The sequence below is a fragment of the Neovison vison genome, chromosome 11, assembly GCF_020171115.1.
Source record: "Neovison vison isolate M4711 chromosome 11, ASM_NN_V1, whole genome shotgun sequence".
Classification (NCBI taxonomy): Eukaryota; Metazoa; Chordata; class Mammalia; order Carnivora; family Mustelidae; genus Neogale; species Neogale vison.
The window spans coordinates 171,490,464-172,643,896 of record NC_058101.1 but is presented as its reverse complement, the minus strand read 5'-3'; the positions used below and the strand labels follow the sequence as shown (position 1 = coordinate 172,643,896).

The window sequence follows — 1,153,433 nt, the reverse complement described above, 5'->3', positions numbered from 1 at the left end:
ATTAGGGGTGCTTGGGTGGCTCAGGTAGTCAGGACTCTGACTTTTCTCAGGGTCCTGAGTTCAAGGCCCGTATTAGTCCCCATGCCCAGCCTACTTGGAAAAAACAAAAACAAAAACAATAATCAACCAAAAACCTTAATTAGATCTGTTGTCTGTTTTATATCCATAATATTTAGGGTTTCTCCCCAGGGTCCCCTTTCCTACCCAATAAATAATACTCACCTTGAAAAGTTCATCTGAAAGTTCTCTGGTCTTTCTAACCAGAGCAGTCTGTCTCTGCTCTGAACTACAGCGACATTTGTTCCTTCTATACATTGCTCACAGAGCCCTAGTATCTCAGTTATTTTTATATCTGTCCCTCCCAGGGGACTATTACCCTTGTGAGGACAATTGAGCCTCCTCTTTTTTTTTTTTTTTTATTTTTTTTATTTTTTAAAGATTTTATTTTATTTATTTGAGAGAGAGAGACAGTGAGAGAGAGAATGAGCAAGGAGAAGGTCAGAGAGCGAAGCAGACTCCCCATGGAGCTGGGAGCCTGATGTGGGACTCGATCCCGGGACTCCAGGATCACGCCCTGAGCCGGAGGCAGTCGTCCAACCAACTGCGCCACCCAGGCGTCCCGAGCCTCCTCTTTATGGCCTACCATAGTTGACATGGTACCTTTCACACAGTAAACATTCTATATGTATTTGATGAGTGAGTGGATAAAATTCATATGAATAGGAACATCAGTGAAGAATTTCAGAAAACTAATTTTTTGTGTTCATGACATAATTTGCTTCCTACAAGAGTCCCATACTCCTTTGTGGTAACGCAGGGAGGACTGAGTGTGCAGACTTTCAGGGTGGGGGTTTATCTTCCACCAGCATAGCCTGGAATGAAACGGTGTATGTTTTTCTCCTTTGACATTATGTAGCACAGTTGTAGAAACTGTAGCAATTGTTACAGATTCTCCTAAGTCATCAAAAGGATAATATTCCAATTTATCTTTCAGGAAGAGGGATTTTTTGCCCATTGCCCATCTTGGGCAGCTTTGAACTGAGAGCTGTTGTGTATCAGGATAATGAAGTACAGTCAAAAGAGGGAATCCAGGAACTCTTCTCACCAGAGACATTGTGAAGCCTTATTTTGGGAAGCAGCTTCTCTTGGTGTCTGAAGTTTTCTGTTGAACCCCAGGAATATCTCTAGTGCCAGCAGGTGAAATCAGAACACTAGTGTATTGTCCCATATCCTTTGGAGCTACTGGAGAATTGCATTTCAGAAGTATCCGCGGAAGTTCTGAGAGTTCTCCCAAACAGAACCTGCCAGGCTTTTGATAGTGACTCGGTGGGGCTAACCGCTGAGTTGTGCCCGGGGTCCAAGCGGTCCGTTCTCTGGTCAGAGAAGTTTGCTTGTGGCTTGTGCTCTCATGTCCATAGCTCTGAAATCTCTTGTACTGAGGCCCAAGCTGTGTTGAAGAAGCCCAAGAAAACTACCCTTTTCCCTTCCACTCTGCCCAGAGATGCAGCCAACTAAGCTCGTTGATGTCATTGCCCTTTCATACCCCCAGCAGCCTGGCGAGCTTTCTACCACTTGGTGTAAATGGCAGTTTGGGGAGAACTTTTCAGATTCACTACCATTTTCTTTTTCTTTTCCTTTCCTTTCTTTTTTTTTTCAAACTGGGCTTTAGGGGCACAATAGGGATGTGAAAGAGTTACTTCGATCGGAAATCTTGGGAGTGTAGTTCAGAGGCAAGAGACCAGGAGTCTGGAGCCCTAGGTCCTAGTTCCACCTGCTTCACAACAACGCCGTAAATTTGTGTAAACATCAGCTATTCCTCCTTGGTTGATTTTTCTGAGCTGTGAAATGACATCAGTGCCAGGCTTGTACCTGGGGGGTTTGAGCCTTATTTTGGCTTGCGCGGATTACGTGTGAGCTTCGTGCCGGGCTCTGTGCCCAGCGCCTCACATGCACCGTCTCCTTTGCTCTCAGGAGGACCTGAGGCCCCCGTGCTCCCGTGTTTGGGAAACAAAGGCCAAGAGAAGCCAAGTAACTATAGGACTCAACTAGTCTGCACCCTAGAACCTGTCCTCTCAGCCACTGAACCATACTGATAGGCTGGAAGGGGATATGAGATCGTGCTTCAGAGAGTCAAAACAAATAAAAGTGTGAAGTCTCGTCGAGGTGCAGGAATTGGCAGAACCGGTATTTGCCAGTTCTGGTCATTCAAAGAAGGCAGGCAGAGGCTGCCTAACACAGGCCCCCCAACCCCACACCTGACATTCCACAAGCTGTGCCAGGTCCACAGGTCCAAAACCAAGCTTGTCTTTCTGCTAAATCTCCTCTTGTGTGTGCTGGTTTCTTCAATGGTGGCCCTATCCTGTGAGTCTCTCAAGCTAAACCCTAGGCCTCACTCTTGGTGGACACTTCCTTCTCCCTCTCATCTGATTGGTGTCTACATCCTGGAGATGGTACCCAAGGAAAACTTCTGGAATCCACCCTCCTGCCATATTTACTGCTGCTGCTTCCACATGCCTTCGTTGGAACACCGAGGTGGTGGGCTGGCTTCTTACCTGGCCTCTCTAATGCCGGTCTCTCCCTCTCCAGCCCGTCTCAGCACTGTGCATTTGCTAGAATTCAGTTCTGCTCCTGTGACCCTCTTATCTGAAAACTTAAATGGCTGGCTAACCATCACCTGTAGGGTAAAGTTTACCTCCGCTGTCATGATATAAGGGCTGGCTGTAATCTGTGTGGGCTCCTGTTATAAGATACCATACACTAGTGGTGTAACAAATGAGCGTTGATTTCTCACAGTTCCGAAAGCCAGAAGTGTGAGATAAGGGTGCCAGTATGGTTGGGTTCTGGTGAGAACTCTGTTCTACACCGGACTCTTTGCTATAAAACTTTTCCCAGCTCCTCTCCTACCTCCTTACAGCCCAGCACTGTGCCTCATGCATTGGCACGCCAGCCTTCTCTCTACTTTTCCCTGTTACTGTGAACAGGTCTCTGTTAAGCATGTAGTAAGCTCTAGAGAAGCCTTGTTGCATAGTGTTCAAGAGCAAAGACAACAGAGACATACAGCCTGGATGAGAAACCCAGTTCTGCCGTTTCATTGCCAGTTGACACGTGCAAATGACTAACCCCTGCCTAGATGTCCTTATCTGCAAAATGGGTATGATATTAATAGAACCTCCATCATAGGAGATATCAGAGAAATTGGATGAAGATGCAGATAGAGTGGGATCATAGACAGAAAGGCAAAAGTTTGCAGAAAGAGCGTGGACTATGTTTGTTTGTTTTTGTTTTGTTTTTAAAGATTTTATTTATTTATTTGACAGAGAGAGATCACAAGTAGGCAGAGAGGCAGGCAGAGAGAGAGGAGGAAGCAGGCTCCCTGCTGAGCAGAGAGTCCGATGTGGGGCTCGATCCCAGGACCCTGAGATCATTACCTGAGCCGAAGGCAGCGGCTTAACCCACTGAGCCACCCAGGTGCCCCAAGAGCGTGGACTATGTTAAGAGTGACGGAGACATCATGTTTGTGGAATGTTACGTAGTATTAAACTATAAAACGAACTTGGATTAAGTAAGTACTCCATGCTGTTTAGCTTCTGTAGAAGTAGGATAGCATCTTGTGTGGATAAATTTCTTGATAGGAGCAATGTCTTGAAATATTTTTAGGCAGAACCGTAATAATAGTTAACCCTCTGTCAGGGACAGTTGACTACAAGATAGACTTGGCACGGGCTACCGGGAGTGGCAGCCGAAGAAGGGGTAGGTAAGGCTGGAACAGGTGCTCATAGGCGCAGTGGGCTGGAGCAGAATCCACCTGCAGTCAGTGCAAGGTTTTATTTTTGTGAAAAATAAAATACATCTTGTGTTTATGTAATATTGGACTTCTTCCTATTAATTTTTTCTCTATTATTGGTTCTATTTCCAGATTGAGATAGATGTCACAGAGAGAGAAGGATTTGCTGATCTCGCTTTTGGGGTTTCTAAAATAATTCTGCACAATCCGTGCTTTCTCTAGTCCTGTTATATAATAACCACTTGCTAAAAGAAAGCCCCTCATTTGTGTGCTGCTGTCTGCCTTGTAGGTGGGGAGGGAGGAGGAGAACCAAAAGGTGGTAGGCTGTTTATTTCATCTTGACTAAAAGTAGCAGTTATCTTCTTAACCCTTCTTACTCCAAACATGCCAGCAGAACACTTCAGGTGACTCATGAGAACCGCTGTCAGCAGCTTTTCGATTCAGGATGTTTCCAGCAGTTGCTCCTTCCAGCGTCTGATGGGGGCAGAGAGCCGGCACGGCCCTTTCTTCACAAGATGGGAGGCGGCCCAGACTCACGCCCGGCATCGTGCTGACCGATGCCCAGGACTGGGGAGCAGGGGCAAGAATGACAGCCCAGGGAGAAGGCAGCACACACCAGTCGTGAGAAGACTACATATGCCAGAGAGAACAGGCTTCTCGGTCATCGCTCTTTGGCCATTGCTCTTTGCACTCAAGCACAGAGTCCCACCTAGGGGAGCCCGAGATGGAGAGGGCACACTGTCCTGTCTGTGTTCCCCCAACTCTTGCCTTCAGGTCGGAGTGCCATTTTGCACTCTGAGAGACTGGTATCTATGGACCGCTTCTCTTCAGAGGCCTCTTTTGTCCTGTTTCTAGGGCTCTCCCTGCTGTGTGTGTTCTCAGCTTCTGGCTCTTTGTCTGCGGCCCTGCTGGTAGGCATTGCCTCCCTTTGCTGGTTTTCTCTAATTCTGCATATTTGTCTATGCCCCACAGCATCAGCTTGATGGAAGCAGGTGACTGTGGTCGTGTTTGGGGATGTGAAGACCCACTAGCTGCGTGGGAAGGTCACTGGCCTCCCCGGTTCCCAGTTTCCTCGTCTCAGAGAACAGGGATCAACGACTCACACATGGTTTAGGGGAGACAGCAGATAATGCATGGGGCCTAGTGGTTCTGCTGGGCTCTTCACTGGTGCCCCTCCTTGTCCCAAAGCTGCCTGAACAGACAACCCAGGGGAGCACTTTTATCTTACTCTGGGAGCTTTATGTCTACAAATGTTGTAAAGCCATTGGGTGGTACACAATAAAGGCATTTGGTAAACATTTTTAAATTAAATTAAATTATTTGAGAGAGAGAGGGGTAGTCCATGAGTGAGGGAGGAGCTGAGGGGGAGCAGGAGGGGAAGAGAGAATCTTAAGCCGGTTCTATCCTCAGTGTGGAACTCCACACAGGGCTGATTGATCCCATGATCCTGAGATCATGACCTGAGCAGAAACCAAGGTTTGGGCTCTTAACCGACTATGCCACACTTGTTCCCCAGTAAACCTCTTTTCTCATCTCCTCTTCCTTTTCCTGTCTGCTGATAGGGTGCATGGATCGTGTTAGCGGAAAGGAGAGAAGTCCAGTTTCCCTCTCTGTGCTGTTCTCACCATAACTGACGTGGGGCCCATCTCACCGTAGAGCCACCTTGGCCTTCCCGGCCTGGTGTGATGTGGTTCATTCCTCTGACCTCACCTCAAAGCTGATACTTACCACTCAGCAGCTCTGCCTGACATCTGCTCAGGGCTCTGTGCTTGTTACTCAGCCAGAAGTTCCTTGGCTGTGAGCATTGCTCACTCTCAATTAGTCCCCTCCTTGTTAATTAACAGCATGCTTTTCCCTGGAAGCTGTGCTGTGTGACCTTGGGAATGTGGTCTCCTTGGGATGGGGGGCAGGGGAGGGCATACTTTTGCTTGAGTCTCCACGGATGTCGGGGCTGACTCTGGCCTGCACATGAGGGTATTAGTTGACACACGGTAAATGGCCATGGCATGGGCGTCTCCTTTGCCATGCTTTGGGTGGAAAGAAGTGAGAAATCAGTGTCGGCAGGAAAGAATTCCATAGCAATGTCAGCCAGCATCTTACCCATCTGAGAGATGTTCTCTTTTTCTCCTTTCAAAGAAGAACATCTCTCAGTTGATTGAAAATTCGACTTGCTAGGGTGCTTTTTATTGGAGCTGTCTTCAACTTGATATGTGGGCAGAAGCCCTTGGCATCTGCTCAGAGGCACTTGAATGTTGCCGATGTCTTCTTTTCTGGCTCCCCCATGGGGTCAGGGCAGCACTCATACTGGCCATGGCCATGACCGGTGTTATTTCTAGGGATAGCATGAGTTTGCAGAGCTGGTAAGTGATGTGGAAGTGCAAACCACAGCTAAATGGGGAGCCAAAAAATTATATGGAAAGGAACCATGCTTACTGCCACAGCCAAAGGGCTGGACAAGCTCATAAATAGGAAGGTTCATAATGAGATCAGAAGCAAGAAAGATTGGACACAATGGGGGCACGATGAGGAACGGGTCTCAGCAAGCAGCCCGGGATTATTAAGGGTGCTGAACAGGATAGCCCAGTGGGTAAGAGCAAGGTTTTAGCATCATCAAATCCAGACAAAGCTGGATTTGAAACCGGGCTTGGCCGCTTGCCAGCTTGGGCAAATGACTTCACTGCTCTAAGCTTCGGTTTCCTTATCTTTAATGGGGTTAATAGGACTTAGCTCATAAGATTGTTTTAAGGATTAAATGAGAAAATGTTTATAAAGTGCTTAGTGTGATGTCTGGCCCAAAATAAATGCTCAGTAAGTGGCTGTAATTATGAGCACTGAAGGGTATTGGAAGCCTGGTTTCCTGGGGTTCTCATTTTGTGGGGCTGGGCAGCTCCACCAGCCACAGAGAGCCCCGTGGGACTGAGGGGGAGACGGAGACCCAGGCAGATCAGTCTGTGGTGTTTCAGCAGCTGACTCAGCATATGTGCACAGACACCTTCCTGCTGGGAAAAGGTTCTTTATTAGACTTATTCTTAGTTCCCTGAGTAATGCCTTCTTGTGCTATGACCCTTCTCTCTTTTCACTCTGTGGGCTTCACGGTGGCTCCTTGTGCTCACTGACCCCATAGGACCCTTCTTGAAACAGGTTGGAGGTAGCAAGGTAGGGGGAGGGTGCAGGGCAAGTAGTAAATGTATGCACACTCAGGAAACCCCCCCCCACATCAGTTCTTCCCTTTGAAGTTTCACCAGCAAATTAAAAACCAAAATCAAAACAAGAGAGAAGAACAAAAATGGTTTAGACCTGTTCCCTGATTTTGGGGCATGTGTGGTTGTGATTAAACTCTGTACCTTCACTTTATGATGAGCAGACCCTAATTTCTTCTACCACATTTCTTTTTTTCCTGCTTTGAAGTAGGGAAAACGAAATCAGAATGATTCTCTCAGGAGACCACTGTGGAGTCGAGGGGATGGAAGTGTATCTCTCACCTACGAAGTTGTCGACAGAGGTCATTAGCCCCATTCCTCTGAGCCACTCCTTGGTGGTCCCTTGAGAACCTGCTCTGAGAGCCAGGTTATAGGGAGGACCTCATAGAACAGACTGGCCGAGAGTCTGAGTGCTCTAGGAAGGCAGGGGAGTGTGTGTCTGGCAGTGCTTTGGGTACGTGGCCTGGCGGCAGGCGTTGCACACCCTGCAATGCAGCCAGTGTGGTCCAGAGGCAGGAAAGTCACCCTGAGAAGGGGACAGCAAGGCAGGCGCCCTGGGCCGTGGAATTCGCTATTGACTGGGGGCCATGGAAACAAAGGATGATCAGGTCAGTAACACCCTGAAGTAAGGTCCCTGGGAGTGCCCAGGAAGGTTCATCAGGGTGAGAAAACAAAACAAATGTTCTACTGCTTTGTTTTAAGAGTGCTGTTTTGTGAGCACATAACACAACAATACTATAAAACGTGTATATAACTTATAAATGAGTAGGTTTGCATCCTTCTCTATCATCTATAGGTCACCTATCATCTATCACCTGGAGTGTGCCTTCATTTTGCTAAGTTTGGAGATGGCTGATCCTGAGGGCCAAGGTCAGAGGAAGAAAGCGGCAGAACTGCTGGCGTGCCGGAGGCCACAGCCCACGTAGACCCCTGTCTGTGTGAGGGCAGAGCCTCGGGCCCAGCCCAGGTAGCTGGTGTCAGGGCTGGACGAAGTCAGGGGGAATGCTTCAGACTCCTCATGGCCAGTTGGATGCTGCTCTGAGTGTTGGACTGTTGATGTCGCTTGGAAGCCCTGTCCCCATCTGGGACTTGGCTGCGGCCCTCCTCCATCTTTGGACGATGATACTGACCCTCTGGCCTCCTTGCTTTAGCTCTTCACTTGCTCTCAGGGTCATGGCTGAGGATAAAGCATTTGGCACTAGAGTCAACGCTGACTAGATTCATGGGGGAAAGGAAACCCAGGTCCAGACAGCGCTGTGACACCTGGGAACCCCTGCTTGCACACTTCCAGGTGGATGTGGTTTAGGGAGATTATGAGCTCTTGTGCTCCTTTTCAGGCCATTTTCCCTTCTTTTCAAGTACCTCGACCCTCCACGAACTGTGAACAAGGGCCTGATGATTATGGATTCAACAAAGCAGTTGCAGGAATTGGTTGTACATGCTCATTTCCTTTAAGAGAAGGCAGATGGGAAAAACTTAGGCAAGTCTGTAAACAGAATGCACTGAGAGTAGGCACTGTGAGCTTCGGGCTTTTCCAGTGCTCAGTATGGCTTTTAGCTGTTTTCTGTTGAATTTTGCAGAATTGTGCTCCACTTTTGCCTATGCTACCGGCCACTGACCTCAGATCCCCAGGACAGTATGGGAGGTGAACACATGGTGGGATGAAAGCCCACAGGCGACGACACTGAGGGTCAGATTGGAAGCCCGCTACCATAGGCTGTATGGAGAGTCAGCCCCAGGTGGAAGGAGTTCTAAAGGGAGCCACATGCTTGAGTAAAGGTTGCCGTGTCACATACATTTATATCACATATACATTTTTGAGAGTATTTGGAAGTTCTTTGAATAAGAATCTTTGCATGATGCCTTTTCCATGCACATCCAGGATGATATATTTATCCAAGAGATAGAACTTCCATTTACATTCTGTTAGTATAGCTAATCCTTTGGCTGAAGGTTACTTTATGGCCTGGCCATCCAAGAGCTGACCGTGTGGGCCAGGGTGGACCAGACTCTCATGGCTATCCTGGGGCTTTGGTCTACCACTTCCTGGTCCGGGAGACCCTGCTTGTTTTTCCCCCATCAACCCTCTTGCCTGCACATAGGTTGGAGATGCCTTACAGAATTCATGGCCACTCCTTGAATGGTTTTCTTTTCTTTCTTTCTTTTTTTTTTTTTAAAGATTTTATTTATTTATTTTACAGAGAGAAATCACAAGTAGATGGAGAGGCAGGCAGAGAGAGAGGGAAGCAGGCCCCCCGCCGAGCAGAGAGCCTGACGCAGGACTCGATCCCAGGACCCTGAGATCATGACCTGAGCCGAAAGCAGCGGCTCAACCCACTGAGCCACCCAGGCGCCCCTTGAATGGTTTTCTTTATCACTCACAAGGCCTATCATTGTGACATGTAGAGCTGCCAGACCTGGTCTCGAGGTGAAGCCACACTGTCTTTCTGCCCACTGCTGATGCTGACAATGCTGCTTCTGTGGGACTTGTCCTAGAATCCTTAGTGATTTATGAGGATCTTGTGGCCATTAATAGACACATCTAGGCAGGCCTCTCTCATGGTACACAGATTTCATGACCAGAATATTCACTGGGATCTGTAGAGCAAAATGCCTACACCCATCCTTGTACTTCTCAGAATAGGTACTTTTGTCCTAGTCATAGAACTTCTAACTTCCACTGTCCCCATTTGGGGTAAAATGTTGGACTCTGAACCAGACTTGGGCTTGTCTTGGTTTTATCCTCTAAGATCTTCCACTCTAAGATGAAATGATGCCTATAGCCACTCATCTATCTTATCATAACTAATGTTGATTCCTACCATTTATTTTAACCTTTGACATTTTAAAATGTATTCATTTATACTTCTCAACACCCCTGCTTTCCACATACATTTGGTAAGCATTAACATTTTGTGTCTGTTTTAATGATGTTTGCCTGTAGAGGGCTAATATTACTGTCATTTGAGATGGCCTTATGCACTCTATAAGCTTATAAACGTGCTGATACTGGAGTTTGTGCATGGTTTGTCTTCTCCTGTAACTTCTTACAGGAGTGCACTCAACATAGTGGTGCTTGGTAACTATTTGTTTTAAGTGTGATAATGGTATCCTAGATGGAGCTGACTGTGCTTCTGACCCACTGTTGGGTCCCTGCTGGGTCATTTGGAGATCTGGCTGGTTGGTGTTCTGGATGCTCCCCGAGCCCAGCAGGATGTCGGAGCTGTCAGACAACTTCCACCTAGCATCTGAGAAACCCATCCATTGTCAGACCCTTTGGCAGAGGTCCACCGTGTCTTTCAGACTTTCTGCCTTGTGTGTTCAGAAATTGTTACAGATTCCTTAAACAACCCCCTATCTAGATACCCTAGGGAAGACGTTCTTAGGGTTATTCTGGCCCATTGATGCCAGTCTGCACTGAGAATGCTTTTCCATTCTGAGATTTTGGAGAATAACATTGCTTTACATGGGCTCAAACCTGGGTGGGTAGGTACTAGAAAGCATTGCTCTTCAGCACTGTCTTGCCTTTATAGACTAGGAAAAAGCCTTTACACTGTGGTTTTGTTGCTCAGAGATAGCAAGAATGGCAGCAGAACCATTGTGCTTGGATAGTCCCTCCACTCTAATCAATCAATCCAGTGTTTGGGGCAAGATGTGTCACAGAGCCATCCGTGGGAGGTTGGGCCAGGGACAGGAAAGTACTTAGTAGACAGGAGAGCAATTAGTAAGGATGGACATTTAGAAAGTAAGTGGCAAAAGGGGCGCGTGGTTGGCTCGGTAGAGCACATGACTCTTGATGTTGGGGTGTGAGTTTAAAGCCCACGTTGGGTAGAGATTACCTAAGAGAATAAAATCTTAAAAGAAATTTAAAAAATGAAATTGAAAATGGCAAGAAATCTGATGAACACAAGGATTTTCTATAATTAAAAAAAAATAGGAATATGCATCTCTCTTCTCCCAAAGGTTCTAAAATTGGTTATTGACAGGCCTCCAAGCTTGCTCTCTACACCTCCCCTGTTCCCAGCCACCCCCAAAGACTGAACTAGTCTAAAATCTGGGTGTCTTTTCTACGTTTTTAAAATAGTAGCACTATGCTGCTTTGAGCACATAAAGCTATATTTTCACTGTCACCTCTAACTTGTAGTAGTCCTTGGTAATTACATGGTGCTTTCCTTCTGTAAGTCTATGAACACATGATAAATGTTAACTCTTACTTCTCCCAGCACCTCTGTAGAGAGAGGGGGAGACTGCATGGTGTCTGTTATCCCTGCGCTTGGTCTCATTTACCTACAGGTTTCACTCCATGTTTGGTCTGGTTACATCTCCTTGAGGTGTTCTTTCCTGTGTGTGGAAGAGCTGGTGAAGTACTAGGTGCTCTTAAGAATGATGTTCTGGGGGCGTCTGGGTGGCTCAGTAGGTTAAAGCCTCTGCCTTCGGCTCAGGTCATGATCTCAGGGTCCTGGGATCGAGCTCCGCATCGGGCTCTCTGCTCAGCGGGGAGCCTGCTTCCTCCTGCCTCTCTGCCTACTTGTGATCTCTGTCTGTCAAATAAAAAAAATAAAATCTTTAAAAAAAAAAAAAAAAAAAGAATGATGTTCTGTGCTGCCAAGTGGAAACCCTAAAGTCTCCATAGAAGCAAGAAGCCAGAGGACAGGCCTCCTGGCTTTAGGAAGCAGATAGTCCTAGCCTCTACAGTTTAACCATTTTTTACTGTTTTGTTTACAGAGGAGATTGCTAGATCAGTTAGAAAGCATTCTGTCTATCAAAGAAAGTATCTGCTCCTGACATGTAAAAGGAGAAATCCTTCATTGCCTCTTTGGTTGTAATTTTTACAGCTTTTTCTTAGTTCTTGTAAAGAGTCGTTTCTTCCTAAGATCTGTTTTTTTCTCTTTTTACATCCCGAAGAATGGAATATCAAGTAACTTTGAAATTTATACTAGTAAATTGCAAAAGCTGGATGAGATGTTGAAGAGACTTACGGAACAGAACAAAATAATTACAGTTTTAAATTTCTTTAGCCATCCATAGCTTTAATATATTGCTTCATTAAACAACATGATTTTAATTTATTATGCAAATGTAACAATTATTCCGTTAAACAAAATCTGTTAGAAAGATCACACACTTTGTTTCTGTGGCGCAATAAGTAATGTTGAATGTTCCATTTTTGTTTTTGATTTGCTTATTTTGTCTTTAATGACAACCCATTTAAAGTAAAAGTCTTTAAAATGGTAGAATAACGTGATAACATGTTTTCACTGGTAATTTAATACTTGGATATAATGAGTTCATCCGAGAGATTTCATTAAAAACAGCAAGGTGCCTGAATACCAAAGCTGAGATGTTTTTAATCACAGAATTATAGTAATTACACAAATCCCAAGATTTTCATCAGACAGAACGGGCTTCCAGAGCTAAACATGTACTTTAAACTTAGCACTAATAACTATGTATTGTTCTAAATTATAGCAGAGAGACTCCTTGGGCTAAGGGGAATATTGGAATTGAATTTTTAAGGAAAATTGAGAAATAAACTATTTTGGTAATGGTATCTGTAAGAGGCACATCACCAGCATAATGGAAGAGGATCTCTGTATGCTTTAGACATAGCAGGTGCATATCAGATAAAGTCAATGAGCCCATTATTGTTGACTATATTTTCAACATAAAGAGAATGCTAGAAGGAGCACCTCTTTCTTCTCCCAGGGGTCCTGAAGTTGCTAGTTGACAGGAGTCCTCCTTCCAGTCAGTAAATGAGATAGCAGACCACCAGTTAGTGAGATGATTATTGGCCCAGAATCTGGATTTTCTGGGTTGGATGAAGACTCATCCATCCAAGAAATCCAAATTGTTCTTTGGATCCAAATTTGGATCCAAATCCAAATTCTTCCATCCAAATTGTTCTTTAAAATTTGGTTATTGTGGGAATTATTTAAAATGTCAAATTTTTATAAAATGGTCAGGACATAGTACCCTCAGGGAGCTTGCTTTAAGAGAAGTAATATAAAAAATCTCCCTAAGCAAGAAACTTTGCTCTGTTTTCCATTTATTGTTAATTCTTTCTGTTTTCTGGCTCAGAAGGGTAGGGGGAGACAAGAAGGGGGAGTGAGGGGGAAGGGAGGACATTGAAGGAGCATGCTCTGAGGTGTCCATGGTGGGTGGAGGAGGGAGGAAGGAACCTGGGGCAAATGAAGAAGGCGGGTTAGGTTGGCTTCTCGTGTGTTACAAGGGGTTTGGAGTTTGAATGAAAGGCTCTGCGATCCATCTGGGTATTCCTGATGATCAGGCAGGACCCAGGAGACAGAGACATGCCTGGGATTAGGGTCCTGACAAAACAAGTATTTCTGGTCTCCATTCTCCCAACCCCATCCCTTTCTGTGGTAAACTCATCATTCCTGGTTTTCAAGTTCCAACTGCCTCTGGACTCCATCTGATTATGTTATCGTCCATGTGTGTTATTTGCATATTTGAAGTTACCCCCCCTGCCTCATTAGAAAGTTCGAAGACCATTCTGAGTCATGTCCCAGCCCTGCCCTCAGTGAGGGTGCACAGGTGAGCTCACGTAAGCCTCCGCTTTCTCATCGCTTGCTGCTGGGTGGGACTGGCTGGAGAAGCCCCTTCCTGCAGTGTCAGCTTCCTTGAGGTTTTGCTTTTTCCCTTCTAACCATCAAAATAACATGTGCCGTTGTGGAAAATTTATAAGACAGAGAAAGATGTAGAGAAGCCGGGAAGTCACCATTAATGCTTGCAGAGGAAACTCCCATTTTGCCATCTTTCGTTCGACTCTTTTTCCTGTATCCTTTGTTTTTTATGTGCACAGCCCTGCACGAACATATGGGTGTCCTGATTTAGAAATGGGTAACAGTATTTAATCCCCTGTCATAAACATTTTCTGTAAGCCTCCCAGGAGGCCTATTGAATATCCCTTGCCACCGTGAACGTAAGGGTGTTACTGTCTTGATTAAGTGTCATTGCCGTTTGGTGTCTTCCCAGGTCCCTTGTTTGTGGTCTGCTGCACCTCTGGAAGGCTATGATGGGAATGAAGGTGGCTGCCTGCAGGTTTCACCGGACCGGCTGCTTCTGCCTAGAAAGTCATCCTTTCCAAGCAGGAAAAGTGCTCCCCGTGGTGGTCGACCTCAAGGGACCAGACACACTGTAGAGAGAAATGGATGAAAGCAGCCTGGGGGGCCCCAGACGTGTGCTCCCCGTGGTCTAGTCCAGGGACGCCCTTTGGCGGGGCCCTGGCCTTCTGGAATGTGGCCGGCTGCGGCTGCATGGCTGATTGCTGAGTGACGATGCTTCGCCGGGGGCTGCTGGCGTGGGTCTCTCGCGTGGTGGTTTTGCTCGTGCTGCTCTGCTGTGCCGTGTCCGTGCTCTACATGCTGGCCTGCACCCCGAAGGGGGACGAGGAGCGGCTGGGGCTGCCCCGGGCCAACGGCCCCACGGGGAAGGAGGGGTACCAGGCCGCCCTGCAGGAGCGGGAGGAGCAGCACCGCCACTACATCAGCAGCCTCAAGCGGCAGGTCGCACAGCTCAAGCAGGAGCTGCAGGAGCGCGGCGAGCGGCTCAGGAGCGCGCAGTCTCACCCCAGCGACGCGGCGGGCGTGCGGCTGGAGCCGGGGCCTCCCGAGAAAACCCAGGCGGACTTGCTGGCCTTCCTGCGCTCGCAGGTGGACAGGGCGGAGGTGCACGCCGGCGTCAAGCTGGCAACGGAGTACGCCGCCGTGCCTTTCGACAGCTTCACGCTGCAGAAGGTGTACCAGCTGGAGACCGGTCTGACTCGGCACCCCGAGGAGAAGCCCGTGAGGAAGGACAAGCGGGATGAGCTGGTGGAAGCCGTGGAGTCGGCCCTGGAGACCCTGAACAGCCCTGCGGAGGGCAGCCCGAATCGGCGCCCCTACTCGGCCTCGGATTTCATAGAAGGTTGGCGACTGAGAGAATGGGGGTGGGGAGGCACCAGGGTCCAGGTGCCCTGGCCAGTCCCCGCCGCAGCAAGCTAGCAGCTGGCTTTGGGCATGGCGGGTAGAAAGTGTTATGGGAGTGACCGCAAAGGTATATGGCATGGAGTCTTATTTCTCAGAAATATCCGTTCTACTTACTTCTTCATGAAAATCACGCTTATTTAAAGGTCAGGTTCATTGCTCCCTGGTAGGAAAAGGCAGAAGTTATTGCTTTCATTAAAGAAAAAAAAAAAAAAGAAAGAAAGAAAGAAAGAGGGGCACCTGGGTGGCTCAGTGGGTTAAGCCTCTGCCTTCCGCTCAGGTCATGATCCCAGAGTCCTGGGATCGAGCCCCACATCAGGCTCTCTGCTCGGCAGGGAGCCTGCTTCCTCCTCTCTCTCTGCCTGCCTTTCCACCTACTTGTGATCTCTGCCTGTCAAACAAATTAAAAAAATATATTTTTTAAAAAAGAAAGAAAAGTAAACCAAACATAGACAAAACCCATTGAAACTCCAATGGAGGTTGATAGGCGGTTTTAACAGATCTCTTCCCTGGGCCCTTCTCCTAAGGGTCAGGCCTGGTTATCAGCCCATGAACACCAGAGCGGTTGTGAACATGTGGTCTGCGGCACTCATCATCTGCCAGACACTGTTGGAGGAACTGTATACTTATGATTCCCTTTTCCTCCTTAATGACCCTATTAGGGGATGAGGAAACTGAGGTTCAGGTTAATCGCGTAAATGACCTAAGGTCACTCAGTTAGCGAGTGACCGAGCCAGGATTTGAACCTGTGAAGTCTGATTCCAGAGTCCACATCCTTAACCACTAGGTTACATTGTACAGGCTGCCAGATGGCATGAACACTAGTAAGATGAACAGATCAGCTTCTTTCATGGGCACAGAAACTATTAGTTTGTGTTTGTGTCTAATTTTGGAAGAAAGTGGCCTCGTCTCATTCCTTGGAAGATGAATTAGTATCCTCTTACCGGCTTTTCCCTTGTTACCGGGGCAAAAATCAACTAATAATTTGGGAGTGGAAGTAATGTTCGAGGGCAGCCAGCTCTTCCGCCTCTTTCTGGAGAGAATCTACTTCAACTTCCCAGACGTGTGGCTGTGTCCTTGTCACCCTGCTCTCAACTTCGGCTATATAACCGCCCTCTCATCAGCCTACAGGCCAGATGGACTCTGTTTAGTCCTATCAAAAAGCTCTTACCGCCATTTATGCCTCTTCTCTTTGGACACTTCCCCATCTTCCAATTTTTTTCCACTTTATATGTGAACCATACCTCATACAATTTTGGTAGAGAATTATTTTTCATATGCCTCGAGCCAGGCAAAGAAATCTTTTACAAGATCAAACTTTTGGTTGTCGAGATTTGTTGTTCCTCATGTATATGAGGTATTAAAGATACCCAGCATATCGGCAGCTCGCAACTGTAAGCACATGGTCAGCACTTAGGGGAGCTCGAAACATCATGATGCTGCTGCGTCCCATTTTATTGTGCTTCAGAGTTTATGAAACCTTTCCACATAGAGTATCTTATATAATAGCTGACCCACGGGGAAGGCCATTAAACATCCTTAAAAAACGAATCCTGGCTACCACTCACCCTGGATATGCTATGGGAATTGCCCCCACACAAAGCGATTTCAAAAGAACTTGATTACAAATCAAAGCCTGCAATTTGGAATGTCTGCCCTTGTGATTTTTTTCATCTGCATTCATGTTTGAAATCTGTCTGCTTTCCTGCGTAGATTTTCTTAGTACACCAGGCCTGTTTTCCTCACTCAGCAGTGACACAGGCCTTTGGGGCCTGTGTTCCTTTGCTCGGAGAGGTGGCTGGTTTTCTGTCAGAGACGCTGCTCTCCTGGCTACCCCGGGCTGCTTCCGAGTGCGGCCCACAGCCTCTGGTAGCAGGCAGATCCAGCCTTCTCCCAGCGTTGGTGAAAGTCTAGTCAGCTGTTTTCCTGGAATGGCAACTGATTGGCTGAACCTGGAGTGAGTATGGGGATTCTTTGTGTTTCAGGAAATAATAATAAAAGCACATGGAATGCTTCCAGGTGATAATAGTTCCACAAAGCTTAAAGCTGACTGTGAGGCAGGTGGCATGACGACATGGGCACAGGGAGCTGTGTGACTCTGACCAAGACCCTGAAGCCCCACGGAGACTCGGTTTCCTCATCTGTCCTCAGAGGCTTGACTTAATGTCCTCCGAGGCCTTATCCCTCACCCCCCAACCCTCTGCAAAAAGCAAAGCACATCTTCAGCGTCTTCTTATCTTTGCCAAGCAGCCATCGCGGAACGGTACTCTGCCACCTGCTCTGCTGGGTGACCAGGACATGCCACCAACCCTTTGGGATCTTCCTCTATAAACAGGAGAAGTTACGGTAGATTATCACGTGTGGACTGACTGTGGCCACTTCCTCGGGTGGCATGAAGCTTGCAGAGGGAGAACACCACATCGATGACAATCTATTATCTATATTAATGTAGTTATTTTCTGTCTCTAAGACAGAGGGAATGGCACAAGCCTCCCTCTTCCCTTCCCTCGATGTTCTGTTGGCATCGATTTTTGCTTTGGCTTCTTACATAAGAGCATGATTTTTTTCTCTTTAATTTTTCCAGCTATCTGGGAAAAGAATTTAAAGTAGAAAAATGGGATCAAATCCTGTACTGTAGGATGCCTAAATGTTTATCTCCTCAAGTGAACAGAAAATCTTTATGTTTGTGGTTTAGCTCTTCCTTCAGTATTTACCTCCAAGTGGCATAACTTTTGGCTTTGGTTTCCTATTTTTCAGTAGACTCTTGGACATAAATTTGACATGGTTCCATGAGACAATTTCGCCTTCCAAATCATTCCTCTTTTACAATCCAAGTATCCGAGAACATGAATCTACATGAGGCATTTGTGTCTCCTGTCTCCACGGGGTTGCTTCTGTGCTGCCCTCCTCCAGCTTCTGCACCTTAGCGGTGGCCAGAGTGGATCAGATACTAACAGAGTTGCTTTGGGGGTGGGGGTGGACCCAAGCCATGATTCGCAAGAAAGTGAAGGTCTTGAGGGCACCCTGAGATGCATTTAAAGCTAGGGGCATAGAAATCGTTATAAGACCTTAGTAGCTCTTCTATCGTAATTCCTGACCTATGCTCAATGACCAGCACCTCATGCTTTCTGGGAGAGAAAACTAAGGCAAGAAGTGAAGACTGAGTTTTAGACTTCCATTGTGTCTCACTGTAACCTCTAAGGGATGTCCTGTGACCCCTTTGCTAACGCTCTTTTGGACAAGTCAAATCCATTTCCAGGTCCTGGGTACTTGGAGAGCAAGGGGCTTGGGGCCGTGAGGACAGGAAGTGGGTTATTTCCTCAGCACACATGTCAGTGATATGCTTCTTTGCTGGCATAGACTGGGGGGTTGAAAAGGGAAGGCGGGCATTTGGATGCATTTCTGGCCACTTCTGGGGATCTTGGTGCAGAACTAGGGGAGAGCTGGCGTGGGAGTGGGAGGTGGATTCTGCACAGTGGGTGGCTCTGACCTGTTTTGGGGTGTGGGGAGAGGGGCTGGCAGGTGGGACAGCAGGACTTTAGGTCGTGAGTTGGGCCTTGGTTCTCGGCCAGCATCTCCAGGGCAGTGAGGGTGTTGGAACTTATGACCACATCTCACCCTACGGTGTGCTGGAGTGACCTCGTTGGCTCCCTTCTAAGTTCTGAGTAGGCCTGCAGAATATTGGGTTCCTCTGTCATCACCCTGTCCCTTCTATCCCACTTCCTACCTCAGATCTCCTCCGCCTTTGTTTGCTGATGCATTAAGGTCCTTTAAGGAGGGAGAAATGCTTTTTATTCTGAAATCAGAGATAAAAGGCTTAAGTGCACATAAATGTTTTGAGGCTACCCTTTGAAGAGGGAATTCTCCCTGCGGTGATGGTGGGAGAGAAGGTGACCCAGCTTAGAACTCAGCTGGTGGGCAGGAGTCCAGCTCTCCACCAGGGCGAATGGGAGAGCCCCAATGTAGAGTGAATGCTCTGCTGCTGTTGTAGAACATTTTGAAATTCTCAGTAATTTTGAAATGGGGGAACTTATATTTTCATTTGGCGTGGAGACCTACAAACTAGGTAGTAAGTCCCACCTCCAAGGCTGAGAGGACAGGAGGGAAAGGTGAAGGGGGAGGGCGGCAGAATGAGGGGGTGAGCTGTGCAGTCCGGCACCTTTGCTGAGGGTCAGCTCAGTTGACCTTCGGTGTGCTGAGACTAATGGAACCTGTGTTTGACATACATCTTGTGTGTACAGGGTATTTTGTCACAACACTGCAGAAGCTGGCAAGTCTGCCTTTTTGGTGTATTTTCATTGTGCTCGTGCAAAGCAGTTTTGTTCCCAGGGGATTTTTTCAAAAATTGAGGTTGTCACTGTTCTCCTGCCTTGTTTCCTGTTAAGAACAGGCTATAGCAGGAGAGGGTGCAAAGGCTCAGTGATGAGAGGGTCTGAACAGGGGCCTCACACAAAGTGAAAGGATGTCGGGGGTGATGGGGACGGGGAGACCCAGGCTGGAGCCCTTTCACAGGAATGTGTGGCCACGGCTGTTGCTCAGACTTTGGCCTGCTCAGCCCCTTCGGGAAGGAAGCGGTGTTTGCAGAAAGGATCTGTAGTTTTTGTTGCTTTTTAACCAGACCTCTAGTTTATCCCTGTTAGAGTCATGGGTGAGGTCTTGCACCAAGGCATAATCAACATGCATGGACAGGACCCCTGTTATTTGTGTAGGGTGTCCCCACCTGTTTTGGGGGTTGGGAAAGGAGGCTAGTGCTAGGTCTCAGGCTTGAAGGACCTGATTATGTACATGGGCAGACACAACTCTGGGTGACTGAGAGTTCAGTGGGGGGTACTTTTCGTGCTGTGGGCTTCGGAATTGGTGGCTGGGTGCAAGCCAGATGGTCAGGAAGTTGTCAGAGGAGGCTGGACCTGAGCTGGTCTCTAAAGCTGAGAAGGGGTTCCTGGAGAGGGAAGGAGGCAGCAAGGACGGGGGTACCAGAAAGCCGAATGCCTCCAGAATAGGAGTGGGGTATAGGCTTAGCATGGAGACCAGCCTGGTCAACGTGTAGGATCTGAGAATCGCTAGGAGTGGACTTTGCAAGGGCCCTGAGGGCTGAGCCTAGGAGTTTAGCTCTGCAAGGATCATCTGGATCTGGAGTTAGGAGGTGGGTCCCTCCCAGGAGGCAGTGAGCTCAGCTCTTGGGTCTCAAAGAGCCCTCTTCCTCCTTCTGCTTGCAGTGGTTCCCAAGTGCTCAAACAATTCAATGTCTTGGGGGTCCTGTGGTCAGAGATGGGGATTGCCATGGCTTATCCCAGCTGTTCTTCCGTCTGTGTGCTGGGCACTATTTCTGACAGTTCACACACATCGGTTTATTAATACCCTCTCCTACCAGACAGATAGATATGCTCATTATCTCTCTCACATCAAGGTCACCCCTCTGGTGGGTGTCAGGGCCAAGAATCCAGCGCTTCCTGTCTTGGCTCCGCACCATGCCATGTCTCACCGCTGATGGTCTCTGACCCAACGCACACGCGCCTTAGGTCCGGGAATGAGGTGGGGACACCTTTTAAAAACATGTCCAAAGGTGTGCGGATACCCTTGTGGGGAGGTCCTACACTAGTGAAGAAGTTTTAACAGGAAGAGAGGAAAAACATGAGCTCCTAGGGGAGACGAGCAGACGGAGACCCAGGCAGAAGCTGCCAAAGACAAATCCTTCACCCAGCTGAGGGCAAAACCGACAGCGTCTAGGAGCCTTGAGCACAAAAAGCTTTATTTAAACTGCTCAGACATGCGTTTCTTCTCAGAATCATTACAGCTTTATGGAAAAGGGTTTGAGAGAGGAGTGAATATTCAGTTCAAAACAGCTCGCTGAAAGCTGTTGAGCTGTATCGACATGCTTGTCTGTTCTTTAAAAGACAGGGTTTACTTTTTTTTTTTTTTAAGGTTATTTATTTGAGAGAGAGAAAGAGAGTGAGTGAGCAGGTGAGCAGGGGGAGGTGCAGGGGTGGGGGGAAGGAGAGACAATCTCCAGCATAGTCCCTGCAGAGCCGAGAGCCCGACACAGGGCTTGATCCTGGGTCCCCCAGATCATGACCAGAGTTGAAATCAAGGGTGGGACACTTCAACTGACAGAGCCAACCAGGTGCCTTTTGCCTTTTTACTGCTGTCTCCAGCACATATTGCCTTGCCTAGGTAGTCTTGGAGGACGCCACAATCAGATCCCAGCTTATCTTTTCAACTTCACTTCCTCCTGCTCTCTCCTGCCCTTCTCACCCTGTCCCTGGATCCTCATTCTCTTGCGCCTGCCCTGACACAGCTTCCCTGTGCCTGTTCCTTCGCCAGAAAAACCCAGGTTCCCAACCTCTCCACCCAGTGTCTCCCATCTCGTAAGATATTCTTCTCTGAAACCTGTTCTCATTCTTTCGACTGAAGTTCTGCTCATTCTGCCCAGCGTGGTGTCCCGCATGTGCCCTCTCCATCCGGTTTTATAGCTCTTCCTTTAGACTCAGCCCATGTTCACTCACAACTTCTAGCAACGGTTGCAGCTGCCAGAGCGATCTTTCCTGTTAGAGAGCCAGCTGCAGGAGCCTAAAAGTCTGACTACACCAGATCCAACCCCATCCCCTCTCTGCATGCACGGTGAGGGGTGGGGAGGTAGACCCGGCCTCCTGACTCTCTTTTCCCCCTTATGTGCAGTGAACCCCCAGAGGGCCAGAACCACGCCCCATTCAGCTTTCAGCTCCCTTCTAGTTGTAGACACTTCACAATTAGTATGTATCAAAGAAATTGCTTTACCTTTTGGAATACATGTGTATTTAAAATCCTAGGTACGCAGGGCACCTGGGTGGCTCACTTCATTAAGCATCTGCCTTCTGCTTGGGGCATGATCCCAGGGTCCCCCATCCTGCTTCCTGCTCTGCAGGGAGTTCTGCTTCTCCCTCTGCCCTTCCTCCCATTCGTTCTCTCGATCTCTCTTTTTCTCCTTCTCTCTGTCTCAAATAAATAAATAAGATCTTTAAAAAAAATCATCACCTTACAAATCTCCTCTCGTCTTGAAGTTCCATTGTAAATTAGGTGTTTGGATTAGAGGAGATGTTCCATAAAGTAATACAGTAAATATTACTTGGGTTCCTGGGACAGACTGCAAATCTGATTTAAACTCCAAGTGCTTGCTAGAGGGGAAGTTGGTGTGTGTGTGTTTTGGGTCGGGGGGCATGGTGGTGGGAAAATCAGTAAAGGGGAGTGGGAGGTACAGGCTTCCAGTTATGGAATGAGTAAGTCCTGGGGATGAAAGGTATGGCATAGGGAATATCATCAATGCTATTTTAATAGCATCGTATGGTGACAGATGGAAGCTACACTTGTGAGGATAGGGTAATGTATAGACTTGTTGAATCACAATGATGTACCTGAAACTAACAACATTTCGTGTCTATTATACTTCAATAAGAAAAGGGATGTTACCCTCCCCCAATTTTTAAAATAAATTAGTAAAAGCAAAACAAAAGCTAAATAAACATTCCATTCTAGGCATTACAAGTACATTCTCAATGTAGTACCTGACAGTAAAGCCATTTTCAAAACCTTTTATTTTGAAATACTTTAGAATTACCAGAGAGTTGCAAAAATAGCACAGGGTTCCGCTATAAACCCTTTCCCCAGCTTCCCCTAATGTCAACAATGTCAACATTTTATAAAACCAGGGTACAATTATCAAAATGAGGAAGATAACATTGGTACAGAACTATTAGCTAAATTATCCCTGGGTTTTTTTGTTTGTTTGTTTGTTTGTTTGTTTTTATTTCTCCTACTTGGTGTTCTTTGAGTTTCTTAGATCTGTGGTTTGGTGTCTGTCATTCATTTTGGGAAATTCTGAGCCAGTAGTTCTTCAGATATTTCTTCAAACATGTCTTCTCTCTTCTGGAATTCCAGTTATGTGTATATCCCACTGCTTGATATTGTCTCACAGCTCTTGGATGTTCTGTTCCTTTGTTTTCACTTTTTTACTTTTTGTGTTTCAGTTTGGGTAACTTTTAGTGACCTACCTCCAGTTAACTGACTCTTCCCTCAGCAGAGAGAGGGTTACTCATGAGACCAGCATCCCGAGCATTTTTTATCTCTGTTACCGTATTTTTAAATTTCTACATTTCCATTTGGCTCTTAGAGCTTCCATCTCCCTGCTGAAATGACCTGATTGCCCATGTTGTCCACTTTTTCTGCTAGAGCCTTTAATATATTGGTCATAGCTACTTTAAATTCCTCGTCAGAGGATTCCAGCATCCCTGTCCTATCTGAGTCTGGTTCTGATGATCACTTTGTGTCTTGGAATTTTTCTGCCTCATAATTTTTGTTGAAAGCCAGACATGTTGTGTAGTTCATAGAGACTGAGGTGGTGTTTATCCCTGGAGATGGCACACCTTCTTCTCCTAGGTCGTGTGTGTGTGTGTGTGTGTGTGTGTGTGTGTAGGGGGAGTTCATCTAGTCAGCAGTGGGGCTGGATTTGAGGTTTGTTGTTGCTATGGTTACCCTCAGAGCACCACAGTCTTCAAATTCCTCTTGTGATACCTTGTGTTAAGAGTCGAGGTTTCTTTCTCTGTCCAGCCCTGCAATTTAGGTCTTCCCTTCTTGCCTCAGAGAAAGTCATCTGGTACTTCTCTCCTGTCCCTCTCAGAAGTTCTGTTACTTGTTATTCAGGCCTGTACGTTTCACCCTGCAGGAGAGTGGGGAAGTCCCTGGTGATCCACTGTGTCACTAGGCCTCATGGTGTTCTGATCCGCCTCCAGCAATAAGGCTTTTGTACTTCTCCCTTCCCCTAGTTGCAGTGAGTTTCACCAGTTCCTTGAGGGTAAGAATGTTCTTTGCCTAAGCTTTTTGTTCCTGGGAGAGGAGGCAGGGGAGACTGAAACAGGAAGGATTTCTTGCCTTCTCGCACATGGCTGCTGTCCTCGCCCCTGGCCCGAACCTCATAGGTATTTTCTTTTTCTTTTTTAAAATTGAAGTGTAATTGACATACAATATCCTATTAGTTTCAGGTGCACATCCATTACAAAATGAGCCCCATCTGTCACCATACAAGTTATTACAATATTATTGTCTGTATTCTCTATTCTGTGTGTTACATCCCTGTGATTTATTTACTTTATAATTGGAAGTTTATAACTCTTAATCCCGTTCATCTATTTTGCTACCCTCAGTCTTCTGGGAGCCAACAGTTTGTTTCCTATGTCAATGAATATTTCTGTTTTGTTTATTTGTCTAGTTTTTCAGATTCCACATATAAGTATAATTGCATGGTATTTATCCTTTCTCTGTTTGACATTTCATTTAGCATCATACCCTTTGGGTCCATACATATTGTCAAAATCAGCAAGATTTCATTCTCTCCGTATATCTATCTATTTGTGTGATTTTCTTGATCCATTCACCTACTGATAGACACTTAGGTTGCTTCCATATCTCGGCTCTTGTAAATAATGTTGCTGTGAACGTGGGGGTGTATGTACCTCTTTCACTGGTGGTTTTATTTCCTTCATTTCATCTCTTTCAATTCAGGAGGATTGCTGGATTGGATGGCAGTTCTATTTTTAATTTTTGGGGGAGTCTCCATACTGTTTTCCATAGTGGCTGCACTCATTTATGTTCTTACCAGCAGAGTACCAGGGTTCCCTTTTCTTGTCATCCTCACCAACACTTACTTTTGTTTTTTTGATAATTGCCAATCTGACAGATGTGAGGCGATACCTCATTTTGGTTTTAATTTGCACTTCCCTGATGATGGGTGCCACTGAAAAATCTTTTCATGGGCCTAATGGCCGTCTGCATGTCTTTATTTTATTTTAGTTATTATTATTATGTCTTTGGAAAAGTATCTGTCAGGTTCTCTGCCTATTGTTTAATCAGAATTTTTGGTTTTTGGGACGCCTGGGTGGCTCAGTTGGTTAAGCAGCTGCCTTCGGCTCAGGTCATGATCCCAGAGTCGGGATCGAGTCCCGCATCGGGCTCCTTGCTCAGCGGGGAGCCTGCTTCTCTCTCTGCCTCTGCCTGTGCTCTCTCGCTCTCCTTCTCTCTCTCTGATAAAGAAATAAAATCTTTAAAAAAAAAAATTTTTGGTTTTTGATAGTAAGTTGTATGAATTATTTATATATTTTGCATATTACTTCTTATTAGATATATGATTTGCAAATAACCTCTACCATTTAGTCGCTTGCCTTTTTGTTTTGTTGGTGGTTTTCCTTCACTGTACAAAACCTTTTTGGTTTGATATCATCACATTTGTAGCTTTTGTACTTTTCACATTTGTACTTACCTGAGAAGACTGGTCCAAAAAAAATATTGTGTGAGGCTAACATCAAAGAGTTTACTGCCTGTGTTTTCTTCGAGGAGTTTCATGGTTTCAGGTTTTACATTCAGGTCTTTAATCTGTTTTGAATTTAATTTTGTACAGGGTATAAGATAATGGTCCAGTTTCATTCTTCTGCATATAGATGTCCAGTCTTCCCAATACCAGTGTCTTTTCCACATTGTATATTCTTGCCTCCTTTGCCATAGCTAAACTGGCCATATAATTGTAGGTTTATTTCTGGGTTCTCTATTCTGTTCCATTGATCTATGTGTTTGTTTTTATGCCAGTACCATACTGTTTTTATTACAATAAATTTGTAGTATAGTTTGTAGTCAGGAACTGTGATGCTTCTAACTTTGTTCTTCTTTCTCAAGATTGCTTTGGTGGTTGGGGTCTTTCATGGTTCCATACAGATTTTAGGATTATTTATTCTGATTCTGTGAAAAATGCTATTGGTATTTTGATGGAGATTGCATTGACTTGGTAGATCTCTTTGGGTATTATGGACATTTTAACATTAATTCTTCCAATCTTTGAATATAAGATATGTTTCTATTTATTTGTGTGATCTTTAATTTCTTTCATCACTGTCTTCTAGTTTTCAGAGTACAGGTTTTTCACCTCATTGGTTACACTTATTCCTAAATATTTAATTCTTTTTGATGCCATTGTATATGAGATTGTTTTCTTAATTTCTCTTTCTGAAAGCTCCTTATTAATGTCTAGAAATACAACTGATCTTTCTGAAAGCTCCTCCTGTTCTTAATTTCTCTTTCTGAAAGCAACTAATTTATGTATGTTAAATTTGTAACCTGTAACTTTACTGAATTCATTTATTAGTTCTAATAGTTTTTTTGATGGAGTCTCTAGAGTTTTCTATGTGAAGAATCTTGTCATCTGCAAATAGTGACAATTTTACTTCTTCCTTTCCAATTTCGATGCCTTTAATCAATCTTTCTTTCTTTCACCCTTTTTATATTTTTCTTGCCTAATTGTTATTGCTAGGACTTCCAGTGTGATATTGAAAAAAGTGGTGAGAGTGGTTTTCTTTGTCTTTTTCCTGGTCTTAGAAGAAAAGCTTTCCATTTTTTACCATTGAGTATGATGTTAGCTATGGGTTTGTCATATATGGTCTTTCTTATGTTGAAGCATGTTCCTTTTATACCCATTTTACTGAGAGCTATTTTTCATAAGTGGATGTTGATTTTTATCAGATTTTTTTTGCATCTGCTGAGATGATCATATGATTTTTATCCTTCATTTTCTTAATGCAGTATATCATGTTGATTGATTTGCAGGTATTGAATCTTCCCTGGACTAAATCCCACTTGACTATGGTGTATGATCCTTTTAATGTATTAATGAATTTGCTAATATTTTGTTGCAGATTTTTGCATCTATGTTCATCAAGGATATGGCTTGTAATTTTCTTTTTTTTAATGATGTTCTTGTTTGGTTTTGGAATCAGTATTGCTGGCCTCACAAAATGAGTTTGGAAGCATTCCTTCCTCTTCATTTTTTTTTGGAATAATTTGAGATGGATAGGTACTAATTCTTCTTTATATGTTTGGTGTAATCCATTTGTGAAGCCATTTGGTCCTGGACTTGTGTTTTTAGTGAGTTTTTAAATTACTGATTCAATTTCATTACTTGTAATTGGTCTATTCAGATTTTCTCTTTCTTCGTGATTCAGTTTTGGGAGGTTGTGTGTTTCTAGGAATTTGTCCATTTTTTTTCCCTAGGTTTTTCAGTTTGTTGGCATATATCAATTTGTTGGTGGTGGTCTCTTATGATCCTTTGTATTTCTGTGGGTTTGATTGTAACCTTCTCTTTCATTTCTGACTTTATTTATTTGGGCTCTCTGTTTATCTTCATGAGTCTGACTAGATATTTATTAATTTTATCATTACGAATAATCAACTTTTAGTTTCATTAATGTTTTCTCTTGCTTTTTAGACTCTATTTCACTTATTTCTTCTCTGATATTTATTACATCCTTCTACTGACTTTGGGCTTTGTTTATGCTTCATATGAATACTTCAAGGCTTTACAATTTTTCTTTGGTTACTTAATGAAGTTCCTGGAGAAAAACCCTGTAAGGGAGTACAGAGTTCTCTACTTTTTTGAACCCCAGGAGCTTCCCTTTTTGCCAGCTTTCTCTTAGCCTCCATCATTCTGTTAATTACTTCTTACCAGTGTCCAGTTGCATGTATCCCAATAAATGAGTGCTTTTCTATATGTGGGCTACTGCCTCTCCTCAGATTTTAGGCCAGCTCTTTGTTCTGTGGACTTTGCTGTCCACTAAGTCAAAAGAAGTGATGCTTCTCCAAACTCATTATATACTGGAGTGGAAACAGAAATGTGAAACCACTTCTTAAAATAATAATTTAAAAGCTACTGATTATTTTGTCTACTTCTGTTTCCTTATTAATCAATAATCTCTTCTCAAATGTAGTTTCAACCATCATACACAATCCAGCAGTTTGAAAGAACTTAGTTATATTAAATATAAATATTTAATTTAAATATAGATATTTAAATAAATTTAAAACATTTAAATAAATATTTAAAATAAATAAAATTTAAATATAATGAAATTAAATATATTGATTGATTTTATTGAGTAAGGATGCTATGGTAATATCCCAAATCTGGAAGTCTGAATGAAAACCTCAAATTCCATCATCTCTTTTCTGTGACCAACAATCAAAGGAATGGCATTGTTGATTAATACCCTATCATGTACTATAACTCCGTTCTTTATTTGAATTTAAATATTAAATATTGAACACCTGGGTTTTTTCTCAACTGTTGTATAATCTTATGAAATAAAATTATTTTTATTGTGACAATTTATAATTTACAAATACACTTCCCAAAATTGGTGGTGTTGAGCCATCCCTATCTTCTTCATTGCGAGAATTTGGGATTATTATTTTCCATCTATGTCTTCCTTTCCCCTTCTAGGATCCCTATTATCCTCATGCCAGTGTTGATATCAGTCCTAAGTCAACCGCATTGGAGGAGTTAAAAGGGTAGTAGAGGGAAGGGAAAACGTAATTATCTTGTTCCCAATAAATATCCACCTTTTTGCTGCAGTACTCCTCTCCCCTCCCCGCAGGCCTGGAGACATACACAAACCCTTAGTTAGGAAATAAGCCAAGACTTTAAAGCCCAGGAGGCTATTCATTACCTCTGATCCTTTCTCTGGGGGCTTAATCCCAGGCAGTCACCTCTGCTTCCTTGCTTTCCTGCACCTGTCCTCCTGATCGGGAGCTTGTGCCCTAACCCACCATCAGCAGTGCCATCAAGTTCCCTCATCTCCAGTCCCCCACCTGTCCTATTCAAAGTGTTTTTCTACCTTTTGAAATCTAAATGTGAACGGAATTCACAGTTACACGCTTGGGTTGATTTATATAGCACGACAAATGCTATATCACAGGCACGTAAGGGGTTGAAGAGGTTTCTGTGAGCTGGTGTGAGGACTTCACCACAACAGATCATATTGTTTCTGTGCCTTCTGAGTGACTTACAAATACACTTTGAACATAACCAGTTTGTAAATAGATTACCCCCAGTATTTCGTTTCCATTGTGAATATTGCTGCCAGTGACAGCCAGTGTTTTTCCTGCGCTGCAAGTCAGAGTCTCTCTGATTTAGCCAAGAAAAGGGAGCATATGGATGGCAGGGATGACACTATTTTGACTGTAAGCAAGAGACGGGGGTCTATGACGTGCCTTTCCTTTCTCCATCTGTTTCCATTAAGGTTGCTGATCAGAAGTCAGTATCCACAGAGAGATACGGTCTTGTTCTTCTTCAGTGTGAAAGGTCTGCTAAGCCTTCTCCCCAGATGACTTTACTCTCATTATAGGACCTGTAGGAGCTGAGGTGGGAGAGAGGTAAACACCAATGAAAGTGTCTCCATCGTGGAAATGCTTGCTTAAATCCTACATGATTCTCCTTCTGCCCTCAGCCTCCTGTTTTTACCGAGGACACAGATGAAGGGGAGGACCTTTCCAGCCTTGGAGGGTTCCATTGGATTCCATTATCAATGGGTATGGAAAATGCAATTCTGAGAGATGGCTTCATCTGAAGATGTTTATAGGGAAGATAGTGATAGTAGAGAACAGAGCCAAAAAGAAATTAAATTGCAAGAGGAGGCAATTAGGTCAAGCACTGCTTAAAACTTAACAGCTTGTTAAATGCAGGAACAGACGGGTAATGGGAGACAGTGGATTTATGCTTTGAGATTTTTAAAGACTTGGTTATTCAGTGGTCTTTTCATTCATTGGTTATGCCCTACACATGAGACATTGTCAGTGCTATGTATAGACAAAGTTACACATAGAGTCCCTGCCCCCTCAAAAGCCCAGGGCCCAGTGTGAGGGATACCCCCGTGCACAGATGACAGCAGCATCACACCTTAAACAAGTGATACAGGGGAGAGGAAATTAGCCTCAGGTTGACACAGTCAGAAGGCATCAAAAGGAAGGCTGCCCTTAAATAGGGTTTTTTTTTTTCCAATTTATTTATTTTCAGAAAAACATTATTCATTATTTTTTCACCATACCCAGTGCTCCATGCAAGCCATGCCCTCTATAGTACCCACCACCTGGTACCCCAACCTCCCACCCCCCCGCCACTTCAAACCCCTCAGATTGTTTTTCAGAGTCCATAGTCTCTCATGGTTCACCTCCCCTTCCAATTTACCCAAATTCCCTTCTCCTCTCTAACGCCCCTTGTCCTCCATGCTATTTGTTAAATAGGGTTTTGAAATAAAAGTAAGAATCAGTTTAGGTGGGTATGTGCTGTAGGGAAGAAAGAGTTTTAGGCATCAGGAATAAGTAACATGCTCAAAACATGGAAGCAAGTAAGGGTTGGTGGATTCAGGGAATCTGATAATGCTGGAGAGTTAAGCAGAAGCATGATAGGTCTGGGTGGTAGGAGAGGTTGTGGTGAGAAGACAACCCTGAAGAATTAGGCAGGGCGTCTATCAAGGCTTTTCTACACTGAGGGTTTAGAGTTTACCCTACAGGGCAGATGGCGCTATTGGCTTTTAAATTATGTGTACATTTATTTTTTGGCTGGGTTGTGATAGCAGTTTAGGGGTTATATTTGAGTGGGTTAAGAGTAGAGGCAGGTTTGGAAAATAGATTGGTAGTTCCTCAAAATGTTAAACATAGAGTAACTATAAACCCAACAATTCTACTTCTAGTTATAGGCCCAAAAGAAATGAGAACTTACATTCACACAAAAAGTTGTCCACAAATATTCATAGTAGCCAAGTGGTAGAAACAACCCAAATGTCCATCAGTGAATGGATTGATAAAATAGGATTATCCATACGACAGAAAAGTATTCTCCATAAAATGCAATGAAGTCCTGATACATGCTACCACATGGATGTCCCTTGAAAACATTTTAAGTGAAAGAATCCATATGCAAAAGATGACATACTGTATAATCCTATTTATGTGAAATGTCCAGAGCAGGTTAATCTGTGGAGACAGAAAGTAGATTATTGGTGCCTAGAACTCTGGGTGGGTGGGGATGAGGAGTGCCTTCTAAGAGCTACAGGGTTTCTCTTTTAGGGAGATGAAATGCTCTAAAATTAGATTGTGTTGGTGGTTGCACAACTCTGTGAATATAGTAAAAAAAACTGACTTGGATACTTTAAATGGCGCATTGTTTGGCATGTGAGCTATATTTCAATAAAGCCACTTATAAGTAAATAAAAATAAATATAACACTTTCTGTGTCCTAAAAAAAATAGCAAAGGCTGGTTGACTAATGAGAAGGCTCTAAAATTAACTGAGGGGACGAGGCTTCCTGGACTGAGGCTGCTGCAGGGTAGGAGGGTGGGAAGAATCCTCAGGATGCCCAGGAGAAGGCAATTCTATAGGCGTAATCATAGCTTCCTAGGCTTTTCCATAGACCTTCCTTAAGAGTGTTTGATGAATAAGTTACTATGAACGTATTTATTTTTACCACAGCTTTTTCAAAAAAAGATTTAAGGCAGCTAAAATATTTATTGATGTCAAAGCTCTTTCTTACGTATACCAGTGCTAAATTATATCCTTCTTATACAAGACACAAATATGGGCAGACACTGGGCAGGGGAGGTGGGGCAGAGGCTGACAGAAGGAAGACCCAAATCCTAGTTGAACTTATAAGGTTCATTCACCAGGCAGAAATATGAAAAACCTCTGTCAACAGATTGTCTTGACAATGAATTTCCAATTTGTCAGCAGTCTTCCAAACATGTCATCATTGGTGGGAGGCTAAACATTCAAGCATGGACGCCATCACTGGGTGGGTGCCTGTCAGCAGGGAGGCCCAGGAGCCAGATTGGCAGGATGGAACAACTGGACCAGAACACAGCTGGGCCTCCAGCTGCTGTGGAAGTGGAAGACACCATTATCTCGAAAAGCCTTTAGGGCAAAACCAAGTCAGACAGAGGCCTCAGGCCTGACACAGGCAAGGCTTGGCCCTAGTTGGCGGGCGGGCCCAAGTAGGGTACATGGCACAAGATTCAAGGGACTGGACACAGAGAGAAGTTTGGGGTTCCACTACATGCCAAGAAACAGTCCAGAAATGTGGGCCAAATCAGGAGATCAGGAGCCACTAGTGTGCTGGAACCTGTGTACCACTAGTGAGTACTAGTGGGATGATTATTCAGCAAACATTTATTGAATGTCTACCACACGTCAGACATAGCTCAGGGGTATGTTGGTAGATCTCAGGATGAGGGCTGTGTGCTTCTCTGAAAAGGAGCCTTCATGGTTCTTATGTAGATAATATTCTGTTACTTAAATCCTATACATTTCTAAACATTTTCTAAGGGATTCTCACTATTTACTGATGTTCCTGTAAGACTATAGTTTAAACACGTTATTCATTTTCAAGTTCATGGCTGAACCTCTTTGAATTATGAATATGTTTATGGTCAATAAGCAAAGAGAATTTATTAATAGTACAGAATGTTCTATGGCCTTCCTTCCATGTTTAATGAAATCATTAATCTCTGTAACCTCTACCCACAAACTAAATTGCACTGGAATTCATGAAAAATAGCACTATATGACCTCATATAGAGTGTATGGATATAAAAATTATGTCTTAGTACCCTTCAATTATGTACCACATTTATGCAGAATCAGTCTTGCCCTTTGCAGATTATTGGACAATAGAGAGACACACATGAACTGCTAAGAGTGAAGTCTAAAAATACCTTTATTTCAATAAAGATACACATGAATGTGACACAAGTTCTTGTTTAAACTTAAGTCCAGATGAAAATCATGAAAGAAAAATGGGCAAAAGATATGAACAGACCACAAGAAAGAGATACATGTGTCTGTTATACCCATGAAAATGTGAGATAGAGATAAAAATGAAAACAAGAGTAGCATGTCAAATTGCCATAATTTAAAAAATGACAGTATGTGGCAGTGGTGAGGGTGGGGTAAAATGAACATTTCCGGAGTAATGCAAGTATAAATTGCTATAACCATTCCGTAAGGTGATTTGTACAAGACCCTGTGAACGTTCATACCTTTGCCCAGTATTTTCTCCTGAAAACTTACTCTCAGAAATGCCCCTGAATATTTATATCAAGAATGTTCATCAAAGAAGTATTTGTAGTAGTTAAAAAACAGAAACAAGCCAAATGTCTGACAACAGGAGATGAATAAAATCGTGTTGTATCTATATAGTGGAATATCACACAACAACTAAAAACCACTTATTCAGTAAAATGGGGCTCAGCCTATGCCATGAGAAAAAAACTATAATTTTAAATATGAAAATAATTACAAAGTTACGTCTCTCTGTGTATCTGTGGAAAGGAAAATGATTGAAGGGCGCCTGGTGGCTCAGTTGTTTAAGCAGTTGCCTTCGGCCAAGTCATGATCTTGGGGTCCTGGGATCAAGCCCCATATCGGGCTCCCTGCTCAGGGGGGAGTCCCCTTCTCCCTCTCCCTTCTGTTCCCCCTGTCCGTGTTCTCTTTCTCTCAAATAAATAAATAAAATCTTTCAAAAATGAGAGGATAAAAATACCATATCAAAGCATTTTTGGTTTTGTGCCTGAGTGATACAAGGAGAGGTGATGCTGTGTTTTCCAGCCATTCTGCTTTGAACATCTGCTAGTTTTACAGTTGCACAAAGATGTACCAATGCTTGAATCATGTTGGCATCCTTAAGAAAGAAACTAGTGTTTGACCTCCTAAAGGCGATAAAATCTGTTGTTTGAAACAGACACAGACTTCAGGGTGGTGTTATGAGTGTACTTCCTGCTTCCTTAGTCTGACTGGAGAATGAAAAAGAGAAAAGAAAAATTGTAGGTCACTTTCTCAGTCTTACCCTAAATACCAAGACTGGAGGAAGCAGCCACCCTGCAGGGGTGAGGGTTGTTTTAGGAAAGGTGTGACTATCAGACTCTTGGAAGACATTTGAATACAGCTTCTTTTTTGTGCCCTCTGTTCCATTTCTGCCTTCTTCATGATGGATCCTGGGTACCCACGCTGCAGGGATCAGCTAAGCAGAAAGCTCCCCATGGGTGCAGACTTAGCTCTGACAGGTGGTGGCTCCAGGTCCTCATGGTCCCCGGACAGGTTTGGCAGAACCTGCTTCCCACTGCCACTGCCCAGCTGCTGTGGTGCTGTCGCCGAGTCCCTGTCCTCATCTCATGGCCTCTTCTATTACTCTCTAACTTCTTTTTAAACCCTCCTAGTGCTCCCGTGAGCAGAATGGGAATTTTAAATGGCAAGAGGAAAGAGAACAAAACACCTCTTCCTCCTATTCCAGAAAGACCCTACTGTCGATGGCACCTTTTTTTTTTTTTAAGCCTGTCTCTCCCTTTTTCCTTCTTTCCCAAAAATATGTTTCACAGTCAGTTTGTGAAAACTAGTGTGAGCTGCGGCAGCCTCCCATCCTTGGCCTTCCATCTGTAGCTCAGTCTGTGTTACGTGCCGTATATTTAGAACGCCTAAATTTGTAGAGCTACGTGTGCTATTTCAGGAGGAGCTGGAAAGTCAGATGGAAGAGTAAGGCTATTGATCAGGAACGGCTCTTGAACGGATTGGCTCTTAGCCTCGAGTCCCAGAAGTTAGAGATATTTTGGGGGCATCGAGACAACAGATGGTCTGCAAAGGCAGCTGGCCCATGTGGTAATGAGTCCATGGAGGCAACTGGTCATTTTCTGAGCTTGGAGCAGACTTTCCACTAATGTTTGTGCCATTCAAGTTGTGGCCAGAGGCTTTGGTTAGAACTCGTAGGCCCCGGACATGTGTATAAATGAATCATCAGAAATGGATAGACAGCCGCTCAGCCTCGCTTCCCAAGTGAAAGGTTCCTAGCAAAAAGATGGAGAGAGTTTTTGTTTTGTTTTGTTTTTAAAGTAGGAGATGCTCAGCTGTGTTTCATAGGGTTAGGGAGGGATGTCATTGTCAAGGGAGCCAGCGAAAATACAAGACAGGACTCTTGATGGTGCAGATCCCGCACACTCTTCTTTCATAGCCATCGTTTCCCATGATTGCAAAGCTTTCTGGGTCCCCCCATTAGATTGAGATGAGGGACCATTTCTCATATCACTTTGTAGCCCTAACACGAAACAGTGTGCCTGATACACACATGATAAATGTTTGTCAAATGAATACATGAATTCACAGAGGCTGTAGGGACAAGAGCACAGGTAGAGAGATTGATCTTTCCCAGGAGGAAAGAGAAGGATTCCTTTGAGACCTAAAGAAAGAATAGCTCTGCAGAATGATGGGTAAATTTTTGTTGAGTTGATTTTTCCTCAGAGAGAGAAAGACTAGGAATTTAAGGTCTAAACATACAAAAATAACCCCTGTCTAGTGAATAAGTGTTTGACAGTGATGATTTGATATGACACTTTTATTCTTCCATGTCTCTGTTTCTCGATTTGAGTCTTTAAGGTAGAAAGCTATCTTAATTGTGCATTTGCCATTCCTATTTTAGTAATACCCTGTTCCCTCTCACTTGGTCTATCTTCCTTCCAAGGACACCATCTTCCCACTGCAGTTCACACCACGCTCTGCCGTTCACCTGTCTTTGGTGACCTGGCTTTTCCATCTCTCATCTCCATACTGTACCTGTAGGCGATACATCTCCTGCCCTTTACAGGGAGGCCATTATTTCTTCCTGGCCATGCACAATCATAACTGCTTATCATAATTTTTCAACAATCTCAGCTCTGTGTAAAATGAGAACCTTCCAGTTCTGCTGTGACTTGTGGGCAAGTAAAAGGTTCTCAACCCAATGCCACTGTGTTACGTGGGGGTTTCGCACACATCCAACAAGTAATTCTCTGACACCAGCTGGGTCTCCTAAGTTCCGCCACACTCTGCCTACAGTTAGCATCAGCTCTCACAGGGTACGTTCTCAGTCCCACAAGACTGTCCTCCCCACCATTTCAGGATGTCGGGCGCAAGCTCCCATTGTCTACTGTGCTTCTCACTGACCAGCTATAGATTGGAGAACCTGTCCTTTGGTCTGATTAATTTGCGAGTAGCTCACAGAACTCAGAAAAACATTGTATTTGCTGGATTGTGGGGTTACTATGAAAGGATAAAGTATAAAGTATATGGATGAACATCAGATAGAAGAGATGCACAGGGTGAGGTGTGTGGGAAGGAGGGTGGAGCTTCCTTGCCCTCTCTGAGCACGCCACTTTCCCTGCATCTCCCAACCCGGAAGCGCCCTGACCACCACGCATACTTTGGGAATTGTTATGGAGGCTTCTTTGCGTAGACACAATCATTCACTAGTACATTTTCAGCCTTTCTCTCTTCTCAAGACAGTGGAGGCAAGTTGAAAATTCCAACTTTCTAATCATGGCTTGGTCTTCCGTGACCAGCTCTCATCCAGGAGCTCATCCAGAGTCACCTCATTAAAACAGAAGACTCTCCTATCACCTAGGAATTTAAGAGACTTTCAGGAGCGCTGGGTCAGGAAGATCAAAGACCAAGACCAATTAGTAAAACAAAAGATGCTCCCAGTGCTGTTCTCACTTAGGGAATAATAAAGACCTTAGGGGCTCTGTGCCAGGAACCAGGGACTGAGACCAATACAATACATAGATTTTTCTATTATCTAACCATTTATCAGACAATCCCATCCCATCTCTTGTAAGTTTGGCTTTGAAGTCAAGCTACTTGATTTCAATCTCAGCAGAAGAATTTTTTAAAAATTTAATTTAATTTTTTTCAGTGCTCTAAGATTCACTATTTATGCACCACACCCAGTGCTCCATGCAGTACATGCCCTCCTTAACACCCACCACCAGGCTCACTCATCTCCCCCACCCCCGCCCAAACCCCTCAGTTTGCTACTCAGAGTCCACAGTGTCTCATGGTTCGTCCCCTCCTCCGATTTCCCCCATCTCACTTCTCTCCATCTCCCAATGTCCTCCGTGTTATCCCTTATGCTCCACAAGTAAGTGAAACCATATGATAATGGACTCTGCTTGACTTATTTCACTCAGCATAATCTCCTTCAGCCCTGTCCATGCTGATACAAATGTTGGGTATTCATCTTTTCTGATGGAGGCATAATATTCCATATATGGACCATATCTTCTTTATCCATTCGTCTGTTGAAAGGCGTCTTGGCTCTTTCCACAGTTTGGCGACTGTGGAGGTATTTAATTGTGTCATGTAGATAGGGTGCTTAGCCCCTCCACGTCTCAACTTCTCTCATCTGTGAAATAAACATTATTAATACCTCCTGGGGTTTTGCAAGGAATATAAGGATTAACACACATAATACACTCATTTTAGAACAGGGCCTGGCACAGTGATGTTCATAATTATGGCTCCTCTTTTTGTTATTTCTTGGTAGGCCTCCAGAAAGCATTTTTATAGCCCCAGAAATTTTTTACACTCTTTCCCTGTATCCTCATACCCTTTTGAGTTGTAGTTGATTTTCTCTAAGACAGCAGTGGGTTCATTTCCCTTTCTTGATTCATCTCCAAAGTCTCATGTGATGTCAACAAAATTTAAAGTTTCTCAGTGAAGACATTTTGAGCCGTTCTCTTCACAAAGTTAGAATTCTGATCTAACCCAGTACTCGTGTTCTGGGTATCGGGAGTCATACTGGAGATGTCTGTAGGACGTTAATCATAGTTTCTGCGCAGACAGTATCTGTTGACGTGAGAAACTGTCTCTAGGGAAGTGTATGATAGGGAGAATTTTGGATCTAGGGTGTATATTAATGTATGCTCACATTTATTTCAGCATATCTTGAAATGTGAGTTTTCTTCTTTATCCTTTCTTTCTCTGAGTTGCTGTGTTCCAGTCTAAAACATGAAGCCTGCTTTGGCTAGAAAGCTCAGTGATTTCAGGGTCCCTCCAGTGTTTTTCTAATTAGAATCTTATTAGGGGATGGATAGCATGGGACGGATGCCGCAGCTGGTGTGTACAGACACGTTCTGTGTGGAGAGCTGCTCTGAACGCAGGCATGTACCGGGCCCCTTAGCCGAAGCTACAGACACACTTGTTTGGGCTGTGACTTCTCGTCTGTTGGGGTGTGTGAACAGCTGAGTCTTTCAAAGCCTGACCATTTTTCTTGTCTGGTTTTCACCCATTGTTTTTATTGACTTTTCGTTCATCATGTTAATTGCTATTAAATTCTAGTTTCTTTAACCCAGAGCTTGTTTTGCCCTCTGCACCCGGTGCTAAGACTCCACCACAGTCCTGGCACATGATGGCCTCTTCCTTGACTGTGGGCTGCACTGTTTCGATTTGGAATCAGCTTGACTAAGCCAGAGCAGCAGTAAGCAAAGGAAGTCATCCTTTTACTTCCGGATACAGTAGCTACAGTTGGGAGGTGAAATGGTCCTCTCTTCTGGGTATTGGTTGGAGTGAAATCATTTGTCTTTTTAAACAATACTCTATTTTAAGATATAGTTTCTTCATAGTGCTTTTCAAATATTAACATGATAGATGAGTCTCTGGGGCAGAACATGAGTAAATGTTAAAGCATAAGCTTTCAGGAATAAAATTTAAGTTCTTTAGAGTTGTCAGCCTGAGAAAGAATTGAGGTAATTCTTCAGAAGGAAAACATCACATGAAAGCACGAGTTAACATCTGAATGTGGGTTAACTTTCTTCCCCAAATATAGTAGTTTAAGGTGTACTCTTTGCCTTGGCTTCCTAAGAGGGTGTATAGTAGATCCCAAGACCCATTCCCATAGACATTAACTAATAGATAGTCTTTTTAGTTCCCATTCATTCAACAACCACATGGAATGTCCACCACGTGTCAGGTGTGCCCCTGGCATTGGAGATCCAGAAGTGAACACCCAGACGAAAAGCGAGGCTCATGGAGTTTACGTTCCAGTTGGAGAAGAGACATAATCCTACATAAGCAAATTATATAGTAGAAGAAAAGATAATTTCCTTTATATGGGAAAAATAAAGGAGTTTAAGGACAGCGGGGGCTGCTGGGGAGAATTCTACCATCGTAAGATAAATTCACCCTTGTTGAGAAGGCGACATCTGAATAGAGACCTGAAGAAGGTGAGGGAGCAAGTCATTCATGCATCTGGAGAAAGAGAATTCCAGAGGGAAGCGGCAGCTGGTGCACTGGCTCTGGGCAGCGCCCTCCTTGTGTGCCGGAGGAACATACGAGAGGTGTGGGATAAGGGGGAGGGAGGGGAAGAGGTGCAGTTGGGGGCAGGGGTGGGGGCAAATCATGTGGGCCATTTACCATCAGTGAAATGGGAAGAACCTGATTAGTTTTTTTTTTAAATTAACTTATAATATATTATTTGTTTCAGGGGTACAGGCCTGTGATTCATCAGTCTTACATAATTCATAGCACTCACCTTAGCACATACCCTCCCCAATATCCATAACCCAGCCACCCCATCTCTCTCACCCTCCCCTCCAGCAACCCTCAGTTTGTTTCCTGAGATTGAGTCTCTTACAGTTTCTCTCCCTCTCTGGTTTCATCTTGTTTCATTTTCCCCTCCCTTCCCCTATGATACTCTGTCTTGTTTCTCAAATTCCTCATATCAGTGAGGTCATATGATATTTGTATTTCTCTCATTGACTTCTTTCAGTTAGCATAGTACCCTCTAGTTCCAACCGTGTTGTTGCAAATGGCAAGATTTCTTTTTTTATGACTGCATAATGTTCCATTGTATATATAGACCACATCTTCTTTATCCATTCATCTGTTGATGGACGACTAGGCTCTTTCCATAGTTTGGCTATTGTGGACATTGCTGCTAAACATTGAGACCCTGGCTAGTTTTAAGCAGAAAGGTCACATGATCTGACTTAAATTTTAAAGGGATTATTTTGGATGCTGTGTTGAGAGTAAGCTGTGGGGAGGCAGGGTGGAAACAAGGGAACCTTTAGGTGTTCTCACAGTACCAGGCAGCAACCAGGATGGTTGTGGCTTGGCCCAGGGTAGTGATAATGGAGGTGATCAGCAGTGATCAGATTCTGGGCATATGTTGAAGGTAGAACCATTATGGTTGCCAGTGGATTGATGAGAGAAAGAGAGGAGTCAGAGATGACTGGGAATTTAGCCTGAGCAATTAGAAGGGGGCATTGCTTTAAATGGAGATGGGAAGTCTCTGAGCGGAGCATGTGCATGTGTGCCTGTGTCTGTGTGTGCATGCGTGTGTTTTTGTGTGTGGGGGAAGTTGTAGATGTCTAAATTGCACGAAAATTATTTAAAAAGTACACTGACAATAGATTCTTAAAAAACATATATATAATACATTGAAAAAATATATATATATTCATTTCATTCACTCAGTAATTGATAAGTACTTATGAGTTAGGCACTGACACAAGAATGAAAGAGTTTCCCTAGTCTAGGTGGGCAGCTGAGTGAGCAGGTGATCAGTGACAGTGGTGAGGTGCTATTTTGGATCACAGAGTTTATGCATGTACCACGTGGGAGCGAGCACTTAGGAAGGAAAGACATCAAGCCCACTCTTGTAGATTGTAGAGAGGATTGGTTCCCAGGGGAGGTTACTCTATGCTGAAGTCTTCAGGGAGGAGAGGGAGCTGGAAAAGGAGGGGAACAGGCAGGATGGAGATGGGGGTTTGGGCCCAGAGTGGCAGTGTGCAAAGTCCTAATAAGGGCACCAGAGCCTGGTGAATTGGGACTGCTATCTGTTTTGACTGGGGCTTTGAGTTCAAGGTCAAGGTGTCTTTGAGGAGGCTGGGGATATCACTGAAAACCAGATGACAAATTGTTTTCGTTTTCCATGCCCTGGATGCCACCAGGGAACCACTGAAGGGTGCCAGGTAGAAGGGTGATACTATCAGAATGGGGAAATGCTGCTTTGGCTGCTCTGTGGTGAATGAGGTGTAGGAACTCTGCCCAGAGGTCAGAGATCTATTGTAGTGATTTGGGGCTGCAATGACACTAGCCTGATCTGTAGTAGCAGAAGTAGGGATCAGAGAACTGGGCGGTTCCAGAGATAATAGCTGACATTTGTATAAAGCTCATCATGTACCAGCCATGGCGTGGAGAAGGATGGAAGGATGAACCTCGGATTCAGGCAGCTCATTTAACACTGGTTTCATCACTGCTCCTCTGGAGGGGATGAGCAGGATGAAGGGGAGATGATCACATCAGTTCTGATGGGTAATCGTGAGGTGTCTCTGGGATGCAGAAGGGGAGAGGCTGAGACCATTAGAATATGCATTTGGAGTCAAGACAGAAATCAAGTGTAGAGTTGGAGCTGGGACTTGTTAGGAGTTGATGCAAATTTAAACTGGAGAAATGGATGAGGTCTCTGGTGGTGATGTTTGAGTAGAGAGAGACCTGAAATCAAAACTCTGGGGACCACCCACAGTTGCATGATGGGCAGAGGAATGATGCTTTGTGGGACTAAAGAGGAAGTTGGCAGGGAAATAGGCAGGATACCAAAAGAATGTGGTACCATGAAAACCAAGGGAAGAAAATTTCAGATGGAGAGAGTGAGTATTCGCATTGAATACTGGTGAGAGGGAGAGCAGTATAAAGGCTTGGAGTTTCTGTTGGATTTAGCTGTAAAGGAGTCATCGATGACCTCTGTTGGTGAGAACATTTTTAGTGGTATATCAGGGCAGAAATCCGATAGGAAAGGAAGTGGGTTGAGGAAAAAGAAGGAGAGGAAGCGGAGTCCTTGGGTATAGACTCTGGGTATAGACTATTGCTCTGTACAAGAGGATAGCCACTCATCATATATGGCTACTTAAAATTAAAATTATATGAAATTTAAAATTCAGTTCCTCACTTTCACTAGCCACATTTCATGTGCCCAGTAACCATTTGACAGCATAGATTAAGAACATTTGTGTCATCACAGCAAAGTCTGACAGTGCTGCTCTAGATGCTGAGCGTGGGGGCTCCTGGGTGGCCCATTTGGCTCCGCATCTGTCTTCAGCTCAGGTCATGATTCCAGGGTCCTGGGATCAAGCCCCACATGGAGTTCCCTGCTCCACGGAGAACCTGCTTCTCTGTCTCCCTCTGCCTGTCTCTCTGCCTACTTGTGCTCTATCTCTCTGTCAAATAAATAAATAAAATCTTTTTAAAAACACTATTAAAAAATAGATGCTGAGCAGTGAAGGAGAGAAAGAAATAGAAAAGTAATTATTCTGAGTGTGCACATGTCTGTGTATACAGGGGTACGTGTGTGTTTATGAGTATGTGTGTGCATGTGTATTTAATATAAACATAAAATACATTACATGAGAAGAGCTCATGTAAGATCCCATCCACTCCCACCAGCATTTTTTTTTACCCTTAAAGGATTATTTTGAATACTTCTAGGTGTGTTAAAAAAAATTTACCTAGGAAGAAAAAATATTGTTTGGTTCCTGTATCTCCATAATTTTTAGCTTTGCACATAAAGTGGGGTTGATACATGTTTGCTGATAAATTCTGGGTTGCTATTGGAGCACCAGTGTTCTAGTGATGTAATACATCCTATAATCACATAGCAGACCCGAGCTGAGTGCTTTCTGTGCTCCAGCAACTGTGCTGGGTTTGCAGACATAGAAATGAATTTTGACTAAGAATGTACTTGTGTCCCCAGTTGTGTACTCTCTTTCCCCAGAGGGGTTCTGAAGCCCACTTGTGCGCTGCCCTGTGCTGTTATTTGGAAGTTGGGGGCGGGGGGAGGTTAAGATAGTCCTGCTGAAGTCCTTGGGCTGGGTAGTTAGCTAGAGGTCTGTGACTTGGCATCCCCTGCTGCATTGCAAACCTCAAGGTCACACCTGTCCACATATGTTTACTGAGCTCCTGCTAATGCCCTCCTCATTTGTTAGGCTGGGGATGTAGCAAAAATTTTAAAATAAGATTAAATCCCTATTCTCGTTGGGGAAGTGAGACACTCTAACCACAAAAAGCTAAAAACAGAACAGTGTGATCAGTAGGGTGGCTGCAGATCAGGAGGGTGAACGTCCAGAGTGCAAAGGGGCCCTTCAGCCTGGAGCAGTGGTCAGCAAGGCTGCGTAGGAGTGAGAGGTGATTGTAAGAGTCATTGTGATTTTATGAGCCACAGAATATGCCGCATTATAAGACTACTGTCTGGTTAATGACAGCCTTTCAGATTTGGAAGAAGTTTACCTTGTTCCCAGCCATGGGAACCAGGTGAGGGCCTTGTGCAGGGAAATGACCCAACGTTAGTGGAACCTGCCAGGTGCGCGGACCAGGAATGTGTCACTAACGAGCACGCGAGACCCAGAGCAGCAGAACGTGCGGGTGGGAGGCACTGCTCCTGCCTGCACTTGACTCTGTGTGAAAACTTCCATGCAGTCGTTGAGGAGAAATAAAAATTCTTCCTTTTCCCTACCAGTGCGATCAGCATCTCTCCTGGTCGCACAGTTAAGCCACTGCTGGGGTAGCCTTGGTGGGAATGGGACACAAGAAGAGAGAAGAGCCCTTGTTGATACTCATTCTTCTCCTCAGTGCTGGACGCCAGACCTCTACTCACTCAGAGAGTCCAAGATGCCCATTGATGCTATGACGTCTGTGCTGTTGGCTGGGTTTGTATAAAATACACTACTTGTTCACTTACCAGAATTTCAGGAGGAATTTCACCTGAAATAGGCATTGCTGTAGTTATTTATAACTCAAACTTAGGAAAAGAAGCCTACCAGATTGAGAAATGGGCCTTGAAGGCTCTGCCACAAAGAGGTATCGCATCCCATTGTTTCTGTCACACCTGTCCTTTTTGAGTCCCTGTGCGCAAGGAGGATCCTGAGGAGAGGCCTCAGTGTGATTCATGGAGAGGAATCTTTTTGCTTAGTTAGAACAGCACTTCTTATGCCTTTGAGCTGTATTTTGTGGGGCACCAGATTTCTTTCTAAGCCTCAGTTACTAGAGTTAAGATGTCATAAGCTTGTGATAGAGAATAAGAGAGAATTCATGAGAAAAACGAGAAGGAAGAAGTGTCCAGATTTTATAATACAATAATAACGGAGGAAAAAGAAGAAGAAATCCAGCTGTTTCAAATTATTGACATTGACAAAACCATAGACCAGCCTGCATGGCTCCTGGACTACTGGTCTCCAAATGACACTTTGAGAATCCTGGCTCTCAGTGTGGGTTGAGTCTACCAGTCCTTAGAGACTTTCATCATGGTCTACTCGGAGAATAAACTCTTAAACAAAGGAGGACAGTCTAGAGTCCTTTATAGCTGTGGCACCCGAGGTGCCTTGTACTGTGTCAGTGACAGCTGTGATGACTGCTATATTTTGTGGAATGGATGGGGCCCTGGACCTAGAAGACAGTTTTTACACAAGTTGTACAGACAGGACCCTGTCCTGAAGTGTATTTTCACTTATCTCTTCCTAGTTTTATCTGCACATCATAACAACCCCAAACCCCATCTTATGAAGCAGTCATTCCTCAGAGCACTTACCCTTTAGTCTACATTTTGTGTTCTGTTCTTTAACACCATCAAATAAGCCATTCTCCACGAAATATTGTGCTGCCAATATTTCCTCTCCACATTCTCCTCATAGAAGCGTCCACCATCCAAACACTAGTGACCTAAAATGGATTTTATTTTATTAAGATTTTATTTATTTGACAGAGAAAGATACAGCAAGAGAGGGAATACAAATGGGGAGTGGGAGAGGGAGAAGCAGGCTTCCCGCTGAGCAGGGAGCCTGATGTGGGGCTTGATCCCAGGACACTGGGATCATGACCTGAGCTGAAGGCAGACGCTTAACAAATGAACCACCCAGGTGGCCCTAAAATGCATTTTATATAACAGGAGAACCAGGGCTTCTCAAGATCATCATGGGTCCTCTCGTGGCAAAGATGCACAATGGACTTGAAGGTCCCTTTAAGGAGAGGCAGGTGCAGAGGGCTGGAAGCTCTTCTTGATTTGTGTGTTGTTTTCTGCTGTTTCATTTGACTATTAAGCCTTCGAGTGATAAAAACCTCTATCACGTTAGGTCTCCGCAACATTAACACTCCTTTACTGATGCAGTTTAGAGTACTAGAGCAGTTCAGTGGTGGAGAAAAGGGAGGCATTATTTCTGTCATTACTCAGTTCCTAGAATCACTCTGAAGAGTACCAGTGCCCCGTGACTGCTTGAGGTTGACTTTGCCTCCATTTGGGAATCACGAGATTGGGGAAGCATTAAAGTTCTGTTCCCTAAAGCAGTGTTTTTTAACCTTGGCTGCACATTACAATCTCTTGGTGGGAAGAGGGGGGGCTGCACTGCAGACTCGTTCAGAGTCTCTTGAGGGGGGACCCGGGCAACAGTATTTTTAAAGCTCCCCGGGTGATTCCAGTGTGCCACCCAAGTTGGGAGTCCCTGATTTAAAGGCCTCACCAGATCTAGAGCTGGAGGCACCTGGCTCTGGAGCCTGTCCTCCCGGCTTGTGCCTCCCAGTCCCCACAGCAAGAAAGTCAACACTGATTCATTAAACAGATATTTGCTGAGCACCCAGAATGTGCCAGGCGCTACTCTAGGGTGTCCAAGCACACTGACTCGTACTTTCACCGTTATGAATGAGGGATGTAATAGACCTGTGTATCATGCTCAGAAAAATACCTTAAAATTGACTGTCTCCAAATAATTATTCTTGATAGATGTTCTGGAATACCATCTCTTCTGTATCTAACTCGTGCTTATACAACAAGTTAACTATTTAGCTGAATTTTTTTTTTTAATTTTCTTTGAGATTCCCTTTTTGACCCATGGATTATTTAGATGCATGTTATTTAATTTCCAAGTGTTTAAAGATTTTCTTGTCTTTCTGTTACTGATTTCTACTTTGAATCCATTATGAACAGAGAGTGTACTCTGTATAATTTCAATTCTTTTCACATTGTTGGTTTGTCTTATGGTTCACGATATAGTCTGTCTTGTTGGATGTCCCATGGGGGCTTGAAAAATTATGTGTACTATTGGGTGGAAGATTCAATCTAAGGGAATGAGATCCTGTTGGTTGATTGTGCCGGTCACATCTTCTGTTTCTTCCAGATTTTATGTCCAGTATTTTTATTTGTTGCTGACAAGGGGATTGCAGTTCCCAGCTCTAACTGTAGAATTGTCTGTTTCTCCTTTCGGCTTTATCGGTTTTTCTTCTCTACCTTTTGAGGCTCTGTTGTTCGGGGCATACACATTTGGCTCCTCCTGTCTTCGTGGTGAATTGAATTTTTTATCATTTTGTGAGGTCCTTCTTTGTCTCTGTAATTTTCTTCATTCTAAAGTCTACCTTATCTTACACAGCCACTCCTTTTTTTATTAATGTTTGTAGGATATATCTTTCCCCATCCTTTTTCCTTCAAGTTACTGAATTTGAAGTGAGTTTTTTGTAAAAAGCCTATAGTTGTGCTGTATTTGTTTCTTAACCCCTCTGCCAGTCTCCTCTTGTAACTGGTATATTTAAACTACTTACACTAAAGGCAATTAATTGATATGTTAGAGTTTATATCTCTCAAGTTAACAATTTACATAACCAGCCATGGTTTTATGTTAGAGAGTTCACTAAGAGATTAAATTCAAAATAGCTATCAGAGAGTATTTAACTAAGAGGCCTATTCTTATTTGTGTGATTTAATAGCCAAAGTAAGAGCTGATAGTCACTTGAAAGGCTTTCTCAACTAAAATACTGTGGCCATGCTGCAGTGCATGGGGCTTGGGGATCTCAACTGCCCATTTGTCCACATATTTCGTGGCCCCAGAACTTTCTTCTGCAGAAAATTTTAGTCCTACGTGGGGGACTCCGTCTGTCCAGCTCCATGCTGAGGTTGGGTGGCCTTCTGCTCTGGTGCTTGCCTGGTGAGTCATAAGAGGGTGTCCGTAGAACCAAGAGCACAGGCACTGAGAATGTCTGCATTGGCCCTTAATGAACAGCAAAGCCCATTTGCATATTTACGTGATGTGATCAGTTACTCAGTTACTTAGTTCCAGGGGTAATGTGTATTACCGCTGCAATACACATTACCCCACAGTTTACTGGCTGGAGGTCATCGTTTCCATGTCCCGACAGACTGTGTGGGTCAGGGATTCAGAGAGGACATGGGGATGGCTTGTTCTGTCCCAGCATGTTTGGGGCCCCGTCTGGGAAGGCTGGAAGGCTGGGGCTGACAGGGAGGGACTCAAATCATCTGGATGCTCATCCAGTCACAGATGTGGCAGTGGGGCTGTGATGACAGGAGGAGCAGGACTGCTACCTGGATTGCATGGCTTGTCCCTGCCACGTGGCTTCTTCACAGGGTGGCGACCTCAGGGTAGTTTCACTTCTCACGTGGCTGTCTGGGCTCCCAGAGAAAGTGTTCCAGCAAAGTTGAGACCATATCATTTCACTGTGCTCTCTTAGGCAAAGCAGTCACCCACTCCTATTTAAGGCAGTGAGATAGGGGAGCAGAGACCAGCAGATAACTTGGGGGTCATGACTTACTTGAGGAAAATATTTAAGAAGTACTCCCCATATAGGTTATTATCTATTTTTATAGTTTCTCTAAGTTAAAAAAATTCCTTATATTAAACCATCCTATCACCTGAAAACTGCGTACCTAATAGACCACATATTTTGCTTTCCTCCATAGGAAGGTTGTTTTAGAGAGAGAGAACACACATGTGCAAGCAAACAAGGGGGGAGGGGCAGAGGGAGAGGGAGAGAGAGAATCTTAGCATGGTGGGGCTCGGTCTCATGACCCTGAGATCATGACCTGAGGTGAAACCAAGAGATGGACACTTAACGGACTGAGCCACCCAGGTGCCTCCGCTATGCAGTTGTTCCTGTGCTTCAATAAATAATACATCATTGGTCTTACGATGTCACTAAATTTGCTATAGGAATTTCATAGAAGCAGTAGCTCTCTTAATCCTAAGGTTATAATTGTGTTTCTTCTACTTTTTTGTTATTTCATGGGCACAGTGAATCGTGTATTATTTAGCGCCTGTGTTGCATAGTTGGGGAAACTGAAGCTTTGAGAACTGACCTTATCCAAAGTCATAGGGAAAGTTAATGGTTGAATGGAATTAAAATTCAGGTCTGTCTCTCTCCTGGGCCAGATTATCTCTGTAGAACTTTTCCCTGGCTTTGTTATCAAGTGTCACTTTACAACTTGCTACCTCACAGGGCTCTCACATGACCACAATGTGGCTTGGCATTCTGAGCAGATAGTTATATTAAAAAGGATGGCTCTCTTGGGTTGACGTACCTCATAGCTCCCAATAGTCGATATTAAAGTTGTTTCTTAATGTGCTTTTCATCCAACGAAAAAACACTTTTTTTACTCTCTCAACATGTTGATTTTACTCTCTCATTACATGTGTTCATCCCTTGGTGATCAAATTGAGGTGTGTGTCTGAGTGATGTGGAGGAAAGTGAGACTGAAGCTAATCTCAAGGGGTCGGAGGCGTTTCTTCTGAACTTTATACTGGTTAGAACATACTTTTCTGTTTGATTCAGATTGTTATATTTTTGTTATAGTAATTGTCCAAAAAAAATAAAAGAAAATCCACAAACCAATAGCAACACAAAACCCAAAAATCTGTGTCGGTGGCAAACAGGAAGTCCTCCTGAGCATGACTCACAAGGCCACCGTGATTTGGAACCTGCCTGGCCCTTGAGCTTCCTGTCTTGCCGTGTTCTTCACCGAGCCCCTTTCTTAGCCTTACTGAACTTGGGTCCTTTTCTGAATGGACCATATCCTTCCCCTGTACTGCCGCACACTATTGTATATGCTGGTCAGGCTGCCCACAGAGTCCACATGCACCCCATACCGAGTCCGCCCCCGCCACAGCTCCCTCCCCCACATTGCTCAGATACCTGCCTCTGGGCAGCTCTCCCCAAGTCCCCCCCCAGTAGAAGCTGAGGTCTCTCACCAGCACCCCTGGCCCTAGCCACAGTGCTACAGCTACTCATGCCTGTTTTGGTGCTCTCTGGGGGCAGATCCATGTTTTATTCATCAGTTTTGGTTTTACTCATCTGGTCTATTACCAAAAACTGCAGGTGCTTTTTGAGGGATTGTTGAGTGAATGAGTGACTGGATTAATGGGTTCACAGTAGCATATCCTATTATTCACTGTCATCTTAGCTTTACTTACTGTCCTTGTGGCCCTGGAATGTTTTCAGGAAATGATCCATTTTGTAGATTTCCTTTAAAATATTGCCAAGGTTTGGGCCATAGCTCCAAACTTTGTATTATGAAGTAGATGTTCTAAGACCAAAAAAAAAGGATTAAGGTTTAAGATTGTGCTTTTTATGCTGATTCTTTAGGTGGGCATGGGGATCGGTTCCTCTTCCTTTTTGTTACCAGCCTAGAAGCATCAGAGATAAGGATCCGTCCTTGTCATAGGATGTGTTTAGTGGAGCATTTGGTCATAGCTCTTCTCCCATCAGAAACTCCATTGACTGGAACTGTCATTATTTATAATAATGGCTAATTCTTCATTTTTTACTCTCTAACTTTTGTCCTGGTTTGGGGTACAACAGTGGTTCTTAAAAGCCCTCAGACCTAATTTAACAGGTCTGGTGTGGGGCCCAAGGATCTGTCTTTTCTAAAGGTTACCAGCTCCTGCTTGCAAAGAGATATACAAGTCAATTAATGTCTCTTATGGTGGAAAATTATGACCTATATTCTGGGTTTTCTGATTCTTTCCTAGCTCTTCAGCTTGGTGTGGTTTATATGTAGATCAGAGGTTCCACAGAAATATACATATTTTCCCTCAGATGGCCAGTGATTTGCTCTTCTAGCCTATTTGTAAAGCCAAGATGAGTTTTTACCACTAATTACATGAGTTAGTCAAATAAAATAAATGCTTTTATGTAAGATCCAACTAATGATTTTCCTTGAAGCACAAAGCAGTTGTTGTTGATGATTTGAGCATAGCCTGTGGTTCAATTTTAAGAGGTAGGAACCCTGTGTCATTATAAATACCTTGTTTAAAGTGGCACAAAGTGTGCAGTGAACTCAGAGTTGGGCCGCAAGTCTCTGGCGTAGGTCTTGGCCAAGTGCAGAAGCTGTCAACAAAGCCAGAAGACTGGGTGTGTCTGGCAGAGGGAGGGAGGCTGTTCTGATTATGTCAGTGTTGGGCGGGGATGCCAGTGTGATATGGTGCAGGGTTTGTTAACCAGTACGGTTATGAGGGGATGGTATAGTCAGACAGAAGGTCATGATATCTGATAAAGGGCTATTTGGGATCAATGGTTTGAAAATTCCAGCTGAGACAATGAATTAGAAATGGAGTTCTCAAGCAACATCTAAAAAAAAATTCTACTGCAATATTGCTCAAAATCTCCTGGACTTAAATATTATATATGCTAATTTGCATATTACCAGGCTTTTTACCAGAGTATTCGAGAATCCTCATATCTCTGGATCCACAATGATGACTTTTAAAAATGAGGGTCTGGGTTCAGCTTCCAAACATACGGAATGCCGGTGTAGTGCAACAAGAGGAAGGCCTGTCCCAGAGCTCTGACCTGTTGGACTAAGGGCAGGAGTTCATTAAATGGCTAATGGAGCAAGCTAGGATGACATAATAATTACAGAAGTAATAACAGTTACTAGGGTTATTGCTATTGCTGACATCGCTGAGGACTTCCCATGTACCAGGCATGTACTAATTTATGTAATCTTTACAATAGCCCTGTGAAGACGTAACTATTACTTTTAATCCCTTTTCTTAAAGATGAAGAAGTTGTTGTCCATGAAAGAATTGATAATATATTAAGTTTCAACTATGAGTTTTAAGATCGACTTTCCTGATACACTTTGAAAAGTTAATGATGAGCTTTCTGAAGTGATCTCTGTTGATGTTTTTCTGTCCTTGAAAGTCTGTCTTGAGAAGAAAGGAAGAGCAAAGGAGAAAGAACTACAAACATCCTTTTGATGGTCAAGTTAAGTTACCTGTAAAGAGATTTACCATGACAGGCTCTGAAATGCAGTCGTCTCGCCCATCATCAGCCAGCATACCATTTGTAACCTTGAGCATGTTCCTCATTTAACTGCTATGAAGGTCTCAGTTCACCCATCTGTAAATCGAAATGGGTAACTGGCTTACCTCGCTGAAAGACTGTTTTAGCTTAAGAGGAAGGTTCTGAGAGTGGTTTGAGAGAGACACCTGCAGTTATGTCCTCTATTTGGGCAGTATGTTGCGTAAGTCGTTCTGTTCTGTGCAGACAAGCACAGTGGTTGGCTAGAGACAACAAGGTCACACATTCCCTGCCCTTTGACCTTGTAACTCCTGCTCCTTGCTGCTCCCTGGATCTGAAGTGATCTGCTTTCAGCTGCATTCTGGTTTTACTGTCCCACCGTGTGTTAAGAGGAAGTTCCTCACGGTGGCCACTCTGACCACCGCCCCCACCCCAGGTGTTTCTTCTGGAATCCCTACACAGCTCCCCACTGCTGCATTGAGCCCTTTAAACTCCCTTTATCCCAGGTAGGCATCTAGGCTGTCATTTTTCACCATTGGTTTCTTGAAGTTATGGGAAGAGGTGGATCTACCACATCTTCATGAGCCAGCCCACAGTCCTGGGGCGCCTGGGAGGCTCAGTGGGTTAAAGCCTCTGCCTTCAGCTCAGGTCATGATCCCAGGGTCCTGGGATCGAGCCCCGCATTGGGCTCTCTGCTCAGCAGGGAGCCTGCTTCCCTTCCTCTCTCTGCCTGCCTCTCTGCCTACTTGTGATCTCTGTCTGTCAAATAAATAAATAAAATCTTTAAAACAAAAAAAAAAAAAAAGAAGAAGAAGATGAACCATGAGAGACTATGGACTCTGAAAAACAATCTGAGGGGTTTGAAGTGGCGGGGGGGTGGGAGGTTGGGGTACCAGGTGGTGGGTATTATAGAGGGCACAGCTTGCATGGAGCACTGGGAGTGGTGAAAAAATAATGAATACTGTTTTTCTGAAAATAAATAAATTGGAAAAAAAAAAGAAAGAAAGAAGGAAAGAAAAAGAAAGAAAGAAGGAAAGAAAGAAGTCCATAGTCCTTGGAGAATAAGAGCTCAGGGCGACCATGAGGTGTGTGAGGTCGGGGCTCTCGAGTGGCACACTGTGTGGTCTGACCCGCTCAAGGGCACGGAGGGAGCCGACATGTGGCGGCTGGTTTCCAGGGTAGCGTGGGCCTCGTCCTCTCCTGCAAGAGCCCTACTTCTTCATTAAACGTACGCATCATCAGAAATCCATTTCCCCCCAGGACTTCTGTTATTACTTCTGACCTTGGTCTTTCCTTTGCTTATTTGCACTCTGACCCATTCCGTGTCTTTGACCTGCCTCTCCCTAGGCTTGATGCCTCCCTCTCCAGCCTGGACTCTGTCATGTAGTCCTTCAGTCACTTGCTTCCCAGCGCCCTGACCTCCTTGCCCTGCAGAGCCTGGTCCTAGATCAGTCACTCACCGTCTTTTCCCCTCCTTTGCCTGCTCTTCATGCTGTTGGAGGAAAGCCACTGAAGGTCCATACAAGCTGATAACCGTGCAAATTTATATCTCCAGCCCAGCTGTGTTCTCTGGCCCCCCTCCCAACCCTCCCAGCCCCCCTCACGAAGACTGTATCCACCCTTAATCCCCTTGTCCTCAGCCTGACCTTCCTCCCACTTCACCAAGAAGTTAAAGATATTTGTTCTCATGGATTCCTTTGGCTCCTTGCCCTGAATCTGCACCCCTGGCACCCTCGCTCTCCTGTGTCTGCCCTGTTTTGGAGAACAGGTGATGCTGCTTTGTCCAAAACTGTGTCTTTTCTGGGTGGTGATTCCCACCCACCTCTCACTTCGTCATTCCATCCGTGCATCCTCATTGCCTGGTTCCGTTTGTTCCTTCCTCTTGACATATGAAAGGTTGTTTCTTCTTCCTATTTTTTAAAGATTTACTTATTTATTTATTTGAGAGAGAAAGAGAGAGCGCGCGCATGAGCAGGAGGGAGAGAATCTCGAGCAGACTTGGCGTTGAGCACAGAGCCTGACATGGGGCTCGATCTCATGACCTTGAGATCATGACCTGAGCTAAAACCAAGAGTTGGACGCTTAACCAGCTGTGCCACTCAGGTCCCCCTTTCCTATTTTTAAAAAATATTTTATTTATTTTTTTGAAAGAGACACAGATAGTAAGAGAGAGCATGAGTGAAAAGGAGGGGGGAAGCAGGCTCCCCGCTGAGCAGTGAGCCCAGTGTGGGGCTCAATCCCAGGATCCCGGGATCATGACCTGAACCGAGCGCAGATGCTTAACCAACTGAGCCACCCAGGCACCCCCCGCTCCCTGCCCCATATATATATTTTTTTATTTTTTTTTTTCAAGAGGCACTGTCAAGTCTAAGTTCCTCTGGCTGCTACTCTGTTGTATTTATTCCCTTCTAATTAAGCACCTTCCTACCTTTCCTCGGTGTGCGCGTTAGGGTTGCCGAAACATTTCTGGTTTTCATGGTGGTGGAAATAGTACTGAATAGACGGTAAGTAGTCACATTCACATAGTGTGTGATGCAAACACTCAAACAAACGGGTAATGCGAAAGCGATGACAGAGTGATAGGGCCGGTGGGGGTTGGGAGTGAGACCAGAGAAGGCCTCTTGAGGAGGTGGCTTTGGGCTGAGAGTCACCGACAAGAGGATCCAGCCATGTCCAGACCTGAGGGAAAGCATCCCAGGCAGAGGGGAGAGAAAAGGCAACGGTCCTGAGGCAGCGGTCGTCACTCCACAACTTCAAGGAAATGAAAATTCTCAACTCTGTCAACCGCGTGCTGCCGCTTCAGCTCTCGCCATCCTTCACATCTGGCCTGCAGCCCTGACTCTTCTCTGAAACCCACACTGGTCAGGTCACCAGTTATCTCCTGCTTGCCCTCCAGGGGGCCAGTTTCATCCTTGTTGTACTTAACCTTGGTGTCACACCTGGCACGGCTGCCATCCCTCGCTGGCTCTCACGGGCTGTTCCTGCCTTCTGGGTCCTGCTCTCCTTGCTCCGGGCCTCTCAGCCTCCTTTGTTGATCCACACACATGGCTCTTGCAGGGTTGGGAAACCCCAGGCCTGAGTCCTGGCCTCCCTCTTCTCTGCTCACAGACTTTCTGGCTGCTTGGACCTTCCACATGCTGGGGACATGTACCTCTGTGTGTCAGAGGGAGGCCCGAGATCGCCTGAGCATCCATCCTCATACAGCTCTGGAAATCAGCACATCCAATGCTCAGCTCAAAACCCTTTTCTCTGAAACCCCCAGATTGTTTCTCGGGGTCCATAGTTTCTCATGGTTCGTCTCCCTCTCTGACTCCCCTGCTTTGGATTTCCCTCCCTTCCCCTACAGTCCTCCGTGCTTTTGCTTATGCTCCACCTACGAGTGAGACCGTATGATGATTGTCTTTCTCTGCTTGACTTACTGTGTTGAGGAGGGCACGTGCTGTGATGAGCTCTGGGTGTTAGACTTCACTAATGAATCATTGAACACTGCATCAAGGACTGATTATGTACTATATAGTGGCTAACAAAAAAAAAAAGAAAAGAAAAGAAATCCTTGTGGTATTAAAAAAAACATTGAAATTGCTTGGGATATGAGCCGTCAAAGGTCCTCAGGCATTTTTAAAAAGAAGAGTAAGTGTTGGATCAATTTTGTAAGATAAGAAGACCTAAAATAAAATAATACAAACAAACAAACCCTTTCCTCACCTGTGACCAGAGTCACACTATGTTTCTCCCCCTCCACTACCTGCTGTCCCATTTCCTAACCACGTTTTCTTGAGTTCTTTGTGCTTCTCACCCTCTCCATGAGTGCTATCGCAGTTTAGACCTTTGTCCTTTCTTGCTGAATCATCGTAGTTCTCTCCTCATGGCAGTCAGATCTCAGTCCCGTGGTCCCTCCACACTCCCGCCACTGGGAGATGGTGGCCCTGACCTGGTCTCCCGGCTCCCCTGTGAACTGCCTGCTGCACTCCCCTGAGCTCTGGGTCACCGTTTGCTCCCACGAGGATGAGCTTACAGGCCAGCATGGTGTGCCCTACCTGACTCTCCAGCTTCGTCTCCCATCTCTGTCCCAGACCTGGCTTTGGTACCCCCAGCTTCCCTGAATTGCCTCAAGTTTTCCAAACACAACACCGTGGTTTTTATTTTATTTATTTCTTTTCTTTTTTTCCCCTAGTATCTTAGCTTATGCAGCTGTCTTTCCATAGCATGCCCTCTCTGATTATGCAGTCTTGGCAAACACCCACTCAGTGTTCAGTTCTGGTGAAAAACCTTCAATCAGACTGTTCATACCCTCCTCTAGGTAGAAGACTCCCTCCTCCCTGTTCCCTCACAGCTCAGACAGACTCTCTTAGGGGCTTATCATGTCTTTACTCCAGTGTTGCTTACCTATCTACCTTTCTCTCTGAGAACACAGTGATTTTATTATGTTTATTTTTGTATTTCTAATATAAAACACAATCCACAGTAAATAATAACGCATAACAAAAGTCAATGAGTATGAGAGTAACTGTGTCACATGAATACAAAGTGTGTCAGGCTGGCGGGTCCCTGGTGAGGATCCCAGCTCACTGTTGTGCTAGAATCACAACGTGGCTTAGCTTCCTCTTTATTGTCAAGTACCTGATAGCCTTCCTGAAGTGCTAGGTGGGTTGTAGTTTTGTGTGTGTGTTGGGGGGGCGGGTAACGCCTCTGAAAAGAAAGTCAACTGTTAAGAGTAGTGATGAAATAAGAACGAGCTCTAAGTAAAGTGAAGGTCTTAGAAATTTCTGATAGATTAAGGTGATAAAGTTGTCTGCATGGGTATGTAACAAGAACAGATACACACAAAATGCAATAAATAAAAGTAAGAAAAGGCAATTCATGAATTGTTTCAGCAAGGACACTGGTCAGGGCAACCATTTCTTATCAAACAAAAGAAATGTTGGGTGAAGGTTAAAAACGGTGATAAACATGTCCAGAAGCTGCTAGGGGCTGACGCACCATGATGAGAGGAAAACAAGGGGTGTACAGACATTTCCCTACCCTGGCAGTTGAGGAAAAGCCTGAGAGTGGTTACTTTTTATTGTTTTTTTGTGGGGAGAATTACTTCCATGAACATCTGAAGATTCATGGAAGTCTCAGGAGTGCCTCTTTCTCAAATGTCAAATGTCTACCATTTTCCCTGAGAAAACAGAGCTGACAACAGATGGCACTGTAATAATGTCCCATTTATCTCACAGGGTCTGGGAGTGGGATATTCCTTCTGAGCAGGGTTTTCTAACTGAAAACCACTGAAGCACCAAAATAGTTAAAAATTACTGTCGGGAGTAAAATCTTTCTCAGGCGTTTCTCTGTTTCTCTTCTTGAAGAGTAAGGGGGCTCTGCTCTTACAGTGATGTCTTCAAAGATGATTTACATGGGTAGAGTGTTTTTATAGTCAGTGTCTCAGACATTTAAGTTAAAAGCAAACCATGTTCTGCCTCTCACTCACCCTGCTGTCAGAAGGCCACTGGGTACCTCTGCCAACATTTCTTCCTGTTCTTGATTTCTCTTTTCCCATATACTCTTTTTTTGTGGTTAGAAATTTTTTTCATGAAAATCCCCTCTTAAAATTGACTACTTTGAATGCACTGTAGACTCTGCATTTAGGGGATTGTTATTTAATAACTGTTACAATTGTGTGTCAGCGGAAAAGAAAGGTTCTAAGGGTGGGTGTAAAGACTATCCGTGGGTACATGAACCAAACTTTTTTTTATGACTGACTTTCTGTTGTTTATTCTGACTTCTGTTTTTCATGCTTCTGCATCTTTGCCCTGCTCTGAGCAGTTCATGTTGCGTATGAGAAGTGATTCCTAGGGAGTAAACCCTTGCACAGGGTACGTTCCAGTCAGTCCAGGGTGGCTCAGTGGGTTAAGCCGCTGCCTTCGGCTCAGGTCATGATCCCAGGGTTCTGGGATCGAGTCCCACTTCGGGCTCCTTGCTCGGCAGGGAGCCTGCTTCTCCCTCTGCCTCTGCCTGCCTCTCTGTCTGCCTGTGCTCACTCGCTCTCTCTCCCTCTGTCTCTGACAAATAAATAAATAAAATCTTTTAAAAAAAAAAGAGTTTTGTGGGGGCACCTAGGTAGCTCATTTGGTTAAGCGACTGCCTCTGGCTCAGGTTATGATCTTGGAGTCCTGGGATGGAGTCCCACATCAGGCTCCCTGCTTGGCAGGGAGTCTGCTTCTCCCACTGACCTCTTTCCTCTCCTGCTCTCTCTCTCTCTCTCTCTAATAAATAAATAAAATATTTTAAAAAGAGAAAAGAAAAAGAGTTTCGTGAACACTGGCAGATCACAACTGACCTGTGACTCAGTGCGTTCACCTGTAAAGTGACAAGGCTGGACTAGATGATCTCCAAAGTCCATACAAGCTGAAAAGATAGTTCAGCAAAGAAAAGTTTAAAATCTGAAAACCAGAGTGTCCGGAGGATTGAATGCCCAACTTTGGGTTATGGACATCTTGGGAATCTTCCCAGAGGAGGAGATCAACTTTGGAAGGGACATAAGGTAGACTGGTGGGGAAGTGTGTCTTGAGAAAGTACAAGCCCTTTTCAGAGGAGACCAGTTATTGTGGTAAAGTATATGTAACATAAATTTTACCATTTTAACTATTTTTTTAAGTCCAATTCAGTGCCATTAACCCGATTCACACTGTTGTGTAACCATCACACTACCCATTTCTAGAACTTTTTCATCATGTCAGACTGAAACTCTATGCCCATTAAATACCAACTCCCCATTCCCTGCTCCCCCGACCCCAGGTAACCACATCTGGGGTCAGTGGTCTACTTTCTGTCTTTAGGAATTTGACTAGTCTAGCAACCACACAGTTTTTGTCCTTTTGTGTCTGGCTTATTTCACATGGCACATGTCTTTAAGATTCATTCCTGTTGTGGCATGTGTCAGAATTTCCTTCCTTTTCAAGGTTGAGTAATAATCCATTGTATGCATCTACCCAGTTTCATCCATTCATCTTTTATTGGAGTTTTGGGTTTTGCCTTCTTTTGGTATTATAAACAATGTGGGTATGAACATGTGTGTACAAGTATCTGATTGAGTCTCTGTTCTCATTTCTTTGGGTACATACCTAAAGGAAGAACTGCTAAATCATGTGATAACTCTATGGTTAACTTTTTGAAGAATTGCCAAACTGTTTTCCATACCACACTTCTGCCGCATTGCAGGAAGTTTCCAGTTTCTCCAAGAGGAAGAGGAGTAGTTGTATATGCACATTATGAACCAACTTGACTGGAGCCCATCTTTCTTATGAGGCAGGGGCAAGGTCTACAGTTAGGATAATAGATTGAGGCCATAGTATGGAGAGTCTTGAAAGCCTGGCCGTGGTGTGTTGGTACTTTAGATGCTAAGGAGCTGGTGAGGGAAAAGCAGGATTAGAATGGTGCTCTCTGAAGGTGAAGGGCCAAAGGATATCCTTTGCAGGATGGATTAGGCCTTGGAAGTGGGACGTGGATTGGCAGAGGATTGTAGTTATCCTGCTGAGACACCGGACCTAGGCTCTTTGTGGAAAGGCAGGAATGAGAGTGGAGACACTTCTGCGATCAGCAGGCAGCATTGGCCACAACCTGTGGACACTCATATTGAGTGAGGGTAAGTAAGAGCGTGAGGGTAAGGAGTGGTACCTTCTTGACATTTGGCATCTTCATTTCTGAGGTCCTATGTGGATGACAGGATGTAGAGAGGGGGCCTGTGTCTGGTTCGTTCCTCGCCTGGTGAAGGAACAGACACTTGTAGCGGACCGTGGAGCTATATCTTGGCTGCCTGGGGGTGTCCCCACCTAGTGGGTCATCCCAGAGTAGCATAAGGTACCCTAGGATGCTTGCACAGGAAGCAGAAACACCAAACTCAGAGTAAACTTAGTGTCAGTGGAGAGAAAGAGGGCAGTTAGGGTATCTAACCCAAAATCTAAGCTAGCTCCAAAGTTTTTATTTTGATCTTTAATTTACATAATGCCTAAAAATGATGTTATCCCATGTAGAGCTGGTTTGCATCTGCTGGTGTGCATGCCAGCATTGGCTGAAAGGCCATTTCTTTCTCAGAAGGCTTCTGCCTGCCCCCTTTCTCTCAGGCTCTTTGTGTTTCCAGCACTGCAGATTTCCAGGAGGCACAGGGATCTGCAGAGGTGTTATCCTTTGTGTTACAAGCAGACCAAGAGTGCCAGTGTGCAGGTGTGGGAGGGCGTGCCTGCGGGTGTGGTGGGTGGATGGCTGGGTGTGGGTTTCAGTGGACACAGGTTGCAAGAGAGTTTTAAATAACTCACTTGAAGTGGCATTAAGAGATCTAAATCAGATTTATAAGACATAATTAACTTAATTAGGTAGAGTATGGGGAAATATGCTAAAATGTTGATGCAATAACTATTTCGAGGCATGGGATGTGGAAGATGGTAAAAAAGCAGCCGATATTGTGGTATGCAAGCTCGGCCTGGGCACGGTGGCCTCCACAGGGATTGATGCCATGACTGGAGACCACGACCACAGTTGCCGCCTGTCCCGGTGGGCTGACCACAGAAGCAGCTCCTCGGCATGCTTGCAAGGATCACCGTGATGAGAATTCTCACATTCCCTGGGCTTTCTCTGAGTAGATGCCCATCTCTTCAGTTGGTTTCGTGTATCTTTCTACCTATATTTTCAAATCTGTTGATTCAGATTTTTAAAAGTTAATGATTCTTAGCCTGGTGCTGAGAAAGAAAATGACTCAGTTAAAAAAAAACAGTCTCTGGCCTACATACGTTTTTATCTGCCCATGAAACTGTCAGCAGCCTTTCCCACATTGGACTGCTATGTGGAGAAGGTTTGCTTGCTGACACCAGACACCAGGAGCTTGACAAGGCCCAGCCACCGGCCCCTGGCAGGCCACTCTCCGCTGTGCGGCCTCTGTTAGCAGAAGCGACTCCTTCCTCCCTCGTCCAGCCTTATTTGGACCCTGGAAGTTGGTGGTGTCCCCAGCTGCTGCAGACAGCATGAGAGGTGGCCCAGAGCCTCTTTCCTCAGTGAGTACTAATTGCCCGAAAGAACTAACAGACTTTGAAGGGAACCACTTCCCATTTTCAAAGAAGTCCTTTGAGCTTCCTAAGATGTGAACCTTCTTTCTTCCATGAATGGCCCCCACAGGGACTCTGAATTCTGTTCCAACATGAATGCAGCACAACGTTTTTTGGCTTCCGTGGCTCTGAGGGCCGTTGAGCATTGGTTACCCCAGGGATCGACGGAGGCTTTAGGAGAGACCTCAGGCCTTGTCACTATGAGCTTGAGGCCTTAAATCACCGTGCTGGCTGCCAGTGCATTGCGCAGTTCAATTCTCGAGCCAGGCCCTTGGGACCGCTGTGAGGAACGAGACTGCCTTGTGAATCCACGGTACCAGACTCCTCCCTCGGGCTCCTGAAGGGGATCCAAACTTTGAAAAGGATCAGAGAAGCCGTGAAGCAGGCTATGAGCATGAAATGCTCCTGTATGGTGCAGAGCGGAGCAGAGAGCCTGGCGGTGTTTGTGAAGGAGACCTGGAGTGTCCGCAGAAGCAGAAGGAGTGAGGAGGAGAGGAGAGCCGTGGTGGGGCCCTGAGAACTGTACCTCCCGTGGGCGGGCATTTCCCTGGAGACGCACTTTCGAAGCGACTCCAAGACAGGGGTGCTTGCCAGCTAACGTGGGGATCAGGAGGGGGGAAGAGGGCTGCGATAGAAAACATGGCGAGTCAGAGGTAAAAGATGAAGGAGTTGTCTGGAGATTTGTTGGATTCTTCCAGGAGTTTTTTTGGACTGTAGGAAAAAACACCCACAATACCGGCAATGTCGGGAAGGCAGTGGGAACCGAGGCACTGGGAATTGTTTGCTTATTTGATAGAAAATTTCTGTCGGGTTGGGCTTTTGGGAGGCTCATCCTGAGAGTTGGCAGGTCACAACTTCAACCTGACAGGTGTGACTGTGGAGTTTCAGTACCGGTGACGTGTGGTAGAGCATAGTCTGTGGGGCCTTAAATAGATATCCCAGGTAGTCTGGCCCAGGAGCCCTGAGCTGTGCTGCTTCTCAGAGGTAGGAAGGACAATATGGAATTAAAGAAGACGTGCACCTGCAACTGTGCTGGATATTTTATGTGTTGTGCCCTTTAACGCTTCCAGAAGCTTCCAGAGGGCTACCCTGAAATTCCCCGAATGGGTCGCTATGGTCAGTCCATCTGAAATAGCTGTAATTTCTGAGAATTTTAACATTCTTTTACAATTAAGTAAGTACAATAACTATAGTATTTATCTAATCGTACTGCAGAAAGTGTGGATAACAGCAGAAAAGAAAAGAAAAAAAAAAAAAGCACAACCCCAGTCCTCATCATAGCCAATTTTATTTTGGCATATTTCCTTACTATCCTTTTTTTAATGCCTGTGTACAGTATAAATACAGTTTTGTATCCAACATTACAGACTTCCTTTTGTGTTTATAGGAAGTCTTCAAAACATGATTTTTAAATTGATGGTATTTTGATTTCTTTGAGGATTTTAAATGTGGGTTTTCTAATACTTATTACATGTAGAGATTTAATCTTAATGTTTTAAAAGGCATTCTGTGCTAGATCTCAGGTATTAAAAAAATATTCAGCAGCCACAGTTAATTTTTAACACTGTCTTTGTGTCTCCATTGACAGGGATCTACCGCACAGAAAAGGATAAAGGCACTCTGTATGAGCTCACGTTCAAAGGGGAGCAGAAGCACGAATTCAGACGACTCGTCTTGTTTCGACCGTTTGGCCCCATCATGAAAGTAAAACAAGAAAAGCTCAACATGGCCAACACACTCATCAACGTTATCGTGCCACTGGCAAAGCGGGTAGACAAGTTCCGGCAGTTCATGCAGAATTTCAGGTTTGCTCGTTTGTACGTGCTTACCTTCTTCTGTGGGGCGGGCTTTAAAATACTGGTATCATTTCCCGCCATCTCCCTCGTTTCCCCAGGCCATGTACAAAGGCCCCTTTCTCTTCTTGTTCAGCTGTTTTCTTCATGTCAAGTTTACCATCTGTATTTGCCTTTCCCTAAAGCAATTAGAAAACTGCCAGGCAAGCAGGTTTACCTTCGGAAGGGGAAATTCTGTGGGGTGACTTTTCATTAGGACCTGCAGAGATGGCCTAATGCTTCCTCCTGCAGAGATGGCCTAATGCCTCCTGTGTCCAGAGATGGCCTAATGCCTCCTCCAGGTCTAGCTGGAGTCTGGGCTCAGGTCTGGGGATGACACGGGCCATGCTGTCTCATCAGTGGAGTGAGGCTTCTACCAGACACTCCAAGGACAGGGGCCTGCAGCACCTGGGATGGACAGAATCAGAATCCAGTTTTTTATTCTAACCTACATCTCCTCAGAGATTAAATTTAGAATTATACCCAGAAGTTTCCGAGCACTCACTTTTGTAGCTACTCAGGAAGAGTAAGCAGGGATTGGTTTTTAGAGGCAGTAATGTAGTTTTTACATACGTGTCTTGAAGCTCTTTATTGTGCAGTGTTGGTTCTTGTAAGCTATCATGGCTAACATTCATATATTGGTTCACCTGTATTAGCTAACTTACCCAGCCAGCTTATTGGATAGATGAAAGTTGTATGTGTCTAATGATAATTCTTGGAATAGCTTATAAATAAATAAACTTATTTTTGTTTATTTATTTTTTTAAAGATTTTATTTATTTGAAAGAGAGGGAGTGAGCATGAACGGGGAGAGGGGCAGAGGAAGATGGAGAAGGAGCAGACTTCCTGCTGATTAGGGGACCCAATGCAGAACTCGGTCCTAAGACCCTGGGATCATGACCCGAGCTGAAGACAGACACTTAACTGACTGAGTCACCCAGGTGCCCCTCAAACTTCTTTTTATTCATTTATTTGTTTTTTTAGAGAGAGAGTAGGGGGAGGGGCAGAGGAAGAGGAAGAGAGAATCTTAAGCAGGCTCCGTGTCTGCGGGGAGCGCAGTGCTCGGCTCCATCTCACAACCCTGAGATCATTCAAGAGCCAGACCTTTAACCAACTGAGCCCCTCCAACTTAATTTTAATCTTTTATCATTAAATTCACATTATTAAAAGCCAGTAATCTTCAGTGTAAGGGCGTGGTTGATACTTCTCAAAATTCTCGATAACGAGTGCAGTCTTTTAAAAATTTTTACATTTGAAGGCTGACCCTTATCTAAATAAGTTTTATGGTGAGAATCCCATAGTCTTAAAAGAGGCCTTTGAAGGTTACCTGGTTGAGTCTTCCCTTAGCTCAGAATGCCTCCAGAGCATCCCCACCATTTGGTGGTCTGTGCAGCGTGCGTGTCTGTGCATATGTGCACATGTGCGGATGTACATGCACACGCCTCCATCCCCGGGCAGGCTACTCTGAGTTGAACAGCTCCGGTAGGAAGCTCGCCATTATTTGGACCTGCCATCTGCTTCTTGTGATTTCTACCCAGCGGGTCTAGTTCTAGTCTCTGAGGAAATGGCTGAACAAATCCATTTCCTCTTAGATATCAGAGCCTTTCAGATCTTTCAAGACAGCTGTCACAAGGCCCACTGTCTTTCTTTTCCTGGTTCAGGAGTTGTGCCTTCAGTAGTGCCACCATGCAGAGGGACGGTGGGCCGATCTTGTCATCTGTTCCCAATTTGTAGAGACGCTGTGGCCCCCGTCCCCTGAGTGTTGGCAGTGCCCTCTGGCGCCAGTAGTGAAGTGAATGTGGGACTTCACTTCTGGCAGCTTTCCTTTGGTGTTTCTGTGCCCTCTGCCTTCTCCCTGGAATGCCAGAGGCTGCCGGTTGATTCAGCATGATTTCCCGAGAAGGACTAAACCCGTGGTTGGTGCTAGACATTAAGTCCAGTCATTGCTTCCGGCGGCTGGTGTGTCCATTTCTAGGACGAGCTGATAATAAATTTCTCTGGCTGGGAAGCTGCCTAGAGCGTGCCAGGTGAAGGGCCCCGAGATCTGCAGCTGCCCGTCCTCAATGCCCGTCACGGAGCGTGCTGGATTAGCGAGGCGGCATTCAACGCTAAAGCCACGTCTGCCGCATCCTCTGCATAGGACTCCGGGCCTGGAGCCGCAGGAAATATTGTTGAAAAAGGTAAAAGGACTAGCTTGCCAGTCTCCAGAATTGAGATGGGGAAATGAGTTGTAATTCTAGTTAATGTTTTAAAAACAAATAAAATGCCCGCTGTGGCACAGAGGCAGGAGCAGGTGGGTGGGAAGGCTTAGGGCTTGGGGAGTATATTTGGAAGGCCTGTGTGTGCCAGACACTCGACCAGATGCTGGGGTAGGGAGATGAGTTGCTGGTGCCTGCTTCATGCGGACCAGAAGCCACTCAAACGGAGCTAGGAGCTGCAGCAGAAACAGAGACAAGGGGCAGTGGGCCATGAGAAAGGCTTCCCAGGGCAGAGGAAGCTGAGTGGGGAGTTTGCTCTGTCCTCTAGGGGTTTCTGAATGTGTTGGGTCTCTGAAAAAAATGAGATAAGGAAGGCTACTCAAACCTGAGAGTATCTGATTATGTGTCAGAACTTAGTATAGGTGCCATTTCAAATCAGCCAGCAGAGAACGGATTGTTTAGTGTATGGCTTTAGGACAACTAATCAAACGTAGCAGAAAATATTTAATTCTTACTGCATACTAAAACTCTGGTATGTAAATGCTGGTCAGTTAAATATTTGAATAGCAGTAATACAAACATTAAAGTATTGGAAAAATATAAGGAGCTATTTATTAAATAACGTCTTTATGAAATCCCTTCTATCATAAGATTAGCAGATTATTAACTCTGGCTGGAACTGAAGCTGGCATTATGAGTGACTTGTTTTCTTCCCTTGAATTCTGTTTTATAAATTTTTGTGTAGTTATCGTGTGTTTGATGTTTTGTTTAAAAATTCAACAAAAAATTTTTTTGGCTGTTATAATTTAAACATGGTTTTGGGGCACTGGGGTGGCTCAGTCCTTAAGCATCTGCCTTTGTCTCAGGTCTTAATCCCAGGGTTCTGGGATCGAGTCCTACATCAGGCTCCCTGCTTGGCAGGAAGCCTGCTTCTCCCTCTTCCACTCCCCCTGCTTGTAGTCCCTCTCTCTCTGTCTCGCTGTCAAATAAATAATAAATAAAAATCTTTAAAAAATGGATTTTTAGTTTGTAAAAGTGATATATACTTTATTTATATATTTTATTTATACTATATTTAAGTAATATAGAACACAAGTAATGAATTATTTAAAAATCCACTCCTGGCCCTGCCTCCCCAAATTAACCATTTTTAACATTAATTGAACTCTATTGTAGGTACTTTTATTTGCATATATGCGGATAGGAAAATAACTTGTTAGCTAGAAATAATTTAATACAGCATGAGATGTGCTATATATTGTTTTTAATTAAAGAATTGCATTTTGCCTGACTCAATTTATAGAAGCAAATCCAAAGTATAAATTCAGAATCTGAGATATAATCTGAAGGAATTGCTGATCTTTAAGAAAATGTTTCTCTGCTGTGAGAGATATTATTAGCTCTGAAGAGATCCCTCTAAAATTACCTTTTTTTTTTTTTTTGAGAGAGAGAGAGAGAATGGAGGAGAGAGCAGAGGGAGAGTGAGAGAGAAAAATCTTAAGCAGGCTCCACGGCCTCCATGGAGCCCCATGGGGGTATCAAGCTCACGACCCTGAGGTCATGAACTAAGCCTAAATCAAGAATTGGACACTTAACCCACTGAGCCACCCAGGCACCACTGAGATCCCTCTAAAATTTAAAAAAGAGAGAAAAAAGGTTTTGCATAACAGAAAAGATTGGAATTATTATATATTTTTTGTTGCATATTCTCACTTTAGAAGGGGTTGACTGAAAAATCACCATAAGTAGAGGAAATCAGCACAGTCCTACTTTCTCCCTTTTCTACATATCTTCTTCCAGTGCTGGCCATCTATTATTTTCACCTTGTCGGGGGTGGCAGCCTTTGTGTTCTGTTTTGTAGTCGCAGAGCCTGTGTGGACCCATCAGCAGCCCTCTGACAACGGCAGCTGCAGTCCCGAGGTCTTGGTTAGCTAGATTTCATGGGCGAGACATTTTTTCAAAAAGTGTCCCAAGTGCTGAGTGGAATGTCTACCTACGGTCATTTCAGTTTAAGGATAACTTGGTTGGACTTAAAATTCTTGGGACACACTTTCCTCTGGAGTTTGTAGACATTCTTTTGGCATCTGATGATCCCACAGAGAAATGTCGGGACAACTTTATTTCATCTCTCTTGAGAATGACTTACTTTTGCCCGAGTGCCTGAAGAATTCCTTCTTGAATCTTGAATCATAATAGCTTCATCATGGGGCACCTGGGTGGCTCAGGAGGTTAAGCCTCTGCCTTCTGCTCAGGTCATGATCTCAGGGTCCTGGGATCGAGCCCTACGTCGGGCTCTCTGCTCAGCGGGGAGCCTGCTTCCTCCTCCCTCTCTGCCTGCCTCTGTGCCTGCTTATGATCTCTCTCTCTGTCCAATAAATAAATAAATAACTTTAAAAAAAATAGTAGCTTCATCAGGGTATGTCTCATCTCAGTGTCTTTTTCTAACTCAAGTTTTCCTGTACTTAATTGAGTTTTCTTTGTCATTTTATGGATTTTTTCATATCAGGAAAATTTTGGTGCTTAATTCTGTATTAGTTTCTATTTCTCAATGCCTCAGTCTTTTAGCTGCTTTCACATAAGGCTTTCCTCAAGATGAGCAATCTGATTCTCAGATGCATCCATTCTGTCCCTCGCTGTGTTTATTACTTTTGTGTGTTTGGGCTGCCACCTTATTTTCTCAGCACAGAATGCGCCTTTTAATCTGTTGTTTATCATTTCTTCTTTGAACTTTTTTTTTTATTGAATTCACATTTTTATTTAAGAAAGTGTGAAACGCATAAGATATTTTCTTCTGTTTGAATTGTATCTTCTTTTAGACTAGGTTTTTCATTTTGAACACTATTGCTTTCTTTTTTCTCTCTTTCTTTCTTCCTTTAATTTTGATACTGTTCTTGAAACATGGTTGCTGGGAGGTGGCCTTTCACCTTCCTCCTGCCTGGCATGCAGGGGGCCACCTGGACTGTTTGCTCTGACCATGTGGTGGGGGGCAGTTCTCCTTGGCTACCTCCCTGTCTCGATGGAGACAGGAGATGCCTCTCCTGGCTGTATTCTGAGGGCAGGGTATTTATTTTTCTATTCACTTTTTTTGTAGCCTCCAAGAACAGGGGGAGGAGAGAAAACTCAGTGGAGGCTTTGTGCGGCCTTTGTTGGAGGTTTCCAAGTCCCGTGGCTCTTCTGTGTCCTGGGGTGGGTGTGAGCTGTGCTAGGCTCACTCTGTCTAGTGGTGGATGGATCTTTGTCCTCAGGCGACGATGATTTGGCTCCCAGAATGGGACCTCAAAGGGGCCTGGAACATCAGCCCCATGAGTTTCCTTCTCATCTCCACCTGTTGTCTTCAGCAGCTCTTTCCACCCCCACAAATCAGAAAGAGGAAAGAAGATAAAGTTTGCGCCTTCTGTTTACGATTGGCTCTGTGTGTGTGTGTGTGTGTGTGTGTTGTGGAGGGTGTATAAAAGATGTTTCATCTGACTGTCAGCATCTCCCATCCCTTCTTTTTCTGCTTATAGGAAGGATCATGACTGTAGTCCTCTTTTTTCCTTTGCTTTCTGCCCACCTCACCTTTTTTGCAGGGGTTAGTTCACAAAGTGTAATGAAGATGGCCCTACTGTCCTTCTCTACTTTCCACGCGAGGTGGAGAGATTGTGTATGCCATTGTGGCTCTTCCTTCTCAGAGATCCTGAATTGGGATTTGGGCCCTGTCCCTCCCTGGACCAGCCATTCCCCTTGGCCACCTTCTCCCCATCTCGCTGCCACTCCAGCTCTTCTGGAGAGAGTGGCTGGAGCCAGGAGCCAGGAGCCACAGGACAGGAACGTCAATCTTCAGTTTCTTCACTGTCTTCTTGTTGTCCGTATGGAGATTACATCCCATTCATTGGTTATTGATTAGTAGCAAGATTTGCCATTTGCCACTATTTTTGGTACAGGGTTTGCAATGATCATTGTGAGATTAATATGTTTGAAAGATTACTTTCCATGGCATGTCTTTTAAAATGTAGATACCCTTTGTTCTGACACCATTTGAATGAAGAATCTTGTACAAGTAGCTTTATATATCTGGCTTTACTATCTTCTGTAAAATCAAAGTATGTCCAGATGGGTCCCCTTGTAGCACTGACACTGGTTATTACTGATAGATTTAGGGTTTTGTTTTGTTTCTCACTTCAGCATCAGTTTGCTAACTGTTCACCTGGAAAAGAGCCAGATGGCTAAGAATTATTTAAAAAGAGCCCAGAATTCACCCAGAGAGAATGGCCCCTAGGGAAGACTGGGTCTGAGAAATCAGCTTACTTGGGGTGAAGGCCAAGCATTGGGTGCAATCAGCTGGGAACCAAAGACCACGTTTGCATGTTGCAGAACTGTGTTGGGGATGGGCCTTCGGGACAAAATTGATTCCTGGGTGCATGGAGCATATGGACTAAAATATTTATTCCTATTACTATTTTATCCTCATTCTTATTTGAGTCATGTCAACTAACTCAAAAACTATTTGTGTTTACAAAAATTACCAATTTAATAAAACCATTTTTATAGAGGTCATTAACAAAGACTGAATAACAATGTGGGATGGAGGATAGGTGTGCCTGGAACCCAGGACCAGGGGAAAGAGTTACAGATTGTCAAAAATGCCAGCTCTGAACTTTCTGTCAGACAAAGGGACAAGGGGGAAGCTAAGCCTAGTTTACTTCAGCCCTCAGTAGTTAATGAAAAGCTGGCTGCTATTTGTTGGGGGCGAAAAGCTTTCTCCTGGCACTAGACCCTAAAGGCCTTTATTGAAGAAGTGGTAGGCATTAAATGAGAGCTATTCCTGGGATTTACAAGAAATTACAAAGCTAAAGCTCCAGTATTGTCATCTCTGTGAGTAGGAATGCAGCTGGAAGCAGCAACATGGACCACTCTGATCTGGCTACTGGGGCTGCTTTGTGGTGCCATTGTTCATGGAGATGAGATGGCTTCTTACTATGGCTGGTTGATTCTCTGTTGCTGTTGTCATAGTCCTGGCCTGTGGGGGATCTTCACAGTCTCCAGGTGCTGTTCCCTTTTCCATGAATGCCCCCAGATGACTCCCTTGGGGTCTGGAGGACTCCATCATTAGTGCCCCACATGACTCCCTTGGAGTCTGGGGGACTTCATCGTTAAGGACCCCTTTACCTGTGGCCAGAAATAGAGGGAGTGTATCCAGGAGAACTTGCTTCACATCTAGCCATGTTTTCATGTTTCCCCTTTGCCCTACAGTGTATTAACTTAAACCTACCTCCTCCTACTCTTCTTCTTTTTTTTTTTTAAATCACCTGATTTGCCTTTGAAACTATTCTAGCCTTTGCTTTGTGGCTCTTTAGTTTCCTTTGGCTTCTGGGTTATAGGTCTCAAGCTCAGTTATTTCAAGGTGTAGTTCGTGATAGGAGGAAGAAACTCATAATAACAAAGCTATAGATTGTCTTTGTATTCTTATCTCTGAGCCTCTCCCAGGGGGGAAAAAAGATTTTTATGCAAATGATTTTTTAATGATTTCTAAAAATCTTTCCCAGTTCATTTCAAGTTTGCTTGATTTTTATTTTGACTACTTCCAGCTGGTCTGAGAACCCTTTTTCATGTTGCTATGATTCTCCTCAGACTTTGGTAGTTAATTTTGTTTTAACGTACTTTCTCTCCCTCTTCTGACTCTTCTCTCATCCCTCTCAAGGCATTTATGGTATTTTCAGGCAGTATCAGGGACATGTTTTACTTCAATTTTCTGTAGTGGTATTTTAATCCTTTTTTTGCCTAGAACTGTGAACTTGTTTCTGGAGATTTCTGGATCTTTAAAAAACAATGAGTATACACTTTCCAGGCCAAAATGAGCCTTGAAGGTAGGGCTAGCTAAGCTAGTGTAATTTAGAGTGTAACAGAAAGGCTTCTGGTCATCATAACATTGTTGATTGTGGTTGAGATAGGTCCCTTATCGTCTTTATTGTTCAGAAGGAAAACTAATGTAGTTTCCATTACCGTATCATCCTTCCTCCCACTCCCTCTGCCTCTCCTGCGGGCCCTTTCTCTCTTCATGTACCAGTGTTGCACCCAGGAAAGTTTTACGGTTCATGTGTTGGAGAAACTTTAATTTACAACATTCACCTTATTTGGAGAAAAGTTTCTATTTTGGGACCTAACTGAAGTTGTTTCTTATTTCATTTGAGCCACAGAATATGTGAAAACATCTACCCAACAGTAGAAAATGGTCAGTAGGAAACAATTCCATTTGCTCTTCTGAAATGGGCAAACAAGAAAGTGGGTCCTGATTGCTTGGTCGAGACTCAAAAATCAGGCTCATTTCTTAAACACTGACCAGACTACTCAAAAAATGGAATCCAGGAATTGTGTATTAATGTAGCTTGGCATATGGGGTGGGGAGAGGACCCACCAAACCAAAAGAAGAATATTATTTTTTTTAAGCCAGATTTCAGGAGGCCCAGTTACTGCCTCTTCCCTCTTCAGGGTAGTACTTAGTCCTTTTTTCTAATGCCTTTTGGCTAAGCAGTTTCTTCCCATTGGCTGTGCAGACCATAGGTAGCATTTGGAGACTAATGAACTGTTATGTATTTATCTTATTTGCACAGGACATAATTAAAGGTAAATCATAGATTTTCTTTTCATACTTGATATATTTGAGTAGAAAACTGACTTAGAAAAGAATAGTGATATAATTTCTTTGCAGCTGTGCCTCCTGAACCAAGAAAACCCTTTTTCTCCTCTTCTCCACCTGCATGGAGCCTGTCAGGACTCACTTTAAATTCTCCCTCTTCTTTGAGACCCCTTCTCCAGTCCCTAAAAGAAATTAATCACATTCTTCTCAGTCCCCTGGCTCCTTTTACCTCCAAACCATGGCTGTAGATAGTCCATCCTGCCTCATACTCATTTGCCATCCCTTCCTTCCAAGACGCTGGAAGATCGCTGAGGCAGGTAGGGTGACCAGTTGTACCATTTTGCTGGGACTGAGGCATTTGCCAGGACATAAGTGCTAAAACCTGGAGAATCCCAGGCACACCTTGGTGGTTGGTCCCCCTGCAAGGCACCATCAAAGATTACATTCTAAAATCTTATTCTACTGAGAATAGTGCATTGCACCACAAAGTTACTCAGTGAATATTCTTGAATCCCTGTTTCCACAGGCCACTTAGCCCGAGGTTTAAAAACAACTACACCTAATTATATAAAAACACAATTTTCCTTCTCTCTCTCTCTCTCTGTCACCTTCTGTAGTAAAATGTCCAGCCTGTTGTGCCCTCCCAGGCTTTCTGGGAATCTGCAGGGATGTTTCGCATATGCTCAAATACAATTTCAGCTTCCAGACTGCTCAGGCGTCGGCTCTGTGATGCCAATGCACAGCTTCTGACAACAGCCAAAGTTGTTGACACTTGTTAATGCCACAGAGGCTGCTGGTGCAGCCACCACTGTGCCAACACTGCCACATTCATTCCCCAGGAGCCCTGGCTGGAGCTCCCAATGCCCCCTCATAATCGTATTTTCTGTAAAGAGAGCCTTTTGGCTCTTTCTGCAGCTCCATCTCTCTCTGGGACTTACCTGGGAGTCCACAGAAACCAGCTGGAGAGCAGGACAAACCCTGGAGACACACACTGTTTTCACAGCCATGCACCCCTCTGACAACTCCTATGTTCAATTGAAACTGCTTCTTCCTTATAAGAATGGTTCTGACCAGGGGGGCTATTTTGTACCTTCTACCCTGGCATTTCGGTAAAATCTGTAGATGTTTTTGGTTGTCACAACTGAGGTGAGAGCTTGGGGGTGCTACTGACACCCAGTGATTAGAGGCCAGAGATGCTGCTAGACGTCTTACAATGCACAGGACAGCTCCTTCCACAATAAAGAATTCTTTGGTCCCAAATGTCGATGGCGTGAGGTTGAGAAGCCCTAATTCAGGATGCATTTTCTCCCTAGGAGTACAGCGCTTCCTCCAAATAGACCTTGGGCTCCCCTGTCCCTCTTTCCACCAGATTGCTCAGTCATATCTGACTGGTCCCAGCAAGAATGCAAGTTGAACAGTCATTTCTGTGGCCAGTTTACACTTGGAGTTTTGTTGAGGCTTCTTCCAGTCTCCTGGCCCACAGACCCATTCTGCTTTGTGGCTGAGTCCTGGATGGGTCAGACCAAAGCTGTGAGATTTCAGAAGTAAAGCCTTCATCCTGCTCAGGTCTTAAACACCAGGCTGGTCCTGGATTGCATGCCTGGCTTGGGCAGGTCACTGGAACTCCCTTCCTTATCTCTGTACTGAGGGTGGAAATGATGATCAAGTAGTTCTCTCCGCTGTGCGTGGTTCAGATGAGTAACAGAACTCCAAGACCGTGATGTGCTTTCAGCCCCTTGAGAAATAAAAATATAGCTGTAAAGGTGACTGTGATACATGTTTTCTGATTGAAAATTTATCTTAATTAGTCCCTGTATTTCTATGGCACAATATCCTCAGGGAGAAGGAACTGTTGTTTTCCAGAAAAAAAAAAAAAGTCTTAAAAAGACAAGGTCTTCTGGAGCCTGGGTGGCTCCGTGAGTGGAAGCCTCTGACTTCAGCTCAGGTCATGATTCCAGGATCCTGGGATCCAGCCCCATATTGGGCCCTCTGCTCAGCAGGGAGCCTGCTTCCCTTCCTCTCTCTGCCTGTCTCTCTGCCTACTTGTGATCTCTGTCAAATAAATTTAAAAAAAAAAAAAAAAGGTCTTTGTGGGCTGCCTTTTTGTTTTGTTGATGTTTTCCTTTGCTGCACAAGAGCTTTTCATTTTGGTGTGGTCCCAATAGTTTCATTTTGCTTTTGTTTCCCCTGCCTCGGGAGACATATCTAGAAAAATGTTTCTATGGTCAGTGTCAAAGAAATTACCACCTATGTTTTCTCCTGGGAGTTTTATGGTTTTATGATTTCAGGTCTCACATCCTCAGGTCTTTCATCCATTTTGAGTTTATTTTTTTTTTATTTTTTATTTTTCAAAGATTTTATTTATTTATCAATGAGCGAGAGCACGCGAGAGCACGTGCACAAGCAGGCAGAGTGGCAGGCAGAAGCGGAGAGAGAAGCAGGCTCCCTGCTGAGCAAGGAGTCTGATGCGGGGCTAGATCCCAGGACCCTGGAATCATGACTTGAGCCAAAGGCAGTGGCTTAACTGACTGAGCCACCCACGCACCCCTTGAGTTTATTTTTATATATGGTATAAGACAGTGGTCCAGCTTCATTCATCTACATGTTGCTGTCCAGTTTTCCCAACACCATTTGTTGAAGAGACTGTCTTTTTTCCATTGGACATCCTTTCCTACTTGGTTGAAGATTAACGGACCCTGTAGTTGTAGGTTCATTCTGGGCTCTATTCTGTTTCAGTGATCTGTGTGTCTGTTTTTGTGCCAGGACCACACAGTTCTGATTACTACAGCTTTGAAGTATATCTTGAAATCTGAGACTGTTATACTTCCAGCTTTGTTGTTCTTTCTTGAGATTGCTTTGGCTATTTGTGTGGTTCTATCCAGATTTTAATATCATTTGTTCTAGTGCTGTGGAAAATGCTGCTGGTGTTTTGATAAGGATTGCATTAAATATATAAATTGCTTTGGGTAGTACAGACATTTTAAGAGTAGTGGTTCTTCCAATCAATGAGCATAGAATATCTCCATTTGTTTGTATTGTGTTCAATTTATTTCATCAGTGTTTTATAGTTTTGGGAGTACAGTTCTTTCACCATCTTGGTTAAGTTTATTCCTAGGTATTTAATTATTTTTGGTACAATTGTAAATGGGATTGTTAATTTCTCTTTCTGCTGCTTCATAATATTAATATATAATATAAGATAATATATAATATTATTACAGATTTCTGTATATTAACTTTGTATCCTGTGGCTTTACTGAATTCATTTATTAGAAGATATTTGTCAAAGATGTAATTGATAAGGGGTTAATATCCAAAATATATAAGGAACTTTTGCAACTCAACACCAAACAACAACAACAACAGCAAAAACAGCAAATAATCTGACCAAAAAAAATGGACAGAGGACCTGAATAGATATTTTTTCCAAAGAAGGCATCCAGATGGCCAGCAGACACCTGAAAAGATGCTCAGCATCACTCATCATTAGGGAAATGTAAATCAAAAGCTCAATGATATAATCAGCTTACAACTATCAGAATGACTAGAATAAAAAGCACAAGAAACAATAAGTATCGGTGAGGGTGTGAAAAAAAAGAATCCTCGTACACTGAGGGAACAGTATGGAGGTTCCTCTAAAAGTTAAAAGTAGAATTAACCATATGACATGGTAATTCCGCTTCTGGGCATTAACCCAAAGAAAATGAAAACAATAATTGAAAAAGATATATGCACCCTTACATTTATTGCAACATGATTTATGATAACCAAATGATGGAAGCAACCAAATGTCCATCCATAAGTGAATGGATAAAGAAGATGAGGTATATTTATACAATGGAATATCACTCGGCCGTTAAAAAAGAGTGAGATCTTGCCATTTGCAACAACACGGATGGACCTCAAGGGTATAATGCTAAGTGAAACAAGTCAGAGAAAGACAAATACCCTATGATTTCACTCTTATGCATAAGAAACAAAAACAAATGAACAAAGAAAAATGAGACAAGCAAAAGAACCCCAGTGGACTCTTAAATACAGAGAACAAACTGGTGGTCACCAGAGGGGAGGTTGGGGGAGATGGGGGAAATAGGCGGAAGGGAGCAAGAGTACACTTATCGGGGCGCCTGGGTGGCTCATTCGATTAAGCATCTGCCTTCGGCTCAGGTCATGATCCCAGAGTCCTGAGACTGAGTTTCACATCAGGCTTCCTGCTCAGCGGAGAGCCTGCTTCTCCCTCTGCCCCATTCCCCACTTGTGCTTGTACTTTCTTTCTCTTTCTCTCTCCTCTCTCTCTCTCAAATAAATTTTTTTTTAAAAGTACACTTACCATGATGAGCACTGAGTACTGTACAGAATTGTTGAATTACTAAATTATTGTACACTTGAAATTAATACAACACTGTATGCTAACTATATTTCAATTGAAAAAAGAAGGGAAAAAAAAGATGAGGTCTTTGTGAAGAAGAAACAATTCTGAGGTTCTAGATCGAGACAGAAAAATGACCACCTAGGATTGTGGAGCTAATATAATACAAAGCACCCATGTGAAATGCAGAGCTTTCCTGAAGGGTTCTTAGGGAGTTGGGGTGCCCTGAGATTCATTCCATGCGCCTCGCCACAGCCCTGCTATGGGTCCAGGCGCAAATAATCACCCCAAACACAGACATCTCCATGTGCATAGTCACCCACATGTGCACTCTTTTCCCACAGACATTGTTCCAGGGCATGGAGTCTAGTAAGACTTGTTCGGAAAACTAAAAATCACAAGATCCATCTGACAGATTGGTGGTGGTGTTTCCATAGTTCTTGTTCTCCCTCCCTCGTGGGGCATTTGTTTATTGCGTCTCAGGGAGTTTTAGTTACGTAGAGTGGACTGAGAAGTTCTCAAGGGCAGAATGGTTGAGTTCTTGGAGAGAGCATCTGGTACCTGGTAGGTTGCTTGCGTGGTTATTGTTTGTTGAAGGAAAGAAGAAGAAATGAGCATGAGCAGTGGAACTGTGGAGGAGAATCTCAGAACCGAGTCTGCTTTGCCTTTTTGGGAAACCTCAGCTGGGGAATGAAGGGTGAAGGTCCAAGGGATCTCTGTTTTAGTTCTTGAAAACAGAAAGTGCTTCGGATGGATTTTAAAATGCCAGCAAAGATATTACTAGAAACATAAGAATGCTTTTTGTCCAGGGTCAGCAGTGACCCTCTCCTGATTCTGGGATACATTTTTTCCCACTACACGTGCAATTTTAAAGCACCATTTTTGGGTGCTCGGCCCTGTGTGTGTGCTTTTATCCTACCCTAGCAAAGGAAGTTAAAGCATTGTCTGGCAGGTTTGCAAAAGAGCTCTTTTATGGGCAGAGAATTTTGTTGTCAGTGGGTGATGGTTCCGTCTGCAGGGACTGGTTTGTGAGGGGGCTCTCGGTTTGAAGCACATTGTCCCACGCTGGGCTTCTGTTCCTGATCTCTTGTCTGTGTCTAAGTGCTACACCATCAGACTGAGTTTCAGAGTCCGCCATCAGACTGGATTTCAGAGGCAGCCCTTATCTTTCTTCTATGGGAGAGAAACAGATTCTCAGAACCAAGACAGGATGACTCCTGCATGTCTCTAGCCTCAGGTCACTATCATCTTCCTTGATAGTTCTTAAGTCTGGAATTCTCTTCTTCCTCCTCTCTTCCTCTCACCTTTCCATCCTTCCGGCCCTTGCCATTCCAGCTGATAGGATTTGCTGTGCTTTCTGAATTCTGTGTACTTGTTATCTGTGCCACAAGGTGTCATGATTTTATTTGAGCTCATTTTATTTCCCAAGTTTTTCAAGCACAGGAAACTATCTCCTACATCTTTGGATTTCTCCCAGCAACCCCAGCTAGGTCATCGCTCCTTTAGGATGGCATTATAAAAAGCATTGAATAAATGGGCCTCTGCAGTTAGAGCTCAGGGACTTGCGGAAAGCCATGGTTGTGTGTTTTTCGGAGGTTAAAGAAAGTAATGAATGAAGAGACAAAAGGAATAAAAAAAGGAAGGACATGCAAAATGTCAAAATATCACAAAATGTCACCCCACCAGTAGAATCTTTCATTAACTTGCTTCCAGAAAACTCCTGTTTAAACTCCGCACACACACACACACACACACACACACACGTATATATACATGTGCACACACAAACACATATTTACATGCATACACACCTGTCTATACAGAATTTACATACATATTACATACATGCAGTAAACCCTCAGCAGAATATCTTACCAGATTAGCTTAGGTGTTACCATTAGAGCACGGGACATGGACAAATAAATCAGCTTTGTTGGAGAAAGCGGGTCTGGCCCAGTCCAGAGCTGGAGGCCTGTCCCTTAGAGGGCTGTCGGGGCCCTAGAGCGTGTAGGACAATCTGTCACAGAGAGGAAAAAAGGGGAAGCCGTGAAGGTGATTGTGTCTGCATGGGAAAGGCGAGAAAGCCTAACTGGGCTTCTGCCTTGTCATTCTCTTCGGTGTTAAGAAGGGTTTGGGGAGCCCTACATGAAAGAATGTCTTTTGCCTTTGTTGATTCAGTCTTTAAGACTGTTTGTGTTTGGCACACGCAGGAAAAGTCAGACACAAGGATTCTAGTCTCACCCTCCCTGGACTTTAGCTTTCTTATCTGTAAAATGGAATTTATGTCTTCTGTCCTTCATAGACTCCTTCTGGCAAAGAGGGGGAAGGACCCAGTGCCGGTCCCATGACACTAGGTGCCCCGTGGGCTAAGCCGGTGGTAGTTTGGACCGTGGCCTTGTGCATCTGAGTTTTCATTCACCACATCTGCATATTTACATTTCATTGTTTTCTTGGGAGGATAAAGACAAATGTAGGTAATTGTGATGACCAACCAGAAATGTCCTGGTGTCCCATCTCTGCTTTTTTGGCAGTTCACTCAGTTTACTTCAAGAACATTTTGCACTGGGGCACCTGGGTGGCTCAGTTGGTTAAGCATTTGCTTTCGGCTCAGGTCATGATCTCCAGGTCCTGGGATAGAGCCCAACATTGGGCTCCCTGCCCGGCGGGGAGTCTGCCTCCCCCTCTTCTTTTGCTTCTTCCTCCAGCTCGTGAATTCGAAAGAAAGAAAGAACGAACGAACAAAGGAACATTTTGTACTTGACAAAACAGGTGTTTGTTTGGACCTTGCCTGTCACTGTGAAAACAGACCAGACATACGTGTGTTTTGTTTTCTAGGGAGATGTGCATCCAACAGGATGGGAGAATTCATCTCACCGTTGTTTACTTTGGGAAGGAAGAAATGAATGAGGTCAAAGGAATACTTGAAAACACTTCCAAGTAAGTATGACTTGGAGTTGTAGTGAGGAGTCATAGCAACTGACATCAGGAGTCTATATCCAAGGCTGGAACTTCTGCTTCAGTTTTATTTTCCTTAACACCCTGGGTCAGCCGGGAGATGGACTGGTCGCTGGGTGTTCTGGGGGAATTGTGCATCCTCCCGTCCCTGGGAGAGCTCCCTAGCTGACACTGGTCCTCACTGTGTGGGTTGTTGGCTTTGGCAGTGATGAGATGAAGGGCCCTGAGCTGCAAGAATGGCGGGGGGGGGGGGGGACACTGGCTCCTTTGGACTTCTGCGTGACTGGGTGTCATCTCAGTGCTGCCGATTTGGGGACTTGGCATCCCAGATTGGGAATTAGGGACCACACATCTGTGCACTGAGCTCCAGCTTATCAATGACCATCCTGGAGTTTCCTTCCCTTAGCAAATGGTCTAATCCTTTTGACTTTCATTCAGTATGCATTTTGAAAGATTAGGGGAAGCCAGAAGTGATGGCTAGGACAGGATCCTGGATGAAACTTACTCAGTTAAACAGAAGTGATTTAACCGAAAACCTTAGACTTCGGGTTGTACGTATAGACATATACATACGTGTACAGGTCAGCTGTATGGGAGAATACATGAAAGCAGCACAGACGGGTTTTCTCCCCTCCCCAGATAAATGAGTATTGTTGTAATAAATATCTATGGCATTTTCTACTAGTGAGGAAGCCAGAATGGTGCCCCTGCCACCGAGTTCTGATTTTCCAGGGAGGTTTGCGGGCCTCCACTTGAGTAATCGGGTTGGTGGTCTCTCCATAAGTGAAGCTTGGCAGGGTGGGGGGGTCGGTAGTTCTCAGTGGCAGAAATAGCCTCACGAGATCCATATGGACAGGGGCCCCCTGTTTGCATTTCGTGTAAATGGTAATAGGATGAGAGTCGAAGGATAAGATTAGAGGAGTGAGTGTACCTTTTGTGTTTATGTTCACACGTTGTTACTAATTTGGTATTAATGGGCACAAATCAGAATGCTTGTTCTAATTACTCAAATGCTTGTTCTAATTACTCATATGTTCTAAAGCAGTCTTATTTTCATGAAAAAAGAAAAAAAAAGTTGGATTGGAAGGCAGGCTTCTTCATTTGTTTACATATTATTTATGTCTGCCTTTGTGCTGTAACAGAGTTGAGTTGCTGTGACCAAAACTGTATGACTTGCAAAGCCTGAGCTCTCTACTGTCTGGTCCTTTACAGAAAAAGTTTGCTGACCTCTTCCAAAGCAATACGGAATTCGGAGTTTGAAACTAGTAACAGCTTAAAAGCTAGGCCCCTACTGAAGGGAGATCAGAGAGAAGAGAATAACTGAACAGCCTAATTGTCAGTGAACTAGAACCCTCTCGGCTCCAGCGCTCTGTGATATCCTTGTCGTCTCCACTTAGGCATGAGGTGCAGGAATTATTAGAGCTCATGTCCTCTGCCCAATGGATAGGTTTCAGCATCTCTGGAAGTTTCCATTGTTGGGCATGGATCTTTTTTTTTTTAAGCTTCCCAGCTGATTCTGACCTGCAGCCAGGACTGAGAGTCACTGTCTAAGACGGCTGTGGTCTACCCCGGGAGCAGCCCGTGTGAGGCCTCCAGCACAGCCAGCTGCCGCCTCCTGAGGTGTTTCTCAATAGCTATCCAGGTGACTCTGAAGTGCAGTCAGGACTGAGAAATCCAATCCTATTGGGTCTGGCACCCTCTGAGGACTTTAAAGGACATTTGCTGATAGATACATATAACCAACTTGACATGAGTCTGATGGGTAAGTGGAAGGCCAGTTTCAATGTTGTTATGGGAAATATCCATTTTAGTGACTGGAAGGCTTAAGGGCTTTTACTATCAAGACTTTCTTCTCTGTATCAAATGACCTGGCAAGAGGAATTCTCAAGCAGGAGGTTGCTTGGTGAGCAAAGAACAAATAGAATCCAAGCACGAGAAGTAGAATTATTTCAGTGGCAGGGATGGTGTACTTAAAATTTTGGAGAATTTCCAGAGATCAGCCTATCCATAACCAAGAACTGAGGGACTGAGCCCATCAGTGCTTTAAAAAGCATTTGCAGCACTGGGGAAACTCTGGTGATATGAATTGGAACCCCATTTTCCTGTGTCACTGCTCTCCTTCTGTTAACTGGGGAAATCTGCAGTGTTAAGGTCTCTCATGCCTTGGGGGTGTCCTCCCCCCTCCCTGGTATTGCTCTGACAGGACCACCTCCTGCAGGAATGCCCCGCCCTCTGCAGGCAGGCCTGAGCTGACCAGACACTGCAGCACTGCCTGCCACTCCACCTTCCAGATCAGTCTTCCTTGTCACCTACTGCCAGAGTCTCCTACCCAGACCTGCTCTGACTTGTAACCTCGCTTCAATGACTTCTTGTCTCCATCCACACTGGAAGGGTGTGGTCTGCCCCTTCGTCCTCGCTCCCATTATCGTCTTCTACTTGGTATTCTCTCCGTCCTCCTTTCTATGTTCTCAGACCACCACCCTTCCGTACCCTACCTCTCTTGAGTGCCCACCTCGGGAGCTCTTTCCAACCTCCAGTCCTCTCTCTGATCTCCAAGTACTCCCTGCTCGCATCTCGTCTGCTTGGCACTTGGTGTATGATTTGGCTATTCCTAACTAGGTTATAGGCTGCTTAGTAAGTAGAACCATATCACGTGGCTCTTTGTAACTCCAGCGTGGTGCCTCATTCAGAAAACGTCCCGTGTTTGCTCATCAAGAGAAGGATGGGGTGCCTGAGTGTTGCAGTCAGTTAAGCATCCAACTCTTGGTTTTGGCTCAAGTCATGATCTCAGGGTCCTGGGATTGAGCCCTACATTGGGCTCTGTGCTTAGCGTGGAGTCTGGTTGACATTCTCTCTCCCTCTCCCTCTGCCCCTCCTATTCATGCTGTATCTCTCGCTCTCTCTCTCAAATAAATAAAATCTTTTTTTAAAAAAAGAGGAAAATCCCACATACACAGTATATTTATACTCCTAGTAATCCATATGAACATTTATATAATAAACCCTATTCAAATGTCATTTTTTATTATCTTTTAAGGTAGCAAATCTTTTGTTCAGATGCATCCTTAAATAATGATAATAACCATGAATCATCTTATTGAATATTCACAGCAACTTATGAGATAGATGCTGTTATTAGCCCCATTCATAGACGAAGAAACTGAGTCTCGGAGAGGTTGTTACTCAGGCTGTCATCCCTACCACATGGGAGAGCCAGGATCTGAGCCTCAGCTGTTAACTTGGGATAGTCCAGGTCTTCCCATGACACCACATTTTCTCTTAGAATATTCCCTTGCTCACTCCTGAAACTCATAATTGTCAGTTGAAAGTAATAAGATTTGAAATCAGCCTGAATGATATTTATTTCATTAGGATACCAGCATCGTGATTAAACTGTTCTAAATGCAGCTAAATGCATATATGTTAAGAATAGCTTTTTAAAATCTAGTTTGGCTCATGAGCAGTGTTTTCCTCTCTCTGTCTCTAGATTTATGCTTACTCAGTTGAGCTGTACATTTCAGTTGATGGCTATAGATTAGTGCTTTGGAAACAGCAATTTGTGATTCATTACAGGGTTGTGTAATAGCTTCAGTGGGTTCTGTCCAGTGTTTTTAAAACATTGAAATAGGATAGGATAGAAGATATCAGAGTGCATCACAAGTAGTAAGGGTAAATATTGTTTTGTAAAACTTTAGTGTGTGCGTGTGTGTATCTACTATGTCATGATGTAGAATATTTTCCTTTGTATGGGTGGCAGCCAGAATATTTAGAAACCACTGCCATGGATAATAGTACAAATCAGTTCTCAGTATCTGATTCTTATTCCATAGTTTTCCATATTAAGCTGCAGTTAATCTCAGTTTAAAGCCTCGCTTGGTGATTCTCAGAAATAAATGTGCTTGGGAGTAACATGGCATGCTTTTTAAAAAAATATTTTATTCATTTATTTGAGAGAGACAGAGATAGCGAGAGAGTGCATAAGCAGGAAGGAGGGGAAGAACAGACTCCCCGCTGAGCAGGGAGCCTGATGTGGGGCTCCATCCCAGGACCCTGGGATCATAACCTGAGCCAAAGGCAGAAATTTAACTGACTGATCCACCCAGGTGCCCCCAGGGTGCTTTTTAAAATGCAGATTCTTGGTATCCAGCTCCAGAAATTCAAAGTCAGTAGGCCTGAGATGAAGAAGTTTGGTCACTGATACCTAGAACAAGTCCCACATGTCATGGTGACATGGGTGACCCATAGTGAAAAATGCTGGCCTAGGTAGACATTTGCTTGGAGCTATGTATTGGGAAATTTTTAAAAATTGTAACAGGTAGGCAGATTGGCATGAGTTAACATTTACTACATCGCAGCTTCATCTTTGTCCAATCATAAGGATACAAAGGCGTCTTTCAGAGGTATTATCTGTGAGATCAAAGTACTAGAGATGAGACACTGCCCTGTCATTGCAAGTATGTGACCTAAGAGAGGGGTTTTTCTGTATGTCTTCTCGGGGACCTGTCTTGCTTGCGGGTATGTCATCATTTCATGCCTCTTTGAAAGGATTTTTTTTTTAAAGATTTTATTTATTTATTTGAGAGGAACAGAGAACGAGCACAAGCAGGGGAAGAGGCAGAAGGAAAGAGACACAGACTCCCCACCGAGCAGGGAGCCCAATGCAGGGCTCTATCCCAGAACCCTGGGATCATGGCCTGAGCCAAAGGCAGACACTTAACCAACGGAGCCACCCAGGTGCCCCTGGAAGGATTTGTTTGACGTGTACCCTCAGAAAGATTTATCAGGACATCACTGAAGAAAATTGGGGAGGAAGGTTTTATTCTGGTTTGCGATTTCTTAGATTTGAGCAGAATTGTTGCTTTGTTTTAATTTTTTTCTTAAGCAATTTTAGATACTATCTCATTCACTGAAATAAAAAAATCAACACAGCAAATCCCTCCCAAGGAGATAAGAAATCTTGGGCCCTGGGAGGCACCTCACAGATGAAGCATCTCAGGCCTGTGGCCATCCCACCTGGCATTTGCAAGAGGGGCTAAGTATGATTCTGCTTAGTGGAGATTCTACTCTTTGTGGAGATGTGCCTGTAGTCAGTATTCTGGATTGTTCTCTGGGGGATTGGAACATAACATATAGGTTATAGTATTGTAATAATTTTAAATTTCCTGGGTGTGATTATATTATTATAATGTTATATGGGAGAATGCCCTGGTTCTTGGGAGATACTTCTCTTCAAGGGTAAAGTTGTCATGATGTGTGCAGCTAACTCTCAAATAGTTGAAAGCAAGCAAGCAGGCAGAACATTAACACTTCCTAAATCTAAGTGAAAGATATATGGATACTTACATTATTCTTACATTTTTGAACATTTGAAATTTTTCCAGATGAAATATTGGGAAAATATATTATGAAAAAAATGAATTTTTTTCATATCTTATGGAAAAAAATGATCTATTTATATAATGGCAGGCGAGAATTCTACCACTGAACCACCAATGCTATTTATATAATGGAATATAATTCAACTGTTAAAGAAAGGTAATATCAGCAAAATGGTAAAATAAAGACCTCTGTAAATACTCCTAATAAAGCAATGAGAAAATTGCTAAAAATGGTCAGAATCAACTTTTTGAAGAACTCTGGAAATTAAACAAAGCTTGCAATAATCTGAAAAATGTTTATCCAAGAAAAATGACTGAATTTTTGCTCAGCTTTAACCTTCCTTGTTCCCACCTTCTCCTTAGCTCTTCTGTAGCTTTGAAATCCAGTAGCCCACGAGCACAGCAAGAGCCACATCCTGGCAGCAATTGGGGGCCAACATGGGGCAGGAGCTCCTCTACAGTTTCAGAAAAATGTTGTGATGTGACCTGTCTGGGGTTTTCTGGAAGACTCCACTCAGAAAGTTGTCTTTATTTAATTGACTCAGATCTCTCCCAGCGGAAAAAACCTTCCCTCTAAAAAACAATTATAGGAAGTCTGTAACTTTGTAGCTGCCTGAGGTAGTAGATAAGAGTTGGGGCAAACAACAGACTAACCAAAATGCTTAAAAAGTGAGGCTGAGGAGCAAGATCTCCACTGGGTTTTGAAAAGCTTGAATACCTTCCTGGGGATGTAGAAGGCCATGCTCACATTTAGGGCTATGGTCATCCTTAGGAAAAAGGTGAGCAGGCCCTAACTTTTCACCTCTGGCTGACCTTGAGGCTTTATGCAACAAGTAAGTAAAGGCTAAGGTAAGCAGTCAACTACCTGGTTGAGTGTTGATGGCAGGCCCCAATAGATACACAAAATCCCTTGACAAAGATTTGGAGACTTATTGGTTCTAGACACTTAAAGAAATGTCTTCTAATCGTTAACTTACCACTAAGTTGTCACACTCAACAAAGAATACAGATTTTACAGAATTAGTTCAAGAAAGTCACTCTGAGAAACAAACTGAGGGTTTTGGAGGGGAGGGAGTGGGGGGATGCATGAGCCTGGTGGTGGGTATTAAGGAGGGCACGTATTGCATGGAGCACTAGGTGTGGTGCATAAACAATGAATTTTGGAACACTGAAAAGAAATTTAAAAAAAAAGAAAAAAAGTCATTAAACAAGCAAACAACAACAAAAAAGAGGAACAACAATAAACCTGGGGATTGGGGGGGAGTTGATTCTCATTTCTAGGATTGCCGTATTATATTATTTAAAATGTCAAGTTTTAAACAAAAAGTCAGAGATATACAAAGAAACAAAGTATGGCCCATGCACAGGAAACAAATCAATGATTAGAAATTATCCCTCACAGCGGTGCCTGGGCAGCTGATTCAGTTAAGTCATGATCCTGGAGTCATGGGATTGAGCCCTGCACTGGGCTTCCTGCTCAGTGGGGAGTCTGCTTCTCCCTCTCTCTCTGCTTCTCTTCGCACTTGTACTCTCTCTCTCTCTCTCTTGCTCATTCTCTCTCAAAGAAGTAAATAAACTCTTTAAAAAAAATTGTCCCTGAGGAAGCCCAGGTTTTGGACTTACTAGACAAAGACTTTAAATCAACTGTATTAAATATGTTGGAAGAATTAAAAGAAACCATGTTTAAAGACTAATGAAAAGTATGAGAACCAAGTCTTGGCAAATAGGACCATGTCTTACCAAATAGAAGCAGAAGTTATAAGAAAAGAGCCAAATGGAAATTCTGGGGTTGAAAAGTACAGTAACTAAAATGAAAAATTCACTAAGGTGTGCTGAATATCTGGTTTGAACCAGCAGAGGAAAGGCTCTGTGAACTTTAAGGTAGGTCAGTTGATGTGATGAGATTCAAGAAACAAAAATGCATAAACATATGAATGCATAAACTATGAATATTGGAACACTGGAAAAATAAGATAAAATTTAAAAAAATAAAGAGGAACAAAGAAAATGAACAAACCTCAGAGACTGGCAGGATAGCATCAAGCATGCCAATATAGACATTAGTGGGAGTTCCAGAGGAGAGGAGAGAAAGGGGCAGACAAAAATTTGAAGAAATAATGGCTCCAAACTTCCCAAATTTGTTGAAAAACCTGAATCTACACATCTAAAAAGCTCAACAAACTCTGAACAGGGAAATTCAAAGAAATCCACAGTAAACATGTGATAACCAAATAGTTGAAAGACGAAGACAAAGACAAAGACAGAATCTTGTGAATGGTAGGAGTAAAGCACTCATTGGGTACAAAGGAATCTTAATAAAATTGGTAGCTGATTTCTCATCAGAAATAATGGAGGCCAGAAAGTGGGATGATATATTCAAAGTGCTGGAAGAAAAACATTCAACCAAGAATTCTATATTCAGCAAAACCATCCATCAGAAATGAAGGGGAAATTAAGACATGCCCAGATAAGTAAGAACTGAGAGACTTCATCACTAGCCTGCCCGCCCCACAAGAAGTACGAAAAGAAGCTTTTGAGGCTGAAATGAAATGGTACTACACAAGCTCCAATTCTTTTGAAGAAACCCAACAGCTGAAGTAAAAGTAACTATTTCCCTATTTATAGGGTATAAATGTATTTTTTGTTTATAACTCTTTTTCTCTTATCTGCTTGAAAAAATAACTGCATAAAACAAGATTCATAAATCTGTATTGGTAGACACAGTGCCTATAGATATCATTTTAATATGATAACAGCACAAAGAAGGGGAGAGAGAATGGAGGACCATATTTTGTACAATGTCAAAAATAGGCATTTCTTCAAAAAGAAATGGAAAATCTGAGTAGATCTATAACAAGTAAATGGATAGAAACAGTAATCAGAAAACTTCCCCTAAAGGGGTGCCTGGGTGGCTCAGTGGGTTAGGCCTCTGCCTTTGGCTCAGGTCATGATCCCAGGGTCCTGGGATCGAGCGTCGCGTTGGGCTCTCTGCTCAGTGGGGAGCCTGCTTCCTCCTCTGTCTCTCTGCCTGCCTCTCTGCCTACTTGTAATCTCTGCCTGTCAAATAAATAAATAAAATCTTAAAAAAAAAAAAAAAAAGAAAGAGAGAAAACTTCCCCTAAAGAAAAGACCAGGCTCAAATGGCTTCACTGCTGATTTCCACCAGTCATTAAAGACGAATTAATGCTGGTGCTTCACGAACTTTCACAATTTAGAATAGGAGGGAATACGTCCCAACTCGTTCTATGAGGGCAATATTATCCTGATACCTTAACCAGGTAAAGACCAAGAAAAGAAAACAGATGTAGAAATCCTCAACAAAATACTAGCAAACTATATCTAGCACTATGTAAAAATGATTTTATACCTTGACTAAGTAAAACTTATCCTAGGAATGCAGGGTTGACGCAATACACGAGATTCAATCAATGTACTATGCAAAACTGCATGACCATCTCTGTCCATGCAGAAAAAGCATTTGGAAAAAAAAGGGGGTTTACTGTATTCTGGATATTTCAGATAAGTGGACTCATGTAGTATATGATGTTTTGTGTCTGGCTTCTTAACTTAAAATAATGATTTCAAGGTCATCCACACTGTAACATGTGTTAGTCATTCACTACTTTTTATTTTATTGTTTTTGATACGACTATAAATGGGATTATTTTCTTAATTTCTCTTTCACTGTATGTAGAAACACAACTGATTTTACATGTTATTTTGTATTCTGACACTACTGAATTCATTTATTGATTCTAACAGATTTTTGGTGAAGTCTTTAGGTTCTCCTATATGTAAGATCATTCCATCCAAAGAGATAATTTTACATCTTTCTTTCTGATTTTGTCATACATGGCCTTTATTATGTTGAGGTGCATTCCTTCTATATCTGATTTGTTAAGGGTTTTTATCATGAAAGGATGTTGAAGCTTGTCAAATGTTTTTTCTGTGTCTTTTGAAATGATCATGTGATTTTCATCTTTCATTCTGTTAATGTTGTGTATCATGTTTATTAATCTGCAGCTGTTGAACCGTCCTTGCATCTCAGGGATGAATCCCACTTGCTAATGGTGTATGTTCCTTTTATTTATTTACTTATTTGTTTGTTTGACAGACAGAGATCGCAAGCAGGCAGAGAGGCAGGCAGAGAGAGAGGAGGAAGCAGGCTTCCTGCTGAGCAGAGAGCCCGATGTGGGACTTGATCCCAGGACCCTGGGATCATGACCTGAGCCGAAGGCAGAGGCTTTAACCCACTGAGCCACCCAGGTGCCCCGTGTATGTTCCTTTTAATGTATTAAATTTGGTTTGCCAATATTTTGTTGAGGATTTTTGCATCTGTGTTCGTCAGGGAGATTGGCCTATAGTTTTCCTTTCTTTTTAATTTTTTATAAACATATATTTTTATCCCCAGGGGTACAGGTCTGTGAATCGCCAGGTTTACACACTTCACAGCACTCACCAAAGTACATACCCTCCCCAATGTCCATAACCCCACTCCCCTTCTCCCAACCCCCCTCCCCCCAGCAACCCTCAGTTTGTTTTGTGAGATTAAGAGTCACTTATGGTTTGTCTCCCGCCCAATCCCATCTTGTTTCATTTATTATTCTCCTACCCACTTAAGCCCCCATGTTGCATCACCACTTCCTCATATCAGGGAGATCATATGATAGTTGTCTTTCTCCACTTGACTTATTTCGCTGAGCATGATACGCTCTAGTTCCATCCATGTTGTCACAAATGGCAAGATTTCGTTTCTTTTGATGGCTGCATAGTATTCCACTGTGTATATATACCACATCTTCTTTATCCATTCATCTGTTGATGGACATCTAGGTTCTTTCCATAGTTTGGCTATTGTGGACATTACTGCTATAAACATTCGGGTGCACGTGCCCCTTTGGATCACTACGTTTGAATCTTTAGGGTAAATACCCAGTAGTGCAATTGCTGGGTTATAGGGCAGTTCTATTTTCAACATTTTGAGGAACCTCCATGCTGTTTTCCAGAGTGGTTGCACCAGCTTGCATTCCCACCAACAGTGTAGGAGGGTTCCCCTTTCTCCGCATCCTCGCCAGCATCTGTCATTTCCTGACTTGTTGATTTTAGCCATTCTGGCTGGTGTGAGGTGATATCTCATTGTGGTTTTGATTTGTATTTCCCTGATGCCGAGTGATATGGAGCACTTTTTCATGTGTCTGTTGGCCATCTGGATGTCTTCTTTGCAGAAATGTCTGTTCATGTCCTCTGCCCATTTCTTGATTGGATTATTTGTTCTTTGGGTGTTGAGTTTGCTAAGTTCTTTATAGATTTTGGACACTAGTCCTTTATCTGATATGTCGTTTGCAAATATCTTCTCCCATTCTGTCAGTTGTCTTTTGATTTTGTTAACTGTTTACTTTGCTGTGCAAAAGCTTTTGATCGGGATGAAATCCCAATAGTTCATTTTTGCCCTTGTTTCCCTTGCCTTTGGCGATGTTCCTAGGAAGATGTTGCTGCGGCTGAGGTCGAAGAGGTTGCTGCCTGTGTTCTCCTCAAGGATTTTGATGGATTCCTTTCTCACATTGAGGTCCTTCATCCATTTTGAGTCTATTTTCGTGTGTGGTGTAAGGAAATGGTCCAATTTCATTTTTCTGCATGTGGCTGTCCAATTTTCCCAACACCATTTATTGAAGAGGCTGTCTTTTTTCCATTGGACATTCTTTCCTGCTTTGTCGAAGATTAGTTGACCATAGAGTTGAGTGTCTATTTCTGGGCTCTCTATTCTGTTCCATTGATCTATGTGTCTGTTTTTGTGCCAATACCATGCTGTCTTGATGATGACAGCTTTGTAATAGAGCTTGAAGTCCGGAATTGTGATGCCACCAACTTTGGCTTTCTTTTTCAATAACCCTTTGGCGATTCGAGGTCTTTTCTGGTTCCATATAAATTTTAGGATTATTTGTTCCATTTCTTTGAAAAAGATGGATGGTACTTTGATAGGAATTGCATTGAATGTGTAGATTGCTTTAGGTAGCATAGACATTTTCACAATATTTATTCTTCCAATCCAGGAGCATGGAACATTTTTCCATTTCTTTGTGACTTCCTCAATTTCTTTCATGAGTACTTTATAGTTTTCTGAGTATAGATTCTTAGCCTCTTTGGTTAGGTTTATTCCTAGGTATCTTATGGTTTGGGGTGCAATTGTAAATGGAATTGACTCCTTAATTTCTCTTTCTTCTGTCTTGTTGTTGGTGTAGAGAAATGCAACTGATTTCTGTGCATTGATTTTATATCCTGACACTTTACTGAATTCCTGTACAAGTTCTAGCAGTTTTGGAGTGGAGTCTTTTGGGTTTTCCACATAGAGTATCATATCATCTGCAAAGAGTGATAGTTTGACTTCTTCTTTGCCGATTTGGATGCCTTTAATTTCCTTTTGTTGTCTGATTGCTGAGGCTAGGACTTCTAGTACTATGTTGAATAGCAGTGGTGATAATGGACATCCCTGCCGTGTTCCTGACCTTAGCGGAAAAGCTTTCAGTTTTCCTCCATTGAGAATGATATTTGCGGTGGGTTTTTCATAGATGGCTTTGATGATATTGAGGTCTGTGCCCTCTATCCCTACACTTTGAAGAGTTTTGATCAGGAAGGGATGCTGTACTTTGTCAAATGCTTTTTCAGCATCTGTTGAGAGTATCATATGGTTCTTGTTCTTTCTTTTATTGATGTGTTGTATCACATTGACTGATTTGCGTATGTTGAACCAACCTTGCAGCCCTGGAATAAATCCCACTTGGTCGTGGTGAATAATCCTTTTAATGTACTGTTGAATCCTATTGGCTAGTATTTTGGTGAAAATTTTCGCATCTCTGTTCATCAAAGATATTGGTCTATAGCTCTCTTTTTTGATGGGATCCTTGTCTGGTTTTGGGATTATAGTTTTCTTTTCTTATAGTGTCTTTATCTGGCTTCAGTATCAGATAATGCTGGCCTTGTAAAATGAGTTTAGAACTATTCCTTTCTCTTCAGTAATTTGGCAGAGTTTGAGAAGGATTGGTATTAATTCATCTTTAGATGTTTGGTACAATTCACTCATGAAGCCGTGTGGTCCTGAGGCTTTTATTTGTGGGAGAGGTTTGATTATGGATTCAGTGTCCTTGCTCATTATTTGTCTATTTAGATTTTCTATTATTTTATGATCTGCTCTTGGGAAGTTGTATATTTCTAGGAATGTATCCATTTCTCTTAAGTTATTCAATTTGTTGGCATATAATTGTTCATAGCAATCTCATGAGATTTTGTATTTCTGTGGTATTAGTTGTGATGTCTTCTCTTTTGTTTATAATTTTATTAATACCTCTTAAATCTGTCTTAGGTAGTCTGGCTAAAGTTTTATTCATTTTGGTTATCATTTCAAAAGAAACTTGCTGAAACAGAGTTGTATAAGCTGGCTTGTTAAGCTCAGAATCTATAAAATTCTAAATTATTTAAGGTGCCATCTATCAAAAGCTGCCTGAGAATACGTTTAATTTTAAATTCTTGATCCTATTCAAGTGTTTTCAGTAAGTAGAACTCATAAGCAATTTCAATATTTAGAGCTGTTAGATTTAGATTTTTAAATTATACATTGAATGTAATATGGATTTGTATGTAAATTTTTAAAGTACTTTTAATGAAGGATTATTGTGGGAAGTGCCACATTAAGGGAATTTCCTTATAATGGTGGAAAGAAGTCTGTATGAGAATAAATCACATTAGACAACAAGATCTTTTATCATTTTCAATCCGGCAATTCTGGGAAATAAAGTCAATTAGAGAAATTAAATCTCCAGTAGAAACAGTAGCTTTCTGAGGTCATTATAACCTCTAGCAGAATAATTGTATATAACTTGGAGGAGTCCCTATGCACTAGCCTTATTATATAAAAAAGGGGAATTGAATGAGAAACTTGAGAGTTTCATCAGTCAGTAACAATTCAAGAAGAAAAGAAGAATAGTGAGTACTCATGGGGCCTTTTGGAACTACATATTCTGGAGTCCTAGTTGGAAATTGCATAGTATAGAATCTAGTGCCCTCACTCTACCATGAAGAAGGCCCATTTTCCTTACCAGGCCGTTACTTTAGATGTGCCACTAAATGTTACAGTTCTTTGTATGGGATAAATTAAATATTTCAAACTAAATTGTATCTCCTTTTTCTTAGCTCTCATTTCTTCTGTTATTCCGTATTTGCCATCTTTCTAAAAGCGTGGGTTTGTTTCTATCCCTAGAAATCTGTAGGTTGGGGACACTTTCTGCTGATGTATGAGGGGTTCCCCAATACCCCCCGAGGGAAGAAGGAGGAATCGTGGGCAGTCCCCCCAACAGTGAAGGTCTGAGATACACCTCAGCTTTTCCTGTGGTTTTATCCTCCATTCATCCAATGCTTACTGATCACCCACTATATCCCTGTGTGTGTCACTTACTATATATTGTGCCAGATAATCTCTGGAGATTACAAAAAGGGGGGAGTCACCCCTGCCCCCCCAGGATTTATAGCCTATAAGTCAGCCAGTACATACCTGTACAGGCAAAGGCACAAGAAGGCACCAGGCACGGGAGGATAGAGGGAGGACTGGGCAAAGTGCTAGGGACCCCAACTAGACCCTTCAGTTTGCAGCAAGACCTAAGAGGTGGTGATGCTTGTCTCGGGTTGTCAAGACTGAGTGAGGTTTTTGTGGGAGAGGGTGGAGAAAGCATATTCCAGGAAGGGACCCTGGGGCCGAGACAGGAGGCACATGGCATACCATCCATGATCATTGCCTGGATGGTCCCTGGGGGTTGTCCAGGACAGAGGACAAAACAGTGTCCTTGCCTGGGCACCTCTATGGCACATTCCCAAACCCACCACCACAACTCCTTGGGGGCAAATCAGGGTTTTGTGTTGAAGCGGTCCTTGCTTTTACGTGGCTCTGCTGCCCCTTCCTCCACTGTTTCCTACACAGGGGAGCAGGACTGCTCCGGCCAGTGAGCGAATCCCCTGCCCAGCGAGTGAGCAGCATTTCTGAGTGAAGCCAGCAAACATGTGGAGGGAGGGGCCCGGCCATCCTGCCGAAGCCAGTTTCTCTTCATCCTTTTGTGCCCTATGCTCCGGGGCTGGTGCTGATGAGTCTGAAGAGGGAGGAAGATGTCCACTTGCCAGGCCCAGATGTTTGACAGTGTATTAATCTCTCTGTTCTGGAAAAGAGAGAAAGGGAAGTAGTTCCCATTGTTTTTCTGCTGTTTCCAGCTCAGCTCTCTGTCATAATAGAAAATATCTGCTAATTATCTGAGGCCCTTGCTGACAGCAGAGAGGAGAGCATGGGGTTCGTCCAGAGACTGGTCAGTTCTAAGAAGTGCCTAGGCTGAGTGATGGAGAAGGAGGGCGGTACTATTACCCTCTGCAGACAGACTCACAGCTGAGCCCAGGGACCTGGCAGGCACCCTGGGAACCACAGACGGATGACGAAGTTAGGCCTGGGCCTTCTCCAACACCTATTGAGTGGTGAATGGTGCCTCCCAGACCAGCCACGACTCTGTCCCCACCCCGCCCCGCCTCTGCTGTGCCCTCACGTCCAGCTCTGTGAATCAGGCCTTCGGCGCAGAGCCGTCATGTGTATGTCTGCTGGGAGGCCGGCAGGAGCAACGCGTGTCTCCTGCTGGCCGGTGCTGGTCGTGGTGGATGAGCTGGGTGCGGGAGCCTTCTTTGCATGAGCCTGGGCCCACACTGGGCCACGGGGCAGCTGGGCAGACAGCCGAGTTGGGTGCCCACCCTGCCCCTTTCTGCTTGGCCTGTGGGTGCCCTGAGAGGGGCCTGGAAGCACCCATTTGGAGATTGGGTAGCGCCTTGACAGAACGTGGATTGTCTCATCCTTGTAGAGAGCTTCGCTGAAGAGAGAGGAAGCAGATCGCCTTTCACTTTAGGGCCACAGGGAGGGTCCATCGGCGTCCGTGCTCCTAAATTCCCTTTCTCTAGAGGCAATATGTTGAAGCCTAGAAATTATGTTTTAAGATTTTCTTAAAAAGTTCTTCCAGATTAAGGTCATCTCAAGCACTAGGCACAGTGTCCTCCTCACTCCTTTCCTTTCCCTGGGGGCTCGGAGTGATGGATGAGCCCCACCCCCCAGCTTACTCCGCCCCCTGCCCTTTGCTGCCAAAAAGCAGCTCAAGCCAGGGTTGGGGAAATTTAGAGACAGAACAAATTTGATTAACTTACACATTGGGTAAGTGTAGACATCAAATTACCACTGTCCCCTCTGAGTTTGTAGTACTCAACTGTCTTTCCACCATTCACACCATGGTCTCTAATGCTGTTACCTTAATTTCTGGTGCTGCCTTGTGTTCTTAAATATTCAACATGACTTAACTTTTGTAAAAATTTGATATATGTGCACAAAGGACCGTAGGCTGTTCCAGGAGGGAAACTGGGCTGTTCCTTTAAGAGGAACTGGATTCCTCTTCCTCTGGTGAAAGTTGCTTGCTGTTCTTCAAATATAGAGCATTTTTATATTTGAACTCTCTAATGGTAGAACCTGGAAAACCTGGAAAATGGTGATCCTGAAGAAGGAAGGCCTTCCTGCTCTGCCAACTAGCTAATGCAGATATCCCTGCCTTCTAGGAGGGTCTCCAGAACATATGAGCCTTGAGACAAGTCAAGAAAGAGAACCATGACTGGCTGTTAGAAAAGATGAGCCCCAGGAATGTGGCTAAGTCCTATGAGACCTGGCAAGAGGCTTCCTTAGATGAAGAGGGGAGAATCCAGGTGCTTCCCAAGGGTGAAACTATCCTGAAAACTGCCCAGAGAAGTGGGCTGAGCTTGACTTGCAGGAGCGGAGCTGTGGAAGCCTCCAGCAGGTGTGGACATGGCTGCAGAGGCCACACTCCACCTGCACGTGTCTTTGCAGCAGGGAGGTGGCCTGGTCCTCGTCAGGGCCAGGCCAAGCATGAGGAGGCCCCAGAGCATGACTTCAGTGCCACTCACAGAAACTATGACCCGGGGGCCGCCTCCCTGGGGCACGCAGGAAGGGGCGGATCCCTCCACAGGTAGAGCCCTGCCTAACCAAATGCAGAATCCCAGAGAAACAGAATTTGAGGGTGGAAAGGGCCCTTTGGGCAATGAGGAACCTGAGGCAAGAGAAGTGAAATGACTTTCCCCAAATAGATGAGAGAGCTGGGATGAGAGCCATTTGTCTGCTGACGTGTTTCCTCACAGACATCTGCTGAGCACCTGGTGGGTGCGGGCGTGGCTCTGGGCCCCGGATCCAGGTTTGCTGACGCAGACGCCCGTGCTCTCCCAGTCACCAGCCCTCCTGCCCTGATCTAAATCTGAAAAGCCTGTCTAGCACTAGATTCAGACAAGGCTGGGCCCACAGATTCCAGGAAAAAAAAAACCCACCCCAGTCCCAGATTTGAAAGAAGATGTTGCGTCAGGAAAGGGGTAGCGGAACTAGTTCCACTCAGCTGATTAAATGACCAGGTGTAAGCACAACCTCACATTTGAAAAGTTTCTGCCTCTGTTTTTGTGTTGACTTTCACCCAGGAGAGTTCCTTGGCATACAAACTTTGAAACGGAAGTGGGTTTTTATGTTTTGAATACCTCAAGATTAGAGAGGCATTAGGAGTGGGCAGTGGGTGGAGGGGAGAGTCCAGGCTGTGGAAACAGAGGAACCATGATGAAAAGACAGGGGCATGAGCCAGAAAACGAGATTTGTCAAAGGCCAAGACCGCCTGCTCCACAGGCAGGGTTAGGAGCTGAACCAGGACTCAGAGTCATTCCCTAGTTCCGTCTGGCAGAAGACAACTCCTGTACCACTAGGTACCACATGAATTCCTGGAACTTCTGCTCAAGACATGCCCCATTTCAGAAGGTTCTGGTGTCCCTGGGAAAGAAGAGCCAAATGAAGCCCAGTAGTTTCATTCAGGTGGCTTGGGAGGCATGGAGATTGTCCTGGGTTCTGTTCAGCCAGTCTCCACTGGTTCAAGTTTCTCTATCATAGATAATGTCCATTAGCTACAACAGTACACTTTTCACTGTCGGGATATTGCTAGAGAAAGAAGAAATAAGTTGGTGCTAAAACTTTCCTGAGTGTTCTTGGTACCTTTAATCTCAGGGAGTTTCCAGTGAGTCTGGGTCATTTTGTATCTTCTTGGTAATCTCAGTGTCTTCATGGTTACAACGCCTACGTGGCAAGATGTGGATGGGCCCTGGTCTTGTTTTTCCCAGGGGAATCTCTCCGCCTGGGCATGTGAACACATGAGTGACTGTATCTGGTCTTCCCTTTCAGAGCTGCCAACTTCAGGAATTTTACCTTCATCCAACTGAACGGAGAATTTTCTCGGGGAAAGGGCCTTGATGTGGGAGCCCGCTTCTGGAAAGGAAGCAACGTCCTTCTCTTTTTCTGTGACGTCGACATCTACTTCACCTCCGAATTCCTCAATACGTGCAGACTGAACACACAGCCAGGTAAGGGTCTCTGGAGTTGGTGCTTCCCTTTCTCTCCCCCATGGTGGTGTTAGCTCTGTCACACTCACATGCGTTCCTTCACAGCTCCCTCAGCTCTCTTGCTTCTGCACTGGCGCCATTTTGCCCCAAAGGGAGGGAAAATCATCTGGTTTGATTTCTCCTTTGATGTCCGTGTGGGCCTGTCAGCCTCTATAAGTCTGAGGCTCTTCGTCCTAAGTTCAAGTCTATAACCCATTTTCCATTTTCAGCAGGGAGGTCGGCCCACACAGGAGAAAGTTTTGGGGGGAGGACAGGGGCTGGAAAGCTGTCTGAAACTAAAGGGAGAGGAGGGGCTGTAGGCATGCACTGAAGGATATCAGAGAGTCTGTCTGTCTGGTCTAGGTGCGCAGAACTTCTAAGATGTGTTTTAGGGTTGAATGATAAGAAAAGGAAAAGTGGATGGAAATACCTGGGATATTTCGGAGGGCTGAATAGAAGCCAACCAGCCTAATAGTTCCGTCTGTTGCTTTAGGGGAATGTTTGTTTCCTGGTTTGCAGGGAAGAAGGTATTTTATCCGGTCCTTTTCAGTCAGTACAATCCCGGCATAATATACGGCCATCCGGATGCAGTGCCTCCCTTAGAACAGCAGCTGGTGAGTAATGACCCGCAGGGGCCCTTGTGTGGCTCTGTGTCCTCTCTTTCATTACCAGGGGCACCTGACCATGAGTAAAGGTGAGTGGAAATCTGTGGATTGATTCCCATAGTAATTTTTAAGTTTGGCATATGTTCTGGCCTTTGCTCCCAGCACCTTGTTCATTAAAAGTACTTGCAATATTTAAAAGCGGAAAATAAATAGGAACAGTACCTCATGGAAAGGTAATTTCACACCTTCGTAGTTTTCTTACATGGGTTTGGGAAACTAGGATTATTGCATTACGGATGCAGCACATTTTCTCTTTGTTATTACAAATGCTCCCAGGTAAGGAAGGTAACGGATGGCAAACGGAAGCCAGAAGGGGGTGACTCGCCCCAGGTCACATGGTGAGTGAGTCAGTGGGGGAGTGAGGACCAGATCCAGTGCCCGCCCCTCATGCCACCATTCCCACAGATCACAGTCCCTCTGGGGCTTGGTCACCAGCAAGGTGGCTCTTAAAGGAAAGCCTGAGGGGCTTCTCTGCTAAGATCATAGCTGCACAGGTCACGGAGAGTGGAACCACACGGCCACCAAGGAGCTCTGTAGGCTGAGTGGTCTTGGTGGCGGTGGTGGTGGCAGCAGTGAACCCGTTTAGCAGAGAAGCCGTGCGGGCCATAGGAGAGAGTCTCTGGAACGCATGTAGACATGCCCTTCTGAGATCAAAGTCCCCATTATTGTGTGTCACCCCCAACTCGGATGGTGGCCTTTTCCGGCAGAGAGATGAGCTGAGTGTGTCTAAGGCTGCCTTCCCGCTCAGGCTGAGTACCAGGAGACCGCTGACCTTGGGCTGTCGGTTCTTCACCGCCTTGAGCGTTTTTTCTGTTTCCGCTGGAGGCAAAGCCGTGTCTCTTCCCATGAAGTGCAACTTAGGGTGGGGAAGGGAGATCTGCTGTGTGAACGTGAAGGTAGGAAGGAACCAAGTCTCTCATGCTTCTGTGCAATGGGAGAGTAAATTGATTTTCATTGAAAACATCCGTTCTTTGAAATTCTCTTGGAGGACCAATTCTGTCCTGAAGCTTCCAGAGTAGCAAAACCTATTATCTCTAGCTCCATCCTCCAGTAAACCTCTGGCAACTGGTACAGTGATCTTTTCCAGAAGATTTCAGCTTGGGTTCCCTGAGGCTGGATGGGGTTTACTCCTCACCCATCCAGCATGGTTTCCCTTCGGGCCCATGTTGCACGGCACGGTAATAATGTAGTTCTCTCCCCTGCTCAGTGGAATTCCAACACCAGATAACGCTGAGTATCTGTTGACGTAACTGTGTGTATGTGTGCTGTGTATGTCTCCACGGTAAGTGTTTTCCATTCCCCAAGAATCAGTTTTTATCTGCTTGAGGGTGATATCGCTTCTGTTGAGACACGAATCTTCTTGTTTCCCTTCCATGAGTTCTGAGCTTAAAATAGGGTTTCGGGGGGGAAATGGGATACAGGATTTATTTTCTTTCAACCTATTAGAATTCCTTTGGTTTTAAATAAAGTGCTTCTTTATGTTTGACATCAAATGTGATTAATGTTTTCAACTTCAAACTCATAAAGGTCTTATTTGCTTGCAAAGAATTCTTTTCATTTCACACTTTAAAAGTTTTATCCTTGTGTTAGCATTCCTGCAGAGAAGCAGGTGCAGCGGGAAATGAGAGGTGTGATACGGTTCAACCAGTTTCTTGGATCCCTAGAATTAATGGACAAGCAGAAGCAGAACTCAGATCGCCGTGTCCATAGCTAGAGCCTTGGAATTATCCCGCAACCGGAGACCTTTACTTCCAAATAGACCTTAGAGCTTTCCTAGAGCACATATATCTGCTATGTTAGGATTCAGTGTTCATGAGGATTCAGTCCAGAGAAACACAGGGAAAGTGTTGATTATGTTTGTTATTGGATGAGCCATTTCTGGAACCCTTGCTACCTGCAGAGAACTAGACTGGACATTCTGGAGGAGTCAGAGGAACTGAAACAGTTTCAGATGCTCGGCAGTGACTTTACTCTGACTTTAGAGGTCACTTTACTCTCTCGTTTTCGTAGACTTGCCCAAGATCCCACAACCAGCTAGTAGCAGAGCTCAGGCCCAGAGCAGGATCTCCTTACCCTAGTGCACTGAAAGCAGATTGACTTTGGAGCTAGATGAGGGCTGAAATATAAAGGAAATGGGCTGACAAAATTTCCAAGGGAGAACATTAAGCTACAGAAATTCATATAATGGAGACAGAATGTGTAAGTCCTGAGAAGGTACAAAATAAAAAGAGATGGTTAGGAACGGTGAATTAGGAGAGACTCCCTAGCAAGGGTTCATTTTGTCTCCGTTGTGAAAGATCTGAGATCTACAGATACTCTGGAGAGCCACCCTTGGAGTACAGCTGTCTCAGGGTGGAGGGAGGATGCAGGTCCAGAAGGGAGCTATGACAAAAAGGACTCACGGATGTAAACACAAGACGAGTGCTCAAGCAGCCCCGTAAATATGACCTCCTCAGTGCCCCGTGCTGGTCACTGCTGTTTGATAACACTTTGTCTTCAGACTAAAGCTGGAAGCCACATTCCTGGTGTGTATGTGTATATGTGTGTGTGTGTTTGTGTATTTAGACTACTTGTTTCTTTACTTTTGAGTACAGACCATTAATAATTAGAAGTATGTGAAATCATGGGATTTTATGCTAACATTTAATTTCTTGAGTTGTAAACCTGAGATAAAACTTGCTCATGCTTTAATGAAGAAACAGCTCAGAGATCAAGGAATGACTCCAATTTAAATAATTATTGGGGCTCCTGGGTGGCTCAATGGGTTAAAGCCTCTGCTTTCAGCTCAGGTCCTGGTCTCACGGTCATGGGATCAAGTCCCGCATCGGGCTCTCTGCTCAGCGAGGAGCTTGCTTTCTTCTCTCTCTCTGCTTGCCACTCTGCCTACTTGTGATCTCTGTCAAATAAATAAATAAAATCTTTAAATAAATAAATATATATATATATATATATATATATATATTTTTTTTTTTTTTTTTTAACTGTAGACATTCCACTTTCCTGGTTCAAGCCTTTACTCATACTGAGGCCACCGTGGGAGCCTCCTGCCACCTCCCCCTGTAGACCCTCTCTCTCCCCTGTCATCCGGTCTTTCCTTCACCCTCTGCCAGAGATACATTTGCAAAACACAGATTAATCCCATTTTAAATCATCTTTTGTGGCCCAAAGCCAGTGGTGTGCTAGTAAATGTGTAACAACCCACTCCCGGAAAGGAGGGGGAGAAAAAGCCCTGATTCATCTTGTTGGCCATTTTCTGTGCCATCATGCCCCCTCCGCAGCCTGGGGTGGGGGGTGGCGGTCTCCAGAGTGATGTCACTGAGCCGCTGAGGCAGGCAGAGACTCACATGGTCCTGGGGAGCTGGGTGGACCCGCACAGTGCTGCGGCCTTGATGCCTTCTGGGGACTAAGTACTCCCCACGCTGACTCTGACACTGATGACCGAGGAAAAGGCTGCAAACCGCAGCAGCAGGTGCGTGGTCCCCAGCTTGACAGATGCCCTCCTCAGCTGCTCTGCCAGGCGAGCATCCCGCCCCCACACTGGCTTCCTCCTCGGGCCCTCTCCTCACCGGGAGACGTCCTCAGTGCTGGAACCCCCAGTCCACCCTGCATCATTGAAACCCAGCGACTTGGTGCTACTCTGTCCAGTGTGTGAGAGGCACTCCCGTCCTCTCCGATTCTGTCTCCTCCCTGTCTCCCCTCTTCTGAGAAGTACTGCACCACCAACCTGCTCAAATGTCTGAAGTTTGCTGACTGGAACAGTCCATGCTTTTAGTCTGTTTTTATATATTTGGGAAGCAGGCGCCCACTGAGGACCGAGACTAGTGTGAACAGATGCCATCTGCAGGCTTTCGGAAGCCAGCTCGGTGCCCGTTTTATTTCGTGGGATAGCCAGGAAGGTGAAGAGGCCTTATTCTGCTCACTTCTCCGAGGAAAACCTGCAGCTCAGAGGCATAAGTCTTTGCCTGGATTGCTGAGTGGGAGGGTTGGGAACTCGAGGCATGCCCTGTGTGATGGGGACAGGGCCGAGGGTGCTGAGTGGCCTTGCTTCCAGAAGGGCGTAGTCTAGCTTTCCATGTAGATTCCTAGACCAGAGAACCTTATCCAGTACGATACCCTTCAGAAGACACTTTATTCTTTTCAAGCAGGCACCAGTGAAAGACTTGTGGGGAAATGTGGGTTAATACAAATCTTGGAGGATGTGGCCTTTGACCCGTTCTGTGAAAGCTGTGCCTCCAGAACAGTGTATTTCTCAAGAAATGGAAAGGCTCCCAGCAGTCCTGGTGTCGGTCTGGGCTCAGCCACCATTGGCTGACTTAGCTCGGACAGGCCAGGCTACCTCCACACTGTAAGGCCCACGCGTGCCCCACGCAGCCTCTCTCTGGGCCCACATAATGAGGAATGTACGGTGCGGGGGCAGGCGACACCCAGCCCAGCCCCTGAAGCTCAGGGTGCCGGCTGCTCACAGGCAGGACGGGCTGTGTAATCGGTGTGGCCCAGTACACAGTGAAAATGCAGGGCCCTGGCTCAGGACTTAGCAAGAATTTCAAAAGCACGAAAGCAGGCAGGACGCCCTCTGAGCGCCGGGCCTGCGGGCTGCACGGGGTGTGTACCGCGGGCACTGTGCGTGAATGCGAGCCTGGGCAAACACGGCCTCGCTGCTTCAGGGGCTCTCTTTGATTTAGAGGAAATACTCGGCCTGAGTATTTGTTATTTATTTTATTTCAGGGCCCAGATTGCTTCGCAGGCAGTTGTCCAAGTCAGCACCATTAAACCAACAGGCGCGGACTGCCTCCCAGCTCCCCACGCAGCTGCGGGACGCCGCCTTCCCACATCTCTGGGGAGAGACACCGATTTGTGCTTTGTGCTCTGGTCCCTATAGAAAATAATCACCCCCGTCATGTGAATTGCCCACAGAGCTGTGGGTCTGGAAGCTTCCTGTGGGAGAGTGGGCTTGACAACTGTCCTTTGTGGTGTGTTTCTGGCCTGCAGTGCTCTGCTGAGATCTAACTAAGGTGGGGGGAGAAAGGGGGCTGCAGGGAGTTGAGAGGAAGCCAGCCCTTGAGAGAGATTTTTTTAAGTGAGGATAGCACTTGAAAACCGATAGGTGAAATTCGGGACGGATGTTTTTCTTTTAACATACAATCTTTATCTGAGGGTTTCTTCCTCCTCTGTTGTAGTAAACATCATTGGTGTCTGTCTGAAATTTCAAAGTTCGAACAGAGCAGGGGAGCTTCTTGTGCCTGGGGTCGAGGCTCTAAGCAGGAGAGCCGTCTGCTCGGAGCCCAGGAAGGTGAAAACGTTTTAGTCTGTTCCTCCAAAGCCCCACAGTTCTTTTCCCACTGGAATTCCTAGCCTTTGCTGACCCACTAAAGAATTCTCTGCTGGAACCCTGTCTGTTTCCACTGGCATGGAGCCCTCTCTGCCCTAGGAGGGCTCCTCATTCTCTATTGGAGGAGCATTTATGGAGCACCTCTGTGTGCTGGACCTTGATCTGGGGGTTGTGAAGGAGTCCAGGGCCCTGGGCTGACCTTCACCAGCAGTGGTAGGAAAGACAGAAAAGAGAGGAACAAATGCCTCAGCAGGACAATTTCAGAGAGCTGTGAGTGTTACAGAGAAAAGAAACCAGGTGACCGGTTAGAGTGACGTGGTGGTGACAGAGGTGGGGGGGCTGTGCTGACACTGGCTGGGAGGGTCAGGATGACTGCTCTAGGCAAGTGACATGGGAGCAGAGCCCAGTGGTGAGCAGGGAAAAGGTGACCCAGGCCAGGGGTCTGCAAGTGTTTGGCATCGGGGATCTGGGAGCCTGGTGTGTTCGAGGGGTGGACTAGGAGGAAATTCTGCACGAGGGGGCGAGGTGGACGAGGCAGGCAGGGATCGGGTCACGTAGGACCCTTGCAGGCTAGAGGTTTTCTCTGGGTTTTATTCTAATTGCATTAGTGAGAATGCAATTAAAGCGCCTCAGGGTTTTAAATTGGAGCGTGCTGTGATCCGATACACGTTTGAGAGGACTCAATCCCAGCAAGGCCAAGGGCATGGTGCCAGGGACTCGGCACAGCTGTGTGTCACAGAGCCTGTCAGACACAAACCCCCTCTCGTTCTGATGTCCTAGGCCGTGGATAGGGTGCGAGCCAACCCGTGTCCACCAAGGGCTCAGTTTCAAGGAGCATTTCAGATAGTGGCTTTTTCTTTCTTTCTTTCTTTCTTTTTTTTTTTTAATATTTAATTTATTTATTTGACAGAGATCACAAGCAGGCAGAGAGGCAGGCAAAGAGAGAGGAGGAAGAAGGCTCCCCGCTGAGCAGAGAGCCCGATGTGGGACTCGATCCTGGGACCCTGGGATCATGACCTGAGCTGAAGGCAGAGGCTTCAACCCACTGAGCCACCCAGGCACCCCAAGATAGTGGCTTTTTCTGGCTTGCCAACTTTAAAGCCAACATTAATGAGTGTTTACAGAGTGCATTCCCCAGCTCATATATCAGTTTGTGTCTGTCCCACGGTCCCCAGGTGTGAGGGTCCGTCTTGACCTTGTTCAGCCTTGCCGGGCACCGCATGCACAGCCCATGTCTGGGGTGACCACCTCTTGCAATCCTTCTTGTCTTTCCTCCCAAGCCCTGGCCCATTGTTCTTCCTGTTTGGGGCATCCCTGCTTGGAGTCCAGGTACACCTCAGCCAAATGCTTGATGTTTGGTTACTGGCCCTTGTCTTTGACTCCATTTTTATCCAGAAGCTTAGAGGACTCGTCTGTTTGTGTCCTTGCCAGCAGAAAGGATATTAAGCCATTAGCTGCACCAGAAACTGTGTACCTGGTATGAAACAGAAACTGTTTTTTAAAAAATGACTCAGTGGAGATTTCCCCAAACTTTCCTTCCCTGCAAAATCTTTCCAGTTGATACTAATGAAATTGCCTTGTCACTTGGGAGATATTGTATAACGGGCCTTTGTTCCAGTTGGAGCACATCTGCGGGGACCACACCGACTGACCAAACCTCTCTCAGTTCTTGTTTCCCCCCGGCAGCCCTGATGTGTGTGTGTTCCCTCAGCCCAGGCCATGTCTATGCAGAGGCTGTGGCGGAGATAAGATGGTTTCATGGATCACAGAGCCAAAGAACTTTTGAGTTCACAGTCCTTCCACGAGCCATATATGGAATATAATTGAGGCTTTGGGGGACATAACCTGGAACTTCGGGAAGGTGGAAGGGCAGTGAGGATAGATGTTTGGATGGTGGAGCTGGAAGAGACCTTAGCGGAGATTTAGCTCCACCTCCTATTTTATTTTACTTCATTGTAAAAGATTTTATTTATTTGAGAGAAAGAGAGAAATAGCGAGAGAGCACAAGCGGGGGGAGGGGCAGAGGGAGAGGGAGCAGCAGGCTCCCCGCTGAGCCTGGAGCCTGATGTGGGGCTCGATTCCAGGACCCTGAGATCATGACCTGAGCTGAAGGCAGACGGTTAACCGACTGAGCCACCCAGGTGCCCCTTACTTATTTTTTTTATTTTGGGGGTGGCGCAGAAGGAGGGAGAGAGAATCTTAGGCAGACTCCATGCCCAGCATGTGGCCCCATGTGGGGCTTAATCCCAGGACCCTGAGATCATGACCTGAGGTAAAATCAGGAGTTGGATGCTTAACAGACTGAGCCATCCAGGCACCCCTTAACCTCCTCGTTTATAGGAAAGGAAATAGAGGCTCAAAGAAGTGAGGGACCTGCCTGCGGCAGAGAAGCTAGCCAGTGGTCAAGCTGGAAGGAGACACTAGGTCTCCTCCCCTGCTATACACTGTCTCTGATGAGCAGCGAAGGGAGCCAGACCTGGGGCGGGCAGAAAATGCAGAAATCCCAGTGGAGGGGGACCTGGTTCAGCCTGGCCTCCCTTTCCCTTCCCCAGGAGGGGACTTTCTCCCCTAAGCACCTATGTTAATCTCAAGAATGAAAAAGAACTATTAAGCTCTCAAAACAAGCCCTGGAATTACCTCAGCCAAAAATTTAAACCAACGTTTTAAAAAGTCTTGCTGTTTTAGCAGATACACTGGAAATTTCCCTGCAGAGTGAGAGACTGAGTGGGACCTGGTCCTGCTCTTTGGAGACGGTCACCGCTTGGATGGCCTCTCGGTAGCCCTGCTGCTTGGCACTGCCACAGATGTTTTGGGAGCAGTTTGGTTTTAAAATAGTTTAAAGATGAATGGACAGAGTCTCTCTTCAGAACCTGGACTCTTGGTGCCCTTTACCTCGGCAAGGGAGAGTTAGCAGAGCTGAAGCAACCCAGCAACTTCTCGGGTTTTCTTTTTATTCCCCGAGGGAGTCCTGTGTGTGCCCTGTGCCAGAGCAGCTGAATTCCGAGTTGTTCTCTCTCCCTTTTCTCCACTTCCTGAGCCCTTTGCTGGCTCCCTGCCCGGCCCTGTGTGAGGGGCCGAGGCCTCCAGTTCTCTCTGGCACTGGTGTCGGGCCAGACACGTAGGTGGCTTTTCCATGGCACCGCTCAAAAACTGGCTCTCCTGGTTTGTTTTTGAGAGAGAGAGAGAGAGAGAGAGAGAGAGAGAGAGAGAGAGAGAGAAAGTGTGTGTGTGTGTGTGTGTGTGTGTGTGTGTGTGTGTGTGTGTGTGTGTTTTCATGCCTACACCCTAGAAACATTCCAGCCAGAGGTGCCAAAAATCACAAGGCCCATTTGGGAACCCGTGAGTTCAGTGTATCCCTAACCATCTGCAGGGACTCAGATCCATCTGCATTTCCCACAGGAGGTCGTGGCGCGGCTTCTCGTCAGATGGGCTGGGCTCCCGGTTGAACTGTGCTTACACTAGTGTGGGACTGCTCTCTACCTCTGTCCACTCGGTCCTCCCCTCTCAAATGACAGTGCTCTCCCTGCAGGTGATAAAGAAGGAGACTGGATTTTGGAGAGACTTTGGATTTGGGATGACCTGTCAGTACCGGTCAGACTTCATCAATATAGGTAAGAGGCACCGACTGGCGGCAAGTCTGGCCTCTGCTGCCACCCAGAGGCCACGAGCAGCCCGGGAGGGAGTCGGGGCAGCTCCCCAGGAGTCTGAGGGCAGAGGTAGTGCCATTTCTTAAGAAGAGGCCCTTCCTTCTGTCAGGGCCTTGGAGGCTGGACCAGGATGAGGCTTGGGCATGCGTCGACACACGAGCCCCTCTGATCTCCACTAGACCCTCTCAGTTATCCCAAATGTGGCACACAGTCTGAGAAAAAGACTGTTGTCGCAGAAAGGTGGCTTCAAAGCAAGTCTCCCCACCCTCCCCACCCCCCAACCCCCAATGCCTCCTTCCTACCTGATTCTGGCTCTGGTCCCTCTCAAGCAGAACATTCTGGGCCTCCATGGTAGTAGCGGAATTCACTGAAAAAAAAATAATAATAAGGACAACACGGGGAATTTGGGATAATCACATACCGGAAAGGGTTGAAATTTCTCTCTGCTGAACCTTCGAAAATTCTAGGTACTACTACAAGCTCCAAATGAGTGTATAGTTCCTGTCAACACACACACACACACACACACGCAGAGGTTCCCAGAGCACTGAGAGGAAAGGCCCTTAGGTTGCAGCTGAAAAGGGCAAAGGGACCACACAGCAAGTGAGGGATGTAGGATGAGAACAGAGCGTTTCCTGTTCCCCTTGGAAATACTACCCCACTTCCCACAGCAGTACCTCCTCCTGTGCCCCGAAACAGAACAAAATTATGGATCATACGTGACTAGGATATGAATGAATAAGGCAGAAACTTTGATTTTGTGCTCAGGGGGTCAAAGTGGACCTGGCTTGGGGTCAGGGTAGCCCTGCCCTCACAGAGCATGGAGATTTCCATCCCCACTCCCCACCCCCATATGCCCTTTCTAAAGCAGGTTTCCATTTCGAGAAACTCTGTTTCCTTGTTCTTTATACAAGGAAAGATTATTTTGTGATGATGTATATTTATCAAATTTGAATGGGAATGGTGGGAATGGTAGGCTGGTGAGGACGCGCTTCCTCCATGAGCCACTGATGTGACTTCAGAATCTCTGGGTCACATCTGGACCCCGATCTTTCTTTGCCATCTTGTATTTATTTGCAAGCATCTTACTTTTTCACCTTCTATTTAATAAGTTGTGATGATGTCGATGATAATAAATCAGTTACAGCTAAGCAAGCACTGCCCCTCACATAACTATGTCATTTGGTTTTGACATCTAGTTCATTTCAGGATAAAGAAACCACAACTCAAGAGAGGTGAAGTGGCCAACCCCAGGCTCCAATTCCAGACCCCTGAGTCAGTATCACACCTGCCCACCATGGGGGGAGCACAGATCACTTGCATACAGAGCCCAGCTGTGGGCAGGCTGCGGGTTTCCCCCACAGATGACCCCTCCGGGCCCAGTGATGGCCTTGATCAGAACAGCACAGCTTGGGGGCTGCGTGGTGGCTCTGATGAAAGGTGTTGAGGATGATGTCATTGTTTCTCTAGGAGTTAAATAAATCTCCTAGGTGAGAGAGGAACAATGACAAAAAAGGTCAAGTCTTCTCTGGTTCTCTTTGGTTCGCGGTGAGCTTCAGGTTAAGAAAAGACATGGGGCATCTCTGTTTACAAAGATGAGTGTGGAGGGCATAGAGTCCACTCTGAAGTGAGGCCAGATTTTCAGAGTAGAAACTCTGCACAGCGAGGCAAGTCCCTTAAACATGACTCCATCACTGGCCTGGGGTGGACAGAGCTTTTGGGACCATTTCGGTCCATGAGAGGCAGAGTGTTTTGTGGGACATCATTTTGTTCACTTAAATCCCGCTACCTTTTCAGGGGGCGAGCCCCTGCTTCCCTGTCTGAATGACAGGAGGCCACATGCAAACAGAAACCAGAATTTTCATCGGAAGGTTTCAAGTAGAAAAGGCAGGCGGCTGCCATTCCTCATGGGGTGGCTCAGGGGGCTCGTTCTAGAAAGCAGGCAGGTGCGGGAATGAATGCCCTTTGCAGCATTGGGAGCTCCGGGAGCTGGTGCTCGTGGCTGCCACTGCCGCGAAGTCCTGCGTTCAGGATTTCTGAATCCTCTTTCCCCAACGGCCCTGCTCTGCATTTGGAGGAGTAGGCAGCGAGACGTCTCCCCTAAATGATGCTTCTCTCCACGCACAGTGCAGGCTGGTGCAGAGGAGGGCGGCGAATCTAGATGGGGAGGGGCTGTGCAGCTGGCTTCAGCGCTGTGCTCTCTCCTGACAGGCGGCTTTGATTTGGACATCAAGGGCTGGGGCGGAGAGGACGTGCACCTTTACCGCAAGTACCTCCACAGCAACCTCATCGTGGTGCGGACGCCGGTGCGCGGGCTCTTCCACCTGTGGCACGAGAAGCACTGTGCGGACGAACTGACCCCCGAGCAGTACAAGATGTGCATGCAGTCCAAGGCCATGAACGAGGCGTCCCACGGGCAGCTGGGCATGCTGGTGTTCAGGCACGAGATAGAGGCTCACCTTCGCAAGCAGAAACAGAAGACGAGCAGCAAAAAAACATGAACTCCCAGGCTTAGACCTGGGGAGATGCTTTCGTTTTTCCCTTTCATGATTACCAAACATGGGGCTGTGACAAGGAAGAGGTTTCCCTAAAGGGAAAAGAAAAAAAAAAAAAAAAAGAATTTGACTGATTAGTAAAACAGAGGATGGGAGAGAGCCTCTGATTTCTCTCTGCTTATTTGGCTGGACTTAACAGGAATTAAAATCTCCCACTTTGCGTGCAAAAGTGGCCCAAAAGCATCCCGTTCCGGTGTCAGACAAAGCCAGAATGATTGTGAGGTTATGAACCCAAAGGCGTGGAGATTTTGATTGTGTTCACAACAGTGAGAACTGTTGTCTTTTGTGCTCATTGAAATAGTTATGAATTAAGACCAGTTTTATAAAAAAAGTTCTTTGGAATGAGAGGCAAGCACGTGTCTCCCCATAGGAATGATGACAGGGGTAGGGCTCTAGGGCCGGGGAGTGCTGGTGAGATTCGGAGATACACTCATGGCTGTCCTTGTGAGTGTATTAAGCAAAACCAAATGGACTCAAAAAGAAAAAAAAAAGAAACTATTGCATTATTTTTATCCAAGATTAACCAAAAATAATCTGCTCATCCTTTTTATTATAGTTTTAACCATCCCCACTTCTTAATTTTATTTTAAAAATGCACTTTTTTTGGCTTATGAGTTATATTCTGCTTATTTAATTAGCAATTTTCAAGCCTTACTAAGAGAGCACAAGTTAGCATAAATTTTTATATCTTTTAAGAAGATACTCGTAGGTGTATTATGAGAACTTATAGTTCAGATCGAGCCCCAGATCCAAGGACACGCCGAATGCTGATCCCATCAGACACCGAATGTCAGACCTCGGTCGTGTGGAAGTCACGGTGTGGGGCTACTGGTACATTGAGACAGAGATACGTTATCCGAAGACTATTTCCCAAGAGGAGAAACTGAACACTGGAGGGAAAGAAAGATCTACTTCTTCCCTTAACAGAAAAGGAAACTCATTCAGACTGGTTATATTTTGATTTATTCAAAAGTCAGAAAACACATTTTCTCCTCAGGAGAACTGGGGACCACTTTCTTACCTGTTTAAATAAACCAAAGTATACTGTGTGAGCCAAACTATCTTTTTTCAAAGCAGGGTGCTCTTCCTGGCGGCTGACTTTTATGAAAAGAAGTGCAGAAAAACGTATTTTGTGGAAGATCACTCCATCTGCCAGAGTCAAGTGGGAGGGAAGATTTTGCTACAAGTTCACCCACCCCAGTCTAGGGGAAAGTAACTTAACTATTTTTTAAATGAAACAGTTCTACTTAGTTGCCAAGATGCTTCTGAAAATGGCATTTTATTACAGTTTCCAACTATTAAAAAAATACAGTTAATAACATTGAGTGGTTTCTATGTTCATGTGAAAATTATTTATTTATTAGCCAGCACCAGATGCATGAGCTAATTATCTGTGATTCCTTGCCTTCTGTTTGCCCACAGTCAACTCATTGTTTAAAAGCTTCAAGAACATTCAAGCTGTTGGTGTGTTAAAAAAAAAAAAATGCATTGTATTGATTTGCACTGGTAGTTCATAAAATTTAATTAAAACACAGGACATGAATGGAAGGTGGCATTGGACAGCTAATAAAATATGATTTGTGGATATGATTCCTTCTTGGAGCAAGAATGCCATGGCTTTAGTTTGGGGGAAAACTTTTTTAATGTGCAGAGACCAGGGTTTCTGCTACAGACATTTTGGGCAAGATCATTCTTTGTTGCGGACGGGGGCTGTCCTGTGCACTGTAGGATATTTAGTGACATCTTTGGCCTTCACTCACTGGGACCAGGATGTCTACTACAGACATTTTGGGCTAGAACATTCTTTGTTGTTGGGTGTGTGTGGAGGGGGTAGGCTGTCCTGGGCACTGTAGGATGTTTAACGACACCTTTGGCTTTCACCCACTGGATCCCAGGAGCATCTCTCACCTTGGTTGATGACCGAAATGTCTCCAGTCATTACCAAATGTCCCCTGGAGGGAGGGTACCAAACCACTCCCCTGCTGAGGACCACTGGTCTAGAAGGACAGAACCAGGAGGAAAAACCTGGCTCTTAATACATTTTACTTGTCCTTTCTGGTGAGAAGAAATTGAGAAATGATTTCTAACTGGGTCTCATATTTTCCCAGGCAGTGGCGGTACTAGACATTTGGGGCCCGTGCGGCCTCTCTTGCCAGCGGTTCTGATGGCTGTGAGGGTCTGACCGTGCACTCCTGCTTATCTTCTCCCGAGTAGGAGCATGCACCCGCAGTGAGGCTGGCAGCAGGGAGCAAGTGTTGTGACCATGGAGATAGTCAGGTCTGAGCGTCCTGCAGACTGTAGGGTCCCTGCTGCACCCTGTGGGCTAACCAGCCATCTGCGCGTGTTTCAGCGGCAAATCCCAGATGCCTGAGGCCGTGACGAAGACTGGAGTTTGAGCAGCTGGTGAAGAACTGCGATGGGTAGCTGAAGAGGAACAGAAACAGCATCAGGTTAAACTATCTCTCTTTTTGGAACTTAGGTAAAGCAGTTTTATCAAAAAGGAGGAGCCCTCATCAAGCGCACATAAGAGGGGAATTTGTCTTCGTTTAGGGTGTTGGTGGCTTAAACAGTGAGCGATGATTCAGGTCAGGAAGGCTGAGAATTCCAGGATCAAGTCGTGGGCAGATGCAATGTCTGGTGAGGCCCCATCTGCTGGTATCGTCACAGGGCGGAGACCAGGCGGAGGGCTAGCGCTCTTCCTGTCTCAAAAGGACGCTAATCCCGTCATGGAGGCTCCCCACCTCAGAACCTAATTACCTCCCAAAGGCCTCACTTCCAGACACCACTGCGTAAGGGTTTCAATATGGGAATTTTGTGCGGACACAAACATTCAGTCCGAAGCGGGACCTATCCTATCCTATACACAGAAGGGTTGGTGAAGGCCCCACCAAAACAGGACACTGAGGGCCTTGGAATTCAACCTCAGACAGCAAAGGGAGGCCGTAATGAACTCTGGCTCCAAGGACCCTGTCCCATGATGTCTTCTTTTTTTTTTTTTTTAAGATTTTATTTATTTATCAGAGAGAGAGAGGGAGAGAGCAAGCACAGGCAGACAGAATGGCAGGCAGAGGCAGAGGGAGAAGCAGGCTTCCTGCTGAGCAAGGAGCCTGATGTGGGACTCGATCCCAGGACGCTGGGATCATGACCTGAGCCAAAGGCAGCTGCTTAACCAACTGAGCCACCCAGGCGTCCCCCCATGATGTCTTCTAAAGGAAGGATCCTGTCAAGAAAGCACTGAGTCTTAGTCTCATCTGAGGTCCCTTCCCACTCTCTGCAACCCTCCTCTATTCTTACGGAATGTAAGTCCCCTAGCAACCAGCCCAGGCGTCTCCCTGGAGCTGTGTCTCTGACACACACCTGGGTCTTCTCCGAGCCTCGGTGAGCCGACGCAGCCCGGGGGAGCTGCTCGTTTGCACCTCTTGCCCCTCCTTGCTCAGTAACGGCAGGATAGTAGCTTGAAGTCCACAAGGACGGCAGTATTTACACCAGGGAGATGGGCAATTGGCCGAGGCTGCGGAACAGGACTCCTTTTCCCCTCCTGCTCCACCACCATGCCTCCTCCCAGCTCGTTGTTAATTATGGACCGGCACACCCGTGCCCCCAAGTGACACACCTGTTCTCGTCACCTGCTTTGTAGTCTTTTGTAGTCATCAGTGTGACCAACTGGCCTCTCTCCACATATCACTGAGGAGAGAATCAGGCCTAGGAATTTGCAACAGGTAAACAGAACTTCTCACAGCCCTCCTCTGAAGATTCTGTCCGACTCAAGTAGGCACTGTTAGGGTCCGTGATCAAAGGAGTGAGACTGATACAAAGCGAAGGTCAACAGCATGGAGGTTCCTCAAAATGTTGAAAATAGAACTGCCCTATGACCCAGCAATTGCACTACTGGGAATTTACCCTAAAGATACAAACGTAGTGATCCAAAGGGGCACGTGCACCCGAATGTTTATAGCAGCAGTGTCCACAATAGCCAAACTATGGAAAGAACCTAGATGTCCATCAACAGATGAATGGATCAAGAAGATGTGGTATATATACACAATGGAATACTATGCAGCCATCAAAAGAAACGAAATCTTGCCATTTGCGACAACATGGATGGAACTAGAGCGTATCATGCTTAGCGAAATAAGTCAAGCGGAGAAAGACAACTATCATATGATCTCCCTGATATGAGGGAGTGGTGATGCAACATGGGGGCTTAAGTGGGTAGGAGAAGAATCCATGAAACAAGATGGGATAGGGAGGGAGACAAACCATAAGTGACTCTTAATCTCACGAAACAAACTGTGGGTTGCTGGGGGGAGGGGGGTTGGGAGAAGGGGGGAAGGTTATGGACATTGGGGAGGGTATGTGCTTTTGGGTAAATTGGAAGGGGAGATGAACCATGAGAGACTATGGACTCTGAAAAACAGTCTGAGGGGTTTGAAGTGGCGGGGGGGTGGGAGGTTGGGGTACCAGGTGGTGGGTATTATAGAGGACACAGCTTGCATGGAGCACTGGGTGTGGTGAAAAAATAATGAATACTGTTTTTCTGAAAATAAATAAATTGGAAAAAAAAAAAAAAAAAGAACAAAGCAAAGGTCAAGCAAAGCTTTATTTCGTGCCAAGCATCGAGAATCAAACTGTTCGGGGTGGCCTCTTACAGAGAGAGCGACGACCCCCAGCCTCACAGATTAACTTTTATAGAGCAAAGGCCATGTGATTGAGCCTGGCCACACGGAGGTGGCCAATGAGATTGCAGCACACAGAGAAAGCCGCACAGTCATGCTAGGTCACACACGGGGGGCCAATTGAATTACAATTCACCCCATAGTAGCTATTTGAACTAGCCTATCACCTTGGTCAGAATTGGCGCCCAAAAGGCGGGGCCCACACTCCTTGGTAGCTAGGGAGACAGTATGCGCGCCCCACTGATTGGATGTCTCCACCTCGCCCGACTCATCCCTGCATTCAGGCTGTTACCTCCACCTGACCTGACCTGACCTGACCTGACCCGCCCTTGTATTTGGGCTCTGTTATTAGGGACTGGTCGACCACTTTTTTTTTTTTAAGATTTTATTTATTTATTTGACAGAAATCACAAGTAGGCAGAGAGGCAGGCAGAGAGAGATAGGAGGAAGCAGGCTCCCTGCTGGGCAGAGAGCCCGATGCAGGGCTTGATCCCAGGACCCTGAGATCATGACCTGAGCCAAGGGCAGAGGCTTTAACCCACTGAGCCACCCAGGTGCCCCTGGTCGACCACATTTTACTGGTTTCCTGGACTTGCTTTTAAGTAAGTTCCCCTGGCGGGGGGTGGGGGGTGGTGCACAGGGTCAGTTTAAGTTTTACTGCATAAACAACAAAATCACTGTTTAACTGAGATGAAATCGCTCTGGCTAAATAGGCCCTTACAGGCACCATACACAATTCTTTTTCTTTCTTTCTTTTTTTTTTTAAAGATTTTATTTATTTATTTGACAGACACAGAGCATAAGGAGGCAGAGAGGCAGGCAGAGAGAGAGAGGAGGAAGCAGGCTCCCTGTTGAGCAGAGAGCCCGATGCGGGGCTTGATCCCAGGACCCTGGGATCATGACCTGAGCCGAAGGCAGAGGCTTTAACCCACTGAGCCACTCAGGCGCCCCCACCATACACAATTCTGAAAATTAAGAAAATGGCTTCCCAGAACCTAATTTTTATAAAGATTTATTTATTTATTTGACAGAGATCACAAGTAGTCAGAGAGGCAGGCAGAGAGAGAGAGGAAGGGAAGCAGGCTTCCCGCTGAGCAGAGAGCCCAATGTGGGGCTCTATCCCAGGACCCTGGGATCATGACCTGAGCCAAAGGTAGAGGCTTTAACCCACTGAGCCACCCAGGCACCCCAAAATTTTAATACATTTTGTTTCTGGGGAAAATCTAATGTCATCTAATTGTATCTAATCTTATCAGTGGTCAGTGTGGTGTGGTAGTTAATCGCAAAACTTCCCCAGCCAGAGGGCCGGGGCTCAAATTCCAGCTCTTTCACTGGCCATCTACACGTTCTTAAGCTGGGCACTCGGCATCTCCGTATCCGTTTCCTTGTTCAGGGTCATGAATGCAGTCTATCTACCATGTCCTAGGCATGTCGTTTTGGAATGTTGGTGAGGTCCAGAGCTGACAGCCAACCCATCTTTGGTGCAAAAAAGGGTAGTTTTATTAAAGCACAGGAACAGGACCCATGGGCAGAAAGAGCTGCTGCCCCAGGATTGTAAGAGGCAACTGATTATATACTTTGGGGTTGGGGGAAGTAAAGACTAGGGAATAACAATGAAACCTAGTGATGTACTGTACGTTGGTTAATTGAATTTAAGTTAAATTTAAAAAAAGAAAAAGGCTCACAGGATCCCAGAGGACTTGCTATTGTCAAGCCAAGGCTGTTTTTCCCTCTAGCAAGGCATTACCATTAAGACAGCTGGGAGCTTCCTGGGGGAATGTTACACTCTCCGTGCCCCCAAGAGTTTGTCAATGAGCTGCAGATTCTAAGGACATTTGTTTGTCAATGAGCTGCAGATTCTAAGGACATTTAATGTGCATTTCCTTCTGCCTTTGTATGCACATCCCGCAGTTAGGATTCACCACCAGGTCCACACTCACAGCTGTCTGGCTGTCCTTTATTTCTGTCTTTCTGAAAACAAGTTCGGTCTATCTGAATGAGGGTAACTAGGAATGTAAAATATAATGGATAATTTCTTCCTTAAATTCTGTGCTCAGGAATTTGGTGTCAGTGACCCCCTAGGCAGCTGAGGAGCTTTAGAGGTTTCTGAGGTCAGGGGCAGAGCCAGGCACCTTCTGTATGGAAGCCACCCTGCTGAAGCAGATCATGATCTTTTTCCAGGTGCGGAAACTGTGAGGGGCTTGCTCAGAGGGCGGGGACAGACAGTGGCTGGCTTCAGGCTCTCCGGTTCTCACAGCCAGCTCAGGAGGGCTTGAAGGTAGAGAAGGGAGTTTGGCCTCCAGCAAGTCCAGAGTCTTCTCTTGTGCCTCGATTTCCCACCGCTGTTCTGCCCTTCAGCCCACCTGAGAATCCCCTGGTGGTGAATGAAAACACCGTGATCCAGGAACTCGGAAAGCACAGAGCAGCCTCCCTCTAGCTGCTCTGTGAGCCCCTGAAGGTTTTCCTGGGCTCTGCAGCTTCAGACGCAGCCCTCCAGCCCTCTGTTTGCCCTCTGTAGGCCCAAGGCCTTGGACTGAAAGGTTGCCTTGAATGGGACAGGAGAGCAGGTGGGAATACTTGCCTTTTGAAAAAGATTTGACATTGTTTCCGAGAATTGCAGATCAGAGATAATGCCCTTGGGCGGTCCCTGAAAGGGTGGGTGTGTTTTACTCCCAAGACCCATCAAAGAGCCTGCAGCTTTGTGTGATGCATATTCCGATTAGCCTTCTATTTGAATTCAAAGCTGTTTCTCCAGGCAGGACCCAGTCAGTGCTGCCAGAAACTGTGGTGACTGTGCCAGCTGCTGGGGCAGGATGGGGTGGGGGTGGTTTTTTCAACACACAGAAAATGTTCTCTCAGCAGAGGTGCCTTTCAGAATGCCTCTGGGATACTATACTGATCCTTTGCGTGTGCCCTCTGCAGTGGTCACTCCCTGTGCCCTGTGGCTGTGTATGCCTTGACTGCTCTTCCAAAGGAGGGCACAAATGACAGCCTAGGGACAGCGGGCATGGCGTCTGGGCTGTCTCTGCCCATCACCCAGTCACCCAGAGGCTCAGGGAGGGCCAGGCCACCTTCAGTGACCTGTGCCCAAGACTCTCCAAATGTCCTTTGGTGGCTGACGGCGCGGCTAGCCTGCCCGCTACATGCAGCACCCAAGCGGGACTGGACAGGGCTTACTCCTCATGGACCTGAGCAGCAAGACCTCAGCTGGCTCCTCCCTCCTCCCCAGGGGTTAATCCCCTGTAAGGACCTATTTAGAAACTGTCCCTTCTCCCCTTCCCCCAGGGGATTTACTTGGAGACAATCCCGGAAACCAGCTTCAGGTAACAAAGCCCAGATACAAAGGTGGGTCAGGCCAGGTGGAGACTTCGATCAGTGGGGGGATGCATACTGATTCCCTGGTTACCAAGGAGTATATGGGCCCCGCCCTTTGGGAGCCTTTTTGGCGCCAATCCCAATCATGGTGTAATCCCAACCAAGGCTGGTTCAAATGTCTACTAGGGTAAATTGTAACTCAGTTGGTCACCTAGCAGCACTGTGGAGTTTCCTGTGTGTGTTACAATCTCTTTGGTCACCTGTGCGTGGCCAGGCCTGACCGCATGGCCTTTGCCCTTAAAACCTAGTCTGTGAAAAAGAGAAGGGTCACTCACCCTCTCTTGTAAGAGGTGCGGCCCTGATGTTTCGGTTAGATTCTTGATGCTTGGCGCGAAATAAAGCTCTGCTTGGCCTTCGCTTTGTATCAGTCTCGCTTTTTTAATCACGGGCCCATTATTAGGGCATAACATCCCCCCGACTCCGTTTCAAACCCCACTCCAATCTGCTCCCAGACAATCCCCCTCCAACCCCAGTGTTGAAAGAACCACAACATTCACCATCGCCTGGACTGCTACGTTGCGGAACCCCATTTGAAACAGTTAAGAAAAATAAATAAAATGGAAAACAAACAGCAAAACCCTCAAGTTACATTCAAGGGGAGACTGAAGAGAGAATGTATTTAAGTACTTGTTCTTTCTTCCAGTCATTAGTTCAAAGAGAGCTGGGTAGAAGTCACCCCTACAGCGTGGGGGGCTATCCCGAACAGCAGAGTGGTGGGTTTGGGAAGCCCTGTCCAGAGCTCCACCACACCACCCAGAGCTCCTGCACGAGATAGGTACAGCACGTGCTGTTTGGTGTGGTTGTTGAGGGGCCCTGTGGTGTTGCCTACCAGGATCTTGACCCAGCTGGAAGGAACATCCTTTTAGCTGAAGGAAAAGAAAAGCTGGGGGCGCCTGGGTGGCTCAGTGGGTTAAAGCCTCTGCCTCGGGCTCAGGTCATGATCTCAGGGTCCTGAGTCATCGGGCTCTCTGCTCAGCAGGGGGCCTGCTTCCCTTCCTCTCTATCTGCCTGCTTCTCTGCCTACCTGTGATCTCTGTCTGTCAAATAAATAAATAAAATCTTAAAAAAAAAAAAAAAGAAAAGAAAATGCCCTCTCTCTGCCATTTCTAATCCAGACTAAGGTAGCGGTCTCTCTGCAAGCCATTTCAACTGGCTAATCTACTGTGTAATTCCCTAGTATAACCTCTACAAGCTTCCCTTGCTCCCTGAAGATTCATCCCAGAAGCTCTAGCAAATGGGCCATTGGCATGCACAGTCCATAGGTTGTACAAGCTGAGCTCATGAGGGGAGCACAGAGTGCATGAATCCTGGCTTTGTTGGACCCAAGAGACTTTATGTGTTTCTTTTCTAAGCCTTGGAATCCAATGGGTGACTTGAGTCACTCCTGTTTGAGAGCTGAAGCTCAGACAAGCTTAGTATTGTTCTTCTTTTAAGATTCCACACAGCTAGGGGGCACCTGGGTGGCTCAGATAGTTAAACGTCTGCCTTCAGCTCCAGTTATGATCCTGGGGTCCTGGGATGGAGCCCTGCGTGGATAGCCTTGCTCAGCGGGAATCTGCTTCTCCCTCTCCCTCTGACTCGTGCTCTCTCTCTCTCAAATGAATAAATAAATAACCTTTTTAAAAAAATAACTACACTGCTGGTTAGTGATATAGCCAGGATCCAAACCCAGACCTGGTAGACTTTCTACTACGCTGAGCTCACTCACGACCCAACAGTTTGTTTTTACCACACAGTAAAAAGCACTATTGTCCTGTCAGGCTCCGGAGCATTTTCAATCTGGGGCAGTGGTAGGAAGCATGAGGATGAGGCAGAGGACAGAAGGAAGCATGGCAAGTGCACTGGAAATAGGTCCACAGTGGGGGCCGTGAGAGAAGAATTAACACAGAATGTTGAGTCTGTGATGCGGAAGGGAAGGCGATGAGAAGCTCTCGGAGAATACGGCAGAAAGGGAGGGAGAGAGGAAAAGGATGGGGAGGAGATTACACAAATGGAAAGCAGAGGGGAGATGTGCAACTCAGATTTGTGGCCACTCCTGAGGAAGGGAAAGCGCAAGTCGTCGGGATGAAGTTCTAGAACCTAGGTGAGGTTCGGTGGGGTGAGGTCTGGAGCCGATGACCAAGAAAGAATTCTTGAGACATCTTTGGCGCAAAAATGGTGGTTTATTAAAGCACGGGGACAGGACCCATGGGCAGGAAGAGCTGTTGCCCCGGGTTGTGAGGGGGTGGCAGGTTATGTACCCTACGGTTGGGGGAAGGTGAGGAAAAGTGAGGTTTCAATGGAGCTTTCGTATGCTAAAGAGGGCCTACAAGGTGCCGGGATACTGAGGTCTTTCCTTTTTAGAGCAAGCCATTAACAACAAGATAGTTCGGAGAGTCCTAAAGAATGTCACGTTTGTCCCACCCAGGAGTGGTGCCAACGAGGGGGAGATTGCGAGGTGTCAGCCAGGCTTTGCTCCCTCAGCCAGGCTTCTGTTCCCTCATCAGTGGGACAGGTGTATTCTTTAAAGACACAATTTTAGAGACTTGCCTTCTGAAAGGGAGACCCCCAGGGTGCAGTGTGAACATTCTTACCACACTCTGGGCAAGAAGGAAAGCCCAGAGGATGTATCTAATAGCTGAGCTAGGATGAGAATTCAGGCTTCCTCAACCCCATTTGGTTTTAATCACTTTCTGAATTCTGTACCCTTTTCCCTCCCTAAGAATTTCAGGTAGCACTGCTGGATGTCATATCATCAAACAGTACAGAACTCAGATCTGCTCCCCTTGTTAATTCAGTCAGGTCTTTTCCTGCTTACTAAGTCATCCCACAGTAGGATGTTACTTAGTGTCATTACGTCATTACGTTACTTAGTGTCATTAAAGTAAGTACAGGACTGTACTTACTTCCTCCAAAATCGTTTTAGGCAGGGGGAGATGCTGGAATCATACATCTTCATAATGATGAGTGACTATAGAGTACTTTTCTATTTATTTCAGAATCTTAAGATTACAGAACTGGATGAAATTAATAAAAATCAGCTAGTAAAAGCACCTCTTTTAATTAAAATAGAACTACCATGTGACCCGGCAACTCTCCATTCCAAAGAAAATGGAAATACCAATTCGAAGAGATACATGCACCCCTAGGTCCACTGCAGCATTATTTACAGTAGCCAAGATGACAGAAGCCACCTCAGTGTCCATCAGTAGATGAGCGGATAGAAAGAGGCGGTGTGTGTACACGATAGAATATTACTTGGCCACAGAAAAGAATGAGGTCTTGCCATTTGCAACGCAGATGGACCTTGATGGTGTTATGCTAAGTGAAACAAGTCAGAGAGAGGCAAATACCCTATGGTTTCACTTATACGTGCAATCAAAACAATAAGTGGATACGGAGAATGGATTGGTGACTGCCAGAGGGAAGGAGGGTTGGGGAGGGGAGCTAAGTGGGTGATGGGAGTGAAGAGGTACAGACTTCCAGTTACAAAATCAGTAAGTCATGGGTATGTACAGCGTGATAACTACGGTGGATAATGCTAGAATGCATAGTCAAAAGCTGCTAAGAAAGCAGAGCTTAAAAGTTATCATAAGAAAAAAATCTCATGACTTTGAAAGATGGTGGATGATCATTAGGCTTACAATGGTGATCACTCGACAGTTCACACGTCAAGTCGTTATGTTGTACCTGAAACTAAGCTTAAATGTCAAGGACACCTCAATTAGAAAAAAATACCTTTTTTATTAGAAGTGAAAACCTAAGCTTAGAGAGGGAATGGTGGGAAGACGTGGGTCCTGTGTGGTCTCTGCAATTCTAAAATGTCATGGCCGTTGAATCACAGTTAGAAATGACAGCTGAAGACAGGTCCTCTTGGACAAATGTCTCATTGATAGGTGTCTTTTGGACTACAGAAACACACAGGATATTTCAGGAATCACTTCACCATGATAGGTGTTTAAAAACTCTCTCATGAAAGCGCACACACGCACCCATACACACTCCCACATACATACGCACACCGCCCTCTTCTCCTGTTAACGTTCTACACAGCCCGCGAGGGCTACACAACCAGCAACCTCATGAACAAACTGCCACAATGTCTGCTTCCTTTGAGAAAGGAAGTTTTTCCTTTGAAAAAACAAGGTGTCAGCTGCGGCAGGGAGTAGGCCAGGGTACAAGCGAACCTCCACCTTCCCAGAAGACGATTTTGAGTCATAGCACCCTGGGGCGCTGCCCACAGACGACCCCCTGGCTGGGCCGGTCCGAGAGTTGCTGGGAGTTGGCGGCGCAGACGCAGAGGGCATAGGATTCCTGACCGAGCAAACCTGCATCCCAGAGCGGAACCGAGCCGGCGGGAGCTTCCTCTCCTCTCCCCTCTTCCTTTACTCTCAGGAGGGCCGGCTGTGCAGCCACACACGGTATGTAGCACCATCAGGTTCTGTAAGGATCCTCTGTGTGAGTTTCCGAGAGCCGCTGTAACAAATTACCATAAACTCAGTGTCTTAAGACAATAGACATTTATTCTTATAGATCTGGAGGCTCGAGGTCCGAAACCAAGGTGTCTGCAAAGCCACATCCCCCTCTAAGGCTCCAGGGAGGATCCTGGCTTGTGGGGGCGGCCAGCACGCCTTGGCTTTCCCTGGCTCGAAGCCGCATCACCTGTCTCTGCCTCTGCGGTCCCACGGCCGCCTCGCCCCTGTGGGTCTCTGGCTCCCAATCCCGCTCTCCTTGTTAAGGACGCCAGATGCTGGAGGAGCGTCCGCCTGATCCAGCAGGAGCTCATCTTCACTTGATCATATCGGCAAAGACCCTATTCCCAGCTAAGGTCACATTCGCAGTTGCCAGGGTTGGGGACTTCAGCCTGTCTTCCTGGCGACACCATCCACCCCAGAACAAGGTGGGCATAGGTGGGAACCCATGGGGGTTAGGTGGCTTCTGAGTCCGGTAGGACCCTTTACAGGTGTCCTGTGCTGGGGCGTGAGCACTGATGGACAGCACCTCGGGTGTGCGCGGCTTCACCTCGCGGTGCGCTCCCCGACGGAGCCAGAGTACACAAGGCCAGCACTGTCCCCGCTCTCCAGCCTCGAAAACGTGCTCTCTCCCCTAGAGTCCGCAGTATTTCGTGACGCGTGAAGCCTCTCCTCCTACAGTTTTAACTCCTCATTCAATCTGCATTCCCAACTTTTGTTTTTCTATGTCTCTTCCTTACATCCTGGCTCCAACACGCATGATAAATGAAGTGTGTTTGCAGGCTACCCGTGAAGGCTCTTCTGCCAGCTCCCCAAAGCCAACATGGAACTTAATATAAACACAGTCCTGAGACATTTCGAAATGATGCAAAGAGGGAATGTAGAGGTCATAAAATAGTTCACGGGAGGTACTGGTTTTTGAAGTTATGTCTTAATTCCTAAAAGGTTTCCATTTCTCCTTTGTTCATTTTATATACATCATTAAGGTTGTATCCTTCACGTTAGGTAGTTGCTGAAATTGGGGATCATCTCCCTTTACTTTTGGAGTGAATATGATGCAGCGTTGGTTTTCTCCTAACGTTAAACTCCAGCATCTGCACAGAAGAGAGATTTCCACGGGGCTCCAAGGACACTTGCCCGTTGGTCAGTGCTGGCTCTGCTGCAGGCTGACTTTGGCCTCACACACACAGGTCTGTTTGAGCAGTGTTAACCCAGAGGAAAGCCCAGCTGGAGGGCGCAGGGCACCACGGGGCACGCGGTCACTCGAAGAGCTCCAGGTAGTCCGGCGGCTCGCCCTGCTGACCACATGGGTAGAGGAGGAGCTCCTTCCCCAGGGAGGTTATGGGCTCCACCTGTGAGTCAGAAGGCAGAGATCAGGCTGCGCTGTGATGGGCAGGTTGTCGAGACAGTAGAAATAAGGAGGTCATGCCCTTCCCTGCCTCCTCGGAGCACACAACTTCTTGTTTGCCCTTGATTTACAGGAAGCTTTATCAGTTTATGGCAATCTTAGAAGAGATTTTTCTCATCTGCAAATTGCCATGTACCCTTTTTCCCTCCCAGGCTTGAGTTCTAAGTGTGGCCTCAGTTGCGAGCAGCGTGTGCACAGGCTTTTAGCATCTCCTGCATTCTGGGCCCCAGTGCATTCTCCCTGAGTATCTGAGGAAGAACTAGGTTCACCGATAAAGGAATTGTAATTAAGAATCCTGATTATCCGGAAGAATTATCAGACACTAATCCCCCATTACTCATCTCAATCTCTTTTCTGATAATTGCCTTTCACTGCTAGAGCTGCTGTGGGACAACAATTCACAGAGCAAGTCAAGCCTGTACACCGGGTCACCTTGTGGTAGTCCACCAGCGCGGCCAGGGTGGCGTGCTGCAGCCGGTCCACGCCCAGGAAGCTGTAGGAGTCCGTGGAGGCATCTATGAGGAAATGCTTACAGCCATCCTCGGACAGATAGGACAGGGCATAGCCTTTGATCCTTTCACTGACGCGGACCAGAAAACTGCCCGGCTCGCAAGTGCTCAGAAGCTCATTTGCTCTCTTTAATGTCAGGATCCCTGCGGGAAAGAAAAGCAGGTATTTTAGCCAAATAATTTCCAGAACTGTTTTCAGTTCATATAGCTGCATGCATAAAGTTTAGGAAAAAGTAAGAGCAACTTCAAGTCCATTTTGGACTTCTTAAGAATATACTACAGTATCATTCATCTCCTGGTATTGGGTAACTGGGTGAGCAGGGTGGCTGACAGCGGCCAATTGATAGCATCAAGATTTAGCCTTCAGAATATGTTCCCACCTATGCCCCCGGTTATAACACCACAGGTGTTAGGTGGCTTCTAAGTCTGGTAGGACCCTTTATAGGTGTCCTGGAAGCATTCCATCTGGAAGGGGACTGGAAAGTGTCTTCCTCGGTTTATTTCTGGGGACTCTGTGGCCTGGAGCATCTTCCTATATGGTCTTAGATGGTTGTTCTCCACCAGGACAACGTCTGGAAATCTGAGAGACATTTTTGGTTGTCATGGGCAGAGGAGGCTACGGGCACCCAGAGAGGCCAGAGATGCTGCTAAACATCCAATAGCGCAAGGTCAGCTTCACCTACAAAGAATCCTCCAACCCAAATATCAGTTGTGCTAAGCTCAGGGGCCTGGTCTAGGAGTCAGCAAGTTAGTAACAGAACCGGGAGGGACCCAGGTCTACAAGTCTTTCTACTTGGGTTACTTTCTACTGGATTACTCCTAAATGATGCTTCAGTGGCATGTAAAAGAATTAAAAATATGTACATGTATGTATATATGGATACACATGTGCTCATATATTTATATCTTCATATATGTTTGTCTTCATATATATTCAAAATGAAACTTCATTTACATGAAGTTTTGTGTGTGTGTGTGTATACACACACTTTATTTATTTATTTTTTTATTTTTATATATTTTTTACAGATTTTATTTATTTCTTTGTCAGAGAGAGAGGGAGAGAGAGCGAGCACAGGCAGACAGAGAGGCAGGCAGAGGCAGAGGGAGAAGCAGGCTCCCTGCCGAGCAAGGAGCCCGATGTGGGACTCGATCCCAGGACGCTGGGATCATGACCTGAGCCGAAGGCAGCTGCTTAACCAACTGAGCCACCCAGGCGTCCCGACACACTTTAGAAGCCTCATGAATTCACACTAATTCAGACCAGCCTTCCCCCCAACTAGTCCAAACTCATGAGGTTTCACTCCTATTCCCAATTTCCCTTCTTAGTCCTGTTGCTGTTCACCAGATGAATCAGTGACATGGGGAGACCTACAGTGAGTGCACATCTCAGAGAGATGGTGAAGTCATCCACTTAATCAGCGGGTTTGGATCTGGGAGGAGGAACAGAATTCTCCCCATGATCCCTTTCACCACAGCAGACAGAAGCTCTTACTTCTGTTTCAGGGTTAGCTCCATACTGATTTTCTGTATCTTAGTAAAAGAATCTCCTGGTGAAAAGGCAATGGATGGACCATTATAGCCCTTTAGTCTTGTTATTAGTAAAGTTAATTGAGAATTGAACCCTAATTATCCAGAGTATGACATCAGATGAAAGCATCGCTGCTTTCTGGGGCACCTGGGTAATGTAGTCAGTTGAGCATCTGATTCTTTTTTTTTTTTTTTTAAAGATTTTATTTATTTATTTGACAGAGACAGATCACAAGTAGGCAGAGAGGCAGGCAGAGAGAGAGAGGAGGAAGCAGGCTCCCTGCTGAGCAGAGAGCCCGATGCGGGACTCGATCCCAGGACCCTGAGATCATGACCTGAGCCGAAGGCAGCGGCTTAACCCACTGAGCCACCCAGGCGCCCCGAGCATCTGATTCTTAATCTTGGCTCGGGTTGTGATTTCAGGATCACGAGATCAAGCCCTACATTGGGCTCTGTGCTTAGTGTGGAGTTTGCTTAAGATTCTTTCTCCCTCTCCCCTTTCCCCCTGCTCTCATATCTGCTCTCCCTCTCTCTCAATACATTAAAAAAAAAAATCTCTATTTTGTTTTTTCTAAGTAGACCTTTAATAAAGAGGGGATTAAAAAATCACCCGATCTCTCCTAGGCAAGACCTATCAACCAGCTCTTCTGCCTTCTCTTCTCCCATGTACATTTCAGGAGGCCCCAGGGCCTGCACCTCAAACCCAACTCTGTGTAGCTCAACTCCAGTGAAACACAGGGATGAGAACTGGGGGGTGTTGCACAGATGGGGAATGTCCCTGAAACAGAAGAGCCATGGCCTCTCTTCTAGGGCCTCCAGGTCTACTGATCCAAGCCCAGCAAGGCTACCGTGATGCCCATGCATTATCTCCATCACCACCTGCTACCTTTCTGCCCTTTCCCTGATGAGACTTGAGCCAGTGGAAACTGCAGGCACCACTGATAGTGAGTGAGTGAGTCTTTTGGGTCAGCTTCTGTACCGTCCACTTCAGGTGCTCAAATGATGCCCATCTAAGATCCAACAGATACAGACCGCTGCTTCTGTTGGCCCATTTTACCTTTCTAATCACACCTGACCCTATTGATAAATGACAGATGACAACCATAATCTGAAGCAAGGCAACAGGTAAGCAGCCTACCCAGGGACTAAACGTGACTGAAGTTTCAAGACTCTGTATTTGTCTATAAAGGCAGGGATATTTTTCACTGACACTGAAAACTGCCCTTCAGAGATGAGTGAAGGAGCAGCAGCATTCTGGAAGAAAGATTTCTCTCTTCTTCCAGACTTACCGACAGCCTAACTCTGAAATTCCAAGTTGCTTCAACAGATGGGATAGATGTTATAACCTTAGCATGTTATCCAGATGGATTTAGATTCCTAAAACGAAAGCTATTCTGGAAAATTATAACCGAACCTGGGTTGTTAGGTTAAATTCTTCCTAAAATTGGACCAGACAGTAGCTGTAATCAAACTTCCCGAAAGCTTCTCAAACTATAATTATTACCCATTACACATAGATCTGGGCACTGCGTAATTTCCAGAGACACCAGAACACAATAAAATGATTTTGTGGCAAATCCTAAGTCCTAATGGAGGCTCGAATACTGAGGTTCTGAAGGCAGGTTCAGAGGTGAAGTGCTGTGGAGACCACGCTTCGCTCTTTCTGCTTTACATCAGGATTATCATTCCTGAAGAGAATGCTCGTCTGGCTCATCTGATACTTGTCCACGCACAATCACGATTCCATTGAAGGAGGGAGGCTTGGCTAAGATTGCTGCCAAACAGTGAGCTTTGTCTGCCTGCAAAGAGTTCTTGACCGCAAGGCCAAAATCCAGTGTCAAATATTAATCGTGAGCAGTCTCCTTACCCGGGTGCGTGGCTGCGTGACTCTTAAGAATTCTGAAGCAGTGGCCTTCATCCAGCCCCCTAAAGGCAGTGATGCCTCCAGGCAACTTCCCTCTGACCAGCTCTCTGCACGCATATTCTAAGAACCAAGCCTCTGTGAGTTCACAGGAGGATTTATGTGCCAGTGATGAAGGGTAAATAAAAAGTTTTCTTTGACTTCATTTCATTTCAATTACTTTGAAAAGACAGATCTTCCCCCAGCACTGCTCCATTTGAATCTGGGCAGGGGGTGCCAGAACCACCCCAGATGTCGCTGAAGAAAGCAGATGTCGCTGCACGAGGTCTTACCGGGCAGCTTCTGACTCTTAAAGAGCCTGGACAGAGCTGCCTACCACCCCCGAGAGCCTGAGCACCCAGCCTGGAGGTTCCCAACAGAGGAGCTGGGAGGGAGAGACAGTAATGTCCCATTCCTTTCTCTGTGTGATGCCAGGGCACGCTTGCGGACAGTGCTATTCAACAAATTTTTGTGGCAATGCAATGCCTGCGCTGGCCCTGCGGTACTGAGGACCTGAAATGTAGCTAGTATGATAGAGGGACTCAACCCTTAATTTTAATTAATTTTGGTGTAAAGAGCCACATATGTGGAGTGGCTGCCGTGTTGGACAGCAGAGCTTTAAACCCCACTGCAGTGAAGGGAGAGCTGCATGGTAGGCTCTATGTTTTGCACAAAAGAGGGTGAATAGATCCCAAGAGACTTGAAATAACTCAGAAACCCTACCATGGCCCTTGTTGGAAATCCACGTGGCAGCAACCCCCTTACAGAAGGAGGACAGGTCAGTGGGCTGCCCTTCTCCACAGCCTCCTTCTGGAAAACGCCTACACATTCTCTAAGATGCAACTTAATAGCATGAAGCTTTCTGACTTCCCCCTGAGCAGTAAGTCAAGGTTCCTCTGCACCTGCTGAGCACCTGTTCCCACCTCCACCTGAGACTCCCCTGGTCTATCCAGGGCCCCCCGCCCCAACCATGTACTATCCACAGCTCCATTGGAGTACTCACAGAACATTCTATTGTCTCTCCCTGCCCCACATCCTTGTGATCTCCTAGAGGCCAACCACCACATCTTATTTTCACACTCTCAGCACCTGCCACTTACAAGATGCCCAGAAAAGGTCTAATGAGTAATTCTGTCTTATAATCAGGCCAGAAACGTTCCTCTCTGGGACGCTTCTATGCAGCCATTGCCTCGAGTCTGATCACTTATGGACAGGGACAAGGGATGCATTTCAGGTTTTTCTGAAGCACTACTAACTTTGTTTATACATCTGTAGCACCTGTGTCCAGAGTCTGGAAAATGTGTTTAAAAACCAAATGGAAGGTAACCAAATAATAGTAGCATACAGAGACCTTCACGTCTGCCTGGCGCTCCTCAAATGGCGCCTTACTTCACTTATTCCTTAAAGCAGCCTGACAAACAAGCACTATTCCTTCTCTCAAATCTCAGATGAGCAAAACCTGCACCAGAGAGAGTTCCTAATGTGCTGCAGGTCATGTGGTTAGGCCAGGGGACGCACTGGTCTTGCACCCGGGCAGTCTCAGAGTCCAGGCTCTCACCCAACTAGAATACTCCCCTGAGCTAGCAGTTCACATTGCTCAACATGTTTTCATGGGTTATTTCACTTAATTCCCAAACAACTCAAAACAAACAGAACTGGTATTATTACCATCGCCATACAAAAGGGGAAGCGGAAGGAGAGCAGGTATATGACCAGGGTATAGGATTAGTTAGTGATGGTTTCAGGTCTCTTGTCTATCACTCAAGTATTTTGCTTTTTAAACCCCCCCCCCCCGAGCTCATGAAATTTTCCTGAAATTGGCTGAAAATAAACTATGAATATTTATTTCACAAAGAGGTATTCATTTCTAAGCTGGGCAACATAGAGTCGGGGGGCACTGGGGGAGAAAGAGAATCCCCAAGCATACTCCCAGTTGAGTGCAGAGCCTGATGCAGGGCTTGATTCTAGGACCCCAAGATCATGACATGAGCTGAGATCACGACCTGAGATGAGATCAAGAGCTGGATGCTCGACCAACTGAGCCACTCAGGTGCCCCTGACCCAAGCAACGTAAAGAAGATGCATTTATCGTGAAGACTTACGTACAGTCACTTGGGTGTAGAATTGAGGCATTAGTGACTCTGCCACCTTCCCTAAGCTCAGGATTCCTGTTGCCAGAGACTGAAAAGGCCCAGAGCACGGCAGGCTTTAGCATTCCCCTTGACCCACTTCGGGTCTGCTGAGAGCTGCCTCAGGGCTATCCTTCCAGAGCTCTGCCAAGGAACTCTTATTCCTCCTTTTGTCACCTGTCCTGATTCTCTGCTTCTTGGGCTGCCCAGAATACCCTGAAGGGAGGAGATGGCACCAAGATAACTTTCATGGAGGAACTCATCTCTGCTGTTAAGGTGACCTCAAAGTCCCACACTGCAAAGTGCCTAGATTAGGGGTGAATAAAAGAAAAAACTGAGTTTCAGAAGAACTTCTTCCCACGTAGCAACCATGCCAAATGCAAACTGCACACGTTATCCATAGGACGTCTCAAACTTGGACAAGAGCTCTATATTTTCGCACTGTAGCTCCCTTCTACTTTATACTTTCTTTAACCTGGTCAGTATGTAAAGGAAGTACTTTTGAAGGGGTCCTGGGATCGGCCTAGATCCTCTATCTAGAGGGACATACACTGTGATCCCAAGCTTTCAGCCTTCAGGTTTCAGGCCCCTTGGGATAAGGAAGACTAGAGCTCTCAAAATATTATTCTTAATGTTTCCATAATAATTCAAGAATTAAAATCACATCATTTGTTCTTTCTTCATTACCATAATGGCTAATACTTATTAATTAGGGCTTCCTTTGTGTCACATTCAGCGCTAAGTACTTCACATATAGTAACTCGTGAATCTTTCAAATGACTCTGTGAGACAGGTGATGTCGGTGTCTGCATGATACAGATGAGAGACAGAAATTCAGAACTCACGTGACCTGCCTAAGGCCACACAGCTTGTTGGTGGAGGCTGGGATCTGGCCCCAGAGACGTGCTCTTAACCACTATACTCTACTGCCTCCTTTGCCAACATAAAGGAGTGTCCAAATTTTATAATCAGACCATGCAATGACAAAGAAAACTCTGGTGATGAAAGCACAGATTAAAAGTTCTTCTCTAAATATCAAAATCCCTCTTTCCATAAAAAATCTGAAGTCGACCCCCCAAAGCAGGTCACTCTCTTTGTCCCTCACCCACCCAGGCTCCCCTTCCCTTGCCTGCAAGGTCCTTCTAGGTCTCTCCAAGAACACAGTGTAAACGACAAGACTCGAGCCCAGGGCATCAGTAATGGCAATCATGGGGCTCCCGGGCACATGTGGGCCATGACACTCAGTGACTGGCAGCATTAGGGGGAAGACTCAAGTGCATCCACTGAAAAACTCAAGTAAGCAAGGCCTTTGGGGTTAATGGACTATTCCCAACATTAGTGGAAATACATACATTTTTGCAGCCAGTTTGCTGCACTGGGTAGTTTATTGGAAAAGTCAGAGTCTTCAAAAAAACCCCCACAATAATGCATGGTATGTGCTGCAGAAACACTAGCTCTTCTCAAGATTGAATAGATGGACATAGCTTTACCCTCTTTATGTTTCCTCTTCAGTTACTCTGGCCATCTGAACTAATACTAGGCAGTCAGATGGGAGAACTCCAGAGAATAATTCAAAGTGCTTTGATGCTTAGTGTCGATGAAGGCTTCATGCCAAAATGCAGGTGAAGTCCTAGGGCTTGGGGCTAATGCTGGGCTAGTCCCTCTTTAGGGTGGGACAGTGACTGCCAGGGGAGGCACTTGTGGTCCTTCCCTGCCACACGCAGATATGACAGATTCTTGCTGCTGGCCACAGCCCACCCCACTCTACCAAGTATATGAATCATATATGTCAATGAGACAGGATGTGCTTAGTAAAGATGGAAGCTTGAAAGTCTCTCTGGGAGAGGGGGGCAGAAGTCTAATGGCCCCACAATGAAGAAATCACCGCTTCTCAGCAAAATAGTTGAAGGGCACATTGTCACTTATGAGTGCTGATTCCCAGGTTCATTAAGGTTTTAGCCTGAAAGAAATCTTGGGTGGGCTCCTTGAGACTGTCTGTGGGATCCCTCCCACTGTGGGCACGCAGCCTCAGGGACTGCGGGGCAGGGGCTGTGGGTGGGCACACGCCTGAGGAGTGGGACACAGGATTCTACCAGGAGGCTCGGCTCTGGGGACCTGGAGTCCCAGGGAACAGCTGCAGACAGAGAAATGGATGGGACTTGCTCTCCAAGCAGAAGGGAACTTGGGAGGCATGTGTCAAAAATGGAAGCAATCAAAATAGCTGCAATGTGAACTGTACTGAAATCCCACAGATGTGAAAGGGATTTGCGTTTTAAGTAGCTTAAAATATTGGAACTAAAGCATTGAGAGGCAGGTTCAATTATAAACCATGACAGCAAAAGACATCCACAAGAAACCGGTCAGGATGGAAACATCTCACCAGCGGGCTAATTATATCCATATTTGAATAAGGACGTGTGCGTTGCATTTCAGAGGCATAATGATCAGCTCTTGATGCGTAAGCAGATATATGAATTCTCTAACAGAAGCAGTCAGAAAATTCCTAAATCAGAAATTTGTTTATACACTTATTGTCAGCCTTCCCCTACCTTCCTACTCCCAGGCCCTGCTGAATTCTGAGCTCCTGAACACTGTCGCATATTAACAGGAGACGGGATATGCCAACGGAGAGAATGAAGAGAGGAGTCTGGGGGTTTCTGAACAGACTTTCAAACTTCAGTTTTATTTATTTGTTGACCCTCTCTTTGAAGAGGAGTTAGTGAGTATAGCTAATTATGTATCCACACACTTTGGATACTTAGAATCAGAAATCAGAATAAATAAAATGACTTTGCAGAACCCAGGAGGGCTCTCCAACACTAATCTCCAACTTTATAAACATTCTAGACCATAGTGTGTGTCTTAAAGACTGCTATAATGTGGTGACCAGATGCAAGAAGAAAATGAATAAAAACAAGGACTGTATTTCAGGGTCAAGACAGTCCGACAGGATGAGAGGAGGGTGATAAAGAGGAAATAAAACCAAACAGAGCGTATAACAGTATTCAGAAGATTTTTTTTTTTAAGATTTTATCTATTTATTTGGTAGACAGAGATCACAAGTAGGCAGAGAGGCAGGCAGAGAAAGAGAGGAGGAAGCAGGCTCTCCACTGAGCGGAGACTCCGACTCAGGCCTTGATCCCAGGACCCTGAGATCATGACCCGAGCCGAAGGCAGAGGCTTAACCCACACCCACCCAGGTGTGCCCCCAGAAGATTTTAAATCTAGAAAATAAAATGTTATTTTAGCAAATCTAGGAGTCATTCCCATCTTGCCACACCTTTCCTCCCAACCCCATGCTCAACCTCAACTGGCAATATTCTGCTCAACTTTTCCAAGCAACTTTACTCCCTGTTTTGCCAGTTGTCCTTCTGTCCTTCCAAATTCCTGTTGCCTTCTGGGGAGACCTCCTGGGTTCTGGGATTTTTAAGGACAGACCCTAAATAAATACTTATCAAATCACATAGGACAGTTTAGTAGTAATTAAGATCTATTTTACTGAAATCCTGCTTATCCCTCATATATGATGCTGTTACAGCAATATTTTGTGGCAAGATTAGGATTATAATGAAGAGAAAGGCAGAGAGAACAGGAATGGCACATTTACTTTTAAGCTCTTCAGTTCTGGTTGGCCATGATAACAGAAACACTACGTGTCAGGCACTGTTCTAAGTATGTTACATTATTAGATGATACACTTAAAAAAAAACACTACTCTACAGTGTAGATATTATTAAGCCCATTTTAAAGAGGAAAAGAACATAACTCAAACCTAGGTGATCTGGTCTTGGAGTCTTCTGCCAAGCCTACACTATACAGTTGACCCTCAAACAACACAGGTTTGAACTGCATACGTCCACTTATATGTGGATTTTTTTCAATAAATGTGGTACTATAAATGTATTTTCTCTCTCTTATGAATTTCTTAATAATGTTTTCTTTTCTCTATTAAAAGATTACAGTATATAATAGATATAACATACAAGATATCCATTAATCAACTGTTTATATGATCAGTAAGTCTTTGGTCAACAGTAGTCAGTTCATAGTTAAGTTTCTGGGAAGTCCAGATTTATCTGTGGGTTTTCAACTGTGCAAGGGGTTGGCACCCCAACCCCTGCATTGTTCAAGGGCCAACTGTACTATCTTTCCAAGCTAAGAGCTAAGAAAACTGTGCTTATTGGACTTCGCATTTTTTAAAATTCAGCTTGAGATATAATTTATATACAATAAAATTCACCAATTTTAAGTACGCAATTGATTGATTTTGACAAATGTATATAGTTAGGTAACCATTACCACAAAAAATATAGATTCCACTTCTATTACTCTAAACTCTCCCAGCCTTGGGGCATTGCATTGTATGGGAATGGGGCAAAACTTATGCTGAATGAAGTTTCATTGACACTTTTACTTCACCACTGGCTGTGAGATTTAGTGAACTCACTCATGTACTGGAGTAACAAATCTCTGCGGTATTACTGTTCACTGATTCAAATTTCCAACTTATATAAAAAGCATGGGTGTTCCCACTTGTATTAGTGCTCAGATATGCTGGGACTTAGAAGTTAAGTAGATCTGGCTCTGAATATTGCCACTGATGGTAGAAGCCTGAAAAGAACTTAACATCTTAGTTCCTAGGTTCTTACTCTATAAAGTGGGAATAAAATTTACTTCCTTTAAAGTGCTCATGTAATACTTGGAACATATTAGACCCTCAAAAAATTACAGCTCCAACAGAATATAATCTGTATCTTATAACATACTGCATCACAGGTAAAACAAATGAGCCAAAGAAAAATCTAGATGACATAATGTTGGGAGAAAACTCAAGCTGCAGAAAAATACCTATAACATGATACCATGTAAATATTAAACACAATATTGCATGTTTTATAGAAGCATATATATGTGTATAAATATATGTTTTATATATATCTTAATATAGTTTATAAAAATGCACACACATATACATATATAAAAATATGGATGAAAAGGATAACTTCAAAGAGTGATTTACCTATTGGAGAGAAGTAAATAAATAGAGTCACTAAGGGAGTAAAAGAGAGGGCCTTTATTCTCTCAGGCTTTATTTCTTAGTAAGAGAAACAGATATGAGATAAATATGGCTTTTAACATTCATTGTATCCTAGAAAGTAGATACAACATTTATTATATCATTGGTGTTACTTACAGTTTTCTTTTTTTGTTTGAAATATTTCCTAATTAAAAAAAAGTAATTTTTGAATGAGGGAAGGGAGAAAAATTCTCTGCAATATGGGTGGGCCTCATCCAATCAGTTGAAGGCATCAAAAGAGCAAAGACCTTCCCTGAGCAAGAAGGGATTCTGCCAGTGGACTTTGGACTTAAGCTGCCAGTTTTCCCTGAGTCTCCAGCCTGTTAGTCTGCCCAGCAGATTTGGGGAGCCCACCAAGCCTCCAAACAGGTGAGCCAGCTCCTTAAGACGTTGGCCACAGAGGGATCTTCAGGAAGAACAACTGCAAAGGCCCTAGAAAAGGGGTGAGTGTGGTGTGTCAGGGACAGACAGGAAACATGTGGTGGAAAGTCATGATCAAGGCAGGTTTCTGTGAGGACCGCGGTTTGAGATGGAGCTGGAGTGATATTCAGATCAAGCGTGAAAGTTGAGACCTGATGGCCTCTGTGAGAAGAGCTTGCTGAGAGAGGAGCAGAAGTGGGGAGACTACATATCTACATGTGCTTGAGATCAAGATGCTCACAAAGTAGAGTTTAGTACTGCATTTCTGGATCTCTCTTGCACTTGGGATTTTCCAAGTTCTTATATCTAGGAGATCAGAGGCAATACCCTACTTTACTGCCCATGGCCAGATATCTGCCTCATCATGACGCTGAGTGGGAAAGGAAACCTGAGACAAAGATGTGGGGCCTCTGCTCCTCTTTGCCATCGCACTGAGTATTAGTGCTCCCTGGGGTCTTGTCCTTGGTCTTCTCTTACCTTTCTTTTCAATTCACTCGGGAAAATGTCATCGCCCCTCCCCTGCTTTTCATTGTGTGCTGAGGACTCCGATCCATTATAGCTAGCACTGATCTGTTAATCCAATTACCAAATGAATATTTTCACATGACTGCCCCAAAGACATTTCAACCTCATCATATCCCAAATAAATTCATTTTCACCCCTCTCTTTTAATCCTGGTAATCTCCTGATCCTCCTGTATTCCTTCTCCCAACTGAGAACATGAGTTTCCACGCAGCTCCACAAGCCAGAGATCCACTGGTCTTCGTTTCCCTGTCCTCTCCTATCCACTTCCATCCTGTCTAAAGCTAACAAAAAGAAAAGGGCCAAAGGGGGCGCCTGGGTGGCTCAGTGGGTTAAGCCGCTGCCTTCGGCTCAGGTCATGGTCTCAGGGTCCTGGGATCGAGTCCCGCATCGGGCTCTCTGCTCAGCAGGGAGCCTGCTTCCCTCTCTCTCTCTGCCTGCCTACCTCTCCGACTGCTTGTGATTTCTCTCTGTCAAATAAATAAATAAAATCTTAAAAAAAAAAAAAAAAAAAGAAAAGGGCCAAAGTGTGAACTTCTATGGGGAAAAATAAGCTGACCAAAACAGTAATATAAGAAAGGCAACTTATAGAGTGTATGATAACAAAAGGAAGATGGTAAACCAGTACAGGAGAGCTACCATCCCATTATTTCAAACAGGGCTCATGATCAATAAACAATTATATTTCAAAAATATAAGATATGATCCATCTTCTCTTTATCATAGAAACGTGAAATTTTGTCTTCTTAAAACAGAAGACTATGGCTTACATTGAGGACATAACTGTGTATTATTTCATTATATTTTATCATATTATTTATTTTGCTTATGACTATGATAAATATCTATATAAGTGAAATTAAATGCATAACAATAGCAACTAATAAGTTATTTATATAAAACTCAAAAACTTATTTTTTTAACCAAAGCTCCAACTGGATTTTTAGTCCCACTTTATCTTCCTAGCTTTTAGCAACTGTTTCAAGTGGAATTGCCTGTTAAAGTACCACGATTTTTAAACATTAACCAACACTTTCAATTTCTTATTTCCTGTTATAAAATGAACTACCACCCTTGTAATCAGGAATGACACCATCTGCCCAATTACACAGAAACTATAAAGTACTGATTTCATCAGTGCTTATCTTAAAAAGAAAAAAAAAAGGCAACATGAAACACTCATCTCTTGATACTGATGTCACTATTTCTTCCAATGTCTTATGAACAGAATGGAAAGGAAGTAGACTTATGACCCAGTCCTAAGAGGGAGAGGAGCTCCTCAGGGAGTGGACAATTACTAAAGCCTGAATCACCAAAGAATATGTGTTTTCCAAGGAAAGCTAGATGGTGCCATAATGATCTGACTGTGAAAGCAGCCCTTTAGCAGAAGGCCTACAAAAAAGAAATTTTTTTATTTATATTTTTAAATGTTTAAATTTTTTTAAAAGATTTTATTTATTTGATAGAGATCACAAGTAGGCAGAGAGGCAGGCAGAGAGAGAGGGAGAAGCAGGCTCCCTGCTGAGCAGAGAGCCTGATGTAGGACTCGATCCCAGAACTCTGAGATCATGACCTAAGCCAAAGGCAGAGGCTTTAACCACTGAGCCACCCAGGCGCCCCTAATGTTTTTCTTTTTAGAAGTTCACCATGTTATTTGTTTGGGACCCTATTTTTGTGGCTATGTTTGTGTGTGACATGATTCTAATTAAAAGAGAGAAGCCTTCGGGGCACCTGGGTGGCTCAGTTGGTTAAGCATCTGCCTTCAGCTCCAGTCATGATCCCAGGGCGATTCAGACTGGCCTTGAGCCTTACACTGGGCTCCCTGCTCAGCAGGGAGTCTGCTCCTCCCTCTGCCCCTCCCCCCTGCTCGTGCTCGTGCACTGTCTCTCTCTCTCTTAAATGAAATCTTTAAAAAATTTTTAAAAATAAAAAAGACTTCAACATGATTCAAACCAAGGTTTAGTCCTTTAGGACAAGCGTGCTCTGTGAGAGAACCTTATTTTTTTTAGCGCTTCTGTTGTACATAGAGGCAATTAATCCAGTTCCACCACTGACCCTAAAGAAGCCAACTGAGGCAAGAAACCACTTCTTTCCCTGAAGTCCAAGAAACTGAGAGGACAGTGAAATATGTGCTAGCTAGACAGAAGGCTTGAATTAATCAAGTTTCTAGGGTCAAATTAAGAAATGGTTTATTAGGTAATATCTGCTTTGGTCTAACAAATCCACCTGGCAGCTTCAACTACTTAATGGAAACACAGATCAAAGTAACAGAATTTTTAGGTTAAAGATCATAAAGTTCAACTCCTTCATTAAATAGGTGAGGAAAATGAGGCTCAGATAACTTGACTTGTTATAGAGAAAGGGTTTGCTCAGTCACTCAACTGTTAATGGAGAGCTGCCCATCTGACTGCTACACCAGTGCCCTGCCCACCACACCCAAGGGCATACTGGACTCTCCCCACTGTGCACGGTGGATGAAAGGCATTGCCATTTGAAGGAAATCACAGTCCAGTGCCCTAGGGTAGGCGAGCAGGAGCCATCGCTTTCCCTGCCCACGCAGCGGTGTTTTATTTGTGGTGACAAATGAACGCTCACGGCACCTGCAGAGAACCCAACTGCTGACTGTTTTCTAAATCCATCATGAGCCTGCAACTCATGAGAAACCTTTGAAAAACTGCTGTGTGAAAATAATTTCAAAGACTCTTCTTGGACAGCACAAATAAAAGGAAGCCTTTATTCCTTCTGCCCTCCTGGTGGATTAACAGATGAACACAGCCTCATCTGTCGTCTGATGAGGCTCCATCGAGGGCAGCTGTGTACTCACCGTGGAACCAGGGAGCTATGGTGTCTGAGGTTGTCTGGTAGCCTGCTCGCAGTGGTAGCTGCTCCTCTTTAAACCACCGAATGATGTCCTCCTGGGCAGAGTTGGACGCTGTCCTCGTCACTCCCTGGTTTCTGAGATTTAGAGAATAGTTCCTCAAGTTAGATTGAACTAACTTGAAAACAATGCCTTCGAAAATCATATATATCCTGTATATATAAATCATGTATAAAGGGAGAGAGAATTATTTATACCTGGAGATCTAATTACATGGGCTGAGCTAATGGGAAGTTGGACCCCTAATTACTGCCATTATATACCTAACTCCTCAAGGGTTAATCAAAAAAATAGGAAGGAACATAAATCTGTCACTTGTCCTTCCAGTCCTTTAGGGCTAGTCACGGATATGAGCTTCTGCTGTGTTAATACAAAGATTTTAATTCATTTTTAATATGAACAAAAGCTCCATTAACTTCCAATTAAAATTTGAGAAAATAAGCATTAAAAAGTGAAATACATGGGAGGTTGGGGTACCAGGTGGTGGGTATTATAGAGGCCACGGCTTGCATGGAGCACTGGGTGTGGTGAAAAAATAATGAATACTGTTTTTCTGAAAATAAATAAATTGGGAAAAAAAACAAAAAACAAAACAAAACAAAAAAAACAAAAACAAACAAACAAACAAAAAAGTGAAATACACCCCCAACACTATTTTACTTGGAAGCATGTTTTTGCAAACAAAACAAATGCAATAAAAAAAAAAATCTCTTTCCTAACATTTTCAGTATTAAATTTTTTCTTCTTTTTGTTTCCAACATCCCTGACTTGCTTTCTTCTCTCCCATACTTTGAAGAGGATTGGTTCTGCTAAAGACAGTCTCAGAAATATGAAGTCAAAGAAAGAAGAGTGTTTGAAGATCGATAAGAAAAAGATACAAGCGGTAGAATCATTTTGAAATACATTCAGTCACAGAACTAAAGTTCTGGGATGTAAGTTGATTTCCACTACAAAAAGTAACACTGCAATGTAATAAACACATTTCCAAGTCTCACACAATAACCCACTAATTTTGAGCAGAACTCAGTATAAAGACAAGGATGAGTTTGGATGAACTGCCAGGACGCCTGTCATGTAAATTAACTTATGACCCTGTGTTCTATGGTAACATGTCCTCACGAGTTACATGTGACATGTATGCCAGATGTACATGTTAAGTATGTACTATTCATGTGCATGCATACATAGAATTTTGGAGAAGATTGACTATAATATTTGACTTTCTTGGGAATCAGATCCTATACACACACGAGATTATATGACGAGTGCTCTTACTAGCTTTCAAATTAGGTTCTTTTTCTTTGGAAAGTCTTTGGAGGTTAAGCAAAAACTCTAAGGACAGCCAGTCTCTGTCTTTTCTTGGGCTGGCTCCAAGCTGACCTTGGTCATACACTGTTGTCCCAGAGCAAAAACCATCCAGTCTGGCTGCCTCACAAGAAGCATTTCATGCAAGTGTGTTACGTTGGAAAAACTTAGCTCACAGCTCGAAACAAAAATTGCCCTTCTTAAGGCCACCTCCACATACACCGCACACTAAAAATAGTGTGGGACAGGGCATGTTACACGTCATAGTCACCCCCTTGGAACAGCCTGGAGAACAGGGGCAGGTACACAAACAGCCCTGCTGGGTATCTGGGGGGCCAATGCACAGGCCAGCTCAGGCACTGAAGAGGACCCTGGGCAGGAGCTCACACCTTTGTGATGTGTTCACAAAACTGCGAGGATACCTGTTTCTGATTACTTTTCTTAGGTTTTTGTCTGTAAGAAAATCATTCCCCAAACTGTCACTTTATAGAACATGAACTTTTAGTTCTGGCCCCCACATCCCAAAATGGAAGCTTTCAGTTGAGTAAGTAGAAATAATTATAGTAAAGGAAAAGGTCCACCTTCCTGTTTCCTCTGAGGTCATAATCCCCATTAGGAAAGGCCTTGAAGATCAGTAGTGACTCCAAGCAAAGAAAGATTGGTTTGCTTTCTATTTCTCCGTACGTGTAACAGAGAAGTATTTTTGGTTTTCATTTCAGAAGGCAAGGCTTCTGTTTTGTTTAATGACTATTTGATTCTTCTGGTATATTTTACATAATGTCTTCCTACATATTAGAATATGAAAAAATCCTAATATCCAGGAGAAAATAATTTTATGAACAGTTAACTAACATAAGGGTAAGGGGGTTTCTGCTACGATACCATCATATTTCTCTTCAGGGAGTTTACAAAGCAAACTGTTCTACCTAAGTTCCTATAGCTGACAAGGCAAAGGCACCATCATGACCAAAAAAGTGTTCATTCAAAGAAAGAACAGTTCCAGACTCAACATATGAACTTGGCTCTGTGTCCCAGAATGAGGATTGCCATCAAATCTTCAATCCTGAGCAATGAAAACACAACTCTATGATGCTGTCAAAGTCAGCAAGCCCTTAGGTTCCTCCTCTGATATCGTTTCGGACTAACAGCGATACTAAGCGCTGATGAGACCCCCTGCCTCTCTCTGCTCCTCCCCTCGCCGGCCCGCTTACCACCACGAGGTGGGGTCGGGGTTGGATGCATTAGCGGCGCAGGAAGGCACTGAACTCGATGCACACCTTCTCTAAGTTACTGGGAATCTTATTATAACAAACTGTGGATATTTTATAGATAAGAAGAGGATGAATCCAGACCAGGTGTCTCCAGAAGACAGGCTGAGGTGAGGCAGAACTGAATTACCAGGCAACCAGCCGGTCTTCCCCTCCCAACGGCCCTCACACTATTTGTCTTTTTTTTTTTTTTTAAAGATTTTATTTATTTATTTGACAGAGAGAGAGAGATCACAAGCAGGCGGAGAGTCAGGCAGAGAGAGAGAGAGAGAAGCAGGCTCCCGCCAAGCAAAGAGCCCGATGCGGGGCTCGATCCCAGGACACTGAGATCATGACCTGAGCTGAAGGCAGCGGCTTAATCCACCGAGCCACCCAGGCGCCCCACACTATTTGTCTTTAATCAGCCAGTTTCAACCGCTATGTTTAAAGCCATCTGTGTGGCTTCTTACCTAAGAGGCTTTGGAGGGTATCCCGCCGGGTTTAGGAAGTGAGGCTTGGGTGGAAGGGGGGGTCTTTTTGGTTTCTGTAGAACTCCTGGGAGGCTTTGTGGTCCCTCACCGCTTCCTTTCTCAGCCGCAAGAGAAAACCTCTTATAGTCTTCCCGCGCTTGTTTAGCCAAAGAGCGTCTCTTCTCATCAGCGGCTTTGGATTTTCGCACTAGAAAAACAAGGAGGTTTGAGAAAGGCCCTGGTCAGCCCACAGAGATGGTGAGCGGAGTCAGCTGGCGATGAGCGCCGTCTCTCAGGAGACTCTGTCTCCTCTGCTGATAACGAACAATCGCTATCAGCGCCTAGGACGCACATAGCTCAGGCCTGCACACTCACAGCTGCCCAGCGCTCCCTGCAGAATTCCTGCCTTTCTAAGGGGGTTTTAGGACATCCTAAGAGGGAGAAGGAGGAGAAAGAGGAAGGAAGGAGAGAGAAATGGAGAACCACGTGTTTGAGAATTTCCTGCATTTGGCAAGACTAAGTGATGAGTCGCAGCCCGAGTTCGAATTCCATGTGGCCGGGAGCCTCTGAATAAGAAGAGGTGGTATCTTCCCTCCCGTGCTCAGCTCAGGACATCACTAGCAAAGATCAGGCTCTCAGGAACTCCTCAGTGCAGTGGCTGGGGACGGGGCAAGAGGTTGGCGAGGCTGGCCCCAGGTCACACTCAGAGCCCCTGAGAGCTGAACCAAGTGTGAACAGGCCTGCTAGACCAAAACCACAAAATGATTCTCTCCACAATCAGAGAATGTGCTGGTACACATAAAAAGTACCCCAAGGCCACCTTTTAATGTTGCTTTGTAAAACAGAGTGTTTTTTGGTTTTGTTTTTGTTTTAGCAACACAGCAGTAAAGGGCTCTAATGCAGGATGCTAAGACTAATTTTCCTTGAGTGTGTTTGCACTTCAGGTGTTCTCAGTCAAGCCCCGTTATATCTGACTTCAGAGAGAAGCCAAAAATGTTCCATTACACGAGAATGTCACCGCATGGAAGTGACTGGGTCTTGCAAATATTTTCGCTTCACAAAACTGTCATGTTAATAGTGTTCGTTGTAATGGAACTGAAGACCAGTTCTCCGCATCCTGCAAACACTGTCACTCCCATTCTCCTGTTTCTCCCTCAAGTGGCCTCAAGGGATAACCTGGCTGGTAAACCTCTTTCTGAGTCAGCTGGAAACCCTCATCATGTCTCAAACCTGCCACTTCCCCTAGAGTTGCTGAGCACGCTTGGCTCTGGCTTAGCTTGCACTGACCTCTTCCTGAGAGGGTTTATCTCTGGCACTGCTAACTCAAAAAGGAGTCAGGGTCAGGTCATAGGTATGGGAGGGTGCTGATATATCCAATCGGTTATTCCTGGGTTCTTCTATCAAAAAGTTAAGGTGAGTTCACTGTTGAAGGGTCAGGTCATAGGTATGGGAGGGTGCTGATATATCCAATCGGTTATTCCTGGGTTCTTCTATCAAAAAGTTAAGGTGAGTTCACTGTTGAAAATTTGGAAAAGTACAGAATAACAAGAAGAAAAATTCAAATAAAGCTCAAATCCCATCGCTCCAAATAAAAAAAAAAATAATGTTAACATGTTAATAACCTTAGTTTTTTTACTTCTTATACTAAGGCATTTAAAAATAGGAATATTTTTCATACTATTTTATAATTTTTCTTCTTCCAGTGAAAAAACGATATAAACACATCTCAATGTCATTAAACCCTCTTCCAAAACGTGTTTTTTCAGAGCTATATACCATTCCATCAAACAGCTATATCACAACTGTGATGGTGGAAAGATGAGTGAAGAACGTTTCTACTCTTCTGCTATTCAAGAAGTGACTCCTAAGCCTCTCAACAACCATTTTAAGCGCTTCTTAGATTGACTAAGAGAAGGAACTGGCCTGGAGAGTCTAAGGTGTTATGGAGGCCTCTGGGTACTCACGAGATGCCTGCCACTCTGAGTCTTCTTTCCAGCTTTTATAAATCTGCTTGGCTTTCTCCTCATCTATTTGTTTTAGTTCTTCATCTTGTGTTTTCTTCACAGGCTCTTTCTTCTGTTAAAAAAAAAAACAAAACCCACACAAAAAACCAGAAACAAACACTAGTGAGTAACTCTGGCAGTTTTCTGCCAAGAGGAAGAAGAGGAGTGGGGAGGGGAGGAGTCAGGGGCACTGAGGAGCTGGTTTCTATGTAACTCCCTCTGGCCCCCTGGCTAGGGAATTTGTTGTTATGGGAAAAGCTTAGAGTGGGTGAGACCTGAAGCTAACTCTATCATGGCCTAGCTGTGCAACCACGTGGCCCGTTACCAAACCTCTCTTGGGCTGTCTTTGCTTAAGTAGAATTAGAAAACTACAAATATTTCATAGGGTTACAGTCAGGGTTAACCCATATTTAAAAAGTGTCTCCCATAGGGCGCCTGGGTGGCTCAGTGGGTTAAGCCGCTGCCTTTGGCTCAGGTCATGATCTCAGGGTCCTGGGATCGAGTCCCGCATCCGGCTCTCTGCTCAGCAGGGATCCTGCTTCCCTATCTCTCTCTCTCTGGCTGCCTCTCCATCTACTTGTGATTTCTCTCTGTCAAAATTAATAAATAAAATCTTAAAAAAAAAGTGTCTCCCATAGTCTGTAACACATAATAAAACTCAATAAATATCCATTTTCCTCAAACATCACTTAACTGTTTTAAAGTGAAATCCCTCAAATACTGTGTAAACACGGCTTCATGGCACCAGTCTAAACACTGCAGTATCCAACAGGCTCCATAAAAATAACAGCACATTTCTAGAGCAATCTCAGCCGTACCTCCACGTGCCCTCAAACCAGTGTCTAAAAATGTGGTACTGGGGGCACCTGGGTGGTTCAGTTGGTTAAGGGTCATCATGTCATGATCTCAGGTCCTGGGATCCAGCCCCCACATTGGGCTTTACGCTCATCGGGGAGTCTGCTTCTCCCTCTGCCTTTGCCCCTCCCCACTGCTCATACTCCTGCTCTCTCTCTCTTTCTCAAATAAATAAAATCTTTAAAAGAATTATTTAAAAATGTGGTACTTACACATTTTAGGTGACCCAAAAAGGAATATTTTTTTGTTTTGTTTTTTAAATTTTTACAAAGCATCCTCTTAGAGAAAATATAAAATAAGAAACACAAGTCTTCCTTAAAAAGGGAATTTGTTTTTCAAGTTGTAAATATACAGAACACAAAAATTATCATTTTAACTTTTTTAAACATTGTGGAAAAATACACATAACATAAAAACCATGTTAGCCATTTTGAAGTGAACAGCTCTGTGGCATTAAGTACACTGAAGGGAATTAGTTTTTAACTAAAGAAAAACACACACCAAATCACTTAGACCTAAAAAAGTACTTTATTTGGGTATTGCTTTCTGAGCGCTTACTAGAAAACTGAATTTAGTACTTGGTGAACCAAATAAAAGCCACGGTCACTTATAATAACGAAGGAAGCTGAGAGGGTCAGAAAAGACTGACCATGCTTAATTTTGCATCTCAGAATCGACAGGTATTTTTTTTTGTGTGTGTGTTTTCCTATAAAAAGATAAAGACATTAAGTTACATTATCTCACCCCAACTAAAATACAAACCTTGATGTTGTGAAACCCATTTTTGATCACTGTGGGAAGTCATAGATCACAGTTAATATAGGAGGTGATCATTCATTCACTCTTTCATCTCAGATGTAACTAAACTTTCATGTATTTATTATCTTCATTTTTTTCCTTACTTTCTTTTCCTGCCTAGAGATAAGCCCCTTTTGTTTCCTCTTATTATAAAAAACAAACAAAAAAACCCCACCAAGCTTTTGGTGTTTTAAATGACTGTTAAAATTTGTTATCACCTTACTGAAGCCATGTATAAACCTGAAATACCTAAAAAGTACTGCTAGCAATTTCTAAACTTAAACAGAAAAAAAAAAACCTTGAAAGTGGAACTTTGTTCATCTTCCACATGCATATTTTAAAATGATTTATTTTTATTTTTTATTTTATTTTTAAAAAAAGATTTTATGTATTTATTTGACAGAGAGAAATCACAAGTAGATGGAGAGGCAGGCAGAGAGAGAGAGGGAAGCAGGCTCCCTGCTGAGCAGAGAGCCCGATGCGGGACTCGATCCCAGGACCCTGAGATCATGACCTGAGCCGAAGGCAGCGGCTTAATCCACTGAGCCACCCAGGCGCCCCCATATTTTAAAATGATTTAAAATGATTAGAAAAGACCTACAACATTAAACCATGATAACGTATATGGGTGCTTAGGAAAAGCAAAAGGTTTACAAAGTAAGTCTACTTAAGGAGAAATATTCACTAATAATGCAGGTGGTATGTGGTTGATGACAATCAAATGTTGGGGAGTGCTGTAGCTAGTAAATCATATTTCTCTTTAACGTGTAGCATCACTATGTTTGGGGCACAGAGGGAAAGGAGACAAATTAACGAGTTTCGCAGAGTAAAGGATGAGATGAGCCCCGACCACTCTATTCATTCCAAAGCAGCTAGAAAACTTAAGTACTTGTCCTGATTCTCTAAGAATTCCTTCAGAAAATTTACTTTTAGCCAAATCTTTACAGGTTGGTCTTTATGTCCTCTACTTAGGAAACCAAACCATTATTCCATTTTTAGAAGTTTTTGCAAGAAGCATGTAGGTCCAGGATGGGGATGGTGAGCCAAGCACGGGAAAGTCAGGTAGAGGCTGAGGGGTGAAGGGGCAACAGGGGTGAGGCTGGACACTGGTCCAAACTCCCACAGGCTGAGGTTTATATACATGAGGGTGGGCAGTTCAATGTCAAAATATCTCCCACGGAAAGCCTCTTATCCCAGCTTGTTAATGGAAATACTTACCACCAGTTTCCTCATTAGACCCTCTCCATTGCCTCCTAAGTCGAAAAGCTCTGTTTTACTATCTTTGTTCTCCAGAGAAGTTGGGTAAGTGATCTATCTGCTCATTCTCTTGAGTTCCCATATAATTTCTTAAGTTAGAGAAGGAATGCATTGGCCCATGGCTTCACGCATTCTCATGAGAGAGTGTGAAGACTAAAAATCTGGCTGTCTCACATCTAAAAATGCTTGAGAACCTTCTAGGCTATCCTCCTTATTTTGGAGCCAAGAAAGCTTAGCTCTCTCTTTTCCATCTAGACTCACCCTCTAGATGGTCTCATCTTTCATCATGAGATGAAAGATATCAGATTCCTTACAAAGGTCTACATGTTTCTCAACCCTAATCTCTCTTCTCATTCACTGACCTTTCCTGCTGTTCTTGACTATGTCAAGTGTGCTCTTGCTTTTGTGCCTTCATACTCGGTGTTGCCTCTGCCTGGGACATAAGGTCCCCCAGTCTCCACATGGCTCCCTCCCTCATTACGTCAGGTCTCTCTTCCAGTAGTGCCTTCTCAGACTATCTCTATAAAAAGTCAGTCCCCACCCTCCCAGCATTCCTCAGCTCCCTTATCCTGCATTATTTTTCTCCACAGAACTTATGACTTCATAGATGTGTTTGTTGTCTGTCTCCCTCATCCAGAATATAAGCTTCCTGAGGGCAGGGATTTTATCTGTTCTGCTTATAGTGCTTTCAATGCCTATAACAGAGCCTAGCACACAGAGAAACTCCATGGACATTGGTTAAATAAATACAAAGATCCTTTGTTTTTCTATCATTTAAAATGAAACAATGTAATCCAGGCAGTGTTACTGAAATTTTCCTTTAGATGCTCTATTGCTACTGTTTTAGAAAGGTACATATTATACCAACAAGATTCATACCGGGACTACACTGCAAAAATTCATCATAGTTTCTTGAAGGCTATCCCAGTTCACACATGTCCCTACAGATCACACGGTCCACTGGAACCAGGGCCTCCGCCATGGCTCCGCCTCAGGCCTGTGGTCACACAGAAACTTCTCTTTACAGCTTCACATCTTACATTACTTTTTCAAACTTTCTGCAGGTCAGATCTACTATGGTTTCCAACTGCCCATCTATGCTCCATTTTTTGTGAGGAATGTATGATGGGATACAGTCTAGCACAATGGAGGAAAGAGGCTCTGCCTGTAGGGAGAATCACATCTGGAAGGGCATGTGAGAGATCTGAGTGCCCAAAGGAGCTCCTGGCACAGTGGGCATGGATGGTTCATCGAACAGGATCCAGCTCACAGAAACAACGAACACATAAGGAACCTAATTTGAATTCAAGATTTCTGCCAAGTTAAATGCTTCATTTATCGCTCCCTGAGATCAGTCTTCCCTTAGTGTTTGCTGCAGCCCAAGATGTTGTCTCTGTGTTAGATCTTCCGTGAGGAGTTTAGCAGATATGTCTTGGCATCTATTCTTTCCGAGATACTCAAGACTTTCCCAACTCCAGATAAATAGGTAAAAATGAAGAGCTATCTTCACAAGCTTTTAAAGACAGATTTCACATCTGCTGCTTTCATTTCTGCATAATATACCAATTTGTGAAACATTAGTGCCAATGGCTATGCATTTAGCCCCCTGAAGACAGAACATTAAGTCTTTACCTGGTGAAATCCATATGCCTTCATACGATTGATAGAATCTGCCAACATTTGTTGAATATTTCTTGAGGAACTGGAGAGTGACTAAAAATTAAATGAAACACGTTTTTATACCATTTAGAACTACAATGCAATTTCAGCAGATAATCTGTTCATGCTTCCCTTGTTTCAATGTCCCCTAACGTGCTGCACCCCCACAGGTGGATGCACCAAAGCTTCCCACCAGCACCTGAGTTCCTGAGTCATTAACGACGGAGGCAGCAGGTGTGCGAAGCTTTAGCCTGCCCACTCAATAGGGCTTAGAAATGAATTATGGCTCGAGATCCTGGAGCTGGTGGTTTACTCATGACAAGTGAGTTTCTGTATTTTGTTCCCAGCTGGCCCCAGGGCCCCTGAATAACTTCTAGACATCACCCTTATTCCTTAATTTAAATTCTCGTCTTCTCTTAATCCCTGCTCGACCTCATCCCCTGTTTTTGGTTAGACCAGAAAAATGCTTAGTCTCTGCCATTTAACTGCATGTGCCTTTCTCTCTCTCTAGGTAGGAGCAGAAGCAGGAATGGAGTATCAGTTCCATGCCTGGGAGCCCTGCCCACTTTCCCTGCCTGATCGCACTCCTTTCCCACCTCTCCCACCCCTGTTACCCAGCCCAGTGTCTGGGTTCATGCCATTCCAGACAGATTTCCCAGGAGGCAACTCCTGCCAGTGGGGTTCCCAGATCCATTGCCTGGATTCCCTGGTGTATCTCCTGCCTGCCACATGTCAACTGCTCAGGCATCATGACTGAGCTGGCATATCACACTGAGTGCCTCTTTAGACCAGGTCAGTTATACAGGCCCCTGTCACCGTGTCCCTGGCCTGAATGTAGAGTCTGGACCAAGTCCCAGCGTGAAAAGCCACACATAGTTTACAGCTTAATAGAGCCACCTGCAGCCCATATTACCAGGATTTATGTGTCTTGTGCCTGAGAATTCACTCCTGAATTTTGATATTGATCAGAAAGAAACTGTCAGAAAATTTTCAGAAAAATGGTACCAAAATTCAGTGTGGAGCACAGGGGATACTTTGGGGTCATTACTAAGCCATGTAATAAACCAGTGTGGATATTCAATTTTGCCCCCTTCGTAACAGTAGCTACACTGCATTTCCCAGCTGCCCTAGCAGTTAGGTGTGCCCGTGGGAATAAGCCATCTCCACTATAATGTAGGTGATAACTGGTATCTGCCGCTTCTATTCTAGTCCTTAAAGTCTCCTTCCCACATGCCTCTAGGCCACTTCCCCCTTCCTAGGCTTACTGCTAAAAACTGGAGGACCATCAAAAGCCTGAGTCCCTAACTGACTGAGCGGACCTGGGCTCTCCTGAATCAGAACCCATCCTGGATGTTTTAAGAGAGAAAGATGAACTTCTGTTCTGTTTTGACCATTGCGGTTTTGGTCTGTTTGTTACAAAAGTTTCATCTATGTTAGTTGATAAAACTGGCCATGGCAGTTGCTGGTGGCACTCTTCAAGCCTTCTGCTGTTTTTTTTTTTTTTTGTTTTGTTTTTTTTTTTTTACTAATCATGGGGAGTGCTATTAGGGCTAATTCCACTGGTGGCTACTAGTCATGGAAGGACCATTACGACCAGGCACAGTGACTTAGTCAGTCTTATTTTTATTACTCACAACACCTCTAATGGATGGGCAACACAATGCCCAATTATCAGAGGAAGAAACTGAGTCGCAGAGGAGTTGTGTATCTTGCTGGCATCACACAGCTGACTTGTGCCAGAGTTTATAGTTTTTCCACTATGTTGACACTGTAACGACAGGAAATAAACTCTAGGTCAAAAGTTTCTTTATGCCTATTACTTGGCAAAAAAATGAATCCTATAGGTTTCAAAATTACTACTTACTTAAAATATTCTGTCTTGTTTTTTATTTTAATATTATAAAAGAATACATAGCTTCTTTGCATCCAAAATAGCACAGTAACCAGTTCTTATTTATGAACAGGTTAGGACTGTTTCAGCAGGTTTTGTGTATGTCTGCTCAAAAGTCCACAGCAATTTTGAAGGGTTTGGGCTTGCAGTCTCTGAATAAATGTCTACCATAAGGAATGTGAGTTTTTTTTTTTAAAGATTTTATTTATTTATTTGACAGAGAGAGATCACAGTAGACAGAGAGGCAGGCAGAGAGAGGGAAGCAGGCTCCCTGCTGAGCAGAGAGCCCGATGCAGGACTCGATCCCATGACCCCGAGATCATGACCTGAGCCGAAGGCAGCGGCTTAACCCACTGAGCCACCCAGGCGCCCCAAGGAATGTGAGTTTTAAAAACAGGCTCACTCTCCCTTTCTTCAATGCAGTAAGATCTGTGGGGCATCATTTTGCAAAAAGGATCAGTTTCGAGGCAGGTAACCACCCTCCCTTGCCTCCTCATGCGCAGTAGATAAGGTTCCAGTTTTGGTGTCTACACCCCTGGCCTCCCCATTGGTTTGTCACAGGACCTGGACGGATGCAGCCAGCACAGCTTTGGACCCAGGATTTGTCGGTGGCACCTCCACCAGGCTCAGCCTTTAAGCTCTCCAACAAACTCTCAATTGTTTCCTGAATTAGCATCAGGCTAACAGGCAATTGACATGACATGTCTCTTTTAACATATATTCTACTTTGTCAAATATTTTTCGCCCCATCACTTGCCAATTACTGTTACGGGTATAATACCTTAAGCATACTGTGTGAGTTATTCTTTATCCCTTAGAATTATTTGTTCAACTGAATGATTCATCTTATATACACATACAACACTATTTTTTCAACACTTGCTTTTTGCTTTATTATCTTAATTTTTTTCCATCATCTATCTATCACCAAAGGCAAACTACCCCGAGATGGACCACTTTGGCATGCAGATTGTTTTTTAACTAAAAGCAATCAAAACACAGCACATTCAGGAAAATCTCTTTACCTCCCCATCTCAACTGCCTAAAAGAATTTAGATAAAGGACCTGCTCCAGGAAGAGAACTATGCTATAGGTAACTACATTATACTATGAACTAGATACAAGGCCTGTCTGATCAAAGTCCTCTATGTCCCATTCTTTCTGAGTGACCAGGCAAACATTTGTTCCCCAAACATTTACTCCTCTTCATCTTCCTGTGAATTACATTCATTCCCTTTAAGTCCCAGGCCCTTAGCCTCTTTCTCTTAGTTCAGGATGATATATATACCTCATTTTGCTTGACTCTCTTTGGAATTTCCAAAGAAATTCCACACAGACCATGGGGCGTTCCCATACAAATGAAATTAAATTTGATTTTCTCCTGTTAATCTATCTCATGTCAATCTGATTCTTAGTCTGGCCAGAAGGACCTTGACAGGCAGAGGAAATTCTTCCTCCCTGACACCAGCATTTTGACACTCTAACTGCTTTTGCACTTATCAGAAATGATGAGGTTATTCATATTCTTAAGATAATGCAAAACTTAAGCACAGACACACGAACCAGACAATGGAACGTTTTGTGATGCTGGGGATTGAAGGGACCAGTGTAACCAGCAGCACCACCTGCTGGGGCCAGTCAGAGTTGCCGGCCTTTCTTTGTCGGAAGGTTTAGGTTGAGTCTTCAGTGGACCAAAGCTCAAAGTTGGCTCTTGAGTAGAAGAGTCTGAGCATAAATAATTTTCATTACTTTAACAACCACCCAGTTAACAATGACATGATACTTCTACTGAAGTACTTCTATATGCCTAAAATATACTGTAAACTCCAAAATTATTCACATATACTAAGAACCACATGTATAAAAATTCTAATTTTCAATGTGAATCAAGATTTGCCACTATTCCAAAGTGCTAAAATAATATGAATAATTAATCAAGACTTGTGTACAGCACATTCGTTCAGATACACTTACATGTTCTACAAATCCATGGAATACAAGTTCAATGTAATAGACTAAAAATAGTATGGTCCAAAAAAGATTTCCTTTATTAAAAAACAAAACCAGATTACTGGCTCAAAGGTGATGAATAATGATGCTAACACCAGATGGACACAATCTGAGGAATACCGCTGCCGCTCTGAGCATTCTCAGAGTGAAGGTAAAGGGGCTTCTAAGAGAGGGAACCACCCCTCTGAAGCTTCCATATGATGCTGTGTTCCAGGGAATATACTCTTTAGTTATTCCTATTTGTAACACAAGAAAGAGATGAAAGCTACCACCCACCTGCATAATTTTTCTTTCAAAGCACTTTCAAGTCCAATACATCATTTGACCTTCATTATCAACCCCAAAAGGGTGTCAAAGCAGGTACTGTCCCCTTTACCGAAGAGGTAAACTGACCTGTTAATAGGTAGGAAAGCAGAGATAGAAACCCATGTCCTCTCGATGACTACAGCTTGCTCCTTCCATGGGGTGTCCCAGAGAGAACATATGTTTGTTCTCATGCATGCAAGGAAGCCTCTGCAGCCCCCTCCCATTTGCTGCATTAAAGATGTGTCTGTAGCTGCTGAAACTATGGGCAGAGTTAAAGCAATCTCATATTTCCTTTATTAAAAAAAAAAAACATTGCCACTGAATATTTATGCAAAACTCCACAAAATAAAGTGAAAAATTGAAAGCTAGTGACATCAGGAGCTAGACCGAGTCAGAATGGTCCTCTCTAGTCAGTGTAGGCCCGATTAGATCTGGAAGTGGAGCCCATCTGTACTGACCAAAGGGTGGCATGAATGTGTATGTATATGTATATCTTGACTACCATTAAACTTAAAAGCATGGGAATTCAAATCTATATAATTTAAATTATAGCAATTGGATTATCAATTGCTATATTATCAAAAGATGCTATAGCAACATCAGTAGTACATGGTTACAAATTATATTTCCCCCAGAGATTATGTGTCTTATGAGGATTATTCTAATTATATTCACTTTTAAAATGTGATCTGAGGGACGCCTGGGTGGCGCAGTTGGTTAAACGACTGCCTCCGGCTCAGGGCGTGATCCTGGAGTCCCGGGATCGAGTCCCACATCAGGCTCCCAGCTCCATGGGGAGTCTGCTTCGCTCTCTGACCTTCTCCTCGCTCATTCTCTCTCTCACTGTCTCTCTCTCTCTCAAATAAATAAAATAAAATCATAAAAAAAAAATGTGATCTGAAAAATAGTTCATTCTGGTTTTTAACCTAACATGCACTCTGTTTAAAAGTAGGGTTATGCAATTTATTAACTCCACATAAACCAGAAAGCGCCAATAAACAGAAAATTTTTAGCATTCAACTTTAATGGTAAAGATGAAAATGACGAGTTAACAGGCTAAAACCAAGAGTTTACTTCTGAAAACAAGCTGCTCATTTAAGTATTTAGCTATCTTGTTCTTACACCTCTTGAATCCATGGTATTCCTCATGGACCACAGGTTAGAATAATAACCTCCATGAAGGCAAAAGACCATATCTGCTTAATTCACTGTTATCTGGGGGCCCAGCAAACAGAACAGTGACTGGCACTTAGTAAAGGCCTCAGTAAGTATTTGGTGCATGAATGAACTCACCATAAATTCTGAAGTACTTTCTTAATCATTCAAAAATATTCCGTCTAGTTTTAATATTAATCAAAAGAGACAAACAAAATTCTCTGAAAATTGATGGCCTGTAACTCACCTAGTTTGCTAACCAGGTTACTGGAATAATCAGATCATCCTATTACCAACAATTTAAAATAACACTTCCCAATGATGACTATAATAGGAAGCATTTGAGCATACTGGGATTTAGCTTTTTTCTTTCTAAAATAATAAGAGAGGCAGAATAATGAGACTGCCTTGATAAAGTTACAAAGGAGAATAATGTAGGGTGGAGATACCTTCCAAAGGCCAACTAGACTAACAAGATGAAAAATGGGACAACCAATTTTACTCGTGAAAATATGGTACATGGTCCCTATGGGATGATTTTTCTGAAACATGAATTAGGACAACAGAGACCCTAGGGAATCTTTCTCCTACTTTGCTAACATTGTACCTAATAAAATCTATGCAGGGGGACTACTGAATGGCTTTACTTAAAAGTACAGCAGACTCTAATACGGTGTGTAGTTTTATGGCGCATCTTTAAATAACACACTGAGTTGATTTTGCACATATTAGAGCATCAGACTGTCATAGTGGATGAACATCTGTCCATTTCCATTGCACCTTCCTCCTACAACCCTCAAAGCAATGTGCAAACAGCAGAACTAGGCAGGGATATGTTCAGAAAATACAATAATGCAGAACTGGTAAGGGCTGTTAGGGCAAAGCATTTCAGATATGAGAGAGTTCCAAAGGCCACTCTCACCGTCCCACCAAGGACACACATGATATATGTTCCATGAAAAATGAAAAGAAGACAAGCAAGTGTAAGTATAAAGTAATAAAGGATAGCTAAGAGAATATACAGAGTCTTAAAAGTATGATGGCTATGGGAAGTCTTGACACAGTGGAATATAAGAACTGAACTATAAATGATAGAAAATAATGTTTATGTCATACATAATACTATAAAAAACATTTCAGTATAAAGGACCTCACGTTTCCAGACTCAGTATTCCATAATTTCTTCCTGGCACACTACTTTTAGTGAGCTGGATAAGCGAATTACTGTAAATATTATGCAAAATAAAGTGTTACCGACTTCATAATGTGCAATTCTCAAGACTAGAAATGTTTTTCTCTTTTGTCATTTACTTTATAGTAAGCATTTTATACAACAAACTGCTTTTAAAAACACAGCAGCTTAAATGGTTTCTAAAGCCCTAGGATTTTGTAGTTCTACTTTATATAAAATGTTATTCTACAGACTACCTTGAAATTCCATTACAGTTACATGGAAACTACCTGGGTAATTGTGTAACTTTCTGATTATGGCTCTACTTTTTAATTAATAAAATGAGAACAAATCCCTTGTCTGTTTTTGCCTAGTTCACCCAACACTTTATCTCTCACAAAAACAATACTGAAATGCTTCCTGCAGGTGTACTAGAAGGGAATATATATCAAGGCAAACAGTTACTGTTTGGGGATTATCCCTCTTTTTATTTCACATCTGTTGAGAAGAAATCTACAGGCCCCAAATGGTGGCACTTAGGCTGAAGCTCCAAATCAGTAAACCAAGACTTAATACCTAACCTAACTGCAGTTTCAACCCCCCAGAAACTGACCTTCCAGCAGTCAACATGGGAATTTCCTGGTCAGCACTAGGAATTTTACTGATAGACCCCTTCCGTTCCCTTAGGAGGGTGACCTTGCCTAAAACAATGGATTCTTTGCTAATAATTTCCTTCTCTCCACTCCCTCTCTACTTTTCCTTCTCTGTAGCCCTTTGGAGCTCCCCTCTACTCGCTAGACAGATGCTACCCAATTCATGAACCAATTAATAAGCCAGTTAGATCTTTAAAATTTGCTCAATTTAATTTTTGTTATTTAACACACTCAATTTAGTCCTCAAAATTCTAGCCTGCATTTCAGGAATATATTTTCCCATTCTGTTGACATTGGGGTTCCTTATTATAAATGTGAACCCAACTCCCTTCAGGGCTTGATGATATAACTGTGTGCAGATAAGACTCAGTCACCACCAGCGTGGTTCCACCACCCCCAGGTACAAGGGCAGCTCCTAGACTTCACCCTGCCTACTCACAAAGCTTTAGCACTCCTCTCCAAGGCACCATGATCTAAGACTACTTTACTAATACACTAATTTACACTATTTACAAAAAGCACAAGCCACATATAACCCAAAACTTTGGTCGCTCTACAAGTAGCACCTGGAGAAAAGTAAGGGTCCAAAAACCCCAATTCTTTTCTATTCTTTCAAAGAAGTGGTCCTCATCTTAGTATCTTGCTTTGGAATCTCTCCCTTATAGAGGCAAACAACCAAAATGCAGATTTAGACAGCTGCTGGTTTCTGAGCAGAGCGCAAGCTTAACTTTTGGTTCGGAAGGGATGTATGGAAGAAGGAAAACCCAAGTGGAAGTCTTTCATCATGTCTGAAAATAGTTTCACAGGGTGCTCCTTCACTGCTGTCTACTGATGGGAACACAAAGCTATGAGTTAGAATAGCACTTAAAAATATAACTGAATACCACCATGGTGTCAAGGTCAAGGTTACAATAAAAATTTACAGTTTAGTAGCTTTTTTTTTTTAAACCATTCTGTTATAGTAAAATGACAGATTTAAAAACATACCAGAGCCTTGGGACAGTGCATGCAAACACATGCATGTGCACAAAGTAGGGGTAGAGACGTGTCATCTCTAACTCTCGTTCTTTAAAGATATGAAGAGTAGGACTCTTGCTCAAGGCATTTTTTTTTTTTTTTAAACGGTCTACTCAGCTTTATTAAACATACTAGATCTACATCAAGGCGTTTTCATCTATGAGCCTCAAGCCTCAAGGTTTTTTGTTTGTTTGTTTGTTTTGTTTTTTTAAGAATGCTTTGAATCCTGGATGTTTGTGTTCTAATTTTTTTAGTCTTCTGTTTTGCAGTATGGTCCACTCTGAAGGCCATTTGTACAAAAATAACAAGTAATTCTCTGGAGATAAAATCTACAAGTGGACAGATCTAGTTTTATTCAAGGTCCCCTTTGGGGCAAGGACAATCAGTCTACTGATTAATGAGTTCCCAGCCTACAGATTACATATAAACAGAGAAACACAAAGGGGCTTAGCTTTGAATTAGCATGCTCTGCTTGTCTCCCAGGCACACCTAGAACCGTTCTGTTCTCCCCTCAATATTCTGGCACAAGAGTGGGGAAAACACTGACAGCATCCAGAGGACTGTCTACACCCTGGTCCCTAAGATCTCCACTTAGCTGTGGGAGATACTCAAACACCCAAACTCCCCAGGAGGGGATGCTTCACACAGGCATCATCTGTCATTTTCTCTGGCTCCTATTAACTCCCCCTTGCACATGCGTTTGCCTGGGAATGGCATCTGCTTCCTGACCTGCAGGTCTCAGACCCTGGCTGGGTGACAGCTAAATCCTGGTATTTACTATCACCTCTGGTTCAGTAACAGCACCCAGGATAACTAAGTGTTCAACCGTGATCCACTGAGAACCACAACACTCCCACTGAATGTTAAGCTAAGCATCATTTCTGTTCTCCATGTACTATCACCACTGCCAAAAACAAGGACAGGGTAGGTATTTTGCAAAGGGCAATAGCTTTTCAGGATAAGAACCATACTCTCAGCTCTAATCCAGGCATCGCTTCCGCCTCCTACTCAGACTGCACAAACCATGGAGCCTACGGGCCCCCTCTAGCTCTTCATCTGAACAGTGAAAAGGACCAAGGTTGGGCTTATTATAAAAACAGCATCTTATAACTGAAGAACTTCAGGGAATAATTCCTATGGTTTCTATCAGATGATGCTGGGCAAGCACCCTCATGTTTATAAAATTTCTCAGCTTCCTTTGTAAAGAAACAGAGTTGCTAATTTAATCTCTATGTTATAGAAGGAATTGATTCCTTATAGGATACTGCCTGGAGTCACAGAGCTGCCTGGGAGGACTGAAGCCTCCATTCCCAGACAAGAGGTCTTGCCCTGTGTCAATGGTACAGTTTTACAGTATCTGGTACTTAATCGGGGAGTCTTACCTTTGGCTATCTATTTGTTAAAATGAAAATTTTAAATCACTGTAAGTATATTCTTTAAAAAATTTTTTCATAAAGATTATCTTTGTGAAGAAAATTGTTCTGAGACTGGATCCCAAGTTTTCTAAACCCTGAAGTGGGGATCCAACAACTCTTCTCAAAACTCCTCGATTTGCTTCTTATGGCTCTAAGGGTGAAATAGAAATTCTTCAACCTTGGACTTGGGGCAAATCTTTCATTATTCTACAACAGATCTCCTTGGATGAATTCATCTGCTAATGAAGATACAAAATAAATCATTATTATATTGGTATAAAATAATCCAAAGGCAAACCTATAGATTGGGCCATTTCGTGTTCTGGTTCTGTTAGGTGTTAGACAGTTTGGTAGTCAGGGCTGGGGTCCCCAACAAGAAGATATGGAGTCAGGACAACTAACACAAAACACCACTGACATCCCATTTTGTAGCTTAGACAGGACCACACTAACATTCTGCTTTGGTCTTTGCAAAAGTGACTTTTGTAAAATATCCTAAAGTAAAAGAATTAACCACAAAACATTTGTCACCATCATGGGCAAGGGGCAGTTAAGACACAAGCCCCCAGATGTCAGCAAAATAGACCACCCACACATGGACATTAACCTAAATACGTAGACAGATACGTGACCAGAGCCCTGATTGGCAGGACTCTGCGTACCCTGATTGCTGAAGACGGTTCGGCAAAACAGCTCCCCCAAATCCCTAAACTTAGAAACTCCAAGGGCATCACTCTTGGGCCCCCTCCCTCTCTGGGAGCTTTATACTCTTGCTCAATAAACTGCTTTGTGGGTGTACTGATCTCTTCCCGTGAAGCTGGCTGCGGCATTCATTCAGGCTGATTTCATCTTATTCAAAATACTACTAGTAGGGCACCTGGGTGGCTCAGTGGGTTAAGCCACTGCCTTCGGCTCAGGTCATGATCTCAGGGTCCTGGGATCGAGTCCCGCGTCAGGCTCTCTGCTCAGCAGGGAACCTTCTTCTTCCTCTCTCTCTCTCTCTCTGCCTGCCTCTCTGCCTACTTGTGATCTCTCTCTGTCAAAAAAAAAAAAAAAAAAAATACTACTGGTAAATAGGGAGGACAGTGAAAGAATAAGTGTTGAATTTACCCCGAGTCCTACACAGACCCAGTGGGGTCCCTGACTACATTTGCCTTGACCCTTTCATAAGATAATCAGAGCAGAACTTAGAAACACTGGCTGACACAAATGCAGAAATACAGTCTACGCTGATGCTTCAGTGCAAATACAAGGGGTCACTATTCACCGGAAGAATGACTTCCCGTAACTAAATGACTCTGCACAAGAGCTTCTACAGTGCTGAATGCACATCAATGTTTGGGTTGAATTTAACTTTCCCCTACTATACACAGCCCTTCAAAGAACTGAGGTAAGACCAGTAAGGGGTGCTTTGGGTCTGGAGTTCTCTGATGATGATCTATCATGTGAAACTTATTACAAATCTAGCAAGGCCATTCTACTTTAGTAAATCTATAGTGGGTTTTCCGTGAATTTCGCTCATGATTCTGGAAGACTGACTGCTCTTAAACCTGCCCATGGGTATTCAGATAACCTTCATGATCACTAACTTCAATAAAAACTGCTTAACAATTTTTCTTTTTATAATAAATTTTAGGCCATGTGCAGACAATGAACGTTCAAAGAAAAGACTTCCTTCTAGATATTTTACTTATTATACTTATAGTCTATAATATATATGTTATATATATTATACTTATATTATACTTAAAATAGATTACAGATGAAATGTGGAACTCTTTACTGTGCAAGCCTGAACCGCAATTTGGAAACATAATCGGATGACTTCCAAAGATCTAGTCTTGGTTTCTCACCAGAGTTCTCATCTGAAGGTACAGATAGGGGGAATATGATGAATTCTATTTTAAATACCCCAGGGCTATGATGAGAATGAAAGTAGATAAACAAAAAGGAGAGCTTTCTAGCTGATTTTTGGGTTATCTCTTTGAGCATTAGTCTGCATCTGTATAAAAGAAATACTTGCATTTTCCATTTCACAGGAATATTATGAAATGAAATAACTATATGAGAAAAAGTTTTGCAAACTCTAAGTCAGCTTGTATATAATTTATTATCATGTGTAAAATCAACTTATATCTACCACCTAAAGTGGCATGCAGAATCCTTGGTATCTCTAAACTAGACTCTGCTCCTTTATTTTATTTTTTTTTTTTTTTAAAGATTTTATTTATTTATTTGACAGAGAGAAATCACAAGTAGACGGAGAGGCAGGCAGAGAGAGAGAGAGGGAAGCAGGCTCCCTGCTGAGCAGAGAGCCCGATGTGGGACTCGATCCCAGGACCCTGAGATCATGACCTGAGCCGAAGGCAGCGGCTTAACCCACTGAGCCACCCAGGCGCCCCAAGACTCTGCTCCTTTAAAACCAGCTTCTCCCCCAGAGGTTCCTGTCCATGCTCACATCATCCACATCATCCTAGGCGTCTCAGCTTAGAAACTTGGGTTGTACTAGGAAGCTTGCCCCAACACCCACTCTGATCCATGAATAATCAGCTCAAATTTAAAAATTTCAAAAAATAAATCTGACCAGGTCAAATCTTTGTTCAAAAATCTTTGGCAATAACCAGTTGTTCTTGAAAAAAGAGGCCAAAACACAAAGTTGTCCCCAAGACCCTGTCCTGTCTGGCGTTGCCCTCCCTCTCACTCAATCGTATGCTCTCCTCTGTCCCTTCTGCATTGCAGCCACACAGCCTAATTTGGGCTCTCCAAAGCCCCCTGTTCTTCTAGCTACACAGCCTTTGTCCATGCTGTCCCTTTGTTGGAACCACTGGCCCCGGTCATCCTCTGTCATCATCTCCAGCTCCATGTCCTCTGCAAAGCCACCCTGCACTTCCTGCCATTGCTCAAATTCTAGTGTAATAGGGGTGCACAGAAACATATCCTTTTCTTGAGATCACTCATTATCTTTTGAAATGACGGGTTATATGAAGTCTCTCTCTGCTTTCTAAACTGTAAAGTTCATTCAGCAGTTCTTTCCTTCAATTTATTCTAAAGTTCAGCAGTGATTCTGTCCTTACTCCTCCCTATAATCTCAATGCCTAGCACATAATGGGTACTTCTTAAATGAATGAGTAAATCAGCCAATCTTGAGATCTTCTCCTCTCACTGTGTGTTTGTCTGTGTGTGTGTGTATTATATGTGTGTGTATATAAAATATAATTCCTATAATATTTATGGTATAGTAGAACAATAATAACCATGGTATTTAATTTCTATTTTAATCTTCTGTCCTGCTTTTGGAAAAAAACTTTTTTCTATGAAACTATTGTAATTCAGGCACAAAGATAAGCATGCATACATAATGCTTTGAAGAAGGGTTTTTTTGTTCTTGTTGTTGTTATTCTTCATTTTAGGGGTGCTAGAAAAGAAGTCTGCTATTTGGAGGGAGTTTGGTATTAAATGTGGAATACAAAGCAGCCCTGGGAGGGACTGAATGCTTTACTGCACATGTGGGGAAAGGATCCAGGTCTGACCCTGGTATATAAACCAAATTTTAGAATTTTGTACCTGTAAATATTTTGAGCCTTATATTTGCAGCTCTTCGCATTCCTCATATTAATAAGACAATCAAATGCAATAGTTACGGAATGACCCAGGGGTCCTACAGAGATCCCTGTTTCTGTTTGAATCCTGAGTCAGTCTTTTGTCAACTCTAAGTCCTTGGGCAGATCAAATACCTGTATCAAACCTCAGTTTCCTTACCTGTAAAATGGACAAATACAGAAACAGTCCCTAGGTCATAAAGTCATTGTAAGAATGATAAGAGACATTCAGCAGTGTGCTTTGCTCCATCACAACCCCATGAAGCAAGCAGGATAGATAACCACAGCCCCGTGCAGCTGCCTCAATAGGTCAAGAACACATGCAACTAATGTCACAAAGCTGGGGACCTGAGCCAAAGTCAAACAATTGCAAATCCTCTGTTAATTCTCAGTTTAATTAAATTCCTGGCAGAAGAAGGTACTTCATAATACAGTTTTATTGTCCTTCCAAACTATAATCCAAGCAGCAAATGATGTCTGAGCTCCTTAAACCAACTGAAACATGAGAGAGTGCATACCAATTCTGATTATAAAATTCTATCATGTTGAGGAAATCATGGTCCCCGCAGGCACAGGCAGAATCTATGAAGCCAGAGAGGCATGGAGGTGTAGTCCTCAAAAAACAGGGAAGACTCCACAGAACGTAATCTACTTCACAGATACACCAGCGTCCTAGGACTGGGGTCAGTCAGCGGCAGCCTCGGTGCCAAACAGGCTCTGTCTTGGTAAGTAAGGTTTACTGCACCGGAGCCACACCTGTTCATTTGAGTACAGTTGTGACAGTGTGTGGTCCACGAAGCCTCAAGTATTTACCCTCAGGCCCCTCACAAAAACAGATATCAACCTCTGTTATGGAAGACATATAACAGGGGGAAATAAACCCTGAAAATATCTTAAAATGCACAACTCTGTTCCTAGTTCTTTCTTCACACCTTCGGTCCCATGAAAAAGGAGTGTTTTACCCTTTCTTGTGAAGCAGCAGGTGACCCAAATTCCCCAAAATGAAATGAACATCAGTGCCTTCAAGTTCGGAGGGATTTTTCCCAGAAAAGTTTGTGATCCTGATGTTTGACTACATTCATCTCATGATTAAAATATAAATCTCATCACATTAAATATAAATAAAATAAAATATAAATCTCATCACATTAAAATATAAATTTCCCAATTCTTTAATTTCCCTAGCTATTAAATTCTGCGTATTTATACATATGAAAGACTCACTGGAATTTTCTCTTCTTCAAGGAGTGGTGCTGGTCTAGAGCCCTTCCCCAGTTTTTCCTTTTCTGTTGCTGCTTTCTTGCAGATATTCTGAGTCTCCTGGGTATCTGGTGCTTGCAGATCATAATATTGTGATTTCATTTTCAAGTTATTGGCGAATTCTTTGGACTGGGTTTTTCTGAAGAGAAACAAATGTGGAATTATCAAAAACATTTTCCAACATGGATAGCTTTTCCAAAGCAGATGCCTACATTCAAATCATGTGAAAAACAGTAACAGATACCATTTACCGAGTTCTTACAATATGCTAAGCCCTGTGCAAGTATTTAAAGACACTAGCTTAGAGGCACCTGGGTGGCTCAGTTGGCTAAGCATCTGTCTCTTGGTTTCGACTCCTCTTGTGAGACTGAGCCCAGCGCCGGACTCTGTGCTCAGTGCGGAGTCCGCTATCCCTCTGCTTGGGCACACTCTATTGTCCTCACTCTCAAATTAATAACACCTTAAAAAAAGAAAAGACATTAACTTATTCCTCATCACAACCCCATAAGAAGGGCTTGTTATCCTTGCTTACTTGCAAGAGGCTCAAAATAGTTATATTATTTATCCAAGGCCACACTGTGGCGCAGCTAGGATTTGAACCCGTGTCTGCCCGACTCCCGTCCAGAAGCTAAACTGCTGGGGCATGCTGCCTTCCTAGGATGCACCGCGCACACTTCCTTTATCTCTGTACTCCCGTTTACGGTTTGAGTTACTGGAGGGGGTCACAGGAGCGTCAGCGGCCCTCGGGACCTGAACCCAGGTCTGCTTCTATCTCATCAGCTCAGAGAGGGCTGTCCCTACTCCCGGGGTGACAGCCTTCACAGAAATCACCCTGGGCCCCCAACAGAGGGGATCCATCACCTGCCTCACTGCGACCAGCCAAATTACCTTCCTATTTTTGCAGGCGATCATGTCACTTCCTTATTCAAACCTCTAGCGTCCACAGATCAAGGTCCAAAGTCCTAAATCTGGCTTTCAAGGCACTTGAGAGCACGGCCCCCTCTCTCCTGCTACTTGCCCACGTATACCTCAAACATTCTGAAGTCATCATCACCCAAAGAACGAGACGGATTCGGAACTAGGGGTCTTGATCATGCCTCTGCTGGCAATTTCCTTCCTGATATTCTGCAGCTGGAAAACTCTACTTATCTTTCAAGGTCGAATTCAGATTTTACCTCTTTTTTGGATCAGAATATTGGGCTCAGTTAATGCTCTGTTTGTGACTTAGCTGTAGCATGTATCGCAGCCTACATCAGCAGAAGTTAGCTGTGTACCTGCCTGTTTCTCCTCCTCCTCCTAGAAGCTTCTTGTTCATCTTTGAATTCCCTCCACCTAGCATGGTGGAAGTACCTGGAAGGCCTGCTCACTCAGTGGCCCCCTGTGAGCAATCTTGCTGGAAGGCCTAAAGCTTAAACAGTCATTGCATTTCTCACTTATATTCCTGATGCTCTGCTGTGTCAGCTTCGGCACTTTGGCACGACTCTAGGGAAGCCAGGGACCACACAGGAAACCTCATCCAGACCAAATCAGATGACAAGTGAGGAAGTGAAACAGCTGATCCTATCGCATTGCGGGAAGGAAGGGAACCCCAAAAGTGTAAAGTAACTTGCCGGAGAGATCTACAGTGACTTTTGTAACTCTCAGATCCACCCCACTCTCCCACCAGATGCTCTGAAAAAGAGGCATCTTTGCATCATTTTATAATCCCGCCAGCCTCTCACTGGCTTGCAGATGGCATACCTGAGCTCTTCCGCTTCCCGCTCTGCTTTCAGCTGGGCCCTCTCAGCAATAATCTCATTACAGAGCACATCGTAGGGTTTATCAAGATGGTGTTCGCCCATCACCCAGACCCAGACTTCCTTATCGGCTCCCAGTTTCCAGTGAACAGATTTGCTGTTCTCTGTAAGCGAAACAGAATTTGGATTGGACAAATATCTTCAGTCATGGGTTATGATGTTTGCCATCATTAAAGTATTTAGGGTCTTCAAGAAAAAAAGATTAGATGAGACAAAGCACTTCCAGTCTCCTCAGGAACCAGCAGCAGTCCCAGGGAGCAATGGAGGTGGTAGCAGAGGATGGCGGCTACAGCAATGTTTGTTTTAAAATATAAATATGAGGGCGCCTGGGTGGCTGAGCGTCTACCTTCAGCTCTAGTCATTTCCAGGGTCCTGGGATTGAGCCCCTTGTTGGGTTCCCTGTTCAGCGGGGAGTCTGCTTCTCTCTCTCCCTCTCTCTCTACCCCTCTCCCCGACCGTGCATTCTCTCTCTCTCGCTCATGCTCTCTCTCAAGTAAATAAAATCTTTAAAAAATATGAATATGGTTTTTGAATGTATCCATTTTATAAAGTAGGAGAGATCGGGAGAAAGCATGCAGCTTATGCTAACATCTGATATCAGAATCTCTAAGGTCTGAGAATCTTCTTGAACCCCAGAAATACACAGCTTCTCCAGGGTTTGGTACTTCCATTTTATTTATTTTATTTATTTTTTTAAAAATATTTTACTTATTTATTTGACAGAGAGAGATCACAAGTAGGCAGAGAGGCAGGCAGAGAGAGAGAGGAGGAAGCAGGCTCCCTGCTGAGCAGAGAGCCCGATGTGGGACTCGATCCCAGGACCCTGAGATCATGACCTGAGCCGAAGGCAGCGGCTTAACCCACTGAGCCACCCAGGCGCCCCGGTACTTCCATTTTAGAATCGGACTGGCTTTAGTTTAAACCCTAGTCCTACCACTTACTAGCTGTGTGACTTGGACAAATTAATTTTTCTGAGCCTCAGTTTCCTCATCTGCAAAATGGGAATATGACCGACCACCAAAAATGCAGGACTGCCATCGGGAGCAGGCTACACCAGCTCTTTCCCCCAGTGCCTGCCACATAATAGGAGTTCATGAGAGGTTAATTGTTACCATCACCCTATTTACTTCTAGGGCTCCTCAGAGATTCACACCAACTTGTGAGAAGATAATACTACTCGTAGTGTGATACTTAGTGAAGCTACTTAAACGATCCTTGTTTACAATTGGTCACAGGGGTTGTATTACATTCTAGTACCTGGACTCCAGAGACAGCCACACAGGTCATGCTCCCTGAACCCAGGGTTATGTGGAACACACCCAGGAGAAGCCAAGAGGGGCAGTCCCTAAATCTAAAAGCCCCCAGGCAGATCTACCGAGGGCCATTATGGTCCATATTGTGTCAAGATCCCTGGGCCCTAAGAACCCCAAACTGGCCAGTAGTGTTGAGTGTGGGTAAGAGGGCACCTGATGGAACACATGTGCTTAGAGGTTAGAAATCCACACTGGGATTGTGTCTCGTCTTTGTACCTTAAGTAGAAGGTTTCCAATTAAAGCATCTTCTGTCCAGTGAATTGTTAACCTACTTCCTACTGTTGCCCCAGGATACATTAAAAAAGCAGGCTGCTCAAATTCAGATGTGTTCTTTGGTTTGGCACTTTCCACCCTTCTTGGGGCAATGAAGACTTCTTACAGCATGAAAAACTTCTAACTAGGATACTATGGCAGTGGAAGAGGGGGACAGAATCTTCACTCTAAGAGGAGTCAAATGTATCATCCAGAAAGCAGCTGACCTCGTACTGTTTTCCCAAACAGAAACAGTGAATGTGGCACCAGGTATGAAGAGAAGATCAATCCCAAGCGTGCTCTAGTGGGGATGGGCCCTGGCCAGCTCTGGCTCGCATGAGGAGATGCCAAATGGCTCATTAACTGTAGAAAGCTGTCATACCTCATCAAACTCCCTTTATTACACTCGCTCAGGGCAACTAATAGTATTTTTTACTATGTCCATCTCTCAACCTTCACCTAAGTAACTCTCTACCAATATTTTTTTTTTAAAGATTTTATTTATTTATTTGACAGACAGAGATCACAAGCAGACAGAGAGGCAGGCAGAGAGAGGGAGAGGAGGAAGCAGGCTCCCTGCAGAGCAGAGAGCCCGATGCGGGACTCGATCCCAAGACCCTGAGATCATGACCTGAGCCGAAGGCAGCGGCTTAACCCACTGAGCCACCCAGGCGCCCCTCTACCAATATTTTTGATAGCAGGAGACAGTCGCCCTGACAGGAGAGTGGCAGAGGGCCAGGGGAGGTGGAGAGGGAGGACCCAGGGAGCCTGCAGCATTGCTCAGTGTGGCAGGACACATTCTTTGGGGAGCCCAGCGGGCTGCAGGCCGGGGCGTCACTCTTAGGGGAAGAAGGTGCTGCCTTGAAGGGTGAGGTGGGGGAGAAACCCCAGGATCGCCTGTGAACAGAGGAGGGGGTTATGAGTAGAAAAGACGGCCAAACAAGAGCCTTGACGTTTTAAAAGCAAGGGAGTGGTGAGAGTACGGTGGAGGTAAAGAAGCCATGGTTTGGAGGCAAGTAAAAAAGAGAATATCACATTCAGCCAGATGCCGAAAGAAGGGTTCTTGACAGAATGGCACTGACGATAACGTCTGTGCTGAGCGCTTCTCACCTTCAGGAGCTCCTCAGTGCACCTGAGAGCAAAGAGGTTGGAGGGCCTTCAGGGGTTCCCCCACAATGCCCTAAAACCTTAGCGGAGGCTGCTGGAGAAGTTATTCTAGTAAATGAGTGTTAGCTCCGACACCCTCAATTTTACACCAAGATGGGGGAAGACTATTCAGGCCTGTTAAGTTCACGCCACAAAAACGTACTGAGTTTCTAACTCTGAGCATGATGCGGACGAGCTAAATGCTGCAGGTGCTACGGAGATCAAACAGATGTGGCCATTTTCCTGCAAGTCACCTAGCATCTTCGAGAGAAAGAGCAAGGCATTAGGCTGCTTATTTGATGAATTTTATTGCATATCTACTATGTGTGAGGCACTGAGGTAGAAGTGCATAAGCACTTATGAACAAGACAGACCAGCTCCTGCCCTCGGGGAACTTATATCCTAGCTGGAGACAGGAATCGAACACGTAATTAATTATAAAAGTAATACAACTTAGGGAAGGGGGTGTGAGAGGGTGCTAAGGCAATGCGTAAGAAGAACTAATCAATTTGAAGGACCAGGGGAACATACACCAAAACCACAACAGATTTTAAGATCAGTGAGGATTTGCAAGATGGAGAAATTGTTTTGGAAGCATACAGAAGAAAAAAGAAGTTCTTTGAATTGAGTTTTGGAGCATGTAAGTTTGGTGACCCGCACAAAGATGGTGTGATCGAAGATCAGAGAAGGAAATCAGGGAAGGGCTGTAGGGAATCAGGGTCTCAGTGAGAGCTGAAGAGAGCTTTGGATGTCGTCTGGCTCTGCACTGAGGATCATGCAGGGGGCGAACGGCACAAGGCATAAGGCACAATTCCCAGACACCTGGCTAAATGATTTAAACTTAGGTCCTGTACTGCATAAAGCCAAAAAGTGGTGTTAAAATCCCAGAGTTTACACCAACTCTTTATGTGACCATGTATAGGATACCTTACCTCTCTGAGCCTGAGCTCCCTCTCTGATAAAACAGAAGTAGTGAGTCGGACTTCACAAGCCTGTCATGTGATAAATGCTCAAAAATATTAGTTCCATGTTTCTTGATTAAATGACCAGTGAAGAGTCCATGACTGTTGCTGTGCAGATGGTGCCAGGGTCAGAAAAGGGATTTAGGAAGTGCTTGGCCACATCAGCATGTGGGGTGGGTCAGGGAAGTAGGAGAGGCCGTCCAGTGGCTGAGCGAAGACAGAACTGGGGAGACGTGCGGGTGAAAGACCAGGAGTGAGGTACCCGGGGCCCGAATGAGGGAAAGGTCAGTTAGATTCCGGTGGCTGGAAAGGAAGGATTCCAAGATGATGCCAATATTAATAATAAGCAGAAACAGTAATATCAAGAAAATAAATTTGTTTGAGCTGTTTTGGAAATGAAGAATAAATTTTTAATTTCACTAACCATCTACACGGAGAGCTGCCATAGATACCTGAACTATGTTTGGCACTGGAGTTCAGAAATGTTGTCGAGACGGACAGTGTGAATTTGGGAATTCCTTTATAGTTGCCATTGTTGAAGTCATTGGTGTAGAAAAATTACAAAGGGAATGAAGCCTAGTGAGAACCTTGGAAAAGCATGTGCTTTTGGGAGGCAAAAGGGAAGAGAAAGAACATTCTGATTTAAACAGCAAAAAAAAAAAAAAAAAAAAAAAAGAACTTCTGATTTCTAAACATGACTTAACATAGGAGCCTGAGGAGAATGCACTGCCATGCGGCCCAGAGAGAGGATGCTTCCATGCCCTGGAGACACAGAAAGGGGGATGGGGAGCCTTGTGGTGGGTTCTCAGCAGTCTCTGACTTTGGAGAGTATTTTTAGGGAGACAGGTGGGGGATAGGCTACAAAAGCAGGACAGAAAGGATGGTAAAAGGTGGAGGCTGTAAGTATGTGCTCTGGGGAAGTTTATTAGCAAGGAAGTAAAAAAGGATTCAGTTATTTGTTCAACAAATATTTACTGAGCATCTGCTATGTTCCAGGCACTATATTATAGGCCTTTGAGACAGAAAGGGCAGCTTAGGAGTAAGGATGGTTGAAAGATTTCTTTAAATAGAAGAAACAGGAACAAGTTTGACACTTAGGGTTTTGGGAGGGGAGAGCAGAAGGATTCCAGGGAACAGGTCAGGGGAATGATGGCAGGAGGAGTGTGCAAAGAACAGGTAAGGAAGAAAAAGTTGACAAGAAGAGAAGAAAAGCTCCTGTCTGCCAAGAGCTGAAAACTGATAGACTTACCCACATTTCTGGCCCCAGTGTCCTTCCTCAAAGTAAATGTATACACTGAAGAGATCCTACTCGGGCAGGCACTGCATCTTATTATAACTTAATGCTATCCACATATTCTGGATTTTTTTGTCTACTTCACCTTGACATTATATGCACTCTAGTCAGAGGACAGTGAGAGAGGGACCTTTTCATAGCACTTCCATTTAATTATAAGGTTTGCTCCCATAGTACTTGAATCACGTTTGTGTGCTGCAGCACTCTTCATATTTGCTAGCTTAGGGATTCTTGAGAACTTCTAAAACCTAGTTTTCTAGGACAGTAGAGCAGTCCTGCTTCATACCACATCACAAAGCAGTTCGTAAGCAGGTCTGGACTCTCATCCATACCTCGTTCACCATATACAGTCTCTGACGAGGCAATGTTGTGAAATATCACATAAAAATGGGGCGACACTTGGCATGGGAATGGCCAGGCTTATCAGCCTTTCATTAGTTAGTGACACTGCTCACATTGTGTCTGACTTCTCCTCACATGGTGGGCCCAGCAGATGTGTGGCGGGAGAGACTAGAAGTGTCCATGTGGATCATCTCACGTTCAGGTCAGTGCAAACCCCAGGGCTCTCCCCAAACTAAGACTCATTCAGAGGGTCGGAAACTGGTCTCCACTCCAACTAGATCCAACTCAGAAGGACAGCCATAGTAACAGGCGAGGACGAGAAATGGAGAAAGAAGAAATATATACCATGTCCCTACAAAGAGAAGACCAAAAACTGAACAGAAGTCAGAGCATCAACACCAGGGGCCTCCTAACAAATTTACGTATTAAACAAATTGGGAGTATCATCAGGATTGACAGCAGCACCGACCAATACCCAGGTTGCTGAAATATGATATATTTGCCTAAACTCCCAACCTCTCAACTATTTCCCGCCAGTCTGGCATCTCCTCTAGGGACCCCCACCCCCGCATCAGAAACCAAAAGATCCAGGCTGGTGGGCACCTCTAGGATGCAAGCGGTACAGCCATGTCCCTTCTAAGTGATGGCCATGCCATGTCTGCCATTAAATATTTAGAGTATCACCCAAGGCCATTACTAACCCCATCTTATAATGAGGAAGCTGAGGTTCAGGGAGGGTATGTAACTTGCCCAAGATCACAGTTAGTGAAATTGGAACCAGAATTCAAAGCCAGTCTGTGAAATTGCAAAGCCTGTGTTTAAGACAGCCTCATAATGCACCGTCCAAACTGAAACACTTCTGAGAGCAAAAGGGAAACCCACCAGAAGGTACGCCAGGACAATGAATGTAGATAGGGCTCTGACACACAAGCTTGGGCGTGGGGCCTCGATCACGCTTCCTCCTGGCCCTGAAGAGCAGGACAGGCCAGGAGAAGGTGAGACCCAGCCCCAGGTGCTCGCAGAGTCCCACTGGGACTTCCTGAAATTACTTACAACTGTTGCTTTCTCCATCGTTTGCTAGACTTGTTAACCTGGGTTCATAATCTTATAGTCGCTAATATTAAAGTCCCTCTTTCAAATTTTAAATAATTGTTATGCTTATATTAGAGACAAAAGGACAGAAAGGAAGCTGGAGAACCTGCATGGTGCTTGGGCTATAGCCCAGGAAAGCAGGTGGTGCTACGGACAAGTGAGAACTTGAGTCAGGAGAGGAGACCAGCTTACAGGGGCCCAGGGAGGTGAATGGGAAGAAGAGATCCACAATTATCCACATGCAGGTGCTCACCAGGGAAGAAGATAAGCCCAGGTAAGCTATCAAGCTCAGAGTTAGGGGAGGGCAGGAGACAAGGCCAGAACCAGTGGTTCAGAACAGACTTGGAGTAGATCTGGGTGGTGATAAATAACTGGGTTCAAATAACAGTAACCATATAAGTGACTTTCCCCGTTTGTTTCCTTATTTATAAGAAGAAAGGCAACAACACGTACCATCCCAGATTCTTGTGAAGTTTAAATGAAATAGCATAAATATAATGCTTATGTCTGGCACATCCTAACAGACCAGAACCATGGTAAGGGAAAAGCTCTAGGCAAAGGAACAAATGACATAAAATCTATGGGTTTGGTGACTAGCTGTGTGGCTTCCAGGTTTCTGGCTTTAGTGACAAGGGGAAAAAAGCAGTGCCACTGATTATAACAGAGAATGAGAGGCAGGGTCAGGCGTGGGGGTGGTGAGGAGGACGGAGGTGACACTGACGAGCTTATGGGTCATATGAATGGGAACACTCATTAACGGAATGGACACTGAGGCCGAAGCGGGTGAGAGGCCTGGCTTGGCAGTATGGCTTTGAGCATGGCTGGCATATAGGTGGTGTTTGACCCTAAAAAGTAGAAGCAGAAGTCTCCGGGCTGGCTCAGTTGGTTGGGTGTCTGACTCCTGATTTTGGCTCAGGTGGTGATCTCAGGGTCAGGGTCATAGAATTGTGTTTGGGTCCACACTGAGCACAGAGCTTGCTTGGGATTCTCCCATCTTCTTCCTCTGTCCACTGCAACCCTCATCCCCTGCTGCCCACCACCACTCATGCGCTCTCTCTAAAAACAAAAACAAAAACAAAAACAAAAACAAAAACAAAAAACGTGGAAGTGGTACCGCAGAAAGATAACACAGGGACCTTAACCTAGGATCTGTGAACCTGAGAGTCTGTGAACAAGATTTAGGGAGACTGGGAACATTGTGAAACTATACACAAAATGTTGTCAGTGTAGCGTGCATTTTCCCTGATCCAAGCTCTCGCTAAATTTTCAAAGGAGTCTCTGAGCCTCTCAACCCCACCTCCAGGTTACAAACCACCACTGCAGAGTGAGGCACCCTGCGGAAATATGGACATTTGGGGGTCAGGCGGAGGTGAAAAAGAGACTCAGAGTGGCCACTCCAGAGTCCAATGATGCTGAGGAATTGATGAGATCAGAGCCGAGTCCTTCCATGGAGTCACTGCCCTGGCTTTAGCAGAGAAGGGGAGAAGTGCCACTGCCAGTGGAACACACCGGTGGTCTACGGCCATTTCACGAGAAAGGGAAAGCTCTGCATAAGTTCACTTAGTAGCAACGAGAATGCAGCAAATGAAGTTTCATGAATCCAAGTCCATTTCAAGGGCACACATAGCCCCTCCCGCACCACACACAGCGACCAGATCCCAGCCTCCTGCTTAGGTTTCTGTCGGCTTGCAGGCCCCATGAGACAAGTGCTGGGCTGTCCTCTATGGAGTGAAGGCCTCTACTGTTCGTGTTACCAGAAAGAAATCACACAGAACAAAGGCAGGGCCCTGAGGCAAGCACACATCTTGGATGTGTGCAAGGCACCTGCAGACAAGAGCAGCATCTTAAGCTCCAGGTAAGCTGGACATGTAGCAGATTCGTCAACAGCGCCCGCTTTGGGAGAGTCAGACTCAGGGTCTGTTGCAGCTCTGCCCTTACTAGCTGTTGCCCTGGGCAAGCTAGTTAATGTCCCAGCCTCACTTTCTTCCATCCGTAAAATGTGAACGGTAATTCAGCTTCAGGCGTGGCTGTGATGATTTAATGAGATAATAAATTTAAGACTGAGCTCAGGTCTGATCCATCATCAGCTCAGTGGTGCTACTTTTACAGTCTAAAGCAGCACTGTCCAAATGTGAGCTACCTCTGTAATTACACATTTTCTAGCAGCCCCATTACCAGAGCAAAAGAAATAGTACAAAATCATTAATGTGGTTATTTTATATCATTCTTCCAATCGAGTCTTTGAAATCTGGTAATTTACACTTTTGCCAATCCAGACTACTCTCATTTCATTGCGCTCAGTAGCCACACACAGCTAGGGGATACCCTCCTGGATACCAAGCTCTAGACCTCCGGGTATGTGTCCTCCAGCAGCAGAGGAGATGCAGAATTCTTCCCCTCTCTAAAAATCACATTTCCCCATTACATTCTGAAATGATTTTTCTGCTCTATTACTAAGTTAAATCCATACTTCCAATTGCTTTTCAGACCTTTCTCCTGTAGCCGTAAGACTGCTAAAAGGTTCCTGGTATACACAATATGCAAACATTTTAGTGATGTTCTTTGAAAACTCACCATAGTGGATAGTATAGAGAAGAAAGTGACCAGATGACAATGAAACAACTGCCAAGTGATGAGCTAAAATGGCGCAAAGGAATGAGGGAGAGGGAGGGCACAAGATATATTTAAAGAGCCAAGAAAAGGACAATCTCTAAAGCTGCGGCCTGGCTAAGAACTGCTATGAAAAAGCAGCACTAAAGTCAGCTGGGTACAAGCTGGGTGGGGTGGGAGAGGCCGGGAGCACAGGCCCGAAAGGAGCAGAAGCACACAGTAGGTCTGCAGTACAGATACACTCCTGGGGAGCACCAGCCGTAACACTCCCTTGTACTATCTGTGGCTTTATCTTCAAGGGCGGAAGAAGATGAAAGATGGAAAAGTGCTGTCTTTTAGGGAAAGTTGGGAAGGAATCTCAAAACTTTTCTTTTTCTGTAGTCACAAGAGAGAACTAATTTAGTGTAAAATGTATTTTTCCAAGTGTTAAGTTTAAAGGAGTAATAAACTTTTGGCATGAAATTCAGATAGAATGTTCACTGCATATACTAACATAATTTTTAATTGATCATTTAATAAAGTAATACAGATTTTCTAAGAGGTAGAGTCAAAGTCTTCAAAAAGATTATTTAAGCAAAGAAATGAAATTGCTGTCTTAAGTAGTCACAAGGAGACCACTTCAGCAAATGTGAGAACCCCAAAGTCTTACAAAGTGTTTGGGCCACTGACATTAGGGGCAAGAACCCTTCAGCTCTCACCAGCCCCAAAGTTACCCAACACATCAATGTATTCTCTTCACAATGAACAATGGTGCCCAGAGAGGTCAAGCTCTATCCGATAAACTCTGGCTCAACAATGCAGGGAGATGTATAAGTCAGTTAAGAAAGATAAAAGGGGGGACGCCTGGGTGGCTCAGTTGGTTGAGCAGCTGCCTTCGGCTCGGGTCATGATCCCAGCGTCCTGGGATCAAGTCCCGCATGGGGCTCCTTGCTTGGCGGGGAGCCTGCTTCTCCCTCTGCCTCTGCCTGCCTCTCTGTCTGCCTGTGCTCGCTCTCTCTCCCTCTCTCTGACAAATAAATAAAATCTTAAAAAAAAAAAAAAGAAAGATAAAAGGGCCGTGCTTCCATTTGGACATGTTACTTACTGAAATAAAAAGTCTATTTCAGGTCTGTGAAATCCAGTAAATCTGGGTACCTACTGGTGGTGTGACTTTGCATATATTACTTAACTTTTCTAAGTTTCACCACCTATAAAACAGACAATACCAACTTTGCAGATGTTTTGAGAAGATAAGACCTACTGTATATAAAAGTGCTTTGCGTAGTGTCTGACAAAACACGTTTCTAATAAATAGCTATTATTGATAACAATAAATGCAATAGTCATATTTATTTCTATATCATTATAAAGGCTTAATTGGAAAGGTTTCAAATAAAGGGAGTATAAGGTAAAGGTCACTAAACTGACTTCCTTTTTGAGTCTGTGTATACCAGCATGCAAGTGAAATTCATTTTCTCCATCTCCAAAACCCTGAATGGTTTTATCACATTTTATTTTTCCTGGCTTAATGAAAAATGAGGAGAAATTAGTCTTGAATGCCTCTGCAAGTGACCCTGAAAAACTGTTTTTTTTTTCAAAACAACTTAGGTATTCACCCATGACAGAATTTGTCCTAGAGGAGGGCGAAGAGCAGAGGTGGTTACTGTGTGCTTTTCTACGTCTGCATGTGTATATGCTTCAAGTCTTGACGTACGAGAATTCCTCGCTCATGGTTTCAAAAGGATCTCTCAAGCTACCAGGGGTTCCTTGGGTCAGGAAGAAAGACAGCTGAAAACTTAACTCACATTAAAAAATGTGTGGTATGGAGGTGCCTGGCTAGCCCAGTCAGTGGAGCCCGTTGACTCCTGACATCAGTGCCTCGAGTTTGAGCCCCATGCTGGGCACAGAGATTACTTAAAAAAAAAAAAAATGTGTAGTATGACTTCCCCTCCCCCCACAGCAGTATTTACATTTTAAGAGGGAGTTTTCCTAAGAAAAGATAACGCAAAGAAAAATCTCTGAAAGTCTAAGAAATGTAAACATAATTGCTATAAGAATCCTGATATAATGCCTTCGTATGCTGCTAATAGGATACAGACCCCAGTGACCATAAGTGGGAGAGAAGCCCTTCCTTAGAACCCCTCAGATCAAACCGTACAGGTGACTTTTTACTTCAGCTTAAGGTCAGTCTGGTTTCAAGTAGGAGATCTGCTTACAGCTACACAAGTTCATGACAAATGCTGTGCACGTGTGGGTATGTGCATGTGGGTATAAACTTCAAGCTGATAAATTACACTGTTAGAACCTCAACAACATTTAGGGTCCTTCTACCAAACTGGAACTTGCCCCTGACTTGTTTCTGACGAGTGAGAACTGTTAAAACAAGCCAGGAGCCATGTTACTAACACATTCACACAAGAGACTCGGTAAGTTTACCTTTCTTTGGCCTGGATGTCACTGGCAAGGACTCCTTTTTTTCCATTGCTGCTTCTCTTTCTTTCCATCGGCGGATCTGTTCCTCCCTCATCTTGAAGAACAGGATCTGTTTCTGTTCTTCGCTGAGCTCTGCCAGCAGATCGGGATCTATGTACATCTCTGATAGTATCTGTTTCAGCATCTTTGCAGGCCTGGAGTCTTTTACACCTGTGGCAAAAGTTCTTGAAAATGCTGTCCACGTGTGCCTCCCCTGGCCTGGCACCTGGACGCACCCACAGGCCTTCCCAGAGACTCGCAGCAATCCTAGTGACTGGGACGACAATTCCGAGAACTGGCTCTTGGTTCCTGGCACCAAAGATACTGTTCACAACGCTGTTCGTGAACCTGCAAAGGGGAACCGGCAGAAAGCAGGCAGCGTTAAAATGTGTAGATGCCAGGCAGGGGCAGGCTCGTGAATTAAGCTTGGAGGAAATACAGTATCGCTTTGCATTTCAGGTGAAAGGAGAAGAAAGCTGAGGCACGCTTTGTTAAGAGTTTGTGTAACCCCTATCCCATAATTTCCAGACACTTTATCAACAAAACAAAACAAACCCTAACTTTTACAGGTCAGTCTCAGGGAAACAAAAAAAATTAACAGAGGTTTGGCCTTCTCCCAACTAAGCAAACATATTATTACCTCAGAGCCTAACCACCAACTGTATGGCTGAGAAAAGAATAAAAGAAAAAAGAGGCACAGGAAGAAATTAAGAAATTAAAAGGTTCTCTCCAAACAACTTATTTCAAAAGAAAATACTGTTTTTGAGATTTCACAGAATTACCTACCCCAAACCTAACCAAAATGGGGCCATCCTCAAGGAAGGAAAAAGAAGAAATAGAAATTAGACCACAAGGCAGTTTTCCCATTTCCCCTTAAAAGCAGCACTAAATAAACACAATCATGTACTTCATCTTCACAGGACAAGGAAATTTCCAGATGACCTACCAGAACCATGAGAACAGTGTAAGTTCAGGAGAAAACATCCGTGTACACTCTGGAAAGTCACCAGGTTTTAAATGTACCTGTTCTATCTAATTTAATAAAAACTAAATTTACATACCAGAAAAATTGGGGGAATAAAGAGGCAACTAGGTTTGTTACAAAAGATCCCTGCTTTACAAAGGAGTTCCTTAGAGGACCCCTTTAATAAGAAGCCACAGACTCATGCACTCACAAGTGGGTTCACAGTGGTTGGGCGAGGGGGACAATTCCACTGGGGTTTCCTCTAATTTGCGCATTTCTGTTTGGTTGATTGGTTTTAAAACTTTTAAATTTTTTTCAATACACAAAGGCGCTTGTTTACTGAGACTTTTCAGGATCACCTATGTTTAAGAAGTTGACTAGTAAATTGGTGCTCACATGCCTCAAATAATCTCACCACCTGGCCATACCTCTCAAATACCTGTTTGGCCAAGCTCAGTGCAAACACTCATAAACTTCAGACTATCACTTAGTCATACCATGGCTGCTTTTAGTTCCTTTACTCTGTCATTCCCATGGGTCAGATGGTAAAGCTCCCTGGGAGTCAGCTTCCCCTCTTCTTCTTCTTCCCTGCAAAGCTGTTCCTTCATTTACACAAGCATGTTGAACAGTTGGGGTCCCCCAGAATGTCTGCATACACAGCGCATAGTTAAGCTCACTATCCATCGTGTAGCTGGGACGTTTATTGAGGCTACAACTATTCTTACTAATTGCATCCTATAATCTCCCGCAGCATTCAAACTACTGGAACTCAAATGGAACACAGTATTTAGAGAAAAATTTTAGAGGCGCCTGGGTGGCTCTGTTGGTTAAGTGTTGGACTCTTGATTTCTGCTCAGGTCATGATCTCAGGATTGTGAGACTGAGCCTGACATAGGGCTCCGCACTGAAGATGGAGCCTGCTTAAGATTCTCTCTCTCCCTTTCCCTTTGCCCCTCCCCAATCTAAAACAATTAAAAGAAAAAAAGAGAAAAGTTTTAAAAACAATTAAAAGTAGATTTGACTCTAACTCAGTCATGTCCCTCCTACACTCCCTTCCAACTTTTATATTTGAAAGATGACCCTCAAAGGCTATACCAGCCAAAGAACTGATGTCCTGTAATGCTTTTTTTTCACTCCTGGGTTCCAGCAAGCTTCTTGAGGGGCAGGGTCGACTAAATCTACACCAGAGGAGAGTCTGCTAGACTCCTGTCTTCACAGGAACCACAGCGAGGATGTGGTTCCTCTGCACACTAGACTCCAGTGGTCTGAGATGAAGTGGTAAAAAACCAAGGTGAATGACTCCTTGATGTTCCAGTAAATGTCCTTATGTTGGCACATTCCATGCCACCAGTGATTGACTTGAACAAAAATAAAACATGGTAGAAAAGGAGGAACTCAGTGAAGCCTGAGGCTTTGTGTTCTGTTCCCCCTTTTGAGTGGGGTGAATCTTAGCAACAGTGATGGTGTGGCCTAAACACTGAAAGCCCAAGAGTGCCGAATTCCCATTGTTCCCCTTTTCTCCACCCCGAGTACTGACTATGAGAGCTTACCCACGCTGTGCCAGCCGCTACCTTCAGTACCTTGTGTGTTTTAACTCATTTACTTTTCACAATCCCTCTTAGGATTCAGTTCCTCCCTACCCATCTCACAGAAGAAGACGGAAAGTAGCTGAGCTGGGCAGTCTGGCTCTAAGTCGGCTCTCCTATACTCCACTAGTACAGGGGGGTTTCTTTGTAAGCCCGGAATCAGCACATCATGAGGATGCCGTACCACAGGTGAAATTTCAGAAAGAAGACCTGCACATTTTGGCAGCAACATCAATGCTGACTGGAAGGTGCATGACATAATGCCTCTGAGCGGCAGAAGCCTCATCTAGGGAACTGCAGGAAAGCTGAGAGGAGGCCAGGTCATTGAAAAAACCTTCCCCAGGAAGGGCAGCAGGGAACTGTCATGGCGGCCCAGGCATGGATGTTGTTTGCCCACTTTATTCATCAGGCAATTCGCGTTCTCAGTTTCCCTTCTCAGAGCTGCTAGGAGTTGCATGAATGGTACAGCCTCTCACAGATGTGAACGGTTCCATGGCACCTCTGTGATGAGATACTCAAGCTCATTCACAATTTTAATTTGGGTTTGTTTTGCCTTTTCAACAAACATGGATCTTTAGCATTACATTAACTACTGGATCTTGAAGGAAAGACACTGGCTTCCCTGTGTCCTCAGAGAGTACCTGGGGCCTCAGCTGGCAACTACTCTGAGGTCAGGTGGCTGAATAGTGTGCATGCCATTCTAAGGCTGTTGATGCCCAGGGCGGGGGGGGGGGGATTAACTCCTTCTTCGGGCTCTCAGACAGAAAACTCAAATAGCACAGGGTGCTGCTCACAGGACACCCAGCAAGGACCCCAGCGCAGGCTTCTCAAGAGCTGTATGACTTTCAGCTGTCACTTCACTACTCTGTTTTCCTGTCTATGAAATGAGGGACTGCACTGTACATCTTTGTAATTTGAAGGCTATGTCACTATAGCCTTTGTGAAGGTGCAGAGACAAGTGCAGCAAGGGTAGAGGAAATAGAAATAAGGAAACGAACTTGGGTTTTTCCCACTTTCACTCCCTGACAGGACAGCTGCTGACCCTGACTCAAACTTGGAATGACTTTCCCTATCTAACAAACTGAGTGCTGCAAAATTTCATTTATTCAAGATCCAAAAAAAAAAAAAAGAAAAGAAAAGAAAAGAAAAAGAAAAGCTAAGCTAACTCAGTTTTCTTGTTGTGTATAGCAGCTTACTCGAAAAAGAGAAATGACAAAAAAGCCCACATCTGCTATTTATTCCAAAAATGAATTTCTAAAGGGTGATAGGATCAGTTGTTTTCCAGAATACCATAGATCTGGCCTCTCACATCTTCCATGGCCCTGTTCAACAAAATAAAAATTGTGCTTTTAGTGATTCTGAGACCCTGGACAGGGGGAGGCAGAGATAAAGCCTAAATCATAGCAGTAACATAGTATAGACAGTAAGACTTTATAATGTTAAGAATATAGTTTGGAGATGCTTGGGTGCCTCAGTTGGTTAAGCATCCCACTCTTCGTTTGGCTCAGGTCAGGATCTCAAGGTGGTGGGATGGAGCCCTGCCTCTGGCTCCTCACTGACCTTGGAGTCCGATTGTCCCCCTCCATCTGCTCCTTACCCCCACTGGCTTGCTCTCTCCCAAATAAAAGAATAAATAAATAAATAATCTTAAAATCTTAAAATAAATAATCTTTAAAAATCTTAATAATCTTATAAAGTTTATCTGCAAAAGGACTACTTTTGAGGATAAAATGAATTACCAGAAGTGACAGCAATTTGGTACTAAGTTTTGTACATATATATACGATTCTTCAGAAATTTGAAGTTACTGCACATTCGGATTTATCTAGAAAACTCCACTCATGTGCCAAATCTATGCCCACATATGACTTTCACTGATTTAAATCCACTAAATGATTATTCCCTTTTAAAAGCTCCAAGTCTCTTCTATTAAGCAGGCAATCAGAAGCCTTTTAGAGGGGTGCCTGGCCGGCCCAGTCCGGAGAGCGCTCAGCTCTTGATCTCCGTCCTGAGTTAGAGCGGACCTGGGGGTAGAGTTTTACTTTAAAAAAACAAAACAGGGGCGCCTGGGTGGCTCAGTGGGTGAAGCAACTGCTTTCGGCTCAGGTCGTGATCCCAGATCGAGTCCACGTCAGGCTCCCAGCGCCGTGGGGAGTCCGCTTCTCCCTCTGATCTTCTCCCCTCTCATGCTCTCTCTCTCAAAGAAATAAAATCTTTAAAACAAAACAAAAAGCTTTAGGAGCCGAGGAGCCCAAGTTTAGAGAGAGGTGCCACTGCTTCTGCCCTGTGACCCCTGAGGAGGGAATGAGAACAAGAAAACCCACGAACTGGCATCTCCACGCCCACCCCTTTCGGCGCCCGCGTGAACCCCGAGGGCAGGGGCGGACAAGAAGACGACCGTCGCCGGGGGACCAGGGGCTACCGTGTGTCCGCCGTCTGGCGCGCGGGAGGGCGCGACGCGCGGCCCCGAAGCCGGCCCCGCCCGCGGCGCCCGAACCCCACAGGGCAGCCCTGGCGGCCGCGCGCTGGGAAACCGGCTCCCGGGCCTCCCCGGCAGGTCTGGGGCAGGGGAGGTCGGCACGGCCCTACCCCACGTGTGTGCGAGCGCCGGTCCGCGGCTGCCGTCGGGCAGGGTACAGGCCGGGGCACCCGTCGCGGGCCGGCGAGGGGCGGGCGTGCGGGCGCGGGAGGCCGCGACAGACGCGAGACCCGCGGGGCGCCGGGGCAGTCCTGCCGGAGCTCGGAAGTCTTGGGCCAGCCCCACCGCCCCACACGGCCGCCTCTGGCCCATCCCGGCTCAGCGACGCGCGCGCCCCACAGGCACACGGGGGCCCGCCCGGCGCCCCACAATTACCCCCGGACCTCCCGAGTGCGCCGCGCCCTCCTTCCGGGGACCCCTGCCGCTCACCCGCCGCGGCTCAGACACCGGATACCGACACCGGACACCGGCCGCCCGCCGGGCCGCGGCGGAGAGGACGCTGGGGGGGCGCGTGCAGGCCGGGGTGGGCTCGTGGCGGCCTCTCCCAGCCCCCCTCACCAACGCGCCTTCCGCGCGCCCCCTCCAGCAACCCCCGACACCCTGTGTTCTGCCCCCGCTCACTGTCCCCTGTCCCCTCCCCAGGCACCTACCCGTGCAGGGCCCTGCGCTCCCCTCCGAGGGGGACCGAAGCAGCACCACGTCCACTTGGGCCGCCAGAAGCTGTCGGGGAAGGAGGGGCGGGCGGGCCAGGCAGAGGCGCCGGCGAGCGGCACGGGCCGGCGGACAAACACCCCGGCCGAGATGTTGGCCAACAGTGTCCCTCAGCCCCGGCCCGCCCGCGCCGCCCCGCCCGCGGCCCGCATGCCGGAGTGGCTGACTGGGCGCTCGCGGCCCCACCCGGGCACCTGGAGACGCTCCAGGGCCAGACGGCGGCGAGGCGGTGCGGCCTGCTGCGTCCCGCCGCGGCCCGGCCGGGCTGTCCGAGCGCCCGCCGCCCCGGGCCTCGGGTGGTCCGAGTCCGCGAGGCCACTGCGGGTCTGCAGTTTGGGAAGGCCTGTCGCGCCATCTCGGGGCCCGCGGAGCTTATTAATATCAGCGGCCCGGCCCCTTCACTTGAGAGCTCCAGGTATCCTGCAAGGGGGGAGCCTGCGCGGGCGGGGAGGCCCTTCTCGGTTACACGGAGTCCCCGCGCGCCGAGGCAGCTCACCTCTCGGGTATCTGGGGCTCACTTTTTTCCTTTTGTTGACATTAATTTAGCAGGCACTCAGGCACTTGTCAGTACAGGTGTGGCTTTGGAGGACAGGGCCTAGGAGGCAAAGGGCTGGAAAGATGGAGACTGAGAACAAGAGACCCAGGGAAAAATGAAAGGAAGGTAAAGGGATCTTGTGACTTGCAGCAAGAACAGGTTGGGGTGGTGCCTGAGGGGAGGAGCTGACCGAGAAGCAGAGTAGAAACATTGGAGGGTGTTTTCTGTTGTGGAGGAACATTCAGAATGTGTGCAGAAAAACAGCCTGCTCTGGGGAACCCCCAGGTTGCACATGTTGGGGACAAATGTAATGAAGAGTGAGCATTCGGTATTGCTCTCCACAGTCTGCTTCATAAATTCAGGGGTCTGATTTGCTTCCTTCAAGAATGAAACTTTCTTATTCTTAACCTCTCCAGACTGCACAAGCAACTCAAAAGTTAGAAAGAGCCTTGGGGGCAGAGATGAGTCCCTGAGACCAAGCTATTTAGGAGCCATTCTGGGAATCTTATCAGGGGAGAATTTCTGGTTTAGGTTGTTCCCAGTGCTTATTAAATGAATGGCCTGTGGTCGTTTGGCTGGATTGCCATTTCCCTGGGTAGCTGCTGTGGCCCCCGATAATACTTCCTAACACTGCATGGATTGAGCTCATTGGAGAACTATAAAAGGTGGTTCATCAGCCAGTAAAATTTCCATATGACACTGGTCACAGCCAATTACCTTCCTCCACACTCAAATTCTGTTCATGTCTTGGTAAGTCCTTCTTCATAGCAGTGTTCCCACTTTGCTGCTAACCTCTGGTACTTCAGTTTTCCCTTCTGGATAATAACAATGAAGTTGTTTTGAGGATTAAATGAGATAATACATGTAAAGAGCTGAGAATAATTCCTGGATATGGTGAGTGTTCAAACATATTAGCTTATATTATTCACATCACATGCTGTAATTCCCAAGTTACAACTTCACACTCAGACCTTGGGGTTTGCTTTCTATGGCACCTAGACTCCAACTTAACCTCAGTGATTCATCCCTACTCCTCATATGTCACTTCCGAGATTAGCTTATAAAAGAACCTGTAAGTTCATGCCAGGCTGGGCCTCCAGCACAGGTCTTTGAGGCGCTACTGGGGGACCACCAGCCTCAGACTTGCAGCACGTGTTGCCTGGTGACTGCTAAATGTTCTCCAGGTAGGCGGTGGGCAGAGCTGTTGACTGTGTGAGCTAAATGGGAGATGCTGAAGCAGACAAAAAGATCTTTATTTAAAAATGTGCTCAGTGCCACACAGTGGAAAAAAGTAGAAAGCACAGGACTGGTCCAAATCTCTGGGGTCTTTCTGGGTGAAAAATAGGACAAACACCAGGATTTTCTTATCCTATGATAACAAAAACAAAGGTGTTGTCTAGGGAGAGGAAACCAAAGAACTTCTTTTGGGAATTTCCAAAGTAACCAAAGAATTTCTCTCACAGAACCCAAAGAAATATAATCCTGGTCTTTGCTGGCCTTAAAAAAAAAAAAAAAAAAAAAAAAAGAGCGAGAGAGGGATGCCTGGGTGGCATAGTCAGTTAATCAACTCCCTTCAGCTCAGGTCATGATCCCAGGTTCCTGGGATCCAGTCCCATCAAGTTCTGAATCTGGCTCCTTGCTCAGCAGGGAGTCTGCAGCTCCCTCTACTTGTGTGTGGCCTCTCTCTCTCTGTCTCTCTCTCAAATAAATAAATAAAATCTTAAGGAAAAAAAGAGCGAGAGAGAAGATCTTATTCAATATTTGAAATGGTCAACATCTTCATGAAATGTTTTTGCAACTTAAAAAATACTAGTTTTAAGCCAGAATTTTCTAATTTCAAAAATTGCATGTTTAAAGAAATCATACTTGATCTTTCTTGATCAGTCTGTAGTAAGTTTAACATTTAAAAATAAAACTTGATTATGCACCACCACCGGGCTTACCCACCCCCCCCACCTCCCTCCTCTCCAAAACCCTCAGTTTGTTTCTCAGAGTCCACAGTCTCTCATGGTTCATCTCCCCCTCCAATTTTCCCCAACTCACTTCTCCTCTCCATCTCCCAATGTCTTCTGTGTTATTCCTTATGCTCCACAAGTGAGTGAAACCATATGATAACTGACTCTTTCTGCTTGACTTATTTCACTCAGCATAATCTCTTCCAGTCCTGTCCATGTTGCTACAAAAGTTGGGTATTCATCCTTTCTGATGGAGGCATAATACTCCATAGTGTATATGGACCACATCTTCCTTATCCATTCATCTGTTGAAGGGCATCTTGGTTCTTTCCACAGTTTGGTGACTGTGGCCATTGCTGCTATGAACATTGGGGTACAGATGGCCCTTCTTTTCACTACATCTGTATCTTTGGGGTAAATACCCACTAGTGCAATTGCAGGGTCGTAGGGTAGCTCTACTTTTGCTTACTTTTTTTTTTTTTTAAGATTTTATTTATTTATTAGACAGACAGAGACCACAAGTAGGCAGAGAAGCAGGCAGAAAGAGAAAGCAGGCTCCCCGCTGAGCAGAGAGCTCAACGCAAGGCTCGATCCCACGACCTTGGGATCATGACCTGAACTGAAAGCAGAGGCTTTAACCCACTGAGCACCCAGACACCCTTATTTTTACTTTCTTAAGGAATCTCCACACTGTTTTCCAAAGTGACTGCACCAACTTGATTCCCATCAACAGTGTAAGAGGGTTCTCCTTTCCCCACACCCTCTCCAACACTTGTTGTTTCTTGCCTTGTTAATTTTGGCCATTCTAACTGGTGTAATTTGGTATCTCAATGTGGTTTTGATTTGAATCTCTCCGATGGCTAATGATGATGGACATTTTTCCATGTGTCTGTTAGCCATTTGTATGTCTTTTTTGGAGATGTGTCTGTTCATGTCTTCTGTCCATTTTTTGGGCATGATTATCTTTTTTCTGAGGGTTGAGTTTGAGGAGTTCTTTATAGATCTTGGATATTAGGCCTTTGTCTGTAGTGTCATTTGTGAATATCTTCTCCCATTCTGTGGGTTGCCTCTTTGTTTTGTTGACTGTTTCCTTTGCTGTGTAGAAGCTTTTGATCTTGATGAAGTCCCAAAAGTTCATTTTTGGTTTTGTTTCCTTTGCCTTTGGAGACATATCTTGAAAGAAGTTGCTGTGGCCAGTGTCAAAGAGATTACTGCCTGTGTTCTCTTCTAGGATTTTGATAGATTCCTGCCTCACATTGAGGTCTTTTATCCATTTCAAATGCTGAAACACTGAAAAGAAATAAAATAAAATGGAAAAAAATTAAAGTTGAAATTTAAAAAATAAAATGAAATAATAATTTTTAAAAAGACCTTATAGTGGGGCGTCTGGGTGGCTCAGTGGGTTAAGCCGCTGCCTTCGGCTCAGGTCATGATCTCAGGGTCCTGGGATTAAGTCCTGCATCAGGCTCTCTGCTCAGCAGGGAGCCTGCTTCCCTCTCTCTCTCTCTGCCTGCCTCTCTGTCTACTTGTGATCTCTGTCTGTCAAATCAACAAATAAAATCTTTAAAAAAAAAAAAAAAGACCTTATAGCTTATTTTTGTCTGTCTTTCTCTCTCTTTCTTTCTCTCTCTCAGAACTTTCACTCTGAAGGAAGCCAACTGCTACATCATGAGCAAACGTTTGGGGAGGAGCTGAGGACTCCTGCCAACAGGCCCAGAATGAATTTGGAAGTGAATCCTCCAGCCCTAGTCAAGCCTTTGGATGACTGCTACATTGGCTTATAGCTTCAGCGCAAACTCATGCAACCACCTAATTAAGCCACTCTCCAATTTTTGACCTACAACATTGAGATACTAAATGTGTGTTGCATTAAGCTACTAAACTTGAAGAAATCTGTTACATGGCAATGGATAACTAATATACCTCCTCATTGGTCTTGTCTCTAAGCCAGTTTTAGATAGCTTTTGTGTACAGAAAATTTCATGTACTGGATAATTTATTTCATGTTGCTCCAGGACCTCACCCCAGAGCTGGGGAATGTAATGTCCGTGAGGCCCAGGCAGAAAACACTCCAAGTGATTAGATCAAAGATGGGGTTACAGATCATGCTTTCAGAAATTCTGCTCCAGGCTCTCCAACTCAGAGATTTCTGAATGCAGTTGTCAGATTCATCTTTTTTAAAACATTAACTTTAATTCTTCATATTTGGTTGCTAAAAACTCTCCTTCTTGTCTCAAGTAAGACTAAACCTCTTGTCAACTTTCAAGGACCAGGACAATCTAGCATTAATCTTCCTCAGTTTTATCATCTTCCTAATACAAACCCTGCATTCAGATAATCTGGCATTTTCCAGGCTTTTAAAACTACACAGGCTCTGCAGCTTCACATTGTGGACTTTGTCTAAAATGTCTTGCCCCAGGGGCACCAGAGTGACTCAGTGGGTTAAGCATTCGACTCCTGATTTCAGCTTGGGTCTTCATCTCATGGTCATGAGTTCGAGCCTTGTATTGGGTTCCATTGCTGGGTGTGGAGCCTATTTAGATTGATTAATTAAAATGTCTTGCCCTATAACGTGGCTTATAAAAAATCCTACCTATTCTTTGAGGGTGAATCTTTAGGAATGCTTTCCTGTCTACTCTCTCCTCAGCCAGAAGCAATCCCTGCCTCTTCTATGTTTATAGCACTTGTATCACAAGTTAGCATTTAACACATCCAAGAACCAGGTAATGAGCACTTGCTAAGTGCTGGGCCCTGTGGCAGGGGGTTGGGGAATGGCAGAGAGCAGACAGCCAGGCCTCCTGTTGCCATCCTTGGCATACATAGCTGTATGTATGTTTTATGCTTCTTTGAAATCATAAATGTCTTGATTGCAAGGAGTAATCTCATGCAGGTTTGAATCTGACCCAACACCCAGGCACATGATAGGTATTCAGTGTGTGTTAGTGCAAGGATGTTTTGACAGCCCAAATGAATGTTGATTGCACACAAATACTATAATTGTTCACTCAGTATGGGGCCCGGCATCTCTTCTTTTTTCTCTCCTTGTTTCCCTCCCCACCCCTCTTGTCCTGTGCCCCTTTCCTGTATTTGTAAATATCTCCCTTCCCCTTCTCTATTACTGTAGTTCTTTTTCCATCTTTACTGTGTCCCCCTTATCCTTTAGCACCTTCCTTTTTGTTTCCTCTCTCCTATTTCTCAGTATTTTGTCTTTCAATTGGCATAATCTGAAGCAGAAAATATATTACTTCCCTTAATTTTTTTAATAAAAATTTTATTTATTTGACAGAGCGAGCACACAAACAGGGGGAGCAGCAGGCTGAGGTAGAGGGAGAGGGAGAAACAGGTTCCCTGCTGAGCAGGAAGCCCACAGCGGAGCTCAGTTCCAGGACCCTGGTCTGATGACCCAAGCCAAAGGCAGACACTTAACTGACTGAGCCACCCAGGTGCCCCCCTCCTTAATTTCAAAAGTAGACAATTAAAATGTTTCAGATTGCTCTAAAAAACATCATGTGGCTCTGTTATTTACTCATTAGGCCCTCAATTACTTTTACCCTTTTAGACCAGTGCTCTGAATAAATACATTTCCCCCATTCTGTGACCTTGGATGCACTATGGGGAGGACTGCAACTTTTGTGTGCAGGCAACACTCCCGGTAGATGGGAGGTCTGGACGACCAGGCATTGGCAGGGGACTGGTGCTGAGCATCTACTGCTGGATGGCCATTGGCACGTCAGAGACATGCACTGTGCGTGTCCCCAGCACGTGTTCAGGAATGTCCCAAGGCCCATCCATGGCCAGTGTTCCGAGAGACATGCTAAATATCTATTTTCTATATGCTAAATTTTAAAATTTGTCATTTATTTGTAGTAATGGATACTGTGAAACAAAGAGCCTACATTTTAATAGCCATTAACTGGCATTCCTTTTAGAACATTGTTCATGAACCCTGCTACCCAGGCGAGGCACCGTACCATTGGAGGGGTGCCAAGGGTGCCAAGGGGTGCCAAAGTGTGAGGCACCCCTTGGAGATGTGCAACGCAGCCTTCCTGTGCTGCCAGAAAGACGAGACGTTTCACTTTCCATAAGTAAAGGTCAATTTAGGTTCCACAGAAATGGAAGTTATCTTCAGATATTTTCTTTGTAAAAATAAAATAGGTTAAATACCAATAACCATTTTCCTGTCATATTTTATCATCAATAGCAGAAACCCCAACCACATTTTTTAAAAGATATTTATTTATTTTTTTAATTGACAGAGAAAGAGAGAGAGAGCGTGAGCAGGGGAAGAAGCAGGCAGAGGAAGAGGAAGAGGAAAAATCCAGCTCCTGGCTGAACAGAACCCTGGGATCATGACCCAGATCCAAATTGACTGAGACACTCAGGCACCCCCTTCCCTACCATGTTTTTAATTCTTTTTTTTTTTTAATTTAATTTCTTTCCAGTGTAACAGATTTCATTGTCCCATGTTTTTAATTCTTAAAAAAGTTATACATTTGTCCTGTGAAGGGCATGTGAAGTATATGTGAAAGAAAAAGACTAAAATGGCTGAACTTTACTAAAATTGGTCACATCTCAAAATAAATCTTGGTTAAGTGATCAGTCATAAAGAAATGTATTGAAGGTAAACTGTGATTTCAGTTTTCTGCTAGAAGTTAGGTTTGGTTTTGAACTATTTTCATTTCTTTATGACTTTCTGTGGATTTTTTATTTTTTCATTCTCATAAATATCAAGATAAATTATTGGTCTTTACACTCATCTTTCTTTCTTTCTTTCTTTCTTTCTTTTTTTTTTTTTTTTTTGACAGAATGAGAGAGATCACAAGTAGGCAGAGAGGCAGGCAGAGAGAGGGGGAAGCAGGCTTACTGCTGAGCAGAGAGCCTGATGCAGGGCTCGATCCCAGGACCCTGAGATCATGACCTGAGCTGAAGGCAAAGGCTTAACCCATTGAGCCACCCAGGTACCCCTACATTCATCTTTGAAATATTCTAATTTTAGTGTTTTTCCCTGAATTACCTTTTATGAACGTGTTTCCTCAAAATCCATGTTCTGAGTTGATGATAAGACATTCTGTTTCTTATATTTCTGTAATGCTGTGTTAAGCAGCCTCATAGTGGCCCAGAGGAACAGCTGACTGGAGGCTTGTGGATGGAATTGAATAACTTCTACCCCAAGTAATATGGGACATCTGTGAACAGTCTATGTTAACCAAAGCTTCCCCCTGCCCCCCAGCCCCCCCACAGCTTGAAGCTCTGAGAAAGGAGCAGAAACAAGCTTTTACAAGTACTGTAGCATTCCTGGACCTTCCCAGGTAGCTCTGAGTAGGTCTCTTAATCCTAACAAAACCAAATTCCTCCTTGGAGATCTCCTCCTTGGACCAGATTCAGATCAGATTTTGATTTTCTAACATTTGTCTTCCTGCAATCTTTGCAAAAAGTATATAAATTCGCTTTAGTTTTATAGGGGTTCACTGCCAGTGAGCACAGAAGGAGTCTCAAACACATATGAAAATAACCTGGGGAGATTGACTATTTGTCCCTTTGCTGACTCTCCCAAGTGGTTCTTAAGTGATTGGAATGGGATGGCACACAGACATCAACAGTTTTTTCAAAGCATCCCAGGCAACCCTAATGTGTGGCCAAGGTTGAGAACAACTAAAATATATGGTGAAAAAAATAATGAATACTGTTTTTCTGAAAATAAATAAATTGAAAAAAAAATTTAAAAAAATATATGGAAACAAACTTAATTGGTTATGGATTTTGAAGGAGTAGGAATGGCAATCCCTAGACTTTCCTAAAACAAACATGAAGATAGATATTCATCTGTCAATGTTCATCTGTCAGAGATATTCATCTGTCAGATTCTGATCCTAAAGTAAGCCCCACGACTTGTCCGGAAATGGATGGTCCACCAAACCCAGCTTGTTATTTAAATGCGATACAACAGGTGTCAGAGTCTGGCTCCTTGTGGTTGCCTCAATATATCTAACTTTCACTTCTTTCCTTCCTTTCACTGTTTCCTGGTTATGAAACCCAGATGTTGCCTCCTGCCATCTTGTTGAGGAAAGCACTTCCCTCTCTAGTCCAAACACTCCTACCCACACGAGGGCTCCAGGTGTACTCAGTCACTTCCTTATCTTTCCTGGAGGGAGCTTGAGTTCTGTCCCCTAGCAAGTCTTGGTCTCTCCACCTAACGATTTCCTCCATTATACTGTTTGCCTGAAGACTGTTCTCTAATTGGAAAGTGGAACTCATTCTACCCTTGGGTAAGGGGGCACACTTTGCCTTTTCCTAAAGTATGTTTAGATAAGAGCCAGCTTATGGCCAAAGTGGTGAGTGCCATTGTTTAGTTTATGACCGAAAGTTGGTTTTTATTGGCATGTTAGTATTTTAATAAAAAGGAAATTTGTACAATATCTAGTATAGTAGAAAATTATGGTCAATAAATGACAGATCATGCTATACAAATAAAGATATGTGAAAGGGGGCAGACTTTCCCTTATGGAGTCTATACCCATATAGAATGTGTATAACCACATTTGCCAACCCTTATTGGGATTTAACACTAAGCCTTTGTAAGTTCTCTTTGAAAGACAATAAATAATACAATGTCCAGAACTAGATGGAATCTGGATAATATCTGGTCCCCATTCTGCAGCTGAAATAAATGAGGCAAAAATAAGGTTAAAAAACACAGAGCTAGCTAATCAGTGGCATATTCAGAATTTAAAAATACCATTTCTGACACATAATCTTTAGTTATTAAACCATGTTGAATTACCTAGCTCATTTTCCTAACTAAATTCAGGAAGGCGTAAAGGGAACCACCATCTGTGTTTCTCTCCTAACATAAAGCACCTTTGTGCCTTGATGAAGAGATATATAGGAACTGCCCTCAAGGCTGTACTACCTTGGGGCCAGCTATTGGTGTAAAGGACACCACTCCAGTCTCTACAGCCCTGGGCTCACAGTATAAGACCTGCAGAAACCACATTAAACCTTCAAGCCCCCTCTGGAGGAAACAAAGCTGAGGTTGAGACCCTTTTAAGTATAATAAGGAGGTATTGATGAAACAACAAATCAATTCTGAGGGTTAGGTTCTGACCAAAGGAGGAGGTATAAGGAGAAGGAAGGGAAAAATGAGAAGGAATAAAGGAATCAATACCAAAAGAATAAGGTGAATGTAGATAAATTTAAAAATGAGTACATAATTTATTTCTTAAGTGAGCTTTCCTTTGGTGCTTTCCTGTGGAGCCTCAAATCCACACTCCTTTCTTGTAGGGGAGTGGTGCACACGACAGGGGAAGGAAGAGTGCATCTGGCATCCAGACATGATTTTGAAGAGCGTTTAATGAAGGAAGAAGAACTCTTGGCCAGTACTGGATGACGTGCGCGCGTGCGTGTGTGTGTGTGTTTATCCGGCATTTATTGAGTGCTTTTCATGGCCTGATTATTTTTTTAATTGAAGTATAATTGACATATAACATTATGTTTGTTTCAGATACACAACATAATGATTCAACATATGTATACATTATAAAGTAATCCTCATAAATCTAGTTTCCATCCAGCCTTATATAGTTATACAAACTTTTTTTCTTAAGATAGAAACTGTCAAGGTTACTCCTACCAACCTTCAAATATGTGATACAATATTATTGACTAGTCGTCACACTGTACATTCCATCTCCATGACTTTGTTTTATAATTGGACGTTTGTACTCCTTGATCTCCTTCGGCCATTTTACCTACCTCCCCAAATCTCCTCCCCTCTGGCAACCACCAGTCTGTTCTCTGTTATCTATGAGTTTTGTTTTAATAGATCACACATATAAGTGAAATCATATGGTATTTAGCTATCTCTGTATGACTTGTTTTGCTTAGCATAATACCCTCAAAGTCCTTCCATGTTTCAAAAGGCAAGATTTTAATCTTTTTCATTACTGAGTAATATTCCACTGTGGATAGACAGAGGGCTGAACAGACCAACCACAATTTCTTTATCCATTCATCCATTGGTGGACACTTACATTGTTTTTGTAACTTGGCACTGCGAGGAACCTGGAAGTCCAGATATCTTTTTGATCTAGTGTTTTTATTTTCTTTAGATAAATACCCAGAAGTGGAATTGGCGAATCATATGGCAGTCAATTTTTAAGTTTTTGAGGAAGTTCCATATTGTTTTCCATAGTGATTTCACCAATTCACATTCCCACTGAGAGTACACAAGAGTACTCCCTTCTCCATGTCCTTGATACTTGTTATTTCTTATCTTTTTGATAATAGGTATTATGACAGGTGTGAGATAGTCATGGTTTTAATTTACATTTCTCTGATAATTAGTGAAGTTGAGCATCTCTTCATGTGCCTGTTGGCCATTTATATATCTTCTTTGGAAAATGTCTATTTGGATCCTCTGCTCATTTATTAGTTGAAATGTTTTTGTTGTTGCTGTTATTGAGTTGTATTTGTTCTTATTGTATTTTGGATTTTAACCCTTTGTCAGATACATAATTTACAAGATCTCCCATTCAGTAGATTGTCCTTTAATTTTGTCGATAATTTCTTTCACTGTGCAGAAGTTTTAAATTTGATGTAGTCCCATTTACTTATTTTTGTTTTTGTTGCCATTGTCTTTGGAGTCAGATAAAAAAAAGTGTTGCCAAGAGTCATGTCAGAGAGCTTACTATTTTTTTTCTTCTAGGAGTTTTATGGTTTCTGGTCTTTTATTCAGATTTTTGATCTATATTGAGTGAATTTTTGTGTATGATATAAGAAAGTGATCAATTCTTTTGCATATGGATGTCCAGTTTTCCCAATACCATTTATTGAAGAGACTCTCCTTTCCCTCAGTGTGTATTTTTGGCCTCCTATGCATAATTTAATTGACCATATACATATGGGCTCTCTATTTCATTGATCTGCTGTGTCTGTTTTTATGTCAATACCATATTGTTTTCATTATTATAGCTTTGTAATACAGTTTGAGATCCAGGAGTGTAATGTCTCATGCTTTGTTCTTCTTTCTCAAGATGACTTGGTTATTCAGGATCTTTTTTTGTTCCATACAAATTTTAGAATTATTCTGTTTCTGTAAAAAATGACATTGGAATTTTATTAAAATTTCCAACCAATTTGTAGATTGTTTTGCTTAATATGGAGATTTTAACGATATTGATTTAAACATTATTGGTTCTTCTAATTCATGGAATATCTATTTATGTCTTCTTCAATTTCTTTCATCAGTGTCTTATATTTTTCAGTGTATAGGTCTTTTGACTTCCTTGGCTAAATTTATCTGTAGGTATTTTATTCTTATGATATAATTGTTAATGAGATTGTTTTCTTAATTTCTCTTTCTGAGGGATGCCTGGGTGGCTAAGTCTAAGTGTCTGCCTTTGGCTCAGGTTATGATCCCAGGGTCCTGGGATAGAGTCCTGCATTGGGCTCCTTGCTCACTGGGTAGGGATTCTGCTTCTCCCTTTGCCTGCCACTCACCTTGCCTGTGCTCTCTTTCTCTTTCTGACACACAAATAAATAAAATCTAAAAAATTTTTTTTCTCTTTCTGATAGTTCATTGTTAGTGTATAAAAACTCAACATATTTTTATATAAGCATACTTCACAGATATTACAGACCAGTTTCAGACCACCACAATAAAATAAATATCAAATAAAGCAATTCAATTTTTTTTGTTTTCTAGTGCATATATAAAGTTCTATTTACACTATACTATACTCTATTAAGTTTGAAATAACATCATGCTTAAAAACAATGTACACACCTTAATCAAAAATACTTTATTGATAAAATATGCTATCATTCGAACTTTCAGTGAATTGAAATCTTTTTGATGATAGAAGGTTTTGCCTTGGTGTTGATGGCTCCTGCATGATCAGGGTGGTCGTTGCTAAAAGTTGGGGTGGCGATGCCAATTGAAAATAAGACAATAATGTAGTTTGCCACATGATTGATTCTTCCTTTCACTTGAACATTTAGAGGCCATTCTAGGGTTATTAACTGGTCTAATTTTGGTATTGTTGTGCCTGTGGGAATAGAGGCATAAGGAAAGAGAGAGAGGCAGAACAGTCAGTTGATGAAGCAGTCAAAACACACATTTATTGATTAAGTTTGCTATTTTATATAGGTGTAGTTCATAGTGCTCCTGAATAATTACAGTAGTAACATCAAATATCACTGATCACAGATCACCACAACAAATATAATAAAAATGATGAAGTTTGGAATATTGTAAGAATTACCAAAGTGTGACAGAGATAGGAAATGAGCAAATGTTGTTAAAAGATGGTGCCAATAGACTTGTTTGATATAGGCCTGCCACAGAACTTAGGTTTGTACAAAACACGATGTATCTGTGAAGTACAATAAAACAAGGTATGCCTGTATATTGATTTTATACTCTGCAAATTTACTGAATTTGTTTGTTAGTTCTAGGAGTGTTTTGGTAAATCTTTAGGATTTTCTCTATATAAAACCATATCCATGAATAATGACAGTTTCACTTCTTTCTTCCCAATTTGGATAACTTTTATTTCATTTTCCTGCCTAATTTCTCTGGCTTGGATTTCCAATACTATGTTGAATAAAATTGGCTAGTGTGGGCATCCTTATCTTACTCCTGATCTTACAGAAATGCTTTCAGCTATTTGCTATTGAATATGCTGTTGACTGAAGGCTTCCCCACAGATGGCCTTTATTATGTCGAGGTACATTCTTTTTATACCCACTTTGCTGAGAGTTCTTACACGTGTATGTTGAATTTTGTCAAATGTTTTTCCTGCATATGCTGGGACGATTATATGATTTTGAATCTTCATTTCATTAATATGGTATATCATGTTGATTGACATATAATGATCTATTTTAAGTTGACAGCAAGTAAAATTTATAAACATTCCAAAGCTTTGCTCTTTTTTTCTGGGGTGTTATCATGTTTTTTCACTTGGAACATATTCCTCTGTCTCCTTGTTTTGCTGACTATCTGTGCTTGTTTCTATGTATTAAGTGAAACAGCTATCTCTGTTAGTCTTGAAGGACTAGCCCTGTGTGGGAGATGAACCTTATCTTAACCTTGCCCTAGCTCTTGATTGTCTCTCACACGGTCTCTCTAATTGTTTCAGACCTGCTGAGTCTAGCAGCAGCTACAGGAGCAATAGGCTATGGCAGGGCACCAGCCTGTGGAGGAGCAGGACACTTGCTCAGCAGGTCATACAGTGGGTTGGGGCCAGCGAGGTAGAGATAGAGTGTAAAGATGCTGCCTGCCTTTGTTGGGATAGAAGGTAGAAGGAGAGTGCCAAAAATAGCATCTACTAGTGCCTTTGTCCCCAGAGAGTCCCTGAAGGCTTTTGGCCTGTTGGCAGATGTCTTAATGTTAGCAAATGAATCTTCCTCACATATGATCTAGGTGCTTTTCAATCTGCTATTTTTGTGCTGGGTCCTGGATCAAAAGAGTCTGTGTATGAGCCCTCCAAGAACAGAATTTCCATCTCCTATAACCCTATGTTTCTCTTGGATGTAAGCTTTATTGGTTTTTGGAGGTAGATGTTCTGGGATCTTATCTCTCAGGTTAGGACCCAAGGACTGGGGTGCTGAGTGTGGGGCACAAACCCTTTGCTTCTCAGAGAGAAGCTCTGTGTGTATGAGATCCCTCCCAACTCTTCCTGGTGTGGGTCACAGGTTGTGGGTGGGGTTTTTGGAGAGACTGTGTCTCTGTTTTTCTTACACATCTGGATGTGGCCTTTTAATTCCTGGTTATGGAAGACCTGTTGACCTAGTTTTTAGGGGTTTTTTAGAGGAAACTGTTGTATATGTAGCTATATGCTTGTTTTATCCATGGGAGGAGGTAAGTTTAGGATTTTCCTAAGCTTCCATCTTGAAATGCCTCCTCTAAAAGCATAAAATTTATTGTTTGTTTTGCTACATGGTGAGCAGCTCTCCTAAATTGGCTGAATAAAAAGTCTAGTTAAATGCTCAGGAACAAAAGATTCAAATCATCTGTTTTTAAAAATAGTATTTCCTAGGTACACTTCAGGAGATAACACATGCCACTAAAGAGATGACACTTAACAGATAGAAATAGTTTTTAGTCCTCTGTGTGTGCTGTAAATGGTAATGGCATCATAAATCTGTAGAGATTAACATGTCAGAACACTTTCAAACTATTTTATTCAGTGTTCACAACATGTTAGGTGAGACAGGCCTTTGATCTTAATTGACAAATGAAGACACTTAGTTACAGGCCAGTTCAATGACTTGCCTAGTTTACACAGTAAACAAGGTTCACTGTACCGTTATATAGTAAACTGGTAGTGGTGGGGCAAAGGCTGGGATTCAGGACTTCTAACATTCAGTCGAAGGCTCTTTCCCCTATGCTCTACTGTCTCTGTCATTTCCCCCGCATGATGGTAAAGCTGGAACTTTGTCTTCGTATATTTGCATACCCAGAGTCTATCTATCCCAGTACATGATATGAGGTAGGTCCTTAATACATGTTTGTTGAATAAATGAATGAATCTAAATTTGGGTTTGCCCAGGAAGAATCAGTACCCCTCTAAATAGTCAGGGTAAGCTCAATTTAGGCTTTGTAGCCTGAGAAATTATCAACATATTTTATGGAATTATCTTAATCCTAAGACTGGCTCATTTAACTTGAATGTTTTGAGATGAGATGCTATTCTGTAGGAAAGGAGGGGATAATTTATGGGGATTATATTATTATCTTGCCAGAGAATAATATACTTCTATATTTATTTTCCCTTGAATTTTTACTATTTTTCAAATGATCTTTCATTACATACAATGATATAAGTCTTTTATCCTTAGGATGTGAATGACACACATATAAGTAACTAGTGTTTTGAAATACATAGCATTTCTAGGACTCTGGCCCAGAAGGATTATTATTATGCTTGGTATTGCAATTTTAGTCATGTACCCTCTCAAATTATTATTCAATAGTTTTATTGTCCTTGGTTATCCAACTAGATTATAAACTCCTTTGGATCAACTCATGCATTTTATTCATTTCATATCTCCCTCCTGCCTAATAAAAGAACTGAAGGCTCAACAAAGTCGGATTTCTGAGCCCACAAATCAGGGCAAAGAATGTAGTACTCTCCTGAGAGAGCTCTTAGTGAGGTCTGAAAACGTTGTGAGAAAATACTTGTTTTAATTTTTTTTAAATTTTCATCTTGATCCAAATTAACAGATATTGTAGTTAGAATGGAATTCTGTTCTATTAAACTCCTCACAGTATTTCCTAAAAGTAAATATTTTTTTATAATGAAACTTTTTGTTGGTAGGGCAAAATATATAGACAGAATCAAGAAGGCTACTTCTAGGGTATTTGAAAGAAAAGAAGCCACACATGGGTCTCCTTTTCTTCTTTCTTTTCCTTCTCTTCCTGCTTTTCCTTCTTTTCCTACTCACTCAACATGTTTAAAATCTGCAGGTGTGTACTTTCCATTGCTAGAGTGAAAAGGAAATGATTGATTTCTTCTGCTTCTCTGTCAAACATGTAGTAAATGCCTATTATTGCTGGGGAGGGAGGTAACAAGAAACAGTCTCTATGGCAATAAGCATGATATCTAAAAAGGAGAAATACTATAAATAAAAACAATTGTAATAACTTTACTAGAGGGGTAGAAAGTATAAATACCATGAAGACCACTGAGACAAAGCCGTGAGCATTCAGAAGACAGATTACCTCAACCTGGAAGGATCTACATCTTGTGTATGGCAAACTAATGGTCATTGACGGGGTAGGGGTTCTCCAAATGTACAACTTTGGCATATTGACTTTTAAAAATTAAAGTTACTTAAGCAACAGTTACTGCAAAAAGACACTTATCCTCCTTTGTACTCCTGAAAGCAGAAAACAAATCTCGCATGTGAAAGGCACCCTCCCTGTACCAGGAAGTAAAGAGAGAATTCAGGGCTGAAAAGACTATCTAAACAAGTCTTGTTACTTCACTAATGTACTATCCTAAGCTCAAAATTCTCTATCCTGTTAATTTTTCACAAATTTATTGTTTCTAAAAGATAGAAAAGCTGCCTGCTTCGGTCACTTCTTTGAATATTATGTTTTGATGAGCATATGAAATTAAATTTATTTTTCTCCTGTTAATCTATCTTACATCAATTTAATTATTAGACCATTGAAGAAACCTGAAGTGAAGAAAAGTTATCCTCCTTTACATTATCATAAAGTTTATCTTACATTCCCTCCCTCTTTTTTATAGCTTGTTGGCAAAGGATTGGTAAGAATTCGTGGGGCAGTCACAGAGGCAGTTGGGGTTCTCAGTGAGGCTGAACACATAGTAGGGTTTTAAGGCTCTAGGATTTTAGGAATGTTTCTTAATTAGAAGACTTTAGTTCTCTGGTTTGATCTTTCCAGCTTGTATCAGTTATCTTTAATGACAGGCTGGAACCCCTGGACCTATCCCTGACTGTAGCCTCTTACTTTCAGGGAGTCTTCACGTGGCAGTAGTAGCATTCCATGGGGCCAAGTTCCAGTGTGTTGGAGCACACGTGCGAACCACACTCTCAGCTGAGGAAAGCTACAGGGCCACACCCAGAGTCAACACTGGAGGAGCTACACAAGGGAAGAGACACTGGGAGGTGTGGCTCACTGGAACCATTAGTGTAAGGATCAACCCTACAGTCTAATACGGAACTCTCTGGAATATGAACAGTATGCCTGAAGAAGCTCAGAGTTGTATAGCGATTTATTCTATGGTGTTCTGGGTTGGTTTATTTGTGCAGATTTCTGATGTAGAGTGACTAGACAACTCATAAATTATAATAAACCCCTGTGGTACTTCCTATAAGGGCCTTTCTTCCTCCTTCCCTGCCTCCTATCTCTCTTTCCCTCCCTCCCTCCCCCCTGCCTCCCACTCTAGCTTTTTTCCTTCCTCCCAGGAGGGTGATTACTTATGCTTATGCTAAATCAGGGAGCTAAACACTAGATCTCAATCTAATGATCTTAGCACAACCTTCCTCCCCATGGGTCTGCTGTGGATATGTAGTCTTCAGTTTCATTTACTCTAATTATATGTTGGAGGACTTCTTGTCTAACATTTTATGTGATTTTCAAAGTTTATATTTAATGTATTTGGTATTTCTTTTACTTTTTAATGCCAAGAATGACCCTTATTTACTTCATAATTAATTTATCATTAATTTTGTTTTTATGATGCTTAACATTAACTAGTAGAGCCAGTAAAAAAGGAGTGGCCCCAAGCCAGATCTTATAGCACTGAACCCTACATTCCCCAACTAAATTTCCTCCTGTTTATTATTAATGTTGATTTAGCAGGTAATCTGACTACGAGGCCATGGTCTGATATATGATAACTTGGGTTGCTTTTCAGAAAAGAGGTGATCATTCCGCATCAAACAAACTGAGGTTTGTAACTCAGTGAATTCAAAGTATATCTATCTTTTTTTTTTTTTTTTTAAAAGGTGATTTTATTTAAAGCACAGGGTCTTAAGATTTTATTTATTTATTTGAGAGAGACAGTGAGAGAGAGCATGAGCGAGGAGAAGGTCAGAGAGCGAAGCAGACTCCCCATGGAGCTGGGAGCCCGATGTGGGACTCGATCCCGGGACTCCAGGATCACGCCCTGAGCCGAAGGCAGTCGTCCAACCAACTACGCCACCCAGGCGTCCCTCAAAGTATATCTATCTTAAAATAGATTTTAGTTTTCATTAAGCCTAAAGATATAATTTAACAAACAATAGAGTCCCAGATTGGAGCAGGATGTTGAGTACTCCTTTCTGTGGTGCCTCTTGTATAAGTCAGAATTTCCCAGTGTGTAAGGCCATTATGTGGGGGATAAGTGAGGCCCCTCTAGAAGCCACATGACTACTCTGAGCTTGCACTACCTGATTTAAACCAGGAAGTAACCTGGGCATTAGAACTGCAGGTCCTTGAGCAACTCACATTCTTTGTCTTATATATAAGGTTCAGGTTAAACAAACAAACAAAAAACCCCCCATTCATTGCCAACCTCATGAGTGCTAATGTGAGTTCTGTGAGATCTCTATCACCCATGGATTGCCCTGAGTTTCATCATTTTATCATCATCATTATTTTTTTTTTTTAAGATTTTATTTATTTATTTGACAGGGAGAAATCACAAGTAGGCAGAGAGGCAGAGAGAGAGAGAGGAGGAAGCAGGCTCCCCGCCGAGCAGAGGGCCCGATGCGGGACTCGATCCCAGGACCCTGAGATCATGACCTGAGCCGAAGGCAGCGGCTTAACCCACTGAGCCACCCAGGCACCCCTATCATCATCGTTATTATTCATATTGTTCTCCTTACTTATCATCAATGAACAAATTTTTGTTCAGGCCTGTGTTCATTTAAAGGAAGTGAAGAAAGGAAGGGGAGCAACAAAGAAAATGTCAGGGTCTTTCTTTGTCTCAGTGAAGCAATTTTAGGGTGTACGGAGAAAAGTTTAGATAGTTTCACCCTATTCTCCTTTGTTTAGATCACCTTTAGAATATTTGTTTGGTAGGGGCACCTGGGTGGCCCAATGGGTTAAGCCTCTGTCTTTGGCCCAGGTCATGATCTCAGGGTCCTGGGATCAAGCCCGCATCTGGTGCTCTGCTCAGCAGGGGGCCTGCTTCCCTCTCTCTCTCTGCCTGCCTCTCTGCCTACTTATGATCTCTCTCTCTCTCTGTGTCAAATAAATAAATAAATAAAAACTTAAAAAATTAAAAAAAAAAAAAGAATATTTGTTTGGTATTGAGATAAAATCAATCACAACCAAGTGCAATTCTCCAGAGAAGAATGTATATGTTAAGTGAAGGATAGTTAAAGGAATTGGGGATAGTTAGTCTGAATAAAAGAAGACTTGGGGGTATATGGAAACATCTTCAAATATTCGAAGAAGTCCCCTGTGGTTTCAGTTGTGGCTTAGTTATTTCTAGTAATAGAATTGCTTTGGATGAAATCAGGGCATTTGAAATTTGAGACCAGCAATTGCTTGCCAGACATCTCATCTCTTCTAATAATCATCATTTATCAAATGAAGGCCAACCAGAACTTACCGCCATATTCAACCTCTCCTGGTCCATTTTTTTATGTATTGATACACTGGGTTTCATAATCCTTAGTTCTGGCTCTGACTTCTTTCTAAATGTTTTCACCCTCCACTACTGTTTCTAGTTTATCACATTTCTTTTTTTTTTTTTTTAATTTTATTTATTTATTTGACAGACAGAAATCACAAGTAGGCAGAGAGGCAGAGAGAGAGAGGAAGGGAAGCAAGCTCCCCGCCGAGCAGAGAGCCCGATGCAGGGGTCGATCCCAGGGTCCTGGGATCATGACCAGAGCTGAAGGCAGAGGCTTAACCCACTGAGCCACCCAGGTGCCCCTAGTTTATCACATTTCTTATATTAAAACTCATTTCATGGTTTAGAAAACCACAGGCCCAAAATGGCATCGCTTAGATTAAGTCCCCAAATTAGTCGACCAAGACTTAATATCTTAACTTAACTTCAGTTTCAACCCTGGGAATATAAACTTTAAGCAGTCAACATTTATTTGCTGGTGAAACCAAGGAATATTACTGATAGACCCCTTCCATTCCCCTCAGGAGGGTAACATTTCCTAAACAATCATTCCTTGTTAATGTCTTCTTTTCTTTTTCTCTTCAAGCTCTCTCTCTCTCTTTTATTTATTTATTTATTTATTTATTTATTTATGTGAGACAGTGGGGCGGGGGTGGGCAGTATAGGGGGAGTGACAACCAGAGGAAGAGAGAGAATCCTAAGGTGGCTCCATACCTATTACAGAGCCCTATGCAGGGCTCAACCTAATGAGCCTGAGATCATGACTGGAGCTGAAATCAAGAGGTGGATGCTTAACCTACTGAGCCACCCAGGTACCCCACTAATATATTCTTTTCTTCCTTTTTTTAATTTCCCCTTTTGCTTTTGAAAACTTTTGCTTTGTTTAGCTCAGTGGAGTTTCCTTCTACTTGACAGACAATATGCTGCTTGATTCACAAATCATTTGATAAAACCAATTAGATCTTCAAACTTACTTGGCTGCATTTTGTTTTTTTAACAGATTTGGAGACAGTGTTAGGATCTGAAAGGAACTTCTGATGGCATTTGGGGAAAATGAAAAGCACAGGAATGATGTTTCATGAAGCCCTTTGAGCAGTTTCCTAGGGCTGTTGATAAGTTCCTCTAGTTTTGAGCTTTGCTCTTTTTGCATTTGAGATACTGACCTTAATTGGCTTTCTAGTCCAGGGTTAATGGGTCAGTCTAGACTAACAGGAGGCTCTAACATAGTACCAGTTCTCAGTCCTTGGTTCAGTCTGTGATTTCACATGGGAGTCCTTTCCCAATTTCCAGTCCCCAGTCCCTGTTTACTGTAGTTTACTGGTTTGGTCCTTTACCCATTTCCCATCCCAGTCTCCATTTACTGGTTTAAATTGCTGAGGGTACACATGGCCTTTTCTTGGCCAGTGCACAGTAACTTTTTTTGTTTACTGCTGGTATGTTAAGGTGCACAGATTCATTTGTCTTATTTTGTGTAAATAAAACTTAGCTAATAGGATGCTTAAAATCCAAAGTAGTAAGAGCATCAACTTCTGGCACACCTGCTTATCTAAAGGCTAAAAACTATGGTGCTAGGAGCTGTGAGTATCTACAGAAATGGCAAAATTCTAGAATTCCAATGGCCACTGTAGGGAATGTTTCAATTAGATAAGATCATTTAAGATGTGCACTTGACAGTAAGGATTCCTAAATTAAACAGAATGGGAAACAGGCAATTAAAGCAGGCAATCAGAAGACTCTGAAAAGGTTTCAAAATCCCCAAATAATTTCACTGAAAGGTTCATTGCAAAAGCTAAAGAAAAATTGAAGATCTAAGAGGTATCTAAGACAAGAACTTTAAGACTCATATTGAGTCAAGGAAATTAAAGGGATCCTATGAAAAAAAGTGGGTTTTTTTCCTGGCTCCTTCTGCTTCTCTTCTGCTAGGATTTGCACCCCCACCTTACACATACCTTAATGTGTGTCCTCCTCATAAAGATCAAGGAGTTCATGATTTCTTTGGAGTCTTCCAGCTCACTAGATAATATCTAAAGAGTAACTACTGAAGTTGTCATATATGTTTTCAGACCACTGACTCATCAACGCCCCTGGCTCCGGGGCATAAGCAATTTAGGCAGAACACCCTACACTTGCTCTTGTCCAACCAGCTCCTAGATGCCTGCAAGGACATGTACACTGGACCACCATCCTCAGTAAAAACTACAGATGCCAAGCAAAGATGAGACTCATGCTCCTTTTCTTTTCTGAGTCTCCCAGATGCTCTGTCTGTAACTGCTCTCCTCATGTGTCTAATAAACTTTGCTCTTACTTCCTCTCAACTCCTGTTTAATTTCCATCTTGTACAAAGCCAAGGGCTCCCTTGACGGTCCTATAGGAACCACTCTGGGTCCTTGGTCCCAGCCTGCCTGCATCAGTATCACTCCTACTGCTCCCTTTTATCCTCCTTTGAGTAATCATTCTATTAGTGAAGCCCATCTGAATTGTTTTTCCATTCTGAAAAGATGACACAACCGAAAACAAAAGTCCACCAAGTTAATGGCCTTATAGACACTCCCACACCTATCTTCAAAGGAGGGCTCCCAGATGGGCCCCTCTTAGAGTTGACAAAACTGAGGGATTTTCCGGTAAATTGCTACACTATTCACTTAAACAGCTAAGGGGAAACTCTGATAGCTACCAGATCTGCCGAGGGGATCCTATAAAAAATGGCAGAAGAAAGCAAAGGTTAAAAATTCTTACAAGAATAATTTCTTCTAAATCTCTGTCTGTAATGTTCACTAGAGATTGAAAAATAAAATTTCACCTTGCCATTTCCTTTACAAATCCAAACTCGTTGTTTATTGATTCTTCCTCTCCAGAGATAACCTCTCCAGAAATAACCATTTCCTTCTTACTCGTCTCATCTTGCATAACTGGGTTTGGCTTTCTGACTGTCTGGGACATTCAGGTTTTGCCCCTTTCTTTTGGTTATTTTGGGAGTGACTCTGGATTTGGGAAAGACAATATCCTTTCCCTCTCTTTGGCAGCCCAGCCTATACATAAGAGGGATTATTCAGTACTGTCAGAAATATTTAAGACTATGTACCTAGAGGGAAAGAAGAGTATGTAGGATAATATAGTTTGATATATAGATCAGCCTATGAAGTCATTTAATTTACAGCCTAATTCTTTGAGGAATTGAGAACAACTGTCTTAAAAATCTTCTGCAAAGCAAAAGTCAGCTCTGGAGGCAATTCAAAGTTTACCCATTCCTTTATCAATCTGTTTATCTCAAAAGGCTTGTAAATTTTTGGTTTTAGAAAACCGAAATCCTTCTTGAACAAATTTCCTTTCTTTCTCTGTTTCTTAAAGCTATATATACTAATTATAATGTTTTTGAAAGGTAAACACAGTTTACAGTGTACCTGAGACTAAAGGGAAAAAGAGAGGGGAAAAGAAGACTAACTAAAATATAAACTGCTAAAAAAGACTTTTGTGCCTCAAAAGATTAAATCCAGGGACAAATATGAATCTTAAGGGAAATTAGAAGGGAAGATGAACCATGACAGACTATGGACTCTGAAAAACAATCTGAGGGTTTTGAAGGGGCGGGGGGTGGGAGGTTGGGGGAACCAGGTGGTGGGTATCAGAGAGGGCACGGATTGCATGGAGCACTGGATGTGGTGCAAAAACAATGAATATTGTTACGCTGAAAATAAATAAAAATTCAAATAAATAAATAAATAAAACAGTGTTTCCTAAAAAAAAAAAAAAAATCCTTTCCACAAAGACCCCAAATAGCCAAAGTAATCTTGGGAATGATTGACAAAGCTAGAGGTATCACAATTCTGTGTTTCAAGATATATTATAAAGCTGTAATAATGAAAACAGAATAGCCCAGGCACAAAAATAGACATAGAGACATAAAGACCAGTAAAAGAGAATAGAAAACCCAGAAACAAGCCCATGCTAGTATGATCAATTATATGTCATAGAGGAATATCTATGACAAGAAGGCAAAAATATACAATGGAAAAGACAGTCACTTCCACAAATGGTGCTGGGAAAACTGGACAGCTATACGCAAAAGAATAAAACTGGAACACTTTCTTATACCATACAATATATAAACTCAAAATTGATTAAAGACTTAAATGTTAGACTTAAAACCATTAAGCTGCTAGGAAAAAAACATAGACAGTAATTTCTTTGACATTGGCCATAGAAATATTTTTTAGATATGCCTCCTAAGGCAAGGGATGCAAAAATAAAATTGAACTATTGGGACTACACTGAAATAAAAAAGTGTTTGCATAGTGAAGGAAACCATCAACAAAATGACAAGGCAATATACTAAATAGGAGAAGTTATTTGTAAATGATACATCCATGAGGACTTAATATCAAAAATATGTGAAGAACTTAGAACAAAATAATCCAATTAAAAAAATAGGCAGAGGACCTGAACAAATATTTTTCTAAAGATGACATCTAGATGGCCAACAAACACGTGAAAGGATGCTCAACATCACTCATTATCAGGAAAATGCAAATGAAAACCACATTGAGCTAACATCTCACACCTGTCAGAATGGCTAGAATTGAAAGGACAAGAAATAATACATGTTGGTGAGGCTGTGGAGAAATAGGAATCTTTGTGCACTGTTGGTGGGAAAGCAAATCGGTGCAGCCACTGTGGAAAACAGTGTGGAGGTTCCTCAAAAAGTTAAAAATAGAATTACCATATGATCCAGTATTCCACTACTGGTTACCTTCCCAAAGAAAATGAAAACACTAATTCAAAAAGATACATGTACCCCTATATTTGTTACAGCACTATTTACAACAGCCAAGATATGGAAATAACCCAAGTGTCCATCAATAGTTGAAAAGATAAAGAAGATCGGTACATACATACAGTATATACAGACACACACATCATATACGATGGAATATTACTCAGCCATAAACAAGCATGAACTTGCCATTTATGTCAACATGGGTGGACTAGAGGGTATAAAGCTAAGTGAAATAAGTCAGACAGAGAAAGATAAATACCATATAATTTCATTCATATGTGGAAGTGAAGAAACAAAACAAATGTGCAAACAAAGAAAAATTAGATAAACAAAAAAAAAAACCCATATACAGAGAACAAACTGGTGGTTACCAGAAGGAAGGTGAGGGAAGAATGGGTGAGATAGATAAAGGGAACTAAGGACACACTTATGATAAGCAATGAGTAATATATAGAATTTTTGAGTCATTATATTATATACCTACAATTAATATAATATTGTATGTTAATTATGTTTCCATAAAAAATAAGTGAAAGTAAAATAAAGTATTTTAATAATCTGGATAAGAACTTGGAAACCTCAGTTACTAGTTTCACCATTCAAATACACCTGAAATCCCAGATTGAAGTCATTCTTATAAAAGAACTTTTATTCACTTTTCTGTTCTTGTGATACCCTTCCTCCTTTGAAAAACAAAATAATTTCACCAATTTTTTTCAGCCAAAGAAATTTTTAAAGCATGTGCTCAGTTTCAGTTAACATGAAATATCTAATTTTTTGAAGAAAATCCTCTTCACAAATATTAGTAACTATAAGGTCTTTGCATCTATCTATCTACTGTATTTTTCCTAACCTCTGGGTGGTATTGCTAAAGTAATTTGTAAAAGAGCTCAACTGGTTTAAAGGAAGTACTTTTAAGGACTGGGCATTCTACAGCTCTCAGAAAGACAGAAACTAACCCAAATGTTTTTCCAAGTCCATATGACCTGGGAAAATTTCGATATAAAAGTTAGTTTAAAGTTGTTGTTTTAATTAAAATAGACATATCTTAAGAGTTACTGGCAGTAAAATTGAAATTGCTTTTTTCTGCGTGACTTTAAGTCAAATAAATGAATGTTATCTGTCATAAAAATGTTTTTAAATAGCTTGGGAGATTGACTGACTTTGGTGTCCCATTAAGTTTTTATGGGCAATCTCAGCATAATTGTTAAGAGCAAATACATTGAATAGATGTCAGTAATTTTTTTTAATTAGGTAGATTTTAAAAATAGAGTCCCAAAGGCACCTGAATGACTCAGTCAGTTAGGTGTCTAACTTGATTTCAGCTCAGGTCATGATCTCAGAGTCGTGAGACTGATCCCCAGGCTGGGCTCCCCAATGAGTGTAGAGCCTGCTTAGTAGTTTCCTTCTCTCTCTCTCTCTCTCTCTCCCTCTGCCCCTACCCCTCCACTCTCTCTCTCCAATTAAAGTAATGATTTTAAATAAATAAATAAATAGTCTCCTAAATCTTTCTGATAACCTAAAAACTTAAAGTTTTGCTGAGTTAGGTGAAATAATTAATTCAGTTAAATTTATTTAAAGTTCAGATCATTTCCATGTAAGACAAAATATTAAAACATTACTAAACAGGTTCGTCTACTTTCAGCTTCATGTTACAGAAAAACTAAAAGATATTTAAGTGTGTTAATGCTACACTGGAAAATTTTCAAAGGCATATGTTTCTTAAAACTATGAAATGTATTCATAAATTTGCAAATCTGAAGTATGCTGGGGTGCCTGCGTGGCTCAACCAGTTAATCATCTGACTCTTGACATGATCTCAGGACATGAGCTCAGGACATGATCTCAGACTTGTGAGAACAAGCCCCAAGTTGGGCTCGCACAGGTGTGGAACCTGCTTCAGATTCTTTCTCTTCCTCTCCCTCTGCCGCTTTCCCGCTCCTCTCTCTCCCTCTCTAAATGAAAAAACAAAACAAACAAACAAAAATAATGCTGGTGTAACAGTTCACAATTGCTTGCTATTTAATTTTACTTAGTTAAGGTTGCTAAGGATTAAACATTGTACTTAATATGCAACTTAATGCAACTAAAGCTACTGGAAATAGTAAGGGAAAACATATCCATAGGCCAGGAAAGTAGTATGTGTTTTCTATGACAGAAGGGTTAAGAAATGGAGATACATTTTTTTGTTGAGGATAAAGAAAATAATTTTGTCCGAAAGTAAGGCTGGCTGTTTAAAGAAAATCAAACAAACAAACACCAGAATATAAAAAGGAAAGTTATAGAAGGTTTATGAAAAGGGAATCTTAAGCAGGCTCCATGCCCAGTATGGAGCTTGACTTGGGCTTGATCTCACAACCCTGAGATCATGACATTAGCTTAAATCAAGAGTTAGATACTGGGATGCCTTGGTGGCTCAGAGGATTAAGCCTCTGCCTTTGACTCAGGTCATGATCTCAGGATCCTAGGATCGAGACCCACATTGGGCTCTTTGCTCAGTGGGGAGTCTGCCCCATCTCTCTCTGCCTACTTGTGATCTCTCTCTCTCTCTCTATCAAATAAATAAATAAGATCTTTTTTTTAAAAAAAGGAGAGAGTTGGATACTTTAACCCACTGAGCCACTCAGGTACTCCAAAAAGGGAATCTTTGAAAGCAAATTTTAAAGGGTGGCCAAATTGACTAAAATGAATTTATTTAAAAATCAGTTTTAATATCAAAAGTAAGCTGGAGCAAAATTAGAATTTGGTTTTCTCTTAGTTAAAAGGACTTTTTTTTTTTGACTTTTGATCTGCTTAAGTCTTTTTAACTTGGAACATTCCAAAAGATTTGCTAAACTATTAGGCTTATTTGCTCTGTTAAATTATATGGGAAGCATTGTTAAATAAGAAGTAGTACTAAGCCTTCTTTATGTTGTAGTTGTAAGACTGTGGTACAGGTGGATAGAGTCCATTCTGTCTCCACAAAAATGGCTCCTCATTGCCAGACTTTTGCCATCCTGACATCCTTGCAACATGGCCACAGTCTGCTCCTAAATAAAAACATTAACACTGACTGTAAATCAAGCAAATGGGGCTTTAGAAAACCCAAAACAGCTGCTTGGTTTTTCCACACTTCCTGACAAGCCCCATTTTTAAAAAAATGTCTGCATTCCTTCATTGACCATAGTGCATTTAAGATGACCCCTAATATTATAAATATTAGTGGGAAAACTTCTATAAAATTACAAAAACAGTCTATTAGCAATGTCTGACTTGTCAGATCCATTGTTCTGGAAAAACCATTTTCTCTGCCCAGAGGCCTCAGGGCTCTTCTCCCTACACTCTTTGAGTACTTGCTGATGGACTTCATTCACCTGCTGCTTAGTATGGATGACCAGTATGTTCCTGTAATTGTATGTATGTCAGAGGAGTTAAAGCCTTTCCTTGTTGCAAGACTGATGCCCTCAAAGTAGCAAAGACACTGTTGGAAAGTGTGTTACCCATTTGAAGTATACCTTCCACAATCTTCAGTGATTAAAGCACCCACTTCTCTGGACCAATCACATGAGCCTTATACAAAAACCTTGCAAACTTCTTGGAATTCTGTTGCATACAATCTTCTGCCAATCCCTTGTTGACTTCATGCTTGTATGACCAGTTAACAGCAACTGCTGTCAGTTGCTTTTAATCTTGTTAGATTAAAAGAGCCTTTCTAGATCCCAATTCAAAGGATACTGCCGGTCACAGTTTACAGCCTTGTGACTAGATATTTTGAAAACACCATCAGAGTAAAACCGCTCTTGAGCCCGTTTGGAAAAGACTTTAGCAAATGATTCTGACCACTGACATTGCTATAAAACTAAAAGGTATTAAGACTCAGGTACAAATCACACAGCTAGAAAAATGGCTCCACACGACCTCTGGTCTTGTGCAGATGTTGGGGACCTCCAAATCAAAGTGACAAGAAGGAGAAGGAGCTGATATCAACTAGACTGTGCCCACCCAAGACAACAAATCAAGACTTCATGCTTTAATCGACCATGAGGCCCTTTCTTGTTCCCTTTCCTTTACTCTGGCACACCCTTATCTTTATCTCCCAGACCATTGCTGAGGGGAGTAACCTTTGGAATTTAGAACAAACTTCTGTTTCAGGCTAGGAAAAAGATTTAACTATGCCCTTAATGTTTCGTAAATGAAATAAGATATCTCTCAATTCTCATAAATTTACATTGTGAGGTTATAAAAGATGTAACAAGAGGCTTTCATGATTCTGGATTTATTCTTTTTGACAGATCCCTATTTCCCTAGTTAGAAATAAATGTAATAAGTCTAACTTCTTTTCTTTCTTTATTTTTTCCTTTTTTTTTTTTTTTTTTGATACAGAGAAAGAGAAGAGAGAGAGGGAGAGGGATGGGGAGTGGAAAGGGCAAAGGGAGAGGGAGAGAAAGAATCTTAACCTGGCTCCACACCCTGCACAGAGCCCAGCAGGGGATTTCACAACCTTAGGATCATGACCTCAGCCAAAATCAAGAGTTGGATGCTTAACCTGAGCCATGAGTTAATTAAAAATTAACTTCTTAATTTTTAAAATTATTACAGGATCTGCTGTTAAAGCAATAACTGCACAACAAAGATCCTTAGACTTCCTGGCCAAAGTTCTTCTTGATAATAAAGTAGCTCTTGGTTATCTTTTACGTGGGCAGAGCCATGCCTATGCTATGACCGATAACACCTGCTGTGCCTGGATTAACACTTGATTACAGAAGATCACAAATCAAGCCCTTGCCTTAAAAAGTGACTCTTTCCATGGGGTGTTTCTTTGATTTACTTGACTTTTATTGGTTTGGGTTTGGGGACCATGGATCTTGAAGTGTGCTCCAAACATTGGGAATTATTCTGTGTATAGTAATCATAGTAACTTCCCTGGTGCATTATATTCGTGTGGTGAGCATGGCATAATGTATAAACTTGTCAAATCCCTAAGCTGTACACCTAACACTAATGTAACTTTGTGTATCAACTATACTCAAAGGTTCTTAAAAAGCTTTAAATGAGTGTTCATTTAGCCACTAATCACCACACAAATGATCTTACTAAGACTCGAATGTCAGAAAAGGAACAGAGGATAATCGACATAAAGAATGTAAAACTACAGTCGTAACTTATAAATATCACAGAGATAAAGCAAAAATATCATGACCTGACTGCGTATTAATCCCTAACTCACATATGGCTTTGACCCTGGAGATGTTTCCTCCTTCTCGAAACTTGCTATTCCTTTGGCTTCTGTGAACGCTCACTCTCCTGGTCTTCCTTGTCTTTGTAATCAACTCTTCTCTTCTTCTTCAAGCGCTGTTCACCTTCCAATTTAAATGTGAAGGTTCCTAAGTCAACAACACCTCTGAATCTAACAACTCTAATGGACTTTGCTTGCATGATTTCATCTACTTACATTTTTTGATCCTCCTCGAAGTGGATGCCTCCTAAATCTGTACCGGAGCCTGGACATCTTTCCTGAAATTTAGACTTGGGTAACACAATGCCTGATGGACATGTTCACTTGAACACCATCCCGGAATGCCAAGTCAATAAAGCACAGACAGAATTAACCTTTTATTCTTTATTTTATTTTATTTATTTTTTTAAATATTTTATTTATTTTATTTGACAGATAGAGATCACAAGTAGGCAGAGAGGCAGGCAGAGAGAGAGGGAGGAAGAAGCAGGCTCCCTGCTGAGCAGAGAGCACAATGCGGGGCTCGATCCCAGGACCCTGGGATCATGACCTGAGCCAAAGGCAGAGGCTTTAACCCACTGAGCCACCCAGGTGCCCCTTCTTCTTTATTTTAATCTCTTTTAGTTGGTTATGTCAATCAGTCCCTGAAGTTATTCTTGGCTTTTCCCTTTTCTTTACTATTCCTCCTCCCATGTTAATTTTAATCTTACTATCAATTCTAATGCTTAAATATTTCTCAAATTCATCACAGGCCTTCCAGTTGTGCTATCACTGGCCCAGTGTTTCATCCTATCTTTTTGAATTTCTAACTGATCTAAACTCCTAACTGGTCTCCCTTCTTCCCATTTTGTTCTCTCCAAATCCATTTTCTATACAGCAACAAAAAAGAACATAAATTTTAAACCAACTATATTATTACCTCTTAAAATCCATCACTGAGAGGGTAGAGCCAATGCTTCCTACCCCCAAGGAGGGCTCCTGCCTCCCTCTTTGGGAGGGAGACAACCCTTACACTGTCTCACATGTTTGACCTCAACAACACAATAACTTACCTAGTTTCTTGCACCACCATGCTATTTTTGGCTTCTCCATCTTTGTATATGCCATCTCCTTTTCTGGAATGCTCTTCCCTTTCTTCCCTCTATATTGCCTCCAACCTATCCCCTCCACCAAAACAAAACAAAACAACCCTCCCCCCCAAGCCTGGTTAACTCCTCCTCATCCTTCCATCTTTATCCTTGCAGGCTCCTCCACAGAGCTTATCCTGATCTCCTTTCTCCTCCAATACAGAGTGAGGTACCCCTTTTGACCTCTGGCTGAGGTGACTCCTTGGTGAGGAAACAAAGACCCGGGAAACCAGCTGAACGGATCTGGCCTGGAAAGGTGAGGGATTTCCCCTATTGCCCTTTGGAGGGATCCTTTCCCCCTCTCCTTTCTCTTTTAGCTTTTCTGCAACCTAAACTTAGAATTTCCCAGACAACTGAAGAGCTCTGACCAGAGCAGCTCCCTGGTGTGGTCTGAAGGTCTGAGAGCAAACAGGTTAGACTGTCTGTGCCTGTGAGGGTGAAGGACCCCTTTCCTCTGCTTTCTCACTCCATCCCCCAATGTACTGTTCACACCATCCCCCAAGGTGTGGTGCTGCTGGCAGAGGCAGCTCGACCAGGGTGAATCCACACATGTATGGATTTGGTTGGGACTTTTCTTGTTGCTGGCTGACTTTCAGCTGCCTACTTCTTTTGGGTCCCTTCTCTTTTTCCTTTGTTTCCATAGATCCAGACCCCATCTTTGTAAACACGTTCCTATGCATCTGAGTGGTGAGTCCTACCCCGATTTTTCTGACCTGGTTCAGTTGCCCAGTGCCTGGCTCTCCCTGTTCGAGGGGACACCCAATAGAAAGTACCACCGCTATCTGCTGTGACCCTCTTCTTGCCCTAAAAGACATGTGACATGCCCTAAAAGAGTTAATCAACCATCCATGGGATGCCCTGACTGAAATCGTGACCACTAATCAGAGCTCCATCACTTTTGGTGGGATTCCCTTTTGGGAATTGGTAGCGAGTCTTCAAACCCCCTCTATGCCTTCGGACTCACTCTTGGGTGGGGGGGTTGTATTCTTAAAAACTGGAACAAATCAACCCTCGAGGCCTGAGGGAAAAAAATTTCTCATCTTTTTATGTAATGTTTCCTGGCCTCAATACAAACCTCCAGATCAAGAGGTATGGGCTCTCCTCAAGACTCCTTCTTATAATATTATTTTCCAGCTTGACCTCTTTTGCCAGAACTCCTCCAAATGGTCAGAGTTCTCATATGTGCAAGACTTTATGACATTGTCCCAAAACACTGGCCTCCTTAAAAACTGTAGAATGAGTCTTGCTCAGTTTCATGGCCCATCTCATCCTGTGAATAGCTATTAAACCTCAAACTCTGAAGTTTTGCTAAGTTAAATGATAGGTTGGATTGAATTCTTTGGTTATTGAAGTTTTTTCCAAATAAGATAAAATACTGAAACATAAATGACTAAATATAAGGTTTGTCCGCTTTAAGCTTCTTATTGCAGAGAAACTAAAGATACTTCGGTCTATTGGAAGACATGCTTTATGCTTAATTGATTAATACATTTGTCATCTAAAGAATTCTGGTGTAACAGTTCACAATTGGTTACACTTAGGTTTCACTAGAGACTCAGTGTTAAAATGCTGTTAAATGTAACGAAGACTGATGGCGATAAGGAAAGCAGCTCTGTGTGTGGGAAAGCAGGAGATGTGTAAGAAAAATACAAGGAATGGGAATACATTTTTGTTGAAGGAAAAAGAAAGTCATTTTATCCTAAGAGATTGGTTGTTTGGAGAGAAAAGTCTTCGAACAAAATCTCAATGTAAAAGAAAATTGTAGAAGATTTGTGAAAACTTTAATGTGGCCAGGATGGACTAAGGTTGAAAGGAATGGTTTTGAAACCACACTGGTATAAGATCGACTCTGTTAAAAGACAAAATTTTCGTGATTTTTGGTCTATTCTTCATTTTAAAAAAAATGTAAACAAAAGGTTATTTTTCTCTTTTGTCTGTCCAGAAGACCAAAGTTTCTGTTTTGTTTTTATCAGGTCTTTGATGATCCCTAATCCTGTTTAGGCACATGCTCCATAACCTTCTGAGGTTTTAACAAAATTATCTGAGAATTGAATTGTAAATGAAATCTTTTTGATTAATTAAGGCTTTTTATTTAGTTTGTTCAGTTAGTCTGGAAGCACTGTTCAGCAAATAATGTCATGCCTTAGGTTGTGCTGTTTGGGTAAATGCTATAGCTATTCTAAAGACTATGTGCAATTCCTAAAGTTTTCATATGTTTTGGTAATGCTCATATCAGATTTTAACCATGTCGATTTTTTTTTAGTCTTCTGTAATCTATAGCTATTGTTCTCTTGCAAAATGAGTTTCATCTTCAAGGAGATCCATAAAAAGGACTTTTGACAATTACAGGCATATGATATCTTTAAGATCATAAAACTAAAATGGGTGAGAAATTCCAGAAGTAACTAAAAGCTGTATTCAAATTGAACAAGAAAATTAGTAACACAGGACTAAATGAATTAAGGAAGATGAGTATAGTTTTTGTGACTCTTCTTTGAAACATTACTGGTTCTCTAATGTATGTCCTTCTAAATTAAGGAAACTTTCTCTTAAGATATCCATGATCTACAGAAATAGGATTAAATATTTCTTTGTGAACAAATTGAAGCATTAACTTTTCTCTCTACTTGAACCCTCCAGAATTAAAAAAAGTCTCAGTGACTATTCTTTCCTTCATGGCAATTATAGCTATATGCATAAGTTTAATAAGAATCTGTTTTCCTTATAACAGGACACCATTGGAAACACTGGTTATATTACCAAGGCTTTGACTGGAATGTCATATTTAGAGACTTTCATAGACTCGAGATGTGATGAGACAGCTTATAGGAACTAAGTCTGACTTTATGAAACCTGGAGCCATAAAGCCCCTTGGAAATGCTGGACTGATACTTTGCATACAGCGTTACCAGGTGAATAAGGAATGTCACTTCCTGGCAGGTGCAAGAACCTCAGGATACTTTGGGAACCTCAAGAAGAATTTGCCCAAACCTATAGGTATTGCAGGCATATCTGATGGCAATTACTTGGCTTGGCTTCTGGCCTAAAGATGCTATTAAAAGTTCAACCTAGAGATTCTTATAAAAAGTTCCAGCAAAGCAGATGCTGAAAGATCTATTTGATCAATCACTATCCTTGTTGAACTTATGTAAACAACTAGGCCAAGTTTGTTAAAAATGGATTTTAAACAAATTAGTCTTGATTTGGCTATCTTTGATAAAAATGAGGGCAATTATAGAGAAAATTTTTCACTAACAGCTTTGCAGGTATTGGATTTTTATACTATTTATCATAAACTAGACTAAATTCTGAATTCTTCTAGTTTCCCCAAATATCTAGCTATGGCTTTCCAAACCAAGGTTTCCAATCTTCTTCCATCTCTCAAAGTCACTGCAAACTAAAACTGCCCTTGTGCCTGGACTGACCATTGTACTTCTATAGAAAATTACCTGAGCTTTTTGCAATAATTAGAGGTTGTTGATCTTATTTATTTAGCACATCAGACTTAAAAAATTCTCCTATTGATAAGGCAGATGACAGTGAGTTTATTGATAGCAAGAGTTTCATGGAAAGGAGATAAAAAAAGCTGGGTATGTTATAGTCAAACTCAGACTATTTAGGCCACAGACCTCCCAGCAAATATGTCTGCCAAAAGTGGAGTTAATATTCATAAATTTCTAAATAGATATGCAGACCATATTCTCCCTAAACCTTATCTGATAGTTACTAGCAACACACCCCATACAAATCCGGGACACATGGTTTATTTGAAGGTATGGAAGTCTAATACAGCAGGGGATTTGATTTAACACCCAAGTGGAAGGGCCACCACTGGGTCATATTATGTATTCCCATAGCCATAAGCTTGGGACATTCCTCATGGACTCATATATCAAGAATTGAACTTGTATCTTCCCTACAGGAATCCAGGGTGCCTGTTAATGCATCTTCTTACTCCTGTGAACCTGTGAAAGACCTCAAACTTCTTCAAATCACAATGATGGCTGTACAATTCTTTTTCATTCTCTTTTCCCCAATTCATACTGACGATTTCTTCTTACAATGGGCACGACATTATGCTGAACTTCAAAATCTAACAGCTTGCTGGGATTCTACCTGTCTCAAGCACATCTGGTCTGCTTTGATGGGTTCCCTATTTAGGGCAGAGATTGGCATTCCTTATGTAATTATGCCTTAGATATGATCTATGACCCAAATACTGCTCTATTTTGTGATATTTCTTTTTTTTAAAAAAGATTTTATTTATTTGACAGAGGGAGATCACAAGCAGGCAGAGAGAGAGGGGGAAGCAGGCTCCCTGCTGAGCAGAGAGCTTGATGCGGGACTCGATCCCAGAACCCCGGGATCATGAACTGAGCTGAAGGCAGAGACTTTGACCCACTGAGCCACCCAGGTGCCCCTTTTTAGTGATATTTCTATAACAAAACTAAACCTTACCCCCTGGTCTGTGGTCAACACCACCTGGAATCTCTCAGGCCACAGTCAGACCTTTTCATACTCTTAAACCATTAAGGTTCTGACTGAATGCACTCACCCGCAAATAAATGGGGACCAACTCATACTGACTAAGTTACAAGCCCAACTTCTCAGTATACATTGAATGGAACATATGAAATCTAAGATGAATATTTATGGCTTACCCACCAATGGGACAGTTAAGCCGAAAGGCAATTCTATGCCAGGAATAAAGAAACCATACTTACGATACATGGGCAAATAGCACAGAGTAGTTAGATGGCTGTCATCAGAAATACACTCACAAATCATTGTTCTTCTGGTCACTAATTGGTTGCTACTGACTGGACAAGGAGGCCCAGAATGAGATGGCTGGCTCCTAATGGGACCCAGTGGCTCCGCAGCTCTAACCAGCAGCCACAGCTTCCTCCAAGCTGGATAGGCCGCCGTACTCTGTGGTTTGCCTGGATGCACAGATGCATTAAGACCATTACCAACCCAGCCAATCCTTCAAATTTAAAATGACAGTGGACATGTTCCATATTTCATTGCTATGGCCACCTAACACCTTCTTTATTTCCTCTTTAGGACTGGAGGATGTCACTTGGCACATGGACACACTTAGTAAGTACACAGTTGAAGCCCTAAATGACACTCAAAATAGTATTTCCTTATTAAATACCGAAGTAACACACAAATGTGTAAAGCAGTTTTACAAAGTAGAATGGCATTGGATGTTTTAACTGCTGCACAAGGTGCAACATGTATTATCACAAAAACAGAGTGCTGTGTATACATTCTAGATTACCACAATTATTTCTGGGTTTTTAACTGACATGAGTACTCAAATTGGTACTCTAAAGGATCTTTCCCTTTCTTTCACTGACTGGTTAAAATCCTAGATAGGGGGAGGGCTTTTGCCAATTATCAAAGGACTCTTATTTGGGCTTCTTTTCCTTCTTGTTATTCTAATCATGTTTTGCTGTTTTCTCCCATGCTTTTCCTCCTGGTGCCAAGCGTCCTTCAGCACCACATCGTCAAGCTGACAGGATCCTCTCTGCTCAAGGGAGACTCCCATAGGTCATCCACTCTAGACACAGCTGTCTCGGCCTTCTCTATACCCCTCATTCAGCATGAAGCAGTTACAGAAGACAAGACCTTCTACCCTCAGCAATCTTAAAGATTTCAGGGTCAAAATTGTTCAAGGGGAATGTAAAGGCTGTTTTGGGGCAACCAGCTTGAACAATGGGAAGCTGAGTAAGGTAGAAGGTCCCACACTGACCTGGCTGAATACCAACAGGCCCATCAGACAACCCACCTCAAAATACACATAAGGCCTAGCTGACCAATGGGTTACTTACATCTAACCCAAAAGGAAAATTCCATATGTTCCCATACCTCCTCATACTCCCCTTTAACTATAGTCCCCCACCCCTGCCTCATAGCAGGCAATCTCTACCTCACTGTCCTGTCTATCTCTCCCTTGCAGTGTATTCAATAAACTTCTATCTCCTTGGTCTGCCTTGGGTGAATTCTTTCACTGCCAGCCTCCACCCACCCAGGTTGCCCCACATTTGGTGGCCTGTACAGAGACCCTTGGTGGCCCCCCACTTAACAGATTACCTTTACAAACCTGGGTCATGTTTTGGTGCCAAGATGCGAACCATCTCATTATTCCCTATTACCACCATGACTGCATATGAAAAATGGCTCTACCGCCTAACAATCTTATGGTTAAGATTTGCAATTCTACCATAATACTCTTCTAATAGCACTTTAAAAGCTAAGTTTGACAGCTCACCCATCCGTATCACAAGTGTGACAGAATCAGGACTATCCTCTGTCTAAAAGTAAGAAAGCAACTCTATGGTCATTGATACATGAATGGATAAAGAAGATGTGGTGTATACACACACACACACACACACACACATACACACACAATAGAATATTACTCAGCCATTAGAAAAAATGAATATTTATCATTTGCATCCACCTAGATGGAGCTGAAGAGTATTATGCTGAACAAAATAAATCAATCAGAGGAAGACAATTATATCATTTCACTTATGTGGACTATAGGAAACAGCACAAAGCATCATAGGGGAAGGGAGGGAAAACTGAAAGGGAAGTCCTCAAAGAGGGAGAAAAACTGTGAGATATTCTTAATGACAGGAAACAAACTGAGGGTTGTGAAAGGGGAGGTGGGTGGAGGGATGGGGTAATTGGGTGATGGGCATTAAGGAGGGCATGTGATGTAATGATTACTGGGTTTTATATGCAACTGATAAATTGTTGAACACTACCTCTGAGACTAATGATGTACTATATGTTGGCTAATTGAGTTTAAAAAAGAAAAAGGAAAAGAAAAAAGAAAAGAAAGCAACTCTAATACTGACCTGTGAACTCACTGGATAATCAGAGAATGTCCAAGATAAGAAGGAAGACTAAACCACATGAAAGTGAAGTATCCAACATGTTGCAATCTTTGGGATGAAATTAGAGCAGGTGAGAATTGAAAAGACCGGTTGTTAAACTACAGGATAGATGAGTCATGAGAAAGGGAGAGTGGAATAGAAGTACTGTGTGGTAAATATGTGTGGTTTAAACACTCAAAAAAGAAGGGCGTTCTTAACACATGCAATGGCAATGGCTCAACTTTCAAAGTTTTTTTTAGGTTTCCTGAAATCATATGCTCCATCCTTAAGTGGTCTAACCCTTATTCAAGGCTATTTTGAAATTCTCCTCAGGGTAATCATGAAGCAGAGCTAAAGACCACTTTATATGTTGCCAGAATGCTAGTCTACTAAGTAGGATTCACAGAGTCTCAAATACTCCATCCCTCTCTGTGAAAATGGAATAAAAGCCACTTCACTTACCAATGTGCAAAATGATGTTGGACCTTTGGAATGGCCAAATATCTAGAAAGACAAATTTTAGAAACATTTCTTTTCATGTTTCATTTTAATTAAAGAAAATATTGTATTTTTAATTTTTCATTAATCATCTGTATTAATATGGGTCCTTCGAGGAAATACCTCTATTGGTGGAATCTGGGCTCTCAGAACAAATGTGAGCAGATAAAAAGACTTTTTCTCTTTTCTTAATATACTGCTGCCTTCTATGGGTTATATAGCCTGTAAATTTTATAGTATAATGAAGAGGACAAAATGTGTTATAGTGTCATAATCTAATGTTTTTAGACATGAATGTTATATTTGAATTGCCAACATATAATTGGCTTTTGCCAAGGTAACTTGAAAAGATTGGTGGGTGGGCATCTGCATGTCTCAGTTGGCTCAGTGTTCTGCCTTCAGCTGGGGTCATGGTCTTGGGGTCCTGGGATCTAGCCAGGTGTTGGGCTCTCTGCTCAGCGGGGAGTCTGTTTGTCCTTCCCCTCTTTGCTCCCCCCTGCTCTTGCTCACTTTCTTCCTCTCTCTCTATCAAATAAATAAATAAAAAATATTTTTAAAGATTTTATTTACTTATTTGAGAGAGAGCAAGGGCAAGCAAGTGAGAAAGAGTCCGAGCAGGAGGGAGGGGTAGATAAGGCCCAAGTAAATAAAATCTAAAAAAAAAAGGAAGAAAGAGAGAAAGAACTGGTGGGCTGATTTTACCCGGGAGCTGTATGGCTCATGCTTAATTGGTCATTCTCAATGAGAGCCATGACAATTAGCCTCATGATTGTTGGAGTCCTTTTGTCTGTCTTAGCCTGTGGAATGACATATACTCTGGTTCCCATTGCTCTGTTAAACTCTGGTATCCCCAACAGAACCACTTCCTTCTGCTCCCTGGGGATATGCCTGCTGTTGGACTTAGGCCACGGTCTCCTCCCTCCCACACTGGCACCAGGTGCTACCCTCTGCCTAGAATGGTGGAAGTTGTATCCACTGCAGTTAGGAGTATCTCCTTATCCAAATGCCTATCAGCGTGACAATAAATAGCACTGGTTGGCTTCGGTTTCCCCATATCTAAGTGTGTTTATGCTCTTTGGCAGGGAACTACTTTCACTGGAGGACAAAAGGAACTTTTTGCAGTTCCACTTTTGGAAGCAGTGAGTTAGCTATTAGCTAAAACACCTATGCTCCTGGAACTGAGTCCCTACAACCTGAACACTACTCGTTTGTAGAAATAGCCTATGGTTGAAAGAGAGATGAGTGTTTGGAGTGGAATAAAGACCAGATGAAGAATGGAAAGAGGAGTGGGGATATCTGGAGGCTTATCTTGGCTCCTACAGAACAAATAAGGGGTCCAGGGCTCAGCCACTCCTCCCTCCAACCTCAGTTTTCCCAAGTTTGTAATGAAGGATTGAGAAAGAGAGGACTCTAAAAGTTTAAAATTCTATAGTTTTATAAATCTTAAAAAGTAGACAACTAATGTAAGTTAAATGTAATTAAGGGCATATGCAATCTATTTGCAAGTTTCTATCACTATTCTATACATATTGTCATAAAGAATAAATAGAGAAGATTTTGAAAATGCCAATAGTCTGGTTTTTTTCTGAGGCCATGACAAGATCTCTCCAGTTGTCAATTTCTTTTTCCTTTCAAAAATCAGTCAGCTAGTGGTTTGAGCTTTAAATATGGAATGACTCAAGACTAGAAATTCTGGTTGCATCAATAGAAAAAGATGTGTTCCTATAGCCATTCAATTTTTTTTTCATTCTTAAAGAATAACGTGAAATCCAAAACTAGGCCAGTTAAATTTAGTGTTTATGTGTCAAACATTTATCAGCAATAGCAGTTTGCTAGAGCTTCTCTGCAAGGGTCTGAGGGGATATAAATGTCCTTCCACTGTTTCTTTTACCATGCACTTAGATGGATTTCAAAACTACTTTGCCATCTATCAAAGGTCATGTTATGTCAGATTTGGACCCTGTCATATAATGATTAGTGAGTGGCTAGTGATATATAAGGCTTTGGAGACTAGAACCCCTGATAGGTTTCCAATGCTTGAATATTTCCCAGCATGTCCCTCTGCACTTACAAAGGGAGTGGTACAAATGCATGGGTGCCCACGTGGAGCAGAACTGTTTGAATTACTCTCAGTGACAAGTTTCTAGGATCTGATCCAATAGTCAGAAAATATGTGCTGAGTGCCAGTATGTTCTAAGCACAGGGCTAGGTGGGAGAGTATGTGGGAAAAAAAAAAAAAAGGCAAGATAGACTAGGTTTTTGCCCTCAGGTTTTCAGTCCAGTAGGAAAGGATAACATTCCACAGATTGACGTAATAAAGATTCCAACCAGATTCCTGTGGCAGAAGACCAGGATTATTTGGAAAAAAATACCATTCAAACTAAATAGTCTTGATTACCACCTACACAACTAAAAGGCCCATTGACCACAGAAAAGTCACAGGACTGATTTAAGTACTCGAAACACTGATGAGGAAGAATCTTTTCTTATCTCTCTAGGAGAATTATCTTGTTCATGCTTCTGTGTTCTCTCTTCTCTCTTTGTCTAGCTCTATTTTTGTCCTCTGCCTAATGTATACTTTAGAATGGAAAAATTAATCAAGTGACCTAAGTTTACTACCTCAGTCCTGGAGCCTATTTATTTTGAGAGTTGCATAGTTCTAGATCACATAGCATGGATAGACAACAGAATGTAGGCACACATGCAGACATAAATGATATGTAAAGTGGATGCAGCAAATTTCCCATGGACTTTGTCATTCCTCACCTCTTCTGTTCCCCAGGTGATTTAACAACAGGATGTTGTCCTAAGGAGAAGCATCCAGAGAACCCTGCCCTCTGTGGACTGGTGTATTGTTTAAGAAATAATTCAAATAGTCTTCAGTTAAAACAAAAAACAAACTTACATTATTTACCGTGTGCCAGGCAGCACGAGTTTTCCATGCTTTAATTCATTTAACCATCACAGTAAACCTTTCATTACCTCCATGTTACAGATGAGTAAACTGAGGCAGAGAAGTTAGTTGTCCAAGTTACAAAGAATGGTAGAGCTGGGATACCAACCCAGACCGTTGGACTCCCAAGTTTGTGTCCGTAACTAGTACACATTCTGTCGTCCTAGAGTGAAAAACTGACTGGGAATCTTCTCTGTCACATTTCCCTCATTCCTCTTGAATTTGTGTCAACCCAGGGGCAATCGTGAAGTATGCCTGGCATCCACAGAAGCTAATCTATCTTTCGTGCTAGCCTCCACCACCAAAAGCCAGCAAGCATGATCCTGAGTCACTCGTGACGTGAGCATGGGGTTGGAGCTTGCGCCTTCTGCACCAGCATGCCTATCTGGAAGTGAAGTTGTCTAGCTGGCTTTTCCACTGACATCACACAGAGAAACACATTATTAAGGCATCTCTGTACCTCTCTAACTTCCTTGGAAATGGTGTTATTTAAGTGGTTATGAAAAATGCCTTGAAACGATTCTCTTTGGTTTAAATAGTTAAAGATGTACTTAAGGAAGTATGTCCATTTTTAGAGTCATTGCATAATGTTTTTCCCCTTAAGTGTGCTTCATAATTTTGATGGTTGAGTAGTCAATTGGGTATAATGCTTTTGAAAGAGAAATTATTCTCTGAAAATCATAAACATATTTATATAATCATCTCCTGCTTTCTGACCTCCACGGGGTGCAAATCTTTTCTGGCTTATGATATTATTTAAACTGTTTTATATGTGTAAGACTTGCCTTTACATTTAGCTATTAAACTCCTTAAAGACACATCAAGACATCTGGGGACACAGTAAGTACAATACCTAATAAATATAGCTGCTGAACTGAAGTGAAAATGCATTAGGTATAAAAATTAGGTATAAAAATCAAGCCATAGATAACAAATAAAACTTCAGAATTAATTTTGAAAACTAAAGGTCTCCGTTATTCCACAAGGGACTGCAAGTCTCCTTTTTCATTTCTGTTTTAAAGTTAAAATTAAATGGCCCATCACTGTGAATATAATGGAGTAGTTATTGTAAAAAGGCTTTAAAAAAATCAAAGAATAATGTGAGCTTCTGAAAGATGTTAAATCCCATAATCAAATATGCTAGCTTTTCTCACAGTAGAATTTAAAATTAATAAAACATTCAGATATTCTATTCTATTCTGTTCTGTTTTAATCTTTATAAGGAGGACAGTTTCTCTTCCCATTCCTATTGCACCCTAGCTTCCCAACCTCCTAAGTATCGGCAGCATTGAAAGTGGCCTGTAAAGGAAGGCTGTCTGAACACAATCCAGTTCCTTGTCCATGGCTTTACAAAGAAGCAGAGTTGAGCTGGTAGTGTCAGCTCTTACCGTCTCTTGTTATGGAAACAAGAACTTGGGTTTTAACTCTTTGGGCTGGTAAAACATGCACATTACTGATGGAGTCTTGTTATTAAATAGTCCTTTTTGCATTACTGGATCTCCACTTAGAAGCTAGTAAACAAATGGCCTTGATAGATGACCAGTGATGGACGACTGTGCAGAGAGGGATGGCAAGAAGGCCCTAAAGATAGCTTCTCATGAAATATGGCCGCGCAGTTTTGGAGAGGAGAGAGCTGGAACATACTTTGCATATGGTAAGGAGTGCATTTTCCCCTTATGCAAGCACAGGCATGGGACAGGGACAGGCAAGTGGGATACGGGTGTGGAAGGGGACAACAAAAAGGTGAATGACAAGCTAGTGGAAGAAAAAAGAACAGACATGTGCAAAAAGGCCTGAAGGAAGGTATTTCCAGACTTCAAGTTTTCTTATCTTTTAAAATGAGAAGATTGAATTTTGTCTTGCTTTGATAGCCATTCGTAGAAGCTAACTCTAGCTGGCTAATGCAAAAGCAAGAATATACTGGAAAGATGCGGGTGTGGTATCCAAAGAAGAGCTAAGACCCAGGCCCCAGAACAACAGGCACCGGAAACCTAGGTGGATTAGTGAATTTTCTTTCTAGAATGTTGCTTCGCACAGGCCCTCTCCCCAACGCCCTCCTCCCCCCAAAAAAGCTCTGTGTCTCTCAACTCAAAAGTCCCAATTTTTGGAAGAGACCTCCAATTAGCTTAGGTTGGGTCAGTGGTTCACACCTGGATTATTCATCTATGACTAGAGAGATGGGATCCTAACAGTACAAACATAGCCGTAGGATCCCACTCCAGAGGGAACTAATTTCTGGAGAATGGCGAATAGATGAGAGTCGAGGGACCATACTATACCCTTCAGTTCCACCTGAAGTTCTACATAAACTACCATAACTCACAAGAATATATAAATAAAATAAATCTTTAATGATGCAATTAAAGCTGGGTAAGATTGATCAGGAAGGAGTTCTTAGAAAGGAGACAGTTTGAATGGTGCTTTCAAAGGGCCTGGTTTGGTGAGGCCTATTTCAGAGAGTGAGCAGAGCACGCACAGAGGCTCAAGACAAGCGTAGACAAGCCATATTTCAGGAAGAAAGAGCTTGGCTAGTCAAAGAAAAATTAAAGACCAAAGTTAAAGGGCATTTAAGCAAATTAGGTTAAAGGTGAGCTGATTTGTCAGGAGCATGGGGTTGGGAGACAGCCTGGAGGAGAGGAAAAGCAACATGTTGTCATGGAAAGAACCAGAGTGGGAGCCTGGGAGCCAGCTTCTGCCACAAATCAGCATTTTCTCCATGGGTAATGAGGTTCTCTTGGCCTTAGTGGACTCACCTATAAAGGGAGTCTATGATTCTATCACTGGCAATTGGGTTTTACTTATTCATTCAAAAAATATTTATTGAGGGGTGCCTGGGTGGCTCAGTGGGTTAAAGCCTCTGCCTTTAGCTCAGGTCATGATCCCATGGTCCTGGGATTGAGTGCTGATCAGGCTCTCTGCTCAGCAGGGAACCCGCTTCCCCCTCTCTATCTGCCTGCCTTTCTGCCTACTTGTGATCTCTGTCTGTCAAATAAATAAATAAAAAGTCTTAAAAAAAACAACAACTTGCTATTTAAAAAAAAATTTATTGAGGAACTACTGTGTTCTGGGAAGAACTTTAAGTGCTGGCGGTTCAGCAATGAACAAGACAAAGTGTCTTCCCTGATGGAGCTACCACCAGCTGATAAAGCAACCATCAAAACAGTGTTTGATTCAGACTTGTAATAATGATAAGCCTTGCAGTGTTTCCTTGCTCCTGCATTTCCTGCACATACTTCCCTTCCCAGAGCCACTTCTTGGGGTTACATTGTTCCTTTGCTAGCTCTCCCTGCCATATCAGATGGTATTGTCATTATCACAAAACACTTGCCAGACTTATAAATGGAGTGTTTGAAGCATCCCAATAATAACCCTACTCTTTCCTTTTCCAAGTTGTGAACCATTTAAGAAATAAGACAAGAGTAAAGCAGATGGGAGTCCTCTGTGATTCCTTAGTTACTGGCAAATGTTAGGTCATGGCTTATATTTGCTGTGAAGAAATCCTTTTGACAGTAAGCCCTAGAACTAGACACATTGGGTCAGTTCAGGCCCTCCTCCTGGTGGCCTGCCCTGTGTGGTGTCGTGATGGAGGAGAGAGCAGAATGCATGCTTCTTACTGGCAGCCGGTTCCCAGGCAATGGAGAACCCTGACTTACACACATCCAGTTCCTCTCCCAACTCACAGCCAGTAAGTTGCTCCTCCTCCATGAACTTATTGATTGATATATTGTTACCTATTTTCTGACTTCTCTTCTATCTGGATAAAGGAAGAAAATTTTATTCCACCTCCCCATCAGAAACAGGAGGGGACAGGGAGCCCATGAAACATTCCTTGTGTGGCACTGTTACACCCACACCTGACTACAGGTAGTCCTGGTGTCCCATGTTTAACACTCGTAACTACCATTGCATGTCCCACTTTTGCAAGTTGTCTAGGCTCTTTGTATACTGTTTTTGTAAGGCCTGGGGGTCTCTGGTGAGTTTTCTACCAAACACTTAGAAATTAGGAAGATTGCTACCATAAGAGATCAGATATAGGCATATCATTTGAAAGACAAAAAATTACTAAGCCAGCAGTACTTGCTGACTGAGTACTGACTGAGTAAGTGGCTAGGCCTGGGCTTTCAAATATGAGATGACTATATGTGGTGATTTCAATTTAAATTAATGAAAATGAAATAAAATAAACAATTCCATTCCTCAGTCTCATTAGTCACTTTTCAAGTGCTCAACAGACAATGTGGTTAATGGCTATCATGTTGGACAGTGCGGATGGAGGACACTTCATCATCACAGAGAGCTTTACTGCATGGGATTCATCTAGAAAAGCCCCATTAGTTGATTGAAGAGTTAGTTGGTCCTTGATTAACCTTTGAAGTGCAGACAATGGAGAGCTGTCCAGTCGAACTTGGGTGGTGAGATTACATCAATCTGGGTCCTGGGAGAAGACAGATGGCGCACTTAAGGGTTAATTGAAGAGAGTTCAATAAACAGATCTTTTACAAAGTTGTGGATTGGGCTGAGTGAACCAACAAAAGATGGTGAAGCTTCTGGAAGCTTTGCACAGGGAGGAGCCATCAACTGCCCTGGTGATGAAAGGTCTGAGAAGAATGACATCCCTGGACCTGACAGGCACTGCCAAACTGATGGCCCTCCAGTGGGCTGCTGGGGAACTGCCCTCTTTCTCTTCCTGTTCTTCAGCTGTCCTGCAGGTGTCTCCGCTGGCCTCCAACTGGAAGAGCAAAGAGCACTTGGGGATGCAGTCTGCCAAGGCAGACACATGAGACACAGAACAGGACAGACAGAGAAAATGGAAACAGAAAGACAAAGGAGAGGGATCAGTTCACCTTGCAATTGTTGCCCAGCACAGAGGGAGATTTGGTCTGGCTAAGAGTGGTGTGAATTTCCCATGTGGCAGTCCTACTGAGGAGATGGATTGCCAGATGGTGGCAGTGATGCTACCCATGGTTTATCTTGGTATCTTCTTGGTTTATCTTCTCTCTAGAAGAATACCCAATGCATGTGGTGCCTGTATCTGTTCATGCGGCAGGTTTCCCTCTCTCTGTAATGACTGTATTGGTGGTTTTGAACACTTGACCAGGTGTTTCTGAGCCTTGGACCAGTTGGGGAGATAGCACATCTCCTTGGTTTGACTTACAAAGAGTGTGTATGCAGTCTGACCTGTACTTTGCAGTGGCCACTTGGAGACATTTGCTGTCATTTAATGAGACTGGTTTCCAAGACATGCCTAAAACATTCAAGAAACATTTTTTTTTTCTTTTTTAGCACTATTTGCACTTAAGAAAAAAAATTAACAAGTGAATAAAGACAGGGGTATCTGAATGGCTCAGTGGGTCAAGAGTCTGACTTGATTTCTGCTCAGGTAGCGATCTCAGGGTCATGGGATTGAGCCCCCCATCAGGCTCTGAACTCAGCAGGGAGCCTCAGCAACTTGAGATTCTCTCACTCTTCCTCTGCCACTTCCCCTGCACACACACATACTCTCTCTCTCTCAAATAAATAAATAAATCTTTAAAAAAAAGTGAACAGTGACAGGCCAAAACTTCTTGACATTTAATACGTTTAGTTGAATCACGATAAACTACACTTTTATAACTCAACTATGCTTTGGCTTTACTTTCCTTTTATTATAGCAGGAAAATTGTAGAACAGTTACTAAGGAGAAAGTCACCTACTATCCTAACTTGAAAAGTGTAATTTTTTTAAACATTTGCTTCTCAACTTTTTACTAGGTGTACCAATAAAGGCTTATATTGTACTCTGTTCCTTAATGTGATTTCCTGTGCAGTAATTTTACTATCTGCATAATATTCCTTCTATGATATACCATAATCTTTCTCCATTAGTTAGCATCTAATAGCTTCCATTTTTTATCATTGAAATTACTGCAGTGAACATCTATGAGCATGTGGTCCTTTTATAGTTTAGATTATTTCCTTAAAATAGATTCCCAGAGATAGAATTATGCACCAAAGGGCTTTAATATTTTTATGATTCTTCATACCTATTGCCAAGATGCTTTCCAAAGGATTGATTGTACAGCTTCACAAAGTCACCACTGATAAAGGCGATAGTCTGATTCCCCAGAGCTCTGCCAGAAGGGAAATTGTATCAACTATACAAATTAAAATTATGTTATTAAATTCAGTCTTGCATTCAAGAAGTATATCTATTAATGGGGAACCTGGGTGGCTCAGTGGGGTAAACCTCTGCTTTTGGCTTAGGTCATGATCTCAGGGTCCTGGAATTGAGCCCCACATTGGGCTTTCTGCTCAACGGGGAGCATGCTTCCCCCCAACCCTCTGCCTGCCTCTCTGCCTACTTGCGATCTCTGTCAAATAAATAAATAAAATCTTAAAAAAAGTATATCTATTGTTATATTTGTTATTGTGCAATATATATATATTATATATTTATAATATTCTGCATACATCTAGCTTGAGGAGAATTGGTAACTCTAGGGGCAGGAAATCTTGGCAGCCCTGTATACTCCCCAGAAATCCCCACATGTGGCATGGCCTATCCCTACAAGGCCAAGATTTGGGGACTAGCTTCAGAGAGCAAGAACGCTTAGTTTCATGGCCTGTACATGCAAATTCACTCCTATAACCTGCCTAAGGCATCTAAGACCTCCAGACTACCCAACCCCAGCAGGTCGGCTTCCTAGAGCTAGGGATTCCCCCAATTGTAATTCTGCTGCTGTGTGGGGAAGGTCATTTGAGTCAGAGACCTTACAGAACCAATGCTGGGAGGATACATGAGCCTTGGTGGAAGTCAGGTCTTATAGGTGTCCCTCAGCAGAATTCCTGGCCATGCCAGGAATGCAAGGCTAACAAGTTCCTTGAAATATGGTTTTTGGGGAAAAAGCAAGTGTATTTTACAATGGGATGGATTTCACACATCACTGTGAGCCCCTAGATGCCCCTGTGGGGGCCCAGTCCATCTCCACAAGTCCCAGATATAGAAAACCACCCCAGGATGCCTGCACGTGGAGTCATAGTAAGTTTCCCACATACAGTTTGCTCCAGGTATCAGAACCTCTTGGCCCTTTAGACAGTGCCTGTCCTTGCTGACCAAGCCATCTTCTAGAAACAGTCTTTCTCAGAACTGCACCACTGGTGAAGACACTTGAATTGTTGCTATCTTCAGACCCTTAGGGCCCTTATGGGACCAGGGTCCTGTCTGGCAAATGTGTCTCCCATACCACATAGCCCTGATCAGGCCCAGAATGGCTTCTGAGATCCTATGAAATCTGGCATCAGAGGAAAGGGCTACTCTGTTGTAGAGTAGAGTGGAGCCTGGCAGCCCAGCAGTCCCTACCTATGGCTCAGCCTGTACCTCCATGGCCTTGAACCAGGGACTGATCCTAGAGAGCCTGGCTGTAGAATGGGAGCCACAGGAGCATGTGCACTATGATCCCTGCCCAAATCCCACCCTCGTGTATCCAGGCCTGAGTGAACAGCCTCCCCACCCCAGCCTTGTAGGCTATCTTCCTAGAGTTGTGGTTCCCTGCACTACACTCCTGATGCAGAGTGGGGAAGGTCTGTGAGTCAGACTCTATTGACCTGTGCTGGCAGGATATATGGGGGGTCAGTTTCCCCAGGTGTCTCTATCAGTAGAATTCCCAGTGGTACCCAGCATGGCAAGGCTAAGGAGTTCCTTGAGATCAGGGCACAGGGAACTGAATTTTGGAGACGGGTGAACCTTGGCATTGCTATGAATCCTGCAAAAGTCCCCAGGGGAGGCCAGGTCTATCCCTGTCAGTGCTGGATCCAGGGTGCATGGATGCTGAGTCACCAGGGCTGGCATGTGCACAAACACTCTGCCAACCTACCTCCAGGCATCTGGACCCCTTGGTCTTCAGATAGAGCCTTCCCTCACCCACCAGGCCATTTTCCTAGGGTAGACTTTCCCATGTGTCATTGATGAGGACATTTGAATTGTAGTCACTATCAGACCCTATATGGCCCTACTGTTCTGGCAGTCATAATTCCCAGATGCTTTGTTTTAGTGGCAAGTTATAGTCAGCGAAGTGTTCATCGTTCCTAGCAATTTATTTAATACGGGTTCACTGTGGGAATTTCACAAACCAGTAACAAACAGGATAATGTCTTTTACTAAGCCAGTAAAGAAATGACAAGTCCAAATCAATCACAGATTAATTATACTATTGTTCCAGGCAAGGAAAAACTTAAAGATTAAAGTCCAAATTTAGCAAGATGTACCTTTATATGATTTGGGAGAGATAGGTTAGTCAACCAAGGCCTGATGTCCAGGGGCCAGTGTCAAAGGAAAAGTCCCCTGTTGCAAGAGCATGTTGTTAGCAAATGATGCCACGGGGATTGACAGGAAAGATGATATTCTTCAAAGGGCCACTGTATAGCTTTTGCTGATAAAACAGTTGTCTCTCCTGTTGCGGAAGCTAATTGTCCCAACATCTCCCCACACCCCACCCTCCTCCTGCAAAAACAAAAACAAAACAAAACAAAACCCTAAATGTCCCAGATCATTCTCCGGAGTGGATAGAGCCCGAGAGCAGCTTCAATAATCCAAATTCGTCTGTTATAGAGCCATCACAAGCATGCCTTGCTTTTAAACAAAAAACAAAAAACAGCAAAAATTTTTTTGAAACAACAAAACAAAAACTAGTACTAATTACTTTTCTGACAATACACAAGTACTCAAATTAACTAGTACTGAGAGAGGGAAGGGGACCATAACTATGGACCTTGTCTCACACGAGTGCATATGGGTAGGTACAGGGCATTTGTCATTATTGCAAAAACGAATTTTTATCTTTAATCTTTAGTTTGATTTAACATTGCTTTTAGTATGACGCTGACACCAGCTGTGTGGAAAGGGCTCTGGAGAGATTTTCACAGCAGCACACACCTGCGGCTGTACTCTGGTCCTGCGGGCTGCAGGGCAGCCAATACTGCTTCGTCAAATACATCCTTGAGGCCTTTCTGTGAGAGTGCAGTACACTCCACGTACTTGACCGCCCTCAGGTCATGGGCTTTTCAGCAGTCTCTGGAATGATAGGCTTCAGTTTGTTCTTGGCAAGTTTCTCAGTCGTAGAGGGGTCATCTTGGAGATCAGTTTGGGTCCCAACAAACAAGAAAGGAGTCTTTGGACAATGATGAGTTATCTCAGCTTCACATTTTCAAATGAGGATGGAGAGACGACTGAAAAACAGACTAGAAATACATCTGTTTGTGGATAACTCAGCGGTTGTAATCTGTCATAATCCTCTTGCCCTGCAGTATCAAAAGGTCCAAGAGTATATGACTCTCCACCAATCAAAACTGTCAATGCATAGTTATCAAAAACAGTCGGTACATAGTCAGATGGAAATTTGTTTGTTGTGTAGGATATCAGGAGACATGTCTTACCAACAGCATCATCGCCCACAACAACACACTTAATTGTCTGCATTGCTGGAACAGTTTTGTTTCCACTTAAAATACTTCAAATTCAATGATGACCTCAGCTTCTCCGCCAGGGCGTTGGCAGCACTCAGTTTTGTGTTTCTTTTTCAAGATTTCCATCTATTCAGGGTCTTTCATGGTTCCATACAAATTTTAAAATTATTTTTTCTAGTTCTATGAAAAATGCTGTTTGTATTTTGATAGGGATTGCTTTAAATCTGTAGATTGCTTTGGATAGTATGGATAGATTTTAACAATCTTTGTTCTTGCAGTCCATGACCATGGAATATCTTTCCATTTGTTTGTGTCATCTTCAACTACTTTCATCAGTGTTTTATTGTTTTCAGAGTATGGGTCTTTCCCCTCTCTTGTTAATTCATAGGTATTTATTTTTGGTGCAGTTGTAAATGGGGTTGTTCTATTAATTTCTCATTCTTCTACTTCATTATTAGTGTATAGATATGCAGTGGATGTTTTTGTATTGACTTTGTATCCTCACTGAATCATACTGAATTCATTTATCAGCTCTAATCGTATTTTGGTGGAGTTAGGGTTTTCTATATAAAATATCATGTCATCTGCAAATAGTGAAACTTTTGTTTCTTTCTTACAAATTTGGGTGCATTTTATTTCTTATTTTTAAAAAATTATTTATTTATTTGACAGAGAGAGAGAGAGACAGCAAGAGAGGGAACACAAGCAGGGGGAGTGGAAGAGGGAGAACAGGCTTCCTGTTGAGCAGGGATCCCGATTCAGGGCTCAATCTCCAGGACCCTGGGATTGTGACCTGAGCTGAAGGCAGAGGCTTTAACCTACTGAGCCACCAGGTGCCCCCGGGTGAATTTTATTTCTTTTTCTTGTCTGATTGCTGTGGCTGGGACTTCCAGTTCTATGAGGAATAAAAGTGGTAAGAGTGGACACCCTTGTCTTATTCCTGACCCTAGGGGAAAAGCTCTGTTTTTTCCCTTTGAGTATCATGGTTGCAGTGAGTTTTTCATATATGGCCTTATTATGTTGAGGTATGCTTTCTCTAAACTTAATTGGTTGAAGTTTTTTTTTTTTTTATCATGAATGGATGTTGTACTTTGTCAGATGCTTTTCTGCATCTAATGAAATGATCATATGGCTTTTATCCTTTCTTTAGCTGATGCAGTGTATCATGTTGAATATTAAACTGCACGGGTATCCCAGGAATAAACCCCACTGTACTGTGGAGAATTACTTCTAATATATTTTTGGATTTAATTTTCTAATTTTTTGATAATTTTTTCCTCTATATATTTGTCAGGAATATTGGTCTGTTGTTCTCTTTTTTTTGTAGTGTCTTTATCTGGTTTTGGTATCAGGATAATGCCTTGAACCAGGGACTGATCCTAGAGAGCCTCATAAAATGAATTTGGAAGCTTTCCTTCCTCATCTATTTTTTGGAATGGTATGAGAAAACTAGGTATTAACTCTTCTTTGAATGTTTGGTAGAATTGCGGTGCCTGGCTCACTCAGCCCATAGAGTATGAGACTCTTGATCTCAAGGTCATGAGTTCAAGCCCCACAGTGGACATGGAGACTAGTTGAACAAACAACAAACAAACAAACAAACAAACAAATGTTTGGTTTAATTCACTTGTGAAGCCTTTTGGTCCCAGACTTTGGTTTGTTGATTATTGATTCCATTTCATTGCTGCTTGTCAGTCTGTTCAAATTTTATATTTCTTCCCAAATCAGTTTTGGGAGTTTTTGTTGTTTCTAGGAATTGATTCATTTCTTCTAGATTTTTCAATTTGTTGGCATACAATCTTTCATAATACTCTCCTATAATCCTTTGTGTTTCTGTGGTGTTAGTTGTTTTTGCTCCTCTTTCATTTCTGATTTTGCTTATTTGAGACCTCTCTTCTTTCTTTCTCCATTCTTCCTTCCTTCTTTTTTTTTATAAGTCTGACTATAAATTTCTCGATTTTGTTGATCTTTTCAAAGAACTAACTCCTGATTTTATTGATCTGTTCTATTACTTTTTAGTTTTTCTTTCATTTATTTCTGCTCTAATCCTGATTATTTTCTTCCTTTTACTGGTTTGGGGTTTTGTTTGGTCTTCTTTTTCTAGCAGCCATTAGGTTGGGTTGTATATTTGAGATTTTTCTTGCTTCGGGTAGGCCTATATTGCTATATACATCCCTCTTAGAACAGCTTTGCTACATCAAAGATTTTAGAATATTGTATTTTCATTTCCATCTGTCTCCATATATTTTTTTAAAATTTCCTTTTGATTTCTTGGTTGACCCATTCATTGTTTAGTAGCATGTTATTTAACTTTCATTTGTGTTCTTTCCAGATTTTTTCTTGTGGCTGATTTTTAGTTTCATAGTGTTGTTTTCAGAAAAGATAGATGGTATGACTTTAGTATTTTAGAATTTCTTGAGACTTGTTTTGTGGCCTAACATGTGATCTATTCTGGAGAATGTTTCATGTGCATTTGGAATGAATGTGTATTCTGCTATTTCAGGGTGGAATGTTTTTAATAAATCTGTTAGATCCATGTGTCCAATGTGTCATTCAAAGCCACTGTTTTCTTGTTGATTTTCTTTTCAGATGATCTATCCATTGATGTAAGGAGGGGGGTGTTCATGTCCCCTACTATTATTGTATTTCTATCAATTTATGTTTGTTAATAGCAACTTTATGTATTTGGGTGTTCTCATGTAGGGTGCATAAATAGTTTAATTTTTATATTTCTTGTTGAATTGTTCCTTTTATGATTATGTAGTGTCCTTCTCTGTTCTTCTTACAGCTTTCATTTTATAGTCTATTTTGTCTGATATAAGTATTGCTACCCTGTCTTTCTTTTCACTTCTTTTTTTTTTTAAGATTTTATTTATTTATTTGACACAGAGAGATCACAAGTAGGCAGAGAGGCAGACAGAGAGAGAGAGGAGGAAGCAGGCTCCCTGCTGAGCAGAGAGCCTGATGCGGGACTCGATCCCAGGACCCTGAGATCATGACCTGAGCCGAAGGCAGCGGCTTAACCCACTGAGCCACCCAGGCGCCCCTTCACTTCCGTTTTAATGATAAATACTTCTCCACCCCTTTATTTTCAATTTGTATATATCTTTAAGTCTGAAATGAGTCTCTTGTAGGCAGCATAGAGATGGGTCTTGCTTGTTTATTTATTCAGTCATCCTTTGTCTTTTGATTGGAGCATTTAGTCTGTTTACCTTCATTGTAATTATTTGGGTATGCATTTATTGTTATTTTTTTATTTGTTTTATGGTTGCTTTTTGTAGTTCTTCTCTGTTCCTTACTCTCTCTTCTCTGTTGCTTGCTCTCCTTTCTCAGGGTTGATTGGCTTTCTTTAGTGATATACTTGGATTCCTTTCTCTTTTTGCAGTACTAGTCCCAGTTTTTGATTTGTGGTTACCATTAGGTTTATATGTATCATCTTATGAGTGTAGTAGTCTAAATTAAGTTGATGGTTGCTTAAGTTTGAACGCACTATAAAAGCTCTAGATGTTGACTTCTCATTCCCCCCCTTATATGTATGTGCTGTCATACTTTACATCTATTTATTTTGTGAATACCTTGACTGATTTTTATAGATATTCTTAATTTTACTGCTTTTGTGCTTCCTGCTTTTCTTACTCTTGCTTATGGTCTTTCCTTTCCACTCTAAGAATCCCCTTTAACATTTCCTGGAAGACTGGTTTAGTGGTGATTAATTCCTTTAATTTTTGTTTATCATAAAAACTATTTATCTCTTCTTCTGTTCTGAAGGATAACCTTGCTGGATAAAATATTCTTGGTTGCAGGTTTTCTTCTTTCAGCACCTTGAATATGTCATGCCATTCCCTTCTGGTCTGCAAAATTTTGGCTAAAAAAATCAACTGATACACTTAAGGCATGGCCCTCCTTGCATTAACTGCTTTCTTTTCCCATGCTGCTTTAAAAATGATCTCTTTATCACTAATTTTTGCCATTTTAATTACTATGTGTCTTGGTGTGGATCTCCTTGGGTTGATTTTCTTCGGGGCCTTCTGTGCCTCCTGGATCTGGATTTCTGTCCTTCCCCAGATTCAAGAAGTTTTCAGCTATTATTTCTTCAGATAAATGTTCTCCCCCCCCTTTTTTTTCTGTTTCTTTCTGGACTTCCTATATTGCAAATATTATTATGCTTGATCCTGTTGCTGAGTTCCCTTAATCTATTCTCAGTTTTTAATATTCTTTTTTTCTTTCTCCTCTTCAGGTTGATTGGTTTCCATTACTCTGTCTCTCAGGTTGCTAATCCATTCTCATGCTTCCTGTAGTCTATTCTTTATAAATCCTTTGGTTTATTTTTAATAAATAATTTTTATTGACCTCTTCATCTCTGATTGGTTCTTTTTTTTTGTCTTCTATGTCATTGTTGAAGGCCCACTAAATTCTTCCACTCTTTCCTCACATCCAGTGAACAGCTTTATGATCACTTCATTAAATTCTCTATCAGTATACTACTTATCTTTAGTTCATTTAGCTCTCTTGTTGTGATTCTGTCCTGTTCTTTCATTGGGAGGTATTATCCTTATTTTGTCCAACTCTCCAAGTCTCTTTCTAGGTGATAGGAAAGTCAAGTCAGCTGCATACTGCTCTTGAAAGTAGTGGACTTATGAAGAAGAGGTTCTGTAGTGCCCTACAGGGCAATGTCTCCTGTTCACCAGAAAATGGTGTGTTAGGGGTATCTCTGATGTGTGTTGCATGCACCCTACAGTTGTGGTAGTGCCACATTTGCCCTCAGCTTAGTCATCCACAATGGTTCACTTTGCCCGTTGTGGACAGGGTTTGGTTCCTCTGTTGTTAGTGGGTCAGTCTGGAGTCACTTTGTGCTTGAGTTGGATCAGACCAGGCACTTGCCAGAGCTGCAGTGGCACCAAACTGCAGGGCACTGTCACTCTGTTGTCTCCTGAGAGGCTTTCATTGATGGGTAAAGCCAGCAATCAGACCAGATGCTTTCCTCTCCCTTATCCCAGCGCTAGGGTAGCAGTCCAACTGCTGTGTGTGGTTATCTTTCCCTCTCCCTGGGGCAGGAGACCCTCTAGAGTGTTGGTGGCCCCTGTCAGGGCTGCTTGCACAATTCCATGCTTGTGGCACTGCTTTAAATGGACTCCTGCCTGTGGCAGTTTGAAGGGGACAGGTCTGCAGAACAATGTGGGGAAGGTGTATACTGTTAGCAAGTGAGGTAGACAATGTTTAAGCTGTACTGGTTCCATCAGGTGTCTGTGTATCTAGGCTGGGAGACAGGGAAGGAAAATGGCAGCCACCAGCTCTTTTATTCTTGGGGAAGTGTCCTAATGATCCCTGCCCTTCCATCATACATTCTGTAATTATTAAATAAATTTCCTTTTCCCATGATTTTCAAACCACTGCTTATGTTGTTATCAGTGAGACTGTTTCTTTTGTTGACTCTTTAAAGGTGGGGACTCAGTTTCCTATCCCTTCCCACTCCCCTGGAGCCCACTGATTTTTAAAGTTCAGGTATTAAGCCTGACTGATTATAAGAACTCATGAAGTTAAGCCCCTGTGGTTTTCAAAGCCAAGTGATATGGAGATTCATCTTCCCAGTGGAGGTCCATGGTGCCTGGAGTGTCTGAGGTGGGGCCTGTTTCTCCTCCTTCTCCATGTTTATGGTTTCCCTCCCTCTTGGGGAGAGTCTAGGGTGTCAGTTCGCAACCAAATCTCAACTGTTCCTGCTCTTTACGATGTGACCTCTTCTCTACATGTAGCTATGGCAAGTGTTCTGCCAGGCTTTGGGCTATTTTCTGAATTATTTACACAGATGTGGGTGTTATCTACTTGTATTCATTGGAAAAAGTAAACTTAGGATTCTCCTAGTCTGCCATCTTCCCTGGAAATGCTCATCTTTTCCTCCATTTTAAAACCTGACAAAAGCTGGAGGCCTCAGAAGTTCCACACAAGCCGCTGTATGGGGCCAACCATGGCCTACTTGTGCCTTACCTGGGAACTGAGCCCATGTAGCTTGGCTGCAAGGTTTGGAGAACCTGGCACATGTACAATCTGCTCTCTGCCTACCTCCTGCCTTCAGGTTTCCAGCACTTCTAGGCTTAGGAAAATAGGGCTGTCTTATCCCAGAAGGTTGCCTTCCCTTAGCTTGTGCTGTGCTAGAGGCATACCTGTAGCCAAGAGGGGAAGCCCATGTGAATGAGATCTGTTGTGACCCTTTGACCAAGATGGACTCAAGGTGTCTCTCCAGTGTTTGGCAGGGGAGGTAGTCTGGTACCCCAGAAATCTGTTAGGAGCCAACATGACCCCTTGATGATAGAGAGGTTTGAATGGTCATTCTGGTACACCCCATCAGGCCCACCTGTCCTTATTGGACAAGGGGCCTGTTTGGCAATGGTGATTTCCAGGTGTCTACCATCCCACCTAGTACTGCTGGGATCTCGCTTCAGAGGGACCAGCTGTTCTGGATGGGTGCAGGGTGGACCCTTTTGCCCCCAAGGGAACTCCATAAACCCTAAATGTGGCCCAAACCATCCCTACCTGGCCCTGACAATGGGGCTGAAGCCAGGGAACCTGGCTCCCACCTCAGGATTACCAATGCAAGAGTGATGCCCTCCACATGCACTTTCTGGCCTCAGACATCCCAGATGGACTGAGGTCCACACTCAGTTGTGGGCACAGGGGAGAGGCCAGCCTTGCCTATTACCTTCCCTGGAGCCAGGCATCCTGTTACTGCACTCCTGGGGCTGCTGGGAAAAGGCCATCCGAGTAAGAGCCCTGGTAGCCCAGTGCTGGTGGGGTAGCTAGGACCTCTGAGGGAATCAAGTCTCTCGGGTGTGTCTCTCCACATACTTCCTGGCCCCACCTGATGGAGGCAAGGTTCAGGATTGCCATGCATCTGTCTTGGGTGGAGTACAAAAATGGGTCTCAAAGCAGTGTGGAATTGGACATAGCTATGAGTGCTCTGGAAGTCCCAAGAGGTGACTTAGTTTACCCCATATCCCATAATTAGGGTGGAATACCAGGTGCCAGAATGCTGCTCACAGATGCAGAGTTAACTTAAGCATGCTTATCTTTTGGCATTAGGCTCTTTTGGCTTATTCAGTAGGACTTGCCTTCCTGCCAAGCATCCCCACTGTGGGCTGCATCCCCACTGTAACCAAGGCTATTCCTACACATCCCTGAGCTGGGACCAGTCTCAGCATGCGTGGATGCTGAGTCACACTGCCTTTTGCATGGATCATTCCCTTCTGTGCACCTGCCCTCAGATATCCTGTACCTGTTTTCATGGATAGGGGCTGCCCTTCACCTAATGAGACCATTCTCACATTTAACTCTTGGTGGGGAAGCTGGAAAAGTCCTTTACCCCCTTGGTCCTTGTGAATGTTTGGGAATAGGGGTCATTCTAAGTAGCCATGCCTCTCTGGATCTGTTGTGCTACCTTTCTGTCTTGCTGGCATGGCATGGCTCCTGACATCCCACAAGATATGTCTGTAGGGTAACTGGCATCTCTGGTTTAGAGCAGGTTGGACTTTGACGGTGTGATGGGTCCCCCAGACCTCTCTGCCGGCCATCTTCCCTATCCCTTCCCATCCTAGACTCAGGGACAGATTCCAGGGAGACTGTGCATGGAGTTGCACCGTATCTCTTTATGGAGTTCATTCTCGGGCACCTATGCTCTGGCTCTTAGATCTGGCCTAAGCTCTCTCACATGGACATACATACATAATCAGATGCAGGAACTAAGAGGGTGCTTGGACCATGCACTGTTTCCTGTCTGCTTGCCTTCCATGTGCTTCCTTACTATTCGCCTCTCTTCTTCCTGCCCAGCACACCCTTATACTTGCTCAGCTCGCAAGCCAACACGAAGTTGTAACACTTCACAAAGGCAGATAATTAAAGCTCAATAACCCAATGGCAGAACTTCCTATTGCATCCAGGCATGGTGAAACTTTATGCTAGAGACCGAGTGCCTGGATCATGTGTGTGTTGATTAGGTCACACACACAATGGAATCAGACTGTGGGGAGCCTCAAACTTACAGCACAGTGTTTGGTGGTCAGAACTGTGGAACATCCAAAATGAGTGTCACATAGTATGTGAAAAGAATCTTGGTACTTTTGTTGTGTGTGTGTGTGTGTGTGTGTGTGTGTGTGTAGGTGTACATAGACTCACATATCCACAAATATTAACTAATAAATCTGAGTTCTAAGCATGTTTACTTAGCATCATTCTCCAGTTTTAGGGGCAAACTGCGTTATTTTTGCAGGATGGTGCTTTGCTGCTCTGGGGCCAAATGAAGGAGTTGGTGTTTGTGATGTTCCACACTTGCCCTTACTTCTGCTTTGCTACTTCCTGACCCTTCTCTCTTGTTCCTAGCCCACGTTAATGTGCATCTGCACATGGCTCCAAGGTCCGATTTGTAGAATCCCAGAACAAAACAGCACCTTAAAAAATCACTTGGTCCAACCCTTTCCTTTTGAATAGATGAGAAAACTGAGTCCAAGAGAAGTAAAGTGACTTGACCCAGGTTAGTCTAGGGCAAAGCCAGCCCTAGAACCAAGGTGTCCAAGAAGAAAGCTTTTAGATAAAGGGTCAAAAGATAGGGGTAAGTCCTAGCTCTTATAGGAGGTGCATGGCTTAGGATAAAAGTCACATGCCCTTGCTCATTTCCGTAATTGTTTAGCTACTTCTGCTTATCCAAAAGGCTGTTGCAAAGACCAAATTAAAAATGGATATGAGACAGGGCTTTAGATACTGTTAAACTTCCTATCAACGTATTTTTACTATGTCCAGCCAATGATGTACCAAGGTCAGCCTTGTGTGTAGACAATAAGAAGACATATTTGTCTGTAGAGAATTTTAAAGTAATTATAAAACTGACTAAAAGTTAGGTTGCTTTTTGTTTTTGACATGTTTGGCAATTCTAAATAATGTCGGTAATAAGATATTCTTCCTTGAATTTTTTTTTCATTTTGGAGCAGGTTTCTGGCTTATCCTAAGATCAAAACTTTCCTAGGTATAAAATAGCTATGTCTTTACTTGCCAGGCCACCCCTGGGAAATAGAGGCTTTCCTCTTTCCCTCCTCAAAACCTTTTAAGCCCACCATTTTTTGTTTTTATATGGATTAGTTCCTAGAGCAGGATAACTTCCTTGTACTTATTTTAAACAAGACTTATTGATCAGAGAGCTTGGCTTAGAGTCTCTTGTTGGCCTACAATATAATATTTATTCATTGTGAAGTGGGCCTGTGGGTTCTATCATCTCACTTTTGCTGTTTCTGTTTAATGGGCATATATTTTCCATAAAATACTTGTACTACTATTCCTAGCTGTGTAATAAAGCTGCATAGCTGTGCACTGGCTTTAGAGATAATATGTATAGAACAGTTAACTTAGTGGTACCTAGATGGAGAGCAATAATCCATTTTCCTGCCTTCCTACCTCCCTCTCTTCACTCCTTTCTTCTTTTGGCAGAATTTTTTTTATAGGCTGACCTCCCATTTGCCTACTATATGTAGGCAAGAGAATGGGGTTGGCCAATGTCTTTTGTATATTTGTTTTTGCAAGGTCACCACATTCAATTTATTAAAGTTGCATAAAATAAAAAGTTCTTCCAGCAGGCGGCACTGTAGTCTTCCAGAGGATCTGGAAGCCACAGGCTCCAGAAATAGGTGCCCATCCTACAGTCAGAAGAGAAGTCTTACTTTCTCAGTCTGTTCGGACAGAGTCACATGCTCAGGATTTCATCCTGGAATCCAACAGTGTTGTCATGTCAGCCTGTTATAGACAGGACAGTCAGTACCTACAGCCTTCCTGAAGTACTACAATCCTGAAGAAACAGAAGGACAAGTTGGCCGAAGTGTACATGGAAAATAATCCTGGTGAAACACCGTAACGTTAGCTTTATATATGCTGTGTAGCAGAAACTGGACTGACTTAAAGGGCAAACAAACACATGAACCAAGGAAACCAAGTAACTTAAGTTTGAATAAAGTGTATGATAATGCACTGGTTCTTAAGCAGAGGTACTCATCAGAATCTCCTCACAGCTTACAACAAAACAAAAATTCTTTGCTCCCACTCCTGAATGCTCCAACTGGATAAATCTGGGTAGGATCTGGGCCTCTGTGTTTTCTTAAGTTTCATAGATGATTCCAAAGAATGATCCCAGTATTAGTACATGCTACAAAGGTCATCTATATTATTCTTTACCCTTCAGTTAGTGTGATATAATGGGAAGAACATATTACATCTAGTGTGCTTTCAGTTTTCTGAATTAGCTTGTTCATCTGTGAAAAGGGTTAAGTTGCAGAACTGGACTAGCTCCTCAAACTGAATCCAGATATTAGCTATGACTGGGTGCCTAGATCAGATCTCACATCACTCCTTTCCCCAGAAAAGCCATGGACACACTGCTGAATGGAGAGACGTCACTGTCAAGATTCTTGTTCTCCTTAGTAATCAATTACAATATAGAGATGTCTTTTCTCTAGGGCTGGTAAGTATTAGGAAATTGGGCCTTTGTCATGATATAGTCTAGGAAGTAGCAAATGAGTCTTAAATCAGTGCTCCTTTGGTCACTAATTATTTAATGATTTGGGACTCAGAGACCTCTCAAAGAAATAATTAAATCAGCTTACAGTAGGAGGAAAGTAATATATGGTCACTAATGATTTGGTTTACCCTTTTAGAGAGAAGAGTCTAGAAGAAAAACTCCCTGAAAAGATATTGAACCTGAACACTGGAGCAGACAGTCTCCTTGGGAAACTTCCATCTGATATCTGATGAAACAACAGCCAGAGCTTCTGTTAAAACTTGTCACCTTGTAAAATCCTCTAGCTCCCACCTTTTCTCAACTTCTCCCACTTGACACCCTCTTTTACATCCTTCAAGAGGGAGACAAAGGTGGGCTCCTCTGTGAGGCCTTCTGTCTCTCTTGGGCATTTTGGTCCTACTTCCCATGGTCATGTATGTTGTAAATATGTCTGTCCCTTAGACTTCAAGTTCCCTGAGCACAGGAACTCTGAGCCCTTCAAAGTAGAATTAACTAATTGATGATGGAAGATTAATGGATAAGTAAGGTTTTCCTTATGTGCAGGGAATATGGGTGGCAATTTATGGAGTATGTCTGAAATAAACATAACCCCATCACTCCTTACCTCCCAGTATCTTGTGTATCAGCCAAACAGGTATATAATTTTTCCAATGATTTATTTGGGTTAAAATTTGCCCATGCCTGATGGCCTTTTAACAAGCTAAGTGTCCTTAGGAAGGATGAGACCACTCCCTTGGAGGAAGTGTGATTACCAAATATATATATATATTTTTTAATCAGGCAGAAGGTAGGATTCAGGCTGGTTCAGTGACAATGACCTGGGAGTGCAGGATTTGAAAGAGAGGTGTCACCTCAGGATTCTGAAAAGGACCAGCTCTGGGCAAAAGGATGTCCTAACAATGGAGGACATGTTTTGGTACAAGGGAGTATTGCAGCTGGATTATGAACAAGTAGAATGTCCAAGCTGGAAGAGAATCCAATCTTTCATTTCATATAAGCAGCAGCTGAGGCCCAGGGAGAGGAAGAATTTTGCCCAAGCTCAGCAAGAGGACTTCACAATCCACATGCAAAGTATCTTTAGTAGTGATATAAGCAATGCCCTTGTGCAATCCTTGGTGCCAGTGGCAAGGCAACATTTTCAATGCCAGAGCTCTGCTCCACCTTCTACCAGCTGCTCATCAGAACTCTCCAGGACTCTTTCTTTAAAAACCAAGGGATGAGGGGCGCCTGGGTGGCTCAGTGGGTTAAGCTGCTGCCTTCAGCTCAGGTCATGATCTCAGGGTCCTGGGATTGAGTCCCGCATCGGGCTCTCTGCTCAGCAGGGAGCCTGCTTCCCTCTCTCTCTCTGCCTGCCTCTCCATCTACTTGTGATTTCTCTCTGTCAAAATAAATACATAAAATCTTAAAAAAAAAACCCAAGGGATGATATTTTAACATAAATCTGCATTTTTAACAAATGCTCTCAAGTGAATCCTATGCATAGCAGGTTTTGGAACTACTTGTCTATGTTATTAGACTTTTTATACAGCTAATCGTGGGTATTTTTGTTGTTTGTTTGGTTTTTGGTTTTTTATTTTTTGTTTGTGTGTGTGTGTGTGTGTATGCTTAAAAGAACCTTAGACATAGCATTAATCCTCTTGTTTTTTTCCTTTTAGTTATAGAAAAACTACACATTACTAACCACAGTCCACTTTCATGAAAAGAAATACAGAAATTTAAAAAAAGACAGACTAAGAAGTCAGAGAAAAAATAAACTTACTAATATAATGTAAATAATGTAATTACTAATGTAATTTCTTTCTTGACCAACACAAAAAGAAAGAGATTACTATAGAGACAGGTGTAATTTACTGTGATATCATGAAGAGATAGAATGGTAGGTGTGTAATGGGATGGGAAGAAATACTTTTGAAACTCAAGCATTCACTAGGATGCCTCTGGATTCCTATATGTCTAGTGCTATAAACAAAGAAATAAATGGACAAATGTAACAGCCATTCCCATGGAAAAGGCATGATAGAGTCTCAGATTCCTCACAGATGAAGTTCTGATTTATCCTATTAGGCAAGCAACCTAGACCAGAGGAATAGTTGGCCAAGGATGAGAGAAGTCTACAGTGGGTGTTAAAGAAAAGATGAAGTATTGCTTTAGCACCAGCCAAACTGCAGAGTCTGTAGCATGTCCAACTAACTCTCCTATTATACTTTGAAAAACATTATATATATGTTTGAATACTATGACTGGCCACCACCTTGAAGAATCAATGATAGAGTAGAGTGAACTTAATGTGGGATACAAATGGGTCTGAGTGGGGCAGAAGACACACCGTAATCCATTCATATCCCCTGGGCATTCATCATCTCAATCCTCAATGACTCAATTGCTTCTTTTTTTTTTTTTTAACTTTTTTTTCCCAATTTATTTATTTTCAGAAAAACATTATTCATTATTTTTTCACCACACCCAGTGCTCCATGCAAGCTGTGCCCTCTATAATACCCACCACCTGGTACCCCAACCTCCCACCCCCGCACCACTTCAAACCCCTCAGATTGTTTTTCAGAGTCCATAGTCTCTCATGGTTCACCTCCCCTTCCAATTTACCCAAATTCCCTTCTCCTCTCTAACGCCCCTTGTCCTCCATGCTATTTGTTATGCTCCACAAATAAGTGAAATCATATGATAATTGACTCTCTCTGCTTGACTTATTTCACTCAGCATAATCTCTTCCAGTCCCGTCCATGTTGCTACAAAAGTTGGGTATTCATCCTTTCTGATGTAGGCATAATACTCCATAGTGTATCTGGACCACATCTTCCTTATCCATTTATCCATTGAAGGGCATCTTGGTTCTTTCCATAGTTTGGCGACTGTGGCCATTGCTGCTATAAACATTGGGGTACAGATGGACCTTCTTTTCACGACATCTGTGTCTTTGGGGTAAATACCCAGGAGTGCAATTGCAGGGTCATAGGGAAGCTCTATTTTTAATTTCTTGAGGAATCTCCACACTGTTCTCCAAAGAGGCTGCACCAACTTGCATTCCCACCAACAGTGTAAGAGGGTTCCCCTTTCTCCACATCCTCTCCAACACATGTTGTTTCCTGTTTTGTTAATTTTGGCCATTCTAACTGGTGTAAGGTGATATCTCAATGTGGTTTTAATTTGAAACTCCCTGAGGGCTAATGATGATGAGCATTTTTTCATGTGTCTGATAGCCATTTGTATGTCTTGATTGGAGAAGTGTCTGTTCATATCTTCTGCCCATTTTTTGATGTGTTTGTCTGTTTTGTGTGGGTTGAGTTTGAGGAGTTCATTATAGATCCTGGATATCAACCTTTTGTCTGTACGGTCACTTGCAAATATCTTCTCCCATTCCGTGGGTTGCCTCTTTGTTTCATTGACTGTTTCCTTTGCTGTGCAGAAGCTTTTGATTTTGATGAAGTCCTAGAAGTTTATTTTCACTTTTGTTTCCTTTGCCTTTGGAGACGTATCTTGAAAGAAGTTGCTGTGGCTGATATCAAAGAGATTACTGCCTATGTTCTCCTCTAAGATTCTGATGGATTCCTGTCTCACGTTGAGTTCTTTTATCCATTTTGAGTTGATCTTTGTGTACGGTGTAAGAGAATGGTCGAGTTTCATTCTTCTACATATAGCTGTCCAGTTTTCCCAGCACCATTTATTGAAGAGACTGTCTTTTTTCCACTGTATATTTTTTCCTGTTTTGTCAAACATTAATTGACCATAGAGTTGAGGGTCCATATCTGGGCTCTCTACTCTGTTCCACTGGTCTATGTGTCTGTTTTTATGCCAGTACCATGCTGTCTTGGTGATCACAGCTTTGTAATAAAGCTTGAAATCAGGTAAGGTGATGCCGCCAGCTTTATTTTTGTTTTTCAACATTTCCTTAGCAATTCGGGGTCTCTTCTGATTCCATACAAATTTTAGGATTATTTGCTCGAGCTCTTTGAAGAATGCCGGTGGAATTTTGATTGGAATGGCATTAAAAGTATAGATTGCTCTAGGCAGTATAGATATTTTAACAATGTTTATTCTTCCGATCCAAGAGCATGGAAAGTCTTCCATCTATTTGTGTCTTCTTCAATTCTTTCATGAGTGTTCTGTAGTTCCTCAAGTACAGATCCTTTACCTCTTTAGTTAGTTTTATTCCCAGGTATCTTATGGTTCTTGGTGCTATAGTAAATGGAATTGATTCTCTAATTTTCCTTTCTGTATTTTCATTGTTAGTGTATAAGAAAGCCACTGATTTCTGCACATTGCCTTTGTATCCTGCCATGTTGCTGAATTGCTGTATGAGTTCTAGTAGTTTGGGGGTGGAGTCTTCTGGGTTTTCCATATAAAGAATCATGTCATCTGCGAAGAGAGAGAGTTTGACTTCTTCATTACCAATTTGGATACCTTTTATTTCTCTCTGTTGTCTGATTGCTGTTGCTAGGACTTCTAATACTATGTTGAACAAGAGTGGTGAAAGTGGGCATCCTTGCCTTGTTCCTGATCTCAATGGGAAGGCTGCAAGCTTTTTCCCATTGAGGATGATATTTGTTGTGGGTCTTTCATAGATAGATTTGATGAGTTTCAGGAATGTTCCCTCTATCCCTATACTTTGAAGCGTTTTAATCAGGAACGGATGCTGGATTTTGTCAAATGCTTTTTCTGCATCAATTGAGAGGACCATGTGGTTCTTCTCTCTTCTCATATTAATTTGTTGTATCACATTGATTGATTTGCGAATGTTGAACCATCCTTGTAGTCCAGGGATGAATCCCACCTGATCATGGTGGATAATCTTTTTAATGTGCTGTTGGATCCTGTTGGCTAGGATCTTGTTGAGAATCTTAGCATCCATATTCATAAGTGATATTGGTCTAAAATTCTCCTTTTTGGTAGGGTCCTTGCCTGGTTTGGGGATCAGGGTAATGCTGGCTTCATAGAAAGAGTCTGGAAGTTTTCTTTCTGCTTCAATTTTTTGAAACAGCTTCAGGAGAATAAGTGTTATTTCTTCTTTGAAGGTTTGGTAGAATTCCCCAGGGAATCCGTCAGGTCCTGGGCTCTTGTTTTTTGGGAGGTTTTTGATCACTGATTCAATCTCGTTATTAGATATTGGTCTATTCAGGTTGTCTATTTCTTCCTGGTTCAATGTTGGTAGTTTATATTTTTCCAGGAATGCATCCATTTCATCTAGGTTGCTAAGCTTATTGGCATATAACTGTTGATAATAACTTCTGATGATTGTTTCTACTTCCTTGGTGTTAGTTGTGATCTCTCCCTTTTCATTCATAATTTTATGAATTTGGGCTTTCTCTCTTTTCTTTTGGATTAGTGTGGCCAGTGGCTTATCGATCTTATTGATTCTTTCAAAAAACCAGCTTCTAGTTTCATTGATACGCAGGAAATATTAAGGGGGGTTCTATAAAAGAGGAAAAATCCCAGGAATAGCATTGAACAGAAATATAGAGACAGTCTACAGAAAGAAAGACTTCAAAGGTAACTCGATGTCAATAAAAACGTATCTATCAATAATCACTCTCAATGTGAATGGCCTAAATGCACCCATAAAACAGCACAGGGTTGCAGATTGGATAAAACGACAGGACCCATCCATATGTTGTCTACAAGAGACCCATTTTGAACCTAAAGATATACGCAGACTGAAAGTGAAGGGATGGAGAAGCATCTTTCATGCCAATGGGCCTCAAAAGTAGGCTGGGGTAGCGATTCTCATCAGATTAATTGGACTTCAAACTAAAGACTGTAGTCAGAGATACAGAAAGACACTACATAATCCTTAAAGGGACTATCCACCAAGATGATCTAACAATTGTAAATATCTATGCTCCCAATATGGGAGCAGCCAATTACTTAAGAAAACTGTTAATCAAGATAAAGAGTCATATTGATATGAATACACTAATCGTAGGAGATCTTAACACGCCTCTTTCAGAATTAGACAGATCATCGAAGCAGAAAATCAATAAAGAAACAAGAGCATTGAATGACACATTGGACCAGATGGACCTCATAGATATATACAGAACATTCCACCCTAAAACAACAGAATACTCATTCTTCTCAAGTGCACACGGAACCTTCTCCAGAATAGACCACATACTGGGTCACAAATCAGGACTCAACCGATACCAAAAGACTGAGATTATTCCCTGCATATTCTCAGATCACAATGCTTTGAAACTGGAGCTCAATCACAAGGAAAAGTTCCGAAGGAACTCAAACACCTGGAAGCTAAAGACCACCTTGCTTAAGAATGCTTGGATCAACCAGGAGATCAAAGAAGAACTGAAACAATTCATGGAAACGAGTGAGAATGAAGACACTTCGGTCCAAAACCCATGGGATACAGCAAAGGCGGTCCTAAGGGGAAAATACATAGCCATCCAAGCCTCCCTCAAAAAAATTGAAAAATCTAGAACACACCAGCTGTCTCTACACCTTAAAGAATTGGAGAATCAACAACAAATCAAACCAACTCCACACATAAGAAGGGAAATCATCAAGATTAGAGCTGAGATCAATGAGGTAGAAACCAGAGATACAGTAGAACATATCAATGAAACTAGAAGCTGGTTTTTTGAAAGACTCAATTGCTTCTAATAGCAAGCACCATGACTTTTTGCCTTAGGTGCTTCTGACTGTTGGAGCATAACTGATCTGCATGAATTTAGGCCTAAATGTTGCAGGAATTAATGTCTCCTAGGATCAGCACTGAACAAATATCTGATGGAAGTTAGTGGATACCTGAGTATACAGAGAGTCCTTTCCCTTTTGTTAGGTTATCTGAGGTGGGTTTTTCAGGAATGAGCCCCAATTTCCCACAGCAGTGAATGTCCTGTTAACTTTGTTTGCTTCCCTCTTTCACCTCCCCTTTCTTGGTATTTCCTGTGGATTACCTCCCAGATTAATTATTTGCATTCACAACTTTGTCTCAGGTTCTGCCCTGGAATACCCAATTTAAGAAAAGTTCCTTGATACTCTCCTTTGGGCTTCCAATTATGTCTGTGTGTGTGTGTGTGTGTGTGTGTGTGTTTATCATTATTTGGGTGGATTTCTGTTTTCACAACAAACAATCCCCATTCAAGCTAGTTTTTGACCTAAATATCACCCCATTCAAGAAGCCTCCTCAGATATCCCCAGCAGACCATGTAAGAAACTTTGCAATGCACTTGGATAGACTTTGTAATTTTTGGTTCATAAAACTTAACTGTACCACATGTAATCTCTTATTTGTCTCTGTCTACTACTACACTGATAATCCAATGAGGCCAGGAACAATTGTTTTCTTTCTTTTTTTTTATTATATTCAAGTACCCTACCCAGCAGAATTTCTCCTAAAATAAGTCTTTAAGAAAGTAATTAAATAAAGGAGAATAAGCCTTGAGTGAGAGAAAAGGATGGCTTTAGTTTAGGACATATAGATATGAAGGGTATGGCAGCTCTTCTTTGAAGACAGAATTGGGTATATGAGTGTGAAACTCAGGTGAGAAGTGAGGACTGAAGGTGCAGATTTTGACTTGTGAGATGTTATTTATATGATGGTTGAAAGAAAAGAATAGGAACAGTGAAAAAATTGTTGACTTAGCACAAAACCCACAGAACTCTGTCAATTAAGGGATTAATGGAGATAATGGAGATAAAGGGATAATGGAGATTTTAAGAAGTAGAAAGTGATTGGTAGCATTCACTCTGGCAGAAAGGTCAATTAAATTGAGGACCAAAAAAAAAAAAAAAGGTCTACTTGATTTAATAAGGTCATTAATGATCATGGAGAGAATAATTCTTTTCTTCAGTAAATATTTTTTAAGATATTTGTTTGTTTATTTATTTATTTATTTACTGGAGGGGCGGAGAGAGACCATGAGGGCCTGTGAGAGGGGAGGAGCGGGGGGAGAGGGAAAAGCACACTCCATGCAAAGCATGGAGTATGCCATATATGGGACTTGATCTTAGGCTCCTGAGCTAAAACCAAGAGTTGGACACTTAGCCAACTGAGACACCCAGGTGCCCCTTCAGTAAATATTTTATTTAAAACATACCATGTGCCAAGCACTGGTGTAGGCACAGAGAAAACAGCAAAATTCTGTGAAATGTACTGATGAATAAAATAAAATCCAGACTGCAGTGGTCTAAGGAGAAGCTATGAGATAAGGAAGTAGAAACAGAGAATGGAGAAAAAATTTTTTTTTTGAATTTTGGAAAGGAAGAAGAGAGAGTAAGTAGTCACCATACCATATAATAAAGACTTTCTGTTTACTTATTTTCTTCTCTTGCCTGCTGATCTGTGAGTGATTGGTATTTTTAAAATTTATAATTCATTGTAATATCTAGAAGGACAGCAGTTTTAATGGTGGTATTTGCCTATTTGGCATTAAAATAGATGTGTCTACAATACCTCAAGAAAAAGGCTTCCAGGGGCGCCTGGGTGGCTCAGTGGGTTAAGCCGCTGCCTTCTGCTCAGGTCATGATCTCAGGGTCCTGGGATCGAGCCCCGCATCGGGCTCTCTCCTCTGCAGGGAGCCTGCTTCCTCCTCTCCCTCTCTCTGCTTGCCTGTCTGCCTGCTTGTGATCTCTGTCTGTCAAATAAAATAAATAAAATCTTAAAAAAAAAAAAAAGAAAGAAAAAGGCTTCCAGGTCAGGGGAAATTAATACAATAGTCATAGATCAACGAGGCCAACCCAACTGCCATAGAACAGGTAGGCCAACCCAAAGCTTGGAATGGCTCCAAGTGCCAAATATTGAGGGGAATCTGGACTTGCATTTCCACTGGATGGCATAACTTAGAAACAAGAATCGTATTACCAAAACATGTAACTCTAAGAAACAGGTAATTCTAAGAAATTAGTATTTTTTTCCTTGCAATGAGAACTCTTAGGATTTACTTTCAGTGACTTCCCTATCTATCCTACAGCAGTGTTAGCTGTAGTCATTATGTTGTACATTAATTCCTAGTACTTATTTATCTTGTAACTGGAAATTTGTACTTTCTGGCTTTCTCTAATTCATCCTCCCCTCCCCCAACCCCTTTCTAAAAATCTGAACTCTTTTTTTAAAAAATGAGTTTGGGTTTTTTTGTTTTAAAAACACATATCTAAACTTGATATCATATACTATTTGTATTTCTCTGTCTTATTTCATTTAGTATAATGTCTTCAGGATCCATTCACATTGTCACAAACGGCAAGGTTTCCTCCTTTTTATGGGTGAATAATACTCCTCTGAGTGTGTGTGTGTGTGTGTGTGTTTAAGTTCTTTATCAATTCTTTTTTTATTTTTTAAGATTTTATTTATTTTATTTGACAGAGAGAGAGAGATCACAAGTAGGCAGAGAGGCAGGCAGAGACAGAGGGGGAAGCAAGCTCCCTGCTGAGCAGAGAGCCCGATGCGGGGCTCGATCCCAGGACACTGAGATCATGACCTGAGCTGAAGGCAGCGGCTTAATCCACTGAGTCACCCAGGCGCCCTTCTTTATCAATTCTTTATCAGTTCATCCATTGATAGGATACTTAGGTTGTTTCCATATCTTGGCTATTTTAAATATATATATGTATATATATATACATATATAATGAATATATATATTATATAATATATATTATATCAAATACTGTATTAAATACTGTATCAAAGTGCAGATATCCTTTTAAGTTAGTGTTTTCATTTCCTTTGAATATATTCCCAGAAGCAGAATTGCTGAATCATATGGTAGTTCTATTTTTAATTTTTTGACAATCCTCCATACTGTTTTCTATAGTAGCTGTATCTGTTTGGAATCTCACTAACAGTGCCCAAGGGTTCCCCTTCTCTCCACATGCTCACCAGCATTTGCTATCTGTTGTCTTTTTGATGATGGCTGTTCTAACAGGCATGAGGTGATAGCTTATTGTGTTTTTTTTTTTTTCTGATTTGCATTTCCCTAATGACTAGGCATGTCATGCATCTTTTTATGTACCTATTAGCCTTTTGTATGTTATCTTTGGAGAAATGTCTATTCATGTATTTTGCTCATTTTTAAACCAGAGTTTTTGTTTGTTTGCTATTGAGTGGTATGAGTTTTTAAAATGTATTTTGGATATTAACCTCTTATTAGATAAATGGCTTACAAATATTTTTTTCCCACTCCATATGTTGTCTTTTCACTTTGTTGGTTATTATTTTCTGTGCAAAAGCTTTTAATTTTGATGTCGTCTCACTTGCCTGTTTTTTATTTTGTTGCTTGTGCTTTAGTTGTCATACTCCAAAAATCATTACCAAGATTCATGTTAAGGAGTTTTTTCCTGTATTTTTATCTTAGAGTTTCATGGTTTCAAGTCTTTAAGTCTTTAATCCATTTTGAATTAATTTTTGTGAGTTGTGTAAGACAGTGGTCTAGTTTCATGCTTTTACATGTGAAAATTCAATTTTTCTAGCACCATTTATTGAAGAAATTGTCTTTTCTTTATTGAGTATTCTTAGCTCCCTTGTCAAGTATTAGTTGACCATATATGCAGAGCTTATTTCACAGCTCTATTCTGTTCTATTGATCTATTTGTCTGTTTTCATGTCAGTACCATGCTGTTTTGATTACTATATCTTTATAATAAAGCTTGAAATCAGGAAGTGTAATGCTTCTCACTTTGTTCTTTCTTGGGATTGCTTAGGTTATTAGGGTTTTGGGGTGTGTGTGTGTGTGTGTGTGTGTGTGTGTATTGTTCTGTATAAACTTTAGGATTGTTTTTTATACTTCTGTATAAAGTGCCATTGGAATCTTGATAAGGTTTGCACTGAATCTATAGATGGTTTTTGGCATTCTTAAATCCATGACCATGAGATATATTTCCAATTATTTGTGTCTTCCTCAATTTCTTTCATCAGTGTCTTATACTTCAGAGTAGAGATCTTTCACTTCCTTGGTCAGATTTATTCCTAAGCATTTTATTGTTTTTGATGCTATTGTCAATGGGATGGTTTTCTTTCTTTCTTTCTTTTTTCCTTTTAGAGAATTTGTTGTTATTCTGTAAAAACACTAGTGATTTTTGTATGTTAATTTTGTGTCCTGTAACTTTATTGAATTTGTTTATTAGATCTAACACTTTTTGTTGGAGTCCTTGGGATTTTCTTTATATAAAATCATGTTATTTGCAATAGAAGCAATTTTGCTTCTTCCTTTCCAGTTCTGATGTTTTCTTTCTTTCTCTTACCCGATTGCTCTGTCTAGGACTTCCAGCACTATGTTAAATAGAAATGGTGAAGGTGGGCAACTTGTATTGTTCCATCTTAGAGGGAAAGTATGAACCTTTAACTTTTAATGATATTAGATGTGGGCTTATTATACATGGCCTTTACTATGTTCCTTCTACCTAATTTGTTTAATCATAAATAAATATTGAATTCTGTTAATGCTTTTCCTGCATTTTTTGAAATGATATAATTATTCTTTCATTATTACATCCCAGATATAAACCCCACTTGATCATGGTGAGTGATTCTTTTAATGTACTGCTTAATTTATTTTGATAGTATTTTATTGAGAATTTTTTTAATCTCTATTCATCAGGGATATTGACCAGTAATTTCTTTTCTTATAGTTTTTTTTTTCTGGGTTTGGTATCAAGGTTATGCTGGCCTCATAAAATAAATTTGGGAGTGTTCCTTTTCAATTTTTTTTTTGAAGAATTTGAGAAGGATTGGCAATAATTCATTTTAAATATGTGGTAAAATTCACTAGTGAAGCCATTTGGTTCTGGGCTTTTCTTCATTGGGAGATTTTTTTTCTTATTAGTGATTCAGTCTCCTTACATTTTATATTCTTCCTGATTTGGTCTTGGTAATGTGTATATTTCTAAGAATTTTACATCTTTTCTGGAGTGTCCAGTTTGTTGGCATGTAGTGGTCCATAGTACCCTCTTACAATTTTTTATATTCCTGTGGCATCAGTTGTAATGTCTCCTTTTTCATTTATAATTGATTTGGGTCCTCTTTATTTTTTTCCCCCTTGGTTCATCATTTTTATTTATCTTTTCAAAGAAGCAACTCTTGGTTTGGCCAATCTTTTCTATTATTTTCCTCTTCTGTAGTTCATTTGTTTTTGCTCTGATCTTTATTTCCTTTCTTTAGCCTACTTTGGGCTCAGTTTTTTTCTAGTTCCTTAAAGTGTAGAGTTAGGTTGTTCATTTGGGATCCTTCTAGCTTCACTTTGTAGGTGTTTACTGCTATGGACTTCCCTCTTAAAACCATTTTTGTTGCATCTCATAAATTTTGATACATTGTATTTCCAGTTTAGTTTGTCTCAAGATTCTTTTCAACTTCCCCTTTAATTTCTTTTTGGATTCATCAGTTGTTCAGGAGCGTCTTGTTTGATTTCCATGTATTTGTGGATTTTCCAGGGTTTTTTTCCTTGTTATTGATTTCTGGTTTCATACCATTTTTGTCAAATAAGATACTTCAACATACAAATGGCTATCAGACACATGAAAAAATGTTCATCATCATTAGCCATCAGGGAGATTCAAATTAAAACCACATGAGATACCACCTTACACCAGTTAGAATGGCCAAAATTAGCAAGACAGGAAACAACATGTGTTGGAGAGGATGTGGAGAAAGGGGAACCCTCTTACACTGTTGGTAGGAATGCAAGTTAGTGCAGCCAATTTGGAGAATAGTGTGGAGATTCCTTAAGAAATTTTAAATAGAGCTTCCCTATGACCCTGCAATTGCACTACTGGGTATTTACCCCAAAGATACAGATGTAGTGAAAAGAAGGGCCATCTGTACCCCAATGTTTATAGCAGCAATGGTCATTGTTGCCAAACTGTGGAAAGAACCAAGATGCCCTTCAACTGACGAATGGATAAATAAGATGTGGTCTATATACACTATGGAGTATTATGCCTCCATCAGAAAGGATGAATACCCAATTTTTGTATCAACATGGATGGGACTGGAAGAGATTATGCTGAGTGAAATAAGTCAAGCAGAGAGAGTCAATTATCATATGGTTTCACTTATTTGTGGAGCATAAGAAATAACACGGAGGACATGGGGAGATGGAGAGGAGAAGGGAGTTGAGGGAAGTTGGAGGGGGAGATGAATCATGAGAGACTATGGACTCTGAAAAACAATCTGAGGGTTTTGAAGGGTCAGATGGTCGGAAGTTGGGGGAGCGTGGTGGTGGGTATTAGAGAGGGCATGGATTGCATGGAACACTGGGTGTGGTACGTAAACAATGAATTCTTGTTACACTGAAAAGAAATTAAATTAAAATAAATAAGATACTTCATATGATTTCAGTATTCTTGAATTTACTAAGATTTGTTTTGTGGCCTTAGATATGGTCTATCCTAGAAAATGTTCTGTGTTCACATAAGAACACAGATTATCTTGAGTTTTCTTGATATATATTTGCATTGATCAAATTTCCCAGCTGCAAAAAACAAGGCCAACTCTTTCTAGCAGAAAAGGAATTTTTAAAAACTTGTTACACAGGTATCACAGTCTCTTTCCAAGTGGGCTCAGGTTTGGAGGATATTTAACCATAAATACTATTTGACTGTTTAGATGCAAAACTTCACAGACTCTCAACACTGACCCTTTTAATGCAGACCGTGGGACTCTGCTACCAACATCTTAGCAACTACTTTCTCTGAAATTTGTATATCACTTCACCACACTGTGAAGCTCTTTCCAAAAAGGGCTTCCATGCTGTGCTTGCTTCCTTATAAACATCTATTTCAAATAAAAATATTGCACAGGTTCATTTGAAGTTAGAGTTTGAGTCATGTGCCTGTATTATTGCTGCAGTGAAACTAAGGAAATTGAGTTCTAGTTTCTATCTTGAGGAAACAAGACTCAACATTACAGAGTTCCTAAAGATGCAGAGTGATCACAATATGACAAATAGATATTACAATATTCATATTAATTATGATTAAGAATAATTCTGTATTTTTATTTTAAATATTATACCACTTATTTTATTTTATTGTCTTATTGCATTAGCTAGGACTATCAAACAATGTTTAATAACTCTTGGAGAGAAGGCATTATTCTTTGATTCAGAGTGTATTTACTGAGTGTCAATAAAATCATCAGTGAACTACATAGGAAAAATCCCTACTGTCATGAAAATTATGACCTATTGCTTTCTTAGGGGTTGAGGAGATTATAAATAAAATAAAAGTAAATTTTATATACTTCTATATTAAAAGGAGAGTAGGTTATAGAGCATAATAAAATAAGAATGCCAAGAGTAGGATGGAAGATATGCAATTCTAAATAGGATGGTTAGTGTTGGCTTTGCTGAGAAAGTGACATTGGAGCAGACTAGAAGTAAGTGAGGGGTGTGCCATGGAAATATCTCGAGCAAGAACATTCTAAACAGAAAAACAAAACAAAACAAAAACAAAAACAAAAAACCCCAGTCAATGTAAAGGCTCTGAGACAGGAGTATATTTAATGGACTGTAAGAATGCCTGTGTGGTTGGAACAGAGCACAAAACGGAGAAAGTGGTAGAAAGTTAAGAAGGCTCGTTACATGGAGAACCAGAAGTGCAGAAGTACGTATGCCATAATAAGAATATAATTTTTACTCTAACCAAAATATGTAACTATTGAAGTTTTTTTAAACTTATATCTTACATGGGTCACTTTGGCTGTTATGTTGAGACTAGATAGTAGAAGTACGTATGCCATAATAAGAATATAATTTTTACTCTAACCAAAATATGTAACTATTGAAGTTTTTTTAAACTTATATGTTACATGGGTCACTTTGGCTGTTATGTTGAGACTAGACTCTAGAGGGAAAAAATGAAAGCAAGAGCTCAAATTGGAGGTTATTGCAAACATGTAGACCCAGCATGTTGATGGCTTGGACCTGAGCAAAGATAACAGTAGTGTGGGTATCAAAAGTGGTCACATTCTAAGTAACAGCAAAAGAGGCAAGATTTGTAGACAGCTTGTGAGGGTATAAGAGAAAAGGAGGAAGTAAGGATGAATCTAAGGCTTTTGGCTAGAACTGAATAGGTGGAGTTGCCATTCACCGAGATGGAAAAGAACATGGGGAGAGAGATTTGTGGAAAGGAAAAGATCAGGAGTCTCGTTTTGGACATGTTACATTTGACATATGTCTATATTTGGCATCTAAGTAGAGATGGCCATAGGCAGTTGGACATATTAGTTCACGATTGAGGGCTGAGGTCTAGCCTAGAGATAGAAATATGTCAATAAATAATGATGATATTCAAAGTTATGAATATCAAGTAAATGTGAATATCAAGTAAACTGTGAATATCAAGTAAATGTGCAGAGAGAATAGAATAGAGGTTAAGACCTGAGTCAAACGAGATTCCAAAGTTTAGGACATCAGGAAGAAATAAAAGAGCCAGCAAAGAAGACTAAGGAAAGACCTTTGAGTTCAAAGAATCTTTTAAATTCCTGTCCTAGAGCACATGGAGGCTCTAGAGGGATCAAGACTTCTTACAGACATGCTTTATAAGGTACTTCATCTCCAAATCAATTCTGAATACAAAAATGAAAAAAAAAGGGCAACATTTGTTGGAAGTCAAGAGAGGAAAGTATTTATTTTAATAATAATGGCTTTTATATTTCACCCTCAAGTACAATGTTTGCTCTTGGTTTTTGATAAGCATATAAATTTTATTTATTTTTCTTTTGTCCCTATTTTACTTAGAGTTTCTGTTTGAAATAGCTACCAAATGCTTTCCTGGAATATGTCAGCGTGGGTTTTGTTTCTTTTTTTTTGAAATAATTTTCACATTGATAATTTCCTCATACGAGAATTTTGGAATAAACTTTTCCTGGTCAGAATTTTAAAATCATTTTAATATACTATTATATTTATTTGTCTAATATTTGTTTATAATTTTTGTACATATATTCTTTTTTAAAAAAGATTTTATTTGTTTATTTGCCATAAAGAGAGAGAGAGTGTAAAAGCAGGGGCGTGAGGCAGGCAGAGGAGAAGCAAGGGCCTGAATTCAGGACTCGATCCCAGGATTCTGGAATCAATGATCTGAGCTGAAGACAAAAACTTAACTGAGCCAACCAGGAATCCCTGTACCTATATTCTTAAGTCAATTCCAATTACAGGTTTTTTTTTTTTTTATTTATCAGGTTTTGATATTAATCGTTAACTTTTAAAATAAACTAGAAGCTTTCTTTTTTATGAACTGAAATAGTTTCAACAATGTTGGAGTGAGTATTGCAAAACCAACTGAATCAGGTGGCTTTAATTTTGGTGGTATTTGTTTAAGTTTCCTATGCCTTTTTCAGTCAATTTTATGACTTCTTATATTCTTGTGTTTTCATAAAGTTTTCCATTTCTTTGAGGTTTCTATTTATATTACCAGAGAATAGTATACAATAATTTCTCATAATTTTTCTAATTTCTAATCTTCTCTCTCTCTGTGGGTATATTATTTCTCTTTCTTGGTGTTGATATATTTGTATTTGCTCTTTCTGTTTTTTCAACACTCAGGCTTTATGGAAGTTATCTATTTATGCAAATAATGGAGAACTTGATTCTGTTGTTACATCTGCTATTTTTATTTTTAAAAATTTTTAATTATTTAAAACTTTTATTTTTTTTAATGGGCTGCACTAACTGTATTAATGTTTACCTTTGGGTGTTTTCCAGTTTTCGCAAGAGGCATTCTTTTTTTTTTTTAAAAGATTTTATTTATTTATTTGACAGAGAGAAATCACAAGTAGATGGAGAGGCAGGCAGAGAGAGAGAGGGAAGCAGGCTCCCTGCTGAGCAGAGAGCCCAATGCGGGACTCGATCCCAGGACCCTGAGATCATGACCTGAGCCGAAGGCAGCGGCTTAACCCACTGAGCCACCCAGGTGCCCCTTCAAGAGGCATTCTTAATTAACTTATTTTTAAATTATTTTATTTAAATTGAAGTTAGTTAGCATGCAGTGTAGTATTGGTTTCAAGAGCATAATTTAGTGATTTATCCCTTATATATAAGATCCAGTGCTCAGCCCAACAAGTGCCATCTTTAATTCCTATCACCCATTTAGCACATTGCCCCTACCTACCTCCCCTCCAACAACAATCAGTTGTTGTTGTTAAGTTAACTCTTAACTATAGAGTTTCTTATGTTTGCCTCCCACTCTGCTTTTATCTTATTTTATTTTTCCTTCCCTTCCCCTATGTTCATCTGTTTTGTTTTTAATTTCCACATGTGACTGAAATCATATGGTATTTGTCTTTCTCTGGCTGACTTACTTTGCTTCACCTAAAACTCTCTAGATCCATCCATGTTGTTCCATTCATTTGTTGATAGACATCTGGGCTCTTTCCATAGTTTGGCTATTGTGGACATTGCTGCTATGAACTTTGTGGTGTAGGTATCCCATAGGATCACTACATTTGTATCTTTGGGGTAAATAACCAGTAATGTAAATGCTGGGTCATAAGTAGCTCTATTTTCAACTTTTTAAGGAGCTTCCATACTGTTTTCCAGAGTGGCTGCACCAGCTTGCACTCCCACCAACTGTGTAGGAGGAACGGTTCCCCTATCTTTGCATCCTCATCAACATCTGTCATTTCCTGACTTGTTAATTTTAGTGGTTCTGACTGGTGTGAGGTGGTATTACATTGCGGTTTTGATTTGTATTTCCTTGATGCAGAGTTATGTTGGACATTTTTTCATGTGTCTGTTGGCATTTGTATGCCTTCTTTGGAGAAATGTCTGTTCATCTGCCCATATCTTGTTTGGATTATTTGTTCTTTGAATGCTGAGTTTGATAAGTTCTTTATAGATTTTGGATATTATCCCTTTACCTGGTAAGACATTTGCAAGTATCTTCTCACATTCCATAGGTTGCCTTTTAGTTTTGTTGACTGTTTCCTTTGCTGTGCAAAAGCTTTTTATCTTGATGAAGTCCCAATAGTTCATTTTTGCCTTTGTTTCCCTTGCCTTTGGAAACATATCTAGCAAGAAATTGCTGCAGCCAAAGTCAAAGATGTTGCTGACTGTATTCTCTCTAGGATTTTGATGGATACCTCTCTCACATTGAGGTCTTTCATCCATTTTGTGTCTATTTTTCTGTGCGGTGTAACGGAATGGTCCGGTTTCATTCTTCTGCATGTGGCTGTCCAATTTTCCCAACACCATTTGTTGAAGACTCTATCTTTTTTCCATTATTTATTCTTTCATGCTTTGTCTAAGATTAGTTGACCATAGAGTTGAGGGTACACATCTTGGTTCTCTATTCTGCTCCATTGATCTATGTGTCTGTTTTGTGTTATCACCATACTGTCTTGCTGATTACAGTTTTGTAATAGAGCTTGAAGTTCAGAATTGTGATGCCACCAGCTTTGGTTTTCTTTTTCAACATTCCTTTGGCTATTCAGGGTCTTTTCTCCCACCATACAAATTTTTGGATTATTGTTCCCGCTCTGTAATAAAAGTAGATGGTATTTTGACAAGGATTGCATTGAATGTATATATTTCTCTGGTAAGTATAGACATTTTAACAATATTTGTTTTTCCAGTCTATGAGCATGGAACATTTTTCCATCTTGCTGTGTCTTCCTCAATTTCTTTAATGAGTATTTTATAGTTTTCTGAGTCCAGTTACTTTGCCTCTTTGGTTAGGTTTATTCCTAGGTATCTTGTGGTTTTGGGTGCAGTCGTAAATGGTATGGATTCCTTGATTTCTCTTTTTTCCGTCCCATTGTTAGTGTATAGAAATGCAACTGACATCTCTCCACTGATTTTATATCCTGCAACTTTGGTGAATTCCTGTATCAGTTCTAGAAACTTTTGGGTGGAGTCTTTGGGTTTTCTTTGAGTATCATGTCATCTGCGAAGAATTGAAGTTTGACTTCTTCTTTGCCTAGTTAGTTGCATTTTATTTCTTTTTGTTATCTGATTGCTGAGGCTGGGACTTCCAGTACTATGTTGAACAACAGTTGTGAGAGTCGACATCCCTGTCATGCTCCTGACCTTAGGGGAAAAGCTCTCAATCTTTCCCCATTGAGGATGATATTCACAGTGGGTCTTTCACATGTGGTTTTTATGATTTGGAGGTATGCTCCCTCTATCCTTACATGTGGAGTTTTTAATCAAGAAAGGATGCTGTATTTTGTCAAATGCTTTCTCTTTGTATCTATTAAGAGGATCATATGTTCTTGTCTTATCTTTTATTAAGATACTGTATCATATTGATTGATTTGCAGATGTTGAATCACCCTTGCAGCCTAGCAATAAATTCTACTTTGTCTTGGTGTATAATCCTTTTAATGTACCGTTGGATCCTATTAGCTAAAATCTTGGTGAAAATTTTTGTGTCCATGATCATCAGGGATAGTAGACTATGATTCTCTTCAGTGGTGTCTTGATCTGGTTGTAGGATCAAGGTAATGCTGGCCTCATAGGATGAGTTTGGTAGTTTTTCCTTCCATTTCTAATTTTTGAGACAGTTTCAGAATAATAAGTATTAATTCATTTTTTAAAAGATTTTATTTATTTATTTGAGAGAGAGACAGTGAGAGAGAGCATGAGCGAGGAGAAGGTCAGATGGAGAAGCAGACTCCCTCTGGAGCTGGGAGCCCCATGCGGGACTTGATCCCTGGACTCCAGGATCATGACCTGAGCTGAAGGCAGTCGTCCAACCAATTGAGCCACCCAGGCATCCCTAATTCATTTTTTTAAAAAGATTTTATTTATTTGACAGAGATCATAAGCAGGCAGAGAGGCAGGCAGAGAGAAGGGGGAAGCAGGCTCCCTGCTGAGCAGAGAGCCTGATGCGGGGCTCGATTCCAGGACCCTGGGATCATGACCTGAGCTGAAGGCAGAGGCTTTAACCCACTGAGCCACCCAGGCACCCAATAAGTATTAATTCTTTAAATGTTTGGTAGCATTCTCCTGGGAAGCCATCCAGCTCTGGACTCTTATTTGTTGGGTGATTTTGGTTACTTCTTCAATTTCCTTGCTAGTTCATAACGGGTTTTCTAATTCTTCTTTGTTCAGTTTTGTAGTTTATGTATTTTTAGGAATGTATTAATTTTGTCCAGATTGCTTAATTTGTTGGCATATAATTACTCATTATATGTTCTTATACTTTTTATTTCTTCAATGTTGGTGTGATCTTTCCTCTTTCATTTGTGATCTCATTTATTTGGGTCCTTTTTCTTTTCTTTTTGATAAATCTGGTCAGGGGTTTATCAATTTTATGAATTATTTCAAAAAGCCATCTCCTAGTCTCATTGATCTGTCCTACTGTTTTTAAAAATTTCTATATCATTGATTTCTGCTCTAATCTTTATTATTTTTTCTTCTCCTGCTGGATTTAAGCTTTATTTGCTCTTCTTTAGGTGTAATCTTAGTTTGTATATTTGAGACTTTTCTTGCTTCTTGAAGAAGGCTTGTAGTGCTATATACTTTCCTCTTAAGGTAGTCTGTGTTGCATCCCAAGGATTTTAGACCATCATGTTTTTAGTTTCATTTGCTTTCACATATATATTTTTTAATTATTCTGTAATTTCCTGGTTGACACATTCATTCTTTAGTAGAATGTTTTTTAACCTCCATGCATTTGTAGTTCTTCCAAATTTTTTCTTGTGGTTGACTTCCAGTTTTAAAACATTGTGGTTTGAAAATAAGCATGGTATGATATCAATCTTTTCATATCAGTTGAGTTCTGATTTGTGACCCATTATGTGACCTATTCTGGAGAATGTTCCATGTGCATTTGAGAAGAGTGTGTATTCTGTTGCTTTAGGATGAAATACTTTGAATGCCTTTGTTTCCTTTTGATCTTCTGCTTAGATGATCTGTCTGTTGCTGTGAATAGGGTGTTATAGTTCCCTACTATTACTATATTATTATAAATAGGTTTCTTTAAATTTGTTAGTAATTGTTTTATATATTTGGCTGGTCTCAAGTTAGGAGCACAAATATTTATAATTATTAGCTTTTTTTTGTTGAATAGACCCTTTTATTATGACAGAATGTCCTTCTTCAACTCTTATTACAGTCTTTGGTTTAAAATATAGTTTGTCTGATATCAGGATGGCTACTCCAGCTTTCTTTTGATGTCATTGGCATGATAAATGTTTCTCCACTCCTCATTTTCAATCTGGAGGTGTATTTGGTTCCAAAATAAGTCTCTTGTAAGCAGTGTATCTATGGGTCTTGTCTTCTTTCTTTCTTTCATCTATTCTGATACCCTATGTCTTTTTATTCAAGCTTTTCCATTTATTCAGAGTAATTTTTAAAAGATAAGAATTTAGTGCCATTTTATTATTTGTCATGTCACTCTTCCTGTGGAATGTCTCTGTTCCTCTCTGGTCTTTGTTACTTTTGAGCTTTCTCTCCACTCAAAGGATCCCCTTTAATATTTCTTGCAGGGCTGGTTTAGTGTTCAGAAATTCTTTCAGTTTTTGTTTGTCCTGGAAACTCTTTATCTCTACTTTTATTCTGAATGATAGCCTAGCTGGATATATTTAGCACGCTAAATGAATATATCATGCCAGTGCTTTCTGGCCTGCCAGCCTTATGTGTCTACCCTTGTAAGTTAAGGACCTCTTGTCCTGAGCTGCTTTCAGGATTTTCTCTTTATCTTTGAAATTTGCAAACTTCACTCTTATATGTCAAAGTGTTGACTTATTTTTACCAACTTTTGAGGGGGATTCTTTGTGCCTCCTGGATGCCTGTTTCTTTCCTTAGATTAGGGAAGTTCTCCCCTATGATTTGTTCAAATAAACCTTCTGCCCCTCTCACACTCCTGGGAGCCCTATTGTCCAGGTATTATTTTATTTTATGGAATCGCTGAATTCTTTAAGTTTCCCTTAGTGATATAATAGTTTTTTTTTCCAGCTTCCTTATTTTCCATCATTTTATCTTCTATATCATTGACTTGCTCTTCTGCCTCACTCATACTCTTTTTTATAGTCTCCATTTGGGACTATATTTCTGTAATGGCATTTTTTATTTCAACCTGACTAGATTTTAGTTCTTCTACTTCTACAGGAAGGAATTCTCTAGTGACTTCTGTGCTTTTTTGAAGACCAGCTACTATATTTATAATAATTTTAGGTTCAAGTTCAGACATCTTACTTATATCCATATTGATTAAATACATAGGAGTACTATCTCCTGATCTTTCTTTTGGGGCGAATTTCTCCATCTAGTCATTTTGGTCAGGAAAAAAAAAAAGGAAGAAGGAAAAATAAAACAACAACAACAATGACAAAAACTTAAGGAAGTGTTTCTGGTGTAGGCTGTGTACACGCCTCTGTTGCACTTTGGCTGCTCTTTCCCACTGATCTGTCCTCTACAGAGTTCCTCCTTGTTTATAATGGGGACTGTTTGGACCTTTAACTGGGTGTACTTTGATTTGTTTGTCAAGATAAGCCTGTAAAAGCAAAGAGAAAATAAAAGAAAAGATGTTAAAAAAAATAAACCTGATCCAAGACAAGAAGCATGAAGGGCTAACTCATAAACTGACTTGCCCTTGTAGGGATGTCCCTGCCAGGTGGGGGGGTGGGGGGTGGGTTCAGATTTAGTGTACAGGGCTTCAGCATGCACTGGAGGTACTGTGTTTCTCTCTGAAATCGGATTGTACTATTGGACTGGGGGAGGGGCATAGAAGGGTGACGGAGGAGGAAGAATTTGGTGTCACTTTTCCCTCTTATCCCTGTGGAGTAGAACCCCTGACCACCACTGTTCAGGAGGTTCTCTGAGAAAAGAGAACAATCTCCTGTGCCCCAGCTTTTCATCAGTTCCCTGTCCTTAACCTGTCTGTTCCCAGACTGTGGGTGCACATAGAGTCGCCAATTTCCCGTGTTTGATCTCTGGCTGGTGGCTGGGATTCAAAACACCAAGTTTTCAAGGGCCTGGCACAGTGTGGGCCCACTCCCCTCCCCCAGAGGAAAGACTTTCTTCAAGCACCATCTAGTCCTGAAAAAGCACAGTGTGCTTGCTGAGGGTAGAGTTTATTATAATGCTCAGCAAAAAGTTGGAACCAGGTTATCTGCCCTCTGCACACGATTCAGCCCCCTACTCTGCTGTGTCCCAGAAAAGTGGTCATACAGAGGCATACAGTGAAAAACAGCAGCCAGCTTAACTGCAGTTTGCCCAGGTCTCTGCTCTCTGGTCAGTTCTGCAGCAGAAAAGCAGCTGCTCTGAGTGCACACAGAGGTTTAAGACTACTGTGGCTCACAGTGTAAAGTTGTTAAGAGGTTTTTCTGCCCTCTGTGCGTACCTCTGACCCCGCTATTGAGCACCACTCAGTGGCTCCCACTTGGACTTTTGTCCTTGGAGAGGGCAAATACACTCTTCTAAATGTACTCCAAGAAGGGGAATGATCTCTTCCTGTGTAACACAGTGGATCTCACACCATGGCTTATTGTGCAATCCCTACCCACTGTGTTCTCTCCCACTTTCTCCCTCTCCCTGACTTTGCTCCTCAAAAAGGGTTCCCTCACCTTCATTGTGGGTGGTTTTCCTGTCCCCCAGTTCATGGTTCCAGAGCTCACAACTGCCACATTCTCTCCCACCAACTGTGCGGATTGTTTTCTTAGCCCTCAGATCATATTCCTAGTTGTTCAAAATGATTGGATGTTGATCTAGCTGTGTTCAAAGGACAAAAGAAGCCCAGAGTCCCTCTATTTTCTCTGCACCTTAAATTTCTCACTGATGTCATTTATGTTTTTCCCAGATTGATGAATGGACTCATGGTTTTAAATATAAAATGATGTTGTCTACAAAGACAAAAGAATACAGTTACATTTTGCAATGTCACTAACATTTTAAAAATATATTCTCTGTATTTCCAGTTCTTATATTTCTTCCTTGAATTCCTAACTATACAAATGACACTTGGATGTATAGTTGTCATCTCAAACTTAAGTTGGTCAAAACAGAACTACTTATTTCTCCACTTCCATTTTTTATGTTTAACCTATCTCAGAAAATGGCACATTATCTACTCATTCACTTGGTAAAGCAAATGTGCAACATCTTTGATTCTTCTCTTTTATAGCCCTTATTGGTTTCACTTCCAAAATATGTACAACCCAAGTCTAAACCACTCTATGTTCCTTGGACTCTTGAAGCAGCCTCTTAACTAGTGTCTGCCAACACTCTTCCCTCTTAGAGCCCATCTGTTCCATCCTCTGCACTTTAACCAGTGACTTAAAAAATTTTTATTTATTTTTTTATTAACATAAAATGTATTATTAGCTCCAGGGGTACAGGTCTGTGACTTGCCAGGTTTACACACTTTACAGCACTCACCATAGCACATACCTTCCCCAATGTCCATAACCTCACCGCCTTCTCCTTACCCACCTCCCCTGGCAACCCTCAGTTTTTTGTGTGAGATTAAGAGTCTTTGGGGCACGTGGGTGTCTCGGTTGGTTAAGCGGCTGCCTTCGGCTCAGGTCATGATTCCAGGGTCCTGGGATTGAGCCCCGAGTTGGGCTCCCTGCTTAGCGAAGAGCCTGCTTCTCTCTTTCCCTCTGCCTGCCTCTCCACTTACTTGTGCTCTCTCTCTATCTCTCTGTCAAATAAATAAATAAATAAAAATCTTAAAAAAAAAGAGTTTTTTATGGTTTGTCTCCCTACCAATCCCATCTTGTTTCACTTATTCCTTTCCTACCCCCCAAATCCCCCACGTTGCCTCTCAACTTTCTCATATCAGGGAGATCATATGATAATTGTCTTTCTCTGATTGACTTATTTCGCTAAGCACAATACCCTCTAGTTCCATCCATGTCGTTGAAAATGGCAAGATTTCATTTCTTTTGATGGCTGCATAGTAATACCACATCTTCTTTATCCATTCATCTGTTGATGGACATCTAGGTTCTTTCCGTAGTTTGGCTATTGTGGACATCAAACTAGTGATTTTTATTTATTTATTTATTTGACAGAGAGAGAGAGAGAGATATCACAAGTAGGCAGAGAGGCAGGCAGAGTGAGGGGGAAGCAGGCTCCCCTCTGAGCAGAGAACCCAATGTGGGGCTCGATCCCAGGACCCTGAGATCATGACCCCGCCGAAGGCAGAGGCCTTAACCCACTGAGCCACCCAGGTGCCCCAAACCAGTGACTTTTTGAAACTTAAATCACATCAGGTCAACTTCGTGCTTAAAACACTGAACTGACTTTCATTACACTTAGAATTAAACCCATCTTGTTTCTTGCCTTTGCATTCACTTCTTCCTGAGAAAGTACTTCACTAGATATTTATATAGCTTCCTTCTGAATGCCCCTGACACACTCAGTTACTGTACTTTGTTTTCTTCATCATAATTAACAGCACTCATATGAAGCTATTTATTTGTTTCCATATTTGTTGTTTGACTTGCTAACCTCTCCCTTGCCCACATATTAAAATGTAAGTTCCTGGAGAGCAGGGACTTTGTTCTCTTCACTAGCATATCCTAGAGGCTTGTATAAGGCCAGACACAGCAGGCATTCAACAAAGGTTTGCTCACCAACTGACTTCCTCTCCATTCTTTTCTCCTCACATATACAGACAAGAGAAACCATACTAACATGTACATCATGCTGTTTTTCCTCCTCGGATGTTCTTTTCTTGTTTCTTCTTTTGGTGTTAAGATTTTTCTAGACTCAAATCCTCAAAAATGAGGATTTTTCTAGATGCATCTCAACATCCTTACACTAGAGGATTCTCAATTCAGACAGTAGTAACCTTAATGGGCTTATGTTTGCTGAGTTGCATTTGTGCAATATCCTTGGCTTTTATCAATGAACGTTTAATAAAATGCCATATAAAATCTATTACCTTTGTTATAAGAGTGTTGTAGGAAACATGGTTTCTACTATAGTTCTCAGTGACGCTAATAAAACTCCCACTTGAAAACTTTGTTTGAGAAAATAGTTCTAAGACTTGTTTTCCCCTTTATGAACTGGTTGGTATTTTCCTTTATGACAATAAATATTATGCAATTGACCATGATTTCCTTTTCTCTTTGACCACCAGAGAGCTCATACATGTCAAAGTATGGTGTGACTAAACTCTTATCTTTCTTCTCATTATTCTCCTTCTCTTACTCCTTCTTCTTGTTCTTATTTCTCTCCTTCTCCTTTTCTTCTTCTCCTTCTTGTTGTTCTTCTCCTTCTCCACCTCCTCCTTTGCTTCCTCTTTGTCTTCTTTTTTCTTCTCCTTCTCTTTCTCCTTCTTTATGTATAGTTAACATTAAGCTGCTATTTTTGGACTAAATTTATTTTTCCTCTGATCTTGATTTTTCTTACAATATTTACATTTTCCAAACAAAATTCACTTGAGTAAATTTGAAAATCTAATTTGTTTTATTAGGTGATTCATGAATCAGGCACCATCTCATCCAGCAAGTAGAAAGATTCTGCTTAGAGGTAGTGTACAGAATGGAAGATTTTTATGAGGAGGATAGCGAGGGGTGTGTGGGTGGCTTAGTTTCTGCTCAGGTCAGGATCTTGTGGTTGTGGGAGGGAGACCCATGAAGGGCTCTCAACTCAGCATAGTGTTTGCTTCAGATTCTCTTTCCCTCTGTTCCTTTCTGCATGTGCATGCTCTCTCTCTCTTTCAAATAAATAAATAAAAATTTTTAACAAATCTTAAAAATAAAATCCTAAAAAATCTTTAAAAACCTTTAAAAAGTTTTTTAAAAAAGAAGGTGGGTAAAAAGAGTGATTAGCAAAAGAAAAGAAAGAATAATTTGGGGCCAGAACATTTTTTCTTGGGGGGGGGGAGAAGGGCTAACAGGGTTTTCATCATGCAGATTACCTCACTAGGACTAATCAGAAAATTTTAGATCAACTTTTAAAAAAGGTCACATCAGAGGGAGAGGTTAAAACTGTGATTAAGTCTTGATTGGCTGTTGTGGGGAGGTAAATTATTCCATTTGGGGATTGGTTTTTCTCTTTCAACAGTTGTGAGGATTAGAGGAGTGGATATACAGTGGTTAAAATGATGCCTGGACTATATAAAGTGCTCAGAAAAGTTTGTGATTATTATTATTACTATTGTATTATATTTACTTAATGTGATTGATTCTCCTGATTTGTTCTGAGCTCCATTAAGGCAGAAACTTTGTCTCATTTACTCCTAGTGCATAGTAAAGTGTCTGCAATCAACTAGGCATTCAATGAATATTATGGAAATTGTTTAGATTAAAATAACAATCTGTTTCATGATCATAGAATATTAGGAAGCAAATTTAGAGAGGCAGGGTGGGATGGATTTTGGAAGGCTTTAAAAGCCAAGTCACATTTTCATTTAATGTCAATTAAGTAAGATTAATAATGAAGTGCAGATCTCATTGTATATGGGGTGGGATAGGGTCACGAGGCTAATGAGCTATATCTCTCTTTGTCAAAGGCCCCATCAGTAATCGCTCCATGTTTCTAAGGCTCTAAGATTTCTGTTGTGTTAAACTTATTCACCAGGACTTGGCTGCAGTGAACTGAAAGTGATGCAAATTCTTTTGCCAGCAGGAGCCAGCAGAGCTTGTCCCAGAGCTGGAAGATGTAGGTCAGGGGCAAGGAAGGGGGAGCAGGGATATGAATAAAGGCAAGACACAAGTCCTCTCCCTCAAGAGAATTGAATGCTTGTGAATTAATCAGATTGAAATAATCTCCTATGACAATCCTGAGGATTGGCAGGGGGCTGTGGGCGGGGGATGACACACAAAAAAAGTTAAACGTCAACCAGTGCTAATAGAGGACAGTCCCATTCTCTCTGTGGCCATGAAGACTGCTGCCCTGTGGACATGAGCCAAAGTCTTCCTTTAGCACAAGCTGAGACTCTTCTGCCATGCAACTAGTTTTTTATTACCAGGCCATGAGGGATTTGATTCCTGCCCCTTGAAGGTGAGGAGAGATGTGGGCCGATGAGCCAAGGGGTTATGGACTTTGCAGATTAACTTCTCTGTTCTAGAAAGCTGTTGATGGAGAGGGATTCTCCTTTCTGGTGGTAGACTCCAGACTGTTTAGAGAAGGAAGGGAAGAAGTGAGAGTTAGAACGAGAAGCCCTCCCTCCCTCCTCAGGAGTATAATCTGTTAGCAATCTCTCTGATACAAGGACAAATATTTAAGAAGCATGATTACTGCTAATATCACCCTTTTATTTTTTTTTTCAGAATGCGAACAGCTGTAATGTTTTATAAAGTTTTCTAAAAGTTTATTTTCTAAGTCAATCATTTCATTCATTCATTTTACAATTCATTTAATTCATAATGCAGAAAAATAGTAGCAAATATGTTATATAGTAACCAGAAACAAATAATGACTCTTGGATTTAACTACTCCCTACATTATAGCATACCCCATTACATGGTATCTGAAGGTTAGCCATTCTCAAAAACTTGCAAATAGAAGCTCCATTAACACATTAATTTGTTAAAAATTCACTGATTATTTTAAATGTGTTAATCACAAAAATCAGCAAATGGATTTTTAAAAATCCCTTGATTTTGTATAGAGGCACTCTAATAATCCAGAAAAGAAAATTTTCCTTTTTTTTTTTTTTTTGTTAAAATACATAAAGGAAACCTCATTTAAAATGGAGTCAGGTAGCCCAGAAGGGGGAGCTCTCATGCATGTTCCACACATTGCTGTTGAGCAAACCAGGAGGAAGAAGGAAAACAAGAATCATTTCAACAAAGTGAGAGCACTTTTCTTTTCTTTTTTAAAAATATTTTATTTATGTATTTGACAGACAGAGTTCACAAGTAGGCAGAGAGGAAGGCAGGGGCTGGGGGAAGCAGGCTCCCTGTTGAGCAGAGAGTCCAAAGCAGGGCTCCATCCCAAGACCCTGAGATGATGACCTGAGCTGATGGCTGTCAATCTCGACCCGCAAGAACGACACGTAGCCTGGTCTCTTGTTAATGTTGCTTTCGCTTTATTCTCATACCACACTTGCTTATATGCAGTAGGGCACCCTATCAGAAGACAGATATTCTCAAGACATCCAATCACAGACCTGCTGTTAGGCTTCCCCTAATTAGTCTATCCAATGTCTGCTTTTCCTCCCTGACATGGGCTGCCACCGATATTGACTTGTTTACGTGGAGGTCTGTTTTGGCACCTGGCCAGGCACCATCTTGTAATGGTGGGGACCTCCTTGGCCACAGGCGGTCCCCAACATCTCCCCCTTTTTTGTTTTATAGCAGGGATCGTGCCTGTCTTAGGTTGTCAGTAGCAGAAAACATCCTTACCCGTCATCAGACACAAGATATCAATGATCTCTGTCCTGTCTTAGGTTGGTATGTTTCTCTACTGATCTTACCCATCTTTGACTACCGATCCAGCAAGCTTAACTATATTTGGGGGGATGTTCCAGCTTCGATCGCCAGCAGAGCTTATACTAGGTCTCGCTTTTGCTACTGATGTTGTCGTCTCCACTGACATATTTTCTTAGTGAGAAGTAGCATGCCAATGAGGAGAAGGACAAGCAGACCGATCGTTCCAGCCCATTGTTTAGTAAAGTTAAAAACATTGCCGAGTGCATTTAGTATGTCTGGAAATGATGCGGGCCGTACACAAGTACTATTAACCTTAGTGATCTCAGCAAGAAGGCTCCGTGTAAAATTTTGAAAGTCTTCAGACCAGGTGCCTTGTAAATATCAGGAGAGCAGTCGGGAGGAATTGCTAATCTGACTAAGGTTAGAGAATTTTACAGGGGTAAAACAGAGCGCAGAAAAAGGAACAATGCAACCAACACTCAGTATTTCAGCTAAGCCTAGGGTTTGATTGGTGGTAAAGAACGGGGGGAAGATAAAGGAAGAATTAGTTAAAGGTAAAGGATAGGGCCAAGCTTTCAGAATAACCCATAATTCACGTGTCGCCATCGGAGGAATTAGGAATATCAGAGTCCCCCACGACAGTAGGAGGATCACGGCTTCCTCTGTCCTCATCTTCGTTCTCAGGGGCTTTCCAGACCAATCTCTCTGGAATCCTAATCGGCACTTCTTTGTCCTGTGGGAAAACACAAACGAAGCCTCTGCTCCAGATTAATACAGGATCCAGGCCTTTATCCAGATTCCATTGTGGATTGCCTGCCGCGGCATTATGCCGTGCAACATCCTGGGAATACTCTTGCCATGCTGTCTTCCAGATCAAATATTGCCCTCCAGAGAGGGCTGCCCTTGCTAAATTCCCCCAATCTTCGGGGATTAAATTCATGCCTGCTATGGACTCCACTAGAGAAATAGTAAATGCTGTCTGAGGGCCATACTGCATGACCGCTTCCTTTAATTGTTTAACTAATTTAAAGTCCAAGGGCTGGTGATATCGTTGATGATTTTGGTCCTCTAGAACTGGGAACATTGAGCTGCTATTGGCCCCCCTCCATGCGGTCTTCCAATCCTCATTGGCAGAGGGATGACATTTACATGTCATCTCCTCCGCCAGGGGATTGTAGGGAGGCGGAGCATTAGGGGTCACTGCTGAACAGGGAGGGCCTAGTTTTAATTTGAACTTCTGCTCTAGCTCCTCCCCCAACATTTCTTCTTCCCCTTCACTAGAACTGCTCCTTTCCAAAGCACGAAATGAGCATTCTTCTTTCACTTCCTCGAGTGCCTCAGCACCCTCCTGAATAGCTGAGTCACATCTCAGCTTACGTCCTCCCAGGCACCTTCTGACTAGAGTCCATATAACTATGGACTCCCGGTGGCAATGGTTTGTTCTTATCCCTCTTCTTAAAATCCTCGCCTAAATGGTCCCATTGGGGGATATTTAGCAAGCCCTCGTCCAGAAATCAAGGCGCCACGGTCTCAATTGTATTCAAGAATATCCTAGCAGTTCTCGTTTTTAACGGCGTGCCATTGGCCTTTAGAAGGTCCTTTAGGGCACCCTCTAACCTCGACTTTGACAGTTCAGATCCCATAATTAGAATCCCAACCTAATGGTTGTTCAGCGTATACTCACTGCTAAATCCGGCTCTAAGGCCGCCCCGCTTCTTATTGTGGACTTGTGAAATCCCAGCTCTATGGCCACCCCGCTTCTTATTGCGGACTTGTACAAGTTTCCCACCACCTTTGTCGTGGTTTTACCCCGCTTACCTGCAGACTTCTCCCTTGCAAGGTTTTTCTATTTTTCTTAATATTTCCCGGGTTTCGGCACCATTTGTAGTTCTCGACCCGCAAGAACGAGACGTAGCCTGGTCTCTTGTTAATGTTGCTTTCGCTTTATTCTCATACCACACTTGCTTATATGCAGTAGGGCACCCTATCAGAAGACAGATATTCTCAAGACATCCAATCACAGACCTGCTGCTAGGCTTCCCCTAATTAGTCTATCCAGTGTCTGCTTTTCCTCCCCTATATGGGCCGCTACCGCTATTGACTTGTTTACATGGAGGTCTGTTTTGGCACCTGGCCAGGCACCATCTTGTAATGGCGGGGACCTCCTTGGCCACAGGCAGTCCCCAACAGATGGCAGAGGCTTAACCCACTGAGCCACCCAGGAGGACCAGGAGAGAACTTTTCACAAAGAAATTAATCTGCCTTTAAGGAAAGGAGACCCCCTCCCTTGCCTCAACAACAATGGGTTAGCCACAACCCCCCTCAAACTCCTATTCTCCCATACAGTTTTGTTCAAAACAACCCTTCTCAATTACCTTTTTAAAAAGCCTTTTAAAATATTTTAATTCTAGTATAGTTAACATGCAGTGTTATATTAGTTTCAGTTGTACAATATAGTGATTCAACAACTCCCTACATTACTCAGTGCTCCTTGTGATAAGTGTATGCTTAATCCCCTTTACTTATTTCACACACACCCTCAACACACACACCCTCACACACACAATTGCTTTTTAAAATGTGATAAAAGCTGACCTACCCTGTGTACATTCAGACTTGCCTATGATTCATCATGACTTACTTGTTTGGAATTGCAATTCCTCTGTTATTCTCAAATAAACTCATGTCTTTTCTTTTCTTTCTTTTTTAACTTAAAAAAGTGTCCTTTTTTCTGTTTAAAGGTAACGTGTCCTAAGTTAAAATCAAAGTGCACAGTTTCTTAGGAGCCTTTGCGTTTGGGTTCTACGACTAGACTTGCTTAGATGGTTCTTGTCATGATGTGTCCAAGAATACAAATCACGGCCATCATGATGAGAGGATATTCTATCCTTTGTAGGAAATAGCAATATCCATTAGTAAAATGCTGGGTTTTACAAGGTCAGAAGTAAAATAAGTTTGTTTTAGTTTGGGCCACCTTCATTCTCACAGGATTCTCTAGCACATGTGAGGTCATCAGCTGTGGATTCAGAAGTTCTGTGGGTTCTTTGATATGTAAAATTAGCCTTTATTGACCCGTATACATGCTCTGCGAAGTTTGCTTTTTACAGAAGTTGCCAGAAGAAAAGAAGCATTTATCTGTTCTCTGTAACACTTTAAAATATTTAGAACAATGCTGTCCACACTGGGGCTTTCAGCAAATTATTGATTTACTGAAAAAATCTACATAGATAAGAAGGCAAAGCACTAATAGTGCCAAATTCCTTGACTCATTGTATTTAGGTAATATGCCCTAGATTTTGATATCATTTCAAATTTGCTATGCAGAACAACCAAACAGAAATGAAAAAAGGGATAGATTCAATTGCTCTCTGGTAGTAGATAATTAAGTGTGAAGTTTCTGGGGTTTGGTGACAAACCAGAACATGAAACTCTCTGGTTATAATCTTTAGACACCAGACAAAGGTGTCTAAAGTAAAAAGTGAAGCAATTTCAGTAATCACATTTATCACATAAGCAAAAAGTTAATTGTTTAATTGTTTTCCTTACTTTATTCCCACTAATTGTTTACCTTACCTTACTTCCAGTAATTCTCTTAACCCTGTACTTTGGTTTTTTTACAGGGTTTTGGTCACATTTCAAACACATGGCAAGGACCAGCTACAGTGGTAATTTGGGTCAGATGACAAATAGAGAAAATATTGTTGGCATTTTTAGTTTTTCTACTTTTCTTTAATAACAGTAAAGATGTAATGATAAATACATAAATACATAAAGTACAAAATACAATACAAAATACAAAAGTACAAATTACTTCAAAGCCCATGACATTAGATTACTACCATCTGTATTTTTAGAAAGCACTCATGTTACCTGTGTTCTTAAAATAATATATATTGCTTATATATGGTAAATTTAAAATAAATACACTTTCAAAGAAGATACATGGCTTTTTTGTTTTGTTTCGAGTTTTTTTTTAAATTTCTTTTTTTAGTTTCTTTTTTATTGTGTTATGTTAGTCACCATAAAATACATTATTAGTTTTTGATGCAGTTTTCCAAGATTCATTGTTTATGTATAACACCCAGTGCTCCATGCAATCAAGTTTTTTTTTTTAAAGATTTATTTTTTAAAGATTATTTATTTATTTATTTATTTAAAGGTTTAATTTATTTATTTGACAGACAGGAACTACAAGTAGGCAGAGAAGCAGGCAGAGAGAGGAGGAATCAGGTTCCCTGCTGAGCAGAGAGCCCAACGTGGGGCTCGATCCCAGGACCCTGGGATCATGACCTGAGCGGAAGGCAGAGGCTTTAACCCACTGAGCCACTCAGGCGCCCCTAAGATTTTATTTATTTATTTGAGAGAGGGCAAGAATGAGAGAGAGAGAGAGCATGAGAAGGGGGAGGGTCGAGAAGCAGACTCCCTGCCGAGCAGGGAGCCCGATGTGGGATTCGATCCTGGGACTCCAGGATCATGACCTGAGCCAAAGGCAGTCGCTTACCCAACTGAGCCACCCAGGCACCCCGCAATCAAGTTCTTATTTTAATTCCAGTCAGTTAACATATAGTGTCAGGAGTAGAGTCAGCAGTAACTACACAGTAGTGACACTAACTGACACAGGAGTGTCAGTAGTAACATATTAGTTTCAGGAGTAGAATTTAGCGATTCATCACTTCCATGTAACACCCAGTGCTCACCACAACAGGTGTCCTCCTTGATACCCATCACTCATTTAGCCCATTCCCTGCCCACCTCCCCTCCAGCAACTCTCAGTTTGTTCACTATAGTTAACAGTCTCTTTTGGTTTGCCTACCTCTTTTTTTCCTCTTCCCCATGTTTATCTGTTTTATTTCTTAAATTCCACATATGGTATTTGTCTTTCACTAACTAACTTATTTTGCTTAGCATAATACACTCTAGCTCCATCCACATTGTTGCAAAAGATAAAATTTCATGCTTTTTGATGACTGAGTAATATTTCATTGTATGTGTATATATCCCACAACTTCTTTATCCATTCATCAGTCGGTAGACATTTGTGCTCTTTCCATAACTGGCTATGGTTGATAATGCTGCTATAAACATTGGGGTGCATGTTCCTCTTTGAATCAGTATTTCTGTATCCTTTGGATAAATACCTAGTAGTGCAACTGCTGGATCATAAGGTAGTTCTATTTTTAACTTTTTGAGGAATCTCCAAACTGTTTTCCAAAGTAGCTTCACCAGTTTGCATTCCCACCAATAAGGTACACGGCCTTTTGAATATGTCTTTATTTTGTATAGTATAGAATATGGATATTTATTTATAAAACATATTCATACATTATTTAATTAATAATTTTGCCCTTGGAACTCTAATAAAAAAATCATAGGAAGTACAATAGTTAAAATTTCTTATATCTATGTTTTAGTTATAAATAACTGTCATATTACCTCTCTAAAACATAACTTTGTCTAAAATATTCACCACTCTCAATAGCCTTAAAATGTAGCATTGAGGATAACTCAAATTACATGCTTATTATAAAAACAATATTTTAGAAAAAGGATAAAATGGATCTTTGCTTTTAACTTTAGATTCTGACTCCTGAACTTTGTTAGTAAGTTTACTCTTTTCCTTCAATGAATATCTTATAATAAGCACCACACAATCATTTGAAATTGTAATTATGAATTGCACTACACTGGGGTACCAAGGTGGCTCAGTTGTTAAATGTCTGCCTTTGGCTCAGGTCATGATCCTAGGGTCCTGGGATCAAGCCCCATATTGGGCTTTCCGCTTGGCGGGAAGCCTGCTTCTCCCTCTCCCAGTACCCCTGCTTGTGCTCCCCCACCTTGCTGTGTCTTTCTCTGTTAAATAAATAAACAAAATATATATTAAAAAAAAAGAGAGAGAGAGAATTGTGCTACATTAAAACAGGTACTCCTAGAAAAATGCATTGTAACCAGGTGTCTGGACTAAGATTTGTGCAGCTGAACCCTTGTCTCCCATCGCACAATGCAAAATTGTACATGATGCATGCCCCTGACGATTAGGCAAAAGATACTATTACTGAATGTCTCTCAAATATATTTATTTTTTCATGAAGCTTCCTGGTATTAATTTAATTAAAAAGTTACATCATAGAAGTATTAAATATCATTGCATAACAGGGAGGAGGAGGAGCATATAGAACAATGTTTCTTCCACTATCAAAATTAAAAAAGATTTCACCAACAAAAATGAGACTAAAAGTGACTATGAACTCATCAACTTTGTGATAGAAATGAACAAGTCCGATTCCCATTCCATAAGGCTTAAGAAGCAAAGGTGACTCCATAGGCTTTTCACCTGTGCGCAAAGAAAGCAAAAGCATCCACTATGAGATGCACCCGAAGATTAGGTACAGCTTCAAGAGGAGGTTCCTGGACAACACATGCTTCTATGAAGGCTACAATTGTGGCTACAACATTGACAGTCAATTAAAATCGAAAGCATATAGAGATGCTGTCATAAACATTCTTACTCCCACTTGACAACTTTAGTTACATTTGTGTGATTGTCATTTTTAAGAATGATATTGGTAGGATATGACATCATCTGTTAAGTGATAGTCCTAGGCTCCTTTGATGAACAATGGAAACCTCCATCAGGCAGTTTCAAGGCTGTAGTCATGGATTTCTTCTCTGAGTAGAAGGTATATACTTTTATAGACTCTCATGTTTGCTTTCCCTCTCCTTCTTTCCTTCCATCCATCCTTCCTTCCTATTTCTTTTTTTTCCCTTTCTTTCTCATAGTTCATTTAAAAATGCAGAATAAACCCTAACAACACATATTTTGTTTTATTTCCAGTCTGTTGTGGTAGACCCCTGATATCTTAAAAAAAAGAAAGTTTGAATTATAAGAAAAACTAACACAATATTTGTTAAAAAGATATTCCAAAATGGGTCTGGAACAGACTTAGATCTAGGAATTGTTTTATAATGATCTCACCAATGTAAGCCTGGACTATCATTCTGTTAATGGTCAATGTTCTTATTTTATCCAAGCAAATGATTACTGCATTTCCTGTGGTTTCAAAAGCTTCCAAGTATCTTAGTAAGTTATCTTTTGTTATTTTCTTTACAGAATAAGCCAAGAAAAGAGGGATTGCAAATGGAAGGTTTTCTAGGATAGCCATCACCAGCACCGTTATTCCAATAGTGAAAAACTGAGCAACATATTCTATGTAAACTGCAGTGCAATCTAAAGTCCATTCGTTCTCCCCAGCTCCAAAAGCCCAAGGTACAAAGTTAGTCCTTAGGAAGACAAAGTGAGAAAAGCCATTAGCAAACCGTACTTGCCAGGTGCCTTATGGATAACCTAGAGGCTGTCTTACAGGATCAACTACTCTTCGGTGTTATTAGTGTCTCAGCCTGCCGCATTTGTCTTTGCTTTCCTGGATTGTTTTGCCCTCTCTGGTCCTATGAAAATCTGTTTTCTTTACATCATCTTTGCTTTTTGTTTCATAAGTCAGCAAAGACAGGAGGAGGCTACTTTGGAGCCAAGGCCAGCTGTGGTCACCTAGGACCCAGAAGCAACATGGGGTCTCAAGTCAGTGTCTTCTTCACCATTTCCTACTGTGTGTTGAGGATGCTCTCCTCCATCTTGAGCTGGTGCTGGAGGATCTGCAGCTGGTCCACTGCAGACTATTGTTCTAGTGAATCTGCACCATGTCTCCCACCGCTAGGTCCATCATGAGGGCCTCCTCCACCTGGAGTCCAGCTGCACAGCAAATCTCTTGTGGGCCTTGTTGATGCACTTCTCCAGGCTGAAGAACGGTCCCTCTTTGCTCTCTGGTCATTGTAGATGTCACTGGCCCCACATGCACCACCCTTTTCCACTTCCACGTTCTAGAGTGTCTGGCAAGCGCGGCTGTCAACCCAAGCCACATGCGGCCTATCTTCATGTGTCTGCTCACTCCTGGCCGTTTTTCTTCGTTTCCTTTCCCTTTTCTCCAGTGCACCCTCAGGCCCTGGCTGGAAGGGACCCCTGTGCCCTTTTTCTGCATCCCCAGCTACTTCCAATAAAGTTGAAAGTACCCCTCTTCCAGTTCCAGATCTCACCCTCGCTGCCCTCAACTTCCCCACCTCCACCCCCACTGCAATGCCAAGTCCTTCTGTCACACATGGCAGGCTCTCAGAATGCTTCAAAGACCACAAATGCCCAAAAGGGAACAAGCAGAGACTGTTGATTCAGAGCTTGCTTTGGCTGGGAAGTTAGTCACTGTCATGCCTAAGACAGACTCAAGGGTAGGCAAGGAGGGGGAAGACTTTATAGTGGAAAACAAGGAAGGCTTCAGGTAGGCCCCAGTTAGTCTGTTGACCTGGGTAAAGAAGACAAGTGATCAGTTGGGAAGCATATTTGGCTTTCTCTGGAAGCTTTGCACAGACAGGGAAACATTAGGAGAGCTTGCTTTTATTAATCAAATCTTGACCTTTTTGGTCTGGCTGGTGCAGAGATCGTGGGTCAGTGTTCTATTTTTATATGGTCTGACCATGATCCCTTTGAATATTGTCACCCACCAGTCATCCCCTCGCTTTCTTTGGCCACCTTCCCAAGTAAGGTGTCATTGGGAGTTTCGATAGGAACTCACCTTCCAAGGTGCTGGGGTTTAGCATTTTTTTCTGAGAGAAAAAGCTCCAGATGGTACACCTGGTCCATGTAGCCTGTGCCCAGGGCTGTGTCTTTTAGGCCTTCAGCTCTGTGATGCAGAAGGGTAGTGGACCTCTTTGAGTTTTAGAACTGTGAAACTAGCCCAGCTCTCTTAGTTCTATTGCAGGGCAGTCAGTGCTTACCCCAAACCAAATATTGTCTGTATATGCATTACATTCTCAGGAACAGTAACTAAAAAAACTGAGTACACACCACAGGCAAGATCCACCACATTGGATGAAGTAGGGTGTGGTGGACATTCTGTGGCCACAGATTTGGTATTTATCCAGTTTCTGTATTCACACAGCTCCAAATTCACTTTTGTTATGGTCTTTTTTCTGTGTCTGAATGACCACCAGGGTATAGGAAAATATGTTACACTTTGTTACCCGGAGCCTTGGAACATCTTACACAACCTTGCATCCTTGAGGAATGATGTTTCGTCTTCATCTTTCCTCTCTCTCCCTGCATCTGGTTAGCAGCAACTGACAGTCCACTGGTGATTCACTGGATGCTATTTCGTTTGTTCAGTCAGCTGTTTATTAATCTGTAACTTCCTGTTAAGATGCAGGGTGTGCTTTTTAAAGAAACCTTACACAGCACAAGTTTTATTTTGGGACTGGCTGTACTAATATAAAAAGAGGATCTGGGAGAGGTACTTAGTCTTGGAAACTATTTTTTTTCAGCAAAATTTTATGGGCACTTACCATGTGCCTGGCACTGTTCAGGAATGAATGAGATTCCTGCACTACAGTGCAGGAATGAATGAGATAGCTCAGCTTCCAGAAGTTTACCATTTACTCCAGGGAGACAAGCATAAGAAAGTGTGGTAAGTACAACCATAGACATGCAAGGTATGGCGTGAAGCAAAGGAGGAACTGGAAAATTCCCGGGAAACAGAAGGGTGAGAAAGTTTTTGTAGTAGAAGCTCTAGAAGGCAATCTAGGAAAAATGTCCAACAAAGATGTCAAAGATGTCACCAAAATGGTGACAGTATAAAAGGACAGATTGGACAAGGAAGAGCTGGAAACTAGGCAAATTATTTGAAGTTTATTTAGATGGCTGTTAAAATGATTTAGGCAAAAGATGATAAGGGCCCAACTGAAGACTGAAAGAGAGGTTGCAGAAAAGATTTGAGAGAATTTTTTACAATGGTGTGGGACAGTGGGAGGTGAGGAAAAAAAAGATTTGAGCAATGGTTTTTATTTTGGTATTTAATGTTGCCTTTAAATAGAATGGAAAAGAAGGAGAGCAGGTGAGTTGGGTGATGGCCATGGAAACAATGGGTTCACTTTTGGACCTGTTGATATTCAGGTACCATGTGAGGACATCATTTGTTCATAGCAGATCATCAGCAGACCATCTTTAATAATGTACCATGATTAGGTAACCCAAGCTTTCTGTTAAAGATGGCCAAGGGTCTAGCTATTGTTCCTGGATGTCTACAGTACATACTTGTTTCTGCTCTCTGATTTCAGACTGTGTATTTTACATTTACTTAAAAGTTGCTGTAAAAATTTGGTGAATATCTGTGAAAGGCAGGGTCCAAATTAAGAGTACATTTTCATAGACCTCACAAAGGTGTATGCTAACCTTGCTCCCAGTCTTCTAGAACTCCCCAAAGTATAAGACTATACTACTCCAGAAGACTTACAGAAAGCTGGGGCTCTTTAATTTATATCTAAATCCTGAAGTGACCCATAGCCAGACATGACCAGCTATAACCCATGTCTGTTAGACTAGCAGTCATTAACATGCAGTTTTAGACTATGGGGATTATAGAAGTAATATATTGTATTCATTCAGAGACTTTATGGCCAAGCTGAGGAAGAAATGATTAACAAAATTAAACAATGAGAGAGTATGATAGGACAGAATGTAATTCAGTGCTATATTATGGGTTAGAGACTTGGATACTGAACAGTTTTAAAGTATGCACAATACCTTCTCTTATCTTATAACACTCAGCAGCTTACCAAATCTTTGTAACACACATTCAATCTTTCTTAGGATCCTGGGATGTTGATAGAAGGCAGATATTAGTATAAATGTTCACATTTCCATATGTAGAAATAGGCTCATAGGAGTTAATTATATTTCCCAATTCTCCCAGCAAAAGCAGCAAAGAAGAGTTTTGAACGCAAGTTGGCCAACCTAAAATCCAATGGGAAGGCAAGTTCGTCAAATCCAATGGGAAGCTCGTGTTATTTCATGGAGTAAATGAGACTTGAACTGGGCGTTGGAGGATTGAATAAAATTTGAAGAAATGGAAAGGAAATGAGAGTATTTTGAATGGGATAAATACTGTAAGGAGAAGACAAGAAGTCAAGAAGGCGATAGGGAAAAAAACAGAGGGGAGTGGATGAAGTCAGATTGATGGGGCTTTAAGAAAATGGTGCTTTGAGAGCCAGACCAGGAGTTTATATTCTATGTAGGGTTTCACTAGAAGTCAGTGAGCTGGATCGTGGCATAAGGGAAGATCCATATAACAGTGTGCAGTTGTACAGGGAGGATTAAAACGAGGAGGTCCCAGAGGTGGGAAGGCCATTTGGGGGGCTTCGTGGTGTGGCTACAAGGAAGGGCCTGGAATGGGGTAGCAAGAGTTCGTGTAAAATGAAAATAAAGGGGTTAAAAAGAGAGAGTTCAAAAAGATGACATAGTGCTTGTTGAACATGAGAGATGGAGAAAGTGAAAAAAATGGAAGAATTCCAAATTTCAAATAACTAGTTTCGTGGCCTCAGACAAGTCACAGGATCTATCTGAAGACAATGTGATGGCCAAAGTTGACGGCAACCCCTACCTCACAGGCGACTGAAACTTGTGTGTGTGTAGAACTATTGGATTAATCAGCTGTTTTAATGATGAGAGGCAATTCTTAAATGTCTAGAAAGATGCTCTCAATAATATTACTGAAAATAATGAAAAATTGAGAAATATCTACATGTTCTATAATGGAGGAAGAAGTAAATAAACTATGATGGTTATGTGGAAATTAAAATCACGTTTGTCCAACATGAGGACAAAACTATTCCAAATATAAAGGTAGGTAGAGAAAACAGAACACAATACTATCTGAACATTATTAAAAAATAAGTATTTGGGGCGCCTGGGTGGCTCAGTGGGTTAAAGTCTCTGCCTTCGGCTCAGGTCATGATCCCAGTGTCCCGAGCCCCGCATCAGGCTCTCTGCTCAGCAGGGAGCCTGCTTCCTCCTCTCTCCCTGCCTGCTTCTCTGCCTACTTGTGATCTGTCTGTCAAATAAATAAATAAAATATTTTTTAAAAAGTAAGTATTTAATAGAAAAAAGGACTGAAAGGAAATATTAAGAGTGATTTTATTTGGCTAATGGTAATGTGGCTGATTTGTATAATCACTTTTGTACTTTGTACTTTTCTGAAATTTCCAAATTTTGTATAATGAAGCTTTTTCTTTTCTAATAAGAAAAAATATTTAGGAAAAAAGAAAAAAATGAGATCTGTCACTACTGCTTAAAATCTTTAGATGTGTTGTGTCCCTTCTGTTTAAAAATAAATTATAGGGACACCTGGCTGGTTCAGTGGGTTAATCATCTGCCTTTAGCAGATGATTAGTCATGATCCCAAGGTCCTGGGATCCAGTCCCATATCCGTCTCCTTGCTCAGCAGGGTGCCTGCTTCTGCCTCTGCCTGCTGTTCTCCCTGCTTGTGCTTGATCTCTTGATCTCTCTCTCTGACAAATAAATAAATAAAATCTCTATCTATCTATCTATCTATCTACCTATCTATCTATCTATCTATCTAGAATAGGTACAACCTTCTCTATCAGACTTGGAAAATATCAGTGGAGTGGAATAGCTTTGAAGGAGGGCCAGAGATAGAGACGTGACCTTCATGGGAAACTGGGAAAAGAGCTGAAAAAGATTCTAGTACTCCGCTCACAGAGCAAAGATGTGTGCCTTTAAGGAAAGAATATCAGAATCTCTCTCTGTAAGGTAGTTTGATTTTTGGAAAATGCTTACAGCTCAGATAAATACAAAACCAGCTCCAGAAGTAGAAAAGAACAAGTTATTTCACATTTGCAAACAATGCTTCATCATGCAAAGTATTTCATTAGGTTTGCAACCTGAAGGAGACCTTGGCCAGGACTCCTCTTAGTTTTCCACTAGGACTGCAAAATGTTTTTATTACGGTGCATTCAGACACAAGTGGAAATTGACTATCTTGTGCGTTATAGAACACGTGTTAAGAGTTTTTAATATGCATTTGTATAACTAAACAAAATACTTCTAGGAAATAAGACCACAAATGTGCCCTCGAGAAACATAATTGAAGACCAGTAGAATAATTCTTAGAATCTTGATATTGGTAGGAATCCGTGAGAGTTCCTAGCTTCGTGCTCAGTAAACAGATAACATGACAGGACAGGGCTATTTATCTGAAGCAATATGAAATGTTACCAGGTTATTTCACATGACCTTGTACTATCACTTCAGTCAACCCATGGAATTATCTGTGGTAGGCAGAGAAATTTCTGGCAGGTATGCTCCTGACACTTGGAGCCGTCCTTTGGTTTATCTAGGAATTTACTTCATATTTACCTTGGTGGTATTGTTTTCACTAAATATATGCTAGATCAGGGAACTCTTCTCAAATAGTTTTTTCTCCTTCCTACGTTTCTATTGGCCTTGCTGTGTTTCCCATCGCTGTCTGTTCTGGATGTCTCTCTGCCACGTAAGAGGCAAAGCACACTAAGGTCTGCAGAGAGAGGTCAGAGTTCTCTAAATACAAAGGTCCCTGAACCCCCAAAACGCCAAATCTGCAAAGATTCAGGGTACAACCTGTCTGTCTGGTTTTTCTTTAGGATCAGCTTGTTACTAGACTTCGGGTAGACTCAGCTATGCTAATTTTCTTGGCTGTGCTCACGTGCTCACATTTGTAAAAACGGCATAAAAGAAAAGAAACAAGCGTAGCAAACAGTGGAACAACTTTCCCACTACCACTTGCCATCTCCCAGTGTTTGTGAATTTTGCCTGCATTTTATGCTGCCAAGTGGACAAAACTGCTTCATGCAGAGTTGGAGGTTTTTTCCCAGTTGTATGATATTTGTCTATATAGGTTGTCAAGTTAAATACTGTAAGACCGTTTGCTTATGATATCACCGTAGATGATGCCAGAAACCTTAGGAAAATAAAAATTCGCAAGTCAATGGTAATTTTTTAAAAGTTAGACCTCAGGAGAGTATATTTGCTCCTTTAAAAATGTCTCACAGGAGGCAATTAAACACTGCTGGGAAGGAAGGGGATGGTGACAGAACAGGAACATTATGACCTTACTTGCAAAAATAATATAATTAGGCCTGAGATGGCTTTTCTATTGTCGTTCTGTCACCCTGTAGTTTTATTTGAATGACTGTCAAAACAATGACAAGTTATCACACTGTATATAATCAGTGTGACATCTGGGGCTCCATAAGAGGCCACTGTTTCTCTAACTTTAGCTAACCAGTGCACTTCCTGTAGTGTACTTCGGCTTAATTGTCAGAGCCAAAGGATCTGATTACCCTTGGATTGTTTTAGAATCTCTCTCTCTTTCTCTCTCACAGCTAGCAGAAGTGTCTCTTGCTGCACTTACCTCATTCCAGCATTGAAAAAGCCTATTCTTTTGACAAATATATACAAGCAAAGAGCTAATGGGGTAGCTCCATCTATTTGAAGAAACGTTTAAATTCTTTTGTAATTGATTCCTAGTTTGCTTGGTACGTGTATATTTTACACCTTTTCCTTGACAAGTAAGCCAAGATTGTGTGGTGGTTTCATCGTGGCCTGAAGTGTAGAAGAGGAGAATGAGGAAGAAAATATTTTTCAGATTTTACAGAGAGAAGGGCTGAGATTTTCAATCTGTTGTGGAATCCACCGGAATAAGCGAAGTCGCTCATGCCAGGCAGCTTCACTGAACGCATTTTATACTTTAGGTTTCTGACACAACCTCAGAGCAAAGAGGAACCTCTCCAAGGACCTAACCAGATGCAAGCCTGGTAAGTCACTTACTAGCACGGAAATTTTCATGCGGAGCAAAACACAACGAGTAAGAATATGTTTTAGGAGCAAACGTTGGGTCCTTAAAAAAATACTGTCCTTTTTACAATCAGGAGTGTGTAAGAATAGGAATTCTTTCATTGGGATGAGGTGATTTGAGGTATTTTGCAAGGTTACTTTGTACTATGCTTTCCTTGGAAGGAAGGAGACAGAAAAAGATTCTTAGTTTTACCATCAGAATCTGCTCTATCAAATCAGATGGCCAGTGGCTGGGTGTTTGAGGCTCCAGGCAGGTTGATGACCTGTGAATCATGCTTTTATTTCAGTATGCTTTGAAATACTGACTGATTAGATAAATAGAGTTTTCGTGAACATAAACTGAAGGAAATTTTATTGGAAAACTCAAGTTATATCTTGATTTTAGATCTAGTTCCGTGTGTTTAAAAAACCTTGCTTTCTGTCCTGTTTTTAATAATATCTTAGGTGTTGAAGAGGTAAAATCATAACCAAAGCATTGAGTTGATGACAAAGAAGTTATAAAAAAAACTGTAACAGCAAAAATATTAGAATAAGATATGTATTTCCACAGAAAAGCCAGACCCTTAAACTTAAAAAAACTGAGGAAAGACAAATTTTTACTTTCCATTTATCCTAGATATTGCCTTTATTTTTGTAATGAGACACACTAGGCTGGCCTTCATATGGTCCTTTGCCCTCAAGAAGCAAATACTGATCTGTGAAATGATTACAGTTCATTAAATGTCAAAGAGAAACTTGTTAACCAGATAACCAATTGCCATGCCAAGCTGTTGCCCAGCACAGGAAGTGTCAGTCTTCCCTTTAAGGACAACTGGTGGCTACACAAAATGCATAGTTTATAAATAATTAGAAAAAAAGATTACAAAGCATGCCGCTCACGTGGCATTTCTTCTAAAAAGAAGAAATATTACCAGCAGTGTCATTCATACAAATGATTAAGTAACAGTGTGTTAGAAAACTGTGAATGCAGGCAATTTCAGCCTAACTCCATAATCTCAGATAGATGCATAGGAGTGAACTTTCAAGGACAAGAGTTAGGGGAAGGGAGTCGAGGTTTGAAATAATTTTTGAAGGTGTGGATTGAAAAGACCAGTTTTCCAGAAAGAACTCCTGCAGTGATGAGATGGGATTCTTCACCCCCGCACCACTCCCCCACCCCTACCCCCGTCTCTGTCCTGAGAATTTCTTTCTCTTCCCTGAGATGAGGGAAGGAATGGAGGCCTCTGTGTCTCTTCTCTGGATGTTCTTTTTCTTTGAAAAGGAGGAAATTAAATTGCCAGACCAAGTTAGAGAAGCCCTTAGGGGTTTTGAAGACTCTAGTGGAAAATCAGAATACTAGAAGACTTGGATCACAGGAAGGGAGGGATGTGGTTCTGATGATCAAGGCAAAGAGAGAAATTGGGAGCTTAAAGTAAAGTCGGTGCTGACTTAAAAGCAGAATGGGGCAGCTTGAAAGGAAGGAATCACGAAGGAATCAAGACTCTGAGTTGATGCGCTGTGGGTGCTGGCCATGGCCATGGTGGACTAAAGGGTCTGTAGCAAATCGGACAAACTCTCTTTCCAAAACTGCGGGTAGGCGAACTCTAGCTAAAATATTATGTTGTGGATTAAAAGTTATCTTAAGAAACCTTCTATTCTGACTCCCTTGTTCCATGCACACAGAAAGGAAAGCTTGTGGCACAATAAACCCAGAGCCATACAAGGAAAGAAACTGGAGAAATTAGCTAAATTGACACAGTTCAGAGTCAGCAGAGATGTCTAATGGCCTTGTCACACTTGACATGTCCCGAACTCTATCCCTACATCTTTGTCTGAAACTTTCTCCACTAATGACATCTTCATCTTTCCCGGAACTTCAAGGTCACTCTTAAGTGCTTTTTCTCTCACACCATACATTCAACCCTTCAGGAAGTTTAGTCAGCTCTTCCATCAGAAATATTCTGAACCTGACCATTTGGTTCGAGCCTCTGTGGCTTCCCACCTGGACGATTGTGGTAGGTGCTCTCTCTCCTTATCACGTGGCCCCTCCCTGTCTGTTTTCAACACAACAGCCAGAATAACCATGTTGAAGCCCAAGTCAGATCACATTACCCTGCTGCACTCGACAAACAAAAAAACAAAGTGAATGAAAAAAATCTCTCCTTGATTAGTATTAGGAAGGCAAGAGCCATTATTTATATGATATGTGTCATTCACCTGGGAAAGGGAAGGAGGAAGAGAAGGAAACCGGCATTTTTTGAGAGTCTACAGTGGAATTTGTGTAAAGGAACTTGTATAGTGCTTCTTGCACACCTGGCACTCATTACGAGATAGCTATTTTTATTTTATTTAATGTTTACTGACTTCATGAGGTGGATATTATAGCCCCTTTTTGTCAGGTAAGGAAACTTTGGCTCAGAGAGAGGTAGAGACTGTAGGGTCACTTAACTAGTATTGGGGGAGCAAGGATTCAATCCCAAGGCCACACCCTTTCCTCAATCCTATTGCTCCTCTGTGATCTTTAGAAAGGACCCCCAGGACCTACAGCAGGTATAAATATGCATACAGGTATGCATTATTCACCACAGACATGGGTGGGAAGGAAACTGGCAAAAACTCCCCCCCAGTGCCTCTTAATGTCTTTTTATAACTCAACTGCCAAGTCCTTTGCCTCACTCCCGGACTCCCATTCAGTGCCTCATATTTTCAGATGTCCTTAACCTCAGTAGTCATCATTCCACTGTTCAACCTGCCTGAGCGTCAATCTTCTCATCTGTAAAGCTGAAATGATTATATCCCCTCCTGGATTCATTATGAAGATTAATTAAGCAAGAATAAAAGTCAGCATTTATTGAGTGCCTGCTCTATTCCAGACTATTTTATTACTATTTTAAGCACCTTTTGTGGATTACTTTATTAATCCTCACAACTACCCTATGAAGTAACTATACTTACTATCATTGTGATCATTTAATGAGTGAAGAAGCTGAATATCAGAGATTAAATGACCTGCCCAAGGTTACCCAGTTAACAGCAAAGATTCAGACCAGGGCAGTCTGACTCTGTGGACCTTTTGAGCTATTTCCCCTATGCTTCTTATTCGTAAAACAAAGATAATCTCTAAATCATAAACAATATTAAAATAATCATAAGACAATAATAAAGAATAGCTATAATTTACTAAATGCCAATTGTGTAAAACAGTGTGCTTGCTCCCCTGCACTGGACCCTCTGTAGGCTTCCTGCATCGCACAGAGTTATTACAAGGATAAATGACATGACAAGTGCTTGCACATTATAGAGGATGAATAAATATTGTCTGCTTTCCACCCAGAGGTAACCAGTATTAATACTTTGACACAGAAACGTCTAGACATTTTTCTATAGTTATTTATAAATAAATAAGTAAATATGGATTACATTGTACATCCAAAATATGAACATTTTACATGTCAATAAATATCCATCAACAACATGCTTTCTCAGTGAATTTCATATCATCCCAAGTCAGCAAATAGTCTTGGGGGTCTTGGGGCAGGAAAAAAATCTAGATATTGCAATGGTTTGTGACTCTCTCTGTCTTTCTCAATATATTTTATTTTTTGTTTTTAAGGAAGGTTCTGCATCATGTGTTGTTAAATTGCAGAGGGTTATTTCATATTTTTCTCTCAAGAACTGAATCTTTTTAAATTTACATGAAGTCTTTAGTTGGTTTCTTTTCAAACACTTGGCATGTACTGAGTAGACCCTCATGGGGGAAAAATCCCCACTATTAGAGTGACAGACCATAGGCCTGGCCTGGGCTTCTGAATCTGCTTGGTTTCTTCACGGTGTGCTCCTGGAGTTGGCCGGTAGTTTGACTGAAATGTACACTTACTCTATACCATGCCGTCCCCACTGATGAAAGCTTTCATTTTCAAGACCTGAATATCAAGACTGTATAATGAGCACAGTGTGATAAAATGTTACAGTATTTTACAATTTTTATAAAATGTTGCATTTTGCAACTATTACCAAGAAAGCAGACTGTGACTCACACAGTTTTACTGGAGGCGAGTTCATGAATAATATGATCTCAACAATATTTCGTTGGATGAAGTATCAGCAGAAACTGATAATCTAGAGTTTGAGAAATCTGTTTAGGAGACACTCATAAACATAAAGTCCCTGTACAGTTTATGTCTCGTGTTTAGCCTTGAGGTTTGTTCTATCCCATATACATACATACGTCTGAAGTTTTGATAAGGAGATTTTAGGTCACCACAATCCCTCCTCAGTTTTTTTTTTTTTAAAGATTTTATTTATTTATTTGAGAGACAGACAAAGATAATGACAGAGAGCACGAGTGAGAGAGACAAGCATGCAGGAATGGGGAAGAGGGGAAGAAGCAGGCTCCCTGCCGAGCAGGGACCCAGATATGGTGCTCCATCCTGGGACCCTTGGATCATCCCTGTTCAGTTTTAAACAGGAGTACATTTTTAACTTTCAAATGACTTCTCAGGAAGCACACACATACACACACACACACGCACACACACACACTCATAGATTTCTTAGGCAGAAAATACAGACCAACCATCACAACAGATAATCAATATTTTCTTAATCAATCTTGAAATGATAGTAAGAGCAGTTAACATTTTTTTAGTGCTTGTTTACTTATGGTCACTTCTTTAAGGGCTTTATGTTACATGTAATTAATTTATATGGATCCTAGTTTTCACAAATAACTTATGAGGTAGGGACTTAATGATTGGAAATAAGAAGGAATTTATCTCAAATAAATGCATTTTGAGAAGAATAAAATTGTTTTAATGTACTCATGTGTGAAAATGGGCATAGTCAACAAATCTAATGCATAGAAAATAATGGAATGGATAACAAAGTAGCTTAAATTATTTTTTCCAAAAATATAATTTAAGAAGTCATTGGATAGCTGAGCTAAAAACACTTTTTGGATATTGTTTGATCTTAAAATTTTCAGGAAAAAGCTTGACCCATTTAAGAAGTCTTTTAACCATTTCATGATCTATGTCAGTCAAATTATAATGCTGTCTGCCTTAAACTTATACAGTATTGTATATCAATTGTTAGCTCCATAAAACTGGAAAAGAAAAAAGAAGTCTCTTAGGAGTAAGAGTCTCAAGGTTAAGCAAAGAAATATTTGATGCAGCATAAATTTGAAAATAAAGAAGGAATGCATTCCTAGGAGGTTAGTAACTTAGTTGCCAGGGCAACTCTTTTATGATAAAACAAAAGAAAGACAAAGGAAAATGTAGTGTATGCTATGGGTTTTGTTCTTGTTCCCTACTTTGTTCTGCTAGACATAAGGAAGAGAACACTTAGGGTTTTCAAGCAGAGGGGAAAAAAAGTAGCTTTCTCCTAGAAAAGAAGATTCAGGGATTTTAGAGTCCTTGAATAATTAAGACTTCGATACAGATAAAGTTCTACTAATTAGAATAAAGAACAATTAGAGAGCTGATAGAGCAATAAGCTTTCTTGCCCAGCAAGATTGTTGCATATATGTAATATACATAACAGACAATTGCCCATGTCTTGGGCAATTTCTGATCTTAAGAAAAGGCTCAGTGAGTCCTTCTTAAAGTCAGAACTAAACTTGAATTCTAGTTCAGAGTACCCAAATATACCTGGATGTTTGAGTTTCTTTAAATCTTGCTCTGTATCAGGTTATGTACTTATGCAAGAGTTAATAAATATTCTCCCCTCTCCCACTCTATTTTCTAGAAAAGAATAATTGTCTGGATTGTAACTAAGTGTATTACTTCTTGGCTGTAAAATCGGTATCGCTCACCTGCGTATCCAGACATCGTCACTTTTCACCTGGGGCAGCTTGGCTTCCCTTTTGGAAACATAATTAGTGTTCTGTGATAACATGTGTATACTCAAACCTTTTGGGATAGCACACATTTTAGGTATAATATTTTATAAAGGATTGTATACATATTGGGTCAGTGTCTACGTGGTAACCTGAATAATGTCCCATTTCTACTAAAACCCTAGTTCAGCACTTCCTGTTTTCTGAGCTTTGTAGGAAGCAGCCAGAAAGCAATGTATGCTACCTGAGACGTGTTTGTTTCATTTGGCTTTCAATGTAGTTTGGCATCGTCTTCCTTTTTCCTTGGCAGAAACTGGAAATTAGAGCCTTGAAGGGGATTTAAATGCAGCACTCGGGGCAGGAGCCTGCCTAGCAAGCTGCCATTGACATTGACACCCGAAGTAAGGTTATGACAAGGTTTCTCAACACTTGGGACTGGAAGAGTCCAAGAGTGAAGATTAACATTCACCTTGCTTTGGACTGATGTTACTTTTAGTCCCCTCTGAAACTGAGATGACCGTGTCCATGTTCAGATGGTCTCAATTAGCTGTGGTTTCTCTTTCAGGCAAAAATGGTGCCAATTAACATTATTTCTTCCCCAGCCTGAATAGCCCTTTTTTCTTTCTTTTAAAGTGCCATTTTACGAGGAGATATAATGAGGGGAGAAAGAAGCTTACGTAAATAAGCTTTTTCTTTCTTCTTTAAGCTTTGCTCCAGGGCCGAGGCAGGGTGGGGGGGCAGTGTCCATAACATCTCTATGTAAACTCACTTTATTTCTATTTCATCGCCAATAGCCATGCTTGCTCTTAGAGAGAGATGGCTTCCTAGCTTATTCAGAAAAGAAGCCATGAAGGACCTTCATGCCTTAGTTTCCCTCTTGTCTGCTTCCAAAGTAACCATATGTTTACCCATCTTATTCTCCTTCCTATCTTAGAGGAAAAGAAAGCCTTCATTTCCTTCCAAAGCCAATTCTTTTCATCTTTGCTAATGACCTTTCTCTTTTCCCCTCCTTTCCTGGGATTTAATTTCTAATTTTTCTACTCTCTCTCTTCTAGATTTTCTTTCTCCCTGCCTATAAATGTATATGAGTCTCAACCTTGCACAAAAACCTTCTCTAAGGTCACACATTCCATCCAGTTATCCCCCCTTTCCTCTGCTTGGTTTCATTGCCAACTTCTTCTTTTTTTTTTAAGATTTTTTTTTTTTTTCCAGAGAGAGAGACAGTGAGAGTGAGAGAGAAAGAGAGTGAGAGAGAAGTGAGAGATAGTAAAAGCACAAGTGAGGTGAGGGGAGAGGGAGAAGCAGACTTCCCACTGAGCAGGGAGCCTGATGCAGGACTCAGTCCCAGTACTCCAGGATCATGACCTGAGATGAAAGCAGATGCTTAACCAACTGAACCACCCAGATGCCCCTCATTGCCAACTTCTTCACAGAGTTTTCTACAATTACTACTTTCTCATCTCACATGTACTTTTCAACCTGGTTTCCATTCTCTTGACTCAATCGAACTTGTCACAGCGAAAGTCATCCCTGGTTTCATATCCAGTGTCCTTCTGGGTTGTCATGTAATTGGACCTCAGCACAACTCTCCCTTCTGACACTCCTCCCCTGGGTTTGTGAAGCAGCTCTCTTCTCCCTAACTAATCTCACCATTAAATGTCCCCCATGGTTCAGTCCTGGCATTGATATTAATTGAGGCTGAGGAGGTGGGCTTGGCAATGGCTCCTACCATGTTCTGTCCAGTGACACTTTAAGGCATAGATTAGTTTTGGGTTCCACTTTCTATTCTTCCTTACAGTATTACAGAAATTAGAATGTTTCAAAAATATTTAACAATTAAATCCCAAAGTTGCTCTTTTTGTTTTTCTTCTGTCTCACCCTAAGAAAGGAAGGAAGTTACCTTTGTTGACAAAGGCCTTGGTCATTCTCTTTGTCATATACTAGCTAATTGAAACGGTGAATCAGAACCAAAGAGTGTCTTTATGAAGATATGTGAAAACTTAGATAGTTCTTGTGTCTGGGTTCCTTGGATTAAGTCAAAATGACAGTTTGCTCTACATGGTGCTGTGGCGAGTCCATGTGCCTCTGAGTCTGATGTCTCAGTGGAAGATATGGCAGCACAGGCCATTCTAATGGAGGGTCAATGAGTCAAGGTTTTTTTGTTGTTGTTGTTGTTTTTATTTTAAGTTATTATTTGTTTGGGGCACCTGGGTGGCTCAGTCAGTTAAGTTGCTGCCTTTAGCTCAGGTCATGATCCCAGGGTCTTGGGATCAAGCCCCATATCGGACTCCCTGATCAACAGGGAGCCTGCTTCTCCCTCTCTTCCCGGCTCATGCTCTCTCTCGCTATCTCTGTCATCTCTGTCTCTCCTTCTCTCAAATAAATAAAATCTTAACAAAATAAAACAAACCTTCAGGTGCTGTGGTATATTGTGGATTTTTAAAAAATGTTTTATTTATTTATTTGAGAGAGAGCAAGAGCAAGCTATAGTTGGGGGGGGGTGAGGAGCAGAGGGAGAGGGAGCAGCAGGTTTCCCACTGAGCAGGGAGCCTGACATGGGGCTCCATTCCAAGACCCTGGGATCATGACCTGAGCTGAAGGCAGAGGCCTAACCCACTGAGCCACCCAGGTGCCCCTGCATAAAGCATTTTTTTTTAAGATTTTATTTATTTATTTGACACAGAGAGAGAGAGATCACAGGTAGGCAGAGAGGCAGACAGAGAGAGAGGGGAAAGCAGGCTCCCTGCTGAGCAGAGAGCTCCATTCGGGACTTGATCCCAGGACCCTGAGACCATGACCTGAGCTGAAGGCAGAGGCTTAACCCACTGAGCCACCCAGGCGCCCCTTATGATGAGTAAGTACTATATCTTTTATTTAGAAAATGGTGGTTACTTATTATGCGATATCTCTTTGTCATGGCATTGAGAAATGTCTGGGAAATCACCCAGTGAAGCTTTCCTATAGTTTCTGGGTATATTCCCTTGAAGATTTCTCCAAAGTTAGGTGATTCACTTATGCTACAGATTTGTTTGTGGAGGCTGCTGTAGTTACTTGCTTACTTCTCATTTCAACAAAGTCTTTCTTTTCTCCTGTTTAAATTTTCTACTCTTCCTTCTTGCTCATGAGAATATTTTGCTGGAAACTATTAATAACCCTCCCAAAACTGCATGTTCAACCTTCTTCTAAAGAACAGAGGAAACAGACAACAGAAGTTGTCCACATACCAAACTGAAAGAGAAAAACTCAGAAAGTAGCAAAGAAGCCTGAAATAAAGCGTAAGACATATCTCACAGCAGTATAGGAAGGCGAGCAGAGAACCTATCACAGAAGCTCTAGGAATTTCAAAGACCCTCTCCGGCACTGTGGTACCAGTAAAGAGGGAAACTAATCGCCCCGGATAGGTAGTTGGGAGTTTTAGAGTTTCAAAATTCATTTAATATTGCACCATTCACAGGTGTAATAGGTGAAATAAAGCTTATTTCTAGCACTTATTAAAAGCCCAGTGTACTGGAGTGGTTTTTTGTGTGTGTGTGTGTGTGTGTGTGTGTGTGTTTGTTTTTGGAGGAACTAAATGTATTGATTTTCTCAGGCTCAAACAGTCCTTCAGTTTTCCTTTTTTTCAGACATAACTTTTAGAGGAATGTGAACACTTCTGATAATTTTCTGAAGAGCATTTATTTACAGTCACCCTTCTAGGTTGTAAAGAATTATCTGGAGACTCTAATCTTTTTTTTTTTTTAAGATTTTATTTATTTGTTTGAGAGAGAGACAGTAAGAGACAACATGAATGAGGAGAAGGTCAGAGGGAGAAGCAGACTCCCCATGGTGCTGGGAGCCTGATGCGGGACTCGATCCTGGGACTCCAGGATCATGACCTGAGCTGAAGGCAGTCACTTAACCAACTGAGCCACCCAGGCGCCCCTGGAGACTCTTATCTTTACCTTACTTTGTAGTTTTGTATATTCTAAACAGTCCAAGGGTTTACGCCAGAATAAAACCGCTTGAATTTAGAGTGGAAGTGCTTGGGTGGGAAAGGATTGATCATGCTAATGATATTGTACATTGTTTGTTCTTTTCTTCCAGATCCCAAATATTTCCATCCATCTATACCCAAACAAAAAAGTTGCTTGTTTATTTTTGTTTAGTTTTTCTTCACATTTCTTTTTAATCAGAGTACTCACTAATTACTGTGGGAGTTTAAGTTACTCTTCTAATAAAATATCATCCAGAGTCTGAAACTATGTAACATCCACCCTTCTGAATAATCTACAATGTTTGCAACTCAGAAGCAAAGTTTTTCCAGGATCTAATGTTTCTTCAGAAGTTGAATGGCAAACAGCAGGGGATCTATCATTTCAGAATTCTCTTTCCAGTGGAATGAATCTAGGATTTATGCTTTAGATACATGTGAACACAGTTCCAAAATTATCCAACTCGCCAAAGAGCAGATGTGAGACCAGACAAAAGAATGTACAGTACAGTGGTTTCCTTTTGCTCAATTTATAATGATTTCTCTGTAAGCAGTAATAAAGAATGACAATGTTTCTCTCAGACTTTGCCTTGAGTCAGAATCAGAGAGCTGGTTGCATACAGATTGCTGGGCCTCACCTCCAGAGTTTCTGATTCAGTGGTCCTGGGGAAGCCTGAGAATTTGCATTCTTAATGAGTTCCCAGGTGACACTGATGCTACTTGTATAGAGACTGCACTTTGGGAACCGCTGCTCTAATTATAATGTTACAGCATGATAATTATACACGGTAATTTAAATGAGTTTCTATTTTCATCTCTGCATATGCAAAAGAACCTGAAAGATTAATGTAGGAATTTCAATTTTTGGTGAAGAATACACACTGAGAAAAATGATACTTTATTCCCTTTATTCCTTCCTTTTATTCCGTATAACCTCAAAAGTATAACGTAATATGTATAAAACACCTGAGACAAACCAAGCCATCTTTTTCTCAGTGATTTGGTGCTATGGAGCAACTCTCTGGTTTTGCCTTTGCAAACAGACCATGAGATTGACGTCAGATGACTCTTGCTGAGGCTGGATGCATTTATATACAAAACCTGTGTCATCAGCAGTCCGGTTGCATTTTCAGTTCAGTTGGCCTGTTCGACACCACAATATTTAACTAATGGTCATACGCCCTGGTGACAGGATTAAATCAGTACATGCCCCTACAGCCAAAGCAAGTGTCTGTGGAAATTTTACCTTTGGAATTCAAATGCAAATCAAATTCCCTGACTCGTTATTCAAAGAATAAGTACAAGCGTGCCCCACAATGTGTTTTTATTGGTTTTGCCTCACTTTTTAAACAAGTTTAAGTATTTACGGTTTTTGAAGACAGCCAGTCTTTTCTTTAAATATTCCTTATGTGGTATTTCAACTTTTTTAAAGAGCAAAGAAAGAAGAGCTCGAGGGCTCTGGCAAACACAACTCACACACTATTAAAAAAAGCAAGCGAAGATGGCATCACCATAATTGAGCCATGGCTGTGGCTGTGGATGCCTGTCCATGGGTGCTGGTAGTCACGTGCCGCAGGAGGAGAAAAAGCCCCACGGTGCAAGAGGACTGTGCTCCTGTGGGACTGTTAGCTCTGGCGACTGCTGTACAGATGCTGAGGAAGAGCAACGGGGCGGCTTCTAGTATTAAATGTGCATGGTAGCAAGGGTGCTTAAATATTTTTCTTTCCAAACAGTTGGTGTCCTACAACACGCAGCCTGAGTCTAAAAGAGCTATGCAATCCACTCTTATTTAGACCCGGGTCTATTTTAGCCAAGTGATGTTAAGGAAAAACACGGGGAAATGTATCAACGACATTGCATTGGGTTATGATTGTCAAGCATGTTCTTTCTTTGGTCTGCTCCATTCTGGGTTGCTCCCCTTCACCTTTCGGTGTAACAGCTGCTACCAGGGAGAGGCAAAGAGAGTCAAGGAAGTGCTTGTAGCCTTTGCCTCTTTCATGCTCTTCATTTTTTATCCCTTTTGTCATACCCCTTCTATTGCTCTCCTTTATCCCCCTTCCTCTTCTAATATAGAAAATGGCTATAAAGTCATAGACGGGTTACCCCACCGCACATGAGAAACAATTCTTTTATTTTATTTTTAAGATTTTATTTAATTTGAGAAATAGAACTTGAGCAGGGAGAAGAGCAGAGGGAGAGGGACAAGTGGACTCGGTGCTGAGCACGGAGCCCAGCAAGGAGCTCCATCCCTTGACCTTGGGGTCATGACATGAGCTGAAACCAAGTGTCAGATGCTTAGTGGACTGAGCCATGCAGGCACCCCACAGTCCTTTTATTTTATAGGTATTACTAGAATAGATCTAGTCTCAGTTATATTTTCTAGCTTATTCAATCTCACTTTTCTTCATTTCTTTCTTTATTCTTTTTTCTTGGTCTCAAATTTGAAGTGTCCTCTGGTTTTCTCACAGATTCTTAAGTTACTTTCTTTATTACCAAGTGGTGTGTGCTCAATACTAGTTTTTTCAAAATATAACCAAAAAATAGTGATCTGCAAACATCACAGGTAAAAGCCAATAAATATATAATTTTTAATATTATCTGTGATTTTGGATTCTGAGACTGTTCTCCATAATAACAGATAACACAGTATATTGCCTCATACTTTTAATAGGCATTAGATTATTGACTGATTGATTGTCCTTCTGTCCTGTGAGTTTAATGATGCAAAAACTGAAAGACTGTGAGTGTGTATTTTTATAGTTGTTCTCAACCCAGTGGTTTATTTAGTAAACTGAATTATAGCAAAGTTTCTTAAGCTTGACAAAAGGATAAATTGTTTTTCTTTACAATCTCCTAAGGCTATAGTTTTATCATTATTTTTTTAAAAAGATTTTATTTATTTATTTTGACTGAGAGAGAGAGAGACATCACAAGTAGACATAGAGGCAGGCAAAGAGAGAGGGAGAGAGCAGAGAGCTCAATGTGGCACTCAATCCCAGGACCCTGAGATCATGACCTGAGTTGAAGGCAGAGGCTTAACCCACTGAGCCACCCAGGTGCCCTCTAGTTATTACTATATTTTTTTAAAGATTTTATTTATTTGAGAGAGAGAGAGAGCAGGAGCAGGAGATGGGGCAGAAGGAGAGAGAGAAGCAGACGCCCCCACTGAGCAGAGAGCCTCATGGGGTTTGAGTGGAGGATCCTGGGATCACGACCTGAGCTTAGAGCAGGTGCTTACCTGAATGATCCACCCAGGAGCCCTTATAGTTGTTTTAAAACTATATCTTTTGAGAATACTAAGACTAAAGACCAGTAAGCAAACCAGTAAGTTGACAACTGAAATACATGGATTCAATCTATTAATGAGTTATTAACGAATAGCCAGTACAGCCACTAAACTCATATGCTTGAGCTTGAGGTTAAAAAAAAAAAAAAGTGTTCTCTTTCTTTCCTAAGCATTCATATTTGGAACCACATAAACATCCCATAACAAATTCAACTTATCTTCACACAATTTGTTACCTTGTTCTGGCTTGACATCATGTCTAAACAGAAACTGAAAAAGTAATGGCTCAGAAAAATGACCAGCCATGGAGTTCTATTGTGTTCTGAAACTAAAGCTAAGCAAATCCTGAAGAGTGGAATGTCCCTCCTGAGACACCTTCTCGGGGACTGTTTAGATCTACCTCCCATACTCCCTGCTTGGGAAGGACGTGTCTCATGCCCTTCTGTGGAAAGGAGGCTCTAATTTAGGTACAGAGATTCAGACTAAGACTCTTTTCAGTAAAATCCCGTAAGCCCTAAGAGCTCTCAGAGGTGGAGGAGGGAAGAGTCAGAATAGGCTGGAATTCTAACAGAAAAGATATTTTAGAGAATTGGGCTTCAGGTAAAGACTCAGGGATAAGGTCTTTGGGGCCAGGCTTCTCAAGCCAGTCTGACTTAATTTGGAAGATAATGCCTATGGTACCAGCCTTTCAGAATTGTGGCTTGGGATGTTCATAACTTTGACTATGACTTGGCAGAATGAGGTAGGATGGCAGTAATATATCAATACATGTTTTCCAGTAGAAAAGAAGTGAAAGAAGCATGAAATCTTGAGTGTTTGGGGTTGGTGGAACACTTAAGACACTCAACAACTCCTTATTGATTGATTAAAGTGTACCTTTTCAATCCAGAAAAAAAAAAAATCTGGTCTTCACTGTTAGATGGCCACTCCAGGAAGGGGAAATTAGAAAATCTATCGTTTTTTTCCTCTGGGCTCTAGAATAGGAAAAGACGGGGGCAGGCTGGTGGTGTCAGAGAAGGAAAGGAAAGCTTAATCCTTCAAAGCATTTGTATCATATTTTTATTTACTGAAGATGCTGTTAATGACAGCTGAGGAACGGTGAGGGTGGAGAGGAAAGAGCAGATTGTATAAGTTTGTTATGAAAGAATGCCACCAACACAGGAGCTATGGTGCCAATCTTACAAAGGAAAGTAGCTGAAGATGCGGACTCTACAGGGAGACAAGTGAGGCACTCTCCTTGGTACTTAGTTCATTGGGATGCCAAAACCTCAATCATCAAGATAAATAATGTAGAAGACACAAACTACTTAAATTTTGTGCCTGAAGCAAGTGCCTCACTGCCCTTATCTAGCTTCACTGATAGACTCTCTAAATGCGTTGGACTAATCTGCTGTGAAAAGGGTTATAGAGGTAGATTTCTCAGGGCAGGGGCCAGGGAGGCAATCTTCAGTTGGCTTTCAACTTGTCATGGGGACATCTTAGATATACATACCATTGTGTAATGTGTAAGGAATTCAACAGGATCTTTGAAAATGGAACCCAGAAATCCCCTACTTTAAAAAATATAAAGTTAGGAAATGTAAGCTTAACTTTATTATGAATGGTAGGGTGAATGGTGGCCCTCAAAAACTTCTGTCCATGTCATAATCCCTGAAACCTATGAATGTGACCTTGTTTGAAAACCAAAAACCAAAAACCAAAAAAAGTCTTTGCAGATGTAATTTGGAGATAAACAGATCATCCTTTGTTATCCTGGTGGGACCTAGATCTAATGACAAATCTCTGCTAAGGGGGAGACACGGGGAGGCTATGCAGACAGGAGAGACAATAGGGAAGTGATGAGGCTGCAGTCCTGGAAGGAACCAGGGGAAGATGAAAGGGGCAAAGCACGGATTCTCCCCTCAGGCCTTCCAGAGAGTGCATCCAGACCTGCACCTTGATTCTGGACTTGTAGCTTCCAGAACTGTGAGGGAGTAAGTGTCTGCTAAGTTAAGCCATCAGGTTTGTAGGGATGTGTTACAGCAGCCACAGGAAATTAACACAATACAGCAATGAACTGCCCAAAGATAGCATAGGTATCACAACTGTAGCATTACAGAGGTGTTCCTGGAGGAAGGCTGTCATCTTGAAGATTAGACTGGGGTGGGGGGGCTTTAAGTAGCATGACAACATAATTTATTGGCCATTGAGAGTGCTTTTGAGAAAGGAAGGGGTACTATTAATTATACCTGGACAATGAGCACAAATCCTGGAACGACCACCCTATGTGACTAAGGGATTACATTGTTAATTTCCAGCCAATCAGTGGTCAATGGTAGTTTGGTATTGGAGCCACAGCCTCACTTCATTAATTAGAGATATTCAAGGAGTTCTAGCATATGATGTTAGCTAGATCAATTAGAGAAATGAGTACTGAGTGGCCTTTAAAGCAAGGTTTTTTGTTTTGTTTTGAGATATTTATTTTGAGAGAGAATGAGAGAGTGGGGGGAGGGGCAGAGGGAAAGCCCCTCAAGCAGACTCTCCACTGACCAGGGAGCTGAAGCTGGGTTTGGTCTCAGGACCTTGAGATCATGATGTGAGCAGAAATCAAGAGTCAGATGCTTAAGGGACTGAGCCCCCCAGGTGACCTTGATGTAAGGGTTTTAATGTTGCAAAAATCACCAAGCATACATATTTATAAAGCAGGGAATATGACTTTGGAAAGCTGGAGGGCCGGGAGTGCCTGTTTTGGAATGTTCATTAGCAGGCACTGCGGAGAGCTCCTGGGCAGGTGCACCAGCGTCTTCAAGGCAGCATAACCGATACATTTCTGTGTGTTTATCATTAGCTGCAGCACTTGCCATCAGCCTGAGTTTCATGGTGTTTTAATTATTAAACAGCCAGAGGAGCTTCAGTATTTGGGCAAGAAAAGTAGAACAAAAAAATCCATTTTTCTAATATGAAGGGGCCATATAAGATCTTTAACTGAATCCACCTAGGGAAGAATTAGAGCTTTAAAATCATGGAACACTATACCTTGGCTATGACATTCTTAAACCAACTAGTTTTATGTTTTGGTTTAGGAATTTAATTTCATTACGACAACCTAACACTCTAAACTTTGATACTATACAGTTTAAACTCTGTTCAATATGCTATGCAGAGTTAAAAAATGTTTCCTATATTTCTAGGATATATCAATGAGCAATATCTAAGATTCTGAAATTCAAAAAAAAAATTCTGGGCACCAACTATATGCTAGGCACTTTGCCACCTGCTGGGGATGCAAAGATGTGAGCACATTTTCCATCTGTCCCCCTTCCTGCCCTCCCCTCCCATTCTGTGCCCTGGGAGACTGACCCTCACGGACCACGGCTCCCTTGCCTTCTGGCTTCCAGTGGGTGTGGGTCACACCTGTGAGGTGGTGCTCATCTGTCAGCAGCTGTGTCCATATTGTTTTTCTGGTTCTGACTCCAAAATGATTCCAGTAACTGGTCTGCGTTAGTGCTGGTAAAAAAAAAAAAGGCGGTAAGGGAGATGGTAAGAGAACGGAAGGGAGGATATTGTATGATTTCTTTCATTTTTCCAAACCCTATTCACACTTTTGTAAATAGTCCCTTTGTTAAACTGACTTTGGATTACTAATTTGAGAGGCCAAGATCCTAACTGATGAAAATATGGACTCAAAGGAGCACACTTCTAGCTAGAGAAACAGACGTATCACAGCTAACTAAACCATAAGGTGAAAACTTTACAGTGAAGGCCTGTGCAGAGAGATATCAGGGTCCCGAATGAGGACGTGCTCCCAGGAAAGGTAGGGGTGAAGAGAGAGAGAGTAGTCTTCACCCAGAGCACAACATTTGGGCTGCGGAGGATTTAGAGGTGATGGATTTTCTGATATCTTTATGGACCTCAGGTCTCAGAGATCTTGGGCTAGTTAGATAATGATGGTGGCACGGGCTCAGGAAGGAAGAGGAAACTCCTGGAAATCCCGTTATGCTGGGTTTTTCACTATTATTATTTTAGAATAGTGATATGTGGTGAGATGAGCAATGAGCCCAAGCCAGAAAGCCTTTGGGTCCTAAAGTTGTCGCTAGCTAACTGTATGAACAAAGGAACATTTCCTAACCTTATCTCTGTCTCAACTGCTTCGTCTACTCAATAAAGACAATAATTCCTGCCCTTTCTCTTATAGGATTTCTGTAAGGCTCAAAATGAAGTAGTGTTTGTAAAAATGTTATAGGACTAAAGCACTATACAAAAGTGGAACACATAGGTGTAGGTAAGGATGGAACAAGGTTAGACGTGAGTTGGTAATAATTGAAGCCAGATGATAAGCACCTCAGAGTTTATTATATTTGTTCTACTTGCGTTGTGTAAAACATTGTATTTAAAAATAATTGACTTAATAAAAAATTGCCAAAATAATACAAAACATTTTTGTATACACTCTACCAGATTCCCCAAATGTTGATAACATACTTCTTGTGCTTTATTATTTTCTGTATGTATATGTGTATGAATATATATGTATTTTTTATTATACCATTTGAGAATAAGTCATAGACATGATGCCATTTATGCCTATGAATGTGTATTTCCTACAAACAAATTCATCCTCTTTCATACCCATACTGCCATCAAAATCAGGAAATTAATACCTGTCATAAGTATTATAAGTGTATAATGCTTACACATCATTATCTACACTTCATACCTCATTCAAACGTCACCAAATGTTCACAAATATCTTTTATAGCTAAAGAAGAATAACTTTTGCTTTCTACACTTGCATTTAGCAGGTGTTTGTTTAATATCTTTAGTCTCTTTAAATCTGCATCAGTTTCTGCCTTGTCACATTTTGTTTATCACCTCACACTTAAAAAATATATAGGCCCTTTATTTTGTAAAATGTCCCTCAATCTAGGTTTGTCAGATGTTTCCTTATGATTAGGTCAAGTTATACATTTTTGACTGGAAAACCATGTTACGGAAGCCCAAGTTCAGCTGCCCGTTGCTCTAAAGGCCAATACTCAAGAGACAGGTCTTGATTGAAAAGGAATATGAGCTTTATTCAGGAGGCCGGCCACCTGGGGAGAGGGCCTATCCTATCCTCGGTCTCTGCCTGGCCCAGGGATGTTTAAAGGGGTTTAATCAGTTAAGGGAGTACAGTGGTCTGTGACATTTCTTGATTACGGGCAGACTCAATGATGTCAGCTGCAGGATTATCTCCATGCTTGGAGATTTTGCAAGAAGGTCTGGTTCATTGGTACCCAGGGGTTGTGCAAGAGTACTCTGTTCTTTCTGCAAAGGAGGACAAGGTCTACAGATGTGCAAAGGAAGGCCAATGAAGTCATTTGTGTGACCTTAAAAAAGAAAAACATTTTTATAAAAGATTGCTGGGCTAATCAGAAAGCTAAGGGAGCTTTGAAGAGACTTGTTGCCCTCTATGGCCTGGGAAACTTCTGGTCCTTCATTCCCCAAGACCAACAATCTGCAAATCTCAAAGAAAGTAAATTAGCTCTCGTGAAGGGCCTTAAGTCAGCAAGCAAGGAGTGTGTTAATTTGACACAAGATAACCCTTAAGACCAGCTGGAGTACTGTGACAACCACAGAAGTAATATATCCTCTCACAGTGTCCTATCAAGAGTTGCACAAGAGGGAGGAGTCAAGATGGCGGAGAAGTAGCAGGCTGAGACTACCTCAGCTAGCAGGAGATCAGCTAGAGAGCTTATCTAAAGATTGCAAACACCTGCAAATCCATCGGCAGATCGAAGAGAAGAAGAACAGCAATTCTAGAAACAGAAAAACAACCACTTTCTGAAAGGTAGGACTGGCGGAGAAGTGAATCCAAAGCGACGGGAAGATAGACCCCCGGGGGAGGGGCCGGCTCCCGGCAAGCGGCGGAGCAACGGAGCACAAAATCAGGACTTTTAAAAGTCTGTTCCGCTGAGGGACATCGCTCCGGAGGCTAAACCGGGGCGAAGCCCACACGGGGTCGGCGTGACCTCAGGTCCTGCGGGGTCACAGAAGGATCGGGGGTGTCTGAGTGTCGCAGAGCTTGCGGATATTGGAACGGGAAAGCCGGCTGCAGAGACAGAGCCGACAGTAAGCTCACAGCTCGGAGTTGCCTTGAACCGGTCGCAAGCTCGGTGAGCTCGGAGCGCGGCCAGAGGTTAGGCAGACGCGAGTTACTGGGAGCTGTTCGCTGAGGGCGCACAGGGGAGTGGGGCCCTGGGCTCTCGGCTCCTCCGGGCCGGAGACCAGGAGGCCGCCATTTGTATTCCCGTCCTCCGGAACTCTATGGAAAGCGCTCAGGGAACAAAAGCTCCTGAAAGCAAAGCCGAGCAGATCACTCAGCCTGGCCCCTGGTAAGGGCGGTGTAATTCCGCCTGGGGCAAAGACACTTGAGAATCACTACACCAGGCCCCTCCCCCAGAAGATCAACAAGAAATCCAGGCAAGACCAAGTTCACCTACCAAGGAGTGCAGTTTCAATACCAAGGAGAGAGCAGCAGAATTCCAGAGGAGGAGAAAACAAACCACGGAACTCATGGCTTTCTGCCTGTGATTTTTTAGTCTTGCAGTTAATTTAATTTTTTTCTTTTTCATTTTTTTTCTCTTCTTCTGCTAAAATTTTTTATAACTTTTACCCTTTTCTTTTTTAACGTTTTTTAACTAGATTATCTAATATATATATATTTTTCTTTTTTATACTATTGTTTATTCATTTTCTTTTTTTTAATTCTTTTTTTTCTTTTTTTCTTTCTTTCTTTTTTTTTGAACCTCTTTTTATCCCCAAATCAGAAGAGATCCTAATCTCTTCAATTTTTTTTTCTTAATTCTTTTTTAAATTCTTGATTGAATTTTTAATTCAATCTCTTTTTTTTAATTCTTTTTTTCTTTTTTTTCTTTCTTTCTTTTTGAACCTCTTTTTATCCCCAAATCAGAAGAGATCCTAATCAGAAGAGATTGGGAGATCCCAATCAGAAGAGATTGGGAGATCCCAATCAAAGGAGATCCCAATCAGAGGAGATCCCTCACCCAATCGTGAGGGGGGAAAAAATCCCCCCTCACGAGTTGGGATCTCTTCTGATTTGGTTAAAGCATATTTTCCTGGGATTGTTGCCGCCCTTTTAGTATTTTACTTGCTCCTTCATATACTCTTAGCTGGACAAAATGACAAGGCGGAAAAATTCACAACAAAAAAAAGAACAAGAGGCAGTACCGAAGGCTAGGGACCTAATCAATACAGACATTGGTAATATGTCAGATCTAGAGTTCACAATGACAATTCTCAAGGTTATAGCCGGGCTTGAAAAAGGCATGGAAGATATTAGAGAAACCCTCTCCAGAGATATAAAAGCCCTTTCTGGAGAAATAAAAGAACTAAAATCTAACCAAGTTGAAATAAAAAAAGCTATTAATGAAGTTCAATCAAAAATGGAGGCTCTCACTGCTAGGATAAATGAGGCAGAAGAAAGAATTAGCGATATAGAAGACCAAATGACAGAGAATAAAGAAGCTGAGCAAAAGAGGGACAAACAGCTACTGGACCATGAGGGGAGAATTTGAGAGATAAGTGACACCATAAGACGAAACAACATTAGAATAATTGGGATTCCAGAAGAAGAAGAAAGAGAGAGGGGAGCAGAAGGTATACTGGAGAGAATTATTGGGGAGAATTTCCCCAATATGGCAAAGGGAACGAGCATCAAAATTCAGGAGGTTCAGAGAACGCCCCTCAAAATCAATAAGAATAGGCCCACACCCCGTCACCTAATAGTAAAATTTACAAGCCTTAGTGACAAAGAGAAAATCCTGAAAGCAGCCCGGGAAAAGAAGTCTGTAACATACAATGGTAAAAGTATTCGATTGGCAGCTGACTTATCCACAGAGACATGGCAGGCCAGAAAGAGCTGGCATGATATTTTCAGAGCACTAAATGAGAAAAACATGCAGCCAAGAATACTATATCCAGCTAGGCTATCATTGAAAATAGAAGGAGAGATTAAAAGCTTCCAGGACAAACAAAAACTGAAAGAATTTGCAAACACCAAACCAGCTCTACAGGAAATACTGAAAGGGGTCCTCTAAGCAAAGAGAGAGCCTACAAGTGGTAGATCAGAAAGGAACAGAGACAATATATAGTAACAGTCACCTTACAGGCAATACAATGGCACTAAAATCATATCTCTCAATAGTTACCCTGAATGTTAATGGGCTAAATGCCCCAATCAAAAGACACAGGGTATCAGAATGGATAAAAAAACAAAACCCATCTATATGTTGCCTCCAAGAAACTCATTTTAAACCCGAAGACACCTCCAGACTTAAAGTGAGGGGGTGGAAAAGAATTTACCATGCTAATGGACATCAGAAAAAAGCAGGAGTGGCAATCCTTATATCAGATCAATTAGATTTTAAGCCAAAGACTATAATAAGAGATGAGGAAGGACACTATATCATACTCAAAGGGTCTGTCCAACAAGAAGATCTAACAATTTTAAATATCTATGCCCCCAACGTGGGTGCAGCAAACTATATAAACCAATTAATAACAAAATCAAAGAAACACATCAACAATAATACAATAATAGTAGGAGACTTTAACACTCCCCTCACTGAAATGGACAGATCATCCAAGCAAAAGATCAACAGGGAAATAAAGGCCTTAAATGACACACTGGAAGAGATGGACATCACAGATATATTCAGAACATTTCATCCCAAAGCAACAGAATACACATTCTTCTCTAGTGCACATGGAACATTCTCCAGAATAGATCACATCCTCGGTCCTAAATCAGGACTCAACCGGTATCAAAAGATTGGGATCATTCCCTGCATATTTTCAGACCACAATGCTCTGAAGCTAGAACTCAACCACAAGAGGAAGTTTGGAAAGAACACAAATACATGGAGACTAAACAGCATCCTTCTAAAGAATGAATGGGTCAACCGGGAAATTAAAGAAGAATTGAAAAAAATCATGGAAACAAATGATAATGAAAATACAACGGTTCAAAATCTGTGGGACACAACAAAGGCAGTCCTGAGAGGAAAATATATAGCGGTACAAGCTTTTCTCAAGAAACAAGAAAGGTCTCAGGTACACAACTTAACGCTACACCTAAAGGAGCTGGAGAAAGAACAAGAAAGAAACCCTAAGCCCATCAGGAGAAGAGAAATCATAAAGATCAGAGCAGAAATCAATGAAATAGAAACCAAAAAAACAATAGAACAAATCAACCAAACTAGGAGCTGGTTCTTTGAAAGAATTAATAAAATTGATAAACCCTTGGCCAGACTTATCAAAAAGAAAAGAGAAAGGACCCAAATAAATAAAATCATGAATGAAAGAGGAGAGATCACAACTAACACCAAAGAAATACAAACTATTATAAGAACATACTATGAGCAACTCTACGCCAACAAATTTGACAATCTGGAAGAAATGGATGCATTCCCAGAAACATATAAACTACCAAAATTGAACCAGGAAGAAATAGAAAGCCTGAACAGACCCATAACCAGTAAGGAGATTGAAACAGTCATTAAAAATCTCCAAACAAACAAAAGCCCAGGGCCAGATGGCTTCCCGGGGGAATTCTACCAAACATTTAAAGAAGAACTAATTCCTATTCTCCTGAAACTGTTCCAAAAAATAGAAATGGAAGGAAAACTCCCAAACTCATTTTATGAGGCCAGCATCACCTTGATCCCCAAACCAGACAAGGATCCCATCAAAAAAGAGAGCTATAGACCAATATCCTTGATGAACACAGATGCAAAAATTCTCACCAAAATACTAGCCAATAGGATTCAACAGTACATTAAAAGGATTATTCACCACGACCAAGTGGGATTTATCCCAGGGCTGCAAGGTTGGTTCAACATCCGCAAATCAGTCAATGTGATACAACACATCAATAAAAGAAAGAACAAGAACCATATGATACTCTCAATAGATGCTGAAAAAGCATTTGACAAAGTACAGCATCCCTTCCTGATCAAAACCCTTCAAAGTGTAGGGATAGAGGGCACATACCTCAATATCATCAAAGCCATCTATGAAAAACCCACTGCAAATATCATTCTCAATGGAGAAAAACTGAAAGCTTTTCCACTAAGGTCAGGAACACGGCAGGGATGTCCATTATCACCACTGCTATTCAACATAGTACTAGAAGTCCTAGCCTCAGCAATCAGACAACAAAAGGAAATTAAAGGCATCCAAATCGGCAAAGAAGAAGTCAAATTATCACTCTTCGCAGATGATATGATACTCTATGTGGAAAACCCAAAAGACTCCACTCCAAAACTGCTAGAACTTATACAGGAATTCAGTAAAGTGTCAGGATATAAGATCAATGCACAGAAATCAGTTGCATTTCTCTACACCAACAACAAGACAGAAGAAAGAGAAATTAAGGAGTCAATCCCATTCACAATTGCACCCCAAACCATAAGATACCTAGGAATAAACCTAACCAAAGAGGCTAAGAATCTATACTCAGAAAACTATAAAGTACTCATGAAAGAAATTGAGGAAGACACAAAGAAATGGAAAAATGTTCCATGCTCCTGGATTGGAAGAATAAATATTGTGAAAATGTCTATGCTACCTAAAGCAATCTACACATTTAATGCAATTCCTATCAAAGTACCATCCATCTTTTTCAAAGAAATGGAACAAATAATTTTAAAATTTATATGGAACCAGAAAAGACCTCGAATAGCCAAAGGGATATTGAAAAACAAAGCCAAAGTTGGTGGCATCACAATTCCGGACTTCAAGCTTTATTACAAAGCTGTCATCATCAAGACAGCATGGTACTGGCACAAAAACAGACACATAGACCAATGGAACAGAATAGAGAGCCCAGAAATAGACCCTCAACTCTATGGTCAACTAATCTTCGACAAAGCAGGAAAGAATGTCCAATGGAAAAAAGACAGCCTCTTCAATAAATGGTGTTGGGAAAATTGGACAGCCACGTGCAGAAAAATGAAATTGGACCATTTCCTTACACCACACACAAAAATAGATTCAAAATGGATCAAGGACCTCAATGTGAGAAAGGAATCCATCAAAACCCTTGAGGAGAACACAGGCAGCAACCTCTTCGACCTCAGCCGCAGCAACATCTTCCTAGGAACATCGCCAAAGGCAAGGGAAGCAAGGGCAAAAATGAACTTTTGGGATTTCATCAAAATCAAAAGCTTTTGCACAGCAAAGGAAACAGTTAACAAAACCAAAAGACAACTGACACAATGGGAGAAGATATTTGCAAATGACATATCAGATAAAGGACTAGTGTCCAAAATCTATAAAGAACTTAACAAACTCAACACCCAAAGAACAAATAATCCAATCAAGAAATGGGCAGAGGACATGAACAGACGTTTCTGCAAAGAAGACATCCAGATGGCCAACAGACACATGAAAAAGTGCTCCATATCACTCGGCATCAGGGAAATACAAATCAAAACCACAATGAGATATCACCTCATCAGAATATCACCCAGTCAGAATGGCTAAAATCAACAAGTCAGGAAATGACAGATGCTGGCGAGGATGCGGAGAAAGGGGAACCCTCCTACACTGTTGGTGGGAATGCAAGCTGGTGCAACCACTCTGGAAAACAGCATGGAGGTTCCTCAAAATGTTGAAAATAGAACTGCCCTATGACCCAGCAATTGCACTACTGGGAATTTACCCTAAAGATACAAACGTAGTGATCCAAAGGGGCACGTGCACCCGAATGTTTATAGCAGCAATGTCCACAATAGCCAAACTATGGAAAGAACCTAGATGTCCATCAACAGATGAATGGATCAAGATGTGGTATATATATACAATGGAATACTATGCAGCCATCAAAAGAAACGAAATCTTGCCATTTGCGACAACATGGATGGAACTAGAGCATATCATGCTTAGCGAAATAAGTCAAGCGGAGAAAGACAACTATCATATGATCTCCCTGATATGAGGGAGTGGTAATGCAACATGGGGGCTTAAGTGGGTAGGAGAAGAACCCATGAAACAAGATGGGATAGGGAGGGAGACAAACCATAAGTGACTCTTAATCTCACAAAACAAACTGTGGGTTGCTGGGGGAGGGGTTTTGGGAGAAGGGAGGTAGGGTTATGGACATTGGGGAGGGTATGTGCTTTTGGGTAAATTGGAAGGGGAGATGAACCATGAGAGACTATGGACTCTGAAAAACAATCTGAGGGGTTTGAAGTGGCGGGGGGGTGGGAGGTTGGGGTACCAGGTGGTGGGTATTATAGAGGGCACAGCTTGCATGGAGCACTGGGTGTGGTGAAAAAATAATGAATACTGTTTTTCTGAAAATAAATAAATTGGAAAAAAAAAAAGAGTTGCACAATATCCATTTGTCACATTATTGATGATTAGCTTTACTTGATTAAGGTTATTTGTGTCAGTAAAGTTACATTTTCTCTTTGTCATTAATAAACAGCATCTAAAGAGATAATTAACTTTCATATATTTTTTACATTTTTATAATAAAAATGGGGGTAGTGGAGGATCAAGAGTTTGGTTTTAGGGAAGTTAAATTTGAGATATCAACTAGGAAATCAAATATATGAATATGAAGCTCAGAGTACTGTTTTAAGGTAGTGTGGTATAATACAGATGAAACATTGAGTGGACTGAAGAGAAAATAGTAGGTAAGGAAGTCAAGAGCCTTTGTAGAATTTTTTATAAGTTCTGATTGTGAGAAAGAGCAAAAGAATGGGGTTGGTAGCTGATAGGGAATTTAAGGTCAAGGAAGGATTATTTTTTAATGTTGGAAAATAGAAGAACATTATATATGCCAATAGGAATGATGCAGCTGGCACGGAGGGGATTGAGGGTGGGGGGTGTAAAATGGTGCCACAGAGAGAGGGGATATTAGAAGCTGTGGAGTCCCTGAGGATAGTTATCCTCAAGTCGGGAAGCTGGCTTCCCATCCCATTTCTGCCACTCTTGAGCTGTGAAGCTTTGGTAAGTAAACCAATCTCTTAGTACCTCAATTAACCCATTTGAAAAATAGGAAAAATTCTTATTATGAGAATTAAGTAAGATTATATTTATAAAGAACACAGTACAGTGCCTGCTGAGGTAAATGCTATATAAATGTAAAGTTAAACATGATCTTGAACTCACAGTCATTTAATATCTTAGAATTGTTTTATCTCTGAGCTGAAATCTGAGATATTTCCTCAGTTCTTTTTTACTCTTTAATTACATCTGTTTTGTTATTTTAACCTATACTTTGAGTTTTTAACTTCAATAGCTATATCTTGGATTTTTAGTTCTGTATAGATTCTCCTTTATTTAAATAGTGTCTTGATATTTCATATGGTTTCTATTTCCTGTTTTAACTTTTAAATGATATAAACATAGTTATTATATTGTCCCTTTCTAATATTTCAATTTGGGGGGAGCACATGTTTTCCTGTATATTTCTATCTGCTGACTTTCCCTTATGGTGATTCATTTTCCTTTGTGGTTTGTAACTTCTACTGTGAGTTCGTTCTCAACTGTAGTTGTTTGTCTCTCTGGATGTCTCATGAGACCTGTTTTGCGTTTTCTCTTGCCAAATGTTCTATGAGTTTCACTGGTCTGGAAACCACTTTTGTATTAATTTTGCAATTTATTATCCCACAGATTAGAACTCTATACTTGCAAATGGTGTAGGACTGGGATTCCATTTCTCATAGGAGGATTTGTTGTTGTTGTTGATTTATTTGATTTTTATTTTTTTAAATTGGAACCTTTTCCAGAACAGCTAATATTAGAGTTTTTTTTTTTTTTAACATTTCTTTCCAGGGACTTAGCTATATAAAACATTTCCCAATTTCAGTGCCCTATTTTGCAGAGGCTTGAGACCACATAAAAATGCCCTCTTTTTTTTTTTTTTAAGATTTTATTTTTATTTATTTGAGAGAGAGAGACAGTGAGAGAGAGCATGAGCGAGGAGAAGGTCAGAGGGAGAAGCAGACTCATGGAGCTGGGAGCCTGATGTGGGACTCGATCCCGGGACTCCAGGATCACGCCCTGAGCCGGAGGCAGTCGTTTAACCAACTGCGCCACCCAGGTGTCCCTAAAAATGCCCTCTTTGGGACATTAAAACCTCAGACTTTTGGACCCATATCCAGGTATGATGTGTCCCTAGCCCACCAGAGGAGCTTGTAAGCCTATCACTCTGCCTGAGATGTTTCTTGCTTATTGCCAATAACAGAAGAAAGTCCATTTGTTCTTTCAATCTTCACTATGTGTTTACAAATTTTTGTTATGTTTTATGTGTTTGTAGAAGGGATAGAATTTATTTTAGTCTAAATGACCCTGTTGTAGGAACCAGAACTCTGCTGCTTAATATAAATAGATATAGCTATATAAATGTTTAAAGAGACCCAGCATGAAGATTTTCCTGAAGAATATGCAAGCCATCTTTTTCTCTATGTATACATTCTTTAAACTCATCTCCTGGAGTAAGCTAGATCAAAGATCAAGAGCTATGTTCCAGGAATACATCTCCTCTGCCCTCCTGAAGAAGCTTTTTTTGAATTGTAGTTTGGCATGATACCCTCACCTTATATAGGCAGATTTTTAACAGAAACAGCCTTGTGAAACCCCTCACTGCCTTCACTATAAAGATATTGTTGAAAAGAACACATTATGCCTTTCTGTACTCTTCCTGAGGAACTGGATTGTTTTTCTTTTAATGAAAACTCTCAATTGAGTAACTACTAGTGTTCTCCTCTCTGAATGGACTATTAGAAAGCCTAGAGCCAACTTTGTAGCCAACTTCTATAAGGGTATAAGGTTGTTGGCATGCATTAATGGATCCTAACCTTACTCCTGACTCCATCTTATTTTACTACGCTTATTTTTTCTTTTAGTCTCATATATTTGGAAATGTACTTTACCTCACTATATTTTATTTATCTCTGTAAACTATTTTACATCTTTGATAGGGTGAGGTGAATGATGTGTCTATGAAAGAATAATATTAATGTGCAAGGTATGAAGCTAGTTGAATGACACAGTAAATTAACTTCTATGAGTTTCTGTTAAGGGAAGAAAATAATTTATAATCCAAGTGCAAGGGAGTTAAAATACCACAAAATAATAGACAACCATTAAAAATTAAAGTTGAAGAATGTTTAAAGAAATGGGGCACACACAACAACAAAGTATTTAGCTAAGGTTCCCCTTCTCATTTATACCAATGGGGGCAATGCAAAAATAGGTCAATAATGATTATCTCTTTTAGTAGGATTCTGGTTGGTTTTATTTGACTATTTATGTATTCTTTATTTTTAAAAATTTTGATTATAAACATATATTCCTATTATAATTATTAAATAGAAAAGCAGATGAATACCACTGTATCTATCAGAGCTGTAAGGAAACAGCTTTCACCCCAAATGTTAAACCATTTGAAGAAAATTGAATGCTGGATATTCCACAGAGGGGTGTATTGGGCTGAAAGGATGAGCAAAGATTGTTCAGGCTCCCCAAAACTAGTAACCCAGGGAGATATTACCAACCTCCCAGGGGGATTGGAAGGGTATGAGAGGAAATAAATAGAACAGTAGCCTTGGGGCTGGGAGGTTATTCCACCAGAACTGTAGTCACAGAGAAACGCAGACACTTACAGAGACACGGTGCCAAAACAGGGAGGTAGCAGGAAAGAAATATTCAGGACTTTTTCCCCTTTATCTGCTGTGACGGTCAGTTTTGTGTCAACTTGACTGAACCACAGTGTGCCCAGATATGTGATCAAAGATTATTCTGGGTGTTTCTGAGGATGTTTTGGAATGAGAATAACCTTGGAATTGGTGGATGGAGTAGATTATCCTCCATAATGCGGGTGAGCCTCATCCAAACAATTGAAGGTCTGAAGAGAACAAAAAGCTGCTTCTCCCCCAAGTTAAGAGAGAATCTTTCCTGTCTTTGAATTAGAACACTGGCTTCTTCCTACTTCTATTTCCTACTTTTCCTGTGTCTCAAGCATGCCAACTCTTGGGATGGAGCCCTACACCGTTGGTTCTCCTGGGTCTCCAGCTACCGAGCAAGCCTACAGATCTTGGGACTCGGAAGCCTCCATATTCATGTGAGCCAATTCATTATAATATAAATTACGCACACATGCACACACATCCAGTTGGTTCTGTTTATCTGGAGAACCCCAATACCTGACTAATACATACTCTGATCTCCTGTTGGTGCTTTCCATTGGCCAAATACAGCAGAGGACCTGGGTGATGTCCTGGGGCTCAGAGCAATGCAGCGGATGGTGGGTGATTCCCAGGGTTGTGCATGTTGATGATGTGATGGAGGTTGGGGGTGAGAACAAATGCAGACAAATAAAATGTGGTGGTGGTTCAGAGAAAAGATGGATTGGGACCAATGAGGAAAATTTTATGTAGAGGTAGATTTTACTATTTATCTGTGGATAAAATGGAATTATGACTGAAAATTATTTAATACCTATGAAGTTCTATAATACTCTAGTTCTTATGAAGATTAAGCTGCATAGTACTACATACCATAGGATGATACTATCTGCATAATAAAAGTTATAATAGCATTGGGGCACCTGGGTGGTTCAGTTGGTTGATTGAGCGTCTGACTCTTTGTTTCAGCTCAGGTCATGATCTCATGGGTCATGGAATTAGGCCACATGGGGCTCTTTGCTCAGTAGGGCGTCTACTTGAAGATTCTCTCCCTCTGTCCCTCCTTCGACACACCCATATGTTTGTGTGTGTGTGTGTGTGTGTGTGTGTGTGTGCATGTGTGCATGTGGGCGCACATTCTCTCTCCCAAATAAATGAGTAAATATTTTAAAAAATCATAATAGCTATGTGCCAGGCACAGGCACTATGCTAAATGCTTTACATAAGAAATTGGAATATTTCCATTTTTAATGTTAAATAATGAGGCAGAAATATGAACCCCTTCACAGAGACCTAGATATGTAAAACCAGCAGGTGGTTGGAGGAATTACTGCAGTTTGCTCAGGCACTCGGCAAATAAGAAGTCCCATGGTTTGAAGAGACAATAATACCACTTTGGGTTTCATGTTCATTCAGTGAAGCCCTAGTTACTTCTAGAAAAACACTGACCTTCTGGTCCAAAACCTCACATCAGGAACCGTTTATGTCTTGGCATGAGGAAAGAAAGCTCTTCCTATTCAGATACCCTGCAGATAATCCCCCCTGGCTGTGGCACATGACCAAACCTAGAAAGTAATAAAACAAAGAAGAAAACTCAGAAGGGCATATGAGTAAACATGTCAGTTGTGGAAAGGAGTCAGGAGGCACTCAGCTTTCTGCTGATATGAAATTTTATTTCTTCTGTTTTGTCTGTGACTTGCCTACTTTGGAAGAATGAAGCTGGGGGTCATCATGCTGTCAGATAACTGTAGGTCCCTTGATAGAAAGAGAAAAAAACACAAGTGAAAGGAAGCCAAGTGAAATGGGTCAGATCATTCTGGGCAGAGTAATAAGGTCCATGGCAAGGCAGGGTAAGGTTCTCCTCATTGTCCCTAAGACTTTTCTAGGCAGAGCATGTTGAAGGTCAGATAAGGCAGAGTTGACATCAAGTCTGACTCATATCTACCCTGAGTTGCTTCTTGTCACTAACAGACCAGACAGGAATGTTGGGACTTGTTCAGGGTTCTGAAAAAGGTTAAAAACAGGTTAAGAACATCCAGTTTCAGGGTGCCTGCATGGTTCAGGTGGTTAAGCATTTGCCTTTAGCTTGGTCATAATCTCAAGTTCCTGGGTTTGAGCCCCACATCAGGCTCCCTATTCCGTGGGTGGTCTGCTTCTCCCTCTCCCTCAGCTGCTTTCCCTGCTTTCTCTCAAATAAATAAATAAACTCTGTAAAAAAAAATCCAGTTTCATTGCTTACATGATAAAAGACACTGTATTCAAGTCTGAGCTTTGGACATTTTAGGAGCCAAAGTTATTGACATCTCCTGAAGTTAAGTGCACAGTGAGTGACTAGATCTTGAAGAACAAGAGGTCAAACCTGTGACACCAAAATGGAACAACCTAGGAAGGAAAAGGGTCAACAGTCCAGAGACTGACAAATCCCTCACAGCTTTAAGAGTCATCTATTATGGCCAGCCGGGACCTGAGAACAGTGCTGCAGGCTGGCAGTAGGGGAGGGGCCTTCCATTCCCAAAAAACTTCAGCTCACAGGTCTGGGAACCAGGGAGTGTGGGTTCTGGTCCTAACCCTGCCTCTGAGTTATCCTATGTCTTATGGTGCAATAGCTTCTCTGGCTTCAGCCTCTTCATAATTAAAATGATACAGTTGTGCAAAAGGCTTCTAAGGACTTTCCCTGGCGGGTGTATAGCTCAATAGTATACCCATGAGTTCCAGAACCTAAGTAGTGGTGCCTAAAACATAGGTCTAGTCTTTTTTGCAGTTGCTGATAAACTTCAAAGGAAGATCAATCTCAGTTCCAGAACCCTGGTACAGGATATCCACACTGCCAGGGGTATCATGGATTCTGACCTCTGTCTGGGATCTAAGAGGGCTTGGCAAATGGTAGACAAGTTGTTACTAGCTTCTCTTATGCCATGGAAGACTCATTAATGGATCATATTATTTTCCTAAAACCCTTCTCAACTCAGAGCTTCGGGCAACACTACTAACAAACTGGAGTCGGCTTGCTAGATGAAACTTATTTGCCATCCCCATTCTCATCTTTCTTTCCAGTTTGACATTCTTCATTGGATAACATCAAATTAATTGGCTTGCATGGAAAATCCAGCTATTGTATGAGGTCGTGACTACATTTTAATTAGGGCTTTAAGTAATTGAACTCTTTAGGCAACAGTCTTCGTATTTAAGTATTACATTAGTAAAGACATTTGTTCTCATAATTTAGTGGTGTGTAAACAAAGATGCAGTTACCATAGTATCATGGCATGTGGAGAAAAGAAATAGTAAACATGTGTCTGGACATCCCTTTAGTCTCCTGGAAGAAACACAGTGCAGTTACTCATAACACATTCAGTGATAATATTGTTTTCTCTATGTTGAGTAATAGTATTACGTGTATCTCCTCTGGGAGATTTTCATAACCTAATGGAGTTTCAGACCATTTGGCCCTAATCATCTTTTACTTAATTTAATTCATTTGATTTAATTTAGATTGCTTTCTACTAAGCTAAGTTTTTCATTCTTTTCCTTGTAAATATACACAGCAATTATTAGAAGGTAGCTAACACATCTATTCCCAAATGTCACAACTGGGTTACAGATTCTTTTGGTTTTGCATTACATCATCTACTCTGATGTTTGATGCTCTTCCCAGGATAATTTTCAAGGTATCTACAATATGATAAATAACATCATGTGCTTGGGAAATTTTTTCTTTTGTATGTTGTCAACATACAAAGTTGTGTATGTTCTTTGAATTTGTCTGATAAAACTTGTGTCTAACTTCTCATGTTCTTCACTCATTTCAAGATAATTTCTTCCATAACTCAGAGCAGGCAAGAAGACCAGAAGTAAGGAGCTTAGCTGAGGAAGCCTGAGTTATCAGAACATGCCAGGAGGAGACATGTTTGCACTGAGATGCAACAGACCATCTAGGGGAAATTGAGACCACTAAGACATATGATAGCAGAGCTTCTCCACGCTGATTAACACTTCTGAATAAAAGGGAAGCAAATGGTGCCTATATCTGGAGAAAGAGCACAGTGGATGAGCATGGAAAGTGCTTTAACCAACCAGAGAGCTGAGGTATCTGTCCATGTCCTGGAACACTGGGTCAAAGCTTACATAGGCATAGAAGGTGACTTACAGAGAAGCTAATAAAGTTATGCTTTAGGGCCCTGGCTTCCTTTTTTTTTTTTTTTTTAAGATTTTATTTATTTATTTGACAAGTAGGCAGAGAGATATGAGGAAGCAGGCTCCCTGCTGAGCAGAGATCCCAGGACCCTGGGATCATGACCTGAGCTGAAGGCAGAGGCTTTAACCCATGGAGCCACCCAGGTGCCCCAGGGCCCTGGCTTCTATGGACTTCCAAGAACCTCAGGAGGGGCCTTAACAATGTGTTCACATTGTCAGATATTCTTTTAAAATATGCCTCTGAAAAGGAAAAGAAAAGAGATTTTATTTTTAAAGATTTATTTATTTGAGAGGGGAGGCAGTCAGAGGAAGAAGAGAATCTTAAGCGGACTGTGGGCTGAGCACAGAACCTGATAAATGACCCTGAGATCACATCCTGAGCTGAAACCAAAAGACAGATGCTTAACTGACTGTGCCATGCCGGGGCCTTAAGAAAAGATATTTTAAACACTGTTGGTCAAGGTTTCTGTCTCTGTCCACTTTGTCCTTTTTCTCATATTGAGTATGTATAAGAGCTCATGAAGTTTTGAGGCTCCATCTAACGGGAAGTTCACTGGGGATACATTTAGCTGGGTTGGTGGGGATAGATCCATGAGGTTTACAGTAGCTTCTGTTCAGGTTTTAGTGACCATGAGCTACCCCAGTATGAGGGGCCTGTGCCCCCATACCTATATGTTTTCTGGGATCTGATTATACAGGGCCGGAGGTCATCCTGTGATAATGATGTGCCCTGTAACACCTGCACTGGTGTAGCTGGATAGTGGAGGAAAAGTGAGGATTTAAACATAGGGAGACAGAACCTGGTCTGTGGAAATTTTTCCATTATGAGACATATGAAATGATAGGTAGAGGAGTCTATTGTCAATAATATCTAGTCAAAATGGAAGTAATCTTCTCCCAGGAATTGACTCAATAATCCAGTGTATAAAATAATAAAATACCTGTATAATTTTTTTCTTTGCTGATAGAAATCAGTGGAATGAACTGATGGGACTTCTTGTGCACGAAGAGCACAAACTTCTATCAGCACTCATTATAGAGGAAATGTCTCTGTGTGAAGTTATGTGCTGTATACCTCTTAACATAGTACCACACTGAGAGTATCTCAATCTATTTTCTAACAAAGTCTGGTGGCTCCAGAAGAAATGATGTGCCAGATAATTACTGACACTAGCAATCCAGGAACAAAATCCCAGAATTCATCATCAAAAGCTCAATGTAGGGATGCCTGGGTGGCTCAGTTGGTTAGGCCGCTACCTTTGGCTCAGGTCATGATCCCGGGGTCTTGGGATCGAGTCCTGCATTGGGCTCCTTGCCTGGCAGGGAGCCTGCTTCTCTCTCCTCCTCTGCCTGTCTCTCTGCCTGCTTGTGCACTATCATGCTCTCTCTCTCTCTCTCTGACAAATAAATAAATAAATAAATAAAATCTTAAAAAAAAAAAAAACACCTCAATGTATGGCTGTACAGAGCAGAATGGTTTAATGGCAATGCAGCTAATACAACAAGGCAGCCTCAAAACCACCTAAAATTGCCTTTGAATTGCTCAATGTATGCCTCAGTTTCAAATTAATTTGATATATTTCTTCATATTTATTGTTCATGCTAAAATTCAAATACAGTAAGAAAGAAGTAGCCTAGTGGAACGCCTAATTGGTAAGCTAAAGGACTGACAGAGCTTAAAATGTCAAAATCTCTCCTGTATATAATAATAGAAACTAAAAATTAAAAAAAAAATACTGATGGTTAAAACTCATGAAGGCTAAGATGAGTTGAAAAAGCCCAGAAAATAAGGATAATGAAAATGATACAGAATAATTTTTTAAAATTTAATTTAATTTAATTTTTTTTTTTTTTTCCAGAGAGGGAGAGACAAAGCACGCAAGGGCTAGGGGCAGAGGGTGAGGGAGGAAGAGAATCTTAAGCAGGCTCCACGCCCGGTGTGGAGCCCAATGTGGGGCTCAATCACACCACCCTGAGATCATGACCTGAGCCTAAATCAAGAGTCTCAATCTTAATTACTGAGAGATCCAGGAGCCCCGACATAGAAGAATTTTAGAAGATAATGAAGGTCTGGCTACTTTTAAGTGGAAAAAAATGCAGGAGAATTAATATAAGAATGAACTAAAATAATTTGTGTAGTCAAATAGTACATAAGACTAATAGCTTCACTTAGATGTATTCACAGACTTGAATAATACTGTGACCTCTCTTTTTAGCTTGTTACAATGAGCAGTCATTTTATTTGACACCATTTAATGAATATATAGTTTTCTTTTTTTCTCAAAATAGTTGCCCCAATAATATTTACAGAAAATCAAACATAACACACAAGTGCACACACAAAAATAATATGTTCAGAAAACAGAAACTCTGGAAAAAACTTTCAGTGATCCATCCATCATGAGAATCTGGCTGGCCTGTTCCCACACTGCATGCATCATTTTATTTGTAAACTATCATCATAAACAGTCATTGCTTCTATCAGGTCAGTTTTTAGACTGGACGAGTATTTTGAGAACCTTCAAAAGTCATATTCTACAGAGCACTAGGAGGTTATGTTTACTTGGATCACATATTGGTCAAATAAAAATGTACTATATTTCAAAGAACAAAGAAATAGTATTATTTTGATTCCTAAAAAGAGTTGCATTTATTTTTTTTTCTTTTTTTTTTCCAATTTATTTATTTTCAGAAAAACAGTATTCATTATTTTTTCACCACACCCAGTGCTCCATGCAAGCTGTGCCCTCTATAATACCCACCACCTGGTACCCCAACCTCCCACCCCCCCCGCCACTTCAAACCCCTCAGATTGTTTTTCAGAGTCCATAGTCTCTCATGGTTCATCTCCCCTTCCAATTTACCCAAAAGCACATACCCTCCCCAATGTCCATAAGCCTACCCCACTTCCCCCAACCCCCTCCCCCCCGCAACCCACAGTTTGTTTCGTGAGATTAAGAGTCACTTATGGTTTGTCTCCCTCCCTATCCCATCTTGTTTCATGGATTCTTCTCCTACCCACTTAAGCCCCCATGTTGCATCACCACTCCCTCATATCAGGGAGATCATATGATAGTTGTCTTTCTCCGCTTGACTTATTTCGCTAAGCATGATACGCTCTAGTTCCATCCATGTTGTCGCAAATGGCAAGATTTCGTTTCTTTTGATGGCTGCATAGTATTCCATTGTGTATATATACCACATCTTCTTTATCCATTCATCTGTTGATGGACATCTAGGTTCTTTCCATAGTTTGGCTATTGTGGACATTGCTGCTATAAACATTCGGGTGCACGTGCCCCTTTGGATCACTACGTTTGTATCTTTAGGGTAAATACCCAGTAGGGCAATTGCTGGGTCATAGGGCAGATCTATTATCAACATTTTGAGGAACCTCCATGCCGTTTTCCAGAGTGGTTGCACCAGCTTGCATTCCCACCAACAGTGTAGGAGGGTTCCCCTTTCTCCGCATCCTCGCCAGCATCTGTCATTTCCTGACTTGTTGATTTTAGCCATTCTGACTGGTGTGAGGTGATATCTCATTGTGGTTTTGATTTGTATTTCCCTGATGCCGAGTGATATGGAGCACTTTTTCATGTGTCTGTTGGCCATCTGGATGTCTTCTTTGCAGAAACGTCTGTTCATGTCCTCTGCCCATTTCTTGATTGGATTATTTGTTCTTTGGGTGTTGAGTTTGTTAAGTTCTTTATAGATTTTGGACACTAGTCCTTTATCTGATATGTCGTTTGCAAATGTCTTCTCCCATTCTGTCAGTTGTCTTTTGGTTTTGTTAACTGTTTCCTTTGCTGTACAAAAGCTTTTGATTTTGATGAAATCCCAAAAGTTCATTTTTGCCTTTGCTTCCCTTGCCTTTGGCGATGTTCCTAGGAAGATGTTGCTGCGGCTGAGGTTGAAGAGGTTGCTGCCTGTGTTCTCCTCAAGGATTTTGATGGATTCCTTTCTCACATTGAGGTCCTTAATCCATTTTGAATCTATTTTTGTGTGTGGTGTAAGGAAATGGTCCAATTTCATTTTTCTGCACGTGGCTGTCCAATTTTCCCAACACCATTTATTGAAGAGGCTGTCTTTTTTCCATTGGACATTCTTTCCTGCTTTGTCGAAGATTAGTTGACCATAGAGTTGAGGGTCTATTTCTGGGCTCTCTATTCTATTCCATTGGTCTATGTGTCTGTTTTTGTGCCAGTACCATGCTGTCTTGATGATGACAGCTTTGTAATAAAGCTTGAAGTCCGGAATTGTGATGCCACCAACTTTGGCTTTGTTTTTCAATATCCCTTTGGCTATTCGAGGTCTTTTCTGGTTCCATATAAATTTTAAAATTATTTGTTTCATTTCTTTGAAAAAGATGGATGGTACTTTGATAGGAATTGCATTAAATGTGTAGATTGCTTTAGGTAGCATAGACATTTTCACAATATTTATTCTTCCAATCCAGGAGCATGGAACATTTTTCCATTTCTTTGTGTCTTCCTCAATTTCTTTCATGAGTACTTTATAGTTTTCTGAGTATAGATTCTTAGCCTCTTTGGTTAGGTTTATTCCTAGGTATCTTATGGTTTGGGGTGCAATTGTAAATGGGATTGACTCCTTAATTTCTCTTTCTGCTGTCTTGTTGTTGGTGTAGAGAAATGCAACTGATTTCTGTGCATTGATCTTATATCCTGACACTTTACTGAATTCCTGTATAAGTTCTAGCAGTTTTGGAGTGGAGTCTTTTGGGTTTTCCACATAGAGTATCATATCATCTGCGAAGAGTGATAATTTGACTTCTTCTTTGCCGATTTGGATGCCTTTAATTTCCTTTTGTTGTCTGATTGCTGAGGCTAGGACTTCTAGTACTATGTTGAATAGCAGTGGTGATAATGGACATCCCTGCCGTGTTCCTGACCTTAGTGGAAAAGCTTTCCCAAACTCATTTTATGAGGCCAGCATCACCTTGATCCCAAAACCAGACAAGGATCCCATCAAAAAAGAGAGCTATAGACCAATATCCTTGATGAACACAGATGCAAAAATTCTCACCAAAATACTAGCCAATAGGATTCAACAGTACATTAAAAGGATTATTCAGCACGACCAAGTGGGATTTATCCCAGTGCTGCAAGGTTGGTTCAACATCCGCAAATCAGTCAACGTGATACAACACATCAATAAAAGAAAGAACAAGAACCATATGATACTCTCAATAGATGCTGAAAAAGCATTTGACAAAGTACAGCATCCCTTCCTGATCAAAACCCTTCAAAGTGTAGGGATAGAGGGCACATACCTCAATATCATCAAAGCCATCTATGAAAAACCCACTGCAAATATCACTCTCAATGGAGTTGCATTTATTTTTTAATAGTATTGAAGTATAATTGATACATATATTTGTTTCAGATGTACAACATATTGATTCAACAATTCTATACATTACACATTGCTCACCATGGTAAGTGTAGTCACCATCTGTCATCATATAACATCATACAACATTATTACAAATTTATTAAATATATTCTCTGTGTATTTTATAACTGGAAGTTGTACCTCTTGGTCCTCTCTATTTTTCCCATTCTACCATGTACCTCTCCTCTGGCAACCACCAGTTTTTTCTCTGTATTTGATTTTGATATTTTGTTTGTTTGTTAATTTATTTTATTTTTTAGATTCCACATATAAGTGCATCATATGATATTTGCCCTTTTTTGTCTAAATTATTTCACTTAGCATTATATTCGGTAGGTCCTTCCATAAAGCCACAAGTGGCAAGATCTCATGCTCTTTTATGGTTGAGTAATATTTCATGGCATAGCTATACCATATTATTTATTCATTCATCTATCAATAGACACCTGGGTTGCTTCCCTATCTGGGCTATTATAAATATTACTGCAGTAAACATAGGGGTGCTATATCTTTTCAAATTAGTGTTTTCATTTTCTTTGGGTAAATACCCAGTGGTGGAATTATTGGATCATATGGTATTTTTATTTTTATTTTTTTTTGAGGAGTCTCCATCCTGGTTCCCACAGTGGTTGCACCAGTTTACATTCCCACCAACAGTGTGTGAGCATTCCCTTTTCCCCCGCATCTTCACCAACATTTGTTATTCCTTGTCTTTTTGGTGATAGTCATTTTGACTAGTGTAAGGTGATTTCTCATAGTGGTTTTGATTTGCATGTCCCTGATGATGAATGATGTTGAACATCTCCTCCTGTGTCTGTTGGCCACCTGTATGTCTTTGGAAAAATGTCTATTCAGGTCTTTTGCCTGTTTTTTAATCTAATCATTTGGTTTTTGGTGTTGAGTTGTATAAGTTCTTTATATATTTAGGATATTAATACCTTATCAGATATATCATTTGTAAATATTTTCTCCCACTTGGTAGGTTGGCTTTTTGTTTTGTTGATGGTTTCCTTTGTTGTGTAAAAGCTTTTTATTTTGTTTAGTCCCAAGAGTCTATTTTTACTTTTGTTTCCTTTGCCTGAGGAGACACATCCATGAATATGCTATTAAGGCCAATGTCCAAAACATTATTGACTATGTTTTCTTTTAGGAGTTTTATGATTTCAGGTGTTACATTTAGGTCTTCAATCAATTTTGAATTTATTTTTATGTATGGTGTAAGAAAGTTATTCAGTTTCATTCTTTTCATGTAGTTGTCCAATTTTTCTGACATCATTTATTGAAAAGACTGTCTTCTCCATTATATATTCTTGCCTCCTTTGTCATAGATTAATTAACATAGGTTTATTTCTGGGTCTTATCCTGTTCTATGGATCTGTTTTTGTGCTAGGACCTTATTGTTTTGATCCCTACAGCTTTGTAATATAACTTAAAATCCAGAATTGTGAAACCACCAGCTTTGTTCCTTTGACTATATGGGGTCTTTTGTGGTTCCATATCCATTTTATTTATTATTTTGTTACAGTTCTATGAAAAATATTATTGGTATTTTGATGGAGATTGTATTGAATACGTGGATTGCTTTGGGTAGCATGGACATTTTAACAACATTAAATCTCTCAATCCATGAGCAGAGTATACCTTTCCACTTGTTTGTGTCTTCTTCAATTTCTTTCACTAATGCCTTATAGTTTTCAGAGTATAGGTTAAATTTATTCTGAAGTATCTTAGGCTTTATAGTGTAATTGTAAATTGGATTGTTTTCCTACTTTCTCCTTCTGCTGCTTCATTATTAGTGTAGAAATGCATCTGATTTCTGTAGATTAATTTTTTATCTTACAACTAAATTCATTTATTAGTTCTAAACTTTTTGATGGAGTCTTTAATGTTTTCTGCATATAGTATCATGTCATCTGCCAATAGTGACAGTTTTATTTCTTCTTTACCAATTTGGATGCCTTTTATTCCTTTTTCTTGACTAATTGATGCAGGTAGGACTTCTACCACCTGGGCTGAAGAAAAGTAGTGAGAGTGAACAGCCTTATCTTTTTCCTTATCTTAGAGGAAAAGCTTTCAGGTTTTTACTACTAAGTATTATATTAACTGTGGGTTTTTCATGAATGGCCTTTATTTTGTTGAAGTGTATTAACTTTGAATCCACTTTGTTGAGAGTTTTTGTCATGAACATATGCTGTATTTTATCAAATGCTTTTTCTTTATCTATTGAGATAATTGTGTGTTTTTTAACCTTCCTCTTGTTAATGTGACATATCACATTGATTGATTTGTGAATACTGAACCATCCTTACATCCTTGGAATAAATCCCACTTGATGAATGACCCTGTAATATATTGTTGAATTTGGTTTGCTAATATTTTGTTGAGAATTTTGTGTTTATATGCATTAGAGATGTTTGCCTGTAGTTTCCTATTTTTGTAATGTCTTTGGTTTTGGTATTGGGGTAATGCTTGGCTTCAATGAATGGATTTGGAAGTTTTTCTTCCTCTACTATTTTTTGGAATAGTTTGATAATAGGTATTAACTCTTTTAAAAATATTTGGTAGAATTCACTTGTGAAGCCATCTGGTCCTGGATATTTGATTTTGGAAGATTGTATATTTCTAGAAATTTATCCATTTCTTCTAGATTGTCCAATTTATTGGCGTATAATTTTCATAATATTTTCTTATAACTATTTGTATTTCTGTGGCATTGGGTATTAATTCTCCTCCCTCAATTCTGGTCATTTTATTTATTTGAGTGTTCTTTCTTTTTTTCTTTTTTTGAAGATTTTCTTTATGTAGTTGACAGAAAGAAAGAAAGTGAGAGAGTGAGAGAGCACAAGCAGGGGGAGCAGCAGAGAGAGAGGGAGAAGCAGGCTCCTGCTGAGCAGAGATCCCAATGTGGGGTTTGATCCCAGGATTCTGGGGTCAAGGGCTGAGCTGAAGGCAGACACTTAACCAACTAAGCCACCCAGGTGCGGCCTCTCTTTTTTTCTTGATGAGTCTGGCTAAAGGATACCATTTTTGTTTATCTTTCCAAACATTTAAAAAAAAATAAAAAAGATCTTGGTTTCATTGATAGAAATTGTTATTTTAATTTCTATTTAGTTTCTGCTCTAATCTTTATTATTTCTTTTTTTCTATCAGTTTTGGGATTTGTTTATTCTCCTTTTTCTAGCTCTTTTATGTGTAAGGTTAGGTTACTTATTTCAGATTATTCTTATTTCTTAAGGTAGGCTTATGTATCCATAAACTTTTTTCTTAGAACTGCTTTTGCTGTGTCCCAAAGAATTTGGACCATAATGTTCTCATTTTCATTTGTCACCATGTATTTTTCAATTTCCTCTTTGATTTCTTCATTGGCCCATTTTGTTTACTTTTTTTAGGTGAAAAATTATCCTTGTGCTGCAATGAGAAGTGGTTTTCTTCAAATACTGGAACTTTCATGGGAATCATTAAGCTGATTGTTGAATTTGATGCATTTTTGTGTGATCAACTGACAGTTTTTGAAAAGCGACTAGCTTATTCAAAATAGTTTACATTATATTAATCAAAATAACTGGAAATACTTTATAAAATGTGTTAAATGATCAAATAAACAAACCAGGAAACAAATACTACTCCACAACTGTAAATTCTTCATGGGATATAACAAATGTTTTATCAGTTGGTGATTAAACCTATGCATAATTTTAACTTTTTTATGAAATGAAAACCATGTATCTGTGACTTTATTCTAAAAATTAAAAGAAATGGTAATTGTATGACAGTATATGAAGCGTATGAAGACAGCATATGAAGCATATCATATGACAGTATATAAGGCAGCAAACACCCCTTCAAATATTAGTAATTGCATAGGGCATGGGACATACACAACTCATTCCCTAATTACTTTAGAGACAAAGCTGCCCCAATAGTACTGAAGGTGTTGGATACTGTAATATTTTCACAATAGTTAATAAGTTTGCTTTTCTTGCCTAGTACAGTGCTACCCAATAGGAATATAATCTGAGCCATGTTAAAATTTTCTAGTAATTACATTTAAACAAGTAAAAAGACATAGTTGAAATATATTTTAATGATGTTTTATTTAACCCTATAGATCTTGACATGCAATCAATAAAAACATATTTAAACATTAAAAAAATTTGTGTCCTAAGTCTGAAATATTTTGTGTACTTTATGTCACACCACCCATATGACTGGCCACATTTCAAGTGTTCCATAGTCACATGTGGCTAGTGGTTACCAAATTGGACAGTGTAGATATAGTTGTTGGTTTGTCTATAAGAAAGTGTTCAAGCCTTGCAAGAGGGGTGTAAACCAATAACAAGCTGAAGTTAACTGCGGGGCTAGAACAGATAAGGCTGACTTCTTTGACCGAACCTCTCCCAGGTGATGAACACTTTAAAGTGCACATCAGTCGGGCTCTCTCAAGAGTAGCCAGGCAAGTACAGCAACAGCTGGGCCACCACTGAGAGCTGGTGACCAAGCAGCTGAGCCACAGGACCTCAGCAGGGTATCTCGAGCAAAGCTTACAGGCTGTGGAGGAGACACCCAAGGCTCAAGGGTGACAGCAGGGGACCCTAGGGAAATAACAAATGAGCAACCTTCTCAAATGCCGGTGTGGGCGTGCCAGGGCCCTGGAACTTTGTATAAATATGACAACAATGAGCCTCAGAACAATCTACAGTTAGGCAATATTACCCTGAATTTACAGGTAACACCAGTAGGGCTGAGAAAGATGGACAGTTTGACATCACACAGTACTCCAAAAGGAGGAATCAAAAACACAAACATGACTCTTACACCTTGAGGACTTTAACCCCCCTTCTAGCATTGCCTAAGAAGTCCAGAGTTTTCTTACTATTACCACAGTGTCGTTCATCAAAAGTGGCCTGAGAATATAAAGATTATCCACTGGCCAGATGTAAGCCAGTGCAACAGCAGCTGCTTAGAGGGCTTTCTAAAGATGTCTCTTGTATTGTGGTTTCTAGAAATACTTTATGTCGTAGGAGCAGAGACCTCCTATGTTGTTCAGTATTTCTAAATTCCATTTGAACTGGTACAACTCTTACTTCCCTCTGACTTTTTGTTTCCCACAGCTCTTCTTCTGAAAAATTAAATGGATAGAGTTTACACTTTCTTACCTTTTCTCTCATAGACATAACTTTTAAGCAGGAAAATTCTTCTAAAGGAAGAGAGAGTAAAAGCATATGAAGTGAATCTCAGGCTGAATGAACATCCTCCAAGTAATTAAAAGCTGATTGTCTCCTCTTAAACCTTTTAGTTTCTGGTTTCTGCCTAAGGAGTGCAAGGTTTAAGTGTGAATTGAGGGCTAAAATGTCTTGAAGAGCAACCTAGATAACTCTTGACTTATTCAGTGTATGTCTGTTGGGAGAGGCATGAATAACCTTGGAGCAGCCTCGTGCTTAACCACTGATACAAACATTAAAAACTAAAGGCATGGGGCACCTGGGTGGCTCAGTCATTAAGCCTCTGCCTTTGGCTCTCAGGTCATTATCCCAGGATCCTGGGATCGAGCCCTGTATCAGGCTCCTTGCTCAGTGGGAAGCCTGCTTCTTTCTCTCCCACTCCCCCTACTTGTGTTCCGTCTCTCCCTGTGTCTCTCTCCGTCAAAGAAATAAATAAAATCTTAAAACAAAAACAAAAACAAAAACACCAACTATAGGCGTTTGTTCTGCCTTAGCTATAAATTTTGAGAAGGTGGGTAACTGCTTAGCCTCGGTTCTTTCTCTGTAAAATGAGAAGAGATCGCTGTCTTGAGGACATTATAAAGACTCACACACGAGTTGTGTCCTTCCGCAATGTCAGCTTTATCCAATCCCAAAGCAAAGTAAAATCACAACTAGAAGCAGGTTCAGGATTCCAAACTCAGTGACAGCTCACCATGTGATGTGATTCTTACTCAGCACCCACAGCAGGAGAGAAGACAAGCCACGCAAGGAACAAGATAACAGAAGGACACAGGCAGTGCATGAACCAACTGGAAGTCAGTCTGTGGGCCTGTCGTCGAGATAAGGCCTTGGTCTGCGGGTCAGCTCTGCGCACTCGCCGCTTCTTAGGTTTAAGCAGTGAAGGATCTCGGTTCTGTTCAGAGATCAGAGAGATCAAACCCGCAGAGCCTTCAGTGGAAGTTACCATTTTTAGTGGTCAGACATAGAGGGGTCACGTCCAAAGAGTTTGACAGATTGTTGCCAAAATCCTTCCCGTTTTAAAGGGGCTTAATCGGTCCTAGGGTCCCTGCAGCCTTCTTCTGGTTCTGCTTATTATTAGTTCTGGGGTGTCAGCTGACAGGCAATACTTTGTAGCTACAGTACCCTTAACTGCTTCCATCATTGCTTGACACAGGCTCTTGCTTGACATGAGCGACTCCACTTTGCTCTGTACAATTGACCATTTCATGGGATTAGTGGGCAGATTGAATGAGATTGAGACAGTATGTGAAACGAGACAATATGTGAAAGTGACTTGCACAGCTCCTGAGTCATGGTAAATAAAATGTTGAATGAATGAACAAATGAACATTTTAAGCTTTTTAAAAAAAAATCATTTACAGAATAATTATGCCAATTTATCATAGAAAATATTAAGTCCATTTCTCAGATAGCATTCATTCTTATAATTCGTGGTTTGTTTTCCTCAGTAGACTACACATGACTATACATCTTTTTTATTTAATTAATTAATTTTTTTTCCAATGTATTTAATTTCAGAAAAACAGTATTCATTATTTTTTCACCACACCCAGTGCTCCATGCAGGCCGTGCCCTCTATAATACCCACCACCTGGTACCCCAACCTCCCACCCCCCCCGCCACTTCAAACCCCTCAGATTGTTTTTCAGAGTCCATAGTCTCTCATGGTTCACCTCCCCTTCCAATTTACCCAAATTCCCTACTCCTCTCTAACGCCCCTTGTCCTCCATGCTATTGGTTATGCTCCACAAATAAGTGAAACCATATGATAATTGACTCTCTCTGCTTGACTTATTTCACTCAGCATAATCTCTTCCAGTCCCGCCCATGTTGCTACAAAAGTTGGGTATTCATCCTTTCTGATGGAGGCATAATACTCCATAGTGTATATGGACCACATCTTCCTTATCCATTCATCCGTTGAAGGGCATCTTGGTTCTTTCCATAGTTTGGCGACTGTGGCCATTGCTGCTATAAACATTGGGGTACAGATGGCCCTTCTTTTCACGACATCTGTATCTTTGGGGTAAATACCCAGGAGTGCAATTGCAGGGTGTAGGGAAGCTCTATTTTTAATTTCTTGAGGAATCTCCACACTGTTCTCCAAAGAGGCTGCACCAACTTGCATTCCCACCAACAGTGTAAGAGGGTTCCCCTTTCTCCACATCCTCTCCAACACATGTTGTTTCCTGTTTTGTTAATTTTGGCCATTCTAACTGGTGTAAGGTGATATCTCAATGTGGTTTAATTTGAATCTCCCTGAGGGCTAATGATGATGAGCATTTTTTCATGTGTCTGATAGCCATTTGTATGTCTTGATTGGAGAAGTGTCTGTTCATATCTTCTGCCCATTTTTTGATGTGTTTGTTTCGTGTGGGTTGAGTTTGAGGAGTTCATTAAAGATCCTGGATATCAACCTTTTGTCTGTACTGTCATTTGCAAATATCTTCTCCCATTCCGTGGGTTGCCTCTTTGTTTCGTTGACTGTTTCCTTTGCTGTGCAGAAGCTTTTGATTTTGATGAAGTCCTAGAAGTTTATTTTCGCTTTTGTTTCCTTTGCCTTTGGAGACGTATCTTGAAAGTTGCTGTGGCTGATATCAAAGAGATGACTGCCTATGTTCTCCTCTAAGATTCTGATGGATTCCTGTCTCACGTTGAGGTCTTTTATCCATTTTGAGTTTATCTTTGTGTACGGTGTAAGAGAATGGTCGAGTTTCATTCTTCTACATATAGCTGTCCAGTTTTCCCAGCACCATTTATTGAAGAGACTGTCTTTTTTCCACTGTATATTTTTTCCTGTTTTGTCAAAGATTAATTGACCATAGAGTTGAGGGTCCATATCTGGGCTCTCTACTCTGTTCCACTAGTCTATGTGTCTGTTTTTATGCCAGTACCATGCTGTCTTGGTGATCACAGCTTTGTAATAAAGCTTGAAATCAGGTAAGGTGATGCCGCCAGCTTTTTTTTTTTTGTTTTTCAACATTTCCTTAGCGATTCGGGGTCTCTTCTGATTCCATACAAATTTTAGGATTATTTGCTCCAGCTCTTTGAAGAATGCCGGTGGAATTTTGATCGGAATGGCATTAAAAGTATAGATTGCTCTAGGCAGTATAGACATTTTAACATTGTTTATTCTTCCGATCCAAGAGCATGGAATGGTCTTCCATCTTTTTGTGTCTTCTTCAATTTCTTTCATGAGTGTTCTATAGTTCCTCAAGTACAGATCCTTTACCTCTTTAGTTAGGTTTATTCCCAGGTATCTTATGGTTCTTGGTGCTATAGTAAATGGAATCGATTCTCTAATTTCCCTTTCTGTATTTTCATTGTTAGTGTATAAGAAAGCCACTGATTTCTGCACATTGACTTTGTATCCTGCCACGCTGCTGAACTGCTGTATGAGTTCTAGTAGTTTGGGGGTGGAGTCTTTTGGGTTTTCCATATAAAGAATCATGTCATCTGCGAAGAGAGAGAGTTTGACTTCTTCATTACCAATTTGGATACCTTTTATTTCTCTCTGTTGTCTGATTGCTGTTGCTAGGACTTCTAATACTATGTTGAACAAGAGTGGTGAAAGTGGGCATCCTTGTCTTGTTCCTGATCTCAATGGGAAGGCTGCAAGCTTTTTCCCATTGAGGATGATATTTGCTGTGGGTCTTTCATAGATAGATTTGATGAGGTTCAGGAATGTTCCCTCTATCCCTATACTTTGAAGCGTTTTAATCAGGAACGGATGCTGGATTTTGTTGAATGCTTTTTCTGCATCAATTGAGAGGACCATGTGGTTCTTCTCTCTTCTCATATTAATTTGTTGTATCACATTGATTGATTTGCGAATGTTGAACCATCCTTGTAGCCCAGGGATGAATCCCACCTGATCATGGTGGATAATCTTTTTAACGTGCTGTTGGATCCTGTTGCCTAGGATCTTGTTGAGAATCTTAGCATCCATATTCATCAGTGATATTGGTCTAAAATTCTCCTTTTTGGTAGGGTCCTTGCCTGGTTTGGGGATCAGGGTAATGCTGGCTTCATAGAAAGAGTCTGGAAGTTTTCGTTCTGCTTCAATTTTTTGAAACAGCTTCAGGAGAATAGGTGTTATTTCTTCTTGGAAGGTTTGGTAGAATTCCCCAGGGAATCTGTCAGGTCCTGGGCTCTTGTTTTTTGGGCGGTTTTTGATCACTGATTCAATCTCGTTATTAGATATCGGTCTATTCAGGTTGTCGATTTCTTCCTGGTTCAATTTTGGTAGTTTATATTTTTCCAGGAATGCTTCCATTTCATCTAGGTTGCTAAGCTTATTGGCATATAACTGTTCGTAATAACTTCTGATGATTGTTTCTACTTCCTTGGCGTTAGTTGTGATCTCTCCCTTTTCATTCATAATTTTATGAATTTGGGCTTTCTCTCTTTTCTTTCGGATTAGTGAAGCCAGTGGCTTATCGATCTTATTGATTCTTTGAAAAAACAAGCTTCTAGTTTCATTGATACGTTCTACTGTATCTCTGGTTTCTCCCTCATTGATCTCAGCTCTAATCTTGATGATTTCCCTTCTTATGTGTGGAGTTGGTTTGATTTGTTGTTGATCCTCCAGTTCTTTAAGGTGTAGAGACAGCTGGTGTGTTCTGGATTTTTCAATTATTTTAGCAAGGCTTGGATGGCTATATATTTTCCCCTTAGGACCGCCTTTGCTGTATCCCATAGGTTTTGGACCGAAGTGTCTTCATTCTCATTGGTTTCCATGAATTGTTTCAGTTCTTCTTTGATCTCCTGGTTGATCCAAGCCATCTTAAGCAAGGTGGTCTTTAGCTTCCAGGTGTTTGAGTTCCTTCAGAACTTGTCCTTGTGATTGAGCTCCAGTTTCAAAGCATTGTGATTCGAGAATATGCAGGGAATAATCTCAGTCTTTTGGTATCGGTTGAGTCCTGATTTGTGACCCAGTATGTGGTCTATTCTGGAGAAGGTTCCGTGTGCACTTGAGAAGAATGAGTATTCTGCTGTTTTAGGGTGGAATGTTCTGTATATATCTATGAGGTCCATCTGGGTCCAATGTGTCATTCAATGCTCTTGTTTCTTTATTGATTTTCTGCTTCGATGATCTGTCTAATTCTGAAAGAGGCGTGTTAAGATCTCCTACGATTAGTGTATTCATATCAATATGACTCTTTATCTTGATTAACAGTTTTCTTAAGTAATTGGCTGCTCCCATATTGGGAGCATAGATATTTACAATTGTTAGATCATCTTGGTGGATAGTCCCTTTAAGGATTATGTAGTGTCCTTTGTATCTCTGACTACAGTCTTTAGTTTGAAGTCTAATTTATCTGATATGAGAATTGCTACCCCAAGCCTTCTTTTGAGTCCCATTGGCATGAAAGATGCTTCTCCACCCCTTCACTTTCAGTCTGCGTGTATCTTTAGGTTCAAAATGGGTCTCTTGTAGACAGCATATGGATGGGTCCTGTCGTTTTATCCAATCTGCAACCCTGTGCCGTTTTATGGGTGCATTTAGGCCATTCACATTGAGAGTGATTATTGATAGATATGTTTTTATTGACATCGAGTTACCTTTGAAGTCTTTCTTTCTGTAGACTGTCTCTATATTTCTGTTCAATGCTATTCTTGGGATTTTTCCTCTTTTATAGAACCCCCCCCTTAATATTTCCTGCAATGTCGGCTTGGTGGTTGCATAGTCTTTTAAGCCTTGCCGGTCTTGGAAACTCTTTATCTCTCCATCCATTTTGAATGTCAGTCTTGCTGGATAAAATATTCTTGGCTGCATGTTCTTCTCAATTAGTGCCCTGAATATATCTTGCCAGCCTCTTCTGGCTTTCCAGGTCTCTGTGGACAGGTCTGACGTTATTCTGATGGGCTTCCCTCTGTAAGTAAGGAGCCTCTTTGCCATGGCGGCTTTCAAGAGATTATACCTACAATTATAATTCCTCAATTTGACTATCAGGTGTCGTGATGTTTTTTTGGAGTGTATAATCTTGGGTGGAGACCGTTCAGCCTCTAGTACATGAACGCTGGTTTCATTCGCGAGATTCGGAAAATTTTCATGAAGGACTTGTTCCACGATATCTTCTAGATTTCTTTCTTTCTCCTCCCCTTCAGGAATTCCAATAATTCTGACGTTGGAACGCTTCATGGCATCATTTATTTCCCTAATTCTGCTTTCGTGGGATCTAAGCTGTTTGTTCCAGGCGTCCTCCTGATCCTTTCTCTCTATCTGTTTGTCTTCCAGATCACTAATTCTATCTTCTGTCTCAGTTACCCTAGCTTTGAGAGAGTTTAGATTAGATTGGAACTCATTGAGAGCATTGTGGACCTCCTCCCTGGTAGCTTTAAGCTCCGCCCTAACATTGTGAACATCCTGTCTGGTCGCTTTCAGTTCGGCCCTAATCAATTCTGTTTGGTCATCCATGGCTTTCTCCAACCTAGCTATTGCCTGGATAATTGTTAGCCTAAATTCTCTTTCCGACATATTGTCTATGTTGATAGCCGTTAGCTCTGTTGCAGAAGGTCCATCCTCTGTATTTTTCTTCTGTTGGGCATTCCTCCTCCTAGTCATTTTGGTGGGAGAAGACTGAACAGATGTAGCTGGATGTATCAACTCTGGTGCAGTCAAGGTGCACCCTGGAACACTTCCTGATCTCCGTCTCAGAGAGAAGCCTCAGTCTGGATGCAGAAGCTGAATAAATTCCCCCTTGGCCGCTGGCAGAGCAGGTTCCAAGTGGCAGACCCTGGGGGCGCAGGATCTTTTGCACGTCCCCAAAGCCAAGGCAGTGGCGGCTGTCTGGGAGCTCCTGACCGCCAGAAAGGTTCCAAGCAGCGATCGCACACTGAGATTTTGCCGCTGGCCCGGGCTGGGAGTGCCCGGCTTGCGCGCACCTCTTTTCAGAGGCGGCTGTGGGTCGGGCGCGCGTCTGGGGCACTGAGAACGGGGCGCTGGTCCGTAAGCTGCAGGCTGGGCTTTTGCGCGCCTCTGTCCGGGGAAGAGTTTCGCGCGCACGCGGCTTAAACAATGGTGCAGGTCAAGAAGCGCCCCGGTCCTTAGAAACCCAGGAGAGCTGGAGGGACGTGCGCGTGCATCTCAAGCTTTGTGGTAGGGCTAGCGCGCGTTCTGCAGACCGGCGCAGCTCCCATCCCCTCACAGGAGCCGGAACCCCCACGCTCTGGGGCGCGCTGGTGGCTTAGGGACCAGGAGCTAGTTTCTCCGCCGCACTCTCTCTGCCTCAGTGCCGGGGAGGCCGTCTGGGACCGGGGACTTAAGCCCCTGTCCCTAGCCGCCCCGATTCCCACAATTTGCCCCCGTGATCCTTTGCTCTTTTGGAGTGCTTTCAACCAGTCTCCAAGTTAATGCTGGTCCCCAGACGCGGGGCACTCTCGCTCGTATTGGGGTATTACTTTCCCACCGGTCGCCTCTGGTGGCTCCCTCCCCCTTTTATCTTCCGATATCAGTCCACCGTTCCCATTCCGCTTTACCTGCTCACTGGCGTCTTCTGCCCCTGTAGAGATCCAGACGTGTATAATTCTGATCTCAGGCTGATTTCATGGGTGATCAGAGTCCTTTGGTAGGTAATCAGCTCACTTTGGGGTACCAGCTGAAAAGACGCCTCTTCCTAGTACCCCGCCATCTTGTCCCTCCTAATTAATTTATTTTTTAAAGATTTATTTATTTGAGAGAGAATGTTCATATGGGATTGGGGGCAGGTGGAGGAGAGGCAGAGGGAGAGATTCTTCAGGCAGAGTCCCTGCTGAGCATGGAGCCTGCCAAGGGGCTCCAAGCCCATGCAACCCATGACATCATGACCCCAGCCCAAACCAAGAGTCAGATACCCAACTGACCAAACCACCCAGGCCCCCCATACATCTTAAACTATAAATTTCACATAACCAAACAACTTCCACCTGGGGCGCCTGGGTGGCTCAGTGGGTTAAACCTCTGCCTTTGGCTCAGGTCATGATCCCAGGGTTCTGGGATCAAGTCCCGCATCGGGCTCTCTGCTCAGCAGGGAGACTGCTTTCCCCTCTGTCTCTGCCTGCCTCTCTGCCTACTTGTGATCTCTGTCTGTCAAATAAATAAACAAAATCTTTAAAAACAAAACAAAACAACTTCCACCTTTATTTTCTTTATACATTGATTTTAAAGTTAAGTTAGAAATCTCTACAGCATGACATGTCATTATCGGCATTGTCCAGAGGTGGAGTCAAAAGGCTCTGAGAAACCCTGCTGTTTGCATAGTCAAGAACTGACTTGGGTCTGGACACCTTATTTGACAGTGCCTCTGCTTAGTGCTGCCTGGTTCTCAGTGTACTGAGGGGAATGTGGGGCTCACAAAGAGCTCAGGGATGGCCCCCATTCTAACTGACCCTATTAAGGAGAGGAGAACACTTTAATGCCTGCACACTTTCTTTGATGGTAGTGAGAATGTATAAGAAAACTAGTGAGCAGTAGTGAGCACTGGGTCCCTTGTTGGTTGTCTGATGTGCATCATCTCACATAATGCTCACACCACCCTATGAGCTAAGTCTCATATTTCCCTCCACTTGCTAAGAACTTGCAAGTGTCACTTTGTTGTAGGAATTCTCTGCCTTCAGGGTCCACGGTTCTTGGTCACAGTGTTTCAAAGAATGAAGAGGTAGACCAAAGAGTGGTGGGCAGAAAAGCAAAGTTTATTGAGCGACAGTATAAAGCTCCCAGAGAGGGAGGGGACCCTAGAAGGCTGCCCTCAGAGTTTCTAAGTTTAGGGATTTTTATGAGTTGTTTTGTGGAACCATCTTCAGCAATCAGGGTGTGCAGAGTCCTGCCAATCAGGGCTCTGGTCACGTATCTCTCTACCTATTAGGTTAATGTCCATGTGTGGGTGGTCTATTTTGCTGACATCTGGGGGCTTATGTCTTAATTGCCTCTTCTCTGTGATGGTGACAAATGCTTTGTGGTTAACTGTCTTATCTGGGGACGTTTTGCAGAAGTCATTTCTGCAAAGGCTGCAAAGCAAAACGCTAGTGTGGTGCAAAACAGGATGTCAGTGCTGCTTTTTGTTAGCTGTCCTGACTCCATATCTTCTCGTTGGGGACCCTGGCCCTGACTACCAAACTCTCCAATGAACCCTTTACAACTTGACTGGTAAGCAGCAGAGCTGGGACCGGAGCTAGTTCTGTAGACAACAAAGCTTTAACGACTGTGTCATACCACTGAGAGCCGGAAGACATAACATGCTGACCCCACTCTGACCATCTGAAAATGGCAAAGGTGTGTCTGTTACAGACAATGGTGTGTTTGCGGCCCGCCACGCCATCTGTAGAGACCTGACTCCTGAACAGAAGTTTTCCCAGGAGGTGATTTTCATGCTTTCGAGCTATTGTTTGGGATAATAAGAATCAACTCTGAGTGCTCCTTAATTAATTGCTACAAAGACTGAAGTTGGAGAACTTGGGTTTAAATCTCAGCCCCGCTACTTACCAGCTGCAGCAACCTGGGCATAATGAATACAATAGCGCATATAAATATTTAGTGTATAGCCAAGCACACAGTAGCTGCTCTATAACCATTAGCTGTTATTCTTTTTTATTATCAGCACATTTTTGATAAGCATCTATTATGGATTGATGTTGTTATAGTGGTACTAAGTATTGGTTCTAAAATTTTGATGTAGGAGTGATTCAGGGTTAACATTCTGGTTAGGGGAAGAGGAGTAGGCAGAGGACATATCTTAAAGCTGCTTTACATAACAATGGGCTTCAGAAACATCAGTTTTACATACCAATGATTTAAGGAAGGTAGACTGGCAAAAGAGAGGCTAATGCTGCTGGTAAACCACTCCTGTGGCCAAAACTGTAGGTTCTATAGAGAATCCATATTCCTGTCTATCTAGCACCATTGTGCTAGAAGAGAATACCTTACGCCACCACCTTTAAGAAAACCATCTTGCTGGAAAAGTGCACATGTAAATAAATCATGTGGTAGGAGACTTTCTGAAGAAGAGACTTTACCAAGCACTGTGGCAGTTTGGAGGGATATAAAAATGCTTTGTGCAGTTGGGTTCAACTTCACAGATATGTTTGAACTGGGTCTTATAGGATAAGTAACAATATGCCAAATAGAGAAACACAGGAGCCAGCTAAGCAAAGAAAACAGCCTGAACAAAGATCCGGTAACATTTAAAGGACTGGGATAGTCAGGAAAAGGCATCTCGAGGAATGGCGTAGGAATTAATGTGCCTACAATTTAGGATATAGGTTGGGTGGCATAAAACCAGGAGATTTACCCCACATGGACAGGTTGGCCAGATAGCCAACCAGAGTAAAGCATTTGTACCTTACCATTTAGGTCACGGATAGACCCTGATAATTTTTAAATAAGGAAATACTGGGACACCTGAGTGGCTCAGTCAGTTAAGCATCTGCCTTTGGCTCCTGTCATGATCCCACGGTCCTGGGCTTGAGCCCCACATTGGGTTCTCTGCTCATTGGGGAGGCTGCTTCTCTCTCTCCCCCTTTGCTTGTGCTCTCTCTCTCTCAAATAAAATCTTTTGTAAAAAAAAAAAAAAAGGAAATACTATGATCAAATCCTTATTTTAAGGACATAAGAACATCAAAGTATAGTGTCAACTGAGACTCCAGTTGTTTTAGTGAGAATGTGATAGATTGTGCTATGATAACAAACCCCAAATTTTAAGGACTTAAAACACATTATTTTTCGCTCTCACACAGTGTATTCCACATGGGTCAACAAGGGTTTTGTAACACATGATCCCTCAGTACTCCATTTGGGAGCTGCACCATCTGGATAGAACATGAGTCCGTCTAGTCAGGATGGAAAGAAAGAGTTAATCACTCAGCTTTGCCTCCCTAAAGAAGAGCTAGAATTGTCAATGAGCAAATGGAATGTTTGGTAAGCCTTAACTGTCTCTAATCTTCCAGAAGAAAAAGAATTTTAAAACTATCCGGATATGACAAAATAAGAGTCATTGGAGAGGCGGGGGGTAGGGTTAGATTGCAGCACCTGGAATTTGTAGGGCTCAAGCCAAGCAACCATGGAACTATTGGTCCTTCTGTAACCTGTCCACATGCTTCCACTCTTCATCTCATCCCTGCTTACATATAGTTATCCACTAACCTCTATTGAGATAGTCGTAGATAATTAAGAAGTAAGCTGATAAATATTCTGTGTCTAGTGGGGGCTGGAAAAACATGGCATGTGGAGATCTAAGACCATGGTGGGTTATTAACCCCCACAATGTTTCAGGAGTGTGGGTCCCATTGTACCCATTTCCCTTTTCACCTCTCTGCCCTATTTGTGGAAGAAAATCAAGTGGGCAACCTCTGGATGAGATGGGGGAGAACAGAGAAAGGAGCAAAAAAGAATAAAATGTTATATACTGGATGAACACATAACACAATGTTTGCTTGTTTTTAAATTTTTATTTTTTCAGTGTTCTAAGATTCATAGTTTATGCACCACACCCAGTGCTCCATGCAATATGTGCCCTCCTTAATACCCACCATCAGGCTCACCTAACCCCCCACCTCCCTCCCCTCCCAAACCCTCAGTTTCTTTCTCAGAGTCCACAGTCTCTCCTGGTTTGTCTCCCCCTCTGATTTCCCCCTATTCACTTTTCCTTTCCTTCTCCTAATGACCTCTATGTTATTCCTTATGCTCCACAAGTAAGTGAAACCATATGCTAATTAACTCTCTCTGCTTGACTTATTTTACTCAGCACAATCTCCTCCAGTCCCATCCATGTTGATTCAAAAGTTGGGTATTCATCCTTTCTGATGGAGGTGTAATATTTCATTGTATATATGGACCATATCTTCTTTATCCATTTGTTGAAGGGTATCTTGGCTCTTCCACAGTTTGGCAACTGTGGCCATTCCTATTATGAACATTGGGGTACAGCTGGCCCTTCTTTTCATTGTATCTTTGGGGTAAATACCCAGTAGTGCAATTGAAGGGTCATAGGGTAGCTCTATTTTAATTTCTTAAGGAATCTCCACACTGTTTTCCAAAGTGGCTGCATCAACTTGCATTCCCACCAACAGCGTAAGAGGGTTCCCCTTTCTCCACACCCTCTCCAACACTTGTTGTTTCTTGCCTTGTTAATTTTGGCCATTCTAACTGGTGTAAGGTGGTATTTCAATGTGGTTTTGATTTGAATCTCCCTGATGCCTAATGATGATGAACATTTTTTCATGTGTCTGTTAGACATTTGTATGTCTTCTTTGGAGAAGTGTCTGTTCATGTCTTCTGCCCAATTTTTTTGGCGTCACCTGGATATCTAAGATAACTACTTCATGTTGAGGTCTTTTATCCATTTCAAGTTTATCTTTGATAACACAATGTTAATAATAGTTGTTTGGAGGTAGTAAGGTTATTGATTATCTTTTTTCTTTCCTTTCCCTTCTTTCTTTTCTGTATTTTCACATTTCAAAACTAAGTACTGTTAGTTTTCATCATTGGGCAACCATGATACAGAAGTTGTAGTGTTTATTCTGCCAATGGCTCTGTGAGATTCACACTTAAAATTTTGATTTGATGTTCTGCATTATGCAATGAAGAATAGAAAAGTTCAGCAAAAAATTCCTCCAACTTCTCCGTGAAACTTGTTTGGGATTCAGTCAAGGATCTGAGGGCAGAGCTGGGCTACTGCCTGGGATGAAGATCTCCAGAAAGGAGCTGGAGCTAGGCTTGTGCATGGGGGGGGCCACGGGTGCACCACTATCCTGAGGCTGAATTGTTAACAATAGAAACAGGTTCTGCTCTCCCAGGAACATATTTCTTCAGCCTGGGTCAACCTCTCAGTCTTCCATCTGTCTAGAGAAAATTCTCCCTACTCTGTCCATGATTAGATAATGAAAATAATTACTACTGATTGTTAAGAATCTTAAACTGATATGAATATTTTTGAAAACCCCTTTGTAAGGACATAAAGTGTCTTTAATGAGCACGTGTGACTGCACGACTGCAGCAGGGAGGCACTGTTAATCTGAAGAGACATAAAGATGAACACTGAAAGGACAAGAAGTTTGGGGTTTGTAGTTCATGCAATGCAAATTGCTTTCCTGTGTGAATAAGGCCGGGATGGTAACTTGCGGTTATGTCACTGTGAGCATTCTTTCCCTCTGCATCATGGGAGAAGTTATGCAGTCATTCTGATTCTCCAGCTGTTTCTAATCAGATTAAATGAAAATTTAAAAAAAAAAAAAGACTCTGAACTGAACCCACACCATCTACAGACAATTCTTGCCTCAAGCAACACTGGGGGAGTGGTATGTTCCTATCACCTACTTGCAGCATATTTATTTCATTCCTGACAGAAAAACCTACTAAGAGTCACTCATCAAGCAGAAGATCTATCTCTCTCTGGACCCCTTGTCCTTTGTACGTCCTGCTAGAGAGACTGTCTGCCAGGCCCAGACATTTAGTGGTGTCTTTGAAAGAGGCCACATATGATAACAAGGGCCTCAGAAGACACCAGAGATTCTGAATACCGGGCAGAGCCAAGAGGTCTTTTAAGCACCAAGTTTAGGAGATACCTCTGTAAATAAAAAAGCACAACATTCTTTCTTTTGGTGAAACCTCAAAAAAGGAAAAATGCTAGCAAACTGTATTCTATAATGTTGTCAAGAAACGAAATTATAATGTTTCATGTGAATTGGTAACTGAAATGAGTGAGAGCACAGGCGAATCGGTGCCGGGTTTCAGTTCCCATTTACTGAAAGTCTCCAAGCCAGTAATCTTGCCCCTCAACCTAGCAGTTTTCCCATCAGCGTAATCAGGGCAGTACTTCTCTCATTGGAGTTTTGAGTGCCTGGCTCACAGTAAGTGAGGAAACAGAAGGACAGAAAATTCTCACAGCCAGAGAAAGGTAGAATAAGGATTTAGCCTCATCTCCTTTGCATTCAGAATCTGGGCTCCTAACCTCTAAGTTGTATTGCAACCAAAAAGCCAATATAAGAAAACATAGGGCTATTTTTCTGAACTAGAGTAAGAAAGAATTTTTTAGTAGTATAAACAAATGAATAAACCATAAAGGAAAATGTATAGATTTAATCCCATGACATTTTAAAACTTTTGTATAAAGAACACTTTCTGAACGTTTAAGAGGTAAATAACCACTGAGCAAAACGTTCACAACATATATCAATTAATATCCTAAGTATATAAAAAAGCCAAGTGTTTAAGAAGATGAATAATCAATTTAAAAAAAGACAAAATACATATACTAAAAATGTACAGAATGAGAAATACAAATGGGCAGTAAATATATGGGAAAATAGTCTAAGTCAGAAAAATTGTTCAGAACACTTCACAGGTTGAGAGAATGTCCACCTTCCCAGATACCTTCTCTGATTCCCTTTTCTCCTCAGGCTCTCAGCCTGTCACGAGCTGGGAAGGTGAGGGCTCAGGCTCTAGGCGCAGCTCATCAGGCTCCAGCACCCTCTCCTGCCACTCTCCTCCCCGCTGTGTCGTCCGGCCTGGGGACACAGTAGACTTACTGCATTCTCAGAGTTCATTTTCCTCATGTTGACCATTTGTCAGCTACTCTGCTGAGCCCTGAATTTTCATCATAGCTGGATGATCAGTTAGCCAGTGAGTGAGCCTAACTGACTGCAAAGCATTGAAACAGACCCTGTTAAGTGTTCTTCCTTGAATGTGCCTTGTTTTAGGATTTGGTGCCTTTGCCTTCCTTTTTTTTTTTTTTTACCCTCTTTACTTCCCTTCTTCTTCACAAGGCCAAGTCCCAGCTCCACTTCCTCTGAGGAGCCTACACTGCCCATGGGCAGAGTATATCACATCATCTTTGTACTCTCTTCACATTTCATGTATGCAAAGCATAACATGGAGGTTAAAGGCACAGACTCATGAGCCAGACTGTCTGGGTTCAATCCCAGTTCTGCCACTTAACAGACGGTGTAACCTTGAGTCAGTTACTTCTCTGTGCCTCAGTGTCTTTATCTGCAAAATGGGGATAAAAATAGCAACAACTCATGGGAATGTTGAAAGCCTTAAGGTAGTCAACAGGGTGCTTAGGATAGTGCCTGACACATGGTAAGTGCCTTTTTATCATTCTCCTATAAAACTTCTCACATTTAATGGTAGTTAACTATTTATATGCAGAGCAGGATTGAAAAAAAAAAAAAGACTACCAAAACTCAGTTGTGCAGATAAAGTGCAGTTTCCTCAGTTTGTTTATAGATTTTCTAGACTTCCTCTCAACTGACAACTGCTACCTCTACTCCTCTCGCTCTGGGAGATAAAGCCACCAAATGTACTCCAGCTTTATTAACCAAATTTGATCCAGTAATTTAAATACACCATTGATAACGTTGTCTTCAAAAGCATTGCTTAGACTCTTACTTGCACTTCTCCAAACCCCACCCAACTCCTCAGGGTTGGGCCTCTGAGTTTTTGGAGGGAGAGAGACTGTCCTGCCCTTGATGGAAGAGGTAAAGACCTCCCTGCTGACTGGGCTGTGCTGGCCTTCCACTGGGGCCTGCCACTACTAAGCTCACACTCCCCTCTTGCTTGGCTCAGGAAGACCTATTGGCCTCCTCCTGCTGACTTAGCTCCACCAGCTGTGGCTTCCTCCAAGTCTCTGTCATGTCTTCCATCCTGTCCCCTGTTCCAGGTGGTCCATCCCCAGCTCTCTTGCTGTTAGCTGCCTCTCAGCTTAGTATCCCCACCACGCCAGATGTGCTCAGAAGCACAAACTAGACACTTTCCTGGCTGTAACATGCTGCTCTGCCCTGATTTACACCAGAACAACCAGACTCCTAAACTCTCCTCCTGCCTTCAGTATTTCCAAATTCTATCGAACATACAACTACCTCTTTTGATCATCTTATTCCCACTATCCCTGGGAGTAGAATGGGAACTTTCCTCCATTTCTTGTGGATTGGATGTCTCCCCACCACCCCCACCCCCTGTACACGAAGCTAGTATGGACATCTGGCCTGGAACTCAATATAGCTTTCTTCCCTTCCTATCATATAGGAATACTGCCTGCCTTTCATGCCTGTTTTGTAATTGAAAAATCCAATACGAAAATCAGATTCATTAGGATCTAAATGTTAATGTTTTCTTTTCCCTTTGGCATTTATGCTGCAACAATTTATATTCCCTCAAGGCTGACAAACAAAGGTTAAATAGAGTGAACTACCCCCTAACACACACACACACACACACACACAACTGGAAACATCTACCTCACTGTCTGAGATCGTTTCCCAGCCCCCTGAGGACTGCGGAGACAGACTTCATCATATTCATTGAGCTGGGCTCAGTGTCTGTCTCAATTTGAACACTGACCCTACCATCTACTCTGTGACCTTAGGCAAGTTACTTGGCTTGAGTCTGTTTTTTCATCTGTAAAATGCAGATAAGAATATAACTTAAGGGGTGCCTGGGTGACTCAGTGAAGCATCTGCCTTCTGCTCAGGTCAGGCTCCTGGGACCGAGTCTTGCTTTGGGCTCCCTGCTCAGTGGGGAGTCTTCTTCTCCTTCTCTCTCCCTCTGCCCTTTCCCCCTGTTTGTGCTCTCTCTCACTCACTCTTTCTCAAATAGATAAATAAAATCTTAAAAAAAAAAAAGAATATAACTTTGTGGGATTGTTTGGAGGGTTAAATAACTTAACACATGGAAAATTTTCAAAATAGTGCCAATTATTGCTCAAAAAATGAGACTCATTGTTGCTATTAGCTCAGCACTTCTCCGGAGTTGTTTGCTCAATAAATGTTAATTGAAAGATCATACAATGAGCGAGTAACTAAACTTGAGGTATAGATCAGGAGTTCTGATCATCAGCACAGAAGTATGGTTTAATTGCACTGTGTCCTTAAGGAAGCCATTTGTGAGGCAGGTGCAATACTGCATATGTTTTGCAATCGTGTGTCTAATCCTTACTCACGGGGGAAACTGCAATTAGCCTTTCTTTCACCTGACATCATGCATTTAAATAGTTAAGACTAATTTCCAAAGCTACTTCTAAAAATTGGGCTTAGACAAAGTAAAGAAAAATAATAAAAACACCTGGAAGTGAAAAGAGCAGGGCTCTAAAAATCAAAAGATGGCATCTCACTTGCAGCTCTGGTTCACAGGAGCCAAATGACCAAGGGTAAGCCATCATGTTTCTTATCCTCTCCTCTTGCTGTTGCACTGTATGTCTAAGTTCCTTCCAATAAACAATGCTGTTCCTTACTTCTCTGAAGAAAGAGACAAAGCATTATGAACTAGATCTGCAGCACAGAAATTTGCTCACATAGATAGCCCTTTAGTTTGGTTCAGGATTCCATCAAAATTCTCTTGCAAAGAAAGGCATTTGAGTAGTATCCACTGAAAACTCCCCCTGGACTTCAGGAATCTTGCTTTAAAAAGGGTCTCTTGTCGGGTGCCTGGGTGGCTCAGTGGGTTAAGCCTCTGCCTTCTGCTCAGGTCATGATCCCAGGGTTCTGGAATTGAGCCCTGTCTCCGGCTCTCTGCTCAGAGGAGAGCCTGCTCCCCCCCCCCGCCCCCTGCTGTTCTGCCTACTTGTGATCTCTCTCTGTGTCAAATAAATAAATAAAATCTTTTAAAAAATGGGTACCTTGTAAACCCAGAAAAATTAAAAGGGTCTGGATACATGTACTTTAGATACTTTATCTCAAATTACTTTATCAATTTAAAGATATTGATGAATTTAAATGTAAATTATTTATGAATTAAGAATTAACAGCAAAATTTAAATGCTCTTTGAGAAAGAACGTTCTAAGAAAGAAATTAAAGTGGAAAAAATTAAATTAATTCATTATAGTCTTTTTACCCATCATTATGAAGATATTTCTGGTCACACTTGTTAACTTTTCTTCAAAATGTTTAATAAGGGGGTATAGCTCAGGGGTAGAGCATTTGACTGCAAAATGTTTAATAAAACCTGGATTTTAATCCTGTAAAAATCTTGGCATAATTTTTGATTATCACTTAAAAATATTTTATAATTGTAAATGCTGATCACAGATCTTTGATATTATATGCATGTGAATTTATGTTTAATTTGCATATTCTTTTTTTAAAAAAAGATTTTAGTATTTATTTATTGAGAGAGAGAGTAAGGAGATAGAGAACAGAAGTGGGGAGGGACAGAGATCGAGGGAGAAGCAGACTTCCTGCTGAGCAGGGAGCTGGACAAGGGACTTCAGGATCATGACCTGAGCCAAAGGTAGATGCTTAACCCACTGAACCCCCCAGGTGCCCCTAATGGGCATACTCTTTTTGAATGGACCTAAGAAAAATAATATTTTGGAGAAAAGTTAAAGAATTGTTTTAGTTCCCCCTCAGTTATCTTAACCTTCTGTTAATTAATATATATGTAGTTTAATTACTGTTCACTTATTTATTTAGCTATCTGAAGTTTAAGAGTATATTGACGAAATACTTAAATACCCTCTAACAACATAGTTATGGGTTAAAGCACCAAGATGAGAATAAACGCAGTGGTATAGACATACATCAACTATGATGAGAAGGTTATTAGCATTTATGACTTATTTTTACCTTATTTTTCTGTAGTACTAGTTCTTTTCTCAGACTAGTAATTTCTCATTTTCCCGTTTAATTTTAGTTCTCCAAATCCATCCTTTTTTGTTTTATGTTTACTTTTTATTATTTTTTTTCCAGAGAGAGAGAGAAAAAGACGGAGTTGGAAGAGGGTGGGAGGGAAGGGAGCAGGGGAGGTCGGAGGGAGAAAGAATCTTAGGTGGGTTACATGCTTGGCAAGGAGCCCAATACAGAGCTTAATCTCACAACCCTGAGATCATGAGCAGAGCTGAAATCAAGAGTTGGATGCTTAATGCACTGAGTCACCCAGGCGCCCCAGTTTACTTGTAATCTTTATATTATATTCTACTGTTAATTGAATAGCTTTCCCCATTCAAACTGTGGATGCTGTTAAACTTCTTTTCTTCCTGATCTTTAAAATTATCTTATTTTTCTTCCTGGTTCTCCCTTTCTTCTCTGTAATCTTGTGGCACTCCTTCCTAGCATGTCATACTTTTTACACAATTACACTGATTGCGATAGTTTCTGAGCTTTATATTTCTGAGCTTTATATTTGGCAAGATTGTGTTTGAAAGCAAACTATCAAGACCGTAAACATACCCAAACTCAATCCTACCCTTGAATCTACCAATAAAGCTGTATGGTAATATAGGGATTAGGCAACAGTTCGTACTGAGCGACCTCTGCTGAGATATAACTGGTTCTCTTCCTAATGGAAAATCATATTCACTTTCTCTTTTTGTGGGGTAGTAATTTTCCTTATTGAGATGTACAATTACTTGCAATCAACAAGGGAGAGTTATTTGATCTGAGATTGAAGGATACGTGGGATAGTGCTGTTCCTCCAGCTTTAACACCCCTCCATAGGTGTGAGTATAAAGAAAAAATCTAAATCAACTTTTAGAAAGTTGAATAAAATTAATTCCAATGGACTTTGAATGAAACATATATTACTGGGAGAAAAAAATTAAACTCTAAAGGATTCATTTTTCAATCCATAAGTCTAAAAGTTTCATGAAAAAAGAAGTAGAATCAAAGAAGTGACAGCTGGAAAAGGCCTGGAGATCATGTTGGGGCCCAACATTTTAAGGTCCACTTCAATGCTCCCACTGGAGTTTGTTGGAGATGCCAGAATCAGTTTTCTGCAATCCATTGCTCAAAGAGATTGTATCCTACTGGAGACCTACTGATTATCCTAAAATTGACTGAAAGAAATTGAAGGATATATTTGCCTATTCTTTTGATTGATTTCACAAAAATATACCTAAGTCAAAGTTTTCCTATTGGATATTCTTTCATGCTTTGTTGAAGACTAATTGACCATAGAGTTGTGGCTTTATTTCTGGACACTCTATTCTTCTCCATTGATTTATGTGTCTATTTTGGTGCTAGTACCATACTATTTTGATCACTACAGCTTTGTAACATAACCTGAAGTCCGGAATTTTGACGATTCCAGCTTTGCTTTGCTTTTTCAAAGTTGCTTTGTCTATTTGGGGTCTTTTGGGTTTATTCAAATTTTAGGATTGTTTGTTCTATCTCTGTGAAAAATGCTGGTGGTATTCTGATGAGGTTGTACTTAATGTGTAGATTCCTTTCGGAAGTATAGATATTTTAACAATATTTCTTCTTCCAATCCATGAGCATGGAATGTTTTCCCATTTCTTTGTGTCCTCTTCAATTTCTTTCATCAGTGTTTAATATTTTTCAGAGTATAGATCTTTCACCTCTTTGGTTAAGTTTATTTTTAGGTATCTTAATGTTTTCTGTGCATTTGAAAATGGGATTGAGTCTTTGATTTCTCTTTTTGCTGCTTCATTATTGGTGTATAAGAATGCAACAGATTTCTGTGTATGGATTTTGTATTCTGGAACTTTACTGAATTCATTTAGTAGCTTTTGATGGAATCTAGGGTTTTCTTTATAGAGTATCATGTCATCTGCAAGTAGTATAAGTTTGACTTCTTCCTTACCAATTTTGTATGCCTTTTATTTTTTCTTGTCTGATTGCTATGGCTAGGAATGCCAGTATGTGTTAAATAATAGTGGTGAGAATGGACATTTCTGTCTTGTTTCTGACTGTAGGGTAAAAACTCTGTTTTTCCCCATTTGAGGATGTATTAGCTGTGGGTTTTTTTTTTAAATAGATGGCTTTTATGATGTTGAGGTACGTTTCCTCTAACCCTACCTCATTAAGGGTTTTTGTCATGAAGCTATGTTTGTACTTTGTCAAATGCTTTTCCTGTATTTATTGAAATGATCATATGGTTCTTATCCTTTTTTAAAAATTGATATGGTGTATCATGTTGATTGATTTGCCAGTGCTGAACTACTCTTGCAACACAGCAATAAATCCCCACATGATCATGGTGAATGATTCTTTTAAAGTATTGCTGAATTTGGTTTGCTAGTATTTTACTGAGGATTTTTGCACCTATGTTCATCAGAGATATTGACCTGTAGTTCTCCATTTTATTGGTGTCTTTATCTGATTTTGGTATCAGGGTAATCCTGGCCTCAAAGAATGAATTTGGAAGTTTTCCTTCCTTTTCTATTTTTTGGAGTAGTTTGAGAAGAATAGGTATTAACTCTTCTTTAAATGTTTGGTACAATTCTCCTGTAAAGCCATCTGGCCCTGGATTTTTGTTTGTTGGGGATTTTTGATTACTGATTCAATTCATTTGCTAGTTATCAGCCTTTTAAATTTTGTTTTTTCCCATTTCAGTTTTGGTAGTTTATATGTTTCTAGGAATTTATCCATTTCATCCAGGTTATCCAGTTTGTTTTATCTAATTAGTTTTTCACAATATTCTCTTGTAATTGTTTCTATTTCTGTGGTATTGGTTTTTATTTCTCTTCTCTCATATGTGATTTTATTTATTTGGGCCTTTCTTTTTTCTTTTGGATAAGTCTCCCTAGAGGTTTTTCAATTTCATTAATTTTTTCAAAGAACCAATTCCTGGTTTCACTGATCTGTTCTATTGGGTTTTGTTTGTTTGTTTTTTATTTTTTTCTGTTCTAATCTTTATTATTTCCTTCCTTCTCCTGGCTTTAGGCTTCATTTGTTGTTCTTCTTCTAGCTTCTTTAGGTGTAAAGTTAAGTTGTTTATTTGGGATTTTTCTTGCTTCTTGAGGTAGGCCTGTATTGCTATAAGCTTCCCCCTTTACACTGCTTCTGATGCATCCCAAAGGTTCTGGACTGTTGTGTTTTCATTTTCATTTCTTTCCATGTGTTTTTTAAATTTCTTCTTTGATTTCCTGGTTGATCCATTTATCTTTTAGTAACATGTTGTTTAACTTCCATGTATTCATGGTCTTTCTAGATTTTTTCTTGTAATTGACTTCTAGTTTCATAGTGTTGTGGTCAGAAATGGTGCATGGTAGGGTGCCTATGTGGCTCAGTCAGTTGGGTAGCCAGCTCTTGATTTCAGCTCAGGTCATGATCTCAGGGTCATGGGATTGAGCCCTGCTTCAGACACCACACTTAGTGTGGAATCTGCTTAAGACTCTCTCTCCCTCTCCCTTTGCCCCTCCCCCATCTTGTTCTCTAAAATAAATAAATAAATATTTTAAAAAATGATGCAGGGTATGACTTCAGTATTTTTGCATTTTTGAGGCCTGTTTTGTGACCTAATATATGATCTATTCTGGAGGATGTTCCATGTGCCCTTGAATGTTTTAGGATGGAATGTTCTGAGTATATCTGTTAAGTCTGTCTAGTCCAGTGTGTCATTCAAACCATTGTTTCCTTGTTGATTTTCTTCTTAAATAAACTGTCCATTGATGGAAGTGGGGTGTTACAGTCCCCTAATATTATTGTATTATTATCAGTGAATTACTGTATGTTTTTTATTAATTTTTTAATATATTTTAGTGCTCCCATGTTGGAGGTATAAATATTTGCAATTGTTATATCTTCTTGTTGGATTGTCCCTTTTTATCTCCATTTACAGTCTTTGTTTTAAAATCCAGTTTGTCTGATATAAATATTGCTGCTCTGGCTTTCTTTTGACATCCATTTACATGATAAATATTTCTCCATTCCCACACCTTTTATCTTCAGTTGTCTTCAGGTATAAAATGAGTCCTGTAGGCAGCATTTAGATGGGTCTTGTTTTTTAACTGATTCTGACATCCTATATCTTTTGATTGGAGCATTTAGTCCATTTATATTCAAAGTAGTTGTTGATAGATATTATTTATTATCATTTAATTACTTGTTTTGTAATTATTTCTGGAGATTTTCTCTGATCCTTTCTTGTCTTTGTCACTTTTGGTCTCTTTTTTCCACTCAAAGAATCTCCTTTAATATTTCTTACAAGGCTGATTTAGTGGTTATGAACTCTTAAGTTTTGTTTGTGTGGGAAACTCTTTATTTCTCCTTCTATTCTGTATGATAGAATATTCTTGGCTGGATAGAATATTCTTGGCTGCATACTTTTTCTAATTTAACACATTGAATATATCATGCCACTCCTTTCTGGCCTACCATGTTTCTATTGAGAAATCTCCAGGTAACCTTATGGGTTTTCTCTCATAAGTTAAGGACTTCTTTTGTCTTGCTGCTTTTAGAATTTTTTCTTATCATTATATTTTGCAAGTTTAATTACAATATGTCTTGGTGTTGGCCTGCTTTTGTTGATTTTGATAGGAGTTCTCTGTGCCTCCTGGAGCTGAACATCTGTTTCCTTTCCCAGGTTAGGGAAGTTTTCAGCTATTATTAACTCAAATAAATTTTCTGTCCCCTTTTCTTTCTCTTTTTCTGTGACTCTTATAATACAAATGTTATTACATTTGATGGAGTTAACTGAATTCTCTGTCTATTCTTGTGTTGCATAATTCTTTCTTTCTTTTATTCAGCTTCATTCTTTTCCATTATTTTATCTGCTATGTCACTAATTAGTTCCTCTGCTTCTTCCAGCCTGCTCTTCATCAAGGGTGTCTTTAATCTTGTTTATTATACTCTTCATCTCTTATCAATTCTTTTTAACTCTTTTATCTCTGTTGTAAGGGTCTCACTGATGTTTTTTATTCCTTTCTCAAGCCCACTGTGTGTCTTTATGAGGATTGCTTTAAATTACCCATCAGGCATCAGGGTGCCTGGATGGCTCAGTCAGTTGAGTGTCTGATTCTTGATTTTGGCTTAGGTTGTAGTCTCAGTGTGAGACTTACAGTGAGAGTAAGCCCTGTGTTGTTCTGCATTGGGCATGGAGCCTGCTTGGGATTGTCTCTCTCCCTCTCTCTCTGCCCCTACCTCCCCACTCCCTCCCCCAAAACAAAAACAAAAATGAAAACAAAACAAAACAAAACAACTCCATTAGGCACATTACTTAGTCTGTTACTTACATCTCTGGCGATGACCTTACCTTGTTCTTTCACTTGGTATAAATTCCTTCATCTTCTCATTTTGTCTAAGTCTCTTCCTTCTTAGAAAAGCCAGTTATGTCACCTGCTTAAAGATAATGGCCTTATGAAGGAAAGGTCATATTGTGCCCAGGGCTTGGCACTTCAGGGAGTGTCTCCAGTGTGTGCTGTATGAGCTGTGGTGTTATGTTTTGGTTACTATATCCTTCTGACCAGTTGTCTGCAGAGGCTCTCCTTGCCTGTAGTGGGCAGTGTTTGGTCCCTGGCCTAAATGTGGTGAGTTTTGACTAGACGTGCTCTGGTTTACTCATGGAATGAGGCCTAATATTCCTTTCAATAGAACTGAAGCCCTGTAGAATGCTTGGTCAGGAGCCATGGTGTGGACAGGGGTTTCTGCTAGTCTTCTGTGGTAGGGGACCACTGCACTGGGATTGCAGCAAGCTTTTCTCAGAAGGGAAGTCCCACCAGAGTCCAGAGGTGTGGCACTTGGTGTAAGGAAGTTAGGCAGCCAGTGACAGCCCTGCACTGCTTCGCACAGGTGGCTCTGTGTTTGTGCTGAGAAGCCAGGGAGAGAAATGACACTGGCCAGCTTCTTTCTCCCTGGAATAGTGTCTCCATGAATGCTGCCTCTTAGAAAGAGTAAATAATCTCTCCACTTCATGCCCTAGGTGCTCTTCAGATTGCTATTTCCATGCTGTACAACTGTGGTTGTTTGTCTGCCCTTTCTTTAGGAGTTGGGCAGTGCCCTCCATGCTCTATCCAAGCCAATCCCACTGACCTTTAAAACTTCAGGATTTAAGCTCCACTGGTTGCATTAGCTCATATAATTCAGCCCCTCTCATTTTCCAAGCCAATCGCTTTGAGAAAATGTTCTCTTTGTGTGTTCCCCTGTGTGCTCCTCTCTCTCTTGCCCTTCTCTGTGATCATGGCTCTCTCCCCTCTACAGAGCTCGAGATCCATTTCTCTTCTAAACTATATCTCCACACTTCCTACTTTCTTCAGCATTGCCTCTTCTCTCCCTTTAGTTGTGGAGTTTGTTCTGTCAATCTTCAGGTTGATTTCTGGGTTATCTAGGATGATATGATCATTATCTAGTAGTGTTCATGGGACAAGATAAGTGTAGAGTCCTTCTACTCTGCTGCACCTTCCTCTACCTTAACAGACTCTTACCTATAGAGAACAAACTGATGGTTACCAGAGGAGAGGTGGCTGGGGGCATGGGTGAAATAGGTGATGGGGATTGGGGAGTGCACTTGTGATGAACAGAGGCTGTTGTATGAAATTGTTGAATCACTGTAATGTACATCTGAAACTAATAGAACCCTGTATATTAACTACAGTGGGCTTAAAATAAAAAATCAAATGAGAATATTTTTTAAAAATGTAGTCAGTTCCAAGTAAACCTATTGCCATAAGTCATTTTCGAATTTTCCCTACCCACTTCTTCCACTTTGAAAGATGATGTAAATTCCAGAGCCTGGTCTAGCATCACAGTCAGGGTGGACCTAGCATTTGGGGAAAGTACAAGAGCTCTAGTTGTTCTCTGTCCTACAGTGGCACTTAGTGAGGAGAGCAATTTGTTTAGTCCTTGGGTGTGGACTTCTCTGCACCCTGGTGCTTGCATGGGTGAATTCATTGCTATTTCAGTATGGGCTATAGGACCACACTCCTATCTCAACTAAGAGACACTTTGCATATGCCCTCAAATAAGACCACCGGCTTTTCTTTAAGTGCATGTCCCCATTTCTTTGTTTCTATCCACACTATCCCCTCTATTTGTAAAGGTCTTCCCCACTCAATAATCCTGTCTCAGAACATTATCCAATCTTTAAAAAATTCGTAAGTTCTGGCCACAGTGGGCCCCTATGCCTGTATGACTGTGGTGCACCCTTGTGAAGTCACAGGTGTCCTCTTTGGTCCAGGCATATGTAAACTGTCCAGAATCTATAGGTACTTGTGCCCCAAAACTACTTTTACATTCAGTTTTTAGCTTGAATTCACCATAGGCAAGGTAAAAAAAATCTGACTGGGGTTATGACCAATACATATAAGAACAGAATCGAGAATCAAGAGGCCTACTCCCCAGTCCCATGGCTGCCACTTAACAAGCTGTGTGATTGAATGAGTCTCTCAGCTTGTCTGTACCTGTGTTCCTCACCAGGATAACGATGGAGCGGGATTAAAGTAGTAAAAGCCTCTTCCAATATTAAAATCAGTGGAGACAGCTTTCTAATGGTCCCACCTCTCCTCTGAGCTCTTCCCTCAAGTGAACTTGTAAGTGTTACACTCCATGTAAGTGAACTTGATTTATGTTCTCAATGTGAAGCACATCTGTCTCAGGGAAAAGTAATTACCTCACTCTGGAAGTGCTCCTTGGTTTGATTGTGCTTTAAATAATTGAATGAGAGAGTGAAGAAAGAAAGAAAATGAAAGAGAAATTAGTTTACCTACAAAAAAATTAAAAAGAAAATATTTGTACACAACTGGAAATCTATAGTGTATTAGGGTTCATTCTGTGATATTAAATCAGCATATTAAATTACCTTCACCAATTTATTGGATTGTATTTATACAATTGGATATATATGATATAATATATATAATTGTATATATATACAATTTAACATAATATCTTCATAATATCTTTTACTTTCAATCCATATACAATTGGATTTTCATCTTCTAAAATAACTGATTATGGAAATACCACCTCTTGCAAGAAGCTCTGTGATCCCTCTGAGTCAGAAATAATCTCTTTCAGGGGTGCCTGGGTGGCTCAGTTGGTTAAGTGTCTGCCTTCAGCTCAGGTCATAGTCCCAGGGTCCTGGGATCAAGACCCACATCAGGCTCCCTGCTCAACAGAGAGTCTGTTTCTCCCCCCCACCCCCGGCCTCTCCTCTGCTTGTGCTCTCTCTCTCCAAAAAAAAAAAAAAAAAAAGAAAAAAGAAAAAAAGAAAAAGAAAAAAAACTTTAAAAAAGCAGAAAGAATATCTTTCTGCTCAAAACCTCTTACTATGTTTTATATCTGTCATGTCACTCACTACATATTTTGTATTTTGTTTATTGTGTCCTTTTATATTTTACCTTCTAGTCTATAAGGGGCTCAACTATGAAAGAGACCAAGTTTTATATATTAGAAAATAACCACAGAATCTAATGCATGGTAGTGCTCAAAATATGTTTTCTCAATGAATAAAATGATAATTGCATTAGTCAGCTTTCACCATGATAAGCTGTGTAAAACAAAAGTGCCAGTGAAATACAAACATTTATTTCTCTCTTAAAGGTCGTGGCCTGTCAGGTAATCGTGCTTTGGGCTGATGCTCACTTTAGTTCTGCTCCATGTGACCTTCCTCTGGGGCTCACCTGAAAGAGATGCATGTTTTCTGGAATGCTCACTTCTATTGTTGGATAGTTAGAAGAAGATTGGCAGAAAATCCAGAAGCTTCTTCAAACATCTATTTGGAAGTAGCAGGAGTCACTACTTGCCACGCTACTATGCCAAAGCCAGTCACCCAAGCAAACCCAGCTTCACTGGGAAATACACTTCTCCTATATGGGACAGGTTCAGGAGTGACAGAATGTTTACCGAAAAATAATATAATTCACAACAAAGACAGTGAAGGATACAGAATGGAAAATAAGCAGTTGCACAGATCTTCAGTATTATGGCAATAGTATCACCAAGCTAAGTAAATGCATTCAAAAAGCTCTTTCACATTAATTTTCCGTCCTTATATACTTGCTAGTTAGGAAGTTGTTGTATATAGCTCTAGCCTGGATGAAAAATATACATAGATAATGTAAAATTCAGATAAGCTATAGAATAACATGCAGGTTTTCCCCCAGGAGACTAAGAATGAACAGTTCCTTTCTATTTCTGACCTAGGCTTAGAGAAAAAAAATGGATAGAGCAGTCTTAATGAAGTTCACTAAGTGAAGAATTAATGAATTAATGAAGAATTAATGAAGTAAATTTATAAGGTTTTTTGTCTTTTTGAGATATAATTTTGCATATCATAAAATTCACCTATTTAGAGTATATAATTCAATTCAATGGTTTTAATATATTGAAAGATGTGCGTGACCATCATCACATTCTAAATTTATAGAGAATTTTCCTCCTCAAAAAGAAACAGGTACTGATTAGCATTCTCTGCTTATGATCCAACCCCTAACTCTAGGCAACTGCTGACCTACTTTCTGTCTCATTAGATTTGCTCACTCTGAACATTTCATAGAAATTGAATCATATGGTATGTTTATACAATGGCTTTCTTCCACCTAGCATCTGTTTTCAAGGTTTGTGCATGCTATATCAGTACTTCATAATTTTTTATGGCTGAATAGTATTCCATTGTGTGGATATACCACATTTTGTTTATCCATTTATCAGTTAATGAACATTTAGGTTGTTTTCACTTTTTGATTATTATAAACATTTGTGTATAGTTTTTTTTAAAAGAACTTTTTTTCTCTAAAGATTTTATTTATTCATTTGACAGAGAGAGAGGTCACAAGTAGGCAGAGAGACAGGCAGAGAGAGGGGGAAGCAGGTTCCCTGAAGAGCAGAGAGCCCAGTGTGGGCCTCAATCCCAGGGCCCTGAGACCATGACCTGAGCCAAAGGCAGAGGCTTAACCCACTGAGCCACCCAGGCACCCTGTGTATAGGTTTTTGTGTGGACGTATGTTTTCATTTCTCTTGGGTACATATGAAGGAGTAGAGTTGATAGTCAAATGGTAATTACATCAACTTTTTGAAGAACCGCCAAAATGTTTTCTAAAGCCACAGCACCATTTTATATTTCAATCAGCAATGTATAGGGTTCCCAATTTTTCCACATCCTCACCAACATTTGTTATATCTGTCTTCTTGATTCTGACATTCTAGTGACAGCTCATTGTAGTTTTGTTGTGCATTTTCTAAATGACTAATGATGTTGAACACCTTTTCATGTGTTTACTGTCCATTCATATATCTTTTCTGAAGAAATATCTTCTGAAAGATGTTGCTCATTTTTAATTAGATTATTTGTTTCTTTACTATGGAATTCTAAGAGTTCTTTATATATTCTGGTTTTCAGTCCCTCATCCATTAAGTGATTTGCAAATATTTTCTTCTGTTCTATGGTTGTCTTTTTTTTTTTTTTTTTTGGCTTTCATGATGGTTTCATAGAATGAAGTGCTTTTGGCCTAGCTCTTAAACTTTACTCCTTTCATGCCAATGCATCTGCACTGCTTTGAGTGTAATAAGATGCTAGACTGAGTGCTGAAGACTATTACTTCACATATCTTGACTTCTCTGTTCAGTTTGCCAGCAAAGGAAATTATATTAGCACTGGCTGAGACTACCTTCTTAAACAAACATCAACCCCACTTCCTCTTTTTGCGTACCAGTTACACTTGAATGAGCCTTCAACAACTGGATGAGCCACGATTCAGTTGTGGCTTGAGTGGAAGCCCCTGGAACAATGTCTGCTCTCACTGAGGTAGAGCTCTTTCTGCCTTAACTGAAATTCAAGGTCATCAATGCCTTTCAACTTAAAGAAGAAGCATCACTGCCAATTCTCCTCTGGGTCATATCACCATGAGAATTTGTTTTCTGTTGTATTAAGAATTATTTAATTCTTCACATTTAGTCTCAAATAATTTGATTTGGAAAGGCACAGTGGACTTTGCATGGACTTTAAATCAAGCATCTCCCTTGGAATGGCACAGAGGTACTTGAGAGAGCTTCATTATTTCCAGTTAATGTTCCATGACCATGCCTGTGTATTCTCAATCCTCTGATCTAAAACTTAAAGATATGAAATAGCCTAATGGAAAATGCTAAACCCATAAATTTCCAAGCATGAATGTGACTTTCTAAACCTGAAATCCCTTGAGAGGGCCTTTGTTTCCAATATGCAAGAAGGCTGTTGTGTGCAAAGCCTGCTTTTAGTTTCAGGCAGTCTTTCTGTTAGCAAATTGTAAGCTTGTGTAGAGCTATTACAAGTCAAATGTTCTTAAATTCATTAATAGAACTTACTGGAAGGCCAGAGAATTTAGAACAATTTATGGAGATTTCAGAGCTGTCAGATCTACTGTGGACAAAGGTAAAGATACTAGTTTCATCACCCTTGCTTCCCAATTTCCTCTTTTAATACATTGAAACTTATTTAAAAACATGAAGTTGTATGCAAATAACCAAACCCTGGGATAAGTAACAATCCTTATTGTCTCGGGTAGAATTTCCCAGAAGAGGTCTTGAGATAAAAATGGACTCCCAGGAGGTTTATTGGGTATGCTGTCAGGAACCATTCTCACAGGAAAGGGAAGGATGTGGGTTCACACTCTATTCTCACTATATGGGATGTGATCTTAACCCTACTTATAGGCTGAGGTAAATAGGTGAGGAAGGGTTAGGTTTTGATGGGGATACATATCCTGTGGGTGAAGGTCTCAACACTCTCTTCAAGTAAGAGGGCACACTGCTATTAATAGGGAGGGGTAGCCCACTTCTATAGCCCCAGAGGGCTCAGAGAGTTAGGAATTTGAAGACTGAAGCAGAAGCTGAAATCAACTCAGATGTCATTGGCTGGAAGTTTCATCTTTTTTGGAGGTCTGCTGTTCTCACAATTAGTTCCTAAGCCTGGTAACTTCCTTTCTCTATCTTCTCTATCTAGCATTTGAGACCCTATTGTATGGTATGCTTCAAAATGGTCCACTTGCCTCCACATTTGGCTCTCATTTGCCTGTAAATTGCTTTCAGGTTTCCCTTATCTTTTCCAGAGTGTCAACCTATCTTATTAATAGCTACTGAATTACATTATAGTTACAACTTTCCAAACTGTGGACACATCTGGTACTTTATACCAGCTACTGCATGTCTTTCCACTGGTATACCATTTCAATTTGCTCCTGGTTAAAGTTTTAACAATCAGAACAAATACTAGTTTCCTATGGCTGTCATAATAAACTGGATGGCTTAAACAACAGAAATTTACTCACTCATAGTTCTGGAGGCTGCAAGTCTGAAATCAAGGTATCAGTTAAGCCTTGCTTCTTCTGAATGCTTCAGGGGAGAATTCTTCCTTATGTTTCTGGTGGCTCCTGAAATCTCTTGGCTTATGGCTTTATGACTTCATACTTTATGCCTCCAACTTCCTTATTTCTCCCTGTCTTCTTGTTTCCTTTTTTCTCATAAGGATGTCAGTCATTGGATTTAAAGCAATCCTAAATCTAAGATAATTATATCTTGAAATCCTTAGCTAATTACATCTTCAAAGACCCTATTGTCTTTTTAAAAAAATGTTTTAATGTTTCAAGTCTTTATTTAAATTCTCACTAGTTAATTGTTAGGGTAATATTAACATGTAACACCCAGTGTTCATGATAACAAGTGTACTCCTTAATACCCACACCCATTTAGCCCACTCCACACCCACCTCTCTCCATAGATTCTCAGATCGTTCTCTATAGTTACCCGCCTCTCTTATAGTTTGCCTCCCTCTCCTTTTTTTTCTTTCCCCTGTGTTCATCTGCATTGTTTCTTAAATTCCACATATGAGTGAAATAATATGGTATTTGTTCTTCTCTGACTGACTTATTTCACTTTGCATAATGTACTCTATTTCCATCCATCTCATTGCAAATGACAAGATTTCATTCTTTTCGATGGCTGTATAATATTCCACAGTGTGTGTGTGTGTGTGTGTGTGTGTGTATAAGTATGTATATAAGTACATACCACATTTTTATCCATTCATCAGTCAATGAACATCTGGCTCTTTCTACAATTTGGCTATTCTTGATAATGCTGCTATAAACACTGGACTGCATGTATCTCTTCAAATCAGTATTTTTTTATTGTTTGTTAAATACCTAGAAGTGAAATTTCTTGGTCATAGGGTATTTTTATTTTTAACTTTTTGAAAAACCTCCATACATTTTCCAGAGTGGCTGCACCAGCTTGCATTCCCACCAATGTAAGAGGGTTCTCTTTTCTCTTCACCAACGTCTGTTGTTTCCCATGTTAATTTTAGCCACATTGACAGATGTGAGATTATATCTCATTGTAACTTTGATTTGTGTTTCTCTGATGATGAGTGATATTGAACACCTTTTCATGTGCCTGTTAGGCATCTGGATGTCTTCTTTGGAAAAAATGTTCATGTCTTCTGCCCATTTCTTAACTGGATTATTTGTTTATTGGTGTTGAGTTTGATAAGTTCTTTTTTTTTCCAATTTATTTATTTTCAGAAAAACATTATTCATTATTTTTTCACCACACCCAGTGCTCCATGCAAGCCGTGCCCTCTTTATATATTTTGGATACTAACCTCCAATCAGATATGTCATTTACAGATATCTTTTCCCATTCTGTAAGCTGCCTTTTAGTTTTGTTGATTATTTCCTTCACTGGGCAGAAGCTCTTTGTCTTGGTGAAGTCCCAATAGTTCATTTTTGCTTTTGTTTCCCTTGCCTCCAGAGACATGTCTAGTAAGAAGTTGCTATGGATGATATCATAGAGGTTGCTGCTTGTGTTCTTCTCTAGGATTTTGATGGTTTTCTGTCTCACATTTAGGTTTTTCATCCATTTTGAATTTTTTTGTGTGTATGGTGTCAAAAAGTCAAAGACCTTATTTCCAAATAAGGTCATCTTTTGAGGTTCTGGATGGACATGAACATTGTGATGGAGGAGAACATTATTTAATCCACTATAGGTAGCCAGTTTGGCCAGGGACTTTTTGTGCTTTATTTACCACTGATTAGGAGCTCCTCAGTACTAGCCAGGTAGCAAGTGATTCATTTCCAAAACCTTGTATTACCTTTGTCATCCCACTCCTGATAACAGCCTCAGAGGTTGGATTCCTTAGGACACAGACCCTGAGTCAGAGCTCAGCCTGAAGAATGTTAATTAGGGAATGCTCTTGGTACCTGTGGAAGGGAAGAGGAAGTCAAGCTGCATCAGCCTCAACCAGTCACACAGGTTGACCTGTGGTCTGACCTGTCAGAGTCATCTGGGTTTGGGCCAAACTGGTTAGATGTTTATATACCCACCTCTGTTAGTCAATGGATATGAGAAACTATGGGAAAGGCTTGAGCTTGAATGAGGTGGTTCTTTGTAGCTTTCATAAATACAACCAAATTGCTCATCCATATGTTTGAACCAATTTACTTTCTCATTGGCAACATGTGAGTCCCAGTTATATCACATTCTTGTTAAATTTGATGTCAGGCTCTAAAATTTTTGCCACTCTGATGGATATGATCCAGTTTGTTAGTTTAATTTACATTTTGTTTATTACCAGTAAATTTGAGCTCATCTCCTAAGTTGATTAACCATTCAACCCCCCCCACCTTTTTAAACTTTTTTTACTTTTTTTTTTTTTTTTACCTTTTTTAACTTGCTTTTCATATTCTCCACCCATTTTCTATTTTTCTATTGCTTATATTTTTCTTACTGATTTTTAAGTGTTCTTATGTTCTGGATCCCAACTCTTCTGTATTCTATAGGTTGCAGACATTTTCTCCCAGTCTATCTTTTATAGTGTCTTCTGTTATACAAGAGTTTTACATTTTAGTATACTCAAAAGTATTTATTGTCCCCTTTGTTGATTGTATTTTTCTTTTCCCAAACCTGTTGTTATAAAAGGTATTTTCATTAATCTTACTCTAAGATACAAAATTTTACTTTTTACATTTGTCTTTAAATACTTGAAACGTATTTTTGTGTATGATATAAAATTTTTACATGAATAACCCATTTTCATAAAGATAATAAGCAAAACATGTTTGAAGAATATTCATAATTTTTGACTCAGGAGTTACATGATTAAGATTTATCCCAAAGAAAAGAACAGAGATGTGTGCAAAGATTTACTAGGATGATGACCACACCATTATTTACCATATGGAATAATTGCAGACAATTATGAATTTGATTACAGTTATGTAATGTTATATAGCTATAAAAATAACACATTTGAAGAAAATTAAGTGACTTTGAAATAAATTAATGATAGGGTCTCATGTGGAAAAAGCCAATTAAAACAGTTTATATGTATGGAATGAAAAAATCACAGGGATGGAAGGTACAGTATAGTCAATGTATCATAGTCAATGATATGTCATTTTATGGTGACAGATGGTAGCTACACTTGTGGTGAGTATACAATATAGACTTGTCAAATCACTGTGTTGTACACCTGAAACTAATGTAACATTGTGTACCAACTATACCTCAATAAAAAGTCCAGTGTATAATATCTAATATTATTTTGAAAGGAAAATGTAAATACACACAAAATAAGCTGAAAAATTATTTATTGAACCATTAATGGTTATTGTCTTTGGGTCATGAAATTAGGGATGGATGATTTTACTTAAGTTAATTTGACATCTATGTTTTCTACGTTTAATATATTTTACTTTTTAATAAAAAATTTGAAGTTATTTTAAAATAATCATTCCAAGAATTAAGGTTGACAAAACATTATTATGTGATTAATGAAGAATAAATAGTTTTTGTTGCCTGGTACAGTGGTTAGAACAATAGAAAGCCCCAAATCTTAATGACAGGACTGAAGTCAAACATCCTGCCCTATGGTCTTCCATATTTGTATGACCACATATCCTGATCTGGGGTTTAGAAAATGTGATTACATTATACCTTAGGTTATAGGTGCAGAGGCTTGCTCAAATGATATACACTTTCAAGGTGATATCATAACCATTTTTTATCCAGATTTATTTTAACACAAGTAGAAATAAAAATTGTGATTCAACAACTAAAATTTCATGAAGCAAATGTAGGGATTCTGGCAGTTATGAAAGACATTATCTTTTTTGAGAAGAGGCAGGAATTTTCTTATTGCACAGAGGATGTCATATATGACTTGAAGACACTTTCTCCTGAGATTATGCAAGAAATAGGAAGTCTGGAATTTCTCCCAACACAAATAAACCATGTTTTCTCAAAAGCCAAATAAAACTTGTTTGGTTATAGCTTTCTTAGAGATGTTTTACTTTTTTTTCATCACCCTCAAGACATAGATACAGGATGCTTTGTGGACAAAAAATTCTGGAAAAATTAGATTAATTTTTTTGTATTTTGAAAAATTTAAAAAGCATTAAAAAGTAGTAGGATTAATTAAAAGATACATTGTATCCAGAGGTATAAACAAATGTTAACAACTGACTCTCCAATGGGAGGGGTTATGATTTGTAACATTTGCTGATTTCTGTGATGTAAATACTTCCACAGTGGCCAGCTTCATGCCATCATAGTGGTGTCATTGAAAGGGGAGTTGGGGAGAGATGCACAAAATTCACTCTTCCTGATTGTACCCAATAGCTGTAATTAACAAATATTAACGATTTTTGCATCACATTTTCCACAAAAGAAATAAAACATTATGAATAATTTTGAAGTCCTCCGTTTCTCTCCACAGATTCATCTCCATATCTGCCTTCTCCAGAGACACCACTATCAAGAATCTGGTATGTTTCCTTTCAGACTGCATTTTCATATCTTTGTTACAATATATATGCAGTCAAAACAATAACTATGCTTTGCATATTTTGAATTTTACCTAACACTATCATGTTAGTGATATATGATATCATATATCATATCCTTCAGCTTCTTTTTCTCTTACATTATGTTTATGAAGTTTATTCATATTGATTCATATAGATGTGGTTCATTTGTTTTAAATGCTGATTGTGCTCAATTATGTGAAAATATCACAACTTATTTATCCATCCTCTTATTAATGGACTTTTAGGCTGTTTCCAATTTTTGTGAATACAAGTGATGTCATAGCCACTCTAGATATGTCTCAATATGTAAAGTCACAATGCCTCAAAGTGAAACAAATTAGTTTCAGGGGATGGTTATTTTCTACTTTAGTAATATTGACAAATTGTTCCCTAAGTGGTTGTGTCAATTTATACTCCTGATAGAAATATATGACAACAGTGTGGAGATTCCTCAAGAAATTAAAAATAGAGCTTCCCTACGACCCTGCAATTGCACTCCTGGGTATTTACCCCAAAGATACAGATGTCGTGAAAAGAAGGGCCATCTGTACCCCAATGTTTATAGCAGCAATGGCCACAGTCGCCAAACTATGGAAAGAACCAAGATGCCCTTCAACGGATGAATGGATAAGGAAGATGTGGTCCATATACACTATGGAGTATTATGCCTCCATCAGAAAGGACGAATATCCAACTTTTGTAGCAACATGGACGGGACTGGAAGAGATTATGCTGAGTGAAATAAGTCAAGCAGAGAGAGTCAATTATCATATGGTTTCACTCATTTGTGGAGCATAACCAATAGCATGGAGGACAAGGGGCGTTAGAGAGTAGTAGGGAATTTGGGTAAATTGGAAGGGGAGGTGAACCATGAGAGACTATGGACTCTGAAAAACAGTCTGAGGGGTTTGAAGTGGCGGGGGGGTGGGAGGTTGGGGTACCAGGTGGTGGGTATTATAGAGGGCACAGCTTGCATGGAGCACTGGGTGTGGTGAAAAAATAATGAATACTGCTTTTCTGAAAATAAATAAATTGGGGAAAAAAAATTAAAAAAAAATAGAAATTAAAAAAAAAAAAAAGAAAAGAAATATATGACAATTTCTTTTCCATATTGCCAATTTTTACTATCACAAGATGTTTTTACTTCACAAGATATCGCCAAAACCTTAGAGTATGAAGTGATACCTTGTTTTAACTTGCATTTCATAGATTATGGGTTAGGTTGAACATTGCATTAGCTAACATAAAGTATAAGCTGCTATAACAAATAGCCCCTACACCCAAATATAGTAGTTTAAAAAAGAAAGACATTTCTTCCTTGCATAGCAATCTTATGTTGTGTAGTCCGGACTAGTAAGGTGGCTTGCAACATGCAGTTATTCAGGGACATTTCCATTTGTTATACTGCCATCACTTAGGCTATCATCCTTGTCTTTGTGGTTAATTAGGTTGTTGCCACATACCAACTTTTGAGAAAAGATTAGAGAATTTTTGGGAAAACAATTTCTTATAGGCATGTAAGTCAGAAGCTACACACTTTTCTTCCACTCATGTTGCATTAGCACTACTTAGTTTTATAGATGCATCCTTGGGAGGATGGTGGGAAATGTAGTTCTTGGCTGGACAACCATGTGTCTAGTAGGAAGGAAAGATGGTGGGGACTAGTATTCCTTCTTAAACAGATGTTTTTTGAACTTTTAGGCTTCACTGTCCATGACCCAGGTGGCAATACATTTTGTCCATTTTTGTTTTGTTTGCTTTTTCTTATTTATCTAAAGGAATTCATTGTATATTCTAGTTTGCCTATTTACAATAAATTTAATCATTTAAAATGTACCAGTATACATACATCAATAAAGATACCTTAAAATATTCTATAATACATTTAAAGGAACTATTTAAATAAGTCATGTCACATTCTTTTGATAAATTAAGATTTCTTTTATAAAGTGAACAATTCCCACCCATTCTAATTTTCTCTTTTCTGAAAATATGGAATCTTACCTACTCATTTTATTTAAAATGATGTAGACCTATATACTCCATTAACTTCTTAAAAATCAAAGTTTTATGACAAGTTTTTAAGCTAATATAAGTTTCTCAAAATTAACATTTAGAAAAATGTCATTTCTTAGATTCAATTGCATGTACTAAACCTATAAAGGAACCTGACAACATATATGATGTTGTGGCAATTTTTCTAACCACGCTGAGTTTCAATTATCTCAATTGAATTAAGGATGATATTATTCATTCATCCGTTGAAGGGCATCTTGGTTCATATACACTATGGAGTATTATGCCTCCATCAGAAAGGATGAATACCCAACTTTTGTAGCAACATGGACGGGACTGGAAGAGATTATGCTGAGTGAAATAAGTCAAGCAGAGAGAGTCAATTATCATATGGTTTCACTTATTTGTGGAGCATAACCAATAGCATGGAGGACAAGGGGCGTTAGAGAGGAGTAGGGAATTTGGGTAAATTGGAAGGGGAGGTGAACCATGAGAGACTATGGACTCTGAAAAACAGTCTGAGGGGTTTGAAGTGGCGGGGGGGTGGGAGGTTAGGGTACCAGGCGGTGGGTATTATAGAGGGCACGGCTTGCATGGAGCACTGGGTGTGGTGAAAAAATAATGAATACTGTTTTTCTGAAAATAAATAAATTGGAAAAAAAAGGATGATATTATTTGCTCTACCTGCTATATGAGATTGTTATAAGGACCAAGGAAGATAATGTAGGGAAATGCTCTATAGAATCCAAAATTTATTTGTTACAAATAGGATTTAAGTAGCATGCATTAAATTTTATTTGAAGTCTCATAAATCTTGTTTCCAGTTCTACAGACATACTCTATATATTATCTACACATATAATCCATACTCCATATCAGGGCCTGGCTTTTGACAGTCACTACCATCTCTGGGTGTGTGTGTAAAGGCAGGCTGGAATAACAGCCATGTGGTTGAGCACATCTATGTGAGATAAGACTCTTTTGAAAATTGCTTTTATTCAGAGGTGCTCCTTTTCTAATGGCAACCTAGGAAATGCTTTCCAGATTGTTTTCAAGCTGTTCTCAGCTAAACCACATCATTTCTAGTTGTGCCTTGGATTTTCTTTCTATCACTGACTCAGGTCAACCCAGCTTGTCATTTATCACTGTCTTCACTGAGGAAAATTCTCAGTTTCTCGGAATTTTGTGTCCATCCTGTCACACACAATTAAATCGCATTGCAGTTAGGTGGGGAATACGTAAATGGTGTCTCCCTATCTTAGCCTGATCCATCAGCTCCTCCTTCCGGTATCTCTGTGCCACCACAATTCTGCATGGCAGTCCTCAGGTGTGACCAAGAAAAAAGAGGGCTGGTGGGGACAGAGAGGGAAAGAAACAAGAATGTGCTGGAATGTGAGTTTTGCTTAATTAGTGGTAAACCAATTTTAAAAAGTTGGAAGGAATTATATCAATGTGTTGAAGAAGCGAGTATATAATAGAAGTCTCATTATTTTATGACTATATTTGAATTTTCTTTTAAAATTAGGACAATGGTGTTCTTGTGATGAAATGCAGAACAATTATTTTATGCTCTGTGGCTTACACCTGCAGATGTTAGGTATACTCAGTGGGAAATAAAATGAGAACCTAGGTGATTATGTGGTGACCAAGACGAGGGAATTAGTCAAGTGATGGTCTCTGCCTTCCCTTCTACCCAAAATGGAGTTAACATTCATTTACTTATTAACCATTTACTGAGGAACTCCTATATATTAAGAGCTATCTTTGGCACTGGGACACGGCAGAGGTGGAAAAAGTAGAGGTCCTGCTCTCATGAAGCTTGAATGGTAGGGCATGGAGGGGATTAAAGGGCAAGACTTAGACAAAGAGGCACATGATAATGAAAATAAATAAATAAATACAAGCATATCAGTTAGTGGCAAATGCTATGTAAAGATTTTATTGAGTGATGTGGAAGAGAATGGGGTTATCAAAAAAGATCTTTCTGAAAATGTTAATGAGTAAGCTGAGATCTGAATGATAAGAAGCAAATCATGTAAAATCAGGTGGGAAGAACACATAGCTGGAAGTCTCAGCTAATGCAAAGGACCAAAAGTAGGGCCAAATTTAACAAGTCCCAGTTGGGACAAAGAAGAAGACCAACGGGCATGTAGTGAGATGGTGAGGGCAGATAGCAAGGAGGTGGTAGGTATGTAAGTTAGATCATGAAGATCTCTCACAAGTCCAGGGGTTTAGTCCAGATGAGGTCATTTTGGGGAACTTCTGTGGCAACGAGGAAGCTAGGGTTCTCAGAATCAGGTAACTGCCACATCTAGAAAGTTTATCTGGGTTGGTCCAAGGACAGTCTGTAGGGGTAAACGGCAGACATTGGGAAGATGGAGGTCATTACAGAGACAGTATCAAGCCCTGAAAGAATATTCTAGTAGGTATTGAGTGAATTGGTGGTGATCTAGGTGATGGAAAGGAAACACCAGAACAAGGTAGGACAGAAATACATCCTCTAGGTAAAGATTTGGTAGGGCTACAATGGCTCTTAATTTATGCAAGCATCCCATAAGTACCAGTTAAGCCCCTCGTATCCCATACTACAGACACAAGGCAACAAACAAGCTCCCAAACCCACTTGCTTATGTGTGGGAGTTCCAAATGTACTGGAAGGTCTGACTTTGTTGGCTAATATCCACACCAGGTCCAAGCCTAAACTTGGCAGATCATTTTGGTAGAGGCAGGGAATGTGTAGCTTTACAGTACTAGAGCAGACATAACGACAACGAAGAGGGAAAGAATTTTGCTTTTAAAGATTCAGGATCAAATTCAATGTTCAGCACCTTTGAGTTTGGGGCCACTCAAGCCAACCAAGGCTTTCAAGATTTTTTTGACACTGTAAGACAACCATCTGGTAAAGGAACAAAGGTAAAATTTCACTGTGATTAAGACTTGATTATGCATCCCGCAGGGAGATATGCCCTGGATTAGGTCAGGTACAAGTTGAGGCTTTATGTGTCAAGAGATATCTCAGGATAGCAGAAATTGTCCCTGCTTCAAAGGTGGCACACCACATCTAACAACAAGTTCCCTAATTTTTGTAGCCAGGAACATATCCTGATAGCCTGAAACCCCACACTCTTCTTAGTAGACCATCCTGTCTTCTGAGTAAACACATTCCTAAACTTTCTATTTATTGTAGTAAAATTAGACCATAATCATGAGGAATTGAAATGAGGCATATTTCATAGAGATAATACATAATATTGAATTAAAATGTGTTTGCTCAGTGGAAGCCAGAGATAGATAATACACTTGACTATGTACATCACATGAGGATCTTTCTACAAAAAGTTAACAACAAAATCATTTTTTTCCTACTAGAAGCTTTCATTTCTTGGTGCCTGACTATCTTCTAGGCCCTGTGCTGAGTACATTTTACATGATTTCATGTCACCTCTAGTATGCTACTATTTCTAACTAAAAGTATTATACTCAAGGAATCTCAGGATTTAGAGGGTTGTCTGATCTGACTTCTATCATTTGACCTATAGAAGCTTTTCCATTAATGTAATTTTCTTCACCTCATGGGACTTGGGTAATCACTTATTTGTACTTCTCTCGCTCTCTTTTTAAAAATTTTATTTATTTATTTGATGAGACAGTAAGAGAGCACAAGCAGGGGGAGGAGGCAGAGGGAGAGGGAGAAGCAGACTCCTCACTGAGCAAGGAGCTCCTCACAGGGCTCAATCCCAGGACCCTAGAATCATGACCTGAGCCAAAGGCAGAGGCTTAACCAACTGGTCACCCAGGTGCCCCTGTACTTCTCTCTTTTTGAGGGGAGGATGAGGTCAACAGTTAATTAACTAAATTAAGTGCTTGTATCATAGATATTAGAGAAAGAAGGATCTTATGAGGCTTGAGCTAGCCTTCTGCCTTCAGATGATTATGCACAGGAAGGCAGGAGGGGTTAAATCACCTTCTCAATGCCACACAGCTAAAAAAATGACAGAATGAAAACTACAGTCCTGATCTTCTGGTACGATCCTGTCACCTGGGTGCCTGGGTTGCTCAGTCAGTTAAGTGTCTGCCTTAGGTGAGTCATGATCACAGGGTCCTGGGATTGAGCCCCATGTGGGGCTCCCTGCTCAGTGGAGAGCTTGTTTCTCCCTCTCCTCTGCCCCTCCCCCACTTGAGCACTCTATCTCAAATACATAAATAAAATCTTAAAAAAAAATAAAAAAAGATCCTGTCACTTATTAAGATTGCCCTCCTCCAGTCCCGTCCATGGGACTGGAAGAGATTATGCTGAGTGAAATAAGTCAAGCAGAGACAGTCAATTGTCATATGGCTTCACTTACTCGTAGAGCATAAGGAATAACTTGGAGGACACTGGGAAGTGAGGAGGAGAAGTGAGCTGGGGGAAATCAGATGGGGAACAAACCATGAGAGACCGTGGACTCTGAGAAACAAACTGAGGGTTCTGGAGGGGAAGGAGGTGGGGGTTGGATGAGCCTGGTGGTGGGTATTATGGAGGGCACGTATTGCATGGAGCACTGGGTGTGGTGCATAAACAATGAATTCTGGAACCCTGAAAAGAAATAAAACAAAATGGAAAAAAAAGCTGAAAATTAAAAAAAAAAAAAAAGTAAAGAAAAAAAAAGATCTTTCTTTCCTAAGCTGAGCTTCATTGTGAAAACAAGAGTTAATGTTTGTGCCATTTGTGGCACATTTGTGCCATTGGTTCTCCTTGACAAATTGCACTTCCAAAATATAGAATGAAGAGGTGAGGGTAGAACAAAAAATGGCTACTGCAAATGGTATATTGTACTTCTAACTGGCCAACTTGGAAGAATTTAGGAAAGGCGAAAAACTAAAATCTGTAGCTCAGAATAAGCACTACCCCAAGCAACAATATCATAACCTTATCCCAGCCCAAGTTGTAACAACATTCTACCCAGAAGATGAAACAAATATGCCTCCCTCCTGCTCACCTCCTCTACTCAAGCATGTCTGTTTCGTTCCATCCCTCCTATCAGCAGATGTCCCAAACCTCAGGACAGCCGGAGGATGCAGTACAGGATTTTAAGAAGGGAAGGTGCTAAGGGGAACTTTCTGACAATCTCAAGTGTTTTTTTTTAAAATGCTGAAATGGTAATTAGCGTAAGGAATGCTCCTGTGTGTGTGTATGTGTGTGTGTGTGTGTGTACACACGCACTGGGGAGGGAGTGCTCTTCCTGGTGACTGTGCCTGAATGCTGATTTTCTCCAACCCACTAATGAGATTTCCTGCATGGCAGAGAAATAGCCTCTCACTCCATGAAAGGAGCCAGTCCCAGACAAATCTCTGGAAACACAGAAAGGTCTAAACAAACATAGACCAGACGTTGATGGACTGCAGATGTTGACATTCCCAGGAAAATGAGAAGAAAAAGGAATATTTGGGGAGAAGGAGCAGCATCTTTTGAAAGAGAGGTGAAAGCAAAGTAATACATTAAAAGACCAAGAATTGGCAGGAAAATTATCTTGTAACATACATAACCATGTCAACCAGAACATGTCAAGAAGTGATTCTGGAAGCAATAGTGAAAACATGGAGCTTTAGCAGAGGATAAAGAACCGAATCAAAGCATGAAGCTTGCTCACATCCAAGCTGTGAAACTATCATCTCCCTAGGAAAGAGGGATAGAGGCTCACATTGCACTCACCCTAGCATGATTTATTTATAGATGAATTATATATCTGTAATCAAGGATATAGATTTAACTGAAATGTTTAGCCACAATATTATACATACCTTGTTTGTTGAATTATACTTGAGTGACCCCTTTGCATTTAAAATGCTGTTAGGGAACTGGGTAGTCAGGGTGTGGTGGGGACAAGAGGAGGAGAGGATGGAGAGGTCCAAGAATAAGCAGTATTTTACATAACAAAAGACAATCCTAGATGGGGGCTCTCTCTACATTTACTTACTTGCTGGAAAGGGGGTTATGTTGGAGTTAATGTTCTCACGTGCAAGTTTCATCAACAGATTTGAGGGTGTGCTGGTGGACTGAGTCAGTGAGTGAGTCAAATCTCTGCTCCACCCAGGAGCAAAATGACAATAGTGTCTTTCAGGGCATAGGTGTGAGTCATGCTTGAGCATCAACCTCTGCAATGCAACACCATGACATCACCTCTACAGCCTACCATTTGGCCCACAAACAGTTGTGGAAGCAGTGATTGAATCTGAATCAAATTCAACTCTATTAAGTTAACCTTTGCAAGGTCAACATCTGCTACTTACTTTTTGGCCAGCCAGCAATCTAAAAAATGAGTGTAGATGACTTAGTTAATGAAGCTTCAATAATAGAAATCTGGGTCCTGATTAAATTTTGTGTAGCATGTCTTTGTGGATGCTAGTATATCTTGCAGGGTTTCTCAGAGTTGTCAATATATATAAAAAATTATAACAGCAAATGCTCTTTTAAAAAGCATCCTATAGATAATTAGCATTAAATATGTATATGAACAACTTTGTGTAAATATACATATATATCAAAATATACATTTACATACATATACATGTTATAAGTACTTAAAGCTCTTGTATCTGTATATATATGGATACATAAGCATACCTCTGTGTGTGTGTGTGTATACACAAAGTTCTTCACTGTAACATTTTTTATTGCAACAATAAATCCAACAATAAATGCTCAACAAGAAGATATTTTTAATTAGATTATGGTCCATATATACAGCAGGATATTATGGAGGTGTTGACAAGAAAAAAAAGGTGTATTAGTACAAATGATGTTATTACAAGCTATTATGAAAGAAAGATATGTGATAGAAAAAAATATGCAGTAGAGTCCCATTTATGTAAGAAAAAAGGATATATATAAATATAAATGTATATTAAGCCTTAGACAGTCTTTGGAAAAATGGAGCAAAATAGCTATTAAGTGGGTTAGGCTCTGGAAAGAGATTTGTGGGCAGATGAAGGTAGAGAGGTGTGAGGGAGAATTTTTTTTGTTAAAATGAGTTTTTTTCTTAATGTACCTTCTAAAATACAACAAACATTAAAGAAAGACAAAATAATTGCATCCAATATCCAGAGGCCAAACTGTCATTACTAAGATACTGGCTGCTGAATATATGCTGTAAAAATGGTTCCAAGTTTCCACGCATAAGGATTCAAGTGCTCCCAAAGCAATTTCACTGTTAATGTTTTTATTCTGCCATGTTTCCTCTTTAGCACCATTTTCAAGGAACTGGGGCATTCTCTTTCTAGGTATTTTCTCTCTCAATTATTCAGACAATCATTGATCTAATAACAAAAGGAAGCTATCAGTGATACTGTGTGCCAGATATTACTCATACTTGATAAATTGCATGCTCAAGGGAATAGGAAAAGAAGCGCATCAACAAAAATAGAATATAATTCACGTTGATTAAAACAATATGTGCCAAATAGTTCTTTTTGCAGGAGAGGGAAAATAACAACATATATTAAGAAATCTAACCAGTGAACATAGGAGATCATGGCCCTCATAGGTTTTAGTTATTCAGTGGACTTTTCTCAATTGTTTTTTTCACATTAGGCATTATGCTGAGAATGAGTAGTGGGACACTATAGTGAAAGGAACAGATAAGTTCAAACAGTAATTACAATGCAATGGAATAAGTGGTAAAGTGGAGGTCAAGGGGAAAATACATTTAGGCAAATGCAAAACAGTATATAAACATGAAAGAATGAGGTATTGAAGGGAAGGCGAGACACTGCTCTTCTTGGGTGTTGAGGACAAATATCTCAAACTGTCTATTCAACATGTCCACTTGGATATCTAATAAGCATCTCAAACTTAATATACCCCAACTGAGCTTCTTATTCCTCCACTCTCCACCTCCACCAGCTTCTCCATGGTCTTCTGCTTCTTAGTTTATAGCAACCACATCCTTCAGCTGCTCAAGCCAAATGCATGGGCGTCACTGTTGAATCTTCTCTGTGCTCCATTTACACACTTTCAGCAAGTCTTTCTGGATCCCCTGAAAGGATCCAGAACCTGATCACAACTTGCCAGCTCTGTTGCTTCCTTCCTGGACCAAGCCTGCCATCTCTGGCAGCATTGTGCCACTTCAACACATCTGCATAGCAGACAGAGTGATCTGTTTGTATAGTGAGACAGATCATGTACTTGTCCAGACCAAACCCCACCTTGGTTCTCATCACTCTCAGAGTGAAAAGCTAAAGTTCTCACTGTGATTGGTCAAGGTCCTGAATAATCTGACACTTCCCCTCTCATCAGAGAGGCTTAAGAAGGACTTCCCTCCCTCCACTTTCTCTTGTTGCCCTCCTCTCTCCACACACAGGAGTCCAGCTCTTTCCCCAGCCTCACCCAGGCATGCCTGTTCTACCCCTCTAGTTTTTATTCAATGACCCTTTTCAGTAAGTCTTTCTAATCCCCGTACATAAATTACAACCTCTACTCTCATACTCCATCTTTTTTTCAATTTCTCGTATCACATGTACTATCAAACACACCTTATATTGTATGTATTTTGTTTATTATTGTGTTTTTTTCTTTATTATCTGCCATCTAAAATCCATCTCCAGAATATAAGTTCCAGATCGATAGAGATTTTTGTTTGTTCGTTTTTGTTCACTGTTGTATCCTTAGAACCTAGAATATATTTGGAATATTATAGACTCTCTATAAATATTTATAAAATTCATGAATGAATGAGTGTGGTGAATGAGGTATGAAATGATCAAAGTTGAGACTGAAGGGATACACAAGCGCCCAGCTCTTAAAGGTGCCAAGGTAAGAACTTTGAAACTCATCAAACAATAAAACACCACAGGAGCAAAAGAGGTGGTTATACCATGTGTGTCTGTGTATGATATATAAATACATATACAATATAAAGAACGCAATGGATGGGAGAGAGATAGGAAAAGCGCATCAACAAAGGATTTGACAAAGGATTTGAATATACATTTCTCCAAAAGGATATCCAAATGACCAAAAAGCACGTTAAAATATGCTCAACACTCTCAGTCAATGGGGAAATGCAAATCAAAACTGCAATGAACTATCACTTCACTAGGATGACTATAACCAAAAAGAGAAGTAATGACAGGTGTTGATGAGGCTGTGGAAAAATTGGAACTCTCATACATTCCTGCTGAGATTGTAAAATGGTACAGCTAGTGTAGAAAACAGTTTGGCGTTTGTTCAAAAAGTTAAATATTTAATTATCATATGACTCAGCAATTGTGGCTTGATAATTCATTTCTTCTTGTAACTGAATAATATTCCATCATATAGAGGTCTTAAAATTTGCCTATTTACCTATTGAAGAACATCTCTGTTGCTTCCAACTTTTGATAATTATGAATAAAGATTCTATAAACATTCATGTGCAGGTTTTTGTATGGGCATAAGTTTGCAACTCATTTGGGTAAATGTCAAAGAGTGTGATGGCTGGATCATACGGTAGACTATGTTTAGCTTTGTAAGAAATTGCTAAACTGCCTTCTGAAGTGGTTGTACCATCTTGCCTTCTCATCAGCAGTTAATGAGTGTTCCTGCTGTTCCACATCCTCACCAGTATTTGGTGTCAGCAGTGTTTTGGATTTTAACCATTCTAACAGCTGTAGAGTTTGTTTTAATTTGTAATATCCTGGGGCACCTGGATGGCTCAGTTGGTTGGGTGTCTGCCTTTGGCTCAGATCATGAACCCAGGATCCTGGGATTGAGCCCCGAGTCAAGGTCTCTGTTCGGTGGAGAGCCTGCTTCTCCCTCTCTCACATCCCCCCCTCTGCTTGTGCCCTCTCTCTCAAATAAATAAATAAAATCATTAAAAAAATAATTTGCAATTTTCCTGATGAAAGCATTGATGAAAAATGTCGGATATTTTGGATGCTTATTTATCATCTTTATATTTATATTAGAGTATTATATAATAAGTTTTCAGTGTCTCCAATCTAAGTATGAATTGCTTTTTTTCTTTTTCTTTTCTTTTTTTTTTTTAGTCTTCTCACATTTCTAACCTTAGATTCCAGTTCATATTGGGAAAAGTGAATTTAAGGACGTTAAGAACAGACTGTTTCTAGTACAACCTCTATCTGGTATAGGAAATCACTCACTCATGTAACATGTAAAAATTTACTCCTAGCATGAGATTGATTATAAAGCCCAGAAGTCAGTCAGTTTGCATTTTCTCCTGGAAGATAACACTATTGGTTTTTACTACTTTCCTTCCAGGTCATATATTTTAACTTAATTTAATGGTATTTAAACATGACCAAAGACAAAGATTAGAAACTCAGAGCTACCTTTGGGTTTTCCTTCTGTTTCATCTTGCACATTAATATAGCTATTATACCTTATGAATTCTACTTTAAAATGTTTCTGGAATCAGTGTCATTTTCTTCATCCTCACTGACAAATATTCCAATAACTTTTAAACTTTTTTTTCCCTGCTATAGAGGTCTGATGTGGCAGCCAGAGGCTTCCTATTGTGATCAGAGATCTAAGAGCCCCACTTCTGCTTCACCAGACTACCTTCACTTTTTGTCTGTTTTATATATTGGATTTCACATAGACTTAATTTTTTTCCAGAGTCCTCCAAGCACAAGCAACCAAAAAAAAAATTTTTTTTAAATGAACCTTATCAAAATTAAAACCTTATGTGGATTGAAATACAGAACCATAAAATGAACACAATAGTAGAAAATATTTGCAAATTATGTATTTGAGAAGAGTCTTATAACCAGACTATATGAAAAAACTCTTCAACATAATAAAAATAAGACAAATATTCCAATTTTTAAATGGACTCAGCAATTCCACTCCCAGTATATATCCAAGAGAATTAAAAACATATGTTCACACAAAAACCTGTACATAAATTTTCATAGCAGCAATATTTCAAAATATCCCCAAGTGGAAACAACCACATGTCCATCATCTGATAATGGACAAACAGAAAATGGCATAACCATACAATGGAATGTTATTCAGCTGTGTAAAGGAAAGAAGTACTGATTCATGCTACAACATGGGTGAACCTTGAAAAAATTATACTAAGTGAAAAAGCCAGACACAAAAGACCACATATTATATGATTCATTTATATGAAATACCTAAAGTGGACAAATACGGAGAGAGAGAGTAAGGTAGTGGTTGCTAGTAGATGGCTAGATGGGAGAATAGTGAATGACTGCTAACAGGTTTGGAGGTTCTTTTTGGAGTCATGAAAATGTTCTGGAATTAGATAGTAGCAACAGTTGCACAACATTGTGGGTATACTGAAACCATTGGATGTACTAAAAAAACCACTTTAAAATGGTGAATTTCATGTTATATGAATTATATCCCAAATAAACATTGCAAAAAAAAAAAATGGTGTCTTCTAGAAACTATTATCTGGAGCTTTAGAGACAACTTTGTGATCCAGAAAAAAAACAGATGGATAAAGGAGACTCTTGCGGATTTCTGCCAAGGAGGAATTTGTGAAGAATTCTTACTGCCAGACTGAGTGTCCCTCCCAGAGAAGCAGGGTTGGGCTTAGTTCTCAGGTCACAGTACTCGCAGGGTAACTGCTATTGTGTGCAAAGTTTGAAAGCACAGTTGTTCAAACTGAGTGAACACAATGCTGGTGGGGCACGTGAAAGCCCGTAAGAAATTATACATTGGCCAGTTTAAGGGCTGCTAACCAAATGCCCTTAGCCTGAGGTAGGGTAGAACTTTTATATGTTCTTGTAAAAGTCAGGTAGAAATGCAACTAACTACTAGAAATAAGGAAACAATGACAAAACTAATAACACCACTATAACTATAAAAGCCCATAGGTTTCATACATCATGGGAAAATAATCTGTTGATGCATTGAATGTTTTTTCTCTCATCTCCTGTGGAGTTTAGGATAGGTGATCCAATCAAACCAGCATGCGTTTGAATTCATTTCCAAAAGAAGAACACAGAGGTATAAGATTTGAGTTCAATGGCCAAAGACAATTTTTTTTTAAACATATGAGCCAATTAAAAGCTCATTACCCAGAAATACATCTGGTGGTATATGTCTTGGGAGGAAATGGTCTGACAAAACTTTTCTTGAAGCCACTCCCAGAACAATAAGAGAGATAAAGAAGCAGTGCAAGACCCAGGCGCCAAGTGGTTGTTGAGGCAAACCTGCCATAAGATAGACGAATTTGGAGGAAAAGAATTCAAGGGTGGTTCTCAACATACCAGTCTGCTAAACATGGAGAAGTCTTCAAGTGTCAACTTCCTTAGAAGACCTGGGATTGTTGAGGGGCCCTGACTGGTAGGTAGCCTTGTCTGGATTTTCAAGTTAAGACCAAGATGACCCAGGCAGGCAGGAGGGATGAAGCGGTCCCAAAGAGACTGACATGTAGAAATTCCCTGTAGTGCACAAGTTTGAAAGGTACCTTATATTCTGTGGGTTCTGTAGGCTGACGATACTAGAGTTTTTATTTTATACTAAAGCAGTAGTATTCAAAAGCAAATAGTAATTTGACAGATATTTGACTGTAATCACTGCATATTGTAAGCTATATATAGAATTACATATTTAACTCCCTCCCAAAGAGAGAGAAATGGATAGAAGGATTTTTTTTTTTTTTTTTAAGACAAGGAGAGGATGCATCCTTTTGATTAGTTTTCTCATGTTCTGTCATTGTGCAAAATGAAATTTAGGTCCGAAGGGCAGTAAGTAGTCACAAATATGCAACATCCATCTGGAGTGGTACATGAGTAGTCACTAAGGAAACGATTTCAAAAAGGAAACCATAAATGCCTTCACCAAAGCCGGGTAATTAGAAGTGTTAAAGAAACAGTGTAGGATTTTTTTTTCCTGGTTAAGGTAAATCAGATCTAATTATATTTTAGTTGTTAATTCCTACCCAAGTTGTTGAAATCTTTCATGAAAATGAATTAAACCAATAATTCTCACTAGGAAATTTGAGAACATTCAAGCTCTCTCAATGTTGTGTAGTTCCTTAAAATAATTTATAATCTTAACAGGAGTATAAGATCTTCATATATTATTTTCTTCTCATAACTCATGGGATTCTTTTTCTCTTGATAGTTATACTATATAGATCCTATAGATCCTTTTTCTGTTTTAGTAAGTTTAAAGAAGGCAGATTTAATTACTTCAATTTCATATAGGCTTCCAAACACAGACTGACCCTCATCATAAGGAGACAGCATGCATTTAATCATAGAGTATCTGAATCATATCTGGCAGCCATTAAAATCATCTAAATTACCTTCAAGTTTGCACAGGATTCTGTGAACGAGGGTATGCAGGAGGGAGCAGTAACTTTTGGGTGAGAGTCAGAAGAAAAATTGTGTAGGTGGAGAGTTCTGTTGCCTTGCTTCCTGAGCAGTGGTATCCCCCAAATAGTCTCACAGCTCCTTATCTGAAATTCGTGGGGTTAGATGTGTTTCAAAATTCCGAATGTTTTGGACTTCATGAAGGTAATCTATTTTGAATATGTTCCGTATGCCGTGAGATCCAGGTGGCTGGGGCAGTAGCTCATAACCAAACATATCGGTATGTCTGCAGTTTAATGTATGAGCATCATTAAGTAGAATTTTAAAAATGACAGAAAACAGCCTCTTGTCAGTTCCAATTCGGTTTACCTTCAAATGAAGTCTGAAAAACTTGGTTTTCAGAGATGATTTTGGAATTGTGGATAAAAGATCATGAACCTGTAATGAAATTAAAGAGATTGCCCTCTTTGTCCTGGTTGTAGCTGGAAGCTCCTCCCGGGTGTCGTTTTCATCCCGTGTCCCCTGACCCTTCATAAAAGAACTTGAGTAAAGAGCAGCAATGCAGGACCCATGTGACCCTCACTCTGACAGCTTAGTGCGTTTTGGGAGAGAAATTTGACATTTGGTCAAATACAGAGATCCTTGTTAATTACACCCCCAACTGAAGGATTCTGTAATTGCTCGATTTGGTGAATCATGGTGAGTATGTGAATTTCCAACTAATTTTCTTGGGAATCTCTCACCCTCTCATTCACCATTACCTAAATTTTGTGTATCATTTATCCCAGCAGTCCAAGTTTATCTGATGATGAAAAGATGTTTATTTTCCTAGCGAATTTAAATGTATGAGGTATTCCTGCCTATTCTCTTTCTGTTTCTTCTCCCTCCCCACTGAACCCTGTGCCCCCAATCCAAGTTAAATGGGTTAAATGTATGAGCAAATTCTGAAAAACCTTATTTTTCATAACTGGCATGAACATAACAACTATAGTCAATGTGAGTCCCTCTGGCTGTGAAACAATTTTCATGCTTGAACTGTCTGAGCTCTTACTTTAGGAACTGAAAATGCCATTTTCTTTGTCTTCAGACCTACTCAGTGGAGGTTCTTAACTGGGAGGACGAAAGACTGTGTCAGAAAGGATACATTGTGACTGTACAGACCAGTACTGTCCAAAAGAAGCATGATGTGAGCCATACTTGTCACTTAAAATTTTCTAGTAGACATATTTAAAAAGAAATATGTGAAATCAATTTTAATAACATGTTTTATGTTATTATGCTCATATATCTAAAACATTAACTTTCTGATATGTAATCAATCTGAAAACTAATGCTAAAATAGTCTAGATTTTTTTTCACGCCAAGTCTATAAAATTTTGTGTATATTTTATACTTAAAGAACATCTCAATTTACACAGGTTTCAAGTGTTCAGGAACCACATGCTACTGGCCACCATATTGGACAGTAATAGGATTATGAAAGTTTAGAAAGCAGAACTGGGACCCAATCCCTCAGGAGTCTGTGATTCTTCTGGGAAAAGAATACAGATTAATTCTACTGTATATTATAAACAAAAATACATACCATCAACTAGTGAAAATAATGTCTATTACCTCCCATAAACTAATGAAATCTCAGGATTCATGCTAAGAATTGTATGTTATTCCTTGTTAAGTAGAAGTCACAGTTTCAATCCAAAACTGGGGTAACAGGGCCATTAGAAAGGTGTTACCCCCGATATTTTTGCAAAGAAATTTGCAGAACAGGTATCGCTATTGACTTAACCCTGAAATTCTACCGGTAGCAACTTAAACTGCTCTAAGGATAACATGTGAATGTTGAAATGATTTAAAAATAAAATTCAAGCATGTTTAGGCAGTTAGACTTGTTCCCTTCTGGAACCAGAGAATTTAGATCTTACAATCTTACTGTACAGTAACGAGTTGCATCTTGATTTTCACAACTACAAGATGAGAATAATGTATCTAGTGTTTATTATAGGCATTCTTCTTAGTGTTGTATTACATCTATTTGCTTAGTCTTCACACTAATATATACAGAAGACACTGTATTTTATTCCCACTTGAAGGATGAAGAAACTGAGACCAAAAAGGTAGTTTATCCAAGATCACACGGTTAAGAAGAAATGAAATAGTATTCAAACTCATGTTAGTAATCATTATTTTAAAACGTCTTAAATTTATGAGGTGAACATAAAATGAATCCTCATTGCCTTAAACAGAAATTACAGTGTAAGTGCAATATATTAATATTTAAAAATATCTATTAGTGAAATACCGTTGTTAAAGGAAATCCTATTTGGTTTTGTTTTTTAAATATATGTATTTTTATGTCCTTTTTTTAATACAAATGTTAGCATAATACGTAGCGTCCTATGAATTTCGCTTTTTTTAAAGTTTAATAACTTAGTCTTGAGATCTTTTCACCTGAACATTGATGTATTACTGAGTAGTATTTATTTTTTACTCCCAAATTTACTTTATTTTTTTATCATTTTATTTTATTTTTTCCTTCATGACAAGTGTACTACTATTTAATCACTGTTCCTTATTTTCCCCAGTCTCCTCACCCACCTCCCCTGTAGTTTGTTCTCTAGGGTTAAGAGTCTGCTTCTTTGTTTTTCTGTCTCTTTTTTTCCTTTGTTCTTTTATTTAGTTCCTTAAATTCCACACATGAATGAGATCATACAGTATTTGTCTTTCTCTGACTGACTGATTTCATTTAGTATTATACTCTCTAGCTCTGTCCATGTTGTTTTATGTTTAAATTATATGTAGTCTGTCTCATGTTGTACCAAAACAGCTGAAATTTAAACTCATTCACTCATTTATTTCATTCAAATATCATCTATCAGTGGGACTTGCCCTGATCATTTAAAGCAAAATAAAAAAAAAAATTTCCAGCCCTTGGCAATCTCAGTCTTCCTTAATTTTAAATTTATATGTGTAATTCCTCATTATAAAGATATAAATTATAAATTTATGTATAAATTCATTATTCTAAATTTACTTATGTGTTTGTGCTTTCTCTGCCCTTAATAATGTAAGCTCCACACAGGCTAGATTTTTTTTTTTCTGTTGTTCACTCTTGTGTCCCCAGTACCTGACAAGGATGTTGGGATCTTAGTAAATCCTCAGTAAATATTTATTAATTAAACAAACAATTAACTTTTTATATTTATTTGTTATTCATTTGTTGATGCTGAAACAACATATATAGCAATCTGTACATAGACTTTAGAACAAAATAGACTTGGATTAGAATCACAGCTGTCATTGCCTATTTGTAAAATATTTAAAAAATAATAAATACATTCATCTTGTAAGGTTATTGGGAAGATTAAATAGGAAACTTCTTTCTAAAAGTAGCCTAGAGGCTGGCACAAGGCTATGCTCCATGACTATTGTTGTTAAATTTTTATTACTTATCCACTCAGTAAATAAACACGGTGCCACACACTGTGCTAGGTGTTGAAGGAGTTTGAGTTAAAGCAGACATCTCTTTTGAGATAAATCATTCCTTTTAATACATGGGTGGACTCGTAAGTAAATGAGCCCTTTAAGGCTTCCATACCCCACAAGCTCCAGCCCACAACCCCCACGTCCTGACCATAAAGTGAGCTGAGAGCAGAGTCAGGAGATGGGAGCTGCAGGCAAAGGGGAAGTGTAGTGTTTCCCGATCGGGCTGCTGTCAGGAGCTCAGGCCTCAGGCCGGTATCAGGAGGATAAGGTAAACCTACCAGTCTGACACAAGAGAGGGTCAAAATAGTACCTGTTTCAGTAGTAGCAAAAACAGTCTAGAAGAAATAATGCATGATTTCCATGATTTAAGCTCAGGCAAATCTGAGTTCAGAAAGATCACCAAAAACACAAGTAGATGAGCCATCATGTTGCAGAAAAAGGAAATAAACAGGCGTAGGCCCCCAAGGATTCCACATTTTAAAATTATTAGATAAACAATACATAATACAGTATTAAAGGATAGGATGATACATTTGATGAAGAAACAAAATGACAGATTTACAAGAGAATCTAACAGAACTCTTTAAATTGAAAAGCGTAATTGTTGAAATTAAAAACTCAATGGAGAGGTGAAATAGGGGATGAACAGTAGCTGCCAAGGGAATCTGTGAGGGCAGATGTGGAAACCACTACAAAGAGACCGAGGCTCGCACAGGAGGGAATGAGAAGCCTGCCATCGGTGCTACCTGGGTCCCAGAGGAAGACGACAGAAATATGGAGGAGAGAAAATGGGTTGAAGAAAGAAATGGGTTCTGAGGAGACAAGACTCATCAAATAGGATAAATAAAAATAAAACTACCCTTCGAGAAATCATAGTGAAATTGCCAACTATCCATGCAAAGAGATCTTCTAAGCAGCCAAAGAGAAAATGCAAATCACCTACAAAGGTGTGACAATTAAAATTCTAGCAGACACCGTAAAAGCAGCCAGAAACCGTGGACCGATGTCATGAATAGTTGAATGAAAACTTAGAGAAGCTGTTTACAGACTACGTTTGAAATAACAACCATTTTAGACCATCAAGGCTGGGAGAGTTGCCACCAGCAGATCTTTACCAAAGAAACTTCTACAGAATCCACTTCAAAGTAGAGAAAAGTGATTCCAGAAGGAAGGTTTCAGATGCAGGAAGGAATGGTAAGCAGATAGATTAGAAAACATGTTGTTTGTAATGAAAATTATGTCTAATTGTGAAATAAAGCGTTCCAAAAGCTCTTGCATTTTGGAGAGAAGATGAAAATAGTGGATTACGATTAGACTTTGTTTACTCCAGAAAGATTCCTGAAAAAACTACTAGTAGAATATTTTAATTTGCAAACCAGAAGCAAAAAGAAGATGAAAAAAAATAAGTGACTAGAAGTCATGTTAATATTTTTTAGAGGCAAAGAAGAGGAGGAAAAGAGGTGTAGAAAACAAGACAAACAAAAATAATAAAATAAGGGGGAGTAAACAAGTCTAAATTTATCAATAATCACAAGGAATATGAATGTTGTCATCTTAAAAGTTAAAAACAAAGTAAATCAAAGAGAGAGAAAAAAATTCCAGTTATATACTATTTCTGAAATATGCCTAAAACGTGAAAACACCAAAACATTGAAGTAAAAGAATAGAAAATGATGGAACAGATAAATACTAATTTGAAGCAATATTTATTATATTAAATAACTTTTTGAATTAAAAAAGACAAAACCTGTCCAAAATCTTAACAACAATTATTTTTCATTTTTGAAAACTCTTCTTTTTGTCCCAAACATCCATATTTGGATATTACTATATTTGTGATGCACATTTAATTTCAATTCAGCTTTTTTCTTTTTAAAATTATAATATATTTTCCCAAATTATTAGGTCATTTGCATAATATCTATTTTGAGGGCAATAGTTAACAAATATGTCTGACCTTTTTATAATTCAATTATATTTCCTGCATGACCTTTCCAATTGTGAATTTTATAAGCTTATTACCAACTATGTGAAGTAAAAACTCATTTTATTTGTCCTAAATGCTTAGAATTTCAGAATCTATTTATCATCTGAATAACTCTCGATTTAGGGACTGCCTGTGTTCATTTCATGCATGCCACTCAGATTTTATAGATTTTTAACAAAAGCCTACTTGGTCTTTGCAGATTGAAGCATTGCCCTCTTTTGCACGTGCCCACCCATCTTGCCGATCATTTCATCTGACTCTTCTTGTCTCTCTGAAGAGGGCAGAAGGCTGCTTGCTTGGTTGGGGGTTGGAGTTGAGGATAAGGCACCTTTGTACAAAGTCCCAAGATGGAGTACAAGACTGAAATAGAGGTGCTCAGAAATACCAACAAGAGAGGACAACAGTAACAAATGTTATTCATACAGGTCTTCCTACATGCCACACGCTGTTTAATCATATTCCAGATGGGAGTGCTGACTGGTGAGTCCAGGAAGACCTCAAATACCTGTCCGATTCTTCTCTTTCTCCTCCTCCCTTCTTTGTTTCCAAATAAATCAGAGACGAGTGAGTAGGCGTTCAGGCTTCTTGCCTGTTTGCAGAAGCTGTAGTCTGGCATCAATGCTTCCATTCATCTGCCTCTCTTCTGGGTCAAGAGGGTACAAAGACAGTATGGATTATGAAACAAAGGCGTGTGAACTTGGGGGCAGGAGGCCAAAAAAGAAAAAAAGGTCCAAATAAACAAACCATGGAGGTCAATGCTAATGAGCAGAGAAGCAGCTTACAACTAAGACTTTCCAAGCCTTTAAGGAACTCTATAAAATTAGATTATGTTTCAGTGACTGACATCACAGCAAAGCTAAATAGTAATAATACAGTAGTGTAGTACATAGAAATTACTTACATACATAATTACGGCTTTACGCAAACTAATGAACCAGAAGATCTTCTCTGTTATCTCTGACACAGACCTCGGTTTTTCTCCTCGGAGTTAGGAAAAAGTCTATGTGTCAGCAATTCATCTATTTCTGCCTGTTGGCTCATCATGCAGAAATTAAATGAGGTGCATAATGTGAATTTAGATGTCAACATTCTGTTGAATTCTAGAAAGATGTACTAAAATGTTTAGTTTGCATTATAACAAATTTGTGTCATTCTGAGTTTGTTAAATTTGGATTATGGAAAATTGAAGATTTGCATAAATCTAAATTCTACAAAGACCCTGTGTTAATACATTCTTCACATTATTTTTCCAAAGGATAACTTTGGTCTGTTCAATCCAGCCCTTAAAATTTTTATTATATATTTTGGAAAGCAATATTTCCTTCAACCTCAAATATTCAGCTGTTAATCTTTTGAACAGGTCCTAAAATATTTAGTAGTTTTATCTGACAGTGTAATCATGTGACATTAGCCTTATCATGATGTATTAAAAACCAAACAAACCAAAATAAAACAACAAGAAAAGGGGTGCTTTGGTGGCTCAGTGGGTTAAGCCTCTGCCTTCCGCTCAGGTCATGATATCAGGGTCCTGGGATCGAGCCCACATCGGGCTCTCTGCTCAGTGGGGAGTCTCCTCCCCCTCGTTTCTCTCTGCGTACCTCTCTGCCTACTTGTGATCTCTGTCTGTCAAATAAATAAATAAAATCTTTAAAAACAAAACCAAAAAAAACATAAGAAAATGTTCATGCTGTCAATCTTTTGTTTGGTCTGAGCTAGCGTCACCCACAGGCCCTCACTGGATCCCCCTGACAGATGACGCCCATCTGGGAATAGAGGCTGTTCAGGCCCAGAGCTCTGAGCTCAGTCACCGAGCTGAGCATGTCTAAGTGGGCTCTCGTGAACCCTGCCCAACTGATGATGCCAAGAATTATAATTACTACTTAAACTAAGCGAGTTTTAATACTGTGTGACACAATGTTAAGTATCAGCTTATGTAAAGCAACCTGTGGCATACGCTGAATGCGTTTTATCGCATTTATGTGATAACTTACCCCAAAACTGGCTCCTCTTAGAGGTGATGGTCTGCTACCATCTTAGATCTCATCACTGTGGATATGAATCTAATCTAAGCCCTCATCACCCAGACTGAGGCCACTGTAACTCTTTCCCCATTTTCTTACCTCAGCCTCATTCCACTTGGACTGCTCTCCACAGTCAAGCTCATTGTCCTCTAATAAAGCTATTGTCGTGTTGTACCATGACTAAACAAACTAGAAGGATGTACAAGTGCTCCTCCATCTGGCTTACAAACAGTCTTCCCTGTCTGCCTCCTTTCCTTCCTCTCTCCTTTCTTTTTTCCTTTTGACTTCTGACTGAATTGTAACATACATCTAGAAGAGTGTGTATATCAGTGGATTTTCACACAACTGACTAGCAACCTAGAAACTCCCTCTTGCTCCCTCCCAGGCTCCACCCACATGTCCTGAAGGTAACCGGAATTCCATGTTTTAAAAGCAGGAGTTAATTTAGTCAGTTTTTACTTATATTAACCTCCTACATGCAGGACTCAGGGAAAAGATCTAACTTGGTGTGCAAGAGGATGCTTTGGGCTCCCTGGGTCTTGTAACCGATGGTGGCAAGTCTAATTTGAATCCCTACACTGATGAATCTGAATGTCCTGAGATGTCACGGGCCTTCATCAGAATTTGCTGAGGAGCTGCCAGCTGGAGGTGTCCAGGTGACAGCTAATGAGAGATCGGTGGGGAGAGATGGCCAATGGGTAGCATTTGCTGATGATATTCTAAAGCTAATATATGCGTTTCTCCTCCCTCCTATTTTCTCCATCTCTTGCTCCTTAATCATCTCCTCCGCTTCCTACTCAATTGCATTTCAATCAACAAAGCCACAAAAGGCACCTGCAACCTGTGGCATTGAATCCCTAGTGCCCACCTCAGGGTCCCTTGCATGTCAAGTGGAATGCCTCCCAGGTGGGAGAACCTTTGATGCTACATTGACCTACAGAACATTCTTCCTGTCATCCAGGAGCAAAGATGTGAAACTACTTTTTTATCCGTGATTCTTTTTAACAACAATTCAACAAATGCTATTTGTTGTTGCCTTATTGTGAAGTTGAAATTTTCTTAAGCCTATCTATTGAAAATATAACATAAAAATAGTATTTTAAATATTGAAGAAAAGTCAGTGGGTATTACTCACAATACCAACCTAACTCTACAACTAGCTTAATTTTGCATCTCTTCTCTAAGTTCCTGTCCATAATAAAAATTTGTACAGTTGCTATTGTAGATGACCTATGCATCCAAAAGGAGAGAGTTTTATGGAGTCTCCCTATAAAATAATTTGAATACAGAATCACAATGCTCTGCCTTTCTTTTCTGATATATTTTCACTCAGGGGAGCTGTGTGGCTCCACTAGGACAATGGCAGCTGTGCCAGGACACGAGGAGCCTGGATTCTTGCTACCACTCTTTTTCAGTCACTGTTTAAGTAAACATGTGAATGTCTTCGTCACTTTGCTATGCCTCAGAATCTTCAAGAATAAAGTATAGAGGCTAAGACTTATCCCGTCTTCCTCACAGGGTGTTTTATTAACTCAATAAACCTATACCGAGCACCTACTACACACGCGCGGGGTCCCTGCTGGGGACTGTGGCAAGTAGCAGGGGACAGTAGGCAGTGGACAAGTGAACACTCTGCTTCAGAAGAGGCGACGGTCCAACTCAGGGGGTATATGAGTCAGGCCTCCGTCTGGGCTCTGGTTCTTACAGTGCCTCTCTCTACCCCTCACCCTAGTACTCTAAGAGCAGGCTCCCAGGCCTCCAGGATGGTGGCAGGGATTTGACCTCTCTGGATTCCCCCTTGTCCCTTTCTCCCAGCTGCTCAGCTTTCTCCCTAGCTTCCACCACATCTTCCTTAGCCCTTCTTCACTAAAGCCCCATTCTCTGCTTTTTCCTAGGCAGAGGCTCAGGGGTGCATCAAACTGGGACCCCAATCTTGTGCAACACAAAACTTATTTTCCCTTCCTGGAAGGGAAGTGTGGGGGCCTTAGAAACCTAAGGGCCTTCCTTTAAGATATATCACCCTCCCTCAAGAATACACAGAATAAAGAATTTCTGCTAAGGAGAGGAAAAAATAGTTTTAAAACATTCCATTTCAAATTCCATATCCCATTCCACTTACATGAAATCAAAAGCAGGATCTGTTGTTTCTGACTGGAGATGTCTTGTAGGATTTTGCAGAGAGTGTGCATTTGGGTCAAGCATTAAATACAGTTGGGGGCTTAAATAGGGCACCTCAGATGAAGGAGTACTGGAGGCAGAGTTCAGAGGTGGGAGGATCCAGACTGTGTTTGGAGACCTACAAGGATGCAGAGGCAGATGGGGGACAGCGGTGTGGGGTATCCAAGGAGAACAGCTGCCTGTGATGGCAAGGGCGGGACTATGGCACCAACCCGCAAGAGCCAATAGGCCCATTGCACATCTCCCCATGCCTCATCCCTCCAGAAGTCCCAGTGTCCCCAACATCCACCACCACACTTTCCCTCTCCATTCTCCATAAGTGCCCTGACCTGTCCAGTCCACCTTCAGTTCCCTCCTGAAACTTCTCCATATCACAACCTCCGCTCTGAAATATGGAGGTTCTCTGAAGACACCTTTCTCATGGCCCTCAGAGACTGTCTTTTCTCCCACATTCCATGTAACCGGGTTCCCAGAGGTAAGGTAGAGCTCTTTCTTGCTTCCCTCTGCCACCTCCAGATCACTTTTCCCTGCAAAACCCTGCCTTTTAACACTCATGTGATTGGGACGCAGTACCTTCCTCATCTCTGTCACCTCCTGGCCATACTTCTTCATTCCCTTGTTCCCAGGCTTCCTTTCCACTCCAAATTCTGTCACTCTTTGTAAATCCAGCATTCCCAGGAAAGACCATTTTAATTCTCTGTTTCTTCACCTCTTGGTCTCATATGATCCTTCCTTCCCTTTACTTCAGTTACCTCCACTTATTGCTGCACCCTGGACACCTTGCACCACCTCTGAAATCTTGGACGTCAACATCAAGCTCCCAGACTACCCATATCCTTCTAGTTCAATTATTCTTGTATCCTACTAGAAAAGTCCTTTAATCTTATCATGGCTCCCACTCCATTGTGCCTCCCACATTCTCCCTATCCAACAATATCCTCCTCATGAATGCCTCCCTTGCTGCCTGGGTTCAATTCCATACTCCACCATTTTAATCCTTTTTTACAAATGCCATAAATTCACTTATCTGCTATTGCTTCATGGATGTGTTATGGGCAAGGATCCCTGGTGACAGCATAAGGTATGAATTAAATTAGAAGGAAATTGAAGGTGAAACTGTTGGGAAGATAAAGTGATTCCACAGATACAGATCTATTTTTCGAAAAGGTAAATTGACTATATAAACATATGGTTGTACTAAGTTACATTTAGTAATTTTATTCTTCATGAAGAATTGATAATATTTGACTTGATCAAATGGTTTATCATGCTCAAATTATGGTTTTTGAGTAAATATCCCAGATTATCTCAATATATTTAAGCCCACAAGCTGTAAAACATTTATAGTTTGTGGTTTGGGGGCTAATCAGTCTGAAAGTATCTTTCCACAGTAATTGGAAAAAGCCTCCTATACTCAACAGGCTATTTTTAAACACAAGCAACCTCTCACTCCTTCCAAATCAGATTGCTTTAAACTTGGAGAACAAGCACTCTTATTCAGGACATGTGTGTAGCAGGTCTGAAGTTCTAAGGCCCATTTCCTTCAAGTATCGGGATGGAAATGGTGCCTGGAAAAAGTGATACAGTGACAATGAGTTTGAAAACTTCAAAAACAGTCATACAGATTTTAAAGATGTATTTAAAGGTAATTAAACAAAAAGTACTGCCCAAAGTACCTGTGAAATGAAGGAGGTTGAGCTCTACTCTATATACCAAAAGAAATGAACAGTGGAGAAAGAAAGGTGTTGAGCTGAATGGATGCCAAGAGACCTCTAGCTATAAATGGCTGTTTTATTCATTGTTGTTTCAAAATCCAAAATTCTTTTTTGTTGTTGTTGCTGTTTAAGAATTTATTTATTTATTTGACAGAGAAAAGATCACAAGTAGGCAGAGAGACAGGCAGAGAGAGAGGGGGAAGCAGGCTCCCTGCTGAGCAGAGAGCCTGATGCGGGGCTCAATTCCAGGACCCTAAGATCATGACCTGAGCCGAAGACAGAAGCTTAACCCACTGAGCCACCCAGGTGCCCCAAAATCCAAAATTCTAAGCGAAGCCAGCGCACTCATGTGTTTGGTTCTGTGGTGGTAGTATGTGAGCGGGTCTGGTGATGAAAGCAGTTTGCTGCTTACTGAAAAGGAGATACATCTCAAGCACCCTGTTTCATGGGCTGGGACATCCTCAACATAGTGGTGACCCAGAGAAAATGATGGAAAAAGGGAAAAAAAAAAAAGATGGAGCTCCTCTGAAAGCATCTGAAAAAAAAATTAGTTTTAGTTTTAATTATTAGGACAAAAAGCATTATATTGATCCCTGGGTACTTCTAGGACTAGAATGGTTTATTCTAAAAGTGCGGTGGAAAAAAAGGGAAACTTAAAATAGTTCTAGTTTAAAAAAACAAAACTAAGCAAAACTCGACAGTTTACTATGAACAGTTATTCACAATGTGACTAGGTTATTTTATGCCAGTATAAACAATGTATTAATGATGTGTATCTGTCATATACTTGGGTCTCTGGGGAGGCATTTGAAAGGCAGCATGGTGGGTGGAAAGTGCCCTCACCTGGGCATCAGGAGATGGCTTGGTTCCAGCCAGATCTCTGACTCTTACCACTACTGACTTCAAATAGCTTGACAATTCTTTCTTCTTCTTAGACTCAAATGTTGGCAGCCACCTTAGGGAAGAGGAATGACACTCAGAGACTAACTAGGACAGAGTCTCTGGGTGTAGATGTGTTAAAAGAGTGGAGTAAGATGGCTGCCTCCACCTTGAGCCTCATTCTTTCTGTAGAGCAGGAAGTGACTTTATCCACTGGGGGGAAGAGGCAGGGACCCATGTGAAGAGAAAATTTGGAGGAGTGTCTTGGTGAGCAGAAGTAGAACTGAAAAAGCTGGCAAAGCCACAGTAACATTTACAAGCACAGATACATGGTGAACCCGACAAAACAGCTCCTTGCAGTGGCAGAATTTCCCAATGTGTGAAGCTAGAAAATGGAAACCCTTGAGCAGTGGGAGCTGGAGAGAGAGTAGGGATCAAGGGAAGGTCCTGCAGTCAGATCTGAAGAAATATTGCAGAGTGCATTCCCTTACTGAAAATTCATGGGGGCATAATAGCATATTGAAGGCTCTGGAGAGACCTACACTAAAGAAACAGGATTAACTATTTAATCCTAAATTCGCTTGACTACAGAAACTTTTTTATTTTAAGATTTATTTATTTATTTGACAGACAGAGATCACAAGTAGGCAGAGAGGCAGGCAGAGAGAGAGGGAGAAGCAGGTTCCCCGCGGAGCAGAGAGCCCGATGTGGGGCTCGATCCCAGGACCCTGGGATCATGACCCAAGCCAAAGGCAGAGGCTTTAACCCATTGAGCCACCCAGGTTCCCCAAGACTACGGAAGCTTTTAAAAATAAATGTCTGTGGTGGTTACCAGAGGGGAGGTAGGTGGGGGGGATGGGGGAACAGGGATGGAGATTAAAGAGTACATTTATCATGATGAAAAAATACAATAAAATGAAAAAAAATGCTGGAGAAAATATGGTTATTAAAATTTTACCGAACACAGTAGATAAAACACTGTTCTAGGATATAAAATCCAAGCTTGCTAACAAGGTCTATAACACCCTGAAGGATTGAGCTTCTGGCACCGCCTGTCTCAAACTTAATGTTTAGTGCTACTAAGCCAAACCACCTGGAGCTCATCTCTGCCCACCTCCCCCAAGTCGGCACAACCCAGACTGCCCAGCAAACTGCATGCCTTGTGGTTTCTTTACATGTGTTTTGCTCACTGAGAACACAAATGCTCTTCCACCTTTCAGACTGGCTAGTTCTTATTCACCTTTTAGGATTTGTGTAAGAATTATCCAGGAGTGGGATGCCTGGGTGGCTCAGTTAGTTAAGCATCTGCCTCCAGCTCAGGTCATGATTGGGATCCAGGCCCTTCCCTCCCCCAGCTTCCTGCTCAGCTGGGAGTCTGCTTCTCCCTCTCCCACTGCCCCTCCCCACCACTTGCTCTCTCTTTCTCTCTCTCTCTCAAGTAAATAAAGAAAATCTTTAAAAAAAAAAATGAAAAGAATTATCCAGGAGGCTATGCTTGTCAGGGATATTTTCTAACTTAAAGTGGAGTAGTACATTCAGAAAATAACTCACCTGTGCATAACAATGTCCATTCTTTCTTTCTTTCTTAGGTACTGTCTCATTCAGTCCTTGCTTCTCTTCTGCATGGGGAACCCTATTAAAAGTTATTAGAAGACCTTATTAGAAGTGAGACCTATTAGAAGACCTTATTAGAACTGAGAAAATGAGGTTCAGCAAGCCCCAGTGACTTGCCCACCATTACCCCAATAGGAAATGGCAGAAGCAGGGCATTCCTACTTCAAAGCCAAGGTCTGCCCATAAAGTGGGTATGTGAGCCATTACAAATAGACTCAAAGCATTTAAAGAGCTTCTTGTTAAAAAAAATCCTCTGCTTCTCCCTCCTGTCTCTTTCTCTGTGTGTCTCTTTCTCTAACATCATCGCTGCTGGCATCATAGCATCTGCCTCTTGGATGGGCCCCCAGTGACTGAGAAGGACGGAAAGTCTAGTGGAATAAAACTCATTTGCACCCTGTGCACACGTCTCCTCTCACAGCTGCTGCTGTTCCCAATTTTCTGCTTGGCTGGGTTTTTTAAAGAGCGTTAACTGTGTTTTTCCTATTGCTAAATGCAAAATAAACAAAAAGCAGTCACGTGTGTGTACACATGCTAGTATATTTCCCTTCGAAGCAAATATTTGTAATAACAAGGAGCTGGAAGTAAAAAATTTTTTTTACATCATTTTCCGTATTTTATTTTATTTTTAAAGATTTTATTTATTTATTTGACAGGCAGCGATCACAAGTACGCAGAGGCAGGCACAGAGAGGAGGAAGCAGGCTCAGGGAGCCTGATTCGGGGCTTGATCCCAGGACCCTGAGATCATGAACCTGAGCCGAAGGCAGAGGCTTTAACCCACTGAGCCACCCAGGTGCCCCCATCGTTTTCTGTATTTTAAAAGCAGAAAGTGACTAAAGGAAAAATTCTCCAACTACAGTTGGAAACACTGAGCCCAAGAGAAACCTGTGCTGCTGTAGGACTTTATCTTCACTAGTTGCACCGCATGCCCTTGACTTGTGTGGAGTTCACTGGGAATAGTGGGTGTAGGTGAGACTCTCTCTGGCCTGCTTAAGGCTCATTCTCCCCTCTGCTGCCCCACTCGCATCTCCAGGAGCTGCTGAACCTGGACAGTGTATAAGGAAGCAGCCTTAGGAAACTGTTTACACCAAGATATTAGTGGCATGGTGGATTTGCTCCTCCAAGAGTAATTAGAATTTTAAAAGAGCATCCACCCTCATGCCCAGGTGATGAGTGACCCAGAGAAATTAATCTGTAAGGGTAGAGCTTTTGGATCTCTGCCCCTCTAATGAGCATCTCTTTTGGGCAAGGCAGGCCTTCCTGGCATCCTTCGAGTTTGTCCTATGGAAACGTATTTTCTTCTCCCACTGATAGGGTCGTCCTGACTTCCAGGGCAAAAGAAGTAATGCTAAGTTGAAAAAGAGACCCCAACGCATATATGTGTGGAATGGAATAAACAACCATTTTCCACCACTGAAACAGCTACACAGACCTAATGAAAAGCATTCTATTTCAAATAGTTATACTTTTAAGTATTGCTTTCTGCCCTTTACACTTCACTCTTCTTTTTCTCCTTTCAAGATAAATAGGTCTTTTTTCTCCCCTGCTATTAGAAGATTTCCTCTGAAAGGCACAGACAGTGTGTAAGAAGCACATCCATTCATATCCAGCTGAAATAGTCAATGCTGCCTGGTCTGCCAGGCCAAGGGGAACCGGATCCGTGTGCCCCCGTCTGTTGGCATCTGCCCACGGGGTATGGCCACATGCCCACCAAGCTCAGTGCACCATACTGGCTCTGTTCTTCTCCCAGCAGAAAGGACATTCTATGTCTCCCAGGCAGGGTTTCTCTTTGCTTCCTGACAGGAACTTAGCTTGAGCGCCGCAGAGAAGGACTCGGGCGTCTGGCAGACCACACTAGTTGCTAAGGTGGCTGCTTGGCCCAGTTACCCTCAGAGCCTCTGTTTACTTATCTAAATCTGGAGGTGCCAATGTGCATCCTGGGAAGTCGTGAAGTGTGGTCTGTGAAGGGCCTGGCATGCTCATGCCCAGCATGGTATGGAGAAGTAGCTCTTGCCAGATCCCCAAGAAAGCTTTGTTGCACTGAAGCACCGCACTGTATACACTAACACACCGTCTTTCATAGACTCCAAGTCACTTTCCCCTCAAAAGCCTTAAAAGACCCCCTTAAATATATTTTCAAGGCCCTCCGTGATCTAGAACAACCCCCCCATTTCCCATTGTAAACCGTGCTTGGCGTAGAAATCCATCATTTTGAGCCACATATCATATGCCCTCAACCTCCTGCATCATGTCCTATTTCGTGTTTTTCCCCTAGTTTCCTCCAGCCTTGAATGGATGACTCCCTCATCTTTACCTATTGTAATGCTGATCAACAAGGCCACCTCAGGTCACTTTCTTCTGGGAGACCTCCCTGACAGCTCCGTCAGAATAATCTCTCTCTGCTTGTACCTCTAGTCAGTATTTATCACATATCACTCTGTCTTGTATTAAAGCTGTGCTTTTCTGTCTTCACCATTAGATTACAAGCTTATTAAAGGTAAGAACTTGTCCATATAGACACCATTTCTTCAGTTAACAAGTATTTATTATGCTAAGTAGTGTGCTGGGTACTAGTTGTGGGGTGAAGATCAAAATCACGTGGTGCCTGCCTGGTCCTGGAGGAAGCAGACCTCAAATAATCGCAAATAAATTACTCTGTGATAACATGTGACAATATGTGCTAGGAAACTGATGGCAGAGATGGGTCCGTAAGTAAATATTTTCTGAGCTGCCCTCTCTTCTCTACTCTCATCTCACCTTCATCTTCAAAAGTCATATGTTCATGATGCTCCTAACCTGGCAGGTCACGCCCATTCCACCACACCCTAAGTTCTCTTCCAAACACATCTCTTTTCATTCAGTGTGCGAATTTTTCAAATCTTCAAGTTCTGGTTCCTTTTGGCTTAATAATTCCATCTTTAAATCATTTCTCTCCTCTCATATTTTACTGTGAAGTCAGAAGAAACCAAGTCACTTCTTCAACAATTTGTTTAGAAATCTCCTCAGCAAAGTCCCCAATTTCGTGGGATGCCTGGATGGCTCAGTCAGCTAAGCATTTGCCCTGGGCTCGGTCATGATCCCAGAGTCCTGGGATCCGGTCCCATGTCAGGCTCCCTGCTCAGCAAAGAGCCCGCTTCTCCCCCTCCCCCTCGCTTGTGCTCTCTCTCACTCTCTGTTTCTCTCCCTCAAATAAATTTTAAAAATCTATAAAGCATCCAATTTCATCACTGGCAAGTTCTACCTTCCACAAAATACTAGAACATGGACACAGTTCAGTGGCGTTCTTTACCATGTTACAACAGGGATGGCCTTTTCTCCATTGTCCAATGACATGTTCCTTACTTCCATCACAGACCTCATCAGAATGGCCTTTATTGTTTGCATTTCTATCAACATTCTCTTCAGGATTATTCATGTATTCTGTAAGATGGAGACTTCTTTACAGCTCTCCTTTACTTTCTGAGCTCCCACCACAATTGTTTATAAACATTCCTGTATGATAATTTCAGCTTCGTCTAACAGGCAACTAAAACTCTTCCTGCCCTTACCTATGATCTAGCTTCAAAGCTGCTTCTACATTTTTAGGTATTTGTTATAGTAGCATCCCATTTCTTGGTATGAATTTCTGTCTTAGTCAGTTCAAGCTGCTTTCACAAAATACCATAAAGCGGGTGGCTTATCAACAGCAGAAACTTAGCTCTCACTCTTCTGAGTAGTCAAGCAAATCAAAGATCAAGGTGCCGGCCAACTCAGTGTCTGACGAGAGCCTTCATCCCAGTTCACATTGCTGACTTCTTGGTGTGTACCCACATGACAGGAGAAGGAACAGTTCTCTGGCCTCTTCCTTCAAGGACACAAACCCCACCAAAAAGGCCCACACTGATGACCTGTTACTTCCCAAAGTCTCCATCTGCAAATCCATTATATTGGGATGAGGTTTAAACCTATAAATCCTGGGGGGACCTTAACATTCAGGCCATAATAGCATTCATCTGTTGACTCTCCCCAATGTCCCCTTCTGAGCCCTGTAGCACTTTGGCCTCACTCCCTCTAAGGACGTTTACTTACTTGTGTCTGGATTCAGAGTTTTCCACGTAGGCAGCACTCTGCTGGATTGAAGCTGCTTCTGGACACTGATAGTGCATACTTACCTCCGCAGTCCCTACCACACAGGAGATGCTCAACAATATTTGTTGAAATGGGGAATTTGTGTCCCTTTGTGGCAATGACATATGTGCCACTGATGTTAGAAACCTCAACTGACACAAAACAGAGGCGCATAGAAGGGAGGAAAAATAAAACAAGACAAAAATCAGAGAGGGAGACAAACCTCTTACAAGAGACTCTTAACATAGGAAACAGAGGGTTGCTGAAGTGAAGGGGGGTGAGGGGATGGGGTTGCTGGGTGACCGGCATTAAGGACAGTGTGTGATGCAATGAGCACTAGATGTTATATGCAAATGATGAATCACTGACCTCTAGCATATTCACTCTATGTTAATTAATTGAATTTAAATAAGATAAAATTAAAATAAAACTGCAATTGTTCAGTCAATTTGTCTTATCTTAAAAGAAAGCATCTGAGAAGTTTCCAAAAAGATAAGAAAGCATCTTATCTTAAAAGAAAGCATCAGAATTAAAATTCTCCTCTGTAGTCCTAACATGGTAATTATTCAGTAACACTGAGTTAGGGCAGATTTTTTTTTTTTTTTTACAAACAGAGATAGAATCTGTGCTCCTGGTGAGGTATGGGCTAGACCTGCAAGCTGGTCAGGGCTCTGTTCTTTTTGTTTCTCTTCTCCAAAACAAACTAGGCCTATCTCCAGTGACCATCATTCCTTTGACCTGAAGCACCTGTCAAGAATTATAACAGAGGCCCAGAAATGCTAAAAAACAAAGCAGGGAATCTGTTTTGGATAAGTACCCCCAAATATCATCTAGCCTAATTATATTCTAGACTTCTCCCTTCCTGTTACTTAAGGGATTACATCATGCCTTTCTTAGGAGAGAAATTGTGTTTAACATTGATCCAGGAGACTGGTTCAATTCCGGATCATTTTGCCCTTGCAGGAATTAGGGAATAGAGCAAAAGATCAGACTCCCAAGGACTGAAGATCACTGTGTTTTCCCATCAGAGCCTTTATGCGGGGGCTTTATTACTGCAGGGTAGAGAGTAGATGCTCAATCAATATGTGTCTAGTAATTGTTTTTATTATTTATTTATAATTTATGTATTTATTGTCATAAAACCTCTTTCACTTCCTTTAAACAGTGCCTCATTGTGCAAGTTGGTATGCCACACACATACAGCTTTGCAAATTCCCTGCTGAATTAGTTATAATTAAATAGTGTTTCAAGTGAACTTACTGTCTGGTATATCTAAAAAATTATCATTATGTGATTCTGATCTGAGTATACAACTAAGCTAAATGTTTTACTTATGACAGAAGAGTTGTGACACTAAAATATTTTGGATTTTTGAGACTGAGTCAGGAGTTAGCAAAAAGAAAAAAAAAGCTTTTTGGAAACTTCTTTTCTTTCCTTTCTTTTCTCTTTCTTTCACCACAGGGAACAATATGTGACTGGCATTAGAATAAATGTTGTTGGCAGAAAATGCTAGAAAAGAAAGGATTACTGATGGCTGGAGTGTCTGGCAAAGGTGTCAGAAAGCTGGTAGAATCTATAGAGGATCCCAGAAGGGAGTAGTGTTTGCATAGTTGGAGAAGACAGAGAGGGAAGGTGCTCAAGCCAGCATCTCAGTGAAAGATTTGCATGAGGAAAACACCTGCCTGAGGGGGGTCGCATGGAAAAGCAGTGGGAGAAAAGTCTGGGAAAAAAGAGGGAAGGCACAGGTAAACCAGTGGTGGAGACTATTTTTATGTTGGGGACTGGTGACCACAGGTCATGGGCATGATTGACTTGGGTTCTTAGAAGATCGGTGTGGCAGCAGCTAGTAAAATCTGTTGAATGGGGATAAAGTGAGCACTGAAGGGAGTTGGAATGGTCTTGAATAAGGACAGGAATGCACTGAGAGGCCCTTGGCCCCTGTTTGGAGTTAGGACAAAAAGGGCTCAAGTGCTGGCTTTACCTCCTGTTAATGACCTTGCGCAAGGTGCTTCATCTCTCCAGGCCTCAATTTCTTCATCCTATGGCCTCTTGTATACTTACCTGGATAGCAAATGGGAAGTCTTTGGCACACGGTGAGACTAGATAAAATTGCAGCTATTATGGAGTTCAGCAGAGATGTGTCTTTTCCTCTAATTAGTTATTTAAAAAAGTACACTTAGAAACAATCCCTATTCATCTAATCAAAGTTTTTTGAAGACTGCTACTGGCAAACTCACAACTCTGTAAGGATGGCTTCACTGAGGAACAATCTGGAACAATTAGAGACAAAGTGAGGGAGGTATAGCCTCTGCCTCTGACCTGGGTCTCAGAACACAAACACCTCAAACCTCATTCCTTATACCACAAACTGTCCTATCCCTTCCCATCCCCTCTGTAAAGTGGAACCTGCTCCCTACCTTTGACAGTCCAGTGCTTCCATGGTGGAAAAGGCTTCAGAAACCATGAACTAAAAGATAGCCATGCAGGCATGACACAGAGCAGAGCATTTAAATTCCTCATGGCCATCGCTCTTGTCTGTTCAAGAACTTTTTCCATTTACTTCAGAAACAGTCAGCCTATGTGATCAGATGCTGGGGCAGGCACATACCAACTTAAAACACGAGTCACTCAAAACACACCCGTGTGTGTGTGGGGTCAAGGTGGCAGACAGTAAAGGAAACAGAAACAGGATGGAAATGGGAAAACTCCATCTGGTTCTTCCAAAAATAATCATCGCAAGGTGGAATACCTGACATGGTGTCAAGTTTTGAAGAAATGAGCTGAGGTTGCTTTTTGGGGAGAGACAAAAAGTGGTCACAGGGGAGTGAGTCTGAAGAAAGTAAGAGGTGCAGGAGTTGAGGAGACCCTGTGCCCTGGTACTTGAAACAAATGTGAGAAAAGTTTTCTTTTCTTTTTTTCTCATCTCTCCAAATCTCAAGTGTTTCTCTGTAAAATAGAATATAAAGTTGGTCCCTAATTAGATGCATTTGGAAGCAGCGTGGCAACATGGAAAGAGCACAGACTCTGGAGACTGAAAGACCTGAGTCAGCAACCACTTAATTGCTATGTCACTTTGGGAAAAAAGTTTAACTTCTGCAGACCTCAGTGTCTGCTTTGAGCCAGTGACTCTAACATTTACCTTCTTGTGAAGATTAGATATAAATATATAGGCATATAGTAGACATTCTGTAATGGTAACAGGTAACGTTGGCATTCACACCTTGTATAAGCCACAACTGTGAGGAGAGGTATATTTCTAACCAACAGAGAGAATAACCTAAAGAATCTTGAAGCATTATTTGAAATGTCATGAATAGGAATGCTCAGCACTTATGAATGACATTGCTCGGACTCTCCTAGGTGTGTCTTTCAGTTCAGTCCATGTCCCCGCCCTAGGCATACTCTCTCTGGCCTCTTCATGCTTCCTTAGCCATTCAGGTTTTGTTTCTGCCAAACTCTTCCTCAGTCTCATACCCCACCGTTAACCTCTGCTTCTCATTCTTTCTTGACTCCAAAATGCATTTTCCAAACACATATAACAGAAGAGGCTCTAGTTACTACCTTCTTTCCTTCCTGTCAGGCTGTGGATGACCAACAGATCACAAACACATTGGACACAGTGACCCCAGAAGTTTCCCAGTTTAATTGCCAAGGGTGGACCACTGTGGATGCCACCTTCTGTGAGAATGAATGACTGTGGAGAGGCAGGTTGTGACTCCTTTGACTTAAACTCTGAATAGAATATTTCCAGGAATCTTTGGGATTCCCCGGATTCCCCTCTAACACTCGTTCTCTAGAATCACCACTCCTGGGAGAATTACTTATCTTTAACTCAGACAATAGCTCTTGATTGTACCATTTTGGATAATCTTGAATCATTTAAGCTCTTAAAAATACCAGGCAACCTTTAGAGAGTTTCCCTCATCAGCAAATGTAACACATGTATGGTGAATAGGTCTTTCCTGGGAATCCAGGCTTTGTAGATGCGAAGTACACATAGGCTGAACAAACTATGTTGATTGGGTCCACCCATCCTAGTGAGAGGAAAGAGCCAGACCTAGATGAAAATGTCAAATTTCTGCCCTCTCAAACCATGTTGCTCTAAGCAAGTGACTTTATTTCCCTTATTTTCTCTTTTCTGCATTTCTTTTTCAATTTTATTTTATTTGTTTATTTGAAAGAGAGAGAGAAAGCAAGAGCAGGGGGGAGGGGCAGAGGGAGAAGGAGTAGCAGACACCCCGCTGGTCAGGGAGCCGCTGACATGGGGCTCAATTGTAAGAGGGGGTCATGACCTGAGCCCAAGGCAGACTCTTAACTCACTGAGCCACTCAGATGCCCCTTTTCTCTGTTTCTAAAAGGGGAATCATGCTGCCTACTTCCTAAAGTTGTCATAATGCCTAAGTGAGAAAAGCAAGTACTCTGATCTTCCTTCCCAGTGCCCACTCCCTACTCCACCCTTGTTAAAATTCTAGAATGTTCTTTTTTCTCTAAATGTAATGAAAAGAAGTCACTACCAGAAATAGACTATAATTTAAGTTCTCTGTTGTTTGCAATCACACCTTATGAATCTTGAAGGTAAAGTGATGTTAGGAGTCAACCTAGAATCCTTTCAGACAAAGAAACCTTAAGTTTTCAGAGAAATCAGAGACAATGACTTAGAGTTACTGGTGATATTATTATAACAAAATCCATGCTGACTTAAAGACCTAATATATTCTTACATAGATTATCCCATTTGACCTTCAAAATAAATTTGTAAGGCAGGAAAGACAGAAATTTATTTTGCTCAGGTAAATGCCCTGAAGTTCAGAAACTTGCTGTGAGTCATAGCTAATAAATGATCACACCAGGACTCAAGCACAAGTGTCCAGACTCCAGTTCACTACAGACTCTTCCCTCATCCCAACTAATTTCTTAGCTCTTAAATGTTTACCCATCTATTGTGCTGAGCGAAATAAGTCAATCAGAGAAAGACAATTATCATATGATCTCCCTGATATGAGGAAGTTGAGAGGCAATGTGGGGGACTTAGGGGGTAGGAAAGGAATAAATGAAACAAGATGGGATCGGGAGGGAGACAAACCATAAGAGACTCTTAAACTCACAAAACAAACTGAGGGTTTCTGGGGGAGGGGGCAGGGATGGGGGGTTTGGGTTATGGACATTGGGGAGGGTATGTGCTATGGTGAGTGCTGTGAAGTGTGTAAACCTGGCAATTCACAGACTTGTACTCCTGGGGCTAATAATACATTATATGTTAATAAAAAATTTAAAAATTTTAAAAAAAGATTAAATGAATGAATTTTAAAAAAATGCTTACCGATCACATGAGAAGTATGAAAATGTGTGTGATTGCCCATCATGACGGAATACAAACACTTAATGCCACAGCTCAAACCATTCCATTGGGTCGACCAGTTTTCTCTAGTAGCGTGTAGCTATAAATTCTAAAAGTTGCTAATATAAATGTTAGACCATTATGTTCCAGCTGCTATGCTAGGTAAGCCCTTTACATACACTTTCACCTAATCCTCTCAGCAACCCTATAAATAGGTATTGTTACCTCATCTTAGAGAAGAAGAAACTAATGATCAGGGAGCTTAAGTAACTTGCTCAAGGTCACACAGCCACACAGTGGATTCAGAGAAATATCTGTCTGTCACCAAAGCACATGCTCTCCACCTCAGTGCTATTTACACCACAGCAGAAACCCATGTTTCTCTGGCACTTGTCCCAACTTCTCGTACAGAACTCTAGATTCCCTTTAAGGTGCCCCCCAAATACTTAAGAGGGTCCTAGGGAGGTGTCTTAACGTGTGTCCTCCAAGTAAGTCCTACCAGCCTTTCTGTCAACTCTATAGCAACATCTGCTATTCCAAGCCTGCACAACCTAGAAATGAAATAAACAATAAATAAATGAAATAAAACAAATAAAAAGGTGTAAGAGAGAAGTGTCCTGAGCACACCACCACTACCACCAGAGCTCTTTTCTATATAGTTTTCTTTGGAGGTTGGAGTTGAGGTGAGACTTCTCCTCTGCCAGCTCTTTAAAGCCCTGGCCCATCTGCGCTTGTGGGAAACAGGCAGCTAGCAATCATTTCACTTCCCTGAGCTGCACATTCCTCAACTGCAAGATGAAGGTGAGGCCACCTCCTCATGGGACTGTGTTCTGCCTTGAATCACATAAGGCATGCAAAGCACCTATGGGATCCTTGGCGCCTGTAGAGGCTCAAACAAAATGGTGGTTTCTTCTCACCCAAATCCCTGTCCTGTACAAACACAGGGTTTCTGGCCTTCTTAGCAGTAAATCCGTTAACAAACTAATGTGTGCTGAGTGGTTAGCATCCAAGCGAATACTTTGACAGGAGAGTGAGTAAATTACATAAGAACACCAGCCAACACTCACACTGGACTTTTATTGAAAATAGTGTGATCAGATCAACATGTCATTATTTCAGTGGATGGGAGAACACTGTTTTGCTAAAGTTTTCTCTGTAATGGTGTTTGTTGAAAGGAGTTATGGTGTCCCATGCCTACACAAGACAGCTCTGGCACATTTCTCAGTAGCTGTACACTGAGTCCTTTGTCAACTGTCTGGAAATGTGAGCAGAGCTGCCATCACCTCGGATGTAAAGGTTGTGTGAAGATGTTTAACAATAAAAATAAGTAGAGAGACCCCGGCACCCATCCTGAGAACAACCCAAGCTGCGCTGGTCAGCAGTGGTCAGCCAGGGTCATGGCCCTGCATTATTCCAGGGGTGATGCCAGTGGAAGGTAATGGCTGGGTGCTGGGGAGAGGGACAGCTCAGGCTCGTGTGCTGCCAAGCAGCCAACTTTCTGGGCTCTGGGCTCAGTTCGTCTCCTAGCATAATATCCTGGGTCTCTTTCCGTCATGTCATCATTGAGAAAGAAAAGACCTTTCCCACCCCCTCCCTCTTCACTCCTCAGGGACAAGGCCACAGGACTCAGAATGTTCTTTTCCACTGTGAGAGGTATTGAGCCTATAGTAACACCCTGCAAGTGAATTACTCAATGAATTTTCAGGTGGATTTCTATGGTTCTCACAAGAGGATGAAGTGTTTCTTTAAAATGAACAAAAGCCCCTTGCATCTGGTTTGTCACCGGCTTGCTTTTCTTATTTTCTGTTTTTTTTTTTTTTTCTCTATCTTTCTGTCTCTCTTTTCCCCTTTATTTCTTTATTTTTATTTACTTGTGTGTATGACGCCAAGTATTTTGATGTGGGACTGTAGGACTCCTGGGGAACTCCTAAATAAACATAGGATTTAAAGAGGAAATTCGTTAAAACATTAAAGTTGTTCACAAGTGTGCATTATCTGTGCAGGCAAGAGAGATTAAAAGGACACTTTGAAGAGTCCTGGAGGCTTCGTCTGTCAATCACAGAGCCTCTCCCATGTCAGACACACGAGAACAGGTGTAGCAAGTATGGAATTCAGGATTCAACAGTGAAACAAGTAACTTCAGCCTCTTCATTTCAAATATAGGGAAGGGGGCATTTAATTAAGACAAAGGAATTCCATCAGACACACCAAGGTGAGAGTGGCAGAGTCTTGACTGTTCCCTCCCAGCCCTCACTCCTAGACTGGGCTCTGTCTGTTTTTGTGATTCTGTGCAGTGAGTACTGAGTCCAGTCCCAAAGCCAACAGGACCCCTGCTCCTTGAAGACTCCTCCTGAGGGGCTGAAGTTGTGTCCTTTGCTTCCTCAGGCTGTCATTGGAACCATGGGGCCAAGTCACGTCTGCCCGCAGCTGCCAGCATTTGCCTCACTGGGCACTGAGGTCTGAAGCTTGACGCTGGCAAGAGCCAGCCCTACCCTCTTGGAGGAAATGGCTGAACAGCCTGAGCAACAGCAGATGAGAACTTCCTTCCTCTTCATCCAGCTGCAGGCCCCCCCTGCTGGAGCTCTCCCCTCCCGTTCTCCAGCGGCTGTAGCCTGGACAGCAGCCCCAGGGGGCCTGGAGGAGGGACACATTTTCCCAAGTCCCAGGACTGGCCTGTTGGCAGGCCGGGGCCTCAGGCGCACACAGGGCTTGGCTGCTCCTCCCTTGCGCCTGCTGCAGAAGGGGGGCTCTGGGACTGAGGAACCAGCTGCTTTCAGTTGCTCTGCTCTGAAGGAGGAGGAGAGAGAGGAAAAACTCCAGGATCTGGATGGAAGGAGGGGTGGCGTTTGCAGATCCCCACGTCACAGACCTTCCCTGGCCCCTGCCTCCAGGAAATTTGGACGACTACAGCCCCTGTCATGCAGCCTTCCTAGCCCAGCTCCCGTAATGAGCGATGAAAGCAGCGATTCCTCCATGGGCTGGGAGCACTGGCCAGCCATCTCTGCCCCCCAGGACCTGTGGAGCACGGACCCTTGGTCTTGGGATGCCTTGGGATGTTCAGTTCCACAGGCCAACCTGGCTCACCCTACTGACAGGGGTGAAAGTGTTATGCTGAAGACAGCTGTTGCCACCTGCCAGGTGCTCCCGAAGAGCTATGAGGAGGGCACCTGCACCACAGGGCGAGCCAGGAGAGCAAGGCTCTACAGATACTCTCCGCAGATTCAGACCAGCCAGAGCTACCCTGCCCCGCCTGCCACTCTGCCTCGCAAGGTAAGAAAGTGTGTGTGGCTGAATCCCCAGACTCCAGCTGTTCCCCTCGAAGAGGAATCGAGTGGGGACAGATGAGCCCATGAGGGTTCCCAGTTCTTCCATGGAGGGCGTACACCTCAGTAGCAGAGGTAGTCGCCAGCCGCAGTCCCCCGGTCCTGGGCCTGTATCTTTCCTCCGTGTTCTGCCACCTTCTCTGCCATTAACAACAACTTGTTTGGAAGGAGAGAGTGAATAACTATTTCCCGAGATTTCTGCCAAAGATAGGAGAAGTAAAGTTAGGCGAGGAAGTACATACTTTTAGGGGAAGGCTGGAGGAAGGGCAAAGGAGGCATGCAGACCTTTACTGAGCCCTGTGCTGTGCCAGCCATTATGCTAGACGTTTTCATATATCCCATTTATCCTCACAGCCTCCCTGAGGAATAGAGGCCCATATCCCCAGTCCCAGATGGGGGCACTGAGAAGTGGCTAGGCAAAAATCCTCTTCCTGCCAAAAATAAAAGGGCAGAAGCAAAACCTATTCTCCAGGATAGATTGTGAGGGCTTTGAGGAGGCTTCACTGGATTTTGTGAAGGTTTTCAGAACTGGAGTACAGCTTGGAACTCAGACACAGTTTTACATGCTTGACCTTCTAAGGCCCACATCTACTTCCCATCACCCTCTCCTGCCCCACTGAGGATATGTAGATCTGGGCACCATCAGCCTGCCGGCCTCCATTTCCCAGCAGTAAGGGAGCAGTAGGTCATTCTGTGTGATCCTCGGGGTCTCTTCCAGCTCTTCAGGGTTATATGCCCAATCACAGCCATGCTGACACTTTGTTCTTAGCGTCTTATTCTCTGTATCTCTGACCCGACATCCTCATGGTGCTGGTGCTCTCTCCCCCCAGTTCAGGCGTATGGCTCCCAAAATGGGTGGGCAAAATAAAACCTTATGCTTTTATTTTCCTTTTTTTCACAATTTGCTCTATTTTGCACATACATAGGTGACAGCAGTAAGGGTGAGGAAGAGTCTGTCGGTGTTGCTGGGGAAGCAACAGAAGAGTAGGGTTTCTTGTTGGGATATGTGGAAGTTTGACATGGAGGGGACTCTCAGGGACCTAACAGGAGAAGTGGATGAAATTCACAACATCATAGAATGGGTCTTCCATGGGCTTAGAAGTGGTGTGGCTTCATCTAGACTCTGTGGCTATCTCCTACATGCTTCCACACACCATCCTTCCTTTCCCTTTCCCCTTTTAACATGGAGCCTGTACAGTTAAGAATCAGGGAGAAAGGATGAGCGCAAGTTCTATTCAGGGGAACTCTTGGAAGAAGAGAGATGCTAGCATGCTTCCTTAAGAAATAGTTTACATTCCTTCTTAGTTCTTGTATCACTCATTTCCTACAGGGATTTAGAAGGAATGACATACCCATGCGTCAGAGCCCTGTCTCTCTATGTGGGGTCACACAGTAGTTGTTTATGTATTTGAATGCTAGTCTGATAACTTGAAAACTCCATCTTCTCCTACTCTTCCCTCCTGTCTTCTAGATATAAGCCCAAGCCTCAGAACTGTTGCCATTTCTCCAGGGAAAGTCACCTCGGGAGTTGGTCGAAGTGGGTAGATTTTTTACCTTGTCTGCCTCATGTAGCCACTTTTGCTAACAGGCTCTGAGATATCTGCCTCCATCTAAAGTAGGGATTGCAAGATTCTGGAACAAAACTTAGATTTGTGTATGAAAGCATTGAACCAGTGAAAGGGATCCTCAGTAGCTCTGCATTAAGGGAGAGAAGAAGAGAGGCAAATCTGTGGGGCATCAGGGTAGGAGGTCCATGCAGGGTGGGACTTGAGGTGGTTAGGAAGCCTGGCTAAAAAAAATAAACCTTGAGTTTGCTGGTCAGATATTGTGATTACCTCCACCGTAGGAAGGCAAGTTGGGAAATTAGCACCCTCAGACCACAAGTCCTTTAAATGCCTTATGGCTATTATTAACAAGGTGACCCCTGCCTGGTCTTTTGTGTTAGAGAAAGAGGAAATTAACAGAGATAGATTTTCCATCTGTGCAGTCCTGAGTAGATTAAGGTGTCTGGACTTGATAAATTAGTGCATGAAAATTCTCCAGTCTTCTCATGCTTCTCATAGCTGTATAAGTCACAGCAAAGAGGCAGAAGGGTGATTAAAAACATCTTCTAATCACCTATGAATGGAAAGCCCTTGATTACCCATAATGGGAATTTTGCTTGATATACTCATGAAAAATGTGATCAATTATATTTGTTAAAGTGAAATGCTGGTTATATAAAAGCAAAGCCTACATATACTACATGTGTATGATAGGACTGAGGTTCATATATCAATTTTCCAAGCAGAAAAATCTGGATCAAGTGTAAACTCTCCTCTTCGCAATGCTCCAGATGGCTTAATTTATCCTCTCACAGTTGAAACAAATGGGCTCCAATGTGAAAATTATTGACTTAAATCCTTCCAAGTTAGCATAGGGCATAAGCGCAGCAAATCAAATCAAATCAAATCAATTCTTTCCTAATTTATATAAAAAATAAATATAACACTCTGTGACCAACATAGGGCTTCCAATGCACTATTTCCTCTTATTGAAACCTCAAAACTCTGTGAGGATATAAATTATTATTATCTCCCCTTCACGGATAAGAAGACAAGATGCTTAGGGATGGTCAGCAATTTTCTGGGCCCTATGACTAGGACATGGCGGCTCAGGACAGAACTCAAGTATCCACTCAGACGCCAGAGCTCTTTCAGCCATCTCTCAGTGTCTTCTGAGAGGGGGGATTTTCTTGGAAGGCAGCCCACTACTTCCTAGAACCTGGGACACTACTCTCCTACTTTCTCCAGTGGGAAGGATGGGAGAAGGACCCTCGGGAATATCAGGTCGAGTGACTAGCCTTGTGTGAATAAGCGCTGTTTTCTAGAAGCAGCGAAGGCCTGGGTTTGGAGGACGTAGAGTTCCAGCTCCTGGCAATGCCAGCTGAGGGCTGTAACATTCCTGTGGTGAGTCTGTCAGTGTGAATCAGAAATTGTTCCATGGTCTGAGGCAAGAGGCTGCCCTAACGATTCCTTGGACCCCGTGTTCTGCTGCCTCTCTGTGGGAACGAGAGGAACTGTCAATGTGTGGTTTGAATTTGGGGCTAACTAAAGATACAAAGACCATACAAAGATAAAGAAAACAGACACAACACAAGAGAGGGAGAAAAGCTTTCTCTATAATGATTTTGTGAAATCTCCAATTTTTTAAAAACTAGGTCTTCATATCTTACGTATTTTATCTTTTGAAATAACAATGATTTTTGGTATATAAATGACAAAATTTCCCCCCAAATACCATTTTTTAAACCCCACAAAATTTTCACCTATAGCTTTAAATTTCCCAGAAAGTTTACCTCTCTCCATTGGTCTTCCTTTTTCTCTTCCTCGTCATCTCAAAAGCAATCACATTTTTGAGATTTTATCACCAGCTTCTGGGAGTGGTCAGGTCTACAAAACAGGATAAAATGAGCAGGACAGACAAGGAGTCCATGGGAGGTTTATGTGGGAGGGAGGCAGGGATCGGTATTTCTTTTTTAAGGTAGTGGAGGGAAGTGCAGTCCTATATGTCCTATAGGGAGGCCTTATCAAGCAGACTAGAAAAAAATATTTTTAACTTTCTGTGTCTTGGAGTGTTTTGCATTATAAAATAAGATAAATGTCTGAAATATAAGTCTGTAAAGTGCATTTTTTTAAAAGAGTATTTACTTATTTATTTATTTCTTTATTTGAGAGAGACAGAGTTAGAGAGGGAGAGGCTGCATGCACAGGCAGGGGCGAAGGGAGAGGGAGAAGTGGACTCCCTGCTGAGCAATGACCCCCCCCCCCCCAGTGCAGACTGGATTCCAGGATCCTGGGATCATGACTTGAGCATAGGCAGATGCTTAACTGACTGAGGCAGCCAGATGCCCCAAAGTACATTAAATTTTTGATGGGAAGTTTTGATTTAGAGTAAAGTTCTCTGGCACTGGAATTTAAGAGATGAAAATGAAGTTCTGGTTCTGGGTACTAACTAGCTAAGTGGTCACTAACAACTCATTGAACAAAGCTAGGTTATCATGTTTATTCTCTGAGGTCTTTCCAGTTCTGACACTCTGTATAAAGTATGAATCTACGAATCGAGAGAGGTAATGAAACTGTGTGATGAAATGGAAGTATTAAAACAATCAGCTTGTCCCTAAAGATTTATAATTTTGTCAAATGACCTCTCTGCAAGGAAGATACCTGGTGGGCTAGCCTTTCTTGGGGAGATCTGGGACTTCAGTAGACACGAGGGTGTTTATATACATGGTAACATAGTGCCTAGGGCTTAACAGTTAGTTGAGTGAGTGAATAAAGGAAGGAATGAAACTTTGCAAGGCTGGTTAACATTCAGTAAAATGAAAGAGTCTGTGCATTTTGAGAACAATAAAACAAATCCCACCATGGAATTTTAAGGACAGAATTCCCAGCTATCGGTCCCCAAATGATTGATATTTCCTTCTCTGACCAGATTCCAGGTGAATAAATTCCCTTCTGGCATTGAATACTGACTCCTATCCCCTCCCCATATACTTAAGCTGCCCCTGGAAAAGGTCATTTATGTTATCTGGGGTAGAACTTAATTACCTAAGTCTGTTGACTTTTTCTGGCCTGTCATAAATTTAGAAATGGTTCTGCACATAAAGTAGTATTCTAGATAATTCTACCTTTAAATTAAACCTTCTTGGTGAGCAATTTAGAATTTTAAAAAAGAAATTCTAACAAAGAGAGAGCTTGCACAAATGCCCATATAGTAAGTTAAACAGCAATATAGATAAATGGCAATGGTGTCCCTTTTAAAAGATTTTGGTACTTAGGAGACAGTACTGTTGGGATTGAAAAGCTTATCTTTAGTCTATTTTACACTGCATTGGTTTTGATACAGATGTCTTGATTTATTACTTGAATAAATGAAGTCTGAGATAGCAGAACGGGTTTCAATTCTTTTTTATCTTGTGGTTTGCCTCTGTGTTCCCATGACAACATTTTCTTGCTGTTTTTCTTTCCTTTCCCTTTCCTTTCACATTCAAACGCAGAAGTCCTGGGGATCATTGTACTACTCTCAATGATCTATATGCTACCCTCCAATGCTACCCTCAAGGAACTATATGCATTGTGGCATCCTGACCAGGAGAAGAGGGCAGAGAGCACATGGGCCACTTCACGGTTGGGGGTTCCTGTGACATACAGAATAGTAATTGGAATGGGAGCTAGGACATAGAGACACTGGCCCTCTCTTTGATTTAAGTTAGCTAAGGATGGACAAGTCTCTTCATTCTGGATCTTAACGCCTTGTCTATAATGTGAAAAGATTAGACATAGAACTCCCATCTAGTTCTATGATTCTAAGTTCTTACCAATCCATGTGTGCCTACTTTAAAAGTCAACCAAAACTTCAGCTTTTGATGACAAATCCTTGAAAGTCCGTCATATTTAGAAGTTACTGTGAGTTGGAAAATATCTTTATTGGTACAATTAAATGTCTCCTCACAGGGTAAGTAAGAACTAAATACTTTCTTTTAAAAAGGTTTATTTACTTTTAGAGAGAGAGTGCAAGCAGGGGGAGGGACAGAGGGAGAGGGAGAGAGAGAATCACAAACAGACCCCCTGCTGAGTGCAGAGCCCAATTCCAGACGCTATCTCATGACCTGAGCTGAAACCATGGGTCAGATGCTAAACAAACTGAGCCAGCCAGGCATCCCAGAACTAAATACATCCTAGAACACTTTACACCAACTGTTAATTGGTTTTTTTATAAAATATTAGCTGCATTAGTCAATTATTAGTTTAGCCTGAGACATTTGGACAAAGAGACTAAAATTTAGTGTTTTTTATAGCTCTACAAAAAGTTTTGTTTTGTTTTTCTCTCATATTAAAAAGGAAATAAATGCTGAAAGGAATTGTTCTGTGTTTTGGTCTCTGGAATCAATTATTCAGGAAAGGAATTATTTGGAAATCAATTCTAATCAGAAATTAAGACCCAGAATGGTGAAGAGACTTGTCCTCACTTAACTAGTTTGAGTTAGTTCCAACAGATTGCCTCAGTTTAAATTTGAAGGTTTGTGCCCTTGGACAAAAGTGTTCTACTTGTAAGATTTAGTTAAGATTCTTGGTTGTGTATAATTGAAATCCTCAAGGATACTTTATCCCAAATGCAGGGCACTCATTGGAAGAACACATGTGTGTAAGAGTAGAGTCTCATAAAACCCTAGGACTTCAGGACCCTAAGATGTGGAGATGTGGAGATGTGGATGGGCCTCAGGACCAACTGGTGAGGGTTCCAGAGATTTCAGGGCTCTCTGTGTATCTCCTTTCTCTGTTGGTCTCTGAATCATGTTTTCTCTTTCTGCACATCTGCTTCCTCTATTCCCTCTTCCGCAGTGGGGAAGATGACCACCCATAATTCCTAGGTTTATATCTCCTTTCTTTAGAGACAATTTAGACTAAGACTGGAGCCCTTAGGCCTGCTTCCCAATCCCCCAGGAAGAGGCTCCTTGGTCCAGCACAGGTTGGGTGTCCCCCAGTTTACTATGGTGGGGGCAGGGGCAGGAACAGCTGACAAGACACTATCTGGTCTGCTGAAGCCCAAAGATGATGATGTATATGTATATCTTAGAAAGGGACATTTTCTAGAAATTAATGGAACATGGAAAAGAGGGGAGCAAATTTGAATGAACAACCTAATAAATGACCAAAAACACTTTCATGGAGTTGTCAACTAAATTTATAAAGTGGTCACTTTGTGTAAATGTCCTATCTGAGCCTTCTCAAATTTTGAGGAAGCCAGTTTTTATAGCCTTTGGGGAGATTTTTTAAAAAGAGCACAACTGAACTAAGCAATATATTAGAATTAAACTATTACCTGATACGGCTTATGAATAAATAGATTTACTTCTAGAATTTGATACTGGCTATGACGTTGTAAATTTTCTCTTTCAAATATGTTTCTTCTTCATAGACTTTTCAGAGACCATAGGATGCTGGAAGATTACAACAAATCTAAGTACTTGGTGAAAGTGGGATTCTGTACTAGGCAGACTACCATTTCAGATTCTACGTGTGATCTCTCCCACTTCATAGCAACTCACTGGGACTCCTGACCCATGTCAGAAATAAGAACAACGAAAATCGTAAAGATAAGCCACATTCCTTGAACTGGGTTATACTGATTCTGTGAACTGAACCATATCAATGAAAACAATGGGTGGGGGGCACCTGGGTGGCTTAGTCCTTAACCATCCTTCAGCTCAAGTCATGATCCTGGGATCCTGAGATTGAGCCCCACATGTGGCTCCCTGCTCCGCAGAAAGCCTGCTACTCCCTCTCCCACTCCCTCTGCTTGTGTTCCCTTTCTCGCTATCTCTGTCTCTGTCAAATAAATAAATAAAATCTTTAAAAAAACAAAAACAGAGCAAAAGGTGGGTGCAAGAAGGAACGATGGTTCCATACAGTTCACGTTGTTGGGCTATTGCGGGGCTACAGGTTTTAGAGGTTCCCTTTCCCTCCTTCTGAAGTCATCAGCAGCTGTGATCCTTTTTTGGCTGCCCTTTGTGTTGTGCATATTTCCTGTGATTATATTTAGTCAATTTTAACTTTTTGGAATTTAACTTTCAATTTTCAGGATGTGTGGTTTTGTATTAACCTTTCAATTACTGGGTCCAGCAGATTATGTGAGCCAAAAATCTTCAGGGCATTACTCAAGCACTTATAGTGTCGTATTATTTGAAGATCCTACTTTATCAGCAAGGAGCTTGGTTTCTTTTTATTGAATTCTCTAAGTGATTATATGATGAAGGAAAAAGTAAAATGTCACACCATTTATCTCATGCCACAAGAAGAAAGATCTCAGGAGTTTGTTACATTTTCCCATCTTTTTCCATAAAGAATTTCAACTATGGTAGAAATAATAAATAAAAATAATGGTAAAGGTAAATAGTAATAAAGAATCAGGTCTTGGGAGCACCTGGGTGGCTCAGTGGGTTAAAGTCTCTGCCTTCGGCTCAGGTCATGATCCCAGAGTCCTGGGATCGAGCCCCGCATCTGGCTCTCTGCTCAGCCGGGAGCCTGCTTCCCTTCCTCTCTCTCTGCCTGCCTCTCTGCTTTCTTGTGATCTCTGTCAAATAAATAAATAAAATTTAAAAAAAAAAAAAGAATCAGGTCTGGGAAATATAAATAAGGATCAAGATGAAGAAGAGATCAAGCGAAAATCAGGAAAAGAACAACGAGAACAACATAAATGTTTACAGAGCTGGTGTTGTTCAGAATCAGATTGGGATCCGTGTTTTCCAAGCATCCATGCTGTAAAGGACTTGGTTAGCTGCACCGTGCCCATTGTGAGAAGGGAGGGACGGGAGGGAAGGAGAAGGGGAAATAGGAAGGAGAGAAGAAAGGAAGGAAGTTTTCTTTAACATGTTCCACAGAAATAATTCTCTCAGAAAACCAAATTCTGTTTGCCCTTTCAAATAGCAATAAAAAATAACATCTTGGGGGCGCCTGGGTGGCTCAGTTGTTAAACATCTGCCTTTGGCTCAGATCATGATCCCAGGGTCCTGGGATCTAGCCCCGCATTGGGCTCCCTGCTCAGTGGGGAGCCTGCTTCTCCCACTCCCCCTGCTTGTGTTCTCTCTCTCTCTCTGTCAAATAAATAAAATCTTAAAAAAAAAAAATACTTCTAAACCTCAACTTCTTTAATGGAAAGAAGAAGAAATAATAACACCCATCTCATGTAGTTAGTGGTTAAGTGCATTAAATAAACTAATGTTTGCAGAGTGCCTCTTATCAGAGGTACTTAATTAATTGCGGCTAGTATAATTCTTAATACTGTGGGCTCAAGTCCTTTCCTTCCACCCCATTTTAAAAGATTAAAAAAATAACATTTTGAAAAAAAATAACATTTTGGATAAAATCTTTTCTAAGAAGCACTTGATATTTACTATTACCTTGTCTCTTTAGATGTATATGCAACATAATTTAACTTTCTTGATAAGTAATTATTATAATAGCAATATTGTTTGCTGGCAACTTTCATCTGTAAGACAATTTGCTTTGTACAAATACTCTGTTCTCTGAGTTCTTACTGTTTTTTAGTCATTTTTCAGTTTCCTTCATGTTGGCCTGTTCCCTCTTACTGCCGTTAGTGTGCGGACTTCTAAGAGACTTTTTAAAATCCACCACAGGCCAGGAAACTAACAAGTAACTAAACTAACAAATTTGTTAAAATTGTAAAGCAAGGTGTTAATTATGGAAAGGAAAAGTGAGGGGTTGAGTGGCTCATCTACCAGAAAATCTCATGAGTTTTAATACAGATTTTTGTGTGTGTGTTGTGTGTTCAGACATGATACTTTTGCTCTCTGTAACTATGGTTTCAATCTGGATGAATAATTGCTAAAGAAATAACTTCTGGGTTCATTCATTCAATAACTATTTCTTGATCATTGTTCTAGGCACTGGGGATACAGCAGTGAATAAGACAAGCTCACATACTCTGGTAGGCTCAGTAAATGAAACAAGAAAACAAGACATGAACATACAACTTCTGATTGTGACTGGTACCTGGAAGAAAATAAAACAGAAGGAGGTGGTGAGATGAGGGGTGTTAGAAAGAATAGTCTAGTTTGTGTGATGAGAACTGGCCTCACGGAGGAGGTGACTTTTGAATTAAGACTTGAATGACAGGCAGGAACCAGCCATGAAAGATCAGGGAGGGGAAGGTCCAAGGCAAGGCTTAGCACAAGAGTCCCATGTACCTGCAGGATCACTAGTGAGCATTAGTTACGAGAAAAGTCAAAGCCACAGGAAGGGACAGATCATGTAGAGCTTCACAGACTCAGAAAGAAGTTTGAATTTTATTCTACGTAAAATGGGGAGCTGTTGGAGAGTTTTGAACAGGAGAGGAACACTGAAATTAAGGAAAGAGTGGGTGCATTGGTCAAGTAACTTCCCTAGTTAGTCTACAGATTACTATAGTTGCTACAGTTACCTATAGTTACTGTACAGATTGCAGGATTTAATATTCCTGCCACCCTCTTCCTAATCTTATGGAAAAAATCCTTGAGGCACATAGTTTAACTTCCTCCGGATGATAGGGAACATTCATTTTTCCCTCAAAGTCCTTTAGTTCTGAACTATAGAATCCAAGCAGAGAGAGCAGCAGAGGCAAAAGGAGAAGCAGGTCCTCTGCTGAGCAGGGAAACTGATGCGGGCTTGATCCCAGGACCCCAGGATCATGACCTGAGCCAAAGGCAGACTTTTAACCGACTGAGCCACCCAGGCACCCCTAGTTCTGAACTATAGAGCTATGACGAATTCCTGAAGGAGTAAGTCAGGTAGAGGGGGGAGAATACTCCAGTTCCTCAAGCATTCGAGGTTTCCCTGAATGAAACTGCATTCTAATGATAGAAAATTGAGCAGATCCTTTCAATATTTGTAACCTTAAAAAGTTTGATTTTGTTTAGGATAACGATGTTTAGGATTTAAATTAATAAAATCTTTCTATTATTACAAATGTATTGCACATAATGGGCGCCCCATAAATATAACCTCTAGATTGTTTATGGCATAGTCACTGTAAGCAACCTCCTTTTTTACTAATTCTTTCACTTCCTTCCTCATGTCCTTTAGTTCCTCTGCTTCATATTTGCAAAGCATTAAACTATGAGGCCTCCAGGCTGGTGACTTGTCAAGCAAGAGGTAGCTGGCACTGTTGGAGTCAATCCAAAGTAGAATAAAATCTCAAACTATCTATGGGTTCATAACTTTAGCAAAGTGGTATTTTTACGATAATATATTTCTCTTGTGGCTTAGAGAAATGTTTAGGGATTTCTTGGGTGGGCCTGTGGCCAAGGAATTACCATAATATTTCTGTTTGGCTCAGCTTGTTGACCTACTTTTCACAATCTACTTTGCAAATAATCTCTGTGAGTGATGTCCCCTCAATGGTGATAACTATTCTCCTGAAGAATCAGCTTTATTCCATATTTTGAACAACCTACAAAATAAGTATTTTCACCATAAATAATCATTTTTACTTTTCATGCCATTTGAGAAAGCTTAATGGCAAAATTCTTTCTATTTTCATCCTCAATCTGTTTTAGGAAGTGAACTGTTCCTTACAGTTCTCTACAAAGTGCAATTTCACCTTTTTATGCTGTTTTGTGAACCATTTATGGTTGGTTGCCTTCTGTGCATTTACTGGGCTGTCTTGTTGTTTGAAGCCTCTGGGGCCCTTTGGAAAAAGAAAAAACATTACAAGAGTCCAACTAGAAGGAATTATACTGTTGACTATTGTAAGTTACTTTAAGCATTGTTAAAAGAATTTTTTAAATGTTTCTGTAGGTTCTTTGGGCATAAAACAGGTGGGAGATTCTTCTCCTGCTTTCTATAAGCCTGAAGTTTGAGGCAAACAGACCTATACGCAAAGAGGCATTTTAGACATATACAAGAAACATCAGCAGAATAAGGACAAAGGCTCGCAACTTTGGGTGATAATAGTGTAGGCCTGCACTCTGGTGATGGCCTCATGACTTGGGGAGAGAAGTCACCACCTCTCTTCCATTTTGTCAGGGGAAGATCCATACTGGAGATGGGCCTCAGGGGCTTTCTGAATGAAGAAAGGAAAAACATGGCTGACTGATAGACTATAAAGAGGATTTGAGTATGGAGTTTCTCCTGAGTTCACTTGTGATTTTTCTTATTTATTAATAAGGAACGTAACAATGAATATAATCATATACACATAGAGTGAATGTTTTCCTAACTGAAAACTAGGACTTTTGTGTTGTAAGTTTACACCATTTATTCAAAATATAAAAAATAAATTTAAAATAATAGACCACATTTACTGAATAAAAAAAAAATACCATGAAAAGAAGCACATATTTCAGCACAAAAATAAGCATCATTTAATGCAACATTGGAGAATTTGGAGTCAGGACCAGAAAATCTGGACCTGGACTGCCATAGTCTGCACTCTCTTTGTGCAATAGAGAGAGGTAGTAGCCTCCCCTGGGATGGAGATTTCTCCTCACCCTGGAAGATTTCCCTTCCCAGGTGGCAGGCAGTGATGGCAACTGATAAAGGCCACTTTGCAAAGCGTTGCTAAGAGATGGCAGACACACAGGAATGGGTCCTGTAAGCTTGATCAAAGTCAGTGAATCTGGATCTGTTTCCTCATCAGCATGTGCAGGGAGGTAGGGAGGGGAGGTTGGGCTTGGGATGCCTCTTTGAATATGTCTCCTTGTGTAAGGACTACAATCTTGTCTATAGCATGTGAAGGATTCTGTCATTTGGACAGCAAATCAAAGCAGGTGATCCAGGCTGGGAGTGAGCAGAATGTGGCCTCTGAAGAAAAATGAGGTTTGGAACTTTGTGGCAGTATAACAATATGTCAGCTCACAACAGTAATGTATACATTGGCTTTTCTGCATCTTTCTTCCCAGACAAAATGATTTTGAGACCTCTCAGGCTCCTTAAACATGAAGACAGGCCAAAGAATCCATAGCATTAAGATCCCCCCTTTTGCAGGCCTGCGTAGTCTATCCTGCATGTGCAAGAGACTTTGCCTTGTGAAAAAATTAGTTCCTGATTGATTAAGAATAGGAAAAAGAAGAAAATAAGTTATTCAAGAACTATAACTATAACAGGTATCAAAAGCCATCACCATGTTCACAGAAAGAGCCATTTCATTATTTTTCATAAATCACGTTAAAATCTTGCTCCATATCCCCTTCTTCCTGCACTAGCAATAAATTCAGTCTGGATATTATCAAAGTTTTTCCTGTCCACTAAAATTGGGCCAAGGGTCAAAAGATTTCCATGGTATGAAAGCATTTGTGAATTCTTTTTTTTTTTTTTAAGATTTTATTTATTTGTCAGAGAGAGGGAGAGAGAGTGAGCACAGACAGACAGAATGGCAGGCAGAGGCAGAGGGAGAAGCAGGCTCCCTGCCGAGCAAGGAGCCTGATGTGGGACTTGATCCCTGGACACTGGGATCATGACCTGAGCCGAAGGCAGCTGCTTAACAAACTGAGCCACCCAGGCATCCCAGCATTCATGAATTCTTGAAGGAGCATTTACTTGCTCCTTCAGCACATGGTCAGCCATGTATGAGAGCACAAACCAAGCCAGACTCCACATATGAGTCTCAGCTCTGCCTACACCTTCCTAGCAGGGTAGGCTTGCTTGGGTGAGTTATTTAATCTTTCTGTACCTCAATTTCTTCATCTGTGAGTTCCTACCAGATAGGAAAAATGAATTAATTTCTAATTTGTAAGGCACTTGGGCCCATGCCTGGCACAGAATATGCAGATGCTGGGAAACTCCAGCCTCTATCCAACTTCGATGACCAGCTCCGATTTGATCACCAATACTCCACCCACCCTAACCTTTGCCAGACTGCCTTTCATTCAAGGCTGTGTGCCTTCAGGTCTGGCAGTTCCACTGCTTCTGTGCCCCAGGGCCTGGGGTCTGGACTCCCTCTCTGCTTCTAGAGAAAAGGAACACATGGGAAGTAGACAAGTCAGGAATTGGGTGGGCGGTTGGGGGCGGGCAGTTGAGGTCTCTCTCTACCTGTAGGTTTGAACGATGATTCCTTTCCTTACCCTCTTCCACCTCCAAGTATAAAGACCAAGGCTATTACTTTCTGTGTCTAATCGTAACTTTTGTGTTATGTGAAACTAGTATGTGAATTCTCCATCAAGTCATCATCTACTGCAGTCCAGAACTGATGGACCTGGAGAAAAGGAAATGCACTGAAGCTCAGGACTACAGGAAAACAAAAGAGAGCTCTCTGTAGTTAGAAGCATGAAGTAATTTGCTTCAGATTCTAAAACAAGGTTGGGAATAGGAGGCAGAAATATGAAATCATGCCTGATTTTTTGATAAAATCCTAACTAAGAACAAGTCATTTCATAAACACACCCACCCTTCCTTTAATTTCTGCCCTACTTAAAACTTCCCTGAGGGCACTGCCTCTGAGCAGTCCCCCAAGATTAAACAGGACTCACATTGTACCCCATGCCAGGCTCAGGCAGCAACCCCCTCTCCCAGAAACTTCTTTTAGGATCTTTAGTGTCTTCTAACAGATGGGAAATGTCTTGAGAGACACTGTGCTTTGACATATAAACTTCTCCAACGCATGGCAGAAGGCTTGGCTTAAAGGGAAGGGCACTGAAAAAAAAAAAAAAAGAAGAAGAGAAAATTCACAAATTCATGTCAATAAATTATTCTGCCCATTAAATGGTTTGGAGAGGCTTTTAGTTATTAGACTACATTCTAAAAACAAAACACTAAGACTGGGTCTGCCTGGCCTAAGTAAAAAGGAAAGAGCTAAAGAAAATTTGGGTTTTACAAAAATTTCTTGATAAACTATGCTGGTTTTCTGGATTCAATATCCTAGATTCAAGATTCAAGTTGCTTGGTTAGTTCCAGTAGATCCAGTGTCCTTTTTTTTTTTTTTTTTTTTAAATTTTTGGAGGGAAAACCACCCTTTATTTATACTTGTGTTACAGTTCAGAGCCATCTTAAACAGGATAGCAAAGCAGGAGAAAGCACAGATCCTGGGACCAAAGTTTAAATTCAGACATAATCATATTAACTATGTGACAATTGGAGAGAGCCTCACCTCAGCTTCCAGCAGCTGTTGCAGCTAGCTGCCTACCCCCACCCCCACCCCCTCTAGGCCCTCCCTGGGCGCTCTCCCTGCAAGGCATCTTGGCTGAAAAAGCATGGGCTCTGCAAGTCACAGTTCCGCTGGTTAGGCTGGGACTGGAAATAGGAACTCTAGAACTGATGCAAGGGCCAAGGGAGAAAAACTGCACATAGGTCTTTGATAAATATTAGTTATCTACAAGTCTTGCCCAGGACAAGATGTGTCTAAAGTGGGCAACGATGTAAAAAGCAGGATGCACAAGACAGTTTATTTGGCACCAAAAGAAAGAGATAGTACCCCATTTTATGTTTCTATTATCTCATCTTTTAAACTTTTTATTTTGTGTTTTAAAGTTTACATGATGTATTAAGATGATAGTATTAATTGCAAAGATGATTGGTTCAGGGGAAAAAGTTTAAACATTGCTAAGCATAACACACTAAAAATTAATATTAAAAACTTTGTCTAAGTCTTATGCTTTTTGTAGCATCAGGATGCATCTGAAATAGGGCTGGAGTGCCCAGAACTATGATCTACTTCTGTTCCAAATTCCAGTGTGTGGAGCTTTTTCCCACACCACCAAGTGATTCTACACCAGCTGGGTACCATACAATTCAACTCAATTCTAACACTACTGACAATGGAGATAGCGTCCGATCCCACAGGTTGAGTGTTTAGTACTACAAGATTGCCCCTCCCCCCAACCCAACATTTTAGAGGCCAGACCAGATGGTCACCTTTGTTTCTAACCTACTGACTCTAGATTGGAGCTCTCCTTAATCACTCCTTGCATTCAATTAATTTGCTAGAGCTCACAGAATTCAGAGAGACAGTTTACTGTCTCTAGTAGATCTAGTAGATCACCGGTTTATTATAAAAGGATATAACTCAGGAACAGCAAGATGGAAAAGACCATAGGGTGAGGTGTGAGGAAATGGCACGGAGCTTCCTTCTCCTCACTGGGGAGGTGTGCAGCTCTCCCCAAATCTCCATTTTTTGCCCACCCAAAGGCTTTCTGAGCCCCACCTTTTCTGGTTTGATGGTGGCTTAATTGCACAGGTTGATTAAATCATCAACGACTGGTAATTGAATTCAATCTGCTGTCCTCCCCTCCCTTGCGGAAGGGGGAGCTGCACTGTAAATCCAAGATTTATCATAGGTTAATTCCTAAGGCACCAGCTCTCACCCTTAGGGGCTTTCCAAAAGTTACTTCATTAACATAACAAGAGACATCTTTGTGGCCCTCAACACTTAGGACATTCCAAGGGTTTTAGGACCTCTAAGCTGAGGAAGGGACAAAGACCAAATACACATTTCTTATTATAAATCACAAGTTTAACTAGAACTCATACAGCAATTCAGTAACGTAGCAGGATACAAAGTCAATGTACAGAAATCAGTGGCTTTCTTATACAATAACAATGAAAGTACAGAAAGGGAAATTAGAGAATTGATTCCATTTACTATAGCACCAAGAACCATAAGATACTTGGGAATAAACCTAACCAAAGAGGTAAAGGATCTGTACTCGAGGAACTACAGAACACTCATGAAAGAAATTGAAGAAGACACAAAAAGACAGAAGACTATTCCATGCTCTTGGATCAGAAGAATAAACATTGTTAAAATGTCTATACTGCCTAGAGCAATCTATACTTTTAATGCCATTCTGATCAAAATCCTACCGGTATTTTTCAAAGAGCTGGAGCAAATAATCCAAAAATTTGTATGAAATCAGAAGAGACCCCGAATCGCTAAGGAAATGTTGGAAAACAAAAATAAAATTGGCGGCATCACATTACCTGATTTCAAGCCTTACTACAAAGCTGTGATCACCAAGACAGCATGGTACTGGCATAAAAACAGACACATAGACCAGTGGAACAGAGTAGAGAGCCCTGATATGGACCCTCAACTCTATGGTCAAATAATCTTTGACAAAGCAGGAAAAAATACACAGTGGAAAAAAGACAGTCTCTTCAATAAATGGTGCTGGGAAAATTGGGCAGCTATATGAAGAAGAATGAAACTCGACCATTCTCTTACACTGTACACAAAGATAAACTCGAAATGGATAAAAGACCTCAATGTGAGACAGGAATCCGTCAGAATCCTAGAGGAGAACATAGGCAGTAACCTCTTCGATATCAGCCACAGCAACTTCTTTCAAGATATGTCTCCAAAGACGAAACAAAAGCGAAAATGAACTTTTGGGACTTCATCAAGATCAAAAGCTACTGCACAGCAAAGGAAATAGTCAACAATACAAAGAGGCAATCCATGGAATGGGAGAAGATATTTGCAAATGACAGTACAGACAAAAGGTTGATATCCAGGATCTATAAAGAACTCCTCAAACTCAACACACACAAACCAGATAATCGTATCAAAAAAATGGGCAGAAGATATGAACAGACACTTCTCCAATGAAGACATACAAATGGCTAACAGACACATGAAAAAATGTTCATCATCACTAGCCATCAGGGAGATTCAAATTAGAACCACATTGAGATACCACCTTACACCAGTTAGAATGGCCAAAATTAGCAAGACAGGGAACAACATGTTTTGGAGGGGATGTGGAGAAAGGGGAACCCTCCTACACTGTTGGTGAGAATGCAAGTTGGTGCAGCCACTTTGGACAACAGTGTGGAGATTCCTTAAGAAATTAAAAATAGAGCTTCCCTATGACTCTGCAATTGCACTACTGCATATTTACCCCAAAGACACAGATGTAGTGAAAAGAAGGGCCATCTGTACCCCAATGTTTATAGCAGCAATGACCATGGTCGCCAAACTGTGGAAAGAACCAAGATGCCCTTCAACAGATGAATGGATAAAGAAAATGTGGTCCATATACACTATGGAGTATTATGCCTCCATCAGAAAGGATGAATACCCAATTTTTGGAAGGCAGCTATGCTCACCACTATACCACCAACGCAATACCCAATTTTTGTATCAGCATGGGCGGGACTGGAAGAGATTACGCTGACTGAAATAAGTCAAACAGAGAGAGTCAATTATCATATGGTTTCACTTATTTGCGGAGCATAACAAATAACATGGAGGACATAGGGAGATGGAGAGGAGAAGGGAGTTGAGGGAAATTGGAGAGGGAGATGATCCATGAGAGACTATGGACTCTGAAAAACAACCTGAGGGTTTTGAAGGGGAGGGGGGTGGGAGGTTGGGGGAGCCAGGTGGTGGGCATGTATTGCACGGAGCACTGGGTGTGGTACAAAAACAATGAATTCTGTTACACTGAAAAGAAATTAAATAAATAAATAAATAAATAAATCGGAAGTTTACATACAGGCAGTAGGCTATTTTGTGATACTCCTAACCAAAGGGAATCCCTTCCTGAATTCCCTACCACCTAAAAATGGGATATTATCTATAGGCTGAGATTTGGAGTAAGGTTCCCAGATTTAGCAAATAAAAACAGCAATATTTGCAACATACTTTTACTTTTCAGTGTAATTATTTGTTGTTTATCTGAAATGCAAATTTATTGGTGTCCTATATTTTATCTAGCAACACTTGTTTGGAGGTGGACTTGTCAACGCCTTGTTTGGAGTCAACTTGTTGCCCTCAGCTAGCTAAGGGATCTTGGACAAATTACTTAACTTCTCTGAGCCTCACTTTCTTTGTGCCCCCTCATTGTTGTGAGCATTCTTTTCATAGAAGATGTCAAGCACTTGCACAGTTCTTGTACATAGCTGATCAAGTTCCTACTAAATTATAGGTGTTATCATAATCACAGATAACCCTGTTACTTGTAGTTTCAATTGTCACCTAGTTTTGCCCAATATTACCTAGTATCACCTAGTTTCAAGTATTTCTATACAAATCTTACCTCTTTTACTAGAAGTTGGGATCCACATCTGCACAGATTTGCACAGAATAAGTACATAATTTGTTGAATTTGAATAAACATAGCCTCTAGCACTTCTGTGAAGACTGGCGGCTTGTGTACTTGGCTGGCCCTTCTTCCCAATCCCCTGTTCCCTTCCTTTCCCTTCCCCCATATGAAGAATAAAGCTTGGTTCCTAAGTTATTTCAAGTAAGCTAAGCCCTTGTGGAAACTGCTTCAGTCACATTTTATAGGCCAAAAGATCCCACAACATGTATAAGATTTATTGTTCATATTAAATAGAAAAGCTCCCTTGTGTAATTCTTTGGAACTACTGATGAAAATGAATGGCATTCACTAGAACCGTTGTAAAGATTTAATGACACTTGCATTCAAGCTGCTGAAAGTAAATAATTATGATGCTGGGTAGCTATTTTTCTGCAGAGTTTAGACAGTTTAAAACAACCTGCCCTATTTTAGCTTGACATTAACTCAGGGTGTGTGAAAAATCCCCATCAGAACTGTGGACTTGGGGCACCTGGGTGGCTCAGACAGTTTAAGCGTCTGCCTGCAGCTCAGGTCAGAATTTTAGGGTCCTGGGATGAGCCCTGTGTCAGTCTTCCTGCTCAGCAGGGAGTCTGCTTCTCCCTCCCCCTGCTTTTGGCACTCGCTCTCTCTCCCTCTCAAATAAATAAATCAGTAATCTTAAAATAATTTTTAAAAATAAATTAAATTAAATAAGCAACATGCCTGAGTGGTACATTTTGAGTGACTTGCCCTTGGCCCTTACAGCTCCACATGCAGGCTGCAGAGGAGCCAATATCAGGGGACTAGGTAGTCAGTCCTGTATTCCTAGCACATGGACTTGAGCCATAAACAAATGAACTTAAGTGAACTTTTGGGCATGTGGAAGAGCACTGTCTTCCATGTGATCATCAGAAAGCATTTCCCAAGTGCCTAGCTAATGGAGGGATTTTCCTTCAGACCCCAGGTGTCCATGTTGAAAGTTAAAGGGAGATCCCTGCAGTTGGCAGAAAAGACAAAATGTGTTGACAGATGCCAGGAGCATTTCTCCCAGCTGGCCAGCAAACGGTACAAAAAGCTGCATTGATAAACTCAAGGGTCGCCCAGTTGGCTCAAGGGGGAAAATGTGTCACACACAGGCCATCATTGGACCAAGAGTATCTCTCCAGAACAACTCCTAGCAACTCCTGCTTTGCCTAGCTTACCATGCTTCACTTCTCCCTGAGCCTTGTGTGTCACCCCTTGCTACTGGCTTAGGACACACCATGAAACTGTGTCTGGACCACCAAACTGTACTTTCATCTTCTATTTCTGGCTACTCATTTGTGTGGGATTTCCTGTTCTTTCACAGGCTTTTTGAGTATGCTTCAGACTTGTGAGCTCATTGAACGCATTGGTTAGAGTCCAAGGGCTTTTCTGAGGTCCTTTCTGTGGGAGGTGGTTTGAAGAATGCAGTGACTCTTGGTGCAATGATGGCTTTCAGTTTCCTTATTTCTCAAGTGAACATTGGATGTGATATCTCTGGAATGTCTTCCATCTCTAATATTCTGTGAGCCTCTGGTTTGGAATGATAGGTATGAACATACCATAAAACACTCTAAAGTAGGGTCACTACTCTGTCATGTTTTCCCCTGCATCATATCACAAACTAAGATACCAATTTCTTTCAATAATTTCTTCAAATTGGCCAATTTTTAAAAATGATAACTGAGATAATTGAATGTCTACCCAAAGAATGCATCAGCCTTATAGCTTCAGCATTAACTTTCACTCATTTAACAAATATGCCTTTACAGGCTCTGTGCTAGACATTAGTTATATTAATAATAATAATAATAAACCCCAGACTTGTTCTTGAAGTGTATATAATCTAGTTGAGAAGGCAGACGTTGAATATGTAATTAAAAGTATGATAAGGGACGCCTGGGTGGCTCAGTCGATTAAGCTGCTGCCTTTGGCTCAGGTCATGACCCCAGAGTCCTGGGATCGAGTCCCACATCAGGCTCCTTGCTCAGTGGGGAGCCTGCTTCTCTCTCTGCCCCTGCCTGCTACTTGCCTGCTTGTGCTCTCTCTCTCTCTGACAAATAAATAAATAAAATCTTAAAAAAAAAAAGAAAGTATGATAAGTGTTATAAGGAAAGTCAAGATGCTATAGAAATGTAAAATGGGGGTACCCAGCCTGGTTTGAATGCAAGAAAAGCTTCGTGCCAGGAGTCACTATCCAGGTTAATAATAAGAGCTAACATTGTTGAGTATTTATTGTATGTCATCATGTTATGTGCATTACTTCGTTTAATCTTCACAAGAGCCCCATCAAGTAGGGTCTATTATTGTTTCTACTTAGAGAGAAAAAAAATCAAAGCACAAGAGGTGAAAAACATGGCCAAGGCTCCCAGCCTTGGGAGCTCCCAGCTCCTATCCAAAGCTCCTGGATACAAGTGCACATAGTTGCACACCACATTCTTTCATGATTCTGGAGTAGAAGAGAAGCTGGACCAGCCAGGAGACAAAGGCTGGGTCAGATAGTGCAGAACTGATGGACTGTATGAAATTGCACTGGAAGAAAGTCAAATGGTTATGTGTGTACTTGAGAGGGAGTTTCTCATTGTCCCTCTGTTCCTTAAGATAATAAGGTGTTTGTGAAAGAAAAACAACCTGCTTTAGAATTCAAGAAAAAAGGAGATGGGATGCTTATATACAGCCAGAGGTATTAGGGTTTGTGAGAAGTAGAGTTTCTCTAAAGTAAAATTTTCTCATAAGTAAGATAGATGGCATAACCTAATTTTCTAATAAGCCTTAAGTAATAAAACTCTGTAGTGACCTTAATGAAATTCCACCTGGTATCTATCAGATGACAATAACAGTGGAGGTTGAGTGTTTTAATAATAGAACAATTCTAGCGAAAGTCACAAAGGCATTGATTCTAGCAGGTTCTTTTTCTCAGCACTTGGAATTATTATTATTTAGGGAAGAAGTGGGAATAATAAGGAAATATTACAATGGTGGCACAAATTTAATTTCTGACATTTTAAGCATAGCTCTAAAAAGTTTAACTTGAACATTTCTTAGCTAGGAATGACATAACATTTAGGAGATGAATGTGCAGGCCAGCATTTACATTCTTCAGTATTATTATCAGTATTATTAGAATGTTTCCATCTTAACTTCAAAAGAGGCAATTTAAGCCTGTCCAACATTACTTTATCTAGGTGCATACCAAAAGCATCTTTAATTATTAGGAATCACATGCTACTAAAACCTAAGTAACTAGAATTCAACCTCCTGGACTTCACAATTAACTTGAATTTCTTTTTGTATTATATCTAAGGTTTAAGGGAAATTGCCAGATAATAAGGTGTTAAAAAAAAACCCAACTCATATATTTTAAGACTAAAGCATGTCATGCTGACTGTGCACCTCAGGTCAGGATCCTGTGCATTCTGATTCTGTTACACTTGGGATTAAAAGCTGAACTTGGTAATCAGATGGACCTAGCTGAGAGTCCTTATTTTACTGCTATTAGTCTCCATGCAAGTTATTTAATTTCTTGATAGCTCAATTCATACATCTGGTCAAAAGGGATAGTACTGTCTTGCTGTAATATGGGAAGAGTTAAAAGGGATTGCATAAGTAAAGCAGAGAGCTAGATCAGGCATTTGACACGTGCTCAAGAAACTGAAATCATTTATTACCAAGATTTAGCCATCCCAATATCACAAATAATAATTTTAAAAAGTGACATTACATTTGGTATTCAGTACTCTTATAGAAAACTATGCCTTCATTGTTTCAAAAATAATTTTTAACAATAATGATTAACATTAAAATATTTCCTGGTTAAGCTTACCTTGATAAGCTACAATTAAAATCAAGTATCTAGAATGCCCAAATTTAGAAAATACTCAGGTTAATAAAGACTTGATTTTTTTACATATTCAGAAACTACTGTATTTTATCTACAAAAAAAAGAATAGGATCATCTTCTGGAGTCAACAGAATGATCAAGTGTGATTTAGTGAAGTTTAATAGACTGCCAGGTAGGAATTAGTGCTCTGTTTCTCTGCCTCTTTAAGCTAATTCTGAATTTTTAAAGTCTCACTGTCTCATGCATGCCTTCTAATTAATTTCATAACTTTGTTTTTGCTGAATACCTATTATCACCTTTATTTTGCCAGGGTAATAGACTTTTTTCTTGACTAATGTTGAATGGTTCTGAATTTTCTTTTCTTTTGCATTTGGGGCAAAATAGACAAGTCACACAGATATGACTTTGAAAAGACCGATTTTCAAATATAGGTTTTGCCATATGTATATAGTAACACCTATGTAAAAAATACACTAATGTATCTGATTTGCCAATATGGTCTTTGGTGTAATGTAATGCCTCCCAAAAATGTAAACTTTAAGTAGTAACACAACTCTTATTATTTTTCTTTTAAAAGTAATTTATTTTAGGGGTACCTGGGTAACTCAGTCAGTTAAGCATCTGCCTTCGACTCAGGTCATGATCCCAGGGTCCTGGGATTGAAATCCACAGTGGGCTCCCTGCTCAGCATGGAGTCTGCTTCTCCCTCTATCCCTCGCCCAAGCTCATTCTCTTCCTCTCTCTCTCTCAAATAGATAAATAAATAAATCTTTTAAAAAGTTATGTATTTTAAAGAATACTAGTATATACCTTCTACCTAAAGAAAATGATACTGGTTTGTTATTTATTGATGCTAATTCTAAAGATTCCTTCTTAAATTATTTAAGTAAAAATTGTTGTAGGAATTGAACAGGACTGCTGTAGGAATGAACAGATATTATTCATATGGAACAAAAATTGCACATATGATGTGTGAGGAGGTGAAACTAGGGAAACAGTGGAATATTGCTTCTCTTAGCTTCATAACTCTGGCAAGTCAACGTCACTTTTTTTTTTTCAACTTCACTTTTCTAAGCTTTGGTTTCCTCATCTACAAAATGGGAATTAGACCTTATGATGACCACATCAACTGTAAGCATCCTGAGCTTATGACCACATTTAACTCATCCTTATCTCCTAACAACAACATAGTGAGAGAAACACTGCTATGTGGCTCAGCATAGGACTGTAAGATTTAATAAATTGACTGGAACCTCTTCAATTCTACCATTTGAGGTTGTCTCTAAGTCTATGGTAACTAGTATGTCAATTTTCTTTTCAATTGCTACTCACAGAGATACACTGTATAACCACAAGCTGAATATCCAAACCTCGTTTTCCTTAGTGTGTGTGTGTGCACGCGCGTGTGCCCTGGACATATGAGATGCAATGAATGAAATAAGAAAAATGTCAGAAATAGTGAATGTCCTTGAGAAGTTTATAGGGAATGTCGTTAGAGGACAAGTTAGGCATGTAAGTGAGCAAATATAATTGGATGTGGCAAATTTCACAGGATGGGGAGGTGAAAATTTTCAGCAAGTTTGAGGAGATAGAACATGACCTGGAAGGAAGAGGAATTTAAAATAAAGGGTAAGAAGAAGGAGGACATTCTCAGTGGGGTTAGCCATGTGTATATAGTCTCAGCAGTTATGTTTTTAAATGTATAATTTAACAAATTTGCTAGCAAACAAGCAAAATAGTAGTACCTGTTTACTCCTGCTTCAGGCACAGTATTTGCAAACTGACATGCTTATTGGTTGAGTCATTTGTTAGTTTTGTCTTGTCACCAATGATTAGATTATTAACTATGTCCTTTTTAAAATTTTCCAAAATATTCTCTAACTATAAGGATCTTGACCAACTAAATTACTTTATCTCTTTTGCTTGCTTGTTTTGTAAGCATGGTGTGGTTGTGTGTGTGGGGGTGGCCTTATAAGGACTGTCAACTATGATTTCACTTATTTCTTTTTAAGAAATTCTAAGCTGGTGTAGAAGAATGGGAAGGGATGAAGACAAATGAGGCATGATCAGATGCCACTGGTGGAGGCTGGCACCTGGCTGATGCCTGCAAATTGTGCCAAGGCTGGAAAGGAAAACCTGGCTAATGAATGTGCCCTACTGTGTTTTGGGGCTGATTGAAAGAGGACAAAGAAAGGGCCAATCAGAGGAGGTAGAAGCCAGGAGCCTTCAACAAAGGGCTGTTGTTTCCTTGCCAAAGAAGGTATCTAGATAATCGGGGACAGGCACCTTCTGAGCCATTTGCTTTTCTTAAGCTTCATGCCCTTGCATGACCGGCTGCTTCCATTTATCATCTTTCATTTCCTCTTTCCTCCTTTAGTTAACTTCTTAACTAAGGAAATAGTAAAGAAGAATTTCATTCTATCAATAAAAAATAGGCTAATAATGAAACGATGATCAATTTGGCTTCATCAGGGAAGCCTATTTCACGCTAATAAGATTTATTGACATATATTAATGATAGTCTTGAGCTATGTATAAGATCCACAGATCTCTGTGACTATAGATAAGAAGAAACCAATAATCACGTAAGTAAAACTACAGATATTTATGTATTGATAGAAAAAAGGTATAGATAGCAAAATATATAGATATTTCTAAACCTGCTTTTTGAAATTCAGTTAAATTTTAAAGTGGTTTTTCTTTTCAGTTTTTCTCTAGTCATCTGAAACCACAGACTCCTTTAATCCCCATGCTTCAAAATGTATTCACTTCCTTCAGCCAACATTATTCACAAATAAGGAGGAAAACAAACCCCAGCTCAAGAAAACCTGATATTTCAGGGAGTTAGGGCCCTCCAAACATCATAATATAAAATAGTTGCTGTCATTTGAAAGGTCATTGAAATTTAGGGCTGTCTTCAGTAAAACCCCTCATCTCAAGCAAGGATTTGCCTGCAGCCCTGGCAGACTTGCTAATCCTTTGGTTCTCAGCACAGTTGAGAATGCAGTGCTAGGCACAGCAGAAAACTAGAAGTTCTTATGATTATTGGAGACAGAAGGCAGTCTGGGGTGGGTACGCTGGTCCAGAGGCTAGCTATCAGAGCTGAAGAGGAGTCTGGCAGGCTGGAAAAGAAGAAAATGATCCAAGAGAAAGAAAAGCCTTGAACTTCTATGAGTTATTTCTTTCCTATTTCTCTCCTTTTATTGTCTCCATAATCTGTTCTCTAACCTTCCTTCTCTTTGTTGTAGAGTGATTAAAGGTCTCAACTCAACATTCTACAAACAAAAAATTTTAACTTTTTTTTTTTAAGATTTTATTTATTTATTTGACAGAGAGAAATCACAAGTAGACGGAGAGGCAGGCAGAGAGAGAGAGGGAAGCAGGCTCCCTGCTGAGCAGAGAGCCCGATGCGGGACTGGATCCCAGGACCCTGAGATCATGACCTGAGCTGAAGGCAGCGGCTTAACCCACTGAGCCACCCAGGCACGCCCAAAATTTTAACTTTTTTAATAACTGATAATATACTTGCTCTCACTGAGGGAAGAGGAAGGGGAATCTATTTGATCTCATCAAAGAAAGTATCCTAATATAATCTGATACTGTTTTAAATCTCAGACTTTTCTAAAAGCTTCTATCTCTCATCCTCCTGCTGAGGCTAGTTCTTTGTTCAAGAGCAGCTACTGCTGTTACTGTTGTGAGAAGTGAGTTGCAGTTTGGCATGCCCTGTATTCCTAGTCCTTCTCATAATTTCCCCATTTTCCCCCCTTGGAGCTGCATCCTTTACAGGAGCAGCCGCAGAACTGGAGGGGAGTGCACCCATCTTCCCATGAGAAAGAAGGCAGTCTACAGAATCTAGACGCCTGAGTGTGGTCACTCTTTGTTGACCACTGCTGTGGTGTCTGTCCTTAGTCTGATTCCTGGCATGATGATGCAGACTCAGTGACAGCTGGTCTGTTCATGTGGAGGGAAGTGCCCATGACTTAGACCTTGATCATTCTGTTTTTCGTGGTCTCTGCTAAAATTGGGATTTGCGTAGGTGGCATACAGAATTTGCATGGGCAGCATTCAGCTCCAAAACGTAACCAACCCAAAGGACCACTGGAGGATAGTCAAACTTTCCTGTAGCTCTTGCCAACAGTACATGTTGTATTCCTTCAGGCTGGACAACCTGCTTTGCATAGTGACCACAAAGGCAAGCTATTGGCTTCCCTCCTTCACTTAATCTCATTTGGGTCACAGAAAACAGGTGGGTTTTTTCTTGCCTTGATACCCAAATCCCCTGAGAACCGGAACAGCAATCTCCTCACTTTCTCTTTCCTTGGTGTGCTCCATGTATGGTCCACTCTCATTCTGTTGGCCTAGGTACTGTTGAGCCTCTTGCCATCAAAAATATCCAGATAAATAGCTGGTACCAGTTCTTGATTTCCAGAAACCCTCCAAACTTCAGAGGACTTATGTACAATGTGCTTAGTTACTCTAATTCAGGGAAAAAGAAGGGATACTGGCAGTATTTTAGTTGGGCCTAATTGCTAGTGTAGACAACACTGAGAAAAAGTATCATGAAGAAAAATTAACTTTTGTGTATGTGCATATATATGTGTGCATGTGTACACAGTTCTATGAGTTTTAACACACACATATATGTAGATAATACATGCATGTGTAAATTTGTGTAACCAACCACCAGTATAATTGGGAAATATAATGGTTACAATCACTTCAAAACACTCACTTGTGCTATTTCTCTATAGTTATATCTCTTCCTCACCCATAATCCCTGGAAATCATGAATCTGGTCTGTCTTTTCAAAAATGTCATAAAAATGGGATAACAGGAATGTAATTTTTTGAGGCTTGCTCCTTTCACTCAGTTAGTCTCAAGGATTTTGAGGTTCAACCAAGTTATTAGTTATTGCTTCTATCAATAGTTGTTCCTTTTGAATGCTGAGTATTCCACTGCATGGGTGTTCCACAATTTGTTCATCCATTTACCCTTTGAAAGACATTGGGCTGTTTCCAAGTTTTAGTGATTGTGAATATAGCTGCTATAAACATTCATGTACAGGTCTTGTGTGAACATTAGTTTTCATTTCTCTAGGGAAAATACTCAAGAAAGAGACTGCTAGGTCATATGGTAAGTATATCTTGAACTTCATGAAAAACAAACAAAAAACAACAACAACCACCAAAAAAAATTTAAAAAAAAAAACAAAAAACCCTGCCAAGCTGTTTTCCTAGAATAGTTCTACCATTTTGCACTCCCACCAACAACATAAGAGAGATCTCATTTTTCCTTTTGCCAGGACTTGGTATTTCTTCTGTTTTGTGTTTGTGCCATTCTAATATGGGTGTAGTAGTATCTTCTCCCGGTTTTAGATTGCACTTACTTTCCTAATGCCTAGACTTATAATCTCTTTAGTGAAGTAATTCTTCAAGTCCTTTGCCCATTTTTTCCCTTTAAGCCATTCATTAGGTGAATTTTTTCTTTCTTTTTTTTTTCTTTTTTGACTTTTGAATGTTCTTTATATATTCTAGATATAAATCCTTTGTCTTATATGTGGCTTGTAAATATTTTATCAGTCTGTAGCTCATTTTTTCATTTTCTTAACAGTGTCTTCACAAAACAAAATTTGATGGACTACAATTTATCATATTTTTTCTTTTATAGATCAAGCTAATGGAATATGTCTAAAAATTCTTCATTTAATCTTATATCATAAGATTTTTCAGTTGTTTCTTTACTAGTTTTATGGCTATAGGTTTTAGATTTAAGCTTATTACCTATTTTAATTTTTGTGTGTGAACTTTAAATTGAGGTGTACTTTTTTTTGTATAAAGATAAACTGTTGCTCCGATATCCCTTGTTGAAAGGATTATACTTTCTCCATTGAATTGCTTTTGCATTATTGTTAAAAATGAAATAGTCATATTTGTGTGGGTCTATTTCTGGACTCTGTTCTGGTCCCTTGAAGTACATGTATTTCTTCATGAATACCACTCTGTTTTATTACTGTAGCTTAAAGTCTTAAGATTGGATGCTGTAATTACTCCAAATTCATTATTCTTCAAAATTGTTTTAGTTATTCTAGCCCCTCTACTGTTCATATACATTTTAGAATCAGCTTGTTTATACCTTCAAAAATATCCTGCTTGGAGCATTCCTCTCAGGTCCCTTCCTTCTTTGGGATCTTTGTACTCTCATTCAATAAACTTTACTGTTGCTCAATAAACTTTGCTTTGCTGCGTATCAAAAAAGAAAAAAAAAAGAAAAAAAAATCCTGCTTGTACATAGGTTAGTATTGCATTAAATCTGTAGATCAGCTTGGTAAGAAACAACATATTGACTCAACATATTAACATATTGACTCTTCCAATTAATGAACTCAGTATGTCTCGATTTGTTTCAGTCTTCTTTGAGTATTTTTAAATGCATATTTCTTAGGTTTGGGGTGTAGCCCCAAATATATATATATATATATATATATATGTATTAGACTTTTCCTAACTATTGCAATTTGGGAACTTATTATAGATAGCATATTTTTTTGTTTTAGTGGCAACTTTTCTTTCTTATTCATTTATTTAGATTTTATTTATTTATTTGTCATAGAGAGCGAGCACAAGCAGGCAGAGTGGCTGGCAGAGGCAGAGAGAGATCTAGGCTCCCCACTGAGCAAGGAGCGGGACTCGATCCCAGGACGCTGGGATCTTTACCTGAGCTGAAGGCAGCCACTTAACCTGCTGAGCCACCCAGGAGTCCAACTTTTCTTTTTTAAATTACAGTAAAACACAAATACCATAAATTTTATCATTTAAATTATTTTATTTTATTTAAGTAAACTATTTTTTTTGAAGATTTTATTTATTTATTTGACAGACAGATCACAAGTAGGCAGAGAGAGAGGGGAAGCAGGCTCCCTGATGAGCAGAGAGCCTGATGCAGGGCTCCATCCCAGGACCCTGGGATCATGACCTGAGCCGAAGGCAGAGGCTTTAACCCACTGAGCCACCCAGGTGCCCCTAAGTAAACTATTTTCCCAACTTGGGGTTTGAACTCACAATCCTGAGATCAAGAGTCATAATCTCTACCAACTGAGCCAGCCAAGCACCCCTCATTTTAACCATTTTAAGCCATTTTAAAATGTACAATTCAGTGGCATCAAATACTTTCATAATGTCATACAATTATCACTTCTATCTCATCCCAAAACTTGCTTATTACCCCAAAAGTAAATGGTATTATTTTTTGAAGTTAATTTTCAATTGTACTTTGTTAATATATAGAAATAAGACTCTTGTGTGTTTACTTTGTATTTTGTGACCTTTCTAAATTCACGTACTAGTTCCAGAAGTTTTGTTGTAGATTTCTTGGGATTTTCTATGTAGACAGTCATGTAGTCCATAATTGAGGGTAGTTTTATTTATTCCTTTCCAATCCATTGGGTTTTTTATTTAATTTTATTTTAAAAATTGCCATTTGGTTCTTCTTTATATCTTCTGATACTTTCTATTTTAATATTTCTGTCAAGAATGTTTCCAATTACTTATTTGAGAGCAGCTATAATAGCTGTTTAAAGTCTTTTGCCAGATATCCCAGTATCTAGTCATCTTATTGGTATCTGCTGATTATCTTTTCCCACATAAGTTAACATTTTCCTGGTTCTTTGTAGACGAAGCAATTTTGGATTGTATCCTGGACTTGAATATTACTTTATGAGGCTCTGAGAACTGTTTCAATCATATGAAGAATATTATTTTTGTTTTAGCAGATAACCAACTGGTTGAGTTCAGGCAACAGTTCCAACCCTCCTTTTGTGGTTCCAATGTGGTTCAATTTTCAAAGCCTTTGAGGTGCTATTTAGATTCATCTCATAGGTGCCCCATTCAGTGGTCAGTGGGGGACCTGGGTGGAGTTTACACATTAACTCAATTCTCAAAGTCTTTGACTTGCTAATTAGGATCAAATCCATGCATGGACATGATAGGCTTGAGCTTAGGAGTTCATGAACAATTTTATGTAGTCAGTTTCCCCAGATGCTCCCTTTTCACTATTTCCCTAGTATTTCCCATGTCACTAGTTCCCTCTTTTTGATCCCCTAGCCACAAACTTTCCATTTCCTGCACCGTATCTGTGGCCAAGTGACAGGAGGAGATATGAGAGAGATGAAAGAAAAGGAAAGCACAGTGTGATCCCACTTCTGAGAGCTGCAACTCCACTGAACAGAGAAAAATTTCTCTCCTTTTGACTTTTGGGAGTTTGGGCTCCCAAACTTTGCTCTTACCACTGCTATCACCACTGCCACCATTGCCACAGGATAATTTGGTGGCTGGGAGCTGCAAAATTGGAGAAAATAAAAAAATAAAGAGGTGATTTCCCCCACACTCTCTGAAATTTAGTAGATCCCTTCATTGCTTCTCAAGCCAGAATTAGAGTGCTTCTCCTGGTATCTCTCTATATGCACTTCCGCATTTCCAGCTACCTCAGTTTCAGTTTCAGGGTGCAGCACATAGGAAGGAAAGTAAAATAGTAAACTCACCAATGGGTCAGTGCCTTTGTGAATTAGAGGGTTCTTCCTTGATCTGCCGGCTGGTATATATTTCCTTTTTTGGGTCTTCAAATATCTGAACCATGCTTTCTGTCTATGTTTTATACTTGCATTCAGTGAGAGAACGGGTAGCATGTGCTTATGCCATCATACCTAGAAACAGAACTTCTGACAAGCTTTGCACAGCATAATTTTTTTAACCCAGACAATTTTGATTTGAAGAAGTGTTGTTAATTAAGCCATCATTACAGGGGTGCCTGGGTGGCTCAGTGGGTTAAGCTGCTGCCTTCCGCTCAGGTCATGATCTCAGGGTCTTGGGATCGAGTCCCGCATCGGGCTCTCTGCACAGCAGGGAGCCTGCTTCCCTTCCTCTCTCTCTGCCTGCCTCTCTGCCTACTTGTGATCTCTCTCTGTCAAATAACTAAATAAAAAATCTTAAAAAAAAATTAAGCCATCATTACATAAAATTAGAATAAAGTATTACTAGATCTATACTCTTTCTATGTTTCAGCTTTCTCTTCTGAAAAGTGAAGATAATAATTTTTACTTTACAGGTTGTTATGACATTTAGATGAGGTAATGTATCCTCAAACATAGTGTTATATAAGCTTTTGGTATGATCATCATGCACCATTAGAAAGACATTAATCACTTTTTGTAATATTAGATGTATTTCTGATATTTCAAATGTATGTGCAAATGGAGAGAAAAAGAAAAATTTTAAGCAATTTTATGGAATGTAGGGAAAATGTAAGATAAATATAATATCAGCTTTATACTTCTGTGTAAAAGTTAAGCAAGTAAAATACAATGAAATTCAGATCTGAAAATTAAGCAATAAAAAATCTATTGAAGATTCGTTCTTTCTTTCTTTACTATAGATAGATACCAATTTGTAAAAATAAACCATGACTTTCCTTGAAACTTACTGCAAACGTGAGTTTTCTTATTAGATAAATATATAATTTCTCATTGTTTCTCTGAAGAACAATTTAGCAAGAATCCAAAACTCATTCCATTCTAAATGCGGAAAAAATTAGGATTCCCTACTAAAGCTACTCCCTCTGTTTGGGAAAGCACTGAGTCTTATTGTTCAAACTAATAACAGATTATATCTGCTGAGTTGAATTTCTCTTGAAAAGTCTTGTCCAAATTGCTTTAGAAGTGTCACTTCCATTCTTGCTGTTGTGTACACAGCAACAGTCACAGTAAAAATTCTGTATATTTTGTCAGGCTTTTTGTTGTTCTCAGACATTCTTGGGGGTTAGTCTTTAAGTCAGGGATGGGACATTCATTGACAGTTCTTTAAAGGAGCATAGCCATAGTTTTAGCTTGGTTGACTGATACCATTCTTTAATTTCGCTCATATCTTCAAAGTGTCAACATACTCCAACCCTGCTTCTCCTTAGAAATATTTTCTTCAAGCGCAATGAAAATTAACTTAAAGTCCCCAAATTGTGCCTACTTAAATTACACAATATGCATAGTCCAAATGAAAAAAATGACTATCTCCAAAAGGAGTCTCACTACACCTTTCTACTTCTACATTGTATCTTACCTGACACCAGCTCCCCGCTCTCAGTAGTCATCCCCCTAACCTGTATACTCCCAAATGAAAGTGAGCAGGTTTTACATCTCCTTCTTCTGCCATTATTCCCTTTTGCCTGTGGAGCTAGCTCAACAGGAGTCCTACAGAGGACAGAGCAGTTTCTGAGTATTGGAATCTATCTTCCCTTATGCCAGAGAGGAAAGGGCACAGAGTGTGTCCTTTATATCGCTGACCTCTGAGGAGAAGTGACTATTACAATGTGGGCTGGGCTTTGAGGGATTACCTCCAAGACTAGTCTGGAGTCTCCAAATTTCCTTTCCTTCAGACTCCTCTAGAGTCAGCTTTCAGGCCCCTTCAACTTTAATTTTTCTTTCCTAGCAACTTATGAGTGTGAGAAATGAGAGGCACAGTACTCTTTTCAGGAAACTTTAGTCACTCATGTATTGTCTTTTGATTTTTTTCTTTAAATAAATATCTCTGAAGTCAAGATTTGATGTTCTAATTACATAATTTCTAATATATAAAAATAGATACATCTAACTATCAAAATACATCAGAATCTCTAAGGTAGGACATATGCATCAATATTTCAAAGATTCCCAGGTGATAACAATGTCTGGTCAATGTTGTTGAGACCTCATGCTTTAGAGGTTGTTGTGAAAAGAAAATGAGATGCTGTATATGAACCGCCACCCTACTAGGTGGGACGTAAAGGTTGTCTTTCTTATACTTCTACTAACAAAACGGGTATTTCCTTTATACCCTTCCATTGACCAGCAGCTGAAAAATATCAAATTACAAATAAATGTGCCTAATAAGGTGGTGTATTCTAAATATATGCTTTCATTGGCTTCTGTCAGTGAAATCAAGTACCTCCTGATGTCATAACACAGGAGTAAAGGGCTTTTGTTTTGTCAATTGTGGTTACTTGGCGCTCTTTTCTGTAGAATGGTATCACTCCTGAGCAACTTGGGCTATGGACAAGACCCCAGACTAATAATTTGGTGTGTGGGGTTGGGGTGGTAGATTTTAAGAACTCAGTTGGGATGTATAAAGTTTGAGATGTCTCTGAGTTCATCCAAAAGGAAAGGTTGGGGAAGCAGCTGAACTCTAGGGAGAAGATGGAGCTGAAGATAAGTTTAGGAATCATCAGCATATTGGTGATATTTAAGTCAACAGATATAGGTGAGGTCACGCACAGAAAGAATGTAGAGGGAAAAGCCCAGAAGTTCAGGACAAAGCACTGGACCTCTAAGTATTTAGAGATGAGGCAGCAGAGGAGTCCAAATGCTCACAAGGGTCAGGCACAGACACTGGCCAATCTGAAGAAATGCTAGTGACATCCCTGTTTTAAGAGGTTCTTGGAAGTACCCTCCTGTGCTGTATTAAGTAAATGCTTACCAGGGTGCCAAAAAGGGTCCAAGAGAGCAGAAAGCCTGGGGCAGAAGTGGGCCAGGACTACAGCTATTTACAAGTGGCATGAAGTATTTCAATATTTTAGCAACAAGTATAGTCAAAATGGTACAAACCAATTGAATATCAGTACTGGATCTTGCAAAGTAACCCAGAGGAGCAACTAGAGTGGTCGGCAGAGTTTTTGGTGCCTTGGAAGCCTGAAGGGTTAACTGTGTCTAACATTGCTCAGATGAGGCAACATGCAGACCTTGACAAGAGAAATTTCAGCAGAAAGATGGGATGAAGCCAAATTACAGTGAATTGAAGAGTAAATGAAGAACAGTAAGCATATGCTGTGTAATTTTTTTTCTCTACTTTGGCTACAAAGTAGAGAAAAAAAAATTAAGTAGATGGAGGGTTGTGTAAAGAGATAGTTAAATATAACTTCATGCCAGTGAGAGTGATAGAGGAGAGTAAGTGTTGTGATACAGAGTCCAGGAGAGAACCAAAGTAATACACTCTTGAGAAGCAGAGAGATGAGAAGCAGAGAGTATCAAGAGTTCATCAAAAGCCAGCAAGAGAAATGAGGGCAATGTCAGGCTGGCATGTAGGTTTGGTGATAGATGAAAGATCACAGCCTTGTCTGAGAGCTTTTATTTTCTTTTTTCAAAATTATTTTTTACTTTTTAGTATTTACTTAAAACAGTGTGATATGAGTTTTAGGTATACAATTTAGTGATTCAACACTTATATAAAACACCTGGTGCTCATCATAACATGTGCATTTTTTAATCGCCATCACCCTTAACCTATCTCCCATCCTCCTCCCCTCTGGTAACCATCATTTTGTAAGAGCCTGTTTCTTGGTTCACCTCTCTTTTTCTTTTGCTCCCTATATTCCTTTGTTCTGTTTCTTAAATGCCACATATGAGTGAAATCATATGGTATTTGTCTTTTTCTAACTTATTTTGCTTTGCATAATACTCTCCAGCTCCTTCCATGTTTTTGTAAATGATGAGGTTTCATTTTTTAATGACTGAGTAGTATATTTCATTGTATGTATAGACCAACTCTTCCTTATCTGTTCATCAGTTGATGTACATTTGGGTTGTTTCCATAATTTGGCTGTTGTAGATAATGCTGCTATAAACATTGGAGTGCACGTATCCCCTATGAATTAGTATTTTTGTACACCTTGGGTAAATACCTAGTAGTGCAATTGCTGAATTGTAAGGTAGTTCCATTTTTAACTTTTTGAGGAATTTCCATAGTTTTCCATCAAAGAGTTCCCCTTTCTCCACATCCTTGCCAATACTTGTTGTTTATTATGTTGTTGATTTTAGCCATTCTGACAAGTGTAAGGCAAGGTCTCATTGTGGTTTGATTTGTATTTCCCTGATGATGAGTGATACTGAGCATATACCGTGCCTGTTGGCCCTCTGTCTCCTTTAGAAAATATCTATTCCTGTCTTCTGATCTTTTTAAAATTGGATTATTCTTTTTTTGGGGGGGTGATGAATTTTATAAGTACTTTATATATTTTGGATACTAACCCTTTATCAGATATGCCATTTGCAAATACCTTCTTTCATTCTGTCAGTTGCCTTTTAATTTTGTTGATTGTTTCCTCTGTTGTACAGGAGACTTTCATTTTCATGAAGTCCCAGTAGTTTATTTTTGCTTCTGTTCCCCTTGCCTCAGGAGACATATTTAGAAAAAAGTTTCTACATTCATGCCAAAGAGGTTATTGCCTGTGTTCTCCTCTAGGATTTTAACGGTTCCATGCTTCACATTTAGGTCTTTGATCCATTTTGAGTTTATTTTTGTGTGTGGCAGAGGACAGTGGTCCAGTTTCATTCTTTTGCATGTTGCCATCTAGTTTTCCCAACACAAGTTGTCCAAGAGACTTTTTTTTTTTTTTAAAGATTTTATTTATTTATTTGAGAGAGAGAGACAGTGAGAGAGAGCATGAGCGAGGAGAAGGTCAGAGAGCAAAGCAGACTCCCCATGGAGCTGGGAGCCCGATGTGGGACTCGATCCCGGGACTCCAGGATCACGCCCTGAGCCGAAGGCAGTCGTCCAACCAACTGCGCCACCCAGGCATCCCTGTCCAAGAGACTTTTTCCCATTGGATATTCTTTACTGCTTTGTTGAAGATTAATTGCCTATATAGTTGAGTGGTCATTTCTGGGTTTTCTGTTCTGTTCCATTGATCTATGTATCTATTTTTGTGCCAGTACATACTATCTTGATCACTATAGCTTTGTAATATAACTTGAAGTCCTGAATTGTGATGTCTCCAGCTTTGCTTTGCCTTTTCAAGGTTTCTTTGGCTACTCAGGGTCTTTTCTGTTTCCATACAAATTTTAGGATTATTTGTTCTAGCTCTGAAAAATGCTGATGGTCTTTTGATAGGGATTGCATTGAGTACATAGATTTCTTTGGGTAGTATAGACATTCTAACAGTATTTGTTTTTTAGATCCATGAGCATGGAATGTTTTTCAGTTTCTTTATGTCATCTTCAATTTCTTTCATCAGTGTTTTATAGTTCTCAGAGTAGAGGTCTTCTCCTCTTTGGCTAGGTTTATTTCTAGGTATCTTATTGTTTTTTGGTGCAAATGTAAATGGGATTATTTCCTTGATTTTTCTTTCTGCTGTTTCATTATTGGTACAGATTTGCAACAGATTTCTGTTCCTTGATTTTGTATTTTGCAATTTTACCGAATTCATGAATCAGTTCTAGCAAAAAAAAAAAAATTTTTTTTTTTTTTGGAGTCTTTCTGGTGTTCTAGATATAGCATCATGTCATCTGCAAATAGTGCAAGTTGACTTCTTCCTTGACAATTTTGGGGATTTTATTTCTTTTTGTTGTCTGATTGCTATGACTAGGACTTCTAGTACTATGTTATATACAGTGGTGAGAGTGGTTATCTTTGTCTTATTCCTGACTGTAGAGGAAAAGCTCTTAGTTTTTTCCCATTGAGCATGATATTAGCTGTGGATTTTTCATAGAAGGCCTTTATTATGTTGAGGTATGTTCCCTCTAAATCTACTTTGTTGAGAATTTTTATCATGAAGGCATGCTTGCACTTTGTCAAATGCTTTTCCTGCACCTATTGGAGTGATCATATTATTCTTATCCTTTTTTTTATTAACATGGTGTATCAAGTTGTTTGATTTGTGAATACTCTTGCAACCCAGGAATAAATCCCACTTGATCATGGGAAATAATTCCTTTAATGTACTGTTAGATTTGGTTTGCTGGTATTTTATTGAGGATTTTGGCACCTATGTTCACCAGGGATATTGGCCTGTAGTTCTCTTTTTCAGTGGTGTCTTTATCTAGTTTTGGTATCAGGGTAATCCTGGCCTCAAAGAATGAATTTGGAAATTTTCCTTCCTTTTCTATTTTTTGAAATAGTTTGAGAAGAAAAGGTATTATCTCTTCTTTATTTTTTTTTGAAGATTTTATTTATTTATTTGACAGACAGAGATTACAAGTAGTTAGAAAGGCAGGCAGGGAGAGAGGAGGAAGCAGGCTCCCCGCTGAGCAGAGAGCCTGATGCGGGGCTTGATCCCAGGACCCCAAGAGACTCTTCTTTAAATGTTTGGTAGAATCTCCTGTGAAGCCATCTGGGCCTGGACTTTTGTTTGTTGGGAATTTTTGGATTACTGATTCAATCCTTTGCTGGTTATCAGCCTGTTCAGTTTTCTGTTTCCTCCCATTTTAGTTTTGGTAGTTTATATGTTTCTAGGAACTTATCTATTTCTTCCAGGTTGTCCAATTTGTTGGCATATAGTTTTTCATAATATTCTTTTATTATTATTTGTGTTTCTGTAGTGTTGTCTGTTATTTCACTTCTCTCATTTGTATTTTTACTAATTTGTGCCCTTTTTCTTTTCCTTTTGATAAGTCTGCCTAGAGATTTATCAATGTTATTAATTTTTTCAAAGAGCCAGTTCCCAGTTCCATTTATCTATTCTATTGGTGTTGGTTTTTTTGTTTTTAGTTGTTATATCAGCTCTAATCTTTATTATTTCTTTCCTTCTGCTGGCTTTAGGTTTTGTTTGTTATTCCTTTTCTAGCTCCTCTAGGTTGTTTATTTGAGATTTTTCTTGCTTCTTGAGGTAGACCTGTACAACTATATACATCCCTCTTAGGACCACTTTTGCTGTATCCCAAAGGTTTTGGACCATTGTATTTTCATTTTCATTTGTTTCCATGTATTTTTAAATTTTTTCTTTTATTTCCTGATTGACTAATTCATTATTTATTAGCATGTTGTTTAACCTCCATGTAGTTGTGGTCTTTCCAAACTCTTTCTTGTGGTTGACTTCTAGTTTCATAGCACTATAGTCAGAAAAGATGCATGGTATCATTGTAATCATTTGTATTTGTTGAGGTCTGATTTGTGACCTAATATGTGGTGTCCCATGTGAGGGCTTCTCCTTTCTTCTCCTTTCTCACCTCAGCAGCAAACTGAAGTGATTGTCAATAGTCCAGGAGATAAGGTGGAATTTGGGGAGGAAAAGAAGCTTCTTCCCCAATTTTTTTTTTTTTTTTGCAAATTTTTACACAGTGAATCCCTTTATTATATGTTTATCCTTCGGTTTCATCTTATTTTTGTCTTTGTATATTTTGATTTGGTGCACTGAGGAAGGGGTTAGCAAGGAAAGCTCAGGTATATTTGCACCAGACAGATACCAGTGTTCACTTAGTTTCAGAATATGAAAACTAGAAAACCAGAGAAGAGGTTTGGAATAGCTGATGAGGAAGTCTGTACAGATACCATATATATTTTGGAGTCTGAGTGGAATGTTTGCTGTCTGTTGAAATTTGAAAATGAAGCAACTGCCTTGCTATCATGGTCTCCACTAAGCCATATCTTGGTTTGTCTAAGCATTTTTCTGTTCTAGTTAGATTGCATGCATGGAGTATATCCAATCTTTCCATCAGGAGCCTTCTCTTTACTTTGTAGTTGTACAATGAATAAAAAATCTGACTCACTTCTCTTCAACTAAGAGTAACAGTTCCAAGACACATTTTAGATTTATTATAAATATTCAAACATCCAGATTCTGCCTAGCCTGATTAATTAAGGTATAAGAGAGTCAAATTTCTTTCTGTATTTGTAAAGCTGCAATATAACAAACTGCCCAGAGGCCACAACAGATTTCTTTTATGGCTTCTGAGTGTTAGATTTTGCACTGAAATAATATCTCTTGTTCTGTTCGTACTTAAAAAAGATGAAAGGGAAGAAAGTCATCCCATGAGAAAGTTGCTATAAATGATCACAATTAGATGAGACTAAAACTCAAAGAAGCACAACAAAGGGCCCAGTATTTAACATTAAGGAGGAAAAGAAAATTCAGACCAAGAAACAAATACTTCCAAAATAATAGAATTATCTTTCAGTAGACCATATCTTAATAAGGTACATAGCAGCATTTTTAGTATGAGAGCAAATAATTTTGGGAAGTAATGTGTTCTCTTGCCACATACATCAGCGCACAGCATGGAGACTGAAGTTGAATTGTATTGAATTCTGTATCTACCTTCGTTTGGTAGAAAGACTTTCCAGTCACGTTTAAAGTAATCTGAATACAGGAAAGGAACACTGAGAAGATGAAATCTCTGTGGTCACAGGTCACAGAATGGGGTGTGGATTTCAGCATGCAGGACCTAATTGTGTAATTTTGTTTTGTCAACACACTTTATCTTTAGCATCAATTATATACTCACCCTCTGAGCCCTTTGCCTTTTCTTGCTATCTTGAAGATTGAAATAGTCCTTTTACCCCAGAACTAATGATACAGATCATCAAAGAAGTCTACAAATCATCTAGGAAGTGGACATGTCATTAGTTATGTATGAACTGCCTCATCAGTAACCTTCACCTATTACATTAGACTAGGCTAACCTCTTCCTTGACAACATAGCAACCCCCGAGTCTCAGTGGATTAACACAACAAAGGTTTATTTCTTGCTCATGCAAAATCAAATAAGAGAAGAGAGCTCAAGAAGGTTATGCAAAGGCTTTTCGTTGTCATAGTCCAGAAGTAATATATATCTCTTTCACTCACATTAAATAAGGCTAGTCACACTATGTCTGCCTGCAAAGGGGATCAACATGTGGTCTTGCATGTGCCCAGGAAGGAGGAAACAGGACAGACAAGCTTCTACCACAAATTATCTTTCTGTTGGCATTATATATATCATATAACCTATAATATCTATCTATCTATCTATATTATTCTTATTTTCTAAATGACTCAGTTCAAAAGTCCCTCAAGTCTAGAATTGCAGATAAGCCAGAACTAAAAATTGTTGGCATTGTTAGATGCTATCAATGGGAAATTTTATTAGCGTGATTCCTGTTTAAGAGTACGCCTTTTAGGGAAAAAAAATCCCATTTTTATAAAATAGTTTCAGATTCATGTAATTAGCTTACATGTATTATTAAAACTAAGATCACCAAAAATATTAATTCCCTGGACTGCATTTGGCAAATTCCCAAGTGAAGATTCCTTGCTACATTTTTCAGCATAAAGAGAAGTAGGGGAGATGGAAGGGAGAAAACAGAAACATATGGGGCAAAGAAGTTGGATCCATGCAAGATGATTATAGAGCTCTGGAAACATAATTTCCTTGCTCCCTCCCTTCCTCCCTTCCTCCCTTCCTCCCTTCCTTTCGCTCTTCTATCTTTCAACAAATATTATTCAATCTCTGCCATATGCCACAAACTGCCAGGCACCAAGGAAATGCTCATAAACAAGGTATTTATTGTCCCTATATTAGAGTAACACTGGGTGCTTTAACAAACCCCCAAATCTCACACGCTTAACACAATAGAACTTTGCTTTTAATTCACATAAAATCCAAAATGTGTGTTTCGGAGAAGTGGGAGGCTGTTTTCAATCAAGTAGTTCACTCACATGGCTCTACAAATTTTACATGTGGCTTCCGAAGTGCTTGATGGCAACAAGCCAGCAGAAGGGGAAAGCACATGGATGATCTCATGTCGGAGATTTTTATAGGCCTGGCCTGGGAGTACTCTACACCTCTGCCATGTCCAAAAGCAAAGAGGAAGGGTCAGAGCAGAAAAGACTTAATGGACCATAGAGAAACAGGCTGAAGGAATCCACTTTTGATTAAGAGAAACAAAAATAAAAATTGTACTTATTATTCACTTGTTCAACAAATAATCATTAGTGCCTTCTCTTTCAGGCATTGTTCTAGGTACAGAAGATACTACAGGGAGCAAGATAGACACAATTCTTCTCTCATTAGACTAATGGTAAAATTTAAAATATTCCTAACCAGAAATCCTACTTTTAAGTCTATACTCTTAAAAAAACCTTGTACAGAGCGCCTGGGTGACTCAGTAGGTTAAGCATCTGCCTTTGGCTCAGGTCATGATCCCAGGGTCCTGGGACGGAGTCCTGCATCAGGATCCTTTCTCAGTGGGAAGCCTGCTTCTCCCTCTGTCCGTCCCTGCACTCACGCTTGCTTTCTCTTTCACAAAAATAAATAAATAAAATCTTAAAAAAAGGAAAATCTTCTATATATAAATAAGAAACCATATACAAAATGTTTTACCACATTGTGCAAAAGCAAAAAAATATATAAATAAAAGGAAATAAATGTCCATCATTGGAAAAATAAATTATAATTTATTTATTCAAAGAATCCTATAAAGCAGATAAACTGAAAATATTTGAGCTACAATTATCAACATGAACAAATCTCAAAGACACAATATTGCATGAAAAAAAAAAAAGGAAATGCAGAATGATTACTGGCAGGCCAGGGTTACATTTAAATACATTTTAGAATCCCAGAAAACAATACTGTATACTCTTCATGGATACAAATATATATTAAACATTAAAAACATGCATGAGCATGGTGAACACAGAATTTAGAACAGAGGTTTTTATCTCCAAAAACAAAGCAACAGAGAATGGATCAGGAAGGGATACACATAGGTCCTATGTGTATTCATAGATTATGAAACATATTCTCTCTGAGAACAATCTGAAGCATAATGTTTAGATTAGATAAAGCTGGATGTAAGCAGGTGAGTGTTCACCATAGCATTATCTATTTTTGTTATTACATTTGAACTGTTTTTGGTACCCTCTTTAACTACTCATTTCCTCTATCCTCTTCCCATAATTTCCTTCTACAAATGTCCTACATTCCCCTGGCTAGTATCTCAACTACTGGTCTGCCAAGGGGAGACATTTTCCCTCTCGTTTTTGGGTGATGCTTCTGAGGCAGTACAGAAAGACTACTAGCGGGAAGGTGGGAGAGACTGGGTACAGGTGTTATAGGCAACTTTCAAGTGGGGAGGGAGTGGTAGGTAGAAACATGGTCACTGGAGCTCCCTACTTATACTCAGGTCTGTACCTAAACAACTGTCCACTCCAGTTGGTCTGATTTCCAAGTCCTGGTGCATCCAATGGACCACTCGCCATCTCGTAGCCTCAAGTCCTGACCTTTAGCCATCACCAAGATTTCTAGTGACTAAAATCCTCACACTTTGCATGGGCAATTTGTCCTCTCTTGATATCCCCAGACCCCTTCCCCACCTTGGACTCCCTGAGATTAGCTGTATTAATGCAGATCTTCCACACCATTCTTCAAGCTCTGAATTTAGATATTGAAGCACAGTCAGAGAAATTCCAAGAAATCCATACATATATTTATAGCAAACCAATTCTCAGCTCCTGATATTTGCTTTTATAACTTTCTGGGGTTTGTTTAGTTTTGTTTTGTTTTGCTAACTTCCTGGCTTTATTACTGTAGTAATTTTTCCAGACCACGTTTACTCTTTTCAAGACTCCATCTTTTCTTCCACCTACCCTTACCCCTACCTGAGGACCTTGCCATGAGAAAGCAGAAACAATGCAAACTGTGGACACCTACCTGGCACAAGTGCTCCATCCCCTTACCTAATTTTATTTCTACATCTGTTCTCTCTTCCTTTGTTGTAGTGTAGAAAGAAGAGATTTTCATATTCCTTCCTGGAGTTAATTTATCAACCTGTGCTCTAAATTTCTTTACATCTAAGCTAAGAGATATTATTTCTGTATCCTGCCATCTTTTTCTAGCATCCTGTGTAGTCTGTCATATTCAGTTACTTTTTGTGTGGGCTTTTTATTTTTTTTTTTTGAGTGCCTGCACCATGCTAGATGCAGTGAATATAATAAAGAATAAAATGTGGCTCCTGCCTTCAGCTGAGTAGTGGTAGATGGTAACATACTATTCCCCTATTATAATATAGTCAGCATGACAAAATGACAAAGAGTTCTCCATGGTGTTCACTGGAAGGAGCAATTAATTTTTTTTTGTTTTAAATTTTTTCAATTTATTTATTTTTAGAAAAACACTATTCATTATTTTTTCACCACACCCAGTGCTCCATGCAATCCGTGTCCTCTATAATACCCACCCACCTGGTAGTTCCCACCCCCCCGCCACTTCAAACCCCTCAGATTGTTTTTCAGAATCCATAGTCTCTCATGGTTCACCTCCCCATCCAATTTACCCCAACTCCCTTCTCCTCTCTAACACCTCTTGTCCTCCATGCTATTTGTTATGCTCCACAAATAAGTGAAACCATATGATAATTGACTCTCTCTGCTTGACTTATTTCACTCAACATAATCTCTTCCAGTCCCGTCCATGTTGCTACAAAAGTTGGGTATTCATCCTTTCTGATGGAGGCATAATACTCCATAGTGTATATGGACCACACCTTCCTTATCCATTCATCCATTGAAAAGCATCTTGGTTCTTTCCATAGTTTGGCGACCGTGGCCATTGCTGCTATAAACATTGGGGTACAGATGGACCTTCTTTTCACGACATCTGTATCTTTGGGGTAAATACCCAGGAGTGCAATTGCAGGGTCATAGGGAAGCTCTATTTTTAATTTCTTGAGGACTCTCCACACAGTTCTCCAAAGAGGCTGCACCAACTTGCATTCCCACCAACAGTGTAAGAGGGTTCCCCTTTCTCCACATCCTCTCCAACACATGCTGTTTCCTGTTTTGTTAATTTTGGCCATTCTAACTGGTGTAAGGTGGTATCTCAATGTGGTTTTAATTTGAATCTCCCTGAGGGCTAATGATGATGAACATTTTTTCATGTGTCTGATAGCCATTTGTATGTCTTGATTGGAGAAGTGTCTGTTCATATCTTCTGCCCATTTTTGGATATGTTTGCCTGTTTCGTGTGTGTTGAGTTTGAGGAGTTCATTATAGGTCCTGGATATCAACCTTTTGTCTGTACTGTCATTTGCAAATATCTTCTCCCATTCCATGGGTTGCCTCTTTGTTTTTTTGACTGTTTCCTTTGCTGTGCAGAAGCTTTTGATTTTGATGAAGTCCTAAAAGTTTATTTTCGCTTTTGTTTCCTTTGCCTTTGGAGACGTATCTTGAAAGAAGTTGCTGTGGCTGATATCGAAGAGATTACTGCCTATGTTCTCCTCTAGGATTCTGATGGATTCCTGTCTCACGTTGAGGTCTTTTATCCATTTTGAGTTTATCTTTGTGTACGGTGTAAGAGAATGGTCGAGTTTCATTCTTCTACATATAGCTGTCCAGTTTTCCCAGCACCATTTATTGAAGAGACTGTCTTTTTTCCACTGTATATTTTTTCCTGTTTTGTCGAAGATTAATTGACCATAGAGTTGAGGGTCCATATCAGGGCTCTCTACTCTGTTCCACTGGTCTATGTGTCTGTTTTTATGCCAGTACCATGCTGTCTTGGTGATCACAGCTTTGTAATAAAGCTTGAAATCAGGTAACGTGATGCCGCCAGCTTTATTTTTGTTTTTCAACATATCCTTAGCGATTCGGGGTCTCTTCTGATTCCATACAAATTTTAGGATTATTTGCTCCAGCTCTTTGAAAAATACCGGTAGGATTTTGATCAGAATGGCATTAAAAGTATAGATTGCTCTAGGCAGTATAGACATTTTAACAATGTTTATTCTTCCGATCCAAGAGCATGGAATGGTCTTCCATCTATTTGTGTCTTCTTCAATTTCTTTCATGAGTGTTCTATAGTTCCTCAAGTACAGATCCTTTACCTCTTTGGTTAGGTTTATTCCCAGGTATCTTATGGTTCTTGGTGCTATAGTAAATGGAATCGATTCTCTAATTTCCCTTTCTGTATTTTCATTGTTAGTGTATAAGAAAGCCACTGATTTCTGCACATTGACTTTGTATCCTGCCACGTTGCTGAATTGCTGTATGAGTTCTAGTGGTTTGGGAGTGGAGTCTTTTGGGTTTTCCATATAAAGAATCATGTCATCTGCGAAGAGAGAGAGTTTGACTTCTTCATTACCAATTTGGATACCTTTTATTTCTCTTTGTTGTCTGATTGCTGTTGCTAGGACTTCTAATACTATGTTGAACAAGAGTGGTGAAAGTGGGCATCCTTGTCTTGTTCCTGATCTCAACGGGAAGGCTGCAAGCTTTTTCCCATTGAGGATGATATTTGCTGTGGGTCTTTCATAGATAGATTTGATGAGGTTCGGGAATGTTCCCTCTATCCCTATACTTTGAAGTGTTTTAATCAGGAACGGATGCTGGATTTTGTCAAATGCTTTTTCTGCATCAATTGAGAGGACCATGTGGTTCTTCTCTCTTCTCATATTAATTTGTTGTTTCACACGATTGATTTGAGAATGTTGAACCATCCTTGTAGCCCAGGGATGAATCCCACCTGATCATGGTGGATAATATTTTTAATGTGCTGTTGGATCCTGTTGGCTAGGATCTTGTTGAGAATCTTAGCATCCATATTCATCAGTGATATTGGTCTAAAATTCTCCTTTTTGGTAGGGTCTTTGCCTGGTTTGGGGATCAGGGTAATGCTGGCTTCATAGAAAGAGTCTGGAAGTTTTCGTTCTGCTTCAATTTTTTGAAACAGCTTCAGGAGAATAGGTGTTATTTCTTCTTTGAAGGTTTGGTAGAATTCCCCAGGGAATCTGTCAGGTCCTGGGCTCTTGTTTTTGATCTCGGTTTTTGATCACTGATTCAATCTCGTTATTAGATATCAGTCTATTCAGGTTGTCTATTTCTTCCTGGTTCAATGTTGGTAGTTTATATTTTTCCAGGAATGCATCCATTTCATCTAGGTTGCTAAGCTTATTGGCATATAACTGTTGATAATAACTTCTGATGATTGTTTCTACTTCCTTGGTGTTAGTTGTGATCTCTCCCTTTTCATTCATAATTTTATGAATTTGGGCTTTCTCTCTTTTCTTTTGGATTAGTGTGGCCAGTGGCTTATCGATCTTATTGATTCTTTCAAAAAACCAGCTTCTAGTTTCATTGATACGTTCTACTGTATCTCTGGTTTCTCCCTCATTGATATCAGCTCTAATCTTGATGATTTCCCTTCTTATGTGTGGAGTTGGTTTGATTTGTTGTTGATTTGGAAGGAGCAATTAATTATTCTGATGGGGGATTTTTATTTCCTCAAGACTTTCAACTGCCCCCAAGCCAATTTTCCCATTCCAGCAGCAAAGTAATAGAGAAGGAGAAAATGCATGCAAATTCATTCATTAATCCATTTAGACAATATTTATTGAGTGCCTACTATGTGTCAGCACTACTGGGGTGCTGGAGGCTTCCTAATAAGCAAAACCAGACAAGTCCTTGCACTCCAGGAGCTTATAGATAATTAAACAAGAAAAGTCTTAATTACATAAATAAGTATGAGCTATAGTAAGTGCTAAAAAAGAGACAGTGCTGGATCATGTAAGAGGGCATAATAGAAGATGTGGTCTAATCCTAGGAAGCAAAGAAGTCTTCCCTAGACCTGGGATAGAAGACCCTAGGTCTTCCCAGACCTAGGTCCTGGCCCACAAGAGGTCTTCAGCCCATTTGTTTAATCCTGTACCTTTTTACTTTTCTCTAAGCCTCATAGCCAAAATCCATTTGACAGGTAGGGATGTGGGTGAGGGGTATAGACAACGGAGCTCACAGCATTTCTGTGGCTGAAGTTCAAAGAGCTTCAGGCAAACCGCAAAGGCCTGGGAGAAGTAGAGTCACTTAAATTAGAATACACTTTTTTCTGATTTCCAAATTACATTCGTCAAAAACTAACTTAGCAGAGCTGAATGGCCTCCTTGACCTACATTGTGAGTAATGAGATCCTGATCTAAGAATTATTGCAATCCCTATCATGAATCAGCTGGCTTGTTTGAGCAGAAGTGTTATTATTTTTTTTAATCCTGGCTTCTTCAAGACTTCAGCTTTCTACTAGGTACCAGCTGGAAACAAGAATTTTAATTGTTTCATTCCTTTCTTTATTGTGATTGTTTTCTACTAATGGATTAGTCAGATAAGAGGTTAAGCTAATGAGTGGCAGGGATGGGATCCAAATGCAGGGAGTCTGGCTTATGACTTTGGATTTTGCCAGACCACTCTGCCTCCTCACTAGTCAAAGCAGGCTCAGGACCCGAGCAGATAAAATACCTAGATTTTTTCCTTCTCATTAAATGAAAAAATAAAGCCATTTTCACCATTACCTTCTCTCACAGATCTTAGAGGCACAGGAAAGTCTCCACACACCTGATTTAGGGTTAAGAGATTCCTGACCTAGGACTTAGGTGTAGGACTACAATGATGGGAGACATTCTCCTCCCTCCTCATTCTTCTCCCTCCTCATTGGAGAAAATCATCTCTTTTTACAGCCCCCGAACCACGCTCCCTTCCCTATCCTCAGTTCATATGTTGAAGTCTCAACTTTCAGTACCTCAGAATGTGACTGTATGTGGAGATAGGGCCTTCAAAAAAGTAATTAAGATGAAATTAGGTCATTTGGCTGAACCCTCATTCAATAGGACAGGTTTCATTATGAGAAGAGATTAGGACATAGGTCACACACAAATCAAGGGGCAATCCTGGGAAGACACAGAGAGAAAGTGGCCATCTGCATGCCAAGGATGACAGGCCTCAGAAGAAACCAAATCTGCTGATGCCTTGATCTTGGACTTCCAGCTTCCAGAAGTGGGAGAAAACAAATTTCTGTTATTCAAGCCTCCTAGACTGTGGTATACTCTATAGTAGCCCGATCTAATTAATATAGAGCCTCGTGTAGCTCTACCAAATCCACATAAAATGAGAAAACCTGATTAAGTTTCCTTGTTTTCCTGCTCCTATGGAATAAATCAGACTTTGTGACAGTTTTCTATATTGTGTGAATGAGGCTACCTACAGCTTAACCAAATTGCCTCTCCATACCTTTCAACTCGACCTCGCACAGGTCTCACATTTATTGACCATGTTGATGATTTGGAATCTCCTCTCTTTCCTCTCTCTCATTTCTCTCACAAAGATATATAAGCTAGAACATTGGCAGTTAAATAACTTGAGTACACAAAGTATTAATCCAGTAGCTAAGCACCTTTCACTAGTTCATTCATACATCTTTGTAAGCTAAATGTTTTTTGTCATGATCAGTGCTATAAATTGTTTCTCCAGGTATCTTTCAAAGGCGTGGGCTTTGGGGAGAAAAAGTACACCCTGCCCTCATAAAAGGATCCCATAAAAGATGTCTCTAGCTGCTTTTGCCTCCAAGGTGATAGGTCTGACAGTACTCTGGCAGCCTGTAGGAGAGGGTGGGGCCACTTCTCTTTGAGGAGCCGAAGCCACTGGCTCCTTTGCCCCACCAGGTTCACTGCTTTTTGAGTTACTTTCAGTCCCTGAGGGCAGCTAGATATCAAGCCTGGCCTCACTCTGGCTGCTGTTTCTGACATAGGCTTCAGGAGAATGAATTAGAAACTATTGGCCCTGTTCTTTGAAGTATTTGGATGTGTACATACTGCTTGTTCTAGGTTTAGGCAAGCCAAGGATGTTAGCCAGTTTGTCTGGAGCTACTGCATAAGCAAGGATGGAAAGTAGATTTGCAGGAAGATTCACCTGATTAAAAAAAAAATAAGAAAAGAAAAGAAAAAACTAGATCTAACCACAACTAGCCCAACTAGGCTATAAGTAGATGCCACCTCACAGCAGAACCTTCAGAACAGGAGGCCCACCTGGCCATGGCATTGGTCCCTGGGCAGTGTGGTAACCAACTTCTGCCTGGAGCATGGCACTTTGGGATCCTTATTCTAAGGGGTTCCCAGTCTCAGGAAGGAGAAGGCTGGTTCTCTGCCTTGTTAATTCACATCATTCAACATGTCCCTATTAATGCCTGCCTTGTGCCAGGTATTATGCAAGGTGTGGGAGAACAGTGGTGAATAGACAGACATGGTCCCTGCCCTTTGGGCTCAATAGTATAGTTGTGCAGAAAGCAAAGGTTGTGTTTCCTTTCCCTACCCACACTCTGTATCTCCCTCTTCTTTGTGCTTTCTTCCTTTCATCAGTCCTCTGTACTCCTACTCCCAGAGGTTTGCATCTGAGGAAAACAGCCACAGGAAGAGTGATGCTTATCCCAGGGCAAGAATCCTTAATGGCATAATCTTATCATCTGGGTAGAAGATATTTTATGATAAACGAGCATCCTGTGGACCCTCCAGTTACAAAATCCTGAATCCCTTGTTTTATGATGAAGTCTCCACAATGCATTAAATAGTGCTGTAGCCTGGAAGCCTTGTGCAAGTACATGAAGGCTGCTCCAGAGTGCCAAGAGCAATAGAGATATAGAGAGACAACCAGGCTTGCAAATCAGCAGTTCACGCTGCTATTAGCAAATAAACAGCTGAGTGGGACTGCATTTCTCGGCTGAAGCTCTTAAATATTTGTCTACTCAAGCTCCTAGTTTAGTTCCTGCAAACAGATTTATGTCCCCACATACTCAGGAATGAGAGGTCTGCTGGCAGTGAGCCCCAGAGAGGTAGTGGGATTTACAGAGGATATACTGACAAATATACCTGCTGGCAGCTGTTGGTCCCAAGAATTCCAGCCATAAGATTTAATTCCTAATTCTCCAGATAGTATGTGAACTGAGGATGGGTAGAGACCACTCTTGATCAAAGATAAGTGTTCACCTGAGGCCCACACCTGAGAATTTTGTTCCTGTTCCTACTAAGTTTGATGTCTTTTCTTCTATTGCAGGACTAACCAATTATTTCACTTGCTAAGAAGTGAATGATAGCAAGCTTCAGTATTACTGTTTAGCAGAGCCAACAACATTTCTTTGAAATACAATTTTTTTTTGTTGGCTTTAACAAAACTTCATCAGATCTTACTAAAGAGATTAGCATCTGGAGTTTCTTTGGATAATCCAACATTGGATCAAATTTCGGAAAAAAAGTTCAGCTTATCTTGAAAATTTAAGGCAAGGTTACACTTGGGCATTCCAAGAGGCATAAGGAAATGACAAGGCGACTATGCTTAAGTAAGAAGGAGTGGCCATCGCCCTTTGTTAAGTCTGACCTCAATCAGATGGATAGGGCTGGGAACGTAGCTCATATTTATTGAGTAAGTAAGTGATGGCCCAAGAAAAGAACTGGGCCAATGCTAAAATGATGAATAAATCAGGATCCCAATCAGGTCTGAGAAGGTAAGATCTAATTATTTCATCTTTTTCTACACAACGAATTTTTTTTGTCCCTATGGGATAATCCCAGTAAAAGTTTGCTTGTGCAAACTAATCTTGAAATTAATTTCAATTGTCCTTGGTAATCATCTATTGAGGACAGCGTATAAGGGATGATGGTTATGACCTAAAAAGAGTTGTAAAGAAAAGTATTTGAGAATCTAGTAATGATTAGATTGATACTAACCCAGAATACAACTGGGATAAAAATGCCTACCTGGCAGGTTTTTGTGCAAATTAAATGAATTAATGGGTATAAAGCATCTAGCACAATGCTGGCACCTAGGGGATGGCCAACAATTGTTAGTAGCTTCTTCTCAGCCCTCTCAACACTAGCTGATTTTTAGTTGAGTCAGATAGCTGGTTTCTTTTACTTCCTTCCTTTTCTAGGATTTCCTTCCCTTTTTAATGGAGATATCACAAAGGTAAGGAATTACTACCTTTCTGTCATGTTATAGAGAAATGTCATCTTTGTAAGAGCCAATAGTTTTCTAACCACTTGGGGGAACTTCTGTAGAGTCAGTTTTAGAGAACAACTACTGAGAACTGCTATTTTCAAGTGCTCTGTGCTATTGCTTAGAAATGCCTATTATTTTTCCAGGAAAGATGCTTGGCCATGTTCGAGGGAGTTTGGCTACTGTCAGTCTCAACTCCCTTAACATTTCTGATATATTTAAGATAAAAGACATATGAAAGGAACATCTAGGCCCTTTGGTCAAGTTTTCCCATGATACTGGAAATCTCTTAGTTTGATATCATCTTCTCCTTAAAATCTTCTTCTGATTGTCTGTGAGAAATGAAGTCCAAATCCCTTATAATGGCATTCAAGGATTTTTGTAATTTAGACCTTACCTTTCTTCAAAGTCTCATCTCCCTCTCTCCTTGGAACATTTATGTCCTTCCCCATCTCTACACCAAACTCTTCTTCATCTTTGGAGAATCTCCCCTGTGAAGCTTTATGGTATTGTGTAGAGCAAGGTTCTTATAGTCCTTTCTTATTTCTTTCAATCCCACAGTACTTTTCATGTTTTTTGTAATTATTTTAATTTGTTTTTGTCCTCACTGAATTACAAAATCCTGGAGACCAAGACCTGGGTATTGCAAGTCATTAGATTAAGGACTATGGAATGAGTCGAAAAGGAACAGTAAATATAGTGAAAAAGAACAGACGATAATTTATATATACTTAATATCTGCTATAAGCTGTAGGGTGCTAGATGCTTTCCAGGATATAATTGATATAATCTTACTTAATCTATTTAACAACTATGCAGGGATTAACCCATTTATAGATTTAGTAAATGGATTTAAGAATAGAGTGATTTGTTTAGACTAATTAAGGATAGAACCTAGATTTGAGTCCTATCTGATGCTCCAAAAAACAACAACAACAACAACAAAAATAATAACAACAAAAAAACCACACACACATACAAAACAAAAAAACAGGCTCTTTACATTACACCAGGCTGGCTATAGAAGGGAAATGCTACAATGGAAGATAAAAGCTGGCATTAGTAAACAGTACAGATTTGATAGGGGAGAAGCAGCAGCTAGGAGACTAGCTAGGGGAGCAATTGAATTGAGGAGTAATGAGGGCCTGGATAAGAGTAATAAATAGAGACGGGGCGTCTAGTTGGCTCAGTGGATTAAGCCTCTGCCTTCGGCTCAGGTCATGACCACAAGGTCATGGGATTGAGCCCTGCATCAGGCTCTGCTCAGTGGGGAGCCTGCTTCCCGTCTCTCTCTGCATACCTCTCTGCTTACTTACGATCTCTCTCTGTCAAATGAATAAATAAAATCTTTTTTAAAAAAGAGTAATAAATAGAGAATAATTAATGAAAGCGATAGACATTGACAAGGAGTCAAGCTGAGAACCAGGCAAATGAAAAGCAGATTGATAACAATCACCAAAGCAACACAGTGGTTGGGGGCCAGAGGCCCTGTAGTAGGGACAGGACCAGCCCTTAGCCTGGATCCTCAGAGGTAGCGGCTCCTGGCTCTGTGTTGGGATACCGCCCAGCACCATGTGGAGAAGAAAACCAAAAAGACTCAGATTCCACAAAGAAATAATAATCTGTTCAATCATATGTGCATATTTGAGATTTGACATGAGAGGTAGTCAAGGTATTTTCCCCCTAACTATGAGCCTAAGGGTGGCCTGCAAAAATAAAAGGTTGAATCCCATTCTCCCCCAGCTCAGATTCGTCAAGGGATATTAGCTACTATGAAGAAAGGCCAGTACCTTAGCCTCACAAATGCACTAACAGATGAGAGGGTTGTTTTGAGTTGTGTTCGGCTGACTATCACAGTATATGGAAAGGTTGACCCTGAACTACCACTAAAACTGTTTGAAATATTGTTTAAGTAGCATGATTCCACACATGATTTTTTTCTTCAGACGTTTTGGCCAAATATGCTATTTGCCAGTCTGTAGTATTTGACAAAATGTGTGGTCTGATGCTGAACACAGAATTGTCCTCCTGGTTCAAGTCTTATATCTTTGCTCTTTTTTCCTACTCTTTTCTGTTCTGCCTGTCTCCCCCTCCCCCACACTTTTTGGAATTTTGTTTCTATAAGGTCAAAGTAGTTTAAGGACAAGAACCAGATAACTGGGAAGAAGAGGTAGGACAAAGTAAAGACCATAATTTTTTGTAATTCCCTTTTATTTGAATTACTGGCCAACTCACTGGTGAAATATTCCTTTATTTGATCTTACCAAGATGGAAGTTGTATTTAACTGGAGATGAGAGCAATTATTCTTCTCTTGTGAAGTTGTGCTTTCTTTTTAGGAAGTATGATTCTTTCACAGGCATTTAATTCAATTTAAAAAAGAAAGAAAATAGAAGTTTTGGCAGCAAACTCAAGCATTATGAATGAAATTAAAAAGCCCAAGTCTGTGCTCAAGAGCATTTTGTGGATTTATGGTACTCTTTTGAGATCTTCATGAATTCAGCTATTTTGAGTTTCAGTGACCCATGAAAAAGGCACTTTCATGACTGTTTTTTGTTTATATCCTCAACTTTTTTTTTTTTTTTTTAAAGAAAACTGCGGAAATTCTGTTGGTGTTCAGACCTAGTCAATTTCATAGTCTACCTATTTTTCTGGTATAGAATTGAGGGTTTTTGATATTTCAGTCAGTGACATTTGACTGTTACACATGGTTTTTTTCACTTTATGCATTATAGAACTAGATTTATCATGCCTAATATTTTTCTTTTAAATATATGCCAGTTTTGCTTAGAAACATGTTGGGGAATTATATAGGAGCCTCACTCTACATTTCACTAAGCATATGGAAGGGAAATCAGTTTGCAGGATGTAATTCTAGAAGCTAGGTCACCTGCAAAATCACTTTGGAATTTTATATCCTTAGGAAAAAAAAAAAAAGGAGCCCCCAGGGATGAAATACCATATGTTAGGTGCAATGTGGGAATCTGAATCCTTTTCTTCTATTATGTAAGTTTTACAAACCACATGTTCATCCAGCTGCTTCTCATCAGTTTTGTTTTGTTCCCATACACATACACATAAAATAGACAATTTTAATGAAAAGAGAAATTCTCTTTTTCCCTTAAAGTTTCTTTGATGATGGAATTCATATGAAGCTTTGAATTATAAAAATGTACAAGTTAAGATTCCAAAGGAGAATTTAAAATGAAATACATTTTGATTGTCTCTTTGTCTTGTCTCCATTTTTCAAATATGTTCATTCTTTTAACTCTCTAAAACCACATAGGAAAAGTACAATTTTAAAATAATATTAGCAAATAAGGTTTTTGGTTTCTTTTTAATGAAAAAAAGATCAATCAGAACATTTTGCTGACAAGATCAACACAGAGAGGAATACTGGTTGTCCAGAGCCTGTTGGGACATATCCTTACTGTTGTCTCATCTATTCATTTTGTTTTAAATTTTTAAAATTACTTATTTATTTTTGAGAGAGAGAGAGAGAAAACATGAGTGGGGGGAGGGACACAGGAAGCCCAATGTAGGACTCCACCCCAGAACCCCAGGATCCTAATCTGAGCTGAAGGCAGATGTTTAACAGACTGAGCCACCCAAGTGCCTGGCCTAAGCCTTTTTTTTTTTTTTTTTTTAAAGATTTCACTTATTTATTTGACAGACAGAGAGCACAAGTAGGCAAGAGGCAGACAGAGAGAGAAAGGGAAGCAGGCTCCCCGCTGAGCAGAGATCCCGATGCGGGGCTCGATCCCAGGACCCTGGGACCATGACCTGAGCCGAAGGCAGAGGCTTTAACCCACTGAGCCACCCAGGCTCCCCTGGCCTCAGCTCTTCAAAAGCTGTTTGAGTATATAATCCAGTGTGTTGCTCTGATACATGTTGATGTAAAGCTTTTAGCTGTCTTTGTGTACAGTTTTGGAAAGTTCAAGAGGTACAACATTTCCAGAAGTTACAAAGTAACATAGAAAATATTTGGTTGTACTTTTTATACTGAAATTTACTTAAATAAAGAATAATAACTTAGATATCTATAGAACTTTATAGCTTTATGGTTTTCATATACATTCTCCCATTTAATACAGACAAACATATACTTCTTTTACCATGAATTTAAGGCTCAGGAGACATAGATAATTAAAATGAGTGTCAAGGGACGCCTGGGTGGCTCAGTTGGTTGGACGACTGCCTTCGGCTCAGGTCATGATCCCGGAGTCCTGGGATCGAGTCCCGCGTCGGGCTCCCAGCTCCATGTGGAGTCTGCTTCTCCCTCTGACCTTCTCTTTGCTCATGCTCTCGCTCACTGTCTCTCTCTCAAATAAATAAATAAAATCTTTAAAAATAAAATAAAATGAGTGTCGATGTCCCTGGGTGGCTCAGTCAGTTCGGTGACCAACTCCTGGTTTCAGCTCAGATCACGATCTCTTAGTCCTGAGATTGAGCCCTGCATCAGGCTCCATGCTCAGCACACAGTCTGCTTCAGATTCTCTCTCCCTCTCCTTCACCCTCCCCCTCTCTCCCTCTCTCCACTCATGCTCTCTCTCTCTCAAATAAATAAATAAAATCTTTAAAAATAAAATAAATGTGTGTCATATAATGGGGTCCATTCACTTAGGCAGTGTACTCTACCACATTAGGGTCATATGAGCTACTAAAGATAGATTAATTAGTTAGACAGTCCCAAAGAGCCTTGTCCTTCTCTGAGTTAATGCCATTGCCATTTGGCTGTTAGGATATAATGGCCATACAAAAATAAATGAGGTAGGTTCTACATAAAATGGGATCAAGTCTCACAATATGTAGAATATTACAGTTAAAGACACTTTATATACCTTGTGGTCTAAGCACTATTCAGACTGCATCCCTAATCCCCATCCCCCCTTCTGTTTGGATACTTCCAATAAGGAACATAGCACCTCACAAAGAAGCTTATTCAGCAAACTCATCATTTGCATTGATATTCTGGTCTAAGCCACCATAATCTCTTACCTAGCCCACTAAATCTTAGCAGGTCTTCCTGCTATCACCCTTGTCCTATCCCAATCTCCATGATCTCATCTTCATACTGCAACAAGTGAACTTTAAAAAATGTAATCAAGACAGGTTCTCAGGTTTTAAATCCTCCAAGATATTCCCACCATGCTTTAACTCTAAATCCAAACTCTTACTATGGCCTTCAGGCCCAATGACCTGGCTTTCTGCCTACATCTCCTGCCCTCTCCTTCTTAATTGCTCTGCCTTGACCCCATGGGTCTTTCTGTTGTTCCCATTTTCATGACATCTGTATGCTGTTCCCTGAGCCTGCTGAGCTTTTCCCATGCATCTGTGTGTGGCACGTTCCCTCATTCAGTCAGATCAATACTCAAGTATCATCACCTCAGATCCCCCTAACTAAAAAAGGTCCCCACAGATCACTCATAAACACTTTACCTGCTTTATTTTTCTTCATAGTTTAATTGCTCCTTTATATTATTTTTAATATTCAATTATAATTAACATACAGTGTTATATTAGTTTCAATATAATGACTCAGCAATTCTATATGTGTTTATTTGTGTGGATGTTTATTGTCATCTTCCCCAGGGTCCTGTAGCTCTATGAAGTAGAGACTTTGTCTCTTTCATTCTCTACTATGTTGTCATATAGTAGGTATTCTGTATATGTTGATGGAATGAATAAATTAATTACTAGAAAAATTTCCTCTCTATTTTAAGACTGAATTTATGTGGAGTGAAAGATGACTCTAAAATTCTATCACTGGATAATTGAAAGAAGATGGAAGTGGGACAGCAGGAATTGTAGGACTAAAGAGTTCAGAGTCACCTAATATCATCTAATCTACCCCCTTATCCTAGAGTTAAGTTGAATGATGACCTCTAGACCAGCTAGTACATCATGGACTGGGATGGATATATTGTGTAAATTTCCCTGATTTGTGTTTTTTCTATAACACCACAGCATCTCATTTAAATCAGCAGAAGGAAGTGATGTTGGGTTATAGCTAAAATGACAAAGGAAATATGATAAAATTCAGCTTTGGATATGCTGAGTTTGAAGTGTTACTAGAACATTTAGATTCAGATGTCATGTACCACATATGTAAAAACTGAAACTCAGAAATGAGCTCAGATACCTGTTTTGATTTTATAATTTCAACTGTGGGAAAGGAAGAGATTGCCAAGAGTAGAGAAGGAGGAAAAAAAATAAAAGAAAAGGTAAAAAAGAGAGGGGAAAAAAGGCAAAGGCCTGAACCTTTACTTATGGAAGAAGTTTGCAAAGAAAAAAGGATCCACATAGTCTCACACAGTCAAAAAAGAAAGAAAATCAACCCAGGATAAATACTAGGCTGAAGGAGATGCAATTTCAACAGTCTGGGATACAAAGTCAAATTTCTCAGGACTGAGAGAACAAGAGACTGAGGGGCTTAATAGTTATGAGCTCTGGAGTTAAACTGTCTGGATTTAAATCCCGAGTTCAGCATTTACTGTATGTCCTCAGGCAAGATTTTTAATGTCTCTAAGCCTTATTGCCTCATATATTAAGTAGGGATAAAATTAATATCTACAACATGAAAGTGTTATGAGAAATAAATGAAACAATCCCTTTAAATAGTTTAGTCCAGTACATGACACCTAGTAACTACTTAATAAATTTAGATATTATTTCTCTTGGTAGAAGTTTAGAATATAAAAGAAGGAGAAAGATAAATTTTGGGAATTAATGGCGTCAAGTGAAGACTGCCTTTAAGTAAAAAATCCTGTAAAAAAAGGAAAATGATCACAAATTCAGGCTCAGGGCTTAGTTTCAGGGAAGAGAAGATAGATTTTGAAATACGAACACAAAACAGAGTATGAGGATGAGAAGAAATATGGATATTTTGATAAAGAGACGTGTATTCCAATGTCACCTCGATGGATCAGTTCATGGTCTCAGCTTGTTGAGAGTTTTTTAGTCCTTATTTCTTATAATGCTACGTTAGCTGATAATTCCAACACACTGAAGTGATAAGCTTGATAAGTTTGATAAGCACTGCAAAGAGCTAAGGATAGATTCCTACAACATGCTGTGAGAAAGCCTCTCTAAGTTGCCATTGATCAACATTGAATCAAATGGCTATTGATTTAACACAATCTTTTTAGAATTTCAGGTTGGAAAGCATCTGATAAGGCCATCTGGCCCAATCTCCTCTAAACTCTATGCACATCTCTAGCAGGTTGCTTCATACAATCTGTATTTGAAAAGCATCCTGTTTGATATCTTGCCAGCCAGACCTTTCTTCCTCAGGTTAGATTTTTCAGCATATAAAGTTCTTCCCACTGATTTACCATGGGCCTTGGTAACCTGAACTGGGTACACTTAATCACTCCTTAGGTTTAAGGGACAGAAGGATTATTTTTCTTTTCTTTTTTAAAAAAGATTTATGTATTTATCTTAGAAAGAGAGAGAGAGAGAGAAAAGTGAGGGGACAGGCAGAGGGAGAATCTCAAGCAGACTCCCCACTGAGCATGGAGTCTAATATAAGGTTCAATCTAAGGACCCTGAGATCTTGAGCTGAGCCCAAACCAGTAGTGTGACGCTGAACAGACTGAGCCACGCAGGTGCCCTGACAGAAAGGATTCTTTCAAACAAATACATACCTGGGAATAAAGACACTGATAATGACTGGTCTGTAACAGTTCTTTGTGAGTCACAAAGAATGACCTCAAGGATTCTTTTTTATTTGTTTATTTATTTATTAATTAATATTTTTTGGTAGACAGAGATCACAAGTAGGTGGAGAGTGAGGTTGGGGTCGGAGGGAAGCAGGCTCCCCACGGAGCAGAGAGCCCGACGCGGGGCTCAATCCCAGGACCCTGAGATTACGACCCGAGCTGAAGGCAGAGGCTTTAACCCACTGAGCCACCTAGGTGCCCCAAGGATAGGTGAATTCTGATGTGCAGTAGGAGAGGCTGGAACACAGAAGATGCTTCAGAGCGTAAGATACTGCTAAAAGGGTTGGTCCTAAAGAGTTGCAAAACAAAAGCACAAGGTATCAGAGGAAGGGAAATTTTGAAGTCATATTCATCCTTCATCACACCTTTGGCTTGTTCTGACTCTAGGTGGGTAATGAGTGCTCTACCATCTAAAGAGGAGCCCAGGCCTGAGCATTTACTCACCACCATCACGTGAAGGAGGACATTTCAATTACTGTCCATGTGATAGTCCATTTAGTCCATTTAAATAGACCAGGGCAGCAGTACATGGATCTGGTCTAAGCTAAGAAAGCTAAAGGTATTCTCAGTCTATTTGTGGATAAGATTTCCAAACCCAGCCACATAATGCCATCCAGCCCCATTCAGCTCAATACTCTTTGAGTTCAGGTAATCTGAACTTTGTGTTTCCTCATTTGTAAATTACCTTATCTATTAGAATTCAGAAAGCTGGTTAAAAGGCCTCTGGTGGGTCTTGCCACTTTTAAGTTCCATGACAGTGGCTCAGCTATAAAATCTCCCTGGAGACTCAAGAAGTCATGGCAGGAGGCAGGTAGGCAATGGCAGCTCCAGAATTTCAATCTAGGACACAACGGGGGTCAGTTTTTTAAAGGGGAATGCTGCAGGCTTGTCATGGAGCTGCATCTTCTTGGCAAGTGGCTATTTGTACCTTAACTGCATAAGCACTGGATGGACTTAAGAGAGGTTATCAAGAATTGGGGGAGGCTAACCTCCCCCACAAACAACCCCTTGTGCCATTTCTGGAAACAGTTCTACCTAGATGGTGTGGTAACTCTTCCAGCTCTATACTCCTGGTGATCTCCATAGCCTTTGTTCAGCTTTAAGAAACTGAAAGGTTCAGCAGTGGTATTTGAACATTATACCCACCATCAGAAGATATTCTTTTTTTAATCAGGAAACTTTGGTTATCTCTATGTATTAATTTTCTCTTTTGCCCAATCGTGTAATTTGAGTTGGTTAAGATTTGGCTAAGAGAAGTATAAAAGAAAGACTGCACATTTGTTTAAAAAAAAATAAACAACAATAGCAAAGAAAAGAAGTTTAAACAATTCTCCTTCCAAATTCAACAATGAAATTATGACTGTTAATGAAAAATGAATTGGTCATGGTGCCTGGCTGGCTCAGGTCATGAGTTCAAGCCCCACACAGGGTATGGAGCCTCCTTCAAAGAAAGAAAAAAAGGTAGAAAGGAAGAAAAGAAGAAAGGAAGAAAGGCAGAAAGAAAGAAAAAAAGGAAGGAAGGAAGGAAGGAAGAAAGAAAAAGAAAGAATGAAAGAGAAAAAAGAAGGAAAGAAGGAAGAAAGAAGAGAGATGTACTGGTCTGTTTGGGCTGTGAACATTTTACCATTTATGATAATATCACCAGCATCAATACTAAACACTGTAGATCTATTAATAGCAGTTTTCATCTTTATAGTATTTTACCAATACCTAATTAATTAAACAAACTTATTTTAATTAGTTGCCATGGTAGTAAATAGAGATACACAGAAATAGTTGCCACCATCAAATCTGTTCTTAGTTCCTGAAACATAATTTAGTTTGGGCAATAAATCATCATTATGTAGCACTATAATGTGTTTAGAATGACAATTATGTTGTTACGTTAATTACAAGAAGATTTGCAAGTACACATAAAAACATGAAATAGCAAATATTTATAATTTTTATGTTTGTTACATGTAAAATTTTTTTACTGAATCTGATAGCTAAAACTAAAAATTTCATGTATAATTATTACTCTGTTTATATCTTATCTATTATGTTTCTTTCTGGGTACCCATCCTGAGGATAAGGTCATCAGAATGACAGAGGCTACTAAAAAATATTCTGTTAAATTAAGAGTGAGAAAAGGAGTTATGGAGGAAGGGGAAAATGACACAGTCACCATCTTCCAGTGTCTAATGGTTAGCACAGGGGAAGAGGAATTGGATTGATGGTTTATCCTCTGAGGTCCAGACCACAGAGCATTGTGGAAGTTACAGGAAGTATGATCTGAGGCATCACAGCATAGTGGTTATGGCAAATGTTCTGGAGTCAGACTGTGCTTAAATCCAGACTCTGTCTCTTCCATATGTCAGGCTCCCTACTCTCAGCCACAGACCTGTTGCATGGGATCATGTGGGGATTACCAAAGCAGTGTACTGAGAATGTACTCAGGCCCAGGCCTAGTATATATTAAGTAATACATGAGTGTTACCACTTTATTAGTGGAATGGAATGGGTTGCTTTGTGAGGCAATGACTCACTTCTCTATCACCAGAAGTAATGCTGCAGAAACTGAATGGTCACCTCTTAAAAATATTGTATAAAGGCTTCCTGTTTTGAGGATGAGGTTAAAATAGATGATTCCTAGGTCCATATGATTTTTTGGGAAGGAAAAGAGGAAGGACTTCTGCTTTTATTCTACACTGGATTCTTGCTATAATGTAATGCTTGGGGGATTATGTTGGTGACTTAGTATTACTGGTTAAATGGTATCATATGGAGCAAACTTTTCTCTTTCAGACTTTTGCCCTGAAATAGCTTTAAGTCTGGGGGGAAAAAATCCACTAATTTTGACAATCTATTCTCTGCTGGGTTTTCTTCTGAGACCCCTTAGGTCATTTTCCAAATGGAGATTTTTTTCTAACTGGTTTCCTAAAATCTGTGGTTCACTGTGTTCTAAAATTACAAAATTACTTCCCTTAATATCCAGAATGCTCTCTGATATAATCACATTTCCCTAAATAATTTATATGAATTTTTACCTTGTTGTTTAACTCTTGAGTCAGTGAGCAAGCAGGGAACCGATCTAGGCTTTAAACACTGGAAACTTCTTTCTCATCATTTTTCTCATTTTTATTTCCTTCTCTCTAACAACACTGTGTGATGACAACTCCAGTTGCACAGAACTGCTGAAATCCATAACATTTGGTCTTGTTTGTGGGACATGATTTTGTGTTGGTCCCAACCACTCATGAGACTGCTACTCCAGGAAGTGTGGCTGTCACTGTGACAAAAGGCTGGGAATAACAGTGAACTGACTAAGAACCTTAAAGAGGGACTGAGACAGAGCCAAGGAAAAGGAAATGAAAAAAAAAAAAAAAAAAAAAAAGAATCCTGGAGACGTAACCCAGGCAAATAAAAGACTGGATATAAACAGTACAGGAAGAGAATGGAAACAGAAGAAAAAGCACAAAGCAGAGAAAGAAAGAAGAGAGGTTTAAAAATCTGTTCTTATACTTTTAAACCTTACATCTACATAGATCCTTCAAATGCAACAAAACTATTCTTTTTTAAAATTTATTCAATAAATTAACATATATTATTAGTTTCAAAGGTAGAAGTCAGTGATTTATCAGTCTTATATAATACCCAGTGCTCATTATATTGTATGCCCTCCTTAACGTCCATCACCCAGTTACCCTATCCCCTTTCCTCCCCTCCCTTCCAGCGACCTTGTTTGTTTCCTATGATTAAGAGTCCCTTATGGTCATCTCCCTCTCTGATTTTGTCTTGTTTTATTTTTTCCTATCTTTCCCTATAATCCTCTGTTTTGTTTCTTAAAGTCCACATATGAGTGAGATCATATAATAATTGTCTTTCTTTGATTTATTCCACTTAGCACAATGCCCTGTAGTTCCATCCCTGTCATTGCAAATGGCAAGATTTCATCTTTTTGATGGCTGAGTAGTATTTGACATATATCTCAAATACTCAAAAAAAAAATATATATATATATATCTCACATCTTCTTTATCCATTCATCTGTCAATGGACATCTGGTCTGTTTCCATAGTTCAGCTATTGTGAAAATTGCTGCTATAAACAGTAGGATGTAAGTGCCCCTTACTTTCACTACATTTATATCTTGAGGTAAATCCCTAGTAGTACAATTGCTGGGTCGTAGGGTAGTTCTATTTTCAACTTTTTGAGGAATCTCCACATTGTTTTCCAGAGCGGCTGCACCAGCTTGCATTCCCACCAACAATGTAGAGGGTTCCCCTTTCTCCACATCCTCACCAACATCTGTTGTTTTCTGACTTGTTAATTTTAGCCATTCTGGTGTGAGGTGGTATCTCATTATGGTTTTTATTTGTATTTCTCTGATGATGAGTGAAGCTGAGCGTTTTTTCATGCGTTTGTTGGTCATCTGGATGTCTTCTTCAGAGAATGTCTGTTCATGTCTTCTGCCCATTTCTTGATTGGATTATTTGTTCTTCAGGTGCTGAGTTTCATAAGCTCTTTATAGATTTTGGATACTAGACCTTTATCTGATACAACATTTGCAAATATCCTCTCCATTCTTTTGGTTGTCTTTTGGTTTTGTTGACTATTTCCTTTGCTGTGCAAAAGATTTTTTTCTTGATGAAGTTCCAATAGTTCATTTTTGCCTTTGTTTCCCTTACCTTTGGAGTCATGTCTAGTAAGAAGTTCCTGTGGTCGAGGTCACAGAGGTTGCTGCCTATATGCTCCTCTAGGATTTTGATGGATTCCCATCTCACATTTAGGTCTTTTACCAATTTTGAGTCTATTTTTTGTGTATAGTGCAACAAAAACTGAGGAGATACAAATAGAAGTTTGAAGGCCAAAATAAGTAGTAAAAGAGAAAAGAAAAATGTCTTTTTATAGATAGCCATTGTAGAATTAATCATTTACTAGAAGCACTATAACTGTGAAGGCAGTATAAACTAGTATGCCCGGTATGGGCACTTTTCATAGTATACCACAAATGAGAAAAGAATTAAAGGAGAAAACAATCTTATATCCAAGAGTAACTAAAACACCACATTAAGTCTTTTTTTCTGAACAAAATGGAATTGAAGTTAAATCCCCATTGTTGTGTGTGTGTGTTAAAGAGAGAGACATTTATGCAACATTTTTACAAAAAAAAATTTTAAACATTAAAATTGCCTTCCCTCTTAATGTGTATAGTCTCAGAATTTTTTTGGCAAAAATGTGGGCATATTCACAACAAAATAAGAGGTGAGTTCTACACTCTGATATTAATGCTGAATAACCATCAACTACAAATTACTAATAATTTCTTTGGACATATTTTATTACTTGAAAAATCTCCACAGCAAATAAGTATAACTTAAATCATAAAATAAGTCAACTTGGCTTTCAATTTTGTCTCTAAATATTATATTTAACATATAACTTAAGGGATAGATAAACTATAACTCATTTTTAGGTTGTGTGTGTGTGTGCGCGCGTGCACGCGCGTGTGTGTTTGGGGGTAGTGTAAGAGGATAAAATGTTAATTTTCCAAAGATAAAAATTTCTCCACAAATCTTAATGTCTTTTCTATAAGGTACAATCATTTTTATTTGTACTCATTTGACAAATGAAGATGGCGATTAGAATAAAATGCCAGATATGCACTGGCTTCAGGTTGGCATCCTCCAGTGGTCTCCTCCTTCCAGGTGTCCAGTGGCCTGAGCATCCCATTCCCAAGTCATGTTGAATGGCAGAAGGGACTCCCCTCAGAAAGTGATCATCTCTCTAAAATAGAGAAGATCATTGGATGGATCCAATTATTAAATTTTTATAGTAAAATGTTATGATGATTTGACTCAAACAGTTGTCTTGCAACCTATTCCAAGAGTCTATAAGAGGGTTTCCTCATCTGTAAAATAAAGAGATTGAGTTAAATAATCTCTAATGTCCTTTTAGTTTGGTCTATGAAGTCGAGTTCCTTGCTTTTGGTTTTATTATTCCACCACCATTTAGATAACATACAGAAACAAACCTGTCATCAGAATGTCACCCACTTTCTTCACAAGTAGCACCTAACTACACTATGGTGAATCTAATATACTTGTTAATGAACTTCATCCTAAGTCTCCTTATTGGAGAGCTTATAAAAAGATCGTTTGTTGGGGAGGCAGGGAATACCTTCACCTACATATATGTTTAGTACTTTTTCAGGTTGTTCTTGGCTTTTATTGTGTCAAAAACAAAGATCAGTTCATCAGAATAGACAATAGAATGAGTTTAAATTTGTTACATACTACCCTGTTCCCTGTTGTGATTTTACTCCTAGAAGTAGTGTGGCAAGTGTGACTGAACTGGTAACTGCTTTCAGGATACATGATTCACATATCTTCTCTTACAGCTTTCAAAATAATATGCTTATTATTGGTATTTGATTATGTGTATTGGGGCTAGGTATTAATCATGTTCCTGCTCTAAGAGAAAATCCTGTAAATTTCAGTAGTTTAACATAATAGAAGTTTATTTCTCACTTACTTCACAGTATTTATGTTGGTGAATATTCTGATTGATCTCGCATTGGCAACTTCCTGATAAGGAAGAGAACAAGAAAGTTTTGGGGTGTCAGGCCTTGAAGTGGCATATATTACTTCTGGTGACATTTCATTGACCAAAACTCGTAAAATGGTCTCATCTAGTTACCTTTGGGATAGGAAATGTAGTTCTCCTAACATGCCTAGGAGGAAATTAAAATGGGCTGGTAAACACATGGGATTGTTTCTGCCATAGTATTCCATAGCAATGGGCCATATTTAGAAATGAGTTGAAGAAGGGGAAAGCAGCTTATCCAGGTACATTTTCTATGACCAAAGTTGTGATGGTCCTCAGAGGCTGTAACAATTATCATGTTGAATTACTCCTTTTTGTGTAATTCAAGAATGAAAAAGTGGTAAAACTTTAGGAATTAAGTTGACATGGGACTAGAGAAGATAAATGCTGAGTAGGAAAGAGTGCATTATTCTGCAGTGTGAGTGTGTGTTTGTGTGTGTGTATGTATGTGTGTGTGCACATTGGGGGAGTATTTACAGAATCTGAAGATGTGCTCTGTAAGACATTGGCTTCATATTTTTGCCTGGATGCCCCACCTCCTAACCTTTCTACAGTCTATACTTGCTTATAATATATTTTATTTTCTTTGTTGCTGGCTTAAACCCAAGATCTTTCTAAGCTGCAACCTTAAGAAGCTAGAAAAAGATGGGGCGCCTGGGTGGCTCAGTGGGTTAAAGCCTCTGCCTTCAGCTCAGGTCATGATCCTGGGGGCCTGGGATCGAGCCCCACATCGGGCTCTCTGCTCAGCAGGGAGCCTGCTTCCTCCTCTCTCTCTGCCTGCCTCTCTGCCTACTTGTGATCTTTGTCTGTCAAATAAATAAATAAAATATTAAAAAAAAAGAAGCTAGAAAAAGAGAAGCAAATTAAATCCAAAGTAAGAAGACAAATGGACACAAAAACAATAAAAACAGAAATCAGTAAAATAGGAAATAGAAAAATACTATAGACTATAAGTGAAACAAAAAGTTGATTCTTTGAGAAAATCAATAAAATTGACAAGCTTCTAGATAAACTGATGAGGAGAAAATAGAGAGAAGACACAAATGACCAATATCAAGAATAAAAGTGTGAACATGACTAGAGATCATAGAGATATTAAAAGGATAATAAGGAAATGTAATGAAAACATTTATTCCAATGGATTTTGACAATGTAGATAAGATGGACAAGTTCTTTAGGAGTTCACTCAAGAACTAGATAGCCTGAAATAGATAGCCATAAATATTTTGTATGTTAGTACTATATGTAATTGTGTGTGTGTGTATATACACACATACATATACATGTATTTTTTTTTAAAGAAATTAACTTTGTAATTAAAAACCTTCTCCAAAAAAACCCTCCAAGTCCAGATGGCATTACAGGTAAATTATACCAAACACTTCAGGAAGAAATAATACTGATCTACACTTACTCCTTTAGAAAGTAGGAGAGAAAAAAACAACTTCCCAACTGTTTTATGAGGCCAGCATTACTCTGATATTCAAATCAGAAAGATACAGTACAAGAAAGGAAATGTCAGGCCAATATCCTTCAGTAATATATCACAATGATAGTATAAATAATTATACTTGAATTCAGAAACATATAAAAATTGAATTCAGAAACATATAAAAGGTATAATTGTTATGAACTAAATTATGTCCCCCCCCAAAAAAAACCCAAATCTAAAGTCCTAAGCCCAATGTGACTGTATTTGGAGAGAGGGATTTTTAAGGTTAAATGAGATTGTAAGTGTGGGGACCTAATCCAGTAAGACTGGTGTCCTTATAAGAGAGGAAGAGATTCCAGGAATGTGCAAACATAGAGGAAAGACCATGTGAGGACATAGTAAGAAGGTGGTATTTGCATGCCCAGAAGAGAGATCTCACTAGAAACAAACCCTCCTGGGACCTTAATCTTGGACTTCAGAACTGTGAGAAAATATATTTTTGTTGTTTAAGCCACAACATCCGTAGTATTCTGTTATAGCTGTTTTAGCAGATTAATGCAGTAATATATGGTGATCAAAGGAGGTTTATCTCAAATGTAGTGTTGATTTAACATTTGAACATCTGTCAGTGTAATTCTCTGAGATTAGAGCATAAGAAAGAAAAATCATACAAATATCTCAATAGATGCAAAAAAAATTGACAAAATTCAAAACCCATTCATGATTTTAAAAAAAGAAAAAAGAAAGAAAGAAAGAAAATCACAGTAGACTGGGAATAGTAGGAGACTTTCCTCAACCTGATAAAAATCATCTACTAAAAACTTGTAGCTACCATCATACATAATAGGGAAAAACAGATGCCTTCTCCCTAAGATCAGAAATGAAGCAAGAATTCTTACAATTGGATTTAATACTGTACTAAAGTTCCTGATCAATGTAAGAAAGAAAGAAGTAAAACTATCTTCTTTCACAAAAGACATGATCAGCTATGTTGAACACTGTAAGGAATTTATTTAAAAGCTAGTAGAATAAATGAGTTTAGCAAAGTCACAGGACAAAAGATCAATATATAAAAACAAAATTTGTTTCTCTGTATTAATAGCAAAATATTTGAAAGTATAATCAAGAAAATAATAACATTTACATACCATGAAAAATCATGTGACAGTTGGGTGTAAACTTAATAAAATATGTGCAAATAGTATACACTAGAAACTACATAACACTGATGAAAGAAATCAAAGGAGATCTTAACAAATGGATGTATATATACATCTAAGTATATATACTTAGTGTTGTTGAGATTTTCAATTTCAGAAGACTAAGTGTTGTTGAGATTTTCAATTCTCTCCAAATTGACCTATAGATTCAGTACAATCCCAATCAAAATCTTAAGTAGGCATTTTTAAAGAAACTGACTGGTTGATTTTCAAATTTATATGGAAATACAAAAAACCTAGAGGAGGCAAAGGAAGAACAAAGTTAAAATATTTACACTACCCCATCTCAAGATAATCTTATGAACAGTATTAGAATAATGAACAACTGGCTATCCATATGGGAAGACCCTTAACTTATACCATATATAAAAATTAAGTCATTATGTAAACATAAGAATTAAAACCATAAAACTTCTGGAAACAAACATAGGGGAAATATTTCTGACATTATGTTAGGCAAAGATTTCTTAGGACACTAAAAATATAAATCATAAGAGAAAAAAGTGATAGATTCGACTTCATTTAGATTAAAAACTTCTGTTCTTCAAAGAAACTTAAGAAAATGAAAAGCCAAGACAGAGGCAGGAAGAAAATATTTACAAAATATGTATCTGACATACAGCTTGTATCCAGGATATATAAGAATTCTTAAAATTCAATAATAATAAGAAAAAAATAATCCATTTTAAAAAACGGGCAAAAGTTTTAAACACACACTTTAGGAAAGAAGACATAGAAATTGGAAATAAGCACGTAGAAGGATGCTCAATACCATTCATCATTAAGACATGCTAGTCAAACAACAGTGACAGCCTATTAACTACACACACACAAAGCCAAAACTGAAAAAAGAAATTGATAATACCAAATGTTGGCAACAATGTAGAATACTGGGCTCTCAAACCTTGCAAATGGGAATGTAAAATAATATGGCCAATTTGGAAAATTATTTGGTATTTCTTTTTAAATAAACATACATATCCATAAGCAGCAGTATAATATCTGAGTATCCAAGAAAGAACATACATATACAAAAAAATTTGAACATATATAGTCATACATTTTCTTTATAATAGCCAAAAACTGGACACAACACAAATGTCCATCAAGGGTAAAGAAACAAGGCATGTATCCATGCAATGAAACACTACTGGGCAATAAAGAGGAATAAACTACAGACCCATAGAGAAACATGCATAGGGGGCAAATGGCTAGCTCAGTGGTAGAGTATGTGACTCTTGATCTCAGGATCATGAATTTGAGGCCCACACTGGGCATTCTACTTAAAAAAAAAAAAAAAAGCATGAATCTTAAAAGCATTATGCTATGTGAAAGAAGGTAGATAGCAAAAAATGTCTTATTACGTGATTCCATTTATGTGGAATTTTACAAGGGCAAAACAGAAAAGCAAATCAGTAGTTGCTAGGATCCAGGGTTTGGAGGGAGGGATTGACTGCAAAGAGGCTTGGAACTTAGGCAGTGGGGGTCGGGAGGGTGGAGGGTGGAGTGGGGGTCGGGAGGGTACAATCAAATATCTTGATTGTAGTAGAGATTTACACAACTCTATACATTTGCCAGAACTCACTGAATTGTATACTTAACAATTCTGATCACCAGTTCCAACATGTATGAGTTTTCCCCCCATATCACCAAGCAATTCTTCCATATCAGCTCGGTATTCTATAATTCAACTCAATTCTTACACTATCTACCTGGAGACAACATCATAAAATATAAAGGACTCAGGCCTTAAGGGATTTATGGCAAGACTGCCCCCTTCCCTTCAGAAACCGTAAGCCGAGGTTGCCATACGGGCTTCTGACCAAACTACTGTAGACTGAAGTTTCTCACCGCCTCCACCTCAGCTTCAGTTAATTTGCTAGAGCAGCTCACATAACTCAGAGAAACAGTTTATTTACTAGATTACCAGTTTATTATTAAAGGATAGGACTGAGTGACAGCCAGGTGGAAGAGATGCAAAGGGCAAAGTATGAAGAAAGGGCACCAAGCCTCCATGTCCTCTCTGAGTAAGCCACTCTCTTGGAATCTCCAAATGTTCATCAACCCGGAAGCTCCTGAACCTGTGCTTTTTGGTTTTTGTGGAGGCTTCATTACATAGGCACAGTTGATTAGTTCATTAGTTTTGGGCAACGATTCAACCTTTAGCCCCTCTCCCCTTCCTACAGGTCAGGAGTTGATATTGAAATTTCCAACCCTATAGTCACAAGGTTGTTGATTCTCCTGGCAACAAACCAACCAGTCCCACCTTCAGGTGAGGTCCAAAAGTTACCTCAATAACAAACAAAAAGACTTTTTTTAGAAAAAAAATTATTTATTTATGTGAGAGGAGTGAGGGACAGAGTACAAGATGGGGGAGACGGGTAGACAGAGAGCGAGAAGCAGACTTCCTGTGAAGCAGGGAGTCAGAGCCTGGGCTCCATGCCATGATCCTGGGATCATGACCTGAGCCAAAGTTAGACGCTTAACTGACTGAACCACCCAGGTGCCCCAAAAGGCATTTTAATGCTCTAGTCCCTTAGGAAATTTTGAGGGTTTTAGGATGCTCTGTGCCAGGAACAAGGACAAAGATGAAATACATAATTTCTTATAAATCACAGTGCCATAATACTTAAAACTATTGAACTTTACTGTATGCAAATTGTACCTCAATAAGGCTGATATTAAAGGGAAAGACTCTTTCCTCCAGTATTCCTGGCTGGATTTATATGAATCAATAGACCAAAACAGCTGGTCTCACAGATCTTAGAGATGACGTGACTCAAAAAGAGGCACTCTGATAGAATTCAGCCTCAGGAACGTGTCACTTCTTGCAAGTAATTCAACAGCTGTATCTAGAATGAGAGTCTTTATGGGAAATAGAAAACTGATAGATTTTTCTCCTTTCAGAAACATTTAAATTTACAGAAATTTTTGAGAGTTCGTAATGCATGTTAGAGGAGAGTTCTATTCAAAGTTCTCTTACATCTGTGTTGATAGTGCTTACCAACGTTATTCTCTATAGAGTCACTGAAATCAAAGGAATTCTTAAACATGTTTACTCCTTCCCAAAACAAGGAGAGAGGATTCTTTTCTTCATTTGTTCATTCAGTGAACATTTGTTGAGTACTTCCTCTGTGCTAGTCAATATGCTCTGTGATGGAGACAAAAAGTAAGTGAATGAATGAATGAGTGAATGAATGAATGAATAAGGTGTTGTTCATACCTTCTGGAAAGTGCTGTCTGCTCTGGATTTCTTGGGGTCACAATTCAGAGCATTCAGCTCCTGGGGTTTGCCAATGTGGTTACTTAAAAGACTTAGCAAAAAGACTGAGGATCATGAAAATAAAGAATACTTTTAATTGAAAGCTCTTTAAACTCCCAACTGCTGCAATTTTTCAAGTGGGAAGGCCAATCTTTCCCTGTCATAGAAAAGGAAATGACGGCCTAAGGATAAGAAGGTCCCATTCCATGGTTAGACAGTGAGTGGGTTGAGAACCTATTGTCTGATTCTTATTCAATATTCTAGAGGCTCCTGGGGTCATCTTAATTGTCTCCTCTCATCACTGACTGTACAGCAGCCTGTTACTATCTTATGCTTTCTTCTTGGAGAAATGCCTGGTTACTTTTACATTTTGAAGGCACACAGCATTGGCAATTTCCATAGGTCATTTATACAATGTAAAAAAATCTTATAAGTGAAATGCTTATTTTAGCAAAGAAATGTTTTCTGTGGAATCCCCCTTCAATACAAACACTGCTTTTGAAAGAATTCCTTTTCATTTGTTGAATGATTCTGAAAATAGTGATTTGTTTTATGAGGGAAATAGGGACTTTTTCCCAAACATTTTGAGCAATTATCCTAATGATAAAGCATTGTCTGGTGAAACTGGAAGAAAAGCAGCTGTAGCTATGTGAGGGTTTGGTTTTTGTTTTTAATTGTTGAGCTGGTCCATAGTATTGCAGTAAAAAGTTTTATCTTCTCAGAAAAATAAATCAGTCATATGGTATTCTTGGACTGAACATTCATTTGTCATTTATTCAGTGTCACCTATGTGCCAAACCCTGTGTGAGTCAGGGCTGTCAACAAAACTCTTATGAAGATGGCTGTGTTCTGTCTGCATTGTCTAAATATAGGAGTGATTAGTCGCATTTGAAATATGGCTAAAAACTGAATTTTAATTCGTTTAAATTTAAAAGGCTACATGTGACTAGTAGTTATCAAATTGGACAGGATATGTACGAGGAATACATAATATGAGTTGTCTCAATATGCACAATGTGGTTATGGTAGATTGGGATATATGTAGATATGGGATCTTTTCCAGTGATATCTGTCCACAAGCGTACCCAAACTTTCAGAATCATCACCTACAATGAATCTACAACGAAAACGATTGTCTGTATCCGGAGGTACAATATATAATGCGAATACTTAAATGTCCATGTAAACATATGCACACACATATTTACAGTGAGAAAACAAAGTGTTAGGACTGTTTCAGGCTAAGAAGTTTAAGAGGGTGGTAGAATAAGGCTCTGTCTCAGGTTCAGTTGAGGTGTCAAGGCAATAGATACTAAAGGATATCAAAGTGCATGTCAGATAAACCTCTACCCCATATGCAGGTTTTTAAGGAAATGGTCCCGAGATCCTGTTCCACAATATTGGGTCCTACCGTCAGATCAAAGCTATAAAAAGAAGTGAGAGTATGAGGAGAGTGGGAACCTCGCGCTACTCCTCATTAGGTGCTTCCCTCCAATTCTAAGCCTGGTGAAGGGAATCCTGGGGGCTCCTCTGAGGTATTTGAAATTGTTCCCTGTAGCTGGAAAATACTGAGGATGGTGGCCTAACTCCTATCCCAAAAAACGAATGGAGGCTGTGGCTTCCCAGGACACTCCGTGTGGGAGACGCGGGCCGTGTTTTGGAGGCAGGGCCGGAGAGCTCCCGCCGCGCGGCGGGGGTTAGTTTGCAGTTCCCGCAACAGTGAGGCCGGGGACACCTGTTTCTCGTGAACCCGATGCGGATCACACGCAAGACGGTTGCCCTTGGGACCGCGCTTTTGGGGGTATATCCAACAGGGGGAGCTGGAGAGAGCCTCCGCGGGAATAGGAGGTGTCCGGCTGGGTACCTGGGGCTGCATCATGGGAACAGGGGATGGCGCCCGCCCTCCGCCCCACTGCACACTTCCAGCTGAGCAGAGATTTCACGCCAGGTCCACGGTTTTTAGCCGCTTTCCTTTATTTAGACACCGTCTAGCGATTCCAAGAGGTCGGACTGGCCTCCGCGATACGGAGCTGCGGCGCAAACATACGTAAGCACCCGGCCGCTGGCCGCGTGGACATCCACCTCTAGGTGGACCCGGCGAGAGTCGAAGTGGCGGTGAAGCGCCTCAGCTAGCAACAGACCCGAGACCGGGTGGTTTCCAGCTCTCCGTCTTCCTCGTCCGGAGGAGGCGCCTCTTCAGGCCCCGCCTTCGCCACACACGACCGAGGGAAGAGGGAAACAGCAGGAGACTTCGGCACTTTCAACGGAAAATGCAGTTCTTAAGCGAGCGCCCCCCTTGCGGGCACGTTCGGTGTGGGACGGTCCCGAGACTGGACTGCCGGGAGCCGTGAGCGCCCGCCCAGGCGACACTCTCCTAAGGGGAGCGGACCTCACGCGGGGCGGCGGGCGGGGAGGTCGCCGGACTCCGGCGGCGTCTAGTTGCCCTCGGAGCCCCCGAAGAGGCAAACACACCCCACCCCCGATCTGAAGGGTCTCCCTCGGCGCCCCCCGGTCGCCCCGGACCCTAGCGGGGCGCGTGTCCTGGCCGGCTCGCTGCCCGGCGCTCCTCCTCCTCGCCGACCCTTGGGGCGGCCCTTCCGGCGAGGAAGCGCCCCGGAACGCGCCTCTCACTTTCCTCAGGTGGGAAACGGTCGGAGAGGAAGACAAAGCTACAGGAGCGGCTCCGCACTCGGACTGGAGGCGGGGCGGGGGGCGAGCGCTGGGCTCCGAGCAACAGGAGGCCCCAGGGCACCGCCCCCGCTAGCCCTTGGGGCGCCGCCCCCTCCGCCTCCCCTCCCACACCCTCCCACCCTCGGGAAGTTACTCCTTCCCGCTCTCCCGCCCTCTCCCCGCCCCCCGGAGCCTGCCCCGCCCCCCGCCGCTCGCCGCAGCCCACTCTCCGACCTTCTCTGGGGGCCTGAGGCGCGGGCGGGCGAACCGCCTCGGGAGCCTCCGCCAGGGTGCGCACCGCCGCCGTCGCCGCCGCCGCCGCCGCCGCCGCCGCCGCTGGGCTGCTCGCCTGCCGCGACGCGGCGGTCCCGGGAGCCCAACAAAGAGCGCGCGGCGCCGCCCGCCCGCCTGCAGTCGCGCCCGAGGCTCCCTCGCTCGGGAGCGCCCGGCGGCGGTTTCGGCGCGGGCGATGGAAGATGGAAGGAAGAAACGCCGCGGTGAGGCTCGAGGACCGCCGGGGGCTGACGGGCGTGTGGGGCGCGCGCGGGGCTCGCCGTCCGTCGCGGGTTTGATGGGCTTTGTCGCTCCTTAGTCCCTGGGCCACTGGTGTCTGTGCCCTGATGTCAGGTTCTGGTGACTGTTTTCCCTTTTGCTCTTTCTTTGTGGGGGGTTAGGAGCCAGGAAGGGTCAACTTTGTGGTGTGAAGGTTCAGGGTTTTAATTCCACCCTCAGCTTTGAAAATCTGACTCGGAAGAAAAGCCGGAGGACTCGTCCTTGCAGATGATCAAAGGAAGAAAGCGCCGAAGAGGACTTATGTGCCAGTTTTTACTCCGCTCAAGTCATCTCCTGTGTTTAGGGCCGATCGTGTTTCTCTTTCTTCACGAAACAACAGTAGTGGCAGCAACAAAACCCAAAACAAATTTGCATTGAGGGAGCAAACGGGAAGCTTATTTGATCTGATATTCTCAGTAGCTTTCAAAAACGTCTCATTCTGTTTTACACGCATTTAACTTTTATCTGCTGTTTTCAGCTTAAGTTCTAGCAAATGATGTTCTGAGATTTAAAAAAAAAATTCAGGTTAATACTTGGAGAACGCGGGTTGAGAATGTCGTCGTCGTTGACTTAAATGTTGAGTTCGACTGTTCTCCTCGGGGTTAAATGGGTGTTAGGCACAGAAAGGGCGCTACGATTATATTTTCCAGAAACTGGTTTGCCTGACAGTGGGATGCAGGGTTTCCTCTCCAAAGTAACTCCTCAGTGGGTCCAGGTGTCTGTCTAGGGAAAAGGCAGGTCTTGAAAATGACACCAAGTGGGATTCTGAGAAAGAACGCATCGTTTCATTAGCTATAATTCAGTACATACAAAGGATTTTGCAAAGCCCAGGAGCCAGGTAAGTAAGACAGCATTTCTGCTGTTAAGGAACTGCTTTCTAGTAGGAGAGATTTCTGCAGAGGTTACCATGGAGGAACCAAGACCGAGGAGAGCTTGAAAGTCCTCGCAAAGGAGGGGCCGGAGAGCTGGACCTTGAAGTGATGAGGGCTTGGCTGTCTTTCTGGGGGGTGGGGGGGGGGGGATGTTTCCTTGCTGAAGGAAGAGAAATACGCTCTCTGTCCTATTCCAAGAAACGCTTTCGACCATCCTTTTTTAGAGTATTTACAAGTCAAGAGATTTTTTTAAAAAGTCATTAAATTCCTCTTGAAAATTCAGCATGCTCAACAGAACCAGCAAAACAATACAGAATAAATTAACATCTTCCCAACCCATTTTTAGTGGCTGGATACATGTCCTTCTAACAACTTTCTTATATCCTTTCACAGATCATATCACATATCAAAATATCACATGGTGTGTCTTGCCAGATATTTCATTAACCTATGCTTTTCATACTTAAAGGAGCAGAGTGGTACCATGGAAGGCACTTGGGTGGGGACACTGGCTTGTAGGTTTTGTTACTGACTGAATTTTTGCTGTTGTCTTGGGCAAATCATTTAACCTCTAGCTAACATTTCTTCCTTTGTAGGTTGAGGGGATTGGGTAGATGCTTTCCCCGAGCTATCTAACACTAGCATTTTATGGTAACATGCTTAAACATGTATATGCGTTACTTATAAGAGTGATGCACTCTTAACTTCACATTCTGACTGTCTCTCAGTTTGTGTTTGTGAAGGAATCATCACTCTTATCCTGGCCATTGAATATGCAAGAGCAATTAAGCTGCGAAGCTAAAATAACCTTATTTAAAGGTGAAATTCTACAGTTGAATGTTATTTTTAAAAATGCAAGCTTAAGAAGCTTGATTTGCAAATCTCAATTTGTGTTGGCTTTAAAAAATTTTGTTGACAGTCTTTACTTCATTTGTGAACAAAGAATAATGCATGCTTTATTATGTACATTGTACTTAAGAGGTTCAATTTTGCTTTTAATTAAATAGTAGCAGTTAAAAAATGGGATAACTTGGAAATCCTTTTAGGCTAGTAAATCTTGGGAACTTGGAAATAAAAATAAGACAAAATCAGTTCATTGGAAAAGGAAAATTCAGAGATACTTTCAGTAAGTGGCTCTATTCACTTTTTTTAAAAAGTTGGTATTTCTATATTTGTTTGCTAATCCTGATGGAAAATATGAATGGGATTTAGTCTGACATTACATTTAAAAAAATGTCAAGGTGTTACTACTTTTAGAGGTGATTTTTTTTTCCTTTACAAATTCTGGAGTCATCTGTCCTGTCTCCTATATAAACTAACATGCCAGTGTGGTAATGGGTTAATCTCAGTCATGGTTAAGCTGTGGGGAAAACCATGTGAACATTAAAATGTGTATGTGCTTTGGCCTCCAGACTGGTTTGTTCGAGGTTTACCTGAGGTATGTTGTCATATGGCAGTTATGAAAAGAGCATTTCTTTGGTCTTGGGTTAGATTAGGAGGAGAGTAATGGATGGTGACCCTTTCCAATTTTTAGAAATGAATTCAGACATGATTGAAGTTTAGGCATCCTGTGAAAAATTATCTGGTGATCAGTAGGTTACCCAAGTTCACTTACCTCAGGCTATGAGCCAGGCTCACAGAATGTTAGGGATCGAGTCTAGCTTTAAATCATTGTTGTTTGGTGGGTTCTCAACAGTTAGGGATTCTTCCCCTGTAGTCTGGGCCAAACACAGAAGTCCTTAGTTTCCCTTCGCTGAGAGTGGAAGTGATTTATCTTGAATACTGCCTTTTAGTTCTTTCTGAATTCTTTTACAGTTAAACCAGCCTAACCGTATGTTAGAGGAGAACAGGATCCAGATGAATTTCTCCAGATCATTTGTTCAGAGTATCTGTGCCTGGACAGTTTGTGTTGTTTGTGATATTGCGTACTCAGAGGCTTGCTGGAAAGAATTTTAGTAGTGACATTTTGAGAGTGTGTCCCTTTGTACTTTTCCTTTGTTTCAGAGTTACAAGGAGACCATCTTCCAAAGACATTTTTCACATGCTGCAAATTAGTGCTGGTTGCAGTGGCTACAGTGGCAATGTCAATCACTGTTGTAGTTTACAGTGGAGAAAAAAGATAGTTTACAGCCTGGAGTTAAGTTATTCTTAAATCCAAATCACCAGATTTCCATGCCTCCTTCAAAAATAAGGTGTAACTCAACTATAATGAATCTTTGCTTACGCTATCTTATTTATATAAAAATAGCACATGTCCCTGCAGTCCTTGTTTTTTTTTGCTGGGCCCAGAAGGTCAATAAACTGGGGCCCAGTTGCTGCCTAATCAGCAGTGACTTTGTTGACAATCCAGGGCAAAGAGGTGGTGAAACATTTTTTCTCTTGGGCAAACTTGTGGTGTGAGGGAGTCACTAGCTCCTTGCCTTTTCTTCTGTGTGGGTGTCAGGCCCTGGCCAGGGCCTGCCACTCATTTCTTGGGGCTTGCTTGACTTTGAACAACTGTCTAGTGTGAAACTCCCTTTTCTTTGGCCACAAATCAGTGATATGAGTCAGAGCAATTGTACATGTTGATGGATGGTTTTCAAGTTTATTCTTGGAGTTAGGGATTTAGGGTAAGTGGAAAAGTAAGCATTTTGACCCGAGCCTGGGGCTCTTTTCTTACTTACAGAGTATTTTCATGTGGGTTGTCTGAGCAGCAATATTTTCCTTTAAGTTTCATCTTAAGTCCTCACTTCTGGAAAATGCTTATTTTAAGCATTTTAGAAAAGCTAATTCAAGTTTTCAGGAGATGCATTGTTACCACCATTCCTAATGCTGATTGAGATCTCACTGTGTGCTTTGACAGATTACCTCCTCTAGTCCCCATGACAACCCCATGAGGTCAGTACTGTCAGTATCTCCACTCTGAAGTCTGGAGAGGTTAAGTAACACAGCTAATAAGTGGCAGAATGAGGTTTAAATTCAGCAGTCCAGTTTTCTTAACTACTACTGGTCAGCTTTTATGTCCTCAAAGTTAGTATTTTGTGTTGCTGAAACTGAACATTTTGGCTCACATATTTAGATTCTGTAGGTCTTAAAATCTGAAATTAGATGACTTATCAACAGCCATTATTTTATGTATATGTTGGCTTAAGTGGTAGGACCAGGATTGTAGTTTGGCCCAAGAGATGGAAGTTGTATAATTTTCTTTCAGAATCACTCCTAATTTCTAAAGGAATCACTAAATGGATTATGTAAGGAGTTCTGTATAGTTATAAGCAATTGATTGGAATTCAAAATAAAGCAGATTCACAATTTAAAATTGAATGTAAGGCTCATCTATTTTAACTTATAATTATATCACCTCATAGAAGTAAACTAGACTTTTTTTTTTTTTTTTTTGTAATTGTGGGTGTTGACACAGAGAAGGCTGTTTTTTTCTTCCCACGAGCTAGGACTTAGGTTGTTGAGAAAAGGAACCTGAAACAATGAGAAGGGGAATGGAGAATGAGCTGAGGGCATTAATAAAAAGATCAGGCGGCAGCTGCTCCCTTTTCTCTTACCTTCTGTTCCCAGACATTTGCTAAGAAATGGAGCAGCTTGGTTCTTCCTATGGCTATTTGGTCTGTGGACAAGGCAAGTAGAAAAATGTAAATAGAAGCTGTAGCTATTGTTTGGACTTCAGGAGATTATTAGTTAAGGACCAATGGCACCGCTTTTCTCGGTATGTGAAAACTTACACCATTTTCTGAATTTTTATGTTTTTTTGTAATCCTTTCCAAGAAGTTATTTGATAGACACAGTATAGACACTCATAGGACACCGGGGGAAAGAAAAATCTAGGTATAAGAGTGAGTGACATTGACAGTGGTTTAAATGATTGCTGCCTTTCTGATTAATAATATTTCCTAACAAAATTATATTAGGAAAATACTGAAATGACAACAGGCTGTGTGATCTTTTATAGCATCTCTCCTGATCTTTCCTTTATGTCTCTAAAAGTCATGAGTGTCTCAATAAGTGAGATATTTTTGGGGGGCTGAAACTTTTCATTTGATTATCAAAGTTTGCTCTGGGCAGGTGTTTATTTTCAGCTTTATTTCTAGTGGTTTCAAAGGGTGTATGAGCTGCCTGCCCCACCTGCTGATGCTTTATTTCTTCCTATAAAAATCCCCTGTGTTAGAAAAAAATCCCATTGCTTTCCTTGAATTAATATCTGTAAGTAAAATAAGGCAGAAACCGAAGTATGGACATTAATATGCTGCTCATTCATTCAGCAGATGTTAAGTACTTATCATGTGATATGCTAAGATCTATGTTAGACTCTAAAAAACCTGTCCAATGACCACTAAGAAAACCTGCCGAGAACATTCAGAGGCATTTCAGTACTTCTGAGAGTCAGACCTCACAATCTGTAAATACTCACAGTGTACCTAAGAACTCTGAACTTAAAAAACTTTTATAGAATCAATGGAGTTTCTGTCCTATCAATATTGTTAAATAGAACTTTCTGCTATGATGGCAATATTCTTTTTTTTTTTTTTAAAGATTTTATTTATTTATTTGACAGACAGAGATCGCAAGTAGGCAGAGAGAGAGGCAGAGAGAGAGGAGGAAGCAGACTCCTTGCTGAGCAGAGAGCCTGATGCGGGGCTCGATCCCAGGACCCTGGGATTTATGACCTGAGCTGAAGGCAGAGACTTTAACCCACTGAGCCACCCAGGCACCCTGGCGATATTTTATATCTGTGCTGTTCAGTATGGTAGTCAGTAGCTGCTTGTACCTACTGAGAGCAGTTGGAATGTAGCTAGTGAGATTTAGGAATTTTTAATTTTATTTATTTAGGTGAATTTAAATAGTCTCATGTGGATATGACATCCAATATTTTGGATAACACAGCTCTAGAGCAAAAATACACTAACAGATAGCATTGGCTGTCCTGGGCAGTCATTTCCCTCTTGACCATCTGGTTCCTTATGATGTGTTCACCAAAGAGGCTTTGCTAAGTTCTTAGTTTTACACATATTTACCTGATCATGTCAGATCATACAAAAGCAGTGAGAGTGTATGGAAGCATGGGATTTTAATGGAAATGAAAGTGGAGGTAAAATCTTTGAAAGTGATGAGAAGGAACAAAAATGTATTTGACAGTAGGAACTAGTCCAGAAAAGAAAAAGAACAAATTGTGTAATAGGTAGCTTGCAGTTGACAGTACTCAGCAAGATGGAAGAAAATCTTTGATAAAATGGAAAAACTCGAGTGTCTTGCTGAGTCTACTATTATATTAATAATGAGTTGTTTGAGAACTTACCTCAATGGTAAGAACACTGCAGTTGACTTTTTTGGTTGCAAGCTGTGGATAGTTCATAAATTCAAGTCCCCTTTGGTCAGCCTACCATTGCAGTGAGTATCAGGGTCTGTCATGCTCAATGTCCAAGTGGCTAAGGTCTTTCCTGGGACCCCTTAAAGCTGTCCTGGAAGTCCAATGGGTTTTCTGTGTAGATGAAGCTGACTAGGAAAGATGCCCGAATAGCCTAGATGCTGGCAAGGAATGTGCTGGGCTGTAAAACTACTCATTAGTAGAGGTGCGTTTGCACTATTGTTAGAGATGGAGAGCACAGTAAGACAATGGAATGGTGGAAAAAAAAATCTTATTCTTTTCCCCCAAGTACTTTCTGGTGACAAACTGGAGAGGTGGACAGCCTGTTTGCAAGCTCCAGGATTTCTCCAGGTAGGTGTACAGGAATAGCCTTGAGTGTAGCATGTGTGAAATCATGAGAGAATTCTCATGGTTAGGCCTCTGTTGAAATACATTATAATTTTTGAGTTTTGTAACTTGTGGTGAAAACACAATGAAATCAAGACATAATGAGGCAAAAATGTGGGGATAGGAAGAGGAGAATGAATAACATATATTCTGTATTTACTATGTGCCAGGCTCTATGTGAAGCGTATATGTGTGTGAACTTATATGTTCTTAAATGTTTTTTACAATATTGTAAGATAGGTGTGTCCCCATTTTCAGAGGATAAAATTGAAGCTCATGAAGGTTTAAGTGGGATTCTTAAAAACAACTTTATTATAGACAACAAAATTTAGATACCACACAACTCATCCATTTAAAGTGTACATTCAGTGGCTTTTTCAGTATTTTCACAGAGTTGTGCATGTGGCACCATAGTCAACTTTAGAGCATATTCATCACCTCAAAATAAACTTTGGACCTATTAGCTGTCACCCACTCCTGACCCAGGCAAGTGATAATCTGCTTTCTGTGGATTTGTCTGTTCTATAGTATGTGGCCTTTTGTGACTGTCTCCTTTAATTTAGTACAGTGTTTTCAGTGCTCATCTGTGTTGTACTTTATTCCTTTTAATTGCTGAATAGTATTCATTTGAACACACAGGGTGCATTTCATTTAGTCATTGATAATGGGTTGTTTCCATTTTTTGTCTGTTAGGAATGATGCTGCTTTGAACATGCATGTGTAAGTTTTTGTGGGGACACATGTTTTCATTTCTCTTGGATATATATATACATACGAATGCAATTGCTGGGTCATATTATAACTCTTTGTTTAGCACTTGGAGGAATTGCCAAACTGTTTTTCACAGGGGCTGCACTATTTTATGTTCCCATCAGCAATGTATGAGGGCTTCCATTTCTCTACATCCTCATCACACTTGTTATTTTCTCTTTTTTTATTTTAACCATCTTTATGGGTATGGAGTGTTAATTCATTGTGGTTTTCCCTAATGTAGTTGAGCATCTTTTCATATGCTTGTTGCCCATTTGTCTATCTTCTTTGGAGAGATGTCTCTTTAGATCCGTTTTTGCTCTTGGTAAAATTGGGTATTTGTCTTTTCGTTATTGAACTGCAAAATTTCTTTATTGGATATGGATATAAGGCTATTCTTTATTGGATATGGATATGGATATAAGGCCCTTGTCTGATATATGCTTTGCAGATATCTTCTTCCATGCTGTGGGTAGTCTTTTTTCTTGTCTTATCCTTTGAAGCAAGTGAGGTTCCTTATCTTAAGCAAAGCATAAGAGGGCTTAGCACACTTCACATACATACTGAGGTCAGTCAACAAAATGACTTGTAAAATGGCTTGTGTAATGAATGTCATTTTGTTTGTTTCTGGTTGGAGAAAAAGATAGATTTAACCTTTGCTTAAGCTACTCAGGCAGGGTTGCACAGCTTTAATGTGGATTGAAAGTAAAACTTAGAAGTCGTTTCTCTATGGACTTTGATGTATAGAAAATCGTGCTTTCCTCCTGGATTCAACAGAAAACTGTTTAAAAGGAAAAGGATGGGGCTCCTGGGTAGTTCAGTCGGCTAAGTGTCTGCCTTCGGCTCAGGTCATGGTCCCAGGGTCCTCAGATGGAGCCCCACATTGGACTCCCTGCCCAGTGGGGAGTCTGCTTCTCACTCTCCCTCTGTCCCTCTCCCCTGCTTTTTTGCTCTCTGTCAAATAATAAAATCTTAAAAAAAAGAATAAAAGGAAAGGAGACTTTACCTGGAAAATCCCTCTTTTGAGGCCCTGTAATTTTTATGATCTAAATAGTGTATCCCATATTTGTCTATCACAGGAGTTACCTGGTTTTAGATTTCTGGGGCCAACTGAAGGTGTGGTTCAGTAGTTCCGAAGTGGCACTTTTCATCAACATTTAACATGATAAGGATCAGGAGTGCTTGGGAAACTGATTTAAACTGGTGATAATAATGACCTTTTAGTGGTTGCCCCTAGAACTTAATTAGACCTCCTTAGTAGGTGTGGCCTCCAGGGGACAAGCATCCTTTGCTGAGGGTTATTACAAAGAGCAGATCCAGTCTGACTACTTTGCTTACCACATCTACTGATCTTGATCCAACAGAACCCAAATTCTTTTACCCTTCCCTCTTTAGAGATAGTTCCATTATAAAAATTTAATTCAGGTTCATAAACATTTTCATGTCATAAGGTTATCACCATCCTCCTGAGAGTATTACTCTCTCTCTTCTTTTCCTCCCCTTTAATATGTGTTCATAATTTTTTTTTAGCATCATTGAATCCCTGGAGGCCTCCCATAGCCACATAGATCTCCATGTAACTTGGATGGTGGGTTATTTATCTGGGTGGGTGGGAATTATTTGCATTCTTAAAAAGTCACACAGCTATTAATTGGTAAAACTAATCTTTCTTGTACCCTATATTATTATTGCCTGTAGTGCACTGGTTGCTAAGAGGATTGTTTGCTTTGTGTGGTGCTTTGGCACATAGCGGTCACTTAGTAAAGGTCTGTTCGATGAATGGGTTGAAGACCACATGATAGCTAAGCCCAGGAACCCTTCCAAAAATGTATGGACAGGGTAGGTGCTCTGACATTTAGCCTTGTGTTATGGTGGAGTAGAATTTCCAGACTTGGCAGATTTCTGGCCTCATCATGTTATGCTGTTGGCTTCACTGTGGAGTTTTGTTGAGTCTCCTGTTTTAGGGAAGTGGAATTTTCCCCTACTTTGTAGACAGTGTTGGTGGTCTGCTTTCAGAACTCCAGGTGTGTGGCTTTCATTACAGCTTTCTTGCAAATGACAGCCTAGAGCACAAAAGATAAGAGTAATATGTCCCTGTGAATTTCTTCACACAGGTCTTTCCCTTAGGACAGAAGCATCTTATTGAAGTAGATAAAGGTATAGGCTGTGTTTGCCTGGAGTGATATAACGGTCTTAGAGACCTGTTTCATTTATTCTTTTGATTTCACTATATTTTTCTTTTTTAAAAAATTATTTTTATTAACATAAAATGTATTATTTGCCCCAGGGGTACAGGTCTGTGAATCCTTAGGCTTACACACTTCATAGCACTCACCATATCATGTACCCTCCCCAATGTCCATAACCCAACCATCCTCTCCACACACCCCTCCCCCCAGCAACCCTTAGGTTTGTTTTGTGAGATTAAGAATCTCTTATGGTATCTCCCTCCCAATCCCATCTTGTTTCATTTTTTTTCCTTCTCCATCCCCCAAACCCGCCACTCTGCCTCTCAAATTCTTCATATCAGGGAGAGCATATGATAATTGTCTTTTTCTGCTTGACCTATTTTGCTCAGCATAATACCCTCTAGTTCCATCCACGTTGTTGCAAATGGTTAAGATTTCATTTCTTTTGATGGCTGCATAGTATTCCATTGTATATATATATACTACATCTTCTTTATCCATTCATCTTTTGATGGACATCTAGGCTCTTTCTATAATTTGGCTATTGTGGACATTGCTGCTAAAAACATTCGGGTGCATGTGCCCCTTCGGATCACTACATTTGTGTATCTTTAGGGTAAATACCCAGTAGTGTGATTGCTGGGTTGTAGGGTAACTCTATTTTCAACTTTTTGAGGAGCCTCCTTGCTGTTTTCCAGAGTGGCTGCACCAGCTTGCATTCCCACCAATAGTGTAGGAGGGTTTCCCTTTCTCAACATCCTCTGCAGCATCTGTCGTTTCCTGACTTGTTAATTTTAGCCATTCTGACTGGTGTGAGGTGGTATCTCATTGTGGTTTTGATTTATATTTCCCTGATGCCGAGTGATGTGGAGCACTTTTTCATTGTGTCTGTTGGCCATCTGGATGTCTTCTTTGCAGAAATGTCTGTTCATGTCCTCTGCCCATTTTTTGATTGGATTATTTGTTCTTTGGGTGTTGAGTTTGATAAGTTCTTTAAAGCTTTTGGATACTAGCCCTTTATCTATCTGATATGTCTTTTGTGGATATGTTCTCCCATTCTGTCAGTTGTCTTTTGGTTATGTTGACTGTTTTCTTTGCTGTGCAAAAGCTTTTGATCTTGATGAAGTCCCAATAGTTCATTGCTTCCCTTGCCTTTGGTGATGTTCCTAGGAAGAAGTTGCTGCAGCTGAGGTCGAAGAGGTTGCTGCCTGTGTTCTTCTCAAGGATTTTGATGGATTCCTGACTCACATTGAAGTCTTTAATCCATTTTGAGTCTATTTTCCTGTGTGGTGTAAGGAAATGGTCCAGTTTTGTTCTTCTGCATGTGGCTGTCCAATATTCCCAACACCATTTATTGAAGAGACTGTCTTTTTTCCATTGGACATCTTTCCTGCTTTGTCGAAGATTAGATGAGGGTCTTTTTCTGGGCTCTTTATTCTGTACCATTGATCTGTGTGTCAGTTTTTGTGCCAGTACCATACAGTGTTGATGATGACAGCTTTGTAATAGAGTTTGAAGTCTGGAATTGTGATCCACCAACTTTGGCTTTCTTTTTCAACATTCCTGTGGCTATTCCAGGTCTTTTCTGGTTGCATATAAATTTTAAGATTATTTGTTCCATTTCCTTGAAAAATATTGATGGTATTTTAATAGGGATTGCATTAAATGTGTAGATTGCTTTAGGTAGCATAGACATTTTCAGAATATTTGTTCTTCCAGTCCATGAGCATGGAACATTTTTCCATTTCTTTGTATCTTCCTCCATTTCTTTCATGAGTACTTTATAGTTTTCTGAGTATAGATTCTTTGCCTCTTTGGTTAGGTTTAGTCCTAGGTATCTTATGGTTTTGGTGCAATTGTAAATGGGATTGACTCTTTAATTTCTCTATCTTTTGTCTTGCTATTGGTGAGTAGAAATACAACTGATTTCTGTGCATTGATTTTATATTCTGCCACTTTACTGAATTCCTGTACAAGTTCTAGCAGATTTAGAGTGGAGTCTTTTGGGTTTTCCACATAAAGTATCACATCATCTGCAAAGAGTGAGAGTTTGGCTTCTTTGCCAATTCAGATGCCTTTTATTTATTTTTGTTGTCTGATGGCTGAGACAAGGACTTCCAGTACTATGTTGAGTAGCGGTGGTGATAGTGGACATCCCTGCCATGTTCCTGACCTTAGAGGAAAAGTTTTTTCCTATTTAGATTGATACTCGCTGTGGGTTTTTCATAGATGGCTTTAGTGATATTGAGGTATATACCATCTATCCCTACACTTTGAAGAGTTTAGATCAAGAAAGGATGCTGTACTCTGTCAAATGCTTTTTCAGCATCTATTGAGAGTATCATAGGGTTCTTGTTCTTTCTTTTATTAATCTATTGTATCACATTGATTGATTTGTGGATGTTGAACCAAACTTTAGCTCTGGAAAAAATCCCAGTTGGTGGCAGTGAATAATCCTTTTAATGAACTTTGGATCCTATTGGCTAGTGTTTTGGTGAGAATTTTTGCATCTGTGTTCATCAAGGATATTGGTCTGTAATTCTCTTTTTTGATGGGGTCTTTGTCTGGTTTTGGGATCAAGGTAATGCTGGCCTCATAAAATGAGTTTGGAAGTTTTCCTTCCATTTCTACTTTTTGGTACAGTTTCAGGAGAATAGGTATTAATTCTTCTTGAAATGTTTGGTAGAATTCCCCTGGGAAACCATCTGGCCCTGGGCTCTTGTTTGTTGCGAGATTTTTGATGACTGCTTCAATCTCCTTACTGGTTATGGGTCTGTTCAGGTTTTCTCTTTCTTCCTGGTTCAGTTTTGGTAGTTTATACATCTCTAGGAATGCATCGATTTCCTCCAGATTGTCAAATTTGCTGGTGTACAGTTGCTCATAACATGTTCTTATAATTGTTTGTATTTCTTTGGTGTTGGTTGTGATCTCTCCACTTTCATTTATGATTTTATTAATTTCGGTCCTTTCTCTTTTCTTTTTGATGAGTCTGGCCAGGGGTTTATCAATCTTATTAATTCTTTCCAAGAACCAGCTCCCAGTTTCATTGAACTGTTCTACTGGTTTTTTTTGTTTGTTTGTTTGATTTTGTTTTTGTTTTCTATTTCATTGATTTCTGCTCTGATCTTCGTTATTTCTCTTCTCCTTGCTTTAGGCTTTCTTTGCTGTTCTTTCTCCAGCTCCTTTAGGTATAGGGTTAGGTTGTGTACTTGAGACCTTTCTTGTTTCTTGAGAAAGGCTTGTATTGCGATATACTTTCAGGAATGCATTTGCTGTGTCCCACAGATTTTGAACAGTTGTGTTTTCATTTTCATTTGTTTCTTCTTTAATTTCTTCTTCTTTAATTTCCTGGTTGACCCTTTCATTCTTTAATAGGATGCTCTTTAGCCTCCATGTATTTTTTTTTAAAAGATTTTTATTTATTTATTTGACAGAGAGATCACAAGTAGGCAGAGAGGCAGGCAGAGAGAGAGGAGGAGGAAGCAGGCTCCCTGCTGAGCAGAGAGCCTGATGCGGGACTCGATCCCAGGACCCTGAGATCATGACCTGAGCCGAAGGCAGCGGCTTAACCCACTGAGCCACCCAGGTGCCCCTATCCTCCATGTATTTGAGTTTTTCCAACTTAACTCTTGTGATTGAGTTGTAGCTTCAGAGCATTGTGGTCTGAAAATATGTAGGGAATGATCCCAATCTTTTGGTACCAGTTGAGACCTGATTTTGTGACCCAGGATGTGATCTCTTCTGGAGAATGTTTCATGTGCCCCCAAGAAGAATGTGTATTTTCTTGCTTTGAGATGGAATGTTCTGAATATATCTGTGATGTCCTTCTGGTCCAGTGCATCATTTAAGGCCTTTATTTCCTTATTGATCTTTTGCTTGGATGATCTGTCCATTTCAGTGAGTGGAGTGCTAAAGTCCCCCATTAATATTGTATTATTGTCAATGTGTTTGTTTGATTTTGTTATTAATTGGTTTATATAGTTGGCTGCTCCCATGTTAGGAGCATAGATATTTAAAATTGTTAGATCTTCTTGTTGGACAGACAGTTTGAATATGATATAGTGTCCTTCCTTATCTCTTTTTATAGTCTTTGGCTTAAAATCTAATTTATCTGATACAAGGATTGCCACCCGTTTTCTTTTGATGTCTATTAGCATGGTAAATTGTTTTCTACCCCCTCACTTTAAATCTGGTGGTGTCCTTGGGTCTAAAATGAGTTTCTTGTAGACAGCATACTGATGGGTTTTGTTTTTTATCCATTCTGATACCCTGTGTCTTTTGATTGGGGCATTTAGCCCATTTACATTCAGGGTAACTATTGAGAGATATGAATTTAGTGCCATTGTATTGCCTGTATGGTGACTGTTACTGTATATTGTATCTGTTCCTTTCTGGTCTACTACTTTTAGGCTCTCTCTTTGCTTAGAGGACTCCTTTCAATATTTCCTGGAGAGCTGGTTTGGTGTTTACAAACTCTTTTAGTTTTTGTTTGTCTTGGAAGCTGCTGCTGCTTCTTTTTTTTTTTTTTTTTAAGATTTTATTTATTTATATGACAGACAGAGATCACAAGTAGGTGGAAAGAACAGCAGAGAGAGAGAGAGAGAGAGGAGGAAGCAGCCTCCCTACCCAGTAGAGAGCCTGATGTGGGGCTCAATCCCAGGACCCTGGGATCATGGCCTGAGCTGAAGGCAGAGGCTTAACCCACTGAGCCATCCCGGCAGCCCTGTCCTGGAAGCTTTTTATCTTTCCTTCTGTTTTCAGTGATAGCCTAGCTGGATATAGTATTCTTGGCTGCATGTTTTTCTCATTTGGTGCTCTGAATATATCATGCCAGTTATTTCTGGTCTGCCAGGTCTTGTGGATAAGTCTGCTGCCAGTCTAATATTTTTACCATTGTATGTTACAGACTTCTTTTCCCGGGCTGCTTTCATGATTTTCTCTTTGTCACTAAGACTTGTAAGTTTTACTATTAGATAATGGGGTGTGGACCTATTCTTACTGATTTTGAGGGTGATTCTCTATGCCTCCTGGATTTTGATTGCTTGTTCCATTTGCCATATTAGGGAAATTCTTTATAATAATTTGCTTCAGTATACCTTCTCCCTGCCTCTTTCTTCTTCTGGAATCCCAATTATTCTAATACTGTTTCATCTTATGGTATCACTTATCTCTTGAATTCTCCCCTCACGGTCCAGTAGTTGTTTTTCTCTCTTTTGCTCAGCTTCTTTATTCTCCGTCATTTGGTCTTCTATATCACTAATTCTTTCTTCTGTCTCATTTATCCTAGTAGTAAGAACCTCCGTTTTTGATTGTACCTCATTGATAGCTTTTTTGATTTCAACTTGGTTAGATTTTAGTTCTTTTATTACTCCAGAAACTGATTTTATTCCTCCAGAATGGGTTTCTCTAATATCTTCCATGCCTTTCTCAAGCCCAGCTAGCACCTTGAGAATTGTTGTTCTGAACTGTAGTTCTGACATATTACCAATGTCCGTACTGATTAGGTCCCTAGCCTTTGGTACTGCCTCTTGTTCTTTTTTTGTGGTGAGTTTTTCCACCTTGTCATTTTGTCCAGATAAGAATATATGAATGAGAGAATAAAATACTAAAAGGGTGACAAAGACCCCAGAAAAATGTACGCTAACCAAATCAGAAGAGATCCAAAACCAGGGGGAGAAGAAAGGAGGGAAAAAGTAATAAAAAATTTTAAAAAATTAAAAAAAATATATATATTAGACTGGTGAATAGAACAGAACCATCCACTTGATTTTGGATGTATTTTGGTCCCTTAGAAGAAACTACCTCCCAATATTTTAAAGAAAGAAAAAAAACATATATATAGATATATATACACACAAAAATAAGGGTAAACACAATGAAGGGATGGAATATGACTGTAAAGATGCAAATTTAAAAAATATTCTAAAAAAGCAATTGGTAAGTTGGTTGGAAGAAGAAAGAAAAAATTGGAGGGAATGTGCTTAGGCTGGAGACTAGAATAAAGCCAGCTGCTAGATTAGGGTATTTTTTGATCTATTAGAAGAAATTGTATCCCAGAATTTTTTAGAAAAAAATAAGCCTACATGTATACAAAAAATAAGGTCAAATACAGTGAAGGGATAAAATATGACTATAACAAGGAAGGTTTAAAAAGTTTTTTTTAGATTGTTAAGATAAACTAGTTAAAAAGCATTAAAAAAGGAAAGAGGAAAAGTTAAAAAAAATAGAATAAGAAAAAAACAAAAAAAATTTTTACTTTTCAAGATTAAAGGATCATGGGGGAAAATCTATGAATACTATGCGTTGCTTTTGCCTAGCTCTGGAGTTCCTCTGTTCTCCTTGATGAATGAGCTTGTTCTTGGCTGGATGTTCTTGGTGATCTTCTGCAGTGATTCTCAAATGTCTTTGCCCGAGGCAGAATTGTACCACCCATGCCAGGGACCAGACTAAGTATTCTGCTTGGGTTTGCTCTGGGAGCTTTTTTTCCCTGAACGCTTTCTGTAGAGCTTTGGAGGACGGGAATGACAATGTCAGCTTCCCAGTCTCCGGCCTAGAGGAGCCGAGGCCTCGGGTCCCCACTCCTCAGTTCATGCTCAGAGTAAAGCAGTCAATCCCTCCTGTCTTCCTGGTCTCCTGCTGCAGTTCGAGCTCACCCAGCCTGTGACCGAGTGTTCTGTCTCTGGCACATGGCCCTGTTTGGAGTCTCCAAACCCAGCAGATTCATGCTGTGCTGCTCCTCCCAGAGGAGAAAGGTGAGTCTCTGTGTTCTGCCACTTGTGGCGTCCCTGCTTGAAGAACAGTCTCCTGACTGTGCCTTGGATCACAGTTTACGGTAACCCCGATCTGAAGGTTCACTCTTTGGCTCTGTCTCTGTAGCCGGCTTCCCTGCTCTGGTAACTGGGGGCTCTCCCACACTCAGACACCCCCAATCTTTCTGTGACCTTGTGGGACCTGAGACCACACTGTCCCTGCGAGGGCTCCACCCCTGCTTAGCCTCTGAAGCGATGTCCCTCAGTGGAGCAGACTTCTAAAAGTTCTGATTTTGTGCTCCGTTGTTCTGCTGTTTGCCGGGAGCTGGCCCCTCCCACTGTGGTCTATCTTCTCATCGCTTCAGATTCACTTCTCCGCAGTCCTGTCTTTCAGAAAGTGGTTGATTTTCTGTTCCTGGAATTGCTGCTCTTCTTCTCTTCTATTTCCTGTTGCGTTTGTAAGTGTTTGGAATGATTTGATACCTATCTAGCTGAACTCCTGGGATCTGATATCATTTCAGTCCGCTACTCCTCCGCCATCTGGCCTCTCCTCTGATTTTCCCGTATTTTTCATTTTTGGTTCACTTCCTCTTCCCTTCCTTGTGTGGCCTGTATGTCAGTTGATTGTCTCATATATTAATGGGTTCTGTTTGGAAAAAAAAAATCTGATAAAACACAGTAACCATATATATATTTATATCTAAAATAAAACAATCAAATGAACTGACATAAAGGTATATTTACATTAAAATATATATTTTAATTTTATATATAAAAATATTTATGTGTTTCAAAGAACTTGGTAGGCTTAGAGTAATTAAAGCCAACATTTTAGAAGCACTACTAAAATAAATATATCTGTGATTATGTAGTCCATGAGAAGAATGTTTTAATTTATAGTATTATCTATCGAGAAGGTTTACAGGTGAGCTAAAAGAATAATGGTAATTTCTTGGTGTATATAGGGATATTTGCATCATGAATCTTAATATATACAAATACAAGTTTTATTTTGTTTCTATGCAGTAAAAAGAATTAAAAATAAACTGTAGTTCGTAGATTTCTCTTATGGTTCTTTAATGTATTATTTCTAAAACATTCCTTTTAGCTTTCCTGGAAATAGCTCTTTCTTATATACCTATATGTAATTGTTTTATATAATACTTAATTGAATTAAACAATTTCAGTAGCAAGTATAACTGGCACAAGTCAGTTTGGGAGCAAATACACTTGATTTTTGGTAACCATCAACTCAATGATAGGAGCAGAATTTCATGAGCTTGCCAGAGTCTTGATTACTAGCTATGGGCACTGAATAATAATGGACATCAGCTAGGATGTTTTATAGGGTGAATGTTTATCCTGGAGTTGGCTTATTGGAAGTTGGTTAAGATCTTCTGCTCTGGACCTGACTTCCTATATATAACTTCAGAAACAAGCAAATATATATGTGAATTAATATTATAAGGTAGAGAAATTAAAGACACTCCATTTTTAAAAAAGTTAATTTTGGCTTTATCTGCCTCACATCACTTTTGTTTGTGTACAGAGTTACTTTATTCCTGAATAATTTATTTCTGCATATAAATGTTTTTTGAAATTACTGGGGCAACTGGGTGGCTCTGTTGGTGAAGCGTCTGCCTTTGGCTCAGGTCATAATCTCAGAGGCCTGGGATTAAGCCCTGCATCAGGCTCCCTGCTTAGCTGTGAATTTGTTTCTCCCTGTCCCTCTGCCCCTCCACCTGCTTGTGAACGCTCTCTCTCCCAAATTAATAAAATCTTAAAAAAAAAAAAAGTGATAACTCAAGGCAGAACCAAAAAAAGAAAAAATTACTTTGCTTTCCTCTTATGTGGAAGGTAGTTGAAGTTCTTCTAAAATGTGGTTTATAAAAATATGACCCACCCATGTCTATCTGTTGAGTGAGTACATTACTAAAGTATGAAAAAAACCAATTTTTTTGTCTTACATTTAAATTCAGAGGTTCAGTGAAAATAGGTTACATCCAGATTTTTTATATTATTAAAACATTAAGTGCTTCATACTTCGTGTCATAATTTCTCTCTTTTAGAAATCAAAGCCCATTCTGTTGGCCTGGCAACTTTGACCTGCTTCAGGAAAGGTATACATATCAAGACCATCTTTTCAGTGTGCTCTGGTGAAGCAAGATCTAGGGTTTTAAGAAGTCCTGGTGCCTTTGGAGTGTTTTAGAGTATCTGTCAGTTTGAAGAACTGTTTCTTTATAAATTACTCAGTTTTTAAAATAAGGTTAACTTAATTTTCAAATTGGAGCCTTTTTTTCTCCCCCACCACAATATCTGAATATGTATATACATATGAAGTGACTTATTAAAATACAATCCTTGGGATGCCTAGGTGGCTCAGTCGTTAAGCGTCTGCCTTTGGCTCAGGTCATGATCCCGGTGTCTTGAGATCGAGCCCCACATTGGGCTCCCTGCTCATTGGGAAGCCTGTTTCTCCTTCTCCCACTCCCCCTGCTTGTGTTCCTGCTCTCACTGTCTCTCTCTCTGTCAGATAAATAAAATCTTTAAAATATATATGCGTATAATCCTTTAGAAAGGCTGCAAAGTATGCTGTCATAGGTCACATACAAGTCTGTGTCACTGTCCTTTTTCATTCACTCACATATTTATTAAACAATTATTTATTGTCTCCCATGTACTAGACATTTTAGATACTGGGTATACAGTTGTCAACAAAACAGACAAATTCTTACTTTTGCAAGGTGTGACAGACTGTGTGTATGAAGTATTTTGGGGAAAAATAAAGCAGAGGAGAGAGATGAGGAATGATGTGGAGTTGCAATTATAAATGGGATCGTCTAGGATGACTTCACTGAGGTGACTTGTGGTAAAAGGCCTGAGGAAGGTAAAGCGATTCATGTAGAGAAGAGTGCTTCAGGGGCGCCTGGGTGGCTCAGTGGGTTAAGCCGCTGCCTTCGGCTCAGGTCATGATCCCAGGGTCCTAGGATCGAGTCCCACATCGGGCTCTCTGCTCAGCAGGGAGCCTGCTTCCCTCTCTCTCTCTGCCTGCCTCTCTGTCTACTTGTGATCTCTCCCTGTCAAATAAATAAATAAAATTTTAAAAAAACAAAACAAAACAAGAGTGCTTCAGGAAGAGTGGACAGCAAGTGCTAAGTCCTGAGGCTGAGGCACGCTTCCTGCCTTCTAGAAACTATAAAACCAGTGTGACCAGACTAGAGTGAGCAAGGAGGAGAGCAGACACCAGTTTCTCTGAGGCCTCTGGTCTTGTTTCAGATAAAGATGTGACATGATCTGGCTTTTGTTTTAAGAAGACACACTGCTGCTGTGTCTCATGAGACTAAATTTAAGTGGGGAAGGGTAGAAATAAGGACACCAGTTAGGAGGCTATTATAGGAACCCAGATGAGTGATGGTGACTAGAGTGGTTATGTTTTGAAGGTAGAGTGGGAAAGATTTCTGAGTGATAGGATGTGAGATCTGAGTAAGAGAAATCAGTGATGAATTGTAGAGTTTTTAGCTTATGCACTTTAAAGGATGGAGTTGAATTAACTAAGCTAGGAAGACACTGATTTGCGGGGAAAGATCGGGAGCTCAGTTTTGGAGATGCCCAGTCAGCAGTTGGATATATTACTCTGGATTTCAGAATAGAGGTCTGGACTGGAGGTAGACGCTTGGGAGTTGTTAGAGTTTAGGGACTGGGTGAAATCCACAAGAGAATGTAGATAGAGAAGCAAAGAGGTTCAGGATTAAGAACCTAGGCTACTCCCACACTGAGACTGGGAGATGGAACCAGTAAAGGAGAATGAGTAGAAGCAGCTAATGAGGTAGGAGGAAAACCTGGAGATTGTGGAGTCTTGGGAGCCTAAGTCAGATGCTTCCGGGACAAGGGTCAAGACTTGACTTAGGGGGCGCCTGGGTGGCTCAGTGGTTTAAGCCTCTGCCTTCAGCTCAGGTCATGATCTCAGGGTCCTGGGATCAAGCCCCACATCGGGCTCTCTGCTTAGCAGGGAGCCTGCTTCCCCCCTCTCTCTCTGCCTGCCTCTCTGCCTACTTGTGATCTCTCTCTGTCTATCAAATAAATAAATAAAAATCTTTAAAAAAAAAAAAAGACTTGACTTAGGAATTTAGCAATGGGGAGGTCACTTGTGAGCTTGACAACAGCAATTTTGCTGGAGTATTAGGGACCAAAATCGGTAAGGATTCAAGAGAGAGCAGGAGTAGAGAAATGGAAATATCAAACGTGGACAAATATTTCAAAGGATTTTTGCTGCAAAGGGAAAGTGAAAAATATAGCTGAAGCGAAAAGTGAGGTCAAGAGAGATTTTAAAATGGAGAAAATAAAAGTTTTGCTGATAGGAAAGAAAGTAAAGAGGAAAAAAGGAACGAGCCTTCATGTGGTAGCACGATTCTCATTCAGAAGAGCATTGGTTTTGTTTGATACAGCTAAAATCATTTAGCTTAGCATTATAAACATGAATTCTTGTTAATGCAGTTTGTATTTTCAATATACAAAGTTCTTATCTTCCCATCTCCATCAAAAACCAAAACCTTTTCTTTTTGTCTGAACCTTTAAATAAATGATCTTTTGGAATGGATAGTTTCTGCTCATCTTTTTCAACCTAATATAGTCCTTAGTTCTGCACCCGTATGCATGGGCCTGAGGTACACTTAATTCACATACTTTCTTCAGTAGCTGATGACTTTTTTTTAAGACTTTATTTTTTTAACAGCAGTTTTAAGTCCACAGCATAATTGAGAGGAAGGTACAGAGATTTCCCATTTATTCCCTACCTTCACCCATTCATAACATCCCCCATTATCAACATTTTCCATCAGAGTGGTACATTTATTGCAGTTGATAAACCCATACTGACACATCATCATCATCATCATCACCAGAAGTCCATACTTTACAGTAGTGATTCACTCTTGGTGTTCTGTGTTCTATGGGTTGGCAAAAATGTATAATGATATGTATCCTTCATTATTATATCATGCAGAATATTTTCACTGCCCTAAAAAGCTCTCTGTGCTCTGCTTGTTCATCCTTCCCTACTGTCCCACCACCTGGCAAGTGATCTTTTTATTGTCTCTACAATTTGGCTTTTTCTAGAATGTCACATAGTTGGAATCATGAAGTGTGTAGCCTTTTCAGATTGACTTCTTTCACTTAGTAATATGACCTAAGCTGCTTCCATCATTTTTCATGGCTTGATAACATTTCTTTTTAGTGTGGAATAATATTCATTGTCTGAATACACCACAATTTGTCCATTCACCTACTGAAGGGTTTCTTGGTTGTTTCCAGGTTTTGGCAATTATGAATAAAGCTGCCGAAAACATAACATGTGTAGACTTTTGTGTGGCTATAACTCCTTTGGGTTGATACCAAGAAGCATAATTGCTGGATCATATTGTAAGAGTACGTTTAGTTTTATAAGAAAATGCCAAATTGTCCTCCAAATGCCTGCACCATTTTTGCATTCTCCCCAACATTGAATGACAGTTCAGAGGTACTACTTCTGAGCTTATTTTTTTCTCCTTAGGTTTTGTTTCTGTTTTCTTCTTATTTTCTCTTATTTCCATATTGGGTCCTCTCTAGCAAAAACTATCTGACTCTCAGAATGTGTAGCATTTCAGTATCTTCTGCCATCCAGCCTTTGCATTTTTATTGATGTCTGTGAACATCAATTGTTGGCTCCTGGGTGTGTGTTTAGTAAGTAGGTAGCTGAAGGGACTTGGCACATTCTCATTTGTATGAATGGCCAGACTTTTGGGTCTTATTTAATTCCTGAGGCATCGCATACTGACAAAAGCTTCTCAGATGTTTCTAGAATTGGAAAAGGTACTTATTAAAGATATATATATATATCTTTATATATATATATATAAATTTTATGATTGAGGGGTGAAGAGTGGGGATTGCTTGATTTATGCAATTAATATATTTTGGAAACTTGAGCGTAAATTAATACTTTAAATAAATCAATTCTGTTTGCCATTAATTTGTTTTAATTTTAGAGTTGCTTTATCTTAATTTCTCACTGATCTCCCATTACAATTGAGCCTAAACACTTCATTACTCTGTCCAACTCTGACTTGGGGGGAAAAAAAAACTACTGATCTGTAAGCAAAGGTTCTAGTGTAAGAGAGAAGTGGAGCCCAGAAAGAGCAGCAACTGTTTATTGAGTGATTATTGTATGCCAGGCACTGTGCTAATAAGACTTTGCACTTATTGTCTTGTTTAATCATTAAAATGATGCTGTGTCTAGGAAGTCCCAGAAGCTGTGTGGCTGCAGTCCAAAACAATTAGATTGTGTGAGAATTCCTGTCTTCGGTTCTGGGGACCATATTTTAAAAGAGAAACAAACCATGAAGGGGAAGTTAGGGGGCTGAGTGGTAGATGAGTGGCCAGAAAATAATGTGATATTAGGAGAGGTTGTAGAAATTGTTATCTCTACCCCAAGGAAAGAAGACTCAGTGGATAGAATGGTTGTCTTTAAGTATTTAGGACAAGGCACATGATCTAAAGAGAGACCCGACTTTGGGAAAGGAATATGCTTTTCTGTCTTTCTCCAAAGAATATAGAAGAGAAGTTTGCAGAATAACACATTTTCATTTCTGAATAAGAAAGAACTTTCTCAAAGAATTGTTTGGAAAACTAAACCAGCTTTCTGTTTAGATGCATTTGGACAGAGACTAGGTCTTTACCTAGATATTTTAAATTAAACGCTTATATTTGGAAGATTTGGATTATACGAATTGGCCATTAGGTGAGTTGTCCAATTCTTCAAATGAAAGTTCTTTACATTCTTGGGAGTTGGTGATTTTGTCATAAATTGTGTTCTAAAATCAAATGCTTTTGTTTTTTTTTTAAAGATTTTATTTCAAATGCTTTTGTAATATAAGTAATTGTCTCAGTTTGTAAATTAAGCTGGAGATTGTGACTTAATAAGAATGTCAGAGCTAGGGGTGCCTGGGTGGCTCAGTGGGTTAAAGCCTCTGCCTTTGGCTCAGGTCATGATCTCAGGGTCCTGGGATCGAGCCCCACATCGGGCTCTCTGCTCAGCGGGGACCCTGCTTTCCTTCTTCTCTCTCTGCCTGCCTCTCTGCCTACTTGTGATCTCTGTCTGGCAAATAAATAAATACAAATCTTAAAAAAAAAAAAGAATGTCAGAGCTAAGAAGGATGAAATCTTAAAGTCTAGCCTCATTTTACAAATGAGGGAACAAAGTTAGAGATGATAGAGTGAGTCCCTGTTGGACAAATAGTCTGGCATTGACTTCAGCTCCACTGCCTTTTTTTTTTTTTTATTACCATTACTAGTATGTAGATGAAACAGACTAAGTCACATATAGCACATGTTTAAAGGTCCTTCTTAATCTTATCCAGAGCTAACAGAATGAAGAAGCTATAATTCTAATTGGGGCACACTGGAGTCCTTTTGTGGTTGTTACCTCATCTGAACTTGGAGCTCAGTGATTTTCCTAAAGACAAATTTTCTCTTTCTTCATGGTGTTTTGGTTTCTTGAAGACATAGGCATCTTCACAAAGAAAGGTACAGTGGCTCTGATAATTTGGTGTTCATTCAGCAAATATTTATTGAAGGTTTCTTGTGTGCCAAACACTTTTCTAAGCGCAATTGTACTTTCACAGGCTTTTACTCTGAGATGGGAAAACATCAAGTAGTTTGAGCCAAGGATGAGGAGATTTGCCTTTTTTTTTTTTTGGATTTTATTTATTTATTTGACAGAGCATGAGCAGGGGCGGCAGCAGGCAGAGCGAGAGGGAGGAGAAGGCTCCCTGCTGAGCAGGAGGAAGCCTGATATGGGACTCCATTGAGGACCCTGGGGTCATGACTTGAGCCACACGCAGCCGCTTATCCAACTGAGCCACACAGGTGCGCCTCCCCCACCCAGTTTTTTTTTTAAAGTAGGAGTTTGAGTCAGGTGTAGTTGACCTTGATATAGTGAGACACACCTTTTGGCTGCTAGGCACAAGATTGGAATAACAGCAATTAGAGGTTTATATAAGTTGTATATGTAAGTTCACAACAAGTTATTTAAGTAAGTTCACAATAAAACAAGTATAAACCTCTTGAAAATATTTACCATGTACCAGTTTGAAAAACATTATAACTTCTTTTTTTTTTTTTAAACATTATAACTTTTTGATGGAAGTTTGAATTCCACCTGGGTTTGAATTCCACCTCTCAGTGGTGATCTGATTTTGAAATGTACGAATTCTCTGAGCTTCAGTTTTCTTATTGGTGAAATGGGGGCAAAACCTTTTTCATGGGACTTTTTGATGGTTAAATGATTAAAGTGGGGCCATGCAGGTAAAATGCTCAGTCCAGTGCCTGGCACTTTTTTATTTTGTTTTGCTTTGTTGTTGTTGTTGTTGTTTTAGTTTTATTTATTTGTAAGAGAGAGAGAGAACACACAAGTAGGGGGAGCTGCAGGCAGAGGGAGAGGGCCCCACTGGGCAGGGAGCCGGATGCGTGGCTGTATCCCAGGACCCTGGGATCATGACCTGAACGGAAGGCAGACACTTAACCAACTGAGCTACCCAGGCGCCCCTTGGCACTTTATAAACATTCAGTCAAATTGTTACTATGATAATTTAGTCAAGGGAATTTTAAGATGGTTAAGTTATTTTAAAGATAGATTTGGGGTGCTAATTCAGAGTGTTAATTTATTTTTAGTTTAGACTAAATGTCTTAAATACCTTTGTCTAGAAATCTTGACATTGACTCAATGCTTAAAATAATACCCTTTCTCAACACTGTTTTACGTGTATATGAATTAATCCTTTTGTATGTCACTAGCTGTTTTTGTGGTGTCACAATGTGGCAAATTCTAGAGCTCTCCTCCACATTCCACAGCCCTTATCAGTTTTGGACTAATTCTGGAGGTTTGGCTATTGATGAAAGCAGGGAGGGAAGAGCCCCGCCTTTAGATCTCAGTTGACCTCTAGCTGAGGACACCCAAGGGACTGGTTCACTGTGAAGCCTACCTGGGTTTTAGGGGTGTGTGATATGTGTGTACTCTGTTACCCAGAATGTTTGTCCTCCCGGAGAGTAAACATACCATCTTATGGTTCTGTGGACGAGTTCACCTCTGCAGTGTTTTCTGTTTGCCCATTTTTACATCTGGAAATTCAGTCTGGCTTTTAGTTCAGTATTGTTATCTGTGGCTGTGTCTGGTTTAAAAGCATAACAAATTTGACTTGACAGTCTCCAAGTGATACTAGGAGAAAGTTCTGTGTAAAACTGACTTCGAACTCTGTAAAACATGTGTTTAGGGTGCTGTCCTTTCCTTTTGCGATGGCTGTCAGCTGCTTCTAGCCTTATTTTCCTGAGGGTTTAGGCATCACCTAGCTGAGCTGATAAATTTATCTGGGTTAATGGGAGAGGGTTAGGGGACATTTTAACCTTTTTGGAGGCATTATTTTGCTTTCCTCTCCCCTCAGTTATTTGAAAGTACTTTGGCAAAACTAAGACCACTGAGTTAATACAACATTTCAGCATTATTTTCAGTTGAGCCATTAATGAATGTCATGGTCATTAGAATTCTAGATCATGAAAAAGGCAGGTGCCTGGCAGGTCTTTTGTGAAGATATGGAATGTAGAGCACTTTTTGTTTTCCTTTTGGATTGTGTAATTTTTAAAATTTTACATTAAAATATAAATTTTTGGGGTGCATGGGTGGCTCAGTGCGTTAAAGCCTCTGCCTTCAGCTCAGGTCATGATCCCAGGGTCCTGGGATCGAGCCCCACATCGGGCTGCCTGCTCAGTGGGGAGCCTGCTTCTCATCTCTCTCTGCCTGCCTCTCTGCCTACTTGTGATCTCTGTCTGTCAAATAAATAAATAAAGTCTTTAAAAAATATATAAAATTTTAATTTTATACTTTTTCTGATATGGAAAAAGGTCTAATAATTGTGGATTAATTGGGATATACAGAAATTTTTAAAGAAACAACAAAAATCAACTAATCCTACTCAGAGACAAAACACTTAGACCTTTTTTTTTTTTTTAAGATTTTATTTGGGAGAGAGAGACCGAATGAGTGAGTGCACAAGTGGGGCTGGAGGGCAGAGGCAGAGGGAGAGGAAGAAGCAGACTCCGTGCGGAGCAGGGAGCCAGATGCTGGGCTTGATTCCATGGAGCCAACTGCAGATGCTTAACAGACTGAGACACATAGGCGCCCCATTGTTAACCTTTTTTGAGACATTTCTATTTCCTCTCTTATTCTGAGTATGTGTGTACGTGTATGTTCATATAGTATACAGTTTTACATGGTGTTTCAGTTTGTTTATTATAATATGAACATTTCCCCATATCATTAACACTATTTGCAAATAACTTTATTATTTATTATTATTATTTTTAAAAGATTTTATTTTTTTATTTGATAGAGAGCTCACAAGAAGGCAGAGAGGCGGACAGAGAGAGAGGGAAGCAGGCTCCCCGCTGAGCAGAGAGCCCAATGTGGGGCTTGATCCCAGGACCCGGAGACCATGACCTGAGCCAAAGGCAGAGGCTTTAACCCACTGATCCACCCAGGCGCCCCTATTACTATTATTTTTTGATGATCATCTTGTTTTTTAAACTGAAATATAGTTGACATACAGTGTCATATTAGTTTTAGCAAATCTGTGTTTGGCCACCTGCTATTTAATCTTAGGGCTTTTCTCAAACGTACTTAACCAATTCCCTATTATTGAATACTTAGGATGTTTCTGTTTTTTTCATTGTGATGGCATATATCTCTATCTTTCTGTCTGTATCTATCTATCTATATCTTACAAATAAAGGCTTTTTTTTTTTTAAGATTTTATTTATTTATTTGACAGACAGAGATCACAAGTAGGCGGAGAGGCAGGCAGAGAAAGAGCGAGGAAAGCAGGCTCCCCCCTGAGCAGAGAGCCCAATGTGGGGCTCCGTCCTGACATCCTGAGATCATGACCTGACCCCAAGGCAGAGGCTTAACCCACCGAGCTACCCAGGTGCCCCCAAATAAAGGCTTTTATATGAACTTTGTGTCTGGGTCTCTGATTATTGCCGTAGAATATTTTCCAAGAAGAGGAGTTTGAGAGTCAAAAGTGTGAACTTTCTAAGACCCCCAGATCTGTAGTCCTTTCTGGGAAGGTGGCATCATTTACATTTTACCCACCATCATACAGAGGCAGGCAGAAACATGTGGTTTTTAGGGGATATAGGTTAGGTCTGGCTCTGTTTTAGCCATTATCCTAAGTTTACCCCTTTAAAAAAGAGGTGGTGGAATCATAGAGCTAAAATCTTTAGTTCTGTATCTGGAAAAGATCTAGTCCTACTTTGATACTTTTATAGATGAAAAAAGAGAACTACAACAAGAAGTTAATAAATTAACCCAAGATCATATAGCTGAGAATTGGCTGAGTCAGGATTAGAGACTTGACTAATCCTTTTTGTGCTGTGGCGTTTCTTTTTCAGCTTGAACCAGTGCATGAGAGATTATTGTCTCTAGGACTGAACTCGAGACAGTTTGATCCCGAGGGGACAGACTTTTTTTTTTTTTCCCCCTGCTACAGCTTAGCGTCTGTTTGGTGTATAGTACCTTTACCTGTCATCTTGCCCCCTGACATGCCTCTTGCCCATGTTTCCAGCAAAATCCCCAGGCTTAATTTTGATAGGTTTAGCTTGAGTTACATGTCTCTCTGGCCAAGGGAGTGGAATACCTTGGCTAGGTCTGAGTCACATGGCTGCATGTGTGGCCTTAGGTAAGGATGAAGGGAAGTTCTCAATTTAAGCCTAATACACAGAGTGAGAATAAGGGAGAGATGATCAAAAAAAGAAAAGAGGTGTTCTGTTATGAGAGGAGAGAGTGCTGGGCAGGCAAAAACAACAGATGCTCATGGGAGATGAAATGGGGCTGGCCTGAAGGAGCATATGCCGTACAGAAGAATAGCAAGCACAGAGGCCAGGGGTGGGCTAGAGCCTAGCATATGAAGAATGGGAAGAAGTGAGGAGGTGTTAGGGTGGGGAGAGCAGGACTGGAGAGAAGGGAATTAGAAAGGTAGGCTGAAGTCTGCAGTGCAGGACCTTATAAAGTAGGCTGCTTGGATTTTATCCTATGAAAACAGGAAGTGATTGAAGTTGTTGAAGCAGTTTGGCATTTTAAAAAGATCACTCTTGGGGCTCCTGGCTGGCTCCATTGGTAGAGCAAGCGATTCTTGACCTCATGGATGTGAACAAGCCCTATGTTGGGTGTAGAGATTACTTAAAAATAGAATCTTTAAAAAGATCATTCTTCATGCCATTTTTCATGCTGTAGAAGGGAAGCGGGGCAGTCGGGAGGTGTTTATAGGTAAGAGAGGAAGGTTTCTTGGATGGGAATGGTGGCAGTTGTGATACAAATAGATAAATAAGCCACATTTTCTGTAGATCAGTAGAACCTGATTATTTTTTAAATTAATTATTTTTATTAACATATAATGTATTATTTGCCCCAGGGGTACAGGTCTGTGAATCGCCAGGTTTACACACTTCACAGCACTAACCGTATCCTTCCCCAGTGTCCATAACCCAACCACCCTTTCCACCCTCCTCCCACCCCCCGCCCCCTGCCCAGCAACCTGCAGTCAGTAGAATCTGATTATTGATGGGATGTAAGGAGAGGGGAATGGAATAGATTTCTGTCTTGATTAACACAATGGATAGAATTGTCATTATTGAGACTTAGCACTCTTGTTGGTATTGTTTTGTGTCACTCAGCTCCTTCCACCTAGACTGTGTACTTCTTGAAAATAGGATTAGACATCATCTCATCACCATTGATGGTAGCACAGTGTCCAGCATGTGATGGGCACTTGGTTCAGCATCTGTTAGATGGGTAATTGGAGAGGATGCTTACAATAACAACAATAAATCCTATTTGTTAGGACATACCTTGATGCATTTTTAAATTTGTTTAAAATACCAATTCTGTGGGAAGAGGATACCATGAGCTGTATTTTATGGAAAATGTAATCAGACCTCTGAGTTAAAGAAATCTGCTCTGATTTATTGACAGAGCTGTAACATATTCTAATCCTTGGTGTTCTCATTAAATCATTTACCCTATTCTTATTCTAGTCGGTAATTTTTTTTTTCTGCCTGAAATTAGTATTTTTTTCTTCCTTTGGCATTCTAATATTAAGAGTCAAACAAAACACTAGGTAGCTAGCCATATTGTCTTTGGGCGGTTCCTGCACATTTGGTAACTGCTTTGATTATCTCAATTCCTTTCAGACTCTTTTTTCTTTTTTACCAAAAACCTTATTCTAAAGTGCCTTCGAAAAGAGGCCCAGATCAGAGGAAATCAGTCAGTGGCTCAACAACAAGCTCCCCGAGGTTTTAGGGCAAGGTAGACCTCTTCCAGAATGTGCTTCTAGCATGTAAGCACGGTGCTAGCTAAGGCTCAGGAGATGCTCACCAATGCTTGTTATTCATCCTTAGCCAGTGCTTTGGTTTATCTTATTCATGGCTGTTGCTCTTTCTAGTATGCTTTTTATTTTCTCCCAAGGGAAACCTTAAAACAGGAGGAATTGAATAGAGGCAATCTGAAAGAAATGGGTGCAGAACACAAGCTACCTTTAATCAGGTGTCCTCAGTGTACAGGCTCTTGTCCGTGTAGAGTTCTCCTACAGTCCTGTGGTTTGCTTGGCCTAGGTTTGCTATTGGTTTTGCAGCCCCAAGGCCAAATGCAGGCTCTATTCCAGTGAGTAAATACCTTACCTTCTGGGGAAAAAAATGTGCATTTTGTTCTGCCATCCCTCCATTTGCTACAGATTTTTAATTTTTAAATATTTTATTTATTTGAGAGAGAGCCAGCATGTGTGAAAGAGCATGCGCACGGGGGAGGGTCGGAGGAAGAAGCGAACTCCCCACTGAGCAAGGAGCCTGACCCAGGACTCATCCCAGGACCCTAGGATCATGACCTGAGCTAAAGGCAGACACTTAAATGACTAATCCACCTAGGCTACCTGCTACACATTTTTAAAAGTGATTTATTAATTTCAGAAACCAGAGTTACTTTCCCTATTCTTTTTTTTTTCCCAATTTATTTATTTTCAGAAAAACAGTATTCATTATTTTTTCACCACACCCAGTGCTCCATGCAAGCTGTGCCCTCTATAATACCCACCACCTGGTACCCCAACCTCCCACCCCCCCGCCACTTCAAACCCCTCAGACTGTTTTTCAGAGTCCATAGTCTCTCATGGTTCACCTCCCCTTCCAATTTACCCAAATTCCCTACTCCTCTCTAACGCCCCTTGTCCTCCATGCTATTGGTTATGCTCCACAAATGAGTGAAACCATATGATAATTGACTCTCTCTGCTTGACTGATTTCACTCAGCATAATCTCTTCCAGTCCCGTCCATGTTGCTACAAAAGTTGGATATTCGTCCTTTCTGATGGAGGCATAATACTCCATAGTGTATATGGACCACATCTTCCTTATCCATTCATCCGTTGAAGGGCATCTTGGTTCTTTCCATAGTTTGGCGACTGTGGCCATTGCTGCTATAAACATTGGGGTACAGATGGCCCTTCTTTTCACGACATCTGTATCTTTGGGGTGAATACCCAGGAGTGCAATTGCAGGGTCGTAGGGAAGCTCTATTTTTAATTTCTTGAGGAATCTCCACACTGTTCTCCAAAGAGGCTGCACCAACTTGCATTCCCACCAACAGTGTAAGAGGATTCCCCTTTCTCCACATCCTCTCCAACACATGTTGTTTCCTGTTTTGTTAATTTTGGCCATTCTAACTGGTGTAAGGTGATAATCTCAATGTGGTTTTAATTTGAATCTCCCTGAGGGCTAATGATGATGAGCATTTTTTCATGTGTCTGATAGCCATTTGTATGTCTTGATTGGAGAAGTGTCTGTTCATATCTTCTGCCCATTTTTTGATGTGTTTGTCTGTTTCGTGTGGGTTGAGTTTGAGGAGTTCATTATAGATCCTGGATATCAACCTTTTATTTGCATATTGCTGAAGGGTTATTAGAACTTTAAGTTCTGTTCCTTAAAAGTTTCTAAGGAAAAAATGTTCCAAAACTTTGGGTTCTCTCACATACTCCCAAATCAATCCTTGTTTTGTACATGTTGGGGTGTCATTAATGTTCTTGTGGAAAAATTGTTTAAGGAAGTAGAGCTGTGAAGGGGCTTGGTATATGGGGGCTGGGTGAAGATTTTGAGTTGGGTAATTAGGCAGCTACAACCATGTGGAACAGAAGCGATGATTAGACTAATTAGTTCAGCCATTTTGTAAGTGCCATGTCGACCCAAGGGTAATGGCCTAGAAATGCAGCCTTTCCTGATTTATTTGATGGATGAAAAGGTTTTACATGTGGGGTTTACTTGCTTTTTTTTTTTTTTTTTTTTTAAATTAGGGATTTCCCTGGTTTTCATCTGTTTCAATTTTAGTTCTCTGGTAAAGGAGAGGCAGATGTATCTGATTTTGGAGATTTGGACTGGGGCTTTCTGTTTCTGTTTCCATCTCCACTGTTGTAGTGGAACAGATTTAAGAGGCCATCTGAAGTCAAGCAAGTCTTTGCCAACAGCTGGAGTGTTATATTTGGGCAGTATATAAGCAGCTTTGTTATATTTGGGCAGTATATAAGCAGGCCTCTTTCTGGTCATTTTTATACACCTAAGTTCTTCATGTGTACATTTATTTATCTACAATTCTGTGGTGGCTGCTGTGTACCAGACACTCTTAGATGCAAAAGATAGAAAGATATGTAGCAGTTAGAGACTTAATTTTGTTCAGTGTTACTACCCCAGTTGCCCCAACTGCTTGGCGGGGTAAGTATGTATGTTTAGATTGACCTCGTGCAGTTGTAGCTGAGTTTGCAAAACAGATTTTAAAAAAAGTTTCTGTAGACCGAATCCCATTTATTTCCTTGTGGCTTTAAAATTTAAGCTGAATATCTTCAAATGATTTGCCTTCTAAAAAATAGTAAAAAAGTAAAAAAATAAATCATTTGAATCTCATCAAATGATTTGCTTACAGGAATGCTGTGGAATCTTTAAAAATAAAAGTACAAAGTGAAAACATTGTGCCAAATTTTAATACGATATTACGTGTAATTTACACTTGCTGTGTGGTTTGATCCTGTCGGTCAACTCTGAGGCAGGCAGGCATTACTGTTCCTGATAGTGGGCACGTTGTGTGGAGTTCAGAGGAGTTAGGTGTTCATAGCTAATACATAACAGGCACAACAAAAATAGCGTTTTTCAAAAATAGCATTTTCAAAACCAGCATTGTAATATGTATATATGCTAATCGGGCTAACTAAATATAGTGCTATTAAAACATGCTTGTGAGACTTTTTTCACACAGTGAACATTTTTTGCTAATTTGTCCACTCTTACCTTAGGTGAGAGTGATGGGCTTTATTAAAATCTGTAGTGAGGTGAAGAGCTAAATAGCCTTGCAGGAGTGTTTTGAGGATTACGTGGTTTCCATATAAGCTAGGTGCTTCTAACGTGAGGTGCTCAATATTTGGTGGCAAAAACGAAGTAAAACAAAAATAGGTAAAATTCTGAACACCAAAGGGGAGATAAAATTATTTTTAAGTGCTTTGTTTACTTTATAATTGAAATTCTAATTATAATTTTTATCTACTTATTAATGTGGTTTCTCCAAAGGCCTATACTATTAACCTAATTTCATTTACTCCCTGTACGTGAAAGGATCAAAATCACTCCTTTTAAAATAAAAACTTCTCAGTTCAGTATGACCTTTTACACTTAGTCTGAGTATTATATCATTACCACTTGAGGATTTTAAAGACCTATTGCTCTATTGCTCTGCTACCCAGCATCTTGCGGCTTGGGAATGAGACACGGCTGGGATCTTAGTCTTTAAATAGAATTTTGGGTAATAAAACGAGGTGGGTTATCAACAGCAAAGCTTGATTAAATATGATTGTAATGTATTGTTATTCAGTCACAAGATATCCATTAAAATCACACTAATTAGGAAATATTTCATTGGCTTCTAGGAAAAAATAGAAAATGTTATAGAGTGAACTGCCACCCAAAATCATGAACAGAGAATTAAAATTGATTCTGAGACCTTTTCATGGTACTGAAATACATCATTCTAATACTTAAATATTTAGAGAAAAAAGAAATCCAAAACAACTGTTTAAAATATTTCACCTGTCTTATGGCATAGTAATGAATATTGATCTCATTATTTGGATAATACTTTTGGAAAATGCAGAAATTTAAAAAAACTCAAAACTTTTTATAACTACAATTAAGGAATTATGATAATATTCCAAACTTATTTTATTACCTCATTTAAAAAACTGAAACTTCTTCCTTAAAATGGTCGGGTGGTTCCTGTAGGTCTTTTTTTTATGGAATTCCTTAAAAAATATATTATTATTCCCTTTTCTCTATTTTAATGCATGTACTTAATGCTGCTTAACTTTTTTTTGATGACTCATGTTGACTGTTTTCTAGTATTCAATTATAGTGATGTTGTCTATGGGCTATAAATCTGTATCTTAAAGGCATTAATGGTAAATTATGTGTGATAGGTTTTAAAGTAACAGTTTTAGTTAAATGATGCTTTTTAACAACTAGATATTCAGCCCTATTGTAAACGTACATACAGAATCTTTTTTTTTTTTTTTTTTTAGATTTTTATTTTTTTTATTTGACAGAGATCACAAGTAGGCAGAGAGGCAGGCAGAGAGAGAGGAGAAAGTTGGCTCCCCGAAGAGCAGAGAGCCCAATGTGGGGCTCGATCCCAGGACTCTGGGATCATGACCTGAGCCCAAGGCAGAGGCTTTAACCCACTGAGCCACCTAGGTGCCCCTGTACATACAGAATCTTAAGAAAAAATGTTTCAAATACTTTTCAAATAGTAGCTCATTTATTCCTATTTTTAGTATATGTGCTGCCGAAGCAAGCACTCATTTATTCCTTAGAACAACTTAATGAGGTTGTGTTATAATTACCCTCTTTTTAAATTTTTGATTTAATTTTTAAAAAAGATTTTATTTATTTGATGTAGAGAGAGAGAGAGTACAAGCGGGGGGGGGGCGTGCAGCAGGCAAAGGGAGAAGCAGGCTCCTGCTGAGCAGAGAACCTGATGTGAGGCTAGATCTTGGGACCCTGGGATCACCACCTGGGCTGAAGGCAGACATTTAACCAACTGAGCCACTCAAGTGCCCCATATCGTCTTTTTTTAAGGTCACAGGGAAGTTAAGTACCTTGTCAAACTTACCTACTAGCAAGTAGTAGCGTTTAGATTTGAACGCTCTTGTCTGGCACCAGAACCTTCACTCTTTCTTTCTCTCTTTTTTTTAAGGACTATAATATATTCTTTCTTATTTATTTATTTATTTATTTTCAGCATAACAGAATTCATTGTTTATGCACCACGCCCAGTGCTCCATGCAATGCGTGCCCTCCATAATAACCACCACCTGGTTCCCCCAACCTCCCACCCCCTGCCCCTTCAAAACCTTCAGATTGTTTTTCAGAGTCCATAGTCTGTCATGGTTCATCTCCCCTTCCAATTTCCCTTAACTCCCTTCTCCTTTCCATCTCCCCCTGTTCTCCATGTTATTTATTATGCTCCACCAAAGTAGTCTTTTTGTTGTATAATGAGTGGACCTTTTCATTTTGGGTAATCTATGGCCTGTTTTGTTTCCATCCTGATTTTTGTATGTTTTGGAACTCACTTGTTCATCAGCACATATTGATTGAGTACCCATTATGTGGTGCTAAGGGTGCAACAAGTAATCCAGGTAGGCCCTTACCTGTTGGAGTTCAGTGTCTAACAATCCATGACTGTCAGTGCTTGATGTCTAGAGGAAGGAAAACAGATGTAGCAGAGTGCAACTTACTGTGGGGTTAAAAAGAACTGCCTGAGAAAGAAGCAAGGGGCTGAAAGGTGAGCAGGGATAATCCAGATTGGGACAGAGGTGTGAGGAGAAGAGGGGTGACATTCTAGTTCAGAAGGAGCAGTCAAGCACAAAGGCTTGGATAGAGGCTGTGTAAGTTGCTCAGGGAACGTTCAGTAAATCCATTGTGGCTGAAGCTCAGTGTTTTGCTTTGGGAGGGGTGAAAGGTGTAAATAGTGTAAAAGTGTTCCAAAGGTCAGATAGAAGAGTAAAAAAATTAACTTTATACTTCATTGTCATTTCTGGGATAATAAAATTGTAGAAAAAGAGTATATGGCTTCCATACTTGTAGGGGGCACAGAATAATAAAAGGAGCAAGAAAGGAGATTAAAATAAAATGGATAGGATAAATAGCATAAAATAAGATGGTACATCTTACAGATGTGTTTGTAATTACATATATGTATGGACTAAATTAAAAGACAGAGATTGTCAGACTGATAAAAAACCAACCAGCCAAAGAAGGTTCTACTTTTACTTCACTGGTTCTCACAATATGAGAGGTAACAGGCAGCGGCTGTGAAATAATATACCCCCATCTCCTCACCTCTCCTTGTACTCTGGAAGCTGTCACCTTCTTGGGAAGGGCACTGGGGTTCCCACTGTTAAGTGCAGTGGTCATACTGGTAGATTAGTTGTATTTAGATTATGAAGGACTGGCTCCACTCCCTCCCAGTGAGACCTTTTATGGCAAGTGTAGAGTTTTATTCATTCCCTAGTGACTTATGTAGTGTTTGACTTGTGGTATTTGGTACACGTAAGTATGAATACCTTACCTAGCATTTATCATGTGTATACATGATCTCTCCATGTGAGATTGTAAACTCTTTGCCGGCAGGGAGCTTGTTATAGTTTTCACTTTTGCATAATACCTGCTAAAATATGTATAAATATATAATAAATATTTCTTAATTCAGTCAAGGTTAAATCTGACTTCTGCGTAAGGATGTTCTACCTCTGAATGCTTTGGAGGTTTATTTGTATCTATAGCATGGAAAACCACTTCTTTACACAATGAAAAACCTAATGACCTACTTTTCCATGAATACATTGAAGATATACATGAATACAAGAAGAGTATTCTTTTGGGGTAGGGGGATGGGTAAAATAGGTGAAGGCAATTAAGAGTACACCTGTCTTGCTGAGTTTAATGTATAGAATTGTTGAATCACTTATATTGTACACTTGAAACTAAAGTAAGGCAGTATGTTAACATATTGGAATTAAATTAAAATTTAAAAAAATTGCACCCAAAAAAGGTATTCTTTTGTGTTTTGAAAAGTATGATTTAATATCAAAATTAATAGTTTGCTTATATGAAAGCTGTAATAAGTTAGTATTAAAATAATAAAAACATATTTCTTGGAAGAAGTCTTGCGCAAAACATATCAAAACAGCAATTTCTTTTTCTGGAGTGAAAGATACTTTTGATTCTGAGTCCAAATGCCTAAAGTTCTCTTGTTGACTGAGAATGTACTGCTTGATATAAAACTCAGTTGACTTTCATGTAAGAGCTACTCCTAATAAGTGGAAAGAATTACAGAGTCCAAAGTAAAAGCAAGACATTCTGTTTTTTAATTTCAACGTATAAAAATGAAAACAGGCAGCTAGGGTCTAGTTGGGTATACTTTTTTGCAGTAGGCATTTTGGAAACGTTTACTGAGAAGTAAAGTAAAAACGGGTAAATGCAGCTTCCCCTCAGTGTCTTGGTGGGCCTCCTGTTTAGTGATCTGTTTGCTGTCATGAAATCAGAGTTTTAAACCAAGGAAAGTTTCTTAGAAACCTCGTAGCGGTGAGAGGACGAGACAGAAGTTATATGGCTAACTCTAGAAGGAACTAGAAAGGGAGATGTTAAGAGGGAGAGTCAGTGTCTATGAGAGAGATGAGAGAACTGGGATTGAGAGGAGAGGCATAGAGCATGATAAACAAAACAGTGGCCCCCTTTGCTCCTTCTCAGAAGTAGGAGGTCAAGCAGTGATCTGAAGCAGACATGAGGTGAGCGGAGACTGGTAGTAGTGGGATCTAAGAACATTCTGTACCTTCAGTATAAACCACCTCAAGCTAATTGAGGCTTGCTGGCTGAGCTTTAGGCCAGCGACTATAGAGCTAGCTGACTCAGGGAGATAGAGATGTTAAGGAGAGAAGTGGCACATTGAAATTTATGTGGCTGATAATTTGTCAGATTTCAGATTTTTTATATCTTAGCAGAAGGGTATAACCTCACACTCACTTTTCTACTTTCAGATCTGAGCAAAATTGTTTGACCATCCTTGCTTGGTTAAGGTTTGACTTTTTAAGAAGAGTCCTAATGCAAGCTAATTTTCAGAGGTATTTTGAATATTTTAGTTATCCTTTCACAAGTCACACAAGGTGATTTGCTGCTGTGAAACGAGTGTTAAAACAGTGTGTGTGTGTGTGCCTTGCTGTTTTTTTGTGGTTGCCCACAGTGCCCGATGGGCTTCTGTCAAGCCTGTGGCGTTTACCTGGCACCAGATTTAGGTTCTTAAATTCCCAAATACCTCCCTGAAGTCAGGTGGAAGCCTGGCCTAATTGAGGCTGACAGTCTTAGCTACTGATTATCAGTTGTTTTCTTTGGTATTATTGTGCTGTCTAGAGATTTAAGGTTCTCAGGAAAGCATGTGCTCTTCACTTGTTTGTACTCTAAAGTCCATTTCTGGTGACATCATTGGGAGTCTCTCAGTTTGACCTCTTACTTTGTAGGTTCTGTACATAAATAAATTACGACAGTTAATTTGTTCCTATTACACAAGTAATATATGTTCATTTTAGGAAAATCAGAAAACAGAGAAAACAAAAAGAAAAAATATATAAATTAATCTGTAACCCACCCCCCCCCAGAGAAACTACTGGTAACATTTTAATGCATATTTAAGTGGTTTTCTCTGTACATTTATTTGCATACTACTAACTGTATTTTAATAAAAATGAGTTTGTACTACATACACTGTTTTGTACTAGCATTTCTCATTTGATGTATTCTATACCTGATGTCAATAAATACAGTTTTGTATTTTTCAAAAGACACATCTCGTTGTCTCTATCTTTTAAATATAGGGAAGTACAAGAAAACAAAAAAGTCCCGTAATCGCATAACCACTGTTGACATATTTGAGTGGGTAATAATAAAACATCTAACATTAAGTGGTTGCTTACTATATGCTAGGGGCTGTTTTATCTGTGAATTCCTCTAATCCTCACAAAAGCTGTAAGAAGTAGAAATACTTTTATGTCCATTTTAGCATTCATTCATCCACCATCCATCCATTTCTATATGAAGGGGATCTAAAAAGTTATAATAAATTTGGAGATCCTTACAGCGTGGACAGAGCTATTTCATTCCATATAACAGTTACATAGACATCCTTTTTGTAACTTGGTTTAATTATCTAGTTCACTACAATAGACAGTTTGGTTATTTCCAGATTTTGCATTTATAAGCAATGTGGCAATAATATACTAATATTTATTAAGTGATAAAATCAGGTGCTATATGTAAAATTCATAGAATAGTGCCTGTTACATAGTAAGATAATTATTGCTATTACTGTTAATACTATGTGGCATACCCTGTGTTGAAATTTTATATAACCTTCAAAATATCCCTAAGTGTTATTATTCCTGGTTAAGGAAACTAAGGCCTAGAGAAGTTAAAGAGTTTTCATTGTGTCATATTGTAAAGTAAGTAAAATGTAGGATTTGAACCCAACTATAGGCACCATGTTTTCCATTAGGTCCTCATACCTTACTCATCTTATAGCTGAAAGTTTGTACACTTTTGCCAACCTTTGCTTATTTCCATGTAGCTCCTGAAAACCACTTTTCTACTCTGTGTAAATGTTGACTTAAATTTTTTTTTTTTTGTTTTTGTTTTTGTTTTTAGATTTCACATATAAATAATACTATGTAGTAGCTGTCTTTTTCTTTCTGGCTTATTTCACCTAGCCTAATACCCTCAAGATACATCATGTTATTGGAAATGACAGGATTTCTTTCGTTCTCATGGCTGAATAATATTTCATTATATATACATATAGTGATGTATGTATGTGGTATATATATTATATAAACCTGTATATATATTATATGCATATATATGTGTGTGTGTGTGTATCTGTGTGTGTGTGTGTGTATATATATATATATATATATATACCAACCACTCAGTGTTAGATGTTTTATTATTATCCACTCAAATATGTCAACAGTGGTTATGAGATTACGGGACTTTTTTGTTTTCTTGTACTTCCCTATATTTAAAAGATAGAGACAAAGAGATGTGTCTTTTGAAAAATACAAAACTAAACATCAGGTATAGATTATATATATATATATATATTTATATGTATAAATGCATATTTTTATATAATATACGTTATATATGTATAAATACACATATATACCATGCCTTCATTGCCCATTCATCCATTGATGGACATTTATTTTGTTTCCATATCTTGGCTATTGTGAATAATGCTGCAGTGAACATGGGAATGTAGATATCTTTTCTACATATTGTTTACATTTCCTTTGGATATATACGCAGAATTAGGATTGCTGGATCACATGGTAGTTCTCTTTTTAACTTTTTTTTTTTTTTTTTTAAAGATTTTATTTATTTATTTGACAGACAGAGATCACAAGCAGGCAGAGAGGCAGGCAGAGAGAGAGGAGGAAGCAGGCTTCTGACTGAGCAGAGAGCCGGATGCGGGGCTCCATCCCAGGACCCTGGGATCATGACCTGAGCCAAAGGCAGAGGCTTTAACCCACCGAGCCACTCAGGCGCCCCTCCTTTTAACTTTTTAAGAAATCTCCATACTCTTTCCTGTATTGGCTACAACAATTTACATTCCCACCAACAGTGTGCAAGGGTTTCCTTTTCTCCATACACTTACCAGTACTTGTTAGCTCTTGTCTTTTAATTTATTTTAAAGATCTTACTTATTTATTTGGTGCAAAGAGAGAAATCACAAGTAGGCAGAGAGACAGAGAGAGAGGGAAGCAGCCTCCCTGCTGAGCAGAGAGCCCCATGTGGGGCTCCGATCCCAGGACCCTGAGACCATGACCTGAGCTGAAGGCAGAGGCTTAGCCCTCTAGCTACCCAGGCACCCCTCTCTTGTCTTTTTTAAAAGCATATTTATTCATTTATTTTGTTTTATTTATTTATTTATTTATTTTTAAAGATTTTATTTATTTATTTGACAGAGAGAGATCACAAGTAGGCAGAGAGGCAGGCAGAGAGAGAGAGCGAGAGAGAGGAGGAAGCAGGCTCCCTGCTGAGCAGAGAGCCCGATGCGGGACTCGATGCGGGACTCGATCCCAGGACCCTGAGATCATGACCTGAGCCGAAGGCAGGGGCTTAACCCACTGAGCCACCCAGGCGCCCTGTTCATTTATTTTAGAGAGAAAAAGAGAGTATGACCAGTGGGAAGGGCAGAGGGAGAGTGAGAAAGTGAGAAAGAATCCCTAAGCAGACTCTCTGCTGAGTGTGGAGCCCAGTCACAGGACTTGATTTCAGGACCCTGAGGTCATGACGTTTGCCGATACCAAGAGTCCAGATGCTTAACCCACTGAGACACCAGGGCGCCTCATCTTTGTCTTTTTGATGGTAGCTGTTCTGTAGTTGTGAAGTGATAATCAGAATGTGGTTTTGATTTGCATTTGTTAATGACTAGTAATGTTGAGCATCTTTCACATATTTGTTGGTCTTTTGGATGTCTTTTTTTGGAAACATCTTTTTGCTTCTTGTGTCCAGTTTAAAAACTGTTCCTTTGCTATTGAGTTGTATTTCTTTATATCATTTGGATATTAATTCCTAACATACATGATTAGCAAATAGTTTCTGTTATTCCATACATCGCCTTTTCACTTTGTTGATGGTTCCCTTTTCTTTGCAGATGCTTTTTAATTTGGTGTAGTCACACTTGTTTATTTTTGCCTTTGTTGTTTTAGCTTTTGCTGTCATAACCAAAATATTATAGCCAAGGTTAATGTCAAGGCCTATGTATTCTTGTAGGAGTATTATGATTTCAGATCCTATGTTCCAGTCTTTAATCCATTTTGAGTTGGATTTTTTTTAATTTGTGGTTTAAGATAGGGGTCCATTTTCATAGGTGGTTCCTTTATCTTAAAAAAAAAAGGTTATTTTGAATTCTCTATAAAATAAAGAAATAGCCCTTCAACTTTTATAGCATTGTGAATGTTTTTCCAATATGAGTGGTTTGATTTTAGTTTTTTATTGTAGTGCTGTCATGAACTTCCACTTCATATATTCTTATGAAATTTTTTAGAAGTAGAAATGATGGGGCACCTGGGTGGTCGGTGGGTTAAAGCCTCTGCCTTCGGCTCAGGTCACGATCCCAGGGTCCTGGGATAGAGCCCCGCATCCCGCTCTGCTCAGCAGGGAGCCTGCTTCTCCCTCTCTCTCTGCCTGCCTCTTTTTCTACTTGTGATCTCTATCTGATAAATAAATAAAATCTTTTAAAAAAAAGAGGTATACATGGTAGATGAAAGGGAATACACATTTTTAAGGGTTTGATTCATATTGTTATATTTCTGTCTAGAAAGATCATATGTATGTTGGCCAGCAGTGTGTGATACAGTGCCTGTATCCCCATAAACAATGATATTACTTGGTGGTATTAAATTAAAAAGTCTTGGCTAATATGTATTCCTTTGTTTCTGAGTTAAGATTGAGATTTTTTCCATATGTTTATTAGGAGTTGATTTTTTTTTTTTGAGGGTTTTTTTTTTAAGATTTTATTTTTATTTATTTGACAGACAAAGATCAGAAGTAGGCAGAGAGGCAGGCAGAGAGAGGCGGGGAAGCAGGCTCCCTGCAGAGCAGATAGCTTGATGTGGGGGTAGATCCCAGGACCCTGGGATCATGACCTGAGGGGAAGGCAGAGGCTTTAACCCACTGAGCCACCCACGTGCCCCAAGGAGTTGATATTTTTTCATGAATTGCCTACTCATGTGCAATTTTTCAGTTCTGTATTTTTAAAAAAATTTTTCTGCTAACTCTTCCATTAATAACTGTGCTGTATTAGGAGTATAGAAATGGGTGGGGATTAGGCAAAGACGTTTTCCTGAATAGCTTTGACCTCTTCCCCTTCCCCACTCTTCCAGGGGAGTCCTATACCTCTACTTGCCTTTTGTTCTCTCCTCGCTAGTACATTTCTTTTCATTCCCTGGTGTTAGAATGCTGCTTTCTCCATTTCTCAATGCCATGGCAACAGTACAAGGTAACTGCTTCCTTGAGGTCAAGAAAAAACACTTCTTATTTTTCTTTCTGTTTGACCTATTGTTTGCAATTAGCACTGTAGTCCACCCTTTCATATGGTGAAAAGTAAGAAAGCACTGAACAGTAGTCAAGACTACAGGGCCTGCTGGATGTAGTAGCTAGCAGGCTTACTGTGCTCTGCAGCAGTTTAAACCCAAGCCTCTTACGACCAATAGCACCTCTTGAGTCTTCTGCCCCCAGTTCTCTGCCCCTTCACTCTATGTGCCTTTCTTTTTAAACGTGATGTGTTATGTATTAGAAGTTTATTTGTTTGTTCAGTCTACCCCCAAGTAGCCTATAGAGTTAAGGTGAGTGGGATTCTCTTTTGTTCACTGTTCCACATGTTCCCTGAGACTAACACATCACAGGGGTTTCATAAGTATTTGTCAGATGTGCCAAAGGATGTGGTGATGAAAAGTCGAATTTGTGCTCCTTAGATCTCTTCCCTATGAAGGCATGTTTGGGTTTTAATTTGGCTCTTGCTGGGAAATTTGGTCAACTCCAGGGGATTTTGAAGTCTGTCAGGTCACAGGGCCTGAGCCAAGTGAGAGCCTGGTAAAGAGGGGGCTATAGTTAGGAAAGATTTGCATGAAGAATAGTTCAGACCTTGGTTTGAATCCTGACCCCAGATATTGTTCGTCATTGTATGAATTTCAGGAGAGCTTTCTGGGCCTGTTTGCTCATCTGTAGATGTGCATAATACCTGCCTCCTTGGTGTGCAGTGAAGATGAACTGGTATAGAGGAAGAAAAATAAACAATAATGGTAATGGGGTTGTTAGCATTTTAGTTTTCTTCTGATTGATTTTCTGTTGATAAATGGATTTATTTCTTCAGTTGGATTATACTTACTGTCTTTTACTAATTTAGAGAGGCTGTTCAGTATAATGGTTAAAAAAAGCTCTATAGGTAACTTTGCAGTTTGACTGCCTGGGATCTGGTCCTTTTACCACTTACCAGCACTGTGACATTGGGTAAGAGTGAGTTTTCATTTATAAATGACAACACATGGTTTTAGTACCTCAGAGTGGATATAAAAATTCAATGAAATCTCGCTTAGCACAAAGTTTGGTCCATAAGAAGCACCACAAATGGTAGCTAGGAGAGTTGACAGAAGCTTAGACTTCATCCAGTGCAACTCTAGTACTCCCATGTTTCGTTTCTTTTCTTATTTTTTTAAGATTTATTTATTTATTTGAGAGAGAGAGAGAAAGCACACACTCAAGTGCATGAGCAGGGGGAGGGGCAGAGGGAAGGAATCTCAAGCGCACTCTCTGGTTGATCTCATAACCCTGAGATCATGACCTAAATGGAAATCAAGAGTTGGAAGCTTAACCAGCTGAGCCACCTGGGGCCCCCCACTCCTGTGTTTCTGATTTTGCCTCCCGGAGTGATAAACAAATGAGTGTCCTTTTCAGTCACAGTCATTCATGTGCTTAAGATCAGATCTTGCAGGCTGATTGATATCCCTTCAGAATTTATATGTTGAAGCCCTAACCCCCCACCATCACTAAATTTGGAGATGGAGCTTTTAGGAAAGTAATTAAGGTCATAAAGGTGGGACCCCAATCCTATGGGACAAGTGTTCTTAAAAAAAAAAAAAAAAAAGTAAGAGATAACAGAGATCTCTCTTCGAGAGGGAGAGAGAGAGAAAGAGAGAGAGAGAGAGACTGGCTGTCTACAAGTCTGGAGGGGAGGCTTCATTAGTCAACAACCCAGTGACCCTTGATCTTGGACTTTGGCCCCTAGAACTGTGAGAGGGTGGAGGAGGCTGGTTCTTAAGCCATTTAGTCTGTGGTATCTTGTCAGAGAAGAGTAAGCAGATTTGAACAGATCTTTTTTCTTTTCTCAAGTTACCATCTCTATCTTAATTCTGCTCTTGAGACAGTTTTCAGATGCTTTGCTGTCAGGGTCATTACTAGCTAGATACGTTCAAGTGTGTCCTTGTCCTTTTTAAAATGGGAAACCCCAAGAACTCAGGACTCTCTGGTGGTCTGAGTAGATTGAATATTGGACATTACTCTTCTAATGAAATCTAAGATTGTGTTAGGTAGTCCCCCAAATACCCAAGGCTCATGTCTGTGCCGCCCTATATTTGGTCAATATTTTAGTCCAAATTCAGAATTTCATCTTGTTAATTTCAGCCTTCCTTTTTCTGCCTCCTTCAGAACTCTCTTTGTACCAACTTAGCACAGGCAGTCTTCATGTTGTGTGTTTTGGTCAGTCTGAGGGGCTATAACAAATTACCATAGACTGGATTAAACAGTAAACATTTGTCACAGTTCTGGAGGTTGGAAGTCCAAGTTCAGGGTGGTGGCATGGTCATTTTCTAGTGAGAGCCTGGTTTCTGGTTTACAGAGGGATGTCTTGTTGCTGTGTCTTCACATAGTGGAAAGAGAGCTAATCAGCCCCCTGTGCTCTTCTCTTGTGACCTAATTACCTCACAAAGGCCCACCTTCAGGTGTGAGTACATTGGGATTAAGAGTTTCAGCATGCAAGTTTTGAGGAGACACTAGCTCATTGCACTGTGTTCCTAATGTTGGCTGCCTAGCCTGCTCCTGTACCTCCAGTGGTGGGGAGCTCACCCTTTTGGTCTAGACCTTATTCCATTGTTTGGATTCCTTGAAGTGTTTGAGGAATTATGTATGTTGAGTCAAAATTTGACTCTGTAACTGTTCTGTAATGTAGCAGAAAATGTCTGTTCTGCCTGCACTTGCAAGTTTCTCATAGACTTCCCTTTCCCCTCCTGTTATTTATTCTAAATAATATAATAATATTTTATGTAACATTTATTGGGGAAAAGCAATTCACTTGTTTTCCATTCCAAAAGGTATATAGATAAATAAATCTGTAATACATAAATAAAAGAGGAGCTTAATTGACAGTGGAATTCTGTATTTGGGTTTTTTTTTTTTTTTTTTAAATGAGTAGCTTCCATCAGCTCATTCTCTATGAAAATAGATTGAGGTACTAGGCTATTCATTCCTTATTATTTTCATCAGTAAGATTCATACCTTTCTTCTCTGTTTAGTGTGATAAGCATTAAAGCTTTACTTGAACCCTTCATAGTATTTTAGATCTGGAAGTTACCCTACAAATCTAATTTCTTCTTTTTTTTTTTAAATTTTTTTAAAATTTATTTATTTATTTGACAGAGAGTGAGAGAGAGAGCACAAGCAGGCAGAGCAGCAGGCAGAGGGAGAGGGAGAAGCAGGCACCTTGCCAAGAAAGGAGCCCGACTATGGGGTTTGATCCTAGGACCTGGGATCATGACCTGAGCCGAAGGCAGTTGCCTAACCAACTGAGCCACCCAGGCACTCCTACAAATCTAATTTCTTATAGACCCTTCTGTGGTAGATGTCTATCTTTTTTGTGCCCAGTTTTCTTTTTGTTGTGGTAGACCAAGGCAAATGGAAAACTGGACTCAGCCTCCCTGTGCTAAAGCCCAAGGGAGACGGATGTACCCAGTCCCACTTCTGGCCATCGGGTAGGGCTCATGATTCTAAGGAGCTCTGAGTTCTGCAGTTTGCCTCTGTTGACTGGTGGAGGCAGCTGGACTGGTTGATGGGCGTCCAGCTGATGGTATGTATGGGCCAGAGCCTAGGTGGATGGAGGTGAGTGTCCACAGCAGTGGTGGAGTTGCAGCTGTAGCAGTGGCCCCAGCAGCATCCCAGCAGGTGAGGCTGTTCTGTTGTAGGACCTTGGCAATGCTTTTGCCCTGCCTGGTCCTGGTCTGATCCTGCATCTGCAGGACAGTGAGCTCCCCGAAACCTTGCCAACAACTAGCACCTTTTCTGCCTAAGCTAACCTGAGTCATTTTCTTGTTTTTCACCAGAAACCTAGACAGGAATATCCTTATTTGAGTGTTTTCAAGTTGTCGTACCGGATTTTGGTTTTGAATCATCTCTGCCTCAGCACATCTGAGGTTTGGATGTTCTAGTTAAGGAATGTACTCCCTAGGGTGTATAATTGCTTTTTATGTGGCAATTAGGAGCTATATCTTCTCATCCTTAACTGATTAATTTTAAGAGTTCTTTTGTAGAACTTTAATTAAGTTCTACGCCCAACATGTGGCTTGAACTCAAAACACTGAGATCCACAGTTGTGTGCTCTACTGACTGAGCCAATCAGACATCTCAGAGAGGTTTATTTTTTGACCCTTTCAAAGCAGGTATTGATAGAATAGGCAGTTAGACATGACCTGGAGGCAAAAGTGGTGATAAATAGGTGACATTTAGAAGCCTGAGGGCACAATATCCTGATTTTGTGGCTTTTAACATCTTGGCCTTGCTGCTTCCAGCACCCTGGGGCTGACGGACTGATGGAGAGCCACAGGTGCAGAATCTGCCCTCAATGGCGTCCCAGGGTATCCTGTGGCTTCATTATAATATATTATTATTGTGGTTTTGACCTACCCCTCCACCCCCTACAGGGGAAGATGGCTCTGACAGTTCCCTTTGTATTTGTACTTTGTAGGGCCAGAAACTACACCCCCCCTCCAGCCCTTAGGAGGAGTCCCTTAGATGATTGGAAACAATCTCAGTTGGACACTGCCCTAGCAATAACCTTCTGCAAACATAAAAAGACACCCCTGGCAAGTGTGGTGTCCACCTCTGGGCCTGCCTGCTTTCCCATCTTGAGAGTGTACTGTCCTTACTGAACTGCTTTGTGCTTGCTACTTTCTTTCTGGCTGTCTATATTTGAGTGTGGATCCTCACATAAATCTTTCATGGGGAATCCAAGAACTGAGACCTCCATTCACACAACACAGACTCTCCCGCTGGTAATAGTACTTTTATTTATTTTACTTTGTTTTTTTAAGTGGGTTCCAGACTTATTGTGGGGCTTGAACTCATGACCCTGAGATCAAGAGTCGCATGCTACTGAGCCAGCCAGGTGCCCCAGTAATTGTATTTTTTAAAAGAAGTTGATCAGGCAGGAAACATTTCAGGATGTTGAAATTTAGAATGTGGAGGAGCGCCTGGGTGGCCCAGTGGGTAAAGCGTTAGAGAGGAGTAGGGAATTTGGGTAAATTGGAAGGGGAGGTGAACCATGAGAGACTATGGACTCTGAAAAACAGTCTGAGGGGTTTGAAGTGGCGGGGGGGTGGGAGGTTGGGGTACCAGGTGGTGGGTATTATAGAGGGCACAGCTTGCATGGAGCACTGGGTGTGGTGAAAAAATAATGAATACTGTTTTTCTGAAAATAAATAAATTGGGGAAAAAAAAAAAAGCCTCTGCCTTCGGCTCAGGTCACAATCTCAGGGTCCTTGGATCAAGCCCCGCCTCAGGCTCTATGCTCAGCAGAGAGCCTGCTTCCACCTATCTCTCTGCCTGCCTCTCTGCCTACTTGTGACCTCTGCCTGTCAAATAAATAAATAAAATCTTTGAAATTTCGAATGTGGAAAGTTTTGTAAAATGGCAAAGCTATGTCTGATTGGCTGGTAGGAAGGTTACAGTCAATTATGAACACTGAAGTTTTTACCAAGCTCCATGGAAGGGCTCAAATTGCAAATAAATTTAAGAAAATGAGGTAAGTTGGTTTATTGGTGTTTAGATATATTAGAGTAAATAAGATTTTTTTTACCCTCTTTTGCCGAGCATGTTATTTCTTCATTTAAAAAACCAGATAGTTAAGAAATAATTAATGTCACCTTGCATACTTGTATATATTTGTATTATAATATATAATATAAAATAATTATAAATAATAAGTTATCAATAAAAATAAAATAAAATAATAAAAATAAAAATAAAATAAAAGTACTAGTATTATTATATTATTAGCAGAAGTAAACTTTTTAAATTCTTTTTTTTTTTTTTTTTAAAGATTTTATTTATTTATTTGAGAGAGAGACAGTGAGAAAGAGCATGAGCGAGGAGAAGGTCAGAGAGTGAAGCAGACTCCCCATGGAGCTGGGAGCCTGATGTGGGACTCGATCCTGGGACTCCAGGATCACGCCCTGAGCCGAAGGCAGTCGTCCAACCAACTGCGCCACCCAGGCGTCCCAACTTTTTAAATTCTTAAAGCTACATGTAATTTGGAGGGGTTTTAAAAACCCTTGTGGGCCATTCATATGGAGACCATGTGTCTGTGGTGTCTACAAATGCATAATAATAATAATAATTCATCCTTTCAGAATATTTACTCCTTATGATTAGTATTTTCAGATTTCTGAAGCTCCTTAGGTTTACTTTAAATTACATCCATTTACATTAAGTTATAGGTAAGTTAACAGGAATTCAGGTCTGTGAAGTATGATAGATAAGGCTAATAATATGAATATTAATGATACCAATAGTATAACAATTTGGATATTGAATTTTCCTACAGATGAACATTAAAGATATCAAGGGCATTGAATTAATTTAATCTTATACTATCTTGTTGAAATTTGTCTTGCTTATTAGTCCATTTCTGTGAATACCATACCGTGAACAAATAAGGTATAGTGTTACCTCACTTTAGAAATGGACACAATGAGCTGTAAGTACAGAATAATTTTTTTTTTAAGATTTTGTTTATTTATTTGACAGACAGTCCTTACATGTAGGCAGAGAGGCAGGCAGAGAGAGAGGAGGAAGCAGGCTCCTTACTGAGCAGAGAGCCCGATGCGGGGCTCGATCCCAGGACCCTGAGATCATGACCTGAGCCTAAGGCAGAGGCTTATTAACCCACTGAGCCACCCAGGCGCCCCCAAAATAATTTTTAATAGGACCTAAAACATGGATACTTTGTATTTCATTATTGACCCCTCCCCCCCGAAATTTATATTGTTTTCTGGTCATTCCATAAATTCACATTGTACTGTGGATTTCAAAATCTAAATTTGGCTGTTTTGTTTTCAGGATTTCATTAAGGTAGTATACTTTGTCAGGCACTTGAACAAAGAATGTTTGTGGGAAAGGGATTTTTAAAAGAATATATGAGTATGATATAACTCAGGACCTTAAAGCTGTTATTAAAATGGATCTCAGTAAGAGAAGGCATTTTGGAAAGCAAACTGAATATTAGCTCCCCCCGCCCCGCCACCTGACATGTTTATTAAATAAATAAATTTTATATCAAAACAGTAAGATTTTAAAGAATGTTATTCTTTTCAGAGTAGACTTTACTTATTTTTGTGATTTTACAGTAGCTTAACACATTGTTGGATCTTTTTACTTTGGAATTACATTTATATCCTCCATTGCTTTTTAAAAAATTACCCACAGCAATGATGGAACTTTATTTTTTTGTGGGTGGATTTTATTTTTGAATGAGGCTACAACTTTGAAAGTTAGCTGTGTAGGCCAGGTGATAGCAAGCTGGGACATAGTCTTTCTTTAGTGAGACATGAGGTGTGTCTGTAAGGAATCCCCCTGTCTACGTGAGGTGAAAACTGGTTTTGGAAGTTACTTCAGAACAGGAATTTTAAATGATTTGCTCAGGATTTCCTGAAATAAAAAGTGTGGTTTCCTAGGGAGACTCTTTGAATGAGGACAGTCCATTTAGACATACAAGTTCTATTTTTAAAAATAAAGTTCAGATACTTTATGATCTGCTTGTGAAATCTTCCTCAGTGTCTTAATATCCTAATTAGGCAGAGCTGGACTTGGGAGCAGTTTTTTGGAGTTGGGAATTCTCAGTTACTGGGTAAAAATATAGGATGGTCTTAACTGAGGGCAGTGGCTATCCTGAAGTAGTATATAGTATTTTCTGTGGGTGTGTGTAGATATATTTGTTTCCCTTCAGGAAAGGATATGGTGTATTCACCACCTTCTCCAAGGGTTCTGGAACCCCAAAACAATTGAAAACCACGAGTATCTTCTTTCTGTGGCAGTTTCAGAATTATAGGGAAATGGATATGCATTTCTACACCCTGTTGCATTGTAAATCTAGCTGTCCTGAGGAGCTGAAGTCTTCCATGGGTGTAGTTGCTCATTTAGCTCTTTAGAGGGGGTCACCAGTTTAATTTCGGTGGTTTAGATTAGATCTTTCACCAGCCTCTTGTTGAACTTCTTGGATGTTGGAAGCAATTCCCTTCACAGCATCTGGGAATATATGAGTGGGCCTTCAATACTTAATCCTAACTCTGTGCATTTGGAAGCAAGTTAAGTGTGAGAGAATACTGTTTTTACCCACCCAGTCAGTTGATTTTCTGGATTACCTGGTAACTTGGTAATCTTTGTGTGCTTTTTACCTTTGGTTACTAACTTAATCATGTGACTCTTTTGGCAGTTAGTGATATTTTTTCTTTCTTTCTTTTTTTAAGATTTTATTTATTTGAGAGAGAGCAGGAGTGGTGGGGAGAGGCAGAGGGAAAGGGAGACCAGACTTCCTGCTTAGCAGGGAGCCCAACTCAGGCTGGATCCCAAGACTCTGGGGTCATGACCTGAGCTGAAGGCAGATACTTAACTGACTGAGCCACCCAGGCACCCCAGTTTGTGTATATTTTTAGTAAGTGTAAAGGAATCACTCCTGTCAATATACGTGGTCATATGCCTTTTCTTTATTATTATTATTATTTTAAAGATTTATTTGAGAGAGAGAAAGCACGAGGGGGGAGGGGCAGAGGGAGAGGGACAAACAGACTCCCCACTGAGCAGGGAGCCGGAGTTGGGCTGCATCTTAGGACCCTGGGATCATGACCTGGCTGAAGGCAAATGCTTAACTGACTGAGCCACTTAGGCACCTTTATTGTTTAACTTTCTGGTTGAAATACTGAAGAGAACACTGTTGTTCTAAAAGTCAAAGGCGTTCAGGCACCTATGGACCAGCTCATAGTTAAGAGACTTCAGCAAGGTAAATCTGGTTTGTGTTAGGTATTCTGAAAATAGTTAAGTGTATGAATAAGAAGAGCTTAGCATTGTCTACGTTTAGTGTGGTTACAGCATTTTACTGCTAGTAATCTTAAGATAATTTTATAGAAGATTTGAAATAGAATCCTAGTTTGATAGGTCTTAGAACTTACATGAAAAGAAAGTCAAGTAAAAGACTTTATGGAACAATGTGTTCCCATTTGCCGGGAATAGTTTGGGCCAGAGAAGAAGGTTGGAATAAGTTTTTTTCTAAATCTCTTAGTTTTGTTTATCAGAACTTCTGAAACATTTCCCTTGAATTGCCCCTAAAATGCAAATAACATTCCTTCTGTTCCTCTCCCAACTTTGCTTGAGTGGACATAATCCTTGGTGTGTGAAGAGAAATTTTATAACCATTTTTGCATTACATGTTAAAAATATATTTATTTTAATATAAAAATCAGGTTTTAAATGACTGTCTATTCAAACTGAACTCCAATAAAATGTACCCATTGGTCCTGAGACTTTGTGTACTCCTTGGCATACTGCTGAGTAACGCTGATGATTTGAAGATACCCATGTTTGAGAAGCATGGTTGTAGGGTATATTGGAAGCTAAGAGGTTTGGAGAAGTATGCATTTTAAGAAACTTCTTTGTTTGACTTGTTGTATAGATTGTAAAACTTAATGAGAAGTGGAATGGCAGTCTCTTTTGCAAAGTATATAGTGTGAAAACTATAAAGGGAAACCTAACAAAAATGGAGTTGAGAGGTCAGAAGGGGGAGCCTTCACTTGTCAGTTGCAGAACTGACAGAGAGAGAGGTACTTTGCAAGTCCCTTCTACTTTACTATCCCAGCAGGAGAGAGAAGGGTTTCTCCTTGTTCTATAATAGCCCAGCCAACGAAAAGTCCCTACACTTGGAACTCCCAATTTACAAGGAGTAAAAAAAGTAGACTTTTTATTTTTAACAGCCCCTTGCAACTCCCTCCTTTTCTCTATAAAAGAGCGTTCCTCTCCTCTGTTCCCCAGACTTAGCTTTGGTTTTGCTATAGCTTGGTAGTTTGTGTATCCTGAATTGCACTTTTCTGCAAAAAAATAATAAACCATTTTTGCTGGTAGGATAACTGGAACTTTTATATTTAAGGTTAATAGTGTACAGTTGCCTGAGAAATCCGTCTCATCCCAGTGAGAAGCATTTCCTTTAAAATAGCCCAGTGTAGTCCACCATTTACTGAGAGTCAGGCCAACTGTTTGTTTCCCTGACTGTAGGACTGTGTGCCAGCTGTAATCCTGGGAAAAGTTATACATCACATTTTTTTTTTCCATTTTAAAAAAAGGGAGATTAAAATACTTGTTGCCTGCTCCCCTCATAAGGTGTTGTAAGAAGGATTAATGAGATCATGCTAGTAATATACCTTAAACTCTGGAAAAAATGGACAGGGAAAATCCCAAGTGTTATATTACCAGGAGTTTAACCCAGCTGTGGCTTTTACTCTGCCATTAAGCTTCTGCTTATTTTGTTTACTTGTTGCTTTAAACAAAAAAGTAAGTACTGTATTAAGCTTGACGCCTTTCCAGTACGTGTGTCAAAATGAGGGGTAAGCCTTTTGGCTTCACATGTTTTAACTTGCTATCTATTTCAAGAATCCTACAAGCTTGACTGTTGCATGTTGGATTGGGTACTTTTTCCGTAGACCTCTTACTACATTTTGCAGCTATAAGTCTGTTTGTGGGACTCACGTCTTTAATAACTCTAGGCTGTCATTTTAAAAGAATATAAACTAAGTGCCCTGCTTGAATAATAAATTGTCATTCTGGCAACCTGGTGTGTGTGTTCTCACCAGGGTAGATTGGGTGCATGCTAAGGAGAGGGCTGATGAGAGGAAAGAGAACAAGGCCTTGCCAGTGAATCCTATGGTCCTTTTGTGAATGGCCCAGTAGGGGTGCTGATACCCTCTCTGTGTAGATCTACCCCTGATTTCATTTGGGGAAACCTTCTGGGCTTGGCAGGATGTGCTCATACATCTTTATGTAGCCAAAACCTGACTGATAGAATAACTGAGTTTAAAAGTCAGATGCCAGAGTGTTCAGAAAGGCATTACTTCTGAATTATCAATGAACGAAGCTACTGTAATAGAAGACAGCAAAGTTTAAAATAATGTTGATATTCAGGATGGCAAAACTGGGGGAGTTGGGAAGGAGATGGGAGAAATATAATTTTAAACTTTTAAGATTCCACTGAAGTATAATGCTTAATTGTTAGTGATTCTAAGCAATGAGTTAGGCACATTTAAAAATAGCTTTTAACATGAATGAACCTATTTATGAGTTGAACGTCAATGAGTAATAAGTTGGTCATGCAAATTATTTTTAGTGGTCTGTTTTAAACATTTCAGGGCTGAGATTTAAAAAGAAAAACATTTTTAGGTTGTTAAAGCAAAACATCTGACCTAAAAACCACATTAATTATAATAATAGTCTGTTGCGTAGCTCAATGAAGTAATATGTGTCACTTTTTTTTATAATGTTATGTTTTCTTAGAGTTTCAAAATATGCAAAAGGGGTGGCTTGGGTGTAAAATGGAGACCAGTGAGTTGAGTGAATTGAGAATAGTTGTAGACACAGGGGTCTTTTGTGCCTCTCTGGGTAAAAGCATCCAGTGCAGAGCCACTCTGCTCTCCAGCAGCTTTGGAAATCAAGGGAGGCCTTGCAAAGAGAGAAGTTAAGAGTAGTTGGTTGCTCATGAAGTAGCAGTGTAAGGAGGAAATCATTGCTTGTGCTCTGAATTGGTTCTGAGGCCACTGAGTCCTTGAAATAAGAAAGTAAGTACTCCAGGATTTTAAGGAGTAAAACATTATTTTGATTAAGTATAACAAGAGATGTTGATTAGAATTAGAGAATAATATTTCTTAGAACTGAATTGAGATATTTTGTTTGTAAATCTAGGCAAATACAGGTGGAAACTATACTATACATGTGCTATCTTCTTAATGAGGTATTATATTTTTGGTAGAAAGTACTGAAATGTGTAAATTTCATTATTTTTATAACTCTTCTTTCCTCTGTACATGAAGAAGGCCTACTTCTTTTGACTAAACTACTGAAAGCAGGACCAACATTCCTAGAGGGATAGCAAGCAAATCATACAAGTATGGAATACCCAAGATGAAAGGACCCAGCCTATGAGGCCAGCTTGATAACTCCTACTCTTTCCAGTGATGTATTTGCTTCATGTTGTAATAATGTGGCCTCTATAAATATTGCTGTTTCACTAAATTTGTCCTTCTGAGTAATTTTTTTAAATTAACATGTAATATATTATTAGTCCCAGGGGTACAGGTCTGTGAATTGTCAGGCTTAAATACTTTATAGCACTCACAAAAGCAAATACCCTACCCAATGTCCATAACTCAATCACCCTCTCCCCTCTCCCCCCAGGCAGCCCTCAGTTTGTTTTGTGAGATTAAGAGTCTCTTATGGTTTGTCTTCCTCCTGATCCATTTTGTTTCATTTTTTCCTTCCCTACCCCCAAGCCCCCACTTTACCTCTCAAATTCCTCATATCAGGGAGATCATATGATAGTCTTTCTCTGATTAACTTATTTTGCTCAGCATAATACCCTCTAGTTCCATCCATGTTATTGCAAAAGGCAAGATATCATTTCTTTTGATGATTGCATAGTATTCCATTGTGTGTGTGTTTGTGTGTGTGTGTGTGTGTGTATCCCACATCTTCTTGATCCATTCATCTGTTGATGGACATCTAGGCTCTTTCCATAGTTTGGCTATTGTGGACATTGCTGCTATAAACATTCAGGTGCACATGCTCCATCGGATCACATTTATGTATCTTTAGGGTAAATATCTTTAGGGTAAAACAATAGTATGATTGCTGGATTGTAGGGTAACTCTATTTTCAACTTTTTGAGGAACCTCCTTGCTGTTTTCCAGGGTGGCTGCACTGGCTTGCATTCCCACCAATGGTGTAGGAGGGTTCCCCTTTCTCCACATCCTCTGCAGCATCTATCGTTTCCTGACTTGTTAATTTTAGCCATTCTGACTGGTGTGAGGTGGTATCTCATTGTGGTTTTGATTAGTATTTCCCTGATGCCGAGTGATGTGGAGCACTTTTTCATGTGTCTGTTGGCCTTCTGGATGTCTTCTTTGCAGAAATGTCTGTTCATGTCCTCTGCCTATTTCTTTCTTTCTTTCTTTCTTTTTTTTTTTTTTTTTAAAGATTTTGTTTATTTATTTGACAGATAGAGATCACAAGTAGGCAGAGAGGCAGATAGAGAGAGAGAGGAGGAAGCAGGCTCCTTGTCGAGCAGAGAGCCCAATGCGGGGCTCGATCCCAGGACCCTGGGATCATGACCTGAGCCAAAGGCAAAGGCTTTAACCCACTGAGCCACCCAGGCGCTCCACCCCCTCTTTTTTTTTTTTTTTTTTTTTTTAAGATTTTATTCCTCTGCACATTTATTGATTGGATTATTCTTTGGGTGTCGAGTTTGCTAAGCTCTTTATAGATATTGGATACTAGCCCTTTATCTGATATGTTGTTTGCAAAATCTTCTTCCATTCTGTCAGTTGTCTTTTGGTTTTGTTAACTGTTTCCTTTGCTGTGCAAAAGCTTTTGATCTTGATGAAGTCCCAATAGTTCATTTTTGCCCTTGCTTCGCTTGCCTTTGACGATGTTCCTAGGAAGAAGTTCCTGCAGCTGAGATCGAAGAGGTTGCTGCCTGTGTTCTCCTCAAGGATTTTGATGGATTCCTTTCTCATATTGAGGTCCTTCATCCATTTGGAGTCTATTTTTGTGTGTGGTGTAAGGAAATGGTCCCGTTTCATTCTTCTGCATGTGGCTGTCCAATATTCCCAACACCATTTGTTGAAGAGACTGTCTTTTTTCCTGCTTTGTCGAAGATTGGTTGACCATAGAGGAGGGTCTGTTTCTGAGTTCTCTATTCTGTTCCATTGATCTGTGTGTCAGTTTTGTGCCGGTACCATACTGTCTTGATGAAGACCGCTTTGTAATAGAGCTTGAAGTCTGGAATTTTGATGCCACCAACTTTGGCTTTCTTTTTCAACATTCCTGTGGCTATTCCAGGTCTTTTCTGGTTCCATATAAATGTTAGTATTATTCGTTCCATTTCTTTGAAAAAAATTGATTTTTTGATAGGGATTGTATTAAACATGTAGATTCCTTTAGGTAGCAAAGACATTTTCAGAATATTTGTTTTTCCAGGCAATGAGCATGGTACATTTTTCCATTTCTTTGTGTCTTCCTCCATTTCTTTCATGAGTACTTTATAGTTTTCTGAGTACAGATTCTTTGCTGTTTGGATAAGTTTCTCTAATATCTTCCATGCCTTTCTCGAGCCCAGCTAGCATGTTGTGAATCATCATTCTGAACTCTAGGTCTGACAAATTACTAATGTCCACATTGATTAGGTCCCTAGCCTTCGGTACAGCCTCTTGTTCTTTTTTTTTTGTGGTGAGTTTTCTGCCTTATCATTTTATCCAGATAAGAATATATGAATGAGAGAATAAAATACTTAAAGGGAGGCAAAGCCCCCAGAAAAATCAGAAGAGACCCCAAATTGGGGGGAGGAGAAAGGGGGTAAAAAGTTTAAAAAATATTTTTTTAAATTAAATATATATATATATACACACATACTAGACAGGTGAAAAGAACAGAGCCACCCACTTGATTTTGGGTGTATTTTGGTCTCTTAGAAGAAACTACCTCCCAAAATTTTTTAAGGAATGAAAAACATGTATATACAAAAATAAGGGTTAACATGATGAAGGGATGGAATATGACTGTAAGGACGAAAGTTTAAAAACAGTTGTAAAAAAAAAGGAATTGATAAGTTGGTTGGAAAAAGAAAGAAAAGAAAATGGAGAGAATTTTCTCAGGCTGGAGACTAGAACAAAGCCCTGTGCAAGATTTAGGGTACGTTTTGATCTATTAGAAGAAATTGTATCCCAGAAACTTTTTATAAGGAAAAACCCTATATGTATCCAAAAAATAAAGTTAGATACAATGAAGTAATAAATATGACTATATTAATGAAAGATTAAAAAGATTTTTTTAAGAAGGGTATTAAGTTAAACTAGTTAAAAAATGTTAGAAGAGGAAAGAGGAAAAGTTAAAAAAGTTAGAATTGGAAAAAATAAAATTTGAAAAAATGTAATTGACTTTTCAAGACTAAAGAAACATGGGGAGAAAGACATGAATTCCATGCTTTGCTTTCCCCTCCGCTGAAATCCCCCTGTTCTTGATCAGTGAGCTTGGTCTTGGCTGGATGTTCTTGATGATCTTCTGCAGGAGGGGCCTGTTGTAGTGATTCTCAAATGTCTTTTCCCAGGAGGAATTGCACTGCTCTTGCCAGGGGCCAGGCTAAGTAATCTGCTTGGGTTTTCTCTGGAGCTTTTGTTCCCTGAACGCTTTCTGTAGAACTCTGGAGGATGGGAATGAAAATGGTGGCCTCCTAGTCTCCGGCCTCGTGGAGCTGAGAGCTCATTCATTCCCACTCCAAAGAGTGAGCTCTCAGCTAGGGGGCACCGTCGAAAAAAGTGCTCAATCACTCCTGTCTCCCTGGTCTCTGGCCATGCTCCAAACTCACCCGGCCTGTGACTGAGCATTTCTGTCTCTGGCACACAGTCCTGTTTGGAGCCTCCAAGCCCAGCAGATTCCTGTCTCCAGAAAAGGAAGTGGAGTCTCGCCAAATCTGCTACTTGTGGGGTCCCTGCTCTAAGAGCAGTGGTCCGACTGTGCCACAGATCACAGTTTAAGGTTACCCCTAGCTGAGAGCTCACTCTTTGGCTCTGTTTCTGTAGGCTGCTTCCCTTCTCTGATAGCTGTGAGCACTGCTACACTCAAACACTCCCAATCCTTCCATGATGCCACGGGACCTGAGACCACACTGTCCCTGCAAGGGCTCCACCCCCGTTTGGCCTCCGGAGTAATGTCCCTTGGAGGAGCACACTTCTGAAAGTTCAGATTTTGTGCTCCATTGCTCCACCGCTTACTGGGAGTCAGCTCCTCCCGCCACAGTCTATCTTCCTGTCGCTTTGGATTCACTTCTCCGCACATCCTACCTTTCAGAAAGTGGTTGATTTTCTGTTTCTAGAATTGCTGCTCTTCTGCTCTTCAGTCTTCTGTTGGGTTTGTAGGTGTCCAGAATGGTTTGATAACTATCTAGCTGAACTCCTGTGACCTGATGTCATCTCAGTCTGCTACCCCTCCGCCACCTTGACTCATCTTTCTTTCTGAGTAATTTTGAAAAAGAATTGAATTTGTTTTGTTTATGCTTTGCATTTCAGTTGTTGCTAGTTGCGTATGCATAAAATAAGAAAAGCAAAACAAAACAAAATCCTGAGGTTCATAAACTGAGAATCCATGGTGCACAGACAATTTTAAGAACCTGGTATGTGCATGAGAAAAGTTTTGAAGGAATTTTTTAGCTTTAGAAGCAGAAATTAAGGGGGTCAAGTTCTTTGTGGGTTGTAATGTGTGGTAATGTATATGGTCTAAACAGAACTCTTCCAAAGATTATGGCAAATCTTGGCCTCCCCTGTGGCCTGATGTGATCTGTAGCCCTTCTAGCTCTTCTTTGAGATAGGACTGACAGTGGAAACTAGATCTCAAGTGCTAGTAAGGATTAAGGTGATACAGTATATGAAGTTATTTAGCCAGGCACTTGTGGCTCATAGTTTGTAATCATACATATCTTTTTTTTTTTCAAATAAAAGAAATGTCTTTTTTTTTTAACTAAACAGTAAGAGCTGTCTAGGGTAGTCAGTTCTTCAGCAGTTGGAGGTATTCAAACTTCAGTGTGCTGTGGAAGGATTCAAGCATAAACTTGAGAGTCAAACTGAAATAACACCAAGTCCCATCTAAGAATGATCTTTTTACCCAGTTAAAAAAAGACATCTTACTTGCATATTGCATTTGCAATATGGTTTGCCATTTTTTCCAAAACGGTATTTTCTTTTTCTCCACAAAAAATCCCTTTGGCTGTATGTTTGTATTGTCATATCTTGCCAACTTTAACGAAAACCAAAGACTTTTAATTTTTTTTTAATGTTGGGCAAAGTGTTGAAGGAAGTTTCTAATAGGCACAACAAGGTTTTAAATTGACTTCTCTTCATTTTGAGACTAATACAAAATTTTTCCAGAATGAAAGCCAGTGTTGTAGATTTTATAGTTTTATCAGGAAAGCTGGTAATGTCTGTTATGTACTTGAAGGAATGAGCTATGGGCAGTGGAGGAAGCACATACATTGTCGACTGGGATTTAGATATATTTTTGTCAGACAGGCACCTGATTTATCTGCTGTTTGGCTCAGGACAAACAAAATACCTTAATGACAATTTTAAAGCTCTCTCTAGAGGAATATTTGCTCTACAAATAGTGTGTATGTATATTTATTTTTTATGACTCTTGTTTTTTTATCTTCTGTTGCTTTTAGATAGCTTAAATTGTAGCAACGTGTTTTGTGTGATGTGTTCTGTATTACTGTCCCATTTTGTTGACAACTATGTGGACTACCAAGTATTGAGATGACTAAAAAAGATCATATTGTTTCTACGTCTGCTTCATTAACAATGCTTGTGTTTAGAGTTTCTCCTGTGTATTTAGATAGGATTTCTCTGTTGCTGAATTTCATCATTTTTCAGTGGAGCTGTAAAATGTCTACTTGCTATATTCTCTTTAACTTCTAGTCTTTAAGAGTATGATTATGCCTTCGAGTTTTTTTGTATTTGTCCAGAGTTTTTACTCTTTGCAGAAGTTTCATTTTTCAGCTCCTTAAATCATCTTCATTATTCTTTTCAGTTAGGCTTGGCACTCTAATAAGGATCTAATTGGGACCTGTTGGTTATATGTAAAGAGAGTATAAAATGACTTAGTTACCCCTTCGATTTTTGGCAACTCTTTTATGTGAGCAATATCACAGAGGCAGCAAGCAGTTCAGGATCAGCTGATGACCTACAGTGAAGTGACCCTTAGTATATTTATGCATTTCCTAATTTGTTTTCACGAATTGTTTTGTTCAGTTCTTTGTTGGACAGCTTTCCATTTTATGATTTCCGCTTTATTACTCTGACACTCAAAGGAGCCTTTTCCAGATCACCTCTAAATAACTGTAGTTCCCTCTCTCACTTCTTTCTTGCCTGTCTGTTCTCTTGGCTTTTGTTTTTTCTTTGTATTTTGTCTTCTAACCAGGCATGCCACTGACTCTTCAGAGTGGTCATTTAATTATGTTTCCCCTTTATTTAGCATTCCTTCTGAACTATGGAATACTCCACTTTCTGACATTAATAATTGTTCAAAATCAGTAAATAGTTGAGTTTCTATTTTGTTAGGACATGCATCTAAGTGATGCAAAGTCAGAGAGATAAGATAGAGTCCCAGGATCAGGAGACTTATTGTTTGTATTATCTTGATAGACTTCTCATCAGTACAACAGATATTACTGTAAATGAAAAGAGTAGCACAGTATTAAGTGCTATAGGAATTCCAAGAAAGGATAGCATGATAAATGATGCCTGGGATGGGATGGTTTTCAGGTCAGAGGTGGGACTTGCACTGTGTCTTGAAGAAGGAGTTGAGTATTAGTGAGACAGTTTATCTTTACTTGGCCTCATGTTTCTAGTTAAAGGGACTACCACAGAAAAAAGGAGTGACTTACTGACTGGTGAGTTGGGGAGAATGAAGATTTTCAATGCAGCAGCTGCTAGGCCTCTCTGTTCAGAGTCAGCTGCATTTGGCTTTTTCTGCCTTACAAGACCTGGCCCTGCTGGGATGGTTTGGAGTTGTCTAGCTGTGCCCATGACTAGCTAGAGAAATCTGGCTAATTCTTATAATAGATTATACTCATTTTCTCTAGTCAGCTTTACCAGTAATAAAGATGATGTCTTGACTCATCTTGACTTGTTTTTCTCTTGGTTGGGAGAGAGGGTGGCAGGACAAGGTTGGTGGAGGCATAAGGCATTAAATGCTGAGTGTATGAATAGCGTTGGTTACTGCAGTGGATCATTGAGAGATAAAAGTTGAAGGAGGAGATGGAGCCAGATTGTGCAGGGCTGCAGAGCACGGACTTTATTTTGTCGTCTGAGGACACATTTAAGTTTTTTGAACACTTGAGTGTATAGAGTCTTGTTTCAGTACTGTACATCAGATGGTGCCATAGAATACATTCTTATTTTTATACCTTTTTTTTTTTTTTCTTTAAAGCCTTCAAGGATTTTTCAGTTGGAATTCATGGACCTTCTGGCTTTGGAAGTTATGACATAAGATGTTATAAAATATGCTGAAAGCATACGTAGGATATTTTGAAGGGATTATCTTCCAAAAAGGGTTTAAGGTCCACCAATGAATACCTTTGTGTTGTTTGCTTATAGGACAGGTAGGAAGAGAATTTCATGATTAAGTATGGTGTTTACTCTGGATTGTTTCTAATGCCTTTGCCAGTTTACAGAACTTCTTTGCTATACTTACTTTGCTAAGGATTCTTTTTAAACTAATAAATGGATGTTGAATTTTATCAAATATTTTTAGGCATGTATTCTGATGATCAGATTGGTTTTTTTGCTCCTTTAATTTGTCAGTATGGTACATTACATTAATGGAGTTCTAAAATTAAAACAACTTTGCTTTCTTGGGATAAATCCAGATCAGTTGTGATGGATTATTTAATTTTATTTTTTTAATATATATTGTTGAATTCACTTTGCTAATTTATTGTTTAGTATTTTTACATTTAGTTTTGTGAGATTGACCTGCAGTTTTCCTTTACAGGAAAACGTGTAAATGTTTTCTGTAACTCCTTGAATGCTCAGAAGGAATCCGTACATTGGAGAACCTTGAAAAAATAACAGCCAATCAACAAACAAATCCCAAATTGGAAATAATAATTATTCTAGCCAGATTTCTACTTTACTGTGTTTACTTAGAGTAGCACATAAAGTCTACCTTATTCTTTTCTTAAATCTTTATGTATTTCATTGCATTCTCGAATAGGTCATTAGACCCCTGTTGATAGTCATTTAAATTATTTCTTGTGTTTTGCTGAAACAAGTATCATTTTACTGCCCTCTTTGACATGTTGGTTTTTGTGACTAAATTCCTACAAGCGGAGTTGATAAAGGCACGTGTCCATCTCAGATTTTGACAGAAATAACCAAATTATCGGGGCGCCTGGGGGTGGCTCTGTGGGTTAAAGCCTCTGCCTTCGGCTCAGGTCATGATCCCAGGGTCATGGGATCGAGCCCCGCATCAGGCTGTCTGCTCAGCAGGGAGCCTGCTTCCTCCTTTCTCTGCCTGCCTCTCTGCCTACTTGTATCTCTGTCTGTGAAATAAATAAATAAATAAATTGATTAAAAAAAAGAAAGAAATAGCCAAATTATCTTCCAGATAGGTTACATCTCTTTATGCTTCAGTGGTTTATGAGCATGTCATGGCAAATGTCTGAAAGATCCTGACCTAAGACTCATTTACTACTGCACAGGTCACTGAGTTTCTTGGTCATGCTAGTTGCACCCACACTTCACCCCACCTGTAAGTGCATTCATTTTTGACTTGGTGATCTCATAAGCTTTGGCAAGCAGTGGTTTCCTGCTTAAGAGTCTTTTGAGAGCCTTGGAAGTGGCTATGTTCTAATGTATACCTGATCTCAACCTGCCTAACTTATTCCTTCTCTTCTCTACGTCCCTCCTTTTCCAGGTTGCAATGGGATAGTGGAAATAAATTCAGCAAATGCTGGCCTCTGTCTCAGTAGGCTTTCCAGTGTTCATGCTGAATGGAGAGGACAGGGATTGATGGGATGACATGGAATTAGTTCTTGGAGAGTTAGACTCTGTCTGTCCTGTTCTTACCTTTGATTTTGTTGCTCAAGTTAGATTAATTTCTCAAGTTGTGTGCAGTCACCCTTCTTTCCTGAGGGAGTATTTATTCTGAAGCCCAGGTGTATTGAGGTGATTGATATGTACTCCTAGAATTGGCCATCATCTCTTACTGAATTCTGAGTCCTTATAGCTGTAGTCATGGAGGGGGAGGGAATGTATGGCAGGGGAGACTTAACACTTGGTTACTCCTCTCCCTAATAAACCGTTGGGAGTCTTACTGACTTAGAAAATAACAAGATTTCCTCCACTTGTTCATATGCAAGAACCCTCAAGTGTTCTCCTGATTAATGTATATATATTTAATTTCATGGATTTTTGAACATGTATACTCTGAAAATCTATTTTCTGTTGTCGTGATATGTGTTTGTTGCATTATTATGTTCCAGATAAAAGAAGTGTTAAACAAATAATATCACCATCTCTTTATATTTTTAACTGATGTGCTCTTGTACAAAAGATGATTTGTTTTCAGCTCCCTCAACCAAAATTAGGGATCTGTAATCACTCACATAGGTCATCTTTATTGGTAAATTTATGTAAGCTACCAATCTCGGTTAACCAGATTTTACCATGTCTAAGTAAAATGTAGACAATCTCTGAGTTTCATATGTGAATCCCAGAAGTTTATCTGTCATTATTTGGAACTGTACTTTTATTTCTCCACAGAAACAAGTCAGTTTCTAGGTTTCAGGCAAGCCCAATTAAGCGTTCTTAAAATTAACTCTCAATACTTAATAAAACACTAAATTTTATTTGAGCTCAACCAAAAAGATACAGTTTGTCACATGACTTTTATATTCCAATTATAGATATAAAAATAGAACAAGCCTCTAATCCTCAGAAGCTTTGATGATCAGAGACTGTGGGTAGGTTGGGGGTGTAGGGTATGTGTAAATGTCTTTAAAACTATAAAAGTTAAGACTTACCTCAGTGAATCATTTATTCTCCAGTGTTCTGTATTTAAGAACAAAGGTAATTTGCATTCACTTTTTATTCTTTAGCTCATGCATTGTCTGTTGAAAATTCAGTGTTTGTGAGGATGACTTGGCTTTTGTAGCAATGGACATTACTCCATACTGTACTTCTTGCATTGCTTGGGTCCAAAAACAACTTCATGGCTAATAGCATTGTTCTTACTTACTGTTCTGATTTAAAGCCATTGATAATAGCAGCTAACATCTTTAACACCAAGGTGTAAAATACCCATAATAAACCAGAAATCCTAAGAGTACATTTTTCCCAGGTATCTCATGGTTGTAGTTTTGCTGTACAAATGATGGAGGTAGCCTAAGAGGAACAGCCTTTGTTCCTTTCTGTGAGCTGTCCTGCTGTTTCTTAGTACTTATTGAGGGCTCAGTTGTATACTCCATGGAGCTCTGATAGCTCTCCAACTTCAGCATGCCTAAGAATCAGCTGGAGGAATACAGTAAAAATTTAGGTTTTCCAAGATGAGGTTCCAAGAATCTGATCCAGTGTGCCTGAGTAGTTCAGCAATCTGCAGTTTATCACAGATGTTCCCTGGGCCAGCACAAATAGTGCTCTAGAATGTTTCTCTCTCCTAATGTTATCTTTCTTGGGTATGAGTCTGAGCAAGACTGTTCCTACATCACCTGCTTCTGTGGTTGAGGCTGATGAACTCTGTCAGAGACCAGTGTACAACTTGATGTCCCCGAAGAGGTAACTGACCAAATGGGACATAAAAGTCCTGAAATAATTACTTTCTTCTATCGTCTTTATGTAAGCAGTTTGTTTCTGAGAAGTTTACTCATTTTGAATTACACATGTGTGTCTTTGCAAAATCTAAACATGTACAATTGGAATTTTTTAGTATGGAAGGTCCATTGAGTATCCTGACAGTGCTTAAGTTTAAAAACAGATCTTCTGAAATAAAAATCCGAATCATTTTGTCAGTTTGTGTAGTGTCTTTTACCTATTAACTGCCCATCGTAACTTTCCTGAAGCTGGGATGCTGAGAAGTTATCAGTCGAAAGTTTGGCAATTAATGTATATTGGTTTGTCAGGACTTTTTGGGGAAAAAAAAAAAAAAAGACTTTATTGGTGATTAATCAGGGATATTAAGCACCCACATAAATATTTCACTTTTGTGTTTGATTTTAAATTAAAATTAAAAATCTGGTGAAAAAATTTATCAAGACCATTGATAATTAGAGTTATTTGTCTGAGAATTGACTTAGAATTTTTTGTTAAATTTCTGTTATCAGGACCTCGTGTTCTATTTGGTGTCCTTCTGTACCTTGCCTTGACAGATGTGTATTTTATAAAACATTGTATCTTAGCTCATGCACATTTCTTCATAATAGGCATTTGTTAGCAGCTAGGGATGTGATGTTTGATATTGTCTGGTCTGGATTTATGTCCTGTAGGATGAACCAGCTCCAGGGTGGTTGACCTGATCCTTAGAGTTTTCTCTATACAAATTTCATGATCATTCATTGTTTTTCAAGAGGAGTTTGGAGACACTTTGCTTTGGACTGCATATTTTCTTATAGAAATTAATACACTGATTGCATTACTCCCTAAGATTTCATGTGTCATTTCAGCTTAAATTACAACCTGAATTTTATGACTTTTAGAATGCTTGTATTTGCCCAGAAACACTTCTTTCTCTATACATATGGGTCTGGTAAATGACTTGGACTTCAAAAGTAGGAAAGAATGTTGCTTTATTTGATCTCTCACATGCTTCCTTGAGAGGAAAATTGTGGCTGCTTTTCTTACCTTAAACAGGAACCATCTTTAGCATGTCTTATTTGTAAGATCCACTCCTGGGTATGACGTGTTTAACTAAAATACATAGCTGCCACCCAAGAGGTCACTTTTAAGTTAAGGGAAATAAAGATGTATTAAACTAAGGTGAGAATACACTTAGTTCTCATGGTTTCCACCTTGGTCACATTTGGCTCCTATTTTTCCTTCCTGTCCAAGTGCCAAATGACATACTTTTTAAACATGAGAGTGGTTGTAATTTTTTTCAGAATTTGGTGGAACCTTTGAAGTAATTAAAGACACATTTATATTTTGCAAAGCTTAGATTTAAGTGAGTAGGCAGATAGTTTTCATTTATGTAGTTTTTTGGTGGTGTTTCTGCCAAGCCTTCCAGAGTTTTTGAGGTTGCTGAATTTATAAGGACTCAGCAAAACATTTTGGAACACTTATTATAAGCCTGTAGTATGTCTGCTTTGTGTGATACTGGTTTTGATTGTTCTCAGTACCTAGTCTTCCTGCACCCCCACCCTTTTTTTTTTGAGTACATAGAGGAGCATTTGTCAGTGCTATTATTCGAAGTCTGATTTTCTTGGAGGGATGTTGATTTTGCTGGGCTGACTTCTAAAGTTCTGTGTGGCTTTGCAGTACTCCCTTACATTGCTGTAGTCATGCAGTGCTCTGCCTATGTGGAAAGTTCCAGCCTCCTGAGTAAGGACCTGAAATAGGTAGGGAGATGTGTTCAAAGGCTTAAAAATGTGTGTGTTTCTCTTTAAAATCTGGATCTTTATATTGTCTGCTTAATTTAGGAGATTTAAACCTGAAGCTCACAGGTCAGAGCCTGAGGGGGTTGGAAGTGGTAGGTAGTAGGTAGATAGGGAAGCAAGAAAGGCAAAACGAAATCCTGTCACTGGGTCTGTATGTTTGCTGCCAAAGGTCCCACCCTCTTGTCATTACTGACTATGAAGTAGTGGGAAAGGCAGAGAATATATTATGAATTGATACTATTTGGTTGCTAATTTTCTTTTTAATTCTTTCTTTGAAGCTCTCCAGCACTTCATTTATTTGGTGACTTAGTGAAGGAGCTGTGAGGAAAATTTGATCCCTATGTCTTGCATTTGTTTTATGGAGGTTTTGTTACAAATGAGTGTTTATCATCTAGTTTCCTAGCCACTGACTTTCTCCATTGCCCTCCCTTCAAAATAAAAGATTCTGTCATTCTTTTTAATAAGTCATAATGTTTTATGAATGCAGAGTCTTGCCCAGTATGGGCACAGTTCCAAGAAGGGAGATAGAATCTTCCCATTTGCTCAGAAGGCAACTAAAATGGGTCCAAGATGCAGATTATTAAGGGAAGAGTCCTTTGATTGGCCCAAAGCCTCCTTATCCTTCCCTTTGACTTTACATGTGGTGGAAGGCAGCAGGGTGACTCTGCCTGGTCTGGAGCACTGGCCACCATTAGTCTTGGTTCCTGACTCCATGCCTGGAGGAGCAGCAGAACCCCCACTTGCTCTGCCCCAGGGGACTGAGCTTTCAGGAAATTGGCTGAGTGAGTAGACAGCAGCTGGTGGGAAAATGAGAATGGACCCCCAGGGGCTTTTAAAAAAGCCATGAATTCAGCTCTTGTTTTTGTGCTCACACAGTAAAAAACGGGCTTGGCAGCAGGGCTCCTTAGTGACTAGATGAGGAGCTGAGGTCTCCTTTTTTCTACTGTCTTCCCTTTGGTCTTGTAGCTTGTTTCCTGCTTTGCTCTTTGGTTTTGAAGCTGTTTTCAACCTTTAGAAGTCAAAGATTTAGCCTTTCTTCTACCTGTTTGTCTCCTAGCTGTTTCTGGCCTCTCTCTACTCTTTTTTTTTTTTTTTAAATTTATTTATTTGAGAGAGAGAGAATGAGAGAGAGCGCACATGAGAGGGGAGAGGTCAGAGGGAGAAACAGACTCCCTGCTGAGCAGGGAGCCCGACATGGGGTTTGATCCCGGAACTCCAGGATCATGACCTGAGCCGAGGGCAGTCACCTAACCAACTGAGCCACCCCTAGCCCCTCTCTACTCTTGAGAGGCCCTCTGTCCCAGTTTTACTTGGTTTTGGAATATCTGTTCATTTAGCCTGTCAAGGTAGTAGGAGCTGGTTGTAGGGAAATTCTAAATTCCCCACTGCTAAATTGGGCCACCCTCTTCTCAGACATCAGCGTTTTTTCTGCTTGTTTATATGCAGGCATGTGTCAGATATCTTTTTAAAGGGAAAAATGCTGCACATGATAAGATTTGAATATCTCTCTTTATAACCATGGCAATTGAAGAAATGGATAGTTTTTGTTTTTGGCTTTTCAGCAATACAAATTTCTTAGCTATAGTGGAATAGTGAGTGTATTTTGATGAACTGCAATCACGAGGAACACTATTAGTGGAATAACAATTCCTTGATAAGTCTTGTGATTATTTCATTAACAATTCATTTATACTTGAAAGCAGCAAAAATATTCTTACAGAAAGAACGTGAATGTGAACTCTTGCTTTTTTAATTGCATAGATATGGAAATACAGACTAAAAAGTGTACACTTGTATATATATTTCTCAGTGTGTTTGTATTTGTTTCCTATGGATGATGAAGCAAAGTACTACAGCATGGTAGTTCAACATGGCAGAAATGTATTCTTTTACAGTTCTGAGGCCAAACGTTGGAACGAGTCTTAGGAGCTAAAATGAAGGTGCGAGAAAGGCAGTGGTTCCTCTGGAGACTAGGGAGGATCAGCTTCTTTGCTGTTTCTAGCCTCTGAAACATTCCTTACAGGGGGGGCATTTGGCCCCTTCATCCATCTAATTGCATGGCACTGTTTTACTCTGCTTTCCTCTGACTTTTTTTTTTTTTTTTTTTTAATGTATCATCTTGGCCCACCTGTGTAATCCAGAACAGTCTCCTCATATCAAGAAACTTAATCATGTCTTCAAAGTCTTTGCCATATAAGGCAGCATTCACAGGTAGCAGGGATTAGAATGTCGATGCTGGGGTCCTCTTATTCAACCTGTTGCTGTGAGCACACATGCTTGTGTGTATCTGTTTAAAATTCTGTGTGTCCTCTGAGCTGGTCTATAAGCAGTTACACTCCAGTAGCAATGAGGATACCCTACCACCCGAAGTCCAGTTCTTCCATCTAAATACTAGATAATATTCTTTACTAAAAGGACTGGTTTTTTTTGCGCCCCCACCCCACCTTTTAAAATGAAATGGGTGATTCTAGGGAGAAACCTGGAACATCCCATTGTACCAGAAAGTAAAGTGGTACTCATAAAGTAATGGAGACAATTCGAGAAAAACAGAGACCAGGTAGAATGTCTACAGGTCAAAACCAGGTTACCAAACATTTAAAGAAGAACTAATTCCTATTCTCCTGAAACTGTTCCAAAAAATAGAAATGGAAGGAAAACTCCCAAACTCATTTTATGAGGCCAGCATCACCTTGATCCCAAAACCAGACAAGGATCCCATCAAAAAAGAGCCAATATCCTTGATGAACACAGATGCAAAAATTCTCACCAAAATACTAGCCAATAGGATTCAACAGTACATTAAAAGGATTATTCAGCACGACCAAGTGGGATTTATCCCAGGGCTGCAAGGTTGGTTCAACATCTGCAAATCAGTCAATGTGATACAACACATCAATAAAAGAAAGAACAAGAACCATATGATACTCTCAACAGATGCTGAAAAAGCATTTGACAAAGTACAGCATCCCTTCCTGATCAAAACCCTTCAAAGTGTAGGGATAGAGGGCACATACCTCAATATCATCAAAGCCATCTATGAAAAACCCACTGCAAATATCATTCTCAATGGAGAAAAACTGAAAGCTTTTCCACTAAGGTCAGGAACACGGCAGGGATGTCCATTATCACCACTGCTATTCAACATAGTACTAGAAGTCCTAGCCTCAGCAATCAGACAACAAAAGGAAATTAAAGGCATCCACATCGGCAAAGAAGAAGTCAAATTATCACTCTTCGCAGATGATATGATACTCTATGTGGAAAACCCAAAAGACTCCACTCCAAAACTGCTAGAACTTGTACAGGAATTCAGTAAAGTGTCAGGATATAAGATCAATGCACAGAAATCAGTTGCATTTCTCTACACCAACAACAAGACAGAAGAAAGAGAAATTAAGGAGTCAATCCCATTTACAATTGGACTCCAAACCATAAGATACCTAGGAATAAACCTAACCAAAGAGGCTAAGAATCTATACTCAGAAAACTATAAAGTACTCATGAAAGAAATTGAGGAAGACACAAAGAAATGGAAAAATGTTCCATGCTCCTGGATTGGAAGAATAAATATTGTGAAAATGTCTATGCTACCTAAAGCAGTCTACACATTTTAATGCAATTCCTATCAAAGTACCATCCATCTTTTTCAAAGAAACAGAACAAATAATTTTGAAATTTATATGGAACCAGAAAAGACCTCGAATAGCCAAAGGGATATTGAAAAAGAAAGCCAAAGTTGGTGGCATCACAATTCCAGACTTCAAGCTCTATTACAAAGCTGTCATCAGCAAGACAGCATGGTACTGGCACAAAAACAGACACATAGACCAATGGAACAGAATAGGGAGCCCAGAAATAGACCCTCAACTCTATGGTCAACTAATCTTCGACAAAGCAGGAAAGAATGTCCAATGGAAAAAAGACAGCCTCTTTAATAAATGGTGTTGGGAAAATTGGACAGCCACGTGCAGAAAAATGAAATTGGACCATTTCCTTACACCACACACAAAAATAGACTCAAAATGGATTAAGGACCTCAATGTGAGAAAGGAATCCATCAAAATCCTTGAGGAGAACACAGGCAGCAACCTCTTCGACCTCAGCCGCAGCAACATCTTCCTAGGAACATCACCAAAGGCAAGGGAAGCAAAGGCAAAAATGAACTTTTGGGATTTCATCAAGATCAAAAGCTTTTGCACAGCAAAGGAAACAGTTAACAAAATCAAATGACAACTGACAGAATGGGAGAAGATATTTGCAAACAACATATCAGATAAAGGACTAGTGTCCAAAATCTATAAAGAACTTAACAAACTCAACACCCAAAGAACAAATAATCCAATCAAGAAATGGGCAGAGGACATGAACAGACATTTCTGCAAAGAAGACATCCAGATGGCCAACAGACACATGAAAAAGTGCTCCATATCACTCGGCATCAGGGAAATACAAATCAAAACCACAATGAGATATCACCTCACACCAGTCAGAATGGCTAAAATCAACAAGTCAGGAAATGACAGATGCTGGCGAGGATGTGGAGAAAGGGGAACCCTCCTACACTGTTGGTGGGAATGCAAGCTGGTGCAACCACTCTGGAAAACAGCATGGAGGTTCCTCAAAATGTTGAAAATAGAACTGCCCTATGACCCAGAAATTGCACTACTGGGAATTTACCCTAAAGATACAAACGTAGTGATCCAAAGGGGCACGTGCACCCAAATGTTTATAGCAGCAATGTCCACAATAGCCAAACTATGGAAAGAACCTAGATGTCCATCAACAGATGAATGGATCAAGAAGTGATCTCGGGGTCCTGGGATCGAGTTCCGCATCGGGCTCTCTGCTCGGCAGGGAGTCTGCTTCCCTCTCTGCCTGCCTCTCTGCCTGCTTGTGATCTCTGTCTGTCAAATAAATAAATAAAATCTTTAAAAAAAAAAAAAGAAGATGTGGTATATATACACAATGGAATACTATGCAGCCATCAAAAGAAAGGAAATCTTGCCATTTGCGACAACATGGATGGAACTAGAGCGTATCATGCTTAGCGAAATAAGTCAAGCGGAGAAAGACAACTATCATATGATCTCCCTGATATGAGGAAGTGGTGATGCAACATGGAGGCTTAAGTGGGTAGGAGAAGAATCCATGAAACAAGACGGGATAGGGAGGGAGACAAACCATAAGTGCTTCTTAATCTCACGAAACAAACTGTGGATTGCTGGGGGGAGGGGGGTTGAGAGAAGGGGGGTAGGGTTATGGACATTGGGGAGGGTATGTGCTTTTGGGTAAATTGGAAGGGGAGGTGAACCATGAGAGACTATGGACTCTGAAAAACAATCTGAGGGGTTTGAAGTGGCAGGGGCGTGGGAGGTTGGGGTACCAGGTGGTGGGTATTGTAGAGGGCACGGCTTGCATGGAGCACTGGGTGTGGTGAAAAAATAATGAATAATGTTTTTCTGAAAATAAATAAATTGAAAAAAAATGAATACTGTTCATCTGAAAATAAATAAATTGAAAAAAAAAACCAGGTAATCTGAACTTAGAAATAAATAATGAAGGTAGATTACAACCCATTGAATAAAATAGTAAATTCATAGGTTGAAAGTTTCATAAGGTATGTACTTAGTTTCTAAGTATTTTTCTACAGCATGCTGATGAATTGCAATGAGAAAAAGTTGCAGTTGACAGTGGAGAAGCCTAGCAGATCAAAATGAATATGATTAAGTAGCAGACAGATTAAACCTGTGCCGCTGGAGGGTGCAAAGAGCAGAAGAGCATCACTTCAGTGATCTTCATGTCAAAGATGCGTAATCGGAACTTAATCACGAGGAAATGTAAAGATAAACCCAAGGTGAAGAACATTCTACTAAATAAGTGTATGGTAACTTGCATGAAGTGTCACAGTTGTGAAAATTAAGGAATATGGTGTAATGTAATAGTGGGTCCCAACAGCCAGTTGGTAGTTCTAAACTTCCCTGTATGAGGCCACTTATTAGTGGACCCCTGATTTAATTATCTAGGTCTTTTTTGGACTGGTTACATTCTACAGAGAAAACTCTTCACATCTGACTGCCTGCAGGGAAGAATCTAGGGTGCCAGCATTTATAGACTAGGTGGCATCCTAACATTTAGCAAACAAATCCCCATTTCCACTGTGGTGTCTTGTATCATTTGTGCCTGGTATCCCTCAGCCAGAGGTGTTCTTCAAAAAGTCTCTCCAGTGAATACAGCTTCATTGTTTTGCCTAGGTTGGAGAGGGACACTAGCCCATTGAAGCAGAGGTAGGGAGCTGAGGATCTAACTTTTTGATAACCACTCTTTTTTACTAATCTTCTTGTTTGAGTACTGTACGGTGTGGCTTCCATCGGTTCTGTTCTCTTTTAACAGGACATAAAGTACTTGTCATCCTAAATAACTTTTTGCTCTTAGCTGTTGCCGCCTTCCGTAATGTAATAGTTGTCTAGGCTGCTATATAAGGTACCTCAGGTAGGTGGTTTAGACAGCCAGAGACAAAATTATTTTATCACAGATTTGGAGTCTAGAATTCTGAGATTAAGGTGTCAGCAGGGTTGGCTTCTTTGGAAAGCCTCTTTCCTTGGCTTGCAGATGGCTGACCTCTCCTTGTGTCTTCACATGGTTTTCCTTCTGTGTGTGTCTGTCCTTCTGTCTTCTTATAAGGATAATAGTCATACTTAATTAGAGTCCACCCAAATGACCTTATTTTAACTTAATTACTTCTTTAAAGACTGTCTCCAGGTACAATCCTATCTCAGGTACTGGGGTTAGGAATTGAGCATAGGAATTTTGGAGGACATAATTCAGCCTGTAACAGCCACGTAACTGTCACCTTTTGCAACATTAACACTAAGGCCTGCCTGCTCTTGAGAGGGCATGCTCAGTGTCCTGCTTCCACAGGCCTGCCTTCTGCAGGGCTATGGGAGCGGATGGGACTCAACAGGTGCAAATGTAAAGTGTGAATGTTGGAACCAAGTATTTGTTCTTAATGAGTTCTGAAATACTGTCTTTATGGCCTTTTATTTAGCATTTAATCATCTCTGGCTTAAAGCATTTGATAATACTCAGCTCTGACTGATGAGGAGTCTCTCACATCCTCTGGACACCACACTGAAATGGAAATGATGAGCATACACCACCCGCCGCAGACTCTACTCTCAGTCCCTGTTCAACCCTTCCCATCCTCTGGCCCCGTCCTTCACCTCCCAAATCAAATTACTTTTACTTGGAAAATTTGCTTACCGCTATCTGCTTTCTTCTCTTGATATTTTGCAGTTAGACAATTAGAAGAATTATTTTTACATCAGTAGTGTTTCTTGTATGTCTGAGGTTGGTAATTATAGTGAGTAACGTGCTGAGAGTTGGATAATGCCAATGCAAATTCCTTGCAAATTTGAAAAAATATGTAAAATGTAAGATTGAGATTTTATTTGTCCTGTCCATGTAATAGTGGACTTGCGTCTTTAGATACAGGGGCAAGTTTTGATAATCCTGTCATTGTAATGTTGTGTTCTTCCTCCTTAATGTAATATCTGTGAAGGTGATTCAGAATTTGAAGGGACCTTAGAGATAAATTTGAATAACACTCTTTCTCAGTATGGAAGCCAACATCCAAAGCCTAAGTGTTAGAATGAGATTGGGTGGTAATTCCAGGTAGGATTAAAGTGGAGATCATCTGGCAGTCCATTTGCTAATGTTACTTCATATCCAATACTTCTTAATGCAATCTGTCTTTCTTAAATGACTCTGACAAAATAAAAAAATATATTTTGTTCAATTAGTAATACAGAAGGCAAAAGTAGTACTGAATTATATGGGTCTTTGGTCAAGTTGCTTGTTTCAAATACTGTTTTTCAAAGACCTACAAAAATTATTGGACAGATAGGTGCTGATACAATACTTGGCATGGGAGGAGGATATATATGTGTATATATGTAACCTCTGTGTGTGTGTGTGTGTGTGTGTGTGTATAGGTTTAGAATAGTTAATGTAGGTAGAATGGATTTTATTTCATTAGGCAAGGTGGAGGAATGTTAATGATTTGATTCGGGTCTGAATGAGGGGTTTTAGGACCCCTCGTAATTATCATAGCATAGAGTGCTTTATCAGAGTGGAATCTTTTGGTGTATTTAATTCCTGGGTAAAACATCCCTTTAAAAAATGCTTCTCTTCTTGTAGTCCGAATATGATTTGAACACTGCTTTACTTTTAAACATTAGCACAGATGTTCTTTGTGAACCCGTGTCATCATCCGTCTGGGAACTTCTTAGGAATTCAGAGTCTCAGGCATCTCAGGCACCACCCTAGACCTGCTACTCTTTATTTTAACAAGATTCCCATGTGATTCATACATACAAGTAGGATGAAAAACACTGATCTAGGCAGTTCACAACATTCAGCCCCTAGAGCACCAGCATTAACATTACCTGCAACATTGTTAGAAAATGCAAATTCTCAGATCAAACATCCAGACCTACTAAAACAGACACTCTGGGTGAATGAATCCAAGGTACAAGTCTTAACAAACCCTGTAGATGATGCCAATTCATGCTGAAGTTTGAGAGCCATTCCAGAACAATGCATTTCCAATAGTTCATAAAATAGTACATTTTACATCGTGATCTCTCTGTCACACACGCACACGCACACATATGCATGTGCGCATGCACACAAGTAACTTAGGAGTTTTATAAAAATGATGTTTATCTTAGTGCATAGTAAGACATCATACTCTGGTATTTTCAGTTTCATTCTTTTAAATATATATATGTATGTCTGTATAAACATAAAATTCTGCTCAGGTCACTAATGTGTCATGAGATGCATGTTAAGGAACAGTGTTCTTAACAGGGTCTCTTCTTTTTTGTTTTTCTTTTTTTAATTATTTTATTTTATTTCATCATGATCAGCAGACTCTTTAATCGCCATCATGTATTTCCCCCACCCCACTGCCCACCTCCCCTGTGGTAACCATTTTGTGCCAGGGCCCCTTTGGCAGTTGGGTAATGCTCTGGATCTCTCGTCAGAATAGTGCTTTCTAAGTATATACAGTAATACACATGGAGCCACAGGAAAATCAGTTACTGTGTTTAACACATATGTTAAAAAAAATATTAAACACCTTTTTGATAGGGCAATTCTTTTCCTTTCTTTCTTTCTTTTTTTTTTTTTTTTTAAGGATTTTATTTATTCATTGATGAGAGAGAGACAGAGGGGCAGAGGGAGAAGGAGGCTCCACAGAGCAGGGAGCCTGATGTGGGACTCAATCCCAGGACTCTCAGATCACAGTCTGAGCTGAAGGCAGATGCTTAATTGACTGAGCCAACCAGGCGCCCCTCTTTATTCATGATTAAATTTAGTGGTGGGCCTAGTAACTACAATAATTTCAAAGTAGGTAAGAGTATAAATTATATTTTAGAATATCTGCAGTAACTGTTAGGTATTGTGATTTCTATTAGTAACAAAGTTGCAGCTACTGATAATAATACTTCATCACATACATTCATATTTGAAAAAAGGCTTAAGGTAAGTGAAAATAAAGATGGATTTTTTTTTCACCATCTAACTTCAGATTTCCAGAATTTTATTGACAGACCCATTTGGAACTAAGTTAAGAACCCTTGCTCAGGAGGAATGTTCCTTTGGAGAACAGTTTTCAGACTTTAAATAGAAACTATGCCAAAAAAATTATCTTTCTGCAATTTCTTAAAACTGGTGCTTCATAGATTGCATCTTTTCTTTCTTTCTTTCTTTCTTTCTTTTTTTTTTAAAGCATCATTGTAATGGATTTTGACTTTAGAATTTTCTTTTCTGTTTGTTTTACTGAGACCTTGAGAGGTCACCTGGAAGCCCAAATCCAAGCTGTTGATAATGTTCCTTCTCTAGTCTCTTTTGTCTCAATACATGCACCCAGTTGCTTAGGCCACATTTCTGGGAGGCATTTTTTGGGCCATGGGATCTGGATTCAGGATTTGAATCCATAATTTACTAGCTTTATAACGCTGGACAAGTTACTTACCCGCTCATCACTTCTTTCTCTACATATGAGACTGGGATGATAGTAGTGCCTACCTCACATGATTGTTCTGAGTGTTATATGAGATATCCTGTGTATTGCATAAGTGTGACTGAGTCCAAGCTTGTCCTGCTAGCCACACAATAGAGCAGTAAGTCAAGGGCATGATGCTGGGGCAAGAACAATTTTATTCAGAAAGCCAGCAAACTGATGGTGGACTTGTACTATTGATCCAAAGACCATCTCCCTAGGCATGAGATTTGAGATTCTTTTATGTTAGGAAGAGGGGAAGTAGGAGAGGGTTGGAGTCAAAAGGTGACTGATATCTGTAGAGATCTGAAGAAGGTTGTGTAACTTCTTTGTCCTTGGTCAGTTGATCGTTGGATGTATGAATCTAGTCATCCCATTCTGTAAATCTTGAACATAGCAGAGTCATTTTTGTACATACTTCCTTATTTCCCTGGGTGAGTTATATTTTGGATGGAATACAGTTTTTTGCGAATCTTAGCTGTATGTGCAGGTGCAGGGGTGAGCAGGAGTTTCCAAGCTATAAGTCACAGTACCAAGGGAAGTAGAAGCAATATGGAGTCAGGCATGAGAAGTTTCTCTCTTCTGTGTTAGAGCAATGATTTGCTGGAACCGAGTGGTTAGTAAATGTTATTCATTATAATTACCCCTGATTTCTCCCTGTCTCTCATTCCTTAAACCCAATTTATCAAAAAATTTATGTAGATCCTCCCTACAAAATGTTTAAAATCCATTGACTTCTGCCTATTTCTATTGCCATCATTCTACTCTTAACTTTCCATATTCTCTGGACCCCTAACAGGTGTTTGCTTCCTGTTGACTAATTTAAATCCATTTTCTTATAATAATTATATGCTATTTTAAAAAGGTTTAAATGAATGATCTTTAAAAAAAGTTAGTGAATTTCCATATATTTCAATCCCTTTACTAGCTTCCCATTAAACCTTTCCTTGACCTACAACACCTTGTGTGTTTGGCCCCTGTCTCCTCTACAGTTTTACTTTCTGCTGTGTTATTTTCCTGGTCGGTCTCTCTAGTTTACCATTTACCCACTATTCTGTGGCCACATTGGCTTTTCAATCATTTGAGTAGCCTTTTCCTTTATGCTTTAGCTGTTGTGTCTGACTCTCCCTCTGCTTAGATGATGGGGCTTTCTCATCCTTCTCATCTTTGCAAACATTAGTTCCTCAGAGAGACTTCCCTAACCACTCAACCTAAATTAGGGTACCACATTCCTTTTCTACCAGTCTGAAGCTCCCTAAACACACCAAAATGTTGATATTTCCTCTGTGCTGGGGAAAAGGTTGGTTAACAGCCTGTGATTATCAAGCATGTAACTCCAAGAGGAGTGTGCACCTTTACCATAAAGATAAATTTTACACATTATGAACATTAAGTGATTGTAGAGATATTTTAAGAAATAAATTGTTATCTCAAAATTGTACTAGCTAGCTCTTTGATATTGGTATTAAAGAGCAAAAAGAAGCCTGCCCATTGAACTGCTTTGCAGCAGGATGATGGAATCAATCATAACCCCATCATTACTGTCAGTCATTTATGCTCCAAAGAATATAATAGAAATCATAAAATCTCCCTCTTTGAAGTAGTTGCCTGGTTGCTGATAAAACCTTTTGTGTTTCTCTCTCTTAAAGTGAATGGTCAAGTCTGCTACGCAGATATGAGAAAAGATGTCTCACAGTTAGAGGGTGGAAACAGTGGGGCAATCAGTGGCTGGATCCTGGCTGATTTTTGAATTCAGGGTAAAGTGGCAGAAAAATGGCTGCTTGACTGAACTAGGTCAGATTTCTCTGTGTTTTCCAGTTTCTGCCTTGTTACTTATTTTTAACTAATCCTAGACCAGAGAAGGGAGGCATTCCTGATTTTTGGCAGTTGCCTAAAGCAGCCAGGAAGAAGGTTATAGGAATTCAGAATCATGATGTGAACCACTTTCACAATTACCTTTGTAGGTTTTCTTTCAAATAGGGGACTTTAAGGAATTCCAAAGAGTGTTGGGACAGATGCTTTAATTTAGGACAATTAGTATAAGTGAGATGACAGTTAGTATAAGTGGGATTAGTACAAACGGGATCACTTCTACTCTGTGCCTCCTGTTTGGCTGAATGGTGTTCCTGATTATATAAAAAGTATGGTCTCTTTTGGGGAAAGACTACTTTTTGTTGGTATATTTTAGTAGAACCTATGCACAAATATTCTTGCTCTGAGGTGTGGGGTAATGATAATCATTTGGAAAATAATGCATCTAAAAATAAAATACAGTTTTCTAATTGCAGAAACGTAACAAATTTAATTTTAAAAATTCTGCCAACCCACCGTTAATACCATACTCAATGGTGAAAAGTCAGAAGTTTTTTCTCTAAGACTAGGAACAAACAGAGATGTCAACTCTCACCACTTTTATTCAACTGGAAGTCTTAGCTGAAGCATTCAGTTAAGAAAAAGAAATAAAAGACATCCAGATTCGTAAGGAAGAAGTAGAACTGTCAGTGTTTGCAGATGACATGGTATTATATAGCGAAAGCCTAAAGAGTCCACTAAAAATTATTAGAACTGATAAATGAATTCAGTAAAGTGGCAAGGATGCAAAATTAATATACAAAAACCTGTTGGGTTTCTATACAGTAATAATCAACTAGCAAAAATAGAAATTAGGAAGATAGTCCCATTTTCAGTAACATCAGAAAAAGAATAAAATACTTAGGAATAAATTTAACCAAGGTGGTGAAAGACTTGTACTCTGAAAACTTTTAAGATGTTGAAGGAAATTGAAGATGACACAAATAAGTGGAAAGATAGACCACACTTACAGACTACAAGAATTAATGTTGTTAAAGTGTCCATACTAACCCCAAACAGTCTATAGATTCAGTGCAGCCCCTGTCAAAATACCAATAGTACTTTTCACAGAACTAGAACAAACAATCGTAAAATTTGTATGGAACCATAAAGGACCCTGAATGTCCAAAACGATTTTGAGAATGAAGCACAAAGTTGGAGGTATCACAATTCCAGACTTCAGAATACACTGCAGAGCTATAGTACTCAAAACAGTATGGTCCTGGCACAAAAATAGGCACGTAGATCAGTTGCACAGGAAAGATAGTCCCAAAATAAACCTACATGTATATGGTCAATAAATTTATGATGGAGGCAAAATATACACTGGGGAAAAGACCATCTCTTTAGTAAACAGTGTCGGGAAGACTGGACAGCAACATGCAAAAGAATGAAACCAGACCGCTTTCTTACACCATACACAAAAATAAACTCAAAATAGATAGAAGGCCAAAATGTATGACCTGGAACCAAAAAACTCCTAAAAGAAGACAAAAGAAGAAAAACCAAATAATTGATTAAAAATTGGGCCAAGCACCTGAATAGATATTTCTCCAAAAGAAGAGAGATGGCCAAGAGACACGTGAAAAGATGTTTAACATCACTCATCATCAGAGAAATGTAAAATAAAATCACAATGAGACATCCCCTCCCACAGACAGAATGGCTAATGACTATTATAAAAAAGACAAGAAATAACAGTGTTAGTGAGGATGTGAAGAAAAGGGAAACCTCATGCACTGTTGGTGGGAACATAAATTGGTGCAGCGACTATGGAAAACAGTAGGGAGGCACCTCCAAAATCTAAAAATAGAAGTACTATGTAATCCAGGAACCCTGCTCTGGAAGAAGAAAACAAAAACGTTAATTTGAGGGGCACCTGGGTGGCTCAGTGGGTTAAAGCCTCTGCCTTCAGCTTGGGTCATGTTTCCAGGGTCCTGGGATCGAACCCCGCATCGGCCTCTCTGCTCAGCGGGGAGCATGCTTCCTCCTCTCTCTCTTTGCCTGCCTCTCCGTCTACTTGTGATCTCTGTCAAATAAATAATATTAAAAAAAAAAACAAAAAACCAGAAAAACATTAATTTGAAAAGTATATGCACCCATGTGTTTATTGCAGTGTTATTTCTAATAGCCAAGATACGGAAGCAATCCAAGTACCCATCCACAAATGAATGGATTAATAAGATGTGGTATATATGTACAATGGAATAATACACAGCCATAAATAGGACGGAAAGCTTGCCATTTACCATGACGTGAATGGACCTAGAGTATATCATGCTAAGTGAAGTAAATCAGACAGAGGCAAATGCCATATGATTTCACTTATATGTAGAATCTAAAAAACAAAATCAGTGAACAGACAAACATAAAAATACTCAGAAATAGAGATAAGTGCAGAGAACATAAATGTAGAGAGCAAACTGGTGGTTGCTAGAGGGGTAGGAGGATGGGCTAAATAGGGGAAGGGGATTTGGAGGTCAAACTTCCAGTTATATCATGTTATGGGGTTGAAAATTACAGTATAGGGAATGTAGTCAATACTGTTGGAATGACTTTGTATGATGACAGGTGGTAACTATATTTATTGTGGTGAACATTTTATATCACTATGTTTTATACCTGAAACTTATACTTTAATTAAAAAAAGATATTGTACCACAGTTCTGCCCTCTCATCAAGGCAAAATTTTCATATTTTTCTTATTCCCAATTGATGTATATTTATTTTTAAATATAATTGTAATCTTGCAGTGATCATCTTAAATTTTGTTTTTCGTTGTGTTATGTTTTTTCATGTTTCATTTTTAATGGCTTACTGTATCATTCTGTCAAGTAGATATGTCATTATTGCCTAACCATTATCTTGTGGTTGGTTTGCTTTATAATGTATTTTTATGATATATTTTAAATGATGTCTTTGTTATGTTTTAATTTTGCAGGCAGAGACATTTGTTTGGGTTAACAATGCATCAGCGCATTCCCAGAGTGTTGCCAAAGCCAAATATGAGTTTTTATTTGGCAGATCTGAAGAGAAACCTCCAGATACTAGTAAGTGTTTCCTGACCCTCCTCCTGCAGGTAACAGATGTGAAGTGCTATTGAACTTTGTTATCTCAGAAGCTGAAAATTCTTCAGACCAAGAACTGATTTGAAAGTACCCAGAACAGGCTATAAGAATCACATCCAGTATTTCTTAGAAAGTTTGTTTTAAAGAATAATTAAAGTGAGCGGGTTTCAAAGAGGTAGGAAGGTAGGGATGAGGGTGGAGAAACTCACTCAGTAATGATAAAGGGGATATTAATGTGTCTGGGGAGTTAGCTAGGAAAGGGATCCTGCCTGTGCTTAGAAACCTGGGCTCTGGAGCTAGACTTCCTGCGTTTGAATTCTGGCCTTGTAGCTTATGAAGTTTGTGACCTTGAGTAGACTAACCTCTCTGTGCCTCAGTGCTGTCATCTGTAAAATGAGATTCTATAGGTTATAGATAAAATAGTTACATATGTCTCAGAATTCTCTTAAGGTTTTAAGTAAATTGACCTATATAAAGATCTAAGAGCCACATGTGGCATGTAAAAAGTGCTATGAAAGTGTTTGCTGATGTTATTATTTACTGTAATCATCATCGTCATCACCATGTCCCTGACCTTTGAAGTACAGTCTTGACTTTCCTCAATTCTGTCACTGTCTGACATTGATTTTTGTTTTGGGTAGACAAGGAATCTGACCTAATAATAGTTGTTGTCCAGTTGAAAAAGAAATCAAATAATAACTGCATTTTGGACTTCTGTGTTGGATAGGATTATGTGATGGACCTCATAATATTGGGGGATAGCAAGAATGTAGTGCATTTGCATTCATTTAAGAATTTCTTTTACCTTAATAATGAATACTTAGATTTCATTAGCTGCGAACTCTTAAGGAAGTAGAAACCAGCTTGATTATTTAAAAAAAAAATCATTCTGCTTTTATTGCCCCAATTTGCTGTTTATCATTCAGCATAAATATCTAACTATTCTGGGCTTGAGGTTTGGGGCACTTAATCATCTGTTCACTATTTCTCAGGCAGGGAATACTGATTCATCCAAGACTATTTAAAGCTCCTTCTTAAAACACACACACACACACACACACACACAATTCCTTCTTGACATAGCTTTACCTTTGCATGTCACATTGTGATTTTGTGCTGTTATTTTTGACTTTGATAAAAAATGATTTTTGCTTCACTAATTTGATATTAGAGATAATATCAAATTCTGCATAGTTCTCTGACTTGGTGGATGAGTTTGGCTCTTCTTATGTGTAGGTTTTGAGTATACCTGTATACCTGGGGCAAATCAGAATGACATTTTTTTTTTTTAAAGATTTTATTTATTTATTTGACAGAGAGAGATCACAAGCAGACGGAGAGGCAGGCAGAGAGGGAGATAGAGGGAAGCAGGCTCAGGGAGCCCGATGTGGGACTCAATCCCAGGACCCCGAGATCATGACCTGAGCCGAAGGCAGCGGCTTAACCCACTGAGCCACCCAGGCGCTCATCAGAATGACATTTTAATGACATTTTAAACCTGTTTTTATTTGCCTCGGTAAAGATGGTTAGTATTATTTTTTTCTAGTGGTGATATATTCTGCAGGTATGAAAGTATACATGCATTTATTCAATAAATATGTTTAAAGAACACTTAGTAGTGTAGTCACCTGTACTGGGCACTGTGAGGAAGCAAAGAAGTACAGATAGAGTTCTTCCTTTTAGGAACCTATTCTTTGGTCAGGGAGAAACAGATGTGTAAGTGACCAGGGGGAGAGAATAATCATTTCTAGCTCTGACTTCATGGAGAGGTAGAAGTTGAACTTTTTGGTAAAGAAACAACTAGTGTTCTGATTAGGAGGATTTGGGGGGAGGGCATTTCAGATTGGAGGAAATGGTAGGAGCAAGGGTATGGTGGCAGAAAATAAAAATTGCTTGAAGGACAGGAAGGAGACTAGCCTGATTGGCTAACAAAGTATATGAGGAGAGATAAGTTTAGCAAGATAATCATTTTAAAAGGGGCAAAATCATGGAGGGCCTTCTAAGGCAAGGTAAAGAGTTTGCACAGTATCCAGGTGTGTAGAAGGAAGTGGAAAATCAAGATGGATTGATCTTGAATTTGGAATAGAGCAGCAGAAGCTGTTGCTTACTATAGGAGGGTTGTAAGATACCTTTTTCATTTCTTTTTCTTTTCATATCTTTACAAAAAATTTTGGCTTTTTTTTTTTTCATTTCAAAACACTGTTGAAATTTCTTTACATAGACTAGTCATCTGTCATCACAACACTGCCCGGATTCAGAATACTGCAAGGTAAAGTAGTAGAGAATAGGACAGTGTTTTATTTGAATTGATAGACATACTTCTTCCCACAAAGGTTTTTTTTTTCTTTAAAAAAAAAAAAAAGTGATTAAATAAGTGACTTAAACTAGGTGCTCCAGAAATATACTGCTGGAGAAATGGATGTATTCCCAGTAATACTCACGTGCCATCACCTGAGGGGTGATACCCTAGTAATGACATATTCAGACCAGGTAAAGTCCCTTGGTTCGTGATCCCCAGTTAGGCCCAAGGAAAGTGTCGCTGCTACAGCGAGAGAAGACTTAGACTTTGCCACTGAGCAGGGACTTAACAGGAGTTGTAGGTGGGAGGTTCTAGGGAAAACAAGTCAAGATTATTTGCAAACTATAGCTTATTGCAGGGATTTTTGAATCAGTGACAAGGCTTAGGGTGTTGGATGGGGTACAGGAGAACATGTGAATTGTGGGACGATGGCTTGGAATTAAGATCTAGATTCTCATTATTTGTTCATCAGCGTAGTGAAAGGAAAGCGATGACTGTACTTCACTGGGTTTCTTTGTTCGCCTGCTTTCTGGGAGCTGCAGCATTCAGGAACTTCTCAAGGGCGAGAGCAGTAGTTGGTGATTGTTGAGAGGCTCTTGGCTATGTGTGACATCACTTGTGCTGTGACTTAATGAGGCTGTGAGTCACCAGAGGTAGGCTCTCCTCTTCCATTCCAGTCAGCTTTTGGAATACAAATGGAGTTGCATTGAACTTCAGAGAGATGGAAAGAGGTATCATAGGAGACTCACCTGGAGCTAACCATAAGGCCTGTATTAATTAATTAGTGTTTGGCTGATGATCAGACTTCCACTTACCACACTTTTCCTCTTTAGGTTGCCTCACATAGATGACCAGCATGGCTTTTCTAAACTAGTCAGATAAAGTATACTTTAGCAGAAGGGTGGCTTCATTTTAGGAAAGTGTGTTTTTTGAAGTGTTTGTAAGGCAGTATCAGATAACCACTGTCGGTTGGTCTCTTTTATCAAAATCAGGAAGGAAGAAATAATTGAGAAAGGCTTTGAAGAAGAGTAAAACTCTGGTTCTCAACTTACAGGGAGAACACAAGTGAGTTATGGAAGTGTGTGAGGAAGTAAAAGGGCCTGTGGGATGCTAAGAAAGAGAATCAACTTCTTATATTAACTCTTAGAAGTTGACAGAATCTTACTCCTGTATTCTTTATTGATCCATTTATTCAGGAACAGCAGAGGAATTGCAATTTGGGACATGCAAAGTATGGCAAAAGGTAGGAGTCCAAAGATAAAAGGAAAGGAACCGTACTTTTATAGAAAGAAAGGAAGATGGGAGGAGCTGCTTTGAACGGAAGTTCATTGGAAGAAAGAGTTTAGGTTGGTGGACAGTTTCTCATTGGTTGAGTCTTGGTATTATTGGTTGAGTTTATTGCTGGCCAGTGAGAAATTCTTCCTTTCTCCTGCGGAACTCATAAAGTAGGCTTCTTCCTGTTGGGAAAGCACAATACCTCCCTTCCTGTTGGCATCTGCAGTTGACAGTAGTAGGGCATGAGAGCTCCCCTTCTGGCCTCCCCACTCTATTTTAAATGAGGTATCCTTTAGTTTTCAGTTTCACAGACTAGCGAAAACCCACAAATTATTGTCAAAGTAAATGGAAAACCACTGAGGGATCGTTTCATAGCTCAGGACACAGAAAACTCTCATATTAATAACTAAACCAGTAATCCATAACATTAATCAACTCACATTAAAATGGTATAAATTGTAAAAAGGAAGGAACTTGCATGGAAGGAGGGGAAGTCCATAGTCACAAAAACAGGGAATCAAGATTCAAAGTACCAGAGATGGAATATTGTGAAACTGTAAAATTGGTTGTTTAAAAGATACGCCTGGGTGGCTCAGTTGGTTGGACGACTGCCTTCGGCTCAGGTCATGATCCTGGAGTCCCGGGATCGAGTCCCGCATCGGGCCCCCAGCTCCACGGGGAGCCTGCTTCTCTCTCTGACCTTCTCCTCATTCATGCTCTCTCTCACTGTCAGTCTCTCAAATAAATAAATAAAATCTTAAAAAAAAAAAAAAAGATAAAAGAAGGAAGAGACACCATTATGATGAAAGAGGAAAATGTGAAATTAGGCATACATATTTGAACAAGAACCAAATATAAGTTATAGAAAATAAAAAAATACAGATTATCATCAATGTCTCTTAATTTTTCCCTTCTGTTTTAAAATATTACCTTCCATTCTCTCTAATAGAAGTTTCACTTTGATAATTCTATTTTATAATTTCAAAAGCTCTTTCCCAATCTCTGATCACTCAGTTTTCATTTTATCTGTTCTTTTATATATGCATTATTATTTCTAATCTCTCTAAAGAATTTATTAGAATTGTTTTTCTAAGATTACCTTCTGTTTCTGTAATTTCTACTTCATCCAGGGTCAGTTCTATTTTATTCAATCTTGGAGCTTCTCTTGGAAGCCACAATTTCCTTAAATGTGTGTTGGAGTTGTTTTTTCCCCCCATTCATACGCATGAGTAAAAGACTGAGTTCCCAAATATGACAGCTAGAACTTCTTTGTGTGTGTGGAACACATCCCCAACAGGCCTCTTCCTTGTGTATAGAGAAGGGCTGAGAAGAATCTTGGTGCATTGAGATTTGTGGACTGGTACAGGGGTAGGTGGGTGTGCTGCCTGTTATATTCAGGCTAAGTCTTTGATGCCAGCAAACCTCTAAGTAGGGAGGGTGGTGGGAGAGGGACCAACATAGGAAGCTGTTCTGTAGTTAATTCTTCAGTTAATCACAGTGACATCTATTCTGCTTCCCATTCTCATTCTGCTTATCCATACCTATATGGACATCTGTCAACCCTGGGCTTTTAGCTTCTCTGAGGCATTACCATTAGGATATCTGAAGCCTTCTGGATTGGGTCTTGGTTGTGATTTCTGCTTTATTTTGTGGTTATAACCCCATCCATCCCTTTCAGTCTGATAAACTCATTAAAATTTCTGGCTTAGTAATATTCCTCTTTTTCTCAGCATCGTTAACATTATTTTCTTTTGAAATTTGCTTTTATTTTAATAGGATTTAGAAAAGGAGGGACACCTGGGTAGCTCAGTGGGTTAAAGCCTCTGCCTTCAGCTCAGGTCATGATCTCAGGATCCTGGGATCGAGCCCCACATCAGGCTCTCTGCTCAGTGGGGAGCCTGCTTCCCCCTCTCTCTCTCTGCCTGCTTCTCTACCTGCTTGTGATCCCTGTCAAATAAATAGATAAAATCTTAAAAAAAAAAAAAAAAGGAGAAGAGGCAAACTTGTGTCCTTGTCTGTCATGGTAGAGTCTTTTTGGGTAGAGAAGCCCCAAGAATTCTTTTTTTCTCCAGCTTTATGACATTTAATTGTCAGATTAACACTGTGTAACTTTAATATTTACAGTGTGATGACTTGATATATGTATATATTGTGAAGTGATTACCACATTTAGTTAGCATATCTATATCTCACAGTTACTATTTCTTTCTCTCTCTTTTTTTGTTTGTTTGTTTGTTTGGTGGTGGTGATTGCATTTAAGATCTACTCTTTAAGCATATTTCAAGTATGCAATACAGTATTGTTAACTGTGGTCACCGTATTATACTTTAAATCTCCACAATTTACTTGATTTTTTAGCTGGAAGTTTTACCCTTTGACCAACATCTCCCCATTTCCCACCCCTTAGTCCTGTCTACTCTGTTTCTAGGAGGTGACTTTTTTAGATTCTCCATAAAAGTGAGATCATGTGGTACTTGTTTCTGTCTCACTTAGCATAATGCCATTAAGGTCCATCCATGTTGTTGCAAATGACAGATCTCCTTCCTGTCATTATATATACCACATTATACCACATTTTCTTTATCCATTTATTTGTTGATGAACACTTCAGTTCTTTCCATGTTTTGGCTACTGTAAATACTGCAGTGAGCATGGAGATGCAGATATCACTTTGAGATATTTATTTCATTTCCTTTGGATATATATCCAGAAATGGTACTGCTTTTTAATAGCTTTATTGAGATATATATATATAATACCACATAAGTAACCTGCTTAACGTGTGAAGTTAAGTGGTTTTTTGTTTGTTCCAGAGTTGTGCATATATCACACCAATTAATTTAGAATATTTTCATCATCCTAATAAGAAAAGACTACATGAACTAGCAGTCACTCTGTATCCCCTCCCCACTGCAGTAGGCAACCAATAAGTTATTTTTTGTCTCTATAGATTAGCTTATTCTAATCGCTTCATATAACTGAAATCATACAATATGTGGTCTTTTGTGATTAGTTTTTTTCACTTACTGTGTTGTTTTCATCCATGCTATAGCATGTATCACTACTTTGTTCCATAATAAGAAATTGAAGAATAATATTTTATTGTATGATAAGACTACATTTTATTTATCTGTTCATCATTTGATACATACTTGGGTTGCTTGAACTTTTTGGCCAGTAGGAATAACGGTTTTATAAACATGTGGGTATAGGTTTTTATGTGGATGTATGCTTTCATTTCTCTTGGGTATGTACCTAGAAATAGAATTGTTGGATAATGTGGTGATTCTGTGTTAAACCTTTTGAGGAACTTCTAAATTTTTTTCCACGACGGTTGTATTATTTTATATTCCCATCAGCTATGTATAAGAGTTCTCATTTCTTTACATTCTTGTCAACACTTATCATTTATCCTTTTTTATTATAACCATTCTTAGAGGATGTAAAGTAGAATCTCATTGTGTTTTGTCTTGCATTTCGTTAATGATTAATGATGTTGATCATCTTTTCATATGCTTATTGACATAATTATTTATATCTTCCTTGGGGAAATGTCTATTCAGATCCTTTGCCTAGTTTTTAGTTGGTTTGTCTTTTTATGTTTGAGTTTTAAGGGTTCTATGTGTATTTTATATACAGGTACATTTTATGGGTTGGTGTAGAAAACCACAGATATACAAAGTAACAAATGACAAATCCACTAATTCTAGGGTCTTCTGTTCTGTTATTTTCTTGTCTTCATCACAGATACAAGTTGCTTTATAATTTTATGCCAAGTCCTTTGGTAAATCCTCTGTCTTTGGCACATTTTATTTAGTTTACTCTTTCCTTTCCAACCCATGATGGGAAGCAGAAAAGTGATTTTACACTATGATACACAAGTATATGTTAGATTAGCTTGCCAATACTTGGCCCTTATTAAATTGGCCAGATATCCAGATGTCCTCTGTTTTTTTCAGCTATTTTGCAGACCCTGCTTGGTAGGCAGTAGTTTTTAGTAATCTGTTTTGGCTAGGTGAAGTGGGCCAGGAAGGGACTGTGAACTTTCTCTTTGGCTGGGGTTTTGGGTGATGATAATCTAGCACTTCCATCTTCTCCCTGCTTGGTCCACACATGTGCTCATAGCACTGATGGCCTCAGCTGTCGCCTCAGAACTGCCTGGCATCTCTTAGACTGAGATAGCTAAGGAGTATTGCAAAAAATCAATGAGCAGCGTGTGCTGAAAAGCTTATTCCTACCTTCTACTCAGTACAGTATTTTAGTTTTGCCTGGGAGATCCACTTTTTTTGAACCAGTGTTCATTGTATTTTTTTAAAGCACCTGTTGAAAAGCTGAATAGGATTTGACTCTTTCTGAGAGTATGATATGATCAACTTTCAAACAGTACATCTCAACTGGAAAAGAGAGGCTTGTTTGTTTTTTTAACTGTAGTTGGCACGTAATGTTACATTACTTTCAGTTGTACAACACAGTCATTTAGGAAAGCGCTTTTACCTTGCTAAACATAAAGCACCAAATGTCGTCGAGGTCAGACTTTTTTCATGCACTTAGGAGCCATTAAGGATTCATTTTTAGCGATTCGTTTTTAAGGATATTCCTCTCTGTGTGTATTATATTAAAGAAAGAGTCTTTTCTGGACTTAAGGAACTCGTTGAGTGCTGTTAGGATGTTTTAGAGTAAATTTAGATCCTTGAGATGGATCCAAGTATGCCTTTAGCAGCATCTCCCTGCATCTTCTTTAAATCAACTGTCCAATCTTAAGTTTCCTTTTATTTTTATTTTATTATTTTATTTTTAAAAAGATTTTATTTATTTATTTGACAGAGATCACAAGTAGGCAGAGAGGCAGGCAGAGAGAGAGAGGGTGGGGGAAGCAGGCTCCCTGCTGAGCAGAGAGCCCGATGCGATGCGGGGCTCCATCCCTGGGATCATGACCTGAGCGGAAGGCAGAGAATTTAACCCACTAAGCCACCCAAGCGCCCCTCCTTTTATTTTTAGATAGGAGTTGTCTTTTCCCTTTTATTTTGTAAAGCAGAGGTTATATACTGCCATCTTTCACTCATGTTTATTTAGGTTAGCCAATGTTTTATTTAAAACTTGAGCTAACTTTTAAAATTTGAGAGATTTCCTATAACAACCCAGATTTCAGCCTTTTGTTAATAATCCGAGAGTGCAACACGAGTGGGCCCTGATGCCAAACAGCAGCTGGCCCCTCTGGAGCTCCAGTCAGCAGCCCTCTTACTTTGCCTGCTGTCCGTTTGTTATCTCCTGAAGCTTGTAGGCATTTGGGCTTATGGTCTCTGCTTTAAGAGAGCATAAAGACTTACTTACTACACTTACTGTGAGACTTGACAGGTTCAGTCATGTATTGTGATAATGATTCATTATATGGTAGTTTGCAAGCATGATTAGCATCAGCAGTGGTAAACCATGAAACTCATGCATAGGACTTTTCCAAGGACTTGAGAGACGTAGTGGTTTTTTCTTCTTCTCTTAAAGAGAGCACCTCAGGTTGTGTAAGTTTCAGGAGGCACAAAACTGGATCTGGGCCTGCCGGCATGAAAATCACCTGTGGACCTTCCAAAGAGAACAAAGATTCCTGGGCCCCACCTTCTCCTGTCCTCTGCAGTCGAACGCGTGGGCAAGGCACTCAGGCATCTCTAAATTTTTAAACAGCTCCCCAGGTGATGATTATGATACACAGGCTTAAGAACTATGGCATTATAAATACTAATTCAGGAGCCTGAATGGCTCAGTTAAGTGTCTGCTTTAGGCTCTTGTCCATGATACCAGGATCTTCCCTGCTCATCAGGGAGCCTGCTTCTCCCTCTGCCTCCCCCCTGGCTTTGCTCTCTCTCTCATTCACTCTCTCTCTCTCTCTCAAATAAATAAATAAAATATTAAAACACACACACACACACACACACACACAAATTCGAAGGGATACGTGCACCATGTTTATAGCAGCATTATGTGTAATAGCCAAATTATAAAACAGCCCGAGTGTCCATTGACTGATGAATGGATAAAGAAGTGGTATCTTTATACAGTGGAATATGATTCAGCCATTAAAAAAAATGAATTCCTGCCATTTACAATGATGTGGATGGAGCTAGAGAGTTATGGTCAGCCGAATAAGTAAGAGAAAGACAAATACCATTCATATGTGAAATTTGAGAAATAAAACAGATGAGCAAAGGGGGAAACCGGTGGGGGGGCAAGCTAAGAAACAGTCTCAACTATAAAGAACAAACTGATAGTTACAAGAGGGGAGGTAGATGGGATTGTGGGTTAAATAGGTGATGGGGATTCAGGAGGGCACCTGTGATGGGCACCCGGTGATGAGGGAAGTGTTGAATCATGATATTGTACACCTGACACTAATCTTACACTGTATGTTAACTAACTGGAATTTAAATAAAAACTTAAAAGAATTGCTGTATTTGAAAAGGTAATTACTTGAGCTATATATAAACCTAAAGCTATAGGGCTTAGGAATCACTGCCAGTTTGAAGATCATCAGATAAATGAGAGGACAGCTCTGAAATTAAAAAGTAATGTCAATAGGAAACATGACTAGATTATTAAAAAATAGTGTGCATTAGTTTTCAAAGAATTTATGAAGTTTTCTCATGTCCGTGATAGTTGTTCATTCATGTGGAATTTCATCAGCAATTCCTGTTTTGCTAGTATTTATGGAAATATTTGCTTTGGGAAATGTATGGGTGGAATGAGGTAGAGATTCTGGAGTTACTATAATGTAAGACAGGAGTACGAGGGAAAATTACATTGCGGCCTGATACAACTGCCTCTGTTCTTGCTGCTTGAGGAGGTTAAATGGTTATGTTAAGGAAGTGGTTTTGGAAACATGTGGGGATGATTTTAACTGTCTCAGTGACTGGGTTGAGGGTTGGCTCATGAAATTTAATGGGGAACACCAGGGATGGTAGGCATCTTATAATCGAATGTGGGATAGTACTGCAGGAGGAAGAATTGTTCCACCTGCTGCCTGACTGTGAATGTCCTACTGGACGTTCATGTTGGGGAAAAACACGTTTCTAATGATCTGTACTTAGCACATGTTCTTTTTTTTAAAACATTTTATTTATTTGTTTTTAAACAAATAAATTTTAAAGATTTTATTTATTTAACAGAGAGAGTGAGTGAACATAAGTAGGCAGAGCAGCAGGCAGATGGAGAGGGAGTAGCGGGCTCCCCAGTATGAGGCTCGATCCCAGGCCCCCAGGATCATGACCTGAGCTGAAGGCAGATGCTTAACCCACTGAGCCACCCAGACACCCCTGGACTTGCGACATAAAAACAAAATGTTTTTTGCATTATTTTAAATATCACTGAATTTTCTAGCACTGTTACTATCATGTGAACCAAGGAAAGATTTTACTTAGTTTGGAAGTTTACTAAAACTTACTGTTTCAAAATACCATGTCTCACAGGTGGTGTTCATGGCTGTTGAGTCATCAGTTCCACACACCTGTTATCTGTGCTTGAGCCTTCCCATGCGGGTGACTCTGTGTTTAGAAGCAAGCAAGCATTTGCCTAACCTATGCATTTACATAATGAAAGTCATGAATGTACCACATTCCATAAATTATTGATTAGTTTGAATTTTATATTTAGGCAGGTTTTGCTATTTTTGAATGTCATTTCATAATAATAAAGGAGGCGTTGTAAAATATTTGTTATAAAGTTAAAGGCATTTTTGATCTTATGAAGTTGAGAATTGCTTTTTTAAATTTTTCTAAAGATTTTATTTATTTGAGAAAGAACATCAGGCAAGTATGGGGAGGGGCAGGGGGAGATGAAGAAGAAGATGGAGAGGGAGAGAATCTAAAGCAGACTCTGCACTGAGTTCAGAGCTGCCTGCAGGGCTTGATCTCATGACCCTGAGACTGTGACCTGAGCCAAAATCAGGAGTCGTATCCTTCACTGACTGAGCCACCCAGTCTCTCTGAGAATTGCTGTTTTAAAGCAATGGTTCTTAAGTGCCATCAGATTGCCCAGTGGAAGTTTTGAAAATGATCATTGTGAATCTCCCCTAGAAATACTGATTTGATAGTTCTCTACAAATTCTAGGAACCCTGCAAATCTTTCCCACTTCATGACATACTTAGATGATATTCTTTGTGTTATACACTTAGGATGAATGAAGGGAGCTGCTTCAGGCTTCATGTGACAGTTTCTGGGGATTCTGTGGCCCCTGTTTTGTCCAGCCCTGCCCTGCCTTGTTAGCAGAGATATATTGACAACCTTGGATGCTTGGAATGCTTGTTAAAAACTCAAGTACTGGGGCTCCTGGGTGGCTTAGTCGTTAAAGCGTCTGTCTTTTGCTGAGGTCATGATCCTAGGGTCCTGGGATCGAGCCCCGCTTCGGGTTCCCTGCTCAGAGGGAAGCCTGCTTCTCCCTCTCCCATTTCCCTACTTGTGTTCCCTCTCTCGCTGTATCCCTCTCTGTCAAATAAATAAAATCATAAAAAATAAAACCTCAAATACTTCCTTTCACAGTGCATACATATATCAACTATCACCTTGTACGCTTTAAAATCTTATGATTTTACTATCTGTTATATCTCAGTAAAGCTGAAAAAAACAGTTTGGATTCTTGAACTTCCCCCCCAGTAATTCTGATTTTGGTGCGTGACCTGAACACCTAGTACTGTAATGAATGCCCTGGGTGACTGACACTCTGGTGTTATCAGATTGCACTGTGAGTCGTCCTGCTCTTGAGGGGTGAGTGCAGTAACGATAGGGCGTCTGATGAGAGGGGAAGGGAGGGTTACACTCCTTCCTAAGGGTGTAGGAGGTCATGGTAAGAGATTTCTGAGATAGAGTATAGATACAAAACTCCTGCCGGGTTGGGTTTTTCCTATCACTGAGAGCAGTTGCCTTTTTGGAAATGGTAGAGCCAACAGTGCTGAGAAACAAAAGCCCAGGAAGAGCTCAACTTACTTTTTGTAGCTGAATTTCAGCTGTGAGGGATTGTGTCCTAAGAGGCTGAGCAGATTTACAGATAAAGTACAGTTCCACTCTAGGTAATCTTGGAAAAACAGAAAGAAAGGGCAAGTGCTCAAAAATTCTGAGAGGCGAGGGGTGCCTGGGTGGCTCAGTGGGTTAAAGCCTCTGCCTTCGGCTTGGGTCATGATCTCAGGGTCCTGGGATCGAGCCCCACATTGGGCTCTCTGCTCAGCAGGGAGCCTGCTTCCCTTCCTCTCTCTCTCTGCCTGCCTCTCTGCTTACTTGTGATCTCTCTCTGTCAAAAAAAAATAAAAAATTCTGAGAGGTGAAAACTCTATTTTTTAGAAAGAATAAAGAAAATTGTAGAGATTTGTGAGTTTCAGGATACAGTTAAGCTGAAGTTTAGAGGATTGTTAAAAAAATCCTGGGAGAGTAGAGTCCTACCTGGGTTGGGGCTGGTGGCTCTTGGATGGAGAATGGGACCCTGACTGACGGAGAGGCTGAGGGAGAAGAGCTTCTGGGTGGAAAGTAGCCAGCAGGGTGGGGAGACAGGGTGGAAGGACTTTGACAGGTTAGTGGAACTGAAAGTCATGTGGAGTGACTGGAAACCCACATGCTATTAACATTATTAACTTCCCTACATGGGTGTTATTGGAACACAGGGAAATGCTGATGCACTGGAAATAGGCCTGGGCGAAGAATCAGGAAGCTTGGATTTTCATTTGTGTTAGGTACCAGATGCCAGAAACTTCCTTCAAGGCAAGTAAAGGCACTTCTGGGTTTTTACTTCTTCAACATATAATAAGTATCTGTAGTTGCTAGGCTGGAGATACAGAAATAAAGCATAGAGTCTGACTGAAGTCCCGTGGGGGACAGACGAATAATATTCTAACACAGTGTGCTACTTGCTATAGTGGAAGGAAGAACAGAGGGGTTTGGGAGGCGATTGGAAGCACACTTAAGATCGACTGGAGGGAAGGCTTCTCGGGAGGTGATTATCCAAGCAGGGTTTTTGAGGGTCAGGTGGAGTGTGTGCTCAGAAGAAAGACGTTTCCAACAGGAAGGAGCAAATGCAAAGATGTGTAACTGAACACTGTGGACTGTTCAGAGCAGCTGGCATCAGCACAGCAGGAATGAGGGAGAAGGCCTGTGGAAGGCAAGGGCCAGGTTGTGAACTGTTTCACATACCATGCTAAGGAGTATATATAGAATGGATTTTTTAAAATAATGGACTAATTTTTCACATTTGGGATTTACAGGAAGTAGCCTAGAGATTGGATTGCAGTTATGGAAAGGTGAGATTGTTGGCTGTGTACCATGTTAGGAAGGTGCATGCTCATGCGCGCGCGCATACACACACACACACACACGTGACATAGACAAAAGTTTACTCTTCTCTCTCATGGAAGGAATCTACACTGATGATTTAGAGCTCAGATGTTGATGCTGCAGTCAGATGATCCTGACTCCTTTGGACTCTCTGGTCTGGTAGCCTTTGAACATTTCTCACCATCTGATGTGGTTGCTTGAGCTCGGCCATATTCCTTGAGAGATGGAAGGTGCAGGAGGAGCACTGGAATGGTAGAGGGGCATGTGCTATATGTAATTCAGAGATATTTGGGGGACAGGACCACAAAACATTTTCAGGTAGAGCTCATCGTTTATAACGTGGTGTTGTAGCTACAGGGGAAGTAAAAAATGTAATCTTCATTCCAAGTGGCCATGTGCCCAGCTAAAAATTGGGAGTTCTGTTAGTAAGGGAGAAGGATGAATGGGCCAGGGGGTTAAGCCACCAGTGCCTCTGCTGCAGAGTCACGTGGGAATGCAAGGGATTTGTGAGGAGGAAGGGGCTAAGGCAGTGGGGACTGAAGAGAAGAAGTTTCCTGCAGAGGGAGGGTCTCCTGCTGAGTGGATGTGGAAAGGAAGAGAAGGGAGGCCTGAGTGGCATCTGTTTGGGTGGCTGCGGAGATGGTTGTGCCTTTCAACAACGCAGGTTCGAAGGAGAAGGTGTGGGGGGCAAGTAAAGAATGGTGACATTTGGATGTGTTGAGTTTGAGATGCCTATGGCACACTCAGATGGAGAGATCTGGTGGGCAGGTGGGCATACAGGTCTGGGCCAGAGAGAAGAGGTTTTGGAAGTGCATAGGATTGCCTGGGAAGCATGTACAAAATGAAAAGATGGCACTTTGAAGAGAAAAAAAATCAAAGGCCAGGGTGAGAGAGTGGTGTTTAAAGGAAATTCAGAACGGAAAGGTATTTGGCAAATGACAGAAAGGATTTTAATAAGGGAGTAATTCATGCCATAGATGAATCTAGTAAGATCAAGACTGAAGTGTCTAGAAATGAGGAGTTGACTGTGTGTGTGTCTAGACAACTCTGTGTATCACATAGTATATATATGTGTGTGTAAAGTTGTTTAGATTAAACCTCATGATCCTGTGACTTGTTAAAATCACTCAGGGTAGTTGGTTGCTATTTTCCTGAAAAGACCTCTAGAAGTGGTCTTGCATATTCCATGCCCCTAAACCCTTGGCAGCCCTCATTGGGCTTTTGTTACTGAGACAGGATAGAGACTGAATCTCTCAAGCTAAAATTATGGATATAGTTACTGCGAAGTGAGAGTATTTTTATGGGTATGGTGGGGTAGATGTTTAATAACAAGGACCAGTATGCCCTAATCATCATGAAATGGTTTTAAAATATATGATAAAACGTTATTCTACCTGCCACTGCCCACCACCTTCTTGAGCTTTATAGTGTCAGGCTGAGTGAGGATTAAGGACTAGTCAGAACTGCAGCAAGCTTGGCTAGGTGGTACTGGACATAGTGAGTCTTCGTTCCTTTTAGGATAATCCTATACCTAGAGGTTTGATTAATTCATAGGCACAAAATAATTTTGAAAACTGGAACCATCTTTTATGATATAATTTTAACCTAATTGCATATATCTAGTGTTCTATTTCTAGGTTTTCCTCCAGTGAGGAAAACCTAGGAAACCTTTCTCCCCAAAAGCTTGGAAAGAAATTTTTTTGAAAATAGGATTTTATCCCTGAGTTTAACTGGGCACGCAGTTCTGTTAATAGTGAGACAACACTGCCCTCTGGTGGACAAAATGTGTAACACTTTCAGCAGAGGGTCATAAGTGCTGTTTTGCTTTTTCTGCAGGCAGATTTCTTGCAGATTGATTTTGAAGGTCATGTTCTTTCTGCCTAATCTAATGTGGAGGTTTATAAAAATTCCAGTGGTGTACAAATACACATTAAATTTTTTGTGTCTTAATCTCATTTTGATGTTATGAAGTTAAAGGTTTTGGAATTTTTATGGCAAAAAACAAACTTCAGTTTTTGAAATAGAAATGTTAATCAGCTACACCCTCAGATGGACATTTTGGTAGGCTGTTGATAATAATATTGCTTGAATATAAGATGCATTTAAATAATGTATGAAACCCAGTCTGGAATGCTGTTTTTCCCCCCTTGTATATAAATTTTGCAAAAACTTCCAAAGAAGTCAATATTATTGGATATGTAATAATTGAAAGACTAGCGGCGCCTGGGTGGGTTAAGCCGCTGCCTTCGGCTCGGGTCATGATCTCAGGGTCCTGGGATCCAGCCCCGCATCGGACTCTCTGCTCAGCAGGGAGCCTGCTTCCTCCTCTCTCTCTGCCTGCCTCTCTGCCTACTAGTGATCTCTCTCTGTCAAATAAATAAATAAAATCTTAAAAAAAAATAATTGAAAGACTAATGTGGAACGTCCTTAACTGTTCCTTAATGGATGGGTTTTTGGTTGCTGCTCTTGTTTTGCTCTGTATTAAATTATGATATAGGCTGATATAACATGAGTAGGATATTTTTCTTAATTTTGGGGGGTTCCATCCTGAGTGAACATTTTTACACACTTATTATGTAACAGATACTCTACTAGAAAATTTGTGTATTAGTTTAAACCTCAGACGACTCCTCTGATATTAATGTGCCTCTCCTGCACTCCCAGTTTATTTCATAGATGAGATTCACTGAGGTTTAAATAATTTAACCTTAGGTTCCACAACAAGGAAGGATGGGACTGGTATGCCAACCTGAGTTCAAAGCCTGAGTCTTCCCACAATACCCTACACTTTTATGGAGAACAGAGTCAGGTGCCACCATACCCCTGAATGCCAGTCTGTATGAAAGTGGGCTGTAGGGGCCCTGTGGCTCAGTGGATTAAAGCCTCTGCCTTCAGCTCAGGTCATGGTCCCAGGGTCCTAGGATGGTGCCCCACATCGGGCTCTCTGCTCAGGGGCTCAGTGGATTAAAGCCTCTGCCTTTAGCTCAGGTCATGGTCCCAGGGTCCTGGGATAGAGCCCCAAATGGGCTCTCTGCTCAGCAGGGAGCCTGCTTCCTCCTCTCTCTCTTCCTGTCTCTGCCTACTTGTGATCTTTGTCAAATAAATAAAATCTTTAAAAAAAAAAAAAGAAAGTGGACTGTAATTCTGACTTTGTCATCAATGGGTGGTATGATACTGGATAAACTATTTAACTTTTTTTTTTTTCTTTTTAATCTGGAAACCAAAATCTTTATGTCTCCCTGAGGTTTTGGGGAATAGGAGATTGTGGTTATGAGTCCATGCCCCATCCCAGTCAGCCAAAGGCATCCCCTCTTTTATCTGTCTCACCTGTTGGGCTACTTTGTGAAATATAATTTGAAGGCATAATTTTTCCTCTTAAAATATTTTTATGTTGTTGGTCTGTAGGATTTCTTTCTTAGGTCTCATAGAGCTCATTATTTTTTGAAAGGTGTTGATGCAGTGCAATACCTCCTTGTATTTTCCTTTGGGAGGGAAAGAAGATATGGCCTAAGGCATCACATTATTTAATGCATGTTCCTTTCTGTTGGCAGCATTAGGGTGCTGATGACAGGGCCATTAAATTAGGAAGAAAGCAAATTCTTACTGGGGCAGTCTTCTGTGTCTCAGGATACTGAAATGTCTAAATTCTTTATCCACTATGATTGGAGCATCTGGCCTGCCCCTTTTTCCTTGCAGTGTAACTTCAGCAACCCAACCCAACCTTTCTCATCCAGAGGGAAATTATAATGCCAGGAATGTGATAGAAGTAAAAAATACATAAAAACACTGTTCTGTTTGCTTTCAACACTATAGAATTAGAGATTTCTTGGCAAGGTACAGAATAGCAGTGAGTAAAACTAAGCACCTTTTCATCCATGGCTTAGTTTTGTTTCCCCCCAACAGTTTTTTTCCCTTGTTATGTCTGTACTATTCATATGTTGGAGTATCTAGTCTGTATTCATTGACTTGATAAAATAGTGGTGCTAACAAGGCCAGGGGCAAATCTTAAGGAATAGATTAGTTTATTTCAGTGTGTCAGGAGACCTGCAAACAATTTTACAAGAAGATTCCTGTGAGGTTGTGAGGGCAGCCCTAGCAAATGAACAAGGATGGCTCAATGTAAAATCCAGCTAACTATATTAGGAAAAGCAGTTTAGAGAGCTTGCCCTTTTGATGACAGATTGTTAAATATTTAAAATATGTTCTCTTCATTTGTCCTTGGAACAGCTGATGTGGTGAACTTTGAGTTAGTCTTGATGAAAGTAAAGAGAATTTTTAAAAGAAGCGTGAGACCCTGTTCTTTTTAAAGGAAAAATGATTAGAGTTTCTTTGTGGTGGCAAGTTCCCTAAAATGTGCTGGGAACTGAGATTTGTGTAGCTTTGGTTCTTATATCGAGGTAATTAAAAGTAAGAGAAGAAAATAGGGGCAGGAAATAAGTTTCTCTTGTTTAATACATTTAAATAATCTCTGCAAATATTTATTGAGTGTTTGCTATATACCCAGTACTGCTAATCACTGTTTATAAAAAACTGATGAACTTACAAGCAAGATGATATTCATGCTCAGAGTCATTAAATAGAAGATGATGTATTTAAGTGCCAGATAATTGGCTTAAATCTCATGAACAGATGACTAATTCCATGTTAAAGATCCTGCTAGAGACAGACATACACTCCTAAAAGGAGACAGACTGTCGAGATCAGGAGCAGTGTGGGAAATCAGGGATATGGGGTCATCATATTATATACAGGAGAGGAGAGAATAGAGTGGGGAATGAAGGAGTCATCAGAGGTTTCTTGGAGGGATGCAGATGTGTTCTGTGTCTTAGAGGACAGGTAGGATTTGAATATGTGGAAAGAATGGGGAGAACATTTTGTTGTGGGAGAAGATGAGAGTGATGTTATGGAGAACAGTAGAATACTGCCTCAAGTGGAAAGGTGAATGAAGGTATGATCATGGCCTTTAATATCAGTTTAGAAAGTTGTGATTTGAAGTCTGTGTCCTGAGAAGCTTTATTTAATCCCTTTGAGTTTGATTGTCTGTTTCTTTGAGGGTCCACTCTGTACCTTATAGCCTGTCTCGGCTTTTGAATCAGTCATTCTGAAAGGCACGCATTTATTTACAAGTTTTTCTTTCATTAAATGAGACTTACACTACACCTTGTTACCTTGACTGGAATGTGACTGTTTTTGAAATTCCATAGTCATCAATTTACCTGTTATATTCAAGGTGAATTACTTCTACAGATAGTTTGATTTTAATTATTTTATGTTTGAATTTTAAAATTTACATTTTTGCGATATTTTGCGCTCATTCTCTTGTGCCGAGTGCTAAAGACATAAAAGTTAAATCCTATCTAGCAATGTATTTAATGAATTTATCTTATAAAAGAAGACAAAGTGAAAGAAAATTATAATTCAGCCACTATGTGTCATGAATATTATTATATGTTTTATTTATCTGCTGTTGTATTCACAATGTGTTATTACACTTATATTTAGGAACTCATTTTTATCTCTGAATTTGAGTTTTAAAGAGATATTTTACAATTAGTTGCTAATGGCAGTTTTTCTTGAGTTGTTGTTTTAGGACATAAAACTGCCACTTCTGATGTTTGAGGTTTAGCAGTAATATGTGTTGGCCGGAGGAAACCTGGGTGTGGTGGACGTGTCTCCAGGCCATCTGAGCTTTCCTAGCAAGCAGTGAAATGAGTTTGAAATCTGCAAGTCATTGCTGATATTCGCCTCTCCCCTCTCATCCATTTGCTTGTAACTATACATTTTTCCATTTCCATTGTTTATGATTTTTGACGTCTTCTGATTTGGATATAATAGTTTGTTCTTTGACAATGTAAAAAAAAATATTGCCAAATCCTTTGGTGCATTGAAAATTCTTTGAATGACTTGAACTAAAAGGAAAGTTTCTTAGGTGAGTGAGTAAGAGCTGTGAATGTCTAACATGAAACCCTCTAAGGGAGGATTTCTTAACTTTAGGGGGTCTGTGAGCCCTCCAGACATTTTATATAGAGTTTATATAAATGTCCATTTGAATGTTTCTTTTTGGGAGAGGGTCCATAGCCTTCTCTAAGAGGTCCACGATAGCAAAAAATTAAGAACTGCTTCTCTGAGACTTGGGGAACAGAAAAACAAGTTTAAGGATTATATTTTCTAGTGCTACAAATATAACTATTATCCTAAATCAACAACACTAATAAGATATTTATTGGTAAAATAACTTCTTTTAAGTAGATCAGTTACTGAATCAATATTGTCATTGTTTTTTGTAAGATGTACTTTGTACTGGAAAGGCCAAAAGGGTCAATTTATACTTCCTTTTTTCCATTTAAAAATCTTCTTTATTTACTGTATAGGGCTCACTTGCTGTAATTGTTAAAAATAAGGGGACTGGTCCCCTTTTGGGTTTATATATCCATGGATTGCCGTGTAACTTAACATTGTCATCATCTTGGTAAAGAATTAACGAATACCTTTTAACTTTTACAGTATAGTAGTTATCTAGGATATAGAAAATTTGAGATGAAAAGTAGGGAAAGCAGTATGAAATAATGAAAATATAAGGACCCAATGAAAAGTACAGGCAGTATATGTTTTAAGAGTAAAAGGGAGGGGATGATCATGGAGTTGGGTTAGGCATGGAGGAGCTCAGTGAATAGAATTTGAGTGGGGCCATGAGTAATGAGGAAGACATAGTTGGAAAAGAGGGAATAACTGGATACTGGTTTTATGGGAATATAGCCATGGATTAGTTTACCATCGTTTGTGGTTGTTTTTGCTACTAGGGCAGAGTCATCTATTTGTGTAGAGATGTTATGGCCCATGGAACTTAAAATATTTACTATTTAGTCCTTTACAGAAAAGGTTTGCTGACTCCTGGGTTAAAGAATTACAGCCTTTGGGGCGCCTGGGTGGCTCAGTGGGTTAAGCTGCTGCCTTCGGCTCAGGTCATGATCTCAGGGTCCTGGGATCAAGTCCCGCATCGGGCTCTCTGCTCAGCAGGGGGCCTGCTTCCCTTCCTCTCTCTCTGCCTGCCTCTCTGCCTACTTGTGATCTCTCTCTGTCAAATAAATAAATAAAATCTTAAAAAAAAAAAAAAAGAATTACAGCCTTTAATTTAGTCACACTGAGAACTTGTTTAAGATTTGTTTTGTTTTGTTTGGGGGAAGGGGAGGGCATATAATGGGACCGAAGTGACAACAGTGCTATCAGAAAAGTGCTTTAGGAAGATAAATACGGCAAAATTACTTGGAGTCTGTTAGAGGATATGAATTCCTGTTGAGGTGGGTAGGCTGTTCAGGACCAGTAGCTAATTCCTAAAGCAATCATACCTGCTCTAGAGAAGTGATAGTAATAATAGAAAGGAAGGGATAGATGCATAAGACTTTAAGAACCTTGTTATAGTCTTGGAGACTAAAGATATGGGACATGTGAGGACTCTAAAGTGACAGGAGAGATTAATATTACATCAAAGTAGGAATTCTCTCTCAGAAGCTAGTTTTTCAGGGAAGGTAATCGCTATGATTCTGACATGTTGAATGTGTAACATGAGACATCTGTCAGACAGTTAGAAATTGTTGACTCTTCTCTGCTTCTCTGGGCAGACTCAGCTTTCCAGGGATGGTAGGCACAGTTCCTAGAGGAGGCTGCTCTGAGACCCCATACAACATCCTAGGAAAGAGAGAATCTATTTCATCAGTCCAGGTTTCCTTCTTCCTGGTAGTGCCTTTCAGAATGAGAAGGCAGGGGGTTCACATGGTGAGATATTGTGGATGTGTAATTCATGGTTTGTTATTGTAGTGACGCGGCCACTGTCTGCGGAGAAGCATAGGGCAGAGTGTCTCAAGTTAGCCCATCATCCAGAACTCTTCCTTTGCATTCTTCACATGAGACATACATCTCTTCTAGACTCCTCTTGAGACACCTCCTCACCCTTCCCCCCATACCAGCTAGCTAGATTATATGCGAACTGCTTCTAGCTGTGGTTTATTTTGTATTTGTTTTCTCGTTATGTTGTCATTAACCAAAGTTTCTCATATGTTGTCATTATCATAGGCTGGCAGATAGGAATGTAGCCTCGAGACCTTTAACTCTCCTTGGCAAGATTTCTTCTGTATTTGGCCTCCTTCATGCTTGTAATTAAGAGGATACAGACTGGTCTAGAGTTTTCTGTTTTCTCTCCTTTTTCTGTTACCACAATCCGATGTCTGGTCTGGCTGATCGGCAGTTTCTTCTGAATTGACTAAATCATTGACATCTTTCTCTTTTTATTAATGGTGGTCTCTATGTGACTAGTACTTCCCACTCAACAGAAGTGTGAGGTGGACTGAAACTCTGGAGAGATGTCAGGTCTGGCCACCTGGAATTATCAGTGTAGAGCCCCACTTTCAAATACTGTCTTGTAGTTTTCAGCTACTTTTTCATGTAGCCTTTCTAATTTTAATCTTTTCTTTTCTTTTTTTTTCCCAATTATTTTTTTTTTTGGTCCAATTATTTTTATTTATGATCAGTGCCATAATTTTAAAAATGTGAAACACATAGTTTTTACACATATACACAATGAGGATGTATCAAAGTCTTATCTCATTAATAAGAGAACAGGAAGATGAAATAGATGATCAACAGTATGAAAAACTATTTTATTTAGATATAGATATAGCTAAAGATATAGACATATATGAATACTATACTGAAATTATCAACTTAAATCTAAAACAAAATAACCACAGTGGTTTTTTTTTTTTTTTAAGGTTCTATTTATTTATTTGAGAGAGAGAGAGCACACAGACATGAGAGTTCAAGAGCATGAACAGGGGAGGGGCAAATAGAGAGGGAGAAGCAGGCTACCTGCAGAGCAGGAGGAAGCCTTACATGGGGCTTGATCCCAGGACCCTGAGATCATGACCTGAGCCGAAGATAGGCACTTAACCAACTGAACCACCTAAGTGCCCCTCTGATTTTAATCTTATAGCAACCTTGGGAGGTAAACATCTTGTTTACCTACATTATTGTTTGAATTATGAATCGAAATTAATTACAAATTTTTATTTTAGTACAAAAACTGGGAAAAAAAGTTGACTTTTAATCAGTTTTTCTAAAGTAATAGGTGAAAGCTGAGGCTCAGAGACAAAATTATTTGCCAAATTATATAGTAAGTAAGAGCAAAGATTGATTCCTAATAGTAATAGTAATATCATCTAGTTTGTACTAAATATTTCCTATGTGCTGGGTGCCATTTTAAGCACTTTGTGTGTATTAACTCATTTAGGATGCTTTTGCCACTGTACCAGTTTGTCTTTTGGAACACTATTTATTCCAAGCTCTTGCATTTTATTGATTTTTTTAAGATTTTATTTATTTATTTGAGAGAGAGAAAGGGGAGAGAGAAGGAGCAGGGGTCAGTGCAGAGGGAGAAGGAGAAGCAGACCTGGGACTCAATCCTAGAACCCCGGAATCATGACCTGAGCTGAAGGCAGATGCTAGCCATCTGAGCCACCCAGGCGCCCCAAGCTCTTACATTTTAGAAGGCAGAGAATGCTAAGGGAGAAGAGCAGTGAGCTGAGAACTAATCGATTCTTGATACTATCTATAATTCAAGGGTAGAGGAAGAAGTGTAACAAGCCATGGAGAGAGAAGCAGGGCAAAAGAGATAGAATCACAACCTCAATGGCTTATTACTACATAAGCAGATGGACACAGGTTCTAAAAGAAATTCTGTTTCCTTCCATCCTTTGAGCAGATGTGCGCCGTTGTTGAGGCTGGGTCTAGAGTTGTTCTGGTCCTGATTCCCTGCCATCTAGCTTATGGATGCCCTTACTGATTCCTAAAGAGAGGTGAAATTACATTTTACATTAATGTAGTTAATACGAGAATTTTTGAACAGAATCTCTTACAGAAAGAGGGAGAGGAAATAGAAACAGCAAATAAAGGAGCTTATAGGATAGAGAATTATGTAAGTATGACTTACTGAGCCCTTTGGCTAGCTTGCTTGCCCCTTCGAATGCCATTTGAATACTTAGCAACTTTTCTATGTTAGGGGACTTTCACTTCCTCATAGTATTTGCTTTCAAGTTTTACTTTTGTGTATGGGTAAGGACCCCCCCAGGTCACTCCTTTAGCTCCAGACCATACTTTCCTTCAACTCTAATGCTGTCCTGGCACTCTTAGGTTCTGATTCCATTCTGGGCACCATACATGAGGAAGGCAGTTTCCTGACTGTAAAGCTTCTCCTTGCTTATTACATGCACCTGAGTTTATGCCCTCTTTTTTTTTTTTTTTTTTTTTTAAAGAATTTTTTTTTTAATTTTATTTATTTATTTGAGAGAGAGAGACAGTGAGAGAGAGCATGAGCGAGGAGAAGGTCAGAGAGCGAAGCAGACTCCCCATGGAGCTGGGAGCCTGATGTGGGACTCGATCCCGGGACTCCAGGATCACGCCCTGAGCCGAAGGCAGTCGTCCAACCAACTGAGCCACCCAGGCGTCCCAGTTTATGCCCTCTTGAACTGGCCTTGCAGTTCATTATTTGTGCTTTCTGAGTGTCTCAGAGGCATGGGAATACAGCAGTGAACAAAATAGAAAAAAAAAAACAGAGACTTCATGGAACTTTTCTATGGGTCTGTGGAGGCTTACATTTTGATTATGTCCAAATAATATATATTTGATTACATTGTGAATAATTAGCCAGTTGTCAGTGCAAGAATCTACTTGGAATAATAGTGGAAATAACCAGACTATTCAATAGTAACTAAGTTATATAACTACTAAAAATGATACTCACATAGTTTATATTAACAATAACATGAAATAAGTATTATTATAAATAAGTTAATATAAGCAGTCAACAAGAAAAAAAGGTCCAGATCCCCAAACTGTGCTAGATTAAAAGACGGGAATGAAGTATAATCCATGTGAGATAATGATTTTGTTTTGTTTCCTTCTGCTGTTCTGTATATTCATATTTGGGCTGGCAACTAAACTGCCTTTTTTTTTTTTTTTTTTCAATACTTTGGTCTGAGGGTTGTTTCTTGCTCTCCTGATCCTCTAAGCTTGTGTCAGCCAGGTTTTCTTCAGCTTTACACTCTTGATCTGTAAAAAAGCAGTTACTATCCCATATTATCCTATATAGTCCCAAATTAGGGTAAGGATGTTTTCCTTAAAAACTTACCAGAATCCACCATGACTAGGTGGGATTTATCCCTGGGTTACAAGGATGGCTCAACATTCGCAAATCAATCAATGTGATAGAACAAATCAATAAGGGAAGAGAGAAGAACCACATGGACCTCTCAATTGATGCAGAAAAAGCATTCAACAAAATCCAGCATCCGTTCCTGATTAAAATGCTTCAAAGTATAGGGATAGAGAGAACATTCCTGAACTTCATAAAATCTATCTATGAAAGACCCACAGCAAATATCATCCTCAATGGGAAAAAGCTTGCAGCCTTCCCGTTGAGATCAGGAACACGACAAGGATGCCCACTCTCACCACTCTTGTTCAACATAGTATTAGAAGTCCTAGCAACAGCAATGAGACAACAAAGAGAAATAAAAGGTATCCAGATTGGCAATGAAGAAGTCAAACTCTGTCTTCGCAGATGACATGATTCTTTATATGGAAAACCTAAAAGACTCCAGCCCTAAACTACTGGAACTCATATGGCAATTCAGTAATGTGGCAGGATACAAAGTCAGTGAACAGAAATCAGTAGCTTTCTTATACACTAACAATGAAAATACAGAAAGGGAAATTAGAGAATCGATTCCATTTACTATAGCACCAAGAACCATAAGATACCTGGGAATAAACCTATCCAAAGAGGTAAAAGATCTATACTCGAGGAACTACAGAACACTCATGAAAGAAATTGAAGAAGACACAAAAAGATGGAAGACCATTCCATGTTCTTGGATCAGAAGAATAAACATTGTTAAAATATCTATACTGCCTAGAGCAATATATACTTTTAATGCCATTCCAATCAAAATCCCACAGGTATTTTTCAAAGAGCTGGAGCAAATAATCCTAAAATTTGTATGGAATCAGAAGAGACCCCAAATTGCTAAGGAAATGTTGAAAAACAAAACAAAACTGTCGGCATCACGTTACCTGATTTGAAGCTTTACTACAAAGCTGTGATCACCAAGACAGCATAGTACTGGCATAAAAACGGACACATAGACCAGTGGAACAGAGTAAAGAGCCCAGATATGGACCCTCAACTCTACGGTCAATTAATCTTTGACAAAACAGGAAAAAATATACAGTGGAAAAAAGACAGTCTCTTCAATAAATGGTGTTGAGAAAACTGGGCAACTATATATAGAAGAAAGAAACTTGACCATTCTCTTACACCATACACAAAGATAAACTAGAAATGGATAAAAGACCTCAACGTGAGACAGGAATCCATCAGAATCCTAGAGGAGAACATAGGCAGTAACCTCTTCAATATCAGCCACAGCAACTTTTTTCAAGATATATCTCCAAAGGCAAAGGAAACAAAAGCGAAAATGAACTTTTGGGACTTCATCAAGATCAAAAGCTTCTGCACAGCCAAGGAAACAGTCAAGAAAACAAAGAGGCAACCCACGGAATGGGAGAGGATATTTGCAAATGACAGTACAGACAAAAGATTGATATCCAGGATCTATAAAGAACTCCTCAAACTCAACACACACAAACCAGATAATCATATAAAAAAATGGGCAGAAGGTATGAACAGACACTTCTCCAATGAAGTCATACAAATGGCTATCAGACACATGAAAAAATGTTCATCATCACTAATTCAAATTAAAACTGCATTGAGATACCACCTTACACCAGTTAGAATGGCCAAAATTAGCAAGACAGGAAACAACATGTGTTGGAGATGATGTAGAGAAAGGGGAACCCTCTTACACTGTTGGTGGGAATGCAGCCACTTTGGAGAACAGTGTGGAGATTCCTCAAGAAATTAAAAATAGAGCTACCCTATGACCCTGCAATTGCACTGCTGGGTATTTACCTCAAAGATACAGATGTAGTGAAAAGAAGGGCCATCTGTACCCCAATGTTTATAGTAGCAATGGCCACAGTCGCCAAACTGTGGAAAGAACCAAGATGCCCTTCAACTGACAAATGGATAAGGAAGATGTGGTCCATATACACTATGGAGTATTATGCGTCCTTCAGAAAGGATGAATACCCAACTTTTGTAGCAACATGGTTGGGACTGGAAGAGATTATGCTGAGTGAAATAAGTCAAGAGGAAGAGTCAATTATCATAGGGTGTCATTTATTTGTAGAACATAACAAATAACATGGAGGACATGGGGAGATGGAGAGGAGAAGGAAGTTGAGGACAATTGGAAGGGGAGATGAACCATGAGAGACTATGGACTCTGAAAAACAACCTGAGGGTTTTGAAGGGACGGGGGTGGGAGGTTGGGTGAACTTGGTGGTGGGTATTCAGGAGGGCATGTATTGCATGGAGCACTGCGTGGGATGCAAAAACAATGAATACTGTTTTGCTGAAAAGAAATTAAAAAAAAAAAAAAAAGAACTTATCAGAAAGGGGCACCTGGGTGGCTCAATGGGTTAAAGCCTCTGGCTTCAGCTCAAGTCGTGATCGCAGGGTCCTGGGTAGGCTCTCTGCTCATCAGGGAACCTGCTTCCCCCTCTCTGTCTCTGCCTGTCTCTCTGCCTGCTTGTGATCTCTATCAAATAAATTTTAAAAAAAAAATCTTAAAAAAAAGAAAAACAAAAAACTTACCAGAAAAAAAGGAGTGGTTTTATACTCAAGTTGTTAACTGTTTCTGTATTAAAGATGTTTTGATTATTTTGAATAACAAAGAACTTTTGGGAGAAAACACATTAGCTTGAAACAAGTATAGCTAATGCTAGTTGGGATGTTTACAGAAATCACTAAAACAGATTTTATATTACTTTTATTTTTTTAATGTTTTTATTTATTTTATTTGACAGAAAGAGAGAGAGAGAGATCACAAGTAGGGCAGAGAGAGGGGGAAGCAGGCTCCCTGCCGAGCAGAGAGCCTGATGTGGGACTTGATCCCAGGACCCTGAGATTATGACCTGAGCCGAAGGCAGAGGCTTAACCCACTGAGCCACCTAGGTGCCCCAACTAAAACAGATCTTAAAAAGGAGGAAAATGCGTACTTACTCAGGTTTAGTAATTATTCCTGGGGAAATAATCCTGGAGTTGTGTAAAAAGTCACCGTAATCTAGCTTTTTAAAAGATGACTTCCAAAGGACATACAGTAAGTGATTACGTTGTGTGGATCACTTAAAGTGAAGGGATACTGTAGATTAGGATAGAATTTCCAGTTACAGCATCAGACAGATTTAAATATTGCTGTATCTCAATTTAAGGCAGAACTAAAGATGTAATACAACTCAAAATAAGAGTCCATGGTAGCAAAGATCCTAATCACAAGTTGCATGCAAAAAGCTTGAATAAAATAATTCTCTGATATATTAATTAATAAAAGCCAGTTTATTTATTTTTTTTTCCAATTTATTTATTTTCAGAAAAACAGTATTCATTATTTTTTCACCACACCCAGTGCTCCATGCAAGCCGTGCCCTCTATAATACCCACCACCTGGTACCCCAACTTCCCACCCCCCCGCCACTTCAACCCCTCAGACTGTTTTTCAGAGTCCATAGTCTCTCATGGTTCACCTCCCCTTCCAATTTACCCAAATTCCCTACTCCTCTCTAACGCCCCTTGTCCTCCATGCTATTTGTTATGCTCCACAAATAAGTGAAACCATATGATAATTGACTCTCTCTGCTTGACTTATTTCACTCAGCATAATCTCTTCCAGTCCCGTCCATGTTGCTACAAAAGTTGGGTATTCATCCTTTCTGATGGAGGCATAATACTCCATAGTGTATATGGACCACATCTTCCTTATCCATTCATCCGTTGAAGGGCATCTTGGTTCTTTCCATAGTTTGGTGACTGTGGCCATTGCTGCTATAAACATTGGGGTACAGATGGCCCTTCTTTTCACGACATCTGTATCTTTGGGGTAAATACCCAGGAGTGCAATTGCAGGGTCGTAGGGAAGCTCTATTTTTAATTTCTTGAGGAATCTCCACACTGTTCTCCAAAGAGGCTGCACCAACTTGCATTCCCACCAACAGTGTAAGAGGGTTCCCCTTTCTCCACATCCTCTCCAACACATGTGGTTTCCTGTTTTGTTAATTTTGGCCATTCTAACTGGTGTAAGGTGATATCTCAATGTGGTTTTAATTTGAATCTCCCTGAGGGCTAATGATGATGAGCATTTTTTCATGTGTCTGATAGCCATTTGTATGTCTTGATTGGAGAAGTGTCTGTTCATATCTTCTGCCCATTTTTTGATGTGTTTGTTTGTTTCGTGTGGGTTGAGTTTGAGGAGTTCATTAAAGATCCTGGATATCAACCTTTTGTCTGTACTGTCATTTGCAAATATCTTCTCCCATTCCGTGGGTTGCCTCTTTGTTTCGTTGACTGTTTCCTTTGCTGTGCAGAAGCTTTTGATTTTGATGAAGTCCCAGAAGTTTATTTTCGCTTTTGTTTCCTTTGCCTTTGGAGACGTATCTTGAAAGAAGTTGCTGTGGCTGATATCAAAGAGATTACTGCCTATGTTCTCCTCTAAGATTCTGATGGATTCCTGTCTCACGTTGAGGTCTTTTATCCATTTTGAGTTGATCTTTGTGTACGGTGTAAGAGAATGGTCGAGTTTCATTCTTCTACATATAGCTGTCCAGTTTTCCCAGCACCATTTATTGAAGAGACTGTCTTTTTTCCACTGTATATTTTTTCCTGTTTTGTCAAAGATTAATTGACCATAGAGTTGATGGTCCATATCAGGGCTCTTTACTCTGTTCCACTGGTCTATGTGTCTGTTTTTATGCCAGTACCATGCTGTCTTGGTGATCACAGCTTTGTAATAAAGCTTGAAATCAGGTAAGGTGATGCCGCCAGCTTTATTTTTGTTTTTCAACATTTCCTTAGTGATTCGGGGTCTCTTCTGATTCCATACAAATTTTAGGATTATTTGCTCCAGCTCTTTGAAGAAAGACGGTGGAATTTTGATCAGAATGGCATTAAAAGTATAGATTGCTCTAGGCAGTATAGACATTTTAACATTGTTTATTCTTCCGATCCAAGAGCATGGAATGGTCTTCCATCTTTTTGTGTCTTCTTCAATTTCTTTCATGAGTGTTCTATAGTTCCTCAAGTACAGATCCTTTACCTCTTTAGTTAGGTTTATTCCAAGGTATCTTATGGTTCTTGGTGCTATAGTAAATGGAATCGATTGTCTAATTTCCCTTTCTGTATTTTCATTGTTAGTGTATAAGAAAGCCACTGATTTCTGCACATTGACTTTGTATCCTGCCACGTTGCTGAATTGCTGTATGAGTTCTAGTAGTTTGGGGGTGGAGTCTTCTGGGTTTTCCATATAAAGAATCATGTCATCTGCGAAGAGAGAGAGTTTGACTTCTTCATTACCAATTTGGATACCTTTTATTTCTCTCTGTTGTCTGATTGCTGTTGCTAGGACTTCTAATACTATGTTGAACAAGAGTGGTGAAAGTGGGCATCCTTGTCTTGTTCCTGATCTCAATGGGAAGGCTGCAAGCTTTTTTCCATTGAGGATGATATTTGCTGTGGGTCTTTCATAGATAGATTTGATGAGGTTCAGGAATGTTCCCTCTATCCCTATACTTTGAAGCGTTTTAATCAGGAACGGATGCTGGATTTTGTTGAATGCTTTTTCTGCATCAATTGAGAGGACCATGTGGTTCTTCTCTCTTCTCATATTAATTTGTTGTATCACATTGATTGATTTGCGAATGTTGAACCATCCTTGTAGCCCAGGGATGAATCCCACATGATCATGGTGGATAATCTTTTTAATGTGCTGTTGGATCCTGTTGCCTAGGATCTTGTTGAGAATCTTAGCATCCATATTCATCAGTGATATTGGTCTAAAGTACTCCTTTTTGGTAGGGTCCTTGCCTGGTTTGGGGATCAGGGTAATGCTGGCTTCATAGAAAGAGTCTGGAAGTTTTCGTTCTGCTTCAATTTTTTGAAACAGCTTCAGGAGAATAGGTGTTATTTCTTCTTGGAAGGTTTGGTAGAATTCCCCAGGGAATCTGTCAGGTCCTGGGCTCTTGTTTTTTGGTAGGTTTTTGATCACTGATTCAATCTCGTTATTAGATATCGGTCTATTCAGGTTGTCGATTGCTTCCTGGTTCAATTTTGGTAGTTTATATTTTTCCAGGAATGCATCCATTTCATCTAGGTTGCTAAGCTTATTGGCATATAACTGTTCGTAATAACTTCTGATGATTGTTTCTACTTTCTTGGCGTTAGTTGTGATCTCTCCCTTTTCATTCATAATTTTATGAATTTGGGATTTCTCTCTTTTCTTTCGGATTAGTGTAGCCAGTGGCTTATCGATCTTATTGATTCTTTCAAAAAACCAGCTTCTAGTTTCATTGATACGTTCTACTGTATCTCTGGTTTCTCCCTCATTGATCTCAGCTTAATCTTGATGATTTCCCTTCCTATGTGTGGAGTTGGTTTGATTTGTTGTTGATCCTCTAGTTCTTTAAGGTGTAGAGACAGCTGGTGTGTTCTGGATTTTTCAATTTTTTTTGAGCCAGGCTTGGATGGCTATATATTTTCCCCTTAGGACCGCCTTTGCTGTATCCCATAGGTTTTGGACCGAAGTGTCTTCATTCTCATTGGTTTCCATGAATTGTTTCAGTTCTTCTTTGATCTCCTGGTTGATCCAAGCCATCTTAAGCAAGGTGGTCTTTAGCTTCCAGGTGTTTGAGTTCCTTCGGAACTTGTCCTTGTGATTGAGCTCCAGTTTCAAAGCATTGTGATTCGAGAATATGCAGGGAATAATCTCAGTCTTTTGGTATCGGTTGAGTCCTGATTTGTGACCCAGTATGTGGTCTATTCTGGAGAAGGTTCCGTGTGCACTTGAGAAGAATGAGTATTCTGCTGTTTTAGGGTGGAATGTTCTGTATATATCTATGAGGTCCATCTGGTCCAATGTGTCATTCAATGCTCTTGTTTCTTTATTGATTTTCTGCTTCGATGATCTGTCTAATTCTGAAAGAGGCGTGTTAAGATCTCCTACGATTAGTGTATTCATATCAATATGACTCTTTATCTTGATTAACAGTTTTCTTAAGTAATTGGCTGCTCCCAATTTGGGAGCACAGATATTTACAATTGTTAGATCATCTTGGTGGATAGTCCCTTTAAGGATTATGTAGTGTCCTTCTGTTTCTCTGAGTACAGTCTTTAGTTTGAAGTCTAATTTATCTGATATGAGAATCGCTACCCCAGCCTTCTTTTGAGTCCCATTGGCATGAAAGATGCTTCTCCACCCCTTCACTTTCTGTCTGCATGTATCTTTAGGTTCAAAATGGGTCTCTTGTAGACAGCATATGGATGGGTCCTGTCGTTTTATCCAATCTGCAACCATGTGCCGTTTTATGGGTGCATTTAGGCCATTCACATTGAGAGTGATTATTGATAGATATGTTTTTATTGACATCGAGTTACCTTTGAAGTCTTTCTTTCTGTAGACTGTCTCTATATTTCTGTTCAATGCTATTCTTGGGGTTTTTCCACTTTTATAGAACCCCCCTTAATATTTCCTGCAGTATCGGCTTGGTGGTTGCATAGTCTTTTAAGCCTTGCCGGTCTTGGAAACTCTTTATCTCTCCATCCATTTTGAATGTCAGTCTTGCTGGATAAAGTATTCTTGGCTGCATGTTCTTCTCATTTAGTGCCCTGAATATATCTTGCCAGCCTCTTCAGGCTTGCCCGGTCTCTGTGGACAGGTCTGACGTTATTCTGATGGGCTTCCCTCTGTAAGTAAGGAGCCTCTTTGCCCTGGCGGCTTTCAAGGGATTATACCTACAATTATAATTCCTCAATTTGACTATCAGGTGTCGTGATGTTTTTTTGGAGTGTATAATCTTGGGTGGAGACCGTTCAGCCTCTAGTACATGAACGCTGGTTTCATTCGCGAGATTCGGAAAATTTTCATGAAGGACTTGTTCCACGATATCTTCTAGATTTCTTTCTTTCTCCTCCCCTTCAGAAATTCCAATAATTCTGACGTTGGAACGCTTCATGGCATGTTTTATTTCCCTGATTCTGCTTTCGTGGGATCTAAGCTGTTTGTTCCAGGCGTCCTCCTGATCCTTTCTCTCTATCTGTTTGTCTTCCAGATCACTAATTCTATCTTCTGTCTCAGTTACCCTAGCTTTGAGAGAGTTTAGATTAGATTGGAACTCATTGAGAGCATTGTGGACCTCCTCCCTGGTAGCTTTAAGCTCCGCCCTAACATTGTGAACATCCTGTCTGGTCGCTTTCAGTTTGGCCCTAATCAATTCTGTTTGGTCATCCATGGCTTTCTCCAACCTAGCTATTGCCTGGATAATTGTTAGCGTGAATTCTCTTTCCGACATATTGTCTATGTTGATAGCCGTTAGCTCTGTTGCAGAAAGTCCATCTTCTGTATATTTCTTCTGTTGGGCATTCCTCCTCCTAGTCATTTTGGTGGGAGAAGACTGATGTAGCTGGATGTATCAACTCTGGTGCAGTCCAGGTGCACCCTGGAACACTTCCTGATCTCCGTCTCAGAGAGAAGCCTCAGTCTGGGTGCAGAAGCTGAATAAATTCCCCCTTGGACGCTGGCAATGCAGTTTCCAAGTTGCAGACCCTGGGGGCGCAGAATCTTTTGCTCGTCCCCAAAGCCAAGGCAGTGGCGACTGTCTGGGAGCTCCTGACCGCCAGAGAGGTTCCAAGCAGCGATCGCACACTGAGATTTTGCCGCCGGCCTGGGCTGGGAGTGCCTGGCTTGCGCGCACCTCTTTTCAGAGGCGGCTGTGGGTTGGGCGTGCGTCTGGGGCACTGAGAACGGGGCGGTGGTCCGTAAGCCGCAGGCTGGGCTTTTGCGCGCCTCTATCCGGGGAAGAGTTTCGCGGGCGCGCGGCTTAGACTTTGAAACAATGGCGCGGGTCAAGAAGCGCCCCGGGCCTTAGTGACCCAGGAGAGCTCGATGGACGTGCGCGCGCATCTCAAGCTTTGTGGTAGGGCTAGCGCGCGTTCTGCAGACCGGCGCAGCTCCCATCCCCTCACAGGAGCCGGAACCCACGTGCTCTGGGCGAGCTGGCGGCTTAGGGACCAGGAGCTGGTTTCACCGCCGCACTCTCTCTGCCTCCGCGCTGGTTAGGCCGTCTGGGACCGGGGACTTAAGCCCCTGTCCCTAGCTGCCCCGATTCCTACAATTTCCCCCCGCAATCCTTTGCTCTTTTGGAGTGCTTTCAACCAGTCTCCAAGTTAATGCTGGTCCCCAGACGCAGCGCACTCTCGCTCGTATTGGGGTATTACTTTCCCACCGGTCGCCTCTGGTGGCTCTCTCCCCCTTTTGTTTATCTTCTGATATCAGTCCACCGTTCCCATACCGCTTTACCTGCTCACTGGCGTCTTCTGCCCCTGTAGAGATCCAGACATGTATAATTCTGATCTCAGGCTCATTTCATGGGTGATCGAAGTTCTTTGGTAGGTAATCAGCTCACTTTGGGGTACCAGCTGAAAAGACGCCTCTTCCTAGTACCCCGCCATCTTGTCCCCCCGACCCCAGTTTATTTTTTAATTGCTTTATGTGATATGTTGTTAAATATACACAAAATTAACATAAAGATAAAATACACACAAAATTAGCATGGATTCTGTGCAGATTTATATGAATATGGACAGATTTACAGTAGAAGTGCTAATAGAGAAACAGATCTATTAATTTTTTTTTTTTGAAGAGAGGTAGAGAGAGAGAGAGAGGAAGGGCAGAGGGAGAGGGAGAGAATCTTAAGCCCAACATGGAGCCTGAAGTGGGGCTTTGATCTAATGAATCTGAGAACGTGATCTGAGCCAAAATTAAGAGTTGGATGCTTAACCAACCGAGCCACCCAGGCACCCCAGGTCTATTAAAATTTTTAAGAGTTTATTTAAGCAAAAATTGACTTAAATCAGACAGCATCCAATATAGCAGATAGAAAGGAGTTCCAAATTGAATACAATGAAAAGACTTATTGGCAAAAGGGAATGGGAACAAGGAGGTTATAGTAGGCAACAAAATGGGCTAGTTATTACAAAGTTCCCTTCCTATTCCTAGCTGGGGTCTGTCAGGCATATTACCTAACTAGTACCAATTAGGTGATTCATTCCTGATTGACTGGTTCAACATTACATTTCTGGGAGAGCCAAAACTGTAATTAAGTTATGTCTCAGTTTGGTAATGTGGAGCTTAGCAATAAGAGACTCCATTTGGCACCTTGTTGTCTTGTTTTTTTAATCTTTTATTTTTTATTTTGTGTTGTCTGGTTTTCAGCATAAGTTACATTTCACCTTAGAGTGATTTTTTTTTTTTAACAGTATTTTGGAGTATAAAGCTCTGGCATCATATCAATTTTGGTATTGCCCACCCCTCCTCTCTGCTTGGATTTATGTCATACTACATCTTCCTAGATTCTATTTATCTCTATGTGACGCTTAAACTTTCAAATGTACCTTATAATAGAGACAAGAAACTAATACATAAAAACTAAATTTTTATAACTCTGAAATTGGCGTTTAGTTTTTTGTTTTTGGTTTTTTTTTTGTTTTTCCAATTTATTTATTTTCAGAAAAACAGTATTCATTATTTTTTCACCACACCCAGTGCTCCATGCAAGCTGTGCCCTCTATAATACCCACCACCTGGTACCCCAACCTCCCACCCCCCCGCCACTTCAAACCCCTCAGATTGTTTTTCAGAGTCCATAGTCTCTCATGGTTCATCTCCCCTTCCAATTTACCCAAATGTTTTTTGTTTTTAAGATCTAAGAACCAGACTTAAAAAAATAAACTAGAAACTGCCTCCTTATTTATTGGAATTTGCTCGGTGAAGAAAGTTATTTCAAATAAGGAATTATTGTTATCAGTTCTTCCACATGGATTTAGGAATTAATAAAAGCTAATAATAAAATATCCTGGTGATAAGAATTGGCATCACAGTCTTGATTTGTGAAAAAGGTTTAATTTTAAAATCTCATACTAAATTGGATGAGTTTGCTTCCTGTCTGAAGATTTTGAGAAATAACATATTATCAAATAATTATTACCTACAGCTTGTCATTTCTGAACTAAAGGGACAGTGCCAGTGACATGAAAATGGAGAAATACATTACTGATTTGAAATTTTGTTCTTCAGGAATGCGTAGTTGTTCATTTCTTTTAAAACTTTGTTAGAAGATTTGGACCAGGCATTGATGTTTGTATACATTTATGTATCAGGTGTGGTAAGACACACAGACATGAAAATAACTCATGAAGAAAGAAATTTATATGCACAGATTTCTAGAAAAAGGAGGCACAGTAGGTGTGCAAGGGCACATGGGGAAAGAGGTAGAGAGAGTCAGGGAGAACACGGCCTGGCTTTTAACAAGATTTTTGCAGGAAGGAATTGGCAAATAGGTTAGGTCCCTGAGTATGTTTAGGATTGGATAGTTGTTTTTTATTATTATTACTATTTTTGTTGTTGTTATTAATTTCATGGGTTCTGGTAGTTCCTAATTGTCCAGTATAAGCCCCTGATATGATTAAGGACAGGAGATTATTGGTTTAAGAGTGTGAGAGATTTATGTAGGAAATTGGGTGTGGCTGTAGATTGGTTTGTATATCAAAAGTACACTCCCATAGGAGTCCATTGCTGTCTCCAGGAAATAGCTAATGGGGTGCGGGAGGGGTAATGTGCCTCCTCAAGATGGAAGCTCCAAATGCCAGAGCATCAATACAGCAAATAAGAAGATATAGTTAATATAAAGTTTGTTAATGTTCAAAATAATTTATAATTTAAATATCATACTTTATTAAAAACATTGGTTGTAGTTAGTTGGCAAGTATATTTTTACTTACAAAATATTCCTTTAAATTTTAATAAAAAATAAATCTAGCTTTTTTAAATTCACTGTGTCAGTGATATTTCTAGAAAAACAATTATATTTTAAAAAAGAGGTATAAACAGAATATTGGTTTGGATTTTTTAATGGTTCTCTCCTCTGAATGTTTTGGTACTATGTTTCCTTTCAGAATAATGGCAGTGTTATTAAATTACATTTCAGATAGAAAACAAAATATTTTCAGGATGGCACTGCTGTTGGTCTAAATAAAGATGTAAACTGAGGCAAGCTGGAATTACCAGAAATTGACTTTATTTAGGGACAGCGGAGCAATTGCAATTTGGGAAATGCATCCTGTAGCAAACAATAGGTGGGGCCATTGAGGGTTTGGCTCAGGCTTTATCCATGGCCAAGGAGTCCAGAGTGGGAGGGCCAGGCAGAGTTCAAGCAGGTAAGTTCATTGGCTTGTGAATGGAGAGAGAGTTGTGGCAGATGTTCAGTGGTCAGGAGATAAGTGTTGGTCTTCTGTAAATCAGGCATTTATAGGAATCAGTCTCTTAGTTACTAAGTTCTGTTTTTTTTGTGGGTGCCTGTGTGAATTTCTCCATTTCATATCCCCTGATTCCAATTTAGATTGAAAAATCCTTTCATGTAATCTAGTTATGGACTCACGCTGTTTTTGAACATAGTTTTTAGAATTGTGCCCATGAGATACGAGAGACTATGTAACAAATTTATTTTTGAGCTTTATTTTTTGAAATAGAAGGTTTTAGATTATCAGTCTAAGATAGTATTATAGTTAAAGCCTAATGTGAAATGCTAGATATTTGAAATTGGGACATTTGTGAGTGGGAGACATTTTTCTTCATGGTCCATGGTAGTTGGAATTATGTAGCCTTTGCAATAGCAGTAACTTTATCAAGCATCCTCATTCCTGCATTTGAGTTTTTTTGTTTTTCTCCTTTAGCGTTAGCCTAATAGCATGTAAACTGGATATATGGATCCTGAAACTGGAAGAAAATAAGCTGGAGGAGGGACATTTCACATGCCCTCCAATCCTTTGTTCTGTTTGTAATAAGGCAGCATAGCTACTAAGTATTGGGAAGTAGTATGGTTTGCTGTTTCTTTCCCATGGGTTCATCCATTGCCTTTGACTTGGCACTGAAGAGGTTGCAGGCTCAGGATGTAACTAAAAAGCCATGATAAATAGCCCAGCCCTCCAGTTAGCCCTCAAAACTATCAGGAAACTTTGGCCTTTAACTGTGTTTCATAGGATCATGGAGAGTTGCATATAATAGAAAACTTGAATTAAGTTCTTGAAGTAAAGGTTTATTTCTCTCCAATGTGAAAGAAGATGGGGGTGGGAGACCTATGGTGGGTTTCACCTCCCTAACTAATAGGATGCCTACTGTTAGGGAAGGCTGCTTTGACTCTGGCCCCCTTCCATATTCCCCGCAGGGGAAGAAGTTGGGGAGGGCAAAATGGTAAATGCTCCTATTTTTTCCCTATTTATTGTTGTTGTTGTTGTTATTACTATTATTGTTATTTCCTTTTTTTTTTTTTTATTAGGCATGCCTTTCAAAAAAGGAGCTTTTTTGAAAGGCATGCCTGATAACCTCCATCTTCCATCTCATAGGGAGTTGGTGATTCATTGATTTGATAATGTTTATATGAAACCAGCAGAGGTTGCCTTTGCTTTTCCAATCAACTCAGGAAAAACAGCAGCTCTTCTTGGAGAGGTTTTTGAAAAGTTGGCAGTTTTAGTAAAAAAAAAACCGTAATATTAATACTAAAAGTCATGATGATTATGAAAAACAATAATAATTAACCTTGAGCTTTTATTATATACTGGTTGTAACTCTGAGTGCTATATATATTTATATGCACAGTTCATTAGTCCTCAGAATAACTCCATTGTTTTCCTCATTTTTTTGGAGGAGGAAGTTGAGCCTCTCAGAGGTTAAATAATTTGCTTAAATTGACATAGTTGGAAAATAATGGAACCCAGATTACAAGTCTGGATCATGTATTTTAACCACATTTTAATATGGATTTATAATTAAAAAATCTGCAGCTGAGAAGTAAGGAAGCTAAAGCTGGAAGATTTTAAGGCATTGATTATCTCCAGGTGAATTGAGTAGTCAGCACTAAATTACTGGGCATTATTTCCACTGTTTCTGTGTGCTCTGTCTTGGTGTACTCTCTAACCTTTATCCTCTTATATTTGGGCCAGTCTTCTGGAGAGGTGGCTATTTTTGGCTTGCTGTGGTTCTAAATCTTGCAAATTATGTTCTTCCTTCAGAATTCTTTTACTTGGCAAGAAGTTCTCAGGAGGCGATGCAGTTTAGTGGTCAGGAGAGTGGACTTCGTAGCCTTAGTGCCTGTGTTTGAATCCTGCTCTTGCCAGTTTTCGCCACGTGATTTCAGACAAATTACATACTTGTTTGTGTTTCAGTAGTCGTATATGAGTAGCTATCCCAAGGGCTGCTGGTAGGAATAGAGGAGTTAATACAGTAAACCTGCCTACTGCAGTGCCTGACACATAGTAAGCATTGTATACATATTTTCTATTCTGATTTTATTATTTAGCTAAAATGTACACTCCAAAGTAGACTTCGCACATTTTCTTGAACTTGTTAGCCTCTCAGTAAATGTAAATGGAATGAATGAAAATAACTGTCAATTGCTTTGTATTGTTGGTCTCTGCTTTTTATACTGATTGGAATATTAAGTTTATAGAAGATGAGTTCTTTTTAATATTTGTATTAATCTCCATTACCAAGACTAAGGACCAGTGTTACATTATGTTATTCATCTTGTGCTGTTTTTCACCTCACTTTTCTCATCTGTTAATGTAAAAAACTGTTAGTTTTTACATTTAGTATGTTTACAGAGATTGTGTTGAAAGGTACTGCATAGATCCAAGATAGTAGTAGTGATGTAAAAGTTTATGCCATCATATTTAAAACTAGATGTGAATGTCTTTGAATTTTTTAGATCACATTTCCAAAGTAATATCAATTACCTATTAAATATTAATTTAATCACAGGAATGATAATGTAATCATCAGTAAAATGACTTGAGATGGCAGCGTCATTTAGCAATTCGGTAAGGACTGGCAAAGCAGGATTTGTATCTTCCTACAGCAGTTTTTCAACATTGTATTTGCTTTTGCCTTTTCTGTTTAAATAACATAAGAATTAAACCCTTTTAAAGGGAACCCATGCATTTCCTTTCACATATGTCATTCCCTTATCAGAGAAAATGCTGCATAATACTGAGATGACAGCCCCACCTCTGATGTCACTGAGGATGGTACAATCCTCTCGGAGCCTTTGCTGGGGTTTCTGCTGCCGCACTGGGGAAATGGTTACATTAAAGCTAACTCCCGTCATCTCAATTATCTCCTTGGAAGTAGTTTTCACAAATATAGAAAAGCCCTACGGTGGTTGTTTTCGGTAAGCTACCAAGGTAGAGAGAGACAGGCAGAAAGAGGGTGAGTGAGTGAGCGAGAGAACAGGCAGCTTAGCCTTTGTGAGAAAGGGACTGAGGCGGCAGCTCCTCTCAGCTGAGGTTTCCAGCGCTCAAAGTGCTTCCATTGACATCACCGTGTGCGGTGCAGGGCAAAAGGGGCTGCCAGGAAATTTGAAACTAATTTGCTTCCAGTTGACTAGAACAGCAGATTTTGAATTAGCTGGCTTTTTTTCTAGCTAACTTTTCTCAAGCATTAAGCAGATGAACTGGGCATTTTCTATGATCAATGGGTAACTGCTGGAGCTACAGTAATCTCTGTGAGTAACCTCTATTTGTAGGTCTGTGCAGGCAAATATATTTTTATATCTCTATCTCTTGTAAAATGCTGCTGTGAAATGATCCATCTGTATTATTGACTGCTTTTGCTTACTAGTCTTGTCTTTTGACTGTCCCAGTAGGAGACTCCTGGGGCTAGACCAGGTTGTGCTGAATCCTGACATAGGGCAGAGCATACTGCATTATTTAGGGATGCCCGTGTCAATATTTTTTTAATTCCCCAGTCATCAGATAAATGCCACCCACCCTCGGAATGCTTTTGCCCAGTACCTTACCTGGCTTTAACCTGGAATTTTTTTTTTTTTTTTTTTTTTAAGCATCTGACATTGGGTTTTCCAAAATTTTTATTTTTAAATAGAAAGCAATATTCTTACCTGTGATTATATTAACTTTCATTGTTTTTTTGTTGTTGTTTGTGTTCACCCAGCTTTCCTGAGAATACAGTTCTCTCAGCCAATTTCTCTACTCTCTGTTTGTGATGTATTATATAGAAAGGAGGAAAACGGGCTACCCCTGTAGTTTTAGAAAGACATAATATTGTGGCGTTGGATGGGAATAGGGGAGGAGTTTCTCTTAAAGAGCTCAAACCCCTTTCCATCTGCATGCCTAAGGTATGGCTCTGAGTAGTCTAGAAGAGAACCAAGGTTGGCCACAGTGTAGCACCAAAAATATTCTGTGAACACTCTAGTTAGGCTGAAATTGTATGCCCTGGAGGTTTATAATCAGTATTTTAACTCCTCAGTTAATACACAGGGCTGTGTTTCTTATTTCTGTTGCAAGTGTCACTTATAGAGTAATACAAGGTTTATTTTTCTCTCACCAGGTACTTGACTTTCTGTAAAATTTGCATTTCAGATATACTTGGAATTATTGCTCATGTTAGTTTGCATCTGAATCCTTAGCAAAAGAGTCTCAAAAAGAGACTATGGGTCTCTTTTTGAGCATGAAAATCACTGAATGCAAATATAAATCAGCTGAGGCTTAATTCCGTTCCGACTGGAGGCTGAACGAGGTTGTTTACCATTGCACCTAACATCTGTCTTGAAACACAGCAGTGTAGGAAAGTCCACAGCTGTACTCGATCTTTCCTGCTAGGAACTTCAGCTGCTTGGCATTCATGATTTAAAAAAAAGAAGACAGCAACTTGAATTTTGAAACATCAGTTTCAGTTTCTTAAATATTGAAATATTTCAGAGAATATTTTATGTAAGGATTTATATTAATACTACCACATTCATAATAACTTTAGCAGAAGAGAGCCTGCTGTTAACCAAATTGTGTAATTATTTAAAAGTTTAAACTTTTTTTGCTTTTCAGAATAAAATAAAAAAAGTAAGGGTCAGTTGTTCAAATTGGGTTTTTCAGAGAATAGAATGGTGGTTATGAGGTGCTGGGGGGTGGAGGAAATGGGAAGATGTTGATCAAAGGGTATAAACTTCCAGTTATAAGATGAGTGAGTTCTGGGAATCTAATATATAGCACAGTGACTGTAGTTAATAATAATGGTGTTACACACTTTGAAGCTGCTAAAGAGAGTAGATCTTGAATGTTTTCACTATAAAAAAAGAGATGGTAATTATGTCACATGATGGAGATGTTAGCTTAAACTATGGTGGTAATCATTTTGCAGTCTATAAGTATCAAATTAGCACATACGCCTTAAACTTACACAATGTTGTATGTCAGTTGTAGTTCAATAAAGCTGGAAAAAAATTAAAAAATAAAACTGGATTTTTAAAAGTGTGAGTTCATAGACAGGAAGAAGTAGTGGAGAATGGATAGAATGGATGAAATCAGAGGAGCAGCTCTAATCAAGTAAGGCTGAAGGGAGAAGCAGGAGGTGTGGATGTGAAAAGAAACAAAAGTTACCAGAAGTGGATGACGGTGGAGGACCTTATTGTTTGACAAAAGGAAACCAGCTTTAAAAAACAATGATTTTAAAGCTTAAATTCCACTATTACAGCATAGTATTTCTTCTCCGTGGCAAGAACTGTGTTCTGCACACTTGCAGAGACTTTGGTTTAAAATTAATGGGCTGTTCCTTATCACACTCATTTTCCCTTCTGTATGCTGAATGCAGTGCCACTCCTCAGCTTCCAGAGCTTCCTCCGAAATTGACTGGGATGGTAAGCTAGGATCATTTCCCCAGGGATCAGAACTGAATGGGAAAAAATGGGTTCTGAGTAATTAGTATGTGAAATATCGCTTGTGGTAAGCACAGCTTTAACTATTAATCACTCGGGAAAAGAGTGTTCAATTAATGCAACAGTCTATTTGTATGCACATGCTAATAGCTTGCGTAGTAGTTGGCAGGCCTTTTCCTGGTTTTTGCAGCATATAAATAAATACCTGAAATATGTGTGTTTTTAGACTTATTAGTGACCAGACAGTAGCCAGCGTTCTCTGTGAATTTTATTAGGGTAAAGGGTGTGTACCAATATATAGTGTGCTTAGATGACTCATTTAGTAAATTCTCATTACTCATACTCATTTTCTGTTATTTTTATCATACTAAATATATTTTCTATTGCTTAGGGAAAACAGACTAGATTATTTTTTTAAAGGCAACTTTTTCTGTTGCATTTCAAATCTGAACAATGTGTACATGCATCACTATTACTGGAGGGGTTTGTTGATTATTAGACCTAAAAACATTGATCACTGTTATTCACAGTTAAGGATTATAGTTACTTATAGGTGAAATGTATTTGAGATTTTTTTTTTTTAAGCTCTGTATGGCTTTTTGTATTTGCTTGTAAACTGGACCTTTGTCTTCCCATTTTTTTTTTTTATTGGTTTATGAAATTTCAGGCTAAAGGGTACAATGTGGTCACCCTCCTATCTATGGGACTGAATTCCAGTTTGACAAGTCAGGGGACTTTAAGCTTATTTCTGTAAAATTTCCAGTGTTAAAATAAATTAGGAATATATAGTTCTTTTATCACACTAACTCATGATACAAGTCTTAAGGTGTTTGCTAACTGATACTCATTAAGGAACAGAGAGTACCAATGACATTAGTGCATTTTTTTATTTCTAAATTTCATTAGTTAATTAATTTTTGCATTTTGAAAAAATACTTTATTTATTTGAGAGAGAGAGAAAATAATCAGGGGAATGGGCAGAGGAAGAGGAAGAAGCAGATTTCCTGGGGCACCTGGGTGGCTCAGTGGGTTAAGCCTCTGCCTTCGGCTCAGGTCATGAACTTGGGTTCCTGGGATTGAGTCCCGCGTCAGTCTCTTTGCTTGGAGAGAGCCTGCTTCCCCCTCTCTCTCTGCTTGTGATTTCTTTCTGTGTGTGCCAAATAAATAAAATCTTAAAAAAGTCTTGGGAAAATAACCCTGTTTTAAAAAATTGAAAAATCTTACCTTTCCCTCAGCTCTTTTCCTTTAAGCTCTAATGTTATTTCTTTAAGGCTGTTTACAGATGTTTACAGTGCTCAAGTTTACATTTGCATTATTTTAGGATTTTATTTTATCTTATTTTTTTTTTTTTTGCATAAATAGAGTTGTCATTGACCATTCACTGTGAGAGAAATTTATTATGAGATGTAGAATTAAGAAGAGATTATATCACAGTAAAAGCGATTCTCTTCCTCTCTTAAGGCTTCCAGGATAATTGAAGAGCAAACCTAGACTAGAGTGAGCAAACCCTTCTCTTGTAGGAATGAGAGACTGTATGCTTCTTTAGTTGTTGTCTGTTTGATTAAACAGTTGGACCTTTCAGTTAGGAGGTAGGAACTCTTGGGATTATCTTTTAGAATAAAAAAGTGGCCATTTAAATATAGTCAGAACAACTAGATATTGTAGTAGATAATACTGTAGTTCTATGGAGAAGTGCTTCTCATACTTTAATGTGTATACAAGAAGCCTGGGTTTCTTTTTAGAAATACAGATTCTGATTAGGATGGCACCAGAGTACGCATTTTTTACAAACTTCTGAGTGGTATTTGTGCTACTGTCCCGAGGCCACACTCTTGAGTAGGAAGATTCTAGGACAATACTTGCAAGTAGAATTTTCTGTGATTACAGAAAAATGTTCTATATCTGTGTGGTGCAATATGGTAGCCCCTAACTACATATGGTATTGAGCAATGGATTTTCAATTTTATTTTATTCTAATTAATTTAAATTTAAGTAGCCATATGTGGCTGTACGTAACATATTGGACAGCATAGCATTTAGAGTAAGATAATCAGTTGAGAAATTTATTCTTAATGGTAATAGCCCCTGTAGGGTCATGTTGAAATCTGGAACTGTGGACAAGATTGTCTCTTAATTTTTACCACTGCCTGAGCTTTGTCTGCAATAGACAAGTGCATATAAATGGAATTATTGGACTGTAAGCTCCCTGATGGCAAGAGCCACATTGGCCTTGTTTGTTACTTTGTTTTCCAGTGTTCAACACATACTTGGCTCACAGTAATAAATGTTGGCTGAGCAATTGGAAAAATTAGCTAGCTGTAACATTAGGAAGAAACCTCGTGTTTTCAGTAGTCTATTCAAGCCTGTACTTGGGACTAGGGGACAGAAGTCTGATGGCAATGACATGTAGTAGTATTTTGCTTGTAGTATTTTGCTTGTGTTTTGGTAGGTTTCTTTTTGTTTCTGTTTTGAGGTTCTATTAAATGGTATCCTGATGGTTATAGACACTCTTCATTTATTCTTTGATCCAACAAATATATCCATTTTGCTAGGTACTGGGTTCTGGTTTATAATGATAAAGAAAGCAAAGTTCCAGACTTTTGCAGTTTATATTCTCATGGCAACAAAACAAAACAGTACAAAACAAAAACAAAAAAACCTCTTTCTAAAAATGACTAGGTCCAATTTCTAGGCAATATGTATGTGTAGAATTCATAATTATGGTTCTTCTGGGGCTCTAGGCATAGATATGACAGTCATATTCTCTTGGGAAACTGACATCCTGTTGCTCAGAATCCCTCATGATAAACCGTTTTACTTGCTTCACATTTCAGCTTCCCATGTCCTTAGTCTGCAGTAGACTTGCCAAATAGTTCTTTCTTTTTTCCTTCAACCATTTTCTCTCAAGGAGTTTGCAACCCAGAATGGAAGAAAATCCATTTCATTTATTGGTCCTCAGACAGGATTATTCTTAGAAGACCACAATCTTTCTGAAGCCCATCTTATGGAGCAGGCTCATTTCCTCAGGATTTGAAGAACAACAGGTTTTTAAAATTGAGATGTAATTGACACATAACATTATATTGATTTCAAGTGCATAATGATTTGATATCTGTGTATGTTGCAGAATATTTGCAACATAGAAAATCATAGATTTGCAGCATGGAAAATCTAGTTAACATCCGTCACCATATATAGTTAAAATTTTTTTTCTTGTGATGAAGGCTTTTAAGATCTACTCTCTTAGCAACTTGGAAATAGTATGATACAGTATCGTTAATTATAGTCACTCTGTAGCACATTACATCTCCAAGACTTATTTATTTTGTAACTGGAAATTTTGTGCCTTTTGATCCCTTTCACCCATTTCACCTAACCCCCACCTGCCGCCTCTGGTAACCATCAGTCTGTCCTCTGTGAACTTGGATGTTGTTGTTGCTGTTTTTAGATTTCCACATGTAAATGAGACCATACAGTATTTCTCTGTCTGACTTATTTCACTTAGCATAATGCTCTAGGGTCTATCCATGTTCTTGCAGATGGCAGGATTTCCTTCTTTTTTATGACTGGATAGTATTTCAGTATTTCAGTGTATGTGTCTGTGCATGCATGCTTGATTTTCTTTATTCTTTCATCTGTTGGTGTGACTTGGGCTGTTTGCGTATCTTAGCTATTATAAATAAAGCTGCACTGAATGTGGGGGTGCTTGTCTTTTCGAATTAGTGTGTTTTCATTTTCTTTGATTAAATACAGAAGTGGAATTGCAGGATCATATGATAGTACTACTTCTAATTTTTTGAGGTTCTGCCATACTGTTTTCCATAGTGGCTGCACCAATTTGCATTTCCACCAACAGTGCCAAGGGTTCCCTTTCTAACACATCCTCTCTAACATTTGTTATTCTTGTGTTTTTGATGCTGGCCATTTTAAGAGGTATGAGGTTTTATCTCACTGTTGTTTGATTTGCATTTCCCTGATGACTAATGACGTTAGACATCTTTTCAGGTACCTGTATGTATATCTGTATATCTTTGGGAAAAAAAGATGTCTTTTCAGAACTTCTCCCCATTTTTAAGTTGGATTTTTTTCTGCTGTTATGTGAGTTCTTTATATGCTTTGGATATTAACTCTTACCAGATATATGATTTTCAGGTATTTTTCTCCCAATGAGTAGGGTGCCTTTTCATTTTATTGATGTTTCCTTTGCCAAACAAGAAGGTTTTTAGTTTTATGTAAAAGGTTTTTTTTTTTTTTAATTTCATTTTGTTTTATTTCAGTCCTGTTCCTGTTTCCCAGAAGTGGATGGCTGTTTAATATACAACCCAAAGCACTCTTGAAATTGATTTGTTAGCATTCAAAAGTATCCCATTTCTTTTTCAATATATTAAGTTAAAAAAATTACTAGGTTTAGTTCATCACAGGCAAAGCACCTTTACTAAACAATAGGAAACAATTTGTTAGGGAGCTGACCAAATACACAAAGTGGCAGATTCCTATTAGAAAAAGATGATTCCTATAAAGGAATATAAATAGATATCCCCCCAATGTATATATATTTCACATGAGTGTGAAAAGCTCTTCTCTCCTCCCTTCCCTCCCTCCTACACACTTGACACTACATTTTGATTCCTTTAAGGGGAAGAATAAATGCAGAAAAGCTATGAACTTTTATTAATTCAGATTCTGCTAGTGTGTGGTTTATATTTAGGTAAGTGCTAAAGTTCTTTTTTTATACTTCACAAATCCCTTTGTCACAGATATGAAACCAAATTTGGGCAATACTAATTCAGTAAAACTTTCTGGAAGAGAAATAGCTATTTCAGTATTCACTTGGATTCTTACATTAGATAGAGACTGACAAAGGTGAAGGAAAAGCTTTAACAAGTGAGGTGTAAGAGCCCACAGCAGTTGGCTTAGGCTGAACAGCAGCTTTGTGGAAGCATGTTGAAGTTAGAGGGGGCTGGGCAGAGGGCATGAGGTGATACTGGGTGTGCATCTTTGTTCTGTCCCTTCCACCCTTGCCCAGGCTCAAGCTTGCATCACCTCACCTGTGCTATTGCCAGTAGTCTGGGCTGTTACTCCCGAGTCCGTGTATGTTCGTTCTTTGTCCTCTGTATATTCCTTCAAATGCTACTGGAATAAACTCTTCTAACATGCTAAACAGACTTTTCATGCTTTGGCAATATTCACTTTTGAATCCCCTATGTTTAGTATACTGCAGGTAATTAATAAAAGTTTATTGAATTTGAAGGAATTTTGGAAATGATAGGCATTTAAATGGGAAGTATCTATGGTCCTGTTTCAAAAGGGGACAGAAAAAAAAATCTTGAAGTAAAAGAAGAATTTGGTCTTAAAAAAAAAAAGAAAAATCACCCTAATAAGTAGTCCTGATTTTTAAAAACAAGGAATAAGTCAGAAATTCTAAATAAAAAGGTCAGGATTAATATCTTATGAAGTTTTGTTTATTGTTAAATACAATTAAGTGGTGACCTGAAATGCAAGCAGCAGAAATAACTGCTCTTGCACTCTAACAAAGAAATGCCTTAGAGGAAAGGAGGGATTTGATACTGTGCTGAGTCCTGTGATGAGCACACCAACCAAGAGCCATATGATGTTCAAGGCTGTTTTTGCTCAGAAGCTACAACTGGAAGATTTTTTATTTTTTATTGTGTCTGGTAATATTACTGGTGTTAGAAATAGAGATCTAACAACTCAGAGACCTCTTAGTTTTTCCCAGGAATTTACTCCTGAGAAACAAAAGACTAGGAATCTAGTCCCAACTTGTAACTCTTGCATAACACGTGGGTGAACATCGTCCCGTTTACCTTGGTCAGGTCAGTTTGTCTCTCAGAACATTGATTTCTCTTGGTCTGCACTTGTTATTAGTAAAGTAAACCTAGAACAGGAGAATGGACTGGAATAGTAAAGCAAGCTATTTGTCGTGCAGGGTTTTGATTTTGTTTTTATCCCTTTTGTCTCACTTTCTTGACCAGTTCCCAAGTTGTTATATCAAGATATCACAAGTTGTTGCCTACAACTGAGGAATTTTCCATCCTCCTTTATGTGGTACATTTTAATGAAAAGTAGTAAAAATAGGGCGGAGAGATTATTTAATTCCTTTGAGGGCTCTTTTCTTGATTTTTTTTAGTGGTCACTCCTCTTTGGGCTGGCGTTCCAGTGTTTATTTTAGTGGTGGTTTTATAGGTGGCAGTTTAAAGTGTTAGAGCGAAGTGGACTCCTGAATGATAAAGAGGAACTTTTCTTCCTTTTGTTGAATGGATTTCCCTGTAATCTGTTAAATATATGTATGGCTTCAATGGTCACTATGGGCAGTTTTGTTAAAGCACTTCAGACAGGTTAAAGATGTCCATTAACTGATGAATGGACAAAGAAACTATGGTATATCTATTCAGTGAAATATTGTTTGGCAGTAAAAAGGAATGAAGTTCTGATACATGCCACAGTGTGGATAAACCTTGAAAACACTGTGTTCAGTGAAAAAAGCCAGATACTGAATGCCACATTTTATATGATCCCATTTTTATGACATGTCTGGAATAAACAAATCTATAGGGACAGAAAGAAGGTAGATTGGTTGGTTACCTGGAACTGAGGAGCGACAGCTGAGGAATATGTTTTTTTTTTTTTTTTGTTTGTTTGTTTTTTGGAGTGGGTGGTGAAATGTTTTGGAATTAGAGAGTGGTAATAGTATAACTTAGTGAGCATATTACAAACCACTGAATCTTCAAAGAGGAAAAGATACCAATATGCCACCCTAGTAAGAGGGATCTTACTGTTTTTAACTGTCTTTGTTTCAAAATCAGGATTTTTTTTTTTTTAAAGATTTTATTTATTTATTTGACAGAGAGAAATCACAAGTAGGCAGAGAGGCAGGCAGAGAGAGAGGGGGAAGCAGGCTCCCTGCTGAGCAGAGAGCCCGATGCGGGACTCGATCCCAGGACCCTGAGATCACGACCCGAGCCGAAGGCAGCGGCCCAACCCACTGAGCCACCCAGGTGCAGGGTTTCAAAATCAGGATTTGAAGAAATGCTCCCTCTTCAGATTTCAGCAAGCCACATTTTCTTAGTTCTGTCTTATGAAGGTATTTTAAGTATAGCCATCACAGAGAAGTGCTTTTGGATTCCATCTTTACCTTACTCAAATTTAATTTAAAAATATATATTTTAAATTCTTCAGAAAATGGAATATTAGACAGTATACACTCTCAGATGTATTACTATTCATCATATTTTGCATACTGTGGGATACTATATGTTAATTCATGGTTCCAAGTTAACTTCTTTTTGTGTATGCCTTGGAATCAAGTCTTTTATGTCGTTTTAGTACATATATTCAGATATTTATCTAGTATTTCACTAAGTAGAAAGGTTGTAGTTCACAGGGCTTTATAAATAATAACACAGCAACATCTGTCCTCTTTCATAAAGTTGTCAAAGTGGTATACTACATTTCTAGTGTACATGAGGATTTTCTTGATATAAAGTAACCAAAACCAAGTTCAGAAGGAAATTGGATTATCAGAGCTGATATAACTGTACCTGTTACCCATAAGCTCCCAATTTAAAATTTTCTTCATCAGAACATTTATGTTGTTCTCACTGACTGCCATTTTAATAAGAAAATGTTGTAAATTTGTTGCAGTAAATACATACTATTTACTATTTTTACTTCTTCACATATTGGGGTTCTGCATCACACACCATTTAAGTTATGCAGCTGGGATCCTGGAAATTTGTCTTAACACATTAAGTATCCTATTCCATTTTGACTTTACTCTCATTGTCCAAGGATGTTCTGAAAGAAATTTGGAACTGGAAATTTGTCTTAACACATTAAGTATCCTATTCCATTTTGACTTTACTCTCATTGTCCAAGGATGTTCTGAAAGCCTTTTTCCCCATAGACATCCAGTAGTGAAGGGGAGACTTCCAAGCTGAAAAAGTATTTACTGACTCTAAGTAGATCGTATCTGTCTCAGAGATTGCACTGCACAAATGCTGTTGGCTAGATCATAAGGTATTTGTTTTCATGCCCAATATAAATATTTGAGTTACTGCTTCATGAGTGGTATATGGAAAGTGATATGTATTTTATTTTATTCTCTTACTGCATATGCAGCTACTGAGTTGCATGTGTGAGACTTTATCAAATGCAGGGTGAGGGGCGCCTGGGTGGCTCAATGGGTTAAGCCTCTGCTTAGGCAGAGGTCATGATCCCAGGGTTCCTGGATCAAGCCCCATATCAGGCTCTCTGCTCCACAGGGAGCATGCTTCCTTCTCTCTCTCTGCCTGCCTCTCTGCCTACTTGTGAGCTCTGTCTGTCAAATAAATAAATAAAATCTTTAAAACAAAAAAAGCAGGGTGAAACATGGCATGTGTCATTAGATGCCTCCTTCTGTACTGAAACCTTTATCCTCATGTTAGCTGAGTGGAAGGGACCACTGGTAAAGTTATGAGAGAATGTGTGGCAGGGTGGCTGAGGGGCAGGAGACAGTGAAAGTATCAAATAAGGATTATTGAGTACCTAATCTGTGTGGATATTTATTAATACACATTGGAACCTATTGTTCAAAACAATTTATATCTCCATTCTCTTCTCTTCGTAGGTGATCATGGAGGAAGCACTTTACTCCCACCCAATGTCACAAATGAATTTCCAGAATATGGGACCATGGAGGAAAGTGGAGAAGGCCTAAGAACTTCTCTTGGGTTTGATACAGAGTCTCTGCCAGGCGGCCCACAAGGGCAGCAGGGGGTCCAGCTTCTTGATGACCATCACTCTGGGCCTGACAGTGTTGCAGAAGGACCAAAAGATGTCAGAGAGTCCCTCTCTCAAAGCCACCTCAAGGAACAAAGTTTACAACCCATTGACTCTTTGATATCAACTCTGAAAGCCACAGAAGCCAGAATAGCTTCAGGAACATTACAGGCTACAAAGGTACTGGACAAAGATGCTACTTCTAGTTTTTCAGTTCAGCAGGTGGACAAGGAGCTGGACACTGCCCCTCATAAAACAAAGAGACAGAGAGCCAATAAATCGTTTCCTTCTGGCCATGAAAAAGGACCAGATATACCTCTTTCGGCTGAAGTTACAACTGAGGAGAATTCTTACTTGAGCATCCAGAAGGATCTGACTGTGCTGTTAACTGGAGAAACTCAGGCAGAGCTTTACAAGGTAACTGATGATGGTAGAAAAGGGGCTCTTCATGGGCAGGAACCAATTTGTCCAGTATCCTCCCTGGGGAGCCCAGCAGTGACCCATACCTCGGCGGGCAGTGTTCGTTTTTTGAGGGAAAGGAGGTCTGATCAAGGTAGCTCCACAGGACGCCCTGGCCGGGTCAAACATGTGGAATTTCAAGGGGTGGAAATATTGTGGACAGGAGGGGAGAAAAGAGAGATACAGCAGCCTGTGGATTTTGAGATTCCATTGGAAAGGACGACCTCTCCAGAAAGCAGAGAGTTTTCCAAAGTGCCAAGCCATCTCATCTCATCTGCTGGTTTGTATAATTCCGTTGGTTTAACTGAGAGTGTTTGGGATGAAACCTGGAATGCTTCCTCAGAGAATCCAGGCACTGGCTCAGGGACATTTTCCCCTCTGCCTCTTGTTGACAGTGGAGAGGATGAAGTCTTCCTCAAGGACAACAAAGAACATCTTGAGAAGAAACCTGAACTGGAGAGAGACAAGGAAAGGTGAGCTCTCATAGTCTTCCTACTGTCTGTGATGCCTGGTACACATCATAGGAAATTGTTAGCCTGTGCTTGGCCAAGAGAACTCAACACAGTATCCTGGGGCCTTGTTTTCATAGAGTGGAAGAGATGTTACCATAGGCTGGATTCCTTCCAAGTTCTAAGATATTAAAGTGATCTTGTTATAAAGCTGTCCATTAGGCATAGATTAGGGAGGCAGAATTCTGGAGAAACTGTGAACTTGTCGATTTCTGACATTTTTTATATTTGATATGTTTCAAGTTTTCCAGCATCAGCACAGCTACATAACAGTACCCCACAGTTATCTTTATAATATGAAAGGATCTGGACTCTTGAGATATCCTATAGTCATTGTATCTTACCTTTGGCACTTCTTCCGGATGCAACACCAGTGCCTGCACACAAGCTGCAGACATGAGTGAACACAGAGGTGCTGGGCGTGGGCTGCCTCAACTTTCTAAGTTTAGAAAGGAAGTCGGAGGTCAGAAGTAGACTGAATTTACAATTCAGTTCTTCCATGGCATTCACATGAGAATCCCTTCTTACAAGTAGCATATGTTTTGATTTGGGGCCTGATAAGCTTATACATATTGTATTTCTTGCTCTTTCCATTTTTGACATCCATTTCTGACATCTCCAGCTTAGAGCCTGGTTAAATGGAAGACAGGACCTATCTTTCATTACTTCTCTTGACTGCAGTCTTGACCATACAGTGTACCTTTTGGCGGAGTCATTTGTTGTGTACTGTAATTTACAGTTAGTACCATCTTTTCTTCCGTTGGTCCTCAGAACACCACATTTTACAGCCTATGTGGGAGAACATGTATGTCAAGGCTGAAGGGTTTTTGTGTTTGTTTGGTGTAAGGAAATGCCTTTTCCTGTGCGGTTAATTAACAAATTCACCTAGAGTGATGCTCCTTTAGGATGGTAATTAGGACTTCTCCTTTCTACTCCTTCCTTCCCAACCTCCCAACACATAAACATCTCTAGACGTCTCTCAAAAGCAGCCTTGGTGTGTGGCACGGCTCAGTAATTATACCCACTGGAATATGCACTTTTGCATATTATTAATTCTTTCTTCCTTTCCTCTTTCTCTCTTCTTCCACAAGTAGTATTTGATTGTCTATGATATTCTTGACCCTCCTAGATACTGGGCATAAAAGAACATTCAAAATAGGTAATAGCCTGTGGTCACTGCCTTCATAGAGTTTTCTGCTGAAGATAAACACTGACCATATAATATATTAATAATTATAGGATCTTAAATAGTGGTAGGTTCTGTGAAGGAGAAGAAGAGAGACATACTAGAAAAAAGTAATTTAAATTCCATTGATGGCCCTGAGAAGGCCTTTCTGTGGAAATGATAAGTAGGCTGAGACTTGAAAAATTAATATGAGTTAACCAGGCAGAGTATGGGGAGGAAGAATGTTCCAGGGAGTGAGGGAACAGCATGTGCAAAGGAACAACATGCAAGGAGGGCTGCTGAATTGTCTGACTACGTGTGCTTCCTAGAGTTGTGTGAAACAAAGGCTTTATGTCAAGTACGACAGCAGTGTGGCTGGAGTGCAAGGAGGCTGGGGCAGGGGTGGGAAATGAGTGTGGAGGGCTAAGGAGGAGCTTAGGAACTTCCCATTTTATTTCCTAAGCAGCAAGAAGCTGTTTAGAGATATAAACCCAGAGTACTATTTGGTGCATAGTAGACCTTTGTAATTTAAAAACAACAGAGACAACTGTATTATTGATTGAGTCCTCATAATATCTTAGGAATATAGATACTTAGGAGGTAGTTTTCTTTCAGTTGTTACTGTATATATTCCTATTTATAGAAATCTGAGACTCAGGGGTTAAGAGAAGATTTTTAAAGTGACATAGCTGGTAATTGGCACCTCCAGCCTTCAGCTCCAGGTTCTTCTAACTCTTGACCTCTTGCTCTTACCGAGTTTTAAAATTTTTTAGTTATCCCAATGTTCAATTTTAATATTTGAACAAAATGCTGCGTATTGATTAGTTGGTGCTCCATCCACCCATGTATATTAAATTGTAAGTTGTTTATAGGTTTTCACTGTTTTGTTTAGCCTTGAAATTAACATGTTTGCTGGCTTTAAAAAAAACTTTAAAGGTCTTTCACTGGCTAATTTTGGGCCTTGAAATCTCTCTGCAGTGCTGCCTCATTGTCAGCAGGGGGCGGCCTTTGGATTCTAATGTAGTCATCCTCTTGAGGGCGAGTCCTCTTGTTTAAATCAGAAAGTATTAATAGATTCATGAAAGTTTAGTGTATTTTTACTCCATTAAGTTTACACTATATTTATCTGTGTCCATTAAAATTGAGGATGACAGTAGCTTTAATAATTTGAATTTGTGGAGATTAGTTGGTTAATGAGAATTTAATATTTTATTCAAATATTCAGTAGACCAGATACAGTGCCATACTAGGAAACTAGTTTGAAACTATGTAAATTATTTAGAGGGTAGAGTAGCACATGTATGCCAAGAGGTTTGTCAACCTGAATATGATTCTGTGATACCTTCCTTTCCGAATATATTAAAATACAAGCCCAAAGAATATAATTGTTGGCTTTACAGAATCTTATCTTTTTTATATGGGTGATGGGAAAAAAATAAAAAGAATATTAACCTAATTTTAAAATTCTTCATTCTTATTTCCTGTCCAGGACTCATGAGCAAGAGGAACACTTTAGGGGAGGAGATGATGATATCCTTGGGCCTGGGTATACAGAAGACTCCACTGATGTGTACAGCTCCCAGTTTGAAACCATTTTGGACAACACTTCCTTATACTACAGTGCGGAGTCCTTAGAGACGTTATATTCAGAACCTGATAGCTATTTTAGCTTTGAAATGCCCCTCACACCAATGATACAGCAGCGCATTAAAGAAGGCAGTCAGTTCCTGGAGAGGACGTCGGTGGCAGGACAGCAGGATGTCCTGAGCGTCTCAGCAGATGGTGGAATAGTGATGGGCTATTCTAGTGGGATCACCAATGGGCTGACTGACACCAGTGACTCCATCTACATGAAAGGCATGCCAGAGATTGCTTTCTGGGGAAGGTACTAGCTCTATTCTTACTAATTTCATGCGTTGGTTTTTGTATCATTTTCTGTTTGGGAGATCTGAACGTGGAATATATCTAAGTAGCATTTGGCCAGTTTCTGTGGATGGAAGTGAATGATGGGAGTAGAAAGAAATTTGGGTTTTAGAGGTAGGCAGAGTACATCTTAGCAGTTTTGCCAAATTGGCAAGCTGTGGTTATTTGGTGAATTTCCTGGATTACCATATGTAAATTGGCATGTAAAATAAAAAATATATGTGGGTGAGGAGTAGGTGTTAGCTCCCGTGGTGCAGCTTTGGTAGCAGTGGTATGGTGCTGTGAAAAGAACACTGGGAGGTGTCGACTTTCGTTTTGGTATTGATACTGGTTGATGACTTGAAGCGGGTTGCTTGAATAGGCCAGGAATTCCTTTATTTAAATTGAGGGTGCTGGGTTAGATGGTGACCAAAGTCTCTTCCAGGCCTTTGCTCTGTGAGGTCCTGCTCTGCTAGGCATTTTTCCTGTTCCTGAGATGGTGGGGGAAGGATCTGATTATGTGAATGCTTGATAGAGCTGATACTTGGTCAAGGCTATGAATATTTCCTCTCTCTACTTTAGGGTTTAAGTCTACCTGGGAAATAAGATGACACATTACATTGTTTATATGTGCCTTACCTGTCATTTAGTCATTCCCTGTCTGTTTATGGATTATCCAGCATTTCATTGCTTCTTGCTCATCATTCTCAGGTCATTTACCTGTCCTTTAGCATCTTTATCAATGGGCAGAGAATACTAAACTTCAAATGATCTTATGAATTTAGTTTTGATATAATTTTCCTGAATTAAAGTGTGTTGGTGTGTGTGTTTTGGGAGAGGTGGAGGGGAGGTTAAATGGGGATAAACTATTTTAAAGCTGTATGAAGAAGTGTCAGTGCTTTTTTTAAGTCAGTATTCATGTTACAGGTTTCCAGTAAACTTGTGAGCAGTCCATCTTATGTTGAGCATTTTCTAGATTTCATTAGATGAACACATCCAAGACTGGCACGTTAGAGCACTGAAGTTATGCATTTCCATATGAAATGGACCATGGATGTTGATTGTCTTCTTGGGTCCATGGTGAGATAATTAACACTAGTCTCAAAAGCAGAAGACCTTGGTCTGAAATACTTGGGCAAGCCACTTAGCTTTCTCTGATACCCACTTTATTTACTGGCAAAATAGGGTTAATGATTTCCAGTATGCTATGTGGCTGTATTAAAGAGTTAATCTAGATTAAGCAGCTAGCACAGTGCTTGGTACAAAGTAGGAGCTTGAATAAAGGTGTTGTGAATCAGAATTGATTTGGCTGCTAAGTCCATGTTTAGACTTCCTGTGTCTCTGAGAGAGGTGGCATCCCTGAGACGGAGGGTGTCTCTGGAGGGGATCTTTGAGGGGAACATGTTCCTGAGGAGGGCAGTCCTCCCCTCAGAGAGGGGACCTTTTTGCTTCACTCATTTGTCCTTTTGTTTCACTGTCATCTCTGATAACTAAGTTGGATAAAGTGCAATAGTATAGGCATGCAGATAATTTTATTAAAATTTCAGTCCAACTTTCTGGGGTGAGTTGAAGTTATTTATATTTCAGACCCCCAAAATATGTTGGGGGAGCTGAGCGGTTTTGTGGCTGAGAGGCTTTCTTGTAGAAGCTACAGGGAGGATAAGTAAATAAAAAGAAGAAATGAACATCAGTGAGTCAGATCAGGAAGGAATTAGGTAAGACCTTTTCAAATGTATGGTCTGCTTACTTGGAATAGGAAGTAGTCATTATTGGGGCCAGCATGGCTGCCAGTCATTTTTGGTAGGGCAGAGTTAGATAATTAAGAAGGAGTATTAGGGTTACAGTATTTTAGCATCTCGCATTTAGACAGCAGTATACTTCAGGCCATCTCAAATCCAAGCTTCATTAAATGCATTGTAAAACCATGAGATCTTGGCCAGTAGTAAGACAAACCAAGAAACAGACTCTTAGCAATAGAGAACAATCTGATGGTTACCCAGGGGAGATGGTTCAGGGGATGGGTGAGATGGGGAATAAGGAATGCAACAGCATTTTCATAGCAACTCCCTTTCCACCCCCAAACACTGTGTGAATACCAGCTACATGAATTCAAGAAGGACCACCCTTTTGTCGTTTGCATACAATTTATTTAACAATATGATTAATGAAAGAAATGAGTTGGTACTTTACCATTCTATATAGTGATTGAATCTTCTTGGGTTTTCTTATATATAGTAATTATAATGCTTGCATGCATGATTTACACTAGAATTGCTTTTCCTCATTTCAGGTTTCATACAGAAAAAAAGAATACCTTTTCTCTGTTAACATTAGCATGATCTAAGAGAGTGATTAACCCTGTTTTTTGTCTAAAACGAGTTTTCTTTTTTTTTAAAGATTTTATTTATTTATTTGACAGACAGGGATCACAAGTAGGCAGAGAGGCAGGCAGAGAGAGAGGGGGAAGCAGGCTCCCTGCTGAACAGAGAGCCCCATGTGGGGCTCTATCCCAGGACCCTGAGATCATGACCTGAGCCGAAGGCAGAGGCTTAACCCACTGAGCCACCCAGACGCCCCAAGTCTAAAACCAGTTTTATCAGAGAAAGCAGCAATTTCTACATCTGCAAGACAAGGGTTTGGCTTAAGCCAGTATGTATAGATAGATGTATGTGTGTGCATGCAGGAGCCAATTCCTGTCTTCCAAGGGTAATACTTGGAGAAAGTGCGCAGAGTTCACTATAGACAGAATCTTCTTACCATGTCAGAAAGCTATTGGGATACAAGCTTGCATTGTTTCAAGAATCAGTTTTAAATACTATTTTTCTTCTGTTTAAAGTCTTGAAAATAGAAATAAAAAATACGAATATAATGAACTTGTTTTTCCCATTTAAAAAAGTCACGAGTCACCAACGACAACAAACAGAATCCAAAACACCCCTCCCCGCAAAACAAAAACAAAGAGAGAGAGAGAGAGAGAACAGATACTTAAATCAACTGTCTATTTTAACAAAAAATATACATTATTTGTATTATATGGGTGAGATGGGGATTAAGGAACACCCTTATGATGAGCACCTGGGATTGTATGGAAGTGTTAAACACCTGAAACTAGTATTACACTGTGTGTTAACTAACTAGAATTTAAGTTAAAACTTAAAAAGAAAATAATAAGATGGAATTCTAGTACTGAATGAGAAGCATCTTAGAGATGTGCCAACCAAACTTCTCTCTCAGCTCTGGCACTCTTCCTCATGATTCCTAACTAGTGATCATTCTACCCGTCTTTGTGACTTGGATAAATCTATTTGTGCTCTTTGAGTTGGCATAAGATAATAAATGGTTATAGGTAGAAGCGGTTTGTTTCATGATATATGTCTTTATTCAGGGTTAAAAAATAGAATGGGCTCAGTCATCCTAAGAAATTTTAAAGAAACAGGAATAACTGTTAGGTTTTTCTTTACCCTCTCTGCCTTATTGGTGCTTTCAAGTTGCAGCACCAGAAGAATTATAAGTTGAAGAATTATGACCTTTTTTTAGCTCAAAGGGGCCTTAGGTAATCTTTCCTGTTTTTATGGTAAAGAATCCGAGTCCCAGTTTGGTGGGATGGATTTACCTGGTGAGAGATCCTGTACCAGAATTCAACTTGTCTGACTACTAGACCAGATACATTCATTGTTCTAGGCTGCCTGGATTTATATCTTCATTCTTTTTCTAAATGTAATTTCTCTCATTCATAAGTCTAATTGTAGAACTTCTTGTTGGTGGTGTGTGTTATGTTTAATTTGAGAAAAAATTTACCAAATTGATAATGAACATGTCTCCATAAATTTTTAAAGCAATCAATGAGCAGGCTTTTAAACATTTCTTCTACATTAAAACATTCTTCTGCAGATGTAAGGAAGTAGGCTATTGAGCCTGTTAAGGAAATCCAAACTAGAATGCTGACTATACAATTGTGAGCCTGATTGACTTCCCTCAACCAAGCACCAGGGGTCAAAGTGTTAGGATTCAAGGGGAAAATTTTTTTTTCCAATTTTATTAATAAATGTTGTGTCATTTACATAAAGAAAGTGCTAAATAAAACAAGTGCCTATGCCTTGTATTTTGTCTCTCTCCACCAGCCTCGCTGTTCTATTAGCAGTGGACTAAGGGGGTTTGACCATATTAAAGGAATCTGAAGAAAGCTCAGAGGAAAGGGGATGATATGACTAATGACATGACTATCTCCCTGATAATGCTTCTTTGATTCTAACTAAAACTGAACCAAGAAATTAAGCCCATCTCTGTTGAAGTATTGATTTTAATGTATAAAATGTCAGCTCTCAACCAGTAGAAAAGATTATAAGATTACTTAGGCTGTCTCTGAGCACAATTTTATATCAAAGGCATCCTATAGGTTTTATTAGTAAACACATGGTATGTAATTCTCATAAGAAATCAGGAGAAAGAAGCTAATAATTTTCACATTTTCCAGATAAGGAAACAGAAGCATAGCACAGTTGAGTAACTTGCTTAAAGTCACACAGGTGGTAAGTGGCGCACCCAGGATTTGAACCCAGGTAATCAGGCTCCAGAGTCCATTTATTATTGGTTTCAAAACAAAAATATATTTGGCACTGCCTAGGTATATTTTTAAATCTTTTTCTCCTTCAGTATGTGTCTTTACTCTGTCATTAATGATGATTTCAGTGGCAGTATTTGACAGTGATTTCCTTTGAATGCTGGATAACATGTTCGCTGTTGTGTTGCTTCTTTAAATAAGATAGTGCAAGTGTTTGGGAAAGGTGATGAGGATGTTGTATCACTTCAGCAAGACTTAGTTCTCCCTCTTAGCAACACCTCACAGTCTTAGAGTTAGCCGTGAACTGGTGGCCAAAGGGGATTGTTCTTTTTTTTTTTTTTTTAAAGATTTTATTTATTTATTTGACAGATAGAGATCACAAGTAGGCAGAGAGGCAGGCAGAGAGAGAGGAGGAAGCAGGCTCCCTGCTGAGCAGAGAGCCCGATGCGGGACTCGATCCCAGGACCCTGAGATCATGACCTGAGCCGAAGGCAGCGGCTTAACCCACTGAGCCACCCAGGCGCCCCAAAGGGGATTGTTCTTGTCCGGTACTCTTTCTCTCCACTTAAGTCAAAGAAGAAAACATTTCAAATCTGTAATATTCTAGTATTAGGTCCAAAAGGACATTTTAAAAGAGTACATATGCTCACTGTTTGTCTTTTAAAGAATTATATACCTTTTTGGGGCGCCTGGGTGGCTCAGTGGGTTAAGCCGCTGCCTTCGGCTCAGGTCATGATCTCGGGGTCTTGGGATCGAGTCCCGCATCGGGTTCTCTGCTCAGCGGGGAGCCTGCTTCCTCCTCTCTCTCTCTGCCTGCCTCTCTGCCTACTTGTGATCTGTCTCTGTCAAATAAATAAATAAAATCTAAAAAAAAAAAAAAGAATTATATACCTTTTTGATATCAAATAGATCATTCTTTATAAGGTGAAAAAAAATTCTTAAGACCCTGGACTAACCCTGGATAGGAAGAGTTAAATTCTCTCAGGTGCTCTGAGTGCTCTGAGCACTGAATATTGGCGAGGAAGCTGCAGTCAGTCAGGAAATAGCTCACCCTATGATTGTAACACAATATTTTAATGAAGGAGCAAAGAAGAGCATCTCCTCCCATTGTGGTCCGCTACATAGCACTCAGGCTGACAGGGTCAGCAGTGCTCTGTGAAGTCCAGTCACATGGCTCCAAAATTAGAAAGGATAATTAGAGACTTACAGTTGTACATGTTCCAATGGGTTCCTTTGTGTCTGGGTGCTTCTCCCTCGCTGGCTTATCATCTGATGATTGCAACTCCAATCAGTAAGTTCTGACCTGAAGACCGAAAGGCACAAATGTTGTCACTGTGACTGTGACCATTAACAGAGCTGAATGTTGTCCATGTCTATTGAGCTTAGGTTTGGACAGATAGGAAAAAAGAGATACCAAATACAGTAATATGGCAGGAGCTTTGTTTTGGTTCTCTGAAATACATAAAACTGCTTTTTAAAATCACCTGTTTAGTGGAATGGATATATTTTATGCCTCAGCTTCCTAGTTTTTCTTTCAGACACTGCTCAGGATATGCATTACCACAGAAGAGGTGAATTAAATCTGTGTGCAACTGGTATGCCTGAGAAGGGTGCTCCTGCCACTCCCGGGTCCACTCTGGATTTGATAGTTTTGTTTTTTTGCCTTCTTCTTGTTCTTCCCCTCCCATTCTCAAATGGAATTCTGGCATTTAACATTATCCCCTCTCCTCAGTTCTTCTCTCTCCTTAGTTTCTTTCTGTCTAGGAAAAAGTCACATGAAGTAGGATTAATACAGAGATTTGTGAAGTATGGTTTCAAAAAATATTTTGATGTTCCAACTTAAAACCTGCAGGCATTTTAATATAATGTATAAGTATTAAAATAAGAAATTAAACTAACGTGGTATTAGTTAAGCTGGTGACTGAGGAAAAGATTTGATTTTGTGAAGTCATCTTTAGAGACCTGGCTGGCCACTCAGTACCCAGCTTTTCTTGTAACATTAGAAACAGGAAGCTCTGCTGTCTTATAGGTTCATTATTGGGTAGCTGTTGCTCTGGTAATCTTTTTAGTCCTTTTCTTTTATGTTTTAAAACTAGTTCTGCAGAAAATGGGTTCTCATATTTTGTCTTTCTAGATTCTCCATCTGCTTTTCTAGAAGCTATAATAGGTTTTTTTTTTTTTTTTTTTTAATTTACCCAAAGGAGTTCTTGCTCAATGATGCATGGTGTGGCTTACCTGGGTTTGAATCCTGCCGTAGTTACTCACTAGATGTGTGATTTTGAGTAATTATAGAAAATCTAGGAGCCTTTCTAAGTGTAAAATGCAATGAGTAATACCTATCTGGTAAAGGAAGGAGAAACATATGAAATTAATAAGGTGGCCGAAGATAAGAAAAGAAAATCAAGTGGTGTAACAGTGCCTGGTATACGTAGTAGGAGATAAATGAATCAAAATTTATGTCCATGCCTCTACCATGTCCTGTATCAGCCTCTGAGCTGCCAGCACTGTCCTCCCATCTCTATGCTGCCTGGCACACTTATTATTGGACTTCCTGAAATATCACTTCTTTTCATAAAGTACAACACACTGTGGTCAGGTGGCGTAAATATTTAGATTTGGGATCAGAAGACCGGGAGGTCTGGTCAGCCTTTTTACTAGCTGCCTTTTTACTAACTGATGTTGGGTAGGTTGTTTGACTTAAGAGAGTCTCTGATTTCTTACTGGTAAAATGGAAATAAGCTTACCACTTTATTTATAGTCTTGTTGTAAGAATTTGCTAAGTTCTAGTTTGTGGATATTTATTTTAAACCTATTGTGAGTTTTATAGTATTCTGAGTAATAGTCTAAGGGATATAAGAAAATAGGTAAGAAAAGCCTAGTAAAGAAAAAAAAAAGATGTAAGGATTTGGCAAATGTTTGAATACAGGACATGAAGGCTGGGTCAAAATCACTGTGAGACTTCAAGCTTAGATGACTTACTGAATCAAGAAGTAATAGGAATTGGGTAGATCAGCAAGGTTTGTGAGAGAATAGCTGGTGGTGGAATCAGTTCAAACAAGTAAAATTTGAGGAGAGTGATGGTGCTTTATGTACAAATGCTGGTGGAAATATGAGGTTGAAGGTTGGCTGCAGAGAGTGCAGAGTCACTATTCAGAGGTGAGGCCAGCAGCTGTGACATGAGTGAACTCTTGGAGGGTGAGCACCGCACCGAGACACGCTGCAGAGATGGGCACACAGCAGTACTACAGTGCCGCTCGTGTGTCTTCTGATTCCATATCTGTAGAAAATAGTTCCTAAGGTGAGTTTCCTGGCTGCTCTTCTCTGCTGGCTTCATTTCTTCAGTAGCACCGTGTTTCTCAGGGAGGCCTTGTAAAAGCTATGTGCTCTGGTCATTGATGTTCTTTCGGTTCCTCCCAGACAGTCCTGGCTCTAGTGGTTTTGGGCTCTTTCTGTTTGTTGAGTGCCTCTTGTATAAATTGGTGATGACTTCAGGAAATGGTGCTGGATTTGACATAGAGCTTCCTAGAAATGTTCTAATTCTGTAGTTTACAGCTTCAAGTAATTACACCCTTCAAGTAATGCACCACGTGGTGGATGTTACCCTTGAGGAGTGCTGTGGGATGCTTACTGAAGTGGATCATCTTTTATCAAAAACCATATTAAAAGACTTCAAATGATTAAAGACGTTGGGCATATATATTATAATACAAGGACATACATATAATTACAAGGACAGTCACAGGTCTAAATAAAAAACTGGATTGGCAGTTAATATTGTAACTGGTTGGGATGATACAGCAATCTTCTTATTCATGTATCAGTGCAATATTTAACTTTTAAAGGAAGCAGTAGCATTTCCTCTCAGCAGCGGTCACTAAACACAAGATTTGCAGTACTGGATGAGAAACATTATCCACTGATTTGTGATTTGGGGAAAAAAAAAAGAAATAAAGTTCTTTGAGGGTATTTTACATAGGAATACCAGTTTATCAGAATGCAAAATGGGTACATTTCCAGTGCTTTCATTTTTTTTTTTTTCTACTGTGTATCTCATAAGCTTTCTATAAACTGATACAGGAGTCTGTATTAAATTAGCTCAAGCTCCTAGCAGAGCCTTAACACTCAGCACCCAAGTGACCATGATGTGAGGTATGTTCAATATAATCTTGAATGCTAATGAGGATTAATATTAAACTACATCTGAGCTAATGTTAGATGAATGATTTACCTTTATAATCCCTACACCCCGTATACTATTTCATATGCCTGCACCTAAACCTCCATTTGCAGGATTCTCCTGAATTAAGAATTACAAAAGGAAAGCCTTACAAATCACACGCACTGCACTACTGAGATTTTTAATCTTCCTACTTACCACCTTGCTTCCCAGCAGTATTCACCTCGGAGCTTGTTAGAAGTCAGACTCTCAAACCCCACCTCTGACCCACTAAGTTAGGATCTGCATTTGAAGATGGCCAGATGGTTCACATATACAATGGAGTTTGAGAAGCACAGGGCTAGGACAGTGGTCCATGGACCAAGCTCTAAAACAGGGTTTTTGACCTGACTTCACATTAGAGTTACGAAGGGAGCTTTTTAAAATTCCGACTTCCCACGCTTCACCTCCAGAGATTCTATCTGTTGGTTTAGGGTGACATCTCAAACCTGTGGCTTTTAGAGATTCCCAGGTGATTCTGCTCTTCAGCTTGGGCTGTCAACCCCTCAGAGTTTGTTGGAAATGTGTACCACACACCTACCCCTGACCTACTCCATCAAAGTGTGTGTTCTAATGAATTCTGAGGTGATTCGTAAGTACTTTAAAGTTTGAGATGTGGTGAAAAGTGTTTAGAGACAGAATGCAAAGCTCAGTGAGGCAGTCCCTGTTCTCAGGTAAGCAGGATCACTGTGCTAGTGGCAGAGGCTTGTAAAAGTGAGTGGTCCTGGCTGTGAACCTTTATAGGATTCTTTTTCATCTTTGGTATAATGATCATAGGGTTCCCATCCTTACTCTAGAAACATAGGGGTTGATCCATCTTCCTGCTAGGAAACGGTATGTGTGGTGGGTTTTTTTTTTTATAAAGTGTTTGTTTTTGTTTTGTTTTGTTTTTTTATAGTATGTTTTGTTTATGTTTTTTGTGGGTTCTGAAGTCAGCCTGCTTTGGTTCAAATTTTGGTGAATTTTCTCCCTAAACCTCAACTTTCTTATCTGGGAAGAGGGATAATAATTTACTTCCACTTGATGAATACTCAAAATATGTTGTCGTCTACGGCCATACCACCCTGAACGCGCCCGATCTCGTCTGATCAAAATATGTTGTCTATTATTATCAGCAATAGTACTGCTTAAACAAAGAGTTTTCTTTAAAACTTTTTCAAAGTCACCTGACATGAATGGGCTGTGGTCAGATCGATGAAGGTATTATATATTTGTAATAATAGTTCTAAGAGTGTTAGGTTACTTGAAGGTGAGGATTTTTAATGACAGTTTGTTTTACTGTCTTTGTAATTATCTATTTAGCAGCTCCACCTCAACACAAAGAAGGTGACATTTTTTAGTCGAGTAGTAATATAAAATTTTTAATACTGAGAAAATAAGAGGTACTGAGTGATTATTGCAAAACAAAATCAGAGTTCTTTATTCACACTCAGCGTTCATTTAAGAGTAGTTTTAGGGTTCATCCTCAGGCAGCGATCTTTTTTTTATTTTTCTTTAAAGATTTTATTTATGTATTTGATAGAGATAGCGAGAGAGGGAACACAAGCATGGGGAGTGAGAGAAGGAGGAGCAGGCCTCTCTCTGAGCAGGGAGCCCCATGTGGGGTTTGATCTTAGGACATGACCCTAGCCAAAGACAGACACTTAACGACTTAACCACCCAGGCGCCCTGGCAGTGATCTTCTCAAGTCTTTAGTTCCGAGACTCAGAGAACCTCTGTTACAGGGTCCAGCACACCCTCCAGACACTCATTGTTTGCTTAATGAAGAAGTTAATTACCAGCTGCTCTCTACTAGGTGCTAGGTGTCTCCTGGAGAGGAGGCCGATTAGATCACACTTCACATAGTTCTAGTACAGGCGTAATGAGCCAGACATAAGGTTCTGAGACTGGGGCTACTTCTAGCATGAGGGGTTGTGGAGGCGCTTGGAAGTGTTGCTTTTTGTGGCAGGTTTTGAAAGGAGGGATAGGTCATGGGGAGAGTGGACAGGGTGACTGTCCAGATGGGGCCAAACTAAGGCAGAATTAGTAACAGGTGCTCAGATTTGGGCACTTGAGAGTTAGGAGTTGAGAGAACTGTGAACCTCTTTGCCCCTTTTGTTAATTTTTTAGACTGAACAGGTGCTGCTGCACTCAAAGGCAGCTATTATGAGTTGACTTTTTACAACTTGTGAAACATTTTAGGCATGTCAAAAAGTGTAGAAAATAATAAACACATGTGATCTCATAGCCAATTAAAAAAATAAACATCGCAGATGAATTGCCAACTCCTGTGAATGCCTCTGTGGTCTCATTACTTTCTTTCTTTCCTTTAAGGCAGCCATGACCTGTGGGTGTTGTCATTCCTATGTAAGCGTGCGTCTGTCAACACTAGATAGTATTTTCTTTTAAATAGTATATTTTCATGTTTTTAAACCTTGTATAAAATGCTACCATCATCTCTCCTTTTGTAACTCACCTTTTTTCTCAATATTTCAGATTTATTCTTAGCTGATTCATAAAGTCCTAATTGATCATTTATTTGCTTATAGTATTCATTACATGAATGTATACTAGAATTTGTTTTTCCATTTCCCTATTTATGAATACTTTGGCTGTCTTGTGTTTTTGTTATCTCAAATGGCATGGCAGTGAACATTCTAATTTGTGGCTTCTTGTGCACTTATGGGAGAGTTCTGTAGGCTAGGTGTATATTTAGGAATCAAATTGCTGGACAGTAAGTTATTATCATTTTCTGGGTGAACCAAGGCATTCTTGAAAGGGCATATTACATTTTCTTTGAGAGGATGTAATTTTATCTGCTTTTACTTATAAAGTAATTTTTAGTTATTTTACCTTCTGATCCTTATAACTCTTATATCCCAACAAAAACAGCTGGTGCCCCAAGAAAAAGCATGGGAAAGACCCTGACACTGCTCTCCTTTCCCTTGAGGTGCACTGAATGCGGACTCTGCTATCCATTAGTTGGGTCTGGTGGCTGTGCTTTCTGTCCGATGCCTGTAGATCCTGGTTTCCGAGACTTCTCTGTGGCAGTTGCTGCCTGTGTCTGACAGCTGAGAGTGTTGGCTGTCCACTTCTGGTTGTCTGAAGCAGGACTCCAGTGATAGGGCAGATGAACATTTCACGTTAACAATAGCAGAAGACCAGAATCAAAACTGGGAATGAAAATAGTAAAACACAAATCACATAAGATTAAGTGTGAATTTTATCTAATGTAAATGAATTAGATCCCCCCCCCCATTTCAGTCATTCTTTTAGGTATAGAACGTGTGTGCTGCAAGAAATTATAGTCTTCCAAAACAGTACTTCAGAAACTTTAGTTCTATTATGGAAGATGAATGCTGAAATTACTTTCTTTTTAAAAATGATGTTGGACAAACTTCTCTTTTCTTCGTTAAGAACAACCACTCCAAAATCAGCTAAGACAGTTGCCCTTTCTCCCTTTTGTCAGTTCGCCATCTGGCTTCTAAAGAGTTAAGTTGGAGGTTTGTGAGGTCATGTGTGACTTCACTGGGTCTGGACGTTTGAAGCTGATCTCTTGGAGGGAAGCTGCCTGTTGAGAGGGGAGTCTAGGCAGAGGGGGAGGAGGGAGTGCTCCTTTCACTTCTTCCAAGTTCTTATCCCTCAGCCCCTGAGGGACATAGTGGCATTCTGGGAGAATGTCACTGCAGAGTCAGTGTGTAGCGGTTTGTACTCACAACAGAAGCAGCTGTATAAGTACATTAAAAGAGGCCTTGCTGAAGATGGTTTGCTGAACAGATGGAACAGGAGAATGTTCTTTGTATTCCTGATAAGATTATGGGCAAACTGTTTGCTGACGGAGGTAACTGGAATTCAGTTTATTTTCTTTGGTTCTAGGCAGTACTGAATTATATATAATTGAAGTTACAGAAAATTCCTTGGATTTTAAACTTTTTTTAAAAATGGAAAACATCGTAAGAAGGTCTTAGAAACTTAGGAAAGTAATAACTCATAAATATTGTTTTCTAAATAAGGTTGACAAAAATGAAAAGGGTGTATTTGTTATAGGGTCTGTAATGTTTGGACAGGATGAGATTTTTTTCCTTAATAGAGTTGTGCTGCTTCTTGAGTGTTCAGACATAGCTTGGTGTTCCTAGAATATAGTGTGCTTTCAGCTACCTTTTCTGAAACTGCATCCAGGCATTGGAAGGTTACCAGTTTGAGCTTGGTCATTTACTGGGGTCTGTTCTGACTGCTCTAAAGGGAGAGTTGGCTGCGCTGTTAGTGTAGAAACATGATTATCTTAGAAGTTAGCATTAGGTTTGAAACCTTAAAGGCTAGCTGGTTAAAGAAAAAAGGCATAGGGAATATTTTTTTCTGGAACTGAGGGAATTTCAGCTCCACAATTTATTAATGAGAAGTTCTCTCTCGTTTCGTATTCATAAATAAGGTCAGTGATGTAAAGGGGGGAACTTGAACCCAGAGTGTTGTTATTTGTGGAGGGGTCCGTTCTTGAAATGCTTGGGGTTAAAGGATTCCTGAATACCTGGGAGCCTGTGAGAACCCAGGCGTATAAATGCCTAGGACAGTCAGCTGATTCTAACAGATGTATTTGTAGGTATGTATTGGGTAAGTTGAAGTTTCTTGCTTTGATAACAGTGTTTAAATTCATATATCTAATATTTTATAATGTTATTTATCTTACCTGGCCATCAGTATAAAAAAAGCCTCTTTCTATTTGGATATTTTGTTTCATAGCTTTAATAACAAAGGACAAAGAGAACGCTTGATAAAAGGATGTGAAACATAGTTTGTGAGAGACATAGTGGTTACGAGCCTGGACTTGGGAATTACAGGCCCATTGACTGAATTTTATCTCTATTTCTTACAGTTTGACCTCTGGTAAGTTGCTTAACCACTCTTCAATTGCGGTTTCTTCGTATGGGACCTAGAGATGGTCATAGCACCTAACCTGAGAGGTGGTTGCTGTGAAGATAAACTGAGGTGCAATACATGGGAAGCACTTAGCAGAATTTCTGCATTAATAAAAGCTCAATAAATGTTGGTAAACTGGCTGCTGTTATGTTTAAATTGCCCTTCCTTACATCAGGCACGTGAGAGGACTTGGACCTTAGAGAGCGGCAGTCATGAACTTAGAGTTTGGGTTTGCCCACACTGTAAGCACGGCAGGGTTCCAGGTGGTGCCCTGTGCCTCATGCCAGGCAGTCTTCCCTGCCGCTGGCCCAGCAGTCATCGCTGCAGTGGAACCTTAGGGGTCAAGGAGGGCTGAGAGAAAAAAAGGGTAGGTTAGTGCCAGCTAGCAACACTTTGTGAAAACTTCTTTATGCTCATGTCCTGTTGATAGTGTGTCCTGTCAGTTCCATCGTCTTTGAATATGGAGCACAGGACTGCACACACGTGTACTTCAGGCGGAATGTGACCCACACTAGGAGTAAAACTGAAGCGATCGTCAGAACCAGGCCATTCTTTCTGTGTTCTTTCTGTAGGTGTAGACTGTCCTTTTCCATGTAGTGGTGGTGCTTCTTAGAGGGTTTATCTGTATTTCCAGCTTGGCCCTTTCTATCTTAATGCTCCAGGAGTTAGTAGCTGTGTAGCAGTTTGAAGCTGCTTAAACTTAAATATCCCAGACTATGACTTGTAGATAATATCTTTTCTTCCGTGGTTTGAGATTACATAAGATAAAACATGGGGCACCTGGGTGGCTCAGTTGATTAAGTGTCTTGCTTTCGACTAAGGTGATGATCCTGGAATCCTGGGATGGGGCCCCATGTTAGGCTCCCTACTCAGTGGGGCGCCTGCTTCTCCCTCTGTCCCTCCCCCAACTTGAGCATGTGTGTGTTTTCTCTCTGTCTCAAATAATTAAATAGAATCTTTAAAAAAGTAAGATAAAATATGTGGAAACGCCTGGCAAGAGTGCCAAGTACTAACAAATTTTTTGCTCTTCCAAAAATTCCTCTATTCTTCTATTACTGTGAAAGGAAAATTCAGTTTGTATATGAGACTCTTTGCCCATTTTGCTTTATAAAGGTCTCATGTCTAGATCAGTGTTTCTTAAGCTTTTATTTACAATGATTTTCTTCTGTGTTACTAGTTTACCTTGTCTAGTGTCAGTTTCTGTTTGTCACCCTGACTTTCCCAGGAAGTCATTATAGCTTTTAAATTTCATTTTGAACTAGTTTTCAAAAATATGAAAGGAGTATGTGCCAATGATAAGAACTGAAATTGAAGTTCTCTTTTCTCCCCACTTTGCTCCCTCTTCTCAGAAGGGACCTCCTGATGGTTTTAGTGTATTCTTTTTTTTTTTTTTTAAAAGATTGTATTTATTTATTTGAGAGAGAATGATCACAAGTAGGCAGAGAGGCAGACAGAGAGAGAGAGGGGGAGGCAGGCTCCCCGCTGAGCAGAGAGCAGGATGCGGGGCTCAATCCCAGGATCATGACCTGAGCTGAAGGCAGAGGCTTTAACCCACTGAGCTACCCCAGTGCTCCAGTTTTAATGTATTCTTTAAGGCATGATCCCTGACACTCTTTGGGAACCAGTTTTAAACTACCTTAATGGTGCAGAAGTTCAGAAGTGGAATGAAAAGTTCTGTCACATTTGCCAGCTCCCTTTACAGCTCAGTTCCTCCCTCTTCTGCAGCACAATGTTTGGAATGTTTGGGAGCACCCTTGTAAGGAACCTGCCTGCACAGCTGGGTTGTGTCTCTAAGAGCCCAATGCATTTGGCAGGTCCAGCTGTAGCCACACTGTTGTGATTCATGTGATCAGGCCAGAGTTCATAGAGGATAGCGAGGCATGCCTGGTCTGAACCTACTGTGAAAATGCCCAGTCCTGAAATTCTGGGGAGGCAGAGCCTGTGTTGGGTTCCAGCAAGGATTTTAGTCATTGTTTAGCTAACTAGAGGGTGTGGTTCAATCAGCCCTTTGAGCGACTGTTGTGTTTGGCTTTTTATCATTAATAACATTGGGTGGAGGGAGGATACAAGTAGGTGCACTGAATGTGGAGTTGGAAGAAAGGGGCTCAGCTGCCAGCCTTGCTGCTTACCAGCTGTGAGCCAGAGGCGAGACTTCTTTGGTTCTTTGTTTCTTGGAAAATGGGGCTGTTGTGAGTGTGAGATACTATAATGCGTATGAAAGTACTAGGTAGACTGCAAAGTACCCTTTGGGTTTTTAAATTTATTTTTCTTAGTGGATATTGAAAGGACTAGCTTATTCCTTCTGATTGGCTTAGGTACATTAAACTATTTGTGCTTTGGAGAGGGAGGAACCATGTCGCTGTCTAGAGTTGGTGTCTTTGGACTTCATCCCACCGCTTTGTGAAGGTTGTTTGTCCCATCTGCTGTTGAATGCTCCTGGCATACCTAGAAGCCTGCATTTCGAAGGGGCTAGGGCAGTATAATTTCTGTGCTCAGAATGTTCTCAAAGAAGCCACTCCCTTTTGTTGATTCAGCTGGTCCTTTACTGAGACTGTACCTTTTAGCAGAGGAAGCATTAAGTGAGGCCCTGAGCATCTCCATTGGCCCAACTCTGCTACTCATTGTGAGACCTGGGAAGAATAACTTCCTCTCTTGATCTCTGACTTTTCTCCTCTGTAAAACAAAGGCAGCTGGACAGAAGACTTTTTTGTATGTGGGGGTGGAGATGGTGGACTGGATATCTTCCTTTTTCTGTCTTTACCTTATTATATCCATCATCTTAGTGACCAATTCTTTCTTCTCCTTTTAAATAACTTAGGACATGGGGCACCTGGGTGGCTCAGTGGCTCATGACCTGCCTTCGGCTTGGGTCATGGTCACAGGGTCCTGGAATCGAGGCCCGAGTTGGGTTCTCTGCTCGGCAGGGAGCCTGCTTCCTCCTCTCTCTCTCTCTGCCTGCCTCTCTGCCTACTTGTGATCTCTGTCTGTCAAATAGATAAATAAATAAATCTTTTTTAAAAAAATAAATAAATAAAAAATAACTTAGGGCGGTTATCTTCAAAAGCATAAAACAAGTGAGTAATGGGGTTAAACATCATTTGAGGGATGCTGTGGTGACTTGTGGGACCTAAATATAAGGAAAACCCTTTAAGGGTGACAGGGTGTTAAGAGTTAGGTATCATATTCTCCTGCCTATAAACCACTGACCTTGGCATGCTTTGTTTTGTAGTCGTCTAGAACTAATCATATTTACTTAGGGTTTCCATGTCTCAGATCTGTTGTTACAGGAACTATGCATACCTGAAGGGGGGGAGAGAAAAAGGATGCCATGGTAGGTGGTAGCTGAAATAGAGATGCCACCATGAGAAGAAATGGAGTATGAATATTCTTTTCGCTGGAGGCAGTAATCCCTTCAGGGCAGAGGAGGGGGCTTTTGCCAGGTTTTGTGTGAGATGTTTGCATTGCTGTGGCTTGGTTCTCAGTACTATTCACCCATCGTGGTTCTTAAGTTCTTAATCTAAATCTTATTCACTAGAGGAACACATTTATCAAGTATAGACATTCAAGTCTGTCTTTCCCAGGACAAGACTCCATTTCTAGGTGACAGAATGATAGGGAAACATTTGTATTTCTTCAGTATTTTGCTGCTGAAAGATAAAAAGTGAAAAGCTGTCTCTGCAACTTACGAATCAGAAGGCATAGAACTGGCCCAAGTAGTGTGAGATAGTCATTGCCTTCTAGAACTTGTGTGTGTAGTGTTCCTTGGGTCAACTGAGCCAGCTATTAGAGACCCATGGAAAGTGTCATTCTCGTTGAAATAACTCAGCTAAAGAATTCCAGGATTCATGCCTTCAAAAGTCAAGGGTTGGTAAGAGAAACACCGATTTCTTATGTGATTGCCTGAGTATCCCAAGTGTATTACCATGTATTAGAGGGATAAGCTCTGTTGTAGAGCCTCCAGTCTCAATTTAAGTAGAGATTCTGTTGATCAAGATTTCACACTTCTTCCTAATTCCAAAGGTGAGGTCTCAGATATTTATCTTGCCTAAACTTTGGGACAAGTAGATCAATAGGGGCTTAAATGTCAAACATGTAAGTACAGCTTCAGGATTGGAGGTGGGGATATGGCCAATCGATTTAGTAGGTGATGAAGAATAAACCTAAGGACTAAATCAATATAAGATGAGTTTGGTTTTGCATTTTCTGGCATCCTTGACCTTGGGAAGCTGGTGTGTCCCATCCTTGATTATAATTTTGAATTCATCATGGAAATTGCTGGGCATTTTCTTAAGCTTGAAAATGAGAGAACCAAACTGTCCACCTGAAGCATAGCAAAAAACATGTTGGCATGTTTTAATTTAATAAGAAACTGCCTGTGCTCGCTTCGGCAGCACATATAATAAGAAACTGCCTGTTCCCTGGGATCCACCTTCTCAGTAGGGTCCTGGTAAATTTACCTATCATTCTGGGGCTCCTCATTGGTAAGCAATACGGATTTCACATCCCAATCCTTTGAATTATAACTTAAAAAAAAAAGATTATTTATTTATTTGACAGAGAGAGAGAGAGAGAAAGCACAAGCAGGGGGAGTGGCAGGCAGAGGGAGAAAGAGAAGCAGGCTCCCCACAGAGCAGGGGCAGCCCGATACAGGGCTTGATCCCAGGACCCAGGGATCATGACCTGAGCTGAATTACCTTGCTTAACCAACTGAGCCACCCAGGCACCCTTTTTTTTTCCTTTTCTTCTTTTTAAAGGAGAAAAACATTTTTATTAATAAAATATTTCACTGGGAAATTTAGGTTGAACAAAACAGGCACCCACTATCCTTCCACATGTGTACGCGCGTGTGCGCACACACACACACGGCTATTCCCAGAAATATCCCAGCTTGAGAGAGAACATATGGCACTTATATTTGAGCCATAGTCAGTAGATGTTTGAAATGTCAGCACTGATTATTAGCTCCATGTCTGGATTCATTTGGTTGCTGCAGAGTGAGAGCTGGCCATCTCCTGAGTCATCAGTGTCTCTTCCTGTGGCACTGAGGTCTTTTTGGGAGGTCAGAGCCACACAGCCATGGGGCCAGCTCTGGCAGTAGGCTGAGAGATCCAACTACAGAAGTTAGGCTGTGAGCCAAGGGTGGGGTTGCCCTATCCAGTATGTGTGAAGTATTAAAATCCACCCATGGTTGGCTAGTGTAGAAGTAGTATTTATCTTGTTTTATGAAACCATACTCAAAGACAGCAGTCTCCTGTAACTGTACACCAAGTTGATTAAAAATTGAATTAGATATACCTTCTTAAAGAACTTAAAAAGGAAGTTTCGTTGTGAAAACAAGATTTAGGTATTTTTCCCCTCAAAATACTGTATATTATATGGATACCAGCTATCCTTCCTGTGCTCTGATGCCATTCTTTTTACTCATTGTTTTTAAAGATTTTTATTCATTTATTTGACAGAATGATAGAGCCAGAGAGCGCAAGTGAGGGGAATGACAGAGGGAGAGGGAGAAGCAGTCTCTCTACTAAGCAGGGAGCCTGATGCGGGGCTCGATTCCAGGCCCCTGGGATCATGACCTGAGCTGAAGGCAGACGCTTAACCATATGAGTCACTCAGCATCCCCCCCCCTTTTTAAAAGATACTTATTTATTTATTTGACAATATTTGCTTTTTTGGTAGCATCTTTTCTCTATTTTGTTTTCTTTCCTCTGCCTTTCCTGTCTCCTCTGTCCTCAGAATTCAAATTGTCATGGGATTTTTTTTACTTTCCCTGAATATTTAACCACGCTTATGTCTTCCCAGTTGTTTCTCCATTCCACATTCTTATCTTGCTGAGCCTCAGTAGCCACTGACAAACATGGGCTTTAAGTTGCTATGTTGATGTGGCCATTGCACATCAACCAGGGAGATTCTGGTAAGCCCAAGTTGCTTCCAGACCTGTCTATGGAAGGTAGACATCTACAGTAGTCTTGTGTCTGCTGGTGATGCAAGTAGTAGTTGGAGGAATGCTGTCCTGGGAGCTGGAAGATGTGGGCTCTGGCTCTTGTTCTGTCTCTATCTAAATTCCTAACCTGTCTCCCCATTCACTCATACGGAAAATAAGATTAGATTAAATAATTTACAACATACATTTTCAGCTCCAAAAAACTCATTACTTGACTCCATGAAATCTTCTAATTGGCTTCTTAGATTAGCTCTTTGTGATCAATTAGAATCTTCTTTACAAAAACAAATTGAAAAATAGTGAGCAGACTGTGGAACTGGAGCAGGTAGAATAACACTGAAATTAGCAGCAGTGCTCACAGCACTGACAAGATGGAGAGTAAATGGAAGGAGAGGCCATTTTCCATTCCTCCATGGTCTTTTTTTAGGCTGTGTACACAGGTTGACTTTTGTATTGTTCTTCCAGGAAAGCAACATCTACCAATTACCCCTTTTCAGTCTGAGTTGGCTGATAAGAAATCCCAAATGCACTCTGCTAGGAAGATGAGCACAGAAGACAGTAGGGCATTAGAATTTTCCTTCTTTTGGCTGAAGGAAGTGACTGATGGTTGTGTCTTCTTTATCCCTTCTTAAAGTCCTTTCTCACATGAAAGCAGAAGTGTGACCCAAAGTAGCTGAAATGAAACCAAAATGTAGGAGTTTAGAGTCCATGTAATTCTCTCCTGATTCTTAGTTATCCAGTGGATATTACAATATCCACTGGATATTGTATCCCCTGCATTTAGGAGAGCTATTCTCTCCTTTTTGACCCGAAGAAGTGTATAATTGGCAGTCGGGAACCTGCGGTTTTTCTAGTCCTTTACATTAGCTCTGTGGTTCTGGACATGTCACTTACCCATTTCTAAGCTGATTTTGTCTTTAAAATGAAGGAGTTGGGCTACGCAATACTTAGATTTTTTTTCCAGAGCCAGCATGCCATGACCCTGTAGTTTTCCTCTTCATTTGTGAGACCATGAGAAAGAAGTGGCGGTGAGGGAAAAGGAGAGTGACAACAGTCAGATTCTTCTGATGGCTTGTATAGAGCTTACAACCTCCTTGAAGGCAGAGGCTGTCTTTTTATTTTTGTATAGCACTAAGTCCAGGTTATCACAATGTTTTAAAATTGATTCTTTTTTTCAGTTAGTGTATTGATTTTAGCATTTATGAAGGCATCAGCTGTCTGAGGCTCTCTCTGTGAGGGCAGCCTCCTAGAAACATGAGAGGATTCTAGACTGAATTTTTCTTGTAGTGATGGCAGAAGTTTGAACTATCTATACTTTCATGAGGAAATTATCTCCTTTCGCAGGATGGTAGAAACTATTCTGTTGATTTCCCTTTCAACAAAAGCCTGAAGGACATTCATTGTTCCCCAGCTTGTAGTAAGTGTCTGTTGGCATCCAGGTTGAAGGACCTGCTTGTGTTTTTGAAGCCTAAGTGAGGTTTAGCAAGGGAACATCAGTGTTTCTTCAGGGAATTCTTTGCCTTTGCTTTATTGATAATGATAGTGGCAATCAAAACATTTATATTCTGATTGATAAAGCTGAGTACATGCACTGAGTGGCTTATCAAGAATATTTTCTGGTCATGAAGAGATCTGAAAATCTCCTTTCCCTATTTTTATTTTTTTTCAGTACCACAGACAACTTCAGAGTTGGCACATTGCCCTGAGTTTAAAATACATCCCATCCCAGTGAGGGATGCCACTCTTTCCAGTCCTGGAGAATGCTTTGATTTAGGCTCATACCACTGACTTAAGGCAAAGGTATCAGTAGGAGTGGAGAGTTAATCTGTGCTATTGGTTAGCAAAAATAGAAAGGATTTCTTTGATTTATATATGCTTATTTTATTCAAAACATTAGTTTCAGTATTCTCTCCTGTCAGACTCTTAGACTGGGTTATAGTTCGATTTATTTTTGATTCTCTTTTCTGCTGTGTCCTAACTGATGTAGTAATGAAGTCTGTGAAGCTTCTTCACCTGAGGGAGAAGAGGGACTCAGAGGGCTCAAGTAGCCCTGATTTTGTGCGACTGACATAACTAAGAGGGGCGTTGATGTGGTGGTTCCAGACCTCTCTTAGTTGGAGAACCTGTCTCCTGAAGCCCTGTCTCCTGAAGTGATGCCTGAGGATGGAGTTGCCACCCTGCCTATGTCACTAATTCTGGGACCACGGACAGGGCCATGTCATTGGGATGGCACAGATTCCAAAGGCCCAGGGGGCAACTACTCCAGCAAGTTGGAGGATTTCTCCAGCTTACTGCTGATATGACAGCCTCTCCTCTCCCTGTCCTCCTCAAGATAATATCTGTATAGATGTGCCAAGCGTCTATGAGTAATATAATCTCAAATCAGAATGGTAATAGTGAAAGATGCTGTTAACTTTTGAAGAAAAAATTCTAATTTACTAAATATAACTTTATATCCTGATTTTTTTCTTCTTAGAATAAACTTACCTTCAAGTTAAAACTTTGTTCTATTTAAATAACAAGACTTTAGACAATCTAGACTAGTTTGTGAACTCCCATGACATACTTTGAACCATCCAAGGCTGTACATTCCTGGATTTGAATACAAGGCTTTTTCCACCAATTTGGAATGAACTGGTCATTGTAACCAGTTTTGTATGGGACAGTTGTTTCGGATCCTAACCCTATAATGACATCATTTTCTTTATACCCAAAATAAATGCTGTACAGACTAGATTATTCTGGAATTTGACTGCTCTATTTTTCTCCCAATTAAAATATGTTGCAAAGGAACCCTGCTAGTGAACAGTTTCCCTTATAAGTTATTGTTTTCGTGCTTCTAACTTTGCTAGTAATAAATCTTATTTTTCCATGAGAAAGCAGCTCTTTCTATTTAAGGTGGAGTAGGAGTTGTGGTTGAAATTGCAAGCACATCCAGTGTGTTCTATTTTGATTTTCTAGCTTCAGAGTATTCAGTGGAAATGGTTTAATCACAATGTGGTTTGGGTTTAAGGGTATAGAAGAGTAAGAGCGGGATGCCTGGGTGGCTCAGGAGGGTACTAAGCCTCTGCCTTCGGCTCAGGTCATGATCTCAGGGTCTGGGGATAGAGAGCCTGGCGCCAAGCTGTCTGCTTCTCCCTCTCCCTGTGCCTGCCTCTCTGCCTACTTGTGATCTCTGTCAAATAAATAAATAAATAAATAAATAAATAAATAAATAAATAAAATCTTTAAAAAAAAAAGAGCTATAAATGGTGAATGGAAGGAGGATCATTATTCTATTTAGCTGAACACTAAATTGTTCACACATAAGGCCTTGAATTACAGAAACTAGCAATCAGTAATAGAGTTCTCATGTTTTTGTTGGGACGTATGCATGTCTACCTCACATCATTTATATGAAAAAGAATAGAGGAGAGATCACCTTGTAGTAAATCACACCTTCTTTAGAACTCTCTGAGGATTGAAGGGGACCTTCCTTTACATTCTTTTTATGACATCTTTGTATTTGATGAATAATTACCAGAACTCATAGTTTATCCTTGGGAAGCTACAGCTCTTATGTAATTATGGATATATTTATATGATTTAAAGAGTATTAATGCAAGTGTTGCTCTAAATATTTTATGCAGTCCCATCGAGCTAACTGCTGGATCTCTTTTAGGGCTAGAATTCTAAAGTATGCGATGGCTTAGAATCACTTGTAGAGGTAAGAATCTCTTTCTTTATTTCAGGAGATTCATTTTCATAGCCCAAGCTGGCCATTTCCTGACAGTATTGCCGTGGGGGGAAAAACCCTCCCTTTTGTCCTTTGTAAAAGGACAGTAATACAGTAATACTTCCAGAGGTGTTTCAGCTAAGGTAATGCTCGTGAAGTGCTTAACACAGTGTGCAAGGAAATGTCAGTTATCACCACCACCTTCACTGTTGTCCTCCTCCTTATTAAGTCATTCTGTATACTGGAAAATGCCTGTATTTTCACTGTGCTTTTAAAACTATTCCATTAAGCATAAAGCTTAAATTAGCAGCAAGGGACATTATTGCATACTCATTTCCTTTTTACTCTCCTCTATGCTTTGTACCTCTTGGTGTCCTTCAGTCATGGGTGCTGGGTGAGGCTTAAAGCTATATCTCTAAGCTATTATTAGAAGAGGAGAAAAATCCAGAATACAGAGTTCTTTTCATACATCTTTTAGGGAGAGGGAATTTCCTAATGCCTCTCACAGCACTTCATTGCATAAAAGGTAAAAAAAAAAAAAAAAAAGAAAAGAAAAATTTAAATAATGTCTGACTCCTTTGCTTACATTTTTAAATATGGTGAGTTTAATTTCTTATGCTGATATTTGGCTGTCTAGAACAATAACTTCCAGTTATGGGTCCCCATAATTCTTCTGATGATTTCAGTTTTTATTAACACCACAGCAGAGACAGCTAGAGTGTTGCATTAACAGTGGTAAAAACAACTTAGAAACTAAATATGTTCTTTTAAAAGTTAGAATAATTTGAAAATTTATGGGTCTCTGCCCAGGGAAGGTCCCATGCCTGATTTCATAATGTTCTGACATATGGAACATAAGAGGAAGACCTCTAGAGGTACCTTAACATTTTACCAGGCTTTCTTTAGTGAATGCACTCATTCTTTGATACATATTTATGTCTAAAACCTTTGCTGCAGAGCTCTCGTTGACTGAACATGAGCAAAGACTGTATATTAGTAAAACTGTAAATTATTGTGAGCTATAATTCATCTTAAAACTAAAGAAAAGGTTTTATTTTTTTGAGGTTTTATTTTTAAGTAATCTCTATTCCTAATGTGGGGCTCGAACTTACAACCCTAAGATCAAGAGTCATGTACTCTACCTGCTGAGCCAGCTAGGGACCCATAAAGAAAACATTTAGATTGCTATGAAGATATCAAAAAAAGATTTTTCTATTTAAGCCCATGGTGGGAGCATTTTTATGTCAAAAATAAACTACCTTTGATAACCTACCTTTAAGTAGTCTCTGCAACACAGAGGGGTTGTAAAGTCATGTGAACTTTGGAACTGTACAGTCTTGAGCTCCTTTGGGATAATGGCATGCTCTACAGAGTAGTTGTGGTTTTTGTTCAAGGAGCACTGGTTGTGGGTTGAATGCTAGTTGGTGTGATCCTCAGTCTCATTGCGTATCCAGCGGTAAGCTGCAGGTACTGCTTCCTGGGATTGTTAGACACTTGAAATACTGACTAAAATAGGAGGATGGTGAAGTCCATCAGATTGTTGGCGCTGGAAACAGCAGAGAAGGGGCTCTTCACTGCCTTTCTGCTCCTCCAGCTAGTAGCTAGGGTGCCTTTATCAGCTGTATACCTCCATTGGCCTTGAGCATTCTACTTGCAAATAGAATAGGTTATAATTAAACAAAGGAAGGGGCCAGGGGCCCTTTGTTAGTTTATGCTTTTAAATTCATTTTGTCACCTTCATATACTGAGTCATATGGGATTTTTCTATGGGTGGTGTGGCTCAGTGTAGGAGACTCTTCCTTCCCTGATCCTTCTGAGACTTCCTGAGAATGGTTCATGCCTGTTAACAGCAAATAGCTATCTCTTGAAAAACTAGAGAATTTGTCCATCACCATCATGGTTGAGTCACCAGGCATGACTGGTTGATACCACCTGGCTGGGTGCAATCCAGAAAAGCCCACATGCTCACCAGCATCCTTCTTTTTACCTAGTTCAAACAGTGCCTGCCCTTCCGTTCTCCATTTCTGTGTGGGATCCAGGGAGCCCTTTCTCTTCATGGCAAGTAAGGGTGACTGATTCCTCCATGCTAGTGGGTTTTAAAACCGTGTGTGTGTGTGAGTGAGAGAGTGAGTTTAAAATAGACATTTTCAAAAACAGAGTATAATAAAGAACTCCCAGGTTTATCAGATAGTTGAAAGTGGAACTTGCTTTGTCTGAAGCTTAAACTGCGTGATACTGAATTCTACTCCAGGCATCGCCAGCACTCCTCAGGGGCTGCTTTCCTGAGTTGTCCTCGCTAAAAATACACAACATATTTCTCCCTGCTCTTCTGTGCTGTACACAAATATGCATACACACAGGAACACATATTAGCAAGCCGTAACAAGTAGGATGGTTTACTAAGTCACCATAAAGTTAGGTACTACCTAACTGCCTTAAGCATGAATTGTCACTCCTGGCTAGGTTTACCAGACAGTTTAGGTTATAAACTTGATTTTTATCCAACAGAAATTATGAGACTTCTTTTACTTTGCATCCCCTACTTAGGTTCTTGTTTTAGTACCTTTTAAGGAGCACATAGTACTCTAGTAACCTTACCAAGTATAGTAGGAAAGTCCCATGCCTGATTTCATAATGTTCTGAGAAAACGTAAGAGGAAGACCTCTGTACCTTAACATTGTACCAGGCTTTCTTTAGTCAATGCACTCATTCTTCGATACATATTTATGTCTAAAACCTTTTGCTGCAGAGCTCTCATTGACTGAATATTAATGAACTCGATATTAGTAAAAACTATAAATTATTGTGAGCTATAACTCATCTTAAGACTAAAGAAAAGAGTTTATTTTTTTGAAGTTTTATTTTTAAGTAATTTCTGTGCCTAATGTGGGGCTTGATCTTACAACCTTGAGATCAGAGTTTGAGATTAGAGACTAATGCCTGTTGTAGAATTTTAGAGGGAGAAGGGACATTCATCCAGTCTCCCTTACACAGACACAGACACACACACACACAGACACACACACACAGACACACACACACACACAGAGTTGTACAGATGAATGAATATACTAAGGTTAAGGAAGTGACACAGTTTGCCCCAAATTTCACCGCTAATGATGAGATGGAAAGAATAATTCAACTCTCCTGCTGTTTCAGAACGTCTTCAACATGTCTCTCACATCTGACTGCTTGTTTGTAAATTGGTCTTACCACACTGACATCATAACCCTGTCTGAGGGAGGCAGGATAAGCAGTGTGTTCTCTTACGTCAGCCTGTCTGGATACACATCCCAGCTCTGGCATACTGCTCACTTGTGCCTCAGTTTTCCCATCTGTCTAGTAGACATACTAATGATACCTACTTCATAGACTTGATACGAAAATTAAATATGCTAATGCCTGTAAAAGTCTCAGAACAATGCCTAGAACTGTGAAAGTGCTTAATACACATTAACTGTCATTTTTATCTGAATGCAGATCTGCATTGAATGGCAGTGGAGAGAAATTGAGTGCAGTCTGTTATGGATCACACTGAAATGTTTACCACAGCCTGGGCAGACCAACTAGGGTTCATTTAGTTCATTTAACATTAGCAAAATATATACCAACCACCCAGGTCATCTGTGGAAGGCCGACATGTTTGTCCTTCGTGTTTTGAGACATCTTGGATTAGCCTTCCCTCCAGTACACACCTCCCTACCCCACCCTGTAACACAGGATTGATTGGGGGCCTGACGCTTAGCTGCTGGGCATGAGATGGCAGGATGTTTTCAGACAGAAGGTGGTTCTTGCTCTAAGCTCTTTAGGCTTATTTACTTGGCAGTTGCATTCCTTTGAATTAATGCAGAGTAGTTTAGTTTGAGACCCAGGGGGCAAAGGGATGAGCAGTAGGATCCTTAAAGGCTCATGGGACTTTTTACAAAGTAAAAAGTACTTTTTACAAAGCATGAGCCATTATTTTGTTTGTTCATGTAATAATGTAAATTATTATGTGGAACAGTATGTGGGAGGAGAGAGAAAAGTTTTTATGGAACGATGGCACTGCATTGTCTGTCTATGTGAATGATGTGGGTGAAATAACCACAAAGTATTGCTAAGTAACTACCACATCTGTCAGTCCACTGCCGTAGGCTATGTGGGAGGCAGAGAGATACTGTGTGGAGCTAATTGTGTCATCACTGTGTCATGGGAGAGCTACAGTCAAGCCCAAGTCTTGCTTTGTGTGCTAAAATACTTGGAGGATAACCCCATTGGTACTTTGAGCTCAGTGTTGAGTTGACTTACAGTGGGTGATCCTGTGGTGAGTGGTGTGTTCTAGAACTACTGGAGCTGCAAAGCCTTCTTAGGAAACTTGTTTTTCTCTGAGTGAGTAATCCTGGTTCCAACTTACATTTGCAGAAGTGTTTCTTCTCCAAGTAGGCCTCCTCTGTGACTGGCCACAGCCTGTCTGTTACTCCCTTCTCTTTGCTGTAGCAAACAGGCTCCACCTTTAAGGGCCATGAGTTGTATGAGGAAAAACAAACCCAAGGTGCTTTGGTGGAGAGAGAATTCTGTGAGGAAGGTGTACCTAGAGGAGCCAAGGAAGTTTGCCTTTGACAAAGGAACTTTTAAAGGGAAACTTTAATCTGCTGTTTTTTGGTCATGGAAAATTTTTCCTCTAAAAGTAAGTTAGATTTGTGTCTCAAAGATCAATGGAGAAAATGTGTTTGCACTAGGGATGTCTTTTCTTTCTGTTCTCTGGTGAGATAATAATGTAGGAAACCAATGAATTCACCAATTCGGACCACTTGTAAATGGTGTGCTCTTGAGTTAGGATGCTGGCATGCTTCCGTGGCTGCTCTTGTAAAAATGAGGAGCAGTACCTTGGCTGCTTTTGAGAGAGCTTAGTACAAGAAGTGGTGTTTTGAGAGTTAGTTCCCTTTTCAAAGACCTCTTCCTTCTGTTTGTTTTACAGTTGGTTTTTCTTTTTTCTTTTCTTTTCTTTTTTTTTTTTTTTTTTGAGTTATCTGCCATTCCCATTTGTATGGTAAGCCCATTTCCTTTGGGTCATTTGTAGAATATATAGAGACTGGCTGAAATTACTGCGAAACAAGGTCAAAGTTATATTTTTGAAATGATTTTAGCCAAAATAGGTTGTCAACCACTGAAAGTTTATATTTGTTTTATTGAACATTAATATTTTTAAAAAGTTGAACTTTGGTTTGCATGTATTAAAAAAGTTTCCCTAACTCTTTGTAGTTTTGTTGTTGTTGTTGTTGTTTTTTAAAGATTTTATTTATTTATTTGACAGACAGAGATCGCAAGTAGGCAGAGAGGGAGGAAGGCAGAGAGAGAGGAGTAAGCAGGCGCCCCTAGAAGTGGAGAGCCTGATGCGGCGCTCGATCCCAGCACTCTGGGATCATGACCTGAGCTGAAGGCAGAGGCTTTAACCCACTGAGCCACCCAGGCACCCCTTGTTGTTGTTTTAAAGAGAAAGGACACATTTAGTGAATAATGGTGCTTAGCTTTCCTAATCACAGAAGTACTTTTGGAGAGCAGACGCAGACTGTTTCCTTTCCAGGAAACCCATCTTCTAACATTTGTCAAGACTGGTAAGACAATGAAGTCCTTTGGATAATACTTAGACTTAATGTTTCTTGATCACATCATGAAGCCATAGCTCTACATGAAATCAAAACTTAAAACTCTATAATTATTGGCAGAAGATCGTTCAGAATCTAAAAGCCCTGCTCAGGGCTGCCAGAGGAATACAGGTGTGAGTGTGAGCTTTGTCAGATGGCATTGTGTGATAACTGGTTAAGCCATATGATTCATTTGATAAGTGAGGTAACTTAAAGCCATTCATAATTATGCTCTTTATTAGAGAGATTAGAGAGCTTTGTCTATACAGGGCAGGCATCTAGAACAGTCCTCTATCATTTCATTCTCAGACTGACCCTCCCTTACCCAGTGGCTGTCTGTCTGATGTACAATGCGATGTTTTGAAGATAAAAATGAGTTGTTGCTCTGATTGAGGCTAGAAGAGAGTCATCCTAATTCTTAACCAAGTTGGAGTACTTGAAAACCTTAGAGCTGACCAGAATGTTGTAGAGTTTCATCTCTCATTTCATTTAATATGCATATTTTATGGTCTTTTGGCAGTTAGTAATAAAGTGTTAAGAACAGTGATATCTTGGTAACCTAAGTGGTATGAAAATTAGGCCATTAGGATGGGGAGGGAAAGCATAGGCTGTTTCTTCCAGAGCCCACTCTGACTTTCATTGAACTTGCTCTTATTCCTCTTGAGCTCTGTGTAGACAAACCTGGGTGTATTTTACCTGGGTAATGTTTTTCTTTTAAGGTTTTATTTATTTATTAGAGAGAGAGAGAGAGCGCACAAGCCAGAGGAGGAGCAGAGGGAGAGGGAGAATCAGACTCCCCACTGAGCAAGGAGCCTGATGTGTGTCTCCATCCTAGGACTCCAGGGTTATGACCTGAGCTGAAGGCAGATGCTTAACTGACTGAGCCACCCAGGTGCCCCCTGGGTAATTTAGATGACATTAATGTGGAAGCATCTGCACAGTTCATTAAAATATGGTATTATGGTATTGGCATATGTCTAAGAGACTTGTTTACCACAAAGCAGTGAAGAAGCTCTTGGTAGAGAGCTGGTCCCTGGTCTAACCAGTGCCCAAGAACTTGTTCATGGCTGATTAAAGAGCATCTCGCATTTGCTGTCTGTCTTCTACTTTCTGGACCTCGATTTTTGCATGTGGAATGCTGTCCACTGGAGTTTTAATATCATGTATACTATCTGTGTCTGCTACTGGTAGTATTATGTATACTACTATCTGGGCCTGTGTTTTTTGTTTCTGAGCATAATTCCCCACCCCCACCTTGAAGGTCTATATCTTAGTTCCTTTCTGTCCTGGATATGTAGCTAAAAGCCTTACCCATCAGATCAAACCAGGAACAAAGAACCCAATTTTTTTTTTTATTAGTTTCAGAGGTAGAATTTAGTGATTCATCAGTTGCATAAAACACCCAGTGCTGATTTGCCTCTCTCTGTTTTTGTTTTATTTTACTTTTCCTTCCCTTTCCCTATGTTGATCTGTTTTGTTTCTTAAATTCCACATATGAGTGAAATCATATGGTATTTGTCTTTCTCTGACTTATTTAGTTTAGCATAATACCCTCTGGTTCCATCCATGTTGCTGTGAATGACAAGAGTTCATTCTTTTTGATGGCTGTAATATTCCATTGCATATATGCATACGTATATGTGCGTGCGCACATACACACACATATATACACCACATTTTCTTTATCCATTCATCTGTTGATGGATATCTGGGCTCTTTTTATAGTTGGGCTGTTATGGATATTACTGCTGTAAACAGTGGGGTACATGTGCCCCTTCAAATCACTGTGTTTGTATCCTGTGGATAAATACTAGTATATTTATAAATACATATAGTGTGTGTGTGTGCGTGTATATATATTTTATATATATATATAATACTAGTAGTATAATTGCTGGGTCATAGGGTAGCTCTATTTTTCACTTTTTGAGGAACTTCCATACTGTTTTGAGGAGTGACTGCACCAATTTGTATTCCTACCAATGCTTTCTCCACATCCTCGTTAACATCTGTTGTTTCCTAGGTCATTCATTTTAGCAGTTCTGACTGGTGTGCGGTGGTATCTCACTGTGGTTTTGATTTGTATTTCCCTGATGCCAAGTGATGTGGAGCATTTTTTCTTGTGTCTGTTGGCCATTTGTATGTCTTCTTTGAAGAAATGGCTTTTCATGTCTTCTGCCCATTTTTTGAATTTGTTTTGTTTTGTTTTTTCGGTGTTGAGTTTTAATAAGTCATAGAACTTTGTTTGAATGAAATGCACATGTATATTGGGAACCTAATTCTAAAAGGAAAGTATTTATCATTGAAGATAATTTCAAAAGTAAAGTATATATTCATTGAAGCCAACTTGAAAAGCACAGTGAAGAAAACACTACCACCAAGGAATTGGTACTATTTCTGTATTGGCATATGCATTTTCATCGTGTGTGTGTGTTTATGTGTGTGTGTGTGTGTGTGTGCATGCACACACGTGCATAGAATGTATCAAGTTTATTTAGATAGCATTTCCCCAAGTTTGGTGCAGACACTATTCATGGTATATGAGATATTATAGAAAATATGTGAATGAGCATGTTTCATTAATAGGTATATATTCTAATATGTATTGTAAGATTATAACTAGCACATCAAACCTGTGATTTCATTGTTACAGTTACTGGGAAGACCCTTAGTTGTTGGGAGTCGTGAGCATCTCTTCATTGCGTCACTCCTTAGGTGATTTCACTAGGCCTTTAATCTAGCACATCAGCAATCTTGTCAGCTCTACCTTCAAAATATATTAATAATTCAGTTCTTTCACCATTCCAAATGCTGTCATGATCCAAATGGTCCAAGTCACAATGGTTTATTACAATATCCTTTTTTTAAAAAAATTTATTTATTTATTTGACAGAGAGAGAGAGGCAGTGGGGTTGGGGGGTAGGGAAGCAGGCTCCCCGCTGAGCAGAGAGCCCGATGTGGGGCTTGATCCCAGGACCCTGAGATCATGACCTGAGCCGAAGGCAGTGGCTTAACCTACTGAGCCACCCAGGTGCCCCTATTACAATATCCTTTTATCTTGTGTTCCACGTTTTTTTTTTTTTTTTCAATCTCTGTTGGCTTTTCATCTCAGAGCATTAGCCAGAGTCCGTACCATGATGTATAAGTCCCTACTAAATATACCCCATACCTTTATGATCTCATCTCCTTTCACCCTTCTTACTTGCTTTGCTTCACTCACATTGGCTTCTTCTCCCTTCTTTGAACACACCAGACAGGTTTCCACCTCTTCCTTTGTCCTTGTTATTTCATCTTCTTGGAATGCTATCTCTCAGTCTCATGGTAAGTCCCTTCACTTCAGTCTTTCTAGTGAGCATTTACCTGGCTACCTTCTCTCTAAAATTCTAACCCTTTTCCCCACAGAACCTCATATTCCCCTTGCCTGCTTTACTTTTTTGTCCCTAACCATGTCACTAACATACTGTATATGTTACTTATTTTAGTTACTATCACCTCTCTCCTCACTAAAATGTAAGCTCCTCCACTAGGGAAGGGATTTTTGTCTGCTTTAGTCATTGTTGAATTTCTAGCACTAAGATCAGTGCCTAGCATATAGTATGCACTCAGTAAAACCTTGTCGAAAGAGTAGGTTAAATAAAAATCATGAGCTGACTTAAGGAGTAATGTTAAGTGAATCAGTACACATGGTGAAGGGATATATAAAAGTCATTGAAAGTGATGAATGATACTTCAGAAACACTGGTTTAAGTAATCTTTAAGTTAGTTTTTTGTGTGTTATTATAAGATCGTACTGTTGTAGATGTTCTTAAGTAATTTTTTTGTGCACGTTTATGATTATTTCCTTAAACTAAATGCTTAAAAGTATAATTTCTGGTTGTTAGGATATACAGTTTTTAAGGCTTACCGAAACTAGAAACTTTACAGTTTACATTCCTCCCTCCTGTATGAATTGTTTCTATTTTCTCCCATATCCTGCTGTGCAGTTGTCTCAGTACTTTATCTTTTCTAGTTGAATAGCTAAAAAAGCTATCTGAGCTTTAAGCTTAACCTATACTTCTTTCGTATCTTCTATGTATGAGCATTTTGTCACATGTTTATTTTTGATCTTTTTATCCTTTTTTGGGAATTGTTTGCCCATGTCTGTTTTGTCCTGGGCTCTGGGTATAATGGACTGAAAACCTACATGAACTGGTTTTATTGGACTGTTACCACAGGCACTCGTGTTTATCTCGAGGAATAGAATACAAAGGACAGTCAATCCCTCCCAGAGACAAGAACTGGAGAGTCAGCCTCCCTCCCTCATCCTCACTCTCCTGCTTTTCTTTACATCCTACATTTCCCTTTCCTCTGGGCCTCTTTACCCCTATAACTCTTTATTCCATCTGGCTTTGGCTTGTCATGTCACTTAGTTCAGCCCCTATTGGAAGGCTGTTTTGTATGCGGATGAACTCTGTATACCCTTGTGTACCCTTGACATGAAAGAAAATATAACCCTGTACTTTATGCTTTTACCCTTTAATTTCTTTGCTCTCCAGGGCTGAAGTAGTGCAGCTACTGGATTTTTACATCCTCTAAAATGGCAGACTACCTCATAAAGTTCAGGAACCGCACCTACAAGAAAGTCCATAGTGAAGAAGCCAGAGTGAAGAAAGGCAACAGGAAAAACAGGAATGCCTTTAAAGATGTATTTGGTGCTCTTTTGTTGTCAAATGAAAGGAAGGTTTGCTTTTGTGAGCCTGGATGGTACCAGTTTATGAAAATATTTCTAGCAGTGAGTAAAAAATTATCATATGGTTTCAGTGTTCTTCAAGTTAAACTTGTCTTCCTATGCTGCTTTTTTGTATATCATCATATTCTACTATGAATTATGAACTGTGGGGTGCCTGGGTGGCTCAGTTGGTTAGGTTGTGATCTTGGGGTCCTGGGATCGATCCTCACTCTGGGCTCCCTGCTCGGCAGGGAGCCTATTCCTCCCTCTCCTCTCTCTCCCTCTGCCTCCGTTTCTCATGCTCTTTTTCTCAAATAAATAAATCTTTAAAAAAAATAAATTATAAACTGTGAACTCAGAACTGAATATAAACAGGAAGACCCAATACATTTTTGGTTTTTATTTTCTGTATCTCATTTATTTATTCGTACTATGTCTTTCTTAGGCAATCTACTGTTTGACATAATGTTGAACTGGTATTAAAAACGAACACAGCAATTGAGCTGATTTTATGTGAAATTACTATATGACTAATAAGCAAGTTGAGGCTGCGTATTTTGGCAGTTTAAGTTGTGATTCTTTATTTCCGCTCAGAGTAATTCTAGAGCTGAACACTGGCTCAGATTTAATTAACCCTTTCACTTTATAGACAAGGTAGCTGAGATCCTAAGTGACTTACCTGAGTCATGTGGCTTTCCAGCTTGAAGGCCAGACTAGCAATAGTAGCCACACTGTTGTATGCACTTGTGGATGGTAACACTCTTACCTATTTTACAGAAGAGGAAACTGAGGTGCAGAGAAGGATGAACTGTTGCTTGTGAAGCCAGGATGTGAACCAAGGTCTGGGTCTCACATTCCTGCTTTTAACCACTGCGTTGTTTTGCTTTTCCACTCCAGTGTTCTGTGCTGGTCACCATGCTGCCACGTAGCATTTTTTCAGCATTGCTATTTCTCTAGTATTTGGTTTTTCATACCTGAAAGTGGTATCAGCTTTTCCCCAAGACATGCTCTGTCCTCAGAGCTAGTTGAGGTTGAACGAATCTAGTCTGTGATTAAGGAACCCTGAGACAGGAAATAGGTGTGCAAGCAGTAGGGCCACTTTCTCAAAAAGATAAATACAGCTTCTTCAGGGACAGTAGCTCTGGTTATGCTCTAGTCCTTTTATTTCCTTTCTCAACCATGGAATTCTTTAGTTAACTAATTTCTTTTTCCTCAAAAGCCAACAGATGAAATTTGTTAATGCTATAATAGCCAAGGGTGCACCGATACTTACTAAATATTTATCTACCATAGATCACAGGAGGTAATTTCTACTGGTATTCTTTTTTTTTTAAATTTTTTTATTTTTTATTTTTTATTTTTTTAAAGATTTTATTTATTTATTTGAGAGAGAGAGACAGTGAGAGAGAGCATGAGCGAGGAGAAGGTCAGAGAGCGAAGCAGACTCCCCATGGAGCTGGGAGCCTGATGTGGGACTCGATCCCAGGACTCCAGGATCACGCCCTGAACCGAAGGCAGTCGTCCAACCAACTGAGCCACCCAGGCGTCCCTCTACTGGTATTCTTTGAAATGAATTGTAGTATGCATCAGTTCCATGTCCTCTTGGGAAATAGTTAAAAGAAAGGAGCTTTGGTGCATAAAATTTGCTGCAGAGCTAGGCTTGCCTCCAAATGGATCTGTGTTAGATGTGGGCCACAGGGATTTATCATCAGGAGGACCAAGTAGAACCTGAACACATTTTACTGAGCTTGTGGAATCCAGAGTCCACGGAGTCCAGAGGGCTTATTCATTCAGTAGAAAATCACGAAGGTTTGGTGTTTCTAGAGCTTTTTTGAGGGAAAAATGGTTGTGCTTTTTGCCAGTCAGGTCATGTAAGATGGTAACCTTTTAAAAATTTATGTTTATAAAATTATGATTTATATTAAAAAATTTCTTTCAAACTTTAGAGCATCTTTTAATTCATATCCTATATGTTATTTTATTTCAAGACAGAATTAAAGAAGTACCCTTTTAGAGGTGGGGCAAAAATGCTGTGAGATTACAAAGTCAAGTCATTTGAGGGCTTGGATCAGCTGTATTGAGGCATTTGTGTTGAGCCTGGAGGAATGAGTAGATTTCCATGTGCTAGAGAGGATGAAGCACACACTTGGGGCTAAGGGAGCACTAACCTGAGCAAAGGTCTGCATAGTGTACAGGGAAAGATGCAGTGGAAACTGAGGCTAGATGCTTGACCAGCTGATACTGAGAACACTGTGCTAGGAATAGTGCAATGAACATCATGCTGAGGAGCTAGGAGGATATTCTGTAGGCTTTGGAAATTCTTTTAAGAGATACCCATCCTATGATAGTAGAAGACCTCTGGATGAATGGAGGTTGGATTAGAAAGAAAAGGCCATGGTGACTGAATGTATCTAAAGATCCCTTCTTTAGATACATTCTAAATTTTTTTTCCATCTGTCTTTTAAAATGAATTTTTATTTTTCCACATGTAGTTATTAAATTAAATATTAAATGTATTCTAATTAAATATTAAATTAATATTAAATTTAAATATTAAATTAAAATTAAAATTTAAAAAATTTTAGATGTTAGGTAGTTTGCCTTTTCATTATAAAGAAAAGTGCTTTTGTCGGGGAATTAAAAAAATAAAAAGAATCATGGATAAGACTATATTTTTCTGTTATAAAAATTTGGATGTGGTAACTTGGTTGTTTCTGTAACTTGTAAGTAGACTTGAATCTTTCGTATTATTAGGTGTTTGGGCATTTCTCATTCCTAAATACATAAAACAAAGCATTCAATGGAAAAATCAGCAACTGTAAGACTAGTTTGTAGTTAGAAAGAACTAGTTACTTTGGTAACTTAGGATACTTCCTATAATTAGTTAAGGGAAAAGTGGAAAATTAGAATATGAGGGTGATATGTTTCCTCTGGTGAAATTTTGAAGTAGAAATAACCCTGAACCAAGGAGCTAGAGGGTTTGGCTTATAGTTCTGCTGCCTGTAACTTTTAAATTAGGCAGCTCAGGGAATCTTGCTAATTTCTCAGAGTCTTTTCTTGTAAAATAAAAATATTACACCTTACAAGGAGTTTATGAGACTCAAGTAATTTAAGAATGAGAAATAATCAGATTTTATTGGCTGATAAAAGAAATCACATGCATTATCCCTGCCCTTCCTAAAGCAGTCTAACTTGTGTTTCTTACCTTGGCTTAAAGTTCGTTAAATTCACTGTTATTCACCCAGCATCCTTATGTTGTACAAAGCCAAAAGCTCGAAGTCTACCTTGATTTGTCTCCTTCCTTCATTTCCCAAGTATAATTGGCTGAAACATTTTGCCACTTCTACTACTTTTCTTACAGTTCTGCTCATTAGCTTCATGTTCATTACCTTGTATTGAATCTTTTGTGTTTTTTGCCTGGACCTTTGCAGTAGTTTAGTAATTGGAAGCCCCCATCTTCAGTCTCTTTTCCTAACAAACATTGAGTGGCACTACTTTCTGCTGCCATTTTAAGCACTTTATAAATTCCAGCTCTTTTAATCCATCTGTGAAATCCAGTCACCATCCATAATGCCACCTAGTGATCTCTCTCAAATCTGGCCATTTTTCTTACCTTCTTAGGTCTTTGTCTGTCTTCCTTGCTCAAGTATTCATGCTCCTCCTTCTCCTTCTCCTACCCTGTAATCTGGTGACATTGGCCTCTTGTAGTTCTCTGGACAAGCCATGCAGGTTTACTCCTCCCTTAACTTAGATGGAGCCATTCCTGGTGCCGGGATAGCCTTTCTTTCACCACTACCTACCTGGTGAATGCCTTCTTTTGGTTGATCACTAACTGCTCCATAATTTCTATTATGTTTGTAGTTATTTGTATAAAGTTTGTTTTCACTCCCTAGACTGAAATCCTGGGTGTTGAGAGCTGTATTTTGCTCTTTTTTCATCTCTGTATACTCCATACGTACCGTGAGGTCTGGATGCTTAGTAATTGATGTCAGTGAGGGAACTTTGTAGATGGTTAGGCATTCTCTTAAGTCTGTGCTCTTAATTGTGACATTAATTTTGTACAAAGCAATGTCAAAAAATCATACTATTCATATCACTTTGGTATGAGCTGATGTTAGTTAGCTCCTTGTTAGTTATAGCTGATGTTAGTTATGTTACAGCACTTAAGGCTTAGAACTTACGGTATACTTGAAAGATAGATGTACTTTTTCTGGCTATAGAAATATTCATATCACTTTTGTAAGTGTGAGATGGAAGTGACCCTGGGTACGTATAGACATAATTAAATTTTTAAAAAACCAAAAACCAAACCTTCAAAAATTTTCCAAACAGCCTCTGCCAAGACTGATACAAATTCCCAAACATCAGGGATAATACAGTAGATCTTAGTGGAGTCAGTTGTATGTAATAGAACTTTTCTCCTTAATGATAACAGTTTTATTTTCCAAACAAAAAAGTACAAAAGAACTCTTTTACATCACAAGGAGTATAAGGTAATATGACATTATACCATCTGATGAGAACTGTAGGAAGTTAGACTTAGTTTAGAAGGGAAATTGCTGTTAATACTATCCTGTTTGGATCCCAGAGTTGTACCAATTCATGTAGAATGTAGTATACTTGTACTAGTTAGGGTTTTTCAAAAAAACAGAATCCATAGGAGATATATAAAATAAAATTTATTTTAAGGAGTTGGCTTATGTGCTTATGGAGGCTGAGAAGTTCCATAGTCTCCCATCTGCAAGCTTGAGACCCAGAAAAGCTGATGGTATCATCCAAAGACCTTGGAGACAGAGAGGTATAGATTCTGAGTTTGAAGCCCTGAAAACCAGAAGTGATCGGTGCAGGAAAAGATGGGTGTCCTAGTTCAAATAGTCAGGCAGAGGTCAAACTCAGCTTTTCTCCCCCTTTTTCCTTCTATTCAGGCTCTCCGTGGATTGGATGATGCCCCCCCCCCCGCATTGAGGAGGGGTATCCACTTTACTGAGTTCACTAAATAGATGTTAATTTCTTCCAGAAACACCCTCACAGACACGCCCAGAAATAATGTTTAACCATGTATTTGGGCATCTGGGCCTCAGTCCAGTTGATGGATAAAATTAACTAGTCATCATGATTTTTTTGTTTTAAGAAGGGAACATGCAGAAGAACTCCAGCATCTGAGCAGAGGAAGTGGCTATGAACCAAGTACACAGATCCTGCTGGGTGTTCTGTCTTCCCATACTTTTAAAGCCATCAGTGTGGAAGCAGTGGAAGAGATCAGATTTTCACAGGTCATTCTGAGTCCATGAAAGATAGTGATCAGTTAAAGCAGTAATGTTCAGAGTATTAATCAGTGAATTATAGTTCCTTATCTTTTTTTTTAAGATTTTATTTATTTATTTATTTAACAGAGAGAGAGAGATCACAAGTAGGCAGAGAGGCAGGCAGAGAGAGGGGAAGGGAAGCAGGCTCCCTGCCGAGCAGAGAGCCTGATATGGGGCTCGATCCCAGGACCCCAGGATCATGACCTGAGCCGAAGGCAGAGAGGCTTTAACCCACTGAGCCACCCAGGTGCTCCTATAGTACCTTATCTTAAAGCAGATATTGAAAGCATCTTCATTCAAAATTATATAGAAATGCTTTGAGCTACTATTTACCAATGAACAAGGTTCCCTTCCCCCTTAGCATTCATATCCTAATTGTTACTTACTCTTTTATAAAATGTAATGATTAGGATGAAGACACTTTTAGCCCGGAGACATTTTAGTCATACCTACTATAGGTGTGATTCTCAAAGTGGCCTGCACCCTGTAAATCTGAGTTTTTTAGGGGTGACTCAGTAATGTGCCTTCTTTCCTTCCTTTAAAAAAAAAAAAAAAGATTTTATTTATTACTTTACAGAGAGAGTGAGAGAGACCATGAGCAGGAGGGAGGAGGAGGCAGAGGGAGAGGGAGAAGCAGACTCCCCACTGAGCAGGGATTCCCCATGTGGAGTTCAATCCCTGGACCCTGAGCCGAAGGCAGATGCCTAACTGACTTGAGCCACCCAGGTGCCCCAGTAATGTGCTTTTTAAAAAATAAGCTTCCAGGTGACTCTTAAAGACATAGAACTTTGAGAGGTACTGGTGGTAATTACATTTAACTCACCCATTGGTTCTCAAACTTTGGGTCTTGGGTGGGACCAGAGAAGTTACCTTTGTCACAATTTCCAGGTGCTTCCAATGTAAAGATAAGTTCATGAAACTTCTCTGGTATATGACAGCACTGTAGTAAGTCAGGGTTTTCCAAATTGTATTTCTCTAGGTGTCAAATAGAGATGTTCTTAGCACAAATGGACTTATGTCAAATAAGCTTGAGAAATGGTAGAAAGTTAAAAAGGTTTTGTTTTTGTTTTTGTTTCTAATAGCTCCACTTCTCAGAGCTTGGAGGATACTCTTTTGGAGGACATATAGAAAAAGGTGGCTCTTGCCCTCTGGTTTGTTCTAAGACATGGCTGTAGAGGTGGTGTTGGACACAGTGGTGCACACTGTGTGTTATTAGTACTCTGAGTTGGGGGTTAGTTTGGTGTCTTTTAGGTATCTGTATTGTAGTCAGGTATTGAACACAGCCATCTTGGTTCTATTTTTTTTTTTTTTTTAAACTGCTGCTCCCAAACACTGCAAATTTCTTTGGAGCATTTATCATGGATAATGAAGTGTGTGCTTTAGACATTGGTATGTGGACCCTGGATTTATTTTGGGGAGTTGGGGGGAACTTTTTTTTTTTTTCATGTCTATTCTGTAAAATTAAGAATTCTGGGAAAGAGAAAACAAAATCTTTTAAAAAAACTTTAATAGTTAACCAGTATTTTTGAGTGACTAATTTTATTCAGTCTTCACTGTAACCCTTTAATGGAGGTCTTATGATCTTCATTATTTCTAAGTAAGAAGCCAAGGCTAGGACAGGTGATAGTAGCTTGGCAAGGCTGAGCCCTGAGCCTAAGTCTGTTTGAATCTCCAAACACCTAATTTTTTTTTTTCTTAGTGATTTGGCCTTTCAGTTTTATTTAAGATCTTTTTTTTTTTTTTAAAGATTTTATTTATTTGACAGAGAGAGAGAGAGATCACAAGTAGGCAGAGAGGCAGAGAGAGAGAGAGAGAGAGAGAGAGAGGAGGAAGCAGGCTCCCTGCTGAGCAGAGAGCCTGATGTGGGGCTTGATCCCAGGACCCTGAGATCATGACCCGAGTTGGAGGCAGAGGCTTAACCCACTGAGCCACCCAGGTACCCCTATTTAAGATATTTATTAGTGCATTGGATTGTTTACTATGGAAAATACTCTAAGAATGAAGATAGATGTGATTTAATTTCAGTTTCGTGACTAAGTAGCTTTGTCTTTTTGGGAAAGTCAGTAATCTCTCTGGACCTCACTTTTTCCCTCCATTAAGTTTATAATGTTTTTCAGACCTAATCCCCAGAGTATTAGGAAGATTTGTGAGTGTATGTGTGTGCATGTGTGTGCATTTAGTATAAAGTACCATCTGTAACTGTAAGGAAAGGGAGCAGGTAATTGGTATTCTCATTTATAATAATGAGCTTTCCCCAAACTTTGGCAAGTTTAAAATGGTATCAATGGGAGTTACTTCTGCAAGTATTTTAGTTGCTGTGAAGTGACTAGCATGTGACAGCAGTGTGACAGGGTGCAGAAACGTCATCTCTTGGGTGACTTGGAGCTTAGGGCATTGCAGCAAATTGCGGAATTTAGGATCTTCTGTGGCAGGGCCAAAAAGCTAGCCTGATCTCCAGTAGGACAGGACTTTTAACACCTCAGGTGAATAAAGGGGAGGGGAGAATTCATACCTTTGCAATTATTGCCATTTGACTTATACTTTCTTCTTTTTATTTTAAGTGGTTGGGGTAAAAATTTTCTGGTAGGATTGGCAAGATTGACTTCAAGTATGTTTAGATCTTATTTTATCAGCCCTCGTTCCAAGGATAGGAATTCAGAATGTGAAAGTAAGACTGTCTAGGTGATCCGACTGTGGTTGAAGGAGAAATTAAAAATGGAATTTTAAGAATGGTGCCACAGTAAATTCTGTTTCCTACAGACCCCAAAGGAAGGAGTGTATCCTTCGAGTAGAAGTGCCAGACAGGTAGGTTGTTTTTTTTTGTGTGTGTGTGTGTGTTTGTGTTTTAATTTTGTTCTTGGGTGTTTTTCTAGGTATTGACTTAGTTTTTTCTTTTGTCTTCCTTCCCTCCCTCACTCCTTCCCTCTATACTGCTTTATAAAACTGGAGTTTTTATATCTCAGAATAAAATTACTTACAATATACCTCAGAAAGGAAATTAAAGAGTAAATCTTAAGTAAAAACTTCATAGAGCTGATTGACAGATGGATTGATCATTTTTGAGTGAGTATATATGCTGGGATAGGAGTTGTGGTGCCTGAATCTAGAAGGGTGGGCAAACAAATGTTCTTGTTCTCTAAACTTTAAAATACTTACAGATATCTGACATGTATTTTTTATTAGAAGACGAGATAGTATATAGAGTTAATGTAGTAGGGAGGACCATGTATTTTATTTTCTATTTTGCATCTATTCTGAAATGTCAGAATATTCTCTGAAAGTCACAATGTATGTGAAAGCTGTTTTCTGGGTTAGTCTCTGATACGCAGCTTTGTGTAGCAAATAGTTGGGAATTGCTTAAGTTATTCACGTTGACAACTATAGCATTTAAGTCAGGAAGTAGACAGACTGGTCATTAGGGGGATACTACTGGCTTATGGATAGACGAATTGTACCCAAAACATCACAACTAGGTCATTCATTCTAGCTCTTTTAAAGGTTGATTTTGAGGATACTTCTACTTTATTCTTGCACTATGGTGTGAGGTGTTGCTCATGAGCGTGTATGTCCAGCTTGGGATGGAGTGAAGGGATATTGGGAACACGCTTCAGGGAGTGAACTGTAGTATTGAAGAAATGACCCAGGTTTGCCCTCCTCTCAAGTGAGTGACACTGAGGGTCTGGGATGGAGAGACAACAGGTGCAGTCTGGTGTTCTGCATGGAAGGCATATGTGACAGATGTCCCTCTGTTGCTTTTCTCTGAAGTCTAAAGACTCAGCCTGGGCTATCTGTTGGATTCAGACTACCCAAAACCCTCTGTGGCCCCTTCCCACCTGAAAAGGTTTCTGTGGTACAAAAAGCATCTAACTCTGTAGCTCTAATAACGTAGTGAAAGTTGGAATGCTTGTGTTCACTGAGTATGTGTTCCATGTAGAATAGCTAGGAAGTAAATGGTAGTAAACAAAACCAAAACCAAATAACAAAAAAAGATTTTATCACGGTCAAAGTAAAACTTTTTCTGAAGAACCTTTATACTAAGAGGACTCAAGTCCAGTGTCAATCAGCAGGGGAGGAGGGGGGTTACAAGTAAATACTCTGTTTACTTCCCCTGTTCCTCTTTTGTATGGTATGGAGGGTATTTATTCTATAGAGAATTTTCTCCTCTTTCCATTCCTTTCTCAAAATACAGTTTGAAGTGATAGAATTGATTATGGTTCAAGATTAAAAAAAATATATATGTATGTATATATGTGTGTGTATATATATATACACATATATCTGTGTGTGTGTGTGTGTATACAAATATATATGTATATTTGAGTGTAGAAGTTCATGAATTGTATGGAGTTGAATGCAGTTTTGTGTGTGTGTGTGTTTGTGTTTGTGTGTGTGTGTGCATGTCAAAAGTCCACAACTTGGGTATTATAGCAATATGGATATTTAATATTATCTATAACAGTTTTTGAGGTAGCTGGGGAAATATTCTTCATTTCTACAGAAACTGGCCAAAAAATGAGCAAAGTAATTTTTTCAGAAAAAGCACAAGGATTTGCATTTGCTTTTGTTAGGCCTTAAGTAGTTCACATAAACTCTACTTTATCATTTTTCTTAGGAGGAATAGTTAACCCATAATCTTAAGAGTTTAGCGTTTTGGAAAGTGGTACATTGGTTTTTTTGAAATTGGAGGAGCAAAATTTTAATACTAAAATGTGTTCTTTGTACACATTCTCTTGGAGATAATAGCAATGCTTTAAAAATACCATTCTCATTTATCTGTGCTGAAAAATAGTATTTTAAAAAGCACTGATTGGAGAGTATGTCTGTGTTCTTTTGAGGGATGATTTTTGAGAAGAGGGCCATACACTTCTAGAATTAAATGTAAATGGCCATGATCGCCAAACTATGGAAAGAACCAAGATGCCCTTCAACGGACGAATGGATAAGGAAGATGTGGTCCATATACACTATGGAGTATTATGCCTCCATCAGAAAGGATGAATACCCAACTTTTGTAGCAACATGGACGGGACTGGAAGAGATTATGCTGAGTGAAATAAGTCAAGCAGAGAGAGTCAATTATCATATGGTTTCACTTATTTGTGGAGCATAACAAATAGCATGGAGGACAAGGGGCGTTAGAGAGGAGTAGGGAATTTGGGTAAATTGGAAGGGGAGGTGAACCATGAGAGACTATGGACTCTGAAAAACAATCTGAGAGGTTTGAAGTGGTGGGGGGGTGGGAGGTTGGGATACCAGGTGGTGGGTATTATAGAGGGCACGGCTTGCATGGAGCACTGGGTGTGGTAAAAAAAATAATAATGTTTTTCTGAAAATAAATAAATTGAAAAAAAAATGTAAATAGTAGAACTTCTAAATGTCTTATCTTTTCTAGAACAGAGGGAACAGAAACCAAAGAATTTCATGCCATCATTATTTTACTCTCATGACCCATAAATGAGCAAATCAAGAAACAGAACATAATCTTCCTTTTAAAAAGTTAAATGTTGGGGTGTCTTGGTGGCTCAGTGGCTTAAGCCTCTGCCTTCGGTTCAGGTCATGGTCTCAGGGTCCTGGGATCGAGTACCGCATTGGGCTCTCTGCTCAGCAGGGAGCCTGCTTCCTCCCCTCTCTTTCCCTGCGTGCCTCTCTGCCTACTTGTGGTCTCTCTGTCAAATAAATAAATAAAATCTTTAAAAAAATTAAATGTTATTGAAATTTAAGGTAAATGTAAAGTAATAAAACAATCTTTAAAATCTAAGATGCTGTTGATTCTGAGGCAAATTATTATTTTAAGTATCACCAGAAAATAATATGCCACTAATTAACTATGACACAATGCTTTTTAATACATAGAATTTTTTTTCATTCTCTGACTTATTTCACTTAGCATAGTATTCTTTAGGTTCATCTGTGTTGCTGCAAATAGCAAGGTCTCATTCTTTTTATGGCTGAGTAATGTTCTACTGTATATTCATATACCACATCTTCTTTATCCATTCAGCAGTTGATGGATACTTGAGTTGCTTCCAGATCTTGGCTATTGTAAATAATGCCACAGTAAACATAAGGGTGCATGTATCTCTTCAAATTTGTTTTTGTTTTCTTCTGGTAAATATCCAGTAGTGGAATTACTGGATCATATGGTATTTTTATCTAAATGTACAGATTTTTACATAAAATTAAGAATCTTAGTTGCTTGTTTTCATTGCCTTCTCCATACACAGTACTTTGGTTTCAATACCAATTAATAGCATAATGTTTTTAGAGACCTTGTACACATCAGTTAAGACTAAATCAACAATGCATAGTTTTCCTTTGAACACAGGTAACAAACACCTGTCTGGTCAACAGGGGTTGTACTATATAAGAAACCATCCAAATTTCAGAGACTATGAAATTTAGAAAAAAATTGTCTAAGAATCAGTGGAACATATTATGATATGTACTTGTCTTTATATAGTTTTGTCAAAATTAGTACCACTTTTGCCTTATCTCTCTGGAGATGCTTAATGGAGAAAAAAAGAAGGGGGAGAGGACTTCTAGTTTTGGTTCAGGAGCATCCCTATCTCTTCCTGGTATCACCCCCCCTCCCTTTATGGGAAGGCTCATGATCAAGTTCCGGAGGATTAGTTTTAGCATTTCAAGCTGGTCTGTACTGCTTCTGACATCATCCCCTCCGTTATTAGTCTTCTGGACTTTCAGAAGTGCTCCTCCCCCAGTGCCCTTTCCCTTGACCAAGAAACTTGTCATTTTCAGTTTACTTGAAAAAATATTTTCAGAAGCATTTGCAGAGACTGAGCCTACCCTTTGGGAAGGCCAGCTTTGTCATCAGTTATTTAAATTGTCATTTTTGCTCTGGATAATTATGTACTGAACAAAAAATTTTGGAATTGGAGTTGGAAGACATGACTCTAAGGGCAAGTCACACCTCTGGATATCAGTTGTTGTCATGTGAACAGTGAGTAGTTAGGTGATCTATTATTTGAAAGTTCTGCAGGTGCTTTCCTAAGTCCATGTGGTCTAACAGTTGATGATTGTCCTAATTATGCTATAATTTCTTTGGACCACAGCAAGGATCTCAGATGTGAAAAGTGATTATATGACCTGAATTCTGTTTGCTCAGCTATGAGGCTTAGTAAGCTTTCCTTTATCTAAAACGTATACCAAAATGGATGCCTTATTGTATTTCATTTGTACGTAAGGATACCTTTCTAAAAGCCTTACAAAAAACTGCACTAGGAGGTTTTGACTATTGTTAAAAATGAGATGATACATGGGGGCACCTAGATGGCTCAGTGGGTTAAGCCGGTGCCTTCGGCTCAGGTCATGATCTCAGGGTCCTGGGATCGAGTCCCGCGTCGGGCTCTCTCTGCTCAGCAGGGAACCTGCTTCCTTCTCTCTCTCTCTCTCTCTCTCTCTCTGCTCAGCAGGGAACCTGCTTCCTTCTCTCTCTCTCTCTCTCTCTCTCTCTGCCTGCCTCTATGCCTACTTGTGATCTCTCTCTGTCAAATAAATGAATAAAATCTTTAAAAAAAATGAGATGATATATGTAAAGGGTTATGTCAGAAAATGTGATTTCCTTTCTTCTCAACTGATTTGAAAGACTGTCTTTCTCTTTTTTTCTTTTTGTGGAGGGGGAGGTATTCAGTAAATTTATTGTTTACTGTGTCCCTTTAATTCTCAGCTTATTTGCAGAGCAGATTGTCTTGTCTTGTGTCCAAGAACTGAATCGGTTCCAGCTCTTGTTACTAAACTACCTCTGAAATCCCACAATTTCAATTTTAAAATACCAAAATACTTGAGAAAAGTTAGATGGTAGATAGCTGATGTCATTTACATTAAGGAGCCCTGGGCTCACTCCCCTCGCATTGCGGGTGGTTTGATTTTAGGAGTTGATAGTGTGAAATCAAAGGGCAAATTAAGATGATCTACAGCTCCCTAAAGTTTGGTAACTTTTTTTGCATGGGAAAAGTAGTTTATTTCTAAATTATACTTATATATGGTTCAGATGATTTATTCATTAAGCGAACACTTTGGTAAGAAACAACTGTGAGCCAACTGTCTGGTAGGCACTGTTCTCCTGGTTTTCTTGCTTATTACCTCATTTGTTTAAAAATACATATTTTTAAAATCAAAGATGGTTTCAAGAAACATGTAACTTTCTAAAACGTATTCCTTGGGAAGGAAGGCACCCCTTTTCTGAGCACCTCTTCCTCTCTTATGTGACTGTGATCCAGGGAAATCGTCTTAAGCATCATCTCATCTATTTTTAACAGATGATAAATGAAGATAGGAAGAACCTGGTTTAAGCATCATGCCTGGGAACATACAAAGTTGGCAATTGGCAATGCTGCTTTCCTTTTTAAGATAATGCATATGATGTTTTTATTTAGCAGTGATGGTTTTACTTTTCAGAGTTATTAAGAATTGGTGTTCCCCTTGGATTCTGTCTTCTTCTTTGCCATTTTTTGGTATTTGCTCCCCACTGTGCAATATTAAGGAGCAGGTAATGTTTAAAAATATATATACCTGGGGGAGAAGTGTCTAGAGAGAGCTCACTGGTAAGTGTTTTGTACTGGTCAAAGCTTCTAGACTCCACAGTGAGGGAAGTGTTTAAAATTATTGAAGTAATTCTAATTGGTGGATATAAGTAACCAAAACTTCATGGTGGAGACTTCCGACTTTTTATGTAGGTTATAACAGGAAGCATCCTAATTACTATTTTCAGGCATCTTCTAGTCAGGTTGCTTGGTGTGTTTAGACTAGAACATAGTCATTGACTTTCCTTTTTAAATTTTTCACAATTGGTTTTTAGGTTCTTTTTTTTTTTTTTTTTTTTTTTTAAGATTTTATTTATTTATCTGACAGACAGAGAGCACAAGCAGGCAGATAGGCAGGCAGAGAGAGGGAGAGGAGGAAGCAGGCTCCCTGCAGAGCAGAGAGCCCGATGCGGGACTCGATCCCAGGACCCTGAGATCATGACCTGAGCCGAAGGCAGTGGCTTAACCCACTGAACCACCCAGGCACCCGGTTTTTAGGTTCTTTGAGAGAGTTTCTGTGCCAGTCCTTGTACTAGGCACTGCGACAGAAATGTGATGAAAATCTGGATTCAGCCCTAGAAACTTTACAGACCAGCTAGGGGACAGTAGTGAAGACATGATGCACAGTACGCAGTGGACATTTGTGCTCTGGGATGACTTAGGGGATTGCTGGAGTAGGCCTTGGATGACGCTGAGGGTCACGGAAACATTCTCTGAATTAGGGGAGAAACTGAAAAACAGGCTACTAACTTTGGAAGCTAATGTGTGTCTAAGATACTAACAATCCATTTTGTTGTTGCTGTTTTATTGGTTTTCTTTTTAATTGTTGTGCTGTTTCTGACCATAGGTGTTTTGAGAATTAGAGTTGATTTGGGGGCTTTTGAGTGACTGCTTTGGATGTACAAGTGAGTTCAGGCCCCACCGCTTCTCTTGCTCACTTTTGTCTACCTTAGTGTCCTCTCTGTGCTGTCCTTTGGACTTGCCAAACACAGACCTACACAGGCCTTAGTATTTGTTTGGAGCGCTCTTCCTAAAGATGATTTGCGAGGACACATCCTTTATTTTCCTTCAGTTTTCCACTCAGGTGGCACTTTCCTGGTGCCATGAATAAATCAGAAGTTCTAGCCTCCCCTCTTTCCTTACCTGGCTGTATTTATTTCCAAGGCATTTATCACCATCACTGTCTGAATGTTAGCTCCATGAGAGCAAGGACTTTTGCTCTTCAATGCTTTATTGACCCTTTAATATTTACCTAGAACAGTGTCTTACTCATAACAGATACTCAGCAGATATTTGTGGAAAGGTAAAAGGGAGGAACACAGAGAGGAGGACCTTCATTTGGCTTATTGTCTGTCTTTTATTTGAAGTTTAAACTACAAAGGTAGGGCTTTGTTACAGTCGTTCTGTACTCCTAGCACCTAAAGTATGTCCAACACATATTAATGCTTCAATAAGTTATTGCAGAGAGAATTATGCAAATTGATGTGTACACTTAATTAACTATACTAAGAACATTTAATCATATGGATGGATGTCCCTTAAGAAGTAGACATTTTTGTTCTTATATGCCAGTGGTATACCTGAAGTGTAACTATTACCGCAGAAGGAAGGCCAGACAGCATATTGTTTAAGACCTTGATCTTTGCAGATCAAACTTCCTAGCTTGAGCTCCTATCCAGCTTTGCCATTGATTAGGATTGTAACCATGTGAAATTACTTTCCGTCTCCCTGTCTTAGTTTATTCCTCTGTTAAGTGGTGACGATAGTACCTATCATAGAGCTGTTAAAAGGGTTAGGTGAGTTAATATAAAGTGGTTAGAATAATGTACAGAGAACAGTAAACATTATGGATGCGCTTACAAAATATATTAAAGACAAAAATGTATATGGATATTCTTGCTAACTCATTCATCATAGGCAATGCAGAGTGGAAAAATCCCTTTTTATTCCCATAGCCCCAGAGGAGGATGATCCCGTTGATCTGTGTTCAGATGAGCTGGAATAATGTAAAGAGATGAAAGCAGGAAGTGACTGAGATAAGATTTTATTTCCTTGGGGGATAATCTTCCTGCTTTCTTTGTGCTGATCTTCCTACACTCTTGTTAGGGAGCTCATTTTTTCTCTTTAAAATTATACGCAAAATTTATTAAGCGAATCTGAGAAACCTCTGTCAAATATGGCAGCTTTCAGGGTAGTTGCAGTAGGTAGCACTCAGGGAAAACTCCGTATAGAGAGGATATGCTGACAGGCCACTGTAGTAAGAATTGCATGGACTTTGTGAAAACGAAGAAGCAAAAACTTGCATCGTCTGGATCATGCCCCCAGAGGAGTGTGAAGGGTGAAGAGTAAAATTATTTATTGAAAATGAATGCCTCTAAGGTAAATGCAGGCTATTTCATTCACTTGGTGTTTGGGCAGTTTCTGTACCCCTTTGCATGTTGGTGCCCTCTCCTGGAAGACTGCAGGTGTTTGCAAGGTGAGACTGAGGGGCCCTGCAGGTCAGCTGTGTAGTTATGAGAGCACTGAAGAAGTGTAGCAAAACTGTGATGTGGGGCAGTGAAAACAGGTGTTTATAAAAATTTGAAGAGAGGGCAGGAAACATGAATAGAGATGATACAAATTAGATATAACCAACCATGGAAAGTATTCATAAAGCCTCTTGTTCTTCTGAAGATGGAAGTTAGAAGAGGAAGAGAGAGGAAAGTATAGAACTGAGTTAATGTTCCCTAGCTAGATAATATTATTTAGTACCTGGACCTGCAAAGGTGCGTGTTAGGGAGGGTGTGATCAGGCTAAATTTGTACTTACACGTATACTTTTGAGTGGTTGTAATATTTAGTTTTAGGAATGGGATACTTATAACTTATTTATCCGTCACGGTTATTATTCTCAAGGAAATTATATTAAAAAGAAGTTAAGTTCTAAGTTGAGACCTCTAGCAGAGATTGATTTAAAAAAAAAATTGACTTGAATTCGTATACACCATCTAACTCTAGCCACTGCTTGCAAGAAAGATCTATGCCTGACTTGCTTTAGGTACCACTTGACCTGTGTGCTTAGTGGCAAACAGGGATTCACAGGATTGGTTTAGATGCAAAGCCTTTTTTATTTTCTTTTAAATTCCAGTATAATTAACATAGTGTTATATTAGTTTCAGGTATATAATATAGTAATTCAACACTTCCCCACATCACTTTGTGCTCACCATGCCAAGAACACTTCTATGTCCCCATCACTTATTTCACTCATCCCTTCCCCCTTCCAGAGTGGCTACACCAGCATGCATATCCACCAACAGTGAATAGGGCTCCTTTTTTTTCCATATCCCTGCCAACACTTGTTGTTTCTTGTGTTTTTGATTTCAGTCATTCTGACAAGTACGAGATGTTATTCTCTGTAGTTTTTATTTGCATTTCCCTGATAGTGAGTGATGCTGAGTATCTTTTCATATGTCTCTTGGCCATCTGGATGTCTTTGGAGAAATGTCTATTCATGTATTCTGCCCATTTTTAATTAGATTGCTTTTGGGGTGTTGAGTTTATTTTTGTTTTTGTTCTTGTTTTTTAAGATTTTATTTATTTATTTGACAGTGAGAGATCACAAGTAGGCAGAGAGGCAGGCCCAGACAGGGGAGAAGCAGGCTTCCTGCTAAGCAGAGAGCCTGATGCGGGGCTTGATTCCAGAACCCTGAGATCATGACCTGAGCCGAAGGCAGAGGCTTATCCCACTGAGCCACCCAGGCACCCCTGGGTGTTGAGTTTTTTAAGTTCTTCATATATTTTGGATACTAACCCTTCATCGGGTATGTTATTTGCAAATATCTTCTCTCATTCTGTAGGTTGTCTTCTAGTTTTGTTGATTGTTCCTTTGCTGTACAGAAGTCTTTTATTTTGAGGTAATTCCAATAATTTAGTTTTGCTTTTATTTCCCTTGTCTCAGGAGACATAACTAGAAAAATGTTGCTATAGCCAGAGTCAGAGAAATTACTGCCTGTGCTCTCTTCTAAGATTTTTATGGTTTCAGGTTTCACATTTAGGTCTTTAATCCATTTTGAATATATTATTGTGTATGGTATAAGGAAGTGGTCCAGTTTCATTCTTTTGCATGTAGCTGTCCAGTTTTCCCAATAACTTTTGTTGAAGAGCCTGTCTTTTCTTACTGGTTATTCTTTCCTTCCTTCACAAAGTTTAATTGGCCATATAGTTGTAGGTTTATTTCTGGGTTTTCTGTTACGTTCCACTGAACTATGTGTCTGTTGTTGTACCAGTACCATACTGTTGTGATCACTACAGCTTTGTGTAATGCGACTTGAAGTTTGGAATTGTAATACCTCCAGCTTTGCTTTTGTTTTTCAAAATTGCTTTAGATTATTTGAGGTCTTTTGTGTTTCCATACAAATTTTAGGATTGTGTATTCCAGTTCTGTGAAAAATGCTGTTGGTGTTTTGATAGGCATTACGTTACATTTGTAGATTTCTTTGGATAATAGAGATATTTTAGAAATATTTGTTCTTTGGATTCATGAGCATGGAATATCTTTCTATTTGTTTGTGTCATCTTTAGTTTATTTCGTCAGTGTTTTAAGTTTTCAGAGTACAGGTCTTTTATTTCTTTGGTTATGTTTATTCCCTAGGTATCTTATTATTTTTAGTACAATTATAAATGGGACTAACTTTCTTTCTTTCTTTCTTTTTTTCCCTAAGTTTTTATTTAAATTCCAGTTAGTTGTGGGGTGCCTGGATGGCTCTGTTGGGTAAGTTTCTGACTCTTGGTTTAGGCTCAGGTCATCATTTCAGGGTCATGAGGTCAAGTCCTGCATTGGGCTTAGGGTTCAGCATGGAGTCTCTTGTTCCTCTTCCTCTGCCCCTCCCCCTGCTCACGTGTGCACACACTCTGTCTCTATCAAATAAAGAAACAAAATCTTTAAAAAAATAAATTCAATTAGTTGGGATTGTTTATCTAATTTCTCTTTCTGCTGCTTCATTATTGGTATATAAAATGCAAGAGATAGCTCCACGTTGATTTTTGTACCCTGGGACTCTACTGAATTTATCATTTCCGGAAGTTTTTTGTGAAGTCTTACAGTTTTTCTGTATAGAGTATCTTGTCATCTGCAAATAGTGAAAATTTGACTTCTTCTTTGCCAGTTTGGATGCCTTTTATTTCTTTTTGTTGTCTAATTGCTGAGGCTAGGACATCTAGTACTATTTTGAATAAAACTTGTGAGAGTGGACATCCTTGTTGTGTTCTTGACCTTAGAGAGAAGTCTCAGTTTTTCCTTTTGAGTTTGATATTCACTGTGGATTTTTCATAGATGGCCTTTATTATGTTAAGGTATGTTCCCTCTAAGCCTACTTTAATGAAGATTTTTTTAAATCATGAATGGATGTTCTTCTTTGTCTAGTGTTTTTAGTGCCTGTATTGAGATGATCATATGGCTTTTATCCTTTTGTTGATGGGTACACCAACTCTTGATATGACACTATTTAACAATCTGTTCACAATAGTAAAAATGTAGTCATTATCCATATAAGGATTATCCACTTAGTGGAGTATCTGTTGCCAGTTGTGCTGGTCAGAGTTCCTGCATACCCTCACTGGCAAAATCCTTGCTCACTTTCTGTTGCCCAGTGATTGTATAGTAATACTAATTCAGTGCAGAAAAGTATAGACAGAAGATAAATTTTTGCTTAAAAATTATTTATTGTGTTCTAAAATGTGTGGAACAGCTATTAATATGAATAATTAGAAGATGGTTTAAGATCCCATTGAAAGGTAATTCAGTGCTTCATATTTCTTAAATTAACATTGAGGATTTTTCCCCCCTCTGGTATGAAGGGGCAGAATATAGCACTTTTAAAACATTATTTTTCAGTCATAACTTTTCCTCAATAATATAACCATAGTGATAGAAAACTGATCATTTTTAAGTATCAGATAAATTTAAAAAACCAGAAACAATTTCAGATAATTATGATTGAACTAATAATAAAACATATCTTGAGTTATCAGGTGGTTATTTGGGAATGCTTTTGCATTGAGGTCTTTTGTTTAATGATAGATTGTGTCATTGAATGGGCCTCAATAGGGGAAGTACTAAGAAATAATCTGGTAAGTGCTACAGAAAAGCAGCCATTGTCAGTTTTCTTGTTATATAGAATTGTATGTGACTATTATTTGTTGTCTGTCTTATTTTAGTTGGTAGGGATTTCAGAGAGAAAAAGCAAAGATGTGCTAGTTCAGTCAATTCTTGGCTTCTAAAAATTTGACATTCCTTCTTATAAATTGTCTTTGGAAGGATAGACTTGATCTCATTCTGTGTTACTGTAAATATTCTCTCCAAGGGTATTAAGCTTTCTTCCTTATAATTGTATTGCATTTGGCAGTAATAGCATCCTTGACTAAATCCCAGGTGTGATGTAGTGGACTCTAGCAGTTTAGTTATTCCCTTTCACAAGTCTTTCTTTTCTCATGTGTCATAGGGCCAAGTAATACCTCCTCCTCCAGGTCAAAGGAGGGTGTGTTTTGATGAGTTTATGCTTTATTTGTGTATGTATGCATTCATTTATTTAGAGTGTTGATGCCTTCATTTCAAATAAATGAAAATTTATTAAATTAGAAAATTTGATTTTGGAGAAACATGAAGGGTTGTAATATCTTGGCATGGGGGATAAGCTTGTGTTTTTCTGTGTAGAAGTGTTTGTGTATTTTCTAAATTCAGACCACCCCATTTCCCCTGAGTGTATAGTGCATAAACACAGTCACTAACCGATATGGTCAGCTTCAGACTGTCTACTTATGAATTTACAGGGATATGGAATGCAATTGCCCCTTTTATTTCCTTTTGTCAGGGTAGAGAGTGATACAGTGTAAAGGCAGTGAGGTAACATGGCCAAAGGCTGTATCTCATGAAAGATGTAAACTCAGAATATGCAGTGGCATTTTAATAGCATTCCAGGAAAACAAGTTAGTCCATCTGTGAATGATTCACTCTTCCTTTCTTGCCCACTGGAATTGGGATTCACTGATTTGTTCACGGAAGCTTCTGTGCAAATAATAGCATGTAAATGTTTTTGTATCACTTTCCTCCTTATTTATTATCAAGCCAGGCATCTAGTAATAGTTGCTTTGCAGATGATTCATCTCAAAGTTTTATAATGTAGTTGTATTAAAATTGACTTGATACTATTACAGCAAAATTACATCCTCGTTTGAGAGCCAGCCCAGAAAATCTCCAGTTTAATATGAAAAATCAAAACAAAATAAAAAACTCAAAAAGGAAAAAAACAAAAAGAAAAGAAATAACCCTGCATAATCTGTGTTATGCCCCTAGAGGAGTATGAAGGTCTAGAAGAGTAAAGATTCCAATTACTGCAAATAAATGCTTCCAAGGCAAATTGGTAAGTTTGGTCAGCTTCTGTACCACTGCCTTGCACGTTGGTGCCCCTTTCTGGAATACTGAATGCAGGACTAAGTAAAATGAATGGGCTTTAAAAAATATCCTGAGCTAGAACCTCCAGGTGACACTTACTACAATTCTTCATTTGTAAAGACTGAATTACGTTTTCCATGCCAAACAGAACTAGCCATTAGTAGTTTCTATGGTTAGATTTTGTCAATGGTTCTCTAAAATTATAAAGTCCCTGAAATCATTTATAAGTAAAATGCAGTCCCATCTAGAGAGATGTATTCTATGTAAATGTCAAAAGTGGGTTCAGTTGAGGCAGTTTTCTTTAAAGAAAAGTATTAATTTCTACTGAGAGCCAGTTAACATTTGTGTACAGTACAAACAACATTTACATTTAATAAAATACTGCCTGAGGTAATTATCTCATGTGATCATCTAAATAACCAAGTAATAATCTTAAAGATATAGGGAGTAGTAGCTGTGAAGAAAATGGGTCTGGTGATGGCAGCTAACACTTACTGTTCACTATGTGCCAAACACTAGTAGGTAAGCATTTATGTGGATCTTCCCATTTAATCTGCACAACATCTTGGGAAGTTGGTACTGTTCTCTCCATTGTAGATGAAGAAACTGAGGCTCACAAAGAAAATAATGAATTTACCCATTCTGGTGACTGATAGAACCAGTGTTTGAACCTTGGTGGTCTAACTGGAACTTTTTGGCAGATACTTGCTTTTAGCATCTTATAAACTAATAATTGTTACTGGCAAACTAAGCACTTGCATGTGGAATCTCATCAGTACATGAAAGGAGACCTCCTAATTCTTCTGTCATAATGAATTTGTGTTGAGATGAATATAGACGTATTTCTTTGTCACACATTTCTGGGCTCCTTGGTCATATTGGATATTACAGCCCCTTACCAGGTGATCTATCCTCATTAGTGGAGGGAACTGCTATGCCTATACTGAGTTCCTACTGTAGTGGCATAGCTGCTGTGGCTATTAGACAACTCTGCCTAAATATTCTGTAGACCCCTTATGCTATTACATCTTCGAATCAAATTCATGATCTTTTCTCTTTCTGTGTCTTGTTACTGTATGTGCGTGTGCTCGTGTGCCTCTCACACACTGTGACATGCCCCATCTTCTTCCTCTTTATTTGTTATCTTGATTGGTGACAACATATTCTTCCCAGCTTCTAAGTCAGAGTTAGCCTTCTGCTCTCCCTTTGAACACAGCTTCACATACATTCCAAATCACTCAATATGTGCTTTCATTTTACTTTCTAAATCTCTTTCAGAACAGGTTATTACTACTTTTTAAAGATTTGTTTATTTGAGGGAAAGAGCATGCGCAGGGGGAGGGGTGGAGGGAGAAGGAAAGAGTCTCAAGTAGACTATGTGCTGAGTGTGGAGCCCGAGGCAGGCCAGTCTCTTGACTCTGAGATCGTGACTTGAGTGGAAATTGAGAGGTTCATCACTTTACCAACCGCCCCTCGGAGCAGGTATTTTTTTGTTTTGTTTGTTTGTTTGTTGTTTAATATTCGCATGAATTATCTTTCAATTCAGGTTCTTATTGCCTAGCCTGAGTATTTTGATAGCTTTCCTAGCTGATTTCTCTGCCCTCCATTTTGTCTCCCTATAGTTTTTCCCTTATGGTACAAAGAAAAGTGATCTCATAAAAATCCAAGTCTGGTGGGGTGCCTGGGTGGCTTAACCATCTGACTCTTGGTTTCTGCTCATGTCATGATCTGAGGGTTTTGAGATTGAGCCCTGAGCCCAGCTCTGCCCTTGAATATGGATCCTGCTTAAAACTGTCTTTTCCTCTCTCTTTAAAAAAAAAAAAAAAAAAAAAAAAATCCAAGTCTGATAATTACCATTTCTCCTCTTTGGACCTATAGTGAGTTCCCATGGGTTACGGTTGTGGCTTAAAATCCTGATAACATCAGAATCTTCTTGGAGCTTAAAAAAGAAAAAGAAAATGTGAAGGGCCACCTCAGGCCAACAGTCTGAGAATTCCCTGGAGTAGACCCCAGGCATATTGTCTTTTATTCTTGTATCTCCTTGGATGTCTAATGGAAATATCAAAGTCAGTGTATCAAAAATGGAACTTCTGGGGGCGCCTGGTTGGCTGAGTCGTTAAGTGTCTACCTTTGGCTCAGGTCCTGATCCCAGGGTCCTGGGATTGAGCCCCACTTCCTGTTCTGTGGGAAGCCTGCTTCTCTCTCTCCCACTCCCTGTGTTTTCTCTCTCACTGTGTCGCTCTCTGTCAAATAAATAAAATATTTAAAAAAGTAAAATGGAACTTCTTTCTCTTAAAACCTGTGCCAACTTTGGTTTCCTTATATTAAGTGCTGACAGCTCTACCCTTCAAGTTGCTGGGACCTCCCATGACCATTTTATAAATAAAAATATATCTACCTCTCTCCCCAGACTGAGATTCTTGATCTCTATTTTTTGTCCTTTTTTTTTCCATAGCAGTTATTACCTTCTAACATACTACACACACGCGCGCGCGCACACACACACGCACACACGTTTTTTTTCTTTTATTATGTTTGTTGTTTATTTTCAGCTCTCCAGGGGTAGAAGTGTTTTCTTTCGTTTGCTGAAGTATTCCTAAGTAGGAAGCACATTGTCTGACACATGGTAAGGAATTTGTTAATATTTGTAGAATCAGCAAAAACAACCATACCAGAAAATGACTACCAGTAGCAAAATTAGTAGTAGTAGAGGATATAAAGGACTTGGATACTGAAGTACCATTGTCCATGTCCAGCTCTGTGCCTCAGTTTCCATCTATGAAATGGGTATACAACTATCTACTTTATAAGACTGCTGAGGGTTAGATGAGACAATCTCTAGGAAGCACTTATCTGGCACAAAGTTAAGTGCTTAACCAGGGTGAGATGCTGTTAGGTGAATGGGTACCTCTGGGGGTACTGTAGCTGTTCTGAATAATTTCTCATTTATATTTCCTCCATGATTAGATGATATGCTCTCTGCAGTGCCTGAGACATAAATGTTTGATGGCCAGTAAGATTCTTTTCTTTTCTCAGGCAATTTTATACTTCAGAATTTAAATGTATCTTGCTTATGATATACTTAAAACTCTTTTTTGACTGACATTCATTCTTGCCATGAAAGCTAATGCATTTGTACTGGCTTTCCTAAATCTGTTGGTTCCAGACCTTTGTGTCTGTATTTTAAGCATGAAGAATGGTGCCAGGGTCATATTGTACCCTCTGGTCCTTTCATTCCACTTGCAACTAGAGTCATTTCTTTCATCTCCTTGGGATTCTTATGACTAGCCTGTACAGTATAAAATTGGACTAGGTGCTGTTTGTTGTTGTTTTCTATGTACAGCTCCCCAATATACTTTATAAATGGTGGGATATGGGAAGCTTAGACACTTTAACCTAGTTCACTTTTTATCCTAGTTTTATTACCTCAATTCAATACAAATTTAAAGAACTTTTTAAAATTAATATTAGAAGTAAATACGACACCAGAAAATCTAACTGGTACCCCTGCTGATGTCAGTCTCTTCTAGAACATTCCAGGATTGGTCATAATGAACTAGAAAGTTCATGCCATGTGTCATTGATAGTATAGCAGAGAAGACAGTGGAGAAAGTGGATACAACCAGTTGCTCAGTTCTTGCATCGTTTTAGCAGGTGGCTATTGAATAATCGGCCTACTGTCATGATGTACATAACAGAGCGAAATTCAAGATTTTGGTAGAGAGAGGAGACTTTTAAAAGAAGAGCTAGAATAAAGGTAATTTATCAAGTGCTTTGAGAATGCAGGTGGAAGGAGTTGGGATATGATTCTTTATAAAGTTATCTCACTTGGGGTCTTGTAGGGTCAAAAGAATTTGCAAAATTTGGGGCACCCCAGAATTTTAGCATAGGTGTAACAAGAGGGGCAAAAGGAACAAGATGGAAAAGGGGTATGAGAGCACAGCTAATATCCTTGTAGGGCCCTAGCATGAGGAAAATGGTAGATGATAAATCTAAATGAGCAGTTGGGATCAGCTTGTGAATGGTCTTATCTGACATGCTACAGGTAAGGATTTTTATCATTTTTTATATATATTTTTTAAAATTAATATATAATGTATTATATTCCCCAGGGGTACAGGTCTGTGAATCTTTAGGCTTACACACTTTACAGCACTCACCATAGCATATACCCTCCCCAATGTCCATAATCCAACCACCCTCTCCATACCTCAGTTTGTTTTGTGAGATTAAGAATCTCTTATGGTCTGTCTCCCTCCCAATCCCATCTTGTTTCATTTTTCCCTCCTCCCCCCCAAACCCCCCATTTTGCCTCTCAACTTCTCATATCAGGGAGATCATATGATAATTGTCTTTCTCTGATTGACTTATTTTGCTCAGCATAATACCCTCTAGTTCCATCCACTTTGTTGCAAATGGCAAGATTTCATTTCTTTTGATGGCTGCATTGTATTCCATTGTATATATATACCCCTTCTTCTTTATCCATTCATCTGTTGATGGACATCTAGGTTCTTTCCATAGTTTGGCTTTTGTGGGAATTGCTGCTATAAACATTCGGGGACATGTGCCCCTTTGGATCGCTACACTTGTATCTTTAGGGTAAATACCCAGTAGTGCGATTACAGTAGTGCAATTACTGGGTCATAGGGTAGCTCTATTTTCAACTTTTTGAGTAACCTTCTTGCTGTTTTCCAGAGTGGCTGCACCAGCTTGCATTCCCACCAACAGTGTAGGAGGGTTCCCCTTTTTCCGCATCCTCGCCAGCTTCTGTCATTTACCGACTGGTTAATTTTAGCCATTCTTCCTAGTGTGAGGTGGTATCTCATTGTGGTTTTGATTTGTATTTCCCTGATGCTGAGTGATGTGCACTCAGTGATGAGCATTTTTTCATGTGTCTGTTGGTCATCTGGATATCTTCTTTGCAGAAATGTCTGTTCATGTCCCTGCCCATTTCTTGATTGGATAATTTATTCTTTGGGTGTTGAGTTTGATAAGTTCCTTAAAGATTTTGGATACTAGACCTTTATCTATCTGATATGTCATTTGTGGATATGTTCTCCTATTCTGTCAGTTGTCTTTTGGTTATGTTGACTGTTTCCTTTGCTGTGCAAAAGGTTTTGATCTTGATGAAGTCCCAGTAGTTCATTTTTGCCCTTGCTCCCCTTGCCTTTGGCAATGTTTCTAGGAAGAAGTTGCTGCAGCTGAGGTTGCTGCCTGTGTTCTTCTTAAGGATTTTGATGGATTCCTGTCTCACATTGAGGTCTTTCATCCATTTGGAGTATATTTTTGTTTGTGGTGTAAGGAAATGGTCCAGTTTCATTTTTCTGCATGTGGCTATTCAATTTTCCCAACACCATTTGTTGAAGAGACTGTTTTTTCCATTGGACATTCTTTCCATTCTTTGTCAAAGATTAGTTGAACATAGAGTTGAGGGTCTATTTCTGGGCTCTCTCTTCTGTTCCATTGATCTATGTGTCTGTTTTTGTGCCAGTACCATACTGTCTTGGTGATGATAGCTTTGTAATAGAGCTTGAAGTCTGGAATTGTGATGCCACCAGACTTCGGCTTTCTTTTTCAACATTCCTGTGGCTATTTGAGGTCTTTTCTGGTTCCATATAAATTTTAGGATTATTTGTTCCATTTCCTTGAAAAAAATTGATGGTATTTTGATAGGGATTGCATTAATGTGTAGATTGCTTTAGGTAACATAGACATTTTCATAGTATTTGTTCTTCCTATCCATGAGCATGGAACATTTTTCCATTTTTTTGTGTCTCCCTCAGTTTCTTTCATGAGTACCTTATAGTTTTGAGTATAAATTCTTTGCCTCTTTGGTTAGGTTTATTCATAGGTATTATGGTTTGGGGTGCAATTTACTTTTCTTCTGTCTTATTGTTGGTGTAAAGAAATGCATCTGATTTCTGTGCATTGATTTTATATCCTGACACTTTACTGAATTCCTATACAAGTTCTAGCAGATTTGGAGTGGAGTCTTTTGGGTTTTCCACATAAAGTATCATACCATCTGCAAAGAATGAGAGTTTGACTTCTTCTTTGCCCATTTGGATGCATTTAATTTCTTTTTGTTGTCTGAGGGCTGAGGCTAGGACTTCTAGTACTATGTTGAATAGCAGTGGTGATAATGGACATCCCTGCCATGTTCCTGACCTTAGCGGAAATGCTCTAAGTTTTTCTCCATTGAGAATGATATTTGCAGTGGGTTTTTCATAGATGGCTTTGAGGATATTGAGGTATGTACCCTCTACCCCTACACTGTGAAGAGTTTTGATCAAGAAAGGATGCTGTACTTTGTCAAATGCTATACTTTGTCAAATGCTTTTTCAGCATCTATTGAAAGTATCATATAGTTCTTGTTCTTTCTTTTATTAATGTATTGTATCACATTGATTGATTTGCAGATGTTGAACCAAACTTGCATCCCTGGAATAAATCCCCCTTGGTCGTGGGGAATAATCCTTTTAATATACTGTTGGATCCTATTGGCTGGTATTTTGGTGAGAATTTTTGCATCAGTGTTCATCAAGGATATCGGTCTGTAATTATCTTTTTTGATGGCATTCTTGTCTGGTTTTGGGATCAAGGTAATGCTGGCTTCATAAAATGAGTTTGGAAGTTTTCCTTCTATTTCTATTTTTTGGAACAGTTTCAGGAGAATAGGTATTAATTCTTCTTGAAATGTGTGGTAGAATTCCCCCGGGAAGCCATCTGGCCCTGGGCTCTTGTTTGTTGGGAGATTTTTGGTGACTGCTTTAGTCTCCTTACTGATTATGGGACTGTTCAGGTTTTCTGTTTCTTCCTGGTTCAGTTGTGGTGGTTTATAGTCTCTAGGAATGCATTTATTTCTTCCATATTGTCAAATTTGCTGGCGTATAGTTGCTCATAGCATGTTTTTATAATTGTATTTCTTTGGTGTTGGTTGTGATCTCTCCTCTTTCATTCATGATTTTTATTTATTTGGGTCCTTTTCTCTTTTCTTTTTGATATGTCCGGCCAGGGGTTTATCAGTTTTATTAATTCTTTCCAAGAACCAGCTCCTAGTTTCATATTTCTCTTCTCCTGCTGGGTTTAGGCTTTCTTTGCTGTTCTTTCTCCAGCTCCTTTTGGTGTAGGGTTAGGTTGTGTATTTGAGACCTTTCTTGTTTCTTGAGAAAGGCATGTATTGCTATATATTTTCCTTTTAGGACTGCCTTTGCTGTGTCCCACAGATTTTGAACTGTTGTATTTTCATTGTCATTTGTTTCCATGAATTTCTTCAATTCTTCTTTAATTTTCTGGTTGACCTGTTCATTCTTTAGCCTCCATGTATTTGGGTTCTTTCTAACTTTCCTCTTGCAACTGAATTCTAGCTTCAGAGCATTGTGGTCTGAAAATATGCAGGGAATGATCCCAGTCTTTTGATACTGGTTGAGACCTGATTTGTGACCCAGGATGTGATCTGTTCTGGAAAATGTTCCATGTGCACTTGAGCAGAATGTGTATTCTGTTGCTTTGGGATTCTGTTTGCTTGGAATGTTCTGAATATATCTGTGATGTCCATCTGGTCCAGTGTGTCATTTAAGGCCTTTATTTTCTTATTGATCTTTTGCTTGGATGATCTGTCCATTTCAGTGAGGGGGATGTTAAAGTCCCCTACTATTATTGTATTATTATAGATGTGTTTCTTCGATTTTGTTATTAATTGGTTTATATAGTTGGCTGCTCCCATGTTAGGGGCATAGATATTTAAAATTGTTAGATCTTCTTGTTGGACAGACCCTTTGAGTATGATATAGTGTCCTTCCTTTCTCATCTCTTGTTACAGTTTTTGGCTTAAAATCTAATTTATCTGATACAAGGATTGCCACTCCAGCTTTCTTTTGATGTCCATTAGCATGGTAAATTGTTTTCCACCCTCTCAGTTTAAATCTGCAGGTTTCTTTGAGTCTAAAATGAGTTTCTTGTAGACAGTGTATTGATGGGTTTTGTTTTTTTATCCATTCTGATACCCTGTGTCTTTTGATTGGGACATTTAGCCCATTTACATTCAGGGTAACTCTTGAAAGATATGAATTTAGTGCCATTATATTGCCTGTAAGGGGACTGTTGCTGTGTATTGTCTCTGTTCCTTTCTGGTCTACTACTTTTAGGTTCTCTCTTTGCTTAGAGGACCCCTTTCAATATTTCCTGTAGAGCTGGTTTACTGTTTATAAATTCTTTTAGTTTTTGTTTTTCCTGGAAGCTTTTTTTAATCTCTCCTTCTGTTTTCAATGATAATCTAGCTGGATATCATATTCTTGGCTGCATATTTTTCTCATTTAGTACTCTGAATATATCATGCCAGTTCTTTCTGGCCTGCCAGGTCTCTGTGGATAAGTCTGCTGCCAATCTAATATTTTTACCATTGTATGTTACAGACTTCTTGTCCCGAGCTGCTTTCAGGATTTTCTCTTTGTCTCTAAGATTTGTTAGTTTCAGTATTAGATGACAGGTTGTGGACCTATTTTTTTATTTAATTGTGAGGGGGGTGTTCTGTGCCTTCTGGATTTTGATGCTTGTTCCCTTTGCCATATTAAGGAAAATCTCTACTATAACTTGGCTCCAATATACCTTCTGTCCCCCCCTCTCTTCTTCTGGAATCCCATTTATTCTAATATTCTTTTGTCTTATGGTATCACTTATCTCTTGAATTCTCCCCTCATGGTCCAGTAGTTGTTTGTCTTTCTTTTGGTCAGTTTCTTTATTCTCTGTCATTTGGTCTTCTATACCACTAATTCTTTCTTCTGCCTCATTTGTCCTAGCAGTAAGAAACTCCATTTTTTGATTGCATATCATTAATAGCTTTTTTGATTTCAGCTTGGTTAGATTTTAGTTTTTTTTTTTTATTTTGCCAGAAAGGGCTTTTATTTTTCTTGTCAGGGTTTCTCTAATATCTTCCATGTCTTTTTCGAGCCCAGCTAGCATCTTGAGAATTGTCATTCTGAAGTTATTATTACCAATGTCCGTATTGATTAGGTCCTTAGCCTTCAGTACTGCCTCTTGTTCTTTTTTTTTTTTTGTGGTGAGTTTTTCTGTGTTATTATTTTATCCAGATAGGAATATATGAACGAAGGGCACCTGGGTGGCTCAGTTGCTTAAGCAACTGCCTTCAGCTCAGGTTATGGTACTGGAGAGCTGGGATCGAGTCCCACATCGGACTTCCAGCTCCATGGGGAGTCTGCTTCTCTCTCTGACCTTCCCTTTCATGCTCTCTCTCACTGTCTCTCTCAGATAATAAATAAAATCTTTAAAAATATATATATGAATGAGAGAATAAAATACTAAAAGGGTGGCAAAAACTCCAGAAAAATGTTTGCCAACCAAATCAGAAGAGACCCTAAATTGGGGGTAGAAGAAAGGGGGTAAAAATACTGGTGAATAGAATGGAGCCACCCACTTGATTTTGGGTGTTAGAAGATACTACCTCCCAAAATTTTAAAGAAGAGAAAAATATACATACAAAAATAAGGGTAAACATGATGAAAGGATGGAATATGACTGTAAAGATGAAAAATTTTTAAAAAGTCTAAAAAAGGAATTGGTAAGTTGGTTGGAAAAGGAAAGTGGAGAGGATTTGCTCAGGCTGGAGACTAGAACAAAGCCATGTGCTAGATTTGGGGTATATTTTGATCTATTAGAAGATACTGTATCCCAAAATTTTTTAGATGAAAAAGCCCTATATGTATACAAAAAATAAAGTTAGATACAATGAAGGATAAAATATGACTATAATAATGAAGATTTAAATGTTTTTTTTAAAGAAAGGTATTGTTAAGATAAATTAGTTAAAAAAACACTAAAAGAAGAAAGAGGAAAAGTTAAAAAAAATAGAATAAGAAAAAAAAATTAGAAACATTTAATTAGCTTTGCAAGATTAAAGAATCATGGGGAGAAAGCCATGAATTCCATGCTTTGCTTTCCCTTCCTCTGGAATTGCGCTGTTCTCCTTGATCAGTGAACTTGGTTTTGGCTGGATATTCTTGCTGATCTTTTGGGGGAGGAGCCTGTTGCCATGTTTCTCAAATGTCTTTGCCTGAGGCAGAATTGCACCACCCTTGCCAGGGGCTGGGCTAAGTAATCTGCTAGCTTTCACTCTCGGGAGCTTTTGTTCCCTAAGTGCTTTCCATAGAGCTCTGGAGTCTCTAGGCAAGAGGAGCCAAGAGCTCGTGGCCCCACTTCTCAGTGTGCTCTCAGAGAAAAGCACCCAATCATTCCCATCTCCCTGGTCTCCAGCCCCACTCCGAGCTCACCCAGCCTGTGACCGAGCATTTCTGTCTCTGGCACACGGTCCCCTTTGGAGTCTCCAAACCCAGCAGATTCTTGCTGCACTGTTCTGGTGGAGGAAGGTGGGTCTCCCTGGATCTGCCACTTGTGGGGTCTCTGCTCAAAGAGCAGTGGCGCAGCTGTGCCGCAGATCACAGTTTAAAGTAAGCCCACGCTGGGAGTTCTCTACTTGGCTCTGTCTCTGTTGTTGGGTTCCTCACTCTGACACCTGTGAACTCTGCTACCCTCAGACATCCCTGATCCTTCTGTGACCCCGCGGGACCTGAGACCACACTGTCCCCACAAGGGCTCCCCCCCACTTAGCCTCTAGAGCTGTGTCCCTCAGTGGAGCAGACTTCTAAAAGTTTGGATTTTGTGCTCCATTACTCCCCCACTTGCTGGGAGCTGGCCCCTCCCCCATCAGCCAGAATCTGTCACTTCAGATTCACTTCTCCGCAAGTCCTACCTTTCAGAAAGTGGTCGATTTTCTGTTTCTAGAATTGCTAGTCTTCTTCTCTTTGATCTCCTGTTGGGTTTGTAGGTGTTCGGATAGTTTTGATAACTATCTTGCTGAACTCCTGTGACTTGATGTCATCTCAGTCTGCTATTCCTCCACCATCTTGACTCTTCCCCTGCATTTTTATCTTGTGTAGGATTTTTATGAAGGAGACATATTATTACATCTGTGGTAGCGGTATGTAGGCTTGGAAAGAACAGTGAATATATAGAGAAAAGAGAGTTTTTCCTTTATATTTAGAGGAGGTTATAGAAGAATCAGTAGGTCATAGGCAAATGAGAGAAGGTCTTGATGAAACTATAGAACAGTAGTTTAATAAGGAATAAAAATTACATAAGTAAGTCACAATAAACCCATGGTATGGGCTGTGAAACATATTACCTGTTGGCAGTTAGGGAACACCATTATTGGAATTCTTCAAATAAGTTTAGAACAAACATTTTAAGAGGTTGTGTTTTCAGGAGAGCCTAGGTAAAGTGTAAGAAGACCAGTTAAAAAATTTGAATTTCAGATAAACGTTGAGTGATTTGTGTGTGTGTGTGTGTATGTTCTGTACTAAAAACTATTTTTTGTTTATCTGAAGTTCAGATTTTTTGTGTATTTGAAATTTAATTAGGTATCCTATTATTTTTATTTAGAAAAACTGGCAATCCTATCATTAAAAAAGGTTATGGGAATGCCCGGTGATTAGACTCAATAATTTGATCTTTCTTTTGATATTAGTGTTACCATATTTGTTTGCAGGTGTGAGGTACAGGCCCCAGTGAAGCATTATCTAGAACACAGGGAGAATCTTTTGGGAGTCTTTCTATATTTAAGTGGCTAGTAGGAATTTCACCTTAGGAAATTGTGAAAGTACTTGATCAAGAAGAGGGACTAGGAAAAAAAAAAAAAAGGAAAAAATCAAACTACTGAAAGCATCTAATATTCAGCAGACTAGATGAACAATTTCTTGTGTATTCCAGGAAACAAAATGGGGTGTCATCTCTCCTGAGAGGGATCATCCAGTTTGCTTTATCAAGTGTGAGCGAGGCTAGGCTACCATTGTTGTTTATGCTCCTTATATACAGTGGCTCTTGTGTTCGGGCTCCTATTTTTATTGTGATTGTAAAAACATTACAAAAACCCCAACAGTAAGCCCTCTGCCAAGTTGGTGAGGTCATAGTAATATGACTTCACAGGGAGTTAGATCCTTAGAAGCTCTAGTGGACCAACAAACACTGGACTTGTGGGGCAAAGAGTGCTGAGAAGGGGCTTATAAGAGGATGTATGTATGGCCCAGTCACCCTATGCTCTGGGATGAGTTCTCTTTGGTGTCTTCCTTATTGCTGGTGAGTTTGTATTGCCATCATATTGTGACACTTTCTGATTTGAAAAGAGCAGTCTCTGTTCTTGTTCAAGTAATCTCATAAATCATGAAATGGGACAGAATGAAGCCATCTAGGAATGGAGGTATTTATCCAAGGTTTTTTCAAGAAGATCCAGAGAAATCTGATTTGAACAGATTTTAAAATTACCTCCTTTTGAAGAATGTAGGGAGAATGAGGTGAAATAGACTGGACTGGGCAAGAGAGTAGAAAGAGGGGGCAAACATGAGGAATGAGGAACAGGAGTGACTGTCACCACTACACTTATAAAATATATATGCTCTTTAGGATAAGTCTCTTGTATTTGACCAAAATCTTTGCAGTACTGAATGTGTGGTGCAATTATACTATTTACATGGAGTGATTAAACATATGCCATAAATTTGTCTTAAAAAATGAGCGGTAAGTAGCAGTTTAATTGAAAAGAAACTGCTTTCTTTGGCATTTGTTTTTTCTCCATGATAGCTACTACATAGAGTAAGAGAATGCATGCAGAGACTGCAGGGGTTTTCTTTTATAATTATAAAAATTACTTTATTTTAACTAAAATAGTTCTTGGAATAAATATTTTACATTTCCACCACAAAGTGTGAGTTGCCCTTTAAAAGAATTTTCTACTACGAGTTTATATATTACAGGTTTGCTGTATATAATGATTAAATACTCAGTTTTCTGATAGGATAGATTTCATAAAACTGGCTGGTAACTCTGTAGAGGAAGGTTTAGGATGGAAAAATATTTAAATGTATTTGCATGAAGATCTCATAATGAAGTAATTTATTTTAATTGGTATCTATTTCTGTTGGAAATTTGTTTAAGGTGGCTAACTGTTTAAAGAAGGGTTAGCAAATATCTTAGTTTGCCTGGGGCAGTTACACTTTATGTTTGTTGTCCTGGCATCAGTTATTGTTTAATATTTGACTGACTTTAAAAAAATGAAGTATTGTCATTAACAGCTGCAGTAAAGTCAAGTCAGCCTGGGTTTGATAAGCCTCCACTTGGTACGTCTAGCTTCTCCACAGTGTCCTGTGGGATGTGTGAGTTGACCTGTGCATTGAGCAGAGTAGTTGAGTGTAAAAGACACTATGGGATAACCTCTCTCTATTCCTTCCCCATATAGCTCTCTTTCAAGGATAGCATGTGGCATACTTGCTAATAAAATGAGTTTGGAGAGGAGTTGTGAGCGATGGTTATCTCCCTCAAGTCTAGCATGGTTGGGGAAGTATGGAAGTGCAGTTCCTTGGAGCTACCTGGTGTACTGGCTGGGCCTAGTGGCTGGAACTGCATTTGAGTGATAGTGTACCTGCCAGGCTGTCACTTATTGGTATTTATAGGAAATGGAAAATCATAAGGTACAGTAAGTGACAAAATAGATACTGAATAGTTCTGCTTAAAAGAAATATTTTTTGTTACAATGATTTTTGTCATTTATTGTAAGTTTACAACTATTTTTATTGGTTTTTAAAAAACTTTGTAAATGGGGCGCCTGGGTGGCTCAGTGGGTGAAGCCTCTGCCTTCGGCTCAGGTCATGATCCCAGGGTCCTAGGAGCGAGCCCCGTTTTGGGCTCTCTGCTCAGCAGGGAGCCTGCTTCCTCCCCTCTCTCTGCCTGCCTACTTGTGATCTCTCTCTCAAATAAATAAATTAATAAAAATCTTAAAACCCTTTGTAACAATTATAATTACATATTTAATTTTATCATCCTGTTCCCTCTTCAGAGTATCTTGGGTTAGACGTAAATGGATACTCCACTTTAATTCAGGTCAAGTTAAAGAACTATGTAGAGCAAAGACATGGCAAGAGTAGGCTTGTGGGCCTGCCTGTTCAGCCTAGCCTGGAATGGTTTTTAAGTTTTAAAAAGTTGGGAAAAACAAAGAAAAACAACAACAACAACAAAAATAGAGGCATGTGTGACAGAGACCTAATGTGACCTTGCCTGAAATATTTAGTGTCTGGTTCATTACAGAAAAATTCTGTGTCTGGTTTAGAGTCTGTGGTAAGTATGTTGGAAGGCTATTTAAATGTCATAGTTTATCATAAATGTATCTTTCCTTAGTTATCAAGTTAAAATGAGGATTTGGAAATTATTGCATTATTGGTATGTTGTTACAAATGGAGGATGCAGCATTCCGTAGCCAGCCATAGGCTACAGCTTGTGACTCCTTTCAAGGGCAGAGGTGCTCACTTTGTGGTTTGTGGGGCTTATTGAAACCCTTTCAGGAGGTTTATGAGTTCAAAATTATTTTATAATAACAGTACAGTATTATTGTCCTTTTTCACTGTATTGATATTTACACTGATGATGCAGAAGCAATGGTTTGCAGGCTTTAGCACAAATCAAGGTGGTGACTCCAAACTGTCCTAGTTGTTACTTTGTTCTTCACTATCATGCACTCAAAAGAAAAACAAAAGTCAGTCTCACCTAAAAATTCTTTGATGAAGCAGTACAGAATAATTACATTTTATCCTTTGAGTATATACGATTTTAATTTCATGTGTGATGAAATGGGAAATATGCATAAAGCCCTTCTCCTGATGGTTTTCTTTGGGACAGTCTTGTATGTAATTTGATTTATGAGTTATAAACTTGTTGCTTTTTATGAAATGCCATTTTTCCTTCGAAGTGTAACTGACAAATTATGGTTATTGACAGCCATTTTCTCAAAAATTAATAGAGCAAACCTGTTAATACTCTAAGAAAACTGACAATATATTTTGCCGACAATGCAACTTGAGCTTTCAGTTAAAACTTAGAAATTTGGAAAACTTTTATCTGTCACCAGGAGTTTGGTAGCTTTTCCATAATTAAAGATTTTTCTGAAGATAATAGTGGTGATGTAATAAATATGATTTTAAGAAGTATTGTATAATGAAATGTGTCAACAGATATTTTGCAAATTGCCAATGTATGGTACAGAATCTTGCCTGGGTAAAAGATTGATTTAAAGTAGTAGACAAATTTTAATATGAGTACAAAAAATTCTTCGATACTATATTGCCACTAACCTTTGGGAACCTACCACTTATCTTATTTTAGTACCACATTGAAAAAAAAAGAATATCTACAATTATCTGGAAAGGATATTAAGTTACTTCATTTTTTTTTTTAACTGAATATCTGTGTGAGGTTGGGTTTTCTTAATATATTTTAACCAAAACAGAGTATTGGTTAGTGGCAGTGAGAACCCAGCTATCTTCATTAAGCCAACCATTATTCTAAATATGTAAATAATTGTTGCCTTTCCCACTAAATTTTATGTTGTTAGAAACTATTATTTTTAATAAAATATATTATTTATATTCATGAAATGGGTTTGTTATTTTTAAGTGAGTTAACATTTAAAATTTTTCTTTTTAAATTACCAATGCTGTGAATATCAATAGATATAACCCACATAAACACAGAGGTGTTTGGTGTTCTCCGTATTTTTAAAAATGTAAAGGTCCTGAGACTAAAAGTTTTGAGAACTGCACATCAAGGGTTTAAGGAATCACTTCTTCAGTACATTGAAATATGGTAGCTGGAAATACTTTTAGGACTAATTAAGGATAAAACTATCTCATTTAAAAGTTTTTTCATTTAGTTTTTACAATAGCATGGTAATTTCATCAGCTATTTTTCCTTTTTGTCACATAAAAAAAACCTTTTCTTTTTTTCTTCTTTATCAATTCTCACAGCAATGCTGGGGTAAAAACAACACTGCTAGAGGCTCATTCTGATATGGGGAGCACTGAAATTCTGGAAAAGGAGACCTCAGAAAGTCTCAGTAATGGTACCAGCAGCAACATAGAAGCAGCCAAAAGGTTGGCCAAACGCCTTTATCAACTAGACAGATTCAAAAGATCGGATGTCGCAAAGCACCTAGGCAAGAAGTACGTTGTGTACCAAGGCTGGTGTCTGAGTGTGTCCTTGTGTGTGTGTCTTTTTAAATAGCTTGAATTTTAATAACAAAGTCTATCCTGTTTTCTTATAGCAATGAATTTAGCAAACTAGTGGCAGAAGAATATCTGAAGTTTTTTGATTTTACAGGGATGACACTGGATCAGTCACTCAGGTATGATTAAATACCACTTCTGTTCTTTTTTGCTTCCAAATAATTCTGAGAAGAGAAAGTAATGCTGAAACTAAAATCCAAGTTTTAATTCTTTTAGCCCACAGTGACTTTGTGATCTTAGTTCAGATTATACTATAGTTTATTAGACATAATAGAAAGAAAATCATTTTTTTATGAAATCACACATGAAATCATATTTTCCATCTAGTAGATGACATAGTAAAAACTAGTAAGTCTTGAGAAGTGGAATCTCAAAAGTAGGTCTTGACAAGTGGAATCTGTGGAAATCTGGTTTTTGGATGATCAATTTAAAAAGGCACAGTTTTACAGACTGTAGAATTGCAGGCTTCCCCCCTGCCCAAACATTTATTTATAATAGCCAAATAGCCTTTAAGATGATGCTTGGAATTAATTCATGAATGGAATAAAAATGAACATCAACATATAATTGGCAGAAGGTATCTGTAAACTGATTGAGATAGTAGCACTTTTTGCTGATCTGTTCAAATGAAGGTTTAATAAACACACTGATCCTCACTTTTCACACCATAGTGTACTGTAAATTTCTAAAAGTCATGAAGGTAAAACCCAGTTAGCGTTTACCTCTTATTAACCTTATAACATGTCAGAGCCTGGAGGAATTCTGAGATCATCTGTATAACCCTCTAGTTTTATAAATGAGGAAACTGTGTTTTGGGAGGTAGAGTGAGGATATTTAGGTTAGAATGCACAATAATGACTTATTCAGTGGTACTTTGTGTGAATTGAGGGCATACATAGGTTTTTCCACTGAAAACAAGTAAGGGTAGAGAAAAGATTGATGTTTATGCATTATTCTCTGATATGGTTTATAAAAGAAAGTTATGAAAAATTCCACTTTGATTGTTATAAGTTAACAAGCTAAGAAAGCAACACTTTCATCATAGAAATAATAATGTTGTATGTTTCTTCTAATTGTGAGATTTCTTAGAACATTTTAAAGAATTTTTTTTTCCTTCCTAACTCATGTTTAGGGAAGCACATCCACTTTGTCAGGTGAGGGTCATTGGAATTCATCATTAATAGATGGTACTCTTAGTGACTCTGATTTAGATTGGTGTGTGGTTCTGGGCATATTTTTGTTTTTCAAAGAATTTTTATACATTAATTAGTTGGGTTTTAGCTCCCAATTTTCTTCTCATATAAAAAGTTAATATAATGTGATAATAGGCAAAATAAAATTAACAAAACTTGTACACAAGATAATATAATTGTAATTTTTTTCTTTTTTTTAATTTTATTTTATTTATATTCAGTTAATTAATGTATAATGATTATTAGTTTCAGAGGTAGAGTTTAGTGATTCATTTGTTTTATATAACAATGTGTCAGTGGCAAGTACAATCATATAAACAAAATGACAAACTGTTATAGTTTTAAAACATAGCCTCCATGTTTATGGGTTTGATATTTAAGTGTTCTTTGGTTTTTATCTGACTGATCTTTTAAATGGGTACTTGTCATTTCAGTCATACGGGGAAGTTACTACCTTCCCAGGGCTTTATTTTAATGTATTAGCTTCCATGTTACTGTTACTATTCTGTCATCTTTCGTATTAACATTTTATAGAATTAAATTTATATCGAATGGCTATCTCTAGCAAGTTTTTTTAAATAACTAGAATATCTTACTTTGTGTAATTAATTTTATATTATATATGAATTAACTTTAATTATCAAACATAAAGAGTATGGTAATATTTTCTAGTTTCACTTTTTTTCTCTTAATTCTTTCTTTAGGTATTTCTTTAAAGCATTTTCTCTTGTGGGAGAAACTCAAGAACGAGAGAGAGTTTTAATACACTTCTCCAATAGATACTTTTATTGTAACCCAAATACCATTGCTTCACAAGGTAATGTGATGGAAATGTTTGTATTTCAAAAAACAAGGGTTATTTTTCTCATAAAAGTTAAATTTTATTGTGGAAAATATGGAAGATTATACAGAAGAAAATGAAAATCATCTAGAGCTCTCTAATTATCTGGAGATAACTTTTTTTTTTTAAAGATTTTATTTATTCATTTGATAGACAGAGATCACAAGTAGGCATAGAGGCAGACAGAGAGAGAGGGGGAATCAGGTTCCCTGCTGAGCAGAGAGCCCGATGCGGGGCTCGATCCCAGGACCCTGGGATCATGACCTGAGCTGAAGGCAGAGGCTTTAACCCACTGAGCCACCCAGGTGCCCCTGGAGATAACTTTTAACAACTGTTTGATTTATTTCCTTCTCTATTTGTATAATATTTAATTTCAAACTTGAATCATTACAGAGTTGTGTTTTCTGTTCTTTCCCTTTCAGTTGTGAGCATTTTCTCGTGTCATATTTAATGGCTGCATGACATTTTTTTTCTTTTCATTATTTTTACTTTATTTTCCAGTTCTATAGTATGATAAGATGCTTTAAATCACTCTGAAATTTTACATGCAAAGCACATTGTAATAAATGAAATGCAGGTTTTATTTCTTCTTTCTATCCCTCTGATTAATCTAAAGTTCTTGAAGAGCATGTATACTTAGTTTTGGAAACGTTTATAAATCTCACTGGAGTTTGTAGTGTGTCTCCAGTGCTTTGGTGTGATAATTTGTTGTAGCAACACTGACCACTGACTTTGACTTATGATTTTAATGAACTATGAGTTTATGTTTATTGTACTATTTTTAAAAAGCAACTTTGAACTATTTCATTGTTGGTGCACCCTATCAAGAGGTTTTTCCTCCATGTCAATTCCTGCAATAAAGTAAAATTTTCAAGGTTTGAAGTCAGGCACATTCATTTGCAATTGGAGAATTTTTCATAAACACGAATTCTGGAATAGATCACTAGGATTAGAGGCACTAGAAATAACCATTTTGTCTAGCTTCAGTCTTGCCAGTTAACTGGGATAAGTGTACTTGATGTTGACTAAAGTGATTAATCCCCAGCCTCTGCCCTGCAGGCTATAGCTAAATTAACTAACAATCTCATCATTAGAGTCACATTCATTTACATAAAATGGGAATTTAATTTTCTTCTGTCCTTTCTTTGATTATACATAGACTATTTACTCACTGTTTCTATCACTAATCAGTATTGTGTAGAGAATGAAAGGGATAGAAGGGAATTGTTTTTATTAAATGCCTCCTCTAAATCTAATAAAATATTGACATTCCCGAGTGAAATAAGGAATTTGGATATGTACACTCATCTGGCTGTTGTTGATAAGGGTATTGGAGAGTTGGGTGCTGAGTGTTTTACAAATGCTTTCAAGGAATTTATTTTAAATGTACTTAAAATTTAATAATAATAATCTGGAACTGGAATAAATGCACTTTGGGGCATTCAGTAGCATCTCCTTAGAGATATTAATAATAGAAATCACCTACTCTACTCTAAGGCATACTTCTGAGAAATAAGCTGTCTCTAATTCATGAATTCAGTAATTAGGAAGGCCTGCCTTTCGCACATTTGGCATACACAATAAGATTTTTCTGCATCTGCAGCTACCATTGTGTACTATCCTTGGGTTGAGAATTGCAGGAAAAGAATGAGGAGAAGTAATTCTAAGGTTTGGAAATGAGAAGCTTCTAATTTTTAGTGCTTTTTCTTTTCCTTTATCAAGGAATAAAGTGATGTTTCCACCTAAATGGGACATGGTCCATCTGGTTTGAGCAGCATCTTTCCCCTGAATATTTAATTTTTTTAATCTTTACAAGATTATTGCGGTATTTTACTTTTGGCTGATCCATAGTATCCTGGACCAGTGGCCTTCAGTGAATTGTCAAGAAAGAGGATAACTATTGCTGCCCATATATTTTTAGCCAGAGAACTAATACCCAGACAGTACACCGAGAGACCCAAATCTTGGTTTCCTGTAACTTTTGCTTCTTCTTAATTTGCATTTCTCCCAGAAAGTAAAAAAAAAAGAAGGAACGGTAGCAAATAATTTATTTTCATTTCTGCATCTTTTATTACATAAGATTAAGAAAATATGAATAAAAAGATAAAAATTATCTCATTACCCAGAGACAGTAATGTTTTAATATAATGCTATATATTATTCTAGATGTATTTATATTTAAATGGGATCATACTGCATTTTGTGCTTTTCATATAATATGTGCTTTTCACATAATAATGTGCTTTTCATATAATAGTTTATTGTGAAATATCTTTTTGTTCAACACTCAGCATACTTGGACAACATTTTTAATGTCTTAAACATAACAGGATTGTGCTCTTGGAGGGTTTTATTTCCTTGTTCCCCATTATAAGTGATATTTCTTTGGATACCCTTGTATCTTGTCTAGATCCTATTTCCTTAGTGTAAAGTCTTATAAATGGATTTGCTGTGTCAAAAGATACTGTTCCAAAGCTTAAGATATGTACTATCAAACTACACTCCAGAGAGTTAAGAATAATATACTTTATCACCAGCAGAGCCCTACTCTCTGCACTGAGGCCCTTTTAATAATTTTTTTTTTTGTTTCCCCAAACAAACATGATTGTGCGAAGCCACATTATTGTGTTTTCAGAGGTTCTTAACGTATGCCACTTTGATGATAATAAGGAGTTCAATGGGAAATGGTGAATTAATGCTTTCTTTCCTGTCTCTTCCCTTAGATGGAGTCCATTGTCTCACCTGTGCAATGATGCTTCTTAACACGGATCTCCATGGCCATGTAAGTGTAGGTGTGTGAAGCCGTTACTTAGAGAAATTAAAATATCTTGAGCTTATCTTTGCTTTTGTGTTCATACACACTTATTCTCTCCCCTTCCCTTCTCTCATTCTCTACGTAGCAGGTAGGTAAATGTAAACCCTTGGGAAAAAAAAAAAAAACTTACTTTACATGCTAACATGAATACGATACGTTCTGCATGTCTGCAGTTGACTTACCTGTAGTGAGTGTGTTCTGTATCTTTTCTCCAGTAGATGGCAGAGACAGAGCATTTGTTTTTTGGTTAGCTATTTGGGTTGATAATATGATGGAAAGAGGAAATAAGTTAGAGCTGAAGATGATGACCATGTTTTTACTAAATGTAGTAGCCAGTTTTAAGAACACAGCCTTTTCTTTGCTTCTCAGCTGACATGGTCTTTTTTACTAGCTGAAATATCAAAATATTCTAATTACCATCTTATCTGCTGTTGAAAAATCTAGAGAAAACTTAACAAGGGTGAGATGCTTTATAATTATATATAAAACTTTACCTTCCATAGGTGTGAAATTTTAGCATTTACTTAAACTGTTTATCTTAGAGAAAATGAAAATCTTTTAGTTTAATATAGGCCAGTATGTACTCACTTAGCCCAAAAATTATTTCATAGTCCCAGGTCCATTTATTCTGAAGAGAAGACCAAGTTTCTTATAATTAAAGAATCTAGGTCATCCCTTGATTTGCTATATGATCTATCTTAAAATTTTAAAAAATCGCACTGAAAGAATAAAGCTTAGGTATCTGTACAGATTCACTTTCATATTCCAAAAGGACACATCATTTCCTTAAGAAAGGCAAAATGGTGCAGTTTGGGACCATTAAAGTGGACTGAAGGGGAAAAGAAATGTTCTGTCAGAAAAATGAAGAGGAGATACAGTGATAGCTAACACTGTCTTCACAAACCTCCCAACTAGGAAACTAGGAAGTTCCTTTTTCAATTTCCATGAGTTGTATTTAGAATAGCGAAGTGACTTGTAGACATATGTAACGTGTCCAGCGATGATACAGAATAAAATTAGTAGATATGCTCAGGGACATTTTGGGGCCATAGCACCATAATACATCCTGGGGATTATAAAGGTGCTAGGATTCCTGCAGCGTGAGCCTTGATATGAGGATCAGAATCTAAACTCACTGGTTTGTTATGGGGATGACAACTCATTGGACTGTCCTGACCCCTGTTTTTCTGTTACCAGCAAAGCAAGTTTTCCTTGCTTTTTTCTCTGCCTGTCTTATGATGACAGTTACAATTTTGTCCTCCTCTTTTCCTCCCACTTAAGAGAGAATTTTTGAATACTCGTCCACATATAACTTTGATCCAAGTTAGTGAGCCCAATATAAGGTAGTTTTGCCACGTGAGATATTTTAAGGTCTCATTCACATATGATGGGTGTGTATTTAGTGTCTGTTGACTGAGAAAATTTATGATGACAAAAAATCCAGTAACACATTCAATTCTTATTTAAAAGTTAAGGATCTCATAGAACTTCTGTAGAAGTTGCTAGATGGGGGATTAATTTCTATTAAAAGCTGAATTACTTTTTAGAAAGCTAATATTGCCTTAATACTTTCAAATAAGTATTTATCTTATTAATCACAATAATTTTAAATATGGCAGTAAATAAAGGTGTGAGGTTTGTTACATATTCAGATAACTCAGCTTGTTTGATATCCAGACTAACCGTGAGCACCCCAGTGTTTATAGTCGGTAAGTTCAGAACCACAGATCTGGGATTTGCACTTGCTCTGTTTTCAGACCACTTTTATATAATTGAAAAGAGAGTAAATGAAGAGTAACATTTCTTTTTGCAACTAGAAGGCAAGAGTTTATAGGTACGAGGCAGTATATGAACAGTTTAATATTATCCTGAGTTGTGCCAGTTGTACATAATTAACAACTGGCTATAGTGACAGAACTACATGTAAGAGGGAGAATAAGTACAATATTATAAACATTTTATTAATTATTAATTTTATTAATAATTAATAATTTATTAATAATTTATTCTTAGCTTTGTTCTTGAAAATGTGTGCTATATACTTAGGATTGTCTGTTGGTTAGGTTTTGTATATTAGAGGCTTTTAAAATCCTTATTTACAATGCATGCTGTTGAAAGTCTATTGAATATATAGTTGTTTCATAAGAACTAACCATACGAAAATGTGTTTTCTTATCTTCCAACTCTGGATTCATTTTAAAAATAAATTTTCCTTCTAGGTGGTAAGTTTTTATCCATAATTCTGGATGTAGTTTCTGTTGCATCATGATTGCCTGATGTATTGTTACAGTTTCTGTTTGACTTACTAGCATGACCCCTTTGAAGGTGAATCATTCAAAATATAAGTGAATTATTTCTAATATCTGCCCCTTTTCACCTCCTCCCTAGGCTGTACTGCCTAGGCCATCACCTCTCATTACTTAGTCCAATGCTAGAATAGTCTTCTTGGGAAGTGAACTAATAAGCCATTTTCCTTTTCTTCTTTACCATTGTGCCCTGATAGCAATACACCAGCATGATCTTTCTAAGAAGTACTGCAGTAAGCTTGTCCTCATGCTCTCAGTGGGGGAGGCATAACTTGGGAATTAGCTTCTTTTGGCTTTTCTTTGTGATGAATCCTCCTTGTGGATTTTATTTACTCTGAGGATTGATACATTGGAAATGCACTGGTATGGGCCTTTGTTCATTCTGCTAACTTTTCTTACTAATAAAATCATTGAATGTATACTAATGTAATAAATCTAATATAGTGTTATATGTTGGAATGCCTTTCTGTCTTTCTTTTTATAATTTATTCTAACATTCAACAAACACTTATAGTATGTCTACTCTATCCAAATTCTGTGCCATCTGGGTAAGGATTGGAAATGAATGAGACATTTATGGAAGTCAAAAATCATTTCTGATAGTGTTGGCTAGGCTGACTTCCATTAGTTCTTTTAACTTAGAATATAGCAGGTAACTGAGGTGCTGTAGTGGAAAAGTACTGGGGAGATATTTTAATTATACCTTGGATAATTGAATTTCACATGGAAAAAAACAATCAGAAGTATATGCAATATTTTTGGGAGAAGTTCATTCAAATGTCGTAATTTCAGTGGAGCTAAAAATGCTGATTCCTTTTTGTACCTATTTTTAAAAAAATACAAATGATGCATTATTATTTTAGCAACAGTATTGACTTGCTTTATTTGCGTGTAGTTTATTCTCTTAGATAAAATATTTTATAATTGTGGTCACATAGCTAATGTGCTTAGTAATCTCATTTTTAAAATGACTCTTCATCGATGAAATATGTATGTAAATTAAACTCTTGCATATACAGATAACTTCCTATTAAAACAAACTCTAGAGTTTATTTTTCTCTTACAATATGGGAACTAAGTTGTACTGATGTTATTTGAGCTACCAACAAGGAAAAATATGAAAATCTTTTTCTTTAAAGCCTTGTGTTTTATTGGAAAAAGTATGAATAAAGGATTTTATAAAGTTAGAATAAATTCAGTACTATTTCTTTTCTGGACTGATCTTCACTTGTGCTTTGTTGACTGTAACTCGCTCTCAGGTACTTGGATCATAACAGAGATTCAGCTATCTACCAGGATTATCACTGGAGCTGAAGACAGGTGTCAGGGGCAGGACAATAGGCAGAAACTTTGCACCAGTGTTGGACCCTGAAGTGGGAAGAAGTTTTAGATGTAGATTGAGTTGTAATGAAGAGTGGGATAGATAAATATAGAATCAGTTGGTCATTTTCACAGCTAAAAGTCAAAAGAGATCTGTAAGACAATGGCTGCCCAGGGTCAGGCCTTGGTTAGAGGCAGTAGCAAGGACATTTATTTGTAATCAAGGTATTGTGGCAGAATCTATCCTTTGACATGTGGCTTGGGATTTTTTTTTTTTTTTTTTTTGGCTTGGGATTTTTAATAGGAGTTTTACCAGAGGTATCTCTGTGTTTTTCAGTAATGGCAGGAGCTAGCCCACTCTGCAACAGGTGTAAGGGAATTGGGGGTGTGGTTCTTCTGGAGTGGTGGCTCAGTCTAGTCATCCTGTAGATAACTTTGGGATACTCTGGGTATGTTGAATATCATCCTCAGTGGTCTGAGTTTAATTATGAGGCAGGACCTTACTGTTTTTTTGTTTGTTTTTGTTTTTGTTTTTGTTTGGGGTTAGATTATAGGTTGAATAAGGGATAAAACCACAGTTAGTATACCATACTGGTAGAAGGGCAGAAAGGAGTCAAGTATAGGTTTTGTAATAGAATAATGTTAGCAGTTCATTATTTTTCAGTGTGTAAACTGCATTGCTAATTTTTTTTTTTAATTCCTAGATTGGCTCTGTAGGATCGTAGAATTTTAAATCGGTGGGCAAAATACTTTATTTATTATCAGAAGTGGAAAATGACTATTATAAGAATTGTTTAATGCTTTTACTTTTCTTTTTTTTTAATTTTTTTTATTTTTAAAGATTTTATTTATTTATTTGACAGAGAGAGATCACAAGCAGGCAGAGAGGCAGGCAGAGAGAGAGGAGGAAGCAGGATCCCTGCCGAGCAGAGAGCCCAATGCGGGCCTCGATCCCAGGACCCTGAGATCATGACCTGAGCCGAAGGCAGCGGCTTAACCCACTGAGCCACCCAGGCGCCCTGCTTTTACTTTTCATAGTGTGCTGTTTTACCTTTCTACCCTCAAAAGCACCATAGGCCTTTAACATCCTTAGGAAATTTCTGTTTCTGTGATAATCATTATTGTAATTGGCCAGCTGCCTGAAGTGCTTTTTGCCTGCTGCTCTCCCTCCAGTCTAGCTGTCTTCTCTCTGGGCTCCTCTTCCTGTCTCTGTCGCCCCACATCCTAGATGCCCTCTGCCAGGAAAGCCGTCTTTGGCATTCATTTATTTTCCTATCTGAGTTTTACCCTACTGTAGATTCTAGCCTTGTTCTTAATTTCCTTTTAGTCGACAAGCCTTCTTCCCCTTGGAGGCCTCTTTTCCATGTCCTTGGTTCCAAGTCTTACCTTTCATCTCTTTGGGAGCTTCCCAGCTATAGTGACTTCCAGGCTCTCATCCCTGGAGCTTCTCAGTGATAATGATAGTTCACGGAAGGATCAGGTCTGGATCAGTGTTGCCAAGGATTTCTGGTGGGGCATTAGATTCAGTTTTCCTGTTACTGTTTCTCTTACCATAAGGAGCATTTTGGGGATTGCTTGAGAACCTTTACCATCAGCTGTGGAAGTGTTTTTATCAAAAAATGTCTTATAGATTGTTCTATTTTTTTTTTAAAGATTTTATTTATTAGAGAGAGAGCAAGAGAGAGCACAAGTTGGCAGGGAGGGGCCTAGGGAGAGGGAGAAGCAGTCTCCTTCTGAGCAGAGAGCCTGACTCAGCTCAGTCCCAGGACCCCAAGTTCATGACCTGAGCTGAAAGCAGATGCTTAGCTGACTGAGCCATTGAGGCGCCCCTCAGATTTTTCAATTTTAAAATGACCTTTAAGATACTGTCACATTGACAATGATGTGTGGATTTTAATAGGAATGCTTACTTCAGCATTTTGCAGTTAATCATGCACTGGTGCATTTTCTCTGCTTCTGTGACTTCTCAAAGTGAAAGCCTCCTTTCCCCCATTTCTTTTTTTTTTCTAATTTATTTTTTATTTATTTTCAGCATAACAGTATTCATTATTTTTGCACCACACCCAGTGCTCCATGCAGTCCGTGCCTTCTATAATACCCACCACCTGGTACCCCAACCTCCCACCCCACCGCCACTTCAAACCTCTCAGATTGTTTTTCAGAGTCCATAGTCATGGTTCACCTCCCCTATTTCTTTTCTTCCTCCTCTAGCCACCTCCCCGCACTTCTCTTCCTTTCTTCACTTTTTTTTTTGGCTAGTTCTCCTTTTTTTTTTTTTTTTTTAAGATTTTATTTATTTATTTGACAGAGAGAGATCACAGTAGACAGAGAGGCAGGCAGAGAGAGAGAGAGGGAAGCAGGCTCTCCGCTGAACAGAGAGCCCGATGCGGGACTCGATCCCAGGACCCTGAGATCATGACCCGAGCCGAAGGCAGCGGCTTAACCCACTGAGCCACCCAGGCACCCCTAGTTCTCCTTTTTTAAGAATAGGTTCATACATGGAAAATACAATGTGGAGACATCAGTTGGGTCAGTGGGGCTCATTTAGGGACTTGGGGTTATCGAATTTGTACGTTATTCAGTAGCTGCTTTCCTTTTCCTTCTTACCATTACGAGTTTTTCACATTCGTACAGGTCTTTAGTAGAAAATGATAAAGCAGATCAAACTCCGTATCAAGTCTGTTTTTGCTCTTTCTTCCAGCAGATGGTTTGAGGAGGGAAGGAGTGAGGGTGAGGAAGGTGACTGAAACAAACCTCTTACCTCTAATCCCATTACTTAAGTTAACATCTGTCATTCTATGTCAAGTTAAAAGTAGATTTAGTCTTTGTAATTTGATAATGAGGTCAGTGTCTTCTATCTTCTCAAGTTTCAAGGAAATACATTCTATGAAGTTGTTACAGAATCTGCTACTACAGTACTTCTCAAACTTTTTAGTATCATATTCCCTTTATACTCTTAAATTTTTTTTGAGGACCCCAAAGAGCTTTTATGAATATCCATTAATATTTTACCGTGTTAGAAACTAAAATGGATAAGATTTTTAAAATATTTAGTATTTTAAAATAGCAATAATAAACCCATTAAATGAATAACATACTTTTTTCTTTTAAAATGAGTGAATTTTATTTTTTAGTTTATTTTTAGGTATATAACATAATGATTCATTATTTACATATAATTACAAAATGATCACCATAGTAAGTCTAGTTAACATCTGTCACCATCCATAGTTACAGTTTTTTTTTTCTTTGTGATAAGAACTTTCAAGTTGCTCTTCAGTTTCAGACATTGATTACTATAGTCACCATGATGTACATTATATCCCCATGCAGTACTTACTTTACAAATGGAATATTGTACCTTTTTTTTAATTAATTGAAGAACAGTTGACACAATGTTACGTTAGTTTCAAGTGTACAACCTTGTGATTTGACAAGTCTGTTTGTTATGCTATGCTTACCACAACTGTAGCTACCATCTGTCACCATACAAGACTATTACAATACTATTGACTGTTTTTCCTGTGCTGTACTTTTTATCCTGTGACTTACTCATTCCATAACTGGAAGCCTGTGTCTCCTACTCCCCTTCACCTGTTTTGTTCAACCCCCCAGTCCCCGCTCCACTCTGGCAGCAGTTTGTTCCTTTATATTTATGGGTCTGCTTCTGCTTTTCCGTTTTTTTTTTTCTTTTTAACTTTACACACATTATGTATTTTTTAAGTTTTTAATTTAAATTCCAGTTAGTTAACATACAGTATAATACCAGTTTTAGGTGTACAATTCAGTGATTCAACACTTACAAAGAACACGCACGTGATGCTTATCACAAGTGCACTCCTTAATCCGCATCACTTATTTGTTCATTTGTTTGTTTTTCAGATTCCACATATAAGTGAAATCCTATAGGAATAACACTCTTTTTTTATGAATAATAATTAGACTTAGCAAAACAAAAAAAAATCAGTGAAAAGTATAGCATTGAAAATTTTTTGCAAGACTCTTTCCTATTTGGCTTAATAGAAGACAGCTGAATTCTCTGCTTCTGTATTTAATTAGTTGCTATATGTCATAAGTAATGTAGGTTCTAGAAAACTCCACTCTAACTTATGAGTGAGAGTAAAAAAATGTTCTGAGTATTATTATAACACTAAGTGTGATCTCATGGACTCCCTGGACAGGATCCCTGAGTCATACTTTGAGAACCACTGTCTTAGAATGTTATTATCAGTTGCCATATTTTTTTCTTTAAACCATGTCTACTTCCTTTTTTAATGGCAGTGTATTATATAAGTGGCAGGGAAGTCCAAGTAATATTTCAGATATCCCTAAAAGTTGAACTTCTAATACTTACATTAACCTGTGATTGGGGTTTATGAAAGAATACTTTGAATATACAGCCACAGCTTCTTGGTTGGTTTGGAAATTTATGAAGGATCTTGCTTTGCCTGCTAATCATACATATAAAAAAATAGACACCTGAGGGCAGCATAATACAATTAAACTTACTTGATAGAGAAGAATACAAAACAAAAGCAAAATAGCTTATAGCAGATCTATAGAACTGAAGTAATTACCAAATCTGGAGTATGCTTTTTCTCCCCCCAATTATTGTAACATGTTGTAGGAGGTGGAATTATCATGTGGGAGGATATGCCTGCTGTGGTTTAAAATCCCAAGACTTATGAGGCCAGATTTTACCAATGGATCATGAAAGCTTTTAGTTTCTCTGAAAGGTTTTTTTTTTTCCCCACAATGCCAGATTCTACATTATTAAAAATAAAAATTTTAGGATTATTTTGCCTAATTCTGCAACCTGTAAGTCAGAGTATATGCTGTGATCTGTTTTCCTGGTGAGTACTTGAGATAACTGTCCTTGCTAGCTGCTCTCTTAGATCTGAGTTTAGGTTAGGTCTTGTCTGGAGCTTTGAAGAAGGTTTCATTCCTCCAGTTGTCAGGGAAAGCATACTCAAAGCAAAGACTTGGTCACTCTTGTGCTGAATTTCAGACAGTAGCTTGTATGGTTTCTAGGTGACTCTAAAGAAGGAATCTCTTCATCTTAACTTTTCCCCTTTACTCTCATTGCTACCATTAAAGCTGGGAGCTGATTATCAACTGAGTGGGGAAAAAGGCCATAACTTTAACAGTAAGGCACAGAATACATCTGAATACATACTCTAATACATAATTCTAATCTATTTACATGCTCACTCATGATGTTGTCTTGAATACAAATGCCATTTCCTTCCAGTTTTCTTTTAGTTCAGGGGTCAACTGGGCACCTGGCTGGCTCATTGGTGGAGCATGTGACTTTTGATCTTAGGGTTGTGATTTCCAGGCCCACACTGGTTATAGGGAGGACTTAAAAATAAAATCTTAAAGGGAAAAAAAAAGATCAGGGGTCAGCAAAGTAGGACCCACAGGTAAAATCCAGCCCAAGGCCTGATTTTGTAAGTGAAGGTTTATGGAACACAGCCACACCCATTTCTTTTACATCTTCACACTAAAATGATAAGGTGATGAGTAGTTATAACAGAGACCTCATGACCTGTAAAGCCTAAAATATTTCCTATCTAGTTCTTTTCACAAATTTATAGAACTTTTCTACACCCCCTGCTCTTAGTACATGAATCTTCCTTCTCTCTCTCCGAGACATAGTAGAATAAGGTTAAGGATGATCCTTTTACTTAACATTCTGAATGACAACATATTAAAAAACGTATCTATGTTCAGTTTTTGAGAAATGATAAATCCATCAAAGAATTTCTAAAAGTCATTTAATGTATCTTTTTTAAAAAAATGGAGACAAGAACTCTTTCTTGTATTCTAAGATAATAGTTTAATATATTTGAAAATGGCAGTATAATCATTTTGGAGAAAAGCCTTAAATCTTTGGGGGGATATGAACCACCAGTCTTGGGTTTTTCATCTTTTTGCTTAATATTCTCTCTCATTAAGGATTGTGCCTTAATTGGCCAACTACTCAAAATTTGGTCCTGCTATTTTGGGGTTTCAAATGGAATTCTTACTTTTTGTGGATTTTCCATTCTGTATGTTAAATTTTAGATTTGATTAAAGATGCCTCTTGATTTTAGTTAATGATCCAGAGATTCATATTCATTGAACAGCTCAGATTTGACTGGAAATGTTGCATTGATTTCAAGAAACAATTTCTTTGACTCTCAATGCATCAGGAGGCTTTTTCACATCTCCATGCTTTTATTCATTTAATGGAAAGGAATCCAGAATATAAAAAGGTACTACAAAATTACTGCCTTGGCATGTAACTGGCCAGCATTTGTTTCAGAGCAAGCCTACTTTTTTCCAGAGTTATGAATCAATTTGGGAAGAAAATAGAATCATGGCAGTGTGTGAGTTTCTCTGTGATAGCTATGAATGGTTGAGATACAAAATCAGTGATTACAGTTAGCTTTGTTCAGTGGACAGTATTTGAATAATAATATTTCAAAATAATGGATACAGTTTGGTATAACAAGAAGGAAAAATCCAAGTATTATATGAAGGAGTATTTCTCAATTACAAAGACTTCATTTCATTTTACTTTTACTCCATGATAAAAATGGTACAAAAACTCAGGAAGCGTTTAGCCATATATGTAAGTAAGGCACAAATGGACTAACGAGACCCTTCGCCTTTCCTCCTTACCTAGAACTGCCGGTGAGTCAGAGGAGGACAATAAATGGCAGATATAACCACCTCAACTAATCAAATGTTAGTAAGTTGTTGAGCATCTTTGACAGTAGAAGGCCATTTATCTTGGTTATTTTCCTGCATTAGTCAGGCAGTTGAGGCACCAGTTCTTGGGTGTTAGTACTAATTCTTCTTTACTGTGGAGGACCCAAAGTGTATGAATTGTTATTGTTAGCTTGAATTTACATATCCATTTTCTCCCTAATTGCTATTTTCCTAATTGTTATTTCAAAATTCATGTGAGTCAAAATGGTATCTTTACACTAATGTAGGCTGTGAAAGTATACAAAAAGCAATGATAAATAAGCAAGTAAATAAAATAAGTCTGAATTTAGAATGAAGTATGACTTTATATATATATATATATATATATACCAAAATAATGCCAGGAACTCTATCATTGTTTGTCAGTGTTATAAAACATAACTATTAATTAAATGATGAAAGTTTTATTTATACCATATAATAAAAATTCATAATGTCCTCAAGTTTTGTGACTTAGTGATCTTTAAACATATTGCTCATTAGTCTTTCAAAAGAATTTTGAACAAAAAAATAGTACCCTTCTTCCAGTTTAAAGGTGTCCTCTAAATTTTTTCATTACAAGTTTAAGTAATTAAAACTTACAAAATTAATTTTTGATATGGACATTATTGACATTAAAACTATTCTTTCATTAGTGTCTAAAGGTTAGACAGAGCGAATAGTACTTCCAAGTGACAGTAAGTACTTCTGTTCCTCCAAAGAACAATGAGAACACTTGCAAAAAATGGTCAGAATGTTTTTAGAACTCTGGAGATTAATGAAAGGCTTGCAACAATCTGTAGAGTGTTTATTGAAGAAAACAAAACAAAACAAAAAGCTGAATATCCATAAGAACAGTAAGATTTTGTGGTGTTTTCACTTGATTTTTTAACATTTCCCTCTCCTCATTTCCACAGTAATCTTAAAAACCATTAGTCTCTTACAGTCATATTAGCTGTGAAAATCAGAATCATTGACAGGAATAGGCAGTTAGGAGCTCCCTCAAAAGCTCCATTCCCAGGGAATTGTCATTATTTGACTTGTCTGGCAGCTGCCTGGAAAAGCCTCACTTGCAGAGCTCGTTTTTTTTTTTTTTTGATCTGACTGTGAGCTCATTCAGTAAAAACAGTCTTTTCCCCAAGCATTTGTCCATTGTTCAACATTACTGTTGCATCTGGTGCTAATAGCAGTTGGGCAAACATAAGGTTGACCAAAAAACTTAAAAGGAAAAGCTGGGAAATACAGCATACTGGTGAACTCTGACATATTCTTGGGAATCTATGTCCACCTGCCTTGGAAAAACCTGAGAAGGCTTGAAGCTCTTACCTCTGACAACCCTTGAGATTCTGTATAAGCAAAAAGTGAAGACTATGACAGACTTAAAAATATCTTTAAAAAAAATCTTAAAAAAAAAAACCTGTCTCCTGGAGCACTGAAATTATACCTTAACATGTATACAGAACCCAATGACAAAGGCTGGGATGCTTACTCATTCAAGGCATTTCAGGAAATCTCTATCCAATAATAAAATCAGCTAACTGAGACTTCAGGGATCACATACAACAAAGAATTAGTTCAGGAAAAGCCACTAAACAAACAATACAGTAACAACAAACAGTTGGGGAAGGGGAGGAATCTGATTTACAGATTTGCCATATTATTTAAAACCTTTAGTTTGCAACAAGTAGTTATGAGACTTGCAAAGAAAGAAGAAGGTATGGGTCATACACACTAAAGGAAAGCAGTCAATAGAAACTGCCTCGAGGAGAGCCAGACATCAGACTTAAAATATTAGAAAAATGGACTAAAAACATTCAGCTATGTGTTGTCTAGAAGAGGCACATTTTAGATTCAGAGGCAAATATGTTTAAAGTTAAAGAATGAAAAAAGTAGTACCATTTAAGCAGTAATTGGAAGAGAGCTGGAGTTTCTGTGTTAATATCAACAAAATGTACTTTAAGACCAGAATTAGTAGAAACAAAGACATTTTATAATGATGAAAGGGTCAATATACCAAGTGGATACAACAATTCTAAGTTTAGGAACTTAATAATAGCCCTGTAGGGACACCTGGGTGGCTCACCTGTTTAAGTATCTGCCTTTGGCTCAGGTCATGATCCCAGGGTCTGGGATTGATCCCTGCATCAGGCTTCCTGCTCAGTGGGGAGGCTGCTTTTCCTTCTGCCTGCCTCTCCCCCTGCTTGTACTCTCTTTTTCTCTGTCAAATAAATAAATAACATCTTCAAAACTAATAATAATATAGCCCTGTAATAAATGGATAAACAGGGGTACCTGGGTGGCTCAGTGGGTTAAGCCTCTGCCTTCAGCTTGAGTCATGATCTCAGGGTCCTGGGATCCAGTCCCCCCCCTTCCTTTGCTGCTCCCCCTGCTTGTGCTCTCTCTCCTCTCACTCTCTGTCAACTAAATTCTTAAAAAAATAAATGGGGACGCCTGGATGGCTCAGTTGATTAAGCAGCTGCCTTCGGCTCAGGTCATGGTCCCAGGGTCCTGGGATCGAGTCCCGCGTCGGGCTCCTTGCTCAGCGGGGGGCCTGCTTCCCCCTCTGCCTCTTCCTGCCATTCTGTCTGCCTGTGCTCGCTCTCTCTCCCTCTCTCTTTCTGATAAATAAATAAAATCTTAAATAAATAAATGGATAAACAACTGGCAAGTAGAGGGTAGATAATACACTGAAAATCAGAGCACCAAAATATATAAGTAAATACAGAACTAAAAGGAGCAATAAACAGCAGTACAGTAATAGTTGGGGGCTTTAATATCCACTGTTACCAATGGATAGATCACTTAGAGAATCATTAAGGGAACAGTGGATTTGAACAGTAGTATAGGCCTGATGGATCTTGGAGATGTATACATTCTGACATATACATTCCATCTAGCAGTAGTAGAATACATGTTATTTGAAAGCACACATAAGTCATGTTAGGGTAAATCATGTTGGGCTACAAAATAAGTCTCAAGAAACAGAATATGAGAAAAATTAGGTCAAGTACCTTTTCTGACCACAAAGGTTAGAAAATGAAAATAGAAATCAATAACAGGAGGAAAGCTGGAAAACTCACAAATATGTAGAAATAACCACTGGATCAAAGAAGAAATCAAAAAGGAAATGAAGGGGCGCCTGGGTGGCTCAGTGGTTTAAGCCTCTGCCTTCGGCTCGGGTCGTGATCTCAGGGTCCTGGGATCGAGCCCCACATTGGGCTCTCTGCTCGGCGGGGAGCCTGCTTCCCCCCCCTCTCTCTGCCTGCCTCTCTGCCTACTTGTGATCTCTCTCTGTCTATCAAATAAATAAATAAATAAAAATCTTTAAAAAAAAAGGAAATGAAAATTGTCTTGAGACAATTAAAAATGGAAACACAATATACTAAAACTTATAGGATGCAGCATAAATGGTTTTAAAAGGAAACTATAGGTGGAAGCACATATGTCAAGAAAAAAGAAACATATCTTAACCTAACCATATACCTCAAGGAACTAAAAAAAGAACAAACTAAGCCCAATGTTAGCAAAAGAAAGGAAATCATAAAGATAAGAGCAGAAATAAATGGAATAGAAGATAGAAAAGCAATAGAAAACATTAACAAACTGAGTGGGTTCTTTGAAATGATAGCAAAGTTGAAAAACTATCAGGTAGACTACACAAGAGTAAAAGAGAGGATTCCTAAATGAATAAAATTATAAATAAAAGAGGAGATGTTACAGTAGACACCACAGAAATAAAAAGAATGATGAGAAACTACTATTAACAGTTATACTCCAACCTATTGGACAACCTAGAGTAAATAGATGAATTTCTAGAAACATGGAGTCCACCAAGGAAATAGAAAACCTGAACAGACCAATGATTAGTAAGGAGACTGATTCAGTATCAAAAGCTTCCTAACAAAGATAAGCCCAGCACCAGATGGTTTCACTGGTGAATTTAAACATTTAAAGAAGGATTAATGCTAGTCCTTGTCAAACTCTTACAAAAAATTCAAGAGGAGGAGGAAGCACTTCCAAACTCATTTACAAGAACAGTATTACCTTGATATAAAAGCCACATAAGGTCAGTATAAGAAAAGAATATTACAGGCCACTGATGAAGACATGCAGAATTTCTCCAAATACTAGCAAACCACATTAAGAGCATGTTAGAAGGAACATACACTGTTATCAGGTGGGAATCATTCCTATCGTACGCATCAATAAATTGATGTATTACATTAATAAAATGAAAGATAAAAATTATATAATCATCTTAATATATACAGAAAAGACATTTAACAAAACTTAATATCCTTTCATCATAAAAACTCTTAATACATTGGGTATGGAAGCATGTATGCCTCAACAAGGCCATACCACTGCTAACAGCATACTACATGGTGAAATGTGAAAATTTTTCCTTTAAGAATGAGGCGAGTGTTTCTGTTCTCACTATGCCTTTTCAACTTAGTAATGCAAATCCTAGCCATAGTAATCAAACAAGGAAAAGAAATTAAAAGAATCCAAATGGCAAAGAAAGAAGTAAAGTCATCTATTTGCAAATGATGTTCTTAAATGTAGAAGAATAAAGGCTAAAGACTGTACACACACAAAAGTTAGAACTAATAAAGGAAATCAGTAAAGATTGAAGATAAAAAGTTAGTATGCAAAAAAATCATTTGGGTTGGGTTTGCAGTAATGAGAGATTATCTGAAAAAGAAAACCGTCCCAGTCACAGTATTATCAAGAACAATGAAATACTTAGGAATAAAAGGAGGTGAAAGATCTGTACACTGGAAACTAGAAGACATTGATGAAAGAAATTGAAGACACAAATACATGGAAAGATGTGCCATATTCATGATTGGAATAATTAATGTTGTTAAGATGTCCATAGTACCTAAAGTCATCTATAGATCCAATGCAATCCCTACTCAAATTTCAATGGAATTTTTACAGAAAAGGAAGAATAACCCTAAAGTTTGTATGGTACCACAAAAATCCCAAGGAGCCAAAGCAGTTTTGAGAAAGAGGAATAAAGCCAGATATATGAAATTTCCGGATTTCAAGCTACATTATAAGGTTATAGTAATTAAAACATGATACTGGCATAAAAATAGACACATAAACCAATGGAACAGAATTCAAACTCCAGAAATAAACTCACATATATACAATCACATATATATAATCACTATATATATAGAGAATATATTCAATATATTCAATATATATGTATTCAACTTATATAAGTTGATTGTGTGTGTGTTTGTATATGAATATGAATATATATGCCAATGGAACAAAATTGTATAATATAATTATATAATATAATTATATATATTGGTGTGTGTGTATATATATATATATACCAATGGAACAGAATTATATAAGTTGATGTGTATGTGTGTGTGTGTATATACACACACCAATGGAACAGAATTCAGACCCCAGAAATGAACTCATATATATACAATCACCATATATATGTGTGTGTGTGTGTGTGTATAATTTTTTTAGACAGCATGAGCAGGTATAGGGGGTGGGCAAGGAAAGGGGATGAGGATCTTAAGCAGACTTTACACTGTGCACAGAGCCTGGCATAGGGCGTAATCTTGCAACCCTGAGATCGTGACTTGAGCTGAAATCAAGCATTGGACACTTAACTGAGCCACCCAGATGCCCCACAATCAACTAATATTTGACAGGGGAGCCAAGAATACTCTATGGGGTAATGATTGTCTCTGCAATAAATGGTATTGGGAAAACTGTATGTGCATGTGAAAGAAAAAAACTGGACCTCTATCTTACACCACTCACAAAATTAACCCAGAGTGGATTAAACAATTATATGTAAGGCCTGAAACCATAAAATCCTGGAAGGAAACATCAGAAAACTCCTTGATACTGTTTTTGGAAATTATTTTTTTAATCTGACACCAAAGCAAAAGGAACAGAAATAAAAATAGGGTAAGGGGGACTACATCAGACTAAAAAAGTTTGCACAGAAAGGAAACCACCAACAAAATGAAAAGGCAGCCTATGAAATGAGAGGAAATTTTATGTATCACGTATCTGATAAGATATGAATACCCTGAAATATAAGGAACTCCTACAACTCAATAGCAAGAAAAAAAATTAAAATTGGGAAAGGAACTGAACTTTTCCAAGGAAGATCTGTACAGATTGTCAACAGGTACATGAAAAGATGCTCACCATCACCATCAGGAAATGCACATGAAACCACAATCAGATGTTACCTCACAGCTGTTAAGATGGCTATTATCAAAAAGACAAGAAGTTACAAGCGCTGGTGAAGACTTGTAAAAAAGGGAACCATTGTGCATTGTTGATAGGAATGTAAATTGGTTCCTCTTGTCACTTCTGTGTACCATATTGAAGGTTTTAACTAGTGTAATTAAACAAGGAAAAAAAACATACCAGGATTAGAAAGGAATAAGTAAAATTATCTGCTTGCAGAAGACTTGATCTTGTATATAGAAAATCTTAAGGAATCTACAAAAATAATCTTAAAAACCAGTTCAGCAAGACTGCAGAACAAAAGTTGAATGTACAAAGATCAATTATATTTCTATATATCAGTAATGAATAATGCAAAAATGAAATTTATTTCATTTACAGTAGTATCAGAAATAATAAGATACTTAAGAATAAACTTGAAATAAGATTAATATATTAATGTTGAAAAGTATAAAACGTTGTTCAAAGAAATCAAGTGTAAATTTATCCCATTGGGATTGGAACACTTAAGGTGGCATATTCTCCAAAGTGATCTTAAGAGTCAGTATAATCGGGGGGGGGGGACAAGATGGCGGGGTACTAGGAAGAGGTGTCTTTTCAGCTGGTACCCCAAAGTGAGCTGATTACCTACCAAAGAACTCTGATCACCCATGAAATCAGCCTGAGATCAGAATTATACACGTCTGGATCTCTACAGGGGCAGAAGACGCCAGTGAGCAGGTAAAGCGGAATGGGAACAGCGGACTGATATCGGAAGATAAACAAAAGGGGGAGGGAGCCACCAGAGGCGACCGGTGCAAAAGTAATACCCCAATACGAGCGAGAGTGCCCTGCGTCTGGGGACCAGCATTAACTTGGAGACTGGTTGAAAGCACTCCAAAAGAGCAAAGGATCTCGGGGGGAAATTGTGGGAATCGGGGCGGCTAGGGACAGGGGCTTAAGTCCCCGGTCCCAGACGGCCTCCCCAGCGCGGAGGCAGAGAAGGTGCGGCGGCGAAACTGGCTCCTGGTCCCTAAGCCGCCAGCGCGCCCCAGAGCGCGGGGGTTCCGGCTCCTGTGAGGGGATGGGAGCTGCGCCGGTCTGCAGAATGCACGCTAGCCCTACCACAAAGCTTGAGATGCGCGCGCACGTCGCTCCAGCTCTCCTGGGTTTCTAAGGCCCGGGGGCTTTTCTTGACCCAGGCCATTGTTTCAAAGTCTAAGCCATGCGTGCGCGAAACTCTTCCCCGGACAGAGGCGCGCAAAAGCCCAGCCTGCGGCTTACGGACCAGCGCCCCGTTCTCAGTGCCCCAGACGCGCGCCCGACCCACAGCCGCCTCTGAAAAGAGGTGCACGCAAGCCGGGCACTCCCAGCCCCGGCCCGCGGCAAAATCTCAGTGTGCGATCGCTGCTTGGAACCTCTCTGGCGGTCAGGAGCTCCCAGACAGCCGCCACTGCCTTGGCTTTGGGGACGAGCAAAAGATCCTGCGCCCCCAGGGGCTTTAACTTGGAACCTGCACGCCAGCGTCCAAGGGGGAATTTATTCAGCTTCTGCACCCAGACTGAGGCTTCTCTCTGAGACGGATATCAGGAAGTGTTCCAGGGTGCACCTTGACTGCACCAGAGTTGATACATCCAGCTACATCTGTTCAGTCATCTCCCACCAAAATGACTAGGAGGAGGAATGCCCAACAGAAGAAAAATACGGAGGATGGACCTTCTGCAATAGAGCTAACGGCTATCAACATAGACAATATGTCGGAAAGAGAATTCAGGCTAACAATTATCCAGGCAATAGCTAGGTTGGAGAAAGCCATGGATGACCAAACAGAATTGATTAGGGCCGAACTGAAAGCGACCAGACAAGATGTTCACAATGTTAGGGCGGAGCTTAAAGCTACCAGGGAGGAGGTCCACAATGCTCTCAATGAGTTCCAATCCAATCTAAACTCTCTCAAAGCTAGGGTTAACTGAGACAGAAGATAGAATTAGTGATCTGGAAGACAAACAAATAGAGAGAAAGGATCAGGAGGAAGCCTGGAACAAACAGCTTAGATCCCACGAAAGAAGAATTAGGGAAATAAGTGATGCCAGGAAGCGTTCCAACGTAAGAATTATTGGAATTCCTGAAGTGGAGGAGAAAGAAAGAAGTCTAGAAGATGTCGTGGAACAAGTCCTTCATGAAAACTTTCTGAATCTCGCGAATGAAACCAGCGTTCATGTACTAGAGGCTGAACGGTCTCCACCCAAGATTATACACTCCAAAAAACCATCACGACACCTGATAGTCAAATTGTGAAATTATAATTGTAGGTATAATCTCTTGAAAGCTGCCAGGGCAAAGAGGCTCCTTACTTACAGAGGGAAGCCCATCAGAATAACGTCAGACCTGTCCACAGAGAACTGGCAAGCCAGAAGAGGCTGGCAAGATATATTCAGGGCACTAAATGAGAAGAACATGCAGCCAAGAATACTTTATCCAGCAAGACTGACATTCAAAATGGATGGAGAGATAAAGAGTTTCCAAGACCGGCAAGGCATAAAAGACTATGCAACCACCAAGCCGATACTGCAGGAAATATTAAGGGGGGTGCTATAAAAGAGGAAAAATCCCAAGAATAGCATTGAACAGAAATATAGAGACAGTCTACAGAAAGAAAGACTTCAAAGGTAACTCGATGTCAATAAAAACGTATCTATCAATAATCACTCTCAATGTGAATGGCCTAAATGCACCCATAAAACAGCACAGGGTTGCAGATTGGATAAAACGACAGGACCCATCCATATGCTGTCTACAAGAGACCCATTTTGAACCTAAAGATACACGGAGACTGAAAGTGAAGGGGTGGAGAAGCATCTTTCATGCCAATGGGACTCAAAAGAAGGCTGGGGTAGCGATTCTCATATCAGATAAATTAGACTTCAAACTAAAGACTGTAGTCAGAGATACAGAAGGACACTACATAATCCTTAAAGGGACTATCCACCAAGATGATCTAACAATTGTAAATATCTATGCTCCCAATATGGGAGCAGCCAATTACTTAAGAAAACTGTTAATCAAGATAAAGAGTCATATTGATATGAATACACCAATCGTAGGTGATCTTAACACGCCTCTTTCAGAATTAGACAGATCATCGAAGCAGAAAATCAATAAAGAAACAAGAGCATTGAATGACACATTGGACCAGATGGATCTCATAGATATATACAGAACATTCCACCCTAAAACAGCAGAATACTCATTCTTCTCAAGTGCACACGGAACCTTCTCCAGAATAGACCACATACTGGGTCACAAATCAGGACTCAGCCGATACCAAAAGACTGAGATTATTCCCTGCATATTCTCAGATCACAATGCTTTGAAACTGGAGCTCAATCACAAGGAAAAGTTCCGAAGGAACTCAAACACCTGGAAGCTAAAGACCACCTTGCTTAAGAATGCTTGGATCAACCAGGAGATCAAAGAAGAACTGAAACAATTCATGGAAACCAATGAGAATGAAGACACTTCGGTCCAAAACCTATGGGATACAGCAAAGGCGGTCCTAAGGGGAAAATATATAGCCATCCAAGCCTTGCTCAAAAAAATTGAAAAATCCAGAACACACCAGCTGTCTCTACACCTTAAAGAACTGGAGGAGCAACAACAAATCAAACCAACTCCACACATAAGAAGGGAAATCATCAAGATTAGAGCTGAGATCAATGAGGGAGAAACCAGAGATACAGTAGAACGTATCAATGAAACTAGAAGCTGGTTTTTTGAAAGAATCAATAAGATCGATAAGCCACTGGCTACACTAATCCAAAAGAAAAGAGAGAAATCCCAAATTCATAAAATTATGAATGAAAATGGAGAGATCACAACTAACACCAAGGAAGTAGAAACAATCATCAGAAGTTATTACGAACAGTTATATGCCAATAAGCTTAGCAACCTAGATGAAATGGATGCATTCCTGGAAAAATATAAACTACCAAAATTGAACCTGGAAGAAATAGACAACCTGAATAGACCGGTATATAATAACGAGATTGAAGCAGTGATCAAAAACCTCCCAAAAAACAAGAGCCCAGGACCTGACGGATTCCCTGGGAAATTCCACCAAACCTTCCAAGAAGAAATAACACCTATTCTCCTGAAGCTGTTTCAAAAAATTGAAGCAGAAGGAAAACTTCCAGACTCTTTCTATGAAGCTAGCATTACCCTGATCCCCAAACCAGGCAAGGGCCATACCAAAAAGGAGAATTTCAGACCAATATCACTGATGAATATGGATGCTAAGATTCTCAACAAGATCCTAGCCAACAGGATCCAACAACACATTAAAAAGATTATCCACCATGATCAGGTGGGATTCATCCCTGGGCTACAAGGATGGTTCAACATTCGTAAATCAATCAATGTGATACAACAAATTAATATGAGAAGAGGGAAGAACCACATGGTCCTCTCAATTGATGCAGAAAAAGCATTTGACAAAATCCAGCATCCGTTCCTGATTAAAACGCTTCAAAATATAGGGATAGAGGGAACATTCCTGAACCTCATCAAATCTATCTATGAAAGACCCACAGCAAATACCATCCTCAATGGGAAAAAGCTTGCAGCCTTCCCCTTGAGATCAGGAACAAGACAAGGATGCCCACTTTCACCACTCTTGTTCAACATAGTATTAGAAGTCCTAGCAACAGCAATCAGACAACAGAGAGAAATAAAAGGTATCCAAATTGGTAATGAAGAAGTCAAACTCTCTCTCTTCGCAGATGACATGATTCTTTATATGGAAAACCCAAAAGACTCCACCCCCAAAGTACTAGAACTCATACAGCAATTCAGCAACGTGGCAGGATACAAAGTCAATGTGCAGAAATCAGTGGCTTTCTTATACACTAACAATGAAAATACAGAAAGGGAAATTAGAGAATCGATTCCATTTACTATAGCACCAAGAACCATAAGATACCTGGGAATAAACCAAACTAAAGAGGTAAAGGATCTATACTTGAGGAACTATAGAACACTCATGAAAGAAATTGAAGAAGACACAAAAAGATGGAAGACCATTCCATGCTCTTGGATCGGAAGAATAAACATCGTTAAAATGTCTATACTGCCTAGAGCAATCTATACTTTTAATGCCATTCCGATCAAAATTCCACCGGCATTCTTCAAAGAGCTGGAGCAAATAATCCAAAAATTTGTATGGAATCAGAAGAGACCCCGAATCGCTAAGGAAACGTTGAAAAACAAAAATAAAGCTGGCGGCATCACCTTACCTGATTTCAAGCTTTATTACAAAGCTGTGATCACCAAGACAGCATGGTACTGGCATAAAAACAGACACATAGACCAGTGGAACAGAGTAGAGAGCCCTGATATGGACCCTCAACTCTATGGTCAATTAATCTTCGACAAAACAGGAAAAAATATACAGTGGAAAAAAGACAGTCTCTTCAATAAATGGTGCTGGGAAAACTGGACAGCTATATGTAGAAGAATGAAACTCGACCATTCTCTTACACCGTACACAAAGATCAACTCAAAATGGATAAAAGACCTCAACGTGAGACAGGAATCTATCAGAATCTTAGAGGAGAACATAGGCAGTAATCTCTTCGATATCAGCCACAGCAACTTCTTTCAAGATACGTCTCCAAAGGCAAAGGAAACAAAAGCGAAAATAGACTTCTGGGACTTCATCAAAATCAAAAGCTTCTGCACAGCAAAGGAAACAGTCAAAAAAACAAAGAGGCAACCCACGGAATGGGAGAAGATATTTGCAAATGACAGTACAGACAAAAGGTTGATATCCAGGATCTATAATGAACTCCTCAAACTCAACCCACACGAAACAGACAAACACATCAAAAAATGGGCAGAAGATATGAACAGACACTTCTCCAATCAAGAAATACAAATGGCTATCAGACACATGAAAAAATGCTCATCATCATTAGCCCTCAGGGAGATTCAAATTAAAACCACATTGAGATATCACCTTACACCAGTTAGAATGGCCAAAATTAACAAAACAGGAAACAACATGTGTTGGAGAGGATGTGGAGAAAGGGGAACCCTCTTACACTGTTGGTGGGAATGCAAGTTGGTGCAGCCTCTTTGGAGAACAGTGTGGAGATTCCTCAAGAAATTAAAAATAGAGCTTCCCTACGACCCTGCAATTGCACTCCTGGGTATTTACCCCAAAGATACAGATGTCGTGAAAAGAAGGGCCATCTGTACCCCAATGTTTATAGCAGCAATGGCCACAGTCGCCAAACTATGGAAAGAACCAAGATGCCCTTCAACGGATGAATGGATAAGGAAGATGTGGTCCATATACACTATGGAGTATTATGCCTCCATCAGAAAGGATGAATACCCAACTTTTGTAGCAACATGGACGGGACTGGAAGAGATTATGCTGAGTGAAATCAGTCAAGCAGAGAGAGTCAATTATCATATGGTTTCACTCATTTGTGGAGCATAACCAATAGCATGGAGGACAAGGGGCGTTAGAGAGGAGTAGGGAATTTGGGTAAATTGGAAGGGGAGGTGAACCATGAGAGACTATGGACTCTGAAAAACAGTCTGAGGGGTTTGAAGTGGCGGGGGGGTGGGAGGTTGGGGTACCAGGTGGTGGGTATTATAGAGGGCACAGCTTGCATGGAGCACTGGGTGTGGTGAAAAAATAATGAATACTGTTTTTCTGAAAATAAATAAATTGGGGAAAAAAAAAAAAAAAAAAAAAAAAAAAAAAAAAAAAAAGGTTGATATCCAGGATCTATAATGTACTCCTCAAACTCAACCCACACGAAACAGACAAACACATCAAAAAATGGGCAGAAGATATGAACAGACACTTCTCCAATCAAGAAATACAAATGGCTATCAGACACATGAAAAAATGCTCATCATCATTAGCCCTCAGGGAGATTCAAATTAAAACCACATTGAGATATCACCTTACACCAGTTAGAATGGCCAAAATTAACAAAACAGGAAACAACATGTGTTGGAGAGGATGTGGAGAAAGGGGAACCCTCTTACACTGTTGGTGGGAATGCAAGTTGGTGCAGCCTCTTTGGAGAACAGTGTGGAGATTCCTCAAGAAATTAAAAATAGAGCTTCCCTACGACCCTGCAAGTGCACTCCTGTGTATTTACCCCAAAGATACAGATGTCGTGAAAAGAAGGGCCATCTGTACCCCAATGTTTATAGCAGCAATGGCCACGGTCGCCAAACTATGGAAAGAACCAAGATGCCCTTCAACGGATGAATGGATAAGGAAGATGTGGTCCATATACACTATGGAGTATTATGCCTCCATCAGAAAGGACGAATATCCACTTTTGTAGCAACATGGACGGGACTGGAAGAGATTATGCTGAGTGAAATCAGTCAAGCAGAGAGAGTCAATTATCATATGGTTTCACTCATTTGTGGAGCATAACCAATAGCATGGAGGACAAGGGGCGTTAGAGAGTAGTAGGGAATTTGGGTAAATTGGAAGGGGAGGTGAACCATGAGAGACTATGGACTCTGAAAAACAGTCTGAGGGGTTTGAAGTGGCGGGGGGGTGGGAGGTTGGGGTACCAGGTGGTGGTTATTATAGAGGGCACAGCTTGCATGGAGCACTGGGTGTGGTGAAAAAATAATGAATACTGTTTTTCTGAAAATAAATAAATTGGGAGAAAAAAAATAAAAATAAAAAATAAAATATAAAAAAACAGATATGTATGAAAAAAAAAAAGAGTCAGTATAATCACTGTCAAAATGCCAGATGTCCTTTTTTTTGGCTGGGTGGTAGTGGAGGTGGGGGGTGGTCAATCTTGAAGTTCATGTAGAAATACTAAAAAAATCAAGAGCACAGAAATAACTTGGAGGACTTACCCTTTTTTTTTTTTTAAAGATTTTATTTATTCATTTGACAGACAAAGATCACAAGTAGGCAGAGAAGCAGGCAGAGAGATGAGGAAGGAAGCTCCCTGCTGAGCAGAGAGCCTGATGTGGGGCTCAATCCCAGGACCCTGGGATCATGACCTGAGCTGAAGGCAGAGGCTTAACCCACTGAGCTAACCGGGTGCCTCAGGACTTACACTCTTTGATTGCAAAACTTACTGCAAAACATTGCTAAAAGAAAGAAGACACAAATAAGTGGAGAAACTTCCCATATTCTTGGATTGGAAGACAATATTGTTAAGATGTCCATACCTCCCAAAGTGATATGTAGATTCAGTACAGTTTGTATCAAAATCCCAATGGCATATTTTGCAGAAATAGAAAAAAAATCCTAAAATTCATATGGATTCTCAAGATACTGTGGATAGCCCAAACAACTTTGGAAAAAAATGATTGATTCCAAAATACAGTGTAAGGCTACAATAATCATAAGAGTGTGATAGTGACGTAGGCAAATAAATCACAGTGCAAAGATAGACCCTTGCATATTTGGTCTAATGATCTTCAACAAGGATGCCAGGACCACTCAATGGGAAAGGACAGTCTTTTCAAATGGTGTTGGGAATAAAGGATATCCAAGGCAGAAAAATGAAGTTGGACCTTCATACCATATAAAAAAAATAACTCAAAATGGTTTAACAATCTTAATATAAGACCTAAAACTGTAAGACTATTAGAAGAAAACATGATGTTGGACCTAGCAACAATTTCTTGGCTTATGATACCTAAAGCAGAGGCAACAAAAGAAAAAACAGACAAACAGGGTTACATCAAACTTAACTCTTGTGAATGAAAGGACACAGTGGAGTTAAATGGCTGCCAATGGATTGGGAGATAATATTTGCAAATTGTATATAATAAGTATATGCTTATCAGTAGTTACTTTAAATGCAAATTGACTGAATTCACCAATAGAAGACATGGTGTGGCTGAATGGTTAGGACAACAAGAGTCATCTAGATGTTGCCTGTAGGTGACTCACTCCAGAAGTAAGGACACACACAGAAAGTGAGGGGATGGAAAAAGAGATTCCATGGAAATGAATATGAAATAAAAGCCAGAGTAAGTGTACTCTTATCAGACAGAGTACTTTTTAAAAGACTATAATATAAGTAGGTATACTTATGTCAGACAGAGTAGACTTTAAAAGACTGTAATAAAAATAGAGAAGGGCATTGCACTGTCTTAAAAGGGGTCAATACAATAGGAAGATAAAATACTTAGAAATGTATATGTCCTCAACATAGGAGGACCAAGATTTATAAAGCAAATATTACAAAACTTGGAGAAACTGAAAGCAGTGCAATAACAGTAGTGTTTCATAAATGGACAGACCATTTAGACAAAAGATCAAGACAGAAACATCAGGGATAAATGACACATTAGACCAGATGGATTTAATAGCTATATACAGAACATTTCATCCAAAAGCAGCAGAATACACAAACTTCTCAAGTGCACATGGAACATTCTTCAAGAATAGATCACATGTTGAGTCACAAAACAAATATCATTAAATGCAAGAAAACTGAAACTATATCAAACATTTTTTGCAATCATAATGATGTGAAACTAAAAATCAGTTACAAGAAGAAAATGAGGAAAAAACTCAACAAAACTTGGAGATTAAACAGTAAGTACTGAACATCCAGGGGTCATTAAATGAATCAAAAGAGAAAGGAAAAAAATACCTAGAGATACATAAAGAGAAATATGACATATCAAAATTATGGAATGCAGCAGTCCCAAATATATGACACATAACAAAAAATGGTTCTAAGAAGGAAGTTCATAGTAATATAGACCTACCTCAAGAAACAAGAAAAACCTCAAATAAACAATCTAACTTTATACCTCAGAGAACTAGGGAAAGAAGAGCAAAGCCCAACCTTAGTAGAAAGAAGAAAACAAGATCAGAGAGGAAATAAATAGAGACTAAAAAAAACCCTAAATAAATAGACTAAAAAAACTATCAGCCAACAAGGTGGACAACCTAGAAGAAATGGATACATTTCTATAATCAGGGGCATCTGGGTTGACTCCGTCAGTTAAGTGGCTGCCTTCAGTTTAGGTCATGATCCCAGAGTTCTGGGATAAGTCTCCCTGCTCAGTGGAGAGCCTCTTTGCTTAGCATGGAGCCTGCTTCTCCCTCTCCCTCTGCCTGCTGCTGTGTCTACTTGTGTTCTCTCTGTCAAATAAATAAAAATCTTTAAAAAAAATTTCTAGAAACATAAAATCTTCCAAGACTGAATATGAAGAAATATAAAGTTTAATAGACTTTGGTAGGGAGATTAAAACAGTAATCCGAAATCTCTCAACAAATAAAAGTTCAGGATCAGATGGCTTCTGTGGCAAATTCTATCAAACATTCAAAGATTTAATATTCTTCTCAAATTCTTCCAAAAAATTGAAGAGGAGGGAACTTTTTCCAACACATTTTACAAATCTAGCATTATCCTGATACCAAACCGAGAAAGGGAAACCACAAAAAAAGGAAAATTATAGGCCAGTATCCTTGATGAGCATAGTAGAAAAAATCCTCAAGAAAGTATTAGTAAACTGACCCATTAATATGCTAAAAAGATCATACATCAGGATCAAGTGGCATTTATTTTAGAGATGCAAGGGTGGTTCAATATCTGTAAATCAATGTGATCTATCTTTTTTAATTTAATTTTTTTCAGTATTCCAAGATTTATTGTTTATGCACCACATCCAATGCTCCATGCAATATGTGCCCTCCTTAATACCCGCCACCAGGCTTACCCAACTCCCCATCCTCCTCCCCTCCAAAACCCTCAATTTGTTTCTCAGAGTCCACAGTCTCTTATGGTTTGTTTTCCCATCCGATTTTGCCCAACTTACTTTTCCTCTCCATCTCCCAATGTCCTCTGTATTATTCCTTATGCTCCACAAGTAAGTGAAACCATATGATAATTGACTCTCTCTGCTTGACTTATTTCACTCAGCATGATCTCCTCCAGTCTTGTCAATGTTGATACAAAAGTTGGATATTCATCCTTTCTGATGGAGGCATAATATTCCTCAATGTGATCTATTAACAAAATGTATGATAAAAATCACATGACATCGCAGTAGACACAGAAAAAGCATTTGATAAAATGTAACATTTATTTATGAGAAAAGCTCAACAAAGTGGATATAGATATGGAGGGAACATACTAATGGCCATATAGCACAATCCTAGAGCTAGCATCATACTCAACAGTAAGGTGCTGAAAGCTTTTCCTCTAAGAACAGGACAGGGCTGCCCATTCCTATCACTTCAAGTCAATGTAGTATTAGAAGTTCTAGGAACAGTGGTAAGACAAGAAAAAGAAATAAAAGATATCCAAATCAGAAAGGCAGAAGTAGAACTGTTTCCATAGATGACATGCTACTACATATAGAAAACCCTGAAAAATCCACCAAAGTCTTACCAGTTGGAACTGATAAATGAATTCAGTAAAGTTGTAGGACACATAATCAATATACAGATATCCATGGCATTTCTATATGTTAATAAACAAAACATCAGAAAGATAAATTAAGAAAACAATCCCATTTATAATTGCAAAGAATCCCATTTGTAATTGCAAACAATCACAAAGAATAATATACCCAGGAATGAATTTAACTACAAGGGTGAAAGACCTATATATACTCTGAGAACTGTAAGACACTGATAAAATTGAAGATGACCCAATAAATGGAAAGATAGTTCATGCTCAGGGATCGAAAGAATTACTATTGTTTAAATGTCCATACTACTCAAAATAACCGACCGGCTCAATTCAGTATCCATTAAAATCCTAATGGCATACTTCACAGAACTAGAACAAATAATTATAAAATTTGTATGGAACTGCAGAAGTTTCTCAAGACCAAAGTGATCCTGAGAAAGAGCAAAATTGGAGGTATGCTGACTTCAAACTGTAATACAAAGCTGTAATAACCAAAAATACATTATCAGTATAAAAACAGATACACAGATCAATGGAATGAAAGAGCCCCAAACTAAATCCACATATATATGGACAATTAAACTACACAGGAGGAACCAAGAACGTACAATGGAGAAAGGAGAGTCTCTTCAATAAAGATTGCTGGGAAAACTGGACAGCCACATGCAAGATAACAAAACTATACTCACTGTCTTATACCATACACAAAAATTAAGTCAAAATGGATTAAAGACGTGAATGTAAGACCTGAAACCATGAAATTCCTAGTAGAAAATATAGACAGGAAACTCCTGGACATCAGTCCTAATGATGTCTTTTTTGGACCTGACTCCCAAGATGAGAAACAAAAGCAAAAATACACCAAAATGAGAGTATATGAAACTAAAAAGCTTCTGGAAAGGAAAACCGTCATCAAAACATAAAGGCAACCTACTGAATGCAAGAATATACTTGCAAACCGTATATCTGATAAGGGGTTAAATATATATATGAATATAGATCTATCTATATATCTCCTATAACTCAGCAAAACCCAAAAAACCTCATTAAAAAGTGGATAGAGGATTTGAATAGACATTATACCAGATGACATACAGATGGCAAAAGGCACATGAGGTGATTGATGCTCAGCATCACTAATTATTAGGGAGACGCAAAAATTCTGCAAGTCTGTTTTACAACCATGTGACTATACTTACACTGCTGAACTGTACACTTAAATATGGTTAAGAGGGTAAACTTTTTTGCTATGTATTTTTTTGCCACAATAAATACAAAGGCAAAAACAACTTTTAGGCTAAAGCTACAAGAATCAAGAGTCTTATACTGGCATCCAGTCACTTGTCTAGGTCAATACAATAGAATTGAGAATTTGAACTAAACCCTTACATTTATGGTCAGTTGATTTTCAACAGGGATCCCAAGATTATTCAGTGGGAGAAAGAATGGCCTTTTCAACAAATGGTGCTGGGATAGACACATGGAAAAGAATGAACTTGGATTTGTTTTTCCTGCCCTGTACAAAAATTATTGCAGTATGGATCAAATATCTAAATGTGAGAGCTAACAGTGTTGTTATTATTTTTTTCTTTTTTTCTTTTTTTTTTTTTTTTAAAGATTTTATTTATTTATTTGAGAGAGAGAGACAGTGAGAGAGAGCATGAGCGAGGAGAAGGTCAGAGAGCGAAGCAGACTCCCCATGGAGCTGGGAGCCTGATGTGGGACTCGATCCCGGGACTCCAGGATCACGCCCTGAGCCGAAGGCAGTCGTCCAACCAACTGCGCCACCCAGGCGTCCCAGTGTTGTTATTTTTAGGAAACATAGGAACAGATCTTTCTGACCTTGGATTAGGCAATAATTTGTTAATTTGACATAGGTAGCATATATGGAAAGTTAGAAATCAAATGAACAAATGAAACAAAACAAACTCATAAATATAGAAAACAAAGTAGAAGTTACCCGAGTGTAAGGGAATTGGGGAATAGGTGAAGTGGAATAAAGGAGATCATTTGTATGGGGGTGGATGGTAACTGGACTTGGTGGTGGTGGTCATTTGGTAGCGTATGCAGATGTCAAGTTACAGAGCTGTGCACTTGAAATATTTATTTATATTATATATATTTATGAAACACGCATACACAAATTTATACATGCATATATGTGTATATATATATATACACACACACACAAGAAAGTATTCTATGATTCCACTTATGTGAAATATCAAAGGCAGTCAAATTCAGAGAAAGAAAGTAGAATGATTGTTACCAGAGACTCAGGGGAGTTGTTTTTTAATGGGTATAGAGTTAAAGCATTTCCAGCAAAAAAAAAAAAAAAAAAAAAAAAAAAGGATTTCATCGAGATTGAAACTTTCTGTGCTCCAGACAGCACCATTAAGAAAAGATAACCCACAGAATAGGAGAAAACATTTTCAAAGTATATATCTGATAAGGACTCAAAACTCCTTATATATCCAGAGTATATAAATATCTCCTACAACTTAACAATAAAAGACAAATGGCTCAATAAGGGCAAAGGATTTGAGTAGGCATTTCTTCCAAGAATATATACAAATGGCCAATAGGTGCATTTTTGAAAGGGTGCTGAACACCATTAGTCATTAGGGGATTGCAAATCAGAGCCACAAGATGGCAATTCATATCTACTAGAAATGGCTGAAATGAAAAAGACAGATAAATGCTGGTAAGGATGTGGAGAAATTGAACCTCACACCTTTAGTAGAGATGTAAACTGGTGTGGTCTATGTGGAAAAATTTCTGACAGTTCCTCAAATGATTAAACATCGAGTTACCGTACGACCTAGCAATCCCACTCCTGAGTTATATATATAGGAGGAATGAAAACATATGTCTACACAAAAACTTTACACAAATATTTATAGCAGCATTATTCATAATAACCAAACTGTGGGAACAGTCCAAGAAGCCATCAAATTCTGAATGGAAAGTTTGGCATATTCATACAATGGAGTGTTATTTTGCAATAAAATACTGATGGATGCTAAAATATGGATGTACTTTGAAAAGTATATGGTAGATGAAAGAAACCAGTTTAAAAAGGCCACATTTTATATAATTATATTTATGTGAAATGTTCCTGCACAGGAAAATCCATACAAATAAGGGGATTAGTGGTTGCCAGGAGATGGGTATTGGGGTGGGAGGAGAGATATGAAAACCGACTGCTAATGGATTTGGGTGTCTTTTGGAGTGATGAAAATGTTTTGAATTTAGATAGTGGTAATGGCTGCAGAACTCTGTCAACATATTAAGAATTACTGAACTGTAGGAGCAGCTGGGAGGCTCAGGTAGATGAATGGTTGAGTCTTGACTTTAGCTCAGGTCACGATCTCAGGATGGTGAGATCAAGCCCTTAGTTGGGTTCTGTGCTCTGCGCAGAGTCTGTTCTTACCTCTCCCTGCCCCCGTCCTCCCTCCTGCTCACCCTTGTCCTCTCTCAAGTAAATAAATAAATATATAAGAATTACTGAATTGTATAATTCGGAAGGGTGAATGTTATGTGCGTTATATTTCAGTAAAGCTGGTATTTGTAAAAACTTACAGCAGATTTGTAAAAACTTATAGGATGGAGCGGACCCTCCATCATATAAAAAAGCCAACTCTTTATTTCACTTTTTTCTCCTAATAGTCATAATTGTTTAGTTTTCAAGAATTTTTTTTATGTAATGTGTTTTTATACTTGGGAGTCTTTTATTATTATTTGATACTTATTTGTAACAAAATATCTCATGACTATAATACAACAAATGTTTAAATATAAATCATTCTTCAAGAAATTTTTGTTTTGAACAATACAAAATTGATTAAAAAAGATAATGTTACAAATACTTGAATTCACCAGGTCACATGTTAAAGAAAATTTTGGTTTTTAACTGATAGTTAAATCATATCCTTTTTTGATTTTGAGAATTAGAAACTGTCTGACTTGGAAAAGAATTTTTTATGTAGTCATTATTCATTCATTTTCTCAGATGCTCAGAACATAACCAGAAAGACCTTGTCAAGTCATATGAAAATGATTATTGAATGTACTTGTTACTATTTACCTTAAGATACCTTTTGTTTTTTAATTATTAGGTGTTCAGTTAGCCAGCATTTAGTACATGTACCTTTTTTTGATCTGATATACTTGGTAAGGATTGGAAAAGGTAATTTTCAAGGATTGGAAAAGGTTGAGGTAATTGTGTTTTTCAATTAATGTGAGACGGTGTTTTTTTTTATTAAAGTTCCTGTGCTTTAAATAAATTTTCATCAGAACTTAGGGCTGCAGATTTAACTTAAAATCATTGGCAAAGCCAATTCTCATTGTTAAAACATTCATCCAGTCTTGCATGTAAAGTCTGACTATGCCCTCTTTGCTTATAGAAGAGGCAAGGATTTTAACAAGTTATTTAGCACTTTCACCATAATTAATTAGATAGGGTGGGTTGGATGATTTGTTTCATGTTGTAAAGTAGAAGAGCAGTTGTGAGGGGGGAGTGGGAAGTGATTACTTTTTTTTTTTTAAATTAACATATAATGCCCCAGGGGTACAGGTCTGTGAATTGCCAAGTTTACACACTTCACAGCACATACCCTCCCCAATGTCCACAACTCCACTGCCCTCTCCCTCCCCTCTCCCCCCCGGGCAACCCTCAGTTTGTTTTGTGAGATTAAGAGTCTCTTATGGTTTGTCTCCCTCCTGATCCCATCTTGTTTCATTTATTCTTTTCCTACCCCTCAAGCCCCCTACGTTCCTTCTCAACTCCCTCATATCAGGGAGATCATATGATAGTTGTCTTTCTCCGATTATTTTGCTAAGCATAATACTCTCTAGTTCCATCCACGTTGTTGCAAATGATAAAATTTCATTTCTTTTGATGGCTGCATAGTATTCCATTGTATATATATACTACATCATCTTTATCCATTCATCTGTTGATGGACATCTAGGTTCTTTCCATAGTTTGGCTATTATAGACATTGCTGCTGTAAACATTTGGGTACACGTTCCTCTTCGGAACACTATGTTTGTATCTTTAGGGTAAATACCCAGTAGTGCAATTGCTGGGTCATAGGGTAGCTCTATTTTCAATCTTTTGAGGAGCCTCCATGCTGTTTTCCAGAGTGGCTACACCAGCTTGCATTCCCACCAACAGTGTAGGAGGGTTCCCCTTTCTCCTAATCCTTGCCAGCATCTGTCATTTCCTGACTTGTTAATTTTAGCCATTCTGATTGGTGTGAGGTGGTATCTCCTTGTGGTTTTTATTTGCAGGGAAGTGATTACTTTTAAAACACATAGGTGTATATGTTCCCAGGAAGATCTGTATTTTTGAAGTTAATGTTTTGTATACATACTCTCTTAAAACTATTGATAGCTTTCCAACCCTTTTAAAGTCTTAATATTTTTCCTCAACTTGAGTACTAATATTCTAGCTCTTGTTCTTTTCTGAAAAATAGCCTCATAGAACATACATATTCTGTACAAGGATATTAATACATTGGTACACTTCATGTTCACTTGAACCGCATATTCCCAGAGATCCCATACTGGTGCGTATGTGTTCCATATCCCTCTTCTACCCTCATGACAGATTTCTGCTGGTGTCCAGATTGAGCCTCTGAATCCTTCTGAATCCTGGCAGCTCTTACTAGTTGACTGAAACTGGCCTAGGAGTTTTATTAGTTTTCTAGGTCTAATATATTTGTATTTTCTCTTTTTTTTGTTAGTTTAGATTTTCTAATTTTTTTATTTTATTAATGTGATTTTTGTTGTTGTTGTTAAACTTACTCTTAAATCTTAAACTTTTTCTTAAACTCAAATATGTTAGGAGACAATTTTCCTTGGGTCTCTTACATTTCTGTATATATTATGAACAGAAATTTTGTTCTGGTGTAATTTTTCCAAAACTGTTTCTATATTGAGCAGCTTTGGAAAATATAGTAACTTCAGAGCAGTGGATAGATTTGCTTATAGCCTTGCATGAGAAGACTTGGTTTCTTCATTTAGAGCAAAAGCAGTAGGCATGCTTACTGTTCATTACAAATATTCAGATTCCCAGATCCCCTGGCAGGGCTCCTTTCCTGTATCACAACCCACTGCTTGTGCATATCAGCTGGCCCTGTTCAGGTTCTCTGAGAACTGGAACCCAGGAAACTGGAGCAAGAAAATGCTGGTATTTTGGCTGCTCCTATTATAAAAAAATTACTGAGCCTCTGACTCAGGAATCATACTTTATCTGCCAACATGTGAGATCATAGTAGACTAGTTTGTTAGCTTGAAAGTGGGCTAAAATCTCAGATCCTTCACAGCTCTTGACAATATGTAGGACATAAAAATAAACAAGTAAATAAAGAGCTATCAGAGGTCTGCTCAGAAATGTCATTTTATCCATGTTTTTATTAAAAGCTACCTTACATGTATATAAATGTAGCATAAATTTCTCATGTTTTCGTAGGTTAAAAAAGGTTTGGCATAATTTTGCTATTTATATTTAATGACTATTTTGAAGGCATAATAAGCCATCTGTTTCTCATGTGTATAAGTTTGTATTATATGTATGTGTGGATATATGCACAGATAGGGGCGTGTGTATTCATGTATTGAAAAGCCAAACCAGTCTTGCTTTGCTTAATCATAGTTTTAGGAATTCCATGTATGTATGCCATTATGATGTATTATTTGCCTCTATTCCAGAATATTGGAAAGAAGATGACCTGCCAAGAGTTCATTGCAAACCTCCAAGGCATAAATGAGGGTGGTGATTTCTCCAAGGATCTACTAAAAGTAAGCATTGAAATAATTTTTAAAATATATTTATTTTTATCTTATCTGCTTATTTTTTAATCTAAAATAAATAGGCCAAGGATCACTTAAGTATTTTGGTTTTTGCTTTTGGTTTTGTTGGTGATATTTCTATTGGAACTACTCATCCTTGATGTGTCAGACTGCAAATACCCTTCAATGAATAAATGATAGAAGTTCACATGGTAACCAATAATACTGAGACAGTAAGTAGATTTGGAATAATTGGTGATTCAGATAGTGGGCAGTGTTTGTTTGATTTGTGAGCATATGTCAGAACTTGAGAAAGATCACAAAGGTATATTCACTATGGAAACAAAAAAGCCTTTACAGGGGCGTCTGGGTGGCTCAGTGGGTTAAGCCACTGCCTTCGGCTCAGGTCAGGATCTCAGGGTCCTGGGATGGAGTCCCACATCGGGTTCTCTGCTCAGCAGGGAGCCTGCTTCCTCCTCTCTCTCTCTGCCTGCCTCTCTGCCTACTTGTGATCTCTCTCTGTCAAATAAATAAATAAAATCTTAAAAAAAAAGCCTTTATATACTGTAATGAAAGCTGTATTCAGTCCCTAGTTGTAGAGCCATTTAGGTTGTCTCTGGAAATCTGAGTAATTGTAGAATGTTTGAATGATTTGTTTCATTCAATGTTTGAATGATTTGGTTTCATTATTGGTAACCGTCAGCATGTTTTTCTATATCAGATTGTTTCCAAGGAGACAACAAAATAAGCTTTAGAATTCATAACTTTCTACAGCAGTATAAATGAGAAATGCATTTGTTTAAATAGAAAATAGTGATTGATAATGGATGTGAATATTTTAGCAGTTCAGGATAAGATATGTATGTTGACAATATGATTTTTACAGAATTCTGTTAGATTCTAGCCTTTTTAAAAACTTTGTACATATGTAGATTTCTTTGGCAGGTCCTTTGAATTTGCTAAGGGCAACACATATGAATCATGGTATGATCTGGAAAGGTACCAGTTGAGAATAAGTCCTTTATTATGTTTTATGTATCTTTTAAACCATATAAGATATATATAGTGTGTATATATATATATATATATATATATGGTATATATAGTATAAGATATATATAGTAGTATAAGATATATACTATATATATAGTATAAGATATATATAGTATAAGATATATATAGTAGATTTTGAAAGACACACACACACATATATACATGTAGAAAGTGAAAAAAGGCATAAGATATGATGAGATTCTTCTACTGACTTTAATTGCAACTCAGTGAAGAATTACCTTATGGAAAAAGCAAGAAGAAAAGTAGCTTCAGGTTACTATATAAAGAAGGTATTTTTTAAAATTGTTTCCTTATAGGATAAATGCTGCCGTGGCTGAAGCTACAATTCTTTTTTTTTTTTTTTTTTTAAATTTAATTTTTTCAGTGTTCCAAGATTCACCCAGTGCTCTATACAATACATGCCCTCCTTAATACCACCACCAGGCTCACCCAACCTCTCACCCCACCCCCCTTCCAAAACCCTCAGTTTGTTTCTCAGAGTCCACATCTCTCATGGTTTGTCTCTCCCTCTGATTTACCCCAATCCACTTTTCCTTTTCTTCTCCTAATGTCCTCCGTGTTATTCCTTATGCTCCACAAGTAAGTGAAACCATGATAATTGACTCTCTCTGCTTGACTTACTTCATTAAGCATAATCTCCTCCAGTCCTGTCCATGTTGATAAAAAAGTTGGGTATTCATCCTTTCTGGTGGAGGAGTAATACATTGGGTATATGAACCATACCTTCTTTATCCATTCGTTTGTTGAAAGGCATCTTGGCTTTTTCCACAGTTTGGTGATTGTGGCCATTGCTTTAAACTACAGTTCTGAATGGGAAATAAAATGTGTTGGATTGTGACATGATAAATACATTCTCTACATCCATTGAAAATGTACTGTAGACGTATGTTAACAAGTGTTTCCAGTTTAGTGGTATTAACATGGAAAATAATGCAGTCTTTCTAAGAGAAGGATTAGAGAAGCTTTTATCAAGTTATGTCAGAAGTGGAAATTGGCAAGAAAAATTTTCGTAGTGAAGCTTTCAGATTTTATTGGTAGGCTTATGGTAACATGCATGACTGTGGATGAATTATTGGGCAGTTTTAAAGCATATTTGATGAGCTGTCTGAAATCAAACGTAGTTAACATAAGTCCAGTGGCTGCCGTTCACCTTGGATAAACATATGTTCTTTAGTTTACTCTGCCAAGAATTTTTTGGGTGATTTGTTAAAGTCGTACTGTTGAGATCATGTTTTTAAACCTCAGTGGGGGAAATATTTATTATACTGTTTTATTTACTGTAGGAAGATGACAGTGAAATGACACTGAAAGTGACAGTGGCATTTAGTATGGAAATTGTCAAGTAAAATACTGATTCTCTTTCATAGAAAAAAGATTTATAGGATAAATCCACTCACCCACCAAATGTGGAGTTTTCCATTTCAGCAAGAATCTGGATTTTACTGCAAATTTCATCAAGAAAAGGTTTTTTTCAGACCATTTTTGTTTCATTTCTCTTTTCCATGTGGCTATTCTTTTTCCCTTCCAGGCCCTCCTGCTCTTCCTTTCTTCCTTCCTCCTTTTCCTCACTTACTTCCTCTGTTTCTATTCATCTGTGTTTTTTCTTTTCTCTTGTTCTCTCTCTCTCTCTCTTTTTTACTTTTATTATATTTTATTTCTTTTCAGTTTTGTCTCTTCTTTCTCCTCTTTCTTCACTCCTTCTCAAACACTCTCCCTCATTTTCTTTCTCAATGGTTATCTCTTGATTCTCTTCAGAGATTAATTCCTGGTTAGAATGTTAATTTGAACTTTCATGGACAATGATTATACACATGTCACACAGAAAGACAAACACAAAACATTGGGTATTATGTTACAGGTTCTGAGTAACCTAACCCCTTTTCTGTCCTCTTCTGTCCTCTCTCCAACTTGAAAATTGCAGGTACTGACAACATTCAGTTTAATTTATTCAGTACGATGCCTAGAGTTATATGGATTAAGTTGAGACTTTCATTGCTACATATTAATCTGATTACTTTTAGATTTCTTTGGTTCAAAAATAGCATTTCATCTCTGTCTGTTCAGCTATCTTTGGACCAGCAGTAACATTTTATCTTATGTCTGTTATTCAGTGTGGTTGGGTAGTAGGGAATATTTCTTGATGGCCTTTTGTGTGTTCACTGGGTATTGTGGACTTGGAGAACATGCTAGAACTAAATGGGCCCCTGTCCTCACAGACTACTGAGAAAGATGGGTGGTTCTTTTTCCCTTAAAGTAAACAACTGTTCCATATTGAAGTTAAAATATAAACTGATTCTCCTTGTTCTCAACAGAAATGGTTATCAAAAAGATAAACCTTATTGTATTTAAATATATGAAAAATGAGAAATTTATTTCAAGCCTTTAATTCAGAGACTTCAGTAAATACTTTGCTTTAATTTTGCCCTAGACTACATGAAAGGGATAGGTAATTGAGCCCTTTTTTATAATTTACAGTTCCACTGCTGTGTCCCTTTTGACCTGATGACCTAACAGAGAAATTAGTGCTTTGTGCAAATAAGCATGTTTTCCCACAAGGTGCTTTGAGTTTTAATTCTAGATACCTATAGTATAAAGCATAGTTAGTTGGGTAGCAAATGACAACCAGTGATAGAAGATTATTTAGGTTCTTTAACGTTGAAGTCTAGCTAGAAGGATGTGATGTTTGAGAGAGGCCTTTGAAGTATAGGTACCATTTTAGTAGTTGAGTTCCTTTGGTTTTTAGTTAGATGATTATTCTATTTCATTTCCCATCACCTTTCCCACCCATAAACATTAATGTTCTCTGTCATAAGTAACTTTCCCTATTATTTCACCAAATCAGTAGAGAAGTTCATTTAACAAAATACGACAGACTATCTGGCAAGTTTCATGGCTGTATAGGGACTGCCCATCCCACTTGGATGTGCATCCTTGAGGGAAAATGTGGGAAAGAGGAGGAAAGGGAGGTGCTTTTTATAAACTTAATAAGACATTTCTAAGATTCTGTAACAATGAAACTCTTAAGTACATGAATAGAGAGGGATGAGAATGTAAAACATGGGCTAGCTCTGGCTTAGAGGCTGAGAGACACTATAGTGTGCTGATTATGATTATAGACGTGAGAACTATACTAATTGGGTTCTAATCCCAGCTCCCCTCTCTTAGTAGCTGAGGGATTATAAGTAAATTCACTGAAACTTTGTCTCTTGATTTCTGGGAGATCTTATTAGTATCTACCTCATCAGTTTTATTAATTGAATAAGTTAACCTATAAAGCCTTTAGAGTCCTAGCATGTAATAAATGCAATATCTGTTAGCTGTTGTAACTTTTTAAAATTTTCAATAATATTCTATTCTTTACCTAGCTTGAAGTGGACTGCAAAGGGCCTCCATCCCTTCCTACAGGGTTTGGGTCTAAAGTGTTTTATAAGTACTGGGGCCAAGTGGGATTAGCTTTAATTCATAAGACCTCTATTGCCCGTCTTTTTTCAGCCTAACCATGCACATTCTCTTCCTCTTTTCAATGGACCATCTGTGATCTTGAACTTGTGTGTTTCTTCCTTTTGTGGTAAGATTTTTTTTAATTTTTAATTTTTTATAAACATATTTTTATCCCCAGGGGTACAGGTCTGTGAATCGCCAGGTTTACACACTTCACAGAACTCACCAAAGCACATACCTTCCCCAATGTCCATAACCCCACCCCCCTTCTCCCAACCCCCCTCCCCCCAGCAACCCTTAGTTTGTTTTGTGAGATTAAGAGTCACTTATACTTTGTCTCCTTCCCAGCCCCATCTTGTTTCATTTATTTTTCTCCTACCCACTTAAGCCCATGTTGCATCACCACTTCCTCATATCAGGGAGATCATATGGTAGTTGTCTTTCTACACTTGACTTATTTCGCTAAGCATGATACACTCTAGTTCCATCCATGTTGTCGCAAATGGCAAGATTTCATTTCTTTTGATGGCTGCATAGTATTCCATTGTGTATATATACCACATCTTCTTGATCCATTCATCTGTTGATGGACATCTAGGTTCTTTCCATAGTTTGGCTATTGTGGACATTGCTGCTATAAACATTCGGGTGCACGTGCCCCTTTGGATCACTACGTTTGTATCTTTAGGGTAAATACCCAGTAGTGCAATTGCTGGGTCATAGGGCAGTTCTATATTCAACATTTTGAGGAACCTCCATGTTGTTTTCCAGAGTGGTTGCACCAGCTGGCATACCCACCAACAGTAGGGAGGGTTCCCCTTTCTCCGCATCCTCGCCAGCATCTGTCATTTGTTGATTTTAGCCATTCTGACTGGTGTGAGGTGATATCTCATTGTGGTGATATCTCATTGTGGTTTTGATTTGTATTTCCCTGATGCCGAGTGATATGGAGCACTTTTTCATGTGTCTGTTGGCCATCTGGATGTCTTCTTTGCAGAAACGTCTGTTCATGTCCTCTGCCCATTTTTTTTTTTTAAAGATTTTTTATTTATTTACTTGACAGAGAGAGATCACAAGTAGGCACACAGGCAGGCAGAGAGAGAGAGAGAGGAAGAAGAAGGCTCCCTGCTGAGCAGAGAGCTCGATGTGGGACTCGATCCCAGGACCCTGAGATCATGACCTGAGCCGAAGGCAGCGGCTTAACCCACTGAGCCACCCAGGCGCCCTCTCTGCCCATTTTTTGATAGGTTTATTTGTTCTTTGGGTGTTGAGTTTGCTAAGTTCTTTGTAGATTTTGGACACTAGTCCTTTATCTCATATGTTGTTTGCAAATATCTTCTCCCATTCTGTCAGTTGTCTTTTGATTTTGTTCACTGTTTCCTTTGCTGTGCAAAAGCTTTTGATCTTGATGAAATCCCAATAGTTCATTTTTGCCCTTGTTTTCCTTGCCTTTGGCGATGTTCCTAGGAAGATGTTGCTGTGGCTGAGGTCGAAGAGGTTGCTGCCTGTGTTCTCCTCAAGAATTTTGATGGATTCCTTTCTCACATTGAGGTCCTTCATCCATTTTGAGTCTATTTTTGTGTGTGGTGTAAGGAAATGGTCCAATTTCATTTTTCTGCATGTGGCTGTCCAATTTTCCCAACACCATTTATTGAAGTGGCTGTATTTTTTCCATTGGACATTCTTTCCTGCTTTGTCGAAGATTAGTTGACCATAGAGTTGAGGGTCTATTTCTGGGCTCTCTATTCTGTTCCATTGATCTATGTGTCTGTTTTTGTGCCAGTACCATGCTTTCTTGATGATGAGAGCTTTGTAATAGAGCTTGAGGTCCGGAATTGTGATGCCACCAACTTTGGCTTTCTTTTTCAATATCCCTTTGGCTATTCGAGGTCTTTTCTGGTTCCATATAAATTTTAGGATTATTTGTTCCATTTCTTTGAAAAAGATGGATGGTACTTTGATAGGAATTGCATTGAATGTGTAGATTGCTTTAGGTAGCATAGACATTTTCACAATATTTATTCTTCCAATCCAGGAGCATGGAACATTTTTCCATTTCTTTGTGTCTTCCTCAATTTCTTTCATGAGTACTTTATAGTTTTCTGAGTATAGATTCTTAGCCTCTTTGGTTAGGTTTATTCCTAGGTATCTTATGGTTTGGGGTACAATTGTAAATGGGATTGACTCCCTAATTTCTCTTTCTTCAGTCTTGCTGTTGGTGTAGAGAAATGCAACTGATTTCTGTGCATTGATTTTATATCCTGACACTTTACTGAATTCCTGTACAAGTTCTATAAGTTTTGGAGTGGAGTTTTTGGGCTTTCCACATACAGTATCATATCATCTGTGAAGAGTGATAATTTGACTTCTTCTTTGCCGATTTGGATGCCTTTAATTTCCTTTTGTTGTCTGATTGATGAGGCTAGGACGTCTAGTACTAGGTTGAATAGCAGTGGTGATAATGGACATCCCTGCCGTGTTCCTGACCTTAGCGGAAAAGCTTTCAGTTTTTCTCCATTGAGAATGATATTTGCGGTGGGTTTTTCATAGATGGCTTTGAGGATATTGAGGTATGCGCCCTCTATCCCTACACTTTGAAGAGTTTTGATCAGGAAGGGATGCTATACTTTGTCAAATGCTTTTTCGCATTTATTGAGAGTATCCTATGGTTCTTGTTCTTTCTTTTATTGATGTGTTGTATCACATTGACTGATTTGCGGATGTTGAACCAACCTTGCAGCCCTGGAATAAATCCCACTTGGTCGTGGTGAATAATTCTTTTAATGTGTTGTTGAATCCTATTGGCTAGTATTTTGGTGAGAATTTTTGCATCTGTGTTCATCAAGGATATTGGTCTATAGCTCTCTTTTTTGATGGGATCCTTGTCTGTTTTTGGGGTCAAGGTGATGCTGGCCTCATAAAATGAGTTTGGAAGTTTTCCTTCCATTTCTATTTTTTGGATCAGTTTCATGAGAATAGGAGTTAGTTCTTCTTTAAATGTTTGGTAGAATTCCCCCGGGAAGCCATCTGGCACTGGGCTTTTGTTTGTTTGGAGATTTTTAATGACTGTTTCAATCTCCTTACTGGTTATGGGTCTGTTCAGGATTTCTATTTCTTCCTGGTTCAATTGTGGTAGTTTATATGTTTCTAGGAATGCATCCATTTCTTCCAGATTGTCAAATTTGTTGGCGTAGAGTTGCTCATAGTATGTTCTTATAATAGTTTGTATTTCTTTGGTGTTAGTTGTGATCTCTCCTTTTTCATTCATGATTTTATTTATTTGGGTCCTTTCTCTTTTCTTTTTGATAAGTCTGGCCAGGGGTTTATCAATTTTATTAATTCTTTCAAAGAACCAGCTCCTAGTTTCGTTGATTTGCTCTATTGTTTTTTTGGTTTCTATTTCATTGATTTCTGCTCTGATCTTTATGATTTCTCTTCTCCTGCTGGGCTTAGGATTTCTTTCTTGTTCTTTCTCCAGCTCCTTTAGGTGTAGGGTTAGGTTGTGTACCTGAGACCTTTCTTGTTTCTTGAGAAAGGCTTGTACCGCTATATATTTTCCTCTCAGGACTGCCTTTGTTGTGTCCCACAGATTTTGAACCGTTGTATTTTCATTATCATTTGTTTCCATGATTTTTTTCAATTCTTCTTTAATTTCCCGGTTGACCCATTCATTCTTTAGAAGGATGCTGTTTAGTCTCCATGTATTTGGGTTCTTTCCAAACTTCCTCTTGTGGTTGAGTTCTAGCTTCAGAGCATTGTGGTCTGAAAATATGCAAGGAATGATCCCAATCTTTTGATACCGGTTGAGTCCTGATTTAGGACCGAGGATGTGATCTATTCTGGAGAATGTTCCATGTGCACTAGAGAAGAATGTGTATTCTGTTGCTTTGGGATGAAATGTTCTAAATATATCTGTGATGTCCATCTGGTCCAGTGTGTCATTTAAGGCTTTTATTTCCTTGCTGATCTTTTGCTTGGATGATCTGTCCATTTCAGTGAGGGGAATGTTAAAGTCCCCTACTATTATTGTATTATTGTTGATGTGTTTCTTTGATTTTGTTATTAATTGGTTTATATAGTTGGCTACTCCCACGTTGTGGGCATAGATATTTAAAATTGTTAGATCTTCTTGTTGGACAGACCCTTTGAGTATGATATAGTGTCCTTCCTCATCTCTTATTATAGTCTTTGGCTTAAAATCTAATTGATCTGATAGAAGGATTGCCACTCTTGCTTTCTTCTGATGTTCATTAGCATGGTAAATTCTTTTCCACCCCCTCACTTTAAATCTGGAGGTGTCTTCGGACTTAAAATGAGTTTCTTGGAGGCAACATATAGATGGGTTTTGTTTTTTTATCCATTCTGATACCCTGTGTCTTTTGATTGGGGCATTTAGCCCATTCACATTCAGGGTAACTATTGAGAGATATGAATTTAGTGCCATTGTATTGCCTGTAAGGTGACTGTTACTGTATATTGTCTCTGTTCCTTTCTGATCTACCACTTGTAGGCTCTCTCTTTGCTTAGAGGACCCCTTTCAGTATTTCCTGTAGAGCTGGTTTGGTGTTTGCAAATTCTTTCCGTTTTTGTTTGTCCTGGAAGCTTTTAATCTCTCCTTCTGTTTTCAATGATAGCCTAGCTGGATATAGTATTCTTAGCTGCATGTTTTTCTCGTTTAGTGCTCTGAATATATCATGCCACCTCTTTCTGGCCTGCCAGGTCTCTGTGGATAAGTCAGCTGCCAATCTAATATTTTTACCATTGTATGTTACAGACTTCTTTTCCCGGGCTGCTTTCAGGATTTGCTGTTTGTCACTAAGACTTGTAAATTTTACTATTAGGTGACGGGGTGTGGGCCTATTCTTATTGATTTTGAGGGGCATTCTCGAACCTCCTGAATTTTGATGCTTGTTCCCTTTGCCATATTGGGGAAATTCTCCCCAATAATTCTCTCCAGTATACCTTCTGCTCCCCTCTCCCTCTCTCTCTCTCCTTCTTCTGGAATCCCAATTATTCTAATGTTGTTTCGTCTTATGGTGTCACTTATCTCTCCAATTCTCCCCTCGTGGTCCAGTAGCTGTTTGTCCTTCTTTTGCTCAGCTTCTTTATTCTCTGTCATTTGGTCTTCTATATCGCTAATTCTTTCTTCTGCCTCATTTATCCTATCAGTGAGAGCCTCCATTTTTGATTGCACATCATTAATAGCTTTTTTTATTTCACCTTGGTTAGATTTTAGTTCTTTTATTTCTCCAGATAGGGCTTTTATATCTCCCGAGAGCGTTTCTCTAATATCTTCTATGCCTTTTTCGAGCCCAGCTAGAACCTTGAGAATTGTCATTCTGAACTCTAGATCTGACAAATTACCAATGTCCGTATTGATTAGGTCCCTAGCCTTCAGTACTGCCTCTTGTTCTTTTTTTTGTGGTGAATTTTTCTGCCTTGTCATTTTGTCAAGGTAAGAGTATATGAAGGAGCAAGTAAAATACGAAAAGGGTGGCAACAACCCCAGGAAAATATGCTTTAACCAAATCAGAAGAGGCGCCCCTATAAGAAGTTTCTAAGAACATAAGGCTACCTGTATTCAATCCTTAACATATATATATGGCTGAAAGCATTATGTTGCATTCTAACTGCATTTTTCTCATTTGGCATTATTAGGGAAAAATAATTTGTGAGAATGATGGAGAATTTAGCTGGAAGGGTAATGTTTAAACAGATAGACTCTAAAAGTCAGCAAAAAAAAATAATAATATTATACAGTTATTTCTTTTCAAGTTTTTGAATTCCAGTTAACATACAGTGTAACATTATTTGCAGGTGTAGAGTCTAGTGATTGATCACTTATAGGCAATAATACTCAGTGCTTATCACAAGTGCCCTCCTTAATAACCTTCACCCATGGGCCCATTCCCCTTGCCCCTCTTTCCAGTAATGCTCAGTCTGTTTGTTCTCTAAAGAGTCTGTTTTTGGGGGCGCCTGGGTGGCTCAGTGGGTTAAAGCCTCTGCCTTCGGCTCAGGTCATGATCTCAGTGTCCTGGGATCGAGCCCCACATCCGGCTTTCTGCTCAATGGGGAGCCTGCTTCCTCCTCTCTCTCTCTCTCTCTCTCTCTCTTTCTCTCTCTCTGCCTGCCTCTCTGCCTACTTGTGATCTGTCAAATAAATAAATAAAAATCTTTTAAGAGTCTGTTTTTTGGTTTACCTCTCTTTTTCCTCCCCCCAGGTTCATGTTTTGTTTCTTTAATTCCACATATGTGTGAAGTCATATGGTATTTGTCTTTATCTTATTTCACTTAGCATAATACCCTCTAGATCTGTCCATGTTGTTGCAGCTGGTTGAGATTTCATTTTTGATGGCTGCATAATATTCCATCGTGTGTGTGTGTGTGTGTGTGTGTGTGTGTGTGTACCATGTCTTTATCCATTCATCTGTCAATGCAGATTTGGGCTCTTCCCATATTTTGGCAACTGTGGACATTGCTGCTATAAACATTGGAGTACATGTGTCCCTTTGAATCACTGTGTTGTATTCTTTGGCTAAATACCTAGTAGTGCAGTTGCTGGGTCATAGGGTAGCTCTGTTTTTCACTTTTTGAGGAACCTCCATAGTGTTTTGAGGAGTGGTTGCACCTGTTTGCATTCCCATCATCAGTGTAAGAGGGTTCCCCTTCCCCTTTCTCCACATCCTTGCCAACATCTTTTGTTTCCAGAATTGTTCATTTTAGCCATTCTGACAGGTGTGAGGTTATAGCTCTTTGCAGTTTTGATTTGTATTTCCCTGATGATGAGTAGTATTGAGCATCTTTTCATGTGTCTATTAGCCATCTTTAAGTCTTCTTTGGAAAAATGTCTGTTCATGTCCTCTGCCCATTTTTTAACTGGATTATTTGTTTTTTTGAGTGTTGAGTTTGAGGAGTTCTTTATAAATTTTGAATACTAACCCTTGTATTCCCTTCATCAGATATGTCATTTGCAGATATCTTCTCCTATTCCATAGACTGCCTTTCCTTTTTTTTTTTTTTTTTTTTTTGGTGATTCCTTCACTGTGCAGAAGCTTTTTATCTTGATGAAGTCCTGTACCAATAATTCATTTTTGCTTTTGTTTCCCTTCCCTCAGGAGGCATATCTGGTAAGAAGTTGCTATGGTCTATCCCAAAGATGTTTTTGCCTGTGTTCTCCTCTCGGATTTTGATGGTTTCCTACCTCACATTTAGGCCTCATTCGTTTTGAATTTATTTTTGTGTATGGTATAGGAAAGTGGTCCAGTCTCATTCTTTTTTTTTTTTTTTTTTTTTAAGTATTTGGGTTTTTTTTTTTTTTTTGGAGATTTTATTTATTTATTTGACAGACAGAGATCACAAGTAGTCAGAGAGGCAGGCAGAGAGAGAGGAAGGGAAGCAGGCTCTGCGCTGAGCAGAGAGCCCGATGTGGGGCTCGGTCCCAGGACCCTGGGATCATGACCTGAGCCGAAGGCAGAGGCTTTAACCTACTGAGCCACTCAGGTGCCCCGGTCCAGTCTCATTCTTATGCTATTGCCATCCAGTTTTCCTAACTTCATTTGTTGAGAAAACTGTCTTTTTTTTCCACTGGATATGCTTTCCTGCTTTTTTTTCTTTTTTTTAAGATTTTTATTTATTTATTTGAAAGACCGAGATTACAAGTAGACAGGGTGGCAGGCAGACAGAGAGGAGGAAGCAGGCTCCCTGCCGAGCAGAGAGCCCAAGTGGGGCTCGATATCATGACCTGAGCTGAAGGCAGAGGCTTTAACCTACTGAGCCACCCAGGCACCCCTCTTTCCTGCTTTGTTGAATATTAGTTTCCCATATAGTTGTGCATTCCATTTCTGGGTTTTCTATTTTCCATTGGTTTATGTGTCTGTGTTTATGCCATGACCATACTGTCTTGATCACTACAGCTTTGTAATATAACTTGAAGTCTGGATTTGTGACGCCTCCAGCTTTGCTTTTCTTTTTTGACACTGCTTGGACTCTTTGGGCTGAAAAATACATTTTAAGTGAAGATTAATGTATTTATTGGACGAAGAAGAAACATGACTAGGAAATATAAAATACTGTGAAGGTTCATAACCATTAGACTTTTCAGTCAATTACAGTTACACTTAAGGGTAAATAAACAAAAATCAATCAGCAATCAGACTTAGAGATAAGCATTTTTTTCTGTGATCTCAGTCACTGAAAAGGACCTGTTTCACATAGTGTGACATGAAGAGCTGTAAGGATTCTTCTTTAAAAGAGAGAGAGCATTATGCTGAGTGAAATAAGTCAAGCAGAGAGAGTCAATTATCATATGGTTTCACTTATTTGTGGAGCATAACAAATAGCATGGAGGACAAGGGGCGTTAGAGAGGAGAAGGGAATTTGGGTAAATTGGAAGGGGAGGTGAACCATGAGAGACTATGGACTCTGAAAAACAATCTGAGGGATTTGAAGTGGTGTGGGGGTTGGAGTTTGTGGTACCAGGTGGTGGGTATTATAGAGGGCACGGCTTGCATGGAGCACTGGGTGTGGTGCAAAAATAATGAATACTGTTTTTCTGCAAATAAATAAATTGGAAAAAAAATTTAAAAAAAAAACAACAATATTAAATTAAAAAAAAAAAAAAAGAGAGAGAGCAAAGCCAGCCCACTTCACTTCTAGAGTTTATCTAATTTGACCCTTTCAGCCAGGGAGAAGGTTGAAAATTTAACACTGAAAATTCCCTCCCTTCTTTATCACAGAAGGCTAGCCTTAAGGAACATCCCACACTCCCTGCACATACCATTTTTGTTCTCTACTCTTTCATCTTTACTTCCAGTGTTATCACTGAGGACAAGTGTAACTAGAGAAACCTGAATAAGATCAGGTTTTACTATGTCAGGTTGTGGTATTATACTATAGTTTTGCAGATGTTACCTTTGGAGGAAACTGGGTAAAAGATACAAGAAATCTATTATTTCTTACAATTACATGCAGATCTGTAATTATTTCAATTATAACTTTTAATGAAGAAAAGACCCATTTAAAAAGGGGGGAGGCATTTTCTCCGTTTAGCCAGAGATTTAGGCATCGTATATAAATTAATGAAATTTTACTTCTTGTAGGTCCTTCTTTTAAATTACCAAATATCATGATCAACAGGTTAGGTATAAGTGTAGTAGTGTTAAAAACAATGGTGTATTAAGAAAAAGGCAATAGGAATTGTTTTCAAGAGTTGAAAGCTGGAAAGTCACATAAATCTGTTTTTATGATTACTTGGGATACTGTGGAGATTTATTTGGAAAGATGTGGGAGTAGAAATGGAAAAGATGGTAATGAAATTGTCCACAAGAGAAGGAATAGTGGTATGGATGTGGGTAGTGATAGTATTGAGAAAAATATTCACTGTTGAATTATTTTGAGTTTATTATTAGAGTTTCTGTTGCTAAATTGTTACCCTGAATTGCCCATCCACCCCCTGCTATATCACCTCCATTCTAATCTGCATGGAATGGAAGAGCAGTAAAAGGTAGAACAACCATAATCTTTTTCCTGAGGTGTGTTTGATCTCTTCGGCTGAATGTAATGGTAGGCTTTGTGGCCATGTGAAGTGAATAGTGTCACATCTGGAAAGGAAGCCCAGTATTTTACCTTAGCCAGACAATTAACTTTTTTTTAGTTTCCTCATATATAACACGGGTATTAATACTTTCCTCCAAGAGTGATTATGAAAATTAAATATGATGATGTGTGTTCAGTAGCTAGCATTGTGTCATCTAAAATGCATTAAAGTATTCATAAATGTTAGCTTGTTTTTCCTACTGCTCTAGTTTTTGTTTATTTGTTTGTTTTTTTAAGATTTTATTTGTTTATTTGACAGTGAGAGAGGGAACACAAGCAAGGGGAGTAGAAGAGGAAGAAACAGACTTCCCCACTGAGCAGAGAGCCAGATGCTGGGCTCAGTCCCAGGACTCTGGCTCATGACTTGAGCCAAAAGCAGACGCTTAACGACTGAGCCACCCAGGCGCCTCTACTATTCTAGTTTTTGTGAATGGGTTCTGGAGGTCACTGGGGCTCTGTGCCTGTCTTAATGCTGCCAGTGACTAGTGATGGAGCATCAGCATGATCATTTCACCTCTTTGTGCCTTAGTTTCTTCATTTATAAAATAAGGTAGTTGAGCTGTACCCATAATCTCTTCAGGCTCCGATAGCCCACAGTGTCTAGGGCCCATTCCTGTTCTGTCACCACCACTTGCTACGTGGACCAGAACTTCTTGCTCTGTTTTTCTGCTGTGCTCATATTTTTTGAGCTAAATATTCAATGGCAGAGACATTGGAAAAATCCTACAGATGATGTTTGAGGTATCTTTCAACCTAAGTACTGGAAGCATTCTTTATTTGTAATTTAATTTAAATACGATTTGTAAGCTCAAATTGTATCAAGTTTTATCTTTTATATTTATTGGTTTAGACAAACGAGTGTATAACTAATAGTGAAAGTTCAGATTTAAATCCAGGGAAATTACCTTTGTCATTGCAGCATTCTCAAAGGCTTAGTCCTAAAGAATCACATGAGAGGAAGAAGCAAGCTGCAGGTAGAAAAAAGTCTGAACTTTTTATAAATGAAAAGCTTGAAGTGAATTCTCAAAAATACTTGATCTGAGTTATATTCGGAGTATGTAGTTGAAAATAGGAACTTATGGGTGGTATTTAAGTGTAGCTAAAAAAAGAGCATCAACTGTTGCCTAGAGTAGGTGAGTTCTCTCAGAGAGAAGGTCATGGAAACCTGGTAGCAACAGTATCTATGGAGGAAAAGGGCTTAGATGCTTATCCTGATATAAACAGGATAACTTTTAAAGAGAAAAGCTATGTTGGCAAGCTTTTTAAGAGAAAAGCTCTAAAGGTTCTTATTTAAAATATGGAATATTGCTTTTTTCAGTAAAGTGAATCAAGCTGAGTTGTGATGAAAGGTTTGTGGGTGTTTCTGCTTCTGCTTTCCCCATGGAGATCTAGAAGCATGCTTGGCTTCCAGTCATGTGCTTGTCATGGACTGAATAATGATGCTGCTTTTCGTATGGTTCCTTGAATGAAACATGGTTGACTGTAATGAGGATAATACTTAGAAGTAGCTGAAAATCCACAAATCATGTTCATGCTTTTAAAAAAAAAACTATCAAAAAGAATTCTGGTAGAACATTATGGCAGAACAGATGCTACTCAAAGAGTACAAACAGATTTTTAACCAAAAAAAAAAAGAAGAAGAAGAAAGAAAAGAAAGAAGTTTGAGTAGCGAGGTAGTAATCCTTAAGGGTATTTAATAGAAAAATACTAATGATTCCCAGAGAGATTTTATTTTTAATTTGATCCTGAAGGAATGCTACCGAATTTCCTATTCAGATGTCTCTATGGAAGTTAGATTGTATGTTTGGAGATTTTTAAAAACATAATCAATCCATCAAGGTTGCTGCTTCTTTCACTCAAGTATGAACATGTGATATTAATATGAATGTCATGGTCACACTGAATTTAAAACAACCTCTTTTTGCTTATGATATACCACGTGGGTATGTGTTCCTTAGGAGTGATGCAGTTTGTTTTTTTAACAGATCTGCAACCCAATGTAAATAAACTATCAGCAAATACGTATTCTAAACACAGTGTTTACCTATTCGTTGGGGATATAAAGGAATAAATTTTAATTTAAAGGCATTTTTAGCTATACGATAAAAATGCCATAAAGGAAAACAGTTTTTGTGGTTGTATTAATGGTTGTATTAATGGTTTGCTCATGTAAAGGTCAGACAACTGTCTGAAAAAAAAATCAGAAAATTGAAAACACAAAGTTAAAAAACTCCAAACAGCCAGAATAAATGAATGTTATAGCATCTGTGTAACAAAGCTTAAAATTTTACTCAGACCCTCACTTGTGGCCCATTTTTAATAGTAACCACAATTCACTTCAAAATTTTTGGCCTAATCTCCTTTTTTGGTATATCCTAAGCAAAGAGCCATGCAGACACAGGTGGGTACCAGTTTACAAGCAACTGCTTCGAACTCTGGGCTGGCTGGGCACCTGCTGGTCTGAACCAACTCTTAACTGACAAAAATAGCCACATTCAATTGATTTTTCTAAAACAGACTTCATAAAACACATGTATTTAGGTTGTTACCTAAATCTTTTAGTTGAAATTTAACTTAATTTTTTTATTTTTCCAGTTAGCCATGAATTAGAAGGATGAAGTTGGAGGAAGTGCTGTTAGCTATATGGACATTAACAAGAAGTGATTAGATAAGGAGGTGGAGAGAAAATGAAACTTTAAAAAGCACTGGATCTCCAAATGGAACAGCTGGAGTTGTTTTGACAGAGGACAGGCAAATCTGTGTAGTCGAGTAGCTTCCAGAGAATGGCTCTATTATATACCACATCAGGAGTAATGGTTGTACTTAATGAGTCATCAAAAATGTTGCATTATGCTTATTCAGTTTAAGGAGACAGTGTGAAATAGATTTGGAAAGATTGCCAAAGAAACTATTTTATAACATTTTGGCATTTAAAGAAATCAGTTTACATCAAGAAATCTACTGTTCCAGAATAATTCATTTCTCTACTCATTTTTGAGCTCCATTCCCTGTCAATGTTGGATATTTTTGTTGTTGTTAATTTAAAGTTTTTTTAAAATTTTAGTAGTTTTAACTTTTACCCTTTCCTCAAATTTTTCATAGATAATAGTATAGTTTTTGTGCTCTAATGTTGCTTTCTTAGAAACACCAGGAAATGGCATTTTCCCAGACTTTGCAAGTGTTTTCTGGATGATGATAACCGACTTTCCTCTTGACCACTCTATATTCCTCCAGTTCTCCCTCATCATCTCACCTGTCTGTGGAAAATTCTGATACTTTCAGATAAATGAACTGCTTTGTTCAACACACTGCTGATTAAAGAAGACCATTAAGGGAAGTCAGTACTTAATCCTACGCAAGTCATTTTACCATGCAGTTGCTTAATTCTAGAAGCAATCATAAGCAGTTATTCCTGAAGAATGCAACATACATAAATACACTGTTTTCCTCTTTTTCTTTTGTTTTCTTTCACTCGTATCCGTGTAAATCTATCTGACTACCTAAAATATTACCTTGAAGGGTTGTTTGCACTTCAGGTTATTAGTCATGTTATAAGCTTAGCAAAAAAAAAAAAAAAAAAAGACATATTTGAAGAGTTATGGATTTTGAGAATATCTGAATTCTTATTAGATGATATGGCTCATTGTGCGTGTATGACCTTCTCCCTGACCCTTTGTTTTTTAATTTGAGTGTAGTTGACACATGGTGATACATTAGTTTCAAGTGTACAATTTAGTAATTTGACAAGTTTATACATTATGCTGTGTTTAACACAGGTATAGCTACCATCTGACCCATTTCATTGATATTACAGTATCCTTGACTGTGTTCTTATACTCTGCTTTTTATTCCTGTGGCTTACTTACTCCTCTCCATTTCACTTATTTTGGCCAGCCTTCACTATCTGGCAGCCATCAGTTGGTTTTCCGTATTTATAGTTCTGATTCTGCTTTTTGTTTATTTATTCATTTTTTAATCTTAATTCCAGTGTAGTTAACATACAGTGTTTATTATATTAGTTTCAGCTCTGCAGTATAGTGATTCAACAGTTCCATGTTACTCAGTGCACATCAAGGTGTGTTCTTAATCCTCTTCAGCTAACTCGCCCATCCTCCCTCCCATCATCCCTCTGATAACTATGATTGTTCTCTGTAGTTTAAAGAATCTGTTTTTCAATTTTTCTCTCCCCCTCCTTTGTTCATTTGTTTTGTTTCTTAAATTCCACATATAAGTGAAATCATATGGTATTTGTCTTTCTTTTACTGGCTTATCTCACTTAGCATAGTACTTTCTAGGTCCATGATGCATCAGATGGCATGATCTCATTTTTATGGCTGTGTAATATTCCAGTGTGTGTGTGTTTGTGTGTGTGTGTGTGTGTGTGTGACATTTTCCTTATCCATTTTCTCTGACCGTATTCTTTTTTAAAAAGTTTTTATTTAAATTCAATTTAGTTAACATACTGTGTATTATGAATTTCAGGAGTAGAATTTAGTGATTCTTCAGTTCATGAGCCCTCCTTCATGCCATCAGTTACCCCATCAACCAATTACCCCACCCCCACACTCATCTTCCCTCCAGCAACCTCCAGTTTGTTCCAAATAGTTAAGAGTCTCTAATGGTTTGCCTCCTTCTCTTATTTTATTTTAATTTTCCTTCCTTTCCCCTATGTTCATCTGTTCTGTATCTTAAATTTCACATATGAGTGAAATAATATGGTGTTTGTCTTTCACTGACTGACTTACTTCACTTAGCATAATATCCTCTGGTTTCATCCACGATGCTGCACATGCACGCACACACACACACACACACACACGTACCACATCTTCTTTATCCGTTCATCTCTCGATTCCCATTTGGAATCTTTCCATATTTTGGCAACTGTGGACATTGCTACTATAAACACTGGAGTGCATATGCCCTTTTGAATCACTCTTGTGTGTATCCTTTGGGCAAATACCTAGTAGTGCAACTGCTGGGTCATAGGGTAGCTCAGTTTTTCACTTTTTGAGGAACCTCCATAGTGTTTTAAGGAGTGGTTGCAAACATTTGCATTCCCACCATCAGAAAGTGTTCTCCTTTCTCCATATCCTCACTAACCTCTGTCATTTCCTGAGTTGTTGTTTTATCCATTCTGACAGGCATGAAGTGATACCTCATTGCAGTTTTGATTTGTATTTCCCTGATAATGAGTCTGTTGGCCATTTGTGTGTCTTCTTTGGAGAAATGCCTGTTCATGTTTTCTACTTCTTAACTGGATTTTTTATTTGTTTGTTTGTTTGTTTCGGTTGTTGAGTTTGATAAGTTCTTTGCGTATCTTGGATACTAGCCTTTTATCTGATACGTCATTCTCTAGGTTGTGTTTTAGTTTTGTTGATTGTTTCTTTCTTTGCTGTGTAAAAGCTTTTTATCCTGATGAAATCCCAATAGTTCATTTTTGCTTTTGTTTTCCCTGACCCTATTCTTAAGGGCAGAGACTATGTCTTATTTGTCACAGTATCTTTATACCACGTGTAATTCCAAGACAAATCAGATAGTCAACAAATACTTGTGAAAGAAATTACTGCAGTTTTATGTAAAACTGTGGAGTGATTTCTGCCTGTGGATTGGCTTTGTGAGCATTATGTGAACAACTTGACACTGTATGCAGAACTGTGAATGTGTTTTAGTGTATAGATAATTCCATCTTTTTTTTTTTTTTTTGAGAGAGAGAGAGAGCATGCAAGGAGATCCATGTAGTTTTAATCATATTGTCAGAGGATTTTTGGTCCCCCAAATTCTGAGAGCCTATAGACATATGACTCTCCTAGAGTAGAGACTTGTGCCTTGTTGTTTTGATTTAAATAAACACACAGAATACTTAGAAAAAAGAGGTTCCCCCCCCCAAAGCATATTGTTCATTACTGAGATCCTGCTATGGACCAATATTTGCTGGATTCTGGGGTGCAGCCCTTAAATAACACAGATACAGGTTATGCCATCATGGAACTCAGAATTTGGTAGGGAAAACAAATATTGTACCCATGATTATACAGAGTATGAAATGCTTTACTCAAAATTATACACTAATTGTGATTAGGTATAAAAGGCATACTTAATAGATTTGCCATGTATGGCAGAAGTAAAAAACTAAATTAAGATGGAATTTGAAAGATTCATGAGCTTCTCCTTTGGTAAAGACTGTGCTAAATATACTGGGGAAAGCAAAGATGAGTGAGACATGCATCTTGACCCTAAAGGAATTTTTAACATAGTGGTGTGCAGCTCTGGCTACACATTAAAATCATTTGAGGTGAGAGGAGAAATAATGGGCAACTAACGTATTCTCGCTTAGAAGGAAACTATTAGAATGGTATAGACTCTTCGAAGTAAGGTCTTGAACTTCTTATAAAACTAAAGATACATCCAGCAGTTAAAGATAAGTGAAAACCTATGTCACAAAAACAATTGTAGCAACCTTATTCATAATAGCCCCAAACTAGTAACAACCCAAATGTCTTTTAACAGGTGAATGGATGAAATGTGGCATACAGTGTGGTATTCAGTAAAAAGGAATGGCCTATCAGTTCACACATCACAAATGAAAGAAGTTTTATAAACATAGTATGCAGTGCATGGTTATATATGAATGTCTGCTGTAAGCAAAACTGATCTACGATGGCTTAAAAAAAAAAAAATCTAGGAATGTGAGGGTCAGAATATCCTAGGAATGGGCGTTCAGGAACTTTCTGTGGAACTTTACCAATGCTAATATTGGTAAAAATTTTGAGGAAAATGTCACATGTAGAGCTGTAAACAAAATGTTGATGTCTTCTCCCAGCTCTCTTCCCTTTCATCAATTTCAAATCTCTTGGTCCATATGCATTTTTTTTCTTTTTTAAGATTTTTATTTATTTGACAGAGAAGTCACAAGTAGGCAGAGAGGCAGGTAGCGAGAGAAAGGGAAGCAGGCTCCCTGATGAGCAGAGAGCCCCATGCAGAACTCGATCCCAAGACCCTGAGAACATGACCTGAGCTAAAGGCAGAGGCTTAATCCACTGAGCCACCCACCCAGGTGCCCCTGTAGCCACGATTCTTGCTAATGTAATGTGTGCACCTGCTGGGTATGGCACCGCTTCTCAAATCTTGGAATCATTGCAATCACTTATTTTGGATTCCCATCAATACAACACCACATCCACTTTTTATTATGGCAACTGCCAAAAACTCAGCTTTATAATAATAAGCTATCATTGAAAGAAATATAGAATGATCTAATGTTTAAGTTTAAACTCCCTCAAACTAGCAGTTCTCCTAGTGTCGACAGATGTTAATTATTACTGTGTTTCCCTCCAAAATTTAAAATACGCCAAGTAGCCCCTGTGAGTTCCCTGTGAAACTCTGGGGCATCTCAGTGCAGTTTGGGAACTGTGGCTTATGGGGGAACATTGCCACTTGAGTTCAGGACCCAGTAGGGAAATGAATTGTGATTATTATTTTTTTTCCAATTTATTTATTTTCAGAAAAACAGTATTCATTATTTTTTCACCACACCCAGTGCTCCATGCAAGCCGTGCCCTCTATAATACCCACCACCTGGTACCACAAACTCCCACTCCCCCACCACTTCAAACCCCTCGGATTGTTTTTCAGAGTCCATAGTCTCTCGTGGTTCACCTCCCCTTCCAATTTACCCCAATTCCCTTCTCCTCTCTAACGCCCCTTGTCCTCCATGCTATTTGTTATGCTCCACAAATAAGTGAAACCATATGATAATTGACTCTCTCTGCTTGACTTATTTCACTCAGCATAATCTCTTCCAGTCCCGTCCATGTTGCTACAAAAGTTGGGTATTCATCCTTTCTGATGGAGGCATAATACTCCATAGTGTATATGGACCACATCTTCCTTATCCGTTCATCCGTTGAAGGGCATCTTGGTTCTTTCCATAGTTTGCCGACCGTGGCCATTGCTGCTATAAACATTGGGGTACAGATGGCCCTTCTTTTCACGACATCTGTGTCTTTGGGGTAAATACCCAGGAGTGCAATTGCAGGGTCATAGGGAAGCTCTATTTTTAATTTCTTGAGGAATCTCCACACTGTTCTCCAAAGAGGCTGCACCAACTTGCATTCCCACCAACAGTGGAAGAGGGTTCCCCTTTCTCCACATCCTCTCCAACACATGTTGTTTCCTGTTTTGTTAATTTTGGCCATTCTAACTGGGGTAAGGTGATATCTCAATGTGGTTTTAATTTGAATCTCCCTGAGGGCTAATGATGATGAACATTTTTTCATGTGTCTGATAGCCATTTGTATGTCTTGATTGGAGAAGTGTCTGTTCATATATTCTGCCCATGTTTTGATGTGTTTGCCTGTTTCGTGTGTGTTGAGTTTGAGGAGTTCATTATAGATCCTGGATATCAACCTTTTGTCTGTACTGTCATTTGCAAATATCTTCTCCCATTCCGTGGGTTGCCTCTTTGTTTTTTTGACTGTTTCCTTTGCTTTTGATTTTGATGAAGTCCCAAAAGTTTATTTTCGCTTTTGTTTCCTTTGCCTTTGGAGACATATCTTTTTTTTTTTTCCAATTTATTTATTTTCAGAAAAACAGTATTCATTATTTTTTCACCACACCCAGTGCTCCATGCAAGCTGTGCCCTCTATAATACCCACCACCTGGTACCCCAACCTCCCACCACCCCGCCACTTCAAACCCCTCAGATTGTTTTTCAGAGTCCATAGTTTCTCATGGTTCATCTCCCCTTCCAATTTACCCAAAAGCACATACCCTCCCCAATGTCCATAACCCTACCCCCCTTCTCCCAACCCCCCTCCCCCCAGCAACCCACAGTTTGTTTCGTGAGATTAAGAGTCAATTATGGTCCGTGCCTTTGGAGACATATCTTGAAAGAAGTTGCTGTGGCTGATATCAAAGAGATTACTGCCTATGTTCTCCTCTAGGATTCTGATGGATTCCTGTCTCACGTTGAGGTCTTTTATCCATTTTGAGTTTATCTTTGTGTACGGTGTAAGAGAATGGTCGAGTTTCATTCTTCTACATATAGCTGTCCAGTTTTCCCAGCACCATTTATTGAAGAGACTGTCTTTTTTCCACTGTATATTTTTTCCTGTTTTGTCAAAGATTAATTGACCATAGAGTTGAGGGTCCATATCTGGGCTCTCTACTCTGTTCCACTGGTCTATGTGTCTGTTTTTATGCCAGTACCATGCTGTCTTGGTGATCACAGCTTTCTTTGTAATAAAGCTTGAAATCAGGTAAGGTGATGCCGCCAGCTTTATTTTTGTTTTTCAACATTTCCTTAGCGATTCGGGGTCTCTTCTGATTCCATACAAATTTTAGGATTATTTGCTCCAGCTCTTTGAAGAATGCCGGTGGAATTTTGATCGGAATGGCATTAAAAGTATAGATTGCTCTAGGCAGTATAGACATTTTAACAATGTTTATTCTTCTGATCCAAGAGCATGGAATGGTCTTCCATCTATTTGTGTCTTCTTCAATTTCTATCATGAGTGTTCTGTAGTTCCTCAAGTACAGATCCTTTAGCTCTTTGGTTAGGTTTATTCCCAGGTATCTTATGGTTCTTGGTGCTATAGTAAATGGAATCGATTCTCTAATTTCCCTTTCTGTATTTTCATTGTTAGTGTATAAGAAAGCCACTGATTTCTGCACATTGACTTTGTATCCTGCCACGTTGCTGAATTGCTGTATGAGTTCTAGTAGTTTGGGGGTGGAGTCTTTTGGGTTTTCCATATAAAGAATCATGTCATCTGCGAAGAGAGAGAGTTTGACTTCTTCATTACCAATTTGGATACCGTTTATTTCTCTCTGTTGTCTGATTGCTGTTGCTAGGACTTCTAATACTATGTTGAACAAGAGTGGTGAAAGTGGGCATCCTTGTCTTGTTCCTGATCTCAAGGGGAAGGCTGCAAGCTTTTTCCCATTGAGGATGATATTTGCTGTGGGTCTTTCATAGATAGATTTGATGAGGTTCAGGAATGTTCCCTCTATCCCTATACTTTGAAGCGTTTTAATCAGGAACGGATGCTAGATTTTGTCAAATGCTTTTTCTGCATCAATTGAGAGGACCATGTGGTTCTTCTCTCTTCTCATATTAATTTGTTGTATCACATTGATTGATTTGCGAATGTTGAACCATCCTTGTAGCCCAGGGATGAATCCCACTTGATCATGGTGGATAATCTTTTTAATGTGCTGTTGGATCCTGTTGGCTAGGATCTTGTTGAGAATCTTAGCATCCATATTCATCAGTGATATTGGTCTGAAATTCTCCTTTTTGTTATGGTCCTTGCCTGGTTTGGGGATCAGGGTAATGCTGGCTTCATAGAAAGAGTCTGGAAGTTTTCGTTCTGCTTCAATTTTTTGAAACAGCTTCAGGAGAATAGGTGTTATTTCTTCTTGGAAGGTTTGGTAGAATTCCCCAGGGAATCCGTCAGGTCCTGGGCTCTTGTTTTTTGGGAGATTTTTGATCACTGCTTCAATCTCGTTATTAGATATTGGTCTATTCAGGTTGTCGATTTCTTCCTGGTTCAATTTTGGTAGTTTATATTTTTCCAGGAATGCATCCAATTCATCTAGGTTGCTAAGCATATTGGCATATAACTTTTGATAATAACTTCTGATGATTGTTTCTACTTCCTTGGTGTTAGTTGTGATCTCTCCCTTTTCATTCATAGTTTTATGAATATGGGCTTTCTCTCTTTTCTTTTAGATTAGTGTACTCAGTGGCTTATCAATCTTATTGATTCTTTCAAAAAACCAGCTTCTAGTTTCATTGATACGTTCTACTGTATCTCTGGTTTCTCCCTCATTGATCTCAGCTCTAATCTTGATGATTTCCCTTCTTATGTGTGGAGTTGGTTTGATTTGTTGTTGATCCTCCAGTTCTTTAAGGTGTAGAGACAGCTGGTGTGTTCTGGATTTTTCAATTATTTTGAGCAAGGCTTGGATGGCTATATATTTTCCCCTTAGGACCGCCTTTGCTGTATCCCATAGATTTTGGACCGAAGTGTCTTCATTCTCATTGGTTTCATGAATTGTTTCAGTTCTTCTTTGAAGTCCTGGTTGATCCAAGCATTCTTAAGCAAGGTGGTCTTTAGCTTCCAGGTGTTTGAGTTCCTTCGGAAAGTTTCCTTGTGATTGAGCTCCAGTTTCAAAGCATTGTGATCTGAGAATATGCAGGGAATCATCTCAGTCTTTTGGTATCAGTTGAGTCCTGATATTTGACCCAGTATGTGGTCTATTCTGGAGAAGGTTCCGTGTGCACTTGAGAAGAATGAGTATTCTGCTGTTTTAGGGTGGAATGTTCTGTATATATCTATGAGGTCCATCTGGTCCAATGTGTCATTCAATGCTCTTGTTTCTTTATTGATTTTCTTCTTCAATGATCTGTCTAATTCTGAAAGAGGCGTGTTAAGATCTCCTACGATTGGTGTATTCATATCAATATGACTATCTTGATTAACAGTTTTCTTAAGTAATTGGCTGCTCCCATATTGGGAGCATAGATATTTACAATTGTTAGATCATCTTGGTGGATAGTCCCTTTAAGGATTATGTAGTGTCCTTCTGTATCTCTGACTACAGTCTTTAGTTTGAAGTCTAATTTATCTGATATGAGAATCGCTACCCCAGCCTTCTTTTGAGTCCCATTGGCATGAAAGATGCTTCTCCATCCCTTCACTTTCAGTCTGCGTGTATCTTTAGGTTCAGAATGGGTCTCTTGTAGACAACATATGGATGGGTCCTGTCGTTTATCCAATCTGCAACCCTGTGCCATTTTATGGGTGCATTTAGTCCATTCACATTGAGAGTGATTATTGATAGATACGTTTTTATTGACATCGAGTTACCTTTGAAGTTTTTCCCTCTGTAGACTGTCTCTATAGTTCTGTTCAATGCTATTCTTGGGATTTTGTCTTCTTTTATAAACCCCCCTTAATATTTCCTGCAGTGTCGGCTTGGTGGTTGCATAGTCTTTTAAGCCTTGCCGGTCTTGAAAACTCTTTATCTCTCCATCCATTTTGAATGTCAGTCTTGCTGGATAAAGTATTCTTGGCTGCATGTTCTTCTCATTTAGTGCCCTGAATATATCTTGCCAGCCTCTTCTGGCTTGCCAGGTCTCTGTGGACAGGTCTGACGTTATTCTGATGCGCTTCCCTCTGTAAGTAAGGAGCCTCTTTGCCCTGGCGGCTTTCAAGAGATTATACCTACAATTATAATTCCTCAATTTGACTATCAGGTGTCGTGATTTTTTTTTTGGAATGTATAATCTTGGGTGGAGACCGTTCAGCCTCTAGTACATGAACGCTGGTTCCATTCGCGAGATTGGGAAAATTTTCATGAAGGACTTGTTCCACTATATCTTCTAGACTTCTTTCTTTCTCCTTCCCTTCAGGGATTCCAATAATTATGACGTTGGAACGCTTCATGGCATCATTTATTTCCCTAATTCTGCTTTCGTGGGATCTAAGCTGTTTGTTCCAGGCTTCCTCCTGATCCTTTCTCTCTACCTGTTTGTCTTCCAGATCACTAATTCTATCTTCTGTCTCAGTTACCCTAGCTTTGAGAGAGTTTAGATTGGATTGGAACTCATTGAGAGCATTGTGGACCTCCTCCCTGGTAGCTTTGAGCTCCGCCCTAACATTGTGAACATCCTGTCTGGTCGCTTTCAGTTCGGCCCTAATCAATTCTGTTTGGTCATCCATGGCTTTCTCCAACCTAGCTATTGCCTGGATAATTGTTAGCCTGAATTCTCTTTCCGACATATTATCTATGTTGATAGCCGTTAGCTCTGTTGCAGAAGGTCCATCCTCCGTATTTTTCTTCTGTTGGGCATTCCTCCTCCTAGTCATTTTGGTGGGAGATGACTGAACAGATGTAGCTGGATGTATCAAGTCTGGTGCAGTCAAGGTGCACCCTGGAACACTTCTGAGCAATCAGGATTCCCACCCAAATGAGAGACAAAAGAAAAGAAAAAGTAAAAGAAAAAAAAAAAAGAAAAGAAGAAGAAGAAAAAAAAAAAAGAAAAAAGAGAGAGAGAGAGAGACAGTAAGTAAAGAAAGGGAATATGAAAAAGAAGGTTCAGCCCAGATGGGCCTTAAGGTAAGATTTATGAAGTAGACAAACAAAAAGAGATAAAAAGACTGATACAAGTATATGGCAAGTGAAAAAAAAATTACATATATATATATATATATATATATATGCAAATAAAGAAAGAACCTTGTCAAAAAGAACCACAAGTGTAAAATATATATGCTATTAGGACAAACACAAAAAACACAGAAACACTGGTGGAAGAAGATGGGAGAGTTCTCATAAATTCTCAGTGTGTGCGAGGAAGGTTGTTTTGATTCTTCCTGGATGTATCTTGATATCTTTGTTAAAGGACTCAACTTTCCTAAGATAAAGGGGATTAAAAATTGGTTTACCTATAGGGGTAGTATTGATTGGGGAAAGAAGATTACTTTGAAGTTTAACTCTATATGAATATTAGAGGATAAAAATTAAAAGGAATAAACTAGACTAAACTAAACTAAAATTTAAAAAAAGGAATTCAAAAAATAAAAATGCAAAAGAAAAACATAGGTGTATGTATCAAAAAGTTCAGGTTAGAAAGGTATTATGGAATTTGATGTACTGTACAGCTCATTGTGATGGTAAATAGGTTAAAAAATTACGTATGTGTAAAAAAAAATATATATGAACCGGAATAGTGGAAATGAGTGATCAATACAAGTTTTCCTATGAAGTAGTGGTTGTTCTCTTATAGTCCTTTTTTTTTTTTTTTTTTTTTTCTTTCTTGGTTTGTCTTCTGGGCGAGGGGCCTGCCACGTGGGTTGTCAGTCAATGATGTTTCCTGAGTTGAGTCCTCCCGCCCCCCTCAAGGCGGTGGGCTCTGGGGAAACTGTTTTTTTTTCAGGCTTTTGTTCTCTGGTGGTTTTTATGCTTGTTCCCTTTTTTTCCTCTCACCTTAACCGCCTTTGATGGTTTTTGTAGTATTAGAAGAAATCAAACCGCACCCTGATCTCCCTCTCAGAGAGAAGCCTCAGTCTGGGTGCAGAAGCTGAATAAATTCCCCCTTGGCCACTGGCAGAACTGGTTCCAAGTTGCAGACCCTGGGGGCGCAGGATCTTTTGCTCGTCCCCAAAGCCAATGTAGTGGCGGCTGTCTGGGAGCTCCCGACCGCCAGAGGGTTCCAAGCAGCGATCGCACACCGAGATTTTGCCGCCGGCCCGGGCTGGGAGTGCCCGGCTTGCGTGCGCCTCTTTTCAGAGGCGGCTATGGGTTGGGCGTGCGTCTGGGGCACTGAGAACGGGGGGCTGGTCCGTAAGCCCCAGGCTGGGCTTTTGTGCGCCTCTGTCAGGGGAAGAGTTTCGGGCGTGCGGTTTAGGTTTTGAAACAATGGCGCGGGTCAAAGAGCGCCGGCCGGGCCTTTGTAACTCTGGGGAGCATGAGGGACGTGCGCGTGTATCTCAAGCTTTGTGGTAGGTCTAGCGAGCGTTCTGCAGACCGGCGAGGCTCCCATCCCCTCACAGGAGCTAGAACCCACGCATTCTCGGGCGTGCTGGCGGCTTAGGGACCAAGAGTGGTTTCTCCAGCGCACTCTCTCTGCCTCAGCGCTGGGGAGGCTGTCTGGGACCGGGGACTTAAGCCCCTGTCCCTACCCACCCCGATTCCCACAATTTCCCCCCACGATCCTTTGCTCTTTTGGAGTGCTTTCAGCCAGTCTCCAAGTTAATGCTGGTCCCCAGACGCAGGGCACTCTTGCTCGTATTGGGGTATTACTTTCCAACTGGTCGCCTCTGGAGGCTCCCTCCCCCTTTTGTTTATCTTCCGATATCAGTCCACCATTCCAATCCGTTTTACCTGCCCACTGGCGTCTTCTGCCCCTGTAGAGATCCAGACTTGTATAATTCTGATCTCAGGCTGAATTCATGGGTTATTGGAGTTCTTTGGTAGGTAATCAGCTCACTTTGGGGTCCGGCTGAAAAGCTGCCTCTTCTACTCCCCTGCCATCTTCTTCCAGCTCCGAATTTTGATTATTTTTAATTTAAAAAAAAGCGTAAAATTATATTCAGTGTTGCCAGCTTCATTAATTCAAAGCTTTATATATATTTAAGTGAGGGATTCTCCCATTTGGTTTAGTATTCCTTAGAGATAAGTGTTACAAATCAGTGTAAATGCCATGAGGGGAAGCCATTTTGAGGCTTCTGTAGAAAAACGTGAAGCTAGACTACATAGCTCCCCCCCCCGCTTTTTTCTGATTAAATGGTTTCTAAAGTTCTTCCTAAACTTCGCTAGAATTTATATACTCAGTTCTTTTCTTTGCACATTGTTGTTCCACACCCAGATTTTCTTTTCTAATTTCCTTAAGCATGGAGTCATAAGCCATGCTGTTGTAAACAGATTCTTGATCAAAGAAGGCAGACTTTCTGGATTCTCCTTTGAACTACTCCGTATGCCATCCTCACCTTTTTTTTTTTTTTTTCAATTTTTAATTTTTTATAAACATATATTTTTATCCCCGGGGTACAGGTCTGTGAATCACCAGGTTTACACACTTCACAGCACTCACCAAAGCACATACCCTCCCCAATGTCCATAACCCCACCCCCCTTCTTCCAACCTCCCTCCCCCCTGCAACCTCAGTTTGTTTTGTGAGATTAAGAGTCACTTATGATTTATCTCCCTCCCAGCCCCATCTTGTTTCATTTATTCTTCTCCTACCCACTTAAGCCCCCATGTTGCATCACCACTTCCTCATATCAGGGAGATCATATGGTAGTTGTCTTTCTCCACTTGACTTATTTCGCTAAGCATGATACGCTCTAGTTCCATCCATGTTGTCGCAAATGGCAAGATTTCATTTCCTTTGATGGCTGCATAGTATTCCATTGTGTATATATACCACATCTTCTTGATCCATTCATCTGTTGATGGACATCTAGGTTCTTTCCATAGTTTGGCTATTGTGGACATTGCTGCTATAAACATTCGGGTGCACGTGCCCCTTTGGATCACTACATTTGTATCTTTAGGGTAAATACCCAGTAGTGCAATTGCTGGGTCATAGGGCAGTTCTATATTCAACATTTTGAGGAACCTCCATGTTGTTTTCCAGAGTGGTTGCACCAGCTTGCATTCCCACCGACAGTGTAGGAGGGTTCCCCTTTCTCCGCATCCTCGCCAGCCTCTGTCATTTCCTGACTTGTTGATTTTAGCCATTCTGACTGGTGTGAGGTGATATCTCATTGTGGTTTTGATTTGTATTTCCCTGATGCCGAGTGATATGGAGCACTTTTTCATGTGTCTGTTGGCCATCTGGATGTCTTCTTTGCAGAAATGTCTGTTCATGTCCTCTGCCCATTTTTTGATTGGATTATTTGTTCTTTGGGTGTCGAGTTTGCTAAGTTCTTTATAGATTTTGGACACTAGTCCTTTATTTGATATGTCGTTTGCAAATATCTTCTCCTATTCTGTCAGTTGTCTCTTGATTTTGTTAACTGTTTCCTTTGCTGTACAAAAGCTTTTGATCTTGATGAAATCCCAATAGTTCATTTTTGCACTTGTTTCCCTTGCTTTTGGCGATGTTCCTAGGAAGATGTTGTTGCGGCTGAGATCGAATAGGTTGCTGCCTGTGTTCTCCTCAAGAATTTTGATGGATTCCTTTCTCACATTGAGGTCCTTCATCCATTTTGAGTCTATTTTTGTGTGTGGTGTAAGGAAATGGTCCAGTTTCATTTTTCTACATGTGGCTGTCCAATTTTCCCAATACCATTTATTGAAGAGGCTGTCTTTTTTCCATTGGACATTCTTTCCTTCTTTGTTGAAGATTAGTTCACCATAGAGTTGAGGGTCTATTTCTGGGCTCTCTATTCTGTTCCATTGATCTATGTGTCTGTTTTTGTGCCAGTACCATGCTTTCTTGATGATGAGAGCTTTGTAATAGAGCTTGAAGTCCGGAATTGTGATACCACCAACTTTGGCTTTCTTTTTCAATATCCCTTTGGCTATTCGAGGCCTTTTCTGGTTCCATATAAATTTTACGATTATTTGTTCCATTTCTTTGAAAAAGATGGATGGTACTTTGTTAGGAATTGCATTGAGTGTGTAGATTGCTTTAGGTAGCATAGACATTTTCACAATATTTATTCTTCCAATCCAGGAGCATGGAACATTTTTCCATTTCTTTGTGTCTTCCTAAATTTCTTTCATGAGTACTTTATAGTTTTCTGAGTATAGATTCTTAGCCTCTTTGGTTAGGTTTATTCCTAGGTATCTTATGGTTTGGGTGCAATTGGAAATGGGATTGACTCCTTAATTTCTCTTTCTTCTGTCTTGTTGTTGGTGTAGAGAAATGCAACTGATTTCTGTGCATTGATTCTATATCCTGACACTTTACTGAATTCCTGTACAAGTTCTAGCAGATTTGGAGTGGAGTTTTTGGGCTTTCCACATATAGTATCATATCATCTGTGAAGAGTGATAATTTGACTTCTTTGCCGATGTGGATGCCTTTAATTTCCTTTTGTTGTCTGATTGCTGAGGCTAGGACGTCTAGTACTATGTTGAATAGCAGTGGTGATAATGGACATCCCTGCCGTGTTCCTGACCTTAGCGGAAAAGCTTTCAGTTTTTCTCCATTGAGAATGATATTTGCGGTGGGTTTTTCATAGATGGCTTTTATAATGTTGAGGTATGCACCCTCTATCCCTACACTTTGAAGAGTTTTGATCAGGAAGGGATGCTGTACTTAGTCAAATGCCTTTTCAGCATCTATTGAGAGTATCCTATGGTTCTTGTTCTTTCTTTTATTGATGTGTTGTATCACATTGAATGATTTGCAGATGTTGAACTAAGCTTGCAGCCCTGGAATAAATCCCACTTGGACGTGGTGAATAATCCTTTTAATGTACTGTCGAATCGTATTGTCTAGTATTTTGGTGAGAATTTTCGCATCTGTGTTCATCAAGGATATTGTTCTATAGCTCTCTTTTTTGATGGGATCCTTGTCTGGCTTTGGGATCAAGGTGATGCTCGCCTTATAAAATGAGTTTGGAAGTTTTCCTTCCATTTCTATTTTTTGGAACAGTTTCATGAGAATAGGAGTTAGTTCTTCTTTAAATGTTTGGTAGAATTCCCCCGGGAAGCCATCTGGCACTGGGCTTTTGTTTGTTTGGAGATTTTTAATGACTGTTTCAATCTCCTTACTGGTTATGGGTCTGTTCAGGCTTTCTATTTCTTCCTGGTTCAGTTGTGGTAGTTTATATGTTTCTAGGAATACATCCATTTCTTTCAGATTGTGAAATTTGTTGGCGTAGAGTTGCTCATAGTATGTTCTTATAATAGTTTGTATTTCTTTGGTGTTAGTTGTGATCTCTCCTTTTTCATTCATGATTTTATTTATTTGGGTCCTTTCTCTTTTCTTTTTGATAAGTCCGGCCAGGGGTTTATCAATTTTATTAATTCTTTCAAAGAACCAGCTCCTAGTTTCGTTGATTTGCTCTATTGTTTTTTTGGTTTCTATTTCATTGATTTCTGCACTGATCTTTATGATTTCTCTTCTCCTGCTGGGCTCAGGGTTTCTTTCTTGTTCTTTCTCCAGCTCCTTTAGGTGTAGGGTTAGGTTGTGTACCTGAGACCTTTCTTGTTTCTTGAGAAAGGCTTGTACCGCTATATATTTTCCTCTCAGGACTGTCTATGTTGTGTCCCACAGATTTTGAACCATTGTATTTTCATTATCATTTGTTTCCATGATGTTTTTCAATTCTTCTTTAATTTCCCGGTTGACCCATTCATTCTTTAGAAGGATGCTGTTTAGTCTCCATGTATTTGGGTTCTTTCCAAACTTCCTCTTGTGGTTGAGTTCTAGCTTCAGAGCATTGTGGTCTGAAAATATGCAAGGAATGATCCCAATCTTTTGATACCGGTTGAGTCCTGATTTAGGACCGAGGATGTGATCTATTCTGGAGAATGTTCCATGTGCACTAGAGAAGAATGTGTATTCTGTTGCTTTGGGATGAAATGTTCTAAATATATCTGTGATGTCCATCTGGTCCAGTGTGTCATTTAAGGCCTTTATTTCCTGGCTGATCTTTTGCTTGGATGATCTGTCCATTTCAGTGAGGGGGATGTTAAAGTCCCCTACTATTATTGTATTATTGTTGATGTGTTTCTTTGATTTTGTTATTAATTGGTTTATATAGTTGGCTACTCCCACGTTGTGGGCATAGATATTAAAATTGTTAGATCTTCTTGTTGGACAGACCCTTTGGGTATGATATACTGTCCTTCCTCATCTCTTATTATAGTCTTTGGCTTAAAATCTAATTGATCTGATAGAAGGATTGCCACTCCTGCTTTCTTCTGATGTCCATTAGCATGGTAAATTTTTTTCCCCTCACTTTAAATCTGGAGGTGTCTTCGGACTTAAAATGAGTTTCTTGGAGGCCACATATAGATGGGTTTTGTTTTTTTATCCATTCTGATACCCTGTGTCTTTTGATTGGGGCATTTAGCCAATTGACATTCAGGGTAACTATTGAGAGATATGGATTTAGTGCCATTGTATTGCCTGTAAGGTGACTGTTACTGTATATTGTCTCTGTTCCTTTCTGATCTACCACTTGTAGGCTCTCTCTTTGCTTAGAGGACCCCTTTCAGTATTTCCTGTAGAGCTGGTTTGGTGTTTGCAAATTCTTTCCGTTTTTGTTTGTCCTGGAAGCTTTTAATCTCTCCTTCTGTTTTCAATGATAGCCTAGCTGGATATAGTATTCTTGGCTGCATGTTTTTCTCGTTTAGTGCTCTGAATATATCATGCCAGCTCTTTCTGGCCTGCCAGGTCTCTGTGGATAAGTCAGCTGCCAATCTAATATTTTTACCATTGTATGTTACAGACTTCTTTTCCCGGGCTGCTTTCAGGATTTGCTCTTTGTCTCTAAGACTTGTAAATTTTACTATTAGGTGACGGGGTGTGGGCCTATTCTTATTGATTTTGAGGGGCATTCTCTGAACCTCCTGAATTTTGATGCTCGTTCCCTTTGCCATATTGGGGAAATTTTCCCCTATAATTCTCTCCAATATACCTTCTGCTCCCCTCTCCCTCTCTCTTTCTTCTTCTTCTGGAATCCCAATTATTCTAATGTTGTTTCGTCTTATGGTGTCACTTATCTCTCGAAATCGCCCCTTGTGGTCCAGGAGCTGTTAGTCGCTCTTTTGCTCAGGTTCTTTATTCGCTGTCATTTGGTCTTCTATATCACTAATTCTTTCTTCTGCCTCATTTATCCTATCACTGAGAGCCTCCATTTTTTATTGCACCTCATTAATAGCTTTTTTTATTTCACCTTGGTTAGATTTTAGTTCTTTTATTTCTCCAGAAAGGGCTTTTATATCTCTGGAGAGGGTTTCTCTAATATCTTCCATGCCTTTTTCGAGCCCGGCTAGAACCTTGAGAATTGTCATTCTGAACTCTAGATCTGACATATTACCAATGTCCGTATTGAGTAGGTCCCTAGCCTTCAGTACTGCCTCTTGTTCTTTTTTTTTGTGGTGAATTTCTCTGCCTTGTCATTTTGTCCAGATAAGAGTATATGAAGGAGCAAGTAAAATACGAAAAGGGTGGCAACAACCCCAGGAAAAGATGCTTTAACCAAATCAGAAGAGATCCCAAATCGTGATGGGGGAGAAAGGGGATAAAAAGAGGTTCAAAAAGAAAAGAAAAGAATTTAAAAATAGAAAACAAATAAAGAAAAGTATAAAAAAGAAAAAATATATATATTAGATAAACTAGTTAAAAAACGGTAAAAAGGAAAAGGGTAAAATTTAAATAAGATTTAGCAGAAGAAGAGAAAAAAATTGAAAAAGAAAAAAATTAAATTAACTGCAAGAGTAAAAAAATCACAGGGGAAAGCCATGAGTTCCGTGCTTTGCCTTCTCCTCCTGTGGAATTCTGCTGCTCTCCTTGGTATTGAAACTGCACTCCTGTGCTCGCTTCGGCAGCACATATACTAAAATTGAAACTGCACTCCTTGGTAGGTAAACTTGGTCTTGGCTGGATTTCTTGTTGATCTTCTGGGGGAGGGGCCTTGTGTAGTGATTCTCAAGTGTCTTTGCCCCAGGCAGAATTGCATCGCCCTTACCAGGGGCCGGGCTGAGTAATCCGCTCAGCTTTGCTTTCAGGAGCTTTTGTTCCCTGAGTACTTTCCGTAGAGTTCTGGAGGACTGGAATACAAATGGCGGCCTCCTGGTCTCTGGCCTGGAGGAGCCGAGAGCCCGGCTCCCCCCTCCTCAGTGTGCCCTCAGAGAACTGCATCCAGTAACTCCCATCTGCCTGACCTCCGGCCGAGCTCCCAGCTCACCGAGCCTGAGACCAGTTCAAGGTAACCCCGAGCTGTGAGTTTACTGTGGGCTCTGTCTCTGTAGCCGGCTTTCCAGTTCCAATACCCGCAAGCTCTGCGACACTCAGACACCCCTGATCCTTCTTTGACCCTGTGGGACCTGAGGCCACGCTGACCCCGCGTGGGCTTTGCCCCGGTTTAGCCTCTTGAGGGATGTCCCTCAGCGGAACAGACTTTTAAAAGTCCCTATTTTGTGCTCCGTTGCTCCGCCGCTTGCCGGTAGCGGGCCCCTTCCCCCAGGGTCTATCTTCCTGTCGCTTTGGATTCACTTCTCCGCCAGTCCTACCTTTCAGAAAGTGGTTGTTTTTCTGTTTCTAGAATTGCTGTTCTTCTCTTCGAGCTGCCGATGGATTTGCAGGTGTTTGCAATCTTTAGATAAGCTATCAAGCTGATCTCCTACTAGCTGAAGTAGTCTCAATCTGCTACTTCTCCGCCATCTTGACTCCTCCCCCAGTCCATATGCATTTTTTTAAAAAGATTTATTTATTTGACAGACAGAGAACACAAGTAGGTGGAGAGGCAGGCAGAGAGAGGAGGAAGCAAGCTCCCTGCCGAGCAGAGAGCCTGATGTGGGACTCGATCCTAGGACCCAGAGACCATGGCCTGAGCCGAAGGCAGAGGCTTAACCCACTGAGCCACCCAGGTGCCCTCCATATGCATTTTTAAAAACTCCTCAGATGTTTCTGATATCCCCTGAAATATGAAGGATTACTGAGTAGGATGAAGTCCAAAGGAAACATTACTTTTCTGTTGCTTTTGTAACAAATTACCCTAAATTCAGCAGTTTAAAACAACACAGATTGATTCATACTGTTTTGTATGTCACAGGTTTGGGTAGACCTAAATTTTTCTGCTCTGGGTCTCTTAAAACAAAAGTCAAGGTATAGACAGGCTTACCTCTCATTCTGAAAGCTCTGAGGGTGAATTGATTTCCAAACTCATTCAGGCTGTTGGCAGAAATCAGTTCTATGTGGTTGTAACACTAAGGTTCATTTCCTTGTGTGGCTAGTGGTCATTCTCATCTTTTAGAAGGCAGCCACATTCCTTGGCTTATGGTCCCCTTTCTCCAGCTTTATACCCAGCACTGATGGCTCAAATCTCCTCTCTCCTCAAATCCCTTTGACCTCCCTTCTGCTTCATTTCTCCTCTGCACCTTTTTTTTTGGGGGGGGGCACATCTCCTGAGTGACTATTCTGCCTTCCTCTTATGTTTTGGAGGGCTTATAGAATTAAATTGGGCCCACCCAGATCATCCAGAATAATCTTCCTGCATTAAGGTCAGTTGATTAATAACTTCAATTCTATCTGCAGAGTTTTTTTTCACAGTAGCACCTAGGGAATGAGAATTTTGGGGAGGGGAGGGCAAGCATGTTTAGAATTCTGCCTACAGTGGGTGGCCTGCGTGGCTCAATGGGTTAATCCTCTGCCTTTGGCTCCGGTCATGGTCTCAGGGTCCTAGGATAGAGCCCCGAGTCGGGCTCTCTGCTCAGCGGGGAGACTGCTTCCTCTTCTCTCTCTGCCTGCCTCTCTGCCTATTTATAATCTCTCTGTCAAATAAATAATAAATTTTAAAAATCTTAAAAAAAAAAAAGAATTCTGCCCACAGTAGAAAATTACCTATAAAATGCTGTGGGTTTTCAGAATAAAGAAATGACTTCCAACTAGGGAGCACTGAGAAAACCCCTTTTAGGAAGTAGAATTCAGTTGTCATTTAAATGGTGGTTCTTATGGATTCTGTGGAACTAGAACAGGAGAGAGAACTCTGGATGGGGTAATAGTTTTAGTATAGTATGGGGAAAGGAAAGGTGACAATGTGTGATGCACTTATAAACAGCCCTTATCCCATGAAAGCATTCCATGTGTATTGGTTATTTACTCTGAGTTATTTGAACCACTGTAGCATAAAATCAGATTTTTTTAGATTAAAGAATAGGAGGAATATCAAAAAGTTACACATCTAATGGGTAGAAGTATCATTTTTTAAAAGGACTGGGCAATTTTGTAATGTGACTTTTGTGTCAACTTCTCTTCAGCTGTTAGAACCCAGTAGAATTATATATGAAAGTTTAAAAAGTTACTTACATATTTCTAAATTTTTCAGAACTCCAAATCTGCTGATGAGAACCTAGAGATTGTGGCCTTCCATAAAAGTATACCACTCTTCCTTTATATTTCCCCACAATACTTAACTCTTGACCATTTTTAGTAGACTTTATCCTGCTATAGGTGGAGTATAATCGTAGCTTCTGTGTAGAGAGGCTGTGGCTGTGTGGCATCAATCTAAAAACTACAGCGTTATTCACTGATTTTTTTTAATAGTAATTTCATATAAAGGGAAAGTCCTTTTGATAAGCACTAAGTTCTTGGTACCAGTTATCTTCTTTTTATCTAATTTATTTATAAGCATTTATTTATTAATTCATTTATTTATAGAGGGGCGTGAGTGGCAGAGGGAGAGAGAGAGAGAGAGAGAATCATAGGCAGACTTCATTCCCAGCACGGAGCCCGACTAGGCGCTCGATCTCACAACCCTGAGGTCATGACCTGATCTGAAATCGAGTTGGACACTTCAACTGGGCCACCCAGGTGCCCCTATTTATGTTTTTAAAAAAAGATTGTATATTCATTTTTGTTTTGAAACACATCTATATAAAAAGTCTTAGAGTACTTCCTGCCAACCTTTTAAAAATACAAAGACTATAACTGCCTATAGTCATTTTTATTCAGCCTTCTAAAGGGTATGTACATAAAAGCTAGAATGATAGGACCAGCACAGCTAGCTCTGTGAACTTCTGGTGCATACTAAGCATTCTGGAATCTCTCCAGACTTTTCTTCTTAGCTCTTTCCAGTGTCTGCCTTCTTTCCTTCTCTTCCTAGCCTCTGCTCAATCCTAATATGGTGGTCCTGATAACTGGAGTGCTGTCCTTTAGCATTCTTCTTCTGTGTCTTTGAGAGGAGAAATGCCTTTTTGAGAGGAGAAATGCCTTTTTCTTGGAGTTCCTTTCTGCATTCTGAGTAAATAGTACATTCGTTATTTATATGGTAGTTTATTTAGCTATTTAGCACCTGCTTTCTTCACTGTGTTGTAGTCTTTTTATTGCTACCATCCTGCCAGGATCTCTACTGGTGTTTTGATGAAAACTTCATGCTTTCATATTCAGGATTACTGGGAACTCTCCTCATTTCATCTTTTTTTCATTCATTTTCTCACTTTTATATATTAAGATATATATTCCAGTAGTTCTAAGAGATTGCAATTTCTTTCACTTATTTCTTCATATTTCCATAATGCTACTGACTTTGAGAATATAGTTTTTTGCCTGTCTACTACATTAGTTACATTTTTTTTAAATAGGAAAAAATGAATTAAAGATACCTGAAAACTAAACCTTTAGAAACTCTCTTAGGTAACTTCTTCAAGTTATTGTGTTCTTACATTTTTCTTGTTTATAATACTTTTAATTAAGCTCACCGTAAGGATTTTCGCAGTGCTGTTAACCTCCAGTAAATGGTGTCAATACTTTGCAGGTACCCACATATATTTTTATGAAAAGGCCAAACTCTGATTTATGATATGTTTTACATTATTATTATTACTAAGGAATGGAGAATTATTTGGCAGCATTTGCATTTGAGAAGCCCTGTTTAACATTAAAAAATCGATATGTTTCTAAACTTCTCATTATTTTGTATGAGCAGAGAAGGCCATGAGCTAGCAATTCTGAAACCATTACTAGGATTAAACAAATAAATGAATAAACTATAGGTGATAAGAGCCAGGCATACTAAAAGAATAACTGGGCCAACCTGTAGAGACTCCCAAGGTCAAAGCTAGAATAATTTGAGCAAGGAATAATATTAGATTCTACCCCATAGAACAAAGTAAATATCCATTGAAAAAATGCCTAACCTCAGTGCAAACATGAGAAAATATCAAGCATACTCAAACTGAGTCCTATCCCATAGAACAGCCAGTTCTCTTCAGAAGTGTCAAGGTCATGAAAGATTGAACTATCACAGATTAGGGGAGACAAAGTGTTAATTAACCAGTGTTAATGCCCTGGTTTTGGTCATTGTAGTATAGTTTTATAAGTTAACATTATGAGAAGGCTGGGTGAAGGGTATACAGGAACTCTCTGTACTATTTGTACAACTTTTTTAAAATCTAGAATTATTTCAAAAGAAGAAGAGAAGATGATGGGTACTTAAATGTACAAAGTTGTGTGTACAAGGACATTAGTTGTAGCATTTTTCACAAAAGTGAGAAATTAAAAATAATGCAGATGTCCATTGGTAAGGGATTAAGTAAATTATGTTATACTCATATCATTAATATAGCTATTAAAAAGGCATTATGTGTACTGATATGTATATCATGCTGAAAGGTTGAGAGTATACAGTTTCATTCAGGCTGCATGGCTTTTCATCCCCTCCTCAATACCTAAAACTGATTCTGTGACATTGGCAGATTATTTCTCTTCTCTCAGTTTATCAGTTTCATCATTAGTAAATTGGAAATAATAATAGTATGTATATAAGTACATGGACTGGCTATGAAGAATAAATGTGAAAATCCATGCAAAGCTTATGCTAATAATATTTAGCACAAATAAATGGAGGGGAAAAGACCAAAATAACATTAAGTAACGAATGATGCCATTTCTGTTAAAGAAAAAAAAAAATTGTAGAGCACCTGAGTGGTTCAGTTGGTAAGCATCTGACTTTTTTTTTTTTTTTTTTCCCAGTCCAGGTCATGGTTTTGAGGTCATGCGTTGAGCCCTCTGTCAGACTCTGCATTCAATACCAAGTCTGCTTGAGATTATATCTCTCCCTCTGCCCCTCCGCCTTGGTCATGCACACTCTCTCTCTCTCTCTAAATAAGTAAATAAAATCTTTAAAGAAAAAATAAAGTCTATTAAAAAAACATATGTATGAATCTTAAAGATCAGATAGTAATATCTTAATGGTGGTGGTGTTAGAGGAGGTTGGCAGATTAGGGAACTTGCACTTTCTTCTTTTTTGAACTTGCACTTTCTAAGTTAAACTTTAAAAATGTATTTTCCATAAAGTATACAATTAGGCAAGCATAGAAGCCTACTTCAATAATTATTAAATAAAAATTATTATTATTTTTTAAAGATTTTTTTATTTATTTATTTGACAGAGAGAGATCACAAGTAGGCAGAGAGGCAGGCAGAGAGAGAGGAAGGGAAGCAGGCTCCCTGCTGAGCAGAGAGCCCGATGCAGGACTCAGTCCCAGGACCCTGAGATCATGACCTGAGCCGAAGGCAGCGGCTTAACCCACTGAGCCACCCAGGCGCCCAAAAAAATTATTAAATAGAAATAATTATTAATAGAAATGAGAACTCTGTGGCTAATGGGATTGGTTAGTCATTCTGGAAGAGTCTTCAAGATCATATGACTTGTGTTCTCTTACAGTGGAAAGTAGAAGAGGTTTGGCTCTGCTCTTCGCCATGCAAAGCTAGTCAGTATCAAATACTGTGCAACATGGTTCTCGACTTGGAAAATGAGGAACTTAATGGCTCTAGCTGATTATTCTAAGCTGTGGAAGGTTATTATTAGGATAAATGTGACCAGCTTTTTGTCTTCATGGGATCTAACCCAAAAGGCCTAAATTATAGAGGTTAGCCAGAAATAAGTAGTTTTGGAAATCTTTATTAGAATGTTTAAACTTTGGAGAAGAGCACCAAAATGATACAATCTCTAGGCTTATGTTAAAAATAGGATAGATATCCATTGCTTTTTGATCCTTAGGTAGTGGTGACCCATCTGAGTTACGGTGTAAGCCAGAATTCACTGATATGATAACAAAAGCCGTTTGTATTTGTCTACAGCATAGATAGAATCTACATGTGCAGATACCTGTAAGTAACTACGGATTTTTGAAGAATATCCTTAATTCATATTTTGGATATGATATCAACTTGTTTGTGTTTCTTGTTGGGTTTTTAAATTTAATTTTTTTTCTTCATACTTGCTTCAGTACCTGTGATGTTCTAAAGTTCTTTATAGTCCTAGGGCTCTGTGCTCGACTACTCTGAACTGTACAGGTCTATGAGGCAGATTTAGATACATCTCTCTTTGTAGTTTTAGACTATACTGGGTTTCTAAAAGGATCACAGGGTAGAACTGGATGAAATCTTAAAAATAAGTGTATTCCAGGGATATAGGAGGACTATTTCTAGAAATTGGAATAAAAGGTAAAATGTTCTTCTGTTCTTTTGCATTTGTAATTCCTTTTTTAATATCTTCCCTATAATAGGCCTCTCAAATTTGAATCGCTAAAGCTTTCCAAAGGAAAAAAAAAGCAAAAATGTTGAAAGGATATTTTCCTCATTTAATTCTTCATAATATTTTTACACTCTTTCCTCCTGGTTTTGTTAAACATTTTTGTTCAAATATACAATATTGGTTGACCTGCTATTTTAAAATCATTTAGATTTTGTTTGTGTTTCACTTTTCCTTCAGGATTCCACCTGTTTTTTTTCTTCTCTTTGCAACAGTCACTGTTTCATCCATGGTAACAGAATGGCAGAGAATTTTTCTTTTATGATAAAATTAGATGCAGTGCATCGAAGCCCATATATTATATTGCAATCTCTGAGGAGCTTAATGTAGGTAAGAGAGGGCATCCCCAAATGCAGTGTGCTTGTAGATAAGGTACTGGTAGATCATCTTAGCTCAAGATTGGGTTATACAATATTACATTTTAAAGGTACTGGTGTATATAGCTAGTGGCCACATGTAAGTGTAGAGTCTGTACATGAATAGCACAGCTGGAATATCAGTAAGAATTTTTACTTTCTCCTAAATACTTTGGTTTCTTAAATTCTAGAATTTTCATATGAGATAAAATTGGCTAGCTGTAGTGGGCATAGCTCATGTGAGCCAGTGCTATGAAGGTGGGATCATGAGAATAACAAGTCTAGGGAAAGAGCAATGGACTTTTAGAGTCACATCATCTTGAGTGTAGTTTTGTCTCTGCTTCTTCCTGGCTTGGTGATATTGGGCACATTATTGAAGTTTTCTGAGGATCCTTTCTCTAACTGTGAGGTGGAGATAATATTAAATCCCCTTAAACAGTTGTTATAAGGATTAAATTAGATCATGTGTATCAGAACGTTCAGCACATCCTCTGGCTCATAACTAGTACCTTGCTACCCTATCCCACTTGTTTTAATCTACCTCTTGCCCAGTGCTTTGTTTTCTAATATTTAAAAAACAGACAACAGAAAATATCACTTAAGTCAAATTTTAAAAATAAGAAAAATTTTTTCTAAAATATATTGCTTAAGTCCCTTTCATATATTTGGGCCTGAAAATTCTTATTATAAGTTTTCTTTCTTCTTTTCATTCTTTCATTCATTGTTAGTCAGTGAATGTGCTAGAACATCTCTCTGGAAGACAAGATAAACCCTTAGGAAGGCACCCAAGCTCACACTCAGCAGAATATTCAAAGACAAAGCCCTGAAGCAGATATACTGAACCTTGCGGGAGCTAGAAGGTGTGGGAGGGTTAAGGTTGGCTCCACAAAGGAGGTTGAAGCAACGTTTAAGCAAAATTAGGAGGAATAGGAGACAAAATGGCAGGAATAGAGGGAATAATTTATTCATTTGGATCTGGGGATGAGTGAGAGAGAGGATTTCTGGATGCCAGTGGTGCCATTTCACTAAGATTACAAATACATGGGCAATTTTATTAGAGCTGGAGGTGGTTTAAAAGGTTTCCTACTCTGATGTCCCTGAAATTTTAGATGAGGGAACTGAGGAACTATTAAAGGTAGGCTCAAAGAGGAATTGAGATTTTTTCCAGCTCACTCAGACTGCTTTCCCTGCTTTATTAGGAGTGTAGTAATTTGATTACTCAAAGAGTCCCTAAAGAATGGGACCTAAGGTATGATGTGTTTTACTTGAGAATTTTACACATGAAACACCAAGGCATTTCTGTCTTTGTAGCAAGAGAAGGTCACTGCAAGCTGTCAGAATTGAGGAGGAGGAGTAAAGTGGAAAAGAAAAAGGGTAGAGCTGAGGTCAGATTCTGAGGAGTGAGTAGGTTGCCAACACCCATTGCTAGTAAAAGCAGTGTGGGAGGGATCTGGGGTGAGTTAACACAGCAGGAGCTGTCAGCTTGGAGCCTGGGTCAGTGTCTGGTTCAGCAGGCCAGTTGGAGATCAGACAAGGGCACAACAGACAAGGAAGCAAGGCCATGTTACGTGAATATGGAGTTGGTGCCGAAAAGTAGCTTGGGGAGCTTCTGTGGAGGTGGCCTGAGGACCTCTCCCATAGACTGGGCTTGCCACTGTGGCTCTTCGGTGTTTGGCTGACATCTAACATCTTGTAGTTTTGTTTCTCTGATCTTTTTCATGAAATAGAAAGTTACCAAGCAGTCTCCTAGCCCGGATTTGATGTTACATTATTTGTGGTATCTTGAAAATTTCTTTTTGGATAGAACCCATGTTTTAAAAATAGTGTCTGCCTTTGGCTCAGGTCCTAGGATTGAGCCTTACATTTCCCCTATCCCTCTGTCTCTCCTCTTGTTTGTGTTTGCTCTCTTTCTCTCTCTCTGTCAAGTAAATAAAATCTTTAAAAAAAAATAAAAATAGGGGCTGGGTGGATCAGTGGGTTAAAGCCTCTGCCTTCGACTCAGGTCATGATCCCAGGGTCCTAGGATCGAGCCCCGCATCGGGCTCTCTGCTCAGTGAGGAGCCTGCTTCCCTTCCTCTCTCTGCCTGCCTCTCTGCCTACTTGTCATCTCTGTCTGTCAAATAAATAAATAAAATTTTAAAAAATAAAATAAAAACTGCTAATAGTGTTAATTTCAACTAGTCTTATAGAATTAAAAAATAATTTGGGTTTTTTTTTGCTACTAAAAGATAGAATAGGTTAGAAATCTGTGACTATGTTTATTAATAAGTAAAAAGTAGACAGTATTTATAAAATGATCCTCTTATCTATAACTCCTAGACACATGAAAAATGGAAGTTTAAAAAATAAATTTTAGAGTATATAATCCTTTTCTTCATTTCTAACCGTATAATAAAACACAGATGTTTTAGGAAATTTTATGGTTCACCATGGAGTTCAAACAAATGTATTTATATTTGATGTTTCCCAGGTTTGCCCAGCCCTCTGTTTCTTTAAATACTGATGGTATTTCAGCAGTGAGCCTGTAACTAATAATTAAGCATAGGAACACCCATTTTTTCCCTTATATATCCTAGTTTTTCTTGCACAAAGATTTGTTTATTGCCTAAAGTCTATTTCTTCTGGGAGAATCATATGTTTCCTTGTTACTGATTATAGCTGAGCATAGTTTTCAATCTAAATGAGTTTTTCAGTAGCTTAAAATTTTCTTTTTATTTATTTATTTATTTATTTTTTAAAGATTTTATTTATTTATTTGACAGAGAGAAATCACAAGTAGACGGAGAGGGAGGCAGAGAGAGAGAGGGAAGCAGGCTCCCTGCTGAGCAGAGAGCCCGATGCAGGACTCAGTCCCAGGACCCTGAGATCATGACCTGAGCCGAAGGCAGCGGCTTAACCCACTGAGCCACCCAAGTGCCCAAAATTTTCTTTTTTAAGGATATTTATCAATAGATTCTTATCCACTTGATTTTTTCCTGCTTTTCCATATATGCTTTCCAAAATTATTTTTAACATTGAACTTATTAACTAAATCACTAAGTAAAAGTCAGCCTCTTGTCCGAATTGTTATGAGCAATCTGTGACACCTAGGGGCCAGAGATTCTTCTTAAAAGGAAAAGACAAATCATTCTTTTTTCCTGTTTTTGTCTTGTAAATATATTAAGACAACTTTAGAAAAAAAAATCACTAGAATTTCTTTTTTTTTTTTAATTGATGCAGCATTCCAAGATTTATTGCTTATGTATAACACCCAGTGCTCCAATACGTGCCCTCCTTACTACTTACCACCAGGCTCATGCATCCCCCACCCCTCCCCTCCAAAACCATCAGTTTGATTCTCAGGGTCCACAGTCTCTTTTTTTTTATCTCTTTCGTGAACAGAACAAAGTCATGTAGTAGCCATGTATGAATCACTAGAATTTCTTAAAGAACACTTTTTTTGAGAGAGAGAGGAGGTGGTTAGAAAGCTTACCTTTGTCTGCTTTTTAGCAATCCAGAAAGACCACTTCTGGAACATGATCAGTTCATTAAAGGCATAATCAACCCTTCTACCTGTTTGATGTTTATATCTCTTTCATTCAACAATGTACCATTGTTCTGGTAACTGGTATGAGTCTTCATTTTGATGCTGAGAGTCAGGTGCCAGTTTGGCATTCAGACTTACTCTTGTTATGGTTTAACCTGTGATAGAATTGAGATATCCAGTAATGAGTAGAGTTTTCAAAATTTAATGTGCAGTATGTATGGTAGACCCCCTTTTTAGGATGATGACTGTGTGGATTCATATGTAGCCCCTGATGGATTGTGTCCCTGGAAAAAAACAGCTACATATAGTAAAACATATTGGTCCTGACAACATGGATGTTATTTAGTCTTAGGTCATTAGGGTTAGAAGTCACTCCTGACATGATTCTGATGTACCCTCTCTGTTCACAAATGGGTTTCAGGGAGATAGTGACTTACTCAAGCTCCTAGTCAGTAAGGTTAGGCAAAGACAGAATAGAGAGGAGTAAAGCTAGCTAATTCTCTTTTCTTAACTGCCATGGTTTTCCTACCTGCCAGGATGCCCTCTTGAATTTGAAATGACATGCAAAACTGATTACTGGCAAGTCATGATAATAGTCTGTGGTGCAGATGCTAAGGTCTGGAATTAACACTCAGTTCTGGTTTTTTGCCAGTGCCCCATGTCAGGGATTCAGATTTCCTGATTTACACTGCATTGTTCTTCTCCCAACCTCACACTGAAGGACTTTTTTTTTTCCAATTTATTTATTTTCAGAAAAACATTATTCATTATTTTTTCACCACACCCAGTGCTCCATGCAAGCCGTGCCCTCTATAATACCCACCACCTGGTACCACAAACTCCCACTCCCCCACCACTTCAAACCCCTCGGATTGTTTTTCAGAGTCCATAGTCTCTCGTGGTTCACCTCCCCTTCCAATTTACCCCAACTCCCTTCTCCTCTCTAACGCCCCTTGTCCTCCATGCTATTTGTTATGCTCCACAAATAAGTGAAACCATATGATAATTGACTCTCTCTGCTTGACTTATTTCACTCAGCATAATCTCTTCCAGTCCCGTCCATGTTGCTACAAAAGTTGGGTATTCATCCTTTCTGATGGAGGCATAATACTCCATAGTGTATATGGACCACATCTTCCTTATCCATTCATCCGTTGAAGGGCATCTTGGTTCTTTCCATAGTTTGGCGACTGTGGCCATTGCTGCTATAAACATTGGGGTACAGATGGCCCTTCTTTTCACGACATCTGTATCTTTGGGGTAAATATCCAGGAGTGCAATTGCAGGGTCATAGGGAAGCTCTATTTTTAATTTCTTGAGGAATCTCCACACTGTTCTCCAAAGAGGCTGCACCAACTTGCATTCCCACCAACAGTGGAAGAGGGTTCCCCTTTCTCCACATCCTCTCCAACACATGTTGTTTCCTGTTTTGTTAATTTTGGCCATTCTAACTGGTGTAAGGTGATATCTCAATGTGGTTTTAATTTGAATCTCCCTGAGGGCTAATGATGATGAGCATTTTTTTTTCCAATTTATTTATTTTCAGAAAAACAGTATTCATTATTTTTTCACCACACCCAGTGCTCCATGCAAGCTGTGCCCTCTATAATACCCACCACCTGGTACCCCAACCTCCCACCCCCCCGCCACTTCAAACCCCTCAGATTGTTTTTCAGAGTCCATAGTCTCTCATGGTTCATCTCCCCTTCCAATTTACCCAAAAGCACATACCCTCCCCAATGTCCATAACCCTACCCCCCTTCTCCCAACCCCCCTCCCCCCAGCAACCCACAGTTTGTTTCGTGAGGTTAAGAGTCACTTATGGTTTCTCTCCCTCCCTATCCCATCTTGTTTCATGAATTCTTCTCCTACCCACTTAAGCCCCCATGTTGCATCACCACTCCCTCATATCAGGGAGATCATATGATAGTTGTCTTTCTCCGCTTGACTTATTTCGCTAAGCATGATATGCTCTAGTTCCAGATGATGAGCATTTTTTCATGTGTCTGATAGCCATTTGTATTTCTTGATTGGAGAAGTGTCTGTTCATATCTTCTCCCCATTTTTTGATGTGTTTGTCTGTTTCGTGTGGGTTGAGTTTGAGGAGTTCATTATAGATCCTGGATATCAACCTTTTGTCTGTACTGTCATTTGCAGATATCTTCTCCCATTCCGTGGGTTGCCTCTTTGTTTTTTTGACTGTTTCCTTTGCTGTGCAGAAGCTTTTGGTTTTGATGAAGTCCCAGAAGTTTATTTTCGCTTTTGTTTCCTTTGCCTTTGGAGACGTATCTTGAAAGAAGTTGCTGTGGCTGATATCAAAGAGATTACTGCCTATGTTCTCCTCTAAGATTCTGATAGATTCCTGTCTCACGTTGAGGTCTTTTATCCATTTTGAGTTGATCTTTGTGTACGGTGTAAGAGAATGGTCAAGTTTCATTCTTCTACATATAGCTGTCCAGTTTTCCCAGCACCATTTATTGAAGAGACTGTCTTTTTTCCACTGTATATTTTTTCCTGTTTTGCCGAAGATTAATTGACCATAGAGTTGAGGGTCCATATCAGGGCTCTCTACTCTGTTCCACTGGTCTATGTGTCTGTTTTTATGCAAGTACCATGCTGTCTTGGTGATCACAGCTTTGTAATAAAGCTTGAAATCAGGTAACGTGATGCCGCCAGCTTTATTTTTGTTTTTCAACACTTCCTTAGCGATTCGGGGTCTCTTCTGATTCCATACAAATTTTAGGATTATTTGCTCCAGCTCTTTGAAGAATGCCGGTGGAATTTTGATCGGAATGGCATTAAAAGTATAGATTGCTATAGGCAGTATAGACATTTTAACAATGTTTATTCTTCCGATCCAAGAGCATGGAATGGTCTTCCATCTTTTTGTGTCTTCTTCAATTTCTTTCATGAGTGTTCTATAGTTCCTCAAGTATAGATCCTTTACCTCTTTAGTTTGGTTTATTCCCAGGTATCTTATGGTTCTTGGTGCTATAGTAAATGGAATCGATTCTCTAATTTCCCTTTCTGTATTTTCATTGTTAGTGTATAAGAAAGCCACTGATTTCTGCACATTGACTTTGTATCCTGCCACGTTGCTGAATTGCTGTATGAGTTCTATTAGTTTGGGGGTGGAGTCTTTTGGGTTTTCCATATAAAGAATCATGTCATCTGCGAAGAGAGAGAGTTTGACTTCTTCATTACCAATTTGGATACCTTTTATTTCTCTCTGTTGTCTGATTGCTGTTGCTAGGACTTCTAATACTATGTTGAACAAGAGTGGTGAAAGTGGGCATCCTTGTCTTGTTCCTGATCTCAAGGGGAAGGCTGCAAGCTTTTTCCCATTGAGGATGATATTTGCTGTGGGTCTTTCATAGATAGATTTGATGAGGTTCAGGAATGTTCCCTCTATCCCTATACTTTGAAGCATTTTAATCAGGAACGGATGCTGGATTTTGTCAAATGCTTTTTCTGCATCAATTGAGAGGACCATTTGGTTCTTCTCTCTTCTCATATTAATTTGTTGTATCACATTGATTGATTTGCGAATGTTGAACCATCCTTGTAGCCCAGGGATGAATCCCACCTGATCATGGTGGATAATCTTTTTAATGTGTTGTTGGATCCTGTTGGCTAGGATCTTGTTGAGAATCTTAGCATCTATATTCATCAGTGATATTGGTCTGAAATTCTCCTTTTTGGTATGGTCCTTGCCTGGTTTGGGGATCAGGGTAATGCTGGCTTCATAGAAAGAGTCTGGAAGTTTTCCTTCTGCTTCATTTTTTTGAAACAGCTTCAGGAGAATAGGTGTTATTTCTTCTTGGAAGGTTTGGTAGAATGCCCCAGGGAATCCGTCAGGTCCTGGGCTCTTGTTTTTTGGGAGATTTTTGATCACTGCTTCAATCTCGTTATTAGATATCGGTCTATTCAGGTTGTCGATTGCTTCCTGGTTCAATTTTGGTATTTTATATTTTTCCAGGAATGCATCCATTTCATCTAGGTTGCTAATTTATTGGCATATAACTGTTCGTAATACCTTCTAATGATTGTTTCCACTTCTTGGCGTTAGTTGTGATCTCTCCCTTTTCATTCATAATTTTATGAATTTGGGATTTCTCTCTTTTCTTTCGGATTAGTGTAGCCAGTGGCTTATCGATCTTATTGATTCTTTCAAAAAACCAGCTTCTAGTTTCATTGATACGTTCTACTGTATCTCTGGTTTCTCCCTCATTGATCTCAGCTCTAATCTTGATGATTTCCCTTCTTATGTGTGGAGTTGGTTTGATTTGTTGTTGATCCTCCAGTTCTTTAAGGTGTAGAGACAGCTGGTGTGTTCTGGATTTTTCAATTATTTTGAGCAAGGCTTGGATGGCTATATATTTTCCCCTTAGGACCGCCTTTGCTGTATCCCATAGGTTTTGGACCGAAGTGTCTTCATTCTCATTGGTTTCCATGAATTGTTTCAGTTCTTCTTTGAAGTCCTGGTTGATCCAAGCATTCTTAAGCAAGGTGGTCTTTAGCTTCCAGGTGTTTGAGTTCCTTCGGAACTTTTCCTTGTGATTGAGCTCCAGTTTCAAAGCATTGTGATCTGAGAATATGCAGGGAATAATCTCAGTCTTTTGGTATCGGCTGAGTCCTGATTTGTGACCCAGTATATGGTCTATTCTGGAGAAGGTTCCGTGTGCACTTGAGAAGAATGAGTATTCTGCTGTTTTAGGGTGGAATGTTCTGTATATATCTATGAGATCCATCTGGTCCAATGTGTCATTCAATGCTCTTGTTTCTTTATTGATTTTCTGCTTCGATGATCTGTCTAGTTCTGAAAGAGGCGTGTTAAGATCTCCTACGATTAGTGTATTCATATCAATATGACTCTTTATCTTGATTAACAGTTTTCTTAAGAATTGGCTGCTCCCATATTGGGAGCATAGATATTTACAATTGTTAGATCATCTTGGTGGATAGTCCCTTTAAGGATTATGTAGTGTCCTTCTGTATCTCTGACTACAGTCTTTAGTTTGAAGTCTAATTTATCTGATATGAGAATCGCTACCCCCAGCCTTCTTTTGAGTCCCATTGGCATGAAAGATGCTTCTCCACCCCTTTACTTTCAGTCTGCATGTATCTTTAGGTTCAAAATGGGTCTCTTGTAGACAGCATATGGATGGGTCCTGTCGTTTTATCCAATCTGCAACCCTATGCCGTTTTATGGGTGCTTTTAGGCCATTCACATTGAGAGTGATTATTGATAGATACGTTTTTATTGACATCGAGTTACCTTTGAAGTCTTTCTTTCTGTAGAATGTCTCTATATTTCTGTTCAATGCTATTCTTGGGATTTTTCCTCTTTTCTAGAACCCCCCTTAATATTTCCTGCAGTGTCGGCTTGGTGTTTGCATAGTCTTTTAAGCCTTGCCGGTCTTGGAAACTCTTTATCTCTCCATCCATTTTGAATGTCAGTCTTGCTGGATAAAGTATTCTTGGCTGCATGTTCTTCTCATTTAGTGCCCTGAATATATCTTGCCAGCCTCTTCTGGCTTGCCAGTTCTCTGTGGACAGGTCTGACGTTATTCTGATGGGCTTCCCTCTGTAAGTAAGGAGCCTCTTTGCCCTGGCAGCTTTCAAGAGATTATACCTACAATTATAATTTCACAATTTGACTATCAGGTGTCGTGATGTTTTTTTGGAGTGTATAATCTTGGGTGGAGACCGTTCAGCCTCTTGTACATGAATGCTGGTTTCATTCGCGAGATTCGGAAAATTTTCATTTAGGACTTGTTCCACGATATCTTCTAGACTTCTTTCTTTCTCCTCCCCTTTAGGAATTCCAATAATTTTGACGTTGGAACGCTTCATGGCATCATTTATTTCCCTAATTCTGCTTTCGTGGGATCTAAGCTGTTTGTTCCAGGCTTCCTCCTGATCCTTTCTCTCTACCTGTTTGTCTTCCAGATCACTAATTCTATCTTCTGTCTCAGTTAACCCTAGCTTTGAGAGAGTTTAGATTGGATTGGAACTCATTGAGAGCATTGTGGACCTCCTCCCTGGTAGCTTTGAGCTCCGCCCTAACATTGTGAACATCCTGTCTGGTCGCTTTCAGTTCGGCCCTAATCAATTCTGTTTGGTCATCCATGGCTTTCTCCAACCTAGCTATTGCCTGGATAATTGTTAGCCTGAATTCTCTTTCCGACATATTGTCTATGTTGATAGCCCTTAGCTCTATTGCAGAAGGTCCATCCTCTGTATTTTTCTTCTGTTGGGCATTCCTCCTCCTAGTCATTTTGGTGGGAGAAGACTGAACAGATGTAGCTGGATGTATCAACTCTGGTGCAGTCAATGAGGTGCACCCTGGAACACTTCCTGATCTCCGTCTCAGAGAGAAGCCTCAGTCTGGGTGCAGAAGCTGAATAAATTCCCCCTTGGACGCTGGCAGTGCAGGTTCCAAGCTAAAGACCCTGGGGGCGCAGGATCTTTTGCTCGTCCCCAAAGCCAAGGCAGTGGCGGCTGTCTGGGAGCTCCTGACCGCCAGAGAGGTTCCAAGCAGCGATCGCACACTGAGATTTTGCCGCTGGCCTGGCCTGGGAGTGCCCGACTTGCGCTCACCAATTTTCAGAGGCGGCTGTGGTTCGGGAGCGCATCTGGGGCACTAGAACGGGGCGCTGGTCCGTAAGCCGCAGGCTGGGCTTTTGCTTTTGCGCGCCTCTGTCCGGGGAAGAGTTTCGCGGGCGTGCGGCTTAGACTTTGAAACAATGGGGAGGGTCAAGAAGCGCCCCCGGGCCTTAGAAACCCAGGAGAGCTGGAGGGATGTGCGCGTGCATCTCAAGCTTTGTGGTAGGGCTAGTGTGCGTTCTGCAGACCAGCGCAGCTCCCATCCCCTCACAGGAGATGGAACCCCCGTGCTCTGGGGCGCGCTGGCGGCTTAGGGACCAGGAGCCGGTTTCTCCGCCGCACTCTCTCTGCCTCCGCGCCGGGGAGGCCGTCTGGGACCGGGGACTTAAGCCCCTGTCCTAGCCGCCCCGATTCCCACAATTTCCCCCCGCAATCCTTTGCTCTTTTGGAGTGCTTTCAACCAGTCTCCAAGTTAATGCTGGTCCCCATACGCAGGGCACTCTCGCTCGTATCGGGGTATTACTTTTGCACTGGTCGCCTCTGTTGGCTCCCTCCCCCTTTTGTTTATCTTCCGATATCAGTCCGCTGTTCCCATTCCGCTTTACCTGCTCACTGGCGTCTTCTGCCCCTGTAGAGATCCAGACGTGTATAATTCTGATCTCAGGCTGATTTCATGGGTGATAGGAGTTCTTTGGTAGGTAATCAGCTCACTTTGGGGTACCAGCTGAAAAGACGCCTCTTCCTAGTACCCCACCATCTTGTCCCCCCCGGGTCCTGTCGTTTTATCCAATCTGCAACCCTATGCCGTTTTATGGGTTCCTTTAGGCCAGTCACATTGAGAGTGATTATTGATAGATATGTTTTTATTGACATCGAGTTACCTTTGAAGTTTTTCTTTCCGTAGACTGTCTCTATAATTCTTCAATGCTATTCTTGGGATTTTTTCCTCTTTTATAGAATCCCCCTTAATATTTCCTGCAGTGTCGGCTTGGTGGTTCCATAGTCTTTTAAGCCTTGCCGGTCTTGAAAACTGTTTATCTCTCCATCCATTTTGAATGTCAGTCTTGCTGGATAAAGTATTCTTGGCTGCATGTTCTTCTCATTTAGTGCCCTGAATATATCTTGCCAACCTCTTCTGGCTTGCCAGGTCTCTGTGGACAGGTCTGACGTTATTCTGATGCGCTTCCCTCTGTAAGTAAGGAGCCTTTTTGCCCTGGTGGCTTTCAAGAGATTATACCTACAATTATAATTCCTCAATTTGACTATCAGGTGTCGTGATTTTTTTTTGGAATGTATAATCTTGGGTGGAGACCGTTCAGCCTCTAGTACATGAACGCTGGTTCCATTCGCGAGATTCGGAAAATTTTCATGAAGGACTTGTTCCACTATATCTTCTAGACTTCTTTCTTTCTCCTTCCCTTCAGGGATTCCAATAATTATGACGTTGGGATGCTTTATGGCATCATTTATTTCTCTGATTCTGTTTTCGTGGTTTCTAAGCTGTTTGTTCCAGGCTTCCTCCTGATCCTTTCTCTCTATCTGTTTGTCTTCCAGATCACTAATTCTATCTTCTGTCTCAGTTACCCTAGCTTTGAGAGAGTTTAGATTAGATTGGATCTCATTGAGAGCATTGTGAACCTCCTTCCTGGTAGCTTTGAGTTCCGCCCTAACATTGTGAACATCCTGTCTGGTTGCTTTCAGTTCGGCCCTAATCAATTCTGTTTGGTCATCCATGGCTTTCTCCAACCTAGCTATTGCCTGGATAATTGTTAGCCTGAATTCTCTTTCCGACATATTATCTATGTTGATAGCCATTATCTCTGTTGCAGAAGGTCCATCCTCTGTATTTTTCTTCTGTTGTGCATTCCTCCCCCTAGTCATTTCGGTGGGAGATGACTCAACAGATGTACCTTAGGCCTATTTCTAATGCCAAGAGTTTTTCATTTATTTTATTATAAATCACAGACACATTGCCTAAATTTGCACAAGAACTTAATCTTTTTATTTTATAGTAATACAGAAATGCATACACATATAAAATAGAGGAATTTAAATTCTGTTCATTCATCCCTCATCTAAAAGTCTAGAGAGTCTGACCTGAATCTTGTTGTATTTCATAGAATTCCAGAACTCTGGAATTTAAAGCATTGTGACTCATGATATGTATTATCCTTAGTTTGTAAGTGTAGAAGTTGGAAGTTAAAGAAGTTATATGGAAGGCATAAGGTTTATGCTTATATCTAAATAGGCAAACTAAATTATAGGAGATGTGTTCACATTTGTTGTAATTACATGCTGTTTTAAGAAATTTCAAGCACTTCAGAAGCTACTTAACATAAAAACAATTTATATGCTAATTATGTTTTTATTTATTCTTTAAAGTATTTTTTTAATGAATTCTGCTACATAATCTTTCTTCAATTTGCCAAATAAATTTTCTAAAACATAATTTTATTATTCAAATGAGTGTTTTTTCAATTGTTAAAATGTTTCTAAGTCATAGAAAAATCATTTAAAGAACCCTTGTTGATATCCAAAAATCCTTTGTATTGTCACAGTTTCACCAGTTTGAGAAATTTCTGTTGATTCTTTTTATGAATATTGTTTCTTAGTCCTTGTCTGATTCATTCTGAAACCCCAGTCTTTCTATGTTAGGCTTATATCCTCAAGGTTGCCAGTAAAAACCATGCTCCTGGGGAATAGAAACATTTCAGAGAAAAATTCACCTTGTAGAACTTACTTTTCATCTGATTATTTTAGCAAATATTTTTTGTTTAAGATTTTATTTATTTATTTGACAAAGAGAGAGAGATCACAAGCAGGGAGAGTGGAAGAAGGAGAAGCAGGCTCCCTCCTGAGCAGAGAGCCTAATGAGGGACTGTATCCCAGGACGCTGGGATCATGCCCTGAGCTAAAGGCAGTTGCTTAACCGAATGAGCCACCCAGGGACCCCTAGCAGAAGTGTTTTTATGGCTGGTAACAGAACATAAAGTATAAAAGCTGCAAGTAAAACGTTTCTGTTCAGTGTGACTCTTAACCTGCAGGGTAGTATGTCTGCTTTTGCTCATTTGCATTCCATGTCCTGGCTCAGCAGATTTTTCTGAACTAGTATTGTGAGCATCTCAGTCATCAGTTGGCTTGTTTATGCTAAGGTCTTGGTGGTCTTGTGAATATGTGCTGGTATTACCCTCTAAATTATTGGCTTTAGGAATATATGGAAAAGCAGTCTTTCATGTGAAGATCTGACTTTCCCTTTTAACAGCAGAATTTTAAGTTTTCATCTTAGATGAGGACTGTTGCTTTTGTAGTACAGAAAAGCTTTGTAATGATGCTGCATTTCTTTGGAAGCCTTTGATTTTATAGAAAGAATGATTTAACTAACATCTTATAAAACATCAGAATGAGAAATTGTGTTCTTCCTTTTTGTTGACTTTGATATTTATAGTCATGAGCTCATAGACTTCAGTGGGGGTATGGTGGGGCTTAAAGATACTCTCATTCAGTCACTTCATATATAGGCAATGGTGCCTGGCACTATGTGTTTGTTCCTTTTATGTCTCCCCATGACACGAAGAGCTCCATGAGGGCAAGGAGTTGATTTGCCTTATTCACTGTTGTGTCCCCAGTGCCCCAGTAGGTGAAGAACCTAAGACTTAGGGAGAGTCTACCCAACACTGGGCGGCCCAGTAAGTTTCAAAATATGACCTAAACACTTCATCTTCTGACTGCAAACTTTGTGCCTTTATGTCATTAAATAAATAAACAGAATGTACTTGGTAGTCGTAATTATTTGGGGCCTTAATCTGTGTAAAAAGGCAGAATCATATGCAGTTTACATTTATTGGATACTGTTTTTCAGGCATATAAACTACTTACTTCATTGAACCCATAGAGGAAAACTCATTGATTGAGTGTATTTTTATCCATATTTTTATAGGGGAAGAAATTTGGACTTTAAAAGATTAATTTACTAGGGGTTCTGTACAGAGTTAGAGAGCCAGGATTCAAATCTGATTTTCCCTCCTCCCAAATTTAGTGATCTTTCTACTTTTGCCTTTTATGTGGGGGCCAATGTTTGTCAGAATAAAGAATTATCCAGGCCCAAAGTTACAGTAACTGAAATTATTTAGCCTTATATGTCGCAGATCTTAATACCTGTAAAATTTGTTAAGTGAGTGCTGGCTTAGCATAGAGGTCTCTGTTTAAAAGATAGCAAAAGAAGCATCACTTCCCAATTTCATCTGTGGTAGTCGGTGTTGGCCTCCTGTGTGGTCTAACATGAAGGGCTTTTCTGCTCCCTTATTGTTTTCTCATTTTCCTATTATTACAGTTTCATTTCCTCATTTTGGTCTTATATAATTTGCAGGCTTCAGAGCTTTCCTGCTAAAATACAGATAACCTTCAGGGGTGCCGAGGTGGCTCAGTCAGTTAAGTGTCTGCCTTCACCTCAGATCATGATCCCGGGGACCTGGGATCAAGCCCCTGTGTTGCAGTGTTGCAGGGCTCCATGCTTAGCAGAGAGTCTTCTTCTCCCTCTCCCTCTGGCCTTCCCCCTGCTTGTGGTTTCACTGGCTCTCTCTTTCTAATTATTAAATGAAGGATCTTTAAAAAAAAAAAATTATAGATACCCCTGAGATGGTATGGTATTGGATTAGTTGAAGACAAACATATACAGCTGGCAGAAAAATATTAACCTTTTTATTATGGAAAATGGAGAGGAACAGTGACAAACTGGGAAATGAGTGGAAGCCACTGTAACAGGGCATATTTATCCACATTCTTTGCAAATGATAAACCTCTTACAATGAAATGTTGTCCAGGCTCAATTGCACTAGTTTCTTGGGACTCAGGATAATCGCTTTACATCTTCACTTCGGTATATAAACCCAGCTGCCAACCACTTTTTGGAAAAAGCCATGCATGAATACTACTACTGTTTCCTATACACAGGCATTGGAGATGTCAAGAGTGGTTGGTGTTCTACAGCATTCCTGTTGGTGCAGGAAGGGCAGCCGCCTATTCGCAGAGCTGCTGTGTTACTACCTCCATTTATCACTTTGATTTTTCAACTGTGGGTATTCCAGTATTTACTTCTTCTAAGAAAGATGTTAGAAACCTTGATCTTTTAAAATCATGATCCTAAGAAGTAGAACTTTTTTGAAAGGAACTTTCCATCTCTTCCCTTAACAATTTATGTATTCTTTACCTGGTACCAAATCCTTGTATATTTTGTTTACAACATACATTTAGCTCAAAGAACTAAGAGACTCAGGGGTGGTTCTATAAACTCGTTCTTTTGTTCTCTATTTCTATATTTTTAAAAAATTCTAATTAGATGTTATCATTAAGGTTGCTTTCTGTAAAGATACCATCTGCACTGCATCCTCCGTTTTATTCTTTTCTAGTCTTCATTGGGTAAGGAGTCAAGGGTAGGAAATAGGGTATATTGGCAAGAAAGGCACTTGATTTTGGCCATTTTTCATTTTTTCTCTTGATTTCCTTTATGTTACAATGGTTTCCAGTAGTAGGGCTTATAACAGAATGTTTACAAAGATGGCCACCTGTAGTTCTTCCCATCCCTGTTTGCACGTGCTGTTCCACCCATCAAGAGGGAGGCATCTCTTTCCCCTCCCCTGAAGTCTGGGCTGGCCTAGTGGGACAGAATGTGGCAGAAGCAGTGCTGTGAGAATTATAGACCTTAGAAGGGGCAGTTCCTGAGCCACTGTGTAAGGAAGGAATCAAGCTATCCTGCTGGAAATGGGAAGCATTTGTAGTAGGAACTCCAAAGCTCTGCATCCTGCAGCCAGCACAATTTTCAGACATGGGAGTAAGGTACCTTCTCCAGCCCCAGGTAAGCCTAGCAAACACCATATGGAGATAGAGATAGACAGTCTCCGTAGAGCAGTGTCCAGACTGCACATCCACAGACTCATGAGCAAGTAAAACAGTAGATGTTATATGACACTGGCTTTTGGGGTAGCTTGTTGCAGAGCAATAGGTAATCAAGACAGGATTTTTATTTCTTCCAGATCTTTCTTCTTTTCTCATAGCTGGTTACTAATTGTCTAAGTACATCTATGAACTTATATTCTTGAGAGGTCTGCTAACTGATCAGTATTTTGTTATGGTAAAATTTGTTAACATTCTTTAACAGCTGTTTTCATTTTGTTCTTTACAACTTTATATTTGTCTTCACTTAGAGCAGATTCTGTGTATCCTGAAATGCCCCTGAGAGGTCATTTCTCTGGAGCACATAGAGAGACCAATTTCTCATAGTGCGTAGAAGACAAAAAATTACTCCTCTCTTGCAAAAGAAAAAAAAATAAAATAAAAAAAGATAACTTATTTTCTCTAAAGATCATTTTCTTGCTACTACATTAGACCATACTCACCTCTCAGACTCCACGAGTAGCTGAACATTGTGCCCATTGGTGGACGGAGAACGTGCAATGTACGTTTCCTATTGAAATTGTAAGCATTCCCAGGAAAACTTAGAAAACGATTATTTTGTCTTACTTTAAATTTTCTGGAAGGATCTGAAACCATTTTTAAGAGTATGACTTTTAATTTCTTGAGAAGAATGAATGCTTATTCTGAGGTCCTTGTATCAGCTTCTATAAGCATTTTCCTTTGAAAATTCAGGGTAGTATTTTTCTCATTTTGCTGTCAGTTTTTTATACTTTAGTTAAAGATTTATCATTTTTTTCTGTTGTCTTTCTGTCTAGCAATTTCTTACCTCAAACTCTCCCAAACAGTTAACTAAAAAGAATTACTAGAGTTATGTTTGATCAGGCAGTAAAGTTTTGATATCAAATAGATAGAAAAGTCTGGGTTTAGAGGATCTGAGTTGTCTTTCTTAATAGAGAGAATCATATCAGGCCCACCTTAATGATTTATTTACTGATTCACCTACTTCTAGTCATTATGGGCTAACACAATTCCATGAGTTCAGTAGTCAGTAGTTAGAATAAATGTTTTGCTCAATGATGAAGAAGGTCATTTAGGGTGGTAGGGGAGAAGACAACTTTCTCAGCCTTTTCTGGCTGAGGGGAATGATTTTTAGGATCAAATTCTCTTTTCTTCCTTTTATTTAAAAATACTTTCCACTTTACCTAGGCACATGTGAATTTCTGCTTGGTTACCATCTCTCCAACCCTAAAATGCTATTACATACTCTTAACAAGCTGTAAGGCAGTGGTTCCCGCTGGACATTTGGCAGTGTGCAGAGACATTTTTGGTTTTTACAAGTTGAGGTGGGTAGGCGCTAGTCATATTTAATGCACAGAGGCTAAAGATGTCACTGAACATTTTCCAGTATGTGATATCTGACACACAGGAGGTGATAATTAAATGAATATTTAACGGAGAGATGGGAGGTCAGTGAGTGTAACAGTGGATACATTCTGTCTTCATCCTCTTTCCTCAAAGGTACTGAAGGTACGCTTTGTTAAAGGTCACATTGCTTTTTCAGGTATAATCGAAGGTTTTCTTGTTAATATGCATAGATAAAAGGTTGTTGCATTTCTTACACACGACAGAGATGAAAACCAAATAATTTTTTTAGTTATAATAATTGTGTGTGTGCATGCACATACGTATGTTTGTATTAGGGATACTTGCCACTTAACAACTAGAGATCAACAGATTAAGGTATTAATAGATGAGAATTAATGTCAAGGTTGACACACCATGGTACCTTCATCCTTAAAATCTCAGGTCCTCATTTTGTTGTCTTAGGGTTGTGGAATGCATGTGATTTTTTAGAGCTGTTCCTAAGTAACATTCCCCATAAAGAACATCTCAAAAGAAGTGGTATATTGGGAATAATACAGTGTACTATTTGTAATTAGTAAAAAACAATATTTTAGTGCATTTCTTACTTTTGAAAGTCAAGAACTAGGATGCCAAATAATGCCCCTATTTTAGGAAAGGGGCAGCTTTTTTGTTTTATGATGCTTACTTTTCTAGTCTCTGGAATTTTGGCTTCACTATTTTAATGAAACAGAAAATAAATGAATATGATAAGTAACGAGGGTTTTTACAGGGTGGAAACATTGTTTAATGCACTGGGGTGATATTATTTTAAAAATTTGAATTAGGAACTTTCTCAGAAGGAAGAACGTTTAGCAGGGGATTTATTTCCCTCTCCTCTGTAGTAGGTTAGAAACAGGGATATGAGGGATTTTCCCCCAGAATAGCACTTACATTTTTTCATGGTGTCCTCATTTCATTCATGGCCCATACCAAGTGCTAGCTATTTTGAGGAAAAGCAGTATTTAAAGATAATGTATGAGACAGATGCTGGGTAGTTTTTAATACAGTTACTAAAAATTTTCCACTTAAAATCCATACCTTTTCTAATTCATATTTTAAAAACTATCTTTTTTGTCTTGGGAGCTATGGATTCTGTGTATCCCTTTTATCTTTGTTGCACACTTCTTTTTTTTTAATGTAATGGCATATTCTCAGGAATACTATGTGAGTTTAGATTTAGCCCTCTGTCTTAAATAATTTCAGGTGACAGTCCCAAACAAGATACCATAGTTGGACAGAACTCCATATTGAATATGGACTAATGTTAAGAACTGGTGGTGGATTAAAGGGAGCTAGTAAATTCGAAGCAAGAAATAAAACGGAAAGCAGAACCAGTTTAAACTGTTTCCTTAGCTCATTGCTTAAACTTTTTTGCCTAGTAATTATGGGAATTTATAGGATTACAGATTCTGAGAGGAATCCAGCTCAGAAATCTGTGCTGACTAGCAAAGGAAGTTCAGAGTCCCAAAGTGGGGGGAAAAAAATTAGGTACTTAAGGTTCATATAGTTGATGGAGTCTGCATTTGCATTTAACATTGCTTTTAGTTCAGTTACTACATTAAAATTTTTTTTTTGCTTGTTTGTTTGTTTGGATGGGAAAGGAGCCGGAAGGACAAAAATTTTCAATCAGTGTTTTCATCACTGCACTTTTTGAACCGACATTTCAGGATACAGAGGAAAATGTAAGACCACAAGGATTTTATTCTGTGTTTTTCTTACAAAGAATTTATTCTCTAAACTGAGACTTAGAACTGACACATAAGGCCTCTCCCTTTCTTTTGCTCCTTCTCAGCTTCCCTCTCATACTCATTTTGATAGCCCATACTCTTTTTTTCCTTTGGATGGGAAAGGACAACTGAAGATGATTTCCAGGCCCTTCAAACTCTGATCCTTGTCAACCCTGAAGCTTCAGCTCTTTTCCTGTCCTCTTTGTGCTCTGAACTCTTGACCTATTGAACTTCTTTCAGTTCCTGAACTCTTTCTATTCTGTCTTGCTTCTAGGTCTTCATTCATGCTGTCCCCTCTGCCTCAAACACACCTCCCCACTTTTTCTCTGGTTAACTCATACTCATCCTTTAGGTCTTCTTTTGCATGTCCCTCTAAGAAATCTTCCCTGTTGCTGACTTCCAGGTTAAATGTCCTTTTTGTTTTGTCCAGAGTACATGGTATTTAATTGACTTTAATGTTTACACTAGGCTATAAATTTGGAGAAGATAAAGACCATGTCTGTTGTGTGCATTGGTGTATCACTAGTGCCTGACACAGAGTTTGATGCATAGCAGGCTTGGAATGAGTATTTAAGTGCTAAAGTTGTATGAAGAGAAGAAAACACTGAAGATAGAAGTGATTTGTAAAAATGGGAATTTGACCTGAATTATAAGCTTCTTCATCGGGAGAGTTTGGCACTTTTTTTTCTCCTACTTCCCTTTCTCTCTTCCTTCCATTTTTCTCTTATGCTTACAACAACTCATTCATTTATCCAGCAGATATTTTTTGAGGTCCTAACATGTTTTCAGCATTATTCTAGGTGCTGAAGATAGAGGGAGGGAGACAAACCATAAAAGTGAAAGATTTCTGATTTGGTCAAGTTTATATTCTGATGGACTAAATGGATAAAAATGAGTTAAATCTGAGTATAGAAATTAGCAGACTGGTAGGGCAACGAGGAGGGCCATTTTGATGAGTAAGTTATATTGCAAGCTGGACTTTGAATGGCTCCCCTTACGAGCGTAATTTTACTTTGGAAAGTAGGTGGGTAATGGAGAAGTATATATAGCTTTTGAGTAAAGGAGACTTTTAATTAGTATGCAGCAACTGAAAGTAAAAAGGCCAACTTAGACAAGATTGCCAAAACACAGGGGTAAAGATACCCAACTTGGAATAGTGTAGTGGCAGAGAGGTAAAGATTTTTAGAAGAAATTTTGTGTGTGTGTATGGGGGGAGTGTTTGGATAAGTCGAATCGGATTTCATCAGACTTAGGTTCATTCAGTTGCTGCTTATTAAGCTCCTCCCAATTTTTATCATTCTCCGGAGGTCATACAGCTACACAAGACCAATGAGACCTGTGCTGTCATAAAGTTTACATTTTAGTGGATACCCAGATGAGAGGATGGAATTGTAGATCGGGGTTTGGCAGGCTTCTGTAACAAATATGAGTTGAAGTGATGGGATAGCTAGGTAGCAGATAATCTTGTAGTTTATTTAAATTTTTATATTAAAATTTATATATTAAATTTTATATTAAATTTTTATATGGCAATTGAAATGAAAATAAAGAAAAAAAGATAAAAGGAAATCAGGGAATTACTGTGAATCTTAACCAGCTATACTCCTTTTCCATATGTGAAAAAAATATGGAAATAAAGGCATTTCTTTTGTCTTTAAATTTTGAACTGTCATTTTATTAAAGTTCAGTAACTTAATGTCTCTCTCTGCTTTTTACTTGACAGTATCTCACTAGCTCATCGGTGTCAATTCAGGCTTGTCTCCAAAAAATGCATGAAAGAAATAGAGGCCAGTAATTCATGTGATTTTTAAATAGATTTAGCACATGAGTGCCTTTCTGGGTTTAGGAAGTGGAGTAAGGAGAGACCCACAGTCATAGCTTCTGTTGTCTTTGTCTTCTTTCTTTCAGTAATGGCCCTGAACTGTGAGGTTAGTGTCTTGGCTCAGAGATAAGGATGGTTTGGCATTGATTCTTCTGTTGCTATCTCAAGCTGTTTTTCTCGTCCCCAAGAACAGCACTCTCAGTGGGTGTGGAAGTGGGTGGGACGTGAAGCAATGGTTCCTTGCATTGCCTGGCTACAGCTTGGCATTTCTTCCCTTTTTCTTTCTCTCTGCGTCATTGCCACTAGTGCCACTAATTTTACTTACCCCAGCCACCCTTGTTTCTTTGGGAGTAGCCCAGTGTCTCAGCATTTTATTTCCTTTGGAGGTGTGGCAATGTTCTCAAGAAATAATCTAGGAGATGTTACCCCTCCCTTCCTCCAAGGGTAAGGCTAGAGGACTTCATGAAAGAAATAGAGTGGGAGAGAGAGAGAGTCCCTTTCACTTGATCTTCTACCTTTCTCTCTGATAATCTTTTACTTGGGACATATCCTAAATGAATATATATGAGATGCCTCAGTTGCCAAAAGGACAGGATTTAAAATGGGGCATAAGGTTGAAGGGTTGTAAAATCCTGCTCCTTCCAGTGATTCTAGAAATCAAAAGGAAGCCTCCTTGAAGGAAGTGACAAAGTGTGATTGAGAGACCTGGTTTTCATCTTTTTTTTTTTTTCCAGATCCCAACCAAAGAAGTCTATAATATTAGTTTCTTCCAAGCTCAGATCCTACTTACATCTCCTCCTTGATCTATTTCTGTCCCTATCTGTTTGTAGCCTCTCTTCTCAAAGCTAGCTATTTTCTAAGTTTCCTAAAGAAGAAAGAATTCTTAGGGCTTGTATTGAGTTAGACCTTAAAGGATGAATAGGATTGGGGTAGGGTGATGTGGGGTGGAGACTTATTACAGACATGGGTTACAAAGAAATAACATGATTGGGAACCGATAAATAGAACATGTTTTCTACATTGAAAGCCTAATGAAAGGTTATTTGGCAGAAAAGAACTAAGAAATTAGAATTTGCTCAATGATCTACATGGGAAAAGTCAGTTCACTTTATCTATGACTTAAAATCTTTTTACATAAGGGTTTTTTCTCCCCTGATTGGTAACTTTGCTCCAAGCTCACTGGCCCACTTCACATCATCCAGGTCTAGTGATTAGGATTGTTCCTTGTCCATTATCCATTTACTTCCCCCATATCCAGGAGTAGATAATTTATCTCACACTCCTTGTTCTATTCTTGCATTCATTTATTCCTTCCTCTGTTTATTAATATGTTCATATGTTCTGGAATCATTTATTAAGCAGTATTTACCTTTCTCATATTAACCATTACATGTTCACATTAAATTTTATAGTCACGCTGTAAAGAATTACAACGAGGTGTCTAGTTGTAATAGCACTGCTATTTGTTTTGTCTACTTAGTATGTTGTTGCCTCATTTTTCTTCTTCTGGTGATAGACCCCTTGATAATAGGCATAGTCATGCCTGAAAGCCAAGATCTCCACTCTGTATAATGTTTCTACTCTCATGTGTGGACCCAAACCTTAAGGTTATATTTTTATCTTCTTTTTAGTATATCCATTTTTTTAATGTCTGTTATTGTTTACTTTTGAAGGAATAATTTTCTATGTAACTTTCTTTATACATGTAGGCTTACAGTCCTTTACTTACATTAATATGGCTGTGATAGCAAATCACTGTTGTGGCAACAGCAGGCTTCCAGAGGTATTCTGATATGTATAGCTACAGAAGTTGCCTCTTAAATTAATTTCTGCTTCAGGGAACATGAGATTTAAAATCAATAAATGGTTTTTGCAGTGACAGTGTGTGGGAGAATAAACTCTTCTCTAAAAATTAAGTCAGAAGAAAAAAAAAACATGTCCTTAAAATATATTATTTTTATGTACTTGGCTTTCATAGGATTGTTTATTTATAAAGTGCTGCTGTGCTTTTCTATGTTTATAACTACAAACTTCATTATTTCATAAACAATGCAGTGCCACTGACGCACTCTTTGAGTTATTACTATATATGCAGCATTGGGAGAAATGGTGATGGAAATGCAGAAGGAATAAGTTTCTGTTCCTTTCCTTGAGAACTCTGTGAGTGTATATGTGTGTCTAGGTGTGTTTGTGTGTGTGCTTTTTATATTTGAGAATTAACAAAATAGAAAAGGAACTCGGTCATATGTCTTTCTGTATTTATTACAGGATGTTGTTTGGTGCTGGGCATTTAACAGATCTTCAGAAGAGAAGTGCCTATGTGACTAATTTGGATTACATTAAAATAGTTGACTGAAGGATCTTTTTAATGACTTGCTGTAAAATGAAAAAAAAATGCACTAGATGAAATCCAAAAATGAAAGAAAAATTACATCCATATTGGCACAAAGATTTGAGGAATTTGCATACCTAAGTGTTATTAATAGCATTTTGCTTTCTTGAAGATGAATAACAACAATAATATTGATGATTATGTCTAGTCTTTCCAGAGGAGCTAGATCACTGCTGTGATTTATAGCCGTACACCCTTCAGTTGCATCTGAATTCATGTACAGCCAAAGGAAGAAATACTGTGTCACTCCTGAGAGGCATGAGTTTGATGATGCTAAGTCAGTGTGGCAGGACTTTTTCCCTAGGCACCTATTTGTCCACTTACATGCTAGTGCTGTGGAATATATTTTGAAAGTATAAGTTCTGGTATTTGTCCTTGATTTTACAGTGTAAGTGGGGAAACAAACTGGATAATGTATATGCAACAACTAGCAAAGGACGTGACATTCTATAGTTGGTAACAAATTATGGGTTTTGCAGAAGAGTGCTGTAAAGAGTTCAGAAAATGAGAGCTTGGTGAATATGTGGTACTCCAGGGAAGCTCTATTTGGGTGATGAATTTTGAATGAGCCTAACAGATAGATGAGATTTAGACAGATGGGAAGGGTGCTTATGGTGAGGGGGAAGGGCATTCTGGGGTTAGAGAAGAGCAGGATTTGGGAAGGGAGAGGGAGCACAGTATTAGTGTTCGATAGCAGTAAAGTTGGCCAACCTGAGGTCCAACTGCACAGGTTAAGTGGTTACTGAGAGGATGTGACAGTAATGGGAGACAGTGGAAGAGCAACCTGGGGGGCTAAAAGAGGGTAGACATGCTTTCCTTCCCCCATACACTGTTGCTGACACTGCCATGTGCTCTCTGGAGATAGGACTAAAGGAGAGAGGATGGAGAGAAAGATTATCTGTCCTTTTCTTTAAAAATTAAGTTTATTCTTAGTGTAGATCATTTATTACTCAGCTGAAGGGAAACCTTTGATAAGGCCATCTAGGTAGAAATCTCAAGACTATCACCTGTGATTGGTGTTTATCCTGTGCTGAAAGAGAACATTATAAAAACATGTACATTTTTAGATTCTGGTTTAAGTTTGTCCTTGTGTTTGTCAGCTCTATAAAGTAGACCCAGCAAAGGAAGGCTGAGTGTTGCTTCTTTAAAAAAGGGAACAACCTGCTCCTTGTCGAATTAGGGAATCTCTAAGACTTTGTCACATACTTTTTAGTCCCACTGACATATTACTCCCACATCCTTGTGGGTAGTAAAGTTAAAATTTTTTAAATGTTCTTTGATCTTCCACCCACTGATCTAGTAGACATTTAAGTTCAATACTGCAGCTGGGAGAAAGGGGAGTTGAAATATAATTTATACCATTAAAAAAGGCCTCAGAAATCATAGTCTCTATGTCTGCACTAGTTTAGAAATTATAACAATAAATTGACTTCTGTTTTAGAATGTGTTGTTAGTCATCACACTTTAAATTACATGGAATTACTATTTGTGACCTACTTAAAACAGTTGTCCTTGTATTGGGAACAATATGTGTATAGCCATTGTTTGACTTGTAGGCCTTTTACAAAACTATCCTTTAATTGCAGCCATATTTTGAACTTCAAGAGGTTAAATGAATACTGACTGATTCTCAATGGACTGGATTTTATTGGGTGAAGAAGTGCAATGATTCAGAGAACTACTTAGTAAATAGTTAATAGCAAAAATGCCTCCCTTTTGCTCTGTATAAAGATAGGACATTTTCCAGAGTGATCATTTGTTTATGTGGAGTAATTCCTGGAGCAGGAGTCGAGAGACCCAGGCCCTCCCAAGCCATAAATGTACACTGTTATGTGGTCTTGGGCAAGTTACACACAGCTTCACTTTCTTCATGTATAAACTGTGACATTGCATTATCATCTCCCTAAATGTCTATCTTTTTAACTTTGAGGTTTTTATGGTCCTAGCCATACTACAGAACTCTGGAGGAGTATAAAAGTATCAATCCAGTGTTCCTTGGTCTCAGGGGGCTCCAGTCCTGGTTACCTGGGACATGGTTGACTCATCCAGGTAGACATTTGTAGGCATATCTCAAAATGAATCTTACGTCAATAGCACTTTGCCTCCCCCAGCCCTTTGGAGCCTCTCCTAGAAATTTCATAGATTTTATTCAGAAATAATAAATCCTTAAACGGAAACTATTAAGATTATTTTTGGGAAAAAAAAAATACCAGAAGTTGCATACATCTTGTTCTGCTAGCCAGAAGTGAGTGCTTGGGGGTGGGGGTGGGGTGAGAAGGGCTTTGTTCTCAGAGGGACATAGACAGTGGGCAAAGTGGGCAAAGGCTTCTTTCACCAAGAAAACTGGTAAAATGTTCATGATTTAATCTCTTTGTTCACATTGGCTGATGAGGCTTATGCCTCAGTACAAATATTTTTATCTTCATACTTGCTTTTAAAATAAAGGCTCATTTTGGCTTCCCCCAAATTCTGAGGAAGAATGATATAAAACAGGAAAAATTAGAGGTGCCTCTGTGGCTCAGTCAGTAAAGCATAGGACTCTTGATTTTAGGTGCAGATCACAATCTCAGGGTCGTGAAGTAAAGCCCCAAGTAGGGCTCCATGCTGGGCATGGAGCCTGCTTAAGATTCTCTCTGTGCCCTTCCTCCACCCAACCCCCCCACTTGTGTACACACACTCTCCCTCAAAAAGAAAAAAAGGTAGAAGCAATTAAAACCTTTAAAATATCACCACTGCTGATAAACCACTGTTTTTGAAAATGACCTTTGAACCTTCTTTGCTTTTCTTTAAGACTTGAGTTGTTGTAATTATGTGTATATTTAAAGCGTGTTACATGAGTGCATCTGCATCCCTGCTTATGGGTATTGTATGCCATCTGCAGAGCACTGTGGGGGTGGTCAGGCAGGGAGGAGGGTTTCATACTAGATCGGATTTTTCTTTCAGTTTTTCTGGCAGATTTCAATACGAACTTCTTTAAGAATCTGTCATTTTTCTTTTCTTCTGGTCAGTTTGCATATAATGATTTGTTTCTATTCCATCAAGGGCTTCTCATTTTTGCTGCTTTTTGCCAACCCTAAATAGCTATAAAAACATATAATTCCAGGTAGTTTGAAGACATGGTTACAGGTTTTTTTTTTTCTTTTAAGTTTTGTTTGTTTTACTCAACAAAATTATACTGTTTTCCAAGGTTTATATTAAAATATGTTGTCAATTCAAAGGGTCTTAAGAGGTTCAGAGTGCAGGTCTGCCAAAAGTGTAATCCAGTAAACATCTGGTGGTTCAGATAGGTAGGAATGATTGGAATGTGCCTATGTGCTTTATTAATAAGGGTTATGTTTTTGTATCCAAGCTCTGAGCTTCTTTTTATTTTCCAACGTGCCCCTCTACTTGCAGAATATCTCTGCAGATTTTCCTTGTACAAATCAGTTTTTGCCATATTGGATATGGCATTTATCCTTGATGGGTTGGGTCAGAATGGGACAGTCTTAATTACCTGTAGGTCTCCATATTTTACACTTTGGACACTATGGACAAAATTTACATATCTTTTTCTGTATTACAGTGAGAGAAATAACAATACATCACTGAACAGAGTAGATATTTCTGTTTTTAAAATTTGAGTATAGTTGCCACGAAGTGTTATATTAGTTCCAGGTATATAACATGGTGACTTGACAAGCTTATATATTATGCTGTGCTCAACACAATTGTAGGTACCATCTGTCACCATACAATGCTATAACAATGTCATTGACTATATCCCTTATGATGTGCCATTACTTATTCATTCCATAACTGGAAGTCTGTATCTCCTGCTCCCCTTCACCCATTTTGACCATCCAGCCCCCTACCCTCTCTCCTCTGGCACCTATTGAGTTTGTTCTCTGTATTTATAGGTCTGATTCTGCTTTTTGTTTGTTTTTTCATTTGTTTTTTTTTTAGATTCCACATTTGAGTGAAATCATATAGTATTTGTCTTTCTCTGACTGACTTTTTTCACTTATACCCGTCTAGGTCTATCTATGTTGTCACAAATGTCAAAATCTCATCATTTTTATGGCTGCGTAGTATTCCATTGTGTGTTTTATACATATATAGGCTTATATAGTCATAGCTTCCTTACCTGTTTTCTTCTCTATGGACACTTAGATTGCTTCCATCTCTTGGCTAGTGTAAATAACACTGCAGTACACATGGGCTGGCATATATACTATTGAATTAGTGTCTTCATATTCTTTGAGCATTTACCCAAATTTGGGTAAATGCTCAAAGAATATGAAACTGTCTTCACAGTGACTGAACCAGTTTGTATTCCTACCAACAGTGCACAAGGGTTCTTTTTTCTCCACATCCTCACCAAAACTTGTTGTTTCTTGAGCTTTTTGATTTTAGCCATTCTGATAGGTATAAGGTGATAACTCATTGTAGTTTTGATTTGCATTTCCCTGATGATGAGTGAAGTTGAGCATCTTTTCATATGTCTGCTGCCATCGGTAGAAGACTGCTGGACAGTCTTCTTCGGAGAAATTTTTCATGTCTTCTGCCTATTTTTTATTAGATAATTTGTTTTGGGTTTTTTCTTTCTTTCTTTTTTTTTTTTTTTGTTTTTTTAGTGGTGTTGAATTATATACATTCCTTATATATTTTGGATATTAACTCTTTATCAGATATGTCATTTGCAAATATCTTTTCCCATTCAGTAGGTTGTCTTTTAGTTTTCTTGATTGTTTCCTTCATTGTACAAAAGCTTTTAATTTTGGTGTAGTCATAATAGTTTATTTTTGCCTTCCCTTGCCTTAGGAGACTTATCTAGGAAAATGTTGCTGTGGCCATTGTCAGAGAAATTATTGTCTGTGTCCTGTTCTAGGATTTTATGTTTTCAGATCATTCATCGATTTTGTTTATTTTTGTTTTAGTCCATGTAGTTGTCCAGTTTTCCCAGCACCATTTATTGAAGAGACTATCTTTTCTCCGTTGTATTTTCTTGCCTCCTTTGTCATAGATTAACTGACCAGATAAGTGGGGGCTTATTTCTGGGTTTTCTGTTCAGTTCCATTAATCTATGTATCTGTTTTTGTGCCAGTATCACACTATTTTGATTTCTACAGCTTTGTGATAGAGCTTGAAATGTGGAGCTTTGTTGTTCTTCCTCAGGATCACTTTGACTATTCAGGGCCTTTTATGGTTCCATACAAATTTTAAGATTCATTTTTCTAGTTCTGTGAAAAATGGGATTGCATAGAATCTGTAGATTGTTTTGGATAGTATGGGCATTTAAACAATACTAAATCTTCCAATCTGTGAGCATGGAATAGCTTTCCATTTTTTGTGTCATCTTCAATTTCTTTCATCAGTGTTTTAAACTTTTCAGAGCATGGGTTTATTCCTAGGTATTTTATTCTTTTTGGTGTAATCATAAATGGGATTGTGTTCTTAATTTCTCTTTCTGCTACTTTGTTATTTATGTATAGAAATGCTGCTGATTTCTGTGTATTAATTTTGTATACTACAACTTTACTGAATTAATTACTTCTAGCAGTTTTTTAGTGGAGTGTTTAGGATTTTATGTATAGCATTATGTTATCTGCAAATAGTGATGGTTTACTTCTTTCTTTTTTAAGATGTTTATTTATTTATTTGAGAGACAGTGAGAGAGAGCATGAGTGAGGAGAAGGTCAGGGGGAGAAGCAGACTCCCCATGGAGCTGGGAGCCCGATGTGGGACTCCGGGACTCCGGGATCATGACCTGGGCTGAAGGCAGTCATCCAGCCAACTGAGCCACCAGGCGTCCCGGTTTAACTACTTCTTTACCAATATGGATGCCTCAGATTTCTTTTTCTTGTCTGATTGCTGTGGCTAGGACTTGTAGTATTGTGTTGAATAAAAGTAGCAGGTTTAGACATTGTCTTATTTCTGATTTAGAGGAAAAGCTTTTAGTTTTTCACCATTGAATATGAAGTTAGCAGTGTTTTTCATATATAACCTTTATTATGTTGAGGTATGTGCCCTCTACACCCACTTTGTTGAGAGTTTTTATCATGAATGGATATTGAATTTTGTCAAGTGCTCTTTTTGCATCTGTTGAGATGATCATATGATCTTTGTCCTGTTTAGTTGATGTGATATGTCATGTTGATTGATACTGAACCATCTTTGCATCCCCACAGTAAATCCTACTTTGGTCATGGTGAATGATCCTTTTAAAATATTGTTGAATGTCGTTTGGCAGTATTTTGTTGAGGATTTTTGCATCTATCTTCCTCATGAATATTGGCTTGTAGTTTTCTTTCCTTGTCATTTTGTCTGGTTTTGATATCAGGGTAATGCTGGTGACTTCTACTTTTTAGTTACATGTGTTAGTATATGCTTACTTACCTATTACCTCAAAATCTTTGGCAAAACAAAATATAAAATACTGAGTTTGCTATATATATGTATGTTATCTTCCTACGAAGTTCCTACAAGTTCCTACAAAGCTATTTGGTTAAAATGAAACTACTTGATCATAAAAGAGGAGATGTAAGCAGTTTTAAGAATAAAAATAAAATAGCCTAGAACAAGCAAGTCAGTCTTTCTCAGAGTTGGAGTTGTTCACAGATAAAATGTACTGCCCCTGTAAGTGTGGTTTCCTTGACTTGAAAGTGTTCAAGCATTGTTTGGGCACTTAGCTGGGGTCTGAAGGAGAGGTACATCTAAAAGAATAGTTGGACTAAATGACTTTAAACTCTTTCTCAAATAAGATCCTATGGTATATAGTTCATTACAGTTTAATACAGATATGAATGTTGTTCTAAGCAAGATGACTAGTGATACATAATAAAGAAGATGCCTTTAAAGATGTCTTCTGCTTCTGCCCTTGCTGCTTATGTGGCTTGAGAATTGTTGTTGTTGTTGTTTTCCTTAGGAGTCTTCTAAAACATGGGATAAGGTAAAAGCCTGGATTTAGTTATTTCCTCAGGCTGAACAATGTCACATTTTAAAATTTTTTTCTAAGGACTTTATCTTTTGTCAAATAATCCAGTACAGCCTGATTAGGAGGAACTTTATAATTAAAATCATCCTCATATTACAGATAAGGCAGTTGAGGTGTTTAAGTGAGGAACATTTCTGAATTCCTGAAGTCTGACTCCAGAGTCTTAACTTTGATTTTATATTTTATACTGTCCTTTTATTTTTTTTTAAAGATTGTATTTATTTATTTGAGAGAGAGAGAGAGTAGAGAGCACAAACAGGGATTGGGGGAGATGGGCAGAGGGAGAGGAAGAAACAGACTCCTCACTGAGCAGGGAACCCAATGTTGGTTTGATCCCATCACCCTGACTGAGATCATGACCTGAGCTGAAAGCAGATGCTTAACTGCCTGAGCCACCAAGGCATCCCTATACTACCTTTTTAGAAACAGGATAAATCTCATAAAGAATCTGGCAGTTTTGTTAAAGATGATTCCTTAGTGATCTTGGTGATACTAATCTACTAATCATCTCACTTGACATCTTAAAAAAAAAAAGAACTTTATATACGTTACCCACCAAACATATTACTTGGAAAGTCTCAGTGGAATCTAGTCTATCCCTCTCCCAAGGCGCCTCCTAGAAACTTGTTTATTAGCTGGAACAGGGCAGAGTGCTTCTGAAGCAGGTGCATGCCTATCAGTAGTCCTAGACACCTAATTTTCAATCTCTGTCTTCATTCTTTCCTATTAGCCTCTTTCTCCTGATCTAAGATAACTGTTATCACTTATATTCCTTAATCCTCTGTTCTCACAAGTTCTCTGCATCAGCTGACTGACAGTTTTACAGATGTCTGTGTCAGTTGGGTAGAGTCTGAAGTTCTGTGATGTCTGTTTTTGCACATTGTCTAGGCATTTGTGCTAAACTCTGCTCTCCTTTTTTACCTTCTCTTTTTTTTAACCTGTTTTTCCCATTTTAGTTCTGTTTTTTTTTAATTTTTTTTTCACACCAAATTCCTTTACCTTCAAACTCATTATATCTCTAAGTTAGAAAATCTCCCTCACTTCCTACTTCCTTCTTCCATCATCTCCTGTTTTTCTCCTACCTGTTTTTTTAATCTCCTAGGGGCTTTTAAGGTTTTTACTTCAGATTGTATGACCTTTCAGGTCTTCGAAGACCTTATACGGGGGCACCTGGGTGGCTCAGTGGTTTAAGCCTCTGCCTTCAGCTCAGGTCATGATCTCAGGGTCCTGGGATCGAGCCCCACATCGGGCTCTCTGCTCAGCGGGGAGCCTGCTTCCCCCTCTCTCTCTGCCTGCCTCTCTGCCTACTTGTGATCTCTCTCTATCTATCAAATAAATAAATAAAAATCAAAAAAAAAAAAGAAGACCTTATACTGAAGAACACAGCTGAGACATGACAATATGTAGTATTGATGTGTTTTCTTTTTACTAATATTTTTACTGACTATAAAATTTGTTAAACGTTTGTTATAAGAGATATTTAAACTATTAAAGCTTGTTTAAAAAAATAAATGCTGTCAGAGTACCTTGGTGGCTCAGTTGATTAAGCAACTGCCTTTGGCTCAGGTCATGATCCTGGAGTCCCACATCAGGCTCCCAGCTCCATGGGGAGTTTGCTTCTCCCTCTGACCTTCTCCCCTCTCGTGCTCTCTCTCACTGTCTCTGTCTCAAATAAATAAATAAAAATCTTTTTTTAAAATAACAGTCTGGGTAGCTCAGTGAGTTAAAGCCTCTGCCTTCAGCTCAGGTCATGATCCCAGGGTTCTAGGATTGAGCCCTGCATTGGGCTCTCTGCTCGGCGGGGAGCCTGCTTCCCCTCTCTCTCCCTGCTTGTGGTCTCTGTCTTCAAATAAATAAATAAAGTCTTTAAAAAAAAATGCCTTCAGTATTCCTATAGCCCAGAGATAATATTTTTGAATATGTCCTTCTAGTCCTTTTTAACTGTGAAGCTGAATGATTTAACCTCTTAGTAATCCCTGCCTTTGCCTACTTTCTTAGAAAAAGGAAAACCCTAAAAAGCACCTAACAGTATGCTTAAGTTACAAGTCTTTCATAATTTCTTATGAGGAAAAAAAGGTATATGTGAGCATGTAATGGATAACATGGGAAAACAGATAAATGTTGCTGGATGATTCTAGAGAAATGAAGATGAATGAATAAATGGATGAAAGGAAAAAATAAAGAGTGTGAATGTAAAAGAATGTCATTTACACTGCAGTGCTTTATAAGGGTGGTCTTTCAGGAGATGGAGGTGGGTTGTGAGTGTGGGAGCAGAAGCAGGAGGTAAGAAACAATCAAAGCCAGCTGACAACAGAAGGTTCATCAAGGGCTTACTGGAGCCAATGTGAAACATATCCCCTCTCTACCAAATATTTTTGAAAAATATTATATTAAATCCAGGTACAAAAGTAGAAAGGGATGCACAGGAGTGTGACTTCCAGAGGTAGGACATACTGGGCACCCAAAAGTTTGGCTACCGTAAAACTTTCTGAGCCATTTTGGAAACTTAGTCTGAACCCTATGGAACATTTTCTCTGTTCTTTATTTACCAGGCCTCACCTTGTCTACTTTAGTGTATGTAGGGGAGCTGGCATAGGCGGAAGTTTGCTAAATGGAAAGAATGATTCAACATGTGTGGAAAAAAACAAAACACCAAAACAGGCAGTATGGGGGGGAAAAAGCCAAATAGTGTTTGTTTGTTTGTTTGTTTGACTCTTGTCAAAATGACAAGAATTCATCAAAGCCAGTATTGTGGTAGCTTTAGAGAAAAGGCAAAAGAAATTATATAAATAACTAATAAACAAATACGTGAAATAGATAATATATCAAAGGGTATTTAAAACTGACTCCCTTTCTGCAGTTTTGCTCTACGTTTTCTTTTTAATTGGAGCAAAATATGTTTAGACTCAAAAGGTTAAGATATTATAATTGTAAAAATAAAAGCAAATTAGAATGTTTTGACCACAGTTAAGATGTGTCATCTCACACCAGTAACAGATATTCCTGGTAGAAGCATGACAATTACTAAACTAGGTATATACTTAAGGAAAGTTCCCCTAGTCCCCATTCTGGAACATTTTTTAAATTGACATTTTCTTCTAAATGGCTTCACTCCTTATGAAAAAAAAAATAGGTCTCTTATAAATGGGACAGTAGGGTGAAATGCTTACTACCTGAAAAAAAAAATTGAGAAACAGGATTTACTTTAATTGTTTATTTATTTTTATTTAATCCAGTTGTTTTGCTTTTGATTTGTGTACTGGAGAAGAAAACAAAAAACCTTTGATGATATTGGAACTCCTTTTAAAAAGGCTGATTTCATTTCTTCTGGCTAATTTTCATTTTCTTTTCTAACTGCTGTTTTTTCATGTTTGGAGAACTTAAGGTTTCTAAGTCTAGAGGTTTAATTTTTTTTTTTAATTTTATTTATTGTTTTTGAAGTAGGTGCATCCTTATTAACCACATCTCTTCGGAGTCTGGCAGGAGACTATGGCCAGGGTTGGGCTGCCCTTGTGACTCCCCTCTGTGTCCTGGGGAAGGTGGAGATGATCATATTAACACCTCTGTCTCTGTGACATAGATATAAATTGAAAGATACTACCTTGTAGTCCTTTCTTTTGAGTTCTAATATTCTTATTCTGTATGAGATCAAATTAGCCATTTTTAAACCATGTGTGTTTTTAAACCATTGACTTAAATCAGATATAGGGAATAGTTTATAAAACTATAAATTGGTCTAATATAAAGGTTAATCAGATCATGTTACTCCCTGGTTAAAACTCTTCATTGTATAACTTCCCTCCACACTTAGAAAAATAGATTTAGACTCCTTATCAAGATCTGCAAGGCTCATATGACCAGACTCCTGATACCGATCCCCTAACCTTACCCCCACTTCATCTCTTGCCGATTTTTTCTTACTACACGAACTTCAGCCACACAGGATTTTTTGCCCCTCTGTGAATACACTAAGCACCTTCCCATTCTCAGCTGTTTCATTGTTTCACAGACTTGGAACATTCTTCCTTTCACTGGCTCCTCCTCGTTGATTAGCAGCCTGCTCAAAAATTGGATTCTCTGGCATCTGGGCCTCCTCAGTGCCTGGAAAGGGAAAAATTGTATTTCCTTTAGTCCTTGCTACCCAGATTCTGATCTGTGATTTAGGTTTGGCCCTCAGAACTCCAAGTGAGATGAACATGAGGCATAAAGAGGCTGAGTCTGCTTGTAATCATGGTGTTCTCTCTGCTACAGTTTCGTTTTTGTGGCTTCTGCGGCAGATGTCCAAGTGTCTGCTGCTTGTCTACCTCCCCAGAGTCAGGATGTGGGTGCCAGTCATGGTGGAGGTCAGGGGGTTCTGGTGGCAGCACTGTCCTCATCCTGGTTGGGGCCGTGGCTCCTCTAGTGGTACAGGTCTGTGGGATGGCCCTGGGACTATAGCCTGGACACTCAGCCTGGATTTTTTCATTAGCCCTTCTAGTAATCTGTAAACTGTTTAATGTTTGATAAATCACAGTCTTAAACTTCCTAAGTAGATTCCTTTCTCTGCACTTGCACCCTGACCACTATTTGTTCTGGGCCTACCCTCTCAAGTAGCACATACTCACCCCCACCGTTACATTCTGTTCTTTTACCTTACTCCGTGTTCTCCATAATGCTTCAACAACCTGGAATGATTCATGTTTTCACTTATTCATAACGTTAACTGCTTTCCTCACTGAAATCTATGTTCTGTGAGGGTAAATGCTTTGTATTTTCCTTGTGCCCATCTATACCTAGAATAATGCCTGACACATAGTAGAGTCTCAGTATGTGCTTATTGAATGAATTTCTATGCCACCTCCAGTTTTGGGGTAGCTTCTGAGAGAATTGAGAGAGAAACTGAAGACTGGAATGGGATTTGTAAAAATAAAAAAGAAAGAAAGAAAAAGAAAAGAAAAGAAAAGAAAACAAGCATTACTAGTAAGTGATACTCGTCATGGGCTGTAGAGCAGCAAGGCCTATGTTTGCCATGCCTGCCATAGATTTTCACAGCTGACATAGAGCGTTGATACCTGTGTTTGGAAAGCATTTTCAATATTTTTAAATAATCTTAAATAGTATTTTTAAAAGTCTGTTCTGTTTAGGGGCACTTAGGTAGCTCAGTTGTTAAGTGTCTGCCTTTGGCTCAGTTCATGATCCCAGGGTCCTGGCATTGAGCCCTGCATTGGGCTCCCTGCTCAGCAGGGAGTCTGCTTCTCCCTCTCCCACTTCCCCTGCTTGTGTTCCCCTCTCTCTGTCTCTCTCTCTGTGTCAAATTAATTAATAATAATTATTATTTTTTATTTATTTTTATTTTTTTTCTCAATTTATTTATTTTCAGAAAAACATTATTCATTATTTTTTTACCACACCCAGTGCTCCATGCAAGCCATGCCCTCTATAATACCCACCACCTGGTACCCCAACCTCCCACCCCCCCACCGCCACTTCAGACCCCTCAGATTGTTTTTCAGAGTCCATAGTCTCTCATGGTTCACCTCCCCTTCCAATTTACCCAAATTCCCTACTCCTCTCTAACGCCCGTTGTCCTCCATGCTATTTGTTATGCTCCACAAATAAGTGAAACCATATGATAATTGACTCTCTCTGCTTGACTTATTTCACTCAGCATAATCTCTTCCAGTCCCGTCCATGTTGCTACAAAAGTTGGGTATTCATCCTTTCTGATGGAGGCATAATACTCCATAGTGTATATGGACCACATCTTCCTTATCCGTTCATCCGTTGAAGGGCATCTTGGTTCTTTCCATAGTTTGGCGACCGTGGCCATTGCTGCTATAAACATTGGGGTACAGATGGCCCTTCTTTTCACGACATCTGTGTCTTTGGGGTAAATACCCAGGAGTGCAATTGCAGGGTCATAGGGAAGCTCTATTTTTAATTTCTTGAGGAATCTCCACACTGTTCTCCAAAGAGGCTGCACCAACTTGCATTCCCACCAACAGTGTAAGAGGGTTCCCCTTTCTCCACATCCTCTCCAACACATGTTGTTTCCTGTTTTGTTAATTTTGGCCATTCTAACTGGTGTAAGGTGATATCTCAATGTGGTTTTAATTTGAATCTCCCTGAGGGCTAATGATGATGAACATTTTTTCATGTGTCTGATAGCTATTTGTATGTCTTGATTGGAGAAGTGTCTGTTCATATCTTCTGCCCATTTTTTAATGTGTTTGCCTGTTTCGTGTGTGTTGAGTTTGAGGAGTTCATTATAGATCCTGGATATCAACCTTTTGTCTGTACTGTCATTTGCAAATATCTTCTCCCATTCCGTGGGTTGCCTCTTTGTTTTTTTGACTGTTTCCTTTTTTTTAAAAATTTTACGTTTAGCAAACATTACAGATAAGTCTTTAGACTAGTCTCTAGAAACAGATCACATTTTAAAATTACTGTTAATTTTTAAGCTAGGTAATTTAGAGTTTGTAGAGTGCTTACCTTTCCTGAACAATCTAAATTAGGATAATTTAAAGAATAGCAAAATATTCTTTTCTTAAAGTGTTTCATAATTTGTAGATGGACAATAAGTACATACATGAATACACTGATAAAATAAATGGCCTAAAATTGGGTTTTCAGATCTGCTTAGACTTTTGCTTTTTAAATTACAGGTTAGCAGATCATTAAATCAATCTAGTGTTTTTTTAATACCACTTCTTTCATTAAAATGGAATCAAAAAGAATATAGTACATATAGGAAAGTAAGTGTTTCTGAAATTTTTGTTTCAGATATATATATGTGTGTGTCTTGTATGTGCTGGATCATGAGGAAAGTGTTGTTAATGAATATTAGAGTAAAAACTTCCTGAAAAAACATGGAGAGACAGCTGTATTGTCCACAGCTCATTAGTTATGGCTCTGAAGTACTGCTAAGATTAAAAGTTAGAAATTTGTCTATGGGTAAACTTACTGTTTTTTAAAGCCCCCAACTATCACACCCTACTCAACCAAACAGAAACTGCACTCCCTGCCCTCCAGAGAAGACAGATTGGTATTTATCTGTTTCTATTCAAGCACTCTTTTGGGGGCTCTTACTTCCCATTCCAAACTTTCCAGTCTCCATGACGAGTGTAATAATTTTTCTCTATCTTGTTTCATTTCCAGTGAGACTTACCTTAGTATAAGAAGCTGAAATTAGCAGAAGGTAATAGACATAAGACCAAGCTAATGGACTGTGAATCCCAGCTCTACTACTACTGCCCCGGGAATGTTACTAAATGTTTTGAGTCTTGCTGTATCTATGGAATATGGGAATGATGACAGTATCCATCTCATAGTCTTAACACTTTTTTTTTTTTCCCAGTAATTTTTTAAAACAGGTGCTCAGGACTGTGCCTTGCAATAGTACTAAGTGGGTTTGCTGCAGAGCGGCCGCCCATAAATCCTAAGCCTCCCTGCCCTGAAACTATGAAGTGAATGTGGTCAGAAATCAATTGCACAGATATTTTTTGAGAATCCCCTGCTCACCTGTTGCTGTGGGGAATACGGGAGAAGGTTTCAAGGAGTTTGTAGTTCCTACAGAGGAAAAGTCTCATATACTTGAGGTGTGAGTGGAACAGAATAACTGGTATTCATGAGCCCTCAGGGAGATTCAAATTAAAACCACATTGAGATATCACCTTACACCAGTTAGAATGGCCAAAATTAACAAAACAGGAAACAACATGTGTTGGAGAGGATGTGGAGAAAGGGGAACCCTCTTACACTGTTGGTGGGAATGCAAGTTGGTGCAGCCTCTTTGGAGAACAGTGTGGAGATTCCTCAAGAAATTAAAAATAGAGCTTCCCTATGACCCTGCAATTGCACTCCTGGGTATTTACCCCAAAGACACAGATGTCGTGAAAAGAAGGGCCATCTGTACCCCAATGTTTATAGCAGCAATGGCCACGGTCGGCAAACTATGGAAAGAACCAAGATGCCCTTCAACGGATGAATGGATAAGGAAGATGTGGTCCATATACACTATGGAGTATTATGCCTCCATCAGAAAGGACGAATACCCAACTTTTGTAGCAACATGGACGGGACTGGAAGAGATTATGCTGAGTGAAATCAGTCAAGCAGAGAGAGTCAATTATCATATGGTTTCACTTATTTGTGGAGCATAACAAATAGCATGGAGGACAACGGGCGTTAGAGAGGAGTAGGGAATTTGGGTAAATTGGAAGGGGAGGTGAACCATGAGAGACTATGGACTCTGAAAAACAGTCTGAGGGGTTTGAAGTGGCGGGGGGGTGGGAGGTTGGGGTACCAGGTGGTGGGTATTATAGAGGGCATGGCTTGCATGGAGCACTGGGTGTGGTGAAAAAATAATGAATAATGTTTTTCTGAAAATAAATAAATTGGAAAAAAAAATAAATTAAAAAAAAAAAAGAATAACTGGTATTGCTGTTGTGAATTAGAAAGGAAGGAATAGGGTTCCTGGAAAGAGAGGAGGGTGAGCTTGAGGTGTTTTTTGAATGATTCCTTGCCGCTTTCTATCCTAAAAATGAAATCTGAATCCCAGTTTGTTAATTTACTGACTTAAGTAGCTATCAGAACTGTTTTAGAAGCAGATTGTTTTCCATTGGTTAAAACTATGAAACTATATAATATTCAGTAGATTGTTTGACTGGGGTGGCATCAGGACAGAGAGGGTTAGATGAATTGAATGTTTAATGTCATTGAGCTAATAAGGCAGCTTGATAGAGGTATTTCTAATAGGGATGGGTGTGCACTGGACCACAAACCTCAGAGTTCCTTAGCTACGGCTTCTGTATCCATCTCTATGCTTGGAGATTGCCAGTTGGACCAAAAATATATCTAAGCTCACTAGCTGAGGCTTTTTTTCTAGACTGTACATGGTTAGGCACTGCCAGTGCTTTTGTGTATGGCTCTTTTGCTCTTCTTTCTTGGCTAACAAATAGCTGACAGGAAGTTATTTCTTTAGATATTGTAATATATGCAGTGAAGGTGAATCCTTCTAGCTTGTTGAGCTAACATTTTTGAACTACTGTGTGATTATGTAATACATAGTTGTAATAGAAAAATTAGGAAATAAAGATAAGCAAAACAAGAGAAAAATTCTCCCGTAATGACATTTTGCAGAATAGCACTGCACTATATATTTTTTAAATACTTTTGCTACATAACAACCCCAAAATCTTGATGACTTAAATTTGATTTATTTCTTTCTCTTACTTACATATTGGTGGCTGTGGGGTGGGTATGATGGAACTCTGCTCTGCTCCAAGTGTCTTCTCATTTGGAGATCAAGCCTGAACAAGGTGTTCCTCTGTGGACAGGCCCATTCTTATAGTAGAAGGAAGATCAGGAGAGGCTGAGCTAAACCACAATGAACTTAAAGCTTTTACTGGTGTTTGGCATAGATCATATTCAAATACTCATATGCTATTGGCCAAAGCAAGTTACATGTCTGTGGCCAACATCAATGGCATAGGTAGTTTTTCTTGGGAAACCTTGGGAGTAGGGTATATATAAGTACTTGTGAAAAACAGTACAATTTATGATAGTTTTGATCACAAATATTCCCTTTCATCACATCCAAAATATACATGCATCCAATAATACAGCAACCACATTCTACTTTTCTGTTTATGAATACTCACTTCCTTCCACAGGCAAAATACACCACCCCCTCTCCAAAGAGGAGACATCCAAGAACAGCCTGTGTTGGTATTCTTTAGGAGTTGTATAATACAGCCATAAATGAACACAGATATAAGTGGTGTGATCTGCCTTTTTCAATTCATATATTTTAAAAATCTTTACATATCAATATATATTTTAATAAAATTTTAATGTTTGCACTTTATTTCATTATTTATGCTATTTTTTTTTACCAGCTCTCTGTTAGTAGACATTTTGATTGTTTTTAACTTCAGATATTGTAATATATACATGTATATAGTAATATATGCCATTTTAAACAACTATTTAAACTTTTTTTTTTGATTCTTCAGTTATTTACTTAGGAATTGCTGAGTCAAAGGATAAATCCATATTTTTAGTGCTTTTTCTTTATATTACAAAATTATAATCCAGAAACACTGTTCTGTGCTATTTCTGAACCAGTTTGACAGGTGAAAATTCTATCTCATGTATTTTTTTTAAATATCAATTTCATTATGTTTATTGAATAGTTTACTATTTCTTCATTTTTGAATTACCTGCTTATTACTTTTTTCCATTTTTTTAAATTGATAATGTCATCTTTTTTCCTAATTGATCTCTAAATTTGTATTTAATGATTTTTTTAACTTTGTCTCTCACATATGCTCTGTGTTTTTTTCTAGCATGTCTTTTAACTTTGTTATTTTTTACACTTTCAGTTTTTAAATATTAAGCAGGACAAAGACATTATGGATGGTATGTTGCATGAAGGTAGAGTAGGGAAGAATACAGGAAATGGCCACACTGAGCTTGTGTAGCAGGTCTCTCGGTAACTGGACAGGCCCAAGATGAAACCAGAGTAGGAAGCACAGGGATTCTCTCACTTTTCCTCTACGCTCCGTGTTTAAGGTTTCCCACTGTGAAAGTGTATCCTCCCAGAACTGGTCCTCTGATAAAGGGACTTCTCCATTTATAGTCCAGTAAGAGAAACAATGTTTGGTATAAAGGAAATGATCTTTATTTTACTGGCAGTAAAGTTAGTGTTTGAAGACAGAAATGTATGTTTTCAGTTGGGAAGCAGTATTTTGATACATCATGCCTTGCTTTGATTTTTGCTTTTTCATCCTTTTGGCATCTTTGTTTTAGGTCTTATCTGCCAGGAAGTTCATTTTTGATTAATCAGCTTCCTTCTTCCTTCCTTCCTTCCTTCCTTCCTTCCTTCCTTCCTTCCTTCTTTCCTTCTTCCTTCCTTCCTTTCTCTCTCTCTCTTTCTTTCCTTCTTCCCTCCCTCCCTTCTTTCTTCCTTTCCTTTCCTTCCTCTCTTTCTTTCTTTCGAAATTATAATTTATAATTTATAATTTTAGAACAAACCAGTGCTGTTGCAGTATTTTTGGAGTAAAAAGCACTTTGAGGGGCACCCTGGGTGGCTCAGTCCTTAAGTGGCTCAGATCATGATCCCAGGATCCTGGGATCGAGCCCCTCATCAGGTACCCTGCTTATGTTCCATCACTCGCTGTGTCTCTCTCTATCAAGTAAATAAATAAAATATAAATTTTTTAAAGGCACTTTGATTAATCTGAAATTCATGGGCAATATACTTCAGGCCAAATTTTGAAAATGATTGCTTTGAGATTCAATGAAGTTCATTTCTCTTGGTTTTAAAATGCAAGGTTTACTTACTAATTTTCAGGCTTAGTGCTATATATTCTTATTAGAAACACATTCATGTTATTTTACTTTAAAAAAAGAGAGAGAGAGAACCCTAAAGATTGGCTGGTTTTTTAGAAATAGCATGTGTTGCAGTGGATGTATATCATCCGGTCTTCTGTGGAAGTTATTTGTATGTTATTTATTTTAACTAACAGTTCCACTTCCAGGGGAATTCTCTACGTGGGAGTGTATTTTCTGTGGGTGATTATTTACACCAACAAAAGTGGCACATTGTTAATTGTTTATATTCTAAAAATTTGTTTTGAATTTATCCTTGGAAAGTAAATGCTTGATCTCCTGAGAGTTCACATAATCTCATGATAGTGAAGAATTGAAGTAGAGCAATTTTGATTTCCACCTCTTGTAAGTCTGATTAAGCACCTTGAGGTATCTTGGAGGGGACAGTAACTCAGTATAACTCTGTGTAAGCCATTTCTGAGCTAGGTGGGAGCTAGATAGCAGTAGGCTTCAGCTGCATATTGGTCAGTGAGCTTCACTCTTACGGCCACGGAAAGCACATCAGAAAAATCTCTGTCATGGTTCATAGACTACGAATTCAGCACGAAAAGTCCCGCTAAAACCAGGAAAACAGTGAGAAAGCTCAGGGACTGTTGATAGTGCCTTCTTTTTAGTGGAGTCCTAGCAGCAAAGAATTAAAGGACACTTTATGCAGCTCTTGACACTGACAAATAAGAGTTTTCTCTTGCTAGAATATCTCCCAGTTCTTGTTCTCACAAAAGCACAAAAACAGAGACAGTATCAGAAAAGAGATGAAAGGGAGACATTTTAGGAGAACATGAAAATGGCCCTGGCAAGCAGTACACAAAACAATAAAGTGCCTCTTGTAAAGGGTAAATTTTAATAACTTAAAAACATGATCTGATTTACCTTGTAAATTAAGGTATAGACATTTTACAATAAGCTAACATTTTAAGTCATTTCCATCTCATAACTCTGAGAACAATCCATAAGTAGGTGTTATGTGTGTGTGTGTGTGTATACATACACACACACTACATACACACACACATGTGTGTGTATGTTTCCACATACATAAGATTTCTGTTTTATAGAATTGAAAACTGAAGCTTAACATATAGCACAGTTCCCCTGCAGTATGGTATATTTCGCCCACCCCCATCTTTTTTAACCACTGTACTCTGTTTGTTTGTACCTTTGTATAATTTACTTAATTATATCAGATCATGTTTTTAAGTTATTAGGGAGAATGTGGATCTTAGAGATAGAGTTACAAACAGTTCCACCTATTTCAAGGTGATCTTAAACATGTGGAAACCACTGTTGGTTACAAATTAGTGGTTTCAGCCTCCTCTACAGATGGATGAGCTACCAGTATAATACCTGCAGGAGTAACTGTCACTCAAAGCATCCAAAGACAACACCACAATTGCTGAGAAACAACTCTGTCTTGAGAAGTACAGTGTTAAAACTTGATCTTGAAGAGTTTTTTGGTTTTGCTTTTATTTTCAGTCCTTTTACATAATTTTCAAATAATGTGTAGGCAAAAAGTCCCAAGAGCCATAAAGGTCCTATGAACATAGTATTTCACGCGGAGACATTTTCATTATTTTTTTGTGTATGTCGGATTGAAAAAGATTGAAATGAAGTATTGTCCATTAAGTTTCTTTTTTTTTTTTTTAAGTAGGTTTTTACATCCTTGGGAAAGCTTATGGCTTTGTTACTTTAAAGCTTATTTCAAGTGTGACTAATTCCATGTTAAAAATAAATATCCACTTAAAGAGAAACACTAAGCATTATCAAATAAACTCAGTGCATTTGAGGAAAATTCACCTTGACAAGATATGTGTGTGCATCTTGGAATATGTTCTTTTAGGAAACCACTTTTTCTTTCTTTCTACAATGAAGGACTTAACTCATATGCTTGGTTTAACTGGATTTTGTAATATAAATGGTCAACTATGTTCTTTTGATAATCATTTTGATTCTGTTTTGTTCTGTATGAGAGGCCCCTTGCCATATGCTAGGTTTTAAGTTCTGCAGTCTTCATGTGGGGCATGTTAAAGTAGTATATAATACATGGATTTGAAATTTGTAGCAAGCTAAAATGAAACTTGTTTTGAAATTATCTATATCAAGTCAAAATATCCAACTCCAGCTTTGAGTTATACCAACTCAAAGTATCATTTCCTGTGACCGGTTGTTGTTATTTTTTTTAGTTATAATATTTAAGATGTTATTTTATGAAATTGTGGAACTTTAAATCTGCAAGGGCCTTAGAGGTCATACCTTCTATACAGATGAGTAAACCGAGACCTTGGTGTGTGAAGGGACTCTTCCAAAGTTGCTTCAGTTTCACTTAGGGTTGAAACTCAGTCCAGAACCCTTTCTATTCCACTGCCTTTTTAGACCTGGCTGAGGTAAAGAAATTAAAAAGAAAAAGAAAGGACAAAAGGAAAGGAGAGCTCAATATTCTGTGGATTGGTCTATAGCATGATGTTGTGAAATTGATTAGTCTTGGAATATAGCAGTTTAGAGGTTTGGCTTCTCTTTTTGCCTTTACTAATTTTGGTCTTGTTTTCCTCTTGAATAAAAATGATTTCTGCAGTGTTTTATGTACCTGGCCTATTTCTGTGTTTTGTTTCTGATGGGAAAATGAAGCTTATTTTTAAATCTTTATTCTCCAGAGTTCAGATCATTATAAACAGGTAGCTGTGTTTAATGATAAAATGGTAGATCCCTACACAGCTGCCTAGAAGCCATTACTCCATACTGCAGGCCTGCTACATGACGAAGCTGTGCTTCTGCTTAGTCTTAGGTCCCAAAGCAAACTTGATTTTCTCAAGCATGGTTTTCAGGTTACTAGAAGTTATAGATGGCAGAAAAACTCAAGATGATAGGTATGGGATATAGCCTGTAAGCAATGTTCATACTGTTTAAGTGGTGTTTTATATCTTTAAGAACTCGATCCAAGAAGAAACAACCATACTTTAGAAAGTACATCATATTTCCAATTACTAATATGAAAATATATACCTTTTTGATGACTCATTCATTATAATTTATATAATAATATTCTAACAGTCTGTATAATAAACTTGTGGGCTTTGTGTATCTTTTTAAATTATATTTAAGTGATTAAATTAAGAAATCTGTTTTCAGAGGGAAACAGGGAGAGCTACTGCATTATTTTCTGGTCTTTGTTTTTAAAAGTTATGTTTAATGTTACCATGAGAGCCAAGAAGTGGTGGTTAATTTCTTAGGTCCCATTTCTTTAAATCTTGTCTTAGGAAAAAGATAACAAGGTTTGACTGAAATAAGGTGCTATCAAATCCTCTTGCAAAGAAGGAAACCTCACCTCATTAAAATTTTCCAGGACTTTTGTCATTGGTTAACTAACTGCCTATGGGAAAATTTTTATTCTTGGAAAGAAGTTCAAAAAGTTAATCATTCACCAGTGGTTAGTAAAGAAAGAAATAAGAGCAGAATCTATAGCTTGCTTTTTGTTTTCTTAGGGCCTTTTCACAATTTGTACAATGTGTAGTACTAGGAAGAACCCTAATAAACTTTGTTTAAATAATGTAAGTAATTAAAATGCTTCACATCTTACATTTTTCTCTGTCTCAAAACACTCATTCTGGGGGTTCCTGGCTGGCTTAGTTGGTGGAGTATACAGCTCTCGATGTCAGGGTCGGGAGTTGGACTTCGAACTTACTTACAAAATAAAATAAATGAAATAACATACCTATTCTGTGTCTCAGTATGCCTACCCCAGAGTTTCTTATGATTAATTTATCTGTCATACTACTTGAATTCCTTTTGTTTTTCTCTTATCATATATTGCCCAGGAGTCCTTACACTGCCTGAAATCTTTACCAATAATTATAAACATCCTAGCAAACATTTTCTGAGGAAGCCCTTCTTCATGTAGAATAATTGACCAAATGAGTTTAGCCAGCTCACTAAATAAAGAGCTACAATTTTTACCACATACCACATTGTCACCATGAAAGTAAATTCAAAAATCAAATGTTGGGTCCTCTTTCTTTTGTAACTAGTTGTATCAATTTAGGTAGGCTAAATTGCAATAGTAAATGATCCCAAATTATATGATGGCTAAACACGATAGATGTTTATTTTCCTTCTTACCCAGTTGTCCAAGGCAGATATTCCTGGTGAGCAAGTTGCTTTTCTCTATGAAGAAAAAGAGTAGCCTATTTCCATTTTGTGACTTTAACAAACCCACGGATACCTTGATTTTTCTGTATGTGGCTTATAAAAAGAGAAAAGGAGCTTGGTGGGCATGGGGGAGAGGGAGCTTCAAAAGCTTGATGAGGAAATGGCGTACATTCCTTCCCCTCACATTCAGTTGGCATCTAGCTGCAAGTGGGGCTGAGAAACAGTGTCTGGCTATTTTATTTATTTATTTATTTATTTATTTATTTGACAGCGAGAGAGAGCACAAGTAGGCATAGAGGCAGGCAGAGAGAGAGAGAGAGAGGAGGAAGCAGGCTCCCTGCTGAGCAGAGAGCCCGATGTGGGACTCGATCCCAGGACCCTGAGATCATGACCCGAGCCGAAGGCAGCGGCTTAACCCACTGAGCCACCCAGGTGCCCCCAGTGTCTGGCTATTTCCAGCAACACCCCTGTTAACCCTAAGTTAATGCCACCTGTTTTCTCTTTACTCATTTTGATGAGGTTACTAGAAATAAAAGTATGTACGTAATTTTCATTATATTTCTGTTGGACAGTACCCACCCCAAACTTCTCCCTCAAACTAATGATGGTATGACTGAAGTCTGAACACCTTTACCCTATCCTAGTCAGAATGGATAAAAGTGGTGGGGCCAGATTTGTTAGAACTAGTTTAATAAAAACTATTTCCTCTTAAACTTACATGGATGAACATGAGTTGATGAGTGATTGTGATACTATATATAGCAAAACCTTGGTAATTCTCAAGGGAAACTATAATTAGTACCTGAATTAAAGAATGTTTTAAAAGAAATGCATTTTATTTGCTTCCAGGAATATATACTAATACAAGCTCAGCAAGATGCTGCTCAGTAAAATAGGTCACACAGTATTAGAAAGAGTATAAGTTTTAGGGTCTTAGTGGGTTTAACATTAAATTCAAGTCCCTATTTTAGCTGAATGACTCTCTTCAGTTTAGCTAACTTCTCTAAAATCCATCTCTAAAATGAGATTAATAATGTCCACCTACTAAGGTATGTCATAGGATTATGTGAAATAATGTAAGTGAAGTTTCTGGCCTATATACAGTTCCCTGGGATACATACTTTGAGGCAGACATTAACTTGTAGGAAGTTTACTAGGGAGTAGAATCCAGATCATACCAGGGGGGTGGGTTGGGGGGAGGTGGCGGGTATTGAGGGCATGCTGGGGAGGAGAGAGGAAGAGAAGTTGGACTGTGATGCCATCTCACAAAGGCCCCCATGGACCCTTGAGGGAGCTCTGAAACCGAGAGGTGGCTGTTCAGGACTGTCCTGCAGTGGGGTGAAGGAGCCAGGCCGCCATAGACTCATCATCAGATCCAGGTCATCCCTTCCTCGGGGCAGTTCTCAATGAGGGCTAACAGGTGAGGCTGGATGTGTCCTTCCTTCCTGAAAGGGTGTCTGGGCAGCCTAGCACCGTTTCCATTCAGGAATGTTCATTACCTCTTCCCTCCTGTTACAAAGTTTGCTTTACAATAGAAAAATACGCTATTGTGTATGAAGTTACTATAATTAATTTAACCATTTGAGTTTTTTCCCTTACAATAACATTTTTTAGTTCTTCTCCTGGAGCATATGTGTAAGAGCTTTTCTAGAGTATAGTCCTGGGAGAAGAACTGCCAGGTCATAAGGTAGTCAGACTCAATTTTGTAAGATAATGCCACATTTTCCAGATTGTATATATGGAGGGAAGAGCTAGACACATAGGATGGGGCCCCAGAAAATTTTAACAGTGATTATTATATTTCACATAATGGAGTAGAGGGCTGATGCGTGTTTCTTTCATTGTTATGTTTATTTTGCAAACTATTGCATGTATTATTTTCTATCAATTATTACATAATAAAAATGCCCCCTAAATGGGAGTAGGTAGTTTTTCACAGTTCTATGAAAGTACATGGAAGAGGTCCTGCAGTTTGTTTCTAAGGTACTTGGTACCTTAACCACTTCAGTTTCTAACATATTATGGAGGGAGGCATTAAAGACGTTATCTTATTACTCTTTTACCTCATGCTTGCACTTTCCTTTCTGCAAGGCTGATTTGATGCTGTCAGGTATCAATGTTGTTGTGTCTTCAGCTTCCTCTAAGAGTTACTAAGATTTAATTTAGATTGTCAGCCTTTACCTAGTCAGCCCAAGTTGTGATCTCATTATCACTGTAGTATTAGCTCTTATCAGCCTTTGTTGTTGCTGCTTTTTGTAAAGAAGCTTTTTCCTTCTGCTGGAGATCTTTACTCTTCTTAGATGTAGTCTTATCCCTAGAAAATTTGAGAATTGCACATCATAGCTCTGGTCCTTTTTTCATGCTATTTGTCTTAGATTCTCTGTTTCCATTTATTGGTTCCCTTTAACATTAAAATGTGTATTGGATTGTTTTCACGCACCTTGGTGGCTCAGTCAGTTAAGTGTCTGCCTTCTTGAGCCACTAGGAGGTGGTCTTGCTTGGCTTGGGAGTCTACTTCTCCCTCTGCCCCTCACCCACCACTTGTGCTTGTATGGGCACATGCACTCTTCCCTCTCTCTCAAATGAGTACATTCTTATCAATAAATAAATAAAATGTGTATTGGATTTTAAAATATTTTTTGTAAACATATATTTTTGGATTGTTTTTAATATCTAAGAGTTAGTAGTATTTTGGGAGGGGGTGGTATAGATTTCCACATACTTGGCCAGCTCTAAGGATACCTTGAATGTTTACTGCTGACCTGAAAACCATTTCATTTATCAGAATAATTTGAATTTATTATCTAAGAAGAAGTGAAAGAGCTTTCATCTGGAAAAGTAAACTCACTTTTTAATTACTTTGAGCTCTGTAGCATATTTTCCCAAGACACTTCACTATAGTGGTAGGAACAGGTGAGCTGAGTTGGCTGGTGGGGTGGGAAGTGTGGGTAGCTGTTTAAGGCTTGGGAATAAGAATGTTTTATTAATGATTATTTACTATTTGTGGCCCAGGCTTGAATAGGTGCCAGAATCTTTTTAATCTTTGTTACTGAAGAGAAACTCTGGATTGAGCTGCTTTATTGTTTGTTTCATGAAACTCCAACAGGAGTATTTTTAGATATCAAAAATGAAGTCTTTCAGAGCATCAGGATCTAGCTTCACTACTCAGTTATCACAAATATATCTTTTACATATCAGGTGCTATGCTATGGCCTTCATCTGTGTTTCTACTCTACAATCTTCCATAGTGCCGTTGTAAAAACCATGATTGTTTGTTGACCACCACCCCCCCCCAAAAAAAAAGAAAAATAAAGGAAACTGAACTTTTTGGAAGGTCTTCAGGTAACTCACAAAATGGAGGGGGGAGATTATTTGAGAATTGTGGAAAGTAGACTCTATCCAAGGAAGGTTGACAGCAGAAAAAAATGCCAAGTTGCTTCCATGATAAAAGTGCTATCAGGACCCTGCTGCTGCCATGAGGAGTATGACACTGATGCTTTATGTCAATAAAGCCACTGTGTCTTTATGTCAATCCCTTGGAAGCACCAGGTGGTCAAACTTAGGTCACATGGCCTTTGCTACCAGCTTACAGTGACAGAGACTCCCTGTAACCCTACTCCTGGGCCACAGTAGGGGTTTCCCCTAAATGGGTGATGTTGGTGAGTAGCCTAAAATCAGCAAATGTACATTGAGTTGTTTGCCCTGTTATTCATTGATACTTAGAGAATTCTAGTAACTTACCCAAAGTCCTATATATCAGTCAGTGATGAAGCCACGGCATAGACTGCAGTCTGTTTTGGCTCATATCTTTATACCTTACTGCTATTAACTGTGTAGAAGCCACATGTATAGTCTTGTCCACACTTTGAATGAAGCAGAGTAGAAATCTGTTGGTTTGTTTAGTTGGTTGTTTCGCTTTGGTTTTTGAAGGTTGTACATTTCCAGCTGATCTGGTTCTATTAGAAAAATCTGGTTCAGTTTGAGAAGTTGATCATTGGCTACTCTATGATATGGATAATCTAGCCTTTACCTACTCCTGAATTTGCTCAGAGATTTCTCTAAACCCTTCAGGCATTCACTTGAGGGTAAACTCATACCAGTCCTCTGTCCCATCTGAACCTAGAAATGACTTTCTGAAGCTCCAGAGCTCAACTTGGGTTTTATGGGACTTTGAATATTCCTAACACTCTTGTGTTCCATTCTGTTGTTTGATTGGAATTGCTGATTGAGACATTAAAATAACATCCATGTAGTCTGAGCAGTTTGGCTTACTGTTCTTTTGGGAAAATAAAAGCCACAGATAGATTTGGAAACAGAAAATGTTAATAATTAACATTTTCAATGTTAATTGAAATTAATAATTTTTGCAGTTCCTTTTTTGAATGATATAACTAGGCTCCTGCTATTATGCTACAGTTACTTAGACTGTTGGTCCCTCTCCTTCCTCTTTATCCTTTAGATTCCATTTCATCATCAGCTTTCTCAGGGAAGCCATCCTAGACTTCTTAAGACCAGCTCAGAACGTGATGGAAACTTTCAGAGAACCTTGTGCTTCTCCTCAAGTCAGTGGCACAGTTACTGTTTCCCATTTGCTTGTGGGGTTATTTGATTATTTACTAATTAATGATTCTGGGGGTAGTATCTAGCTCCATGTGGACTCAGTAGGAGCAGGAACCTGTCTGGTTTTGTTAATATTCTGTTCCTAGTGCCTAACGTAGTGAATGAAGGAAATTATAGTGGTGAATAGAATGAAACAGGTCTTTTGTCTTTTGCATGATAGAGCTTACAGTTACTCTTATGTAACGCCATTCTGCTGAAATAATATAACTTGAAATTATTAAAGACTGATAGAAACTGATAATGTGACCCAAACTACCAAGCAAACTAATCAAATGGGAAATGAAATTCTGTGGTTTGTAAGGATTTTCTGAAAGAGGCAACAAAAAGTGATGCTCTCTCTAGACAAATCCTGTTCGTTGTTGGTTTGGTTTTTTGTTTTGTTTTGTTTTGTCTTTTTTTTTTCCAATTTATTTATTTTCAGAAAAACAGTATTCGTTATTTTTTCACCACACCCAGTGCTCCATGCAAGCTGTGCCCTCTATAATACCCACCACCTGGTACCCCAACCTCCCACCCCCCCACCACTTCAAACCCCTCAGATTGTTTTTCAGAGTCCATAGTCTCTCATGGTTCATCTCCCTTTCCAATTTACCCAAAAGCACATACCCTCCCCAATGTCCATAACCCTACCCCCCTTCTCCCAACCCCCCTCCCCCCAGCAACCCACAGTTTGTTTCGTGAGATTAAGAGTCACTTATGGTTTGTCTCCCTCCCTATCCCATCTTGTTTCATGGATTCTTCTCCTACCCACTTAAGCCCCCATGTTGCATCACCACTTCCTCATATCAGGGAGATCATATGATATTTGTCTTTCTCCGCTTGACTTATTTCGCTTTGTTTTGTTTTGAAAAAAAAAAAAAAGAAAGTAAAGTCATGTACTTAGCATGTAATTAACATTATCTTTTACTCAGAATAGTTTGTCTTTGGTGTGAAGCTCTGCAAGGGCAGTGAACCTATTTTCTTTTCTCTCAGACCCTGTGCCTGGCATGTGTAAGGCATTTAGGGAATATTTTTTGAATTAATACTAAGTGTTACAAAGAGATTAATGTGGGTGGGCTTATTGGATTAGCTTCTAGAACAGAATATTTTCTCAGCACTTACACTATCTCACCTATAATTATTGGTTTAATTCCATTTTTTAGGACTCTAAAATCATAACCATTTCTGCACTTGCTTTTTGTGTGTATTTTGGGGCAGAATGAAGACTACTGTCTTGTAGCACAGAAAGAAGAATTTATAGTGTCTCAGGTACACATGATAGGCTTTTCTGGCATCCTAGAAGGCCTGAACTGAACATACAAAATTATGTCTTATGAACACATGGATGAAGTCTTCCTTCTATATTTTCCTATTCCTCTAAAGAGCAAATCTAATATTTGACCTTGTCTTAAATGTCTTATATCACTGGATTTGGTTTTATGAGGGAAAAATGATGTTTTTTTCAAGTTTGGAACTATTTCACGCTTACAGGGTGTTTTTCCCCCCTCAAGAATGTTATTTAATTTTAAATGTAAGAAGGTTCTATTTAAAGATTTTTTTTCCCCATCCTGTTGCTTTGTATGAGGAACAGATGGAACTAAAGCATGTGATAATAGAGGCAAGATTGAGGGCTGCTACAGTGAGGTAATATGTCTTCATAGGTTGAACAAGTCATAGGAATTTTGACTTCCAACTGCCGATTACTGAAGACAGTGGCTATTCACTAAAATTAAACTGATTTTACTTTTTCTAAATAATGAATTATTGACCCAAAGAAATCTGTAGCCCCAGTGATAGACAAAACTTTTCACTTTTGTGCATAACTGAGATTTGTAAAGATAAGCATTATCAGATCTTTAGGAAAAGGGACAGTGGACAAAGGGAAGGGGCTGTGAAACTTGCTGAGAGTGAAGAGGTAAAGGGAGCAGAGTGCAGATTCAGTGTCTATTTGTGGAGAAATTGTCTGGGTCCCAATTTGGAAAATAGTCTTGAGGTATGTCCAGTCCATTAAAGTACTAGCCTGGTGACACATGGCAACAGAATTCCAGTTCAGACTGTCAAGGCACAGATGTCAGGCAGGTGAGCCTGCATGAGGCTTCATGTGTTTGGACCACCTGTGGATCAGGACTTAGTCTGGTATAGAGCACTAGAAGAATCCAGGCTAATCGCCCTTTGCTAGGGTTCAAAATGGGTCCTCAGACTGGAACAATATAAAAATTATGGGAAAACCTGAAAGAATACAGGAAAATAAAGCAGGAATATCAAATGTATCTTTTTATCAAATGTATCTTTTATTATTTGAAATCATTTGTTGTTTTTATGTATTCTCAATGACTACATTGTCCTCTAGGAGGTTATTTGCAATCATGTGTTTGTATAGAAAGGAATAGCACCCAGAGAATGGGAGGATACATACCTTATTCCTGCCACATGAGGAGCAGGAAGCTGTCACTCATTTTCTGGTACCCTAGGAGTAGTTCCTAAACTATTGGCAGAGTTGATTTTTTCAAGTCTTCCTTATAGTTATTATATGAGTGGCTGGCTTCCATTTCATTTCTGGAGTCAGTCTTCTTGTAGCGAGTTTTCCATTTCAAGGTAACCATTTCAAGCCTTATTGCAGTCTGAAAAAAGGAATGTGTGGCCGTGGAATCTTTAGCTTTCAAGAAGCAAACAGCATTGGGCACCTAGGTGGCTCAGTGGGTTATGCCTCTGCCTTTAGCTCAGGTCATAGTCTCAGGATCCTGGGATGGAGGAGCCCTGCATTGGGCTCTCTGCTCAGCAGGGAGCCTGCTTCCCCATCTCTCTCTGTCTGCCTCTCTGCCTACTTGTGATTTCTCTCTTTGTCAAAGAAATAAATAATTTTTTTTAAGATTTTATTTATTTTTTTGACAGAGAGAGATCACAAGTAGGCAGAGAGGCAGGCAGAGAGAGAGAGGAAGGGAAGCAGGCTCCCTGCCGAGCAGAGAGCCCAATGCGGGGCTCGATCCCAGGACCCCGGGATCATGACCTGAGCCAAAGGCAGAGGCTTTAACCCACTGAGCCACCCAGGCGCCCCAAAAAAATAAATAATTCTTAAAAAAAAAGAAAAGAAACTAACAGCAAAACAGCTTCTTTTAGATATTAGGAAACCTGGACACAAGTCTCAGTTCTGTCACTTAGCAGTTATGAGAACCTGGACAAGTCACTTCATGTTTCTGGGTCTCAGAAATCTCCACCTGTGAATGAAGAGATTGAGGTGGTTTTTTTTCCTAAGGTCCCTTCCAGCTTTATCAATGAGGTTAAATCCAAATGAATGGCCTAGAAGAAAACCACTCATTAGCACCTTTATGACAATAGCACTAGCACCGATATTGAAGATGTGGGGCCACGTGACAATCATGGCCAGAGAGTCTCAGTGAGCACCTGACCTCGACTCCCAGATCAGCATTCTGTTACTTTACTCTCTTTTATACAAAACACTGTGTTCTAAAGAACCTAGGGAAAGCCATGAGATCTTTTTATATTAGTGAATGTTACATCCACCATTCTGTTCTGAAAATAAAGTGAGCTGGTTTCCTCTTGCCATCTCTCCCCTCTCCTAGCCCTCTGTCTATCGTGTTGTTAATTGTACCTCTGGGCAGTTGGTTTTTATTTATTTATTTTAATTATTTTTTTTTTTTTAAGATTTCATTTATTTATTTGACAGAGAGAGAGATCACAAGTAGGCAAAGAGGCAGGCAGAGAGAGAGGAGGAAGCAGGCTCCCTGCTGAACAGAGAGCCTGGATGCGGGGCTTGATCCCAGGAGCCTGAGATCATGACCTGAGCTGAAGGCAGAGGCTTAACCGACTGAGCCACCCAGGCGCCCCTGGGCAGTTGGTATTTAGAATTCATTACCACTTTGGCTTCTCTCCAGAGCTCATCACTCAGTCTTTACCTTTCTCTGCTTGTGGTTCCATGACATTTTCTTAGAAGGGAAAGAAGCATCTGCCTGGATACCATTGGTCTTCTCTATTTCATTTGGGGTCTACAGTCTTCAGTTCATTGATCTTTCAAAGGTATTCACCATTATAAAGATGGTAAAAGAATTTCCTGTTTTTTCTAACCCTTACCCACAACTGACTGTGAGCTGCCTAAAGTTAGGGGATTCATGCTGATATTGTGTTTATATATCCCCAGCACCTGGTAGGCACACATGAACAAAATATTAAATTGGATTAGTTTCTCTGGGACTCTGCCTGTGGGAAGGCTTAGAGAGTTTTCCTGCTAACCATTAATTAGGACACTTTTTTAGCAGCCTTTTAGGGTTTATGTACTAAATAGTATCCTAAATCAGAAAAAGCATCAGAGGGTGAAGTATCAATTTTCAGACTTTTAGTTAATTAATTTGCATAATTAAATTTCCCTTACAATTTCTGTTTCATATGAAAGTCACCTTTATTTCCTGTGAAAGCTTTTATGGAAAGTTATTTTGAACTTCTAAATAGCTGCTGCTCTCCAGGAGGCCTTCCTTTATATTATAGCAAGCAGGCTTTCTGTGCATGGGCTGGCTGAAGTCTAAGGACAGTCAAGCCCACTCAGAGCAGGATGCGGCAGCACAGGGTGTTCTGTTAAGTCTTTGAAGTGATTCATATTGAATCTACTTGTGACCCCACAAATACCTAACATGACGACTGTGAGAGATATGAAATAAATGTAGGAAAAGGAAAATAAGACTTGTTCAGAAAACAGTTGGAAAATTATATTGTTCAAATACTATTTAAGATGTGGAATATTACAGGCACATTCACTGTATCTTGATTTATGGTAGCAAAGACTGTAAACTAAATGTCCAATAATAAGATCCTGATAACAAATGATACTTCACCACACTGGAATCCTATGCAGCTGTTAACAAGAGTGAGGTAGCTTTGTGCTGATGTAGAAAGATCTTGAAAAGAGAAAAAAGCAGGAAACAAAAAGAATATATATCATGCCCATAAGATAGAAAAGGAAACAAGATACACACACTCACAGATATAGTGTATATGGATGGATGATCTGTGGAAGGATGCATGGGAAGCTGTCAGTAGTGCTTTTTTCTGGGCAGAGGACTGGGAAACTGGTGTGGGAGGGAACTTAAATTTCACTGTATACTCTTTTGTACCATTAGGAAAGAAATTAAGTGTGTATTAACTGTATTCATTTTTCAGAAAAAAATTGTGTATTTTCTTGGAAGTTTATCAACATGAAATGCGGTAGAGAAGGGAAGCTTACTATATATTAAGGAGTTCAGTTATTTAACAAATAGTCATTGAGCTCCTGCTCTCTACCAGCACTGTTGTAAGCTCTGAGGGGCAGATGACTTCAGATAGCAGTGAGTACCATAAAGATCAGGAAGATAGCAGTTATGATACAGAATGAATGGGGGTGGAGAGTAGGGGCTCTTTTAGGAAAGTGACAGAGAAATTCTCTGGGAAAAAGTAGCACCTGAGCTGAACTCTGAATGATGAGAAGAAGCCAGCTCTGTAGAGGATCAGGGTAGAGCAACAGAGTTTCAGATGGGAGGACAGCAAATAGGAAGTAATTCAGGAGAGCTACAGTAAGGAGCTGAGCTTGTGTTTTATATATGGGCTAAATGAAAGCTACAGTCCAGTGTATTACAGTGGAATGGAGAGACAGGGCTGACTGAAGGAAAGAGTGGTATTGGAAGTGGTGAGAATTAAGTTTAGGTCAATAAGATGAGGCCACACCACTGATCCTGAATGCTAGGGGTCCTGCCAGCTTCTCCATGTATCTCTTGGTGGATGTGCTCAGATATTTTATAGGCATTGTCTGTTGTTAATTCTTAGAGTACTAGAAGCGTTGCAGTGGTTCTGTTCACTCTGTCCAGATACAGGCTTCGAACAGAAAATATAAGGGAGACACAGGAGGAGATTTTTCTTTCTCTAACTTGCAGAAAGATTTATTCTAGGTTTATAAAGGAAACAGCCAATGTAAACAGCCATAGTTTGTGGAAGACAGTGTGATTAGTGGTGTGGTTTAAAGTGAGGATTTGAATGCTGGCTCTGTGCTAGCTTCCTGAACTGACCTCGCTCATCTGTAAAGTAGTAAGGATTGTAGTGTCACTTCAACCCACTTCACAAAATTGTCAAGTTGAGAATCAAAATGAGGTAACGAATGTTGCTTCTACAAAGTATAAGGTGGTAAACAGATGAAAATTATTTATAATGACATTATAGGAGTAGTAGTGTCAGTTGGGCAGTCTGTGGGTAAAGATAGAATATTTCTGCTAAACAGAAATCAAGTTATGTATCAGAGTCCATTTCTATACGTACTAGCACATGGTTTTCATTCTTTTATGGAACCTTTTTGGTGGAGAAAAGGAAATTCAGTTCATCAGGTGACATATTCTAACTCCTTATTTATGGTGACTAGCAAATATCCAAAAAACATGTTTCTTTTAAATTAGTGCTTTGTATTTCTAACCATGCTGAGGTGGGGGCTCTGTCTTTTACACAGTACTTTATGAATTTTTACCTTTCCCCTGCTAGTAGTTCCTTCATGGGTTCTTCTACCTCAGGCTTACTTGTGTTAAGTGAAGAAATTTGCCTGTATAATCATCATACTTAAATTTGAATTGTGTATATTTAAATGGTCAACTTTATCATAATACTATAACACTTCTTTTTATGCCTTTGGAACATGGCTTTGTAATATGTAAAGTCACTACTTTTTTTTTTCTCTTTAATTTTGCTTTAAAGAACAGTTATGCAATAGCTTCAAATTACCTAGGAAGAGAGGAAAATTTACCACAAAGTAGCCAAAATGATGTTATAAACTCTAAAATCAATTAATTCTTAGAGGAGATCCCCAAGATCATCTAAAAAGCTCTCATCTATTATTATTTTAGACAATAGTCTATCAAAAATTAATTTCTCTTTCCATTTATAATAGTTGAAGTATCAAATACTTCAGAGATAAGAGGTGGAAAGTAAAGAAGTCTCGAGGAGGCTGGGAGGAAGCCCCTGACCTGAGGGTGAAACAAAGCCCAAGTCCAAATATCACTTGACAATGAACAAAACAAAACAGCCTGAACACCTTCTTCTTCTTTTTTTTTTTTTTAAGATTTTTATTTATTTATTTGACAGAGAGAGATCACAAGTAGCCAAGAGGCAGGCAGAGAGAGAGGAAGGCAAGCAGGCTCCCTGCCGAGCAGAGAGCCTGATGCAGGGCTCAATCCCAGGACCCCAGGATCATGACCTGAGCCGAAGGCAGAGGCTTAACCCACTGAGCCACCCAGGCACCCCGCCTGAACACCTTCTTAAGCAGTTCTCAAGCACATCAGTATTTTGCTATATACTGTATAAAATTTGTAATCCTGAGTCATCAAGGAAAAATTCTGACTTGAGGATTAGATCAGTTGAGGCACCACTCTCTTCCTAGATTATTATTTTATAAACTATTTTAAAATTTTGTTTTTTGTATTAACGCTAAACTACTTTTATCTAGAGGTTATCTGGCTGACCCTCCTTCCACCCCTGAGATGCCAGATAAATGAGGCATTGCAATCAGGAGTATTATACTTAAAACTGACTCTGTATGTCAGGAACTGAAACTGTCTGGTCTTTTAATAATCTCCAGTTTGTAATTCAAACTCAAAAGGTTGCATGTGTTCTTGTTCACTGATAGCATTTACAGCTCTTGGAAAAGCTTATTGCTTTTTATTGATTGGAGTTGGTTTTATTGGTCTTACTCTAGGCCATACGCAAAATCAGCATGTGCTAACTGGCCAATTTTTTTTCAAACTTTTTAGTGTGAAAGGAAGGTAGCATAATCTCTTTTTTATTCTGAATTTTTCATACAACCTGACACAATTCCTGTCAAAATATCTAACTAAGTACTGAGTACTAACTAAGTACTAAGGTGATTTTAAACATTTAATTCATCTGAAGGCATTTCAGTTTAAATTACTGTTAAACAATGTGTGACCTGGAACAGGAAAGAGAGGAAAATAAATGATCTTTGGAGATGCCTTTGTGGCTGCCATCCTTTTTACTGGCCTGTAATTGATGAACCTTTTGATTTCCATCCTCCTCCCCCGCTTTGGAGATTTATCTGTTCCCACCCCACATGGTGCCTCACAGATTACTTGAGACTTTTATTTGTGGTACCTCTATTTTGTTGTTGACATTAATGAGCTTGCTGCACAATATCACAAGAGAAATGGTGTTGCTATTTGGAATGTTAATGAATAGATTGCCTGGCCAATTGCCATTTGTTCCAGTGTGTGAATATGTAGAGAGAGAGGGAGAGGGAGAGGAAGAAGGAGGGAGTGTGTGTGTGTGTGTGTGTGTGTGTGTAAAAGAGAGACAAGTAGCAGGGGTGGGATTGCATTTTTTTCCTCTTCCCAGTCAGTGACGTGAGCCGTGCCTGGAACAATCAGGCTCGCTGCAAACAGGGTAGTTGAAGATGCTGGGGGAGGCAGCCTGGTGTTTCTTAAGCTAACGCGGATCTCGGCTCTCTGAGCTGCTCAGGCACAACCCGACAGAGTTCCTTCAGCATTAGAATCTTTCAGTGGTTGGAAAGTGCCTTTTTATTTCTCCAAACCTCTTCCCCTGTCAACCTGCAAAATGATTGGAGTGAATAGTGTTCAGAGTACCAGCAAGGTGCGGGTGAGGACCTCAGGTTCCGTGAAATACTCCCGGGAGGATTCTATCCGGCGGCAGTCCCACCGGTCAAAGTCTATGAAAATTTCTAACTCCTCAGAGTTTTCTGCTAAGGATACCAAGGTAAAGAAATACTATGTTAAACTGTATTAAAAATTTGATACAGTCTTTGCCAGTGTCTAATGTGCAGTGACAGAATGAGAAGGTAAGATATATAAAATGGCTCTAAGATAATCAGGTGAGATCAGATGAAAGGGATGGTATCTGAACTCCAGATATAAAGATTGCTGTGGCATGGGTCAGTTTTATAAAGAGCCCGTTTGTGGAAGAGAAGGGTGAGGCAATGTTCAGAATGAGATGATTGTGGAAAAATGTTGGTTGGCACATTGATCTTGTTTTTAGTCTCAGAAAGGTTGCTTTGACAAATGATTTGTCAGTGCAGTGTATTTTTAGAACATCAGGAATACAGAGACATTGTGTATGATTTTATCATTCGGTTAGTTCTCTTGCCTCTCCACCCCTGCTGTGCCCACAATAGATGAAGCTGCTGTGCAACAGTGACCTGGTCTTATTTAGCTACGTTCTTGCCTTGTACAGAGTCAATAGTCTCAGGTATATGTAATTGGGAAGGTTATCTTCTTTCATGTTTCTTATACATATGTGTGCTGGCTGTGCTGCCATTAATCGCTTGTCTTTTTGCGACATCTGTAGGATAATATTATCTCTGTTCATATGAAATGTGCAGGGAATGATTACGTAGTGAAATGGGCATTTTACTACATGCAACATATTCTTGAGATTCTTCCCACCACCATCTGTGTGAGCAGGGTACTCAGAAACACTCCCACTCCACAGGTTTAAAAATGGAATAATAGAATCATAGGATCACAGAACTCTTAAGGCTGGAGATGTAGATGATTATGATGGAGATTTCAGAGGTTTGATAATGCACAGAAAAAGCTTCAGGAGGTAGATCTCAGTGTCCTTTCTGTCTTCTCACAAGTTACACATCCAGACCCAGTGAGAGTGACATTAAGCTCTCACCCTCCCACCTTTTACCTTCCCAGTCCCCTTCTATGGCATTTACACTGTTGAAAGACTTTGGCAGTAACAGATTCCCTTAAAAGTATGGCAGGGCTGGGAATGGAGGGGGCAAAATACCTTAATGTCACTTTAAGGAACATGTTTGCTTTCTATCCACCCCCTTAGATTATGACACAGTGGGATCTAACCCCTTCCATCATTAGCAGATTTCCTAGCTAGAATGTCCTCAGATGTAGCTCTTTCCCCTTCAGTATTTTTTCTTAAAAGCTGTAGCTTTGGGGAGAAACATGTGTCTTCACATGTCCTGTTCACATGTCATCTTCACAGTCCTGTCACTGTGACCTGGATGGTGATGTATTGGTCTCTATTGAAATTGCCATGAGACCTCCTGTAGTGTGCTGATACTGTCTCCCTGCTGTGATAGACCAGGATGGCTTATTATATTGTTAAATAACTAAATGTATGCAAGCATGTATGTAATTCTCAACATGGCTCTAAAATTGGCTTCTATTAGGAGAGCTAAGAAGCATTTGTAGGTTTTGTTTTAACATGGATTTTACCTACACTGTGCTGTCAAAGACTTTGGGAAATAAACAGATCATCATCATCTAACACCGGCCCTGAAGAATACAACCAGAATTACGGTTTTATACTGTAATTAAGGTTGGAATTTAGCATAGATGTGAAATGAAAAGATTTGTACTATTTTCTGTTTGTTACACAGTATAGGTTATCTTATTTGATGTTGCATCTATACAAGAGAAAGCCAAGCATTTTTTTTTTTTAATATCACAAACATTACAAGGAGTGGACAGTATAAAAGACGCCTGGTAGAATTGTAATCAATAGGCCATGATATGGTGCTCTGGAAATTATAGTCAAATTTTTAAAAAATTATATTTTTTAAGCATATGTGATCTCTGAGTTCCAGAGTGTGTATTTTAAGAATGTATCCAAGTCCCCAATATCTCACAAGAGATATTTTTGTAGGATTATGTAGTCTTTTAAAATTGAACACCAGAAGGAGCTCACAGAAAATCATTAGAATACAAAATTATATAGATTGAACTTAATCTTTCACTAGCCATTTTTGTTCCCTAAATGAAGTTAGCTTAATAACACTATAGACTTGTACCCTAAATATAGGGGACTGAATTACATTACAGATGCATAAATATGTATCAACACATATTTCTATCCATAGTGTATACATTTTATTCCAGGGATTAATAATCAGAATTCTTATTCACCAGCAGTACTTTTTTAGCACTTAATGTTTCTTCCCGCTAATCATGTAAATAACACTTTTTAATTATCTCTTTATCCAAAATGAAAGGTATCTAATCCAATGATTAGTAAAAAATTCCTCCCTTAATCCCCTCCAAAAAGGTAAGGTGCTTGTGATATATGCTTGAGGTTTAATTTTGTGTCTCTGGAACTCTTGTTCTTCCTAGAATAGGTGCATTAATTGTCCTTTGTCAAAAAGTTGGAGTTATAACATGATTTGTATTCCTTGAATGCTTTCATTTTCATGTTTCTAACTTCTGTTTTATTGTTTATTGAAAACATAATGGTTTAAATTTTATTCATCTGTTGTCCTAACTTTTTTTTTTTTTTAAAGATTTATTTATTTATTTATTTGACAGAGAGAGATCACAAGTAGGCATAGAGGCAGGCAGAGAGAGAGAGAGAGAGGAGGAAGCAGGCTCCGTGCCGAGCAGAGAGCCCGATGCGGGACTCGATCCCAGGACCCTGAGATCATGACCTCAGCCGAAGGCAGCGGCTTACCCCACTGAGCCACCCAGGTGCCCTGTTGTCCTAACTTTTTAACTAGTTTATTCATACTTGTTCTTCATTCGAAGCAGGTATTAAAGGACTTCTGAAGGGATTAGGTACTGTTGCCTTTGATTTTAGCAAAATATCTTGAAAGTTTCCTTTGATCTAATAATTTTAAATTAAGAAAATTGTATTTTCCAATCCTTTGTGGTTCATTTTGACATAGTTTAAAGAATGTTATTTGAACTACCAAAGTGCAGTCTATATGTTATTTTCTTTAAGACTCCATTTTCTGTATGGTCCTTTTTTTTTTTTTCCTTTAAGGTATTTTAAGTTATATTCTTTAGACCTCTAGATGGAATGTGGCTTTGTCCTTTTCTAGATAACATTGTTAATATCAATTTCTGAAGCAGATAAAATGGTGGGACACATGTCAATATGTTTTAGAAGAATATGCATTTTGTGGAGAACACATTCACTCTTCAAATGTATTAATTCTTACTTTGACTTAAGCTATTTATCAGTTAAGGCTCTGTTATTGAAAGAGTTACCACTGAGGCTCCTGGCCATGAGGGGGCAGTGCAGACTTTCCTGCTGTCAGGCCCAGCTGATTGCTCTGCCTTTGACAGAAGTAACATTTTGGAATTAATTTGTTAAAATACAAATACTCCAAATTTTGGTGTGTGTAGTATAAGAAATGTTGATTAGGCCTCAGTACTGCCTAGAATTTCCATATGTCTCCCATGGATTTAGTTAAACCTCAGATACAAATTATTTCAGTATTCCTTAGTTTTTAACTTGAGTAAGTCAATTATAGGTTTAAAAAATAAATCTGTAAAAGTTCATGTTGATAATATAATTCATTTCCTTCTTTATCTCTTGTCAGACTACATTATTTATTACAGATCAGGAAGATCTCAACTGATGCTTTTGTTTCATGGTGTTGTGGGTGAATATAACCAGCATGGTTGAACCCTTGAGGCCTTTTTTTGAGGACTAGTAAGAGGCTAAGATAAGCCAACATTTTTCTAGTTGATTATTATATGGATTCAAGCAAATTGTTTAAACCTATTATTTAATAATGTGGTAAAGAAATCAATTTCTCCAGCACTGACATTTCAGAGGGAAATTGGTACTTTGGGTAGTACAAAATGAAAAAAGTTTGCTGTTTGCTCTCTGCGCCAGGGTGTTGATTCCTGGTGGCCTAGCCTGGGTTTTGCTTCCTATAATTAGCAGTATGTGCCTAGACAGTCACTTCTTCCTGGGATTCATCCATAAAATGCAGGGGTTGATAGAATGATAGCTTTGTTCTCAGCAATGTTAATTTTAGAAATCTTGCGGGGGTTGGTGGGGGTTATTTCCTCTGTAAAAAGAATCTAAAGACTGAGCTAGATTCAGGGAAGTTGTTTTTTATGTATTTGGAATAAAACTCTTCCTGTGCTAGGAGATGTTAACACAAACATGTTAAAGGGAAATGAAATGCCTAATTCATTCTTTTGTAAAACGTTGCAGCTATGGTGAAAGGCCCCATCAACTCTCTTCTTAGCATCCTGCATAAGCTTGTTATTTCTTTAGCATTGTTAAGTAAATGTTACTCATTTCCCATGAGAGACTATGGACTCTGAAAAACAATCTGAGGGGTTTGAAGTGGGGGGGGGTTGGAGTGTACCAGGTGGTGGGTATTATAGAGGGCACGGCTTGCATGGAGCACTGGGTGTGGTGAAAAAATAATGAATAATGTTTTTCTGAAAATAAATATATTGAAAAAAAAATGTTACCCATTTCCCCTTCTGTGAATCAAATCTATACACAAAGGAACCTTAAAGATATCATTACAATGCCACTGAGACCTAAGGTTTTTCCTGAGAGATTTGCAGATTGTTGTTCTTAACTGAATCCCTTTTGTGCTTTAGATTAAGGCTAGAGCCTGGGAAGGAGATTCTGGTCAAATGGATTCTTGTGTATCTCATATATTATGGGAAAAATCCTTAGTCATAATTTTGGAAAAATTCCTGCAAATGTCTATTTGTATATATTTTTTTCTTAAATTGAAGCAGAACATTTTTTAATCTTGTAAATTCATCCTGACTGGGATCCTTTCAGAAGGACAGTAGATTTTCAAGAACATCTCTCTGCACATCTTATTACCCTGGTACATGAGAGAATTAGGGAGGAAGTGTCTTTCACAAAGCAAATGTGATAGTGTAAAGATAAAAATAATTTTATCTCCAAAGCTCTGTTTTTCTTACATTGGCTCTACTGTCTTCCCACTGGAGTCACTTCTTGTGTTCCAAGAAGTTATACTTTACCCTCAGGTGTGATTCTGCCAGACTAACAAATTTTGATGTTTTAATATGGTCTTTACCCAAAGGAGGGCTCCTGGATCCTTCTGGAAAATATTTCTGCAGAGTACATTATTATCAGTAGCTGTTTAACTTCCTTAAGACTTTAGTCAACCTTGTGTCAAAAATAGGAGCTTGTACTACCTTTGGTTTTATTTTTAAATTATAACGTCAGCAAAGTGATACTGGTTTTCATTGTTGGGTTTGGGTTTCTTTTAATTCTCCTTCAGGTCCTAACCACCCTGCAGAACCACCACCTGCTTGTTTCTGAATTTCTCAGATCCTGCCAGTAATTTCATGTAAATTAATACTTTTTTCCCCCCTTAGATTATACAGATTTTGAGATGTTGAGCAAACTGTGCTCCTGAAGAAATGACCCTTTTTGACCCTTGAATATAATTAAAAGCAGATCTTCATCATTTACCTATTTTGACTTGATTAATGTGCCAGTAGGGTTGTTCTTGGCTTGAGTGTCTCTAAAATAACTCCCATTGTCATATTGTGTTCTTGATCTGCTTCCCCATGCCTTTCTCTTTGAACACATTCTTCCAGTGATGTTGCTCTATGCTGGTGGTTCAGAGCTTCCATGCAGTATTTGAACATTGTAAAGAAATTGCTGGCCCATGCCATCATTCTTGGCAAGCTAGTATAATACCCTTGTCAGAATCAAAGAAAAGGGGGAAAAAATTACGAAATATTAAGATGAGAATTCAGGAGGAAAAAAGAATACCCACATTTTTAAGAGTCTTTGTTGAAGCTTGAGGGAGATTAGTACCATCATGATAACCTGAATTTAACCATCTGGGAGCTCTTGTGTGGGAATATGCTTGGTGACCAGATGTCCTGATTTTCCAGGATGATGCCTTTCCTTTATTGTATCCTGTTGTTAGATCATGACTGACTGCCTGGTTTATAATTCAGGATTGTATTCAGTTTAGGGACTAATAGGAGATTTTTTTTTTTTAAAGATTTTATTTATTTATTTGACAGAGAGAGATCACAAGTAGGCAGAGAGGCAGGCAGAGAGAGAGAGGAGGAAGCAGGCTCCCTGCTGAGCAGAGAACCCAATGTGGGACTCGATCCCAGGACCCTGAGATGACCTCAGGCAGCGGCTTAACCCACTGAGCCACCCAGGCGCCCCCGTAATAGGAGATTTTTGGAGAATGTTTTTATTTACTCATTCATGGTGATGCAGAAATCATGAGAATCAGCCATTTATCATGGGAGTTTCTCTTTTATATTTGATTTTAACTAAGATTTTGGAGCATTATCTTATCCTTCAATCGGATCACTTTTCATTGCTTTTTAAAATCCAGTCTTTGACATTCGATGGTACAACATTTGATTGTTATTTGTCCTATACATCATTTGATCTTTGTGGAATTTGTTTTTCTAGGTAGATTACTGGGAGTGTTTCGTGTCAAAATTTTTAAGAAAGTACTGGCTGAGACTCAATTTTTATGGATTGACTCATAACATAATACTGGTTGTAGCCTGCAGTTAAGTGTTAGAAGGCAGAATGATACCCAAGGCACTAGAGACATTAATATACTTACTCATTATTACCAGATTCAAATCTGGTAAGCCAAGTTTTTGTTTGATTCTGGCAAATCAAAAAAGATTATATAGCTGTTCCATGGGGTGCCTGGGTGCCTCAGTCTGTTTAGCATCTGCTTTCAGCCCAGGTCATGATCCCAACATCCTGGGATCGAGCCCTACATTGGGCTCCTTGCTCATCAGGAGCCTACTTCTCCCTCTCCCTCTGCCTCTGGCTGCTGCTCCCCCTGCTAGTTTTCTCTTTCTCTCTCTCTCAGATACATAAATAAAATCTTAAAAAAAAGAAAAAAAGATTATATAGTTATTCCAGACACAATAATCCCCTTACATCCAGCTGCAATTTAAGTGGGGTCAGCTTCAGCTCTATAACTGAGAAATCCACTGGATCATGCCAAGGTATTTATAGCAAGCAGTAAGACCTTCTCTAGATTCTGGAGGTTCTGGCAGCTTGTGACAAGGGAACTCATTCCCACTGGGCTTTTTTATTTAAGTTTTCTTATAAGATTTCCCACTGTGGTAAACTAGGAGGGTTGGGGTCTAGTTAATTGAGTAGACTGAATAGACAGACAGATATAGGAGAGTGCTTTGAGAGAAAAAGCTCTTTACTGTCACTTAGAAGGACTGCTAAATTACCAGCAGTGCACTCATTTATGATAGTTTTCCCCAGAGCACTTTTTAAAGAATAGATAAAATCGAAAAGTCTCTCCAGAATACTTTAATTATGATTGGACAGTATTTTGAGGGGATTTTTGTATGTTTCATTAACTCCTTGCTGTGACCTCTTAAGACTCTGGACTAAGTGGTATTTATATACTCCAAAAGCATAATTCTTAAAATTAAAGGTAACAATATGCTTTTCTCTCCATAGATATGTAAAAATCTCACTAAAAGGACAGTAGAACTCATAGATCTTGAAGGACATAGGATGAGACCTGATGCCCTCAATATATCAAAAAAAAATTGAAAGATGGAAAGTTTACAGACTTGTTAACTATTTACCACCCCTGAGAAAGCTGAAACCCAGGCACCTGTAGACAAGGAAGCCAAGGAAAGATGACTGATTTTCCCCATAGAACACAAGAAAGGTCTAAGAATTAGAAACACTGATTACATCTAAGGGCACTAGGTCAAAACAAAAACATCTCTTTAAAGGTTCTAAATTAGTAACTAAACATTCTCAGTGCCCTCCCTACTTTGTAGAGCCAAGTGCTCCTCATCTTCTGTAACTCCTATCTTGGAAGATTAACCCAAAACTTTGGAGTTTGGAAATCATGTCAGTTGAGGCTAGTAGTGAGATTCCCACACTGAAAAGAGCAAAATTAAGTGAAAAGTACATACATTTCACAATGGGCAGAACTTTCTCCTCACTCATGTATTTTTTCTTAGTTACTTAAAGAAAAGGAAGCTTGGTATCCAATAAACAGGAAATCTAATAGCAGAGAGACAGAGGGAAGCCTCAGGATGATGATAAAGGGAAGCCCTAGGAAATCAGCTATGCAGAAGATAGAAACCAGGCAGTTTAGATTAGAGTGGGAGAACAGAGGATTCCAAGGATGCTTCCAACAGTGTCATTGAGAGAATATGTGAACTGTTAGACCATATGGAGAGTCATGGTTCTTTTGGAAAATGTGGCAATGAATTAGAGATTGGCTTTTGAAAATGAAGTAAACAAGAACAAAATGAGGAATAACTCCAGAGAAGACCAAAAGCAAATGAAACAGAGTGCATGCATAGCTCAGGGATAAATTATATCTACATAGTCATAGTAACATAAGCAATTGATGTAATGTTAAATTGTGATTGTGATATAATTTTAGAGGAAGGATTTGGGTGCAAGAGGGGAGAGGGAGAGTGAGTCAGCTGTTGGTATGTGTGAGTGAAAAAAAAGAGAGAGAAAGAGAAGTACTGTTTTCCAGAGGTCCATAGGTAAAAGTCAGTAGGTCATTCTGAAAATACAAAAAAAACGAAAAGAGTTAAGAGAGATTACTTCTGGGCAGCAAGAATCAGAGTAAATCAAGGTATTGTTACATTAATTATATCCTTTTAGTAACTTCTTATTATAAAAAGTATATACATGTATTAATTTTTAAGCTTTTAAAAATGAATAGAAAATAATATATATATATATGCATATGAGACTGGAAAAATTTTCAGTGACTAGAATGGTTTATGTAGAAAAGCAGGCCAGAGGAGTTGGTGGCAGAGGAGAATGACACTAGGCTTGCCTTATCCCATGAATATAGCTAGATAACTATCAAATTATCCTAAATGCTCCAGAAATCAATCTGAATACTAGCAGAACAAACCTCACGGCTAAACATAGAGAAGAGGCCACATCAAAGAAGGTAAGAAGTACGGATACAGGCTTTGGAAGAGAAATGGAGTGTGGCTGTTATGGTAGGGATGGAGCTGTGATCATGGAGAAGAGCTAGAGGCAGACAAGCACATAGGAGAGCTCACAGGGAAAATGAATCCCCATAGTAATTAGCTTGGAAAGTAAGAGGTCCCAAATTTTGTGAGTTCTTGCAAACAGTGGGACTTAAAGCCTAGAGTTTTAAAGGTCAGCATGTATGGCTCTGGGAAAGCTCAGAGGACATTGGGACTGCTCTTGGGCAGAAAGCAAGCAAACAGCCTACAGACTTGCAGTGTGGAAATAGCAATCTGAAGGGCACCTGGGGCATACAGTGGGGAGGTGATTTGCTCATCTCCTGGAGCTCATCCCAGAGAGAGAGGATTCACAGAGACCCGTCCAGGAAAAAGGAACTGGCAGGCATTATTTCCCTCCCTTCACTGTAAGCACAGGGCTACCTGGGAGAACCAGCACAGCAATACTTGACTCCCTAACTTGCTTACACCAAGCCCCACCCTCATGCTGTGGTAGAACAGCCTCTCCCAGTCTTGCCTCAGTCCTAGCATGTCACCCCTTCCCCCAGAAGACAGGTTCAAGCCCCTACTCACCTCACATCTCCCGATGTGGGAGTTTTGTGGAGCCTTGGTTCTAGTGACAGTGGTTATAGGTCTCATTTCACAAGCAGACCAGAACACACCTAGTTAAACGATGCTGCATTTAGGCCAGGGAATAAACACTGCCCACAACAGTCAAAGAGAGACTGCACAGACAACTGACCTCAAAGATAAAGCCACTAGGACACAAAATCAGAGCAAAAGCAACAGATATTAGAGACATTTCCAGAAGCGCTAGGGTCTAAGCAACAGGGGACACTACCTAGCAAGGCACTACAGGATCTCTTCTTCATAAGGCCATTACCTTCAAGAAAAAGAGATACAGGTGACTTTCATAACACATAGAAACAGCCACAGAGATTTAAGCAAAATCAGAAGACAGAGAAATTTATCCCAAATAAAAGAACAGGACAAGGCCACAGCCAGGGATCTAAGTGGAATAGATATAAATAACATGCCTGATAGAAAATTTGAAGTAATGATCATAAGCTACTCACCAGACTTGAGGAAAGTGTGGAAGATGTGTGAGACCCTTAACACAGAGATAAGGAATAATGCAAAATAGATAAAAAGCTTAATAAGTGAAATAAGAATCACACTTGATTCAAAAAACAGCACAATGGAAGAAGCAGAGGAGCAAATTAGTAACTTAGAAGATGGAGTAATGAAAATTAAGCCAACCACAAGAGAAAAAAGAAATATGCAAAATGAAAATAGACTTAGGGTACTCAGTGAGTCCATTTGCAACAGCATTTGTATTACAAGAGTCCTGGAAAAAGAGACAAAAAGGAGCAGGAAATTTATTTGAAGAAATAATAGCTGAAAACTTCCTTCATTTAGGGAGGAGAAACAGACTCCAGATCCAGGAGGCACAGAGAACTCTCATCAAAATCAACAAAAGCAGATCTGCACCAAAACATATTATAATCAAATTGGCAAAATACAGTGATAAAAAAAATTCTAAAAGCAGCAAGTCAAAAGAAGACAGTAGCTATAAAGGAAAACACATTGGGCTAGCAGGGAATTTTTCAGGAGAAACTTTAAAAGCCAGAAGGGAATGACCTAACATTTGAAGTGCTAAATGGGAAAAATCTGCAGCCAAGAATACTCTATCCAGCAAGGCTATCATACAGAATAGAAGGAGAGATAGAGAGTTTCCCAGACAGATGAAAACTAAAAGAGCTTGTGACCAGTGTATCAGCTATGCAAGAAATATTTTTTTTATTTTATTTAAATTTAAGATAGTTCATATAGTGTCGTATTGGTTTCAGGAGTAGAATTTAGTGATTCATCACTAACATATGCTCATCACTGCTCATCCCAACAAATGCTCTTTAATACCCATCACCCATTTAGCCCATTCCCTCCACCAAACTCTCCTCCAGCAAACCTCAGTTTGTTCCCTTAACTATAGAATCTCTTATGGTTTACCTCCCTCTCTGTTTTTATCTTACTTAATTTTTTTGTCCCTTTCCTTATGGTCATCTGCTTTGTTTCCAAGATTCCACATATGAGTGAAGTCATATGGTGTTTGTCTTTCTCTGACTGTCTTATTTTCCTTATACATCCATAATACACTCTATTTCCATCCAGCCATGCAAGAAATATTAAAGGGGACTTTGAGTGAAAGGGGGAGACATAAAGTGACAGTATAAAGGTAGGACACACAAAAGCAGTAAAAATAAATACTCTGTAAAAAATCAGTCATGGAACTCACAGAATAAAAGTACCTAAAGTATTAAAAACATAAACCTTAAATAAATACTAAATATATTTATTTATATATTTTATAATATATTTATTTATTTCTCTAATTTATGATATAGTTATTTATAATAAGTACTAAATGTAAATAAATAAATAAATAACATAGATACTTCTGTAAAAAATCAATCATGGAACTCACAGAATAAAAGTACATAAAGTATAAAAACATAAACCTAAATTGCAGAGTGGAGTAAAGATGAGTTCAAACCTAAACGACCATCAACTTTATAAATAGATTGCTATATGCAGAAGAGATTATATACAAACCTAATGATAACCATACATCAAAACCCACTAATAAACATGCAAAGAATAAAGAGAAAGAGATACAAATATATCACTAAGGAAAATAAGCAACCTGTGAAAGAGAGAAAGAAAAAAGGATCAGAAAAAATATTAACAACCACAAAACACATAATAAAACAACAGTAAATACATATCTATCAGTAATTACTTTGAATGTAAATGCACTAAATTCTCAAATCAAAGACAGTGGATAAAAAAACAATACCCATCTATATGCTGCTTACAAAAGACTCATTTCAATCTTAAGGACACCTGCAGATTAAAAGTGAGGGGTTGGAGAAACATCTTTCATGTAAATAGATATCAAAAGAAAACTGGAGTAGCAATACTTATAATAGACCAAATAGACTTCAAAACAAAGACTGTAACAAGAGACAAAGTAGGACACTATATAATTGTAACAGGACAATCCAACAGATGATACGACAGTTGTAAATTTTTTTTTTTTTAAGATTTTATTTATTTATTTATTTGACAGAGAGACATCACAAGTAGGCAGAGAGGCAGGCAGAGAGAGAGAGAGAGGAGGAAGCAGGCTCCCCGCTGAGCAGAGAGCCCGACGCGGGACTCAATCCCAGGACCCTGAGATCATGACCCGAGCCGAAGGCAGTGGCCCAACCCACTGAGCCACCCAGGCGCCCCGACAGTTGTAAATATTTATATTTATACAGTTGTGTATAAATATTTGTATGTATTTTATGTATTTGGAGCACCCAAATACATAAAATAGCTAATAATACACATAAAGGAACTAATTGATAATATAATAGTAGGAGACTTTAACACCCCACTTACATCAAAGTACAAATCATCTAAACAAAATCAAGAAAAAAACAATGCAATGGCTTTAAATGATGCACTGAAACAGGTGGATTTAACAGATATATTCAGAACATTCCATCCTAAAGCAGCAGAATACACATTATTTTCAAGTGCACATGGAACATTTGCTAGAATAGATAACATATTAACCCACAAATCAAACCTCAACAAATTCAAGATGGAAGACATGCTGTATATGTTTTCTGACACCAGGGTTATGATATTAGATTTCAAACACAAGAAAAAAAATCTAGAAAGACCACAAATACATGGAGGTTAAATAATGTGCTACTAAACATCCAGGAAATAAACAATAAACAATTTAAAAACACATGAAAACAAATGAAAATGAAAACACCACGGTCCAGAACCTATGGGATACAGTAAAAGTTGTTCCAAGAGGGAATTTTATAGAAATATAGGCCCACCTCAAGAAGCAAGAAAGGTGGGGTTACCTGGGTGGTTCAGTGGATTAAGCCTCTGCCTTCAGCTCAGGTCATGATCTCAGTGTCCTGGGATCGAGGCCCGTATCAGGTTCTCTGCTCAGCAGGGAGCCTGCTTCCCCCTCTCTCTGCTTGCCTCCCTGTCTGCTTGTGATCTCTCTCTGTGTGTCAAATAAATAAAATCTTAAAAAAAAAAAAAAAAGAACGGTTTCAAATAAACAGCCTAACCTTGTACCTGAAGAAGCTAGAAAAAGAAGAACAAACAAAACCTAAAACTAGCATAAGGAAAGAAATAGTAAAGATTAGAGCAGAAACAAATGAAATAGAAAGTAAAATGTCAAAGGACAGATCAAAGGAACTGTAACCAAAGGAACTGGTTAAAGAATCATAAAATTGATAAACCTCTAGCCAGATTAAGAAGGAAGGAGAAAAGACTAACATAATAAAATCACAAGAGAGGAGAAACAACAACCAACACCCCAGAAATACAAATAATTAGAATATTATAAAAATTATATGTCAAAAAACTGAATGACCTAGAAGAAATGGATACATTTCTAGAAATGTATAAATTACCAAAACTGAACAAGAAGAAATAGAAAATTTGAACAGACTGATAATTAGCAAAGAAACTGAGTTAGTAATCAAAAAATTGCCAACAAACAGAAATCTAGGACCAGATGGCTTCATAGGCAAATTCTACCAAACATTTAAAGAAGATTTAATATCTAGTCTTCTGAAACTATTTCAAAAAATAGAAAAGGATGGAAAACATCCAAATTCTATGAAGCCAGCATTATCCCACTAGCAAAACCAGATAAAGATACCACTAAAAAAGAGAAGTACAGGCCAGTATGCCTGATATAAATAGATGCAGAAATCCTCAGCAGAATACTAGCAAACCAAATTCAACAATATATTTAAAAGATCATTCACCACAATCACGTTGGATTTATTCCTGGGTCGCAGGTGTGGTTCACTGTTCGCAAACATGGTACATCACTTCACTAAGAGAAAGGCTAAGAACCACATGATTGTTTAAATATCTGCATAAAAGCATTTGACAAAGTACAACATTCATTCATGATAAAATCCCTCAACAAAGTAGGGATAGAGGAGCATATCTCAACATAGTAAAAGCCTGATATGAAACCCCACAGCCAGCATCATCCTAAATGGAGATAAACTAAGAGATTTCCCCTAAGAAACAAGACAAGAATGTCCACTCTTACCAATTTTATTCAACATTATACTAAAAGTTCTAGCCACAGCAATCAGACAACAAAAAGAAAGAAAAGGCATTCAAGTTGGTAAGGAAGAAGTAAAACTTGGTATTTACAGTTAACATCATACTCTAGATAGAAAACCCAAAGGACTCTACCAGAGTCCCAAAGGACTCTAGAAGATTCTCTTCTAGAATCGATATACAAATTAAGTAGTCACAGGGTACAAAATTAACATATAGAGATATGTTGCCTTTCTCTGCACTAATAATGAAGTAGCAGAAAACGAAATTAAGAAAACGATCCCATTTACAGTTGTGCCAAAAGCACCTAGGAATAAACCTAACCTAACCAAAGAGGTAAAAGATCTATACTCTGAAAGAAATTCAAGACAATGCAAAAAAATGAAAAGGTATTCCGTGCTGATGAATCAGAAGAACAAATAATTGTTAAAATGTTTATACTGCCCACAGCAATCTGCAGATTTAATGCAATCTTTATGAAAATACCAAGAGCATTTTTCACAGAACTAGAACAAAGAATCATAAAATTTGTGTGGAACCACCAAGGACCTCAAATAGCCAAAAGAGTCTTGGAAAAAAAAAAAAAAGCAAAGCTAATAGCATTCCAATTCTGGACTTATACACCTAGATTAATGGAACAGAATAGAAAACCCAGAAATAAACCTAAAACTATATGGTCAGTTAATCTTTGACAGCACAGGAAAGAGTAGCCAGTGGGAAAAAGTCTCTTTAACAAATGGTGTTGAGAAAACTGGACAGCTACATACAAAAGAAAGAAATTGGACCTCTTTCTTACTCCATACACAACAATAAATTTAAAATGGGCTAAAGACTTAAATGTGTGACCTGAAACCATGAGTGACCTGAAACCATGAACATCCCAGAAGAGAACACAGGAAGTAACCTCTTTGACATTGGCCATAGCAACTTCTTTCTAGATATGTTTTCTGAGCCAAGGGAAACAAAAGCAAAAATAAAGTATTAGAGCTACATCAAAATAATAGCTTCTGAGCAGTGGTCGACAAAACTGGAAAGCAGCCTATGGAATGGGAAAAGATATTTGCAAATGACATATCTGATAAAAGGTTAGTATCCAAAATATAAAGAACTTATATAACTCAACACCTGAGAAACAAGTAATCTATTTAAAAATGGGCAGAAGACCTGAACAGCCTAACAGATACATGGAAAGATGCTTAACGTCACTAATCCTCAGCGAAATGCACATGGAAAACTACAACGAGATACCACCTCACACCTGTCAGAATGGCTAAAATCAACCACATAGGAAACAACAGATGTTGGTGAGGATGTGGAGAAAAACGAATGTTCGTGCAGTGTTGTTTGGAATGCAAACTGGTGCAGCCACTCTGGAAGACAGTATGGACATTTCTTGAAAAGTTAAAAATAGATCTGCCCTTTGATCCAGCAGTCCCACTACTGGCTATTTACCCAAAGAATAAGAAAACACTAACACAAAGGAGTACATGCACCCCTATGTTTGTAGCAGCATTATTTATGATAGGGAAGATAAGGAAGTAGCCCAAGTGTCCATCTACTGATGTTCAAGAAGCTGTGGTATACACACCCACACACATACAGTGGAATGTTATTCGCCCTAAAAAAGAATTAAATCTTGCCATTTGCAACGATATAAATGGAAATAGAGTGTATAATTCTAAGTAAAATAAATCAGAGAAAGATAAATACCATATGATTTCACTGATAAACAAAACAAATGAACAAAGGGAAAAAGAGAAAGAGCAAGAGGAATTAAGAAACTGATTCTTAATTACAGAGAACAAACTGATGATTACCAGAGGGTGGTGGGATGGGTTAAATACGTGATGGGGATTAAGGTTGTGCACTCATTGTGTTGAGTACTAGTGATGTATGGATTGTTCAAACTATATTTTACACCCGAAACTAATGCAACACGACTGGAATAATTATGTTAATTAACTGGAATTAAAAAGTTAAAATTTTTAAAAATTTAGGAAAGCATAAAAATTCAAAGAATAAATTGGTTTGTGTATCTTAACTTGTTGTTTAGCAAATACCGAAAAACATAAACTACTTTTTTAAAAGTTTTATCTTTTCTAAGACACTACATTTTAGCAGTTATGGGGCTAGCTTGTGTTCTGCTGCTGTTTACTGTCAGAATTTTCTGTGTGTAGTAAAAATGGTCATGAAAGACTGGTCCTCTCTTGGGAAACATTCCTTTATTTGAGATTGTCCTTGTTACTTATTTTTATGGAATGATGATGGTAGTAGATAGTGTTGTGCTTTGGTTTGTTTTTAAAAATTTGTTTCCTCACTTGGCAGAATTTAAAACTTGGCAGTTCCATGTGGGTTCCCAAAACCTCTTCAGAATATTTTCCTGTTTATGAAATCCAAAAACCTGGTAGTCACTAGATTAGATCATTTAATTTGGCTGTATTGATTGTTTTAGATGAAATCTAGTTCCATTTGGTTTGTCTTTCCTTGCTTTGTCTAGTCCATGGAAATGACAAAACAAATGCCATGCCTGGTGTTCTCCCTAAATGTCAGAGTCCCCTAATGATCATTTTTTACAAGCCTTTTGTAAAAAAAAAATCTGCATGTTACCTACCAGTTTTTTAACAGCACACATTAACTTTGCCATCATATCCATAATCATTAAATAGTTGATCCACTTTCTTAGGTATTTAAACAATACTGAATGCATTTTATAAAGACACTTAGAATTTGTTTTCCTTATGTTCTAAAATTATGAAGCATCTTTATTATGGTACAAGCCTGGCAGTTCTTAACAAGTAAGGTTTACCCACAGGAAGGTCTAACAACTGATTATAGCAAGTATACTTCAGTTACTGAATTCAATAATTGAAGTTATTGGTATATTTCTTCAGAAGAATGGCTTAGCTATCTAAATCCAAACAAGTTTTTGATAAATAAGTTATACTGCAAGAGGATTAAGTTATAAGAATTAAAAGCAAAATCGAGATAATTATAAATGCGATGAGTCTGAAAATCATGAATAGTCTGAATCAGGTCAGTGGATAGTTAGACATTTGCTGAAGAATATTTTGGATGTTCATCGTAACTCACATGGAAGAATGTGGTGATTCACTAAGAACATAGCTACATTAACTTTTCCCAAGCTGTCTGGCTCTAAAGATTGCTATATTAAGTTACAGCTATATAATGTTTTTGTATACTAGTTTTTAATGCCCACATTGATTTGAAACATGGAGGGTACTTATAAAATATATGTTGCAGTCTTTCTATCTTTCATGAGACTCTCACTTAATGAGAGTACCTCTTCTGCCTGGAATCCGTACTGCTTCTTAAGAGTGTTTTGACAGGGTCATGGCAAGGTCATTTAGGGAAGGACAAAGAAGAAAGTGTAAAGTAGTGAATAAAAATATGGGTTCTGGAGTCAGTCTTATGTTTGAGTTCCAGTTTTGCCACTTATTAATAACTCCGTCACTGGAATAAGCTTGCCAGATTTAGCAAATAAAAATACAGAAAACCCAGCTAAATGTGAAATGCAGATAAATTATAATATTTAGCATAAATATCTCTCCTGCCAAGTTTGGGGACATATTTAAGTCATTCATTGTTTATCTGAACTTAACATTTAACTTGGCATCCTGAATTTGATCTGATAGCCTACAGCATTCAGCAAGTAACAGTCCACCTTATTCCCAGCCTTAAGATCAATGGAATAAATAATACTTGTAGAGGGTTAAGTTAAATAATGTACAGAAGTGCTCAGTTCACAGTCCAGTACACAGTAGCACTCAATAAATGTCAAATATATAGAAGACCTTCTTCCAGTTGTCACACATCTAACCTGGCATCCTAAAACAGATAGGGCTCTAGCACTAAAATGTTGTTAGACGTTCATTTGGAGTTCTGTGCCAAATTCTAAGATCCTTGAGTAAAGAGTATACTAGTCTGAGTGGTCAGAAACTTTGTACTCTTGTGTTTTAAAATTTGGGGAGGAAGAATTATATAGCCCAGGCTAGTTCGGATACACAGGTGGAAATAGGAAGTGAACGCCTATATTTTTTAAAGAAATCAAAGGTCAAGGAAAAAATTATAAAGGCTTTAGAGTCAAACTGCCTATGATTCCATTTTGAGATCTGCCACTTAATAGCACTTAAAGTCTATGCACTCTATTTCCCTTCTCTGTAAAATGGGAATAATTGGGTAGTGGTATAAAGAGTAAATGATGATGTAGGTTATTTATAACCCTAGGAACAGGTCTTGGCACTTGTTAACCACTCAGTAAATCTCAGTTTGTTGTCATAATTTGTCCGTGATGCCAAACTGCCTGTTTGTTTCAGAATAAGTGATTCTCCCAATGCCCAGCGTATGTTTGCCATGGGATATTGATTGGCTAAGGGGCATGGAATGGATAGATTCAGATATCTAAATTCAAATGTTCTATAAAATCTGAGGAGGGCAGAAGTAGACTGCATGTAAGAAAAGTAGTTCTTTTTATTTATGTGTCACTTAGCCAGTGTACAAATGGTTTCATATCATCTCCACAATTCTGCGAGGTAGGTGTTTTACTGTCTTTACAGAGGAAGAAAGCAGAGGGTTAGTGTTAGTGGCCAAAAGTCCTAACAGGTGATCCAAGAGGCAGGTTTGGTAGGAGTCTACTGATTTCTAGTTCATTGTTCTTTTTTCTACATTTACTGATTCCTATCATAATTGCTGTATTAGGATTATCAGCATTGAGGTCTTTGTCTTCTCAACTTTTTTTTTTTTAAACGTTTGCTGTGGTTGAGACAATTTATGAGGCACTGTGAAGACAAAAGGGCAGTAGACTTGATTACATGTGCAAGAAGTTTAAAATTTATTATCATCTAGTTTTCAGTTGAGATGATGCATACATGCTATGGTAAACATTCAAATAGTGTAGGTTATACATTGAAAATTCTCTCTCTGTCCCCATTTCCCCAGTCGCCCTCTCCAGAGGCAATCACCATCAGCGGTTTCTTCTGTATTTCAGAAAGGTTCTGTGTAAACATTATGTTTATATATTTATATTTATATACATGTACACTGCTTTATACCTTTATTCTTTTAACAATATATTGTAATGTATCTACTTCATTTTTAGTTTAAATGACTTTAAATACTAATGGGTGACAGTATATCTCTGGTTCTATTGTTAAAACTGTCTTATCCAATTTTTTATTTGTGCTTGAGGCATGTAAAAATGGGCCACCCTTCTCCCATAATTTAGGAAGATAGCCTGATACATCTCAGATCTGCCACTGCCATTACCTCAGTCCAGGTCACATCATCTCTATCCAGACCCCACCAGTCTTTCTGCTACTTCCCTTGCTCTCTTCTAGTTCTTTCTCCACACAGAAACCAGGGTGACCTGTAAGAACATGAACTAGAGCAGGTCTCTCCTCCATGATTGCTCAGCACATCTGGTCAAAAAACCCTATGTGACCTGTCTACCTATTTGCCCTTGCAACAGGCCTTCAGACTCACCATGCTCATTACACCAAGGAGCTGCTTACCAATCTTCCCTTTATCTTTGTGAAGCTGCTCTTTGTCACTCATTAAATTTCCTTGCATAAAAGTTTTCTTGTCCATCCTGTTGAAAGCTAGTCTTTTAACTTACCTTATATTAATATCTTACGGTAATTATCTAGAAGTGTACCAGAAAATGACTGAATCAACACAAAATGCTGTTTGTGTTTTCTTATTCCTTTATTGTCTGTTTCCATCCCACTATATCTAAGTTCTTTGCTTGTGTTTTTCACCACTGAACTTTCAGTGCCTATATTAATACCTGACAACCTGATAGGTAGTAGAGATTCAGTAAATATTTGACTGAATATATGAATGAATGAGTGAATAGTTTTAAGAGATTTGTTTAGACTATATTGTTACAAGTGTTGCAACTGTTTACTGTACTATTGATGTTACATAGGAATTAACGTGTTCTGGTAGTGAAGAAGAAACTATACTATTTTGTATACTTATACTGTATATTATACTATTATAGAAAAAAATTATCAGTAGTTACAAAAAATAGTTTTAAAAAGTTACTTAAAAATTTCCTCTGACAGGGCGCCTGGCTGGCTCAGTGGGTTAAGCCTCTGCCTTCGGCTCAGGTCGTGATCTCAGGGTCCTGGGATCGAGCCCCGCATTGGGCTCTCTGCTCAGCAGAGAGCCTACTTCCTCCTCTCTCTCTCTCTCTCTGCCTGCCTCTCTGCCTGCTTGTGATCTCTGTCTGTCAAATAAATAAATAAAATCTTAAAAAAAAAATTTCCTCTGACATATTAGCAAATGTTATGATAAAATATTTGTAGTTATTGTACAATAGAGTGATATAATAAATATGAATTATGTGACCTATGCCATTTGAAACAGTTTATGAAGATTCAGTGATGTTGAAGATAATTTGAACTACCATCAATTCATGTTGTCTGTGATAAGTTTTAGGTGTACAACATAATGATTTGATATTTCTATATTTTATAAAATGATCACCTTACATACTTATAGAACATTTTTTTTCCTTGTGATGGTGAATTTTAACTTAATCCACTCTCTTAACAATTTTCAAATATGCAGTAGAGTATGAACTATATTCACCATGCTGCACATTACATCCCCATAACTTACTTTTGTAACTGGAAGTTAGTACCTTTTGACCCCTTCACCCATTTTATTCACCTCTCAATCTGGCAACCATCAGTCTATTCTATGTATCTACAAACTTCCATTTTTGGTTTGTTGTTTTTGTTTTAGATTCCACATATATGTGATATCATACAGTATTTGCCCTTCTCTGTTTGACTTGTTTCATCTAGCATAATGCCCTCGAGGTCCATCCATATTGTATCAGATAGCAAGATTTCACTCTTTAATGGCTGAATAATATTCCATCATATATATGCCACACCTTATCCATTCATCTGTCAGTGGATACCTAGGTTGTTTCCGTATCTTAGTGATTGTAAATAATGCTGCAGTAATCATGGGACTGTGTATATCTTTTTGAATTAGTACTTTTTATTTTCTTTGGATAAATGCCAGGAACTGGAATTACAGGATCATATGATATCTCTAGTTTTAATTTTTTTGAGGAACCTCTCTGATGTTCTCCATAGTGACTGCACCAATATACATTCCCATCAACAGTGCACTAGGGTTCCTTTTACTCTGCATCCTTGCCAGCATTTGTTCTCTCTTGTCTTTTTGATACTAGCCATTTTAACAGGTGTGAGGTGATAATTCATTGTGGTTTTTATTTACATTTCCCTGATGATTAGTGCTGTTGAGCATCTTTTCATGTACCAGCTGGCCATCTCTTTGGTAGGGGGATATCTATTCAGGTCCTCTTTGGAAAAATGCCTATTTAGATCCTCTGCCCATATTTTAATTGGATTTTTTTTCTGCTGTTGAGTTATGTATATTATATTTTACATATTAAACCCTAATCACAGATATGATTTGCAAATATTTTCTTCCCATTCAGTAGGTTGCCTTTTTATTTTGTTGATGATTCCTTTGCTCTGCAGAAGCTTTTTAGTTTGATACAGTCCCACTTAACTAATTGCAACTCTTTGCTCCTTTGCAAAGGCAAAACCATCATTACCAATACTGGCATAAAAGAACTTACCCTCTATGTCTTCTTCTAGGAATTTTATGATTTTAGGCCTTACATTCAAGTTTGTAATCCTTTTTGTGTTAAAATTTATGAATGGTATAAGATAGTGGTCCAGTTTCATTCCTTGGCATGTAGCAGTCCAATTTTCCCAACACAATTTATTGATGAGACTGTACTTTCTCCATTTCAGATTCTTGGCTTCTTTGTCATAAATTAATAGATCATATATATGTGGATTTTTTCCTGGGCTTTCTATTCCATTGATCTGTGAAATCTGTTTTCATGCCAGGATCGTGCTGCTTAGTTATTGTAGCTTTGTAATATAGTTTGAAATCAGAGAGTATGATGCCTCCAACTTTGTTCTTCTTTCTCAAGATTGTTTTGGCTGTTTGAGGTCTTTTGCGGTTCTTTCCATCTTTTAGAATTGTTTGTTCTATTTATTAAAAAATGCCATTGGAATTTTTATTTGGATTGCACTAAAGTGGAAGACTGCTTTGGATACAATGGACATTTTAATGGTATTCTTCCAGTCCCTGAACACATAATACCTTAACATTTATTTGTATCTTCTATAGTTTCTTTCATTAATATCTTACAGTTTTCACTATATAGGTCTTTTACCTTCTTGGTGAAATTTATTCTCCTAGGTATTATATTCTTTTTGATGTAATTATAAAGTCGAATTATTTTAATTTCTCTTTCTGATTCTTTGTTATTAGTGTTAGAAACACTACAGATTTTCATATATTGACTTTGTATACTGCAGCTTTATTGAACTCTTTTATTAGATCCAGTACTTTTATTGATGGAGTCTTCAGGGTTTTTTATATGTAATACCATGTCATCTGCAAATAATGATCATTTTACTTACTTTTTTATTTCCCCAACTTGAATGCCTTTTATTTCTTTTTCTTACCTAATTGCTCTAGCTGGGACTTGTACTGTGGTCAATAAAAGTGGCAAGTTTAAGTATCTTTGTCTTGTTCGTGACTTGAGGAAAAGTTTTGAGCCTTTTCACTGCTGAGTAGTATGTTAGTTGTGCACTTGTCATATATGGCCTTTATTATGTTAGGGGATCTGTTTACAGTTTTAGAAAGTGAGAAAAAAATTTTAGTTAAAATTGTTGCTTAAAAAGGAACTTAGTACAGATATTGAACCATTATATTGTGTACCTAAAACTAATCTAATGTTATATGACAATTATACCTCTATTTTTAAAAAAGAAACTTAATGGCTATTTACTATTTGAATTTAAATCTAAATCACACCAATTAGAATCTTTTCAAATTGGAGTTAGGGAAAGGAATTGTTTTCTCTTGTTGAGAGACAAATGGTGTAATGGATATTGCTTGTTATAGAAATATTTCTTGTGTAGTAAAGGAACAAGGAGTGGAGATGTTTGGGATGGAAAGAGGAGAATAGTTGAGAAGCAAGGAGGAGAGTTTTAAGTGCCTGTGTCCCTGAGGCCAGCTCCATTCATGTTTTTATGATTTGGCTGCATAAACTGTTAGGTGCCCCTTTATGCGTAAGATAGCTAGAGTTAGGTATTTGTATTTGATATACTAAAGAAACCTTAACTAATACAGGGGATATAAATGTGGAGAAGGCAGAGTAGTAGGATTGTTCAAGAGTTTCAGTGTTTCTTTTTTAGGTACAACAGAGAGGCAGTGGAATAAAGAAGTTGAAGATACTACTAATAATAAGACTTTTTGATGTGATAGAGCATGGATGGGAATGAAAGGGATGACTGTGGGCTTAAAGACGAATCAGTTCTTAACTATGCTGAGTGGATAGAAGGATAGGAAATTGTGATGAAGGATATATAAGTTTTAGTTGCATTTCCAAAACCCATTTTCCTTTTTTTTTTTTTAAAGAAAAACAGTGTGTCATTATAAAGCACCAGAAAGATTCAAGAAAATCCCTTTGTAATTTTGCAATTGAAAACGATAAGGATAACATCTACTTTTTAGATTTGTCATGTTATAATATATACATTGGGAGAGGATTACAATATGGCAAGTTTGTTGAATTTTACAGAATACTTTTATTTACTTTTACTTTTATGTACTTTTTTATATACTTTTATATACTTTTACTTTTATATACTTTATAAAAGTTTTTTATTGCATGATATGCATCTGAACAAGAATTTTCTATTTTGGAACTCAGTACCTTGTTAAGCAAAATATTCTCATAGGCAAAAAAATTTGAAAAAACTTGTTCTAGGACAGAATTGAATGTATTAGAAAATATTTAGATGCTTAGCTATCACTGTCAAGTATATCTACTTTATGAATACATTTTTAAAATTTTACTACATCACTAAATTATTCTAGGTGATTTTGAGTATGGTAGTATATAAAGAACCTTTAATGATCTCTTTTCAACTGCAGTTTCTCACTTAACTGTTACTTGTGGGTTTAAAATGCTCATACAAGTCATGGAGCCCATTAAAAAGACATTTATCCAGCAAGAGTCTCCCGAGGCTTGTTAGACGTCTGCTCTCTCTGCACTTCTAAATAAGTGCAGCCTCATGAGACATTTAAACAATAGGTTGTTGTAGTTCTTCAGTAAATCTGAGTTCCTCAAAAAGAACATTTAATTTACAGCATGGTCTTTGTGCCTCAGTTTACCCCTTATTTTAATTTGATGTTCTATCAGTTTTTGTATTTGAGGATACATTTTACCATGTCCTGTTAATTATGAAATGCCTCCTAATTTTTATTCGTTTCATAATTATCTGGTATTTAAATTTACTATTGTAGGGGCCCCTGGGTGGCTCACTGGGTTAAACTTACTCTTATAGCCACCCTGCAGAATTCCCACAGAGTTTGTGAAAATACTGGCTAAGGGTACATGAATTAAATCTTAAGTAATATAAAATCAGTAACCTAAATATATTTGTACTGAATCTTTGGTGACTTGAATTTCTCCAAGTCCTTCTTTGAAGGAAAACATTCCAACATCATTATAATGTTAAGATGCACATATCCTTTTCTTCAGTATGTGTTGTGTTGGTTTTATAGCTTAGAGATACGTTTGTGTTTTCTTTTACATCTTATGCAAAATTAAGAAAGCACAGATGGGAGTAACATTTTCTTGGGTGGTTGTCATAGTGGAACAACTTGATTACAAGGAGCTGATCTTATCTGGGAGAATCAGAGAGAATCAGGCTGACTGTCATTATCATTACCAAAGCTCTAAAGAAGTTTTCTGTCTTCCCTCTCCACCACTTCAAGCCTACCAGGGTAACACTTACCAATGTAAAGCACAATTATGAAGTTAGACTGATAAAAACTCCATAAGTCATTGGTATAGAAACTCTGAAATTATTCTGAGACACTTTTCCATACCCTAGGTTCAGTCCCTCTCACATGTATCTTGTTCATTAAAATCTTATGAAAACAGTTAAATTTATTACATCAATGAAAAAAGTTGGCATACTTCAGTACCCAAACTAGTGAAAATATAAGACCATATTTTGAATAAGAAAAATAGAGTACATGGTCTAATTTTAATCATATCCTAATATTTTATTGTGGTAAAATGTAACACAGTATTGTGTATCTTACTTATATAAATGCCATTTTTTACTTTGTGCAAAATCTGTTTCACCAAATGCTGTTTACCCTATGCTTATTTGCTTCACCTGTGTGTTCCTTATCTTTCAGAGTAACAGGGTGACTAACGAGGGGCTTAGGAATTGGTTGCTAACTCAGTCTAGCCTTTTGGCTTTGGTCATTTGCTGAATTAAAAATATTGAACAGAGGGGCACCTGGGTGGCTCAGTGGGTTAAAGCCTCGGGCCTTAGGCTTGGGTCATGATCTCATCAGGGTCCTGGGTTCGAGCCCTGCATCAGGCTCCCTGCTCAGCAGGGAACCTACCCCCCCCGCCCCCACCTGCCTCCCTACCTACTTGTGATCTCTCTCTCTCTGTCAAATAAATAAATAAAATCTTTTAAAAAATAAATAAAAATATTGAACAGAATGAAAAGAATAATTCCATCTTGTTTTCTCTCTTTACAGGCTCTGTACAACTCTATTAAGAATGAGAAGCTAGAATGGGCAGTGTGAGTATGCTGGCTGTCAGCTTTTTAATAAATGATTTACTTGTTCTTTTCTTACTGTCTTTCTTTATGCTTTAGAGGTGATCTTAGAGAAGGATTAAATATGCATGGCCAGTTCTCATTTCAGACCAGTGTCTAACATTGTATAAAACCTTAAGTAAACCCTGAGTACCCGTGTCTTTTTCTGTTTGCTTTTAGTCTAGTTGCCTTGCCTAGAGACAATTATCTTTTTAATGTATCCTTTTAAAAAATAGTTTTCAAAAAGAAAAGCTGATAAAATCACCTATAATCCAAAATCTAATACAAATGATTTTGGTACCATCTACTTGTTTTAATTCCCTCTTGCCTATCATTGTAGATCAAGGTTTTCCAATCTTGTATCCAATGACCCTAATTATACTAAGATACTGAAAAACTTGAGAAATGATAGATTAAATAACCTAAAAAAATATTTTTAACTGCAAAACTTCCAGGAGTTTGTACAATGCCAATATCCAAGAGAGGAATCAAATTCGCAATGTTTTCTGAACCTTTTCAACAGTGTAATGTAGTGTGTTTCAAGGTGCATACTTTGGGAGATACTATTACAGATAAATTATATCTAACCCAATGTAGACCAACCGTACTACTCTTGCTGAACTTTCTCTGATCTTACTTTCACTGCAGCACTTAGGAATTTAACTTAAAAATATTGTTAACTAAAGTTATCCATAAATTAGGTCAAAATGTTTTTTAAATAGAACTACATGTGAATTTTATTTTTGGTTTCCACTGATATTAAGCATTCATAAAATATTTTTCTACCATGTGACCTTACATAGCAGTCTGCATGAACTTAGATTTATAGAATCAGAACTTAGGGGATAAATCTTATTCTTTGATATGTACATTGGAAAAAAAAGGTTTAGCAATTGACTGCATATATCTCACACATAACAGGCTAGAATGAATTTTTTTAAAAAGTACTACTAAACTGTTTCTAGTAACTGTTAGCTCATATAGTACTGTTTTAAATTAGGGATTCAGAGTTTAATTTGGAACTAATATTTGCAAGTATATGTGGTGTGTCTATATTATATACATCATGAGACTCAAAGTGTATCATTTCAAGGAAAACTTGTTAAGATAATAAGAATTCATGGCCTACCCAAAGTAATCACTTTTGGACTTATCTCTAATGAACGAAAGTGGGTTTCTTAGGAAAATTTCATAAATAATATACTTAGAATCTTGCTAAAATATTAAAGGCATATCCTGACCTAAGTAGAGTAACTCCTGTAGTGAAATTTAATAAAAATGAAGTATAAATACATTCATACTAAGGGAGAGAATATTTTTCTTTTATTAAGCTATTTTAAAAACCAAATAAATGTACCCATGAGGATATGTTTTGTAAATCCAAATTCTTTTTCTTTCTGTTTTTTATTTCTGGTTTTTAATTTTTTATTTTTTAAAAACATATATTTTTATCCCCAGAGGTACAGGTCTGTGAATCGCCAGGTTTACACACTTCACAGCACTCACCAAAGCACATACCCTCCCCAATGTCCATAACCCCACCCCCCTTCTCCCAACCCCATTCCCCCCAGCAACCCTCAGTTTGTTTTGTGAGATTAAGAGTCACTTATGGTTTGTCTCCCTCCCAATCCCATCTTGTTTCATTTATTCTTCTCCTACCCACTCAAGCCCCCATGTTACATCACCACTTCCTCGTATCAGGGAGATCATATGATAGTTGTCTTTCTTCCCTTGACTTATTTCACTAAGCATGATACGCTCTAGTTCCATCCACGTTGTGGCAAATGGCAAGATTTCATTTCTTTTGATGGCTGTGTAGTATTCCATTGTGCATATATACCACATCTTCTTGATCCATTCATCTGTTGATGGACATCTAGGTTCTTTCCATAGTTTGGCTATTGTGGACATTGCTGCTATAAACATTCAGGTGCACATGCCCCTTCAGATCACTATGTTTGTATCTTTAGGGTAAATACCCAGTAGTGCAATTGCTGGATCATAGGGGAGTTCTATTTTCTTTTTTTTTTTTTTTTTTTTAAGATTTTTATTCATTTATTTGACAGAGAGAGATCACACGTAGGCAGAGACGCAGGCAGAGAGAGAGGAGGAAGCAGGCTCCGGGTCGACCAGAGAGCCTGATGCAGGACTCGATCCCAGGACCCTGGAATCACGACCCGAGCCGAAGGCAGAGGCTCAACCCACCGAGCCACCCAGGTGCCCCCGGGGAGTTCTATTTTCAACATTTTGAGGAAACTCCATCTGTTTTCCAGAGTGGTTGCACCAGTTTGCATCCCACCAACAGTGTAGGAGGGTTCCCCTTTCTCCGCATCCTCGCCAGCATCTGTCACTTCCTGACTTGTTGATTTTAGCCATTCAGACTGGTGTGAGATGATATCTCATTGTGGTTTTGATTTGTATTTCCCTGATGCCAAGTGATATGGAGCACTTTTTCATGTATCTATTGGCCATCTGGATGTCTTCTTTGAAGAAATGTCTGTTCATGTCCTCTGCCCATTTTTTGATTGAATTATTTGTTCTTTGGGTGTTGAGTTTGCTAAGTTCTTTGTAGATTTTGGACACTAGTCCTTTATCTGATATGTCGTTTGCAAATATCTTCTCTCATTCTGTCAGTTGTCTTTTGATTTTGTTAACTGTTTCCTTTGCTGTGCAAAAGCTTTTGATCTTGATGAAATCCCAATGGTTCATTTTTGTCCTTGCTTCCCTTGCCTTTGGCGATGTTCCTAGGAAGATGTTGCTGTGGCTGAGGTTGAAGAGGTTGCTGCCTGTGTTCTCCTCAAGGATTTTGATGGATTCCTTTCTCACATTGAGGTCCTTCATCCATTTTGAGTCTATTTTTGTGTGTGGTGTAAGGAAATGGTCCAATTTCATTTTTCTGCATGTGGCTGTCCAATTTTCCCAACACCATTTATTGAAGAGGCTGTCTTTTTTCCATTGGACGTTCTTTCCTGCTTTGTCGAAGATTAGTTGACCATAGAGTTGAGGGTCTATTTCTGGGCTCTCTATTCTGTTCCATTGATCTATGTGTCTGTTTTTGTGCCAGTACCATGCTGCCTTGATGATGACAGCTTTGAAATAGAGCTTGAAGTCCGGAATTGTGATGCCACCAACTTTAGCTTTCTTTTTCAATATTCCTTTGGCTCTTCGAGGTCTTTTCTGGTTCCATACAAATTTTAGGATTATTTGTTCCATTTCTTTGAAAAAGATGGATGGTACTTTGATAGGAATTGCATTAAATGTGTAGATTGCTTTAGGTAGCATAGACATTATTCTTCCAATCCAGGAGCATGGAACGTTTTTCCATTTCGTTGTGTCTTCCTCAATTTCTTTCATGAGTACTTTATAGTTTTCTGAGTATAGATTCTTAGCCTCTTTGGTTATGTTTATACCTAGGTATCTTATGGTTTGGGGTGCAATTGTAAATGGGATTGACTCCTTAATTTCTCTTTCTTCTGTCTTGTTGTTGGTGTAGAGAAATGCAACTGATTTCTGTGCATTGATTTTATATCCTGACACTTTACTGAATTCCTGTACAAGTTCTAGCAGTTTTGGAGTGGAGTCTTTTGGGTTTTCCACATATAGTATCATATCATCTGCAAAGAGTGATAATTTGACTTCTTCTTTGCCGATTTGGATGCCTTTAATTTCCTTTTGTTGTCTGATTGCTGAGGCTAGGACTTTTAGGACTATGTTGAATAGCAGTGGTGATAATGAACATCCCTGCCGTGTTCCTGACCTTAGCGAAAAAGCTTTCAGTTTTTCTCCATTGAGAATGATATTTGCGGTGGGTTTTCCATAGATGGCTTTGATAATGTTGAGGTATGTGCCCTCTATCCCTACACTTTGAAGAGTTTTGATCAGGCAGGGATGCTATACTTTGTCAAATGCTTTTTCAGCACCTATTGAGAGTATCCTATGGTTCTTGTTCTTTCTTTTATTAATGTATTATATCACATTGATTGCTTTATGGATGTTGAACCAACCTTGCAGCCCTAGAATAAATCCCACTTGGTCGTGATGAATAATACTTTTAATGTACTGTTGGATCCTATTGGCTAGTATTTTGGTGAGAATTTTCGCATCTGTGTTCATCAAGGATATTGGTCTAGAGCTCTCTTTTTGATGGGATCCTTGTCTGGCTTTGGGATCAAGGCGATGCTCGCCTCATAAAATGAGTTTGGAAGTTTTCCTTCCATTTCTATTTTTTGGAACAGTTTCAGGAGAATAGGAATTAGTTCTTCTTTAAATGTTTGGTAGAATTCCCCCAGGAAGCCGTCTGGCCCTGGGCTTTTGTTTGTTTGGAGATTTTTAATGACTGTTTCAATCTCCTTACTGGTTATGGCTCTGTTCAGGCTTTCTATTTCTTCCTGGTTCAGTGGTGGTAGTTTATGTTTCTAGGAATGCATCCATTTCTTCCAGATTGTCAAATTTGGTGGCGTAGAGTTGCTCATCGTATGTTCTTATAATAGTTTGTATTTCTTTGGTGTTAGTTGTGATCTCTCCTCTTTCATTCATGATTTTATTTATTTGGGTCCTTTCTCTTTTCTTTTTGATATGTCTGGCCAGGGGTTTATCAATTTTATTAATTCTTTCAAAGAACCAGCTCCTAGTTTTGTTGATTTGTCTATTGTTTCTTTGGTTTCTATTTCATTGATTTCTGCTCTGATCTTTATGATTTCTCTTCTCCTGCTGGTTTAGGGTTTCTTTCTTGTTCTTTCTCCAGCTTCTTTAGGTGTAGGGTTAGGTTGTGTACCTGAGACCTTTCTTGTTTCTTGAGAAAGGCTTGTACCGCTATATATTTTCCTCTCAGGACTGCCTTTGTTGTGTCCCACAGATTTTGAACTGTTGTATTTTCATTATCATTTGTTTCCATGATTTTTTTCAATTCTTCTTTAATTTCCCGGTTGACCCATTCATTCTTTAGAAGGATGCTGTTTAGTCTCCATGTATTTGGGTTCTTTCCAAACTTCCTCTTGTGGTTGAGTTCTAGCTTCAGAGCATTGTAGTCTGAAAATATGCAGGGAATGATCCCAATCTTTAGATACCGGTTGAGTCCTGATTTAGGACCGAGGATGTGATCTATTATGGAGAATGTTCCATGTGCACTAGAAAAGAATGTGTATTCTGTTGCTTTGGGATGAAATGTTCTGAATATATCTGTGATGTCCATCTGGTCCAGTGTGTCATTAAGGCCTTTATTTCCCTGTTGATCTTTTGCTTGGATGATCAGTAGGGGAGTGTTAAAGCCCCCTACTGGGGCGCCTGGGTGGCTCAGTGGGTTAAAGCCTCTGCCTTCGGGTCAGGTCATGATCTCAGGCTCCTGGGATCGAGCCCCGCATCGGGCTCTCTGCTCAGCGGGGAGCCTGCTTCCTTCTGCCTCTCTGCCTACTTGTGATCTCTGTCTGTCAAATAAAAAATAAAATCTTTGGGCGCCTGGGTGGCTCAGTGGGTTAAGCCACTGCCTTCGGCTCAGGTCATGATCTCAGGGTCCTGGGATCGAGTCCTGCATCGGGCTCTCTGCTCAGCAGGGATCCTGCTTCCTCCTCTCTCTCTCTGCCTGCCTCTCTGCCCACTTGTAATCTCTCTCTGTCAAATAAATAAATAAAATCTTTAAAAAAATTAAAATAAAATCTTTAAAGTCCCCTACTATTATTGTATTATTGTTGATGTGTTTCTTTGATATTGTTATTAATTGGTTTATGTAGTTGGCTGCTCACACGTTGGGGGCATAGATATTTAAAATTGTTAGATCTTCTTGTTGGACATACCCTTTGAGTATGATATAGTGTCCTTCCTCATCTCTTATTATAGTCTTTGGCTTAAAATCTAATTGATCTGATAGAAGGATTGCCACTCCTGCTTTCTTCTGATGTCCTTTAGCATGGTAAATTCTTTTCCACCCCCTCACTTTAAATCTGGAGGTGTCTTTGGGCTTAAAATGAGTTTCTTGGTGCAACATATAGATGGGTTTTGTTTTTTTATCCATTCTGATACCCTGTGTCTTTTGTTTGGGGCATTTAGCCCATTAGCATTCAGGGCAACTATTGAGAGATACGAATTTAGTGCCATTGTATTGCCTGTAAGGTGACTGTTACTGTATATTGTCTCTGTTCCTTTCTGATCTACCACTTGTAGGCTCTCTCTTTGCTTAGAGGACCCCTTTCAATATTTCCTGTAGAGCTGGTTTGGTGTTTGCAAATTCTTTCTTTTTGTTCTGGAAGCTTTTAATCTCTCCTTCTATTTTCAATGATAGCCTAGCTGGATATAGTATTCTTGGCTGCATGTTTTTCTCGTTTAGTTCTCTGAATATATCATGCTAGCTCTTTCTGACCTGCCAGGTCTCTGTGGATACGTCTGCTGCCAATCTAATATTTTTACCATTGTATGTTACAGACTTCTTTTCCCGGGCTGCTTTCAGGATTTGCTCTTTGTCACTAAGACTTGTAAATTTTACTATTAGGTGACAGGGCCTATTAGGTGTGGGCCTGTTCTTAATGATTTTGAGGGGCGTTCTCTGAACCTCCTGAATTTTGATGCTCGTTCCCTTTGCCATATTGGGGAAATTCTCCCCAATAATTCTCTCCAGTATACCTTCTGCTCCCCTCTCTCTTTCTTCTTCTTCTGGAATCCCAATTATTCTAATGTTGTTTCGTCTTATGGTGTCACTTATCTCTCGAATTCACCCCTCGTGGTCCAGTAGCTGTTTGTCCCTCTTTCACTCTGCTTCTTTATTCTCTGTCATTTGGTCTTCTATATCGCTAATTCTTTCTTCTGCCTTATTTATCCTAGCAGTGAGAGCCTCCATTTTTGATTGAACTTCATTAATAGCTTTTTTGATTTCAACTTGGTTAGATTTTAGTTCTTTTATTTCTCCAGAAAGGGCTTTTATATCTCCCAAGAGGGTTTCTCTAATATCTTCCATGCCTTTTTCGAGCCTGGCTAGAACCTTGAGAATTGTCATTCTGAACTCTAGGTCTGACATATTACCAATGTCTGTATTGAGTAGGTCCCTAGCCTTCGGTACTGTCTCTTGTTCTTATTTTTGTGATAAATTTTTCCACCTTGTCATTTTGTCCAGATAAGAGTATATGAAGGAGCAAGTAAAATACTAAAAGGGTGGCAACAACCCCAGGAAAATATGCTTTAACCAAATCAGAAGAGATTCCAAATCGTGAGGGGGAGAAAGGGGATAAAAAGAGGTTCAAAAAGAAAGAAAGAAAAAAAAAAAAGAAATAAAAAAAGAAAACGAATAATAAAAGTATAAAAAAGAAAAATATATATTAGATAAACTAGTTTAAAAACGTTAAAAAAGGAAAGGGTAAAAGTTAAAAAAATTTTAGCATAATAGAAAAAAAATGAAAAATAAAAAAATTAAATTAACTGCAAGACTGAAAAATCACAGGGAGAAAGCCATGAGTTCGTGCTTTGCTTTCTTCTCCTCTGGAATTCTGCTGCTCTCCTTGAAACTGCACTCCTTGGTAGGTGAACTTGGTCTTGGCTGGATTCTTGTTGATCTTCTGGGGGCGGGGCCTGTTGTAGTGATTCTCAAGTGTCTTTGCCCCAGGTGTAATTGCACCGCCCTTACCTGGGGCCTGGCTGAGTAATCCCCTCGGGTTTGCTTTCAGGAGCTTTTGTTCCCTGAGCGCTTTCCGTAGAGTTCCGGAGGACGGAAATACAAATGGCGGCCTCCTGGTCTCCGGCCCGGAGGAGCCAAGAGCCTGGGGCCCCACTCCTCAGTGCGCCCTCAGAGAACAGCGCCCAGTAACTCCCGTCTGCCTGACCTCCGGCCGCGCTCTGAGCTCACCAAGCCTGCAGCCGGTTCAAGGTAACCCCAAGCTGTGAGCTCACTGTCGGCTCTGTCTCTGTAGCCGGCTTTCCCGTTCCAATACCTGCAAGCTCTGCGACACTCAGACACCCCCGATCCTTCTGTGACCCTGCGGGACCTGAGGCAATGCTGACCCCGTGTGGGCTTCTCCCCGGTTTAGCCTCTGGAGCGATGTCCCTCAGCGGAACAGACTTTTAAAAGTCCTGATTTTGTGCTCCGTTGCTTCCCTGCTTGCTGGGAGCCGGCCCCTTCCCCCGGGGTTTATCTTCCTGTCGCTTTGGATTCACTTCTCCGCCAGTCCTACCTTTCAGAAAGTGGTTGTTTTTCTGTTTCTAGAATTGCTGTTCTTCTCTTCGATCTGCCGATGGATTTGCAGGTGTTTGCAATCTTTAGATAAGCTATCTAGCTGATCTCCTGCTAGCTGAAGTAGTCTCAGTCTGCTACTTCTCCACCATCTTGACTCCTCTCCCCTGTAAATCCAAATTCTTGATATATTACAATTTGTTACAGTAGGTTTTATATATATATTATGCATAATGGAAATTTGGTGTAAGAAAGTACCTCTTTCTTAATGTCAGTGTAGTTAACATAGAATGTTATATTAGTTTCAAGTGTACAATATAGTGATTCAGCTATTCTGTGTTACCCAGTGCTCTTCATGATAAGTGTAGTCTTTTTCTTTTTTTTAAAGATTTATTTATTTATTTGAGAAAGAGACAGTGAGAGAGAACATGAGCGAGTAGAAGGTCAGAGGGAGAAGCAGACTCCCCATGGAGCTGGGAGACTGATGTGGGACTATATCCCGGGACTCCAGGATCATGACCTGAGCCGAAGGCAGTCGTCCAACCAACCGAGCCACCCAGGCGCCCCGCCATGATAAGTGTAGTCTTAATCCCCTTCACCTATTGCCCATTCCCCCAATTCACCTCCACTCTGTGAACCACCAGTTTGTCCTCTGTAGTTTAGTCTTGGTTTTGGCTTTTTTTTTTCTTTGTTCATTTGTTTTATTTCTTAAATTCCATACATGAGTGAAAGCATATGGTATTTGACTTTCTTTGACTGCCTTATTTCACTCAACATTGTAGCTGAGTAGTTCCATCTATGTCATCACAAGAGGAAGACTTTATTTGTTTTTTATGTCTGAGGACTATATATACCACATCTTCTTTATCTTTCATCTATCGATGGATGCTGGGGCTGCTTCCTTATCTTGGCTATTGTAAATAATGGTGCAATAAACATAGGAATGCACATATCTTTTTGATTTAGTGTTTTTTGTATTCTTTGGGTAAATACCCAGTAGTAGAATTAGTAGATCATATGGTAATTCTGTATTTAATTTTTTGAGGAACCGCCATACCATTCTCCACAGTGACTGCACCAGTTTGCATTTCCACCAACAGTGCAGAAGGATTCTTTTATCTCCACAACCTCTCTGAAATTTGTTTCTTGAGTTTTTTAGCCGTTCTGACAGGTGGGAGGTGATGTCTCATTGCAGTTTTAATTTGCATTTCCCTGATGATAGGAAAGTGTCTTATCTTGAGCCCAGTCCATGGATGAGCATGGAAGTCTACCGAAGAACTGAATTCTTCTGTGTGCCTCTTGTCATTCTAGAGAGCATTATGTTCAGGAGCCCAAAATCCAGAATCAGGTAGATTTGGGTTTGAATTCCAGCTCTTCCATGTACTAGCTGGGTCACTGGTCATGCCTCTTTGCCTCAGTTTCCTCTTTTATATGGGGAACGATTACTGAATCTCTTATAATCCTCAGGATCACACTATAAAATGTCCTAAAACATTAAATATAAAGCAGTAGTGAAAGCAGTGAAAAGCATGAGAGGAGTCAAAGATAAGGTAGAAGCCAAAACCTAAGTAAGTAGGGAAATACTGGTGTTGCTACCAGAAATGGAGAGTATATGACAAAGTTCAGAGACAGATGATAAAGGCTAAATGGAGTGGAAAGGTCCTGTAGGAAAGTGAAAATGTTGAATTGAAACTTGGGAAAGAGGTCAGAGCTATATAAGTACTTGGGAAAATCTTTTACAGGTATGTCAGATGAATACTTTATCCAGCAAGACTGACATTCAAAGTGAAGTTTTAAGAATGAATAAAGATTGCTGAGAAAAGGACCTTAGTGAAAGAAAGCAATTCTAAGTGCTATCTCTGAGAAGTACCAACATTAATAAATAACGGGACAAAAATGAGTTAGAGAAAATATGATTGGAGTGGCACACGAAGAATTGGCTGAGAACAGTGTTCTATATAATTATATACATGTACATACTCATTTATCAAGGAAAAGTTTTATATTCTTTATCTACAGAATCATATAAATTGATATATAGCTGAATTTTCTAAAGTGTGTTCTACGGAACATTAGTTTTAGTAGCTGTTAAAAGGTACTTTATGATCAAAATAGGACTGAGTAACCCCATTTTTTAACTGGATTATTTTTTGTTTTTTGGGTGTGAGTTTTATAAATTCTTAATATATTTTAGAGACTAGCTGTTTATTAGAAATGTCAGTTGCAAACATCTTGCCCATTCTGTAGCTTTTTATTTAGTTTTCTTAGTTGTTTCTTTGCTATGCTGAAGCTTTTTGTTTTGATGTAGTTCCAGTAGACTATATTTGCTTTTATCGCATCAGGAGACATATCTAGACAGATGTTGCTATAGCCAGTGTCAGAGAAATTACTACCTATGTTCTCTTCTAGGGCTTTTATGGAGTCAGATCTCACATTTAACTCTTAATCCATTTTGAATTCATTTCTGTGTATGGTTTAGAAAAGTGGTCTAGTTTCATTCTTTCACATATTGCTGTCAAGTTTTCTCAACACCATTTGTTGAAGAGGCTGTCCTTTTTTCAAAAACATCATGCTTTGTTGAAGATTCATTGATCATATGATTGTGGGCTTATTTCTGGGACTTTATTCTATTCCATTTTCTATGTGTCTGTTTTTGTGCCAGTGCCATACTGTTCTGATCACTACAGCTTTGTAATATAACCTGAAGTCCAGAATTGTGATGCCTCCTGCTTTGCTTTGCTTTGCTTTTTTAAGGTTGCTTTGGCTTTGCTTTGCTTTTTTAAGGTTGCTTTGGCTATCTGGAGTCTTTTGTGGTTCCATACAAATTTTAAGATCACTGAAGTTCTATGAAAAATGCTTTTGGTATTTTGATGGAATTGCATTATATGTATAATTTGCTGTAGATAGTATAGGCATTTTAACAACATCAGTTCTTCCGATCCAATGGAAGAGAGAGCATGGATTCTCTTTCTGTTTCTTTGCATCAACCTGAATTTCTTTCATCGGTGTGTTACAGTTTCAATGTACAGGTCTTCTTCACCTTTTTGGTTAAGTTTATTCCGAGGTATCTCCTTATTTTTCATGCTATTGTAAGTGGGATTGTTTTCTTAATTTCACTTTCTATTACTTTGTTATTGGTGCACAGAAATGCAATAGATTTCGTGTTGATTTTGTATCCTATGAATTTACTGAATTTGTTTATCAATTCTAGAAGGTTTTGGTGGAGCCTTTTGGGTTTTCTATCTAGAGTATGACATCTACAAATAGCCAAAGTTTTATTTCTTCCTTACCAATTTGGATGTCTTTTATTTCTTTTTGTTGTGTGATTGCTGTGGCTACAGCTTGGGAGTACCATGTTAAATAAAAGCAGTGAGAGTAGATACCCTTTTCTTATTCTTGACATTAGGGGAAAAGCTCTCAATTTTTCCTCATTTAGGATGACTGCAGGTGCTTCATATCAGGCCTTTATTATTTTGAGGTATGTTCCCTCTAACCCTACTTTGTTGAGAGTTTTTATCATGAATTGCACTTTAGTTCAAATGCTTTTTCTGCAGATATTGAAAGGTTCTTATCCTTTCTCTTAATGATGTGATGTATTACATTGATTTGTCAATAATTAACCACTTTTCATCCCAATATTAAATCCCACTTAACATTGATGAATGATTTTTGTTGGATGCGGTTTACCAGCATTTTGTTGAGGATTTTTGCATGTATGTTCTTCAGAGATATTGGACTGTAGTTCTCTTTTTTTATTGTGTCTTTATCTGGTTTTGGTATGAGGGTAATGCTGTTCTCATAGAATGAATATGGAAGTTTTCTTTCCTCTTGTATTTCTTGGGAGCATTTGAGAAAATAGGTATTAACTCTTCCATTAATGTTGGTAGAATTCAGCAGTGAAGCTTTGATCCTAGACTTTTTTTATTGGGAGTTTATTGATTACTGATTCAGTTACATAGCTGGTAATAGATTTGGTCAAATTTTCTTTCTCCTGCTTTAGTTCTGATAGGTAATATGTGTCTAGGAATTTATCCATTTCTTCTAGGTTGTCCAATGTGTTGACATAATAGTTTTTCATAATTTTCTCTTATAGTTGTTTGTATTTCTCTGGTGTTGGTTGTTACTTCTCCTCTTTCATTTCTGGTTTTGTTTGAGCCCTCTCATCCTCTTTCTCTCTTTTGATTACTTTGGCTAGAGTTTCATCAATTCTTTGATCATTTGGAAGAACCAGCTTCTTCTTCATTGATCTGTTCTGTTGGGTTTTTTTTTAGTTGGTATATCATTTATTTCTGCCATAATCTTTATTATGTCCTTCCTTCTGCTTGTTCTGGGTTTAGTTTATTGTTTTTTTTTTTTCTCTACCCAATTAGGTATAAGGTTAGGTTTTTTATTTGAGATTTTTCTTGCTTTCTGAGATAGACTGTATTACTATAAGTTTCTCTCTTAGAACTGCTTTTGCTGCATTCCAGTGATTGTATATCATTATGTTTTTATTTCTGTTTTTCTCCACGTAATTTTTAATTTTTTTCTGATTTCATGGTTGACCCATTCATTGTTTAATAGCATGATAATTAACCTCCATGTATTTGTGCTCTTTAGAGATTTTTTTTCTTGTAGTTGATATCTAATTTCATAGCATTATAATTAAATTTCTTGACACTTGTTTTTTGGCCTAATGTGTGGTCTATCTTGAGAATGTTCCATGTACACTTGAAAAGAATGTGTTCTGTTGTTTTAGGATGGAATATTCTGAACATATCTTTTATATCCATCTGGCCCAGTTTGTCATCCAAAGCCATTGTTGCCTTGTTTGCTTTCTGTTTCTATGATCTGTTCATTGATGTAAATGCAGAGTTAAAAATCCTCTACTATTATATCAATATTGATTTGTTTCTTCACATTTGTTATTAACTATCTTATGTATAGTATTTACAATTGTTATATCTTATTGTTGGATTGTCCTCTTATGATTGTCTTTGTTTTGAAGTCTGCTTTGTCCGATTTAAGTATTACTACCCCAGTTTTCTTTTGACATCCATTTACATGATAAGTGTTTCTCCATCCCCTCACTTTCAATTTGCAGGTGGCTTTAGAAATGAGTCTCTTACAGGGCATATAAATGGGTCATGTCTTTTTGTCTATTTCACAACCCTTTATCTTTTGATTGGAGCATTCACTCCATTTACATTCAGAGTAATATCAATAAAATATGTATTTATTGCTGTTTTGTTACTTGATTTGTGTTTGTTTTCTACTTCTTCTCAGACTCTTTCTTCTCTTGCTCTCTACTCTCATGATTTTCTGACTTTCTTTACCGGTGTTCTTGGATTTCTTTCTTTTCATTTTTGATTGTGGTTAACATGGGGTTTATATATAACATCTGAATATAGCTGTCTATGTTAAGTTGATGATCACTTAAATTTGAACCCATTCTTTACTCTCCCCCCTACCTATGTTTTAGATATATGGTGTAATACTTCACACCCACTTGATGCCCTTTGACTGACTTTTACTTTTATACTTATTGTTACTGTTTTTCCTTCTTTTCTTACTCGTACTTTCAGTCTTTCTTTTCCAATCAAAGAGTCCTTTTTAACATTTCCAATAGGGCTGGTTTGGTGGTCATGAACTCCTTTACCTTTTGTTTGAGAAACTGTTTATCTCTCCTTCTGTTCTGCATGATAGCCTTTCGGGAAAGAGTGTTCCTGGCTGCAGATTTTTTCCTTTGAACATATCATGCCACTCTCTTCTGGCCTGCCAAGTTTCTGCTGAAAAACCCACTAATAGTCTTATGGGGTTTCCCTTCTATATAACTGTTTTCTTTTCTCTTGTTGATTTTAAAATTCTCTCTTTATCACTAGTTTTTGTCAGTTGATTACTCTGTGTCTTGGTGTGGACCTCCATAGGCTGATTTTGTTGAGGGATCTCTGCCTACTAGATATTGATAGTTCCTTCCCCAGATTCAGGAAGTTGTCAACTATTATTTCATCAGGTAAGTTTTCTGACCCCCTTTCTCTTCTGGGATCCATATAATGAGAATGTTATTATGCTTGATGGAGTCACTGAGTTCCCTAAAATTATTCTCATTTTGCATATTTTTTTCTCTCAGTTTTTCAGCTCAATTACTTTCCATTATTCTGTTCTCCAGGTTGCTGATTCATTCCTCTGATTCCTTTAGCCCACTATTTATTTCATCTAGTGTATTTTTAATTTCATTTATTGTGTTTTTCATCTCTGATGTGTTCTTTTTCATGTTCTTTATCTCTTTGATAAGGTTTTCACTGTTGTCTTCCACTCTTGTCAAGTCCATTGAGTATCTTTTTGATCATTAAATTCCTTATCAGGCAGGCATATTACTTACATCCATTTTGCTTAGGTCTCTTGCTATGGTTTTGTCCTGTTCTTTCATTTGGGACATGTTCCTCTGTCTCCTTATTTTATCTAACTCTTGTGTTTCTCTGTGTTAGGAAAGTCAGCTACATCTCCTCTTAGAGGTAATGGTCTTATGAAGAGGTTTTATATTGCCCCAATGTGCAGTGACCCCTCTTCACCAGAAACTGGTACTACACAGGTGTTTCCTATATCTTTTGTGCAACTTGTTATTATGTCTTGGCTTCTTTTTCCTTTAGTTCAGTCATGTGCAATGGCTTTCTTTGCCTGTTGTAGGTAGTATTTTGCCCCTTTGGGGCTGCCTTGGGCTTGAATTGAGTCAGATCAGGCATTTCCCAGAGATGGAGTAGGACCAAACTGCAGTGTATTTTCCCGGTGTTGTTTAGTGAGAAGGTTTTATTGGTAGGTATGGCCTGCAGTCAAACCAACTATCTGTTGGCAGCCCGGGGCTGCCATCTAACTGGTGTGTGTGGTTATCTTCTTCATTGATCTGTTCTGGGTTTAGTTTATTGTTTTTTTTTTTTGATATCTAATAAAAATTAGATATCACTAATGGAGTGACTGGCCTCTGTTGGAGCTGCTTGCATATTATCAGTGGCTTTGGATGGGCTATGGTGAAGGGCATATTGGAGGGGACATCATGCTGCTGCTGGGACTAGCTGATGTGGGGCATGCAGTTTTAGCATAGTGAGCACTGGTCTGCTTTTGAAATGAGACCTTTCGTCAAAGCTACAAGAACTGGGTAGTCTGGGCAAATCTGCACAGTGTTTGTAGGAGGGATGCACAATTTTAACAAAGAATGCATTGGTCTTCTGTTGGACCACCTCTGCTGCCATGAAGACCAAGGCCCCACAGAGTAGTTGGGCTGGAAGATACAGTGTTGGTAAGGTTGTTCCAGTCTCCTGAGAAAGTAGACTCACAGCTCTGGGACTGAGGAAGATGTGACTGGAAAGGGTTAATTTGTAAAAGTGTAGGGACAGTGGTTGGTGTGAGCAAGTTAGGTAGTGAGTGCAGGCACTGTGTTGGTTCCCACAAGTGGTTCTGTGTTTCTGTGTTTCTGCTGAGCAGTGAGGAAGGAGATGGTGCCAACCAACTCCTTTGTTTCTTCAGTAGTAGTAGTTTCTTACTCTAACACTCCTGGACAGGCTCTGAAATTAGTAAGTAACTCTCCCTCCCTTTTGCCTCAGGTGTTTTTCACCAGATAGTTTTACATGGTATTTCCTTGGGCTATTCCTTGTGCTGTCTCTTTAGGTGGGGGAACTCAACTTCCTATCACCCTCCAGGGTCACCTAGATTCAAGCCCGCTGACTTTTAAAACTCTATACATTGAGATATCACCTTACCTTAGTTACAATGGCCAAAATTAACAAAACAGGAAACAACATGTTTTGGAGAGGATGTGGAGAAAGGGGAACCCTCTTACACGGTTGGTGGGAATGCAAGTTGGTGCAGCCTCTTTGGAGAACAGTGTGGAGATTCCTCAAGAAATTAAAAATAGAGCTTCCCTATGACCCTGCAATTGCACTCGTGGGTATTTACCCCAAAGACACAGATGTCATGAAAAGAAGGGCCATCTGTACCCCAATGTTATAGCAGCAATGGCCACGGTCGCCAAACTATGGAAAGAACCAAGATGCCCTTCGGCGGACGAATGGATAAGGAAGATGTGGTCCATATACACTATGGAGTATTATGCCTCCATCAGAAAGGATGTATACCCAACTTTTGTAGCAACATGGACGGGACTGGAAGAGATTATGCTGAGTGAAATATGTCAAGCAGAGAGAGTCAATTATCATATGGTTTCACTTATTTGTGGAGCATAACAAATAGCATGGAGGACAAGGGGTGTTAGAGAGGAGAAGGGAGTTGGGGTAAATTGGAAGGGGAGGTGAATCACAAGAGACTATGGACTCTGTAAAACAATCTGAGGGGTTTGAAGTGGCGTGGGGGGTGGGAGGTTGGGGTACCAGGTGGTGGGTATTATAGAGGGCACAGATTGCATGGGGCACTGGGTGTGGTGAAAAAATAATGAATACTGTTTTTCTGAAATTAAATAAATTGGAAAAAAAAACCTCTATAGATTTTAAGTACAGCTATTGTAAGAACTCCAAATATTCAGCCCCTCTCCTTTCACAGCCAAATGTTATGGGGATTCATTTTCCCCAAGGGAGTTCCTTGGTGTGATAGTTTAATTCTACCTTTCCTCCAGTCTGGCTTTCTCCCCACCTTGGAGGCTAGAGTCTTTTAGGTACTCACCACATCTACACCTTTTCTACAACCTTTGACATGGCTTTTTCTCTACATCTGGTTGTGGAGTTTGGTCTTCTAGTCTTTGGGTCATCTTCTGGGTTATTTATGCTGAATTATAACTGTTACCTGGTTGTATTTGTGGGATGAGGTGAGCTTATGGTCTTCCTGCTCTGCCGTCTTCCCAGGCTCCCTATAGCAATTCTCTTTTAAAACTTCCAGGTAACCACCCAAATTTTATATTATTACTGTTGAGAGATCTGAGGCAAATAAAAGTTGCAATAGGTTGTACAGTGTTTGTAGATACCACAAATATATTTAGTGTTAAAAAATTGAGTGTATCAGAAAAAAAGGTTGAGGAAGTTGGCATTAAGAGTTTTTTGGTACAGAAAGAAGTAACCAAGGGAAGATTAATAAAACTATTTTGTGTGAAACATTGGATAATAAGTTCTCCATTTTGGGTGTTCATACTACTAAATGTTCGCTAAGTATGTATTGTGCCTCATTAAAATAATAGACTAGAATAAGAAGTAACATTCTTACCATCATTACAATTAGATGATTGCTTTCCTCACATTCCTAACATGGAGAATGCTACATCATATTTTTAGTAAAATAGTAATTCTAATATTAATGTTGCATGGAATTGACAAATTTAGAAGGTAATCTACATGAACATTAAATAATGGTAAGTCTGAATATATAGATGGATATGTAAAGAATATTTTTCATTTGATTATTCTAATGTAAATTCAGTGAGAATACATTGAATACAAGATAAAGAAGAAAAACTAGAAATAAGATAGTTATGAAAAAGTCATTAATTTGAAAGGAGATTTTTGAGCTGAAGAATTAATATCACTTAAAAATTTCTCAGTAAATATGATACTGAATGTGGTTCAGTCTCTCTGATTTTGGGGTTTAAAGGAGGAAAAACTTCAGGATATAGAATTAGGGAAAATTCTCTTATAGCTCTGTAAAGTATAATTTATTAATCTGAATCATAGCTCACAATGTTTAATCTGTAAATACCTTTTTCTCTGTCATTTCAAGTATGCTGAACTCAGATATGGGAAACTAGAAGAATTTGCTGTTCAGTTCTTAGCTTTAAAGGGCAAGTTAAAAACAAAAATGTCTGCTTTCTGTTTAAGTAGCATCTCTCTCAATGCTGAGGAGATGGATACTTAGAATATTTAAGGATTTATTGTCATAAAAGTTTTAATATCCATTAAGATGATGATGGAAGTGATGTAATTTACAAATACTATTATCTTCGCTTTACATTATCTTTAATTTCAGAATATGCTGAACAGACAGTTGGTGAGCAGATGGAATGTGATTATAATGTTCGTATCCTACTTGTACCAAAGCAATTTTAGAATCACTGAGGTGCAAAGAATTATGGAAGCTGGTCTATAAGGAAATTACTTTTCCTAATATGTTGGTGATTTAGAATTTTATGCCATTTATATTAATTGCTAACCTTTTTATTTTTGTTAATATATGAGGAAAATATTATAATGAATATAATTTCTAAGGTGATGCATATTATGCATGAAGCAGCTAATATAGTGCTTTGAATATTGTAGACAATAGTCTGGTTTTCATTAAGCATTTTGTATGTGTACATTTTAATATACATGCATACATACATTTTTGGGGATGCAGCTTCAAGCTATACTATTAAATCTTTAGTAGTCAAAACAGTATGATACTGGCATAAAAACAAAGAGATCAGTGCAACAGAACTGACAGCCCAGAAATAAACCCTAGCATATATGGTCAACCTAATATTAGATAAGGGAGCCAATAATTCCCAATGGAGAAAAGACAGTCTCAAATAAACGGTTCTGGGAGAATTGGATATTCATGTTTTTAAAAAATGAATTTTTTAAAATTTTTAATATTATTGTTTTATTTTACACCACGCATGAAAACTAAGTTGATATGGATTGAAGACTTGAACGTCAGATCTGAAACCATGAAACCACCAGAAGAAACATAAGACTAAAGATCCTTGGCATGGATCTTGCCAATGATTTTTTTTTTCCTTTTTGACACCAAAAGCACCAGCAACAAAGTAAAAAATAAACAAGTGGAACTGCATCAAACTGGAAAGCTTCTGCAAAGCAAAAGAAACAAGTGAAAGGGTAACCTGCAGAATGAGAAAAATGTTTCAAGCCATGTTTCTGATTAGAGGCTAACAGCCAAAATATATAAAGGACTTCTACAACTCAATAGCCAGAAAACCGCCAAACTAAACCAAAACAACAACAACAACAACAAACCTAATTAAAATGGGCAAAAGACCCGAATAGACATTTTTCCAGAGATACACAAAACACCAACAGGTACATGAAAAATGCTGATCACTAGTCATTATGGAAATAGAAATCAAACCACTTTGGGATATAACTTCATTCCTCTTAGGATAAACATGATAAAAGACAAAAAATAAGAAATGCTGGCAATAATGTGTTAAAAAGGGAATCCTTACACACTGTTAGTGGAATTGTAAACTGGCACGGCCAATCTGGAAAACAGTATGAAGGATCCTCAAAAAATGGAAAATAGAACTGTTACATAATTCAGCAGTTTCACTTCTCGAAATATATACAAAGTAAAAAGACTAACTTGAAAAGATATCTGCACCCCACCCCCATGTTTGCTGCAGCTTTATTTGCAATACCCAAGAAGTAGAAAGTAACCTAAGTGTTCATCAATAAATGAATAGAAAGAAACTGTGATACACATAAATAGTGGAATATTATTCAGCCATTTAAAAAAATGAGGAAATCATGCCATTTGTGACGACATGGATGGACCTTGAAGGCAATTATGCCAAGTGAAATAAGTCAGAGAAAAAAATACTATATGATTTCATTTATATGTTGAATCTTTAAAAAAAAAGAAAGTCAAACTCAGAAAATAGATCAGATTTGTAGTTACCAGCCAGAGGTGAGGGTGGGGGTGGGTGGGTGGAAGGGAATTGGAGATTGGTGGTCAAAGATAAAAACTTCCAGTTACAAGATAAGTAAGTATTTAGGGATTTAATATATTGCATAATGAGTGTAGTTAACCCTGCTATATGATGTATGTGAAAATTGTTAGAAGAGTAAATCCTGGGGTGTCTGGGTGACTCAGTTAGTTAAACATCCGCCTTCGGTTCAGGTCATGATCCCGGGGCTATGGGATCGAGCCCTGCTTTGGGCTCCCTGTTAAGTGAAAAGTCTGCTTCTCCCTCCCCCATCTCCTGCTTGTGTTGCTTGTGTTGTGTCTCTGTCTCTGTCAAATAAATAAAATCTTAAAAAAAAAAAAATAATAAATACTAAGTTCTCATAAGAAGAAAATTCTTTTCTTTTTTTTTTGCTTTCTCTTTTTATAAGATGATGGTTGCTAACTTAAGCTTGTGGTTATCATCTTAAACTATATGTAAGCCAAATTATTATGCTATATTTCTTGAACTTACGCAGTGATATATGTCAGTTATATTTCAGTAAAACATAGGGAAAACAGTAAAGGAGAAGTATGTTTTCATACGAATATTGAGGAAATTTTCCAGCAGAACTGCCGTATAAGAGTTGTTAAAAGAAGTTCTTGAGGGAGAAGGAAAATGATATAGGTCAGAATCTCAGCTCTACATAAAGAAAGGAAGTGTATCATAGGAGGAATAAGTCAATGTAAAGTTTTTTGTTTTTGTTTTTGTTTTTTGCTTATTTATTTGACAGACAGTGATTACAAGTAGGCAGAGAGGCAGGCAGAGAGAGGGGGGAGCAGGCTCCTCGCTGAGCAGAGAGCCCGATGCGGGACTTGATCTCAGGACCCCGGGATCCTGACCTGAGCCAAAGGCAGAGGCTTTAACCCACTGAGCCACCCAGGTGCTCCTCAGTGTAAAATTAAAAAAAAAAAAAAACAACTTTTCTTTTTCTTATTAACATTTTTGATAAGTTTGTTCAAAATAATAGGAACAATTACTTGACTATGTATTTTGCATATATGCATATTTATACATGTATACATGTATACTTGTATGTAAGTGATATGAATTATAGCAATGTTACAAAGAACAGGAGACTGGAATTTGATGGTTTCTGTTTTTTTGTAAAATATTTGCACTACCTTTGAAATGTTATTTGAATGTACATTTGGATTAGTTATAAAAGTATATTGCAAACTTTAGGGCAACTACTAGAAAACATTAAAAAATATAATATACTAAGAAAGGAGGAAAATGGAACTGTATAAACTGCTCAGTTAAAATCACCAAAAGATGGGAAAAGGAAGAAGACAAAAACAGGAATTAATAACAGGAACAATGAATAGAAACCGTAACAAATATGGTAGCTATTAATCCAACTGTACCATTAAATGTCAGTGGCCTAAATACACAGAAGACAAATTGTCAGAGTGGATCAAACAGAGAGAAATTTATAGCATAAATGCTTATATTAAAAAAGAAGAAAGTTCTCAATTCAAAACCTAGTTTTATACCTTAAAGAACTAGTAAAAAGAAACCAGCAGAAAGAATTAAGATACTTTACTGCAGAGATATAAAATAGGAAATACCAAAATATTAGAAAAAAAGTCAATGAAATCAGGAGTCTTTTGAAAAGTTTAACAAAATTGACAAATCTCTAGCTAGGCTGAGGAAAATGGAGAAGACTTAGATAATTAAAATTAGAAATGAAAGGGGATTTTACTACTTTTAACTGAAATAAAAAGGTTTATAAAAAGAGTACTGTGAACAACTGTACACCAACAAATTGAATAACCTGTACGACAAATGAACAATTTTTAGAAACAAACAACCTGCCAAGACTGAATCATCACGCAGAAATACAAAGTCTGACAGATTGATAGGAGACTTAATCAGTAATAATAAACCTCCCAGTGAAGAAAACCCCAGAACCATATCGCCTTACTAGAGAATTTTTTCAAAACTTAAAAAAGAATTAAGGCCAGTCCTGCTAAGACAAAACTGAGGTGGAGGGAACACTTCCAAACTCATTCTGAGGCTAGTAATACACCAGTACCAAAGCCAAACTAAGATACTCTCACAAAATTACAGAACAATATCTCCTAGGAATATTGATGCAGAAATCCTCCACAAAACACTAGCAAAGCAAATTTGTTATGTCTCATTAACAGAACAAAGAAGCTAATCCACATGAATATTTCAATTGATGCAGAAAAATCATTTGAAAAACTGAAAAACTCAGGTTAGAAGCACTCACCAAATCAGGGATAGAAGGAAAATACCTCAACATTTATGTTTGAAAGACTTAGAGCTAACATCATATTCAATGGTAAAAGACTGAAAGCTTTTCCTCTAATATCAGGAACAAAGGAAAGATGCTTACTCTCACCACTTCTTTTCAACATAGTACTAGAAGTCATAGTGTTATGGACTAAATTGTGTTCCCTTTATTGTCATATGTTGACACCCTAATCCTTAATGTGACTGTATTTGGAAATAGGGCCTTTAAAAATGTTACTAAAGTTAAATGAAATCATAAGGGTAGATCCTAATCCAATATGACTGATATCCTTAGAAGAAGAGACACCAGAGTTGCACACACACTGAGAAAAGGCCATGTGAGGACACTAATAAAGCCACTATCTACAAACCATGGAGAGATGCCTCAGCTGAGACAAACTGGCCAGCATTTTGACCGTGGATTTTAACCCTCCAGAACTGTGAGAGAAACTGTTTAATTTTTAAGATATTATCTACTATATAATTTTCTAAAGCAGTTTGAATAGTGAAAATGTTTCAGCACTGAAAATGGTGGTTGAAAGTAACAAAGACAAATAAATGGAAGAACATCTTGCTTTTGTGGGTTGGGAGACTTAAATTATTGTTAAGGCATCAGTTCTGCCTACAGCAACTGCAGGTTCAGTGTGGTTCTCAGAACATTCCTAAGTGACTTTTTTGTTATTGTTTTGCAAAAACAGAAACCTATTCTAAAATGCATAGGGAATCTGAAGGAACCCCAAATAGCCAAAACATTTTTTTTAAAGATTTTATTTATTTATTTGACACATAGAGAGAGAGAGTGAGAGAGGGAGCTGCATGCTGAGGAAGAGGGAGAAGCAGGCTCTCTGCCAAGCAAGGAGCCCAGCTCGAGGCTCAATCCCCGGGACCCTGGATTCATGATGTGAGCCGAAGGCAGATGCTTAACTGACTGTGCCACTCAGGTGCCCCTAGCCAAAACAATCGGGGGGGGGGGGATTGGAATAAAAAATACTAAAAAAAAGAAAAAAATGTTTGGGGTGACTGGGTGTCTCAGTCGATTAAGTGGCTGCCTTTGGCTCTGGTCATGATGTCAGAATCCTAGGATTAAGCCCTGCATCAGGCTCTCTGCTCAGTAGGGAGTCTTCTCCCTCTCCCTCCAACCGTCCCTCCTCCTCAGGCTCTCACTGGCTCTCTCTCTGTTTCTCAAATAAATAAATAAATAAATTTTAAAAAAATAAATAAAGAGGGCACCTGGTTAGCTCAGTTGATTGGCGTCTTGCCTTTAGCTTGGTTCATGGTCTCGGGGTCCACGTTGGACCCCCTGCAGGGAGTCTGTTTCTCCCTCTCACCTACTGTGCTCTTTCTCTTAAGAACAAAGTTGGAGGCCACACACTTAATGATTTCAAAACTTAACTACAAAGCCATAGTAATCAAAATGGTAGAGTCAGTACTAACAGAAAAATACAAAGACCAGTGGAATAGAATGGAGAGCCAGAAATAAACCATTCCATATAGTGGTCAGATGATTTTTAGAAAGTTGCCATGACCATTCAAATGAGGAAAGGACACTTTTCAACAATTGGTATTTGGAAAACTGGATTCACACATGAGGAAAAAAATGAAGTTGAACCCTATCTTACACCATATATGGTAATTACCTTAAAGTGAATCAAAGTCCTAAATGTTCGAGCTAAAAATATAAAACTTTTAGAAGATACATGAGGGGAAGAACTTCATACATTGAATTTGGCAATGATTTTTTGGATATAACACCTAAAATACAGGAAACAAAATTGTTAGATAGTTGGGTTTCATCAAAATTAAAAATTTTTGTGCATCAAAGGAATTATCAGCAGTGAAAAGATAACCCATGGAATGGACAAATTATCTGCAAATCACATATTTGATGGGGAATTAGCATCCAGAATATATGAAGGATGATACTTCAACAGTTAACAAAAACAAAACATTTACTTGAATAAATAATTTTCCAAAGAAGATAAGCAAATGATCCATAAGCATATGAAAAGATGCTCAACATCACTAATCAGTTAGGAAATACAAATCAAAATCACAGTGAGATAACACCTTCTACCTGTTAAGATGGCTATTATCCAATCAAAACAAGTGTTAGCAAACATGTGGAGTACATGTGTGTACCATCTGAGAGAATGTAAAATGGCATAGCCATCTATGGCAAGCAATTCCTCAAAAAGTTTTAGTATATGTGCTGCCGAAGCGAGCATGCTCAAAAAGTTTTAAAAGACAAAACAAAAAACACAAAACACAACTATATGTTCCAGCAATTGTACATCTGAGCATATCTCCCAAAGTAATTTTTTTAATTCTTTGTTTAATTTCAATTTAGTTAACATACACTGTTATGCCCCATTAATGGATCCGTGATTAAAGGAGCAAGACTGCTATAAAGCGAAGGTCAAGCAAAGCTTTATTTCGCACCAAGCATTAAGAATCAGATTGAACGTTCAGGGACGCACCTCTTAAAAGAGAGGGTGACCCTTCTCTGTTTCACAGACTAGCTTTTAAGGACAAAGGCCATGCGGTCGGGCCTGGCCACGCACAGGTGGCCAATGAGATTGTAACACACACAAGAAACTCCACAGTGATGGTAGGTGACCACTTTCACCACTCTTGTTCAACATAGTATTAGAAGTCCTAGCAACAGCAATCAGACAACAGAGAGAAATAAAAGGTATCCAAATTGGTAATGAAGAAGTCAAACTCTCTCTCTTCGCAGATGACATGATTCTTTATATGGAAAACCCAAAAGACTCCACCCCCAAACTACTAGAACTCATACAGCAGTTCAGCAGCGTGGCAGGATACAAAGTCAATGTGCAGAAATCAGTGGCTTTCTTATACACTAACAATGAAAATACAGAAAGGGAAATTAGAGAATCGATTCCATTTACTATAGCACCAAGAACCATAAGATACCTGGGAATAAACCTAACTAAAGAGGTAGAGGAACTATAGAACACTCATGAAAGAAATTGAAGAAGACACAAAAAGATGGAAGACCATTCCATGCTCTTAGATCGGAAGAATAAACACTGTTAAAATGTCTATACTGCCTAGAGCAATCTATACTTTCAATGCCATTCCGATCAAAATTCCACCGGCATTCTTCAAAGAGCTGGAGCAAATAATCCTAAAATTTGTATGGAATCAGAAGAGACCCCGAATCGCTAAGGAAGTGTTGAAAAACAAAAATAAAGCTGGCGGCATCACGTTACCTGATTTCAAGCTTTATTACAAAGCTGTGATCACCAAGACAGCATGGTACTGGCATAAAAACAGACACATAGACCAGTGGAACAGAGTAGAGAGCCCTGATATGGACCCTCAACTCTATGGTCAATTAATCTTCGACAAAACAGGAAAAAATATACAGTGGAAAAAAGACAGTCTCTTCAATAAATGGTGCTGGGAAAACTGGACAGCTATATGTAGAAGAATGAAACTCGACCATTCTCTTACACCGTACACAAAGATCAACTCAAAATGGATAAAAGACCTCAACGTGAGACAGGAATCTATCAGAATCTTAGAGGAGAACATAGGCAATAATCTCTTTGATATCAGCCACAGCAACTTCTGTCAAGATACGTCTCCAAAGGCAAAGGAAACAAAAGCGAAAATAAACTTCTGGGACTTCATCAAAATCAAAAGCTTCTGCACAGCAAAGGAAACAGTCAAAAAAACAAAGAGGCAACCCGCGGAATGGGAGAAGATATTTGCAAATGACAGTACAGACAAAAGGTTGATATCCAGGATCTATAATGAACTCCTCAAACTCAACACACACGAAACAGACAAACACATCAAAAAATGGGCAGAAGATATGAACAGACACTTCTCCAATCAAGACATACAAATGGCTATCAGACACATGAAAAAATGCTCATCATCATTAGCCCTCAGGGAGATTCAAATTAAAACCACATTGAGATATCACCTTACACCAGTTAGAATGGCCAAAATTAACAAAACAGGAAACAACATGTGTTGGAGAGGATGTGGAGAAAGGGGAACCCTCTTCCACTGTTGGTGGGAATGCAAGTTGGTGCAGCCTCTTTGGAGAACAGTGTGGAGATTCCTCAAGAAATTAAAAATAGAGCTTCCCTATGACCCTGCAATTGCACTCCTGGGTATTTACCCCAAAGATACAGATGTCGTGAAAAGAAGGGCTATCTGTACCCCAATGTTTATAGCAGCAATGGCCACAGTCGCCAAACTATGGAAAGAACCAAGATGCCCTTCAACGGATGAATGGATAAGGAAGATGTGGTCCATATACACTATGGAGTATTATGCCTCCATCAGAAAGGACGAATACCCAACTTTTGTAGCAACATGGACGGGACTGGAAGAGATTATGCTGAGTGAAATCAGTCAAGCAGAGAGAGTCAATTATCATATGGTTTCACTCATTTGTGGAGCATAACCAATAGCATGGAGGACAAGGGGGGTTAGAGAGGAGTAGGGAATTTGGGTAAATTGGAAGGGGAGGTGAACCATGAGAGACTATGGACTCTGAAAAACAGTCTGAGGGGTTTGAAGTGGCAGGGGGGTGGGTGGGAGGTTGGGGTACCAGGTGGTGGGTATTATAGAGGGCACAGCTTGCATGGAGCACTGGGTGTGGTGAAAAAATAATGAATACTGTTTTTCTGAAAATAAATAAATTGGGGGAAAAAAAAATTTCCCCTAGTAGACATTTGAACCAGCCTATTACACCTTGATTAGGATTGGCACCAAAAAGGCTCCCAAAGGGCGGGGGCCCATACTCCTTGGTAACTAGGAGACAGTATGCATCCCCGCAATGATCAGAGGTCTCCACCTGGCCTGACCCATCCTTGTATCTGGGCTTTGTTACCTGGAGCTGGTTTCCAGGACTTGTTTTTAAGTGATTCTCCTGGGGGAAGGGGAGCAGGGACAGTTTAAGGGTTAAACAACAAGGTTTTTGTTTAACCTCAATGAAAGCCTCTTGCTAAATATAAAATAGGTCCTTACAATACTATATTATTACTTTCTGGGATAAAATTTAGTGATTCATCAGTTGCATGTAACACCCAGTGCTCTTTACATCAAGTGCCTTCCGTAATGTCCATCACCTAATTACTCCTTCCCCCACCCATCTCCCCTCCAGCAACCTTCAATTTGTTTCCTAGAATTAAGGGTCTCTTATGGTTTGCCTCCCTCTTTATCATCATCATCTTATTTTGTTTTTCTTCCCCTTACTCTGTGTTCATGTTTCATTTCTTAAATTGCCACATATGAGTGAAGTCCTATGGCATTTGTCTCTCTCAGACTGACTTATTTCACTTAGCATAATACTCTAGCTGTATCCACATTGTTGCAAATCACAAGATGTTATCCTTTCTGATGGCTGAGTGATATTCCATTGTTTATCGATACTACTTCTTTATCCATTCATCTGTCAGTGGGCATTTGGGCTCTTCCATATTTTGACTGTTGTGGATATTCCTGCTATATGAACATTGGGGTGCTTGTGCCCCTTTGAATCACTGTGTTGTATCCTTTGGATAAATACCTAGATGTGCAATTGCTGGGTCATAGGGTAGCTCTGTTTTCCCCAAAGTAATTGAAAGCAAAGACTTGATATTTTTACATCTTTGTTCTTAGCAATATTATTCAGAGTTGCCAAAGTATGGAATCAACATAAGTGACCCAAGTGAATGCTTAAACCAAATGGATAAACACATACACACACAGTGGAATATTAGTCTTTAAAAGGAAGAAAATTCTGAAACATGGTCCAACATGAATGAACCTTTAGGAAATTGATGATTTACAGTTGAGCTTTAGAAAGAACATAGAAGTTAGAAAGGTTATCTGCTCTCAACACTAGAGCTTTCATCATTCCTTTTTTTTTTTTTTTTCCTTTTTAGAACTTTTGTCATTCTTGAAATGAACTGCTCCAAGTAGTGGACTAAGACCACCTGATTAGTTTATATACTTGATTACTGAGAGAATAGATCATGTGAAGAATGGGGGGATTTTATGGGTTGTTAGGTTTTGAGATGTCTGGGATCTTAGTAGAAAATACTACACTATGAGTCTTTCTAAAAATCCTCAGGTTTGAGTAATTCTTTTCACAATTAAGACGGAGAGCCTTGTTCTGTCTCCTCCATTTTACTTTAACAAAGTATCATTGTCCTGAAAATTTCTCATTGGTTCAGGATACACAAAAAAAGTCTTAGTTAGATGGGCTATTTTCTATAGACATGAGCTAACTTTTTTTATAGAATCATTTTTATCAAAATGTTAATTTGTATCTGCTCCCGTATACAGTGGAAATAATTTCCCTTATGGGGAAGTGCTGGCATTTATGATAAACTGTAAAAACAATGAAACCCTACAGTGATGCAGTCAGGAATCCGGGTATAAAGTGATTGGTTCCTGTTCTATGCCAATTCCATGTCTCAAATGAAGCCTGGCACAGGTTCTTCTGGGGACTAGGGAGATAGGGAAAGAAGGGTAGGAATGACAGAGAAAGAGGTATACTGCATGGGTGGAGGGGTGGCTTGTAGGGAAGGAGAAGGTCCTCACATTATTATCTGGAAGAGATTCCATCCCAGAAGTCCCAGCCAGCACAGACCCATGTATATTTAAGCCCCAAAAATAACCTCCACCAGATGGAGCCAGTCTGCATCTCAGACTAAAGTAGGTTTTTACTTTCAGAGCTTGACAAGGTCATTAATTTAAAATGCCAAGAATACTTGTTTTGCAAGATTGAATATTTTCAGCTTTCATTTTCAGGTTTTTACATTTCTTTATTATTGTCCTATTGTTGTTTTTAATATTCAAATATCATAAAATATTTAAGCTGCTCTAACAGACCTGCCTAAAAGAAATCTAATGGATGCCACATATGTAATTTTAAAATGTTTCATCCGATATACTAAAATAAGAAATCAGTGATATTAATTTAATAATTTATTTTAAAATTTAATCCAGTGTATATAGAATATTATTTCAGTATGTAAACAAAACAAAACAAAAAAACCTACTGAAACATTTCCTCCCTTTTTTTGTACTGAGTCTTTTGAACTCTGTTATATATTTTTTCACTTAATGCACATCTAAGTTTGGATTATCCACATTTCCAGTTCTCAATAGCTATATGTGGCCTTGGCCTACCATATTAAACATTGTAACTCTATAAGCTTCTTTTTATTGATGTTTATATAGAGAAAAATCATAATTGCATCCCCAAACTCAGTACATTTTATTTTTTCCAAGATTTTATTTATTTATCTGACAGAGAAAGAGCACAAGAAGGCAGAGTGGCAGGCATAAGGAGAGGGAGAAGCAGGCTGCCTTCTGAGCAGAGAGCCTGATGCAAGCTCAGTCCCAGACCCCCAGGATCATGACGCAAGCCAAAGGCAGATGCTTAACTGACTGAGTCACCCAGGTGCCCCTCCATACAGCATTTTAAATAATACATGTGGGAAGTCTCAAATAACATTACAGCTAAAGGTCAGCCATGTAGTTATTTTGGAAACTGTGTCCAGTTGTTAGTAAAGGATTTTCTTGGACTAAGGTGTTGCTGGTGCAAAGAGACCCAAGAAACATAAAAAGAATTTGTTTGTTTAAAAACACAATTATGGGTGCCTGGATGGCTCAGTTGGTTATATGCCCACTGTTGGTTTCCACTTGGGTGTTGCGGGATTGAGCCCCAAGTCTGGCTCCGCACTGGGCGAGGAATCTACTTAAGATTGTACACCACCACCCCCCGACCCTCCCACCAGTAATGTACATGCTGTCTCTCTTTCTCTCTCGCAAATAAATAAATAAAATCTAAAAGCACAGTTGTTTGGTGATATGGAAGCAATATTTTAAGCCCCTTATATTTTATGTGATTACCGTGTTTATATATAGTCATTTTTTTGTGCTTTAGACACTTCTTAGGAAATTATTTGAGATTGACATGTACTACACTATTGCCACTTTTTTCTCTTGCAAGGACTAGCAAGTGAATCCCTGTTTTGCATTTTTTAACCAAACATTGATTTTCAGAAATGAATTAGTTGCATTAAGTGGGACATGACTTTGATGCTAACTAACTCTTGAGTACCGTGCTTTTCAAATTTTTTGTGTTTACTGAAGTTGAAGACTTTTTCATAGTTCTTCAAGATATTAAAAGATTGATTCTACATTCATTTTAAAATGTGTTTCTAACTTTTCAGCTTAAAATACAAAATGCCTTACATGTACTAAATTTTTATACATTCATACATTATATTAATTTCTTTTATATGTCTCAAAATAATGTTCTACTATCATTTCACTTTCCTATTAAACAGATACTCTGTTTATAAAGTAGGCATCTTAAAAAGTTTTATCATTTATGCCACTTTTTTTTCCCAATTTATTTATTTTCAGAAAAACAGTATTCATTATTTTTTCACCACACCCAGTGCCCCATGCAAGCCGTGCCCTCTATAATACCCACCACCTGGTACCCCAACCTCCCACCCCCCCGCCACTTCAAACCCCTCAGATTGTTTCTCAGAGTCCATAGTCTCTCATGGTTCACCTCCCCTTCCAATTTACCCAAAAGCACATACCCTCCCCAATGTCCATAACCCTACCCCCCTTCTCCCAACCCCCCTCCCCCCAGCAACCCACAGTTTGTTTCGTGAGATTAAGAGTCACTTATGGTTTGTCTCCCTCCCTATCCCATCTTGTTTCATGGATTCTTCTCCTATCCACTTAAGCCCCCATGTTGCATCACCACTTCCTCATATCAGGGAGATCATATGATAGTTGTCTTTCTCTGCTTGACTTATTTCGCTAAGCATGATACGCTCTAGTTCCATCCATGTTGTCGCAAATTCATTTATGCCACTTTTTTATATAAATCACAGTTTCAGAATTTTTACAAAACTGTAACCATCCAAAGTACAAAATTAGACAGAATGCTGAGGCTAACTACACTGATACACAGTTCAAGTTTTATACATTGTGTGTTTGTAAAAAACCATACCAAAAAATAGCCCCCAAATTTACAAAGTTCCACCTTCCCAATTGATATGGTTTATAATATATATTATACATTAAAATTTATAATGCAGAATTATATGTTTATCAAGTTCATACTCAGATTTTATTTAGTTTGCTCCCTCTAAAAGATTAAATGCTTAAAAAACAAGCTTGGAAACAAGTATGTAGTAGTGTTTCTTATAGTTCCTTATATCTAAAATAATTAACATAATTATCAGGGTAATCATTCTGGTTTTTCCTACTCACAACTGAAACCCCCCCAAAATTAGTTATGCCCAAATATTAAGGACAGATTTATGAATAAATTTTTTTTTTAAAGATTTTATTTATTTATTTGAGAGAGAGAGAGACAGTGAGAGAAAGCACGAGCGAGGAGAAGGTCAGAGAGCGAAGCAGACTCCCCATGGAGCTGGGAGCCCGATGCGGGACTCGATCCCGGGACTCCAGGATCACGCCCTGAGCCGAAGGCAGTCGTCCAACCAACTGAGCCACCCAGGCGTCCCTAGATTTATGAATAAATTTTGAAGTCAAGCGGTTAACAGTCTATTAATTCTTATTTAATCTATGTCCTATCTTTCACCTTCAAAATGAGAAAATAGTACTTTTGAGTATGATCATCTTAAAATACCACTGCATGAATAAAGAAAAACTATAACATTTACTATTATTTTTGTTTCAGATGTTATAATTTAAAGTAAACCAAATTGCTTTAGAAATAACCATGTGTTTCATGTGCTTTCTTTTAGAAATGTGGCTTATTCACATTAAAAATATATTTAATCAAAATTTCAAAATTTATATTTCTGTTGAATACCAAATGTAATAGTATAGAATAGTGTGAGAAAACTAAGTCTAATTTTTTTAAAGATTATATTTATTTATTTGACAGACAAAGATCACAAGTAGGCAGAGAAGCAGGCAGAGAGAGAGAGGAATCGGGCTCTCCACTGAGCAGAGAGCCCGATGTGGGACTCGATCCCACGACCCTGGGATCATGCTAAGTCTGATTTTTTTTTTTTTTCCCCAATTTATTTATTTTCAGAAAAACAGTATTCATTATTTTTTCACCACACCCAGTGCTCCATGCAAGCTGTGCCCTCTATAATACCCACCACCTGGTACCCCAACCTCCCACCCCCCTGCCACTTCAAACCCCTCAGACTGTTTTTCAGAGTCCATAGTCTCTCATGGTTCACCTCCCCTTCCAATTTACCCAAATTCCCTACTCCTCTCTAACGCCCCTTGTCCTCCATGCTATTGGTTATGCTCCACAAATGAGTGAAACCATATGATAATTGACTCTCTCTGCTTGACTGATTTCACTCAGCATAATCTCTTCCAGTCCCGTCCATGTTGCTACAAAAGTTGGATATTCGTCCTTTCTGATGGAGGCATAATACTCCATAGTGTATATGGACCACATCTTCCTTATCCACTCATCCGTTGAAGGGCATCTTGGTTCTTTCCATAGTTTGGCGACTGTGGCCATTGCTGCTATAAACATTGGGGTACAGATGGCCCTTCTTTTCACGACATCTGTATCTTTGGGGTAAATACCCAGGAGTGCAATTGCAGGGTCGTAGGGAAGCTCTATTTTTAATTTCTTGAGGAATCGCCACACTGTTCTCCAAAGAGGCTGCACCAACTTGCATTCCCACCAACAGTGTAAGAGGGTTCCCCTTTCTCCACATCCTCTCCAACACATGTTGTTTCCTGTTTTGTTAATTTTGGCCATTCTAACTGGTGTAAGGTGATATCTCAATGTGATTTTAATTTGAATCTCCCTGAGGGCTAATGATGATGAGCATTTTTTCATGTGTCTGATAGCCATTTGTATTTCTGGATTGGAGAAGTGTCTGTTCATATCTTCTGCCCATTTTTTGATGTGTTTGTCTGTTTCGTGTGGGTTGAGTTTGAGGAGTTCATTATAGATCCTGGATATCAACCTTTTGTCTGTACTGTCATTTGCAAATATCTTCTCCCATTCCGTGGGTTGCCTCTTTGTTTTTTTGACTGTTTCCTTTGCTGTGCAGAAGCTTTTGATTTTGATGAAGTCCCAGAAGTCTATTTTCGCTTTTGTTTCCTTTGCCTTTGGAGACGTATCTTGAAAGAAGTTGCTGTGGCTGATATCGAAGAGATTACTGCCTATGTTCTCCTCTAAGATTCTGATAGATTCCTGTCTCACGTTGAGGTCTTTTATCCATTTTGAGTTGATCTTTGTGTACGGTGTAAGAGAATGGTCGAGTTTCATTCTTCTACATATAGCTGTCCAGTTTTCCCAGCACCATTTATTGAAGAGACTGTCTTTTTTCCACTGTATATTTTTTCCTGTTTTGTCGAAGATTAATGGACCATAGAGTTGAGGGTCCATATCAGGGCTCTCTACTCTGTTCCACTGGTCTATGTGTCTGTTTTTATGCCAGGACCATGCTGTCTTGGTGATCACAGCTTTGTAATAAAGCTTGAAATCAGGTAAGGTGATGCCGCCAGCTTTATTTTTGTTTTTCAACGTTTCCTTAGCGATTCGGGGTCTCTTCTGATTCCATACAAATTTTAGGATTATTTGCTCCAGCTCTTTGAAGAATGCCGGTGGAATTTTGATCGGAATGGCATTAAAAGTATAGATTGCTCTAGGCAGTATAGACATTTTAACGATGTTTATTCTTCCGATCCAAGAGCATGGAATGGTCTTCCATCTTTTTGTGTCTTCTTCAATTTCTTTCATGAGTGTTCTATAGTTCCTCAAGTATAGATCCTTTACCTCTTTAGTTAGGTTTATTCCCAGGTATCTTATGGTTCTTGGTGCTATAGTAAATGGAATCGATTCTCTAATTTCCCTTTCTGTATTTTCATTGTTAGTGTATAAGAAAGCCACTGATTTCTGCACATTGACTTTGTATCCTGCCACACTGCTGAATTGCTGTATGAGTTCTAGTAGTTTGGGGGTGGAGTCTTTTGGGTTTTCCATATAAAGAATCATGTCATCTGCGAAGAGAGAGAGTTTGACTTCTTCATTACCAATTTGGATACCTTTTATTTCTCTCTGTTGTCTGATTGCTGTTGCTAGGACTTCTAATACTATGTTGAACAAGAGTGGTGAAAGTGGGCATCCTTGTCTTGTTCCTGATCTCAACGGGAAGGCTGCAAGCTTTTTCCCATTGAGGATGATATTTGCTGTGGGTCTTTCATAGATAGATTTGATGAGGTTCAGGAATGTTCCCTCTATCCCTATACTTTGAAGCGTTTTAATCAGGAACGGATGTTGGATTTTGTCAAATGCTTTTTCTGCATCAATTGAGAGGACCATGTGGTTCTTCTCTCTTCTCATATTAATTTGTTGTATCACATTGATTGATTTACGAATGTTGAACCATCCTTGTAGCCCAGGGATGAATCCCACCTGATCATGGTGGATAATCTTTTTAATGTGTTGTTGGATCCTGTTGGCTAGGATCTTGTTGAGAATCTTAGCATCCATATTCATCAGTGATATTGGTCTGAAACTCTCCTTTTTGGTAGGGTCCTTGCCTGGTTTGGGGATCAGGGTAATGCTGGCTTCATAGAAAGAGTCTGGAAGTTTTCCTTCTGCTTCAATTTTTTGAAACAGCTTCAGGAGAATAGGTGTTATTTCTTCTTGGAAGGTTTGGTAGAATTCCCCAGGGAATCCGTCAGGTCCTGGGCTCTTGTTTTTTGGGAGATTTTTGATCACTGCTTCAATCTCGTTATTAGATATCGGTCTATTCAGGTTGTTGATTTCTTCCTGGTTCAATTTTGGTAGTTTATATTTTTCCAGGAATGCATCCATTTCATCTAGGTTGCTAAGCTTATTGGCATATAACTGTTCGTAATAACTTCTGATGATTGTTTCTACTTCCTTGGTGTTAGTTGTGATCTCTCCCTTTTCATTCATAATTTTATGAATTTGGGATTTCTCTCTTTTCTTTCGGATTAGTGTAGCCAGTGGCTTATCGATCTTATTGATTCTTTCAAAAAACCAGCTTCTAGTTTCATTGATACGTTCTACTGTATCTCTGGTTTCTCCCTCATTGATCTCAGCTCTAATCTTGATGATTTCCCTTCTTATGTGTGGAGTTGGTTTGATTTGTTGTTGATCCTCCAGTTCTTTAAGGTGTAGAGACAGCTGGTGTGTTCTGGATTTTTCAATTTTTTTGAGCAAGGCTTGGATGGCTATATATTTTCCCCTTAGGACCGCCTTTGCTGTATCCCATAGGTTTTGGACCGAAGTGTCTTCATTCTCATTGGTTTCCATGAATTGTTTCAGTTCTTCTTTGATCTCCTGGTTGATCCAAGCATTCTTAAGTAAGGTGGTCTTTAGCTTCCAGGTGTTTGAGTTCCGTCGGAACTTTTCCTTGTATTGAGCTCCAGTTTCAAAGCATTGTGATCTGAGAATATGCAGGGAATAATCTCAGTCTTTTGGTATCGGCTGAGTCCTGATTTGTGACCCAGTATGTGGTCTATTCTGGAGAAGGTTCCGTGTGCACTTGAGAAGAATGAGTATTCTGCTGTTTTAGGGTGGAATGTTCTGTATATATCTATGAGGTCCATCTGGTCCAATGTGTCATTCAATGCTCTTGTTTCTTTGTTGAGTTTCTGCTTCGATGATCTGTCTAATTCTGAAAGAGGCGTGTTAAGATCACCTACGATTAGTGTATTCATATCAATATGACTCTTTATCTTGATTAACAGTTTTCTTAAGTAATTGGCTGCTCCCATATTGGGAGCATAGATATTTACAATTGTTAGATCATCTTGGTGGATAGTCCCTTTAAGGATTATGTAGTGTCCTTCTGTATCTCTGACTACAGTCTTTAGTTTGAAGTCTAATTTATCTGATATGAGAATCGCTACACCAGCCTTCTTTTCAGTCCCATTGGCATGAAAGATGCTTCTCCACCCCTTCACTTTCAGTCTGCGTGTATCTTTAGGTTCAAAATGGGTCTCTTGTAGACAGCATATGGATGGGTCCTGTCGTTTTATCCAATCTGCAACCCTGTGCCGTTTTATGGGTGCATTTAGGCCATTCACGTTGAGAGTGATTATTGATAGATACGTTTTTATTGACATCGAGTTACCTTTGAAGTCTTTCTTTCTGTAGACTGTCTCTATATTTCTGTTCAATGCTATTCTTGGGATTTTTCCTCTTTTATAGAACCCCCCTTAATATTTCCTGCAGTATCGGCTTGGTGGTTGCATAGTCTTTTAAGCCTTGCCGGTCTTGGAAACTCTTTATCTCTCCATCCATTTTGAATGTCAGTCTTGCTGGATAAAGTATTCTTGGCTGCATGTTCTTCTCATTTAGTGCCCTGAATATATCTTGCCAGCCTCTTCTGGCTTGCCAGGTCTCTGTGGACAGGTCTGACGTTATTCTGATGGGCTTCCCTCTGTAAGTAAGGAGCCTCTTTGCCCTGGCAGCTTTCAAGAGATTATACCTACAATTATAATTTCTCAATTTGACTATCAGGTGTCGTGATGTTTTTTTGGAGTGTATAATCTTGGGTGGAGACCGTTCAGCCTCTAGTACATGAACGCTGGTTTCATTCGCGAGATTCGGAAAGTTTTCATGAAGGACTTGTTCCACGACATCTTCTAGACTTCTTTCTTTCTCCTCCCCTTCAGGAATTCCAATAATTCTGATGTTGGAACGCTTCATGGCATCATTTATTTCCCTAATTCTGCTTTCGTGGGATCTAAGCTGTTTGTTCCAGGCTTCCTCCTGATCCTTTCTCTCTATCTGTTTGTCTTCCAGATCACTAATTCTATCTTCTGTCTCAGTTACCCTAGCTTTGAGAGAGTTTAGATTGGATTGGAACTCATTGAGAGCATTGTGGACCTCCTCCCTGGTGGCTTTAAGCTCCGCCCTAACATTGTGAACATCCTGTCTGGTCGCTTTCAGTTCGGCCCTAATCAATTCTGTTTGGTCATCCATGGCTTTCTCCAACCTAGCTATTGCCTGGATAATTGTTAGCCTGAATTCTCTTTCCGACATATTGTCTATGTTGATAGCCGTTAGCTCTATTGCAGAAGGTTCATCCTCTGTATTTTTCTTCTGTTGGGCATTCCTCCTCCTAGTCATTTTGGTGGGAGAAGACTGAACAGATGTAGCTGGATGTATCAACTCTGGTGCAGTCAAGGTGCACCCTGGAACACTTCCTGATCTCCGTCTCAGAGAGAAGCCTCAGTCTGGGTGCAGAAGCTGAATAAATTCCCCCTTGGCCGCTGGCAGTGCAGGTTCCAAGTTGCAGACCCTGGGGGCGCAGGATCTTTTGCTCGTCCCCAAAGCCAAGGCAGTGGCGGCTGTCTGGGAGCTCCTGACCGCCAGAGAGGTTCCAAACAGCGATCGCACACTGAGATTTTGCCGCCGGCCCGGGCTGGGAGTGCCCGGCTTGCGCGCACCTCTTTTCAGAGGCGGCTGTGGGTCCGGCGCGCGTCTGGGGCACTGAGAACAGGGCGCTGGTCCGTAAGCCGCAGGCTGGGCTTTTGCGCGCCTCTGTCCGGGGAAGAGTTTCGCGCGCTCTCGGCTTAGACTTTGAAACAATGGTGAGAGTCAAGAAGCGCCCCCGGGCCTTAGAAACCCAGGAGAGCTGGAGCGACGTGCGCGCGCATCTCAAGCTTTGTGGTAGGGCTAGTGCGCGTTCTGCAGACCGGCGCAGTTCCCATCCCCTCACAGGAGCCGGAACCCCCGCGCTCTGGGGCGCGCTGGCGGCTTAGGGACCAGGAGCTGGTTTCTCCGCCGCACTCTCTCTGCCTCCGCGCCGGGGAGGCCGTCTGGGACCGGGGACTTAAGCCCCTGTCCCTAGCCTCCCCGATTCCCACAATTTGCCCCCGCGATCCTTTGCTCTTTTGGAGTACTTTCAACCAGTCTCCAAGTTAATGCTGGTCCCCAGACGCAGGGCGCTCTCGCTCGTATCGGGGTATTACTTTCGCACCGGTCGCCTCTGGTGGCTCCCTCCCCCTTTTGTTTATCTTCCGATATCAGTCCGCCGTTCCCATTCCGCTTTACCTGCTCACTGGCGTCTTCTGCCCCTGTAGAGATCCAGACGTGTATAATTCTGATCTCAGGCTGATTTCATGGGTGATCAGATTTCTTTGGTAGGTAATCAGCTCACTTTGGGGTACCAGCTGAAAAGACGCCTCTTCCTAGTACCCCGCCATCTTGTCCCCCCCCGCTAAGTCTGATTTTTATAAGCACTTTGTAAATAGGTGAAATTAGAAAGGAGATATAATTTTTTCAGGTAGATGTATTTTGGCTTGCTCACATCAGAATTTACTTTGTATCTTCAGTTACACAAACAAAAATTATGTAGGATACTACTTACAATGAATGATATTTGGCAAGCAATATTAGACTTTTGAATATGTAATTCCTTTTTTTAATACAGGAGATTACTTTTTGTTTTTCCAATGAACCCAAATTTATATCTTACCAGTATTAAATCTGAATAGTAACAGTAGTGTAATCTATTTGAATAGTAGGGATTTTCCTTCTGGATTGATTCGAGCCTATGAAGGATCTGTTAAACTATTTTCATTTTATTATCATGATGGTGTTTACAAACACAGATTTTCTTTCATTACAAAAATAAAAACTGGAAACTAGAAGTTACCCAGATATCTCTCAAAGAGAAATAAAAAAAAATCTTGAGACACATGAAAATGGAAGTACAACGTATCAAACTTTATGGGATGCATGAAAAGCAATTCTCGGGGAAGTTTATAGCAATAAATGCAAATACCTACATTAAGTAAAAGGTAGGATCTTAAATAAACAACTTAATTTTATACTTCAAGGAATTTGAAAAAGAAGCACAAACCAAACCCCAAATTAGAAAAAAAAGGGAAATAACAAAGGCCAGAGTGGAAATAGTCTAAAAGGCCAATGGAAATGATGAATGAAACAAAGAGCTCAATTTTTGAAAAAGTAAGCAAAATAGATTTAAGAAAAAAAGAGGACTCAAATAATTAAAATTAGAAATGAAGCAGGCATTACAACTGATATCACAGAAAATAGTCATTCATAAAATACATATATGCCAACAATCGTTCTCAATGTAAAAGGCCTAAATGCTCCCATAAAACGGTATAGGGTTAGAGACTGGATAAAATGACAGGACCCGTCCATATGCTGTCCACAAGAGATGCATTTGGAACCTGAAGATGCATCCATACTGAAAGTGAAGGGATGGAGAACCATCATTCATGCCAACGGGCCTCAAAAGAAAGCTGGGGTAGCGATTCTCATATCAGATGAATTAGATTTTGAGCTAAAGATTATAGTCAGATACAGAAGGACACTACATCATTCTTAAAGGGTCTATCCAACAAGAAGATCTATCAATTGTAAATATTTATGCCCCCCACATGGGAGGAGCCAACTACACAAGCCAACTGTTAATCAAAATACAGAGTCATATTGATACGAATACATTAATAGTAGAGGATCTTAACATGCCACTCTCTGCAATAGACAGATCATCTAAACAGAAAATCAACAAAGAAACAGGAGCTGTGAATGACACACGGGACCAGATGGACCTGATAGATATTTACAGAACATTCCACCCTAAATAGTAGAATACTCGTTCTTCTTGAGCACACATGGAACTTTCTTTAGAATAGACCACGTACTGGGTCACAAATCAGGGCTTAATCGATACCAAAAGACTGAGAGTATTCCCTGCATATTCTCAGACCACAGTGCTTTGAAACTGAAACTCAACCACAAGAAAAAGTTTAGAAGGAATTCAAACATTTGAAAGCTAAAGACCAGCCTGCTCAAGAATGTTTGGATCAATCAGGCAATCAAAGAAGAACTTAAACAATTCATGGAAACCAGTAAGAATGAAGACACATCAGTCCAAAACCTATGGGATATGGGAAAGGTGATCTTAAGGGGGAAATAATAGCCATCCAAGCCTCACTCAAAAAAAATTGAAAAATCCCGAATTCACCAACTCTCTTTACACCTTAAGGAACTGGAAAATCAACAACAAATTAAGCCAATCCGGTGCACAAGAAGGGAAATAATTAAGATTAGAGCAGAGATCAATGAGTTAGATACTAGAGAGACAGTAGAACACATCAGCGAAGCTAGAAGCTGGTTCTTTGAAAGAAAAAGATCATTAAACCACTGGCCAAACTAATCCAAAAGAAAAGAGAGAGGACCCAAAATAATAAAATTATGAAAGAAAAGGGAGATGGTACCTGGGTGGCTCAGTTGGTTGGGTGACTGCCTTTGGCTCATGTCATGATCCTGGAGTCCTGGGATCGAGTCCCACATCAGGCTTCCTGCTCGGCGGGTAGTCTGCTTCTCCCTCTGACCCTACCCCATCTCGTGCTTTCTCTCTCTCTCATTCTCTCTCTCTCTCAAATAAATAAAATCTTTTTTTTTTTTTTAAGTAGAGAGATCACGACTAACACCAAGGAAATAGAAACAATCATCAGAAATTATTATCAACAAAAAAATTATTATCAACAGCTATATGCCAATAAGTTAGATAGAAGAAGAGAAATAGATGCATACCTGGAATCCTATAAACCTCCAAGGCTGAAACAGAAAGAAATTGACAACCTGAATAGACTGATATCTAGTAATCAGATTGAAGCAGTGATCAAAAACCTCCCAAAAAACAAGAGCACAGGACCTGACTGATTCCTTGGGGAATTCTGCCAAACATTCAAAGAAGAAATAATACCTATTCAGGGGCCTGGGTAGCTTAGTCATTAAGCATCTGCCTTCGGCTCTGATCATGATCCAAGTGTCCTGGGATCAAGACCCACATCAGGCTCCCTGCTCAGCGAGGAGCCTGCTTCTCCCTCTCCCACTTCTCCTGCTTACATACCCTCTCTCACTATCTCTCTCTCTGTGTCAAATACATAAAATCTTTAAAAAAAAAAAAAAAGAAAGAAAGAAAGAATACTTATTCTCCCGAAGCTGTTTCAAAAAAACAGAAACAGAAGAAAAACTTCCAGACTCTTTCTGTGAAGCTAGCATTACCTTGATCACCAAACCAGGCAAAGGCCCCATCAAAAAGGAGAATTTCAGACCAATATTCCTGACGAATATGGGTGCCAAGATTCTCAACAAGATCCTAGCTAACAGGATCCAACAGTACATTAAAAAGATAATCCACCATGATCAGGTAGGATTTTTCCCCGGGAAACTGGACAACATAAAAAAGAATCATTTCCTGGATATGAACACCTTACCAAGACTAAATCATGAAAAAATAGAAAAACTGAACAGATGAGTTACTAATAAAGAGATTGAATCAACAATCGAATCCCTTCCAAAAAATAAAAGTCCAAGACCCGATGATTTCACTGGTGAATTCTACCAAGCTTCAAAAAATCAATGCCAATCCTTCTCAAACTATTAAAAAAAAAAAGGCGGGAACACTTTCAAATTACATAACCCTGATACCAAAGCCATGCAAGGATACAGAAAAAAGGCCAAATCCTTGATGAACATAGATGCAAAAGATCCTCGATAAAATATTGGCAAACTGAATGCAGCAACATTTTGAAAAGATCATACTCTATGATCAGATGGGTTTTATTCCAGAGATGCAGGGATGGTTCAACATGTGCAAATCAATAAATGTGATGTACCACATGGTCAAAATGAAGTATAAAAACTGTATGATTGTCTCAGTAGACTCAGAAAAAGCATTTGACAGTATTTAACAACCTTTTATGATATCTCTCAACAAACTAGATAGAGAGAGGATGTATCTCAAAACATAGTAAGGGCTGTATGTGACAAGCCCATTGCTTATATTTTACTCAACAGTGAAACATTTCCTTTAAGATCAGGAACATTGGCCAAGGATACCCATCTCAACATTTTATTCAACATAATACTGGAAATCCTAGCCAGAGGAGTTAGGTGAAAAAAAAGAAATAAAAGGGATACAAATCAAAAAGAAGGAAGTAACAGTACCTCTGTTTGCAGTTGACATGGTATTATATATAGAAAATTTTATAGACTTCAACAGAAACACTATTAGAATTAAAAAATGAATTCAGTAAAGTTATATATGAGAATCAGATATGTTTCTGTATATTAACACTGAACTATCAGAAACAGATTTTAAGTAAATCCAATATACAGTAGCATCCAAATCAGTAAAATACTTAGGAATAAATTTAGTGAAGGAAGTGAAAGACTGTACACTAAAAACTGGAAGACACTGATGAAAGAAATTGAGCAGGGCACAAAAAATGGGAAAAGCATTTTGTGTTTATAGATTGGAATAATAAATATTGTTAAAATGTCCATACCATCCAAAGCAGTCTACAGATACAGTACAATCCCTATCAAAATTGCAATACCGTTTTTCACAGAAATAGAAAAAAAAAGTCCTAAATTTTGTGTGGAATCACAAAAGACATCACATAGCCAAATCCATCTTTTTTTTCTTTTTTAAAATTTTATTTGTTATTTTTCATCACATTAAGTATACTTTTTTTTTTTTTGCCTTCTGTATGATTGATTGATTTGGCTTCAGAGTAGAAGTTAGTGATTTATCACTTACAGATAAAACCCAGTGCTCATGATAGCAAGTGCCCTCCTTAATACCCATCACCCATTTAACCCATCCCACACCCACCTCCCTTCTTCAACCATCAGTTTTTTTCTCTGTTGTTAAGGGTGTCCTATAATTTGCTTCCCTGTCTGGTTTTTTTTTTTTTTTTTTCTTCCCATATGGTCATCTGTTTTGTTTCTTAAATTCCATATATGAGTGAAATCATATGGTATTTGTCCTTCTCCGACTGACTTATTTCACTTAGCTCAATTCTCTCTAGCTCCACATGCTTCACTGCAAATGGCAAGATTCTTTTTTGTGGCTGAGTGATATTCCACTATATATACATTTATATATATATATACATGTATATTTATATAAAATTCATAAAATACATTAAAATGCTAATTCAAAGAGATACATGCACACCAACATTTATAGCAGCATTATTTACAATAGCCACATTATGGAAGTAGCCCAAGTGTCCACTGACTGATAAATGGATAAAGAAGAGGTGGTGTACATGTGTGTGCATACTTTTTGAGAAACCTCCATACTGTTCTCTACATTGGCTGTACCAGTTTGCATTTCCACCAAAAATACAAGAGGATTCCCCCTTCTCCACATCCTCAAATCCTTGCCAACACTTGTTGTTTCCTATGTTGTTAATTTTAGCTATTCTGACTAATATGAGGTGATATCTCGTAATTTCCATTTTTATTTCCCTAATGATGAATGATGTGAACATCTTTTCATGTGTCTGTTGGCCATCAGTTTGTCTTCTTTGGAAAAATGTATATTCATGTCTTCTGCCTGTTTTTCAGTTGGATTATTCTTTTATTGGGTGTTGAGTTTTATAAGTTCTTTACTTATTTTGGATACTAAACTTTCATCAGATACGTCATTTGCAAATGTCTTCTCCCATTCCATAGGTTTCATCTGAGTTTTATTGTTTCCTTTGCTGTGTGAACATTTTTTTTATCTTTTACTTTTGCCTTTGTTTCCCTTGCTTCTGAAATATACCTAGAAAAATGTTGCTGTGGCTGATGTCAGAAAAGAGTAACTTATATTGTCTTCAGGGATTTTTATGATTTCAGGTCTCATATTTCTGTCTTTAATTTATTTTGAGTTTATTTTTGTGTATGGTATAAGAAAGTGGTCCAGTTTCATTCTTCTGCATGTAGGTGTCCTGTTTTCCCAATACCATCTGTTGAAGAGGCTGTCTTCAGTCAACAAAACTAAAAGGTAACCTATGGAGTAGAAGAGGATATTTGTAAATGGCATAACTGATAAAGGGTTAGTATTTAAAATATGTAAAGAATTTATAAAACTCAAAATCCAAGAATCAGATAATCCAGTTTAAAAATGGGCAGAAGACATAAATAGACATTTTTCCAAAGACATACAGATAGCCAGCAGATACATAAAGATGCTTAACCTCATTCATCATCAGGGAAATGGAACTCAAAACCACAGTGTGACGATTACCTCACAAATGTCAGAATAGCTAAAGTTAACACAGGAAACAACAGCTGTTGATGAAGATGTGGAGAAAGGGAACCCAGTTACACCCTGGTGGGAATGCAGACTGGTGCAACCGCTCCAGAAAACAGTATCCAATGTTCCTCAGAAAGTTAAAAATGAACTATACTATCTTCCAGCAGTTGGCATACTAGGTATTTACCCAAAGATACAAAATACTAATTGAAAAGGTTACATGCACTCTGGTATATATTGCATGATTGTCTGCAATAGTCAAATTACGGAAACAACCCAAGAGTGTCCATTGACTGATGAATGGATAAAGATGGGTGTGTGTGTGTCTGTGTCTGTGTCTGTGTCTTTGTGTCTGTCTCTCTGTCCAGTGGGATATTACTCAACCATAATAAAGAATGAAATCTTGCCATTTGCAATGACATGGATGGAGCTAGAGATTATTATGCTAAGTGAAATGAATCAGTCAGAAAAAGACAAACACCATACAATTTCTCTCATATGTAGAATCTAAGAAACAAAACAAATCACCCCGGGGTGGGGTGGGGGGCTAAGACAGAGGGAGGAAAACCCTCTATAAGAAATAGACTCTTAACTATAGAAAGCAAACTGATGCTTTACCAGAAGGGAAGGTGGATTGGGGGATGGGATAAATAAGTGATGGGTATTAAGGAGTGCATTTAGGGTGAGGACTAGGTGTTGAATCACTGTATTTATACTTCAAACTAATATTACATAAGATGTGTAACATAACTTAACATTTAGAATTGTGATACCTTCACTTTATTTCTTTTTCAAGATTGGTTTGGCTATTCAAGGTCTTTTGTGGTTCTATACAAATTTTTAGATTCTGGATTTTGGATAGCTCTGAAAAATACTGTTGTGTTTTAATAGAGATTGCATCAAATCTGTAGATTACTTTGGGTAGTTTAGACATTTGCAATATTTGTTCTTTCAATCCATGAACATGGAATGTCTTTCCATTTCTTGACATTGTCTTGAATTTCTTTCATCAGTATTTTACAGTTTTCAGAGTACAACTCATCTCTTTAGTTATGTTTATTTCTAGGTATCTTACTGTTTTGGGCACAATTTTTAATGGGATTGTTTTCTTGATTTTTCTTTTTGCTGCTTCATTATTAGAGTATAGGAATTCAACAGAATTCTATACATTGATTTTGTATCCTGCGACATTACTGAATTTATTTAACAGTTCTAGTAATTTTTAAGTGGAGTCTTTAGTATTTTCTATATATAGTTTCATGTCATATGCAAATACTGAAAGTTTAACAACTTCTCACCAATTTAGATGCATGTTATTTTTGTCTAGTTGCTGTGTAACTTACATTACTACATTGAATAAAAGTGATGAGAGTAGACTTCCTCACCTTAGTGGAAAGGTTTCCCATTTTTCCCCATCGAGTAGGATATTGGCTGTGGGTTTTTCATATAAAGCCTTTATAATGTTGAGGTATGTTCTGTCTAGACCTACTTCTCAAAGGATTTTTATCATGAATGGATGTTTTACTTTGTTAGATGCTTTTTCTGCATCCTTTGAAATATGGTTTTTATCCTTTCTCCTTTACTGTTATCTGCTTGATTGTTTGGAAATATTGAAATCCCACTTGATCATGGTGTATGAATTTTTTTTTTCCCTTGAGAGAGAAAGCAAGAAAGAGAGTGTGTGTGCATGCACATGGGGGAAGGGGCAGAGGGAAAGGAAAGAATCCTGATGCAAACTCCCCCTACGCATGGACCGCTCCCCTGCAATGTAAGGCTTAGTCTTATGACCCATGAGATTGTAACTTGAGCCAAAACCAAAACTCAGATACTTAAACAACTGAACCACCCAGGCACCCTGATTTTTTAATGTTTTGTTGGAGTTTGCTGAGATTTTGTTGAGGAGTTGCATCTATATTCATGAGTGATATTGGCCTGTAGATCTCTTTTTTTGTGGTGTCTTGCCAAGCAATCTTGAGAAAGAAGAACAAAGCTGGAGATATCATAAATCCTGACTTCAAACTATACTATAAAATCTGTAATAATCAACACAGTATGGTACTACATACAAAAGCAGACACATAGATCAATGGGAATAGAATAGAAAATTCAGAAATAAATTCAAAGAAATTTGTTTAATTGATTTTTGACAAGACAGCCAAGAATTTCCCCATGATAATGGGGAAAAGATTGTCCCCTCAATAAGTAGTTTTAGGAAAACTGAATATCCGCATAGAAAAGAAAGAAAGTGGACCACTCTCTTCTACTTTACACAAAATCAACTCAAATTGGATTAAATCTTTGAATATAAAACCATGAAACTCCTAGAAGAAAACATAAAGAATAAGCTCCTTGACATTGGCCTGAACAATACATTTTTAAGATTTTTAAGATTTAGGAACAAGAACAAAAATTACTGGGACTACATCAAACTGAAAAGTTCTATACAACAAAGGAAACCATTAAGTAAATAAAAAGGCAACCTACTAAATGGGAAAAGACATTTACCCTGTTGGTGTAAATGTTAACTGGTACAGTCACTATGGCAAATAGCACTGAGGCTCCTCAAGAAATTAAAAACAGAACTACCTGGAGCCCCTGGGTAGCTCAATCAGTTAAGCATCTACCTTCAGCTCAGGTCATGATCCAGGGCCCTGGGATCAAAGCCCACATCAGATTCCCTTCTTAGGGGGAAGTCTGTTTCTCCCTCCTTCTGCCCCCACCCCCCACTCTTTCACTCTCTCTTTCTGTCTCTCTCCCTCTCTGTCCTGTGTGCCTACTCTCTCTCAAATAAATAAAATCTTTTTTAAAAAGTAGAACTACCAGGGGCACCTGGGTGGCTCAGTGGGTTAAGCCGCTGCCTTCAGCTCAGGTCATGATCTCAGGGTCCTGGGATCGAGTCCCGCGTTGGGCTCTCTGCTCAGTGGGGAGCCTGCTTCCCTCTCTCTCTCTCTGTCTGCCTCTCCATCTACTTGTGATTTCTCTCTGTCAAATAAATAAATTTTTTAAAAAAAGTAGAATTACCAGTAATTGCACTTCTGAATATATAGACGAAGGAAACAAAATTATCTGAAAGAATAACCTGTATTCTTATGTTTATAGCAGAATGGTTTACAATAGCCTAAGTATGGGGAAAAAAAAAACATAAGTATCAGTCTACAGATGAAAGGATAAAGAAGATGAGGTGTATATACACAATGGAATATTATGCAGCCTCTAAAAAAGAATGAAATCTTGTCATAGGCAGCAAACATGAGTTAATCTGGAGAGCATTATGCTAACTGAATTAAGTTAGACTTTGAAAGATAAATACCACACAGTATCACTTGTGATGTTATCATATGTGAGTTTGTTTGTTTTTTTAAAGTTGAGTTCATAGCAGTGGAGGGTATAAAAGTCATTTTCAAGGTTTGAGGTGTGGGGGAAGTTGGGAATAGCTGGTAAAAAGATGTAAACTTTGGGGCACAGATGGCCCTTCTTTTCACTACATCTGTATCTTTGGGGTAAATACGCAGTAGTGCAATTGCAGGGTCATAGAGAAGTTCTATTTTTAATTTCTCAAGGAATCGTCACACTGTTCTCCAAAGAGGCTGCACCAACTTGCATTCCCACCAGCAGTGTAAGAGGGTTCCCCTTTCTCCACATCCCCTCCAACACATGTTGTTTCCTGTCTTGCTAATTTTGGCCATTCTAACTGGTGTAAGGTCGCCAAACTGTGGAAAGAACCAAGATGCCCTTCAACGGATGAATGGATATATACCCTATGGAGTATTATGCCTCCATCAGAAAGGACGAATACCCAACTTTTGTAGCAACATGGACGGGACTGGAAGAGATTATGCTGAGTGAAATAAGTCAAGCAGAGAGAGTCAATTATCATATGATTTCACTTATATGTGGAGCATAACAAATAGCATGGAGGACATGGGGAGTTAGAGAGGAGAAGGGAGTTGGGGGAAATTGGAAGGGGAGGTGAACCATGAGAGACTATGGACTCTGAAAAATTCAATTTGAGGGGTTTGAAGGGGCAGGGGGTGGGAGGTTGGGGTACCAGGTGGTGGGTATTATAGAGGGCATGGGTTGCATGGAGCACTGGGTGTGGTGCAAAAATAATGAATACTGTTATGCACCCAGACATACTAGCAAAAATCAATATATTTTTTTAAAAAATGTAAACTTTTCAGTTATAAAATGGATAAGATCTGAGGAAATAATGTATAATATCGTAACTACAGTTGATAACATTGCACTGAATAATTGAAAGTTTCTAAGAGTAGAATTTAAATGTTTTCACAAAATACATATATATGTAATATTTATATATATATGTAAAATGATAGGTGTGTTAACTCAGTGAAGGGAACTCTTTGTGAGATATATGTATATTAAATCCTCATATTGTATACTTTAAGTATCTCACATTAAATTGTTAATTACACTCAAGAAAACTGATAAAACAACATAGAAGAGGAAATGTAATCTGTACAATAACTAATTGTAATTTTCCTGGATTTTTGCAATATCGAGAAGATATTTTCTGAATATCAATACTGACCATTAATTTTAAGTAAATTAATAAATAAGTAAATCTCTTACATTGCATAAATCAGTTATTCCAGAGGGAGAGGAAGATGGCAGCAGAGTAGGAGGACCTTAGACTAATGTTGTTCCATGAACACATACTAGGTAACTATCAAATCATCCTAAATAACCCAGAAATTGACTTGAAGACTTTGGTAAAACAAACTCCACAACTAAAGGAAGAGAAGACATTGAATAAAGTAGGAAGTATAGAGTTGTGATTTGGGGAGAAACGGATGCCAGGCACTACAGAAGGAAGAGAAGTGTGGTTGTAGAGAAGGATAAAAGAAAGAGGAGCACATGGGAACACATGAGGAGAATGTTTCCCCAAACCATTGGTTTGGAAAATAAGAGGGGCTGGATTTCATGTATTTTTACCATTAGAGGGGCTTAGAACCTGGAGTTTTAAAGTTCAGCAGGCTTGCCTGGCATTGAGACCAGATGGCACTGCACTGCTCCTGAGAAGGCAGGCAAACAAAGCAGAGGGAACTAGACAGCATTATGCTAAGCAAAATAAGTCAGTCAGGGAAAGACAGATACCATATGATTTCATTCATGTGTGGAATTTAAGAAACAAAAAAATGAAAAGAGGGACCAAAAAAAGAAGAAAAAAAGAAAGAAAAGGAAAAAACAAAGCAAGAAACAGACTCCTAAGTGTAGAGGACAAACTGATGGTTACTAAAAAGGGATGAGTAGGTGGGTTAAAGAGGTGATAGGGTTAAAGGAATGCATTTGTTGTGATGAGCACCAAGTGATGTATGAAAGTGTATAATCACTATGTCATACACGTGAAACTGTTACACTGTATTTTCACTAACTGGAATATAATAAAATCTTTTTTTAAAAAATCACTTCTTTAGTAAAGTTGGGAGTGGGGAGACAAGTAGATAAGCAAACTAAATATGGTGGAGCATAAAATGAAACAATATTTAGCAATAAAAGGAAACAAACTATTGATTTGCACAATATGGGTGAATTATATTTATTTGCTGAGTAAAAGAAACCAGTTTCATGCCATTTTGAAAAAGGGACATCTTTAGGGCTGGAGGATATCAGTAATTTTCAAGAATTGGTAGGGGAAAGGAATTGACTAAAAGAGGGAAGCAGGAGGGAATTTTCTACATATAGTGAACATATCTAGTACATAGATTTGTTTTCTAAATACTGTTGCCCAACGAGAAGAACTGGATTTGTCCAACAGGAAGAACTGGACTTGTTGGAGACATTTCTTCCAGGGTTGAGATAAGGAAAATTTAAGATGAGCTTGGAAGCACCTTCTTGTGCTACCTAAAAGAAGTGCTGAAAAACAAAAAGGAAAAAGAGGAAGCCATGTTCAAAGGACACAGAAGCCTCCTTGATAGAATCCCAGTGGCCAAAGCTGGGAAAAAAAAAAAAAATGGAGCAATAAATGTAAAAATGGTAGATTTTATTATGCAAAATAATAAGATTATATCCATGTGTCCATACTTAGAGAACAATTTTCCTACTACTGATGTAGAACAAATGAGGGAAATAAAAAAACACCATTAGATCAGCCCAATAATAATTATCATAGGCAAAATCCACTGATGAATGTTTGTATTAGTGTGCAGTTTAAGGAGAAGCAGGCTATTTTATTTTTCCAATTTATTTATTTTCAGAAAAACAATATTCATTATTTTTTCACCACGCCCAGTGCTCCATGCAAGCTGTGCCCTCTATAATACCCACCACCTGGTACCCCAACCTCCCACCCCCCCGCCACTTCAAACCCCTCAGACTGTTTTTCAGAGTCCATAGTCTCTCATGGTTCATCTCCCCTTCCAATTTACCCAAAAGCACATACCCTCCCCAATGTCCATAACCTTCACCCCTTCTCCCAACCCCCCTCCCCCCAGCAACCCACAGTTTGTTTCGTGAGATTAAGAGTCACTTATGGTTTGTCTCCCTCCCTATCCCATCTTGTTTCATGGATTCTTCTCCTACCCACTTAAGCCCCCATGTTGCATCACCACTCCCTCATATCAGGGAGATCATATGATAGTTGTCTTTCTCCGCTTGACTTATTTCGCTAAGCATGATACGCTCTAGTTCCATCCATGTTGTCGCAAATGGCAAGATTTCGTTTCTTTTGATGGCTGCATAGTATTCCATTGTGTATATATACCACATCTTCTTGATCCATTCATCTGTTGATGGACATCTAGGTTCTTTCCATAGTTTGGCTATTGTGGACATTGCTGCTATAAACATTCGGGTGCACGTGCCCCTTTGGATCACTACGTTTGTATCTTTAGGGTAAATTCCCAGTAGTGCAATTGCTGGGTCATAGGGCAGTTCTATTTTCAACATTTTGAGAAATCTCCATGCTGTTTTCCAGAGTGGTTGCACCAGCTTGCATTCCCACCAACAGTGTAGGAGGGTTCCCCTTTCTCCACATCCTCGCCAGCATCTGTCATTTCCTGACTTGTTGATTTTAGCCATTCTGACTGGTGTGAGGTGATATCTCATTGTGGTTTTGATTTGTATTTCCCTGATGCCGAGTGATATGGAGCACTTTCTCATGTGTCTGTTGGCCATCTGGATGTCTTCTTTGCAGAAACGTCTGTTCATGTCCTCTGCCCATTTCTTGATTGGATTATTTGTTCTTTGGGTGTTGAGTTTGTTAAGTTCTTTATAGATTTTGGACACTAGTCCTTTATCTGATATGTCGTTTGCAAATATCTTCTCCCATTCTGTCAGTTGTCTTTTGGTTTTGTTAACTGTTTCCTTTGCTGTGCAAAAGCTTTTGATTTTGATGAAATCCCAAAAGTTCATTTTTGCCCTTGCTTCCCTTGCCTTTGGCGATGTTCCTAGGAAGATGTTGCTGCGGCTGAGGTCGAAGAGGTTGCTGCCTGTGTTCTCCTCAAGGATTTTGATGGATTCCTTTCTCACATTGAGGTCCTTAATCCATTTTGAATCTATTTTTGTGTGTGGTGTAAGGAAATGGTCCAATTTCATTTTTCTGCACGTGGCTGTCCAATTTTCCCAACACCATTTATTGAAGAGGCTGTCTTTTTTCCATTGGACGTTCTTTCCTGCTTTGTCGAAGATTAGTTGACCATAGAGTTGAGGGTCTATTTCTGGGCTCTCTATTCTGTTCCATTGGTCTATGTGTCTGTTTTTGTGCCAGTACCATGCTGTCTTGATGATGACAGCTTTGTAATAGAGCTTGAAGTCCGGAATTGTGATGCCACCAACTTTGGCTTTGTTTTTCAATATCCCTTTGGCTATTCGAGGTCTTTTCTGGTTCCATATAAATTTTAAAATTATTTGTTCCATTTCTTTGAAAAAGATGGATGGTACTTTGATAGGAATTGCATTAAATGTGTAGATTGCTTTAGGTAGCATAGACATTTTCACAATATTTATTCTTCCAATCCAGGAGCATGGAACATTTTTCCATTTCTTTGTGTCTTCCTCAGTTTCTTTCATGAGTACTTTATAGTTTTCTGAGTATAGATTCTTAGCCTCTTTGGTTAGGTTTATTCCTAGGTATCTTATGGTTTGGGGTGCAATTGTAAATGGGATTGACTCCTTAATTTCTCTTTCTTCTGTCTTGTTGTTGGTGTAGAGAAGTGCAACTGATTTCTGTGCATTGATCTTATATCCTGACACTTTACTGAATTCCTGTATAAGTTCTAGCAGTTTTGGAGTGGAGTCTTTTGGGTTTTCCACATAGAGTATCATATCATCTGCGAAGAGTGATAATTTGACTTCTTCTTTGCCGATGTGGATGCCTTTAATTTCCTTTTGTTGTCTGATTGCTGAGGCTAGGACTTCTAGTACTATATTGAATAGCAGTGGTGATAATGGACATCCCTGCCGTGTTCCTGACCTTAGTGGAAAAGCTTTCAGTTTTTCTCCATTGAGAATGATATTTGCAGTGGGTTTTTCATAGATGGCTTGAAGCAGGCTATTTTCATAGTCATAAACTTTCCCCAAAACATTTACAAAAGAAAATTGTAATATTACAGAATAGAGACTTTCCAGACAGCACCTCAACCAAGTAATCAAGGTTAATATCACTAGTCATAAAACATACATACCCTAATCTGATGCACTGAGAGGTTGTATCACATATGGTATCCTTCTGAAAAATATACAGCATCAGTCTAATTAAGCAAACCTAAATTGGGGATATTCTGTAACATAACTGGCCAGTCTTCAAAATGTCAAGTCATGAGGGACAAAGAAAGAATGAGGTTCTATTTGTGACTGGAGAAAACTAATAAATCGGAATAACTACATGCACTACTGGATCATGGATAGTCTCCTGGAACAGAAAAAAATAATAATAATGAAAAAATTGGTAAAGTCTGAATAAAGTCTTATGTTTAATTCATAGTATTGCATCATTTTAAAAATTTTACTATGGTTATGTAAGTTGTTAACATTAGGGGGAACTGGGTAATGGGCAGATGAGAATGTAAGTACTATCTTTACAAATCTACAGTTGTCTCAGAATTAAAAGTTAAGTATAGATGTCTAAGGGTCCAGTATTTTTTTATATCTCACAATAATCAAGTAGCAATGGAGGAAAAAAAAGACTATTTTAACTTGATCACTAAATACTTTTGATAATTTATTAATTTTGTGGTTATTTTGAAGTTTTTTTTGTTTTTTGTTTTGTTTTAAGATTTTTATTTATTTATTTGACAGAGTGAAAGAGAGATCACAGGTAGGCAGAGCAGCAGTCAGAGAGAGATGGGGAAGCAGGCTCCCCACTGAGCAGAGAGCCCGATGTGGGGCTCAATCCCAGGACCCCAAGATCATGACCTGAGCCAAAGGCAGTAGCTTAACCCACTGAGCCACCCAGGAGCCTCGGTTATTTTGAAGTTTTAATAAAAATACTCACTAATCAATATCTAATAAGCAATATAACCAGAGATGATTGAGGAAATTGAACAGGTGAACTAAGACAAATGCTCTTCATTTGGTGCTGTGTTTTAGCAGTATATCAGCGTTTGTTAATTTTCTTCTATTCATTCCTCTTTATTGAATGTAACCATCCATTTTTTGCCTCCTTCATACTTACTGTACATTAGAATTTCAGATTTAAATTTACCCTCCTTGAAGGAACAGATTTTTTTTTAAGATTTTTTATTTATTTGGGGGGTAGTAAGAGAGTAGAGAACTGGAGAGGAGCAGTGAGAGAGGGAGAAGCAGACTTCCCGCTGAGCAGAAAGCCCGATGAGGGGCTCAATCCCAGAACCTTGAGATTATGACCTGAGCTGAATGCAGATGCTTAACCTCCTGAGCCACCCAGGCACCCTGGAACAGAGATTTAAAGTAGACTGGGCAATTACAGGTTTTGTCAGTGGCTGTTAGAGTGTCTCATACTTTTATGGCAGTTGAGAAAGTAGTACCTATAAGATGCCAAAGCACTGTGGATGACACCACCATCCTACCTCATTATTAGCTTTACTGGGGTTTCAGTATAAGAGAATTACCTGTTACATGCCAGATGTAGTTCAGTATTATTCACTGGACTGAATCTGTAATGATTTCTTGTATTCTGTATACTTGGCAATGTGCTAAACCATGTAGAAATCAAAAATCAAAATCAAAATCGTGATCTCTGCCAAAGAATCCCCACTCTTTTTGAAAGAGGACAGACATGAAGGCACTGTAGTGGGTAGAAAGAGCAAAGACTTTAGAGATTTTGTAGTCATATCCTTACTATCTCTTTCTTTGATTACTAGATCTGTGGCCTTGGGCACTTACTTAAACTTTCTTGAGTTTGTCTCGTTATCTGTATTATGGGATACTAATGTCAGTCTTAGAAAACTGTTATGATCATTAATACTTGGCACATAAACACTTAGTAAATGATACCTGTTTTTACAGTTATTGTTATCACGACTGATAGACTATTGAAAACATTGTAGTTTATTACACTAAATAACTTTGTTTGTTTACTGATTGTTAAGTGCTCAATCTGTGTTTTCTTCTTTAGAGATGATGAAGAGAAAAAAAAATCTCCATCTGAAGGTACTGATGAGAAGGCTAATGGAACACATCCAAAGACCATTAGTCGTATTGGGAGCACTACCAACCCATTCTTAGACATTCCTCATGACCCAAATGCTGCTGTGTACAAAAGTGGATTCTTGGCTCGGAAGATCCATGCAGATATGGATGGAAAGAAGAGTAAGCACAATTTGTTGTCATTGTCTATTTCATTTATTTCATCTTGAGGCTTAAAATTTAAAATGAATTTATCTGAAGTAAAGTCAAGGGTGAAGAAAAATTATATTAGGTTTTAGAGAAATATTAACTGAAGTTTGATGAAGCCTGTAACCCTACGTCAGAAAACCATTGTGGCACCTGCTCTTCTCTGAGTAGAATTATAGAGCTTCAGAAATGGAATTCCTCTTGCAGATAATTCATTTCCAACCTTCTGTTCATTTATTTACTCTTGATTTCAGCAAATAATTCTGGATACGTAACTATGTACTAGACATCAAACATATAGCAGCCAATGGGATGGGCAAGGTCCATGTCTTTGAGTTTACATCTCTGGTGGTTGAGGGGAAGAGTGAATTTATAACACATAAAATAATCAATAATGTAGGATCCTACAGACAAGGAAGGGAAAGAATTATGGTCTGTACAAAGGATTGGCCTTTATGGGAGATGGATAGGTAGGTCATAAGCAAGCATTAGTACTTGAAAATTAAAGGAGTTCCATATGATGGCTCTGTGAAGTATGAGACATCATTATCTAGTGACAGGTAATAGTGTTAGAAATTGAAAGAAACTAAGTATGTTTCTGTGCTTGAGTAACCTATGCAGAGGGTGAAATAGCAATTTGATATAGTTGAACAAGCTAAGGTAAGCCAGTATGTATGCTCAAAATTAGTGGGTTAAACCTTTAGGGTGTTCCTACCTATCTACAAACACAAATAGGCACTGCTTGGATGGACAGTACCACTATTTCCATCTGTGGCTGGGTACTTTTTCTTAATGTGTTAGCACATTTTATTGGGTTATGGTCAAGAGAAATATTGTAACAGAGTGGCTTTGACACTGACTTACAATGCTGAGTAAGTTTCTCAGTTTTTCCAAGTTCCTTAGGAGTACCTCTACCATATATCCTATACAATCTATAAAATAGCCTATTACACTACTTAATTTTCTGGAAGAGAATTATTTCAGGACTCATAGTTGCAAGTGACAGCAACTGGCTTAGGGAAAAAAGGTCAAGGACACACTTAAAATGAGGAGTGTTGCCAGGACACTTTGTCCATTTTTGTCTCTGCATTATATTGCATGTCACCTTTACTCTTGGAAACAGTCTCTCTTACATGGCTAGATACATGATTATTAGCAGCATTTTAGATCATGTGTTCAATTTTGTCAACAAAAAGTATTCTCCTTCTTTCCTAATTTTGAATTTACTATATTCTGGGAAGAACTCTGATTTGTATGACTGAGAGATGGAATACTATAATTGTCAGCACTCACTGGGTTGAAGTGCAAAAAAAAGGGAAAGTTCCCTCAAGAGCGAATAAGATACAGTTTTCATAGAAAAGGGCTTTGTTTTTGGGAGACAAAACAATAGATACTCATCTCTTTGTTGCTGACATACATGCATACCTTTTCTCCAGCCAGTTCAAGCAAAGCTTTTGGAGAACATAGTACCATCTTCCATTTATAACCACAGATATACTCATCTCTGACCCACATGTCATGCCTAGGAGTGGCTCCCATATCCAAGGTTTAAATTTGCTGGTCAATGACCATTTTCCCTAGGTAGGGATGTAAATTCACGCTGTAGTCTAAATAAAACTACAGAAATATCTGACATAGTTTATATGAAGTACTAGAAACAAAAAGTAGAACAACTGCAGTTTAAAATACCAGTTCAGGAAAGGCAAAAAAGGAAGCAATATCAATCATTGATTTAGTGTATTTTACTACATTCTGCGGAGTTAACCTACTTGAACATCTTTTCATTGATTCATTTCCGTAGCAATGGATTGACGTAATTGATTAATTTATTGCAGAGAGTCCCCAGATTTGGCCTACCAGTGAAATTTTCTGTCTTGTTTTCCTGGGACATTTCTAAGGATTATTGGAGAGAATTACCTTGCTGGAAGCTCTGCTCCCTTAGCAGCCCAGTGTATATGAGTATAGGTACAAAACCTGGGAGTTGCTTAATAGGTGAGCCATTCTAGACATTTTATATCATGCTAGAGTTTCCTGCCGATATAACGCCTTTAAAGCCTTAGTTAACTCCTCTGAGAACTTGAGGTTCATTAGGTCAGTTTTAAGTGTCTTGGGACATTTATCTTTTTAGCAACTTAAGAATTTCTGCCTAGGTGAAACACTCCCCGCAAAGACCAGCACAAGCCCCTGACCTCATCATGTCCCTAAGGCCTAAAGTTTTTTTTTTTTTTCCAATTTATTTATTTTCAGAAAAACATTATTCATTATTTTTTCACCACACCCAGTGCTCCATGCAAGCCATGCCCTCTATAATACCCACCACCTGGTACCCCAACCTCCCACCCCCCCCCGCCACGTCAGACCCCTCAGATTGTTTTTCAGAGTCCATAGTCTCTCATGGTTCACCTCCCCTTCCAATTTACCCAAATTCCCTACTCCTCTCTAACGCCCCTTGTCCTCCATGCTATTTATTATGCTCCACAAATAAGTGAAACCATATGATAATTGACTCTCTCTGCTTGACTTATTTCACTCAGCATAATCTCTTCCAGTCCCGTCCATGTTGCTATAAAAGTTGGGTATTCATCCTTTCTGATGGAGGCATAATACTCCATAGTGTATATGGACCACATCTTCCTTATCCATTCGTCCGTTGAAGGGCATCTTGGTTCTTTCCATAGTTTGGCGACCGTGGCCATTGCTGCTATAAACATTGGGGTACAGATGGCCCTTCTTTTCACGACATCTGTGTCTTTGGGGTAAATACCCAGGAGTGCAATTGCAGGGTCGTAGGGAAGCTCTATTTTTAATTTCTTGAGGAATCTCCACACTGTTCTCCAAAGAGGCTGCACCAACCTGCATTCCCACCAACGTGTAAGAGGGTTCCCCTTTCTCCACATCCTCTCCAACACATGTGGTTTCCTGTTTTGTTAATTTTGGCCATTCTAACTGGTGTAAGGTGATATCTCAATGTGGTTTTAATTTGAATCTCCCTGAGGGCTAATGATGATGAGCATTTTTTCATGTGTCTGATAGCCATTTGTATGTCTTGATTGGAGAAGTGTCTGTTCATATCTTCTGCCCATTTTTTGATGTGCTTGCCTGTTTCGTGTGTGTTGAGTTTGAGGAGTTCATTATAGATCCTGGATATCAACCTTTTGTCTGTACTGTCATTTGCAAATATCTTCTCCCCTTCCGTGGGTTGCCTCTTTGTTTTTTTGACTGTTTCCTTTGCTGTGCAGAAGCTTTTGATTTTGATGAAGTCCTAAAAGTTTATTTTCGCTTTTGTTTCCTTTGCCTTTGGAGACATATCTTGAAAGAAGTTGCTGTGGCTGATATCGAAGAGATTACTGCCTATGTTCTCCTCTAGGATTCTGATGGATTCCTGTCTCACGTTGAGGTCTTTTATCCATTTTGAGTTGATCTTAGTGTACGGTGTAAGAGAATGGTCAAGTTTCATTCTTCTACATATAGCTGTCCAGTTTTCCCAGCACCATTTATTGAAGAGACTGTCTTTTTTCCACTGTATATTTTTTCCTGTTTTGTCGAAGATTAATTGACCATAGAGTAGAGGGTCCATATCTGGGCTCTCTACTCTGTTCCACTGGTCTATGTGTCTGTTTTTATGCCAGTACCATGCTGTCTTGGTGATCACAGCTTTGTAATAAAGCTTGAAATCAGGTAACGTGATGCCGCCAGCTTTATTTTTGTTTTTCAACATTTCCTTAGCGATTCGGGGTCTCTTCTGATTCCATACAAATTTTAGGATTATTTTCTTCAGCTCTTTGAAGAATACCGGTGGAATTTTGATCGGAATGGCATTGAAAGTATAGTTTGCTCTAGGCAGTATAGACATTTTAACAGTGTTTATTCTTCCGATCCAAGAGCATGGAATGGTCTTCTATCTATTTGTGTTCTTCAATTTCTTTCATGAGTGTTCTGTAGTTCCTTGAGTACAGATCCTTTACCTCTTTGGTTAGGTTTATTCCCAGGTATCTTATGGTTCTTGGTGCTATAGTAAATGGAATCGATTCTCTAATTTCCCTTTCTGTATTTTCATTGTTAGTGTATAAGAAAGCCACTGATTTCTGCACATTGACTTTGTATCCTGCCACGTTGCTGAATTGCTGTATGAGTTCTAGTAGTTTGGGGGTGGAGTCTTTTGGGTTTTCCATATAAAGAATCATGTCATCTGCGAAGAGAGAGTTTGACTTCTTCATTACCAATTTGGATACCTTTTATTTCTCTCTGTTGTCTGATTGCTGTTGCTAGGACTTCTAATACTATGTTGAACAAGAGTGGTGAAAGTAGGCATCCTTGTCTTGTTCCTGATCTCAGTGGGAAGGCTGCAAGCTTTTTCCCATTGAGGATGATATTTGCTGTGGGTCTTTCATAGATAGATTTGATGAGGTTCAGGAATGTTCCCTCTATCCCTATACTTTGAAGCATTTTAATCAGGAACGGATGCTGGATTTTGTCAAATGCTTTTTCTGCATCAATTGAGAGGACCATGTGGTTCTTCTCTCTTCTCATATTAATTTGTTGTATCGCATTGATTGATTTGCGAATGTTGAACCATCCTTGTAGCCCAGGGATGAATCCCACCTGATCATGGTGGATAATCTTTTTAATGTGCTGTTGGATCCTGTTGGCTAGAATCTTGTTGAGAATCTTAGCATCCATATTCATCAGTGATATTGGTCTGAAATTCTCCTTTTTGGTATGGTCCTTGCCTGGTTTGGGGATCAGGGTAATGCTGGCTTCATAAAAAGAGTCTGGAAGTTTTCCTTCTGCTTCAATTTTTTGAACCAGCTTCAGGAGAATAGGTGTTATTTCTTCTTGGAAGGTTTGGTAGAATTCCCCAGGGAATCCGTCAGGTCCTGGGCTCTTGTTTTTTGGGAGGTTTTTGATCACTGATTCAATCTCGTTATTAACCTGAAGTTTTAAAAGTCATCAGGCTTGGCTGGGATACAGCTCAGAGGGCACGGCACTACACCTGGAGAGAAGTCAGACAAACAACCCAGAGGCAGATTGTACAAATAAACAGTGGGGAGATTATTTGCTCTTCTTAGCCTGCCTCCCAGAGAGGCAGCATGCATAGTACTCCTCTCCAGGAACAGAGAAACTGGGTAGGGAGGGCCATTTCCTCCACCACCCCTCAGCATAAACACAGAGCCACCTGGGGTAAGCAGCAAAGTGCCTACCCTGGCTGTCTAACCTGCTTACACCAACTCACATCCCTGCAGTCTGGTAGTACTGCCCTTCTCCATAAAGCTTGCCTCAGTCCCAGTGCTGAAGGCCATTTCCACAGAAGATCAGCAGAAGCCCCTGCCCACGCCACAGCTCCTGACCAGAGTTCTTTATGGCTTCAGTTCAAGTGGAAATATCAAGTTTCATTTAACATGCAGACCAGAGTTCACCCAGTTAAAACATGCTGCATTCTAGCCAAGGACCAAACACTTCCCACTTCAGGCAAGGAGAACCCCTGCAGAAACTGACCTGAAGGATACAGCAGCTGAAACACAGTAGTAGAGGGGACGCAGCACACACCAGAGACCCTATCTGATATACCGGGCCCTGGACCTATATGATCTCTTCTTGATAAAGCCATGATTATCAGGAGCAGAAAACATACAGGCTTTTCTAACACAGAGAGGAAGAGAGATTTAAACAAAAGCCAAAGACATAGAAATTTGTCCCAAATGAAAGAATAAGATAGGGTCACAGCCAGAGAGAGCTAAGCAGAACAGATACAAGTAATATGACTAATGGGGAATCCAAAGCAACAATCATAAGGATACTTGCTAGCTTAAGAAAAGAATGGAAGACCAGGGAGACCCTTATTACAGAGATAAAAGAGTAAAAAAACAATTAGAAATGAAAAATTCAGTAACTGAGATTCAAAACAGGCTGGATACAGTGAACACAAGGATGGAAGAAGCAGAGGCACAAAGAAGTGACATACAAGATAAAATAATGAAACATAAGCTGAACAAAAGAGAAAGAATTTTGCAATATGAGAATATATTTAGGGAACTCAGTGACTCCATCAAATGTAATAAAATTCATATTATAAGTGTACTAGAAGAAGAAGACAGAGAAAAGAGGACAGGGAATTTATTTGAGAAAATAATATATGAAAAGAGAAAAGTCTTAAAAGCAGCAAGACAAAAAGAAGTCCCTTACTTACAGGGAAGACCCATGAGGCTAGCTTCAGATCTATCAACATAAATTTGGCAGGCTAGGTGGTAGTGACATGATATGTTTATAGTACTGAATGGGAAAAATCTGCAACCAAGAATAGCAAGGCTATAATTCAGAATAAAAAAGATAAAAAAAGAGTTTCTCAGACAAAGAAAACTAAAGGAGTCCATAGCCATTAAACCAACCCTGCAGGAAATACTAAAATATTAAAAGGGGAAAAAATATTAAAAGGAAAAACCAAAGTGATAAAGACAAGAATATAATAGAGAAAATCTCCCAAAACAACAAGCCAAGTAATAACATGGCACTAAATACAAATCTATGAGTAATTACTCTAAATGTAAATAGATTAAGCACTCTAATCAGAATACACAGTGTCAGAATATATTAAAAAAAAGAAGGCCCATTTAGCTGCCTACCAAAAATTGATTTTAGACCTAAAGACACCCATGCATTGAAATTGATGGAATGGAGAAATACTTATCATATAACTGGACATCAAAATAAAGCCAGATTAGCAGTACTTCTATACAACAAACTAAACTTTAAACCAAACACTGTAAGAAGAGATGAAGGGCATTATAGCATAACCAAGGAGACAATCTAAAAATAAGTGTAATTGGAAGTATTTATACATGCAGCATGGAGTCACCCCAATATATAAAACAATAACAAACATAAAGGAACTCATTAATAATAATACAATAATAGTAGGGGAGTTTATCTCCCCACTTACATCAATGAACAGATACCTAAGCAGAAATCTGACAAAGAAACAATAGCTTAATAACTTTGGATGATGCACTGGACCAAATGGACTTCACAGATATATTCAGAATATTTCATCCTAAAGTGGCAGAATGCACTTTAATGCAGGTTCTTTTTGAGTGCACATGGAACGATGTCCAGAATAGATTATATACTAGGTCACAAATCAGGCCACAAGTACAAAAAGATTGATATCATGCCATGCATCTTTTCTTTTTTTTTATATATATATATATTTTTATTTAATTTCTTTTCAGTGTAACAGAATTCATTGTTTATGCACCACACCCAGTGCTCCATGCAATACCTGCCCTCAGTAATACCCACTACCTGGCTCCCCCAACCTCCCACCCCCCACCCCTTCAAAACCCTCGGATTGTTTTTAAGAGTCCATAGTCTCTCTTGGTTCATCTCCCCTTCCAATTTCCCTCAACACCCTTCTCCTCTCCATCTCCCTATGTCCTCCATGTTATTTGTTATGCTCCTCAAATAAGTGAAACCATATGATAATTGACTCTTTCTGCTTGACTTACTTCACTCAGCATAATCTCTTCCAGTCCCTTCCATGTTGCTACAAAAGTTGGTATTCATCCTTTCTGATGGAAGCATAATACTCCAGAGTGCATATGGACCACATTTTCCTTATCCATTCGTCCGTTGAAGGGCATCTTGGTTCTTTCCACAGTTTGGCACCGTGGCCATTGCTGCTATAAACATTGGGCTACAGGTGACCCTTCTTTTCACTACATCTGATCTTTGGGGTAAATACCCTTGCATCTTTTCTGACCAGAGTGCCATGACTTGAAGTCAACCACAAAAAAATTTTTTTTTTTTAAATTTTGGAAAAGACCACAAACAAATATTAGTTAAACAGCATGCTACTAAACAATGAATGGGTCAACCAGGAAATCAAGGAAGAAATAGAAATGTATATGGAAACAAATAAAAATGAACACAACAGTCCAAAGCCTTTGGGATGCAGCAGAAGCAGTCCTAACAGGGAAATATATAGCTATACAGGCTTAACAAGAAAGGAAAATCTTTAACAACCTAACCTTATTTCTAAAGAAGCTAGAAGAAGAACAATAAATGAAGCCTAAATCCAGTATAAAGAAGAAAATACTAAAGATTAGAGCAGAAATGAATGATACAGAAACTAAAAAAAAAAAGAAAAAAGAACAAATCAATGAAACCAGGAGGTGGTTCATTGAAAAAATGAATAAAATTGTTAAGTCCCAAGCCAGACTTACCAAAAAGAAAAGAGAAAGGAACCAAATAAGTAAAATCAAAACAGGAGGCAAAAAATAACCACCAATACCACATAAATAAAATTATAAGAAAATATTATGAAAAACTATATATGCACAAATTGGACAAACTGAAAGAAATGGATGTATTCCTACAAACATGTGAACCACCAGAACTGAAACAGAGAGAAATAGAAAACTTGAAGAGACCAATAACTAACAAAGAAATCCAGGGCTAAGTGGCTTTATGGGTCAATTCTACCAAACATTTAAACAACAGTGATTACCTGTTCTCAAACTATTTAAAAAAATAGAAGAGGTAGGAAAACATCTACATTTATTCTATAGGCCCAGAATTACCCTGAATTCGAAATAAAGATTCCACTAAAAAAGAGAACTAGAGGCCAATATCCCTGATGCTTGTGGATGTACAAGTTCTCAATAAAATAGTAGCAAACCAATCAAACAGTCCATTAAAGAAGCATTCACCACTATCAAGTGCCTGGCCTGTAAGGGTGGTTCAATATTAGAAAAACAATCAAAATGATACACCACATTAATAAAAGAAAAGATAAGAACCACATGATACTTTCAAGAGATGCAAAAAAAGCATTTGAAAAAAATATGTGACATCCATTCATGATTTAAAAAAAAAAAAAAAACCTTCAACAAAGTAGAGTTAGAGGGAATGTACCTCAACATATAATAAAGGCCATATTGAAAAGCCCACAACTAATATTCTCTTCAATTGGGAAGACCTGGGAACTTTTCCTCTATGGTCAGGAATAAGACAGGGATGTCTGCTCCTACCACTGTTACTTAACATAGTACTGGAAATCTTAAGCATCAGCAATCAGACAACAAAAAGAAATAAAAGCATCCAAATTGGCAAGGAGGAAGCCAGACTTTCACACTGCACAGACAACATTATACTCTACATAGAAAACCCAATGGATTCCACCAAAACTCATACATTCCACTAAAACTCAGACATGAATTCAGCAAAGTCACAGGATATCAAATCAATGTACAGAATTCTGTTGCATTTCTCTATGCCAATAGTGAAGCAGCAGAAATCAAGAAATTGATCCCATTTACAATTACACCAAAACCTCTAAGATTACCTAGGAACAAACCTAACCAGAGAGGTACTCTGGAAACTGTAGAACACTTATGAAAGAAATCGAAGTTTGAGACCCTTATAAACGGTTACTTCCTTTTGTGTTTTCCTAGCATTTGTGCTATTGTCATCTCTTTTCCTTGTGTATAAAACTCATAGTACATTGTGATTATTTTTGCTTTAAATAGAAATGTAGTTTTTATTTTTACCCACACATTGACTATTTCTGGAATACCAAGTTTCCTTTTTCATTTCCAGATTTCCATTCAGTATCTTTTCTTTTTTTGCTTAAATAAGTTCCTTTAATATGTCTTGTAGTAAAGTCCTGCTAGCAAGAAATGTTCTCATGTTTTATTGGTTTAAAAGGAAAAAGATACACTGCATCTTAATTTTAGGAATTTTTGATTACTGGTTGTAGAATTATTTGACAGTGTTTTCCTTTTCCCTCAGTAATTTAAAAATGTTCTATTTTGCAATGCCCTATGTGGTTTCAGGCAAAAAAACCTGCTGACATCATTTATTTCTCTGTGCCTATAATGGTTTTATTTTTTCTTTCTGCCTGCTTTAAAATTTTTTCTTTTTATTTTTGATTTTCAGCAATTTTATTATGAGCTGTTTTAGTGGGGTTTTCTTTTTGTTTCTCTTGTCTGGTGTTGTTTGAATTTCTTGTATTTGCCAGGCTATATTTTTTACCAATTATGGAAATCTTTTAGCCATTATTTTTAAAGCACCCACCCCTTTTTCTAGGATTTTCCTTTCCTATATATTCAACTACTTGATTCTACACAAAAAGTTTATTAAGGCTCTGTTCATTTTTTTTTCCCAAATCTTTTTTATGCTTTCAGAACTTTCTTTTATTGTGTGTCTTCAGTTTTACTATAGTATTTGTCATTGCATATGTAGCATACTTTTTATATTTATATATATAAATATATATAAAATATATAAATATAAATATATATTTATGTATATAAATATTTATATTTATCTTTATATTAAAAATATTTTTTAATATTTACCAAAGCTGTATTAACACCCTTCTCTTTGTTTCTTTTCTCCCTGGGATTTCCAGGACTGTAACTTTGGTTAATTTTCCTGCTACCTCTAGGTTATAGTTTTCTTTTTCTTTGCATTCCTAGTAATTTTTATTTGAATGCCAGATGTGACATTTTGGGAGACAACTTAGTTATGTGCCATTAAAGAATGTTGGATTTTATCCTATTGCATAGATAAGTAACTTATGAATTTACTGAATTCTTAGAGGTTTGCCTTTATACTTTGTTAGGGTATAACCAAATCAACCTTTATTCTGGAACTTATTTTGCTTTATACTGGGAACTATTATTACTCTTTAGCCTCCAGTGCCCTAGTATTACAAAATCTTTCCCTCCTCTGCCTGATGAAGACATAGACTATTTCTATCCCCACATGGGCTTTTAAAATTATTCATTCCACAACTGTTTGGTTATTCTTTTCACATGTGACCACATCTTGCTATAGCCAAGACCTGGGAATTCCTCTGCGGATCTCCAGAGCTATCCTCTTGTGTACCTTTCCTCTCTCTTGTACTCTGATGAACAAATTCCAGCCACCTCAGCCTCACAAGTCAGCACAAGTTCCTAACGGCTATTTTGGCACCCTCTTTCACTATTGGATCTTAAGTACTTCCTTCAAGCAGTTATCTGGGCTTACCTCTTTTGTTCCTTTCTCTTTAGAATCAATTTAAAGCTTCCTGTTGCACAACATCTGGAAACTTGGTTTCTAATTGTTTTCTAATTGTTATGAAAGGAAATGATTTTTTCTAGCAGTTAACCTTTTGTTTTGTAGCCATTAACCTTTTGTGGACTTAAGGAGAACTAAACTGATTACTGATCACTTTTGTTAAGACATTTTTTTCTAGTTGCCTCAGGCCTCAAGACTTAATATTTACTGAGTTATGAAAGTGAAATGGAATTCTAATATCAAGCTCAGTGGCAAGGAGGAAGCCAAACTTTCACACTGCGCAGACAACATTATACTCTACGTAGAAAACCCAACAGATTACACCAAAAAATTGCTAAAATTCATACATGAATTCGGCAGAGTCGCAGGTTATAAAATCAATGTACAGAAATCTATTGCATTTCTCTATGCCAAAAATAAAGCAGCAGAAATCAAGGAATCAATCCCATTTACAATTGTGCCAAAACCTGTAGAATAAACTTAACCACAGAGGTAAAAGAGTTATACTCTGGAAACTATAAAACACTTGTGAAAAAATTGAAGAGGAAACAAAGAAATGGAAAAACATTCCATGCTCATGGATTAGAAACATTGTAAAAATGTCTATACATTCAGTGCAATCCCTCTCAAAATACCACCAGCATTTTTCACAGAGCTCGAACAAATCCTAAAATCTTTTTGGAACCACAAAAGACCCTGGATAGCCAAAGCATTCCTGAAAAAGAAAAGAAAAGCTGGACTTTTCCATTACATTTCTGGACTTCAACCTGTGTTAACAGCTCTGTAATGAGTATAGCAATATGGTGCTGACACAAAAACAGACACATTGATCAATGTAACAGAAGAGAAAACCCAGAAATGAACCCGCAACTGTAGGGACAACTACTCTTCAATACAGCAAGAATGAATATCATGAGAAAAAGTCTCTTCAACAAATGGTGCTGGGAAACTGGATGGCAACATACAAAAGAATGAAACTAGATCAGTTTCTTATACCATACACAAAATAAATTAAAAATGGATGAAAGGCCTACATGTGAGTTGGGAAACCATCAAAAGCCTAGCGAACACAGACAGCAAACTCTTTGGTCTTGGCCAGGCAACTTCTTACTCATATCGTCAGAGGGAAGGGAATCAAAAACAAAAATAAACCATTGTGATTTCTTCAATTTATAAAGCCAATGCACAGCAAAGGAAACAATCAACAAAACTAAAAGACAGCCTAGGGAATGGGAGAAAATATTTGCAAATGTCATCTGATAAAAGATTAGTATCCAAAATAGATTAAGAACTTGTCAAACTCAACACCTCAAAAACAAATAATTTAAGAAAAAGAACACATGAATAGATGTTTTTCCAAAGAAGACAGCCAGATGACTAACAAAACATGAAAAGATGCTCACCGTCACTCATCATTAGGGAAATACAAATCAAAACCACAATGAAATACCATGTCACACCTGTCAGAATGGCTAAAATGAACAACACAGGAAACAATAGATCTTTGCACATATGTGGAGAAAGGAGAACCCTCTTTCACTCTCTTGGCGGGAATGCAAAATGGGACTGCCACTGTAGTAAACAGTATGAATGTTCTTCAGAAAGTTAAAACTGTGACCAGCAATTGAACTACTAGGTGTTTATCCAAAGGTTACAGAAATATTGATTCAGAGGGGCACCTACACCCCTATTTATTAACAGCATTTTCAACAACAGCCAAATTATGGAAGGAGCCCAAATATCCATTGAGTGATAACTGGATAAAGAAATTGTGGCATAGGTGTGGAGAGTTAAGATGGCAGAGTAGTAGGGGTACCCTTGTCCTGCCTCATCCCTTGAACACAGCTAAAGTAATATCCAGTCATTTAAACACCTAGGAAATTGTTCTGAGGATTAAGGGAACAATCTGCACAGTTAAAGAGAGAAAATGGCATGTACAAGGTGCAGTGATGTGAATTGGAGGACAGAAAAGCCACAGTGTCATGAAGAGGAGGAGGGAGCACTTTCTGTTGTGAAAAGAAAGAGAGAAAATGAGAGGAGGACAGAGAGCAGTGCATTAGGTTCACAAAGGAGAAACACTTCCCCAAAACCGTTGACTGGAGAATCCAGAGGAACTGGGCTATTTCTAGTTCTTATAAACAGAAGAGTTCAAAGGTTGAAGTTTTAGAAGACCATGCCATTCACAGGATTCCAGTGGGGTGCACAACATTTTTCCCAGAGAGAAAGAGGGCAGAGACCTGAAAGCAGAAAACATTGTATAGGGATCCCCTGAGTCACACTGGGACAGAATATTCCCCTTCCTAGGGTACATCTGGAAGAGGGTATATTGCCTCTCCAGGGGAAAAAAAAAATACCCTCTAGGCATCATTAAGCAACTATTCATTAGCAAGGGACAGAAGAATGCACAGAAGGCAGATAAAACCTATTCACAGCTTCTCATTGTGCTTTACCATAAACTCCAAGCACCTATACTGCCATGTGACTGCTTTCCTGGGACAGAACAGCACCAAACACAATGTGGTGAGGTTCTGCTTCAGAGAAGAGGAGTGGGTCTGTGCCATAGCAGGTCCTTTAAGATTTGGAGTTTTGTGCTCCAGGAGAACTGTGGCACTGGATGTGCCCATGGCTCAGGCACAGACATACTGAAGGCAGGAATCAGCCTGGGACACCAAAGGGAGGTTGCTCACTTTTTTCTTAGGGCTTTCTGAACAGTATCAGTCTGAGCTCCCTTCTTTGGGGATGAGAGAGTGGGGTGATGCCATCTCTCCCTCTCCCAACAACATGATTGGACCTCAGTGAGCAACTTAGCACCCCTAGTGGAGTCTTGAGCCACTTACACCAAACCCTGCCCACTGCTCCCTGCAGGTGCGTATTTACTCAGCAACTTGGACACTGAGACAGCACAGTAGGTATCTTCCACAGAGGAATAGTATAAGCCCCCCACATGCATCAAGTCTACTGGATCATAGAGTGCTCCAAAGTGTCACCTTCAGTTCTGGTGGAAAAAGGACCAGGATTTCTTTTTTCTTTTTCCTGTAGAATCAGTTTATAGTTTATAGTTTGTTTGTTTGTTCATTTCCTTTTCTCTTTTTTAGTATCAGGCTTTTTTTTTTCTTTCTTTGGAATCAGACTTAGTGCTTCTAGTATTTGTGTATTTGTATTTAGTATTTGTGTATTTGTCCTTTTCTCTTTTTTTGGATCAGGTTTTTTAAAAAGGGGAGGGGTACCCGGATGGCTCAGTTGGTTAAGTGATTGCCTTTAGCTCAGGTCATGATCCTGGAGTCCCGGGATCAAGTCCCGCATCAGGCTCCCAGCTCCACGGGGAGTCTGCTTCTCCCTCTGACCTTCTCCCCTCTCATGTTCTCTCTCACTGCCTCTCAAATAAATAAATAAAATCTTTAAAACTAAATAAGTGAATAACTTAAAAGTTTAAAAAAATAAACAGGCTTATTGTATCAAACAAATCAAAAGCATACATGGTTAGATGTCTAAACACTCCCCACTGCAAGCAAAGAAGAACTTTGCAGAGGACTGACCAGTGGGAAAGGGAAGCCAAAACACAACAGTGGAGGGCATATAGCATATACCAGGAAGACTTCCTGAAGTGCCAAGCTCTGGACAGTGTATTACCCCTTCCTGATACAGCATTACTCTTAGAAGCAGGGAATATAACAAGCGTTTATAACCCACAAAAGACAGAAACCTAGAAAAAATGACAGGATGGAGGAATTCTCCCCAAAAGAAAGATCAAGAAGAAATCACATCCAGGGATTTACTCAAAACAGATATAAGCAATATATCTGAACAAGAATTTAGAACAGCAGTCATAAGAATATAGTTGGACTTGAAGGAAGGATAGAAGGCACCAGAGATACATTTGCTGGAGAGAGAAAAAACGTAAAAAGTAGTGAGACGGAAAGAAAAAATGCTTTAACTGAGATGCAAAACTGAATGGATAAAATCGTAATGAGGATGGAAGAATCAGAGGAGACAATAGGTGATAGAAAAGATAAGATTATGGAACATAATGAAGATGAAAAGAAGAGAGGAAGAAAACTATTCAAAAAATTAGACTTAAAGAACACAGCAACTCCATAAAGTGCAATAATACCCATATCATATGAATCCCAGAAGAGCAGCAGGCTATTGGAGCAGAAGGTTTATTTGAACAAATCATAGATGAGAACTTTCCTAATCTGGGAAAAGTCCAAGAGGCACAGAGAACTCCCCTCTAAATCAACAAAAACAGATCAAGACCATGACATATTATTGAGTCCATAATCAAATGAGCGAGACTGATAGAAAGCGAAGGTCAAGCAAAGCTTTATTTCGTGCCAAGCATCGAGAATCAAACCAACCGTTCAGGGCTGTGCCTCTTACAGAGAGGGCGACCTCTCTCTGCCTTACAGACTAGCTTTTAAGGGCAAAGGCCATGTGGTTAGGGCTAGCCATGCACAGGTAGCCAATGAGATTGTAACACACAGAGAAAGCTGCACAGTCATGCTGGGTCACACATAAGTGACCAATTGAATTACAGTTTATCCTATAGTAGATATTTGAACTAGCCTATCACCTTCATCAGAATTGGTGCCCAAAGGGCACTCAAAGGGTGGGGCCCATACTCCTTGGTAGCTAGGGAGACAGTATGCACCCCCACTGATTGGATACCTCCACCTGGCCTGACCCACCTTTGTATTTGGGCTTTGTTACCTGGGACTGGTTTCCAAGACTTGTTTTTAAGTCAGTCGCCTGGGGTAAGGGGCGGGGGGGCAGGGACAGTTTAAGTTTCACTGTATAAACAACAAAGTCATTGTTTAACCGGATGAAATCACTCTGGCTAAATAGGCCCTTACAATATCATGGTGAAACTTGTAAAATATAAAGAGAATTCTGAAAGCAGCTAGGGACAAAAAAAGTACTGTACCTGCAAGGGTAGATGCATAAGGTTAGCAGCAGTCCTGGCCACTGAAACTTACAAGGCCAGAAGAGAGGGCAGGAAATATTTAACATGCTAAGTGGGGAAAATATGTAGCCAAGAATACTTTATCCAGGGGCGCCTGGGTGGCTCAGTTGGTTAAGCGTCTGCCTTTGGCTCAGGCCATGATCTCAGGGTCCTGGGCTCAGCAGGGGAGTCTGCTTCTCCCTCTACCCCTGCTTGTGCTCTCTCTCTCTCAAATGAATAAATAAAATCTTAAAAACAAAAAAAACAAAAAACCTTTATCCTGCAAGGCTGTCATTCAGAATAGAAGGAGAGATAGAGTTTCCAAGACAAGCAAAAACTATAGGAGTTCATGAATTCTAAACCACCTTGCAAGAAATATTAAAGGAAACCCTTTAAGCAGGATAAAGAGACCAAAACAACAAAGACTAGAAAGGAACAGAGACAATCTATAGGAAGAGCAACTTGACAAGAAATACAGTGGCTCTAAATTCATATCTGTCAATATTATTCTGAATGTACATGGACTCAGTGCTCCAAAACAAAGACATAGGGTATCAGAATGGATTAAAAAAACAAGACTTATTAATACACTGCTTATACAAGATGATTTTTTTAAACAAAACCATTTATAATTCCATTGAAGATCCTTCACAAGTTTCCAAAGTGTGAGGATTTATTGCCCTCTTTAAAATAATTTAATGATCTCACCACAACAAAATGCATGTTTATACATTCAATTTGTAAACAACTGGCAGAAATCTTCTCTAAAACTATTGATGATACTGCTGCACAACTGCATTCCAACAACAGTAACTAAACAGATGCATCGAGGTGGTCTTCAGACCCATAGACATCTCCAGATTCAAAGTGAGGGGATGGAGAACCATTTATCACTTTAGTAACATCAAAAGAAAGCTGGAGTAGCCATACTGATGTCAGGCAAACAACACTTAAAACTAAAGACTATAATAAGAGATGTAGTGGGAAAGTGTATCATAATTAAAGGGTCTGTCCAAAAAGAAGATCTAACAGTTGTAAATATTTATGCCCCAACTTCTGAGCAGACAAATATATAAATCAATTAATGACAAGGAAGCTCAACTGATAACAGTACAATGACAGTAGGGAGTTTTAACACCCCACTCACAGCAATTGAACAAACCACCTAAGCAGAAAACCAACCAGGAAAAGGGGCTTTGAATGACACACTGGACCAGATGGACTTCACAGATATATTCAGATTCATACTAATGCAGCAGAATACAGGTTCTTTCCAAGTACACAAGGAACATTCTCCAGAATAGGTCATATACTCGGTCACAAATCAGGCCTCAACCAATACAAAAAGATTGAGATTATACCATACATATTTTCAGACCACAATACTGTGAAACTTGAAGTCAGCCACAAGAAAAATTTGGAAAGACCACAAATACATGGAGGCTAAAGAATATTCTACTAAAGAATGAATAAGCTAACCAAGAAATTAAAGAAATTTAAAAATACATGGAAGAATGAAAATGAATACATGACAGTCCCAAACTTTTGGGATGCATCTAAAGTAGTCATAGTTGAAAAAGAAAACCACACCTGGTAGCATCACAATACTGAACTTCAAGCTATATTACAAAGCTATAATCATCAAGACAGTATGGTACTGGCACAAAAACAGAAACAGAGAAATGGTATAGAATAGAGAACCCAGAAATGTACCCTCAACTCTGTGGTCAACTAATCTTCAACAAAGCAGGAAAGAATATCCAATGGAAAAAAAGACAGTCTCTTCAGTAATGGTTTTGGGAAGATTGGACAATAACATGCAAAAGTATGAAACTGGACCACTGTCTTACACCACACATAAGAACAAGTTCAAAGTAGATGAAAGACCTAAATGTGAGACACAGGAAACCCTCAAAATCTTATAGGAGAACACAGATAGAAACCTCTTTGACCTTGACTGTAGTAACTTCTTACTAGACATTATTTGTTGGGGCGCCTGAGTGACTCTGTAGCTTAAGCATCTGCCTTTGGCTCAGGTCATGATCTCAGAGTCCTGGGATCAAGCCCTGCATCAGACTCCCGGCTCAGTGCAGCATCTGCCTCTTCCTGCCCCTCTGCCCCACCCCCTGTTCATGTGCATGCTTTCTCTCTCAATAAATAAATAAAATCTTCTAAAAAAAGATAAAAATTTCTGCATAGCTAACAACCCAGTTAAGAAATGGGCTGAAGACATGAATAGACATTTTCCAAAGATGACATCCAGATGGCTAACAGACACATGAAAAGATGCTCAATATCACTCATCATCAGGGAAATACAAATCAAAACCACAATGAAATATCACTTCACACCTGTCAGAATAGCTAAAATTAACAACACAGGGAACAGCAGATGTTAGTGAGAATGCAGATAAGACCCCTCTTGGACTATATGGGGAATGCAAACTGGTTCAAACAATTGGGAAAATAGTATGGAAGGTCCTCAAAATGTTAAAAATAGAATTACCCTATGACCCAGCAATTGCACTACTAGGTATTTACCCAAAGGGTACAAAAGTACAGATTCGAAGGGGTGCATGCACCCCTGTGTTTGGGGAAGAATTATGAATAGCCAAACTATGAAAGTGCCAAGTATCTGTAGACTGATGGATGGATAAAGAATATGTGTATATGCATACAAAGGAGTATTACTTAGCCATCAGAACGAATGAAACCTTGCCTTTTGTAATGATGTGGATGGAACTAGAGTGTATTCTGCTAAGTGGTTTCAGTCAGTCAGAGAAAGACAAATAACATGTGATTTCACTCATATGGAATTTAAGAAGCTATGCAAATGAACAGAATGGATGGATAGGAAAAATACAGTAAGATTAAAATAGAGGCAGGCAAACCATAAGAGACTCTTAACTATAGAAAACAAACAGGTTTGCTGGACTGGGGGTCGTGGGTAGGGAATGGGCAAAATGGGTGATAGGAAATAAAGAGGGCCCTTGTTGTGATGAGCAGTGGGTATTATATGTAAGTGACAAATCACTAAATACTACTGAAATCAATGCTACACTCTATACTAACTAACTTGAATTTAAATAAAACTTGGAAGAATAAAAAAAATGAATGACCTGGAGATCAAAAGCAAAGTATTATGAAATAGACACAGTATTGTATTATAGTCCTCAAACTTGCTAAGAGACTAGATCTTTTATTTGCACCACAAAAAGGAAATGACAGTGATTGACATGATAGCGGTGCTATTGCTACAGTGGCAATCATATCACAATATATAAATATATCAAGTCAACAAGTTGTATACCTAAAATTTACATAATGTTACATGTCAAATATATTTCATTTTTAACTATAGCTGAACAAAAGAAGACTCCTGTTAATACTAGGATTACCTGAAGTTGGTAAAGAACATGTACCAAAATCCTATTTCCAGCATCATACTTACTAATGAAGGACTGAATGCTTTCCCCCTGAGATTGGGAATGCTTACCACTTTTACTCAACATAATACTGCAATTCTGCCAGTGCAGTAAGGCAAGATAAAGGAAAAAATTAGAAAATTAGTTGGAAAAATAAAACTCTGTCTGTTCACAGATGACATGATTGTCTATATATAAACTTCCAAGGGAACCTACCAAAAAGTGCAAAAGAAAAGTCATAGTATTTAGTGTGAGTTCAGCCTTGTTGCAGATTAAAAGATCTACACAATAAAATATATCCGTTTCTACATACCAACAATATGTGGAAACCAAATTAAAAATGCAATTCCATTTATAATTACTTTAAAAAAAATGTATTACTTAGTGTGATGGATTGAATTGTGTCCCCCCCCCAATAAAATTCACACATTGAAGCCCTTACCCCAAATGTGACTTTAGGAGATAAGGTTTTTAGGAATTGAGGTTAAATGACATCATAAAGTTAGAATCCTAATCCAGTAGGATTGGTGGTCTTAAAAGAAGAGGAAGATGTCTTTCTTTCAGTCTCCACATGCATGCACTGAAGAAATGCCATGGGAGTACTTGAAGCGAGCTCTTAGTAGAACCCAACCATGTTGAACACTGATCTCACACTTCCAGGCTTTGGAACTGTGAGAAAATAAATTCCTGTTCTCTAAGCCACACAGTCTGTGATAATTTGTTAAGGCCACCCAAGCAGACCAAGCCACTTAGGTATGCACTTAAAACATGTACAGTATTTGTGTGCTGAATATTACAATATTGTGATGAAAATAATCAAATAACTAAGTAAATGGAGAGGCATACTATGTTCAGAGGTAGGGAAATTCAACATAGTAAAGATGTGCCCAAAAGAAAATAATGCCTATGAAACGTTTAAGTTCTGCATTTTTTGTGTTGTTGGGGACAGTCTGTCACTAAGAAGTATGTATTTAAAGGACAAGAGCTCTCAAACTGGAGCCTGTGCAGGCTGAGCATTTCTATTCCTTGGCTAACACAGTCCTTTTGTATATTTTGAATTGCATGAATTCTGTTAGGCATTTCCTTGTTGACCATAGTTTCACGATAATTGCTACTTTTCTGGCCCCATATTCTTTGGAGATTGTGACCCCAATCCCTGTCCTCCATTTATACTAAGGTAGCACACAAGAGATGGGGGCAGGCAGATGAATAAGATCATACTTACTGCTGTCTTTGTATTTTAGTGGTATCAATGTGGAAAGAAGTTAAGTGGTTGTCTAGTTTTTATTACCACAGTCTACATAAGGTGAGGTGCAAGTAATGATTTTTTTTTTCCCCTACATGAATTAAGCACTCCTTGAGTACCTAAGACCATGAATGTATAAAGATTTATGTTAAACACAGCTTCTCTCCTAAGTAGCTTGCATCCAGGTATAATTTGTAGGGAGTAATTACATTTATAGTATTACATTTATAGTACAAATTTTTAAATACATAGTTAGCTAAGGTACCATACATGATGTTCAAAGTCAAGTGGAAGAAGTGCTACTGAGACTGTGCTTACATTTTCTCAGATAACAAGACATTGATAGGAACAGTGAAATTGAGGAGAGCCCAGGAGCAGCAGTATCCATGGTTTATAACTTGGAAGATGTCATAAGAAGTATTTCAGATAATTAGGGACATCAGAAATGCTTCAGTAAATGGTCCAGAATATGGGGGTTCATGTATGTGGATGTGATATGTAGGGGGCTCTGGTGTGTGTGGTAAGAGGGTATGTGATATGTGTTCATGTGGGGGATGGTAGGGTGTGTGTGTGTGTGTGTGTGTGTGTGTGTGTGTGTGTATTCTCCACATCAGTCCCACCAGGAAAATCAGTTCCAGGTAAATTAAAAGCAAAAACGAGACAAAATCTAAAATTTTTAGGAGAAAACTGTGGAATACTGTCTTTTATTATCTTTGGGTAGAGAAAGATTTCTTAAGATTTAGAAAAGCAAAAACAGTGAAATAGGTTGATACCTGTGATTACATTAAAAGTAGACTTTTTTGTATTAAAATCCTTTTTTAAAAACTTAAAAGACAGTCCACAGATTGGGAGAAGATACTTGTAGCACATTGGCAGGATTGCCATCCATAATACACATTTAAAGAATTCTTTAATTAGTTAGAAAAGGCAGCCCAATAGAATAATGAGCAACAATATAAACATACATCATCCACAGAAAGAGAAATTCAAATGATCAAAAAATATATGAAGAGCTACCCAACTTCAGCAGTAATCAATGATATTCATATTAAACACATAATGTTACATTATTTCACATATTTCACATACCAATGTCATCGGCAAGAATTTGAAAGAATGATAACAAATGTTGGCAGACATTTAGAGCAAGGAGCTCTCTCCTACCCTGTGAGTGTATCAGTGGTATCACTCCTTTGGAAGACAGTTGGCAATCATCAGTAGAGTTGAAAATACTTCAACCACTCAATCCAATCCTACTTAGGGACGCATCTACAAAAACTCTGGCAGGTTTTTTTTTTTTTTTAATACTTTATTTATTTGACAGAGAGAATGAGAGCACAAGTTGGGGAGCAGCAAGCAGAGGCAAGGCGAGGAGAAGAGAGAGGAAGAGGCAGGCTCAAGCAGGCTCCCTGGTAAATAAGGAGCCCAATGCAGGGCTCAATGCCTGGGAAGGCAGTTGCCTAACTGACTGAACCACCCAGGCACCCCAAAAACTGTTGCAGTTTTATGAGGGAAAATTTCTTGGCAACATTATAATAGTTGAGAATGAAATAACCAAAATAGACCTTAATAAGGGATTAGATGGGCTTAATGAATTCATATAACAAAAAATCTATGTAGCAGTGAAAAGGAACAAAAATCCCATGTATCAACATCATGGCTCTCACAAGCATGATGTGAAATGAAAAAAAAGTTCTTTTTTAATTGAATTTAATTGTATTTAAATTCAGTTAATTAACATATAGTGCATTCTTAGTTTCAGAGGTAGAGTTCAGTGGTTGCTCAGTTGTATGTAATACCCAGTCCTCATTACATCACATGCTCTCCTTAATGTCCATCACACCGTTACCCCATCCCTCTCCCCTCCAGTAACCCTTAGTTTGTTTCCTGTAGTTAAGAGTCTCTTACGGTAGGGCATCTGGTTATCTCAGTCAGTTAACTGTCTACCTTTGGCCCAGGTCATGATAGCAGGGTCCTGGGATGGAGCCCTGCATTGGGCTCCCTGCTCAGTGGGGAGTCTGCTTCTCCCTTAACTTCTGTCTCTCCACCCTGCTTGTGCTCTCTCTCACACACTCTCTCACTCTCTCAAATAAATAAATCTTTTTTTTAAAAAACTCTTATGGTTTGTCTCTCTCTGATTTAATCTTAGTTTATTTTTTCTCTCCCTTCCCCTAAGATTCTAAAGCATGTAAAACAACACTGTTTTTAGTAGAAATACATTCACACATAGAAATAATTACATATGGAATAGTGGTTACCTCTGGCAGAGGGGAGAGTCAGTGAGAAGTACACAGCAGTTAAATTATATTGATCATTTTTTTAAAAAAATTAGGTGATGTGTGTCTGGGTGGCTCAGTCGGTTAAGCAGCTGCCTTTGGCTCAGGTTATGATCCGAGGGTCCTGGGATCAAGCCCCATATCGGGCTTCCTGCTCAGTGGAGGGCCTGCTTCTCCTCCTCCCTCTGCCTGCCACTCTGCCTACTTGTGATCTCTATCTCTCTGTCAAATAAATAAACAAAATCTTAAAAAAAATATTAGGTGATGGTGTATGTTTGTTTGCTTTATTGCTCTTGATGAAGTTTAGATGCATAAATGTTTTATAGTTTTTAAAAACTTGATAGAACACATGATTGTATGGGAACTTTAGAAAGAGTGGAAGGTATTTTTTCTTGAAATCTGTGAGAAAAAGAAGAGTTGGAAAAGCAAAAAAAAAAAAAAAAACCCCAAAAGTTAGTAATCCCCATCACTACAATATAACATTTTAGAACTTCACTACAATAATAGAATTTTGGTTGTCCTTTACATCTAGAAATGGAAAAGAGTTAATTATGGTTGCATAGTAGATGTAATGTAAATATTGTCCACCTTGATTCTGTAAGAGTACACATGAAAGAAGGTGGGGTAAAAGTAGAGAAGAGAGCCAAAGTAAACCAGGGAGAGCCATCATTTTGTTCTTACAGAAAATTGAAAGAGACTGCCTATATTGAGGAAACAGAAAATAATCAAAGCATGTGCTTTTAAACTACTAAGGTGCAAATGAAAACCATACAAAATATATAGAGAAGATGGGATGAAGTAGTTAATTTTGCTAAACCCTCATCTTGCAGCAAAAAAATCAATGGAGCATTTTACAGTCTGTTTATTATGACAGCACCTTGTTTAGGAATATAATAGAAATTAACTACCCAGAGAAATAGTTCAAATGTTAAAAAGTGGTTTGTTTCAGAAAATGGGATTGGAAGACTTGTGAAGAAGTGAACCAAGGTGGCTAATTGTGTGGACGTATTACTTTAATAATACTTTTTTTTAAAAAAGATTTTATTTATTTATTTGACAGACAGAGATCACAAGCAGGCAGAGAGGCAGGCAGAGAGAGAGGGGAGGAAGCAGGCTCCCTGCTGAGCGGAGAGCCTGATGCGGGGCTTGATCCCAGGAACCTGGGATCATGACCTGAGCCGAAGGCAGAGGCTTAACCCACTGAGCCATCCAGGCGCCCCACTTTAATAATACTTTAATTGCATTGCATTTCTAGAATCAATTCTTTAGTGACTTTACCCACCTAGATTTGTTTCTAATTTCAAATACGAGATGTGGATTGCTTTGTAAGGAGGTAAGGGCCACACTGGGTTCATATTTTTAATCTCCTTTTAAATACTTTGTATATAAGAAGTACTCAGTAGCATCTTGAGAAGGTTAGTGAGGTTCACTCACTTCAAAGGGGTTTATACACTTACCTGTCAGTAAGTTTTTTTTTTTTTACTGTTTTTTTGTTTTGTTTTGTTTTGTTTTTCCCAATTTATTTATTTTCAGAAAAACAGTATTCATTATTTTTTCACCACACCCAGTGCTCCATGCAAGCCATGCCCTCTATAATACCCACCACCTGGTACCCCAACCTCCCACCCCCCCGCCACTTCAAACCCCTCAGACTGTTTTTCAGAGTCCATAGTCTCTCATGGTTCACCTCCCCTTCCAATTTACCCAAATTCCCTACTACTCTCTAACGCCCCTTGTCCTCCATGCTATTGGTTATGCTCCACAAATGAGTGAAACCATATGATAACTGACTCTCTCTGCTTGACTGATTTCACTCAGCATAATCTCTTCCAGTCCCGTCCATGTTGCTACAAAAGTTGGATATTCGTCCTTTCTGATGGAGGCATAATACTCCATAGTGTATATGGACCACATCTTCCTTATCCATTCATCCGTTGAAGGGCATCTTGGTTCTTTCCATAGTTTGGCGACTGTGGCCATTGCTGCTATAAACATTGAGGTACAGATGGCCCTTCTTTTCACGACATCTGTATCTTTGGGGTAAATACCCAGGAGTGCAATTGCAGGGTCGTAGGGAAGCTCTATTTTTAATTTCTTGAGGAATCTCCACACTGTTCTCCAAAGAGGCTGCACCAACTTGCATTCCCACCAACAGTGGAAGAGGGTTCCCCTTTCTCCACATCCTCTCCAACACATGTTGTTTCCTGTTTTGTTAATTTTGGCCATTCTAACTGGTGTAAGGTGATATCTCAATGTGGTTTTAATTTGAATCTCCCTGAGGGCTAATGATGATGAGCATTTTTTCATGTGTCTGATAGCCATTTGTATTTCTTGATTGGAGAAGTGTCTGTTCATATCTTCTGCCCATTTTTTGATGTGTTTGTCTGTTTCGTGTGGGTTGAGTTTGAGGAGTTCATTATAGATCCTGGATATCAACCTTTTGTCTGTACTGTCATTTGCAAATATCTTCTCCCATTCCGTGGGTTGCCTCTTTGTTTTTTTGACTGTTTCCTTTGCTGTGCAGAAGCTTTTGATTTTGATGAAGTCCCAGAAGTCTATTTTCGCTTTTGTTTCCTTTGCCTTTGGAGACGTATCTTGAAAGAAGTTGCTGTGGCTGATATCGAAGAGATTACTGCCTATGTTCTCCTCTAAGATTCTGATAGATTCCTGTCTCACGTTGAGGTCTTTTATCCATTTTGAGTTGATCTTTGTGTACGGTGTAAGAGAATGGTCGAGTTTCATTCTTCTACATATAGCTGTCCAGTTTTCCCAGCACCATTTATTGAAGAGACTGTCTTTTTTCCACTGTATATTTTTTCCTGTTTTGTCGAAGATTAATGGACCATAGAGTTGAGGGTCCATATCAGGGCTCTCTACTCTGTTCCACTGGTCTATGTGTCTGTTTTTATGCCAGGACCATGCTGTCTTGGTGATCACAGCTTTGTAATAAAGCTTGAAATCAGGTAAGGTGATGCCGCCAGCTTTATTTTTGTTTTTCAACGTTTCCTTAGCGATTCGGGGTCTCTTCTGATTCCATACAAATTTTAGGATTATTTGCTCCAGCTCTTTGAAGAATGCCGGTGGAATTTTGATCGGAATGGCATTAAAAGTATAGATTGCTCTAGGCAGTATAGACATTTTAACGATGTTTATTCTTCCGATCCAAGAGCATGGAATGGTCTTCCATCTTTTTGTGTCTTCTTCAATTTCTTTCATGAGTGTTCTATAGTTCCTCAAGTATAGATCCTTTACCTCTTTAGTTAGGTTTATTCCCAGGTATCTTATGGTTCTTGGTGCTATAGTAAATGGAATCGATTCTCTAATTTCCCTTTCTGTATTTTCCTTGTTAGTGTATAAGAAAGCCACTGATTTCTGCACATTGACTTTGTATCCTGCCACGCTGCTGAATTGCTGTATGAGTTCTAGTAGTTTGGGGGTGGAGTCTTTTGGGCTTTCCATATAAAGAATCATGTCATCTGCGAAGAGAGAGAGTTTGACTTCTTCATTACCAATTTGGATACCTTTTATTTCTCTCTGTTGTCTGATTGCTGTTGCTAGGACTTCTAATACTATGTTGAACAAGAGTGGTGAAAGTGGGCATCCTTGTCTTGTTCCTGATCTCAAGGGGAAGGCTGCAAGCTTTTTCCCATTGAGGATGATATTTGCTGTGGGTCTTTCATAGATAGATTTGATGAGGTTCAGGAATGTTCCCTCTATCCCTATACTTTGAGGCATTTTAATCAGGAACGGATGCTGGATTTTGTCAAATGCTTTTTCTGCATCAATTGAGAGGACCATTTGGTTCTTCTCTCTTCTCATATTAATTTGTTGTATCACATTGATTGATTTGCGAATGTTGAACCATCCTTGTAGCCCAGGGATGAATCCCACCTGATCATGGTGGATAATCTTTTTAATGTGTTGTTGGATCCTGTTGGCTAGGATCTTGTTGAGAATCTTAGCATCCATATTCATCAGTGATATTGGTCTGAAATTCTCCTTTTTGGTATGGTCCTTGCCTGGTTTGGGGATCAGGGTAATGCTGGCTTCATAGAAAGAGTCTGGAAGTTTTCCTTCTGCTTCAATTTTTTGAACCAGCTTCAGGAGAATAGGTGTTATTTCTTCTTGGATGGTTTGGTAGAATTCCCCAGGGAATCCGTCAGGTCCTGGGCTCTTGTTTTTTGGGAGATTTTTGATCACTGCTTCAATCTCGTTATTAGATATCGGTCTATTCAGGTTGTCGATTTCTTCCTGGTTCAATTTTGGTATTTTATATTTTTCCAGGAATGCATCCATTTCATCTAGGTTGCTAAGCTTATTGGCATATAACTGTTCGTAGTAACTTCTGATTATTGTTTCTACTTCCTTGGTGTTAGTTGTGATCTCTCCCCTTTCATTCATAATTTTATGAATTTGGGATTTCTCTCTTTTCTTTTGGATTAGTGTAGCCAGTGGCTGATCGATCTTATTGATTCTTTCAAAAAACCAGCTTCTAGTTTCATTGATACGTTCTACTGTATCTCTGGTTTCTCCCTCATTGATCTCAGCTCTAATCTTGATGATTTCCCTTCTTATGTGTGGAGTTGGTTTGATTTGTTGTTGATCCTCCAGTTCTTTAAGGTGTAGAGACAGCTGGTGTGTTCTGGATTTTTCAATTTTTTTGAGCAAGGCTTGGATGGCTATATATTTTCCCCTTAGGACCGCCTTTGCTGTATCCCATAGGTTTTGGACCGAAGTGTCTTCATTCTCATTGGTTTCCATGAATTGTTTCAGTTCTTCTTTGAAGTCCTGGTTGATCCAAGCATTCTTAAGCAAGGTGGTCTTTAGCTTCCAGGTGTTTGAGTTCCTTCGGAACTTTTCCTTGTGATTGAGCTCCAGTTTCAAAGCATTGTGATCTGAGAATATGCAGGGAATCATCTCAGTCTTTTGGTATCGGCTGAGTCCTGATTTGTGACCCAGTATGTGGTCTATTCTGGAGAAGGTTCCGTGTGCACTTGAGAAGAATGAGTATTCTGCTGTTTTAGGGTGGCATGTTCTGTATATATCTATGAGGTCCATCTGGTCCAATGTGTCGTTCAATGCTCTTGTTTCTTTATTGATTTTCTGCTTCGATGATCTGTCTAATTCTGAAAGAGGCGTGTTAAGATCACCTACGATTAGTGTATTCATATCAATATGACTCTTTATCTTGATTAACAGTTTTCTTAAGTAATTGGCTGCTCCCATATTGGGAGCATAGATATTTACAATTGTTAGATCATCTTGGTGGATAGTCCCTTTAAGGATTATGTAGTGTCCTTCTGTATCTCTGACTACAGTCTTTAGTTTGAAGTCTAATTTATCTGATATGAGAATCGCTACCCCAGCCTTCTTTTGAGTCCCATTGGCATGAAAGATGCTTCTCCACCCCTTCATTTTCAGTCTGCGTGTATCTTTAGGTTCAAAATGGGTCTCTTGTAGACAGCATATGCATGGGTCCTGTCGTTTTATCCAATCTGCAACCCTGTGCCGTTTTATGGGTGCATTTAGGCCATTCACATTGAGAGTGATTATTGATAGATACGTTTTTATTGACATCGAGTTACCTTTGAAGTCTTTCTTTCTGTAGACTGTCTCTATATTTCTGTTCAATGCTATTCTTGGGATTTTTCCTCTTTTATAGAACCCCCCTTAATATTTCCTGCAGTATCGGCTTGGTGGTTGCATAGTCTTTTAAGTCTTGCCGGTCTTGGAAAGACCGTCTGCGCGTTCTGCAGACCGGCTCCCATCCCCTCACAGGAGCCGGAACCCCGCGCTCTGGGGCACGCTGGCGGCTTAGGGACCAGGAGCCGGTTTCTCCGCCGCACTCTCTCTGCCTCCGCGCTGGGGAGGCCGTCTGGGACCGGGGACTCAAGCCCCTGTCCCTAGCCGCCCCGATTCCCACAATTTGCCCCCGCGATCCTTTGCTCTTTTGGAGTGCTTTCAACCAGTCTCCGAGTTAATGCTGGTCCCCAGACGCAGGGCACTCTCGCTCGTATCGGGGTATTACTTTTGCACCGGTCGCCTCTGGTGGCTCCCTCCCCCTTTTGTTTATCTTCCGATATCAGTCCGCTGTTCCCATTCCGCTTTACCTGCTCACTGGCGTCTTCTGCCCCTGTAGAGATCCAGACGTGTATAATTCTGATCTCAGGCTGATTTCATGGGTGATCAGAGTTCTTTGGTAGGTAATCAGCTCACTTTGGGGTACCAGCTGAAAAGACGCCTCTTCCTAGTACCCCGCCATCTTGTCCCCCCCTGTCAGTAAGTTTTGAAAATTTAGTCCCACAGATCAAATTTGAGAGAGTGGATGTTATTCTGAGTCACACATACTGAAAATAGAGTTTATAATGGCAATACAGGCAGAATTCTTTGCTATTGTGTAACATTGCGAACAGTCACACTATAAAAGATAATAAAATTGAAACAGTTTTCTTATTTCCATAAGCCAGTTGTTTCATCCTATAAGAGAAAGATTCTTTTTTTTAAAAGATTTTTTTTTAAAGAATTTATTTATTTATTTGACAGACAGAGATCACAAGCAGGCAGAGAGGCAGGCAGAGAGAGAGAGAGAGAGGAGGAAGCAGGCTCCCTGCTGAGCAGAGAGCCCGAGGCGGGGCTCGATCCCAGGACCCTGAGATCATGACCTGAGCCGAAGGCAGAGGCTTTAACCCACTGAGCCATCCAGGCACCCCAAGAAAGACTCTTAGTGGCTCAAAGCAAAACAGTTATTTCAAAAGTATGCTAAGATACTTTCCCCCTCCTTTCCACTTTACTGTGCTATGGGCTTGCTGTTGATACAAGGTTAAGGAGCACCACCTTGAGGGCAGTCCTTTGAGTTCTCATGTAGTAGTTTGACATGTGACAGTCTAGTTTTGGTAGCATTTTATCTGTTTTTGACGGGGAATCCCTCTTCACAGTTCTACATTTAGATTAAAAAATAATAAATTTTAAGTTTTTAAGTTCCATTTTGATGGCTAATGTCTTCAATTTAAAATCCTTTCCTGAAGTGGACTAAAGTTGTTTTTCTGAAAGAGACCATCCACCATTCTGAACAGCTCTTGACAAGGGCCCATGGAATAAGAACTGCAGTCTTTTAGCACCAAAAAATCTTTGTTCATAATTTCTGACATACTTCTTTCTGGAAGAGGAATGCACTGTTTTCATTGTATCTAATTTTTAGATATTACTCTATTTGAACTGTTGACTCCAAATATTTTTGATGTAGTTAACATTTGTGGGAAAAAAAAGAAAATAATGTTGATGTCTCTAATTTGGTTATTTAATGCAGTATGAAATTCTTAAGTAATTTGGTAAAAATTTAAAATGAAAATACTGTTTTTTAAAGGAAATAATTACAGTGACAAATTTATTTACAAAAGTTTTATCACTGGATAGTACAGACTTAATTTGAGTTTTGAAACTAGTAATCAGTCTTATTCACATTTTCTATTTCTTCCTGATTCAGTCTTGGGAAATTATATGTTTCTAGGAATTTATCAATTTCTCCTAGGTTCTCCAGTTGTATATAAGTTTTGTAGTAGTCTCTTGAAATCCTTTGTATTTGAATCATGAATCTTGAATCCGTTAGGAAATCTTCTTAGATCAATAACAAAAACGAAAGTTGAACTAGGGGTCAGAAATCTCCTAGCAAAGAAAATAGCCCAAGACCACGTAGTTTCATTGATGAAGTCTACCAAACATTTTAAAAAATAATCACAGTCATTGTCAAATCTTAACAAATAATGGAATAGAGTAAACACATTCAAAATCATTATTACCCTGATACCAAAGCAGGATAAAAACAATACAAGAACAAAAAATTCTAGTTTGTCAAATATAAGTATTGCTACTCTTGCTTTATTTTGACCTCCATTTCTGTGATAAATGTTTCTCCATTCCCTCACTTTCAAGCTATAGGTGTTTTGGTGTCTAAAATGAATCTTTTCTAAGCAGCACATAGATGTGTCTTGTTTTTTTTTAATCCATCCTGACACCCTGTGTCTTTTGATGGGAGCATTTAGTTCACTTACATTTAGAGTAGTTATTGATAGATACATACTTAGTGCCATTTTTACTACTTGTTTTGTTGTTTGTGGAAATTTTCCCTGTTCCTTTCTCATCTTTGTCACTTTGGTCTTTACTTTTCACTCAAGAATCCCCTTTAATATTTCTTTCAGGGCTAGTTCAGTGGTCACAGACTCCTTTAGTTTTTCTCTGGGAAACTCTATCTTTCCCTCTAATCTGGATAGAGTATCTTTGGCTACAAATTTTTTCCCTTTCAGAACTTTGAATATATCATGCCACTCCCTTCTGGCTTCCGATTTGGTGGAAAAATCTGCAGCTAGCTTTATGGGTCTTCCATTGGAAGTTAAGAACTTATTTTGTCTTGCTGCTTTTAAGATTTTTTCTTTATCACTACATTTTGCTTCCTGCATATGACTCTGTGTTTATCCTCAGGGACAGGGGAGGCCTATGGCACTGGTCAGCTCCCCTGTTCCTGGAAAGATGTCTCTCTGAATGCTGCCTCTTAGGGACACTCTAAGATTAGTGAATAATCTCCCTACTATGTGCCCCAGGCATTGTTTAGATTGCTGTTTCCATGCTATCTGCCCCTGGGTTGTTTGCTTGCTTTCTCTCCCAGAGCAGGGCAGTGCCCTCCAGTCTGTCACAGCCAAAACCTCTAACCTTTAAAACTCCAGGCTTTAAGACCTGCTAGTTGCAAGAATGCACAAAATTCAGCCCCTCTTATTTTCAAAGCCAGTGTTTTTGGATGTTCTTCTTGTGCATTCCCCTGTGTGTTCCCTCTCTCTTGCCCTTCTCCAGGGCCATGGCTCCCTCCCTTCCACAGAGGGGAGGGAGCCCTAAACCACATCTCCACCCTTCCTGCCTTCTCCGTGTGGCCTCTTCTCTCCATTTAGTTGTGGAGTTTTTTTCTGTCTTCAGGCTGATTTCTGTGGTATTTAGTGTGATTTGATAGTTATCTAGTTGTGTTTCTAAGACTTCACAAGCCTAAGGTCTTCTTCTGTGCTGCCACCTTGGGGAATCTCTACCCTATTCTTTGGATGGAAGCATTTAGTGCATTTACACTTAAAGTAATATAGCTATGTTTTTACTGCCATTTTATTAACTTTTTTGATTGTTATTGTCATTTTATTTTATTTTATTTTATTTATATATCTGACAGAGATCACAAGTAGGCAGAGAGGCAGGCAGAGAGGGAGAAGCAGGCTCCCCACTGAGCAGAGAGCCCCGATGCGATGTGGGGCTCAATCCCAGAACCCTAGGATCATAACCTGAGCTGAAGGCAGAGGCTTTAACCCACTGAGCCACCCAGGCACCCCTGTTATTGTCATTCTTCTGTATTCCTTTTTTCTTCTTCTTTTCCTTTCTTTAGTGTTACATTTGTATTCCTTTCCTTTTATTTTTCGTTTACCTAACATAGCTTTTTGATTTGTAGTTACCATGTGATTCATATACAAGTCTATTTTAAGTTGATGTTTGCTTAAATTGAAATTTATTCTAAAAGTACTATGTTGTTGTTCTGCTGCCCACGTTTTATGTTTTGATATGTTATTTTACATCTTTTTATTTTGTGTATCATTTAACCAATTAATATAGATGTAACTTATTTTACAGTTTCCTTTTAACCTTCATAGTAGTTTGCAAGTAGTTTATTCACTGCCTTTACTATTTGTTTGCTTTTACCACTGAGATTTTTTTCTCTTATAATTTTCTACTGCTAGTTATGGCTTTTACTTTTCCAATTAAAAAACTCCCTTTAGATTATATTGAGGGAGGAGTCAAGATGGCAGAGAAGTAGCAGGCTGAGGCTACATCAGGTAGCAGGAGATCAGCTAGATAGCTTATCAAACCATTGTGAACACCTACATATCCAATGGGAGATCGAAGAGAAGAAGAACAACAATTCTAGAAACAGAAAATCAACCACTTTCTGAAATGTAGGACTGGCAGAGAAGTAAATCCAAAGTGCTAGGAAGATAGACCGCGGGGGGAGGGGCCGACTCCCAGCAAGAGGCGGAGCAACTGAGCACAAAATCGGGACTTTTAAAAGTCTGTTCCGCTGAGGTACATTGCTCCAGAGGCTAAACCGGAGTGAAGCCCACTCGGGGTCAGCATGGACCCAGGTCCCACAGGGTCACAGAAGGATCGGGGGTGTCTGAGTGTCGCAGAGCTTGCCGGTATTAGAACGGGGAAGTCAGCTACAGATACAGAGCTGAGGAGTGAGCTCTCAGCTCGGGGTTACCTTGAACTGGTCGCGGGCTGGGTGAGCTCGGAGTGTGGCCCGAGGCCAGGGAGACAGGAGTTATTAGGCGCTGTTCTCTGAGGGTGCACTGAGGAGTGGGGCCCCAAGCTCTCAGCTCCTCTGGGCCGGAGACTTGGAGGCCACTATTTTCATTCCTGTTCTCCAGAACTCTATGGAAAGCGTTCAGGGAACAAAAGTGAACCCGAGCGGATTACTCAGCCCGGCCCCTGGTAAGGGCAGTGCAATTCCCCTTGCGGCAAAGACACTTGAGAATTACTACAACAGCCCCCTCCCCCAGAAGATCAACAAGAAATCCAGCCAGGACCAAGTTACCTACCAAGGAGTGCAGTTTCAATACCAAGGAGAGCAGTGGAATTCCAGAGGAGGAGAAAGCAAAGCATGGAACTCATGGCATTCTCCCCATGATTCATTAGTCTTGCAATTAATTTAATTTGGTTTTTTTTTTTTCAATTTCTTTTTTCTTCTTCTGCTAAATTTTTTTTTCTTATTTTTTTTTATTTTTTATAAACATATATTTTTATTTTTATCCCCAGGGGTACAGATCTGTAAATCGCCAGGTTTACACACTTCACAGCACTCAACAAAGCACATACCCTCCCCAATGTCCATAACCCCACCCCCTCCCCCCAGCAACCCTCAGTTTGTTTTGTGAGATTAAGAGTCACTTATGGTTTGTCTCCCTCCTAATCCCATCTTGTTTCATTTATTGTTCTCCTACCCCCTTAAGCCCCCATGTTGCATCACCACTTCCTCATATCAGGGAGATCATATGATAGTTGTCTTTCTCCGCTTGACTTATTTCGCTAAGCATGATATGCTCTAGTTCCATCCACGTCGCAAATGGTAAGATGTCATTTCTTTTCATGCCTGCATAGTATTGCCTTGTGTATATATACCACATCTTCTTTATCCATTCATCTGTTGATGGACATCTAGGTTCTTTCCATAGTTTGGCTATTGTGGACATAGATGCTATAAACATTCAGGTGCACGTGCTCCTTCGGATCACTACGTATGTATCTTTAGGGTAAATACCCAGTAGTGCAATTGCTGGGTCATAGGGGAGTTCTATTTTCGACATTTTGAGGAACCTCCAAACTGTTTTCAGAGTAGTTGCACTAGCTTGCATTCCCACCAACAGTGTAGGAGGGTTCCCCTTTCTCCGCATCCTCGCCAGCATCTGTCATTTCCTGACTTGTTGATTTTAGCCATTCTGACTGGTGTGAGGTGATATCTCATTGTGCTTTTGATTTTTATTCCCTGATCCAAGTGATATGGAGCACTTTTTCATGTGTCTGTTGGCCATCTGGATGTCGTCTTTGCAGAAATGTCTGTTCATATCCTCTGCCCATTTTTTGATTGGATTATTTGTTCTTTGGGTTTTGAGTTTGCTAAGTTCTTTATAGATTTTGGACACTAGTCCTTTATTTGATATGTCGTTTGCAAATATCTTCTCCCATTCTGTCAGTTGTCTCTTGATTTTGTTAACTGTTTCCTTTGCTGTGCAAAAAGCTTTTGATCTTGATGAAATCCCAATAGTTCATTTTTGCCCTTGTTTCCCTTACTTTTGGCGATGTTCCTAGGAAGATGTTGTTGCGGCTGAGGTCGAATAGGTTGCTGCCTGTGTTCTCCTCAAGAATTTTGATGGATTCCTTTCTCACATTGAGGTACTTCATCCATTTTGAGTCTATTTTTGTGTGTGGTGTAAGGAAATGGTCCAATTTCATTTTTCTACATGTGGCTGTCCAATTTTCCCAACACCATTTATTGAAGAGGCTGTCTTTTTTCCATTGGACGCTCTTTCCTGCTTTGTCGAAGATTAGTTGACCATAGAGTTGAGGGTCTATTTCTGGGCTCTCTATTCTGTTCCATTGATCTATGTGTCTGTTTTTGTGCCAGTACCATGCTGTCTTGATGATGACAGCTTTGTAATAGAGCTTGAAGTCCGGAATTGTGATACCACCAACTTTGGCTTTCTTTTTCAATATCCCTTTGGCTCTTCGAGGCCTTTTCTGGTTCCATATAAATTTTAAAATTATTTGTTCCATTTCTTTGAAAAAGATGGATGGTACTTTGATAGGAATTGCATTAAATGTGTAGATTGCTTTAGGTTGCATAGACATTTTCACAATATTTATTCTTCCAATCCAGGAGCATGGAACGTTTTTCCATTTCTTTGTGTCTTCCTTAATTTCTTTCATGAGTTCTTTATAGTTTTCTGAGTATAGATCTTAGCCTCTTTGGTTAGGTTTATTCCTAGGTATCTTATGGTTTTGGGTGCAATTGGAAATGGGATTGACTCCTTAATTTCTCTTTCTTCTGTCTTGTTGTTGGTGTAGAGAAATGCAACTGATTTCTGTGCATTGATTTTATATCCCGACACTTTACTGAATTTCTGTATAAGTTCTAGCAGATTTGGAGTGGAGTCTTTTGGGTTTTCCACATAGAGTATCATATAATCTGTGAAGAGTGATAGTTTGACTTCTTCATTGCCGATTTGGATGCCTTTAATTTCCTTTTGTTATGTGATTGCTGAGGCTAGGACTTCTAGTACTATGTTGAATAGCAGTGGTGATAATGGACATCCGTGACGTGTTCCTGACCTTAGAAAAACTTTCAGTTTTTCTTCACTGAGAATGATATTTAAGGCTGGTTATTCATAGATGGCTTTGATAATATTGGGATATGTGCCCTCTATCCCTACACTTTGAAGAGTTTTGGTCAGGAAGGGGTGCTGTACTTTGTCAGATGCTTTTTCGGCATCTATTGAGAGTATCATATGGTTCTTGTCCTTTCTTTTATTAATGCATTGTATCACAGTGATTGATTTGTGGATGTTGAACCACCTTGCAGCCCTGGAATAAATCCCACTTGGACCAATTTCATTGGTGAATAATCCTTTTAATGTACTGTTGAATCCTATTGGCTAGTATTTTGGTGAGAATTTTTGCATCTGTGTTCATCAAGGATATTGGTCTGTAGTTCTCTTTTTTGATGGGATCCTTGTCTGGTTTTGGGATCAAGGTGATGCTGGCCTCATAAAATGAGTTGGGAAGTTTTCCTTCCATTTCTATTTTTGGAACAGATTCAGGAGAATAGGAATTAGTTCTTCTTTAAACGTTTGGTAGAATTCCCCTAGGAAGCCGTCTGGGCCTGGGCTTTTGTTTGTTTGGAGATTTTTGATGACTGTTTCAATCTCTTTACTGGTTATGGGTCTGTTCAGGCTTTCTATTTCTTCCTGGTTCAATTTTGGTAGTTTATATGTTTCTAGGAATGCATCCATTTCTTCCAGATTGTCAAATTTGTTGGCGTAGAGTACCTCATAGTATGTTCTTATAATTGTTTGTATTTCTTTGGTGTTAGTTGTGATCGCTCCTCTTTCATTCATGATTTTTTTTTTATTTGGGTCCTTTCTCTTTTCTTTTTGATAAGTCCGGCCAGGGATTTATTAATCTTATTAATTCTTTCAAAGAACCAGCTTCTAGTTTAATTGATTAGTTCTATTGGTTTTTTTTGGGTTTCTATTTCATTGATTTCTGCTCTGATCTTTATGATTTCTCTTCTCCTGCTGGTTTAGGGTTTCTTTCTTGTTCTTTCTCCAGCTCCTTTAGGTGTAGGGTTAGATTGTGTACTTGAGACCTTTCTTGTTTCTTCAGAAAGACTGGTACCGCTATATATTTTCCTCTCAGGACTACCTTTGATGTGTCCCACAGATTTTGAACCATTGTGTTTTCACTATCGTTTGTTTCCATGAATTTTTTCAATTCTTCTTTAATTTCCCGGTTGACCCATTCATTCTTTAGAAGGATGCTGTTTAGTCTCCATGTATTTGGGTTCTTCCCAAACTTCCTCTTGTGGTTGAGTTCCAGCTTCAGAGCACTGTGGTCTGAAAATATGCAGGGAATGAGATATGCAGCCGGTATCAAAAGATACCGGCTGAGACCTGATTTATGACCCAGGATGTGATCTATTCTGGAAAATGTTCCATGTGCACTAGAGAAGAATGTTTATTCTGTCGCTTTGGGATGAAATGTTCTGAATATATCTGTGATGTCCATCTGGTCCAGTGTGTCATTTAAGGCCTTTATTTTCTTGTTGATCTTTTGCTTGGATGATCGATCTGTCCATTTCAGTGAGGGGAGTGTTAAAGTCCCCTACTATTGTTGTATTATTGTTGATGTGTTTCTTTGATTTTGTTTTTAATTGGTTTATTTAGTTGGCTGCTCCCACGTTAGGGGCATAGATATGTAAAATTGTTAGATCTTCTTGTTGGACAGATCCTTTGAGTATGATATAGTGTCTTTCCTCATCTCTTAGTATAGTCTTTGGCTTAAAATCGAATTGATCTGATAGAAGGATTGCCACTCCTGCTTTCTTCTGATGTCCATTAGCATGGTAAATTCTTTTCCACCCCTCACTTTAAATCTGGAGGTGTCTTTGGGTCTGACATGAGTTTCTTGTAGGCAACATATAGATGGGTTTTGTTTTTTTATCCATTCTGATACCCTGTGTCTTTTGATTAGGGCATTTTTTTTTTTTTTGATTAGGGCATTTAGCCCATTAACATTCAGGGTAACTATTGAGAGAGATGAATTTAGTGCCATTGTATTGCCTGTAAGGTGACTGTTACTGTATATTGTCTCTGTTCCTTTCTGATCTACCACTTGTAGGCTCTCTCTTTGCTTAGAGGACCCCTTTCAATATTTCCTGTAGCGCTGGTTTGGTGTTTGTAAATTCTTTCTGTTTTTGTTTGTCCTGGAAGCTTTTAATCTCTCCTTCTATTTTCAATGATAGCCTAGCTGGATATAGTATTCTTGGCTGCATGTTTTTCTCATTTAATGCTCTGAATATATCATGCCAGCTCTTTCTGGCCTGCCAGGTCTCCGTGGATAAGTCTGCTGCCAATCTAATATTTTTACCATTGTATGTTACAGACTTCTTTTCCCGGGCTGCTTTCAGGATTTGCTCTTTGTCACTAGGACTTGTAAATATTCCTATTAGGTGACGGAGTGTGGGCCTATTCTTACTGATTTTGAGGGGCGTTCTCTGCACCTCCTGGATTTTGATGCTTGTTCCCTTTGCCATATTGGGGAAATTCTCCCCAATAATTCTCTCCAGTATACCTTCTGCTCCCCTCTTTCTTCTCCTTCTGGAATCCCAATTATTTTAATGTTGTTTCGTCTTATGGTGTCACTTCTCTCTCGATTTCTCCCCTCGTGGTCCAGTAGCTGTTTGTCCCTCTTTCGCTCAGCTTCTTTATTCTCTGTCATTTGGTCTTCTATATCGCTAACTCTTTCTTCTGCCTCATTTATCCTAGCTGTGAGAGCCTCCATTTTTTATTGCACCTCATTAATAGCTTTTTTGATTTCAACTTGGTTAGAAATCAAAAAGCCCTTCTCCAGAAAGGGCTTTTATATCTCCCGAGAGGGTTTCTCTAATATCTCCATGCCTTTTTTGAACCCGGCTAGAACCCTGAGAATAGTCATTCAGAACTCTGTATCTGACATATTACCAATGTCTGTATTCAGTAGGTCCCTAGCCTTCGGTACTGCCACTTTTTCTTTTTTTTGTGGTGAATTTTTCCACCCTGTCATTTTGTCCAGATAAGAGTATATGAAGGAGCAAGTAAAATACTAAAAGGGTGGCAACGACCGCAGGAAAATGTGCTTTAATCAAATCAAAAGAGACCCCAAATTGCAGGCGGGTGAAAGGGGATAAAGAGAATTTCAGAAAAAAAAAATAATTAAAAAAAGAAAATGAATAAAGAAAAAAAAAAATATATATATATATTAGATAAACTAGTTAAAAAACGTTAAAAAAGAAAAGGGTAAATGTTAAAAAATTTTAGCAGAAGGAGAGGAGTAAAATGGCAGGAAGTAGCAGGCTGAGAATACTTCAGCTAACAGGAGATCAGCTAGATAGCTTATCTAAAGATTGCAAACACCTACAAATCCATTCGCTGATCCAAGAGAGGAATAGCAATTCTAGAAACAGAAAAACAACTACTTTCTGAAAGGTAGGGCTGGCGGAGAAGTGAATCCAAAGAGACGGGAAGATAGACCCCGGGGGGAGGGGTACCAGCTACCAGCAGCGGCGGAGCGACAGAGCACAAAATCAGGACTTTTAAAAGTCTGTTCCGCTGAGGGACATCGCTCCAGAGGCTAAACCGGGGTGAAGCCCACGTGGGGTCAGCGTGGCCTCAGGTCCCGCAGGGTCACAGAAGGATTGGGGGTGTCTGAGTGTCACAGAGCTTGCAGGTATTAGAACGGGAAAGCTGGCTACAAAGACAGAGCTGACAGTGAGCTCACAGCTCGGGGTTACCTTGAACTGTTCACGGGCTCGGTGAGCTAGGAGAGCGTCCAGAGGTCAGTCAGATGGGAGTTACTGGGTGCTATTCTCTTGAGAGCGCACTGAAGAATGGGGCCCTGGGCTATCGGCTCCTCTGGGCGGGAGACCAGGAGGCCACCATTTGTATTCCCATCCTCCGGAACTCTATGGAAAGTGCCTGAAAGCAAACCCAAGCGGATTAGTCACCCCGGCCCCTGGTAAGGGTGGTGCAATTCCGCCTGGGGTAAAGACACTTTAGAATCACTACAACAGGCCCCTCCCAGAGAAGATCAACAAGAAATCCAGCCAAGACCAAATTCACCTACCAAGGAGTGCACTTTCAACACCAAGGAGAGCAATAGAATTCCAGGGAAGGAGAAAGCAAAGCACAGAACTCATGGCTTTCTCCCTATGATTCTTTAGTCTCGCAGTTAATTTGATTTTTTGTTCTTTTTCATTTTTTTCTCTTCTTCTGCTAAAATTTTTTTAACTTTTACCCTTTTCTTTTTTAACGTTTTTTAACTAGTTTATCTAATATATATATATGTGTATATATATATATATTTCTTTTTTATACTATTCTTTATTCGTTTTCTTTTTTTCTTTTCTTTTCTTTTTTTCTTTCTTTCTTTCTGAACCTTTTTTTATCCCCTTTCTCCCGCCTCACGATTTGGGATCTCTTATGATTTGGTTAAAACATATTTTCCTGGGTTTGTTGCCACCCTTTTAGTATTTTACTTGCTCCTTCATATACTCTTATCTGGACAAAATGACAGGGCGGAAAAATTCACCACAAAAAAAAAAGAACAAGAGGCAGTACCGAAGGCTAGGGACCTACTGAATACAGACATTGGTAATATGTCAGATACAGAGTTCTGAATGACTATTCTCAGGGTTCTAGCCGGGTTCAAAAAAGGCATGGAGATATTAGAGAAACCCTCTCGGGAGATATAAAAGCCCTTTCTGGAGAAGGGCTTTTTGATTTCTAACCAAGTTGAAATCAAAAAAGCTATTAATGAGGTGCAATAAAAAATGGAGGCTCTCACAGCTAGGATAAATGAGGCAGAAGAAAGAGTTAGCGATATAGAAGACCAAATGACAGAGAATAAAGAAGCTGAGCGAAAGAGGGACAAACAGCTACTGGACCACGAGGGGAGAAATCGAGAGAGAAGTGACACCATAAGACGAAACAACATTAAAATAATTGGGATTCCAGAAGGAGAAGAAAGAGGGGAGCAGAAGGTATACTGGAGAGAATTATTGGGGAGAATTTCCCCAATATGGCAAAGGGAACAAGCATCAAAATCCAGGAGGTGCAGAGAACGCCCCTCAAAATCAGTAAGAATAGGCCCACACTCCGTCACCTAATAGTAATATTTACAAGTCCTAGTGACAAAGAGCAAATCCTGAAAGCAGCCCGGGAAAAGAAGTCTGTAACATACAATGGTAAAAATATTAGATTGGCAGCAGACTTATCCACGGAGACCTGGCAGGCCAGAAAGAGCTGGCATGATATATTCAGAGCATTAAATGAGAAAAACATGCAGCCAAGAATACTATATCCAGCTAGGCTATCATTGAAAATAGAAGGAGAGATTAAAAGCTTCCAGGACAAACAAAAACGGAAAGAATTTACAAACACCAAACCAGCGCTACAGGAAATATTGAAAGGGGTCCTCTAAGCAAAGAGAGAGCCTACAAGTGGTAGATCAGAAAGGAACAGAGACAATATACAGTAACAGTCACCTTACAGGCAATACAATGGCACTAAATTCATCTCTCTCAATAGTTACCCTGAATGTTAATGGGCTAAATGCCCTAATCAAAAAAAAAAAAAAATGCCCTAATCAAAAGACACAGGGTTTCAGAATGGATAAAAAAACAAAACCCATCTATATGTTGCCTACAAGAAACTCATGTCAGACCCAAAGACACCTCCAGATTTAAAGTGAGGGGTGGAAAAGAATTTACCATGCTAATGGACATCAGAAGAAAGCAGGAGTGGCAATCCTTCTATCAGATCAATTCGATTTTAAGCCAAAGACTATACTAAGAGATGAGGAAAGACACTATATCATACTCAAAGGATCTATCCAACAAGAAGATCTAACAATTTTACATATCTATGCCCCTAACGTGGGAGCAGCCAACTAAATAAACCAATTAAAAACAAAATCAAAGAAACACATCAACAATAATACAACAATAGTAGGGGACTTTAACACTCCCCTCACTGAAATGGACAGATCGATCATCCAAGCAAAAGATCAACAAGAAAATAAAGGCCTTAAATGACACACTGGACCAGATGGACATCACAGATATATTCAGAACATTTCATCCCAAAGCGACAGAATAAACATTCTTCTCTAGTGCACATGGAACATTTTCCAGAATAGATCACATCCTGGGTCATAAATCAGGTCTCAGCCGGTATCTTTTGATACCGGCTGCATATCTCATTCCCTGCATATTTTCAGACCACAGTGCTCTGAAGCTGGAACTCAACCACAAGAGGAAGTTTGGAAAGAACCCAAATACATGGAGACTAAACAGCATCCTTCTAAAGAATGAATGGGTCAACCGGGAAATTAAAGAAGAATTGAAAAAATTCATGGAAACAAACGATAGTGAAAACACAATGGTTCAAAATCTGTGGGACACATCAAAGGTAGTCCTGAGAGGAAAATATATAGCGGTACCAGTCTTTCTGAAGAAACAAGAAAGGTCTCAAGTACACAATCTAACCCTACACCTAAAGGAGCTGGAGAAAGAACAAGAAAGAAACCCTAAACCAGCAGGAGAAGAGAAATCATAAAGATCAGAGCAGAAATCAATGAAATAGAAACCCAAAAAAAACCAATAGAACTAATCAATTAAACTAGAAGCTGGTTCTTTGAAAGAATTAATAAGATTAATAAATCCCTGGCCGGACTTATCAAAAAGAAAAGAGAAAGGACCCAAATAAAAAAAAAATCATGAATGAAAGAGGAGCGATCACAACTAACACCAAAGAAATACAAACAATTATAAGAACATACTATGAGGTACTCTACGCCAACAAATTTGACAATCTGGAAGAAATGGATGCATTCCTAGAAACATATAAACTACCAAAATTGAACCAGGAAGAAATAGAAAGCCTGAACAGACCCATAACCAGTAAAGAGATTGAAACAGTCATCAAAAATCTCCAAACAAACAAAAGCCCAGGCCCAGACGGCTTCCTAGGGGAATTCTACCAAACGTTTAAAGAAGAACTAATTCCTATTCTCCTGAATCTGTTCCAAAAATAGAAATGGAAGGAAAACTTCCCAACTCATTTTATGAGGCCAGCATCACCTTGATCCCAAAACCAGACAAGGATCCCATCAAAAAAGAGAACTACAGACCAATATCCTTGATGAACACAGATGCAAAAATTCTCACCAAAATACTAGCCAATAGGATTCAACAGTACATTAAAAGGATTATTCACCAATGAAATTGGTCCAAGTGGGATTTATTCCAGGGCTGCAAGGTGGTTCAACATCCACAAATCAATCACTGTGATACAATGCATTAATAAAAGAAAGGACAAGAACCATATGATACTCTCAATAGATGCCGAAAAAGCATCTGACAAAGTACAGCACCCCTTCCTGACCAAAACTCTTCAAAGTGTAGGGATAGAGGGCACATATCCCAATATTATCAAAGCCATCTATGAATAACCAGCCTTAAATATCATTCTCAGTGAAGAAAAACTGAAAGTTTTTCTGCTAAGGTCAGGAACACGTCACGGATGTCCATTATCACCACTGCTATTCAACATAGTACTAGAAGTCCTAGCCTCAGCAATCACATAACAAAAGGAAATTAACGGCATCCAAATCGGCAGAGAAAAAGTCAAACTATCACTCTTCGCAGATGATATGATACTATATGGAAAACCCAAAAGACTCAACTCCAAAACTGCTAGAACGTGTACAGGAATTCAGTAAAGTGTCAGGATATAAAATCAATGCCCAGAAATCAGTTGCATTTCTCTACACCAACAACAAGACAGAAGAAAGAGAAATTAAGGAGTCAATCTCATTTACAATTGCACCCTAAACTATAAGATACCTAGGAATAAACCTAACCAAAGAGGTTAAGAATCTATACTCAGAAAAGTATAAAGTACTTGTGAAAGAAATTGAGGAAGACAGAAAGAAATGGAAAAATGTTCCATACTCCAGATTCGAAGAACAAATATTATGTAAATGTCCATGCAACCTAAAGCAATCTACATATTTAATGCAGTTCCTATCAAAATCCCATCCTTTTTTTTTCAAAGATATGGAATAAATAACCCTCAAATTTATATGGAACCAGAAAAGACCTCGAAGAGCCAAAGGAATATTGAAAAAGAAAGCCAAAGTTGGTGGCATCACAATTCTGGACTTCCAGCTCTATTATAAAGCTGTCATAATCAAGACAGCAAGGTATTGGTATAAAAACAGACACATAGTTCAATGGAACAGAATAGAGAGCCCAGAAATGGACCCTCGACTCTATGGTCAACTAATCTTCGACAAAGCAGGAAAGAGGAAAGAGCGTCCAATGGAAAAAAGACAGCCTCTTCAATAAATGGTGTTGGGAAAATTGGACAGCCACATGCAGGAAAAATGAAATTGGACCATTTCCTTACACCACACACGAAAATAGACTCAAAATGAATAAAGGGACCTCAATGTGAGAGAGGAATCCATCGAAATCCTTGAGGAGAACACAAGTAACAACCTCTTCAACCTCAGCTGCAGCAACATCTTCCTAGGAACATCGCCAAAGGCAAGGGATGCATGGGCAAAAATGAACTATTGGGATTTCATCAAGATCAAAAGCTTTTTGCACAGCAAAGGAAACAGTTAACAAAACCAAAAGACAACTGACAGAATGGGAGAAGATATTTGCAAATGACATATCAGATAAAGGGCTAGTGTCCAAAATCTACAATGAACTTAGCAAACTCAACACCCAAAGAACAAGTAATCTAATCAAGAAATGGGCAGAGGACATGAACAGACATTTCTTCAAAGAAGACATCCAGATGGCCAACAGAGACATGAAAAAGTGCTCCGTATCATTTGGCATCAGAGGAATACAAATCAAAACCACAATGAGATATCACCTCACACCAGTCAGAATGGCTAAAATTAACAAGTCAGGAAATGACAGATGCTGGCGAGGATGTGGAGAAAGGGGAACCCTCCTACACCGTTGGTGGGAATGCAAGCTGGTGCAACCACTCTGGAAAACAGCTGAAGGTTCCTCAAAAAGTTGAAAATAGAACTACCCTATGACCCAGCAATTGCACTACTGGGTATTTACCCTAAAGACAGAAACGTCGTGATCCGAAGGGACACGTGCACCCGAATGTTTATAGCAGCAATGTCTACAATAGCCATACTATGGAAAGAACCTAGATGTCCATCAGCAGATGAATGGATAAAGAAGAAGTGGTGTATATACACAATGGTATACTATGCAGCTATCAAAAGAAATGAATCTTTGCCATTTGCGATGACCTGGTTGGAACTAGAGGGTATCATGCTTAGCGAAATAAGTCAAGTGAAGAAAGACAACTATCATATGATCTCCCTGATATGAGGAAGTGGTGATGCAACATGGGGGGTTAAGTGTGTAGTAGAAGAATGAATGAAACAAGATGGGATTGGGAGGGAGACAAACCATAAGTGACTCTTAATCTCACAAAACAAACAGAGGGTTGCTTGGGGGAGGGGGCTTGGGAGAGGGAAGTAGGGTTATGGACATTGGTGAGGGTATGTGCTATGGTGAGTGCTGTGAAGTGTGTAAACCTGGCGATTTACAGACCTGTACCCCTGCGGATAAAAATACATTATATGTTTATAAAAAATCAAATTATAAATAAATAAATAAATAAATCCCTTTAGGGGCGCCTGGGTGGCTCAGTAGGTTAAAGCCTCTGCCTTCAGCTCATGTCATGATCCCAGGGTCCTAGGATCACACCCGGCATTTAGCTCTCTGCTTAGCAGGGAGCCTGCTTCCCGCCTCTCTCTGTCTCTGCCTGCTCTCTGTCTACTTGTGATCTGTCAAATAAATAAATAAATAAAATCTTTTAAAAATATTTTAAAAGTCACTTTAAATTTTTTATAAGTCCAGTGTGGTTTCAATGAACTCCTTTATTTGTCTGCGAAACTCTTACCCTCATTTCTGAATGATAACTTTTTTGGGTAGATTTATTCTTGGTTGTAGGTATTTGTTTTTTGTTTTTAGTTTTTTGTTTTTCCCTTTTAACAATTTAAATATATGATGCCATCCCCTTCTGGCCTATAAAGTTTGTGTCCTTCAAGGATGATAGTCTTACGTGTCCCCTTATGTATAACGATCTGGCTTTATCTTGCCACTTTAAAAATTCTGTTTATCTTTAATTTGTGACATTTGAACTATAATCTGTTTTTGTGTGAACCTCTTTGTGTTTGTCTTGTTTGGGGTTCTCTATTCTTGCTGAATCTGAATGTCTATCCTTCCCCTGGTTGGGGAAGTTTGCCACTATTTTTAACCGGAAATATGTTTTCTGTCCCTTTTGTCTCTCTCTTCTCCCTTCTGGGACCTTTATAATGTGAATGTTTTATGCTCGAAGTTGTTCCTGCAGGCCCTTAAGCTGATTCCATGTAGTGTGTTTTTCATTTCTGCTATATTCTTCAGGCTGAATCATTCTGTATGGGTGTTCTATCACTTTTTAAAATTTTCATTGGTCATCTATTCTTATCCTGAGTTCACTTAGCATCTTTATGACCATTACCATGAACTCCTTTTCAGGTAGATTGCTTATCTCCATTTTGTTTAGTTGTTTTTCTAGGGGTTTTCCTTGTTCTGTTGTTTAGAACATATCTCTCTGCCTCCTCATTTTGTCTGACTTTCTGTGTTTGTTTTTATCTATTAGGTAGGTCAGCTGTGTCTTCTGGTCTTGAAGATACTGGCCTATGTAGAATGGTGCTGTGTGGTGGCCTTTGGTGTTATCCCTCCTGGTCACCAGAACCATACATTATGGGGGAGTCTACTGTTTTCATTGCATATGCTCTTCTGTTGTGTTTGGGCAGTGACTTTTGTGGGCACACTAATGGGCAGGGTAGCCCCTAGTTTTGCTCACTGCCAGGCCCAGCAACTGTCAGCCTGGTCCCTCCAAACCCGCCTTTCAGGTGTGGTAGGGTGGGAGCTGCTTTAAATGGGGGACACAGGTTCTGACTAAGGCTCCTTGCTAGGTTTTGTGAGACAGTCAGTTTGGGGGTGGGAGGATTGCTTTCCAGACAAGGCTGCCTGATGCTTGTGGCAATATTGGACCCAACTTGTAGGGGTACTGGCCTGAGTGGGCAGGTCGGGTGGGGCAGGTCTATAGAGGAACGCCCAGGCAGGAAAAGTATTGCTAGCAATACTTTGATGAAAGTGTTTAAATGGTGCTCGCCTTTGCCTAGCCAGCAGCATAGGAGAGTAATAAAAACTGGTACCTTCCTCCAGGCCCAGAGAAAGTTCCTAGAGATCCTTCCTATTTTGGCAGACACCCAAAATGGGTTAAGTGCCCCCTTTACTTAAGACTTCATATGACCTCAGTGTTTCTCAAACTGCTGCCTCTCTGCTGGGTCTCAGAACAAGAACAAATGAGTTTGTATATAAGCCCTTTAAGAACAGAGTCTTGGTTTTCTATATCTGTCCTGTTCTGCAGTTAAGACTCACTGGTTTTCAAAGCCAGATATTACGGCAACTCGACTTCTGGTGCAAGTTCCCAGGCATGCACCCAATGTGGGGCCAGAACTCCTTTGCTCCTCAGATGGGATCTTCTCATTTGTGATATCTTTCCTGCTTGTGGGTCACTACACTGGAATTGTTCATCCTCACTAGACAACGGCTCTGCCCCTTCAACTTGTTTTAATATGACTTTTTCTTTATATCTTTGGTTGTGAAAGAACTGTTCTCCTAGTGTCATGTCATTCTCAAAGAAAGTTCTTATGTGTTTGTAACAGATTTAGTGTGTCTGTGTGGAGGTGAGCTCAGAATCTTCCTACTCTGCTGTTTTTATTTCTCCTTTTTCATTAATTCATTTAAAAAAATAACTTCTGAGCACCAGCTGTGTGCTAGTACACTTACTCTTGATGGGAATAAGGAGAAGGAGTGGATATACCTGTATGGGTGTCTTTCAACTAGGAGTTGAATCATAAAAGGAAGTCCATAAAATCTTTGCACACAAAGATCATGGATACAGATATTCTAGCAAGGAAGTAGGTCATACAAAGCCTAAAGGTGAAAAGGAGCAAATGAAGCTAATGCCAGTTAGGTGCTTTGCACATGGAAAGAACCTTACTATTATTTTAAGAACCTAATTGTTAATTTTTGCTACTGAATAACATCATCATCATCATCTCTGAAATTCCATGGCCAATGAAAGATTCATTGGGTAAAATAGGAAGAATAGTACCATGTCTTTCTTTGATGTCATTTTTTTAAACAACATATGTAGTCTTAGCAGAAGTGTTTTAAAAATAAGTGTAATATCCCAATTGTGTGACACATGTGTGCATGATAAAATTATTAGAAAGTAATATACCAAAATGTCAATAATGGTAATCTCTGGTTAGATTGGTGGTTTTATAGTTTTTTTGTGTGCTTTTTCCTTTTTTCCCCCTTATTTTTTACTTATTCTTGTATTTTTGCTATTGATACTGGACAAGCATGACTTACATTTTCAGGGAAAATCATTATTGTATGTTAAAACATCTTATTTAAAATGTGACATTATGGGCCGCCTGGGTGCTGCAGTTGTTTTAAGCATATGTCTGACTCTTGGTTTCAGGTCAGTTCATGATCTCAGAGTCCTGGGATCGAGTCCCGCATTGGGCTCCACCCTCAGTGTGGAGTCCGCTTGAGAGTCTCTCTCTCCTTCTGCCCCTCCTGCTCTCTCTCTCTCTCTCTAAAATAAAATCATTAAAAAAAAAGTGGCATTAATATAATGGCATGTTAATGTTCTAATGAAGTATAATTATATCTAAAATTATAGAAAAACATTTGCAAATAATGATAAATGGAAAAGGGTATAACAAACATTTATCATACATGATTAACAATTAAAAAATGACTTAATGGTAGGATGGGTCTTTATTTTCCCCCTTCTAAAACTTCTTAATGGTTGTTATGATACTGTTCTTATCATAAATAAATTAGGGGCTAGGAGATGATTGTGTATTCCACAAAGGTGGTTTTGTGTTGTTTTAGCAGCACTAAGTAATTTGTATAAAGGATGATTGTTGCCTTACTCTTGGGAATGCATTCCTGTTTGCCTTTTTACAAAGTGGAAAGCACTTTAGAGCAACAGAAGTCTAAATAAATGGAAGACATTTGAATTGGAAAAGCCAAGAGTTAAGCACACAGTGGCACCAATTCAGATGCAATCTATGACACCTCCCTCCGTGTGAGCAGCCTTGTAGTGTGAGGGTCCGGAGTCCTATTTCAGAAGGGGGAGCTGGAAGTCTATCCTGAAGCTTCTAAATTTGGGGAAGAGCAGACAGGCTTCTGTTACATGCCCTGGAGAACAGATTCTGTCTGGAAGCTGCTCATCCTTGCCACTAGAAATTATTTTTATTGACCTGCAGTAGCTTTTGCCTAGGGGCATTCCAAAGATGCCAGGAGCCTTGGGCTGTTTTACAATTACAATAGCTTATTTGAATTGCTATTTGTAGAATTGCATGTTCAGCAGGGCCTTTGACTCTGACCTTTCTCAGTCATAATGTTCTTGTGAAGTGACACCTGATTTGGTATCACTTGATAAGCCTAATTGCCTGATTCAGCAGTTACCTACACTGCTCAGATGGACTATAATGATTTAACCTTACATTTTATTTTAGCACTTAGCTCTCTACAAGTTTTATAATGAGTTCTATAAATTATTGAAGAAATTATTAAAAAACATTAGTATGCTTGATTTTCTATAATGAAGTTACTGAACTTCAGTAATGTTTACTATGTCCAACTTTTTAAGATGGTTATTAAAAACAGTAAGTTCTCCTGCATCCTCCTTCAGTTTATTAGAATTAGGATCATGTTGATTGTAGCTAATAATATTGTATCTCACATTTGCATGTTGCCAAGAGAAAAGATAGTAAACATCTTCATCATAAAAAAAATTGCCACCATGTATGGTGACAGATATTAGCTAGACTTACTGTGGTGATCAATTTCATTATATATACAAATATCTAATCATTATATTATATACCTGAAATTAGCATAATGTTATGTCAATTATACCTCAATTTTAAAAAATGAATATTGAGGTGGCATTTCTTTCCTAGAATTAAGTCCTTTACTACAAATGTTCTGTAAATCCTTGAAAACCAATAGTACTTTGACAAGCTCTATTTGTTCCTTATGAGCCTAGTCTTCGTTAAAAATCTTATATTCATATGTAACATCATTTTACTGATATAATCTGCATCAAAATTTTATCCTGGCCCCCTCTGTTCTCTTGAAGCAACATCAGTTTTGTAACATGTTTCATCTAAATGATGGAGAAAATCAGCTTTTTTTTTTTTAAGATTGTATGTATTTATTTGAAAGAGAGCATGAGAGGGGAGAGGTCAGAGGGAGAAGCAGACTTCCCACCAAGCAGGGAGCCCAGTGTGGGACTCAATCCCGAGATTTCAGGATCATGACCTGAGCCGAAGGCAGTTGCTTGACCAACTGAGCCACCCAGGTGTCCCAAGAAAATTAACTTTTAAAAAATTCCCTTTAACGTTTGTTCAGTCACATTATTTCCATGCCTATTTGGGACATCTGATTTTTTTCCATTTTTCTTCCAAGTTTTTAACCTACTCTCTGGTGATAGCAACAAATCAAACAAAGTATATACTCGGAGGTTCCATTCTAGTATAGTGGGAGCTCAATAATAAATTTGCCATATTTCAGAGAGATGTTAAGTGATCCAGAGAAGAACAAAGCTAAGGTGAGGAGAAGTTGTTAAATAACAAAAATTCAGCTAAGTAAATTGAAGATCTAGGTGGCTTTATAAACATTTGGGCAGCATCCCATCTAACAAAGAAAAAGGAATTTCATTGAGCTATAGAAAATAAAGGGTTTTTATTTTTTTTTTTTAAGATTTTATTTATTTGACAGAGAGAGAGAGAGAGAGAGAGAGAGATCACAAGTAGGCAGAGAGGCAGGCAGAAAGAGAGGAGGAAGCAGGCGCCATGCCTAGCAGAGAGCCCAATGCCGGGCTTGATCCCAGGACCCTGAGATCATGACCGGAGCCAAAGGCAGAGGTTAAACTCACTGAGCCACCCATGTGCCCCGAAAAATGAAAGGTTTTTAAAGACAGAACAGAAAAAAGGAAATTATTAATAAAGAATATATTGTTTTAGGTATGATCCCCTCCTAAGAGGCACTGAAGGGGTCTATCAGTTGAATTTTGTAGTGCTGACCAAGAAATTCCATGTTGACTGGTTAAAGGTTATATCCCTGGCAGAGGTGGGTAGGATAGAAACTGTAGTTTGTTCAAGCATTGAGCCTTGGTTTGCTGACTTGTAGCCTTAATGTACATGATAACACTTCAGACAGAGAGTCTAAGGATCTTTGTTGGGCAGCTATTGTCTTAGCAATGGATTCTGTTTAATCTGTGAGTTAAGGAGAGGCTGCTGATCATATTCTGATTTATATTTACTCCTAATCAGGGTAGTATAGCCCCACCAAAGGTAGTAAATCCTGAATCATGAACACTTCCTATAGTTCCTTTCTACCTTGATGATGTAAATTCAGCAGAGTCGAACCATGAGATGTAACTATATAGGGCACAGTTAGAAAACCTGGTTATGCATAGCCATGTTGGTATTCACAGGCCCAAGGAGAAGATAACCATCACAGACAACAATAAATCCTGTTAGAGTACAAACTATTTCCACTAAGCTGGCTCTGTTAAAAGACAGGTTTTTGATGACAGATCCAACATCTGAAAGGCAAACTTTTTCTCATTAGCAATGGCTTGGGAGACACGGATGATGGCATTATCTTTTGAGACCAGTGCCAGAATAAAGGACAGAAAGGAAAGAAGAACTCACCTGTTTAGGTAAATGGAACTCTTGATCTGGCATCTTGGGAGGAAGCAAGAGCCACTTCATTTCCTCATCAGTTTGATTTGGAGTTTCCAACATCTGTACCGGACCACATGTCATGTGGAGACTTCTTTAGTAGTGAGATGCATATCCAAGATTTAAGTCTCTGAAATGTGACTCTTATCTGAGTAGTGAGAAAGACCTAGTATAGGGGCAGATTTAAGGGCAGTCTTTTTTCTTAATGATTCCCAATCAGAAGAACATCTATTCCACTTTTTTTTTTTTTGCATATAAGATGTTCTAGTAGCTTTAATCACATATATTTATTTGAATTCTTAATCCTCAGAAACCTTAACTAAGGAGTAAACAACTGTGAACGGTCTTTTTCATTAGCATTCTGTGAATTTGGCAGATTTATACTTTTATGATTTCTAGATATGTGCTTTTTTTCTTAGAAAATTTCTTAGCATGGCATAAAACATGTTTACTAATAGATACAAATGTCTTTAGTTCCTATGTAAGAGGGAGCAAAAAGTGGGTAGGCTTATGTTTAGTGATTAATACTATTTTATCTTAAGATTAACGTTATTTTATCTGAAAATGATCTAGATATTTGATATTTTTCCTTTATTTAACTTCACTTAGCAAAACTTAAAAATTTCAAGTTACCAAAGATTTCAGAAGCTATTTTAAGTACATTATGCTTTATAAAACATAATTATTGCTAAAAGCTTACTTAAAAACTTGATCATCCACATCTATTTAATTTACTTATTCTCGGTAATTATTTTGAGATTACCCATGAATTCTAAAGAGGCATTAGACAAAGTCAACCATTATTCTGTTATCTTTTGCTGACAAATTTTCCAATAGAGATAACATTAATTTATTTGACTAATAAACCCAGAAAGAGTAAGAAGTTATGTCTGCATTATATTCAGTGTTTGTAACTTTAAAACGTATTTTAATCAAACCAGGAAACATAAACTAGCTTCAGTACCAAATATCTTATAATCACATGAACCTGAAAAGTATTTGTGTTAGTTTCTATTATATTTCTGAGATTTAAAAATAATTTATAAGTGCTTATTTTTAAGCCAATTAAATAGAGCTATTTACAAGTCTCAGCAATACCATTCTGAGTTGGAAAATGCTGCACATAAACAGAGATCTTACTGTTTTCAAATTTTTTAGCCATAGGACTGGTATTACAGTAATGTCACTAGTCAATATTGACTAGTCTATAAAAGCACAATTGGACCCAAACTGTTTTCCTGGCAGATAGAATAAGTTAAGGTTACCTACTCGGATAGCCCAAGTTTTTTCTGCTAATATTTGTGGAAAAGACACATGATTTTTCATTTACCTGAATTTAATTTCCTCTTTTTCATTCTACTTCTGATAAGAATTACTTCTCTGAGGTTTGTACTTCTAATATGTTCATCTCAAAGCCACAGGAAAGAGTGCAAGTTCCTCCAAGAAGGACTTTGTTTTCCCAAGACAAGTAATTTAAAAGCTGTTGAGATAAATGGGAGGTTTGGAGATCAATGAAAGGAATAGGTGCACTTTGAATTGCCTCTCGTGCTACATTTTTAGTTTTGGAAAAAAACTTGTAAGATAAGGATACTTTCTTTTAACCTTAACTTTCCCTTGGCTGTTTAAGCATCTTTAGATAGAGTGAGGGTAAGTAGTAGCCATCTAACAGATTTTCTTGTTTTGTTGTTCAAGTGTCTTTGGTGACATATTTGAGTGGCCCACTGGGCAATAAGCGTGAAGATTATACAGGAGATATTGTGCTGATTGCTGTGAAGTTTAAGTCAAGTTGTTCATAATCAGTTTGTAGGGCCTCGGGGAAAGGGCACTTTTAGTTATCAAATGATTCCAAATCAAAAGGATGGAGGAAATGCTGAAAACATTATTTTGGAGCGTTGTAGCCTAGACTTTGTATGAAACTAGAAGAAATCGGGATCTGGTCCAGTTTATAACTAACTGTATTAGAGTCTAATATCCACAAAGGTTTGTTATTGAAATACCATTTTTTCCTTCTGTAATCACCCTTACCTTACCAGAGATAGCCAAATTAATACTAATTTGTTTGCAAAATAAGTCAAGTTAAAAAACAAACAAAAAACTTGTCCTGGTTATTTACTTCAGTGCAGCAGGAAGAACAATTAGTTGTATATGCTCCTTTAAATCTGGTCTGCTAGAACTTTTTGTAAGGAATCTCCAGATTGAACTTTTAGCAGCCTCTTTAGACCAGAGGTCAAACAAAATACTTGCATTCAGATTAGCCTGTCACACTGTGTAGATGTGGGTAAATAATTCTCTTCTTAAAGACCCCAAAATATCTTGAGGTTCTTATACCTGCCAGGAAGTAACTTTTACTCACCTGGTAAGACTGCTTGAGAACCCCATAAACGAGGTAGCATGCTATTTTTTCCACAGGGCTTTATTGGCTCCATAAAATCAACTGTAGTTCCTTAAAGTTGTCTGATCATATCTTGAGTTTATACATTATTTCCCTCAAATATGACATTCCCTGCAAGTCCTAGATAATATAACCAATATTTCAGGGGTGCTTGGATGGCATAGTTGGTTGAATGTCCAGCTCTTGGTTTCAGCTCAGGTTGTGATCTCAGGGTTGTAAGATCCAAGCCCTGCATCAGGCTCTGTGCTCAGCTTGGTGTCTGCTTGAGATTCTCTCTCCCTCTCCCTCTGCCCCTCCTGCTTGTGTTCTTGCTCTCTCTCAAGTAAATAAATACATCTTAAATGTGTGTGTGTGTGTGTGTGTGTGTGTGTGTGTGGTGTGTGTCAGTGTTTCCAATTGTGTCTTGTTACAAAGAAAACAGATTCCTATTGAACTTGGGCAAATAAATATGTTGTCTGTAAATATAAGAATACTAAATTTTTGAATTCTGGAGGGTTCTGTTAGGGAGAAAAAGATAAATGTTTCCATTTATTCTCAAAGGTATATTTTATCAAACTGCTCTAAGTCATAGTTACTTCAAGAGAAGAACTTTACTTAAATCTGGGAAAACTAAACACTAAGAAAATTAACAGTGTTTCCAACAAAAATGTTATAAAAATTATAACCATTTTTTTTTTCAGTTCATTCAGTCCATGTTATTAATGGTACTTTGGTTTGAATCCAGTTCTTCCACTAGTTCTAGAAATTCTTAGCCAGTGTCAGTTTTTGATCTTAAGGTTATCAGAAACCTTATACTCAGAGTTCTTTCCTTGAATCTCACTGAAAATAAAGCATATTTGTAGGAAGCTTTTGTAAACACATCTGAGTTAAGACTTAACTGTTGTGAATGATGAAAGACTTCAAATGGCTATGGTTAAAGAGCAGATTGGAGTTCATTACAATGCAGTGACAAGGAAATTTGGTTATTTCTGTGATGTACAGTAATACTTCAAGACAATAATGTACCAGGGTGTATCATATTTTTTTAAAGATTTTATTTGTTTATTTGACAGACAGAGATCACAAGTAGACAGAGAGGCAGGCAGAGAGAGAGAGAGAGAGAGAGAGAAGCAGGCTCCCTGCTGAGCAGAGAGCCCGATGCGGGACTTGATCCCAGGACCCTGAGATTATGACCTGAGCCGAAGGCAGTGGCTTAACCCACTGAACCACCCATGTGCCCAGGGTGTATCATATTTTTAATAGCATGTTTATACAAATATAATCTAAGAAAGTTTAGTATCACTTATTTGACAATGCTTCCCATGTAATTTAGCATAACAAATAAGCCTAATTAGTTTAATACCTCTCTTTTATGAAGAGAGTACATCCTTCGAAATATTCCAGGGGCCCTCTTGAAATCACTTCAGATTGTGACCAAAAGACTTCATTTTAGAGTTAGATTTTGGGACGTTTGTTAAAAAAATATCTAAAGGATGAACATTTTATTAAATAGGGTCACAGATTTTTATAAAAAACAATTAATTCCCTCTTTAAAGTTATACTAATGGCTTCTTAAAGACAAATACAGAATGTTACATATAGCTGTGAGCAAAATTTAGCTCTTTTAATAATACAAATATTCTATTTTCTTGAAGCATCAAAGACCTGATAAAAACAAAACATTAGTCTCTGTTTTCCTAGGCAGATTACATTTAAAGAAAATTTTGTTTACAATTTTTTATAAAAAGGAAACTATTAACCTAAGACAACATTTTCCTTTGTTCACAGAAAAAAACAAATTCTAATTCAGCATCGGTATATTTTTGGTATTAAACCTCGTTCTTTTTTTTTTTTCTTTTAAGTTTCAGAAGTAGAATTTAGTGATTCATCAGTCTTATATAATACCCAGTGCTCATTATATCAAGTGCCCTCCTTCATACCCAGTCACCCCATCCCCCTTCACCTACCCTACAGCAACCCTCAGTTTGTTCCCTATAGTTAAGAGGTTTCTGATGATTTGCCTCCCTCTCTGTTTTTAACTTATTTTATTTTTCCTTCCCTTCCCCTATGTTCATTTGTTTGGTTTCTTAAATTCTATATTATAGATATCTCAGATATCTCAGATTCTATATTATATATATCTCAGAAACTATCTTTCTCTGACTGACTTATTTTGCTTAGCATAATATTCTCTAGTTCCATCTATGATGTTTCAAATTGCAAGATTTCATTCTCAAAACAAATTCTTAAATAAATTTCTTTGAAACTTAGTTTGTATTGACTGCATATAAAAATTTCTTGCCAGAGGTTCCTTTTCTATAAATCTTTTACAACTTCTTTTTTACATTCATATTTTATCCTGAGAGTTCTCTCTTTAAAGCTAGCCTCACTTTAGGACAAAATTCCCTTTTCCTCAACAAAAAATGTATTTCCATTCCTCATACCTTTTCCTACCAAAAGCATACATTTTACTTTCCTTTCCTTTCCTTTTTTTTTTTTTTTAACTTTCCTTTTTTATGGAGTTGTTTTTCTTACTATTTTTGGTAGCTTTGGCACAGGCAGGCTGGGTTTGTGGACCCAGAGATGGTCCCCACAGGACCAGACAAGAAGGTCCTTGGCTTCTCGCGGCATAGAAATCAAATGTGAACTGAAGAAAGTGAAAGTGAAAAGAGAATTTATTAAATAGTATGAGTAACAGAGAATAACAGACAGATTGGGAGATTCAGAAAGGAAATCACTTGGGGTTAGGGATTCATATTGGAAAGGGGTCTAGGGTATGTGTTCCTTCAGGAATTCATGGTGAGATCCCATCAAAGGTGAGGGTCAGATGAACAATAGGTGCTATTCTGTAAATTACCAAAGGAAGGTGTACTGATGCCAGCATCAGCCGAGGTTTGTTTGAGGCTAGTGCTAGAATATGTTCAGGATCTGGCTCTTCTTAGATGTTTTTAGGTGTTTGGAGCCTAGTACAGAATTTAGAGAATGGTTAACTTTCTTGTTCCCCCTTGAAGTAGTTTACAGAACATGAATTAGTGGGGCCTAGCAGAAAAACAGCAGAGACAGAATTCCTTCTAGATGGAGTCATTTCAGCTTCCCTGCCTCAGCTTTAACCCATATACATTAACTCTCAGAAACTTTGATTTCTAGTGAAAGCTAAATGATAGGTAAGTGTGAAATGTTGTACCAGCATTGTTTTAGATTGGTAAATTTATGAATACAGTTTCTAAAAACATGTGTTTTTTTTTCATAGTACAATCTTTTAGTAAAAAAAAAAAAAACCTGTTTACTAACAGACCCACATTTATTTTTAGTTTCACTGTAATTAAGAAACAAGAGGAGGGCTGCCTGCATGGCTCTGTCAGTTAAGCATCTGCCTTCCGCTCGGGTCATGATCCCAGAGTCCTGGGATGGAGCCCCACATTGGGCTCCCTGCTCAGGGGAGAGTCTGCTTCTCCCTCTATTTCTACTTCTCCTGCTTGTGTACTCTCTCTCTCTCTCTGACAAATAAATATATAAAATAAACGAAGGAAAAGAAAGAAAAAGAAAAAGGAAGAAATCAAAAGTATATATAAACTGATGCTTTGCACTTAATGTTTATTATTTTCTTATTTGGAAATGATCTGGATAGTTCAGTGAATTAAACCTAATTCATCACTTAACTTAGCAAAACTTAAAAGTTTCAGGTTACCAAAAAGATTGGGGGAAAGTAAAAATTTACCTTAAAAAATTTTTTTTTAATTTACTATGAAATTTACAAGTTCTTTACAGTTATGCTTCGCATACCTGTGGAAACTTAGAGAGACATCAAAGTCAGTTATCTTCCAAAAGTGTTGTTATTTTTTAAAACATTTCTAACAGATAACACCAACTTGAGTTTGAATAAACTCAGGTAGAATAAAAGTTAGTGTTAATGCTAATAACTTTGAAGATATACCTTCTTTAATTAAAGTAACAACCTTGAATTAGCTTTAATATTGAACATTTCCCCCAGATCACATGAACTTGAAAAACATTTGGGTTAGTTTCTGCCTTTTGGAAAATTGTAGAATGCCCAATCCTTAAAAGCACTTGTCTTTAGACCAACTAGATAGAGCTCTTTTACAAATTGATTTGGTAATACCAATTGGAGGCAAAAAAATTACCTCACATTTATAACATATATATGGGCCATACATAAACATATAAACAGATACCAACAAAAATCTCACAGCTTTTGTTTTTACTAATATTAGTGGAACGTATATTATAGGCTTTCTTCCGAATATCTTTTATCCTTCTTATGAGAAACTTCTCCTTAAAGTTTGTATTTTAAGCAGTGGCTTTTATATACTAGAGGTGATGGGGCAGAAAATTTGTACCACAAAAGCATTAAATTTTCCCAAGTTTTCTCCAAGGTGGACTTTTAGAACATAATGGACTTTTATCAGAGGTTCTACAGCCTCTGGACACAAGAGCTCCTTCAGTTTTTATTTATTTATTTATTTTTAATTTTTTTTTAAAGATTTTATTTATTTATTTGACAGAGAGAGAGATCACAAGCAGGCGGAGAGTCAGGCAGAGAGAGAGAGAGAAGCAGGTTCCCGCCAAGCAAAGAGCCCGATGCGGGGCTCGATCCCAGGACACTGAGATCATGACCTGAGCCGAAGGCAGCGGCTTAATCCACTGAGCCACCCAGGCGCCCCCTTCAGTTTTTATTTTAAAAGTGTTTCTTCTCTCCCAGACTCCCCTTTATTTTCTTCCATCTCAGGTAATTGTGGGTTGTGTTTACATTTCAGTAACTTTAAGAGAAAAAGAATATTAAGTTTTATGTTTTCTTTCCTCCAGAGTTTTAAGGTAATTGCTATTTAAAATCTGCTTTCCTTTTTTTTTTTTTTTTTAAGATTTATTTATTTATTTATTTGAAAGAGAGAGAGAAAGAGTAAGAAAGAGGGAGAGAGAAACCTAAGCAGACTCTGGGCTGAACATGGAGCCCAACATGGAGCTCTACCTCTGCATCCTGAGATCATGACCTGAACTGAAACCAAGAGTTGGCCACTTAACCCCCTCTATCTCCTTCTCCTTCTCTTTTTCCTTCTCCTTCTGCTTCTCTTCTCCTCCTTCTTCTTCTCCTTCTCCTCCTCTTCTCCTCCCCCTCCTCTTCTCCTCCTCCTTCTCCTCCTTTCTTCTTCTTCTCTTTCTTCTTTCTTCTTCTAGTATAGGACAATTTTGTCCCAATATTCTGATCTTTTATAATATTTATAACTATTCTGAGAGTAATAGGGGAAGTTTAAGGACGGGTAAAGATAGGTGGGCTTAAACTGTTTTTAGATTTGTGTTACTGGTTTTGTAGAGATTTGTAAGACAAAGACAGTTGTTTCCATTTCCCCCAAAGAACAGAATTATAGCCTGAATATCAAGGGATTGACCTGACCTGCCTTTCTAAATTTAACTTGTTTATTTGTTTTTTTATATCAGGGAAATTTTTAACTAAAATGGGAATCAAAAGATTTATAGCTTTGTAAATTCTGTATAAAGCATTTTACCAAAAATCTTCTTTCTGAATATACAGTTTAATCTTGTCTTCTGTCAGCCCCTAAATACTGGCCTTTCCCAGATCATCTATAGGAGGACCTGTTAGAAATTATGATCATTCCTTTCCTTTGTGAAGGACTGGTGGCGGGGAATAGGGGGGATGTGCACTGTCTGGCCTGCCTCATGACCATAATATAATCATGGGCTGGAAGAACTACCCTTAGCAGCCTACCTAGCTGTCTGTGAATGGGGTTGTAAATAGTCATTAATCTCTAATTTTTCTCTAAATTTGGTATAATCTTTTGAAAGTAAAGGGAAAAGGACTTTATAATTTAAAAGATCTGCTGCTGTTTAGGGGACATGAATTCTTTGCAAAGGTGAGAGCAGTCCTAGGATACATTTGCAAAGGTTATTGCATAGGAATGTCTGAAAGTTGTAGAGCTTAATTATAGTAAACCAAGCCCTGCTGTCTGTCCCACATGCTTCTAATAAAATTCACTTTCTGGCTTTCAACATTTATAAGAATAGCCTATATAGTTTGACCCTATAGGTTAGACCAGAGTACTCTGGTTAGGAAAGGGAACTCTTGTAGGTACTCTTGCAGGGAAAAGAAAGTTAAGACAGACAGATATAGAGCCAGATTTTAACATGGGAAATTTACATTCGATGTGGGCATTAATTTTTATCTTAAGTCTAATTTCTGAGGGGGTTTTTGTTTGTTTTCATCTTTTCCAGGGAGTCCCTAAGGATAGCCATTATACTAATAAGACAGTTATGAGCTCTCTATAAAGAATTTTTTTCCTCCAAATATAGCCAATTCAAAAGATCCATTATGTGATCACTGATGAATAGGTTTTTTTATTAATTTCAGTGACTCAAACCAATAAGCCTTTTTTTAAAAAAAAATATTTTATTTAATTTATTTGACAGAGCACAAGCAGGGAGAGTGGCAGGCAGAGGGAGAGGCAGGCTCTCCACTGAGCAAGGAGCATGATGTGAGGCTTGATCCCAGGACTCCAGGATCATGACCTGAGCCATGATGCTTAACTGACTCAGCCACCCAGGTGTCCCCTAATAAGCCTTTTTATGGAAAGACACAGAAGCAACTTTCCATGCTTTCCATGTGTTTCCATGGGCTCCATGGACCCAAGAGGCAGCTCTGGAGAAGGCATAGGTGATGCAGCCCCCATTATCCCAAAGTTTGTTCCCAAAAATAGTCTAAGAGAGCAAAGACCTTTGTTGTATAGGTGGTAAAAATCATGTAGTGTATATAGTGTCTCCAGTCTCCCACAAACGTGAGAAGCCTCAAGTCATTGACCCAAGTCAATCACCAGGCAAGTGCTACTGGAATACAATTTGTTGTTGTTGTTGTTGTTGTTGTTGTTGTTATTTTAGCACTAACAAGCAACCGTGGTTGAAACAACAAAAATACCTCTCATGACAAATTCCCTGACAGCTGACATAGCCCCACAGACAGTACAGCTTATAGCCAGGTGAAAGGAATAACCTCTTTCAGGTTTTTTTTATATGCATATTAGCAGCTTTAGCTAAGCTTTGGGTCTCTCAGAGTTAAACTAATACCTGGAAGGAATGTGCCATTGGGTTGGGGATTGTGTGTCCTTTTTAACAGTGTACCTCATTGCATGGAAGTTTTCTTGAGGTTGATCAGTGACCTAGTGTTAATTTAATTTGTTCTGTGACCAACTTATCCTAACATAGGAGTCTTTGAGTGAGGTGGCAAGGGCCCTACCAGCATTTAAATGCTTAACTCATTCCCACCAGTTTTGTGGGTTTGGCTTCCAAGATCTCTTAACAATAGCCTTTACCTCATATACACATTAACCCTCAACAAAGCTTGTCTTAAACTGATGCTTGTCTGATAACCATAAAATATTCCAAAGTGGCTGCACTAACTTGCATTCCCACCAACAGTGTAAGAGGGTTCTCCATTCTCCACATCCTCTCCAATACTTGTTGTTTACTGCCTTGTTAATTTTGGCCATTCTAACTGGTGTAAGAAACTGCTATAAGGTGGTATCTCAGTTTGATTTTCATTTGAATCTCCCTGGTGGCTAATGATGATGGACATTTTTTTCATGCGTCTGTTAGTCATTTGTATGTCTTCATTGGAGAAGTGTCTGTTCATGTCTTCTGCACATTTTTTGACGTGATTATGGTTTTTGAGTGCTGAGTTTGAGGAGTTCTTTATAGCTTGGATATCAGCCCTTTGTCTGTAGTGTCATTTGTGATTATCTTCTCCCATTCCATGGGTTGTTTCTTTGCATTGGTTGTTTCTTAAGTAACTTTTATTGAAAATAACTGATATGCCAAAGTGGCACATTTTGGGTGGCCTGCCCTTGGCCTTTACACTCCATGAAGATATAATAGTAGTTATAGTAGTGCCCAAGGATATTTATGAAAGAAAATCAAGGATAACTATACAAGGATTACCCTTAACTTGACTTAATGATTTGTAGGGCTGTCATTTATGAATCTGTCCAAATCCTTTATAAACCAGTCACAGAAAGCAAACTCTGCCTGCCTGTGTTGTATCTTCAGCCACCTTAGGGATGCCAGTGATGAAGTTTTAGAATATAGGTGAGGTTCAGTGGGGTGGAGTCTGGAGCGGATGACCAAGAAAGAATTCTTGAGACATCTTTGGTTCAAAATGGTGGTTTATTAAAGCACGGGGACAGGACCCGTGGGCAGAGACCTGCTGCCCCAGGGTTGTGAGGGGTGGCAGGTTACTTGTGTTGGGGTTGGGAGGTAAGGAAAAGGGAGGTTTCAATAGAACTTTCATATGCTAAAGAGGCCTTGAGGCCTTGACATTGTCAAGGTCATTTTTCCCTCTAGCAATGTATTAACATTAAGATAGGTAGGAGAGGGACACCTGGGTGGCTCAGTGGGTTAAGCAGCTGCCTTCAGCTCAGGTCGTGATCCCAGAATCCTGGGATCGAATCCCACATCGGGCTCCTTGCTTGGCAGGGAGCCTGCTTCTCCCTCTGCCTTTGCCTGCCATTCTGTCTGCCTGTGCTCACTCTCTCTCCCTCTCTCTCTCTCTGATAAATAAATAAAATCTTAAAAAAAAAAAAAAAAAGATAGGTGGGAGATTCTTTATTTTTTTTTCCTTTTTTTTTCCCCCAATTTATTTATTTTCAGAAAAACAGTATTCATTATTTTTTCACCACACCCAGTGCTCCATGCAAGCCGTGCCCTCTATAATACCCACCACCTGGTACCCCAACCTCCCACCCCTCCGCCACTTCAAACCCCTCAGATTGTTTTTCAGAGTCCACAGTCTCACATGGTTCACCACCCCTTCCAATTTACCCCAAAGCACATATACCCTCCCCAATGTCCATAACCCTACCCCCCTTCTCCCAACCCCCCATGCCCCAGCAACCCACAGTTTGTTTCGTGAGATTAAGAGTCACTTATGGTTTGTCTCCCTCCCTATCCCATCTTGTTTCATGGATTCTTCTCCTACCCACTTAAGCCCCCATGTTGCATCACTACTTCCTCATATCAGGGAGATCATATGATAGTTGTCTTTCTCCGCTTGACTTATTTCGCTAAGCATGATACGCTCTAGTTCCATCCATGTTGTCGCAAATGGCAAGATTTCGTTTCTTTTGATGGCTGCATAGTATACCATTGTGTATATATACCACATCTTCTTGATCCATTCATCTGTTGATGGACATCTAGGTTCTTTCCATAGTTTGGCTATTGTGGACATTGCTGCTATAAACATTTGTATCTTTAGGGTAAATACCCAGTAGTGCAATTGCTGGGTCATAGGGCAGTTCTATTTTCAACATTTTGAGGAACCTCCATGCTGTTTTCCAGAGTGGTTGCACCAGCTTGCATTCCCACCAACAGTGTAGGAGGGTTGCCCTTTCTCCGCATCCTCGCCAGCATCTGTCACTTCCTGACTTGTTGATTTTAGCCATTCTGACTGGTGTGAGGTGATACCTCATTGTGGTTTTGATTTGTATTTCCCTGATGCCGAGTGATATGGAGCACTTTCTCATGTGTCTGTTGGCCATCTGGATGTCTTCTTTGCAGAAACGTCTGTTCATGTCCTCTGCCCATTTCTTGATTGGATTATTTGTTCTTTGGGTGTTGAGTTTACTAAGTTCTTTATAGATTTTGGACACTAGTCCTTTATCTGATATATCGTTTGCAAATATCTTCTCCCATTCTGTCAGTTGTCTTTTGATTTTGTTAACTGTTTCCTTTGCTGTGCAAAAGCTTTTGATCTTGATGAAATCCCAACAGTTCATTTTTGCCTTTGCTTCCCTTGCTTTTGGCGATGTTCCTAGGAAGATGTTGCTGCGGCTGAGGTCGAAGAGGTTGCTGCCTGTGTTCTCCTCAAGAATTTTGATGGATTCCTTTCTCACATTGAGGTCCTTAATCCATTTTGAGTCTATTTTTGTGTGTGGTGTAAGGAAATGGTCCAATTTCACTTTTCTGCATGTGGCTGTCCAATTTTCCCAACACCATTTATTGAAGAGGCTGTCTTTTTTCCATTGGACATTCTTTCCTGCTTTGTCAAAAATTAGTTGACCATAGAGTTGAGGGTCTATTTCTGGGCTCTCTATTCTGTTCCATTGATCTATGTGTCTGTTTTTGTGCCAGTACCATGCTGTCTTGATGATGACAGCTTTGTAATAAAGCTTGAAGTCTGGAATTGTGATGCCACCAACTTTGGCTTTCTTTTTCAATATTCCTTTGGCTATTCGAGGTCTTTTCTGGTTCCATATAAATTTTAAAATTATTTGTTCCATTTCTTTGAAAAAGATGGATGGTACTTTGGTAGGAATTGCATTAAATGTGTAGATTGCTTTAGGTAGCATAGACATTTTCACGATATTTATTCTTCCAATCCAGGAGCATGGAACATTTTTCCATTTCTTTGTGTCTTCCTCAATTTCTTTCATGAGTACTTTATAGTTTTCTGAGTATAGATTCTTAGCCTCTTTGGTTAGGTTTATTCCTAGGTATCTTATGGTTTGGGGTGCAATTGTAAATGGGATTGACTCCTTAATTTCTCTTTCTTCTGTCTTGTTCTTGGTGTAGACAAATGCAACTGATTTCTGTGCATTGATCTTATATCCTGACACTTTACTGAATTCCTGTACAAGTTCTAGCAGTTTTGAAGTGGAGTCTTTTGGGTTTTCCACATAGAGTATCATATCATCTGCGAAGAGTGATAATTTGACTTCTTCTTTGCCGATTTGGATGCCTTTAATTTCCTTTTGTTGTCTGATTGCTGAGGCTAGGACTTCTAGTACTATGTTGAATAGCAGTGGTGATAATGGACATCCCTGCCGTGTTCCTGACCTTAGCGGAAAAGCCTTCAGTTTTTCTCCATTGAGAATGATATTTGCGGTGGGTTTTTCATAGATGGCTTTGATGATATTGAGGTATGCGCCTTCTATCCCTACACTTTGAAGAGTTTTGATCAGGAAGGGATGCTGTACTTTGTCAAATGCCTTTTCAGCATCTATTGAGAGTATCATATGGTTCTTGTTCTTTCTTTTATTAATGTGTTGTATCACATTGATTGATTTGCGGATGTTGAACCAACCTTGCAGCCCTGGAATAAATCCCACTTGGTCGTGGTGAATAATCCTTTTAATGTACTGTTGAATCCTATTGGCTAGTATTTTAGTGAGAATTTTCGCATCTGTGTTCATCAAGGATATTGGTCTATAGCTCTCTTTTTTGATGGGATCCTTGTCTGGTTTTGGGATCAAGGTGATGTTGGCCTCATAAAATGAGTTTGGAAGTTTTCCTTCCATTTCTATTTTTTGGAACAGTTTCAGGAGAATAGGAATTAGTTCTTCTTTAAATGTTTGGTAGAATTCCCCAGGGAAGCTTCTGGCCCTGGGCTTTTGTTTGTTTGGAGATTTTTAATGACTGTTTCGATCTCCTTACTGGTTATGGGTCTGTTCAGGCTTTCTATTTCTTCCTGGCTCAATTTTGGTAGTTTATATGTTTCTAGGAATGCATCCATTTCTTCCAGATTGTCAAGTTTGTTGGCGTAGAGTTGCTCATAGTATGTTCTTATAATAGTTTGTATTTCTTTGGTGTTAGTTGTGAACTCTCCTCTTTCATTCATGATTTTATTTATTTGGGTCCTTTCTCTTTTCTTTTTGATAAGTCTGGCCAGGGGTTTATCAATTTTATTAATTCTTTCAAAGAACCAGCTCCTAGTTTCGTTGATTTGTTCTATTGTTTTTTTGGTTTCTATTTCATTGATTTCTGCTCTGATCTTTATGATTTCTCTTCTCCTGATGGGCTTAGGGTTTCTTTCTTGTTCTTTCTCCAGCTCCTTTAGGTGTAGGGTTAGGTTGTGTACCTGAGACCTTTCTTGTTTCTTGAGAAAAGCTTGTACCGCTATATATTTTCCTCTCAGGACTGCCTTTGTTGTGTCCCACAGATTTTGAACTGTTGTATTTTCATTATCATTTGTTTCCATGATTTTTTTCAATTCTTCGTTAATTTCCCGGTTGACCCATTCATTCTTTAGAAGGATGCTGTTTAGTCTCCATGTATTTGGGTTCTTTCCAAACTTCCTCTTGTGGTTGAGTTCTAGCTTCAAAGCATTGTGGTCTGAAAATATGCAGGGAATGATCCCAATCTTTTGATACCGGTTGAGTCCTGATTTAGGACCGAGGATGTGATCTATTCTGGAAAATGTTCCATGTGCACTAGAGAAGAATGTTTATTCTGTCGCTTTGGGATGAAATGTTCTGAATATATCTATGATGTCCATCTGGTCCAGTGTGTCATTTAAGGCCTTTATTTTCTTGTTGATCTTTTGCTTGGATGATCTGTCCATTTCAGTGAGGGGAGTGTTAAAGTCCCCTACTATTATTGTATTATTGTTAATGTGTTTCTTTGATTTTGTTATTAATTGGTTTATATAGTTGGCTGCTCCCACGTTGGGGGCATAGATATTTAAAATTGTTAGATCTTCTTGTTGGACAGACCCTTTGAGTATGATATAGTGTCCTTCCTCATCTCTTATTATAGTCTTTGGCTTAAAATCTAATTGATCTGATATAAGAATTGCCACTCCTGCTTTTTTCTGATGTCCATTAGCATGGTAAATTCTTTTCCACCCCCTCACTTTAAATCTGGAGGTGTCTTCGGGTTTAAAATGAGTTTCTTGGAGGCAACATATAGATGGGTTTTGTTTTTTTATCCATTCTGATACCCTGTGTCTTTTGATTGGGGCATTTAGCCCATTAACATTCAGGGTAACTATTGAGAGATATGATTTTAGTGCCATTTTATTGCCTGTAAGGTGACTGTTACTGTATATTGTCTCTGTTCCTTTCTGATCTACCACTTGTAGGCTCTCTCTTTGCTTAGAGGACCCCTTTCAGTATTTCCTGTAGAGCTGGTTTGGTGTTTGTAAATTCTTTCCGTTTTTGTTTGTCCTGGAAGCTTTTAATCTCTCCTTCTATTTTCAATGATAGCCTAGCTGGATATAGTATTCTTGGCTGCATGTTTTTCTCGTTTAGTGCTCTGAATATATCATGCCAGCTCTTTCTGGCCTTCCAGGTCTCTGTGGATAAGTCAGCTGCCAATCTAATACTTTTAACATTGTATGTTACAGACTTCTTTTCCCGGGCTGCTTTCAGGATTTGCTCTTTGTCACTAAGGCTTGTAAATTTTACTATAAGTGACGGGGTGTGGGCCTATTCTTATTGATTATGAGGGGCGTTCTCTGAACCTCCTGAATTTTGATGCTCGTTCCCTTTGCCATATTGGGGAAATTCTCCCCAATAATTCTCTCCAGTATACCTTCTGCTCCCCTCTCTCTTTCTTCTTCTTCTGCAATCCCAATTATTCTAATGTTGTTTCGTCTTATGGTGTCACTTATCTCTCGAATTCTCCCCTCATGGTCCAGTAGCTGTTTGTCCCTCTTTTGCTCAGCTTCTTTATTCTCTGTCATTTGGTCTTCTATATCGCTAATTCTTTCTTCTGCCTCATTTATCCTAGCAGTGAGAGCCTCCATTTTTGATTGAACCTCATTAATAGCTTTTTTGATTTCAACTTGGTTAGATTTTAGTTCTTTTATTCTCCAGAAAGGGCTTTTATATCTCTGGAGAGGGTTTCTCTAATATCTTCCATGCTTTTTTCAAGTCCGGCTAGAACCTTGAGAATTGTCATTTTGAACTCTAGATCTGACATATTACCAATGTCTGCATTGATTAGGTCCCTAGCCTTCGGTACTGCCTCTTGTTTTTTTTTTGTTGTGAAATTTTCCGCCTTGTCATTTTGTCCAGCTAAGAGTATATGAAGGAGCAAGTGAAATACTAAAAGGGTGGCAACAATCCCAGGAAAATATGCTTTAACCTAATCAGAAGAGATCCCAAATCGTGAGGGGGGATTTCTTCCCCCTCACGATTGGGTGAGGGATCTCCCCTGATTGGGATCTCTTCTGATTTGGATCTCCCAATCTCTTCTGATTGGGGTCTCTTCTGATTGGGGGATAAAAAGAGGTTCAAAAAGAAAGAATGAAAAAAAAAAAGAATTAAAAAAAAGATTGAATTAAAAATTCAATCAAGAATTAAAAAAAGAGATTGAAGAGATTGGGATCTCTTCTGATTTGGGGATAAAAAGAAGTTCAAAAATAAAGAAAGAAAAAAAAGGAAAAAAAGAATTAAAAACGAATAAAAAAGTATAAAAAAGAAAAAATATATGTATATATATTATATAAACTAGTTAAAAAACGTTAAAAAAGAAAAGGGTAAAAGTTTAAAAAAAATTTTTAGCAGATGAAGAGAAAAAAAATGAAAAAGAAAAAAATTAAATTAACTGCAAGACTAAACAATCACAGGGGAAAGCCATGAGTTCCGTGGTTTGTTTTCTCCTCCTCTGGAATTCTGCTGCTCTCCTTGGTATTGAAACTGCACTCCTTGGTAGGTGAACTTGGTCTTGCCTGGATTTCTTGTTGATCTTCTGGGGGAGGGGCTTATTGTAGTGATTCTCAAGTGTCTTTGCCCCAGGCGGAATTGCACCGCCCTTAGCAGGGGCCAGGCTGAGTGATCCGCTAGGCTTTGCTTTCAGGAGCTTTTGTTCCCTGAGCGCTTTCCGTAGAGTTCCGGAGGACGGGAACACAAATGGCGGCCTCCTGATCTCCGGCCCGGAGGAGCCGAAAGCCCGGGGCCCCGCTCCCCAGTGCGCCCTCAGCGAACAGCACCCAGTAACTCCCGTCTGCCCAACCTCTGGCTGTGTTCAGAGCTCACCGAGCCCGCGACTGGCTCAGGGCAACACCGAACTGTGAGCTTACTGTCGGCTCTGTCTCTGCAGCCGGATTTCCCGTTCCAATATCCGCAAGCTCTGCAACACTCAGACACCCCCGATCCTTCTGTGACCCTGCGAGACCCGAGGCCACGCCGACCCCGCGTGGGCTTTGCCCCGTTTAGCCTCTGGAGCGATGTCCCTCAGTGGCACAGACTTTTAAAAGTCCCGATTTTGTGCTCCGTTGCTCCGCCGCTTGCCGGGAGCCGGCCCCTCCCCCCGGGGTCTATCTTCCCATCGCTTTGGATTTACTTCTCCGCCAGTCCTACCTTTCAGAAAGTGGTTGTTTTTCTGTTTCTAGAATTGCTGTTCTTCTTCTCTTCGATCTGCCGATGGATTTGCAGGTGTTTGCACTCTTTAGATAAGCTCTCTAGCTGATCTCCTGCTAGCTGAAGTAGTCTCAGCCTGCTACTTCTCCGCCATCTTGACCTAGGTGGGAGATTCTTAAAGAATGTCACATATGTCCCACTCAGGAGTAGGAGTGGGAGTGGGGGAAGGTTGTAGGGTGTCAGTTTCTGCTTTGTCCTCAGCCAGCCTTCTGTTCCCTCATCACCAAGGTGGCTCAGTCGGCTGAGCATCCAACGGTTGCTTTTGGTTCAGGCCGTGACCCCAGGCCCCTGGGATGGAGCCATGTGTTGGACTTCCCACTCAGCCAGAAATCTGCTTGTCTCCCATCCTCCCTCTGCTCCTCCCCCTGCAACACATGCTCACTCATTCTCTCTCTCTAATAAATAAATCTTTACAAGAAAAACACACACACACACACACCTACCTCAGTGATGTGTAATTTAAGTTTGCTTTCTACCAAGGAAGGTAGGATACCTCTTCATCCTGTAAGGAAGATAATTTAAGAATTTTGCCAAATTTTCAGATGCGTCACTAGAGAAATAAAACAGCTTTAAAAATGTCTTATGCCTTTTACAAATATGTCATAAATGTATCCCAATTGTACTAGTATAGAAGAGCTTTTGCTGAGCACATCTTTGTTTCCAAGTTCAGGGAGGGTTTATTTTGGAATGCCCTCACTGGTATCACATTATATTTTAAACATCTTTGCCCAGTAACAAGGAAATTGAAGGTTCTATGCAAAATTCTCATAGTCCCTTTGGTTCCAAACCTGGTAGGGCCTGCAGTGTTAGCCTTCAGGCCATAACTCAAGAATTCTTTCTCATTAGTATGAATATGGCTTACTGACCTCTACTCTTTTGGGGGGAGGGGGGTGGATGGTATTTTGTCATTTTACTGGGGCAGTGGAAGAATGCTTTTCAAGCCAATATACAGGAGAGATTAGTGTATTAAAAGAAAAAATAGACAATGTACATACTGTGTCTTTCTATACATATTAAGTCTTTCTCATATTAAACTTGAATAAAATCCAAAAGTTGATGATCAGGGAATCCAAAGCGAGTAGTGGCCAAAAACAGGATGAATCAGTTTTGATGTAGGAAATAATTCTCTGGTTTATGAATAAAATAGAAAAATTGGAATAGTAAGATCTTAGCCACATTCCCAGTTTAATTCAGAAGAAATTAAAGTTGAAGAGTATAGCATGCAAATACAAACTTTTACATGAAGCCTATACCTTTTGGTGGATTAAAAAATGTATAATTTATTTTTGGCATATATCCAGCAATATTCTTTACTTACTATTTTATTGCTCAGGAATATTTTCTGATTCCTTCCTCTCTATGAAAAAATGGTAACAATCTGTGCTTTTGGTCCCAGTTATGTATTTAACTGTTTTACGAAGATCAGTGGCAGTAATTGAAGCCAAGGTATTGTTATTTTGTATTTCCAAAAAGGCTTCTTCAAATGTTTAATGAAGATGAGATGAGAACATTAACAAGAACTGTTTTGTAATACTGAAGATTTAATGATAGTTCCGTTATCACCCATCTTTGGAACAACTGCCAATTTCTCTTTTGCAGAAATGTATATTCTGTGTGTGTCTGTGTGTATGTGTGTGTGTGTCTGAGGGGGGGGGGCGGAGGGAGGGAGGAAGGGGGAGAGAGAAAGATAGAATAATAAACATAAAAATTCGTTTGACGTTTTTTGTTCCTTATTTTAACCTACAGTGGTCAGGAAACAGTCCCCTAGCCAGGGCTGATAGTCAAGGAATGTGGACTGGTTCAGTTGAACAGACTGTTTATCATGGCTGTCCCTTCAGTCCTTATTGGGCTGTATTTTCCCTGATCAGTCAGAGTCCATGCTAAGTCAGCTCTTAAATAGCTCTAATGTAACTTCTATCTCAGAGTTAACCAGGGCACTGGTCTTGGTCTTTCCCTGGTCTTTCCATGCATTTCCCAACTGGTCTTCCCCTGCATACAAAGCAGAGCAAAAGTGTCCAGTACTGTGGGGAGAAAGTACTGCAGGTTACATGGGATCTCAGATTCCATATCAGTAGAGATTATAATAATTGCTTCCTCTTAAAGTTGTAGGCTTTATTAATACACATTAAGTTTTGGAACAGTGCTTAAAACAGTATGTGTTGTTACTTCTGCTATAATTAGTGCTGCTATTAGCATTGGTACCATGCAAAAACATTGGGCTGGTCACATCTGAGAGGTCAGACAGAGGGGTCATGACTCAGCTCTGAATTTCATGGCCATGAGCAAGGATGCCTTTGAAAGTTCTAGAATTCAGTGAAATTAGAGAAACATACCTAACTCCTATCCCAAAGAAGAAACAAATGAACAAACAAACAAAAAACCTCCAGAGAACAAAAGCCTGAAAAACCGGTTTCCTCAGAGCCTACCCCCTTGATGGGGACAGGAGTACTTAACTCAGGAAACAATGCCTGAAAAACCATGTGGCAGGCCCCTCCCCCAGAAAACCAACAACCACCACTACTTCATAGATACAACTTTTATTTTTAATTCATTCCCACTATTCTGGGTTTTTTTTAATAGATAATTTTTTAATCTATTTACCATCACAGCGAGATGTCCAGTACATCAGATTCCATAATAACCTTTAAACCTGAACTTTTTGATACATATACCTGTGTTTTTCTTTTGCTTTTCTATTTTTAAATTTTTTTATTTAATTTTATTTTAGTTTAGTTTATTCTTTTATTTTTATTTTTATTTTTAAATATTCATATAGAGTTAAACTTGAAGGTAATCCCCTTTCCCCAGTCTGTGCTACCCCTATAGGTAAACCAGTTTTTAATCCCCCTTTATCTTAGGAAAGTTGAGTCCTTTAACAAAGATATCAAGATACATCCAGGAAGAACCAAAATAACCTTCCTCACCCACACTGAGAATTTATAACCACCCTCCCATCTTCTGACACCTAACTTGCTTACGCCAAGCCCCTTCTCCCTACACTATGGTAGATCTGTCCTTGCCCCTCATGCTTGCCTCAGTCCTGGGCTACAGTACGCCTCCCCCAGAAGAATGGTGCAAATCAAGCCAACACCACATCTCCTGATCTAGCCTCAGTTCTGATGATAGTGGCAGGTCTCCTTTTGCAAGCAGACCCATGCATACCTCTTAAAATGTGCACCACTTGGGTGAGGACCAAACACTGCCCACAAAAGGCAAAGAAGCCTCTGCAACTAGCCACACTGAAGGATAAAGCAGCCAGGACACAGGACACAACAGCAGGGCACACACAACACACACAGGAGATGCTCCTTAAGGTGTCAAGTCCTGTAGAGGAGGGTCACTGCACTGTAGGACATTGTAAGACCTCTTCTTCATATGGCCATTACCTTAAAGAGCAGGAAATGAACTAACTTTCCTAACACATGGAAAAGATAGTTAGATAAAAATGAAGAGACAGAAGAGTATGTCCCAAATGAAACAACAGGATAAAACCACTGCAAGAGACCTAAGCAAAATGGAGATAAGTGATATGTCCAATAGAATTCAAGTAATGATCATAAGTATACTCACTGGACTTGAGAAAAGAAAAGGACATCAGTGATTCCCTGAACAAAGATTAAAAAAGAAGCAGCAAGACAATAAATGAAATTAAAAGTACACTTGATAGAATAAATAGCAAATTAGAGGACTCAGAGGAACAAATTAATAACCTGGAAGACAGAGAAATGGGAAGTAATCAAGCTGAACAAAGAGAGGGGAAAAATTACGAAAAATGAGAATAGATTTAGGGAACTCAGCAATTATATCAAGCATAATAACATTTACATTTTAGGGATCACAGAAGAAGAGAAAGAGAAGGGGACAGAAAATTTATTTGAATTTATTATTTATTTATTTGAAGAAGTAGCTGAAAACTCCCCTAATCTGAAGAAGAGATCCATATCCAGGAGGCACAGAGGTTACCCCAACAAAATCAATGCAAGGAGGTCCACACCAAGACACATAGTAATTAAAATGGCAAATAGTGGTAGAGAAAAAAAAAAAAAACTTTTAAAGCACCAAGAGAAAAGAAGACATTTCTTATAAGGGAAATCTGCTAAGCAATCAGTTGTTTTTCGGCAGAAACTTTACAGGCCAGAAGACAGTGGCATGATATATTCAAAGTGCTGTAAGGGAAAAATCTTCAGCCAAGAATACTCTATCCAACAAGACTATCATTCAGAACAAAGTGACAGACAAATGGATCAAGAAGATGTAGTATATATGTATATATACAATGGAATACTACTCAGCCATCAATGATTTCATCAAAATGAAATCTTGTCATTTGCAATGACATGGATGGACTAAAGAGGACTATGCTAAGCAAAAGAAGTCAATCACAGAAAGACAATTATCATCTCATGTGGAATTTAAGAAACAAAACAGGATCATAGTGGAAGGGAGGGAAGACCAAATCAGAGAGGGAGACAAACTATAAGAGACTCTTAACTATAGGAAATAAACAGGGTTGCTGGAGGGTAGGGAGATGAGGGGATGGGATAACTAGGGGATGGACCTTCAGGGGGGCGCAAGATGTAGTGAGCCCTGGGTATTATATAAGACTGATGAAACATTGAACTCTGTGTCTGAAATTAATAATACATTATATGTTAATTAATTGAATTTAAAATTTTTTAAAAAGAACAGAATGACAGATAAATTTTCTCAGAAAAATTAAAAAATAAAGTAGTTCATGACAACTAAACCAACCCTATAAGAAATATTAGAAGGGATCCTTTGAGTGGAAAGGAAAGGAAAGGCCATGGTAAGAGTAGGAGAAGTAGGAAACACAAAAGGTATAAGTAAGTATATCTGTAAAAACCAGCCAAGGGATTCACAAAATGATGTAAAATACAATACCATATACCTAAAACATGAGGATGAGAGAAGTAAAGAATGGGTTCCAACATAAGCAACCATCAGCATAGCATGGACTGCTATATGCAGAAGATATTACATATAAATCAATGGTAGCCACAAATCAAAAACCAGTAAAAATAAGCAAAGAATAACAAGAAAGAGATCCAAGTATTTCACTAAAGAAAGCCAGCAAACCAGGAAAGAGAACAAGAGAAGAAAGATAGGAGAAAAACTACAAGAATAACCACAAAGTAAGTAACAAAATGGCAATAACACATCTATCAGTAATTATTTTCAATATAAATGTACTAAACACTCTAATGAATAGGACATAGGGTGTAAAACTATAATATGATAGCACCTCACACCTGTCAAAATGACTAAAATCAATAACATAAGAAACAACAGGTGTTGGCAAGGATGTGGAGAAAAAGGAATCTTTCTGCACTGTTAGCCAGAATGCAGACAGGTGCACCCATGTGAAAAATAGTATGGAGCTTCCTCTAAAAATAAAAGACAGAACTACCCTATAATCTAATGAACACAGACTGGGTATTTACCCAAAACACATAACAACACTGATTCAATGAGATACATGTCCCCTTATGTTGATTGCAGCATTATTTACAATAGCCAAACTACAGAAGCAGCCCAAGTGTTCATCAACAGATTAGTTGGTAGAGAAGATGTGGTATATATACGCAATGAAGTATTACTTAGCCATAAAAAGAATTAAATCCTGCTATATGCAACAACATGGGTGGAGGTAGAGTGTATAATGCTAAGCAAAATAAACCAGTCAGAGAAAGACAAATACTGCATGATTTCACTCACATGTGCCATTTAAGAAACAAAACAATTATTAAAGGAAAAAAGAGAGACAAACCAAGGAACAATATTCTTAACTCTAGAGAACAAACTGATGATTACTAGACAGGGATGGGGTGATTCAATAGGGGAAACAGGGCAAGGGGATTAAACAGTGTTTATAAGGATGTGTGAAGAAGCATTAACACCTGTTTTTTTCAACTATTCCCCAAAAAATGAAGAAGGAAAGCTTCCAGATTCAATCTTTGAGACCAGTATTAGCGTAAGAAAACCAGATGAAGACACCACAAAAAACAAAAACAAACAAACAAACAAAAAAAAAAAACAAAACTACTGGCCAGTATCTCTGATGAACATAGATGCAGAAATCCTCAAGAGAATAGTTGTAAACCATGTCCAACAGTACATTAAAAAAAATCATTCAACAAGATCAAGTAGGATTTATTCCCAGGATGGAAGGATGGTTCAATATTTGCAATTCAATCAATGAGATATATCATAGCAATTAGAGAAAGGATAAAATTCATATCATCATTTAAATAGATGCATCAAAAAGATTTGACAAAGTATAACATCCATTCATGATTTTTTTTTCCAATTTATTTATTTTCAGAAAAACAGTATTCATTATTTTTTCACCACACCCAGTGCTCCATGCAAGCTGTGCCCTCTATAATACCCACCACCTGGTACCCCAACCTCCCACCCCCCCGCCACTTCAAACCCCTCAGATTGTTTTTCAGAGTCCATAGTCTCTCATGGTTCATCTCCCCTTCCAATTTACCCAAAAGCACATACCCTCCCCAATGTCCATAACACTACCCCCCTTCTCCCAACCCCCCTCCCCCCAGCAACCCACAGTTTGTTTCGTGAGATTAAGAGTCACTTATGGTTTCTCTCCCTCCCTATCCCATCTTGTTTCATGGATTCTTCTCCTACCCACTTAAGCCCCCATGTTACATCACCACTCCCTCATATCAGGGAGATCATATGATAGTTGTCTTTCTCCGCTTGACTTATTTCGCTAAGCATGATACGCTCTAGTTCCATCCATGTTGTCGCAAATGGCAAGATTTTGTTTCTTTTGATGGCTGCATAGTATTCCATTGTGTATATATACCACATCTTCTTGATCCATTCATCTGTTGATGGACATCTAGGTTCTTTCCATAATTTGGCTATTGTGGACATTGCTGCTATAAACATTCGGGTGCACGTGCCCTTTTGGATCACTACGTTTGTATCTTTAGGGTAAATTCCCAGTAGTGCAATTGCTGGGTCATAGGGCAGTTCTATTTTCAACATTTTGAGGAACCTCCATGCTGTTTTCCAGAGTGGTTGCACCAGCTTGCATTCCCACCAATACTCTATGTGGAAAACCCAAAAGACTCCACTCCAAAACTGCTAGAACTTATACAGGAATTCAGTAAAGTGTCAGGATATAAGATCAATGCACAGAAATCAGTTGCATTTCTCTACACCAACAACAAGACAGAAGAAAGAGAAATTAAGGAGTCAATCCCATTTACAATTGCACCCCAAACCATAAGATACCTAGGAATAAACATAACCAAAGAGGCTAAGAATCTATACTCAGAAAACTATAAAGTACTCATGAAAGAAATTGAGGAAGACACAAAGAAATGGAAAAATGTTCCATGCTCCTGGATTGGAAGAATAAATATTGTGAAAATGTCTATGTTACCTAGAGCAATCTACACATTTAATGCAATTCCTATCAAAGTACCATCCATCTTCTTCAAAGAAATGGAACAAATAATTTTAAAATTTATATGGAACCAGAAAAGACCTCGAATAGCCAAAGGGATATTGAAAAACAAAGCCAAAGTTGGTGGCATCACAATCCCGGACTTCAAGCTTTATTACAAAGCTGTCATCATCAAGACAGCATGGTACTGGCACAAAAACAGACACATAGACCAATGGAATAGAATAGAGAGCCCAGAAATAGACCCTCAACTCTATGGTCAACTAATCTTCGACAAAGCAGGAAAGAATGTCCAATGGAAAAAAGACAGCCTCTTCAATAAATGGTGTTGGGAAAATTGGACAGCCACGTGCAGAAAAATGAAATTGGACCATTTCCTTACACCACACACAAAAATAGATTCAAAATGGATTAAGGACCTCAATGTGAGAAAGGAATCCATCAAAATCCTTGAGGAGAACACAGGCAGCAACCTCTTCGACCTCAGCCGCAGCAACATCTTCCTAGGAACATCGCCAAAGGCAAGGGAAGCAAGGGCAAAAATGAACTTTTGGGATTTCATCAAAATCAAAAGCTTTTGCACAGCAAAGGAAACAGTTAACAAAACCAAAAGACAACTGACAGAATGGGAGAAGATATTTGCAAACGACATATCAGATAAAGGACTAGTGTCCAAAATCTATAAAGAACTTAACAAACTCAACACCCAAAGAACAAATAATCCAATCAAGAAATGGGCAGAGGACATGAACAGACGTTTCTGCAAAGAAGACATCCAGATGGCCAACAGACACATGAAAAAGTGCTCCATATCACTCGGCATCAGGGAAATACAAATCAAAACCACAATGAGATATCACCTCACACCAGTCAGAATGGCTAAAATCAACAAGTCAGGAAATGACAGATGCTGGCGAGGATGCGGAGAAAGGGGAACCCTCCTACACTGTTGGTGGGAATGCAAGCTGGTGCAACCATTCATGATTTTTTTAAAAAGGCTCTCAACAAGGTAAGTTTAGAGGGAACATACCTCAATATAAAAGACCTTATATGAAAATCCTACCTCATACTCAATGGGAAAAAAGCAGAACATTTCTCCTATGTGAGGAACAAGACAAGGATGTCCACTCTCACCAATTTTATTCAACAAAGGCTGAAAGTCCTAGCCACAGCAGTCCGACAACGAAAAGAAATAAAAGGCTTTCAGTATTTGCAGACGACATAATACTAAATAGAAAACCCTGAAGACTCCACCCAAAAGCTACTAGAACTGATAAATTCAGTATAGTTGCAGGATAGAAAAATCAGTGTACAGAAATCTGTTGCATTTCTATATACTGTTGATAAAGCAGCAGAAAGTAATTAACAATCCCATTTACAACTGCACCAAAAATAATAAAACACCTAGGAATAAATGTAACTAAAGAAGTAAGTCAAAGACCACACAAAGAAATGGAAAGACCTTCCATGCTCTTGGATTGAAATAACAAATATTGCTAAAATGTCTTATACTACCCAAAGCAATCTACAGATTTAATGCAAATCCCTATCAAAATACCAACAACATTTTTCACAGAACCGGATCAGACAATCCTAAAATTGGTATGGAACCACAAAAGACCCTGAATAGCTAAAGCAATCTTAAAAAGAAAAGGTGGAGGCATCACAATTCCAGACTTCAGGTTACGTTGCGGAACTGGTAATGAAAACAGTATGGTACTGGCATAAAAATGGACACATAGATTAATAGAAATGAATAGAATACACAGAAATAAACATACAACTACATGATCAATTAATCTCTGAAAAAGGAGGAAAGAATGTGCAATGGGAAAAAGTCTATTCAACTGGTGTTGGGAAAACTGGACAGCAACATGCAAAAGAATGAAACTGGACCATTTTTTTTTCACTACACACAAAAATAAAGGCAAAATGGCTTGAAGACCTAAATGTGAGACCTGAAACCATAAAAATCCTATCTAGGGCACAGGCAGTAACTTCTTTGACATCATCTATAATAAAATTTTTCTAGATACTTCTTCTGAGGCAAGGGAAATAAAAGGAAAAATGGATTCACAGACCTCTACCTCTGGGGATAAAAATATATTATATGTTTATAAAAAATAAAAAATAATAAAAATAAAAATAAAAAATAATAAAAATAAAAATAAAAAATTTTTAAAAATTTAAAAATTTTTAAAAAGGGAAAATGAACAATTGGGACTACTAAATTAAAAGTATTCGCACAGCGAAGAAAACTCTCAACAAAACTAAAAGGCAGTGTATGGAATGGGAGAAGAAATTTGCAAATGACCTGTTAAAGGGTTAGTATCCAAAATACACAAAGAACTTAACACCCAAAACACAAATAGCCCAATTTAAAAATGGGCAAGATATGAACAGACATTTCTCCCAAGGACATCCAGATGGCCAATAGACACATGAAAAGATGCTCAATATCAGTCATCATCAGGAAAGTACAAATCAAAACCACCATGAGATACCACCTCACACCTGTCAGAATGGCTAAAGTCAAAAATTCAAGAACAAGTGTTGGCAAGTATGTGGAGAGAGAAAGGGACCCTCATGCACTGTTGGTGAGAATGCAAACTGGTGCAGCCACTGTGAAAACAGTATGGGGGGTTCTTTACAAACTAAAAATAGAACTATTCTAAATACCCAGTAATTGCACCGCTGGATATTTACCCCCAAAATACAAAAACACTAAGAGGCACATATGCATCCCCATGTATATTGCAGCATTATTTACAATTTCCAAATTATGGAAGCAGCCCAGGTGTCCTTCAGTAGAGGAAGGGATAAAGAAATGGGGCGCGCGCACGCGTGTGTGTGTGTGTGTGTGTGTGTGTGCAAGGGAATATTACTCATCCATGAAAAAAGAATGAAACCTTGACATTTGCAACAACATGGATGGATCAGAAAATGTGACACTAAGCAAAATAAGTCAGAGAAAGAGAAAAAAACATATGATTTTACTCACACATGGAATTTAAGAAACAAATGAGCAAAGGAAAAAAGGAAGAAATGAAGAAATAGACTCTTAAATATAGGGAACTGATGGTTACCAGAGATGATTTAGGTGGGGGCGTTGGGTAAAATAGGTGATGGGGATTAAAGGTGATGGGAAAAAGCAAAAACTAACTAAGTAAATAAAAATAAGAGAAAAACAAGAAAGAAAAGGGATTTCTCTAAATTACTTTCCACCATTAGCTAGTGATTTGCCTTAATTTAGGTAAATTACCTTATTTTTAAATAAAGCATCTGAAGTTTTGAAAAGTTGGTGGATTGGCCAGGAGTTACTCGGGGGTTTTGGGTGAGATGGTTTAAAACAAGACTAGAAACCAGCTGGTCTGTTTCTAGTCAGGTACCTTCAGCACACCATGCTGCCTTTGGTCCTGCTCTGCCATGGCTTGTGCAGCCTGTGGTCACTTCTGTGTGCACCATTCTCACATCAACCATATCGATTTTGACACATACTGAAAAGTACAGTCAACATTTATGTTACACACACACACACACACACACACACACACACAATGATCTGTGGCTCTCTTTATAAAGGAGATGACGATGTACTGTTGTTGATCAATTATTTTTGAGTAAATACTTTTAAACCTTGCATAGTGAAAACAGATGGGATGATTTTTTTTTCTTTTTTCTTTTTTTTAATTTCCCCTGGAAACCTGCAGAGCGGATGTTTTGAGTCCTTTTTTGACAGGTGGATATATCAGTATGGTGTTGGCAGGGGCACCTGTGTTCTGTAGGTGGATATTCACACAATTCCCAACCCTAAGGATTTTTGAGTCTTCAGTCAGAGATTTAAAGGATTTTCTTAAGAAAATACATTTCCTAATTTAATTAGGTATCCAAGTTAAGACAACATAAAGGCAGCCAAATGGTTGATGGAGGAATAAGAATAAGTGGTCCTCTCTACCTATTTGGATAGACATGTTTAGAAAAATGGCATTCAGGGGTTCCTGGGTGGCTCTGTCATTAAACGTCTGCCTTCAGCTCAGTTCAGGATCCCAGGGTCCTGGGATCGAGCCCCGCATCGGGCTCCCTGCTCAGCAGGAAGCCTGCTTCTCCCTCTCCCACTTCCCCTGCTTGTGTTCCCTCTTGCTGTCTCTCTCTCTCTCTGTCAAATAGGTAAATAAAATCTTTAAAGAAAAAAAAGAAAAATAAAAATGACATTCAGGTAATAACATTTTCCAGTTACATTATTTTAATTAGGATTAAGATTGGATAGTAAACTGTTCGCTAATCTATGCTTTTGTTTTAGGATAGTCTATAAGAGTATACATAAGTCAGTTGAGAAATTCTACTTTTTACTCCAAGAAAATATAAACAAAAATAATATAAGGACTTCTGGAAGAAAATTAATTTGGAGAATTTTTATGAGGGTACCTAATGTCTGCCTTACACATTGCCAGGTACTGTGAATTATAGAAATGAAGGGTACCTGTTCTCACTTCATTCATAAATCCCCTGAAAAGTGACACTTTAACAAAAATACTGTTAAGAGTGTGGCAAGATCTGCAATGAGTTACCACAGGTTGCCATAGGAATAATAATATCTAAAGTTAAAATCCAGTTGGTGGGTGTTGAGGGGAAATGCCAAGAGGAGTTCTTTTATAGTCTGAGATTTTAATGATTTCTAGAAACTTTGAAAAGCTATAGATGATCTGTTACATGAGCCTTCTAAGCTTTCTCTTAGATTAATATATACTTCCAAAATGCCTCTTTGCTTTCCCAGTCCTTAAGTCATGTCTATAGAGCCATGCTTCCTGGCTTCCAGATTCTTGTTCTCCTCTCTTTCTAGTTGTGTGACCATTAGTGGATTACTTTCTGTGCTTCAGTTTTATAAAAAGACAAGTCATAGTACCTGTCTCGCAGGATTATTGGGAGGATTAAGAGAGATAGTACATGGAAGACATTTTTGGAATATTGCCTGTTTTTGTTAAAGTCTGAAGAAAATTTTAGTTCTCATTATTACTAATTTTGGAAGTTAATAAACTGGGAACATTGAAACACAATCACCATGTTGATCATTTTGACTCTTTCTAAAATGCTTTTTTCTGTCAAATAAAATTTTCCATTTTTTTTCCCCTTTTTAGCTCCAAGAGGAAAGCGAGGATGGAAAACTTTTTATGCTGTACTAAAAGGAACAGTCCTTTACTTGCAAAAGGTAAACATAAATTAAAAATGAAGCCCATAAAACTTTATGAAATAATTTGACAAGGTACCCACAAAATATTTACTTTGTACAAAGAGTACCTACATCGAACACCCAAAAAATTACTTAATTGATGTCTAAATTCCTTCTTCATTTTTTTGTTGTTGTTTCTGGTTAAAAATTATTCTAGAAATTCTAGAAATTATATGTGTATAATTATATATATTATATAAAGTATTTTATACTCAAAATATTTGATGATATATATGTTATAGTATATATTAAATATAAATATAAATGTGTGTGATCAGAGCTGTGTTCCATTTGTGTTCCGTTAGAAATTTTGAATATAGGTTAGACTGCAAATGGTCTGTGTAGTACGGTCCTGTGGCAGCACTTGTTTCTTGGTTATTTGTACTATAGATTAGTTAGATCCTTCATTTATCTCTTTGACTAACACTATGTAATAGAATATCTTTATTTAATTATTTGCCTTCATTTAAATCTTACCTAAATCTAGAAACACACTTCAGTCAAGTCCTGAAGCGTTGGTACTTATATAATCCAGATTATCTGGGGAAGTTTTTAACTGGACCATTTCCTACCTGGATCCTTTCTTCTAAATCCCAGAATCTGGAAATCTGTTTAGGATCAAGTTTGTATGTTCTGCCTTTGAAAAGTAATCCCTTGGGGCTTCTACCTCCCTAGCTCTGTGTGTGTAAACATGAGAAATTTGTGTGTTGACTGGAATGAGGTCCACCCCTTCCCAGGGCCAACCAGGATTCCAGCTCTAACTGTGAAGGGCTGCTTGGAATTCAGGCAAACAGACAGCAAGGCAATAACAACACTGCCCTCAATGATGACTGATAGGAAAAGTCATTTTTTTTTTTAAGATTTTATTTGTGGGGCGCCGGAGTGGCTCAGTGGGTTAAGCCGCTGCCTTTGGCTCAGGTCATGGTCTCAGGGTCCTGGGATCGAGTCCCGCATTGGGCTCTCTGCTCAGCGGGGAGCCTTCCCTCTCTCTCTCTGCCTGCCTCTCCGTCTTCTTGTGATTTCTCTCTGTCAAATAAATAAATAAAATCTTTAAAAAAAAAAGATTTTATTTATTTATTTGACAGAGATCACAAGCAGGCAGAGAGGCAGACAGAGAGAGAAGGAGGAAGCAGGCTCCTTGCTGAGCAGAGAGGCCGATGTGTGGCTCAATCCCAGGACTCTGGGATCATGACCTGAGCCGAAGGCAGAGGTTTTAACCCACTGAGCCACCCAGGCGCCCCGAAAAGTCATTTTTTTAATGGTGATAAAAAACACATAACCCTCAATTTTTAAGTGCACAGCAGATAGTATTAACTGTCAGCACAATGTTGTACAATAGATCTCTAGAAATTTTCCATCTTGCATGACAAATACCAAGTAAACAGCAATTCTCCCACTATCCCTCTCCCCAACCCCTGGCAACCACTATTCTACCTTCTGTTTCTGAGTTTGGCTATTTCATGTAAGTGGAAACGCATCGTATATTTGTCTTTCAGTGACTGGCTGATTTCATTTAACATAATATAATGAAGGTTCATCCATTTTGTAGTCTATGACAGAATTCCCTTTTTTTTATGGCTAAATAATAGTCTATTTTTTACTTCATTTCCTTTCTTCATTCATTCATGCATAGATCTTTATGTTGTTTCCACCTCTTGGTCATTGTAAATAATGCTGAAGTAAACAGGGAGTGCAAATCTCTTTTTGATATCCTGATTCAGTTACCACTGATAAAGGTAACACAGAAGTGGGATCACTGGATCATATCGTAGTTCTATTTATTTTGTAAAGAACATCTATACTATTTTCCATAGTGGCTGAATTATTTTCAGTTCCCACCAACAATGCACGGGAGTTCTAATTTCTCCACATGCATGTTAGCACTTCTTATCCTCTGTTTTTTTTTGTTTTGTTTTGTTTTGTTTTTAATAATGGTCTTCCTAATAGGTCTGAGGCAATATCTCATTGTAGTTTTGATTTACATTTTCCTGATGATTTGTGATGTCAAGCATCTTTTCACATACCAGTTGGCCATATGAATGCTGTCTTTGCAGAAATGTCTCTCCAAGTCCTTCGCCTATAATTTATTCAGATGATTTGTTGTTTTTCTTTTGTTTTGTTTTTTGCTATTGACTTTTAGGACTTTATTATTATTTTGATGTTAACCCCTTATCGTATATATGGTTTTCAAATACTTTCTCCCATTCTATAGGTAGCCTTTTCAATCCTTTGTTTCCTTTGCTGTACAGAAGATTTTTATTTTTGTGTAGTTGCACTTGTTTATTTTTGCTTCTGTTGTCTGTGCTTTTGGAATCATATTCAAGAAATCATTGCCAGTGTCAATGCCAACAAACTTTTCAGCTGTTTTCTTCTAGTTTTATAGTGTCAGGTCTACATTTGAGCCTTTAATCTATTCTGAGTTAACTTTTGTTTAGGGTATAAGGATGAAATGTCATTCTTTCATATGCGGATACCCATTTTCCTAGTACCATTTGTTAAAAGGAATTATCTTTTCCCCCTTGTATACTGTTGGCACTCTGTTGGAAATCAGTTTGCTGTATACACATAGGATTATTTTGGGGTTCTCTTCTCTGTTAAGTTTGTCTGGATGTCTGTCCTTATGACCGTACTATAATGTTTTAATTACTGTAGCTTTGTAATATATTTTGAAATCAGGAAATGTGAGGCCTCTAAATTTGTTCTTTCTCAAGATTGTTTTGACTATTCAGGATCCTTTCTAGTTCCATATGAATCTTAGGGTGGGTTTTCTATTTCTATAAAAAATGCCATTGGTATTTTGATAAGTATATTGAATCTGTAGGTGACTTTGAGGAATATGAACATTTTTTAAATTTTTTTTAATTTTTTAAAAACATATATTATTAACCCCAGGGGTACAGATCTATAAATCACCAGGTTTGCACACTTCAAAGCACTCACCATAGCACATACCCTCCCCGATGTCATAGCCCCACCACCCTCTCTGTAACCCCCTACACTGGGCCCCCCTCAGTTTGTTTTGTGACATTAAGAGTCTCTTATGGTTTGTCTCCCCCCCAATCCCATCTTGTTTCATTTACTCTTTTCCTACCCCCCAAACCCCCCACCTTGCCTCTCCACTTCCTCATATCAGGGAGATCATATGATAGTTGTCTTTCACCGATTGACTTATTTTTTTTAAAGATTTTTATTTATTCACTTGACAGAGATCACAAGTAGGCTGAGAGGTAGGCAGAGAGAGAGAGAGAGGTGGAAGCAGTTTCCCCACTGAGCAGAGAGCTCGATGTGGGGCTCGATCCCAGGACCCTGGGATCATGACCGGAGCCGAAGGCAGAGGCTTTAACCGACTGAGCCACCCCAGTGCCCCCGATTGACTTATTTTGATAAGCATAATCCCCTCTAGGTTCCATCCATGTTCCATCCATGTTTTATTTCTTTATTTCTTTTGATGCCTGCATAGTATTCCATTCTATATATATACCATGTTTTATTTCTTTATTTCTTTTGATGCCTGCATAGTATTCCATTCTATATATACACCACATCTTCTTTATCCATTCGTCTGTTGATGGACATCTAGATTCTTTCCATAGTTTGACTATTGGAATTCGGGTGCATGTGCCCCTTCGGATCACTACGTTTGTATCTTTAGGGTAAATATGTGCAATTGCTGGGTCATAAGGTAGTTCTATTTTCAACTTTTTGAGGAACCTCCGTGCTGTTTTCCAGAGTGGTTGCACCAGCTTGCATTTCCAACACCCGTATAGGAGGGTTCCCTTTCTCTGCATCCTCACCAATGTCTGTCGTTTCCTGACTTGTTAATTTCAGCCATTCTGACTGGTGTGAGGTGGTATCTCATTGTGGTTTTGATTTGTATTTCCCTGATGCCGAGTGATGTGGAGCACTTTTTCATGTGTCTGTTGGCCATCTGGATGTCTTCTTTGCAGAAAATGTCTATCATGCCCTCTGCCCATTTCTTGATTGGATTATTTGTTCTTTAGGTGTTGAGTTTGATAAGTTCTTTATAAATTTTGTATACTAGTCCTTTATCTGATATGTCGTTTGCACATATCTTCTCCCATTCTGTCAGTTTTGGTTTTGTTAACTGTTTCCTTTGCTGTGCAAAAGCTTTTGATCTTGATGAAGTCCCAATAGTTCATTTTTGCCCTTGCTTCCCTTGCCTTTGGCGATATTCCTAGGAAGAAGTTGCTGCGGCTGAGGTCGAAGAGGTTGCTGCCTGTGTTCTCCTCAAGGATTTTGATGGATTCCTTTCTCACATTGAGGTCCTTAATCCATTTTGAGTCTATTTTCGTGTGTGGTATAAGGAAATGGTCCAGTTTCATTTTCTGCATGTGGCTGTCCAATTTTCCCAACACCATTTATTGAAGAGGCTCTCTTTTTTCCATTGGATTCTTTCCTGCTTTGTCAAAGATTAGTTGACCATAGAGTTAAGGATCTATTTCTGGGCTCTCTATTCTGTTCCGTTGATCTATGTGTCTGTTTTTGTGCCAGTACCATACTGTCTTGATGATGACAACTTTGTAATAGAGCTTGAAGTCCAGAATTGTGGTGCCACCAACTTTGGCTTTCTTTTTCAATATTTCTCTGGCTATTCAAGGTCTTTTCTGGTTCCACACAAATTTTAGGATTCTTTGTTCCATTTCTTTGAAAAAAATGGATGGGATTTTGGTAGGAATTGCATTAAATGCATAAAATTAGATTGCTTTAGGTGGCATAGACATTTCACGATACTTGTGCTTCCAATCCAGGAGCATGGAACATTTTTCCATTTCTTTGTGTCTTCCTCAATTTCTTTCATGAGTACTTATAGTTTTCTGAGTACAGATTCTTTGCCTCTTTGGTTAGGTTTATTCCTAGGTATCTTATGGTTTGAGGTACAATTGTAAATGGGATTGACTCCTTAATTTCTCTTTCTTCTGTCTTGTTGTTGGTGTAAAGAAATGCAACGGATTTGTGTGCATTGATTTTATATCCTGAATTCCTGTACAAGTTCTAGCAGATTTGGAGTGGAGTCTTTTGGGCTTTCCACATAAAGTATCATACCATCTGCAAAGAGTGAGAGTTTGACTTCTTTGCCCATTTGGATGCCTTTAATTTCTTTTTGTTGTCTGATTGCTGAGGCTAGGACTTCTAGTACTATGTTGAATAATAGTGGTGATAATGGACATCCCTGCCATGTTCCTGACCTTAGCGGAAATGCTCAGTTTTTCTCCATTGAGAATGATATTTGCAGTGGGTTTTTCATAGATGGCTTTGATGATACTGAGGTATGTACCTTCTATCCCCACACTTTGCAGAGTTTTGATCAGGAAAGAATACTGTACTTTGTCAAATGCTTTTTCAGCATCTATTGAGAGTATCATATGGTTCTTGTTCTTTCTTTTATTTATGTATTGTATCACAATGATTGATTTGCAGATGTTGATCCAACCTTGCAGCCCTAGAATAAATCCTACTTGGTCTAGGTGAATAATCCTTTCAATGTACTGTTGGATCCTATTGGCTAGTATTTTGGTGAGAATTTTCGCATCTGTGTTCATCAAGGATATTGGTCTGTAATTCTCTTTTTTGATGGCATCCTTCTCTGGTTTGGGGATTGTCGCGGCCGGTGTGACAAATCGAACAGGAACGTGAGGGTAGGAGGATGGTGAAAAGAACTTAAGAGACAAAGATGGGGGCAGGAGGAGCACTGAGGAGGATGTCCAACAGTGCCAAGTTTATTCAAAGCACTAAGGCCATATATATAGTGACAAGAGAAGCAATACACCTGTGCCTAGTTAAACAACCCCGAGTTCCCCTAAGTTTCACATTTAACTAGAAGCAGACCTCCTGACGCCAAACGGCTGATGCTAGTACAATTGTTCTGTATTGATACAGCAAACCTGAAAGTAATTTATGAGCAGTACTAGGACAGTAAGGACCAGCAATGAACTTTTGACCCCAATCGAATTGTTCTCATTTGTTTAGCAAGCATGTGGGAAGTCATGTAGGCGAGCGCACAACACATAGCACAGACCCTTTCTCAGTGCTACTCAACTTTTCTCATCCTAAACCTTTTTTTAGGTTATTCGGACTTGAAAGAAGACACAAGTCAGGACCTGTTTGGTCCTCGTCTCAAGCCTAATTGTGGCATCCCACATCTCCCCCTTCGTTTTTTAAATAAGTATATGAATTTGAGCCTGAGCATGCAGTCATTGCTGTCCTAGTACAAATCTGTACAATGCACCATATTAAAACAAAAGCAGGTAATATAATGAGTCTAGTAAACAACCAGAATGAGTGTTACTAGTGCTGCTATTCCTGCTATCAATAGACCCAGAAAACGTTTGACTTATTTGAGCTGCAACTGCAATTCAAAGGCAAACTGATGACTATAATTAGCATACCAAGGTACTTCCACTTCCACAGGTAATAACATATATGGAGGTTGCACAGTTATACTATCATGGGATCTGTGCCTGACGAAGGAAGGGACACAGGTAGACAATTTGTTGTCATTAATATTCATTTGAGACAATGGTCACAATGAATATTATACAATAGATGTCCCCCTTGGAAAGAGGTGAGAACTATTGATCCTGAGCCCACTACCAGTAAAAAAGGTCTAGGAACACAGGCCTGCAAAGTCAGATTGAAGTCTTTTGTGGCAGTATAACCATTTCTGGCTATTTGCACTCTGACTGGTCCCAGGGCAGCAACCAGTTTCCAGAGTTCTGCATAAAACATCCCTCCGGCTGTAAGAGGGGAGACGTCTTCTTCTCCATCTGTTCTGGCCGTTCAATGTGAGGCGAGCCATTCTCTGTTGGAGACGTGAGGATTCGGCACCATCTCTCTGGCATCCAGCGTGGGGTGTCCTCATCCTGTGGAAAAATACAAACAAACCCTCCCTCCTTATGGAGCACTGGGTCTGGACCTTTCCATACTCTGGTCAAAGGATCTTTCCACTGGGTGAATGGAAGTGGAGAAAAATCAGGATGCCAAAAGCGCTCAGCCGCTGTCTGACCAATATCATCCACATTTTAAAAATTTAAAACATCCAGGGTTAAAGTTAAATGGATATGTGGGGAATATTTCACTTTCCCTGTAGGAGCTCCCCCTCTTTTAATTTTTTAAGGTAAGATTTAAGAGTGCTATTTGCACGTTCGACAATGGCTTGACCCTGAGAATTATATGGGATACCTGTAGAATGTGCTATGTCGAAAATGGCCCAAAAGGTTTGAAAAGCTTGAGATGTATAGGCAGTCCCATTATCCTCCTTTATTACTTTTGGGGTGCCCAGAGTGGCAAATGCTGAAAGCAAATGATTTTGAAAGTCAGTAAAGGATTCCCCAGAGTGTGCTGTAGCATGTAAAAATCCAGAAAAGGTATCAATAGAAACATGGAGATACTTAAGTCTTCCAAAAGGGGGAAAAATAGTTACATCCATTTGCCACAAGCATTAAGCCTTGAGGATTCACAGCATAAGTTGGTTGGGGATGATGAATAGGGCAAGTGGAGCAGCTCTTAACTATTTGTCAAGCTTCTTCTCTGGTTAATCGAAATTGTTTACACAGAGCAGCTGCATTTTGATGAAATCGAGCGTGACTTTGAGCGGCTTGCTCAAACTTAGTGGTTAATACCAATTGTATGTGAGTTAATGCAGCTGCAATAGCATTGCCCTCAGTTAAAGGTCCAGGTAAGTTAGTATGTGACCGAATAGGAGTGATATAAATAGGATTAACTCTTTTTTGCAGCAAACATTGAATACTTGTAAAGGGATGAAAAAGTTCATCATTAGTAAGAATATAAGCAGTTGGTAACAACGGAATGGCATGTGCTATGTAATGGCTATCACTGTATAAGTTACATGGTTCAAAAAATTTCTCCAGGGCTAAATGTACGGCTTTTAATTCCGCTCTCTGTACAGACTTAGTGGCATAAAAGGCTCGAAAAGACTCATGACCCGAATGAGAATATTTATAAATGCCAATATGTCCTTTTATCACCATCTACAAAAACATTAATAGCAGAAGCGAGGGGACTTGTCTGAATAGGATCATTTATTACAATAGAAATGGTAGAAAAGAAATGTAATAACTTATCTGCTAGTAAATGATATCGAAGTTGTCCTGGGTAATTAGAAAGAGCTATCTGCCAATCAAGGTTAAATTTGAATAATGTCTGCACACGATCAACAGTTAACATTGGTAAAATTAAAAAATCAGGTTCTTTACCTGTGATATGAACAATTCGCTGGCAACCCCTAGTGATCAGTTGTGTTAGCAATTCTATTTGTCCCGTAATGATATGCAGTTGATGTAGTGCTAAATGGATCCATTCCAGGGGCCCTTTCAAAGAACTGTTTTCCATAAAAGATAATTTCCCCCTGACAAACATGCCTGTGCTAGGACTTTCCAGTCTCCAGGGCACAAGGCTTCTAAACCTACGCTATCCAGTAGGGACAAGGTATATGGAACAGTAGGCCCATACTGTGAAGTGGCCACCTTAATTTCTTTTAGTATTTTAAAATTTACAGTATTATAAGCCCTTCGGCCATCAGGCAGTTGTGTCACAGGGTAAGCGGAAAAGGCAGAAGTATCCTCTCCCGCTTGTTGGGCTTGATAAAGTGTCCACTGTAGCAGTGTAGTTTTTAGCAGTTCAGCTCCTTCAGGAAGTTGTCTTGGATAAACAATTGAGTGTGGACCCACGGAAAACATACTTTTAGGCATAGGCTCCCCATCTCTCTAGGGTTTGCCAGATTGAGGATGCTGCATTACTGGAAACCCTACACTCACGTCCTTAGGCGTAGAAATCTTAAGGGATTCAGTCTGAGTTCGTCTATGTGTCATCAAGGCTCTTTGAACCCCAGTAGACTCGAAACTTTTTCCAAAGTGGGGATACTCTGGCTGACAAGCAGAATGGCTTGGGCCTACAGGGCCAGAGGCAAGGAATACTTCTTTATCATAGTTCAGAGGCACTCCTTCTCCAGGAGTATCAAAAGGATCGGAATGAGAATCGGTGAGGCCAGCAACTAACTCAGGAGAAATACCTGCCCCGAGATGTTCATACTCATTCTCCAATTCATCTATGGCCAAATTACAAAGAGAATCATGAGAAGCTACAGAGGTTAATTCTATAGAATGTTGCGGATCTAAAGCCTCTTGAATATCTTCCCAAACTTTCATGGTTCCTTCAGGGCAAGCACATGGTCCTCTAATTCTCAACTGATTTTTAATCTCTTGCCCTTTCTGCCAAATTTGTAAATTTACTGTTCCTTCTTTAGGGAACCAAGGACAAAGATCAGACACCACACCAAAAAATTGCTGTAAGGCCTTCTTTAGTGCTTAGACCCCTTCTGCTTTAAAAGGGCCTGCAATGCCATAACAAAAAAGATCCTGTTCCTGCTGTAAGGCCTTCTTTGAGTGCTTAGACCCTTTCTGCTTTAAAAGGGCCTGCAATTCCATAACAAAAAGATCCTGTTCCATAGACTGCAATTGCCCCATATTATTTTACTCCTGCTGTCGCCCATCAACCTGGGCTCCTCTTACCTGATTGCCGGCAACTACTTGCCTGTATATGCGTGCTCCCATGAAATGTGCTCAGGTCCCTGTTTGGGCACCACTTGTCGCAACCGGCGTGACAAATCGACCAGGAACGTGAGGGTAAGAGGATGGTGAAAAGAACTTAAGAGACGAAGAGATGGGGGCAGGAGGAGCACTGAGGAGGATGTCCAACAGTGCCAAGTTTATTCAAAGCACTAAGGCCATATATATAGTGATAGGAGAACCAGTACATCTGTGCCTAGTTAAACAACCCTGAGTTCCCATAATAAGTAGACCTCGTGACGCCAAACGGCTGATGCTAGTACAATTGTTCTGTATTGATACAGCAAACCTGAAAGTAATTTATGAGCAGTACTAGGACAGCAAGGACCAGCAACGAACTTTTGACCCCAACCAAATTGTTCTCATTTGTTTAGCAAGCGTGTGGGAAGTCACGTAGGCGAGCGCACAACACATAGCAAAGACCCTTTCTCAGTGCTACTCAAGTTTTTCCCGTCCTAAACCTTTTTTTTTTTTTAGGTTAGTCAGACTTTTTTTTTTTTTTTAAGATTTTATTTATTTATCAGAGAGGGAGAGCGAGCGAGCACAGGCCAACAGAGAGGCAGGCAGAGGCAGAGAGAGAAGCAGGCTCCCTGCCGAGCAAGGAGCCCGATGCGGGACTCGATCCCAGGACGCCGGGATCATGACCTGAGCTGAAGGCAGCTGCTTAACCAACTGAGCCACCCAGGCGTCCCGGGTTAGTCGGACTTTAAAGACGGCACAAGTCAGGGCCTGGTTTGGTCCTCGTCTCAAGCTTTATTGCGGCTTCCCACATGGGATCAAGGTGATGCTGGCCTCACAAAATGGGTTTGGAAGTTTTCCTTCCATTTCTAATTTTTGGAACAGTTTCAGGAGAATAGGAATTAATTTTTCTTTAAATGTTTGGTAGAATTCCCCCGGGAAGCCATCTGGCCCTGGGCTTTTGTTTGTTTGCAGATTTTTGATGACTGTTTCAATCTCCTTATTGGTTATGGATCTGTTCAGGTTTTCTATGTCTTCATGGTTCAGTTGTGGTAGTTTATATGTCTCTAGGAATGCATCCATTTCTTCCAGATTGTCAGATTTTTTGGCATAGAGTTACTCATAATATGTTCTTATAATTGTTTGTATTTCTTTGGTGTTGGTTGTGATCTCTCCTCTTTCATTCATGATTTTATTTATCTGGGTCCTTTCTCTTTTCTTTTTGATAAGTCCGGCCAGGGTTTATCACTCTTATTAATTCTTTCAAAGAACCAGCTCCTAGTCGTTGATTTCTATTGTTTTGTTTTGTTTTTTGGGGGGTTTCTATTTCATTGATTTCTGTTCTGATCTTTATTATCTCACTTCTCCTGCTGAGTTTAGGCTTTTTCTGTTGTTCTTTTTCCAGCTCCTTTAGGTATAGGGTTAGGTTGTGTATTTGAGACCTTTCTTGATTCTTGAGAAAGGCTTGTATTGCTGTATATTTTCCTCTCAGGACTGCCATGCTGTGACCCACAGATTTTGAACCATTGTGTTTTCATTATCCTTTGTTTCCATGAATTTTTTTCAATTCTTCTTTAATTTTCTGGTTGACCCATTCATTCTTTAGAAGGATGCTGTTTAGTATCCATGTATTTGGGTTCTTTCCAAATTTCCTCTTGTGATTGAGTTCTAGCTTCAGAGCATTGTGGTCTGAAAATACACAGGGAATGATCCCAGTCTTTTGATACTGGTTGAGACCTGATTTATGACCCAGGATGTGATCTATTCTGGAGAATGTTCCATGTGCACTAGAGAAGAATGTGTATTCTGTCACTTTGGGATGAAATGTTCTGAATATGTCTGTGATGTCTATCTGATCCAGTGTGTCATTTAAGGCCTTTATTTCCTTGTTGATCTTTTGCTTGGATGATCTGTCCATTTCAGTGAGGGGAGTGTTAAAGTCCCCTACTATTATTGTATAATTGTCGATGTGTTTCTTTGATTTTGTTTTTAATTGGTTTATATAGTTATCTGATCCCATGTTAGGAGCATAGATATTTAAAATTGTTAGATCTTCTTGTTGGACAGACCCTTTGAGTATGCTATAGTGTCCTTCCTTATCTCTTATTATAGTCTTTGGTTTAAAATATAATTGATCTGATATAAGGATTGCCATCTCAGCTTTCTTTTGATGTCCATTAGCAAAGTAAATTCTTTTCCACCCCCTCACTTTAAATCTGGAGGTGTCTTTGGGTCTAAAATGAGTTTCTTGAAGGCAGCATATTGATGGGTTTTGTTTTTTTTTTTTATCCATTCTGATACCCTGTGTCTTTTGATTGGGGCATTTAGTCCATTAACATTCAGGGTAACTATTGAGAGGTAAGAACTTAGTGCCCTTGTATTGCCTGTAAGGTGACTGTTACTGTATATTGTCTCTGTTCCTTTCTGATCTACTGCTTTTAGGGTCTCTCTTTGCTTAGAGGACCCCTTTCAATATTTCCTGTAGAGCTGGTTTGGTGTTTGTAAATTCTTTCAGTTTTTATTTGTCCTGGAAACTTTTTAATCTCTCCTTCTATTTTCAATGATAGCCTAGCTGGATATAGTATTCTTGGCTGCATGTTTTTCTCATTTAGTGCTCTGGATATATCATGCCAGTTCTTTCTGACCTGCCAGGTCTCTGTGGATACGTCCGCTGCCAATCTAATATTTTTACCATTGTATGTTACAGACTTCTTGTCCCAGGCTGCTTTCAGGATTTTCTCTTTGTCGCTAAGACTTATTAATTTTACTGTTAGATGATGTGGTGTGGACTTATTCTTATCGATTTTGAGGGGGGTTTTCTGTGCCTCCTGGATTTGGATGCTTGTTCCCTTTGCCATATTAGGGAAATTCTCTACAATAATTGTCTCCAATGTACCTTCTGCTCCCCTCTCTCTTTCTTCTTCTTCTGGAATCCCAATTATGCTAATGTTGTTTCATCTTACGGTGTCACTTATCTCCCGAATTCTCCCCTCGTGGTCCAGTAGTTGTTTGTCTCTCTTTTGCTCAGCTTCTTTATTCTCTGTCATTTGGTCTTCTATATCGCTAACTCTTTCTTCTGCCTCATTTATCCTAGCAGTAAGAGCCTCCATTTTTTATTGCACCTCATTAATAGCTTTTTTGATTTCAACTTGGTTAGATTTCAGTTCTTTTATTTCTCCAGAAAGAGCTTTTATTTCTCCAGACAGGTTTCTCTTATATCTTCCATGCCTTTTTCGAGCCCGGCTAGCACCTTGAGAATCGTCATTCTGAACTCTAGATCTAACATATTACCAATGTCTGTATTGATTAGGTCCCTAGCCTTCAGTACTGCCTCTTGTTCTTTTTTTTTTTTTTTTTGTGGTGTGTTTTCCTGCTTTGTCATTTTGTCCAGATAAGAATATATGAAGGAGCAAGTAAAGTACTAAAAGGGTGGCAAAGACCTCAGGAAAATGTCCTTTAATCAAATCAGAAGACACCCCAAATTGTGGGGGGGAGAAAGGTTCAGAAAAAAAGAATTAAAATAAGAAAACAATTAAAGAAAAAATATAAAAAGAAAAAAATATATATATATATATTAGACTGGTGACTAGAACAGGGTCACCCACTTAATTTTTGGAGTATTTTGGTCTCTTAGAGGAAACTGCCTCACATAATTTTAAAGAATGAAAAACATATAAGGGTAAACACAATGAAGGGATGGAATATGACTATAAAGATGAAAAAATTTTTTTTAATTTCTAAAAAAGGAGTTGATATGGTAAGTTGGCTGGGAGAATAAAGGAAACGAAAGTGGAGGGAATTTGCTCAGGCTGGAGACTAGAAAAAGCCCGGGGCTAGATTTAGAGTGTATTTTGATCTATTAGAAGAAGTTATTCCCCCAAATTTTTTAGAAAAAAAAATCCTATGTGTATACAAAAAAATAAAGTTAGATACAATGAAAGTTAAAATATGACTATAACAATGAAGTTTTTAAAAGGATTATTTTTTTAATGAAAGGTATTGTTAAGATAAAGTAGTTAAAAAACATTAAAAGAGGAAAGGGTAAAAGTTAGAAAAAATTTAGCAGAAGAAAAAAAAATAAAATAAAAAAAAATTAACTTTGCAAGACTAAAGAATCATGGGGAGAAAGCCATGAATTCAATGCTTTTCTTTCTCCTCCTCTGGAATTCTGCCATTCTCCTTGGTAGGTGAACTTGGTCTTGGCTGGATTTCTTGTTGATCTTCTGGGGGAGGGGCCTGTTGTAGTGATTCTCAAGTGTCTTTGCCCAAGGCAGAAGTGCACCATCCTTACCAGGGGCCAGGCTAAGTAATCCACTTGGGTTCACTTTTGGGAGCTTTTGTTCCCTGAACACTTTCTGTAGAGTTCTGGAGGATGGGAGTGAACATGGAGGCCTCCCAATCTCTGGCCCGAGGAGCTGAGAGCTCAGGGCCCCACTGCTCAGTGCGCCCTCAGAGAAAAGCGCTCAATCACTCCCATCTCCCTGGTCTCCAGTTGCACTCTGAGCTCACCCAGCCTGTGACCAAGCCTCTCTGTCTCTGGCACACAGCCCAGCCTGGAGCCTCTTGACTCCGCAGATCCCTGAGCTCTTTCAGGGGGCGGTCTCCCCAGATCTCGTGGGGACCCACTCACAGAGCAGTGGCCTGTGCCACAGATTACAGTTCAAGGTAACCCCGAGTTGAGAGCTCACTCCTCGGCTCTGTCTCTGTAGCCAGCTTCCCTGCTCTAATACCTACAAGTTCTGCAACACCCCCGATCCTTTTGTGACCCCGCGGGACCTCGGCCCACGATGTTCCCGCATGGGCTTCACCCTGGTTTAGCCTGTGGACCGATGTCCCTCAGTGGAGAGACTTTTAAAAGTCCTGATTTTGTGCTCCGTTGTTCTGCCGCTTGTCGGGAGCTGGCCCTTCCCCGTGCAGTCTCTCTTCCCGTCACTTTGGATTCACTTCTCTGCCGGTCCTACCTTTCAGAAAGTGGTGGATTTTCTGTTTCTAGAATTGTTGCTCTTCTTTTCGATCTCCTGTTGGTTTTGTAGGTGTTCGCAATGGTTTGATAAGCTAGGTGTTCGCAATGGTTTGATAAGCTATCTAGCTGATCTCCTGCTACCTGATGTCGTCTCAGCCTGCTACTTCTCTGCCATCTTGACTTTTCCCCTCTGGAATAGGAATGTTTTAACAGTATTGTCTTCAATCCATGAACATGAGATGTCTTCCATTTATTTGTGTCTTGAATTTCTTTTAGCAATGTTTTCTTTTTTCAGTGTATAAGGTTTTCCCCTCCATTAAGTTTAGTCTTCCTAAGTATTTTATTTATTTATTTATTTGTTTGTTTGTTTGTTTGTTTATTTATTTTTCATGCTATTGTAAGTGGAAGTGTTTTCTTAATTTCCTTTCAGGATTGTTCATTATTGGTATATAGAAATGCAACTGATTTTTACATGTCAAGTTTGTATCCTTCAATGTTGCTAAATAGGTTTCTTAGTTCTAACAGGTGTTTGTTTTGTTTTGTTTTGTGGAATCTTTAGAGTTTCCTATTTATAAGGTCTTGAAATCTGTGAACAGATAGTGTTACTTTTTCCTTTCCAGTTTGGAAGCCTTTTAGTTCTTTTTCTCACCCATTCCGCGTAGGACTTCAGTACTATATTGAATAGAAGAGGTGAAAATGAGCTTCTTATTTCTGCTCTTAGAAGAAAAACATTCAGTTTTTCACCATTGAATATGATGTAAGCTGTGAGTTTTTCGTTTATGACTTTTATTATAGTAAGGTAATTTCCTTTTATTCTTTGTATAATATTATCACAAAAAAGTCTTGAATGTTTATTAAATGCTTTTTCTGCATCTTTTGAGATAATCATCTGGCTTATAACCTTTTTTCTGTTAATATGATTATCACATTAATTGATTTTCATATATGGAATTATCTTTACATCCTAGGACTAGATCTCACGTGGTCACAGTGTGGACTCCTTTTGATGAAGTATTGGATTTGGTTTGCTGGTATTCTGTTGAGGATTTTTGCATCTCTACTCTTTGGGAATATTGACCTATAGTTTTCCTATGTATCTTTTTCTGGTTTTGGTATTAGGATAATGCTGGTCTCATAAATGAGTTAAAACTGTTCCCTCCTGGGGCGCCTGGGTGACTCAGTGGGTTAAAGCTTCTGCCTTTGGCTCAGGTCATGATCCCAGGGTCCTGGGATCGAGCCCCACGATGGGCTCTCTGCTCAGCAGGGAGTGTGCTTCCCCCCCTCTCTCTGCCTGCTTCTCTGCCTACTTGTCATCTCTGTCTGTCAAATAAATAAATAAAATCTTAAAAAACAAAAACAAAAACTGTCCCCTCCTCTTCAATTTTTGGGAAGAACTTGAAAAGAATTGATTAATTCTTCTTTAAAACTTAATTAATTCTTCTTTAAAACTCTTCTTTAGGGTACCTTCATGGCTCAGTTGGTTAAGCAAATGCCTTCAGCTCAGGTTGAATCCAGGGTCCTAGGAACAAGCCCTGCATCAAGGTCTCTGCTCAATAGGGAGTCTGCTTCTCCCTCTCCCTTTGCCCCTCCACCATGGTCGTGCTTGGTCTCTGGCTCACACTCTCTCTATTGCGCACACACACAAATAAATAAAATCTTAAAAAATAATAAATCTTGCCTTTAATTATTGGTCTATTAGGCTTTCTTTACTCTTTTTCATTCTTTTTTTTCCTTTGTGTTTGACTGAATAATTTCAAGTTGCCTGTTTTCAAGTTTGCTTATCCTTTCTTCTTGCTCAAGTCTGCTGTTGAACCCATCTAGTGATTTTTTCAATTATCCTATTATTTAGCTCGAAAATTTCTGTTTAGTTCCTTTTTATATTTTTTATCTCTTTGTTAATATTCTCATGTTGTGCACACATCATTTTCTTGAGCACATTGAGCATCTTTATAATGGTTACTTCCAAATTTTTATCAGATTACTTATATACCTCTCCTTATTTGGGGTCAGTTTCTGGAGGTTTATTTTGATTTTCTGATCAGGCCTTATCTACTTGTTTCTTCATTTGTCTGATAACTTTGTACTGGGATCTGCACATTTAAAGTTACCCCTCTCAGTCTTTATGGACCATTTTCATATAGGGAAGACCCTTGCCATTCCCTTGCCAATCTGCTTGACTAATTTTCAAAGATCTTTGAAACTTTTTTTGAGTGATGGAACTTCTCTGTGCCTCTGCATGCAGTTTCTCAGGTAGACAATCTTGCATTCTTCTTTTTCAAGAGCTTGTAATTTTTGCTCTCTCGTGTTTATTTGTAGCAGTGCAACTACTCTGGTTTTACAGCAGGAAGCCATAGCTCTCTCTTCTTCTTAGTGACAACCAGGCATCCAGAGTATGTCAGTTTCCAGCAATGCCCCAAGTCAGTCAAGATAATTACCATTTCCCTTGGGCAGCCCTCTGATAAGAAAGCCAAATACACACTCCATACTTGTATCTCTCTCTTTAGAGAGAAGTCTTAGGTTTTGCACTTTTCTCCCAGTCTTACCAAGCTGTGCCGGCTGCAGCAAGCCATCCACCACTTTCCTTTAATTTCAGCAACCTCCAGGTATACAACCTATGCTGATTCACTCAGAATTCTGAGTGAGGCATGACAGAAACCATTCCTTCAGCAACCTTCCAAAAAAGCCAGAACGTTAGAGGCATTCTCCACTCTTACCTTTACCCTGAGGGAGTAGTTAAGGGGTAGAGTATTTTCTTGTGGTGCTGACCTGTGGCAGTTTCAGTGAGGGGATAACACATAAAGTGAAATTATTGTTCTTATCCATATCAATGTGGTTCTTCTTGGCTTTTTTTCTCATAGTACTGCAGCCTCTTAACTGCATTCTGACATTTTCATAAAGGCATTTTGATGCATGTATTATGGCTAAATTGTGTTTCTTTGGGGGAACAGGAACTGAGACTTTTTATTTTGCCATCTTGCTGGCATCACTCCTAGGAAAATATTTTTAAATCTACTTGGACTATGATAAATAGTTTTGGCATCTTTTTCTTTTCACTTTATTTAGTATCATAAGCATTCAGTTATTTATGACAATATCTGTCTCATCACGGCCTCTTCTCACCAGATTACTTATTGGTGTTTGGATATTTGAAGAGAAAGTTCCCATTCATTTTGAACATTTTGTTTTTAGTGTATAAACACATGCCCTTACACGTTTAATATTCTTCTATAGCTGTTGTTTCACAAGGGTGTTTCTCTGGGAAAGAGTCTTTCCTTCGATATGCCATCTACAGTACTGAATGAGATAGCATCCCCTATATCGTGGCACCCACACTTGCTCCATTGATATAATAAAATGCTTTGGAATCGAGATGCCACTAATGGGAAATATATTTAACTTATTTTTATTTTAAACATTTCAAGTGTTATAATAATGCTCTATATAATAAACTAGAAAGAACAATTTGCTTTAAAAACCACCCATCCTTAGGAGTCTTCCCAGTCCAAAGAAGGACTTTGAGTGCATTTTATTATATTCTGTATCAGCATTTTACATCTTACAAGAGCAGCTTTGTAAGGAACACTTTTATAATTCTCTTCTGTTCTATTCTTTATTGGAGATTTTTTCTAGATGTCTACATTGGGAAGGACCATATTTTACACAAACCCTTTTATTTTCTTCCTTTTGTAATAGGTTAGTTAAGGAATATTAGAGCTTGGGATACTTCACCTTGGATCAGAGTTCTCTTTGTCAATAAGTCACCTTTGCAGAAAAAGTTGTAGAGTTAGCTGAAATCGAAAGATTACAAAGAATTTACAGTATCCTCTTAAAATTTACACATTACTTTGAGTCAGAAAACAACAGGAGACATGGAGACTGTCATTGATAATAGATTATCCATGCTCTTACATGGTCAGATACCTTGTATTGTCTTTATTTCTCTATGGAGCCAGCACAGCTTCTAATTTATAAGTCAACCATTTTGGCCTCTGCCAAAGCAGCATGTGTGTACATGCTAGGCCCACATTGGTCCTTTCAGTTAGCTTTGTCTCTGCAGGAAACAACCTGTTGAAATTAAATTCCACATAGCACAGCTGTTTCCCCAGCATAAATCCTATTCTCTTGGCTTACTTTTTCATTTTCTCTAAAATCTCTGTAAAGGGCATAGCTGTCTTTGGCAAAACCATTTCATTGAATACCAAGCCACAGGATTTCCACCCACTCCATCCCAGAGTGAACCTGGGAAGAGAGAAAAATGCTCTTGCAGTCAGCATTTGACAGAGGCAATGCAAAGAAAGATGCTTTTCTGAGTTACCAGCTTTTCCTATCTTGTTGCCCTCTCCCTCAGTTAAGTGAATTGGATTGAGTTTGACTCATCCAGCTACCAAAGAAAAAGGGCTAAATATTGACTAGGGAATGACTTTGTGAACTTTGAATTTTTAGCAGCAGTTTGTATTAGAGCTCCAAAGTTAGATTGCTCACGATTCTCTTTTTTCGTGCCTTTTCATTCCATATAAATTTCTCAGCATTAAAGATTCTGTCCAAAGCCTTCCAGTAATTGTTCTATACTGGGTTCCTTCTATTTTTCTCAGGTGGGCAAATCCTCTATCGCTGCTCCCTACCACAAAATGACTTCTAGTATCTTGACTCCTAAAGGGGCAGCAAGGGGCTGACGGGGGTTGTGGTGGGGGGACGGGGATAGTATTCCCTAAGATGGGACACAGGACCTTTACTCCCTTGATAAATTAATCAAGTAAATCTTCTAAAGAGGTCATAATGATTGGCAACTCACTCCTTTAAAGCCCACCTTCCCTTTATTATAAACACATATATACCATACACACACAAAACCCCTCTCTCTTTTAAATAACATAATATTTAGGTGCTCATTCCATTATCAGATGCTTATCATTTATGTTTAAGCTTTCATCAACACTTCTCAACTATGAAATAACCTAATGATTTTTACCCATGTGGAACAATTCAGTTAGTATTTCCTCATTAATAGTGAAAAAAAAAAGTCATTAGAGGCATAGCTTAAATTATACTGAGAAAGAGCTCTGAATCCTCAGTTTCCATTCATTCAGCCTCCTTCCCCACATCCATCCCAACCAAAGAGGCTTATCCGATAACAAAGGTTTTCAGTGACTGCTATAAGAAATTGAAGAGTTAATACATATCTGATGCCTCTAAAGTTTGTAATCCTGCCTGTGTGTTTATAACCCTCTCATGACTATTCCTCTATTAAAAAAACATGTCGTTACAAAGCATTGCTTTTTTATCTAATATTGAAGAGAATAATCATTTCTCAATCCAAGCATCACACATCAAAGAGGTAGGAAATGGGTTAGCTAACATACTAAGCCAGCTTACTTCAGTGATCATTCAGCCAGAAATGACTAGTTAACTTTACATCCTCAACCAGATTCAGCTTACTTGTGGCTGCTACATAGCAACTATGCAATAGCTTATTCTCTTTTTCCTTAACCTCCTGCTATGTTAAGAACTAATAGTTACTTTCTCTCTCTTACTGTACTTCCCTGGCTCTAGCTACTGTTTTACTGAAATCTCTCTAATCATCTTCTTTAATTAGAGTAACTTTTTGAGATTTTCTAACATGGACTCATTTTCCATTATTCTTCCTTATTATTCCCATAAACCATGAAAAACCATGAATATGTCAACATTCCAACCATTTCATGATTCCTGGATGGACACTTAAAAGTAACCCATGCATCTATTATTAGTTGAACTTTGGCAAAGAAACTACCATTCCAAAAACAGAGGGCTGTACTAGGAAGAAAATCCATAGTGAATGCTTCTATTAGATTAAGACTATGGTGGTTCTTCAAAGGCTATACACTAGTGACATGATTGTGAGCAAGATAGAGTCCCTGAAGAAACGTATACTCTGTCTGAAGACAGAGAAAAAAAAGAAAACAAAACAAACAAACAAAAAAAGAATGCAATTTGATATGTGCTACTAAAGGTGTGGTATAGAAACACTTAACTAAACCTTGGGAAGAGAAAGGAAGATTGTGGAAGAATTCATGAAGTGATATTTAAGCCTACATTTGAAGACAAATATAACTTCATCATACAGAGGATTGGGACAGGGAGAAACCTGTGTGGATGCCTAACTGTGAGAGACCACAACACATTTGAGAAGCTACAGGTTCAATGGAGTATAAAGAGTATCCAAGGCATACGAAATAGCCTAGAAAATTGTGTTTCATAATTGAGATTTTATCTTAGAGCAATGTGGAGCTATCAGAAGGTATAAATGGGGGATGCCTGTGTGGCTCAGGCCGTTAAGCCTCTGTCTTCGGCTCAGGTCATGATCCCAGGGTCCTGGGATTGAGTCCATCTGGACTCCTTGCTCAGGGGAGAAGCAGGGGAGCCTGCTTCTCTCCCTGCCTCTGCCGACCACTCTGCCTATTTGTGCTTTCTCTCTCTCTCTGACAAATACATAAATAAATAAAACCTTCAAAAAATGTGTAAATAGGATGTGACATGATCAGATATATATTTTAGAAAGATCAGTCTGACTATAGGATAGGGAGGACTTGAGTAAGATTCGATCATCGAGAGAGATCAGATGAGCTTGAACTACAGTAGGTATAACTATAGGGATTATAGGGATAACAGAAAGAGGGAAACATAATCTAACTAGAAATGTTGAATTCAAGGTGTCTTTGTAATAATAAATAGATTCGTCCAGTAAACAGTTATGGATATTCAGATCTGGAGCTGAGGAGGAAACCTAGAAATACACATCTGGAGAGCCATCAAAAAATAGTTAATGTAATAAACTTAAACTTATTATTATTGGAATATAAAATACTCATTACAGAAGAGTCTAATATTATCACTTTAACATAGTTTATATATGCTTTAAAATTTTGAAATTGCTATGAAGTGATAAAATGAGTAAAATCTTGTTGATCTTGATGACCCATCATTGTCAATATTCAGGTATTAACTTCATATCCATTTGCTAACTGAGAATAAGTCATCTGCTAGCTAAAGGCTTAGACAAGCCTTTGCTATTCTAGAACTTCAAAAGCTCTCTGTTAGTTTCTATCATGGGCTTTGTGCCTGACCTTGCTAGTCTGTGCCTTTTTCTCGAAAGTATTTTTTTGTAAGCTTTATGACGGTATTTCTATTATGGGTCTGGTGGTGACAAAACTGAACTATGTTACTCTTAAAATAAATTGTCAGGTGGTTGATGGAATGGTTAAGAGAAATGGGTATAGGTTGCTGGTTGATACATGGCATTAATTACTTGAATTGCATTCTCCAAACCAGGCTCTTCAGAGTCTTCTAATGTCTCTTGTCTCAAGGGTCTAGAAAACAGCTATTCAAACCTGACTATATTTGTCTTCACCAGGTCTTTCAAAGGTGAAAAATCAGTTCATTATCTAAAAATTTAGTTTTCTGTCATAATATCTTCAGAACTCTCTGTGCTCGTAGCAAAATGTTCTCTTCATTCCTTGGATTACTTGGAAGAGAGGTTTGTTCCAACTGCTAATAAGGTTTTTAAAATCTGATTGGGAAGAGAGTTGTTTGTTTTTGTTTTTGCAGTGTTTGAAGTAGAGGTGGCATCAGGAGTGAGCCAGGACCAGGCAGAAGAAAGGCACTGATGATTTAAGTCTTCTGACTGTGATGATAACAGCCAGTCTGGGGCTGATATGACAAATACCTTAGTGCCAGAAGCCGACTTGTCCCTGAGAGCAAAAAGCTTTCCTGTATGCTCAGGGCATTTTTATTTCCTTTCATGAAACTGCTGGCTCTGTGCTCTATCACCCTTTGGAAAGGGTGTCCGGACTTCTCTCATTCTCTAAAACAGTGGACTGTGCGTGAAAGAAAAAGTTAACTACGCTTTGAAGCCTAGTGTTTCCTTGGAGAATGATGATAATATCCAAGTTTTCACTAGTTATAATTTAGTTGAATGACATAGTCCAGCAGAGAAATGTGACCATTATATAAGAGCAATTCTAAAAGACTGTTAATTTATAAAAAGACACTATAGCTAGAAATACACCTGGTTGCTTGGGCTTAAGACTTATAAGCTGTACTCTGAAGATTTCTGTTTAAAAACACAATTCTGGGACACCTGGGTGGCTCAGTTGGTTAAGCGACTGCCTTTGGCTTGGGTCGTGATCCCAGAGTGCCTGGATCAAGTCCCGCATTGGGCTCCCAGCTCTGCAGGGAGTCTGCTTCTCTCTCTGACCTTCTCCACTCTCATACTTTCTCTCACTCTCTCTCTCAAATGGATAAATTAAATCTTTAAAAATAATAATAATAAAATAAAATAAATAATAAGAAAAATAAAAAACAATTCTCATTCAGATGCCCAGTAAATAGAAACTAGTTTATTCCTGAAGAATTGTTTTGTCACCACATGAAAAGATGATGCAGTGCTTTGTGGTTTCTTCCAAGTTATTCAAGTTTGAGATAGGTCCAGAACACAAACTTCATTCCCCATTTGCTACTCAGCTCCCTAGGCAGTACTTCTCTCTCCCTCTTTGTCTTCCTCCCTCTCACTTTCCCTCTCTTTCTTCCTTTCAATAAATATTATACCCCCATCAGTCATGTGAAAGTTGTAAAGGGAAACATGAATTAGACACTAACTTGATCTCACAGGGCTCTGAACTGAGTGACAGTAGGGTGGATGATACACACATCAAGGTGGTCACATCATAACAAGCACATGTTAGTGATGCTTAGAACTGTGAAGAAAGCAGAAAACAGCCTCCAACTGATAAAAATAGAAAAATGGAAGAAGTATGAAGGGTGCTTGAGATACTTTTTTTTTCTGCTTATAAACTTAGACACTTCTTATGTCTAAGTCTTTTCATATGTTAAGTCAAGGAATCCTATTAGATTTTTCAAAGGCCATTGGTAGTTATCACCTCTATCTAACTCTTTTTTTTTAAGATTTTATTTATTTATTTGATAGAGATAGATCACAAGTAGGCAGAGAGGCAGGCAGAAAGAAAGGAAGGGAAGCAGGCCCCCTGCTGAGCAGAGAGCCCGATGCGGGGCTCGATCCCAGGACCCTGAGATCATGACCTGAGCCGAAGGCAGCGGCTTATCCCACTGAGCCACCCAGGCGCCCCACTTCTATCTAACTCTTTTTTTTTTTAAAGATTTTATTTATTTATTTGACAGAGAGAGAGATCACAAGTAGGCAGAGAGTGAAGCAGAGAGAGAAGGGGAAGCAGGCTCCCTGCTGAGCAGAGAGCCCGATGTGGGGCTCGATCCCAGGACACTGAGATCATGACCCGAGCCAACTGAGCCACCCAGGCGCCCCTAACTCTTAAGTTCAGTTGTGGAATCATTAAAAATATAGATCCTAAATTCCTAATTCAGTCACCAGTCTGATCCTAGAAAATTCCTGGGCTTCACAGAAGTCCAAGGCCTTACTGAGAAAGCATTTCAAGTCCTTCATACTCTCCTGTGTTTGTACATTCTCGCTCTCTTTGTAGACTAAGGAGAGTTATAGGGCAAAGTGATTCAGTGCATGATGAACTTCTCCTACTACAGGCCACTACAGGCCAGTACCTCCACATTATTGTAGCGTATAATGGAAACATCTTGAATGCTTTGACTTTAACATGTTTATTCTCTTTTAATTCTCTATATTACTATAATATAGGTTATATTTTTCTGACACTAAAATTGCTTACCTAACAGAAAATTAGATGAAAAGATCCCTCAGTCTCCTTTTAATTTTAAAAATTCTACAAATAACCAGTTGTCAAATGTGTAATTAGTTGAGTGATGAGCTAAAACATGCCCTCATTTCATATGCTCTTACTCCTCACTTCCCACGTTTGTGGAAGCATAGCACTTTATTTGCTCCCTGGGAGGAAAAAAAGATACTGAATGATTTTTAGAAAGTGATCTAACCAGAAATATTTAGAATTTTTTTAAAAAGATAGTCATCAAGTTATAAAAAACTTTTAATGCCTTTTTAAAAATCAAGGATTAATAGACTGTCTAGGATCCAGTTTGCTTTAATTATTAACATTTTTATTAATATCATCAGAGTTTCAAACAAGAATTTGTTCTCAATTTTTTCAGTCTTTATTGTCTCAGTGGAGACCATTTCAACATTGCTTTAAATTGTTTTAATTAGGTATACCAATTTTACCTATTTAATAAGGTATGAAGTGAGTATTATTTTGAAAACTGGAATCTGAGAATCTTTTCAGTTGATGTTGAAGAATTTCTGTTGAGATTTGGTCACTTCCAAATGGGACTTTATATTTTCCTGAGAATACAAGGTTTCAGACTGATACCAGTTTTTTGTATATATGCAGATGATTTCTGTGTTAGTGTATTATGATTCAACTTTGTAAGATGTTTAATTAACAAGGCTCTTGGGGGGAAAAAATAGAAAGCTTTTCATTCCATACTTTAAAAAAAATTTTCTTTAAATATTTTATTTATTTATTTGACAGAGAGAGAGAAATCACAAGTAGGCAGAGAGACAGGCAGAGAGAGGGGGGGGGAAGCAGAGAGCCCTATGCGGGGCTCGATCCCAAGACCCTGAGATCATGACCTGAGCCAGAGGCAGAGGCTTAACCCACTGAGCCACCCAGGTGCCCCCCATTCCATACTTTAAATGAATTTAAAATAACATAAAATCAACATTATTGGTGCTTAATAGGGTGGTGGAATGCTCTAATGAGTCACACTAGATAAAAAAGTTGTATATTGCAGCTGAACACGGAAGAAGAATAACATGTTTTTAGGCATCACTGTCACCTTTCATTTGTTTGAAAAAATGGATAGTAGTTAAATGTTGTGAAATATTTTCTTTTCTTACAGAAAATTTCTTGATTGCATTTATTTTGCTGTTTCATATTACAGTTTGCATAGCAAAGACTCTTAAGTTTGAAATAGTTTGATGATAATTTATCCCATTTTTCTTCTTTCCCAATTCCATCACTTAAACACTCTCTTCTACTTTACGTGATGAAAAATAAAGATGTCAGAATAAATCTGTAGGATAAAGTCATTTCTTTTTATCCAGTTATCAATCCTGGTGTTTCCATTCTCACTCTGGAATTTGCTCATGTTTTATGAACTGGGAGCTTCAATTTCTAGTGGGAGTTCAGAATGCCAAGCATACTTTGTTTTTTTATTAGTTTTTTTTTTAATTGGAATGTAGTTGACATACAATATTATATTCATTTCAGGTGTACAACGCAGTCATTCAACATTTGTATACATTAGGAACTGATTACCAACATAAATCTGCTACTATCTATCACCATACAAAATGAAAAGGCAACATACTGAATGGAGAAGATATTTGCAAATTATACCACTTGTATGGGATTATCCTAACTATGTAATGAACTCACACAACTCAGTATCGAGAGGTAAAAAATCCAGTTAAAAAATGGGCAGAGGACATGGGTAGACATTTCTCCAAAGAAGACATATAGATGGCCAATAGACACATGAAAAGATGCTCATCACTAATCATCAGGGAAACAGTAATTAAAGTAACAATGAGTTTTACACCTGTCAGAATGACTATTACCAAAAAGAGAGGAAACAGCAATTGTTGGCAAGGGTACAGATAAAAGGGAATTCTTGTGCCCTGCTGGGTGGGAATGCAAAAAGTTGATGTTACTATGGAGAACAGTATAGAGAGTCCTCAAAAAATTAAAAATAGAATCATCATATGAGCTAGCAGTTCTACTCCTGGGTATTTATAGAAAACAAAAACACTAATTTGAATAGATATATACATCCCAAGTTCATTGCAACATTTTTTTACTATAGCCAAGATATGTAAGCAACCTAAGTGCTCATCAGTAGATGAATGGATAAAGATGTGGGGTGTGTGTTTGTGTGTCTGCGTGCCTGTGTGTATCCATACATATAATTGACTATTACTCAGGACATACAAAAGAATGAAATACTATAATTTTCAGCAACATGAATGGACTCAGAGGATATGATGCTAAGTCAAATTAGTCAGAAAAATACAAATAGCATATGATTTCACTTACATGTGGAATCTAAAAAAAAAAAAAAAACCAAAAAAAATCAACAAACAAAACAGAAATAGACTCATAGATACCGATAACAATCTGATGGTTGCCAAAGTAGAGGGGGTTGGAGGGATGGACAAGCCAGGGGAATGGGGGTGAAAAGTACATACCTCTGGTTATAAAATAAATAAGACAGGCAGATACAATGGATAACATAGGGAATATAGTGCATAATACTGTAAAACTTTGTATGGTGATAGATGGAAGCAGATTTATTTTGATAATCTTATATATGGCAGACTATTTTAAATTGCTAGTGGCTGAAGTTCCAGTACATTGTAAAAGGACTACATCTCCCCATCCCCCCACCATGTTTTTTATTTTTGATGTCTCAGTTTACATCTTATTGTTATGTCCCTTGACTAATTATTTTAGGTCTAGATGATTTTACTGCTTTTGTTTTCTAACCTTCATACTAGCTGTGTTAGTACTTGATCAACTACTTTTACTGTATGTTTACCTTTAACACTAAAATTATTTCATATTTATTTTTCTAGCTATGGCCTTTTTTTGTGTGCTAAAGAAGTCCCTTTAACATTTCTTGTAAGACCAGTTTGATGTTGGTGAACCTCTTTAGCTTTTGATTTTCTTGGAAGCTCCTTATCTCTCCAGTTCTGAGTGATAACCTTGCCAGATGAAGTATTCTTGGTTGTAGGTTTTTTTTTTCCTTTCAGTACTTTGAATATATTGTGCCACTTCCTTCTGGACTGTAAAGTTACTCCTGAAAAACCACCTGGTCATTGTGTGGGGGTTCCCTTGTATATAACTAGTTGCTTTTATCTTACTGCTTTTAAGATTCTCTTTAACTGTTAATACTTTGTTTATTGTATGTCTTGGCATGAGTCTTTTTGGGTTCATCTTGTTTGAAGCTCTCCATGCTTCCTGGATTTGGTCTGTTTCTTCCAGGTTAGGGAAGTTTCACCCATTATTTCTTCAAATAGAGTTTCTTTTCCTTTTTCTCTTCTCCTCCTGGGATGCTTTTAATATGAATGTTAGTATGTTTGATGTTGTTCCATGGGTCTTTTAAATAATCCTCATATTTTTAAAATTCTTTTTTCTTTTTGCTATCATAGGTGATTTCCACTGTTTGTCTCCCAGATCACTGACCCATTCTTCTGCTTCATTTAATCTGCTGCTGTTGACTTCCTCTTGTGTATTTTTCATTTTAGTTATTGTATCCTTTAGCTCTGATGATTCTTTTTTATACTTTCTTTGTTGAAGTTCTTATTGTATTTATCCATTCTCCTCCTGATTTCAGTGAGCCGCTTTATGACCATCACTTTAAACTCTTTATCTGATAGATCAGGTATGTCTGTTTCATTTAGTTCTTCTTGGGTTTTGTCTTGTTCTTTCATTTGGAATATATTCCTTTATCTCTTCATTTTGTGTTAACTTTCTGTGTTTTGTTTCTGTGTGTTAGGTAGATCAGTTACATCTCCCAGTTTTGAAGGAGTGGGTTTATGCAGAAGGTGTCCTGTGGGGCCCAGTAGTGTAAACTTTAGTCACTCAAGCCCTTGTATTGGCAGTGTGAACTCTTCTCTTGTAGCTGGGTCAGGATTGGCAGACTCACTAGTTTATAGGACTGTCTCAACATGGTTGTCTGTGAGGCTTGGCTATGACCACTGTAGACATGCTGGTGAGTGGGGTTGGCCCCTAACCCATCTTGCCAAGCATTCTGGCTGTGACTGCTGCAGGCATTCTGGTGTGCTGGGTTGGCTCCCCACATAGCTAGCTGAGAGGCCTGGCTATGAGTAGGAGTGCTGATGGGTGGGATAGGTTTCTGATGCAGCTGGCTGTGAGGTATGGCTATGATTGTTGCAGATGCTCTAGTGTGCAGGGGTGGCTCCCTAGGTTGGGGTCACTAATGCCAGCCGAGGCCACCAGCATGTTTTGTGGGGCAGGGAGCCACTTGGGAGGGAAAGCTGGTTTGGGGTAAGCAGTTTGGCAGTGTAAGTCCACAGGCAAATGTTAACATTAGGTGAATGGTCCTAGCCCAGTAGATAGAGAGTGTCAGGAATGGTTCCTGCCAGCACTTCCATCCCCAAAGAACATTCCAACAGATTCCTCTCTCTCTAATACACACCGTAAGATTAGTTGATGTATCTCCTTCTCTGTTAACCCAGGCACTTTTGAAACTGCTGCATCTGTGCTGGGACTTGGAGCAAGTGAGTTATGTGTGTGCCCCTTAAGTCCTCCCAGATCCAAGCCCCACTGATTTTCAAAGCCAGACTTCATGGGCGCTTATCTTTCTGATGCAGATCCCCTGAGCTGTGGAGCCTAATGTGTGTCCTGGAATCCTCCATCCTCAGGGAGGGCCCTCATTGGTTTAGAAATCCCTTTTTCTGTGGCTCAATAAACCAGGAGTGTAGTTCTTAACTAAACAACATCCTGCCCCTCCTACCAGCTCTTTATGGATTTTTATCCTTAGTTGTGTATAATCTGTTCTTCTACTCTTCAGGTTGTTCTCAGAGATGGTTGTCTATAAGTAGTTGTAGCTTTGGTGTATTCATGGGAGGGGGTGAGCTCAGGATCTTCCTTTTCCAGTATCTTGATCCTCTCCTATTTTGCCTTTTTTTTTTTTTCATGGTAAAGTGATATTACTATTAACTACAAAATCAGAAGTTGTGAGACTTAAAATTTCTAGACTTCGGTTGCATCCTAACTATATAGATCTTGTCTACCATTTCTGTCCCATGCAGTATTTTTCTTCCAATATAAGGTAAACTGGCAGTGTATCATACTTTTGGAGACTGCTGTAGAATGGAGTCTTCTTCTGCAACAATGGTACAATTCTCCCAAGTTTGATAATTACTGTCCGCTTTTACTTAGGGCTATAATAAATGTTACATTTTAAAATCCCTTGCACTTTTAGAGCAGTCTAAGAATGTCATCCTTTAGGCTTGGTTTTAAATGAAAATATCAGCAGATAGAGAATATGTTCTAAGAATATTTATATTCCTCCAAGCTCAAAGGCTTAAATCTTTCATTATTAATAGCTATCAGCTGGTCTCATGTTTCTTATCTACCTATATCAATTTGTTAGACATCATGATATAGATAGGAGTTTAATAGATAAGAGCATTTGTTATCATCCCAAGAGGTATTTGGGGAATGAGAAAAGATGAAAAACAATGACAGAACTAACATCTGAAGGTTTGTCTAAAGAGGAGATAACGAAGAAATGCTCAGCAAGGTAGGAGAGAAACCAGGGATGTATTTTAATAGAAGCAAAGGAAGAATTTCAAAAAGATTGTTGACTTCTTTGGGTGCCATATGATGAGAACAGACAATAATTTATTGAATTTTTCAATTAAGAGGCCATTGATGACCTTTGCCAGAGGATTTTCAGTGAAGCATAGAAATGAATTCCAGTTTGCAATGGGTTAACGGGTCAACAGGAAATCAATATATAAAAACAGCTAAGATTGACTTGTAACTCATCTAAAAGAAAAGAGGTGATACCAGAGAAGAGAGCAATATTCAGAAGAAGCTATGATTTTACAAAGATAAGAGACTTGGAGTGTACTTTTAGGCTTTGGGGAAGAAGCCAGAAGATAGAGGATAATTAAAAATAGAGAAGAATGAGAATAATGAAATAAGCTCATAGGAAGGGTCGATGGAGGGTTAGCCTTGAGCAGGATTCTTCTGTTTTAGGAAGAAAGAAAACAAAGGTGGTCACCAAATATTGGTATGTAAACAGGAAGTTTTATATTTACAAGTTTGACCTTATAAAATACAAGGTCAAACTATAGGTTACTAAGAAATTATTATTGGAAAATAGACCAGCTAGCATTTGAGTGGTTACTATATGCTGTGAACATTGAGTTTTAGAAACAGTACCTCATTTAATTTCATCATACAGTTCTATGAGGAAAGTATTATCACTGCTTCTCAATCTTAGAAAGTGAAGCTTAATAAGTTTAATTAACCTATGGTCACGAAAACATTAAGTATTATATTAGAACTAGTCATTTGAACCTAGAGAGTTCTAACAGGGACCTAAACTCTTAACTACGGTTGTGCTGAGTCAGGGGGTGTTGAAAAAACTGCAGAATATTTGGCAGAATGCAACAAAGAAATTATCATGGATATGTGAAAGAATTGTCAGTTGGAAATGTGTACAACCATAGCTGTAGACCATAAATCAATGCTGGCACACATCTGCGCATCTGAGTTGAGTATTTCTAGTAGCAGTTAGCAGCCCAAGTGAATAATGATATTAGGGTAGGAACTTTTTTCATTCCAAACTGGGCAGATGAGAATATTAAGGCATAGTCTAGAAAAATTTCCTAAATTCTGAGAATAAAAAGAAATCTCTGTAAGACTCCTAACAGAAAATACAGTAATAAAGGGAAAAAAGAATCAGACTAGCATTGGACATTTATAAAACTGGAAGGTAGAAGGCAATAGAATAGCATCTATAGGTTACTGAGTAGAAGAGAACTGCAACCAAGAGTTCTATACCTGTCAAAGAAAATGGAAGACATTTGGAAATAAAAACTAGAGTGTATCATTCACCTGAAAAAAAATCATTGAAACCTAAAGATAGAAGAAAGATAGAAAGTAAGTGAGCAATTAAAATAATAAGGAGAGACTCAGTGAACATGTAAGTGCGAAGTAAGTTTTCCTGAAACAGAAAATACATAACACAAGGTAATTTTAATAAGATTGCAGAACAAACATAATAAAGTATTTCAGCAAAGTTTAGGATTAATGAGAAGGAGGGAAGTTAAATGATTTTAAAAATCTTATTCATGTGGACTGTTAGTAGAGAATTAGAACATTTTTATGGGAGAGAGAACCTTTTAAGTTTTTATGTTATATAACTAAGCACTACTGGATAAAGAACATTTTAGAGTAATAAATAGCACATCATGTAAGAAATGTAACTGTCATAAGCCTAAATACATCAAACAACATAGCAGCTAAAATGTGGAACAAAAACTATTAGAAATGCAAGGAGAGCTTAAAATACAATGTAGTGAAGGAGGTCAGTATATTTGCCTCAAGAGGATGAACTTGTAGAAAAAATGATGTAAGGACATAGAGGGATTGAATCAATAAATATAAAAACACACATCCCTCAGAGAATAATATTTTTCTATATTCCAGGGAACATCAACAAAAATCAAAGGTTTGAAAACCTTAACAAATTTTGAAAAACTAACAGATTTTACAGAGTGCTATATAATCTCTGGTCAGAAGCCAATAAAATTAGAAATATATAACGATAAATAACTAAAACCTTAGGTACCTTAAACTTAAGAAGCATTCTGTTTGACATGACTAAAATCAAAGAAGAGATCAAAAAATAAAACTGCACATACCCTCCCCAATGTCCATAACCCTACCCCCCTTCTCCCAACCCCCCTCCCCCCAGCAACCCACAGTTTGTTTCGTGAGATTAAGAGTCACTTATGGTTTCTCTCCCTCCCTATCCCATCTTGTTTCATGGATTCTTCTCCTACCCACTTAAGCCCCCATGTTGTATCACCACTCCCTCATATCAGGGAAATCATATGATAGTTGTCTTTCTCCGCTTGACTTATTTCGCTAAGCATGATACGCTCTAGTTCCATCCATGTTGTCGCAAATGGCAAGATTTCGTTTCTTTTGATGGCTGCATAGTATTCCATTGTGTATATATACCACATCTTCTTGATCCATTCATCTGTTGATGGACATCTAGGTTCTTTCCATAATTTGGCTATTGTGGACATTGCTGCTATAAACATTCATGTGCTTTTGGATAAATTGGAAGGGGAGATGAACCATGAGAGACTATGGACTCTGAAAAACAATCTGAGGGGTTTGAAGTGGCGGGGGGGTGGGAGGTTGGGGTACCAGGTGGTGGGTATTATAGAGGGCACAGCTTGCATGGAGCACTGGGTGTGGTGAAAAAATAATGAATACTGTTTTTCTGAAAATAAATAAATTGGAAAAAAAAAATAAATAAAACTGCAAACTAGGGAACAATGAAAAATACTTTTTATTCTCAAACTATTTGCAACCTGTACTCAGAGGAAAAACTCTAGCCTTAAATCCTTTCTTAATTAAAGAGGAAATCAGAAATGCAAAAGAACTAAGTAGTCCTCTTATTTTTTTTTAAGTAGTCCTCTTAAATTAAAAAAAAAATTTAAAAGAAACTAGTGAGAAGGAATTAAGATAAAAGGCTACATCATGGACCTAGACATCAAAAATGATACACAGAAATTTCTAAGGTGATCCCTATGCAAATTCCAATATCCAGGGTGTTAGAGATGAGTATGTATGCAAATGGAGGTAGCTTATAAATTCTCTGAAGATAACTTTGGCCCTGGTCTTTTACACCCACTCCGCGTTATTTATCTGCTTCAGATTCCTATATGGAGGTTAAGTGGTTAACATGAGTGGATGTGCAGCTATATAGGGTTCTGTCATAGCACAATCATGAGGTTGAAAGGGAGCTTTACCTCTAAGATACTCCGTCCTCTAATGACAGTTCCCCTGGGAGGAGATTTGTGATTCTTTGGAATGCTAAGACACTAAGAAAAAAATCTCATTTAGAGAAGACAAGACCCCAAAACGTAGCTAGATTATACCTTTATGCAGTAATGGGAATTGTAGAACAGATAGGTATAAATATATTGTATTTATTTTAAGATTATTTTTTATTTTCTTTCTTCATCATGCCACTCTGGATAACTGTCATTGTCAACAGCAGTTCTTAATCTCTGAGGCTTAATAAAATAGATTTGTTGCAATTTAAAGTAGTAATTTCATCATTTAATATTATAAATTTGGGTAATCTTTATATTCCTATTGGTATTCACTGTGTATTTTAGGTTTTCCTTACCTTTGTCTCTCAGAACTGTCACTGACTGATCATTATAGGATCATTTGTTTCTGTTGATTTCTCACTCCGTTTGAATTAATAGCAATAGTATGTTTGAATTGCTTGATTTGTGGAGGGTTTGGGAGAAGGAAGTGGGAGGTATGACAAAGTGTCATTGTTTTTATGGAAATTTATAAAACCAGACTGTGATAAGAGAATAGATAATGTCTTCCTTTTAGGGTTTTTTTTTTTTTTAACTAATTAGAAGGTAAGAAGAGGAGTGTGTGCTTATGTATGTTTTCTTCACAGAAATGTAAGTTTATTTAGCATCATGTCTGACAGATTACAGGAAGGGGAAAGAAGGGAACTTACACACTAGACAACATCTCCTAAAACAGTTCATAATGCCTACTTATTTAATTGCTTTCTTTGAAGTCTTTTTTTATTCTAAGGGACCTAGGGAAACTACTAAATATAAATGTATGATAATAATAATCAAATTTGCTTTAAATTCTCATTATTGTACTAGTTGGAATTTTTGTTGTTATTTTGGAGGGAAGCCGTACAGAAAACCTTATAAATTCTGTAAATTGTGTGTAATTCATTCCTAAAGATAAAAGTACATCTGCACTGGAGACCTTCTGTTTTATATAATTTTATCCATTTTCCCAATTTAGTATAATATAGCTAAGCTTCTCCTGAACAGTAATCTGATTTTCCTCTTCTCTTTCAAAGAACAGCTAGAGGAATCATTTTATTTTACTGTTCATTTTCCTTTGATAAAATTGGACTCAAAAAAGTATCAAGAAAATACAGTATCTTTAGAATAAAGAAAACAACGGCATGATTTACACCATCAGTGTAATTCTGTTGATGGGTATCTGAAGTAGCAAAGAGTTGTTTTTATACCATGTCACTTTCTTCATGCACTTTCATGGATTTTCTCATTTCTTTTAGTTTTAGAGGGGTTTTTTCCCTTATCATAAAAAGAGGAGGTGAAATCTGAACATGATCTTGTCTTGGTTTTCTTTGTATCCATCTATAGGATGAATATAAACCAGAAAAGGCCCTGTCTGAAGAGGATTTGAAAAACGCTGTGAGTGTGCATCACGCACTGGCATCCAAGGCCACAGACTATGAGAAGAAGCCGAATGTGCTTAAACTTAAAACTGCTGACTGGAGGGTCTTGCTTTTTCAAGCCCAGTATGTTTCACTGGTTTGGTTTCATTTCTTAATTTGCGTAGCATCACCGTATACCAAGGCATAGAATCCAAGTCTACAGGGGAAATTGAGTTGGATTCAAAGTCATTAACTGGTTCCCCTAGAGAGACAACTAAGAAAACTGGAATCAAAAATAGAAACCCTGGGTTCCAGTTTTTTGTTAGCTACAAAGTAGCCCTGTGACTTTCAGTTAGCCACTTATACCATATCTAGAACTTAATCTTAATCTAGAACTTAACTTAAAGGTTGTGGTGTACAAATTTTATCACACAATAAGTAAAATAAACCTAAATTCAAACCACCATTTCCTAGCTCTTTGTCCTGACATGTATTTGAACCTAACCCTGAACCTTAGCTTGTCACTAATGCAGATGATAATGTTTTATCTCACAAGGTTCTTGTGAGAATTAAATGAAATCAAGTATATAAGTACTTCTACAGTGCCTGGCACATAGAAATTGTTCGGTAAGTATAGATTTCCACTTTGTTCCCTCTCTGTCTCTTCTCTCTCCTTCTGAGCTCTAATAGTCTGTGATAAAACTAGAAGAAAAAGATAAAATTATGTTGTGAGCAAGGAAATGGAATAGATTGCCAGTTTAATAAGGGGTCCATGACAACCTTCAGATTAGAAGTGGACTTCTTCACATGGAGAATTCTGGATTTGTGAAGTGAGAAACTGGATTTTCGGAATGGAGCCTCTAGAACGGGTATTTTTATAGGAGCACATAGCATCAGTGTTAATTCTGTGGCAGTGTTAATTCTTCATGGGATGCTTTCCACAACCTGTACTTGACTTCAGAATCACTCTCAACAGAACCCCACCAATTGATCACAGTTGGCACTGGTCTTAAAATTGGACATCAAGATAGTGAGCACAAGTATCTGCATGCTTGTTGATCATAGCAATGTAAGATCAAGAAAAGAAATAAGAACAACAGCAGGTACTCTGGTAGTTTATGAATGTTGAATTTTTCGAGGTATGAAATTGCTGACATCAGGTGAGGAGGAAGATGTAAGGAAATCCAAGTTACACAGGATTTTTTTTAGTGTGGGAGTAAGACAGCTTTAACACCACAGAGGGAATCATAGTCAGATGTATAATTACAGCTATTAGTCATCAGAGTCCTTCAAATTATTCTATTCCCCATTTTTTTTACTAAAATACCAAATATGATAACCAAAAAGCTCTAATTACTTCAGACAGAATTGAATCAACAGAGCCAGAGAAATCAGATTAGAGAAGCATATGGGGTGCAACGAGGAGCTGATTTCTAGAGTGGTCTCTCAGAGCCATCAGTAAAGGAAATGATTTTATGTGGACTGACGTTTTGTCCATCTTCTGTTTACTGATTATATACATGGTGGATCAACTATCCTGGCTCACAACTATTTCTCCTATTCAATTTATGAATTCACAAATATTTATTAAGTGCTATCCATGCTGGTCTCTGCAAATATATGACATTCAAGTTAAAAGTATGTTAATGACATCATATGATTTTCACATCCTGTCAGGTAGATTTTTAACATCTGATTAATCTCACCTGGGTTAAGTGTACAATTCAGTTATTTTTTAGCATATTTACAGAATTGTGCAACCATCACCAAAATCCAGTTTTGGAACACTTCTGTCACCCCAAAGAGATCCTCCATGACCATTTTGTAGTCACTCTGTGTTTCTACCCCAGCCCCAGACACCACTAATCCCCTTTCTGTCTCTATAGTATTGCCTTTACTGGACTTCTCATATACATGGAATCTTATAATGATATATGTTTGGCTTTCTTCACTTACCACAAAGTTTTGGGGGTTCACCATGTTGTAACATATATCTGCACTTCATGCCTTTAGTGCTGAGTAGTGTTCCACTGTATGGATGTATACCACATTTTTAAAATTCATTCACTAGTTGATAGACATTTAGACTGTTTCCCCTTTTGGACTCTTACGCTTTCAGATACAAATCTTTTTGTGCCTATATGTTTTTATTTCTCTTGGGTGTATACTTAGAAGTAGAATTGCTGGGTTATATGATAAACCTATAGTTAACTTTTCAGGAAACTCAAAGCTGCTTTCCAAGTAGGTGTTGCCTTTTTACATTCCTTTTAAATTCTATCAGTTTGTCCCTCAGTTGGATTTTAAAATTGAATTATGTGATTGGAAGAGATGAGTTAAATTTTTTATTTTTGACTCAGCTTAGTATCAAAGTAAGGGGTTAATATTTAATATCAAATTATTTTGCTTCTTTCCCCCTTTTGTATCCTTGAGGAATAATCACTTATACTATAATCACTATACTATAATGATCATGGGTTCCATGGCCTCTTATTTCCATGGTGATTGCTGTTGAAAATGTTAAATCTCAATGAAATTTTGTCAGGAATTAATTGTACCAAGAAAAATAAATAAATGATTTTATGTGCCATTTTAAATTGCTAATAAGAAATGGGATAGGCATGATGTATTTAAGTTAGAGAAATAACCTGATGTAAATTTATCTGTTTCTCATAGGAGTCCAGAGGAAATGCAAGGGTGGATAAACAAAATTAACTGTGTTGCAGCTGTATTTTCTGCACCACCATTTCCAGCAGCCATTGGATCTCAGAAAAAGTTTAGTCGTCCACTTCTGCCTGCTACTACAACAAAATTGTCTCAGGTAAGTCATTTTGATAGTGCTTTGACTTTGAGAAAAAGTACTTTATAAAATAATCTTATTAACATTTGATTGGAATAATACTACACATTTTGACAGCAAGGGTAAGCCCTTGCCTTGGAAGGTGTATTGTATAAATGAGGTAAAATGTAGTGTACTGGGTTTTACAGTTCGTATTGGAAGCTGACACAACTGAGTCATGGTGGGTAAAACACATCGTTGGAATATGTTTCAAATGTTTGCTACTCAGTCGTAGGGGATTAGTTTACTCTGGTTTTATTATTTTTTTAAATTGAAGTATAGTTGACGCACCACATTACATTAGTTTCAGATGTGCAGCATAGTGATTTAACAACTCTCTGAGTTATGCTCTGCTCACCACAAGTGTAGCTCCCATCTGTCCTCATACACACTATTACAATTCCATGGACTCTGTGATCTATGCTGTACTTTTCATCCCCGTGCCTTACTCATTCCATATCTGGAAACCTACTCCTCCTATTTTCCTTCATCCATTTTGCCCATCTTCTACCCCTCCTCCCCTCTAGGAACCATTAGTCTTCTTTCTGTGTTTATGGGTCTCTCTCTGCTTTTTGCTTATTTGTTTATTCATTTGTTTCGTTCTTTAGATTCCACATATAAGAGGAATTATATGGTATTTGTCTTTTCCTGTCTGACTTGTTTCATTTAGCATTATACCCCTCTTAGGTCCATCCATGTTGTTACAAATGGTGGGCTTAGGTTTTTTATTTTGTTTGTACTAACAGCTCAGATTTTTTAAATAACTGGCTGGGGTTAGACATCCTGGCTTGAAAACCAGCTTTTTTGAAATTTGTTTATTCATTCATTTATTTGTTCAGTCATTTTATTGATCTTTTCCTATATCCCAGGCTGTATTTGATGCTGGGTATATAAGAATATTCCCAGGGATCCACTGTCCACAATACAAAGGGGAAGAGACTTCCCTACCTTCAGGGAGGAGCTAAATGGACCATGTGGGTTTCCTAGGTAATCCAGACAACGTACAGTAGAACAGTATTCCAAATGTAGTCATCTAAGTTTCTCTTCTATTATCAGATTGATCTCTCTCAAGATCCTATTTTATGTCCCTCTCCTCCTTAAAACTCTGTTTTGAGGATACTGTAAACAGGCCAGTTTTGCCAATTTTAAACTTGTCTGCAGTGCCCCTATTGCCATTGACTAGTTAAGGATTTTGGAAGGTAGTTTGATGTCCTTGTGAATTTCTTTTTGGTGCAGTAATAGCAGTAGTTTCATTTGGTTCTAGTCAACCAGGTATTGATGTTAACTGACTCCTCTACCTACCTGATATCATGGGTTATCACATATTTTGCGCACCTGTTACACTTGAGAGACTATTTTAGGCTCTGGAGACAGAAAGATCAATGAAACCCAGATATTCTCTGAATACAAAACATGCAAGTAAGTAAAATACAGTTTGATTAGAGCACAGGAAGGTGCCATGTATAGTGGAAGAGGAAGTATGGTGTCTTATATGAAACTTAAAGGATGAGTAGCAGTTAGATGTGGTGTGGCAAGAGAAAGTGATGCAATAGAGGGTCAAAAAGGCCCAGAGGAGAAAGTACTGAGATGTGAGAACCACTAAAAGTTATCAAATGTGACTTGAGCGCAAAATATTGAGAAAAGGCAAGATACATTCCTCTGTAGAAGTATGGCCAAATGATGAAAGGTCTTTTATGTCATGTGTAGGATTTTAGATGCTTCACTGGTTCCCCAACATCTTTAGGGTAACAGTTTAAGCAGGAAAGTAATGTGACCAAATCTGTGATTCAAAAATTATTTATGTTATGGGGCGCCTGGGTGGCTCAGTGGGTTAAAGCCTCTGCCTTTGGCTCAGGTCATGATCCCAGGGTCCTGGGATCGAGCCCCACATCGGGCTCTCTGCTCAGCAGGGAGCCTGCTTCCTCCTCTCTCTGACTGCCTCTCTGCCTACTTGTAATCTCTGATTGTCAAATAAATAAATAAAATCTTTTTTAAAAATTATGTTACAATAGGAAGAAAGTATTAGAGGAATAAGCTAGTAGAAGCAGAAAGCCTAATTTTAATGGTATGGGAGGGGAGCCTGGGTGACTCAGTCACTTAAGCATCTGCCTTCAGCTCAGGTCATGATCCCAGGGTCATGGGATCTAGTCCCCCTCCCCCACCTCCCCACCCCTTGCAGCACTGGGCTACCCTGTGCAGCAGGAAGCCTGCTTCTCTCCTCTTCCTCTGCCTGCCGTTACCCCTGCTTGTTCTCTCTCTCTCTTTCCCCCAAATAAATAAATAAATCCTTAAAACAAATAAAATAAAAATAAAGGCAGGGGAAATAATGAGAGGAAAAATAAAGTTATTTGTAGAAGAGATGGATAGAAGTGGAAGTATTTGAGACATCTTGAGAGTGTGGAATGAGTGTTCCCAGTGGCTCATTGAAGTAAAAGAATAAGGACTATCATCTAGACTTCAGCACCTGGGGATTGTGCTGTCTTGCTTACTTGGCTTTTGTGACCTCACCATCTGGTTTTCATCCTGTTGCTTCTTCCTAGGGTTCTTTCCTGGGTCCTTTTCCTCTTTCTGCTTCCAAATGTTGCAATGCTCAATGCTCAGAAGGAGACCAAAATGGACATTTAAGAAACAATTTTTCTGTTGTCAAGAAAAAACAGGGAGAATGTTGTGCCAGGAAAGGGGAGAAAGAGGAGAGAGGTCAGGTAAAATTAGTACAAAAAAATATCTCCTATGAAGTGGCAGGAGCTCATCGGGTCCCTTGGTGAGAGCAGTTTGTGGAGTGATGGGAAGAGAACCACGTTAGTCTTCTTTGTGAAAGGATTGGAAAGTAGGAAGGAAGCGGAGGAAGGGAATACATACAAGTCTTGCCGTGAGTTCATAAAAAATAGACTGGTGGTAAGAAGAGAGGAGACATGGTTTAAGGAAAAATTCTTTTGGTTTTGTTAATTTATAATTATTATTAACATGAATTGGATACTCCCATGTAAGCATTAATGTTGCTATGTTGTTCACAGACTACAAAAACAAAAACAAAAACAAAAAAAAACTCCTAAGAATAGAAAGGACCAGGCCAGTTCACTTTATAAGGCAGAATGGCATTTAATTTTCAAGTCTAACCAAATGGTAAGAGAACAGGTCATCTTATTGATGACCAGAAAGTTTATTAGCAGAATTCTCCATCTACCCACCTAAACTATGACCTCTTAAAGCAATTGCCTTCCCCCACTTTAATTTCGGGTACTTGAAATAGACAGTAAGCCATATTATATAAGGTATGAGAAGAAAAAGACAGTTGAACAACTAACCAGAGGCAACAAATACCTTCAGAAGTTGGGTTTTGTTCTGCTAATTTCACGAGGGATTTTCCAGTACTTACTTTTCAATAGATTGGTCTTTCTCACAATCATTCTTATAAAAGATCCAGGAAAAAGATGAGTTGACGTTTAGAAGGAGCATTAATAAGCATAGAGCAACTTACAAGTTTTAACTTGTTCTTTCCTTACTATGGTTCTACAGTTCTATTTACTTTCTACTTTGAAAATGTACTTGTGTTCTGTATTTGTATGGGCTGTATTTTAGTAAGTCACTGGCACATGAAAATGAATGTGTTTCTCTATTTGTGTATTTTTTTTTTTTTACCATGAGACCAGGTAAGCAAGCACCTTTTCCAAGGCAAAAAAATCTCTCATTTTAAACAAATGTTTTACACTGGAACTAAAAATAGAATGCATAAAATTTTTAATATTTTTCCTCATTTTGAACATAAATCCATAGAGATACAAAAAAAAACCCCTGCTTATGTAATGTTATCAAATGATGTATTTAGGATTTTAAATAAGGCAATAACCAAAAAGAGACATGCTTCTTTATTACTTATGACAAGATGACCAAGTACTTTCAGGAATTTAATTACCTTGTTATAAAAAATAATAATAAAAGAAGATGTTTTCCTCCTCCACCAATAAATCACTAAGCCTTTGTGGGCCTCAGTTTTCCAACTGGAAAATTGATAAGACTGTTCTAGAGTGTTTTTAAGGTTCTTTCATTAGCTCTGCATTTTTTTGCCCAGGTCACCGTGTTTTTTTACTTAAAAATGAAGATGTTTTGCCTTTGAGAGTAATAGGACAATTTAGAAATAAATGTGTAAAATGAAGCATGTGATAAAGAATAGCTTAGAAAAAGGGAGAGAAGAGATAGGCTACGCGCAGCCTGTTCAGAATTTGGTGTACCCTCCACATCAAATAGAGACTTTGTGGGGATATCTTTGGAAGAGTTATCGTAGTGCACCTTCAGTGAATCCTGGAATACTTATCTAGATGCACCCATAAGTTTTCCAGTACCTTGAAGACTACTAGTCCTCGTGATTTAGTCCTGGCATTACCAACCTCAGCACAAGTGCCATTTTAGCCTAGATAGTTCTTTGTTGTGGGGGTTGTCCTTTGAATTGTAGGATGTTTAGCAATATCCCAGCACTACCCACTAGATACCAGTATCATCCCCCTAGCTGTGACAACCAAAAATGTCTGCAGACATTGCCAAATCCTGTGGGGTCAAAACCCACCCCACTGCTACCTGCTGCTATTGAGAACCACTGAATTAGCCCAGCCATCTTTCCTTTCTCCATACACCCACAGCCTAGCTATGACTCCCCTAAATGCCAGAACTACTTGGATAATTTTAGTTTATAAAATTCATGTATAACAATGTGAGTACCCTACTGGAAAAAAACTTAATAGTGTTGGGAAAAAACTAAACAGGCAATTAAAAGATTGTTTGGTGCTTTTAAAGACATACTGTTCATCATCACCCTGTCATTTGCAAGCTTTAATTTATTCTTGTCTTCTATCCAAAACATATTAGCCTTCATTATTAAAATTGATTATTATCAGTGCAGTGTGGTTCTTTCTGAACAACTCTGCTGTGTAGGAGTCATCATCTTAGTTGTTTTCATGGCAGGGTTACCAAAGCACATTTTTATTCTTTTGGGGATATTGAAAATTTAAGTTTTGTTTCTCCTTCTTGTACATTACTCTAAACTTAGGATTTCATGGTTGGCTCTCTTCAGGATCTATTCAGGACCTCCCTTTCTACTACTCATCAAAGCAGTCATTTTTAGTGTGTACAGAAATGATCTGGAGACTTTTGAAAATGCACATGTCCCAGCATCCCCATACCAGGTTAATGAGGTCCAGGTCAGGGGCCCAGGACCATGAATGTTTTAAGACAGACCAGGTATCCAGCCTGCAAGCCGTGCAGATCATACTTAAAGGGACTTCACTGTAATCCTTACAACCTCTACTGTGTCTTTTACTACTTTTTTAGAGACGTGTGAAACTGAAGTGGGCTCTTGGGCTAGCTCAGCAATAGAAATTGACAAGAAGCCAAACGGGAGTTTCAAGCAAGGCTTTAGTGGGACAGGAGAGTCAACACAAAGGAAAGCTCTGCAGGCTGACTCCCCTGAGGCAAGGTTAGGGAGAGTTTTTAAAAGAAAGTTGGGTGGAAAGGGGTACTTTGTAAGCATGTAGAGGTGGGGGTTTATTAGCACCTATGCATTTAAAATTCATGCTTCTTCATATATCACATGTCAAAATAACATGAAATCTCCACCTGGGTGGGATTTTTAGTATTATTATGAGAGAACAAGTCCATGAAAGTCCAGCACTGGGGTCCAATTTGGTGCAGATTGGTTTGGTCTGGTCTTTACCAGTCCTTGTAGTAAGTATCTTCCTTGTCAGTAAGCATCCTCCCTCTGCATCCCTGCAAGATGTGCTACTCAAGAGGCAAAGAGTTTTATAGTTTTATCCTTTTTTTTTTTTTTCTCCTTGTGGAAAAGGCAAGGAATACTGGATTTCACAGTCAGGGTTAGGAGACCCAAGTCTAATCCCTGCTCTGTCTCACTTGCACCTTATGGAGTTACCATTTCCTGATACCTAGTTCTGTTTTCTTCTTTGAATTTCTGCCCTTTCCTGTAAAGTTCTGAATCAATGGTCAATGATTATTTGAATCACTAACCAGTGATTAGTTTGATCACTAAATGCTAATTGTGGAAGGCCAGGCCTTGTGATAAACACTGATTTGAAACAAAGGAAAGCCTTCTGCTTTCTTCTCACCTCTCTTTTTATCCTGTGGTTTGACCATCAAGGCAGTTATGGCCAAGGGCCAGATGAGTGTGGCAGGGTTCTTTCATAATCTGGCCCCTGTACACTGAGGGCAAGGAGAGAAGAAAGAAGGAGACCACTTCAAATTGGTAGGTAGCAGTTTTAATAAGCAAGGGAACTTAAGAGGCCTGTCTTGGGTGGTCACAAGGTGAGTAGATCTTTGCACCCACCCTGCCAGAATCATGAATTAATTGAGTTCAGTCTTGTATACCATACAGATGGTCTCAAAAACATACTACTATTTCGAGGCTGTGTCCTTAGGGCAACTTCTAGCTTGGTAAGGGGAGGCAAATGCATATTTCATGGACGGAGTGGAAGTGAGGCGCCTCCAGTTGCTCAGGTCCAGCTTGCCTTTCAGCTAATGCATCTCAATGACCTCCTCCGACAGGCAGGCATCTGGAATTTCAGAGTAGGAGGTCATTCTTGGAACTGTGTCCCTCGCTGGCCAAAACCACACATTTCCTGCCTGACTCCATTTTATACTTTTAGTCACAAATCCTGTCACCTCTGCTTCTTAAATATCTTTCATATCCTACCCACATTCCTTAATTCAGACTTTTGTCATCTTTCACCTATATCACTGGTCTCCTAACTTTTTTGATCATTCACCTTATTAATAGTAAATATTTGAGCAGATATCCTCCAACATATGTATATATTTTTATAAAATATACTACATGTCCTGTTATCAACAAGATGGAAAAATGTTAGTGTTAATCATTAGGAATGTTAATCATTAGGAAAATATAAATCAAAATCAGGAGATACCACTTTATACTCATTACAGTAGCTATAATTAAAAAAAAAAACTTCAAGGAAAAGAATGTGTTGGTGAGGATGTGGAGAAATTACAACTTCAGTATGTTGCTGGTGGGAACATAGAATAATGTAGATACTTTGGAAAATAATTTGGTGGTTCATCAAATGATTAAACATAGAATTAACATGTGACACAGCAATTCCACTCCTACTTAGATAGCAGGAGAATGAAAACATAAACCCACACAAAAACTTTTACACAAATCTTCATTGCAGCCAAGGGTGGAAATGGCCATCAGCTGGTGAAGAGATGAATGAAATATGATATATACATACAATGGAATATTATTCAGTTGTAAAAAAAAAAAAACACAACGAAGTACTGATACATCCTGCAAAGTGGATGAACCTTGAAAATATTCCACTAAGTGAAAGAAGGCAGTCACAAAAAGAAACATTGTGTGATACCATTCCAAAAGGAATGGGAAGCTAAAATGTCATAAAATTGTAGTGATGGTTGCACAACCCTTTGACTATACTAAAACTTAACTAAATTACACACTTTTTAAATGGGTAAATTATGTGGTATGTGAATTATATCCCAAGGCTGATTTTTTCCTAGTGGATCACCTTACCTGGGTTGCAAACAGCCCACTTTGAAAAACTCTGACAGATATTTGCATAACCACTTGAGATCTCTTTTCCTCCAGTCTTGCTTTTCTCTAATCCATCCTTCACAGTTGTGGCTAAAATATGTCTCAAGTACTATTTAAACCTAATGGGCTCGCTTTTGCCAACAAGATGCAGTCCACACTCCTTGGCATTGCCTTAAATGGTTCACTACACTTCTCCAGAATAGATAGATTTTATATTCATTTCTTAGACATCTGTATTTAACATATATTGAGTACTCAATAAACAATGAAATCATGTTGAAGTTAATGCAGAAGCTCACTAAACTGTTTATAAAAATCTTTAAATCTCTTAAACATAAAATCTTTCCTTCAAACCGAGTTAAAGCAGTGCTCTTTATTCTAAATTCCATCTAGCTTGGGTTCATAAGGCTGTAATATTTAGCAATTTGTCTTATAAGTTTCCTAGAAGATTTTTAGAGATGTCATTACCTTCTAAATCACCTACCTATTTTAAAACAGCACAAAGGAAACAGTCTGAGCCCTCTTTACCTCTCCTCCCCACTGGAATAACACTGGTTTTCAGTGAATATCAAATTTTGGCAAAGGTACAGAACAATGTAAATTGTTAAGCCTACTGTAGAAATGTAAACTGGTGGAAACACTTTAAAAAGCATGTTAGTGTCCTCTTAAAGATAGACATATTCTAAAACCCCAAAATTCTCCATCTTAGTGATTACACTGTAGGACAATTCTTGCTCATATTCACTAAGCAGCATGTTCAATGTAGCATCATTTATAATAGCCTAAAGACACCTGAAAACAGCCTAAACATCCTTCAGTGAAATTATAGTTTGTCATACAGCATCCTATAGTTAAAAGGAAGAAACCAGAACATATATGTGAGTAAATCTCAAAAACATGCTGAATGAGAAAACAAGTCACCAAAGGAAATCTATGAGGTATAAAAACCTATAGAACATAATTTTCTATTTTTATGGATCTTTGTATTTATAAAGGAGTAGCATAGAACAAGAATTAGATAGGGTGCCTGTATTGCTCATTCGATTGAGGGGCAGATTCTTTTTTTTTTTTAATTTTATTTATTTATCAGAGAGAGAGAGAGGGAGAGAGAGCGAGCACAGGCAGACAGAATGGCAGGCAGAGGCAGAGGGAGAAGCAGGCTCCCTGCTGAGCAAGGAGCCCGATGTGGGACTCGATCCCAGGACGCTGGGATCATGACCTGAGCTGAAGGCAGCTACTTAACCAACTGAGCCACCCAGGCGTCCCGAGGAGCAGATTCTTGATTTGAGCTTAGGTCATGAACTTAGGGTTGTGAGATCAAACACAAGTCAGGCTCTGTGCTTAGCGGGGAGTCTGCTTGCAATTCTGTCCTTTGCCCCTCCCCTGTTCTTTCTTTGTCTCTAAAATAAATAAGGGAGCACCAGGATGGTTCAGTCTATTAAGCATCTTCCTTTGGCTCAGGTCATAATTCCAGGGTCCTGGGATCGAGCCCCATGTCAGGCTCTCTGCTCAGTGGAAAAACCCGTTTCTCCTCTCTCTGTCCCTCTCCTCCCCTGCCCCTGCCCAGTCCCTGCTTGTGCTCTCAATCCCAAAACTCCAGCATCATGACCTGAATGAATTCATAATGTAAATTCATTCACATTATGAATTTGACCTGAGCTCAAATTCATAATGTGGTATGTTTATATAGAAAGATAGTTACATATACCCTCACATCATAAATTAAAATTATTAGGATTTTTCACCTCTAAATTGTTCTTCTATATTTGAATTACAGGCTTAAATTGACAGATTTATTACACAGTTGCTTTATGGTTTAAATTCTTCCTCTGGCAACTATGTATGCTGATCTTGGATTTAAATAGTAATTTTAATTTATAAAAATACCATATGGAAAAAATTCAACTGGGAATTATGGTGATGATGTATTGTACATGTTAATTTTTTACCTTTAACTCTGCTTGTGATTATCTAGGGTGCCATGAGTTTGAGAAACAGAAGGGGAAAACTCATCTTGTTTGATTTTTTGTTTGTTGTTTTTTAATGCCATGCCTTTTATGAGGAGTACAAATTGATACGTCCTCAAATACGAACTTAATAAAGGACGGAAATCCCTTCTGTCTACTATTTTTAATAAATAAATAATGTTGCTATTATACAAAATATATTTATCACCTACTTTAATCAGTTCCTCTTCATTCACTTTCATCCGTTTATATCTTATTGTACATGTAAAGTTTATATTTAGCATGAATTTGGATAATATATATGTGAAAGTGGAATAGTAAAAGAGCAGTCATACAATTATAGGAATGCAAGAAAATTCCAGTCTCTTTGTTTCATTTTTAAAATGTTCCCAGGGAGGTTGATAGTATCATAAGGCAATATAAATGGTGCCCCTCGAATGGAAGTTCTTTGACATAGCATCAAACGTTGCATTGGTGCATGGTGCCTATAGTAACACCTTTTAGGCAAGAATTGCTCTATAGGTCATTCAATTGAATCACTAGTTTGGGTCAATAAGATTTTGAAGGAAGTCAGAACCTCTACTACTTTGGAGGGAAAAATCATAGGTTGCTGCATTTTTTAGAATATCATCTGAGGGGCGCCTGGGTGGCTCAGTGGGTTAAGCCGCTGCCTTCGGCTCAGGTCACGATCTCAGGGTCCTGGGATCGAGTCCCGCATTGGGCTCTCTGCTCAGCAGGGAGCCTGCTTCCCTCTCTCTCTCTGCCTGCCTCTCCATCTACTTGTGATTTCTCTCTGTCAAATAAATACATAAAATCTTTAAAAAAAAAAAAAAAGAATATCATCTGAAAGGGATGCCTGGGTGGCTCCTTTGGTTAAGCATCTGCCTTTGGCTCAGGTCACGATCCCAGCAGGGTCCTGGGATCAAATCCCATGTCCAGCTCCTTGCTCCACAGGAAGCCTGCTTCTCCCTCTGCCTCTGCCACTCCCCCTCCTTGTGCTTGCTCATGCGTGCACTCTCTCTCTGACAAATAAATAGTAAATCTGTTTTTAAAAAATATATCATCTGATGGCTTACAGAGAATTATTTCTTGGTGGCATTGCTTTCTTAAAAAGGGGGAGGGAACTAAGCAGAGAGGCTCTAAATTCACTGTGACAGATGGGGAAATAACAGCATTGCTGAGTGGACAGGAAATGGAAAAGCCAAATTATGCAGGATTCTGAGGATGGGTACTTAACTGGTGCCTTGCCTTTTGAAGTATTTCTTAGGAAGTCTGTTCTCAACTTCATGACAGCTACACTTGAAAGTATTTGGTTTGAAAGTATTTGACTCTGAAAGTATTTGGTTTTGTAACAAGGGGCCCGGTTGTCATTTTGCAAAGGTACATGTGAATACTAGTCTGAGAAGGTTGGTAAGATGTGGCAGTGGAGGTACATTGGACTGTTTTGATGAATTGAAGTCATTCATCATAAGGGATTTTAAAAAGTACCTGTGATTTTTTTTCTTACTGATTTGCTTTCCGGATGCTAAATAGCTTAATAATTTCCTGCAGGAGGAACAGCTGAAATCTCATGAAAGCAAACTGAAGCAGATTACCACTGAGCTGGCTGAGCACCGCTCATATCCCCCAGACAAGAAAGTTAAAGCCAAGGAGATAGATGAATACAGACTGAAAGATCACTATCTGGAATTTGAGGTATGTCGAACCTAAATGTAATAAATGCCTATATCTAAGTTATTTTATGATTTTTCCATGAGGCAGGGGTTTTTTTCAGCTGCCGTGCTATAGGAAGCATACCTCAACCCTGACTCTTAAGTTGGGAGCTGCAGGCATGGTCTAGATCATGGCGGCCCTCCTTGTGTTCAGGATCCTATAGAAGTATCCAACAAACATAAAAAAAAAATAACTGTCAGTTTATGTGCTTAAAAGCAAATAGCCTACCTGGTTAGGCTAATTTGTGCCCTGCTGTGAGAAAAAACAACAGTAGATGGACACACCAGAATGGGTGGCTGCTTTCCCTGTGTCTGTATCTCTTCCAGCAGAGTTTGAGTCAAAAAACAAAACAAAACAATAGTGAAGGAAATGAGCTACAGGGTGACATGAAACATTAGCTTCTTCATGCCTATTCTTGCTGTTCAGCAACACTGATGCATTTTTCCTCTCTCCACCTGTATCCTTCAGAAGGAGATTAATAAATAGATCAATTATGGCACATCAAGTGTGGTTATTAAAAAGAATGGGGAGGATCTATAATCTCTGGAAAGGTGAGAAATGTAAAAGCAAGTTGAAAGCAGTATATATAGCAAATGTTAGCTTTCCCTACATTTTTTCCCCAGTTAGACAGTGTTGTTGTAGGAAAGAACTTTAGGGTTCAAAGCCAACGACCAAGAAAGAATTCTTGAGACATCTTTGTTGCAAAACAGTGGTTTTATTAAAGCACAGGGATAGGAACCATGGGCAGAAAAAGCTGCACTGGGGTCATGAGGAGTGGTCCATCATATACTTTCAAGTTGTGAGGGTTTTAGGATACTTTAAGTCTCTAAGGAGTGTTGGAGGCAAAGTCTCCAGGACCTTGAGAGGCTACCTATTGTTGGGAAAAGGTCACTTATTACCATCTAGTAAAACCTGAGTCATGAGACCCTTTAGATGTATATCGGTGGGCCATATGCTTGGGGGATGGTTGCCAACATGTATCTTGATGGGTAGAGATGAAGTTTCAAAAGGAATTTTTACATGTTAAAGTAGATTTACAAGATCCTGGGGGTTGGGCTAAGATTATCTGTTGCCCTTAGCAAAATATTAACATTGAGGCAGTTAGAGAAATGTCACTCTGTCTTTTTCAAGGACCTGTCAATTGACTGTAGGTAGTAAGGAAATTTAATAAAAATTTAATAAATTTTCTACTGCCTTTGTTTCCCACATCAAGTGGCATTCCTCTCTTCAGCAGCTGCCTTGATTTTCCCCTACAACTACCCCCTACAATTTGTCTCATTAATAAAGTCCTAATCCTTAATTTAAGAGGATTTGAGTTCTTTCTATGTACTACCACACTGGTCTTTCCACAACAGCCTCCATGTATCTTAGTCACATTTCTACCCACTATCTCTATTTTCAAGCTAAGGTTGTTTTTCTCTCCAGCAAAGCATTAAAATTAAGACAGTTGGGAGTTTCTTGGAGGAATGTCATTCTCTGTTTGTCTCAAGTCTTGTCATTGGGCTGTAGGTTACAAGGAAGTTTAATTTTATCTACATTTCTTTTGCCCTTTTTCTCCACATCAGCCTCACCAACAAAAGACTTAAAAAAACATTTTTTAAAAACAAACGAAAAACCTAAGCAGCTCGTCTCTCTTTCCCCAGGCTTGTTCATTCTTGAGAAATGGGAGTATCTCAAAAAGCAATCATAATTCTTCACACTTCTAGAGTGGCTTTCAGCTATAGACCCTTTTATTTTCACACATGCTAATTAAATTTCCCAACACCTCAGTCCCCTGTTCCCAGCACTCAACAACTTACTTTGAGCCCTTGACTTGGAAGTCTAAGAGCCTGTTCCAGGAGGTAGGGGTGACTCCAAGACCATGGAAAGGTTGTCACTGCTAAAAGCACTCCTTAATTTTTAACATACTGTGGTACCTCTTTTCCAAAAATGTAACCTAACAAGAGCAGCATTTTCTTTTAATGACATAGAACCTAAACCAAGCTTTGTGGGGATAAGTCTTGCTTCATCACATTATCACCTCAAAGAACCTAAAGATTGTATCCCACAGCCCCTGGTTCATTAAAATCATACTCCTGTGTCAGGCATATTGGATAGTCTCTCAGGCTTCATTAACCTTTGTCTATCAGGAATGTAGAAGGGTAGATGCTATCTAAAGAGGTTTCCTTTTTTCAAAAATGAATTATTATTTTTCATTAACTTAAAATTGAAGTAGTATAACTTGTGAAGTCCACTTTGCTATTCTTTCAGCCACCAGAATTTGTCTTGAGTGTACTTACAGAGAGCTTTTGTACAGCATGAAGTCCTCTGCTTTATCAGCAGCATTCCCTGAGCAGACTGCTTCATTCCCTCATTCAATCTAAACTCATTCCCTGAATAGGGAGTATGAGAGTGATTGATGATTATTTTTAAGATTTTATTTATTTAATTGACAGACTGAGATCACAAGTAGACAGAGAGGCAGGCAGAGAGAAAGGAGGAAGCAGGCTCCCTGCTGAGCAGAGAGCCCGATGTGGAACTTGATCCCAGGACCCTGGGAACATGACCTGAGCCCAGGGCAGAGGCTTTAACCCACTGAGCCACCCAGTTGCCCCTGATCATATTTTTATATTTTGTTTACTGCTCTGTCCTCACTTTCTGAAACATGCAACTGAGTGCTCAGTACATATTTGTTGAATGAATAAATGAAATTTTATTATTGTGTATAAAAGATAAACATCAAAGAAAGTAGTTCGCTAAGACAGCTTAGTAGGTCCCCTGATATCAGATCTGATAGGCAGGTGAGAACAGACAGCACCTTCTGTAATTCAGTGTGAACCTCAAATGAGCAGTGACAGGAAGGGGAGTTTTAATCCCATCTGCATCCTCTTACCAAGAATCACAGTCAGAAATGAGCTTTCACCTATTTCTGCAAAAAGAGCCTCTCTTCAGTTTCAGAACACAGAAAATTCTTAAAATTTTTCACATCTTGATAAAGAAAAATACTTTTATTTTGTTAGAATATTAAGCTTTTAGTAATTACACTGGGAGTTGTTCCTAAGTTTATACATTTCAGTTGTTTATATACCAAATTGCTTTCAATACAACAGTTCTTCGTGGTAGGCCAAATTCACAGCTCTTTCTGTGACTGAGAAATATTCTCTTATCAACAATAGCCAAATTATGGAAAGAGCCCAAATGTCCTTTGACTAATGAATGGATAAAGAAGATATGGTATATGTATACACACACACACACACACACACACACACACACACACAGCGGAATATTACTCAGCCATCAAAAAGAATGAAGTCTTGCCCTTTGCAACACTGTGGATGGAGCTAGAGTGTATTATGCTAAGTGAAATTAGTCAGAGAAAGACAAGTACCATATGATTTCACTCATATGTGGAATTAAACAAAACAGATGAACATGGGGTGAGGGGAGAGAAGAAAACCAGAAAATAGGCTCTTAACTATGGAAAACAAACTGAGATTTGCTGGAGGGGAGAGGGCAGGGGAATTCGCTAAGTGGCTGATGGGTATTAAGGAGGCCTCTTGTGATGAGCACCAGGCATTATATGTAAATGGTGAATCACTAAGTTCTACTCACGAAACTAATATTATACTATATGTTAACTAACTAGAATTTAAGTGAAAACTTCAAAGAAAAAAGAAAAAAAACACTACTTACTATTGCCTCCTAATTTTTCTAGAAGTGTTTGTCCCTGACTGCTACCAATAAGTGTCAAAAAGAAAGGAAGAGAAAAAAGAAAGAAAGAAAGAAAAGAAAGAAAGAAAGAAAAACTCTCCAAACTCTTACTGACAATAAGTTACTAGAAATTGTACTAAGTAAAGTAGGTTCAGGGTTTGTTTCATTATTTTTGTTTTTTTGTTTTAAAGTCTATAAAAAGTCAGGGCATCTGGGTGTCTCAGAGGGTTAACCCTCTACCTTCGGCTCAGGTCATGATCCCAGGGTCCTGGGATCAAGCCCCACATTGGGCTCTTTCCTCAGCAGGGAGCCTGCTTCCTTTCCTCTCTCTCTGCCTGCCTCTCTGCCTACTTGTGATCTCTCTGTCTCTCTATCAAATAAATAAATAAAAATCCTTAAAGTCTATAAAAAGTCTACGGTGAGCAAGGAAAGTGGAAGTTCTATTTATTCTACTAGCCTTAGCCTCTAAGAAAAATAGATTCTCATTTATGTAAAGCAATAAATGTCACTCAGAATGGGCTATAATTGAATAAATCCATACCTGTCTCTCTGTTGACATTAGGGAGCGAAGGGCAGATATTTTGTTTTTTATTGGATTGGTGTCCCCAAATTGTGGCTGTTAATTCTTAGAAAGAGTTCACTTGGAACCTAAACATACTTTCAATAAGGCTATTAGACATTCTAGCTTAATTAACTGTCTAGCTTAACTCTGTTAAGAAACTCAGCATCATTTTCCAATTTTAAAAAATAAATATCAGAAATAGCCTCACTTCTTTATAAATTATTTCTACTTTATTCAGTTCCCACTTCACTTAAAAATGTCTAAATTGATCTGCATGGTTCCAGTGCATTTGGAAATTTTTCAAGATATGAGTGAGATGGATGACTTGTATCGAATATAAAAACTTACAGAACCTCAGCCAGTGAAAGCATAGTAGGCTGAGCTGTGCCAAGAAACTCCTGGGATGTTTAAGAAACAACCCTCTTAAAGAGATTCCTTTGATAGCATGGTAGCCTTATAAATTTGGATTTGTTTCTTCAGCTTTAAAGACAATAGCAAGTAGAACTGAGTGAAGATACTATTTACACCAAGATGTTTTTCATGTAAATTAGAGTGTTTTCAGAGGAGAAGTTAAGATGGCAGAGGAGTAGGGGATCTTATTTTCGTCTGGTCCCTGGAATTAAGCTAGACAGTTATCTGATCTTTCTGAGCACCTGTGAAATCAACCAAAGATCTGAGAAAAGACTTGCTGCAATTCTGTAAATAAAAATGCTACCACTCTTTGCAAGGTAGGAGGTGCGCACATGTGAACCCAAGATGACAGATATATCAGAAGGTAAACAACAGGGGGAGGGAGCCTCCATAAACTGGATACCGGAAAGTGTTATAAGCAGCAGATAATAAAATCAGAACTTTGAGAAGTCTGCCTGAAAGGTGCTAGGGGCCAAAGGGGGGAGGAATCCCAGATGGGACAGCATGGACTCAGAATCCCCAGAGTCACAAAAAGAAGGTGGGGGGGCAGTGCCTGAGTGTGGCAGACTACCCAAGCATCGGAATAGGGAAACTGGCTGCAAACAGCAAGTCACAGGTGCCAGCTTTCTGCACACTGTTGCCATAAACCACAAACAACTATACTGATCTGGTGATCGCTCTCCAAGCAGGAGCCCAGCAAGGGGTGGGACTGTGGGGATAGCCCCCTCTATCCCCTGGGAGGAGTGGCATGAGGGCAGGTCATAGGAATCCATAAAGTTTGGAGACCTGAAAGAGTCCTGTGCCTGAGATTAAAACAATTGGTCATAGGCTAGGATGGAAACCAGGGACACAAGAGTGATTGACTGCATTTCTGAAGAGTAGGGGGTGCAGACTTTCAGCTCTAGGGCTAAAGATCCAGGGCACTGCCATTTTCGCCTCCCACATCAGTGCAGAAACCCCTCAGGCAACAAATCAACCACATAGAGCAATCCAGAGCCTCACACTGAGTGCAGCCCACTGTCAATGGTGGTCCAATTCTGCCTGGGGAAAGACACCTGAGAATCAGCCCAACAGGCCTGTCCCTGGAAGACCAGCAGGAACATCCTGTTATTACCAAGTTTACTGATCATGGAGGACTGCAAAACTTCAGCTTTTGGAGAAGCAGTATTTAGAATTTGTGTTTTTTTCCTCTTATTCTTTAGTCTTTCAGTTTTATATATTTTTTTTCCTTTTCAGCTATTTTCTTATTATATCAATTCTTTTTTAAGTCTTTTAATTTTCATTTTTACATTTACATTTTATATGTACATTTTTCATTTATGGCTTCCTTTCAAATTGTATTCAGTTTTATTTTTGTGTGTCTATGTTTTTCTTTCTTTCCTATTTTGAGATCTGGTTTCTTCTAGCAACAGACCAAAATATATCCAGGATCTAGTTTATTGGTCTGTTCAGCTTCTTTCATTTTATTCTCTTCTTTTGTTTGCTTGTTTCTATTCCCTTCTGATTTGTTTAGTGTATTTTTTTCTGCTGTCATTGTTGCAGTTTTCCTATTTTCTTTCTCTTTCATCTGGTAATTTCTGGACATAATGTTGTCATTATGTCCAGAAATTCCATCTCATTCTGGGGTGAGATGGAAAACTCACCCCAGAAGAGAGAACTCATTGCCAGGGATTTAATCGATAGGGACATAAGTAAGATGTTGGAACAAGAATTCAAAACAATGATTATAAAGGTAGCAGCTGGGCTTGGAAAAAACTATAGAAGACAATAAGTGATTACTTACTAGAGAAATAAAAGAACTAAAATCTAATCAGGTTGAACTAAAAAATTCTCTTACTGAAACACAATAAAAAAATGGAGGCTCTAACTGCTAGGATAAACAAGGAAGAAGAGAGAGTCTTGGAGAAGACAAAGTGATGGAGATTAAGGAAGTTGAGAAACAGATACGAATGGCAAAACAGTATTAGAATAATTGGGGCCCAGAGGAAGAGTAGTGAGAGGAGCAGAAGATTTATTTGAAGAAATTTTAACTGAGAACTTTCCTGATCTGGGGAAGGAAACAGGCATTCAATTCCAGGAAGCACAGAAAATGCCCCTCAAAGTAAATAAAAGTGCATCAAACCTTAACATAATGAAGTTTGCAAATTTCAGAGATAAAGAGAAAATCCTAAAAGCAGCTTAACTGACTTAACTGTCAGTCCTTAACTGACAAGAATAAAAACATAAGGCTGGCAACAGAGCTGTCCATAAAGACCTGGCAGGCCAGAAAGGGCTGACATGATATAGTCAAGGTGCGAAATGAGGATAATATGCAGCCAAGAATACTGCATTCAACAAGGGCGTCACTCAAACTAGGAGGAGAGATAAAGAGCTTTCAGGACAAACAGAAATTAAAAGAATTTGTGATCACTGAACTAGCCCTGAAAGAAATATTAAAGGGGATCCTTTGAATGAAGAGAGAGCCCAGGGAGACAAGATGGTGGGAAAGTAGGAGGAGGCACCGTTTCAACCTATACACTAAAGTGAGCTGATTACCTACCAAAGAACTCGGATCACCCATGATCAGCCTGAGATTAGAATTATACACGTCTGGATCTCTACAGGGGCAGAAGACGCCAGTGAGCAGATAAAGCGGAATGGGAACGTCGGACTGATATCAGAAGATAAACAAAAGGGGGAAGGAGCCACCAGAAGTGACCCATTGGAAATTAATACCCTGATACAAGAGTGTCCTGCAACTAGGGACCAGCACTAACTTGGAGTCTGGTTGAAAGCACTCAAAAAGAGCAAAGGATCGTGGGGGGGATATTGTGGAAATCAGGGCAGTTAGTGACAGGGGCTTAAGTCCCCGGTCCCAGGACAGCCACCCCTGGTGCTGAGCCAGAGAGAGTGTGGTGAAGAAACTAGGTCTTGGTCCCTGAGCCGGGAGCGCGTCTGAGAGCCATGGGGTTCAGCTCCCATAGGGGCTGGGAGCCTTGCCAGCCAGCAGAAGCACAGCCTTTTTGCAGTCCCCCTGCGAGTGCCGTGGGGTGCTATCAAAGCTTGAGTCACGCCCCACACCCTCCCCTGAGAGAGGTACGCGCAGGCGCCAGCCTGGCGCTCTCAACCCAGAAAGTCTAGGTGCTCCCAGTCCGGGCCAGTGGGAGAATCTCAGTGTACGATCACTACTTGGAACCTCTCTGGTGGTCTGGAGCTGCCCAGACAACCGCTGCTGTTGTGGTTTTGGTTACAAGCAGGAGTTCCTGCGTCCCCAGGGACCATGATTCGGAACCTGCACTGCCAGCGGCCAAGGGGAAACTTACGTGCTCTGGAGTACCCAGAGGGGAGCAGACTGAGGCTTCTCTCTGAGAGGGAGGTCTGGGTGCAGTTTGCTTTCCTCTAAACCTCCAAAAACCATCAAAAGCTGTCAAGGCAAGAGAAAACAAATGAACAAACAAACATAAAAACCTCCAGAGAACAAAAGCCTGAAAAACCGGTTTCCTCAGAGCCCACTTCCTTGAGGAGGGCAGGAGGACTTAACTCAGGGAACACTACCTGAAAACCCACGTGGCAGGCCCCTCCCCCAGAGGCCAAGCGGGGGTGGGGGGGTGGGGGAGGGGGGGAGACAAAAGAACAACCACCATACTTCATAGATACAACTTTTAGCCCAGGGATGAATCCCACCTGATCATGGTGGATAATCTTTTTAATGTGTTGTTGGATCCTGTTGGCTAGGATCTTGTTGAGAATCATAGATACAACTTTTATTTTTAATTCGTTTCCACTATTCTGGTTCATTTTTTTTAATTTATTTTTTATTTTCAGCATAACAGTATTCATTATTTATGTACCACACCCAGTGCTCCATGCAATCCGTGCCCTCTATAATGCCCACTACCTGATACCCTGACCTCCCACCCACTGGCCCTTCAAAACCCTCAGATTGTTTTTCAGAGTCCATAGTCTCTCATGGTTCACCTCCACTTCCAATTTCCCCCCACTCCCTTCTCCTCTCTATCTCCCCATGTCCTCCATGCTATTTGTTATGCTCCACAAATAAGTGAAACCGTATGATAATTGACTCTCTCTGCTTGACTTATTTCACTCAGCATAATCTCTTCCAGTCCCATCCATATTGCTACAAAAGTTGGGTATTTGTCCTTTCTGATGGAGGCACAGTACTCCATAGTGTATATGGACCACATTTTTCTTTTCCATTCGTCCGTTGAAGGGCATCTTGGTTCTTTCCACAGTTTGGCGACCGTGGCCATTGCTGCTATAAACATTGGGGTACAGATGGCCCTTCTTTTCACGACATCTGTATCTTTGGGGCAAATACCCAGTAGTGCAATTGCAGGGTCATAGGGAAGTTCTATTTTTAATTTCTTGAGGAATCTCCACACTGTTCTCCAAAGAGGCTGCACCAACTTGCATTCCCACCAACAGTGTAAGAGGGTTCCCCTTTCCCCACATCCCCTTCAGTACATGTTGTTTCCTGTCTTGCTAATTTTGGCCATTCTAACTGGTGTAAGGTGATATCTCAATGTGGTTTTAATTTGAATCTCCCTGATGGCTAGTGATGATGAACATTTTTTCATGTGTCTGATAGCCATTTATATGTCTTCATTGAAGAAGTATCTATCCATATCTTCTGCCCATTTTTTGATATGATTGTCTGTTTCGTGTGTGTTGAGTTTGAGGAGTTCATTATAGATCCTGGATATCAACCTTTTGCCTGTACTGTCATTTGCAAATATCTTCTCCCATTCCGTGGGTTGCCTCTCTGTTTTGTTGACTGTTTCCTTTGCTGTGCAGAAGCTTTTGATTTTGATGAAGTCCCAAAAGTTCATCTTCGCTTTTGTTTCCTTTGCCTTTGGAGACATATCTTGCAAGAAGTTGCTGTGTCTGATATCAAAGAGATTACTGCCTATGTTCTCCTGAAGGATTCTGATGGATTCCTGTCTCACATTGAGGTCTTTTATACATTTTGAGTTTATCTTTGTGTACAGTCTAAGAGAATGGTCGAGTTTCATTCTTTTACATATAGCTGCCCAGTTTTCCCTGCACGATTTATTGAAGAGACTGTCTTTTTTCCACTGTGTATTTTTTCCTGTTTTGTCAAAGATTATTTGACCATAGAGTTGAGGGTCCATATATGGTCTTTCTACTCTGTTCCACTGGTCTATGTGTCTGTTTTTATGCCAGTACCATGCTGTCTTGGTGATCACAGCTTTGTAGTAAAGCTTGAAATCAGGTAATGTGATGCCTCCCATTTTATTTTTGTTTTTCAACATTTCCTTAGCGATTCGGGGTCTCTTCTGATTCCATACACATTTTAGGATAATTTGCTCCAGCTCTTTGAAGAATACTGGTGGAATTTTGATCAGAATAGCATTAAAAGTATAGATTGCTCTAGGCAGTATAGACATTTTAACAATGTTTATTCTTCCAATCCAAGAACATGGAATGGTCTTCCATCTTCTTGTGTCTTCTTCAATTTCTTTCATGAGTGTTCTGTAGTTCCTCGAGTACAGATCCTTTACCTCTTTGATTAGGTTTATTCCCAGGTATCTTATGGTTCTTGGTGCTATAGTAAATGGAACGGATTCCCTAATTTCCCTTTCTGTATTTTCATTGTTAGTATATAAGAAAGCCACTGATTTCTGTACATTGACTTTGTATCCTGCCACGTTGCTGAATTATTGTATGAGTTCTAGTAGTTTAGGGGTGGAGTCTTTTGGGTTTTCTGTATAAAGAATCATGTCATCTGCAAAGAGAGAGAGTTTGACTTCTTCATTGCCAATTTGGATACCTCTTATTTCCCTTAGTTGTCTGATTGTTGTTGCTAGGACTTCTAATACTATGTTGAACAAGAATGGTGAGAGTGGGAATCCTTATCGTGTTCCTGATCTCACGGGAAGGCTGCAAGCTTTTTCCCATTGAGGATGATATTTGCTGTGGGTCTTTCATGGATAGATTTTGTTCAGGAATGTTCCCTCTATCCCTATACTTTGAAGCATTTTAATCAGGAACGGATGCTGGATTTTGTCAAATGCTTTTTCTGCATCAGTTGAGAGGACCAGGTGGATCTTCTCTCTTATCTTATTGACTTGTTCTATCACATTGATTGATTTGCGAATGTTGAACCATCCTCGTAGCCCGGGATGAATCCCACCTGGTCATGGTGGATAATCTTTTTAATGTGCTGTTGGATCCTGTTGGCTAGGATCTTGTTGAGAATCTTAGCATCCATATTCATCAGTGATATTGGTCTGAAATTCTCCTTTTTGGTAGGGTCTTTGCCTGGTTTGGGGATCAGGGTAATGCTGGCTTCATAGAAAGAGTCAGGAAGTTTTCCTTCTGCTTCAATTTTTTGAAACAGCTTCAGGAGAATAGGTGTTATTTCTTCTTTGAAAGTTTGGTAGAATTCCCCAGGGAATCCTTCAGGTTCTGGGCTCTTGTTTTTTGGGAGGTTTTTGATCACCGCTTCAATCTCGTTACTAGATATTGGTCTATTCAGGTTGTCAATTTCTTCCTAATTCAATTTTGGGAGTTTATAGTTTCCCAGGAATGCATCCATTTCATCTACGTTGCTTAGCTTATTGGCATATAACTGTTAATAATAACTTCTGATGATTGTTTCTACTTCCTTGGTATGAGTTGTGATCTCTCCCTTTTGATTCATAATTTTATTAATTTGAGCTTTCTCTCTTTTCTTTTGGATTAGTGTCACCAGTGGTTTATCAATCTTACTGATTCTTTCAAAAAACCAGCTTCTAGTTTCATTGATACGTTCTACTGTATCTCTAGTTTCTTCCTCATTGATCTCAGCTCTAATCTTTATTATTTCCCTTCTTATATGTGGAGTTGGTTTGATTTGTTGTAGATCCTCCAGTTCTTTAAGGTGTAGAGACAGCTTCTGTGTTCTGGACTTCTCATTTTTTTTTGAGGGAGGTTTGGATGGCTATGTATTTTCCCCTTAGGACCGCCTTTGCTGTATCCCATAGATTTTGGATCGAAGTGTCTTCACTCTCACTGGTTTCCATGAATTTTTTCAGTTCTTCTTTGATCTGCTGGTTGACCCAAGCATTCTTAAGCAAGGTGATCTTTAGCTTCCAGGTGTTTGAGTTCCTTCAGAACTTTTCCTTGTGATTGAGCTCCAGTTTCAAAGCATTGTGATCTGCGAATATGCAGGGAATCATCTCAGTCTTTTGGTATTGTTTGAGTCCTGATTTGTGACCCAATATGTGGTGTATTCTGAAGAAGGTTCCATGTACACTTGAGCAGTATGAGTATTCTGTTGTTTTAGGGTGGAATGGTCTGTATATATCTATGAGGTCCATCTGGTCCAATGTGTCATTCAATGCTCTTGTTTCTTTATTGATTTTCTGCTTCAATGATCTGTCTAATTCTGAAAGAGGCATGTTAAGATCTCCAACGATTAGTGTATTCATATCAATATGACTCTTTATCTTGATTAACAGTTTTCTTATGTAATTGGCTGCTCCCATATTGGGACCATAGATATTTACAATTGTTAGATCATCTTGGTGGATAGTCCCTTTAAGAATGATGTAGTGTCCTTCTGTATCTCTGACTACAGTCTTTAGTTTAAAATCTAATTTGTCTGATATGAGAATTGCTACCCTAGCCTTCTTTTGAGTCCCATTGGCATGAAAGGTGCTTCTCCATCCCTTCACTTTCAGTCTGGGTGTATCTTTAGGTTCAAAATGGGTCTCTTGTAGACAACATATGGATGGGTCCTGTCATTTTATCCAGTCTGCAACCCTGTGCCATTTTATGGGCGCATTTAGGCCATTCACATTGAGGGTGATTATTGATAGATACGTTTTTATTGACATCATGTTACCTTTGAAGTTTCTTTCTGTAGATTGTCTCCATATTTCTGTTCAATGCTATTCTTGGGCTTTTTCCTCCTTTAAAGAAGCCCCCTTAATATTTCCTGCAGTTTCAGCTTGGTGGCTGCATAGTCTTTTAAGCCTTGCCGGTCTTGGAAACTCTTTATCTTTCCATCCATTTTGAATAAGTCTTTCTGGATAAAGTATTCTTGGCTGCATGTTCTTCTCATTCAGTGCCCTGAATATATCTTGCCAGCCCTTTCTGGTTTGCCAGGTCTCTGTGGACAGGTCTGACGTTATTCTGATGGGCTTTCCTCTGTATGTAAGCATCTTCTTTGTTCTACCTGCTTTCAAGAGGTTCTGCCTACAATTATAATTCTTCATTCTTACTATTAGGTGTCTCGAGGACTTTCAAGAATCTGTAATCTTGGAGGGGAACCTTCGGCCTCTAGTACATGAACACTGGTTCCGTTCACGAGATTCGGAAAATTTTCATGAAGAAGTTGTTCCACTATATCTTCTATACTTCTTTCTTTCTCCTCCCCTTTAGGGATTCCAATAATTCTGACTTTGGAACATTTCATGGCATCATTTATTTCCCTGATTCTGTTTTCGTGGCTTCTAAGCTGTTTGTTCCAGGCTTCCTCCTGATCCTTTCTATCTGTTTGTCCTCCAGATTACTAATTCTGTCTTCTGTCTCAGTTACTCTAGCGTTGAGAGAATTTAGATTAGATTGGAACTCATTGAGAGCATTGTGAAGCTCATCCCTGGTGGGATTTCAGCTCTTCCCTAATATTGAAAACATGATCTCTGGTCATTTTCAGTTCCTAATCAATTCCGTTCAGGCCCTAATCAATTCCATTTGGTCACCCATGACTTTCTCCAACCTAGCTATTGCTTGGATAATTGTTAGCCTGAATTCTCTTTCCGACATATTGTCTATGTTGATAGCCGTTAGCTCTGTTGCAGAAGGTCCATCCTCTGTATTTTTCTTCTGTTGGGCATTCGTCCTCCTAGTCATTTTGGTGAGAGATGGCTGAACGGGTGTAGCTGGATGTATCGACTGTGGTGCAGTCAAGGTGCACCCTGGAATGCTTCTGAGCAATCAGGGTTCCCCACCCAAATGAGAGAAAAAAGAAAAGGAAAAGAAAAAGAGAGGGAGAGAGACAGGAACGAAAGGTGAGATAAAAGAGAAGGTTCAGCCCAAATGGGCCACAAGGTATGACTTATGAAGTATACAAACACAAACAAAAAGACTGATAAAAGTATATGACAAGAGAGAAAAAATAATATATATATTTGCATATATATACATATATATGCAAATAAAGGAAGAACCTCGTCAAAAAGAACCCCAAGTGTAAGATTTATATACTATCAGGACAAACACAAAAACACAGAAATACTGGTGGAAGAAAAAGATGGGAGAGGGGTTGTAAATTCTCAGTGTGGGTGAGGAAGGTTGTTTTGATTCTTCCTGGATGTATCTTGATATCTTTGTTAAAGGACTCAACTTTCCTAATATAAAGGGGGATTAGGAATTGGTTTACCTAAAGGGGTGGCATTGATTGGGGAAAGGGGATTACCTTGAAGTTTAATTTTGTATGAATATTAGAAAATAAAAATTAAAAAAAGGAATAAACTAGACTAAACTAAGAATTTTTTAAAAATTTAAAAAATAGAAATGCAAAAGGAAAACACAGGTGTATGTATCAAAAAGTTCAGGTTAGAAGGTTATTATGGAATTTGATGTACTGGACATCTCACTGTGACGGTAAATAGGTTAAAATATTATCTATATAATAATAAAAAATTATCTATGTAAAAATAATGATCCAGAATAGTGGGATCGAATTAATAATAAAAATTCTTCTATGAAGTAGTGGTGGTTGTTCTCTTGTCTTTTTTTTTTTTTTTTTCCCTTTCCTGGTTGGTTTTCTGGGGGAGGGGCCTGCCACGTGGGTTTCCAGTCAATGATGTTCTCTGAGTTAAGTCCTCCTGCCCAGCTCAAAGGGGTGGGCTCTGAGGAAACTGGTTTTTTCAGGCTTTTGTTCTCTGGAGGTTTTTGTTTTTGTTCACTTTTGTTTTTCTCTCTCGCCTTGACCGCTTTTGATGGTTTTTGTAGGTTTAGAGGAAAGCAAACTGCACCCTGACCCCCCCTCAGAGAGAAGTCTCAGTCCGACTGCAGAGCCCAAATAAATCCCCCCTTGGCCACTGGCAGAGCAGGTTCCCAGTCGCGGTCCCTGGGTTCTTGGGATTTTTTGCTTGTACCCAAAACCACGGCAGCGGCGGCTGTCTGGGCAGCTCCAGACTGCCAGAGAAGTTCCAAGCAGCAATCACACACTGAGATTTTCTCACTGGCCCAGGCTGGGAGTGCCTGGTCTTTCCGGTTCGAGAGCACCTGGCTGGCGCCTGTGTGCACCTCTCTCAGGGGAGGCCACGGGGCACAACTCGGACCCTGATGGCACGGCAGGGCACTCGCATTGGGACTGCAAAAAGGCTGTGCTTCTGTTGGCTGGTGAGGCTCCCAGCCCCTCACGGGAGTCGGGTGCCACCCACTCTGAGGCACGCTGGTGGTTCAGGGACCGAGACCTGGTTTCTCTGCTGCATTCTCTCTGGCTCTCCACCAGGGGTGGCTGTCCTGGGTCTGAGGACTTAAGCCCCTGACCCTAACATCCCAATTCCAGTAATTTCCCCCTGGTGATCCTTTGCTCTTTTTTAGTGCTTTCTTTTACCAGACTCCCACGTTAATGCTGGTCCCCAGGCGCAGGGCACTCTCGTATTGGGATATTACTTTCCAAAGGGTGGCCTCTGGTGGCTCCCTCCCCCTTTTGTTTATCTTCCGATATCAGTCCGATTTTCCCACTCCGGTTTACCTACCCACTGGCGTCTTCTGCTCCGGTAGAGATCCATACGTGTATAATTCTGATCTCAGGCTGATTTCATGGGTGACTGGAGTTCTTTGGAAGGTAATCAGCTCACTTTAGGGTACAGGTTGAAAGGGCACCTCCTCCTACTTTCCGGCCATCTTGTCACTACCTGGTTCATTTTTTTTAATATATAGATAATTTTTTAACCTATTTACTATCACAGTGAGATGCCCAGTACATCAAACTCCATAATAACCTTTTAACCTGAACTTTTTGATACATATACCTGTGTTTTTCTTTTGCTTCTCTATTTTTTAATTTTTTTAAATTTTATTTTAGTTTAGTTTATTCTTTTTTTTAATTTTTATTTTTTAATATTTATATAGAGTTAAACTTCAAGGTAGTCCCCTTTCCCCAATCAATGCTACCCCTTTAGGTAAACCAATTTTTAACCCCCTTTATCTTAGGAAAGTTGAGTCCTTTAACAAAGATATCAAGATACATCCAGGAGGAATCAAAATAACCTTCCTCACCCACATTGAGAATTCATAATCACTCTCCCATCTTTTTCTTCCACCAGTGTTTCTGTGTATTTGTGTTTGTCCTGATAGTATATAAATCTTATACTTGGGATTCTTTTTGACAAGGTTCTTTGTTTTGTTATGCTTTTATATATATATTTTTTTCTCTTGTCATATACTTTTATCCGTCTTCTTGGTGGTTTTTTTTTTGTATACTTCATAAATCTTACCTTGGGGCCCATTTGTGCTGAGCCTTCTCTTATATCTTTATTTTTTTTCCCTCTCTCTCTCTCTCTTCTTTTTTCTCTTTCTTTTTTCTTTAATTTGGGTGGGGACTCTTGATTGCTCAGAAATGTTCCAGGGTGCACCTTGACTGCACCACAGTCGATACATCCAGCTACATTCGCTCAGCCATCTCTCACAAAAATGACTAAGAAGAGGAATGCCCAACAGAAGAAAAATTCAGAGGATGGGCCTTCTGCAACAGAGCTAATGGCTATCGACACAGACAATATGTCGGAAAGGGAATTCAGGCTAACAATTATCCAGGCAATAGCTTGGTTGGAGAAAGCCATGGATGACAAAACGGAATTGATTAGGGCAGAACTGAAAGCCACCAGGGATGATGATTACAATGCTCTCAGTAAGTTCCAATCTAATCTAAATTCTCTGAAAACTAGAGTAAGTAAGACAGAAGATAGAGGACAAACAGAGAGAAAGGATCAGGAGGAAGCCTGGGACAAACAGCTTAGAAGCCACGAAAACAGAATTAGGGAAATAAATTATGCCATGAAACAGTCCAACGTCAGAATTATTGGAATTCCTGATTCGGGGAGGAGAAAAAAAGAAGTCTAGAAGATATAGTGGAACCAGTTCTCCATGAAAATTTTCCCAATCTTGCGATTGGAACCAGCATTCATATACTAAAGGCAGAATGGTCTCCCCCCAAGATTATAGATTCTGAAAAGTCCTTGAGACACCTGATAGTAAGAAGGAGGGATTATAATTGTAGACAGGCCCTCTTGAAGGCAGCTAGAACAAAGAGAAGCTCCTTACATACAGAGGACAGCCCATCAGAATAACGTCAGACCTGTCCAGAGAAACCTGGCAAACCAGAAAGGGCTGGCAAGATATTCAGGACACTAGATGAGAAGAACATACAGCCAAGAATACTTTATCCAGCAAGACTGACATTCAAAATGGATGGAGAGATAAAGAGTTTCCAAGACCAGCAAGGCTTAAAAGAGTATGCAACCACCAAGCTGACACTGCAGGAAATATTAAGGGGGGTTCTATAAAATAGGAAAAATCCCAAGAATAGCATTGAACAGAAATATAGAGACAATCTACAGAAAGAAAGACTTCAAAGGTAACACGATGTCAATAAAAATGTATCTATCAATAATCACTCTCAATATGAATGGCCTAAATGCGCCCATAAAATGGCACAGGGTTGCAGATTGGATAAAACAACAGGACCATCCATATGTTGTCTACTAGAGACCCATTTTTTTTTTTTTTTAGTTTGTTTGTTTGTTTTTACTTACTTATTTTATAGAGAGAGATCACAAGTAGGCAGAGAGGCAGGCAGAGAGAGAAGGGAAAGCAGGTTCCCCAGCAAGCAGAGAGCCAATTCGGGGCTCGATCCCAGGATCCCGGGACCATGACCTGAGCCGAAGGCAGAAGCCCTAACCCACCAAGCCACTCAGGCGCCCCATACAAGAGACCCATTTTGAACCTAAGGATACACCCAGACTGAAAGTGAAGGGATGGAGAAGCATCTTTCATGCCAATGGGCCTCAAAAGAAGGCCGGGGTAGCAATTCTCTTATCAGATAAATTAGATTTTAAGCTAAAGACTGTAGTCAGAGATACAGAAGGACACTACATCATTCTTAAAGGGACTATCCACCAAGATGATCTAACAATTGTAAATATCTATGCCCCTAATATGGGAGCAGCCAGTTACATAAGACAACTATTAATCAAGATGAGTCATATTGATATGACTACATTAATAGTAGGAGATCTTAACACGCCTCTCTCAGTAATAGACAGATCATCCAAGCAGAAAATCAATAAAGAAAGAAGAGCATGGAATGACACATTGGACCAGATGGACCTCATAGATGTATACAGACCATTCCACCCTAAAACAACAGAATACTCATACTTCTCAAGTACACATGGAACCTTCTTCAGAATAGACCACATATTGGGTCACAAATCAGGACTCAACTGATACCAAAAGACTGAGATGATTCCCTGCATATTCGCAGATCACAATGCCTTGAAACTGGAGCTCAATCACAAGGAAAAGTTTGGAAGGAACTCAAACACCTGGCAGCTAAAGACCCCCCTGCTTAAGAATGCTTGGATCAACCAGAGTATCAAAGAAGAGCTTAAGCAATTCATGGAAACCAATGAGAATGAAGACACTTCGGTCCAAATCCTATGAGATACAGCAATGGCGGTCCTAAGGGAGAATACATAGCCATCTAAGCCTCCCTCAAAAAAGTTGAAAAATCCAGAATACACCAGTTGTCTCTACACCTAACCAACAACAAATTAAACCAACTCCACACAAAAGAAGGGAAGTAATCAAGATTAGAGCAGAGATCAATGAGGTAGAAACTAGAGATACAGTAGAATGTATCAATGAAACTAGAAGCTGGTTTTTTGAAAGAATCAATAAGATCGATAAACCACTGGCCACACTAATCCAAAAGAAAAGAGAGAAAGCTCAAATTAATAAAATTATGAATCAAAAGGGAGAGATCACAACTAATACCAAGGAAGTAGAAACAATCACCGGAAATTATTACCAACAGTTATATGCCAATAAGTTAAGCAACCTAGATGAAATGGATGCATTCCTGGAAAACTATAAACTCCCAAAATTGAGCCAGGAAGAAATTGACAACCTGAATAGACCAATATCTAATAACGAGATTGAAGCAGTGATCAAAAACCTCCCAAAAAACAAGCGCCCAGGACCTGACGGATTCCCTGGGGAATTCTACCAAACTTTCAAAGAAGAAATAACATCTATTCTCCTGAAGCTGTTTCAAAACACTGAAGCAGAAGGAAAACTTCCAAACTCTTTTTATGAAGCCAGCATCACCCTGATCCAAAACCAGGCAAATACCCCACCAAAAGGAGAATTTCAGTTCAATATCACTGATGAATATGGATGCTAAGATTCTCAACAAGATCCTAGCAAACAGGATCCAAGAGCATATTGAAAAGATTATTCATCATGATCAGGTGGGATTCATCCCTGCATTACAAGGATGGTTCAACTTTTGCAAATCAATCAATGTGATAGAACAAGTCAATAACAGGTGGTGGGTATTTAGGAGGGCATGTATTGAATGGAGCATTGGGTGTGATGCAAAAACAATGAATTCTGTTACGCTGAAAAGAATTTAAAAAATAATAAATTTAAAAAAAAAGAGAGAGAGAGAGCCCAAAAATAATAAAGGCCAGAAAGGAACAGAGACAATCTACAAAAACAGTGACCTTACCCATACCAATGGCACTAAATCCTTCAGTAATTAATCTGAATGTAAATGGACTAAATACTCTAAACAAAATATACAGGGTATCAGATTCAATGAAAAAAGAGGACCCATCCATATGCTGTCTACAAGAGACTCATTTTCGACCAAAAGATACCTCCATATTGAAAGTAAGGCTGTGGAGAACCATTCATCATGCTAATGGACATTAAAAGAAAGCTAAAAGGGTAGCAATCCCTTTATTAGACAAATTAGATTTTAAACCAAAGACTGTACTGAGAGATGAAAAGGACACTATGTCATCTGTGTCTATCCAACAATATCTAACAACTAAATAGTTATGCCCCCAATTTGGGAGCAGCCAATTATATAAATCAATAACAAAATTAAAGAAACACATTGGTAATAGTATGATAACATTAGGGGACTTCAACATCCCACTCAAAGTGGTGGACAGATCATCCCAGCAGGAGATCAACAAGAGCTTTGAATGACACACAGGACCAAATGGACTTCAAAGCTATATTCAGAGCATTTCATCCTAAAGCAGCAGAATATACATTCTTCTTAAGGGCACACAGAACATTCTCCAGTGTAGATCACATACAGGGTCACAAATGAGGTCTCAGCCAGTACCAAAAGATTGGAAATATTCCCTGCATATTTTCAGACCACAGTGCTTCAAAACTTGAACTCAGTCACAAGAGAAAATTTGGAAGGAACACAAAGACATGGAAGTTAAAAGAGCATCCTGCTAAAGAATGAATGGGTTTTGGGGAAAAAAAATGAATGAATGGGTTAATCAGGAAAGTAAAGAAAAATTTAAAAAAATTCATGGAAACATGATACCTCAAAACCTTTGAAATGTGACAAAGGTGTTCCTAAAGGAGACGTATATAGCATTACAGACCTTCCTCAACAAACAAGAAAAGTCTCAATACACAAGATACCTTACACCTAAGGAGATGGAGAAAGAACAGCAAATAAAGCCTAAACACAGCAGAAGAGAAATAATAAAGATTAGACCAGAAATCAATGAAATAGAAACCAAAGAACACTGAAACAGATCAATGAAACTAGGAGCTGGTTCTCTGAAATAGTTAATAAAATCAATAAATTCCTAGCCAGATTTACCAAAAGGAAAAGAGAAAGGACCCAAATTAAAAAAATAAAAAATTGCGAAGGTAAGAAGAAAGATCACAATAACACCAAAGAAATACAAACAATTATAAGAACATATTATGAACATTATATGCCAACAATTGGTCAAACAATAAGGAATGGATGGATTCCTAGAAACATCTAAACTACCAGACCAATAACCAACAAGGAAATTGAAGCAGTAATCAAAACTCTCCCAACAAACAAGAGTCTAGGACCAGATGGTTTCCCTAGGGAATTCTATCACACATTTAAAGAACAAATAATACCTATTTTTCTGAACCTGTTTAAAAAGATAGGAATGGAAGGAAAACTTCCAGACTCATTCTATGAGCCAGCATTACCTTGATCCCAACACTAAAGACCCCACCAAAAAGGATTACAGACCAGTATCCCTGATGAACATGGATACCCAGATTCTCACCAAGATACTTGCCAGTAGGATCCAGCAGTACCTTAAAAGGATTATTCACCACGACCAAGTGAGATTTATTCCTGGCCTGAAGGGTGGTTCAATATTTGTGAATCAACCAATGTGATATACCACATTCATGAAAGAAAGTACAAGATCATATGATCCTTCTAATAGATGCAGAAAAAGTATTTGACAGAATATAGCATCCTTTCTTGATTAAAACTATCTCCAGTGTAGGGATGAAAGGAACATACCTCAATATCATAAAACCCATGTACTAAAAGCCCACAGTGAATATCGTCCTCAATGGGGAAAAATTGAGAGCCTTTTCCTCTCAGGTCAGGAAAAAGACAGGGGTGCTCACTTTCACCACTGTCATTTGACATAGTACTAGAAGTCCTAGCCTCAGCAACCAGACAACAAAAAGAAATAAAAGGCATTCAGATTGGCAAGGAAGTCAAAATATCACTCTTTGCAGATGACATAATACTCTATGCAGAAAAGCCAAAAGTCTCAGCACCAGAGTTGCTAAAACTCATACAGGAATTCAGTAAAATCAAAGGGTTAAAAAATCAACGCACACAAGTCAGTAGTATTTCTGTTCACTACAAATGAGGTAGAAGAAAGAGAAATCAAAGAATTGATCCCATTTAAAATTGCTCCAAAAACCATAAGGTATATGGTTTTTGATATTATAAGAATATACCTAGCCAAAGAGGTATAATATCTTCTGAGAACTATATAACACTTATGGAAGAAATTAAGGAAGACACAAGAAATGGAAAGACAGCCCATGCTCATGGATTAAAGGAACAAATATTGTTAAAAATATCTATGTTACCCAAAGCAATCTACAAATTCAGTGTAATCCCTATCAAAATACTGTCAGCATTTTTAATAGAGGTGGACAAACAATCCTAAAGTATTTATGGGACAAGAAAAGACCCTGAATAGCCAAAGGAATGTTGAAAAAGAAAACCAAAGCTGGTGACATCACAATTCCAGCTATATTACAAGCTATATTACAAAGCTGTAATCATCAGGACAGCATGGTACTGGCAGAAAAACTAATACATAGATCAATGGGACAGAATAGAGAACCCAAAAATAGACCCTCAACTCTACAGTCAACTAATCTTCAACAAAACAGTAAATAATATCCACTGGAAAAGACCATCTCCTCTATAATCAGTGTTAGGGAAATTGGACAGCCACATCCAGAAGAATGAAACTGTATATTTTCTTATACCATACACAAAAATAAACTCAAAATGGATGAAAGACTTCAGTGGGAAACAGGAATCCATCAAAATCCTAGAGGAGAACATAGTCAGCAACTACTTCAACCTCAGCCATAGCAACTTCTTGCTAGACACATCTTCAAAGGTAAGGAAAACAAAAGCAAAAATGAAATATTGGGACTTATGATAAAAAGCTTTTGCACAGCAAAGGAAACAGTTGACAAAACCAAAAGACAACCTGCTGAATGGGAGCTAATATTTCCAAGTGTCTTATCAGATAAAGGGCTATCCAAAATCTATAAAGAACTTATCAAAATCAACACCCAAAAAACAAATAATTCCATCAAAAAATGGAAAGAAGACATGAACAGACATTTCTCTGAAGATGATACGCACATGGCCATCAGATATAAAAAAATGCTTGACATCAGGGAGATACAAATCAAAACCACAATGAGTTACTACTACCTCACTGGCTATCAGACCAGTCAGAACAGCTAAGACTAACAAGTCAGGAAACAACAAATATTGGCAAGGATGTGGAAAAGGGGAACCCTCTTACACTGCCGGTGGGAATGCAAGTTGGTGTAGGCACTCTGGAAAACAATATGGAGGTTCCTCAAAAAGTTAAAAATAGAGCTAACATATGACCCAGCAATTGCGCTACTAGGTATTTACCCAAAGGATAGAAACATAGTGATTCAAAGGGGTACCTGAACTCCAATGTTTATAGTAGCAATGTCCACAGTATCTTTCCAAATATGGAAAGACCGCAGATGTTCATCAACAGACGAATGGATAAGGAAGATGTGGTGTATATATACAATGGAATATTACTCAGTCATTAAAAAATGAAATCCTAGCATTTGCAGTGATGTGGATGGAACTAGAGGGTATTATGCCAAGCAAAGTAAGTCAATTGGAGAAAGACAATTATCATATGATCTCATTCATATGTGGAAATTGAAAAAACAAAACAGAGGATCATAAGGAAAGGGAGCAGTAAATAAAATAAGACAAAATCAGATGGGAATCAAACCATAAGAGACTGATAACTCTAGAAGTCAAACTGAGGATTGCTTGAGGGGAGATGTGTGAAGGGATGGGTAACAGACAGGATGGACATTAAGGAGGGCACTTGATGTAATGATCATTGGGTGTTATATACAGTTGATAAATCACTAAACTCTACCTTGAAACTAGTATTACACTATATGTTAATTTAATTGAAATTAAAGAAAGTCAATTAGGATATTTTCAGTGGCATCAATAATTAATCCTTAGACCTAAGTAGTGAAAAGGAGACAGTGTAACAGCCCAAACTGATTAAAAACATGACTGAGTTGTAAGAGATTTAATGAAGAGGGATTGCTTAGGGTCAGGATCATAAAGGGAGGCTTCTGAGGTAACTTCTAGAGCCAGATGGAAACCTGCCCACCAACACAATGCCAATGAATTTTATGTATCAGACCTAATGACAAAATTTTTGTTTGGCCAGCACAGTGCTATATTTGTTTTCACTGTAATTTATATGCCCCCAGAGAAGACTAGCAGTCTTTTCTCTACCTCCTTATTATACCATGTCTGGTAGGTTTCCACATAAATATGTTGGCCTGGCCCCTGAGGGCTTGTGAGTTTGCCATCCTTAGATAAAGGCTGCAGCCAGTTGTATATGCTTTGTGTGTTAGTTAGATCTTTCAATATGTGCTTTGCAATCAACTGTTCCCTTCATGTTTAGAAAGTGGATACTTACTGGATATGTGTTTTCAGGTCCTAATCTAGCATGAAAAAAGTCCACTTCCCTGATGGCTCAAGCCAGATGCAGAATAATATTTCCTTCGCTTCATGGACTAGACTTCAATGAGTTCTCGCTCCTGAATTGCAACCTAGAGTAGCATATGCTTATGGATTAAGACCATTAGGGCCCACACCAACCACAAGGCTAGAAAACTCAATTTTAGAAACAACACATGTTCACTATAACAAGACATATAAGAGTTTTGGGATAGAGTATTTTGAATCTAGAAAATCTAGGACATTCTTGAGATATGATGCATTTTTTCTGAATTTGTAGTTTTTCTTGACATGTAAAATGGCATAATTATTTCAGAAATTGGCATATTTGAGAATAAGAGTAAGTAATTTTAACATTACAGACCACTTTTCCTCTCACAGGAGGAGTGCAAGGGCATATCTCAAGACAGTGCCAGCTGTCACAAGGCAAAATCCACCTCTGAAACAAAATGATCAGTCTGTTAATTTGTAAGTGGCATTAATCATAAAAGTACAATGAAAGCATTTGTTACTCTTTTACTCCCTAGTGAAAGCAAGGGAGAAACTCCATTCACTTACTTACAGAAGATTAGTAGCAAGTCTCAGTCTTAGTAACTAAGTCTAGCCTGGAATCTAATGATATCTCCTTCACAGAAAACATCACAGAGGTGTTATGTCTGGGTCTGAGAAGCTATATTGCAGGTTAATAGAATTATTGAGGAGATTTAAGAATTCTGTTTTTTGGGGGGGATACTGTTTTGAGTCAAAGGCTAGAGACCTGAGATCAGCAGTTTTTTAAGAAATTAATAACAGAGACATCATTCTTGCCATGCCATTTGGAATTGCATTTTTATAACATGATGAAAGAGGGCTAAGAATTTTACTTTGTAGATGATGATAAATGCTTTTGAAGGGAGGAACTAAGCAATAGGATCCTTTGAATCACATTTTTTAAATTTAAATTCAATTAGCCAAAGTATAGTATATCATTCGTTTTTGATATAATGTTCTGTGACTCATTAGTTGACTATAACACCCAGTGCTCATCATGTCACATGCCCTCCCATCACCCAGTTATCCCATCCCCCCACCCACCTCCATTTTAAATAGATGATTGAAAAGAACTAGGGCCATTCCTGAGAAGGCAGAATAAATAGCCAGCTATATGACTTGAAATGACTCTCTGTCCCTATATTTCTCCTTATGCCTGAAATAGTCTGCTCTCATGAGGGTCACTGCTTTGGCTTAAGGTATTATCTGCAGGAAAAGGACAGATGCAGTGATAAAATAGTAAAATTGGAGAATGGACTGGACTGGGAGTTAGGAAGCTGTTTTAATCTTATCCTTGATATGTTTGTTACACATTTATTCTCTCTGGGCCTGCTTCCCAGACATTAAAAATGAGGTGGTATTGGGTGAACTAACGTAAAGGCCCTAAAGAACTGAAGATCCCCCAAACTTTTTGAGTAGAGTGACATATTAACACCAATTAGTTTGTTAGATTAACTCACTCTCAAGAAGACTATTTTGATTTGGTGAGGTTGCTTGGCTGGCTCACTCAGTAGAGCACATGACTCTTGATCCTGGGGTTGTGAGTTTAAGTCCCATGTTGGGTGTAGAAATTACTTTTAAAAAATTTTAAATTAAAAAAAAAAGAATATTTCAATTTGGGGATTTCAGGAGATCTAAACCAATACTATCCAGTAGAGATAGAATACAAACCATGTATCTAATCTTAAATTTTCTAATAGCTACATTTAAAAATTAAAGGAAACGTGGAATTTATTATAATAATTTTAAATTTAACAGTGTATCCAAAATATTATCATTTTAACATGTAATCAGTATAAAATATTAAGATATTTTACGTTCTTTTTTCTCACTGAGTCCTCAGACTTTAGTGCTTATTTTCTTTATTTCTTTTTTTAAAGATTTTATTTAAGAGAGCACAAGCAGGGAGAATGGCAAGCAGAGGGAGAAGTAGGCTACCCACTGAGCAAGGAACCCAGTGCAGGACTCAATCCCAGGACCCTGGGATCATGACCTGAATGGAGACAAACACTTAACCAGCTGAGCCACCCTGGCATCCCTAGTATTTATTTTCCACTTATGACATATGTCAATGCAGACTGGTCACATTTCACATGTTCTGTAGCTACCTAAGGCTAATGGCTATTGTAGAGGCTTACACATCAATAAAACTGTGCAATTTGCTTAAAAGTCAGGGAAGGATTAGGAGGTCAGATAACAGGCCTGGATAGACTTTATGGTTAATTAAAGAGGTGGAAAGTGAGCTGATAGGCAGCTGTTGTGTATCTGTAAAGCTTTAGGATGGTTTACAAGTGATTTCCATTCTGATTTAGCACTGTCTATTGCTGTACAGTAGTTTAATATTTTGATTATTACATTTGGTTGGGAATACAATAAAGAGGGGGCCTTTCTGGTGTGAATGATGTTGCCTGTAACCTTTTAGTGTTCTTTTTCATATCAGTAACTTTTGAAATAGGAGAAAACCAAGTATGTTTCCCTCACAAACAAAGTTCTCATGCAAACAATATGAATCACCTCCTTTCTGGTTTCTGTAGACTTTTTGGCAAATGCCCCTCCCAATCTCATCTGTTAGTTTGCTGACTGCTGGTGCTGAATACTTTTCCTGGGCTAATCTCTGGAATCAGAACAGTGAAAAGAGGTTGTATATTTTGGTTTTGCTTTTTTATTTTTACCTGGAGTACTTTATCTCTGTCTAATAACTACATTAGATTTTTTCCTATTATATTCTAGAAGAATCTTTTGCTTTTGCTTTTGAGTTTTAAAAACTTACGCACCTGATCTGTGGTGCTTTGAGGTGGGGTGCTGGAACAGTCTGTTGAGATTCCTTAGGTGTATCTAGTTTAAAATGACTCAATAGACTTACAAAGGAAATGTAAAATGTTTTTAAAAATTTTTATTTCTGGAACTATTAGGAAAAAAGCATATGCAAACCAGGAGATGTTTGCTATAAGAATTTTCAGCACAGCATTATTTGGAAGACTAGAAATTGGTTCTACTCATGTATTAAGCTTCTTTTAGGAGTACTCAGTAATTTGTCCACTTGTGTTCTTCCTTGAGGTGTGGTTCATACACACCAAGGAATGTATAAGGTGCTTTCTTTTTCTTTAATGATTTTATTTGTTTGTTTATTTATTTATTGACTGAAAGAAGGAGAAGCAGGCTTCCTGCTCAGCAGTGAGCCCAATGCAAGGCCCTATCCCAGGACCCTGGGATCATGACCTGAGCCGAAGGCAGACACTTCACAACTGAGCCACTCAGGCACCCCTACAAGGTGGTTGCACAGCAGGTTTTTTTCCCTGACGAGATCTGGCCTTTGGCAAAATTGTGAAATAATGGCTTGTTTTCCAATTTCCCTTCAGTGCCCTATGTGGAACATGAGACCTGCAGGAATAAAGGGACTTAGCCAAGATCCTGTAGCTCAGTATTTTGACTCACTGTTTGGAAGATGCTTTAAAGACAGGCTCAAAACTGGGCACAAAACTAGTGAGATGGTAACTTATGGTACTTCCCTTAAAGGGACATTTGAACTGAGAATACACAAAGTGTAAAAATGCTTTTAACTCAAAGCAATTAATAAATCTCAGGAGTGAAATGTCATGGAAGACTAGTGGGGAAGGTAGTTTAAAGCCAAGGATTTTCAAAACCTCCTCAAATCCTACTTTTTATTTTTTTTATTAAAGATTTTTATTTATTTATTTGACAGACAGATCACAAGTAGGCAGAGAGGCTGGCAGAGAGAGAAGGAAAAGCAATCTCCCCACTGAGCAGAGAGCCCGATGTGACAAGCTGTAGTGAAGACTCGGTAATGTGCTGCTGAGGGTTACCTTGTATGACTTTAGGGAATTACTGTATAATCAGAAGCATTAACAAGATAATAAACCAAAAGACTAAGAGCATGGCTTTTATAAAAATGTTGTCATAACAAACTAAAATTTTGTTTTAGATGAGTTCCATAAGGAAAAATTTAGTGAGAGACAAACTTCTATTCCACAAGAGTTAAATATAGTCATTTGTCCAGATAAGTAGTATTTCTCTAGCTCAAATTACTTAGCTTGGGTATGTAGAAACTTGACTTCACATCCCTCTGTTTTAAAGGACAGTATCTTTTCCATTTTTTTAATAGCAAACTTTTTAATCTTATTAATCCAGAATGAATTTTCTTCTGTAGTTAACTTTAGCCTTGGCTGCTGTCAAAACCCTTACACAAGGCCAAACTGTGTGGGGCCATTGGGAATAGGCATAACTGGGGTTCCAGAGCCAGAAGCATTGTGGATGCCAGTTCTCTGTAAGATTGCGGCTTTGGTGGGTTGGAACTAAACAATTCATTTCTTGAAATTTTCCACTGAGAAAGCAAAATGCGTACTTTACAGACTTTTAAATTAAAAATCTTGAGTTTAATTTTTTTTTAATTTATTTATTTGACAGAGAGAGAGAGAGAGATCACAAGTAGGCAAAGAGGCAGGCAGAGAGAGAGGAGGGAAGCAGGCTCCCTGCTGAGCAGAGAGCCCGATGTGGGGCTCGATCCCAGGACCCTGAGATCATGACCTGAGCCGAAGGCAGAGGCTTAACCCACTGAGCCACCCAGGTGCCCCGAGTTTAATTTTTTTAAAGAGATAGAAAGTCTGTATACTAATACAGACTGGGTTTATAGAAAGGGTTTTGAGAGCTAAGAAAACAAAGTTAAAGAATGAGAGAGGTAGCAGTGTTTTAAAAATTATTTCTTACCAGGAATCAGGAATATTCTCCTTAAAAACCCAAATATTTTCCATTTCCACAAAGATGGAGAAGTTTACCGCACAGATAAAAAGCATTGCAGGGAATCTGCCTCCCCAGTGCTGGCAGCCAGGCACGCCCTGAGGAGAGCAGTAGCAGAACCAGGATTTGTTGGGTGGGGGCCCAGGTCCACTGATGGCCATTCAGCTTTCCTTTCTCTCTAAAAGGCCCACAGAAGAGCTGTTCAGGGGCAGGGAAATAGGATTGAGTTGCCACCTGGCAAAGACCAAATGCCATAGGAATATTTGGGTTGGGAAGGCCAAGGGCAAAAGAATGGAAACAGTAAAGCTCTGTACAAATCGAGTCCTTTTTATATATAGTAGAGCATTTTGATCCTTCTCTTATATTATTATACAAAAGCAAGCTTTTTAAAGTTGTTTTGTTTTGTTTTTTAGATTTTATTTGGCAAACAGAGATCACAAGTGGGCAGAGAGGCAGGCGGGAGGCAGGGGGAGGTTGATAGGGAGGAGGCTCCCCACTGAACAGAGAGCCCAATTCTGGGCTAGGTCCCAGGACCCTGAGAACATGACCTGAGCCGAATACAGAGGCCCAACCCTCTGAGCCACCCATTTTAAAGTGTTTAAAATAGAAGCCACAAATTTTATTTAAAGAGTGATAGAGCTGAGAGGTAGACTGAAATGAAAAAATGGAATTCACATTTCCTCGGATTTTCCCAGAAAGCTGCAAATACAAATATACAGACTGAAATGCATGTATTTGCAAGTTGTTTGGGTGGCTCAGTCATTAAGTGTCTGCCTACTGCTCAGGTCCTGATCCCAGGGTCCTGGGATGGAGCCCTGCATTGGGCTCCCTGGTCAGCAGGAAGCCTGCTTCTTCCTTTTCCACGCCTCCTGCTTGTGTGCCCTCTCTCACTGTGTCTCTCTCTGTCAAATAAATAAATAAAACCTTAAAAAAATGTATATATTTGCTATATTTAGGCAGTGGGTTATTATGCAGAAGCCTAATATGGGAGTAGCATAAGGGGAAAATTTTCCTTTAAAATTTTCTTTTTAAAAATGTAAATCCTAAGGGGTGCATGGGTGGCTCAGTGGGTTAAAGCCTCTGCCTTCAGCTTGGGTCGTGCTCCCAGGGTCCTGGGATTGAGCCCTGAATCCGGCTCTTTGCTCGGCAGCGAGCCTGCTTCTCTTCCTCTCTCTCTGCCTGCCTCTCCGCCTGCTTGTGATCTCTGTCTGTCAAATAAATAATAAATAAAATCTTTTTTAAAAAATGTAAATCCTAGCATAGCTTTTAGGTAAGAACTTCCAGAAAGCTGCTTTGGATGTAAGTGCTTCTTCAACTTACTCAGTAGTGGTAGATGAGCCAGCTTGTCAAGGAGAAAGTCTACAAATCAATTCTGCCGCCATTCCATACAGTGCAAAATGGAGATGAACAGTCTTTACTTGAATAAGCAGTTACTTCAAGACTTCCTTCCTGTATTGATTGCTTCTTTTTATTTTTTAGTTTGTATCCCAGTGTAGAAATCTAAGAGCAAAAGCATTTTACTCTGTACATGACATTATTGGTTTCTTCTCATTTCATTTTGAAATGACCTTTTACCCTTCCTGCATGAGAAAGGGAAATGTCAGGAGGAAATGTATTCAGGATCTGATTGCTAGAGCAGTAAGGTCTGAATGCAAATGGCAATACCAAATTAAAGTTGTCTGCACAATGTTATTTTCATTCAAGGTGTTACTGTTGTATTCACATATCAGAAATCAAAAAGAGATAGTGTACTCTTAGCTGAAATAAATGGTATGCAGGGCTCAAGAAAAGAAACTATTCAGTCAGATGCATGTATATTTATATGTGGATGTGATTAAACTTCTTTTCAAATAATAGCTATAGTTAGATTGTTTGTTTTTTCCTTTTTCTGGTTTTGTTTTTGTTTCTTTTAGTAGGTAGTTAACATTCAACCTAAGCAATACCTTACTTGCCTTAGACCTGGGGTTTTCCATTCCTCCCTAGCAGGCATTGCTACTAGTGAAAAGGGATATTTTTTTTTTTTTACATATCCCTTTTTTTTACTGTTAAGCATAATTAAGGACCTACTTTTTAATAAACGAATATGGCAAAACAAAAAGGTAGTCAAGAGGTTACAGACTGAAGAAGGAATTTTAGCAGAAAAAGAAGCCTTTTATCATTTGAATTTTCTTTGGCTCTTGATGGTCACAGAAGGTTTCATGAAAATAGCAAATCTTGAAATTAAAGGAGAAAGCTTGCTGAATGGACAAAGCCACTAAAACAATGTTTTGACACTTTTCTGTAGGGAGTAACTATTGGACTTGGATTTGGTAAAATCCCATCTCAAATTGTTTTGATAGTGGCATAAGATTACACAGTTAATAGAATAGAAATCTATTCACACTGTTGGAGAATTCCTAATGAAGGAAGCTAAGCATACCACTACCAAATTTTCTAGAATTGATTTGAGAATGAATCAACAGAGACTAAGACAAATTTTTTTTTAAAGATTTTTATTTATTTGACAGACAGCGATCACAAGCAGGCAGGGAGGCAGGCAGAGAGAAAGGAAGGGAAGCAGGCTCCCTGCTGAGCAGAGAGCCCCGTTGCAGGGCTCCATCCTAGGACCCTGGGAACATGACCTGAGCCGAAGGCAGAGGCTTTAACCTGCTGAGCCACCCAGGCACCCCTAAGACAAGATTTTTAATAACTTGGTCAAAGACAGCAAACTGTTCCTGAGGTACATCTTATTGTCAAATTTTCTTTGGCCTTCTTAATGAAAGAAACATACCTGAAAGTGCTACATAACAAAGAATGAATAACAATTTAGGAAATAAACAAATGCCATACTTACACTGGCAGTGTCAGCATCAGGCCACCTGACCTCAAGACCATAATACTTTTCACTCATTTTTCATATTCCATATCAATTTTAACTTGCCCTCCCTGGAGTATGTTAATTATGTTAATTCTTGAGTAGTGATTACTTTGTGGCATGAAATTATATTAGCTAACACATTCATTTTTTTGTTGTTTCTTCTTCCCTTTGTTAACCACCTGGTTATGAACATTATTGTCAGAGCAAAGGTATAATATTTTAATATTGTTATTTGTTTACTATCAATAGCAGATTCCTTCCTGTATTAATAGTGATAAGGCTACTACACTCAGACCCAGGGAGTCCAGTTTCTTCAGTTAGTATTGAAGTATTACCCAAGAGTAAATGTGATCCTGATACATTACATGTAAGTTACATATAGGAATGATCAGGCAGAGAAATGCAGATATAAATACCATTGAAAAATTATTATCTTTACAATGAATGCTTTTGTTGGAAGGTAAATGTAGAAGCTCCTCCTCATGTCAAAATGAGATCTAGTAACTATCCAAATAAAGAACCACCATAGTCTGTGTATAGTGATCCCATTTCTTAATTTATTTTTAAGCTCAAAGTCAGTAGTAGAAATTGGGTCTTCATTTACTGCTATATGAGATGCTCAGAAATATGTCTATGTTTTAGGAACCTCAAAAATATATAAACTACTTTTCTTTCTCTGCAGATAGAGAGAACCCCTGTTCTGTTTTGTTTTTAGTTTTTAAATTTTATTTATTTTTAAAGAGAGGGCACATGTGTGCACAAGCTGGTGGGGAGGGGCAAAGGGAGAGAAAGAGAATCTCAAGCAGGCTTCACACTCAGTGTGAGCCCCAAGCAAGACTCAGTCCCACAGCCCTGAGATCATGACTTGAGCTGAAATCAAGAGTCAGATGCTTAACAGACTGAGCCACCCAGGCACCCCAAGGGAACCTGTGTTTTAAGCACAGCAGCCTGCCTGTCATTGTACTGTGCTGGGTTTGCCCTGCATGTCATCACAATGATCGTGGTCAAGTAGATATAAACATGGGAAGAATATGAACAAATCTTTGATGAGTAGAGGCTCATTTGCCTCAGTGTTGCTCCACAGGGTCAGCCCTCCGTGTTGTTCTGGAAAACATGGGAATGGTAGAACACTGAAGATTTAAGTGTGTCCCATGGGTCACTGACTTAGGACTTCATCAGGCATCTACTTCTGTGTTTATATATGTGTTATTTTAATTTTCTACAATTTTCCATATTGAGAGTTCAAAATATATGAAGTTTTATTGAGAAATTTTATTTTTTCATGTTTGTTCCCTCTTTCCATTCATACATTCAACATTTATTCAGTGTTTTCTCTGTGCAAAAAGCAAAATCCTTAACCTCATGTGATTACATTCTAGTATTATCAAGAGAAAGAGAAAGAATTTTTTATAAGGAAAATTTAAGTCTGATAGAAGTACTAAGGAGAAAAATAAAGCAGTGAACAGCAGTAAAAGTAGGCACTGCAATTTCTAGGCAATTTTAAGGAGTTGAGGTTGGGAAGGATTTCTAAGAATGAGAAACCACTGAAGAATTTTGAGCAGAACTGACATGCTCTAACTTATTTTAATATTCATTCATGATAAAAACTTGGAACAAAGTAGCTATGTAGGAAATATACTTCAACTTAATAAAGACCATATATGACAAACACACACCTGACATGATACTCAGTGGTGAGAAACTGAAAGCTTTTCCTCCAAGAACAGGAACAAGACAAGGATTCTAAGTCTTGCCACATTTTTCTACACAGAAGTTCTAACTACATCAGGCAAAGAAAAGAAATAAAAGGCTTCTAAGTTGGTAAAAAAGAAGTGAAACTGTCACTATTTGCAGATGACATGATACTATATATAGAAAACCATAAAAACTCTACTGAAACAATACTGGATCCAGTAAATGATTTTAGTAAAGTTTTGGGTACAAAATTAATACACAAAAAATCCATTGTGCTTACCAGAAAGAGAATTAAAAAAAAAAAAAATCCCAGTTGCCCAGATTACATCAAAAAGACTAATATAAAACAATTAAGAATAAATTTAACCAAGGACAGGAAAGATCTGTACTCTGAAAGCTATAAGACATTTATGAAAGAAATTGACACAAATAAGATATGGAATGCTCATGGATTGGAAGAATTGTTAAAGAATTGTTAAAATGTCTGTATTACTCAATGCAGTCTACAGATAGAATGAATTCCTTACTGGCATACCAACAACATTTTTCACAGGACTAGAACAAATAATAATAAAATTTTATATGGTACCAGAAAAGACCCCAAATGGCCAAAGCAATCTTGAGAAATAACAAAGCTTGGAGGTATTACAGTCCCAGATTTCAGGTATTATAGTCCCAGATTTCCCAGCTTACTACAAAGCTGTAGTAAGCAAAATAGTGTGGTACTGACACAAAACAGACACGTAGATCAATGAAGAGAATAGAGAGCCCATAAATAAACCCATGCTTGCATGATCAATTAATCTTCAACAAAGGAGGCAAGAGTATACAATGGGGAAAAGACAGTCTTTTCTTTTTTTTTTCCCCAATTTATTTATTTTCAGAAAAACATTATTCATTATTTTTTCACCACACCCAGTGCTCCCCATGCAAGCCGTGCCCTCTATAATACCCACCACCTGGTACCCCAACCTCCCACCCCCCCGCCACTTCAAACCCCTCAGACTGTTTTTCAGAGTCCATAGTCTCTCATGGTTCACCTCCCCTTCTAATTTACCCAAATTCCCTTCTCCTCTCTAATGCCCCTTGTCCTCCATGCTATTTGTTATGCTCCACAAATAAGTGAAACCATATGATAATTGACTCTCTCTGCTTGACTTATTTCACTCAGCATAGTCTCTTCCAGTCCCGTCCATGTTGCTACAAAAGTTGGGTATTCATCCTTTCTGATGGAGGCATAATACTCCATAGTGTATACGGACCACATCTTCCTAATCCATTCATCTGTTGAAGGGCATCTTGGTTCTTTCCATAGTTTAGCGACCGTGGCCATTGCTGCTATAAACATTGGGGTACAGATGGCCCTTCTTTTCACGACATCTGTGTCTTTGGGGTAAATACCCAGGAGTGCAATTTCAGGGTCATAGGGAAGCTCTATTTTTAATTTCTTGAGGAATCTCCACACTGTTCTCCAAAGAGGCTGCACCAACTTGCATTCCCACCAACAGTGTAAGAGGGTTCCCCTTTCTCCACATCCTCTCCAACACATGTTGTTTTCTGTTTTGTTAATTTTGGCCATTCTAACTGGTGTAAGGTGATATCTCAATGTGGTTTTAATTTGAATCTCCCTGAGGGCTAAACGTGAGACAGGAATCCATCAGAATCCTTCAGGAGAACATAGGCAGTAATCTCTTTGATATCAGACACAGCAACTTCTTTCAAGATATGTCTCCAAAGGCAAAGGAAACAAAAGCTAAAATAAACTTTTGGGACTTCATCAAAATCAAAAGCTTCTGCACAGCAAAGGAAACAGTCAACAAAACAAAGAGGCAACCCACGGAATGGGAGAAGATATTTGCAAATGACAATACAGACAAAAGGTTGATATCCAGGATCTATAATGAACTCCTCAAACTCAACACACACGAAACAGGCAAACACATCAAAAAATGGGCAGTAGATATGAACAGACACTTCTCCAATCAAGACATACAAATGGCTATCAGACACATGAAGACAGTCTTTTCAATAAATGAATTTGGAAAAACTGGACAAGTACATACAGAAATATGAAGCTGGACCAGTTTCTTACACTGTATACAAAATGAAAACCTAAGTGTAGTAACTGAAATCATAAAGCTCCCAAAAGAAAACACAGGATTTAGCAACATTTTTTTAATATGTTTACTCAGGCAAGGAAAACTAAAGCAAAAATACCTTTACCAAAATAAAAAGCTTTTGCACAGCAAAGGAAATCATCAACAAAATGAAAAGAATGGGAGAAGATACTTGCAAATAATATATCCAATAAGTGGTTAAAGTCCAAAATATGTAAGAACACCTACAACTTAACACACACACACACACACAATTTTTTTTTCTGTTAAACAGTGGGCAGAAGACCTGAATAGACATTTTTCCAAAGAAGACATATACATGCCAATGGACACATGAAAGTGTTCCACATCATTAATCATCAGGGAAATACTAATAGAAACCACAAAGAGGTATTACCTACACATCAGTCAGAATAGCTAGTATCAGAAAGATGAGAAATAACAGGTATTGGTGAGGATGTAGAGAGAATTCCCTTCTATACTACCCTCCTATACTGCTGGCTAATGGGAATGAAAACTGGTGCAGCCACTATGGAAAACAGTATGGAGTTTCCTAAGAAAACAAAAGCACTATTTGAAGATATATGCATCCCTATGTTTATTGGAGCATTATTTACAATAGCCAAGGTGTGGAATCAACCTAAGTGCCCACTAACTAATGAGTGGATAAAGAAGATGTATACAATGGAATATCACTCAGCCATAAAAAAGAAAGATTGAGATCTTGCCATTTGTGACAATATAGATGGACCTAGAGGGTATTAATTAAAATAAGTCAGAGACACCATCATTTTTATGTGGAATTTAAGAAGCAAAACAAAAGAACAAACAACAGAAAAAGAATCCTAATACAGAGAAAAACTGGTGGTTGCCTGATGGATAAGGGGTGCAGGGATGGGTGATATAGGTGAAAGGGATTAGGAGGTACAAACAAGTTATAAAATCGTAAGTCATTAGAATACAAAGTACAACAGAGGGAATATAGTCAATAAGATGATGTAACTTTGGTGACAGATGTTAACAATACTGAAATTACAGTGAGCATTTAGTAATATATATAAGTATCAAATTGTTATGTTGTACAACTGAAACTAATATTGTATGTCAGCTATACTATAAAAATAAATTTTAAAAAGCTAAGCTAAAGCTAGTGTATAAGCCAAGCTGAGAATCAACAGGGAGTGTATTTATAAATTGCTTTTAAACTATCTGATACCAGTTTAGAGAGAAAATAGTTATGATCATGTTCAAATGGTAAATGTTGGCCAAAGAATTGGCATACTGTATTGTGTAGTCACTGTTGCTGCTTCCCTAGTGGGGCCTTCTTTCTTGCTAACAGAACTGTGATTTTCATTAAAGAGGTCAATATGCCTAGTCCCAGGAAGGGAATCCTGGTTTAAACCAGACCTGATAATAGTTGCTCATGTTGCAAGTCATCCTGGCCCATGAGGTTCTGATGAAAAATCAGGTGGGATCATATGGGTGTTCCCTAGCATGTAACTAGTTGCTTTTGTCTTGTTACTTTAAAGATCCCTTTTTTATCTTTAATTTTTGACATTTTAATTAATGTATGTCTTGGTGTGGACCGCTTTCAGTTCATCATGTTTGGATCTCTTTTCTCCTCCTGGACTTAGATGTTTGTTTCTTTCCCCATGTAAAGGAAGTTTTCAGCTATTATTTCTCCAAATAAGTTTTCTGCCACTTGATCTCCTCTCCTTCTGGGGCCCCTATAATGTGAAGGTTGGTACATTTGATACTGTCCCAGAGATCGCTTAACTTACCCTCATTTTAAGTTCTTTTTTCTTTTTGCTGTATAGTTTAGATTATTTCCATTACATTGTCTTCTAGATCTCTGATCCATTCTTCTGTGTCTTCTAACCTACTGTTCATTCCCTGTAGCTTATTTTTCATTTCTGTTACTGTACTCTTCATTTTGATTTGTTTCTTTTCAGTATTTCCCATCTCTTAGTTGAGATGCACACCATCTCTTAGTTGAGGATCTCACTGAGTTCATCCACTCTTCTCCCAAGTCTGATGAGCATTTTTATCAGGTAGATTGCTTTTCTTCATTTCATTTAGTTCTTTTTCTGAGGTTTTATCTTGTTCTTTCATTTGGAGCATATTCCTCTGTCTCTTTAGTCTGTCTACTCACTGTGTTTATTTCTATGTTTTAGGTAGGTCAGTTATGTTTCCTGGTCTTGGGAGTTGCGGCCTTATATAGAAGGTATCCTGTGGGGACCAACATTTCTCCCTGATCACCAGAACCAGGGGTGTCCCCTATGTGGGCTGCATGTGCTCTCCTGTTGTGGCTGGGCCACACTGCTTCAGGAGTGCTCATAGCTGGAGGTAGCCCCTTGCCATGCTGGCTGCAATGTGGGTCATGACTACTGCAGATATACTGGTGTGTAGGACTGGCTGAGAGGTCCAGCTGCAGCTGCTATAGGCATGCTGGTGGGTGGGGATAGCCCGTTATAGTTTGCTGTGAGGCCTGGTGTGACCCTCAGTTACAAGCGTACTGGGGGTAGAAGTAACGTTGGTTACAAGGCTTAAGTGACCATTGCAGGGATGTTGGTAGGCAGGGCTGGTCCGCCTCCCTGGACCAGTAGTTGCTTTCGAGGGACACTGATCTTGGCTGATGCAACCTGCCAGGTATTGCAGGGTTTATGGAAAGCTGCTTTGGAGTATCACCTGCCAGGGAAGGAAGATTGGACAAGGTGGGGCAAGAGGCTAGCAAGGTAGATGGAGAATGTCAGAACTGGCACCTGCCAACCAGGCCTGGTAGGCTAAAGGAGGACAAGAAAAATGGTACCTGCCCACAATTCCATTCCTAGAGATGGTTCCTGTAAATCTTTGAACCTCTGGCACATGCCCTAAACTTATTCAATAAATGTCCTTTGTGTATAGCTCAAGTGCTTTCAAGTGTGTAAAGCTAAACTGCTGCTTCTGTGCTGGGTCTCAGAGAAAATGATATTGTGCATAGGCCCTTTAAGAGTGGAGTCTCCATTTCTGACTCTCCCAGAGTTAAGATTCACTTGATTTTCAAAGCTAGATGTTATAGGGGTTCATCTTCCCAGTGTACACCTCCAGGGGGAAGTGCACAATGTAGGGGCTTAATCCCACAATTCTCGGGGAGGGGGGACCTCCATTCCTTAATAGTCCTGCCACTTGTGGGTCACCATGTCAGGAGTTTAGTTCCTGACCATATCTCTACCCATACTGACCTTCTCTGTTTGGCTTTTTCTTCCTATCTTAAGCTCTGAAGAGTTGTGCTAGTTTTTAGATCTTTCTCAGAGTACGTGTATTTGTACCCTTTATGTGTTTATGTGTTTTTGAGAGGGGAGTGAGCTCAGGATAGTCCTGAGCTTTAACTTCAGACTTAAATTTCATAGTTGGTCTTAGAAAAAGAGATAAGAATCATGTCTTCTCCAAAAGAAAGAAAGGAAATAAACCCTTCCAAAGATACCACATGGTTGTATAGTTAGGAAGAAGGGTGATATTCTCACCCAGAAAAAAGGAGAGTAAAAGGAGATATCAATGAAAAGACTTTTTAAAACTTTTATTTAAATTCAGTTTAGGGGCGCCTGGGTGGCTCAGTGGGTTAAGCCACTGCCTTCGGCTCAGGTCATGATCTCAGGGTCCTGGGATCGAGGCCCGCATGGGGCTCTCTGCTCAGCAGGGAGCCTGCTTCCTCCTCTCTCTGCCAGCCTCTCTGCCTGCTTGTGATCTCTCTCTGTCAAATAAATAAATAAAATATTTAAAAAAAAATAAATAAAAATAAAAATAAATTCAGTTTAGTTAACATATAGTGTATTATTAGTTGCAGGAGTAGAATTTAGTGATTCATCAGCTGCATGCCTTCCTTAATGCCCATTACCCCATTACCCCACCCACCTGCCCTCCAGGAACCTTCAATTTGTTCCGTGCAGTTAAGAGTCCTTAGGGTTCTTGGGTGGCTCAGTCAGTTAAGCAGCTGACTCTTGATTTCAGCTCAAGTCACAATCTCAGAGTTCTGTGATCCAGCCCTACATCAGGCTCTGCATTCAGTGGGGGGACTGCTTCAGGATTCTCTCTCCTTTGCCCCTTCCCCTACTCTCTCTCTCAAATAAATAAATGATCTTTAAAAAGACAAAGAGTCTCTTATGGTTTGCCTCCCTTTCTGTTTTTTATTTTATTTTTTATTTTTATTTTATTTTTCCTTCATTGGAGAAGAGACTTTTTCATTTTTTTTAAGATTTTTTTTAATTTTTAAGATATTTTTTAAAGATTTTATTTATTTATTTGACATGGAAATAGTGCTCGCTTCGGCAGCACATATACTAAAATTTGACATGGAAATAGGGAGAGACAGAGAACAGAGCTGGGGGAATGGGAGAGGGAGAGGGTAAAGGTGGTTTCTACCAAACAGGGAGCCCAATATGGGGATTGATCCCAGGCTTGAGCTGAAGGCAGGCAGATGCTTAGCCGACTGAGCTACCCAGGTGCCTGAAGAAGAGACTTTTTAAAGTTATTCTCATTTCCATTGCTCTTCAGGGCCTCACACAGAGCTGTTTTTTACTCAGAGACAATCTGTTCTTAGCCCTAAGCCTCAAAGATAGAGATTTACATATTTAGATGATCTATAATGTCAGAAGAATATGGCTGAAACCAATAATTCTAAGATTAAAGATGTCCTAAAATATTTTGAAGATGCATTTAGTTTAATTTTAGAGAAGGCTGAAAAGCAAAGCTCCATCACTGGGTTTAGTAGCCTCTTTCCCTATAAACCTCTTTAACACAGAAACAGAGTACAGCCATTTGGAAGTTTATAAACACCCATCGGTATCCTTTTCCTTAGTTCTCTTAACAACAACTGAACACTTCACTTTCTGGTCCCCTTTCATTCTTTGCTTTGTTTTGTCTTTTCTTTTCATCTGATGACTAATGTTCTTCCACTCTTCAGTGCTATTCCTTTTGTTTGTTGACTGACACACTGATGTAATTTATTTGAGACAATAGCTTTATAGCTAAAGCTATAGAATGAGTGTTTGAAATGGTATTTTTCAGGTGAATTTTCCCAATAGTATCAGTTTCTTCAAAGACAAGTAGGAAATTGGCCCTATCACCTTCCTTTTGTCTCCTTTCAGGTCATCTCAAGAATTTGTCTTTCCTACCCCTTTTATTGTATAAATGCCCCAGCGTCATGAAATACTTATGCTGGCGTTCTGAATCTATTTTTAAACTGTCTTTGGATCATTTTACTAAAGGTGGTTCATACTGAGAGTAATTCTTCCTGTACTTCAGTCTTGCCACCAAGGCAGTGTAGAGACAAATTAAAATAATTCATTTTTAGAACAAATAGGACTTTAGAACTAGTATTCCCTTTGGATATTGTTTAGTTCAGTCCCCTGATTTTACTGATGCATTGACTAATGTGTAATGTTGATGACATGACATTTTTTATTAGGAAATGCCCTTATTAAGCCCTTCAATTACTATGAGATAAGCTTAGTATTTTGTTATTTTACTTTATTACTTGATTAAAATTGGAATGTATATCAGTTAGTAATGCTTTCAGCTGCATTTGACAGTGCCTGATGAACAGTGGCTTAAACCCTACGAATATTTATTATTCATACTAACAAGATATTCAGAGATAGTAGGGAATCTTAGAGTTGGATCCAGCTCATTGTATCATCAAGAACCCACTTTTTCTGTCTTTCCATTTTTCTTGAAGTTAGCATCTGGTCCTTCTGTCTTTCTGCCTGCAGCTCTGACTATGTCATGGCCTGCAGTTCAACCAGTCATATTCATGTCAAGGAAGAAACAGAAGTGAAAGAGGGCTCGTACAAGTAATTTCTCCTCTAAAGCCTGGCCTCTTTACCAGAAAGCAAAATCACTTTCCCAGAAGCTCCCCAATAGATTTCTCCTTACATCTCATTGGCAAGACTATCACATGGCCCATCATAGCTGCAAGAGGGGCTGGAAAATGACAGATGTTGGTGAGGATACGGAGAAAAGGAATCCCTCCTACTATTGGTGGGAATGCAAGCTGGTATAGCCACTCTGGAAAACAGTATGGAGGTTCCTCAAAAAGTAGAAAATAGAGCTAACGCTATTACCCAGCAATCACACTACTGGGTATTTACCTCAGAGATACAAATGTAGTGATCCAAAGGGGCATGTGCACCCAAATGTTTATAGCAGCAATGTCCACAATAACCAAACTATGGAAAGAACCTAGATGTCCATCAACAGATGAATTGATAAAAAGGAAGTGGTATATGGAATACTATGCAGTCATCAAAAAATGAAATCTTGCCATTTGCCATGATATGGATGGAACTAGAGGGTATTATGCCAAGCGAAATAAGTCAGTCAGAGAAAGACAATTATCATATGATCTCTCTGATATGAGGAATTTGAGAGGTGGGGCAGGGGGCCATGGGGAGCAGAGAGGGAAAAAAATGAAACAAGATGGGACTGGGGAGGGAGACAAAACCCTAAGAGACTTTTAAACTGAGGGTTGCTGAGGGTGGAGTAGGAATAGGGTGGCTGGGTTATGGACATTGGGGAGGGTATGTGCTATGGTAAGTGCTATGAATTGTGAAGACTGATGATTCACAGACCTGTACCCCTGAAGCAAATGATATTTATATGTTAATTTTTAAAAAAAAAAGAGGGGCTGGAAAAGTATTCATGTTTTACAGTGGGAGGAACATTTGTAGTGGGAGGACACAGGAATGGGGGGATTGAGAATGCCTTATTTAATTGACTAGACAAACTATAAGAGTAGTCATCCTAAAATATACATGCCTATATTTTCATATCCAGTGAGGAGATATATCTTAAGACAGTGGGTTCTGGAGTCAGATTTCCTGACTTTAAATCCCAGCTTCTTTGCAAACTCTGACTTTGGACTTCTCACTGCCTCTATCTCCTCTACTGTAAAATAGGGAAAGTAATGCACTGATTAGGTACATGATTATTGTATTAATGACCTGAAATTAGCATACGAGCACTTCATGTAAATGTCATTATCATTATCAAGCAAAACTTGGCATCTCCACATAGATACTGACCAGACCCAGAGCAAGCTTAATTACTAGCCACTTTTTCCCACTTTTTAACAAAACAACTGAAAGAGTAACTTCCAATAACTTCATCATAATTATTAACTTAAAATCTCAGTCTAGGGGTACCTGGGTGGCTCAGTGGGTTTAAGCCTCTGCCTTTGGCTCAGGTCATGATTCCAGGGTCCTGGGATCGAGCCCCATGTTCGGGCGCTCTGCTCGGCAGGGAGCCTGCTTCCTCCTCTCTCTGTCTCTGCCTGCCTCTCTGCCTACTTGTGGACTCTATCTGTCAAATAAATAAATAAAATAATCTTTTAAAAAAATATCAGTCTAACTTGGAAAAGCCTTAAAATATTTATAGTCAGAGAATCTGCCTGCCTTTGTTGGGATAATTATAACTGACACTTCATTTTGTTTAAAAATAAAAAATACTTTATGCTTTCTATAAATGCTTCATATGTCAAAGCAGTACAGTAAAAGGCTTATTTTGACTAGAATCTATCAAGTCAAGAATCTGAGGCCCATCTGTAATTTGCAAGATATATATACATATATTCTGTAGTGACCCAGATAAAAACAAATAAACAAACAAATATCAGTTAGGGTTAGAGAAAAAAAAATTTCTGCAGTGTGCTTGTCAGTTATTTTTAGACAAATATACACAGAGATAGAATCAAGAAGCTGTTTAAAACATAATCGATACTAAGGAAATAGTTGATGATGAAAAAAATTTCATAGTATGAGGAAAATATCAGAATATAATTTGAAGTTTTCTGAGAAACTACAGTACTCTGAGAAATTGGTAATTCTAACAGAAAAGCAATGGTGGGAAACCCATAGCAGCTTCTAGAAAGTGTTGTGATCTTGTAGGGAACTGGAGAGTAGATTTCACCATAGACTGATTCCTCAAGTTGAGTCTTTGTAGAATTACAGGGGTAGGAAAGGGAGTAAACAACATATCCAAGCTATATTCAAGTGAAGGCCTTGGTCATTTGAGGGAAGCTCAGGTGACTGTACCATAGGAGCCATCTAATTGCCCGCAACCAGAGGTCATAGCTCCTCACGCTTCTACCATTCTTGTGCCTGGATCTTGAAGAAGCATGATTCTTCCATGCATTTATGAACAGTGTACTGACTACCATTCTTCTCTGAATTTCCCTCCAGAAAACCCGTTATGAAATTTATGTCAGCATTCTAAAAGAAGGAGGCAAGGAGCTCCTGAGTAACAATGAAAATGAGGCTGCAGGACTGAAGAAGTCACATTCAAGTCCTTCACTGAATCCGGATTCATCCCCAGTCACAGCCAAGGTTAAGCGTAACGTGTCAGAGAGAAAAGATCACCGACCTGAAACACCAAGCATTAAGCAAAAAGTTACTTAGAATCCATCTGTGACCAGGAAGTACTGGTCATGGAGCAAAATAGAGTTTTTCAAGATCTTTCTGGTAAACCCGTGAATATATTTTTAAACAGTCTGTGACTAAACGGTGCATTAGTAACCTTTTCTATTGTATAGTTTTGTTAGTTTCTGTTCTGATTGTCTCTTTGCTCTTAATTTCTTCGCTTTGATGATTTTTTTGCTACTTGATGACTAATGCACCTTTTTCGTGAGGGGGAGGGGATCATGATTTCAGAATTAATTGTGTGTCACTTTTCCTTTGTTTTTTTTTATTTGCCCTCTGTTCAGTCATTTTATGTATTCTTGAATCAGCTATTACACTTTTTGAAGGTTAAAAAATTTAATTCATTGTGAAACATTTAACTGGACGAACTTGGTAGTTAGCAAATTCTAGCCAGAGTTCATATAAGCCTTTATATGTGAAATCTTGCTCAGTCACAGAAGTAAAATTGAGCACTCACAGAAATTCAGTTAAGAATTACAGTTCTGGGACTCAAGATGTTCCACTGTGATGCAGGTGTGCATACATCTTCGCACTTACTGTTGAGTTGTGACCCTGCTGAAAGCAGGAATAGGAAGTGTGAAGGTCAGAGGACTTGGAGAACCTAAGAAGTGCATTAGCTTCCTTGAAGTGTTGATTGCATTTCAGCCAAAGAAGGAAGGAGGGGGTGAAATCTTTTGCCATTGAAGGTTGTGGAAAGACAACACCAAGTTCATTTCGTTTCCTAAAGGGTAGTGGGAATAATTGACTCTTGGGGAGCTGTAGCAGTAGGCATGTGTTTGGTGTGTAGGAAATTGTTACCTCACTCCCAGGGTCTAGACTAGGAATCCAGAATCATCTCTATCATCAATCCCCTGTCATTCAGGAATTAGGTTATTCAGTCATGGTGTTATTTCCTGTTTATGAAATACTGGGGTCTTCCTAACAAAGTAATGTTGCAAATGGGACCCCTTTTGTTCTTTTTTTAATCAAGACAAAATAAGACAGGAAAAAGTAGCTGCAGTTCAGCAATGCAATGAATACTGATTCTTTAAAATAAATCTGAAAGTAATAAATTGAATGAATTGTGGCTGGAAAACTGAAGAATCTACTGGCTGCCTATGCAAGGTTACTTACTTTATTCTTATCTCAGTCTTTTTGATAGCCAATTCACTCTGCTACTATTGAACTTTTTCCTAAAAATAAGTACTTTATTTTAAATCATTATTTTCTACCTACGCAAAATAGTTCTATTAACCTTATAGTAATGAGTCTGTTCCAGTGATGGTACCTTTGCAGTTTAGGATGAGAAACAGCACATTCTCTTATAGAGGAAGAGAAAGTGAAAAATGAGCCCTCTATGAGTTAGAAGTTTCTGATTTTGAAATCCTGAAACTTTGTGATCCTGAGAGCTATAATCTCCATAACTTCAGATCTATTGGAATCACTTTGAATACTCTTTTCTTTCCCATACATATTTGCTCGGTTCTACTCAGTTTATTAGTTAAAGGTACTATGACCAAAGAATCAGGGACTCTGCATGAATATCATGGTTCTGGTAAATTAGAGAAAACTTGCTGTTAAACCGTGGTGGTTTCTAGTGGCATATTGTTCTGGTATGCCAGCATTATGTATTAACATTTATTTCCTTTACTTCTATAAATGCCCATATTTGCTAGTGCCCAGAAAAGAGAAACCCCATGCTATGGTTGTAGCTGCTTGCTTTGTGATAAATATTTTGCCACCCCTTTGAAAAACTCACTCTAACCCTCTATCTTGTTTACATAAAGGCAATGACTAAATTTATGTTTCAGAACCATAAAACAAACAAGGTAGTTACCAATATGGCCCTGTGTTCCTGATTCATTTCTGTAGCTTCTGACCAAATCCAAGATTTCCACGAGGGAATCATTTTCTTCCTTAAATCTGAATAATTAACCTGTTTGTTTTCTGCCTAGATATTCATACCAAGCAGAGAGAAATACCTAGACTATATCATCTCTGAACTACAATAACTAAAGAAAAATAAACATCCCTGATTGGCTTGAATGTGTTTGTCCACAGTGTGGCTGTGTCTGTGTATATAGAATGTCTCTGTGTATTTTACTTACAGTATATAATAGACATGAAATGGGACCTTGTTGCAGTGTTTCTGACATTTAGAGTAGTTCTGAAATGCTCAGTTGGCATCAGCACCACTACAGCATTATGCCTGGTGTATGATTCACTAATGTTAGTCACAGGAACTGCTGTATATGCTAATAGATCGATGAATGAGAAGGACACTTGGAAGCGGCCATATACTATGTTTGCATAGTTTGTCTTTAAAAACAACTGCAAAAGGTTTTTCTGTTGGCCAGGATCCCAGATTGCCCTGACATGATGTTGCCCATCTGCAGGGATGCGTTGAGGATACCTCTACCCAATCTGTTGTCAGTGCACCTAGCAGGCCAAGAGTGTATCCAGTAGGAGGAAAGAGCCCTGATTTGACTAGATTCTGAATCTTGCCCATAGCCAACCACAATTTTCTTCATGATCATTTCTTTCATGTGGGATCTAGTCAGAAGAAACTGAAGACATTTCCTTTCACAGCTATCCCAAGCCTGCTGCCTTGTTCACAGTACAAGGGACCTCTCCTCCTTTCCTTTTGAAGGTACTCCTCCTCTTCCCATCCCCACTCCTCACCCATACCTCAGCACCAGGAGCCTTGGGATTTCTCTCCATGTGATAAATCATTATTCTCCTTCACATAAATACACTTAAGATTATTTTTTGTACAGAAAATCTTGATAGCCATCAGAACACCTTGGTGATAGTCTTGTTGCAAAATTGACTATAGAAATGGTCCATGTATAAAATGTTTTGAGTGCTTTCAAGATTTGTTCCCCCACCCCGCATGTTGACCTTTTAAGAGATGTCAGAAATCCATTGTTAGCAATCAAACTAACTACTAGCATGCAGAGTCTTCATTTTATTGCCAGGCTATAGCCATTGTTTGAAGTGAGTTTTTAAGAAACATTTTGGTAACTCTTAGCAACGCCTAAATAAACCAAGCAATACTTCATGTATTTTAATTAATCATAAGTAAAACCAATATGTAGGGAGACTCCTCTGGTAGAACTGTAGTTCCTATTGATCTTAGGTAGAAAGCAACTGTGCAAGACCCTCTAGGCTTCTTTGTTATCCTAATTCAGAAGATGAGGCCTGTGTCCTGTCAAGAGCAGTATGAGGGAATTAATTCTGGAAGAGCAAAATTGGCTGGCTTTCTAACGCCAAGCTAGAGGTGATCTAGAGTTTGTATTTCACCCTGTGGCCAAACCACAGAACTTCTGAGGTTGCAGAAGAATTTATATAACCAGCAGTGAAGGAGAGTTTTCTGCTGGCCCTAGCCTGCTACTCCGTCTGACGTAAAGAGCTTGAAAAGCTGTTCTTAGGTAAGGCAGGGCCTGATTTGGTATGAGCTTTAACTCTGCTCTGCCTTTATCCCTAATCATAGACAATGGAAAGAAACTTTACCTTTTAGAAGTTGTCTTACTATCAAGACTTTCTTGAGTATAGTTAATTGTTCTTAAGAGTTTGAATTCCTTTGGCATCTTTCCTTGTAGTCATCAGTTAGGCTTTTTAAAGCCAGAATTCACAGGGAGTTTCAGAGCCTTGTAGGTCCAAGTTTCGGTACCTTAGCTCATGGACCCAATCAAGTTTTCAGCACATTGGTAGCTACCTTCCTTAATTTTAGCAGCGAACAATCTCTTAACTTTTTGAATGACTATTTTTTCCAGTAGTAACAGTAACACTGTTAAGCAAAGAACCAAAGTGGCATCCTAGGACTTATTCAAAGTTTAGTTAATGAATAATAGTGTGACTTTAGGTTTAAATCTGCTTTTCTCAGTCTCTGGGTCTACCTTGCTCGAAATCTTTCTTGCTGTCTCTAGGCTACGTCAGGCTACTAACTGGCCTCAAGTCAACAGGTATTTACATCAGCCTTTGACATCTTATACTATCAAGTCACATAGAGGACTTTACAGGTCAGTAGTTCACTACAAAATAATCCCAACAAGTGATAGAGAGGTGCTTTGTCCTCTCAGATTCCTTTTCAGTGTCTCACTGTTAAAAGGGGGACTAAAGTCCAAAGCCATTGTCATTCTCCTTTTGTACCTGTAGTATCCAAAACCCAAGTGGGCAGCATTCTGCTTCAGACAATACTACCCATTGCATGCAAAGAGAATATCTTCATAGAGAGAATGTCAGTACATACTTGAATCTGCATGATAGTTTGTTGACTTGAATGCAACAGCAAGAAAATATTGCAATTAAGTTAAGTAATTGTATATACAGTTTCCTTAAATCTCCCTGGCTCATTCTTTGTAATTTATGTGTGTATCTGTAGTATTGCAGGCTTTTGGAGAATATTCATAGAGCTAGTACGTCAGACATCAAAGAAAATGCTTTCTGTCACTGCCAATGTTGTATTGTGGGTATTTATATTGTATGTGTGTATATGTATATGTATCAATGTGTAGACTGTGTATCAGTGTATGGTATATGCATATCAAATTTATTTTTATCTTTAATAACCAGTGTGATATGAAAAGCAAGTAAAAACCTCATAGGATTGATTATATAATACAGTCATTGAGAGTATATATAGTGGTACTGTTTTATTAAACTTAAAATGATATTTTGATTAGATTTTTAATAAGATTGTATGTTTAAAAATTTCATCTAAGATCTTTGAATCACCAGGGCAAAAATGACTCTGAACTAAGTTTGTGAAACTATTTCAGTGTACTGTGTATAATACTAATGGGATAGCTCATTATAATTTGCGATATACGGAAGAAAAAAAAACAGGCATCCTATGCAGTCTTAACAACTTCGGTATCCTGAGCACTTAACCATAAAATCAAACTGACAGTTTTGGGCTTATTACAAAATGTGATGCTTTAAAGCACACGTTCTTTATTGTTGTAATTGGTCCAGAAAAATCGAGCTTTCAGAAGAATTGAGTAAGTGCCCATCGTATCATTTTTGTGCCTGTGTCTGTTTTACAGTAGTTCAAACCACTCTTCTAGCACCACCTCCTTACCCTCTTTACTTTAAAGAAATATTACAATGTTCAAGTTTATCAGGGCTTCCCAAGATCAGGTACTATATTCTAGGTTTGCAGTTGTACAAATTAGCATCTAGTATCACAAGTAAAAGAATTTTAGGGCAGGCTATGGACCAGGTTAAAACTTTGTTTAATATTTTTATACTTAGGTCTCTTCCTGCCTCTCCCCAAAGAAGAGCCACTGGCCTTAGTTGTTTGAGCTTACTGCTTATTTTACAGTGTGTAAATAGATAATTAGAGATTAAATGTGTATTAACCAGCATGTTTGGTGTATTTAAAGCCGCAACTGAGTATGTTTGAGTGAGTGATTGAGTGCAGTATATTTTTAAACATACGGTCTCCTATTCTTTGCATCTGGTTCAGAGAATTGGAGTTGTGGGATGGGAGACTAATCTTCAGCTCCAGTCTGCAGTAGTGTGTTGGTAGTTACATTGGAGTTTTTATTCATTCTACAGTCTCAAACTATTTTTGCAAATATATTTCCTAATTTGTTCTTGACGTGCAGTGAACTGGCTCTGTGACTTATCAGCAGGGTCTTTGTTCTGCAAGAGTGTGTTTCTTTCTAAAAATTATAGTGACTTGCAAAAGCATCCGTTTGATTCAGAAAGTATATACAAAAGGAGTAGCAAAAATAAAGTTTCATTTTGGGCCTTAATCTTTTGAAATGTTTGGACTTGTAATACAAAGCCATGTAGGTTATAAAGCCAAGTAACCATTTGGTGTGGATAATAATATTCACTGTATAGAGAGTATATATGCACATTGATTATTAATGCTGTTAGAATACTTTTTTAAGTTATAGGAATGAGACTAATTAGACCAAATTGAAGTTAGGAGGCTTGTTAGGGGAAGTGTGTGAGCTGGTTGCCTTCCATTTAAGGTAGACATACATGTGGTCAGTCCTCTGCTCCTGAGAGATTCAGAACCAGTTTACTGTCCCCTTAGGTGTGTAAGGGGAAAGTCTTACACATCTGGGCCTCTCACATGTGTACATACACTAGCACACATGTGCACATAGTGAATGTTTTAAGTTGTAGAAACTTAAAACACAAAGGGCCAGAGTGTAAATGAGGTGATGAACCAGAGTGGTGGAAGCTGCATCACAGGAATGTTTTCTAAGGGCTAGGGAGGAGTTTGAGCGCTAGTGTCTGACTTTGAGAAGCATTGGATTTTTAACAAATATGTGAGGACATACTATCACATCCACCAAATTAAAATCTTTCTTATAATTCACAAGCAGGTCGTCTCCCAACACCCTGCAGTAGCTTGGGGACATTCCAGAAGGCTGATTGATGTTCACTCTTTTCCAGGGTGGCATTGCTGCTTGCCCTGGAGATCATTCCTTTGAGATAGGAACATAAATGGAGCAGCAACAAAGTACTTACCATAGGAGCATTGATGTGAATTGTACACACTCCCTTTTGAGCTGTACTGGTGAGAAGCTCAGATTGAAGTATGCTGAACAGTTAAGCAATGAAGATGGAGATTAAAAGAAACTTAGCTAAAATGTATTTTCCTTTGCAGGGTAAAGAGCTAAACTCTCACTAATTGTGTTATAAAAAGCACCTTCTCTTCAATTCCTGAAAATGTTGGTTAGTGGAGAGAAATTTGGGGTTTCACTTGCCATTTCCCTGTGAGCTTGTGTAGATAAGACTTTAGACACTCCCAGGAGAATCCTATTCAGAAAGCTCAGTTAAGGACAGTACTGTAGGTCTGAGGCTCCTTGCTCTGACCCCTGAATATTGGGGCAATACAGAGGGTGCTAATATATTCTCTCTGCAAAGCGGAGCTTCTCTTCTGGCCTCCCACTCCACTAGGGCTTCTACTGAGCAGCAAGCACATCCTGGATTTCAGTGCTATTTCCCCAGCTTTGGGACTCAAGCTGTTCTAAGAGGTTGACCCTTCTGAGGAAAGAGATCCATTCAGAGTGACTGAGTCACTGGTGGTGACACATGACAAAGGTATTTTAAAAATTCTCTCCCTGAAGCCAAGACCATATATTTTGCCTTTGCAAGAAACAAACTGGCACATTGAACTCTAACCAGGGAGGGATGATATCTTGCCTTTGCACCCAGATTTCTGGAAATGGATGTTTCAGTTCTGTGCAATGGGTCAAGAAACACTAAGCTTATTGCTTCGCACTTCTACTCAGTTCAGATGAGAGCTATTGGGTAAAGGCCTAAATGCCTCCCTGCATTCTCTTTTACCTCAGGTTTTAGGAGCCCGTTTCTAGAACAGAAATTTATACAAGTGGAGAACCAATACTGTCAGCCTTGATTACTGTAGGACGGGTAGAAGGGTGGTAGGTAGTATGTATCCTTTAATACAGAACAAGCTTCTTAACTTTTCTAGCCTAGTAACTGAGTTATATTTGCTGTGATTCAGATTAATTGGCAGTGTGGACCATTCCTTTATCTTCAAAGTTTTCTCCACCAATCATTGCAGTTTGACTGCAGTCCTGGTGCCATATCTCCCTGCAAACTGTGAAGGTAGTGACAAAAGAGCAGACTACTCCTTTTCAATGGCCAGTCTGTCAGCATTAGCAGACCTAGGTAAGCTAGTGGGACTGAATTCTGTACTGGAAACCTGTTCCTTATTATTACCCACCAGATTGAAGAAATGCCATTTCCTAGAAAATTAGGGCATTTATGGTGGTCATCTTTTTAATGGAACAGTAATTTATGTGGGTATTGTTAAAGTGTTTAGAGAATATTTTGAAAATTAAGTTTACATTTTACAATTGCTTTATTTTTTATTAAAATAGTTGTATATAAATATTACCCCATTTCACTGTTGTTGAAGTAAACCTAAACCATGTAGACAAGTGAGTCACCTGATGTGTATAGAACCTGTGACATATACACAGTACTTTTCTCTATTGTGTAAATGTTTATGAATATAACTGTTCCTGTGTTTTTATAAGTTGGGGATAATTTGTTGTTTTACAACAACAAAATCTATTGAATTTAAGTGGATTTTATGTAATAGAAGTCATGCAAAATAGCAAAGGATTTAAAATATGTATATGATATATGTAAATGTACAAACTTTAGAAAAATAAACAAATTTCAATCATTTAGGGGAATATTTTTATTTGCTTATTTAAGCAACTGTATAATACCTTTAAAAATCAAAACAACACAATACACCCCCCCTGCATTAAAAAGATAGCCAAAAGCCTACAGTGAGAGATTTGACCAGGGTAATCGATTACAGGTATTAAGAAAGTCAAACTGTTAGCTCTTACTCACCTCCATTAATTTCTGTAAAACTTGCGTTTACATAAAGGTGGATGAGACTTAGGAGACATACTATCTTCATCAGGAGACTTTAAGCAAGGAAAGAACAAAAGTTTTAAAGTAATCTCAAAAATTAATTTGCATTCTTATACTCCTAACACTTTCTATTAAGGTAAAAGGACTGAAGAGATAATTATTGCCCTAAAATGCAAATGCTCATCACTGCTTTATGGTGCCTAGTGTATACATCTGTATTCTCATAACCAAATTTAATGTTAAAAATAACATCTGTTGATTTGGAAAGTTAAAAAATAAAATTCCATCCTAATCACCTAACTTCAGAATATTTGAGAAAATATTTTATGTTTGGTGATATGGGACTTTTTTTTTAGTGTTCCAAGATTCACTGTTTATAACACCACACCCAGTGCTCCATGCAACACGTGCCCTCCTTAGCACCCAACACCAGGTTCACCTAACCCCCTACACCTCCATTCAAAACCCGCAGTTTGTTTCTCAGAGTCCACACCCTCTCATGGTTCATATCCCCCCGATTTACCCTAATTCACTTTTCCTTTCCTTTCCCCTAATGTCTTCCATGTTATTCCTTATGCACCACAAGTAAGTGAAACCATATAATTGACTTTCTCTCCTTGACTTATTTCACTCAGCATAATCTCCTCCAGTCCTGTCCATGTTGATAAAAGTTGGGTATCCATCCTTTCTGATGGAGGCGTAATATTCCATTGTATATATGGACCAGATCCTATTTATCCATTCATCCATTGAAAGGTATCTTGGCTCTTTCCACAGTTTGGCAATTCTGGCCATTGCTGCTATGAACATTGGAATACAGATGGCCCTTCTTTTCACTACATCTGTATCTTTGGGGTAAATACCCAGTAGTGCAATTGCAGGATCATAGTGCATTGCAGGATCTATTTTTAATTTCTTATGGAATCTCCACACTGTATTCCAAAGTGGCTGCACCAACTTGCATTCCCACCAACAGTGTTAGAGGGTTCCCCTTTCTCCACATCCTCTCCACACTTGCTGATTCCTGTCTTGTTACTTATGGCCATTCTAACTGGTGTTAAGGTGGTATCTCAGCGTGGTTTTGATTTGAATTTCCCTGATGGCTAGTGATGATGAACATTTTTTCATGTGTCTGTTAGCCATTTGTATGTCTTCATTGAAGAAGTGTCTGTTCATGTATTCTGCCTATTTTTTGCCATGATTATCTGTTCTGTGGGTGTTGAGTTTGAGGTATCCTTATAGATCTTGGATATCAGCCCTTTGTCTGTACTGTCATTTTTAAGTATCTTCTCCCATTGTGTGGGTTGCCTTTTTGTTTCATTGACTGTTTCCTTTGCTGTGCAGAAGCTTTTGATTTTGATTAAGTCCCGAAAGTTTATTTTTGCTGTGGTTCCATTGCCTTTGGAGACATACCTTGAAAGAAGTTGCTGTGGTCAATGTCAAAGAGGTTATTGCCTATGTTCTCTTCTAGGATTTCGATATATTCCTGCCTCACATTGAGATCCTTTATCGATTTTGAGCTTATCTTTGTGTATGGTATAAGAGAATGGTAGAGTTTCATTCTTCTATACATAGCTCTCCAGTTTTTGCAGCACCATTTACTGAAGAGGCTGTCTTTTTTCCACTGGATATTTTTTTCCTGCTTTCTCGAAGATTATTTGACCATAGACTTGCAGGTCCATATCTGGGTTCTCTACTCTGTTCCACTGGTCTACGTGTCTGTTTTTGTGCCAGTTTTTCTTTTTCAACATTTCCTTAGCAATTCTGGGTCTTTTCTGGTTCCATATAAATTTTAGGATTATTTGTTCCAGCACTTTGAAAAGTGCTGGTGGAATTTTGATCGGGATGGCATTGAAAGTATATATTGCTCTGGGCAGCATAGACATTTTAACAATGTTTATTCTTCCAATCCATGAGCATGGAATATTTTTCCATCTTCTTGTGTCTTCTTCAGTTTTTTTCCTGAGTGTGCTGTAGTTACTCAAGTACAGAACTTTTGCCTCTTTTGTTAGGTTTATTCCCAGGTATCTTATGGTTCTTGGTGCTAGAGTAAATGGAATCGATTCTCTAATTACCCTTTCATAGTTTCATTGTTACTGTATAAGAAAGCAACTGATTTCTGTACATTGATTTTGTATCCTGCCACATTACTGAATTCTGTATGAGTTCTAGTAGTTTGGGGGTAGAGTCTTTTGGGTTTTCCATATAAAGTGTCACGTGATTTGTGAAGAGCGTTTGACTTCTCTTTGCCAATTTGAATATCTCTTTATTTTGTTGTTGTTGTTGTTGTTGTCTGATTGCTGTTGCTAGGACTTCTAGTACTATGTCAAACAACAGTGATGAGAGTGGGCCTTTCCCCATTGAGAATGATATTTGCTGTGGAATTTTTGCAGATAGATTTTATGACATTGAGGAATGTTTCCTCTATACCTATACTTTGGAGAGTTTTATTCAGGAAAGCATTCTGTATTTTGTCAAATGCTTCTTCTGCATCAACTGGGAGGACCATGTGGTTCTTCTTTCTTCTCTTACTGATTTATTCTGTCACATTCATTGATTTGCAAATGTTGAACCACAGTTGCATCCCAGGGATAAATCCTACCTGGTCATGGTGGATAATCGTTTTAATGTATTGTTGGATCCTATCAGCTAGGATCTTGTTGAGAATCTTGGCATCCGTATTCATCAGGGATATTGGTCTGAAATTCTCCTCTTTGATGGGGTCTTTGCCTGGTTTGGGGATCAGGGTAATGCTGGTTTCATAAAAAGAGTCTGAAAGTTTTCCTTCTGTTTCTATTTTTTGAAACAGCTTTAGGAGAATGGGTAGTATTTCTTCTTTGAAATTTTGGTAGAATTCCCCAGCGAGTCCATTAGGTCCCCAGCTCTTGTTCTTTGGGAGGTTTTTGATCACTGCTTCAATCTCATTACTAGATATTTGTCTCTTCAGGTTGTCAATTTCTTCCTGATGCAATCTTGGAAGTTTACAGTTTTCAAGGAATGCATCCATTTCATCTAGGTTGCTTAACTTATTGGCATATAACTGTTGACAGTAGTTTCTGATGATTATTTCTATTTCCTTGGTGGTGTGATCTCTCCCTTTTCATTCATAATTTTATTAATTTAGCCTTCTGTCTTTTCTTTTGGATTCGTTTGGCCAATGGTTTATTGGTCTTATTGATTCTTTCAAAAAACTAGCTTCTAGTTTCATTGATGCGTTCTACTGTATTTCTAGTTTCTAACACATTGATCTCTGCTCTGATCTTAATTATTTCACATCGTGTGTACAGGGTTGGCTTAATTTGTTGTTGATTCTCCAGTTCTTTAAGGTGTCAGAGAGTTGGTATATTTGGGATTTTTTTTTTTTTATGTTTTTGAGTGAGCCTTGGATAGCTATGTATTTCCCCTTATATGGTCTTTGCCATATCCCATAGGTTTTGGACTGATGTTTCTTCATTGTCAATGGTTTCCATGAATTAAGTTCTTCCTTGATTTCCTGGTTGTACCAAACATTCTTGTACTTCCAAGTGTTTGTAGTCTTTACCTTCCAAGTGTTTGTAGTCCTTCCAAAGTCTTTAGCTTCCAAGTGTTTGAATTCCTTACAAACTTTTTCTTTTAGTTGAGTTTCAGTTGTAAAGCATTGTGGTCTGAGAATACGCAGGGAATAATCTGAAATTTTTGACATCAGTTGAGCCCTGATTTTGACCCAGTGTGTGGTCTATTCTGGAAAAGGTCCGTGTGTGCTTGAGTAGAATGAGTATTCTGTTGTTTTAGGGTGGAATGTTCTGTAGATATCTGTGAGGTCCATGTGGTTGAGTGTGTCATTCACTGCTCTTATTTCTTTGTTGATTTTCTGCTTGGATGATCTGTCTATTACTGAGAGTGGCATGTTACGATCCCCTATGATTAATGTATTCATATCAATATGACTATTTTGCTTAACAGTTGGGTTATGTAGTTGGCTGCTCCAGAAAAACCCAGTATGGGGGCATAAATATTTACAATTGTTAGATCTTCTTGGTGGATAGTCCCTTAATGAATGATGTATTGTCCTTCTGCATCTCTGAACACAGTAAGTCTAATTTATCTGATATGAGAATGCTAACCCAGCTTTTTTTTGAGGCCTTTTGGCATGAAAGATGCTTCTCCAGCCTTCACTTTCAGTCTGGATATATCTTTAGGTTCCAAATGTGTCTCTTGTAGACAGCATTTGAATGGGTCCCATTGTTTTAGCCAGTCTACAACCCTGTGCTATTTTATGCATTTAGGTCATTCACACTGAGAGCGATTATTGAAAGATATGTTTTTATGGACATCATGTTGCCTGTGAAGTCCTTGTTTCTAAAGATTGTCTCTGTAAATTTCTGTTTTATATCACTCTTAGATTCTTTCTTCTTTTATAGAACTTCCCCAACCCCCTTAGTATTTCTTGTAATGCCAGCTTGGTGGTCACATACTCTTTTATTTTTTTTATTTTATTTTTTTTTCACATACTCTTTTAAACCTTGATGGTCTTGGAAGCTCTCTATCTCTCCATCCATTTTGAATGTCAGCCTTTCTGGATAAAGTATTCTTGGCTGCATGTTCTTCTCATTTAGTGCCCTGAGTATGTCTTGCCAGCCCTTTCTGACTTGCCAGGTTTTTGTTGACAGGTCTGATATTATTCTGATGGACTGTCCTATGTCCGTAAGGAATCTGTCCCCCCTAGCTGCCCTTAATACCTCCTGTCTGAAATTATGATTTGTGAATTTCACAATTAAGTGTCTGAAGGTCTTTATAGACTCATTGATCTTGGGGAATATCCTTTCTGCCTCTAAAACATGAACACTTGTTCCATTCTCCAGATTAGGGAAATTTTCATCCAGGATTTGTTCAACTCTATCTTCTAGTCTTCTGTCTTCCTCCACCCACTCAGGGATCCCAGTAATTCTGACATTGCAACGTTTCATGGCTCCATTTATTTTCCTAATTCTGTTTTCATGGCCTCTAAGCTGTTTGTTTCAGCCCCCCCCCCAATTCTTCTGTTCTGTCAGTTTGTCTTCTAGATCACTAATTTGATCTGCCTCTGTTATACCCTAACTCTCCATTGATGATCTCCTTCCCCTGTAGAGATCCAGAAGTGTATACATCTCAGGCTGATTTCATGGGCGTTCAGAGTGTTCTGGTAGATATTTGGCTCATTTCAGGGGACCAGTTGAAACAAGGTCTCCTACTTCTCCATCGACTTGCCCCCACATCAGATTTGGGATTTTTGAAGCAAGATAGCTGGTAAATGAATGAAACTGCTGCCTGACAGAGATGAAAACTGCTGCATATGTATTTCCAGAGAAATAAATAGTTTGGGGTAGGGAAATAGGAGGAGACAGGTCCTTTGGCACCCCTTGCCTTCCACTAAAATTTCCTGTGTGACTCTCAAACATGAATCCTCTTACATAAAAATTGAATCATATTGTACACTGGAAACTAATGTTATAAAGTCAATTATATCTCAGTTTTAAAAAGAAAGAAACATGAATTCTCATTGCCTGGTTGTCTGTCCTCTAGAGCTAAGAGTTTTGTATATCTTATCATATTCTGTTTGTTGCACAGTTTAATATTAAAAGATGAGTCACTTATGAGAAGAAACTAAAACTCAGGGCAAATTAAGATATAATGAATAATTATCAAGTCTAAATAATGTTGAACCTCTACACTGATTCTATTCCACAGTACTATGACATTTACCAATGAGACTGCCGAATTACCCAATTTTTACTGAAAAATTATAAACCATATTGGAAATATTGGAGACAGGCATATATTTTTCTAATATTAGAAGGGTGTAAGTTCTCGATGCTGTAGACTAATGAGCTTGATATTAATTCTAGGCATAGTTACAGAGTGAATGATAAGGATGCAACAATTACTACAAGCCTTCATGGATTCTCATGAACAAACCATTTCAGACTACATATATTTCCTATTTTGTAAGAATAAGTAGATTTGAAAAATTCAATAGACAAAATATCTGAGCACTAACAAAGAATTTAATGTGGTTTTATTTATGTCTAGGCAAAATGGTGAAATACCGATGTTATACAATTGGTGGGTGTGTAATCACTTGAATTGTGCTTATTAAAGGATACCTATCAACCTGGAAGAGCTTACCTTTTGGCTCCATCTATCCAACAGTTCAATTAATAACTTGACTAAAACTACAAAAAATGCGTTTACTAAAAATGTATATGTCATAAAGCTGTGAGAGAATGATTTTTTTCATTTTCAAAGCTAATTTTTCTTTTATTTATTTATTTATTTTCAGCATAATAGTATTCATTGTTTTTGTACCACACCCAGTGCTCCATGCAATACGTGCCCTCTCTAATACCCACCACCTGGTTCCCCCAACCTCCCACCCACCCCACCACTTCAAACCCTCAGATTGTTTTTCAGAGTCCATAGTCTCTCATGGTTCGCCTCCCCTTCCAATTTCCCTCCACTCCCTTCTCCTAACTCCCCATGTCCTCCATGCTATTTGTTATGCTCCACAAATAAGTGAAACCATATGATAATTGACTCTCTCTGCTTGACTTATTTCACTCAGCATAATCTCTTCCAGTCCCATCCACGTTGCTACAAAAGTTGGGTATTCATCCTTTCTGATGGAGGCGTAATACTCCATAGTGTATATGGACCACATCTTCCTTATCCATTCGTCCGTTGAAGGGCATCTTGGTTCTTTCCATAGTTTGGCGACCGTGGCCATTGCTGCTATAAACACTGGGGTACAGATGGCCCTTCTTTTCACGACATCTGTATCTCTGAGGTAAATACCCAGGAGTGCAATTGCAGGGTCATAGGGAAGCTCTATTTTTAATTTCTTGAGGAATCTCCACACTGTTCTCCAAAGAGGCTGCACCAACTTGCATTCCCACCAACAGTGTAAGAGGGTTCCCCTTTCTCCACATCCCCTCCAACACATGTTGTTTCCTGTCTTGCTAATTTTGACCATTCTAACTGGTGTAAGGTGGTATCTCAATGTGGTTTTAATTTGAATCTCCCTGATGGCTAATGATGATAAACATTTTTTCATGTTTCTGATAGCCATTTGTATGTCTTCATTGAAGAAGTGTCTGTTCATGTCTTCTCCCATTTTTTGACGTGATTTTCTGTTTTGTGTGTTGAGTTTGAGAAGTTCTTTATAGATCCTGGATATCAACCTTTTGTCTGTACTGTCATTTGCAAATATCTTCTCCCATTCCGTGGGTTGCCTCTTTGTTTTGTTGACTGTTTCCTTTGCTGTGCAGAAGCTTTGATCTTGATGAAGTCCCAAAAGTTCATTTTTGCTTTTGTTTCCTTTGCCTTTGGAGACATACCTTGAAAGAAGTTGCTGTGGCTGATACCAAAGAGGTTACTGCCTGTGTTCTCCTTATGATTCTGATGGATTCCTGTCTCACATTGAGGTCTTTTATCCATTTCGAGTTTATCTTTGTGTATGGTGTAAGAGAATGGTCAAATTTCATTCTTCTATACATAGTTGTCCAGTTTTCCCAGTACCATTTATTGAAGAGACTGTTTTTTTCCCCCACTGTATATTTTTTCCTGCTTTGTCAAAGATTATCTGACCATATAAGTTGAGGGTCCATATTTGGGCTCTCTATGCTCTTCCACTGGTGTATGTCTGTTTTTGTGCCAGTATCATGCTGTCCTGGTGATCACAGCTTTGTAGTAAAACTTGAAATCAGGGATGTGATGCCCCCAGTTTTTTCTTTTTCAACATTTCCTTAGTAACTCGGGGTCTTTTCTGGTTCCATATAAGTATATCGATTGATTGTTCCAGCACTTTGAAAAATGCTGGTGGAATTTTGATCAGGATGACATTGAAAGTATAGATTGCTCTGGACAGTATAGACATTTTAACAATGTTTATTCTTCAAATCCATGAGCATGGAATGCTTTTCCATCTTTCTGTGTCTTCAATTTTTTTTCAAGAGTGTTCTGTAGTTCCTTGTGTATCCATTCTTACCTCTTCGTTTAGGTTTATCACAAGGTATCTTATGGTTGTTGGTGCTATTTTCCATTCTGAAGGGAATCAAGTCTCTATTTTCCCTTTCTACAGTTTCATTGTTAGTGTATAAGAAAGCAACTGATTTCTGTGCATTGAGTTTGTATCCTGCCACATTACTGAATTGCTGTATGAGTCCTAGCAATTTAGGGGTAGAGTCTTTTGGGTTTTCCACATGAAGTTTCATGTCATCTGCAAAGAGAAAAAGTTTGACTTGTTCTTTGCCAATTCAAATGCCTCTTATTACTTTTTGTTGTCTGATTACTGTTGCTAGGACTGTTTTTTATTATGTTGAACAAGAGTGGTGAGAGTGGGCATTCTTGTGTTCCTGGTCTCAATGGGAAGGCTGTGAGCTTTTCCCCATTGAGGATGATATTGCTTTGGGTTTTTCATAGATAGATTTTGTGAAGTTGAGGAATATTCCCTCTATTCCAATACTTTGAAGTGTTTTGACCAGGAACAGATGCTGTATTTTGCCAAAGCCTTCTTCTGCATCAATTGAGAGGACCATGTAGTTTTTCTCTCTTCTCTTATTGATTTGTTCTATCACACTCATTGATTTGCCAATGTTGAACCACCCATGTTGGACCAACCATCCCAGGGATGAATCCTACCTGGTCAATGGTGGATAATCCTTTTAATGTACTGTTGGATCCTATCAGCTAGAACCTTGTTGAGAATATTGGCAATCATATATATCTGGGATATTGGTCTGAAATTCTCCTTTTTAATGGGGTCTTTGTCTAGTTTAGGGACCAAGATGATGCTAGCATCATAGAAAGAGTCTGGACGTTTTCCTCCTGTTCCTATTTTTTGAAACAGCTTCAGGAGAATACGTAGTATTTTTTGAATATGATTGGTAGAATTCCCCAGGGAATCCATCAGGGCCTGGACTCTTGTTTTGGGGGAGGTTTTTGATCACCACTTCAATCTCATTATTAGGGATTGGTCTATTCAGGTTGTCAATTTCTTCCTGATGCAGTCTTGGAAGTTTATAGGTTTCCAGGAATGTATCCATTTCTTCTAGGTTGCTTAAGAAATGAAAGTCATTTCTATATTGGTGTATAGCTGTTGATAATAATTTCTGATGATTGTTTCTGTTTCCTTGGTGTTAGTCATGATCTATCCGCTTTCATTCATAATTTTATTAATTAGGCTCCTTTTTCTTTTCTCTTGGATTAGTCTGGCCAGTGGGTTTTTTTTTTCCAATTTATTTATTTTCAGAAAAACATTATTATTTTTTCACCACACCCAGTGCTCCATGCTAGCCGTGCCCTCTATAATACCCACCACCTGGTACCCCAAACTCCCACCCCCCAACCACTTCAAACCCCTCAGATTGTTTTTCAGAGTTCATAGTCTCTCATGGTTCACCTCCCCTTCCAATTTACCCAAATTCCCTTCTCCTCTCTAACGCCCCTTGTCCTCCATGCTATTTGTTATGCTCCACAAATAAGTGAAACCATATAATTGACTCTCTCTGCTTGACTTATTTCACTCAGCATAATCTCTTCCAGTCCCATCCATGTTGCTACAAAAGATGGGTATTCATCCTTTCTGATGGAGGCATAATACTCCATAGTGTATATGGACCATATCTTCCTTATCCATTCATCTGTTGAAGGGCATCTTGGTTCTTTCCATAGTTTGCCGACCGTGGCCATTGCTGCTATAAACATTGGGGTACAGATGGCCCTTCTTTTCACGACATCTGTGTCTTTGGGGTAAATACCCAGGAGTGCAATTTCAGGGTCATAGGGAAGCTCTATTTTTAATTTCTTGAGGAATCTCCACACTGTTCTCCAAAGAGGCTGCACCAACCTGCATTCCCACCAACAGTGTAAGAGGGTTCCCCTTTCTCCACATCCTCTCCAACACATGTTGTTTCCTGTTTTGTTAATTTTGGCCATTCTAACTGGTGTAAGGTGATATCTCAATGTGGTTTTAATTTGAATCTCCCTGAGGGCTAATGATGATGAACGTTTTTTCATGTGTCTGATAGCCATTTTTATGTCTTCATTGGAGAAGTGTCTGTTCATATCTTCTGCCCATTTTTTGATGTGTTTGCCTGTTTCGTGTGTGTTGAGTTTGAGGAGTTCATTATAGATCCTGGATATCAACCTTTTGTCTGTACTGTCATTTGCAAATATCTTCTCCCATTCTGTGGGTTGCCTCTTTGTTTTTTTGACTGTTTCCTTTGCTGTGCAGAAGCTTTTGATTTTGATGAAGTATAAGATACCTGGGAATAAACCTAACCAAAGAGGTAAAGGATCTGTACTCAAGGAACTACAGAACACTCATGAAAGTAATTGAAGAAGACACAAATAGATGGAAGACCATTCCATGCTCTTGGATCGGAAGAATAAACAATGTTAAAATGTCTATACTGCCTAGAGCAATCTATACTTTTAATGCCATTCCGATCAAAATTCCACCGGCATTCTTCAAAGAGCTGGAGCAAATAATCCTAAAATTTGTATGGAATCAGAAGAGACCCCGAATCGCTAAGGAAATGTTGAAAAACAAAAATAAAGCTGGCAGCATCACGTTACCTGATTTCAAGCTTTATTACAAAGCTGTGATCACCAAGACAGCATGGTACTGGCATAAAAACAGATACATAGACCAGTGGAACAGAGTAGAGAGCCCAGATATGGACCCTCAACTCTATGGTCAATTAATCTTCGACAAAACAGGAAAAAATATACAGTGGAAAAAAGACAGTCTCTTCAATAAATGGTGCTGGGAAAACTGGACAGCTGTATGTAGAAGAATGAAACTCGACCATTCTCTTACACCGTACACAAAGATAAACTCAAAATGGATAAAAGACCTCAACGTGAGACAGGAATCCATCAGAATCCTAGAGGAGAACATAGGCAGTAATCTCTTCGATATCAGCCACAGCAACTTCTTTCAAGATACGTCTCCAAAGGCAAAGGAAACAAAAGCGAAAATAAACTTTTGGGACTTCATCAAAGTCTAGCCAGTTTTTTACCAATCTTATTTATTCTTTCAAAGAACCGGCTTCCAGTTTTGTTGATGTGCTCTAACTGTATCTCTGGTTTCTAATTCATTGATTTCTGCTCTAATCTTAATTTTTCCCTTCTTGTGCATGGGGTAGGCTTAGTTTTTTGTTGATTCTCCAGTTCTTTAAAGTATAAGGAGCATTTGTATATTCTGAATTTTTCTGTTTCTTTGAGTGAGCCTTGAATGGCTGTGTATTTCCCCTTAGGACGGCCCTTGACACATCCCATAGCTTTTGGACTGATGTGTCTTCGTTCTCATTGGTTTCTCAATTGGTTTCTCATTTTGATTCCCTGGTTGATTCATACATTCCTGAGTGGAATGGTCTTTAGGTTCCAGGTGTTTGAATCCCTTCCAAATTTTTTCTTGTGATTGAGTTCCAGTTTCAAAGCGTTGTGTCTGAATGCTTAGGGAATAATCTCAATCTCTTGGTTGAGACCTGATATGTGACCTAGTATGTGATCTATTCTGGGGAAAGTTTCATATGTGCTCGAGAAGAATGAGTACTCTGTTGTTATCAGGTGGAATGTTCTGCATATATCTATGAGGTCCATATGGTTAAGTATGTCATTCAGCGCTCTTGTTTCTTTGTTGATTTTCTGCTTAGATGTTCTGTGTGTTGCTGAGAATTGAGTGTTAAAGTCTCCTACAATTAAACTATTATTATTAATATGTGTCCTTTTTTTTTTTTTTTTTTTTTGTTAACAGCTGGTCTATGTAGTTGGCTGCTCCCATGTTGGGGGCATAGATATTTACAATTGTTAAATCTTCTTGTTGGATAGACCCTTTAATAATGGTATAGTGTCCTTGTGTATCTTTGACTACAGTCTTTAACTTAAAATCAAGCTTTTTTGATATGTGAATTGCTACCCCAGCTTTCTTTTGGGGGTCGTTGGAATGAAAGATGGTACTCCATCCCTCCACATTCAGTCTAGATATATCTTAAGGTTCAAAATGAGTCTCATGTATACAACATATGGGCAGGTCCTGTTTTTTTATCCCGTCTGCTCTCCTGTGCCATTTTATGGGAGCATTTAGGCAGTTGACATTGAGAATGATTATTGAAAGAGATGCTTTTATTGTCATCATGTTGCCTGGGAGGTCCTTGTTTCTATAGATGGTCTCTGTAAATTTCTGTTCTTTATTACTCTTGGGATCTTTCTTTTAGGGAATCCTCCTTAATATTTCTTGCAGGGCCGGCTTAGTGGACACATATTCTTTTAGTCTTTGCTGCTCTTGGAAGCTCTTTATCTCTCCATCCATTCTAAATGACTGCCTTGATGGATAAAGTACTCTTGGCTGCATGTTCTTCTCATTTAGTGTCCTGAATATGTCTTGCTAGCCCGAGCCCTTCCGGGCTTGCCAGGTTTCTGTGTACAGGTCTGACATTATTCTGATGTTCTGTCCACTGTATGTAAAGAATCTCTTTGCTCTGGCTACTCTCAAGATATTTTCTCTGATTTTAGAGTCACAAGTTTCACTATCATATATCTGGGGGTCACTCTTTTCTCATTGATCTTCAGGGGTGTCCTCTCTGCCTCTAGGACATGAACGTTTGTTTCCTTTCCCAAATTAGGGAAATTTTCAGCTATGATTTGCTCAGCTATATCTTCTAGTCCTCTCTCTCTCTTCACCCCCCTCAGTGATCCCAATAATTCTGATGCTGGAATGTTCCATGGTGTCTTTTATTTCTATAATTCTGTTTTCATGGCTTCTAACATGTTTGCTCCAGGCCTCCTGCTGATCATTCTTTTCTATCAGTTTGTCTTCTAGATCACTAATTAGATCTTCTGCCTCATTTACTCTAGCTGTTAGAGTATCTAGATTAGATTGAATCTCACTGATAGCATTTTTAAGTTCTGCCAGATCACCTCTCACTTCTGCCCTTAGAGAATCTATGTTGCCATTAATGGTTTTCTCCAACCTAGCTGTTGTCTGCATAACTGTTACCCTAAAGTTTATTTCTGACATCTTGCTTAAGTCCATATCCATTAGTTCTGAGGCAGAGGTTACAGTCTCTGAATTTTTCCTCGGTTGAGGGTTCCTCCTCCTAGTCATTCTGGTGAGAGGTGGTTGAGGGAATGTAAAACGTCCAAACTATTGACCACAGACCAAGAAAGATGCACGTGTTTTATAGGGACTTTAAGGTTCTTGGCTTCTTGTTCTTTCAGTCTGTGTTCTGCGGGGAGGTGCCTGCAACCCTGTTACTCAGGCAACCCTGTTTGGCAGAATTCCTTGCCCCCTATAAGGGGGTATAGGCTCAATGAAAACTGGTTTGGGGGGGTTATTCTTTGGTGGCTTTCCGTGTTGGGTTTCTCTGTCCCTTCCAAGAGTCAGAGCAGAAGTGACTGTGTCCAAACTTCTATCTCAGAACAGAGAGATCACAGACTTCTTCAGAAAGGCCTCCAGGCCACAATGACTCCATTTTTGTCTGTGCTGCTAAAAAACACAGAAAAATGGTTCTGTTCTCTCCACAGAACAGAACCATTTTTCTGTGTTTTTTAGCAGTAATACTCCCAAACCTCACTTCTAGACCAAGCGCATCTCTGCCCTTTGTGCTTCTAAAACTGCCAGGCACCCCCAGTTCACATGTGTGCCCACACAGCTCCAGGTTTCAGCTTGGGAGTCTGTCCTAAAGTCCCTTCCTAGTGGCTACCAGTCTGCGAGTCTGTCCCAGCCCCAGTGTGGGACAATTTTGCATTCCTGTGTTATTTCACCTTCCCAGCACCAGCACCAGTGCTTATGGCAGCTCCATCTCCCTTCTTTTTATCTTCTGATATCTGCCTGCAGAATTGTTGCTCCCTGCTTCATACTCAAAATAGGCTGCTGGAGATATTCTGTTGGTATAGGTCGAGCCCCACATTGGGCTCTCCACTTGGTGGGAAGCCTGCTTCCCCCTCCCTCTCGGCCTGCCTCTCTGCCTTCTTGTGATCTCTCTATTAAATAAATAAATAAATCTTTTTAAAAATACCATATTATTTGAACAAATAATAACCTTTTTATAAACCAATCTATAAAATAAGTTTTTGAAATAAACCCTTGAAAGGCTTGAAAATATTAGAAAAGGAGGCCAGATTCCCTTCAGCTCAGGTCAACAGGAATACATGATAAGATTCAAATTCACAGAGGAAAGCTTTATACACTCGTGCTTAAATAAAAAGCTTTAGTTGGGAACTCTAGAAATTATTTTCTTTACATTTTTATATTTATAAAATGTACATTCACATTAAAAACACAGACACACTGAACAGCTAGCATTAAGAGCCAAACTGAGAGCAGCAGCTATTTTTATTGATGATAACTCTTTGATGACCACCGAAATGTGCTAGAGGCCTCAGGGAAGAGTTTTAAAGGAGAAGACACATGGGTTATAGAGAAAAATGGGAAAACAAATTCTTCATAATTATTCACCTAGACACCAGGAATAGCATTCACATTAACCTTTGGCTAGGACTTAGATTTGAGGTCTAGCCTCTGCAAGTTCTGTGGCTTCCTCCAAAAATCATAAAAGCAGTATGGTAACACAGTCTGGAGACATAAGAGCCTTGGGTTGGGAGTCAGGAGATAAGGGTCCTAATACCCTAACACTTGGAACAGTACTGGTTTATATCTGTTTTCTTGATGTAATTCTTAAAAGCATACCCTTTCATTCTCAGAAGTGATCCAATTTAAGATATAAGTTGTATGATGGAGTACATTGCAAAATCAATCACTTCTTCCTTCATCAACATCCTTTCCAATATGAATTTCAGCTTCTCCATCAAAAAAAGAGGAATCTATTTCCCCTCCTTGAATCTGGACTTACTTATGACTTGGCTTTGGCCAGTTAAAATATAATGGAAGTGATGTGCCAGTTTCAAGCCCAGGCCCCAGTGTATCTTGCATATTTTCATTATTTCTTTTGGAGCTCTGTCCAGCTGCCATGAGAACATGCCTGAGTGAACCTGCTAGAGACTGATAAGATCACATGGAGCAAAAACAAATCCTAATCAGATGAGGCCATCACAGATCAGCCAGTCCCCAGATAACTTGGTAACTGACTGCAGATGTATGAATGTGCTCAGTAAACATCAGAAAAACTACCCAGGTGAGCCTAGCTTTAATTTGTGATCCGTAAAATTGTTAACTAAATCAATGTTCACTGTTTCAAACCACTAAGTTCAGGTTTATTTGTTATGCATCAAGTTAACTGATACATAGTCATTCTAGTTCTAATAAAAACTTTGCCTATAACCATCCTTGTGAACTTGGACAAGTCCTTTAAGTCTGCTGAATTTGAGTGTTATGTGAAGAGTAAATACATTTTTTAAAAAGTTAACTAACATTGCCTGTATTAGTTTCTTGGTGGTGCTGTGAGAAATTACCAAAAATTTGTAGTTTAAAACCACAAAAATTTATTCTCTTACAGTTTGGGGACCTCAAAAGACCCAAATCTATTTCAAAGGGCTTGGGTTAAGGAATTGGCAGGGCTCATTCCTTCTGGAAGCTTTTGGGGGAGAATCTGTCTTCTTTCTTTCTTGAGCTTCTGGAGGTTACTTGCATTTCCCGGCTTGTGACCCTTTCTTCACATCAGCTCCGACCCTTTAGCTTCCATTGACACATCTTGACACATCTTGATCCCTTGACACTTTCTTCCTTCTTTTCTTACACAGACCTCCTGCCTCCCTCTTACACAGATCCCAGTTACTATAGTAGATCCAGATCCATCCAGATATTCCAGTTATAATCTCCCATCTCCAGATCCTTAAACTTGATCACATCTGAGACTCCCTTTTTGATATGTAAAGAAACATTCACCAGTTCCAGGGATTAAGACCTATATATCTTCGGGGAGCCATTATTCAGCATTCTACATTACCTAAGAACTCTATGCATGTTGGGTTCTCTCTTGAGTAGTGGGAAAGTAGAGATGCAAAGAACAGTTCTTATTCTAAAGTCAGGAAGTTAGACTGGAATGGTTTCCAAGAATTCCTAGGCAATAATAATTGAGCATTCTGTATTTTTGTCTGGTGCCCCTTGCATAAGATATGTCTTTATTTATGGGGTTATCTAAGAACCAGCTTTTTCACTAAAGTCTTGAGGTTCAAGGGCAACTGTTTTATCAGTGCCCCATCCTAAGTCAGTCATTTACCCAGAATGCATTATATATTATATAGTCTATACCTTGGGCAGTGATGGCTTAGTAAATTCAGTTGGAAAAAGAAGTGGAAACTGAATGAGTGGTGTATGTTAATTCCAATTTGGGTGGAGGGATATTCTAAATATAAACTGTTTGTTTATATTTATATTAGTGACACTCTGGAGAGCAATCACCTAGTTGTGATTGAGGATGCAAGAGAGGGTAGAGGGTATGTTGGGAAAAAGAGAGAGCAATAAGGATGGGAAGTTTCAGAAAAAGGAAGAGGAAAAAATGTAAAGTGAAAGAAAGATTAAACAGCTCAGTTTGAAAAAGTAAGTCTTATAAATACCAGATGGCACAGGAACCAATGCAGGCAGTTCAGTCAGAGTGAGAGGCAAAGCCACCATTCCAGCCCTCCTGCTGGGACCCACAAAGCATTTGTATTCATTACCAGTCCATCTGCTTTTATTTTTTTATTTTTTATTATTTTTTAAAATTTTTTATTTTTTATAAACATATAATGTATTTTTAACCCCCGGGGTACAGGTATGTGTCCATCTGTTTTTATGATTATTTGTTTTTGAAGAAGCATTTATCCTCAATGGAAAAATAACAGAATTTTTTTTTTAGAATTCTAGAAATGGCAAAAATGACTATTTGTCAAACTCAAGTTGAATTTGGGAAGGAAAACAGGGTTAGCACATGTTTCTAAGAGAAGATCTAGAGCTATAAATCAGTGTCTCCCTCCCTGGGTATTCTTGATGCATGAGGATCCAGTAAAAGTATCCAATGAGCAGAAGACTCACAGTGTGCATCAGAATAACAACGTAACAACTAAAATTTGTTGAACACTTACTTTGTGCCATATATTAGGTTAGGAGTTCTATATGTGTTACCTTATTTAATTTTGAAAATAAAATGGAGACGTAAATTTCAGACATCTTATTTTAATGTAAAAGATGAAGGGGCGCCTGGGTGGCTCAGTGGGTTAAGCCGCTGCCTTCGGCTCAGGTCATGATCTCGGGGTCCTGGGATCGAGTCCCGCATTGGGCTGTCTGCTCAGCAGGGAGCCTGCTTCCCTCTCTCTCTCTGCCTGCCTCTCTGTCTACTTGTGATCTCTCTCTGTCAAATAAATAAATAAAATCTTAAAAAAAAAAAAAGATGAAGCATTGGAGGTACAGAGACTTCCTGGTTCCATGACATAATGACAGCAGTCTGAATTAGAATATAACACACATCCTACAAAAACCATGCAAATCCCAAGGAAATTCAAGTAAAACTACCCTTAAAAAATGCCTACAGTATGTTTCTCTCTATGGGATAAAAGAACACTATAACTTTAATTTGCATGTAAATAAGTAAAGAAATATTTGAAACTAAGTGAGACAGCTCTAGAGTTCATACAGAAGTAGAGAATCAGAGAGAAACCACACAGAAAAGGAAAGAGAATAGTGGGAGACTGACAGGTATAGATAAGAATCATGGCCAGGGAGATGGAATCCCACTCTAATAGAAGGAATTCTGAGAACAGTTCTGAGACCTGGTAGAGCAGAGAAGTGGCTAAAAGGACTTGGAAAGAAAGGACTTGAAACTGTTCAGAATTTGAGATGGCAATTGAGGGGAAGTATCACTTCTGGGAGAAGAGCATACAAGTTAGAAGTGAAGGCTTTTCTGTGAAGGGATAGGATGAAGGATGTGGTAGTAATTAAGGACTGTATAGAAGCAAAAAGAAATCACAAAATCAGTTAAGACCCTCTTCTCCAAAAGAGATTTTTTATTAAAGAAACTGAACCCTCTACCCCAAGAAAAGACAGTAAACTTGAGTTAAGAAAACTAATAAGCAATGCAAACTCCTTATTCTTGGCTTAAAAAAAATAATCTTATATTGTTGGTCTAGGAAAAAAATGCATTTCAAACAACAGAAACTGGCAGTTTTTATATATGCATACAAAAAGAAAACAAAACATGAGAATCTGATAAAAATTGGCCAGTCCCTTCCACACCTGCCAAAATAGCAGGACCTCTCAACCAATATCAAATGTCACAGATATTCTTGAAAGATTTTTTGAATACATGTTAAAAAAATCCCAATATGTTCCAACAAACTTGAAAATCCAAAAAAAAAAAAACTTTCCCCCAAATAGGAAGGAATGAGTTGACCAAACTTAGGAAAGAAATTGAAAATCATCTCAAAAATTAAGATTAGGGGGTGAAGACAAGATGGCAGAGAAGTAAGAGATGCTCTTTCAACCAGTCCCCTAAAGTGAGCTGATTATCTACCAAAGAATTCTGGTCACCCATGAAATCAGCCTGAGATTAGAATTATACACTTCTGGATCTCTACATGGGCAGAAGACACCAGTGGACAGGAAAAGTGGAGTGGGATTATCAGACTGATATCAGAAGATAAACAAAAGGGGAGGGAGCCACCAGAAGTGACTCATTGGAAAATAATACCTCAACACGAGAGTGCCCTGTGATTGGGGACCAGCATTAACTTGGAGTCTGGTTGAAAGCACTGAAAAAGAGCAAAAGATCTGGGGTGTCTGGGTGGCTCAGTGGTTTAAAGCCCCTGCCTTCAGCTCAGGTAATGATCCCAGGGTCCTAGGATCAAGCCCTGCATTGGACTCTCTGCTCAGCATGGAGCCTACTTTGGCCAGCCTGTCTGCTTCTCTGCCTACTTGTGATCTCTGTCTGTCAAATTAAAAAAAATCTTAAAAAAAAAATAAGAAAAGAGCAAAAGATCTTAAGGGGAAATTGGTGGAATTGGGCGATTAGAGACAGGGGCTTAACCCCACGGACCCAGGACAGCCACCGCTAGCACTGAGCCAGAGTGTGCAGAGAAGAAGCCAGGCCTTGGTCCCTGTAATAGCACGTAATAGCATTTGGATGGTGGCGCGCCTTGAGAGTCTGGTATGGATGCCAACCTGTGCTCTCTAGAAACACAGCCTTTTTCACTCTGCATGCATGCTCCAAACCCTCCCCTGAGAGAGGTCCCTGCAGGCACTAGCTGGGGCTCTCTAGGACCGGGAGATTCTGAACACTCCCAGCCCAGGCCAGCATGAAAATCTCAGTGTGCTATCTCTGGTTGGGACCTTTTCCACAGTCTGGAACTGCCCAGAGAGCCATGGAGGAGGCAGCCACTGGAAGCCAGCTCTCTGGACTAGTACTTCTCATGGTTTTGGGTAAAAGTGGGATTTCCTGTGACCACAGAGACCCTGACTGGGGACGTGCTCTGTGGGCAGCATAGGGGGAATTTATGTGCTCTGGAGCACCCAGAGGGGAACAGACTGAGGCTTCTCTCTGAGATGGAGGTCTGGGTGCATTTTGCTTTCCTCTAAACCTCCAAAGAACCACCAAAAGTCGCCAAGGGGAGAAAAAAAAAAAACCTTCAGAGAACAAAAGCCTGTAAAACCAGTTTCCTCAGAGCCCAGCCCCTTGATAGTGAGCAGAAGGTTTCAACTCTAGATAGATTACCTGAAACACCACACAGCAGGCCCCTCCCCACAGAGAGCCAGCCAAAAAAAAACGAAAACAAAAGAACCAAAACCAAACAAACAAAAAACAAGAGCACAGCCACCACTACTTCATAGATACAACTTCTATTTTTAATTTGTTTCCACTATTCTCATTCTTTTCGATTTTTTAAATAATTTTAAACCTATTTACCATCACAATGAGATGTTCAGTACAACAAATTCCATAATAACCTTTTAACTTGAACTTTTTAAAAAGATTTTTACTTATTTGACAGACAGAAATCACAAGTAAGCAGAGAGAGAGAGGAGGAAGCAGACTCCCTGCTGAGCAGAGAGCCCGATGTGGGACTCGATCCCAGGACTCTGGGATCATGACCTCAGGTCAAGCTGAAAGCAGAGGCTTTAACCCACTTAGCCACCCAGGTGCCCCTTGAACTTTTTTGATACATATGCTTGTGTTTTTCTTTTGCTTTTCTATTTTTTTCTATTTTTATTATTTTATTTTATTTTTTAAAATATTTATATAGAGATGAGCTTCAAGGTAATCCCCTTTCCCCAATCAATGCTACCCCTATATTCAAACCAGTTTTAAACCCCCTTTATCTCAGAAAAGTTGAGTCCTTTAACAAAGATATCAAGACACATCCAGGAAGAATCAAAATAATCTTCCTTGCCCACACTGAAAATTTATAACCACCCTCTCATCTTTTTCTCTGTCAGTATTTCTCTGTATTTGTTTTTGTTCTGGAAGTATATAAATCTACCAGATTTATTCAGATTAATTACCAGTTCATTTTGGCTAGGTTTTTCTTTTTCATTTTTCCTTGTCATTTACTTTGGTCAATCGTTTTGTTTGTCTGTTTTTGTTTTTATATTTTATATATCTTACCTTTGGGGCCCATTTGGGCTGGGTCTTCTCTTTTCTTTTTTCCTTATCCCCCCACCCCGCCTCTTTCTTTCTTTTTTCTTTCTTTTAGGTGGGGAATCCCGATTGCTCAGAGGCGTTCCAGAGTGTACCTTGCCTGCACAACAGTTGATACATTCAGCTACACATCCCTTCAGCCATCTCTCACCAAAGTGACTAGGAGGAGAAATGCCCAATAGAGGAAAAATTCAGAGACTGGGCCCTCTCCATCAGAGCTATTGGATATGGACATAAACAGTATGTTGGAAGGGGAATTCAGGCTAACAATTATCCAGGCAATGGCTAAGTTGGAGAAAGCCTTTAACGACAAAATGGAATTGGTTAGGGCAGAAGTGAAAGCCAACAGGGATGATGTTAACAATGCTCTCAACGAGTTCCAATATAATCTAAATTCTTGAAAAACTAGGGTAACTGAGGCAGAAGATAGAGTTAGTGATCTGGAGGACAAACTGATAGAGAAAAACGATAAGGAGGAGGCCTGGAACACTCTGAAGCTATGAAAACAGAATTAGGGAAATAAATGATGTCATGAAATGTTCCAACGTCAGAATTATTGGAATCCCTGAGGGAGAGGAGAAAGAAAGAAGACTAGAGGATACACTTGAACATATTCTCCATGAAAAATTTTCCAATCTGGCAAATTGAACGAGCGTTCGTGTCCTAGAGGCAGAAAGTTATGCCCCCAAGATCATAGAATCTAGAAAGACCTCAAGACCCATGATTGTGAAAATGATTAATCATAATTTTATTATTTTTTAAATGATTAATCATAATTTTAGACAGGAGCTCTTGAAAGCAGCTAGGGGGAAGAGATTCCTTATGTACAGAGGAAAGCCTATCAAAATAATTTCAGACCTGTCCGCAGAAACCTCGCAAGCCAGAAAGGGCTGGCAAGATGTATTCAGGGCACTAAATGAGAAGAGCATGCAGCCAAGAATATTTTTTTTCAATTTATTTATTTTCAGAAAAACATTATTCATTATTTTTTCACCACACCCAGTGCTCCATGCAAGCCATGCCCTCTATAATACCCATCACCTGATACCCCAACCTCCCACCCCCCAACCACTTCAAACTCCTCAGATTGTTTTTCAGAGTCCATAGTCTCTCATGGTTCACCTCCCCTTCCAATTTACCCAAATTCCCTTCTCCTCTCTAACGCCCCTTGTCCTCCATGCTATTTGTTATGCTCCACAAATAAGTGAAACCATATGATAATTGACTCTCTCTGCTTGACTTATTTCACTCAGCATAATCTCTTCCAGTCCCATCCATGTTGCTACAAAAGTTGGGTATTCATCCTTTCTGATGGAGGCATAATACTCCATAGTGTATATGGACCACATCTTCCTTATCCATTCATCCGTTGAAGGACATCTTGGTTCTTTCCATAGTTTGCCGACCGTGGCCATTGCTGCTATATACATTGGGGTACAGATGGCCCTTCTTTTCATGACATCTGTGTCTTTGGGGTAAATATCCAGGAGTGCAATTTCAGGGTCATAGGGAAGCTCTATTTTTAATTTCTTGAGGAATCTCCACACTGTTCTCCCCCACGGAATGGGAGAAGATATTTGCAAATGACAGTACAGACAAAAGGTTGATATCCAGGATCTATAATGAACTCCTCAAACTCAACACACACGAAACAGGCAAACACATCAAAAAATGGGCAGAAGATATGAACAGACACTTCTCCAATCAAGACATACAATGGCTATCAGACACATGAAAAAATGTTCACCATCATTAGCCCTCAGGGAGATTCAAATTGAAACCACATTGAGATATCACCTTACACCAGTTAGAATGGCCAAAATTAACAAAACAGGAAACAACATGTGTTGGAGAGGATGTGGAGAAAGGGGAACCCTCTTACACTGTTGGTGGGAATGCAAGTTGGTGCAGCCAAGAATACTTATCCAGCAAGGCTGACATTCAAAATGGATGGAGAGATAACGAGCTTCCAAGATGGGCAAGTTTTAAGAGTACGTGACTACCAAGCCTACAAGAAACATTAAGGGGGGTTCTACAAAATAGGGGGGGAAACCCAAGAATATCATTGAGCATAAATATATGGAGACAAACTATAGAAACAAAGACTTCACAGATAACACAATGTCAATAAAAACGTATCTCTCAATAATCACTCTCAACGCGAATGGCCTAAATGCACCCATAAAATGGCACAGGGTTGCAGAATGGATAAAATGACAGGACCCATCTATATATTGTCTACGAGACCCATTTTGGACCTAAGGATACATCCAGACTGAAAGTGAAGGGAGAAGCATCTTTTATGCCAGTGGGCCTCAAAAGAAGGCTGGGGTAGAGATTCTTATATCAAATAAATTAGATTTTAAACTACAGACTGTAGTCAGAGGTACACAAGGACACTACATCATTATTACAGAACCTACCCACCAAGAAGATCTAACAATTCTAAATATTTATGCCCCCAATATGGGAGCAGCCAATTACATAGAGAACTGTTAAGATAAAGAGTCATATTGATATGACTACATTAATAGTAGGGAATCTTAACATGCCACTCTCAGTAATAGACAGATCATCCAAGCAGAAAATCAATAAAGAAACAAGAGCATTGAATGACACATTGGACCAGATGGACCTCATAGATATATACATAGCATTCCACCCTAAAACAACAGAATACTCATTCTTCTCAAGTGCACATGGAACCTTCTCCAGAATAGATCACATACTGGGTCACAAATCAAGCTCAAGCGATACCAAAAGATTGATATTATTCCCTGCATATTATCAGATCACAATGCTTTGAAACTGGAGCTCAACCACAATAAAAAGTTTGGAAGGAATTCAAACACCTGGAAGCTAAAGACCACCTTGCCTAAGAAAGCTCGGATCAACCAGGAAATCAAAGAAGAACACGGAAACCAATGAGAATGAGACACTTCGGTCCAAAATCTATGGGATACAGCAAAGACGGTCCTGAGGGGGAAATACATAGTCATCCAAGCCTCCCTCAAAAAAATGGAAAAATCCAGAATACACAAAAGAACTAGAGAATCAACAACAAATTAAGCCAACTCCACACACAAGAAGGGAAATAATCAAGATTAGAGCAGATCAATGAGATAAAATCTAGAGATACAGTAGAATGCGTCAAAGAAACTAGAAGCTGGTTTTTGGAAGGAATCAATAAGACCAATAAACCATTGGCCACACTAATCCAAAAGAAAAGAGAGAAAGCCCAAATTAATAAAATTATGAATGAAAAGGGAGAGTCACAACTAACACCAAGGAAATAGAAAAAAATCATTAGAAATTATTATCAATAGGTATATGCCAATAAGTTAAGCAACCTAGACGAAATGGATACATTCTTGGAAACCTATAAACTTCCAAAACTGAATCAGGAAGAAATTGACAATGTGAAGAGACCAATATCTAGTAACAAGATTGAAGCAGTGATCAAAAACCTCCCAAAAAACAAGAGCCCAGGACCTGAAGGATTCCCTGGGGAATTCTACCAAACTTTCAAAGAAGAAATAATAGCTATTCTCCTGAAGCTATCTCAAAAAATAGAAACAGAAGGAAAACTTCCAGACTCTTTTTATAAAGCCAGCATTACCCTGATCCCCAAACCAGGCAAAGACCCCACCAAAAAGGAGAATTTCAGACCAATATCCATGATGAATATGGAAGCTAAGATTATCAACAAGATCCTAGATAATAGGATCAAACATCATATTAAAAAGATTATCCACCATGACCCGGTGGGATTTATCCCTGGATTGCAAGCGTGGTTTAACATTTGTAAATCAATCAATGTGACAGAACATATCAATAAGAGAAGAGAGAAGATCCATATGGTCCTCTTGATGCAGAAAAAGCATTTGACATAATCCAGCATCCATTCCTGATAAAAATACTTCAAAGTATAGGGATAGAGGAAACATTCCTGAACTTCATAAAATCTATCTATGAAAAACCCACAGCAAATATCATCCTCAATGGGGAAAAGCTCACAGCCTTCCCGGGATCAGGAACATGACAAGGATGCCCACTCTCACCACTCTTGTTCAACATAGTATTAGAAGTCCTAGCAACAGCAATCAGACAACAAAGAGAAATAAAACATATTCAAATTGGCAATGAAGAAGTCAAACTCTCTCTCTTCACAGACGACATGATACTTTGTATGGAAAACCCAAAAGACTCCACCCCCAAACTACTAGAACTCATACAGGAATTCAGTAATGTGGCAGGATACAAAATCAATGTACAGAAATCAGTTTGCTTTCTTATACACTAACAATGAAAATACAGAAAGGGAAATTAGAGAATCAATTCCATTTACTATAGCAACAAGAATCACAAGATACCTGGGAATAAACCTAACCAAAGAGGTAAAGGATCTGTACTTGAGGAACTACAGAACACTCATGAAAGAAATTGAAAAAGACACAAAATGATGGAAGACCATCCCATGCTCATGGGTCGGAAGAATAAACATTGTTAAAATGTCTATACTGCCTAGAGCAATCTATACTTTCAATGCCATTCTGATCAAAATTCCCCAGCATTTTTCAAGGAGCTAGAGCAAACAATCCTAAAATGTGTGTGGAATCAGAAGAAACCCTTTATTGCTAAGGAAATATTGAAAAAGAAAAAGAAAACTGGAAGCATCATGTTGCCTAATTTCAAGATTTACTACAAAGCTGTGATCACCAAGACAGCATGGCACTAGCATAGAAACAGACACATAAACCAGTGGAACAGAGTAGAGAGCCCAGATATGAACACTCAACTTTATGGCCAAATAATCTTTGATGAAGTAGGAAAAATATACAGTGGAGAAAAGACAATCTCTTCAAAAAATGGTGCTGGGAAAATTGAACAGCTGTGTGTAGAAGAATGAAACTCGACCATTCTCTTATACCATACACAAAGATAAACTCAAAATGGATAAGAGACCTCAATGTTCAGGTGCCTGCGTGGCTCAGTGGGTTAAATCCTCTGCCTTCAGCTCAGGTCATGATCCCAGGGTCCTGGGATCGAGTCCCACATCGGGCTCTCTGCTCAGTAGGGAGCCTGCTTCCTCCTCTCTCTCTGCCTGCCTCTCCGCCTACTTGTAATCTCTGTCAAATAAATACATAAAGTCTAAAAAAAAAAAAAAAAGACCTCAACATGAGGCAGCAATCCATCAGAATCCTAGAGGAGAACATAGGCAGTAAGCTCTTCAACATCAGGCACAGCAACTTCTTTCGAGACATGTCTCCAAAGCCAAAGGAAACACAAATGAAAATAAACTTTTCGGACGTCATCAAGATCAAAGGCTTCTGCACATCAACGTGAGGCAGCAATCCATCAGAATCCTAGAGGAGAACATAGGCAGTAAGCTCTTCAACATCAGGCACAGCAACTTCTTTCGAGACATGTCTCCAAAGCCAAAGGAAACACAAATGAAAATGAACTTTTGGGACATCATCAAGATCAAAGGCTTCTGCACAGCAAAGGAAACAGTGAACCAAACACAAAGGCAACCCAGGAAGTGGGAGAAGATACTCACAAATGACAATACAGACAAAGGGCTGATATCCAGAATCTATAAAAATCTCCTCAAACTCAACACACACAAAACAGATAATTTTTGTCAAAAAATGGGCAGAAGATATGAACAGACACTTCTCCAATGAAGACACACAAATGGCTAACAGACACATGAAAAAAAATTTTCATCATCACTAGCCATCAGGGAGATTAAAATCAAAACCACATTGAGACACCACCTTAAACCAGTTAGAATGGCCAAAATTAGCAAGACAGTAAACCACATGTATTTGAGAGGATGTGAGAAAGGGGAACCCTCTTACACTGCTGGTGGGAATGCAAGTTGGTGCAACCACTTTGGAAAACAGTGTGGAGATTCCTTAAGAAATTGAAAATGGAGCTTCCCCATCACCCTGCAATTGCACTACTGGGTATTTACCCCAAAGATACAGATGTAGTGAAAAGAAGGCTCTCTATACCCCAATGTTCATAGCAGCAATGGGCACAGTCGCCAAACTGTGGAAAGAACCAAGACACCATTCATTCGACAAATGGATAAGGAAGATGTGGTCCATATATACTACAGAGTATTATGCCTCCATCAGAAAGGGTGAATAACTTTTGTATCAACATGGACGGGACCAGAAGAGATTATGCTGAGTGAAATAATTCAAGAAGAGAAAGCCAAGTATCATAGGAGTTCACTTACTTGTGGAACATATGGAGGACATTATAAGAAGGAAGGAAAATAGAAGAGGGCGGGGATCGGAGCGGGAGATGAACCATGAGAGACCGGGAACTCTGAGAAACAAGCTGAGAATTTTAGAGGGTAGTGGGGTTAGGGGATGGATTGGCCTGATGATGGGTATTAAGGAGGGCATGTATTCCATGGAGCACTGGGTGTTATATGTAAACAATGACTCTTGAACATTGCATCTAAAAGTAATGACGGGGACGCCTTGGTGGCTCAGTTGGTTAAGCAGCTGCCTTCAACTCAGGTCATGATCCCAGCGTCCTGGGATCGAGTCCCACATTGGGCTCCTTGCTCAGCAGGGAGCCTGCTTCTCCCTCTGCCTCTGCCTGCCATTCTGTCTGCCTGTGCTCGCTCTCTCTGATAAATAAATAAAATCTTAAAAAAAAAAGTAATGACGTTCTGTCTGTGACTAGCATAACATTGAACAAACAAACAAAGAAGCAAACCAACTGTAGAAATCCTAATGGATAAATGGTGGCCTTGCAATAAACTCTGAGCTAGCAGGCTATTTTCAGAAAGTTCATTCAGCTAATAGTAGCTGATTGGCCTGGTTCCACCACTTTCATCATAATATTCTTAGGTCAGATTTTGTGGTAGCACCCATTTTTTTTTTGCTTTGATTAAGACTAAAGGCCTCTACTTGGCTTTGCAATCATGAACAGCCTGATCCTTGTAGCTCTGAAACAACTAATTTGTCAGTCTCTAATATGATTCTCTTACTTTCTCTTAGGTAACAATTTCTGAGAAATACATCTCATCTCTCCTCATTGGTAGAAGGCAGAGAAGAGTGCAGATGATAATGACAAGGGTTACTACTACCCAATAATCACTGGATGGGATGAAGGTGGGCAGTGTTTGTCTTTACACAAAACTGCCTATTGTTCCCTTTCAAAACATCTATCCTGGGAGACCAACTCTGCATTAAGAAAGGACCTCAACTCTGCCCAACCTGCCCTCTCTCAGATTGTGACTAACCTTCCATGTGCTATGCTTACCCTTAATTATATCTGTGGCCCATCAGTTCTTTTTTTATTTTTTAAATTAAATTAAATTAAATTTTATCATTATGCTCAGTTAGCCAACATTCATATTACTAGTTTTTGATGTAGTGTTCAGTGATTTATTTGTTGCATATAACACCCAGCGCTTTTTAACACCCACCACCTGGTTACTCCTCTCTCAACCCCCTTCCCTACTTTAACTCTCAGCTTTTTTCCCAGAGTCCAGAGTCTCTCATGGATTGTCTCCCTCTCTGATCTCCTCCCATTCAATTTTCCCTCCCTTCCCCTATAGTCCTCTGCACTATTCCATATTTTCCACATATAAGTGAAACCATATGGTAATTGTCTTTCTCGGATTGATTTATTTCACTTAGGATAATCCCCTCCAGTTTTATCCATGTCAATGTAAATGGTAGATATTCATCCTTTCTGATGGCTGAGTAATATTCCATTGTGTATATGGGCAACATCTTCTTTATCCATCCAACTGTGGAAGGACCGTGGCTCCTTCCACATTTTGGCTATTGTGGACATTGCTGCCTTGAACACTGGGGTGCATGTGCTCCTTCTTTTCACTACATTTGTATCTTTGGGGTAAATATCTTGTAGTGAAATTGCTGGGTCATAGGTTTGCTCTATTTTTAACTTCCTGAGGAACATCCATGCTATTTTCCAGAGTGGCTGTACCAGCTTGCATTCCCACCAACAGTGTAAGAGGATTCCCCTTTCTCCATATCCTTGCCAACATCTATTCTTTCCTGTTTTGTTAATTTTAGCCATTCTAACTGGTGTGAGTTGGTATCTCATTGTGGTTTTGATTTGTATTTTCTGGCAACAAGTGATGTGGAGCATTTTTTCATAAGTTTGTTGACCATTTTTTTAAAAGGATTTATTTATTTATTTATTTGTTAGAGAGAGAGGGAGAGAGAGTGAGCACAGGCAGACAGAATGGCAGGCAGAGGCAGAGGAAGAAGCAGGCTCCCTGCTGAGCAAGGAGCCCAATGTGGGACTCGATCCCAGGACGCTGGGATCATGACCTGAGCCGAAGGCAGCTGCTTAACCAACTGAGCCACCCAGGCGTCCGCTATTGACCATTTTTATGTCTACTTTGGAGAAGTGTCTGTTCATGTCTTCTGCCCATTTCTTGACTGGGTTATTTCTTTTTTGGGTGTTGAGTTTGATAAGTTCTTTGTATATCTTGAATAGTCCTTTATCTGATATGTCATTTATCCTATATGTCATTCCCATTCTATAGGATGACAGTTTTGTTGACTGTTGCTGTACAGAAGCTTTTTGTCTTGATGAAGTCCCAATAGTTCATTTTTCCTTTTGTTTCCCTGGCATTTGGAGACATGCCTTGTGAGAAGTTGCTGTGGCTGACATCAAAGATATTGCTGCCTGTGTCTTCCTCTAGGATGTTGGTGGATTCCTGTCTCACACTGAGGTCTTTCAACCATTTAGAATTTATCTTTGTGTATTGTGTAACAGAGCGGTCCAATTCCATTCTTCTGCATGTGTCTAATTTTTCCAACACCATTTTTTTGGTGTGTTTTTAAAATTTGATTTTTTTCATTGTTTATGCCCCACACCAATACCATTTGTTGAAGAGACTTTTTATCTATTGGATATTCTTTCCTGCTTTATCAAAGATTAGCGATCATAGGTTGAGTGTCCATTTCTGGGATCTCTGATCTGTTCCATTGATCTATGTGTTTGTTTTTGTTCCAATACCATACTATCTTGATAACTATGGCTTTGTAATATAGCTTGAAGTCAGTCATTGTGAGCCTGCAGCTTTGGTTTTCTTTTTCAACATTCCCCTGGCAACTTTGGGTCCTTTTTGGTACCATAAAAATTTTAGGATTATTTGTTCCAGGTCTTTGAAAAATGTTGATGGTATTTTGATTGGGATGGCATTGAAAGTGTAGATGGCTCTGGGCAACATAGACATTTTCACAATGTTTATTCTTCTGATCCATGAGTATGGAATATTTTTCCATCTCTTTCTGTCTTCCTCAATTTCTTTCATAAGTGTTCTGTAGTTTTCTAGAATATAGATCCTTTACCTCTTTGGTTAGATTTATTCCTTTTTTTGTACAATTTTTTTTGTTGTTTTTACACAGTTGTAAATTGACTCAATTCTCTAATTTTTCCCTTCTACAGTTTCATTGTTAGTGTATAAGAAAGCAACTGATTTCTGTGCATTAAGTTTGTATCCTGCCACATTAGTGCATTGCTGTATGAGTCCTAGCAATTTAGGGGTGGAGTCTTTTGGGTTTTCCACATGAAGTTTCATGTCGTCTGCAAAGAGAAAGAGTTTGATGTCATGGTCAGCATGACAAATTGACCAGGGACGTGAGGGTAAGAGGATGAAGAAAAGAACTCAAGAAGCAGAGAGATGGGGCAGGAGGAGCACTGAGGAAGATGTCCAGCAGTGCTAAGTTTATTCAAAGCATTAAGGTCATATATATAGTGATAATAGGAGAAGCAATACATCTGTGTCTAGTTAATAACCACGAGTTCCCATAATAAGTTTCACATTTAACTATAAGCAGACCTCGTGATGCCAAATGGCTGATGCCAGTACAATTGTTCTGTATTGATACAGCAAACCCTGAAAGTAATTTATGGGCTGTACTAGGGCAGCAAGGACTAACAATGAATTTATGACCCCAACCGAATTGTTTAGCAATTCTCATTTGTTTAGCAAGCGTGTGGGAAGTCATGTAGGCGAGCACACAAAACATGGCACAGACCCTTTCTCAGTGCTACTCAACTTTTCCCATCCTAAACCTTTTGTTAGGTTATTCGGACTTTAAAGGAGGCACAAGTCAGGGCCTGGTTTGGTCCTCATCTCAAGCTTTATTGCAGCCTCCCACAGTTTGACTTGTTCTTTGTCAATTCGAATACATCTTATTTCTTTTTGTTGTCTGATTGCTGTTGCTAGGACTTCTAGTACTATGTTGAACAATAGTGGTGAGAGTGGGCCTCCTTGTGTTCTTAATCTTAAGGGAAAGGCTCTCAGCTTTTCCCCATTGAGAATGATATTCCCTGTAGGTTTTTCATTGATTGATTTTGGAAAGTTGTGGAATGTTCCCGCTATCTGTATACTCTGAAGAGTTTTAATCAGGAAAGGATGCTGCATCAAATGCTTTCTCTCCATCAGTTGAGAGGACTATGTGGTTCTCCTCTCTTCTCTTATTTATTTCTTCTATCACTTTGATGATTTACAAATGTTGAACCTCCCTTACATCTCAGGGATAAATCCCACCTGGTCATGGTGGATAATATTTTTAATGTACTGTTGGATCCTATTGGCTAGGATCTTGTTGAGGATCTTGTTTAGAGTCTTGGCATCCATACTCATCAGGGATATTTGTCTGAAATTCTCCTTTTTGATGGTTTTTTTTTTTCCTTGTTTGGGGATCAAGGTGATGCTGGTGTCATAGAAAGAGTCTGGAAAATTTGGAACAGCTTTAGGAGAATAGGTAGTATATTTTCTTTGAATGTTTGGTAGAATTCCCCAGGGAACCCACCAGGTCCTGGACTCTTGTTTTGGGGGAAGTTTTTGATCACTGCTTCAATCTTTTTATTAGGGATTGATCTATTCAGCTTGTCAGTTTTTTCCTGTTTCAGTATTGGAAGTTTATAGGTTTCCAGGAATGCATCCATTTCTTCTAGGTTTTTTAAGGTATTGGCATATAGCTGTTGATAATACTTTCTGATGATTATTTCTATTTCCTTGGTGTTAGTCGTGATCTCTCCCCTCTAATTCATAATTTTATTAATTGGTGTCCTTTCTCTTTTGGATTAGTCTGGCCAGTGGTTTATCAATCTTATTAATTCTTTCAATGAATCAGCTTCCAGTTTTGTTACATCAATGAAATTACTCTACTTCTGGTTTATAATTCATTGATTTCTGCTATAATCCTAATTATTTCCCTTCTTGTGCATGGGGTAGGCTTAATTTATTGTGGATTCTCCAGTTCTTTAAGGTATAGAGTTTGTGTTCAGGATTTTTATATTTTTTTGAGTAAGCCTTGGATCATTATGTATTTCCCCCATTTAGAACCACGTTTGCCATAACCCATAGCTTTTGGATTATGTGTCTTTGTTCTCACTGGTTTCCATAAATTGTTAAGTTCTTTGATTTTCTGGTTGATGCAACATTCTTTAGCAAGGTGGTCCTTAGCTTCCAAGTGTTTGAATTCCTTCCAAACTTTTTCTTGTGCTTGAGCTCCAGTTTCAAAGCATTGTGGTCTAGGAGTATGCAGGGAATAAACTCAATCTTTTGGTATCAGCTGAACCCTGATTTGTGACCCAGTATGTGATATGTTCTGGAGAATGTTCCATGTGTGTTTGAGAAGAATGAGTATTCTGTTGTTATCAGGTAGAATGTTCTGTATTTATCTATGAGGTCCATGTGGTCTAGTGTGTCATTTAAAGCTCTTGTTTCTTTGTTGATTTTCTGCTTTGACGTTCTGTCTGCTGCTGAGAGTGGAGTGTCAAGGCCTCCAACAATTCTCATATTATTATCCATATGTCTCTTTATTTTGATTAACAGTTGGCTTATGTAGTTGGTTGTTCCCATGTTGGGGGGATAGATATGTACAATTGTTAGATCTTCTTGTTAGATAGACCCTTTAAGAATGATGTAGTGTTAATAGCCAAACTATGGAAAGAACCCAGATGTCCATCAACAGATGAATGAATAAAGAAGATGTGGTATATATACACAATGGAATACTATGCAGCCATCAAAAGAAATGAAATCTTGCCATTTGCAGTGATGTGGATGGAACCAGAGAGTATTACGCTGGGTGAAATAAGACAATCAGTGAAAGAAAATTATCATATGACCCCCCTGATCCCCCTGAGGAATTTGAGACACAGGGTGGGGGGGTTGGGTGGTAGGAAAGAAAAACTGAAATGGGAGGTAGACAAACCATAGGAGACTTTTTATCTCACAAAACAAACTGAGGGATGCTGGGGGAGGTGGGGTATAGAGAGGGTTCTTGGGTTATGAACATTGGGGAGGGTATGTGATATGGTGAGGGCTGTGAAATGTGTAAGCCTGACGATTCACATCTGTGCCACTGGGGCAAATAATACATATGTTAATAAAAATGATTAATAATAAAAAAAAGAATCATGTAGTGTTGGGGTGCCTGGGTGGCTCAGTCAGTTAAGCAACCTCCTTCAGCTAAGGGCATAATCCCAGAGTCCTGGGATTGAGCCCTGCATTGGGCTCCCTGCTCAGCAGAGAACCTGCTTTTCCCTCTCCCTCTGCCTGCTGCTCTGCTTACTTCTGCTCTCTCTCTCTCTTTCAAATAAATAAATAAATAAATAAATAAATAATAAAATCTCTTTTAAAAAAATGACGTAGTGTCTTTCTTTATCTTTGAATACAGTCTTTAGCCTAAAATCTAATTTGTCTGATATGAGAATTGTTATCTCAGCTTTCTTTTGAGGTCCATTGGCATGCAAGATAGTTCTCCATCCCTCCACTTTCATTCTGGATTTATCTTTCCATTCAAAATGATTCTCTTACATTTGAATCTCCCTGAGGGCTAAAACCACATTGAGATATCACCTTACACCAGTTAGAGTGGCCAAAATTAACAAAACAGGAAACAACATGTGTTGGAGAGGATGTGGAGAAAGGGGAACCCTCTTACACTGTTGGTAGGAACGCAAGTTGGTGCAGCCTCTTTGGAGAACAGTGTGGAGATTCCTCAAGAAATTAAAAATAGAGCTTCTCTATGACCCTGAAATTGCACTCCTGGGTATTTACCCCAAAGACACAGATGTCGTGAAAAGAAGGGCCATCTGTACCCCAATGTTTATAGCAGCAATGGCCACGGTCGCCAAACTATGGAAAGAACCAAGATGTCCTTCAACGGATGAACGGATAAGGAAGATGTGGTCCATATACACTATGGAGTATTATGCCTCCATCAGAAAGGATGAATACCCAACTTTTGTAGCAACATGGACGGGACTGGAAGAGATTATGCTGAGTGAAATAAGTCAAGCAGAGAGAGTCAGTTATCATATGGTTTCACTTATTTGTGGAGCATAACAAATAGCATGGAGGACAAGGGGTGTTAGAGAGGAGTAGGGGATTTGGGTAAATTGGAAGGGGAGGTGAACCATGAGAGACTATGGACTCTGAAAAACAATCTGAGGAGTTTGAAGTGGCGGGGGGGGGGTGGGAGGTTGGGGTACCAGGTGGTGGGTATTATAGGGGGCACAGCTTGCATGGAGCACTGGGTGTGGTGAAAAATAATGAATAATGTTTTTCTGAAAATAAATAAATTGAAAAAAAAATTTAAAAAATGATTCTCTTACAGAAAGTATATGGATCCCGTCTTTTTATCCAATCTGCAGCCATGTGCTGTTTTATGGGAGCATTTAGGCCATTCCCATTGAGAGTGTTTATTAACAGAAAAGATTTTATTGTCATCATTTTGTCTGTGAGGTCCTTTTTTCTATGGTTTGTCTCTGTATATGTCTGTTCTGTGTCAATCTTGGTGACTTTCTTTCTTTCTTTCTTTCTTTCTTTCTTTCTTTCTTTCTTTTATAGAACCCCCTTAATATTTCTTGCCAGGCTGACTTAGTGGTCATATATTCTTTCAGTGTTTGCTGGTCCTGGAAGCTTCTTATCGCTCTATCCATTCTGATTGACAGCCTTGTCAGATAAAGAATGCTTGACTGCATATTATTCTCATTTACTACCCTGTATATTTCTTGCCAGCCCTTTATGGCTTACCAGTTCTCCATGGACAAGTCTGATGTTATTCTTTTTTTTTTTAATATTTTATTTATTTATTTGACAGAGAGAGATCACAGGTAAGCAGAGAGGCTGGCAGAGAGAGAGAGAGAGAGAGAGAGAGAGGGAAGCAGGCTCCCCGCTGAGCAGAGAGCCCGATGTGGGACTCGATCCCAAGACCCTGAGATCATGACCTGAGCCAAAGGCAGTGGCTTAACCCACTGAGCCACCCAGGCGCCCCAAGTCTGATGTTATTCTGATGTTCCTTCTTCTATACATAAGGAATCTCTTCCCCCCAAGTACCCCTAAAATGTTTTCCTTGGTTCTAAGATTTACACATTTTAGTATTTCATGTCTGGGTTTTGGTCTGCCCTCATGATCTTGGGGGGTGCTTCTCTCCCTCTAGGACATGATTGTTTCATTCTGCAGATTAGGGAAGTTCTCAACTAAAAGTTGGTCAAATATATCTTCTAGACTTCTCTGTCTCTCTCCAGCCCCTCATGGATCACTGTAAGTCTGATTCTAATCAGAATTAATTCTAATTCTGTTTTCTTGGATTTTAAGCTGTTTGTTCTAGGCCTCCTCCTGATCCTTCTTTCTGTCAGTTTGTCTTCAAGATCACTAATTCGTTCTTCTGCCTCATTTATCCAGTTAGAGTATCTAGATTAGATAGTATCTCATTGACAGATTTTTACTTTCTACTAAATCCACTCTCACTTCTGCCCTTAGGAAATCTATGTTGTCATTAATAGTTTTATCCAGCCTATTGTCTTCTTAACTGCTACCCTGACGTCTATTTCTGACATCTTGCTTAGATCCGTATCAATTAGATCTTCTGGAGAGGCCATTTTCTCAGTCTTTTCTTTGTTGGGGGTTCCTCCTCCTAGTCATTCTGTTGAATTTTGGTTGAGGGGAGGTATGACCGAAAATGTCAACCACTATCCAAGCAAGATGCACCCTGGGAAGTTTCAGAGCAATCAAGTCACCACCAAAAAGAAAAAAAAAAAAAAAAAAAAAAACAGAGGAAAAAAACCAAAAACCGGTATGCCTGCGTGACTCATTTGGTTAAGCAACTGCCTTAGCTCAGGTCATGATTCCAGGGTCCTGGGGTCAAGTCCTGTTTTGGGCTCCTTGCTCAGCAGGGAGCCTGCTTCCCCCTCTCCCTCTGCCTTCTACTTCATCTGCTTGTGCTCTCTCTGTGTCAAATAAATAAATAATGTTTTTTAAAAAAAGGAAAAGGAAACCCAGCCAAAATGAACCCCAAGAGTAATATTTATAAAGTACAAAAGAAAAACAAACAAAAAGACTGACAATTAATACATAAATACATACATATATACATAAATTGGGGGGTGATCAGAAGGTGGTTATAGTCCTTCAGTTTGGGTGAGGAAGGGTATTTCAGTTCTTCTTTGGTATATTTTGTTATCTTTGTTAGAGTACTCAACTTCCCAGAGATACAGGGAAATTAAAACTGGTATATATCTAAGGGCAGTATTGAATAGGGCAAAAAAGGACGACATTATGTCCACATATATAAGAACAAAGAAAGAGTTTATAAAAGTACATGAAAAATTCAAGTTAAAAAGTTACTATGGTGGGCCACCTGGGTGGCTCAGTCATTAAGTATCTGCCTTTGGCTCAGGTCATGATCCTGGGGGTCCTGGGATTGAGCTCCACATTGGGCTCCCTGCTTGGTGGGGAGCCTGCTTCTCCCACTCCTACTCCCCCTGCTTGTGTTCCCTCTCTCTCTGTGTCAAATAAATAAATACGATCTTTAAAAAACAGTTACTTGGCATACGTTATATTAAACATCTAGTTGAAATTATAAGCAGGTGAAACAATAACAAAGAAAAAAGTCATGAGAAAGAACTTTAAAAAGATGAACAAAAGTTGTATCTCAGAAATATACAGCCTGTGAAGCAATACCAGGGGCTTAATATACTGTTTTTCCCTGTTGTTGGGGTTTTACAGTTTTATGGGGACCCTGTGGTTGTTGTAGTCTTGTTCTTTTAGCTTGTCTTCTGGGGAAGGGGCCTGCCACATGATTTTCAGTCAGTCTTGCTTGGGCGGAGTTACTCTGCCCCCTACCCAGGGGCTGAGCTCCTTAGAAACCAGTTTTTAGGTTTTTTGTTCTCTGGCAGCTCTTTGAAGGGTCAAAGCAAAGTACCTTTGCTTTGGAGGTTCAGAGGAAAGGTCCTTTTTGGAGGGTCAGAGCAAAGTAAACTGTCTGCAGGGAGACTCAGAGATAAGCCATACTCTGCTCTTCTCTGAATCATCCAGAACACACAGAATCCCTCTTTCAAGCTCCAATGAATACCACAGCCTCCCACAGGCGGTGTGTGTTGGTCAAGGCCCCCGCTTGTCTCTGTACCCATCTACCACCCAAACCATGAGTCGTACCAGTCCTGGTGAGCCTGTCCTCAGCGCCTGCTGTACCTGGGGCCATGACTCCAGACCAAGGTGGGTCTTCTCAGCTGAAGCTGCAGAAACAGAGGTGGCAGTGGTGGCTGTGGTGGCTGCAGCTGGCAGCCCCAGGGATTGCTGACTCAAGTATTTCCTGGGTCCTCTCAGGCGTACACAGAAGATGATTATGGCTGGTCCACAGTTCCACACCTGTGGCTGTCCAGTCCCAGTGATTGTTCCTTAAGCCCCTTTGTTCTGTTTGAGTGTTGTTATCAGTCCCTTCCCATCTCACAGCCACTGGTCTCCAAGCTATTGCTGGTCCCCAATCACAGGGTGTATTTGAACTGGGGTATTACTTTCCAGTGGCTAGCTTCTGGTGGCTCCCTCCCCCTTCTGTTTTTCATCTGATATCTGTCTGTGCAAACCCAACTCTTTCTTTTGTTCCTCTCAACTGATGATTTTCTGCTCCCATAGAGATCCAAACATGTATAATCTTACATCTCCGGTTGATTTCATGGATGTTCAGACTGGCTTGGAAGATTTCTAGCTAAATTCAGGGGACTGGTTGAAATGTAGTACCCCCTCTTCTGCCGTCTTGTAGAACCCCTACCAGTGGGCCTTAAAGCCTGGAGTTTTAAAGGTCAGCAGGCTTGACTGGGATAGAGTCTTGAAAGCACTGCTCTGTTCCTGGAGAAGGCAAGCACAGAACCCAGGGGTAGATAGCATGGTAACATTGATTGAAGAATGCCTGGAACACATAGAGGGGAAATTATTCTCTTTTTGGAACACATCCCTGAGTAGTAGCAGTCATGGAAACATCTTTCCAGCTACAAAGGAGCTGGCTTTGTCCGAGGTGGTGGTGGGGATACTTTGGATGGATGATGAGGAATAAGGAATGTGCATATTGTGGTGAGTACCAGGTGTTGTATGGAAGTGCTGAATCATTAAATTGTATACCTGAAACTAATATTACACTGCACATTAACTGTAATTTATTTTTTATTTTATTTTTAGAAGATTTTATTTATTTTTGAGAGAGAGATAGAGAGAAAGAGAGAGCATGAGTAGGAGGAGGGGCAGAAGGAAAGGGAGATGCAGACTCCCTGCTGAACAGGGAGCCCAATGTGCAACTCAACCCCAGAACCCTGGGATCATGACCTGAGCCAAAGGCAGATGCTTACCTGACAGAGCTGCCCAGGCACCCAAGTAACTCTAATTTTTTTTTTTTACTCTTTTTTTCCCCAATTTATTTATTTTCAGAAAAACAGTATTCATTATTTTTTCACCACACCCAGTGCTCCATGCAAGCCGTGCCCTCTATGATACCCACCACCTGGTACCCCAACCTCCCACCCCTCCACCACTTCAAACCCCTCAGATTGTTTTTCAGAGTCCATAGTCTCTCATGGTTCACCACCCCTTCCAATTTACCCAAAAGCACATACCCTCCCCAATGTCCATAACCCTACCCCCCTTCTCCCAACCCCCCTCCCCCCAGCAACCCACAGTTTGTTTCATGAGATTAAGAGTCCAAAAGACTCCACTCCAAAACTGCTAGAACTTGTACAAGAATTCAGTAAAGTGTCAGGATATAAGATCAATGCACAGAAATCAGTTGCATTTCTCTACACCAACAACAAGACAGAAGAAAGAGAAATTAAGGAGTCAATCCCATTTACAATTGCACCCCAAACCATAAGATACCTAGGAATAAACCTAACCAAAGAGGCTAAGAATCTATACTCAGAAAACTATAAAGTACTCATGAAAGAAATTGAGGAAGACACAAAGAAATGGAAAAATGTTCCATGCTCCGGGATTGGAAGAATAAATATTGTGAAAATGTCTATGCTACCTAAAGCAATCTACACATTTAATGCAATTCCTATCAAAGTACCATCCATCTTTTTCAAAGAAATGGAACAAATAATTTTAAAATTTATATGGAACCAGAAAAGACCTCGAATAGCCAAAGGGATATTGACAAAGAAAGCCAAAGTTGGTGGCATCACAATTCCGGACTTCAAGTAACTCTAATTTAAATTAAAAAAAAATTTAAGACATAAAGATAGTCATTTAAGTTCCTAAAATTTTCAGATAAAATCATAAAAAGTAACTATTGCTAAGACATATTCATACAAATGTCCAATTCATACATTTTATTTACATTAGTCAATGTGAGCAAAACAGGCATTCTGGTATCTCTGCAGCCATTGCCCAAGTATGTTCTCTTTTACAAGCCCTTTATGTTGAAAGTTTCTAAATCTTTGCTAGGTTTGCTACCCAGAGTAGTTTGGTAAGACATACCCTTTTGAAAATGCTTAAATGCTTAAGATAAGGCATTTACTTTACTTTACAATGTTGTTTTTATGGAAGGAACTTCATCCTTTCAGATTTAAAAAGTTTTCTTTAAGACAATGGCAAATATATATATATATATATATATATATATAGAGAGAGAGAGAGAGAGAGAGAGAGAGAAAGAGAATATATTTAACCTTTAAAAATGTCTTACAGAATTTCACATCAAGTGCTTTTTAAACATTAACATTCAGAGAATTTGCAAGTTTTATCAAGAATGAGGAAATCAGGGGCGCCTGGGTGGCTCAGTGGGTTAAGCCACTGCCTTCGGCTCGGGTCATGATCTCAGGGTCCTGGGATCGAGTCCCGCATCAGGCTCTCTGCTCAGCGGGGAGCCTGCTTCCTCCTCTCTCTCTGCCTGCCTCTCTGCCTACTTGTAATCTCTCTCTGTCAAATAAATAAATAAAATCTTAAAAAAAAAAAAAAAGAATGAGGAAATCAGTGGTAGGAAAATTCAGGTCAGATCAGCCTGCAGGTATTTTAGTTTGAGCTACACAAAACCTCCCAATTTTATTATTTATTTTATTATGTTATATATAGTACATTATTAGCTTTTGGTGTGGTTTTCCATGATTCATTGTTTGTGTATAAAACCCAGTGCTTCAAGCAATCTGTGCCCTCCTTAATACCCATACCAGGCTCACTCATCCTCCTGCACCCCTTCCCTTCTAAAACCCTCAGTTTGCTTCCTGGAGTCCATAGTTTCTCATGGTTCATCTCTCACTCTGATTTCCCCCTTCATTTTACCCTTCCTTCTCCTAACGTCCTCCATGATATACCTCATGCTCCACAAGTAAGTGAAACCATATGATAATTGACTTTCTCTGCTTGATTTATTTCACTTAGCATAATCCCCTCCAGTTCCATCCATGTTGATGCAAAAGTTGGGTATTCATCCTTTCTGATGGCTGAGTAATATCCCATTGTGTAAATGGACCGTATCATCTTTATCCATTCATCTGTTGAAGGACATCTTGGCTCTTTTTACAATTTGGCTATTGTGGACATTGCTGCTATGAACATTGGGGTACATATGGCCCTTCCTTTCACAATAGCTGTATCTTTAAACCCCCAATTTAAAAAATTATATTTAAGATACTGAATTTGTCGAAGATTATTTGACCATAAAGTTGAAGGTCCACATTTGAGCTCTCTACCCTCTTCTACTGGTCTGTATGTCTCTTTTTGTGCCAGTACCATGCTGTCTTGGTGATCACAGCTTTGTAGTAAAACTTGAAATCAGGCAACATGATGCTCCCAGTTTTTTCTTTTTCAACATTTCCTTAGCAATTTGGGTCTCTTCTAATTCCATATAAATTTTAGGATTGTTTGCTCCAGCTCTTAGAAAAATGCCAGTGGATTTTTGATCGGAATTTTAGCCACAGGTGTTTTGAGGGGGAAGGGGAGATAACAGAAAGATGAAGCAGGCAGATTTCCACCCTGAGTGGGCCGGGCATCCCTAGCTGCTCAGCTTTAAGGATGTATACCGTCCTCTTCCCCAAAGGCCTGTTGTCAGTATGTTTTTCTTAAGGTGATATCTAAACATGCTTGGTAACTAATATAATTTCTCATGGGTTATATTTTAAGTAATATATTGTTCTGAGGGACAGTTACATTTTCTCCTTTTTGTTTGTGTAGAAGTAGGAATAGGAAAGTTGATTTTGCAACTTTTTGATTTATTAGTTGTTGGAGGGATTTTTGCATACATTTGAGGACTAAGCATAAAAAGATTATAGTAATAAAAAGACTCATTATTCTATCTATAATGCCAAGATCAGTTTGTTTGATTTAAGTAAAAGGGTTCAAATTAGACAGAATATTGTGCAAAACTCACTCCTGGAACTGTTTTTGAGTGAGTTTTTGTGCATAACCCACTCCTGGAACTGATTATAATGATGAATGAGTAATGCCTTGAATAGTATCTTGAAGTCGTTTAATATCTAAAGTTAGATTATCATCAAAATGATTGGTAATATGATGGCGAATTTTCTCCAAGATATTTTTGATTTATTATAGTCATGGGGAGTAGTACAGAAGAAAAAAACATTCCAGTGACATAAAATGTGAAGCCTAAGCTTTATATTTTGAAGATTATATCCTATATATATTATGACTGTTTTTAAATTAGAGATTTTTTAATTTAATTTTTGATTGTTGATTTTAAGTTTTGGTAGCATTTTTGTGACACTTTGTGCAAATTGTGTGGTTTGTACAGTTTGATGCAAGGCTATTCCTGCAGTGGTAGCTATAGTAGTGATGACTATAATTCCTAAAATAGTTGTTATAAGCAACCCAAGAAATCTTTTCATTTTATGGACCCAGGCCTTTAAAACTGTTAAAAGTACATGTATATTTTGAGAGCTTTTTTTTTTTAATCATTCCAAGGCCATAACTTTTTTTTTATTTCTTTTCAGCATAACAGAATTCATTGCTTATGCACCACACCTAGTGCTCCATGCAGTATGTGCCCTCCTTAATACCCACCACCTGGTTCCCCCAACCTCCCACCCCCACCCCTTCAAAACCCTTGTTCTGAAGAGTTGTTCTTCAGAGTCCATAGTCTATCATGGTTCACCTCCCCTTCCAGTTTCCCTCAGCTCCCTTCTCCTCTCCATCTCCCTATGTCCTCCATGTTATTTGTTATGCTCCACAAATAAGTGAAACCATATGATAATTGACTCTCTCTGCTTGACTTATTTCACTCAGCATAATCTCTTCCAGTCCCGTCCATGTTGCTACAAAACTTGGGTATTCATCCTTTCTGATGGAGGCATAATACTCCATAGTGTATATGGACCATATCTTCCTTATCCATTTGTCCGTTGAAGGGCAACTTGGTTCTTTCCACAGTTTGGCGACCGTGGCCATCGCTGCTATAAACATTGGGGCACAGATGGTCCTTTTTCCCCTACATCTGTGTCTTTGGGGTAAATACCCAGTAGTGCAATTGCAGGGCCATAGGGAAGCTCTATTTTTAATTTCTTGAGGAATCTTCACACTATTCCCAAAAGTGGCTGCACCAACTTGCATTCCCACCAACAGTGTAAGAGGGTTCCACTTTCTTCCCATCTCTCCAACACATGCTGTTTCCTGTCTTGCTAATTTTGGCCATTCTAACTGGTGAAAGGTGGTATCTCAATGTGGTTTTTTTTTAAAAAGGTTCCATTTATTCATTTGACAGAGATCACAAGCAGGCAGAGAGGCAGGCAGAGAGAGGGAGAGGGAAGCAAGCTCCCTGCTGAGCTAAGAGCCGAGAGTCCTGTGACTTGATCCCAGAACCCTGAGATCATGACCTGAGCCGAAGGCAGTGGTTTAACCCACTGGCCACCCAGGTGCCCCTCTCAATGTGGTTTTAATTTGAATCTCCCTAATGGCTAGTGATGATGAACATTTTTCATGTGTCTGATAGCCATTTGTATGTCTTCATTGGAGAAGTGTCTGTTCATATCTTATGCCCATTTTTTGATATGATTACCTGATTTGTGTGTGCTGAGTTTGAGAAGTTCTTTATAGATCCTGGATACAAACCTTTTGTCTGTACTGTCATTTGCACATATTTTCTCCCATTCTGTGGGTTGCCTCTTTGTTTTGCTGATGGTTTCCTTTGCTGTGCAGAAGTTTTTGATCTTGATGAAGTACCAAAAGTTCATTTTCACTTTTGTTTCCTTTGCCTTTGGAGACATATCTTGAAAGAAGTTGCTGTGGCTGATATCGAAGAGGTTACTGCCTATGTTCTCCTCTAGGATTCTGATGTATTCCTGTCTCACATTGCGGTCTTTTATCCATTTTGAGTTTATCTTTGTGTACGGTGTAAGAGAATGGTCAAGTTTCATTCTCCTACATTTAGCTGTCCAGTTTTTCCAGCACCATTTATGGAAGAGACTGTCTTTTTTTACTGTATATTTTTTCCTGTTTTGTCGAAGATTATTTGACCATAGAGTCCATATCTGGGCTCTCTACTCTGTTCCACTGGTCTATGTGTCTGTTTTTATGCTTTTTTAAACACGGTGGTGTTTCACTGGTAACCAGATGTCTATTTTTTTTAAGTTATGAGAATGATATAACTGTCTGTATAAACATTTTTATCCATGCAGGTGAACACAGGTGAACATCTGACATCTGGGACAGTTTAGTTTTCTCATGTTATGATAAAAAATCATTTTTTAAATAACAAAAACACAGGGATTTTTAAAATTTTTTAAATTTATTTTCAGCGTAACAGTATTCATTGTTTTTTGCACCACACCCAGTGCTCCATGCAATCTGTGCCCTCTCCAATACCCACCACCTGGTCCCCCAACCTCCCAGCCCCCACCCCTTCAAAACCCTCAGATTGTTTTTCAGAGTCCATAGTCTCTCATGGTTCATCTCTCCTTCCAATTTCCCTCAGCTCCCTTCTCCTCTCCATCTCCCCTTGTCCTCCATGCTATTTGTTATGCTCCACAAATAAGTGAAACCATATGATAATTGACTCTCTCTGCTCGACTTATTTCACTCAGCATAATTAATCTCTTCCAGTCCCGTCCATGTTGCTACAAAAGTTGGGTATTCATCCTTTCTGATGGAGGCATAATACTCCATAGTGTATATGGACCACATCTTCCTTATCCGTTCATCCGTTGAAGGGCATCTTGGTTCTTTCCACAGTTTGGCGACCGTGGCCATTGCTGCTATAAACTTTGGGGTACAGATGGCCCTTCTTTTCCCTACATCTGTATCTTTGGGATAAATACCAAGTAGTGTAATTGCAGGGTCATAGGGAAGCTCTATTTTTAATTTCTTGAGGAATCTCCACACTGTTCTCCAAAGTGGCTGCACCAACTTGCATTCCCACCAAAAGTGTAAGAGGGTTCCCCTTTCTTCACATCCTCTCCAACACAAAACATAGGGATTTTTAACAAATGCTCTTACCCATTCTTTTTATTTAAAGTGGTGGTGACCTTTTATAAATTCTCTTGTCTTTTATGATAATTAATAAAAGGGGATGGCGCCGAACGTCTTTCCTGAGGTTAAGGTTTGTGGTAAAATGAGGTCATCAAAAACTTGTCATTTTAAATTTTGATGAGAGGAGCAGAGTCTCCCAGTGTAATTGGTGACTGCCATCCCCTTAGGGGACCAGTCCCATACGATTCCAAGGGAATTATTAATAACAATACTGGGGTGAGAAGCTTGGCAATTCCCCCATAAAGGGCAAATTTCCTTATTAGACCACATTTGTGTCAGTTTGCATTCGGGAATAGGGGGTGCTGCTGTGCTATAGCTAGGACCATGATGTTTATTGGCTAGGAATTCTCTAGTGGAGAGCAAATGTAACTGAAGTTTAGTTAGATAATTATTAGTAGGAAAATCCACCAACAATTTTTGATCATTAGGGATAAGACAACTGGAATGATTGCTGATACATATTGGTTTATTTTGATATCCTAAGGTAAGATTAATGTCTGTGCCCTCCACTTGGGGCAATAGTGGGAATTTGGGATTTACAATTTCAGGTACTCATTTTAAGGCATTTAAATAATTTGGTATTATATCTTTTTTTCCACTTTACTGGATGGAGCAAGGGAGGATTGGGTATATAAACCCAATAAGTAAAGCTATCTATTTGTGTATAACATCCAGGAAGACTTACAGCTACTGTGATGAGTGCCATTATAGTTACATCAGATGTAGAAACAGTTGTAGTTTTGATATATTGTAAAACATACACTGTATATAAAGAATCAGATAACAGATTAAATGCAGAAGAACCATTTTGAAACAATGTAATAACTGCCATTAATTATGATTTCTGTGCTGAGACCGGTAGTAGATATGATTTTTGAGGTAAGACCATAGCAATATGTTTGTTTGTTTGTTTGAACAATTTTTGACCATTACATTTTTATAAGGTTGTTGAAGGTGGAAGGTCTTATCTTCTGTAACTTTTTTTTTGCTGAATAGGTGCGTAGAGTTGTTCCTGGATATTTTATTTTTTAATTTAAACAGTGCATTTTTATAGAATGGCAGAGCCAATGGTGGCAGTGGCCATTTGTACCTTTTGTTCTGTTATTGGAGGAGGAGGAGGATATTCCTCATATATATATATATATATATATATATATATATATATATATATTTTTTTTTTTTTTTTTTGATGACCTAGTAATTTTTGTTTTTCCTTCTGGATGGCATGTTTAGGTTCCTCTTTTAGTTTCTCCTGATCATTCATTATCCCTCTTTGAATTAGGGGTTTGTAAAGGCTCTAAATTGGAGCAAATGAGGGTCCAAGTAGACCATATAGTAATTGGAATTGTTTTTCCTTTAGCATGTAAAAGTTTTAACTCGTGACCTAGATTTTCCCATGTTTGTAAGTCTAAAGTGCCTAACATAGGGAAACAGAAGCAATGTTTTTTAATTACTTTTAAAAGCTCCACAATTTGGTCCTTGCTGACTTTTGCTTCTCTGGCCTTTAGGAGCTGTCTTAGTAAGCATACATAAGGGCGATAATTGTTTGTGCTTTTTAGATTACCCATACCCTGTGATAAGTACCCACAACTTACCAGCAGGAAAAAAGGCACGGCCATGCAAAAACTCATGTTGGGGCTTCTCCTGTTTTGTTTCTTGTCCCAGTTTGGCCACCACTTGTCACTTCCTGATGGTGCACAGGAGAAGAATGAGGCACAAACAAGTCAGCTGCAAGAGAAGTCTTTTGGGTTTTCCATATAAAGAATCATGTCATCTGCAAAGAGAGAGAGTTTGACTTCTTCATTGCCAATTTGGATACCTTTTATTTTCCTTTGTTGTCTGATTACTGTTGCTAGGACTTCTAATACTATGTTCAACATGAGTGGTGAGAGTGGGCATCCTTGTCGTGTTCCTGATCTCAACGGGAAGGACGCAAGCTTTTTGCCATTGAGGATGATATTTGCTGTGGGTCTTTCATAGATAAATTTGATGAGGTTCAGGAATGTTCCCTCTATCCCTATACTTTGAAGCGTTTTAATCAGGAATGAATGCTAGATTTTGTCAAATGCTTTTTCTGCATCAATTGAGAGGGCCATGTGGTTCTTCTCTCTTCTCTTATTAATTTGTTCTATCACATTGATTGATTTGCGAATGTTGAACCATCCTCGTAGCCCAGGGATGAATCCCACCTGGTCATGGTGGATAATCTTTTTAATGTGCTGTTGGATCCTGTTGGCTAGGATCTTGTTGAGAATCTTAGCATCCATATTCATCAGTGATATTGGTCTGAAATTCTCCTTTTTGGTAGGGTCTTTGCCTGGTTTGGGGATCAGGGTAATGCTGGCTTCATAGAAAGAGTCTGGAAGTTTTCCTTCTGCTTCAATTTTTTGAAACAGCTTCAGGAGAATAGGTGTTATTTCTTCTTTGAAGGTTTGGTAGAATTCCCCAGGGAATCTGTCAGGTCCTGGGCTCTTGTTTTTTGGGAGGTTTTTGATCACTGATTCAATCTTGTTATTAGATATCGGTCTATTCAGGTTGTCGATTTCTTCCTGGTTCAATTTTGGTAGTTTATATTTTTCCAGGAATGCATCCATTTCATCTAGGTTGCTAAGCTTATTGGCATATAACTGTTGATAATAACTTATGATTATTGTTTCTACTTCCTTGGTGTTAGTTGTGATCTCTCCCTTTTCATTCATAATTTTATGAATTTGGGCTTTCTCTCTTTTCTTTTGGATTAGTGTCGCCAATGGTTTATCAATCTTATTGATTCTTTCAAAAAACCAGCTTCTAGTTTCATTGATAACGTTCTACTATATATCTGGTTTCTACCTCATTGATCTCAGCTCCAATCTTGATTATTTCCCTTCTTATGTGTGGAGTTGGTTTGATTTGTTGTTGATCCTTCAGTTCTTTAAGGTGTAGAGACAGCTGGTGTGTTCTGGATTTTTCAATTTTTTTGAGGGAGGCTTGAATAGCTATGTATTTCCCCTTTAGGACCGCCTTTGCTGTATCCCATAGGTTTTGGATCGAAGTGTCCTCATTGTCATTGGTTTCCATGAATTGTTTCAGTTCTTCCTTGATCTCCTGGTTGATCCAAGCATTCTTAAGCAAGGTGGTCTTTAGCTTCCAGGTGTTTGAGTTCCTTCCGAACTTTTCCTTGTGATTGAGCTCCAGTTTCAAAGCATTGTGATCTGAGAATGTGTAGGGAATAATCTCAGTCTTTTGGTATCGGTTGAGTCCTGATTTGTGACCCAGTATGTGGTCTATTCTGGAGAAAGTTCCATGTTCACTTGAGAAGAATGAGATTCTGTTGTTTTAGGGTGGAATGTTCTGTATATATCTATGAGGTCCATCTGGTCCAATGTGTCATTCAATGCTGTTGTTTCTTTACTGATTTTCTGCTTTGATGATCTGTCTATTTCTGAGATAGGCATGTTAAGATCTCCAACGTTTAGTGTATTCATATCAATATGACTCTTTATCTTGATTAACAGTTTTCTTATGTAATTGGCTGCTCCCATATTGGGGCCATAGATATTTACAATTGTTAGATCATCTTGGTGGATAGTCCCTTTAAGAATGGTGTAGTGTCCTTCTGTATCTCTGACTACAGTCTTTAGTTTAAAATCTAATTTGTCTGATATGAGAATTGCTACCCCAGCCTTCTTTTGAGTCCCATTGGCATGAAAGATGCTTCTCCATCCCTTCACTTTCAGTCTAGGTGTATCTTTAGGTTCAAAATGGGTCTCTTGTAGACAACATATGGATGGGTCCTGTCATTTTATCCAGTCTGCAACCCTATGCCATTTTATGGGTGCATTTAGGCCATTCACATTGAGGGTGATTATTGATAGATACGTTTTTATTGACATCGTGTTACCTTTGAAGTCTTTCTTTCTGTAGATTGTCTCCATTTTCTGTTTAATGCTATTCTTGGGCTTTTTCCTCCTTTAAAGAAGCCCCCTTAATATTTCCTGCATTGTCGGCTTGGTGGTTGCATAGTCTTTTAAGCCTTGCCGGTCCTGAAAACTCTTTATCTTTCCATCTATTTTGAATGTCAGTCTTGCTGGATAAAGTATTCTTGGCTGCATGTTCTTCTCATTCAGTGCCTTGAATATACCTTGCCAGCCCTTTCTGGCTTGCCAGGTCTCTGTGGACAGGTCTGACGTTATTCTGATGGGCTTTCCTCTGTACGTAAGTATCTTCTTTGTCCTAGCTGCTTTCAAGAGGTTCTGCCTACAATTATAATTCTTCATTCTTACTATTAGGTGTCTCGAGGACTTTCAAGAATCTGTAATCTTGATGGGAATCCTTTCGGCCTCTAGTACATAAACGCTGGTTCCATTCACGAGATTTGGAAAATTTTCATGAAGAACTTGTTCCACTATATCTTCTAGACTTCTTTCTTTCTCCTCCCCTTCAGGGATTCCAATAATTCTGACGTTGGAACGTTTCATGGCATCATTTATTTCCCTGATTCTGTTTTTGTGGCCTCTAAGCTGTTTGTTCCGGCTTCCTCCTGATCCTTTCTCTCTATCTGTTTGTCCTCCAGATCACTAATTCTATCTTCTGTCTCAGTTACTCTAGCGTTGAGAGAATTTAGATTAGATTGGAACTTATTGAGAGCATTGTGAAGCTCATCCCTGGTAGCTTTCAGCTATTCCCTAATATTGAAAACATGATCTCTGGTCGTTTTCAGTTTGGCCCTAATCAATTCTGTTTGGTCACCCATGGCTTTCTCCAACCTAGGTATTGCTTGGATAATTGTTAACCTGAATTCTCTTTCCGACATATTGTCTATGTTGATAGCCATTAGCTCTGTTGCAGAAGGCCCATCCTCTGTATTTTTCTTCTGTTGGGCATTATTCCTCCTCCCAGTCATTTTGGTGAGAGATGGCTGAACGGATGTAGCTGGGTGTATCGACTGTGGTGCAGTCAAGGTGCACCCTGGAATGCTTCTGAGCAATCAGGGTTCCCCACTCAAATGAGTGGAAAAATGAAAGGAAAAGAGAAAAAGAGAGAGAGGGAGAGAGACAGGAAAGAAAGGTGAGATAAAAGAGAAGGTTTAGCCCAAATGGGCCAAGGTAAGATTTATGAAGTATACAAACAGACACAGACAAACAAAAAGACTGATAAAAGTATATGACAAGAGAAAAAAAACAATATATATATATTTGCATATATATATATGCAAATAAAGGAAGAACCTCGTCAAAAAGAACCCTAAGTGTAAGATTTATATACTATCAGGACAAACACAAAAACACAGAAATACTGGTGGAAGAAAAACATGGGAGAGGGGTTGTAAATTCTCAGTGTGGGTGAGGAAGGTTGTTTTGATTCTTCCTGGATGTATCTTGATATCTGTTAAAGGACTCATCTTTCCTAAGATAAGGGGGGATTAGGAATTGGTTTACCTATAGGGGTGGCATTGATTGGGGAAACCTTGAAGTTTAACTCTATATGAATATTAGAAAGTAAAAATTATAAAAAGGAATAAACTAAACTAAACTAAAATTTAAAAAAAAGAAATTTAAAAAATAGAAATGCAAAAGGAAAACACAGGTGTATGTATCAAAAATTCAGGTTAGAAGGTTATTATGGAATTTGATGTGCTGGATTTCTCACTGTGACGGTAAATAGGTTAAAAATTATCTATATAATAATAAAAAATTAACTATATAAAAAAAATGAGCCAGACTAGTGGGATCGAATTAATAATAAAAATTGTCCTATGAAGTAGTGGTGGTTGTTCTCTTGTCGTCTTTTTTTTTTTTCCTTTCCCAGTTGGTTTTCTGGGGGAGGGGCCTGCCATGTGAGTTTTCAGTCCCTGAAGTTCTCTCAGCTAAGTCCTCCCGCCCCCCTCAAGGGGGTGGGCTCTGAGAAAACTGGTTTTTTCAGGCTTTTGTTCTCTGGAGGTTTTTATATTTGTTCACTTTTGTTTTTCTCTCTCGTTTTGACCCCTTTTGATGGTTTTTGTAGGTTTAGAGGAAAGCAAACTGCACCCTGACCTCCCTCTCAGAGAAGCCTCAGTCGGGCTACAGAGCCCATATAAATCCCCCCTTGGCCACTGGCAGAGCAGGTGCCCAGTCGTGGTCCCTGGGGACTCAGGATTTTTTGCTTGTACCCAAAACCACGGCAGCAGCGGCTGTCTGGGCAGCTCCAGACTGCCAGAAAGTTCCAAGCAGTGATCACACACTGAGATTTTCCCGTTGGCCCAGGCTGGGAGTGCTTGGTCTTCCTGGTCCGAGAGCACCCGGCTGGCGTTTGTGTGCACCTCTCTCAGGGGAGGGCGCGGGGCACGACTCGGACTCTGATGGCACAGCAGGGCACTTGCGTGGGGACTGCAAAAAGGCTGTGCTTCTGTTGGCTGGTGAGGCTCCCAGCCCCTCACCAGAGCCGGGCGCCACGCACTCTCAGGCGCGCTGGTGGTACAGGGACCGAGACCTGGTTTCTCTGCTGCACTCTCTCTGGCTCTGCGCCAGGGGTGGCTGTCCTGGGTCTGGGGACTTAAGCCCCGACCCTCACACCACGAATTCTCCCCCCCCCCGTGATCCTTTGCTCTTTTTGAGTGCTTTCTACCAGACTCCCGAGTTAATGCTGGTCCCCAGGCGCAGGGCACTCTCGTATTGGGATATTACTTTCCAAAGGGTGGCCTCTGGTGGCTCCCTCACCCTTTTGTTTATCTTTCGATATTAGTCCGACTTTCCCACTCCGCTTTATCTGCCCACTGGCATCTTCTGCTCCAGTAGAGATCCAGACGTGTATAATTCTGATCTCAGGCTGATTTCGTGGGTGATTGGAGATCTTTGGAAGGTAATCAGCTCACTTTAGGGTGCAGGTTGAATGGGCGCCTCCCCCTACTTCCCCGCCATCTTGTCTTTCCCCAGTCATATTATTTCTGTGTAGAGTTGCAAGCAACTTCTGTGTATTGATTTTGTATCCTGACACATTGCTGAACTGCTGTATGAGTTCTAGCAATTTAGATGTGGAGTCTTTTGGGTTTTGCACATAAAGTATCATGTCATCTGTGAAGAGAGAGTTTGTCTTCTTCTTTGTCAGTTTCAATGTCTTTTATTTCTTTTTGTTGTCTGATTGCCAACAGTAGGACTTCTCATACTATGTTGAACAACCCCAGTAAAAGTGGACATCCCTGTCATATTTCTGACCCTGAGGGAAAAGCCATCAGTTTTTTTCTGATGAGGGTGATATTTGTAGGGGTTTTTTTTGTTGTTATATGACTTTTATGATATGTAGGTGTGTTCCTAATATCCCTACACTGCAGAAAGTTTTAAACAAGAAAGGATGCTGTATTTTGTCACATGTCTTTTCTGCATCTATTGAAAGTATCATACGGTTCTTGTCCTTTATTTTATGAATATGGTGGATCACATTTGTTGATTTGTGGATGCTGAACCACCCTTGCATCCCAGGATAAATCCCACTTGGTCATGGTGAATAATCCTTTTAATGTACTGTTGGATCCTGTTGGCTAGTATCTTGGTGAGAATTTTTGTATCCATGTTCATCAGGGATATTCTCACTTTGCTGTGGTCTTTGGTTTAGGGATCAAGGTAATGCTGGCTTCATAGAATGAGTTTGGATGTTTTCCTTCCACTTCTAATTCTTTAAGATTTTATTTATTTATTTGACAGAGGAAGAGCACAACTAGGGGGAATAGCAGGCAGAGGGAGAGGGAGAAAAAGGTGCCTTTATGTGTGCAGTTAGGTTTTGTATTTGATGATTTCTTGTTTCTTGAGCATGGCTTGTATTTGTATGTACTTTCCTTTTAGGAGAGTCTTTGCTGCATCCCAGATGTTCTGAACTGTTGTGTTTTCTTTTGTTTCCATTTCTTTTTTTTTTTTTTTTTTTTTTTCTGCTGGTCTCGCTTGAGGTTTCTTTTTTTTTTTTTTTCCCAATTTATTTATTTTCAGAAAAACAGTATTCATTATTTTGTCACCACACCCAGTGCTCGATGCAAGCTGTGCCCTCTATAATACCCACCACCTGGTACCCCAACCTCCCACCCCCCCGCAACTTCAAACCCCTCAGACTGTTTTTCAGAGTCCATAGTCTCTCATGGTTCACCTCCCCTTCCAATTTACCCAAATTCCCTACTACTCTCTAACGCCCCTTGTCCTCCATGCTATTGGTTATGCTCCACAAATGAGTGAAACCATATGATAATTGACTCTCTCTGCTTGACTGATTTCACTCAGCATAATCTCTTCCAGTCCCGTCCATGTTGCTACAAAAGTTGGATATTCGTCCTTTCTGATGGAGGCATAATACTCCATAGTGTATATGGACCACATCTTCCTTATCCATTCATCCGTTGAAGGGCATCTTGGTTCTTTCCATAGTTTGGCGACTGTGGCCATTGCTGCTATAAACATTGGGGTACAGATGGCCCTTCTTTTCACGACATCTGTATCTTTGGGGTAAATACCCAGGAGTGCAATTGCAGGGTCGTAGGGAAGCTCTATTTTTAATTTCTTGAGGAATCTCCACACTGTTCTCCAAAGAGGCTGCACCAACTTGCATTCCCACCAACAGTGTAAGAGGGTTCCCCTTTCTCCACATCCTCTCCAACACATGTTGTTTCCTGTTTTGTTAATTTTGGCCATTCTAACTGGTGTAAGGTGATATCTCAATGTGGTTTTAATTTGAATCTCCCTGAGGGCTAATGATGATGAGCATTTTTTCATGTGTCTGATAGCCATTTGTATTTCTTGATTGGAGAAGTGTCTGTTCATATCTTCTGCCCATTTTTTGATGTGTTTGTCTGTTTCGTGTGGGTTGAGTTTGAGGAGTTCATTATAGATCCTGGATATCAACCTTTTGTCTGTACTGTCATTTGCAAATATCTTCTCCCATTCCGTGGGTTGCCTCTTTGTTTTTTTGACTGTTTCCTTTGCTGTGCAGAAGCTTTTGATTTTGATGAAGTCCCAGAAGTCTATTTTCGCTTTTGTTTCCTTTGCCTTTGGAGACGTATCTTGAAAGAAGTTGCTGTGGCTGATATCGAAGAGATTACTGCCTATGTTCTCCTCTAAGATTCTGATAGATTCCTGTCTCACGTTGAGGTCTTTTATCCATTTTGAGTTGATCTTTGTGTACGGTGTAAGAGAATGGTCGAGTTTCATTCTTCTACATATAGCTGTCCAGTTTTCCCAGCACCATTTATTGAAGAGACTGTCTTTTTTCCACTGTATATTTTTTCCTGTTTTGTCGAAGATTAATTGACCATAGAGTTGAGGGTCCATATCAGGGCTCTCTACTCTGTTCCACTGGTCTATGTGTCTGTTTTTATGCCAGGACCATGCTGTCTTGGTGATCACAGCTTTGTAATAAAGCTTGAAATCAGGTAAGGTGATGCCGCCAGCTTTATTTTTGTTTTTCAACGTTTCCTTAGCGATTCGGGGTCTCTTCTGATTCCATACAAATTTTTGGATTATTTGCTCCAGCTCTTTGAAGAATGCCGGTGGAATTTTGATCGGAATGGCATTAAAAGTATAGATTGCTCTAGGCAGTATAGACATTTTAACGATGTTTATTCTTCCGATCCAAGAGCATGGAATGGTCTTCCATCTTTTTGTGTCTTCTTCAATTTCTTTCATGAGTGTTCTATAGTTCCTCAAGTATAGATCCTTTACCTCTTTAGTTAGGTTTATTCCCAGGTATCTTATGGTTCTTGGTGCTATAGTAAATGGAATCGATTCTCTAATTTCCCTTTCTGTATTTTCCTTGTTAGTGTATAAGAAAGCCACTGATTTCTGCACATTGACTTTGTATCCTGCCACGCTGCTGAATTGCTGTATGAGTTCTAGTAGTTTGGGGGTGGAGTCTTTTGGGTTTTCCATATAAAGAATCATGTCATCTGCGAAGAGAGAGAGTTTGACTTCTTCATTACCAATTTGGATACCTTTTATTTCTCTCTGTTGTCTGATTGCTGTTGCTAGGACTTCTAATACTATGTTGAACAAGAGTGGTGAAAGTGGGCATCCTTGTCTTGTTCCTGATCTCAACGGGAAGGCTGCAAGCTTTTTCCCATTGAGGATGATATTTGCTGTGGGTCTTTCATAGATAGATTTGATGAGGTTCAGGAATGTTCCCTCTATCCCTATACTTTGAAGCGTTTTAATCAGGAACGGATGCTGGATTTTGTCAAATGCTTTTTCTGCATCAATTGAGAGGACCATGTGGTTCTTCTCTCTTCTCCTATTAATTTGTTGTATCACATTGATTGATTTACGAATGTTGAACCATCCTTGTAGCCCAGGGATGAATCCCACCTGATCATGGTGGATAATCTTTTTAATGTGTTGTTGGATCCTGTTGGCTAGGATCTTGTTGAGAATCTTAGCATCCATATTCATCAGTGATATTGGTCTGAAATTCTCCTTTTTGATATGGTCCTTGCCTGGTTTGGGGATCAGGGTAATGCTGGCTTCATAGAAAGAGTCTGGAAGTTTTCCTTCTGCTTCAATTTTTTGAAACAGCTTCAGGAGAATAGGTGTTATTTCTTCTTGGAAGGTTTGGTAGAATTCCCCAGGGAATCCGTCAGGTCCTGGGCTCTTGTTTTTTGGGAGATTTTTGATCACTGCTTCAATCTCGTTATTAGATATCGGTCTATTCAGGTTGTCGATTTCTTCCTGGTTCAATTTTGGTAGTTTATATTTTTCCAGGAATGCATCCATTTCATCAAGGTTGCTAAGCTTATTGGCATATAACTGTTCGTAGTAACTTCTGATGATTGTTTCTACTTCCTTGGTGTTAGTTGTGATCTCTCCCCTTTCATTCATAATTTTATGAATTTGGGATTTCTCTCTTTTCTTTTGGATTAGTGTAGCCAGTGGTTTATCGATCTTATTGATTCTTTCAAAAAACCAGCTTCTAGTTTCATTGATACCTTCTACTGTATCTCTGGTTTCTCCCTCATTGATCTCAGCTCTAATCTTGATGATTTCCCTTCTTATGTGTGGAGTTGGTTTGATTTGTTGTTGATCCTCCAGTTCTTTAAGGTGTAGAGACAGCTGGTGTGTTCTGGATTTTTCAATTTTTTTGAGCAAGGCTTGGATGGCTATATATTTTCCCCTTAGGACCGCCTTTGCTGTATCCCATAGGTTTTGGACCGAAGTGTCTTCATTCTCATTGGTTTCCATGAATTGTTTCAGTTCTTCTTTGATCTCCTGGTTGATCCAAGCATTCTTAAGCAAGGTGGTCTTTAGCTTCCAGGTGTTTGAGTTCCTTCGGAACTTTTCCTTGTGATTGAGCTCCAGTTTCAAAGCATTGTGATCTGAGAATATGCAGGGAATAATCTCAGTCTTTTGGTATCGGCTGAGTCCTGATTTGTGACCCAGTATGTGGTCTATTCTGGAGAAGGTTCCGTGTGCACTTGAGAAGAATGAGTATTCTGCTGTTTTAGGGTGGAATGTTCTGTATATATCTATGAGGTCCATCTGGTCCAATGTGTCGTTCAATGCTCTTGTTTCTTTATTGATTTTCTGCTTCGATGATCTGTCTAATTCTGAAAGAGGCGTGTTAAGATCACCTACGATTAGTGTATTCATATCAATATGACTCTTTATCTTGATTAACAGTTTTCTTAAGTAATTGGCTGCTCCCATATTGGGAGCATAGATATTTACAATTGTTAGATCATCTTGGTGGATAGTCCCTTTAAGGATTATGTAGTGTCCTTCTGTATCTCTGACTACAGTCTTTAGTTTGAAGTCTAATTTATCTGATATGAGAATCGCTACCCCAGCCTTCTTTTGAGTCCCATTGGCATGAAAGATGCTTCTCCACCCCTTCACTTTCAGTCTGCGTGTATCTTTAGGTTCAAAATGGGTCTCTTGTAGACAGCATATGGATGGGTCCTGTCGTTTTATCCAATCTGCAACCCTGTGCCGTTTTATGGGTGCATTGAGGCCATTCACATTGAGAGTGATTATTGATAGATACGTTTTTATTGACATCGAGTTACCTTTGAAGTCTTTCTTTCTGTAGACTGTCTCTATATTTCTGTTCAATGCTATTCTTGGGATTTTTCTTCTTTTATAGAACCCCCCTTAATATTTCCTGCAGTATCGGCTTGGTGGTTGCATAGTCTTTTAAGTCTTGCCGGTCTTGGAAACTCTTTATCTCTCCATCCATTTTGAATGTCAGTCTTGCTGGATAAAGTATTCTTGGCTGCATGTTCTTCTCATTTAGTGCCCTGAATATATCTTGCCAGCCTCTTCTGGCTTGCCAGGTCTCTGTGGACAGGTCTGACGTTATTCTGATGGGCTTCCCTCTGTAAGTAAGGAGCCTCTTTGCCCTGGCAGCTTTCAAGAGATTATACCTACAATTATAATTTCTCAATTTGACTATCAGGTGTCGTGATGTTTTTTTGGAGTGTATAATCTTGGGTGGAGACCGTTCAGCCTCTAGTACATGAACGCTGGTTTCATTCGCGAGATTCGGAAAGTTTTCATGAAGGACTTGTTCCACGACATCTTCTAGACTTCTTTCTTTCTCCTCCCCTTCAGGAATTCCAATAATTCTGACGTTGGAACGCTTCATGGCATCACTTATTTCCCTAATTCTGCTTTCGTGGGATCTAAGCTGTTTGTTCCAGGCTTCCTCCTGATCCTTTCTCTCTATCTGTTTGTCTTCCAGATCACTAATTCTATCTTCTGTCTCAGTTACCCTAGCTTTGAGAGAGTTTAGATTGGATTGGAACTCATTGAGAGCATTGTGGACCTCCTCCCTGGTAGCTTTAAGCTCCGCCCTAACATTGTGAACATCCTGTCTGGTTGCTTTCAGTTCGGCTCTAATCAATTCTGTTTGGTCATCCATGGCTTTCTCCAACCTAGCTATTGCCTGGATAATTGTTAGCCTGAATTCTCTTTCCGACATATTGTCTATGTTGATAGCCGTTAGCTCTGTTGCGGAAGGTCCATCCTCTGTATTTTTCTTCTGTTGGGCATTCCTCCTCCTAGTCATTTTGGTGGGAGAAGACTGAACAGATGTAGCTGGATGTATCAACTCTGGTGCAGTCAAGGTGCACCCTGGAACACTTCCTGATCTCCGTCTCAGAAGCCTCAGTCTGGGTGCAGAAGCTGAATAAATTCCCCCTTGGATGCTGGCAGTGCAGGTTCCAAGTTAAAGACCCTGGGGGCGCAGGATCTTTTGCTCGTCCCCAAAGCCAAGGCAGTGGCGGCTGTCTGGGAGCTCCTGACCGCCAGAGAGGTTCCAAGCAGCGATCGCACACTGAGATTTTGCCGCTGGCCGGGGCTGGGAGTGCCCGGCTTGCGCGCACCTCTTTTCAGAGGCGGCTGTGGGTCGTGCGCGCGTCTGGGGCCCTGAGAACGGGGCGCTGGTCCGTAAGCCGCAGGCTGGGCTTTTGCACGCCTCTGTCCGGGGAAGAGTTTCGAGGGCGCGAGGCTTAGACTTTGAAACAATGGCCCGGGTCAAGAAGCGCCCCAGGGCCTTAGAAACCCAGGAGAGCTGGAGCGACGTGCACGCGCATCTCAAGCTTTGTGGTAGGGCTAGCGCGCGTTCTGCAGACCGGCTCCCATCCCCTCACAGGAGCCGGAACCCCGCGCTCTGGGGCACGCTGGCGGCTTAGGGACCAGGAGCCGGTTTCTCCGCCGCACTCTCTCTGCCTCCGCGCCGGGGAGGCCGTCTGGGACCGGGGACTCAAGCCCCTGTCCCTAGCCGCCCCGATTCCCACAGTTTGCCCCCGCGATCCTTTGCTCTTTTGGAGTGCTTTCAACCAGTCTCCGAGTTAATGCTGGTCCCCAGACGCAGGGCACTCTCGCTCGTATCGGGGTATTACTTTTGCACCGGTCGCCTCTGGTGGCTCCCTCCCCCTTTTGTTTATCTTCCGATATCAGTCCGCTGTTCCCATTCCGCTTTACCTGCTCACTGGCGTCTTCTGCCCCTGTAGAGATCCAGACGTGTATAATTCTGATCTCAGGCTGATTTCATGGGTGATCAGAGTTCTTTGGTAGGTAATCAGCTCACTTTGGGGTACCAGCTGAAAAGACGCCTCTTCCTAGTACCCCGCCATCTTGTCCCCCTGTTTCCATTTCTTTTAAAAAATTCCTCTTTAATATTCTGGTTGATCCATTCATTCTTTTTAAGTAGCTCTTTAACCTCCATGTATTTGTTTTCCAAATTTTCCCTTGTGATTGAGTTCAAGTTTAAAGTTTTGTGGTCTGAAAATATGCAGGGAATAATCTCAGTCTTTTTGTAGTAGTTGAGACATGATTTATGGAGAATATTGCAAACGCACTTAGAAGCATGTGTGTTCTGTTGCTTTAGAATGAAATGCTCCACCTTTGTGAAGGTCATCTGGTCTAGTGTGTTATTCAAAGCCCTTGTTTCCTTGTTGATTTTCTGTTTAGATGATCTGTCCATGGCTCTGAGTGGGGTGTTAAAGTCCTCTACTATTTTTGTGTTATTAGCAATATGTTTATTTAATTTTGTTATTAATTGGTTTATTTAATTGGCTGCTCCCATGTTGAGGGCATAGATATTTACAATTGTTAGATCTTCCTGTTGTATAGACCCTTTAAGTATGATAGAGTGTCCCTCTTCATCCCTTACTGCAGTCTTTGGTTTAAAATAATTTCTCTAGGGATGCGTGGACTTCTCGATCTGCCCTTGGCTGAGGTCATGATCCTAGCATCCTGGAATCGAGTCCTGCATCAGGCTCCTTGTTCAGCAGAGAGCTTGCTTCTCCCTCTGCCTGTTACTCTCCCTGCTTGTGCTTTCTCTTTCTGACAAGTAAATAAATAATCTTTAAAAAAATAAAATAAAATAATTTGTCTAATATAAGGCTTGCTACCAGAACTTTCTTTTGATTTCCATTAGGTTCTCCATCCCCTCACTTTCAATCTGGAAGTGTCTTTGGTTCACAAATGAGTCTCTTATAGACTGCCTCTGGTTGGGTCTTGCCTTTTTACCCAATCTGTTGCCCTGCGTCCTTTGTTTGGAACATTTAGCCATTTAAATTCAGAGTAACTACTGAAAGATATGAATTTAGTGCTATTGTATTACCTGTAAAGGTGCGGCTTCTGTAGATTGTCTCTGTTCCTCTCTGGTTTTATTACTTTTGAACTCTCTATTTGCTCAAAGGATCCCCTTTAATATTTCTTGCAGGGCTGATTTAGTGTTCATGAATTCCTTTACTTTTTGTTTTTCCTAAAACTTTAAAAAAAAAATCTCTTCTTCTGTTCTGGATGACAGCCTTGCTGGATCAAGATTCTTAGCTGTGTATTTTTTCCCTTTTACTACATTGAATATATCATGCCAGCCCTTTCTGGTCTGTTTAGTCTCTGTGGACAGGTCTACCACCAGTCTCATGCTTCTACCCTTGAGGTTAAGGACTTCATCCCCAGCTGCTTTCAGTATTTTATCTTTATCTCCGAAATTTCCTAGATTTAGTTATATATCAAGGTATTGACCTTTTGATTTTAGGCAGGTTCTCTGTGCCTCCTGGACTTGAATGCCTGTTTCCCTCCTCAGATTAGGGAAGTTCTCAACTATAATTTGTTAAAAGAAAACTTCTGCTCCCCCTTCATCTTCTGGGACCACTAGTATTCAAAAATTATTTTACATTATGGTATTACTGATTTCTCAAATTCTCCCCCTTGTGATCCAGATGTTTTTCTCTCTTTTCTCGGCTTCATTATTCTCCATCATTTTTTATTCTATATCACTGAGTCTCTCTTCTGCCTCATTTATTCAATTATTAGAACCTCCATCTTTGACCACCTCCATCTCAATAATAGCTATTTTAATTTTGGCCTGATTAAATTTTAGTTCTTTTATTTCTACTGTAAAGTATTCTCTAGTGTCTTTTTAAAATTATTATTACATTCAATTAGCCAACATACGGTACCTCATTAGTTTTTGATGTAGTGTTCAATGCGTCATTAGCTCTATATAACACCCAGTGCTCATCCCAATGTGTGCCATCCTTAATACCCATCACCTTGTTACCCCATTTCCCACCCTTCCCTTCTTTAACCCTTA

At 39.6% G+C, this 1,153,433-nt stretch overlaps 3 protein-coding genes and 1 pseudogene across 14 annotated transcripts in view; 2 read left to right on the top strand and 2 right to left on the bottom strand.

Moving 5' to 3' along the window:
• CSGALNACT1 (chondroitin sulfate N-acetylgalactosaminyltransferase 1) overlaps window positions 1-109,363 on the top strand; it is a 354,308-nt gene extending 244,945 nt beyond the window's left edge. For all 4 annotated transcript variants that reach the window (XM_044225260.1, XM_044225262.1, XM_044225261.1 and 1 more), the window contains 7 exons: window positions 13,978-14,907; window positions 61,338-61,554; window positions 77,600-77,701; window positions 95,381-95,559; window positions 96,097-96,191; window positions 105,101-105,182; window positions 107,430-109,363. In XM_044225260.1, the coding sequence (XP_044081195.1) occupies window positions 14,280-14,907; window positions 61,338-61,554; window positions 77,600-77,701; window positions 95,381-95,559; window positions 96,097-96,191; window positions 105,101-105,182; window positions 107,430-107,719 (1,593 nt within the window). In that variant the 5' untranslated portion in view covers window positions 13,978-14,279 and the 3' untranslated portion in view covers window positions 107,720-109,363. The remainder of the gene's footprint in view (window positions 1-13,977; window positions 14,908-61,337; window positions 61,555-77,599; window positions 77,702-95,380; window positions 95,560-96,096; window positions 96,192-105,100; window positions 105,183-107,429) is intronic.
• A 10,164-nt stretch (window positions 109,364-119,527) lies between these two features.
• SH2D4A (SH2 domain containing 4A) lies at window positions 119,528-179,755 on the bottom strand. 5 transcript variants are annotated; one of them, XM_044225264.1, is made up of 11 exons: window positions 179,657-179,755; window positions 173,942-174,325; window positions 162,460-162,619; window positions 160,684-160,858; window positions 147,882-148,010; window positions 146,216-146,296; window positions 141,635-141,746; window positions 139,671-139,878; window positions 136,595-136,725; window positions 122,116-122,336; window positions 119,528-121,627 (listed from the first exon to the last, which is right to left on the bottom strand). In XM_044225264.1, exons 2-11 carry the CDS (start codon window positions 174,120-174,122, stop codon window positions 121,535-121,537), a joined length of 1,491 nt encoding a protein of 496 aa, XP_044081199.1. In that variant the 5' UTR covers window positions 174,123-174,325; window positions 179,657-179,755; the 3' UTR covers window positions 119,528-121,534. The 5 variants fall into 5 exon arrangements, with proteins under 5 accessions (XP_044081199.1, XP_044081200.1, XP_044081201.1 ...); XM_044225265.1 differs by having other exon boundaries at window positions 141,635-141,743; XM_044225266.1 differs by lacking the exon at window positions 147,882-148,010.
• A 49,905-nt stretch (window positions 179,756-229,660) lies between these two features.
• Window positions 229,661-230,219, bottom strand: LOC122919246 (annotated as a pseudogene).
• Window positions 230,220-404,835: 174,616 nt separating this feature from the next.
• On the top strand, window positions 404,836-1,092,839 carry PSD3 (pleckstrin and Sec7 domain containing 3). 5 transcript variants are annotated; one of them, XM_044225254.1, is made up of 16 exons: window positions 404,836-405,600; window positions 561,595-561,703; window positions 613,162-614,245; window positions 616,936-617,331; window positions 688,150-688,344; window positions 688,446-688,526; window positions 690,305-690,417; window positions 693,165-693,223; window positions 727,998-728,087; window positions 855,300-855,343; window positions 910,033-910,226; window positions 992,090-992,160; window positions 1,026,644-1,026,801; window positions 1,029,331-1,029,475; window positions 1,040,585-1,040,728; window positions 1,084,440-1,092,839. In XM_044225254.1, exons 1-16 carry the CDS (start codon window positions 404,836-404,838, stop codon window positions 1,084,653-1,084,655), a joined length of 3,864 nt encoding a protein of 1,287 aa, XP_044081189.1. In that variant the 3' UTR covers window positions 1,084,656-1,092,839. The 5 variants fall into 5 exon arrangements, with proteins under 5 accessions (XP_044081189.1, XP_044081190.1, XP_044081192.1 ...); XM_044225255.1 differs by lacking the exon at window positions 404,836-405,600 and adding an exon at window positions 552,257-552,593; XM_044225257.1 differs by lacking the exons at window positions 404,836-405,600; window positions 561,595-561,703 and adding an exon at window positions 601,919-602,039.
• The last annotated feature ends 60,594 nt before the right edge of the window (window positions 1,092,840-1,153,433 follow it).

Coding starts and splice junctions, on each gene's coding strand:
- SH2D4A (XM_044225264.1), bottom strand. CDS start 174,122: ATGCTGAAACAGATACTATCAGAGATGTACATAGATCCCGATCTGCTG. Junction 122,337..136,594: donor CATAGCTCCCTGGTTCCACG/GTGAGTACACAG, acceptor TCTTTCCCGCAG/GGATCCTGACATTAAAGAGA. Junction 121,628..122,115: donor CGCTGGTGGACTACCACAAG/GTGACCCGGTGT, acceptor TCTGACTCACAG/GTGGAGCCCATAACCTCCCT.
- PSD3 (XM_044225254.1), top strand. CDS start 404,836: ATGGCTGAACAGCCTGAGCAACAGCAGATGAGAACTTCCTTCCTCTTC. Junction 693,224..727,997: donor ACACGGATCTCCATGGCCAT/GTAAGTGTAGGT, acceptor CCTCTATTCCAG/AATATTGGAAAGAAGATGAC. Junction 1,040,729..1,084,439: donor ATCACTATCTGGAATTTGAG/GTATGTCGAACC, acceptor ATTTCCCTCCAG/AAAACCCGTTATGAAATTTA.